The following is a 1153433-nucleotide window of genomic DNA, read 5'->3' as shown; positions in this document are numbered from 1 at the left end:
CTTCAGTGGGAGCTGCTAAGTATTCAGCACATCTGACAATTGCTCATTTATTTACATGCCTAGATGTATTCTTATAAGCCTAACTTGAGGCATTCATTTTTTTAAAACTTGACTGAAATAATTAAGCAGAGGACAGAAACAGTTTGGTGTTTCTTTCCCATGCTAGTTCCATGGCAACTCTGAAACGTGTGAGTATCAAAATGAAGAATGAGAAGGAAAATCTGGGAATGGTTCCGCACATTTTGTGCTAAGATTTGGATCCTCTTACTTTTAGGTTTCTAGTTCAAACCCAGCTGAGCAGATAGTCATCAATAGTTGCCATTTGAGAGCTGTTCAGTGAATATGTGAATTTCTCTTTGGATCTCCTGGGCTGCGCAGTGAAACTTGTAATGCCACTACCTAGTGTTCTATGCAGCTTCAGTCACTAAGAGTGATAATCTGGCTCTTGACATAAGCATTACATTCACACCAAGAATGGACTCCAGGGAGACTGGTTATTGCCATGTGCTGTTGCTTCTGAAGTAATGAGGACTCTGGTTTCTGGCTAACTATGGGCTCTGCCTTCATCATACCAGTAGAGGCAGGAGTACTATGGGAGTAAGATTTTTGTCATTCAGGCTTGCAGTAATGGTACTAAAATGCTTGCATGTCGTGGCCCCTGTACTAGCTAGTATAGTTCAGATTTCAGGGTTCCACATATAGGCCCTTTATTAGGATCCCACATCTGGATTCTCAAATCTTCATTCTGTGTCAGTAGTCATCTGTCTTGCTGTCAGTTGTGTTTGCACTTTCTCCTGTACCTTTATTTTGAATTGAGCTTTCATGCTATTGCAAAATGATAGCAACTCTAATTTGGTTTCGTTTAACCCATTTTTTCTCTTTGATAATGTAATCGCAGTTTAATTTGTTAAATAATTGTTTATTTGTTGAATGACTGAACGACTGCTTTCAAGGGCTATGTGAGGTTCCTTAAACTAGTGGAAGCTTGGTGCAAATTTACAGGGAAAAGGAGTTTATGGGAGAGCACATATTAAACCATAAAGAGTTATTTGTTTGAGATGTACAACAAATATTTTTTGGGGGAGGAGGTTTATTTTGTATAATTTGGGGGGGGAGGGTTTTGGACAAAATTACAATAGAAATCTGAAAAAGGAAGACTATAAAATTGAGTTCACTCTCTTATAGAAGAGTGTAAGCCCAATTACTTGGAGGTCTTTTCTACAATATGTGTGAAGGAGATAATGTAAATTGTACAAAAAGGTCATGAATAGACAAATTGAAACCACTTTAGGATTTACAATGAAAGATTAGGGGAGCTAAGGCCCTAAACCAACATCCATTGAGTCAATAAGACTTGATTTCAGGAGCTTTTGGATTGGACTTTTAGCCCTGATCATGAAAAGACTTTAACGTGCTTAACTTTTTACACTTTGAGCAGCCCAACTAAAGCCATAAAATGAAACATATTCATAATTATTCATAGGATTGGAACCTTAATCTGTGTAGGTTGGCTAATCTAATCCAAGGAGCTAGATGCTACGGTTATTGCATGTAAAATTCCTGCTGATCTTTTTAAAAAAATATGGAATGCCTTAATCCTGTAGAGACACGTGCAGGATTTAAGCATTTGAGTAGTCAATGGAACTAATGCTCTTGCTTAAGAGAGTGACTGTTTGCAGGATCTGGACCTATTTTGCCTTCCCAGATGGTTCTCCTTTGTAACCTCGGTAAGGTTAAGTATAATGATAAAGAAAACGTGAGACAACATTTCAGGCCATGATGCTACCACCACAAAAGCTGTCAAAAAGCCAATCAACAAGAATCACATACCAATATATGTTTGGATGTTTCAGTAAACAAAAGATCAAGAATATAATATTGCACCTATTAGCTCTTAGTATTTATTTTCCAGTGGACCCATTTCTGTTCCCCTTGAATTTCATCTTTGACTTTAATGGGAGGGGTGTGAAACCAGACTCACCATCATGCCCCTTGTAACTTACTGCTCAAGAAGGTTACCAGTAAAATGAAGAAAAGAAAGGATATCAGTACCTCTAAAACTGTTGCGTTTGAAGCAAGGACAAGTGACATGGGTTCCACAAGAAGGTGAACACAAGAACTGGTGCAGAAATTGGAACAATAGTAAAAAAAAAAAAAAAACCAAAAAAGTGGAAACCCATTACCAGTTTTTGAGCTGCTTGGAAAAAATGTGCAGTTTTTACCCTGTTTGAACGTTTTTCAAACAGCTTTAGTGTATAATGAAAACTGATAGTATATGGCTTGAATCCTGTAATCCTGAATTATGTGTGAAAGCGTTGCAGGATTGAACAGTAAATATGTTTTCCCTGGACTTCTAAGTTGTGCAAGACACTTTCACATTTCAAGATCTTGTCCTTTTTATCTGATGTGTATGAGTGGCCCATAATCTAGAAAACAGTAGGCAGTCCTAAAAATATTCTCCAACACCCACAAAGCAAGTTTAAGATTCCACCTAAATGAAACAGATTGGAGGAGCCTGGAGGTCTGACTCAAAGTCCATTGAAGTCAACCAGAATGGATCAGATGTCTGACTGGTAATTTACAAGGCTAGAACCAATTTACAGACTGTAAATTGTGACGTTTCTTTCACTTCAACATTGCTAGTCTGATATTTACTGAGACTCTGTTGGGCACTATCTATATTACTGAAAAGAACATTATATAACATTCTACAACTTAATTAATTACACAGTATGATTTACAACCTGATCCAAAGCCCTGTAAACTCAGGGATAGTCTTTCCATTGATTTCAATGAGATTTGGACGAGGGCCTTTCACCCAAATAACCTGGGCCAAATTCTTGCATGTCTGTGCAAATCCAGAACAACTCCATTTATTTCAGTGGCATTACTATGGCTTTACACTAGCGTGACTGAGGACCGAATGTTGTTCATACCACAGAGAACAAAGAGACAGGTCAGAGTGTTCATATTCCACGTACAGAAAACACTAAAGATTGTAAAAATGATAAATTCATAACAAAGGCATAATTGTGTTGAAACAAGCATCAGGATACTCCAGGCATGCATGTATGTTTAATACTTAAAAAGGCTGATAAATCACCAACCCTAAAATCTGTAAAGCCATATGTACTAGCCAAACAACATAAACAGTGCGATATTTCTTACTATTTGCTGCAACAAAAGGAGCTCTTGATAACTCTATTTTCTCAAGCTGCATGAAGGAAAAAAATAAGTAATAAAGAGAGACACAGTTAAATTAAAAGTCCAGAATTATAGAATTCCTCATCAAATCCTCTTCTGAGTCTAATGAATCATTCAATTTCTTTCCATACATCTTTTCTAGTTCTCTCCTCCGGGCATTTAAAATTGCTTTGCATCATCATAGTCGTAAAAAAGAAATTTATGCCTCTCAGAAAGGATACGCAGTTTTGCAGGAAATAATATAGACATGTCCAATTTAAGATCAGCATAGTCCACCTTTAAAGAAATAAGTCTTTCACTGGGAGCCTGAGTGGCTTTAGCAATATCTGGATAGCTAGATATGTGCTTAGATGGATACAAAATTCCCTCTTTCCTCCACATCAAGCTTAAAACTCATCATTGTCACTCATGTTATAGAAAATATATGATCAAAATAAAGGCGTGGATTTTTGTGGTGTTATTCAACCTTCCTGGGAATTTGAGAGGGAATATAAAGTATACATGCTAGTCTTGGGGATGGAACGGATCAGATTTAGTCTGCAGTATAATCTTGAGGGAGCTTCCTCCAAGAGAGTCCCTTCAGGAAGACCCTAAATCCTTCTAGATTTAAAATTGTTGGTATTTGTGCATTACTTTTTATAAAAAGGTCTGGGTTAAGGCTCTAAAGCTCTCCAAGTCAGTTTGTATGATGTAAAGTCATAATACCTTTATAAAATATCTTGATTTAAGAATACTTTTCACTTGCATAGCACTTTTAAACCAAACCTCTCTAAGATCTTTAAAAAGATAAGAGCCACATTTGTGAGTTGGGGAACCACGTGCACAATAAAGTAAAAGACAGTGGAGGAGCCTAAATTTTGGGGAGCTCAGTTTGAGAGGTATGTCATTGAGAACCCCAAAATTGAGGCACTAAAAACTAATGGATTTTTTTCACAAAATTTTGGCCTAAATTCACTGTGATCAGTAACTGTGCTAGGAATATAACTCAGGTCTTAGTTCTATGAGCTAACACTAACCAATACTGTGTCTTTCCATATGTAAGATTTCTAATCCTTTTTCAGAGAATATGTATATAATTCTGATGTGTGTATACCCACATAACACAGCACTTGCGTGGCTTGTAGAATGGTATCCATGTAAGCACCAAAGCCCTTTGGGTCTCTCTACAGTTGAGGGCACTTTTTCAGGAAATCAGATGTAATTTTATTTGCTGCCATGTTACCATTCCTGCTGCGATCTGGACAGATGTGAGGAAGGGAGCAGACTGCAGACACAGACCCAAGTAAGATTTCATTTATACCAGTATCACTCTGGTTCCAGTGATCCTGCATTAGCTTAGCCCATTTGGGGCATCATTTTGGGGAGACAATAAAATAACCTACATAGATGAAATATTCCTGACATAGGGAAGTGAAAAATAAAGATTTCCCTTACATTACATAGAACAGTAGTAGATGGTATAAAGGGTTATCATGACTGTTTTCATGTTTTAATTTCCTCAGACCTCCTTATGATTTTGTCTATTTGGGTATGTCTACACTACCCCGCTAGTTCGAACTAGGAGGGTAATGTAGGCATACCGCACTTGCAAATGAAGCCCGGGATTAGAATTTCCCGGGCTTCATTTGCATAAGCGGGGAGCTGCCATTTTTTAAAGGCTACTGGTTCGAACCCCGTGCAGCGCGGCTACATGGGGCTCGAACTAGGTAGTTTGGACTAGGATTCCTATTCCGAACTACCGGTACACCACGAGGGGTTTTAAAAATGGCGGCTCCCCGCTTATGCAAATGAAGCCCGGGAAATTCTAATCCCGGGCTTCATTTGCAAGTTCGAACTAGCGGGGTAGTGTAGACATACCCTTACTGTGAACCTGGTTACTGCAACAATTAGTACATAATCTTAAAGCCTGGAACTAGCATTTGTTTGATAAGCAGAATGGTTTCTTGCAAAGGCGATAAACCACAGAAATAAAACTTATCTGCTGACTGATACTATTTTGTCATGTTCTCTCTAAATTACACCATTCCTATTGATAGGGAGTTCTGTGCAGATTGCAAAGGTTTCCGCTCCTTTGATACTAAAGTAGTATAAAAAACAAGCCTCAAAAACAAGACAAAAACTGAGTAGTCTTGCATGTATATGGATATATGTAAAAGTTCAGCATGTGCAATTATTTAATAGGTTCATTTGGTTATGCAGGAAAAGGCAAACACTGCTTTTCAGCAAAACAATATACTCTGATCTAATCCTTATTCAAAAGTATAATTAATCTTTATTTAATAGTCCCATTAATTTATTTTCATTTGAGCTGGTTGTTAATGGCCATCCAATTCTTAATAGAGTCTCCTGCATTTCAAGAATTGCATTGACAAATTGGGAGGTGTTTAAGAGCATAGAAAACTATTAAAGAGTCGGAGGTACTGATTCATGACAAAAGATTAAAAAATGTAAATGTGTGAGTCCTTATTATGCAATCTTTACAACCATGTAGTTTTGAAATAATTTCTTAGAAAAATAAATCAAAATCTCAAATGTAAAACAAGTGGAACAGTTGCAAAATGGATGGTTTTCAGTCTGAAGACTCTTAGGGCCCATTCTGCCATCTTTCTAGTATTGAGACGTACCTTGCTCCTTGAGTAGCTTCATTGGAATCAATTGGTGTACTTGCAAAGTAAGGTTAACGTTAGTAAAGGTGACAAAATTTGGCTTATAGAAATTGGAGACTGGTAAAACACTTTTTGGGAAGTCATGATCTGGATCCAGATCAGAGCTTCCATACTTGTGCCTATCACTAAGGTATAATTATACTTCGGGATGGGGGGGTGTGATTTCCAGGTCATTCAGATATAGGAGTGTAGCCCCAGAAGCAAAAAGCAGCTGTCTGGATATGTAACCAACACAGATGCTAAACATGTACTTAGGGGATGCTAGCCTCTCCCATCCTTCTGCAACTTTCTATATTCAGCATGCTATCTTGAATGGAGTTAGTGTGGGTATGTCTCTTCAATTTGAGAATAACACTGCTAGCTCAATTGTAGACATAACCTACAAGATGCTGAACATTAAACTGAAATACCATTTCAATCTTTGGAACGGTTTGGAATTGAAGCTGTTTTGTTCCAAACTTCATAACTTAGGCCCACTTCTGTCTCTAAAAAGTCCCTTAGTGGAAAAAATTATGTAGTGCTGCTTCATAACAAGCGAAGACATTACAAACAAAGGACATTATCTTGTAACTGGGTCTGTCCGTTTATTCCCTTTATTTCAATGGGGGCTCTGAATGAGTGAAAGCATAAGCCCAAGAATATTCTTTTGCAGATTCACAGCCGAAGTAAGATGCCTTATCATCTCTGATATAATCAGACATACCACTGGTGCATAATAAAGTTAAGTAAATAAAATAGATTTATGAGGAAGGTGAAAATCCGAATTCATTGAGAACAAAAGTCAAAAGGTTTCATTTCACTTGATTCATTTTTTCAATTTTTATATTAAAATTGAAAATATATTTCATGTTATATATATGGTGTATCTACTATGTATTTGAGAGAGTTTGAGTATCTATCTGTGTGTCTGTCCATTTGTCTGTGAATCTGTTTGTTAAAGAACTCTTCCTAAATGGTAAGAGCTAGGACCACCAAATTTAGTATGCAGCTTCCTCTTTATCTAACTTCTATTTAAACTCTGTTATAGTACTAGCCTTCACAGCCTCCTGCGGCAAGGAGTTTCACAGGTTGGCTATTTGCTTTGTGAAAAAGAACTTTCTGTTATTAGTTTGAAGCCTGCTACCAATTCATTTCATTTGGTGTCCTCTAGTCCTTCTATTATGGGAACTAATGAAGAACTTTTCTTTATGCACCCTCTCTACACCACTCATGATTTTATAGACCTCTGTCATCTCCCCCCTCAGTCTCCTCTTTTCTAAGCTGAAAAGTCCCAGTCTCTTTAGCCTCTCTTCATATGGGACATGTTCCAAACCCCTGATCATTTTAGTTGCTCTTTTCTGAACCCTTTCCAAGACCAAAATATCTTTTCTGGGGTGAGATCACATCTGTACACAGTACTGAAGATATGGCGTACCATAGTTTTATACTTCTCCTCCTCATTCTTCCCCTGGCTTCCCCCTTCCAGCTCCCTCCTCCCAGGTTTCCCCCTCCCCTCTTCTACCCTCTTTCTTCCCCTTTCCCACCTCCTTTCCCCAGTCTCCCCAGAGGTTAATCCCCCCCTCCCAGTTTTGTTAAATAAAGAGAGTTTCTATTTTTGAACACACGTGTCCTTTATTTTGTACATCAGGAAGGGGGGCTAGGGGTAAGTGAAAGGAGGTGAGGAAGGAATGGGGCACGAGCCCCCGATGGGAAGGACGGGGGTGGCTCTGCGGGCTCCTCGGGGTGGAAGCTCTCCTGCAGCCCCCCGATTGGCCCCCCCGGATGGCAGCCTGTGGCAAGTGCAGCCGGGCCGATGGCCGAGTGCGGTGATGTTCCGCGTGTGGGCACTCAGGGCACTCCAAGCCAGGACTGCTTTGCTGTCCCTCATCAAGTTAGACAAGCGAGCGGGGAACCCCTGAGAACTGTCTGTCTGGGGTGGGGGTCGGGTCCCTTTAAGCACAGCCCTCAGCTAGCCTGAGACAGCAGCTCCATGCTCTAAGTCCTAATCTGATGCCCTGCCGGCACTGCTTCCGGCCAGCCTTAACTTCGGTTCAGGGTCCACTCAATGTGGACATGCTAGTTCGAATTAGCAAAATGCTAATTCGAACTAGTTTTTAGGTCTAGATGCACTAGTTCGAATTAGCTTAGTTCAAATTAACTAATTCGAGAATTTAGTTAGTTCGAATTAGTGCTGTAGTGTAGACATACCCAGAGAGAATTAATGGAACAAGGCAATTATCAAGAGATCCATTCTCTGCCATACAATTCCACCTTCTGGCTGTCAGAGGCTTAGGGACATCCAGAGCATGGGAATACATTCTTGATCATCTTGGCTAATAGGCATTGGTGGAGCTATCCTCCATTCACTTGTCTAATTCTTTAACTTTTCAATTGAACTTTTGGCCTTCAATATCCCCTGAGAATCACTGGCTGACGGTGTATTGTATGAAGAAGTATTTCCTTATGTTTGTTTTAAACTTTTTGACTATTAATTTTATTGGGTGACCCCTGATTCTTGTGCTATGTGAAGGGACAAATAACCTTTACTTTCTTCACACCAGTCACGATATTATAAACCTCTGTCATATTCCCCATTAGCCATCTCTTTTCTAAAAAGAACATTCACAATCTTTAATCTCACCTCATATGGAAGCTGCTTCACCCCCTAATTATTTTTGTTTCCCATCTCTGTACTTTTCCAAAGTCTAATCTTTTTAGAGATGGGGCAAAGATAACTGTGCACAGCATCCCAGGTGTGGGTGCAACCTGGATTTGTGGCATTATGGTATTTTCTTTCATATTGTCTATCACTCTTCTAATGGTTCCTAATATTCTGTTAGTTTTTTGTTTTGTTTTTTGACTGCCACTGTGGATTGAGTGGATGTTTTAAGAGAACTATCCAGGGGAACTTCAGGATCTCTTTCTTGAGTGGTAGCAGCCAATTTAGATCCCATCATGTTTTATGTATATTTGGTGTTATATTTTTCAATGTGCATTAATCTGTATGTATCAACAATACATTTCATCTGCCAGTCCATTCACCTAATTTTGTGTTTCATTTTAAGTCTTCACCATCAGCTTTGTGTTTAACTATCTTGAGTTGTTTTGTATCATCTGCAAATTTTGCCACCCAACTGTTTACCTCTTTTTCCAAATCATTTATGAATTTTTGAGCAGGACTATCCCCAGTACAGATCCTTGGAGGACCCCACTATTTACTTGTCTCCACTTTGAAAACTGACCATTTATTCCTACCCTTTGCTTTCTATCTTTTTAACCAGTTACTGATCCATAAGAGAACCTTCTCTCTTATTTAATGTCTGCTTACTTTGCTTAAGAGCATTTGGTGAGGGGCCTTGTCAAAGGCTTTGTGAAAGTCCTAGTACACTGTTTCCACTGTAGAGCCCTGTCCACACGTTTGTGGACACTTTCAAAGAATTCTAATAGATTGGTGAGGCATGATTTTTCTTTACAAAAGCCATGTTGACTTTTCTCCAACAAATTGTGTTCATCTATGTGTCTGACTAATACAGGGATGGCCAATAATTTTTGGACAGGGGCCACAGCAACATTTTTTGACATGATCCTGGGCTGCCCTGGAAGGGGCAGAGCCTAAAATGGAAGGGGCGGGGCCAAGATGCTTCCAGGCTTCCCTACCCACAGACCATGGTTGGTCTGGGGGTGAGGGAGCTCCTTCTCCCCAACTTCCCACTAAGCACCCATGCCCCTGGCAGGTTGGGTAGAGGCTTCTTATGCTCCCCCACCCCAGGGCCAATTATGGCCTGGGGGCGGGGAAGCACAAAAAGTTTCCTCCGCTCTGCCAGGAGCATGTAGCACTTTGAAGTGCTGCACACTCCTGACAGGGTGGGAGGAGACTTCACGCGCTCCCCCGCCCCCAAATCCTGATTGGCCCGGGGGCAGGAGGAATGCACAAAGTTTCCTATCCCCACCCTGTAAGGAGCAGGGCAGAGGAAGCTTCATGCGCTCCCCTACCCCCAAGCTCTGATTGGCCTGATTGTAGGGGGAGTGTGCAAAATCTCCTCCCGCCCTGCGAAGGGTGGTAATGTAGGCATACCGCACTTGCAAATGAAGCCCGGGATTTGAATTTGGAACGGTATTTGAATGTGGAACGAGGTGTACAGATAGTTCGGAATGGCTTGCTAGTTCGAACTATCTAGCCCATGCCGCGTGTAGCCGCGCGGCACGGGGTTCGAACAAGCCGGCATTTAAAAATGGCGCCAGCCGGCTTATGCAAATGAAGCCCGGGAAGTTCAAATCCCGGGCTTCATTTGCAAGTGCGGTATGCCTACATTATTCCGCTAGTTCGAACTAGCGGGGTAGTGTAGACATACCCATATTTATTTCAGTCCTCCTTGTTGAACACCATCTAGTCCTGGAGACTTATTGCTGCTTAATTTATCAGTTTGTTTCAAAACTTTAATCTTGGGCAGTTCCTAGATTTGTTACCTTTAAAAAACAGCTCAGATATGGGACTCTTCCTCACATGCGCAGCAGTGAGGACTGATACAGGGTATGAATACACTTCGAACTAGCGGGGGTAATGTAGTCATCCGCAATTGCAAATGAAGCCCGGGATTTGAATTTCCCGGGCTTCATTTGCATAAAGCCGGCCGGCGCCATTTTTAAATGCCGGCTAGTTCGAACCCCGTGCCTCACGGCTACACGCGGCATGGAGTAGCTAGTTCGGATTAGGCTTCTAATACGAACTAGCTGTACTCCTCATGGAATGAGGAAGCCTAATCCGAACTAGCTACTCTGTGCCGGGTGTAGCCGCGCAGCACGGGGTTCGAACTAGCCGGCATTTAAAAATGGCGCCGGCCGGCTTTATGCAAATGAAGCCCGGGAAATTCAAATCCCGGGCTTCATTTGCAATTGCAGATGACTACATTACCCCCGCTAGGTCAAACTAGCGGGGTAGTGTAGACATACCCACAAAGAATTCATTTTGCTTCTCTGCAAATGCCTTCTGTTCCTTGGTGCTCCTTTAACACCTTGATAGTACAGAGATACCACTAATTGTTTGGCAGGCTTCCTGCTTCTGAGGTACTTTAAAAAAATGCTGTTAGTTTGTGTCTAGTGCTTGTTTCTCTTCACTTTTTTTTTTTTTTTTTTTTTGCCTGTCTAATTATACTTTTACACTTGATTTGCCAAAGTTGATGCTCCTTCCTATTTTCATCATTAGATTTGACTATGATACAAAGAAGGCAGTGACTTAGGGGAGACACGTTTATTAATTACATTTAAGAGTCCCAAACAATCCAAAACCTCCATTATCCACATTTATTCTAAGTCTTTCCTGTCTTCATGAAAACTGGGATCGTATTGTAGTAAATCTTTTGCTTTCTGTTTATGAAATGTACATACTAAATGCAGCTATCTATCTATTTGCTGGTAAATTCAGCAGGTAGGAAATATTTCACATCACAGGTCAATCTGATTTCCCATATAGTCTGATTCAGTAGCACTCTGGCTGATTGCTAATTCTTTCATCTCAACCTCCAGATTACATGTGATCTTGGACTCAAATTATCGTTAACAGCTTTTGACACTTTGGATGTGAACAGCTACAAATTGTTTTCTGGCTGATTTGTGTATCTTGTACTTTGGGCAGAGAAAAGGAAATCTGTAAAGTTATAAAATAGTCTAGGTGTGCAAGAAGCCATAGGGACAACTGTAACTATCTCATTATAAATTTCATACATACAACAAGTTAGTGTACCAGGAGAACAGATTGGAAAATAACTGATCTGCTTAAGGTAACTGTACTATTTGTAGAAAAAACTAATTTATAATATTTGTAGCCATTTAGAAAATATAAATGTATTGTTCTTGTCATACCTTCAGCATACTATTCAAACCCCACTTTATTTCATATATTTTTATTACACCATTTGTAAAAGAAACTCATTATTCACATAAATTGCACCAGTGCTTCAAGACTCGTGTAACTTGCTTAATCATGATAGTTATTTGATAGCAATATCTGGTAATCACTTTATCAAACAGTGATTACCCTAATGCAGCATTAGACAGAGATGTCGAGAGTTGTATAGATTGATAAAGATAGAGCTATTCATTATTACGCTAAGTTCTGTGGATTTCATAAGCAGTAAAAATGACAGGCTTTTTTCATAAAAGAAATAATTGGCTCTTAAACTTGAGAATAGTTTTGCACATAGGCACCTGACTCCTCTTCTTGCCAGGGAGTTCTTGACCCTCCCACCATCTACTACATGCCCATCTGTACTCCGATTCTTTCTCCAAGTCTCCATCCCATTCTACTCCATCTTCTCTCCTGAGAGTGTCCCATTCTCTCTCCCACGGGTGGTGGGTAACGTAGTCAAGGGAAGCCATTGCCTTCCCAAAACTGCCTACACTGCCCAGCCATCTGTGTGGTCCTGAGGCAACTCCACACAGCAGACCCAGCAGCTGGGAAAAGCTGGAGCTGTGCCGCACAGCAGCCCCAGGAGCTGGGGAAAACTGAGGTCATGCTTCATGCCTGCCTAGCAGCTTAGGGAAGCTGGGACCATGCAGCATGGCAGCCCTAGCCCCTAACTGGGGTTGGGCAGGACTTGGGTTGAGGAGGGGGAGGTTGTTGAAGGGCCATGGTCTGGGGGGAAGGGGTGTGACTTCAAGCAGAAGAAAAAAAGGCTTTGGCTTGCCTTCCCCAGCCAAGCCTTCCACTGCTGCCCATGCACTGTCCTCCCACTCCCTCCTGGAACTTGAATGCAGTGAGACAACAGTTTGTGGGACTCCAAAACTGCTGGAAGGGAGGGGTAGGAGTTGGAGAAATAGAACGGGAGGGAGCTTGGCACTGATTGGTGCTTTGCACGCATTAATTTTTCCCAGTGGGTGCGTCTGTTCGACAGCACTCACAGAGTCGGCATCTATGGTTTTGTAGATATGTTTCCTTAAAAGCAAGCTCTCATGCAAGCTCTCTCCTGCAAGCAAGCTCTCTCTTTGGCATTTGTTGGTTAAGGTTGTCAGCTTAATGGCCACTGTGTTTTCAATGAAAAATGTGAATGTATGGCTAGAGTTTATGTTTGCAGCAGAAATTAGAGATCCAATATGAGAGAGAGGGTATGTCTACACTACAGTGCTAATTCGAACTAACGCATCCAGACTAAAAAACTAGTTCGAATTAGCGTTTTGCTAATTCGAACTAGCATGTCCACATTAAGTGGACCCTGAACCGGGGTTAAGGATGGCCGGAAGCAGTGCCGGCAGGGCATCAGATGAGGACTTAGAGCATGGAGCTGCTGTCTCAGGCTAGCCGAGGGCTGTGCTTAAAGGGACCCGACCCCCACCCTGGACAGACAGTTCTCAAGGGTGCCCCGCTTGCAAAGCAGTCCTGGCTTGGATTGCCCAGAGTACCCACACTGGGCACATCACAGCACTCAGCCATCAAACCGGCTACACTTGCCACAGGCTGCCATCTGGGGAGAGGAGGCTATTGGGGGGCTGCAGGAGAGGTTCCACCCCCAGAAGCCCGCAGAGCCACCCCATTTCTCCCCATCGGGAGCTCGTACCCCATTCCTCCCTCACCTCCTTCCACTTACCCCTCCCTAGCTCCCCTTCCTGATGTACAAAATAAAGGACAATTGTGTTCAAAAATAGAATCTCTCTTTATTGAACAAAATGGGGGGAGACTGGGAAAAGGAGGTGGGAGAGGGGAAGAAAGAGGGTGGGAGAGGGGAGGGCAACTACAATGATGAGGGGTTTAGAACAGGTCCCATATGAAAAGAGGTTAAAGAGACTGGGACTTTTCAGCTTAGAGAAGAGGAGATGGAGGGGGGATATGATAGAGGTCTATAAAAGCATGAGTAGGGTGGAGAGGGTGCATACAGAAAAGTTCTTCATTAGTTCCCATAATAGAAGGACTAGAGGACACCAAAGGAAAGGAATGGGTAGCAGGCTTCAAACTAATAACAGAAAGTTCTTCTTCACAAAGCAAAGAGTCAACCTGTGGAACTCCTTGCTGCAGGAGGCTGTGAAGACTAGAACTAGAACAGAGTTTAAAGAGAAGTGAGATAAAGTGATGGAGGTTGGGTCCATGGAGTGGTATTAGCCAGGGGTAGGAGTGGTGTCCCTGCCAAAAGTTTGTGGAAGGCTGGAGAGGGATGGCACGAGACAAATGGCTTGGTCACTGTCTTTGGTCCATCCCCTCCAGGGTCCCTAGGGTTGGCCACTGTCGGCAGACAGGCTACTGGGCTAGTTGGACCTTTGGTCTGACCCAGTACGGCCATTGTAAGCTCAGGGCTCAGGGTCGGGGGTCTCAGTGGACCACCTTGATTTTCATGCAAACCTGCTCCTGGGTGGCCAGGCTGACAGCTCTCCTGCCCTAGACGGCCGCTTTCCTGTGCCTAGTGTGGAGGTCGTGGATGAGACCCACGATGTCTGCACTGGACCAGGCGGGCGCCCGCCTCTTGCGGTCCTGGGCAAACTCCCGGGAGCCGCCAGCCTGGTCCCGGGAAGAGGGGGAGGGCTGTGGGGCATCGGGTGGCTGGCTCGAGCCGTGCCAGGTGCAGGGTCTGCTGGCTGGGTGCTGGCAGGCTTGCACCTGGCACGGGCACCGTAGCCAGCCCGTGCCCCTTTAAGAGGTCTGGGGCCGGGAGGGGGGCAATAGAGTTTCCCTGGTGTTGGCCAGAGTGGCCACCAGAGAAAGCTGGGGAGGGCTAGCCTCCCACTAGTTCGAATTAAGGGGCTACACACCCCTTAATTAGAACTAGTAAGTTCGAACTAGGCTTAGTCCTCGTGGAATGAGGTTTACCTAGTTCGAACTAAGCGCTCCGCTAGTTCGAATTAAGTTCAAACTAGCGGAGCGCTAGTGTAGCGCCTATCAAAGTTCATTCGAACTAACGTCTGTTAGTTCGAATTAACTTTGTAGTGTAGACATACCCAGAGAGACCCAATTATGAAGAGGTAGTAGCTTTTCAGTCGTTAGTACAGAAACTTGCATTCCTTTGTAATGTTGATACTACCCCCATCTCCTCGCCATCACCATCAAAAATCTCCCCTCCAAAAAGTCCCTTCTGCTCCAAATTTTATATGTAGTCCGTCAGAGCTCGGTCCCCTGCAGGCACTTTTGCAAGACTCCAGGAAATGAATCCGAGCTCTGTGCCAAGAGGTGAAAGGAAGGCAGTGTGCATTGGTGCACTTCTCTGGTAAAACTGGCTGGGGTGCTCAGCAGCAGGAGGAAGAGCTGCACGGTTCCAGCTGGGTTGCCAGGGCTCTCCTGCAGTCTGCCCGCTAAGTAGCAGGTAGGTGAAAGGGGCTGGATGGGGATGTGCCTCACATTAATCTGGGACTGTCCCTAGCCCCTCCAGGCACCCTTCAGGAAGGGTGGAGGGCTGAAACCCCCCCAGCCGTTCCTACCTGACACTGCTTGTTGTTTGCTGTTCCTCTTCCCCTTGTGGTCAGGGAGTGAGAGGGCGGAACACAGTGTGGCTACGTCTACACTGGCCCCTCTTCCGGAAGGGGCATGTAAATTTCAGCAGTCGTCGTAGGGAAATCCGCGGGGGATTTAAATATCCCCCGCGGCATTTAAATAAAAATGTCCGCCGCTTTTTTCCGGCTTTTAAAAAAGCCGGAAAAGAGCGTCTAGACTGGCCCCGATCCACCGGAAAAAGTGCCCTTTTCCGGAGGCTCTTATTCTTACTTTGAAGTAGGAATAAGACCCTCCGGAAAAGGGCGCTTTTTCCGGAGGATCGGGGCCAGTCTAGACGCTCTTTTCCGGCTTTTTTAAAAGCCGGAAAAAAGCGGCGGCCATGTTTATTTAAATGCCGCGGGGGATATTTAAATCCCCCGCGGATTTCCCTACGACGACTGCTGAAATTTACATGCCCCTTACGGAAGAGGGGCCAGTGTAGACGTAGCCTGTGTGTGTATTCCTCCTCCTCCTGGCTAATGTGGAGGGGGGGCAGAGGAGTGAGTGACCCATGCTGAGTGCTTTTCTTTTGCTCCCTGACAGTGACAGAAGGGGAACAGCAAGCTACAAGCAGTGTTGGTAGGAATGAGTGGTTTCAGGTCCCTCTGCCCTCCCTAAAGGGCACCTTTGCCTCCCCCCAAATTCCCCCCACAGTCCAACCCCCTACCATGAGTTCCCCCTGAGCAGCCCCAATTCTTGCACCCTTCCACATGCACCCCAAACCTTTGCTCTGAGCCCCTCACACCTCCATCCCTGACTCTTGCATGACTGCCAGCCTTCTGCCCTGAATCCTCCCTCACTCCACTCCACTCTTATATGTCTTATATGTACTGTCATATCACACACCCTCAAAAGCCCCTGCCTTGAGGCCCTGGGGTGAGGGGGGGACACAATACAGCAGCCTTGCCTATGCCAAACATTTGTGGAAGGAACTGATTCTCTCTTCACCTTCATTCCTCTGGGTTTGAAGCACCAAGGCAGCAGAATCTTTACCAGCATCACAAAACCCCTGCTTGGGAAAGGCCACTTGCAACCATATCATCCTATGTAGAGTGAATGTAGTGGAATATTAACATGCACATGGTAGTAATGTGATATGGTATCTTCCCCCCATGCTCAGTGGAAGTAGAAGAAGATGGAAAGTTAGAGCTAAGGAATATTAGAATATATTGACAACCACATGTGGAGTGGATATTATTTTAAGGGGTGTGTGTGTAAGTCACAGGTTTATAATAAAAAAGAAAGCCTCAGGAATAACTATATATAGACTATCATCTCACCATAGTATGGTGTGTGTGATAAAGTGAGAGTGATGCTACACCAAAAGATACAATGTAGACATGTCTTCAGAGGACACTAAGGAATTTGGGATTGTAATGATTCAGACAGAATTAACTTGTATTAAAAGCCACACAAAGAGGCTCATGCATATGATATTCAGCCATGTAGCCACTGTGGCTGCATCTTGTGTTACCCCCTTACTAAGTGAAAATTATATTTTCTAAAAGAAATGTGGAGGCATCCCTACAAGTCAATAGTTTCTTTGGAGAGGAAATATCCTGTTCGAATCTTTCTGAGCAATGCAAACAGGATTATCAGATTCCCTTTCTCTCAAACCCAGAAACCTCTCTGAGCATTTACAGTTGAGGATCAAAGGTTAGATCAGATGTAGTTGACAATGCAAAAGAGTTTTAGCCCATTGGAGTTTTAGTCCTTGTTTGTGATTGTTTATACTTGGAAGACACTGTAGTCTTCTGAGGTGAGTTTGTGTTGTTTTAGCTACTCAAATACTACCAGGAATGAAATATTCTGTTGATTACTGAGTACTAGACTTGAGAAGTATTGAATACCTGCAGCTCCTTCATTGAGGTGTTGCAGGTGCTTGGTGCTTTTCACCATGTCCCTTTTCACTTGCATATTTGGACCAAATGGATGGTCCAAGGGACCTTTATCTAAACAACATTAAACTGGCATTCTTGTTGGCAGTCTGAATGACTTTGGCAATTGAAGTCTCATTGCTCCCTTAAAGATTAGTACTATTGAAACAAGGTAGAGGCACTCTAGTGGGGGTTCCCACTGGGCAGCTTTTGCTGCTGCTGTCCAGTCTGTAAATGTTGAGGTGTATAAACTGGGTATGATAGTCTCCCATGGTGTCAGTTCAGACAGCTGAATATTGGCAAGCTGTTAAAGTGCTTATAGACGAATGCTAGAAGTCCATATAAGATGGGTGAACTAGAATTGAATTGAGGATGTTGATATAATAGACATCACAGAAACTTGGTGGAATGAGGATAATCAATGGGACACAGAAATACCAGCGTACAAAATATATCGGAAGGACAGAACAGGCCATGTTGGTGAGGGAGTAGCACTAGAGGTGAAAGAAAGCATAGAATCAAATAAAATAAAAATCTTAAATGAACCAAACTAAATTAAAAATTAAAAAGCACAGTACGAAAACCAAAAAAGTGCCACCGTGGCTTAACAACCAAGTAAAAGAAGCAGTGAGAGACAAAAAGGCATCTTTTAAAAAGTGGAAGTTAAATCCCAGTGAGGACAATAGAAAGGAACATAAACTCTGTCAAATGAAGTGTAAAAATATAATTAGGAAAGTGCTAAAGGAATTTGAAAGACAGCTAGCCAAAAACTCAAGAATAGCAAATTTAAGTACATCAGAAGCAGGAAGCCTGCTAAACAACCTGTGAGGTCACTAGATGATCGAGATGCTAAAGGAGCACTCAAAGATTATAAGGACATTTGCATCCTTCTTCATAGCTGAGGATGTTGGGAAGATTCCCAACCCTGTGCCATTCTTTTTAGGTGACAAATATGAGGAACTGTCTCGACTGAGGGGTCATTAGAGGAGGTTTTGGAACAAATTGGTAAACTAAACAGTAACAAGTCACCAGGACCAGATGGCAATCACCGAAGAGTTCTGAAAGAACTCAAATGTGAAATTGCAAGACTATTAAGTGTATCCATTAAATCATCTTCTGTACCTAATGACTGGAAGATAGCTAATATGATGCCAATTTTTAAAAAGGTCTCGAGAGGTGATCCTGGCAATTACAGACTGGTAAGTCTAACCTCAGGACTAAGCAAATTGGTTGAAACTATAATTAAGAACAGACTCATCAGACACATAGATGAACATAATTTGTTAGGGAAAAAGTCAACATGATTTCTATAAAGGAAAATCATACCTCATCAATCTATTAGAATTCTTTGAAGAGATCAACAAGCATGTGGACAAGGGAGATCCAGTGGATACAGTGTACTTACATTTCCAGAAAACCTGATCTCTCACCAAAGGTGAGTAAGCAAAGTAAGCTGTCATAGGATAAGAGGTCCTCTCATTTACTGGTAACTGGTTAAAATATAGGATATCAAGGGTAGGAATACATAGTCTGTTTTCAGAATGGAGAGGGGTAAATCTGCAAAAAGGGGTAAACAGCGAAATGGCAAAATTTGCAGATGATACCAAACTGCTCAAAATAGTTACGTCCAAAAGCAGACTGTGAAGAGCTTCAAAAGGATCTCTTAAAACTAGGTGACTGTGCAACAAAATGGCAGATAAATGTTAATGTTGATAAATGCAAAAGAAATGCATATTGGAAAATATGATCCCAACTATATGCATAAAATGATGGGGACTAAATTAGCTATTACCACTTAAGAGATTTTGGAGTCATTGTGGATAGTTCTCTGAAAACATCCACTCGTTGTACAGCAGCAGTCAAAAAACAAACAAAAACAAACAGAATTTTAGGAATCATTTAAAAAGGGGTAGAGAATAAGACGGAGACGATCTTGTTGCATCTATATAAATCCATGGTATGCCTGCATCTTGAATATTGCATACAGATGTGGTCAGCTCATCTCAAAAAAGATATGTTGGCACTGAAAAAAGTTCAGAAAAGGGCAACAAAAATGATTAAGAGAGGGAGAGTCAGACAGCAAAACAGCTGCCATATAAAGAGAGATTAATAAGACTGAGATTTTTGAATTTGCAAAAGACTAGACTAAGGGAGAGATATGATAGAGGCTTATAAGATCATGGCTAGTGTGAAAAGAGTAAATAAGGAAAAGTGATTTACTTGCTTCAATTGCACAAGAATTAGGAGTCACTAAATGATATTGCTAGGTAGAAGATTAAAAATAAGCTAAAGGAAGTATTTCTTCACACAAAACACAACCTGTGGAATTCCTTGCCAGAGGATGTTGTGAAGGTCAGGTCTTTTAAGAGAGTTCAAAAAAGAGCAAGATGAATTCATAGAGGATAGGTCCATCAATGATGGGCAGGAATGGTGCCCCAAGCCTCTATTTGTGAGAGCTGGGGCATTTGGCATTGGCCATTGTTGGAAGATAGGATACTAGACTGGATGGACCTTTGGTTTGACCCAATATGGATATTTTTATGTTCTAACTATAGAATAAAGTGAATTACAGAAACACACATAAATGAAATTTATATTTGGGAAACACTTTAAAAGGAACTTAAAGAAATATGTAGAATTTCCATACCTGCTTCCAAGCGAGGAATAATTGGAAGATTTGGGTTCTGTTTCCTGCTCTGTCGCAGACTTCCTGTGTGACCTTGGGCAAGTTGCTTAATCATCTTCTGCTTCGGTGTTCCTATCAGTTTAAAATAGAAAGATAATACTTCCCTGCATGTAGTGAAGATGAACTCATTAATATTTACAGGGTGCTAAGATGATATGGTGGTCCATAGAAATACCTATAAATAAATAAATGTTAAAAAATTAAAATATCTTTTTGTGCATTTTCCTACATTTTATCACTTTTAACTTTGTGTTTTGCTTATGCTATGTTAGTCATTTCTTTCCAGCCAGGGAGAGTCAGGCAACATTTTTTGTATATTATAAACTGCAGTGAATAACATATACTTAACAAAATTACCCAGTCCATTTGCTCTGAGCAGTAGCCAACTCCTTTTCACTTCTGTTATGACAAGAAGAACGCTATACCCAAGAAAATCACCGACCTCCATTTCCATCTTACTTTTATTTGGCAGAAAACAGTCAAGTTTACCATTGGGTTCCTCCAGTCCATTGTTCAGCTCATCTGGCATAAGATCACTTTAAAGAAGATTGTGGCAATTTATCTCATCTTGTTGTGAAAGCACATACAGTCCCCACAACTCAAGCTGTATTTTAGGAATGGAGCCTTGAGTGGACTTAGAGTAGGCTAGGTAAATATGTTGTCGCAATTAGGGCTCAAGAATAAAATTCATGCAGTATGTTCTGTTCCCTTAGTATTTGTGTTTAAAAAGTAATCCCCTCCCCCCCAGATCAAACCCTATGAGGTAGAATAGAGTGAAAATGTTTATTCTGCAAGAGCCCATATTCTTGTACTGATTTACACCCTATGCAATTGTACTAAAGTCATTGAATGTAAGTCAGTACAGAATTTCTCCCATGAACTTTAAAACTATCATTCATAGACCAAGGGACTCTATCATGATATTATTCTTCGCGATCTTCTGCACAATTCAAGTGTATGAAGGGCATACTAGTCTTACAAAATATTATTCAAAATGGGACTCCCATTTCTTTCTCTGCCACTGTAGCTGTAATGATTTTACATATACAATACTTTCTTGTATTTCTATAATACCTTCCATCGAAGGACCTCAAAGGATTTTACAAATTTTAATGACTTTAGTCTCATAAAAGTCCTGTGAAAACGCTAAACATTACTGGACCAAATTGAAGTCAATATCATTACAGCCGAGAATTTGATATATGCTTATCTACACTTACTCAAGTAAAGAAAATGATGCATGGACATTTTTTCCAAATGCATACAAAATTTGGGGTACCTCTGTTTTGAAGTTCCAGACTTAACACACGTTGGGCTTGATGGTCAGAGGTGCTGAGCAACTGTGGCTTCTGGTGACTTTAGCCAGAGTTGTGGGTGCTCAGAACCTGTGAAAATTAGACCCAAGTTGTCTCATGCTAGTGACCTGTCAGCTAAGACATCCAAGAGCAATGGATGCTTTTGAAAAGGTTGACTTTTGTGACTTGCCCAAGGATTAACCTTTGTGACTTGCCCAAAGTTATATAGCTAGTCAGTGGCAAATATGGGGATAGAAAACAGCACTCCTAGCCCCATCTCCCACTTTAATTACTATATCACTCTTCTTCCTAAAACAACCTGAAAGGTCATTTCATGCTGTATGTTTTGTGACAAAAGCCATACACAAGTGTTGCCTTTTTAAATCCTGACAATTGTAACTATCAATTACGAACAGAACTGAGGAAATTCAAAGCCAATTTGAACACACAGCAGTCAAATTGTCTAACGCAACAGTCATGAAATTCCAATTATCCACTCTGTGTTTTTAAGTGGTGAACTGAAGCAGCGGAATTCTATCTGCAGAATACTCGTTTTGATTTCTTGGTGCTTTGGGACTTCAGAGAGTTCCATAGGGCTGCTTCCAAATAAGTTGCTGCCAGTGCAATTGGAAGGGTGGCCGTTGTGTTAATTTCACTGAGTTTGAATGGACAAGAATATTAAGCTCTTTGTATTTGTGCATTTAGAACCTGATGCTGCATCACTGATACCAATAGGAATTTTACCATTTACATCAATGGGTGCAGGGTTAAGTCCTTGGTATGTAGCACATATACACATATTGCACAGTGATGATCTACTGCAGGTTAGTTTCTTAGTTACCAAGGAACCAGCAATCAGAATAGCCAAAAACCATTTTAAAAAATACCAAGAGACAGTTAGTGATTTACGAGGAATGTATTTTATTCTGCAGTGTCTCTTATTTAACTGGATGCCTCTGGAGACAGGCTTTAAACAGTAAGGCACTATCTCAGACTAGTATGCTAGATTTTCATCTCACTTCAACTCCATTAAAGTAAGCTTCCATAAACAGACATCAATTACAACCAGTTTTAAGAGGTTTAAAATGTAATCCAACAGTGCTGCTTAACTAAATGAATCCTGAGAACTGATCTCCAGTGAATTAATAGAGTGATATGTGGAGAGCTCACTATGAATCTGAGTTAATGACTAGAGAAGATCAAATTAATTACAACTGTCTCTGAGGACATGCAGGGAGGAAGTCTCCCTTATCAGCTGAAGTTTGATTAACTCTTTGGGTACCAAATCCGGAGTTCCCACACATTAATTTTTAAGCAAATATAAATGAGACTGGGGAAATACATAACCTGATTTTCAAACATGATGAGCAACCATGGTGGGAGATAAAAAGTCAGACTAATTTAAAAAATGTGGCTATCTGTGGTATTTTTATGGACTCCAAACTGTATGTTTCTCAAGTGGGACAAAAATAAATATCCAGCTAAAGATATCACAAAGGCAGGGGGATCACCATTATTTGTTACTATTTGTTAACAAGGGAGCCATCAGAGTTACTAGGTCCACATTTTGGCTAATCATACCGTATACTACAACTTATTGATGGGAGCCCCCCGAGTCTTTGAACAAGTTTCTTCCCCTCCTTATCCCCACAATAAATCAGCCTGCAAATAAAAGCAGAGTGGGAGGAAGTAAGCTAGCTCACATACTCAGTAGCAGGATACAAAGTTTGGGCTATCTATTTGAAACAAGCAGGGGTGCCAACAGCCTGGGGGGGAAGGGGGGTTGGTTCCATGCTCAAGAGAGGGTAAGGTCAGGAACAGCCAACCCTCCACACCATTCAGAGAATGCTGAGCCTTTGCCCCCAGCCCTCAGCACTGCCTGGAGTGCAGCACGCCTCCCCCTCAGCCCTCAGACCCACCCAGAGTGAGCCCTATGGTGTTCCAATGGTAATTTAAAGAGCTCAGGGCTCCAACCACCACTTCCTTTGAATTCAGAGGCCCTGGGGCAACTGACCGTTTTGCCTCTTTCCCCCCAACAGCAGGCCTGGGAACAAAGCCTAAATTGGGAAACATATTTCAGTCTGATAGCTATTCACTGGCCTGTATGAAAAAGGTGCATCTGTTCTGAGTGGGGAGATGTGCACATCACAACATCAGAGTCACAGCTGACAATAATCAGCGGTCTCAGAAAAGAGAGAAGGTTACTGTTTCACCATGGACTTTATTTAGTTATGGCACCTCCTTGCACTTCCATTTCCAATGCTTCATCTTTGTCTTTGAATAAATGCTTCCTTTTGCAGGGCAGTCAAGCCAGTGTCCTTTATGAGCACTGAACCAAACAACCCAAAACGTAAATAAATTCAGCAGGGCTTAAACCTACAACAACCCACCAGACGTAGTACGAGTTGGAGTTCCCCATTGTTGCAGAGCCTTTTAAGTTTCAGTGGAAAAGACTGAGCAGACAAGCACAATTGGGAAGAGCTATTTGCCTTCCTTAAATACATACATGCTTGCCTCTTAGTGAACAGAAAAGCCATGCTTTGGGCCTGTCAACCAAGTCAATGGCCCCTTGGTGTTGCAGATTTAAATCTGTTTCTTTTAACATGCCTTTAAGTTATTTTGAGGTTTTGAGAGCGCTTTGCCAGCTTCCAATTCAGCAGCTATTTTCTTCAGTCCTTGGCTGTTCCTGATTTCTGAAACAAAACCAATGTACAATGTAGAGCACTACAGAGATAGAGTCTACTTCTGTCGAAAAGGAGATCTGAGCTTAAGGCCTAACCAACGGAAAACCAGGCATATCATAAAAAGGGTGCATTTGTTCTAAGGAGAAAAGATGCTAGCCAGCTACCAAACTGTTAAACAGCATTTATAGTAGGTTAAAGATGAAGGCTTACACTTTTACTTAAGTGGAAGATGCATGAAAAGTTTCAGGCAAACCATCCAGTCCAGTATGTCTCACCATCTAAATAAAGGACTATAGGTATGTCTTCACTGTACATACAAACTCATGGTTGGCCCATCTGATTCGGGCTAAGGGGTTCAAGTTACAGGGCTGTTTATTTGAAGTGTAAACATTCTGACTTGGCATGGAGCATGGCTCAAGGACAGGGGTGGCCAACTAGTTAGACACAAAGAGCCAAAAGAGCTGTGGATAGTAGTGCAAATAGCCACACATCCCTCCCCCAGAGCCAGGCACCCCCAGCCCCCCCAACCCAATGCCCTCCCCCAGACCCAGGGCACTGGTTCTTGTTATGCTTTTCTCTGCTAGAGTAAAGACCTTTTGCTCCCCGTGATGGAGAGCCATTATCCTGAAACCATGTTTTCTTCCGTAATCCCAAAATAGCATTGTGCGTATCTTAACAACACACCTGTTATTTCTAAATAGATTCAAAATAACTGGCATCTTATTCTGACTTCTTCTGTACCTCGTTGCACAAGGAATAAGGAAGACACTGGAATAGCACTCTATTTCAAATTTTGGTGCGTGTAGACAGTGCCAAATTTCAAAATAGGCTATCTCGAAATAAGCTATACAATTTGTGTAGCTCAAATTGTGTATCTTATTTCGAGCTACACGCAATTGTGTAGATGTACCCTAAGTCTCTCACTGTAAGGCATTTTTGCTGTCCCTTAAATCATTTTCTGTTCTGCAGTTCTCCAGTTTTTCAATGCCCTGTAAGAACATGAATGCCAGAACTGTATTCCAGTATTGGTCTCACCAGTGACAGGTACAGACAAATCCCTGCTCACAATCAATAATCCCTAAGGACTGCATGAGCCCTCTTTTCCATAGCATTGCATTAGGAGCTCATTCTGAGTTGTTTGTGCATTGTAGCCTCTAAACCAAGGGTGGGGAATATCAGGGCTGGGGGGCCGGATGCGGCGCCTGACTTGCCTGGATCTGGCCCCCAAGGCTCAGGGGCCCTCCCCAACACTGGGCTGAAGCACACAAAATCTACTAGCCTGGGCTCCCCTAGATTCTGGTGTGTGAGGAGAATGTGAGCAGTGTCTTTCTCCCACTCAGTCAGGGGCTTTGTCAGTGATGGGGGGGTTGTTTTTTGGTTTGGGGGGGGTGGTTTTTCTTTTTGCTTGTGTGTGGTCCCTGAATGATTTTTCTGTGGGTCAACAGCCGCCAACCGTAAAAAGGTTCCCCACCCCGCTCTAAACGCTTTTCAGCATCACGGCTTTCCAGGATACAGCCTTCTATTCTTTGGACAGTGCCTGCATTCCCTGGAAGTGTAACTTTGCATTTGGCTGTTTTTAAACACATTTCGATTGAAAGAGCACATCTTACCAAGGGATTCAGATTACTGTGTCACTATCCAGTTATCATTATTTACCACTTCTCCAATCTTAGGGTATGTCTAGACTACATGCCTCTGTCGCCAGAGGCATGTAGATTAGGCTACCAGACATAGGGAAATGAAGCGGCGATTTAAATAATCGCCGCTTCATTTAAATTTACATGGCTGCCGCGCTGAGCCGACAAACAGCTGATCAGCTGTTTGTCAGCTCAGCGCGATAGTCTGGACGCTCCCCTGCTGACATCAAAGGTATTTGTCGACCACCCAGGTAAACCTCATCCCAGGAGGCTTACCTGGGTGGTCGACAAATACCTTTGATGTCGACACCCGCGCGTCCAGACTATCGCGCTGAGCCGACAAACAGCTGATCAGCTGTTTGTCGGCTCAGCGCGGCAGCCATGCAAATTTAAATGAAGCGGCGATTATTTAAATCGCCGCTTCATTTTTCGTCTGGTAGCCTAATCTACATGCCTCTGGCGACAGAGGCATGTAGTCTAGACATACCCTTAGTCTCATCCACAAATTGTATCAGTACTGATTTTTATATTTACATCCTGATCACTGATTAATGTGTTGTAAAGCATCGGGCCTAGTAGCAATTTAGTTCCACCTCCCCACAGACAGGAAAATTCAGAGGAAACTCTGTGATTTAAAATTCTTGGACTTTCTCATTCCCTCTGCCAGTTATTCCCAGCTAGGGGTGAATGAGGCCCATAGCTATTGTGTATTCTAATAACAGTAGTAAAATATGCAGCTTACCTGGCACGTTATCCACAAGGGGCTGTACACAGTATGCTTAGAGCTGCGAGGTGACATATATGGCAGTTCCACTTGTGAGTCAGAGACAATATGTGACCTTTAGTTTGTATATTCCTGCAGCAAAACATTGAGAGGCTTGGGAACACAATTCTGGGTCATTCCACCATCATTTAGTCTTAGAACAATAGAAGTGTTGGATTATAAGGGATCTCAAGAGACCATCCAGTCCCAGCCCTGGCACTGAGGCAGGATGAAGTGAACCTAGACCATCCCTGACTGGTGTTTGTCTAACTTGTTCTTAAAAAAACTTCAAGAGGTGGAGATTCTACAACTTTCCTTGGAAGCCTATTTTAGAGCTTAACTAGGCTTATAGTTAGAAAGATTTTTCCTATTATCTACCCTCTCTCTGGGTATGTCTACTCTACCCCACTAGTTCGAACTAGTGGGGGTAATGTAGTCATCCGCACTTGCAAATGAAGCTCAGGATTTGAATTTCCCAGGCTTCATTTGCATGAAGCCGGCTGGCGCCATTTTTAAATGCCGGCTAGTTCGAACCCCGTGCCGCGCGGCTACACGCGGCACGGAGTAGCTAGTTCGGATTAGGCTTCTAATCCGAACTAGCTGTACGCCTCGTGGAACTTCATTTGCAAGTGCGGATGACTACATTACCCCCGCTAGTTCGAACTAGCGGGGTAGTGTAGACATACCCTCTGTCTCCCTTGCTGCAGATTAAACCCATGACTCCTTGTCCTACCTTCAGTGGGATAGTCTTCTTTCTAACAACCCTTAACATAGTTGAAGATTATTTGGATCCTCCTCAGTTTCAAGACTAAATGTGCCCGGTTTTTTTTTAAACCTTTCCTTCTAGGTTTAAATCTTTTATCATTTTTATTGCATTTGTCCAGACTCTCTTCAATTTGTCCTAATCTTTCCTAAAGTGTGATGCATGGAATTGGACATGGTACTCCAGCTGAGGCCTCACTAGAGCTAAGTATAAAAGGATTGTTACTTCCCATATCTTACATATGATGTTCCTGTTAATGTGCCCCAACATCGTATTAGCTTTTTGTGCACTGCGTCACATCATTGACTCCTATTCTATTTTTGATCCACTATAACCCCCAGGTCCCCTTCAGCAACACTACCATTTAGCCAGTTATTCCCCATTTTGTAGATGTGTATTTGATTTTTCTTTCCTAAGATAAATTACACTTACCTTTACTGAATTTCATCTTGTTGAATTTAGACCCAATTCTCCATTCATTGCTTGCTCTTCCAAAAGGATATGAATCACACTACTAAAATTGAGAAAATTTTGTCAAAGTGCCTTAGCAAGTATTCCTGTCTTTGCAACACTTATCTCCTTTTGGCTGTCATTATTAGCTGTATAGTATTGCATAGCAGGGTCTGAAGCACATTACAACTAGTAAAATATATTAAATAAAAAACTGGCTTATGATTCTATTAATTTTAATGAAAGATGTGTCTGAACTCCCTAGACTGGAGATACTGGTTTTACTTCCATAGTATGATTTCACTGAAAGGACAAAGATTACACCAAATCTGGAAGTTTGGGCAGTGTGGAGGACAGTCATGTTGTCAATGTTGATAAAGAGTGAATAGAATTTGGCAGGGGAATACATCTCATTTTTAGACAGTAAGTTCCTCAACACAGAAGCTTGTCATGTATATTTCTCTGCACAACATCATGCCTGCCTATGATTCTGTGTAAATAATACACTTCACACTGGTGAAACTGAACTGGCAATGAGGAGACCCAGAGAAGGCAGACAAAGATAACAGTTGGTGAAGGACTGGGAGCCATCAGCATAGGCATAATAAGTGAATTCAAAACAGTGAATGAGAACACCTAAAAAGATACCATAGAGGCATTAAACAAAGGAATTGCAAAAACAATGAGGGACAGAGAAAGATGCCATGAAAAGCAGGAAGTCGGTTAATAAAGAGTTCTGGAAGTCGAAAGTGAAGGAAGACCCAGGAAGAGTGTGTGGAGAAGAGACTGATCACATTCATCAAATAGATCAAAATCTTTGATCTTTTTCTTAGAATCAGCCTGCGGAATGACATAGCAGCATCTAATTAGACCACTCTTTTTCACTGTTCCCCATCCGATAATGTGACTAATGCAGAAAGTGTTACCACTAGTTGCCATGGTTGACTATAAACAAAACAAAAAAAAGTTTCAGGCTGTGGAGGGTCAGTTGTAACATGTACAAAATACATGTCATCTTCCACCTGCCGAATACCTGATGTTTTTCAACGTCAGCCAGGTGGTATATCATTTGTGCAAGTATAAACAAACAGAAAAGAACCCTCCTATATGGATTTAACAGGCAGGAATTGCTTTCTATTCATCTGGTGGTATGAACAATTTTTATATCCAGGGAATGATTCTATAGACATAAAATTATATAAAAAGCCTCAGCACTTTGCATTCTGCCAGCGAAAGGGACACTGCTGGTGCAACTCTGTAGGGCAGTGCAGATTATCACAGCAGCAAAATCACTACATTATCCTCTTAATCTTGCTGGAGAAACCTGCATGAAGTGCAACAGAATTCCTATCGGTATCATTCCTGGAGTTCTCAATTCAAAAGTACTGTCTCTGATAGAAGGCAATAATTTACTATAATAATAGAGGTAAGAAGTTGAGGAAATTCCATCCTTGATTTTGACTGGACATTTCTTGGAATATAACTGTTTTCCAGGTTAATGTTTTTAAAGAAGAGCAAGAATTACATTGAAAGCGTGTTAACTAACTTGTTAACAATACTGTTATGTCTGACCTGGAAACAGTATGTCTTTCTGCAAAAGTGACAAGGAGTCCTGTGACACCTTATAGACTGATTTCTGATTTATTGGAGCATAAGCTTGCGTGGGCAAAGACCCACTTCGTCAGGTGCGAATATGTCTTTCTGTCACTCTTGAAGTTAGTCTAGTGAGTGGAGCACAGCTGCTAAGATTACATACAGTGTATGTGACACCCATTATTGCTATTTAGATAGCATACTCAGTGCTTTTCATATACATTTGGTTATAAGGCAAGAACCCTGACTCAGAAAGTTGGTAATCTTAAGCCTCCAGTCCTGCAAACACATACAGCAGTAAGCACTACGCCAGAGCTCCAGGCCTTTTAAATCACCATGAAAGGGTTAAACTGTAGAAAACTGCTGTTGCTTCCACAAACAGCCAGCAAGTGTCAAGCACTATAGTTAACATTATTTTTTTGTTTTTTTTTAATAACTGCATCAGCAACTTTGCAATATTTTTAACCTTATTGCACACTATGATTATCCTTTTGATAGAAAGCACCAGGAAAATAGATTGACTTTTATTTTAACTTTAGTTGTGTGAACCCTAAATGTGATCAAACCAAAAGCTGTCCCAAGAAAAACAAACTATATAAAACAAGATGAAGGAAACAATTTCTGGGAAAGGATTTGGAGTCTTCCTTTCTCCTTTAGTCACTAGTGGGCAGAATCAATGAAACTACATATTGTATAGTCCTCAAGACATGCAATACAAACACAATTCAGCACATCCAATGATCTTGCAGAATGGTTCCATTCTCCGATCCAGTACCTTATAAAGAAACTACTGATGCTGCTGGGAAGTTTTTAGTTTTGGAAATATTCAGCTACATCTCATCTTGCTGGAGCACATCCTTCTTGTGCTGATGTCTGTCTTGTGGGAGATGAATATCACTCTGGTAATCAGTTAAATACTGCATAAAACTTACTATGCCAACAAGACAGTACTGGAAGGAACACTAATGGAGCTTGGTATTGATTTTGTTCTATTCTGTAAAGGAACCAAACTTGAATATATTAAGCTATGGCAATCATAGTGTTGAAACTTGCAAAAAAAACTCAATTACAGTTGCATGTTCCATACAGTTCCATTTACATAAAACTGTAATTATGACTACGCTTTACAACTGTACGTTTAGAACATTCATAACTAGTCATTAAAAGGATCTAAAACTAATTGAGCTACATAACTGAGCAACACAACAAGAGATTAAATGTAGACAACACAAGATAATGTACATTGGCAGTAACTATCTAAACTATACATATTTAATGACAGCGTCTACATTAGATGTAACCTACCAGTTAAAATGTTCAGGAATTGTTAAGGATTGCTCAAAGGATATGTCTGCTTATTACACAGTGCAAGCAAAAAAGATGAATAAGATAGATGGTGTATGAAGAAGGGAAAAATTTAAAATGTTAAGAGTGACATTCTTCAGTCCTTAGGCTAAATTCTCATTTTGAAACCTCTGGGAGTTTTACCTGAGTAAGAACTAAGGCCAACATTGTCATACATGGGTATTCAAAAGGCTCTAATACAGAAATTATTTAAGCACCTAACTTTTAAGCCTGTGATTAGTCCCACTGAAATCAGGAGGGCTACTCCAGTAGTTTAGGAATGTCCTTTTTGAATCAGGCTAAAATCCCAAATCCATAGTTAGACAATTAGATAAGTGAGTTGAATTCTAGGGGTGTTGATCAATCACAACCCCCAGTTACTTCAACGGGAATCTTAGCTAGAGATTTGGTCATTGGCCAAAAAACAAAAAGTAGAGATGAGGCATTCAGCCCATTCAACACAGAGCTGATTTTAAGTTAAGGTTAGGTTAAAAAATACGTCCTTTCAAAGTCTCCTTGGTTAGTTGAGCTACTCTGTGATGCCCTGAATGCATTGTTTTTGTGACATTAAGCTACTGCTCAGTCCTGCTTGGTCTTAAAGCTAGCTTTTTGAGTATCAGATACATGAAAATATTTTATGCTGTAGTGGTATTTGTTTTTCCCAGGTGGGATATGGAATTTAATCATCATACTATAAAGATGGTGCTCCCTCCCCCCTTCCAAAAGCCATTTCCACCATCCCGTGGGACAAATTCGTAGTTGTGACATCATGGTGTAGTAGCATAAGTCTGGAGTTCTGGAGCATGACATAGGGGGAATAAATGGGGGTTATTTCAAAGCATGTGCAAGTTCCTTCCACTTGTGTCAGTGAGAACATCAAAATACAGCTACTTAATTTTTATTACAATATTATGCAGGAAACTTTTAGCTGGTTAATACGAAAGAGTTTTAGCTGAAATAACTAGGTCAAAATCTTCCCTGGTGTAATGAAGTGCAGTTCCATTATCTTAGGCTACGGCAACACTGCCATTTTTTTGCGGAAAAATGATATGCAAATGGAGCTCTCATTTGCATATCTTCTTCCAATTCTTTTTGCGGAAGAGGTTTTGCCAATAAACAGCCCTATGTAGACAGGGCCATTTGTTGGGGAAAAAAACAACTCTTTTCACAAGATCCCTTATTCCTCAAAAATTGAGGGTTACAGGATCTTGTGAAAAAGGGGGGATTTTTTTTACAAATGTCCCCATCTACATGGAGCTCTTTAATCAGCAAAATCTCTTCTGCAAAAAAAATCGGAATAAGATATGCAAATGAGAGCACTATTTGCATATCATTTTCCAGAAAAAAACAGCAGGTTTATCCGTAGCCTCAATGTGAATTTAACCTGCTTTCACCAGAGCTGATACAAAGCTATCATATAGTGGTTCAAGTCCATTCTGAATTTATGTGGTATACTGTGTAGATTAAGGTTCAAGTTCTTTCCTCAGAAACATGTCCAAAATTCTCGCTGTAGTCCATGGGAGTTATGCACAGATATATGACAGCCCTCTCTTAATATCCCAATGAATAACAGCTCACAGCAGAAGGGTTCAAACAAAATATTTTCACTCGCATTTTCTGCCTTGCGCCTTATGCCAAGAAAAGGGAATAGAGATGTTTTTCTGGCTGTATTTTAGTGAGTGAGCACTGTAAGTTAGATTGCAGCTGACCTTGCTGGAGCTGTGACCCCCAAGAGGGACAAGTGGTGCTGAGAATGACTGATGGGTAATATTTAAGTTTTCAATACTATGCTGGGTGACATCATAGGTGGATGCAGACCTTTGAAAGCATTCTGCCAGCAGAGAATGAGCAGCAAGTGTACTGTGAATGGGCCTGATTCTACTGAAATCAATGGCAAAACTTACAGGCTGCATCTAGACTGGTATGATTTTCCGCAAATGCTTTTAACGGAAAAGTTTTTCTGTTAAAAGCCTTTGTGGAAAAGAGCGTCTAGATTGGCATGGATGCTTTTGCGCAAAAGCACTTTTTGCGGAAAAGCGTCCGTGCCAATCTAGACGCGGTTTTGCGCAAAAAAGCCCCGATCGCCATTTTCGCTATCGGGGCTTTTTTGTCCAAAACAGTTTTTACCTGTCTACATTGGCCCTCTTGCACAAAAGCATTTGCTCAAGAGGGCTTTTTCCCGAGCAGGAGCATCATAGTATTTGCACAAGAACACTGACAATCTTACATTAGATCGTCAGTGTTCTTGCGCAAATTCAAGCGGCCAGTGTAGACAGCTGGCAAATTTTTCCGCAAAAGCACGTGCTTTTGCGGAAAAACTTGCCAGTCTAGACACAGCCACAGTGAATATAGTGTGAGCAAGATCAACACCAAATAGCATAAGAAGACATTAGGTACGCAAGTAATTAGATCACTTCAAATACACCGACAGTGAAGCAGTTGACAAATAAGAAATGACACCATCTCCTTCTGTATTAGGAAAACGCCTCACTTGTTTTACACATTACTATAGTCAAAATAATACATAATAATTCAGGAAATCAAATACAGATAATATTTTATTCTTGCTGTCTCTAGTTTGTATGTCATCATTAATATTTTCCAGTCAGTACTTATATATTAAATATAACTATTTGACCTGAACTCCATGGAATATAGAGCCAAAATAACAAACAAAAAAATCCTTAAAATTCCACTTAGTATATGCTTTGCTTTTTGGAGTTCCTTTTTACAGTCCTTGGTTGTATCATTTCATTGGGGAAATGATGCTGCCAGTCCTTAAGAATGCTGTTCCATTTGCAAACATTTTCTGCAATGAATGTGTTCCAGGAAATTTTTACTGACAGGTTATTATGGCTACTTTAATGCACATATGACCCATTGTCTGGAAGACAGTTAAAATTATAAATTGTTCGTAAATTTGCTGACCCCATTGGCAACGCTATAAATACAGCAGTAAATACTTAATTTGATCCTTATTTCTTAAAATAGAGGTATTGCTACACACTCAGGAATCTGAAGCTTCCTTTTGAAGAAATCTATTTCAAATCTCTGCGTATTAGTCTTTCAGCACTGCTTATGTGCATTCATGACAAATGAAAGTAGCCATATTAAATCTCCATTTAATGTTAAAATGGAAGCAACAAATTCATACAATTCAGAGCTTTCTGCACTCAAGTTCTTATAAAGCCCTACAAATTCTGAGAAATTGTTTCTGTCCACAATCTTTTCCTAAGTGATTTTGTATGTAGTTGTCTGGTCTTTCTATGCCTGATGCACAAAGAATATTTTTACAAGGTAGACATTGGGCTCCATCCTGTAATGGAAGTTTTGCCCAAATTATAACTGCATCATCTGACTCATAGTCTGAGTATTTATGGTTCTTTCAATTGAATGCAATAAAACTATAGTACTATGTTTTAATAAAATAACATTGGTTCTCTCTGTACCTTTTGATGCATATATCTACATCTTACAGTTGCACAAGGCTTTCTTCTCCCCAAGATACAGACAGACACAGGTTTCCTGGAGGAAAGTCCAACTAGTTGTAAAGTGTAGAAGTAGAAAAACACTTTACACACCCCAGTATCAATATATCATGTTGTTCAGTGCAACTGAAATAAATCCATAAGCAGTGGTCAAAAAGGAGAGTGGAGGGGAATACAAAATTCAGACCAAATTTTCCAAAATGATTAGTGAACTTAGGTGCCTGTGCTGTTTGATGCCCAATTTCAGACACTTTAGAAGGGCCTGATTTTCAGACCTGAGCACTCTGTGAAAATCAGGCCTCTTTTAGAGTCTCTCAGATTGAGGACTAGGCCTTTTTTTTCCATTGGGGAGAGAGAGCCTGTATTGAATTTTGAAGACTTGCCAAGTGAATGTCTCAGATACATTGTTGGTTGCAGATCAAATCAAATTGGGGCTCTCAACAAAAGCCTGGTAACTGGAAAGATTTGGAGACAATGCTGGGTGTTTATATGATAAAAACTTATTTTAATCTAATAAAAATGTGTTAAGAAATGACGATAGTGTAGATACTTTTGTATAGGTCCCCGGGTGATGTAGTTAAGATGATTTTGAAATCAAAACAGAAGCTGGTTGTCTCAGGATAAGTAATGAATAGCTGTAATCTCCTCCACATGAGTGGACCCTGCATTCACAAGGACCCACTGGTGGGGTTGGGACTTGATTTAGATGAGGGGTCTACATGTGCAGAACAGCTTGCAGATTGGCGCCAACCTGATAAAAAAACAAGAATCATTGCTATCTGACGGATGCTTGTTTGCCATGTGAAAAGAGCTTGTGGCGGAAACCGCCTTTAAGGTCCCGATTGCCTCATTTGGGGGAAAATACATGGGAGTAGCCTCTTCCGCTGCTAAATAAATAATAAAATGATGGTTAGGTTAGAAAGTTTATGAGTGAAAATCACAATTCTATTTGCATAGTCCACCAGAGAGGGTACATCTAGACTGCAGGGGTTTTCCGGGATACCTGTGGTATCCTGGAAAAACTGCCGCATCCAGTGAACGCATTTGCTCTTCTGCTTCTTTTTGCGGAAGAGCAAATACACTCTTTTGGGGAGCCCCATATACCTCATTTCAGGGATCCCTGTATACCTGGCTCAGAGATTCAACAAATCTACCATGTCTTCCATTAAAGATTAAAGATTATCACCATATTCTTCAAAATAAATGTTTCCGGAGTTTAGTGAGGAAGCTATGCTGGAAGGCCCTTAAGCAGCAAAGACTATAGGTTTTGCTACACCTGAAAGTTGTGCTATCTCTGCCTCTTCCAGGGCACCTCAATAAAGCCCTTTCTCTGCTATATCTATAAGGACCTGCCTCTTTGTTCTCATTATTATTGCCTGTACACAATACACCATTTACTATCACTCAGGTAAATGGGGCCATAGATGTGACTGAAAACAACTTAATTCTGAAAACCTGTGGCCACTAGACAGGGCTGTAGTTTGTCAGTAGAAAGCATCCTGGTTTGGCAGTCATCTGCGATGAATTTGAAATGTGTCAGTTGTGGCAGTACTCGGCACAGTATCATGGATTTGTTGTACTGTTTAGCTAAATGGCATGTATTAATATTTTAGTGAACAAGGCCTCATGCAAAACCCAGCTGGGAACATATAATCAGTCATTTTACTGACTGAAAAGAGTGTCTCTTAGACAGTACCCCCAACTCCAGTTTGCATTTGCTCTTATCTCTGCACTTGGCCAAACCCCACTATGCCATTTCCCAGATTAGTGAGATTGAGCAAATTCAGATTTTATACTGACATGCTGCAGCATACACAGCAGGATGTCCGCTCTGCAGCTTGGCTCGAAAATCATGAAACTCACAAGTGCCATGAGTGATATTTTTTAATGAATCTGCCTGCTTTAATTCCCCCATCCTCATTCCATCCCACAGTTTCAGTTGGATGAATTATTTTTCATTACTAGAAGTGGCTGAAATCCAATTTTATTTCTACAAAAAAATGTTGAACAAAACAGTTGCATTCAAAAACTTTTGCAGAAAATGTCTGTTTTCTAATGAAAAAATTCAAAACAAAATGAAAAATTAGTGCAGTTGAAGTCAATTAACATCAGTAACTTAAACTAATATAAAATGTTCTATCTAAATTAAACTCATGGTTTAAAAATACTAAAAATATATATAAAGGTAGTTTTTTCTGGCTAAAGTGAAGTATGTCTTGTGTATTAGGGATAGAAGCACACTTTGTAAAATGTACATCTTTTCAGCTGGGTGAAGTTAGATGTCTAGATATCTACCTTGTATATATACTTATTTTGTTTCATTGGCGTTTCTGTCTCTCCTCTTTAGGTTAGTTTTTATATTCTTTTCACATTTGTTTTTCACTCTATCCAGTCTGTCATTTTTTAAACTGTGTTACTCTTTGCTTTATATCCGGGCTGTCAAGCAATTAAAAAATGTAATCGTGATTAATCGTGCGCCTCTCCTTTGAAACTCTGCGGCGGTCTTTCAATGGGGCAGCACTGAATGGAGCCCGGAATAAGCTGGAGTCCCCAGCTGATCCCTGGCTCCACTGTTGCAAAGCTCCTTTGAAGCTCCAGAACGGCACTTCAAAAGGGCTCCCCTTGCACTGCCCCTTTGAAGTGCCATTTTGGGGCATTAAAGGGGCAGCACATTAGAAGCCTGGGATCACCTGGGGACTCCATCTGATCCCCAGCTCTGCTTGCGCTGCCCCTTTGAAGCACCGGAGCAGCACTTCAAAGGGGCAGTGCAGCATTAATGTGATTAACATGTTGAAAAAATTAACGCATTAATCCTGTCTTGCATTAATCACGGGCGTTAGCTCAGATCAGTTGACAGCCCTACTTTATATCTATCCTTTTGTTGCTCATTTTCAAAGTCTCTCAATGTGGACCAGAAACTGGATAAAATTGACGTCTTAGTCAAACTTTTGATACACAAATGTTTATGTGGCCTTGAAATTAGTTAAAATATTTTTCCTGCTCCTAGTAATAATACCTCAGTAGATTTAGGTACTTTCTATAGGCACTCAAGTTAGAAAATGTTTGCCTATATCTTTAAAGATATAGTCCCACAGCCATGGAAAAAGTTTTCGTAATGACTACAGCACAACAGCCATAGTGAAATACAATAATATATATTTGCAGAGATTTTAATGTAGAAGAATTAGCCCTGCTTTCAAGCTTTAAAGAATAAACTTTAAAGAGTTCTGATTATTTTTTAAAGTTATGAAAGGAAGTTTTATGGATCAAATTTTCAGTTTGTGTCTACAAATAATACATATGCACATGCAAACAATTTATGTACACTAAGCAGGAAAGCAGTGTTGTCTTGTTTAATTCACAGCTCTGCCACCAACTCAGTATGTAGCAATAGTGAATTCACTTAATCACTTTGTCTCAGTTTATCAGTTGGTAAAATGAGTTGAATATTACTTGCCTCCCTAACAAGGGAAGAGTTACTGATCCTATTCCCACTGAAGTCAATTACAGTTCTGCTAGCTGACTTTAGAAAAAGTGAAGTTGGTTCCATAAGGAGGCTTATCTAGTTATTCTTATAAACTGCTGGGTGATTTTTTTGTGAACGATGCGAAATTATTATCTTTATTTGTGTGCACAATGAGATAATTGCACTTGCAGAGTATTTTCTATACATCATTATTTTATTGTTTTGTTGCCTAGTGTAGGTTTGAAAAATCTATTCCCAAATGTCCAGTAAATAGATCTCCATTCCCTTTCACTTGGTTGTAATTAAGCTTCTGTTAATTTAGATATTTAGTTCTCTTTAAGGAAATTATTGGTTCCATTTTCATTTGAATCAGGCTTGTATAAATCAAGCTCACAGTAAATCAATGGATAACTTCCCTATTAGCATTATTCCACGGGTGCACAGCTTGTGATTATAACTACAAAATCAAAAAAAGTTATTCTTTGTTTAGAGGACTTCAGAATATCATATCTTTTTTTAAGGATTCCATATGAGGTACACGTATGTAACCATGATTCAATTACATCGCTGTGTGGGCTTAGGACCTGCTTTGATGTAATTAAATTTTGGTTCATTCAAACGTTTATACTGCATGCATGTTTTCAAATCGTTCTTACCACAGCAGCAATTTTCCAAATTCTCTGTGTGAGAAAACGATCTTTCAAATTGTCCTTGCTGTGTAGTGCTTAAGAAAGGGAAGAAGTACATGAAGAAGAACCTCAAAGATGTGGGCCAGGCTTGAAGCACGGTTTGATTAATACTGGATGGCAGGAAAAGAGCCAAGTCCCAGATAATGAGGAAGGAGTTTCAATTTTTTTAAAAAGCTATCTGGTGACAGGGAAAACAAAAATGACATTCAGCTGACGAATGAGCGGAGTTTGACCTAGCCTTTTGACCCTTGACAATCAATCTTACCTGCTGCTTCATAAAGAATTATAGCTGTGCCACTCACATTGGACTGGATTTTTTACTATTCCCTTTTACTACTTTTTTTTTGAATGCATAGTCCAAGAAGATAAATGAGTGTGGTGTATACCAAAGCACACAATACAGAAGATTGTCCTGGGGAGAAAAGAAAGAAAGAGAGAGAAAGTGAGGCAGATATTGGGGATGAGGTGGATTGGATGAAAAACAGCAATAAAAACTTAATTCACAAATGTCAGTGATGTGTTCGGGTAGGGGGAGGAGGTTGGCTGACATAAATAAACAGCAGCCTGGCACCCTTTTTCTGTGTGTGCCATGTTCTACATGATGTCTCATCTAAATAAGTGGATGGAGCTGCTGTCATTTGTACATAAAGCTATGGAGTGGGGCTGCAGAGACCAAAGATCCTCCTCCATTTTGGAAAGAGGAATTCTGGGCTGCAAGGGGGCATAACAGTGGCTGATATTTATAGCCATCTCTGATTGCTGTGTTACAAAAGCTTAAAAGAAAGTATAGTAGCTGTGGAATATAAACTCTCCATGTCTTCTTAAGAACAGCAGCACAGTAACTGTGGGCTATGCTCCAATGCAGCAATTGTGCAGAAAAGCAGCAAAATGAATTTTAGGGATACTTTATGATTTGTGGGATTTTTTGCTTTTACTGTTGTATTGCAGATTTCATTGTGATGTTCAATATGATACTTTTGTATTCCCTCGCTGGGGAAGTGTAGACAACTGAGCTCCTTGTTATCTAGTAGAGATGGCAAAAGCAAGTACTGAGCCTACCGAAATCATATGTAACTCAAGTGAAGTGAAAAGGGGATCAGTGAAAAAGAAACCCCTTAGAACTAAGAGATGCATGGCTTCTGCACTTGGTTACATCAGAATAAATCCAGGGTAAATCCACAAATTTCATTGGCATTACCACAGATGTATACCTGGGTAACTCCACGCTGAATTTGCCCCCTTGTTCTCATTAGCAATGGTGATGGATATATATTTATTTGTAGCATTTTTGCTTTGAGACACTAAAACTAAGGCTAGTCAGCAACAGCAACTTTATTGCAGTTCACCAGCTACAAGAGATGACCACAGGGAGTTTTTGTAGCTTTTATAGCGAAAAGATTCTTTTTATTGACTGTGCTTGTGACTTAGGTAAAGGTCCCAGTCTCATAGACAGAGGATAATGGCTGAACATTTATCTGGGCTGCATACTGTGAAATTTAAAGATGTGTACTTTGTATGTGCTTAGTCATAGAATACTCAGAAGCATAGCAACAGAAAAAAGACATACTGTTCAAGTGCATCTTGTCCTGTTTATGTGAGGAGAAAATTCTGCCGTGTCTTGTGCTTATTCAGGGTGCAGAGGCCAAGGACAAGACAAGTCACAGTCTACATGCTTTCTTAAACTAGGCACCAAATGGGGTTTCAAAGCCAGAGATGGATGTGAGCAACTGGATTGACCACATGTTGCTGTCCCGAAGCAGGTGCTGAATGGAATGTATGCTCCCTCTTTTTCTGAGCAGCAATAAAGAGTGCTGTGCAGCATACTGCCCACCTGACCTTTTGAGTCTTTCTCTCTCTGTGGGAAGAATGTCCTATGAATACTCCACTTGATCCCCATCTCTGCATCCCCTGTCCCTCCAAATGTGTCCTCAGTGGTTCAGGAGTTGAATTTTGTTGATAATTATAAATTATAAATATATTTTTATTTCTTTAGGAAGACAGGTTGTTAGAGCCATCTAAAATATTCCTTGATACGACATGAGTGGCACATAACCATTTTGGACCTCTTCCAGCATATTACAAATAAAGCAAAAAATCTTTAGTTGTAGCATTTTCAGAATGAGAACTAGAATGAGTGAACCTTAAAAGTTGCTTTTTTATTTTAATTAGTTTTGTTCAGCTGGTAAGCAGAGTACGGAGGGCATTTCCCCTTAGTCCTGGGGTGTCAAAAGTAATGAGCTTCAAAGCAAACAGAAGAGACATTTATACCGTGGTTCAAGTTTCATAAACAAAACAAAAGTCTAAGAGGAAAGCAATGTAGCCTTATTAATGGAGGAAGTGAGGTCAGTGGTCTTCACAGTTTTAACAAGATGACAGAATTTATGAAGCACCGCAGTGGAAGGATGTAGTTACCTGCAGTCTATTCATATAATAAGCCCACTTGGGGCCCATAGTTATTCCCCTTGAATCTGTTTTCCTTTCTTCATTTTCTTTTGTCATCTTTCTGGTCTATGGCCTTGCTGGAGGAAACACTTTGTAACATTTGATATCTAGTTGGTGAAACTTTCTCATGGATTTTTATTGTTCTGGTCATTAGCTAGGGTGGTTTAACTGGCACTATTGGTGTGACCCAGTTCATGAAGAAGGCATCTCTACTTGTATGTGCTTGGCTGTCAATTCAGTTCTTCCAGGAAATCTGGAATTTAGTTTCATCATTTGATATAGTTTAAAATCAGGTGTTATGTAATGGTGTGCAAAGTTTCTAAGTTGAGGGTTCGTTTTAAAAGGCATTCCCATTTTGAAAAATGTAAAAGAAATTGTTTAATTTTCTGGCATCAAAGTCATACAGAGATTTTAGAGTAAAATGAAATAAAATATTCCCTTGAAACATATTTTCGTGAAGCCAGAAATGTTTATCCCAAAATATACATCTTATAAGTAAGATAAGTGAATAAGACAATAATGCGAGCTTTTAAACCACCTTTCCATGATTTTGCATGGTATCTAAGTTGGCTTTATAACATGATAGTTCCCACTTTGCACTTCCATGTTCCATTCAAAGGATCCCAAAACAGTTTATTTGCTTTAATGAATTTAGCCTCACACAAAACACTTCTGGGGGGGAGAGAAATAAGTTTGATTATTCTCCATTTTACAGATGAGACAAGTGAGCAAAAGACTAATTAACTTGCCCAAGGTCACACATCAAGTCCATAGAAGGTCCAGGAATAGAGTACAGTTCTAATTAGGGATGTTAAAAATTGTGTAATATTGTAACCATGTAACAGCTAAAAATCTCAGCAGCTACATGGTTATATGTGCTGCAGGCTCTGCAGTATCAAGTTTTAAGCTTAGGTTCATACCGCAGAGCCCATGGCGAAGCATCCGCAGGAGCAGAGCCACCAGCCCCTGCCCACCTGGTCCTGGTGAGGAGGCTTCACTGCCCTGCCTCCCTAGGAGTCAGCTGAGTTTAACCGATATCATTAACCAATAAGCATCAGCTTATCAGTTAACCATTGATTACACCCTAACATCCCTAATTCTCAGCATTCTCCCATCTTGCTTTTGGCATGGCCTCCTTTTGATACAAGTTGATTAAAAAGCTGATTTTTCAAGACACTGTGACCTTCTGGTATTACAGAATTGCTTCATGAGGTGAAAACAAGGGATGTCAACATGTAAATGACTACACAGTTAATCGATAAGCCTAGACTTATCAGTTAATCCTGCTGACTACATGCATTCCCCCTCTTGGAGATGGTGCCTGTCTCTCACACACAGATACACCTGCGCTGCTGCCTCTGATACAGAGGCAGCAGCATGGAGGGTAAGGGGAGCAGGCGGGAGCTGATACATATGGGGAGCCACCTATACCTCCCACCACCTACCTCTCTGAAAGAGGCAGCAGCACAGGAGTGGAGTAGAGAGACAGGGGAGGCTAACACAGTCTAACCACAGACAGAGGCTGCTCCACAGCATAGGGTGGCAGGCAGAAACCAGTCTGTGTGGGAAGCTGGTTTTTAAACCACCTTCCTTTGCAAACCAGCTCCCGCCTGCCATCCCGTGCTGCTGTCTCTGATAAAGATGCTACCTGGGAGTGATGCCAGGAGTGCATTGACTGCCAACCCCACCCCAGGGACTATCAATAGTTGTGTAACTACTAACATGTGATGTGTTTACACAACTATTCAATTACACTCTGACATTCCTAGTGACAACAGCATTTGTCACTACAGCACATTTAATTTATAAAAGTTTTTCTTGTGAGATGGTATGTAATTTTTATATTATTTTCTGGTAGAAGGCTTGATCACTTCAGAGCAAATCAAACATTTGGCAGTGTTTACAAATTATGAAAATTATTTCTGATTAAACTCTTTCACTGAGGGAGTAAAGTTTCAATTTATAATGAAAGCCATGAGCAGTGTTCTGAATTTTGGTGGAGAGGGCTGTTCTTGTGTATTCATAGATACAGTGAGAGAATGCATGAGATCATTTGAGTGGTGGTGGCTAACACATTTCTTCTCTTATCCTATCTAGTGGACCTCCAGAGGGTTCTTATGTGAGGATGAGGGGGATACATTGGGATATCTCAGCCCAGCGACTTTCAGCTTGCAGAACTGCAGTCCTGCTTACAATACACACACTATCAAACTAAGCACCATTTGGGGGATGTGAAGCGGTGGTTACTCTTCAAAGAAAGGCCTGAATCATGTGAGAACATAACTGAAAAGCTGGAGTGGGGGAGCAGGAGCCAGTGCTGGAAGGAACTGGTAAACCCAGTTTCCCCCAGAACCATCTTTGCAGGAGGCGGGGAGGCGGAGGCACGGGGGGGAAACAGCACGAGGGGGGACTGCTTCAGTCCATTTTCCACTGCAGGCGCTTCTGCGGGGCTCTTGTAGATTTTAAAAGCAGAAGTGCGGCAGGGAGCATGGGTAAGCAAGGACTCAAGCAGTCTCCGCTCATCCCGAGCTCTCTGCTGTGCCCCTCCCCCCCTGCTGCCTCCCCCCAGCTCCCCCCAGCACTGGTTCCAGGGTGCCGCCTGCTCTCCCTGCCCCACGCTGCCTCTCTTAGATGTTTCTGCGAGGCAGCTTTTGTCCCCGGGAGGCACAGTGATGAGCTGCCCCCCTCTCCTCTCCTCCCCCTGTCCCACAGATAGGGGCTGTTGCCGCCAAGCAACCCCTCTTAGTGCCTGCAGCCAACCCTGGCCACCACAAACAGGACTATCTGCCATGAACAGGGACTGCTAGACTCTGTTCAGTGTGGGCGGCCCTGGAGCTGGCATGAGCCAGGGTTCCTCAGTCCCAGCTCGAGTTGGCTGTTGTGGAACTACCCCCGCTGCGGCTCTGCAGAGGCGCTTATCAGTTAATCATATAGTTGATACAAATTGTATCGACTATATGATGAGCAAAATAATTACATTTTAACATCATTAGTACCTGTTAAACAAGTAATGATCCTGGCAACAGGATAGTAGGCAGTATAAACTTGTAAAGCTAAGGTCATTTGTTAACTCATAGAAATTGGTGATGAATGGACTTATTAGTTTATCTGCAGAGAAGCTGGCTGGCTGGCCATGTGTTCCTGCCTCTTCCACTCTATTTCCAGCTGCTAAACTGCATTTAAACTTCTGCAACTGTTTAAAATCCTTTTTTTCCCCCTAATATAGTCTCAGGTGTAAGCAATTGCTGCTGTTTCCTGTAGAATGTTTCACACTTGTGAATCAGGGGTCATTTGGTTCACAGGACACTGAAGTACATATAAGACAATCTTTACATTAAACTGAATTCCACACTATGAATGTTTAAGAACCCCTGCCCGGCTTGAAGTATGGATCTGATCTTATAAGCATTTAACAGCTTACCATTGATGTGAGTCTTCAGTGCACTGGGTAAATACTGACAAAATCCTAAGACTAAAACTAGTGAATTCAAATCAGTGATATTAGACACTATGGTGTTCTCAGGTAGTCACATAAACCACACTTTATGAACACAAATATTTGAGCAAGTGCGTATTCACATTAATACTCTTGTTCATGTGCTCATAGAGTCAATAACCACTGGCATGATTGTGACTGTCTAGGTTGTAAAGAAGCCACCTTTTTGTAAAGCTGATCAGTGAAGGGAGCAGTGACATATGAGGAGACAATCCTGACCACTGGAGAGCTGTGTCACTTGTGCCCTGGGATTCTTGCAATGTCTTGCTGCTGTAGTTTCCAACCAGGACTGCTCAAAAACAGCCATCAGCATGTAGGTCATTCCCAGATGTGTTTGTGTAACTGCAGCCTCCAGTTGTAGGCTGGCTCTCATCAGCCTTGTTGTATAGGAAGGTGACCCCAACACACTCCCAGGGCTGAATTTTCCCCCAGAAGTGAATGTCTTTATTGCTCAAGCCAGTCCTGAATAGTAAGTACAAGTAAACAGGCATAAAAGTCAGAAATGGTTACAAGAAAAATAAAGATAAACTGCTTTCTAGTGCACCTTTCTTAAGCTATATTTACATCTAAGCAATGTTTCTCACCATATGCTTCCAACAAGGTTACTGACCAAACTCTTCTGGTCAGAATCCCTTTTCCAGAGTCCAACAGTTGTTTCCTTTGTTAACTTAAGTACAGAGAATTTGATGGCAGGGAAAAAGAAAGTGTTTTGGGGTGTTTGCCCCTTCTTTTTATAGTTTCAGACCTCCCCTTGAAAAAACATTTCTAGCTGAGATCCAGGAGGCATAAAGTCTATACGACAGGATATCCTGTGTGGAAGATAACGAGCTTCCACACCTGTAATGGTTTTATTCACCTGTTTGAACTTATTTTATTTTCCCATCCTGCTTGATGACTCTTTTTACTGCTTCAATGCAAATAGAGGCAAGCATGCATTCCTTTCTTTAGGACAGATTTATCTGGCAACTTCTACCTGGACATAGCTGTGGGGTTTGGAACATGTGCTAATAGCATCATACCAGGTACTGTGATCATTTCACATATGATTTTGCCACACATATTTTATAAGGACATTACTGACCTGGAAATTATTTATTACTCAATGATATCTTACATGTGCAACGATTATTACAATGGGTTGTAGGGACTTATATCCTCTGTGTGAGGGGTAGTTCAGCATTACTTTTGCTGCTAGCACTCTTCCTCCAGAGAGCTGAGACTTTCTGGAAGGGCCACTCCTGCAGGATATTCTATAGAATACTCCAGCTCACAATGAGCTCCAAGGAGGGAAGTAAAAGAAGACACTTGGAGTTAAGCCCTGGCTTTATACCAAAAAGAGAGCAAGCTCAGCTTGCTCTATGGTGCTTCTATACAAAACCAAAGAAAGCCATATTAAGTTCAGCTTCACTGAAAGCATACCAGAAGAAAAAACCCAAAGGTTGCCAAATGGAAAAGTTTAAAATTTACAAAGGAAGAAATGTTCCTTTCCAGGCTTCTGTGTAGGCTATTAAAATCAGCAGAGTAAAGAGAAATGCTTGGCAACTGAAGGGAAATTTTTGTAATCTATTTAGTTAAAACTTGGCAAAACAAATATGATGTAGTGGTGTCAGATTTCTGCATGTGCTCCTGGTTTTGCTTCCTTCATAGTTCATATGGTTTGAAATACAGCTTATACCTTTAATTTTTAATTTAAAAAGTTAATATAAACAAATCAAGACATGATGTAAAATTGTCTTGTATCCAAGTCAAAATTTGTTTGTAAAAATCCTTTTTTTTTTTTTTTTTTTTTTTGTATTATGTAGCAGCCAGGGTCTTTCATTTAAATAAACTCCATTTTGATACAGAAAGTATTTTCATTCTAAACCAGGATAATAATAATAGTGACTCTCGAATATTTACATAGCCTTTTTTCATCAGTGCTTCTCCAATCTTTTTCTAATGTAAATAACCATTCCCACTTTTACAGGTGGGGAAACTCCAGAAGAGATTTTCCCCAAACTAACAGCACCCAACTAAAAAAACATTAGTAGCTTCTTTCAACCACAAACACCATTTTAGTAATCATCAAAAAAACTAAACTGTCTACAAAAAAGTTAAATTTTAACCTTGCTTTTGGAAAATTCCTAAAGAATAGAAAATATTAACTTTTGTATAGGATCTTTGAAACACTCTACAGGATTTACATATATGTCTGCTAATATGCCTCTGTAAGACAGCCAAAAAACTATAGACCTGCTTCATTTTTCTTTTCAATTTTATAAATTCTAAAAGTAATTTCTACAGACTATTAAGTTTGTAATGGTTTCACCTTTATTAAATTCTATAGGACTTGTATATGAAAAGGACTGCATTCACGTAATAGATTGGTAATATTAATTTCAGATGGACCAAAACAAACTTTTTAATATTTATTAGCAGCTGTAATATATTTCCACGTACACACTATGGCTGCTAATAAATCCATGGATTATAGATATATGTCTGTGTATATATGTGTGTATATGTGTGCACATGTGTGGGCAGTTTGTTGAAGAGGGAGAGATAGAGGCTACTCACAAGTGACACAGCAATGAGAAGAATATTTTCAAACTGCAGCTAGCACTCAGTAATTGGCAAAGCACATACAGCAGGTACTGTCTACATATTTAATTAAAACCATCCTTTATTATCCTATTAAAATTAAGCCAATATGGCCTCAAGGAGTGCATTAAGGATTAACTCCCTCTGAGGTCCTTGGAGCATCATTGCTATAGGACTCAATTTTGCCTCCCTCACATTAAGAGGTTCTATCTTCCACAAGTAGTCCCATTGATTTGCATAATAAGGTACCTCTCAGCATCTATGCAGAGTAAAAAACTAACCACCTGAATTAATACATTGTACAGTAATAATGAGTCAATATGCAAGCCTGACATTTGTTTGTGTTTGAATTTTTTCCCTAACATAAATGGTCTACACAAATTAATACATTATTAATTGAAATCTCTTATTAAAATATTTGTTCAGCCCTTTTTATTTAAAAATGATTAATAAGTTGTTGTGGAAGAAGTTTTTAGATTCACTGCAGAGAGAAGATTTAACTGCATGTAATGTCTTTCTGTTCATCCAAATTCCTCATTGCTTTTTTGTGATATACTTGGAAGATAAAACATATGGAATAACACCCACTGTTAAATTTTATACACTATAGCTATGTCTACACTGCACTGTAAACTCAAAATAATATATGCAATTTGCACTATGCAAATTGTGTACCTTATTTTAAGTTTATTTTGAAATTAAGTGCTATTTCGAGACATCCCTTAGCCCTTGTGGAATGAAGGTTACCGGGATGCTGAAATAGCGCATCCGCTATATTTTGGAATAGCAGACGCATTCAAAAGACAAGGGATAGATATTTTGGGATACCTCTGTTATCCCGAAATAGCTTTGATGTGTAGACATACCCTATGAATCTTGATTAGAGCTAGGCAAAAAATAGATTTTCCAGTTCATTCCAATTCAGATTAAATGAAAAATGTTTGTTTTCAGAATTTTCAGCAAATCAAATAGAAAAAAAATTGGTTCAAGTTGAACACAATGTTTTGTTTCAACAAAATCAATATGTATGATAAAGATGTCAATTTTTTGTCATGTTGCATTTTTAATACAATTACAGGAGATTTTAAAAAACGCTTCCTTTTGAAAATTTGGAACAAACAGTTCAGGTTTTATTTAAATTTGTAATTGTTTTTAAATGTACAGTGAAATCGGTGTTATATTTTCACATTTTTCACAACAAATCTTTGTCTAGTTCTAATCCTGACAGAGTTTACAAAGCAATAAATTAAGTATTGCAGTGAGTATGTAGACAAAGGCAGCAGCCATTCTGCACATTCTAATCTTATAATGAGAAGGAAGGTTGAACAAAATAAAGGGGGCACACCCCACGCCATATGTGTTCATTTTTTGGTATATATGGTTGTGACTATTTTCTTCCACTATTTGATCTGAGGAAGTGGGTCTGGCCCACGAAAGCTCATCACCTAATAAACCATCTTGTTAGTCTTTAAAGTGCTACATAGTCCTGTTTTCTGTGTCTGTTGGGCACAGTTCAGAGAGGGGTAGTATAGAACACTGTCTAGGGGGAGCACTTGGAGGCAGAACATATCCATTAACTTCCTAGTGCACAAAAGGGACCATGCCTTCTACTATACTCCTTTATGAGGAACAGGCTTCTCTTCTCTATATGCCATAGTCAGGTGCATTGGACACCATGTACCTCCAGCAGACAGACAGGTGCAGGAAGACTAGAACTGTGTCCTTCTGCAGGCTACACCGGGGGTCACTGCCCCCAACATCCTGCCACCAGTGGGCCACTCACCCACTATGCACCTGTGAGAGGACTAGGCAAAATGCGGCCAGCATCTTCAACTTCCATCCCAAAGCTGATCATAGACAAGCAAAAAGAACTAGAACTGTTCCAATCCAAACAAAGGACTAAGTAATTACGTGCGTAATAATATCAGTTGTGACCACCTTTACTGATGACTGCCCTAGCAGAGTGAGGGTTGGTGGGTAAGGAGGGACTCAGAGCAGGGGGTCCCATCTGGCATGGGTCTGTTCTTTCCCACAGTTCCTCTCTGCCCCAGCTTCCAAGGGCCCCTTTCCTTCCCCTCCCCCCCCCCCCCCCCCCCCGCCAGCCTCTCTGGCTGCCAAGGTCCCCTTCCTTCCAGCCCCCTATACACCAGGGTCTTTTTTCCTCCCCCCTCCCCCCCATGCTGTGGATGGGGAAGTGGGGGAAGGTTTGGGGTTGAAGAACTACTTACTGGTGTGCTGGCAGGCAAGATGATGGCTGCACCCAGTGGACACTTTCATATCACATCCCTCTGAACAGCAGCCCCTCCCTTTGCATGTTATGGAAACAGTCCTTTACTTGGCACTTCCTGCTTTCTTAGCACAACCAAATGCTGACCTTGCTTTAAGTTAGAAAAAAAGGAAGCTGCCTACCAAATTTGGTGGCCCTAGCTCTTACCATTTAGGAGTAGTTCTTGAACAAACTGACTGTCAGACAGAGAGAGAGAGAATGGAAGCACTTACGGACCAATGTTTTTCTTGTTCTTGTTAGATACATTTTCTTGCCTTCCCTTTTTCAATGACTTGCACTCATCATTGTTAAGCCTACTTCGCTAGCCACTTAAATTTGCACCTTGAAATTCAGTTCCCAGATTTTTGAAACTTGAAGAGTTCTGAATACATACATGTAGTTGTCTCAGGTCTCCTAACTATTTGGCAAGACAAAATCAGCACAGACAGTGTCTCAGTAGATGCATCAGAGCATATAGTACCATCAAGTCTAGCCACTCCATATTAAAACATGATTATTTATATATTTGTATCACAGTAGCATCTGGGGGTCCTGATGCTGCTGACTTAGTACCCTGTCATTCTAGGCACTGTACAACCTTCTAATCAGAGCCAATTCCTGCTTTTGAAGATTTTATAATTTATTTTAAAGAGACTTAATGTATACAGAAAGAAGGAAAACCAGTGACAGTGCACATATTTAAACAAAGATCCACATACTTAAGTATTTCTTGCTTTCAGAAGCTTCCTGCATTGACAATAGGAAGTGACAGAGAACACAGATATAATGAAAATCTGTTAGATAAAAGCAGCTTATCATACCAAATCATCTCTGAGGCATAGTAGCCTCTGCTACATATCTTGGTCAAGTCTGGTGGGAAGTGATACCTTCCTTTGTCATTCTCAGGACTCTTCCACTAGCTAAGCTTCAAGGCCAACCTTTTAAACCCCCCAAACACTTTGATCTAGTGTTCCATTGTATAGTACAAAACAGTATGTTTTACTTACGGTAACTTCACTTTTAGTTAAGGAAACATGATTCACTTCAAAGACTCTCTTTGAAGAGACTTCTAATAATTTCTGATGTTCAAAAGAAGCAATACTACAAGTGCACCTGGATAAATATTTCTTTGTCTGGAGACCCATGTACCATAGACAAGTATAGAACTCACAGTTGCAGAAATACCGCCTAAAAGAATGCAAAATCCTCTTTTGGAATTCCCAGACAGCTCAATGAGTTCCTCTTGCCAAGGCTCTTGTGCCAATACTTTTTCTACTGCTCCTACCAGTGGAAATAGCTAGGCACCCATGAAACTATAGAGCCTCTTCTGCATTTCCTGGAGCTCAAATCCTTCTCAGGATCCCCATGATATGGTATGGCACTGTACTGCATCCACCACAAACCAGTACATTCAAGGCATAGTCTGGCCTGTAGTCTTTGTAAATCCCATGGGAATTTATATGTCAAGTTCCCATCAGCATTATAACATGGAACAGGCAAGGAACAAAACTTATAAACTACAAGCAATGGTATTAAAAGGAGTACACACTTTGCATGCATGTGCTGCTCACTCATCAGGAAGTCTGTTAGGAGCCATCATCATCATTATCTAATCAGCAAAATGTTTTTTTCAAACTTAATTTATTTCATATCAATACCCTGTCTTCCAAAATAAATGAGTCCAATGACTGAGCAATTTGCAATTTCACAGCAAAGACAAAACTACCCGTAGGGCCATAGGCATTGCTATACTCAATTAAACCCAAGGTCCATCTAATCCAGTGGCTTGTCTCTGATAGTAGCCAGCTCCAGATGTTTCAGGGAAGGGTTCAGGAAATCCTGCAGTTGGCAGATGTGTAGTAATCTGCTCCTCCAGAAGATCTCAGCCTGATCCCTAATAAGCTATTAGGGTGGTGTGTAGAGTACAGAGACAATGTGTTCTCCTAGCACAGAAATGAATAGTAGTATCCATGGTGAGTCACAATGTAGGGGTATAGAATATAGATATGCCAGAACCTTAGGGTATGTGCCCTGAATGCCTCTCTTTGTGACCAGCTATACTTCTATTTTTATATTGTCCCACTGCCTCTCTCCTGCCAGAACTTTCTCTGGCCTTTCCCCACTGCCTCTCTCCTGCCAGAACTTTCTCTGGCCACAGCAGCTACGTTCTGCATGGCGGATGCATCCTGCTTTTCACTGCACGTACTCATACATGCTGCCACTGCAGGGTTTCTTGAACCTTTCTTTCCCTGAAACATCTGGAGCTGATGACTGTCAGAAGCCTACATTTTCACAAAAGATTTTTCATGTTCACAAACTCTGGATCCTACCAGATCTAGATGTTGTTTTCTGTCTGGGCTTGAAACCAAGTCTATCTCCTTGGTCAGCCCTGGATAGCCCTCCAACAATGTTAGAGGGGTTTTAATTGTTTTATCATCGAATGAAAGTCCCAAGATGATTCTCTGATTGATTCTTATTGCCTTGGTGATACCAGTATTCAGAATGATGTTTCAGGCACCCCATGATGCCTGAACTTTGATTTGACCCAAGGAAGCAAATGGCTTATTAAAATCTTAATTTCTCCAGCTCATTCTTGCCTTTGGGCATTTTAAATAGGTTAATGCAATTTTTAAAATAGTTCTCAAGGAACTTTACTTTCAGTTCTCAAGGAACTTTACTCACAAAACATTGTCATAAACCAGGAGAAAATAGCTTCTGGATTATCTCCAAGCAGGACCTATTCCAACAGCATTTGCCCTACTGCCTAGTCACGCCTCCCATGAAGAACTTTTTTGATGATTGCATTGTATTATTGTACATCTTAAAATTTGGTGGCGGACAAATGTCAGGTTTATTTAATACAGTGTTCATTTTTAAGGGAAGTTCCAGTATACATCAAAATACTGAGACATCACAGGCACTTGATAAATTATGATGGTTTTCTCTGTAATACTTCCTTTTTATTGCCTATATTCTTTAAAGTGAATTTAGTGCTCTTGAAAGATCCTGGATTTGACAACGGTAGAAAGTGAAACCCTCTGCATATCTGCAGAGTTGGTTCAATGAGAGCATCAGCAAAGCAAGCATTCCCCCCTACCCTGCCCTTACCTTGAGGGTTCATCTTTAGGCATGAGCCGATGACTTGGTCTCCTTTTTCTTTCATTCTGTAGCCTCTTGGCTAAAACTGCAAATCATGGTGTCAACTGGTGACACCTATGATGGTGTTTTTTATGACATCGACTCTTAATACTTTTGAGGCTGTTAATACATTATGTAACAGCTATCTAGTGGCATTATTCCAAATGTAAACAGTATATATACAAGGCAGTGTCCAATTCATGTAAGGCACTCTACCTCCTTCAATGATTTTTGTTCCCTGTTTCAACCCAGACTGGATTTGAACTAGTTATTTAGAAGCAATATGTTCTGTATTCTATTACTAATCCTATAAACCATTACATGCCACCCTTTCCTTATTCCCTTACTAGATGCTAGCATATATAAAACAACCTTTACTTCTCCCTCAAAAGAAAAATTCAAGCATATGCATAAAATGTAGTGGGTAGATGGCTAACATGCCCCTCATTACCTAATAGAAGATAGCGTAAACTCAGACCTGCATTAGACTATTTAGTCTGTGAATCTTTAGAAATGCAATCTTTAGAAATCTGTTCAAAGAAGAAGATATGCCTCATTAAAAAAAAAACACACAGAAAAAGCAGGCTACGGCAACTCGGATGCAAGCCCAAATGCTTAAGTTCATTACACTTTTTCGTTTCAGGCAATATAACTCCATTCTCCAAGTGGGACATGGAAAAAGACATTAGGCTCTAAAAGCAACTAGAGCCAAGCTCTGTGCTCAGTCAAATAGGAAAAGATATAATGTATGATTATTTTTGTCCATTGTACATCACATTACATTTTAGTCAATTGTACATCACATCAAGGCAATGTATAACATCTGTGCAATTATGCAAATATGAGGCTTTAGGGAAAAGTAACTATGAAGTATTCCTTCAAACTCCAACAGTCCCTTTTTACTCTCGCTCTCCAATCAAACAGAATAAGACAATATATGGAATTCATCCAGGCCCGCCAGTGTGGGGGGGCGGCAAAAGGAGCAGGGCCTGGAGTAGTGACGGTGGTGGCAAGCCTCTTTAAATCGCTGCTGGAGCACTGCGCAGCATGCTGTGGTCAGCGCTGGGGACAGGAGGGATATCATGGTCCGGGCAGCACTGAGGGCTGTCCTTTACACTCATGGAACAGAATGAATCCCTAGTGTAAATCTGTTGCCATTGGCATAGATGCAATGGGCCCAATTCACCCCTGATGTATCACCTTGAATTACTAAAATCACCTGACAATTTCCTACATTTGGATGAACTGAGAGGTGGATACGCATGAAAGGGGCCTTCTCCAATCCCCACCTTATGTGAACAGTATATGGGACAGGCAAATTATGTTGGCCAAAAGGGAACAGGGAGAGGCATGGAGAAGCCTAGCCCATGACCTCTCCCTGCTCTCTGCACTAGTGTGGAACCAGCACCTCCACTAGACAGGGCACTGAGGAGATCGGAAAGGCAAAACTGGGATGCTCCCTCTAGCACAGCCTGGCTCCACAGCACCCCTCACTTTGAGCTGTGCCAAATAGGTACAAGTCTGTTTCTGAATGTTTTTCTACCCTGCAGAGTTTTTGTGTTAGCTTTTTGTATAAAGTAGTGATCACCGAAATGTGGGACCAGCCTTCAGGAAATTTAATACAGCACCGCAACAATTAAGGATCCATAATTGCTACACACACCAGTGCCTCACTAGGGTAGCTGCAGTTGTATCTTACACATTCATAACTAGTTTGTAGTATAACATGGTCATATTGTACTCACAGAGGAGAGACTCATGTTTGAAAGCCGGCTTGTTTCTTGTTTCTTTTTGTCTATAAGCGTAAATCCATGTTACCAGCTTCCTTTTCCTAAAGGGTTGGAACAGATTCCTCAGGATTCGTACATAGCATCTATTCAATACACATTTTTCACTAACAGAATTTGAAATGCTATCCAGTTCCCATGAGTTTTCTTCCTCCTTGTTTACAGTTTAGATGCAATCTGGAAAATGCTTCCTTAAAACAATGCATTTTACTCTTTCTTTAGTGAATGATAGAAAAGAGGGATCTTCTTCAGGACACTTTTTGCAGAGGTTTACTTTTTTTTATCTTGATAAAATACACAGTTATGGAGAAATCAATTCATTTTTCACACTTAATGTCAAAGTTCTAATTAGTCACAAAATCATCATAAGATTCCTGTGAGGTAGGTGAATATATGTTATGTTTTATATGTCTTATAGAGGGCAGCTTAGTGGGCAGTGTAGAGATCTCTGGCTATATGTCTACAGTACAAAAAACCCCAAGCCCAGGTTAACTGACTTGGGTTGCAGGACTTTACTACAGGGCTAAAAATAGCAGTGTAAACTTTTCCCACTTGAGCTCAAACCCAGACTCTGAGATCCTCCCCTGTGGCCCGATTTCTGAACCCAGATGCCAGCCCAAGTGGAAATGCCTGCACTGCTATTTTTAGCCCCATATAGTGTGATCCCAAGTCCATTGACCAAGGCTCTGAGACTCACTACCATGAGGGAGCAGAAGGGTTTGCAGTATAGAGAGATGTATCCTGAGCAGCTTACCCACAGCCACATAGTGAGTCTGCTGTCAGAGTGAGGGCTGGCCCTGGCATCCAGACCCATGCTTACTCCTCATCGTACTACCTCTCACAAGCTGCATCTGTAGTATAAACAGGGGGATTTGTTGTGTTTTCAGTTAATTCATGTAGTTTGTTTATGCTCCTTAGCTTTTATGACTTGTATAGCTCTCTGACATTTGTCACTTTTTTCAGAGGTTGGAGCCTCATGGAATTTCAGATGGTACAAGAGAAATGTCTTTTTCCAAGAGTCCTTCCTCCAATCCCACATCTGTTTGTTAGCGGAAAAGTTGTTTATCATCATCACATTAAGAAAACCAAAATCCTTACATTTACTTCTTCAACATAATGTATAACTTAGAAGGACATTAAGTGTTATCAGAAATAATTTGATCAGAACTCTTCCAAACAGACAGGAATTTATCTGAATAGCTAGTGAGATGGCAGGCAATGGATGAATCACTTGTCTGAAAAGCCATCTCCCTCTCTAACCAGCTCCGGTACCCAGCAAGGACAAATGGGCTTCCATTCTACTGTTGAATGACAAGCATGTTGACCAGTTCTGAATCCAGACCTTCGCTAGTCAAGAGCCTGCTGACTAAAAAGTGTCAGCAGGTAAACCCCAATATTAACTCAATCTTTCTCAGTTTCAGGTGGACCTGAAAAAAAACCTTCAAGTCAATGTCACATCCACTCATGTTCTCAAGGCTCTACCTGCCTAATTAATCCTAATCACTCAGCGGCTACATCTAGACTGGCCACAAATTCCAGAAAAGGGATGCAAATCAGGTAAGTCAGCATAGGGAAATCTGCGGGGGATTTAAATATCCCCCGCGGATTTAAATAAACATGTCCGCCGCTTTTTCTCCGGCTTGGGGAAAAGCCGGAAAAAAAGCGTCTAGACTGGCGCGATCCTCCGGAATAAAGCCCTTTTCCGGAGGATCTCTTATTCCTACCTTATTCCTTTAGGTAGGAATAAGAGATCCTCCGGAAAAGGGCTTTATTCCGGAGGATCGCGCCAGTCTAGACGCTTTTTTTCCGGCTTTTCCCCAAGCCGGAAAAAAAGCGGTGGACATGTTTATTTAAATCCGCGGGGGATATTTAAATCCCCCGTGGATTTCCCTATGCTGACTTATCTGATTTGCATCCCTTTTCCGGAATTTGTGGCCAGTCTAGACGTAGCCAGCCTGCCGGTAGGGAAAGAGAGTGCAAGCCTACTGCCGCCTCCATCTCCACTTGTTTTCACTACTTCCATTCCCAGGGTAAATAAAGAGTCATACTCTATGGAAGTATCACAGATTATCCATCATAGGTATTTATGTGGTTATCATTACCAGAGGATCTGAGTGCCTCAGTCTCCTTAGCATCCCTGTGAGGCAGAGAAGTGCTATTGTGCCATTTTATAGCTAGGAGACTGTCTCACAGAGACATAGGCCTGGTCTATACTAAAGGGAAAAGTTGACTTAGGATACGCAATCCAACTACGTTAATTATGTAGCTGGAGTGGACTTTCCTTAAATAATGTTTTTGTGCCGTCCACATAGCAGGAGGGCAATGGGAGCAAACTCTCCTGTTGATTTCCCTTACTCCTCATGAGGAGCAGGACTTCCAGCACCGATGGGAGCACCCTCTCAGTTCAAATTAGCAGATCTTCACTAAACCCACAAATTTGAACCCTGGAAGATTCACTGTGGCATTATTGATCTTCTGCAGACTGTACACAAGCCCAATGACTTGCCTCAGTTGTGGTGGCGCAGGGTATTGAATCTGCGTCTCCTAAAATCAGACACGGACTCTAAACACTAGACATTCTTCTCCAGTATGGTGCCATCCCCCATGAATAAAGGTATCATAATTTGGCCCTAAGATACAAGGTATAAGACAAGAGGGGGATTTGGTTGGTTTTATGGGCTTGTTCTAGTTTATGACCATCCCGTACTCTGGAGGACTATATCTCATCCCAAGAGCCCCAGTCTATACCGTGCACCCCTACTTCTCTGTACTTTCCACCAGTCCTTTCGCGTTCTTTTAGTTCATCAAGGTCCCTCGCATGCCAAGAGGGAAGGGAAACCTGGGCCCTCCCTCACTCCAGGTCTCAGCCCAGGACCCTGAGAACAGGTATTCCAGTAACCTGTTCGGCCAGTGGGGCCGTACCACAACTCACCGGCCCGAGGACTTCTCTCTGTCCCATCCTGGGCTGCTTCCTTCCCTCTAGGTGGGCAGTCCTGCCTCCACCAGGGCTCTGCTCTCTTCGTCGGTCGCGCTGCCTGGCTTTCCTCCCCCGACACTCCCTCCATCATGTCCTCCCACTCTCGCCAGCCCCTCTGGGGTCCACTCCGCCTCTTTTCAAAGCTGGCGCCCTCTCCCTGGGGAATCTCTGCACATGCGCGCGCCGTGACTGCCAAGCACTCTCAGCACAGCCGTTTCTGTCCTGCGGCACTGGGGCCAAGTGTCACTTCTGTGCTGGGTGCGGGGCTTGCCCCGTCAGCCTCCGCCACCCCATCACAGCACTGTATTATTTGGGATATGGAAAAGGAAGAACATGAAGGTAGAGATGTTTGTAAAGCAGAAAAAAATAAATGTTACTGTTTTTGTAGAGTATGCCATCAAGAAAAGACTTTAAAGAAGATCTACGAACAGTACTGTGCTGAAGCTAGCCTAATGCATAACTTGTTAATGGAAGTGATAAGAATAGGAAGACATAAGCTGCTTGATTAGCCATTCCATCAAATTAAATTATTTCTTTGCAGGGTTTCAAGTCACTGATTCAGTTGCAAACAATCTATTTCTTTCAAGAGATTCATAGATTTAAAGAAATGCTACCTCTTCAGGTGTCACTCTCCTAGGTTTAAGCAAACAGTTTTAACATTAGTTCCATTATCTGTTTCCCTAGAGCATGTGCTGTTACTTCAGTTGTGCTTCTATCACTGGCGACAAGGAACATTTCATTAAAAGAAGCATTTTGAAAGGAAATAATATGATCTGTGAAAAAAAAGTTTAGTATTAATATTTATTAAAATATTAGTATTCCAGTTGTTTTGTATTACTCATTCACAGACATATCCCTGTAATTTGGGCCCAGAACTGAACCTTCCCCCTCATTTGTTTTATTATGATGAACATCTTCACTTCTTTGTTTTCTTTCTTTTCTTCCCTGTCCTGCCAGGTGACTATTTAAGACCTTCGGGCAATTCCACTTTTAACTTTAACAATGTGTCTTTCCTTCAATGCTGTATTTTCCACACTTTAAATTGAACCATAAAGCAACCACCAGCACAAATTTAGGACAGCTCTGTTGTTCTACAGTCATATGGTCAGAAACATATGAAGCCTCCTGTGATGGGATGCGATCACAGAAGACACAGCCCCTCTTGGGGCTGCTTCCTAATGTGCTGACAAAGCTGCTGACACTCACTTGCTAGTTTTTTGGGGCTCCTAACCACTGTGTCCTGCTGGGCCAGATCTTCTGGTCTCCCCCAGACAAGGCACAGAGCTGAGACTTCTGCCACTTTCCCGCTCCACCCAGCACATCACAACCCGAGAGCAATGCACACACTGAATTACTTCTGCTCTAAGGAGAATTCAGAACCCCCCCCCCCCTCCAATGGGATCAAAACCCCAAATAAATCCGTCTTTCACTGTGTGAGAGTTTTACACAATGAAAGAAAGATGTATATGGTGATTTCTCCCCCAGGTAACACTTATTTACACTAGGCTTGATAGTAAATGAAAGTAATATTATTAAGTACAAACAGTAGGATTTAAGTGGTTGCAAGTGAAAACTTGACAGCAAAGTAAATTACAAATGTAAAATAAAAACCACATAACTAGTTCTAACACACTAAAACTTATTGCAAACTTACCCTAGAACTGTTCTTATTTTGGCTAAACCTACAAGACAAGGAACATCTTTTCTCCCTGGGGTCGTTGGCTATTTTCTTGGGTGTATCATGCCAGCCAAAGATAAAGAAACAGAAGACTTTGCATCTTAAATAGACTTCCTTTTGGGCGAGAATTCCTTGTTTCCACATTCACTCCTTCCACGGAAAATTACCTGGTCAGACCCTGCCTGGTGGGGTGGCCACATGTCTTCCTAAAACCAACAATCTCTTAGACTTAAAGGAAAAAGGAGGCTGTTCTCAAGTCATAGGGTGTGTCTACACTACAGAGTTTTGTCGACAAAAGTGGACTTTTGTCGACAAAACTATACCTGCGTCTACACTACCGCTGAGTTCTGTCAACATAACGTTGACAGAACTCAGCAGTTTTGTTGACACTGCTAAACCTCATTTTACGAGGCATAACGCCTTTTGTCGACAGAGTTCTGTTGACAGAAGGTATTACTGCATGTAGGGTTGTGTCTAGACTACAGGGTTTTGTCGACAAAGCAGCTTGCTTTGTCGACAGAACTGAATGTAGTCTAGACGCTCTTTGTCGACAGAAGTTTTGTCGACAGATACTGTCGAAAAAACTTATGTCGACAAAAGCCTGTAGTCTAGACGTACCCATAAAGTTGATCACTCAGCATCAGAAACACCCTTAATGGCTTTCATTTGCACATTTAAAACTAAAACATTCCATACACCATATTTCTAACTTTACATACAAGAGTGATATATAAACAAATAAGAAATACAGATCCAGGAGAAAATGACCTTAAAATTGATAGGTTACATGAAGTATTTTGTCCAAAGCATCTCTGACTTATGCATATTTGTAACCATAAGACAATTTCATAAAGCATGGGTGGGAGGAACAGTCACAGCATTCACCTCATACCATCTTCATCTTTTCTTGTTCCCAAATGCATTACCAAAAAGTTTGGTTTTACCATTAATTTGCTTTGCAGATACACCTTTAAAATGTGGGGTGGGAGGACAGTCATTCAAGGGAAAAGTTGTGGACTAAGGGTATGTAAGATGCATCCTTGATCTTCTGTAGGGGCTGCGTACATCATAGTTCATAGAAAGGGGGGTGTGCAGCTTCCATGTAGCCACCACTTCCGTTCCCATACAGGAGGCTTACAGCAAGGGTAGGCAGGGACAAGGTGTGGTGGGGGCCTTGATTCTGGTTCTCCTGGTGGCCAGGAGGGGGAAGCAATCTGTACACATTGACAGGCTGGTGTGTAGATTGCTTACCCCTACAGCAAATGTGCCTTCAACTCATAAAAATGTATGTATTGCAGCCTGTGCTAACTGTATTTGCATATAATGGAATCAGAGTTGCCTTCTAACATACATGTACTCTCTATTCTTCGTTTTCATTTGCAGGTAGAAAAATCTTAGAATTTTTTAAATAACCCTCATGACCTTGAGTCATCAAGCTTATGGTGTTATCCTCTAAAGTGGTAGGAGCAGGCAGTTACTCCTGATGTGTTGATGTGTCTTGCCTGGTGTATTGTAAACCCCTTTAATTTGATGGTTGCTCTCTATTTTTATTTTGTCATGGTTAGCTTCCATTGTACTTGTTTTTCTCTCTAATAGCCCCGTAGTAGGTGTATTTTAGCAGCAGCATTCCTTCTTCTCCATATCCTTCACTTTCAATGCTCTTCTCAGTACTGTCATCTTGTTAATATTTGTGCCATCTTCCAACAAATATCCTGTGTTTTGTTCATCATCCCTTGCTTCGTTCAGCAGTTACCCTACACAAGAGGCTTAGACATCTAAGTAAATACTAGTGTATATTCAGATCATTATAGTACCTATAGCTACAGTCAGATTTTTCAACTCGTGCTCTTTCACATCTTACATCCAATTCAGGTGTTGAATTTGCTGTTATCTCAGAAATCATTTCCTGGCAACTTAGGTTAGTGACTGACTCCTTTTCCAAGTGCTCAGTTTCCCTTGATGTAGCTGGAATTTAATTTCCTTTTCAGTTTGCTTTTGAGGTGAGTCATACAAACATGGTGATAATTCATGTAAATACACATTTGCCATTTGATTATCTTAGTTGATTGAAGAATAATTTTATATTATTGCAGATAGAGTATGACCATAGGCATGGGGTGATGAAAAGCTGCCTGCTCCATCTTGCATCCTATTCTTCCCTGTTCTTCCTCATTCATTTCTTGTTTTACGATGCTTTGCCAACGCAATGACTTCAGAAATCTTTCCAAAACTTAAGTGTCATTTGAAGGGCATACTTGCCTAGAGAGGGGGAATAAGGCTGTCAGCATGAAAAGAAAGCTGAATAACTTTGTTTATCTGACAGATCTACAGCTGAACAATGTTTCTTCCCATGAAATGTATATTATATTTCTAAATAATAGGCTTTGATTCACTCTGTGCTTATTTTGTCATGGAGCATCCTGGTGGCAAAAAGACCCTCTGGAAGGTGGGTTGTAGCATTGAATGACATGTAGAACCTCCTTTCTTGTGGGTTCCCGCTGCCGGCCACTACAGCTACAAAAGCAGTGGCCAAACATAGGTAAACGGACACTTGGGACATGTGCGGATTCAGTGAATCTTCTGGGCAGCTGCTGCTGGCATTGCTTCTGGGAAGCCCTGATTGCAACTTACAGTTCTCCTCCCCTTATGAAGTCCCCAGTGCAAATGAAGTGTTCCCTTCTCTGCCACTGGATTTCCATTTGACTAAGGTGTCCCAGCTGGCACTAGGTGATACCTTGTGCTCTTCTTTGTGCCAACAGCGGGAACTGAGCCCCCAATTTTGATACTTTTGCTTGAGGTCACCAAGCTAGTGAAAAAGTGACAATTTTGCCACCAGCAGATGGGAGCTGTATAGACCAGGCCAGTTGTAATTCACAAGAGTTTTACAGCTTTCATACTGAATGATATGGTGGACTCTAACCTCAGAGGTCCAACTGAATTTTACTGTATATTTTTATTACCTACAAATGGCACAAAATACATCACACCTAATGTTTTATCTCCTCATACTTACCATATAGATACCCTCTGTCAATATTACAGCTTTGTTGTGTCATTGTTCATCTTTTCAGGGCATGCTTTATGGGTATCGCCTTGATTCTCTCTCTTTCTCTATGTAGTGGCACCAAATCACACTGGGGTATGTGAAACTGCATCTCATCAGCCCTGCCTTCAGGTCCTTACTCGGGCAATATTCTCACTGACTACATTGTTGGTTTGTCTGAGCAAAAACCTGAAAAAAATCAGGCCTCAGATCTACACACTGGGTGAAACCCTGGGCTCAATGGATGGATGACTTCAGTGGGGCCAGGATTTCACCTCAGAGCTGCTCTAGCAGAACTGAATGTTGGTTTTCTTGGTGAAATTGGTTAGATTCTCGCAGGAGCTTGCTGTGCTTTATTCACAATAGGCTGATTCCTGGCCAGGTTAAAATCAGTGGGAGTTTTGCCATGTCCTTTAAAGGACCCACATTTCATCCAATTCACCTAGTAAGCGGCACTGGAGTACATGAGCTGAATTATGTATAATTTGGTTTACTTCTTTTAATTTGTAGCTACCTCATCCCTGAATTCCCAGCTTCAGCAACTTCAGCATCTTCAACAGCTCCAGCATCAACAGCAGCAGCAACAAGGGCAACAGCAGCAGCAGCAAACAAGCCAGCAGCAGCAACAAGTGCAACAGACACAACAAGCCCAACAAGCGCAGCCACCACCGCAGCCGCAGCCGCCACAGCCGCCACAACAGCAGAACCAAACACAGCCCCAGAACCAGAGCCAACAACCGCCAGCCCAGCAGTCCTCAAACTCCCCTCAGAAACCCAACCAGTCACCGGGACATGGCCTTCCATCTCCACTCACTTCTCCAAATCCGCTGCAGGTACGATGGTCCCTGACAAGTAAAAATCTTGACTCTAGCAACAAATAGTAAATTTCACTCCTCTGGAAGGCAGCAATCCATTCACTGCAGGGAAAATAAAATGAACCCTGCATGTTCTAAGCATACATGCTGATCAGTGTCAGCTAATTTGAATCAATCCTTTCTGTGCATGTTGCTTTAAGCCAAAAGCCTGTAACTTGGGAAACTGGAGAAACAGAACAAGTGAAATTCCTAGACTGTTTGCTTCTGAAGGGTAAATATTATCTCTTGCTCCAGAAACAAACATCATAAGCGCTCAGGTGAACAGGACAAATTCTCCTCTAGTGTAACTCCACTGGGTTTGTGGATATTACATCAGGAATCAATTTGGCCCACCAATTGTACCATCTGCTATTTTTCTGAAAGTAGCCAGTTAGTTATTATGCTCCTGAAATTAATCATTATTGTACATTAAGAATTGTGCTGTCAACATAATTGTTCAGCATGCTTTAGATTCCAATAGTTCCAAAAAGCTTCGAAGCAGAGGGGATGAAAGATATCCTTTGTCTCATCTTCACATTTTATTGTTAGTCTTATGAAAAAATACAAGCTATATTAAAGCAATATTGATAATTCTATGGCAGACTATAAATCCAAGGTTAGTTCCATCTTTAACTACTCACCTCACCGTTAATGTCTGAAATGCTGGGAGCAATAATAGTTACAGTGACTGGTGACTCTTTTTGTTTTGCATAATGCCTTTTTTAGACACATTGGTAGACCTAACTGTGTCGACTAATACAGACTATGTGCGCCTCACCCTTCTCTCAGCTACTCTGGTTGTACAGTGGTGTAACTCCATTAAATAAAGTAGAGTTAAACCAGGGCGAAAGGAGAATCATGCCCACAGCACTTAATGATCATATAGAGAGTGTTATTGTGCATCATTTTTAGAAGTGTTAGAAGATGAATATGCAGTACTGCAGACATAGGGCTATATAAAAAGACATAACAAGAATTGATGTTTGGGAGTTAAAACCAAAGACATGCAAATTAGAAATAAGACACAAATGTTAATGGTAAGGGGAAATTAATTAATGGGACAATTGACCAAAGGTTGTGATGGATTCTCCATCTCTTGATGTCATCAGATTAAGATTTGGATACCATTTCAGAAGAGATGCTTTAGCCAAACTCATTATTGGACTCTACATAGGAGCAACTGGGTGAAATTTAATACACCGTGTCACAGTGGAGCTCAGACTAGAATCTAAGGGTCCCTTTAAAATGTATGAATATCAGCTAGTGTGTGCGAAAATTTTAAACAGACCTCTACATCTTTACCTTCTGGGGAACGAGAACTCACACTAACTTCAATAGTGCAGGAACAAACCCTATGTGCCTAAATATTGCATTGTAATATATATAGTTTGCTGCTATTTGGAAATCCCTCCCATTTGTAGAGCTCACTGACATAATAGGCTTACAACTCCATCAAGATCCCATTGGGTACCTTATAATTAATTAGATTGATGACTTGAAAAGGTATTGCTGGATATTACAACTTTGTTCAAAATATTTCTTCAGAAGAAAAAAGTATATACAGTAAAACTCCAATAGTCCAGCATCCAATAGTCCGGCACTCCTGATAGTCCGGCATCAAAATGGCAAGAGCCTAGTGAGTGAGCTTCGGCAAAAAATGAGTCACAAGGTAACAGCGGCAGCAGCTGAACTGAGCAAAATGGGTAAAAAAGGCTTAAAAAAACCAAAACATTACAGTATACTGTATACAGTATGTACAATAAAAAGGGTTAAGAACACTTTATATACAGTATATAATGTATACAATATATATATAACCGGTTTATAGTACCTCCTGACAGTCCGGCATATTTGATAATCCGGCACCACCTAGGTCTCATAGGTTCCGGATTATCAGAAGTCTACTGAAGCTGTATTTTAGCTAGAGGCTGGTGAAGAAGCAGTGCTCAAATCCCGATTAGGGTTGGGCATGATGGGACCAAAGTCTTGCAAGCAGTCCCACAAAGTTTTGTTTAAAAAGAAAAAACGGCTTCTCAAGATCAATCATTCTTACTTGAATTTCATCATCTTGGATCCAAATCCCACAAGAGCAGTTTTGACTGTACACACAACTTTGACTATAAATGCACAAAGGGAGATATCTGGAGTAAAGAGGAGTTGTTTTTATACATCCATTTCTAAGAGTAGAACTTCAAACAACAGCTAGAAATACAGCCGCAAAAGTTTTGGTTTGCTTTATTTTATAAACTTTGCTATTCCTCTTTTAATGCTTTGTCCAAACAATGGTTTCACCTTGGATCTTTAACTCTATATTAGCTTAACAATTTTAAAATGTTTTTTACACAATTAACAAAATTGGTTTAAATGAGACATTGGCCTGTCCAATCATGTCATTGAAGCTAAACTACACTGTGAGCCTTTTTTGCAGCAAAGCATAATGCTCCTAGAGCTCCTATTGGGTACTGTGTTAAGGGCTACTTAGTGCACAGTCCATCATGTTAGAGAGTGCTCTGGGACTCTTTAATATGCAGATTATTGACACATGGAGCCAGAAATAGCTCCAAAGGAGTTGCTGTTACATTTTATTGTCTCAGTGCAGCTGTCATGCCTGCGCACTAAATACATTTTTATATGCTACTAAAAATGTCTGTTAAATAGTTGCTTTGGAAGTTAACATGCATTTGGTCTTCTAAACAAAAAAAACTATTTTTTAAAAAATTCTGTTTGTTAATTTCCAAAGTATCTCAAATACAGCTGAGCCAAACCCAGGCTGTTTCAATCTAGGAGCCTTCACATTTTGTGTGGGCTTGTATTTCAGTTCCTCAGATTCAAACCCACTTGCCAGAGTGCTGGCTGCAGGTCAGACAGATCCAAAACTGTGAAGGCTGTATTTTCCAGCTCTAGTAAAGAGGAATCCAAATCCTTATGTCCTTCTGAGATTTCCATTAGGTAGGAGTAAGATGTGATGAGAACAGTTTAACAGATGACATTATCGAGTCAGAATTATTATAATTATTATCATATTATCCTTGAATTAGCCCTGATACAGGGCTACATGAGGCAAACTGAGGTGGCCGCCTCAGGTGCCAGACTATGGGGGAGTGCCACTAGGACCCAGAGAATTGAGACCTTTCAAAGTTTTGGCCCAAGCGAGTAGGCATGGGGGCGTCATTTGAGCTCCCCGCCTCAGGTGCCAAAATGTTCTGGCCCAGCCATGCCCTGATGTGACCTTGAATCTTAAACTGAGCCTAATTTGGATCTGAACACTCCCTCCTAGGTTCATCTCTGATCAAAAGCACAGCCCAATATGACTGCAAAGTTTTAGCATAACACAGTCATTTTTTTACTTGGCGGAGTACCAAAAAGTATGTCACAGCAGGAACTTCTCTTTGCGTGAGATACTTATATTGTCCACATTACCACTGTATTTGAGCACCTTGCAATCTTTAATGTAATTATCCTCACAACAGGGAACATTTTATAGATGGTGAATAGAGGCACAGAGAATTGTGACTTGTCTGAGGAAACACCAGAAGACTATAGTGAAGCACAGCAGAACTGTACTTGGATCTCCTCAGTTATCGGGCAGAATCCTAACCACCTGCCTTACTCTGTCTGTCTGTCTGTCTCTCTCTCTCTCTCTCTCTCTCTCTCTTGAATTCTTTAAGTTTAAACATAGCTGACCCATTCTTTTTTATTTCAATGTGTTTTTAATTAATTGTGTGTAGTGGTATCATGGTAACATATAGATGGTATCATAAGAAGTGAATCGTGCCCACGAAAGCTCATGATACCATCTACATGTTTTGTTAGTCTTTAAGGTGCTATGATAACTTCAGTAGGACTACTGGCATACTTAATTAGACATGTGTTTAATATGGTCTAGTCCAGGGGTGGGCAAAGGGGCATCTGCAGTCTGGGTGTGGTCTGCCCAGCAAGTGGATCCGGCCCATGGACGCACTACCACTCCCCTGCCTCCCAGGCCAATCAGGGTCTGGGGATGGGGAGGGGCGGCGCGTGAAGTCTTTCACTTCCTGCGCCCAACCTGCAAGCACCACACCACCCTTACAGGGTGGAGGCAGGGAGCTAGAGACTTTATGAGCTTCTCCTGCCCCCAAGCCCTGATTGGCCTGAGTGCGGGGAGCATGCAAAGTCTCCTCCTGTCCTGCAAGGGATGCATGGTGCTTAGAGTGAAAGTGCCATGCGCTCCTTGCACGGCAGGAGCAGAGAGCATGTGAAGTCTTCTCCCACCCTGCAAGGGGGCGGGTGCCTAGAGAGAGCTGCCAGCTGGCAGTTCTCTCTAGGTGGGGGAGTGTGGGGACAAAGACTTCACATGCTACCCTACCTCCAAGCCAATCAGGGTCCGTGGGAGGGGGAGCACAGAAGTGCCCTGGCCCTGCCCCTTCCTCCAGAGGTCCTGCCTCTTCCAGGGTGGCCCAGGTCCACTTCAAAAATTAGTGAAGTGCCCCCCTCCCCATCTAAAATTATTTCCCACCCCTGATGTAGTCTAATAATGATAAACTCCTTTTCATTAAGCAGAGTTTAATCTTTCAAGTCCCAATCTATCTGTCTCATCTGCAAAGATGAACCTTTACTCCTGTCTCAAAGGTGTAGCCGTGTTAGTCTGTTTCTATAAAAACAGCGTAGAGAAAAGAAGAAGTGGGTTTTGCCCACAAAAGCTCATGCTACACAGGACTACTCGTTGTTTTACCCCTGTATGGATCAGTTTCAGGATTGTATCCAAAGTTTTTTGTACAAAGCAACTAGCAATAGCATACAGAATATAGTTGACATTATCTTATATATCTATGTTATAATAGATGCTTAGATTGTATGTTTGCCTGCTTGTATTTCTGGTACTTTAACTTAAATATCGACCTGGAACAAAATTCAAAGATATTATAGCCTCTGAGGTAATGATTTTTATGAACTAGAATGAAATGGTTTTTTTGTTTGAGGAATATTAAGGGAATAAAGATCAACTAAGTTAAAATTTGACAGCTTAAATTTCATTTCTGAATTCTTGATTTTTCATGTGGGTTTTATCCTCTTACATTATTCAGGATCTGTCTGAGAGATATTAGTTTAGAACAATGCAACCTCAAAAGATTGTCATGGAAAGCCAGTAATTCAGAAGGATGATTGTGTTTGTTTCAAAAACTCTGAAGGATAACAACAATTATATCTTGAAATGTACAGATGCTGTCATGTCTTCAGAAAGAAAATTAAATGAAAGTGACTTGCTTAGGTATACCTGGGCGAGGTGCTTTCTCTGGCTGATCAGAAATTAATAACACTGATACACTGCACACAGGCTAAAATTCTCAGCATGATTCTTGTCAGATTGCTCTGTAATATTGCACTATAATTCTATTGCTATCCTTCATTCAATTCAGTAGACTGGATTGCATTTACCAAAAAATATTTTTATCGGGTCTTATTATTTTATAATAGTATGGGAAAAATTCTAGTTTTGGTTATTCCACTTCCTGGTTCCGGTTCTGCCCTGACAAGTTAATAGAGCTGAGAATGAAACAGAGTTGAATGAGGTCCATCACTAGTCTTAAAAGGATAATATGTCAGATGAGAATTGCTAGAGTGAAGCTGCATTCAACCTCACCCTTGTAAATCCTAGACACACCTCTTTTACTCAGACTGGAAGGTGAGGTAATTGATGAAGGAGAGCAGAGTCTTCTGCCCTAAATACCTGAAGTCAGATTCCAGTTGCTTTGTACCAATTTACTAGCACAAAGGACCCAGAACAGGGAAGTGAATCTAGCTTCTTTGGGACATCCTGGGTACATCTACACTGCACGCTTATTTCGAAATAAGCTATTCTGGAACAGTCGTTCTGAAATAGCTTATTTTGAAATAGCACCACATCTACACTTCAAGGAAGCCTCAAAATTAGTCTGAGACAGACTTCCCTAATGTAGACGTGCTATCTCGATTTAGAGCCCCAGGAGGCGCTGGGGAGGAATAACTTAGAATGGACCTGGGGAGGGGCTATTTCGATATAGCAGAAGTGGAGCATCTACACGTCTCATTTTGAAATAGCTATTTCGGAATAGGTGTTATTCCTCATAGAATGAAGTTTACAGATTTTGGAATAAGCCATCCATTATTTCGAAATTATTTCAAAATAATGGAATGGCTGTGCAGACGCTCACACTGTTATTTTGAAATAACGCTAGATATCTCGAAATAATGGGGCAGTGTAGATGCTCCCATGAAAGACCTCTATAAAATTATGGGAAGCTTGAAATAATTATAGTTTTGATCCTGAATGGTCTCTGCTAATAAAAGAGAAATTATGCCCGTTTTTGAGAGGATACAAAGCTGAAATTTATAAACAGCCAGCTCTTAATGGGCAAATCCTGAGGATTTGCTATTCCATGAATATTTTTGGAGCTGTCAGGTCTTCATCATGTGCACTATAAATTCAGGTTAGTGAAAGATTAAGTAGTCCACTATCAGTTTGGCTTCATCTTGACTGCAGATGTTTATATCTGGTCCCAAAGACAAGGCAAGCTACTTGTTGACACTGATCAGAGGGGAAAGTAAGCGAATGCGCCCTGGTGCACAGCTCCACCAAGAGTTGTCTGAGCTGTGGCAAAAGCCAGCAGGGAGCTATTTAAAGAGCTAGCAGGGAGCTGGGTTGCAATAGGACAGTACCTATAAGAAATTTTAAGTTATTTTCACCTCTGGCACTGACCCATGTGTTCAAGCGTTATGGATCAGTTGAGCCTATCCATACCTATATCCCCAAAATAAGATCCTCACTGTAGATGGAGAAGGATCCCAACTAATTTCCACTGCTCTACTCATGGGCAAATTTGACAGGCAAACAGGAAATCCCCTATGGAGGTCCCAACTGTAAAATTATTCTGACCCTATTCAGAACTCGGAGGAAAACTTTCTGTCATAGAAGCCTACATGCAGTAACTAAAGCTGAAGAAGGAAGATGATAGGTAAAAATAAATAAAAAGGGGTGGGAGATAAAAAAAAAAAGTGGGGGGAGGAGGAAGGGGTGAATGACAACAAAAGCCCTCCAAATAAAAGCAAACCCTAGGCTGGCAAAAGCAAAGTCTTCTTCAGATTAAATTTTCATGCTAATCTTAAATAATGTATTTGGCACCTCGATATTTTTATAACAAAGAAAGAGAGTCAGAAAGACTGAAAAACTCAGCTATAAATGAGGGAGAGTATGTACACAAATGCCTGAGGCTCCAACAGGCAAAAAAATAAAAATAAAAAACAAAAAAGTATTCACAGGTTAGTTTCTCATTAAAAAAAAAGCACTCAATTCAACATTTACTGACATTTCCAGGAATTTATTACAAATCTTTGAGATCCAGGAGGAACAACAAAGTTTATATTGCTTTGAGAGAGGCAGGGAAAATAATTAATTTACAGAGGATGTAGTTATTGCCCTGTCTTTCTGTCTGTCCACATTTCTGGTTCTCAAATTGTTGTATACTCCATTCATATACTCCAGGTTAGTTAAGATCTGGATTCTAATGCTCATAATCGTATCACCTTACTTGCTGGCTAGCTTCATTGACATTAATTGAATCACTTCCAGAATAGGGCACTACTTAATGGGAGCGATGGTGGCAGAATCTGGCCCCACGTGATTGCAGCTTGATAGAACACTATTTTGTAAAGATAAATAGTGAAGCAACCACAGAAGATGTGAACCACTCTTCTAAATATGATTGTGCACTGGATGAGCTGATCTCTCCAAGTCCCTTTCAGTCCTATGATTCTGTGATTCTTCACTTTTAGTACTGATTAGAAGTGAGATAGTGAAGCTAGCTTTACCGTGCAAGAGGCAACAGAGATATCAACAGAGAGTTTTAACATGAATGAATTTGTCAAATGATGCAGCAATCAGAAACGGGGCTCCAAAAACTTTGACAAAGTTTTTGCTTTTTGCATTCAAATAATAGTAGCTGGCCTTGTCCATGTTAAATGTAATTAATTAGCCGTACCTTGCTAAAAATGATTTTTTTCCCCACATCCAACAGGTATCATCCACTGCCATTTACAAACACAAACTTTGAAAGTTTGCTGCTAATATATACAATACTGTACTCATTCCAAATAGCTAAGATCATGTCATTGTTTCACAGAGCTGCTTTTTCTGCTAAACAGTATGCTCAGCTGAAGCACTGTTCCTGAGAATTCTGATCAAATTGAAATGTGTGTGTGTACCAGGTTCTCATCTGGTGCCAATGGAGCTATGCTATTTTCACCAGCTGAGATCCAGCTCCATGTCTCAGAACCTCTACTGAACAAATTTCTTGTCATTGATGTGCACATACACACTCATAGCCTCTTAAACCCACCCCCATGAGCAACATAGGTTATACCAGTCTAAGTGGCAGTGTACACATCGCCTCATTCTTGGCTAACAAGAACTAACTGAAGAAGGAGCCCAACTGGACGGGGCAGACTGAGCTTGTATAGAGTCAGGAAGTTGACAGCAGAAAAGGGCTACAGGGAGAGAGTTTGCAGTTGCCATCTGGGCACAAAAATATGTGTAAGAGGAGACTAAATGGAGGAGAACAAAAGCTCTGGGAATAAGGTTTACCCAGAAGAGTTATGTAGAAGAAAGCCTGTGGAAGACAGACTAGGAAGAAGCCCAGGGAAAGAGCAGCAAGAACTGAGACTATATAGATCTTAATTGTTAACTGTAGGGTCCTTTGGCTAGTACTCAGAGTAGCAGGTGGAGCTGGGTTCCCTTACCAGCTGCTGGAAAAATAGCATCGGACTGATGAAGGTAGCACCCAGGTAGTTGATTTGGAGAGTCTCAAATAACCCTGATGGGGAAATCTATAAAGTGACCTGGCTTGAGGGCTGCATCACAAAGAGAGCTGTGACTCCAAAAGCTCAAGAGGAGTTGCAGCACAATCAAATCTGCTAATCCCCAAATGCAGCCATAAGGAGGCATCTCCAGTGGTGCATGAACTCCATTATGCTATCCCTTTTGGTCAAGTTGCCAGATTGAGAGATTTGGAGAGGAGGTCCTGCATTCACAAGGAAGTGAGCTGCCCCTCCAGAAAGGCTGCACTGCAGCACTACCCTCCACCTCAGTGTACAAATCCTTGCTCTCCAGTGATGCTGTCAAAGAGGAAGCCAACTTGAGTGAGGAAGTGTCATGCCCCCTTCCCCATGCTGGCACAATAAATGCAGAAGTGGGGGCCCGCAAAAGTACCCCAAAACCTTATCTTTCCAGGCTTTGGTAAAAAAACTTCCCCCCAAAATCTTAACAACCTAGATTTTGGGGATAAAAACTCCACTGCCACCACCCAAATAATAATAAGGAAACCAGGGAGAGACTACTTGGGAAATCTCAGCCCCCAAAGTAAAAACCAGGACACCAAAATTAACCAATATCAGGTTAATAAAAGAAAAGAGAAAGAACTTTTATTATCACCACAATATTCCTGTTTCAAGCATACTAACTAGATGGAAAAGTAACAAAGTAACATGCTCATGGAGGGGAAACTCACTATGGGTTCAAACTTAGTTGCAAAAGAGAGAAAAACCCATTTTAAATGCACAGACATCAGATCCTATTTCCCAAACCATAAAACAATAAAACCTAACAGATTTATCTAAACTTTACCCTACTTACAGAAGCGTGAAGAGTCTTTTCTTGGAGGGAGACATTCTGTCTGTCTCTCTCAGTAGCTAGAGAGAAACTGCCCATGACAAAAAAGAGAGAAACCAAACATTCCTTTTTCCTAGTTTGAAATTCCTACCTGCATTCCTATTGGCTGAATCTACCTGGCTTAGGTAAGGGACATAGTTAACTCCTTAGTCCGCAGGCTGCTGGCTAACCCTCATGATCATGACAGGAAGCTATATAGGTTTGATTCGACTGCTAATAAAAACACGGACAAAATTCCCCTGACGCTAAATGCAGGAGTGCAAGATCGACCCCTTTATTTGTAACCAGTTTGGTTCTCTTAAATATTTTTAGCGTATTTGAGATTCCCAGTTGGGGCTCTGATTATTACAGCCCTATGTGGAAACAGCATTTTTTTTTTTTTGGTCTTTACCAATGGATAGGTAGGCTATGTCTAGACTGCAGGCTTCTTTCGAAAGAGCGCATCTAGACTGCACGTGGAACTTTCGAAAGAGCGGCTTGCTTTTTCGAAAGAAAGCATCCAGTGAGTCTGGATGCTCTCTTTTGAAGAAGCCCTATTTACATTGAAGAACGCCTTCTTTCGAAAGAGGAACTTTCGAAAGAAGGCGTTCTTCCTCATGAAATGAGGTTTACTGCCATCGAAAGAAAAGCCGCGTTCTTTCGATTTAATTTCGAAAGAACGCGGCTTGAGTCTGGACGCAGGGGAAGTTTTTTCGAAAAAAGGCTACTTTTTTCGAAAAAAACCCTGAGTCTGCACACAGCCGTAGGGATCAGCAACATACCACAGCTCAGGTTTCTGCAACAAAAAGTACATTGATGCCAAAAGAAGCACGATTGTGGGTCCTCTTCTCTTCACAGCTGGCTTCCTCCTCCCAGAAGCTCACTACTATTTTGGTAGTTGAAGCACTCGATCATCACATTGTAAGGCTGCTGAATGCTGTATTTAAACAGAACAAAGAGAAGTTTACGAGTTTTGAAAAGGAATATATAAGAGAATGTCTTCATTCCCTAAGGAGAGTTCCTTTCAGTTGGAGCACTGGCTACCTGGTCCATCCAACTATACTCTGCAGGTGTTGCTATTTTCAGAAGCACAGAGAGCATCAGTCTCTGACTCACATTTAAAGTGAAAGAAATTAATCTTCAAGCCAAACACCTGGCATTATTAACACCCCAGAGGCTGAGTCTAATATAGGAAACCATTTCCTGGAGAATTCTTGAAAGCAGGGGAAAGGAGAGATGGTTTGCCCAGCAATTCCTGGGTTCTGAAAAGAGAGTACTTAATAAATTCCCTAAAGCAACTAGAGTATTTAGTAAACTGCAGGGGGAGAAAAAAGCAAAATAATCCCCAGGGCAAATTTTGGAAGTGATCCATATCCCGCGAAGTCTTAAATTTCCAGAGCCTCTCTAAGTGGTAGAATGGCTATTTTTGTTTATGGCACAGCAAGCCTCAGGGATCCCAGTGATAGAAAAATCAACATAGCCCTGCCATGTTCTTTTGTAGGCAATGAAACTCTCTCTTTGTTGTTAATGTATTAGTCTTATGTCACCTGCTTTTCATCACTGGGTCAAAAACATTAATCGGAACCTGCAAGTGTCCCAGAACCAGTGGCTGATGCCCTGTATTTTTCACCCAGCCCCTGGATTCTTTAGGTGACCATCTTTTATAATATTGTCCTTACAAAAGAATCCAGGGACAGAAAACCAAAGACCCAAGGAACAATGTGACTTGAAAGCGCCCAATGAGCAATATGCTAGCTGACTACATGCAAGAAACCTCTTTCCAGTCTGACACCTGGAAAGAGAAGTGTTTTTATATAAAATATTAGGTAATAACATCACTTTATAAAAGGGGCCATGGAATAAAGTCACTTGAAATAGCCAAGTCAGCTCTTGATGCACATTTATTAGAGACAAACTAGAGATGTCACAGTCATGGGAAAAACTAAAGGACACAGAGTAGAGATTAGAACTATGGTTTTCAAAACTCCTAAACAATGTAGCAGCCCAAGTGCCATAGAAACCTGACCTATTCAGTCACTTAGATGGTTTTGAAAGTCCCATTTTAGATAATGAACAATGGGTTGCCTCCAGTTCTAGTACTTCTGTGGTTCCATGAACTAAAGAAACTGCATAAAAATGTAGGAACATTTTCATTATTATTTATATAATGCCCTACAGATTTGAGGATATCATAAGCATTCTAATTATGGATTTCACATAAGATTTTTCCCAAAAAACAAAGAACCTCATCCTATGAATGCTAAATGCCTTCAATTCCCATTCAGCAAATAACACCTTATAGAACTGGGCCAAAAAAACCCACTTTCTTCTGTTTCGGGAGTTAACTGAAATGGCCAGGAAACTCTGGCTATGTCTACACTGCAGAGTTTTTGCACAAAAACTACTGGTTTTGTACAAAACTTTGCAGAGTGTCCACACTACAAGTGTGTTTTTGTGAAAGAAAAAGTACGGTAGATTATCAGAAGACAGGGCTTTCTTGCATCCATGACAGCATCCATGGCAGTGTGGATGCTCCCTTGTGCAAAAGCATCCATGGCAGTGTGGATGCTCCCTTGTGCAAAAGCACATCTCTTGCGCAAAAGCACATGACAGTATGGACGTGCTCGGGCACAAGAAGCCTGCTGTGTAGTCTCTCAGTTTTTCTAGCCTTGTGAAAAAATATTTCCTTTTATGTGGAGATGCATAGCAGGGGTGCTGGAGCAATTTGTATAGTGGGCATTCTGAAATCCATTGAACTAAACTGTAAACCTTGGATCTGAGAAAACCATTGCATGCCAGGGATTGCAATAGCATCCCTAGCATCTCTAGTTCCAGCATCTGTGACATGTAGATCACGTGAAAACAGGCAAATGGTTTGGAATTTTCTGAGTAACTCACTGAGTCTAACTGGAAAACAATACCCTGTGGATGTCATATAATTGAAGCTTCATCTTTTCCTTAAAATGTTTGCTTGGCTTTCAGGTGTGCCATAAAGAAAAAAGCAAATCACTCTGCTCTGGCCTTTTAAAAGTTTAAAACTAACTCTTTTCAGCAGCACTGCACAAATCTCACCAAGTGTCCACCTGTGGATTCTCTTGGCAGCTGCAGTGGATTCAAAGAAGGATGAATGTTAAAAAAAAAAAAAGTCCTTTTTTTTTTTAAGCTGGAATGTTTTGAGAGAGTGACTAAGCACAGCCCTGAAGATTATGAAATTTGCTTAAGTGTTAATGGGTTGATTGCTGAGTTAGAGTCTGCCGTCTTTACTGGGAATTGATTGACTGGTGCTGCAGGTCTTCACACTTGACGCTCGGCTTTGACGCGAAAATTCTGCCAAGTCTTTTACTCTGAAATTTATCTTAATTAGATCTGAAAGACCTGCCACAGCAGAATAGTCACACCGATTAAAATGAAAAACAGGAGAAATTACTGATCAAATTAATCATAATGTCGGGTTACAGCTGTAGGTCTGATGTAATTTGCCACTCCAGTGAGTTACATCAGCCCAGGCACTGGAAAAAGAGCTGGCTTTACGCTGATCCGTAACACCAGCCAGCTTCGGGCAGCCCATCAGGACGCTTATTCTATTCGTTCTTTTGGCTTAGTCTGACCTTAGTACTGCAACTCGAAACAAATAAGGCAAAAAGAAATTTTCTTTTATCTGAGTGGTTGCACTGGAAAGGTGAGCTGTATGAATCTTACTTGTTACATTTTTTTCTCCCTTCCTCCGCCCTTCTACTTTCATTTGAAGTAACCAACAATTGATTACATGTAGAATGAAAAATCAAAAGATCAGAGGACACGACCTAAGGCTGCAGCCAGGAAAAGAGTCCTTTTAAAAGCTCCAACTGAAAGTATAGCTGTTAAACCAAGGACAAGTTAAATAAATGGATATAAGGCAACATGTGAGAGAAGGGGAGTCCTGGCAGATAATAAATCAATAATCATATTTGACATCTCCCAGATCTAGATGATTTTAAGATTTATTTTTAAATCATTTACTTGCCATATACTGCTTTGGTGTTATACAACAGGTAAAAATAATTAAATAATCAGAGACCAACTCCTGGTTCCATTAAAGTCAAAGGAATCATTGGGTAAGATCTGACTCCATCTGAACCTCTTTAATCTGGAAATCAGGTTTATCATCTCTCAGGAGAATGCCTTCTTCCATCAGGTTTCTAGCATCCTTGAGGTCAGCACTGCTTGAACAATTTTTAAAACAATGCATATTGCAGTATTTCCGCATTTTTGCTTCTGATCTCAGCCAGAAGCATGGAGTAAAGAAGTATGCATCAATTAAAAAAAGGGAATGGGGGAGGAGAAAGAAAAGAGAAGCTGAACATCAGAAAAATGTCAGGCCTAGGCTGAGTTGTGAGTAAAGAGAGAATTTACTTAGAAAGTGAATGTAAGGCTTATGAAAAATTAAGTCCTTCCAATAAGGTTCAGTCTTGACCTACAGTTACTCTGCAGATTGCGTGGTAGTATTATATTATGACTAATATGACCATGCACCTCACTTTTATATATTGGATAACCAAGTGTGCAAGACTTATTTAGGATACCTAAAACATTTTGGGGTTTTTAATTAATCAGTTAAAACATCGGGGGGCTATATTTGTTCAAGATTTATTGCACTAGTCTACTGAGTAGAATTTGGTGTTTTTGCCTAGAATAAACAGTCCCATGGAACAAGTGTTCAGTGAGATGAATAGTGTTTGGAATGAAGAGAAAAGCACAGATGCTATCAAAGTTGTTATTTTCCTCAAAGTGACTGTTAGTGACATTTGTTCATGATAAATTCATGTATAACACTAACTTGCTAGAAAAAGTACTCCACTCAAGGAAATATGTAATTATATCAGAAGGTGGTAGTTGTGACACTGCTACACAATTTAAAATGTATTTTTTTCTTCTGTATGATTATTTCATGACCCTAAAAATGTTGCCACCAAATATGCCAATTTTTACTTTTGCGAGCATGATCACTTAAAACTGGTCAGGAATTTTCTGTCACAACGTTGTTGTTGTTGTTTTTTAATGAAAAATGCAGTTTACATATAATCAAAACTTTCCAAAGGAAATGTTATGATTTTACATCAGGAAAATCAGAACAACACATTTAATTTTAGGTCAACCTGAAGCGAAATATTTCAGTTTGTCAAACAGAACCAAAATATTTTTGAGTCAATTCAACATTTAACAGCGTCTGCCTAAGAGAGCTGTGGTTCAGGGGCTTCATGCCTCCATTCTTTCCTGTGAACTAGGTGCCTTAACTGGACTACATGATGCATTGTGGTTTCCTCTCTGACTGAGCAGCATGATGCATTATGGGAAATGTAGTCTGGCCAGGGAGCTCTGCCAGAGGGAAGAATTACTTCATGAGGTACCTGAATTACAGTTCACATGAAGCTCATCACCAGTATAGGCAGTTTACCATCAAACTGACTCAAAGAACAATGTTTTGATTCAGTTCACACACTGAAACGAAACCTTTTACTTTGGGAATGCAGTAGCATTTTGCTTTGATAGAAAATCTTGAAACAAATTATTTTGACATTTCCTGATTGAAAATTTTCAGAACTTTTTGTTTTGTGAAACCTTTTGATAATACACATTTTCATCCCAATTGCAATTGTAAAACTACCTGAATTTCCCACGGGAAGAGAATTTCTCATTTCACCCAGCTCTAATGGTAATAGTAGATATGGCCAAATGGCTAGTAGGGACTCAGATTGGGGGAAAAAATTACATTTGTGACAAGAATTATACATCATCCTACCCACAAAACTTGTTCTCAATATAATCACTTTGGGTATGTCTACACTACAGAGTTTTGTTGGAAAAACTTGAGGAACATCCACACTGCAATTGCGTTCTTCCGCAAGAAAATCAAAAGAACAGAGGGATTTTCCCAGCATTGGTAATCCTCATTCTACAAGGAAGAAGTCTTTTTGTGAAAGGGCTCTTCCGCAAAAAGTCGTGTGTGGACAGGGAAGAGGGAGTTCTTTTGGAAGAAGAGGAAAGAGGAAAGAGCATAGGTGTCCTGGTGGTCATTCCGCCCATAGCAATCACAGCTTACATGCAAGAGAGCATCCATTCAGTCTGGATGCTCTCTTTCGAAAAAGCAGATCACTTTTTTGATGCATTTTTGCAGTATGGACTCTCTCTTTCAGAAGAAGTTTTTTCAGAAGATCTCTTCTGAAAAAAGCTTCTTCCGAAAGAAGCCTGTAGTCTAGACATGAGTTTACAATATTTGCAATACAAGTAAAAGCAATACAAAACCCACAAAACGACAGAAAACAAATCCATTCTAAAATCATTAATGATTCTCCTCAAAGAAGTCTGGGGTGGTGAATGTGTTATAGGAAAATCATAGGTATTTAAAGTTTACAATTATGAATGGCAATAACAATCATATATCCTATGGATCCAGTGCCACACTTTTTGTGACTAAAGGCTACAGGAGTGGGACGTTTGTTTCTGCTGCACAGATTATGAATTAAATGTGGTTTCACTCTATTCTCATTATCAATTGATATTTTAAAGGAAACATTTTGTTGTAGAGGTAACATTTTAAAACTATTATATACAGGGAGGCAATGTGGTCTAGAAAATAGGACAATGGAGCAGCCAGCAAGATACCTTTGTTGTATTCCCAGTTGTGCTGCTGACCTGTTAAGAGACCTTGTGCAAGTCATTTCACCTGTCTCTGCCCCCTGATTTTGTCTGATTGTCTATTTGTCTGATCTATTTAGAATCTGGAAACTCTTCTAAAACTAGAGTCTCCTACAATGTGTTGGTGCAATGCAATAGGATCTTGAACTCAGTTGGTTCCTATAGGCATTATTGTAATACAAATCATACTCCTGCTATAAAAAGCTAGAAAATTCAGCAGAATAGTCTTGTAGGTCCAATCCTGCATCCTCTGACATTTTGGCCACTGCTTTCAAAGGAAAGAAAATCAGGCCCCCCTTTTCCTTTCACGTATGAATATGTTGAAGTTTCTGTCAGTAGCTGATCAGTGTGCTGTCGGGTGCTCTAATGAAAGGTTTCCCTAAAGTTAATTTTCCTACTCATAATACAATAACCAAATTTGCTTTAACACTTGAAAAAATCCATCCATACTAAAGAGAATCAGTTGCTTAATCCTAAAATTAAAGGTTATTGCATGCAACAGAAAATAATTACATGCTCAAAGTATGGAAAAAAGAAAACTTTTTTAATATGTAGGTATTTGTATAATTAAAGACTAATCAAGCATGAAGGCTGCTGACTAAACCAGAAAATGAGATTGTTGGCAAGCAATATTGTAATGTAAATGCCATTTTTGTTTAAGTACTAAAAAGCTGGAGGAATGATATCCTGAACAGATTAAAAGCAAACAGCATTGATAATAAATATTTATCAGATTTGAAATGCAACACAGAGAGATTTTTATATTTTACATGCAAGATTAATTTATGTTGAAATATTCACTCGCTTTTCAAAGGGTGTTAACACCTTCACTTTAAAAATTCTTGAAAATGCAATTAGTCACTAGGAAGAGCAGCAACTTTTTAGGACTCAGTCCCGTAGACCTTTCTCCGATAAGTAATCCTTAAGCTATTGAAGGCAATGGAATCACTCATTTGAGTAAGGGTTTCTAGGATCAAACCCTTTGGGGCTGTACAGTCAGAATTGCAGTCGTCTTGAGTCACAATTGTTTCAAAACCTTACCATTTTTTAAAGGATCAAAAGAGTGTTCTAACTTAAACTCATGTAATGGGATTGACTGAGTGTATACTTACAGTCAGACATTGTGCCAGTGTAAACAAATATGTTTGTTTTAGAGAACTGTTTTAGTTAAATCAGTGCATCCTCTTTTTTAGGATGCTTTTAAACCAAAATCCGGGGGGAGGTGCTCTCATTTAACTAAATCAAATTAGAAACCAGTTTGGTTACAGTGGTGCCGCCTAAATCTCAACCTGAAGTGGACATATATATATGTTACCATGGTACAGAACAATGCAGTGAGAAGTCAAGAATATGGGCAACAGTTCTGGCCATATCGCCACCCTTTCTCCCTTCACTGAATTATTTTCATGGTTAATGGATCACTCCGTGTGATGGATGACAGAATGGTGATGGGTAGCAGCATGGCGAAGGGATACAGAATCAGGTCCTGAGCAAGGCCAGAATTTGCTACAGTGGAATCCAATTTAAAACATCCTTTGACCTCAGAGAGAGCACATTCAATCCCCATAGTGACAAGATCTGATTAGACAACTGACCTTAAGGTAATGATGGCCTTTGCATTAGATCAACTCCTTTTTGTGTCAGTGTTATGAACTTGCATATGTAAGCTGCTGTTCTTTCAGTGTTCATTTGCCATTTAAAATGAGAACTCTCTCACTTGATTATGACTGAGATCCATGGACACTGACAAAGAGGTTCAGAAAACTAACCAGAGGGAATTTTTGTAAAGTCTTATGTAACATTATGAAATGTTGCTCTGTCCTTGTATACTTCCATGATATCTTTTGGGACAGAGGCATATGGGCAAATTAGAATCTCTAACTAGAAGCCTAAAGCTAGCCTCTTAAATAAATGACCTAAATTTCAAAAGGGCTAAACACTGAGCAAGTCCACTGACTTCAGTGACACCTGCTGGGCACTTGACACTTTTAAAAATCAGGTGACTTATTAAAGAATCTCTGCATGGACTTAGGCGTCAGAACTTTAGCCTACTATTTTTTTTAAATCTTGGCATTTGCTATCAATGTCACAGAGAACAAAGATTGGTCTGTAACTTCCAAAATTAGAAGTAATTCAAATAGATTTATGTAACACCATGTGTGTGTTTGCATTACTAAGGCTTTAACTACACATAAAAGTTATACTGTTTTTACTACAAAGAATAGTTCAGCTATGCTACTCTTCTAGTGAGGATGCAGTTATATTAGTATAAAGATGTTTGATACCGGTATGGTTCTTCCCATAAACTAGTCACCTTACTGATGTAACTGCAGCCCACGAGATGTGTGTGTGTGCACGCGCGTGTGTGTGAAATGGCATCCCAACTGAAATTGATTTACTGGGACAAAATCTGTGTGTAGACCATATCTGACATCTGTAAGAGGAGAAAGCTTGATGGACCCAGTAAAATACATTCAGATTTTATTGTCAGAACCCTATACCTGAGTGATAACATGATAGCCTTTTGGCTTGCTGCTGGAAATTTTTATTTAATATAATTTTCCCCTAATGTGGTAGCAATATGTACTGATTTTCTGAAGATTAATGAGCATGTCAAAGATGTGACAGTTCACTAAATGTTCTTTAACTTTCTCCATAACACACTCCTGGATCAAGTCCATGACAGAAGATGATTTTACTCATAATCTTTGGGAGAAGGCTTCCCACAGTTTGCCAAGAAGAACATGGTGAAATGCAAATTCTTTAGAGATCAAATCACATACTTTCAGAGGTCATTAAACTACAGTGCTTTGAAACAGAAGCAGATATCTCTGTGTAACATCCTACAGTTCCACAGGTCAAAAGGAAAATGGAGTCAGCAGAAAGAGAGCCAGTCATATACAGAAAGAACAATTATTTACAAAATAAAAAATGAGGATAGCTACCAGAAGCGTCAGCCTATTCATCTGATATACCTTTGTTATGCCTATTATGAATTAGCCACTGCATACTTACCTGTTTCAGAGCAATTTTGTCTCTCATAACACCTTTGTAAATGAATTCATCACAGATCTACAGCTGCAAAAGGATCTACAGCTACAAAAGCCTCTACCGACAAAAGGATTGAGAAAAGCTATGCAAAATGCAGAGTATATTTTGCATAGCTTTTTTCAAAAAAGGCTATGCAAAATATACTCTGCATTTTGCATAGCTTTTCTCAATCCTTTTGTCGGTAGAGGCTTTTCCAACATTTGGCCCATCTAGACTGGGCCAAATGTTGGGAAAAAAACCTCTTCTAAAAGCCCCCTTATTCCTCATAGAACAACGAACACAGGGACTTCCGAAAGAGCACATTTGCTCTTCAGGAAAAAAAAACGGAAGAGCAAATGCATCCCTGGATGTAGACTAGCTGTATGAAACGTAGAAGTATTGCCTGCCTTGCTTTACACTCTTTGGAAAAACATGTTGGGCATATAACACTTTTGAAAATGAAGTTTCTTACCAGGGAGCATAAATAAATACTTACATGCCAAACTTTATGTACCCAGTTTTGAAAAACTGGCCTGATTGTCTAACTAATTTGTTTTCTTTCCCTAAGTGATTAAAAAAGAGGAGTAAAATCCAGGCCCCATTGACTTCTGGATAAGTCCAGATGGATGTAAGACTGGAAGCAGGTCAACTATCACACTTCTACCTCATTTACCAGAATGTCCCAGTTAACCTTGCTTGATCTTGGCCTCCTGTAGGCAGGTAGGCTTGTGTCAGTAGCAACAGCAAGGGCTAGGTGGCCAGGCTCCCTAGTTAGAACAAGGTCCTTGTTGTCTTCAGTGCTAGCTTCACCCTGTTAATGAGCATCGTTTGGGGCATGTTGTTTTGCTACCTGCTTCCTTGTAGAAAGGCTCATCGTGCTGCATGTGGCCCCCCATCCTGAAAATCAGACTGGACATTGCAAATACAGTACTGCCTAGACATTTAAACAGAAAAAGCTATCTTGTGCAGTTTCCTGATAAGATTCCAAAGCTGCTCACTAGTGGTATATGGTCCATGCGGTACAGAGCTGTTTCTTAATTTCCCCCAGGATCTTCTATCCTATCAAGGCTAATGAGCTCAGAAGGAGACTACTCATTAAGAAGAAAGAATAAATCAGTGCATTTCTCACTCCAGACTTTTTTGATCTAATGAGAGGTGATGGCCTAATGGTTGTTCTGTGCAGCATTGAGAGTCACACCAATCAAATGACCTAGCCCCCTGCCAAGACAATTTATCCCAATAATTTGTCAAAGGCCAGTGGGAACCACCTTACCATCCTTGGTATGTGGCCTGCATACTCTACCCTACAATCCAGTGCTATCTGAGATGTCTGATGACCCTTTTTCTATACTATTGAATCTATAAGCTTGGTTATACATTTACATTGAGATGGTTGTCCATCTTGTTTGAATGCAGATCATCAGTTTGCAAACAAAAGGGTTCCAAATAGAGCTTTGAGTGAGCAATTCACAGTGAGTACTTTAGCAAAGAATTTAGACTAATTTCTGTTTGAGAATTGGCTGCCAGCAGTTTACCATTATCTCGTATTTAGCTCCTATTCTAAAATACTTGCTGAAAAAAATCGATGGCCAATTCTCTGCTTATAGATTGTTCACAAACAGTTCATTGAGGGTGTTCCAAATTTAAGCCTGTACGGTTTTGGTTGGACATGCAGGTCTTATGGTGTTGTGTCTGCTCCCTGATTGGACAAGAGATCTTGCAATCTCAGCATTGTATGAGCAGTAGGCTTTATGGGAGGATGGCATTTTTGGTTTTCCATTTTGCATGCAATGTCTTAGGTTACTTTAAGGAAATATTTTTAAAGGATAATGGATATACAGATATCAGGTATGAAAACGTAATTGTAATTGGACTGAGTTTTTGTAAAGAATTGGTTTTTGGTGAGGATAAAGAATAATCTTTGATAGATGTGCTGAATGATTTTGTATCAGAACTCATTTTAATAAAGCTATAGGCTGAACTTCTTGACAGTAAAGTTAAAATAAATCCCAAAATAACAAATGTCCCCCCTAACTGTACCCTTTCTGGTGCCCATGTCCGATGCAGCTGTAATATTTATGAATAGAACTTCACTTCTGAAGGTGCCAGTCCTGAACTGAATGTAAAAAAAAGGAATTATAGTTTCTGAAAGTAAAGTTTTAGCCTTATTGCTGTGATAAAGATTTTCCACCCAGGGCCCTTTAAATATTGAACTTAGACTATAAAAATATCACTTCTTATTGATCACATGGTTATTAAAGTCAGTCAAATGCTCAATTTATATGTCAAACACTTGTAATATTTCCTGTAAATATTAGAACAAAAGAAGAGGCTGATAATACCATTGTGTGCAGTCACATTAGATTTATTCAGCTTTTCATCACTGAGAAATAATAAAACTGTCATCAAGAATTACATTAAATTGCCAAGCATTTATCAAGACTGTCTAACTTCATTTACACTTGCGTCATATATGTAGAGCATGTGTGTGTCAATACCTGTGTGTGGATACACTCAAATATACTGTACATATCAGAGATATGTACTGTATATAGTGTATATTTTCAGTCTTTCCTTCATTCTCCCTTCCCCATCCTCTTTCCTCCTACCTCTCCCTCCCCTGCCCACACACACACATGCACACATTTTTTCACTGCTTGAAAGGCACCACATATTTGTTGGATCTTAAAGAGAGCAAAGAAACGTAATAAATCAACGGATATTAATTAAATGTGAAAGGCAGATTTTAAGGCACATTCATTTTATATTGCTTCTAATGACATTCAGGGGAGTTTATAGGGGAGGTCAGGGTAGATATCCTTAGATCCCCCAGGTTCCCCCAAGATGCTTTTCCATAACCAAATGCTTTCATATGAGTAATCGAAAGAAACCTTTAGTCTACCACTGGGGAGTCTTTACAGCCAGGCTTCGATTGGAGTCTGAGTGCAGGCCTGTGAGCAGGAGGTGTTTGTAAGCATTTCTAATGGCATTTTGATGTACATGTACAAAATTGATGTCGGAAGGATCATTGTAAAGTCCCAAACAGTGGAATATTGAGGACATTTTCAGGTGGCAGTCAGATTCTGGCTGGGTGAGCCCAGTATATTTTCTCATGTCACAGTTGATTAGGTTCACAGGGAAGTGGAAAGAGTAAAAAATTCTCTTATTACTGCAGCAATGCCATATCAGCCTCTTTTCCCTTTGAATGCAACATTAGTTTTTGTCCAGAACTCTAACTGCTTTCTACAGTTTGGGGAATTGTAAAGCAGAAACAATTTTCCCAGCTAGGCTGACCTTCACAGTAATGAGAAATGACTGGAATTTCTCTCTATTTCTCTAACATTTGAGGAGGGGGGAAATAGGAGGTATATGTTTGTTTTACCTGATATTATGTTGTGGGCGTCTGTTTGGCACTTTGAGCCTAATTTTTTTCCATTCAGGAGATTACATGGACTGTTGCACCATCTGACCCAGTAGTCAGACTGCAAGTGTATTGAGAAACGACAGTAATGCACTTTAAGCCTTTTGTCATCACAACAGAGATGGCATTTTGTTTTGGCCATTAAATGAATGTATATTTTTTCTTATGGGAATGGCTATTTTCATTGACTCTCCAACACTTATTTCAGGTGGTGAGTAATGGTCTCTAGAAACTTAAAATTCATTAAAAGGCTAAGATACAATACAGTCTCAAATGTCCTTGGAGAGTAAGATGGGCACACACATTCCAAATGTGCCCGGCAAATCTGATGCTATTGTACTATGTTATGGATCAGCAGCTGGAGAATGATGAGACAAATATATTTCAATAAAATGCCAATTCTTATGCAAAAATGAAGGAGTACTGTAAGCATTATGGGTGCCACAATAACTACAGGAAACAACGGTTAGTCGACAATATGGTTTTGTAGCTACATATTCACTCGGTATGGTGGGGATAAGTGTGTGTTCCTTACTTTTTGCATCAGATTGGGTGTTTTATTGAGACAGGTCTGTGCCGTCATATGCCTGGAATTCTAAGTTCTCTAAGGGTGCATCTACACAGCACCCTTAGCTTGAAATAAGCTATGCAATTTGAGCTATGCAAATTGCGTAGCTTATTTTGAGTGTATTTCAAAATAGCTTATTTTGTAATTCGGTGCTGTCAACACAGTGCCATTATTCCAAAATGTCCCTTAATCCTCATGTAACACCATTTACAGGGACATCAGAAAAGCGTGCCCATTATTTCAAAAGATTTTTCAAAATAATGGGCACATTGTCAAGACACTGCATAGCTATTTCGGGATACCGGAAGTATCCCAAAATAGTGCTCTAGTGTAGATATACCCTAAGGGGATTGGTGTTTTGTTGTTGTTGTTTGCAGTGTAGACATACCCCTAGTGTCACGAGTTTCTAAATATGGACCCAGAATTTACACCTGCAATTTCACATATTTGTTTATCTATAGATACAGCAGTTGTTATGGCCTTCCTGTAATACACTAACTGAAATTTTCAGTCCTTTCTAATGAGGAACATAGGGCTGGACCTTGAGCCACATGCCAACTGCTAAACACCAGTCCCACAGCACAGTGCAACCCAAAAATCCAGTGGATCCAACCCCTTGGGGGTTCCCTCTGTGTAAAAGAATCACAGGGTGGCTGTTGTAGAATCTCCTTTGCCACATACCATTCAGCCCCTCATGTAGCATATGTCCCTACAGGACAAGAGACCTATGCTCCAGAATGGCTCCTTGGGCAGCCAACCATGAGTAAGAGGAGCCCTAAATCCAGTATAATTTTCAGTCAGTTACAGATTCAGGGCCACTTTCCTCTTCATTTTTCTGTTAGGCACAGCTCAGTCAGACTGGAGGATCTGGGTTGATTTTTAAAAACCCCAAACAACTAAGATGTAATTTTAAGAGTATCTTGAAATGTCAAACATTGAGTGGGTGGGGGGGGGCAATTATATTCATCACCATAGGATACATTTTCCAAAACTGCTTATGTGACTTGGAAGGCAAAGTTTCATTGACAGTCAATGAGATTTGAGCTTCTTATTCTTTCAGGGCTGCTTTTTAAAATCTGTTTAGGCACCTAAGAAACTAACAGATCCTTAATTAAATTTACCAAAGGAAGTAGTTGTCTAACTCCCATAGAGGTCAATGGGAATTAGGCACCTAGGTGCTTTGGAATATGGCACTAGGCAGAAATCTGTACCTTTAACTATGTAAATATCTATAAAATCTGGCCACTAGATGCTTTTGAACATTTTGCCCAGAATCTTTTTTTTTCTTGTGCTTTCTTTCTAGATTCCCAGTGTAGGCATTAGTAGAAATCAGAGTTCAAAACATATCGCCCTAATTCCATTCTTAGTGAAATAACCGTAATAATAATAATAATTAATAATATGCTCATGTAGTCTCATCTGCAGATTTCAAAATCACTTAGAAAAAAGTAAGTATCATTATCCCTATGGCAATAATACCCATTAATTTCATTTCATTTTAATGTGGGCCTTATATTTGTATTGACAAGTTGCAAAGATTTAGGACCATTGGACCCTAAATAATGTTGTTTATTTAGATTTTAGGAAGCTTATACAGTGTGAATCCATTATTAAGAACAATAGTGGCACAAGCTAAACTTTCAGATTAGTTCTAGATATAATAATAATATTACATTTCTGTAGCACCATTTTTCCCCAGGTCCCATTTAATTAGGCAATATGATTATACCCATTCTACAGATGAGTAAATTAAGACATAGGAGGCCCTGATCCAGCACAATACATAAACGTGCTGGGGTGTGGGGCTGAATAAGGGTATAAGTAATTTGATCAAGGTTACACAACACCTCAGTAGCAAAAATGGAAATAACATGAAGGAAAACTCTTAGACTGAAGTGATTACCACCATAGAATAGTCTAATTCACAGTATAATTGGAAATGTCCAAATTTGTTTGTGCTTTTGTTTTTAACTACACTGCATTAATGACACTCCACAGTGCTGACAATTGACATTCTTCGACCTGTTTATTTGTTCAGGAATATCTCTGTGTCTATAGGCTATTGATTATGACTAAGGACATGATAGAAATTGCTAGAAATGTTTCCTTTTTATTGTTGTAGAGCATCGTGGGGGAATAATTGATATATTGTGTATAGTGGATTTTCTGTTAAACTATTTGCTTCAGCCTCTGTCCCCTTGTGCAGGTCTTTTAGGCCAAATGCCGTTTGAAGGACGTATAAGCCCATCTTCAAGCCAATGCTTCATCCTACCTATTTAGGTTACTGTCTGTGGTGTTATCAGCAGGGAGAAGGGTCATCTTCATAGAACCAGGAATAAAAGATAAAAATACACAGGCATCCTAAAATGAATAAAAATATTTTTTTAAGAAAATACATACAGACCCAGACAGATCTATAACTCACAGAGGCCCTTGCTTTCTTAGGAGCTGAGAATTAGTGAAAAGTTAGATTGCAGACACACTTTGATCTGATCCTTTTTATATAACTCCCAGTTGATTTCTTCATCTAATCCTTGCCATTTTGGCAGACCCAAGAACAATTTTGATTTAGAATAGCCAGACAGTTGGACATTGACACTAGTAAATAACTGCAATTTGGGATACGATTTTGGAAGCTAAAATAAAACTAAGAATTCCTTTGCCTTCAACTGCCTAAAGGAAGTAAATATGAGAAGCAACATTTTTCCTTATATAGTATTCTGTTTTGTTCATGATTCCCTACACTTATTTTAATTAACATTTCTATCCTTAAATCATTCCTTATTTGAACTTCAGCTACATTACCAAAACTGATCAAAGGATCACATTGGCCAAGGGAGCACTGCTGTGCAACATATTATTTCAGATATGTTCAATACTCATCAATATTCATTGCAAAATTGATTGTAAGCTACATTAATTATATATATTTCTTGTATTTACAATATTATTCCAGTATTTTTTAGAGACTGATCCAAACCAAAGCCCAGAGGCCTATTTCTGATATCACAGCAGTGTAAATCAGAAGTAACTCCACAGACGGGAGATACAAGTTGAACCTCTCTAGTCCGGCATTCTCTAGTCTTCCAACATCCAGGGTCTGGCATAATTTTAGCTAGCCAGATGTCTACTTATAATGGGTCTGGCCAAGTTTCACACAGTCCCATAAAGTTTGTTTACAGCCACCAGTCCTGGCTTCATTGTCTGTGCTGTTATTTAGCTCTTATTTACACCTAAATGTCTTCTAAGAGCCCAATAAGTAGTGGAAGTGTTGTTAATGCTGCTAGACAATATTGGCCTGCTGTAGTTTGGCAAATTCTGTTTTGGCACCGTTCAGATCCCAAGAGTGCTGGACTACAGAAGTTGTCAGTGTCAACATGGAGTTAGAAGGGAACCAAGTCTCACACAGAACTCAATGCCACTGAACTTCTAGAAAGTTTATATCAAGACTTGAACTGAAACTTTATAGCTTGTGCTCCTCTACGATACTTAGTCATAGTACATTTTTTGCATAGTAAAAACAGTGGCCCATCTCCTCAGCTAGTGTGAATCAGCATACCATTATGTGCAGAACTATATATTAGTCGTGGTGTTAAAAAAATCAAATTGCTGGTACAGTAAGAGAGGGTTTGATCCTGGAAATGCTGCTCTGATTGTGGGAGAGCAAATTAGCTCATTGTTGGCCAGTCATTGCTAGAGAGATGTTGAGTAGTTCGTTCTATGCTATCCTCATTTGCTCTAATTTGTGTGATTAAAATGGAAAGGTATACATTATATTTTTCTGACATACAAGGCAATACAAGGTACTGTCTTTAAAAATGCTGGCACTCTCTCCATATCAAATACTTTCGAACTTTGAACACTGTGCACTGGTTGTTTTCTTTCCTTGGTAGCAGTGACAAATCACCATGTTAAAAACATGACCAAGTGAGAATAAAATGCACTTCCAAAACAACTTGTACTTTATGATGCTTAAAAAATCTGTTATTAATTAATAAGCCTAAAAGCACAATGGTAAGATTGAACTTGGTTTATTAAGGAAGAGTGAAATTTACTCATGCAACATACTCGCTCCTGGAAGGGGTGGAGCTGTGGGCGGAAGAGGTAGGGCTGAGGCAGCCACTCCACAGAGTCACCTGGAGTGCACTGCACCGAGCCACTCAGAGCATGCTGCATGGGGCTCTGGGAGAGATTTAAAGAGCCCGAGGCTTCAGCAGCCGCTGTTATTGTAGTAGCAGCAACAATGGGCAGGAGCCCCAGACCCTTCTGAATTGCTGCCCCCTGGAACAACTACCCTCATAGGCATGGGAACTAGGGGTATGGAGTGCTGCTGCACCCCTGCATTCCTGGCCTGGCTCCTAGGGTCCCTCCTGCCAGCCCCGAGCCCTGGGTTTTTAGCTGCTGCACAATGCACTGGGGGTCTCCTGCCAGCCACACATGCTGGGGTCCCAGTTAAAGCCCCATATCCCAGGGGACAGCAGCTTGGAACCCAGTACCTAGGATCCTGAGTACTGGCCCTGCATGCTGGGGCTTTATGCTCGAACTCAGGTGGAGGTGGGCGTGGATGAGGGGAAGGATGCTTAACACCTCCCCTTTTAAAAATTGTTCTAGTGCCACTGCTTTGCCCCCCTGCCTCATTTGTGGGCCTGAATATATTTTTCATGAACTAAGAGTGGCACATACCAGAAGGTAAAGGCAGCCTAAAGGACCAGCCACTAACAGGTTCCCATGGAATATCTTGTAGAACCACCTCTCTGTTGCTTTAGTTTGTAAGTTGGCACAGCCCTTCTGCCAGCCCAGTGGCATGCTGTACTCACCCCCTTCAGTTTGCTTCAGCATATTAGCATGTCAGTATTTCTTCTCCATGCTCAGCAGTCCTACTGGCTGTACAGAGCAGCTATCTAGTAGCCCTCATCCACTTCTGAAAAAAAAAGTTGACAATGATGCATTTGTGTTAAACAAATTAGAAGTCCAATGTGCTAAACACTGAACAACCCCAAAATACTATTGGTGCACTCTAAAATATACCTAGATTGCATTAAAGTAATCCATAACACCATGTTTTATAATGTTCCAGCAGGGTCTATGCAGAGCATTTAAAGTGCAACACACTAGAGCACTTTACAAATCACACCCCTTTAGCATACTTTGCTAGTTTGCCATATAGACAAGCCCTAAGTCACAGAGAGATTGATTTTTCCCATGATCACATAGGAAGTCTTTGGCAGACTTTGGAGTTGAACCTAGCTCTCCTGAGTCCAGTCTCTAAAGACGGACCAATCCCTTTAAGAAAAAGTGACTTAAACTATGTTTCTTAATAACAGATCCCATATTAAAACGTTATAAAAGTAAAAAGGCAATTTCTTTACCTTTCAGTTTGATTAATGGATTCCTCAATAAAAACAAGTTCTGTTTATAATATATAGTGTTTGAATCAATTTTCCAGCAAGTAATAATGGGGGGTAGAAAGGAGGCGGACCTTTTATGAATTCAAGGTAGATTTTGCTTTTCTTTTTTGGCTGATAACTCCTAGATATCAAATGGATCTGTTTTTAAAGGGCTAAAGTTGACACAATGGTGGGCCAACTAGCTAGAGACCATCGTATAAAGGTAATATTATAGTAAAACAAATTGAGTTTCCAGATTTTAATGCTCTAAGAAAAGTAGAAACCAGAAGTAAAGCATCCATAGTGTTACCTATTTGATAGCCGATCAGCGCATGAACCATATTTTAGATATGGTGTGATTTCTATCTGCAATAAGCTGTTTACAGTGTTCTTTGGGCTATTACTGTTTGAATACTAGTTTACAAAGTTATTGAAAGATGTCAACATTAAAGAGACATTCAGAAGATTGCAGGATTGTTTTGTGTTTCCTCTGAAATGGAATACGATTTCATCTATATCTGGCTGATTTACTCGGTGTAATTTTGTTGCTTTGCTTCTGAGCATTTTATGAACTCCCAGAGAGGGAGATTCTTGACCCCTTCTTAAAAAGTTTGTGATGAGTAGAAAGATAAATATTAGTCCTATTGTTAGTAATAGCAGCCATAATAGGTTTAAATTCAGCTGTTCTTTTTAGGAGATGAAATCTGTTCTTTACTCTTTTATAAGCATAGGTAGAGTGTCAGTGGAAATGTAATGCCGAAAGGTGGAACTGAACCTGGGACCTCTGGAGTTTAGTGCATGAGCTAAAATCCAGCTGGCTTTCAGCTAAGGCTGTAGAGCCATGTATTCTTTCTTTCTGTAAGTGATCTAAGTGCCACTACATGGGGCAGCCCACTACATCCAGAAGGTGTGTGGGTTACAGAAAGACCAAGGGTCTGGATTTACTGTACCTCTTTCCGGTTGTGATATTGGACTATCTGGTAGTTTTTCAGAACTGCACTACTACAGAATACCAGTGATGCAGAATGGCAGAGGCTAGTCTTTTTAGGTTTTTTTTTTTTTAACTGCTGAGGTGGTAGTTAATTATAATTCATTTTGATGTAAGTTGAGATTTCAAACAAGAGTGCCTTAATAGGATATCTGTATGAAGGACAGTATTCCCACTGAGACTTATTTAAATTAAATAAATAATTTAAATTAAATATATGCTTAAGTGCTTTCATGAACTGAGGACTTAGACATTTAGGACCCAATGCAAATCCCATCTAAGTCAGTGGACAGACTCACATTGACTTCTCTAGGCTTTGGATCTGGCAACTAATTGTATGTTTTATGCTTCCAAATGTTGATGTGAACATTTCAGTGAGAAAGCTGAACATCCTTTAAAGAACCCCTTATTGAAAAGTGGGTTGTGATGGATTTGGAACTGCTCTACAGTAATATATTAATTCTGCATGTTTGCTGGATGAATACGTGGGACTCACAGTGGACTGTATTGGAAAAGAGGCAGAAAGGTGAAGAATGGCTCAAAATAAGCCACTGCTCAGCAAACATTTGAGAATCAGTAGGGGACAGTATCAGAATTATTGGCTTTGTGGATTCTAGCTCAATGTCCTGCTGAGCCCACAGGCCAGCTGGGCAAAGGCCCAGAAACACAGAAGAACTAAAGAACTCTAGGAGGATTAAAAGGGATCCACTCAACAGAGAGCACTGTAGTTATTCAGGGAAACCAGACTGAAACACAGGAACCCACAGGGGTGTCTGGTGAAATTAAGTCTGCCTACGTTACCATCAGGGGATGATAGCACTTTAGGGAAGTTAGACCTATGTAGATTTTGTTGTTTTAAAATCCTTTCTGTCTAAACACTGTGTTCCTTCTGCACTATAAACAGTATTTTGGTTTCTAGAAGGCTGTCTGATCATTGTGTACCTCTAGTCATGGATTCCCAAAGGGACAAACTGCCAGTGTCTAAACTCAGCAGGACTTGCTAAGTAATCACAGTTGATATGGAGAGCCCCAAGTATGGGAGAACTGCAAAATTTCACCTCAAGAAAAGCATGAGACCTAAATCCCAAGGGGATGCACTCAGTGAGACCAGAAAGAGGACAGATGGCTAGGCAGGAAAAAGGGTTTCAGCATTTTCAGGATTTTGAACACTTTCCCCAGCTTTAATCGGGATAAAAAGTAGAAGTCTCAAAAACATTCATGAACCAAATGTACAAAACTATTTGTGGATTGGCTCAATCAAAAGGTTTAATTTCAGTAATTTTGTAACTTTTTCTATTCTAATTTTATCCAATTTGTATTACATTTTTGCTTTAAATTAGTTCAATTTCAAAATAAAATATCATCCCTATTTTGAAAACTGTCAAAACAAAACATTACAACTTCAAAACTGTTTTTTTTTTTATTTTTATGAAAAATACATTGAAACTGATCTTGTCTCACAAATGGTTTTCATGAATCTGCATTTTCTGACCAAAAAAAAGGTTTTGTTAAAAAAGTCCCGGCCAGCTCTAGCAGCTAGCTCAGTAACAGTGAGACATGCTTATTATATATATTTTAAAGGTTGTTTTTAAAAAGGATGTAGATTTTGGTGATGGATCACCACAGGTTTTTCTTTAGAATAATTGTCCCACTATTTTGTAAAACTAAAAAGACCACTGGCAAAAAACGTGTGTAAATGTATTCCTCATGCTTTTAAGAGCCATGCATATAGATTAAAGGCTCATCTCTTATTCAGCTGACTTGTATATGCCTATCATCCTTCCTTCTAGATCTTCCACACAGCAGGATAGGTGTGTAGGCTGTATGATATTCAGAACGATGTAAGAAATACATGACTGTTTTGATGTATCCATATTTTTCTCTCTTCTATCCCTAATCCAGGATTTAATGTTTTTATTGATGTTGTGCATTGTCAGTCTGATTTAAAATAATTATTCCAATAGTCATTCCTGTGATGCTGCCTCTTTGTGTTTTCCCTCTCTTTCCCACCAAATGTTGCTGAGATAGAATTAGTTATTTCTTTTATTTGCTCAGTGGTGCTTTGCGTTTATAAATATAATTCAAGTCCTGTAATTTTCTTTCTCTTTGGTGAGATTAATCTCTATATAATATTTTTTACTTGTGTTCTGCTTGGATAATGGGAACTATCCCAAAAGGTACATACAACAAGCTTTTTGTGACTTCTTTGATATAGCAGATCTACTATATTAGGTACAGGCCTATATTAGGCTGTTATTCTTTAGTTAAAATTTATAGAGTTACCTGCATCCAATATGCTTTTTGAACACAGAAGGATTTTTATTTGCCCTTGTGTAGTTATTTTATACATATTTGTCCTTGCACTTTTAGGGCTCAATCCTGCAAGGTGCTGAGTATTTCTGGAGTTTTCTGGGGATGTTGACCACCCCAATTCTTATTCCTATTCAAAGGTCTTTTTATTTATTTATAAGATTTTATGTTTGTTTTCCTTTTGCTAACATTACTTGTTGTAGTTCTGCTTCCAAGATATTTTTAAATAGGGTTGCCAATATGTTCCACATGTAAAGGAACCAGGCCTCCTACCCCCTTTGTGCTGCTTTGCAGGTGTTCTCTTATATTGTTCATGCACGTGTTTATGTACTTATTCATTTTTTTAAGTTGTTGCGTGTGTAGTTATGGGGCCTGGCTCTGACCTCAGTGACATTGGTGTAAGCCAGAAGTCACTACTGTGGTGCGGGAGGGCTCCCCCCAGTACAATGTTGTTCCAAGCTCTTACACCTTTGATGAGGCAGAAATCACTCGAATGCATGAATAGCTTGTAGAATTTCTGGTCTTCCACAGTTGCCAGAGATGACCAAAATAGGTTACAGCAGGGTGCTTCATAAGGTAGAAACAAAGTGGGTCTTAGAATTGGGCGAGCCCGGCATGAATTTCAAGGGGCTGCTGACAGGTCTTAGGGGCGGGCCGCAACCGCAATTTGGCCCGACATCCCGAATCCTCCCCCAGGTTTCCTTGGTTACTCCCCAACTCTTTTTTTTTACCCAATTGGTTAGGAGCGGCCCTGGGTAGAAACTTTCTGGCTGGGAAGTTCTCTGTAAAGCATGGCTCTTCATGTCTACATCCCCACAAATATGCACAAATATATCGCAGCACCTTTATTAGCATGTAGAGAACACCAGTCTTATTTCAGAGCACAATTAAAGAGAGTAAGGCATATATCTCATATGCCAGAAAGGAATTTTACCTTCATTGATTAAACAGTTTCAGCTTCTTCTTCTAACTCGGCTCCTCAGTCCCAGGTTCAAGTACCTCTTTCCCCTTGGACTCTGGCCAATACTTACATGTGATGCCAGATTACAAGTCCTCCATGCACAGTGCAGATTACAAGTACTCCAATGGACAGTACAGATTACAAGTACTCCAATGGACAGTACAGATTACAAGTACTCCAATGCACAGCCATCTTCCACTGCAGGACAGTTGGCAGGGGGAAGTAAGGGCAGGAGATCTTTTCCAGCTCATCTGCCATCCAGGGCTGTGGGATGGATGGGATTTGGAGACACGGTCAACTTCTCCTGCTTGCCCATCCTCCTGGTTCCGGTCACAGGGCCAGTCCCGACAGTGCTGCTGCTAATCTGCAGCATGGGGGCACCGTCCTTCTGCTGAAATCAGTAAAGTTACACTGGACTTAAATTGGGGCAGGGGACAGAATCAGCCCTATGGAGAATGAAGTCCCCCATCCCCTGGGTGCCAGATAATGCTAATTATCAGAGGTTTTGTGACACTCTGTAGTTCAGCTGTTGTGGGTTGACATTTGAATGTTTTTCTGACTTTCTGTTCCCCATACCAGCGTGTGATGAGGCTCATTTATAAAGTGTGTGATCTTTTCTGCATGATAAGTTGCAACAGGAGTGCTACAGTTTCCATCGCCAGTATGAGTCAGGATAATTCATTATAAACATATGGGTTGATAAAATCAAGGGATTGTGTCTGACATTTACCGGAGCATTGAAATAAACAAAGAGCCAGAAGTGAAAGCATTCAGTGGAGGTAGGAAGATTCAGTGGTAAGCCGAACAGCTAGTTTATCTTATGGCAAGTACCTGGGGTGTTAATAGTAAAATTAGTATTTTCTGGAGAATATACTTGTATTGTCAGATGATAGCCTCAGAGAGAATACAAGGCTTTCATTTATTTGGGAGATTCTGATGACATATATATCAACAGAGTGAAATCAATTAATTTATAAACAGCAGCTAATTCATACAGGGGTAGCACAAACTGAAGTCTATCATATGTGAAACCCACTGCCGTCACCAATAAGCACCCTCCTGTTTTAGGAAACTGCTTTGAAACATCCAGTTTTCATTACATTTTTGTTTGATTTTTTTAAGTTAATATCCATCTCCATTACATGATGGATTTTTGCTGATGTCTGGGCTGCTAATCCGTCCACTCCACTCTTTGTATGAACATGGCCTCCATCAATGATGCTTATACTTATTATTTATATTCAGATTGTGCCTGGAGACACCAGTCAAAATGGGACCCCTTCTGCCAAGCGCTATGCAGTGCCTATTAAGGATGGCTCACACACAGGCCTGCACTGAAATAATGACATTTGTTTTGTTTCATGCATGATAAGAGGAAACTGTATATCAAATGTGGTGGTTCGAGCTCTTACTGTTTAGGAGTTCTTGAACAAGTGACTCTCTAGGAGGAGCACTGCAGAACGGGATGTAAGGGTCAAAGTGGACGACAAGCTAAATATGAGTCAACAGTGTGACACTGTTGCAAAAAAAACAGACATCATTCTGGGATGCATTAACAGAAGTGTTGTGAGCAAGACACGAGAAGTAATACTTCCACTCAACTCTGCACTGATTAGGCCTCAATTGGAGTATTGTGTCCAGTTCTGGGCACCACATTTCAAGAAAGATGTGGAGAAATTGGAGAAGGTCCAGGGAAGAGCAACAAAAATGATTAAAGGTCTAGAAAACATGAGCTATGAGGAAAGACTGAAAGAATTGGGTTTGTTTAGTTTGGAAAAGAGACGACTAAGAGTGATTTTCAAGTATATAAAAGGGTGTCAGAAGGAGGAGGGAGAAAAATTGTTCTCCTTGGCCTCTGAGGATAGGACAAGAAGCAATGGGCTTAGCCTGCAGCAAGGTTGGTTTCGGTTGGACATTAGGAAAAACTTCCTAACTGTCAGGGTGATTAAACACTGGAATAAATTGGTTAGGGAAGCTGTGGAATCTCCATCACTGGAGATATTTAAAAGCAGGTTAGATAGACATCTGTCAGGGATGGTCTTGATGGTGCTTGATCCTGTCGTGAGGGCAGGGGACTAGACTCGATGATCTCTGAAGTTCCTTTCCAGTTATAGTATTCTATGATTCTAAGATTTTATAACAAACAAGCAGACAAATTCTGACAAATATATAGTAGGTAAAGTTTGTAATTTTTCAGTAGCTATTGTCAAGGACTCAAATCGCAGCCTGCGGTAAATGGGTACAATTCTGTTGACTTCCATGTAGTTGCATACTTATATTGATCTTTGATTCTTAGGGTGTGTATAGACTACAGGGGTTTTTTCGAAAAAAGTAGCCTTTTTTCTTAAAAATTTCACCTGTGTCTAGACTGCAGCCACTTTCTTTTGAAAGTAAATCAAAAGAACGTGGCAGTTTTTTCGATCGCGGTAAACCTCATTATACGAGAAATAATGCCATTTTTCGAAAGTACTCTTTCGAAAAAAGGCACTATTGAATGCAAACTGTGCTTTTTCAAAAGAGAACATCTAGACTCTCTTTCAAAAAGTGTGTCACTTTTTTGAAAAATCTGCTTGAGGTCTAGATGCTCTTTTGAAAGCCTCTTTCAAAAGTAGCCTGTAGTCTAGACGTAGCCTTAGAAAGGGAATCCATTTCTACGAGTTTGTGTGAACCATTGAATGTAAGAGCAGAGGGCTACATCTCACTTCAGTTAGGGCACATCTACACTACACGGAGGGAAAAGAGAGAATAAAGGAGCCATAACTGGCCCCTGACAATTGCCTCTCTTCTATGCCAATGCAAAGGGACCACAGCAGAAAACATGGCTGTGAAGAGTCATGCAAGGAAAACATCTTTTGTATTAGTTTTATAATGTAACTTTTCCTGATGCTATATAAGAAAACATTAAATCATTGGTGTTCCACTGATACACTGTGTATGTGTGTGAGTATATAGCCTGTCTCCGACTTACGAACCAGTTACGGACCAAGCAATTGATCGTAACTCGGTTTGTTCATAAGTTGGACCCGACTGAGATACACGCAAACGCGCTGTTCGTAAGCGCGGATCGCATTCGTAACTCGGGGTCCGCCATTTACGACACTTTTGGTCATAACTGTGAACGGTCGTAAGTCAACCGTTCGCAACTCGGGGACCGGCTGTATATATATATAGAGAGAGAGAGAGAGAGAGAGAGAAAGAGAGAGAGTCCTTGAGCATCTTGTTATGGGTTATATGATGGGCAATGTAGTTGCATGTGGTTCAGAATGAAAAGTTAGTGGGGCTGTGTATGTCATCTGACTCTTCTTTATTTGTGGCCTCAATTTCTGTTCTTTGAGCAGCATATAAACTGCATCTATGTTTTAATCAGGAAGGCAGAAGACTTGGCCTATCAATTTTGGAGAGGGGAAGGGGAATAAAAGGGCAAAGACTACCTGCATTTTTTGTTCAATCAACCTATAGCTAACACTAGACCAATTATTATAGTTAGTTAATGTCGCAGTCTTGCAGTGCCAACCCCATCCAATAAATGATTGTTTAGCCCAATTCCAGCATTCTTCCAAGCAGTTATTAGCAGAAGATTGCACCTGGTAAAAAATGGGTGCATCTCCTTTGGAGTCAGCTGAAGTCAGTGTCTGCTTATACTGAATCTGCATTTGGCCCCTTCCCTTCTACAGTTAAGCACTGAAATAGCTTAGATAAAATCCTGGGCAAATGGATTTGGAAAGGGCATTATATGCTCACAATAGGAGTATAGAGCCTATTTTCAAAAGGTTATCTTGAGGTTTTTCCAAGACCGTGATCTGCTCTCAGTTTAGAGAGTAGAAATGGGTGCATATACTGTGTTCTAAAGGAAGCAGTTTTACTATTGTGTATGTGTAAGAGATGTCTTTTTCTGCCAAAGCCCACCTGGTGGCCCAAGTTTTTTTTATGGCCAGGTTCCTAAGAGTAAAATCCATAAGGAGATGATAATGTAATTCCAATGTTTGTAGGTATGATGACTCTTATATATGAGATTCTAGTCCTTTCTGAAAGGACTAGAATCTGCTTGGGCATGATTTAAAAAAAACCAACTAGTTTGTACAATACTATTTAAATCAAGCCAAAAAGCCACCAGGATATAGAAACATGTAGAAATACACCTGGAATGTAACTTAGGAAGTAATACTTTGTGGTCCATGTGCCAATGACCCCATGGTCACATAATGACTGAAACCCTAGTGAGCAATTCCCCACTTGTTTGTCCTCTTACCAGACTGGTCACAACTCTTGTGATGTTTGGTGTAAGGTACTGCTGCTTCCTCAGACTACCTGGAATGTCCATCTGGTGCCTGGCACTTTTGCCCCAGCCCCACCTCTAGCATGTTCCCCATACCAGTCCTTGCAAAGGGGTCCACAGTGCCCAGCCTTTTGGCCTTCTTCTACATTGCCTGTGCCAAGGGAATTATTCCCTTGCTGGAAAGAGAGATTTTAAAACCCCTCTGTGCTGCGCCAGCCCTAGAACCCCTCATAGAAGGGGCCAAAGGAAGGAGTATTTCACCCAATGGGTGTGATTCACATCTCTCACAAATGTGTGTGTGTGTGTGTGTGTAAACAAATGGGTTTTGCCCACTAAAGCTATACTATATGGATATATAGTTAGTCTCTAAGGGTATGTCTAGACTACATGCCTCTGCCGACAGAGGCATGTAAATTAGACTACCCGACATAGTCAATGAAGCGGGGATTTAAACATCCCCTGCTTCATTAAAATAAAAATGGCCGCCGTGTTGTGCCGGCTCAGCTGATCGTCGGCACAGCGCAGCAGTCAAGACGCAGATCAGTCGACAGGGAATGCCTTTGTCGATCGCTCCCTTATGCCTCGTGAAACAAGGTTTACAGGAGCGGTCGACAAAAGTGTTCCCTGTCGACCAATCCGCGTGTTGACTGCTGCGCTGTGCCAACGATCAGCTGAGCCGGCACAACACGGCGGCCATTTTTATTTTAATGAAGCGGGGGATATTTAAATCCTCGCTTCATTGACTACGTCGGGTAGTCTAATTTACATGCCTCTGTAGGCAGAGGCACATAGTCTAGACATACCCTAAGGTGCTACAGGACTACTCGGTTTTATAATGGCATAATTCTTTTGACTTCATTGGAGTTATTTCTAATTTACACTGACGTAAGTGTGTAGAAACGTTGGTCTTACCTAAGGAAAACTTGATTCACGTGTAATTCAAGTGTAATCAGCTGATCCCAGGATTTTAAATGAAAATTCCACCCTATTCTACAAAATCTGTAGTATGTACAGAAAGTCAGGGGCCTGTATTCTGATTCCATTTATACCTGTTTAAAATTAGAGTAAGTCTACTCACTTACTTGGAATTACTCCGGATTTACTCCAGTATGAGGAAAAACAGAATCTGGTCTCAGAAGCTTGGAACTTATATTATTTTTAGCACAAAAATCCTTTGTTTTGTAACGCACAAAGAGTGCCTGAAGGGACCATAAATATTTTGTGAATCTGGTCAATAGATAAAAGTAGAAAATACTTAGAACATGAAGAAATTCATCTATCTATCTACTGACAGTGCCTTATGGAAGAACATGAGTCTATATACAATAAGGCAATAATGTGGGATTTAATGAAAAAGTTACAGCTTTTCAGGTTGTTAGCTGAGCTGCTGCAGAAAAAGATGGTAGGTAGTTTTGCACATGTACCAGATTTGTTGGGTGAATATCTGTGAGTAGATTTTCCTTGGTAGTGCACATAGCTGAAATTATTATAAATCATAATTACAATTTCATCCATCTGTGCTGTCAGCCATTGACAAATATTGAATAACATATATTATTTCTGAAGTGGTGACACTATGTTTAACATTGTATAAGACAGAGAGAGGCAAGGACCCATAATTTGCCATGACTTATACCCCTTGTGACTGCTTTAAGATCACGCAAGAAAATTTACTTCTGGGCTGAGATCATTAGATTTTGAATGTATTCAGCCTGTTTGACTGTTAGCTAAACATGATCAGAAAATAATAGTAGAACCAGCTTCATATAAAGGATATGGTCCCACAAAGAGTTATGATCATACTTAATATTAGCCAGTCTTTGCAGGACAGTAGCCTTAAACTATAAGATTCTTGGAACAGGAATTTTATGGCAAATTTTCCACAGCTCACCCTTGTGTGTCATATTTTTATACTGCTAATAGCACTTGTTCTTTACCTCAAAAGATAAGGACCTGGGCTTTTGGAACGAGAGACTCTCCATTTTATCTTCTTTGTTGCTGTGATGTTGTGTATGTAGCGCAGTGCTAATTGCAAAGTCTTAGATTGCAACACACAGTTGCTCTACGTACCTTGAACTGTATTTCCATTTGCTGTTGACATATTACCAAAATCATTAGATGGTATTTTAATTTTGCAGATGCAAAATGTGTGAGGTTTCATATACAACATTGGAATTAATTAGGAATCAAGATGGCGATACCACACCTTTATGAACACAGATTTAGTGCTGTCTTTGCTGAACTCCTAAATGGCAGACTTAAGGTCCAAGATTCTTAGGTCCAAGATTGTAGGAAAGAAGATGAGAAAAAAGAGACCAGAGTAAAGGAATAAAATGGAATGAAAAAAGAATGCAGCTCTTAGAGGAGATATGTGATATAGATATGGTTGTGCAAAAAATATTAAGCTTGTAGGAACACTGATAGAATTAAAATGTTTGGAAACTGTTCTCTCTCTGCACCTCTCAAAAGAACATTTAACAAAACTTCACCTGGAATTACCTTATTGCTAAAGGATGAAACTGAGCTGGCCTGAGCCCGCATGCAACATGCCTAATAGAGGTCTGACAGCGCTGCATCAGGACTTCCAGCTCAATTTGGTGGCAGGTTGCTGGCTGACACCAAATTGGATGGAAGTGACTGAGAAGGAGGGTTCTCTGCAGAAACATTTTGTATATATGGCTCAATTACAGCATTAAACCTTCAGCATTTCATCTTCTGTAGAAAACTGTGGTGGGGAAGGTCATTGTCAAGAAAGATACACTCAGAAATTTTTACATATACCTTTATGTGCTGAGATTGCTGTTGATGAGGATAACATATCCATCCATGTATGTGTACAGAAGCTGTGGATGTTCTGTGTTATAATTAAGCCTGTCTCTATACAGGGCACCTTAATATACTCTCTGATATGTGTACACCCTGCAATATAGCTAGAGCCAAACTAAACATTCTAGACATGGAGGCTGTAGGATGTTGCTGTGCTGAGAGGCAGTGGTTGGAGGCCTTATACCTGTATATGGCAGAGGCAATCATGTAATACATTTGTTGATACTGGGGGAGAGCATGCTTATAGGCCTTCATCCCTCCATCTTTGGAAAACAAGGAGTAGATGTTCCCAAGCATTGTCCAATGTAAAGGAAGCAGAATAAGGTCATCTACCATCCCTTTCTATACAACCTTGGCAGAACTAACTTCCCTTCCACCATCCCTGTACTTAAGTAGTGCCAACTGGTAAACAGTGGTGAGAATATAATTTGGGGAAAGAGTTCACAGCATCCTCTCCTTTCCCCCTGCCTTCACTCAGACCACAAGTTATGTGATAGCCACAGCATGGTTCTTATATGTGTTAATCAGAGTGGAGTTTTATTCATAGGGTTTGAGGCAAACCCTTTTATCCATTTTATTTTATGTGGGTTCATGCCTCAAGCTTTGTTATGAATTTGGAGAGAAACTTTTTAATGACTTGGAAACCAGGTAATTTCTTTGTTTGATTTTATTCATGTGGGCATGTCTGTGGGCAGCAGCTCAACACCTGAGAAATTATTTAGTCAGAGAGTCTGACCTACAGATTACATGAAGATCCAAAATGCACTTCAGCTTTGAGGGTATACGTATTTCAAATCAGATGAGAACTTTTTGGTTGGCCCCTGTCTTTAAAAGCAATTGGCCTACAGGGAACTCAAAACCCAACCCTAGTGTGCTTGAATCTTGCCCCAGGTTGGGCAGAAAAAAGTATGTTTAAGCGCGATGAACCTGAATTTGGAGCTGAAGCCTGATAAAAGGCACAGATTCCCCATAACTCTAATGTTAAGAATCTGATCTTGTTCCTGCTGAAGTCAACAGAAGTTTTCCCATAGGCTTATATGGTAGCAGATCCAGTATATGAGATTGTTAAATTATAAACATCATGTTGTTCCAAGAGTAGAAAACATAGCAACGATCTCATCACATCATGGCATTTACAATCTCTCTCTCTCACTCACACACACACACACACACACACACACACACACGAAGAATCCTGGATTTACACACAGAATCCTGGATTTACACATAACACACACACTCGGAAGAAGAATCCTGGATTTTCCAAAATATTTTCCTTTGTGAACCAGTCTTTAATTCAACAAAATAGTGCAGAGTGTATGAGTCTGTGTGTGTGCATTTAAATAATGTGTTGTATGACAAGGCAAAACATTTCAGAAAGATTTACTCAAACATCTAGATATAAAGGCTGACATTTTCTCAATGTGGCCTCTGTTTGCATCCATTTAGTTTTTGGCACATTATCACTTGTGCTTACAAATGATCAAATTTACATGTGCATGTCCCACTTATGGATTTAAATTAAAGGCAAATAAATGATTTAGACAACAGGGATTAATTTGTTCTATGTCTTATGTGACACCTTGCTACATCCAGATTGCTGAGACTCAAGTGCCTGCATTTTATCCAGGAGGATAGATGGCAATTTCCATTTTATAAGGGTTCATTTTTTGGTAACAAGGGAGGCCTGTAATAACCCATTTTTCTTGAATAGAAAAATTAATAGAAATAGGAATCAAGGAACTGAAATAAGTTGAATTCAAGTGATTCTACCCTCTTCAGAAAGTTTGGGAAATTCCCTTGGACATCTGTCAGGGATGGTCTAGACAGAGCTTGGTCCTGCCTTGAGGGCGGGGGGCTGGACTCGATGACCTCTCGAGGTCCCTTCCAGTCCTATTATTCTATGATTCTATATTCCTACTGTGTATGCCAACTACTTCAGAAAAAAGTATAAAATTGTAAGGATGAAATTCAGTTGTGAAGAGAGGGGTTAACCTTTAAGGGTGTCAGGGGAAAGGGGATTGGGAAGAGTCATATTTGAATCAGCTCCTGTTGACTTCCCGTGGCAGGATTGGATTCAAATATGACTCTTCCCAATCCCCTTTCCCCTCCCATGTTAAAGGAGCAGAGATCAACATGGCTGGAATTGCATTCATAAACATCCCTATTCATGCACTATTATCTTCACTGGTGATCTCTATAATGAGGTGCAGAGTTGTGGGAATGGTGCCTATTGTTTCATGGTTTGCTGTTGATATCACATACACATCTTCTTTGATAATATAAACTCTGGTTGTGGATTAGGGGTTATGGTTCCAATTGAACCACATTAGATATTCTACACCTTGTTTATAAAAGACAGCTTGGGCATTTTTGAGGCACACTCCAGAGTCCATGCTGCATAAGTGAGACCAGGATGCACATTAGAGCTGTGTTCTCTCCAGCACCTCAGGTCGTGTCGCTTTGCATTGAATCAAGTCATGTCACATCAGCGATACCACTATCGGTACTTATTCCTGATAGGCAATTCAGCGTTGATTTGGACAGCAAATATCCCAGCCACAATAATTGTATATAATGAGCAGATTAAGTATCGGTGAGAACCAGATATTTAAAAATCCCTAGCAAGTCTATGCCTTCAGATATTTAATACTCACATCGCTACCATTCATGCCATTGCACATATCTGAATGTATATTTACATATAAATATTTATAGATATGTGCATATGTTTAAATGTCTGTTTTGCCTGTACAGAATTGTTGCTGTCTACAGTAACTTGTAAATACAAATTCAAACATTTTAAAATGTGTTTTCCATGATGGACTTTAGCAGTATAGTTATATAGGATAGTTACAGGCCTATCATGTAAATCTTTATTCAGACATTTTTAAAATAAGTGTTGACAGATGGTTTTTAGATTGGGGTAGAAGGTAAAGCTTGCTTCCAACATTTACCTAGCCACCGTTTATTTTCAAAAAGTAGTGCAAGATTAAATGGTATGGCAATCTTTTTATTAGACATTCTACACCATTCTTCATTTACAAACATAAAATGCTGTAATTATCCCCTTATACAATATGCAGAAAGGTGCCTGCATTTTATCCAGGAGGATAGATGGCAATTTCCATTTTATAGATATATAGGATAAAAAGAATAAAAATAACTTCCACTGACTTTGCTGAGATTTAAAATGTTCAAGTGTCCCACATGTTGGATTAGAGTATTTTTTACATTTAACTTATTTTATTTGATTAGATTTACAATAATTTTCTCTTGAGTTCAGTGTACTTATGTATTATGCAGCACCTCTGAAAATGAGATCACTTTTGTATAGGAACCTAAAGGAGAAGTAAGCTTTGGCACCCAGCTTGAAAATTTTTGACTGTAAAGCTTGTTTCTGTTTATTATTATTTATAAGTGGTAGTATTAGTATTACAATAATTTATCTGGAGCTCATTCCTGTGACAAGGAGGTACCTTACAAGGTCTATGTTGAGCCAACCTTTAGTGTCTTCATGAGATGCTATCAGAGATTTTTAGATTTTATAGGGGGCAGGTTGCAGTGTATCGGTGCTGTGTACATTAAAAAAATTAATAAGTACAAATCTATTCTCTAGTGAGGCATTTGGGAGCAGAGTCAATGGAAGTCACACAACTTCAAAGGAAGTGGCAGCTGCTCAGTACCTCTGCAAATGAGGTCACTTTTATTTGGGAGCCTAACGTCAAAGGTATGCTATGTTTGCACAGCATTTTGGAGCAAGCCTCCGAGCCTAGGCTGACACACTTGGGCTAGCAAGGCTCACATTAGCAGTCTACCGATAGCTGAATAGACAGTGCTTTGAAGTTGTGGCTTGGGCTGGAGCTCAGGCTCTGAAGCCACCCCGCTCGCTAAGCTTCAGAGGTTTGACAAATCTTGTCCTTCCTGTTTAAGGTATATGAGAATATAGGAATGATATTGTTCCTAGGAATCCGTTACTTATTAGCAAAGCAGTGATAACGTGGGCAATAACAATTGGGATTGTATCCCTTTGGTATATATGGTCATGCCAATTTTCTTCCACAATTTGATCTGAGGAAGTGGGTCTGGCCCACGAAAGCTCATCACCTACTAAACCATCTTGTTAGTCTTTAAAGTGCTGCATAGTCCTGTTTTTTGTTTCAGCAAGACCAGACCTAACATGGCTACATCTCTATTACTGTAGTAAACTAGTGACGGCTGTCAGCCAGAAATTTCAGTTCAAACTTCTTGTCTGTACAGATAGAACCCTGCCACAGAATTCTTATTGAGAATGGCTATCAGGCTTGTGAAGTTTCTACAGTAATTTCAGTTTTAGCTAGTGACCAGAAATGTGAGAGTTTAAAAAGTCCATCTAGCAAACAAGTAGGCTTTTGTAGAATAAGCATTCAATCTGTCAATTTATAATATACCCACACCTTCAAAGTTGCATCTCAAGTGAAATTCACCCTTTCCTACATTGAAAAACCCACAAATCCTTATACTCATAGTCTACTGACATTACATAAAGTGATCATACAATAAAATTAACAAGCCTAGTTTTCGATACTATGCCTTGGTGTCTTGAAATGTCTTGGGTTTTAATTTAATTGATCAGATTGTTTGTTCTTCTTAATGTTTGTCTTTTACCTCCCCCGGGTTACTTGGGAGCAGGTCACACTCACAGGTGTGCCTGGGCGCCTGATGGTTTTAACATAAAAGGAGATCCTGAGCAACCCACTGATGATGTTGTTTAGTTGGGGAAACCGTATCCACCCCCTTGCTACTGTCCCTTGCTCATAAAGAACATATAATGGCAGTGCCTACCTGGCTGGCCCCGTAACACACTTACTGGTGTGCCTTGAGAACCTCCAGGAATAAACTTATTCCAACAATAAACTGGATCTAACTCCAGAACAACAATTACAAATCATGAATACTAATATACATCTAATAGATTGCATTAGAATGAACAACCTTTACTTAACTTAAAGAAACAGGATTTAATAAATTAACAGTGAATAACATCAATTAACAAAGTACACAGAAGTAAAAGGAACTTATCTAGTTGCCATTTGCCCTGCCAATATTTATTCCACCCCAGAGTGTGCACACCCCTGGACTCAGAGTCCCAGACTCTTGCTTGCATGGGCACGCTTGAAGAACTGCAGCTGTAATGGAGATTCTCTGTAGGTAGTATATATGTGGGTCCCAGCTATGCAGCAGCTCTGGTTCACTGGGTTGTCCTCTCTGCCTCTCTTTGAACCCAGAGTTAGCCTGTATCTCTGTGGTCTGACCCAGGCAGCATTTCCCCAAAGATGCCCAGTTACTCACAGTCTCCTTCTGTGTGCTGGATGCAGAGTAGCTTCTAGACACAAGTACAGCCAAATGGCCTCCCCTCTAGGGCAATCAGAAGCAGCCTGCTAGATCCCAGTTCCAAAGACTCGCTGTCCCAGTCTGTAACTGCCACATAACAGCTCCCGAACTGGATCAAACTCCTCCACAGCAGCCTAGCTCCCTTTCTGCTCCAAAAACAGACAGATGAGTCCACAGACTGCTGAGTCTTCCTCCACACACTGGGAGAGACTTAGATCTCCCACACAAGAGTCACTTCCTTCCTGTTTTTCCCAAGGGCTCATGGAAATTGTAGTCTGTGAGGCTGCATTGCAGCACACAGGGTCTTCCCAGAAAGTAAGCAGAGGCACCTTTAGTAAGGGGACTACATTTGTTAAAGAGGCATTTCTTTACTTAGTGAAATGTGATCTTTTTTGGAAGTCCAGTGGAACAAATATTCAACATGATGAACATTTTGGAGTGTACATGCTCTCACATCTGTTATTTTTCTTAATGTAAATCGGGGCGGGGAACCTAAGGCCCAGGATGCAGCCCCTAGGGTTGCCTGGATCTGGCCTCCCCCAGCAATGGGGAGCCTGTGCTAGCACTTCGGCCTTCTCCCTGCCCATAGCCCCCTATTCTGCGGGTCAGCAGCCCCCGATCCAAAAAGTTCCCCATCCCTGATGTTAATGTAAACACTTGTTCAGTTTTTCTTGATCAATTCATTCAGGCACTGCATTACTGAAACAATAATACTTCTTCACAAGGAATATATACATGTTGTTGTTGAGTAAAAAGCTGATGGTAACAACAGCACACATTTTTTTTAAAGTATGTTTTTTTAATGAGCATTTCCAAAACCTACAAACTGTTACTGCAGAAGAATCCCAGTTTTTTATTTTATTTTGGTTTATTGTCTTAATTTTACAGCATATTTTTAATAATGCAGTTCCATTGACTTGAGAGGAAAAGAGAGCTCAGAATACAGATCTATAGATTTTTTTCTTTGAGGTTAGATTTGGGAAAATGTGTTGAAGCAACTCAGGCACTTCATGGCTCCTCCTCATAAGAACTTCAAGATAATTACATTAACAGACACTGAGGAACTCTTGAGAAGTTAGGCCTGTCATTTTAAAGTAAGATCTCCATGACCTGCTGCTATAGACGCTGCTTTGAGTGGAAGCAGAAACTCAGGAACTAGAAATGACAGCTCTAAAGAGCCTCAGCATTCTAAATTAAATCGCTATTTAAAAACTGAAACTAATACTGAAGAGTCCTTTAATGGGATCTTTCATAATATATTTCTATCAATAAGTGCTCCCAAGTGCTAAAGCCTGCATTCAGAAATAGCAGAAATCTTTCAAGCCAGAGTTAAAAGAGGCTAATGGGTATAATTTTAAAATTAGAGCAAGGTATAATATGTCAGATGTTATCCTGTTGTCCAAATAATTAAGATAAGCTTGAGTTCTCCATTCCCAAAGTTGCATCAAAGTTTAGAAGGAATCATTTTGTGAACATTTGAATCTCCCATCAACAGCTTGCAATGTATCCTGAAAATATTCAAAGGAAAATCTATTTTTTTTAATCTGATTTAGGAAAGGTTGGGATAGCCCTGTTCAAATTTGGTAGAACCCTACGCAGCTGTTCTGAAAACATGTTTTCTATCCTGAGGGGGGAAAGCAAGGTTTTGGAATGTGTTGTTATTCTCACCAAGACAAAACAAGAAACCTTCTGAAGTGTTTCACAAGAAACAAGACCAAGACCCACTCCAGAATAGACTGGTGATAAGGGCACTCCATTGAAAATGAGGGAGATTTGTGCAACTGTCTGTCTGTGAGTCCATTTGTTCACTCACCACTCCTCTACTGGGGATAGTGAGCACAGGAGAGAGCTATACAGCAAAAGTGACCACTGGGGGCAGATGTGCCACCAAGGCCGTGTCCAGACTCAGGGGTTTTTTCGGGAAAAGTAGCCTTTTCCCGAAAAAACTTCCCCTGCGCCCAGACTCAAGCCGCGTTCTTTCGAAATTATTTCGAAAGAACGCGGCTTTTCTTTCAATGGCGGTAAACCTCGTTTCACAAGGAAGAACGCCTTCCTTCGAAAGTTCCTCTTTTGAAGGAAGGCGTTCTTCAATGTAAAGAGGCCGTCTTCGAAAGAGAGCATCCAGACTCGCTGGGTGCTCTCTTTCGAAAAAGCGGATTTCTCTTTCGAAAGATCCGCCTGCAGTCTAGACGCGATCTTTCGAAAGAGGCTCTTTCGAAAGATGCTTTCGAAAGAGCCTCTTTCGAAAGAAGCCTGCAGTCTAGACATAGCCCAAGGGAGTGGCCAGCTGGGGATGGGGCTTTCCCATGGACCAGATAAGTGTCTCCCCACCTCAAAGCCCTACTCCTGGGCCCCAGTGCCATGCCCTCCACCACGGGAGCACCTCTGGAGCCAGGCAATTCAGCCACAGCCATTGTTGCACCCAATGCCGCCAGGACATCCAGTTCAGCTGCAGTTGGCTGGCCTGCATGGCATCCCGCTGCACCCAGCCCGGACCTGGGGAAAGCCAGCGGGAGGCTTGTGTAGGCCCACCCCTCCCCCCATCCGCTCGCCCACTGCCCTCCGACCCCAGGCTGGGTGCACCACTCTGGCCCTGGGTCGAGCACCTCCCCTACAGTCCCATCTCCCCACCCTGGTCCCAGGCAGTGCCAATGAAAGAACTGTGCAGCCCTCCCCCTCCTCCCCCCGCCTATTCTGACCCAAGGCTGGACCCAGGCAATGCCAGATAAGTCTTCCAGTAATTTACTGAAGTAAACAAGTTGTCTATATTCTGGTCCCATACTGTAGAAATATTTTTCATAAATGAAATGTTATCCTCAATGCTTATAAGAAACTTCATTATACATACTTTTTATCTGCTGCATAGTGGATTAAGGCCTCATCTGACACAGCAAAAGAATTTAGCTCAGTGTTCCTAACAATAGTATTCCAGGGGTTTGGGAGACATTTTCTCTCCAGTTAGGATGAGAAAAAAAAATCTGTATCCTTTTTCCTTCCTGAACATATTTTGGGGGCACATACCTAAGACCAGAATAGATCATGTACTCCTTTGTAAGAGGGTTTTTGTTTTGTTTGAATAAACCTTACTCAAATATACATAAAACAGAATGAAGACTAAATATGATGTATCCTCATCTATTGTCTCATCTATGGCAGTTGCATTTTCTGTTCAACACAATAGAACAATTTGGGCACTGTGTCACTGGGCATCTCTTCAGAACTGATGAGGAGAAGGAGCTTCCAGTCTTGGCCCATAAACAGACAAATGAGGTTCAGGTCTTTATAGAAGTGCTGGAACAATTTGTGTAGTGGGGGTTTTGAAAGCCATTGAACCAAACTGTAAACCCTGTATAAAATGGAAACCACTTCAAGTCAGAGTTTACAGTTCCAGCACTTATGGGTCCAGGTCCTGGCCTTTGTTTGCCACCTTTTCCAAGATAATTTTCTTCACCTCCTTCTCACAGTACAATACAGCCGACTCAAACTCCTATGTTTCTTCCCTCTTTGTCTGAAGGAATTTAACACCATCTGGCTACCTTCCCTTTAGGTACAGAGTAAACCCTCCCTTCCCATCTTGTAGGTCACCCATCTCCATAGTAGGTTATCATACAACCCATTGTATCCGTTTTTATGTCTTTACCTTTGCAATGCCCCTGTGAGATAGGGAAGTGCTATTGTCCCCATTTTCAAGGTGGGGATTGAAGCACTGAGAAGCTAAGTATCTTGCCTAAGTCTATGAGGGTGTGTCTACACAGTAAAGTTATTTTGGAATAATAGCCGTTATTCTGAAATAATTATGCAAGCATCTACACAGCAATTCCGTTATTTCGAAATAATTTCAAAATAACAGATGGCTTATTCTGACTTCTGTAAACCTCATTCTACGAGTAATAATGCCTATTCCAAAATAGCTATTTTGAAATAAGGTATATATAGATACTCCACTTCAGCTATTTCAAAATAGCCCCTCTCCAGGGCCATTATAAGTTATTCCTCCTAGGGCTCTAAATCGAGATAGCACTTCTACATTAGAGAAGCCTGCCTCGGACTAATTTTGAGGCTTCCCTGCAGTGTAGACATGCTATTTTGGAATAAGCTATTTTGGAATAACTATTCCAGAATGGCTTATTCCGAAATAACTGTGCAGTGTAAACATAGCCTGACAGAGCAAGAAATTGAATGTGGGTCTTGTCTACTGCCTGAACTAGCCATTCATCTGGCTTCAGAGATGCTCCATTCCAGGAATCCTTTTTCTGATGGATATCTTCTAATCTCTTGTGTCAGTCTGTTCCTTCAGCCATTCTTCAGCACCAGCATGCTCCCTAGCACGTGTGGTTTGGTTTATACAACCAGGAGCAGTCTCCCACAGGACATCTGAATTCCCAGAGTTAGAATCTTCCCTTGGTATTTAGATACATAATTGTTCTTTTACATATCCAAGTGTGACTCGGAGTATCGCTATGAGGGATTTGACCATCCTGCTGAAATGACCATTTGAAAATTGGTCCATCAGTAAGAATGCTTAATGCATGTGATGATGTATATTGAGCATGTCATTATGGCAGAAGAAGTGAAATTTGTAGACAGCTGGAGAATTGTACATGAACCCTGGAATTAATTATTCACAGGAAAGAACAAATAATAACTATATCAATACATTTCCCATGGTTTTGCAAACAGAAAGCTGTGGAGATTGTTATTCATTTTCAGTTGACATCCATTTAACTTAATCATAGGGTCAAGTTCCAGACTGTGATTTGTGTTTTGTTGCCTATTCTTTGAATTTACGAACCAGTAGAAGCAGTGTGTTTTTTCTCATATTTGGGGTCAGTAGTTAAATACCAGTTGAGCTGAAGTAGCATGAAGCAAGAAGGTATCTTTCTAATCTAAACAGCCAAAATAGAGGTTTGATCCCATTCCCTTTAAAATCAAAGACTGAACTTTCATTGTCCTCACATAGAGGCAAGATTAGGGTACCTAGACCTGAGCCACTCTTATGCACCTAAGAAGGAAATACAAGCATAACTCCAAACGATGGGGCAATTGTGTTCTTCAAGACAATAGAGTTTCCTTTGGGATTCTTAGACACATACATTCTCAAAGCGGCCAGTGCATCAGAAATAAAAACCTCTCTGAAGAAGTGCTTAAGCACTAGGGATAAACTAGAGTATTCCTGTGTTAGTATGGTAGCATTTATATATTCATTTAGTGCTGTATTTTTGTGTGCCTCCATGTTCATCAGTGGTTTTACCATGATCTTTTGTTTCTTTCTCTTTTTTTTTTCAGCTGGTTAATAATCCACTAGCAAGTCAAGCAGCAGCGGCTGCAGCAGCCGCAGCCATGGGCTCAATAGCAAGCTCACAGGCCTTTGGCAATGCACTCTCCAGTCTTCAGGGGGTCACAGGTCAACTAGTCACTAATGCACAAGGACAGGTGAGTGGAAGATGGAGAAAACAGTGAATTCTTATGGCAGATTGATCTTTGGAGAAAAATGAATTTCTTTTGCATGACAGCAATTTGTAAGTGCACATATTGAAGATAAATAAGTAATGTTTACCGGGAAAGATAAGAAACAGAAATGTTTAGGGCTGGGGAGGAGGTTTTTTACAGTGAAAATGGTTCCGCTTTTGCTTTTTATATTACAAACTTGGGAAGAGATTACAATCATGTAACCATGTGGTATTTTTAAGTGTGAAGATTGTTGCTGAGTCTCACTATGCTAATTCAAGAACCTGATAATTCTCACCCCCACCCCCAAAAGTCTCTCCCTGTTTCTAAGCACAGATTTAATACCTGAAATGAATACTGAAGTTTTGTAATACTAAGACTGCATTATTTTTTATAAACTATAACATTCATTAGTATGCTATCAAGTGTGTATAAAAATACTCCACAGTAGTCAAAATAAATGAACAAAGCACATTTTGTAATGCAGTATCTTAGATTTAGTACGATTGTTTGCTCATTGGTTACAGACTCCCAAAATTCAGCAACTTGAAATGGGTCTGCCAGTCATCAGTGCAAATTCAAGAGGCTCGGTTGTCTTTTAAAAGTCTTTTACTATTGTGTTTTTAAACATGATAATTTGTAAATTTTTGAGCTGTCTAAAAGGGAAGTTTCATGTTATCATGCTTATACAGAGGGGTTTATCTGTGTTTATTGAAGTTGATATCATTCTGGTCCTGCTATAAACTGGAATTCAGAAAGGTATGCACATGAGTAATCCCATTGCCTTCATGTTCTTAAATACCTTTCTGAATGATGATCACTGACTGGCTTTATTCTATCATGTCAGTAACAAAAGTCATGAGACTCTTTGTTTCACTGCAAATAGTAATATAATTAAATCACTATAGTAAGTGTAATAATATAGTTTAAGATTAGTACTGCTCACTTGGTACTCTGTACCATAAAAACAAACCTGTTATTTGAATAGACACTAGTAAAATGAAAAAAAATCAGTCTGATAACAGACACTTCAATAGATGTTTGATAGACTGATACAGCCCTGGATATCAGTAATTATAAGTTACAGTTTTTGACATATAACTTAAAAAAGCACCAATTGTAAGTTGTTCTTTTCTTCCTCATAATTTTATGTCACTGATTTTTTTGTACTAGAGACAAAGGTTATATTTTTTCGGATCTGTAAAACAATAGAAAACAAAAATGATATCCTTAAACTTTATGGGGATTTTTTTTTTACATAAAGCATAAGATGCATCCTGAGCTTTGGTCTCCCCCATCTAAGTCCCAGAAAAAATGCTGACCTTGTTATATTTACTGGGTGGGTGCTGAATTGTTCCATCACTACCCCGAGGGTTGAACGATGGAGCTTGTCAAAGTGAGGCCTTATCTAATGAATCATCTTATCGCAGGTGCACACCACACATATTAAAGGAGGATTGTATGAACAATGTGCCCTCTACAATAACCTTTCAATGTCTACTTTAACCCTTGTTTCAATCCCTTTTCATCAAAGGATCATTTTATGCAGCCAGCTTTAAATGGAGGCTCTCAAAAGCCTATTAAGATTTCTGGAGGCATGGGGTATTGGTATGGAAGAAAAGTTGGTTATAATACCTATAATTCATAGTCAGATCACCTCCATCTAGAAGGCCTGCTTCTTTATATCCATGCTCCAGAAATAGTACATATCCTTCTCTCACAAGAGACACTTAGCTCCTAAGATGTTAATTGTGAGAGTTGAAGATATACATTCACACCAGCTTTTCAGTACTTTTTCCTTACGTGTTCTCTCCAGAAAACAAAAAAGTGAAGAATGTATGTAAGCCACGTGATATAAACATAATACTAATTCTTTAATCAGTGAATGAAACTATATAATCAGACCAAGATACTGCTAGCTAGTCCACACAGGTAAAGGAAAATCCAGTAACTCCACAGGTTTCAGAGAAAAAGAGAATCTTTTTCTATTGTTAAATAAAATTACAATGTCTTTCTGTCTACTCAGCTCTTTGAGGAAAGGGACTGCCTTTTTGTTATGTGTCTGTAGAGTGCTTAGCACAATAGGGCTTTGGTTCATGGATGGCACTCCCAGGCACTACCACAATTGTAAATAAATAGTAATTATAATAATAATAAAAATAAGGAAAGTGCTTTCTGTAGAAGCCATCTGTACATTAGTCTACTGCTTAAAACATGCTTCTTAAGCCCATGTGACAGGCATATTGGATTTGAGACTGAGGAGTTCTGTTTTCAAATGAATTACATCCTAGCAAAAATGGTGGGTCTGATTTTTAAAACTTAATGCTCAATCTGAAACCTTTTATGGGGTCCTGATTTGCAGAAAGTGCAGAGTATAGTACTTGCCTTCTGAAAATCAGGCTCCTTCAAAGTTTTGAAAATTTAGGCTCAGGGAAGTAATCATTCATATGTGCAAATATTTTAATTGCATACCTCTATCTTTTAAAGATATAGGTCTTGTATAATTGTCGACTAAATACATGGTGACCCTTTATCCCTTGTAACACAGTAATATAATATTGGTCAAATCTGAGATCCTACTGCAAATCTAGGGGAAAACTGCCTTATGGGTGACGTATGGCTTGACCTTTAACTCCATTTTTATGTTCAGACTGTCCAGATTATACAAGCATGACCACCTTTTATGCAGCAAAATTGTATTTGTTTATTTTTGGAATTTAAAAATGTTGGTATGATCTCTTTTCTTATGCCACTACTTCTCCTTTGAGAAGCCTGAGTTTTTCCACAACCAAATATCAGAAGATTTTATCAGTTGGATAAAAAAAATTACATCACCTGATTACTTTGTTATCCTATAAGTAGAAAAGTCTATGTTAATTGTCTAAATTAACAGGCAAATTAGGTTATCTGTCTTCAATGTTAAGAAGCCCATTTGTTCAAAACCACTAGGCTACTGGTGTCACTTACACACTTGGAATTATTTCAGATGCAGAAAAATAGAAGATTTTTAATTACTCTACTGCATGTAGATAAAAGAAACAGATACAAAAGCATTCTTATTCTGATGGTTACTACAAAAGGCTACCCCAACCTTGTTTTTGTACTTGACTAAAATACACAACTGAATTCCGCCCTCAACTACACTCATGCAATCCTGTTGGCTGCAGCAGGATTTACATGGGTTTTAAGTGAGGGTGCACTGCAGCTTAGGAAATTCAGTCATTTTATAGTAAAGGCAAAAGCTTTTTAACAGGAAAAATACTCATTTTGACAACCTGAGGGATTGTGAAACAGAAATGGAAGAACATAGCATGATAAAAAAGTGATATCTAATAACATTATAAAATTGTGTTCTGATTAGGAGAGAACAAAAAGCACTAATATTCCTTTGTTGGCATTAATGTAAGAATAATGTCAGTGTTAATATACATGAATTATGAACATATTAATTATACAGTGGATTTAAAGAATGATCTCAGTGTCATTTAAGAATACCATCTTAAGGACTCAGTCTACATTGAACATGTGCCTATCTTCTTAGATATGAAAACCATCTACATGTAGAGAGTCTTAGGTGCAGTTCACAGAAATTAACATACATAACTATCTGTAGAGATTTTTAATCTGCAATTAGCTTGCAAAACTAAACAAAGAGCGTGGCATTGTTGATCCAACTCAATAATAGAGGTACTTTGGCTCTCATTATTCTGATGAGCGCACACATTTGCTCTTTGAGCTTCTTGATAGTAAATGGTGCTAATGAGGCCTGATGGATTCTCTGCTCCTAACAAGGCTCTCAGCAGTGAGAGTGATTACAATGGAGATAGATTTGATGGGATGCGCTCGCTTTTGTAGTGTCTCAGCTGCTGACACTCTGCGACATAATCAGGTCACAGAGCCGGTCACAGCCATCAGCGAAAGCCATAGCTCTATCCCTCATTATTAAAGTGCATTATTCAGTTCCAGGCCTTCACAATACAGCCAAGGGCCTTTTTTTTTAAGCATCAACTCTCAAACACAAAGGTTAATAAAATAAAACACTTCATCAGCTAAAAAAGTAATAAATTAAAGAAATGGAAATAAAGCATTCCCTTTCAAATCCATTGAAGGGTCACAATTAAATAAGATGGGGAATTTTTATCACTGTGTGCTATATATGGCACAGTCTAATATGTCGTGAGCCATAAAAACCAGGGACAGAAAGCAGAGTAGGATTGCGACTCTATGTAGATTGATTTGCTAAATAGTAAAGTATCTCCCATTCAAAAAGAATCACTCTCAATGCACTTTTTGTTCAAGTGTTATTGCTATTTTCGTGTTCTCTTACAACTTTTTTTCCCTTTGGTATGTCAAGCACTTGCCTATAAACTAACCCTCAGTTTTAATGAATCTCTTTTGTTCTTAAAAATTTTGGGACTAGTATAAGCATCACATTAATGTATTTAGTCCTAAACTGGATTATAAATTATAAGGCACAATGTTATAAGTGTTCTATTTCTGAAAGACCATACAATGCCCTTCTTTTGAAAAATGCAGTGTCTGCAGCAAGATATGCTAGAAGTTAATTGCAGCATTTTATTTCTGTTCTAGATATGTGCCCTATAGTTGCCTCTAACCACAGAGCCTGTCTATATAAAGAAGTTGCACCAGCTTAATTTGAAGTGTGATTTCAAATCAGCCTAGTTAAACTGGTGCAAAAGTCCAAATGGACATTCTTATTTTGGTTTAAAATCAGGCTTATTTTGGGTTGGTTTACATAAATACACTGCTCTTAAACTGAAGTAAGAGTGTTCAGACAGCAGTATAAACTGATTTAAAATTAAATCAAAACATTTTCAATTAAGATCTGTGAGTAGACAAAACTTCTCTCAATAAACAATATCTTAATTGTTCATGCATGACAAACAATATAATGGATTTTTCCATTTTCTGACCTTTAAACTATAACACTACTAGTTAGTGAACAGGGGTGTAAGGGTCTGGTGGAAATGATGTCCTTGTGAAAATGACAATCTTGCTTACCCCAGTGTAAGGACTGTGCACGTTTAGTCGTACTAGTGATCTCAAAGAAGTTGTGAAGTTTTCCCATTGCCCAGCGTCTGTTGTGCACCAGCCAGCCGAGCTGATTGGCTGTGGAGGAGAGCAAGTGCATGTTCCATTTCTTTAATTAATGGCAAGCATGAATTTGTTACTCTTCAGGGAGTTCTGGAGCCACAATGACTGTGTGAGGTACAATGTCTATCAGAGCTGCCTCTGAGGCCTTACAGTTCACATCACTCTGCAAATGTGCCAGTGCCTTGTTCTGTGTCCACACTACACCTTTTCTTAAAATTTCCCACCATGGCTTCCACCGCTGGAGCTGCACATCCAGGCCTGCTGAGGGGGCAGGAGAAACAACTGCCCCAGGGCCCAGAGATTCTACAGGATCAGCCAGAGATTCTGCAGCAGCAGCCAGAGCCTGAGGCTCTTTTAATCGCCACTGGGGGGAGAGGGCTGGCATGGCTGGGGGGCTGGCGTAGCTTATTCTGGGTGGCACTGAGGGCCCAGTCCCAACCCTTCTAGGAGCGCAGAGCAAACCCATCCCCCCCCCACACACACCTTGACCAGGGTCCCATCGTGGCTGTCGGCTCCCATCAGCACAGCTGATAGCTCAGATGGGAACACTCGTGTCTGTTAGTGCTAGCCATCAGTGTTTTAAATGCCAGGCCATCTCACACTGGTCACAGCCATCTAAAACACTGTTGCCTTCTCTATGCTACCATTACCACTGGCTGGTTTGCTTTGATAAACGCTGTGCCACTGTTAGGACTAACAGCCATTTCTTGGGGAGCCCACTGCCAGAATACTCTACTGTGTATTTCAAAAGATACTGCGGATTGGCGCTCCCATTGGTCACACTCTTTTTTTCCCCTCCAAATTTGATCAGACTGCGCATTTACAGCTCTTGGAGACCATAGAAGGGGTGCATCTCTCTCTGAATGCTTTTTTGGGCAGAAAAGAGGCTCAGCCTGTCAAGAAAGGTCAACTGAAAGAGAGATTTGCTCCATTGGCTTCTCCTCAAAACTATGTAATGAAAGGAACATTTGTTTGTGGAATTATTTTGTTTGCTGAATGTGTATTTTTTACTACTATCCTGCCTTAAGCTTGTAAAGAATATAGAGCAGGAAATGGGTGATATATATGGTCAAGATCTTTAGTTTGTGTACACTGGTTGTGTTTTTGGCTGGGGGATAGTTATAACAGAAAACTTGTGGATGTTTGAAAAAAATGATCCTCAAATAAATGAGCAATTTCAGATAAACCAATTGAAACAGAAAGATATTTTGGGATCACAGATATCCCATATTTCATGGAAAAGATTCTAACTTCCTCACAGGAAAAAAAAATGTTTCAGAAAAGGGAAGAAAAATTTAGAAGGACACTATCCAAATGAGCATCCCACCACCATGACCACTCAGCATGTTTGGATACCCACGCACTCTGGGGAAGAGGTCAGCTTTAAAAGAGGAGGCTGCAACTCTTTCCTTCAAAACCTCAGACAAATGGGTGTTAATCTATAGATCGGATACTGAAGGGAATGTAAACATATTTCCCGGAGCAGATTCTTCTTACTCTCAAAGAAGGCCCAAACAAAGAAGCTGATATGGGAAGCTAAATCACACATACTGAAAATTGTGAGGTACAGAGGGAATACCCTTGGAAGTGAATTTGCATAGAATTTACTCAATTTTCTGATAACCAAAAGATATGGGAGAGTGAAAACCGTATAGGATCTCAAGTCAAGTCTCTAAATAGAGAAAGGAAAGGAAAGGTCCATATGGAGATTCTATCAACATGAAAGTAGTCAGTATTCATATACTCCTATCAAAAGTGTCCCTTATATTTCCTCATTACAAATCTTATTTCCAGTATAAAATTTGATCTTTGGGTTTATGACCTCTGGCCTGAGTGTTTACTAAAGTGCTTATAAGTGAGGGGTAACATTTTCAAAAATATCTTTGTCCCCTTTTCAGAAGAAGCATAGGGTTAATCTATGCAGCAAAAATAAATAAATAAATAAACCCATCATTGCAACAAGTCTCAGAGCACAGGTGAATTGACTCGGGCTGTCACGGCTTTCACTGCAGGCCTTAAAATGGATGTTCAGGCTCGTCCTACAGCCAAGTCTTAGAAATCCTGTAAGGCAAGAGAATCTCAGAGTCTAGGCAGGAGCCATAAGCCCAAATGTATCTGTCTGTCACTAGAGGCTATGGTGGCTTTTTTGTTATGTTGACATAACCTTGGGGATTTAGGAACCTACATGCCATTTATTTTCAGTGAGAGAGGGCCTCGTGAGTGCCTAACTTACATAGGTGTTTTTTTCAAATTTTATCCCTGATCTAATGAGTACTCTTTCTCTCTCTCTCTCTCTCAAGCAGAACACTCAGTACACATCTATCTATTCCTTCCTCAGTAAGATGCTAATCTGAGATAACTCAGAAGAGAAGACGAGATTGGCTTACCTGCTTGGCTTTCCTATCAGTACTGGAAACACAGCCATAACTCAAAGAACAATCAATCTGTTCAGCACCTTGAGGGGTAATAATACAGTAAAGGCCATTTTCATATTTAAGGAAAAGCATATCAAACCCATATCAGACCATTTAGATGGTTCTCAGATCACCAAGGTCATAATCAGAGGCCAGTTCAGAGGTCACAGTGAGACTTCTGGGAATTCAGGCCTCTTTGGGTGAGTCTGTACTGCACTGTTATTTCAAGATAACTAGCTTTATTTCGAAATAACAATGAGAGTGTCTACACAGCCATTCTGTTATTTTGAAATAATTTCAAAATAATGGATGGCTTATTCCTCATACTACGAGGAATAACACCTATCCCAAAATAGCTATTTCAAAATAAGGCGCGTGTAGATGCTCCACTGCTGCTATTTTGAAATAACCCCTCACCAGGGCCATTTTAAATTATTCCTCCCCAGTGCCTCCTAGGGCTCTAAATCGAGATAGCATGTCTACATTAGGGAAGCCTGCCTCGGACTAATTTTGAGGTTTCCCTGCAGTGTAGATATGCTATTTCAAAAGCTATTTCGGAATAACTATTCCAGAATAGCTTATTTCAAAATAGCTATATATTGTAGATGTACCTTTAGTGTCCATACCATAACATGCAAATCCACTTGAAGTATGGCTCATCATCTCAGACTTTCAGAGGTAGCTGCCCCTAGAATGTTCAAGATAGTCTTCTCCTGGAAAAAAAGGCGAAGAGGAAAGTATAAGCCATGGATATATGCGTATTGCAAAGTGGAAATGCTTGTGTGACGGACTGGCTCAGAGCCAGTGATTATTCAAGGAAGCATAGAGAGCATCAGTTGACTAGTGTTTGTGACCATTTCACTGGCATTTGAAAACATAAAGGATGAGACACAAACAGGTGAAGCCTGGTAGTGACAGAGAACACAACAGCAGCGGCATACATCACAGTCAAGGGGGAATGAAATCTTGGCTCCACAGAAAGGCAGCCCAACTGATGAACTTGGAAGAGAAAAACCTTTTCATCCTTGAAAGCTCTTCATGTTAAAGGAGAGGAAAACTGCAGCAACTAATGGGGGGCAGACCCACCCACTACTCTAGGCATAGCTCAGGGACGCTGCAAACAGCTGCTTCTTGCTGCCTCTTCCTTCCCACTCACTGTTATCCATTTCCTGGGCCACTTCTCTACTGTCCCAGTTCCTTCTGTTCCTGCCTCTGGGTTCCACTCTTTTGCCCTCTTCCCAAAGTCTCAAGCCTACAAGTCCAGACAGCACATCAGGAGCTCCCCCTAGCTTTCTCCCTGTCCCTGCTAACACTTCCCCTTTCCTAGTGGCTGGTGTCTCTCAACAGCAGACTCCTTCACCTTGATCTGCAGTTCTCTTTTATCTGAGCTGGCTGGGTCCTGACTGGCAGTTCCAGCCAACTCCCTCATTGTCTGCAAACCTCTCTTCCCCCATCCTAAATGGCTGTTTCCCAACCAGCCTCCCTAGGCTCTTTTCACCCCTTTCCCAGGGCCACAGCAGGGTAGGTGCCCCATCACACACCATGACAATTCTCCATTAGGAAGGTTTTGCATGCTCTTGTCATAGATCTAGAAATGGCCTAGAGAATTCCTCTATTTCTTTTCCACTGGGGGGAGAGGAAAAACTTAAAAAACAACAAATAGTCTAGTAGCACCTTAAAGACTAAGAAAACATGTAGATGGGATCATGAGCTTTCGTGGGCACAACGTGTCATCTGAAGAAGTGGGCTGTGCCCACGAAAGCTCATGATCCCATCTACATGTTTTCTTAGTCTTTAAGGTGCTACTAGACTATTTGTTGTTTTTTAAGTTTTTCCTGTTACAGACTAACTCGGCTAACCCTCTGAAGCTTTTGGAAAAGTTGTACAGAACATTAAAGCAGAATAAGCTGGGGTCATCCTAGTTGTTCTGTATTTCACTGGGCATTAGATCAGATTGTTATAGAGTGCAGCATAAGGGTTTGTCTGCTCTTTGACATGAAAGCATAATTGTCACGGGTATCAAAGGGAGTTTTGTGTGCATGTGTATACAAATTGAGAATGCACCAAAGAAATATGGGTTTAAAAGTACCTTTGCTGATGCTGTTCAAGATATCTAATTTTTAAAAGACCTTTTCAGTGAAATTTGCAGATTGATATTTCTTATAGAAAATGAATGTAGGAAAAGTTATATGACAATGGCAAAAATTCAAAGAAAGAGTTTCCCTCTGTGGGGTACAACATAGATTTAATTAAAACAAAGAAAACAGTAGAATCCCTTAAACTACTGTCTTGTTCCTTTCTACTTCACTGTGGAGATTCTACACGGAATCTTTCTGGCTTCCTGCCGCATATTTAAGGAAACAATACACACATCCTCACAGTCTAAAAATCCACTTCTCAAGAAATAATTTAATACCAAGACACCACGCACCCAGTAGCCAAATAAACATTCATTTTAATTTTTGATGCTTCAAATACTCTGACAGCCAACTTTCAAAATAAATGGTTTGTCTTAGAGGTTGGATGTGTCATATTAGCATCCAACCTACAGATGAGAAAAGAAAAATAGATCAGAGAGTGATTGGGACATCAGGGAGACAGTTGAGCAGGAGATGAGAGAGGCCAGGTACAAGTTATAATGTTAAAAAAATAGCTAGCTATCAAGGAAGAAATTGTATAAATAGGCCATTGCAGCCCAACTGGGAAAATAAAGTTTAATTTTAACATGTTAACCTCTCCAGAGACCTGATCCTCTCCCCCAGACATATGTGTCTCCTTGCAAGACACATATGTTAAGCCATGACACAGCCTAGTTGATGCGATGGAGGCCTAGATAGACAGACTGAACGTAGAAGCCCATGATATCGGACTCACATAAAACAGTAGCCCACAGCAGGAAGTACCATCCTTTTGGCATATGGTGTTACAACCATCAGACAGAGCCCATCAAGTTAACTATCCTTTTCCTGGCTTTCATTCCAGATTTCTCCTCTTTGTCCTACTCAGTCGCTTTGTTAATTTGATTACTTGTAGTTCACTGTTTAATCTTTTCTGTCTTTTCTTTCGTTATTTCCCTCTTTAAGGAGAAAAGTAAAACGCTGTGCACCTTTAAATACAGCAGTGGATACTCAGCCTTCTGCTGAAATATTTCTCAGGGACATTTGGGTTCCAAAATAGGCTGATCAGGGCCAGATTAAAGAATTTTAGGGTTCTGTGCACAACAGCAATTGCGATCCTACTGCCTTTCTTGCCCCAAAGGGTAGAAGGCAAGTGTGGGGACAGAGACAGGGTTGGAGTACAAGGCCACAGTACACTCACTCTAGAGCAGCTCCTGTAGTGCGAGGATGGCCAGGTTCTCTGCTCCAGCCACACCATAGCATGTAGGCAGGATCTCCCCAAACCTTTCCTGGCCTTGGGTGGTTTCTTCTTGTTTTTAGGGGTTTTTTTTTGCTGGGGGCAGATAGACAGCATTCCCCCTCAGTGGTTGGGAGGGCCTGGGGATGAGTACCACATTCAAGTGCACCAACCCTGGTTAATTGAAGCCTGATCCATTTCCTCTCTGCCATCCTCCCCACTTCAGCCCTTGCCTTCAACTTTTCCCTAGGCTGTGACATAAGGGATGGTGTTATGAACCAGGCCACAACTTCATTTACTTACCAATGGGGAGGAGTGTTTATGCCAATCTCCTCTCACACACCCGGCACTTAGCTGGGTCCATTGAAGAGTTAAACGAGTCCCACTGTAGAACCATGAACTCAGGCAAGACCCTCTTTGTAGAGTCACAGAGTTTTAAGGCCAGAAGGGATCCCCAGATCATCCAGTCTGACCTCTTGTACATCACAGGCTGTCCAGTGTGCACAGCCCTGCACGTTAAACACAACTGTTAGGGCTCTTGTCTTATGAAATCTCTCTCCCTTCCCCTGCCACAAAGCAAAGTAGACTGTACCAAGGAGGGCCTTGATTTGCAAACCTGACGCTTACACTGCTACACTAAATATTATGCTAGTAAACAAATTTGTTAGGTTTGAACAATGTTGTATATCTGTCTGGCATACACAGGAATGCAAGCCAAACTTTATGGGAAAGTTCTTACTCAACAGTATAATGTATCCAGGATTTCAGATACAAAATCACATGAGTAAATATAGTACAACAATTCCCGTTTTTCTGAATACAAATGAAAACACAGGTGAAATATTATTGAGTCAAGCTCAAATGTGTATAATGCAAATTCAGCAATGGAAAGGGTAGCTGGTAAACAACATTTATGGTAGAAAGTAGCACCCAGGGCTTCCTCCTGCCTTTTATTTCTCCTTAAAACCACATGCAGTAAAAAGACAGCAAACATGAATGATGCATGCCTGGTTTCCTCGATCACTGTAGTCTTTGGCAACCACACAAAGGTAAAAATGTTTAAATCGGCATTGTACTATCCAGAAAAATGATGCAAAAGGAGCCCTCAAAGAATACACAAGAAGGGGAGATAAATGAGCATCATGTCAAGAAAGCAATTTCCTTCACAGAGTTTGTACAGAACATGGAAATTTGACATCCAAGAGCTGCTTAGGGATTCTTTCTTATAAGTCTTCAGTCTGCATCATTCCTGAGCATTTAAAATAATATCAACAAAATTAATTCTTAAGAGTTTTTTAAGGTATATCCTTGCCAGGGAAATGTATCAAGATATTACTAGCCAAGTTGAAGTAATTTAATGGAAGCACACTGTTTCCATGATTATAAGTACATTAGATAGGGGAGAGCAAAGTGGTTTTGTGTTGTATATGTTGAACAGAAGTTGCATGCTCATGAACCTTTCTTGAGATCTGAGAGGTTTGTTTGTTTGTTTGTTTTCACCGGTGGCCTGTAAAGAAGGAAAAAAGTGTTTTGCTGGTGTATAAAGAAGGCATTAGTGTTTGAATAAAGAAATTAATCTACTTTTTGTTAGCGCATACAAATTCATATCATAGATAACATTTTTCAAAAGAGCCTAAGGGTGCGTCTATTTCACCCATTATACCCAAATAACAATGCAAGCATCTACACAGCAATTCTGTTATTTTGAAATAAATTCAAACTAATGGATGGCTTATTCCAACTTCTGTAAACCTCATTCCACAAGGAATAATGCCTCTTCCAAAATTGCTATTTCAAAATAGTTGTAGTGTGGATGCTCCACTGCTGCTATTTTGAAATAGTTCCTCCACAGGGCCATTCATAGTCATTACTCCCAAGTGCTCTCTGGGGCTCTAAATTGAAGTAGCATGTCTACATTAGGGGAGCCTGCCTCTAACTCATTTTGAGGCTTCTCTGTAGTGTAGATGCGCTATTTCGAAATAAGCTATTTCCAAGTATTTCTTCCAGAATAGCATATTCCAAAATAAGTGTGCAGTGTAGACATACCCTAGGTGACATTGGATGCCTATGGCCTAATTTTAACAATTACTTTGGATTTAGTGCTGAAGTCATTTTTGAAAATGGGACTTGTGCGCTTTTGAAAACTTTACCCTTGGGCTCCTAAGTCATTCAGATATTTTTGAGAATTATACTCCTTGTCTACTCCATTTTTCCTGAATGTCTTTATGGATGACTAGGATACCAGTAGGATTACAATATCCAACGTAACAAGGTACTGAAATCTGAGCAACTCAGAAGTGGAGTGATATTTAGTCAGACTTTTATAATTGTTGGATTTCCTTTGGATTTGGCATAATTTTGTTAATATCTGTTTATCTCAAATAAGTGGTTAAGCAGCTGTGGGGAAAGTTCTTTCTGTTCAAAATTCAACATGTCTGACCTTGCGCTTAAGATCTGAGAAATTGTTCCAACCATTATCTGGTCTTCAAACAAATATCAGTAGTAAAATAAAATAAAGAACACTTGATACTCCCGAGATTTCTGTGGTTAAAAATAAGTCACAATTTAAAATAAAAAATAAAACAGTAAATGCATGGAGGCTAGGCCCATCAATAGCTATTAACCAGGATGGACAGGCATGGCATCCTGAGCCTCTGTTTGCTAGAAAGCTGGGAATAGGAGACAGGGAATGGAATACTTGATGACTGCATTTTCTGTTCATTCCATCTGGGGCACCTGGCACTGGCCACTGTTGGAAGACAAGCTACTGGGCTAGATGGACCTTTGGTCTCGTTCAGTAGGGCCATTCTTCTTATGTTCTTATGCGGCCTTCATTATCAAACATTAAGAAATGGAAAAGGGCACAATCCTTTTTTTTTAATCACTTTTTAAATTTCTGTGTACCTCTGCTTTTTTTTGTTTTAGACAGGAAAAGGGAAGTATGGTAATTACTCGTTTAACATGTGCCCACTTATCATGTTTTCACAATAGCACGATTTTTTGGGGGGGAACCTTTTTTGAATAACACGACCGTCCCTGAAGTAACAGGAAAATAATCAAGTGGAAGACTACTTTGTGTGGCGGTATAAGTTGGTGAAAACTGTGGTAATACGCATGAGCAGATGAATACACGTGACACAGCATTCTGCTCATTCACATGTTTATCTTTGTGTTTTAGCAATCCGTGGCGACTTGTGTTGCTAGTTTTCTTGTGTTGCTAGATATCTAACGTGGACGTTGATGACCCAGCACCAACAAAAAAATGGACTTTGCCACCACCACCTGAAACACAACCCCCACCTTTTCCATTATTTTTAATGGGAAATTTAACACTGCATAGCACATTTTCGCTTAGCATGAATATTTTCAGAAACGCATCTATAGTGTTAAATGAGGAATTACTGTACTAAATTTCAGAAAGGGCTGGTTTTACTGTAGTGCCAGTATAGTTGAAATCAGCAAATATCAGAAATTTCATGAGAGCATCTTAGCATATAAAATTCCATCCCAAAATAATACACTAAATAGATTGTATTCCAGAAAGCTTTGGATTCTCATCTGAGCCAAACTGGCCAGCTGTTTGAAGTTCAAACAGCACAAATATTACTAATCAGTGTTCCCTGTAAGCTGTGCACTTGTGGAGCCACTCAGGAGAGATTCAAATCATAGAATCATAGAATAATAGGACTGGAAGGGACCTCAAGAGGTCATCGAGTCCAGCCCCCCCGCCCTCAAGGCAGGACCAACCTCCGTCTACACCATCCCTGACAGATGTCTATCCAACCTGTTCTTAAATATCTCCAGAGAGGGAGATTCCACCACCTCCCTTGGCAATTTATTCCAATATTTGACCACCCTGACAGTTAGGAATTTTTTCCTAATGTCCAATCTAAACCTCCCCTGCTGCACTTTAAGCCCATTACTCCTTGTCCTGTCCTCAGAAACCAAGAGGAACAAATTTTCTCCTTGCTCCTTGTGACACCCTTTTAGATATTTGAAAACCGCTATCATGTCCCCCCTTAATCTTCTTTTTTCCAAACTAAACAAGCCCAGTTCATGAAGCCTGGCTTCATAGGTCATGTTCTCTAAACCTTTAATCATTCTTGTCGCTCTTCTCTGCACCCTTTCCAATTTCTCCACATCTTTCTTGAAATGTGGCGCCCAGAACTGGACACAGTACTCCAGCTGAGGCCTAACTAGTGCAGAGTAGAGCAGCAGAATGACTTCACGAGTTTTGCTTACAACAAATGCCGCCCACCTGATTAGCAGTGTACCTCCAGCTAGGTTTTTTGTTTCTATAAGTGGTGCACATTCACACATGCATCAGTGCACATACATTCATTCCACACATGGATGGAAAAGATTAGTGGGAACTTGGTTTTTAATACCCAAAAAGATTGAACAAATCCTTTTATTATGTTTATATTGTTATTTATGATAGGATGAAAGATTCATCTTGTAACTTAGGGCCAAAATCTCTCTCAGTGTAAATGAGTGAGGTCAATAGAACTGTGCTCATTTATACCAGCAGAGAATTTGGCTCTTAATTGTACATTATTATACAGTATCACTAGACCAATAAGGAATGATGTGGCCTTTTTGCTAAGACATAGGACATTGCTCTTCTATGTCAATTTAAGGACTCACATTGATTTCATTGGACATTGGATCAGGCTCTTACTATGATATCCTTTTAAAAAGTAAGGCTGGGATTTTCGGTAGGTCCTAAGGAACTTAGCTCAATTCCTACTGACTTGGGTGCCAGACTGCCCTTTCTGCCTCTGAAAAGCTTCCCCATAATGTTCTCTGTCTGTTCTAAATTGACTCAATCTAATAGGCATTTTCTTCAACTCTAACTACTAATACCTACTGATCCCCTGTCCCTGTCTGGTGCACACCACTATGGTTTATTCTTGAGCATTTGGTTTAGACACATTTACAATCAAAATCAAACCTTCAGCAGAGGAGACAGGAGATAAGGTGTTTCAATAGTTTTGCTACATTAGTTATCTCATGTGGCTTAGCATAGAATCTCAAACATGATAAAAATGCACTGTGACTTTATATTTTGTCTTATGAACATCTGAAGAAGGTTGGGTGGACAAGTAACTAAGAGTGTGAGTGGTTTGAAAGGCTGCACCTAGCTCTCTTTACCTGCCTCTGTATTTAAAAATATAAATAAATAAAAGCCATGATGGTCATGGATAAGAGTGCAGATTGTTCATCTATGAAAAGGGTGATGCAATTTTTATGGGATAAACTCATCAGCATAATTCTAATGAGTTATGGTCTTTGTTGTGAGAAATGAGAAATGCTGTGGTCTCGCCCTAAAGAACATTAAAAAAACATTACTGGCAGGAAATTGAAAAAGTAATATGTGTTTGAATGAATATGACAACTTTTTTCTGATAGAGCAGATAGATAAATGTCACATACAAGTTTCAAAATACATTTAATTTTGCCACTACAATGGATATTCTCTTCATAAAATATATATAAATCAGCTTTGAATCATAAAGCTTGATTGTGATAAACAAATGGATATTAGATAACATTCTTTTCTTTTTTTTTTTCTTTTTTAGACCTCTCTTTCTTTGTCGAGGTTCTTTGTTGTTTACACTTCTTTAACTTTCATTTCTGATCTGAGTGCTGCAGGTGTCAAACCTTATGTAGGTTGGAGTTGGATGATCTCCCCCTTTTAATGTGAGAAATGGATTTACTATTTGGGGGCTAGCAGAATCTTAGAACCCTATAATTCCCATTGATTTCAGTTGTAGTTGTGTTTCCTCTCCAAAGATAAGTCCATGTTTGAGACACTCACATGGTTGTTTTTATTTGGCTGCAATGGGGTTGGGAATCATACTAAATAGAGAATATTTTCTTTTAAAAAATTTCCGCACTGAGCAATGGATTTCAAATCTGAGATGCTGTATCCTGAATTTCTTGAGCACCAAATAGATTCTCTTGAATATCAGTCTTAAAGTAAATGGGCATGTTGGGCACTCGAGGAATGTACGGAAACTGTAAGCTCTTTGTTTCTATGTTTGTGTAATACTTTGAACAAGGGGGTCCTAGTTCATTACAGGAACTCCTACATGCTAACACAATACAAATAATAATACTAATAAAGCAATGAAAGTGGGAGCCATAAAGGTTGAAACCTGAACACAAGTATCCAGAAGATTAATTCAGGCTTCCAGAAATTGCCATTGCATGGCAATCAAATGTACACTAAAGAATAAGGGTCAACTTAAATTCCTTATTTAAAATTAATTTAGGATGAAATTCTATTTGAGAGTCATATCTGTAGCTTCAATGGAACCTCTCACCAGAATAATGTAAGTAGTATTTAACCAAGTACATCAAGTAAAAGAAGAAATGCTCTCTCCAAATTCCTCTAGCTTCAGTGGAAATTGAAACCTAGTTTCAGACAAAGTAAAGAAAAATCATATAAAAAATATTACTATTTTGGGGCATTAACTACAGTGTCACCAGGGTAGCAATTCATATTTTGAAGGGTAAAGTGAAACATTATTGACTCGGCAATGCGGTTTCTGTAGTGATGGGAGGAAATCCTACAATCTGGTTGATTTATCTTATGTTAAGGCTTACTTAATTAATTTACTATATCAGAGGTCCCCAAACTGTGGGGCATGCTCCCCGAGGGGAACACAGAGGAACATTTGGGGCGAGTGCAGCTGAGACTTGTGCCAGACCCCATGGGGAGCAGAGAGAGAGCTCTGCTTTTGGACCACAGCATAGGCTGCCAGTCCCCATGGCCAGGGCTCCAGGCCCAGATCTCAAGGTGCCAGCCTGTCTGTGTCCCAGCCTTGACCTCCTTACCTCTGCCAATGTCCCAACTCGCAGGGCTCCTGTCCCTGCCTCCTACGTAGGGGCAGGCCACAGATAGAGCTAAAAAAAGGCACAAGGTAAAATGTTGGAGGCCAACTGTACTACATTGCACTTACTGACTAAATTAGATCTTCAAAAGCAACAGGCCTGATTCTGAAAAGTGAACTCCAATTTTGGTGTCAGGTTTTTATGCCTTCAAATAAACAACGGCTAATCACTACCGTAATATATCCAACTATCTCATTTGCAGTAACATGCAGCTAGTTGCATGTCTCAGTAGCTCACAGAATTAAGTGAGGATGCAAAATCACAGGCCTGGTTGAGGAGCTTTTGAAAATCAGGACCAATGTGGTTTTGGTCAAAACTTGACTTCTTTTGCAAAAATAATGAAAGAAGCCCATGGAAAAATTGAGATAAAAGATCATGAATAATTGATTGAGGTTTAATGTCATACTGCATTATATCAACGTTATAAGATTCTGATCTCACCATTTGTTTTACCCAGTTTAACTCCATTTACGTCAATGCATTTACTCATGATTTACGTACAATATAAGTGAAATCAGAAATAGGACTGATGACTTAATATGATTTTAAACCCAAAATAGCTTTGTATCCAGTCAGAGTAGACATTGGATCAACGTGCTGGCGTCTCTCCTTGGAGGCTTGTGAGCTTCCTTGAGCTATGAAATTTCCCTACTAGATATTTGTTGCTAAAGGGCAGCATAATGATAGCTCTGTTAGTAAAAGGAAATGGCTGTTGAAAAAGACTTTTAGGATCTCAGTTATTTAGCCTGCCTCATGCTGTAAAGGTCCAAGAGTAGTTTTATTTCTCATATTTTGAAAACAAAAAAACCCACCATTTCAGAGCCAAATATGTGTGCACAGAATTTTATCTCAATGAAGAAAGTAAAATTCTGGCTTGAAACAAGCAATGAACAGAATTATTAGTGGTAATTATTTTTATATTCCTTGCTTACTTCACTGACATGTTTATATTTGGATCCTGTATTATGGTGGCAATTAATTGACCTTTTTTTTCCTCTCTTGCTTCTTCCTACAAACTTATTTGCAACCTTTTTTATATTCTTTATGTATTCAAAGCATCAAAGAGCTCTCATTTCTTAATGCATTTTATTTGAGCTGGTTTTTGAGCAGGCAGAAATATTGATAGTTTTCTAAGGGTAGTTAATACATCCTGCTGTATCTTACAAGTGAGTAGACTTCATGACTTGTGAAGTTGGAAATCTACTCTTAGCCATAATTAAAATGCTCTGCACATGAATTGCAATGAGGTAGAACTGTGGTAATTTGCACTTCACTCATCCTCACCTCATAATTTCTATCTCTCTCTTTCTGTCTCTCACACACCCGCACTTACACAGTGATTTGTCCCCACTTATGAGCTTAGATTTAGTAATAGATACTTTCGTGAAGTTTCATATTATTAAGACTTCAGTACTTTTATAAACTATACTACAGAATACTCCTTATTTTATATTCATTAAAACAAAGTTATTTTTGTCAAATAAATGAACAAAGTGCATTTCAGGTCTATTATCTTGTTTTTATATCATTTTTACACACTCAGGGTGAGTCTAGAGTACAGGGATTTACGAGGAATAATGCCTTTTTTCGAAAGTGCTCTTTTGAAAAAAGGCGCTATGTAATGCAAACTGTGCTTTTTCTAAAGAGAGCATCCAGACTGCCTGAGTGCTCTCTTTCGAAAAAGCGACTTGCTTTTTCAAAAGTACTGGCTGTAGTCTAGACGCTCTCTTTCATAAGAGGCTTTTTCGAAAGTATCTTTCGAAAAAGCCTTTTCAAAAGAGGCTCGAAGTCTAGACGTACCCCTAGGGTATATCTAGACTACAGGATTTTTTTCAAAAACACTTCCCCTGCGTCTAGACTGCTGCCACGTTCTTTTGAAAGTAAATCGAAAGAACGCGGCAGTTTTTTCTACCACAGAAAACCTCGTTTTACAAGGAATAACGCCTTTTTTCGAAAGTGCTCTTTTGAAAAAAGGTGCTATATAATGCAAACTGTGCTTTTTTGAAAGAGAGCATCCAGACTGCCTGGGTGCTCTCTTTCGAAAAAGCGGCTTGCTTTTTCAAAAGTACTGGTTGCAGTCTAGATGCTCTTTTTTTAAAGAGGCTTGTAATCTAGACATAGCCACAGGGTCAAATCAAACAGCAAGTGACATCATGGCATATCCTATATTTAGCTAGGATATTATCCTATGTCCAATACTCATTCAATTAAGAGGTTGATCCTGGTTTTCAGTTCAGCAAATAGATAACTCTTTTTCGAGGTTATTTTGCCGCCAGACTACCTTCTCGTGTGGTCCTGTCAAATCTCACAAGCAAAGCAAGGTAATGTGAGGTTGATATTTGGATGGATTCTTTTTAAGAACGGTGCAGGTACTAACATAAGTAACAATCATCCCTTAGTACCGCAGCATGTTGAGGCACTGGAGGTGCTGTATGGCAAATGAGATATAAAAGAAAGCTTTATCACACTTGTTCTCAGGTGGCACTTTTTTTGCAATGGTTAGGGTTATGACCCTGAAGTTGTGGCCATTTTCCAACTCTGTTAATTACATTTGGCCTATATATATATATATATATATATATTCTCCTTCCATTTTCAACTAAATGAAATGTTCATTTTTCTTTTGTCCTAAAACTCTTACATAGGTTTTCTGTGACTGTCAAATCCCACCCTACAGGTGGCTGTTTTTCAGTGGTGGGAGAAGTGATTCCTCTGAACAATTTATATATCAATTGCTAAAGCCATTTCTGTGCTATAAGATTAAGCTTGTTTAGATTGTAAGCTCTTCAGGGAAGGGAAACGTGCCTTCCAATGTGTTTGCCTAGCATCTATTTCAATCTTGATTTGGGCCTTTGGATACTATCACTATATAAATTATTATTAAATAATAAGACCAACAGTTTTACTCTTATTTACTCAATGGGTTTATGGTGTTTGACAGCTCAGGAGCAGGTGATGAGTAAGACTGTCATCAACTTTTAAAACAGTCATCTTGGTGCCCAGATACAATATTGATGGTCATTTTAGTAATGCATGGATGGGTTGACTGTCAACAATACGTTTCTAATGCACCTATCACCATAGTATCTGGGCATTGGGAAGATGGTTTTATAATAGCTAATGACATAATCTCGTGCATCACTTGCTCTTGATTTGTCCCACATTTGCTGATTTGGAACCTGTAATCGCTTTCTCTGAACTAGAGTTTAGTGTAATTTCAGACATCATTCCTGCCTCTCTGTATCTATTGAGTTATGTCACTCTAAATTTCCACTTGAAAATTATTTCAAGATGTTTTTCAGTAAGTATTTTACATAGTGTGGAATAAATTGATAATGAGGAAAGTGAAACTAGATGACTCAAGGATTTAGTGATGGGCTACCCACCATTTCACTTTGAAATTATTGGTTTAGCTTACTGTCTCTGACCCAGGTTTGCTGTGCTGAATGTTATTATCTTTTGAATGTCTTCTTGTGTTTGAGATGAACTTCAGGCTCTGATTTCAGCCCAGTTCCTGCGTGGATGAGTGCCCAAATAACAAAATACGCACTTACTATTAATTGGCACCCATGTTATCTATCTTGATAGACAGGTCAAGAAAATTAGAATATAATTGAAGAATGAAATAGCCTCTAGCCCTTAGAGGTGGCCAGTCTAGATCAGACTTAAAGCTCATTTCAAAATCACAAAAATCACTACTATATAAAAAGCAAAATATACTAAATATGATTTCTCAGCTCTAGGTTCAACACATTTTCACCTGAAAGTTAAACCACTTGCAGAACAACTTCTATGGCTAGGATGATATAGAAAATCAAATTTGAGGCACTGATTACACACATGCCTAGCCCAAGCACTGAGAAAGCGAGCTGGTGTTTGATCTCCTGCATTCAGTTCCACACCGTCTGGAACTGTGGTGACAAGCCAGAAGATAACAATAAACTAGCAGCATCAAAAACGTCCCCCTATACATACACCCATAAGTGGCAAAAACTTAGTGATTGTTATTTTAAAAGGAAATGTCACACAGGTAGCATGAAAACAGCACCTGAGAAAAATCCATTGTCTGTTAAAATTATTGTTTTTCATGTTCCACTAAATAAACATCGAGATAATAGATCTTATTTAAAAAATTCAAGAATAAAGAGCAATGTTCTTAAGCCGACTTTACCCTGAAGATGTGTCTCTATATTGTTAAGCCACTGTCCTCTCCCCATCTCCTGAGTCTGACCTCTGCTAAACTCTGTTATAGTTCTAGCCTTCACAGCCTCCTGTGGCAAGGAGTTCCACAGGTTGACTATGTGCTGTGTGAAGAAGAACTTTCACTTATTAGTTTTAAACATTTCAAGAAGCTTATCAATCTCCTTTTGTGTCAGAGAATGAATCATGTGTGTTGTAATGTTTCCATTGTAGAGTGTAAGGACTCTGGTCCCACAAAGTTGTGATGCCCAAAGTTATGCACTGCTAACCATGTTATTATAGCCACTGAACTGTCTGCAGAAAGGGGAAGTGTGACATTCTTAAGGAATATTTGATTCATGCCTAAGGATCATCAAACTGAAGACCAGCTAGAGGATGTGCACATATGTGGCTAATAATCTTTTCATACTACTCTTAATCCAAGAACATTTCACCATCTTCTTGCTAAAAGTCTGTGTCACTCGGAGTGGATGGTTTTGTCTCAGACATCATTAATACTAGATACTTCAGTGGCAATGCAAGGGATTGAGAAGAAAACCTAAAGGGATGGACTTTGTGACTAAGATGATTAAGATGGAAAGTAATGTATTGTATTTTGTGCCTTTATGTACTAGATGGCAGTATTCATTGGAGCTATTTTGCACTCTAAAAATTATAAGTTACTTTGAATTCCACAGATAGCAAAGGTGAGTTAAAGCTTCAGCGGAAATACAAGGAGATGGAGGTGAAAATACAAGGATCTGCCAAAGAAGACAGATGAACTCAGCACAAAAATGCAGGCCTTGCCAAGGAAGCATAACATAACCAAAGTATTTCAAAGCCTCTCTGGAATGCCATTGGTAAGGAGATAATATAACTCACTGTGCAGTCGGCATGCAATGGGTGTTATTTTCTCTGGGGTGCATGGCACATCAAATTTCTTAGCCAAGTAAGATGGAGAAATTGTGTTATCAGAGATGGAGATTATTGACAGGGTAGTTTTGTATTTGTAGTTGCTTTTATCTTTTGGCATACATTAATACCCTTGACACATTACCTTTCAGATGAAGGTCTTAGGTGAGGTGTTTCCCTGCATCCAGACAGATCCTCCACAGGGCATGGAAGTGACCAGAGTCACACATGTAGAAAATATGTACTCAGTGACACCCAGACTGCTCTTGGTGGGCAATGAAGCTGTTCCTGAGGATTACCAGGATGAGATGAGATTTTGGAACTGCCACCATGTATCACTATGTACCTTTGAAAATTAACTGAAGGCACAGACCAGACCTGATGGTGTGGAGAATGCTATGGATGGATAGGCTAAGAGGCTGTATATGGACCTAGGCATGAGAAGAAAGAGTCTACTAGCAAGCAGGCCAGTGTATTCTATAGCCTCTATGTGTTAGCTACTACGCGAGCAATACATATGTTACTGCCAGTGGACCAATTTTCATCGTCTGGGGAATAAGGTCCCTAAGGTACTGATTCCTCTAGCAATTGGGATCAGGAGTTTCACATCCAAGAATAAAGACATTTTGACTGCTGTTCTTCACTTCTAGTCATGAGAGCCCTTCTGACCACTGAACTTGGTTGCTTGAACCTTGGAAGACTCGCTCAGAGCAAGAGTCCTTTTCTGTACAGTTGGTACAGAATGTGATGGGAAGCAGCAAGCAAATAATTTCTCCATTTGACAACGATTGAATTCATTGCGAACTCCAGGAAAATATACAGCATTGAGCTTCATTCTAAAAACGATTATTTCTCTTTTTAAATATTTGTGTTTGTTTATTAATAAAGCTGCTTTATTTTCCGTTAAAATGTAGTTTCCTTTTAGTATTGATTTGGGGTTTTCATTCTATTGTATTAGTGGCCATCTCTCCTCCCTACCGCCAACTTAGCAATGTTCACTACTTTAAATGTAAACCTTTCACACATCCTCTGCTTGTTGTATGGGATGTTAAATGGTTTTCATGTGCATATGGGCTTTTTGGTTTTTAGAACAGCTTTTCCATTGATTAAAAGATCAAAACTGGATAAGTTTTTTCAAGTGCAAAGTGACACACTAATAAAGCCAAGCGATAAATGGTTTGGGGCCCTACTGCTGAAAAAAATCTCAGCCTTTCCCTTCTTTAATACTTCACAACCCCGTTTTCAAAATGAGCAGCAGCATTTGCTTGGCAGCCGCCTTTGGTTTACATCAGAAACAGTCCAGTGAAGCCCGTCTTTGCCTTGTGTCAGCTGTTTATGAACAGAGACAAAGGCAGATGTTAAACCATTCATTTAGCCACAATTTGCCATCTGCCTTTGGCTGTGCTGGGGAAACAGCCAAACAAGGCAGCATGTCTATTTCTGACTGAAGATGAATGCTTGTTGGAGAAGAACTAATAAAAATATCCAACACATGATACATTTTAGAACATGTTTAAACAAATTTCAAACCTCAATAAATGTAACAGCAGCAATAAGAACAGATCCACTGTTGGGAAACAAACAGCTAATATTATCCATTTAAACAAAATCACAATTCTGTAGCCAATGTACAAATAGGTACACAATTAGCCACCCCAGTCTGCAGGGCTTCCTCTCTTTGCACTGGCAGAGGAATTTCAAAAACATTTACACAATAGCCTAGAGATGCTAAAAGTTATGCTTCAGAGGAATGAGCACAGGGATTCTATCCTGGCTCTACCATTGACCCACTCTGTGGCCTGAGGTAAGTCTCTTTGTTTCCCCATCTGTAAAATGGGGGTGATAATGCTCTCCTGTTTTGCAATGGAGATAAATTAATGTATGTGATAAACTCAAATTCTATAGTGATAGGAGACATAAAAAAGCCCCGAGGAAATGAATACAGTTTGGACTTCCTGGTCTGGCACCCTCGGGACATGAAAGAGAGAGTTTGCGGCAGCAGAGGAAGTCAATTCTGGCCCTTCAGCCCAGCTCCGCTCCTAGCTCCAGCTGCCAGCCCCTCAGCCAGCCACCTGTACTAGCTCTACTTCCAGCGCCAGCAGGGCTGCTGGCTCTGCTTGGGCTGCTGGTACTGCTGCTACTGACCCTGGCTGGACTCCCGGCCTCAGCAGTGTTCCCAGCTGCAGGACCTCCTGCCACCCAACTTCTGGCTGCTGGGACTCTCTGGCCCAGAGACATTGCAGGCTTGAGAAGGTTTGCAGTAAATAAGTTAGGACCACTAATTGAATGACAAGCATAAAAACTCTGAATATATGACTCATTTCCTAAGCACTATCCATCCTGTGCACTGAGGGAGGCAGGTAGCTAAACATGTATCCTAATAGCTGTGCACAAAGGGATTTCATATAATTTGCACAAGCAGCCTTACTTCTGGCCTTTCTTTACTTTTGAGTGCTTATGGGATAGGGTGCACCAACCCCACACTGGTAAGACAAGGGTTAAGCAGTTACTCTGGACACAAAGCCATACCCCTTTGCCCCTGCTGGACAAGCTTTCAATGGAAGGAGAGTTCAAAAGGAAGCAACTCAGCTCAGTCTGTGTAGACTGATCAGTAAAGCAGTTGGGTGCTGCAGCTTCCTTTAGAGAAGCCACGGGACTCCTTGCAACCAGGACTGTGCTGCACAGTCAAGGCACAGCAGTCCCTTTAACTGCAGAGACCAGGGATGGTGAACTGCTGTTGATATGGGAAGATGTTCTAGAGGGTGACCTGAGAAGATTCCAAGGGGGATTCCAACACAGAGCCATGATACAGACAGTGGTGGAATAGAAGGAGGGATAGAAAGTGACCCAGAGAACAGGTATAAGGGTGCCCATCTCTAGGCCATGTATCAGGATTATTATTTTGAGGAGCTCTTGGTTGGAACCTGGTAAAGCAGGATGGGCCTGAGTTCTCCTCCCCTCAACTACAGACTTTTGCCATTGGGTGACATTGCCCTTGATGCTAGCCACTAGGCAAAGAGACCACCAGCTCTCATGAGTGGGCCACTTAGCCCAGAGTAGGCACTAGGCAGTAGTTCCAGCCTTGGACACAATCCTTCCCCAGCACCTTTACTTTGCAACCTTAACACTCTTTTAATGTCATTTATTTTAATATTCATATTAAACTACAAAAAAGTCACATTCAAGAAGCATCATGATTTAAACATAAGAAAGGAACTTACGTTATCATATAGATCAGGGCTACTCAACTTTGAAAGCCCCGGGGGCCACAATGATACTCATAGCACATGTCAAGGGCCGCAACTTAAGTGTGGTTTTATGTACATGCCAATATATATGCAAATATATGAAATAGCTTCTTTCACACAATGCCCCAGCACTCCCGGCACCTCCTCTCTGGGGGCTAGAAACGCCGACGCCCTGTACCCATCTGTTCCAGCCAGCCCATCCACTTGCATCTTTCAGTGCTCACCCCGCCTGTGAGATGCCTCGTTGTTGTGGAGCATGTTCCCAGTGGAGGCCATGTTCAAAGGACCCCACCTGCAGGCCATGTGTTGAGCCCCGTGTAAACCCAAACTACACCGCAGGCCGTAAACAAATGGGCCGTGGGCTGCATTCACGTGTTCAGTAGCCCTGATATAGATTAAAACAAGTTCTATAAGCATTCTAACTAAACTGAAAAAGATTTTTTAAATAAAATATGTAGTTAGACACCAAAACCCTTTATTATAAGCAACTGAAAAGAGGGTTTTATAATGAGAAGCATCAAACAACCTTAATAATAGGCATCCTACAAGCTCCACCTATAATAATGATAATTACAATCATATCATAGTAGTAACTGTGTCTTTAAAAATCATTTAAAATGAAGTCATGTTTGAATTCATAGGAGAACAAAAATGATCACATCAATTTGAAATGTGAAAGTTATTTCTCACCCTCTATTGTTTTCAAGGGTTTGAATGAATTTTTTGAAAAGCAAAAAATGCATTTTGGGCAAAATTACTATAGTGTATTTGCTGGCGAAAAAAAAATCCCAGTTCTTTAGTACAGCTGAATCCTAGAGTGCTCAAATAGTTTAATGTGTCACACCAGGTGACATCTTGCCAAGCAACCAAACAAATTAAAATGATTGTAATTTTTCTTTGATGTTAGAAATGAACTGCTCAACAAAAATGCTGTTTGAGTTTGGGAAGCATACAGAAGCAAACAACTGCCCATAATTATTGTTCACTAAAGAAGCAATTGATGAGTCTACTAAATATTCAGCAAAAATACTAGAATCACACTAAAAAAATTGGAGCCCTATTGAATCAGTGGCAAAACTCCCATTGACTTGAATGGGGACAGGATTTCATCCTTGGCATATTAATTAGAGAAAGGTCCAAACCAAAATGATGGATTGCCAAGAAAGTTAGGAGACAAATGAAAATTTTACATCTGAAGTGCATCTCTCATTTTAGTTCAGCTCTCTATTTTGTGCCTTTCTCTAGCAATGGTAGGGGTCAGATGTTCAACTGGTGTTGATCATTTAAGTCAATGGAGCTCAGTTGATGTTCTGGCCCATTGAAAGGTAAGGGAAACACAGACCCTAAAAGGAAAGAGAAGATGGAGGCTCTATAAATAACTCTCTCACAATTAGAACTGCTTTGTATGTTACATTACATATTGGCTCTACCTACAGTCCAATTGCCAATGTTTTGTGCTGGCTTTGAATTGCATGGATTCTGGAAAAGATTGTGAAATAGACCCCCAAAAAAGCTTTTTAAATTATGCTTTTGTAGTATGATCATTACTAACAAGAGTTTTAGTTTTTGTTTGTTGTCTCCAGGAGTTGTTTAGGAATTCGATTCCTATACTTGACTTAGTAAGGAGACCTTTAGTCTTCACGATTAACAAGGTAACTTTAAACACCTTCAACATGTTTGTGTGCCTAAACTGATAGGACAGCTCAGTATTATATATCCTTTCCCCAGTGTCTCTGGCTGTGTGTGTACAGGGAACAGACTACAGTATAGTATGACACACATTAACACGCATCAATATCCTTCTGCTTCTGACCTTATGAAGTGTCCTCTTCAATACTGTCTGTCTAGAAATGCAGTCCAAGCTGCAGTGTAAAGAAATGCCTTTTAAATATGGATGCAAACACAGCTATTAGTGATAAAGCAGAGCAGCATTTTTTGCCTTACAGGGATTCAAATCTTTATGCTTAAAGTTATACGCCCAATAGCAGCATCTCAAGGCCATGTCCTTTACTGACATGGTGATGTAATGAGATCCCTATGCAAAGTTTCTGCTGATGAAATGAAGAAGGGTTCTTCTTCCCTTTTGTTAACACTTGCTGAAAATGAAATAATATATTGTATTAGCCCATAAACCTTCCAGGACATGTGAGGTGACTAACACGCTGTGCTTTATGTTATCCCCAAATGAGGATGCCTGAAACAGTGTGGTCTGGAGAAAGATACACTGCTGGGGCAGTTCTGAGTCTGACTCTGCTACTCATTTGCTGTTTGATCCTGGGCAAGTCACTTCATCTCTCTCTCTCTCTCTCTCTCTCTCTTTCTCAGTTTCCCCCGTCTGGTTATTTAACTATCTGCCTGACAGGGATGTAGTTAGGCTAAATTAGATAATATTTGTACAGCGCTTTCAGCAAGGAAAATGTTTCTTGGTGTCATTACATAGTTCAGACCGGTGGGTTCAATACTCCGCCTGGCCATCCCACTGAAAAGCTAGTGCAGGGTGGAACTTTTACATTCTCTTCTGTTTTCATTTTGAGGACTACAATTTTCCTCTTAATCCTTCTGTCCTTCCCACCCAGGCTTCCAACCCCTGGTTTTGTCTCAGAATGTTTAGTCTAAGAAAGAAGGCATGTCAGCATCACCCTGGACAGTCCTGAATGCCACTGAATGATATGTCAAAGCACTTTCAATGCAGGCCTGTCATTCTTCTCTGTTGGAGTTCATATGTGTATCCCCTTTAATTTTCAATAGACCCACAGTCTTTCTTTAGTCTTGCTGTCCCAGATAATATTTCTGTGACCTGACCACCAAGTCACTGGTATTCTGACTAAGCTATTTTTACAGTGAGCTGTGTTAAACTCCTGCCACATTATTCATAGGGTTTGAAATCTATAGATGAGAGTGGCGGTGTGAGTGCTAGAGTGCTATTAGTATTATTTTCCATGGATGTATTTTAAAAGAGCCATTTGAAGTCAGTGGGATTATGCTGGAGATAACTTTGGCTACTCACTATCTCAAAAAACTATTTTTTTTAATGAGCCTCACCTGATTTGTAAAAAGATCCTGCTGTCCAGGGCTGTCCCAAGGGAGATGTGGGGCGTAAGGTAACCCACCCCAGTGTCCCAGGTGTAGAGCCGAGGGCCAACCCCCTGCTGCAAGCCTGCCTCACTCCACTCTCACCCCCCAAGCAACAGAGCCCGTGTGATTATGGGGGCTTGGCATAGCTGCAGTAGAGTTCACCTCCCTCCCACTTACCACGCGAGCAAGGGGAGCCAGAGTGGCCCAACAGCCTGCTCCATCCTGCTTCACTGCCCTCCTGGCCTGCTGTGCTCAGCTTCTCCGCAGTGGTGGGAACCAGACACAGAAGCCAGGAATAGTGGGCCGGGAGGGCAGGACAGTGGGGTGGAGCAGGCTGCTGGGTCACCTATGTGTGGGGTCACCTATGAGTGGGGTTTGAGAGGAGGTGAACCCTGCTGCCTCCATGTCAGGGCCCCATAATCCTCCAGGTTCCTCACATCCCTCCCATTCATAGGATTGTTGAGGCGGCTGCCACAGGGCCTCCAAAAGTTTGGGGCCTAGGGCGGCCACCCCGATTCATCCTATGGATGGAACGGCTCTGCTGCTGTCTTTCATTCAGGATCAGACCTGCTGACAGGTCGGAGCAAAAGGGGCAAATATCCCGGACCTGGAGATTCAAAGAGGTCTGGAGCTCCTGGCTGCCACTGTCACTATTGCATTAGCGGTGGCAGCAGCTGGAGCCCTGGGCCCCTTTCAATTGCTGTCAGAGCATCGCTTTGCCCTCTCCCTGCAGCTCTGAGGGCTGTGGGGGGGGGGAGGGTGCAAAATACTCCAGGCGGTGCTAAGGGCTGACTGCCCAAGGCCTCACCCCTTCCACCTGAGACCCCACCCTTTTGGGGGGGATGTAGCTGAACCCTCACACACTTTGTCCCGGGGCCTGTGGTGGCTGTTGGCCCCACTGTTCAGGACACATCTGACATCTTCTCTATATTTCAGTTTTACGTGCATGTTAATATTTCAGGGGATTGCTTACTGCTCTTTGGTTGGGTTTCAAATGCCTCAGTATCCTAAAACCACAGGTTCAAATGCCAAAGGGGTCTCTTTAGTTCTTCTTCTTTCTGAGGTATCTGACTGGAGTTAGGTGCAAGTTTCTGTATGTGTGGCTCTTTCAGATGAGACCGTAGAAACAGCTCTTCAGCTTAAAGGGAGACAACTCAAGGCGCTATGTTAGAGGTCTATAAAATCCTGAACAGTGAGCAAAAAGTTATTTATCCTTTCACACAATATAAAAAACAGGAATCACTGGACTAAATTGATAGGAAGCAGGCTTATTACAAACAAGAGGAAGTACTTTTTCCACACACAATATACAACTAGTTAGTGGAACTTATTGCTATGGGATGTTGTGATGGCCAAAATTACACCGTGGTTCAAAAAAGAACCAGATAAGTTCATGGAATATAGGTCCATCAATGGGTATTCAACAATATAGGCAGGGTTGTGACCCCATGCTCGTGGCAACCCTAAATCACTGACTGTCAGAAACTGGGTGTGGAATATAGGAGTGAATGACTCTGTAATTGTCCACTTCTGTACACTCCCCCAGAAGCTTTGGTATGGGCCACTGTTGGAGACTGGATATAGGCAAGATGGAATATGATCTGACTCAGTAAGGCAGCTCTTTCTGTTCTCTTCATCACATATAGATTTGGCTGCTTGTGACATTTTTATGGCAGCAAGGTTTTGCCCATTTCATTAGCCAAAATGTCAATGCCCCCGGTGTGTGTGTGTGTGTGTGTGTGTGTGTGTGTGTGTGTGTGTGTGTGTGTGTGTGTGTTTTCAAGCGCAAGCCTACAATTTATCAAGCAATTTGGGATCAAAAGCGCTATGTAGGTGAACCTGTAGGGGAAAGAAGGACAGTTTTGATTCACCAGATATAGAATGCCTATTCCTGTCTGCCTACACAGCCAGAGGTGTGTGTATAAAACAAGTTAAATATAATAAATATGTGTTATGTGTAGATTTTCATCTCTTGTTTTGTTTCTTGTAGATTATTGGAACAATTCCTCTGATGCCTAATCCAGTTCCAACCAATCAAGCTGCAGGAGGAGCTCAGGGCCTTCAAGTGCAGCCAATTACCCCACAATTATTGACCAATGCCCAGGGTCAGATCATTGCTACAGTCATTGGAAACCAGATACTACCAGTGATCAACACCCAAGGAATAACACTGTCACCACTCAAACCAGGCCAACAGGTAAATAATCGATGGCTTCCGTGATTTCAAAAACAGCCACAACAGAAATAACCATCTGCTTCTTACTCACTTTCATAGCCTGAGTACCATTCTGTGCATTTAATGAAAGGTATATTTTAATTATATTCAGACTCATTCAGCAGGAAAGAAAGAATTGAAATAAGCAGTTTTACTTTTCTCTCTTCTGCTTCAACCAGTTATGTGTGAATCTGAAAGGAAAAATTGTTGTCTAAAGCTGAATAGAGAGACTTATATTGCAAGCACTTCCATAATAGTGAATTGCAAAAATATACAGTAGTATTTTTCATTTTTCTTTTAAAAAACAGGCTAGTCACTGAGGAAAAGAAAAGAAAAAGAAAGAAATATGTGGTGAGCATATGCACATACACATGCAAACCCAAAGATTGTTGTGAAAAAATATCATTCAGTATAATGTGCTATGCAATCCACAAATTTCAGGATGGATGTAGCAACCTCATATAGTTCAGAAAAGGCTTCCTTAGTTCATTAAGTCCTTCACGACCATCTAATACTCTAAAGGCAAGGTTAATTTGTTCTTGTTGTGTTTGTAAAAAATGAAATGCTGTATGATTCAAAACCTTTTCCTCTGAAAAAAGAAAAAGGCAAATACAGAACAGACCTGTGCAATGATACCAAGCTATGATTGCCATTTCAATGGTCAACTTATTTGTGATGGTGGTATAATGGATCCTTAGTTTATTTTTATATACCAATAAGTCTATTCCATAAACCATGCATCCTGAATACTAGTTAGCTGTTCCATGTTTTTGCAGATGCTAAGGTAAAGTTAATCTCAACTTGTTTAACTGGAGATGTAAAAAGCTAATGAATTTCTAAAATAGTTGCACTGTTCTTTTGCCAGCATCATCTTTTGGTTATTTAAGAGAGGAATTTTCAAAAGTACTCAGCATTGTCCCACCTCTACTCCTTTTGCTGTCACTAGTCCCATTAACTTCAGTGGGAGCAGAGTTTGGCCAATGATGTGTGTTTATGAAAATGCCACCCTCAGATGTTTAGTAATAGGAATGTAAAGAGCCCGAGCCATATATTCCCTGTAATGGAAAATCTGCATATGAGATAGGAAATGCAGCAGGTTTCATCCCATGGTTTCCGTCTGGTTGTCCCACTGAGAGGACAGGGCTTTCTCACTTTTCTGAGCAAGCAGAGGATAAAACTCACAAAAATTTTTGCTCTCCTGAGATCCTTCAATAAATCCATAGATCTTAGGACAACCATGGGGCACAACAACCTGTTAGCAGAGGTCTAAAAAGCATCACAACAGTCTTCTGAGCCAGTATCCTATGGGATCGCTGCTGGCTGCTGCTCGAACTCCTTGTGGTACTAGACCCTCCAAAGTGGGCGAGAAGGGAGTGGATGGCAGTGGATTCAAGGCCTCATCCTCTCCTCTCCCACGGAGTCAGGCTTTCATGGAGAGAAGCACAATGCTCTACGAACTATTGCTAGGTGGTACAACTAGTTGCAATGGGATGGTCCAGTGACTGAAGAGTCACATCAGGCCTTAACGTATTATATGTTAAGCCTCATCCCAACCAAGTGCCTCGGCATGGATACTATAGACACATAGGGACAATTCATCAGCTCATGTATATTGTCACAGCTCCATGGAAGGCAATGGAACTATGACAGCTTTCACCAGCTGAGGGTCTGCTACGTATTGTATCATATAAATAAGAAGAATTACTATAAATTGCCCACCAATAAATGAAGGAGACACGGATATAGGTTAAATAGTGTATTTGCTTCAGATTCTATTGAGTAGGAAGCTGAATCTTTAAAAGCAAAAAAATGAGTCCTTAGAGGGATTTCATTTTTAAAAGAGAATTAACAATTTTTTCCAGATTTATTTAAGGCGAGGTTTTTCTAAAGACCAGGTGCTCTGAACCCAATCCCGCTGACCCTATTCGGTCAAATGCCGGGATTTTAATAAGTTGCCCCAAGTAGTTCAGCACCAAAAAAATTCCCTTTCTTAAGTCTATGTTAAGTTGATGAAGAATGTCCTCCTTTATGTGGATGTAAAAAAAAAAGCTAATACAAACTCCCAATATATTAAAAATACTATGAAATCACTATTTTAATCAGAGCTATAGAAAAATAGTTCTGTGTGTTTGTGCTCCCTCTACTGGCATGTCATGATTTTTCCTAAGGCCCCCAACAAAAGTCAGTGACGTTTTGGCATTGGTTTCAGCTGAAGCTGAGGCATAAGAAGTTCATAGTGCCGATGCTCATGTGAAAAATCAAATGTAATATAACAATACTGGTGGTTGGGCCATTTGAACAGTAAATGGGATCACACAAGCTATACGTCTGTACTGAATGTAGCCTGTTGTCTGCCAAATATAAACCCAAGTCACAATTTTTTACTGTAGATATGAAGCTTCCCATAAGAGAGGGATTTTTCAATGTTTTGTTTCAACTCATCTTTATTCCCCTGCTATAAAAGGCTAATTTTCAGAAGAGATGACTTGCAACAATTCTGCTTAAACTCAGTAGGAGCTGCAGATACTCAGGAGCTTGGTATTTGGTACCAGTATTTGGTAGAAAATTTTCAAATTTCTTAAAGTGTATTGGGGAGGAAAAAATTACAAACCATTTTTTTTAAGTTTTGAGAATGTCAAAATAAACCAATGAAGTAAAAATGGTGTTGTAAAATGGGGTTACAGCCAATTACAACTCAGCGTGCAACTTTCCAGCCTCTTGGAAACTCAGCAATGGTATCAGATTCTCTTCTGCAGTCGGATCTGATTATTCATTCAATGTTTATCCCAGTCAGTCATCGTAGTCACTCTGAGGTTTCCTCTCAGTTTTTCAGCAGGCCCACAAATGGTTATGTAAGCCACCTTAGCCTGCAGGATTTTCTCTAGGTACATATGAATCCATTGTAAACTATAGTTGAGCAAAAAAACCACTGGTGTAGCAGAAAGCCTCTAGCCCTCAGTAACTTTATTTAATTTAAAATATTTTTCTACTATGTTTCTCTTACATATTTTCCCACTGTGAGATGTAAAAGTATATAAAGTGCTGTTCAACATATTCACAAATAATATGGAAAAAAGGGTAAACAGTAAGGTGGCTAAATTTGCAGATGGTATAAAACTATTCAAGATAGCTAACCCAAAGCTGGTGCAAAGAGTTACAAAGGAATCTCACAAAACTGGATAACTGTGTAACAATTGTGATAACCACAAAGTAAGTAATACACCTCGGAAAATAAAATCCAAACTATACATATAAAACCATGGGGTCAAAATTATCACTTACTAATCAAGAAAGATCTTGTAGATAGCTCTCTGGAAATATCTGTTCAATGTGCAGCAGCAGTTACAAAAGCTAACAGAATATTAGGAATCATTAGGAAAGGGATAGATTCTAAAATAAGAACTATAGTGACACTATATAAGAAATATAGTGGCCACATTTTGAATACTGCCTGCAGTCCTGGTTGCCCCATCTCCTAAAAGATACGTTAAGTGGCAACACAAATGATAAGTGGAATAGAACAGCATCCATATGAGGATGGAAAAGAGTTGACTAAGGAGGGAAAGTGAATAAAGAAGTGTTATTTACTCCTTCACATAACACAAGTACCAAGAGTCACCTGATGAAATTAATAATCATCATATTTAAAACAAACAAAGGAAGTATTTCTTCACACAATACACTGTCAACTCATGAAACATGTTGCCAGGGGAAGTTGTGAAGACCAAAAATATTCAAAAAAGAATTAGATAAGTTCATGGAGGACAGGTTTATCAACGGCTATTAGCCAAGATGGTCAGGGTTACAATCCCATGCACTGTGTGTTCCTGAGCCTCTGACTTTCCCCCAGGTCAAATTGACTGACACATATGCGTGGGAGTTTGGTTTCAGCTGCAGCATGAGCCACAGGTCACTTGCAGGTTTCAAGTACAGGTTGGACTTCCCTGACTGGTCCTGAAGGTCCAGGGAAGGTCAATTCCATCCCTCTGCTGACGGACTCCAGGCTCTCCCAGGATCCATTAGCAGACCCAGTGGAGCTCTCCTACCTCCAGGCCACCAACTCCCAGCTCTACTGGCCAGTCCTGGCCACCATTGCTGGGCTCTGCTCCCTGGGGCTGCCGTGGCTCTGTTGCCACAGGACCACTGGGACTCTGCTGTCCCAGGGCTGCTGGGGCTTTGCAAAAGCAGGGCTGCTGCAGCTCTGGAGATGCCAGGGTTTGGCTCCCCAGGGCTGATGGGGTACCCAGGCTCCACAGCCCCAGGGCCACCGGGACTTCCCAGCTCCATGGCCGCCAGGACTCCACTCATTGGGGCATCAGGACTGCTGCAGCTCCATTCCACAGGGCTGCCAGAGCTCCATTCCCCGGTACTGCTGGGGCTCCACTGCTCCAGCGCTCTGGGACAGCATTGTCTGCTGTGGCTCTGCTGCCCTGGAGCCACTGGGGCTCCACTCCCCGGGGCCACGGGGGCAGCTATAGCTCTGCTCCCCCTGCCAGGGCTCCACTTCCCTGAGGCCACTGAGGCTGCCAAGGCTCTGCTGCCTCGGGGCTGCTGTGGCCAGTTCCATGGCCACCCAGCTCTCTGGTCTAGAACCATGGACCTACCGGACCACAGATGTTGCTGGACCAGGGAGTCTCAGACAAGAGAGAGGTTCAACCTGTTGTGTAAATAGTGAATTCTCAGTGACCTGAAGTCTTTAGACCATGATTTGAGAACTTCAGTAACTCAGCCAGAGATAAGGGGTCCATTTCAGGAGTGAGTGAGGGTCTGTGGTTTGTAATGTGCAGGAGGTCAGATTAGATGATCTTGATGGTTCCTCCTGATCTGAAAGTCCATAATGGGCAGAAGCCGGCACTGAATGATGGGATAATTGCCATAGTCCGTTTATTCCCTCTGAAGCATCTAGCACCTTTCACTGTCAGAAGACAGGGTGCTGGGTTAGATGGGCCATTAGTCTGAACCACTGTGGGCAATTTTTTCTTCTTATCAAAATCATGTATAGTAACATGCTATTTTGTTGTGTTTCCGAAAAAAAAACCTTTAGGCTTTTCCCATTGCATATTTTTATGTAAAAGGTACAAGCCTAAATTCTGCTCATGGTTAAAGTTATTTTATTAGTAGCATCACAGTAACACAGGGACACGTTGTGTGAGGCCCTGTACTCATATTCCTATAAGACGTGAGGTCCTGCTTTGAAGAACTTAAAGTCTAAGTTGACAAGAAGAGGGTCTGAAATGGGCTAAATTTGCAGATGATATACAGCTACTCAAGATAGCTAACCCAAAGGTGCATGCAAAGAGTTGCAAAGAGATCTCACAAAACTGGGTGACTAGGTAACAAAATGGCAGGTGAAATTCAATCTCGATGAAGTGCAGGGAGGCCTGCTTGGGAAGTCCCTGTCTTAGGAATTAGCTTTGTATGGTTCTGTGCCCTCTCCAGGGGGTACCTCACCACCATTACCTCTGTTCTAGGACCCACATCTCTCCAAAGACTGCAGCATCCTCTTCAGCAACACAGCCCTCTGGCTGTGCCACATACTATGCTCCTCCCTTCCAGGGAACCTGCAGTATACTGTCTATGCACTTTCTTTAGTGGCCAACTGCAATCCACTGTCTAGCCTCTTCCTTCAGTGGCTACCTGAAATCCACTACTCGCCATCTCCCACATGGCTCCAGCACTGTCATTGCCCTTGTGTCAGGGCCTCAGTCTGCTGGCAGCCAGGAGCTGTCTCTTGCTCCTTGGCTCCTGCTGTGTCCTGGGTGTGCTGGCTGTTCTCAGTCCTTCAGAGACAATGTCCTTCCACCCTGGGTTCCCAATAGAGAACTTCCATCCTCTGCCCTGTGGGAAGCTGGAAGCTGGGCTCCCCACATCTGGGCTTCCCAGCTTGCTGCAGTTAGGCTGGTAGGCACAACCCAGCTGGGCTGCCCAGCAGGACCGGGAGCACAGCAAGCCCCAGCTGGGCCAGTCCAGGGCTGGGGAACCAGTAGGGGGGGGGCAGCTATGACCTCCCCTGGTCCAGCAAAATCTCTCACCTGGTCTGGTCCCAAGAGTGGCAGACCACAGAGGTCCAACCTGTACTGAAAAACTTATTTGTGACTATTCACAGTCAAAAGTGAACTTTGATTTAACTATATTCATAACTTGTGCTGCACAAATTATGAAAACAGTTATTGGCTAAATAGTTCAAAAATCTTTGTAGCCTTTGTGAAGTACATACCTTGTTAGCTTCTTTCTGGATTATTTAAATGAATGACAATTATTTGTCCTATGACCTATAAAGACTATTATATGTCTAGAATGACAGGAGGACAGGCTTAGAATTCAAGGCAGCCTTGACAAATAGAAGAATTGGTCTGAAATCAATAAAATGAAATTCAATAAAGACAACTGCAAGGTACTTCACAAAGGGTATGTCTACATTACAGAGATAATAGACCGTTGTTGATCTTCCAGGGTTTGAATTAGCAGGTCAGTGAAGACATATTAATTTGAACTGAGAGGAGGCGCTCTGGTTGATGACGGTAACCCTGCTTCCACAAGGAGTAAAGAAAGTCGAAGGGAGAGTATTCTCCCTTTGACTTCCTGCAGTATGGACAGCGCCAAAAGTTGAGTTAAGGTACTTCAACTTCAGCTACACAACTAACGTAGCTGAAGTTCTGTATCTTAATTCATCCTTAACCCGTAGTGTAGACATACCCTTAGGAAAGAAAAATCAAAAGGCACAATTATAAAATGAGCAATAACTGACTAGGCAGTAGTGCTGCTGAGAAGGAGCTTGGGCTTATACTGGATCATGAATTGAACATGAGCTAACAGCATGATGCAGTTGCAGAAAAGACTAATATCATTCTGGGTTATATTAAAAGGAATAGCATATGTTAGATAGGGGAGGTGGTTGCACTCTTTTGGCCTACAGTTCTGGGCATCGTGCTTTAGCAAGGATGTGGAAAACTGGAGAGAATTCAGAGGAGAGCAACAACAAATGATAAATGGTTTAGAATACCTGAACTGCAAGGAAAAGTTTAAAAAATGGGCATGTTTAGACTTGAGAAGACTGGAAAGAGACCTAATAGTATTAAAATGTGTTAAGGGTTGTCAAAAGGAGGGCAGTGAGCATTTGTTGTCCATATCCACCGAAAATAGGACAAGAAGTAATGGGCTTAATCTACAGCAAGAAAGGTTTAGCTTACATTTGAGAAAAACTTCATAATTATAAAAATATAATTATAGGCACTGGAACAGGCTCCCAAGGAAGGTTGTAAAAACCCCTTCATTGTAGGTTTTTAAGAATAAATTAGAGGAACACTCCTCAAAGATAGTCTTGGTATCCTTGGTCCTGCCTCAGTGGGGAGGAGAGATGGATATGATGATCTCTCAAGATCTCTGCCAGCCTATATTTCTATGAGTCTATGCCATGATACTGTTAATATGTTCATTCATTATTCATCCAGTTCTAGATTATAACCCAAATGAACATAGGTCCAAATTATTCTGTTTTATTTTAAAATTTCAACTTTCTCATAAGAGCAACCGGATTAATGAAAAACATCAATCCTCACTTTTAAAATCTTCCAGAGGAGGTCACAGAAACACAGAAATTGCCATAGCATAACGGGCTAGTGACCCATCTAGCCCAATATCCTGTCTCTGAGGCTACGTCTACACTACAGGGTTTTTGTGCAAAAACCCACAGAGTGTCCATACCTCAAGCGTGTTTTAGCGCAAGTAAATTTACAGTAAATCAAAAGAACAGAGGGGTTTTTAGCAGTGTAGGTATTCCTTTTTCTATGAGGAATTACTCCTTTTTGTGCAAGAGTTCTTGCGCAAAAAGGTGTGTGTGGATGGGCAACGGGGGGAGGTTGCACAAAAAGAGGCAGTCAACAAAAGCACAGGTGCTCTGGTGGCTATTCTGTGAATAGAAATCAGAGCTTTCTTTTGAGAGAGCATCCATGCAGTCTGGACGCTCTCTTGTGCAAAAGCGCATCACTTTTGCAATGAGCTTTTGTAGTATGGACGTGCTCTTGAGCAAGAAGTTTTTGCAGAAGATCTGTTCCACAAAAAGCTTCTTGCGCAAGAAGCCTGAAGCGTAGATGTAGCCTGAGAGTGGTCAGCACTGGATGCATCAGCAGAAGACGCAAGAAACCTAACAATGAATAAGTATGAAATATAGTACTCTTAGTGGAATTTCTTTTCTAACTCCAGGCAATGAAGATTTTCCAAATTTTCCAGAGTTTCTAAGTCCCACATAAAAGTCATTAGGACTTCAGCTTCTAAGTCATTTAGGAACTTTTTGAAAATGTTACTGTTAGTAAGTATCATGTGCTCGGAGCATGAGGGTTTATCTATGGTTGGCTTAATTGTTTATATAAGCAATTTTTAAATCTTGCTGCATTCTTGACTTCAGTGATACTATGTAGCATTGACTTCCACAGGTTAATTATGTCTTGTGTAAAATGTTTCTGTCTATCAATTTTAAATATGTTGCTTTTTAATTTAATTGGATGTCACTGTGTTCTATTATCAGAATAAATACCAACTACTAGTTTATGTGCTCTAAACTATTCATTATTATATATATACACCTCGGTCATATCATCACCTATTCATTTCTTTTCCAAGCTATGTGAAATAGTTGTTGTTTCAAAGTTTTTACTGTTTTCAAAGCTTATCAGTTTACGGGTAGACAGTTTCCTGCACATGAGAATTTTACTACAACTAATAATATCTTTCAGAACATTAAGACTGTTTAAAATGCACCTATTGTACGTGTCATGTTTTTAATGTATCTTCATAAATACATTTCTTTCTGTGTATCTAAACATTTTCATTGTCCTCCTTTGAACCCTTTTCACTTCTGTAATAGCCCTTTTGACATTCTGTGATCAGAAGTGAACAGAGTAATAATAGCAAAGTGCATCAGCAACAGACATAATGGCATTATAATGTTTCTGGTATGTTTCTCTGTCCTCTGAATGCAATCTAACTTTGTTTGTTTGTTCACCAATGCTCTTTCAGCAGGGCTATGTCTACACTATAACTTTTTCTGTAAAAATGTATGCAAATGAGGCAAAGCATGGAATATCAAAGTGCCTCATTTGCATAATTAACAAGGCTCCGTTTTTGCACAAGAGGTTTTTGCCTACACAGATTCCGCATTTTTTTCCGGAAGAACGGCTCTTGCACAAGAGGGGGGTTTTGTGCAAAAAGGAGCTGTGTAGATGGCTCCTTTTTGTGCAAAAGCCTCTTGCGCAAAAACGGAAACTCATTAATTATGCAAATGAGGTGCAGAGATCTTCCATGCTTTGCCTCATTTGCATATGTTTTTGCAGAAAAGGCTATCGTGTAGACATAGCCCAGGTGTTTTCACTGAGCTGCCCACTGTGACACATTTTTCTCCTGAGTTGTTACAGTTACTTTGGAACCCAACAATGTGTGTGTCACTGAAATTATTCCTCCTAATGTACATCATTTTACATTTATCTATACATTCATCTGGCATGGTGTTTTCTAACCATGAATCTTTGGTAGCTCCTTTTGAAGTTCCTAGTGGTCTTCTGTATTAACCTAAATAATCTGTGTCACTTGCAGATTTTACCTGGCCATTTTTCACTATATTCTTCAGGTATTTATTAAAACCATTGAACAACACTTATCCTGATATCAATCTTTATGAAACCCCATATGAAACCCTATAATAACCTCCCTCCATAGAAAATTGACCATTTATTGACCTCTTTTGTTTCCTCTCTTAACCAGTTCAGAATCCAGGACAGAACTTCACCTCATACCTACTTCGTTTGCTCAATAGCCTTTGGTGAGGGACTTTATCGAAATCCATACTATACTAACAATTGCAACTTTTGTTTTTAAAAATTAACTTATTGTACTAGCCTGGTAGCACTGTAATATATTTCCATACTTGGAGGTTCACAATAATAGAGCCTTTTCTGTAGCTTACCATTTCTCTAGCCATCAGAATACTCTTCTCTGAAAATCTGACTGACATGGGGTTGCACCAATTTAACTGACAGGAGAAGCTGGCCAATGAACTTTAGTTCTTTAAATGTATCACTTCTGTTGAAAACACTCTCCAATTCAGGTGTCATTTTAACCCAACATTCCTAACTGTTGACACAATCATGATCACATGCTCCTTCACAGCACATAGAAGCACCTTCTAGGACTGCTGTTATTGTCCTGTCTGGTATAGCTGAAATCATTACCTTTGCATACAGTGTATTCTCTTGCTGTTGTTATCCCCTTTCCTTCTACATAGCAGATTCAGTAAATCTGGTATGTAGTCTGACTTGTACTTAGGCTTGTCTTGTCTACAATGCCAGCCAGAACTTTTAATATTTCATTGTGTCTTACAGCACTAGTGCCCTGGGGTTTTCCTAAACTCTAACAAGATAAAATGTGCTGCAAGGCAGCATTCTCCTACATATTCTTCACCTCTTATCACTTGCCTGTATGTTCCAAATTAGCTGTTGCTGAAAGGTTGAGGACAGCTCTCAGATGGGCCTGTGTTCATTCTTTGTACATCTGCTTTCCAAATTTCAGGCGAAGGAAGTTTTCTTCCTATAGCCTCTTCGCACCACAACCACTCTCTCCCCACATTATCACAACTCTGCAATCCCTTATTTTTCTTCTCTCTCATTAAAATTTAACTTTTGCTCAATCATTTCTTCTCAGCTTGGCTCTTTTTGCTTTGTTATTTTATAAAGACACTTCTGTCTGTGTGTTTCAGCATAGCCACTAACTAGTGCTACATCAGTCTAACTTGACTCTCTTCTCTTGTGTTTCATAGTATCTGATTTTTCTTAATGATGTCAGTGATGCCAGTTGTTCTCATTTCTTCATCATTGCACATCTATGTCTCTGGCACATTAATTACATTCTCCATAATCTTTCAGTCAGTTACAAGGGTGAAACAGTAGTGTAATTTTGGCATAGAAATAGCTTTGCCTGTTATCACTATTTAGAGTGGTTGGAAAGACTGCAAAAATACCACTAGTAATCTTGCAGAACTCTGTATTACCTATATATGTACTGGCTTCCATCTGAGTGTGTCACAACATCACAGTGTATCAGCAAAACATCTCTGTGAGGGATTGTCCCCATTTTACAGATGAGGACCTGAGGCACAGAAAGATTAAGGTCTCAATCAACTTAACATCTCTCTATCTCATCTCTTTTGTGTGAAGCGTGTAAGTACATATTTAAGTCTGATTGACACAATAGTGTGTTTATTTCTGTACTGCTGGCTAAGAGACTGAATATTGTATATAAAATTATATTTTGTGCAAAAAAATAATTGTGTGTAATCAAACAACCAATGAATTCCACAAGAAAGATATGTGTATGCATAGGTATAGATATGTATGTGGTTGGACGGACAGATATCCATAGATATACACACTCATACCTATCCTATGTATATATGCATATATATATTCACAACTACATACCTATACATACATATACCTTGCTTGAGGAATTGCTGTTTGTTTGTAATACATCAGCAATAAAAATCTGGCTACTGATCAGCTTTCTCCTCAACCTGATTTATGGAGGCCATAGATTGCATTTTACTAGTCAACAAGTTAGACTTTGAGTGCAATTCTGATTCCACAAGCAAAGCGGAAAGAAAAGGGTTTTGCACAGGGGACCTGGGCAGATGTTGTGGTGATTCATTCCTTCTCCCAGTTCAGGTGTAGGATCTAGTACACCTGCATGCCCGATCCACAGGTGTGGGTGCTACAGACTGTACCAGTGGCAGTGCCCTACTGCTTTCCCTGGGTGAAGGCTTGCTCAGGATGCACAGAGTCTGGACCCTCTGAGCACCCCATGCCATTTTTCCACTCATGCACACACTGTTCAGCTGTTCAGTGTTTGTCCCCATAGAACATGCTTCCTAGACATAATATGGTGATAAGAATATTTTGAAATGTCAAATATGGGTCTCATTCTGCACTCAGATCCACTTGTGTAAAATCTTACGCCTATCAAGAACTCCATATACCACTGAAGTGCCATTGGCATACATCTATTTGCAGGACAGGACCCTATGAGAGTGGAAAGAGTGGGATGCTGTGTGTTTGTACTTCCTGTATGTATGCTAAATTTAGGTTGTGAGTACAGTGTTTGGGTCTGAGTGTGCATGCTTTGGTGTAGCTTGAATGTGAGTGGCATTTTGTATGTTGTACAAGCATGTAGAGATGTGTTTTGCTTAGCATTGCTAGATTAATTTTTTAAATGCCTGTTTATGTGAGGAATAATATTACAATATCTCTAGTTCTGATCCCAAAGAAAATAAAAATAGAACAGATCTTTAAGAGTAGAAAATGTGTTATAGACATTTATTAAGGCTGATCAAAAATCAATCACAAGTATTTTCCATGAAAAAATGGGGTTTTTGACTAAATGAAATTCTTCACAAAAAGTGTCTGCTTGCCACTCAAAAAATTAAACTTTACATCAAAATACTGGATGCTTGAAACCCAAAATATTTCCCTGGAAAACTGAAATATTTCAATTCTGAAGTGATGCCATGTGGTCTCATGTAAATTGTATTTTAGGTATCTTATGCTCCCAGTCACCTCTATGAGCAGGACTCTGCATCTAGTCTTTTTCTCTCGTGATGTGCTATATTCATGACACTGTCATGATGTACCATCTTCCCTCACCAAGAGGAGAGAGGCTGTAGTACATCATGGGATATGTAGTCGAACCAGGGAATGTCACCTATGGAGGAGAATTGGAACATTAGTCACCCAAACTACAATTCCCATGAGGCATCATGGTGACATTTCAGGATCAAGATGATCCATCTTTGGATTTTGTGACAAAAATTCAATTTGTCCATGAAAAACTTTGACAAAAATTAATTAGTTTTTCATTTTTGTCAAATTTTCTATTGGGGAAAAATTTCTGACCAGCTTTACTTATATTTCTCAGAAAATAGTACTTACATCAGAAAAACTACAAGCCTCTCTTTTTATTCCCAAAAGGCTTATTTTTAAATTTGTCATACCCATACTGTCATTCCTGTTAGTGTCATTTATTCTCTGCTTTTTCTCATTCTTGTTGCCTTTCTCATCCCTTTCTTTTCTTGACTGTATGTCTGTTTCCTCTTCTCTCAGGGTGCAACTATACTGCACCCATAGCTTGAAATAAACTACGCATTTTGAGCTACGCAAATTGCCTAGCTTATTTTGAGTGTATTTCAAAACAGAATGCTATTCCAAGATGTCCATTAATCCTCATGGAATGAGGTTTACAGGAACATCAGAAAAGCGCGCCCGTTATTTCAAAAAGCTATTTCGAAATAACGGGTGTGGTGTCAAGACGCACCCTCAAAGTTCTTCTCCTTTTGTTCTTTTCTGTAGGCCCATATTTTCCCTAGATCTTTATCCATATTCTTTTCTCACTCTTCTCCTCTCATAATCTATGTAAAATCATAGCACAGCCCTACAATTTATATTCCACAACCGACTTAGCACTTTCTGGTGCAGATCAGAAGATCACCAATTTCACTTGTGGGCCTTATTGTGTATTACAGTCAACAGTCCCAGATGTAGTAAAACATAACACACAAACATTTGAATGACAAAATTCAGTTCTCACTTATGCTGGCATAAATGAGGACTACTTCATAGATGTAGAAAATTGGTGGAAGAGAGATAAAAATCTTCCACTTTCCATTTATGTACTTTTGTGAAAATTCAATCATTATTCTTATAAAATATTATGCTCTATTATGATGTTTTTCCTGCTTATCTTATTTCTGTATCTGTAGCACACATATGTATCCCTGCCAGAATCTGATTAGTGTTGCATATAGTAGTCATAGCTGTGTACCCAATGCATTCATATACACAGAGTGCTACATACAGCAACAAGTGCTATAATTTCTATACTTCCTTCTGTCTTTGGATGGAAACTGTAGAATAGTCATAAATATAGCTCATAGCTTACATACATGTCCAAAATTGGAAAAACGTCAACTCTTGCATTAGCTTGAATTGATTGTGTCATCTGGAAAAGTCAAAGTTAAACAAACTGCCTTTTTCGCAATCTAATCATCACCTCTCTTTAAATCCTATTTCTGGAATGGAAATTATAGTGGATGAAAACAGAGAGAGTACTTTAATGCAATTTCATGTCATAGAACACCATCATTGTTCTTTAAGCATGACATTTACTGCCCACCCATCGCACCAGTAAAACAGGGGGTTTGCAGAAAACTATATGGGCGGGAGAGAGGATGGAATCTCCCTTCTACAGTGGGTATGATCTGGGGTAATTCTACAGCCTTTTGGCAGGGGTTGGAATAGGAGCCAACAATTCAGAAGCATCTGTTTTATTGCAGTGCTTTGTCAAGGGATCTCTGTGATCACAGATCCAGAGATCACATACCTGCCCATTGCCAGACCTGCTCCTGGACGTACCACTCTGTAGCAGTTTATATAGAAGGGATGGAATGCAGAGCTCTGCCACATTCAGAGACTATGACATTCCCTTTCCATGAGCTCCTTCTCTACCGCCCACTATTATCTCAATAGTTCTGCTGGGTTGGGGGTTTTCCAGAGACATTTTTCCCTTTGGTAAAATCCTTTCCAACTGAAAAAATAAAACCTTTACAGGTATTTGACGTATCGAGATCTCTGACAGCCGCAAGTGTTTTATTCAGGTCTTTGGCCAGTATAACTCTAATAGGGCTTGAAGTTCTTTGAAGTTGTTTGACTAAACATCAAGATAAATGATTCTGAGTTTTGTCCATGTGAAAATCATAATAGACTTGAACTGGTAGACCGATTTACACAAGTGAATAAAATTAATGATTAAAAAACAGCATATAGTGGCCTGATTTCTCCCCATCCCCAATTTTTAAATTGATCTGTAATAGGAATAAGTACAGTAAAAGTTTTAAAAAAAGTACAAAGGAAATGGTAAAATACCTTAGATTACATCAAATATATGTAACAAATACAAGTTGGACCTCCGTGGTCTGGCACCCTCAGGACTTAACTCATCCGGAATGAGGGAATTTGCCAGATCAGGGGAGGTCACCTGCCACCAGATCCCAGGACACTGCCCCTCCCTCCAGCTGGCTCTGCTCCAGCCCTGCTGCTACGGGGCTCAGGTTTGGCTCCAGCCTGCTGCTGCCAGCCAGCTGGGGCTCTCCAAAGATGGAGATCCCCAGCTGTCGCAGCCCCGCTTCTGCCCTGCCAGCTGGGGCTTCCTGGGGGCAGGGCTCCACAGCTGCCACACTTCTACTGTGCCCGGATGAGGATTCCCAGGGATAGGGCTCGCCAGTCCTGATGATGGGACTCCCTGCCACTGGACTACTGACCGGCTCACATTCCTGGGTGTCAGGGCTCTCTGGTCCAGCAACATCTGTGATCCTGCCAGACCACAGATTTTGCCAGACTAGAAAGTCCCAGATTTAGGAGATTCAACCTGTATCAGTTGTTCCAGACACCTTTTGTTTCTGTTTATCATCAGGCTTTTTTGTGTGGGCATGAACTGTAGTCCTAATTTTGGAGCTCCCAACAATACCAAATAGACCTTTTACTTAAAGACACTTGTTCAGTAAAATCAAACAAGTTTCTTTATTCATCTTAAAAATTCAAATATAACTCATTCATCTTGAACAACACCTGCTGTTTCCCTGCAGTAAATGCCTAACAATTAGCATGACTGGGGAACCCTTTCTGTTCATTTTTGTATCTTTCTAGGGCTAAGAAAAGAATCGATATTCCATAAAGAGATAATAAGGACTTGTTATCTTAAGATAATATATTATGATATTTTCCTGTAGTCTAATAAGGCTGTGCCAGGTTATAAGAAATCTATAACATTAGGATATAATAAAGCTATTTTAGGTGCTAGGATCCATTGCCCACCTTCATTCCAGGTAAAGATCTCCTCTTGAATTTGATGTAAGTGATGTGTAAAATCAATGGGACAGAATGACCTCACTGAACACTAAGCAGTGAGGATGCTGTCTGCTTTGTTGGAAAAGGTGTGAGCCTTTTTAAGGGCTAGAGAATGATATGCAGCAGCAGCTCCATATCAGGTCAGTGTGGGGATGCTCACCCATCCCTGCTTCCAGGTAACCAAAAGAAAAGGGGGATTTGGAGGGGGGGGGGCATGACCAGTGCAGGTATTCCATAGGGAAAGGATACAGAGATCAGATAAAATGCCTCACTAAAGAAGATATTTTTAAAGGTGTGGAAACAGGGGACTCATGGCTCTCATGACCAGTATGGCAGGGATCATCCCGCTACTCCTTTATAGTCCCTCCTTAACTTTCCTTTGAGGAGAGGATAAGGTCCCAGCAATGAGCTGGCATGGGACAAGGAGGAGTAAAGAGAGAGCATACAATACAGCAGCCCTCCCCTCTTTGGCATGTGTAAATGTTTATCAAATGACTTGTGCTGTACACTTTTATCTACTGGGTGCTCCCGAGTCATTTAGGTATGAAGTTGCAGTCTAATTAAACCACATCCAGGGTCTCCTGAACTCCTCCTGGCAAGCCCAGACAATGGTATTTAGCTTTTGGGGACTGCATTTACCTCTGTTATGAGAAGAAAGGACATGATTCTCCTCTTGCTTCCTCTGGTGTAAATCAGAAGTATCTCCACTAAAGTTAACAGGGCTATACCATTGGAAAGTTGGTGGAAGATCAGAGTCAGATCCATAATGTATCATTGTATATGAAATGCAAGTAGCCATATATGAGAAGTTTCACAGTATGCTGCCAAGAAAGAACAGGTTTTTTTGGAGTGAGGAATAAAAAGGCATTACAAATCATTTTGTATCCTTGGCTACTGTCATAGGGTGGACTATTCTTTTCATGCTAGCACCCATGGTCCCATGAAAGGACTCTTCCATCTTCATGAAACCACATTGACTTGCATAGGGAGTTAGGCCTTGTCTTTGGGGATCAGTTTGTGGGCTTATACATATAAAATCAGAGTCCGGCTGGACATAGCAGGAGCCTCACTGATACTCATTTCAATAAAGAAAATATATAAAGAACCTGTCAAGTGTTTAGTAGTAGGTGTAGAGAAATTATCTCAATAAACAAAACTGGAAGGGTGACGGTTTGACACAGCTCAGGCTCCCCTGTCAACCCTTTATCATCTAAACTTTGCACATGGTATTTATATGCTCCTTCAGCATCAACTGTGTTTGGGGAGTAGAAGGATCATGTGGTACGTTGAACGTTTCTGACTACTAGTCCATTTTCTAAATTTTTATTTTTACGTTTTAACATGTAGCTCCATCAGCCCTCCCAGACGCAAGTGGGACAAGGAGCCTCACAATCAAACCTTCTGCATTTGGCTCACAGTCAAGCGTCTATGTCTCAAAGTCCAGTGCGTCAGCCTTCTTCTTCTTCCTCCTCATCCTCCTCCTCTTCAGCTTTGAGTGTTGGCCAGTTAGTCAGCAGTAAGTATTGCTCCCTGGCTCTCTCTACTTCCCCTTTCATTTTTGTTTCCATCCTTGCTTAGCTTCCTTAGCTACCTTCCCTCTTTATTCATATAACTGATTGAATGCTGCCAACTGGAGTAAGCTTTGCCAAGAAGAAATGCTCAGTGCTGTTATTTAAGGAGTAGGACATAAACATTCCATAAGAAGACCAAAACATCACTGAAAACTGTCATAAAACTGTGGACGCCCTTAAGTGATTATTTGAGTAGTGAACAAAGTGGTAGTTTATCCTCATTCTGAAAACCAAAAGGTAGTTCCTATTATGCTAGTCTGTATCTGAAATCAGGATAACACTTAGGGTGTGTCTAGACTACATGCCTCCTTCGACGGAGGCATGTAGATTAGCCAGATCGGAAGAGGGAAATGAAGCCGCGATTAAAATAATCACGGCTTCATTTAAATTTAAATGGCTGCCCCGATCTGCCGATCAGCTGTTTGTCAGCAGATCGGGGCAGTCTGGACGCGACGCGCCGACAAAGAAGCCTTTCTTCATCGGCACAGGTAAGCCTCGTGAAACCAGGTTTACCTGTGTCGATCAAGAAAGGCTTCTTTGTCGGCGCATCGCGTCCAGACTGCCCCGATCTGCCGACAAACAGCTGATCGGCAGATCGGGGCAGCCATTTAAATTTAAATGAAGCCGCGATTATTTTAATCGCGGCTTCATTTCCCTCTTCCGATCTGGCTAATCTACATGCCTCCGTCGAAGGAGGCATGTAGTCTAGACACACCCTTAGGGTGGGGAGGACAGACATCTCAACTTCTGCCTACTGTGGGGTTTATGCTCCTTCCTTTGAAGCCTGTGGTGGTGGCCATTATCAAGCAGTCAGCCTGCTTATTAAATAGTGTTTCGTTCCAGGAACATGACAGCGGTGCTCCAGGGTATGTACTGGCTGCCTGTTGGTTTCTGGGATTGCTTAAAGTAAGATATATGTTTTCCTCCAACAGCTTCAAAGGGACAACATTAGGAAAAAATGCAAAAAATATACAAAATATGTAACACCTTTAAAACTTGCTGGTGGACTTAGATAACTAAAGATTAATTTATGTGTTGACTAAGTGTGTGAACTGACTACTTTGTGTGTGAACGGGGGAGTAACAGGACAGTAAGACTTCCCTTTACTCCCCACATCAGCTGCCTAGACCCTGGACCCAAGGTGTTGAAGGCATTGTATGCCCAATTGCACTCCTCTTTGGGCAAATGAATGGAGAGTAGGCAAGGAAAAAACTCCATCCCTACCCATGCATTGGCCAGAACAGCTGAGATAATACACCCAGCTTAATAATTTAGGACCCACTGAAGTCAATTGAAAGGCTCACATGGACTTCAGTGGGATCAGTCCCTTGCTGTGCCAACCGGCAAGCAGTAAATTAGTACCTCATGTGAGGTGCAAGGGAGGAATTGTGGTTCTTTAAATAACAATTTGGTCACTGTGCTGCTCCTGAGACAGTAACATATCCATTTTCTAAAAGCTCTGTCTAGCCTGGAGCTACAGCTCAGCCATATATAATTTTACCTCAATAGGGTTTTGCAGTATTTATTTCAGATATAACTAGTGAGAATAGAGAAATTCAGGTAATACTGCAACTATCCAGGCACTCATGTCCATTTATAAGTAAAAGTGGCAAGTTACTTAGGAGTGACATCTAAATAGTAATCTAATCAAGATTCTGCCATTCTTAGTCACACTGAGTAATAACGTGCTCCACAGGTAGCCCGACTGAAATCCATGGAACTACTGGACTAATGTGTTGCTCACCATGCGTAAGGATGACAGAATCTGGCCCTACATAGCTTCCAGTGAAATAAATTTTCCATGTTGTCCCTTTTCCTGTACACTGCACTTATCATCCCTTTTCTCTTATTCTGTGTGTGTACTCTTCTGTGAGATAATTCACTTCACCTATTTTCTCTTTCTTTCTTTCTTTCTTTCTTTCTTTCTTTCTTTCTTTCTTTCTTTCTTTCTTTCTTTCTTTCTTTCTTTCTTTCTCACTTACCACAAAAGAAAACATGTTTAAGGGCCATATTTTTCTCCTACTTCCTCTTCCAGTTCCCTAACCACTTTCCCTCCATTTCTTGATCTTTCTCACCACATAGCTCTATTGATACCATATCCCTCCTTTTTCCTCACACTATGGGACCTATCTTTCCCTGAATCCCATTCCCTCTTTTATCTATCAAAGTTTTTATATTGTCACCCATCGCTATACTATACTATAGTATCTGAGCATTTCTCACAGATAAACAAAGCTATTGCTCTCTTCCTTTTCCCTCTCTCCTTTGCACCTGCCTGTTTCCCAATAGCACTGTCTTGTTCTGCCTCTCCCTATTGTATTTACTTTCTGTTGTCACCTTGCCAGCTACCCTCTCTTCTGTCCCCCAGAGTGATAAAATCATGTTCCGCAGCTTCCCCCTTGCTGGTGTTCCTCACACCAAGAGTTCTAGTTTCCCTGAAACTCTGTAGTTTGCTTGGCTCTGTGTCTTGTCCATTACTGCACAGATTGGAACAGATTTGCACTCTGCAGGAGAAAGCAGAGTGCACCCAGGTCTTACTTAATCCCTGAAGAGCTAACACTGAGACATCACTGCAGAAGGAGGAGCTCTCCAAAGCAGAAGAACAGGAAGGAATCTGTAGGAGCTTTGGAATCCCCTGGTTTCACACCAGATTCTTTCTCCTTTTCCCCTATTAATATCCTCAGCACCAAAGAGGAAATTCCATGTGGCATCCTCTCTGTCTCCTCAAGTGGAACAGTTCTGTGTGTCCCTGTAGGGATCCCAAATGGGTCCTTCTCCCATCATCAGAACCTGGTAGCTATACAGCCATGGTAGAGCTTTAATCTAAACACTGACACTATTCACCATGACAGTTCCATAAGGGAGGCATCTCCCTTTTTCCACATTAGCACTGTACTAGCTATTCCATGTTGTAAACTGGATTTAAAAATCAACAACCTTTTTTGCACTATTGAATGAGAAATTTGAATTAATAGAGGAGGGAAATTGCAGATTTAGGAAGAAAGATGCTAATCTAACCAGGCAATAGCATAGATGGGCCTGAGCCATTATAGATTTATAGATTATAGATTCAGATTCTTAGAGGAAAGAAATGGGTGAGACCAACAATGTAATGCCTTGTATCCTTTGTCTCACTCGAGGGACTCTTTACAAGATATTGTGTCAGTGGGGTTATATACATTTCTGAAAAGATTTTGAAAAGCACTGTTAGGCTCCCAACTCCCACCTGTATCTTCGAAAATCCCCTTCGCCCCCTTATAGCCAATGTGGTGTGTAAATCATGTGGGTAGAGTAAGTAAAAATATTTTATTTATGAGCTAACAGTTACTTTGTATGAACAATTGTGCTTCATAAACCTGAATGATCTTGGTTATATTTACACACACTAACTGACAATATACAATTTGCATATACACACAAATGCGGGGGTATGCATATGCACATACATTCATGAAATATATGTAGGTCCTAATTTATCTTATGTTCAGAACAAATTCAACCCTCCACTGACTTCAACAGGAGTTGGTTGAGTGCCCAATGCGCATACACACACACACATATACAATAGCGCACAGTATGGGATATAAACCTGTGCAATTTCATATTTAAAATACAACCTGTTTTGCAACTATAGAGAGAGAAATGGCATTGTTTCTGATAAAAACCATAGAGGTTTTTATTATATTTTTCAACATTCTAATCGATGTAGGCTAAATTTATATACTAAAATCTCTCTCTCTTTTTCTCTTATTGGGCTACAAGACTTTTTTAGAGGCAATTTCAATCCTAAGAGAATGTTTGTATCAGGTTATAAACCCCTAGCAAATGAAAGCTTTATTACTGTAATGCTGACAAGTCTTTAACTATAGCAGAACTAGCAGGAGCCACTATAATATGAAGTTCAGCACACTAATGTAGTCTAGCACAGACCTCGGACAACTACTTGTATTTACAGAAATTGATGGGTTATTGTGCTGAAAACTTTTCACCTAAGAAGTCTCAGGAATGAGGTGAAGAACAATAGAGATGTCTCGCTGGGAGAATGGCTTCACTACACGCAGGATTGAACAAGACTTTGAAATCTTCCACCATCCCAGTCCCATGCTGTCTCCGGCTTGGTGAATACTTTCATTTAGCCGGGGATCAGTAGCTTGAGGGGGGGAGGGAAGTTTCCTTCTCCAGCTGTTGTGTCATTTCCCTTGATAAGTCCTAAATTGACCGAGTTATCCAGCACCGAAGGAGCCTTCTTATGGTAGACGTCCTTTATTATGTGCCCTTTCAGGGACAAAGGCTTCTGTGTCAGTAAATTGCCATGGAGAAAAAAGACAAATTTATTCTCACAGCTTCATGAGCATTATCTTCTGAGGGTCTAATGTAAAACTAGAATATTGTGCAGCACTAACATCTAAAACCCGATGGCTGAAGTGGCAAATATTCTGCTGCTTGGTTGGCAGCCTGATGGCTTGCGGACTGTAAAACCCTGAAAGGGCATTTCCCACAAAGACACGTTTTAAGAACTGATTATAAAATAAAGGTGTTTCAAACACAAATGTTTGGACCGGAGTTGTTTGGGCGGGGAGGAGGTGTTTTGGTTTGTTTGTTTGTTTGTATTTGTTCCAGCTAACGCAGAGCAGCCTTAGTTTCAAATTGAAGACTGAGCCCACTTTCATTAGTTGTGCACATTTTAATTCCCAAAGGGAAAAAAGAATCAGCCCCTTCCATGAAACAAAAATAATCAGAGAAGACGGTGAGCGTTATTTTTTGAAACTGGAGAGTTTCAAAGGCACAAATGGTAGTGAAGCATCTAAATCCCATTGACTACAATGTAGGCTCCTAACTTCTATCTGGTACCTTTGAAAACCTTCCCCACTGCCTTGAAATGGACTGTAAATACCTTGGTCCACAAACTTGCTAGCATTTTAGTAAAGAAAATAATTAAGAATGTTTTGTAATTCCTGACAGCACCAATCTCTCTCTGTTAGGGAAAAAACCCACTTTGTACTTCCAAAGAAATTCCAGTACTCTGGAAGAACTCTTAGGTAGTGTGACAAATTTACACAATTTTTTAAAAAAATATTTCAACAGATCCTCAAACAGCCACTGGCGAGGTGGACGGTGTGAATTTGGAGGAAATCCGAGAATTCGCCAAAGCGTTTAAAATCCGGCGCCTGTCTCTTGGTCTGACACAGACTCAAGTTGGCCAAGCTCTAAGTGCCACAGAAGGGCCAGCCTATAGCCAGTCTGCCATCTGCAGGTAACAAGTTACATAATAAGCTCTATTCGCCTCTTTGTTTGTAACTATTTGTTATTCTGGCGTACGTGAGTATTTAAACCATGTGTCCTTAGAACAGATTGCTTACTTTGACTGGCTAATAATGTTGGTATCTGGCAGATAAACTGTACTTACGGAGTGCCTTTAAAGCAGCTTTGGTCTTTTCCTTTTTTTTAACAACAAGCACGAAACAATAAATATGTTCCCGGCATTAAGACTTAATTCAGGAGTAGAGCTGGAGACCCTGCTGATGCTGTATAAACACCAGCTGACCCTCTTCATACTGTGCCATTTTCTACAGATAGGGTTACTGAACAGATATTTCATGGCTGCATCCCTGCTAAGTTAAAGCCTGTATTATTGTGGTTTGCACTTCACATACAGGATGTTAATGATGATTTACCTAGGCAACACAGAAGGGAGAAAAAATTAACTACATGGTATCTTGCCAACTTTCTAGCGCTAATCTTTTTATCATCTGAGTATTAAAAAAAAGTCCATAAACTGAGAATGAATCTACTTTATTAAGGAAAAATATGATGCAGTCTTGATGGAGTTAAAGTTAAGTAAGCAAAAGCAAATGCCATGTATACATGTATGTATGTTACACTAATCCCATGTTTATGCATGAGGTAACAAACACACTTAGGTAACAGCTTTTTCCTCTTGGGCAATGCCGTATAGTCCTCCTCCATCAGTGAAAGCCAAGAAACCAACTCTAAGCTCATTTAAGTGGATTTTGTTCTTGGTGATCCATGAAATGCTCTGTCTTTTTATCTGCTCTTTATACTTTTAATGTATTCCCCATAGAACGGAAGTGTACTTTTCCTGCAGTTTAAGACTAAGGTTATAAATAACATCAGTATGGGGTACTGAGCTTGCAGCTCACATTTTGCTCAATGATTTTCCATAAAACCCATTGATTGTTGTTAAATACAAAAAGCTCCATAGGATCCTCTCACTTCTATGGTCTCCCCTACTGTTTTTTCTTATAAGATACCTCCCTGTAGAAAATAACCTTTATTCAGTCTATACAAGGATACTACTGCTGGGAAATTTGTTTCAAGACTTGTATATTGTTATACCAAACAACGTGTACTGAAGCATCAACACTAACAAGCAACACCAATGATATGAATGCTATTGCTGCCTGTTCCCAAATATTAATTTTATTTCTTCTTTCCAGTCAATTGGAAAGGAACACCTAAACCAGGAAGTGTTTTTAGCAGCTGCCAGTTTGTAGTAGCTATCGATTACTTTTAAATATACCACGCTTTAAGTTTATATATTGAGCTTTGCTTCGCTTATGTGTGGTTTATTTTCCTCTTGTTTCCCCCCTTCCCCCATCCTATATCCCTGCATTTAACATGCAGATCCCAGGAACATGGTTGGGATGCTTTGAATTAAAAGAAAAAAAGATTTCCTGGTAAATGATTGTAATAAATAACACAGCTATGATTTAGTTAGAAGTAGATAAATAAGTAAGGGAGAAGTGGGGATCCCGGACATTATTTTCTCCCTCCCCTCATTAGCCCCATTGAAATCAGTGGGAGTATTTGAGGAGCAAATCACTACTGAATCTGAGTAACAGGTTCAGAATCTGAACCCAAATGCTTACAAGTTAAAATTTTTACCTCTTCCTCTCCACTTTTTGAGACACCCCATAGGGATGAAATAATCTGTAATGACTGTGCACTTCTTGTTAAGCACAAAGGCAGGCCACTTCCTGGAGAGCAGTTACCCCTTCCTCAAAAATGCCAAGTTCTGTCTTTCCATTAATGATAACAAAGCAGCCGGTAGACAAACTTCATGGGGAAAAAATAAGCAAGTTGCATTTCCAACTCACTGGCCTTATTGGAACACCTTGGTGCCATTTGCAGGGCATGCAATACAATATTCCACTTTTTCATGCAAAACTAAACTAAAATAAAATAAAATACATATCAATATTGTCACTTTCCTAGCCTGTGACAGTGTTATAAAACTAAATTACACAATTAAACTATCACTGGGCAGCAAGAGAAGGAAACGTGGCAGTCAGTACTGCTACAGGAACATAAGCAGCAATTATAAATTTTCTGGAGCATTGGTTATTTCCCTCAGTTGTTTGTGTGTGAGATATTGTATTTGCTCCGGGGATGTTTTCTAAGCTTGCCACTTGGGGCATCCAGAATTCTCTGTATTTGATGCTGTACCAGTAGCTTAAGAATGCTGCTTCCAGACGCTGGGTTCTGAGGCATAAAGGCATGGATTCAGTCTACCTCTTCTCTAAAGCATCTTCTCATTACCAAGAGCAGTGGCACTTCCATACCATGAGGACTGGATAGTCCAGTAATGCTGCTTTTCGACAGGATCAAATATTTTAATATCCAGGGTGGAAATGGGGGATGGGGAAAATACAAATGAATGATGTTTCAGAATTTGCTTAAGAATTTTCAATGTAAAGTAGACAAAATGATAAATCAAAGTCATGAGGACTGACAATGAAGACGTAAAATGTGATCTTAGTTCTTGTGGTTGTTTCAGAAAGAATGAAAGCTCTGTGTGGTGTTTCTCCAGATATCTGGCAATATTTGTAAAACCTGATCTGAAATCTAGCAAAGGACTTTTGATGGCAAAACGATAGATAGCAGATCTCATTTACAGGAAATGATATCATTCCAGCACAGTTTGCAGATATCCCACAATAAACCCAGCTTGGTGCCAGAGCATATTAGTGCACTATTATGCTGGGTTTCATCTGAAAGGCATGAGTCTCTTTTAGCACGTTGTGGGGGCATTCAAGATAATTACAATGTGTCCAGCTGCTTGAGCCGAACACTACCGTAGCTATGGGAGGTTTTTTCCTACCCAGAGAAGAGGCATAGTGTTAACTTGCATACAGTGAAAATTGCTTAAAATAAAGAGAAAAGAAGCCTGAAATTCAGAGGCTAGCAGCCGCTACTGCTTTGTATTACTAAAGCAGAGGCATTTGAACAATATGGGATAGAAGAATAAACAAGATAATTAATTATGATTAAGAGAGGGTATGAATCAGTTTGATATCATTTCCTGTAATTGGGTTTATCCTTCAGGTGTTTGACAATCATGAAAAATATTGAACTATGATAACTGAACTCATTGCCTGTTTTGTGTAGCATACTGAATTCTTGGTATTGTGTTACAGTGCTCATTTTGTGTTTGCTTCTAAGTATCTCTCTATATATACCTAGATATATGATGGCTTTCATAATCCATTGTACATTACCTCTGCCAGTCAATTAGTCAGGCAGGCAGGAAGTCCCACCCTGGCAGAGCATCAGTGTAAGACTCTTCTTTCTCAATTTTCCCTCAGACACACCATCCTGAGAAGCCACTTTTTCCTACCACAGGAAGCCCAAGAGAACACTATAGCTAGCAGTCTGACAGCCAAACTGAACCCTGGCCTTTTGTATCCTGCCAGGTTTGAAAAGCTGGACATCACTCCTAAAAGTGCCCAGAAGATAAAGCCGGTGCTTGAGCGGTGGATGGCTGAGGCTGAGGCCCGCCATCGAGCAGGTATGCAGAACCTGACTGAGTTTATCGGAAGTGAACCATCCAAAAAGCGCAAGAGGCGTACCTCATTCACGCCACAAGCTCTTGAGATCTTGAATGCCCACTTTGAGAAGAACACTCATCCCTCTGGGCAGGAAATGACAGAGATTGCAGAGAAACTGAACTATGACCGGGAAGTAGTTAGAGTTTGGTTCTGCAATAAGAGGCAAGCACTGAAGAACACAATTAAACGTTTAAAACAGCATGAGCCTGCGACAGCAGTCCCTATGGAGCCTTTAACAGACTCTCTGGAAGAAAACTCCTAAAAAGAAAAAGAAAAAGGAAAAAAAAAGGAAACACACAAATAAAAAATTAACCATTTGGACTCTGTGAAAATGCCTATTCGTCACCCTTGTAAGTAAAAGACTGAGAAAACGACAAGATGGACAGAACAATTTATAAATGTCCGTGGGTTTTCCTATATAAAAACAAAAAAAAACAAAAAAATCAAAAAACCACCAAACAAAAACAAATAAAATACACAGCACTTAGTGTGTGTGTGTTGTAGAATTAGCTACCCCCACCCATCCAAAAAAAAGCCAGTTTTTTAAATGGACTTAAAGCAAACCAAATAACTGCTTACTTTTTTCTGTGTATTATGAAAATGTGAATATGTTTTAAGGAAAAAGAAAAAAAAGAAAAAAAAACTTTTATCTGTTTAAAAGAGAATACAAGCCTGCCACCTGGAGGAGTGATTGTAGCCTTTCAGGTATCAAGTGCTGATTCACTATGAAAACTATTAACCAAAGTCAGAAACATGGCATTGCAAACTAGATTGTTACTACTACTCTTTTACAAGCGTAAAATTGTGTTATGAGTTTTTACATTTGTACTTTACAAAGAGGAAAAAAGAATGATTAATTTCCCACCCTTTGTCACATTCCTTGCAGATGGATATAACAGATGTTAAAGCCATTCCGTAGTGCTCACAAACACACATACGCACACACACATACACACACACACACATCTTTTTATTATCTACACAGTTTGCAATCTCCAAATGTTTGTGTGCCAAAATGACATTTTTATTGTGTATTGTGGGGTTCAGTATTTTTCCCCTGAAAGTGTAAAGTATTGATTTCTGTTTTGATTTGTCTAACACTTTTCCTGCCTTCCCCGGTTTATCCCAATGATGTTAAAAGATTTTTAAAGAAAAGTGAAACCTAAACACTTTAATATAGATTATGTTGAAATGCAATAGGAGGACAAAGAAGGATTAGAATTATGTCTGAGGAACTGTCAGTGTAGCACACATGCTCAGCGTTGTGTTCACTGTCAACAGCATGGCTCCTGATTTCTCTGTCCTTTGGCCATGAACCTGGAGAGGTTACCAAAATAATTTTGTAATAGGAACTGCACACTTGGTTTCATACTGCATCTATGTTACAGTTCTGTGTGAAGCAATTTCTCTCCAAAGTCTGCTAGCCAAAGAAGTTTCGTGAGAGTCTGATGAAAACAAACAAATGGACAGGCCAACAAGTAATGAGGAAAGTTTGATCATTACACCTTTGTGGACTGTTTTACTACTTTTATCCTTTTTGCCTTTTTTTTTTCTCCTAGCACTGACGGTTGCCCTGTCAACTGCTACTCTTCAAGTATGTGTGGATGTGCACTGCCATGGCAGGCTAAAAAACCTAAACAATCAGGATTTGGGAACAATGCATTGAATATCCTTTGGGAATAGGGAAGGAGGGAGTCACTTGTGACATTTTTCATTTGAAAAAAAAAATTAAAGGCAACTTATCTCACACCATGGCTTCATTTCCTGAAGGACTTGGACTAAACTTCTAAAACTTTAAGTTCATTGGATCAAACCTGCAAAGCTCATATGTAGATCCAAACCTCCTTGGCATTCTAAACCAGGGTTGTGGGTTGGACTACTGTAAAAATAGAGGCCACGTCCTGATCTGGGCTTCCTGAAGGTTCACATCCGGGAATTGGTTTCAGTCTAATGTATAACTGTAGAGCACAATGCTGCTCTCCATTATACTGCTATAAATCCCAGTTAACTCACTGATTTCAGCAGAGTTGGTTTGGATTTTTATGAGTCTGGGTAGGAACTGAATCAGGTCCCAAAACTCTGGAACCTTCACATTACACCTGCAGCATTATTTTTTTCAAGAACTCAGGGTCTGATCCAAAACCCATTGAAAGCAATACAGATGCTCCCATCGACTTCAGTGGGCTTTGGATCTCAGTCTCTTTATTTTTATTAATGGAATTCACCCTGGAGTATGAAAAAAATCTCTGCGGGGCCTATGGAATTTTAAGGCTCCAGAGACCACCTTTCAGATTTGGCCTTGCATCCAGATCTGAGCTGCTCAAAGGTGAAGAGTGGTGTGAATTAAATGTCCCAAACTAGGCTCCTTTTAGTGAATACTTTTTAGGCTTTAAACTACAGCAGGGTGTATAAGGATATTTTTTGTTGTTCTTTTTTTTCTGCAGGAGGAAATGATTATGATAGTCACTTTTCCTGCTGTTGAAATGTAAATATCTGTGAAAAATAAAATCCTACTAATATGTGCAGGTAACTTTTGTAAGGGGAAATAGAAAATAAAAATCCCCAACTCACGCTGTGTATCTGAAGTGATGAGCGAAATAACTTCATAGTAACATCTGCCCCTCCGGGTCATCGTCTTCTTTTTTTCTTCTTCTTTTCTCTTCCCCCAGCACACCTATATAGCTAGTTAACTAATTAAGATAAAGTTGTGGTATGTATACTTGTTGCTACAACTGAATTTATACAGTGATCAGGAGACAACCTAGCAACCAGCAGGAACACTATGAAAAATAGACAGTGTTTGGAAGCGGATGCCTGTCTCTTCGGTATGCTATTAATTGGGCTGCAGCTTATCCAATCATTAATACCAGCAACGTGATCACACATTCCACCGCCTCTGAAACTCCACGCACACGCACACACAAAATCAACACAAAATTGTCATCCTTGCTCTGTCTAAAAACTAGAGTTCATATCTCGCAGGAATTGCTCTAAATTCTTCAAAGAAAAATGTTCCCTGAGAGGGAAAGTTAACCAAATATCATATAACGGATTCTAAGTGTTTAAAAACATGCTGGCAGTGGTTATATAAGTTCTGGTCTGTTCCAAAGAACTGGAAGGATATAAGTAGGACAGTGAAAATGTAAAATAAATATAAATTGCCAGCTTGGAATTTAAAAAAATGAAGCTCATCCCACAGTCTTAAAATCATTCATGTGCAGTGGTTTTTTTACAGCTTTCTAATTTTGTATTATGTTTTGTAAATTATTTATAAAGTGTTGTAATGCTTCTTGTATTAATTTTTTTAATGAACAGATTTTTGCTATAAGGCATATATGGTGCCTGAACAGATTCTTAGGAAGATAAATTATGTGTGTGTCATAAAACTTTTTGGGGCCATACATATTGTTTTATTTTGTTACAAGCTACATTTCCATTTGTACACAAATTTCATATATCAATAACATTTGAATACCTTTTAAGTTTCTGTATGACAAAAAGGAAGGCTGCTACCCACAAATGAAAAAAAGAGACTCTCCAGCAATGTATGATTGTATATCAGTTTTGCATTGGTTTAAAAGAGAATTTTTTTCAAAAAATATTATTTGGCTAATGAATCACAAGTTAAATTTTTGTTCTGTTTTTGTCTTTTTATGTTTTTCACTAAAAACTACTTTGAACAGTTTAAAAAAATCAACTGCATTCAAAAGGTTCTGGTTTCTTTATGTTATAACTGAAAAAAAAGAAAACAAAGAGAAAGAGAGAACAAGAAAGCAAAAAGGAGCTAGGAAGGAACAAGTAGAGGCGTATCAAAGAACTCAAGCTATAACCAAAAAGAAATATGTAAAATGCCTTTGCTCGTCTTCTCAATGCTGGACCAAAGCTCAATGTATGTAGGTATATGCACATTGTATAGATATGGCTAAATGTTGCTGACAATCTCGCAATACTAAACTGTTACTATTTAAAAAAAAGAAATACAGAAATAAAACTGTTCATCAGTGTTTTACCTCAGCACTCTACTTGTACCCAGTTAATGACCAACATTCAAATAAGAAATAAAATAAGAGAGGAAATTGATTTCCATGTCAATGTTTGACTGTAAAATCTGTTTGGATAACATTTTGTAATGAGCTTTTTGTCATGTGGTTTGCTTGTTTCCAACTTGAGATTATGTGGGGCACATTAGTTTATTTATTGTTAAAAGAAGTGATATTACTATTTCTTTTTTTGTCCTATGTGCTATAATCTACAGAATGGTCACCAGGGTCACTTATGAAGCACTGCAAAGAGATCTGCTTTTCCATGCATGGCGCATGCAGCAGGAAAGATGGCAGTACGAAATGGACTGTATTATGTTGTTAAAAAAATAATTTTAAAAGGAGTTGATTTGGTGGACTTGTGACCAAGAAGCCAAACTGGATATTTAAAAGCTCCTTACTGCTCTGACTTTGAAACCAAAGCTGATTTATCTGCACAGGTTGCTTAACATTTTAAAAAAACTGACAAAAACTGTACTTAATCTAGAGCAATATCTGTATGGTCAGTAAAGCTGCACTTTGTGTATTTCTTAACAGCTTCAGATCTGTCACTTTTAATTTGTACCATAAAAAATAAAGAATTGTTTGACATGAAAAATAAGCTTGTATCGTGTTTGTCTAAAAACTCATGCATTATGCACATGATCAGAGCTCATGTAATTTCACATTGTTCGATACAAAAATTGTTAAATGCTTGAAAAAAAAATGCAATCACGGCCATTGGATACACCTTTACCTGCAGCATGTTTCTGCACATGTAAAAATATTCACATCTTGAGTGGGCATCTAAGTTAGCATTAGCAATATTTTATTAATTTATGTATAAAGGTAGAAGTGGGTGTTGGGTAGATATAATGTCTAAAGTATATCATAGTCATTCCAGAAGTTTTTCGCCTTCCTCTGTAGCATGGGGCACAGATCACAGCTGGAGGATTCTTTGCATCTTGGGGCCTTCAAAGTATTTGAAGGCTTCAATATCTGAGACATAGGTGAGAGATTTATTCTAAGGGTACGTCTAGACTACATGCCTCTGTCACCAGTGGCATGTAGATTAGGCTACCAGACATAGTAAAATGAAGCGGCGATTTAAATAATCGCCGCTTCATTTAAATTTACATGGCTGCCGCGCTGAGCCGACAAACAGCTGATCAGCTGTTTGTCAGCTCAGCGCGATAGTCTGGACGCGCGGGTGTCGACATCAAAGGTATTTGTCAACCACCCAGGTAAGCCTCCTGGGATGAGGTTTACCTGGGTGGTCGACAAATACCTTTGATGTCACCACCCGCGCGTCCAGACTATCACGCTGAGCCGACAAACAGCTGTTTGTCGGCTCAGCGCGGCAGCCATGTAAATTTAAATGAAATTTAAACAAACATTTAAATTTCATTTTACTATGTCTGGTAGCCTAATCTACATGCCTCTGGCGACAGAGGCATATAGTCTAGACGTACCCTAAGAGGGGTGGGTGAGATTCTGTGGCCTGCACTGTGCAGCGGGTCAGTCTAGATGATCATAATGGTCCCTTCTGCTTAAAGTCTATGAATCTATGAGTCCTGCTATTTGCTGGGATCAGCCTTTGCCAGGCAGCCAGACACTTTATTTACCTGAGCATTCACAAGTATGGGCCTCTCTCAGCTCCTATTGGTCACCGTTCACCATTCCTGGCCAATGGGAGCTGGGGAAGTGGCATGGGCTGGGCCACCACTTCCTGAAACTCCTATTGGCTGGGAACAGCAATCTGCAACCAACGGATGCTACAGGCAGCCATACGTGTAGACACACGGGTAAATAAAATGTCTGGTGGCCCGCCAAGGGCTAAGCCTGGCAAACAGCATCTGACCTGCGGGCTGTTTATTGCCCATTCCTGCACTAACCCCTTCCTTTTGCCCTATGACTGCAGAAGTGTTAATGGGCCACTCTACTTTCAATGGTCCCTTAGAATATATGCTAAACCATCTGGTCCACCTTGCATTTAGCTGTGATGCTTAGAGTACCTTATCATATTCAGGATATGAACTGTGTACAGCTCAAAAGGTTGTCTCTGGCACCAACAAAAGTTGGTCCAATAAAGGATATTTCCTCACACACTCTCATCAACATTAAATAATCACCCAAACCAGGATCAGTAGAAACCTCTGAAATGGCTGCCAAAAACTTGAGTCAGTTTTCACTGAAAGACAAATTCCTAGGTGCTTGATTATAGCTGTAGTAGCCCTATGCAGAGACCCGGGAGGCAAAGAGTCCCAGAGACACAATTCCTCCTAAAGCTCTGCACTTTGTAGAGAGGCAAGGAGGAGAGACATTTGTAACACTTGCTCTTGACAATGCATAGATGTTGCCTATGCTCCTGCCCCTCCCTGCAGTTTAGCTTCATGGTGGGAATAGCTGGCATGCATCTTCTGCATTTCCTGCCCCAGCACCCAGAGGTAAGACCAGGTGGCCATGTAAGGGAGGGAGAATCTATACACACTCTATTCCTCCACCGCCATATTGGAACTAGTCACATTCTAGCACTAGATATGAAAAAACAAAGTGCTAGTGTGAGAAATGACCATGTGTGACTTCCTCTTTTTGCAGCAGAGACGTTCTCGTCTGCTGACTTTAACTTCAATGATGTGAAAGCTCAGGATGCAAAATAGAATTGTCAGGAAGGAGTGTTCTCTGGAGACCTGCCTACCTTTTTATCTGGGGATTCACAATGTCCATAAAGAAGCTTGTTAAGCCAGTAGTCTCAAAATGAATTGTTCCTGTATGGGATAGTAAAGTTCTTGAAAATAATTGAGGATTAAGGTTTTTTCTTTTGCTCTAAACACTCACATACCTTCTGTCTCAGTCACAATCAGTTACTGTTGCATTGTACAGTGCTCTGTGCAGAAAGGTTCAGGACCAAGTAGTCAGAATTCTTCATTTCCCTAGCTCCCACATATTTTAAACTCAGAACCAGGTGGCTCAGAGAAAACATACCAAACTGGCTCAATATCTGCCACAGACATACACATCTCATCAAAGCAGTAGCAGGGACTGCCTGTACAAGACTGATAGCAACTATGGCATGTATGGTATTAAATTTTCATGTGTCTAATAATCATTTCCATCACTTCATCGTCCAAGATACCTTCCTGTACTGCTCCATGCACCAATCCAATGACCATTGACATGAGCAGGGCCTAAATCACAAAATTAACATCTAGATTTCAAACAACCCCAAAGTATGGGTTATGGATTTCACTCCAGTGAATCTTATGCACACACACGTAAAAATCAAAGATGTTTTACCAAACCAAAGTTTTGGCACTACACACATAAATAAGTTATTCATATGAATAAGTCTTTCCAGGATCAGGCCATGACTTTGGCACTCAGAGATGAATGCTCATAGTTCTCTTGACTTTGTATAACATTCACCAGATAACTTTTTTACATATCTTACTAGGGGGCTGCTCCCCCTGCTCACTACACTCGCCAACCACCCCCCCCCCCCCGGCAGCTTTCTCAGGGGCTGAGCCCCCTGTTTGCGATACTCACCCACCTCTCGCTGGTAGCTTTCACGGCCGGGGGCATGAAAGCATGATGACATCATTCTGTTGCCCGGCAGGAGAAACTTTTTTATATATAGAGAGAGAGATTATTTTTAAAACACAAACAACCTGAGGGGAGACTATACCCTTCCACAAAAGTTACATACGTGTACTTTCCTGTACAAAAAAGTACTTCTCACTGTTTGGATGGTAACTCACAGCCCTGAGCATAGGGTACAAAGAGCTAACTGAAGGAGTATTTCTGGGGAAACAATAGATCATATACAAAAGGAAGAACTGGCAAAAACAAAAAAAAACCACAAATATTTCTTTATTTTTTTTTTTACAAAATTGCTTCAATTTCATTCACATCCCTGCTGTGTTTATTCTTCCTGGATATTCTAGCAGATGAGTTTACTGGTAAGTACTGCTCACAGACACCTCAGATTTCAAATGAATAGGACAGCTAATGCACAGAAACAGAATTTTAAAAATCATAGGTATTTGCACCAACAACCTGATGCCAATTATTACTACACCCACCTCCCCACCCCTATTAAATAATGTTCCCTATGTTCCGAAGCAAAACAGCTCATATTTCAAGGATTGAAAACCTGAAATGATACACACCATCTTGAGAAATCAAAAAAGCTTCACTGCAATTATTCAGAGAGTAATATTGAATAAAGACTATATTTGAGAAAGTCATTATCTGTAGTCCTTTGTTAATAGGAAAAAAGACAAAACTAACTGAATAAGCTATTTATTTTGAATGATTAGCCCAGCTCTGCACTGTAATACAAAAGCATCTGGTATCAACAGAGCATAGGGTCACAGCAGGTCAAGTTTATGAAGAGTGAGTATTATTTATAACATATTTTCTTTTACCATGGTTAGAGGTGTGATATCAAAAGCCAGTCCCATGGCCCTATATATCAACTGAAGACGAGACAATGACAAGGAAATGTCTTGAATTTCATAATAAAACTGAAACCTGCCCTTTCTAAAGATGTTAATATTTTAAAAAAAAAAGTTAAACATTGTGACTTAGAATTTCTTCAGAGGACCATACATACTTTTCCTAAAGCAAATACAGACCTGCTCCATGTTCCATAATTCATCCTTTTAGAACATAGGAACAGCCACACAGAGTCTGACCAAAGATCCAGCTAGCCCAGTATCCTGTCGTCCAACAGCAGTCAATGCCAGGTGCTCCTGAGTAATGAACAGAACAAGAAACCATCAAGAGATTTATCCCGTCACCCATTCCCACCATCTGGCAAACAGAGACTAAGGACACCATCCCTGCCTATCCTGGCTAATAGCCATTGATGGACCTAACCGCCATGAATTTATCTAGCTCTTTTTTTAACCCTATTATAGTCTTGGACTTCATAACATCCTATAGCAAGGAGTTCCACAGGTTGATTATGCATTGGGTGAATAAGTGCTTCCTTTTGTTTGTTTTAAACCTGCTACCTATTAATTTCATTTGTGACTCCCTAATTTTTGTGTTATGGGAAGGAATAAATAACTCTTCTGTATTCACTCTTTTCCACACCAGTCATGATTTTATAGACCTCTAGCATATCCTCCCCCTTTGTCATCTCTTTTCCAAGTTAAAAAGTCCCTGTCTTATTACTCTCTTCTCATATTAATCGCTCTCATCGTTTGTAAAGAAGTTTTATTAGAAGGCTTAAAACCTGTTATGGATAGATTTAAAACCATATTGAGACTGATGCATGAGCACACATCTTTCAACTTACAGAACTGTAAAGCCAAACTAAGCATAAATTCCCACATACGACCCAAAAGTTATGTGAACCCACTCAGGAGATTTGGAAATATGGGTGAAGGGGGTCTTGCTGCGTACTGTTTTGGGAAGGGCAAGTGTGAGGGAAGGCAAACAGAACACAGCACCAGTGAGCAAGAAATAGCCACAGAGGCAGCAAGAAAGCTAAGCAACAGGTTTGCCCTGGCAGAAGTCTAGGAGAAAGTTCTAGGCCATGGCTGCTGGCAGAAAGAGGTATGAGCTTTAAGCAAAGATGTCATCCCATGGTTCTGGTTCTTCCTTCATTTGGAGACACTAAAGGGTATGTCTACACAGCAAAGTTATTTTGAAATAACAGTCGTTATTTCAAAATAGCTGTCCTAGCGTTTACACAGCCAAACCGCTATTTTGAAATAAATTCGAAATAGCGGAGCCCTTATTTCGAATTTGGTAAACCTCATTCCACGAGGAATAATGCCAAATTCGAAATAGCTAAATCAAAATAAACGCTGTGTAGATGCTTATTTTGAAATATGGGGCCTCCATCCCTTCCCAGGGTGCCCTGGAGGCCACTCTGGGTACAACCAGGAAAACTCTTCTGCTCCCCGCCAAGCCTTGGAGCCCTTAAAAGGGTAGACTCTGGCCACAGTGCCTGTGCCAGCTGCAAGCGTGCCAGCCCAGAGCCAGCAGTCTGTGCACCTTGCCCAGCATGAGCCAGCAACCCAGTGGTACCCAGCCCTCCACCGCTCCACAGGAGCAGGCTGGCAGCTCCCAAGAGCCTGCCAGGGGCTGCAAAAGGCGGGTGCCTTCCTGGTCTAGTGTGGGGATCGTAGAGCTCATTGAGGTTTGGGGGGAGGCCTCCAATGTCCACGATCTCCGCACTAGATGCAGGAACATGGCCATCTACAGGCGGATGGCTGACAGCCTGGCCACCAAAGGCTACATGTGCACCCAGGAGCAGGTGCTCATGAAAATAAAGGAGCTGCGGCAGGCCTATTCCAGGGTCTCAGGGGGCAGCTCCCAACTAGGGGCTGACACAGACTTCTGCCCCTATTATGATGCCCTGGACTGCATCCTGGGGGATTCAGATGATCCGTGCCCCCCAGGTGGTCATCGACCCTGGGGCAGAAGGCCCTGCTCATGACAGAGGAGGAGGAGGAAGATGGTCAGGAGCCGCAGGAACCTGGAGGGAGCGTGCCCTGCACCCAGGACCCCCAAGCCATCCCAGCAAGCCTGTCACCAGTGTCAGCCAAAGCTGGGGAGGCCTCGACATGTGAGTGCCATCACTGTCCCCTTATGCAGGGTGGGGGGGGAGGGAACCCAGGGACCGCGTGTGTGGCCCTTGCTGACCATGGAGCACACAGCAATCTGTGCATGTGCTGTGCCACCCGGGGCATGTGGCCCCGGCTGGCTGCCACACAGGCCCTGGCCTGTTACCCACACACATGCATGTATGAAGGCACATGACATGCTCCTGACCCTGGAGCGGGACACTGCACAATGCCCTCCCTCCAGAAGCCCCCTCTACACAGAGGCAGGGCACATCTCCTCTTCCCCCCCCCCCACACCCACACTATATACAGCACAGGGGCCAGCTCACACTCCAGGGATAGCAGCACATGATGGTGCAGAGACCTGCCGTCCTCACCTTGCAGAGGGGGGCTGGGCTTCACCCACCATGTCCCCAGGGAGAACTGACCACTTTGTGTGTTTCTCCACAGCCACAGCAGCGCTGAGTGATGGGCACACCACCCCGCCCAGGACAGCCTCCCACACCCGGGCCAGCAGGCTCACCTGGAACCAGGAGGAATACCAGCACAGCACCTGGGGCTCCTGCAAAGGCTGGTCTGCAGCCAGGAGCACTGGGTGCATGAAGACCTGCAGCTGCGGCAGGGAGCTTGCGGGAGCAGCTTGACCAGGGCTGTGCCATCCGCGACCACTTGCAGACCCTGGTGCAGAGATTGCTGCCTGCTGCTGCTCCAGCCCCTGCGGCTGCCCCAGCTATCGCTCCTCCTCTCATTCCTGATCACCCTCCCTCTTCTTCCTCCCCCCTCCCCACCCACCCTACCCTCCATACCGGCTCTCCCCTGGGGACGCAGAGTCCCCCGCACCCGCAGTGCTGGGAGACAGGTGGACCAGCAAGACCCCCAACTCTGAGCTTCTCCTCCCTCTTCCTCCTCTTGCCTCCCCCTTCCAGCTCCATCCTCTCAGGTTTCCCCCTCCCCTCTCCCACCCTCATTCCCCCCTTACCCCAGTTATGGTCAATAAAGAGAGTTTGTTTTTGGCAATGCATGTGTTTCTATTTTACATCAGGAAGGGGGGTAACGGAGGGGAAAGTGGAAGGACATGAGGGTGGAATAAGGCACAAGGCCCCAGTGGGGCATGCCAGGGAGACTTCACTCCTCCTCCGGGTGGAAGCTCTCTCACAGGGCCTCCCGGACATGGACAGCCCCCTGATGGGCCTCCCGGCTGGCAGCCATGGAGGGCTGAGTGTAGAGGCAAACCAAGTGGTCAGCCTCTGCCATACAGGCTGGCAGGAAAGCCTCCCCTTTCTTCTCACAGAAATTATGCAGCACACAACACGCTGACACCATGTGTGGAATATTCCGCTCAGATAGGTCCAGGCAGGTGAGGAGGCATCTAAAATGGGCCTTCAACCAGCCAAACAACCCCTCCACCATGATGCGGGCCCTGCAGAGCTTGGCATTAAAGGCCTGTTGGGAGGGGTTGAGGTGTCCCATGTAGGATTTCATCAGTCAGCATTGTAGGGGATAGGCCACATCTCCCACCAGGCACACAGGCACGTCCACGTCCCCAATCCTGATGTGGCGGTCGGGGAAGAAAGTCCTGGCATGCAGCCTTTGGCACACGGAGGAGTTGTAGTACACCCGCACATTGTGTGCTTTGCTGGACTAGCCCACATTGATGTCCATGAACTGGCCCTGGTGGTCAGACACAGTATGCAGGATGACCGAGAAGTATCCCTTCCAGTTGATGTAGAGGGAGGCCTGGTGGTCCAGGGCATGAATGGGGCTGTGCATCCCGTTGATTGCTCCTCCACAGTTGGGGAAGCCCAGGGCGCCAAACCCCTCAATGACTGCATCCAAATCAGTGAGGTGGATGACTCTGTGAAGCAGCATGCTATTGATGGCCTTGACCACCTGCAGAGGGACACACAAAACCGAGAGTCACTGGGGTGCCAGGGTGGCTGAGAGTGTTCCTTCCCTGCCACTGCCCCGGCACCTCCACTCCCCAGGAGCAACCCCCCTGCAATCCTGGCCATCGCGGGCAGTCCGTAGTGTGGCTGGGACAAGACAAACCCTCCCGGGGAGGGGACTTGCACCACCTCCCCCTCTTTTCCCTAGGGCAGCCCATCCCCTCCTTGCACCCGCCCCCCTCCTGGCACAGTGGCCAGAGATTGCCATACCTGCATGAGCACTGCTCCGACAGTGGATCTCCCCACGCCAAACTGGTTCGCCACAGATCGGTAGCTATCTGGCGTGGAAAGCTTCCAGAGGGTGATGGCCACACGCTTCTGGAGGGGAATGGTGGGCCTCACATGCATATCCCATCGCAGCAGAGCAGGGGCGAGCCACTCACAGAGCTCGAGGAAGGTGTCCTTCATCCTGCAGTTCTGGGTCCACTGTTGGTCTCCCCAGCACTCCAAGACGATGTAGTCCCACCAGTCGCTGCTGGTGTCCAGATGCCAGATGCAGCAGGGCACACTGGCATCCAGGCGCTGCTGCTGCTGCTCCACCCTGGCCCCCAAGGGGGTCTGGAAGAAGGCCTGGGGGTTGGGCTGCAGCAGATGCTGCCAGGCAGTCTCCGGCAATTGTACCCAGGCTTGCAGCAAAACATCCAAAATGAGCACCAGAGTGCCCAGGGGCAGCTCTGGCTCCATGGTGCTGAGTGCTGTGGTGTCCCGAGTGAGGGCAACCAAAGCAAGCAGAAAGAAAAAAGCTTTGCTGTCCCTCAGCAAGGTAGGCAAGCAAGCAGGGAAAGCTGCGAACCGGCTGTCCGGGGGGGCTCCCTTTAAGTACAAGCCTCATATAGCCTCAGGCAGTAGCCACACAAAACAACTACTGACCTGATACCCTGCTGGAACCAGTTTCAGCTGGCCTTAAATGTGATTCAGTGTCCAATTAATGTGGATGCACTATTTTGAAATAGCAAAACGCTATCTCGAAATGCATTTTGTATGTAGACGCGTTATTTTGAAATAACTATTTCGAAATAAAATATTTTTAAATAACGCTGTAGTGTAGACATTCCCTTAGGGTGTTTCTAGACTACTGGGTTTTTTCGCAAAAAGTGGCCTTTTTTCGAAAAAAACTTCCCCTCTATCTAGACTGCTGCTGTGTTCTTTCGAAAGTAATTCAAAAGAACGCGGTAGTTTTTTCCACCACGGAAAACCTCGTTTTACGAGGAATAACGCCTTTTTTCGAAAGTTCTCTTTCAAAAAAAGGCGCTATATAATGCACACTGTGCTTTTTTGAAAGAGAGCATCCAGACTTCCTGGATGCTCTCTTTCGAAAAAGTGGCTTGCTTTTTTGAAAGTACCGGTTATAGTCTAGATGCTCTTTTTCGAAAAAGAGTTTTTCAAAAGTATCTTTTGAAAAAGCCTCTTTCGAAAGAGGCTTGCAGTCTAGACGTAGACTAAATTACGAATAACCAAGAACATATCAGCCACCATCATCATGTTCTGTTACCAGCTATGGACATCTCAGGGCCCTGAACTTTGTCTAGCTCTTGGGTCAAAAGGGGAGAAAAGAGGGCAGGAGAGGTAAAAGTTATATTTTCAAAAACTCAGATGGTTGATGAGTGTTCCTCTATTTTTATAGAATATTCAACTTACATTTAGTTGTTTTTAATTCCACTCAGATGTTGCAATTTTGTGACATTTATTTTCTAGAAGCAAAGACCCAATCCTATACAAAAAAGTGCACCAGGATGGTGCATGCAGTTGCAACAATTTTACAAACAAGTAATCATTTTTGCGCACAGTTAAATTTCTAACTAGCCTTTTTTTTCTCTTGGGCTATACATGCACACTCAAAAGTGTTTAGGAACTGGCATATTGACTCAGAACAGCTGTCTGCCTAGTGTAGTTTGACCTCAGGTTGAATCACAAAATTTCTAGATCAACAGCACATTCAGGAGCAAAATCAGCATATCAGATTTGTATCCATTAACCTCAGGAAATCCAGGTCTGTTTCAGGCCACATCTCTGAACACCTGTCAGCTGAATCTGAGACACTGAATCAGACAATTTACTTTTGTATGGCCACCTATAACAATGTACTTGAGCAAATGAGGGGTTTTACCTCAGCTTGGTTGCCCAGCTGACTGACTTTGGATTAGCCTCCGTATGAATTCCAGAATTGGACGGTGTTTGTACATCTCCTTTTAGTGTTGGTTGTATACTTGAGGAAAGCTATAAACCTCTCTACTGTTCATAGGTCTGTACTAAATAGATCAATTTAGAGCAGCAAGGTCCATGCCCAGTTTAATGTATAAGCTTAAAGGCTGATCACCCCTGGCAGCCAGGTTTACTAATCTCACAAGAACCACTGTCATCAGCAATCCAGCCATCCATGTAGGGAAACATACTCCTTCCCAAATTGTGTAAGAGTCCTCAATATTTAAACATTTTGGCTACGTCTAGACTGGCATGATTTTCCGCAAATGCTTTTAACGGAAAAGTTTTCCGTTAAAAGCATTTGCGGAAAAGAGCATCTAGATTGGCACGGACGCTTTTCCGCAAAAGCACTTTTTGCCAATCTAGACGCGCCAATCTAGACGCGCTTTTCCGCAAATGCTTTTAATGGAAAAACTTTTCCGTTAAAAGCATTTGCGGAAAATCATGCCAGTCTAGAAGTAGCCAATGGGTTATTCAAGGCACAGCCGTAGTGAATGTATGTGAAGAGGCCACAGGTCTAGAAAACAACTCTCTGAATTGGAAGTATATCTTCCCTGGCAATCTGATGATAACCCCCATGACTGGAATATGCATCGCTATATCTCCACAGCTCTAATTTCCTGCTTCTTGAAAGGGAAGACTATTCCAGTGTGGTAGTACCACTTTATGCAGCAGCATAGATGATCTAAGAAAGGATCCAATCACTCACTCCTCAGCCACTGGCAATGAGACGAATGGATGCACTGCAGGAGTGATCTTTCCAAGAAGGTAAGAGTGCCATCCCTCCTGCCGTAATGCATTCCAGGGTATAAATAACACAGCAGCATTATGAAATAATTATTTAATATGCTCATAGCTGAAGGATATAGGTGAGCTTTAGACTTAGTACAGTCCTAAAGCCACTTTTGTGTTGTGCTATGCAAATGCCATCCTGCAGGTATGGGTTTCTCTTGGATTTAAAAGGAGCTTTTATAAAGATGCACCCATCTCCCATTCTTTAGTTTTATATGTCCGGAGTCTGACTGAATTCATTATGGTAGGTAGAGGAAAATACAAAATTATCCTGATTACCATTGTACTGGAATGGGAATGTCAAATGTTTGTAATGAACCATCCTTTATTTATTAATGGTCAGCTTCAACATAAGTTCAATATAAGCCTGGATGTGTTTCCTTCACCCTTGGCTGTTTTCACAGGACCTCTCCTGTCACAGCCTGTCCCTCCTTCTGCCTTAGAGGGTGACAGTGGTTGGAGCTAAAAAGATTTGCCTGTCAAGAAGAGTCAGGAAACACTGCGGCTACATCTACACTGGCATGATTTTCCGGAAATGCTTTTAACGGAAAAGTTTTCCGTTAAAAGCATTTGCGGAAAAGCGCGTCTAGATTGGCAGGATGCTTTTCCGCAAAAGCACTTTTTGCGGAAAAGCGTCTGTGGCCAATATAGACGCGCTTTTCCACAAAAAAGCCCCGATCGCCATTTTAGCCATCGGGGCTTTTTTGCGCAAAACAGCACTGTGCTGTCTACACTGGCCCTCTTGCGCAAATGATTTGCGCAAGAGGGCTTTTGCCCAAACGGGAGCAGCACAGTATTTCCGCAAGAACACTGATGATCTTACATGAGTTCGTCAGTGTTCTTGCGGAAATTCAAGTGGCCATTGTAGACAGCTGGCAAGTTTTTCCACAAAAGCAGATGATTTTGTGGAAAAACTTGCCAGTCTACACACAGCCTGTATATTAACAGAGTCCTAACTCTTTAAAGTAGGGAAATTCAACAGAAGAGCTTTGCATTCCTATGCAGGGGGCAGGGAGCCTAAAACTTGCTACTCAGTTAAATACACTTAGTAATACTTTTTCTTCTGGTAACAAAAAGACAATGGAATTTTAAAAATTTTTGAGGGAGATTCCTTTCTATGCCTAACTTCTTCTTCAGCAAGCCAAAGGGAAAATTTGAAGTGTCAATAACTAAATGAAGTATCACTAATGAAGCTCATTGAGGGTTTTCTTTGAACAAGAAATTAAGTGATGGTTGGTTATATTAGCCAAAGGAATTGAAGTGTTGTGTTTCATCAAAACTGAAATAGCACCAAACCCTGAGCATCCTAGCTCTAATGGTGTAGCAGTATAAATCCAGAATGTATTCACTGAGTATCTCAGGCCTTCTATTACTCGTAAAGGCCTCTTTGTGTATTTCATACATATAGATATAGGCTTAGCTCAACTTTTCCCTAAAAAGACTAACTATAAGGATATTCGTTGGTTCAATAATTATATTGATATTGCTAGCCTCGGGTTGCATACTGCTCTATCACAACTGGAGTTTATGGGCTACTGCCATGAGGTAGATATTTTAGAGCTGACCTCAGAAACTAGAGGAAAAATGAGGGGCATTTTTATTCCTTCTAGAGGTTTTATAGGAGAAAAAAAGGCATTGTAGACAATGATTACTCAGTATATTGTGCAAAAATCATTGTCAGAGACTAAAAAAATCACGTGCTATGGTGTGTTCTTGGCATTACAACAAATATTCTACACCAGCCTTTTTATAAGTAAGATGAATCTTTCTGCTGGAGGTGTGTTTTAAGTTGGCACTGTTAATGCACCGTCATGGTATGACTACATGTTTAAACTATGGTGGATTACAGATTTCTCTAAAGTCTCTCAAAGGGCACATCTACACAGCAGGGCTAACCTCGAAATAAGCTACGCAACTTGAGCTACGCTAATGGCGTCACTTAGGTCAAAATAGCTTATTTAGACTTTTGGCGCTGTCTACACAGCAGTTATTTTGAAATAGAGCACTCTTCCCCCGACTTCCCTTACTCCTCATACAATGAGGGTTACAGGAGTCAGAAGCCTGTTATTTCAAATTTATTTTGAAATAATGGGCTTCCTGTGTAGATGCTCACTATGTAAATAATGCTTCTGTGTAAACGTAGCCAAAGTGAGAGAGAGAGAGAATGAGTAATATATATATATGACCTTTTCAGATGCAGGCATTTGAGTTAAATCAGAAATCCATTCCTGCACTGATGGTTGACCTACTTACTCTTCTAAAAAGAAATGGTTTTACTATGTTATTTTTGGCTATAGATGCATTTTAAAAGTTGGAATGTAAAACCTGAAGTTCCAGTCTTCATCTAGTTACAACTAGTCTTCAGAATAAGGGCAGACTGTACCCCCAATTAAACCTTAATAAAGGTTGGTTTTAATGTGTATTTTAAGAGCAGAACTGCAACAGTGGAGGTCCAGTTCATATTTCTGGAGTTGTTGCTTGTTTGCTTGCTTGCTTGCTTTTTGCTGATTTAATTCCTTGAACAACATAGCTAATTATTTTGTAAGTATGATTTTCTTTTCATCTTTTCATCCCACACAAATATGGATTGGGTTTTCTTCTTTTCTCGCCTGCAGCAAAGTGAAATGCACACATAAAATAACCACATAAAAGTCTAACAACTTTCTGAGAAAGTGTTTTCTGATACGTGTTCCTGGAAGAAAATTAACTGAGAGTTTTGTGAGAGTTTTGTGGAGTTTTATACAGCTGCTTACCATGATCACATTTCCAAAACAAGGAAATATGTGTATGAGTGAGTGGATGTGGATGTAGTTTTGAGTCTGTGACATAATACTATAAGCAGTAACCATGACAGTAAAAATAAACTAAAGATGAGTGAACAGTGGAAAAATTATTTCAGCACAGGGGCAGCGACAGCCTCTGTGAACCACTGGGCAAAGTGGAGGGCGGCTCAGCTCCGCTTTCCCAAAAGTGGCCGGGCCTTGGGCAGAAGAGGCAGAGCCAAGGCAGCCAGCCCTCAGTGCCATGGAAATTGAAAGGGCCTGGGGCTCTGTCCTCTGACATTGCTATCCTAGCAGCGGCAGCGGCTGAGAATCCCAGACCCCTTTGAATTGGCTGGCCCCAGGGCACCTGCCCCTTTTGCCCCTCCTTGTCACTGGGCCTGCTTCTACATACGTTTGTTGAAATTCAAAGATAAATTATAATTAGATTTTGTTTGTGATCCTTTGGTGCTTGTTTTCTGTGAACAGTCATGGGCTTCCACTTTAATGTCCACTATAGTTCTACATCTTACGCTCAACTCTCCATGACAAGCAAAGTTCATATTATGGGTACGTCTAGACGGCAGGCTTCTTTCGAAAGAAGCTTTTTTCGGAAGAGATCTTCCAAAAAAACTTCTTCCAAAAGAGAGCGTCCACACAGCACAAGCACATCAAAAACGCAATCTGCTTTTTCAAATGAAAGCATCCACAGTCATTGGCTGCTCTCTCGCATGTAAACAGTGATTACTATGAACGCGTGGCTACCAGGGCACCAGTTCTTTTTCATGGAGGTCTCTTCTTTCAAAAAATACCTCCCTCTTCTGCATCCACACACACCTTTTTCCAAAAGAGCTCTTTTGGAAAAGGCGTTTTTCCTCGTAGAATGAGGTTTACCAATGTCAGAAAACCCACTGTATTCTTTCAATTTTCTTTCAAAGGAACGCAATAGCGGTGTGGACGTAAGTGAAGCTTTTTCAGAAAAACTGCCATTTTTCCGAAAAAACCTGCAGTCTAGATGCACCCATTATGAAAGTCACAATGGGCGCTGTGTTTATTAGTTACTTGGTGGGTGGTCTTCTGAGGCACAAATGATGAGTCAAAGAAGATAAGTGACTTACTCAAAGTTTAGAAGGAATCAGTATCATTGTGAGACTTAGAAATCAGGGGCTTCTGGCAATTAGGAAGACTTCCTGCTCATCAGTGAATTCCATGTTTTATACTATGAAATGTATGAAAATCAAAACAAATTGTCCTATCAAAGTAGCCTATCACTATTTGAAATTACTTGGATAATTTTAGTCATTTTCCTCTGCCCAATACAAACTAATAAAATCGGGCTATTTACATAAGGGGTACATAAATGACTTAATTTAATTCTTAGAACTCTGTCGTTTTGTATACTGGCAGCCAAATGTGTGCTTGGAAGGTTATAGGTTTATATCCCTAGCATCCAAAGGATTCAAATGTTGTTTGTGTTTATATCTTAGCAAGCAACCCTCATAGAAAAGTCTATAACACTTAATAGAAAACAAAACTTTCTATAGTTTTTAAGTCATTCTATAGAATTTAATAGAGAAACAGATCTTTGTGATAGAAATTTATATGGTCTATAAAATCTATTAAAACTTTATCATTTCCAATTAAATTATATACATTTTCATAGTATGTTTTGTGGAATTCAGTCACACGACTATAGAGCTCTGTACTTTCATCTTCATTACATTCTATAGGACTTTTCCATAAGGGCATAGTACCCTGTTATTTTCTCTGAAGTCCTTTCAGATAATTTTCTGTAGCTTCAACCAATAAAGGTAATATGGATTCACCACAGGCTCTCCTCTTACTGCACTCAGACAGCAACTGCCACCCATGATGCCAGCAAATGTATCTCTCCCTTTAGATCATCTTTAGGCTTTTACTGTTTCCTCGCCCTACTTCCCCAGGGCAAAAGTCATTAAAGTCTCAAGCCAAATCTGGCCTCTTGGAACCATGAACAAAAGGTTCAGATGAACACAAAGCAAGCTGGAACAGGTCTTCTGGGGCCGAATGTCTGACAAACTAAAACATGCATCTGCTGATCCTCTTTGTCAGCTCTTAGGAGACCATGTTTTAACATTTACAGGTAACTGAATGCTGCCATTTCCAATACACTTATAGTAAGATCTGCTCTCGTCATTAACGTTAGAGACTTCTACGGATGTTAAAATGGTGTTGACATTTAAAACATGCCAGCTCCAGTTCTTATAACCAACATAGATGTCTGCATATTTGAAAATAAAGTTTCTCAATGCTGACAATTCTGTAGGGTTCTGGTGTTCAGCATTTATCTTGGGAGGAATTTTATATTAGTCATGGTATTGTTATTTATTATTATTATTATTATTATTTATTAACAGCAGATAAATGGAAAGCTGAAGAAAGACCCAGTTTTACAAGTTCTCCCTTGTCATTTCAGACACAGAAACAGGATATATGATATAAGCAATAGCGAGGGCCCTACCAAATTCATGGCCATGAAAAACATGTTACAGAATGTGAAATCTAGTCTCCCCCTGTGAAATCTGGTCTCTTTTGTGCATTTAATCCATACTACACAGATTTCATGGAGGAGACCAGAGTTTCTCAAATTGGGGGTTTCTGACCCAAAAGGGAGTTACAAAGGGGTCACAAGGTTATTTTAGAGGGGTCACTGTATAGCCATCTTTAAGTCTGTGCTGCCTTCAGAACTGGGCAGACAGAAAGCAACCGCTGTAGCCTGGCTGCCCATCTCTGAAGGCAGCACCCTGCCAGCAGCAGCTCAGAAGGGCGCCATATCATTCCCTGCCACCCTTACAGCTGTGCTGCTGCCTTCAGAGCTGGGCAGCCAGAGGGTGGCACCTGCTGACTGGGGGCCCAGCTGTGCAAGCAGCAGCGCAAAAGAAAAGGTTGCAATACCATATCATGCCAACCTTACATCTGCCCTGCTGCTGGCAGCAGCTCTGCCTTCAGAGGTGGACTCCCAGCCAGCAGCTGCCACTCTCCAGCTGCCCAGCTCTGAAGGCAGCACTACGCTATCTCTACAATAACCTTGCACACTTCCTTTTTAGATCAGGGCCCCTATAATTATCATACCATGACATTTCGGATTTAAATAGCTGAAATAATGACGTTTATGCTTTATTATATCCAATGACCATGAAATTGACCAAAATGGAGCATGAATCTGGTAGAGCCCTAGCAATAGCCCTAAAGATAGGTCAGAGTTAGATGTGTGACAGGCATGTCAAAGCTGGGAGAGTATCATAGCAGGGGGCGGGGAGACAGCATGGGAAATAACACAACTGAAGGTATGACAACAGTCATTTTTGAAATGGCAGAATTTTGTCAGTTCTAGCTAACAGAGTGAAATCCTGGCCCACAGAAGTCACTGGGACTTCTTCCATTGTTTTGAGTGAAACCAGGATTTCATCACAGTATGTGCTTTGTCAGTTGGCCTTCAGTATAAGCAACATAGAAACAAATTAATAAGCTATCAAATAAGTATCCCAATAACTTATTGTCCCAGTCAGTCTAAGGCTGCAGATACTGTACAGTTGCTGTTTCATCACAATACCACTGTTGTTCTGTTATAAAATGCCCCCTGACTGGCTGCCTCATTTGCATAGTCAGTGGATGGGTATTTCTCTGTAAGGGTATGTCTACACTACCACCCTAGTTCGAACTAGGGTGGTTAATGTAGTCATACGAACTTGCCAATGAAGCCCGGGATTTGAATTTCCCGGGCTTCATTTGCATGTTGCCGGGCGCTGCCATTTTTAAATGCTGGCTAATCCGAACTCTGTGCCCGCGGCTACACGCGGCACGGACTAGGTAGTTCGGATTAGGCTTCCTATTCCAAACTACCTGTACGCTACTAGTGGAACGCCACGAGGTGTACAGGTAGTTCGGAATAGGAAGCCTAATCCGAACTACCTAGTCCGTGCCGCGTGTAGCCGTGGGCACAGAGTTCGGACTAGCCGGCATTTAAAAATGGCGGCGCCCGGCAACATGCAAATGAAGCCTGGGAAATTCAAATCCCGGGCTTCATTTGCAAGTTCGTATGACTACATTAACCACCCTAGTTCGAACTAGGGTGGTAGTGTAGACATACCCTAACAGAACTATGGGATTTCCATATATCAAGTTCCCAAGAGAGGACACTGCCAGGGGCAGGAGGAGCTGTAGGGGACACAAGAGATACCGTTTCTCTAGCAATACTATAGCATGTCACCCTTATTTCCGCACTGCTGCAAAGTGGTCAGCGCTGAGTGTCTGGGCAGCAGGTACCATTCTCTGGCTGCCCAGCTGTGCAGGGAAATCCAAATGATGAGGAAGGAAAAATCATAGACATTTCATATTTAAAAAATCCACCCAGCTGAAGATCAGAGGACAACAAAAATGGTCATGTATGGGAAAACCCAGACGTATGATAACCCTAGGATTATACAAACCTCCCTAGTTTCACTGGCTACTATGATATAGGGATGTACCCAACTAGCCGACTCAACTAGTCACTTCCCCCACCTTCCTGCCTCTGTTAGAGAGAGGCAGCAAGTGGGGAGCAGGAGCTGGGGCTGGGGGAGCAGGCTTAAAAACTGGTTCCCTCCAGCACCATCTTGCGGGGGGGGGGGGGCGGAGGTGTAGCAGGGAACTGGCATGCTTCTGCCTTTGAAATGTAGCGAAAGCAGTGCTCTTGCTACATTTCAAAAGCAGAAGTGCTGCACAGAGCACAGGACTAGTGGGGGACTCAAGCAGTCCCCTGCTGGCCCCACGCTCCCTACTTTTGAAATCTACAAGAGCCCCAGGGGCTTTTGTCCCCCACTGGCTCCATGCTCCCTATGTGCACTTTGCTTTTGAAGTGTACAAAAGCCCGGGAGTGGGGAAGCTCTTGTACATTTCAAAAGCAGGGAGCGTGGGCCAGCAGGAGACTGCTTGAGTCCCTCAATGGTTCCATGCTCCCCATGGCACTTCCACCTTTGAAATGTAGCAAAAGCTGGCAGTGCTTTTGCTACATTTAAAAGGCAGAGGTGCTCTTATAGACTAATCAAATAGTCAATGCAAATTGCACTAACTATTCGATTAGTTGATTAATCTAAATTTAACACCCTTAGTATGATCCCTCTTTTCTGATGGACTCAAGTCATAATTTTCAAGCTGTTTGCCAGCAACAAAGATGCTGCTGTCTTCTCACTTCCCTCATCTAAAGCAGAAAATCTCAAGCATTGGCACGAAAATAAGAGGCAAGTAAAATACCAAAAAACAAAGAGTGGAGGATTCTCCAGGTGCTAGAAGAGAGAATTAAACAATCAAAACAGGAGATAAAAATGATTCATGGATCTCTTTCTGCCTCATCACTATCTTCTGCTGTCTATTCCACACTTTTCCTACAGGCCAGGCAAATTCTCACCTCCAGTATAACTTTGTATACAGTATTCATATTTCGAGGCCAAGTTCTATCCTTCCTCATGCTGAGTAGTAACTCCCTCTCCCACGCAGACTGCTCATAGAGTAAGATATTAGTCAGTGTGCAAGTTTGTTTACATAGGGAAATTTACCAGCAGTATTCTGCCAACATAATTATATTGCTATAGTTACACCAATACAATGCCCATGTGAACACTAAAACTATGTCTAGACTGCAAACTTCTTTCAGAAGAAGCTTTTCCGGAAGAGATCTTGTGGGAAAAAAAATGTCTGAAAGACAGTGTCTACACAGCAAAAGTGCAACGAAAAAGCGATCTGCTTTTTCGGAAGAGAGCATTCACATTGATTGGACGCTATCTTGTATATAAGGCAACCAGTTCAGGCAGGGCATTAGGTCAGCAGTTGCTTCTGAGTGCTGTTGCCTAAGGCTAGCTGAGACACGTGCTTAAAGGGATCCCCCAGGACAGCTGTTTCTCTGCTTCTGCTGTGTGCTTGCCTACCTGTCCAAGGGACAGCAAAGCTCTCGCAGTGCATGCTCTGGTTGCCCAGCTTTTGCACACCACAGCATACTTCTTGCCATGGAGCCGGAGCTGCTTCTGGGCGTGCAATGGCCCCACACTTCCATGTTGCAGTTTCTGCAGGGTGCCTTCCTGGCCCTCAACATGGAGCTCATCATTGAGACCCTCTCCTTATGTGTGGGAGCAAGGCCCTTGAAACTGTACCCCACGGTGGAGAGATGACTTTGGAGGCTGGACACCAGTTCCAACTGGTAGGACCGGCTGGTTATGGAGCAATGGGACGACCAGCAGTGGCTCCAAAACTTTCGCATGCGGAAGGCCGCCTTCATGGAGCTGTGTGCCTGGCTCACCCCTGCCCTCCAATGACAGGACACCCCCATGTGGCCCGCCATCCCCCTGGAGAAGTGGGTCACCATCACCATCTGAAAGCTCGCCACCCCAGATAGCTACCGGTCAGTGGGCAAGCAATTCAGCATGAGAAAGTCCACCGTTGGGGCCCTCTTCATGGAGGTAAGGCACTCTCGGGCTGCAGTCCCTGCAGGGGTGGGGGAGTCCTGGAAAGGGGTTCCCCAGAGAAAGGGGGCGGGGGAGTGCAGGAATGGGCTGGGATTGGGGGGAAGCCCTGTCCCCGGGGGGTTGTGCCATCCCACCCTCACACAGCTTTGCTGCTGGGGGTGTAGTTTCATAGGGGGTGGCTCCTGGGATGTTTGAGGGGAGAGGAGGAGACAGTGGCGGGCACCTCCCAAGGGCTCAGTCACTCCCTCTCATTCTCTGTGTGTTTCTTTGTCTCCTTCTGCAGGTTGTGAGGACCATGAACTCCATCCTGCTGTGCAGGGTCATCTGCCTGGGAGAACTGGACCCGATCGTCGCAGGATTTGCCACCCCAGGGTTCCACAACCGCAGGGGAGTGATTGATGGAACCCACATCCCAATCCGCACAACTCATTGAGCGGCCCAGTACATAAACCTGCAAAGGCTACTTCTCCATGGTGCTGCAGGCCCCGGTCGACCACCGTGGACAGTTTATTGACATTTTCATCAAGTGGTCAGGCAGGGCGCACGATGCCCACATATTTAGAAACCCCTGACTCTACCAGAAGCTGGCAGGTGGCTCATTCTTCCCCCACTGTGACTTTGGGGTTGGGGGCAAGCAGATGCCACTGTGTGTATCATGGGGGATGCGGCCTACCCCTTCATGCTATAGCTGATGAAGCTGTACACCGGCCACCTGGACCCAGGTAGGGACCAATTCAATGCCCACCTGAGCCAGGCCTGCATGCAGGTGCAATGTGCCTTCGGGCACCTGAAGGCGAGTTTCAGGTGCCTCCTGACCCACTTCAATTTAGGGGAGCACAACATCCCCAAGGTGGTCTCCACATGTTGTGTCCTCCACAACATTGTGGAGATGAAGGGGGAGGCTAACCTATGGGGGTGGGAGGTAGAGACCGGCTGAGAAGGCAGGGCCTTTGAGCAGCCATGCACAGCTGCCATCCACCAGGCCCATCACTTGGGGGTGCACACCTGGGAGGCCCTGAGGGAGAGTTTCTCTCAAGGACCCCAGTAACTCTTCCTAGGGCCACCCCACTAGGGGCCAGTGCCTTGCTCCACTATCCCTTTCCCACCACAGCCCCTCCCTTCCCCCCATGTGAACTCTAAATAAACACACCCTGTTTTGATTTACACAAAACAAACTTTGTATTTTTTATAATAAAATAAACTGGGGAGGAGGGGGGCTGAGAACTTGGTTGGGGGAGGAAGGAGGGAAGCTCAGGACTGGGAGTGGCATATGGTATGGCTGGAAGTGCCACCTTGGGTTCAGGGACCTCAGCTAACTTGGGGTTGGGTGGAGCCTGGGACAAAGAGGGGTGGGCATAGGCATCACTTGAGGGACAGGGGGAGGGGGCATAGGCATAGCAGGGGAGCTCGGAGGAAGGAGCAGGGACAGCAGCCGGATGTGCCATCATTTCCTGGATGATGGCACATATGTTGTTGCCCTGCTGCACAAGCTGGTCCCACATGCGGTTCTGCCACTCAGCATCCTCCTGAACCTTCTGGGGCAGGGTCTGCAGCATGTCACGCAGCGCGCCCACATGCTGAGTCATGAGGTCCTCCTGGACCCTCCTGCACTTGTGGCTCCCCCGGGGTCGGGAGCTACCTCTCATGGTGTGGATCACCCCTCAGCAACGGCTTGTCCACCTGTGGAGAATAAAGAGGGAGAGGCAGTCAGTCATCCATACAGACACCGTCCATGAGGCCGTGCCTGCCTCTGTGAGCAGTGAGCAACAGTCCTCGGGCCAGAGAATGGGGATGTCCCAGGAGCAAAGCCACATGTGGCCTGCACACCAGGCCCTGCCCCCATCCCATGGACAAACAGGCAAGGGAAGTGTCTGGCCACAGTGGAATCCCATGGGCGGAAGAGGGGCCTGGAGCAGCCTGGCCTTCCATGGGGCCCACACACACATTTGCACCTGGCAGCACTGTCCATGGGGTGGTGCCTCGTGTGAGCAAGCATGCCTGTGTGCTGTGTGTGGCACTCCTCTGTCTGTTTTGGGTTATGCCCTTGTGCCCAACCTTCTTCCAGCATTGACGGGTGGTGGAAGGGCATCCCCCCAAGGGGTCAGACATGTGTGGCGCCTCCCCACAGCCTGTAAGCAGGATTCCCAGGGTGCTCCGGGGATGCCTCCTGAGGTTGCGTGGCACAGACTGGCATTGCACGTGGTTCCACATGCATGGCCTGCAGCACGATGTCCAACCTGAGCAGGCCAAGTGACGATCGCACCCCATCCCCTCTGCACCCGCTTCCCCTGCCCTGTGTGTGTGGAAAACTGAGCACACTCACCTGATTATCCCTCCCCACCTTCAGAGGATGCCTGGGAGATCTCCAGGGTCTGGGGTACCGGCTCGAGGGTGAGGGTGACTGGCTGGCCATGTCCTCCTCCTGTAGCTGCTGTTCCTGCTCTTTCTCAGCAGGGAGCTCTAGGTAGGTGATGGAGGACGCTGGGTCCACCACCATGGGTGGGGAAAGGGCTTCCCCACACCCCAGGGTCTGGTGGAGCTCCTGGAAGTAGGGGCAGAATTGGGATTCTGCCCCAGAGAGAGAATTGAGCTCTCTGGCCCTGGCGTAGCCCTGGCGGAGCTCTTTCATCTTACTCTGGCCCTGTTTTAATGTCCGGGGGGAACTGCCCCCTCTCAGCCAGAGCCTCAGCCATCTGGCCATAGATGACAGCTTTTCTTCACCAGGAGTGGAGCTTATACAGGGTCTCCTCTTCCCCCCGCAGCTTGAGGAGGGACAGGATCTCCACCCGGACCAGGAGGGTGCACGCCATCTGATGCCTCTGGATGGGTCCTGGGAGCCCTGGTGTTGCTCCCTGTGAGGGCCAGAGGGTTGTTGGGGGGCTTGAGCATGGGCCATTGCTCCAAATTTGTGAGGTAGTCAGAGTCACGTGGAGAGGTGCAGCTCCCAGGCCTGGCTTACTGCCACAAGGCTTGTCCCGGGTGCCTGAAACTTTAAGAGCTGGGAGGAGACAAGAACGATAGAGTTCTGATTAGTTTGGACGGAGTGGCCACCAGGGCACCTGTGTTATTTCCTGGAGGCCTCTTCTTTAAAAAAAAAGCCCACCCTGTTCCACGCCCTCACATGCCTTTTTCTGAAAAAGCTTTTTTGGAAAATGGTTTCTTCCTCGTAGAAAGAGGTTTACCTCTGTCGGAAAAACCCCTCAGTTCTTTTGACTTTCTGTCAGAAGAACGCAAAAGGAGTGTGGACGTAAGTATTGTTTTTCTGGAAAAACAGCTGTTTTTCCAGAAAAACGCTGCTGTGTAGACATACACTTAGTCTGGAATTAGAGTGTCTTTCTCTGGTTTTTATTTATGTGGCATTATAATCTCCATCTGAACCTTGTCAATATGTGATGGATAGGAGGCGTGCTGGCCAGCATTCGGTGACTAAAGGTTTAAAATCACGAAGCTAGAGGATGTTGGCAGGGAGCCAGGAGAGCCAGTGAAAAAAGGTGTTGAAACGTGAACTGGAAGATATACCAGCCTGTTGTTTTCCTTTGTGTGAGTTTTAAGCCAGGAGTTGGGGGAACAAAATGAATTGAATCAGACAGAACTACCATATCTGCTAAGAATACTGGGCATGGAAATGGACTGGACCTTAAAGCACGAATCCGTAAGTAGAAAGGGAACGAAATGTCTATTTAGACATGATCAGGTTATTTTCTGTTTTGTTGTTTAGTTAATCTTCTCTGTGCCAAGTCCATATGCCTCTTCCCCCACCCACCCCACCCCACCCCACACACTGAATTAAGCTGAATCCCAGAGATACAAGTCTCTGTGTTTTAATCTGTTCTTAGTTGTTTTATAACACCTACCAACCTAGTATGCTTTACCAAGTATATCTTTGTGTTTTGTTAATAAAATCACCTTTTTTAAGGCTATTATTTGATTGCTGTGGCCCGGAAGGTAACAGGAGGTCTGTGAATGTGAGGGGTCAGCTATCAAAGATTGCAGTTTGTTTTCTCTCTCTCTCTCTCTCTCTCTCTCTCTTTTTTTTTTTTTCAAGCTCTGAAAAAAAAGAGCTTGGGGTAGTCCTCTGGAAGAAGTTCCAGTACTTTCTTGCTTGGTCCAAGAAGAAGGGGATTTTCATTAGATGGTGAAAGCCTATCTCCAAAGGCCAGGAAATCTGTGATGTTGGTGAGTTTTTTAAGCAGAAGCCTATAGAGGAAAGGTATTTCTAAGGTCTCTTGCACACCCCATACCTTCTGCACTCAGGCTACATCTAGGCTTGCGTAAGTAGCTTTTTGCGGAAGAGATCTTACAAGAACTTCTTGCACAAGAGCACATCCACACTGCAAAAGCACATTGGAAAAGCGATGTGCTTTTGCGCAAGAGAGTGTCCAGACTGCATGGACACTCTCTTGCAAGAAAACTCTGATTGCCATTTACAGAATGGCCACCAGGACACCCGTGCTTCTTCCGACAGGCTGTTTTTGTGCAAAAAAACCCTGTTTCCTGTCCACACACACCTTTTTGCACAAGAACTCTTGCGCAAAATGGAGTTATTCCTCATAGAAAGAGGAATACCTACACTGCAAAAACCCCTCTGTTCTATCAATTCACTGTACATTTTATTGCACAAAAACACACTTGAGGTATGGACGCTCCACAGGTTTTTGTGCAAAAACAGCTGGTTTTGCACAAACCCCCTATAGTGTAGATGTAGCCTCAGAGCGCCAGAGTGGGGAACAACCTTGACACTATGTAAAATCTATAGCAATGGGTTTCATGGAGTGTCTGGCTCTTTTACCTCATTTAGGGGTAAAAATTCTGCTTGGGGGTATTTTATTTTATTTTATTTGCTGATTGAATTGTTTGTTTCTGTTTGTTGGGGGTGGTATTTGGGTATATAAGGGTGTGTGTCAGTGTCATATTATTCTTGCTATGGTGGAAAGGCCCTTTTGACGATTTTGCAGTTTCCTAAAGATGGTCAGATGATTCTGGATTCACTTGATCACTGCTGGAAGTTCATTCCATAGCTGGATCACTTCAACAGAATGCCGTATCCCCAGCTCTCATGTTCTTTGCCCTTGGCTCTGAGATCAGTATTGTCCCAGGGGTGTGAAGTTGCCATGGAGATCAAAATGTGGTTTTTAAAATAGGTGGGGCTTGAGCCATTCATTTATTTGAAGATTAGGACTTAGTGTTTCCATTTGTATCGGAAAGTGGCTGGGAGCCAATGAGGGGATGTCACATGAGCCTGATGTGCTCGTGGCGGCGTGAAGGGGGCAAGAGGGAGCTAGACAATGAAGAAAATTACATTCTGTACCAGCTAGAACCTGTGCATAATCACCACATTTCATTTCAGATCCAGGGAATTGTTGCCTGGAGATGACAAAAGCATGGGCAGATTCTCATCACAGAGGAAAGAGTGTGCAGTTTCCTAGCAAAGTGGAAGTGAAAGAATGTATTTTTAGATACTGACACTACCTGGACATCCTGGTTATCCCACCCCATGCACTCCTCATCCAATTAACTTAAAGATGCAGGGATTTTTCTCCAGTCATGAGACCCTTTGTGGTTCTGCGAGAAGTCTAAAGTGAAATCCATGCCCCACTGAAGTCACAAGAGTTTTGCCATTGACTTCTGTGGAAAGAAGAAAAGAGGATGTCACCACTGACTTCAGTGGATGTTATGTCGCGGGGAGTTTCACAGCATAGGAAGAAATCAGTGGAAAGGCAGAGAGCTGGAGTAGGTGCAAGTGTCCATTTTATTGAATAGCACAGAACTCACTAGAACAAGCCCAGACTAGCTTGGCTGACCCCAGTGACCTACTCAGTTACCATAACAACAAGATCTATATCTACAACCCAATATACAACAGTGGAATGAGAATGCCATCTCTACTGCCTATATTTTACATGAATATATATATATACATACACACATACACTCCACTTTTAGAGTATATAGTTGCACTACTCACATCACAGTTCAGACAGTAGGAGCAGGGCTGGATTACCCAATAGGCAGACTAAGCACGTGCTTATGGCACCAGCAAATCAGGGGCACCAAAAAAAAAAAGAGATGTTACGGTACAGTATTATTTTTATTTTGAATTACATATGGGGGGGCACCATAGTCTTTTCAGTGCTTAGGGCCCCTAAAGGTCTTAATCCAGCCCTGAGTAGGAGGTGTTCCATGAACCAGCAGGAGACTAAGGAAGTTGCTGAGATAGCAATTCTGCTTAAGAGGAAATCTGTTTATCAACTTAATCTTGGCTCTAAAAGATGAATGACAGTTTGCTCTAGAGTCTCCTCGCTAGTGATGATATGAGTTATTAATTATTGTTTCTTTCTCACACAGAGTGTGGGGATGACAATGTGGTGAGGAGTAGATAAGGTACAGAATTGGAAGTTTTAATCTCAGCTGTGCTAATACCTGCTGTCTAACCTTGTTCTTGAGATTCCCTCTAAGACCTTTTTCACTTGGCTTATCCAGATCACTTTGTCCAGTTCCCTGGGATCCAAAACACTTAGTTTAAGTCTGGATTTCATTGCAGGTTCCTTTATTTGGCATACAGCAATGCTAGGTTGAGTTGATCACGCTCAAGGATAGGAGGTGGACATAAGCTGTACCACACATTCAAAGTTACACAGAAAGCCTCTTCTTTTATACATATTTATACATTACATTGCATTTGTATATATTACGTCACACATTTTTGATAGAATTGGTTACTTTGCAGGAACCCGTCCTTATAAGTATGTTCTGTTCATATGTGGTTCATGTAATCCTTTACAATCTAGATTTATCTTGTCCATAGTCTCTAGCATTAGGGTATTGTTGCTGACTCAGCTAAAACAGATACCCTTACTCCAGTATACTGTTAATTCATCCCCATTTATAAGTTAACTTTTCATTCGACCTCCAAATTATTCCCCTGAAGACATGAGGCAAATTACTTGTGTCAAGCCAGGCCTACACTTGGGCAAGTTACTTCACTTCTCTTGTGGGAGGGTGACTCCTCTCAACTACCACCCTTTTACACGTGCCGTATTTAAAAGTCAGTAGAGCTCCAGTGCCCATCAAGAGAAAATTCCCTCAGATACAAATGTTGTATAAGAGGAGTTTATGTTGCTCATCAAGGTTCCAGCTGCAAACTCTGATGTAAAGAGCATGTCAGGATCTGGGCCACAATGTGTAACAATTAAGTTTCACTACTCCGGTTAGCTTAGGTTGACTTAACAGTGTGTCTACACCATGCTACATCAATAGGAGATGTCCTCCTACTGACTTACTTTACTCTTCTCAGGAAGCTGGAGTACCATTGATTTTGTGCATCTTTCCTAAGCCCACTAAATCAACACTGGTGCATTGATCACAGCAGTGCTGATCTACGGGTAAGTGTAGACAGGACCGTAGGCAGCCAGGCATAGGCTGCCATCATTTAGGCAGCCCAACATGGCTAGTGCAAAGTAGCCCCTATGCTGACTGAATTCTCTAGCAAGTACCATAATATAAATCAATAACAACAGACAGCAAATCCAGGTTCTGAAAAGAAAGGTTGATCTTTTTAAAGCCAATGAAGATGCTAGAAATGGGCTATGGACCAAATCTTTCGTAACTAGTCTTTACCCACGTGGATTTACCAAGTGTAGTAAAGGACAGGTAGTAAAATATCAGGGGCTTTTCCCTCAGGATCATTATTATTAGTAGCATTATTATTCACTATTGAAAACTAAATTCAGTCATGAACCAGTTCAGCTCTTACATTAATTTCATTTTCTTACTGGTTTGGTACCTATCCTTCATTCCCATTCCAAATACATAAATGAAATAGGCATGGCATTAACTCCATTTGGCCTGGGGCTAACCCAGCTCTTTAGCTCTGTTGTCATTACTAAACTTGCAGCAATTCAACTAAATTGTCACTGTAAATGCAAACTAACCATGAATTAATTACATCAGCACAAAGCTTTCTCCTCCCTGTCACCTTTGATGACACTCTTAAACAGGTATTAGAGTGTTTTATTCCAATGTAACATAAGTTGGTGAGAAACCAGTTAAATAGAAGGCATTCTTATACTATTAACAGTCTCCATGGAAGGGACTGCTTCAATGTAACAAAATCAACTTCTAAACTAGTTTACCTCAACAGTACAACTTTGGTATATAGAGAAGGTGTAAGTCTCTTAACCAGTTAGCATTTTACCCACTTGACAGCTGGCAAGCATTTGAAAGTAACTGAAACCTGGGATCAATTTGAGTTTTGCTACCCATTCAAAGACTGTGATTCATTTTTCTGACAGTGGTCACTTTGACTTTTATAAAGCCTGTATTATTAAAGCTCTTTGCTAACATACAGAAGGGCTTTCATAAAACAAAGAGAGAGAGAAGCTGTCCTCTTTCAAACTGCCTTTGGAAAATGAAATGAAACGAAAGTAGAAAAATGTAGCAAAGCAAAGAGGCCATTAACAATAAGAGAGAGCTATCTTAAACAGTTTCAATGTATGATTTCAGTTCTCACTTTATGGCTGGAAGTACTTTTATAAACATCTGTAACCATTTAAATGTATTTTGTCACTCAGAACTTCTTACACAAGAGTCCTTCACCCTAATCCTTTAGTTGAAGCCAGAAAACATGTATATTGTTGTCTCCAAAGAACTCCAAAAATAGTATCATGCAGAAATATGATAGCATTGCTAGTATGCTAAAGTAACTAACACTGACTGGTTTTTTTAAATGTTTAGTGAAGCTGAATTTGGACCTCTTGCACCTGGATACCTGTGACAGAGTGCTGAGAGCTAATAGATGACCCAGCACTCTGATCACCTAAGTATTAATTATCTACACCAGGAAAGACCTGATGGAGAAGAATACTTAATTGCTTAAGCAGACTAGAGAGGTGATCAGTGAAGGAACTAATTATCCCCTTTGCAGGGAAGGCACTGAAAGCAGATGGCTAACAGAGTCCAGAGGCGAAAATGTCTGAGGACCCAGAAAAGCTGTAAATTGACAACACAGGAGCATGATGTTAGTTGAGTAAAGGTAATAAATAAAATTCAAAGAGGTAATAACCAACTAAAAACATCATATATTGTTTGTGTGCCACTCCAGGGTGAGAGAGAAGTGTGCCCCATTTACATTACCCCTTTACGTTCCAGTTTTGTGCCATTATTGGCAATGATACTACATGTGTTTGGTATCTGGCCCTCCAAAATAATCTGCCCTGAAATTGTGATTGTTAGAAACGGAAGCCCTTTTCCAGCAAAGCATGTAAGCATATCCTTAACTCTATGCAGGTGAGTTGTCCAATTGTAGTCAAAGGACTTATTTGTGTGCTTAAAGTCAAGTAAGTGCTTTGCTGAATCAGAAGAGAGGCAAAAAAGAAACCTCTCGGGAGGTTATCATGGGATCTGAAAAATGGGCCACTAGTTGCAATAGTTTATACTCCTATGCCATCTTTCATCCAAGAATGTCAAAATGCTTTAAAACCATTTATTAACAAAGGGCTTGTCTTTGCTGAAAAGTTAACATGAGTTATAAGTGAAGTGTTGCCCCTAACTCAAGTCCCATCCACACACAAAAAAATCATAACTCCTGTGTAGTGTAGTGCTTTTAAACCTGAGTTCTCTGGCCCAGCAAGGATATAAATCAAAGCTTGAGTGAGCACAATTCATCAGCTGCTATCATGTCCACTCTTTTGGGTGGATACAAGCCAGCTTTCCCAGAGTACCACTAGTCTTGCAGTGACTTCCCATAATACCTCCCATGTGTCTGGAACAGAGAGAGAAATTCTCATCCAATGCACCTGGAAACAAGCCCTAGAGTAACACAGCTGGCCGTACTACTAAAACCTCGGGGTGTATCCCCCAAAAGTTTTAGCACCATACATAAGTGATCACAGTGCCAACATGAGTACAAATTGAGTATGGTTTTCCATGTGGCTGCTAACACACTAGCAAGGCTAACTCAGGAGCAGTAACTAGTGTAGATAACGCAAGTTAACTGCAATTAAGACATACTTTTGGCCTTTACATCCATGTGACATAAGCAGGCTTTTTTTTTTTAACAAATTGGTAAAGTCTGACATGGATAAGTATTTTAGCAACTTCCTCCTTTAACCGTTTAAAATGAAGCCCAAATACCTCCAAAGACATTTAATTCCTTGACTAAGTTATCAAATAGATTTGTGAAGTTTTTCCTACTGTATTTACTAACAGTGCCTGCAGAATCAGATTCCAAATAAGTCATTTTCCCCTTTTTCCTTTCTCTTTGATTTTACATGGGCGGTGCTAGAGCTATAGCACCCAAAAAGTGCAAAAAGGAGGTCTACAATTTTTAGTTCAGAACAATTTTGTATCATGCACTCTAAAAACTAATCTATCCCATATTTATTGTTGTTTGTGAGTTGGGGTAAGGAAGAGATGGATATACATTTTCTATGTAGTTTTTCTCTGTTAGGCTCATTAGGGCTGCTTTATTTCTTTTCTTCCATGTAAAATGGAACAGTATCTTGTTTGAAATCTTGTATTTGTTTGTTGGCAAAAACAAGGTTTCTCCCCTCCAAAATGACAGAGAACTGGGGAGAATGTATTCTTTTTCAGGTCATACCGCAATATTTCCAACAACATGCCAATTTTAATGAAGAAATCATCAGCAGAGAGCCAAGATGCCTCAAACCTCTTCCATTTCAGTTTCAGGATAAAGCAACAGGTTTGGTGCCTTGCCTAGTCTCTTTTAAATATATGTATTGCTTCTGATCTATGAGAATGGAGCTTTAATCTGGGAGTAATTATGATACTGTATTATTTTGCTTTTGCAGTGGTTACTTTGAAAAAATCCTTCCTTGGATTTCTGATGGCATCTTCTTCACACCTAGTCCCATCAATCTTCCTGCCCACAAATGATCTCTATGGGTATGTCTACACTACCCTCCTACTTCGAACTAGGAGGGTAATGTAGGCATACCGCACTTGCAAATGAAGCCCAGGATTTGAATTTCCCGGGCTTCATTTGCATAAGCGGGGAGCCGCCATTTTTAAAACCCCGCTGGTTCGAACCCCGTGCAGCGCGGCTACACGGGGCACGAACTAGGTAGTTCGAACTAGGCTTCCTAGTTTGAACTACCGTTACTCCTCGTGAAATGCAAATGAAGCCCAGGAAATTCAAATCCCGGGCTTCATTTGCAAGTGCAGTATGCCTACATTACCCCGCTAGTTCGAACTAGCGGGGTAGTGTAGACATACCCTATCTTTTTTTATTCTGTTCTTTTATGGCTTCACAATGGATAGACATTTCATCTTTCCTGTTCATTATATTTACAGAGTAAATAGGACAGATGTGTAATACACAGCACGTGGAGAAGTAAACACAAAGGAGTTGTGCTTTAAAGATGCTAAAAAAAAACCCATAGATCTTAGAAGTTAGACTTTTAAGGCCAAAAAAAATCCTTTTGGTAAAGGAAGCATTTTTATAGTTTTTATTTATTTATTGGAGAGTAAAATGGCATCACATGAAAACAATAACTGTTTGTGTGCAATTACACATTGTACATTGTTAGCCGTTTTGGGGGGGGGGAGTTGCTATAAACAGGATTTTACAAAGTCATGTGTTCTTTCAGAGACATTGCCAGCTAACAATACTTCTAAAGTTAGACAGCATCTCTTTGCACATTCCAAGTAATCAGAAATAAAACATCAAATAGTAAATGCCCCCCTAGTGACTGACTATGCCGTTTTCTTCCCTTTTCTCCCCCCCCCCCCAACCACCCCCACCTTCTACTTTGCAGAAAGAAAAGACAGTAAAAGTTCCTTCTGTGAGTTGCCAAGGTGCTCTCAGCCCATTGTGCAGAATCATTGTCAGGTTAAATTAGGGAGTACAGACTCCATGAGTGTAAAAAAATCAATACTTGATGGAAGATTGCTCCCTGGAAAATCTGTTTTGATTCCAGGATTAATTCACGACCAAAGGCTTCTGCAAAATGACATGCCATTAGTCAGAAAATGAACACATTCTACCCTTGAAATTGGATGGAAATATGTCAGGTGATTGACCCATTCATTCTCTTCGCTTTCTGCGCCGAAAGAGTAGGTGTGGTAGCTGTGAATTAGGCCCGCGAACTTGGTCCATTTTCTAAGCACTAAAAAAAAAAAATGAAGTCCAATGTGAATTGTAAGTATTCTCTAGGCCATTGTTGTAAAGCTATTGCAAATGCATTCCGTCAAGGTAAATGCATTTGTCTGGAAGGCCTTACTCTCCTGTGTTTTCTAAATCTCAGAATAAACCATACTAAAAATCTTAAAATAAAGCAGAGATTTTTTTTGCTGCAAAAAAGACTTGCAATATTAATGACAGTGTAATTTGTTTGCCTTATATACAACAATACTCCCTTCTCCGCTGCTCACCTACCAGTTTCTTCTATAAAAACTTTCCAAGAGACAAATGCATGTGCTTGACTGTGCTATTCACTGTTTCTAGGCCTCTTCTGATATGTGAAATAATAATACAATTCAGGCCATGCACCGTGCAGATGGCCTTTGTGTTGACTTCCTATCACGGTTAGCCCATTCATAGCCCCTCCTTGCAAGGTACTCTAGGACAAAAGAGCATTTTAATCCTTTGTTTATATATTCTGGGCCTCAACTGTGGATGCTTGTAATGTCAAAACAAACATGCTGAATGTGTGGAACAGAAGGGTCGCGACATTAGATATTTGTATTTATTTATATGGTGTAGAAACTAACCTCTCGGTGGATAGACTTTTCTAGTAGACAAAGACATCTGTTACAACAGCTGACTATTGGACAGCAGATTTAGGTTTCATGTCAGAGCAGTGGAGAAGCTTATCCTTGTCACTCACCGTGACTCGATTAGAATCCTCTTACGGTGGAGTAAACTGAGATGCAGACGATAGTTCTGAAGCCTGTATTAATAAAAGCCAAATTGCTGAGCAGGTGTTGGTTTTTCAGAACCAAGGAGAGTGACGGCCAGCTAGCTCTTCCGTTTTCACTTTGCTATAGAGCTACGTGCTGCATTTCTGCTTCAGAACAACCTGGGACCTCTGTTCCCAAAGCAAGTCTAATCTGTGCAAGCAGCATGGAACATGTGAGTAAAATCACCACAGGATATGTCTCTCAGATCCAACACCCTGCTGCAATCTAATCTACTTAATACGGTCACAGCTGAGCACCCACCCTGTACAACTCAGAGACCCCAAAATTGAGAACACTGCCACCGCCCACTCCCACACCTCCCACCAATCACTCGTGACTTTTGAAAATCTTGGTCCCTATACTTAAATAAGAAATCACTGGTATCTCTAACATCATCATGCGATAGCTGTTGGCTTTTTAATGGTGACCCCTGAACTTTAAATTCTGAGTAATAGGACCTAACCCTGCACTTACTGCTAAGACTAAAATAATTATTTCTTTTCATATAGTCAAGAGCAGAGACACCATTTTATAGAGCTTTTGAGGGAGCACTAAAAGCGACTAATTTACCTGCTTCATATGTTCAATAATATCCTATATATCACCACAGAACTTCCTATTCATGCCCACCTCCAGTGGTATTCGGACTCAGTTTTTCAAGTCATATTTCATACACAGTGGCTGAGTCTAGACTGGCAAGTTTTTCCGTAAAAGCGGCCGCTTTTGTGCAAAAACTTGCCAGCAGTCTACACTGGCCGCTTGATTTTGTGCAAAAGCATTGATGTTCTACTGTCCGAATTCAGTGCTTCTTGCGCAAATGCTTTGATGTTCCCGTTCGGGCTAAAGCCCTTTTCCAGAAATGTTTTTGTACAAGAGGGCCAGTGTAGACAGCTAAAAACTGTTTTGCACAAAAAAGCCCCAATGACGAAAATGGCGATTGGGGCTTTCTTGTGCAAAACCACGTCTAGATTGGCACGGACGCTTTTCCGCAAAAAGTGCTTTTGCGGAAAAGCATCCGTGCCAATCTAGACGCTCTTTTCCGCAAATGCTTTTAACGGAAAAACTTTTCCGTTAAAAGCATTTGCGGAAAATCATGCCAGTCTAGAAGTAGCCAATGGGTTATTCAAGGGGATTGTCCCTAGCATGATCAACCAGTTTCTTAAGGGTTTTTGGGGGGAAAGGATTTGGCTAACATCATCATCCCTAATCAGGTCAAGTATGCTATAGCTCCAGTCAAACTTGTCAGCATGATCAACTGGAGCAGGGTGAAAAAAGTCTTCTCCTAGTAGAGTATCTTAATAATAGTTGTTAATGATGGTTGATATTGGAAATAACAGGGATTTCCTTTTACTCTGGTACTGTAATGAAATAACTGACTTAGTTATCTCCATAAACAAATATTTGCAGCTTAAAGAAGTTAACCTTTTCCCATAGGACAATAACCTTTATTATTACTCCACTGCAATGATTGCAAGGCACAGTAAAACTTGTTATTTAATCAAGACAAGCGAATCCTACCTTCCATTGATTTAGGACTTGTCTACACACTCAGTTAGTGTATGGCAAGTCTAACTTGCCAGGTAGACAAGCCCTTAGTCTTCATTCTTTCTTGATATGAACCTCTGGAGAAAATTAGAATGATGTTAGTCTTGAAAAGAGAATCAAAACAGCAAAAGAACAAAATCTCATCTGATAGAGCTATGATGCTATAGTACTCTTCAGATGGCCTGCTGAGTTTCTACCCTCCAGTTAAACTGCCTAATCTGTCCCCTTTTCCCTCCTTTTGGCAAAATCCTACCTCCAGTGTATAGCACAGATAACCAAAGTGTGTGCACAGGTCTACCCCAGCCCAGAAGGAGCAGACTCTACCTCCTCTGATTAGATATGATGATGGATCCTTTTAGTGGCTTCTATGGGCTGATACACCACCAGCATGCATTGGTGCAAGGAAGCTTTGTCCACTACTAGGCTACATCTTGACTGGCATGATTTTCCGCAAATGCTTTTAACGGAAAAGTTTTCTGTTAAAAGCATTTGCGGAAAAGAGCATCTAGATTGGCATGGACACTTTTCCGCAAAAGCACTTTTTGCTGAAAAGTGTCCGTGCCAATCTAGACACGCTTTTGCGCAAAAAAGCCCCGATCGCTATTTTCGCGATCGGGGCTTTTTTGCGCAAAACAAATCTGAGCTGTCTACACTGGCCTTTTTGCGCAAAAGGACTTTTGCCTGAACGGGAGCAGCATAGTTTTTCCGCAAGAAGCACTGATTTCTTACATGAGTTCGTCAGTGTTCTTGCGGAAATTCAAGCAGCCAGTGTAGATAGCTGGCAAGTTTTTCCGCAAAAGCAGCTGCTTTTGCGGAAAAACCTGCCAGTCTAGACACAGCCCTACTTTATCTGTTATACAGGAGATGAAGACCATCAGCATGGATTAGCATCCTCCTTCCTTCCTTCCTGTACAGTGGAAGTCAGTTTTGTCAGTTTTTTTCACAAGTCTTATGATATTATGCTATTATCTTAAAGCCCTAATTCTCAGAGTCATGACATGAGACTGATCTTTTGTTTTTGTTTCGGGTGGGGAGTTTTGTGGGCAGAGGGCGTATAAAAGGAAGTTTCTAGCCCTCACAATTGCAGAGAAGAGTTTGAAAAAAAATAAACCCTAAAGACATTCAAGAACCAGAAGGCAAATAAAAAGACCACTGCATATTTTAAATCTCAATTTCTAACTCAATCTCAAGGTTTGGTGGGAGGGCAACTCATGATTTTTGACTGCTTAAAATTATCAGTTCTGAGACCTATTGTTGACTGGCCACCAGCAGGAGCCTCCACAAATTCCACAAAGGGACAAGAATGGCATAAAGTTATTCCCCTAATCTATGAGGGTATGTCTACACTACAGCGTTAATTCGAACTAACTTAATTCGAATTAGTTAATTTGAAATAAGCTAATTCGAATTAGTGCATCTAAACCTAAAAACTAATTCGAATTAGCATTTTGCTAATTTGAAATAGCACGTCCACATTGAGTGGACCCTGAATCGAAAGTAAGGGTGGCTGGAACCAGTGCTGGCAGGGCATCAGGGACAGACTTAGTGTGTGGGGCTGCTGCCTCAGGCTAGCCGAGGGCTGTGCTTAAAGGGACACGACCCCCCCATCTCAGACAGACAGTTCTCAGGTTTCTCTGCTTGCTGGTCTACCTCGCTGAGGAACAGCATTTGTGTCTCGGAGCGCTCTGCTTGCCCTCACTCGGGGCATCACGCACTCTGCAACAAGGAACCAGACCTGCCCCCGGGATCTCTGCTGCATCTAGTGGACATGTTGCCAGCAGCCTGGCTGCACTGTCTGCAGGCTGCCATCCGGGAGGACCATCAAGGGGATGTCAGGATCCAGGAGGCCCTGCGGGAGAGCTTCCACCCTGAGGAGCGCTAACAGTCTCCCTGGTCTGCCCCACTGGGGGCTTGTGCCCCATTCCTCTCTCTCATCCTTCCACTTACCCTTCCCTAGCCCCCCTTCCTGGTGTCAAATAAAAGACACGTATTTTCAAAAATAACAACTCTCTTTATTTAACACAACTGGGGAGGGAGATTGAAACTCTGGGGAGATGGGGGAAAGGAGGCAGGAGAGGGCAGGAGAGAGGGTGGGAGAGGGGAGGGGGAAACCTGGGTGGAGGGAGCTGGAAGGGTGAGGAAGGGGAGGAAGGGAAGGGAAAGCTCAGGGTTCAGGGTCCTATTGTCTCTCCCATCTCGCAGCCCTGCAGGTGCAGGGACATCGGGGGGGACTGGGTGTGGAGGGTGGGGCAGGAGGGATGGGGGGTGCGGAGGAAGCGAGAGGAGGAGCAGGGATGGGAGGAGGATCAAGAGCTGGGGCGGCTGCAGGGGCTGGAGCAGGAGGAGGCAGGAACCTGTCCACAAGGGTCTGGAGGTGACCTCGGAGGGCATGGCCCTGCTCCTCCAGTGCCTGCAAGCTCTGCTGCCGCAGCCACAGATCCTCGCAGACTCAGTGCTCCTGGCTGTGCGTGTGGCCTCTGATGGCCAGGCTGGCAGCCATGCGGATGTAGACAGCTGCATTCCTGTGCCTAGTGCAGAGATCGTGGACATTGGAGGCCTCCCCCCAAATCTCAATGAGGTCCACGATCTCCGCATTAGACCAGGCGGGCGCCCGCCTCTTGCGGCCCCAGGCAGGCTCCTGGGAGCTGCCAGCCTGGTCCTGGGAAGAGGTGAAGGGCTGGGTGGCAGTGGGTGGCTGGCTCATCCTGTGCCAGGTGCAGGGTCTGCTGGCTGGATGCTGGCAGGCTTGCAACTGGCACAGGCACTGTGGGCAGACCGTGCCCCTTTAAGGGCTCCGGGGCCGGGAGGGGGGCAGAAGAGTTTCCCTGATTTGGCCCAGAGTGGCCACCAGGGCAACCTGGGAAGGGCTAGCCTCCAGCTAGTTCGAATTAAGTGGCTACACAGCCCTTAATTCAAACTACTTAATTTGAACTAGGCGTTACTCCTTGTAGAATGAGGTTTACCTTGTTTGAATTAAGTGCTCCGCTATTTTGAATTAAATTCGAAAGCAGTTTGCATGTAAGGCCGCTATTAAAGTTAATTCGAACTAACGGCTGTTAGTTCGAATTAACTTTGTAGTGTAGATATACCCTTATGAGATAGTTGTGCTTTCCCCTCTACCTATTACTATATATGTATTTTTGCATTGCTCAGGCTGTATTAAAAATATACTTAATTCAAATTTCAGTCACATGAAGGAAATTTATATTTTATTACACTATATGACTGTGACACACTCCTCAGAACATTCAAAAATGTAACCCCACTGCCTCAGCAAGAGACAGCTTTGCTCTAGCTAAGGCTGTGGTCTAGACTGTCATGATTTTCCGCAAATGTTTTTAACGGAAAAGTTTTCCATTAAAAGCATTTGCGGAAAAGAGCATCTAGATTGGCACGGACACTTTTCCGCAAAAGCACTTCCGCAAAAGCCATTTTCACAATCAGGGCTTTTTTGCGCAAAACAAATCTGAACTGTCTACACTGGCCCTTTTGCCCAAATGGGAGCAGCTTAGTATTTCCGCAAGAAGCACTGATTTCAGACAGTAGGAAGTCAGTGTTCTTGCGGAAATTCAAGCGGCCAGTGTAGACAGCTGACAAATTTTTCCGCAAAAGGTTCAGAAAAGGGCAACAAAAATTATTAGGGGTATGGAATGGTTGCCATATGAGGAGGCGTTAATAAGACTGGGTTTTCAGTTTGAAAAAGAGATGACTAAAGGGAGGACATGATAGAAGTTTCTAAAATTATGACGGGTGTGGAGAAAATAAATAAGGAAAAATTATTTACTCCTTCCCATAACTCTAGAACTAGGGATCACCAAATGAAATTAATAGGTAGCAGGTTTAAAAGAAACAAAAGGAAGTATTTCTTCACGCAGTGCACAGTCAACCTATGAAACTCCCTGCCAGAAGATGTTGTGAAGACCAGGACTTTAACAGCATTCAAAAATGAGCTAGATAAATTCATGGAGGATAGATTCATCAATGACTGTTAGGCAGGGAGCATGTCCCTAGCAACTGTTGTCAGGGCTGGGAATGGGCAACAGTGGATGGATTGACAATTAACTGTTCTGTTCATTCCTTCTGGGGCACCTGGCATTGGACACTGTTGGAAGACAGGAAGCTAGGCTAGACTGACCTTTGGTCTGACTCACTGTGGCCATTCTTATGTTCCCTGTTTATAAAACTGCTTTAAAAACAATAATAACAATTAACTTGTAAACAGGCGGCAGTTTAGAGATTCTCAGTTAAGGTTATCTACTGAACATTGTATTAAGTCACAAGTATATTGTTTACTGGTAATCATTCTAATTTACTTGACAAAATACTACATGTGAATGTTTTCCTATATTCATATATTCCAGCAACAACAAACTACTTCTTCTAAATTAACACATACTTATACTGTAAAATGCCTTTGCACTCTAACCAATGAAGGGTTCCCCCCCTCCTATGGTACATTGTAGCTGATGAGCAGCAGGAGTGCTGGAAGCCGTGGGAGGGAGCATTTGGATCGCTCATGGCTACCTCGGTTGCTGCTGTCTCATACAGGGCTTTCATAGCTCGCCACATGGGACAATCACTTGTCCTGCTGCTGGAACTTTTAAGCTCCTCAGAAGTAGGGGAGGAGTGGAGATTCCCAGGTGTGGCCAAAGCAGGGATTTAGCAAGTCTTAACTAGAATCACTAAATCAGACTCCAGAAGATTGATCACGACTATGGCGATCTCCTGTGTAGTAAAGATAAGCCCTAAGCCATTTATGTGGACAAAGTTTTCTCCAGATTTTCTCTCACATACCAATAGTCTCCCAAGCCTTCCAGAGAACAACAGTGAGCCTTCAGTAGGATTGCCCCTGTCCTTGACAAGTCAGCTCATAGTGTAATAGTCTAGAAGAACAAGATACATCTTCCTATGAGAACCTATCTATGCAGAGTAAAATTCTCCCCTACCTTCCACATACAGTCTGATAAGAAGAAACCAGCCCCCATCATTTACCCAGCCTTTGGGCTCTTTGGACATCTGGGTTTAAAAATATGAGACATATGGTGCTCTGCTGGACCACTTGAAATGCGAATTAACATACAAAAGCCACCAAATTGGAGTAAACCTAGAAATCTAGGTTCCATTTTATTAGAATGCTATTAAAGCTGCAGAAAATGCTTTCAAAATGCCTAACATAGACACAGAAAGCCAGCAGAAGAGCAAACCTTGTAGTCTCCAGAAAATTGATGTGCGCTATAATCAAGTTTCTAAATGCTTTCTTAAAATGACTCTGTTATAGGCTTTTCTATAGCATAATCTAAAGGAAGGTGAACTTTCAATATGCTTTCCAATCACAGTTTGCACAGACAGTTCATAATAGTTAATGACATTTTTCTTCTCTTCAATTTCACATAAAAAGATAAAAAGGAAAACTACAACAATTTACCTGTACAATGATGACTCCAGTCAATATCTTGCTATTTGCTTTGTCAACGCCACCAAAACAGTGTTTAATAATTAGAATCAACCTTGCAATTTTCTACTGCTTCAGTAGCAAATTAAGCACCTACTAAATAATTGACATAATTAATTCTAAGGATGCCTTGAAGAATGTACTATTATTAGCTAATAGCTTTAAGAACCTTTCCTTGTATTAATAATCATATATGAGCATTAATACAAGTATGTATTGCACATTTTAAGAGTTCACTCTTTCCTGGTCATTAATACAGAACCACCTACTTCATAAAAAGAGTTTTACAGAGAATTCATTGAAAAAGATACATATATGCATGTCAGTTTGGCATGTATGAGAAGGCAAGAATACCAAAAGGGGGGAAATTACATTTGTAGTGAGTTAGCCATTCTCAGTCTCTATTCAGACCCAGTCTATTCAAGTTTGCATATGAATTCCAGCTCTGCGGTTTCATGCTACAGTCTATTTTTGGAGGTTTTGTGGCTCAAGTATGTAAACTTTTAAGCCTGTTAATGAGTGTCCAGGGAGGCTGACGCGCTCTCCCACTGGTTTCTGAATGTTACTGTTCCTGATGTCTCATTTGTGTCCATTTTTTTTTCTTTTACACAGAGTCAGTCTTGTTTGGTCAATGTACATATAGCTCCTTGATGATGTGCTGAGAGGTTTTAGCTGGGAGATGTAGATAATGGCCAGTGGTGTTCTATTGCTTTATTTGTTGGAACTGTCCTGTAATAGATGACTTCAGGGTACCCACCTGGCTCTGTCCATCTGTTTCTTCTGTCTCTACATAAAAGAATAAATGGACACAAATCAGACATCAAGAACAGCAACATTCAAAAATCAGCAAAAAACCACTTCAACCTCCCTGAACACTCAGTAGCAGACTTGAAAGCTGCCATACTTGAGGGAAAAAACCTTCAAAATAGACTGCAGCCTGAAGCCACAGAGCTGGAATTTATATGCAAATTTGGCACAATCAGACTATGTCTGAATAGAGACTGGGAATGGCTAGCTCCCTACAAAAAGTAATTTTTCCCCTTTTGGTATTCTCCCTTCTCATCAACTGTTTGGAGTGAGCTATATCCACCCTGATAGAATTGGCCTCGTTAGCACTGCTCTTCCACAGAGTAATGTAACACTCCCATCTTTGCATGTGTTTCCACTCTATGCATCTGGAAGTTTCCACTTAATGCATCTGAAAAAAATCTCTGTAAAATCTCTAGTTTCAAAAACAGTGTGGCTACGTCTACACTGGCCCCTCTTCCGGAAGGGGCATGTAAATTTCACTAGTCGTCGTAGGGAAATCCGCGGGGGATTTAAATATCCCCCGCGGCATTTAAATAAAAATGTCCGCCGCTTTTTTCCGGCTTTTAAAAAAGCCGGAAAAGAGCGTCTAGACTGGCCCCGATCCTCCGGAAAAAGTGCCCTTTTCCGGAGGCTCTTATTCTTAATTTGAAGTAAGAATAAGAGCCTCCGGAAAAGGGCACTTTTTCCGGAGGATCGGGGCCAGTCTAGACGCTCTTTTCCGGCTTTTTTAAAAGCCGGAAAAAAGCGGCGGACATTTTTATTTAAATGCCGCGGGGGATATTTAAATCCCCCGCGGATTTCCCTACGACGACTAGTGAAATTTACATGCCCCTTCCGGAAGAGGGGCCAGTGTAGACGTAGCCTGTGTGTAGGCTCACAACAGTGCAATCCACAAGTAGATGAGCTAAAATTAAATTAGTGAAATTAAAATTCATTAACACCCACCAGAATGTAGAGCTATTATAGGTTTGATTCTCTCTCTCACACACACACACACACAAAATGAGCTGGAGGAGTGGGCCAGTCTGTACTCCATACTTGGTTCCATGGCCCAGCAGGTATATTAGTTGGTGACTGCTCCACAGAGCTGTGGTTATGGATCTGTACTTAGCATGGCTCACAAATTCTCATTCACCTGTCCCTTCAGTAGTGAGATGGGGACCCTACCACATACCCATGTGGAATGTGTCATGTTGCAGTCCTTCCTTTGACTCCTCTAGCACCTCTTATTGAGGTTCTGGATGCACTCTTCCCCATACCTCCTAATTCTTGCCCTATCCATCTGTTGCCCCATGGGACCTCCTTGTCAACTTCCTCCTGGCACTGGTCATGATGATCATCCTTCACTCCAGGAGAAGGAAGCTGGATAGGAGCATAGTTAGTGACTGTGGGGCCTATTTCCAGTCCCTAATCCCAACATGTCTCTGATCAGAATTCATCTGGGCAGTATCTATTGGCTTCTTAGTTGTCTTTGAGGCACAGTGGATGCTGTCTGGGATTCTCTGCTTAGTATCTCCTCTAGATCCCTGATTTTCAACCTTTATGTTCACTCCTGTTCCCATTTTTGCCTTCACAGTCCCACATATTCACTTGTGGCCCGGGGCCTTTAGCTGAAGTGGTGAGCCTTTAGTTTTGATTGGGGCTAGAGCTGCCTGATCTAATATCCACTGATAATACCACACTAGAGGGGAGATTCACTTTCTGGGGGAGACAAAGTGGAAGAATCCCAGGGGTTCTTTCATTAGAAAGCAAATTCACATTTCCCTTGGAGATATGCTCATTGCAGACCCATGCCCCCATCCTCTTTATGGCCAGCCACACCCACTTAACAGACTACTTTGAGTGGCTCTGGACCCTTAGCAAAACAAGGCTTGGGAGCAAAATATCACTGCACCATTATTTAAAAGGAATACTGAGGTACCATGATGAGGGTAGTCATGCAGATAAAACTTAAAAACAATTAATAGTCTAGTAGCACCTTAAAGACTAACAAAACATATCGATGGTATCATAAGCTTTCGTGGGCAAAACTAACTCAGCTACCCATCTGAAGCTCATGTAGTTAGATAGACTTGCTACCTCCAGGGACCAGCACAATGGGTTCTGTCAGTAGAAACTGGAAGCTAATCCAGCCTTATTCTTTTGTTCATATTTGTTTATGAGAAATCCCCTAGGAATAAAAACTGTTTCAGAGTATATTCTATGAGCACTTCAACTAAAATATCTCCGATTTCATTCAATAGTCCCAATACTTCCATGTTTTGTTTCTTCAGGAGATCAAATGTTGTCTCAGCATTTAAATACCACATAGGTGCATAGACTAACACTTCATTAAATACACTGGATCATCCACTTGAAGATTATTCATTTTCACTCTTAGCTTTTTCATCTTCTGTTTCAGTAAATCTACAACATGTCTGTCCCAGTCAACTGTTTCAGTTCTGTGAATAGTTTGTTTAACAAGCAGCTGGCCAGTGATTGACAGTAAGTCTCTATTGTAGCAGAGGGCTCACTTTTTTCACACTGTAGGGGTAGATACTTTAGAGTGGTCTCTTAAAACAGTTGGTCACGTAATAAGTGTGGCCTCTTTTAGACAACTCAGTATACAGCTGTACACACATTTAGCCAGAAAAACACAGGAATAGAAGCACAGACCATTTTCTGGTCTCAGTAATACTGATAAATTTTGGAGTAATGCAAGTAACTTCAGTGGAGTTACTTTTACTTCCATATTACTGAGTTCAGAATCTGGCCTTGTGTGCAGTATACAGCGCACAATGCAGCCAAATAGCTATTGCTGTTGGAAACATATATTTTTATTTCCTCACTTCATGGTTTTAATTGCAGTCTAAATGCCATAATAATTAAGTTAATTGCCTTCAATGTGGTTTTTCCCCCAAGAAAAAAATGTTTTGTACTTAGTAATATTAACCTCTAAATGCTGCTAACTAGCCTTTAAGGTTCATACCCTATTGGGGTAATAAGATGGAGGAGGGGCTAAATTGATAGCCACTGATGTTTGGCTCATGACAGTTTTCTGCTAGGCTGTTAACAGGCCGAAAGCACATCTGTTTCCTTTGTGATCTGTGATGCCTGTAATTGCCCACTAGCAAAACATAGAAACAATATTTATTTATAAATGAAAGTTGAGACTGCTGCAGATTGTAGAATACAGACCCAAAAAATGGCTGTGAGTCTCTAAAATTCTACACTGTATGGATTTCTGATTTCCTTGATGCTAAAGCAAGTGTTGTGGGCAAATTTTTGCTGTATAACTTTCAATGAGGCACATACACTGTCTCTGATGCAAACTGTCCCAATAATAGCCCCTGTGTCTTTTACATTTGGCAAAGAGACTATGCTGTAATATCCAAAAAGGGGTGAGGCATGATTAATTTTTATTTTAATGCTGCTTAATGCAAATAGAAGCCATGTCACTCTTTGAGAGTGCGACCTTATTTTAAACAATGAGTAGTCCTGTGACACCTTAGAAACTAGCAAATATAGAGAGAGAATCATGAACTTCCATGGGTTAAACCCCCTTCATCAGATGACTAACATGGCTACCCCTCTGCAACCTTATTTGGTTCTGATTAACAACGTACACCCATAAAAAGCTTGATTTCAAAGGCTAGCTGGTGCTTTAGCCTAATCACCTGTGCTTGATTAACTACCACTACCACTAGCAACTGCTGAGCAACTGGGTGATTTCTTAAAAGGGCTGAGAAAGGATTTCTAGTGAGTGGAGAAGGGTTTTGAATGAGGGTCTGTGGAAGGTATCTGGGTGTTAAAATGCAAAGGCTAGAAAAATTGTAAGGGCATGGGGGGAAGAGGAAGAGGTAATCTGTTTCTGCTAGAGGACCTCAGGAGTCTGGGAGTCAGGACTGTATCCTTGAAATTTAAATGTAACTCAGAAAAAACTGAGCATTAAGCCTGAAAAGTGGACTGAAGAGGTGTGTGGTGAGAAAAGTACTCTTGGTTTTCCTTGAATGCATCTTCTTGTTAAAGGTGATTGGACTTTAACAAGTGACTAAACTGTGGGGCTAAACTATGTGAACCTCTTGGAGAGACAGACAAACTGAGATAGGGAGTGCTCTTGGACAGACAAGCCTACCCAGACTTGTCTCAAAACCTTTGTTCCTACATAAGCTCTGAAGTCACATATGCACCCTCGCCACTGTGTTGAGAAATAGTGTTTCTCCTTGGTTTCTAAAGGAGAAGAGCCGTGCAACAGTTTAAAAACTTACCTATTTTTGCTTTAGGCCTATTGAAAACATTATGGGTGTGTCTAGACTACAGGGTTTTGTCGACAAAAGTGGATTTTTGTCAACAAAACTATACCTGCGTCCACACAGCCTTTGAGTTATGTCGACATAACGTCGACAAAACCCAGCAGTTTTGTCGACTTTTGTAAACCTCATTCTACGAGGAATAATGCCTTTTCTTGACAGAGTTCTGTCGATAGAAGGCATTATTGCATCTATACTGTCCTTTGCGTCCTCACTGTTATGTCAACAAAGGGGCTTGCTTTGTCAACAGAACTGGATGTAGTCTAGACGTGCTTTGTCGACAGTAACTGTCGACAAAACTTCTGTCGACAAAACCCTGTAGTCTAGATGTACCCTTAGTTAGAATATTACAATGGAGAAACTTTTTTTTTTAATCTTGATAATGTAAAAATGGCTTAGGCTCAGATTTTTACAGCATTGCTAACTTGAAATAGTCAAAAATAAATTAGGACACACAATCACATAAGATACAGGACTATGTAGCACTTTAAAGACTAACAAGATGGTTTATTAGATGATGAGCTTTCGTGGGCCAGACCCACTTCCTCAGATCAAATAGTGGAAGAAAATAGTCACAACCATATATACCAAAGGATACAATTAAAAAAATTAAAGTGCTAAATAGTCCTGTATTTTGTTTCAGCTACACCAGACTAACACGGCTACATTTCTATCACAATCACATAAGGTTAGCTTTAAAGTGAGACCCTAGGGTTTGGATTTTTGAGGGGTTTCCCTTTGCAAACATGAAGACTAGGAACTTTTAGGCTGCATCTAGACTGGCATGATTTTGCGGAAATACTTTTAACGGAAAAGTTGTTCCATTAAAAGTATTTCCGCAAAAGCGCGTCTAGATTGGCACGGATGCTTTTGCGCAAAAAGTGCTTTTGCGCAAAAGCATCCGTGGCCAGTCTAGACGCGATTTTGCACAAGAAAGCTCCGGTGGCCATTTTCGCCATTGAGGCTTTTTTGTGCAAAACAGTCCTTCCCTGTCTACACTGGCCCTCTTGCGCAAGTATTCTTGTGCAAGAGGGCTTTTTCCCAAGCGGGAACGTCAAAGTATTTGTGCAAAGTATATTACAAAGTCAGTGCTCTTGCACAAATTCAAGTGGCCAGTATAGACAGCTGGCAAGTTTTTGCGCAAAACCGGCCGCTAGATCTTGCCTGTCTAGACACAGCCTCATTCTTTAAAATGAAAGCTGAGCTTTACCAGAAATGACCTGATTCCAGCAGGTAAGGCTTTAAGAAAAACACCAACTACCACAAGATTATTGATAAGATGGGGAGAGTTGGCAACACTTTTTTGTTTCTCGCTTATATCTGCACACGCAAACATCCACCTAGTCACTTCTAAGCAGAAACCAAGCATAGAATCATAAAAACATAGAACACTAGAACTGGAAGGGTCGTTGAGAGGTCATCAAGTCCAGTCCCCTGCCGTCATGGCAGGACCAAGCACAGTCTATATAATTCCTGATAGATGTCTGTCTAACCTGCTCTTAAATATCTCCAGAGATGGAGATTCCACAACCTCCCTAGGCAATTTATTCCAGTGTTTAACCACTCTGGCAGGAAGTTTTTCCTAATGTCCAACCTAAACCTCCCTTGCTGCAATTCAAGCCCATTGCTTCTTGTCCTATCATCACAGGCCAAGGAAAACAACTTCCTCCCCTCCTCCCTGTGACACCCTTTTAGATACCTGAAAACTACTATCATGTCCTCTCTCCATCTTCTCTTTTCCAAACTAAACAAGCCCAATTCCTTCAGCCTAGCCTGATAGGTCATGTTCTCTAGACCTTTAATCATTTTTGTTGCTCTTCTCTGGACCTTCTCCAATTTCTCCACATCTTTCTTGAAATGTGGTGCCCAGAATTGGACATGATATTCCAACTGAGGCATAATCAGCACAGAGTAGCACGGAAGAATGACTTCTCATGGCTTGCTCACAACATTCCTGTTAATGCATCCCAGAATCATGTTGGCTTTTTTTTACACCAGTGTCACACTGTTGACTCAAATTTAGCTTATCGTCCACTATGACCCTTAGAGACCTTTCTGCAGTGCTCCTTCATAGATAGTCACTTCCCATTCTGTTTATGTGAAATGGATTGTTCCTTCCTAAATGGAGTACTTTGTTTTTGTCCTTATTAAACTTCATCCTGTTTATTTCAGAACATTTCTCCAGTTCATCCAGATCATTTTGAATTATGACCCTATCCTCCAAAGCAGTTGCAACCCCTCCCAGCGTGGTATCATCTGCAAACTTATTAAGCATATTCTCTATGCCATCGTCTAAATCGTTGATGAAGATATTGAACAGAACTGGTCCCAAAACACACCCCTGTGGAACCCCACTTGTTATGGCTTTCCAGCATGACTGTGAACCATTAATAACTACTCTCTGAGAATGGTTATCCAGCCAGTTATGCACCCACCTTATAGTAGCCCCATCTAAGTTGTATTTGCCTAGTTTATTGATAAGAAGGTCATGAGAGACCGTATCAAATGCCTTACTAAATCTAGGTATACCACATCCACTACTTCTCCCTTATCCACAAGACTTGTTATCCTATCAAAGAAAGTTATCAGATTGGTTTGACATGATTTGTTCTTTACAAATCCATGCTGGCTGTTACCTATCACCTTATTTTCTTCCAGATGTTTGCAAATGAATTCTTTCATTACCTCCTCTATTATCTTTCAAGCATGGGAAACTTTGGGCCCAAAGTTGAATTTTTCAGTAAATTATGTAGATTTTTTAAAAATTATGGTGGGAGGAATTTAAATCCTTAACCTTAGCAAGTACAAATAACTCCCACTAGGTAATATATGTCTGTGCCTAATCTATTTCCTTCGCTCAATCACACAGACAATATAGAGCTATCTATCCTCCTATTTATATTGCTTTATATCACTATTATATCTGAGCTCCTCACAAATATTTAAAAAGAGAAATAACAATATCAATCACTTTCCCTCTTCCTGCTCATCCAATAGGATAAATAGCATGAGTAGTTTATAGATTTAGTTTTATGTGTATGTGTAAAACTTACTGAGGGAAAGCTGAACTGGAGAGATGAGTTTTGGATTTTGCTCTGAAAGTAATGAGGTCTGTGCACATTCTTATCTCTCTTGAGCGATTTACATAGGATAGGTCCAGCTCTGGTGCAAATTGTCTCTTACACATGAGCTTCCATCCATCGTTTGACAGGTTCATTGTTCCAGGAGAACACAGTGCTGGTACAGGAAGTGGTGCTTGTGGAGGGAGACGGGAGATTTTTAATACAAAAACACTCTGTATTTAGTGAGAGGCTACAGCCATTAAAGAGAAACACTTTTCAGTAAAAAAAATCCTCTTAAATAATCATATCAGTTGGCTGAAATCTTGCATTTAAAATCCACGTTTTTTTCCAAAAAAAATGGAAAAGATAAACAATCAAAAAGTAGGGTCAAAATATGGGAGTCTGAATGTTTAATTCACAATTTCATGCCAGTTTGGTGCTTTCAAAAGCTTCAATCTATCATTTTTTTTCAACCAGTTAAAAAATTTAAACAATGTATGTTACTATCTAGACCAAGGACTCATTAGGATAACTAAAAGCTCCTGTCCTACTCCCTGTGCACCTAATGGGAAGCAAAGGTGCTAGATGCACATAAACAAGATTGCAGGCTGTTTCCATGATTTGGTTTGTGCCTGTTTTCTTCATGTCCATGTTCCCAGCTACCTGCTCTGACTAAAGGTGAAAGTCCTGAAAGCCACAGGCAAGAAGTTCAAGAATGCTGCCTACCTCCCCCACTCCCAATAAAGATGTTTTAGAAAAAGCAAGAACATTATTAGGATGAATATGTGAGATGTTCAGCAATAATCCAATAGCTATTAATTGCAGAAATCTATTTCAAAGGGTAGAACACAGTTGATGAAGCTGAAGGATAGAATGCATCAATGGCACCACACATGAGTAGAACATCTAGAGAGGAGAGGAAGAAACCAGAGTCCTCAAGGAAAACATGTAGGAGTGAGGGAGAGCTTAAAAAGAGCAAGGGAAAAATAGAGCCAGAAACACAAACTCCTAAGGAAGGGGGACTGAGCAGCTGTCAAAAGGAGACAAGAAATTAAAGGTTGAGAACAGACAAAAGACTCTGGGATTTGCCCTCTAAGACCTTGGTGCCCCCTAGCAAGAGCAGATTGGTTGAATGGTGAGGTCAGAATTGGAAAGATGTCACTCAAAATGAAATGGGGAGAGAGAAGAGCAAGGGAAATTAAAGAGCTGTGATTAGCTTATTAGGAGAGATTCCCTGAATTAGATTAGTCAAAGTTGTACAAATATGCTGCAGGGGAAAATCCTGGGGAATGGACAGCTTAGTCTAGCATGTATTTTTCCCTCTCCAGTTTCTATAACTCTATGAATGTAAGTCACAGATTAAACCGAACAGAGGAATACTTAGTTGAGGCTACTTACTACTGGAAGCCTAAGTTATGCTTGATTTCCAAAGGCTAAAAAGGGAAGATTTCTCACCATGGCATCTGGGCAGGATGAATATCTGAGCGGGATTAGTTTACATTCTCTCGGAAAAAGGAGGAGAACAGTGTTGATTTCCAATTAACTTGTATAGATCTACATAACACAAGAAGCCATACTGAGCAGCTCAACCCTTCTCTCACGATCCCCCAACCCGCACTCTGTGTTCTGGCAATCATTCACAGGGAAATTCCAGACAAAACAACTAAGCAAATCACAGCAGCCTTCCTGTCCTATAAGAGGAGGGGACTGGCATTACTAGAGGAAATAAGCAACACAATCTGGTGTTGCTTTGATTGTTCCAGACCAGCTGAAAGACCTTAATGGAGACTTAAGAGTTTTTGGCTTCAAAACTATCCACTGCCAATCCAATTTCTGTAGTTTTCTGTACACTATGCACCACTTGGTCAAGAGAAAAATAGGAAGTACAGTCTCAGTGAGGCTCACTGTAGTATTACAGTCCCCCGCAAACATGCAGTATGACAATTGTGGAACATGACATCAGTTGAACTAACATGGGCTGTGTCTACACTGGGCCACTTATTCCGGAAAAGCAGCCGCTTTTCCGGAATAAGCTGTGAGCTGTCTACACTGGCCCCTTGAATTTCCGGAAAAGCACTGACGTTCTACTGTAAGAAATCAGCTGCTTTTCCGGAAAAACTATGCTGCTCCCGCTCGGGCAAAAGTCCTTTTTCCGGATAACTGTTCCGGAAAAGGGCCAGTGTAGACAGCACAGTAGTGTTTTCCGCAAAAAAGCCCCGATCGCGAAAATGACGATCGGGGCTTTTTTGCGGAAAAGCACGTCTACATTGGCCACGGACGCTTTTCCGGAAAAAGTGCTTTTCCGGAAAAGCATCCTGCCAATGTAGACGCTCTTTTTCTGGAAATACTTATAACAGAAAACTGTTCCGTTTTAAGCATTTCCGGAAATTCATGCCAGTGTAGACATAGCCATGTAGTCTATTTGGACAGATTAAGTAATAGATGCCACCTAGTATTATTAACTGCTGATTTTCTGCCAAAATTTCAGTGTTAGAATGTGGCATTCTCTTTCAATCAATATTTTCCCCTTACTTTGCACAATCTGATAGGAAATGTTGCAACACTCACTGTTACATGAGTAACATGAAAGCGGAATCTATATGTGTTACTTAATGTGCACTGCTTACCAGTATAGGCACATTTAGAATACTGACACCCAAATGTATAAACCCAAGGTTCTATCTTTTCTTTTAAAATCTATGTGCAGACTAGATGACAAATCTACAAACTTTAAAAAGAAACCTCACATTTTTTGCTGATGAATATGTCTGGGCAGAATCTAGCTCCTATTTGGAAGTATGTCACAAACACATTTCTCACAAAAATTGTGGAAATATTTGTGAAAAGTAGTTGCACTTTTCTATTTTCAGATTTTGAAAGTACTCTTAACATCTCTTCATAAAGTAAAATTCATATGTTCTGACTATCCTGTGGAGTGACTTTCTCTGCTTCACATTGACACTGCTGGATGATACCAAAATATTCATCTTACCTTATAAACAGCAACCAAATGCTGATGGATATTCATGCAACTTGACTTGCACCCCAATAGTTCCTTTGGAGTCAACGGGCTAAATTAATCCTCTATAATTCCAATGGTATCAGCAGAATTGCAGATGGGATCAATTTGGTCCTATATCTTTACAAGATCCGGGCACGAATAGCTCCTGGGAGTAATGGGGGAGAGGGTGAAAAATGTACCACATCATGAAATATACCTTTCATAAGTTTTTTCTGGAATTTCTATTGACCATGATTATTTTAACTTATAGTGATGGAAATATCACCCTAGTAACATTATAAAATAAAGCAGAAAGCCAAAGTATGCTTTTGGCTACTCCTCTGTCCTTCTGCTGAAGTGAAAAGTGATCCAGTGTTGATTGAAAATAGACACAAGTAGGATGGCAATGTGGATAGAACCATGGAAGTCAGAGAGGGGAGAAGGATTGCAGAGCTATACAAAAAGGACTTGGTGGGGAATTTCTTTTAAACCTATTATTGGATGTGTAGCATACAGATTCCTACTTTGCCTGACAACCTTGATCAGATCAGGATCAGATCAGGTGAATACATCTGCCTAATATAGAGCTTATTACCTTGAGGAGGGCTATGTTAGGATTCTGGTTAACCTGTAATTGGCTTTGATGTTTCTGATACATTAAATCAGAACTTATTCCTCTCGGAGGTTAATGACTGTCAGAGCAAAACAGCTCAGTCAAGTTGTCAAACACCTGAATTCCGCTGGCCACAGAGCTTCTGTAATCTTGTGATCCCTCTGTGCTAAGGAAGGGACCTTGATAGGTCATCTAGTCCAGTTCTCTTCACTAAGACAGGTCTGTACAATCTGGACCAGTTCCACCCGTTTATCTAGCCTGACCTTATAAACCGCCAATGACACAATTCCATAATCTTCCTTGGTAACGCATTACAGTACCTAACTAACCTTACAGTTCAAGTTTTTCCTTAATGTCTAACCTAAATCTCTCTTGCTACAATTCAAACCCATTACTACTTCTCCTGTCTCTGGTGGTTAAGGAGAACAGTTCAACAGTGTCCTTCATAACAACCTTGTACCTACTTGAAGATTTCTATCGTGTCTCTGCTCAATCTTCTCTTCTATAGACTCAACAAACCCAGTTTTTACTCTCTCCTCGTAGTTCAGTGTTTTTTGGATCTTGAATCCTTTTTGTTGCTCTCCTCTGGTTTTTTTGCAGTTCTTCCACATCTTTCACAATGTGGTGCCCAGAACTAGACACAATACTCCACTTGGGGCATTCAAAAATTGAAAGACATTTAACTTGAGCTATTGATATATATTCTGTCTTTCCCTCCTCACTGATATATATTCTGTCTGTCCCTACCTTGACATTGGCCTTCCACTTATTTCTAATATCCCTAGCTAGTTTAACTAGCCATGTGATGCCTTGGCCTTTCTAACACTGTCCTGATATACTTGTGGTGGGGTTTTCATAGAATCATAGAATCATAGAATAATAGGACTGGAAGGGACCTCGAGAGGTCATCGAGTCCAGCCCCCCGCCCTCAAGGCAGGACCAAGCTCCGTTTACACCATCCCTGACAGATGTCTATCTAACCTGTTCTTAAATATCTCCAGAGAGGGAGATTCCACCACTTCCCTTGGCAATTTATTCCAATATTTGACCACCCTGACAGTTAGGAATTTTTTCCTAATGTCCAATCTAAACCTCCCTTGCTGAACTTTAAGCCCATTACTCCTTGTCCTGTCCTCAGTAACCAAGAGGAACAAATTTTCTCCTTCCTCCTTGTGACACCCTTTTAGATATTTGAAAACCGCTATCTTGTCCCCCCTTAATCTTCTTTTTTCCAAACTAAACAAGCCCAGTTCATGAAGCCTGGCTTCATAGGTCATGTTCTCTAAACCTTTAATCATTCTTGTCACTCTTCTCTGTACCCTTTCCAATTTCTCCACATCTTTCTTGAAATGTGGCGCCCAGAACTGGACACAGTACTCCAGCTGAGGCCTAATTAGTGCAGAGTAGAGCGGCAGAATGACTTCACGAGTTTTGCTTACAACACACCTGTTGATACAACCTAGAATCATATTTGCTTTTTTTGCAACAGCATCACACTGTTGACTCATATTCAACTTGTGGTCCACTATGACCCCTAGATCCGTTTCCGCCATGCTCCTTCCTAGACAGTCGCTTCCCATCTTGTATGTATGGAACTGATTGTTCCTTCCTAAGTGGAGCACTTTGCATTTCTCTTTATTAAACCTCATCCTGTTTACCTCTGACCATTTCTCTAACTTGCTAAGGTCATTTTGAATTATGTCCCTATCCTCCAAAGAAGTTGCAACCCCACCCAGTTTGGTATCATCTGCAAACTTAATAAGCGTACTCTCTATCCCAATATCTACATCATTGATGAAGATATTGAACAGTACGGGTCCCAAAACAGACCCTTGCGGAACTCCACTTGTTATCCCTTTCCAGCAGGATTTAGCACCGTTAACAACAACTCTCTGACTACGGTTATCCAGCCAATTATGCACCCACCTTATCGTGGCCCTATCTAAGTTATATTTGCCTAGTTTATCAATAAGAATATCATGCAAGACCGTATCAAATGCCTTACTAAAGTCTAGGTATATGACATCCACTGCTTCTCCCTTATCCACAAGGCTCGTTATCCTATCAAAGAAAGCTATCAGATTAGTTTGGCATGACTTGTTCTTCACAAACCCATGCTGGCTATTCCCTATCACTTTATTACCTTCCAAGTGTTTGCATATGATTTCCTTAATTACCTGCTCCATTATCTTCCCTGGGACAGACGTTAAACTGACCGGTCTGTAGTTTCCTGGGTTGTTCTTATTCCCCTTTTTATAGATGGGCACAATATTTGCCCTTTTCCAGTCTTCTGGAATCTCCCCTGTCTGCCATGATTTTTCAAAGATCATAGCTAAAGGCTCAGATACCTCCTCTATCAGCTCCTTGAGTATCCTGGGATGCATTTCATCAGGACCTGGTGACTTGCTGACATCTAACTTTCCTAAGTGATTTTTAACTTGTTCTTTGTGTATCCTATCTTCTAAACTTACCCTCTCTCTGCTTGTATTCACTACGCTAGGCACACCTCCAGACTTCTCGGTGAAGACCAAAACAAAGAAGTCATTGAGCATCTCTGCCATTTCCAAGTTTCCTGTTAGTGCTTCTCCCTCCTCACTAAGCAGTGGGCCTACCCTGTCCTTGGTCTTCCTCTTGCTTTTCATGTATTTATAAAAGGTCTTCTTGTTTCCCTTTATGCCTGTAGCTAGTTTGATCTCATTTTGTGCCTTGTTTTATATGTATTCATCCTTCAGATACTTACCTAATTTCCACTTTTTGTATGATTTTTTATTTCAGCTAATTAAAGATCTCTTGGTTAAGCCAGAGTGGTCTCAATATACTTTCTATCTCTCCAATACATTGGAATAGTTTACTTTTTTTTTTTAATCTTAAATGATTTTTTTCTAAAAAAACCCTGCTAAATCTCCTGAATTCTCCCACCTCCCATTGGACTTGCTTCCCATGGGATTTTTACCTACCAGTTCTGAGTTTGCTAAAATTGTTAAGTCCACTATCTTGATTGTTTTCCCTAAAACAGAGGTTCTCAAACTGTGTATTGGGACTGCAAAGTGAGTCATGACTCTGTTTTTTAATGGAGTTACTAAGGCTGGAGTTACATTGCCTCAGGCTTTGGCCTAAGCCCGATACCTGGCATCTGGAGTGTTCTGTGCCAGGCATGCTCCCCAATCCTCCAGCAGGATCTGGAGCACTAGCGGTGATTTAAACAGCCAGGTTTCTGGTGGCTGCTTTGAATCGCTGGGTCCCAGGGCAGTTACCTCATTTGTCCCCCTGTCACCAGGCCTCTTTGTGTGACTTTTTAGCTTAAAAAAGCCTCATCCACCTCTTCTTCCTGATTAAGTGACCTGTAGTGAACCTATATCTTGCCAGCACCGTTATTTTCTACACCTTGTTATCCTTACCAAGAGGATTTCAGAGGGTCTGCCTCCTGCTTACATCTCAACATCAGTATTTATATCCTTGATATACAAGACAAACCCTCCTCCCTCTTTTCCCTGCTTCTTCTTAAACAAGCTATACTCTATTAAACTAATATTCCAGTCATGGAAATTATTGCTCTATTGAGGGCTGTTGCAGGTTATAGCAGCATTGAGGTTGTTCCAAAATGTACTGGGGGTGGACTGGCCTTTGATCAACTGTGACAGGGCATTTGCCCTGCACTGGCCCTTTAAGGGCAAACCCCCAGCCCTGAGCAAAGGCTGAGAGCAAAGCCCCAGCTGAGGCAATTCTGCTAATGAGGGCCCAGCAGGAGCTATATAAGAAGGACTCCTGAAGGGGGAGAGAGATCTGAGTGCTGCTGTGGGGGGAGAGCAGTAGGGATCTGATTGCCAGGGAAGTAAGAAGCTTTCTGGAGATAGGGCAGGGCAGGGGAGGGAAGGTAGAGCTGGGGAAGCTCTGGCCAAGCAAGCTCCCAGGCTGCAGGTCCTGAAGCAAGGCCTGGGGCTAGAAGGGTTGTAGAGAGGCAGCCATGGTAGGCAGGGGCAGCAGGTCTACACCCCTTTGCTAGTGCTGAGTGGCCATTACAGACTGCAGTTTGCCCCTAAGACAAAGACTGGATCAGGGATGGTCAATAATTTTTGCCTGGAAGCCACTTCAAAAATGTTTGAAGTAGCCCTGAGCCACCTGGAAGGGGTGGGGCTACTCTGCCTCCAGACCATGATGGGGGTGGGGGAGCCCCTTTGCCCCCCTTCCCACTAGGTACCCATGCCCTGGAAGAGGCTTCACATGCTCCCCAGGCCAATCAGGGCGTGGGACTGCAAGAAGCCTCCTCCTGCCCTGTGAGGAGTATGTGGCATTTTGAAGTGCCGCGGGCTACTCGCAGGGCCGGGGCAGAGCGGAGGAACCTTCGTGCAGCTACCCAAGCCCTGATTGGCCCAGGGGCAGGGGAGTGTGTGAGGCCTCTTCCGCTCTCCCCCCCCTGCCCTGTGAGCAGTGCACAGTGCTCCTGCCAGGGCGGGAGGAGGCTTCACGTGCTCCCCAGCCAATTAAGGCCTGGGGGTGGGGGAATGCCTGAAGCCTTCTCTGTTCTACCCCCACCCTGTGAGCAGCACGCAGTGCTTGGAAGCGCCGCATGCTACTTGCAGGGCTGGGACAGAGCAGCGAAGGCTTCGATTGCTCCCCCACTACCAGGGCCTAACTGGCTTGGGAGCGGGGGAGCAGCAGGGTCTCCATGGGCTGGATCCACCCCACGGAGGCCTTTTTGCCCACCCCTGGGCTAGATGAAGACTGGCAGTGGGTCACTGAGGCAAGGTGGTCACAGGGGAACTGGGTGCCCTCTTGGAGGAGAACAGGGTACCCTAGGGAAGGGAGGAGTGCAAGCATGATAAACACCAACCCCCAGAACGGGGGCTCAGACACTGGAGTGGGCATTGCCGGAGGGCAGTGTCCTGAAGAGGACACCATGGTCAAAGAAGAACACGTGGAAACATGAGCTAAAGGGAGGTGTCCAGCCAGCCAAACAAGCTAATTTCCAGGGCTGTGTCTAGACTGGCAAGTTTTTCCGCAAAATCATCTGCTTTTGCGGAAAAACTTGCCAGCTGTCTACACTGGCCGCTTGAATTTCCGCAAGAACGCTGACGATCTCATGTAAGATTGTCAGTGTTCTTGCGGAAATACTGTGCTGCTCCCGTTCAGGCAAAAGCCCTCTTGTGCAAATCATTTGCACAAGAGGACCAGTGTAAACAGCACAGCACTGTTTTGCGCAAAAAAGCCCCGATGACTAAAATGGTGATCGGGGCTTTTTTGCGCAAAACCGCATCTAGATTGGCCACGGACGCTTTTCCGCAAAAAGTGCTTTTGCGGAAAAGCGTCCTGCCAATCTAGACGCGATTTTCTGAAAATGCTTTTAACGGAAAAGTTTTCCGTTAAAAGCATTTCTGGAAAATCATGCCAGGGTAGACGCAGCCATGGATTGCTGTCTGGAGGCGCTATGGTGATGAGTCTGCCCCGTGAAACCAACCCTAAAATTAGGTGTCTTAGAAGTCCCTTAGGTCCTGTGCCAAGAAGAGCTAGACTCAAGAAACTTCTCCATGGAATGTAGCTCCATTCTACTCACTTCAAGATACTTTTTGTTTAATGTTGAACTTAGAGTTGACTTCATTGGATTCACTGACAGTAATAAGTGCTATACATGATAGTAAATGCTTGCAAGATTGAGTCTGTAAAGACTTCACTGAAGGGAATACTTTAGGAGCCACTGCTTTATATTATGCTGAAAGATGCTAATTGGATCTGGTGGGGAATATTCTACCTATGGAGTTTTTTTCCCCCATTGGAAATGCTGATTCATAGAAATCAATGTTCTGTGGGACTGTGTTACAGTCTGCCTCCTGGGGGGGGAGGGTTTTTCACCCTGTGACCCTTACCCGTTGATTAGTTATTAGTCCTTTGTGTCCATCTACGGTGCTTGAGTTACTCACTCTGTGTAGTCCACGGCCACCCCCGTGCAGGGAGGGTAGGGAGACCTGAGCCCATCCTCACTCCAGGTCTCAGCCCGGGACCCTAAGAACAGGGTCGACAACCTCCTGTTCGGTCGGTGGAGCCATGCCCACAACTCCCCGACCCGCAGGCATTCCTTCCACCCTGTCCTGGGCTTCTTCCTGCCCTCCTGCTGGTCTCCAGAATACCGCCCCCCTCGGGTGACTCCAGTCATCTCCCGCCGGTGGGGTCCGTCTGTCAACCCCCTCGCCAGTCTGCTCCAGACCTGAGCGTGAGGTCGTCTCTCCACTCTCCCTCTCACCAGAGTTGCTGCCCTCTTTCTCCCAGTCGTCCTCCTCTCCCCGGAAGAGCCACCTGCTTTTCAAAGCTGGTGTCCTCCCACTGGGACGCTGGTGCAGGCACCAGCCAGCACAGGGTGCTACTGCGCAGGTGCCCGCAGCGGCCATGGAGCAGTCCCAACACAGTGCCAGTGCAGAGCACCAGACACCACGTCACAAGACTGTTTTGATTTCAGTGGAAACCAGGCAGGTTTCATATAGTCAGCCCTGGCAGACAGGGTTCTGCCGTGTCATCCTCCCAACACCACAGCAATCCATTTGGTGGGTGATGCAGGGTGGGGATGCTAAGCTACCAGCCAGGCTTCTGGCTTCCAGCAGAATGGACTTCTGCAGCCAGAGCTTCCAGCTTTTTGGCAGTTCAAGAAGCTTCAGAAGTGACTTTCAAGACTCTAGAATTCTGATTCCATGGACAGAATAAAATTGTGTTTTGTTCCGTTTTGAAATTAATTTTAGCACTTCCTGCAAACAGAAATGCCAATTCCTGGCCAGCAGCGGACTTTTGGATCCAAATACAATCACAGAGCCTGCTGATACCAGTGGGTGTGCCAAACACCCTTCTCACTCAACAGAAGGAACACTAAATGCCCTTTATATAATAAGCAAACTGTTAATACAGGATCCCATCCAAGGACTAGACAGCTTAGCTGGTCAGAGTTAAACCCTGTGAACTATGGGATTTCCACAGTTGCAAATATAGGTGCTAGGATAAGGTTGGCAAAAAAAAAAACCAGTAGTGGTCCTGCATGTTTGCTCTGTGCAGTTTTTTTAACTTTGCATCATACTGGTCAACATGTTTAATGTCTTATTCTGACTTCTTCATGACAAAAATTGGCAAGTGTGGTAAAGCTGGTATATCACCAGGCCCAACTGTCCATAGCAGATGCACACTTATCTCCAGGGATGAGTTAGTCTCTAGCATATAAAATGTTTAAGCACTTACTCTAATTTATGGTACATTTGTTAGTGCCTTTTTCCTGCATAGGTATGACCATGCTGTCTTTGCTCCCATCTAAAAACAAATTAACCTTCTTGGGGACAGGGCTGTGACAGGAATACTGCATAAGGAGTAAAATAGATGCCAAAATCACTGCCTTAAAAAAGCTGAAGTATATTCCAAAACAGATCAACCTAGAGCTGATCTGGAATAATGCCAGCCAAACTTGCTCAAGTTTTAGCCTACAGTTTGGGAAAGCATGACCTTGGCCAACCTAAAGATTGGGTGGCTCCGGAGACTGGTGGTAGAGCTATTCACCTGACTAGCTTGCCAGCACAATCTCTTCAAGGCTGCTATTTACCAAAAAGTTCTTATTACCAGAGCGCTGTTCTAGAACTTATGCTGGCTCTACCATCTATGAAGCACAGTCTAATGCTCAGTTCAATGTCATTTCTCTGCTTGTCTGTAATTCAATAACTTTTGAAAGCCACATCCGATCAATTCCAAAATTGCAGAGAGTGTTCTTGGTTGTGTCTATATGTGCCCTATTGATTTTGTTGTAAATCAGAACACTAGAAAAGCCCATTTCAGAGGAAAATTAGGGGCCACACAGACTGTCTGGTGATCTTGACAGAAGAATCTCTCTTGCTGCCTATACAGATCAGAGCCAGCAGTTTAACCTGCTGCATGAGGAAACTTGTCACTTGGACTAACAGAAATAATGTTGGAGAGAGTGGGGATCCAGAAAGGGGGAGGGCATCAGGGACTGGAGGGATGGGGCAGCAGTTATGAGGGAAGTAAGGTCCTGAAGTGGGAGGAATGGTATTGGAGGGATGAAGGAGGTAGGGACCATGAGATGACTGAAAGCAAGTGGAGGCTGGGAGAGCAGAGAGCTGGAGAGGAGTAGGGAGAAGTGGCCTTGGCAGTGCTGAAGAGGAGGCAAAGCAGGGACCAATAAGAAAACTGGGATGGCTGGGAGTGGTAGTAATGAGGGAAGCAGGGACCCAGAGAAGAGGAATTGGGTGGGTGGAAGGGAATAACAGGGCCACTTCTGGGGTGCAGCACAAAGCCAGGAGAGGTAGGGAGCCTGCCTTAGCCTTGCTGCACCAGTGACCAGGCGCTGCCAAAGGTAAGCTTGAACCCCAATCCCCTGCCTCCCCGTATCTACAGCCTGCTTCTGCATTCCAAACATCTCGGACCTAGCAGAGCAAGTGAAAGTGATGGGGAGGGAGAGCAAGCCACTGAGGGAGAGGGAATGTAGGGAGCAGGGGCCTCAGCAGGGCATTGGCAAGGTTGTTCAGTTTTGTGATTATAGAAAGCTGACAACCCTACCCACAAATCTGCATGCAATTAACTATCCACTTGTTTAACCTGGTATAATGGTTAACTTGCAACACTGTAGAAAGTTATAATATCTGTATCTCATTACAGCCCTTTTTAGCACATGCAAATATGGAGCTCAGCAAGTTCCCCTCACTCTTCAGCCAAGTGTGGTGATGTCTGCTCTGGATTTAGCAAGGTGTCGAATCCAAAGTCTTTCAGCGCCATCTTGTGTGAAATTTAAATAGTCACAATTGACGGTATATAAAGATTTTTTGTGAGTCCCTTAAGAACTATAGACCGCAAAAAGTCTACTTAGGAAAGAAGCATGGTTTGTCAACACATTTGCGTGGACATGCAACAAATCTTCATCTTCATGAGACTATCATGCACCACAATGAACTGAAAACAAAGTATGTTACATTTATGGTGCCCCAGATCTCGTTTCCTGAGCCAAATCAAAGTAAATACCTTGGTCTCGTGTATCCTCTGAATACTGCAGAGGTACGTATCTCACGTACCCCAGTGGACCAGTTATCTCTGCAGTTGTGTTCTATCAAACTATTTCCTCAGGGCTTTAAATGGGTCAGTCCTATATCAATTCTTCCCTAGAGAACAAGAATGGACAGTGCTTAGGGTGCTAGTCTAAGCTGTGGGAGACTTAGGTTCAGTTCCTTCCATGCTCGTCACCCCATCCTTCCTGCATGTCACTCCATCCTCCTGTGACTCAGTCTCTAGCCTATAAAGGGGATCTAGTAGTATTGCCTGTCTAATGGGGATGACTGTCTGACTGTGAGGGACTCAGACACACAATGACATAAGTACACCACATTATTTGGCATCCACAGAGCCATCAGGTCCATTGGTGCCATCACTCCATGTTAGAGTGGATGGAGTTACAGAGCACCTGCAGAAGAAGTGGTCCACTCCCCCACACACAAGTGCCTCGGTTCACTCCATGTCAGGAAGGGCAATCCCCAGATTGGCTTGGCAAGCTCTGACCCCAAAAATGATATTGCATCAGGTAATGCTGATGAGGGTTTTTAGAAGAGCCTGTACTAAAATACATAAAAAGGAAGTGGCACATAAGGTCAGTTTAGCCAAATGATCAATCTTTTTGCAGTTTTAAAACGTTTCCTTTGCCTGTGTGATACAGCAATACCATTGTTTCATTAGCATCCAAATACCAATACATGATGCCTTACTAGCACACACTTTTCTAATATCATAGTATCAATGAGATTTCCCTGATAGTGTTGTTATGCATTGCTTGCTGTCATGGTGCTGATGATTAGTGATCAAACAAAGCATCCCTTAATTTCTGCAACCTCACGGGCAAGCCCCATTTCATAGAGGATTACTATCAGTTGACTTTTTATAGCAGTGGGAAATGAAAGGTTAGTCCTGCCAAAAATAGCTCAGCTTTTAAATAAGAGTCTGGTATCAATAATCAAGAGTAGAATTGGTGGTGGGAGACACGGTCATGGCGGAAGCAAACAGAATTGGATCCTGAAACTTGGAAAGTCAAAGTTCTAAAAAAAGTGTGGATGTGTTCTAACAATGAACAGCTTAAAAACTTAATTATCTACATTTGCTATACCACAGCTCAAGGAGATACTCCTGGTTCCCTTCAACATATAAAAAAGAATATCGGAAAAGTGTCTTCCCACACACATACACATTGACTCCAATTCATTCTATCACTTCTCCCTTATTAATACAGCATTTGTCTTTGTCCAGTATAGCACCTGATCCCCGGCCTAGTATAGGATGTAATCTTCGATTTCACACTTTTTTTTCCATTCATCAAGTAAGAGTTACACACCAATACTTCACTGTTTTCTCAGAAGGAATCTTTCCCTCCCTCACCGCCTCCCCTCCCCATTTTGTAGTAAGTGCCCTAGCAAAACTCCAGATCAAAATACTGTGATTATCTATTCCCTCTTTCATGACCTTTTCCAGGACTGCATAATTTCTCTAGGATCTCTAATTTCCAAAGGGAAAATGAGAGATCCAGATAAGATCCCATGCCAACATATTCTTGAATTCTCTTATTTCCACTCCAACTCATCTGATGAAGTGGATTTTACCCACAAAAGCTCATGATTTTATATATATTTTTGTTCATCTCTAAGGCACCGCAGGATTACTCATTTTTTAACATATTTAGAGGCAGGCAGCTGAAGTAACTGAACTTCATTAAAGCCGTCAGACGCAGGAACAGTCTCAGGAGGATACAGCAGCCCAGGTCAGAGGCACTAATAAAGAAGACAGACTATCTGCAGCATTTGCTGCTGCTGCTGCTGCTGCTGCTGCTCTACAAACTGAGACGCGAGTCCCTCCTGCCAAATCATTAAATGAGCTTCCAGAAATTTTGGAAAAACTAATTTCTTTGCCTTATAGGAAGTGCCCTAGATCATGCTCCAGAAATCACTCTGACATAAAGGGAGCAAGTCTGCACTACTGTTTTCTCTGCAGTGGGGCACTTAATTTCTATCACTTGGCATATTAAAAAGATGAAAACCATTATTAGGTCACTTCCTGGGCCACTGCTTACAAGAGTTTAACATCACTGACAATCCATTAGATCATTCTTGTTGCATCCAGTATTCTGAAGTCATGTTGTAATGAGAAACTATAGTGGAAACTTCTCAATCTTTCTCTCTATAAAGTGCACTCACATGAAGGAACAATGACACTTCCTAAAAAGAACTGAAGGGGAATTGAACCAGTTCCCAACATACATACTTTACTGCTGCTTTTGCTTGCAGTGCAAGCTTTGTCTCATTGACAGTTGCTGTCACTGGTATCAATAATTTAAAGCCACAGACACAGGCAGCTGTAAATAATTTAAAAAATATAATCCATGTCCATCCCTATTGCTGGAGACCAGTTGGGATCCACATTTCTATAACCTTTGTTTATACTGAGAAATTTATACAACAGCTAGCCAGCAGAAGCACCTAGAAAACAGCTCCAAATAAAATAACATGTCATAGCATTATATTGAGCAGAGGCCTTGGTGTATTGCTGAATTTGTCTTCGGCCGACCAACACTGGGGACTGTTCTGGGCTAGTAAAATATAGCCCATCTAAATAGCAAGCTCTGAAATTCTGTCTGTAGGACCTGGGAGTATCATTAAACCATAGAAAAGACTTAAATAATAATTTGACAAAGACAAACATATATCTTGCTGCTTACAGGAATATTAAGCAAAAATATATAAAAGCATGAGCAAGATGTTGCAACTCACAATCTTTACTCCAAGCACCATTTAAAAATAATCATAAATTACGGGTCGCTTGAAATGCCTTTGAGTGATTTTTTTTCTTCCCTTTTCACAGTGAGAAATTATTGATGGTCACAAAGGAACCTTACTAAGTGTCCCTTACCAGACAATTTTCTGACATGAGCACATATTAGTAAGCCTTTTTTTTTTCATCTGACACAAGACCTTAATAAAGCAACTCTTAATTAGTCACTTTAATTTTTCCCAAATGATAGGTGCTTTTGAGTTTGCAGAATTTCAGATGGTAGGGTTTTTTTCTACGTAAAAGGAAAATCTCAGGGCACAATTCTTCAATTTATGTTCATGTGAGTAGCCCAGCTTCCAAGTAGGGGATGACTTGTGGGGCTACTTTTTTACCAGCCTGAGTAAGGAATGCTCAGTTAGATCCCTGCTCAGCTGGCTTTTTATGATGAAGTCTTGAAAGTCCTGCTCTATACATGAGGGGGCTTTTTGATAAGGGAAAAATGAATTTTTCTAACCATGAAAGTTTAGAATTCTATTCTGCTTAATAGAATTTCCTAGGCAATGGGAGGAAACTATGACAGGAAATCTGTGTGATTTTTTTCTGCAAATTGCTACAGTAAGTTTCACACATCCAGAGAAAGAGCACCTTGTATCAGATACGTAATAATCTATCCAAAGGAAGGCAAACTAAAATGTCTGCAAAAGAAATTTCTAGATTTGCAGAGAAAAGGAGCCCACACACTTCTAAGGATTCTGTGGGTTCAGTCTCTAGAGTATATACAGTATGTCTGAGTAGGAGAGCTGACAGCCCCTCCAGGCCACTGGGCAAGATGTGGGGGGTCAGAACCAGGGCAGCGAGTGCCAGTCCCCCAGTCCTTAAAGCTGCTCAAGGGGGCACTGCACAGGGCACTGGTGGGGATTTAAAGAGGTTGGGGATACCGATACTGTTGCTGCCAGGCCCCAGGCCCTTTAGAACCGCCAGGTTCTGGGACAGTCTCCCCGTTGCCCACCCTGTGGATGAGCCTGTCCATGAGGCTTTCCCTTTTCTGTTCATCAGTCTAAATGAGGATTTCACCACATAATATCAAATGGTTCAAAAGCCATGTAAGGTAATGCCATTTATTTTGAAATTGATTTTATTGCCAATTTCCTTGCAAAGTGATTTTTCAGGTTTGTTCTCTTGTTAAGACTTTTTCCATGATGGTATTTACTCTACTCCAGCTGATCTATTTTATACAGAATAAAGTTGGAGGTTCTACTCCAACTTTAACTTGAGACAGGGGAGAGTCTCAAACTTCTCTCTGATCTGAAGTCCGTGGGAATGTTTCGAATTATTTCATAGGACTGAACATGAATACACATCTGAATTCAGTGGAAATTCAAGGCCTTCTACGTATCGCAAGATAGGGCACAAGTTGCAGGCACTTACTGCTTCATTGGACAGCATCACCAGCTGACATCTGACCTTCTCCAATTCCTTTTCAGAGAGAGTGTGAGGTCTGGGTGTAACCAAGGTATGTTGTAGCAGCTGGGGAAATCCTAGAATGAAGAGTATTTTAGGCTGCTGTACCAATGCACAATGGGATAGATTTGTGAGGCACCTAAAGTGTTAAATGACACTGTAAAGGGCTTCATTGTATAGCAAAGTCATCAAGGAAAAATATTACAGAGAATGGATTTGCAAATCAAGTTATGCCTGTTTGAATGCTAGGAATTATTAAATATTTGGCCCAGAACAGAACATTGCACTCAAACCACTGCAACTCAGTCTAAAAATTAAATTGCAATACACAAACTTTTATTTGCATTTTCAAATGTAGACATCAGTCTCTTTAGCTAGTCTCTATAGCAAAAGCTTAAATGATTAGTATAGAGCTCAAAAATCCATAGATCTCCAATATTCCTTAAATAAACTTTCCTAATGAGAAAATAATCATGCTAGTTACATGACAGCTAGATTGTTTATTCCTTTTACTTAATATAACCCAAAAAGCCCCTTTCTGCATTGCTCAGTCAGTGCACTTCTCCTCTAATTAGAAAGGCATGCCCCATTTTTTTCAAGCACATTGTTAAATGAGTTCTCAACTGTTGCCTACAAAGTTGCTTCCAAATGTCACACTTTCACAAGTGACAGACAAATTCCAGATTACGATATTTCCATCCTACTGACCTCTGTCTCACTCAAACTTTGCTCCTCTAGCTGAACTGTAGTGTATCATGGCAGGGACAAAATGCCTGGTGTGCTGTACCACAGATGGTTGCCTATCAATGGTGGGTTAAAGATTCTCTGTGTAAGCAGTCTATCAAGTGCCTTCATCCTGGAGGGTCTGAAACTAATCATCTATCCTGTAGAATCATGTGAATTCTGTCCCAATTGTTTTCCTGAGACAGTCTGAGGATTATTATTTGATGCCTCCAAGTTTAGCTCATCATGATGTTCATCGTGGCTTTATCGTGTGGCCACGTTACTGCCACAGCATTCCTGCAATGGAACAGGAACATGGTGTTCTGCTAATATTTTTAGTTACTCCTGTTTTGAGTGAGAAGTGTAAATAGGAGACTGGAAGGGGGAGAAGGGAAGGGAGAACAGGATCAGGCCAAGGAAGATCAAACCAGGGTGCTTCAGGACAAATTATTTGGGGGGGGGAGGGGGAGAGAGGCTGCGGATTTTGGAAATCAGCACTTTCCTGGAGATGGAATATAGTAAAGCAGATTCTCTTCACCATATGCATTCATACAGCAAGTCCAAGTTGCTTCATCTCCAGCCCTTCACTACAGATAGCATTGTTCTGCAGAAATATCATGTGAACTAATTTTGTTTTTCTGTAATTCGACTGACACCTGCAGGCCAGAAGACAGTTCTGCAAGCTAAATGAATAAGATTTTTGGAAAGAAAGTATTTCCTCGTCTAATCATGGGGTGCAATTATTTGTGACTGTGCAGACTGTCTTTATACTGAGACGATCAGAGCAGTGACTTAACATTTTCTTAAAGTTTGTGTATTGCAGAGCAGTGACTTAACATTGTCTCCTTTACTTAAAGGAGCATAACAGGTTTCCCAAGTCTTCCTGAAGCTAACCTTAACAGAACTGCATGTTGGTGAGAGAGACTTTACTTCTTGTAAAGCTCAGATTCCTAAAAGTGTATTGTTCCATATAAGAATTAGTGCATATTAAAATACAGTGTTTTTTGCCCATGATTACTGAAAAAACTAGAGCCTAGAGGTAAAGGTGACTACTTTTATGGTACACATTTAAAAAATAAGCATTTGTAATGGGGCAAGGTGTGCTGTAACTTTTGGATGGCGTTGCCTTGTAGAAACAGTGGATTTTAATTGCTCTGGAGCTTGCTTCTCCTCTCCTGCTAACATGCTGAGATAAAACACTTGTTTTGTAAAACTTTTTTAACTGAGGTGAATCAGTTTTATGGAATACAAAATAACAACATTCCCTGTTCTCCACTCACCCAATTTAAGAACCTAAACACATCAAAGCAAGGGTGTCAGCAAGAAATGGCATAGATGCACTAAAATGTTAGTGGTGTGCAAAATATATGGGTGAACCAAAGTTTTTTCATGCCTGTGCTAAGCAGGGTTCTTTAACCTATCATTATGTCACTGGGCTCAGCATTTCAAAAATTTCAGTTCAAATAAGATTACTTAAATATAAAAAGGAGCCATTTAAAGGCTGACAAAATCAGATTTTATTAAAGAACAGTAAAGACTCCCTTACTCTGGTGTTGATCACATTCCTGATGCACTGAATGGGATTTGCTCATTGTATTCTATGTAAATATTTCTATGGTTGTTTCTCCTGGTGGGTTTTTTTCCTTCCTCCTCCTAATCTGCCCCTGTAAATTACTTGTAAGTCAAGGACTTCTGAGTTCTTGTGAGTGGGGAAGAGTAACCTAGAAATATGACCATGCAAGTTATATTTCAACTCCCTAGATCCAGAATTAAAGTACAATTCAGGAGAGGTGGGAGCTCAAGGCATAGTTAAATATATTTTTAGTATATTACTCTTAAGCAGACTGAACCCAGTGTTATCATTAGAAACTGGGTTGGACTCTGCTCCTATTCTTACTTTCAGTACAGAACTACTCTACTTACCACTTCAGAGAGGTAGCGGAGTTAGTCTGTAACTGGAAAAAACTTGAAAAACTTAAACAACTAATGGCTAAGCAGCACCTTAAAGACTAACAAAACTTCAGTAAGGTTACTCCAGATTTATCTTGGGGCATGTCTACACTCAGAAATTATATTGAAATAACTTATTTCAAAATAACTCCCGAAATAACTATTTTAAAATAGTGTGTCCACACTACAGGGAGGCCTTGAAATTAGTTTGAGGCAGGCTCCCTAATGTGGATATACTACCTCAACTAAGAGCCCCAGGAAGCACTGGAGAGTAATTACTTTGAATTACTCTGGGGAGTAGGTATTTCAAAATAGCAGTATTGGAGCGTCCACACTACTGCTATTTTGAAATAACAATTTCTAAATAAGTGTTATTCCTCGTGGAAAGAAGTTATTTTGAAATAACCAGCCCCTTATTTCAAAATAATGGGCTTGGTAGTGTGGACACTCCGCTTGTTGTTTAAAAAATAAGGGGAGTTATTTCAAAATAACTTCCTAGTGTACACCAGGGCTTAGTGACTTGAACAGAATTGCTAGGGAGTTTCGATTTTGCTTCCAAAACATGTACCAAACCATGAATGTCACCTAGATTCCATAATGTGTTTAACCTCTTCCGTATTTCTACAAGAACTATAATCCCCCATCCTATGTTTAAACTTTTGAGGCCGTGCTTCAAGCCTTTCTGCTTTAGTCTAAACTAAATGGATGGGCTGATACTATACAAACAGTGGGAACAGATTTTCAAGCATGTTAATTTTTAACTGTTTTCTGTTTCTTGTCATCCTTGGTATGACTGGTTGGCGCTCCCACTAGCCGAATCATGCAAGACAAACAGAAACAAGACAGGTACAGATATTAGCTGGACCACATGTCAGTATATTTGGCAAATCTATTAAGTCAATATCCCTGAAGGACATATGATCAGACTCCTATTCATAAAATCATAATAGTTAAAGATTACTACAATTATTCCATTTTAAAATTCTAAAAGACTTTTCACTGCTGGGGCAACCAATGTTTGACCTTACCAATTTCAAGCAGTGCCTTCAAGAAGAAAAGGCAAGAAATGAGGCCTGCCGCTACCCAGTGGTATAGTGATTAGTATGCCCACCTGTCATATATACAACCAGGGTTCAGTTCTCCATGGGGGAGCCAATTTGCTACACCATCTTCTTGGGTAGCCAGCAGTAGGCATTGAATCTGAGAATTCTGGAGCTAATGTGAGCATCTCCTGCCTAGACTGAAAAAGTCCAGGTCTGTCAACCAAAACTGTTCAATTTCTATATGTGGCCCAACCCCCACTAGATAGGGACACAATAATGGTCCTGAAGCATCTTAGAGACTAACCAAAAAATATATAGAAAGTCTCATATAGATAGGAACAGAGCACCATATTCCGAGGATTATGCATGCTTCAGTCACATACAGTGGTTCCATTTCCCTGCCAATAGATCGCTACTCCTTATAGTATCTTAAACTTTGGCCATTTTCATTTTAAATGTCCCATGCAATTAAATTTCCCTCAGTTTCCTTGAACATGAAGATTAACCTCACTTTTAGGAAACTTCCTTGAAATTCACCTTCAACTTTCTTTTAGCTTAATTCCAACCCCCCTAATTTTAACATTAATGAATTTGAGAAAGTTCCCAGATACAAATTTTGCTTCTGACCACTATCTTTACAATAGAATGAACCAAAGCTGTAGATCTTAACATCCTCAAGCTTTGGGAAAATTCAGTTCAGGTCTTTCCCTAATCCCACTATTTCTAATTATACTCTCCTTATCATACCATGAGCAATTTGCATACACCACAAAAGGCAAATGCACAAATCCTGCAATCCTGGGCTTCCAGCCATCACAGGGAGCTCCCTGCAGCTCCCAAACTGGCTGAAGTGCTGCAAGGAACTCACTGCAAGAGCTGCAGGGAGTTCCCCCTTGCTCCCGGTCCTCACCGCCCCCCGGGCCAGGCCAGAAGACCCCTGCAAATAGTGGTTCCATGAATCGCAAAGGTCTCCTGTAATGAATCATCTATATTCACAAACCTCCATGATTAAGGAACTTCCAAAAAGCACATTGACAAATGAAGACTATCTTGCACGGATAAAGTCAATTGAGTAATGAGCCAAAAATCTCAATCTTACTATACATTTTAAAAATGTACATCTCTCAGTCTGTGAGTCCGTTTGTTCAAGAACTCCTCCTAAATTGTAAGAGGTAGGACCACCAAATTTGATATGCATCTTCTTCTTGTCATAACTTAAACCAAGGTCAGGATCTGGTTGTAACAAGATAATGGGATGTGCCTGGAATTTTATTGTTTCTCATAAAATGGAAAGGGAGTGGTCTGGCAGGAAGGATAGTTATACCGCAGAATGACCACAGAGGGGCAGCAAGGGGCCAGAGATGGGGACAAGGACAGCTATACCCCCATTGGGCCAGCAGGAGTGGAGAAAAGGACAGCTATCTACTATATATTTCAGAGAGTGTGTCTATTTGTCTGTGTGTCTGTCTAACCTCCTGACAGGAGACATGCACGCCTTCACTCAGCCACTGCAGCAGCAGCCCTGGACATAGTGCTTCTCACCTGATCCCTGTCACAGAGCAGGTCCTTTTGACCACGGCCTCATGCACACATTGCCCATTCTGCCACACAAAGGCCCCTCACGGAAAATGTAGGCCACTGACACACTCTGAGAAAGCATAACTTGTAAGCACACAATGCAGCTTTCTGTGAACAGAATTTAACCTTGTAGGCATCTAAGAACAGGGAGGTGAGCATGAAAAGTTAAAGCACAGCTGCAAGAGATAAATAAGACTCTCTTGACTGGTCTTTGAAGGTAGGGAGGTAGGCATAGGGACATAAGACGCAACTGCCATGCACACTGACCATGCCCACACCCAGCACTGTTCACGGGGCCATCAGGAAGGCACCATGAAAAATCCTATAAGGCAATATTGCACATGACCTCATTAACAGCCTATCAGGCCCGGCCAGGGAACAGACCCTAATAAGGTACCGGATATCAGGTTATGTTATAAAAGACCCTCGACCCCTTTGTTCAGCAAGGTTCCGTGTATTGAGGGCACGTGTCTTTTTGCCTGGCTGAAGGATTGATCACCCTGAGGCTGCCTCCCCACCCTTCGAGTCAAAGATAGGGGTGCGCGAGTTCTGAGCATGCTCCGAGTTCTAGTGTGTCTTTACGCTGTTATCGTTGCTGGATTTGTAAGTATTGCTTAAATATATTAGTTATTGGTTTAGTTAATAGTTGAATTGTGTTAATTTCACTGTGTAATTCTGTAGAGTGTAACTGAGTTCTGTTAACAACACTGTGTAAATTGTATAATCTTGTGTTGTGTAGTGGTGTTGTATTTAGGCCAAGTATAAGTGTTAGAAATAGAAACCCAGGAGTTGTTAAGTTGTAGAGGTAGATTAATGACTAACTCCACCAGCTGCCCTAAAATAACTATAGAGGGGCTGGCTGTGGACGGAGTTTTTATTATAATTATATTGGCTTTGTTTTTGTATTTTTGCTTGCATGCTGCGCTGCCTTAAGCGAATTAGAAATAGTGATTTAATATAATCGAATTATAATCACAAAGTTTGTAATCAGTTAAGTGCTGTTTGGTTCAGTTTTCCCTTCCTGTAAAAGCATTAGGCAATTGCTTGTTTTAAAATTCATTTAAAAGTCACTTGATTTTTGATAAAAGAACCATTCTGTTTAATAAAAAATCATTTGTTTCACCATCATCCAGTAGTTTTCACTGGATAGTCGGCTTTTACCTCTGGGGGCTCCCATCACATCACCAAACCAAGTTGCGACAACCCCAAGCTGTTGCGATGAGAGAAGGCTAGGATTGTCCTCTCTTCCGAGGGCAGCCCACATACATGATCCCTCATCTCCAACCCCACCCCAAAGCAACGATTTAAATGAAGAAAAATAAAACTTATTTGAGTTAAGCAATGCCAGGTAAATCTTTTAATCTACTATATATGAAAACAAAACAGAATTATTTTGCTCTAGGTGACATTTTGGCAATGGGACACTGTGCAGTGCAATTAATTTACACAATCTAATGACTTCTTCCTCCTCAAAAACACTTTATGGAACTCTTTCTTTTACAGCATAAGTCTTTACATTTCATTCAGTACCTTTGTTGCACTTTTTCTTATTGCACCATGGTGTGTACATTTGTATCATACTAATAAATGAATGTCCATGTTCTTAGCTTTAGAATATCAAAAAGTTAATATTAAAATGGTGTATGTAACTTTATACTTAAGGCTGTGTCACCATGTCTCAGAACAGTCATGAATTCAGCCATAAAGATTTCAGTCCAGGGTGAATTCTACCATATATTCTGTTGGTTGAACTCTACCATAAACTCTACAATGGGTATTATTAATTAATTTAATTAATAATGTAACTTTTACACTCACTCTTCTCTTTCAAAATATAAAGAACTTATCCTGCAGAAGAAGAATCAGGCCATACATCACCATACCAAAAGCAAATGTCTGATATAAATTAAGCTGTGAAATGATACATATCAAGTGTGATCGTTTATCAATGCCTCACTGGGCCAACCAGAGACTCACCAACCACTGTGGGCCCAAAAGACCAAGCTCTCTCACTACTGCTGTGCATGCTGCAGGTGGATGGGATCAACAAAAGGAGACAGCCCAGCATAGGTGCTGGAACTAGAGCTGTTGGGGGTGCTGCTGTACTCCTATACAAATAATGCTTTGCAGTTAAATAATGACTAGATCATGCCTCATGCACAATCTGCCCCACTGATGTCAGAAGACATTTTGCCATTGACTTCAATGAGGTCAGGATCTCATCCAAGGACTGAACCTGGCCAACAGTGCAAGGAGGATGGGAAAGAAGCAAAGCCAGGTCTGATTCCTGACAAACTGGCTATTAGAGCCAGCTGGCTGCAGGGAGGAGCAAATATTGCCCCTTCTTTATCAGGATGATCCAAGAGCTAAAGAACAGTCTAGCTAGAATTTGAATCCTCAAAGGGACGTTTTTGGTTTTTTCCCTGATAAAATAAGTTTAAATACATAATGACTTAACCATATTCTTCAATTTTGTTTAATGCTTCCAGTTGTAATTAGGAATTTAGAAATAAGAAATTAAACAAAAATCTTCCCCCGGTATATGCAGAGTGGGATGTAATTTCAGTAGCACTCTAAATTAAGGATAACGCATTTAAAAATATGTTTAATGAATAATCTGATTATTTAGTAATCAAGTGTAAAGCATGTTAGTGAATAACATACTACCATATTCTTATAAAGGATTTTATGACATGTAGACAATCTTATTCATAATCTGTACTCCTCTTCACGGGAGTGCCTGAAAATACTTAGAAAAAGATTCAGCAGCTTCAGAGTCACAGATTTGAATGCTGAATGAGGAAGGGAAGTGGACTCCAGCATGTAACTAATAGACCTTTTTTGTTTATCTGGCAATTCCTGACATATACATATACACTGGCTGGTTCCCAACATACGGGATGTTTGCAGCCTGGTATGCGCTATACTTGTGATGTGACCACTGCCATGAAATGCCATGGGAGGAGGGCATGGTGGTTCAGGCCAAATAGAGGACAACAAGCTTTAAGATTTCTTCATTAATGAAGTGAACTTATTGTTTTTACTTGCATGTGTGTTAGAAGTAAAAAAAAAAAAAGAGCTATTTTTAGGTCTGAACAAAGATTATTGGAGCGTTTTTTTTGTTTTTTGTTTTGTTTTGTTTTTGTTGTAAAGTCTGGGGTATGAGACATGGACCAGGATGTGTGATAAGTGCTCTACAAATACAGGGTAAGAAGTAAAATACAGGACTATGTAGCACTTTTAAGACTAACAAGATGGTTTATTAGATGATGAGCTTTCGTGGGCCAGACCCACTTCCTCAGATCAAATAGTGGAAGAAAATAGTCACAGCCATATATACCAAAGGATACAATTTAAAAAAATGAACACATATGAAAAGGACAAATCACATTTCAGAACAGAACAGGGATGCGGGGGGAAGGAAGGTGAATGCCTGTGAGTTAATGATATTAGAGGTGGGGAAGGGTAGATGTCTGTGAGTTAATAGTATTAGAGGTGATAATTGGGGAAGCTATCTTTGTAATGGGTAAGATAGCTGGAGTCTTTGTTCAGCCCCCCACGGAGAGTGTCGAATTTTAGCATGAATGCCAGTTCAGAGGATTCTCTTTCAAGTGCAGATTTGAATGTCTTCTGAAGTAGGATGCAGGTGAGTAGGTCATTGAGACAGTGTCCTTTCTGGTTGAAATGGCAAGCAACTGTTTTTTCTTTGTGATCTGTCTAATGTCTGTTTTGTGGGCATTGATTCTTTGGCGAAGTGTCTGAGACGTTTGTCCAATGTACATAGCAGACGGACACTTTCGGCACATGATGGCATAAATTATATTTCTGGATGAACAGGACTATGTGTTCTTGATCTTGTAACTGGCATGGTTAGGTCCAGTAATGGTGTCAGCAGAGTAAATATGTGGACAAAGCTGGCACCGGGGTTTGTTGCAAGGGAAAGTTCCAGGGTTGGTACTTTGGTATATCACCTATAGCTCCCAACGTAAACCCATCCAACGCATTATCAATAAATTACAACCTATACTGGAACAGGATACTACACTCCAAGAGGCTCTGGGAGACAAACCCATAGTCTCCTATAGACAACCACCTAACCTCAAGATGATTCTTACCAACAACCACAGGACATACCACACTAATACCAACCCTGGTACTTTCCCTTGCAACAAACCCCGTTGCCAGCTTTGTCCACATATTCACTCTGCTGACACGATTATTGGGCCTAACCAAGTGAGTTATAAGATCAAAAATACATATTCCTGTGCCTCCAGAAATATACTCTATGCTATCATGTGCCGAAAGTGTCCGTCTGCTATGTACATTGGACAAACGTCTCAGACACTTCTATTGGTACGAGGAGTAATGGCAGTTTGAATTAGAAAGCCTAATTCGAACTACCTACTCCATGCCGCGTGTAGCCGCGGGCACGGAGTCTGAACTACCGGGGATTTAAAAATGGCGGCGCCCGGCAAGATGCAATTGAAGCCCGGGATATTTAAATCCCGGGCTACATTTGCAACTTCGATTGACTACATTAACCACCCTAGTTCGAACTAGGGTGGTAGTGTAGACATACCCACAGTGTGTTGCAGTGGGTTTCCCTCTGAGCAAGCAGTGGACTGTGCCACTACTAATAGGGCCCTGGGCTGGGACCTGGTGGAGTAGGGAGGGTCCAGGTCCTTCTAACCTTTTCTCAATCCCCAACCTGTGGGGCCTCTGGCTGCTAGGCTGCACTACCCCAGTGAGAGGGGTGCTTGCTATTGACTTCGGTTGCTAAGTGTTTGTAAAGGACATTGACTGCTAGGCCGCACTGCCCCAGTGGGAGGGGTGACTGCTATTGACTTTGGCGATTTCGCCGTTCTGGCCGAGTGTTTAGGATAGTCACTGAGGTACTATACGAGAGGGGTTGGGTTGAGATTTAAAGAGCCCCCGGGATATGACAGCCATCCCCTCCTCTCCCGGGGAGGGGGTGGGGGGAGGGATGGACACACCACCTCATGACAGACCTCCTTTGCAGGATGGCGATTTAAACCAATTCAGTGTAGGATTTGCTATCCAGTAAATTTAGTCTGAACAGCCAGGAGAGGGAGACAATGAATGGAATAAGACAGTATAAAGGAATGAATACTGATGTCAATTAAACCAGATCCATGAAATCCAAGAGGAGTTTCAATCATTGTTCTTCATAGCCAGTTCTGTTTTGTATGCAGGAGAATGCATCTGTTTTATTGTGATAGTAAATTTCAGAGCACAGAGAGTAGAATTTTGGCATTTCAATCAGGCACTTTCACACACACAGCCTGCTCGCCTCTTGAGTTGAAAGCTTTATGAAAGAGAGCCTGTGGGATATCCAAGAGATTACTTACAAGATTCTAAGGGATGGAGTTGTATGAAATCCTTATAACAGAGCCTGGAGTCCTTCTTGATGTGAATTTGAAATATACCACTGATCTTATTGGAGTCTCTATAAGAGACACATAAGTAGCAGGGTAAAAATACATGCCTATAAAACACAAGCATGTGAGTATATACTTAGGCTGTGTCTAGATTGCATACCTTTTCCGTAAACGGGATGCAAATTAGACACATCGCAATTGCAAATGAAGGGGGGATTTAAATCTTCCTTGCTTCATTTGCATAAATATGACTGACGTTTTTTTCCGGCTCGAGGCTTTGCCGGAAAAAAGCGCCAGTCTAGATGGGGATCTTTCAGAAAATAAAGCCTTTTCCGAAAGATCCCTTATTCCTCTTAAAATAAGGAATAAGGGATCTTTCGGAAAAGGCTTTATTTTCCGAAAGATCCCGTCTAGATTGGCGCTTTTTTCCGGCAAAGCCCCGAGCCGGAAAAAAGCGGCAGCCATGTTTATGCAAATGAAGCGGGGAAGATTTAAATCCCCGCTTCATTTGCAATTGCGATGTGTCTAATTTGCATCCCTTTTATGGAAAAGGGATGCAATCTAGACACAGTCTTATTGTTTTCACACACAAACTTCAGGGGTCATCCTTTGAGAATTGAAATTTGGTGATGTTTAGATAATCCAGGAAAGCAGACATTGTCAAATGAGTGGGTGTGAGAAACGGATAAATATTTCAGGTTTCCAAGAAACTATACACACTGTTTCACTGCCTTAGTATAGTCTAAGAATTTTCTTTTAACATAGCATTCCATGGAGAGACAGAGTAGTCATCGGCACATCTGTAATATACCTATAAATTGCTTGCTCTCATCCCATTAGAAAAAACAATGGTAGCACTTTGGTAAACAGCTTATCTGATTACTGAGTCACTCTTTTTATTAAAATGGCAATGTTTCTGCTAAAAATCCTGAAAGGATGTTCTTGAATAGAATACGAGAACTCTTAAGCAGAGAGAATTAAGTTATTCATGCTATTTCAAACACCCTAAGTCATCTCTAGACAATTTCACTCATGCATTTTTGCTGCAGTTCCCAAGCAGAATTGAACACCAATCTTCCATGATAGTTCATATATAAATAATACACATGAGCATGGACTTTAATTTACAGGCACATGACATTCTGATATTTTAATCCAATAGCACCTTCAGTTTGGAATCTCTCTACATCATTAAGGTCACAACACAGTTCCCATTGCAAACCCCTTTTTTCATCTCCTTTATAACATACAGCTAAAGACATTACCATGTGTTAGCTTAACACGAGGCAAACTTAAACATGATTCATACATGAGAAGCAGAAAGAAAAGCAACTAATGAGGGAGTATGAACGTATAAATTAAAGTAATGCCCTTACATACTCTTATTCCTTGCAGCCTTTCTGTGTGTACATAGCCCCAGATTAGATTCCATTGGACCCACTAACCAATAACATCAAGAACTTAACACTTGGCCTCTTAATTTTAGTCATTTAGTGTTATCATTATGGGGCAGTAAACATATTTGCATTTGATAATACAGAATTACTTTGTTCCTCATATGGAAGTTGAGTGACGAATAAACAGTGGTACAAGTATGCCATACTAGCAAAATATTTTTAGCCAGCATAGCAAACCAGAAAGACTCCCTGCTGACCAACCCCGACCCCTCCACTGGCTGTGTGCGTACAATTCTGCAATCTGGGGGGCAGGGCTGAGAATGCTTTGGCAGCCAAAGGAGCTGCCAGCATTCTGCTCCTTCCCCACTGCTCCTCCTGATGTAATTCCGAAATAACATAGTTCGTGCCTACACAGCAGGCAGTTATTTTGACAATGTCAAAATACTGTGAAGCTGGAGGACTTCTTACTACAACTCCGGTAACTCTCATTATACTAGGAATAAGGGAAGTTGGAAGACGAGTGCTCTAACTTGGACTAAGGATTTTAGTCCAAGTATTAAGTATTGGACTAATCGAATAGTCGATGAAAAAATGCATCGACTATTCAATTAGTCAATAGGGCGGCGCTGCCCCTTTGAAACGCTGCTGTGGCATTTCAAACGGGCAGAGCCCAGGGTCAGCTGAGGAGTCCAGATCATTTGTGCGGCACTACCCCAGATTTCCTCCCGTTGTTGCCTCTATCTAATGAAGGCAGCAAGGGGGAGGAAGCGACTAATTGATTATCCTGTTGACTATCTGATAAGCAAATGCAATGACTCTTTAACATCCTTAAATTAGCTTCCTGCCGAAATAAGCTGTTTCAACTTCAGCTACGCAATTGACATAGCTCAAGTTGCGTTGCTTATTCCAGCTTTAGCCCTGTTGTGTTGACATGCCCTACCTGTGTTTAAAATAGACTGGCAAATTTCACTATTTTTTGTGAGATGAAGAAAAGGGGAAAGAACAATTTCCCCTTCATTTTAAAATGTTTGTACTGGGAACATTGGGACGGGAAATGGTAGAAAATTGAGGCAAATAAGGTAAATGCCTAATTTTAGATATTTAATAAAGGAATATAGAAAAGAAAGAGGAAGTAGCTTTTGTTTCCTACTATGACTCACAAAACAAATGGGTCAGCATATGGGTGACCAGAAAGCTAATGTAGGTGAGGCAACAAATACTTACGATGATTCAGAAGGAAACATTGCTCTCTTTGAGTCATTGGTAAATCAAGACCATAGTAAATCAAGATGCATCTGAGGAAGTGGGTCGTTGCCCACAAAAGCTTATGCTCCAATAAATCTGTTAATCTATAAAGTGCCACAGGACTTCTCGTTGTTTTTCCAGATTCGGACTAACACAGCTACCCCTCTGATACTCAAGACCATAGTGTAATGACAAAAGTTAAACACAAAGTTTAAAGAGAAGCTAGATAATTTCATGGAGGTTAGGTCCATAAAAGGCTATTAGCCAGGGGATAGAAATGGTGTCCCTGGCCTGTTTGTTAGAGGCTAGAGATGGATGGCATGAGACAAATCGCTTGATCATTGTATTCGGTCCACCCCCTCTGGGGCACCTGGCGCTGGCCACTGTTGGCAGACAGGCTTCTGGGCTAGATGGACCTTTGTCTGACCCAGTACGGCCGTCCTTATGTTCTAGGGTGATAGACCTGGTGTCCAGGCAAACTTCCAGCTCTAATAACTAAATTCCACATCTCTATAGACTCCTTCTAGTTTCAATGGGATATTTCATTCTAAACTATTGTGAATGGTGCTAGGTGCTATTAAGCAAGGTCATTGTTCACAAAGATGAGTGAAATGTTTCCTAAGTATCCTTTACCTTCCTCACAGAAGTGTTGTGTGGTTTGGTTAGGTTATGTAACATGTTGAGATTCCTGAATAGAAGGCGCTATGGAAAAGTTGGATAATATATGTCATGAGTCCAGGGATTCAATTTTAATCATTTTGTTGGTCAATGTAAGGTGTTGCCTGCTGTGCAAGGAGATGTTGTAATTAAAACCCCATTAGGACTATGACAATCAAATTAACCTGCTGGCTATCTTCCATCCTCCCTGACTGGGCTGGAGAGAAAGGGTCTAGACAATAGGTCACTGAACTACTCAGGCTAGTAGAAAGGTCCATCATCACCAGTGTACAAGAAAAATAAATAGGCTGAGGTTAGAGAGGGAACAAGCTCAGGAGGGAATCACAGGCCTGCACTATACCTAAAACTTGGATCTATCTACCTAAATGCCAAATGGCCAAATAAGCTATTTCAAAAGAGCATCAAAATAAGATATACAACCTGCATAGCTCAAATTGCATATCTTGTTTCAAGTTACGGTGCCGTGTAGACACACCTTACAGCAGCAGGACAAGCCTGTAATGTATATACCAGGGGTGGGCAATAATTTTTTTCCGGGGGACACTTCAGAAATTTTTGAACTAGTCCCAGGCTGCCCCAGAAGGGGTGGGGCCTCTGGCAGAAGGGGCAAGGCCAGGACCCTTCTGAGTTTCCCCACCCACAGACCCTGATGGGTCAGGGGAGGCACGCACACTCTAGGGACCCATGACCCTGGCTGTAGGAGGCAACTTTGCATGCTTCCCCCCACCCCCCAGGAAGTCTCTTGCTCCCTGTCCCAGTCCTGCAAGGGAGTGCAGCAGTTAAGAGTCAACCACCAGCTGAGCAGCAGCTGATGGTTGACTTTAAGTCCTGAGCCCCTTGCAGGGCAGGAGACTTCACTGCTCCCCCACCCCCAAACCTTGATAGGCCTGGAGGTGGGGGGAGCAAGTGAAGTTCCTGCCCCCATCCTGCAAGGTGCATGCAGTACTTAAAAGCTGCACCCCTCGCAGAGTGGAAGGAGACTCCATCTGCTTCCCCCTCTCCCCCAGACCCTGAGTGGCCTGGGGGCAGTGATGAGGGCCTCCACGGCCAGTTCAACTTCCTTGGTGGGCTGAGTCCAGCCTGCAGAGGCCCCTTTGCCTACCCCTTGTATATACTGACACAATTAGGTCAATGTTAAGCTGCTTTTGATCAACCTGAGTAATGCAGACCAGTTCCTGGATAGTCTTCCATTCAACCCCCTTTCTTTTGAAAAAGGATTTCTCCTGCTCTCTGGCTATGATGATTCACGGTTATGCAGAGCGGGGAAAGGCCAGCCAGAGTGTCTCGGTCTGTGCCCAGCCACGCTGATGGGTCATGATCTGTCTGTTCCCGGGTTTGTACAATGGGAAGCGCGGCTGCCCCCTGCCTGGCTGGACTGCGGAGCGGAATGTTGCAGCCCAGACTCTGGGCAGCGCGCGAGAGCTGCGCAAACACGCGCGCGCGTGCGCGCGCTCGCACAGCAACGTCCGGCTCGCAGGGTGAGCGTCCCGCTCGGCCCCTCACGCGCTTGCACGGGAGAGCGGGCCTAGGCGCGTGGGCTGCCAGAACCACCTCGCGCAGCCGCGCTGGGCGCACTCGCGCGCTCACACGGTGCTCATGGCCGTGGGGGGGAGGGGGGGAGTAATTGGGTTTTGGACGCAAAAAGGGCGGGGCGGGGCGAGCGCTCGCTGGCAACGCCCTGTTGTCATAGTTACTTCTCCCCGACACACCCCCAGCCCAGGCTTATCAAAGCCCGTGGGAGGCCGGGGCGCGGGTATCGCAGCCTCAGCCTCGATCTCGGTGCTGAGCAGAAAGGCGACGCCAACGGCCGCGACTTTTAAGCCTCGAGTGCGCCCTTACTAAAGATGGCGGCCGACCCCCCCCCCCCCCCGCCGCCGTTGCCGCAAGCGGGTTGAAGGCAGGCAGCCCTCTCTTAAGATGGCCGCCGTTTCCTTACACCCTCCGCCCATGCGGTGAGTTGGGGGGGGGGGTGTAAAACAGGCCTCCCTTAGCAAAGATGGCTGCTGTTCCCACGAGGCTTCCAAAGGGTGTGAGGGTAGCCTGCCCTGAGTCAAAATGGCCGCGCGCCGTGCTCGAGGTGCGGCGCGAGGAAGGGTAGCTGGCCGCTAGCCCGGCCAGGAAAGCGGTGAGCCGGGGCGGGGGCAGCAGGTTTGAGCGAGGAGGGGCTGGAGGGAGCGAAAGGTCACTTCCGTCGCCTGCCAGGCTGGCTTCTTGCGTTGTCCCAGAAGCAGCCTGGGGATCGGGGCCCTGGACTGGGATTCGTGTTTCTGTCCTTCAGGTGTTGCCCAGGGGTCACGGCTGCTTATTGTTTGGGGTGTCTGGACCCTGTGTCACAGTGCGCTCGGGGGGGGGGGGAGGGGAGGAGTTTGTTTTTGCGCGGCAAGGTCTAATTTTTGCTGATTCGAGAGGGAATGGAATTGTGTCACCCGTCTCTGAGGGGTAGTCGTGTTCCTCTAACACTGGGTAGGTTTGTGGCGCTTTAGTATCTATAGTATCATGAGCTTTCCTGGGCAAAACCCACTTGGTCAGACGGTTCTTGTGACGTAGGGGGGGTACTTGCTGGGCTGTGGTGACCTCTGCTGTCTGGAGCAAGACCCAGCAGGGGAAACCTCACTATGCAAAGGTGATGCCAAACCGGTTGAACCATGGAGAGGAACAAAGGAAGGTGGAGGCTGCCCTGGCTGGGGGGCAGGGCTGGAAGAGAGTGAGTTTAGTTGCTGTCTGGGAGCATGGAGGAGACAGCCTAGGGAAAGGGGCTAGAGTTTAGGGGCCCAGTCTCCCCCCATCTCAAGGGGGCCTGAGGCATCCTAGCCCAGCTCTGGGACCAGATTACATCTGTGCTGTGCTGTATCCTGGAGAGGCAATAAACGTCCTCTATTCCACCGGCTGGTGCAGTCTGTTTGTGCCATTTCGGGGTGCAGGAGACGGGGGACCCCCCCAACGCGCCGTCACAGTTCTTATCTGGCCAAATGGGTTTTCCCAGGAAAGCTCATGATACTATATACATATTTGTGTTAAAGTGCCATGGGACCTACTCGGTTTTGTTGTATCATTAGGTATTTCATAGACACAGTGCTGGGTACAAAGTGATTCTGTTCTAGCCCCAGTTTCCACTATGATTTTCACATTGATTATTCAGTGAATAGTATTGTTTCAAATGTTCTATGCTGCAAATTTAATAAATCAATGGCAAGTAGCATCAGAAGCGCCCCCACATTGGCTGTAGGCACTGTGCACTCCACGTGGACAATTCAAAGGCCTCATGATCCCTCATACAGTCCCTGTGAGCTAAACCATGGGCTCCATGACCAACTTGTGGCATTAGGTGGTCCCTGGGGACTGGCAGTGGGGAAAAACCAGACACAAATATGAGTGTTGGTGCCACCTCTAGAGAATTTTACCATGTGCTATCCTTCTAATTGCTGGTCACCAGATTCCTGAGGCCTGCCTCCCCCTGCCCCTCACCCTGTCCCTGTTGTTCCCACCTCCCCACTCTGCTCTACCTCCACCCTCCCACCCCAAAATGGGCTCCCTCTGCTCTGGAGCCAGGACAGGAGCTGCTGCAATATGACCTGTATTGGACTTATTTTCTTCCTATTTACATGCTCTTTCCATCTGCCCCTGCATATTTTTACTAGCTTTTCCCATTTTGGAAACTGCTGTAAAATTACCCAAGGACCAACAAAAGCAACAGAGGGTTAGCTGAGTTAGTTTGTAACAGGAAAAACTTCTAAAAACAACAAATAGTCTAGTAGCACTTTAAAAACTACATGTTTTGTTAGTCTTTAAAGTGCTACTAGACTATTTAAGTTTTTCCAATAAAAATAAGTCATATAGTAGTAGTGGTTTAATTAAACTGTAATATTTGGTACTCATATATCACCTTCCATTCTGTGATTTGAAAGTGCTTTACAAACATTAATTCCTTACACCCGATAATTAAGTGAGGTGGCAATATATGTATTATCTGTGTTTTCCAAATGAGGAAACTGAGGCATAAATAAATTAAATGAGAGCTTGGAGATGTATGTGACTTTGATCAAGAACCAGGATTCTTGGATCCCCAGTTTTGCTAGTCAACCACTAGACCAGAGGTGGCCAACCTGCGGCTCTTCACCCCTGCAAGTGTGGCTCACAAAGCTGCCCCATGCGCCCCTACAAATGGCCCCCAGCTGCCCAGCCTCATTTTTTGAGGAGTACAGGATCTTTCGAAAAAGGGGGTTTTTTGAAAGAACCAAGTCTAGACGGCGGTGTCACTTTTCGAAAGAACACTATGATGTGATTATGCAAATGAAGCATAGGATATTTAAATCCCCGCTTCATTTGCACTTTCGATCTGCCTAATTTACATCCCTCTTTCAAAAGAGGGATGTAGTTTAGACATAGCCTATATGTGTGTCTCAGTTATTGGAAAAAACAACCAAAAAATTGAGATGGCTGAATTTATGACCTTGTAAGGTTCTATATGAAAAACATAAAACTAGAATCTCTGATTACTGAAGTTACTTTTCCTCAAAACTTGTACTTGTAAAGCCTGTGGTTTTAACTTGATGCTCAGGAGGAAGAACGGCTCAGATTTTCACAGTACTAGTTTGTATCATATATACTGGAATCCTTATTACTGCTGCAATGTCGTGGATGCAAGCTGCAGTCATCCGGCCCAGTGAGGATGTGTTTGATGAAGATGCTGATGAACTGCATCTTGTGCAGAAAGAATGGAAAAGTACCATGGATAAAAGAGTCAAAGTAATTTTTATAACCATTACTTTATTTTTAGTAGCCTTTTGGCCATTTTCTTTAACACATACATTGATACCTGCATGAGTGATTTAAGGGCAAATTGAGGATAGCTGTTTAAAAGTTACTGTGGATCAATTTATTCTGTAACTGAGTAAATTGTAAAGGAAATACTGCCAACCAGAACATACTTGAGATTGATCTATGAGCATAGAGTATGAAAATTGAGAAATTGTAGCCAAAATTCTAATCTGCTATTGGTGCATAATGTATTAATGTATGCAACTCCCCAACTACTCATGGGTGTTCTGTATATAAATTCCTGAACCTTAATGGGAGTTTAGATCCTCAGAGGCAGAAATATGCAAATTTAGTCATGTGACTGATCACTTTATTGATAGAGATCTCAGCAATAGCAAAACAGTTCCTTGATACCTTCCACAGTCTCCCTTTAAAAAAGTCAGAAGTGGAAGGTCAGCTTGGCTGGAACAATCTTCTGAATTCTAATCTCAGTTCTGCCACTGATCTGCTCATTGACTTTGGGTATATCTGCTTCAGCTATAAAATGATGAAATAATATGCATCTCCTAAGTGTGTTCTGAGTATTGTATATTACACTGAACATGTAAAATGCCCATATAAATGCAATGTATTATCAGATATTTGGTTCATCTGGCTGGAGAGAGAGAGAGATGGAATTTAATCAAAACAAAGTCTGGACTCAGTTATATCATCCTAGTTGTATCATGTTAGGAGATCTGGGTTTGTAAATTTTGAGTGATTAAAAATCAGTAGTTCATTGTAGCTCTCTAACATCCCATGTATAGTAATTCCTCTATTTGTCTTCATATTGAACTTAAAATAACAGTGAAAAATGAAGACTCATTTATGACGACTCATTTCAAAGGCTTTTTTATGAGGCTCATTTCAAAAAGAAATCCTAAAATCCTTTGCAGTGGATACAAAGGGCAAAACTCCAAATTCAAATAGTATTGTATTAGAATTTTAGGATATGATCTCATGCTATTTACTTTAATGGGCACTAGATCAAGCTCTTAATAAATGTAGCATCACTATGAGTCATCATACCAGGAACATTAAACTTTCACTCTTGGGTGATCAACATTTTATCAGAATAATGGAGGGAAAAAAAGCTGTAATCTGGGCTGTTGATTAGGGATAGTTCTGCTGCAGGACTAGAGCAATGGTTTTCAATCTCTGGTCCACAGATGCATGGGTTTATGCAAACTATATAATATTTCCAAAGGGTTCTGCACCTCCATTTGCAATTTTTTAGAGATCCGTCAGTTTTAAAAGGTTGAAAACCACTGGACTAGACAGAGTATTGTTCTTTGAAAAAGGAATCTGGATTTTGGCTGCTTCAAGGAAACTATAGTCTGCTGTTTCGGGATGCCCCTAGTTCCATGTATAATCGTGATATTTTCATAGCTGAAATTTCACCATCTCCAATTTGCTTGAGCAGAAGATAGTACATCTCAGAGCATGTTTTCATTCATAGCTTTTCAGTGTGGGTATTGTGATCCAGTGTTCTCTGAAAGCTAAGCACTTGGGCAGCCACCCAGGGAAGATTCAAATATTGCCTAGCTGATTAGCAGAGTGCCTGCAGCCTGTGTTATTACTGGTGGTGCACATTTGCTTATGCCTCAGTGTACATAATTTTTTTCTGCACATGGATGGAAAAAATTAGAGGGAACATGGGTGACAACCAGCAGTGTGACAGTGTATGTTTAAAGAGTTACATGCAAGGCCCTCCTAGGCCCCCACCCTCACTGCCTCTGTGTGAAGCAGCAAAGGTGATGCTTGCAGGGAGCTGGCTTAAAACCTGGCTCCCCTGAGCACCAGCTTCCACCTGCATCCCTCTCCTCCTCCCCTCCCCCTGCACTGCTGTATCCCCTAGACCCTAGAGCACTGTCTCCTGCAGAGCCACCTCCCCCTGTGTGTAATTTTCAGCAGTTACAGGTTTACAAAAAAAACCCGTTTAACATCCCTATTGATGACTACTATCTCTTTTTTGTGGCTAGAAGAGGAGGAATTTTAAACAGCAAAAAAGTTTCCAATAGAGGTTTCAGTATGGAAGAGGAATTTCTGTTCTAGACCATGTAACTATGGCTACGTCTACACAGTAACCTTCTTGTGGCAAAGCTTATACAAATGAAGCTCAACCTGGAATATTGCTGCACCTTTGCATAATTAATGACAGCTGTTTTTGCAAAAGAGGCTTTTGCGCAAAAACAGCTGCTCATTAATTATGCAAAGGAAGCCTGGCAAGATTCATTTTCATAAGCCTGGCTTCATTTTCATAAGCTTTTCTGCAAGAAGGCTACAGTGTAGACATAGCCTATGTGTGTAGAATATTTGTAGTTAGTTATTTTCTGACCTCATGGTTATTAAATGGCCATGTTTTATAAAACACCAAGAAAACTTTTGATTTCCTTTAGTTTTATGAATCTCTCATTTCTGATGAACACTACAGTAAACAAGTTTTACGTGCATCTAGCCCAGGGCCGGGCAAGATCTGGCCCGCCTAACAATTTGAGCCGGTCATGGACTGCTTTTGGCCAATTACTATTTATGTCCTGCTGTCCGATGCCACATAATTTCCAGGAGGTGGCTCAGGCAGCAGGACCTTATTTAAAGGGCTCGTGCCTCCTACTCAAGGCACTATCCAGGCAGGGGCTGGAGCCACAAGCCTTTTAAATAACTGCAGCAACCACGTGCAGGTGCCAAGCAACATGGAAGCACCAGAGCCATTTCTTGATTTTTTTTTTTTTTTTTTTTTTTTTTTTTTTTTAATTTAAAGCAACCCGGCCAGGCAGTGCTGGAGGAGGGCTAATCCCCAGCCCATCCCTTCTGCCTGAGGCCCCATCCCTTCTGGGTAGCCTCAGAGCTGGCCCATGACCATCCACCACTACCACTCCAACCCCACAAAAAATTATTGCCCACCCCTGATTTAGCCAAATTAGCCACATTCCAAGAAACTGAATGTTTGTATAGACTTGAACTCTTGTAAAATAATCTTTGCTTATAGCTAGATAATTGATTCCAGTAACCTTTTATCTCCTTTACAGGAAGGTTATAGAGATGGTGTTGAGGCTGGGAAAGAGCTTTCACTCCAGCAGGGTTTCAATCAAGGTTACAAACAAGGTGCTGAGATGATGATGAGCTGTGGCCAGCTCAAAGGGATCCTTAGGTAAATTTTGAAGCTTTGAGATTGTGGGGTGTGTTTATATGGAAATCTGGACCTATTGTTTGTCAGATGCTGGGAAGATTCAGGGTAACATTTTCATAAGTGACTTTGGAGCTGAAGTCCTATGTTAGGAACTAAAAGTAAATGAAATTTAGACAAGTCATTTGGGTGCTTTGGAAAATTATACATAATATAATCTGAAGTAAAATATTCTTAAAATACCTATCACCATGCTATGAGAATTAGGCGTAATATTTTGTTAGTACTAACTGAAAATTGTCCAGGAGAAAGATGCTGTTACCTGAGAGAGCTTCAACAAAAGGATTGCTCTCCAGGCAGACTTCAGGTTAAAATGCAAGACCAATCTGCTATTTTTTGGTAAGGGCCATGGTCCTGTCACTGAGACCACTGCCTCAGCATTTGTCTTATCCTTGGCTCTGTTTGGTGAGACATCCTTGAAGAGCATAGTTGTGCTCCTGTTTGAGGCAAGAGTGTATAACCCAATTCAACCATCACACTGGGTATAGGAACCACTACCAGAGCAACATAACATTTTATATGATACTGGCTGTTGCTATTATAATTCTCCTTCAGAATGAAAAATTTAGTGCAGTAATTCTTAGCCCACCTTCCATTCCTCCCTTAAAGTTAACAAGATTTTAGTGGTTCAGTGGACTATTTGAACCCATACTTTTGGCTGAGCATTCAGCTTTTCCTGTTGAACTAACCTGAAACACACACGAATGAAATGTACACACACAAGCAGGATGAGTTTTTAACTTTGTCACCTTTTCACTCAACCTCAAGCAAACATGCAACGCTCTGCAGCTACTCAGAATCACTTATTTCTACCTCTTTTTTCCTCTTCAGTGCACTCTTGTCTTGGTGTCAACTTCATGGACAAGTTTCTGCTTTGCCGAGCAAGATAAATAACCTCCTAGATGCAGTTGGCAAGTATGAAGAATGTGTGCTTAAATATATGAATTATATCAGTTCACAGCCTAGTGTCGGAGAGTTGTTGGATTCTGTTCAGGATATGGATCTTAGTCATACTGTTTCAGTGGAGAATGAATTTGATGGAACTGAAGCTAGAAGACACTGTGAAAATGACTCTGAATTGAATGAAAACTCTTGCAGGAGTAACAGTGAGGCTGACTTCTTGCAGTCTGACAGTTCTAGAAGGACAAGAAAACACAGAGATTGTGAAAGGCCAACCCTTGCTTGGCTGAAAGAAGAGACTGCCTCTTTAGGAGAGCAGCTAGGCTTGTCACAAGACATATTACAGCACATCCAACAACTGGAAAGTTAAATTCTCTTGTGGCAAAAGGAATCCAATTCTAAGACCAAAATTAACAGGCTTATATTTTGCCATTCAAAGGGGTGATAGTAATACTAGTCACTTAATTTCATAGGAATGTGACGTCATTTTAATGTTTCCCTCTAAAACTCTAATAAAACATCCCTTGCTGTCATCATACTCTGTAATTTTGTATATGAAATACTCTTTACCTTGAGAGTTAAAATTGGGTGTGGAAGCAATTTATTCTTTTGTCAAGAACTGAGTTATGACAAAGCTGTCTAACTCTACAGCAGCAGTAATGTGTAATTTATTTAACTTGATCTTTTTATTATTCTTTCAGAAAAGGAACTGAATTCTTCTTTGGTTTTAAACTTAGAAATCAGTCACTTGGGTACTGAAAATGAAAGTAAACATTGCTATTGGGTTCAGAAGCTAGTCTGGGTGGAGAAGTTCTTTGAAGTGGGAACTGCACATACAGAAACAAAGGAACATGTACTGCCTATTTAAATATTTGAGTATTTTGCCAGTTTAATTAGTTCAAAATAGAACAAAATAAAGCCTTGCATTATGTAAAATCGTGTAGCACAGCTCACTGGTGTAGTTTGCTCTACTTTCACACCTTCATTGAAACTGGTTGGAGTACTAAGGACAAAACTTTATCCAAAGCAGATGGTCACAAACACTAAATGCTCTCCTATATGTTTAGCCTGTTAACTGGGGTGGTGAACTCACCTGGGCAGAATCAGTCCTGCATCATGGGCAGGGAACTACTCTGTCCAGGCTGGGTGTTGGTTACATCCCTACTTATGGAAAAGCCAAAATGGAAACTAGAGTATTGTAACAAGGTTATTACAGAACCAGAGTGTCTAGTGGATGGAAAGAGGCCTACCATGAGGCTAAAATTAAGCTATTTAATTCAATACAAAACTTAGTGTTCTGTAAGTTTTAAAAAAAACAGCCTGCAATTGCTAATCTTTTCCTCCTTCTTGACTAAATATAAGGTACTGTCTATTCCTGTTTGCCTGGAATAAAAGTTTCCCTGAAACCGGACTTGTCCTTGCCCCTCTGTTAAAAAAGCCATATTTATTTTCTAGCTCCTGTCTTTCTTGAGCAGTGGTCTCCAACCTTTTTACACCCAAGATAACATTTTAAATGACAGAACAAGCCAAGATCTACCACCCAGCCCCTTCCTTGAAGCCCCGCCCTTTCTGTTCTCCTCCTCTCTATCACTTGCTCTCCCCAACCCTTATACTGCTGCTTTTTTCTCCCAATTCTTCTGTAGGAAGAAGTTTTTCCTACATTTGGCCTGTCTAGACTGGACCAAATGTCAGAAAAACCCCTTCTTTTGGAAGCCCCCTTATTCCTTGTGGAAAGAGGAACATGGGGTGACGGAAAGAGCATGTTTGTTCTTCGACTAAAAAGTGGAAGAACAAATGCATCCCTGGATGCAGAAGAGTTTTTCTGGGATGTCTCCAGAATCCTGAAAAACTTCTGCAGTCTAGCTGTACCCTTACTGGGTTGAGACAGGAGGTGTAGGCTCTGGGGTGGGAATGAGGGATTTGGGTGTGGGAAGGGGTGAGAGGTGCAAGCTCTGGGAGGAAATTTGGATGCAGGAGGAGGTGGAGAAGGAGATGCTGACTTGGGGAGGGGGCTCCAGGCCGGGCAGTGTTGCGGTCAGCTGTAGGGTTAGGGTACTAAGCAGGCCACAGACTTCTGTATGTGAGGGTTCAGGAATTTGGGTTGGGGTATGTGAGGAGCTCAGGGCAGGGGGTTCCAATGGATGATAGGCTCAGATATAGGGTCTGGGGTAAAGGGGAGTGCAAGAGTGTTATGATGCTGTGGTCAGATGGGGGTTTGGCCCCAATTGGGGTTGTGTTGGCCAGGCTTCATTTTCAAATAAAATACTATGTCAAACACAAAAGTTTCTGCATTGTCTTTTTTTCTGAGAAGGGCAGGCACCCTGTTTTGAGTCAGGGGTCACTGACCCACAGAAAAGTCAATTAGGACCACACAAGTGAGATGCAAAAAAAAAAAACACCCTCCTCCAACTCTCCTCCTCCTCTTCTCCCCCTCCCGCCTGCCTCACTAATATGGCCCCAACTGTGTTGGTGGGAGCAGGGGACATAGTACTGGGGAAGGGTGCTAGTGGGTGCTTCGGCAGGGGACAGGGTGCCAGTGGGGGCAGGTTTCTGAGGCTGGGGAGTGGAAGAGGGAGCAGGGAGAGAGGAGTGGTAAAAGGGTGCCAGGAGCGCAGGGGACAGGGTGCCAGTGAGGACAAGTTTCTGTGGCTGGGGATGGGAGAGGGAATAGGGTGCCAATGGGGACAGGGAACGGGGGGCAGAGTCCCCTGAACCTGCCTCCTCCCAGGATTCTGCCCCCAAGATGTAAGCCGGCTCATGCCTCCTGTGGCACAGCCAAACCCCTATGCGCACATGGCCCCTGCGCTTAACTCACCCCTCCTGCGGCGCAGAGAAGCCGCTGCACTCCTCCTTTGGGGCCGATTCCCCCTCCCACAGTGCACCCAGCACACCACAGAGCTGTGGGAGGGGAGCAGCCAGCGCATTTCCGGAACCGGCGCAAAGCTGCAGGCAGGACTTCCATCCATCCATCCCGCGGGAAGCTGGCACTATGCTGGAGGTAGGTAGTCGGGCTTCTCAGGGGTGGGGAGGCCTGAATGCCTCATGATCAACTGGTTGAGGCCTTGCGATCGACCAGTTGGTGACCACGGTTCTAGAGACATGATTGATCACATTCTTTCAGACACTTCAGGGAATGCTTTCTGCTCCATCAGTTCTGTTGCCAGTTATATTTGTTACTTACCTGCATTCTCAACATGTGATTATGAACATTGATAAGTTGCATGTTCTCAAAATAAACCTTATTTTACGCTTGTGGACAAATACTGTAAGCAATATAGTTGGTGTAGTGAGTTTGTCAGGTTGTAGATAAGTTAAACAGGACCCTTTACGTAGGCCTTGTATATCACTGGCATTATTAGCCACAACTTTCTACACATTACTTGCCTAACCATAAGAACATATGGTTGGCTGGCTCTTTATTTATCCTAACACCCTGCATTTGTCACTTTGTTCATCTTGTTTAAAGTGACTACAAACTCCTGGGCATGAAGGCTGGTTTTGTTTAGTAAGTCAGCATTCATTTATTCTGTACTGTCATATGCACATTTCTCACTATATAAATCAATTCTAGCACCTACCAGGCAAGAATGCTGAGTAGGACTTCTCACTGTTGTGACAGAGCAGGTTAAAGGACTTGGTGGAAGGAAAGAGAGAAGGAGCATGGAGAGTAGTAAACAACCCAGTGTTAAGGAGACTCAGAGTGGAGGAGCAGGAGGAACCACCAGCCCTGCTAAACGCTACAGGGTGAGGTGAGGAGTTGAGCAGGGAGTGTTGGAGGGCTCCCTTACCCCTATCCCCTGGGGCAAGAAAAGGGCTTCCTGGTCAGCAGTGACTGGCCCAGGGCGTCAGCCCAATATGCCCTCCTTTATGCTAAGGTCCAGGGACAAAAACTCTGCAGGTGAGGGCCCTACTGCAGCCCTCAAAGGGTGGGACAGTGGACAGAACAGTGGTCAGGATCTCAGGAGGGAGACTGACCCTGCCACACACTCTCTTCCTTATGTAGTGGCAACTTAAAACAGTTTTCAGCTGATTGAAAGCATGTTTAGTCAGAGGCCAAATACATTTGAAAGAATTAAAACCAATTCTGCTATAACACTTTCGGACTCCTACCTTAATTTTATAAGTTCCAAACCTAATATTAGGCTTATCCTTTGTGAAGACAAGTCATTGTGCGGAATTAGAAAGTTACACAGCTATTTGTTTGCAAGATATTTATTTTATTTTTATTTATTTTATTTTTATTTTGCCAAAAGAGGATGTTAAATCTATGCAGGAGAGGAAAAGCTTTTCACTTACTACACAGTTCTACTTGAGTGAATTTAACATATGGAGTGGAGCAAACAAGTCAAAACTCAGTTGCAGTAGTGCACAAAATGGCAGACAGTTTCAAACAATAGTTATCTTAGATTTTTTTCAATTACATTTTTAAAAAGTTAGCACAACATTATGGTTTAACAAACAACTTCAAAGTAAGAAATCAAAAATGTAAGTGCTACAGCAATATAATGTGGACATCTTGCATAATACATATACCTACAAATATTTAACAAACAGCAACCTAAACAATTACATGCCTATATTTGCTCTGTGGGTTAAATTAAGATTCTTACTTCAGTGATTGACTTTTCAAATTTGTACTCCAACTCAAGTGTTAACCTTTTTTGCATTTAGCAATATGCAGGGTTCAAAATATTTAATTTCAAGAGGAAATCCTGCAAGACAGATTGATCATGTCAAATTCTCCTCTACTGTTCCTTGTAGTATCTGTTGACTGTGGTTCCATGTGGTAGCATGATCAAACGGGTAGGTATTTGCTTTAGTTATACTGTGACTTGTGATAGATCACACTCAGTACTGGCTATGGAGCTGCTTGCCTCCATGCTATCACATGAAGTTTGCCTACTAGCTGCAGAAAAGCTTCTCTCTATACTGGTAGGCACTTGAAGTTTGCTCACTAGCTAGTTCAGAATTTTGCATGCTGGTTCCAGAAGGATTGTCTCTGATACTATTAGAGGATGCAGTTTGCTTGCTGGTCACTTCATGATTTTGCTCTGAGAGAATGTTCCTATTTTGTTTCTTAGCATCAGCTTCCAGTGTAACACTGTTCTTGAAAATAGTTCTCATGACGAGGGGGACAGACATACAGCTGAGAGAAAGCAGATATTGAGAACATTGTTCAGTACACCATTAACTAGGGATGTGAAAGTGTAACCATGTACACTGTTAACTCATGAGCCTGAGCTTATCGGTTAACCAAGCTGCTCCCAAATGCCAGTCTGCATACCAGAACCACTGGCAACTGGGGAACGCTGCCCAGCCACAGTGAGAGGGGAAGTGGAGAGAGGCAGATCCTACCCCACCTCTCAGCTAACCAACACCAATCAGGGTCTCCTGGAGGCAGTTCCCTGTTGGTGGAAGGGCCATGCAGATCCCAGCAAGGCTCTTCCCACGGGGCAGCTAAGGGAGAGGTCACATGGAGTTGTTATGCAACACGCCATAGTCAGGTGCAGCACTTGGGGAAGTGAGGTGAAGGGGGTCACATGGGCATGCAGCCCATGTGCAGAGGGAGCTGCCACAGGACACCACCAGCACCAAAGAGGAAGCCAGAGCTGCACTGCTGGAACCGCACATGCTGAGTGTGAAGGAGCCCCAACCAGCAGAGAAGTCCCAGGTGCTGCTGGGTCCGACCCGACCCCAGAGTCTGCACGGGCTGGTAGGAGCAGCCCAGGACTAATGGCACAATTCTCCCACGCAGCACTACTGCTGGAAGCTGCAGCTGCACAAATGCCAAGCCATTAATCCCTGTGAAACCACTCCCACACGCTGGGACCTGCAACTTTCCTCCACGTCCCTGCATAGGTCACTCCAGGCAGCCTTCTTCCTCTCTCCCAGCCCTCAGGCTGCTGAATTGTGAGTTGTCTTAAGGGGTGGGAAGGCTCCAAGAGGCAAGGGGCTGATACTGGGCGGCACTGGAGTATCCTGGGTGGATAGGCAGGGCTGGCACTAGGGAGGCTCTAGGGATGGGGCTAACATTGGGCATTGGGGTCTGGCACTGCAGGGGTTCTTGGGAGGCTGGGTGCAGTGGGACTGGGCAGCAATGGAGTATCCTGGGTGGAGAGGCAGGGCTGGCACTGGGGAGGCTCTAGGGATGGGGCTAATATTGGGCATTGGGGTCTGGCACTGCAGGGGTTCTTGGGAGGTTGGGTGCAGTGGGGCTGTGGAAACAGGAAGCTGGCACTAGTGGGGGGCTCTAAGCCTTAAGGGATGGGGTGGGTCTGGCAGAGCTGAAGCTGGCTGTTCATGGCAGCTCTGGGCCCTAGGGCTTTTGGTGGACTGTTTAAGTTTTATTTGCATATTTATTATTTACATAACGAGTATTCAAATATGTAAATAAAATGTTACTAGTCCACCAAAAGTTTGTGAATGGGTTTGTTGGTTCGCAGTATAGGAGGGAAAGAAAAAAAAAAACCAACGTTGAGAACTACTGGGTTAACGTACACACAGGTTCTGGATAGGCACTGGGAGCTGAGTTTAAACAAGCTTTAAGCCTGCTCCCAGTGTACATCAGTTCCCGAGGAGCTGCCTTACCTCTCCCTCTCCCTGAGGCTGCCTCCTCTGTGCTCTAAGTTGCTGCCTCAACTGCCCCCCACATGTAACCACTGAAGTTTTCAGCAATTACACGTTTGATTAAATGCATTTTAACATCGCCAACATTAACCACACCGTCTCAGCCACTATATAAAAGATGACTAGTCTGAAGTGAAGCCATATTTTCCTGTTGCAAAATATGGATTTTTCCCCCACAATCCTCCCCCTCACCAGAAGCTGAAGTTGTATTGAGATCAGAAAGAGCGTGTAACTCTAATATTGTTTCTCATCGTGTTAGATACACTGAAGGCTGCATGAAAGTAATGGTGAGCAGACAAATCTTAGGATATCCCCTTCTATAGTTCCAAAGTTTGGGACTTATGAGCTCATTAAAAGTAAAACCTTAAGTTGACAACATTCGTCTTACAATTAAAAAAACTAGTTGAGAGCAATTCTTATGCATTATATGAAGTTTTAAAAGAATACAGAGTCTCAGTCTTATCCACCGTAAGGCCACTTTACAAAAAAAAATAAGAGGGTAGAGTGGGATCTACTGTCTGTCTCGCTAATTCAGCTGAACCAGTTAACAATAACAGGAGCCCAAATGTACAGTGCTCTGGCTGCAGCTGCAAGTTTTCCATATCTTGGTGCTTAAATTATGGATTCAAATTCAGCCTACATCCAACTTACTGCCCTTAGCTGTTTTCTGGCCTATGTGAAACGAATTAGTGGTCTCAGTCCACTGGGTATGCATGTCCATTCCCCAGCACCCTCACACAATTTGGGCCCCTCATCGCAGTAGAGAAGGGAAGAATTTAATAGATATGGAAAGTGATCTGCTCACTTCCCAGAGTGGTTTCCTCTAGAAAACAGGAGGCACATGATGCTAAGCATAGGAAAGGTTGCACTACTGCTACTTCTGTTGTACCTGTGTTGTGTGACTAAACAGATGTATCTACAGCTGATCACCAGAACCCCGTCAAGAGGATAAAAATAAATGCCTACTTTCTACTGTAAAAAAGTCTTAGTTACAGACACAAGAACTGTGTGTGTAAGTGAACATATCAGTATTGTGCAAAGAAAAGTGACCTCTCTAAGAACTAAAAATATACTTGGTATTTACTAAAGACAACCTTTTATAATAATCGGAATGGTAGTTTTACTATTTCTGAATATGAAAGTAGAACACTTACCGCTCCATGACTCTTGTGATAAAGTCATTGCTGCAATTTAGAGGTACATCTTGAGGATTTGTATAAAGACTGCATTTGATTTTTCTGGAGCTCAAGACATCAGCTACCACTGAATGAGAAAAGATACGGATACTTCACAATTATATTTGTAAGGCTCTAGCACTAGTATTTATAACCACTGAACAATTCTCTTTGGTCCATGTATGACAATTAAGATCTGCATCATTGAATATTAATGGTACCATGGTAAATATAACCATTATATTTATGGTTAACCTTTACCATAATAAAGAAAATGTAGCTCATATTGCTAAGCTACTATTGAGTAGGAACTACAAGCTTCCATCCCATTGATTTCAGGAGGGTTTCACAGCGGCATGGGAGTCTGCCTATCCAATGTCCAATGCATAGCAGAACCAGAGCCTTAAATTTTTACATTTCCTAACTTGTTTTGAAGTCAACAACCTTAAAGCATTACATTTTATCTATCTGCATACACACAGAGAAGAGTAATGCTTAGGAATATTTTTGAGATTCACAGTACACTGTGCACATTTACAATTGAAAGTCATGTCCTGCTAGAATGAAGATATTCGTAAACATGTACAAAGAAATAGTAGGGTTGAATCTTCCACACTTACCACAGGCTAAACTCTCCCCGATAGGATGCTGGAATGAGATACAAAAGCTAGTGTCCATCTGTGGAGTAACTTCAAAATAAAGCAGTTCTGAACAACCTGCAAGGCAGTAACTTATGTAATAAGTTATTTAAACTTAGCCCCATGGAAATGAATTATACACTAGATATTCAGAACACTGACTTCTCAGAATTTAATTATTGCAACTCAGTAATTTGTGCCTCTGGAAACTAAACATTGGGTGAGACATACAGAGAGTTCTCTCAACATACAGAGAGATCTATACAAAAAAGTTGAGGATGCTGATACGAATTCAAACATTTAAAACAATTTGTAACTAGCAATGCATTTGGAGAATGCAACTGCTGTGTTGGTGACATCCTTATTTACAAATACAAAATGGATCAATAGACTATTACAGAAAAACACACTGCATTTCATAGCATACAATTTACCTTCATTTGCAGTGTTCTTAGAGACACAGGTGCCAATAAGAGTGTTATAGGCCACTTGATGACGAAGAATCTCAATTATAGGAGGCACACACTTTGGATGGGTAAATGGAATTTTACTGATGAGGGCTCCTGTTATATCTGATTTCTCTGTGCCCTTACTTATGAAATAACAGTGCTTCGGGCAACCTGGAAGAGACTGACCAAGAAATATTTATTTTTTTGAGGAATGAAAGGCAAGATGGCTAGTCATGATACCCAAATGTTATAATGGATCTGGTACCAAAAAATCTTGTGGGAAACAATTGTTAAGTCTGTCATCCTCATCCATGACTCACTGAAAATATCACTCAGAAAGCAGTCAGCTGACACCAACATCCTTCTGCAAAATACCTTTTAACAGGTTAATCTGCACTGAGCTTCATGCCAAGAGACATGAGTTCTAGTCTCAATTGTTTGGTGAGGGTTGTTAATATTTGTATGGCTGTCACAGCCCTTTATCTTTAATTTAGGAGAAGCAAGCATCATTCAGTCATTATACAGGTATGATAACAGACAGAGAACATTTCAGGCTGAACCATGAACAGAGTGCGCTCTCAACTGGCAGACCCTAATCCCATACTTCCTTTCAGAGGGAACATGCTTACCTGTGTAGTCTCTTCTTTACCAATTTTCCCAGACTCAGGAATCCTGACAACCAATGTTCCATATTATCTGACAAATAGTCATGTAACCCATTGGCAGAGCATGTACTGCATCTACCACCTAGGGTAAGTCTGCCTACCAACTAACTTGTTTCTGCCACTGTTTGTTCCTACAGCTAAATAGAAGAGATTTGTGAACACATACAACGGGTGTGGATTCAAACCAACCTAGTTACTCATTTGAGGGAGGAAAATGGGGATATGACCTTTTAAATTAATACAGGGACTCTGGAATAATTGCCAAAATGATTTTACATTGCATTTGGAAGTTTATTTAGATGTCAGGATGTGTTTTAATCTTGTAGTTTTAAAGTATGCAGCAAACCAAGGAGTGATTGTAGCAAGGGTAGGAAAACCCACACTAGCATGGATAAAAGTGGTAGTAAAGATGTGGGAGTGTAGCACAAGCTCTTGGGGGACCTATTTGGATTATTAATTCACACTGGAGTCAGTTCAGTTGTCCTCATGGTTGTTGCCCTACAAACAACACCTTCATGGTAGAAATAACTTTACTGCAAAGACCAAGAACAACATAAGAATGACCATACTGGGTCAGAACAAAGGTCCATCTAGCCCAGTATCCTGTTTTCCAATAGTGGCCAATGCCAGATGCCCCAGAGAGAATGAATAGAACAGGAAATCATCACATTATCCCTCTCCTGTCATTCATTTCCAGCCTCTTACAAACAGAGGCTAGGGACACCATTACTACCCATCCTGGCCAATAGCCATTGATGGACCTATCCTCCATAAATTTACCTAGTTATTTTTTGAACCACGTTAAAGTCCTAGTATTCACCACATCCTCAGGCAAGGAGTTCCACAGGTTGCCCTGAACCTATAGGTTTTTTTTGGGATAAGCTATACACATTGCATTCTGCAATGTGCATAGCTTTTTTTAATTGCTTTTCCGGAAGAGGCTTTTTTGCCATTTGGCCCAGTCTAAATGGGGCCAAATTGCAGAACAGCCTTTTCTTTTGGCAGAGCCCTTATCCCTCCTAGACCGAGGAATATAGGGCTCCCTGAAAGAGCATGTTTGCTCTTCTGCAAAAAGAAGCGGAAGAGCAAACACATTCCTTGGACATGGTGGAGTTTTTCCAAAATATCTCCAGTATCCCAGAAAAAATTCCACAGTGTAGACATACCCTGAGTGAAGAAATACTTCCTTTTGTTTGTTTTAAACCGGATACCTATTAATTTCATTTGGTGACCCCTCGTTCTTATAAGAACAAGTAAATAATTTTTCCTTATTCACTTTTCCCACCTCAGTTATGATTTTATAGACCTATCATATCCCCCTTAGTCTCCTCCTTTCTAAGCTGAAAAGTCCCAGTCTTTTTAGTCTCTCGTCATAGGAGACCCCTTCTAAATCTCTAATCCTTTGTGTTGCCCTTTTCTGCACTTTTTCCAATGCTCAGTATCTTTTTTTGAGATGAGGTGACCGTATTTGTACACAGTATTCAAGATGTGGACATACCATGGTTTTATATAGAGGCAATAAAATATTCTCTGACTTATTCCTTATCCCTTTTTTAATGATTCCTAATATTGTTTGCCCTTTTTTTTTGGGGGGGGGGGGGGAAGACTGCTGCTGCACACTGAGTGGATGTTTTCAGAAAACTATCCACAATGACTCCAAGATCTCTCTTGAGTCGTTATAGCTAAATTAGTCCATCATATTGTATGTATAGTTGGGATTATTTTCTCCAATGTTCATTACTTTGCATTTATCAACACTAAATTTCATTTGCCATTGTGCTGCCCAATCAGTTTGGTGAGATCTTTTTGAAGCTCTTCACAGTAAGGATGTTAAATTTAGTTAAGTTAACTAATTGACTAGTCAATGGAATTTCCATCAACTAGTTGATTAGTGGGGGAGCCTCAGCAGGGTTAGTATTTAAAAGGCTAGTTGCGCAGCAGGGGGAAGGACTCTGCATGAGCTGGGAATCAGCTATCCCAGCTCGCGTTGGGTTCCTACTACTGCACTTTAGCCTTTAAAATGTAGTAAGAGCCAGCAGGCTGTTCATACATTTAAAAAGCATCTGGGACTTGGCATGAGTTGGGTATGAGCTGATTCCCGGCTCGTGTCCGATTCCCGCTACCTCCCTGCCTCCCACAGAGACGGTGCAGGGGGGAAATCTGACTTAAGCCAGTTCCCTCGCTCCTACCTCCTGCACTGGCTCCTGCTTGCCCCCTTGCTGCCTCTGATAGGGGCAGAAGCAACTAGTTGAGGGACTAGTTGACTATCCAGTAAGCTTCTGTTTATTGGATAGTCGACTAGTCGCTTACATCCCTATGTCAGTCTGCTTGACATGGGCCATAGTGACTAAGTCATACCTGTTACCTATAACAGAAGTGACCACCCCCAACTGCCCCAGTCTTCATTTCAAAATTAAGGCAGAACAGAGGATGTGGGAAATTTGCCTGTGTCTACAGAGCAATGGCAAAAGGTATTCACCGACCAGAACTGTTCAGACAACATCTTACACCAGTATTAAAACTCTGCAATCTTTAAAATTTATGTTTAAGATTATTGTCAAGTAATTTGTAAGTATGGAAACCAGCCTTGGTCTAGAAGCTGTCATAACACAAACATTTTGAAACCACTATGTACCACAAAACAAAACAAAAAAAGTTGCAAAAAGAAATCAGTTAAATGTATGTATAATCATTAATTGTTTACTGACAGACAAAAAAAAAAATCTAACTTTGCCTGCATTTATGTGGTTAAGAATAAAAGCAAAATGACTTGCACATATGCAAAGCGACAACATACGTACCACAAAGAAACAAGAATTATTCATGGACAGATCTTCCTTGTACTCCTCATTAAGGATAAACTGAACAATCAATGAACGAAGAGAAGCTAGTTTCAGTCCCTCCATTGGAACTCCTAAAGCCAGGAAATTTTTAAGATTAATATTTCTGGCTTAATTTTTAGTTATTCATGAGACAAAGTGGCAGTTCCATTTTTACAAACCGAGTCATCATAAAGAAGATAGGGAAGTACTAACCCCCATTTTACAGATTGGGAATTGAGGCACAGAAACAACTAGGATTACACATGAAGTCAGTCATAGCTTTATATTAAATTCTGATTTCTCATGTCTCTGTCACCCACAAGACTATCCTTCCACCTTATATTGTCATTGCTTTACTTGATCCTCTGTATATTTATTTTCCCCAATGTCAGGTCATATTTACATGATAACACATTAAAAATTTGCTAGTCACACCTGAGCTGATAGGAATACTGATTAGAAGATTTTCTTTCACAGAGAAGGCAGAAAATCTGCACACATTTCCTGCAAAATTAGCATAAGGAAGGTGAAAAGGAAACCAGCTAGCTAGAGCACTCACAAATATTTAATCTTACAGATAAACATGCCTGTTAACTTCTGTATCTCCTGAATACTGGATGAGGACATAGGAAAAGGCTGATGAAATGTCAAGAAAAAGCAAGCTGACAAATCCATGCTGAGTTCATCAGTCAGTGATAAAAAAGCAGGGTTGCTGAAGGAAAAAAGTGTAGAAAGGCAAGCTTGTCAAACACAATGCTAGTGTGACAGGGATTCTTAGTATCCTAGGCAAAATTAAGACACACATATGGTGTAGAATGAATAATATAGGATATTCTTCCCATCTCAAGAAAAATCCCCTTCTGGAAAATGCAAGTACAGATTACACATCATAAGGCAAGGTCTACAAAGACTAGCACAGAAGGAAGGTGACTCACAAAAATATACAGAGCACTGTACCAGGATTCTTGCTTTAAGTCAGTGTACTGTGGTTCATTTTCAGGGATAAGGGGAGCTGTCCCTCACTCTTACCCCTTATATTACCTGTTAAAACAGCCAAATTAAACGGTGCTGTTCTAAGAAAGGTCATGCAAACTGTTTAAAATATTATACAATTTAAATACAATACACTTAATTGATATATACTAATTCAATCTAAAGTTAGGAGCTTGACGTAAGTCTGTGTTTTACAGGAGGTCAGATGAAATCACCACATTGGTGATCACCACGTTCTGGTCTTGGGATGGGGAGGAATCTATAATCCCGTGGAATTCATACTGTTAACATGAATTTGGACAATTTTAAACTCCTTTGGGAAAACGCAGCCAGAGATTATACAGAGTACTCCAAAGAGGGATAATGCCATCAGTACAATAGAGTTGCCCTTGTCAGTGGGCTTGCATCTCCATTATATGATCGTAAGGTCAATATAGATGATGTCAGCAGGTTTGAATGTCAATGATTTGAAAGTCCATTTAGAGGTTCAGAAATGTCAATAGTGTCTTTGAATCTCACCCATCTCCTGCCTCAGAATCCACAATTAATGGAGAAATAGGAAGTTTGTGTGACGTGTTTGAACTTCCAACAGTTACATATACTTTTGTTCCACATACTTGGGAGCCTAAGGGAACAGAGAAAACAGATTTGTGTCACTGCGGTTTTCCCCTTATGAAAATGTAGATGAACGTAGTGCTGGTAAAATGGTGCCATACTGGAGGGCCCGGTATCTTCCAGTCATTTAGGGTGCATCTATACTGCATGGCGGGACTCAAAATAAAATACGCAAATTGAGCTACGTCAATTGCATATCTTATTTCGAAATTCGGAGCGTCTACACAGCACTTATCCTGAAATAGAGCACTCTTCCACTGACTTCCCTTATTCCACGTACAATGAGGGTTACAGGAATCAGAGTAAGTCGTCCTCTAGTTTGACAGTATTTTGACACTATTTCAAAATAAATGACTGCTGTGTAGACACTGACTAAGTTATTTTGGAATAGCGCTAGTTATTTTGAAATAGTGTTGCACTGTAGACATACCCTTATAGTCCAGGTACAACTTTGATCATTACAAAGCAATATTGCCATCATCTGCTGCAGATTGCCTTAACCCAGATTGCCAACTATATCAGTTTGATCATCATAGCTGGCATTCTTCTGTGACATGAACATCTCTGCGTTAAGAAGCCAGACCAAAGGACCAGAAATTGAATTTCACATGGGTCACTGAATGACTTTTGGTTGCTACCATGCTGGGTATTAATACCAGCTACCTAGAAGTGACAGTTTCCAGTTTTCTGAAAGATCATGTCCCTACATGAAATAAGTGCATCCCAGTGCTCTGTTTACCACAAACTACGTGTACCTTTCTGAAGTCTGCTAACCAAGCTATTTACAAGTTAATTTGTTCCCACCTCAGTGCCAGGAAGAATCAAAGGATACAGAAATAGTCTACTTTGTTCCACATACAAGGAACCTTCTTGCACACAAACTTGGATGTAGCAACACTCTTACAGAGAAGTAGAATCTATGCCCTAAATTGTTTCTCATTTCCTTTAGCGATCGTCTGCTTGAAAGAGAATTTGTACTTTTGAGAGTTACTTGACTATACAATTTCCACTACATGCATCTGACGAAGTAGATCTTTGTCCATGAAAGCTTATGCTCCAACACTTCGGTTAGTCTATAAGGTGCCACAGGACTCCTCGCCACTTTTGACTATACAAATTACCTTCTTAACATCACTAGATTCTTTTCAGACTACAATTGTAAAAATTAAAGACCGCTTTAAAATATTGCGAGCTTATTTTTTGATTTGTAATGTTTTTCCATTTTTACCAGGGTTCAGCTCTTCTTCCAGAACTTGATAGGGAGACAGATAATATTCAATGTTCATAGGGGTTCCTGAAATGGAATTAAAGAGAGTGACAATTGCTTACTATAAGACATCATCAGTTATGACTTGGCAATTCAAAATAAATCCCCAAAAGGACTGGTTGTACATACAAAAACAAAATCTTCAAAATCTTCAAAAAAGTAATTTTCACAACATCATTGTGTTGGATTATATTTTACTGCTAAAGTCTCAAGGAGAAGATGTATAGCATCAATTTAGTTAATCGAATCTTTTGAAAGGTATATCATACTTCAATTGTTACACAAGCTCATTCAGACTTGAAAGGATTTAACATAGCAATATTTTACTCTTTCTTAATACTGGTACTTAAATGTTAGAATTTGAAGAGAACATCCAACTGAAATACATAAATAGACAATTTCTTAAAGTGACTCAGCTCTGAGGAGGGAAGAAAGCAATAATACATAGACAAAAGACTTTCATATGGAGCTGAGCAATAGCTCAGCCCAGCAACAGTGTGCACTGAAGACACATTTTGTGAAAATGTCTGAATTCTGAAGGGTCTCTCACTGAGATTTAAAGCCCAAAGCCACGATCGACTACAATCTATGAAGATCTAGAACAGTGTTTCTCAACCAGTGGTATGAGTACCCTTAGGGGAACTCGAGAGAAGTCTGGGGGGGGTACATCAACACAACTGACATTTGGAGAAAACTGAATTTTTGTTTAAAGTTTTATACCGCTTTATTATTTTTGTACTTTTTATACCCAAAAAATTCATCGCCCGCCCGGACATGATTAAGTTCTTTAAACAAATGTGTTGCAATAGTAGAAAAAAATTGTGTCTGAAAACTGTAGGTACGGGGGGGAGGTCCTTTTTTTTTTTTTTTTTTTTTTTTTTTAAAAGGAGGTACTTGATAAAGAAAGGATGAGAAACACTAATCTAGAACAATGTGCTAAAGACTTTGGCTGTGTCTACACTGCACCCCTTTTCCAGAAAAGGGATGCAGATGAGACAAGTCGGAATTGCAAATGCAGCGGGGATTTACATTTTCCCCGCAGCATTTGCATGAACATGGCTGCCGCTTTTTTCCAGCTCGGGGCTTTGCCGGAAAAAAGCGCCAGTCTAGACAGGGATCTTTCGTAAAATAAAGCCTTTTCCGAAAGGTCCCTTATTCCTGATTTTAAGAGGAATAAGGGACCTTTCGGAAAAGGCTTTATTTTCCGAAAGATCCCTGTGGACCTAGAGCATCTTTTCATTGTACAGTGCCTGAGAATACAGAGCCCCTGTTAGGCATTACTTCAGTACAAATAATACATTTAGCTAGTAATGCAGCTTATGACTGAATAATCTTTGCTGTGTGGGGGACATACTAGGTATTCAAGTTAGAGTTGGTTTATTTTTAAAAATCTAAACAAAAAATAAATTACCTCCAGTTCTTAGCACAAGGCGTCCTATTTTTCCATGCAGAACTTCAGTAACTCTGTCTACATCTGGTGTTCTAAATGTTCACAAAATACAGACTGGATCAGTTCTAGAGTGACTGTGCTATTTAAATCTTTAAACAGTCTCTCTTCTCTTTTGATTGTCTTGGCTTCAAATTTGTTTTTACAGTTCTGTGATCGTTTTCAGAAACTCACCACTGCCCTATGTTTCAGTGGCATCATGCATAGTCTTACTCTTAATGCTGGATTTCCAGCTGGGGTCATCTCTGCTCCCTTGTCCAGGCTTTGTGCCTATTTAAAATTTGACACATTCTGGTTTGGTCTACCCTAAAAGGGAGGGTGATGAATGTACTGGAATGACAGACTATTGCAAGGGAAAGTGGAAAGAAGGGATTTGGATTAACTGGAACTCAAATGAGACACACACTTCAGCTCATGTGAAATTCAAGAATTAAATGAAGAGCTGCAAAATGGTAACAGACTGAAAAAGATCTGCTCAGCTGTGCAAATAACTTACTCATCTGTTCATCATTAACTGCTCCAGATATTTGCTGACAGATTTGTGACTAGTGAAGACACAGTATGTTCACTCAAAAAGAAAGACTATTCTTAGTAAGGAAACACTAAGGCTGCTTCTAGACTGGCAAGTTTTTCCGCAAAAGCAGCCACTTTTGCAGAAAAACTTGCCAGCTGCCTACACTGGCCGCTTGAATTTGCACAAAAACACTGACGATCTAATGTAAGATTGTCGGTGTTCTTGCACAAATACTATGCTGCTCCCATTCGGGAAAAAGCCCTCTTGCGCCAATCTAGACACTCTTTTCCGCAAATGCTTTTAACGGAAAAACTTTTCTGTTAAAAGCATTTGCAGAAAATCATGCCAGTCTAGACGTAGTCTAAGTCTCCAGAAAAGTCTCTTCAACTTCCAGGTATTCCAGAAAAGAGAGACTGTCACATTCTGGGATGCAATCCAGACCAGTGAGGAGTTGTCTCTCCACAGTCTTGGGTGCCTCACAATGCTTTCCTCTTGTAGCTCACAGACAGCCTGCCAGCATACCACAACTCATACGCTAAGGCCACATGTCCACTTGCCACTCTGGAGATGAATCTTCCGGCATTTGATTTAGCGGGACTAGCAAGGACTCGCTAAATCGAATGCTGAGGACACCATCATCAATACAAGTACTTCTACTCCTCATAAGGAGTAAGGAGAGTTGACAGAAGTGTTTCTCTCATTGACCTCCTGACATAGAGATGGCACCAAGCTCACTTAAGGTACATCGACTCCAGCTACATTATTTACCTTAAGCCAACCTTCCGGGTCTAATATGGACCTGTCCTTAGTGTCCGAGTATAGCTGAAGCTCTGTCCCAACCACCCTGGCCCCAGTATCTATCAGCAGAATACCAGTCACACTGTGGCTTCCAACAGCTTTGGTTACTATTTGCAGGGTCACAATGACTCCAAAATAATCTCCCAGTCCTGAGTTTACCCACACTTATCTTTTCTGCACCATCAAGCACTTTCCTAGACAGTTTTACATATTAATAACTGTTACTCTTGTGAAGAGTCAATAGCTTTCAGTCTACCACTTTTCCTAGACTTGCCAAACAGATTAGTTTAAATACAGCGTACAGGATTGGGTTCGATTTTAAAAAAATGAAAGATGTTTATTAACAGAAGACAGGGTGTTAAGTGAAGTCAAGTAGAAGAGAAAGCTAGAAATGGTTACCAGCAAGTGAAAACACGCATCTAAAAGTCTAAAACTTAATCTAGTAAAACCAGCAAGATTTAAAGATTTGTGCCACAAAGATTTAAACAGTTTCCACCCCACTATCAACCAAGAACAATCCACACAAGAGATCCACTTCCTGGACACTACTCTACCAATAAATGAGGACAGGCATCTGCAAGGAGATTTAGATAGTTTGGTTCTTCCCACCGATGACTAAGGTCTGTTGGTGTTACACCTGGTTAGATCAGTTAGCTGGACTGCTACGATGGTGAAATGTGGTAGAAAACTGACAGTAGTGGCTCCTGGTGGTGCTCTCTGCATTTCTCATGATCTTAGGTCTTATTTGGAGATTGAAAACTTGCATCACTAGTACAGTTGTCAGAATTCCCAGTCGTGGACACATGTTACCACAGCTGTGACTAATAAAGAAAGCAAGCCCAAAGAGGAAGAACAGAGATGATAAAGGAGGCAGAAAGGCCTGGGATAGCAGAAGAGCAGCTTGCTCATGGTGCTCATGCCAGTCTGCCTCTAAGAAACAGATGAGACAAAAGAAGCCCAAAAGCCTGGGACACTAAGGGTTGATAGACTCAAATAAGGGTATAGACTGGTTTAATTATAGGTGAATTGAAGGGGACTAGTTAGGAGAAAGCTGGGACCCCTAGAAAGTCTGCACCAAGAGCAGTGCACATCATGGCAAAGATTTCTAGTTCTCCATTGGGATAACATCCAGTATCCATGTATATAGCGGTCAGCAGTTCATGGCGGAAAGGGATCTAGGGGTCATAGTGGACCACAAGTTGAATATGAGTCAACAGGGTGATGCTGTTGCAAAAAAAGCAAATATGATTCTAGGTTGTATCAACAGATGTGTTGTAAGCAAAACTCGTGAAGTCATTCTGCCGCTCTACTCTGCACTAGTTAGGCCTCAGCTGGAGTACTGTGTCCAGTTCTGGGCGCCACATTTCAAGAAAGATGTGGAGAAATTGGAAAGGGTACAGAGAAGAGCGACAAGAATGATTACAGGTTTAGAGAACATGACCTATGAAGCCAGGCTTCATGAACTGGGCTTGTTTAGTTTGGAAAAAAGAAGATTAAGGGGGGACATGATAGCGGTTTTCAAATATCTAAAAGGGTGTCACAAGGAGGAAGGAGAAAATTTGTTCCTCTTGGTTTCTGAGGACAGGACAAGGAGTAATGGGCTGAAAGTGCAGCAGGGGAGGTTTAGATTGGACATCAGGAAAAAATTCCTAACTGTCAGGGTGGTCAAATATTGGAATAAATTGCCAAGGGAGGTGGTGGAATCTCCCTCTCTGGAGATATTTAAGAACAGGTTGGATAGACATCTGTCAGGGATGGTGTAGATGGAGCTTGGTCCTGCCTTGAGGGCGGGGGGCTGGACTCGATGACCTCTTGAGGTCCCTTCCAGTCCTATTATTCTATGATTATACCAATTTAATAATTTCATGCTGCAAATATATATAAAACCCCAAAATTGTACCATGTATTGAATATTACCTGTTCAGAAGGGACATTGAATAGAGATCTTTTTCCAAAGATTGCAAGGCAAGATATACCTTAGATTTCAGGTCACTAGAAAAGAGAATACCAATTATTATTAAAATTAAATAATTGGCAAATAAAGGCTAATTATATTTAATAGATACAACCTATTTCCTGGAATTTGATACAGATTTAACAGGCCTTCTAGAATCTTTCCAAAAGCATCATAATTCTTCATCCTAACAATAAAGAACAATTATTACCGCCAAAATACCAAGGATGATGAAACAAACACAGCATACAGCTTTACATAGTGAGGTGGAAATATTCATAGTGCGTAGAGACAATGACGTAAACCTGGTTATAATATTTGGCACTTCACAACAAAGTTGTAAAGATTTTTTTAAAGAAATCTGTCAGGAAATGTGAAGTCTTGACTCATGCACAAAGCAATGTAATTAAATCTGACATTACTAAAGGATGCATCACTGAAAGCAATGAACATGCATGGTATATGTATCTGACAGCTGGAGATGTAACTTATCAGCTAGAAACAGCACTTCTTGACATTTCAACACAGTCAGTCGTGCACTAACACTCCTTAATACAATGAACCCATGGATAATTCTTTCATCAAAACATCTCCAGGTTCTCTACTCACAACACCCAGTTAGACAATTTTTTAAAAATTCTATAGAGGGTTAAAATGAAACAGAGGATAAGCAACTTTTCCAAGGATACACAAGTCAGTGTTAGGGCCAGGGAGCTGACCAAAATCTGTCTCCAACTAGAAACTCAAGCAAATCACTTATTTATCTCTGCCTCTGTTTTCCTTGCTCAAAGATAGGGATAGCAACTCTTCCATATTTCATAGGCATATTTGCTAATCATGTTTCACTAGTGGTTTGAGGTCCACAAATGTAAGGTGTTATAAAACAGAAAAGTATTATTACATTTACAATTGGGTCTACCATTAGATAATAAAGTAATGAATAGATGAGGTGGAGACAGATTGAATGGCATACTGTAAAGAGGTTTCAGGGGGTAGCTGGGTTAGGGGTGATACTTATGATACCCCTTTTTACTAAACATCACCTTTTAAGATAATTGGAAGCTAAACAATTTGAAACACATTATAAAAGGTATCAGTACCGAAGGGGAGAAAGAAAGGTTTGAATTCAGCTAACTATACTGATCAAATTAGAAATAACTGTTTCAAACTTTGAACTAACAACATTTAAGATGACCAAAGTGCAATGTAGGCCCTCAGAGAGAAGGTCAAGAAGTATCCTCTATCTTCCATTTCTTACCCATCTTTGTCTTTTGTATTCCAGTAAGAAACGTGTAAGAGATACCACAGTCACTGAAATATACTCATTTGGTTGACCAAATTTGGTTTTTAGTATACTTTAAAATCTAAGTAGCTTTTCAGCTGGCTTAAAAAAAATATGAAGGTCACTTTTGGAACAGGAATAGTTTAGACAAAAAAAAAAAACTTCTAATAAAAAGCATTAATGCTATTTTTAAGAAAAAATAATTTTTTAAACAGACATTGATAAGAAGAGAAAATTCAGACATTCACTTTCTGGTTTCACACTTAAAAATTAAAAAAAAAATTTTTTTTTTAAAAAAAATCAAGCTTTCAGCAATATGTAGCTTCCTGATATTAGGACATGTAGAAGAGAAAATTCTTGTTCTACTCCCTTTAAAATGTAATACTAATTTAAATGTTCCATCAATCATTTTGGGAATAGCTTTAGAATTAGTAAACAATTCCCTTCAAATTAGCCAACAAATTCTTAATCAAGTCTATACCTTAGAAGCTGCATTAGATCATCACAAACCTAAAGTAAAAATAAAATGGAAAGATCAGATTTTCCTGGCACCCTTTATGAAATACCTCTTTAAATATTTTACTGGTGATAGTAACATTATTATTCATTACTTTACTCATCAAGATTTTCTCCAAGAATTCAAAACCAGATTATATACTTATGGTTATGCCAGAATCTTAATATGAGAATACAGTGGCTGTGTGACAAGAGTGACCAGATGTCCTGATTTTATAGGTACCGTCCCAATATTTAGAGTGCTCTCTCACATAGGTGTCTAATTTCCCCCACCGACAGCCCAATTTTTCACACTGTCTGACTGTGTGACTGACAATTACCCAAGATACAAGCAACTTATCTGATCACTCTAAAATCCATTGCGTCTTTGCCAATAAAAAAAAACAACTGGCAACTATTGTTCTCTAACTATGCATTTTTAATCTTAATACAATAACCCAGCCAGCATAAATGACAGATTTCCTTCACAAGGCGTGTTTGTTCCAGATAATTTTGTATTCTTTTCAGATATTTGGGCTGACAGCCCTGAAGTCCTCCACACTTCCCTTTAGCCACAGAACAAAAGAAACACTGGTGGTGGCAGCATAAGCTTCTCCACATTTTGCCCACTAGGTTGTTTCACCTAGTATCAAACAACAGCACCAACACTTTCATTACACAGTGAGGTACTGTCAATATTTTATCAAGGGACTCCCAGAAGAAAAAAAAAGCCTACCTGGTGAATCTATGCACATGTAGGGAAGATGATTGAGAAATTCTCTCATATAATAATTAAGACACCTCCAATGGAAATACATATTAAGCTACACTTTACTGAAATTCGTAGCACCGGAGGAATATATTTAGTATGTTGAACATAAGTGTTCAACTTTTTAGGGCTTTACGGAGAGGTGGAAGTTCTGGATGTAGCAACATTTAAAGAAGAAGTAAAAAGCAGAAAAAATAAATCACCTTGGTCTTTCCTTATGCTTGATGTTTACTAAAATTCTACCAACTCAAAGATCCCTCCAACACTTTATAGAAAATGTAAAAAACAGTATAAATGTTTAACTAGGAGAATTGCTCATCCTACCTATTGAATCACTGTCATTTAGAAGGCTACAAAAGATTCAAGAAGTGCCAATTGCTATGTGGATGCCTGTGTTCTAGGAACTAAATTAACATCAATATATTAAAGTACAGGCAGTCCTGGGGTTACGTACAAGATAGGGACTGTAGGTTTGTTCTTAAGTTGAATCTGTATGTAAGTCGGAACTGGCGTCCAGATTCAGCCGCTGCTGAAACTGACCAGCAGCTAATTCCAGGAAGCCCGGGGCAGAGCAACTCTGCCTCGGGCTTCCTGTAGTCAGCTCTGGTCAGTTTCAGTAGAGGCTGACTTGGGGACGTCTGGGGCAGAGCAGCTGGGGAGTTGCTGGGTTGCTCCAGTAGCGCCGCTCCTCGGCGCTACTGGACCAACCCAGCAGCACCCCAGCTGCTCTGCCCCAGGTGTCCTGATTCAGCCGCTACTGAAACTGACCAGCAGCGGCTGAATCAGGACGCCTGGGGCAGAGCAGCTGGGGAGCTGCCGGGTTGGTCCAGTAGCGCCCAGAGCGGCGCTGCGGGACCAACCGGCAGCGCCCCAGCTGCTCTACCACAGGGGTCTGGAGAAAAGCCTGGTCTGCTGAGGGGGGAGGGGTGCACTAGCTGCCCCCAGCAAACCAGGGAGACGTGGGCGGCGGACCGAGACGCACCGCGGTCCCGCCGCCCGGGTCCTCCACGGCTTTGCTCCGCGTCTCCCTGGTCTGCTGGAGACCAGCAGACCAGGGAGACGGGGAGCAAAGCCACGGAGCAGGACAGCCGCGGAGCGTCTGAGCTGTCCCGCTGCCCGCGTGCTCCGCGGCTTTTCTCAGCATCTCCCTGGTCTGCTGGGGGGGAGACCACCAGCAGACCAGGGAGACGTGGAGCAGCTTTTCTCGCCCTGGAGGACATGGGCGGCAGGACCGTGGCGCATCTGGGCGTCCCGCCGCTCCCATCCTCCGGGGCAAGAAACACCCCGTTCGTAACTGCGGATCCAACATAAGTCAGATCCGCATTACTCGGGGACTGCCTGTATATAGGTATATTTATGCCAGCTAGTGTAACAGTCAAATGGAAGTTTGTTCAGTAGCAAAGAAATATTTCAGTTGGTATTTCTCTAGCCAGTTATAAGGATCCAATTTGAGCTACTTTCTGGGGGGGGGGGGGGAGGCCATAAAAACAAGATTGTTGTGTTACACCAGAAACATGATTAAAGAAAGAAAACAGATGAACTTTACCACTGGAGATTCTCCTGGGTAAGCCAATTTTACATCTATCACCTTTCCATCTTTCTCCAACTCAACTTCTATATAGAACATGTCAGACGTCAAATAGCAAGCTGTCCCACTGGGGCTTATGTGAAATTTCAACCTATAGAAAAAGGAAAAAGTATCGTATACCTGGAAGTTTTGTTGTATGAAGAAAAAAGGCCAGTTTATTATATTTTAGTTGTTCCTTGGTTTAGCATCTAACTAGCCAACCAGAGAATGTACTTGTCATCTACTCTTCTGTGGTTTGAATTATCAATGTGTTTAGCAAATACTTACCTTAGTCTTTGCATGGCTTCCTCAACCTCACCAGAACAACCACTTCTAAGGATGCCACAAATAACTAGAGGAGATAGTTACATGTCCTCTGCTTGTCCATTAGAATGCCAATCCAATAAAGTTCATAAAATATCAAGTAACCAATATGATAATTCTCACTGGGTTTCAGGCAGTTCTGTTTCATTTGCATTCGCTGCATAAACAAACTTACCCCCTTTGTCTGGATAAAAATTCCAATCTGTTCATCACAGTAGACAAAGATTTAGCTGAAAAGAGGAAATTTAATCACGTTTCATTGTACTAGGAAAAAATGGCAATTATTGTGCTTCAAAAAGAATAACTTAATAGTATTGATAATAAGATTAATATTTATTATTAATGAAAAGAGTGAACAATGCTTCAATATTTTATTTGAAGGAGTTAATTCTCAAGGGCAGGTTTTTAGAATAGTTTTAACCCAACTTCAGCCTAAATATTAAATCTGTAATCTCTTTGGGATTGTGTCTTTCTCTGTATTATACACTTCATAGCACAATGGAATCTTAAACCTGATTGTAAATCTCTTAATTTTGAGGTAGTGCCTAATCACCCACCCCTTTTCTCTCCACCCACTTGCTCCCCACCCCAATACAGGCAACTTCAATAAAATGTTTAACAATGGATTAGGATTTTTCTCGCATCTTGTTACCATTTAAAGTCCTCTGTATCTTCTCCAAGCAAGACTGTAAAGGATGATGAGGGGTACTTCGAGGTGGTTTATCCTAGCACAATAGGGGAGACAAAAATATCATTTCAAACATCAGTAGTCTAAAAGGAAACTGGATTCTGTGTACGAATTAGAAAGATTCAAACTCAATAGAAAATAAAAGCAGCTATTCTACACCACAAATTCTGTAATTTCACACACTTGAAAGCAGTTCATGAAGGCACCGATTCTGCAAACACTTACACGCTTATGCATATGAGTAATAATAATAATACCCAGCAGAATACTGTAGAATAAGAATTTTGAATTATTGTATTCCCATAGCATCCATGAGCCCCAATCATAGGCCAGGACCCCATTGTACTATGTGTTGTACAAACAAAGAGAACAAAGATGGTTCCTGGCCCAAAGAGGATACAATCCAAGTACTTAAAATAGCACACAGACTGCTGTCTATGAACTCTTTTAGGCCAAATGCAGGCCTTGTTTGGGAACATGGGTTACTTTCACCAAAATTCCAGAAGTCTTGACTGAATTCTTGGCTTCAGACCGAGCAAAAAAAATGAATGAGCACTAAGTAAAGACTGATTTGTGTAAATATTTACAGGATTGGAGGCCAAGATATATTTGTAAAGGAGAAATTAATTAGAAATTAGGCTCTCCAAGCTACTTATTTACAGGCACTGTGTAAAGGCCTCCAAAAAATCTCTCCTTTTTCCAAACAGTAGCAGTTTTGAAAGTACAGAGTCTGCCATTTTAATTCTTCATCCTGCTCTGGCATAGGTTTAACTATCAGCAAGATTGTGTCCTCATTTTTGTTAAGAGGATATGTTAAATATTAATAAAGAAGCTAGAGGAAGGATACGGACACAAATGTGATTTGCTCTTTCTATAAAGTAATCACGATTTGAAGGAGCCACCACTGTTTATACAAAGAGATACTCAAATTCAGTCACCAACGTGAAGAACCAAAACAACTAGTACCTTAAAAGCTAAAATTATTGTAACCCTTCTGCCAGGTAGCAGCAGCAGCAGCAACCAGGACCAGGTTCAATATCTAGGGGTTCCTATCCATCCAACACAGAAGTGGCTCGAGTCCCCACCCAGTAATCTGGGAAATTCACATAACACCCCTGGGGGCCTCTGAGAGGCAATGCTTCCCCACTCACAAGCACAGAGTCTGAGTGTAGAAAAAAAAAAACTTTAATAAAAGGGGAGGGAAGTAACATGGCATTAAACTTGGGGAAACACCACAAACCGATTTCATAATCAAAACCATAACAGTCCCACTCCAAGTGGGTTGGGCAACGTCCTTTTCCTCTCAGGTTCTTAAATCCAGCAATCTAAATGTCCCCATCACATGCCCAACCCTTCTCTGTACCCCACTCATAGTCACTGCCTTTGGTCAGGGCAGATCCAGAGATCAGAGGTGCATCTGCAGAATCTGCCTTCCATCCTGAGTGGAGAGGGGCGGGGAGAAAGAGGTAAAGAGGCATTTTACTCAGTCCATTGACCACTCGCCATCCACCTGCCCCCTGCCGCCACTTTGCTGGCCATTTGTCTCATCTTACTGCTGCCACTCTGCTAGCTGCTCATTACACCTTTCCATCGCCTTTCTGCTGGCTGCTCATTGCAACTTCTGCTGGCTTGTGGTAGATTTGGCTCTGGGCCAGACCTGGTGATTTCTGTTCTCTGATTTTAGCTCTTTTCCCAAAACACAGTCCAGTCACAAAAAATTCCAGCAGTGAATTTAAAATAATAAAAGATATTCCTTATGCAGTCTGTTCTAGTTCTATCATTAGAACAGTGGGGCGAAACAGGTCGAACCAGTCTTACAGTTCGTGCCTGGAGAGCCTGCAGCCTGCTGATTCAGAGTCCTGTCCTCCCCAGTTAACTTCACAGGGCTTGGCAGGGAAACCCTTGTCTATCTGAGGTTCTTTATACTGACAGTCTCCTTTGAGCTAAGTTAAACACAGTCTGACTTTTCTGCATTCTCACAATAGCTGCAAGCATTGGTGATCATCTCTCACAAATCCTGCATTTAGTGTTAACACAGTTTGTGACCCCACAACAGCCAAATTGGTGACAATGAGCATAACACCATTTGTAATAGTTGATTATCTAGCAGTCCTAAGCAAACTGAGTGTTCTGTATTTACATGCACACGCCCAGAATCTCATTCTTTAAACTGAGAATGTTTCGCTCCTTTGTGCCATGTTAAGCACAGACTCTCTTCTTTTGAATTCCCCCAAATAATTACATTGCAATTAGTATGAACACAATTTGTGACCCAACACCAGCCAAGTTGATTACAATGAGCAAAACACTATTGTAACAACCAAATATCTAACACATCTAAGCAAAGCAGGGGCAAACTGCATTTACACACCCAGGATTGCTTTCTCATTCCAGCCGGCTGGAACAGAAGCCTTGATTCATACCCCACTTACATTATAAAAGATAATGAATAGGAGCTTCCCTACTAATGCTCATTCCCTCTTGAATGGCCAAATCCTGAGCTCCTTTTGCAGGCCTCAAGACAGCAATAGTTTATGCAGATGCTTAACTAGGACTATTCACATTGCACAGAGTTAAAGATGTGTCTAAGTCTTTTGTTGAATCACAACCTTAGGGCTCACTCATTCTTTATTGAGGCTAAGTCCCACTAAAGGATAAAACCTGAGTGAAGCCCTCAAGCCCCTAAGTAGTATTATGAACATTGCTAAGATTATCAAATGACGCTTGCATTTGGCCGGAAAGAGTTAGTGCAAGGATCTACTTTCCATTGTTTAAACAAATCCATGTCGATTGTTGTAGGATAAACAGAAGCCAGACTCTCATAGATATAGGAAAGCTCCATGGAAAAGCTTTGGTTTAAAAAAAAAAAAAAAGTTCCAGAAAAATTTCAGATTAGTTGGAGACATTTCTGTTATTTGCCCTATGGTCAAACATTGTCAGCTTAGCCAGCTACCAACAAACCTGCTAATATTTCTTACCATGCAAAGACGTACACATTTCACAGTTTCAATCCATGGTTTTTGTGCATATTTTTGATGCAGTCTGTCCATTAAAACATTTGATGAAATAAGTTTCACAGGATCTGGAAAATATTTTGAAATTTTCTAACATACAACATTGTATTCTACAGGTTACTTCATCAATAAAAAAAAAGGTTTGTTCATTATACAGAGAGGAGTTTATAGATGTTGCACTTCAGGTGAGGAAATAGAGGAAAGATGGATTTTTATTTTGTGATAATAGACAGGGTTGAAATTTCTCAGGGTGCATTTCAGTGTGTTAGGGTATTTTCCTGTATCTTTCAGGGCTCGCATGCAGGCAAGTGGAGACTCTCTTTCAAAAGAACTACAAATAAAAAAAGCCTGGTCAAGTCTCCACTGTTTTCAAGTGACTTGCTATATCCATGCATAGTTTGGCATGTGTATTCCCTTTCCACATTGACACTACAGGTCATACCTCTCTAAACCGGGATTCTCTTGTCCAGATGTTCCTGAATGAGAGACCCCCAGGGCAGGAAGGCCAGCAGCTGAGAGCCCTATGCATAGCAAGGCTGGTGGCAGCAAGGTCAGAGCCTCAGCAGCCCAGTGGTGGTAGCAGAGCTGTGATAGTGAGGCTGTGGCAGCCTGTGCGTGCCGGCCCAGCAGCAGAGCTGGTACCGCAGCAGCTTGTTTAGTGCTGCATGCTAGTCTGGCAGCAGGGGCAGGGCCATAGCAGCCTGGCTTGCAGCAAGGCTAGGTCACTGCAGCCCACCATGGGAAGCCCATCTGGGGCTACAGCAGGCCAACAGTTCAACTGAAGCTGCGTGCCAGACCAGCAGCAGGGCTGGCACTGCCATGGCAACCCAGCTGGGAACAGGGCAGCTCACCCAGGGCCACGTGCCACCCAGCAGCGGGGTTGATGCCATGGCAGCCGGGGCTTCATGCCTCTGTGCTGGCAGTGGGACTGGAGCAGCAGCTCTGGCAGCAGGACTGGGGCAACTGTGTCACCCGAGTGGCAGTGGGGCCAAAGGAGCCAGCGGCAGGGAGGGGCAGCAGGCTGAGAGGGCTGGTGGCCGGGGACCTTCCCTGGTCCGGCAAATTCCTTCATCTAGGACCTCTCAGGTCCCAAGGGTGCTGGAGCAGGGAGGCCCAGCCTGTACAAATATTAAGACCTCGTCCCTGGCTTGAGCTCCACATGGACAGACCTTCGTATTCACAGGGAGCTACACTTCTGCCAGCTAGTGCTCCAGGTCTATCCACATCAGAAGAGCAAAGCACAAACCTTCTCCATATTCCATCTCAATCCCTGGTGCAAGAAGCAGCAACAGAGGGAGAAAGGCAGCCCCTGATGGAGAGGGAGAAGAGAAAACAAACAACACCTCCCAGGGGCTGTCAATGGAAAAAGGAACTAAGTCAATTCCAGGGGCAGCAGTGACATGGGAAGAGGAAGGAACTGCAACAGGGCTAGAATCAGGTGTCCTAGCAACTAAACCAGAAGGGTGCATTGCCACTTGACCAAACAAAGGGGGGTCAAAGGCTGGGTATAGGAAGGAGCCATCTACGAAGCCGGACTGGGGTGCCTGGGATGACTTGGCATCCTCATGCACTCCCCCCCTTCCACAACAGCCACCACATGTGTAGAAAAGACAGACTTACTCAGCCCAGTAACAATACCCCTGTACCATATGCTCCAGGCACAGTTCCCTTTTCTCCTCCAGGACACCAGCAATAGCCTGCACAGCAGCTCCCGACAACTAGTCAGGAGAGACCCATGACTGGCAGAAATGGTGGAGTCACTCATTCCCCTCTGGAGAGCTGGCCAGCCCTCCCCCCAAGCAGCAAAAGGGATCTAGCCATTGGGGGAGGGAAAGAAGCTGGGCAACAGCAGCTGCACCCCCTGAGAGCTGATACCTGACCCCCACACTGGGCAAACCTCACGGGTGAGGAGAACCACAGGTCTGCTCTGCTTTCCTCTCTGGGGCACCATGGTTCCAGGTCACTTTCATTTACCAGCCTGCTGGGAGCCTGCCTCACTGCCACAGGAATCTGGCTGTGGCCAGGAGCAGAGAGAGGTCTGCCCCTGCTTCTTTCTTTCCTCTGGACTGGAGAGAAGCTGTGTGATCAACCCCTTCTGTATCTCCATGCTGTTGTTTGGCCTATGCCCTTAGCCTCAGACTCCAGGATACTTTCTGCAGCAGCTGGGGCTCGTTCACTAAAAATGCCCCTAATGAGCCACAGTGGGCACATGAAGAGCAAGTGAGTCTCCTCCTCACCCAGCACAGTAGCCTGAGCAGGAACCTCCCCAACCCAAGCTAGGGGCTGCTGCTCTCTCCATCAGGGCAGACAAGCTGAACCAGGGAGATTTTACATATCTCACTGATGCACACAGTAAAACCTTATCCCATCCATGCCCCAGAGAGCTCCTAACATTCAGCAAAATCCCCGCCCAACTATCTACTCCATCTCAGTCTCAGAAGGGGGAAACTGAAACTAATGACAGCACAATGCCCTCCCCTTAGCCTAGCCCTTGAAGAGGAGACACAAAGCAAAAACTCTTCCTTCCTATTTGTTCCACCCCAGAGGTAACTGATTGCAATACACCCAGCAACCCTCCTTCCCACTCAGGGATTTCCCTAACCTCCTTGCCTTCCACTCCTCCCAGGGGTCAACTGGTTAGCAGAGTTGCCCATTTAGTCATCTTCCAGCTCCTTGCTGTAAACTCAAATATCCCTCTAATTTCAATTCCTGGAGAAAGTACATCTGCCAACCTTTTACACCCAGGAGGGAGAATATATAAACACATGGGAGGGGGGACTCTCAATAAAGCAATTATACTCCCACACCAGCGCTGTCCCTCCAGTCTAGGAGGTGGAGTAAAGGATGTAGCCCTCGAGGCCATTTGCATGGTTGGATTTGGCACCAAATTGCTGTTCCCCCAGCCAGCTTCCACTATTTCTCTTCATTACTTCCTCTGTGGACTTTAAGGACCTCACGGCTCCCTTAGCGCATGTCTACCATTTCAAAATAACAAGCAGAGCATCCACACTACCAAGCCTGTTATTTCAAAATAAAGGGCTGGTTATTTTGATGTAATAACTCCCTTTTCCTTGGGGAATAGGCTTATTTTGAAATAGTTATTTTGGGAGTTATTATTTTGAAAATAACAAATTTTGACGTAATCTCGCAGTCTTATAGAGGGCATGGGATGGGCTGTGGTCTCCCAACACAAGGCTTAATCTCAAGCACGATCCTGAAACCTCTTCCCTAAGCAGAGTTATGGAGCTTGCTCTGAAGGGCAGCCCAACACTGAAAGGAATGCAGTACTGCCTGGAAGAGTCTTATTTACATCATATAGTATTGGTTAGACATATGGCACTATTTTCCTTTGCACCATTATCATCACACATATTCGGTGAAATCAGAGTCAGAACATATAAGCCTGATCCATCCTGTAAACACGAGTGCTTGAGTAGTATGTGATTAGTTCCACTGGCTTCAATAGGACAACTCATAAAGCTATGCAGTAAGGCTACGTCTACATTGGCATGATCTTGCGCAAATACTCTTTAACGCAGGAACACTTGCGTTAAAGAGTATTTGCACAAGAGAGCGTTTACACTGGCATGTGCCTTTGCACAAGAGATGTACTTTTGTGCAAAAGCATCCATGCCAGTGTAGACGCTCTCTTGTGCAAGAAAGCTCCGATGGCCATTTTAGCCATCAGGCTTTCTTGCGCAAGAAATTCATGTTGCTTGTCTACACTGGCCTCTTGCGAAGAACAGTTGCGCAAGAGGGCTTATTCCTGAGCAGGAGCATCATAGTTCTTGCGCAAGAAGCACTGATTTCACACATTAGAACGTCAGTGTTCTTGCGCAAGAACTCCCCGCCAGTATAGACAGGCAGCATGTTTTTGCGCAAAATCATCCCAGTGTAGACACAGCCTAAGTGTTTGCAGGATCAGCGCGATGGCTGACATTTGGAGGATGCAGGGGGCACATTGCCCTCCCAAATCAGAAGTCAAACTATGCTTCTCAATAGGGCCTAACAGTTGTGTGTGAAGTGGGACAAACCTTTGAAAATCAAGGCCTTATCCCACACACATACAGAATACAAACAAATGAATTTTAAGCATTCAGCAGGGTGAAGTTACATGCTCAAGTAACAGTTTGCAAAATGAGGTGCTCAGTTACATGGAAGCTATTGAATTGTTTCTGTATTCTTATTAGGTATCTTGTAGCTTTAGACTCTGAAGAGCTGGAGTTTGAATTTTTTAAAATGACTTCCAATATAATTGCCAGCTTTACCTGTGGAAAATTGGGCATCTGTTTGAAAATTTAGGTCAATTTTAGGCCAGTATGTTTTCAGCAATTCCAAATCATCATTCTTTGGCTCAGATTTGTTTGAATTTCTTCTTGAAAAACAGGCCTCCTGTTAGCTCAAAACTGATTAATGGCCTGAGTGAAATGAGTTGCAATCTCAATCTAATTCTACTGAACATAGAAGTACATCACATAATGCACCAATTAGCAGACCTTTTGGTTTTTTTTCAGAGAGGCCAAGGATCCTGGACCCAATCTAAAGCCGGCTGAAGTCACAGAATTTTTCCCTTGACTTTGATGGGATTTGATCAGGCCTTGAAGGGAAGTGCAGAATGCATTGCCCTCTCACTCTGCAGGACAGAATGCAAGGCTGGCCTTAGGGCCTGATAAACTCAGCCCATGCCCAGGGTGCTGTAGCCAGAGGGTGAAGGGCAAATGGGCTTGGGTGTTGCTGGGCAAAGAGGGTGATGGGTACTAGGCAGGGAGGGCAGTGTGGCAGGGCATGCTGGAAGTGCAGGTCTGGGGTGGGGGCACAGGTAGGAAGAAAGTGCAGGGGTTGGGATGAAGGGGGCACTGTGCAGAGGCTGGTTGGAAAGGGCACAATGCAGGAATTAGTGGTAAAGAGGGCACAGGAGAGGACAGCAGTTGGGGAGCCCATGAGTGCCAGGGGAAATGGGTGGTGCTATGCCCACAGGGGTCATCACAAGTTTGCCCAGGGCGCCATTTTCCCTAAGGCCAGCCCTGAGAGAATGCCTCCAAAACAGAGTGAGAAGGCTTGTGTTGCTTGCCTTCTCTGGGTAGCAGCTACTCTGAGAATAGAGGATTTAGACCTCCAGTACTCTCAGTCTATCACTGTTCATAAAATTCACTTTAGACCATTTTGTAAAAGAGGATAAAAGAATCTTTTCTAATAGCCTTGTATTTTCATGACTTTATTATATTTTTTGTTGCCTGAATATGGATGTTTAATTGCCGACCCTCTGTAGGGATGCTTCTTGTCTCATAGCAGTGCTTTTCTGCTTGGCTACATAAAAATAATAGCGTGTGCTATCATTATAGACAAGTAAGGCAAGCTTACTGCTTGAAAGCTCCTCACATTAGGGTATTGTTCAGATATATGCAGAACTATCGTATCAAGTTATCATACTCAAGAGAAGAGTTAGAAATGTTGAATAATTAAAAAGAAGCTAGTTACAGAGTTACAGAGATGAAATGATGAAGCTGTGTCATTAAAAAAATTAAAGGCAAAAGGCCAAACTCTATTCTCAAAACATGAGATGACTGGAATTGCTATAGCTGATCACAGCCATGGATCCATCTAGCCTAGCAGCCTGTCTACGACTTCTGGTAGGTACCAGCAGCTTCTGAGGAAGAAAGTGAGTAGTTGTGGAATAACCTCCCCCGAAGGAAAGTATCTTCCTAAATCGAAATAGTTAGAGGTTGGTTAATGTTCCAAGGCTTAGGAGGTTATATCTTTCCCAGAGCTCTTCTATAAATTAGTAATTACTAATATTACTCTGTTTGCTGTGTTGTTGTAGCCATGTTGGTCCCAGAATATGAAAGACACAAGGTGGACAAGGTTATTACTCTGGTAGTCTTGTTATCCTTCTCCAAATCCTGCTAAGCTCCTGGCCTTGATGATCTCGTGGGACAATGAGTTTTACAGGGTAACTGCAATCCTATGAAAAAGTACTTTCTTTTATCAGGTTTGAAAGTATTAGTTTTCCTGTTTTATCGACTGTCCCCTTGTTTTTGTTTCATGTGAAAGGATCCATGCCCATACTCAATCAACACACCAGCATGAATCCAAAATAACTATTGGCTTCAGTGAAGTTACTCCAAGTTTCTGACAGTGCAATAGGGGCAAAATTTGGCCTCTTGTTCTCACACAACAATATTTTTTTAATAAGAGCCATTTGAAAAATGTTCTGAGATTTTGATTTTTATATAATTAGTGGATTATGTTTTGCTATTATGCCCAATATAGAAACTTTGCATACGAAGCTTGCATGTAAACAATAAATCAGTAACACATTTCTTATCAGACTTGTTCAAATACTTTCTTAGTTCTTTTCCCAAGAGAGGAAAAAAGTAGGGCTGTCAATTCACATGCGTTAATGCCTGCAATTAATGCAGAGCAGGATGAAGGGGAGGCTCATGCGATTAATTGTGATTAATCACGATTGAAATTTTTAATCGCGCAATTAATCACGATTAAATTTTTTAATCACTTGACAGCCCTAGAAAAAAACTCATCTATATGAAAGTCCTCAGCTGAATGGTGGTGGATTAGAATACAACAGCTGCATAACAGTTCACTGTAGCTTTACACAAATAATTTAAGACAGCGGGTAAAAACCACTGTGTACATTTGAAACTACGAGAGAAATGATTGGCCAAACTGATATTTGGCTAAGACATAAGGGTTAACACCATGTTCTTTCAAAAAGTGTCATGGAACATAAAATAACCAGAAAGGGTTAGAACCTAGTTTTAAATCTCATTTTAAAAAAAGACAGAAAATTATTCTCTGGCATCTTGTTGAAGCACTGGTCAATATCTACCAAAACTACTCAACCAACACCACCATTTCCTAACAGAGCCTGGCCAATCTTCCATTTTAGCACTAGCTAAACACAGCCCTGCTTAGCTTTCAATAGCAAGGTCACCACCCAGACTGGTATGGTTAAAGGCCATGAACATTACACTTTAGCTTTTAATCCTTCTTTTACTCCTTGCCTCACTACCTCCTATCTACAATTACAATATATATGGATTTTGTACATGAGAAAAGATTTTTTCCACACAGTATCAAAATCTCGGTGCCTGTATTTCACTTCACTAGAACTATAAAGGCTGATTCAATTTAACTTCATAACTTACAGAATCAGACACTTAGCACTCTAAGCCTGCAGTGTGAGCCACTTAACACTGCTAAGCTTTGGCTTCTTCCTTTTCTCTCACCTATCATTATCACAATCCCATATATTGGCAGGCAATGTGTTATAAGCAGACATGGAACAAAAATAGCTTTATGGCAAACGATCATGGATATAAAAATAAAATTACACTAGTTTATCTAATAGGCATTTTTCAGTTTAGGAATAACTGGAGTGTCAAACATTCTTCCATGATGGTAGCACTACCATCCCTTAGTATATATAATATGGGGAAACGGAGGTGCAGGAAGGGAAGTGATTTGCTCCTCCAGATCATCCAGGCTTTATCTATATCTATATCTATATCTATATCTATATCTATATCTATATCTATATCTATTTTACTGGTACCAGAATTATTTTCTTGCTCATCCCCCATCTTCCGTCCTTTTAACCTTCACCAAGGCATTTTAATAATTAAAGGCCAGATTCTGCTACTTTATTCATGTTGAGTAATACCTTATACAGTAGAAACCAATGTAACTACCCATAGATGGCCTGATGGACTGATGCAGTGGGCATTCAGTGAGGTTCAAAGTAAGGTATAAGTGCAAAACTGATAAGAATTAAAATTGCCGGAATATCTTGAAGGTCCAAAATTAGCAGTGTTACATCTGGCAAAGGAAAAAGAATGGGAGCTCAAGGGATAACTGAGAAGGAAATCCGGGCAGGGCAAGAGGTAGGAGGGATAGAGATGGCGTGGGTGAGAGAGAGAAGGAGCTAGGTTGAAGAGACACTCACAGAATAATAATACCTAGCTCTTACATGGTGCTTACATCTCTAGCTTTCAGTCCTTTATAAAAGTATCATCATCACAATTTTACAGATGGGGAAATGGAGGTAGAAGAAGGGAAGTGACTTGCTCCAGGTCATCCAGTAGTAGAGGTAGGTGCTAAACCCAGCTTTCCTGAGACTAAGTTCAGGACCCAATCTATTAGGCCATACAAAAATAGAGCTAAGGTAAGGAAGACATAAAAGAAGAAAAAGGTAGAGAGTGAAAAAGAATGGAACAACACAAGGGAAAGGGATGTAAAATAATTAGTAACAAGGGAAAACATGAAAAGGTAGAAGAGGAAAAATGAATACAGAAAAAAAGAAAACAAAACTATAGAAAGGAAAAAAGCAAGAAAATACATACAAATTTAGGAGCAGCAAAATGTATTTATTTTAATTACCATTTTATGGTTTTGATTTTGGTTAAAAAAAAAGGACAGCTGAAAGGACAGAAGATCTACTTTAAGCCTGTGGATTTAAGCTAGTGGGTTGGAGGGGAGCCTTCAGACTGAAACGTTCCGGTTAAACTTGACTAGAATCCTTTCTCTCTTTATACACAGAGGGGGAAAAAGAGAAACTGTATGTGATATATATAATGTTTTGTTTGGTATAATTTTGGGATGGACACATTATTCAGGAGTCATGAAGCCATGAGTGAGAAATACGTCACTCCAAACCAGTGCCAATAAATCTTTATACCATACCTCACTGTCATGTCATCTCTACATGATACAATCTTACAGAGGAACTATTAACTGTTTCCAGAAACTCATAACATTTTCTCATACAGCTTTTATAGTCATAATAATGTTGCAATTTCTCTGTTTTGATTTCTCACTACCTATCAAGTACTACATATGCCCCATTGAAAGTAGAGGATTCCTAGCAAACCAGTGAGATAAAACTATCACTCCTAGCCCTGATTATTCATGAAATAGCTACTTAAAACCTGCTAATGCTCCAGGACTAATCGTATATTGCACCTCAGGCTTTTCAGCTTTTCTATAAATTCAAAGAAGAAAAGAATTTTGGGTCAGGAAAAATGGCTTTTATTTTAAGTGTATCTGAAGTTGTGGAATTCTAGAAGTAGAAGTCATACAGGTGAGAGATATTATTGGACACAGTGCAGATGAATTCAGTAAATGCAATGTATTTCATTACCCTGCAAATTATTACAGTAATACCACTACATAGATTTCGGACATTCACAATCTGGACTTGAATTTTGAATCTTGAATATATCTTTATTGTTTGTTTGCATTTCAGTGGCACCCCAGCTGATCAATATTCACATGCTATTATTAGGGCTGTCAATTCACATGCATTAACACCTGCGATCAATGCAGGGCAGGATTAACACATTAATTTTTTAACCCGTTAATCGCAGGTGTTAATGCTGCACTGCCCCTTTGAAGTCCTGCTCCGGCGCTTCAAAGGGGCAGTGCAATGTGGAGCCTGGGATCAGCTGGGGACGCCCCAGCTGACCCCGGGGTCCACTGCCCTTTGGAAATGTGCAGAGGTGGTGTTTCAAATGGGCAGTCACCTCACAGCTGACCAGGGATCAGCTATGTGGTGGCTGCCCCTTTGAAATGCTGCCTTTGCATGTTTCAAAGGGGCAGTGGAGCCGAGGGCCAGCTGGGGACTCCCTAGCTGATCCTAGGTTTTGGGGAAATGCAGTGGGGAGTCCAGGATCAGTTGGGGAGTCCACAGATCAGCTGTGGGGTGGCTGCCCCTTTAAAACGCCATCTCTGGCGTTTCAAAGGGGAAGCTGCCATGGAGCCCAGAATCAGCTGGGGACTTCCCAGCTGATCCTAGGCTCTGGGCAGCAGCAGAACCCGGGGTCAGCTGGAGACTGCTCAGCTGATCCCAGGTTCTGGGGAAATGCCATGGGGAGCTCAGGATCAGCTGGGTAGTCCCCAGCTGACCCTGGGCTCCATGGCACCTGCCCCTTTGAAATGCCAGAGGTGGCATTTTAAAGGGCCATCTGCTGCACTGCTGATCTATGGATTAATTTTTTTAATCGCACAATTCATCGCATTTAAATTTTTTAATCTCTTGACAGACCTACCTATTATTATTGGCATTGTGTAATAGCATAAGAGATTAGCCATGCTCTAATACTACATGTACACTGCAGCGTTATTTCAGAATAACTGACATTATTCTGAAATCACATAGTGTGCAATGATACCACAAGCCTTTATTTCAAAATAATGTTGAGCCAGAGAACTTCTTACTCTGATTCATGGTAACTCTTATTTCACAAGGGCTATGTCTATACTGGCCCCTTCTTCGGAATAGCCATGCTAATTTAGAACTTCGTAATAGGGAAATGCGCGGGGGATTTAAATATCCCCCGCGGGATTTAAATAAACATGGCCGCCGCTTTTTTTCCGGCTTGGGGAAAAGCCGGAAAAGAGCATCCAGACTGGCGCGATCCTCCGGAATAAAGCCCTATTCCGGAGGATCGCGCCAGTCTGGACGCTCTTTTCCGGCTTTTCCCCAAGCCGGAAAAAAAGCAGCGGCCATGTTTATTTAAATCCCGCGGGGGATATTTAAATCCCCCGCGCATTTCCCTATTCCAAAGCTCTAAATTAGCATGGCTATTCCGAAGAAGGGGCCAGTGTAGACGTAGCCAAGGAGTAAGGGAAGTCGAAGGAAGAGTGTTCTTCCTTGTACTTTCTGTTGTGTAGACAGCACCGAAAGCCGAATTAAGCTATTTTGACTTCCGCTGTGCAATTGACATAGCTGAAGTTGTGTATCTTAACTTGGCTTTAGCTCTGCTGTGTAGACTTACTCTAAAGGACCTACACTCTAAATAGATAAGACTTAAAAAAGTTGTGAAGAAAAACAAAAACATAGAGATGGAGGCCAACATCTTCAAAGATATTTAGGTGCCAAGTGCCTATTGATATCTAAATACTGCTGAAGTTCTTGGCTGAAGTGACTTGTCAAGTTCCTACATCAGAGCAAGAGAACAGAAATAAGGTCTTTTCAGTTTCACTGGAGTGCCTTATCCAGCCTAGTGACTAGGCCATGTTGCCTCTCTCACACACTGCTTAGAAATATTACAATGTTCATAGTTAGACAAGCAACATTTTTATTTATTATTAATGTATAATATTGAATAGAGAAAGTGGAAAGTTTCTAGATGTTTATATTTTTCATTGGCAAGGCTGCTCTAAAGCATGTTGTCCTTGTGACTTGTGGGTTATTTCCTTCAATACTGTTGTTTAAGGTATCAATCTCCTATACATTTATTACTTTCAATATAACTGACATATTAAACTTAATATAATTGTGCACCAGTCTTAAAAAAGGAAAAGCAATGCATTCATAGGAAATAGTACCACCCCCATGCTGATTGCAGTTCAACAATACACTATTGCAGTTCAACAACACAACTTACTTTCCAGTGGAAGTGCCTGCGCGCACACAGACAATGCAGATCCCCATTTTATACATTTTCTGCTGAAATAGGAGGTTGCCCTCAAAAGTAGTGAGTGGCTCTGTCCTCTTCCTAATTTTGCTCCCTAGATAAATGGAGCCTATTCAATCCGCATAGCTTTATTGAAATCTTACAGGGAAAATTGGCTTTTCTTGCATGGTAAAGCTTCATAGACCGCATTTTCTGATGAGAATGACTCATTCAGGTATATCACAAAAACTCTGAGCTAAAATTACAGTCTTAAATTATATATATTTTGTATATATCATTATTCTGTATTATAATACAAGGAGAAATTGAAAAAAATGAAAGCTTTTATTGCTTTGGTTTTCATATTCTTTACTGGAACTGCACAGCAGGGCTTATCATAGGCACTATGGAATGATCTTTATATTTTCATAATATCAAATTCTTTAAAACAACCAAGTTTTCAGTTTAGCATTCTTACTTCTTAAATTATTATGCAATATCAAAGCTGAAAAATATAAAATGGTATGAGTCCATAGAAATATTTCTGTTTATCCTAGGTTTGAAAGCTTATTTTTACACTTACCGATCACAGGTGTAAATAATTACAGGGGTGGTGAGAATCAGGCCCTTGGTTTTATAGAAATAAGCTCTTACAAAACCAAAGATCAATATTTCTAAAGCGTTTAAAAATCCCACTGGAACAATTTAACAACCAACCTAATAAGTATTCCACTGAAGCTTTTGGAACCCCATGTTTGCATAAGAGCCTGAAAGTGAAATTGATTATTAAATTACATAAACATAAAATTGACTAATCTATTTTTAATTTTATAAATTGATTGAAATGCAGAAATTAAACAAACATAAATAGTGAAAAAATATTTGTTACATAAGTAAAGAAGGTTTACAAAAAAAAAAGCAGGCGGAGCAGATTAATCCAAGTATGAATCTAATTTAAAGTTGTAACATTAGAGCTGGGTACTGAATTCAGGTGCAAATGTGGACGCTCCATGTTTTCCTTTAAGATTCTGTCTCTGTTTAAGAACCACAGTAAACTCTTATAATCTGTTTTGCATGCTTCCCAATATTTAATGAGCCACTGAAATACAACCCCTTCTAATGTGTGACCAGATGGCAAGTCAGCTGTGCTCACATTTCCCATTTTTCAAAAATATGCAGTTTTAAATAAAAAATGGAGAAAAACACAATATGAAATAGGTTTTGTTATCATAAAATATTAAACTTTTCCATTTGGGCTTCAGGACAAAAATGACATTTGTCATCTTTAAATGACTGAGAGCTGGCAGGACTATGATGATAGCTAACTGGGAAAAGAATCAATAAAGTAATAGAAGTTTACGTAATGGGAAAATACACTGTAGTTGCTTTTTTTAGATGTGATCCAATTCCCACTAACATCAATTAAAAGGCTTCCACCGACTTCAATGGGATTTCCATTAACTTCAGTAGGAGAGTTCCCTTCTTTCTGTGCAGCAGAAAGTGAAGGCGGATGATTACCAGTCAAGAAGGGTAAGGGATAACAAAAGGAGAATAGGCACAGCATATTATGCTGACTCTCAGCTCTGCTTTACTGGTAGTAGCCCTCTCACTGCAACAGTGCAAATGTGGGGCTTCATGGGATTTCAGGGTGACTGATTGGAAGGAGATAATAAAGTTGGGGAGCAGTCACTCTCAGAAGGATTAACACCTGATTTACAACTTCTCCCAGTTTCATACCAGGAGGTAGTGTGTAGCTGCAGACCAGAGAACCAAGAATAGCACAGTGCAGAATCAGCCACAGTTCCAGGTGAGAAGATCTTGGATTTAGTGATAGAGACACAGTGCCAAATGAGGACAAACACAGTGGTGCATTGCATTTCATTAAACTTAGCACAGAGGAAGGGTGGTACCCATCCTGACCCCATATCGTTACCTCCCAGACATTTTAAGTGGTTCTAGTTCAGGGGTTCCAGGATTCCTACCATCTAACTTGGGGTAGTTCTATTCAGCCTACCACTAAACTCACTATTCTGAGTCCTATTCCCCCCCCCCCCCCACCACCACCACCACACACACTACTCCAGGGGGATAGAGTGTACTAAAAAGAGGGACCTCTGTTGGTAAAGACCACAATATCTTCCTCTGTCTCCTGAGGCCATTAGTGAAATCCCAGGACTTTTACTTCATTTCAGCCACACTAGAAACCAGCCACAAGCCACAATGAACTAACATCCTAACCAAATACTATCATTAATGATTAAATCCTATTTCTATTAAACTGCACCTAGAGGATTTGGCAAGGAAAATTAAAGCTTCTTAGGCCTTTGCCAATTTGACCCCATTGGGGAAAAAATTCTCTGTCCCCAAAATAGGTGATTGGTAACCCACAGCATCTGTAAAACAGGTCCGAGTTCTATCAGTCCAGGTCAAGGAGGGTAGAGCTGCAGATCCAGAGCCAGAAGAGGATTTAGATGGCCTTGGCTTTGTTTTAAATTAATGAAAAAGGAGGGCAAGAGATCAAACAGTTCCCTTCCTCCCCAAGCTAGTGAGTGAGTGGCTAGAGTCTTTGACTGGGCAGGATGCCCTGCATCCCCTCATCTTGTAGTCTTCTCTCTTGTTCAACAGGGATTGTCCCAAATGAAGCCAGTGGTCCAAAATCAGTAGGCCTGCTGCCTGGAACAGGATCTCTGCTGATCCTTAGGTTCTGTACCTGTACAAGATTATACACCTAATCCTTCCATGCTAAACTAACATCCTTACCGAGTACTATCATTATGATTAAATCCTAAGAAGCAGCTAATGTATTAATTTCTCCCCCGAGTGAAACATGTAGAATGTTTTGCATCTGTTTTTCTCTTCCACCAGAGATTTGGTGATATCAAATTTCTCTGACTTAGTTTTGCTGGGTCAAAGAGAGGTCAGTTTGTGTGGATGAACGTGCTCATAGGATTGAGCATTTTATTGAAATGATTTAATTGGAACATTCTCATATTGTGATATTGTGCTATGAATTTTCTAAAGGTCTGTGTGAGATGCAAAAATTAGCTCATCATAAACAGAGAAGCCAAAGAAGCAAAATCCCAAGGAGAAATTGACCAAACACTGGCTAAATGCCTAGGACTTGACATTTTTGAGAAAAGTGAGCACAGAGAGCAGCATTAAATCACTATACAATTTTCAACAACACTACAGCTGGTCAAAATACTTTTATTTGTTGTTGTTGAAAATCTCCCTTCATTATTTTTTCAGAAATCACCATCCTCTGCATCCTTTGTTAAGGCAATATTGAAATTATTTTAACCAGCTCTAATTACCAGCAATATCCTGTGACTAGACTACTGAAGTGTTACAGTTTGATAAGCCAAACACATAGACCAGGTACTCATTTTTAATAATATAACAGTGTTTATGTAATGGGACTAAATTGTGCTGTACTTCATTTTGAAGCGTATTTCTGAACATGATATGGTTATTAAGGCATTAACAAGGAGCTCTCCTCAGATACTGCTTAACATTGAAATGGGGTCTCCTATTATCTCTGTATTTCACTTGGCCACTTTGAGTACGTCTAGACTACAAGCCTCTTTCAAAGAGAGCATCTAGACTACAAGCAGATTTTTTGAAAAAGCGAGCCACCTTTTCAAAAGAGTCTAGATGCTCTCTTTCAAAAAAGCACAGTTTGCAGTCCATAGTGCCTTTTTTCGAAAGGGTACTTTCGAAAAAAGGCATTATTCCTCATAAAATGAGGTTTACCGTGATTGAAAAAACTGCCGTGTTCTTTCGATTTACTTTCGAAAGAACGTGGCTACAGTCTAGACACAGGTGAAGTTTTTTCGAAAAAAGGCTACTTTTTTTTTGAAAAAACCCTGTAGTCTAGACACACTCTTTAAATCATTCTGCTCTGGTTGGACACTAACCACAAAACATAGAATCATCTCAACTTCTGACTAACTCTTTCCTTCTTACCTTGTCACTGCTCTTAAATTCATTCTTTTTAATACCTTTCCCCTGATCTGCCTTCCCCGTGAGGAAAGCTCTGGTTATTCTTGCCCTCAGTGAAAATAGTATTTTATTTTTAAATTAGTCACGTGTTTCAACCTATTCCTCCCAGTTGCTAATCTCACCCCCACTCCAGGCCTCAAAATGAGCTCCACACACACTTACGTTCTCAAACTCTAATGGCAATTTAATGAAAGATGTCACAGGTTTTGGTTTTTAAAATGGTGGCCTTCTTAGATATGATCCTTCTTTTCTAAACAGAAGTGTCTAGACAGATCATGGTAGTCTCGATTAACTCTCTGGACTGACAAGTCTGTTCTGATCATAGTAGGATTTCTGGCTGACCATTGGAGTCAGGCAGGTTCCTTTAAAAAAAACAAACACCCGCATCAGTACTCACGCTAATAGAAATTGAATTTAACTTTGAATATGAAAAATACAAAGAAATCAAGAGAGTTACTAATATTCACTGTGACTGCCAGCATCTTAGACATGTACACAGTTAAGAAAGTAATCCAGGAATGGAAACAGAAGATTGCTGACACTATGAATCCTACTGATCAAATTGGTTGATGTCTCTCACTATCTACGATATATTTGAGAGAGTTTATGTGTTGTCTGTCTGTTCAAGAACTACTCCTAAACAGTAAGAATAGTTCCACTAAATTTGATACACACCATCCTTTTAACATAATGTAAAGCAAGGAAAGGATTTGGTTGGGCCAGGAAAATGGGATGTGCCTGAATGGGATTGCTTCTCATGAAATCATACAGAAAAGAGACAGAATCACCAAGCAGGTGAAGGGAGTTGGCTGGGTCCCCCCCTCTCCCCCACACACATTCATGATTTCCCCTACCCTGAACCTCCTACTGCCCAGGTGCCCTTTAAGAAGATGGGGCGGGGGCTGAAACTTCCTCCCACCTCCCCTGCTAATGTACAGAGACATTCCTGGCTGTTCCCCATTATCAGGAAGTGATGGGAAAGTGCAGTTTGCTGCATTCTTCACTCTGGTTAGGGGACAGAGGAACCCAGACCTGGCCTAGCCAGGAGACATGCACCCCTCCCCCAGCTGTGCCTGTTGGTGTTACAGTAGAAGAGGCATTTCTCATCTGGTCCCAAGCTGCTGTGAGAGAGCGCTAGGGTAGTCCTCTTTTGCAAGGTGCAGCCTGAATATTGAACTACTCATCCCCAGCCCTCCCCAGTCCACAAATTGCAGAGAGCAAGTTTGACAGTCCATTTGCAGAGTTAGGAAGGCAGTATGAAGGCTGTCCCTACCAATATGTAAAATACGCAGCCACGTAGGGCACCACAAAATTTGGGGCACCCAAATTCTGTGGTGCCTTAGGTAGCTGGGTGCTGTATATGGGGCAGTACTGAAGTCCGGCAGTCAGCCCCATTCTTTGGCTAGTCCCCGCTGAGGGCTGGACCCTAGGGGTTATGGGGACTGGGACACTCCTCTCCGTTTCACCCCCATCCTGCTCACACTTCACCCCTTCCCATAAATCCCCACCCCTACACCACTCCCCTCTCTGTCTCTTCATGAGTGCTGTGACTGGGAGCCAGGGGAGCAGAATGGGCTGGAGAAGGGCTGCTCCCCTTCTCTCTACTCCAGTGAGTGTGGGGGGCAAATCCAATCCCTGCTCCCGCCTTGCCCTGCCTCTTGAAGCTCTGGGCCTCCCCCCCACAGTTCCTGCCCCCACGCCAGTGAACACAGTACCCCCCTCAGAGGGGCCAACCGCTTTGCATAGTGACCCCCCCTATGGGGGAGGGGTGCACTGAGCACCAAAATTTGCAGGGAGGGGCCTGACTGGCGCATCTTTGCAAGAATGTATTAAAAGACTGGAAGAGTTGGGTGAAAAAGGAGAGAAAGGGAACGTGCTTCCCTCCACCCCACAGTGCAGCTAAATGGGGGGGGGGGGAATGCGAACACAAGCCACGCCCCCATTTAACGGCCACGCCCCCTTCCCCGCCCACACCAGACCCGCTCTCTTCTTCACAGCAGCTCCCAACCTCCACGCACAATTAGCCCCTCCCCTTTCGTTTCGAGCCCGGCACCTCCCATAGCCCCGCCCCCCTCCCCCGTTCCACCCTATTAGAGAGGCCGCGGGCCCCCCGCCTTCCATCAGAGCGCCGCAGCCCCTCCTTTCCCGGAAGCTGCTGTCCGGCTGGCCCCGCCCTTCCCCGGAAGCAGGTTCCGCCCGGGCCCGGCCCCCGGAAGCAGCCCTGTGTGGCGGCTGCTGCTGGCCTCGGCCCCTGCGCGGAGCCAGAGTCTCTCGGGAGCTGGGCGGACGCTTCCCCCGCCCGCTTGAGCCCAGCGCGGAGCCGCCTCGGAGCGCGGCGGCGGGAGGCGGATTCGGGCAGGTGAGTCCGGGCGGCGCTTTGCTGGGCGGTGTTGACCCCGCCCGGGTGCTGGGGGGGCCACGGGCTGCCCCCCCCCCCCTGGTTCTACCCCGCTCTGTGCTGCCCCCGGCTCCCCACACGCGCCAGAGCGCAGGTCCCGGGTGACTTCTCCGCGCTCCGCCCGGCTCGCCGCGGCGGCTCGTCCCGGTCCCAGCCCGCCTGTGGCCGCGGCCGGGGCTCGACGCCTCCCGCAAGGCGGGACCTGGGATCTTCGTTCCCTGAAGGTTAACAGCCTCTCCCCGCCGGCGCCCTGCCCGGGTGACTTCCCGACCGGTGCCGCTGCCCGGCGCTGGGGCTGCCTGTCGGGAAGGCTCATTCATTCCCTTCAGGGGGCCGCTCCCTCCTGCTTCTCCTTTGCCGTCCGGAGCTGGGCGCTTCCTTGCCGGCCTGGGCGTGAATGTGCTGCTGGGCCGCCCGCTGCGGGAGTGGGTGAGACCTCGTCCCTGAAACTCTGATCGTGTTAATTTGGGGGGCCCCAGTGAGCTCGGATGAGGTTGGAAACGAGGCGCCTGAAATCGTGGCTGTTGGCTGTAACGCTAGTCTAGATTTATTAACTCGTCTTTAAAATGGCTTTCGGCCAAGCTTGTCTTTGTACATCAGCCACCTAGGTTACTCAAGTTTTATTGTTCTAGTGTTTAAACAGCGGGCCACACCTCGATTCTAACAGTGGAGAGTACCTATCTTATCCATGGCAGGAATTGTTTTGTTCCAAGTGTACTTCAGATATGCTGTTAATTTGTCTGATCTCTTGTCTTAGTCAGTGACTGAGATCTCTGACATGGAATTCTAGTGTCAAGATCACCAATTTAAACTGCATTCAAGAGCTATATACTGTAAACTTCATTTCCAGTGATACTTTTGTGTGGTGGTGCATGTTATGTTTGCAGTTTTCATTTTGTTTATGTTCTGCATTACTAAAACTACAGGAAGGAATAATGTGCATTAATGAGGCTTTTAAATTCATAAAACTTTACATTTCTTTTTGCTTGATTAGGCTGTTAATCACTTGTATCTATATAATATGTATTTAAGAACCAACTTGCATAACTTCACCCAACATTCTGAATTTTTGTCTATTTGTTTATCCAGAAATGTATCCTATTTACTGGCACATGTTTAGTGATCATATGTGCACAATGTTGAGGGTTCTGTACATTAACACTGAGCACTGACTCTCTTACTGTAATCTGATTTGAATACTGTGATCACCAACGTATGCATTTCTTTTACAAGAGATGTGTGTGTGTAGTATCACTGAAATATAGTGGTGGAAATTCATGGCTTCTGAGTTTAAAAACTACCTCAGAATTCCTCTTTAACTTCAGGAAAATGATCACAGCTGGAGATGCCCTCACTAGAGAATTGGAGAGGCTGTGTCTTACTCAGCAGTCCTTTATAGTGCTCGACATCAGTTGAAATGCTCACATCTGGCTCTGTAAGAACATCTCAATCTAACAGCCAAACATTCTGTTAATATTTCTAGCTCTGTTTCCACAGCAACACTACATCTAAGATGTTAAATTAGGCTGTGTGGGGTTAATCTGGATGGACCTCTTCCCATTTCAACCTTGAGCAGTGAGTTGCTTAACTTAGGAGGAAGAGGGTAGCTGAACAAATGCAGATGCTAGTTTGTTTAGCAATGGCTATGATTAGACTAGTAGCTATAAAAAAAGGTAGATTTCTCCCCCCTTCATCTCATTCTCTTAAGAGGTACTGCAACAAGTTACATGGCTTCTGCAAAAAGTCTTAGTTACAATAGCATGAGGAAATAAAGTGACTCCTAAAATTCCAGAAGGAAGTGCCTAAGTGTAGATTTACTTCCATATTTCATTCTGGTGACCTTGCCTTTTTAAAGGTATCAATTTCCACTATTCAGAATACTTCAGAATTGTGCATTAGTGTTGGCCTGTTATACCCCATTTTTATAGGAATAAATTACTCCCTACTGCTCCTTCTCCCCAAAATACCTTGCAAACAAAGCCAATGGTAGAGTGAAATAACTGGATCATCTGAGCTTGCATTCATAGCTTGTTTTGCTTAATGGAGGAGGATAGATGCTGTTTCAGGGTGCACCAATGCATATCTGAAGAACTGGATGTTTTAACAAGCATGATAATACCCTAGTTAACCTGTCTCTCTAATGAGAGAATCAAAGCTGTTGCTTTGCTTTTTCTTTCTCAAGTGATAACAAATTACTTAGTTGATGAAACTGCTAGAAACTTGACCTCTACAATCAACTGGCAATCTCATGGTATCACTATTCATAAACTCTGCTGGAACAAGGGAAGGAACTCTTCATGGGAACATAAGTACGAGCAGACCCTTCACAACATGGGGGGGGGGAGGAGGGAAAGAAGCAAATTAGTGGAAAGGCAAAATTGGAGCAACTGTTAGACTGAGATGGGTACAGTCCAAATTTCACTTTTGTGTTCATGTTCACTATCATGAAAACTGGTTCTTAACTTAAGTGTTCTGCTTAATGTACTGCACTATAGTATTCATGAGTTTATTCTTAAAACTATGAAAATGTGCCCTCTTACCAAAATAACTGAAATGGAATGTTCCCCTTGTCTTAAATACTTAAATACGTAAAATCATTGGTGCAAATAGCTGTTAAACTGAGGCACAGAAAACTAAAACTGAGGATTAGCATGTTATGCTGTTCTACATGCTAAAAATCACTTAAGGACCTCTTGGGAACTGGAAACTTTATTTCTCATCAGCCTCAGAATTCTAACTGGACTAAAGCCTATGGCTTTTTTGGGCTATTAAACAGTGTGCTAACTTGGCAAAATAAACTCGTGGATTTGGTCTGGGGTAAGTAATTGTTAACGTATGTTAACTAAAATCTACTTGACAGCAAGATTGTGTATTCGTATGTGCTTGATAAACTTCTAATGGACATTTGATTGTTAAGCTATAAAATACGCTATTTTCCATGTAAACTAGCCAATTGATGTGGCTAAATATAAATTTTTAGAGCGCTATTAGCAAAGTACTAGCCTACTGTGACACAATTACACTGTCTTCTAAAATTAGCCTTCATAACATATTAACAAACTTAAAATAACATTGTGGCAAATTTATGCTTAGTAAACTTGCTTCTACCCAAAACATCTCATACCTTGTGAATTCCTATAGGAGAGAGTCCTGTATAGATACAAACTTTGTATCCAGATCTGCAAAAATGAACTGCTACTTGCAGTGCTCTCTTTAGAAAAGAAAATAGCTATTTGATGATTACTCTAGCTCCTGCAAGCTTGGAAAATCCACTCTTGACAAGTAATAAAATCTCTAAGTACTACTGGCTGCAGTGTTAACTTTCACTTGTCAGGGATGTGGACAGAAACGGGTGGGGGGTGCACAAGTGAGAAGCAAATAAATAACCTCTCGCTGATACAGCCCCTGATTAATGGGCAGAAGATGCTGCCTACATTCCCCCCCCCCCCCCCACCTTCTGAGCCTAAGGTGCCTGGGCTAGTAGACTTTTGTGGGCCCAAAAATGAGAGGTTCAGTGTGGGAGGGTTTGGGGGCAGAGTGGGGTAGTGTCTAGGAGGCTGCAGGAGCAGGCTGGGGGTAGAGTTGTGCAGGAAGAGGCTGGGTGAAAGGGAAGAGTGAGCTGGGGTAGCAGGTGTAGACAATGGGGGGACTTACCTGCCCAGCTCCCCAGGGATGCACATGGCTGTGTCGCTCTGCTACTCCCAGGCACTGCCTTTTGTTGCTCTTATTGGCTGCAGTTATGGGGTTGGGAGGAAGTCTTCAGGCAGCATTCCTTCCCCCCCCCACACACACACACCAGAGCTGGTTGGCTGGATCTGGCTCTAGCTGCTTGACACAGCCCATGAAGTTTGGGGCTTCCCCCACAGTGGGGAGCTGGGGGCTGGAGGATCTCACATCTGATGTAAGTGTTTCTGGCCCTTGGGGGGCCAATCAGCCATGTCTGTGGGGGGAGGAGGAGGGAACCTTAGCCTCTCTGGGTCTGCAAAGAGCTGGCTCTTATGGAACCTCAAAGCAGCAGTAAAAGGCACAAGTCAAAAAAATCCTGATTAGGTGAATTTGTTTAGTTTTTCAAAACTTTTGTCGCTGCTGCAGCAAGTTAGCTTTGTGCTTCAGAGTCTTGAGAATTCAGAGTAACAGAAGCAAGTACTGGAGAGAAAAGGTTCTATCCTTCCCCTCCCTTATTAGAGTATGGTCAGCAACACCTTTCTGCAATATAAGATGAGTAAAAAGGTTGGTTGCGTGCTTAGCACTCTGAAAGCATTATTTGACTGTTTGATCCAACTATTTTACTATCAAACTTATTGGATTAGTGCCATTGGAATTCAGACATCTTGCTCTCTGAACAGTCTTAAAAATTGGGTTTTTAATACCTCTTTAAACCCTCCATCTGCAATCCTACCTATTGGGCCACTACCAGCAACCTTCATAATTCAATTGACACATCAAGATTTAAAGTGGCAGTTTAAAGTGGAGCATAAACATTTTGCTAGTTGTATTGTATCAAAGGGGTGTAGCAGTAAACTGGCTCTGGGATAAGTGTTAAGTATGCATTGAAACCCTTTGTTTCATTTGCCTTTTGCTGTAGGAAATGTAGACTTTTATACATTGGTAGCCTTAATCTCTGATCTTGGTTCTAGTCTTCAAGTGCTGAAGACTATTCAGCTAAGAGCATGTATAGGTTTTTAACAATATAGATGGAGATAATTATTCAAATGATAGGGAGTACAGAAAATAGTACAAACTTGAGAGCTTTTATAAAAACATACCTAGAAAATAAGGCTGCAGAATGTGACTAAGTGTACAATTCTTGTCTTTGAGTAGTCCCTTCTACTAGTGACCCTGTGGAAGACAATGAGACTTTATATTAAGGCCAGGTCGACACATGGGAGGCTTTGCACAGTATCCTTCCAAACATACAACCAGGCCTATGTAGTCTAATAGAGGTAGCTAAACCAGTATCCTAAATTGGTGAAGCACTTAAAGGTGCAGATACAACTTAGATCCCAAAAGCTGCAGGTTTGCCAATATAGTCTTTCATCCCCCACATAACATACTGCTCTGAGGAAAAGCACTCTTGCTGGTGCAACTGTTTGTACTGAGGAACTTTGACTGATCTAACTCTGTCAGTAGAAATTAATAGTGTAGACCTGAGATGATGACAAACCAAGGCTGGCAAGATCTGGCCCTTCATCCATTTTCATAAGAATGGCTGTACTGGGTCAGACCAAAGGTCCATCCAGCCCAGTATCCTGTCTCCCAACAGTGGCCAATGCCAGATGCCCCAGAGGGAGTGAACTGAACAGGTAATGATCAAGTGATCTTTCTCCTGCCATCCATCTCCACCCTCTGACAGAGGCTAGGGACACCATTCCTTATCCATCCTGGCTAATAGCAATTAATGGACTTAACCTCCATGAATTTATCTAGCTTTTTTTTAAAACCCTGTTATAGTCCTAGCCTTCACAACCTCTTCGGGCAAGGAGTTCCACAGACTGACTGTCCATGCTGTGAAGAATTTTCTTTTTTGTTAACCTGCTGACCGTTAACTTCATTTGGTGGCCCCTAGTTCTTCTTTTATGGGAACAAGTAAATAACTTTTCCTTATTCACTTTCTCCTCTCTACTCATGATTTTATATACCTCTATCATATCCCTTAGTCTCTTTTCTAAGCAGAAAAGGTACTATTCTCTTCATACGGGACTGGTTCCAAACCTCTGTTTGTCCTCTTCTGAACTTTTTCTAATGATAGTATATCTCGAGATGAGACCACATCTGTACACAGTATGCAAAATGTGGGCACACTGTGGATTTATATAAAGGTAATAAGATATTCTGTCCCTTCTTTAAAGATTCCTAACATCCTGTTTGCTTTTTTGACTGCCGTTGCACACTGCGTGGATGTCTTCAGAGAACTAGCCAAGATGACTCCAAGATCTTTCCTGATTGGTTGTACCACTAAATTAGCCCCATCATATTGTATGTATAGTTGGGGTTATTTTTTCCAATGTGCATTACTTTACATTTATCCATATTAAATTGCATTTGCCACTATGTTGCCTGATCACTTAGTTTGAGATCTTTTTGAAGTTCTTCATTCTGCTTTGGTCTTAACTACCTTGATCAGTTTAGTATCTGCAAACATTGCCACCTCACTGTTTACCCCTTTCTTCAGATCATTTGTGAATAAGTTGAATAGGATTGGTCCTAGAACTAACCCTTGGGGAACACCACTTGTTACCCTGTCCATTGTGAAAATCTACCACTTATTCCTACCCTTTGTTTCCTGTCTTTTAACCAGTTCTCCATCCATGAAAGGATCTTCCCTCTTATCACATAACAATGTAATTTACATAAGAGCCTTTGGTGAGGGACCTTGTTTCCCTTTGTTTTCCCATTTGTTACTACGGATACTATTACAAATAAGCCAGTGAGTTATCTTTGCATGAATTAAGTCACTAGAGCAAGTTAACAATGAAAAATCTAGTAATGTTAACATACTGCTTAATATATTTCCCTGAATGTTTAGCACTGTTTCAGAAACTTTTAAGCACAAAAGTCTTTATACCCCACCAAACGCCTTCTTGAATGAGGCTAGCTTCTGTAAAATCCATCTCTTTATTGGCTTGTCTCTATAGTCAATTTTATATAGACTATTAGTATAACTGACTCTTTTAAAAAGCACTTGATAGTTTCAAGTCAAATATCACTTACCTGGGCCTAAGGTTTTTTTTAATCCACTTAAACTTTGTGGTTTGAATGGGGAAATTACTGTTAAGCATGGAAATGAAACCTAGCAGCAATGTTGGAGAGGCATGACAATAGCCTGAATGTATAATAGAATCAGCAGTATCAGTACTCCTCTACCATGACTGTAGAGCAGGGATGAGGAACCTGACTTACTGACAGATCCAGGCCTTGGGGCTCTCCACCATAGAGGGCTTAGGAAAGAGCAACCACTCTAGTCTGCCAGTCTTTGCACTTTGATACTCTTGCCCCACCCCCCCAGGGCTGGACTTCAGGCTGGAGTACCTGTGCCAGCTCCCCGCTTGGGGGGGGGGGGGGGGGGCGGCGCAGAGCCCTGAGTTTTGCAGGGCCAGAACAAAGGAAGCCTCTGGCCTCATTTGGCTTGTGAGGCCTGCTGGGGGTGGAGAACAGCTTTGTGCCGCTGTTTCCCTTCTCCCCCCCTGCAGCTAGGGGGAATGGCAGCACAGGGGAGCACTCTTGCAGGCACTGCTCCTATTGGGTGGGAATAGTGGCTAATGGGGAGTGGTAGGGGGCAGTGCTTGAGCACATGGTGGCTTGGAACCACTTGTGGCTCCTTGAGAGCTGTGCCAGGTAAGGTTCACAAGGGGGCACAGGATTGGGGCACCTGTCTCCCTGTAGGCCCACTCCTACACCCAAAGTCCCCTGGTAGCTCTTTCCTACATAATGAACCCACTTTTGGCCCTACCCCAGAGCCCAGCCTCTCATCTACTAGTCACAGGCCCCCAGAATTATTAGTCCGGCTCTAGGGGTAAGCCTTGAGCCTCCCTTGCCCCCTGTGGGACTGAAGTGCTGGGAGAGTGAGGTGAGTTTTCTGGGGTTTTTTTGCTTATTTGTATGGCCCCCAAGTCTTTTTGAGGGTCAGCAGCTCTTGACCCCAAAAAGTTTCACCACCCTTGATGTAGCATAGGGGTGTTAGTGACTAGTCATGTCTGATAAACAAATGCTTATTGGATAGTCAAGTAAGCACTCAGCTAGTTGCTTCCTCTCCCCTTGCTGCCTCTATTGGAGGCAGCAAGGTCAGGGAGGAGTGCAAGCTGGTGCTGGGGCTGGTCTGCCAGGAGCAGGGGAGGCAGAGGCACAGTGGGGAATGGCATGAGGGGGACTGCTTTAATCCCCACTGGAGCTGGTTCCCACTGCTGGCACTTGTACAGTTTCAAGACTTCTACATTTCAAAAGAAGTGCCACAAGGAGTACTTGGTGAGCGGGACTCAAGCAGTCCCCGCCCACCCTATGCTCTCTGAGGTGCTCATAGAAGGGACAGGAGCCAGTATGGGGGGAGCTGGCTTAAAAGCCAGTCCCCCAGCACCATCTCTGGGGTGCAGTCAGTCAGAAGTGGCAGGAGGGGATAGATGATGCTGCTGGGAAGCAGTCCCCATCCCAGCAGGAAGCTGGGCCTCCCACAGAGAGGGTAGTTGCCACTAAGCAGCTCATTTTCACAGCCAGGGGCTGCTCAGGCGCTAGCCCCTGCCTGTGGCCATCCTTGGCTGCCAGAAACAGGCTGGTGCCCAAGCAGTCTTGGTTTGCAGTGGCCACCATCCTCCTCTTCGTGCTGAGTCCAGCAGCTCCTGTCCACCACGAACTAGGACCTATTAGTCCCAGCTCATGCTGATCGCTGCCGCTCTGCATCTTAAATGTAGGAAGAGCTCAGTAGTTCTTACTAGATCTTAAAATGCAGAGCAGCAGCATGGGTGGCTCCAGAATAGACTCCTCGAGCTACCTTGGCAGCTGCTCTGCACAGCAGTACTTATTGATTAGTCAATACAAATTGTATTGACTCTACAATTAGATAATTGTATTTTAACATGCTTACTGTAGTGTAGAGGAAGGGGAAGAACATCTGATGTTTGGGAGACTCCTAGTAAAAGCAACCCAGTCTCTTCACCTACATGTAAACTTGCAACTACAGCAGACTTCTGATAGTCTGGCACCTTTGGGACCCAGGGGGTGCCAGATTATTGAATATGCTGGAGTATCAGGAGATGTGATGAGTCTGGGCAGGAAACAGTGTGGCATGGGGCAAACCAGGTGCTGGTGAGGGGCAGCACTGCAGGACCAACCCGACAGCATCCCAGCTGATCTGCTCTGCACTGCTTCCCCAGGTCTGCAGCTGGTCAGTTTCAGCAGCAGACTTGGAAGTCGCTCCAGTTGTTCAGCTGGCCAGCACACTTCCAGGTTCCAGTTGGTGCTGGACTATTGGGAGTGCCAGACTGCTGGATAGAATCATAGAATCATAGAATAATAGGACTGGAAGGGACCTCGAGAGGTCAACGAGTCCAGCCCCCCGTATGGACATCTGGAGTTTTACTGTAACTGATTAAACACCTCTAAATTTAAACCAAAACATTGACACTTTTCTGTAGATGTGCAACTCATGACCCTTCAATTAGAACTACATGTGACAGTATAATATGGTAAGTCAAATGAGGGAACTGATTCCTTCCAGGTGTCAAAAGATTCTTCTTCAGAAAGAAGAAACTAACTTTTTCCCAATGTTAGTCTCAATCTGGAAAATCCTGAAATTCCAAACATGAAAATCTAACCAAAAATGACTACTGGAGACTCAAACTCAAATGAGCTCTGACATGTTTGTATTTTCAAGCCTTTTCATATAAGCAACACGTTGAATGATTGCAAGAAGTGGCTGAAGTTATGATTTCACTTTTCAACTTGACTTTTGCCGTCTACTCTGAGGAAATAGTTTGAGCCAAATATCATACCATTTAGAGTTTGAATAATGTAAAATGTAGCATTCCCTTGGAAGCTAATGCATCATTAAGTAGAGAAGTGTCAGAATAGCATCTTGGTTGCTTCATTTTGCTATGTGGGAGGAACTTGATTACAGTTCTTGGTCTAATTTAATTTTTTTTGTTTAACTGGAATTCTTAAGTGCTTGCACAAGCAGGTTTTGATGGCATGTGCCTTAAATATTTATAGTAACTGGAATGTTACCTAGGGAGTAGGTTTATGAATTGTAGCAAAAAGCATTGAACTTGGGCATCAGTGTGCTAAGTCAGTTAAGGGCAAATGTTGAAATATAGTCTGCATGACCCTATTTTGTTCAGGGATCTGTCTTGCAAACATTTTTCACATTTCCAAAAACCAGTGAGGGCAAGAAACTCAAACACTTGAGTGTTGCTAATGAATAGGCCTGTTAAAATTTTGTGGCTTCATGAGGGTCACTTTTCAAAGTGTAGTGATGTGCTTGGGTGTAAAACTCAGTCACTTTGGTATCCAGGTAGGTTATAGTTTTAACTGAGAAAGAAATCATGTTTGTCACTGTACAATAGCATATGATTTGGTCACAAGTTAGATGATGCTTAGTGTTATCGGTCCTGTGGGAGACCTTGTTGCCTCAAGCTTTTGCAGTGAGAGTACTAGGTCCTCTTTAATATACTGCCTTTAGGCTTCAGTATTGGAAATATTAAACTTGTCAGCTTTGGAGCAATACATCACCAATTCTAAGACAGCATATGAAAGTAAAGCTACTCATTCCTGCTTCATTCTGTCCAAAATGAGGACTTATTAGGTCTTACATTCAAAACTTGGGGATGGGGGAAAATACAGGCAGTCCCCGAGTTACGCGGATCCGACTTATGTCGGATCCGCAGTTACGAACGGGGCGTTCCTCTCCCTGGTCTCCAGCAGACCAGGGATAGGAAGCAAAGCGGCGGAACACGTGGGCAGCGGACAGGGCTGTCCGCTGCCCACGCGCTCCGAGGCTTGGCTCTGCTTCCCCCTCCCCCCCCCCGGTCTGCAGACCAGGGGGACGGGGGGGAGGCAAGGCAGAGCCAAGCCGCGGAGCGCCCGGCCAGCTGACAGCCCAGACTTGGCTCTGCTTTGCCCCCCCTCCCCCTGGTCTGCAGACCAGGGGGACGGGGGGGGGGGGGGCAAAGCAGAGCAAAGCCACGGAGCCCGAGGGCAGCAGGACAGCCACAGCGCGTCTGGGCTGTCCCGCTGCCCCCGGGCTCCATGGCTTTGCTCTGGACACCTGTGGTACAGCAGCTGGGGCACTGCCAGTTGGTCCCGTAGCGCCGCTCTGGGCACTACTGGACCAACCGGGCAGCACCCCAGCTGTTCTGCCCCAGGCATCCCCAAGTCAGCTGCTGCTGAAACTGACCAGTGGCTGACTACAGGAAGCCCCTGCCCCCGGCTTCCTGGAATCAGCTGCTGATCAGTTTCAGCAGCAGCTGACTTGGGGATGCCTGGGGTTCTTAAGTTGAATCTGTATGCAAGTCAGAACTGGCGTCCAGATTCAGCCGCTGTTGAAACTGATCAGTTTCAGCAGCGGCTGAATCTGGATGCCAGTTCCGACTTGCATACAGATTCAACTTAGGGACTGTAGGTTTGTTCTTATCTTGTACGTAACCCGGGGACTGCCTGTATCTCCTCAAAGCAAATAGCTTCTGCTATTGGAAAAACAGCCACATAGTTACGTTGCAATAACCTCTTTATGTCTTAACAGATTTTTTCTAAGGTCCAGGCTGGGGTGGTTTGGAAGGTTTTACTGAGCAGGAGGCAATGCATTTGTTGAAAAGCATAATTTTCAATGGTGGACAAGTAGAACTGATTCTAAAACAACTTCTTGGTATTCTACTGGATCTCATTTTAAATATCAGAACTGACCTAAACCACTTTCGTCTCTTGAAACTGAAGCTACTTCACAAACATGTCCCTTTTCTCATTGGAATGAGATCTGATTTGCTCATGGAAGTGGGTTTAATTGAGCATTTCCAAACTTCATGTAAAAATGTTTTTTGCAGAACAAGGATCTCAAATGAACCCAGTGGGGAAAGCTAGTTTTTAGCCATGTGCAATACTGGCTTAATACAAAGTTACCACCACTTGGGTGAGTGACATGTAGAAGCCTAGTTAGAAATTCAACTAGTGTTCATTCCTTCTTCAGCACCAATACTAAAGGTTTAGCACACAAAGTAGGATCTTATGTTTATGCCTCAAACACCACAAAGTATTTGGGGGTGGGGGGGTTATACTCTAATGCTGCTTATCTCATGAACTGTTTTGTTTCTAGGCAGAGTAACATGAGCACTTTCTAATAAGTAAACAGCAAGATTTGAGACCAGTGATATGCACTAGCAGTGCAACTAGTGGTGTAACCTTGTTCACTCTTAAGCAGCATCTCTGAAGAATTCACTCCTCTTAGGCTTATGACCAATTAAATGATTGTGTTGTTTTTACATGCAGAGACTGAGCTGCTTCAGGTCCAACTTGCTTAGTGTCATGTGCAACTAGCTAAGAACACCAAGTTTACACTCCTTATACTTCTGAAGCAGTCTGCTAAACAGTTAAGGAGGGGCCCTTAGACAATTGAGGTGCTAACAGAACAATGAAAGACAAGGGCTGTGGCAAATCTTTGCATTTGTCCTTGCTATAGAGGAGATGCACATACTACTTTAGATCTGTCACCTAGAAAGAATGACTTGTCTCAAAATTGAGGTTAAAGATGGCTTTGGAACAAATTGATAAATTAAACAGCAATAAGAGAATTAATCTGTTCTAAAGGAATTCAAAATAAATTGCAGAACAGATACATATGCTGTCACTGAAATCAGCCTCTATCAGATAATGGGAGTCTCCTCTTCTGGAGGGAGCGGAGAGAAGCAGGAACTAGCTTTTAAGTTGGCTTCTTCCTCTCAAAACCAGAGGGAGTAGTCAATACTCCAGTTAACTACCTGATAAACAAAAGCTTATCAGGCAGTGGACTAGGGATGTTAGTGAGTAGAGTGGGGGCAAAGTTGCAGAGAATACAAAATTACTCAATTGTTAATTTAAGGCTATCAGAGGGGGTTGCTCATTAGGTCTTACACTCCTCCCTTGCGTGGTTTGAGACACTGGAAAGCTTTGAGGGGTCTATTTAAAAGCTGGGGATTAGTGCAGGTGTGTGCATCTAACAGTATCACATGATGTACTTCATGCGTGTCCTAGAATTCTGGTTTTCTAGGTGGAAATCTTCTTACTGATGTCTGTCATGTTCTCTTATCATTATGATGCCTCTATTTTCAAAGTTCTTTGCTCTGGATCTCCCTCCCTCTCCACTCATGTGATCACCATAAATCTCTTTAGATGCCTATACCTGCAAGCAGGCACCTGGGAACAATAGGTTGACTCCACTTTTATATGGTGGTTAATGTGACTGTTCATGCCCCAACATGGTATACTGTCCTACATGATAGGAATCATTAATTGTTCTTAGTTGTGATGACACTATTGATTTTTATTTGTAGGTCTGTGGCCTTAAAGCAAGCATAAACTTGCCCAGTCAATCTTCAGATGCCTTAAAAGGCACTGTGCTGCCTTCTAGGCTGAACTTACATGGAAGTTAGGACACAGCCAATATTATCTCATGTGCACACAGATCCAAACAAGTTAGCAGCATATAAACTGTCATGTTTTAAGATGTGTTAAAGTTGCCTGGGCTGCTAAAGTAAGCTTGATCTTAGAATTAACCATAGTCCTACTTGATTTATTTTAGTTCTTATAAACATGGTTGTACAAATGTCATACATCTATGACAACCTGGTTAGAAATGCCACAGATATTCAGCTAGGGTTATGCTTTTTATAGCTTCATTGTAGTTTGAGACCAAATCTTTACTCTTAGGACTTGTAGGCACCCATTCTATGTAACGTCAGTCAGTCACTTCACACTTGATGTCTTAAGTAGGTTTTGTTCTAACTGCTGCCTGGCTGCATTGAGAACTGTTGCACTTTTGGCATTTGTGGGGCACTCTTGACAAAGGTCCTGGCAAACCAATCTGTTCTGCCATCCATTGAAATGTTGCTTATTTACGGAGTCCACTTCAAATGCACTATATATAAAGCTTGTTCTGAAAGTAACTGATCATCCTAGATAACTTAGAAAAGGCACATATATGAGGGATGTAAGCAATTAGTCTACTACCAGATAAGTGTTAGTCAGGTAGTTGAGTAGTGAGCAGGAGCCAGTGCTGGGGGGGCAGCTGGCTTAAAAGCCAGTCCCCCAGCACCATAGCACCATCTCCGTGGGGGCAGGGGAGGCAGAAGTCAGCACTGCTGCACCTCTCTACCTTTGAAATGTACGAGAGCCACCTGCGGCTCTTCACCATTTCAAAAGGTGGACGCACAGCAGAATAGCAAAGTCTTCCCCTTATTGACTATATTAGTCGATGGAACTTCCATCTACTAATCAACTAATGGATTATTCCAAACTTAACATCCCTATTACAAGGCAACTCACAAAAGCAATGCGAGGAGAAAGGCCAACACCATATACTTAAAGGCTATCAACAGAACTTAGAACCATATTTAAAAGAATTGCTATACATTTGAACATCTGAAGCAGGGGTAGGCAAGAGGCTGCCAACAGGCCAGATCTGGCCTGCAGTTGCCTTGCCAGATCCCTTAGGCAGAGAACATTTAAAGCCAGCTGTTCTCCACTCTGGATGGCTGGGGAGGGAGAGTTCTCATGTTGTTCCTGCCCCCTAGCAAAACCTCTTAGCTCCTATTGGCTGATAGGAGCTGAGAATATTTGCTGGGAACAGGGGCAGTGTAGGAAGCTTTCTCCTTCCCTCCTAGATTCCCCTCCCTCTCATGCCTGGAGAAGGGATGTTAAAAACTAGTCAACAGGATAATCAACCAGTTGCTTCTCTCCCCCTCAAGAGCAGGGAAGGCAGGGTACTTCAAAGTGACAGCGCTGCATGGAACCAGGTATCCGTGTGGCCCTGCCCCTTTGAAATGCCCTGGCAGCATTTGAAAAGGGCAGCACCTCACAGCTTATCCCAGGCTCAGTGCAGCGCTGCCCATTTGAAACTCCACTGCAACATTTCAAAGGGGCAGTGTCGCCCATTGAATAGCTGATGCAAAAATGCATCAACTGTTCATTCTGGGTTGAAGATGTTTAAGTAATGTGTAGTCCACTAAATTGGAGTCATGTGGAACAGCCTGCAGCAGTCAGTATGTCTCAGGTTTCTGCTGGTAAACACCTCCCAGCCAGCCCCTCCCAACCATTTGCCACCCCTCCACATATCCAAACCCTGTGCCCCCTACTGCACCCAACCCCCTCCTAGATCTGGTACTTCAATTTCCTGCCCCAGATCAAGGGTCCCCTGTACCCTTGGTCACATCCCAAAATACTGCGTCCCAGTCCCTTACCCTAGGTCACAACTGTCTCCACCCAAGCTCCCTCCCAGCCCCTATTCTCCCTCCTGTGCCCCAGTCTTACCCAAAGCTCCCTTCTGCACTCAACCTCCTTCCCAGGCCCCTGATTTCATCCATTAATATCTTGACCTCTTTGATAGAGGGGGCCATGCCAAGATTTTTCAATTTATTGTCCACCCTGATCTGAAGCCATGCTAACTGGGAAATGTTTTGTTCAACTTGAGCTGCTACTACCAAAGGTACAGTGTAACATGTAATTTGCACCCGCATCAACACACTTTGCACATGTAGGCCTTCAGTTTTAGAATCTTACGGTATGTCTAGACTACATGCCTCTGGCAACAGAGGCATGTAGATTAGGCTACCTGGCATAGGAAAATGAAGCAGCAATTTAAATCGCCCCTTCATTTAAATTTAAATGGCTGCTATGCTGAACTGGTCAGCTGTTCGTCGGCTCAGCGCGGTAGTCTGGATGCTCTGCAGTTGACATCAAAGGCATTTGTCAACTTCCCAGGTATGCCTCCTGGGATGAGGTTTACCTGGGAGGTTGACAAATGCCTTTAATGTCGACTGCGGCGCATCCAGACTACTGTGCTGAGCTGACAAACATGTGGACACTTATTGTGGTTTGAGTGGCTGATCTGGGTTTATTTTAAATTGATTAGGACCATAATGAAGCTACATCTAAAGCTTCTATGGGGATTTGCACCAATTTGACTAAATGAGTACTACATAGTTGATGTAGCTGTCAACCTCAAATGCTGAAATCCTGCATCCAAAATTGAACTGCTAAATCCATGTTTCAGAAAGCAAGCATTTTTAAGGCATGTCTAAATTCTAACTGTACAACTTAAAGTACAGTGGTACAACTGCACAAAGTTGACAACTTTTATCAGGATAAAGGTACTCTATGCCAGTAAATGAGCTAGACCAATGGTAAAGCACCTTTGTCAGTTGTTTCTGCAGACTAAGCTCAGGGCACCTTCTAGGGGCTCCTTGCATTCCATCTCCTCGGCCTCCATATCTCCCATTCTTAAGAGGTGGCTGAAGCTGCTGGCTCTAATGAGGTTCAAGGTATTCCATGTTTGCAATTTCAATCTTCTGGTTGTCACCAAAACTAATAGGGTTCTACCCAATGAGTCCTGGAACTTTGCCTAACATGTTCAACTTGATTACAGCATTCAAGTTAACATATTACGTTAAACTTGATGGCATCTAAGACCTTGCATTGCTTGGCCAACAATACGCAGTTTCTTCTAACTCCGCTGTGAATCAGAAATGGTCAAAGTTCTGGGTGATCATTCTACACATGCCATGTATTAAACTTCTGCAGTGAAGTCTTGATGGCTAAAGTACATGCAGCTACTTTTGGATGTAATCAGTTTAATTAAATGTGAGAGCAGACTAGCAGATTGATCTGGAACTTACTTTAGGCACTGAAATTACACTTAAGTTTCTACCTTCCTCTAATTCCAGTGAGGCCAAATTCTAGATTTTTAGTTAATGGGGTTTTCCAAACTTAGAATAAAAATTTGAAAAGCTTAGTTGGTGTGGATTCTTTCAAATGTGTGCAACAGAGCAGAGTTACTAGCAATTAAAGTTACTGCACCTATAAGGCACTCATTCTAATAGGCTTACGAGTTAGGCTTTTCTAGAAGTATACAGTAAGGCTACGTCTAGACTGGCCCCTTCTCCGGAAGAGGCAGGCAAGTCAGAATAGGGAAATCCGCGGGGGATTTAAATATCCCCCCGCAGGATTTAGATAAACATGGCCGCCACTTTTTTCCCCGGTTTGGGGAAAAGCCGGAAAATTGCATCTAGACTGGCATGATCCTCCAGAATAAAGCCCTTTTCTGGAGGATCTCTTATCTCTTGCAAGTAGGAATAAGAGATCCTCCGGAAAAGGGCTTTATTCCGGAGGATCGCACCAGTCTAGATGCTCTTTGCTGGCTTTTCCCCAAACCGGGGAAAAAAGCGGCAGCCATGTTTATCTAAATCCCGCAGGGGATATTTAAATCCCCCGCAGATTTCCCTATTCTGACTTGCCTGCTTTGCATGCCTCTTCCGGAGAAGGGGCCAGTCTAGACGTAGCCTAAGTGATAAGTGGCATCTGTTCTGCCTTGTTTCCTTCCTTTGGTATGGTCTTACTACAGCTCTTAACTGTAAAATGTATCTTAAGGCTATTCAGTAGTATTACACATCCTCTATGGATGTGTAAATGAAATTGTTTAGCAACCCCAAACTTAAACAAGTTTCACAGTAATGACATGGTTGTGCCTGGTAGGTTCATGACTAGACTGCATACTGCATACTAAAGTAAGTATGGCAGAACACAGTGCTTGGTCACTTTCTGTGAAGGTAGATGCTTTCACTAGTCTCCTTGAACTTTTCACTACATGTTATCACATCAGAATTCCCTCCTTCAAGGTGATAAGAGATCATAGAAGGCTTGCCCTCTTAAGTACCTGAATTTTAACTTCCTTTGAAAACGGAACTCATGAGACTTGATCAAAAAACCTGCAGAAATGAGTGGAATGGTAGAATTGAGGCACTGGACTAAGTTGCGGAATGCAGCTGAGAAGTAGATAGGCTTAGAATTTTTTTCTGAAGTCGACTTTTCTATCTTGATGCATTGTTTTTGCCCTCAGTCTGAGACTGAGACTGGTTAGTTACTTACAAGAAATTAGGATGACAGACAATCTCTGAGATGGTAATTCATATACTGAATAGATCTCAATTTCATTAAGCTATTTTAACAGCTCCAAGTTAATTTGAGTTTGTTTTGGTAAACTTGTTAACTGAAGACCTTAGTCACATTTTAAGACACCATGAGTGCAAAATACTTAAAGCAGGGTGAATACTACTGATTAATCCAATCTGGCCTGCTCCCCTTAATTGGTCTCTGGTTCTCATTGGTCTCTGGTTCTCATAACTTGCCCTGGAACAGCATATTTAAACAGCTATTCTAAATGTGGCTGCTTGTCTGTCTGTCTGTCTGTTGCTCAAACTGTCTGCCTAGCCCATCTTCAGAAACCCCTTAGGAACCAATGCTTTGATTTGCATGTACTAATCAGAACTAGCAGTACCAGAGGAGGATGTTAGGGTTGAAGCCAGTTTGTCTGGAACCCACTTGAATTCTCTCACAGCTACCCTTTCCCCTTTCCCGGGGAAATCTTTTCCCCTCTTATCTGAGGGCTTCTCCAACTTCACTTCATATAGTATACTAACCTGAAACCTCTTCAAAGAAATACTGCTTCACAGCCCAACACATGACTTCAGCATGAAGAAATGCCATGTGCTTTAGTCCAAGTTTTTGTACTCAATACTGAGTAATGAGGTGAAATTCTATGAATGGTAGTTTTTACAAAGGTGGTTTGGCTGGATGACTACTTAATCCCTTGTCATAATTTACTGGTTCCTGTGAAGATACTTCCAATATAAAATTGGAGTTATGAAGGCAGCAGGCTGTAGTTCATTTCCAGAGTCTGTAAGAAGGTAGGCTGAACAGCCAACACACTGAGGAACGGACCTACTATAATGTAGGTTCTCTAACTGTTTGTCTACACCTACAAAAATACTAAATACAAGAAACTGTTTTCCTAAATTCCAAAAAATTACTCCTTACTGTATGTAATGGGATTATAGTAACTAGAATGTTACAGTTGAGCTGTGCAGAAAGGAACAAAACTAGTCCATAATCAAATAAGGCATACAGTAAATCAAGGTTTTTAGTTTGTGCTAATTCCAGGATTACATTTAGTTTCATGCAGTACAAAATAGGGATGTAAACTACATGATCAACTGAGCCGGGGCTTATCACTTAATCCTGTCAACTCGTGCATTTTCTCCCACTCTCCTTGCTTCCTCTGATGTGGAGGGGGGAGCCTGTGGGGCGCTGGCTTTCAAGGTGGCTCCCCCACAAGCACTGGATCTGCCACACTTCCCCCTCTGCCCCATGCTGCAGCCTCTGACATCCCTAGTACAAAAGATGTCAGTTGAATTAATATCTCTAATTGTGTGACTTGCAATGTTGCATAGTAGTGTTAAATCCTGTGTAGTATCCATGAATAAAACAGTAGCATAGATAGAGCAGTCGCTTTTTTGTTCCAGAGATTCTGGAGTATGTATGGGTCTTCTGTTGATTCCCTCTCAGCTTATTCTTGTTTTGCACTTACTCTATACCAGTGTTTCCCAAATAGTGCTCTGTGGAATCCTGGGGTCCTGCAAGAACCCAGTCCCTCCCTTCCCACCCTAGAGGCAGTCGCCTGGGGCTGACATTTTTCAAGGGGCCACTGGCCACCGCGGTCTTGGTTGTCTTTGCTTGACAGTTTTTCTTTTTTGGTCAACCAGTTTTGCCCGGTGGTTTTTTAAAGACTTCTGTGGCCAAATAAAATTGGGAAACACTGTTCTATACCATTAAGTGTAAGGAGGACAGAGGAAGTTTTCTGCAAGATGGTTAGCTTGTTTCACCCAACATTGAGGGATCCTTAAACTTTCTGGGGGGAGTGTGGTGTGCTGGGAAGAGCAGGGAGACTGAACAGCATGCTTGGTAGTAAGAGAAGGCAGTTTCCTCCTACTCTTACAAATGTACAGTAGGAAAACACCTGTTTACTCCCATGGGACCTGCTAGGGGGCAGTACACAAGCATAGGTAGTGCATAGACATTACCCAAGGTGCAGGCTGCCTGCAGGAATGCCATACTACATTGGTGCCTACTGGCCAGAGCCTGAACCCCTCACTCATATATTCTAGGTTTGGTTTAGATCCTATTTTCTGTTTGTTCCTGAACTCCAGCTTGTGACTCTTTTCCTGGCATTGTGGTGAGCTGCATCTGGTCCCCAAGCCATAGGTTCTCTAACCTTGTGGTAGACAACACACCACATGTTGTGTTGCATGGCTGTGGTGGTAACCATTCCTCCATCCACAAGGCGACAGCTTAAGTGTTGTCCACCAAGTACATTGTGTTGCCACTCTAAAAGCTTGAAACGAAGCTTTTGTAGTGGGTTCTTAATGGAATGAATGGGAAAGTGGTCCCAAACATTAGGATAATGTAGTTGCTGACTATTTTCCATCAGGAGCGATACATGAACTTTTTGTCTTTAGAATTAAATTAAATTGCACTTAATTTAATTCTAATCAGGATTTGCATACTCAGCCCTCAAACAGGTTTGTGCAGTGTAAAGAAATTCATGCTAACTGAATTTCTTTACAATAGCTAAAGGTGACCAAAATCCAACACAAAATACCAGATCTAGTTGGGACAAACTTCTTCAGTCACTTGTGTAGATTCCTGTCTATGCCTATGAAAAGTAGGGCTAACAAGGAATCACTTCAGCCAGAGCCCTGATTAATTTACTACTGTATACAGAAACCTAACTACATGAATTCAAATAAGGTGACAAGTTTCTCAGATTACTTTGAGAGGAAACATCCCAAGGCCTCTTTCAAATTTTGCTACCAGGCACCTCCATAATTTGCTGTGGTTTCTCATGGTTTCTTTGGATATTTGTGTTTCAGCTCATGGAATGTTTGTCCCATAGTTTCCACAATCTAGCTTGCATTTTTTTCAAGCTGATTCTTCATTTTGTTTCATATCCCCTCAACCCTTACAGGTCTTCAGCCTGTGGCAGTTTTAGTGATCCAGAATACAGCTGAATTAGACTTTAATAAACACACTGACCTTAGACTTTTTTCCCTAGCAGAAGTTGATATTTTGTAATAGTAAAAGCAGGCCTACTCAACTCTGGAAGCCCTGGGGACCACAATGATACTCACAGCATGTGCAGAGGGCCAAAACTGAAGTGTGATTGGGTGTGTGTGTATGCAAATGGCCTCTTTGACACTGGGCATGAATACAAAGCACTTCCCACAATGCCCTGGTGCTCCCAGCACTTCCTCCCTGTTGGCTAGAAAAGCTGACACCCTGTGACATCTGTTCCAGCTAACAATATTAAGGACTCACTGGATAGTTGACTAGTCTATCTTTCTCTCATGCCCCTGCGCGCACACACACAGAAGCAGCAAAAGAGGGGATGGCTTAGCTGAGCCAGGATTAGCTCTGTAATGCTGCTGCTTTGAAACCCCAAGCTGGTGTTTCATATGGGCAGCTGCTACACGGCTGATCTGCAGCTCAGCTGTGTAGCACTTCCCCTTTGAAATGCCAAAGCAGCATTCAAAGGGACAGTGCTATGGAGCCTGGGGTCAACTGGGAACTCCCCAGCTTATCCTGGGTTCTGCATGGCACTTCTCCAGAAGCCAGGGTCCACTGGGGTGACCCCGGGCTCTGGGGCACTTCGCCTTTGTACATTTCAAAGCAGGCACACAGGGTGCAGCCTGGAGTCAGCGGGACTTCCCACTGTTGCCATGCTGCATGTGGAGTTCCACATTCCTCCTTTGAAAGATACAAGAGCCCCTGCTGGGGAATTTCTATCAACTAGTCATCACTGCAATTTAACATCCTTCATTCTAGCCAGCCCATATGCTTGGGTCTTTCAGAGCTTACCCTGCGAGGGAGATGCCTCACCATTGTAAAGCATATTGCCTTTGGGGGCCGTGTTCAAAGGATTCCACACGTGGGCTGCATGTTGAGCCCCACGTAAACCCAAACCACACTGTGGGCAGCAAACAAATGGCTTGTGTGAGTAGCCCTGGTAGTTATAGTCCTTATAGCAAAAGTACATGTAAGTTAATGTTTAACACCTCACCTATTTGTCAGAATGCAAATCACTACTTACTGCAGCAGGTTTCAAGTAAACTGGCATGACTCAAAGAGCACCATGCTAAAGTTGCAAACTTAAATCAGATTGACCAGCCAACTTCCTGTTTCAAGCTGTTGTGCCTTTTTCCTTAAAGGAACATGGTCAAGACTTTTGAAAACTACTTTATTCCACAAATCTTTAACAGAAAACATTTAAGGATTGCTTCTGTTTGCTTTAATGGCTTTTTAAACCATTTTATTACAGTAATGTGAAGCTAAGTTTCTCATACTTCCAGATATAGTACTCAAGTTTTAGTAGACAAAGTTGAGGACAAATGTGACTTCTAGTTCAGTGTTTCTCAACCAGTGGTATGCGTATGCTTAGAGGTGGGGTATGTGAAGTCTGGGGGGTACATCGACAAGAGAAATTTGGCAAATGTCCAGGATTTTGCCCTGCAAAGTGGATGAGGGAGGTGGCATGTGCCTGTCAAATTGAATGTTTGGAGCCACATGCTAGGACATTAACAGCTGCTCTGCACATGTGCCCCAGCACTGGTGGGGAAACACTCGTGTCTGCAGCAGCTCAAGTGAGACCCAGGGCAGTTCCAAGTTGGGGGGTGAGTTTGGGTGGAAAGGGGGGAAAAATCACTTCTTTGGCTAGCTTTCCTCTGGCAGCTTTCCCTGGGGTGCTCCAGCAGGGAGGGCAGCTGAACCTGGAGATGTGTATTACCCCTGTCAGCAGCTCAGTGCAATGCATCCCCTTCCCCATGGCACTGTGGAGAGAAGCTTAAAGGCAGGGCTGGCCTTACTGTGAGGCAAACTGAGGCGACTGCCTCAGGTGCCAGACTGGGGGGGGGGGGGCACCACTAGGACCCAGAGGGTAGAAAATTGTCATTTGCTGGTACATATATATTCTCCCTGCAGTACCATGAGAGGAGTAGAACAGGAAGGCAGAATTGAGACCTTTGAAGGGTTTGGCTCAAGTGAGGGGGATATGGGAGCATCATTTGAGTTCCCTGCTTCAGGTGCCAAAATGTTGTGGGCCGGCCCTGCTAAAAGGCAGTGAAGTGGTACAATAAGCTTTGCTCCAAAGGACCACCCCCACATCAGTGGCATAGTGAAGAGAACCAGTTGCCCCAGGCACCCCAAGCGCACAGCCCCACATGGAGAGCCCGGCACTGGAGAGCCTGCAGTTAAGCTGCTGAGGCAGCACCAGGTGGCTGGAGCAAGCACTTCAAAGGTACCGTTACATAAGAATGGCCACTGTCGGCAGACAGGGTACTGGACTGGATGGACCTTTGGTCTGACCCAGTATGGCCAATCCCAGGTGTCCCAGAGGGAGTGAATCAAGCCATCTCTCTCCTGCCTTCCGTCTCTACTCTCTGACAAACAGAGGCTAGGGACACCATTCCTTACCCATACTGGCTATTAGCCATTAATGGACTTAACCTCCATGAATTTATCTAGTTCTCTTTTAAACCCTGTTAGTCCTAGCCTTCACAACCTCCTCAGGCAAGGAGTTCCACAGATTGACTATGCACTGTGTGAAGAACTTGCTTTTATTTGTTTTAAACCTGCTGCCCATTAGTTTCACTTGTTGGCCCCCAGTTCTTCTATTATGGGAACTGTGAATAAGGATAAGAAGTTATTACTTATCTCCACACCACTCGTGATTTTTATCTCTATCATATCCCCCCCTTAGTCTCTTTTCCAAGCTGAAAAGTCCCAGTCTCTTTAATCTCTCCTCTCATGGGACCTGTTCCAAACCCTAATCATTTTAGTTGCCCTTCTCTGAACCTTTTCTAATGCTAGTATATCTTGAGATGAGACCACATCTGTATGCAGTATTCCAGATGTGGGCATACCATGGATTTATATAAAGGCAATAAAATATTCTCCATCCCTTTTTTAATGATTCCTAACATCCTGTTTGCTTTTTTGACTGCCGCTACACACTGTGTGGACGTCGTCAGAGAACTATCCAAGATGACTCCAAGATTTTCTGATTAGTTGTAGCTAAATTAACCCCCATCATATATGTATTGTTGGTTATTTTTTCCAGTGTGCATTATTTTACATTTATCCACATTAAATTTCATTTGCCACTTAGTTTGAGATCTTTTTGAAGTTCTTCAGTCTGCTTTGGTCTTAATTACCTTGAGCAGTTTACCATATGTCTAGTGCCTGGCTCTGGGGAGGAGAGGGGCATTGGGTTAGAGCGGGGAGGCAGAGGCACAGGGAGGGTGTTATGCGCCTGGGGGCAAAACAAAATTTTTGTGGGCCCACCCCTCCCACTGCTGTGCAACAGGGCTCCAAACCTGGTGCACTGCTGAGCCTGACCCAGGGGAGCTCGTACTGCCTTCCCCATCCCTTCCAATTTGGAGCCTGGCCCCTGCTCACGCTAACCTGCTGGCAGAGATGGAGGAGGGTGGGGATGGAGATGGAGAGGCAGGGCAGAGGCTCTAGCTGGTGGTGGTGGTGGGCAGAGGCACAGGTGAGCCCAGGTATGATGGGGAGCAGAGTAGGGACTAAATTGGCAACCCCCAGGGTGGCACCTGGGGGTAACTGATCCCCACTATGCCCCTGGCAGAGGGGGCTGAGAGTGCCTGGCTTTGGATGAGGGGAGGGGCATTGGGGATACTTATTAGAAGTTGAGAAACACTGTTCTAGTTAATGGTCGTGAAGTATTGCAGATACCCTTAGACCACACAGTCTGAGGTATATCTAACTACCAATCATAGTGCATGTGACACAGGTGGATTAGTTGCATGTAAGGCTTGGGAAGAGCACTCCTGGAGACCTTAGCCAAAAAAATTCACCCTAAATGAGGAGGGGTAGCTTTATTGCCATAAGAATGGCTCTTCGTGGTAAAGTACAGTCTATACTGGTGCTCTTGAGCATTGAACTCTTGTCACTCGGTGTTTTCTTAACTAAGGATGTAAAATTCCAGTTCCTCTGTTAAATGTTAGGTTAAGCAGGATCAGGGCTGAGGAGTGCTCCAGCCTAATTGGGGCATCCCTGTGTGGAGGCTGGTGCTGCTGCTACTTGTTCGCAGCCCCTGCCTGCAGGATGCTGGGGCCTGCTGTATACAGGGCAGCTCTGGTATACAGGGCAGCCCCTGTCTATGCCAGGCTTCCTCCCTCTGGCAGTGAAGGAGCTGCTGCAGCCCCCACTAGTAAGATTTCACTTTATTTTTAACTGGTAAGCACCCCTGAATGAGTGCTGAAAGTGGTAACAGACACAGCCTAACAGTCAATAGAAATTCCTATATTGGTATGTGGTATAGCCTTGATTCTGCAGAATCATGCATTTCAGTAGCCCCCATCAAATGAATCTAAACTACTCACATGTAGTCTCTGTAGAAATGAGATCAGATGTCCCATATTTCTTGCTCTATGGCATAGCTGTGCTTCACCCATCTGGTAAGAGACCCTGTACCTATGGGACCTAGGGATGTTAAAGACTAGTTGACTATCCAATGAGCAAATGCTTATCAGACAGTTGACAGGTTCTTCCCACTGTCCCCCATGCTGCCTCTAATAGAGGAAGCAAGTGGGGGGGGGGGGGTACTTCAAAGGGGCAGTGCTGCACAGAGCTGACCCGGGCTCTGTGCTGTGTGGCACTGCCCCTTTGCAATGCTGCCACCATGTTTCAAAGTGGCAGCACCAGGTAGAGTCTGGGATTAGCTGGTGACTCCTCAGCTGACTCCATGCAACATGCCAGCTTTGAAATGTACAGGAGCTCTTCTGCATTTCAAAGCAGAAGCACCTGCATGGAGCCCAGAGTCTGCCCTGGGCTCCACATGGTGTTTCTACTTCAGAATGTACAAGAGCCTCGCAGAACCTGGAAATGCCTATCAATTAGTCGAGTAATGAATGGAATTTCCATTGGCTACTCAACTAGTAAATTAATCACTAGTTAACATCCCTAATGGAAGCGCTCTCCTGTTGACATAAAAAAAAATCCATGAATGGCAGAAGTTAAATCACTGGTGGGCAACATGCAGTCTGACCACATGTGGCCCATCAGGGTTCTGTGGCCTGAGACACTTTTTTTACCATTGCCCATGCCATGCGAGGTTGGCAGATTGTGCTGTCTTCCATCCATGTAGCTGGCAGTATTACTGAAGTGACACGCATGTGAAACAAAGCACATGCTGCTTGAACAACTGTGCTATACACTCGCTCTGCATCAATCAGATTTCTGCTACAGATTAGCACCCTCACAATTTTAAATATGAACTAAGGATAAGTATCATGTAACTGACTAATCAAGTAGCTGATGCATTTTTGCATCGATTATTCAGTTAGTCAATGCTGCCTCTTTGAAATGCTGTGGTGGTGTTTCAAAGAAGCAGCACAGAGCCTGGTCCCTCCCCTTGCTGCCTCTATCAGAGGAAGCGAGGGGGTGGGGAAGACAACCAACTAGTTCACTATCGTGTCAACTATCAGATAAGCATTTGCTTATTGGATAGTTGACTAGTTCTTCACATCCCTGATATGAACTGCCCTTTCCTGCAAGTCAGTCTTGGTTAAGGCAGTCTAGCAGCCCATTGAGATGAAGGGCCACTCATGCAGCCTGCTCACTAGCCTAGGGTGTCCATAGTTGAGTTAGGTCAACAGGAGAAATTGCCAGCATACTGTGCATACTAATGTACCTTATGTCACAGGGGAAAGGTTGACTTTTCACAGCTCTGAGGGACAGAACTTAGCATGTAACACTTAGTTCCATGTCAGCATAAGTGTCTTCTTACTTTCAGGTTTTAAATGTGTGTGAATATAGATGTATTAATCCAAAATCTTTATAGAAAAGTCACTAGCTGTTGGATATTAAAACAATTTCTAAATCTTTGTGAAAGTCTTGCACACAAAGGGTAACAAATGATTTAATTGTGTAGATTAGCTGAATATATTTGCTATACATCTCTGCTGTCTATAATTAGTACAGCAGCTTGCTCATACTTCATTCATTTAGATAACCTTTATGGGTGAAAGTTTAAGCCACTTGACTTTCAATTGCGTTGTCAAAACTTTGACAACATAATGAATAGTGGGGTTGATATGATCCAGAGAGGCTCCCAGATTTTAGGACAGCTTGAATAAAGCTATACATGACACACGAAATAGCATATTACATTTTTAATCACCTCTGTACCTAGCCACAATGAGTTTGTATGCACTTATGGAAATTGTTAAACATTTGCTCATCTGCTAAGGTATAACTGCAAACACACTGGCATAGCAACACAAACATTGTTGTCTTTAAGGATGTAAAATTCCATTTGACTGGATAAACATTAACGGACTAAACAGAGGGGCACATAGGAAGGAGGCTTGCTGCAGCCCAGGTGCTTCCAGCCCCATGTGGCACCATCTCAGCAGCTGCGGGGGCCACTTCTGCATCTTGCCCCCATGCAGAGCTGTTGGCTCCCAACCAGTGTGGGTGCTGGGAAAGGCTGGAGCAGCCCTCCTCCCCTCACTGGATGTAGGGCCACTCCCCAGGTACTGGTAAACTGTTACCTGATAAGCATTAGGGATGTTAAAGTGTTAATGTACAGAGTTACAATGAGCCTAGGCTCATCAGGTCACCTTAATAGTTAAACACTCTCTCTCCTGGAATGTGTGGGGAGCCAGCTTAAAAGCCTGTGCTCTCTGGGGAGCCCTCTTCTGCCCCCCTCCCTGCTGAAATTTTCAGGGTTACACCTTTACTCGATTAAATACACTTTAATGTCCTTATGCTTGCTGGTTACCCATTCACATCTTCCTTAAGACTTAAATCTTTGTTCAGTGCAGTATTTGGTGTAATTGACAACTCTGTATAATTACTCTTGACAATTTAAGTTTTGTAACTTGTGTACCTTTGCTCATTAGCAGAACTTACTAACTACAAACTAACATGTATTACTGTGAACTGAAAGGTCTAAAGTGCTAGATCTTTGCTCTTAATTGTAGCAGTCTGAAGATGATTGGGACTTGGTATTTTAATCCAAGGAGCAAAGGAGAGTGAGTGTCTCCACACTAAGATATAGAAGAATGGGGGGGAACTTCTGTTTTAGACCCCTTATTTTAGAAGTAGACTCCAAAAGGAACACTCATCCCCCTTGAATGGGGTCCAGAATAAACTGTCCAGAAGTGACTGAATGGAATAAAGATCTACTGGTGCTCAAATGACTGCTGGCTGGCTTCCTATAAAACATTTGTTACTGTACATAGTTGCACCCTAATCTTGCCTCTCATGCAGGAACAGAATGCATTGAAGTCAGTGAGTTGCACGAGGGGAGTGTAGCCTCCATGCATGCAACAAGATGTGGACTTGAGGAGGCATGAATTCTGCATCTAGTACTCGAATGTACAGTAATAGCATCATAAGGCTGCAAGTTTATTTGGTTCTAAACTACAATACTTCAATCCCTTGCCACAATTACACCTAGACTGCAAATGACAAAGTGCACTTGGATCTGGGCTTAATTTCCATTTAAAGACTGCACTAACTGCATTCTTTAGTTTACTAGGAGTATATTTTAAGGGCTTATTATAGAACTTGTAAAGCCTCAGACTTCTCACTTCCTTTCTTTGCTGATGTGCTTATAGCTTTTCTTGTGCTATATTATAATTTTGTCAAATCTTGCTTTAGTTTGTCAAACATACAAATGACTCTAGGTTCTCTTGAGCATGGTAAAAGCAGATGACAGATTATAATCTCTAATTTTTGGCTAATTTGTGCTGCTGTTTCATGGGTTTACCTTGCTACCTATGCATTAACACAACAATAGTAAGAACCAGAGTTTTCTTTTACTGGGGGTAAGGGTAACAAGTTCCTTGAATATAAAGGTCTATAAAATTGAACAGTACATGAGCATTAACTACTGGAATTACTTTATTCTCCTTCTAGATTGTTTAATTGTCATAGCTGCAATCCAAAGATGGCTGCAAATAAACCGAAAGGTCAAAATTCTTTGGCTTTACACAAAGTAATCATGGTGGGAAGTGGTGGTGTAGGAAAATCTGCTTTAACACTGCAATTCATGTATGATGAGGTAAGAATCTAACTTTCTTGAAAGTAGTATGTGAAACATTTTATGTAAATAAACAATATGTCTGCTGAATAGCATCAAGCTTATTGGTATGGCCATGTAAAGCTGCTTTTGAAGAGGTCCCAGTAAACTACCTTGAATGGAAAGCTCTACATGAATTTCCCTTAAACATTTATATTTAAACTTGGGATTTCTTGAATTACTGCTCCTTTTGAGATGAGCTCTGAGGTCACTGAGTAGTATTGCCTGCCTTGAATCTTGTAGTATAACATTCGAGTGTTAAACTTCAAAAAGCTTGGGTTCTCCCATTATCAGAACTACAGATTTTTAGTTGCTTTTGACTATTATGATTTTAACAATCTCTGCACTTAAAGCTCTTGATCATACTTGCAGGCATACTTTAGGTAACTCAAGCTTCTGCAACAGCACAAAAGCTAAGTGTACTTTTCTTTGTATTCAGTAATCTTTCCCAAACTTGTTTAAACTATTGTGAATTGTAATATCCTTAAGATCTGCATACTATAATCAGTTGAGCTGCAGATACAAAACTTGTATCTGCACAGGACTCTAAACCTTTATCATTGAGACTTGATTGAGAAGGGATCAGCACTTCACTGGGGCTGCTGCACAACCTCTTTCTAATCTCTCAGTGGCAAAAAGTAAACAGGATTCCTGTTCATAACCCTTGTCAATGGGAAATATTACCACTGATGGGCTAAGTAGACCTAGAGTACTTCTATAGGGCATACACCTGATGACACTGACCAGTTGTAACACTACTCCTAGTGAAAAGCCAGCTGCATCCACAGTACATCGTACACATTGGAGAAAAGGCTTTGGCAGCAAGGAGGCTGGGGACGCTATACTTCTAAATATAGCTCTGTTACCCTATATAGCTTTCTATCTACCTCAAGACTTGAGGCTCAAGGGAGAGTGCAGTGCATACTCTAAATGCCATAGTAAGGAAGACCATGTAAAGTCACCGCAGGTTACATCTTGAATACTTGCAAGGAGTAAACCAATATTCTAACTATCCAAATCAGGTTGACATTCTGACCTTATCCAAGGCAACAAAAGTAAGAGTATTACAGTTCCCTCTAGAAATGGAGACAAGGCCCTAACTTGTGTGAATTTCACTATTAGATAATAGCAAAAGTGAGGTACAGTACAGCTCACAAGAGCCTCTTATTTCACCAGCATGAGATGGACATGACTCATTTCTTATTACGCTAGTGTTGGCTTGACAACTGAAGGTATTCTTATGGCCTGGATAAATGAGCAATGTAGCTTCTATTGACCCAGAAAATCCTATTTCACCTCATTGATATTAAATCTAGATGCAGGTATTTAGTATTGCTTTTTTAATTTACTTCTGTACTTTGTTTTCAGTTTGTGGAAGATTATGAACCTACCAAAGCAGACAGCTATAGAAAAAAGGTAGTTCTGGATGGGGAAGAAGTCCAAATAGACATTTTAGATACAGCAGGCCAGGAGGACTATGCTGCTATTAGAGACAACTACTTCCGAAGTGGAGAGGGATTTCTTTGTGTCTTCTCTATCACAGAGCTGGAATCCTTTGCAGCTACAGCAGACTTCAGGTAAGCTGAAGGGAAAGTAAACATTTATTTGTTAGTGAACTTGTGAACTAAGTCCTGATCAGGTAGATTGTTCTTCTTACAATAACTTATCATAGTAGTGTACTTTTTCAGATATGAAGTGGCTTGTATAGACTGCACCCTGGTGTTGCCTGACACTTTGAGACTTCTAGCAGTTGGAATAGTTAGAATGTAGTCTCACTTTGGCAGCTGTGTAGTTGCTTTCCTCTGCTGATCAGGCATTTTGGCACAGTCTAAGATGCTACAAAACAACTTTAGTACTGTCAGAGCAGGTACTTGGCAGGGTTCAAAAAACTGCCTGCCTAAAATTAGTGGCTTTCTGGCACTTGAACTGACTTGTAAACAGGCATGCTGCCATGCAGATTTGATGGCTCTGACCATACTTAAGGACCATAGTAAGGACTTGACTGTCTTGTAGGCTGCACAGCTGCTGGGCAGTTTGGATCCAACTGCATTTGTTCCTGGGCTGTTGGCTTACTTTCTGCTTGTTCTACCCACTGTAGTACTCTGCCATGGTTTTTGATTCTCTTCCCTGTTTAACCTGTGAAGCTATTTGCTTTGGCTCATACAACCAGATGTGCAATCACTGGCCTCTGTGCTTGAATGTGTGTAATACATAAGGAGTATCTGTGAAACTGAGTATTCTGGAGAACAGAATGTAGCAGGATTTGTCCTCCAAACTCCCGCACTCTGGCTAACAACCTGACTATACTTTAAGGTCATGATGTCCAATATGCTAGCCATGTGGCTATTTAGCTGGATGTGTGGCTTGTTCACTATAGCAATAGCTACTAAAGTAACTACTGCTTCAGAACTGGTTGTACACCATGGCTTTAAGGTTTGCTACTAGTACATTGTATATTTCAAAGGCAGAGGCACAGCAGGGTAGCTAGCAAGCACTCCTTACCAACAAATTGAGTAATGGATGGAATTTCCATCCATTACTCAAGTTAGTTGTAGGGATGTTACATTTCAACCAACCAATAAATGACTTAACATATGACACGTATCAATTTAAGAATGCTCTTGGGCATGTAGCACAACAGAAACTGAGGGTGAGCTACATCAATAGTGAAATGTTTATACTAAACTGAGCACTTATTACTAGTCTGACTGGCAAGTCAAAGTTTAAAAACCTTTTAAAAATTTAATGTTTTGAAAAGTGTCTGAAGTGTCCAAGGAAACAGCAGAAGTTGGCTGTCAGTTGTGGTGGAGTTTATGGGCCCCATTGTACAAGGCACTGTAAAATCATAAATGGTCTCTAGCAGCTAAGACATTGTTCCTTACCTGTGTAACATAACACAGTAGGTGCTTACTAAACCTGTGTTCGTTGGTCACAACAGTTGTTACTCTAAATCAGAATGTGAACTTTCTAAGGTGGCCTAGAAGTAAGGAAGGGGATAGGAGGCTTATCCCTTCTTGCTGCTTTGATGGATAAAGGAGGCTTGAATGGCTTTAAACTTGGTTAAATTAGAATTTCAGATTGTCTTCTGCAAAATTTTCTGAACTAGTTTAATGATGGATGATTTAGATCAAGGAAGATATGTAATCAGAACCATCTTAGTGTAACCTCTAGTTACACAACTAACTTCAAAGAATGTTATGATTAAAACAACACAAGCCTTTAAGCTAGGGTGAGTGTGCCTTATACACGTTGAAATAGCCAGCAGAAATGAAAGGCCAGCCCCTGATATTTCTGATATTTTGATTTGGGTGAGGGGAGAAGAAAGCAATCCTTTTCAGGATTGAATACTTATATGCAAAAAAACTGTGCTGTTTCGGAGCCATTTCTATCTAATTAGAGTATTGTAAAGATCCTTAGTGCTACTGATCAATCTGAGGGAATACTATTCAGCAGAACACCAAAGAAGGCCATTGTGATGGGGAAAGCTTAAACTTCATTGGTCTTTAAAACTATGATCAGAGCTCCTGACAGGGCAGTTTTCCCATAATGTTAGCTTACTGATTTGACTTTTCTGAAGAAGCTGTCTACAGTAAGGACTAACACGTGCCTGCTTAACACGTTTTCGCAGTAGCACAATTTTTTAGGGAACATTTTTGAATAACACGACCATCCCCAAAAAAACAAGTGGCGGACTACTTCATGCAGCAGTACAAATTGTGAAAACAGCAATAATACAGTAGACTTCCGATAATCTAGCATACTGGGAGGTATTATAAGGCGGCTGTGACGGGTCTGCCAGGACCTGCGCTGTGTCTGGCGGGGAGGGGGGGTTGGCAGGGAACAGTGTGGTGAGCGGCAAACTCGCCTCCACTTTGCAGGGAGGTGGGGAAGCCCCATGCAGCTACTGGTGACAGGCTGGCTGGGGAAACCCAGCCACTAGCCTACAAGTGGGGGCAGAAGAGGTGTTCGGGGACATAGGCTCCCCAGACACCTCACCCCCTCTTCCGCCCATGTCCCCAGACGCCTCTCCCCCACCCCCACTTGCTGGGTTTCTGCAGCAGGCCTGTTGCTGGTGGCTGCGCAGGGCCTCCCTGCAAAGCGCCGGAGGGTTCACTGCTGTCATCCATCCCTGTTGTGTCTCCTCCCCCTCGCTCCCCCCCCCCTCCCCCCCCGGCTGGATGCAGTGTGGGACCTGGCAGACCCATCATGGGGCATACTCCCAACCCAGTCCTTCTCCCCTTCCCCAGAGCCAAACACCTCCCCTCCCTGCTCTAACCCAGTCCCCTTTCTCCTCCAACCTTATGTCCTGGTCCCAAGGCAGCTGCCTGTGGCCAGCTGCTAGCCAAGTGCAGGCTGGAGCCGCAAGCGCACATGTGGCTCATGTCAGCTGCTCTCGGCCAGGCTGCTAAGAATACTTCCGGGTTCCAGTTGATGCTGGACAACTGGAGTCTTACTGTACAGTAAATCACCTAAATGTTGTTGTTGACGACTCAGCACCAACAGAAAACTGACTTCGACACCACTGCTTGAAATGCAACCCCCACTTTTTCCCATTGAAAGTAATGGGAAATTGACCCCACATAGCATGATAATTTTCTGAAACATAACTACGGTGTTAAATGAGGAATTACTGGAAATTTGTGTTAGGTAGGCTTTTAGAGATTACTAGCATGCAGTTTATCCTGTGCTTTTTCTATTGGTAGGTTGAGTCTGTTAGCAATCAGTGGATGTTCGCTTTAATATGCATAATGTCTTTGAGGCATAGTTGAACTCCACATTCTTAATCTCCTATGCCTTCATCTGGAAAGTTACTATTTAGAACTAAGCCTTCAGAACACTTGAGCACAATGTTGGTTTGGTGTGACTTGCTTGTAGGTTAACTCTTTAAATCAGGGGTGTCCAAACTTTTTTCAAAGAGGGCCAGATTTGAAGAAGTGGACATGCGTGAGGGCCGTCCCCGCACTCTCAGCCCCAAGGCGGAGGGCCCGCAGGGTCGGAGGCGGGCGGAGAGTGCAGGGCACGCTGGCCTCACGGCGGCCCGGGGGCAGGGCGAACCCGCGGGGGAGCGGGGCTGAGGATGTGCCCTACAGGGCAGGCTCTAGGACCGTGGAGGCCATGGGCAGCGGCAGCGCGGCCGGAAGCGGCGCGCTGGGCGCGCCAGTTCAAAAGAGCGCCGGGGAGCCAGGAGAGGGGGAGGAAGCGGGGGCCGTATTAAATCAGAACACGGGCTGCAATTGGCCCGCGGGCCGGACTTTGGACATGCCTGCTTTAAATCAAGTACATGATGACATTAGAAGGTGAGGTCAGAACTGACTGAAGATCTTCCCATGGTGCTCCCCAAAATTGGAGATCAGGTGTTTGTTCTGGGCCATACTATTAAATATCTTACTAATTTGGACAGTGGAGTGGAGGAGAGTGCTTGTGAAGCACTAAGTTGAGAAGAGTTGCAAAGACTTTGAGAGAACAGGGCTAGAATTCAAAACCAACTTGACAAATTGGAGATTTGGACTATAGTCAAGATGAAGGTCAAGAAGTGTGAAGTAGAACACGGACATTGGATTCTCCCCCCCCCCCCCCCCCCAAAATGGGAATAACCAGTTGGATCCTTTTCAGCAGTACTAACCCCCTATAGAATTATAGTGGATGTTCACTCAGATGGGTGGACCATGATGCAGTTGCATAGTCCCAATGTATTGGGTATGGGTATTCCCACCCAGTAAATCTTAAAGGAATAAAGAGAATTCACTGTAATAAAGATAAAAATATCTATTTTGTGGATTATTCTGGGAATAATACTTCCGAACAGATTTGTAACATTCTTCCTTTATCCTCATCAGGGAACAGATCTTAAGAGTAAAAGAAGATGAAAATGTTCCTTTTCTGCTCGTTGGTAATAAATCAGATTTGGAAGATAAAAGGCAAGTTTCAGTTGAAGAAGCAAAAAACAGAGCTGATCAGTGGAATGTTAACTACGTGGAAACATCTGCTAAAACGCGAGCTAATGTTGACAAGGTAATGAACTTCATTTTAGTGTGTTGTGCTTAAAGGTTCTACAAAAGGCCTGAACCCTCTTTCAGGGATAGTGCTTTCTATGTCTCTTGTCATGGCAGATTTATGCTTTGACTTAACCCTGGACCAACTGCTGTGGAGAACCTTTAATTATGGAACTCTCCTGGTTCACCCCTTCAGTGTGCTTCAGCCATGCTCTAAAGAGGCATCCTCAAGCGTGGATTCCTGAGTCTTGATTGATTCTTGATCCTTTACTTTCTCAGCAGTTTGAAACTGAACAGTTAACCAATTCCCTAACCAATCTAGAACTTGACTAGATTCTGAGGGGGTAGCTCAGGAGGAGACAGGCTGCCTCAGGGAATTGGAAATGAGATGGGGTTTTTTGAGGGGGGCGGTTAGCTCTTTCAGTAATTCCCTAAAATATTGAATGTGATTGGAAGATGGGTCATCTTTAGAAAGGGAAGAGTGCTGGGCTAGGCTGGTCATTGACATGCTGAATGACTTCATTGGGAAAGGATTTTGATCTACCTCAGTCACAAATGATATCTGGACATGGACAAGAGGAAAGTGACTGTCTCAAAGGTGAGAGTGGTAGCTTAAGGTTCAGGGATGCAGAGAAGCAGCCTGCTTTACACATCTCTTCTTGCCCGTTTCCAATCACCATTGCTTTTGAGATCAATGGGATGGACAAGTGAAATCTCTCCAAAAAGTAAGACTAAACTTCATGCTCAGGATTAATGTCTTGCACTGAATTTCGATAACTACTGAAATCCACTGTATTGAGTGGCTAACAGCATTTTGCCTTGTGGAAAGCAGAATATTAAGACAAGGGGGTTAAGTAGCTTAATGTGCTAACTTCTCTGACCTATATACAAATCTGTTCACGCTACAGTATTAGAAAAATACCTAGTGAAAATCCTTGCAGCTAAGAATGGGAAGTCAGGTTGCAACTTGATAACCTAATATAAGAGGTGGACTTTTTTTGGAATAATTGTCTGCCATCAGGTTTTTTTAACTCTTAACTGGAGAACCTATTTCTGCAACTGTTTTTCAAATGGTAATTCAGTATCTTCAGTCTGACCGAGTGCAGTCTATTTACATGCAGCAAAACACAAGTGGGTCACACTTCAGTAAAATAACAAACAGCTTGTTAAAGTTAAACACAATTGCCCCTCAGACTTCAATAGGATAGAAATTGATATGTACTAGTTCTTGATGGATTGCATCGATTGCAGCTTGTATCCATGCCTTACCAAACTGCCAGTTAGGACACAATCTACCTGCACATTCTTTAATTCAACTAATTTTACTTAACTGTCAAATTCAACATGTGATTTGTCATCTCCATCTCTCTTAGCATGTAAGCCATTGCCCTTATAAGCTTGAAGATTTTCAGATCTGGTGGTGAAATGGCAACCACTCCACAATGAGAGCTGAAATTACAATAGCCCATGGTGTGGACAAATCAAAGGAGTAGCTTGGTATCTGTCACATGGAATTCTAGTTACCCAAAGTCAGAATGCTGCAGTCCAAAATTGAGGCACTGACAAAATGCCAGGAAGTCTCTTCACTCCTAAGTGTACTTGTGCAAGTAGGTTAAGGATCTTGGGCAGTAAAGGACTATCCTTACTGACTCCAACTGGAGAATTTGTCAAACTCTCTCATAACTGTGTACACACACAAATGCTAACTTAGACATGGCCTTTACTTCTATCTTAATGAGAATGTCATGTAATATGTGATCTAGGTTTCCTTGACAAAACAGAATATTCTTTCCTCCAACACAAGTGGTAACTGTCTTAGTATGCAATGCAGGTGATGAAAAACAAACTTCAATCTAATCCTTTGTAGACTGTAGCACAAAAGTAATGTAACAGGATACACTGAGCTAGAAAACCATAGTTCTGTATATACCTTCAGGAGACTAGCCTACTCTTCTACAACATGGCTGTCAAATACTCTCTAGACTGCCAGTAAAGGTGGATCTGACAAAAGGAAAACTTGCATAATTGCCTGCTCTAATGCCATAGTGTCCAACACGCGGCTATTTGGCTGCTTGAGTGTGGCTAGTTGAACACCACAGCTCTAATGTGTCTTTTTTGAAGTCCTATTGCAAAGGTGATAACAGCACCTGGAAGCTGACCCCTTTGTGGAAATGAGCAACAACAATGATGCAAAATAAACTCTTCATGAAGTAGTGTCTTACCAAGCCTGAATTGACAAATGGACTTTGAGTATGCAACTCCACTTGTAGAGGTCTCAAATATATCCAACATTCTATTCTAGTCACCTTCTGAAAGATTTGATTTTGAGCTGTAACTAAGGTTTAGTTCTTTTAAAGGAAACTCATTTGAGGCTTGATCAGTTTACATCGGATAAGGAAGCTCAGCTTCTAGACGGAGGTCTCATGTGAAGAGCACTAATCGAAATGATGGGGAGGGTGGCAGCTAGCCTTACTTGCTCTTAACAAAACTTGCATGTCCTTGGAAAACTAGGAAAAAATAGCATAATTCAGGATTTTGATTAGGGTAAACCAACCCTAAACTAGTATGTGTAGCTAGCTGTCATCAGACACATGATCTGAGTATCCTATTTAAAGTTACTTAAATTGGCATATGTTCATAGTACAATTGAACTTGCATGTAAAGTCACTTATTTTCTTTTAGGTGTTCTTCGATTTAATGAGAGAAATTAGAGCCAGAAAGATGGAAGACAGCAAAGAGAAGAATGGGAAGAAGAAAAGGAAAAGCCTAGCTAAGAGGATCAGAGAAAGATGTTGCATTTTATAATCAAAGGCCCAACTCATTTCTTCCTTGACCATGCTAATCATAATTTATAAGCATGCCACCCAAGGCTTAAATGACTGAAATTTAACATTTTGGAAACTGTAATGTATCACTAAAAGCATGAATTGGAACTGCACCAAGTTAAATTCACTGAATTTAATATGGCTTCAAGAGAAGCAAAGTTCAACCCATTTCATAATTGCCTATCATTGTTCTGAATGTAGTGTTTCATAGGCAGTCGTTAACAGTAAACAGGAGGCATTCCTTTCTGTGGTTTCTTGTAAAGCATAAATTTTATATCACTAAATCTTCAACTTTGTCTTGTCTTTGACTGCCTTGCAAATTACAATTGTGAACATGAAACTGGGGGATAGCTGTTTTTGCCACTGCATTACACAGTTGTGGAAGAGAAAATGATTCAGGCAATGTATTTGCATACAGTTTGAGTCCTTCCTATGTAGGTTAATTTAAAGTGGTCTAAATTTTTAGAAACATTTGAATATGCCTTAATTAAAGAAGAAACTAAATAGCAGATATGTAGTTAAGGCTATATTTTCATCTTGATGCATGGAGTCTGATGCATCCCTGTGCATCAATGTGGGAGAATATCCTTTAGTATGGAGTGCAGTTATGTGAATGGTCTTGCTAACTAGCTTTCAGCTAGTAGTGTCTGATCTTAATGTGTGCCATACTCTGGTTATTTTGAATAGTCCAGAGCATATTGTCACCTGTGACTTAGTATACAATATGGTAGTTTAAAATTAAAAGGGGTTGGAATCTACATGGATGGTTGAGATTACAAGGTTGTATGGCAGTTAAGCCTGAGATGGGCACTTACCACTTAACCTGCTGGCACTTTGGAACTACCATTTTGCAAGTAGATAATGTCTGTAGGTGTTGGGGTTTTTTAACTTTTTAACTCCAAGTTGGGCAGAGGAGCTCCCTTAGTAGAGCTAATGTTTTGTGGTTGGGGTGTTTAGGAATTTCAAGTGTGTTTAACTTCCTTTGTCCTTGTGATACTAAGCTATGGGAACATGGTGTGGTTGTTCGGAAGCTGCTTGCAGATTTTGTACCTTTTAGTCTAGTTTGTTCATAATGGGGAGCATTGTAGCAACTTTTTCTAACTTATCAAATCTATGCTTTGCAGTACAGAGACACTATGTGTATCCAAATTCTCCAAATAGGTATTGCCTCAGCTGCTTCGAAAACAAAAGAATACTAGCACAGTTAGTATTCAGTATCTTACTAAAAATAAACCAGGATCTGAGGTTTTGGACTCTTGAGTAGGAAGGGTAGATGGAGTCCACAAACTATTCTTTTACATGTGTAAACCTATAACTGACAGTCCAAAATGCATTCAAGAAAACTAGGTAACAAATGTGTACTTTACATGCTGACAAATAGATATTGTAGAGGGACTCAGCTCTTTAAAAATGACAGTTGTCATGTTAAATATTTATCTGTAAGGAATTTTGTATGTAAACTTAGTCAACTACCATGTGCAGAATTAAAGTTACTCATGTAACTATAGCCAAGTAGGCCAGTTTTCATCTTACTGTGTACTCAAGTCATTTTCAGTCTATTTAATGAGGGAGTCTAACCACTAACTTTGACTTTGCTTTGAGAACTGTGTACTGGGAACTGAGGTGTAATGAAGCCAATGGACATAGGGAAATGTTACTTGTCTGAGGCTGATACCTTACCCAATTCTTTTTATTTGCTATTTGAGCCATTGAAAGAAATAAACTTCCTTTTTTTAAGCACTCGTGCAATGTTAATTAATGCAAATGGGTATGTTCTAGTATACCCTCAGTTCATGGAGTCATAAAACTGAGTACTCCAAGAGTTTTTTGTACCATATGTAAACCAAACTGAATTCTGTCTTAGTGCTGTGTTAATCTGGGTAATACACATGAAAAGACTGGAGAACAGACCTGAATGTTTGCTATTGCATTTTGTGTAATAGCACTTACCTTTTTTGATGTCAGAGGAATTCCAGGAAGCGAGAGAACATACAAACAATCTTGCTTTGGACAAGACCACCAAGAAAACAGGATGATCTATGCTAGAATCTGAGTAAACAACATATACTGAAATTGTGCCTGTATTTCATAACTGGGGGAGCAAGGGTGGAAGCTTAAGTCTAATTCTGTTTCTGTAAAAATTAAGACATTGGCTTAGAGCTCAGGCACAAAGATCTGGGTCCTCTTGGCTTTGGCTTTACCACAGACTTTGTTCACGTTGCTTAACTTCTCTGTACCTGTTACGAGTGGTGTGTTGCTGACTTTTTTCTTGCATGAAGTCTAGCCTTTTCTCTAGCAGAGAAGAGATCATGACAGAAGTGTAAAGGGCTAAGGCAATTGGCTTTTAAACCCTTGTGCATCCTTCCATTTTGTTCCTATTAGGTATTGTTGCTGCTTATCTACTGATTTGAGGCGATCTAATGATATTCTAATAACTGTCTTACATTAATTTTCCATGGGGGAGGATTAGTATTATTCTAATCTCAGTTGTTTGTCTACACACGAACACACCTAGTCCTAATGCTGGCTGTTAGACTATCTAACCCATGCAGCTAGACATACTACAGCTTGATGTGATGAGGCTTCAGTCTGCCACTATTGACTATAATCCCTGTTGCTGGCATAAGTCCCGTCTCTAGCCCTAATAACTAGGGCTGTCAATTGATGGACTACATTGTGAGTGTTAGCACAGGATTAAAAATCATTACATTTTTAACACTAATTGCAGGCATTAATGAGAGCTGCCCTCAGCTCCATGCAATGCTGCCCCGGTGCTTCAAAGGGGCAGCATTGCATGGAGCCTGGGGTCAGCTACAGCCTCTGATCCCAGGCTCCATCCAGCACTACCCTGTTGAAATGTGGTGGTGGTATTTTGAGGGGAGGTGTACATGATTGATCACAATTAAATTTTTAAATCACTTGACAGCCCTAACTTTTCTTCAGGGCTGGACGATATCTAACTTCAGTACTTTTTGACAATCCCACCTACTACACTCTAAAACACCTATGAATGGTGGGAGGCAGAGTCCACTAGGTCTACAAAGCCTATCAGCAGACATAACTTCAGATCAGTTTCTTGTCTTAGGAAGTGATGTTTGTATTTTAGTTAACTTCCCTTCATGCAGAATCATTACAGCAGGGTCATGTGCACAATCAACATCTCAGAATGCCAGCTACTTGATACTTCTGTTACAATCAAACCTTATTAACTAGCTCAATGTATAAAACTCTAAGCCAACCTTGGAATAAAATCTTAGCCCTTATCACTGCCTTTTAAAATGCACTTTTAAAAAGTGCATTTTTACTTTGTTCATAGCCCCTGTAGTCTCCAACTAGTTAACACTGAAGTAAGATACTGGATTTTACTTTAGGAATTTAGTAGCAGTCACTAAATTACTGAAACCACTTGAGGGGCAGAGGGAAAGTTATAACAGTGGTCTTTAATAACAATTTAAGTATCTTGTTGGAAAAACCTACTTTGACTTGCTATTTTCAGTTCTGGCTGGACTACAGCAAGTGCTAAAGCTGAAACCAGCCAGGTTGTGAGTCTGTTTGTGTGCATTCCAAGTAAGCATAGGTGTATGTGGGTGTATATTAGCTGGAAAGTGGGTCCCTTGCTTCCTTCCCCTTATGCCCCAGCATCGGGGATCAGGCTCAGTGTTCCCTAGAGTCATGCCTTATGGCACATAATATAGCACCCTCCTGATATTTCCTACATGTGCACACTTAGTTCCATAGTTCCTTCTTACTAGTGACTGTTAGCTGGAGTTCCACTGTGCTCTTGTTTGCAAGTGCAGCAGCTTTCATACTTAGAGAAAACTAAGTTAACAAACACTAAGAATAATTAACTATAATAAAGTTTCAGTTGATGCCTTGGTCTCTAGGCTTTAGAGCTTGTGACCCGTGTAGGCTCAGCAGTGACACTGCACACTTCCTGCTTGGACAGGTCATCAGAGTGCTGTGCAGTTTGCAAAACCTTCAAGTCTCTCAGCTAAAGACAGAGCTCAGCAGCTCAAGATCTTGCTAGTGGACACAGCACTCTGCTCCCAATCAGCCCCATACTCAAGGATGCAGCACCAAGTACCACTCCTCTTCTGCCCTCCTCTCCTCCCCCCCCCAAAGTGCATTGGTCCGGTGCCTAGTAAAGATGTGTGCCACCAGATAAGCTATTCTCAGTGCCCACTGAGTAGTTACTAGGCTTCAGTCTTCCTCAAATTAAGCAAGACAAGCCTCTGGTGAGACCTGAGTTGGACCATGCAGTGCCAATGGAGGCCACCTCCAGCTGCAATAGGGATGTAAAATCCTATTGAATTGGATAAATGTTTAACAGATTAAAAAGGGAGCAGGCAGGGGCACTACTCCACCCCAGCCAAGCTTGAATGCTCTCCTGCCCTGTGCATGCCTCCGCATCCCCCCCCCCCCCCCAAAAAAAAAAAAAAAACCTGAGCTGTTCCAAATGGTCTGAGCAGATCTGCTTCTGACAAGCTACACAGGTCTTGGGTACCTGCAGCAGGTGCGAAGCTGCTCCAGTCCCCACCATTAACTAAAGGCATAGCAAGGGTGTTACACACCTGGTGGCAAAGGAAAAATTTGTGGCTCCCCCGCACTGCTGTCTGGTGGGACCCTGAACTTTGCGTGCAGCTGAACTTGACCCCATGGGTGGCTTGTACTGTCTTCCCCCATCCCCTCCAGTTGGGGGCTGTGCCCTCGCATGTACTAACTGCTGGAGATGGAGGAACGTCAGGTTGGGGGTGGAGAGGTGGCAGCTTCAGCCAGCAGTGGCAGGCAGAGGAGGAGCAGGCAAGCTGAGGGATGACGGGGCAGTGGAGGAGGGCTACTCCAGCATGGCACCCGGGGGCAATTATCCCCACCCCCTTTGCTATACCACTGCTGTTAACCTTTCAAATCTCTAGTCTGAATCAGAGCCACAAAGCCCACCTTTGGCCTGATCTCCAAAGCCACCAAGTGAACTTTGTGTCCTCAGTGCTGGAGGATTTTTGAAGCAGCCCAGGACCTGATGCAGACCACAACACCTTTCTATTCATTGGCTTTGTCTAGGGCACCCTGTGGGGGGAGATGTGTTATGATAAGTAGGTGATCTATCCAAACACACCACTCTTACACCGCACCAGGAATGGAGTGACACTTTCCACAAAGGCTCAGGCTTAGATCCATGCACCCTTCCTGCTCTACCTTCAGTCACATTGAATCAATCCTGCCACAGCAGGAGGCCTACAGCCACCTATGCCAGATACAGCTACACAGCATCAGGTCCAGCCCAGTGGCCCTTTTAGACTCTTTTCACCAGAGCCAAGGGCCATATGCCAAGGCATTGCTGGTGCCCCTCTTGGCAGCAAGCCCTCTCTTCAGCACCAAAGGGGCCTATAATCAGCAGGACACTGGTAGTCCTCAATGAAGTAGCCACCAAGGATCGTTTGCCCCTTGAGAGCATCTTCTCATCTTTCCCAGATGAGGTGTTAGCAAGTATGACCCCTGCCTCCAAAAGATAAGTGTCCTACAGCAGCTCCTCAGAGTTACGCAGGGTCTTGGCATCCACGCAGAAGGGTAGAGGACGCGGAGCCTGCCATGGACATCCTTGCTTCCTCTATCCCAGCTTATATCACTGCCTCATTGGGACAATTTCTGACTCATCAAAGATGTTGTGGCAAATGCTTGCCTAGTTGCCACCCACAGCTAAGCACAGTGAGAGATGCTACTTTGTATCATCTAGAACAGGGCTACTCAACTTTGGAAGCCCTGGGGATTGTAATTTAAGTGTGGTTGCATATATATGCAAATAGTTCTCTCTCACACTGCCCCGGTGCTCACAGCACCTCATCTCTGGAGGCTAGAGGCACTGACACCCTGTAGCCGTCTGTTCCAGCCAGCCCGTCTGCTTGCATCTTTCAATGTTCACCCCACCTAGGAGACACCTCGCCATTGTGGAGTGTGTTCCCCAGTGGAGGCCATGTTCAAAGGATCCCACCCTCAGACCATGTGTTGAGCCCTGTGTAAACCTAAACTGCACCATGGGCTGCAAACAAATGGGCTGCGGGCCGCATGCGGCCCCTGGGTCATGTGTTGACTACTCCTGATCTAGAGGGTATGAACACCTCTTTATGTCCCTTCCCCCAATTAGTTCATAAATGCAGTCATCCTGCATAAATGAGCAATGGGGATTCTAGGACCCAACCCCCTCTCTTTCTGTCCTCCTTCCTTGTGTCTCCCCCTGCCCCCCAAGCAGAAAAGAGGCAAAACAATTAGACCAGTATGATATAAAGATCTAATTGATGGACAGATTACAACTCCATATTTCTAACCTACAGGCCGCTGTTGCCAGGTACTGCTTCAGTAATTGCAGTCCAATAGTAACATTTACAGAGTTGCTATCTCAGGACTCCCACACTGAGTTCTTGGCCCTCATGAGTCAGTCCATGGTCCACTCTTATACCTGCTCTCCCCACCCAACAGAATTATTTTAAGAATCCAGTCAGAACTCCACTGTATCAAACTAAACTTTTAGTTCTCTTTGATTTTAGCCACACCAGATAGCAGTGTACAAAAATCACACTTTTTCAGATAATTAACATGGCTAAAAATGGGCCAGGTTGTTTTGTTACTGAAATAAATTAGCTATAGTTTTTTCCAGAATTGACTTGAAGTTATTTTCTGAAGTTTGCAAAACTGTAGGGCTGCGTCTAGACTGGCAAGTTTAAAAACTTGCCAGCTGTCTACACTGACCGCTTGAATTTCCGCAAGAACACTGACGATCTCATGTAAGATTGTCGGTGTTCTTGCGGAAATACTATGCTGCTCCCGTTCGGGCAAAAGCCCTCTTGCGCAAATGCTTTTGCGCAAGAGGGCCAGTGTAGACAACGTGGTATTGTTTTGCACAAAAAAGCCCCGATGGTGAAAATGGTGATCGGGGCTTTCTTGCGCAAAACCGCGTCTAGATTGGCACGGATGCTTTTCCGCAAAAAGTGCTTTTGCGGAAAAGCGTCCGTGCCAATCTAGATGCTCTTTTCCTCAAATGCTTTTCACGAAAAAACTTTTCCATGAAAAGCATTTGCAGAAAATCATGCCAGTCTAGACATAGCCTAGCTGTTGAATGCACAAATGAGGTTCCTGCTTCAGGCAGGAGAATTTCAAGACCTGTGATCTTTCATGTTTTAGTTCCCTTAATGCCACCCACCAAAAGAAGTGATAGGGCCAGAATGGGAAGACAACACCATTCAAAACACTGCCTTCTCTACTCTTTGGCATCTTGCTGTTATCGCTCTCCTGATTCTTTTTGCAGTGTGGATAATTCACAAGAGCTTCGCATCATAGCGCATCCCTACAAAGTGGTGGCTGCAGTAAAAGCAAGGGGCTGATCCTGTGGCAGCCTGAAATTGTTCAGTGTCTGCAGCAAGCAGTCTGCCATCTGCTGGTCACTAACTTGCTAGCATATATATACATCCTGAAGCAACTCATTGGATGATCAGGATTATAGAAATGAGCTGCTGCAAAGCAATTGTTCTCTATTACCTCTTATTATGGAAAGAGTGAAACTAAGCTTCTTGCATCTGTGACAAGTGAGTTACTTAACATTTTGGGGCACAAATTATATAAAAGGAATTACTCTAGTGCAATTTGCCTAACCAGGTCTATCCCGAAGGAAGAGCAGGCTGCCATTTAAAATAACACAATACTGTAGTATTCTACAGCAGTGATCCAAATCCAAACCCAGAATCAGAGGGAGAGGATGGTGCTACTCAACTCTACTGCTTCTAGTTGGCATTGTTCACTCCTGTTCCCCACATTGTATCCAATCGCTCTGTAATAACTTGGTATTTCACCTCTTCTGTGGAATTTTGAAACCTTACAAAAGAGGTTGTACATAACTGGCAGTTTTGGGCAGTGTCCCCTTAATATTTTCCAACTTCAAACATTTTATGTGTACATTTTGATTTTTTTATTGCAACTGTTTTAATGTTCTAAAATATTTGCTGTATACTTCCTTTTGGGGAGCAATTTCAATCCCTCCCAATCAGTGAAAAGGATGATTTCTGCAATGAGATCCCTATTCTACAGCTGGGGAATTGTTAACAGTAAATGTCAATAAAGGTTGCTTAGCTTTCAGATGTCCAGTTTAACCAAATGTGTACCTAATTCTCAAATTCAGTGCCCCAAAATTGAAGTTACGTGTAGAACACTTACAAAAATTGTGCTCTCAGTGATACTCTGTTGTAGTCAAGAGGCTGAACCCACATTCACTACTTTCAGCCCTGATCTTTCTAAATCAGTCTTCCTAAATCACAGCTGAAAGATGGCACAGTGATGAAACAATATATTTGAAACCAGAAAGCACAGAAACATTTTTAAAAGGAAATCTGTAATTCTGTTGCAAGGGTTTGTTTAAGGCTGCTGTGCATGTGTTTTTGGGTATTGTCTTCACTGCTCTTCCTTTTCCCCTGCGTAAACCTGCCCCATTTATGGTATGCTACCTAGTCGCTTTCTCATTCACAAAATGTAAGCACACCAGTCCATGTATTGTACGTGATCCTTAATAATAAACCTGGCACTTAGGTAGCTCTCTTCATGTTCTTGACAAATCACTGAGCCAGGACAAAGACTGGGTAGTCTTCAGCTCCAGCAAAATATATTTCCCAACTAATTGCTGTTTAGTTTTTATGGAGTAGAACTCAGCTGGTGGAGTTTTAGATGTAATTTGTTTTCCTTTCATTTCTGAAACTAAAAGCTTACTGAGAGAGAATCTCTATATGTAGAGTGGAATACCCTGCAATCACTTCTGTTGGGACTGGTGTCCTAAAAGGTACTAACCAACCCAAACAGTGATCCCAGAATAGGTGTCCTTCCATTCTACCTCATCACTGCTAGAATGGCTGTTGGATGTCTCAAATGCAGCAGTTAAAAAAGAACCAAAGTCCTTTTTTGAAAGCAGTTGGACTGTGGGCTGCATAATTACTGTGAGTTTCAGAAGGGCTGCTTTGTTCAAGACTGATGGAGGGAAGAAATCAGTAGTAAAACTCTCAGCAAGCCTGTAATAGAACTTCCCTGGCGCATATTGTTATGGAGGTTGGGGTGAGGGCAGGGGGGAGGGGGGAAGATGCATTCACAGGCTGCTTTACTGCTTACTGAGTAGCTGGTTTTCATTTATTAAAGAAACTGACAACAAAAATACATGCAATAGTTTTTCTATGGGTGTGTGTGTGTCTGTTTGAACCAATAATAGTACTTGGCTCTCTTCATTAGGGTTGCCAGATGGTTTAACCAAAAATACCGTACCCCTCCTCTCCTTCCCCCCCCCCCCAAACCAAACCACTGGGGAAAAAATTCTGTTGAGGGAAAAAAAAGGGGGGAGAGACCAAAGCTGCTGAGAGAGAGAGAGAGAGAGAGAAAAGGACCCTGAGAGTTATTAAGCAAAATAATTAAAAAATAAAAACAGCATGGCCCCTTTAAGAAATGCCTATGAGACTTTTTGGCGCTAACAGGCTGCCAGCAGCCTTCTGCCATCTCGTCTTCCTGCTCCGGGCCAGACAGCTCCTTGTGGAACCAGGTAAGCACTGGGTATTTTTGCCTCCTGGCAGGGAGAAAAACCAGAAAATACCGGACATTTTAGGGGCAATACCGGACACCTGGCAACCCTACGACTTCATTGGATCTCAACTTTACAAAGGAAAGTAAGTATAGTTATGCACGTTTTAGTGCAACAACACCCATAATTATCTAAACCAGTGATTCTTAAATTGTGAGCACAATCCAAGGAGCACTGTGCTGGTGACCTGGTTAGTTATGTAGTGCGGACTTTAGCTTTTTCTCTCATCTGTTGAAGCTGCATTTAACAACAGCTCAAAATATCATTACTTTCCTACTAGGCCTTTTGCACTTAATAGCCCAGTGACAATTAGAACAATTTTGTATGTGATTCTGCATGAAAGAAGGGAGGTGATTGTCCTGAAGATAATCTCTTTATTAAACTGTGATCCATATTGTGAAAAAGCTCAAGAATCCCTGATTGAAACAAATTCTATCAATTTTATTTACCAACTGAAGACCTAAGGCTTCAGCTCATTGTCATGTGAGCACTCCATGAATACAGGCTGCAGAATAAAATGCTGGATTGTAAAGCTGCTTTGGGGTTACATTAAACAGAGTTTATTTTAATGTTAAATCCTTGATCCTTTTGTCTGGGAAGGGAGATTAAATACACAAGTATGTAATCCTAACACAGTTGAATTAGACAAACCCTCTTTTGCTCAAATCATTTGTCACAGTTGCAATTTTAAAACAAAAACAAGGGAAGAAACAAATGGGGGTGAGGGAGCATGAAGAAACAATTAGATTTGCTCTCTGCCTAACAGCTTTCTTCATTCTGTCCCTCTTCCTTTTGAATACTGAGAAAGGAGTGTAATATTCCTTTATGGGATAAGCTTGACTTGATATCATAGACTGAGGGATATATAACCAGAAGGTCCTATCCCCTATGGTCTAGGCTATGCTGTATAAACAGGAAGAGGATGCTGAATAAGACATAAGAGTAGAGACAATGTAGGCTGCAGTGGGTGGTGTTTCCTCTCAGGCTGTCCTAACTAGAGACATTGTGAATTGTTAGTTTGGGATCTAAGCTAGGTCTCTAAGCGGAGGACCATATGAACTGTCGTGAAACCCTGTTAAAAGATGCATGCCATTTGTTACTGTCCGTTGACTACTCCTTGCAAATTAAAGTGAACCCCTTGCTTCCCTAACTGGGGAAATTAAGGTGGCCACAGCCATAAGGCCACACAGACATGCAAGGAATGCTCACACCTTGACAGGCATCCATTGAAGCCACAGCTCTTGTGAAGATGGATAGGCTGCAGTGTCTAATTAGCTGCCTACTCTAACTGCTGTATAATTCTTTAGGTCAGAGATGTTCAGTTCTGGATATGGCACCTTGGATACAGTGGTTTTGAGTATATTAGATGAATGGGTATAAAGTCTGGTATGGTGCTTGTAAACCAATGAAAAGCATGTGAATGCAGCATTGATCACATACATGTAAATCTGGCACCACAGAACCAGATGTTTTTCTTCACCCAGATTTACAGTAAGGTAACTCCATAAGTCCAGATCTTTTACCTGAAGCTTATATTAACACCAGCCTAGGATTTTTCACATTCAGATGAAGTTCTTGGTTACACCAGTGTAACTGCACTGATTTCCTTAGTATGGATTTACTCTGTCATTTAGATCAGAATCTTGTGGCTAAATGAAAATATTGCAGTGACTCTAGGCTACAAGCCTCATTTCCTTACCAAAAAGGAAAATGGTGTCAGAATGGAGGAGAGGTCAAAAATGGTGATGTGTTTAACCGGCTACCCAATAAGTATCAGCCTGTTCCTGTTGTGGTTAAATTCTTCTGCACTGCAGGTGCATGCATGCTCCCGGTCCTATTCCTGGGGAGCTGGCTGCTGCCTTGTGCTACAGGCTCTGCAGTTTGGGATGGCAGCCATTCCTGGGAGCTGGTTGATGTGCACTAGCTGCTGGCCCTGCTCCCAGGGAGCTAGTTGCACTTTGGGCTCTTCAGCCTGCAGCATGGGATGGCAGACAGCTCCCCAGGAGCCACAGGAGCACCCCTTTACCATCCTTCCCTCCCTAGTCCCACCCGGCCAAAAATGATTAATCGTGTAATCACTGGTATTTTTAATGGTTACAGGTTACTGTTTTAAAACCATTTTTACATCCCTAGTCAGGAAACAATGTAAAACAAACAGATGAAAGAACAGACTTGAGATGCTTTGAGACCATACATATTTTTCAAAATTGTTTTCCCAGTTAAGGTGCATCCAACTTTGTTTGCCTAGTTACACATATACTAAAGCATTCTCAGTCTCCTCTGTTTTACCTCTGAAGTTTCTTTCTCCCTTAGTCGCAATCTATCAGAAATCCTCACACTAGAGCTAAACAGTTCCTTGTAGGATCTTTGCCCACATTGGTAGAGCCTGCAAATCCATGGATATCTGCTTTATACCCATGAGTATCCGCATCCACTTTTGATGGATGCAGATAGCCGCAGTTCATTTGTACGGATACGGATGCAGATACAAATTTTGTATCTAGAACCCTGCAAATTTGTGGTTATCTGCTTTTATATCCAAGGGGATCCACATCTGTGGATGTCAATAATATCTACAGCTCATTTTTATGGATACACATTTTGTATCTGCGCAGAGCTGTAAGCATTGCTCTGTGTGTCTCAAACCTTTTTAGAAAAGGAAAATAAGTTTGACACATGAACTTAGTCTTTGAGCCTGTGCTCATATTGAACTAACTGTGCAGGAAAAAATTGTTCTTAAATGTTTTGTTCTAAAGTGCATTTTTTATTTTGGCTTCAGAACAAGAAATCTGTGTGTACTGATGCAGACTAGACAGTCACAACTTAAATATTCTTGGTTTAATGAGACTCCACATAAATACTGCTGATTAGAAATGGCATATACCTGACCTTCCAAGCCCTGCTGTTAAGATAGGTTTTTTTAATCTTTCAGGTTCTTTTCAACTGAGGGAAAAAAAGCATGCAGATGAATGTGAAACAATAATTCCAGAGCAATAAATTTTCTAGCACTTGTGAAAGGATGTCAGTTATAAGAACAGGGAAACAAACATACATGATCAATGTTGAATGCTTACTACTTTTGAAAGAGACAACTAAATAATTCTGTGTATTGTCTGTTTGAGCCAGTGGGAAAAGTGGAGAAACTAGTAAAGATTGAAGTATTTCTTGCAGGTCAAGGAAAAATGAACTTGATTCTCTTTCTAGGTAGTAGGCCTGGGTTGATTCTGCCATTGCTCCATAACTTTAACAGTTCTTTATCTGAAACCCTTAGCTTTGTCCTCACTGGCATTGGACTGAGATAAATTTAGCTGTTTGGAGGTATTGCAAGTTACAGACCACAGAGACACAAGGTAGGGGAGGTGATTTTTTTTGGGACCAACTTCTGTTGGTAAAGAAACAAGCTTACTCAAAATACTTCTCCACAGAGAAAACCGACGAGTCAAGGAACAACAGATAACGTATCTCAGCCCCACAGAAAGACAAGATCTCAAAAAAATGGTTGTAGTATTTTGGTGAACTGTGCTGAACATTCTGTGAACAAGACAGTCTTTATAGATGAATGCTATAATCTCTCTTATCTGAGGAAGTTTACAAACACTAAGTTTCAAAGTACTCTGACAAAGGAAACTATTTAACCTGATTCTGCTGATAGACAAACTGAGGTACAGATATTTGAGGGTGTGCATGTGTGTGTGTTGAATTTGCCTAAGATCAGACAGCTAGTTTCTCAAGACCCTGGGAATCCATTCATCAAAGCACCTGTCCTAAGCACAGGAGAGCACCGCTGAATCATTCAGTTGTATATCTGAATAAAAAGAGCCAAAGACCAGACACTGAACTTGGATGCACTGGTTTAAATCCAAACTGAGAAAGTACCTGCTATTTGTACAGGTAAGCAGGAGATAGGAACTTGACTTTTGGGGGCTAGTGATGTTGGTGTAAATGAGACAGTATAAGTTAAGAAAATTAGTGTGAATGGCAAAGTAATGTAACGTTTACCAAAGGTGCATTCTCATATGTTTGTAAAATGTGTACCATATACTGATCTAGTGTTCAGTGGGGATTAAATTCAGCTTTGACATGTATTTGACTCCGATGGGAAGTTTATGCAAGAACTTAATCTGTCCTCAGGAATACTGAGACTGATTTAGGCAAGGTGCAAAGTTAGGAATACTATTTTGCACCATTCCCATCATGTACCCATGCATACATGCTTCCACTCAGTCCATACCTTAGATCTGCACAGTCACTGTATTGTCAGTTACAGCTGTTTATTGTCCTTACGTAATATGGCTTCAACTTCCATTGCAGATGCACTGGCTTCATTTGGTCCATAGTTTTGATGAATGGTGCCTGAAGTTTACAAAAGGTGTTTTCTCTGTATTGATTGCCTACATAGTTTAGCTTATTTTAATACTAATTAGAAAAAAATGTACTTGCGCAGGTTATATATCCACAGCTGCTAAAAAGTTATTTTACTGCAGTATTGATTTGTAGGCTTTTATGGTGATCACCTTTGTGTGAGGTGGTGATCCCCTGTGAAAGAATCTGCAGCCTGTATTCTCAAAAGTGCCTAGGGACTAGGAATGTTAAATTTAGTTTAATCAACTAATTGATTAGTTGCTGGATTTTCCATCGACTAATCGATTAGTAGATAAGCAGGAAGCGCCACAGCAGAGATAAGCGGCTCTGTTTTTTAAATGTATTAAGAGCCGACCTTAATGCATTTAAAAGGCTGAAGTGCAGCAGGGGGGACCCAACACGAGCTGGGACAGCTGATGCCCTGCTCACTCCCAGTCCTCACTACTCCATTGCCTCCCCTTTCCCCCCTGCAGAGACAGCTTTTAAGTTGGCTCCTGCCCAGCACTGGCTCCTGCTCCCCACCTTGCTGCTTCTGAAAGAGGCAGTGGGGCTGGCGGGAGAGAGGAGGGAAAGCCATTAGGCGAGGAACTAGTCGAGTATCCAGTTAGCAAAAGCAACTTACTTGGCTATTTTCTAAAGTAGCAACTTACATGGGCCATTTTCTAAAAATCAGGCCCCTATAAAGCCTGGACACCCAAAATCACTTGTCATGCTTGAAAATATAGGTCCTTTATCCCATTTTACAGGAGGGAACTGAGGCACCAAGTAAATGACTTCTCAAAGAACAAGTGGGAAATCTGTGGTACAGTTGTGACTCCTTTTGCATTCCAAATACAGCCGGTCCCTGAGTTCTGAACGGTCGATTTACGGCTGTTTGTACTTACGACCAAACCTCCCATTAAGCGTTCGTAAAGGCGGTCCCCGAGTTACAAACGTGATCTGCGCTTACGAACAGCGCAGTAGCACGTAAATGAATGGGGTCCGACTTATGAACACTTTGAGTTACTACCAAGTGTTTGGTCCGTAACTCGTTCGTAATTAGGGGACTGGCTATAGAGCTCTGGGTGCTTAGCATTTCTGAAAAATCAGGCCCCAGAACTTCTTTGAGACCCTGTATAGTCTTGATCACAGACACTTTTTACTTTTCTGGAGGTAAAAATACATTGTTAAGATACATTGTAAATTCCATCCCCAGGGAGGTTCAGACATACTGATGTTTGTTGTAACAGAAGTGTTAAAACAGAAGTGTTAAAATTCCAAGAACGAATCACTTTAGATAAAATTGCATAGAAAATGCTTTTAGAACTTTCTTTCAACGTGAGTTTAATACCCTAGTTTCATTTTCTTTGTTCTACTGACCTCTAGAGAAATGTTTCAGTAAAGCATGTGTCAGAAACATTGTATAGAGTGGACCTACTCAACATGCGGCCTGTTTGCAACCTGCGGTGTGGTTTGGATTTATGCAGAGGCTCAACATGCAGCCCACGAGTGGGATCCTTTCAACATGGCCTCCACTGGGAACAGAGAATCAATATAATGGTCTTCTGTGGATATGCGTTTCAGTAGTTAAATTCCTGGACTGTCATTGCTCATTAAAAGTGTTGTCAGAACTGACTTAAATGGGCCTGTGTGTTGTGTAGTTTTTCTTTGTATTTTTGCCAGTCAGTGTGAAAGAAGCTATTTGCATATATATGCAAACACACTTAAGTTGCAGCCCTTGGCATGTGGTGTGAGTATCATTGTGGCCCCTAGGGTTTCCAAAGTTGAGTAGCCCTGGTATAGAGCATAAAAAACGAGTGGTGCTATAGCACCTTAGAGACTAACAAAAATATATAGGTAGCATGAGCTTTTGTGGGCACAACCCATTTCATCAGATGACAGAAATAGAGCAAGAGGCCATTTATCTGTCATCTGAAGAAGTGCAGATGACAGGTAAATGGAGCAAGTAGATTTGGCCCACGAAAGCTCATGATACTGTCTATATTTTTTGTTAGTCTATAATGGCATGTCTACACTAGGAAATTATTTTGAAATAACTCCTGAAATAACTATTTTGAAATAGTATGTCCACACTACAAGGAAGCCTCAAAATTAGTCTGAGGAAGGCTCCCTTAATGTGGATGCGTTATCTCGCCTCAGAGCCCCAGGAAGCTCTGGGGAGTAGGGATGTAAGCGACTAGTCGCTTCCCCAATTATTCTCCCCCCCCCATCAGAGGCAGCAAGTGGGGGGGGGGGGGAGCAGGAGCTGGTGCTGCCGGGTGCTGGCTTAAAAGCCGGTTTCCCCCAAACACCAGCTCTGTGGGGTTGGTGGAGGGGGTGTGTGTGTCAGTGGGTGTGGCTGGGGAGGCAGAGGCACAGTGGGAAATAGCGGAAGCAGGGACTGAAGCAGTCCCCATTCACACTGGTCTGACTGCTCTGCCTCTGCCTTTGAAATATAGCAAAAGCCTTGCTTGAGTCCCTGCTTACCCCAGGTTCCTACTGCACCACCTCTGCCTTTGAAATGTAGCAAGAGCCTCTGCTTGTTGTTTCGAAATAAACGGGGGGGGGGAGGCTATTTCAAAATAACTCTCCTGTGTAGACCAGGGCTCAGGAGCTATAGGACCACTCTTTTAAGGTTTTTTTAAGTTACAGACTAACAACTACCCCTCTCAAATTTGTATAGGAGCAGTGGTTCTCAAACTTTTTGACCCACACCACTCAACGCAAGCCACAGACTGCCAGCCAACCACTATAATGACAAAATGCCATCACTTATCACTAAATACCTTAAATACTTAATTTATTCATATTAGGGCTACTAGATCATAATCATGTAAATATGCAACTGTAATGTAAGAGGCCATATATTAAGAAAGGAAATATTATTAATCTGAATCATTAAATAGATTAAGTGCTTTAACTTTATCATGATAGTTTACTAAACTTCATTTTATGAAGTAAAATATTTTACAGGTTTCAATGTTGTCTTTATGGCAGAGGTGGGGAACTTTATTTTAGTCAGGAGACACTGACCCTCAGAGAAATCAGTACGGAATCACAAAAAAGTTAGAAGAAAAACACCAAAAACAGTATTTAAGGTATTTAGAAATAAGCATTTTATCATTATAATTGGTTGGCTGGTGGTCCATGGTGAGTCAAAAAATTTGAGAGTCACTGCTTAGACTAAGTAGTATCTGGCAAATGCAGTTTTCTCTGCTGAATGTTGCTAGTAGGTTACAGTCCTTAATGCACACATTGACTTTCCTTCTTAACCTGAAACCAGTCTCCTCAGTTCAGATCTTTGTTTGCCTCCTGTTCTTGTTGCCTTTAGTACAGATGAGGGAGGAGATGCCACTATCCTTCATTTTATAGTTCATCCTTTTTTTTTTTTTTTTTTAATACTAGCTCAGACGTGTCTTGGTGGGCCTTGCTGAATCACAATTAAGCCATTCCCCTTTGAGATGCTTGTACAACTCTTACAGAATTGTAAATCCTTTGTTTACATCATCTTTGCTGTTTAATAGTAATTTAATGCATGTCTAGAGGTAAGGGCAACTTCTTCGTTGTGGGCAACTCTCAACATATTTCACAGCCATACAACAAAATCTCATAGCTTCATTCATACTAATGCTGTACCTATTGACAGAACAATGGGTTTAATCAGAGCATGACCTTTCATCTGATGTATTACAGGTCATGCATTGTGATATTTCATCTGACCAGATATGAATGATAGATATGATTGCTACAGGGTCTTACTTTGAGGTACAGTATAACATAATCATTACTGGTGAGAGCTTAGCAGGAACCAAGTGACTAGAGATTGGTATAAATAAAAATATTTATTGTTTTTTGGCACAAAAAAACCCAACAACATTACCCATCCTACTTCAAAGCATATGAGTAGAGGAGGGAAAAGCTTCTATGTTCAGGTTATTCCACAATTATCTGTTCTCTTTTCCCCTTACATCATCTGATCACAGGGGGGGGAGGGGTGATAGGAACCAGAGGAATCAGTGTTTGATCTGTTACGGCAATTTTTACATTCTTGTAAAACAGGAAAGGAGACCAATCTGGCAACAGTTTTCAGTTACTACTAAGCAATTGCAATGGTCAAGGTTATAATCCTCTTGGCCATCCAATTTATCATACAAGTATCCCTTTTGGACACTGTATGGATATTACCGTTGTTGCCAAATTCCTCTCCTGGTTTTCCCCTGCCCCCATCTGCTCTTGAGATGCAAACTGTAATGGTTTAGATAAGAGTTATTTAATTCCAGTAAATATCATAAATATGAAGCTGCATTACCCTATGTAAAAATGCACATGTGCATCTTGGGAATAGAAAGGTAGAATTCAGAGGATGTCTTAACTTACTCAGAAAACAGCCTATGGGTGTGTCTAGACTACTGAGTTTTGTTGACAAAAGTGGACTTTTGTTGACAAAACTATACCTGCGTCTACACTACCGCTGAGTTCTGTCGACATAACGTCGACAAAACTCAGCAGTTTCGTCGACGCTGGTAAACCTCATTTTACGAAGCATAACACCTTCTGTCGACAGAGTTCTGTCGACAGAAGGTGTTATTGCCTGTAGGGTTGCGTCTAGACTACAGGGTTTTGTCGACAAAGCATCTTGCTTTGTCGACAGAACTGAATGTGTCTAGACACTCTATGGTCGACAGAAGTTTTGTCGACAGTATCTGTCAACAAAACTTCCGTCGACAAAACCCTGTAGTCTAGACGTACCCTATGAGGGAGCTCTTAGAAACCATTTTGTTAGACCAGAAGAAAAGCCTTCCCATTATTATCAAATACTGCCTACCACATAGATACTACGTAACTACTTGTATACATTACATTGACATTCAACTGTAACTCTCAAAATCTCAACAGAAGATGCAGTAGAAGCACTGATGTTAAGTATTTTGTCTCAGGTCATAGAGCTAATTAGTAACAGAGTTAGAATAGCAATTCTTCTGATTCTGAACTCACTGATCAATCTGCTCACTGTTCCTTGAAAGGGAAACACACACATTACAAGAGCCTCTGGTCCAGTTCCTCAAAGGTATTTAGATACACAGCTCTCACGGACTGTGATGGAAAATAGGTTCCCACGTATCTTTTGAGGATCTGTTCCTAACAGTCTTCAGTAGGTTATAGGATGGAATAAATCAAAATCTAAGAATAGCAACTTAAAGCACAACTCTCAGTTCTTGGCTATGTCTACACTTGTGGCTTCTTGCGCAAGAATCCGCAGAGCGTCCACACTGCCCGCCTGCTCTTGCGCAAGGAAATTTACAGTATGGCGTGGTAAGAGAGGGCTTCTTGCGCAAGAGCTACGCTCTTTTTTAACAGGTGTAAGCCCTCTTGTGCAGGAGCTCCTGTGCAAGAGGGCAGTATGGACACTCGGCAGGGATTTCTTGCACAAGAAATCCCTATGGCTAAAATGGCCATCGGAGCTTTCTTGCACAAGAGAGCGTCCACACTGCCATGGAAGCTCTTGTGCAAAAGCACAGCGTGCGGATGTTTTCTTGCGCAGGACTTCTTGCACAAGAACCCTTGCGCAAGATGTTCTTGTGCAAGAAGCCGCGAGTGTATACATAGACCTTCTGTTTTGTGTACAGGCAGTCCCCGACTTACGCGGATCGACATTGCGGCACTTACGAACGGGGCTTTCTCGCCCCGGAGGTCGAGGTGGCGGATTGCTACCTGCGAGCTCCGGGGCGAGAAAGCCCCGTTCATAAGATGCTCCGGTGCCCCTGGTCTGCTGGAGACCGTCTCCAGCAGACCAGGGGCACAGCGCGGGAACCCGCCGCTGCAGCCGCTTCAGTCCCGGTGCCTGTGGTCTGCTGGGGACTGTCCCCAGCAGACCACAGGCACCGGGACTGAAGCCGCAGCCGCGGCGGGGTCCCGCGCCTCTGAGACTTTGCCAGAGCAAAGCCTCAGAGGCGCGGCACCCCGCTGCCGCTGCGGCTCTGCTCCCCGTGTCCCTGGTCTGCTTGGGGGGGGGGGGAGTGGGCGCAGCTAGTGTGCCCCCCCTCCCCAGCAGACCAGGCTTTTGTTTTGGACCCTGGGGCAGAGCAGCTGGGGCGCTGCTGATTGGTCCTGCAGCGCCGCTCTGGGCACTACTGGACCAACCCGGCAGCACCCCAGCTGCTCTGCCCCAGGTCCTGATTCAGCCGCTGCTGGTCAGTTTCAGCAGTGGCTGAATCAGGACGCCTGGGGCAGAGCAGCTTGGGTGCTGCTGGGTTGGTCCAGTAGCGCCGAGGAGCGGTGCTACTGGAGCAACCCAGCAGCACCCCAGCTGCTCTGCCCCAGGCGTCCCCAAGTCAGCCGCTGCTGAAACTGACCAGCGCTGACTACAGGAAGCCCAAGGCAGAGGTGCTCTGCCCCAGGCTTCCTGGAATCAGCCGCTGATCAGTTTCAGCAGCAGCTGACTTGGGGAAGCTTGGGGTTCTTAAGTTGAATCTGTATGTAAGTCAGAACTGGCGGTCAGTTTCAGCAGCGGCTGAATCTGGACGCCAGTTCCGACTTACATACAGATTCAACTTAAGAACAAACCTACAGTCCCTATCTTGTACATAACCCGGGGACTGCCTGTATTCTAAACTGTTCTCCTGTAGTACCCAAAAAAGAGAGGCAACCAACTTCCCTATTTAGTACCTCAATCTGAAATCAAGACAACCTTCAGAGGGGAGCTGGGCAACGAGAGATGATAGAATATAACAATAGCGAAAATACAGTTACATTGGCCAGGATTCCCACCTACTGTACTAGCTTGCAAAAATGAACAGGTAAAAATAAATTATAAATACAAGAAAGATTTAGGTGCAGGCCGCAGTTCTCAATACACAGGGCTCTCTGCTGCTATTTATTTTGTAAAATCAGTCAGAGCACTTTCCAGATATATGGTCATGTGTTTACTTATGCCTTAAAATTTTACTCTGGCATTTAATTTACTAAGTTTCTAATGAACCAAAAACCTCTATGGCTAAGAGGAGAGCAGAACTGGCTACCTGAACTACAACATGACCTCTCTGAAGAGAGGTCAAGAAATGACATAAGACTCAAAGAATGAATCTCTAGATTATTTGATGTGATGGCATTTCTGATTAATGCCTCTGCTAATTGGACCCATTCCACTACTGAACATTAATCAGAAAAAATGGGGTGAAGTACAATACTAGCTATGATCCTCTAAAGATAGCATCTAGACTTGATAAACAAGACTGAATGGGGTCATGGACTCATATACAGTTATGAAACATTAATTAGGGCTGTAAATTGACATAGCATGTGTTAAAGGCATGGTGTCCAACACTCTAGCCATGTGGCTATTTGGCTGGCTAAGTGAGGCTAGTTGTCTTGAACAATGTGGCTATTTGGCTGGTTGAGCATGGCTCGTTTGCTATAGCAGTAGCCACAATAGTTCTTCTGCTTCAGAACTGATTATAAGATCCCTAATTCTGGCTCTATCTGTTCTCAGTTAATCAGTTAACGGTTAAAGGTTAGATTTACCTAGTATTTAACCAGTTAACTGACTAAAAATGGGATCCTGGGCTGGGGACTGCTCTAAATCCAGCTGGAGCAGCCTTCAGCCCATGGGGCTCCCACCCCCACCCCACGGGGGAGGGGGGCTGGGACTGCCACCAGCTCCCAACCCTCCGACAAAGCAGCCACTGTCCATGGCAGGTCCCAGTACAGCCACTGGTTGCAGCAGGCCTGGGCTCCCAATGTGGACAGAGGCTGCTCAGGATGATAGCAGCCCCTGTCCACAGAGTAGCCTCTTTCCCATAGCAGGAACTGCCCCACACTCCCTCCCTCCCATTACCAGTTATCTGGAACAGATAAGCATTACCCAGTTAACCTTTAACATCACTAAACAGAATGGCTGTCTACATTGGCACCCCTTTCCGGAAAAGGGATGCTAATGAGACATTTCGGAATTGCAAATTTTTCCGGCTCGGGGTTATGCCGGAGAAAAGCGCCAGTCTAGACGCGATTTTCTGAAAAATAAACCCTTTTCCGGAAGATCCCTTATTCCTACTTTCAAGTTTATTTTCTGGAAAATCATGTCTAGACTGGCGCTTTTCTCCGGCATAACCCCGAGCCGGAAAAAAGCGGCAGCCATGTGAATGCAAATGCCGCGGGGGATATTTAAATCCCCCGCGGAATTTGCAATTCCGAAGTGTCTCATTAGCATCCCTTTTCCGGAAAGGGGTGCCAATGTAGACACAGCCAACATGTTTTATCTATGTTCTATCTCAATATAACTTACTAAACAAGAAGAGACATAGAAGAGCCTGACTGAATTCCAAGGAGGGAGCGTGGTTCCCCAAAGAAGGGGAGAAACCATAAATTCTGAAGACAACTAAATATGGGGGGGTGGAGGTAGGCGAGGGGACAACTAAAAATATAACTGGAATGTGAGTAAGATCAGAGGTGTGAATAAAGAGCTCTGGAAGGCAACATGAAGAGAGGCATATGGGGGCTTAGGGCACCCTGATCCGAGCAGTCTCTGGGGCTCCTGGGCCCGTGGTGGACAGAAGTAACTCTGCAGGACCCTGGAACAGCCCCTGTCTGTAGTGCTCCCCCCCCCCCCGTGGCCCCACAGCAGGTGGCAAGTTGCTCCAACCCCACCAGTCAACCCTTCACATCCCTGCAGAGGCCCTGAACAACTGGCGCTCAAGACAACCCCCAGGTACTGCAACAATCATGACGAAGTTACCAGAGCTGGAAAAACCTTAGGAGTTGGTGTTTGTACTGAAAATGTAAATGAGTACCTCCACACGGATAATTCAATGTCCCCTCTGTTAGGGGGCATCTCCCTGCCCATGCCAGTGAGAAATCGTATCCTACTGGGTGAAAGAACTCAGCCGGGCGCTGTGCTGGCTCGCAGGTTGAGCGGGCAGGGAACTGCGCAGGAGGCAGCCAGCGGGCCTGGGGCAGAGCTGTTAGCGCGGGACGCTCTCGGGCCGCTCGGCTCAGCTCTGGGCTCGAGGACACCGCCCAGCGCCCGGCACAACGTCCCCCGCCTTAGCATCCCCGGCCGTTCAGGCACGTGGGGTTGCCGGGTAACGAGCGCCGGCCCTACCCCCTGTAAGCCGGGATGGACGACACAGGCTCGGGCCTGCAGCAGGAACCAATGGCGGGGGGGTGGAGGGGAGAAGCGAATCCTCCTAGCAACACCCGGCCCCAACAGGAAACTCTAGCGTGACCTTTCACCTGACAAGCCGGAAACTGCTGCCGCCTTCCCTGCGTTGAACGCGGATTTGCGGTTCTAGACCTATCCGGAAGCTACGCATGAAGCCTTCCGGTCGTGACGTTCATGGGAGTCCTCTCGCGTGATTGTCGAAAGTCTCCCGGCCGGCGTCGGGAAGAAGGCTCGCGCTAGAAAGACTATCTCCTTCCCTTTCTCCCCCCCCTCCCCTCCCCACCCGCCTACGCGCGTGCGCAGAGCGCGTCGTGCCGTGTCCCCTGTGTGTGTGTGTCAGTCGCACCGCGCGGAGGCCGCTCGATCGCTGCCCGGCTGCGAGGGACTGAAGGCGCCGGGATCGAGCGGCGGGAGCGCGCCTCGCTTGGACCCCTACAGCGCGACGTTGACCCTGGGACTCAAGGGGGAGCCGGGGAGGGCCGAGAGCGGAGAGCAGCCGCCGGAGCAGGAGGAGGCGTGGGCCGGGATGGAGTGAGGAGGCCGCCGCCGTGAGACTCTTCCGTGTGGCGGGGACAGCGGGAGGCGGGGCCCGTTGGAGACTGAGCCCCCCCCATTCCCCCCGCTGCTGCTGCGGGGGGCGCGCGGCCCGATGTGAGGCGCGGCCTGTGGGGCGGGCTGTGGGGCCGGGGTCTGTCTGTGCGCGGTGCGGTGTCTCCATGGCGCCGGCAGCGCCCTGAAGGCGGCGGCGGCGGATTCGCAGGCCGCGTCCTCGTCCCCGGCCTTGAGTGATCTCGATGCCGAGCACCTCGGACGCGGCGCCAGCTGGAGGCGGAGGAGGGAGCGGGGGAAGCCGGGGCTGGGGCGGCTCGGCAGCGGTGGAGGCGCCGGCGGACAAGAAGCGGCTGCATCATCGGAGACGGAAGCGCTTCGCGGCCCAGCCGCAGCCTCCCGCTCCGCCGCCGCCGGCTCCTCACCCGCTGCTGTTCCCGCTCCTGCAGCCGCCGCTCCTGCAGCCGCCGCTGCCGCCGCAGTCTCTGCTGTTCCTGGCGGCCACCAGCGCCTCCTCCTGCTGCGGGGACGGGGGGGAGCGGAAGCGGCCCCGGGGCAAGCGGCGCTCGGGGTCCCGGCACAAGCGGCGGCGGGGCCGCGGGGGAGGCGCAGGGGGCGGCGGCGGCGGCGCCCAGGATCCGGAGAAGCGGCGCGGTAGCGGAGGGCTGAGCACTCTGGTGGAGGAGTACGACGACGTGAGTTCCCAGTCCGAGGGGCTGGTGGGAAGCGGAGCGGCCGGACCCGGCGGGGCGGGGAGCGGTGGGGGGAGCCCGGCCTCCTCCTCCGGCGGGGGGAGCCAACGCCCCCGGGGGGAGTCGGAGCGGAGCAGCCGACCGCGCCGGGAACATCGCGGCAGCAGCGGCCGCTCCAGAGAGCGGCACCGGGAGCACCGCAGGCGGGGGGAGGAGAAGCAGCAGGAGGGGGCGGCGGTGGCCAGGGGGGGAGCCGAGGCCTCCTCTTCCTCCTCCAAGTCCCGCAGCCGCCACAATCACACCGGGGGCCAGGACCGGGAGGGCCCTAAGAGCAGCAGTGGCGGCGGCAGCGACGGCCGCAGGAAGGGCCCGGCCGCCTCCCCCGGCAGTGGCAGGAAGGAGCGGGAGGGCAAAACGCACAAGAGCCGGACTAAAGCGGCCAAGGAGCCGCCTTCGGCCTACAAGGACCCGCCGAAGGCTTATCGGGAGGATAAGGCCGAGCCTAGGGCCTACAGGCGGCAGCGATCGTCCCCCAGCCCCGGCCGGGACGACAGCCCCCCGTTGCACAGAGCCTCCCAGAGCCAGAGGAGCCGCAAGTCGCCCAGCCCGATCGGCGGCCGCTCCTCCCTCAGCCCCTACAGCCGCCGCCGATCCCCTAGCTACAGCCGGCACAGCTCGTACGAACGCGGCGGGGATGTGTCGCCCAGTCCCTACAGCAGTAACTGGCGTCGCTCTCGGAGCCCCTACAGTCCCAATATCAGGTGAGTTGTTGGGAAGTCACGATGCTGAGTATCTTTGGAGAAGAGTGTTGGGGGTGGGAAGGGGTTATATTCTCTACAGATGTAGATCAGGAGGCTCTGCGTTGAATAATTTGGGTGGGGAAGCAGGGAGCTGTACATCTAATTAAAAAAAAAGTTTTCTGTCCTCACATACTTTTGAGGGGATGGAGGAAGAGAGACTAATTAATAAGATCACTTCCTGCCTTACATCCAGAGTTAACTTATCCCATCAACTCTTTTTCTATAGTAGAGAAGCGAGGTGATATTGTGAGGTGATATTGTAAGGGGAGCAGTTATGAATTTCTCATATAATGTTATCTGAAGTGGGAAGTCACTATCCCACACTGAGAGTAAGACCTGTAAAGTACTTTCTGTTAAATTCTTGCTAAAATGTTGTAGTCATCAGATTTCCCTCAGAACCATGGAAAGAAATATTAAATTCTTTTCTATATGAGTTTTTCTTAAAAAAAAATGAGTTTAAAAATGAAATTGAATAAACAACAGAGCCTTTAGTGTTTGTACTTGTGTAAACTGTTAGTAGAAACTAATTGTTTTTGTAGAAAGAGGCAATTTTAAATTATACAAAGGAATTATGTATGTTTCACTGAGTAATTAATATTCTGTTTAGATCCTTATTCAGAAATGATTTACCAATATGCTTAGCTTTATGCAGTACATGTTGTTTCATTGACATCAGTGGGAGCTTATAGTGCAAAAAGTTGTGTTTCTGTTTTGGCAGAGTCAGGGTCTTACCCTGTATAATGTATATGCTTATCTGATGGCTGAGATTTGTTTTTTGTATACGCTGGAAAAAATGACTTTCATAACTCTACCTGACAGTATTCGGCCACTCTCTACCTTTTGGTTATGTGTTGCAGAAGTAATGTTTTTATATATAAAAAAAGTTTTTAATTAATTGGATTTGTAGGAGGGGTGTATATTTAGCTGTGCGTACTTCCAAAAGATCTATTTTTGTAATAAATCAAGTATTGATCCAAGACTATCATGAGGTTCTTTTATCTTAAATTTGTTACAAACTTATGTGTAAAGGTATTCTTATATTTAAGTTTTTTACCTGGTGCTAACTCTGTTTTAAAAGTCATATCCTGTAGACTCCATGGAGGGGAAATCATGCTCCCTCTGATGATTCTGTGTCAGTTAACCCTTTGCCCATCTTGGCATTCTGCTGAGGCTTGTCAATAAGATATACTTTCTGCATGGGCATGAGACATTCAAGTGGTTGATTAAAATGATTTATATCCTGTGATATGTTGGGGGATAAAATCAAGGTGGTTTTGAAAAAAAAGAAAGATGTATTTGAAGTTGCAGTTGTTGTGAAACATCTTAGTAAACTTCAGAATGTTTCAAAACAGGAAAAAGTATTCATAATCGGAACAAGGACTATCGTTAGGATAAAAAATATTAAGTTAGAATGTGTTATAAATTGGTTAAAGAAATTGTTATAATTTTAAGAAAACAACTGAATTATGAGCTGATGGTGTGCACTGAATAAAATTCTTGGATATTCCAGTAACGAAGTGTAATATGCCATGAGGTTTCAACTAAGGAAGTGCCATACCTGGCCAGTAATTCCATAAAGCCCAGTATCCTGATTTACACCTTTGCCAGGAAGACTTACTTTAGAGCAGGGGTTCTCTCCCCCCCCCCCCCCCCCCCCGAGGCATCCCCCAACAAAAATCTACAGCCTGTCTGTTCCACAACATCTGTTTTTCTGCATATAAAAGTTGACTGGTACTAGGGGGTAGGAAGCAGGGTAGTAATCTGGGTCCCCATGCCACAGGGAGCCTAGAAAGCTAAGTTGCTCAGGCTTTGATTTCATCCTCAAGGGATTGGGCTCCAACTTGCTGGCCTGGGCCTCAGCAAGTGTAATGCTGGCCCTTTTTGGTGGACTTGCTGAAACCTGATGGTGCCTCCATCCCTCAGTGGGCCCCGGATCTCTGGTTGAGGACCACTGCTTTAGAAGAAGGTGCAAGAATCTTTGTAGTGGACAGTAATGGAACATAGTAGACTTTTGGTTTAAAACATGAACATTTCTATCCCTTAAATTTAAAATATTACCTAATTTGTCATATAAATGTCCAAACCTTTTCTGAATTTGCAAATCTGATGGCTTGTTTTTTAGGATTTACCTTTGGCTTTTTCTCCAGTTCATCTGTGATTTCTGATTGTATACAGTAACAGACTGCACAGCAAAGATATGTCTGGAAGATGTCTTTGTTCTGACTTGCTTGGAGAGTTGGAGCAACCACTGGGAGGCTTGATTTATAGAGGCATTGAGGGAGAAAAGGGTGGCCTTCCAATTAGGGCTTTAGATCTAGGAGGTCTAGATTTCATTCTAGGCTCTACAGTTGACTTTGGCTGCATCTCTTACACTCTTTTTGACTGGTTCTTGTCTGTAAAAAGGGAATGATACTTTCTGAAGTGGATATGAAGATACTTTCATTAATGTTTATGCAGTGCTCATATGCTGTGATGATAAAGGGGCATATTTAGGTATACTTGAGTCAACTAGACCTGTCTGCTTTTCCATCAGTTCCTATTGTAATTGAAAACTTACCCAAAATACTCATTTTCTTTACTGGGAGTTCTTTGCCTTTAACACAATAGGTATGCAATTAGAACATTCTTTTCAATTCATCCCTCTCTAAAATGTCACATGTAGGGCATGTCTAAATCTTCCAATTTCTCTCTGTGTCGCATCTGTGATATCTGGCTTCTCCTTTTTGTTACCATTACTAAAACTCATGTTCAAGCCCACATTACCGATGTCTTTGCTATTGCAGCCTCCTCTCTGGCCTTGACAAATCCTGTTTTACCCCATTTAAATGCATTTAAAATGCTTCATTTTCTTTGCCTATTGCTGGGAAAAAGTATAGTGGATTTTCCATGATTCTGTTCTTAAATCCATCCTTCATATTGAGGATAGGTGCAAGAATTAGTGATGGCCAGCCTGGGGAGGCTGTTTCTCTCACATCGAATAGAGATTTCAGTTTGGGCCTTACCCAAAAGAAAATATTGAACCATTTTAAACTTTAAGCCCCTGTTCAGGCATCTTTATTTTAGTTTGAGTGACTTATTTCAATTTAATTTAAACTGATTTCTAATCAGCTAAATGGAAATAGCCATATAAAGTTTTACACCAGTGTAACTTAATTTAAAATTGCACCTTCCTTGTGTGGACAAAGTCTGTTTTATTGTCTTGGTCAAGGGGATAGATAGCTGTTTAAGTTGCTTGCTGGAGCAGTTGGGCCAACAAATGGCAGAACAGGCCACAGTATTGACAGGGAGGTTATAAAAGCTGTCTTCATTTTGACGTTTGTAAAGCAGTTGTTGTTTAGGACTGGGCTTCAAAGGGGACTATGGAAGTTAATCTCACTGAAATATAGAAATCAAGATCCATTCACTCCAGTGCATTGATAGTTTTGAGAATACACCTTGGCGTGTTTTCCAGTTCATCCTGCTTCACAAATCTCTGGGATTCTGGATATAGTTTGTTTGTCATCTCATTTGCTTCATGAGAAAAGAGTGAAGAGTTAGGGATGTTAAAAAGCAGTTAATTAGGTAATCATTTTAATTGGATTTCCCCAAAAGTTCAAAGACTTCTGGCTGCCAGCTCCACTCCTGGGGAGTGCGCAGCATGGGGCAGCAGCTGGCTGCCTGGGAGTTGATGCATGCTGGAAGCTGGCATTTAAGCCGGCTCCTGGCATGTATCAGCTCCCGCCTGTTGGCCCCACTCCCAGGGAGCTCAGCTGCCGTCCCATGTTGCAGGCTCTTCAGTATAAAGGCAACAGTAGGGATGTTAAAGACTAGTTGACTGTCCGATAAGCATTTGCTTATCAGATAGTCTTTTGACTAGTCGACTGGGCTCTCCAGCTGATCCTTGGTTCTGTGTGGCATTTCCCTAGAACCCAGGATCAGTTGGGAAGTCCCCAGCTGAGCCCGGGATCAGCTGGGAGTCCCCAGCTGACCTCGGACTCCATGGCACTGCTCCTTTGAAATGTCAGAGGCGGTGTTTTAAAGGGGCAGCCGCCAATAGCTGATCCGTGTATCAGCTGTACGGTGGCTGCCCCTTTAAAATGCCGCTTCTAGCATTTCGAAGGGGCAGTGGAACCTGGGGTCAGTGGGGGAGTCCAGGGGCTCCTAGTGGCATGCAGCGGCAATCCCTGCTGGGGACTCTTGTGCATTTCAAAGCAGGCACCCGCGTGCAGCCCAGAGTCAGCCGGACTTCCTGCTGGCCCTGGACTGTATGCGGACTTCCTCATTCCTCCTTTGAAATGTACAAGAGCCCAGGTGGACTAGTCAACTAACCGCATTTTAACATCCTTAGGCAGCAGTGCAGGGGTGGCAAGCTGACTCACCGGGAGCTGATGCTCACCAGGAGTTGGCTTTCAAGCTGACTCGTGGCATGTACTGCCAACCCTGCTCTGCCACCTCTTGATATAGAGGCAATAGCGTGAGGCGGCAGCCAGCTCCCTGGGAGCAGGGCCGGGAGCTGGCCTGTAACCATTATCGTAACTGATAAACTTGTGCGTATTGGTTAACCATGTAAATGTTTATATTATTGCCTCCCTAGTGAAGAAAACTTCCATTGTTTTTGAAGGTTTGCTTGTTGTGGACGTATCAAAATACTGGGCAGTTTTCATTTATAGTTATACTTTATATTATATTTATAATTTATATTTATAGCCAAATATAAATAGCATGCACTAACTTATGTTTTCATTTTGAGGGGCATTTTTGGAATTACATGAATAAAATTGAAGGTTATTCTATGAATTTTCAATCAGTTAACATTGTGCGTATTTTAGTCTGTTGCATAAATTAATGTTGCTGTGCTAAATGAATTGAAAGGTTTTGCTTCACAGCTTTGGCCATAATTGCATGGACAAGTAAATGATTTCATGAGGGCACCAGCTTCTTAGGGGATCTACCACCTTGATCTGTGTGATACAAAGCTTCATGGTTAGGTGTTAAGGTAGTAAGCTTACTTTTCTCTGTCTCGAGGTCTGTTCATTAATAGTAATGCCCTGGAACTGCACAGAATGTGCTTGTAGCAATGCTACATTGTTAACTGACTACCAATTTTGGTTTCCAGGGTGGGTGAAAATGAAGATAAGGTGAACATACGTTAGGTAGTTTGGTTTTCAAGGCTTGAAAAAAAGATGAGGTACTTTTTTCAGCTAGATAACTGAACTGGGGATGGAGAACAAACTAGTGAGGTCCAGGGACACAACAGTTCCAGTGACTTGACTAACAAAACTCAAATAAGCTCAGGTGGGGTTGGGATAGAGTGCTGTGTTGTGGGCCCAGGTGGGCTAGAGCAGCCCTCTGCCTGTCTCAGGCTCATGGTTATCTCTAAGTGTCACTTGGTAATGGTGATGCATAGTGGTTAACTATTTACATCCCTAGTTACTTGTAGTGAATTTTTGGATTTTACCTGTTTTGTTCAGTGGCTCTCTCTTCTTCTTTTTCCTTATCTTAGGTTTTTATGGGAAGGATTTTTGCAAAGCATTGTAAAAGTAGCCCTGAGGTCAGTCTGATGTCTGTTAGTAAATAATTCCATAAGCAAGGATTCTCTATTGAGGACACATCAGCTGTAACATTAAATTAGGAAGAAAAATAAAATTACTAAATTTCAAAGTTACCCTATATTCCAGACTTGTTTAGATTTGTTAAATGGCTTCAAAATACTGAAGGTACAGAATTTGAATAACTGAATAAAATTAAGACATGAGGCACTTGCTCAAATAACACTACTAAATAGCTATTTTCTTGATTAACTTGTCTGCTATGCAAATGTAGATGTTTAACTGAAAACTGGACTAAAGCTTGATTAACAGTATAAATCGCATGGGATACAGTTTGTCCTGTCAAGGGTAAGGAGGATGAATTTTGAATATTAATGCACAGAGAATTTAAGCTAAAATTGTAATTCACCAAAATATCCTGTCACAGGTGGTTTAAAAATGAGTCAATTACATAGGTATATAGTGTCTTGGGAGATAATTGATTAAATTTAGGGTTCTGCCTTTTCCAATATTTTAAATAACAACAGATAATTACGTATACAGGGAGCGTATGGTTCTGGTATACCATTATAGTATTTTATAGTTGAGCTTCACATTCCTTTTTAAACTTCTCCCTTTGTTTTGGTTACTCATAACTTTCTCAAAAATATTTTTCTTGTTATGGTCTGTGTACTATTGCATTTTGGCCTAAAGGTGAATATTTTATGAAGAAATTGGGGAAAATTAATTCTGATACTCTTCAACTCTGCAAACACTGGGAAAAAATCCTGATAATTTCAGAATTAAAATGTTTGCTCTTGCATAACTCAGCTGAAAATCAGCACTTCAAATTTGGCTTTCTCTTGAATGTTTAAGTAAAAGGACAAACTGTTCAGGGTTAAACAAAACCTTGTAAATGTTTTCAAAGGTTATGAACACAAAAAGCTAGCATTTTTGCTCATCAGTTTAAATTTTCTTTTTTGTGTTACTCATGTATTAACAATAGTGATATGCTTCTAAAGCACTTAATCCTCTTTTTAACAATTAAAGGGGGGTGAGGTGGAAAAGTGTGATGCAACAAAAAAGTCAAATACTCCAGTCAAGAAATTTCTAAATTTAAGACTTCCTGCTATAAATTTTTCACTTTTTACAGATGTGAGGTTATTGCTACTAGGGATGTCAACCCTAAGTTTACCAGTTAATTCTGTTGACTACATGCATTCCTTCCCGGGATAAGAAGCAGCAAGTGGGGGAAGGTGGGAGTCGGTGCGCCTCGTGCTGCTGCCTCTGATGGAGAGGTAGTAGTACAGAGCGTGAGGGGAGATGGCTTTTAAGCTGTCTGTGTGTGCCAGCTCTATGGACCAGCCTGTCCCCCTCACCCCCGCTTGCTACCTCCTACATAGGCAGTGGGTGCATAGGTTAGGCAGGAGCTCGTGCTGCCTGTTTCCCCCCTCACATTGCTGCCTTTATCAGAGGCAGCGTGGGGGGGGGGAGGGCCAGGGGAGGCTGCAGTGAAGCAGACCTGTCTGGGGTGGGCCCAAGCTTGCCACGGACAGAGGCTGATCCGTAGGAGGCAAAGTATCCTCTGTGTGCAGGAAGCTCATACCCCCCCAGATAGGAGCTGTTGCTGGAGAAGCCTCTGTCTGTGGTGCCTCTCTGCTGCCAGGCCAGCCTCTGTATCAGAGGTAGCAGTGTGGGGTGGCAGGTGGCTAGTCTGCATGGGGATCTGTTTTTTAAATTGGTTCCCCCTCACTGCTGCCTTTGATTCAGGCTGGGGACTCACTGGGAGTAGGACTGGAGCACACTGGCTGCCAGTTCCTCTCCCGGGGACTGTAGAGTAGTCAAGTAATTGATAAGAATCCATGTGGTTACTCGACTATTGAATTACCTGATACCTAACATGGCTACTCTGTGTGGGAAGCTGGTTTTTAGAGAGAGAGAAGCTGCAGTGCAGAGTGGCAGAGGTCTCCCTGGGAATGGGGCCCAGAGCACACTGGTTGTTGGCCCTGCTCCTGGGGACTATTGAATAGTCATGTAACCACTCAAACTTGATGCTGTTACACGACTATTCAAATACACACTAACATCCCTAATTGCTACTTAATGTATTGCTGTTTTTTTATTCTGTACCTTTAAAATATTCAGGTTATACAATGTAGCAATTAATGTTACATTTTTACATGCCTAGTTTATAATGTAACTCTGTAACCGCTAAAAATCCTTAAATAAGCTTTATACTGCAGAGCTGGTAGAGGATGGCCCTGCTGCTGAGGAGGAGGCTTTGCAGCCCATTCCAGGAGATCCAGCATGTAACCTAAGGGTGGGGGGGAGGGCCCTGCTCCAGCCCTTACTAGTTAACCCAGGGGTGGGCAATAATTTTTAATGAGGGGGGCACTCATTAAAGTGGTCAGGGGCCACACTTCTATGGAGGGGGTGTGGGGTCTGGAATGGAGTGTGGGTACAGAACGGAACTTGGGGTAGGGGACTGGACTGCAGGAGGGGGAGTGGGGTCTGAGAGAGAGTTTGGGTGAAGGAGGGGATTCTGGCCTAGGGCAGGGGCACTAGGAGGAGGTGCGGGGTCTGAGAGGGAGTTGTGACATGGAAGAGGGAGGGAGAAGTGGGCAGGAGGGGGTGGTGGCCTGGGGCAGGTAATTGAGGGGAGAGGATCAGGGGGTGACAGAGGCAGGCTCTGGCTGGGAGGTGCTTGCCTCGACAGCTCCAGCCAGCAGCCCTGCAGGAACCTGAGGCATGCTCACTTCCCTGCTTGTCTGCTGTAGTCCCAAGCTGGTCTGCTGGTTGCTCCATGTGGCTCTGCTCCGAGTGTAGGAGGAAGGAGTGAGGAAGGCAGGCTTCACATGCTGCCCCTGCCCCCAGCAAAATTTCTCAGCTCCTACTGGCTGGAAACTGGCGATTGAGAGCTGAGAGATTTTGCTGTAGGCACGGGGGCAGCATGTGAAGTCTCCCCCTCCCTTTCCAGCATCCAGAGCAGAGAGCAGCCAGCTGTTTTAAAGCAGCGTGAGGTGCTCTGTGCCTAATGGTCCTGGTGAAGTGGCCATGGGCTGGTTCCGATGCTTGGCAGCCCACTTTTTGTTTAACTGGAACCGGTAAGCCTCACCCATTACGTTTTACGTTTCTATTATAAACTAATTTTTGCAATTTTCTGACCTCATTGTGCTTGATTTTTCAACTGTAAGGTTACATTAACTTGTTTGCATTAATTCTTAAATATGCAACTTTTACAGGTTGACCCTCTGTAGTCTGGTAACATCCGTGGTCTGGCATTATTTTTGTTATCTGGATGTTTATCATGGGTATGGCCAAGTTTCCCATGGTCCCATAAAGTTTGTTTACAGCCACCAGTCCTGACTCTCAGTGTTCTGTGCTGTTATTTAGCTCTAATTTACCCCTAAATGTCTTTTAATAGCTCAGTAAGCAGTGGAAGTGTTGATAATGCTGCTAGATAATATCAACCTCTAATGGTTTAGCAAATTTTCAGATTCTGCTCCAGTCAGGTCCCAAAGGTGCTAGATTAGAGAGGTTCAGTCTGTATAATTAACATTGAAGGTATATTAGAATCTTTGAAGAAGTTTTGAGGTATGCATCTGATAAATCCAGTGTGTCCAAAATAGTAGTCTGTTGTGAAAGCTCTCCAGAGATAGTGACAACCAATTTGCTTTGAATAATTTAAGAAGTTAAGCAAAAGTTGTGTCATATCATACTTAAGCAGATAGAGTAAAGCACTATACAGGCAGTCCCCGACTTACGCGGATCCTACTTATGTCGGATCCGCAGTTACGAACGCGGCTTTTCTCACCCCAGAGGACACGGACTGTGGGACCTCGCGGTGCCGCCGACCGTATACTCCGGGGCGAGAAAAGCTGCTCCGCGTCTCCCTGGTCTGCAGACCAGGGAGACGGGGAGCAAAGCCGTGGAGCACGCCCGCAGGGGGACAGCTCAAGCATGCCCGGGCTGTCCCGCTTCGGGCGTGCTCCAAGGCTTTGCTCCCCGTCTCCCTGGTCTGACCAGCAGACCAGGGAGATGGGGAGCAAAGCCTCGGAGCACGCCAGCAGTGGGACAGTGCGGCGCGCCTGGACTGTCCCGCTGCCCGCGTGCTCTGGGGCTTTGCTCTGTGTCTCCCAGGTTAGCAGATCAGGCAGACGGAGCAAAGTCGTGGAGGACTTGGGCGTCCCCACCCCAGTCTCCCTGGTCTGCTGGCGGGGGGGGGGGGGGTGCAGCTAGTGCCCCCCCCAGCAGACCAGGCTTTTCTTGCCTACCCCTGGGGTAGAGCAGCTGGGGGCTGCCGGGTTGGTCCCGCAGCGCTGCTCCGGACCAACCCGGCAGCACCCCAGCTGCTCTGCCCCAGGAGTCCTGATTCAGCCGCTGCTGGTCAGTTTCAGCAGTGGCTGACTTGGGGATGCCTGGGGCAGAGCAGCTGGGGTGCTGCTGGGTTGCTCCAGTAGTGCCGAGGAGCCGCGCTACTGGAGCAACCCAGAAGCACCCCAGGTGCTCTGCCCCAGGCGTCCCCAAGTCAGCCGCTGCTGAAACTGACCAGCAGCTGACTACAGGAAGCCCGAGGCAGAGTTGCTCTGCCCCAGGCTTCCTGGAATCAGCTGCTGATCAGTTTCAGCAGCAGCTGACTTGGGGACGCCTGGGTTTCTTAAGTTGAATCTGTATGTAAGTCAGAACTGGCGTCCAGATTCAGCCGCGGTTGAAACTGATCAGTTTCAGCAGCGGCTGACGCCAGTTCCGACTTACATACAGATTCAACTTAAGAACAAACCTACATTCCCTAACTTGTACGTAACCCGGGGACTGCCTGTACTCTTATTGGTCAAAGCATTGCACAAAAGCATGCTGGATTTGATTGTTTTGGAGAAAGATCTCTGCTATTACTACTTCCTCTATTTTAAAAAAAATCTTATTTGCTATCTTTTGTGTTTTTCCCTTTTGTCTCCCTTTTTTCTGCTTTCCCTAGCTGCTTGTCTATTTTCCTACCTCTGTAAAAATGGGCTTGTAGTCCTACTCTACTTCAGAAGAGTTTTATGAACTTTTGTGATGTTTCAAAACAGTGTTTTATAAATGCTGATAATAAGGTGTCAAGTGCGGCTGTGCTATAGCAATGCAGGGTGCCTTTGTTAGGGGCATCTGTGGAACTATTTGATAAGTAAGTATGACAAAAGGTGCCTGTGTATGGACAAACACCAAAACAAAGTACAGGCTGCTGAAACTGACCGCCAGTTCTGACTTACATACAGATTCAACTTAAGAACCCCAAGCTTCCCCAAGTCAGCTGCTGCTGAAACTGATGAGCGCTGATTCGAGGAAGCCTGGGGCAGAGCAACTCTGCCTTGGGCTTCCTGTAGCCAGTGCTGGTCAGTTTCAGCAGCGGCTGACTTGGGGACGCCTGGGGCAGAGCAGCTGGCGTGCTGCTGGGTTGGTCCAGTAGTGCCCAGAGCGGGTGCTGCAGGACCAATCCGCAGCGCCCCAGCTGCTCTGCTCCAGGGTCCAAAACAAAAGCCTGGTCTGCTGGGGGGGGGCACACTATCCGCCCCCCCCCCAGCAGACCAGGGACACGGGGAGCAGAGCAGCAGCGGCAGCGGGGTGCCGTGCCTCTGAGGCTTTGCTCTGGCAAAGTCTCAGAGGCGCGGGACCCTTCCCTCCCCCCCCGTGGCTGCGGCTTCAGTCCCGGTGCCTGTGGTCTGCTGGGGATGGTCCCCAGCAGACCACAGGCACCGGGACTCAAGTGGCAGCAGCGGGCGGGTTCCCGCGCTTCTGAGGCTTTGCCAGAGCAAAGCCTCAGAAGCGCGGGAACCCGCCCGGTGCCCCTGGTCTGCTGGAGACGGTCTCCAGCAGACCACGGGCACCGGAGCTACCTTGACCTCCGGGGCGAGAGAGCCCCGTTCGTAAGCGCGGATCCGACATAAGTCGGGGACTGCCTGTATGTCAGCTTCTGGCCATAATCATGGAAGAACATTAGCTAGTGTTGTGGCAACTTCATTCAGTTGTGGATGACTGAATGTGATACTTTAGTCTTGTACTACCTCTTAATCCCTTCACACTGAACCAAAGATGGTTTTAAAATGCATCAGTATTTACGCAGTATATATTTTCTACTGGAAATAGTCTTTGAAGAATTGATCAGACTTTGATATAAGCACTGGGGAGACTAAAAAGTCAGGTGTCTGTCATGATGTCTACTAACTTTTACAGTAGGGATGTTAGATATCAATTTAATAATCATGTAACCACATCAAAATGTAGTGGTTACATAATTATTCAGTAGTCCCTGGGGGCAAGACCAGCAGTTAGCACACTCCTGGCCTCACTCCTGGGGAGCCTCCTGCCCCCCATGCTGCTGCCTCTGATACAGAGGAAACAGCATGGAGTGGCAGCATCCCTTGTCCTCAGGGGGCCCTAAATGATAGAGGCATTTGGGGTGGTGCGTGTAGTCAGTAGGATTAACCAATAAGCCCAGGCTTATTGGTTAATCACGTAGTTGACTACATAACATCCCTATTATAAAGTACACAAAATTGATGTTTATCAGAATGGTGGTTTCAGAACAACACTTTATCTGGCTAATGAGTGTACATCGTGTGTGAGGCCATTTTAAAAACTTTGTGACATGATCTTTTTTAAACTGATGTAGTCTCTATATTTGGGACCAAATTCTTCCCTCAGTTGGAAAAATGGAGTTCTGCATACTCATATGAGAGCAGGCTTTTGTTCCCGAAAGGTAATGTGTAAAGAGAGAAAATTGTTCTTGTGCCCATCTTTCTTTGCTTTGGGATATCAAAAAGGGTTTATGTTTCTTTCCCCTTTCCTGCTAGTCTTTTTATTGTTAGGAATTCAAGTCAGCTCTAGGCTGTTAGTCTGTCATGACTTGTGAATTAAGGAAATGATGAAACTACTAGTCAAAAGAGTAGAAGTTAAGTGTTTGAAAGAGGAAGAGTATTTTAGTCAAACTGTTTGTTGATTAGCACCTATGAAACTTGAATGACTATACTTGGGGTAAAATAAGGTTTTCTCAAAGATTCAGCATGTGTCCCATTCATTTAGATAAGGGATGGACAATAATTTTTGATGGGAAGGCTGCTCCAACATTTTGATAAGTGGTCAAGGAACGCACTCTTGCATGATATTAATGGAGAAGGTGTGGGGTCTGAGTCTGGGTGAAGGAGGGGGTTGTTGACTGGGGAAGGGGGCTGGGGTACTGATGGGGTCAGGGAGGGGAGTATGGGTGAAGGAGAGGGTTCTGACCTGGAGGAAGGGTGTATAGGAGGGGGGTGCAGTGTCTGGGAGGGGAATATGACCTGGTGCAGGGGTGCAAGAGGAAATGCAGGGTCTGGGAGGTGGTTGTGACCTGGAGGAGGGATGGAAGAGGGAGTGCAGGGTCTGGGAATGGATAATAACCTGGGTAGGGATGTAAGTGACTAGTCGACACAATAGTCGATTAGTTGCTCCCCTCCCCTCCTTGCAAACTGTATCAGAGGCAGCAAGGGGGGTGGAAGAGCAGGAGGTTCTGGCTTAAAAGCCGGTTCTCTCCAGCTCCGTGGGAGGAGGTAGGGGGGCAGCAGTGATGTTCCAACTTTGAAACATACAAGAGTCCCCACTGGGGCTCTTGTATATTTCAAAAGCAGAAGTGCTGCCTGGGGCCAGTGGGAGACTCTTTGCTGGCCTTGAGCTCCATGTGTTTCAATATTTGAAATGCATAAGAGCCTCTGCCGGGGCTCTTGTACATTTCAAAGGCTGAATGCCATGTGGCACTTCTGGGTGGCTCTTGCTACATTTTAAAGCGGAAGCGCCCTTATTGACTGATCGAATAGTCGATGGAAATTCTATCAACTATTCAATTAGTTGTTTAATTTTAACATCCTGAGGCCTGGGGCAGTGATGCAGGGATTTGGGATGTGATTGGGGGCAAGAGATTGGCATACAGGGTTTGTGAGGGGAGCAGGGGTGCAAAGAGTTTGGGTTAAAGTGGGTGGGGGTAAGGCAGGGGAAGGGGGTCCAGAGGTTGCCTCTGGCCAGGAGGTGCTTAACTGGGCAGCTCCCAGCTAGCAGCCCAGCAGGTCGCTTAGCTAGGCTCCATGTCTTTCATGCCCCTGCACACCATTCGAACAAACTGTGCAGACCATGTGCTGCTCTGAACGCTGAGAGACCAGGAGAAGGTTGGAGAGAGATTTTTTGCCCTACTTGTTCTGCAAACAGGCAATATCCATTGTCTGGTTTCCAGGAAATGGGAGATGCAAGATTGTGCTGGCAGCAGGGATAGCATGCAAAGCCGCCTCTTCCCTCTCGCCTGGCTTTTGTGACGTTCAGAGAAACATGTGGCCACTGCAGTACCTTCTCTGAGAAGCTTGCAGGGGCAGGCAGGGAGCATGGCTGCGGCTTCTGCTGGGCTGTGGGCCAGATTCAGTGGTTTGGCAGGTCGGATTTTGCCCGCCTCTGATCTAGATGTTCTAGCTCACAAACATCTCTGTGATATCCCATTAAATCTATCAAGACAAAAGCCTTGTCTAAAGACAACTGTTATACCATTTTAATTGCACTACAGGTTGAACCTCTCTCAGCTGGGACTCCCTGGTCCAGCAATACCTATCGTCTGTCAGGACCACAGATGTTGCTCCATCAGGGTATGTTTACACTACCATCCTAGTTCGAACTGGGGTGGTAATGTAGGCAACCGGAGTTGCAAATGAAGCCCGGGATTTGAATTTCCCGGGCTTCATTTGCATAAAGCCGGGTGCCGCCTTTTTTAAATGTCCGCTAGTGCAGATTCCGTGCCGCGCGGCTACACACGGCACGGACTAGGTAGTTAGGACTAGGCTTCCTAGTCCGAACTACCGTTACTCCTCATGAAACCTAGGAAGCCTAGTTCGAACTACCTAGTCCGTGCCAGACTAGCGGACATTTAAAAATGGCGGCGCCCAGCTTTATGCAAATGAAGCCCGGGAAATTCAAATCCCGGGCTTCATTTGCAACTCCGGTTGCCTGCATTACAACCGTAGTTCAAACTAGGGTGGTAGTGTAGACATACCCTCAGAGAGACTCGCTGGAGGGCCAGAGGCAGGAGCTCTGTGGGGGCCGGGAACCCAGGCTGGCTGCAGGGAGGCCAGTGGCAGATAGTCCTGTCACGGGAGTCTGGCTGAGCCAGTGGCAGGGCAACCAGAATGCCAGCCGGCTCTAGTGGGGGCAGTGATCTGCTGCAGTGGGGCCAGGAGCACATGGACCTGCAGCCTGGGTAGCAGCCAACTCTCCGGGACGCAGTGTATGCTGCTGCCTCTGTATAAGAGGCAGCAGCGCGGGGCAGCAGCTGGCTCCAAGGGGATAGTCTGGGAGCCAGCTTAAAAGCTATTTCCCACCTGCTGGTCTGCTTCCTGGAGGGCAGCAGGTGGCTCTGTGTGCATTACGGCTCCCCCCGCCACCCTCCTCTGCTGCCTCTGTATCAGAAGCAGCAGCGCGAGGTGGCAGTCAACTCATGCTTCTTGGTTATCCATTTAAACCGCTATACTGTTACATCCCTAGCTCATGACATTAAATCCTTTTCCATATGGGATGGAAAATAAGCTAGGGCAAGACAAAGTATTTGTATGGTTGGTCACTACATGGGTTGTACCAATATAAATGTTTCAGGAAAGAAATGACACTCCTAATTGAAATATTTGAAAACTTCATGGTGACTATGCTTTTTGGAACTTTAGACTAGTACTTAACTACAGGTTGGACCTGTCTGGACTGGCACCTTCGGGACCTGACCGGTCTCGGACAAGGGATTTTGCTAACCCCTCTGTGCTCTGCCTTTTTAAATATAGTAAGAGCTGGGTGGCTTTTACATTTATAATGCAAAGTTGTAGTGTTCCAGAGCCGGCACAAGCCGGGACTGCTCAGTCCCAGCTTGAGCCAGCTTTGGGAGCTATCTCTACTGTGGCTCTGCAGAGTGCCTCCCTGTATTAACTAATCGTGTAGTCGATACAGTTTGTATCGACTACATGAATAGCTAAATACCCACTCCTTAACGTCCTTAATTGGCAGTTTTAGCTCTACCAGTTAGTTTTAAAAAACTGCTTGTGGTGTTTATGCTTGAGTTCTAAAACATTTTAGTCAATATTTTTTGCAAAATACATCTTTTATTTTAGTGTAGGCCAGTTTCTAAAGTCTTCCAGAAGATTTCTTACATTTCCAAGGTCAGAAACAAGCAGAAAAAAATATGGGGGAGGAAACACAATACAAGCTTACAGGTATAATAAGTATTTTCCTTAATTTTATATGTGCTAGAACTGCAGCGTACTTATATGAATAAGTGCATTTTATGTAATAATTTTAGTGTCCGTTGGAAATGCTGTACAGTACAGTACAATGATATTTTCCCCCTAGTTTTCTTCTCTTTTGACCTATACCCATTCTGGCAGGGGTTCTGTAAAATCAAACCTTCTGTCTGGCACAGGTTATGTTAAATATGCTTAGTTCCTAAAAATTATTTTGGAAGTACAGATTTTTGGTTGATTTCCTGTGTTTTTAACTGTTACATTGGTCTGTGACATCTAATGAAATAGAGATCTGTATAGCTTCTAGTTTCAATTTGTTTCATTTATAGCATTTACATTTGTTATGATCTGAAGTGTACAGCACACTGCGAACTCCTCACAATTCCACCTTTCTTAAAAAAAAAATCCAGATAAATGGACCCGCCGAAATAACTTTTCCTCCTGAAATAATCTAATAAAGAAAAGTAGAATTACAGTATAGTTCTAGTACATTTAATTTAGGATAATTGTAGATATGGTGAATATATTTGGTGATAAATATGCACACTAAAGTGGATAAAGAAACACCAACATTCTCTTTTCTGGATATTTTCCGATACTTATGTCCCCTTCTGCTCTCTATGCATGAGCAGAACTCCAGATGATTTAGACCAGCGGTTCTTAACCTGGGGGTGCAAGATGCCCGTTCTGGGGGTGCAAGACATGCCAGATATTTATGATATATCTTAGATTTAAAGAACTGACCTATTTCAACAATTTTTAATAAGGGGTGTGAGAACATATTTTGAGAAAAGGGGTGCAGGCTGCAGTAAGGTTGAGAATCACTGATTTAGACACATTCGTCTTTTCCTTCATTGTCCGTTTTCTGCAGTGTAAATAAATAACGAACTGTAGTATGACAGATTGTGGGTTACATAGGCTTGTGATGTAATGTAAGGGATATGCATGGAGGATTGTCTAAGAAAAGTATTAATACAACATTATGCTTGCATCATTGTGCCCTCAGAAATGGAAGTTAAGATTGAATGCTGTCTTTCAGTTTGTGCACTGCTCATCAGAATAATATCTATGTATTTAGTAGTATTCCTCAAATAAGATAATGATAAAAAGTTACTGTAATAATAGTTAATACCATGCATTTTTATAAAATAGAAAATGCACAGATTAAGGTTCCTACAGCAAAATGGGTTTAATAAATACCATTTTCTCCTCTTCTTTTTCTTGTTTAAATTTGTAACTTAATATTTTGGTTTGCTACATATGTACTACAGGTTGAACCTCTATGGTCTAGGACACTCTGGTCTGGACCATGGATGTTGCAGGACCAGATTGCCCCAGCTGCAGAGGTTGCCAGTGGCCTAGGAGCATGAGACCCCACCAGTTGGTGTGCAGAGTTTCGCCAGCCAGAGTGGGGCCAGCAGCTGAGGGTGGAAACCTGCTGTAGCTGCAACGAAGCTGACCTTGGGGAAAAGACCTGCCGGCCAGGTGCAGGGAACCCTGCTGTGGTCGGAGTGAGGCTGGCTGGAAAAAAACCCCAATGACTATGGCTCAGAGCCCCGCCAGCTAGATCTGGGCTGGGGGTCCAGAGAGGATCATGGCCAGGGGCAGGGAGCCCTGGCAGCCTATAGAGAAGCCACAGCAGAGAGCTTGAGGGGGGAGACAGCAGAGCCCAGCAGGCAGGCAGCCTGTGGGGGCAGCACTCTGGCAAGGGCTGGGGCCAGAAGGGGAGCCCTGTGAAAGCCTGCGGCCTGACCTCCCCATATTTGGCAAATTCCTTATTTCAGGTTTGCTCAGGTCCGGAGGGTGCTGGACCAAGGAGATCAAACCTGTAGAAGCATTTACGGGAGTGCAGAATTAATATTACTGTAGTTCCATATCTTTTTTTCCCTGTCAACAGATACATTTTTTTATCCTTGTGTGTGTATATATGTAGCTATTTAAAAAGTAGTTGTGTATTAGTATCAAGTTACCTTTCAAAAGTAAATGAGTGCTCTGACACTGAGGGTGGAAATGAAGATCTGATCAGAAGGCATGTAATGTGTCTTTCCTGAATACTTACATTTTGTGATTTTTTCCAATTACTTTTTACAAAGAATCTATGCTTATTAAGAATTGTAATATATCCTAAGGTTCCAATGGGTTTATATCTGTGCCATGGATATTTTGTTCAGAGATAAAGCTCTCATTATTTCTGAAAATCTTTTTGCATGCATTTATTTAGATTCATATTCACTTTTGAAATATAGTACTGGAAGTGACAGTACAGGCAGTCCCCGGGTTACGTACAAGATAGGGACTATAGGTTTGTTCTTAAGTTGAATTTGTATGTAAGTCGGAACTGGCTCTAGATTCAGCCGCTGCTGAAACTGATCAGCGGCTGACTACAGAAAGCCCTAGGCAGAGTTGCTCTGCCCTCTGCTTCCTGGAATCAGCCGCTGATCAGTTTCAACAGCGGCTGAATCTGGACGCCTGGGACAGAACAGCTGGAGCACTGCCGGGTAGGTCCCTGCAGGACCAACCGGGCAGTACCCCAGCTGCTGTACCCCAGGCATCCCGCAACAAAAGCCTGGTCTGCTGGGGGGGGGGGGCGCACTAGCTGCGCCCCCTCCGTCCCCCCAGCAGACCAGGGAGACCCGAGCAAAGCCGCACAGGCGGCGGGACCCTGCTCCCCGTGCGGCTTTGCTCCTTTGCCCCGGAGCAAAGCCACACAGGCGGCGGGGTCCCCCGCCTCTGAGGCATTGCTCCTGTCTCCCTGCTGTGCTGGGAGTCCCCCCCAGCACAGCAGGGAGACAGGAGCAAAGCCGCAGAGGCGGGGGGCCCTGCCGCCTGTGCGGCTTTGCTCCGGGGCAAAGTCGCAAAGCCGCACGGGCAGCAGGGTCTCCCTGCTGTGCTGGGGAGTCCCCCCCAGCACACCAGGGAGACCCGGAGCAGCTTTTCTCGCCCCAGAGGACGCGGTGGCAGGACCGCTGTGCTCTGGGCGGTCCCGCCGCCCGCGAGCTCCGGGTCGAGAAACGCCCCCTTCATAAGTGCGGATCCGACATAAGTCGGATCCGCGTAAGTCGGGGACTGCCTGTAATTGCAAAAGCGGTTCAATAATAAGGAAGGCGGGGAGGGTTAAATAAAAAGACACTTTTATTTTTAAACCTAATTTGACCAAATCTTTACTATTTTGAAGCAGGAGATCAGCAAAATCCCGAAGCAGAAGTCCTTACTCATCAAGACACTCAAGGTCTCGTAGCAGGCACAGATTATCTAGGTCTAGAAGTCGTCACTCAAGTATTTCTCCTAGCACGCTGACTCTGAAAAGTAGCTTGGCTGCTGAGTTGAACAAGAACAAAAAAGCTAGAGCTGCAGAAGCAGCCAAAGCCAATGCAAAAGTTTCAAACACCTCTACGCCTACTAAGGGAAACACTGACACTGGTGTGAGTGCACCTCAAACAAACAATGTGAAGGATCAGAAGAAAATAAAAACTGAACATACACCTTCTCCTACAAGTGGTGCAGCTTTGAAAAATGAGAAGGCAAAAGCAAAGGTTTCTGTTCAGGAGACAAAGGTGGAAAATAACTTGATTGTAGACAAAGTTGCTAAACAGAAAGCAGCAGCAGCAGCAGCAGCAGCAGTAGTAACAACAGTAGTAAAAGAGAATAAATCTGCTGCTATAAAACAGCAACCAGTCACTGTAAGAGAGAAAAACAAACCACATACACCAAATGTAGGAGCCAAGGAGAAAGATAAAAATGTTGCACTACTGACCTCCACACTGCCACCCTTGCCTTTCCCTCCCATGCTGCCTGAAGATAAAGATGCTGACAGGTGAGTAATGACGTATGTATATTTTTTAAGAAATAAAAATATGCACAATTCCGTAAAATTTATCAAAAAAGCTCCACATTAGGCAGTTTCTCTTTTTAGTTATCTTAAATTGATATTAGAAACTTATGGGGGCAGTGACATTACTTACAAGTAAGAATAATTTACTTGTGTAGCTCAGCAGTTAAGGTGTGAGAAGGGTTTGTTCTCAGGTAATTTTGTCCATAAAAGTTCTGCTAGAAAAGGACAAGCTGAAAATTAGAGGTAGATTGAAAAGTTGTGGGGCTTTTTTTAAATGCACACTGACAAAAAGTACTTAAGATTTCAAATCAGCTGCATATAATTTCATCTACATACAACTAGACTTACAGAAAAATGCATTTGGTAACAAGTAATTCCTCCGTAATTTTACTTGCCAAGGCTTTGAGGTCAGGGTTTGTTTTTCCTCTCTGGTGGTTAGTAACAGCACCAACACCTACCACATTATAATGAATGCAACTCTCTATTCCTTTAAAGGCATAGCAACACTCTAAATGCTTGCAGTGTTAATGAACACTGTTTTAGCAAGAAAAGCACCTAGCAGTTCATGTTTGAAATGAATATAAACTACAGAAATATTTTATGTTCATAGTAAAATATTTATAGACCCCAAACACTTTATAGCATAGAAACCGTATTAGACTTCTTTTTAGCTCTGAGAGAGAAACATAGTCAGTAATAGCAAATAACCATTAAATTATAGCTTGTCACTCTTTCTATAACTGTTGGGGGAAAAGTAAGTCTGGAGGATGTATTACCAAAAGCATAATTTCATATGCTATGTCATTAAAATGTTAAGGTTTTCAGGCTGCTATTAGCTTTTAAATTAAGATTTAAAAAAAAATAGTGCAAAAAAAGTCCGCATGTGAGACATCCCAATATTGATGCTGCAGTGATAAGATGATTTAAAGATTCTGTACAATTGCATAAAGAAACTCCTTGACTTAAATGTTTTATGCTCTCTAGTGGTTTATGTAGCATCATAATCTTTCAAATTTAGCAGTGTTTCCTTTTGTTTGGTCTGCTTTCCTTTATCATTTTAAATTAGGTAACAGCAGCCCATTTGTGCGTCTTGCATGTAAATAAAAGTTGCTAGGAATTCATACCTGTATATTTCTCTTAATTAAATTGCTGGGTAAATATAAAAATCATGAGGAAAGTGCAAAGATCATCAAAGAAATACACTTGAAACATCTGACAAACTTCCTTTGTTGTGGGAAAGAGAATTATTTTCCTTAGAAGTGCCAGCAGAATTCAATCCATTCCTCCAAAAACTATGGATTTGTGTAATGAACATAGGAACGCATGGCTCAATCATACTCCCTTTAAAGATTAATGGCAAAACTGCCTTTTGTTGTAATGAGAATAAGACTCGCAGCCACAAATATCTACTGCAAATTAGTCTAGAGTAGAGAGGAAAGCAAAAAAAAAAAAAACCCAAAACCTAAAGAGTTGGGTCAATTGAGCAACACTTAATTTCTTTTTTCACTCTAATAAAAGCTTCCTGATTTTAGCTGATGAACAGCTTCTGCCTGAATTATAATGCTTAATATGCATTATAATTTTAGTCAGTTAAAATTCAGATTATTTTTATTATTCTGAAATAGTTGAGTTACCAGTCTGAAAAATTAGGACAGCCATATGTACACAATATTTTACAAACTAGATTTTAGAGAAAAGTTTTACCAATTCATTTTATCTTCGTAAATTAATAACATATTTACGAAGATAAAATATGGCAAATACTGTATCTTTTAACTATGTTAATCATTTCTGTGGTGATGATCAGAGATCTTATTGAAACTCAAAGGAAAAATAGCTAGTACTTACACTATTAGAAGCTGAAGAAGAATTCAAATCCAAATATTTTTAAGGACATTGTCAGTTCAAAATCTAGTCAGTTTTCTGTTTCTTGAAAAAAGTTTTGGTTCCCTTCAGCAATTTTTTGGCCTTTATTTTATTTAACAATTTTCTGTTGAAACGTGTTCTTTTCCCTACTGTGTGAAAGACAAACCAGAAACTGACTAAATACAAACTAAAAAGGGATTTGTATTTCATTTATGGTAATCTGAGATGTTAAGCACTGTCTACTTGTAGCGCATTCGGATAGTCATGTGATCTCTTAAAAAGTTGATATTCTGACAGTTCAAATTGCAGCTAATGCCCTGCAGATTCATAAAATAAGAAAGAGGTGGATATAGAAATCAGTACTGGATGTATTACCTTGTAGTCACTATAAGAAAAATAAAACTACTATATAACTAGTGCAAAGAATTACAGCCAAATGCTGTACAAAACTTGACTATACTTTAGGGGGGCAGTTGCAGGAAGGAAAGTAGAAGAACCAGGTTAATGAAGTGCAGCTACTAAGAATCTGGTCGCTGGAAAAAAGAGACCCCCAGTCTAGTCATTATTAGCACCAGTGAATTGTCTGTATTTTTTGAGGTGCTTAGGCTCCTTGTTGATAGGTTACATTTTAGAGATGTAATTATTGAAGTACCTGTTTAAGCTATTAAATAATATTGGTTAACTATTTAATTGTTGTCATGATGAGGTCAGGGTCCAGAAACAGGGGCTGCTGCCCCGCCCTGTGTAGTAGGGATCAGAGAACAAGGGGTGTGAGTGTGTGAGTGAGTGAGTGAGTGAGACGGTGTCAAGGTCCAGTATTAGAGGATGTTGCCAATTTGTTTTAAACATGAATTTCAAAAATATTAATGGTGAGACTTGTCAGTCCCCGTAATACACGAGGTTCGAAGGGATGCCGGAAAGGATGAGACCACAACTGGGGGTTTCAAAAAGCACAAACTGATTTTATTTTGATGGCGCCAGACAATCATCAGAACAAAAATTAAACAGATTGCCAGACAACACAAAACAATTCCCTGAGGCTTTTCTAAATCACAATAATTCCCAATAACTGCCAAGGGGTTAGGAACAGTTGAATTAACACTGGTATTATCCATAGGGCTGACTATTTACACAACTTTATACAAGGAAACAGTAAAAAACCTAAACCACAACTATTTATAAACTAACTTAGTAACTTTTTAGCTACTGTCACTTGGCAAGCAATAAGGACAACTAAAAAATCAATTAGGATAGGGATGATGGTGGGGGGGGGTGTTATACCAGTTCTGGAGACAGCAGGAACACAAGTACCGGTCACACGCTCATAAACTGTCTCCACTCGGGTCGACCAACTCGGAGTACGCTCAGAAAGACTCAAGAGCGGGGGGTGCAAGGCGTCTGGGTGATCAGGCCAGGCGTTCACTCAATGCGAATCCCCAGTGAGAGAGGGGCTGCCTGCCTGTTTTATTGCCTGTGAACTTATCACCCCATAGGTTGGTTTTTGCTGCAGTGGGTGGAGTAGCAGGCCTGAGCACCAGTCAGCCCACTGGCTGATCTGTTACTGCAATGGGTGGAGCGAGCAGGGGAAGATTATTAATTTACATGCCCTTATATGGAAAACACTCCACCTCACAGACAGAGCCCCCTATACCAGCCTTAGAGGTATTACAGGCTATGGCTCCCTGCGACGGGCAGCCATTCCTGATGTTCTGTCTCGGACAAGACTCATACTTACCTGTTAACCATTTAATATTTTGCATCCTTATACTGTATAACTATCTAGGTAGCTAAATCTTAAATCTCATCAATTTTATGCTTCTCTAATAGACTTTCTTAGTAGCAAATAAAGAAGTTCTTTAATCATGGAATAGACTTCGATACATACCTCAGTAAATGTTAGCAAGATAATAAAAGCTATTTGCAGTCCAAACTGGCTGGCTGCCTGCATCAGGTTTGACTCTTGTAATAGGAAAACTTCCACTTAGAATATGGCTCCACAATCTTGCAGAGAATAAGTATAAATTTCTGGCTTAAATTTTTTTTGGTTTTGAAATATATGCCTTAAAGTAATGTTATCAAGAAATTTAGATCCCATATTTAAAACAAAACATAATTAACTCATTATGAATATTAAACATTTCGCATAGTTTAGAAAAATAATTAAAAACAACATTTATGAAGACAGCTACAAATAAGCCAAGCACATCCAAACAACATGGTGAAACACATGTACATTTTGCTGGCCAAGAGTATCAGTGACACTGTACAAAGTTGAACTGATCTCTCTATTTTTTAATCTAATTTGAGCAATAAAATTAATTGGAGAATATTTATTCTGTAGTATACAGTTAAATTATATAAGTAACTTATATTTGTGTGCAGTGTGCATAATGTTTGGTAGGAACATCCGGGGTCATGGAGTCCAGATGCTTGCTGTTGCAAGCAGCCACATATAATCAGTTTCATGGATTTACCAACCTGCATTTTAAAACCAGTTAGGTTTACATCTGTACTACTGTTATTGAGAGAGAATTTCAGAGCCTGATGCCTCTGCTGGTTAGAAGCCTTCTTTCCAGTATTATATTTTCATTTTCCATAAAATAAGGCTGTGCACTTAATTTCAAAATTATTGTTTTTAGAAAAATGTTTCCAACTACCGGGACACTCATAGATGGGTGGGTGAATAGACTATTTTGGCCCTGTGACATTTCCAGGATAAGTATTACATCATTCTAGATTTAGAAGCAAGTGAAGCAGTGTAGCAGAAGGAGCACTGTAAGGGACAGTACAAAAAGACATAACTAGATGATGGGAAATATGATTGAAAGTTCTATATGAGACTTTTCATATTATTTTCGTAGGCCAATTTTGGGTTCAAACTGCTATCAGTGCAGTTTGAAAACTTGGAAGAATGATGAGACCTGTACATGAGATCTGTATTAAATCAATGTCAGAATGATGTTTATAGACCAGTTTTGACAATGAAATAATATTATAGTAACTGAAAAGTTCCAGTCTGACAGTGGAAAAAGCCACCATAAGACTATTTTTAGAGAACTTATTTTTAAAATTGTGGTAGTGAATAGCAGAGAGTCAAACAGTGCCAGTCATATGGATCAAAAAGATGTTTGAGGCAATATAGGACATGTAGTTACATGGAGGCAGGCAGTTGTCTTATGCTTCTTATGTCTTTGATGTTTTTAATGAAAGAGATGTTGCTCTTCTAACTGTGCCTTTCATACAAGGATCGTGAAACACTGTTGTAAGATGAGTGCTATCCTCTCTTTACAGATGGGTAATATTAAAAGGGCAGGCTAATTGAATTGTATGAGCTCACACACAAAGTGTGTGGAAGACTTAACCCAGGTTTCCTTAGGACCAGTCTTGGCCACTAATGCTTGCTATTATTACTAACTTTAACATTCACCGTGGAAAAAACTAAAGATACACTTCATCTTAGTTCATAGCTCTGCAGCAGCTCAGCAGTCAGCAGAGTAGTTCTCAAATCACTCTGTTCAGCAGTCACATGTAAAACATAAACACCCAACAGACTGTAAAAGGAGAGACCGATGCAAAAGCAGACTATATGAAATAGTCACTTGTAAATTCCACTGAGATCACACCCCTATGAGGTTTGCAGTCACAAAACTGAAAATAATGTTTGTCTGTTTTCATTGCTTTTGTTTATAGTTTGCGAGGGAATCTTTCAGCAAAGGCAGTTAAAAAAGAAGTGGAGAAGAAACTCCGTCATCTGCTTGCAGACTTGCCACTCCCACCGGAGTTGCCTGGAGGAGATGATTTATCCAAAAGTCCTGAAGAAAAGAAACCAACAGTTCAGTCACACAGCAAAAGGAGGCCAAAGTATGTTTACTACTTCCTTTTTAAAAACAAACCAGTAACTTCTTGTAAAACGAAGTGATACAAGTTTCTTCAAAATATAAAACTTTGAAATATAAAAAGCCAGGGAAATTGTATGTAAAAGTTCAATATAGGAAATACTGGAAATGGGTTTAATAAAGCGTGAACCGAGATGCATCAATTTACTTCCACTTTGTGCTATTTAAGCCAGTTTTTTAGCCATTAAATCACTCAATGTTTTATTTCTGAGAGTCGTCTTAGAAATGCAAGGCGGTCCATAGGTGCACTGGCACCATTTGAGAAGATGACTTGTACACCTGCCCACCATTTCTCTGTCTCATTTATACTAAATTTATCTGAACTCTAGTCCCTTACTTGTGCCATCCTTCTGATGTGCAGTAGTGATGAGGGACCAAATGAGCAGAAATTGCAGTAAAAAAGAAGTGGTTTGGGGTAGGTCTATTGGTGAGTAACTGCGAAGATCCTCTTTAGATGTGGAACTAAAGAAACATGTAGAGTAGGGTAAAGACTGTTCCATGATTTTATATCTTCTTGGATTTATACCCTCCCTTAAAGCATCACATTAAAAACCTTCTCTTGAAATTCCTTGTTTGTAAACTGTCAAGAAATGGAGCAGTATGTAAGGCTTCATGCTGTTCCTTTCTTTGTACCTGTTCACCCTTTCCCAATGAGGTTGCTGTATCTATATTACTTTCAGGAAGGTAGAGATTGAATGAGATATCTCACATGATAATTAAATGTACAAACATTTTGGTATGTATCTCTTGGTAGATTAAGGAAATGTTTTGGGTGGTCTGCTGCAATAATTGTTCAGCAAAAAAAAATTTTTTTTCCTGAGATGAAAATTCAGTGGAGACTATTTTTAAACAAATAAGCATTCCTGTGTGGTGTTTGTACTCCAAATGTTGCCGCTTCCTTCTATGACAGGAGAAGTGCAAATGAAACTGCTTGGAAAGAGAGACTGCCAATGAAACTGAAACTAACTAGCCTGATTTATATCCAGACTGAGTGAAATCAAAAACATAAATTTTGAAAGTTGAATTAATTAGGTTCTTTCTAATCTGATTTTCTAAGAAATTAGTACAGGCCATCCTTGCTGTAAGTCCAAGATACGTTCCAAAAATTTGCGCTTTTTATTTTTGCGATTTAAAAGCAGGGAATGGGAGGGCTTTTTTAATACATCAGTTCCTACAAGCATCAACAACTTTAGTATGGAATGGATGAGTACCGGAGCGACTTATAATGGGGATGCCTTGTAATATGGAAATGGTTACTTCTTACAGACAACTTGTTTCTGAACTTTTTGATATTTTTATGAATGTATTCTTAGAGCTAATTTTTATTTACTAGAATATGTGGACCACGCCATGGTGAAACAAAAGAGAAAGACATTGACTGGGGAAAACGCTGTGTGGATAAATTTGATATAATTGGCATTATTGGAGAAGGAACTTATGGACAAGTTTACAAAGCCAGGGATAAGGATACGGGTAAGAGCAAAAATATATAATGAATGAGTATGTTAACTACAGAATTTCAGTATTACATGGATTTAATTTGGTGTGTTTTATAAAATGCTTATGTTTTGCTCACTTCCTCATCCTGGAAAATCCTTCAGAATTGTGTTGGGTTTTTAATCCTGGTAGTTGATAGTAGTAGTAATTTACCTGTGTTGTTTAAAATCATGTTAACTGCATGTTATTGCTAGAAACAGAAGGTAGGCATATTTTGGCCAATTTTCTACTTCAGCTTTCATGCCTTAAAGGGCAGTTAAAATGGAGAAGGAGAGCGAGAGGCACAGCAATAATGCTTGTAGGACTGTTGATGGAAGAAGCTATTGAATGAAGGATATATTCCGGAACTTTGCAGGTTCTCCTCTTTGCATTGTAATAGCTTCTACCTGAAATGATACAATGGAGGGGGGGCTTTTCCTGTACAATGGCATCCTGAGATGTGGCCTTAAGGTTGCTTTTCCTATAGTATGTCAGATAATTCTCATGTATGGCATAATAGTTTAATTAAAAGCTGAAATATTGCAGAACCTTTAGCTGCATGTCTGTTTTATGGCGTTTTTGGAACACTAGCCATGGGGTATTAAAGAACATTTTGGTTAAACGAGCAGTATTTTGAGATTGTTTCTTGATGTGTATGGTTTTATTTTCTTATTTGCTTGATTGTCTCGCTTTACTTTAGTGTTCTTGGCTACATTACAAATGCGCTAGATGTATTGCTTATCAAAAGGAAAAAAGATGCAAGAAAGAACTTTCCTCCAATCCCTCAGGCATCCTGTAATATGAAGTCTGTAACATGCATAGGTCTTTATGTATAGAGATTCTGTTGAATCTCAAGCTCTTATGTGTGATCTTACTGATTGGAAACCTAAGGAGGCAGATCAGATTGCAGATGAGAGAGAAGGAAGAAAGCCATTTAGTAGCTGCGAGAAAGTTATCATGTAGTTTCACTTCTGCAAAAGATTAGATGTCTGAGCCATGAGAATTTTCTTAACGTGGACCTTTATAGTGCAGCTGCACACGCTGGAACATGAATAATTTGACTTTTTTTAATTACAATTTTTAAAAAATGTATTGAGTGACAGAAAAATGAACTTCAAGTTTTTGTATTTAAATTTTCTCCTAGGAGAAATGGTGGCATTAAAGAAAGTACGGTTGGATAACGAAAAGGAAGGTTTTCCAATTACAGCTATTCGGGAGATTAAAATTCTTCGACAGCTGAACCACCAAAGCATTATCAACATGAAGGAAATAGTGACAGATAAGGAAGATGCTTTGGACTTCAAGAAGGACAAAGGTATGTACACATGCACTGGACAACTGCTTCTCTGCAATCCCATTCTTAAAGTTAATGTTAATTCAGTATCCACAAGCTTTTACTTAAGTGCATATACAGATATAATCCTTGTTGGAAGGTTAATGTGACTTGTTCTCTGTACAAGCCCTTTATTTAATAAACACTGAAATACCATTGTTTTTTGGAGTATTGCTGTAAAGATGCTTGTTATATGTTGATAAAATAGGCTAACATACAATAGGAAGCTGTCAGTTTGGAATCCCATTTAGACTCTCCTCTCCTCTCCATTTTCTGCCTTGTTGGAATACTGAAGCCTTTTCCTTTAAGGAAAGCTTTCTTGCAGACCTTTGTTATTTTTTACTTATTTCACTTTTTGGAATCTGCATGAGTGCAAACAACCAGAATGATGTATAAACTGGCCACCTTTGAAGGGCAAAGGACAGCTTTATGAAAATAAAATGGATTATTTTTTATGTCAGAGGCCCACAGACTTTCATCTTGTCTGTTTGCTCTTGAGCTAAAGCAGCCTTTAAGCTGAGAAGAGTAAGACTGTAATCGAGAAATTTTTCCGGGCTGTTTGTGGTGCTCTTTGGGAATGTAAAACTGACAGTAGAGCTGGTCATTGCATCTTTGGAGATAAATTATCACATGAAATACATCAGGTTGTTCTCAAGCCAGTAATCTGTCTCCTAGCCGTATGTGTCCTCCTGTTCAAAATTGTTAGAAAATGTCACTTGAGTGAATTTGAGTGTCTGTGGTGTTGTCTTCCTCTCTCTAAGTCTAATAGGGAATGTTAAAGAGATTTAGTCTGTTCTGTGATAATTTTTCTTCTTCTTGGAGTACTTGCTCATGTCCATTCCAATTAGTAATGCGCTTTATGTACACAGATTCCAGAGCTTTTTTCCCTTAGCAGTACCTTTTGGGCCAGCCAGGGAGCCCCCTGGTGTGGTGGTGCTGTGTTGGTACATATATACCCCTGCTGGCCCTTCGCCCCCTCAGTTCCTTCTTACTGCCAGTGGCAGTAGCTGAAGCTACTGACTAGGTAGTTAGTCTCAACCATAGTGTTATAGTTTAGATAAGAAAAGGGAGGGGAGGGGATGCCCAGACCGCGTGCGAAGTGCTTGAAGTCCATGCCCTGCCGCGACCCGCATTACTCTTGCCTAAAGTATCTGAGCGAAGGTCATTGTACAGGCAGTTGCAAGAGTTTCAAGCCAAGGACAAAGAGGCTTTAGGCTCAGACTCATTCTCATGGAGTCCACTTTGCAGCTTCAAGCACTAGAGCGGGCTACATCAGTGTGAAGCGTACTGGTCTCAGTGCAGAAGTCCTCAATGGCACCGACCAGACAAGCTGCCGCTTCTTCAAAGTCCTGGAGGCACCACTCGCTGTCCCCAATACCAAGGAGGGAGAGGTACTGCAGGGGGAAATCTTCAGAGAGGCGCAGCCGCAAAGTGTGCCCTGTGGAGGAGCACCTGGCTTTGATGACACACATGTGGGGACTATTGCCAGCACCCATGCCTATCCCCTCGGCACCTGGAGCTCTCACACTGCAACTCCTAACAGCACCGGCCCAAGGGGCACCGGGGCTCAGAGTGGCATTGGCGGCGCAAGGAGTGGGCTTTCAGTCTGGGCCCCTGGTGTCATCTTATGGCGTACCGCGGCACCATATCCGTTAGTGCCTCCAGACCAGTCACTTCCTGCTGTGACTACGGCCAGATGATGTCCCCACCGGCACTGAAACCAGCGGCCATGGCCCAGTACCGACACTCACGAAGATCACTAGCACCACCGAGGTCAATGTCCAAATATTCTTTAGACTTGTAAGAGGAGTCGGTGCGTTCTAAGGCATCTTCATATAGGTCCAGATTTTGTCACCGTTCCTGCTCCGGACATAGACCGCGGCACTGGAGCCTGTCCATCAGCCAAACATGGCCACCCATGTGGAACTGCAGCCTCAGTGGCCGTTCTGGACCCCTTGACCTACTACCAGGCCCAGGGCCTGCCACTATTGAGATCAATGTCAGTGGCATCGTTCACAGGAAGTGCCCCCTCAGTAATCCTTTGTCCCCCAAGTGGGGGGTTGATTGGTAGTGCAGGCTGCAGGGCAAAAAGAGCACCAAGTACCACAGGGGCCCATACCTAAGTCTAAGGATCCCAGGAAGTTTGTTTTTTCAGGGGAGAAAGGCCTATGCCATGGGCAGCCTGCAACTCCACATTGCCAATCAGCAGGTGATGCTGAGTAGATACAGCTACAACTTGTGGTCGGCTATGGATAAATTTAAAGACCATCTCTCTCAAGACAAGAATATGGTGTCCTAGTGGAGCCAGGTAGGATAGTGGCACATACAGCGCTGTAAGCAGCATTGCTTGCTGCAGGCTCAGCAGCCTGTATGATGGCCACGGGTGTGGTGATGAGGAGGAGCACCGGGCTGCAGGTTTCATGTATTCCTCTTGAGGTCCAGAACACCCTGCAGGTTCAAGATCATACGCGGAAAGAGGGTCTGCCGTGCCTTCCAGCCAGCAACCTGAGTCCTCATTTTGAGGGTATGCTCGATTTAATGGACGTATACTTTCACATGGCAGTAATCCCCGTTTACAGGAGATTTGAGGTTCACAGTGGGTCAGGATCACTTCACTTCCAGTTTGCTGTCCTACCGTTTGGCCTCTCCACAGCTGCAAGGGTCTTCTCCAAATGCATGGCTGTCGTAGCGGCCTTCCTGAGGAGGCACAGGGTCCAGATTTTTCTATACCTGGACGATTGGTTGATAATGATCTTGTCCAGAGAACAAGAATTAGATTATATAGCCCTGACCAGGAGATTGAGGGAGCCTAGGCTGGAGAACAAACGCGGAGAAATCCATGCTCGACTCCACGCAGATAATAGAATTCACGAGGTCCCACCTATAATCCTTTGTGGCAAGAGCATCTCTTCCGAGGGCCAGATTTATGACTGAGTTCCTTGATCAAGGACCTACAAAGGTCCCCCATGACAACAGCAAGAACCTATATGAAGCTGCTGAATCATATGGCAGCATGTACATATGTGATAAGGTACGCCAGATTGAAGCTCTGACCCCTACAGAGGTGGTTGTTGAGCATACACAACCCCGTGAGAGCACCACTAGATGTGGTGATCACGCTTCTGGGGGTCATGCTCTGCTCGCTGGACTGGTGGCTGTAGGAGAGGATGGTCTGCCTGGGAGTCCCTGCTTAGCTCATAGGACAGTTTGTGTGATTAGCCTAATGTGTCTTGATCTACTGTTACTATTTTACTACTGAAAGCATCTTTTTCTTCCCTCTCTGCTGTCACTTGTGCTACATCTAAAATTAGATTGTACACTTTTTAGGACACACACGGTTACATTCTGTCTGTTTTTTTCCCTGGAAGTGCCTAGCACATGTTTTAGTACTGTCAAATTAATGAATCCTCTTTTTGGATGGGTTTGTATTTGTGCTACTGATTCTGTTTTACATTTGGTATTTATTATTAAGATAAATGCCTTCATCTGTTGTTAAAATACTAATGTGAATTTGGACAGTCTTCTAATACTGCATTTCTGTGAAGTGGCTTGAACAGAATTAGTCTGACAACAACTTCTTCGCAGACAGACATTGTTGGCGAAATGGTATAGAAAACACTCCTACTGTTGCAGGCTGTATGAGAAGAGATTGAATTAAACATTTTTGCTTTTGGGTTAGCATTTCTTTTTCCTCATGGTTTGTAGTTTGAGAGAGGTACGTTATTGGTGAGAAGTTGTAGCCAAATCAGTCCTGACTGAGCAAGGAGCTAGAAACAGGTACATTGTTCTGCCTCAGTTTTTATGATACATTGTCACAAACTATATTTTTAACCTGGATTCTTAAATTAAAAGAATAGCCATTATTGAGTTGCATTAAATTGTGCCCTGTTCAAGATGTACAGTATAGTAGTTGAATTTGCTTTTCTAGTAATAGTCCTACTATGTTTATCATCTAAAACTGCTTTGGGTTAAAATTAGATTTAAAAATGCAGATGATTTTGGATGCTCTTTATGCCATCTGACTTCAGTTTACAAGTTTGGGTTTGAATGTTTGTCAAACTAGAGAAAATGTCAAATAGATTATTGATAAAATTAAGTATTTGTTTTTAAAAACAGGTGATCTTGCTTTGATGGGAACATAATTATTTTTACATATGTAGTAATCTGTCTCTTTAGATTAAAATTTAACTCCACCTGCATGACATGTAAAGATTGCATTTATATTAATAGTGCCATCTTAGACAGCATAGCCAAGAATATAGATTTAACATTCTAAAAGGCTATATGCTGAAGTGGGTGAGACTTGGGTCAGCCATATCAAAGGTCAGAGTTGGGTTTCCACTTTTTGTAACTTGTCAGTGGAGCATGAGGCCTTGTTCAATAATGATTATCAAGGACACCAAATTATTAACACCAGTTCAGAAGAAATCTAAAGCTCCTGGCCTTCTGGTTTCCATCCCAGGTCATGTTTCCTGCCAGGCAGTTGGCTGTTCAAACTAGGGATATAACAACTAGTCGACTATCTGATAAGCAGGGCTCGACAAAGTATTGAATCTACTCGCCCATGGCGAGTAGATTTCAGCCGGGCGCCCTGTTCATAAGCGGTGTGCGTATGTGCAATGTGGGTCTTGCGCTTGCGCAGTGTGGGACTGGTGAGTGGCTTTGGCCGCCGTTCATCAAGCCCTGCCCATAAGCATAAGCTGGCGGCTCTTAATACATTTAAAAGGCAGAGCTGCAGTAGGGTTAGCTCCTGGAGCCTTGAGCAAATTCCACTGCAGCTCTGCAGGTCTCCCCCTCTCCCTCCATCCCCCCAATTGACTAATTGAGTAGTAATTGGAAATTCGATCAACTACTCCATTAGCTGATTAAACACAATTTAACATCCCTAGTTCAGAAACAGGGGGGAGAAATAGGAGGATACACTTTTTTGTTTTGTCAGAAGTCAGGTCTGTGTACATGCTGACAGGAAATGTTGAGTTGATGCATTTGCATTGCTAATGGAAAATTTAAGGAATTTTTATATCAGGTTTTCAGCAAGTTGTACTAAGCAAAATACTGATGGAACAGGGCCATGTCACATCTTTTAACTTTGCCAAATCCAAATGGATTTGCATGGACACAGTAAAAGGCATCTTCCTTCTCCCAGAACTATCCCCTTACCAAATTTCAATAACTGCTTCATATCACTGAGTTGTTAGAGCTCTTAAAACATAACAAAATGTCAATTGTGTAATGGAAAGTGTTAGACAATCTTATTGTAAGGGTTGTTACTGCCCCGTTGATGAAACACATCCTGTAACCGAAATAAACCAGGTCACACGTATAAAGCTGAAAATATTTCATTTAATAAGTGTATTTCTAATATGTCAGTACCTGTAAAGGAAAAATACATGTTGGGAATCACTGGGCGAAGAAATATTTAAAGGTGATATCTGGGGTATTAAATAGGAAAAAGCTGATGTGAATTATTCCATCTTCTGAAATGGGCCTGGTTCTTTTGAGGATTTGATCTATGTCCAAGGAGGGAAAAGGTAAGAAGATTAAACTGCTCTTCTACACAAATAGGATTGGATGACTACACACACACACACACACACACACACACACACACACACACACACACACACACACACACACACACACACACACACACACACACACACACACACACACACACACACACACGCGCTCGGCTCGGCTCGGCTCGGCTCGGCTCGGCTCGGCAAACTATGTAATCTACTTGCCTGTGGCGAGTAGATTACAACCCAGAAGAGCCAGGTTCAGGCGATCTGCACATGCTCGCTGCGGTTCGGCAACCGCTGTATGTGCATGGCTCGCCAAACCGCGACAAGCCCCGCTCGCCAGCCACGCTGTCCGGCGATCTGCACATGCGCAGATCGTTCTGTGCATGCGCAGATTGCCCGAACCCTACTCTTCTGGGTTACAATCTACTCGCCACGGGCGAGTAGATTGTATTGTTTGTCGAGCCCTGTGTGTGTGTGTGTGTGTGTGTGTGTGTGTGTACACACTCTGAAAAATTTATCTGTTCTTATGAGTCACTCTTTTTTTGCAGGATATAGAGCTACATTTCTGGTGCAGAAGGTAGTGTTTGGGTAGCTTTTAGTACCTGAGCCTTCCAGCTGCCAACTTGCATCTGAGAACCTCCTTATGTTGAAGATTTTTGTCTTGTGATCAATAGGCTACAGAAACTGTGGCTGTCACAACTTCTGGCTATAGCAGAAGCAGATGGATTTGACTTTGTGGGCCCTTGTGATTAAAAACTACAGCCAGCTCTCATCTTCATTTTTTTGGCTTCTCTCTTTGTGTTTGACTGCTGCAAGCTCCAGAAGCCATTAACCCTTGATATCTCTCAAGAGAGTATTATATTTGGGTATGTCTGTGTGAAAATACCCATATAACAATAATATTATTAAAAACAAAATGTATTTAAAACAGAGAATTAAGACAAAGTATTTGCTTAATGCTTCTAGATTTTTCACTTCTTATAAGTTAAACTAGATCTGTGTTATGCTTAAATGAAGCACACAAAATCTTCTATGGGGGAAAAGGCAGTACACTGCATATATTGAGAATACAGCAGTTGCATATGCTTTTCAATCACTCACACACACACAATCCCGCCAGACGATGTCATAGTTACCAGTCCAGATTCTGTATCAGTCTAGTGGGCCAGCTAGATTGAACAGAGGGGGAGCAGGGCCTTTGTCGGTTGATCGATCTGATGGTCCTCTGGAGTTGGTGGCAAGATGAACCCAAAGTTCCATAGCAAAGCACTCTGCTTTTATAATCCTTTTCTCTGGTGAAATCAATGGATTCCCCTCTGTCAGTCTGTGACCAGAATGCTATCTTGTTAATGTCAATTTCCTAATCATCTCTTGAAGGCTCATCCTGTAATCAGTCATCTTTTGGGGGTGCCCGCTCTGCTTCAAGGCTCGTCAATCTGCCAATAGTCCAGTCCTTCCTTATTATGGGTAAGGATGCCGGGTAGTCTGTAGTATGGTCTTCGCCCACACTCAACCTCCTTCTTTGGCCATCTGGTTTTGAGCAATAACTTTAGCACCTTATCTCAACACATTCATACCCTTTTTCACACACATAAGCAATGTTACAAGGGCTCTCAAGGTTATGTGGCACAACATCAACATCTGCATTGACAAGGCAGAGAGACATTGTAAATCAAGCAATTAAGGCCTTAGCCTTCGACAACCCTTTAGTCTAGTAACACAGATACAGTATCAAAACTATCTTTTTACTTGGGCCCATTTACTAAACTCACTAAACTTTAGGGCAAGGAAATAGACATTTAACTAAAAGGGCTTAATTTAATATTACATTATTAAACTACATGACTATATTACTAAACCTAAAATACAAATATAAAAAGAATAAAAACTTTCAGTTCCAACATCTGGCATTCTCATGTTAGGCTCACACCCCTGAGAGATATACCGGTAGTTGAATTGACCAAAGCTTGCTGTAGACATGACTTAGATCAATGGAAGAATTCTTCTATCAACTAGATATTACCTCGCATAGGGGTGGATTTACTACCGCAATGGAAAAACCTTTTCTGTTGCTGTACTTGTGCTATTGCAGTTCTTCAACATAGACGCTACCCTGATAAGAGGGGTTCTCTCGTAAGTTCTCCACCTCCATGAGAGATGGCCACTAGATTGACAGAAAAATTTCACACTGAGAAGAGGCATAGTTAGGTGGACCTAAGTTTCTCAAGTAGACCAGTCTATAGCTTTGGTTACAGAGAAAATAGAGATCTTGTGTGTCAGTCTAAAGGGTAGGTCTATGCTACAAGTGCTGCAATGGTGCAGTTTCAACATTATAGTTATGAGGGTGTAATATAGTGACTCGCTACAGCAATGGAAAAACTTTTTCCATTGATGAAGTAAATCCACTCCCTTAGTTTAGAGGCAGTAATTGGGCTGAAAGAGGAAGTCTTCCATTGACTGACATTGAGTTAACTGTGTGTCTCGTTAGCCCTTAGTGATTTAGCTAGGGTGACCTAAATTTAGCCTAAAAGCATTTGCATGCTCTGACATCCCCATGTCAGGCTGCCTTAGTCATTTTCACTCAACCAGCTCCTGAAACGCATGCTATTTCCTCCCCGGTGTAGCCACTCCGAATTTTCAAATCAGTTTTTCTACTTAGTGCATATAGTAGGGGTTGAACAATCTTTGTATTTTCTAACAGATGGGCTGTTAAGAGCACAAAAACCCTTTAATTAAATAGATAACTTTCAGATGTCTAACTCAGCTATAATACTGCTCTTCTTGGTTCATATACTTACTTCACTTTTTTTGAAGAATGCAGAGGAGGGGGTCAGACTATGGTCTTCATTGAGTTTTTTTAATTCAGTTGCCATAAAATGTAAAATATTGCCTGAATTATCTTCTGCTGCTATGAGTTTCCATCACAGCTCAAAGATGATGGTCTTCATTTTTCATGGAATTCAGTTCAAATGGTTTTTAGAAGCCTTCATCTGTTAGAAAGTGTCCATACCAAGTGTTAAACCATTGTATTTGTCATTGTGCATTTTGACATATGATGGGATTATAGGTTCTTGTTTTTACTAATCTGTAATGTTATAGGGTTACTGTCTACTTGCATTAGGAGTATTCGTAGCTTTTAGGATTTTTCCTTATCTAAGACTTAACTAGCTTTCAGGAATCATATGATGATCATGCTAGGCATTTAGAAACCAGTAGGCATTCTGATTTTGCATTAAATCACTTAAAATGCAAGATGAATTAAGATTAAATAGTTGAGCCCCACAGTAATATCCCAAAGAGAGTGAATCCGGGTTTGAGAGATTTTGATGATCCGATTAACAGAGTCCTTACTTCTGGAAGCTCCATTTAGAAAATAAGTTAACCTGAAACATATTGACTTCATGGTGGCAGTGGACTTATTGCTGCTCCTACTTAGACAGGTAGTAAGTGACTTCATTCCTGAAAAGGTTTTACCTCTCAGTTCTGATTTTTGACTTACAGAACAAAGTCCCTATGAACTTGGTTGTATGACTGGTTACTTTCTTCCAGCTGTCAAACAGTTCTGTAGTCTTTCTGAAAGCTTGTGAGGGTTTTCTGACAGAAGTCATGCAATCATCAGAGAATACTTCACTGCAGAGCTGTGACTCTGTTCCCATTGTAAGTAACTTGAACCAGGCTTTCCAGGGCTAATGTGAAGTCTGTTACGAACTGCAGAACTCAGTCAATGTGTGGTGTTTGGAGGGTTATTAGGAAAAGTGTGTTTTTGCAGTCTGGTCATTATATTAGCCCTTTCATGCTCCCCTTCGTACTGGTAATGGGAGTGGGCTAGCATATAACAGGTACATGAATTATGGATCTGGTTACGTAATGAAGAACATCATTCCCCGTTGCTTTTTCCTAAGGGATCGTTGACATAGTGAAGGGCTGGTGTGATTGGAAACTACACACCACTACAGGTGACATTCTTAGAGAAATATCTCGGAAATGAGGCTTCCTCTATCTGGATGGAATAATAATGTGTCAGCTATCAATTTTCTTTGGCTAGTCAAGATTAATTTTTTTCTCTAATTTGATTTCCTCATTTTATAAATAAAAAAACCCTGTGATGTGCTTTTTCTATAGTAAACATAAGAGTGGTCTATCTAGCCCAGTATTCGGTCTTCAGATAGTGGTCAGTGCCAGGTACCTGAGAGAGAATTAACAGAACAATGATCCTTTCCCTGGTGCTTATTCCCAGCTTCTGGCAAACAGAGGCTAGAGACACCCTTTCTGCTAGTCCTGGATGATAGCCATTAATGGTCCTATCCTCCATGAATTTATCCAGCTCTTTTTTTGAAAGCTGTTAAAATCCTGGCCTTCAGCTTCCTCTGGCAAAGAGTTCCCCAGGTTGACTGTGTATTAAGCAGCTTTCGTACACTTCTTTACATGGTGGTCGGTTTTCCTCCTTCCTGAAGAAGTATGTGAAATGTCTTGGCTTGATAGAAGCTTTTTTGCTTGTTAAATATACCAATTGTTGTGTATTATATGAAAGAAGGTGCAAGGTATGAGAAATGATTTCTCTCTTGGAGACAGAAATGCCTGTGAAACCTTAATTCATTTCCCTTGTGCCTTTGCATTATGATAGTATGTGATCATGTAATTAAAAACTGTTTTTTCCATAGGTCCCCTACCTCATTCAGGGCACAGCATAGACCTGCTCAGGGTTGTATAATGAAAGATTATCTGCTTCCTTTGTTGTGGAAGTTGGAAGATGTGAAATGACTTAAGCAGGGGATCACAGGATAAGAAAGGAGGGTGTTATGGTTAAGGTGGCTGAATGCTGCCCTAGATGGTTGGATTCTATCCCTCCCTTTGTTTCAGAGTTTCTGTCCTAAACTTATCATACGTGTTTACAAATTGTTTGTTCCTCTTTTCTGGGTGCCTGATTTGAGATCTTGGTATCTGTTTTGCAGCAGTGCAGAGCCTCAGCTGCAAATAGGGAGATTGATTTGTGTCACTAATTGTAATGGTGATTTAAGGAAGTCTTAATCTCCATCATTTGTGCTTTTTAGTTATATGTTGATTCTTATGTGATTTAATTTACCTCCTGGCCCCCAGCCAGAAGGCTCTGCAGCCACCCTGCCTCTTCCCCCAGCATCCCTCTATCCTCCTCCTCCTTCCTCCCTGAGCTTGAGTGCCACAAATGAGCAAATGCATTCAACATTCAAAGTATCAGGTTGACAAGGAATAGCACCTCGTTGCGCAAGCAGTCCCATTGATTTTAATGGAATCACTTGTGGAATGATATATACTTTTCAGTATGAGAAAAGGCCAGATTCTGCCACACTCCAGGTGTGAGAGAACTAACTTCAGACATGAAATCTGGACCTCTGCAGAGCTGCTTCTGACATGTTCTGGTACGTGTAATAGCATTGCCAGTCTGAGTAATAGGCTCATTCCTGACACAGTTCCACAGTGCAAGTTGAAAAATAAATCTGAAGATGAAAGTTCATCTCTATCCTAGCATTTTTGGATTTCACCACAAGGTTCATGTAAAGAAATACTCATCTAGCTTAAGCCATTTTGCTTAAAATGAGGAGAAGCCACCATAACATTATCCAGGTATCTTCTGTATAGTAGAACCTCAGAGTTGTGAACCCAGAGTTACGAACTGACTGATCACCCTTTGGAGTCAGATGTACACAATCAGGCAGCAGCAGAAATCCCCTCCTCAATAAGAATCAACAAGCATTCTGTAAACTGCGATACCCACACGAGGAAGTGAGGAGACAGATTGAGAGAGCCAGACGTGAACCCAGAAGCCTCCTGCTACGGGACAAGCCCAAGAAAGAAACCAACAGAACACCACTGGCCATCACCTACAGTCCCCAGCTAAAACCTCTCCAACGCATCATTAGTGATCTTCAACCCATCCTGGACAATGATCCCTCGCTTTCACAGGCCTTGGGAGGTAGGCCGGTCCTTGCCCACAGACAACCCGCCAACCTGAAGCATATTCTCACCAGCAACTACACACCGCACCATAATAACTCGAACTCAGGAACCAATCCTTGCAACAAACCTCGGTGCCAACTCTGCCCACATATTTACACCAGCAACACCATCACAGGACCTAACCAGATCAGCCATACTGTCACTGGTACATTCTCCTGCACATCCACCAACATAATATATGCCATCATGTGCCAACAATGCCCCACTGCTATATACATCGGCCAAACAGGACAGTCCCTACGTAAAAGAATCAATGGACACAAATCTGATATTAGGAATGGCAACATACAAAAACCTGTAGGGGAACACTTCAATTTTCCTGGACACACAATTGCAGATCTAAAAGTAGCCATCCTGCAGCAAAAAAACTTCAGGACCAGACTTCAAAGAGAAACTGCTGAGCTACAGTTCATCTTTAAGTTTGACACAATCAACTCTGGATTAAACAAAGACTGTGAATGGCTTGCTAACTACAAAAGCAGCTTCTGTTCCCTTGGAATTCACACCTCCAGATCAGCTGCTAGAAGTGGGCCTCATCCTCCTTGATTGGATCACCTCATCATCTCCAGCCTGATCCTGGCCTGCATATTTATTCCTGCCTCTGGAAATTTCCACTACATGCATCTGATGAAGTTGGTCTTTGCCCACGAAAGCTTATGCTCCTACACTTCAGTTAGTCTATAAGGTGCTACAGGACTCCTCGTCGCTTTTGCAGATTCAGACTAACACGGCTACCCCTCTGATACTCCTCAATAAGAAAATATAGTACAATGTTAAATGTAAAATACTAAAAAATATAAAGGAAAAACAGAGTTTTTTCTTCTGCATAATAAAGTTTCAAAGCTGGATTTGAGTTGTAAACTTTTGAAAGAGCCATAATGTTTTGTTCAGTTATGAAAACTCCAGAAGTAATGAACAACCTCCATTCCCGAGGTGTTCATAATTTTGAGGTTCTACTTTAGGATTTTGTTTATAATGTGTGTCTGATAATTACTTACATGGAAAAGTAATAGGAAAGTATAACGTAACATTTTTAGCTGTGTTTAAATGCAGTTGAGAAATGGGAAATAAGCTGGATATTCTTGAAGAGCCACAACTTACAAAAATATGAACTCTCTAATGTATGTGAAGGCTATAGTTTGAAATGTAGAATAATAGAGTATTTTGGGATATTACAAAGTTAGTAATTTTCCCCTCTCTTTCTATAGGTGCATTTTACCTGGTCTTTGAATATATGGATCATGACTTGATGGGACTCCTGGAATCCGGCTTGGTTCATTTTAATGAAAATCACATAAAATCATTTATGAGACAGTTGATGGAGGGACTGGATTATTGCCATAAGAAGAACTTCTTGCACAGAGATATTAAATGTTCAAATATTCTATTAAATAATAGGTATGGATATAAACAACTTTAAATGTATGCAAAGTTATAAAATAACAGCCTAGCCAAGAAATGTTTAATTTAGTTCTAGCAATTGGTGTCACTTTCTTCTAGCATTAGAAAAATAGATTTTCATTTTTTAGAATGTGTTATTGCTACTTTTAAAATTAGCTTCAACTTTGAGCCTAGTAACGTTCAGTTTAGGAGCTGATCCTGCTGTTAACTTATTTCTTTATCTGTGTGGAAAAACCAAGGTCAGGACTTAAGTTGAGCAGCTAGCACTAAGAAATGTACTTTCAGAGTTAAATCATAGAATCATAAAATAGGTCTGCAAAGACCTCTAGGCCATCTAGTCTGTCTCTCCCTGTGCTTAGGCAGAAAGGATCGTGTGTTTCTCGACCATCCCTGGCAGGTGTTTGTCTGATCTGTTTTTGTGTGATCTTTCAGTGAAGAGATAGGGATTTCGCAACCTCCCTTGGAAACCTATTCCAGTACTTAATGCTGCTTACAGCTGTCCTATCTAGCCTACGTCTCCTTCTATTCATATTAAGCTACGTACCTCTTGTCTTATTTTCAGTGGACATAGAACATTTGTTCACTGTTCTCTTTGATTACCCTTAACATATTTGCAGACTGTTATCAAATCTCCCTTTCCTCAAGTCTAAACATACTAATTTAACATTTCTGCATTAGTCATTTTTTCTCCTTTTATTATTTTTGTTTCTCTTTTAGACTCCAATTTATCCATATCTCCCCTAAAATGTGGCACCCAGAACTGGATACAGTATTTCAACTGAGGCCTCATCAGTGCCTGTTAAAATGAAGGAATTTCCTTCTGTGTTTTACTTTCAACACTCCTGTTTATTACACCCCCACAATGATTTTAGTCTTTTTTGCATCTGCATCTTATGTTGACTGATATTCAAATTATGATGCACTATAATACAGATAATGTTCAGCAATACTTCTGCCTTCCTTGATGTTTTCCTTCCTAAATTTAGCACTTTGAATTTTTTTAATTTCATTTTGTTGATTGCAGACTGATTCTCCAAAATACCAAGATCACTTTGAATTCTAATAGCTTTATTTAAATTGTTTACAACCACTTTATGCTTTTGAATCTGCTAATGCCAAGCTTAGTTTGCACTCTATTACCTAAGTCATAAACACAAACATTGAATAGTACTACTTCATATGTTCTGCCATTTAGAAAGAGAACCATTTATAACTAGACTTCAGGTGTGGGTTTTCAACCAGAGTGTTCCCACCTTTATACAGTAAAAGCTTTTGTTATACGGCACTCATGGGGAATGGAGGTTGCCAGTTAATCGAATGTGCAAGGTACTTGAGCTTATTGCTCTGCCCCAGCCCCCTACCTGGAGGAAACAGCAATGACCAACTCCTTCCCCTTGAGAACACCTGGCGACTTTTCCCTTTACCCCCCAAGCCACTGAGCTGTCCTACACAGCAGGCAGACAGATGGGCCAGCTGTCTGGGAGCCCTCCAGCAGAGCTGGCTCCCGACAGCAAAAGGCAGGCTGAGGGGGAAGGACATGCCCAAGGATGATGGAGGCTGCCAGTGTCAGCTGTCAGAAGCTGCACAACTGCTTGAGGCATCAAGCCAGCCAGCTGAACAGACAGGAATGAGGTACATGTACCCCAAGATACGGGAGTCTGATGTCTGGGGGCAATATTGTTTAACTGAATTTTCCAGATATTCACATGCCAGATAACATAGCTTTTACTGTAATAATTTCATCTAGACCACATTTCTGTAGTTGCTATATGAAAATGTCATGTGTGATACTCAAAAGCTGTACTAAAGTTATCTACTGCTTCTCCATAGTCCACTAAGCCAGTAACCCTATCAAAGAAAGGAAATTAGGTTGGTTTGGTATGAGTTATTGTAGACAAATGCATGTTGGCTATTACTACTTACCCTGTTATCCTCTAGGTCAGGGTGGGCAATAATTTTTGGTGGAGGGCACTCCAAGATTTTGGAAAGTCATCAAGGGCCACACTTTTCTGTGGAGGAGATGGTGGGCCTCAAGTGGAGGTTGCGTACAGAAAGGCATCATGGGTTAAGGGACTGGGGTGCAGAAGACGATGTGAGGTCTGAGAAGGAGTTTGGGTGAAGGAGGGGGTTATGACCTGGTCAGGGGAATGGGGTGCAGGGTCATGGAGGGAGTATGGGTGCAGGAGAAGATTCTGACTTGGAGAAAGGGCTCTAGGAGTAGGTACACAGTCTGGGAGGGCACTGTGTCCTGGATCAGGGGGTGCAGAGGGTTTGGATGGTGACCTGGGGGAAGGAATTGGGATGCGGGAGGGACGGGGGTGCCAGAGGCAGGCTTTGATTGGGAGGTGCTTATCTAAGCCAGCAGCCCTGCAGCACCTCCAGTACAGGCTGGGATCCCTGATTGCTGCAGCCCCAGATCACTTGAAACTGCAGGCTTGTTCCCTCCTCGTGGCTCTCACCTCTGGAAAGGAAAAGGGGGTTGTGCTGCCCCCATTCCCCAGGCCAATCTCTCAGCCTCTATTGGCTGGTTGTTTCCAGCCTATAGGAACTGAGGATTTGGCTGGGGGCCGGGAGATCACATGAAGCCTCCCTCTCCCTGCAGGGCAGAGAGCCACCTGGGCTGCGCTTTAAACTGCTGCAGCTGTGTGCCTGTGGGTCCCGGCAGGATGGTCCACAGGCCAGATCCGATTACTTGGTGGATTGGATCTGGCCCTCAGGTCATGTTTTACCCAGCCCTGCTATTGGTACTTTTACAAATGGATTATTTAATTATATGTTCCAGTAGCTTTCAAGGTACTGAAGTTAGGCTGACTGGCCTATATTTCCCCAGGTACTCTTTGGGTACGTTTACACAGCAGCATTATTTTAGAATAACTGACATTCTGAAATAACATAATCCACGTCTACACTACAAGCAATTATTTCAACCTAATGTCAAAATAATGTCAAACTGGAGGACTTCTTAGTCTGACTCCTGTAGCCTTCATTTTGCAAGAAGTAAGGGAAGTCAGAGGAAGAGTGCTCTAACTTGGACTTCCTGCTGTGTAGGCAGCACCAAAAGCCGAAGTAAGCTATTTCGACTTAAGGTACGCAATTGACATAGCTCAACTTGTGCAGCTTGTTTCAGCTTCAGCCCTGCTGTGTAGACGTACACTTTGTTTCCCTTTTTGAAGATAACGCAGTCCTCCAATTCTTTGGGAACTTACCTCCCCCATGAATTGACAAAGATCATTTCTAATGATTCTGAGGTTGCTTTGTTAGTTCTTTACATTCCATAAGGTAATTTCATGAGGCCCTGTTCTTTTCCTTGCTCCTACTGTAGTTATAGAACCTTTTCTCTAAATAGCCTTTTGTCCCTTCCTTGGTGTAATTCATTTTGTGCCTTAGCCTTTCTTATTCTTGTTCATATAGGCTGTTTATTTGTTATCATCCTTAGTAATTTGTTCGTGTTTCCACTTATAAGATTTTCCTTTTTGATTTTCAGCTTATTCAAGAACTCCTGATGCAGCCATAGTGTACAGGCAGTCCCCAGGTTACGTACAAGATAGGGACTGTAGGTTTGTTCTTAAGTTGAATCTGTATGTAAGTCGGAACTGGCGTCCAGATTCAGCCGCTGCTGAAACTGACCAGCCGCTGACTACAGGAAGCCCGGGGCAGAGTTGCTCTGACCGGGGCTTCCTGGAATCAGCCGCTGATCAGTTTCAACAGGCTGAATCTGGACGCCAGTTCCGACTTACATACAGATTCAGCTTAAGAACCCCAGGCGTCCCCAAGTCAGCTGCTGCTGAAACTGATCAGCGGCTGATTCCAGGAAGCCCGGGGCAGAGCAGCTGGGGTGCTGCCGGGTTGGTCCAGTAGCGCCCAGAGCGGCAGCGCCCCAGCTGCTCTACCACAGGCGTCCGGAGAAAAGCCTGGTCTGCTGGGGGGGGGGGGCGTACTAGCTGCGCTGCCCTCTTCCCCCCCACCCCCCCCCCAGCAGACTAGGGAGACACCGCCTGGGTCCTCTGCGTCTTTGCTCCACGTCTCCCTGGTCTGCTGGTGACCAGCAGACCAGGGAGACGCGGAGCAAAGACACGGAGCACGCGGGCAGCGGGACAGCTGAGACGCGCCGCGGCTGTCCTGCTGCCAGCCTCCTCAGAGGCTTTGCTCTCCGTCTCCCTGGTCTGCTGGTCTCCAGCAGACCAGGGAGACGTGGAGCAAACCCCGTTCGTAACTGCGGATCCGACGTAAGTCGGAGCCGCGTAACTCGGGGACTGCCCGTAGTGGCCTCTTCCAGCTTCTTTCTATGTATGTCACTCATGGAGATAGTTTCTGTCATATTTTTCTCTCAGATAAATTGCAGTTCTTCTGTATTCCTTTTTCCCTTACATTTCCTTCCTATGGGGCTCTGCCTACCATTTCTGAGTTTATTGGTCTGCCTTTTTGGAGTCCTTTGTCCTTAAGCTTTCATTCCAGCCTTTTCTTAGAATCATGAAGCATTTCTATCATCACTTCCACACAAATTGGCTGCATCCTTCTGATTCACAATTTTGGTTTCTCTTTGTCCACCAGAATAATGTGTAGGATGGCTGTTTTCCCTGGTTTCTTCCCCCTTCTTCTAAAACAAGTTATTCCTCTCACATTCCAATAATTAGACATCTTATGTTTTTCTGTATTATTTTTCCAATGGGTAGTTAGTATGCCATTTCAACCAGGTGTTACGTTCTGTATATTTTTGTTGTATGTTATATTACATTATACTATGTGAAAACAGGATTTTTATCTTGTGTTTTCTTGCTTATCTGATCTTACAGTCAAATGCATGTAGACTCATCTATCATGTTGAATAATACTGAGGAACTAATCTTTTGGGAGTATAAAGTACAGTGTTTTGATTTAAAAGAATCTGCTACCAAGTGTGTTCAAACACACAATTTTGATACGCACTGATACTCTTGCTTACAAGGGCAGTGATAATCCAAGTTTCATGCATGCACTGTTTGTTTTCATACATATCTGTGGTACTACCAACTGAAGTTGATTCAGTGAAAGCTATTACCCTCGCCCCCTTTCTCTTTCTAATATCCTGGGACTGACCAGGGTACAGCTACATTTCATACATCACATATAGAGCAGTTCCGTGTGTGTCATGGAGTAAGTACAATTGACCCTTTCGACTGAAATTCAGACTGTTTTTGTTCCATAGTTGTCCTTAAACCCTTGAACAAGTCTTTTGAAAAATAAACTTCTTCCATAATATTTAAAAGTAAAGGGTTTTTTTTTTTTAATTACTAGACTTTGTGAAAGCACCATGTCCTTTTCTTTCTTAAAGAAACTTACGAATGTCTTTTCCAGTGTAAGTCATCCAACCTTCCAGGGAAGCATGGTATTTTGCCTGTTGAGCAGCAACATCCTTTATTTTTGCCTTTTGAAGAATCATCCTTAAAATCCCAACTTAAGCTTTTGGTACAAATGGAGTGTTTAGTTTTGTATGCTTCCCATAGGAAGGTATGATTGCTGATAGTCAGTTGCTATGCAAATATTCATTATTTACTATTTTTTATTATCGGTGCAGTTACCAACCTGTAAATAGGTCATCCTACAATGAGTAATACTTTACTGAGCTGTGAATTGGTGATCTCAATAGCCCTATAACTATGCTTAAAATGTACAAAAATGGCAGTTTTTGTTCTTCAAAGTATTATCAACATAGTAAGTGCAGTCATGCACTACTGACTTGATTAGTTTAGAAAGTATACCTGAACTGTTCATTAGTATTCTTTGAAGTGTATATCTGCATTTGTCAAATGAAAAAAGAACGTTTTAAAATACCTAACGGTTTGATTTTCAAATGGCATTGGTTAGCATGCGTATTGAGAAGATGCAGTAAATTTGTAATGGTGTTCCTACTGACTAGTGTATTAGTCAAGTTAAACTATAGATGAGCTTAAGCATTTTAAACATATTTTTGGTTTTTAAATCTGACAAGATGAATCAGTAAAAATTCTTTACTCTTTCCACTAGAGGGCAGATTAAACTTGCAGACTTTGGGCTTGCTCGACTGTATAGCTCAGAAGAGAGGTAAGATGGCTACATACTGTTATATATTTAAAGCATATGTCTCTGTGGTTGAGAGCTTAGGGATGCTTTTTCCGTAGAGGAAAGCTTTTAAATCAAATCATATTTTTAAATACTGCATCCTCTGTTCTGATTAAATATCTGAATTAATAGAAGTAAAGGTTTGTACTGCGCAGCTGTGCATTGGTTGGTTTGTGTCATTCAGTTTTATTCAGGTTTTAATTCAATTTTAGTTGATATGTCAAAGTATAATAGTTGTATGTTGTTAAATATTTGACAGGCTATTTAACCAGCTAGAATAAAAAATTGTGATCTCTCCTCTCCTCCTCCTCCTCCCCGAAGAAGAGAGGTCAGTCATCTGGTACATGTGCAGTATAGTAGTAAATCTGCAAACATAATACTAATGTGTAAATGATTGGTGTGCAGAGGGAAAGAGGAGTACTTCTCATCCTGGCTCTTAAAAAGTATTGAGTGTCCTCTCTACAATACTGAAGCTATAGTGTCTCCAGAATACTAGGGACAAATAACTTTTTGGAGAAGATAATCATTTTTTACCCCATTTCCTTTCAAACTTTGAACTTAAGTTAATTGTGGTGTTATGTTTTCCTTATGGTTTCAAAAATGCCATTAGGGAGTCTTCCTTCTTGAGTTAAAGGATAATTTCTATTAGCAGTAATAGTACATTACATTATTTTTTAATAAAGACCTCTAACTAGTGACATCACAGTTAATAGTTTCATTTTAAGTCTAAACTGGCAAGATGGATGCAGATTTACATTTAGCATGTGGTGTCCATAACCATTTCAATATTAGTCCTGCATCTGTAAATTAAAATGCTTGGAAAATATATACAAGAGAATAAGATAAGTCTCTAAAATGTTGACTGTTATGGAGAAAGTAAATAAGGAGGTGTTATTTACTCATAACACAGTTAGAGATTGCCAATTAAATTAATGGGCAGCAGGTTTTAAAACAAGGAAAAGAAGTGTTTCTTCACACAGTACACAGTTCAATCTCTGGAACACTTTACTAGAGGTGTTGTGAAGACCAAGACTATAACAAGGTTCAGAAAAGAACTAGACGAATTCATAGAGGTCGGGTCCATCAATGACTGTTAGCCAAGATGGACAGGGATGGTGCCCCTAGCCGCTGTTTGCCAGAAGCTGGGAATGTGTGAACGAGGATGGATCACTTGATGATTACCTGTTCAGCTCATTCCCTCTGGGGCACCTGGCATTGGCCACTTTTGGACAACAGGGAACTGGGTGAGATGGACCTTTGGTCTGACCCATTGTGGACCAGGGATATAAGCAATTAGTTGACTACTTGATAAGCATATGCTTGTTTAGTAGTGACTCGACTAGTTGCTCCAATCCCCCTCTCCCCATCAGAGAGGGAGGCAGCAAGGAGGGAGAGCAAGAGCTGGCACTGGGGGAGGAGGAGTTGGCTTAAAAGCTGGTTCTCCCCAGCACCGTCTGGGAGGAGGGGGAGTGAGAGGAGAGGCATAGGCAGAGGCATAGTGGGGGACTGGGCCTCTGCTTTTTAAATGTATTAAGAGCCTGGTGGGAATCAGCAGTCCCTACTCACTCCCGGTCTCTCTCGTCTCCTCCTCCCCCCGCCCCCCAGCTGCCTAATGGCTCTTAATTCATTTAAAAGGCAGAGCCACAGTGGGGTTAGCTGTCCGGGCCATTTCCCCCCTTATTGACTCATCGATTAATCGATGGAAATTCCATTGACTGCTCGATTAGCTGTTTACATGCAATTTAACATCCCTAATGTGGACATTGTTATGCCTGTTGGTACATCTGGGAGGGGTTCAAATGGAAAGGGAAAAGTAGATTTTACGACATCTCATTTTTAACTAGAGGTGTTTAAAAACTTTTGAGAACGAATACACGGAGATGAAATTTAACAAAATGTTTGATGCTGGTGTTTTACTGTTTTACCTTGCCTGTATCTAAGCAAATAGTTGTTGACTGTAATATGGTATAGCAACTTGTAAAAAAATTGTACTTTAATGTTTCCTACTTGTAGTCATTTTCCTCTAATGTTGTAACATGCAGAATCTGGTTTCCAAAACTGAATGTGCACCTTTAACTTTATACCATTATACCATAACATATATTCATTTTGGATACTTGCATAGGAGCTCAGTGGCATATCTGGCCATTTTGCGCAAACAATTTGTTTGCTCATACTTGATTTTGAAAGTTTGTATTTAATCATCTCTAACATGTTAAAGGAAAAATGTGGGATTGGATAACGAAGCACCAGCTAGAAAATGTAATGGAGACACTTGCTCCATCAAATTTAATGGAGACTTTCACTTGCTCACAGTGAATGAATACAATCTTATCTCAGTTTTTTCAGTGTGCCCCACACTTGTTGGCTACGTCTACACTGGCCCCTTTTCCGGAAGGGGCATGTTAATTTCAGCGATCGCAATAGGGAAATCCGCGGGGGATTTAAATATCCCCCGCGGCATTTAAATAAAAATGTCCGCCGCTTTTTTCCGGCTTTTAGAAAAGCCGGATAAGAGCGTCTACACTGGCCCCGATCCTCCGGAAAAAGCGCCCTTTTCCGGAGGATCTTATTCCTAATTCAAAGTAGGAATAAGATCCTCCGGAAAGGGCGCTTTTTCCGGAGGATCGGGGCCAGTGTAGACGCTCTTTTCCAGCTTTTCTAAAAGCCGGAAAAAAGCGGCGGACATTTTTATTTAAATGCCGCGGGGGATATTTAAATCCCCCGCGGATTTCCCTATTGTGATCGCTGAAATTAACATGCCCCTTCCGGAAAAGGGGCCAGTATAGACGTAGCCGTTTAGTTTTTGTGTGTAATTTCCATTAAATCCTGACTGACTGTCATTAACAGATGATATCAGCTTATTAAAAGCTCTTTTTATCAATTAATTAAAATATATTGCTGGGGTAAAATTCAGATTGCTCTTTGGGATTGTGAAAAATGTATTTATCAAATTTTTTTTCAACAATTTTAATGCTAAACAGCTAGTTTTAGTATACACACAAGCAGCATCATTACTTTGTATGTCACTATATCCAGTAGTAAAACTTATTAATTTTTTTACCATATCCGTATATTACATTTGGAAGGGTATTTGCAATCTTGTTAGCTGCATGGCATCTCATTTCTGATTCAGCTTCTCATTGAGTACATGTTTCCTTCTCCGTAATAGAGAGATTTAATGAATATTAAGGAGCATGCTGCAACAGTTTTTCCATATGTTTTTGCTAACTGAATTATATTTTTTGACAATTTACTGATTTGATTAAACAGCATTTAGAAAGATTTGGGACCTTGCAGCAACATTTTTAAGTATTACTTTAATGCTAAATTAACCGAAATATGCGGTATATTTGAAAAGTCTTAAAGTAAGCTTTTTATAACTAAGCCATAGGTAAAACATACTTGTAATTGTGTACTTAACATGCATGAATAGATTTTCAATGTACAAAGGGAGTAATTAGCCATAATTATTCATTAGCATGTACATTTCTGTACATATTTACCCAGCTTCCTGTCAGTATTGTGGTAATTGCACTCACAATTGTGCATCTGACTATTTAAAAAAAATCACTTATGAACATACAACATTTTCCAGATTAAAAAGTGTGAGACATTACATAGGAATGTACCTGTTGAAACAAAGCACTGTTGAGAAATCGTTAACAATTGAATATTAATAGAGAAATTCAGTAACAAAAAAAGTCAAATCTGTCTAAATACTGCTGAAAAAAATAATCTTGTCCGGATAAACCTGGCATATATGTGGAGGGACAGGTAAAATTTCCAAGAAGTCAAATTTTCAAAAGTGACTTAAGAGCCAAAGTCATTTAGCACTTATGAATATGTTACCAGTTGTGTGTGTTTGTGCATGCTTGTGGAGCCACTACGAGTGGATTCTTTTAGTATAAGGTTATCAATTTTATGTCCTTTTCAGTAAATACAGAAGTCTACATTATAGATCACTGTGTTTAGTTGATCAGGCAATTATATTGAACATAACAATGGTGTAATTTGCAATGTGGAATGTTCACCTGTTGTAGAAGGTAGAGTTTCCTTGTATCTTTCTTTTTTAAGCACATATAAGTTATTGAAATACTTCACTTTATACCTCTGTGCATTTGCAGTTCAAACCTAACTGTTGGCACTAACCTAATGCTTTATTAACGATGACAGATATGAAATGGTGCTTTTCAGTTATCTATAAACTCTACCAGGAAAGCTAGGAGAGGTAACTTCAGTAGTATTGGCTGTTGTGTTTTAAAACTATGAATGCTGAAACATTGCTATTCACTGCTTACATTTTACTGGAATCTTAGCTTTCAAATTGTGTAAAAATTTCAAGTTACATAATATTAATAGCTAAAATCATGCTGGTTATTGGGGATGTAGTGATGGACATTAACAATCAGTGACTGTGTTCTGTGGCAAGGGCTGCTGAACATTGGATATTCTATGGCATCTCCTAAGGATATGCAAAAATAGAAACTTCTATTGGAATAGATTTGGCAATAGCACTGTTCTGTTGTGATATTTTTCATTATTTATACTGTCTTCAAGCTTAAAACTAAACTATATATTTTTTTTGTGTTGGCGATGCCCCAAAACACTGCAGAAGTCTTTCAGTGAGGCCTGGAAGCTTTTATAGCTTGTGAATGGGAGGTTGGGGCTATTGGAATCAATGAAGATTTGTGAGTTTTGAAACCCAAGAGGTAGTTGAAGCTTGTGATAGTAGGGAACAGCTGCATGTGTGCTTCTCTTCTTTGTGGGCATGATGAGTTGAATTATTTTCACTGTTGAACTCTTTTTGTTTAGCAGTCAAGCAAACAAATTACTGTGTCAGTTACTGCACCTAACAGCTGTGGATGGACATATTAGCTAATGTCTTATCTTTGAAATGATCAGCAATTAGATAGTTAGCAGTATAGGTATTTAATTCTGAAGCCTGATGATATTTAATACTTATGAGGATGGTGATGATCATTTATCTTTGAGATACTGTTTCACACTGTCCTTTGGTAGATTTAGGCAGATGACAAGATTTAGCTTCATGCGATAGTGGCAGCAGCCTCCATATTAGTAAAAAGGAATGAAAATTGGAACATCTTAAAAATAAAATTATAATAATGAAACCTCAACTTTGATTAGTTAACTACAGTCTCATTTTAAGAGAAATATTGAATCTGTCTTTTTTTTTTTGTTTGTGTGTGTGTCAGTCGACCATATACCAACAAAGTTATTACTTTATGGTACCGGCCTCCTGAACTTCTGCTTGGGGAGGAAAGATACACACCAGCCATAGATGTCTGGAGCTGTGGGTAAGAAGTTATAATACATAAGTGTTGAGTATAGATCATTTAAACAAAATAAATCTTAAATAATTTTATATGAAATGATATTGATGGAATTATGTAATCTTATTTTACAGCTGTATCCTGGGTGAACTTTTTACTAAAAAACCAATATTTCAAGCAAATCAGGAACTTGCTCAGCTGGAACTAATAAGGTAACTTTTAGATAACACAGTGTAGTTGGTACTTTATAAAATCCATAGCACTTTTTAATAAGCATTGAAAAAATGGAGTTACAATATTAACATTTAAAAGGTTGTCACAGTTGCTTCTCAGAATAAAAATGTGGTAGATTTTTGGGACAATATAAAACAAATCACTATGAATTTGCAAATTGCCTCGTAGCTTTCCATGGCATAGCAGTGCAGTGGTAAGTAGAACTTTTTATAGCGTAGTGGGAGTTATACCTTACTCAAGCTCATCTCATAACTGGGCATTTGACATGCCCAGTTTTTAATCAGGTGAGATTGCAGCTTCCTTACTCCATTCTCTCATCAGCAAGCAGGAAAAAAGCCCCATAGGGGACTAAAGAATGACTAAAATGGAAAGCTTTGCTTAGGGCTAGGTTCTCTGCATACTGCTGATCCTATGATACTTATTTGTTCTGCCATAGGGAGGGTTTCTCTACTTTCTGTAACAAATTGTCAGATATGTTGGAGGGAGAGACCCTTTCTGCCCCAGTGGATCTTCTTGGGCAGTAGATGCTTGAATTAGTCAGAGCCTCTTTTCTTTATTCTGGTGGCTAATGATGTCTCCTGCTTTTGATATCATAATCAACCTAGGCAATGGCAAGGAAACGTCTTTCTGGAAAAGGAAAAAGAGAATGAGTCAGTGAATTGCTCCTTTGCCCTGATCACTTTTCAAGTGTGAAATATTTGATTCTGAAAAGCAGTAAATCTATGTGGGCGGTAAAAGCTATATGTAATATGTAGGAAAGTTGGTCTGTAAAAGTACAACCACCTTTTAGAAGGTGCAAAACATCTTGTCATTTTTTCGCTTTTGAGTCAAAACTCATGCTGTGTGAATGTTTTTGCTTTAACCACGAGATGGCAGCACTGCACTTTAATTCCAGTTCTGGCTTTCTTTACCAGAACTGGACATAGTTTTGTAAAGAGTGAATTGATATAATTTGTAAAATTTAATACATTGGGACCATTCCCAGAATATTTTAATTTGAACATAAACTACCCATAATGGAATCAGTTCTTAGTCATGTCATATTGTACATTTTCAGCTTGTAAGCCACTTTTAATTAATTTAATTTAAAGCCTCTATCAGTATCATGGGTGGCTATCAGCATTTTGTTTTATTTTCCTCTGTGGCCTTTCCCCCAAATATTTCAAGACTACAGATAGACTTGGACCAGAAAAAGGTCTAGAAGGAAAATTAGCAGAGTCTAACTACTTTTCCAGAATATGCTGCAGCTAATAGGCTAGTGATAGTGACTGTGAACTGGTAAGGGAGATTAGAGAGGCAATCAAAATAAAAAACTTAATAATAGTGGAGATTTCAACTATCCCCATATTGACTGGATACACGTTGCCTCAGGATGGGATGCAGAGATAAAAAATTTTGATATCTACTGCTTCTTGGAGGAGCTGGTTCTGGAACCCACAAGGGGAGAGGCAATTCTTGATTTAGTCCTAAGGGGAGTGCAGGATCTGGTCCAAGAGGTAAATATAACGGGACTGCTAGGAAATAGTGGCCATAATTTAATTAAATTTAACATCCCTGTAGTGAGAAAAACACCTCAGCAGCCCAACACTGTGGCATTTAATCTCAGAATGGGGAACTACGCAAAAATGAGGAAGTTAGTTAAACAGAAATTAAAAAGTACAGTGACAAAGTAAAATCCCTGCAAGTTGCATGAAAACTTTTCAAAGACACCATAATAGAGGCCCAACTTAAATGTATACCCCAAATTAGTAAAAGAACCAAAAAAGTGCCTCAGTGGCTTGGCTTAACCAAGTAAAAGAAGCAGTGAGAGGAAAAAAAGGCATTGTTAAAAAGTGGAAGTTAAGTCCTAGTGAGGAAAATAGAAAGGAGCATATAAGCTCTGTCAAATTAAGTGTAAAAATATAAGAAAAGCCAAAAAGGCGTTTGAAGAACAGCTAGCCAGGAACTTAAAAAGTAATAGCAAAATGTTTTTTTAAATACATCAGAAGCAGGAAGCCTGCCAAACAACCTATGGGGCTCCTGGACAATTGAGATGCTACAGGTGCACTCAAAGATAAGATAATTGTGGAGAAACTAAATGAATTCTTCGCTTCGGTCTTCAGGGCTGAGGATGTTAGGGAGATTCCCAAACCTGAGTAATTCCTTTTAGGTGACACATGTGAGGAATTGTCCCAGATTGAGGTGTCATTAGAGGATGTTTTGGAACAAATTGATAAACTTAACAGTAACAAATTACTGGGAGCAGATGGCATTCACCCAAGTGTAACCTATCCTTTAAATCAGCTTCTGTACCTAATGTCTGGAAGATCGCTAATGTGATGGCAATATTTAAAAAAGGGCTCTAGAGGTGATCCTGGTAATTACAGACTGGTAGGTCTAACGTCATTACCAGGCAAATTAGTTGAAACTATAGTAAAGAATAAAATTGTCAGACACATAGATGAATATAATTTGGTGGGAAAAAGTCAACATGGTTTTTGTAAAGGGAAATCATGCCTTACTAATCTATGAGAAGCTTCAAGGAGTAGCCGAGTTAGTCTGTACAGGCTAAACTTAAAACACAACAAAAGGTCTGGTAGCACTTTATAGACTAACAAAACATGTAGATGGTATCATGAGCTTTCGTGGGCACTACCTGTCATCTGAAGTAGTGGGCTGTGCCCACGAAAGCTCATGATACCATCTACATGTTTTGTTAGTCTAGTAGCACTTTATAGACTATTTGGTTTTTTTTTAAGTTTTTCCTGTACAGATTCTTCAGATGAATGGAATATTAAAAGTCCAGTCCCAAAATAAATAGGAGATGGGAGGCGGGGGAGGGCAACGAAAGGAAGGGGGGAAATAGTGAATTAGAGTGTTCGTGTTACAAGAAGCTGATAAGAACAATTTGCATCTTCTCTAAGTACCCATTGGTTGGTTAAGTCATTAGGATGTGGAAGGGAGTATGCTAGCCAGGTAATGTCTTTATTCATACCTTTGTGCTGTCTTTAGGAGGGTTCAAGAAAGAACTAGATAAATTCATGAAGGGTATGTCCATCAAGGGCTGTTAGCCAGGATGGGTAGGAATGGTGTCCCTAGCCTCTCTTTTGTCAGAGGCTGGAAATGGATGGCAGGAGAGGGATCACTTGATGATTACCTGTTATGTTCACTCCCCTGGTTTGGGTCTGACCCAGTATGGCCTTTTTTGTGTACTTGTGTACCTCACACAAATAGGTATAAAAGCATTTTACAGTGGTTTAAAGATGGTCTACAGATAAGTTGTTAGTGATGTAGAAAATACTTTCAGTCTTTCTGGAACTTAGAGACAATAAAGGACGTAGGCTCTTCTGCCCAAGAGCCTACTATAGGAAAAACTTGCTGTAGAAGTTTGAAAACAAACATGTAACGGTTCACCTGGCATTTATGTAAAATTAGCTTTCTGGCTGTGAAACCCACAAGTAGATACCCTAGTTTTCATATTAGGTGTCTTTGTCTGCCTTAGGATGAAAAGGTTACTGATAGAATATGTTTTTCAAAAGCCTAGTGTGGACAAGACCCATTGCCTTCAATATTTGTTGAGGAGAGTTTGGGTTTTAACTCAGTCAGGTTTGCTTATATTAACATCTACACTGATGGATCCACAACAGACTTTTGAAAAGTGTGGTAGCTAACCTATTGGAACACCCCATTTTAAATGCTACTCTAGACAAGGCCAGGTGAAGGGACGGATTTGTGCAACCACAGGTAGAGAGGTGCGTTTGGCTTAGTGACCTTCTTTAGCCAAAAGATAGTTCTGATTTTTTTTAATTCAATCCCTGGTCCTTTTTATTATGTTTAAGAATCAAGTACCATGTTTCACCTCTGCCACCACTTTTGGTCCTCACAAGGCTCCTTTCCATTCATCTGGTAACTACATTCTTAGCAATGAAGTGTTTAACTCAAGTCATTTGTCAGAGTTCCTTTCCACATCAAGAGTAAGAGAGAAACCTAATAGCTCCCTAAATGTAGGAAGTGCCCATCATCCAAATTTACTCCTGTCTTTTAAATTTCTCACACCTAGCCATCCATGAAAGAAACTAACCTTTGATTAGGGTAGATGGGACACTACCTTAGTGTGCCAAATGGAGTTAGGGATGTAATATCCCATGTAAATTGTTAACCAGTTAAGCTTTAGGTTTAACCAGTTAACCACCTGTGGCACTATGAGGGGTGGGCTAGAGCTGGGCTGGAGCAGCCCCCTGCCTGCGGTATGCCACAGGCGAAGGTCTGCTCCAGCTGGGTAGGGCCCACCATGTTGGGGGGAGAGGGAAGACGTTCTTGCCTACTCAAGCTGGAGCACTCCCCTCCCGGCCCGTGGCTAGGTGTGGTGGGGAAGGGTGCACTGATTAGCCAGTTAAACCTTCACATCCCTAAGTGGGATTTTCTATCATTTTCAAGAACACAGTAATTGGTTATAAAGAGCCTCTTCTTTGGAGAAGTGTGGATGAAATAATATAGTTTATAGAGTGTTAAGAGTGAATATTTACCAACGCTTCCTTCCCAACTCTTGAAAAACTTCATGGCATGGATCACAGGAGGCTTGTGAACACGTTCATGGAGATGAGAAGTCTTAGAGAGATAGCTGTGTTAGTCTGTAACTTTAAAAATGAATAGTCCTTTGGTGCCTGCTTTCATGGGCAACAAACACCCACTTCTTCAAATAAGATGATCTTGAGACTAGAATTTGTTCTGTTTGTTAATGCCTTTGATGATTGTAAAACCACATTCCTTGTTGGTGTTTGATCTCATACATTGACGGTTTTGTTTTTGTTTTTGGTGTACAGCCGAATTTGTGGGAGTCCTTGTCCTGCAGTCTGGCCTGATGTAATAAAGTTAGCCTATTTCAACACCATGAAACCAAAGAAGCAGTATCGTCGAAAGTTGCGAGAAGAGTTTGCTTTGTAAGGCTGAAGACTTAATTTAATCATCTGCATTGCATTGTTTTCTTAGTTCTTCTAAGAATTTCATTATTTTTTCAAAGATTTGTTTGTGGGTTCAGTCAAAGGTAGAGAGAAGTGACCTACCCTATCCTTTCTTTGATATGCATGCTGAGCTTCTAGATATGTTAGTTAATGGGACCTGTGTACATGTATCAAGGAAGGGGGTAAGGACCCAAGTATGTTATCTGCCTGACAGCTTTGTACTTGTGAAATGGTTGCTCTTCAGACCTTGGTGAAACTTGCTCATTGGTGCATGTGCTCATTGTCCCTATAGCTAAAAGCAGCTTTATAGACTTAGCCCATCACAATTAAAAGTGACTAACATTAGGGACTTGGTGGTCATAAATACAGTATGCAAGACTAATTCTCTAAAGCCATGTCTCCTAAAATAATGATAGTGGAGTTGTCTCATGGAAATAACAAACATGAAGGTTGTAGAAAACATCTGTAAGACTGCTTAAGCTGCCTTTTCTCCTTCAACAATTTTGGGGGCTTAGGAAAATGTATTATCCTGGTTATATTAGTGGAGCCTACTTGGGTAACTTTAAAGCAATAGAATTATTGTCCAATTAAAAATATAAATCTGTCTGCTAAATTCCAAAGTATATAGTAATATTAGAACCTTGTTAAAAGGAAAACAAATGTATTAATGAAAAATCCCAATTTTAAATAATATAATTAAAATCTAGTAAGCCAAATTAAAGTGTAAGTTTTTTATAACACAAAGAAATGGCATCTGAAATAACACAAACATAACTCTGCCCCCTATTTTTCTCCTCTTCTTACTAGTATTCCACCAGCTGCATTAGATCTGTTTGATTATATGCTTGCTTTGGACCCCAGCAAGCGTTGCACAGCTGAGCAGGCTCTTCAGTGTGAGTTTCTGCGAGATGTGGAACCTTCTAAAATGCCTCCACCAGAGTAAGTTACTTCTGTGATCATGTTAGCTTTTACCTGATACGAAAGTGGGAGTATGTGTTTAATGTTTGGGTAGTGGTGTAAATAAAGATAGTAAAAGCATAACACAAAGGTATTAGATATTAGTAATTGCCCCATTAAAGAAGTCTACACGGGTCGTGGGGGAATAAATCCAATTTTAAGATGTGCATCTCCAGCTGCAAGAATTGCATAGCTGCAGTCTATAAATTTAATTTATGGGGCAGTCCCACTGTGACTTGCCTTACTCCTTGCAACCCTATGGAGTACCAGGGTTTGCTGAACTCAGCAATTGATTTAGCAGGTCCTTACTAGACCTGCTACATCAAACTACTGAAGCTCAATCTCTAGAGCATGGATCTCTATGTAAATATAGACAAGGCCTAAGAGAGCTATCAAGTTGAGTAGCTCCTGTACTGTGAACAAGGGGACTGTACAATAGTTCCATGTTTGGTTGGTTAGGCATTCTGTATATCTTTCCTAGAGTTAGGGTACATCTACACAGCGAGGCTAAAGTCGAATTAAGCAAAACAACTCCAGTTATGTTAATTGTGTAGCTGAAGTTGAAATAGCGCCAAAAGCTGAATTAAGCTGTCTGTACAGCAGGAAGTCAAAGGAAGAGTGTTCTTCTTTCAACTTCCGTTACTCCTTGTAAAAAGAGGAATATCATGAGTCTGAGTAAGAAGTCCTCCAGCTCAATGTTATTTCAAAATAACAGCTTGTAGCGTAGACACACACAGTTATTCCAAAATAACGCTGCTGTGTAGATGTACCTTTAGTGACCTGCCAAATGTACTTAGAAGAATGAATGTCCCTAAATAACAAGGATAAAAACATTTATTCCACTTTTTTTGTTTCGTTTCCTTGGACTCCAGTATCTACACTCATTAGGGGATTGCTGTTTCCTTCTCAATATATGAAGCCCCAATTTGTCTGTGTTAATGGTCTGCTCAAGTTCCAGTTTGTCAAATCTTCAACAATATTGAACAAATCAAATGTGCAGTTCCGAGAAAATTAAAACATAAAATAGTGGTTTTTTTAAAAAAGGAGTGCCTCTTGTAATAAGGTTCAGTTTCCAGGGATGGCTTGGGTTGATTCTCATGTTATTAGTAAAGTTTCATGTTGTAACAGGACTTACTAAATAAAATGGGTAAGCATTACAGGATCAGTGTGCTGAATGTGGTCCAAACATGGTAATTTAGGGGCATGGTACGCTTCAGAATTAAGCTGTTTGGTTTAAAAGTGAACTGCAAGTAGAGATGTTTAATAAACGCATTTTAAGTAAATGTGTAACTGCTGAAAATTTCTGATACTACTGTATCAGAGGCAGGGGGTGGGGAAAGAGAAAGCAGGTAGTTCTGCGGGAGGCCATGGCACAGCCACAATTCCCCACACGCTGCTGCTTCTGATATTGAGGCAGCAGCTTGGGATGGACCTGTGTATAACCATGTATACACTGTATAACAGTTTGCAATAACACATCCCTACCTGCAGGTGCAATTTTAAGGGCGACTGGAACCATTGACATGTTCTTTTATCAAGTGATGATTTGGCAAATGAATGATTTTGGTTTAAAATAAAAATTATTGGTAGTGCTGTCTCAAGGATCCCTAATTGCTGCTGACTGTTGCTATGGATGGAGCTGATCCTATTGTCATTGAAACCTATGGGAGATTTTTTTGTTGTCTTTTCTGGGAGCTGAGTCGGGACTTGTATCACTGATTGGAAATGTGGTTAGCTGCAGCACCAGTGGGCACAGCTGTCTAGCAAGAAGTCAGGTTGTTAACGGGAATAGCTGCCTAAAAGATGGAGGGTTGAGGCACCTGGGAGAAGGAAAAGACATTAAAACATGTCTTGAAATCTAGTCATCTTCAAAATGAGTTGGGTTGTTTCAATGCCTCCCTTCCAATTCTTTTGTTTTTAAAAATCATTATCCTCTGTCTTGTTTTTGTGTATAAAATCCACACCAGCAGGAGAAACTCAGTGATTATACAAAGTGTTGGAAATGCAAAACAAACCTGCTGCACAAATAACAGTGGATAAACATTGATTTTTAAAAGAATGGGATGGTTTTGATTTAAATATGATTTTTATATTTTATATATTTATCTTTTATTTTGAAATACTTTTTAAAAACCCATTTCAAATTCAATTTGAAATTATAAACCCTATACTAAGGACAAAACTTTAAAATGTTCATTAAACTTAATATTCATATTAATATCTATTACAATCATTTAGATGACAATTCAAATTCAGTGTTTGTTGCTGATGTTTAAATACAGTAAAATCACTTCAACTGTTGGGAGTCACTAGATAAGCATCTGGAATCAGAATGTGTTGAAGTGCTACATCAGCTTGTGATGGCAGTAGCCTCTTCTGCAATATTTCTTCAGAGAAATATTGTCTTTATTCAACTCATTCAGTGGAATCACTAATTTATTCAAAGTGAAGATATAAATTGGGAGTAAAACATGGTTTCTTGCTTTTTTTTTTTTCCAAAATCTATAAATTAAAATGCAAGTTGGAGAGGGTGAGATTAGCTAGTTCCATATCATGAAGAGCATGGTGACCAGAAACAAAACAATCAGTTCAGTTCACTTATTACAGATACTTTCATTGTTTAATAAGTTAATTAGTTTTAAAGGCAAATAATGTTTTGATAAACTTAAGTTTCTTATGTATGTATTTCACATATTTAAGGGATTCATTTATTTACTTATCAAATGGAAAATAATTTAAAAATGCTGTTTTGTGCATTTTTTCAAAAATTAAATTTGAATTTCCATCTAGCTTAATTTAAAACAACTCAGAAGTAAAATGTACTCATCTAATAAATAAGACATTTGTCATTCACCATTTTAAAGCACATTCTTAAATGTTACATTTATTCATAATATAAGTACATATGTTTAGCTATAAAATTGCTTGAAGTGAGTGTATAGTCACTGTATATCCTTGTAGGGAGCAAAAAGAAGCAACACGTATTGTGTAAAGGGTGTATTTTGTTTTAAATCCCCATGTTTTTAATATTTCCCAACCACTGAGAATCATTCCTTATGAAAATAACTAAAATGTACAAGTCGAAAACAAGAATGAATCAGTACACCTTGGAAAAATGTTATTTTCCTCTAATCTTTTTCCATTGTGAGAATCTTTGCTGTTACAGCATGTTGAAATTTCAAATGGTCTATTTTGCTTTCCTTTTGAGAATCCAATAGCTTGGGATCTGTGACAGACTCCACTTATCTCTGGCATAGTAGGAAGCTGTTTTTCCTTTCTTGAAAGTGTATCTATTGGAATGAGTAGGAACAGCTGTTTTTTCAAGACTGCAGGGAAGGCTGTGGTAGGAGGACTTCTCACTCACCCAGTTCCCTATACCTGGCATGCCTCTGACCTACTGCAGAGAGAAAGATATTGTGTGTCTTCCTATTCTTTGGTTCCAGGAGGGCCACCTTCTTTTCCTTGCTTAAAACAGGATCCCTTTCCTACTCTGTTTCTGTAGGTGATGGGAAAACACACGGAAAAACTTAGTCATCACTCTTGGTATTTATGAAAGTACCTAATCATTACAATACCCAGGCACTCTTGTCCTGTCAGAAGATGAGAGAGAGAGTGAGTGAGTGACTCTACAGACGAGGGTGGGGAAGATGGGAATCATGGTCAAGTCTCAACAGAGCTCTCCCACCATCTAAGCTCTACTATATACTTTCCATTGCCTTTAAAGATTTAGGGGGTTTCTCCTGTGCATCTCTTCCTGGCCTCCAAATTATAGAGCAGATGTGCTTCATCACTGGTTTGTTCTTTTTGCAGAGGTGGTAGTAAAAGGGAATGTTTCCTGGCTGCCCAGTCTACACAAATATTAAAGGAAGCACTGCAAGTATTGGGCATCTAGTCCTGTTGTGCTTATGTAATCAGCTTTTGCTGCTATCCATACTCCCTTTTTCTTAAAATTAAGAGATTTCAGGAAGGAAAGAGTGGGGTTTGCTCCTAAAAATTAGGCTTTATTGGTTATTTAATTCATTAGAAATAAAAAAGTGGGGTAGGTCATCAAAGTCATTGTAGCCAGAGCATAGATTTAAGAACTCCTTCCTATAATGTTGCAAGTTGAACCTCGGTAATCCAGGACACTCTGGTGCAGCAAAATCCATGGTCCAGAGAGGGCCCTCCCTGCTGGATGGGAGCAGGCACTGGCTGAGAATCTGGTAGATGGTGGGGGCGGGGGTGGGGGCGGGAGCTGATGGTCAAGAGCCTAGCCAGGGTCAGGAGGGGAAGGAGTTGCAAGTGGCTGGGACCCCTGGCCAAGCCAAGAGTGCAGAGGGGCCAGTGACAGGATGGGCCAGGACCTCTGTTGAGGCTGGTGACCAGGAGCAAAGGTTAACATGAGGGTGCCAAACCAGGGAGGTCCAAACTGTACCTTGATAAAAATAAATTGACTTAAGCCATAGTCCCTTGTGTTTGATGGTACATAGATACACAAAATATTTTTTATTTAGCTATCCTGGATGTTAACCAACAGCTGTTCAGCACCCTACCAATGAATAGTTTAATCACTTGATTTACATGTCTGAAGATTTTCTGTTATATAAGAATGTTACAAGCAAGTAGTTAATTTGTTTTTACATTATATTTGTAGCTAAATGTAAGAGATTGAATGATGATGCCATGGCAGATGCTCAATTCTTATGTTTAAAATATCTACTGATGTAACAGAGTGCCATCTAAGGGCTTCCTTCTTTCTTTTAACCCTGCAACATGAAAAATAGCATGTGAAAAAACCCAAGCAGTTCTATTTGTTAAAGCTAGAAAACAAGCTCGTCAAACAGTTGATCTCCAGCTTCACTTGCTTGTGGGGCAGCACTGAAACCAGCTTTGAAACTCATAAGTCATTCTGAAGGGAAATGGAAAAGAACAGTGGTTTACTTAAGATTGTGTGTGCTCCCTTCCTCTTCTGTTATGTGACCTCAATAGATATTTGATAGACAAGCTGGCTTTGCCTCTGATCACAGGGGCCAGGAGGTGTATGTAGCTTTGTCTGAGGATTCCAGCCAGTGTCTGAGGCAGGACCCAAGTGTCTGACCATTGGTTTTCATGTGCTCTGATCCTGTCCTGATAAGCAGTAGAATCTGGCTTGTTCCTAACTTCATTGAATGAACAGCATATCTGAACTATTTATTTTAATGCAAAAGTCCTGGGTTAGTTTAGAGGATTGCAACTTGCTGAGTTATATTAGAGTAACTTTCCTTTCTGTAAAAGGTCAGTTGACACAGTTTCAGTTAAGAAGCCCTTTTGAGATTGATTGTATTACACACTTGTTACAATTATTTATTCACAGAAACCAACCTTTTCTGACTGTTATGTATTGAGCATTAATTTCACATTTTGTACTCAAATAATACTGAATATTTACTATATTTCTTTACAGCCTTCCTTTGTGGCAAGATTGTCATGAACTGTGGAGTAAGAAACGTAGAAGGCAGAAGCAGATGGGTATGACAGATGACACAACAGCAGCTAAAATTCCTAGGAAGGATTTGTCTTTAGGCCTGGATGACAGCAGAACCAACACGCCACAAGGAATGCAGACTTCTTCCAAACTCACTACTCAGGGCAACTCTAGTGTAGCACTTGGTCAGTAAACTTTTTTGTAGTTTTGTCCCATTAAATTGTCTGTTACTTTGCTAAGTATGCATATAGAAATGTAGATGTTAACACTTTCAAAATCCTGAAACCTCTTGGCATTGATAAAGGAAGCAAAAGTGTAAAATTTAAAAATGCATCTTCTTCCTAGTAATCAGGCATTCCCAGTATGACTTGAATAACGAGTTTTCACTTGGTATTTAAATATCTTGCTGATAATTGTTGTTTATTAATTTATTTTTGGTCTATGTTGTCCCCTCAGGGTTTCTTATCACCATGCACATGAGTAGCTGCTCCAACTCTCACTGAAGAACTCTTCATAGTCTGGAGCAGTGCTTTTTTATTTAAAAAAAAAAAAAAAGTGCCCATACTCTAGGGGAAAAGTTATTGAGCTCTGACTGGAGGTGCCAGTACTGTGTACTGGGCAGTACTGTCACAAAAAAAGCACTGGTCTGGAGCAACCTCATTGATCATGACACAAATTGATGGACATGGGTTTCAATTCAGACATCATCTTCACAACAAATAGATTCTTCTCCTGTGTTACATAATCTGCCCAGATCTGCCTTAGCATGTCTCTCTAACTGGTAATGCTGAGCTGAGATACTAGCTAATGAGGGAGCTGCTTGTATTATGACAAGAAAATTAGCGAGCTACCTCAATGTTATTCCAACCATTAAAGCAGAAAACCAAGCTTGGAGTGTCTGCCTTGGTACAAAGAACTGCTTTGAAGACATCAGGAAGAAAATGTCAATTTATAACCATAATCAAATGAGATATCTTCTTATTGAAACAGGTGGTACTTCTTCCCTTACCATAAGCAAAGCATTTTTAAACTTCCATTCTAAAGTATAGATTGTTTGTTTGTAAACTTCTGAAAAAGGAACAGGCTAGAGTTTGACATGGACAGTTTTTCTAACATGGCACATTAGAAAGTGTAGGGTCATTAAAGTGAGAGCTCCTAGAATTAAGTGTGCAAGTGTGTAGTGCCTCCATTTAAATTCTGAATGGACAATAAATCTCAAATCGGGTCTCTCCAACAGTAGGCCACAGGTCCAAATATATGTTGTAGAAATGTAATGATACAGTTCTCCTGCCCAGTATAGTTTATTACCTCTTGCTCCTTGTCATCTCACTTCTCATTGTAATCCATCTGTATGTTTGTCACTTTTGGCAACAGTAGTCTCAAGTCTTGATATGACTTTGAAACTCCATTTATATCCTAAACATTTTATGCTAATCTTCAATATGGGATAATTTATTAGAGCCCCGGTGGTTAAAGTTATGTTGGTTATGCTGTTATAAAAGTTAACCACTTATCTGAGTATTAACTTTATTAATTTTGTATTATGTTTGTAAAGTTAACGAAAGATCTGAAGAATTAATTATTTAGCCCCATGTCATTCTTGGAACAAGTGCAAGTATAGAATATAAAACATTAATCAGGATGGGAAAGCAGGGTTTTAGTGTATGATAGAAAACTGCACATATTTTATATAAAATGGAAAATGTCTATGTTCCAAAACTTAGGAGTGTGTACATGTTGAATGAGCAAATGTAAAATAATTATGTACAATAAGTCATGGGGGGTGCAGACTTTATCCAAATTTAACTAAACTAAATCACTGCACATATGACAATGCACAGAGAATTAATATTTCTTATTTTGGGTAAAACCATTTGTTATGGGTTATTTGCTATTATTTTAGTCCTTATGTGAAGCTCTTGTCATGGCATATGTGCAGGTATCGGTTATGATTTCCACCAAGAATTTGAATTCCACAATGATATGGATGTCTTTAATGTTGACTAATCAACAGTTTGGGGGTGCGAAGAAAGATGCTGCAAGTTTCCTTTCTCTCTATTCAAATTGTCTACTGGAGTTACAATTTTGCATTTTGAAAAATTCTGTTCTTGGTCTTGGACAGACCATTTTCAGATGTCATGTAATTTGCAGCAGGCTTGACATCTGTTATGTGGCTAATTAATACATCAAGAGAATGCAGTGCAAAACATCTGAGAGAGTTCTGTGCATTGCCAAATAAAAAGTTAATTGTTTTTGAAATCCCACTGTCTTCACTACGTTCAGCTGGTAGTGCTCCAGCTTACATCAACAAACAGGCTGATTTTAATTTTGCAACAACTGTTTGCTCACAACTGTGTCCTCTTTAGCAGTGAGTCAAATGCTCTGGGCAAATGTTTTTGTTTTTTAAAATACCAGCTGTCCAGACTTCATTGGCTGTTGCCAGAAATTACATTACATTGGAAGCCTTCTAATTTCACATATGAAAGTTCAATTTTGATATCGGATATTTGATATCAACTTGTTGGAGGCTGTCTATGTAAATAGGAAGATGTGATGCCTTTGTATAATTTTTATATAAAAAAGTTTCTCCGAGATGATATTCCATTGTGGAATTGAAATCTAAATTATTAGTATTTTATGGTATTCCCAATTAGCAACCTTTTTTTTTCTGTCACCAGTCATGCTGCTAGGTTTATGTACTGTCTGTGTTTCATGATGAATCGGTAGGTAAACCATGAATAAGGGATCCTGTTCCATTCCTCCTTTATATTTTTAGGCTGGGTGGACTCTTGGTCTGTTCTGATTGTGCAGCGTTCTTAAATCTCATAAATCAGAAGCTTCACCATAAAGTGCCTTTTAAACCTGGACTACTTTCTCCAGCTCTTAAATGAGCAGAAGACTGAAAACCCATATTTCTCCTCACCTCAAAAATCAACAGAACTATCTTTGATTTTACTTAGCAACTTATCTTTCTCAGTTGTCTTGCACTTGTGCCATTACCTTCAGATGACTTATTAATTTCTCTGTCAGTCTGGTCATTTTAGGAGGTGTCACAGCATGCAAATTAAGCTTCTGGAAGGTCAGGTTCTGACTGGAAATGTGTTTTGCAGATGGTCCCTTTTTAAGCAAAGTGGTGTATTATGTCAGAGATAGATGGTGACTGGAAATCTTACAGCTGTCTAATGCAGGTGGCCTTAAACCTTGGCTTCACTGTATTGTGGAAAATTCAGCTCAAACATGATATTTCTCATCTGTCTTAAAGTGTGTGCATGCCTTTCAAATAATTTTCTCTGTATTGGATCATGCTATTCAATTTCCTACTATTCTTCCAAATGTAATTAATTTGTAAAAGCAGTCCATTTCTGTATTGTCTCAGAAACCTGTGCTCTGCCAAGAATATTAGCCATTGTATATTAAGCTTGATCTGGAGTGTCTACAGTGTGACAGTTCTAAATAATGCTTTTAAAACTCTTTTTTGTCTTTAGTGAAAACAAGCACTGGACAGCAGTTAAACCAGAATGAAGTGGCAATCCTGCTAAATCTTCTTCAGTCTAAAACAAGTGTTAGTATGGCACATTTTGCCGAAGTGTTGAATATTAAGGTAAACCCAGAGACTCATCAGCAACTAGATAAAATAAACATTCCTGCTGGTATTTTGGCAGCAGGTGAAAAACAGCCAGAACAACAGCCGCCTCCACCACCACCAGAACAGGAGCCTTTACAACAGCCAGTAGTCACTCAGCCGGCTGTACCACCTGCTCAGCTGACTCAGCCTAAAATCGAGACTGATGCTGCCCAGGCAGCTGTGCAGAGTGCATTTGCTGTTTTGTTGTCTCAGTTAATAAAGACTCAGCAAACAAAGCAAAAAGATCTTGTGCTAGAGGAGAAGGAGAATGGATCAGGAAATGAAATGTCGTTACAACTCAGGCAGCCTCCAGAGCCCTGCACTCCTGCATCTGAAAACCAGGAGGATGTGGATTCTCCAGCATCTGTTTACCCACATCTGATCAAATCGTTATACTCATGTGCAGGTACTTACAGTTTTGAATATTGATAACTAGGTATCTTGATCACCAGAGAGTTTTATTGGCTTGGAGAGGAATAGCTACCAACGTGCTTTTATACCCTTTGTCTATGCACGGGCAGTCCACACCCAATAGCAAAATACGCAGGGGAGTGATGACTCCAAGGATGTGTGAATTAATTTCATTTTCTTTTGTCACTATCTTGATAAAACTTGAAATTAATTGTGATTGTAGTGCATGTATATAGTTTTCTTTAAGGCTGACAGAGATGCAGTTATAGTGTCCCTTTGTTGTGCATATTATGGTAGCACCTAGATGCCCCGGTCAAAGTTGGGGCCTCATTGGATAGGTGCAGTACAAACAGTAAAAAACAGCAAAAAAGCTCTGCTGAAAGTTTGCTTGTCTAGTAGTACAATACCCGTTTACTTTTCTGATAGAATCTTCATGGGGGTTTCAGTGTAAAGAATAACTGCTTTTAATTGAGGAAAATAGATGGACTCCTTTAGTTAACTGCTGATGATTGATTTACCAGCAGTCTCTTTTAAGTAAACTCCTTTTGTTAAATGAACTACAGCATCAAAATTTGTCCATGCTTGTTTCCTTTAGTTACCTGACCAGTGTGTGCCAATTTTTCAGTTGTGAAATGAGTATGGTCAACTTAAGTGTTTTAATTTAAACAGTGTGAGAGGCACACACATGAAATGTTTAATTAATGGCTTCCTAAGGCATCTCGAAGTTCTAATTTTTTTTGTTAAATATCGTGAGATTAGTACTTCGGCCATATGTCCTCAGTGTATTTTTGTTTTAATTATTACTAAATGTTTCTACTCTGTAGAAGAATATTGTGAAGGAATGTAAAATCTCAGCATTAACATATGGAGCAGCCTTTTTGTCCCTTTCTCAAAACCATTCTTAGTATTGGCTTTGGCCCACCTCTCTAAAAAGTGCACTCTTTCCTCTTCTTCTGGTATAACATCTGTTGCTACCAGATTCCACAAGGGTATTGTGCCATTTTCCTCCTCCTCTGTCTATAAGTTGGATGATCAGGCATGCTTGCCAGAGGATCCTGGAACTCTCGGTTGTGACACAGGGCAATGTCTTTGCTTCTCTAAAATGCCGTTTCTTAGTTACTCTTAAACTTCATGGATTAAACTTTATTTTTTTGTGAAGAAATGTAGTAGCAAAACTTTGATAATCTTGCTATGTATTTCTGCAGTTGTTGTAATGGTCTAAAGTTATTTCAGATTTTATTCTAATGCTTTTGTTTTTAAAACATTTAGGTCAAGATGATTTGGTTAGACAGCCTGATAGGAGGGTTCTAAATCTAACACCAGAACAAGAACGCCCTCGCATCTTGCCCCCAGATCAGCGTCCTCCAGAGCCACCAGAACCACCACCTCTCACCGAAGAAGATGACGAGGACCTAGATTATCGGACAGAAAACCAGCATTTGCCTATTTCTAGCTCTTCAGCAATGGATCCTCATGCTGGGGTGAAAGCTGCTCTTCTACAACTGCTTGCTCAGCATCAGGTTCAGACAACTGAAGAACCAGTAGCAACTAATGTGGATTATCAGGCAAGAGACTCCTATGTAACTGATTTCAAGGATAATTTTGGATCTTCCTTCTCTTCTGCCCATTATGGTGGTAGTGATGGAATAGGAAGTGGATCATCTGGGGCACTGGAAAGGAGAAGCTTCATTGGAAACTCAGATATTCAGTCTTTGGATAACTACAGTACTGCTTCATCTCACTCTGGTGGTGCACCTCCACCCTCTGCCTTTTCAGAGCCATTTTCCAGCTCAGTAACTGGTTATGGAGACATTTACCTCAACACTGGTCCCATGCTATTTAGTGGCGATAAGGACCATAGATTTGAATATAGCCATGGCCCTATTGCAGTTCTGGGAAACAGTGGTGACACATCCACAGGGTCAGAAAGTACTCATTCTTTGTCCACAAAGATGCACAGCTATAGTTATGGAAGTAATTTACAAGAAAACCCTGGTGGTATTAGCCACATACATGGACAAACTTGGACTTCTCCAGCCCAAGGACCTGGATATTCCCAAGGATATAGGGGACACATTAGCACATCAACAGTCAGAGGGCGAGGCAGAGGATTACCGTACTGAGTATCTGTTTTTCCTCAGGCACATCATTTTTATCTGGAAAGACTTTTTCTAGCTGCAGTTTAAAGCAGCAATTCAACAGACTTGAATAATGTTAATTCAACAGCTTTATTTTTATGTGGAAAAGGGTCTTGCAAACAGTAGGAAAATTTAAACTGCTTAAAACTCATGCTGTCTCGAAACTAGATTAATTGATTGTACATGTTCACAAATTCTAGTTCTGAATTTTATTTTGTATTTTGGCAGTTTTAAGTGGATGCTAAATTTAGGGACATCAGCTTTTTATGGCACTCTTTCAGATCTTCTGAACTATGCACACTTGTGCTTTTTTTGTAAGTTTGGACCAACTTTTATGTAAAAAATTTTACAACAATCAAAGCAGGGCACTGATTTATTTGGTATTTTTCTTTTTACAAAACTACCTTTAGTCAAAGGTCACTGTCAGTCTTTGCACTGCTTTCAGTGTTATTGTGGAAGGTGTACTTTGTGCTCATTTCAGATAATAAAACACAACCTTTCTCTTGATGCAACAATTTTATAAATATTTGGTCAATGTTATTTTTTTCTTTAAAAAATGGTGTAGTAAAATGTCCACCCCTCAATATGTTTGTATAAAAACTGTTTTACTTGAATGGTAAGTGCCTTAACATGTAAGTTTAAGGTCTGCAAAAATTCTCTACGTTTTTCTGATAAATTCCCTTTCTTTAACGTTATTTTGTAGATTGATTCAAAGATTAATTCTTAAATATAGACACACTACATTACAAGACAGGTAATTATAGGCAACTTGGATAAAGTGCATTTTAAAATGGCATATTTGCCAGCTAAGCCAGTTTAGTAGATGTACCTAGTTTTCTCACTGAAGAAATGATCTTTTCCCAAACCAAATTTACTGAAAACGTAGTTGTGAAGACATTAAAGAAAATAAGGATTCCGTCAACTTCCTCTAAAAGCAGTATTGACTTCTGCAGTCCCTCTGCCAAATACGGTCTACTCTATACTGAGCTATTGGATGGTACCATAGATGTCAAAGAAGAAAATGAGAGAAATCCTATTCTTCAGTGTCATTGATAATAGTTAATGCATTTTGTGTGGAAAGCTGACACTTTACCACATCTAAAGCGTTATGGAAAGCTACCCATATTAAAGACAAGTATTTAATGCAACATAGAAATATTAGCAGGTCAAATCTTCTAGAAACTTGGATTGTGCCAGTTAATCTGTTCTGTATTCATCTATTCCATTGATCATTGTAATACTTTATTTGAATCTGTCTTTAAATAGAAAAAAAATATTATAGTTAAAATTGCTACCAGAAGCCACCACTCCAATTTTATATTAGTTACACTTTCCAGCATGTTTTCCTGAAAACAGCAGCCCCTCTCTCCTGCAGAGAGGGGATAAGGCTATATTTTCCATGTACTGAAAAGAATGTTTAATTGCCCATATTGGAAACAATTTTCCAACTGATTATCCAGTTGATAAATTGGTACATTATGTAAGTAAGTGTTTAATTACTTTTAAAAAGGTAAAATTTCCACATAAATTATTACCAGTTTAGTCGTGTTAGTGACTTCTTGGATTTTCAGATTAGAAGCTAAAAGTTATCTATTTCATTGAAAATGCTGGTTCTAATTTCTGACTATTTAGCTACATTTTAATGTTTTTCACACCCTATGCAGCAGTAACTAGTCAGTGTTCCAGTATCTGCAGTTGAATCATGGTGAGTCTCATTGCTTCAGGCTTCCCTATAAATCTCAAGTTATCCAAGTTCTCATCAGCTGCATTAAAGAATCCTGCTGTCTGAAAATAAAAGCAGCTAAGTTGGAAACAAATATTTGTGATCTGAATAGCCTGTGTTTAAATGAAATTAAACACTTTATATAAAATGACACTGTGTTGGAATAATTTTTCATAAGTTACACACATCTTAATATATTTTTGCAGGCGAGAATTAAAACAAGCAGAATAGTTTTGACTGGACACTTCAACTATAGCATCTTACCATTTCTATAAATGTATGCTCAGATAAAAAGCAAGGGTCAAAAAATAAAATCTAGCAGAATCTAGGTGTTAAGCTGGCAAAAGATTTTCCATATACAACCTTTGTGGCAAGAAATGCGTGGTTAACTATTAATGTATTGCACTTCAAAAAAAATACAGCCTTGTAAGACTTCACTAAGCAGGTAAGTCCAAATGAAAAGTAGATGATAAAGAACAAATCAGGAATAAGTAATTTTGACTTTCAACAATAAATGTAAGGAAGCAATCAAACCTTTTACATCTTTGCATAGAGATAAACTTTCAAACTAGATAACACACATTTCACCCAAGTTTCTGTAAAAAGCCAGTCTCTCTTGTATGCATCAATAGTGATAAAGCAGTTGGATTTATGAACTGAAATACTGAGACACAATGTTCCCTGTAGTTAGAAATGTTTGTATGTTAATGTATTGGTTGATATTAAAACATCTGAATCATTTTAGACATAAGATATTCAACAGACTAGATTAATCAGTTACTCTGAAGGAAGAATAAATGAGCAATTAGAATAAAAAGCTGATTTCCAAATGGATTGGCAACAGATGCATTCATATTTAATAAGTCTGTTCACATGCCATTACTGGCATATATATTACACAGTGATTTTAACTTTAGTTTGAGCAATACTGGCCTAGAATTTGAAAACTATCGGTCCACACTATTTAAGTAAGTCAGTCAGTCAAGCTGAGTTACTTAGCCACAATAATCTTGCCTCTTAAAATCTATGCATGAGAGATCTTCCCTTTTCCAGCCCACGTATGGCATTTTGCTACCATGAAATGTCAAACACACTGCAAGGAGCCAAACAATAATTCTGGGATATGAGCCCTAGGCTGCTTTTGTATGCTACTCCTAAAATGTATCCAGAGGCTATGCTAGCCCCCAGATGGGATAGAATATAGGCAGTAAAAAAAATGGCTTATTTTTCCCCCTTTCTCCATGAGATTATTTCTGCTACAGTACTACTTAGAGGTACTGCAGAGAATTGGACTAACATCAAAAAGTGTTTCTATTTTAATCCAGGACCTATCACAGATGAACGAGTTTAATTGTGATGTAAGTGGTCTTAAACGTTACTCAGAATAAAATAATCAAAAACACATTGTACTAGTAAGACATGGCTTAAGTTTACAATAATAGGGTATTATATAGCTTCAACCAAACAAAAAAGGAGAGAATAATTAAAAACAAATTAATAAAAGATAAAGCAATCCTCAGAACAGCCCCTCTAAAGTAATTGATTTGTATGTAAAGATCACAATGTAATTTCTGAAAAAAACTACTTATAGATGCATATTTATTTTCATATCTATTCTATGCACATGTAATTACTATTACCTTTCATCACCCTCAGTCTCAGATGCTTAATACAGAACAGAGCAGGAAGGAATTTTAATGTAGACTATGCTTTGTTTGCTCTATTATCTTTGTATTGGGAGTTAGTGCCAGTTTAAAGAAAGTTATTAAAACCCCATCATTTGCTGAGATTTTATAAATAAGCAGTAAAACTAATTTTTAAACTATCATAGATAACTTTCATACAGTTATTATTTAGGTTAAAAGTCCACTGGGTCCCCAAATTACAGGATCAGGATTTACAATAGAGGGAATAAGCTTCAGCCAAACTTTAATTTTTAGTTTAGGGTTGAAGAGGAAAATAAACCTGGTCCAAAGGCTGAAAAGTCTTATAACTGAATTAGAGATGGAAAAACCTTGGTTAATGCTGCTTCAAACAGTTTTGTGTTCTCTGCAGTCATTAAGTATATGCCATTAAATAAAAAAAGACAAGAAAACTGATTGAGCTAAACTGGGTTTTACATTTAAAAATTAAGTGCATATAGCTGAACTTCACCTTGTTCAGCAAAAATTAGTTTGAATTTAAGAATTTATCATAGGAACTATTTTAGGGCAACAAAATTGAAAATACTGAAACTGTTACTTCAGCTTACTTACTGTTATTTCTTTAAGCCATTTGTATCTAAGATGTATTGAGTAGCCTGAAAATAAAATACCATGAGAACGTCAGCCTTCTTATCCTTATTTTCCCTCCTTGGCTCTCAAATGGCCCAACACAACTATTTAGCTTTAATTTTGATGGAGTAGGTTGATTCGTCATTCATTTTGAAAGCCAACACTTTTTATGTAATATTCAGTATATTAAAATCCGTAAGCTGACATGTGCTTACCTGTTGGAGTCTTTGCTTTTCAAGGTCTGTCACCACTTCATAATTAGTGATAATGGGAATGGAATATTAGTACTGCAGTGCTGATATCACTAACACATAGTTCACAGGATTCAAAGCCAGGTGAACTGTCAACTGTCAGAATAGAGAACCTAATTTATTTTTCAACTTATTTTACATAATGAAACTGAATACTAATCAGGAGGTAGTGGGGTTTGGTTAGAAAAAAGGGAATTCCTTAGTTGGAGTTAGCTGGCCACAAGAGAAAACTGCAGGTTTGGGTTTTTTTAAATGCCAGAAGGGTTGGAATCTATTGTACAGATTGGATCTCTCTGAGCCAGCACCCTCAGAACCTGAGCAGTCCCAAACAAGGCAGTTTGTTGGACCGGCTAGATCAGGCCTTGGGCTCTCCTGGCATGGCCTTGCTCCTGTACAGGCTATCATCCCTACTCCAGCTGCAGCAGGGCTTCCTGTCCCCTGGCTGCTAGCCCTGCAAGCTGCCAGCTGCTGTTAACCTTAGTGACTGGGGCTATTTGGTCTGGAAACAGGCAGATCTTGGATGTTACCAGACCAGAGAGGTTTGGCATGTAGATCAAAGGATAAATTATTTTACACTTCAAAGCAGGAAGGTGGGAGAGGAGTAGATCTGTTCAGGGATTTAGATGACTGTTGCTCCCCTGGGTTGGCTGGGGTAGAGAACAGGCACCTGTGTGATGGGATTCCCCTATCTGAGTCCCTCCTTGCCCTGCCAGCCCCTCCTCCTCATTCTCTGCCCCTGAACACTGCCAGCTCCCAGCCTGGGCAATGCTGGGCAAGTTTTCTAGTGCAAATATAAAACTTTAATAGTTGTATTTTTGTTGTAGTTAGAATAATACACTTTCTGATTCGCAATGGGTCCTCTTACGCTGAAGCCCTAAGCTATGTCAAGTTTGTCTTTAATGCAGCCCTGCTTTCTGCATTTGCAATGGAGCCTTTTTCAAAGCATACTGCTTCATAGCCATGGAAGCACAGCCAGATTTTGATTAATCTCTGGAGCAAAGCCAGCAAAACCACAGTAAGGAGACTAAAATGACCAAACATACCAACAAATAGTGAAGAAGCTGGCGGCATTGCAAATATGAGAACGCGTACAGGGAGTGGCTCGAACAGCTCAAAAGTTGATACAGGAAAACCAGGGATCAGAACTGCAGTGCTGGCAACTGTTTTATGAGACGTTCGACCAGGTGCTGAGCACTATGCGGAGAGGCCAGCAAAAAGACCCATTTCAGCAACAGAATCAATGGGAAGTTCTGCCTGCAGGAGCAGTAGCTGCACGGCCTAGGGCTATACTGGGAGGATCAGTTCAATGCCTCCTGTCCAAGGAACAGTCTGCCTCAAGCCGGCAGCAGACATAGCTCTGTAGCTCTGGGTGGCTTCTGAAGTTTGACTCCATTTAAAATAACACTGGGATGAACTTCCATTCTATGCACCAACACAAGTAGTAAGAAGTCCTGGATGGCAGCATCTATCCACTAACCAAACAGAAGATTGTATCCCATTGGCATGGTTCCCACCCTCCACTCATGTGGAGTTCCAAATGGCAACTGGAAAATACAAACAGCAAAAAAAGCCTTGAAAGTGAAAAGGGGCAGGTTTTTGCTAAGCTGCTCCTGCTTTTTAAAAATACTAACCTTCCCTTGCTATCCTTGTAAATACACCACTCTGAACCCACTTAGCAGTGTAATGAGCCACTTAGGAACTGAATGGTCTGTGGGGGAAATAGGTTCCATCACAAATCTAGTCCGTGTCAAGTACAGGTAATCCTGACAGTCTATAGGTGACACCGTAATTTGCAGAAATACTGGGATTTGCAAATGTGTCCAGAAATGTGCAGGGGTGGAATGGCAGTGGAACCTAACACATTATGCTGTTGATTCATTGATGAAATCTGACCCAAATGCTGATAGATACAAATTCCTACTGCAGCATGAACTTCAGATAAGTAGTTACATTTTAGAAAGCTGTAGGTGGCCGGGGCCCTCCAGTTGTGCTGTTCAGATGACAGAAGTGTTAGTGACTGAAGAAGTGGGTTATGCTCAAGAAAGCTCATGATACCATCTACAAGGTTTGTTAGTCTCTAAGGGTACATCTAGACTACATGCCTCTGTCGCCAGAGGCATGTAGATTAGGCTACCAGACATAGTAAAATGAAGCGGCGATTTAAATAATTGCCGCTTCATTTAAATTTACATGGCTGCCGCGCTGAGCCGACAAACAGCTGATCAGCTGTTTGTCGGCTCAGCGTGATAGTCTGGATGCGCGGGTGTCGACATCAAAGGTATTTGTCGACCACCCAGGTAAACCTCATCCCAGGAGGCATACCTGGGTGGTCGACAAATACCTTTGATGTCGACACCCGCGCGTCCAGACTATCACACTGAGCCGACAAACAGCTGATCAGCTGTTTGTCGGCTCAGCGGGGCAGCTGTGTAAATTTAAATGAAACAGCGATTATTTAAATCTGGTAGCCTAATCTACATGCCTCTGGTGACAAAGGCATGTAGTCTAGACGTACCCTAAGATGCTACTAGTCTATTTGTTGTTTTTTAAGGTTTTTTTTAACATACTTGAAAACACTGACTGCATACACTACAGTTTCCCACCAGCAGCTTGAACTAATCTCCTTTTGCCTGGTGGGGATCGTAATAAGTGTTATGTCCTCCAAATGTGGAAAGCCTGGAATGACTGGAAAAACCTTTGTAACATGGTCACAGACTGCCTGCCTCCTGCTCCATCACAAGTAGCTCTGCAATTTTTTATAAATTTCAAAACTGGTTGTTTTCTAACTTACCATTGATTCTGCACCTGTTGCTGTAATTAGCCCAGCTTTGTCCATGAACTGATATGGGCTGAAGCATTCCTCTTGCAATATACTGAGGTTCACTTTGGAAAAGTAACATTTGATGGCCTTGACGTTCCACAAGGATTTTTCTCCATGCTTCTGCACAGGGCTATTTGAGTCGTCAACCCTCTGTGTCTGATCCTGTGCCAGGCCCCTCAACCTTTAGTGTCTGCTGTAACTTCACAGCTTACCCATGATGCAGTCCAAGCCTGGCCCAAGGTAGTATACTTTTCCAAAAGGAAGTGTTTCCACAATGAACGTACAGTTGAGGTCCTGGCCAGGTAAGCAAGTACCAAAGACTGAGGGCCATAGGGCTAGAGGAAAGGCTGAGGCTGGCTATGGGGCTTGAGGACAGGCATTTGCTTTGTGTTCCTGGAACTGGTGTGGCAGAACTGTTTGAGCAGCTAATTTCAATAATGTCTGCAAGAATACTGGCTCTCACTATATTAGTTTTTGTCCTCTGTAAGGTTCTGTTACAGCTTTGTTGGGAATGATAGCTAGCCTGCCTAACAATTAGGGAACATCATGTTTTTCTAAGACATGTTTAGAAATAAAATCTTTTTAGGTGGCATAAAAAGCTATCAGTGTGTGATGTGATATACAACATACATGTAAAAGGATAAAGGTAACTGGATGATCAGGGATAGAAATGTAGCCATGTTAGTCTGGGGTAGCTGAAGCAAAATGCAGGACAATGTAGCACTTTAAAGACTAACAAGATGGTTTATTAGATGATGAGCTTTCGTGGGCCAGACTCACTTCCTCAGATCAAATAGTGGAAGAAAATAGTCACAACCATATATGCCAAAGGATACAATTAAAAAAAATGAACACACATGAAAAGGACAAATCACATTTCAGAACAGAAGGGGGATGCGGGGGGGGGGGGGGGGGGGAGAAGGAAGGAAGGTAAGTGTCTGTGAATTGATGATATTAGAGGTGGGGAGAGTGGGATGTTTGTGAGTTAATGGTATTAGAGGTGATAATTGGGGAAGCTATCTTGGTAATGGGTAAGATAGATGATCAGGGACATCTAGGTAAGCAAATGCTATTGCTCTGTACAGAAGGTAGAATGCAGAAGTTGCAGAATGATGCACTGAAATGCTTTGTTCTCATTCAAAACACTGTAAAGTAGTTCCAAATGCATGAAAGGTATGTCAACTTATTCTTCAACCACATCACTTTTCTTGCATGGTGTTTTTCTTTCAGAATCACAAGATTGTTGCAAATATCTTAGCTATTGGCTGGAGAGGCATCAACCAAATCAGGGGAGACTATTTTCCTCAAGTGACCCTGATCACCACTTAGCAGAATGCCTCACAATCGTGTCTAGTCTTCCTCAAAATACTTTAGAGAAAGAGAGGGGGGGGAAAGTGCTGCTCCATTTTACAGCTTCAGAAAGGAGGTGCAGGGAGATGATGTACCTCTGGCAAATGCAGTCTGCACAGAGAACCAGGTTCAATTAAAGTCAGGGACTAGCACCCAAAGTAAGAATACTTCAGTGGTTACTTGTCCGGTTGTGAGACTCAGTGCAGGGATGAGAACTCGTGTATGTTTCTTTTATTTCTTCTGAGGCATCTATTGGGCACTGATTAATTTGTTCCTAATTTTTAACAGCTGAGGCAAAACTGGAGTCTCTTTTTCTGGGGATTTCCTTTTCTTAATGGTTCTAAAAAGGCTGGTTCTTTTTAGAATTTCTTCTAAGCCAACAGCCTTAACATATTGGGTGGTAATACTTTTGTGCCGAAATTATGTTGTAAAGGGACTCGCCCAAAATGACAGAATAAGTCAATGTTGTTAGACTCTTTTTTTATACTTTGATCTTATTGTTCCTTTTGAAGGATTGGGCATTCAACAATTTCTATTCCTCATGCCAGATGTACATGAAGGCATTTTTCATGCAGAAGAAAAGATGATCTGGTGATTAGGACATTAGCCTGGGATTTGGGAGATCTTCATTCAATTGAATGCTCTGTTACAGACACTGTGACCTTGGGTAATGCAGTTTTGGGTAAGTCACTTAGGTCTAAATCCTTTTGAGGATTTGGCCTCTCAGGGCCTCAGTTCCCCACCCGTAAAATTGAGATAATACTCTATTTAACAGGAGTATTGAGAGAATAGATACATTAAAAGACTGTGGGGTACTCACGATACTACGGTAATAGGGACACACGAGTACCTAGGCTATATAGATACTTCAGTTCCTGTCTTGGGACTGTTCCAGTGATTGGACCTTCTTAGGCATTTTTCTTCACTTTGATTTCTCCCCCAGTTGGATTCACTGTATAATCCTCTGATCATGAAGAAACCACCAGAAAGGAATTGTCCAACCCTATGAGCTAATCTACTCAAACTACAATTTATGGTTAATCTGTTACAGCTTTTCCGTCAAGCCCAAAGCAGATGCAACAGGCCTAGGATTCTGCATACCAATGATAAAACAATCTAAGGTTTGAAATATTTAATAACATTTTTTCCATAGTTGAAAAAAGGCACCACCGTTATGGAAGACAAATCTTAAGCGGGATCTGATTCCAGCCTCACAAAAGCAATTGCCAAAATGAACAAACAAGAATTCTGTCAGGAAATTCATGTTACACATTGCAGTGAAGTGGACACTGATTCTGATTGGGTTTCATACCTAAAATCAAGCTCTTGATACATTACTATTGCAACATGATACGCAGCATGAGCAATCCCGCTAATTACAAATTAAATTAATCACAAATGAGTCCATTAACTTAATTGTTGAACAAAGACCCCACTGGTATGGGAAACTGCTGCTTTTTATTACTTATTTTTATTACAGTAAATAAGTTTAAAGTCTGTCTTAGCTCCCACAAAAAAACAAAACAAACTAAATGAACAGAAAAATCTCTCTTGTAAAGTGAGCATTAATTCTTTCAATGAAAGAGGTCTTAATAGTTCACCCTTCTTTCCAGTAAATAGCTTAATGAAAACAAAATCCAATTCTCCTGCTCCCCACAAATCCAAACCTGGCTTAAATATTTCTTACCTAAATTTAAAATATCTACATTAACATGTGTATTAAATAACTGCACTATGCATACCATAGGGACAGCTTCTGGGGCTTCTGTCCCATGAGAATGTGTGGGTTCTTTGCTCAGAGCACTGTGCCTTTGGACTCAGAGCACAACTTACCAATTTGCGACTAGCATTGTTGCTACACCATCACTCATTCAGCAGGGAGGCAACTGGGTCAAACCTGAGCAGTACTAGAACCCAGTGCACCAGATGGCGATGCCCAGAGTGAGGAACCAAGCCCAGGAAGTTGCATGGCATTCGGGTCATAGTAGCTGCTGCTGGGAGGCGACTGTAGAGTGGGGTGTACAACAGCATAGTCTAGAAGTCAGATTCACACTTAAGTGTATTTCCTCCATCTGGCCACTTAATTCTTTTATAAAGCCTGTAGTCAGTGTGAGCAAACTTCCCCTCTATCTAGGCCACAAGTAAGTGAAGGATTTACAAGTTTATTAAGACTGGCAAGCTCACTGTGGGAGAAAACATGTCTCTGACACTTGGTTAATGGTAAGCAAACAATAACCAGGAGAATTCTTCTATTTTCCCAAAAAGTGCATTCCCAAAACTAAAAAATGCAAAAATGAAGCTAAATGTACAGAAATCTATTATACATGTAGTACATTATTGGTCCATATGAAAGGGTTCTGCATTTTTTTAAAGTGTGCTTTCAGGTTATACTGTAGCAGCAAGGGTAAGAATGGTACTTGACACTCATTTTTATCTTGTCAGATCCCTTTTATAGTTGTGGATTCCATCTTCCTGCTCTGAGATGTTCAAGCATACACGATGCTGGCACTATCAGAGCCATCGTTGATCAACGCAGGATCCTGGTGTACCATGCCATAGGAAGATAGGCAAGTAGCAAGGACTCTTGTACTTAAATGATAATTTGTAATAGAAAATGGAATGCCTTTTGATAACATGAAAACAAACTTTGCAAACCATATTTCTTTGCATCAAAACTCATCCTTTGTCCAACCTGCATTATAAGATAAAAAGGTGGAAGTTTGCTTCCATTCAGTTAGCTGATTTCATAAAATGTAAATAGGAGTCTACAAAGGCTGTTCAAGAGAGGGTGTATGAGAGAAACCATCCTAATCTTTTGCTCCAAAAGAGACAATGAAATGAAAGCTGTACTTCTAGACCAGGGGTGGGCAATTTTTTGCCGGGGGCCACTTCAGAAATGTTTGAAGTGGTCCTGGGCTGCACCGGAAGGGGCGGGGCCAGGATACTTCCCTGTTTCTCCATCCACAGACCATGATTGATCTGTGGGGTGGGGGAAACCCTTTGCCCTCCCTTCCCACTAGGCACCCACTGTGCCCTGCTGCGTGCTCCTCGTAGGGCAAGGGTAGGGCAGGAGGAGGCTACGTGTGCTCCCCCTGCCTCCAGGCCAATAAGGCCTTGGGGGAACACTCAAAGCCTTCTCCTGCCCTGTGAAGAGCACGTGACATTTTGAAATGCTGCATGCTCCTCGCAGGGTGAAGGAAGTTTCACATAGCTCCCCCGCTCACATACCCTGATTGGCTTGGGGGGCAGGGAGAGCGCCCAAAGCTTCCTCCTGCCCTACCCCCATTCTGCGAGGAGCAGGCAGCACTTCAAAGTGCTGTACGCTCATGCAGAGCAGGAGGAGGCTTTTTTTGCCCTACGCCTGCCCTGCGCGAGTGTATGGCACTTTAAAGTGCAGCGTGCTCCTCGTGAGCAGGAGAAAGTTTCACACGTGCTCTCCCACCCCCAGACCCTAATTGGCCTGGGGGCAGGGGAGCGGCAGGGCCTCCGTGGGCTGGATCATGCCACGGAGGCCTTTTTGCTTACCCCTGGCCCAAGGGCTTCAGCCCTGAGCAGCAAGAGTCAGGCTTCAAGCCAGGGTCCCAACAAGTTTAATACCAGCCCTGGCAACCTCATTAAAATGGGTTGCAGTTTGAGAACTGTTGGTAGACAAAAAGTAGAAGTTACTTAAAAAAGGGATTTGGGGATTTCTAATACAGGTGCTTTTTCTGATACTATTAAAGCAAGGGATAAGTGGCTGTAGGGTTAGATGATACAATTTAAAAGTATCCAAAGAACACTTCATTTTGCAAAGGGGACCAATATGTATTGAGGAACAAATGAGTTGTCTTCGACTGAATAAAGTTGTAAATGTAACTCTGTATGCCCAATGTTGTAACATATCGAGGAAAATTCAAAGCCATTCCTGTAGTTTCAGCTGCAGTTGGTCTAACCTTTAGAGTACTAGATTAAGGAAGTTTTATTAATTTTGACCAAAAGTTTAAATGAAATCCGACCCTTCTTCATGGCTGCATATCAGCAGCATAATCCCATGCACTGATTTCATGAAATTGGCATGTCAGTAAAGGAAAAAAAAATTGAAAAACTTTTTATTATTAGTTAAGTGAAGTCCTGTGATTATATCATTATATACCTGAGGCATGAACTAGCAATATTCAATTAAAATATTTCAACAGAAGCTAGTTTACTATGGTAAAATCTACAGATCTCAAGTAAGATAAGTACCCATATATATAAGATCTTGCTGCTGCTGCCACCAATGAGATACATGGGAAATATAAAGATGAAGAATACATATTATAATGGAACTGAGAATTTTAACAAGGCACAACCAATATCAGTAATATAAACTACACGTTTTAGTTCTTGTTGGTCTTATTACAGAGATAATGGGGGGTGAGAGTATATTTTATTGGATCAACTTCTATTGGGGAAACCAACAAGGTTTTGAGGTTTCACAGAGCTGTTCTTCAGGTATTATCTCACTCACCTTGTATCTCCAAGTTTTAATTCTGACAAACTGAGTCACTCAGGTGAACCCAAGATTTCACTCATCAGAGCGTCATTGGTTTGCTTGGAGCTTTATTGTCATGTTGTAGGTTTCCATAGGCTGGAGAGAAACATCCACTGCTCACTTTCAGAGAAATTATTCTTTTAGGCTCTGAATCAGTTAGGGTACATAAACAAGTAAGCAGTCATCCTGACATGAATTATGGCTTTATTTAGGAATTTTAGTAATTGCAATTAGGAAGGGTTTGTTTTTTTTCAACAAGAGCTTCAACAGCAGGTGGCTTGCACTTCTCTTTCTTGAAGTTCCTCTTAAATGATTAAATGAGGTGAGGGGAAATAAGTTCAAATTAGTGCAACATGACAGCTGTGCAGTGATTAAAAGCAAAAAATGAAATACATAAGTTTTCAACAATAACATGAACTCGGCTTCATTACACCTACTGTGTCTCTTATAATATACATCTTTTTATATCATGTTAATATTATACAGAATTGGAAAATGGTCATAAAATAGAATACATAGATGCAATGCAACTATTTTCATGTGGCTTTTGGAGCCTTAAATTCTGCACTTTCCATCTAAGTGACTTTAAGCAAACAACCTTAATGGTTCAATAATATAATTTCTTTACTTTGTTTCTGAGTTTTTTTCTAAATAAGATAAAAATATTTACAGTTAATGCTTAAGCTGCTAATGTATACTTACCTCTATAAGCTCTTCCAAGGATTTAACCCATATACATTTTACTCTAGAACTGATCTAAATCTTACCCTGAGATTGCATGTTTGTTTCTCCATAACTCATGTAAAATTCGCTCAATTTACCAAGCTTAAATCCTCCCCAGCATGGAAACAACCTGAGATCTGAAAGTCAAGTTGTATTTTCTTTCCTTCTTGTTAACTTTAACTATGGTCAGCAGTGACATGTGCAGAAAGATTTCCTCTGTTACACATGTGCAATTCCAATGTTATCTTCCACCTTCTTTCACCCTGGACAAATTCCTTTGGCCTCAGCAAGGTGAGAACATAATCTTGTACTCTCGCCTTTAACAAATCTGTTGATTATGCCCCAAGCCAGTATGGAATTCTTAAATTGCTCTAACAATTCTGTAATACTGACATAAAACATATTACAAATTCATCTTACTCGGACAGGTAGATATTACTGAAAAAGACATGGAACAAGTCTGTTGAGTAAAACGACAATTTTTACAGTTCCTTTTGAGTATAGAACCTCATGTTAAGGGCATCTGGCCCTCAATATACACTGAAAAATGTACACAAAACAAACATTCATGCAAGGTCTTAGTATATCCTATATATATGGCTATATCTAGTGCTTGTTATTAATTTTATATTCATTATATAAAAGTAGAACAGCTTTTATTCTCATGCAGATGACTTGCTATTTAGAGTAGATTTTTAAATTTCTGCATACAATTAATACGACTCAACTAGGACTGTCAAGCGATTAAAAAAATTAATTGTGATTGTGTGCATTGCCCTTTGAAACACTGTGATGATGTGGAAGCCTGGGATCAGCTGGAGTCTTCAGCTGACTCCAGGCTCAGTGCAGCTGCCCCTTTGAAATGCAGCAGCAGCATTTCAAAGGGGCAGCATGGCAGGAGCCTGGGATCAGCTGGAGTCCCCAGCTGACCCCAGCTTGGTGCAGCGCTGCCCCTTTGAAGCACCATGGCAATGCTTCAAAGGGGCACTCTAGGAGCCTGAGATCAGCTAATGTGTTGCCCCTTTGAAGTGCTGGAGTGGTGCTTCAAAGGGCAGCATAGCATTAATGCCAGCACTTAACGTGTTAATCCTTCCCTACGTTAATTGCAGGTGTTAACTCACATCCATTGACAGCCATAGACTGGACATTTGTGCATTCAATTTTACACATGCAACTTTGTGTGCATTCTAAAAATGTGTAATATTTTCTAAGATGTTAGTGTACATGTATTGTAAATTCCTTTTAGATGGCTTGCAGAAAGTAACATGTCAAGAGATGGTACTTCGTCCTGCTGGGAGGGCAGGGGACTGGACTTGATGACCTCTCAAGGTCCCTTCCAGTTCTATGAATAGGTATAACCATTCACTGTTTATTTAACTTCCATATATGTATCACTTAAAGGATTGGTGACTAGAAGAAAATAAAGGTTTGACAGAAGAAAAACTATCATTTTTATTTAGAATTGGGGACATTTTGTATATTTCAGCTGTATACCCTTACTGTTATGACATGGGGAAAAAGGTGGTCCAATATAAAATAACTCATCCTGGTAACGCAACAGTTCATGGTATATTTTGGTCATTGTAAAGCACATTTAATGTGTTCAATCTATCTTTAGACAAAGGTTTTCCTACGGAAAAGTGTCCTGAAGTTGTATAGCAAACATTAACTTGAGCAACAAAGGCGTACAGAGAACAGTTATTTTAAAAAGGTGTGTCTGCCAATTAAATGGTTAACAACTGTAATCAAACTATATTGCTGGAATGTTAGCAACATTTTTATATATGCCAAGCAAACACTCAAGACTATGGAATATATTAGAAAACACAGATTTTGCTTCCAGGCTAATGGAAAATAGGAAAGCAACATTTTTTCCATGAAACAGAGCAACTGGTTGGTTACACTACAGATTTTTTCAGTTATAAAATTACCAGTTATAAAAAGAAGGCCCCTTGAAATTAATGACTAATACCGCTAATGACTAGCTTATTCAGTGTTAATTGTTTGGGAATCCTCCAGTGGAAACTACAATAATTAAAAGATTTCCGTGTACATCATTTCCAGGTGCAGTAAAACTCACAAGTATTTCTGACTTTCCTTTGAAAAAGTTATGGTGCAACCTAAACTTCTGAACTTACCCAGTGGTTAGGGCAGCAAGCTGAGATATGGGAGAGCAATCCTTTGTTGCTCAAGTTAATGTTTGCTATACAACTTCAGGACACTTTTCATAGGAAAACCTTTGTCTAAAGATAGATTGAACATGTCAAATGTGTTTTACAACAACCAAATTTCAAGTCACTACTTCAAGATCAGGTAGGAGATTTGAAATTGGGACTACCCACGATCCAGGTCAGTATCCTGACCACTGAGCTATAGGAGTCACTCATTCTGGGGCCCAATTAATTATATTAGAAAAAATTCACTATGCAAGTTTAAGGAGCAATGCCAACAAGCTATCCATTAGGCTGCCTAACTGGGACATGGGAGATCTGGAGTCAAGTCCAAATCAAATCTCTCTTCACATCCCAGGTAAGTGCCCTAATCAGTATGTTACTGGATGAATATACTGTCTTTTGTGCGGAAACCGATCCTGTGTGTGCTGAGAACACACCTTTAGAATTGGTCCTGTAGCTAAGAAACCAAAGAATGCCTAGTACAAGAATGCTACTGGGACTTAGATAGGAGCTAGGGCTGTGAGCAGTTCATTTCTGTAGGAAACACTAGGTTTTAAGATGACTTATACCTACTTACTGGCAGAAATTTATGCATGATGGGGAATGTATGCAATTACGGGGTAGGTGGCAACTGTGCAGTGGTTTTGTGAATGTCAGTGGCACCTACCTAAATATTGGACTGGATACCAAAGAGGCACGCAGACTTAAGTATCTTTATAAAGCTGTTACCGTATTGCCCATCTGTAATATGGTGGAATAGATTTGACCTGTCTCAAAAGACGGTATGATGCTTAAAACATTAACTATTTCTAGTGCTGTACAGGATTTTACCCATTAACTGTGAGAACCTTTGATATCCTTCTTGCACTAGCTAGCCAAAGGTGGCAACAACAAAAAAAAAATCATTGCCTTGTGATTCTTTCAGTATAGGAGAGAAATTCCATTATTCATAATTCATTCACAGAGGAGAAATATCACCTACAAGATTTTAAATCTGTAAGTCAGAGGAATAAAGACATTGGTAGCCCATGAGCCCGAGACATCTCCTCTAATAGAGGATTTGCTTAAGGAATATCAATTTAAGATTTCTTGACCTTAGTCAGTGTATCTTAATTGGTGCTGCCAAAAAAAAAAATCATCTTGAACCCAGGAGTAAGTCACTCCTTCTTTGCAGTGCTGAAGCTTGGCAATGCACCCCAATGTGGTTTCACCAGGTAAGGGAAGGAAAAGCATTTTACCTGGAAAGAGAGCCAGCATGGACCATGCACACACTACATCCAACCCACCTTTGTGGGGGTGCTTTGGTGCAAGCTGCTAAAGGAATGAAAACTGCTGAAGTAGCCTCCAGAGAGCAACTTCATAGCTTTGGTGGTGGAAAAGTTGTCTTCCCTCTTGATCTCCTACAACTCCTTTGCCTCTGATGACCAATTCGCATAGTTTAACAAGCAAAAAATTGAGCCATATAGGACCCTTCCCAATGGAGAACTGGGAGAGTAGTTAATTTTCTCTCAATACCAATTGGCATGGACATCAAGTGGACCAGACAGGGAATCAGAAATGGTGTGCTGGCTTGTGGGTCAGGGATTTGTGTACAGTAACAAAAATCCCCTAGAAGAACTAGATATTATATGAACTTAGAAGCCTAAGGTTCAGCGTATTTGCAAGAGTAAGATTTGGGGAGATTGAATTAAAATATAGAAAAAGGGAACTTTTTCATGTTTATTACAAAGTGTGCAGCAGTCTCTAATGAATATTCAGATAGGGCATCCATCCTATGATGTGGGAAATACATGGAGCCAGCATCCCAGATCCTATCAGGTTGACATACTCAATGAGATGTAGTTTCCAGCTGTAGTTGAAAGATTAATTAGAGAATGACAGAGGTCAGGAGGAAGAAAAGTGTTGGGAGTGATGCTGTTACTTAAGTATTTCTGGATTTTTGACACCTTAGTTTTTGTTTCCATCATGTTCTCAATTCAGAACTTTCAAGCTGTTGTAATAACAATATTCTACATGTTGTATCTTAAATATTTACCATATCAAGAGTTTTTCATGTAGAATCCCAGATTGAACTTCTTGTCTGCTGAAAAGGCAAGAAAAACCAGAACCTTACCTGTAAGTATATGGGCTGATGCCATAAGCGCTCTGGGGCTCAAAGCACCCACTGAAAAACAATAAGATGTGCTCAGCACCTGCAGGGCTGGATCAATCCTTTAGGGGTCCCACCCCTCCTGGCCTCTTCCTCCCAAGGCTCCCCACCCCCCACTCTACCCTATGGCTCTCCCTACTTCTTGCAGGGGGCAGGGAAAAGGGACCACCAGCAAAACCTGTGGCTGTAAGTTGGATTTTTACTATAGTGCTCCAGACATTTAGTTTGTTTCTGTAGTTTTTGCTCTGCAGGCAGACGTAGCTGATTAGCATGGTAAATCTTCTGGCCACATTTCAAAGCACATGTTATTTTTATCATTCCCTCAAGTTCCTATTATGATTAGCTTATCAGATAAACTAAAAAATTGTCCTAAACAGACTAATTTATACTTCCCCCAATAAAATAATTGGGGGAGGAAGCAAATATAAAATTGAATAAATATTTCCAAGTCAGTTTTGCAAAATGGTCTATATAACACCCCCTCTCCCTCAGATTATTCCTAAAAGATTAAGGTGGGGATTTTAAAAAGTGGGCAAATTAGGTACAGAAAGCTAATGGGAATTGTTTTAATCTCTGTAGGCACATTTGAAAAATTCTGCCCTAAGTTTCCATTCTCTGTTCAATTTCTAAATCATTTAGAGCAGTAGTGCATATAAAATAAATCCATGTGGACTTAAGTATTAGTTGTTGTGAAAGACCTCTAAGAGTCATCCAACTATATCACCTGAAGTCCTACCATCTAATCTGTATTAATGCTTCCTGAGCCATGAATAAATTTATGTAATTGTCTTACTCATTCTTAGAGGCAGATCTAGCTCAACTGTCTTCACATCAAGCATATTAAACCTCTACTATAGGCATCCTTAATGCAGTCAGCTCTCAAGGCTTGGATGATTTCACATGCATAATATTTTGAAAAATTATTTTTTCAAGATGATCTTTCTAATTGAAACTGAATTGTGAAGCTCCTCTATCAGAAGGAAGGGGAGAACAAAGAAAGGGTAAGCAGATGTCTTTGTTTATATGCTGTTTTTACAGAGTGAACTCTGGGTTTGGTTTGATCTCTACCTTGTCACTGAATTGAGATGAAAGGCCATGTGCTTCAAAGAACTACTAATTGCTCCAAATCCTCTGCTGAGCAGCTGGATATTATGAATGCTACTTGCCAGGATACAAATTGCATAGAGACGACAGAGGAACAGTTGATAAAGACTCAAAAAAAAAGGGGGGGGGGCCCATTCCATTAGCAACTTTGTTCCATGGAATATTAATCTTAGTTTATTTTAGATGAAACCCTGAAAAACATCTTAAGAGCTGGATAGGGAAAAGTCAGATAATAGGGAAACTGTAAGGCTACGTCTACGCTGGCAGCTTCTTGCGCAAGAATGGCCATTCTGCAAAAACTTGCCGGCTGTCTACACTGCACAAGCGTTCTTCCAGAAGTAAATTTACAGTACAGCATTGTAACACAGGGCTTCTTCCGGAAGAGTTATTCCTCTCCCCACTAGGAATAAGCCCTCTTGTGCAAGAGCTCTTCCAGAAGGGGGCAGTGGAGACAGGCAACATGAATTTCTTGTGCAAAGAGCCCCTATGTTTAAAATGGCCATCAGAGCTTTCTTGCGCAAGAGAGCATCTACACTGCCATGGATGCTCTTGTGCAAAAGCACATGGCAGTGTAGACGCTCTCTTGTGGAAGAGTTTTTGAACAAGAACTCTTCTGCAAAAGAGTTCTTGCACAAGAAGCTGCCAGTGTAGACGTAGCCTAAGCGTGCGTTTTAATACAGCCAAATGCAAGATCATATTTAGGAGCAAAGAATGCAAGTCACACAAGATTGGACCTAGTATCCTGGAGTGGAGTGACACTGAAAAGGAGTTAATACATAACTGAACATGAGTTACACCAGTCAGATGCTGTGAAAGAGGGTGAATGTGATCCTTGCATGCATAAGAATAGGAATGTCAAATAGGAGTGTGGACAAGATAAGTACCTTAGCATTAGTATGCTGCTTTAGTGAGATCATTACTGGAATAATGGGTCTAGTTCTGGTATCCATATCTCAAAAGAAATAGGTTCAGAAAAGAGAGCTAAAAGCCTTATTTAAGGTCTGGAAAATATGCATCAATGAGACTTAACCTCAATTTAGCTTATTGAAAAGAAAAGTAAAGGATAAATTTTATCACCTCTACATGTACCAACACAAGGAAGAGATTTCTTGATAGCACATGACTCATCTAGTTGAAATCAGAAGCTAGGAAAATTTAGGCTAGAGATGGTAAATATCAGTTAATTGAATAGTCGATTAACCTTGTGAATTCTTCTCAGTTACTTGACTATTCTATAGTGCCTGAGGGTGGGGCTGGTAGCCAGTGTGCTCTGGTTCCATTCCCAAAGAGCCACTTGCCACCCTGCACTGCTGCCTCCCTATCAGAGGCAGCAGCACCGGGTGCCAGGCAGAAATTGGTCCAGGAGAGGAGCCAGTTTAAAAACCAGCTCCCCTTACAGCCCTGCTGATAGAGGCAGCAGCACAGGGTAGCAGCAGCCCATCCAGGAGTGAGTCTGAGTTCCCGGACCAAACTGAGCTGGGCTTGCCTGCCCGCCTGACTCCTAATACACTTTACATGCAGAGCTGCAGCAGGGGTAGATCTCAGACCGAGAGCAAGCTGTGACTGAGTGGGGCTGCTGGCCAGCCCGGTAAAAACTTACTGGCAGGGAGGTGAGGAGGAAAATGCGTATAGTCTATAGTATTAACCTATAAGTTTTTGCCCATTGGTTAATTGGCTACACTGTTACATCCCTAATTCAGGCTAGAAATAAAGTGCAAACTTTTTAATAGTGAAGGTTACTGACTGCAAAAACTTCAATTGGGACGGTGGATTATTCATCACATGAAATCTTTCACTGAACACTTGAACTCCCTAAAAGATATGGATACAACTCATTGTCATTTTTATTCTTTAGATAGCCTAGATTTAAGCCTTAAAATGAGCCTGTCAAGATTACTGTCTCAGTACATTTTTGAAGGTTAAATGTTCTACCAGTAAAATAACCAATCCACCACTCTTCACTGAATTAGTTTGTTTTGAAGTAAATGGAAACTTTGCTTGAATAAGGAGCACACAATGAGGCTGAAATTATTTTAAAATGGGATAAGTATTATTATACATAAGGAGATGCCTACGCAACAACAGTCTAGTTGTGTTGACTTGTATTTAAGGCAGTAATTAAACATTATACTTCAGCATAAGTATTCTAGTTTATTCTTCACAATCTTGCAACACTAACTGAAGAATGATTTTTCTGTAGTTACAAGTTAATCTTGTAATTTTAGAATTCTGGGAAAGGAGTGGGGGAATGAGTAATCATTTTGAACTCTAAGAATGATTTTTGGTGCTTAAAAGTTGTATTGTAGATTCTAAAAATAAGTTATGCTATTTTTAAATGAAGAAAATATAAGCTGTTGTTTCAAGTGATAGTCATGGCAAGTGTTCCCTCTAACATTTTCCATCTTTGGGCAGATACAATTTTCTTTTGGGTAGGTTGAAATTTATGTGCAACACCAATATGGAGGTAGTGTATGGATGTGCACCCACCAGCTCAAACAAAAAACCCTAAATATATATTTTAAACAGTCCATTAAAACAATGGATAATAGACATCACAAGCGTTGCTCCGTGTTAGTTTAATATGAAATCAAATAAAAGAAAAAGTAACACTGCCCTTGGATTACATGTATTATCTTAACAATTCAAGCAGTAAACACACCAAAATGAATATCTTCCACACATAGCTCAGCTTTAAGATGCTAAAGAAACCTGAGTCAACCAGAATAAATCATGCTGTCTTGCAAAAATATAATTCAATGTTTACTGCCACTGGAAAAGAGAGAGTTAAAAAGCATTTACTTCAGTTTATCTGGGGAATGTTTAGGATTCATGTTATACAAATTAGCGATGTTAAATTTAGATTAATTGGCTAATTGAAGAGTCAATGCGATTTGGCTATTCAATTAGTCAACAAGGGTGCCTCTGCCTTTGAAGTGTACCAACTGCCCCAGAGCAGTTGCTACGCTTCAAAGGTGAAAGTGCAGCAGGGAGCATGAGGCCAGCAGGGGGACTTAAGCAGTGCCCCGCTGGCCCCGTGCTCCCTGCAGCATTTCAAAGTGGCAGCACTGAATTGAAACGCCATGGGATGCTTGGCCTCAGGTCCCATGTGACCTTTCAAAGTGGCAGCGCTGCACGGAGCCCAGGGTCAGGAGGGGAGTCCCCAGCTGACCCCAGACTCCACACAGTGCTGCCGCTTTGAAGCACCTCTTCTCCCTCAGCCCCCCCATTGCTACCTCTTTCTGATAGAGGCAGCAAAGGGGGGGGGGGCGGGGAGAAGTGACTAGTTGACTGATAAGCATTTGTTTATCAGATACCTGACTAGTCATTTACATCCCCATATACAAGTGAAACAGACCTCTACAAAACACAAGTTTTCCTGGTTTTAAACTTGCACTGTGTGTGTTATCAGCACAAAGAATATAAGTCCCAGAGCACATTAACACATGGCATCAGGGTTTGTAGATAGATCCACATTTCAAAGAGCTTTCAAATAAGGTTTCATATTACAAAATAGCTAGCATCACACCTAGTACTTGAAATTCCTGAAAAGGGAGGTGGGGAGACTGCTGCCCTGTTAGCAGTTCACAGGGCAGAGGAGGATTTGGGAGTGAAGCAGAGAAGTTGAATGGACCTGGCAGCGCCTATAACTTACCCAGCTTTTTCCACAGGGCCGGTGGTAGGAAATGAAGCACTGATCCCTTGTCCCCTTCAGCTGGCAGCTCCTCTAGGTCCAACACTATTTGGGTCACACGATCCTCCAAATATTTCCTGTCTCCCTTATTGTACTCCCAGCGAGTACAGACCTTACAGAAGGAAGGGGGGAGGACTGGAGTAGAGGCTTGAGCCAGCTTCTCTATTTGTAGCAGGCAGCAGCAGCTACAGCAGCTGCTGCTCCTCAGTGAGAGGGCAATTGCCCTACCCTCACCTCCCCAGTAAGTCATCTGAACTCCCCATACTGGAGGTCTGAACTTCTGAGTGGAGCTCAGAAAACAGTGGGCGCACAGCTTACAGGGGACCTTGGTCACAGCCATTTTCCATATACAGTACATTAAATGTTCCAGTGTAAAATGGCTTTTAAATTTAACATGCCACTATTCAATGTAAAATAAATAGTTAATCCACTATTTTGCCAATGAGATAATAAATGTAATGGTTTGAACTTGGAGAAGCAGAGAACATTTTTCATCTAAAACAACAGCCAGTCTTATAGCTGTCACTAATAATGTTCACTAGTTCACCACATTAAGGCTACGTCTAGACTGGCAAGATTTAGCGCAAATACTCTAAACACAAGAGTATTTGAGTAAGAAAGCGTCTATACTGGCATGTGCCTTTGTGCAAAAGATCCATGCCAGCGTAGACGCTCTCTTGTGCAAGAAAGCTCCGATGGCGATTTTAGCCATCGGGCTTTCTTGCGCAAAAAATTGATGTTACCGGTCTACCCTGGCCTCTTGTGCAAGAACACTTGCGCAAGAGGACTTATCCCTGAGCAGGAGCGTCAGGGTATTTGCGCAAGAAGCACTGATTTCATACAGTAGAACGTCAGTGTTCTTGCGCAAATACTCGCGGCCAGGGTAGACAGGTGGCAAGATTTTGCGCAAAAGCTGCTGCTTTTTCGCTAAAACTTGCCAATGTAGACGTAGCCTAACTGTGAGCAAGAACTACCTCCTAGAACTTGTCTCCAACTATGAGATGCCTACAGGAGAACTCGGTCTCTGGGGTGTTGTAGGTCGTGAGGTGCTTTCCTGGCCTTTTGGCTACCTGTTTTGCTAGCGATCCTAATAACTTCCCTCTCCAAAAAGCTAGTATTCAATTTCTGTGACCGGATTTTTAAAAGCAATTGTATCAGCCTAATCCTGCTCCCATTATACACTGAAATGCCTATTGACTTTATTAAGAGCAGAGTTAGCCCAATGAGTGTTATTTTGAAAATCTCATCTCTGAATGTAACAGCAGAAGTCTGTGCTTAAAACTTGTGCTTATAGGTTTGCAATGCAGGAATCACCTGCCTAGCCCTATTGCAGATGAAGAACGTTGGCCAAAGATTTCAGGAGTAAAAATTGTTAGGATTAAGGAAACAATCTCCCCTCCACACCCAAACTGTACACTTCTAATATAGAAGTCTAACTGACTTAAGTTCTCTTACTCTTAATGCTAATGATATAACAATATATGGTTAATTATTAATATAATTAATTCTTGCTCTGGATACCCTAACAACTATTTCTAACCTTAGGATTTCTGCTTCCATATTTACATATTTTTAAACACATATATTAGTGAAATGTATATTCATAACAAAAGTTACACGCAAAAATTGAGGTCAGGCAATGAAATATTTTTATGTTGTATACACTGACAGCAAGAATATGGTTAAACTGAAAACAAATTGGTGTAACATTTTTATTTTGGGAGTGGATTGGAGAACTATATTAACCACGAATGTTGCGATAGTTTTAATATTTTCCTGCCTTTATGTTCATGTTGAAAGAAAACAAACCTTCCTACTTTAGCAAAAATAACTGAGTTTGTGTGAATTATATACAAGAAAAACAAATCCAACAAATGATTCTTTATAATATAGTGGACTCCTCCATCCCCAAAGGCAGCATGTCTGGAAGTGCTGGAAAGCAGAATAGGACTAATTTAATTATACATTTGAAGAAATATTTTTAAGTAATCTTAATTTTATTCTAGGCAGCCATGTCAAATACAGAACAACTGTTACTATTAAAGATTATTTGCTGGAAAGATAGGAGCAAAAGCGAACTAACTAATACCATTAGAACACAGGTGAGTAGTACAATTTCCAAACTAGGGAATTACACACATGCCTAAAAGTCTCAGAGTGGTAGGGATGTAAGTGACTAGTCAACTATCTGATAACCAAAAGTTTATCAGCTAGTCAGCTAGTCCCTCAACTAGTCACTCCCCGCACCCCCTTGCTGAAGCAAGGGGAGGGAAGCAGGAGCTGGGTTCTAGCTTAAAGGTTGGTTTCCCCCCAGCATGGTCTCCGCAGAGGAGTAGTGGGAACCCAGCTTGAGCTGGGAGTCAGCTGGTTCCTGGCTCCTGCCCAGTCCCAGAAGCTGTGCCTCTGCCTCCTGGCTCTTAATACATTTAAAAATCAGAAGGACTGTGTGTGAGGGGAGGGGAGTGGAGAAGGGAGGCCATGCATGAGCCAGGAATCAGCTTTTCCAGCTTGTGCTGGGTCCCTCCTGTTGCTCTTTAGCCTTTTAAATGTATTGAGGCGATAGGCTCTTATAAACATTTAAAAGGCAGAGCTAAAGTAGGGTCTGCTTTGCCTTTTAAATATTTATAAGAGCCTGGTTAGGTCACAGGCCAGAAGCTAACCCTACTGCGGTTCCCCTGCTTATCAACTAATCGATGGAAAATCCATTGACTAGTCGATTAGCTGATTAAACTAAATTTATCATGGCTACAGGGGCATAACCATGTTTGTCTGTAACTAAAAAACGTAAACAAATAGTCCTGTAGCACTTTAGCGACTAACAAAAACATAAGTAGTATCATGAGCTTGTGGGCACAAACACTCGTGACACGATTAAATTTTAACCTGCATAAGCAATCCCTTTGAATGTTAATGAGTCTATTTTCTTGCGTAAAGAAGCTAACCACACTCAGAAACCTTTTCAGAATCAAGGCCTTAAGATTTTTGGGGGATGTGTATGGGAGGGAACAATTTCAGTTAGCCACATTTTAAGGCCAGATCTACACTAGACTGGAAGGTCAGGTCATAGCTGGACTCTACTGACCTTAAGCCAAGCTTGTAGCGTCCCCATTGCAGGAGACAGATGGGGTCAAACGCTCCTGTCAGTTTCCCTTACTCCTTGCGACTGGAAGAACTAGACACACCAGTTGGAGCTGCCCTCAGCATTCGATTTACAGGTCCATATTAGACCTGCTAAATCAAACACCAGAACGTCGACCTCCGACTAGGGATGTAAATGACTAGTCGAGTAGCTGACTTCCAAATAACCACAGGCTTGTCAGGTAATCAAGTATCAGAGGCAGGGAGGGGGACAGAGGAGGGAAGAGCAGGAACTTAAAAGCCAGTTCCCCTTAGCACCCTCTCTGCCATGTGGTGGCCAGAGGGGACAACAGTAGAGATAGAGCTGCAGCGGTCCCGGGCAGCTAAACTTGCTGTGGCTCTGCACTTAAATGTACAGATTTAAATGTACTTTTAAAAGTGCAGAGCCATAGCAGAGTTAGCTCCAGATCCTGGCTCATGCCACCCTGGGGATGCTCTAATTCCCGGGCTCTTACTACATTTAAAGTGCAGACACACAGCAGGAGCACACCCCATCCCCTATCTATTAATCGAACAGTCCATGGAAATTCCATCAACAACTTGATTAGTCAATTAACCAATAGCTAACATCCCTATCTCTGATGCAGCATGTGAAGACATACATTCAGTGCTTAACAGTCCCCCAAAAATGGTAACTGACAAGAAGTTTTGTATATTCCTTCCCATTTCCTTCCACATGGTATTTTTAATAAAATAAAAAACAGAACCAGACAGATGCTTCACTCTGCTGTCCAAGTTTTTTCCCTATTGCAAAGTGTTAACATTTTTAATAAGTGCTAAACTAAAATACCTCTTATATCGTATTTAATATGTTTGATTACTCACCCATATATAAACAATAACAATTTTAGACATGGAAGAGTAAATTAATAGTCACATTCTGGTGATCTCACAATGAACATGAAATGAATTCAATACTATAAATTGCCTAACACTTTGGGTGTTACTTTAACCTATGTTTATTAATAATAAAATATAACCTAAAATAGATACGAATATTCTAAAATAAAATCTACCTACCTAAAATCAAAAACTGAATTCCTGTCACGAGAGCTAAGTAACATACACCTTTGGGACAGATGCTCAGTTGGTGTAAGTTTTCATAACTCTGCTCAATGAAGGAGATGATTTAAATCAGATGAGGATCTGCACCATATGCAAGTGAAAGCAATAACAATTTAACTTTAATGAGATAAAATAGTAAACTTCAATGTGTCAAATTAGATATTTGATTCACAGGTTGTCAAAAGTAATTGCATTGCTTTGGAGACTTGAAAAAATGAGTTAACAGGAAAGCTCCATGAACAAAAGGACTGAGGGCAAACAGTAGTAGTTTATCAATTCACCATAAATTAAACAGCTCTAAGAATAACTTACCTTAAAATGTCTGAAGTCTGCTAGGAAACAAACATTCCCTATATCCTCATATTCTCCTTTAATGAAGATTCCACTCCTCAGCAAAATACAGACACCATTTTTACAGAGCTCACAAAGACATGATGCACCTGTGTTTCCCCTATCAAATACTATTCCCAGAGCCATGATGATACCATACATAAGCTTCAAAAACAAATGAGGATGCCTATATTCCAGCTCCATTAGAAGCAGGTGGGAGAAGGAATGTTTGCCACATGGAAAAATGGCAAAATCCATGGGAAAACAAGTGTTTGGCTTTAAATACTTTGTATTTACAGCTATGAACAAGAATGTATGCATTTTAGTCACAGCTAGTTAATAATGACATTTTGATACACTGATCAGTTTATTGTAGAGTAAGACGACCTTACAATATGAATAGCTTGTACTTGAAGGAGTTTAGCAAAAGATTATGTTTATGGTTGTATTCCTTGCTGATTCTTGGTTGAGTTACTGGAATCTGACATTTGATGTACTTTTACAATAAATGTAGAGTCAAATGTGCAGGAGCATAACAGATGGCGCTGTTGAAGGCCTGCATTAGTTTAACAATGTGTCAAGATATTTATCTGAAAATTTCTTTTCTGGAACAGCATCTACCTTCTGTGAAGTCAGATTCAAATCCAAAGGTAGCTGGGTTAGCGGTGAAGTCAAAGGGAACGAAATGCATCTTTACACAATGCAATGGCAGCTGATGTTGGGCTACTGTCTCACCTCTTACAGTCTCTTCCATTACGAATCCTTTCCCTTCCCCAAACCTTTTTCTTCTCATGTCTGTAACTGGGAACATTTATTATCTGAGTCTCTGAAGAGTATCAGATGCCACCAAATCTGTTTCTCAAGAGCATAAATCATGTTAATTAAAAAGAAACTACACTGAAGTACATATAGCACAGTAAAAGAAGGTTGACTCATTAAAGCATCCCAGTCACTGTCAGATTAAAAAAAGAAGTAAAGCATAATATTTCACTTTTCATGATGGGTACATTTAATTGCTTTAATTCCATAAAAATAAACAAACCATGGAAAATTTTAAGTCATCTCAGTCCTGCTGGTGTGCACTGTGGATAAAAACAAGCTCAAGCTAATGCTATATCACTAATAGCTGCCTGTTAACAAAGAACCAATTTTGATTCTGAACTGAGGGTTTAAGTATTCTTGACATCAAGCCAGGATGTATGGAAGAATTCTGCAAACACTTAAGGGCTACTTCACATTCCTCATTCAAGCAAAACTCCCATTATTTGGAGACTACAACTTAGCAAGGTGTATTGAGTAGTGCCCAAAGATGGCATCAATAGATGCAAATCATAAATGCAAGCAAGAATATACATACACACAAAATCAATGAATATGTGAATCTTACAACTAACAAGGTCATTTTTCTGAATTATATGAAGCACCCAAACATTAAATGTTACAATTTAAAATTGACCTCAGACTTCCTTTACTTTATTAAGCTCTCCCCATAATTTATATTTAAAATCCAGTATAACTAACATTAGAAACAAATATTGATATTTCCAACCATGTCTCATGTTTTAGCAATTTACAGATTTACTAAAAGCATAACAAGTCATACTAAGGCAGGGGTAAGGAGACATTAAAAAAGGGCCAAGCAGGTTGATCTGGCCCATGAAGGCCCTGCTGCTCCCCTACCCCCAGGCCAATCAGGGTGTTGGGACAGTGGAGTGTAAGTCCCTTAGAGACAACCATGGTGGTTGACGAAGCACTGCATATCAGAGGACAGGGAGCAAGAGACTTTTTGCTCTTCCCTCCCCCACCTTCAAGCCAATCAGGGCCTAGGGGAACATGCTAAGTTTCCTCCTGCCCTGCCCTCATCCTGCAAGGAGCGCACAGAGCTTAGAAGTGCTGCTCGCTCCTGGCAAGGCAGGAGGAGACTAGGCGTGCTCCCCCTGCCTCCAAGCCCTGATTGGCCTGGGGACAGGGAGGGTCAGACAAAGTCTCCTACTGCCCTGCAAGGAGCACAGTGCTTCTAAGCACCACACACTCCTTGCTGGATGGGGGTAGGGGAGAGTGCAAAGTCTCCTAGGGCTCAGCCCTTAAAGTCAACCACCAGCTGCTGCTTGCAGGGTGGGGTCAGGGATTGAGAGATTTCCCATGCTCCCCTCGCCCCTGATTGACCGAAGGGTGAGGTGGGGAGGGAGGAGGGAGCACGTGAAATCTCCTCCCACTCACAGGGGCATGAGCATGTAGAGGGAACCGTCAGCTGTTCCGAACACCTGGCGGTTCTCTCAGGAGTGGAGGGAGGACTTCATGCACTCCGCCACCCCCAGACCAATCAGGGTCTGTGAATGGAGAAGCACAGAAGTGTACTGGCTCTGCCCCTTCTGCCTGAGACCCCACCCACTTCCAGGGTAGCCCAGGGCCACTTCTAAAATTTCTGAAGTGGCTCTCGGTCAAAAATTATTGCCCACCCCTCTACTAAAGGCTTGTCTAAACATGGTGTTATCCACTATTTATTCTGAAAATAAATAAATTCATATGGGGAATCATTTAGGGAAAGGCTAGTCAACATGCATGTTTGCTTGCAGACCACGGTGCAGTTTGGATTTACTTGGGACTCAACATGTGGCCCACGGGTAGGAGCCAAAATAAAAAAGTAGTCAATATAATGGTCTTCTGTTGATATGTGTTTTAGTAGTTAAATTCCTGGGCTGTCAGTGCTCATTAAAAGTGCTGTCATATGGGTCTAAATCAGGTAAATATTGCATTTTATTAATATCAGCAGAACTGACTTGAATGGGGGCCTGTGTGTTGTGTATTCTTGCCTGTCAGTGTGAAAGAAGCTATCTGCAACCATACTTGTTGCGGCCCTTGGCATGTGCTGTGAGTATCATTGTGGCCCCCAGAGCTTCCAAAGTTGAGTAGCCCTGATTTAGGGATAACTCCATGTGTAGAAAAACCTTTTAAAAGCTTTCATATACACATTACCCATCAGGAGACAAACAATGGTAAAAAGGCTCTTATAGGCAAAGATTGGTAAAAAAAAAAAAATAGTCGGAAGAGTTATAAATGCTAACGGACAATTTCAGAGTGAAACTGTTATGGTATGTACTGTACTCAATCTAATCATACAAATTGAGTTTGATTCATCACCAGATCTACACTATTTTAAAAATTAGAAGAGAACATCTTTGCATTCATTTAATTATCTAATGCTTATGTGCAGGTTAAACTTTACTTGCTCTAAAACAGATTTGCTATAATCCATAAATTTCATATTGTTTCCAAATATGAATCCCTTAAAATGCAACAAAAACTAAAACAAAAAAACGCTTAAGCAAAAAACCCAACCCAAAGATCATTACAAATGTTTATCATTAAAGAGTTGGTTTAACAAACTAAAGCTTCCAAATACATTTGTTTCCTGAGATGGCTAAAAATCATGTTTCACTTATCACACTAGCATTAACAGAAAATTGTGCACAAAAATCAGTTTAACCACAGCATACAGGTATATTTACAGAATATGACTAATTTCACTAATTCTTTGACAAATACACCTTCACAAAAATGTCCAAAAATAATTTTTACATTACAAACAAGGATTTACAAAGGTTTTTATTTTTTGTGTTTCCACACTTAATTCTAAAATATACTGAAACATAAAAAAATATCACTTACTAAAGGAGTTAAACAATAAAAGTTAATCTGGCATGGAAGAGGTAATTATATGGAAACCTGTTTTAACAGACAAATCAATCGCTGGTGATTAAAGAACACTGTTCTTCAAAGCTGGTAGGCACTTCCATGTTGCCAGAAATGTATATTATTCCATCACTGCCTTTCCCTCCCCATACATAAAAATATTCAATGCAGTAAAAAAGAGTCAGATAAAAGGGTGGACATTTGTTCAAATATAAGCATTAGCTAGGGTCTTGATTATTGTTCATTTTGTGTAAGTGTAAAGATTTTGTCCAAAAGTTTTCCTGACAGATGGAGTTATTTAGCTTTTAGAAATTTTAACTGAAATACCTCCCTTTTTTACCAGTATATGTTGTTTGCTCATTGCTGTATTGTTGGTTTATGTCTGTAACAGAAACTGGCTCTAGGCCAGCCCAGGGGTCCTCAAGCATTGAAGGTCTGTAATAGTTTTCCACATCATTAGACACTCTTTTCTCTCTGCCATGCGCTGTACCAAATGGAGTAGATGTCCTGGGTGATCCCTTTGGAAGAAAACCATCAGGTAAAGAAACATTATCTTCTTCAGAAGACTTTAGTTTGTATAACAAGGTTCATCACAATTTTTTCTTGGGAACAGTGATGTGCCTGTATACAACAGTAAGCTTATCTAGAGTAAAATGTTCACTTCATACTGGCATGTAACCGTAGAAAAAAACCACTAAGACTATTTTTGATAGACTACACAGGCTTAAACATGTCTAATTAAAAACAGCGTAACAAAAGAAAAATAGATTAGGGTCAGGAAAGAGTTTACAAAGAGCTATTCACAATAGAGATGTTAGATATCTATTACCCAATTATTCAGTTAACTGCATCAAAACTTTGCAGTTACATAAATTACTTGATAGTCCCCCAGGGAGCGGGGCTGGCAGCCACTGCACTTCAGCCCCGTTCCCGGGGAGCCCCCTGCCACTGATACAGAGGTAGCAGGAAGGGGGAGCAGCAGCCCCTTTCGGTGGGAGGTCTAAGCTCTCTGGGGAAAGGAGCTGCACCGGCACCCCACAGAGATAGAGGCAGCAGCTCTGCAGAGCCAGTGCTTGTGGGGAGCAGACTTTTAGGCACGGACTCCTGTCTGCTCCCCCTCACTGATACAGGACTAATTGATAAGCCTATGCTTACTGGTTAATCATATAGTCAACTACATGTTGTCATCGCTAATTTACACACATCAAAATCTAGACACTATAAAATAATTAAGGCAGAAGGTTTAATTTATGCTGTACAAAGCAGACACATGCAATTAACCCATGAAGCTTACAGTACAGAACATGGTATTTGGATAAAAAACAGTTGTTTTTCAAATTATACAGAAAGGATTCCCTTCTTCCACTGTTGTTCCATAAATCTGAATTAAATGCAGCACAAACTGCTTAACAAGGGACTAAGTATGTGTCTGTTGGTGCTTTTGAAACTTTAATGTAACTTCTTGTCTGTGCTATCACAACATTTAAGGACGCCAACTTAACTATCCTCACTGATTACTGTGGCAAGTACATAATCTAAGAGAACTATAACAAACATAAGAGATTTCTCACTTCATCCCCCAGTTTGTTTTCTGTACCAATTTGACAGCCTGGGGTACTGGATGTAAATTTCAGATTTTCCTCTGTAAGGTTAGTTTCTTTTTGTATATATTTGGGACCTTCAAGCAACAACAGATAAGATTTTAACTCAACTTTGGCAATAAAAACTTGGAACTAGACATGCTGCTCAGGGATGGTCTATGAATCTAAACATTAGCACAGAAATTATCTATCTAAAGCAGGCATGTCAAACTTGAAGACTACTGAGGGCTGCACAAACCAAAACTGATAGCTTTCAGGGACACCAAAAAAAATGTACTTATTTGTAAGTGTAATTAGAAAGTTTTAATTATTTATTATTATAGATTATGTTTTAGGTATATTTTATAATATTTGTTCAGGTCTTGTTTGAATATAATACAATAATTTGATGTGTAAAACTGTTGTTTGCACCATGAAGACATTGAGTTTAAGGTGTTTCAGCTCCCCCCTCCCCCGCTCTAACCCTGCCCAGACTCCCTGCTCTAACCCAATCCCCCCTCCTCTCTCTGAGCCAGGCACCCCCCGCTCCAACCCAATGCCCCCCCTTCCCCAGAGTCAGGCACACCACTCTATAACCCAATCTCCCTCCACTCCCCCAGAGCCAGGCACTCCCAGCCCTTCTGTTCTAACCTAATGCCTGGGTCCTGGAGCCGCCACCGCCATGCGCTTCTCCCTCCAGGTGCTGGGATATGCGCACAGAGTGGCCAGCAGTGAGCAAGCACTGGGACGCATTCTCAGAGCAGCCAGCGATGAGCAGTCCTGCTGCATGGCTCAGAACCAGCAGGAGCCTCATTTCTTTAATCAAAGAGCCACATGCAGCTCGAGAGCCTTGGGTTGGCCACGCCTGATATAAACAACGTAACCAGGAGGATTGCACTTAGATTTATAAAGATGTAGTTGTGGGCTGCATGCGGCCTGTATGTTTGACATGACTGATCTAAAGGTTCTAGATAGCAACTAGTTTTACTTCCACGCAGGGATGGTTCCTAGGTCTAGTCACAGAGGAATTGAGGATCCTGGGACCCATCTATCTGCTCAAAATCTCAATTCTAAAAATATGGTGGTGCAAAAGGGGTGGTCACAATAGCTTATTTGTTCCAGAGTGCATCCAAAGATTGATGGCATGGAGAGTAAAATCCCACAAATGGGAATACGGAGAAGACACTTTGAAGAACATCTAAAGATTTGTTTCACCTCCCTCCTTATTTCTCTCTGTCATATCCACAATTATTGGATAGGACTAGAATCTCACCAACAGAAAAATGACTACAAGTAGAAGAACAGTGATGTCTCAATTTTTATCAGTGCCCCATGTTATAAGAAGAAAAACAAGAATTATAGTTCAAAAAGTCTTCCATGAGACATTAGTAGATTTATTAGTGCTCCCCAGATCAGGTCAATAAAAACTAGCAAAAAAGACTGGCATTAAGAGACAGTAATTAAATATGTATATTGAAGAGTCAAGGTGCATATTCTAGTTTTCAGAAGACTGATCAAAGATGTTTCATTTCTCTAAAATTGTTGTAACCTAATTTAGTAGCTCTCCATCACCACACACAGGAAATGTTTATTCTTTTTATAACCTTCTGTCCATAATTCACAGCACTCAGAAGACAATTTATTCAAGCTCAGAATTTCTGATGTCACAGGATGTTTTGTAAATATTTTGAAAGGATGATCGCATTGGAGAAATACAAATGGACTCATCTAAAGATGAAACAATCTGGAATAAGGTGGGGGTGTGAAATCAGAAGGGGCCAGCTACTCTTGACTAACTCCCTGCATTGACTATTTTGGAATAAGAGCACCTTTCTGAATTAAGCTAATGTGTAATAAAGCACTTATTCAGGAAGTAAAGCTTCCCATTTTATTAATCACAAATCACTATTTTGAAATAACTGTTTATGTAGAAGTTTATACTTTAAAATATTTATCACAACAAGTATTTCAAAACATAAAGAAATATTAATTCTTTATTTTATTACTGAGAGTGTGTGGGAAAAAGGAGACAAACTTCCTAACACTGTCCTAGTGGGTAACACTACCTAATGCAATTTGTCTTGCTGATATAGTGAACCTATTCTTGCACCTATCGTCCTTTTAATAGAAAGCCTAAGACTGTCCACACACGGAAAACTGTCTCTAGCATGACATGGTTTAATACCATGATTTTACATGTGGTAATAATGACTAGACATACTGTCACTGTCGCTATCCTTTCAGTTTGCTGAAAAAGTTTAGCTGTCAGCTCCAAAGAGCCCAGGGTTTTCAGATACTTATGGAAAGCAGGATATGACACTATTTTACCAGATTTTGCACTTCCTATAATAATGCAGAAATTTGTCGTCACCTCTGAGACAGTTCCCAACATGCTTTATGAAGTTTGGTTTATGAATACAAATATGTATAACTGAAGATGCTTTACACAACATTCATGCAGCCTATCAATTTTAATGTTACAAACTGCTGTATTTGTATGTACTATTTAATGCATGAATCATTTTGTTTGTAAAGTCAGAAATATGAAGTATCAAACTGTTTAGTTTTGAATATGCTAATGAGACTCATACCAGTGCCTCCCCAGAAGCCTTAACAACTGGATCATCAACTTAACTTGTAAACAACTTTGTTTGTCTTTAAAAAACAACACAATCTGGTAGCACTTTAAAGTTGGGCAGCATAAATGCTATTCTATTTTGATCCAGGTATTCTTCAATGGAAGGGGGAATGTAGAACAAAAGTTTCCTGCCCTGGGGAGAAGACTATTTAAGTAATGAGAAGCTATCAGGTCTTTGTCTTCTGTTGGCCTGACACTCCAAATGAAGGCTAGGGACTCAGGTCAGAGTAAAATATCCTCTTTGACCTGAAGACTATGCCTAGAACACGAACATGTTTTTAGGGTAAGTATCTGCTTTGCAATAAGTTTTTAGTGAATTAGAACTAGGAATGTAAATTACTATTTAAATGTTAACTGGTCAAACTGTATGTTTAACCAGCTCACCGCCCATGCATGGGTCCAGAAGAAGGGCAGGGTGCTGCAGATGCCCAGGCTGTGAGCCAGCAACTTCCCTTCTCCCCAGAACTGCCACTTCTAGAACTGTGCAAGGCTGCCAACTCTCAGCCCATGTAGACTGACTGCTGGCAGCATGGGGTAGGGAGGCTGCTCCCAGGTACAGTAAACTTCCAATAATCCGGCACCTTGAGGACCCAGGGGGTGCCGGATTATCAAATATGCTGGACTACTGGAAGGGGGGGGGGGCTATGAGGAGTCTAGGGTGGTGTGGGGGGGATGCCACCCCAGACGCCTCATAGCCCCCCTTCCGATAGTCCGGCTCTGCCCTGGGCGTCCCCGATTCAGCCGCTGCTGGTCAGTTTCAGCAGTAGCTGAATCGGGGAAGCTGGGGGCAGAGCAGCTCCAATGGTCCGGCTGCCCAGAGCACTTCGGGGATCCTGATGGTGCCGGACCATCAGATGCCGGACCAATGGAGGTTTACTGTAATGTTGAACTGTTACCCGATAAGCATCACCCATTAAAGTTAATTGGGTACCCGTTCACTCCCCTAATTCAAGCTGTTTTGAAAAATAGCATAATTACAACAAATCTATACATAACACTATTTTCCTTTAAGCTTTTTTGTCCTTTTAAAATAAGATTATGGTAACCAAACACAAAAATTCAACTGTGCTCATTTTTGTGCTTGAAAATCACAGTATTACATGTTAAATAAAAACTCTAAGAAACGCTGTCAATAAGAAATGCCTTTTCTCAATCCCGTTAAACAAAAGATTGTACATGTTTTTTCTGGGTTATTAAAATTTCAGGTTTTCAGCTGTATTATAAGCTTTGGAGATTTTGACATCCCTATGCATCAGCAATGATGGATTTACAGGACAGAGAAAATTCAACACTCCAATGGTAACTCTCACTTTTGAACAATGATGGAATCAAACTACATGCTGAACCCTCTTGAGTCCAGCACACTCTGGTCCAGCAACATCTGTGGTCTGGCATGACTAATTAGCTGGATGTCCACTTATCATGGATATGACTAAGCTTCCCACCATCCCATACAATTTATTTACAGCCACCAGTCCCAATTCTCAGTGTTCTATGCTGTTATTTAGCTTTAATTTGCCCCTAAATGTCTTGTAAGAAGTGGAAGTGTTGGTAATGCTCTTAAACAATACTGACCTCCTGTGGTTCATTGAACTCTCTGGTTTGGCATTGGTCAGGTCCTGAAGTTGCTGGACTAGAAAGGTTCAACCTGTACTTAACTCTTCCAGAACTCACGTTATGGCACTGTTTTAAGTCATTTTATCCAGATGACATTATGAAATAGCTGTTTTTTGGAACGCAGGGATCTTATTAGTAGGCTTAGTCTACACTATACTACCACTGTGTAGTTAAAAGATGGGCAGCAAAAACACTATTGAGCAGGGTCTTTTAGTTGTTGACAAGAGAGCACCCTAGACAATACGCTAGTGTTTCTTAAACTTTTTAAGGCTGAGAAACACCAATCAATATTTTGTTGTGGGGAACACCAAGGATTTTTGTTGAGCAAAGAGAGAGGGGGGGAAAAAAGGAAGCTTGCTGCCTTTTGAGCATGGCCATTTGAACTCTGTTCTCTCTGTGTATGCGGACCATATTTTCTGAACCAAAATTAGGGACAAATTACCTACAACCCCTGACCTCTGTTTACTATGACTCTCAGGGTCAAGATGGACACATGACCAGAAGTAAAAGTAACCCCCTCTAAGAACTTTTCCCATCCTACTCCTACCCATAGGGGAGGAGTTTGGGCCCCACCTTACCCTCTCCCCTGCAGATCTCTGCCCTTCTGCTTCACCCCCAAAATCCCCTGGCACCTGCACCTTCCCTTACCCCTGTCTCCTCCTGGTGCTTCCTCCCTTCCCCGTCCCCTTGCCCTCTTTCTCCCTGATGCCCATTCCCTCACCACCCTCTTCCCCAGTTGCTCTCATGCCCCTGTTCCTCTTGCGCCCAATGCTCTTCTCCTCCCCTCTCCCAGCATCACCCTGACCCCTCCACCTTCCCACCCCTACTGACACCTCCCCTTCCTCCTCCTGCTCTTTTCCTCATTGTCTCCACTTGTCTCACCTCCACTCTGTCCCTTGGCACCTTCCCCTTTCTTCTCCTGCCCTGTCCTCCTGCCCTCAGCACAAGCCCCTTCCTCTCACACCCTCCTTCCCCCATGTTCTCTCCAAGCCCCTCCTCCCCTACCTTTTGCCTTCCTGATTGCAGGGCTGGAGTCTGTGGTCGGGCTCCAGAAGTCCCCGCAGCCCTGGCCCCAGCTGTTTCCCAGGCAGGACCGCTTGCCGGGCCTGGGCTGGGCTGCCCGTGGTGCTAATGTTAGTGCCACATTCCAGTCCCCACACCCGCTATGGCTCCCGTTAGGAGTAGCGCGGGTAGGAGGAATAGAAGAAAGCCCCCAGCCTCCCAGGTCTGGCTTGCAGAGTGTGACAGAGCAAGCAGGTCCGTGCACTGTCGCTCCCGCAGCAGAGCGGGAAGGAGCGGGGGGGAAAGGGCCGTGCACAGAGCACACTAGCAGAGCCCAGACATACCCCGCTCTGCAGTACTCCAGCCGAGCTCTGTGAAGTCTCTGCCGGGATTCTGGTGGCAGCTCCCAGGAGCGGCTCACCGGCTTCAGCCAGCACTCCTCCCCCTCTGGCAGCAATGGCAGCCACCTGTGGATGGAGGATGCTGGGCTGGCGGCGCATGGTGGAGGCAGTCCCACAGCGGGTGGGAAGGGCCACATGGTGGGGGGAAGAAGGGAGGGGCTTACCGGACAGCAGCATGTTGCATGGGAACTCCAAGCTCTGGACACTGCACGGTACTGGCCCTGGCTGCCCACGCAAAGCACCAAGGGAGCCACTTATGTGCTGGGTGGAGGCGGGGAGTTGCTGCTGCACCGCGCTAGCTCTGAATGTTTTTAAATTCAGGACTGTCCCAGAAAAAAGGGACATATGGTCACCCTATCTCCGCAGCACATCTCCAACTGCCTCAGGGCACACTGGTGTGCCGCAGAATACAGTTTAAGAAATGCTGCAATACTCTGTTTAAACTGCCACTCACTGTGGCAAAACTTGTGTCTTTCAGGGGTGGTGATGATTAAGCACCTATAACAGATACAAATTTTGTCTCTCAATTGGCAGTGTAGACAAAGCCCTAAAGACTAAGTTGTAGGGACATAGTCATGAGCAGTTATACTTAACCAAAACATTACTTCTTTCCTGTGTCTAGTTATGTACTTGTGCAACTCAAAAAATAGTTTAAATTTAGATACTTCAATATTTTTAGTATCTACCAGAATGCAGTTCAAGATCACAAACTCTCCCCTCCATCTTTTAGATTTCAGTCCTTCCTCCACTGCAAATTCCTACCTTTTATTAATTTACTCTCAGAAAAAAATACATTGTGAACAAAACTTGACCAACAACAATTTTACTGAAATTCAACAAACTAGCCATAGTGTCCAATACTGTAAGCATAGTCCCATGCCCATAACCACTCTGAAAAGGCAACATCAGAGTGATTTGGCATGAAGGTCCAAGCACAGTTTATCAGTACTAGTGGTAGAATGGAAAAGTTTTTAACTGAGTTGAAAACAAATACTCATTTTAGCAGAACTGGATTTTGTATGGCTTTAATGCTGTTTGCTTTGTACCTGATTAAGTAGTAAACATTTGGCTAAATGTTTTAATCTACATCTGTATATCACCTTTTGGGATGATGACCATGGCACTTCTACAGTGCATATGCATTCTGGTAAAGTTAGTTCCGTACCCCTGTCTCTTTTAAAAAGAAAATCTGAATTTATTTACTTCAAATGTTATGACATTACTAGCTAAGTAATATTTCACTCACACAGGTGTTGTTACTTTAACTATTAGGCCAATACAGAGACTAGCTACAATTCACAGATTAGCACAGCAATTCACCACTTTAAAATTGGAAACTTAAAACCTCTAATCAGACAGTATTTCAAACTTGTTTTTAAAGTTCCTTTTGTAACTATGAAAGGTTTTTTTCAACTCCAAAAATGTTTTTTGTCATTTCAGCAACACCCCATGTTAGACTGTACTCAATCTCCCAGTTATGTCAACACATCAAGTAAGACGTCCTGTCCAAAGCTACAAATATTCACATTCATCTGAGTTTTAAATAAACAAAAACCAACTTGATAAAATTGAGGGGGAAGAACAAGCTAATATAAGGAAGGAGAGGGATGAGCTTTTTTTTGCACCTTGATTTTTTTTACCGCCCCCAGAACCCTAAATGCCAGAACAAGGAAAAGGGGGAGAGAATATTCCCGGGATCCTTGTGTCTCTCTCAGTCTCCAAAGAGCTTGGTGAGGATTTTGCTATTTTACTTTACGCCTGGTCCCCCTCCCCCAAGCCTTTCATAAAACGTGGAAGGCGTTGGCTGTGTGACTCAATCTCTCTCCTCTCTCTAGTACCGCGTGGGGGAGATTTCACTATTATAACCGTCCCTCTTTTCCGGGGATGTGAAGAAGGAGCCTAAGAAGGGTGTGCGCGGAAGTCAGGGCTGCTGCTGCGTGTTCCGAGGCGCCATTAATCTCCTTCCCACACACACCGAGGCGCCCAGCAGCCCGGGCCAGCTCCCCCTCCCATACCTGGTAGTGTCTCTGGTAGCCCCCCGGCGAGGACTTGTATTGCTGCGGATGCTGCTGCGGCGGACGCTGCTGGGCCGCGGCCGGGGAGACGCTGCTGTAGGGAGCCGAGAACCTGGGGCTGCCGCTCTGCGGCCGGCGCGGGCTCTGACCTCCCGGGGACGGGCTCCCGAACCGCCCGCCGCCGCCGCCGCCGTGGAAGTTGGGGCCCCGGGGCGAGTAGGGCCGCGGCCGGTGGCCGTACGGCGGCGTGTGATGGGGGCTCCCGTAACCCCGCGGGGAGGGCGGGCTCCGGAACCCGCCGCCCCAGGGCCCCCCGCCCGAGTACGGCGGCGTCGGGGGGCGGAAGCTCTGCCGGTGCATGGCCCCGCTCCGGCCTCAGAGACCAGACCGAGCGGGAAAGGGAAACTGCGCCACGGGCCCTCCTACCCGCCGGCAGGAGACACGGCGCCTGCGCTCAGCGCGAGCGCGCGTGCGGGACGCTGCTCGCTAGGGGCCGCTGCGCGCCGTGCCGCCGCCGGGAGGTTCCGGGCGCGTTGGTTCCGGGGAGGCCGGGGAAGGGGAAACAGAGAGAACCAGCCCAGCGTTCCCCCAGCAGCTGGGCACCCGGTCCGTAGGGAGGCGGCAGCTGCCGCCGCCAGTGAAGAGGCGCCCAGAGGGGCTCCCGCAGGGGGAGGGCAAGGTTTGGCTGAGGGTGTCGCAGCTGAAGTTATCCTCTTTGGTGTAAGTCTCCCCCGCCTGTGTCTTCACTGCTGGCCCCGCGGGCTCGGTGAAATCACATCCCCAAAGCGCACTGTTGCCATTACCCCACCTCAAGGGTAGGGCGGTGTCCCGCATCTGGGGCATCGCCCCCGGCTGGGTTTTGACACACCCAAACAGCTGTGCTTTATCAATTTTAATAAATATACCCCCCAGAGACACAGATCAACCGCTGTGATGAACAGAGTTTGGAAGAAGAAAAAGGACCAAAGGAAGCACTCCCCTGATTTGGGTAGGCATCACCACTCTGGCTGCTCTTGGTTGGCATGCTGAGACCTTCCCTTGTCCTGTTTCAATCTACTTTAATCACTGGTTCAAAGTAGGATCTCCTCCTCCTCCTCAAGCTAGGTTACACACTTGATGGAAGTTCAGTGCCCCGGCCCTTCAAGATTGCTTTCTCCTTGTTGGTCGGGTGACCGGCTGTCCTGATATTTGGAGCTTTTTCTTTATAGGTAAAGGGTGAAAGTAAGTGTGTGAACCCTGGTGCACAGCTCCTGCAAGAGCTGGCTGACCTGCAGCAAAAGCCAGCAGGGAGCTATTTAAAGAGCTGGCAGGAACCCAGGTTGCAATGGAATAGTACCTGTAAGAAATGTTAAGTTACATTTACTGCTGTGTATAGGCACCTATACCCTCTCTTCCCACCCTTCACACACACAGCCTCGATCCAATTTTTCACACTTGCGATCTAGTTACCTTACTGCCGCGATACCACTGACTTCCCGAGGAAACTCCAAAACATCAATAATCTTTCTGAAAATACCATCCTAGCCACCATGGATGTAGAAGCCCTTTACACCAACATTCCACACAAAGTCGGATTACAGGCCATCAGGGACACCATCCCCGATAACAACAGTACACACCTGCTTACAAAGCTCTGCGACTTCGTCCTCACCCACAACTACTTCCAATTCAGAAACCATTTCTATCTCCAAATCAGCGGCACATCCTAGGGCACTTGCATGGCACCACAATATGCCAACATCTTTATGGCTAACCTTGAACAACGTTTCCTTAGCTCTCGCCCCCCTAACACTCCTACTTTACTTATGCTACATCGATGGCATTTTCATCATATGGACCCATGGAAAAGACACTCTTGAAGAATTCCACAAGGATTTCAACAACTTCCACCCTACTATCAACCTCAGCCTGGACCAGTCCACAAGGGAAATCCACTTCCTGGACACTACAGTACAGTTAAGTAATGGGCAAATTTCCACCATCCTATATCGGAAACCTCCCAATCGCTACACTTACCTTCATGCTTCCAGCTTCCATCCCAGACACATTCTTCAGTCGATTGTATGCAGCCAAGCCCTACGTTACAACCAGATTTGCTCCGACCCCACAGACAGAGACAGTCACCTACAGGATCTTTACAGAGCATTCCTAAAACTGAAATACCCGCCTGGGAAAGTGAAAAAACAAACTGACAGAGCCAAAAAAACGCAGACATGAACTACTTCAAGACAGACCCAAAAGAGAAAATAACAGAACTCCTCTTGTTACCTACAGTCCACAACTCAATGCTCCTCCAATGCATTATACACAATCTACAACCCATCTTGGAAAACGATCCCTCACTCTCAGAAGCCTTATGAGAAAAATCTATTCTTGCTTACAGACAACCCCCTAACCTGAAACATATTCTTTCTGATAACCATACCACACAACCACATCATAAACCTCCAGGAACTCAGCTTTGTAACCAAAAAAGATGAGAATTCTACCCACATATCTACACTGGCGAATTCATCACTGGAGCAAACAACATAAGCCACAAAATCAAAGGGTCATTTGATTGTACATCCAATAATTTGATCTATGCCATCAAATGCCTGCAGTGCCCCACTGCTATAGATACTGGACAAACTGGACGGTCTCTGCGGGAAAGAATCAATGGACACAAATTGGATATATGTAAAGAATATACAGAAGCCTGTTGGTGAGCATTTCAACTTGCCTAATCACAGTCTGACAGACCTGCAAGTAGCTGTCTTATCACAAACAAGCTCTACAAGCCAAATGCACACACTGGAATCCCAGTTCATCCACACGCTAATGGACTTAATTGTGATATGAGCTGGTGGGGACTCTGTCTACTTAATAACCACTGAAGGTGCTAACAGCTCCCTGAGTGGTATCCTTCGTGTTTTAGGAATCTATCTATTGACTTTGATTTTTATCTGCTTAGGTTTAAGTACCCATTCTCCAGATACTTAATGATGCTCTGTCTCCCCCCCTTTTTTTCCCCCTCTCTCCCCTCTCCTATTTATTTCGAGTTTTCATATCCTCAACTCATAACCCTGGTCATCTGAAGAAGTGGGCTATGCCCACGAAAACTCATGATACCATCTACATGTTTCGTTAGTCTATAAAGTGCTACCAGACCATTTGTTGTTTTTTCTGTAACAGACTAACTTGGCAACCCCCTGAAATAACTTGCTGAGGCTCTCTGGCCTTTTGGCTGCTTAGATCAGCTTTTTTTTGTGTGTGTGTGATATTGTCCCTAGTGAAATCCAGTCTTTATAGTATTTATTCTTGTTCTTTGAGGTATGCCTGAATTAGTGTAATAGTCAACAATGTTGACTTTTAAATTATCATTGTCATTGAGAATCTGAATATCGGAGATGTAAACTGTCCCCACTTAACTGAATAGGGCTGTTTGCACATACAGACTCTGCAAATTTGGGGCCTGTCTACATTTAAAATGGTACAGCCCAGGGATGGGAAATAAGTGGCTCATGGGCCAGACATGGTTCACCAGGGCTAGCCCTTGGTGGGCCACTGGACACTTTATTTACTTGGATGTCTGCAGGAACAGCCACTCACAGCTTCCATTAGCCATAGATTGCTGTTTCTGGCCAATGGAAGCGGCGATAAGCAACACGGCTGGGAACACCCCTTCCCACAGCACTGATTGGCTGGGAACAGTGACTGGCAGCCAATAGGAGCTCTGAGTGGCTGTACCTTCAGACGTGTAGCTAGATAGCATCTGGTGGGCTGCTAGAGGCTAACTCTGGGAACCACATTTGGCCTCGCTTATTGCACACCCCTGTTGTAAATACTACTTACACTGAAGCAAGGAGTTTTTCCATTGATGTAGGTAATACACCTTCCTGAGAGGAAATAGGTAGGTAAAAGAATTCTGTTGAGCTATTGTGGTCTACAGTGTTAAGTGTTAAGCCATGTTCATTATATCATAGATTCATAGATCCATAAGATTGCTTTGAGAACCAGGGCCTAAGTGTTTTAACTGGTTATGTGTGGGTGAACCTGTCCATCCCTACACCCCTCCCATTTCTGCGTCAGTATGAAAACCTATCACTTTTTATTACAATTCACAATCTTGAAGTTAATTTAATTTTTTGCATTAAAAAAGCAAAAAAATTACACATGCAAGTCATAAATTAGTGTATTTTATAAGTCAGCCTTGCGGACAACAATGTAAAGACAAATAGGTAGTAACCTGCTCATGAACTTTAAACTCTGCTCCACATGAGGTCCTACCTTTACAGCCTAGTTGAGACTGTATTAAATTAGTACCTTGTTTCTTCATTTCTCTCAGAATACCTCAAATTGTTGATTTCCAACAAAGTATTTGTGGCATTCAGCAGTAGATATGTTCTGTGATAAGTAGGGATGTAAACAGGTAACCAGTAAGTATCACCCTTTAATCAGTTAACTGGTTAAACTTAACAGGTTAATTAAGTGGGATTTTACATCCCTAGTAATAGGTTTACATACCCATACCTCTACCAGTGTACTGATTTAGCTTCATCCCTGTAATACCTGCCCTCTCAAACACATAAAAGTACAAGTGACTGTAACAACCGTTTTGTTTTCTCCTCCATACAAGCAGCTCTGGAAGTTGCTCCTCAAAGGTATACAAAAAGGTAAACATAGTAAACTTTTATCCAGAAAAAACATAGTCTATAGCTCTTTATTCCGGCTGACTCAGTGCAACTGGTGGAACGCTCCTCTTACCATCCCGTGGCAACATATTTCTGAGGATGATTATGAGTTGGAGGGCCTGGGAGAAATGTCCTCCCTTGCAGCTATCTATTGCAAAGGACGCTCTGAGAACCGGGACCAGCAGAGATTCAGCGGCGCGCCTGCGTAGTGCGGACAGCTGGGACCATTTTCACTCTCCGAAAGACAAATGGGAGAGCCGTGGAGAACGACGCGCCATGCAAAGGGGGGGGGGGAATTTTCGCAGCGCGAGGGAAGGGGAGAATGGGAGCTGGGTGGCATCGCGCCGGCGCAGCACCCAGGCCCGGGTCATTTTTTTCACACGCGCGGAGATGGGGGAGGATCCGAGTCCCATTGGGCGCTGCTGGGGCGCCTCCTCCAGTCCTCTTCCTCGAGCGCCTGCGGCTCTGAGCGCGGCCGCTACCTCTCGCAGTGAGTCTCGCCTGCACCTCCGTCCCCAGCCCACTGTGCCTCTGAGGTTCTGATTGCCCCGGCTCGGGCTGGCAAGCCGCAGCGATGCTGAGCGCTGTGCTGGGAAGAAGGAGTTTCTCCTGTGTCAGGCGCAGGGGGAGTCTGTGCCCCATTCTTCCTAACAGCAGTAGCTGTCCTGCCTCTCCCCTCTGCCCCAGACCTCTGAGACTCCTCTCCTCACCTAGCAGCAGCAGAGGGGCGCAGGGAAGCTATCTCCAGCCAGGTAGCCACTTCTTTTAAACTCCTAATGTAACAAACCCCTTGCTTTATCTGGCATGGAAACCTCGGTTGCGTCTTAATTCTCAGCGGCATAGCAGGTGTGCAGTGGGGAGCAAAGAAGCCAAAGTCCAGAAGTTTTACTTAAAAGTAGGGAAGAGCAAACGTCTCTTCATCTTATTATTTATGCAATCAACAAGTGTCCTGGCCTAGTGGTCTTAGTTTAGAAAAACACAGGCTTTTACAGAGCAGGATGTGAAGGGACAACCTGAGGTGTCTTCCAGCTCTATGGTGGGTCTATGGCAATCCAACACAGAAAGATTTGCTTGGTTGGGATTTATGCTATTCTGAGATGTATCCATCCCCCTAAAGGCTCTGCAAGTACCACACAATGCAAACACTGAAATACAATTGCCTCTAGGACAGTGGACACTGAGGGAAACTTTGGCTTTTTGAAATGTGATATTTTAGTGTCTGTGGAGGACATGAGACTGACACTAATAATAATGTGCCTTGCAACTATAGCAAACAAAATTCACGTTGTTGCCCCTCCCCCCAGCATTTTAAGGATGTTTATTTAGTTTTTATTAAGTTTATCTGAAATTGGACTTTATGCTTTGTTTTTGCTGCAGCAATACCAGTTCTATAACTCTTGATTGCAAATGACTTATTTTTTTAAATGAAAATGCTCATCTGGATTTTTCCACACTGGCTGAGGAAGAACACAAAAGTTTCTGCTTCTAATGTAGATTTTCTAGAATGCTCAGTGAATATGTCCAGGTGGGAAGGCCCGGTGTCCTAGAAGAACTACTTACTAACAGCAATGTATAGATAATGTGCTGCACTTCTAGTTCAGTTACTAAAGCTATTTGTTTATTTCCATTTTATGGGTAAACAGTCATTCTGTGGGTCTAGCTTTAGACCTGAGCCTCCTATTATTTAATAAAACTTTCCACTGTTTGGGGATTTTATGATGGATTTACTTACTCCTATACTGTAATCCCTATTTTTAGTTTTAATAAAGAAATCTAACTTCTGGTGGTCATGTAATAAGGGGAACAGATGTCCTCATTTTTTGATCTGTTTGTTTGAAATACCAAATAGAAATATAAGCAGCTGAACTGGAATAATCACTCCTTGTGTAAGTGAGTGCATTGACATTGCATTCACTTACACAAGGAGTGCATGTAGCCACTGGAGGCAATCTACATGAAAGAGAGTATCGTCTGTCATTTTGTGGGGATCCTGATACTCCTCTCTTGCTCTGATGTAGCTCAGAAGTAACTTAATTGAAAATAGTGGTGCAACAGTGGTGTAAAATTGGTGTGAGAGAAAATCAGTCCAGCAGAATGCTTCCTTTTGTCCTCTTTCTCTAGTGGCTGCCTGAATTGAGTAGATATGAACAAAAAAACTTTTCTTAGGAGCAAGATACTTTTTTAAACAAAGGCATCTTCATGCTTAAAAGTAATACAAATCAATTCTACTATGAAATAATGAGTCTTGTTGCACCTTAAAGACTAAGTATCAGAGGGGTAGCCGTGTTAGTCTGAATCTGCAAAAGCGACGAGGAGTCCTGTGGCACCTTATAGACTAACTGAAGTGTAGGAGCATAAGCTTTTGTGGGCAAAGACCCACTTCATCAGATGCATGTAGTGGAAATTTCCAGAGGCAGGTATAAATATGCAGGCCAGGATCAGGCTGGAGATGAGGAGGTGGATCCAATCAAGGAGGATGAGGCCCACTTCTAGCAGCTGATCTGGAGGTGTGAATTCCAAGAGAGCAGAAGCTGCTTTTGTAGTTAGCAAGCCATTCATGGTCTTTGTTTAATCCAGAGTTGATTGTGTCAAACTTGAAGATGAACTGTAGCTCAGCAGTTTCTCTTTGAAGTCTGGTCCTGAAGTTTTTTTGCTGCAGGATGGCTACCTTTAGATCTGCAATTGTGTGTCCAGGAAAATTGAAGTGTTCCCCAAAAGGTTTTGTATGTTGCCATTCCTAATATCAGATTTGTGTCCATTGATTCTTTCACGTAGGGACTGTCCAGTTTGGCCGATGTATATAGCAGTGGGGCATTGTTGGCACATGATGGCATATATTACGTTGGTAGATGTGCAGGAGAACGTACCAGTGACAGTATGGCTGATCTGGTTAGGTTCTGTGATGGTGTTCTCCTGCACATCTACCACCTTGTCATCTCCAGCCTGATCCTGGCCTGAATATTTATACCTGCCTCTGGACATTTCCACTACATGCATCTGACGAAGTGGGTCTTGGCCCACGAAAGCTTATGCTCCTACACTTCAGTTAGTCTATAAGGTGCCACAGGACTCCTCGCCGCTCTTAAAGACTAACAAATTTATTTGGGCTAGGGATGTGAGTGGGTAACCAGTTAACTGTTACCTGGGAGCAGCTTTCTGTTTGCGGCCAGGGTGGGATCCGGTTGCCACTTCTGGCTCTGCGCTGGGAATCGGCACCCTCACCCAGGGCTGGAGCAGACCCTGCCCATCCCCATTTTAATTAGTTAATTGGTTAAATTTAACGTTTAACTGGTTAATTAATTAAATGGATTTTTACATGCCTAATTTTGGCATAAGCTTTCATGGACTGGAGCTCACTTTGTCAGAGGCGTGAAAGTGGACTCCAACCCACAAAAGCTTATACCCAAATATATGTGTTAGTCCTTAAGGTGCCACAGGACTCCTTGTTATTTTGTGCTGAAACAGACTAACACGGCTACTCTTTCTGATTCAATGAAATAGCTTCTGGTTTTCTTTTTGTTAATGTTGTTTTAAGATGTGTTTACACAGCCTATGTAAAATGTACTAAACATAACGTGGGAGACTCTTCAGTTCAAAATGCCTTCAAAGTCTAAAAATTTTGGGTGGGCATGGTTTTTTTATTTGTATTTTTTTGTCAATCAGAGCAACTTCCAATAGAGATGCATGTGTTTGTCCAGTTTATTACAGGGCTAAACAAATCTGCAAGTATGGTAAAGTTACACCTGGAAGTTTTGCACTAGGTTTAATTCAATAAAAAGAGAAGTTGGGACTATGTGGTTTCCTTAAGAAATCAGTAACCAGCTCAGAAGATGATGAAGATGGGCAATGACGCTGGGATTAGTAGGACTCAGGAAATGATTTTGGCAGTTTTGACTCCCACGTTCATATGTTATTTCTGGTGATCTAATGGGCATGAGCTTTGTATTATGTAAAACTAGTCTGCAGCTCATTGGCTAACTATCAGAAAGCACAATAGGCTTGATGTAAATTCAGAGATGATTAGGCCAGAGTAGTTCTGCTTGCTAGCATTGTATGTTTCAGTAGGGCATAGTGTTGTTTCTGAGACTTCTGAACCACACTTTTGATCTGTCGTCCACAGACTTCCCTCTCATATCTATTTCTCTATCACTGGGACAATATCACTATGCAACTTCCCAACAGATTACTTCTCCTGCAAATACTGCTGCACTTCCTCCTACGTTGCTTCCTGCCCAGTGGAACTATGGTCCTTAATTGATAATACCATCATATAAATGTTATGATAATAGCAGGGACACTGCCTCATGTTAATTATGGCTTTATGTAAATGCATATATTACAGGGGAAAGCTAAATACATTGCAGACTTACCTTAGAAGCCTGGGATGATTCCGGAAGGGTGTCTGGCAACCCCAGCTAGAGAACTTCAATTGGAAATCTGCTATTGCTGGGTAGTATATGTATGAGAAAGGAAGAGAATCAGGCTCTAGGCTACATATGGTCTTTGGGATAGTAACAAGATTGCGAGCTTTGGAGAGGATGGAAAGAAAAAGGGAGTTGGACTGGAGAAAGGTAGGCCTTTCATCTTCTGCAGTTGTGTTCTTCTGTAGGACCCTGATTCAGCACTTAAAACACCATGTAAACAACATATGCTTACTGGTAAGCACAAGAGTAGTCAGTCTTAATGAAGTAAGTGGGACAATTGAGCTGCTTAAAGTTAAGCAAATGCTTAAATTATGCTCATCTGGGGTCTGAGTGAGTTTACCGATGGGGGGCTGATAAAGCACCATCAAGCTATGTTGGCTTTATTAAGGTTGTACAACCAAATATTTTACATTGATATCCAACATAATTCCTAGTACAGTAGACTTCCGATAATCCGGAACCTTTGGGACCTAGGTGGTGCCGGATTATCGGATATGCCGGACTATCAGGAGGTACTATAATGATGGTTACATATATATATAACATATATATATATACACAGTATATAATGTATGCAGTAAAGTGTTCTTAACCCTTTTATTGTACATACTGTATACAGTATACTGTGATGTTTTAGTTTTTTAACCCTTTTTTACCCTTTTCGCTTGGTTCAGCTGCTGCTGCTGTTGCCTTGTGACTCGTTTTTTGCCGAAGCTCACTCACTAGGCTCTTGCCATTTTTATGCCGGACTATCAGGAGTGCCGGACAATTGGATGCCGGACTATTGGAGTTTTACTGTAGCTATTTTCCAACCTCACCAGTGTTTACAGTGAAATGTGAGAGTACCTAACTTCTGTGAATGGTTTAAGAAGTGCAAACCAACTCCTATAATATTTTGCTACCTCATAAGGATGTTGGGAAGAGGCGGTGTATTTAATATTTGTGAGATGTTCAGATATGCTAGTGATGAATCCCATAGAAATTTCAATAAATAAATAAAACATAATCAGACCTCTGCTAAAAGTAGAAAGGTTACATAGCACTAGCCAGGAGGAACTCATCTTTACTCATGTACTTATTCAGACAAGGGGAAACGACATAAAGCATGAGACAAATATTTAGACAGATTTTTAAAAAATGCTCACTAGTCTGATTATCACACTTTCCCATGGCAACAAATCACCCAAATCCCTCTGGAGAGATTGGTGGTAATTGGGGAAAATATCGTGCAAGTGCAGAAGGGGGAGAGGACACTTTTTTTTTTTTTTTTTTTTTTTTTGAGTGCCATGCGGTGAATTAAAATATTTGTTCAGGGGCCTTAAACTCCCAACCCATCCTAATACTTTGCAACTGATGGCTAGAGAGTGAGACAGTCTTACAATGCACTCTCTTCAGATTTATATCTTTTCCCATTGTTTGAAAAAGTTCATTAGTAAAGATGAGTTCCTCCTGGCTGCTGCTATGTAACCTTTCTAGTTTTAGCAGCAGTCTGATTTATATTTTTTATTTGTTTATTGAAATTACTGTGGGATTTATCAGTACAGTATTTGAACATCTCATAGATACTAAATAACTAGAAAATTTACCTGGCATTGCTTGAGTCCTTAACTCAAATATGTTTTTATTTAAATAATTTAAATAATTTTTCTGGGGTGGGGCTGTGGGTGTCAGTATGCTGGCTCACCAGGAGAGAGGACAACCCCAGCTCTCTCTCACTGCAGCAGCTTGGATCCATGTGAAGAGCCCTTGTCCATGGATGCTGCAGCAGGCACAGCTGGGGGAAGGGTGTATGTTTCCTAGCAGAGGGACAGAACAGGCACAAACAGACAAACTTTGTAGATAGCTGTCCCTTTCTCTACCACTGCCCCCTGCTGGCCCAGTGGGCTTATAGCTGTCCTGGTCGCCATCTCTGTCCTCTTGCTGCTCCCTTGTAGTCATTCTGTAGTATAGTTATACTGTCTCCCCTGCCAGATCCCTCCCTTTCCATTTTATAAGAAACAATCAGATTCCAGGCACATCCTATTGTCCTGGCACAACCACTCCCTTGCTTTGCTTTAACTTATGATAAGAGGAAGCTGCATGCCAAATTTGGTGGTCCTAGCTCTTATTGTTTAGGAGGAGTTCTTGAACAAATGGACTCACAAAGGGGCAAACAGACAGAGGCATGTTTCTAAAATACTCAGGAAGATACCCCTGTCAATAGTGGTGGCAACCTGTGGCCATTGGTCACATCCAGTCCATTGGGTTTCAATATGTGGCCTGTGAGACACTTTGTTTCCTCTTGCCCATAGTCAGGGTTGCCATATTCTGCTGGTTTCTGTTCACATTGTTTTTTTCCTACTGGTATTATTAAAGTGACACACACACAAAGCAAGGGCCCCGGAAGCGAGGGGTGAGCTCATTGCACTGAACATTGACTGGAAGAGCCCTGTGTTCCCTCTGCATCCAATCAAAGCACTGCTACCACGGATTCTAGGTACACAAGTGCTGTTAGTAAAATTACTCTATTTCAGGAGACAGTCTTGGTTACAACAATCTTGCAGCACATTGAGATTAGGAATGTGAAAGTGTAACCATGTACAGCGTTAATCGATGAGTCTGGGCTCACTTGTTAACCTTCACAGTCACATGCAGGATCCCCATGCTCCCGAGGAGCCGACTGCTGCTATGCGTGTAACTGTAACTGGTGAAATTTTAACATCCCTAATTGAGATGGACAACCACTCATGCGGCCCACTCAGTCTAAATTGCCCATTGCTGCCTCACAACATCCCTTTTTGTACTGTAGCAAACTATTATTAGCCACCATTTTACAGAGCGGTTAAGTGAAGTGCTCAAGATCACCCAGGAGAGCCGTGGACACCTGTGACCTAGGTGGCAAGTCTGTTACTTCCTCTTGGGTTTTAATATCTTTCATATAGTTTTCAGTGATGGTCATGGTTGAGAAGGAAGGAAAAACATATATAGATCAATTTCTTGAACATATAGTTATCAGGAGTGCTGTCAGACAGAACAAATATTTTGAATTCGTCTGCTTCAGTTTTCAAGTGCCTTTTAAAATGTGAAGAGACAGTTTTTGTGTGTGTGTTTTAAGTGCTGACCCTACTTTTGATTGTCAGCAGAGGTCAAACCACTCTGCAGCTGGGAGTCTTTACTTCACATCAGTCTGTTATCCATTAGTTTTAATTCATATATCTTCTTGACACTGACTGCTATGAGTTTATTGGCTCTTTCTACAGGCTGCTGCCTATAAGTTTAATGTCTGTGTATGTATATATGTAACAGGCATATTTAAAAATAGCAAACAACAGTATACTGTAGCATTATAAGGGGTTTAAAAAGGCTGTACAATACTAATAATTTATTTGGCATTTTACAAATGATAACTGACTTTATATACCTGAAGCTAGTGTTATCCCCGTTTTAAGCATGGGCACAACAAAGCAGAGAATGATATAGAAAAATTTTCAAACTTCCAGGGAGAAACAATCTCCTTAGTAAAAGAGATTCATAAGTAAAATATTGTTTTTGCTTTCTTACCAGATGCTAATAATGTGAAACCACTGGAAGGTGTGAAAATTCTTGATCTAACAAGGTTTGTGTTTGCTCTTTGAAGTTCAGAAATAGTTTTCTGAAATTGAAATGCTGTGGCAGAACTACTACAAACATCCACTGCTTTTTCCATATTTCAGGGTACTTGCAGGACCCTTCGCAACAATGAATTTAGGAGACCTAGGAGCAGAAATTATTAAAGTGGAAAAACCAGGTAAGGTTTCTAATCAGAATGAGAATCAGTTTAAACATTATTTGTCTATGTGCTTTTGAATAGTTTTTTTTCCTCTGTCATGATTTAAGGGGTATCCTGCAATCCTCGGGGGCACTTTAATTTACAGTCAAGATCCATTAGAGTTTTGGGGAGTAGGGATGTCAACGTGTAGTCGACTAAATGATTATCCAATAACCTAGGCGGAGCAGGAGCTGGAGGGTACTGGCTTAAAAGTTGTTTTTCCTCAGCACTGGCTTTTTGGTGCTGCCTGCCCCCTCCCCCACGCTGCTGCCTCTATCAAATAAGGTGAGGGGGGCTAGGGGAGGCTTCCTAGGCCTGCTGTGTATAGAGTCTGGTCTCCAGCAGCAGTCCCTGTCTGCAGGGGTTCCAAGCTCCCCACGGACAGAGGCTGCTGCTCAGGACTGTCCTGAGGTATTCTGGCACCCCGGGCACGGGCATGTGGTGCCGCTCCTGGGTGCGCGGCACATGCGCGGCCCAGCTACGGCCGCTGGCGCGCAGCCTGGGGCCCGCCCCTAGGGTGCACGGTGAAAGCGCGGCCCAGTCCGGCTTGGCTGTTGCTGCTGGCGCGCGTGCTGGGCTGTGTAATGCCCTGCGGCCGTGGCATTGCTGGCCGGCGCCGCGGGGATGCGGGCGGGCCAGTGCTGCAGGAGCCGGGCGTGCGGCGCCTGATGGCATCTGTAAGGGACGCCGCGCGCCCCTTACAGCTGCCATCAGGCGCCCCCCCCCATCGGTTGGCGCCCTGGGCAGCTGTCCGGCTTGCCCATGCCTCAGTCTGGCCCTGCTACTGCTGGACCAGCCTCTGTCCATGGTCAGCCCGAGCCACTGTGGACAGAGGCTGCTTTGTGGCAGCCTTCCCCATCTCCGTCCCACCCCCAGCAGCCTCTGTCCATTTTTAAATTGGCTCCCTTCCTGGACTGGCTTGCGTCTGTCACCCCGCACTGCTGCCTGTGATACAGAGAGAACAGTGCAGGTGTCAGGGGGCTCCCCGGAGGTGGGGCCAGATTACACTGGCTGCAAGCCCGGGAACTATAGAATAGTCATGTAACCGATAAGAATTGAACACAACTATTCAATTACATGATATCTAACATCCCTATTGGGGAACAAAAGACAGAACTATGTAGCAATTTAAAGATTAACAAGATATTTTATTAGCTTTCGTGGGCCAGGCCCACTTCCTCAGATCAATATGTAGAAGAAAATCGGCAGAACCATATATACCAAAGTGATACAATCAAAAAAATGAACGCATGTGAAATTGACAAATCAAATTTTAGAACAGAGTGGGAGTGAGGAGGGAAGGTAAGTTTCTGTGAGGTAATGACATAGGGGTGATAATTGGGGAAGCTATCTTTGTAATGGGTGAGATAATTAGAGTCTTTGTTTAAACCCATACATAAAGTGTCAAATTTAAGCATGAATGACAATTCTGAAGCTTCTCGTTGAAGTCTGGAGCTAAAGTCTCTTTGAAGCAATATGCATGTTTTAAGGTCATTAAGGGAATGATCAGTCTGGCTGAAATGGCAGGCAACAGCTTTCTCCCGGTGAGAGAGTCTTATGTCTGTTTTGTGTGCATTGATTCTTTGACGAAGTGTCTGAGACGTTTGTCCAGTGTACATAGCAGATGGACACTTTAGGCACATGATGGCATAAATTATATTTCTGGATGAACAGGACTATGTGTTCTTGATCTCGTAACTGGCATGGTTAGGTCCAGTAATGGTGTCAGCAGAGTAACTATGTGGACAAAGCTGGCACCGGGGTTTGTTGCAAGGGAAAGTTCCAGGGTTGGTACTTTGGTACATCACCTATAGCTCCCAACTTAAACCCGTCCAACGCATTATCAATAAACTACAACCTATACTGGAACAGGATACTACACTCCGAGAGGCTCTGGGAGACAGACCCATAGTCTCCTATAGACAACCACCTAACCTCAGGATGATTCTTACCAACAACCACAGGACATATGACACTAATATCAATCCTGGAACTTTCTCTTGCAACAAACCCCGTTCATTTTTTTGATTGTATCACTTTGGTATATATGGTTGTGCCGATTTTCTTCCACATATTGATCTGAGGAAGTGGGTCTGGCCCACGAAAGCTCATCACCTAATAAACCATCTTGTTAGTCTTTAAAGTGCTACACAGTTCTGTCTTTTGTTTCAGCTACACCAGACTAACACGGCTGCATCTCTATCACTATCCCTATTGGGGAGCGCAGTATGGGTTGATTCTATAAAATGGAATTTGTTTGCCCACTTTTCCTTCCTCTCCCCTCCGAAGTGAGGTGAAAGAAAATGCTAGAATGAGTAGTGGTGTGTGTCTAGCGAGGCTCTTGGGAAAACTTTCATTTTAAAATTATTTCTATTCAGCCTACAGATTTTGTTCTTTTAGCGTCTCTGGACATCATTCTATTTTCAGTTTCCTCCAGACTCGCAGTTGGAGAACTAATTGCTGGCACACTTCCTGGTCTAGTTACTAGAGCTTCTGCAGACAGCGTACTCTGAAAACTGTTCTTAATTCTTTTAGCCTCGGTCTACACTAGACCAGGTAGGTTGGCTTATGGTAAACCATCCAGTTACTCAAAATGTGTAGCTGGATTTGGCTTACCTTAAGCCGAGCAGTGACAGCAACTACACTGTGGAAGGCTGACAGAAGCCTTGCTCCTCACAGAATGACTATGGGAAGCTGGTGGGGGCTGTCCTGATTGTTTTATTTGGGAGTGTACAGTAGAACCGCTAAATTCAGTGCTAGAAGATGAACTTCCTGAGGGTTGATCTTTTCTGAAGGAAGTGGCAAGAGAAGTCTAAAGTTCTAAGATCAAGGTGTGACTCAAAATTTAGATTGTTTTCCTGTAAATTATTTAGAAAGATTCTCCTTTGGCCTCAGACTAAATATTTTTGGCCTACAAAGTTTTTTTCATCATGTCAAAAGTCTGTTAAAATAAGATTTAGATAGAGTGCTGCAGTTTGAATTATACAAATAGAATCCTTCAGGAAAATATCTGTTGTTTATTATTATAGGCAGGGCACGACAAACTTATAGAATCTGCTCGCCCGTGACGAGTAGATTTCAGCCGCGCGCCCTGTTTACCGGCTGCGCTTGCGCATGCGCAGTGCAGGGCTGGCGAGCGGCTTTCGCCGCCGTTTGTCAAGCCCTGATTATAAGAATCCCTAGAGGCACCAGTCAAAGAGGAGAAAGAGCTTCACTATGCTAGGTGCTGTGCAAACATTTAATGACAAGATGGTCCCTGTTCCAGGGAGTTTATAACCTTATTGCAGGACAAGAAATATTGTGACTTCTAATTTTTTTCTACACTGCTATGATTCCTATATACTGTTATTGGTGGCTTCAGAGGATAGTTTCAGGATAGTAGTTAAAACATGCTCTGCTCTATCTGCAAAGCCAGTTGTGAATAAAGCAGCTTATTTAAAACATACAGAAAAGGTAAAAATTACTACAAAGTTTCAGAGCAGCATATGCTAAATGTAGTTGCTTTGAATCCAGAATAGGTTTTGTACCTAGAGATGTATAACCAGACTGATGGCATCACTGAATTTACACTTCATGTGGTGACCTTGTTAGATCTCATAAACTGATGGCCCTGAGATTAGCGTTCTGTATTACCACATGAAAGACCTTTGATTGATTTCCTGGTCTCATCACTTGCTTCTCAAGCAGGGGTTGGGAGTGTTGCAGAAGCACTCCCATTCTGTTTGACCTTTGAAATAAAATACACCATCTGCTTTTACAGCTGGATTTAGTGAATCATTTGCCTCTGGCATCTTAATCAAGACATCTGTTAGTGATTGAAACACCAGGTTTCTAGCTGGTCACTCTAGGCTCTTTACACAGTGGATTTCCCATCAATACACAGTGGATTTCCAAGAGAAACTGCCATTAATGCAATAGAATTCTATAGGCTTGTGTAAATCTTAAGCATTCGGTTCCTGATACAATGAAAAAAATATTTACTTTGAGATAATCTGATCTGTTGTTGTTACAGTTATTAGTCATGGGTCTGTCAGAGCATAGTTACTGGGGCACCAAAATAGGGATGCAAAAGAAGGCACCTCATTACGCCTTGTTTGCATAAATTGATGCAACTAAGCCCCCAAGATTAAATAAAAACTTCTTAATTCTTTCTTACTGATTTCTAACAAGTGAATGTGCCAATTTCTTCTTTCCTCTCTGCGTCTAGACTGTAGTGCTAAATTGGAAAAAGATACACAATTTGCATACAACAAATTGTGTATCTTTTTCCGATTTACTTTCGAAAGAGGCTTTTCTGAAAATTGGCGTGTCTACACAGCGCCAAATTTCAGAAAAAGTGCTCTTTCAACAGATCCTTTTATGCCTTGTAGAACGAGGTTTACAGGGCGAAAGAACATGTCAGCAGCATTGCGAAATGCAATGCAGTCTAGACGTAGTCTTACACTACACATTTGGAAGAAACCGTGATTGAGTCTCATTTCAAAAAAACTCTCCAGTGGCTGAAAGCTTCTGTGAAACTTTGACAGGATATTCAATTATAATTCTACAAAGGTGAAATATGACTGGTATTAATTATTTTGGGTAGACATTTTTTGGAAGTGGGAAAATTGGGTCCTTTTCAAATGTCACTAGATGTAACCATATTTGCCCGAGTAAAGGTGGTATTTCAAAAGAAGACAACAAAATGGATGCTGATGTTTTTGGGGTTCAGAACCTTGCATTGCACATCTCTTATGATTCCTACCTAGGCGCTCCCCCTCTGTCTTCCAGGACCTCTCTGCAGGACTCCCAAACCTTGAAGATTATGGTTGTGCTGCAGCTCTGAGTCCTAGCTCCTTTCTGCCCATCTGTTAAAAGGAACATAGAGGGAGCCCTGCTGCACAGGAGTGGGGTTTGTTTTTCCATCATTTGTTAGGTGCCTCTGTGAGAGTCTGGACAGACTGATCAAAATGAGTATAATGGTAAGTGTAGGAGTTACCTCAGTTAGGAATAGGAACTTTTAGCCTTGTCCCCTTTGGCTGTAAGTAGCGTGTGATTGCAATATGGATCTTTGTGATATGCAGATGTAATTCTGAGGGAAAAACCAGAATGGACACATCCTTAGAATACATATAACTAATTCATCCAAATAACATGTAGGGAAACACATAATGGTAAGTTGACCAACATTGGCTTAAACTCTGAGTAGGTATAGGACAGGATGTTATAGGGATATTTTCAAAAAACAATTATTTTAGGAGCAATGTGAACATTTATCCTTTAAGGTTAACAACCATTTCTCAGCTGAATGTGTAACTCAGCTCTTCCTGGAGCGAATGGAAATTGTATGTTTATTAGGACCTGTATATGGATTTTAAAGAGACATTGCCAATTTATATTGTTCGGTGTGACAGTATTGAGATCTAATAGTAGGTCACCACTCTGATTATTGTGGCCTCAGTTAGTTTCCCCAGCAATAACTGATAGAGAAAAAAGGGAGGAAGTAGCTCATCAGACAAGGAAGCTAGGTGATTTATTGCTTCACTTGATAAAAGGCAGAAAGGAAGTTCTAGAGCATAGAAGAAAGGGCTAGCTGAGCCCAGATTGCAGGGAGATCTCATTGCCTCCAAGAGCCCTGATGAGCAGGAGCTGAGGATCATAGAGATTACAACTGCTGTGTTGCACTATGCAGTGGTTAGTGGAGGTAACTTGAGTAAATTATACAGAATGGATACTAAAATAAGAGTCTGAGCCATTCCTGGGCAGAGGTGACAGCCCTGCATGGGGGCCCAACAATACTGGAGCAGCCCTCCGCTTTCAGCAGGCTGTGGGCAGGGGGCTGCTCCCCGGATACTGGTTAACTTACCTGGCAAGCATCACCCATTAGCATCCCTATTCCTGTGGTGGCCAAGGAAAAGCAACGGGGGGATGCATGCCCATTCACAACAAATAAAAGCCTAGATGATCAAAATTAGGGATGTAAATAATTGTTTAATTAGTTAACCGGTTAGATGACTAAAATTGCAATGGTTAATCGCCTGCATGGTATGGGTCGCTCCAGAATGGCAGAGGTGCAGGGTTCTGCTGTCCTGCTGGGATTGGGGCACAGCGAGGGATCCCACTTGGCTGCCCCACGTGGCTGGGGCAGGGGTTGCGCTGGGCCGCCCTGTGGGACTGGGGCTAGCATTGCACCAGGCTGCTCCTGCAGCGGGCTGCTTATACTATAAACCAGCTCCCAGCATGCACTGGCTGCTGGCCCTGCTCCCAGGGAACTGGCTGTGATGTGGGCTCTGCAATATAAGCCTTATACTGCAGACCCCTCACCGTGGGGCAGCAGCTGGCTTCCCAGGAGCGCAGGGTAGGCAGCCAAAGCCAGTGTGCTGATGCTTATTGGTCAACCGTTTAAACCGTTAAATTCTGACATCCCTAAGCAAAGCTGAATGAATTAAATCCATTGCTTCCACTGTTTGTTGTTTTCCCACTTTTTTGAATATGCTGCAGTGTTTGGATTGCAAAAGGATATTATTAGGCTGTATTTATAAATATTTCTAATGACATTTTTAAAAATATAAAATTTTGGCAATGTTTGTTACATACATGTTTTATCTGTGAATGAAGGAGACACTGTTATCTTTGAATGAAAATGCAGTAAGCATTTAAAAATGGGAATTCCTTATCCCACCAAGGAAATGATATAGATGAGTGGTTCTCAACTAGGGAAGTAAACAGGAAACCATCGCCCCATCAGGTGAGGCTTACTGGGTGACTGGTTAAATGGCACCTGGCCCAACCAGAGCAGCCCCCTCTCCCATATTAGAGACAGCAGTGTGGGATGCGGGAAGGCAGGAGCTGGTATGTACAAGGAACCAGCTGCCTGCTTGCGTGTAATCACTGAAACTTTCCAGTGATTCCATAGTTAAACACATGTTAACATCCCTGTTCTCAACCTATTTATGATTGAGGGACACATCTGGTGCTCTGTGTGTAATATGGTCCGCCTCTACACACTATATACCTGTATAGTCTCGAAGATGTCACATGGGCTGCAGCTGTGTGCTGATTGGACTAAAAGCAGCCCACATTTGAGAATCACTGATAGAGATTCATACTGCCTTAGCCTGACACTGTAAATTGTTAAGTGTATTTTGCACTGTGGTGGAGTAACCACCCATAGGACGTATCCCATCCCATTCCAGTAGAGAACAAGCAGGTGTTTTCCCATCACGGTATTATGTTTCAGTAGTTTAATACGCCCTGAGCTAAAGCTTTTCTGTGTGAACTTAAGCAGGAGTACATCTTGCTACACAGAGGTAGAATACTGAGCAAATTACTTGCCTCTTGAGGTTGGCCACAATTAGGCACATAAGTCAGAGATAGGGAAGTAGAATGAAACAGATTGGTATGCAAGGAACAAGAGACTAGAGCTGCATTTAAAAAAAATAAAATGTCTAGATTACAGTAATTATTTTCATCACTTTTTGTTGGTTACATATGTCTTGAAATGGGGATTGCAAACACTTGGGTTTGTGGATTAAAAGGTATCCTTGCTCTCTGATTCATCTCTCTTGAGGCTAATTCTAATATTCCAAATCACTGAGCAGTTTCAAGGAGCTGACTTAAAAAACAACCTGCTAGAGTAATGTTTCTTCCTTTTTCTTCTATGTGTCGAATTCAATTTTGTACTACTGAAAGGTTTTCTATATATAAAATGGTGACAGCTTTAAAGTTTAGTATTTTATATCCAGGCATAGATAGAAATGGGATCTTTTATTCCTTCAGAAAAGGGAGTGTTTCATCTTCCCTCAGAACACATCTAGCCCTGGTACTGTCATTAACAGACTTCTGAAGTGAATTTTTAAATAACAAAAAAGAGCATTTTTTGTGTATGGATCCCTCTGAGCCTGGTACGGTTTGTTGTACCATGATAGTTATGGCCTAAATTTAGCTCTGTCTTGTAGGATCACAAGCAAGCTGCTACGTTGGTATTTTTTCATTTATTACAACTAATATTCTCTTCCCATTTTATATAGGCATTTTTTAGTTTTGAAAAACATTTCTTAAGAACTTTCTTCTTGTTTCTGATGCTAATAACTAGTGTTTTGTCCTAATGTAATAGCTTCATTTCTTAAATTTTGCAGATTTCATTTGTTTAGTTGAGCTTCTTTTAAAATTATACAAATAGAATAACAAACTCCAGGGAGTTAATTGTTTCAGAGGTATTTCCACATTTGGTCTCCAGTTTTGTGCCTCACTACGCACTTGAGGCATGCAGATATGTCATAGCAGCTGCACATTATATCATGTGTTTTTCCTACATGAGTTTCCGGACATTTAAAAAAAAAAACCTTTCTCATTCTATTATTTGAAACCCTCCCCTCCCCGCCGCACTAAAGTCAAACAACACACCCATGCATTATGCTTTAATAGGAAATCTTTCCACAATGAACACCCAAGTCCGTGGTCACCAACTAGTGGATCGGGATCTACTGGTAGATCTTGGATCCTCTGATAGGTTTGGCCAAGAGGCTATTGAGTATCAGCACTTCAGCTGCACCCCTCCACTGCTGCACAACTCCTGCCCTTTGCCTTGGAGCTGCCTCCCCCGATCCCTGGGATCCTCCTGCTGTTCAGGGCAGGGGAGGGAAAGAGGAGCACTGATGTCAAGCACTCTCCCACCCTGTATCCTGTCTCCACAGAGCAGGCCGGGGGGGCACAACAGGACTTGGGATAGAGTTTGCTGGCTGCTTTTGGGAGTGGTAAGCCAGGGCAGGGGTGAGTCTGCCTTAGCTCCACTGTACCACCACTCAGGAGCCACCTGAGGTAAGCAGGGCCCAGTCGGAGCCCATGTCCTGAAGCCCTACTCCAGTCATGAACCCCCTCCTGCCCCTCATACCCTTGCCCTAACCCCAAGCACCCCTGCATCCAAACATCCTCCCAGCCTGCACCTAGAACCCCTTCTTGCACCCCAACTGCCTGCCCCAAGATCAGCTCAGAGCCCCTCTTGCACTCCAGATCCCTTAATTTAAGACTAGAGCCTGCACCCCAACCTGCTGCTCCAGCCTGGTGAAAGTGAAGGAGAATGGAAAAGAGAGGGAGGGAGGATGGAGTGAGCAGGGTGGAGCCTCGGAGAAGGGGCACAAAGGAGGTGGGGACAAGGGTATTTCGGTTTGAGGTAGATCTTGGGTTGCACTTAAATTCAAGAAGTGATCTCATGCGTAAAAAGGTTGGAGACCACTGACCTAAGTAAAGGATTCTACCACGTCAGCCAGCAAATCATCGTCTCAAATTTGCTCCTGCAACTTTGTTCACTAGGTTTTAAATTGTTAATTTGGGAAAGGTGATAGCCCCATACTAATAGGTGAAACTGAAAATTATGGTTTGAACTACACTGTATAATGGGCATAAGGAGGAAGCAGGATCTTGTAGTTAAAGCACAAACTTAAGATATGGGAGACCTAAATTTTATTCCTAGCTGTATCACATACAGACCTTGTGTCACTTGATCTCTCAATGTTCGCTTCCAAAATCTGGAAAGTGGGTTAATCAACTTGTTCTGTGACAAAAGCTCTACTTCACAGGGCTCTTGCTAGACCAAATCCATTATTGATGTTAGTAACCCAATTTTTAGATCTGTAAAGGAAGGTGCTGTAGAAATGTATTGATAGCATGGCTTGAATTAGGTGTGTGTGGAAAAAGTGTAATGATACTTTCCCAAGCTTCACCCACAGACTAAACTCCTTCCATTGGAGACACCAAAATGTGCAGCTGTTGGGGGACTGTAATTTTTTTTATGTTTTCCATAATGCCTAGCACAGTGAGGCTCAACCTTGTTGTAGCTTTTAGATGTTATTGCTGTATAAATGTGAAATAACCATAATATATGCTGCTGTAAGTTCTGCTGGGTTACTCAGGCTTGGTTCCCCCTTCTATACAGTTCAGATTTATTCATAGATAGTGAGAATTTAAAGTCTAAGCACAGTAGGCACATGTGTAGGGGCTTGTCATGTGATTACATCTGAATCTAATTTTTCATTTTAAAAGTATGTTTTTAGCACTCATGATTGAAGAAGGGCTTGCAAATTAAATCCAGGCATAACAGGGGCAGCGATACCTGCTTGACGCTCCAGACATCCTCTGGTAGAGGAAGGAGCAGCAGCCACTGGAATGAGAGAGGAAGCTGCCTGGTCTCTCATGCACTGTCAAAGGAGACCAGGTTCCCATTACTCTGAGGGAATGTGGGTTTTTGGGGTGTTGGATGTCTTGCTGGGCTTTTCAGGCTTATCCCAGTCCCTCTTGATAAGACTTAGCATTCCCCCTGGTTTTTATTCTTCTTGCTGGGGAAAAAAGTGATACTCGTGTAAGCATCTCAAACTTGTGTCATCAACATAAAATGTCACTCACAGTAGATTATGCATATTTTCGTCCTATGATCATCCCTTCCTTTTTTTAATACGTTTTGGTTACCCATGAAATAGTTAATATTGTTGGCATTTAAATTATTGTGATTGGACATCTAAGCAACAGATAAGCAGGACAATTGGTTCTTTCCAGAAATATTTCAGGCTGTTTGCAAGCTCATTATAACACTGGTTATGCTTTCTTCACAATGTGAAGGTTTTCTTCACAATCATAAGGCTAGATATTGATGTTCTTATTTTTTGATGAAATTGGGAGTGCGAAGGACAAGAGGTCCAATTAAAAGAGGTACTGGATTGCCAGCCCAGTGCAACACAGTCCTATTTAAATTCTTATTATTTATTTAAAGCATGTTAAGAGTTAATATTCATTTTGAAGTGAACTGTTTTTATATTCATATAATCCTTTTTCATTTGTTTCATTTTTTTAATACAACAACAGTATTTTTCAAATAGTCACAGCAGTGGCAAAAACAAGTCTGTTTTGCTTAATTGGGTTTAGGAGTTTTTCTTTACACAGATAATGAAAAATATTTAAAATATGTATGATACTAAACCATTGCCTATCAATGGTGATTAAAGGTGATGTTTTGGCTGTCCTAACTGTTTCTTAAGCCATTTTAAAGGTAAACTGGGAGAAGAACATTGTGTTCATTTTCTGCATATTTGTCAGTATATTTGGTACAGTATCATACTGGACAGATACAAATATGTGACTCTTATTTTCAGGCGTTGGTGATGATACAAGAACCTGGGGACCACCTTTTGTTGGAACAGAAAGTGTTTATTTTCTCAGTGTAAATCGAAATAAAAAGGTAAACAGAAACTCCGCTACAGTGAATTGTGATTAATTTTTTCCCCATATAACAAAGAACTCAGACCAAACTTTATAACCCTTTTAAGTTCTTTAGGTAATATTTGTAACAGTGCTAGAGACTGGATTATAGTGAACCAGAAGCAAGTTTTTTGTCTAATCTGGTAACTGTGACAATTCAGGATAATCCAGTAACTAAAAAAGCAAGAATTCTAATTGTCTAGTTTTTCTTAACCATGCTTTACAAAGAGGATACAAACCCTAAATACAATTGTTCACAATTATGGAATCCTTATTGTAAGTAAAGGTGGTCAGATTAAAATTGCATTAAATTGCAATATGAAACTAAACAGTTCTTTGAAAGAACCAGAATGAATATTTTGAACAATTAAGGATGTATAATTTGTTACTTTTGGAAAAAGGTAACAGGGTGACACAGGGACTTCCATGTAACTAAAAATATTGTATTTTTTTGTTACCAGAGTATAGCTGTCAATATGAAAAATCCAAAAGGAGCAAAGATAATCAGAGAGGTATGTGCTGGTATAATGTAAATCATGCATTTTGCATTGTCTTTGGTGTAATAGCAAAGAATAAATATTAATACAATGGCTGATTAACTATATAACACTGATTTTAATGATTTATGTATATCACTGATATAGTTAGTGTTAAATAGCAATACAGCTGATTTTCTTTTATACACTTAAACGTTTATCTACATGACTCAATATCCAGTGCAGCTCAGTGACAGTGAGTTTGGATAGTATGAAATCTACTTTAAAGTGAAGTCAAATGAAGTTCCAAATTGTTTCAGTGCATTGCAATGAGAAATTGCTCCTCCGTTTATAGTGCTTAGAGGAAAAGCTTTTATGGGGAAAAATAGTTCTTTTTGAATATTTCACTGTATTAGGAATGGTGATCCATCTCTTTCTCTTTATATTTATTGTTGTATTTATATAACAAATATTTGCATATGTCTACTTTGCTCACCAGGGCCAATTAAGTTTGTGGGAGCAGGCTTGGGCTTCACCATGTGAAGTGTTTTTCACGTGTTTACCCTTGGTCAGAGCCGCTGAATAGCAAAGCTACCACAGCGTTTGTTGAGTTGCCAGCTTAGGCTTCATATGTCTGTTCTGTGTCTCTTTCAGTTTTTCATTTTAGAACTTAAAATGTGGTTTAACTCTGAAAAGAAATTATATAAAAAGAATGTTTATATTCAATAGAGCTATTCCTTATTTATGTCTCACCTATTTAATATAGTGACAGAAAAGATTTGCTGCTTGTTACCTCTGTTAACCCTGCAGGACCAAAGAGCAACGAGCAGCTTTGTTTTTTTTTGCTGGCAATGATTTTTATAATGACAGATTCCTTGTTTTTTTTGTTTTTTGTTTGTTTTTGTTTATGCAGAAGTGAGTGCACTTAATATGGAAATTATTTGGAGTCCTTAAACCAAGAATCCTATAGTGTAATTTTCATAGAGACACTTCATAATAGAACTGAAATATTGATTGTTCTTTAACTTCATAGGTTTCCAACCATGGATGGTTTGGAAAAATGATGCAATTAAAATAATTTTGCTTAATATAAAATGGATGTATTTTAGCTTAAATAATCATGCCTAAATTAGTATATAAAAGAATGATTTCTATCATACCAGTAACTTTAATTTTGCTATTAACTGTTGGTATTTGATTTTTAGAAATACATATCTTGGAAAAATGTAAACTGATGCACTAAGTGGACTGTCCACTGGTCCACTTCAGAAAAGAGGTTAAGGCAACTGGAGCTGAGGGTCAGGATAAGTTGGAGTAAAAAAAAATCTAGCATGAGCTTCCTGTCAAATACTTCTGGTTTAGAAACTGGTAGAGGGTTTTCCTGTTTAACATTTACTGGGAGTTCAAAAGTGAAATCTTTTTATTGCTGCTTCTCTATTTCTAATATGTATTATTTTGCCGCCTTCTACATTTTTACTGATGCCCTTCCCCCTGCAGCATGAAGTTTTTTTCCACTCTTCAAAGACCTTGGATGGCTGGTGATTTTAAAAATAGTGGCAGTGCAGATTCCCATTCCTCCTCAAGGCTTGAGTACCTGTTTTTGCTCACCAGAGCCAGAAGTTAGCCAAATCCCAAGCTGAAGCAGACACTTCCCTCCCACCATCTGCCATCCCACATTATCAGCACCTAGCACCTCAACAGAAACATGTGGGAAGGTTGGCACATGTGAATGTGTGGCGGGACCTTTGAGTGGAAGGGGCAGGTACTAGGTTTGCCAGGTGTCCGGTATTCACCTGGACAGTCTGGTATTTTTGCCTCCTGTCCGGTAAAAAAATTCAGGGAATACCGGATACCTGAGATGTCTGATATTTTCTGAATTTTTCCTTGGCCAGGAGGCGAAAATGCTGGGCACCTGGCAATCCTACAAACACTCAGCGCCCAGCCTCTTCCCTCCCTGAGCTCACCCCCAGCCGCCCGACCCCAGCCCTCATGCTTACCTGGTTCCCCAAGGCTGCCGGCCAAAAGACCTAGGGGAAGCAATGCTTCCCCTGGGTCTTAGTGCTCTCACTCTTAAAGGGGACATGGTCCTTTTTTTTTTTCTCTTTTCTCAACAACTTTGGTATCCCCTCCCCCTCCTTTTTTTCCCCCCTTCAACAGAATTTTTCCCATTTTTGTTGGGGGGGGGGGGTGTTCGGTATTTTTGTTTCAACCATCTGGCAACCCTAGGCAGGGCTAAGGGCAGCCAGCTTTCAGCACCACCCAGAGCGTGTGGCATGGGACTCTGACAGCAATTTAAAGGGCTCTAGGCTGTTGTTAATTGCTGGGTCTTGGGACAACTGACTCTTTTGTTCCCCAGCCCCAGGCGACAGCTCTGGCACTAGCAAAAATTTGTTAGGACTGTTAGTGAGTTAGCAGAGAGTTTAACTAGTAGTCATAATAGCTGCAGCCATCTGCCAAGAAATGCACAGATTCTAGGAAACAGGGCAAACTCTTTAAGTAACAAGTGGCAGGGCAGGAAATCCATCAAATTGCATAAGAGAGAGGTCTTTGCACTTCTTCCTCTTCTCTCAAGAACTGCAGTTGATGACTATGACAGTGGTGTTTCTTCCTGTTCCAGGGTTTATCAAGATTAGCTTAGGGCGAGGTAGCTAAACATGTTAAATAACCCCAACTTAACTACAGTAATTTTCCTTAGGTAAACACAGGTGATGGCAGCATGAGGATGACCCCTAACTTTACCTTGACCACTTTTCTCTAATATAGGCAAACTCCAAGTGACTCTGTTGTCTAGAGAGCAGTTAGGGTGAAATATTGATCATTCCTGAGATCCCCAGTAATAATTTTACTGAAAGGCCAAAAGCTTAAAAAAAGACACGTGGGGCTCATTTCGTCCCATCTACCTCAATACTAATTGATTATTCTTCAGATAAGGTCCACAAAATATCTAGAAAATAGAAGGAATGCTAGGAAACACTAAAAAAGCTAACAATCATATGTTCAGGAAACGTGGTTTTATCCTTTTTAGTGTCCTACTTGTCTGTGGATTCATCATCCCTTGAAGGAATCTGACAACTTTAAATAGGTCTCCCCAAACCAGGTTTTTTCCTCCGGCGTATTTCAACTGCATTCTTTAGTCATCCTGCCTCTCTTGGCCTGGGAACTCTAGTTTGAGGAAGCCAGACAAGTTCCTACACGCAAACAGTTTCCTAGCAGCAGCAAAAAAGTGTAGATTTTCCTCTCAGTGCTGTAGTTGATGAAGTAAATAGGTCTGAATTGGAACAGTCTTCAAAAACCAGGTGCCTTAATAGGCAGGTCATGATTTGGGAGAACCAACCACTAGTTTAGATGCTTGAAATTGATAACAGAGTCCTGGCTTTGGAAATGAAAGAGACCAATCATTCCAGCGAAGACTGATTTCTTCCTCTCAAAAATCAAAACAAGAAGATCAAAAAATAAACCCCAACATCCCTATTCCCCAAAATCAAACTTAATAGAGAAGAAATAAAAAAGCAAATTCAGTATTTGAATATTCCTCCACCTCAGATTTAAAAAGCAAGCAAATAGGCCTTGCTGACTAGTTTCCCATAGCATCCATCTTTTATGGCAGATGCAACTTTTCTCTCCCGGTCAATGATAACCAAAGCTCTGGTGTTATATCAGTAGAGATGGGCTAAGGAGGTATATTTTGGTTCTAAACTATATTTAGGAAAAATTTATAGTCTGAGGCTAAAAGGTTGGTTGTTTTGGATTATATGGTGCTAAAATCTTCCAGATTTATCCTAGCTGGATCTAAACTGGAACCAGAAGATGGGTTCTGAAGGTGGCCAAATGGGTGTGCATGTATAGATACTTGTTTTCTTTAGTGGCAGATTTATAACCGGCAGTTACCTTAGTGGTCAATACATCTGGCATGCTCCGTGCTGAATTCTGAGACTTATCTGGGATAATATACAGAAAAAAGCCCGATCTCACATAATTAGTCACAAGGTATTCACCCTTTGGTGTCCCAGTAACTCATGCTGCTCTTTGTTAGTTTACTTAGTTTATATCTCCACTTGCCCTTTCTAATATTTTCTGTTACTACTTGCTGCTTCCTAAGTACGTGATGGATAAATGGCTGAACTGCTCAGTAGTGAGTTAGCTGTCATTTCCATTCTTCTAAAAGTAATAAGTCTATTTATCTGATATCTTATCACCCTTTTGTGTTGATATGTCTGCATATATTTTTGCAGTCATATTTATCAATTCATCAAAATTCATGAGAGGTTAAGTCTATAGAATATATTCCTGCTGTGCATTTATTATAAATAATTTTATAGTGATTCTTACATTAAAATGTGTATTAGTTACAGTAGTTTTGGGAGAACTCTCTGACAGGAAGTTAATGGGGAGGCCCTTTTCTCTTCTGCTGTCCTAGCCTGACATCTCTAGCTGTCTCTGTCTGAATTTAGCAGAGCTATCCCACACATTGATGTCTATATCAGAGAAGAGAAATTGATAGACACAGTGAGGTACAAGTTATCTTTATGGAATTCTTTTAAAAGCTCTCCCCCAAAAGAATAAATTGGCAGTCTTACTTTCTAAAAAAATTCTTCTTTAAATAAAATAGTGTCTGTTTTTAATATTGGTGTTTTCCAAATAGCTAGTGTAATTATGAGAGCGAAACAGAAACAATCTATGTTTTTGTATTCGTATCACAACGTTTTCTGAGATTAAAAAGTTGAACAAAATAGTGTACTAGCTGTATTAAGTACAATTCCAGAGCATGTGCTTTTTTGTTCCCATTCATTGCTGGACACCACAGTAAGAGAACCAGACTAAGTATTCAGAGGTCTAACGTGGGGGCATGAGTAGTGGAATTACATTGATGTTAAGTCTCAGCCCAGTTTTGGGAGTTATGATGTTCTGATTGCACCAGCAAGGCATCAGGGTGAGACCAAGCCCTAGAGCTCGGAAGAGTATAACCAGTGCTGCACCCTTAGTGTATGTCTTCACTGCTGAGTTAACACAGGGGTGGCAAACCTAAGATCTAGGGGCCGGATGTGGCCCCCGGCTTGCCTGGATCTGGCTTTCAAGGCTTAGGGCTCCCCCCAGCACTGGGGAGCCTGCACTGGTGCTCCAGCCCCTCCCTACTCTTCTCCACGGGGCCGGAGCACACAAAATCTACTAATCTGGGTCCCACTAGGCTCTGATGTGTGAGGGAAATGTCTTTCTCCTTCTCAGACGGGGGCCACACCAGTGAGGATTTTTTTTCTTTTGCTTCTCACGTGTGTGGTACGGGACCTGGCTGATTTTTTTTCAGGTAATCAGCCTTAATCTAGCTCAGGTGTTAGCATCCGCATTGCAAAGCCAAACCTGAATTACTGTGGGCTTGCTAATGCTGCATTCCCCTGGAGGTATTTCCCATGGTACTTTGTGCTGCTGTACACTGAGTTGTTGTGACTCTTACCTTGTGGGATAACTTGTCTCTCTTTCTGGGTACTTTGGGTTGAGAGGGGGAGGAAACTATAGGGGAAAGCATTGGAGGGCTATCAGCAATTGAAAAATTTAGCCTACAACCACACTACAAAATGAGTGATCCTGAGCTCTTGCCTGTATACCGGCTGGATCAGCCAGCTTAAGTCTGAAGTACAACCAAACCCTGGTGAGATGCATTTGTGTGTGGGTAAAAAGGAGTAGGCAACAACCAATTAAGATCCTGAGTGTGAAAATGCCATTCAAGATTGTTTAAAGTATGCGCCTCATCTTACCGGACTGGCTCTGCTAGCCTGTGCAAAGATATTGGAGGGATATGGGCCTACCTTCTTGCGGGCTTGTGACGCTAATTCTGTGGAACCCTGGCTCTCCCTTGTTCCGTTTCTGAGAAACAGGATTCCTCTAATGCCAGTCACACACTTTTTTATAGCTTCCACAAAATAGTATGTGGAATGGTGAATTAAACAACTGTCAACCTTCCCCATTAAATTTTTTTTATTAAAAATCTAGAGATGATTCATCAAAAGACGGTAATAATTTTAAGTCTGTCACATTGTAGACCTAGATTTTCTTGATACTCCATGACATTAAAATACTCTTTTACCTTATGTTGAACTTATAGAATATCTTGGATGTTATTAGTATCTCCACCTTGCAGCCAATCCAATCATTCATCAGTTACATGCCTTGTTGTCTGAATGAGAATCAGTTAAATGAGAGGTTAAATGTTTGTTGGCTTGACTTGTTCTTTGGCTTTAGATACAGTAAAACAGCCTACATGCTAGAACAATAATGGTTGTGATTGCTGATATGATGACACTAGTTTATGGAAACAGTTCCAGTGTACTGTACATAGTAATCAGCCAGATACATGATAGCTCCAGGAAGTATGACTCTGGTCAACTTGAAATAATCTAAAACAGTCCACTTTTGCACAAAGCCTGTGCTTAATTAATGTATGTGTATATATGTACATGTCAGTGGATTGTTTCTCAAATTCCTTAAAATGACCATCACCATCTTCTTAGGTATTAACCTGTTTCTCCAGAGGTTCATAATTAACTTTGCATGACCTAACCATTTATAAATATGTCCAGATATAGCTTTTCATTTGTGGGGATGAATAAAGATATGATTTAGGCTCTGATTCAAAATCCATTAAAACCAATAGCAGTCTTTTAATTGCTTTCAGTATGCTTTGGATCAGACCTTTTCCAAACCAGAGAATACCTAAAGAGAAGATATTTCCTATATTATACAACAGAGGGTTAGTTTACATAAAAACTGACACTAAAATAAAAGGTGTGAATTCAGACTGATTTAAGGTTGGTCTATAAGCGTACATGTAGTGGTTTAAATATAAATATGTGATTTTTTTTTTTTTTTAAATTCTGATTTACCTGATGAAGCTCAGGGTGGATGTTGATGTATTCATTTAAACTTGGCTTACTGTGTAATTTATGTTAGTACATTTACATGCATAAGCTAAATCTGTATAAAATTTTTTAACTCATTTTAAACCTATATCCACACACAAAAATTACACCGTTAACTAAATGGATTTAAGATAAATTGATACAATTTATGTGTAGACAAGCTAGCAATAATCACTTTTAGTTAAATTGGTGCAAGGCTTCTTTATGTGGAAATATATAAAGTATAAAGGAAATGCTGAAATCCAAGGATTAACTTTTGAGTATTCACATGTATTAAATCTCACCTTCTCCCCCTCACTGAACAGGTGAAAATAATAAGAGTATCTCTGTATCTTTAAGTTGCTTTTTCTTGGCAAGAGCCTTGGGGTTGACTAAAAAGGCATATTGAGAATATATCCAGATTAAAAGCTTTAGTTGCAGAGAATAAGAAACAGATACACCTGAGAAAACAGTGGTAGTCTTTTGTTTGCTATCTTGAGAAACAGTCCGCTGACCTGGAGTTTTCCAGGTTTAGAAAGCAGCTGCATCCTTTCACATTGTTTATAAGCATTGTCATTTCTGCCATAGTACAGAAAGTCAGGCTCTGGGGCTGGATGTTCTATTCCTGAAGCTGCCTTTAGGATTTTCATGTAACATGATCAGATAGTTGTTAAGACAGCACTGGGGTCATGAAACCTATTAAAAGATACTATATGTGAAACTGATAGTTTGGAAATTAAAATCACTGTTGCCAAAAGTATCAGTTTCTGCCACAGAAAAAAACCTGCAAGGGATGAAGGGTTCTTCCTCTTCTCCCTACTCATTCCCAAAATTAGGAAAGACACAAAAATGCCAGTATTTGTCCTGTTAAATGTAGACTGCTCTTGGCTAATTGACATGTTTACACCATATAACAACATAGATAGCACATTCAGTATTTTAATACTGAATCCATTCCTAGGCATACAATACTTATAGTATGTAACAGATCAGAGTAGAGAAGCCATTTGTTCAGAATACAAAGGTTATTTAAACCAGTCACAATTACCTTGTGACTTCTGTACTGAAGGAAAGCCAGGAACTATCATGTTTACTGAAATTTTAAATTAAGTTATGTGGGGAACTTGTTGAACTTTCAGAAGTTGATTAAGAAGTCTGACTCATCTTTGTCTTTTCTTTCAGCTTGCAGCTGTGTCTGATGTTTTTGTGGAAAACTATGTCCCTGGGAAACTGGCTGAAATGGGCCTGGGGTATGAAGACATTAGCAAGATTGCTCCTCACATCGTGTACTGTTCAATAACAGGTATTTTAACTTTGCAGATGTGTTTGAAGGCTCATAATTTAATTTATTCTTCCCAAAATTCTGCAACAGAAGGCATGCCATTTTATAGAAACGTTCCTATTTCATTTATGCTCATTTAGATTAATGGAGTAATATTTCTGGAGACTGACATTTTCTGTGTATCCTGAAAGCTGGTGTAGGGAAGATAGCAGTTGGCAACTGGGCACACTTCTTAATGATAATTTGCTCAATATAGTCATTGCTATAGTGTGTCAGATCCACGGTTCTTAAAATCCTCTAGCAATGGCAGTACGGGAGGCAGAGGGGGTGCAAGAAACACCACAATAATCAGATGTGGAATAAAAGTCTACATACTATCTCAGAGGGGCAGCCATATTAGTCTGTAACTTTAAAAACAATGAGGAATCCTGTGGCACCTTAGGCCACGAAGGGCAGTTTAAGGTATGCAACTCCAGCTATGCAATACTTGTAGCTGGAGTTGGCTTACCTTAAGATGCGTCTTGGCTGTGTCCACGTAATGGGAGGCTGACGGGAGCAAATGCTCCCATCAGCTTCCCTTACTCCTTGCAGCTCGCAGGGATTGCCTTCAGAGTTCAGTTTAGGAGTTTATACTATACCTGCTAAATCGAACATCAGAAGATCAACCTCTGGCATGTCAATCGTCTGTTAATTATAGATGTGTCCTTAAAGATTAACAAATTTATTAGGTCATGAGCTAAATCCACTTAATCAGTTAAATTGGAGTGGAAATTACAGAATCTAGGGTATATACAACAGCAAAAGGAGTTATCTATGAATTGTAGGACCAGTGTTAATGAAGCTAAGTCAGGCTGGATGTGTCTAGTTCATAGCATATCATGTGGAAATGTGAATATCAAAGGGCATGGAAGTTGACTTTGTAGTGCATTAACCAGTTAAGATATTTATTTTACATACACTAGGAGTCTGTGCCCTCCTGCTCTCTAAGCTCACCAACCCCCCTCAGTCAGCTGCAGCTGGATTGTGGCCTCTCCTTCTATCCATGCCGCCCCCGCCCTTTCTGTGGCCCGATGCCTGCTGGGCCCCAAATGGGGGCTTGTAGACCAGGCTTCATTTTTAAATAAAGTAAAATATTTTGTCCAACACAAAAAGGTTTCAACATTGTCTTGATTAATAGCAGGGCTGGGGAACCTTTTTTGGGTCACGGGCCACTGATCCATAGAAAAATCAGTTGGGTACCACACAAGTGAGAAGGAAAAAAAGCCCCTCCAAAAGCCCTTCAACCCTCAATGATGTGGCCCCCAACTGAAACACCTCACTTCCCTGGTGCTCCAGCCCTGGAGGAAGAGGGAGACCTGAGATTCAAGGCCTCAGGCAAGATTAACAATTCTGGGGTTCCAGGGCTAGTGGATTTTGTGGGACTCCTAGGCTCTAGGGTGAGGCCAAAAATGAGGAGTTCAATGTAGGGATGTAAAAGTATAGTTGATTAACCAATTAACTGACAAGCAAAAGCTTATACGTTAATGCTGTAGGCTACATGCATCTGCTGCCGCCTGATAATACAGGCTTATTGATTAATCGTGTAGTTGACTACACGTGGACATTGCTACAAACTGATGAAATGAGCATTTTTGATTATGAGCAGGATTTGGAATGAAGATAGAAGTCAGCTGATTACAGACTATCAGTGCTATTTTTTGCTCAAAGTAAATGTTAACACTTGTTCACTATTTATTTATAAACTAGTTTAGATGGCAGCTTACTGTTATTTTCCAGTCCAAGAAATATCCATGTGTTGCTGTGGAGTTGGAAGCTGGCAGTGCTGACACCACACACATTTTTAAACAGAAGTATACGTTAGCCTTCTGTGTGACTACTCCATGATCACAAATAGTAATGTCACAATAGTGCCTCAGTTTTGGATTATGATCACTCCAAGATTATAGAATCATAGAATACTAGAACTGGAAGGGGCCTCAAGAGGTCTTCAAGTCCAGTCCCCTGCCCTCATGGCAGGACCAAGTACCATCTAGATCAGTGGTTCCCAAGCTTTTTGATACTGGGGACCAATAAACCCATTCACAAGCTTTTGGAGGACCAGTAACATTTATTTGCATATTTGCATATTCATTAAGCAAATGATGAATACGCAAATAAATGGTGTCGCTGGCCCTACCTGTTTGGCGGGTTGTTCTGCCCCCACTCCTAGCCCCAATCCCAGTCGTTTTATCAGCCTTTGCTGGCTCCAAAGCGGCGTCCGGTGCTGGGTGTTCGGTGTCAGTGCGCATGGCGCCTGGTGGGTTGTTCTACCCTCCCCCCTCCCGGCCCCAATCCCGGGCACTTTATTGGTCGGCATCAGCTCCCCTGGCTGCGTCCGGTGCCAGGCATTCTGTGTCGGTGTACAGGGTGCCTGGCCTTCTCCCTGGATCCTAGTGCCCGCCGGATCTTGCCCTGCCGCCCGGGAGCATGCCCGGCAGAGATGCCGCAGCTGTGGGCTCTCTCCCAAGAGGGCTACGCCGCCGTACTCGGTAGTGCGGGGTGCTACTACCCCGTCACACAAATTAATAGGATTGTGTGTGAATTTTTTTAAGGACCGGTATTTTTTTTCTAAGGACCGGTATTGGGCCGTGGACCATACTTTGGGAAACGCTGATCTAGATCATCCCTGACAGATGTCTATCCAACCTGCTCTTAAATATCTCCAGTGATGGAGATTCCACAACCTCCCTAAACAATTTATTCCAGTGTTTTACCACCCTGACAGCTAGGAAGTGTTTCCTAATGTCCAAACTAAACCTTCCTCACTGCAATTTAAGCCCACTGCTGCTTGTCCTATCATCAGAAGTCAAGGAGAACAATTTTTCTTCTTCCTCCTTGTTAACACCTTTTTAGAGACTTGAAAACTGCTATCCTGTCCCCTCACAGTGTTCTCTTTTCTAAACTAAACAAACCCAGTTCTTTTCAGTCTTCTTTCATAGGTCATGTTTTCTAGACCATTAATCATTTTTGTTGCTCTTCTCTGGACCTTCTCCAGTTTCTCCACATCTTTCTTGAAGGGTGGTGCTCAGAACTTCACACAGTACTCGAACTGAGACCTAATCAGTGCAGAATACTTATGATACTTGTATTCTGTTGACAATCTTTTCCCATGTTTAAACTTAGACAACAATGAAGCAATAACACTGGTCTATGCATCTGCAAGAGGACAATTTGTATGATTTTTTTTTAAGGGTCCTATAATGCTGGTGGTGCTCTGCACAACTTCAGCTGGTTAAGGCCATGTAAAGTAATCATTTTGCCAAAGCCTTTTCTCTTAAAAATGGAGATTTAGTGCAAGGACTTAACATTGAATCCACATTAAAATTTAGAAGTTGTAAGGACATAAGAAGAACATTGGTCTGCACATCTGCAAGAGATCATGCTTTGTCTCTTATCTCATCCCCGGCTACACTAGATTGTAAAGGGTGGCTCCTTCAAACTTGTTGAACATGGCGCCCCATTGCAATTCACTGTGCCTTGCATGGGGCAGAGATGTCCAGGAAGTTGCAGAATTGGGGATCTTGTATATTGCTGAGTAAGCAGGTCTGTTAAACTCTGGGCCAGTGGCCAGGAGCTGGTCTTCCTCCACAGCCAGGTCCTTACCTTTCACCTCCAGGTCCTGCAGAGACTCCTTTGCAGTGCAGATAAACCAGCATATGTCATCTTCCACCACCTCTAAGAGCTCCAACATGACCAGCAGTTCTGTTATCTCCACTCGAGAGATTTCACCTGCTGATCTTTTATCAGGATATGGAAGCTAGTTTCAGTGACCAGGTCCACAATAGCTGCTGAGAGGGGAACCTCTTCATGGAACCCCTGCTACATAGCTTCCATATTTATATGCAAGTGGTGGAATGCTCTTTGGTATGTATGTCAGAGGTTGGTCCTGGCTGGTACCACTAGACGTGGAGATCTTCTGGTCTGTGGTTATAAGGACTAGGTAGACCACATGGAGCTGTCTAGCGTGTGTACGTTCCAGGAGATGAGGGCAGACTTGCCTCTTGTTCCTTTCATCTGCTTTCTCCTGGGGTGATGGATGGCCATATTGGCTAGTGCCAGAAGGGAGTCAGTGGTGAAATCCTGCAAGTTTATGGGGCCAAGGAAGGAGTGTGCAAGGATCTGAAGCTGCAGGGAGAACCACGCAACTGTTGTAGGAGAGTGCTCCCTGCCCACACCTCATCCATGGTCTTCTGGAACTTGTCATCTGGCCCTTCCCGACAAGCTTCCCTCTACTCTCCTCTGGCTATCCCCCAGCCTGCCACCTGAGTCAGCTGGTTTGCCTCTGAGCTGCGCCAAGCGAATGTGTATGCACTTGTGTTTCATACTATCTACTTCCTTGCTCTCGTGTCCTGCCCTGATACCAAAGAAGGACCTGCAGGAAGAACCACGGGGGCCAGTCTGTAAATCTGCTCTGATTTCATGGCCTGCCAGAGATATCAGTTGATGGCTCCTCCTTGGTGCCGTGAGCATGGATGTGTTTCTGGCACTGTTCAAAAAATCCTCCAGCTCCTGCCCCTTTTCCTTTTGTAGCAACCTCTTCCTGAGCTTCCAGCTGCACTTTGCCCCTGCACTTCTTAAATCTTGCATGCTCCAACTGCAGTCTCCAAAAGTCATGGGATCTATCCCTGTCCCATCCCAGTCTGATTCCCCTCACATAGCCAGTCCCTGTCTTGACTCCTCCATGTATTCATCCCACTCTCCTTGTATGGTTAATCCGAGTCTTGTCTTCTGGGCATCCAGTCTGAATCCCAGCCTCATCTGCAGCTAGTTCCAGTTCCTTCCTTCTGACTTCTCATCCAATCTGTCTCTTGTTACCTTTCTCCAGTGTCTCTAGTCCTCATTCAGCACTCCCTCTCCCCCCTCCGCAATTGTGCCTAGTTCAGGTTGTTTTTTTCCAATCTTAATGTCCCCCTCACCCTGGTCCTCGTACTGGACTTATCAGCCAGCTCAGTTCTTCTAGGTAGACCACATGGACCACAGTTCTTCTAGGTAGACCACATCCCTGTCAGCTCTATCTCCCCTCTTCAATTCTCCCTGTAATCAATGTCACTTAATCCTGGGCCCTTGACTTGTGCTCAGGCCATTGAGTAATGGTCCAGTGGTCCCTTTCAGGCTGTGGGTCCAGATGGTGGGGCAGGCCACAACGTCTGCACTAGTCCAATATCAGTACAGTCCTGGCCCTGGTTCAGGGTGGAACAGGCCAACAAACAGTTCCCGAAAGTCAATTCAGCCCGGGGCTCTGGTTCAGGGTGGGGCAGGCAAACATTTTCCTGACATAAGTGGGGAGGGGGAGACTGTCACCCAGTCTGTGGGTGGCAGGGGGTTACGTGGGCCCTCCTTATTCCACTGTGTCCCAGCTTAGGGCCCTAGCAGTGGCAGCCTTGAGGTCAGTGGGGAATTTGATCTGCAACACGCCAGCCACGTCAAAGAGTAATTAGGTCAGCCTGACCATCATCTGTTTCCCTTGGGCCACTTCCGAACTCCCCCTCGGTCTGTACCTGGCTTCCAGTCAGTGGTGGATTTGCATAAGCTGCATTTGGGAATAGGGTAAAGAAAGTCTCTTCCATTCCTGGCCAGTCATCGACATGTGCCAGATCCTTTGGGTCCCACTGGCGTGAGAGGCTCAGAGTAGTCCTCTGCTCCCTCCACCAGCTGGGCCCCTACTGAACTCCTGGCCTGGGTTTTTATGCTTCCTGCCCCATCCCTGGGACTCTGAAATTAAAGGGGCAGGCTCCGTCTAGGCCCACCCAGGCTGAAAGATGGGGTCTTTCTCCTTGGGGGTCAGTGAGCGGCCACCCCTGCTCACTACACTCCCCCATATGCTTGGTTCCTAGACCTAGTATCCTTGTTCAGTCAGTGCCAGTCTCTCCAGACTCTCCTCATTTGTGCACCATTCTTAGCCTTTCTCCCTGTTGTTTCTCTTCCGGCTTCCTAGTCCCAGTCCTGCTACATCTCAACTCCTGTCACAATCTATTGCTTCCCACATCTAGTCCACCTCTTATCCTCTCTGTATTTGAAGTTGGCCCCATCCTCATCCTGACTGCCAGGAAGTTGAGGTCACTGATAGCACCAGAGACACACAGTTCCTACTCTTGATTCTGGTGCTTGGCCTCACTCTGGCCCACAATAACCACAACCAATAATTGCAAGGAAAGTCTTATCTTCAGCCCCTGTAGCCCTAAACTGGAGCATGCTCAGTTGCTCTGTGGAGAGATGGCTGTTGCGCGATCCAGTCATAGATAGAAACTGTGAGGGGCTGGTCCGTGCTTTGGAGATTCCATGCCTTGCCACAATTCAAGTCTGTGGCAAAGACATGGTAGCCATTCTCAGCAATACAATTTGTGTGTATGTTACATGGCAATACCGGTCCCCCTCCCCTGACCATCTTTTCCTTGGACATTGTGGAAGCATTTTTGTGGAAGCTTTAAAAAATAATTTTGATGGAGGCAAATACCCAATGTAGAACACTTCAGCCCAAATGGTTAAAGTTTGGCAGAGTTGTAAGGAACTGAAAAAAGACTCTGCAAGGGCCACTTTTAATTTAGAGCCTGATCTAAAGTCTGTTAAACTCAATGGAAAGTTTCTGTTGACTTCAGTGTGCTTCTGCTCAGGTATTTCAAGAACTATTTTGTTGCTCTTTATAATACGTTTGCATTTTGTTTGTGAACAGTGGGCTGATAGTTGATGGCTGCACTGACATATCTATGCATTTGGAATCTTCTTCAACTACGTCCATTCTCATAAAGCCTTGTTTATAAAAAAAATTCTGCTAAAACGTTAGTGGTGAGAAAAGATATTTTACATTAAGGTCTGAAATCTGCAATTACTTAAGCTCACATGTAACTTTACCCTTTTGGATAATCCCATTGAAGTCAATGGGACTATCCATGTGAGCAGAGTTGCCTGTAAGTTAACAGACTCAGGGTCTTAGTAATGTAAATTATATGTGTTAAATGAATAGGCATGTACAGTAGTTGGTTCAGCCAGATGTTATGTGCAAGTTTTACAGAATTTCCTATAGCTTGCTGCTATAAAATATGTTTACTAGCACTTTCACCTAGCATTGCTTGGGTGCTTAAGGAGGGGCTCTTTAAGAAAGGTGTGTGTGAGGGTGCTGAAGTCAGAATTGGGGGGTGAGGAGAGGCTTTGGGCAGGGTTAAAAGAACTGTGTGTAAGGATGGGCAGGGGGCCGGACCTCGCCCCTCCTGAATTTTGTACCAGGGATTCATGCTCTTCCCCTTTCTGTCCTTGTCAGGGAGCGAGAGCAAAGTGCACAGTGTGGCAAACTGCACACTTTCCCCTCACTCCCTGATGAAGGGGAATATCCTTGTATGAATCTGCAGCGGTGGGGGAGGGAAGGTGTGCCCCCAGCCTGGTTATTTTATCTCTCTTCTATATTAATTAAATATTATTCCCAGGTCTGTAGAAGTCACCACAAGAGTCATTTTATTTGGCCCTGGGACAATAGAAACATTAAGAGAATACACTAAGTGACAGTATAAACAAACCAGGAGATATGAAAGTGCAACTCTAAATTAATTAAAGGTATTGTAACTAGTCTTGAGTTAATGCAGTCTTTTACACAAAGCAGTACACTGCTTTGATACTGCCTCTCTTAAAATTTTGGATTGCTGTGCTTAAAGTAGCAATTGTTAATAGTTTCTGAGACAAGTAGCTTAACTGAAAGCCAGGGCCATGTATGGGTGAAGAGTTTACACATAGGCAAGCCAAATGTTAACTCCTTTTTGGAATTTTGGAACTCTTGATTAGTAAATTGAGTTGCTTATCTAAACATGTCTGATTGAATCTGTGTAGCGTTGCTCTGGCTGTTGCCATAGTGCTGGAATTTTCGTGATATTTCCCAACATTCCTGCTGCTTTCTGAGCACTTTTGAGACCCAGATTGTCTGTTCTCACTCACAAGTTGGCTTCATTGCTAATGAAGTAACCTTAAACGAGTTCTAAGGGTAATATAGTCTGACAGCTCTGTGGTTGAGGTTGGTTTAAGTTTATGAAAAGTGGCCAGCTAAAGTAAACTTCATGTGCTGGTCACAGAGGAGTGACCATTTGATGCCGTTGGCATGGTCTTGTTTAGCACTTGATGATGATGAGAACATTTTATAAGAACCATTTACTGAACGGTAGGGGGCAATGTTTAAAAGGACAATACTCACCACTGAGTATTGCTTTCAAATCAACTGCTAGGATTTATTATTACTATTTTAACTCACACGTCTATGAGAGAAAATCTGCTTGTGTTCTATGAAAATTTGTTTGATTTTTTTGATTGGTCTTAGAACTAATTCCTCCTGTAAATCACCTGGATATTAATTTTAAAACGTTTTCTATCTTTTAGATTTCTAGTCTGAATTGTACTTGCCTTTCTCTTGTGTAAAGGTGATTGAAGCTGTAGCTTTCCTCATTTTCTGTATTCCCATTGCATCTTTTTAAAATTATTTTCAAGGAAGGCTGGATACATTCACTGCTTCATGTATAGGTATTTTCTGTGCTATTTAAGGGGGCAGTATGAGATCTCTTTCAAGAGTCCCCTTCTTCAATGACCATAGTTCTATTGAACCCCCTGGGAGATGCTAATATGGTGATAGTCAGGATTTATTATTAGAAGTCATTTGTACTATAGTTGTAGAGAAGTTGTATTAAGGACCTATAGGAAAATGCACTCTCTGCTCGAAACAGCTTTCAGTTTAAAGCCGTGATGCTGCCAATAGTTATGGATGATAATTACTTTACAGGGTATGACATTGCTCACATGATGAAAGTTATTCCTATGCATAATTACTGACAAGGCTGTTTGCCTGAATAATTGCCAGAAAAATTGATTTAAGAGTGGGGGAAAGGGATACAACTTATAAGCAAAGTGCTTAGGGTGATGATAGGTAAATGTCTTGTGTAATTAGATGCCAGACCAGAACTGACACATACACAACTTTTTGGTTTTGACCAAGAGATTGTATAAGATTACTATATACAACCTCTGGATATGGCAGAAACAATGAGGAATCCTGTGGCACCTTAGAGACTAACAGATTTATTGGGGCCTATGCTTTCATGGGCAAAACCCACTTCATCGAATTAATTGGAGTGGAGGTTACAGAAGCAGAGGTGTATATATATAAGAAAGAAGTTGCTTGTGTTAATGAAGCTAATCATGTCAGAGTGGAAGTGGGTCATTCGTAGCATTTGGTTTGGAGATGTGAATGTTAGGAGAGGGGGGGAATTGCATTTGTAATATGGACTGAATAAGGATCTCAACAGGTTAACACATTATAGGGAGGGGCAGATCTGCGACAGGTGCTAACCTGCACAGGTCTTTTGTTAAGTTTTTGCCCCTTTTCTATGGGGCAGACTAGATGGCAGTAGCAATTGGAAGGTGTAAGAGGTAACAGAATCTAATACAGTAATAATCACACAATGAAACAATTTTCACTAGAGGGCACTATTTAGACAAGTAATTCCTTGACACCTTCAGTGATTATTTTTTGGAACAGCTCATTTAGGAACACACAAGTAGAGAACCTACTCTTGATTTAGTCCAGCCTTTCCCAAACTATGGGCCGCAGCCTGGTACTGGGCTGCGGGAAAAAAATACCGGGCCTCAGCATGGCTGCCGGGAGGGGAGCAGAGCGGTGTGGGCTGGGAGGAGGAAGGGAAGAACCGGCTGCCGGGAAGCAGTGCTGGGGGCAGCGGGGCTGTCCCGGTGGAGATCCGGGCAGGTGGGCGGGTGGCCAAATCTGGGCTTGAAGTGGTGGGGCTCTCCTGCGGAGATCCGGGTGGGCGGGTGGCGAAAGCAGGGCTGGGGGCAGTGGAGCTGTCCCGGTGGAGATCCGAGCGGGCGGATGGGAGGCCAAAGGAGGGCTGGGAGTGGCGGGTCTGTCCCGCGGAGATGCGGGCGATGAAAGCAGGACTGGGCGAGTGGGGCTGTCCCGTGGAGATCCGGGCATGTGGGCGGGCGGGCGGGCAGCGGAAGCAGGGTTGGGGGCAGCAGGGCTGTCCGGTGGCGGAGATCGGAGAGGGCAGGCGGCAGAACCAGGGATGCACGGGCGGGAGGGGGAGCTGGCCGGGGGAGATCAGAAGGAGAAGGACGGGAGAATCAGCTGCCGGAAGCAGGGCTGGATGGGGGCAGCGGGGCTGGTGGGAGGGGGGGGGGTCATCGGGGGAGCAAGGCTGACCGGGGGAGATTGGTCCGGGGTGGGGGGAGGAACCAGCTGCTGAAAGCAGGGCTGGATTGGGGAGATCGGGGAGAGAAAGAGGGGGGGAGCGGGACTGATCTGGGCACATGCAGACTCTGGCAGATGAGTGAGTCTGGCTAAACAAGACCATGCCAACGGCATCAAATGGTCACTCCTCTGTGACCAGCACATGAAGTTTACTTTAGCTGGCCACTTTTCATAAATTTAAACCAACCTCAACCACAGAGCTGTCAGACTATATTAGCCTGGAGATTCCATTTTGCCCTCTCCCCCCACTGCCCTCCCTCGAGTAGTTGTGAACTGCCTGGCAGGTAGACTCAGACAGCGTGAGCACATCTACCAGCCAGGCAGCTAAGGATTAATACACCTAATTATAATAAAATGTACCTCATTAGAAAATACCAGGCATTTTATATGTCTGGTAATTTCTTTCCCAGACAAAACCTTCAAATACCAGACTATCCAGTACAAAACTGGACACCTGGCAACCCTACCCTTCCGTCCACCCTCCTTCCTAGCCAGATATCCTACCCACAATCTGCTCCTGCTCCCGCCTCCTGAAGTGCTCATGAGGCGCCGGGTCCCCAAAGCCCTGACCCAGGCTGGGTGGAGGATGTAGTCGGGTGAAACACTGAAAATTTATTCATTTTTCATTCTTTTTTTTTTTTATGTGCGTTTATATTTTTGGGCTTCAAAAAACAGTACTGAAAAATCCAGGTTCCAACTAAAGTAAAAAGTTTGGGAAACCCTGATCTAGCCAGCTTTCTATCCATCTTACAGTCCATGTATCCAATTCATATTCCCTTAACTTGCTGGCAAGAATATTGTGGGTGACTCTATCAAAAGCTTTGCTAACACTGGCACTGGGGGCTTTGGGAGGACCAGAAACAACTTATTTGAATATTCATCATTTGCTTATTGAATATGCAAATATGCAAATGAATTTTACCGGTCCTCCAAAAGCTCGTGAATGGATTTACTGGTCCCCGTGTCAAAAAGTTTGGGAACCCTTGATTTAGTCCTAAACTAAAACATTTACCTGGTGTTGCCCAGGGGAGGGTGGAGAGACATAGAACCGGGGAAGGTCGTGGAACCACCCAGCGGCACTCCCTGGGCATGTGAGGGGAGGTTGCACAGGCCTGCCAGGGTGGCCACACTGGCCTGTGGGTCTTGGGGCGGGCGGGGCTGCGCAGCCCAGTCCCAGTGGTGCTCCAGAGGGTTAGGGGATCGCAGAGGGAAAGAGTTTGGGACAGGGAGATCACTTACCTGAGCTGGTGGCCGGGAAAATGGTGAGCCCTTTCCCCAGCTGGCCACTCCTTTCCAGGTGCGGCGGCCTCCAGTGGTCATTCTGCAGTATAGCTCTCCCTTGCACTCACTGCCCCTAGTGGTCACTGGGCAGTATCATGTCCGTCTGGTCAGCCCCCTCCCTTTCCATGTTATGGAAAACGTTCAAATTCCAAGCACATCCCTTTTTCCCACCACAGCCAAACCCTGACCTTGCTTTAAGTTAGGATAAGAGGAAGCTGCATATCAAATATAGTGGTTCTAGTTGTTACCATTTAGCAGGAATTCTAGAACAAATGGATTTGCAGACAGACAGACAGACACCTCTGTGATCGGTAGATAGATGGATAAAGTATTGAAGTTGGTTCAAGTAACAAATATAATTGAGTAACTAAATAAACATACCCACAAAAAATGTAAGTTGAAGATGTCCATGACTGGAATTATACCAAAACTAGCATGATGGCATTAAACTTTAGAGTGAGGATTTTTTTTTAACTTGAGGAATTAAAAACACCCTAAAGCCATAAGAGATAAAATTGAAATCCTTAGCTTAAGTATACCATATATACCATCCACCCACATCTGTGAATAGGAAAAATTGATGTGATTGGCCATTTAAGGGGACAGTCCCAGAAGGGGACAAATAGGTAGAAGTTCTCCTGCCCTATTAGCCAGCGGGGGGTGATGGGTGCTGATTTGCAAGCATTCCCGGCCTAGAACTTAGTCCAGTAGAAGGACCTGGTGGAGACTCCTATACCTCCAGTCCAGCAGCACTTCCTATCCACATAAACTAGGAATAGGAATCCAGCCTGGCAGATGCTGTAGGTTCAGCTAATGGCCTGTTGAGGAGATCAGGAAGGAATTTGTTCTCCTGTGGGCACATTTGCAGAGGACCAGGCCTACCTAGCAGCATCTTCAAGCCATAATAGGTTAAATAGGAATGCCTTAGCACCCAACTGAGCTATTGGAGTAGCAGTGTTTATTCATCACAACTTGAAGCTGGTTTCCAGTGTAGTTAAGAGAATAAAATGAATTGTTCCCAGAGGTAAAAGACGTTGGATTTTGCTGATCAGCTTTGAGCATATGTGACAGCAAATGAAGTGGAGGGAGCAAATATTTTGTCTCTTTTAAAACAGATTCTAGGTATTATAGGCTAGTGAGCCTTACTTACTCATAAAGACCAGGCAGATTGGTTGAAAGAAAAGCAAACAACATAAGCCATCTCAATGCGTTTGACGTGATAGAAAAACTCAGCATAGCTTTTGGGAAGGAAAATCATGTCTCTCAAATCAATTCTAATTCAAATCGTTGAGAGTGTCAGTAAAATATTGCTTAAAGGAGCGATGAAGGACATAATTCATTTGGACTGTCAGATTTTTTGACAGTCCAAGGATTATCATGGGGCTGTTTAAGAAAATAAGTTGGCATGGGGTCAGAGGTAAATGACATCCAATGTTTACAAATGTAAGATGCATTGAAAGGAATAATTTGAACTTCTCATATAAATTGTTAGTTTCTGAATTAACTGTTGCCACAAAGGAAAAAGATTGGGGTCAAGTTATAGAATTATTCATACATTTTTAACATCAGAAGGGACCATTATTAACTAGTCTGACCTCTTGCCTAATAGAGACCATAGATTGTCATCCAATAGTTCCTGAAACTTAGTGAACTCTGTTCAGTGTGTAGGAATAACCAAAAACCAAATAAATGTGTGGATATGTGTTAGTGCGTAATATATGTCATATTATAAATCATTATATACCTTTCTCTGGGCTACATATTCAGTTTTTATCACCCCATCTCATAAACCCCAGCACAGCTAGTAAAAACAGAGAGGTTTGGTATGGAGGTGGGTAACAAAAATGAATAGAGGTATGGAAGAGTTCCATGAAAGTGCGAAGTCTGTTTTAGTGTAGAGAGAAGAAAAAGAATTGGGGATGCAGAAGAAGGATATACAATAAAAAATGGTAAATCAAGCAGTCCTACTTTGTGTTACAAAAACAGGAGACCAAAGGGACGTTCTGTGAAACAGAGAGGCCATATATTTAAAACGGATGAAAGGAAATTTTTTTTTGTGCATAACTCATGATTAACCTGTTGGAACTCACTGCCACGATATGCTGTTGAAGGGGAAAAAAGAGAAAATCTTTAGCAGGTTTCAAAAAACACAAAGGATTAGACATTCAGATAAATAACACGAACATTCACAGGTACATTAGATACGATCAGATATTTATAAAAATCTTTCTATTGGGCTTTGGGTCAAGCCATTAATTGCCTGTAGTACCAGACCAGATGGGTTAATGTTGTCATTCCTGTGCTCCTTTGTACATTGTGAGCTCAACGTATTAAAAAGCTTTATTAGGAAATTGCAGTTCAAGAGAATGAGTGGGAAGCCTTATGTCTAAAATAGACATTGTGAGAGACCATTTTAAAAATAGAATACACATTTGGTAAAAACAGAGTTTCAAAATTTGTTTGTCAATGCACAGGAATTTAGTGTCACATTTAGCATTAGTTTATAAGGAGAATTGAAAACTTATTTAGAGAACAATCAGCAAAATGTCCTTTGTATATACTGAACAAAGAATAGTCTGCCATTCATTTTAAGAACTTCAGAAGACACTGCCGTGCTTCTAAATTTTAAATAAACATTCCGTATTGGGAATAAAGTGAAATTAACTCTGAATCACATCATGCTGCTTTTCTTCCTTGCATTAGAGTGCTCCTTTGCAATTCTAAATGAAACCACACATGTGGGAATATACATTGGCACAGCTAGATAAACATAGTTCCTGTTGTAGTTAAGGGCTAACTTTGTTTGGCATGCAGCAGTGGATTTAGAAATATATGATACTACTCACACTAAGTAGAAACAAAAATGTTTGGCCACAGTTTGTTTCCAAAATGTTAAAATATTTCTGATAATAAATGGGGCCATTTCTTAAATAAAACATTACCAATTCAGGTATCAAATGTATCTTGACAGTGCAATTGTTCCAAATACCTGTTTTTCAAGAGAGAAATCTAGCAACTCTCAATGTGTATTTCAGAATTTCTGGAAATAGAACTTTAATTTGCACTTCAGCATGACCAAAAATGTAGGGCCGTAGTCACAAAGCTGTTATAAAGTGGTTAGTCAAAATAGGTTATGGTTACATGTTATTGTTTAGTGTAAATCAAGGCCAAGGGAGAAGCTCTTTTATTTACTGCCAGGAAATAACAGTTTCAAAAACCTTAGTACTTACTTTTTGTGTTCAGAAAATGCAAAAGCAAAAAACTGACGTGATATTCCTGACCCATGGACATCTTTTGCTTCTGTTTATAACAACATTTTAATTAATTGTGCGAAGACTCGGAAGGGGTAGAATTTGAAGAGCCTCTTAGTGCATGTCTGAAATCCTTAGTCACACGAGTAGAAGATTCCAAATTATGTCAACGGGACTACTCAAGTGCGTGATGATTTTTTAAAATTTCAATAAGGCCTGGCATAAACAGTTTTGGTTAGGAGTACAAATCTTATTTTGTAACTAGAATAGTTACAGAGATGCATCCTTACTATAGATGCATTTGCACTACAGGTTGGACCCCTCTGTTCCGGGACCTTGGGACCTGACCAGTCCAGAAGGAGGAAATTTGCTGGACAGTGGGAGGTCCCCTGCTACCAGCTCCGCAGCCCACCACCTCTCCCCGTTGCTGGCCCCAGTTGCCCCCCGTGCCTTGCTGCTGCGTCCTTGTCCCCACAATCAGGGCTGCTGCGGCTGCCGTGTCTTGTTTCTGGGACTGCTGCAGCTCCAGATGTGCTACCAGGACTCCAGCCCTGCCGGTCTCCCAACCGCCAGCCCTTTTGCCACTGGGGCTCTCAGCCAGAACTCCTGCTGGACCATAGATGTTGCTGGACCAGAGAGTCCTGGTTTTGGGAGGTCCAGCCTGTACTACAAAGGTAGCTTATACGAATGTGGTGTATTTCCGTTCCCAGACACTGGTATAAATCACAATTGTGCTAATAACTTTGTGCTAAAACTGCATTCACACTGTGAGATTGTACTAGTGTAACTGTATTGATGTAGATGAGGTGGTATGACTTGTAAGTGTAGACAAATTCTGCTTAGGCAGGGTTATGATCATAACCACTATTTCACTCAGGTCTGACTAAATGGAATGTGAGGAAGTGGACGGAATATTTCCTAATACACAGTTAAGTCAGGACTTTTTTATTGCAATTCTAGCCACAAAAAATTTCCAGGGGCTCTTTTTGCTAATTCTGTATTTTGATGTCAAAATCATGTCCTGACTGTCTTGGCTATGTAGGAGAGTAAAAGGGCATCAGACACTTGCAACCCTGAGTGAGCTATTTGCATTGCAGAGTAATTATCTAGGATGGGGAGCAGTGATTGTGGAGCCAATGTATCCTTCTCTGTGCATGTGTCAGGGGCTAGACAGAATCTTGGCTCTTTCATACACAATGTGTCAGCCCTGATGGGCACCCTGGGAATTGGGGAATATGAGGTGCATTCGCTCTAGATCCTGACCTGTGTATGGACTCTCTAGAAGCAAGGGGAATACTGGAAGACTGATTGTGACTACAAGAAGCACAGGGAGGGAAATGCCACAAAGTGCTGGCCCTTGCTTTTGGTTAGTGGCAGAGCCACGGCTTAGCTTTAAGTAATTAATCTGAAGTTTAATACATGTATGGCAGAAAAGTGCTAATGCCATGCATGTGTAAGGCTACGTCTGCACTCGGAGCTAGGGTATGATTCCCAACTTGCATAGATGTACCTGTGCTAGCTATTTGTGAGTAACATGCTAAAAATAGCAGTGTAGCTGTCAGTGGCACAGGCAGCGGGTTTGGAGCCCCTGGGTACATATGTGGGCAGCTAGCCTGTGCTGCTGCCTGCATTACACTGCTCTTTTTAGCATGCTAGCTTGAGCAGAGACTGGTGGGTATGTCTGCATGTACTAAGAAGCAAACCCGTCAGCTCCACATATAGTCCTAGCCTAACAGTCATGGATATGTAAACTTCCATGTCAAGAGTTATGGTTAGGGTGGTGAAATGTTTAAGGGCTTGAGTATAGGGTGAAGTTGAGCATCGTAGCTATAGCAGTATAATTATACCATTCTAGTTCTACAGATCAGTTTCCCTTCATAGACAAATCCTGAGTATCCTTTGTATTGCAAAGCAGCTGGACCAAAGGAGGTCCAAAGAACAGACTTCTCTTTTGAGGCCATGTGATCGTAGGTGAACAGCTTTGGGGCTGATGGAGGAGAAGGAAACTGTGTTTAAGCTGTGAGATTTCCAGAGGGTCCAAGAGAGACCCCAAAGAGAAAGGGCTGTAGTGCCTTTTCTGAAGGTGGAACTTGTCTGTGTGCCAATTTTGGCCACCTGGTTGAAAGACTTGTATACATTTTGTAAGTAAACACTAAGGCTATGTCTACATTGGCAAGATTTTGCGCAGATACTTTTAACGCAAGAGTTTTTGCGTTAAAAGTATTTGCGCAAGAGAGCATCTGCACTGGCATGTGCTTTTGCGCAAAAGCATGCTCACCAGCGTGGACGCTTTCTTGCGCAAGAAAGCTCCGATGGCCATTTTAGCCATCAGGCTTTCTTGCGCAAGAAATTCATGTGGCCTGTCTACACTGGTCTCTTGCTCAAGAACAGTTGCGCAAGAGGGCTTATTCCTGAGTGGGAGGATCATAGTTCTTGTGCAAGAAGCACTGATTTCTTACATTAGAATGTCAGTGTTCTTGTGCAAGAACTCGCGGCCAGTGTAGACTGGCAGCAAGTTTTTGCGCAAAAGCAGGTGCTTTTGCACAAAATCTTGCCACTGTAGACACAACCTAAGAAAATATACCCCAACTAAGTGGCACTATTTTCTCCTTTGATGGAAGTTGAGTTGACCCACAGGACTCTGGTGGCCCTGTAATAATCTTTCCTCCCCAGGTAAAATTATTAGTATTAACAAAATCCAACCTAATAGTCTAATTATGTGAAACACTTTTACCTCCTTAGTTTACTGTTAATGTAAGTAATCAAAATTAAATGACAGGAAAGAAAGCAAAAAGCTTTAAAGGTAAAGCTGAATTGTATTCTGTAGAGTTTGTCATGGTCTCAACTGGAAAAAGTGAAGATGTGAGATTTTTTTTTAATTCATTCTCAACCAGTAGTGTTAGTTGTTTTCCTTTTGAAACAGTAGCTATAAACCTGGATGTTCCTTCTGCTGCACATGGATCTTGATCTTCTTTTTTGCTCTTTAGGCAGATTTTCCTTTCCATCTGTTTCATATCCTCAGTGATCCATCTGGAAGCAGGCTGTCACCTTCTCTTGATGCAAATATATGGAAAAATCCTGTGTGTATGCTATCAGATGTAGTAGTGTCAATGTTACCAACTCTCATGATTTTAATACAAATCTCACAATATTTGGTGTTTTTCCGGAATTGCAGTTTTTTGGAGGTGGGAGGGAAACATTAATTTAAAAAGTGTCTATTCCTTGCACTTGTAGAGGAAAGTGGGACAGCATGGCCCATGTATGATCTAAAGGCTCAAAAATCTTAAGGCGAAGAATGAAACCTCAAATGTTTTTTTAAATCACAACTATCACAGTATTGGTGGTATGACCCATACTTGAAGAATGTGTGGGGTTGGCAGTACGGTTGTTTTACACAAAATTCTCATGAGTTGTAATTCAGTGAGGAAGGTACATTCTTTATCTGTACACCTGAAACATGTACAGGTTTCCTACATGCTGTTGTAAGAAAGGTCTGAGCACCCTCTATTCTCATTTGAAACCAGCATGTTTGTACTCTTAAAAAAAAAACCGCCATGCAAAAACAGAACGTGAAGGGCTGAATGTAAAAGCAGAGATATTGTACAGGTGCAAATATGGGTGCAATTTAGTTTGTAGAAATAGAATCTTTTATTCTATCTGAGGAAGAAGTGGGAAGACTCACATCGCTTTGAGAGTCTGTATTGACAGCAAGAAAAAGTATATTTATGTTCGTAAATTAAGCACATTTGAATTAGATGTCATTGAAGCACTATAAATTGGAACCCTACAACATGGTTTTTTACAGAGTCTCTTTTCAAAATAAAACCAAATCTTATGGAAATTTATCCCATGGAACAGAACTAATGGCATTCTGATGCATTGTCAGGGTGCACATAAGGAGTACTTCCTGTCTAAAGTAAATTCATGCTAAGTGCATTTTTTATTTTGTTGTTGGTCTTGCGAAGTTACAGGTAGCTTTACAGAATCAAAGGCAACTCTACTCAAATCTGGCCACTCCTGTGAAGTTTAGTGTGGTGACAGATTTTTGACAACTGAACCTGAGTCTCTGATGCTGGTGCTGATAACACAGTGTACCAATTATAGGCTAAACTCTGGTCTCTGCAGTAGTATGGTAGTGAACGGAGAGTGCATCGTATGAATGCTTTGGGGTGTATAATTCCTGATCCCTCCCAGAGCCACAGTGGGTGCAAACTGTCTAAAAGGAGGTGAGGTGAAGCAGAGCCGGGTGCACTCTACACCTTTTCCATGGGCAGCAATGCTGATTTTCTGCATGTGCTTGTACAACTCTCAGGAGGAATTTTGACCAAGTGGCTCCATCTGCAGTTAGCTTTTCTACATCTCTCTCTAACACACCATCAACATGCAGGGCACATCTTTACCCTAAGTCAGTGAGCTAGCTTTTAAACTTGCATCTAATATTCTCTCCTAGGAATGGCATTTCCACCCTTGTGTTCTTATGCAGCCACAACTATCACATACTTGGAACAGCAGAAAAAGGTGTGTGAGAGTTTAGGAATAAGAAACATCAGAGAATTTGTGCAACTTTGATATCACTCATTGTCAGCACTGTCATTCCTTGCTGAATAAAATGTATATACAAATATTAATCAAACTTTTTCTTCCATTAAAATTCAATAGTTTATATTATGACTTTCTTCCATTGAAAGCAAATATTGAATTTTAAACCCAGAGACACTAGTTTTTCAAGGTTTGACAGTCACAGCTTAACCTTCCATCTAAATATAAGTGACCTGCAGTGAGCACTATTTGATACAAAATCTAAGTTGTAGGCTGCTGGCTCCAGTCCTAATGAAGAATACCATAGCAGAATGAGTGGTAGAATCTAACATTGGTGTAGTTTACAGTGAATGAAACTAGATTATAACACTAAAGTTATGGATATGAGCAACATAGCAACCACTACAATTATGGAGACTCTTACTGATGGCTTAATGTTTATTTTTCAGTAGCTGTTTTACTTGGACTATTGCCTATTTACATTAACAAAAAAAAAAGCGGAAATATTTTAGGCAGCTTTAAAAGCTTTGCAATAAATTTTCTGAAACAGCTCTTATTGTACTTGGGTTTTAGTAGTTTCTTATAAGAATGACTCAAGAAAACAATCAACAAACATTTGAATCCCTATTACCATTCTTTGGGAAACCAAATATAAAATCTTCCTTTTCTGGAAACAAGCCCTCACTATAACTTCTTGGTTTATTTTACATGTCTAAGATACTCACACTCTTTTGCATGATGGAATTGCACAATGTGGGTGTGGGAAGCTTTTCAGTTTTGAATAGCAATTTTTTCAGCTTATGCTGATCACTTTTTGATACATCTGGTTTATCAAAATGGATTTGTAGTGCAATGTCCATGATAAGTCCATGTACTATATTTTTGTAGTATATTAAATTAGTAGGAATGCTGTATAAAGCTGCTCTTGACCTGAAAATGTAAACCAATGTGCATATGGTCTACATTAATTCTATGTATTTAAAATAATGTGGTAAAATAAAACATTTCTCCAATACAAAAAAAGTTAAGTTTTGGGTGTTGGAGAAAGACAGTGATCACCGAAGAAAGAACTTTTTTATCATTTTTGGAAGTGAAGATGATGGAAGCGTCTGGCATTTTGCCCCTTGTTTGAACGTTAAAAACATTTTATATCGCAGTGTGGAGAAAATGTTGTCATCAAAAGCTGTAGGTTTTCCTGCAAAATAAGGTTTTAATAAGAACACATTCGTGGATATGCTGCAGAGTTGTTAGCAACACTGACAGTCTTTTTGTTTTCCATTGTACTTAAAATGAGTCAGATTGAGAGATTCTATAAAGGAAGAGGAGAATCCAAGCATGGGATAGAGAGTATGCTCACTGAATGTGTTCAATGCCTTTGTCTTGATGTTTATTTATTGATGTTCATTTGTTGTATTCACCAATCACAGTATAATAGTTTTTCCAGTGACCCTTACTCTGTGTTTGAGTGAAGTACTAATTCATAATACCTTTTAAGGGTACATATTAAAAGGACTGTATGAGGCTTTTGCCACAGGACACTCACTGAATTGAAAAATTTCCTTCATTGAGAGAAGTTAATAAAGGGCCGCAATGGAGAAACTGGTCACATTCACCTTTGCTGTAATGGGTTACCACAGGACAGAATTCAGTTCCTGATTGTTAATGGGATTTTCAAACATAATTGAGTCACACTGTAGGAAAGCTGTTTATGTAAACATCGCAGAAAAGGATTACTGTAGGCTATTCGGGGGAAGGGGGGAAAGAATTGTAGCTTGAAGAAATCCCATTTAGTAAATGGATTTAACACTATACTTTGATCAGTGCTTTTAATAGGTAGCAGGTTTAAAACAAACAGAAGGAACTCCTTGCCAGAGGATGTTGTGAAGACCAGGACTTTAACAGGGTTCAAAAAAGAACTAGATAAATGAATAAGGGTTAGTAGAGGTTAGGTCCATCAATACTTATTAGCCAGGATGGGTAAGAATGATGTCCCTGCCCTCTGTTTGCCAGAGGCTGGAAATGGATGATAGGGGAGGGATCACTTGATGATTACTTGTTCTGTTCATTCCCTCTGGTGCATCTGGCATTGGCCATTGTTGGCAGACAGGATGTTGGGCTAGATGGACCTTTGGTCTGACCCAGTATGGCCAATCTTATTGTTGTTATATTTTCTTTAGGATAGCAAAAGGCTAGGACCTTAATTCTAAGTAGTTACCATGAGGTATACTTAACCCTTCATTATATGAGACATTGAATAAAATAAAGGATGAAGGTACTAAGTCCTCTGCTGCTGAAAGTTGTAGCTCCACTGACATTAATGAAGCTATGACAGTTTACAGAAAATGAGAATCTGTCCCAAAGTCACTCATAACTTTGTTAGAACAAGGCCTTATTATTTGGCAGTGATTTCAAACATTAGCTTCTTCCCTCCTGCCCCCCTCTCCCAGTCTTTTTATGCCTTGTATTAAATGGGATTTGTTTCCCCAAGCCATGGTAGAAGTTAGTGAAAATTAATGGAGTTCATTATCTTTTAAGAGGGCTTCACTCCTCAAGGTTGTACCAGATAGAGAGAATTTGAGGATAACGTAAGTATTTTTAAGAATACCATTATGAAAAAGGAACATTTGGGGATGTGGAATGGCAGTTGTATCTGCTACAGACAATGTTCATCAAATATTTGTTCTGCTTATGCACTGTTTGGGAAGTTTATTTATACTGTGTAAAGTTTGTGTTGTTTTAGGTGGTCCAGGGTGTGAAACAGTAGGTGGTACAGCTGGCCACCAGGGGGGTCATATTCCACTTTGTGTCCTCTTATGCCCCCACATGCTTTCAAGATATTTTGTTTGTTTTAAATGTATTCCCACTGGAGTTGAAAATGAATAAATGGGATAAAGGCGGGTTTAAAATAAGTACAACGGAAGCTAATGCTAAGCATGTTTGATAAACTTTCTGAAGCTGAGACCCATTCAGATCTTCTCCATTATGTTATAGCCACATGATCTGTGAAATATGATTTATTTTGCTAGCTGGCCCATTAACTAAATTTGTGATAGAAAAATTGTGCAAAATAGGAGAATTCTAGCAATCACTTATGAAGATTGAATGTTTTTATAAATAAGATAAATAGGCCATTTTAATATCACTGTGCATATCGCACCTTATAAACAATAAATGAATAATACTATAAATATTCAATATTTAATGATGAGGAAAGCAGTTTATATCTGTCATTTACAACTTCACTTAATTGTGTGCATTTAAGAACTGATCTTTGAACTCTCCCTAAAATTCTCTGGGCTCTTACATCCTGGAAAAATTTTCCAAATCTGCACTTGTCTGATCTTCATCGATAGTTCTTTGCAGCTTCAGACATGGAGATATATATCTTCACCATAACAGGTGCAAAATTAATGTTGGTGGCATCTAGTTTAGAGTTCAGCAGGTCAAAAAAGTGAGGTATCATGCTTGACCTCGGAGCTGTGTTAAGGTTAAGTTATAGAGTCCATTTTCCATGTGTGTGTTGAAAAAAAGAAACACTGAACATTTTAATGGTTTACTGAGGTTATGTGCTAGTAACAAAAGTCTTAAAGTGGTAAAAATGGTTGCTCCTCTCTTACATTTTCATACAGCTTACTGAAAAAGTGCCCCTTTGGGATTGACCCTGGCTATGCTTTAGAATCTTTTTTGGAAAAAAATGAAGGAAATTCCTTCAGCTTTTCAGGGTTTCTGATGCACTTTCCCAAGATTTTGTTTTTCCAAGGGAATGCATATTCATGATTGATTTTAGAGGGGGAATTCAAGTTGTTTGGCTCAAATCAATGCATTGCTCGTCATCTCTAACAGCATGGTTTACTGGGCCAGAGCCACAGCTGGAATGCACTGAAGTCAACAGAACTATGTCTATTTACACCATCTGAAGATCTGTGTGTGTGTGTGTGTGTGTGTTTGCGCGCTGAGCTTAAATATTGGAGTTGCTTTTATGACCCATTAAATTAGTTACTGAATCAAAGTGCTACTTTCCTGATACCATACTTGAGCAGAGCTTTTTAGCTCCATAGTGGTGCCCTCAGTAATTCTATTCCATATTTCTCAAAGATTCCATAGGGCCCTTCTTGCCACCATTTTGCTGGTCTTGGATCCCTAGGAAACTCACCTAGCCAGTGTGCTTTATTCTTGTCACATGATAATTGAGCTAGTAACAAAGGCATTGTTATAGTCCATTGACCCTGTGCTCTGAGTCCCTCAATAGATGTCCAATTTCCAACTTCAGCCAGCTGTTTGACAGACAGTTGCCTCCACTGATCTTAATAGTAATTAAAAATGTGTGTGGTATATCGAGTTCACCTTTATTAACCCAGGAGTGGATTGTTAGTTTTAAGTGTGTGTTTCTGGAATATATTTTTTAATATTTAGAATAACCATGAGTGGAAAAATTATTTCCAATGTACCTTAACAAATCTGTGATAATACCAAGCCTAATCTCTGCAAGATATTTATTGTAAAAATAATGCTTTTCAAAAGATGGCCCACTGAATCTCATTACCTTTCTAAGGTCATGTAGTGGAGCTACTCCAAGGCAAGGCACAAGCAGCTTCCCAGGCTGAGATTCAATATGTGATGGATTAAAATGCATGCCAGCTGAGGGATAAAGGCTCATATTAGCATACGTTTTTCTATCCTTGTAGATCATTGCACCCTAGACTGTGTACAGAGGAAAAAACTTCTTGTGTTGTCCTAGAAATGTCTTTGCAATTATAACAGGCTGCTGAGGAGCCAACATTCATGATCTGGAAGGCTATAGGATCTGATTAAAAGCATACTGAAAAGCATGGAAATATTCCTATTGTCTTAAATGGCTTTGGTTCAAGCCCAGAAATGAGGTTGGGGACTTCAAAGGCACCTAATGATGCTGGGAGTAGCCTATTAAAAGTCAGTGGGCTTTTGAGTACTTAACTGGCATTTGTCTCTTTGAAAAAAATCTCTTTTGAGCCTGTATGTAGCTAAAACACAATACAATTTATAATTGTACTCTTGAATTTCTTTTGCTCATCATATTTTATCTTTGCGCACAGATTTATAAAACAAAACAATGCTCTCGTTTTATAACAGGACCTACAGTATTTCAGTTAACATTTATATATGGAATAAAGTAATTGCTGTTTATTTGAATTACTGTAGTGACTGCAAACCTTAACCATAGACCATTGTGCTACCCACTGTTCAAACACAGAACAAAAAACCCCAGTCTCTGCCCCAAAGTGTTTACAGCCTAAGACTACTAATAGTAAATGGATACAGACAGGGCGTGGACTGTATACATATTTGGAATTATCAGTGGGGAGATGAAATTAGTTTTATTTGCAAGCTTGTCAGTCAGATTTTTGTATTTGCTTTCGCAAGTTGACTTTTTGCTTTTTCATCTCTCCTGACATTTTGCTCTGGCCACACCTCTTTCATATCGGTTCTGATCTGCTTTAAGTATGCCTGCCCATGAAGCTGTACTTCCTTTTCTTCTGACCAACACATGGCAGGCATTTTCCGAAAGTCATTATTTGTTCTGCTAACATATCTGGCAGCTCTGACATTACAAAGATTCATATAATGTGTCTCTTACATTTTGGCTTTTCTCATAAGAGAGAATTGCTTGTGTTCTTCTGCTTGTTTCATTAATCTTTATTAAATAAAGATGTAGGCTGTATTTAATTGAATGTTTTCTTTTGGCAGTAGAACAAGTCTAAAGGTGTTTCTCATTAATTTGTTATTCAGTAGGGATATCCATCTATCTGGATTGAATTTGTGATGATATTTAGTTCCTATTTGTAGAAATGCCTGTGTTGAACATATTTTCTGTGTTTTGCTCAGAATATCCTATATAGACTGACATTATGTCATTTGTCATGTGGGAATCTAACTACAGGGAATTGTTCTATGTTGTCAGCATGTCTCCATTTTCCTTCCTCCCCCAACAATACAATGTGTTTTATATTTAATCTTATAAAATTTTATCTTGCTATTGGATTGTGAAGAAGTGCAGAAACGGTGGTTTTAGTTTTGTTTAGCATAAGATATTAATATTTGGATGTTATTTTGGCATAAAAATGCTGACACTCATTTTTATAGGTATATCCTATTTAGAGTTTCCTCTAGCAGTTAATTAAAAGGACATCAATTTGAAACCAAGGTTGTTGTTTTTTTAAAAACTCAAACAGTCTATCACTGACCTTGCTTGGCAAACAGTGAAACTTGACAAAACACGGCGTTACAAAAGATTAAATAATACAAAACCGAAAAATCAGGGAAAGTGTGTTTTCTGTAATCTCTCTCTGGTATCATATTTGTAGATGTTACTTGTAACAATAGTAGATTAAGAATAAACTTCAGTAGATGTGATCTTTAAGTTGGTATCCATTTAAATGGATGTGTTGCTAAACATTTTACTTTTCTAGTGTCTGTTTGCCCTTGTTGCTTACATACAACTTGTAGGCAAAGAGTACTTATTTTTTTTAACACATCTGTAAGGAATTTTCTCTTCGTACCCTTGGGAACCCTTAAATAAACAAATAAAGAGTGTATAAATATGGTTGCAGGACACATCTGGGAACAACATAAGATCCACAGATGACACATGGGGCTTTGTTTGGGGCAAAGATCTTTGGTTTGCCAGCTTTCTTAAAATTTATGAAGAGTCTGGCTGTTATAATTGTAGCAAAAATGCCACTTGCATTTGGTGCAAAAGGAAAAAAAAAGGAAAAGCTATTTCATGGCGAACATGGCTTCATACATTTAAAGATGGAAAAGACATATGCAATATAATTGCTGTACAAATGTAGAGATTTCTCTACTGTAGAAAGTATTTCCTACCTTGTTTGAGATATTTAAAATTAAACTCCAGAACATCAGATCTTTGGCAACTTCACCTTACTTGTGAGATTACTTTGTAGTTCTAATAATGTTCTCTGTCATGAAGTGTTTCTTGATTTTTTTTTTCACACTAAATTTCCCCCTTCCTAATATTTTGTCCTTAGTCATAATTTCACCCTTTTAGATCACTCTAAAAGATTCCTTTACTTGGTTAACAGAATTGTTTAAGAAAAAATTGTCTTGGGTGACAAAAGTCCTTCTAGCAGCCTTGCTATTTGACGTGTGTGACCATAGTTAGAACATTTTTTGTCTGTGGACTCTTGGTAATAGCTCTTTTGACAAAACGTTTTTGCTGTTGTGTTTGCAAATGTTGTTATCCTACTATCTCATGTGCTATGGTCCAATATGAGCACTTTTTGTTAGGATAGGCCAGATGAGATTTCTGTGTCCCTGACTGGCTGACCCCATCTCACATGAAAAGAAATGTCACCTCAGCTCATCAGAAGCAGTTTACATGTGGGTTTTTTCAGACAAGAGATGCTGTATGTTGATTTGAATTCTGTGATCCTGCTCATAGACTTTAAGATCAGAAGGGATCATTGTGGCTATCAGTGGTCTGCAATGTGCAGGAGGTTGGATTAGAGCATCATCCTCACCTTTAATAGACCCCCTAACCTCTGGCTGAGTTACTGAAGTCTCTATCATAGTTTAATGACTTATAGATTCCACCATCTACACTAGTGGGTGCCTGCAAATGACTCATGCCCCATGTTGCCAAGGAAGGTGGAACATTCTCCCCCTCCCAGTGCCTCTGCCAGAGGACAATTGCTTCCTCACCCAATATATGTTGATTAGTTAGACCCTTAGCAGTGTGTAAGACCCACCAGGCAAATACCTAGAAAATAATTTTCTGTACTAATTCATCTGGAAAAATCTGGGGAGAAGAAATTTTTTTTCTCGGTTCTAGTGATTGTCAGGATGTGTCGCAGTGCATTCTCCAGGTTAAACTTTTTCTGATATGAGTTCACTTTTGTTGCATCTGATTTGAAGCCTACTGCTGGACAAAGGCTGTCATACTCAGTTGCTTCTGCAATAATTCCTTCAACTTGTGGGAAGTGCACTAGTTTTACCTAACGCAATTATATTTCACTTGGGCTAGGGGAATTTGCCTTGACACCTGCATTCTCTTACTGTTTTGTACTGAAATATTGACCTATGCACACCTTTCGGCTTGTAGTATTACTAACTTCTGGAATTCCATCAACTTTGACTGGACTGCTTTATTATTTCCTAATAGCCTTGTCTTCATCTCATCCTCCTACCATATGTTGCTTTCAGCATAATGGCTCCTCACAACTTGAAGAAAATCAGACTCAGGAACAGCCACATCCTCCACACAGCACAGTAGGCATATGTGGCTTTGAACACTCTTGTACAGTAAAACTCCATTAGTCCAGCATCCAATGCTCCGGGACTCCTGATGGTTCGGCACCATCAGGAACCCGGAAGTGCTGGGGCAGCCGGACAGGCTTCCCCCATTCAGCTGCTGCTGAAACTGACCAGCAGCTGAATCAGGGAAGCCGGGAGCAGAGCAGCTGGGGTGCTGCCGGGTTGGTCTCGTAGCACCGCCCCTCGGGGCTGCGGGACCAACCCGGCAGGACCCCAGCTGCTCTTCCCCAGGGGTCCCCGATTCAGCCACGGCTGAAACAGATCAGCGGCTGATTCCAGGAAGCCCGGGGCAGAGCTGCTCTGCCCGGGGCTTCCTGGAATCAGCCGCTGATCTGTTTCAGCAGCGGCTGACTTGGGGACCCCGGGGGCAGAGCAGTTGGGGTGCTGCCGGGTTGGTCACGCAGAGCCGAGGGGCGGCGCTAAGGGACCAACCCGGCAGCACCCCAGCTGCTTTGCCCCAGGCGTCGGGATTCAGCCGCTGCTGAAACTGACCAGCAATGTCAGTTTCACGAGTAGGCTGAATCCTGACGCCTGGGGAAGAACAGCTGGGGTGCTGCGGGGTTGGTCCCGTAGTGCCGCCCCTCGGCTCTGCGTGACCAACCCGGCAGCACCCCAGCTGCTCTGCCCCAGGCTTCTTGGAATCAGCCGCTGATCTGTTTCAGCCGCGGCTGAATCGGGAACCCCTGGGGCAGAGCAGCTGGGGTCTTGTCAGGTTGGTCCCTCAGCCCCGTCCTTTGGCGCTGCGGGACCAACCCAGCAGCACTCCAGCTGCTCTGCCCCAGGCGTCCCCAAGAGCAGCTGGGGTGCTGCCGGGTTGGTCCCGCAGCCCCGAGGGGGGACCAACCGGGCAGTACCCCAGCTGCTCTGTCCCAGGCGTCCCCAAGAGCAGCTGGAGTGCTGCTGGGTTGGTGCCGTAGTGCCACCCCTCGGCGCTGCGGGACCAACCTGGCAGCACCCCAGCTGCTCTATTGCAGGCATCCCCGATTCAGCTGCTGCTGAAACTGACCAGCAGCGGCTGAATCAGGGACGCCTGGGGCAGAGCCAGACTATTGTAAGGGGGGGGGCTATGAGGGGCCTGGGGTGGCATCCCCTCCCACCCCACTCCAGACCCCCCCCCGATAGTCCAGCATATCTGATAATCCGGCACCCCCTGGGTCCTAAAGGTGCCGGATTATCGGAAGTTTACTGTACTAGCTGTCTGCAAAAATCAAGAGAGATGATAGATGAATGGCTGACTGTGGTATCTTTCACCTTGGCTTCATGTCCTGGAGATGATTGGAACGTTGCATGTGAGACACAGTTTAGTCATATGCTCTGCTTTTCCTGCTGCATGAATGTAATTGTGTGGAAGTTTCTGCAGAAAAGAGTGCTAATTGTAGCCAGTAGGATCTGTGGCTTTCTCCACTGGCATTTTGGCACATCCCATCTGGAGGGAGCTGAGATTGCAGGAGTAGTATGATGGAGTTCACGAAGTATATAGAGTCATAGAAGGGTTGGAAGGGATCTCAAGAAGTTATCTAGTCCATCCCCAGCTGAGGGCAGGCCGTAAACTGTGCCAGACTTTTAAAGTATTCTACATGTGGTTCAAGATGAGCGCCAGGCCGTATTTGACACCAGCAGTCTAGTGAACTTGTTCTTTTATACTTGTTTCATACCATGTCTCTCTTCCTGCTCACAAGAGAGGAAAGACAAAAATTAATAACAGGCTCCTCGGTGAATAGAGAATGGCTTGTCATCACGAATCAGGACAGTGGCAGCTGTAGCCTGGAGAGAGGAAATTGTGGCCAGCACTGATGTAAGTGGCAGTGTTGGATATACAAGCTGTTCTCCGGTTTGTGTTCAGTGCAGTGTCACACAGTTGGTATGTATTGTACAAGTCAGATTAAATAATGCTTTGGCAGTGACAACTAAGGGACAGTAGTTGGGGATGGGGACTAGACTGGCAACGGTTGCTGCTTCTCTGTCTTACTTTCTCATCCCCATTTTGATAATGTGACTGACTTAGAAATGTGTGACTGAAACAAAAATGGCCTATAATGCCATGGTCCTGAAAGGCACTCAGCTTTGTTTGGGAGCACAGTGAGAACGGAGGATGTGCAATGCCTTGGAGGCTCTGGTCCTACTACTGTAACCTGTAGGGTGAACTTAGGAGTTGTGAAACATCCTTCCCCCATTTTGTTAGAAATGTCATTTGACAGGACTCTAAGGACACCCATAGTATTAAAGCAAAATCAGTGAAGAAACCAATACTTCAGTAACTGTGCAGTGTATAATTATTTCTTAAATTTTATGTAACGCTGAGAATCCCTAAATCATTACATTTAATTAAAAAAAGCCCTTCCCCTCCCCAAAAACACATGGACAAAATAAAAAGAAACTTAGTTGATTTGTTAAATGCCTAGAACAATTGTAATACTGTGTCTACACTTTGTGCATTCAAGACTGTGTAATATTAGCATGGAAGCTATTTTCAGAAATAAGTATGTGCAGTTGCATGTATGTGTGAATTTGTAGGGAAATGTGCATTGAGTATTTGGGCAAACACATGGTCAAACTGATGATGTGTATATGCTATAGATCTGCTCAGATGTGGGCCCCAGCTTTGAAAAATCATCCCTATACATTAAAAAAACACACCAAAATTTCCTGAGTGGGCATGTGCTCAGATACACACACCTTTGTTCAGGCTCATCACTAAGTCCTCATTTGTTTGTGATCTGTGCAGTTAACTAAGACAAAAACATGTAACCATTGCCTCTTGTTGAGACCTTTTAACCTTAGAATTAGTTATTCATCCCTTAACTCTCAAATTTGGGATACCTCTCTTAAAGATGTTAAATTTAGATTAATCAACTAATCAAATAATTGATGTAATTTGCACCCACTATTTGATTAGTGGATAAGGGCACTTCTACCTTTGAAATGTAGCAAGAGCCCTGCTGGATTTTGCTACATTTCAAAGGCCGAAGTGCCACAGGGAACATGGCCACCAGGGGACTCAAGCAGTCCCTGCTGGCCTCATGAGCCTTGCTTTTGAAATGTACAAGAGCCTGGAGCTTTTAAGCTGGCTCCCCCTACACCGGATTCTGTTCCCCTCTCTTGCTGCCTCTGATAGTCGCTTACATCCCTAACCTCTCTACTGCCTCTTTTCCAGACAATTTCTAACCTCAGATTTCCTGTGGTTTGTCAAAGCTCCTCCACCGAAAATGGATTTTGGTTATATATTGGCATTTCCAATTCAGAATCCAAGTCTAAAATATAATTCTATACTAACATTCCAGATTTATTGTAATAAATCTTTCAAGTAGTTAAACTTAACATGGCACCAGCTGGTTTTAACCTTGCAGCTAGCACAGCAATGAGCAATGTTTTGAAATAAAGTGATAGATGTAAAAAAAATGTTGGGAGAGCTTCCAAATATATATTCTAATATCAGAAGCTTTTGGAGAAATTAAAAAAAAATCTTTACTGGTTACTTTTTAAAATGAAGAATGAATGTTTTGTGGTCTGCGAATCTGTCCTCAACAGAATAGCATTGCAAGCAGTATTTATGCTTGCCTTGTTCTACATGCTAAATGTTTAATTTGCAGACACTTCCTGTTTTTGAAAATATTTGTATTAATAGACATTTTGGGATGTCTGTTCTTTGTTAATAATTGAGGTCAGTGCTTTTTGTTCTTCAAGATTTCTCACTTATTTCAGTGTGTTTCACTGTCCAGTCACTCCGTGTTGTTTTGAGTGTTTTTCTATTGAGCGAGGCTTTTTGTTTTTGAAGTACACCCAAACACATTGAAATGATTTTCATGCTACTGTTCAGGAGATAACAGCATTTATTGTTGGAATCTGTCATCGCATTGTGAGAATGTGTGTTTTTATGTTCAGAAAGTAAATGATTGTTTTTCTTACATTAAACTGTGTGTTTGTGGGGGGTTTTTTGGAGGGGGAGATAAAGATAGGGAGAGAGAATGAACACTTCCCAGCTTTTTATGCCTACTACTCTGCTGCTATAGAGAATCTGCTTATGCTGTCATCAGTGTATAGATACAAACATTAAAATATTTTTAAAGGCACAATTCACATGAAGTGAATGTTGAGTACACTCTGCTGAATTTGTGCATGTTTGCAGATCTTTGAAAAGGCTGGCTTATCAAAAATATTACCATTGTCATTTCCCTGATGTGGAAACTAAGATGGCAAGGTCATGACAAATGGAATCGATGTTAGAGATAGGATTGAATAGAGGGTCCATCCCAGGGTGATTCTCTCTAGACCACGTTCCTGCTTTGCTACTGATTTGCTTCATTATGGTTAGAGGATGTAGCAGCAGCTCAGCAGAAGTGCTAATACATCTGGAAGAAGCTGGTTGTAAGAGGGCTTGTAGAAGTCCTGCTGGATCAGTGGTAATTTAGGCTGCTATGGAGATTAGTCTAGGATCTCTCATCAGCATTTTTGGAAAGGACAATTCATTTTGGCCTACCCATAGGCTACGTCTACACTGCCCAGTTTTGCGCAAGAACATATGCAAATGAGGCGTGGAGGTAAATATTTCTGCGTCTCATTTGCATACTTAGTGAGCCGCCATTTTTGCGCAAGGAGCTTTTGCGCAAGAAGAAGCAGTCTTCACTGCTCCTTCTTGCACAAGAGCTGTTCTACTGCTTATTTTCAGGAGTGTAGACTACTTCTTCTTGCGCAAAAGCCCCCTGTGCAAAAATGGTGTCTCATTAAGTTTGCAAATGAGACATGGCGATTTTTATCGCCGCACCTCATTTGCACATGTTCTTGTGCAAGACTGGGCAGTGTAGACATAGTCATAGTTTTTGTACCACGATTACTATGTTGGTTGGGATGATGTGTGCGTGTGATTTTTTTTTTTTTTATTATTGTTAGAACTATAAATGGGTTACATACAGATTCAATTTGTAAAGACCCTTGGCCTGGCACCTAAAAATGTAGGTGTAAAAGGCATAATTGTGGGCATTTAAAAGGAAGCATTTGTCTTGCAGCAACAGAGATACCTCATTGTGTTCTATTCTAACAATCTACTATATATTTGAGAGAGTATGTCTGTGTGAGAGTCTCTCTGTTCAAGAACTTCTCTTAATGGTAAGAGTTGGGTCCATCAAATTCGGTATACTGCTTCCTCTTATCATAGCTTGGTTTGGTTATGGCAAGAATGAAATGATTCTCGTAAAATCATACAGAAGAGAGACAGAATCACCAGGCAAGTTGAAGTGGCTGGCTGGGGAGCCCCCCCACCTCCCAGTCCAGAACTGCCCAAGACCAGAGCCTCCCACCGCCCAGGTGCCCTTTAGAGTGTGGGAGGCTGTAGCTCCCCCTCAGCCCCTGATTTGTGTGGGAACATTGTTGTCTATTCCCCTGGGTCAAGAAGTGAAGGGAAAGTGCACAGTTTGCTGCCATCCTCACTCTGGCTGGTGTGCACAGGGGGCAAGTGAACGTCCTGGCTGCGGAACATGCACCCTTTCCCCAGCTGTCGTCACTGAAGCTGCAGCAGCTATGGACAGGCGCTTTTCACCTGGCTCCATGCTGTTGTGGTGAGAGGGGTTTGGGTAACGCTCTCTCCACAGGGCAGGCTGCATACTGAGCCCCTCATCCCCAACCCTACCTCAGAGCATTGATTTAAATGAAGAAAAACAAAAAATAATAATGACCGAGCAACATTGCGTAAATCTGCTAGTAGTATATAATCATAATGAATGGTAAAACAGAAAGAAGGTGAGATAATGGGAAGTGTCAAGCAACTTTAATGGGCAGTGCTTCCACCCTGCCTATAATAAATGCTTCCCTTCCAGTGCCTCGCATGATAGTGAGGTCTGTTCTGAAAGAATGAAATAGCAGATAAAGATAGTCTTTAGATGTGCTATCCCTGGAAGAGCTTGGTTAGTCAAACAGATCGTCAATTTTACTTCACATCATTCTGCTGCTCAACAGCTGCCTGTGTGCACCCTGCTGCCTTACGCTAAATATTTCCTACTGCACTTTGATCTAACTTGCTTGGAAACTGGAATAGATAAAAAGTGCGCTAGGGAGTGTTTAGCATAAGGCAGCAGGGTGCACACGGGAATGTTTGGTGCATGGCAGCAAGGTTCTCGTGGATAATTGGTGTGCAACAAGCTTATTTGAGGTATAGATTCTGTGATTGTGGAGAGAGGAATTTATGTGGGAAGCTGAGCCAAGTATCTTTTCTCTGCTGCTTCTAAAGAGAAGTACAGGTTGAAACTCTCTAGTCTGGGAAACACTGGTCCTGTAATAGCTGTGGTCCAGCAGGACCATGGATGTTGCTGGGCCAGAGAACCCTGGACCACAGACTGCTGGTTGGGACTGGAAGTGGAGCCCAGCCAGCATCCCAGCCATCCTGGCAGCCGCCAGGAGTAGGGATTGCAGCTTGGTTAGTTCAGCAGTCCCTGGGCTGGGAGCACAGTCTTGCTGGCAGCTGCCAGAGGCCAGGAACAGGGTGACAGCAGGAAGGAGCCAGCCAGGAGGCTAGTGCTCCTGGGAGAGCCCTGACCTCCTCCCTTGCCTGGAACCTGTCAGGTCCTGAGGGTATTGGACCAGGAAGGTCTAACCTGTAATACCGAAGTGTTCATAAATTATTTATAATTATTTGTAGGGCTTAGGAAAAATAGTTTCCCATCAAAACTCCAAAAAATGTCAACCATCTTTAACTCATTGTGACAATAAACAGTAGATTTTCTTACTAAGGGGTCAGTTTTGTTTCAGCCTTAATCACATCAAATAGTATACTCTGTGAGTCACTCAGGCTGTGTCTACACTGGCATGAATTTCCAGAAATGCTTAAAACAGAATAGTTTTCGTTATAAGTATTTCCGGAAAAAGAGCATCTACATTGGCAGGCTGCTTTTCAGGAAAAGCCCTTTTTCCGGAAAAGCATCTGTGGCCAATGTAGACACGCTTTTCCGGAAAAGAGCCCCGATCGTCATTTTTGCGATCGGGGCTTTTTTCCGGAAAAGACTACTGGGCTGTCTACACTGGCCCTTTTCCGGAACAGTGTTCTGGAATAAGGACTTATGCCCGAGCGGGAGCAGCGTAGCTTTTCCGGAATAGCGGCTGATTTTGTACAGTAGAGCGTCGTTGCTTTTCCAGAAATTCAAGGGCCAGTGTAGATAGCTCGCAGCTTATTCTGGAAAAGTGGCTGATTTTCCGGAATAAGTGGCCCAGTGTAGATACAGCCTCAGTGAAATCAGGTGGGGGCAAAGTACTGCTGTGAGGTAAGGATGGAAGAATTAGGCCCATAGTGAATAGCATAGGACTGTTACTAGTAAATTAAATGTGGCCAGAATTTCACCATATAGTTAAAAAATTCTATCATTCAAGACCTATGAAGATACATTATTAAGCCACAGAATAGAAACCACTATTTTATATAAGGAAGCACATGTAAATATAAGATTGCAGTATTTGTTTGTTTCTTATCTGGATAACCTAGGCAACATATGCATATAAACTGATGAGAAATTTTATTTTATCAATATTTTCCTTCCATAAGTAAGTACTAAACTGTATCTCCATGGTATGTGTCATGGATTGCATTTAAAATAATTCTTTCTTTTTTTAGGTTATGGTCAGACTGGTCCAGCGTTTCAGCGAGCAGGTTATGACTCTGTTGCAGCAGCTGTTTCTGGTCTTATGCATATCACAGGGCCGGAGGTACTTAACTTTGTTGTAAATATAAGAAAGAGCTTTTCCCATGCACTGAAGCTGTATGCTTAATAAAATGGCTTGCAGAAATAAAAAGAATTAAGGAGGTTGGTAGCAAGAAAAATGAAATGTAAGCTTTGATTTAAGATGGAAGAATAAGTCAGCAAGAGGGCCAGCCTGAGCCATTCATGCGCCCCGGGAGCGCAGTGCCACCCCTGGGATTGCAATGTATACGTGGCCCTGCCCCTGGGTGCGCGGCCCCACCTCGGGTGCCTGGCGCATGCGTGGCCCCACCCCAGGTGCCTGGTACATGCGTGGCACCACCCCGGGTGCACGGAGCATGCGCAGTGCTGCCCCCTGCCTGGCCCGGCAGCCCTGTGCAGTGCCCCCTACAATGGGGCGCCCTGGGCGGTAGCCTGGTCAGCCCGTAGCTTGGGCCGGCTCTAGTCAGCAAAACAAATCTCTTGAAGAAAGACTGTACAATGGGACAATATTGGCAAAAAGCCTAGCATTTAGAATTATCATATAAAATATAACGGACTGGAGACAAGCTAGAAAGTGACCTTGGTCCTTGATGTGTGAATGGAGTGTGTACAGCTAGAAAAGCATTCTGGACTGAAGGGCCTTAAATGTCATATTCAAAATCTTTAACAAAACAAAGGCATTTAAGTAACATCTCTAAAGTATTTCTAAGGTATTTCTGTCCCCTTGGTATTTATGTGAACAATATACATGAAAAGTGACATTGAAATATCAAGTATTCAGCACAACTTTTAATGCATTGTCAGTGGCTTAGACACCATGTATTCAGTGGTGAATCAAATATCCTGTTCAGAGGCTGTGATTTGTATTAATTATGATGTAACAGAAGTAGGGAAGGAACAGCCTGGCCTCTTCTGCGCACACAAGCTCTGTGGTAGGATAAGTGAAGAACAATTCCCAAACAAATGACTGCAAAAGCAAAGGCAGCATGAAGGATTTACTATCTTTAATCCCCTCCTGCAAAATCTGGGGATCAAGACCAAGAAAGCTGCAGATTTCCTTCCCCCTCCACACCTTTTCCTCCTGCAGTGGGTGAAGGTTTAAGCGAAGGGTCCTTCTTTCTGCACCAGACATCGAAACCCTCCTTGTGTTGCATAGTAGGGGGTTCCTTTCATGATTTTCTGCTGACTCGGTTAACCTGTACTAGAAATGTGCTGTTTTGTTGTGACAAATAAGTGTCAGTATTGTAATATTTCCCCACTGGCCAAATCTCCTGTCTCTCTGAAGAAGGTAAAACCCTTCCCTTCTTGCTGCCAGTTTGCAATGTGCAAATACGATTGGTGGGAACTAAGTGCCTCCTAACTCTGCCCAAGCCTTCGTACATGAGGCTGTTGTTACAGATGGGGCACCACCATTGCTCGTGCTGGCTAAGATCTCAGAAGCATCTGTCCTCAACTGTCCAACCACATCTCAAGAACTTTTTCCTCTACTTTCCCAGCAAGTGAGGGGGATAGTTGGTAATTGGGTAATATAGATTCTCCTAAACCACTGACATTTAATAAAAGGACTAAGTCATCAAGTTCCTGGGAATGTCCCCAATATGTCTTTCGTGCTAGTTGTTGAGAGGCCTGGATTTTGTATGTACTGAGTAAATAAAATCAATAAGACTGTGCAGAATTAATACCAGGATGAAACTGCAAATTTCAAAACTACAGTAATAACTTATAAGTAAGGTTCATGCCATAGGAAGCAGTGAAATTTGAGAAGATTTTGACTTGAAAATAGAGACTCAGAATTAAAAGTACATGTTGAATAGGAAAGGGTTTGACAGCAAGTTGGAGATGTGAGTCATTGACATGAGACCTATGAAGATTAAAAAACTTCTGAAAATACAGACAAATAAGTGTCTGTGTGAAAGCTGGACTGAGAACAGGAGTATGAAGTCACATAAACCTGTAGTGGTTTGATGTACTTGCAGTGGTAGTAGCAAAATTCTTGTAGCAGGAAAAACAACCAACAAGCAGAAAAAACAACAAACTTACAATTTTTTGGGAAAATGAGAGAGGAAGAAAAACAGGTGAGAGGAGTGATGGCCTTGAGGTTAAGGCGCAGGAAATCTGGATTAGGTTCCTTTTTGTGACACAGACTTTCTATGTGGTTGTGGAGAAACCCCCTTATACTTTATTTGCTCCTTTGTAAAATGGGGATAAAATTCCTTTTCCTCCTCCACCTTTTGCCTGCCATGGCTATTTTAATTGTAATATCTTCTGGGCCATGACTGTGTATGTATAGCATCTTGCTCTGTGAGTTTTCACTCTTGGTTAGGGCCTGTAGATGTCACTCAAATACAAGTAACTTGTAGTAGGCAGGCAGTGGGGAGCTCATAGGTAGCAGGTTTAAAACAAACAAAAGCAAGTTTTTCTTCACACTGCACATGGTCAGCCTGTGGAACTCCTTGCCAGAGGAAGTTGTGAAGACCTGGACTTGAAAAGGGTTCAAGAAAGAACTAGATAAATTCATGGAGAATAGGTCTATTAATACTTATTAGCCAGGATGGGTAGGAATGGTGTCCCTAGCTCTGTCAGAGGCTGGGAAGGGGTGACAGGAGAAGGATTACTTGATGATTCCCTATTCTGCTCACTCCCTCTGAGGCATCTGATGATGGCCACTGTTGGAAGATAGGATACTGGGCTAGATGGACCTTTGTTCTGACCCAGTATGGCTGCTTTTATATGCATGCTGCCTAAGGACTTATATTGACTCTGGCTAGTTTGGGAAGGAAAAGGTCACAGAATTAAAAAGAAACAAGGAGGTAGAATAAATACTGAAAGGCATCCTGGAAACGAATGGTTTTCTAGTTCATATAACAATGATCATATGCCTTGTTGCTCTATGCTTGTTATGTAATACTTATATGGGCTAGATATGTGGCAGGGAGGTTTGTGGCAGTATGTGGGCTAGATCACTGGCAGGGAGGTTTTCCTTGAAGTATGTTTCAGTCTGGATTCCAGTGTAGTTGCGTATGTGCCTTGTGCCCGGGAGATTGGATTTTTTTAAAAAAAATAGTATTCATTGGGGCTGCTCATTGTCTGAATGAGGGCATAAAGAACAGAGCATGTTAAACTTTCCCTTAGTTTCCTCATACCATCCATGTCAGAGATATGAAACCTGTGGAGTGTCCCACCTGTCATTTTTCTCCGAGGTTCAAACTCAGCTCCTAGATTAGACTGTGAGGAAATACTTTGCTTATTGTACTTTTGCTATTTTTTAAAATTTGGATTCTTTAAACCCCAATCTAAACAGAAATATATCCCCTTTGTGAAGGAGAGAAAGGTGCCTTGCAACAGCCTTCATAGTGGACTCTTAACCTTTTGGGTTTAAGTGCTGTGAGACTGAGGATGGGCTCTTTTCTGGTTGATGGGCCCATCAAATACTTTTTCTGTCCATCAGAGAGTTGCCTCCATGAAAAGTTAACTTGAGCTATGGGCAAAGCTACTATGTAATCAATTAAACTATTGTTTTACCGTGCTCGTATGTCTTGCTGCTAAAACCTATCCAGGGGCTTGGAAACTCTCTCCCCATTGCTGCTCTCCATTCATTAGCTCTTTATATAATCTATTCTAATCAATTGCTTAGCAGTGCTCTCTGAGCCCAAGTGGCAAGGTGACACTCCGCCAGTGCTGTGCGTAATAAACCCTCCTGCTTAAATCTGCACGGTGTCTACATTTTTGGTTTCCAATGGTTGGTGTGTAAATTTCTCTTGGCAAAGGCTGCATGTTGAGGGATGTGCAACTGAAACATCATCTCCTGGTACAATTGATATGTATCACTTCAGGCCCAGAGGAGACATGTGCCTCCAAGGAAACAAATGAGATGTCCATGAGGATGACCTCACTGGGTGCCAGTTTAGTTAGGGTTCAGCAGCAAAAACAAGTCAGGGAAGAAAACTCTGTTGAAATTGATTATTGGTTAGACTGATGCTGACCATCCTGGCACCATGGCATTCAGCACGGAATGGAAACTGGACATTACTCCAGGCATAAAAAGGCACCACCTCTGAGAATGGAAAAGGATCGGTGTCTACATTCAGTGTCAAAGGAGTGTGCAAAGTAGGTTGACATGTCTTGATCTGCTTGCTCCAATTATGGGACCAAAGTATGCCCTAATAAAACTGTCATGATCCTCAGCATTGGGGCCACTGGGCATGGGAACAGGAGCCAAGATGTTTATTGAGACATCGTACTGAAAGAGACATTTAGTATCTATTTCCTGTGTCACCCATATTTGCCTTTCAGCCAGTTGGGAACCAGTCTTTGGTGTCTGTATTGCCCATTTCCATCAGGCTTGGTCCAATACCTCCTTAGACAATTATTGTTTGAATAGAGGTTGCCTATGGATGTTCCAGTATTTTCCATATCCTTCTCCCTACCTAATCCCTTTGCCTAAATCTTTAGAGACCCTTCTTACAATAAACTATTTTAACAAGAAGTGGCCTTATTGATTCATCTGGGATGTTCCTAAGGAGTACAGAAAAGACCACTGCTATTTTTTTCCTGAAGACGAAAGGAGATTTTTGTCCTATTCTAGAGCTGAGAACACCAAACAAATACATTCATTGCCTCAGATTCTGAATGGTAGTGCTCGCCTCCTTCACTACAGTCTCAGGACTAGTTTGTGTCACTTGTCTTACGATACATGTATTTTCATATAGTCGTCCATCTGGTCTGCTGAAAACACATGACATTCCTGATAGGATCACATCATTGCAAGTACACTTCATTGCCATTTGGGCTCTTCATGACACCAAGGGTTTTTATGAAATGCCTAGCAGTGTTGTCAGCCCACCTGAGAAGATAGGGCATTTGGCTATTTAGAGCCAGATTCCAGCTTGCTACCATTTCTGACTGCAACGTGTGCTATTCTGACTCACCCCTCTTAGCCTAGTGAACGATAAAAAATTGTCACTCACACTATACGAGATGACAGAGTTCATAGTGTCAAGTATCAGAGGGGTAGCCGTGTTAGTCTGAATCTGAAAAAGCGGCGAGGAGTCCTGTGGCACCTTATAGACTAACTGAAGTGTTGGAGCATAAGCTTTCGTGGGCAAAGACCCACTAGAAGTGGGCCTCATCCTCCCTGATTGGATCCACCTTGTCATTTCCAGCCTGATTCTGGCTTGCATATTTATACCTGCCTCTGGAAATTTCCACTACATGCATCTGACAAAGTGGGTCTTTGCCCACAAAAGCTTATGCTCCGACACTTCAGTTAGTCTATAAGATGCCACAGGACTCCTCGCCGCTTTTGCAGAGTTCATAGGGACTCTGACTCCAGATTGGAAAGGGCACACCTTCCTGAGGATAGGTTCCAGTGGCTATACGCATTCCTCCAAATTGTATCAAACCTGACCATGACCGTATAGACTTGTCTTGCAGTGTTATGCCACATGTTGGCATGCATGTGTGTGGTGCTACTTGCCAGTCTTCCCCTGTGACTTCTTCAAATCTGAATAAGGACGGTCTATTCTTGAATCTTGAATAGACAACAAAGTTTCAGTGTCCCTGCATTGTATGGCAGAGATGGTTGGTGGTTGGATCCCACAAATATATGGAAAGAGATACTGTTTTCAGTTCCCTCCCAAAGATCTTGAAAAAGAAGACACTAGGAAGCCCAATTGGATCACCTACAGATGCAAGGGCCTTTCTCCCCAAGATGACATGGAGTTATGTATAAATGCACTGAAGCTCGGAACTTCAGACAAGCCTGAAAGATGTTCTAGAGGACTGGTAGGAACTTGGTAATACAAATCTTCACAAATAATGTGATAGCTGAACAACAAGAAGATACCCTTTCCTGCCCTGGAAGGCATCATAGTCTGTACTTCATGCTCTCTGAATGGAAGTAACTCCACTGTTCTGTCTAATCTTTTCCATCTATGTGCAGATTAATTTTTTGTATACATTGTGGCATGTGCATATGTGCACCACCAGTAGAAACAGAAAACCTAGCTGTGGGCCTTCAGATAATCAGCTGGGTGGCATTTGAATCTCTCCTGAGCAGCTGCACCAGTGCACAGTTTATAGGGTAATTCCAATGGCCCTTCAGTTCTTGGGATTAAGAAACAACCTGGTTGATTTCCTGAGCAGACAGTCAGTGATCAAGCCAAACAAATATACCCTGCCATTAGAAAGGCCTTGAGCACTGGTGCACCTTCTTTTTCTGCCTATGACACATAATAATTTAGCATCCCGATGGCCTTAATAGGTTAGTCTAACTTTGGTCATTGGTCATAGTATGCATGTGTTAGGTGATGGTGGCCTTTTAAATATATCTAGGTCAGACTATGGATCTGGTGTCTCCTCTGACCTTAAATTCTTTGACACAAATGGTCCTCTTGCAGATCAGTCATAGACCCAATATTCTACCATTGAGATATGTTTGCCATCAAGGACAATGCCAAATGTCAGAACTTTTGTTTCAGGGGAGGACTGGGCCCAGGATTGCTACTGGATTCCTTCCCTCTTCAGTGGAACAGAAGCCTGATTTATGCAATTCCTCTGATTCTCCTCATTCCTGGTGGTACCTGTGAGATGGGGCGGAGGGGAGGAGTGGGAAATTGTGCTGTGTGAGTCAAGACTTCTGGCTGGCAAGCTTGTTACAAATGTCCATTCGGCTTCCAGTACAGGTACTGGGCCTGGTCTCTCAGCACCATGACCAGATAAGCCATCTAGAGCTAGAGTTATTCCACCGGATGAAGTGGCTGTTGGGTGATTAAGTACCATGGATAGAGACTGGTCCCAATAGGTCCTGGAAATTCTGATTCAGAATAGGAAAATATCTATTAGATGGATATATATTTGTCTCAGTGGAAGAGATTCTTGGCATAGATAGCCCAGCATGATCTAGGTCTGGTACAAGCTACAATACATTGACTGCTTATTTCTATTAAAAACAAGCCAACCTTCAGTTCATCTCTATTAAAGTCTTCCAATTGTCATTTGTCTATACAGTTTTGATCCTTCTCACCACATGTTCCTGAAGATTCTCAAGGGGCTGCTACATAGTGACAGACCATTCAGAGAAACAGCTCCTGCCCTGGACCCCAATTTAGTGCTCTTCATCTCATGGAGACTCTGTTTGAACTACTCTCAGAATGTTCTCTTGATCACTTTACTCTGAATTCTGTCTTTTGAATGGCTCTCTATTGGCCGTAAGGAAAATGAGTGAGCTTCAGGCACTTCTAGCTTAAAGGACAAAATGGTGCTGCATCCATACCCAAAGTTAATTCCCAAAGAGATCTCACATTTTAATCAGAACCAGCCAAATCAACCTACTTTCCTTTTTTCCCAGAGACATAATCAGCATGAGGAAAAATGAAATTCCAACACTACATATATCCAGGACTTTGCTTTATACCAGTGACAGGACCAAACCACTCACAGTGTTGCCCTATCTGTTTATAGCTTTGACGAGACATTCTAAAAGTCACGCCACTTCCTTGCAAAAAATATCAAAATGGAGAGCACCATATATTTTTCAGTGTTATCATCTGTCTGGTGTTTCTGTCTGTTCCATTGAACATCGCAGGTCATTCTCTCAGGGTAACATCCTCCACCCAGTTTAGGGATTCATCAGTCACAGAGATCTGTAATGCAGCAGTGTTGACTAGCCCCACTGATCTTTGTCCAGCGCTATCCCTTGGACTTAGTTGTAACATTTCAAGGAACTACAGTTTCTGTAGGATAAGTAACATTCTGACCCAGTGCCTGGGGAGTGAAGAGCTGCACTGCTTCCAATACAATGGCAGAAGTTGCAAACAAAACTTCCTGAGCTGAAACTTTGCCAGCTAAATTCCATGGAAGTAATAACTGTTAGAAAGGGGCAAATGATGTTAATACTGGCTGAGTTAAAGGAAACACATTTAACAGGTTAAACTTTAACAAAATAGAACTCTAGTAAAACTTTTCAGTGATATGTGAATGACAGAATGAACAAGTGTTACACTGAATAATTGGACATAAGTTGTATTATGGGAGTAATATTCCTCAGTGGCCTTTATGAAGATGGATTTTATTAAAAGGTTATGTTAAGATCTACACTGGAAACCCAGATGTTCACATCACCTCACCAGTACTTGAGGCAGTGTGATCATTAGAATCATTTAATCATTGTTGCTAACAGCTCTGTGTATTCACCATGGGCTTTTAACAATTTATTCTGATTCAGTCACTCTCTAGCCTGATTAAAATAAACATGCTAACTTTTAGCTCTTAGTTTTCTTCATCTGAACTTTTTGGTTCATATTTTATTCCATAAGTGCTCCCCGAAGACACATTCTCTCATGTGCAAAGGGCAAACACAGTGCCTAAGTGTTACTTAAGTCCTATTTTTGAAGACTTAAGTGATATAATGGCTTTGTGCATTGGAGTGAATTTTGTGGCCCCGAAGACATAATGTACTTGTAGGTGTTGCCATGAAAATCCATTCTGAATTGGCATGATGATGATGATAATAATTAATAATTTCTAGCTATTATCTAGAGCTTTTTCACCAGCAGATCTCAAAAGGATGTCACTATTATCTCTGTTTTTCATATGGGAAATTGTGGTTTAAAGCAGTGGTTTAAAAGTGTACTTCACATGTCTGAAAATTTACTACTGATATGCTGTTCTTTAAAATAAATCTCCCAAGATTCCCATGCCACTGTTTATGGAGAAGTAATAGAACTATGGAATTTTGAACAACACTAGAATCCAAGTGGCAATGTGGAGGTAGATGTGCAAAGGCCTGCTTTATTTTGTAAAGTTGAGACAGTGCAATCAGCTGTGTTTATACTAGTGGTAAAAATTTCAGTGTTAAAAATATGTAAAAGGTAGGGTAAATGCCAAAAAGCAAAACAAATCAGGTGTTGGCTTTTCCTTCTCTCTTTTGGTTATGTATTGTTTATTTAGAATGTAAAGCTTTCACCGAAGAGGCTACCATGTGTGACTTAGACTAAAGTAAAATCAAATAATTGCTTGTATACATGATCAGAAAAACTTTTACTGGCATGTTCAGAGGCTGTGATACACACTTTCTGCTTCTCCTAAAGTTGATAATTTTAGCAGGATTCTTACTCTGCTAACATCTTGATAATGATGAAGTGACGGGCATTCGGGTATTTTTACTCAGGAATTGTTTTTATGTTGTGTTGATTGCCAGATAATTCACTATAATTAATACCTTTGTAAAGAACAGCCAGTCTGGACACTTCCAAACATTTGTTCCAGACTGTGAACCTTTGTAGTTTATCCTGAGAAACAGCCTAAGATAAACTACAAATATTTTTATTCTGGCTATAAGAAATTCTAGTGAGGGTGAGACATGAGGAGAGATGCGAGTCTCTGTATTATGTAGTATCATATCCACAGAAAATCACAGTATGGCTACAGTGGAATTATAATTTTCTAAAAGTTCTCGTGAACTGGTCATTGAGTGTGCTGGGAGCACCACTGGAGATTTTAATGTACACAAATTAGAATTTTAGGAATATCCACATACCATCTTCAAGCACCTGAAAATTGTTCAATTTTAAAGCAACATTAACACAAATTTTCAATTTCGGACCCAAGCCATTTTAATAATACATTTAATAGTACATTTCAGAAGATGTATTCAGAACTCTAGAATGTTTCTGAAGCAGTAATGGAAGTAATAGCAAAAGTTATAGTCCAACTCAGCTTACAGGGTGTACTTCTTATGGTCAATTTTAATGCACTCCAACAATCTAGCTGCTGTCCCAGAATAAAAAGATTTGCTGGTACAGATGATCTGGAACTTCGCTGTGCACTGAACAGCAGCTTTAGTGCCTTAGTGAACTGTTTCTTATTATTGGCTCGTGAAATCTATGGCTTAAACAGCAGGGAAGTTTGAACAAAACCTAAGCCTTAATTAAGGCTTTGTCCCTTGTGTTGCATTCCTTTACACTGTATACTCAAATTTCTTATAAAATTATAATTTTGAGGGAGTGAGGCGACTGCAGCGGGAGAGATGAAAATCTAGGTAAAAATGTAGTGCATGTTTTCCCCCTGCAAGTTTCTTTTTTATTAAGGAAATAGTGGTACACGTTGTAGAAGGAAAACATTTAATACAAAACATCTAATGCATCAGAGATATAGTACAATATCATATTTGGCTGTACAGAAGAAAGTGGAAAGAAAAGGGAACTGAAAAGAAGAGACGATCACACACTGGGAACCTCACATTTAAAAATCTTTGCATTTGATGAAAATATCTGTATTTAAAGAAATCCTGAAGTTTTTCAGTAAGAAGAAATGCCTATCTACTGTACTAAAATGACTTAGTGCTTCCTGCTGAGTATCTACTGTCTGGGAAATGTGAGCTCCAATTGTTAGATGCAAAATCATACAATAGTATTACAAATGTACAAATGATCACAAAACTACACCAAATATTAATAAGGGTCATTTATTGTGCAGAAACAAAGACATTCAGTGTTGAGGCTGAAATGTTATCTTGGGTCTATGTTGCCTTGCTTAGCTGCTGAACCACACCTGTAATTCAGAGTCCCACGCTTTCATTAGATCACCTTAGTAGTAGGAACAAAAAGATGAATTAGACAAGTTAACTGTAGAGTTCTGGATGTACTTCTTTTGAGGTAGTATTTTCATTATGTATTTATAGAATATAGAAAACAATGAAATGGTGTCTAATTTTGTCTAAATCCATACCACACAGCCTTTCTGACTTTAATGTGGATACCTCTGTTCAAATTTAAAACATGCTAAAATGACTTCATTCATTCTGACATATTTATTGTTTTCAAAGACGTAATTAATAGAAACTCACCACATTCAAGTCTTGTATTTTGGGGGAAAAACCTTGATGTACTCAGAGGCAGCAATGCCAAATGAATGTTCCTTTGAAGGATTTTTTTCTGACTAATTAAGGCAATAACTCGAGTCTAATTTCAAAACCAATTCAGATAAGAGTTCCCTTAGTGACTCATTACATACAGTTTGGATATTAAGAGAATCTTTGTAGTGGTGTGTGTAGTCACTAGGCATTTCTTGTTATTGAAGAAAGATTTTGTTTTATTGAATTAAAGACAGTCAGGCATGATTGGGAACTACAGTACCAGAGGGGCTATCATGCAGATTATAAACAAACAAAATGCAAGCTCATCAAAAGGCTACACATAGTATATTGCTCAGAATGGTTAAAACTAGCCATGACTGGTTTCTATTCGTTTTGGCTGCTTATTTCCTATCCTTTGCCTGTTCAAAGTAGTTTAAATACTACTGGAATTAAAGCATTTTATGAAGCATATCATTTAACATAATGATTTCTATTTAGAACTGATTATTCTTATATTGTCAATATATATTTGGAATCACCACAAAGAAGCAGTTTGTCAGGGAACAAGAAAGTAATGATCATTCACTGTTTGGACTCAGGTGACTAGGGTTTTAGAAAACCATGTTCAATGTAGGTAGCTCAGTGTCAAGAAGTTGCTGACAAGTAACAGGGAATTTAGAGAAATGCAAGCATTAGTAGAAACTGATGGACAAAAAGATCCAGTCCAGCAAGTTAACATAAGCAAAAAAGAAATAAATACCCATCTAAAATGGGGATCAACTCCGCCTCAGAGCTTGGCTGCAGAAGCCTTAGGCATTCTCTTTCTGGGCTGGTCTACACTTAAAACTTTTGTTGGTTGGTGCTGCAAGTATATTTTTATTACATTTTTATACTGGCAAAAGCCCAGGATAAAAGTTTATTTTACTTGGAGAACTGGTCTAAGCTATGAGGAGGGAAAAGGAAGCTGAAATTAACTCTTCATATACTAGTAATAACTAAGCATCCTGTCAGAGATAGGTTTATGTGCAAGGATGAAAATTTAAATAAATAGGATAGTTTGGGTTGGAGTGGCTTATGGAGATAGTTGTAAGTTTTCACCCTATTTACAAAATTCATTGTAAATGCCGAAGAAGGAAGGGAATGACTTGGGCTGATAAAAACATATAACTTGGATTACTGAAATGAAATTAGGTAAATCAAGCTAACATTTGATTTAGAAAAAATAATCAGAAAAAACATCAGAAAAAATAAATTAATGGTCTAGTTCTCTTAAATTGTGTCATATTCCCCCAAAGGAAGTATTGGAAATATTTTTAAACTAGAAAATTAAATTGTACGGAATTATTTTATACTAGCATCATATATATACTAGGAACTAAGTAGACTTTTCCATATCTTATTTATCTCTCTAAATGCAAACCATTCAAGTATAGAATTAAGTTTGAAAATCTACCTTTTAATAATGTTTCATATCTCATAAATTGCTTGTTTGAGCCTCTCCAAATGTTGTCATACATTTCTTTTTCTTTTTGGCTAACGAGCTATTTAGTTGATGTTATGAAAAAAAAAGAGTACATGGTCAGCCTTTCAACTGAATGTGCATTATATTACATGCTTCACTGTGGAGTTGCTGTCTTTGATTCTGTGCTAAGTAGGAAGGAAACCCGACATTTGAATTCAGTGGTTGGTTCCAGGAACAATGTTGATATCATGGGGTGATGCTTTGTTTAAAAAAAGATATTTATTTCCAATCTTAGTATGGTCTTGCAGTGGAAAGGCAGTAATTCTGGGAGTGTCAAAAGTTTCTGTTTTACAGAATCTATGTGTCAGTATCTCAGATTTTGGACATTCATTAATGTGTGTGAAAATATTTCCAATGCTAATTTTGTGTTTTCACATTGGAATTTTTTCAGGAAATTTGGGAACCATGGAGCACCCGATTTTCTTTCTTCACACATTGCACATTTAATGCCCTCTGTTGCTTTCTGAACAGTAATACAGTGATATCACAGATATCAGAGTCACTTATTACTCACTCTATCCAGTTCATGAGTATATTTGCGGACAATCACTGTTGCCCTGGCAGTTGCTGCCTTTGCAAGTTTGATTTACCTCAGAAGACTCAGTATTACAAAAAAGGGTCATAGGAAGAACAGTAGTGGAAAGCAGAATGGGTTTGGATAAGCATCTGCTGTGCTCCTTTGAGTTTGTATTGTCATGTTTCACCAGTGCTTTTTGAGGATTAATAGATTATTATTCTCCACAAAAAGAGGGATGGTTGCACCCTGCTAAGACAGGGATGGGGGATGAGCGGAAGGGGTGGGGGGAGGAGGTGCAGGTGCTTGTGGGCACCAGAACTGCTAGGGACATCTCATGGCCTACCTAGTTAGACAATCTTTCTATTAAGTCGTCACTGTTCTTATCTATCATGGGATTTTCAACTTGCCCCTCCTGTGCATGCACCGGCTGCCCCTGCCTGCCCCTGAAGCAGCTCCGCCCCTGCCAGCAGGCTGCCAGCTCCAACCTTGAGCCTTGTGCGCACGTCCCTCAGCAAGGTGTTGTGTGTGTGTGTGTGTGTGTGTGTGTGTGTGTGTGTGTGATCACATGGCCTGCAGAGTGGTGTGTGTGTATGTGATGACCATGACCTGCAGCATGTGTGTGTGTGAGATCACTGTGGGGTGTGTGTGTGTGTGTGTGTGTGTGATGACCGTTGGGGGGGGGGGGGGGAGGAGAGAGGGAGAGGAAGAGGGAGGGGGAGAGGGAGGGGGAGGGGGAGAGGGAGAGTGTGTGTGAGATCACTGAGGCACACTACATTTAAGACCAAAAAGATTGAAAAAATTATATAAAAGAAACTTTTTAAAAAGACAGTATTTCTAAAAGCATACCAAAAGACTAAAAATAAAGTTTGCAGCTGGAAATGCAGGAGAAAGATTGGATGGCTAATAGTTAGCAACTACTTTGAATCGTATTTAGCCGTCCAGTCTTTCTCCAACATTGCTAGCTGTAAACTTTATTTTTAGTCTTTTGGTGCACTTTTAGAAAGACTGTCTTCTTAACGTTTTTTTATATATATTTTTATACCTTACACATGACTTGCCAGAGTCCATGCTCTTTTATGTTTTCCTTACTGTTTTTTTTTTAAATTTGGGCTATATATTTACTTTGAGTCTCCATTATGGTATTCATAAATAGTTTCCATGCAGATTTCAGGCTTTTCACTCTTGTGACTTTTCACTCTTTCTTTTAATTTCCACTTAACTAGCCTTCTCCTCTTATTATCATTGTTAGGTTTTGTTCCTCTTTTTTAAGTTAAATGATACTGTGTTGGGTTTCTTTGGTATGTTCTTCCCTTCAAGGATTTTAAAGTTAATTACATTATGGTTAAACTTAAATAATGAATAGTATAGCAGCACCTTAAAGCCTAACAAAACATGTAGATGGTGGTATGAGCTTTCATGGGCTGAACCCATTTCTTCAGATGAATGGAGTATTAAAAGTCCAGATCCAAGAATAAAAAGGGGAAGGGGGAAAAATAGCAAATTAGAGTGTTCAAGTTAAAAGAAACAGTTAAGAACAATTTTCATCTTCTCTAAACACTGTGGCTACATCTACACTGGCCCCTTCTTTGGAATAGCCATGCTAATTTAGAACTTTGGAAAAGGGAAATGCGCAGGGGATTTAAACATCCCCCGCGGGATTTAAATAAACATGGCCGCCGCTTTTTTTCCGGCTTGGGGAAAAGCCGGAAAAGAGCATCCAGACTGGCGCGATCCTCCGGAATAAAGCCCTATTGAAAATAGGAATAAGAGATCCTCTGGAATAGGGCTTTATTCCGGAGGATCGCGCCAGTCTGGACGCTCTTTTCTGGCTTTTCCCCAAGCCGGAAAAAAAGCGGCCACCATGTTTATTTAAATCCCGCGGGGGATGTTTAAATCCCCCGCGCATTTCCCTATTCCAAAGTTCTAAATTAGCATGGCTATTCCGAAGAAGGGGCCAGTGTAGACACAGCCCCATTGTTTAGTTGGTTAAGTCATTAGGATGTGGAAGGTAGTGTGCTAGCCAGCCAATGTCTTTTTTCATACCTCGGTGATGGGAATCACACTTGTAAATGAAGTTAAGTTCCAATGCTTCCCTGTGTATTTGGCTTGTGGAACTGGCCTGAAACAACACGGTGACTTTGGGATCCATTAATGAGTACAAGGGCAGGTTAAAGTGTTCTCCAACAGGTTTTTGTGTGTTGTGTTTTTGGATATCTGATTTGTGTCCATTAATTCTTTCCTGTAGAGACTGTCTAGTTTGACCTATATACATGGCAGTGGGGCATTTCTGGCATTTAATAACATAAATCACATTAGTGGATGTGCAGTTAAATGAGCCCCTGATGTATTAGCTGATGTGGTTGGTTCCAGTGATGAAATCGCTTGAGTAGATGTGTGGACAGAGTTGGCACTGGTGCTGATTGCAGGGGTGAGTTCCTGGATGATTAAGATAGAGGTGTGCTGCGTGGTTTCTGGAAAAAATTTGTTTGAGGTTAGGGGGTTGTCTGTAGGCGAGGATTGCCTTTTCCACCAAGGCCTATAAGTGGTTGCCATTGGTGAGTTATTCAGCTCTATTCACCAATGTGCCCTCTAAGCTGTGCGACAGCACAGTTTCACAGGTGATTAATCAGCTGTGCCCAGTCAGAGGCTCATGGCTCAGCTTAGAGGGAACACTGCTATTCACCACTTGGACTGGATCTTATACTCCACTTAGAACTAAATCAGAAGTTCTCTCTCCCCTTGAGGGTTCCAGGCCCAGCTGCTCCAAGAAGCAGTGGTTCTTGGTGTCTGGAATTTTTATCTCTGAATCTCATCTTGAGGTGACATGTACCTAGTCCTTATGGGGATAATTGAAATCCCCATTATTACTGGTGTTTCTGTTTTTGTAATCTCTATAATCACCTTGAGCATTTCACAGTCACTGTCACTGTCCTAGTCAGGTAGTATATTTCCGCTGCTTTACTCGCATTATTTAAACATGGAATTTCTTTAAATATAAGTTCTGTGGTACAGCTTGACTCATGTAAATTTTTTTTCACATATAGAACCACTATCCCACCAGTGTGACCTACTCTGTCATTCCTGTGTATTTTATATCCTGTTCTGTGTCCCATTGATTGTCAAGTTTCTGTGATGCTTTTTATATAAATATCATCATTTAATACCAGGCACTCAGGTTTCCCCATTTTAGTATTTAGACTTCTAGAGAGACAAGGTGGGTGAAGTAATCTCTTTCACTTCTATAAAAATGTTACTTCTTTCTAATGTACTAGGACCAAAATGTGTACAGTAGCACTGGATATTTAGACTTCTAGCATTTCTATTCAAGCACTTACGAAAGTGGTCAGTACTAGATTTAGTTCTCTGCCTTCATATGATTGAATGGGACTTTTTTTTTTTTCATTTGACTGTTTCTAATTGTGACCTGTGCTTAATCAATTTCTATCCTGTCCTCAGATATAGTGGCCCCCCTTTATTGAATCTTTCCCTGAGATATGTCTTTCTTTGAACCATGTGCTCCTTCAGACTTGTCAGCTTTCTCCCAACCCTTAGTTTAAAAACTCCTCTGTGATTTCTTAAATTTTACATGCCACTAATCTGGTTCTGTTTTGGTTTAAGGGAAGCCCTTCCTTCCTGCATAGGATTCTTCCTTCTCAAAGGTTCCCCACTTCCTAATACACCTAATAAATACATTTCTCCTCCTGGATCCATTGCCTCATCCACAAAATGAGACCCTGCAGTTCTCCCTGTTTAATTGGCCCTGCACATGGACAGGGACTGCTACCAGGGAGGTCCTGGCATTAATCTCTTATTTAGCAGTAAATTTGGCTTCCAGAGCTTCTCTTCTACCTTTCTCTCTGTTATGGTACATATATGTATCATGATGAGCATTTCCTTCCCAGTTCTGCACATTAATCTACCTAGAGCAGTGTTTCTTAAACTGTGTTCCGCGGTACACCCGTGTGTCACGAGGCAGTTGGAGGTGTGCCTCGGAGAACAACAGAATTCAAAATGGCCACCCTTAGAGGGACAGGTGACCCTTTTTGTTTGTTTGTTTTTTCTCAATAACATTCCCCCAACCCATTTTTCTCCTCAATAACTTTGCCCCTGATCCTTTTTGCCCCGATCTTTTTTTTTTCCTCAACAAAAAATCCTTGGTGTTCCTCATTTAAAATAAAAAAATTATTGTTTGGTGTTCCTGGGTCTTAAAAAGCTTAAGAAACACTGACCTAGAGGTCTCAAGAGGTCTGCAAGCCTTTGCACTGGGCAGGCAGTTCACCACAGAGTTCTCCCAGTCGTTGAAAATCCATCTCTTTCTCTGATAATTGAATCTACCTTTACTGTTATCTGTTTCTTCCTTGTAGCAGGGGTTCCCTCCCTGAGAGGGGTATTGCCAGTGCGAGAGGATACCATGACATCATCTGGAAGGAGCGATGGGTGTGTTTCCATCCTCTCCAGCTTGGTATTTTCATTCCCTCAGACTTTCTTCTTTTTTCAGCAGCACAGAGGCTGTTAGACTGGGGATGGAGCTTCTCCTTCTGTGTCCCTGAAAGCTCCTCTGTGTGCCTCTCTGTCTTCCTTAGGTTCCATTTCAGCCACTATGATCTCAAGAGCCTGGACTGTGTGTTTGAGGGCCATGAGCTGCTTATGCCCTATATGCCCGTATACAACCTGCCCACATGGCAGGTAATTATATATATATATTGTGTTCACTGCAATAAACTGGATAGTTCCTACTGAGCTACAGAATAGCTGCCTGCATTATTTTAACTCTTGCAGGGTTGTTTTCTTTGTGGTGATGGGGCAAGAGAGTGGTATATTGGCTTAAGTTTAGAGTGTGTTTGTTAGGTGTACCAGCCACTTCCATGCCTTCTCTAAATTCCCTTGCCAAACTCCCGTTCACTAGCTTTTCTGAATGCCTCTGAGCTGGCTTTTTCAATTCCTGTTCTCTGACACCCACTTCTCACGGTACCCTAAAAGGATTTGTACAGCCCTGAAGATATCTGCTTTATATCCACGGGTATCTGCATCTGTGGATGTTGATCAGAATACTGGTGGCTCATTTATGCAGATACAGATACAAAAATGTTTATCTGCGCTGGGCTCTAGGTATTAAGGATCAAAGAGTAGCATGCTAGAGCCTTGTTAGTAACTCTCAGCCTAGCCTAGCAAACTGCTTCTCTCGGTACGGAGTCCCAAAAACAGATCTCACTGTCAACTTCAAGCAAGCCTACAATTACAAACAATAAACTCATCCCAAGGGTCACTTACTTGTTCCTGTTAGTCAGCTCCCTGCCTTGTTCACTTCAAGCTTCCCAGTTTCTGCAACAAAGGAGGCATGGGTTCTATAGACAACAGTGTCCTTCACTTCTCAACCTCTATTCATGTCCTGAGCAGGTCCGTCCTGTGCTCTGGATGAACTGAGGGGTGATGAGAAAGGACCACATCATTAAAGGCTTTGTCATAATGCATATGCACAAGGGGGCTGAGTTAAGACATCTTGGCTTTCCCTAACTTGAGTGTCCTTGATTTCGCAACCCTTTAATCCTTAACTGAGGAAATACAAAATTCTTTCATGGTTTGATTTATTAATGAGTGCAAGTTTAAGTAATGTTCAACAATTTTTTGTTCTTCATGAATCACAGATAAAAAATTGCACATTAACCATGTGCAGAAACTAAGGAAACCTACTTAAGGAGGTCTCGTTAAGCAAAAACTGGAAAATGGAGTACTTGATGATGCAGATTTTGGTACTAAGATCCAAGAGTGTTTCATATGATAGAGTATCTGCTAAAATTGTCTCTGGTTTTATCATCTCCCATTTTGTAATTTTCTCCATCAGGTCTGAAATGGAGATTCAATCTCTTGCTATCTCATTTGTTTGCAAACTGGTGAAATTTCGTGTTATCACCTGAGCCATCTTGATTAAGATTAAAATGGATACATTTTGCTTAATGTGCTGAAGGCTTTCAAGAGGTATAGGTTTTGTTTCATGTTGTCTATGAAACAACTTAGAGTACTTTACATCTTGAACTATATGATAGAACAGGGAAGTAAATACAGGCAGTCCCCGACTTACGCGGATCCGACTTATGTCGGATCTGCAGTTACGAACGGGGCTGCCCTGGAGGACACGGACTGCGGGACCTCGCGGTCCTGCCGCCCGTGTACTCTGGGGCTTTCTCCGCGTCTCCCTGGTCTGCAGACCAGGAAGACGCGGAGCAAAGCCGCGGGGGGGCTCGGGCAGCGAGGCAGCCCAGGCGCACCTGGGCTGCTCTGCTGCCAGCTTCCCTGAGGCTTTGCAAAGTCGCCGGGGGGGGGGGGCTCGGGCAGCGAGGCAGCCGGCAGCGCGCCTGGGCTGCCTCGCTGCCCGAGCCCCCCCGCGGCTTTGCAAAGCCTCAGGGAAGCCGGCAGCGGGACAGCCCAGACGCCCCGCGGCTGTCCCGCTGCTGGCGTCCTCAGAGGCTTTGCTCCCCGTCTCCCTAGCAGACCAGGGAGACTGGGAGCAAAGCCGTGGAGGACCCAGGTGGCGGGACCGCGGTGCGTCTCGGTCCGCCGCCTGCGTCTTCCTGGTCTGCTGGGGTGGGGGTGGGGGGCGCAGCTAGTACTCCCCCCCCCCAGCAGACTAGGCTTTTCTCCAGACGCCTGTGGCAGAGCAGCTGGGGCGCTGCCGGTTGGTCCCGCAGCGCCGCTCTGGGCGCTACTGGACCAACCCGGCAGCACCCTAGCTGCTCTGCCCCAGGCGTCCTGATTCAGCCGCTGCTGGTCAGTTTCAGCAGCGGCTGAATCAGGACGTCTGGGGCAGAGCAGATGGGGTGCTGCTGGGTTGGTCCAGTAGCGCCGAGGAGCGGTGCTACTGGACCAACCCAGCAGCACCCCAGCTGCTCTGCCCCAGGCGTCCCCAAGTCAGCTTCTGCTGAAACTGACCAGCGCTGACTACAGGAAGCCCGAGGCAGAGTTGCTCTGCTCCGGGCTTCCTGGTATCAGCTGCTGATCAGTTTCAGCAGCAGCTGACTTGGGGACGCCTGAGGTTCTTAAGTTGATTCTGTATGTAAGTCAGAACTGGCGGTCAGTTTCAGCAGCGGCTGAATCTGGACGCCAGTTCCGACTTACATACAGATTCAACTTAAGAACAAACCTACAGCCCCTATCTTGTACGTAACCCGGGGACTGCCTGTAAAATCTCTTATGCACTGATTTGTTTCTATCCAGTCCTGGCTGTTGAGCCTATATGCACAGAAGTGCACATGAAAACTTGCCTGCTTGCTTCCTCCCCAAAGTTCTTGGTGGGAAGGGGACTGAGTAGAGGCTGGCCAGAGTTACATATCTAGCAGAGGGTGTGGATAGGGCTCTAACATAGTGCTAATATAAGCCTCTGTGCCAGCAATGGGCACTTTTTGGCCAGATGCCTACCTCTGGGTATGGAAATTGTATGCTGGGCCATGAATGCTCATGAAATTAACAATTCATGTTCAGGCAGGGACAACACAACATTTTTTGAAAATCAACACTAGTACAATAATTGTGTTGAACAATGTGCTATTAGAAAATTATATTACTGAGCAATTGTTAATTTTAGCATATGATTTTGTTCCTATCTGAAAACAAATGGAATGTTAGCTTAAAATTTCCAGTGTATTGCACTGCATAAAAGTTGGGTAGTTTTCACAATTATTGCCGACTTCTGACCAATCTGTAATTTGAGTCATCTGTGTTTCTGCATTTGGCTGTGTCAATAATCAAAATATTTGCAAACCATTTTAGCTTCAAAGTAAACCATAGTTAAGAGATGTTGCTGTTAATCAATTTAACTTTGAAGAGGAGATATTTAAATGAATGTTACTCAATAAAGATACATTTTAGTGGAATAAACATAAAAGCAAGCTTACTATTCTAAATATACCATAATACCAATATATTACAGTAATTAAACTTAACTTAGCCCCTTTCTATGCCCTTTTGATTCATATGAACAGTTCAGCTTGCAAGCCCCTGACCCTACTCCCTGGCTAGAGTGCCAGAAAGAGGCAAGACCTCAGGCTGTAACAAGGGAAAGGTGAGTGAGACACTTGCCTTGGGCACATAGCTGAGGGGGTGCAAAAAATAATATAGAACACGAATTATTTTAAGACAGCTGCTTATTTTAAGAAAGTGCCGCTTCCCTCCCTCGTCCATTAGCATCAGCTGTCCCGCAGTTTTCATGTCAGGCTGCACGTTGCTGCTCTGCGATCCAACAGTCACCAGCCCTGGCGGCTGCCCAGAGAGTCAGCTGCTTCTGAGTGGCGCGGGAGGCTGGGCACTGGCTCAGCCGTGCCAAGCGCCACCTTAAGTTGTCCTAGTGCAGTTCCCAGGTGCGAGGCGTGGGGCCGGAGGAGAAGGGGCTCAGATTGTCCTACACAGGGGCAGAGGTGCAGGGGATGAGGTGGGGGTCAAGTTGGGAGCCAGGATCTCCTGGGTCTTGTCTCACCTCTGCCAGGAGAGTGGCTCTAGGTCTTAGGGGGTATGTGATTAGAGCTTGGGGTCTGGTTGGTATGATCTCTGGGTCGGGGTCCAGGCCCTTACCCTGTTGGAGTCATGGTTTCCCCTCCAAAAACTGGAGCCCATGCTGCTGAGCCACTTTGCTAAGTGCTCTGAATGTGCTACACAAACCAAGGGGACAAGGCAGTGACTGTGGCTTCTTGTGAAAGAAGTTTTAGTAAACTAAAATTAATTAAGAACTACCTTCAAGCATCCACTGGTCAGGAGAGATTATCAAATATATCAATTTTATCAATAGAACACGAGGTAGCAAATAATCTTAATTTCAATGCAATTATCGATGAGTTTGCCTCATTAAAAGCGTGCAAAGTACAATTGTAAACAAATACCTAGTAGTTCCTGATATGGTGAAATTTTATAATTATGTATATATATGTATTGATTGTTTATGCTGCTCTTATAACTATAATAAATAAATGTTGTGGTGTTGTTGTTATTTATGTATTTTCCCTTTTTCTATGAAATAAGTACTATGAATATATACACATGAAGGTGTGCAATTTTATATTCTTCCCTCAGGTGCAAAATTAGCTAGTTACGGCACTGCAAACCCTCCACCCCACTCCCTGGCTGGAATGGGAGTTTGAGAACTAGATTGAAAGCTCGGATAGGCTGGACATGGTCTCTATGCCTAGTTTACCCATCCCTGCTCTATGCCATGAGCAGGGGGTTTATTGTTATGGATGAGTAATGGCCTCTCATCCTTCCCTCCAGCCCCACAACCACCAATCCTCCCCCAGCTCTGCTTCCCACCCCCTTTCTGGCCAGCCCTGCCCCCTTCCCCTCCCTATGTGGCGCCCCGCCCCCCCTTCTCCTCCCTCCATGCCGCGCTGCGCCGCTCCCAAATGAGCGGCACTCCCACCAGGCACCGGCGGGGAAGCAAACGCTGGTCAGGTGGGCCCGGCGGGAGCGGCGCTCAGCTGGGTCTGGGGCGGCAAGCGCCCTTGGGGGTCCGCGCTCCCCATGCGTGGGGAGCGCGGACCCCAAAGGGTCACTTGCTGCCGCTTGCTACCCCGCCGGGGACTGGCGGGAGTGCTGCTCATCTGGGAGCGGCGCAGCGCGCCACGGAGGAAGGGGAAGGGAGCGGGGCTGGCCGTAAGGGGGGGGTGGAAAGCAGAGCTGGGGGAGGATTGGGGGTTGTGGGGCTGGAGGGGAGGATGATGGGGGGGCCTGGAGGAAGGGGGGAGGGAAGCAGCACTGGCGGAGGAGGCATGTCCGGGGGGCCATGGGGCTGGCCGAACCGCCAGGGAGGGAGGGGAAGAGGAACAGGGCGCTGCCGTACATGGCCAGGGGGCGTGGCTGTGTACGTCAGTGTTACAGACGCATAGACAATGGGCTACTATATATGAGATAAGGGAGGTTATTTCCAAGTAGCCCTGGTCTACAGTGGGGAATTATCAGAATTGCTTAAAGGTGTCTTGTCTGTGTGCTGTTTAACGGAACACTCCTCTTTTTTTTTTATGAGATGCAACCTTTTATGCTTACCTTTTTCGTACTGATTTGAGGCCAGATTCTGATGTCCTTACTCCAAGAGTAGTTGCCTTCATTTCAGTGCCACCACATACACTTATTCTGTAAGTAATGACATCATAATCTGAGCCTTTACATTTTTTTCTTCCGTAGTGTAAAAAGTACTGCAGCTTCTGGAGTAATGGTTGACTTGATAAAATCTTTCTCATCTTTTTGGTTGCTAGACTTGTTCATTCCCTAGCTGATATTTATAATTAGTCTGTGATGTTGGAAAATCTCTTTGCTCAGACAACAAAAATAAAATGCAGCAAAGTGAGAGATTATTGGATCTAGTGATCTTAAACTTCTGGGTGAAATCTTGGTCTGGTCTGGTCTGGTTGAAATCAGTGTGAATGTTGCCATTGACTTAGTGAGAGACAATTTCATGCTTGAAATACAGGTATTCAGGACACTATTAACCTTGTCAGGAAAGAGCATTTCTAGCACAATCCTGAAGCATGTGGTGGAAGATCAAAAAATTCTTCAACCATAATCAGCATTATGCATAGTTAATTAAAAAAGGAGTTGGGGATTAAATATTCATGCAAAGCAAGTCTCAAATTATTACCTTTTATAAAAATCTATGAAACCTTATGATGCAGTAATAAAACTCATGGCAGGGGGGAGGGCAGTTTCCTTCCTCCTCAATCAGACATGTGCCACTGCCAACATGTATAACAAGTCTATGGTACCTTGTCTTTCAGGTATATTAAACTTTGTTTTCCTTTAGAATATTTTTCCTGTAATAATTTCTTATTTTTAAAAGATATGTTGAAACTTTTGAATGAAATTGATAAAGTTAATAGAGGGTAGAGACAACAACTTTTTCCCAGTTTGCCACTGTTTGTAATGTTACAGAATTGCTAGGAACAGTTCTGCAGATACTTGTAAGAAAGTATATTTTTTCATTTTCAGGCTTTTCACTGTAGTTCACTCAGAAGACATTTTAGCTTCATAGAAAGTTTCTGTAATGCATGGAATGTATAGAATATATCATAACAAGATGTTAATTCTTCCCCATTCTTATTTTTTCTCTTCTGCTAGGATGGTGATCCAGTTAGACCAGGAGTTGCCATGACAGACCTTGCCACAGGGCTGTACACGTATGGAGCAATCATGGCTGGCCTGATTCAAAGATACAAGACTGGGAAGGGACTGCATGTTGACTGCAATCTATTGTCATCTCAGGTACGAGATTAAAGAATGTTTTTCTTAATTTGTTGATGAAGATTTACTTTTCTTATTGGGTTTATGCCTTAGGTCAAGTACTTCCTTTATATAATGACATTGAAACTATAAACAAATTTCCTAGTTTATATTTTGGTAGAAATGACTAATTTATTTTGGTTGACTATTATTACTAATAATAACCTCTGTCTGCCACCTAAATGGCATCTTTAACTGAGCCTCTCAAAGCACTTTGAGGCTTGATTAATTGTTTTTAATGTCTCTGTGATGTATGGGAAAACACAGATAATGAAATCAACTCAGTATGGTGGGGTCTTAGCACTGGAGTTTTTCTTCCATAAAGACTAAGGGATGAATGCTCAAAAGGAGTTAAAACAAAATACAGGTCTATGTAGCACTTTAAAGACTAACAAGATGGTTTATTAGATGATGAGCTTTCGTGGGCCAGACCCACTTCCTCAGATCAAATAATGGAAGAAAATAGTCACAACCATATATACCAAAGGATACAATTAAAAAAAAATGAACACACATGAAAAGGACAAATCACATTACAGAACAGAAGGGGGATGTGGGGGGGGGGGGGGAAGAAGGTGAATGCCAGTGAGTTAATGATATTAGAGGTGGGGAAGGGGAGATGTCTGTGAGTTAATAGAATTAGAGGTGATAATGGGGGAAGCTATCTTTGTAATGGGTAAGATAGCTGGGGTCTTTAAGTCCCGTGCGGAGAGTGTCGAATTTTAGCATGAATGTCAGTTCAGAGGATTCCCTTTCAAGTGCAGATTTGAATGTCTTCTGAAGTAGGATGCAGGTTAGCAGGTCATTCAGACAGTGTCCTTTCTGGTTGAAATGACAAGCAACTGTTTTTTCTTTGTGATCCTGTCTAATGTCTGTTTTGTGGGCATTGATTCTTTGGCGAAGTGTCTGAGACGTTTGTCCAATGTACATAGCAGACGGACACTTTCGGCACATGATAGCATAGATTATATTTCTGGAGGCGCAGGAATATGTATTCTTGATCTTATAACTCACTTGGGTAGGCCCAATAATGGTGTCAGCAGAGTGAATATGTGGACCACCCTCTACAGAAAACCCACTGACTCATACAGTTACCTACATGCTTACAGCTCCCATCCAGAACACACCATACGATCCATCATCTATAGCCAAGCCCTTCGATACAACCGCATCTGCTCTAATCCCACAGACAGAGACCAGAAACTTCAGGATCTCTACCAAGCATTTATAAACCTCAACTACCCACCCGGAGAAATAAAAAAGCAAATTGAAAGAGCCAAACGAATACCTAGAAACCATCTACTACAAGACAGACCCAAGAAAACCAACAATAGAACACCACTTGTCATCACCCACAGCTCCCAACTTAAACCTGTCCAACGCATTATCAGTAGATTACAGCCTATACGGGAACAGGACACTAAACTCCAAGAAGCTCTGGGAGACAGACCCATAGTCTCCTATAGACAACCGCCTAACCTCAAGATGATTCTTACCAACAACCACAGGACATACCACACTAATACCAACCCTGGTACTTTCCCTTGCAACAAACCCCGCTGCCAGCTTTGTCCACATAGTCAGACACTTCGCCAAAGAATCAATGCTGTCTGAATGACCTGCTAACCTGCATCCTACTTCAGAAGACATTCAAATCTGCACTTGAAAGGGAATCCTCTGAACTGGCATTCATGCTAAAATTCGACACTCTCCGCACGGGACTTAACAAAGACCCCAGCTATCTTACCCATTACAAAGATAGCTTCCCCCATTATCACCTCTAATTCTATTAACTCACAGACATCTCCCCTTTCCCACCCCTAATATCATTAACTCACTGGCATTCACCTCCTTCCCCCCCTCCCCACATCCCCCTTCTGTTCTGTAATGTGATTTGTCCTTTTCATGTGTGTTCATTTTTTTTAATTGTATCCTTTGGTATATATGGTTGTGACTATTTTCTTCCATTATTTGATCTGAGGAAGTGGGTCTGGCCCACGAAAGCTCATCATCTAATAAACCATCTTGTTAGTCTTTAAAGTGCTACATAGACCTGTATTTTGTTTCAGCTACACCAGACTAACACGGCTACATTTCTACCAAAAGGAGTTAGGCTTTTAACTTCTATTTAGGGTGCTAATTTCAATCAACAAGTATAGAAATTGGAAGCCTGACTCCATTTGAGCATTCAGCTCTAAATTACTTTCACAGGATCACCCTGAAAGTCAGAGTTAGTAATATAATTTCAGGGTATATCTACAATGTAATTAAAAAATGGCAGCTAGCACATTCTGGCTGATTCGAGGCTAGCAGGGCTCCAGCTAAGGAGATATTTAATTGCCGTGTAGAAAATGTCAGAGATAGCATTTGTTTCCTTGTAACTCTATCCTGAATAATGGTCAAATCCATAGGCCCTTTCTCAGCCAAATGCTCAGTTGGGTTCAGAATAAGGATGTTAAGAAGTGGGTAACTGACTAATCGTGTACATGATACAATTTGTATTGAGTACAGAATTAATCGATAAGCTGTGACTCTGCAGTTTAAATGTAGTAGGAGCCAGGTGAGCAGGCAGCCCGGCCGCTACAGCATTTAAATGGCAGAGTGGCAGTTGGGGGAGGTCCAGGAGCTGGCACAAGCCAGGACACAGCAGTCCCGACTTGTGCCGAGTCCTGGATCACTGTGGCTCTGCTTTTTAAATGTAGTAAGGGCTGCCAGGCTCTTACTACATTTAAAAGGCAAAGCCGCAGCAGGGGACCCAGTGTGAGTCGGGACTCAGCAGTCCCAGCTAATGCCGGGTCCCAGACCACTCTTATTACATTTAAAAAGCAGAGCTGCAGTGGTCTGGGACCTGGCATGAGCTGGAACTGCTGAGTCCCAGCTCATGCCAGGTTCCCTACTGCAGCTCTGCCTCCCCTACCACTCCACCCCTCTGCACACCAGCAGGCCTACCTTATCAGGTAGTCGACTACTCAAGTAGTTGCTTACATCCCTAGTTCAGATGTGAAAATTGTCTGAGAGGACTTCAGAATTCAGTCCTAAAATAGCAATCCCAAAACAGATTAATGATAAATTTCATTCTAAATTGACTCGGGCTAGAATTTGTCAGGCTAGAATTTAGTTTAATTCTTCTAGTGTGAAGGGAGCGATAGCTTCTCCTTGATGGTAAACCAAATGTATTCTTGAAGTACACTCTTGCTAATGTTGTTATGGCAACAATGTCCTTTATGGAGAACTGTTTTCATCCAACTGTAACACTTTCTGGCATTCAGCTAACGTTACAGCCTGTTCATAATACTTCTTCCATTCCTCAGCCTTGCCTTATTTAAAATATCCACCCTTCCATTTAACACAAACAGCATTTAAGGATATGAAGTCAAAGGCAGAGTTAAACTACATCTTTCAGAGCACAGTATTGCCTTTTTTCTTCCATTCCCTGTATTCAAGATAAAATGTATAGGATCTTTGTCTAAGAACATGAAGAATCAGAGGTATTTAAATATCTAAAATAATTTGAAGGTGTTGAAAATAATCTTTTGGTTGTTTTAACCATTCTCTCCCCCCCCCCCAACTGTACGGTCTAACATTTAAGCTTCCATCACTATCCTAACATCTTATTCTTAAAGCCGTGCAAAAGTCCACCTTTTTCAGAGATCACCTTAAATACTAAACTTTCTGCACAGATCTTCAGTGATAACAAGCCAACACTGAACTGAAATGCATCTGTTAATGGATCACCCCTCCCCCCGAAACCTGAGATATAGCATGATGAGTAGGAAGTACAGTACTGTATATTTTTTGAATTTTAGTTCTGCTTTGCACAGATGATAAATGTGTGCCGGTAAAATAAAATGTCATTTTAACTTAGCATCCAGTAAAAAGAGATGTCTGATTCTGTGTCTGCACCAAATTACGCTGTAACAGAATTTGGCTGATTATTAAATAGGGAAGATTTCTTTCCCCACAACAAAACAAAATTCAAGGACTTTATTGAAGAGAGGCAGGCTGACTACTAGTTTTTACAGTGGGCACTAACTTTCTGTTGCCTGTCAACTATAAACTTTTAACCTTTGACAAAAGGTTCTTTTGAAAACTTTTCCCCCATAGATGATTTACAGTTGTCAACTCTGGACCTCTTAGCATCAGCATCTAAATAGTGTCTGTTAGATGATTTTTTGTAAATAAGAAGGAAGTGGGTTTTGGATTTGGTTCCAATTATGCAACTGTGCTTATTCTTCTGTTGTGGCTTGAAAAAAATCTCTTGGAAGTTTTAATATCCTTCCTGTATTTAATTGCAACCAGGCACCCTTCCCCCAAACAAAACAAAAAAACAAATCCCACCCCACTCCATCTCGCTCTCCCTCCAGAAAAACATGTAGTGAGCTTGTTTCTTTTGGACCGAAATTCTGCAAGTAGTGTTATACTTCTTTAACATTTAACAATTTTTATTATGTATTGTCTCAGATTCCACAGACAGGATAATGTGGTTAATATTGTTTATATTGTATGATTGTTCTCAAGCCACTTCTCTGCTTCTAATTAGAGTTTCAGTTTATATTTGTTATAAAGATACACAATATATTCTCATAATTGTTAAATGACTCTAGAAAATCTAGCAAATTAGAACACATTATTTTCTTCACTCATTTTTTTTTATCAGTAAATGTGGTTTAAATTGCAGGATAGCTTATGGCTGGCTCTCTGAGCCTCAGACAACAAACCTCAGCACTTTGACAGGACATGGGATTCAAGACTGTAGCCCTGCAGTAAGTGTCTGACAGGGCTCAGAGCTTCAGCCCCACTCCTGCTGAAGCCCCAAGCTGTGGCAGATTTGCTCTGCAGGGCTGAAGCCCCAACACCTCCATTCCCACTGGGCAGAATCTCCCACCTCACAACCCCACTGCAAGGCAGAGGGCCCAGAGCTGCCCCTCCCCCCACCGTCTATAAGATAGAGACTGGGAGGAGGTGTGGGGTCTCCACAAGTAGCACTTTAAGGGTAAAAGAGTCACAGATGGCTCCTGAGCCACAGTTTGGCTGCTCCTGGCCTATGGTATTAGCGGTGAGCTTTAGAAACATGTGCCTTTTGGGTGTCCAGTTACATCCCCCCCACCATGTTGACAGCATGTAATGGTCATCTATGTGAGATGACCTGTTCAGGTCTTCGATGGCAGGTATCACACAAACCATAACCATAAACTTCTGCTGATAATACTTTTGAGTTTGAATAGTACCTTTCATTCTGTTATCTATAAGCACTTAACAACATTGGTGAACATTATCCCCCCTTTTACAAATAGGGAAACTGAGAAACGAAATTTTTGATTTGCCCCAGGTCACATGATGAGTATTAGTGACAGAATTAAGAATGCAATCCAGGTCCCCTAACTCTCTGCTTACTGCTCTAGCTTCTAGCTCCTCCTTCCTCTGTACTAGGTCATGTTGCGTTGTCAGGAGAGATCATAATTTGAATGGACATAGAGGGTAAATCTGACCTAGGGTGAAAGTTGAGACATATTAGTAGGACAGGAGATAGGAATCTTACACACTCCTATCCAGGGTTTATCTAGCCTCTGGATGAACAAGAAATTCAGTCTCCAAGGCTATTTAACATGAGCTTTCCAAAGCACTAAATTCTTCCTCTCTTTCTTTTGCCCATGGTAAAAAAAGTAGTGCACAGAAACATGTTTTCTCTTTCATTACATATCTCTGAGGTAGAAAAAAAGAGTTACTTTTAATGGTTTTAAAAATATGGGTTTAATACTACTCTTTGCTACAAGTTTATCACTTGTGATTCATTCTTTTAAGCTCTACAGCATAAGATACAGCTGAATTTGTATTCTTCTGCTTGAGCTACATAGATTTTTGAGAGGGCAATATTAAAGTGTTTGGAAGAAAAGCTGAGTTGGCCTCACAGCTTATATACTGTTTCTGCTATTTCGAATAATTAGTAACATATTAAAGTCATTAGTAAATTATGCTTCACCTTGATCTTGGATTGAATGGATTAATGAGTTGTGCAAATGTTCGCTGAAGAAGATTTGTTAGCTAGGGAAAACAGTGAAGGAGAAAAAAAAGATGAGTAAAAAGTATAAAGGAAAAACATAGTAAAACCTAGGGATAGGTTAGAGCAGTAAAAGGAGAGATCTTGAAGATAAAGTTAGACATTAGTTTCAGTTGCTACAGTGAGGTTATTGTTTTGAGGATCTTTGAATTATGGACATGACTCTGGATATGAAGCTGGTAACAAACTATAGTAAAATTTTCACTGTATCATGTATCAGAAATACTATAGATTAGAAGAAAAAGTGCAACCCTCAAAACTGTAAACTAAGTGTTTCTGGCCAAGAGATGAAAAGAAGAGAAGGGCTGCGTCTACACTGGCATGATTTTGCACAAATACTTTTAACAGAAAAGTTTTCTGTTAAAAGTATTTGCGCAAGAGAGCGTCTAGACTGGCATGTGCCTTTGCGCAAAAGATTTGCTTTTGCGCAAAAGCATCCGTGCCAGTGTAGATGCTCTCTTGCACAAGAAAGCTCCGATGCCCATTTTAGCCATCGGGCTTTCTTGCGCAAGAAATTAACATTGCCTGTCTACACTGGCCTCTTGCACAAGAATATTTGCACAAGAGGGCTTATCCCTGAGTGGGAGCGTCAGAGTATTTGCGCAAGAAGCACTGACTTTGTACATTACAACGTCAGTGTTCTTGTGCAAATACTCGTGGCCAGTGTAGACAGGCGGCAAGATTTTGCACAAAAGCAGCTGCTATTGCACAAAGTCTTGCCAATGTAGACACAGCCAAGAAGTATAAGTAACCAACAGTGCAATAAACTGATTTATAATCTTCTCCTGATCTCAAATCCATGAAGTCAATGGGAATCTTTCCACTGACTGATGTGAGACCTGTATGGTGTAGTAATTTTATATAAATAATGAGATAACAGATTATAACTTGATGGAGGAAGGTGCCAAGGCCAAATTCCAGTAAGTGAGTAAAATAACTGAATTCTGTGTGAGGCTGATGTTCGGCAGGTCTAATAAATGCCACAAGCTTGTCCCTTCAGAGATGCTGATGGAATGCTGGCAGGGGTGGAGTAGTGGCTATTATAGTAGTTCCGTAGCATCAGTGTTGCTCTGATTAGAATGTGTCCCATAGGAATAATTTCAAGGAGGGTGAGGGAAAAACATGATGCTCAAACATCATGTTCTTATTACTTTGGTCTAGTGAAGTAATTATGCAGTGATCATATGCCACTCTGTATTTGTATTTTTCTGTGTTGCATTGTTTCCAGCTCAGCAGTTAAATTATAATCTTCTCTCACAGACCTGGTGTTTGGTACACAATCTGTTAAAATACAATCTTAATAAGTAACAGTGATCAGAATTTATTATAGAATTAAAAAGAAAAATAAACATGCTAAAAAAAGAGAGAGGTGTAGGTTGTAGTTCTTAATAAAAGATGATAAAGCTTTTGAATAATTATTATCCAAACTGGACTCCTCTGATTAAAACCAGTCTATAATTGTGTATTGTTCTGTTTCTTGTTGTATAACTGCAGCTGAAACTCAGTTCTGGGTTTAACTTAAGAAAATCATTCTTACATAGAGAACCATACACCTGTGTTTTGTATCCATTCAGGTTCTTCCTAAGTTAAATACAAATAATTTATCACAAATCTTTTAAATTTAGAATCAAAATTAATTATATTTTTAGGTTCATTCCGTTTCCCATGCTGGGAACCAGAAATTTCAGGGCCAATCAGGAGTGCAAAATGAATCAGCAGGAAGTGCCATATCTTGCTTCCAAGCATCCAGATGGTTAATACAAACCCATTTACAGGCAGTCCCCGGGTTACGTACAAGATAGGGACTGTAGGTTTGTTCTTAAGTTGAATTTGTACGTAAGTCGGAACTGGCGTCCAGATTCAGCTGCTGCTGAAACTGACTACAGCGGCTGACTACAGGAGTTTCTCTGCCCCAGGCTTCCTGGAATCAGCCGCTGATCAGTTTCAACAGCAGCTGAATCTGGGCGCCTGGAACAGAGCAGCTGGTAGAGCAGCTGAGGCGCTGCCGGTTGGTCCCTCAGCGCCGCTCCTCGGCGCTACTGGACCAACCTGGCAGCACCCCAGCTGCTCTGCCCCAGGCGTCCTGATTCAGCCACTGCTGGTCAGTTTCAGCAACTCTGCCTCGGGGTTCCTGTAGTCAGTCGCTGGTCAGTTTCAGCAGCGGCTGACTGGGGACGCCTGGGGCAGAGCAGCTGGGGTGCTGCCGGGTTGGTCCAGTAGCGCCGAGGAGCGGCGCTGCGGGACCAACTGGCAGCGCCCCAGCTGCTTTACCACAGGCGTCCGCGAGAAAAGCCTGGTCTGCTGGGGGGGGGGGGGACGCACTGGCTGCGCCTCCTCCCCCCAGCAGACCAGGGAGACGCGGGCGGCGGGACCGAGACGCGCCGCGGTCCCGCTGCCCGCGTCCTCCGCATCTTTGCTCCGTGTCTCCCTGGTCTGCTGGGGCCCCCCTCCCAGCAGACCAGGGAGACGCGGAGCAGCTTTTCTTGCCCCGGAGGATGCGGGCGGCGGGACCGTGGTGCGTCTGGGCGGTCCCGTCGCCCGCGTCCTCCGGGGCGAGAAAAGCCCCGTTCGTAAGTACGGATCCGACATAAGTCGGATCCACGTAACCCGGGAACTGCGTGTATTTCCCAAATAAAACATAAATTTCGACCATATTTTTCTTTTGAGCTATACACTTTGACACCTCAATAGATGAACCCCCATTTGCGCTGAGGACAACATAAAAGAGTTCAAAGAAGGCACAGTGGCTGAATGAACGGTGAATGAATGAATATTGCAGAGACATAGATGTAATCTAGCACTCTTAAAAAGTGTATGCTATATTGATCATTCCTCTCACCTGCAGAGGTTTATTTCATATGTCATTCCCAGATTGCATTAGCAACAAAGAACTTAATGGGCTACTTCTAAGACCTTTTTAGCCTTATAACTCCGTTAGTGTTCTTCCATTGAGATAACACAATGAAGGTCTCTCTCTCTCTCCCTTCTCCCCTCTTCTCCTCCCCCTTCTTTCCTCCCCTGGTATGTGAACAAGGAGTTTGTGTTAGAGCACTCTATGCCAAAACAGTTAAAAGCAGGCCTCTCTTCTGAAAGTGTTTTTGTAAGATTTACTTAAGAAGATATTACTAGTAAAATGCTATTTGATGAACTTCAGCTCTCTGCTATTAGAAAAAGTATTTGGCTTCATTGAACAATAAACTTGCTGGGTAGATATAACCACCTGCTGTATGCTGATTGCACATTTTCTTAATCTCCGTAAAGTTGTTTTGCTATAGTAAATGGATATTTTAAGTTATAAGAACATAAAGAAGAACAATGGCCATATTGGGTCAGCCCAGTGGTTCATCTAGCTCAGCGATCTGTCTTTCAATAGTGGCTAGTGTCAGATACTATTTTAGAGGCAATGAACAGAACAGGGCAATATAGTGAGTGAACTATCTCCTGTTGTCCAGTTTCTAGAAGAGAGGTTTTAGCATGCCCAGAATATTATGTTGCATTCCTGACCATCTTGGCTAATAGCCATAAATGGACCTGTTCTTCATAAACTTACCTAATTCTTTTTTGAACCCAGTTACACTTTTGGCCTTTATAACATCCCTGGCAATGAGTTCCATAGGTTGACCTTGCTTTTCTGAAGAAATACATCCTGTTTCTTTTAAACCTGGTGCCTATTGGTTTCATGTTGATGACCCCCAGCTCTTGAGTTATATGAAGGGGTGTATAACATTTCCCTCCACAACATTCACGATTTTATAGATTTATATTAGATCCCCCTTTAATCATTTATTTTTTAAGCTGAACAGTCCTAGTCTTTTTAATCTCTCCTAGTACAGAAGCTGTCTCATACCCTAACCATTTTGATTGCCCTTCTCTGTACTTTTCTCAATTCAAATATATCTTTTTTTGACATGGGGTGACCAGAACTGTACATAAGATTCAAGATGTGGACATACTATGACATTATTTAGTGGCATCATGATATTGTATTATCTATTCCTTTTCTAATGTTCCCTAACTTTCTGTTTAGCTTTTTTTTTTTATTGCTACTGCAGTGAGCAGATGTTTCAGAAAACTATCCATGATGATTCCAAGATCTCTTTCTTAAATTATAACAGCTAATTTAGAACTCATTTTCTGTGTATGGTTGGAATTATTTTTTTCCAATGCACATTACTTTGCACTTATCCATATTGAACATTATCTGCCATTTTGTTGCCTAGGCACCCTTTGCAACTCTTCTTAGTCAGCTATGGACTCAATCTTGAGCAATTTAGTATGGTTTACAAACTGCTGTTTCATTGTTTATTCCTTCTTCCAAATCATATTGCTGTAGTTCTGCAATGTCACGTTAGAGTTCCTTCAGAACTCTTGGGTGAATACCATTAAATCCTGGTGACTTATCACTGTTAAATTTATCATTTATTTATGGACAAGTCCCATCATACCAGCAAACCCATCCTTTGCAAAGGGAATCTGCAAAAGTTGTTATATGTATTGAAAACATTATGGTTATGGAATCTTTAGAGATCTACTCACTAGTTGTTTTATTACCAGTCTCGAGTTAACTTTTCTGTGCTGCCCTGTAAGAACACCAGTCACATTTGCAAATATTCTTTTGAAAGTGTTCCATACTATGCCAGGCACTCCTGGGGGGATAGCTTTTGGGAATTCACAATCCTCCTGCTGAAAATGAATGAGAGTGTTGTAAACTCCCACAACCTTTCCCATAGGATAATTGCTGATTTTTCAGCAGTCTGGCTGTAATGGATTCATACAACTCACATAACCCTTTTTTTTATTGCTAAAAATAGCTACTTATAAATTCAACTCAAAACTTATATATACTTAAACATTGCTGTGCATACTAACTTAATTATTTAAAAAAACTATATATAGTATGACCGTGCCACGGAGCAAGCACTCACCCCCACGGCACCACCAGTGGGTCACTCTGGGAATTAGCTCTCTAGCCCTGGAGTGCCTCCTATCTGCCCATGGTGCCCTTTCTTCCTAGTGCTGTCCTACTTCAGTACCCCTGCACTCTAGGGTCCTCCCCGCTCAGTCAGCCCCAGGGGGTGTGTACCCCCAGCCAGTTTGTATAGCACCTCTCAAATTAGCATTTTCTGTGAATATATTAAACTATTGTTTACTGCCACCTCCAGGTTATTAAATGGAGATAATTAAATAAGGCCCAATTCCGTGAGATAATTAAGCACATGGCTGCCATCTGAAGAAGTGGGTTTTTGCCCCTGAAAGCTCATAATACTATTTATAGTATTCCACTAACTGACTTCTCCCAAGTTGCTAGACAGTCATTAGATAGCAGTCATTAGCTTTCAGCCACCACCCCCTGCCTCAAACCCTTTTATTGACTTTGGGACAGTTTTCATTGTGGCCTGTGGACTTCCAATAAAGTTTTCTGATGTATTGGTATCTTTCTTTTTCTCTAAACAGTTAAAACAAAGCAAACCTCTTGCAACATTTTGTCCTTAATTTGTTAAACATTTTCCTCAAACTTCCAGGGGTAGATTTTCAAAGGCACAAATGAGAGTTAGACATCCAACTCCCTTTGACTTTTACAGAGGCTGGATGGGCCTGACTTTTGTGCCTTTTGAAAAAGGCCCCCTTATTCTTCGCTCTATTGTGTGTAGATATGGTCTAATCTGTGTTAATGTGTTTACCATCTTGAGAAGACCACCTCCGTGGCTGGGACTGTTTCCTGCATGCAAGAGGCAATTCAGTGTGGATCAACTTGATATCCGTATTATGAGAAATGAGCCTTATAGGCAAGAATACATTGCTCCTTTAGAATCATAAAGCAGTATTAAGCAAGGGTACTCTGCGTGGAAACAGTGGGATGACCGCATTCTTTTTTAAGAGATTCTTCCTGCTCTCCTTTAATTCCATGGTAAAATCTCCTGCTGGCTTGAGTGGTTTTCCAGGATCTTTCCGGAGAAACATTTTTATGTATGCATCAAAGGATTCTTTTTTTCCACAAGAAAGCACAACTGAGACTCGAAAAAGGAGAAGAGAAAGGAATGAACCCTCCCACCTTCCTGCCTTCCAAAAAACCCTCAAACCCCACCCCAAACCCATAGCCCCCAGGAGAATCAAATCTGTCTGTTAGTTGACTGGTTTCAGATCCCATTCTTGAAGCATGAAATGGGGAAAAACACCATGACGATCAATAAAACCTTAATGATCAGATCCATGGATGGTGTAAATCATTATACCATGTTTCAGTTCAGAGACGCTATGTTGATTTACACTGGCTGAGGATCAGGCCCACAGTTGGATGGTTTTAGTAGCCTTTTAGGAAGTGAGAAGAAGATCCCTTTTCCCGAGTAGTACAATAGAGGCATAGTCACTAGCATTTGTGCACTGCAGCACATTGAAACAATTCAGGGCTTTTGTTCCACAACACTGTAAATTAAAACCTGAGTATTCTATAAACAGGTTCTACGGTGTGTTGTAAAAGGATATCTGTGCCACACAGAGGGAAGTGCTTTAATAAGACATATATGGCTTTTTGTATCTTGTATCAAAGTTTCTATAAATCAGGCTACACTTTCCCCCAACAAAGGCTGAGAGGAAATAAAATTAACTTGGATATGAATCAAAACCTGATAAGGATGTATGAAAATAAAATAGACACTACTTTGGAAGGATAAGAAAGGAAACAGTCTAACTGAAAATGTTATTTTTTCATCTTTCTGCTTACTCATCACATTTTTCTGTTATTCCTGCTCACTTATCGAGCTTACACATAAATGATTGATTGAGTCAGTGAACTCATTGTAATAAATTTTGTTTGATGTGCTGTCTTATAAAAATATCTTTTGAAACTCTGTCTCTTTTTGCTGTCTGCTCTTACCTTCTGGCATTTAATATCCAGTTTCCCCATCTGTCTGATTGTCTCTGATGGAATTTTTTTTCTCAATCCTTAATGCAGCAATCTTTTGTTCTGGTTTAGGTAGTCATGTAAAGTAAACACATGATTTGACCATCATTACTAATTTTGAAAAGGAATGTAAATGTGTGTGTTCCTGTCTCTGAGTTTTAAAAAATAAGTCTGTGTATAGACACTTGATAATATAATTTACAGTAGGTAGATCTGTCTGTGCAGGCAAATGAATACAGAAATTACTTTATCGTTGAATTACATCTCGTTTAGGGTTTACAGGTAGAGTGCTTGCTTTGGAGGGTTTGTTCCTTATTAAAATTTAAACAGATTTATATTGTTTAAAGAACACAGCTTTAAGTACAGACTACACAAAAATACATAATATAGATACAGAACCTTTCATCCTAAAGTAAAGATTACGAAGTATTGTACATACAGATATGTTAGTGTAGCCATTCTGTGTGCATGAAGCATCTATAACAGTGAGTCTCCACAAAATACTTCGATAGCATACTGTTAAGGCAACTACAGTTGTGTTTATACAAAACACATAAAATTGAAAATTAAAATGTATGGAAATGTTGAGTTCAAGCAATTTTAAATAATTATTCCATTATGCTTACAGTTCATCATTTGGCTAGCAATAATATAAATGAGGAAATTCACTTTATGTACTTAGTAACAGCCTTAACTCTGATCAACAAGATAAATGGGTATACTGTTCCAACCTAATTATATGCTTTACATAAAGTCATATGTTAACAATGTATACTCTGAAAGACTGTGTGAGTAGGTCTTGTTGGTTAGAGCTAAGGTATGCAAGAGGGGGAGAGAGATGTGTAGAAAAGCCATGTAGTCTGGAGACCATGCAAAGCAAAGCAGCTTTACAAGATGGTCGAAGGCCTGATCTACGAGGAAATGTTAAAAAAGGGAAGGAGAGGCATGTTCAATCTTAAAAAAAAAAAAAAAAGACTGTGGGGAGGAACCTGATAATTCTCGTAAAATACATTAGGGGCTATTATAAAGAGGATGTTGATCTATTGTTCTCTTTGTCCACTGAAGGTAGGATCAGAACTAATGGGCTTAGGGAGATGAAATTAAATAGTAGGAGAACCTTTCTAGCTATAAGGATAGTTAAGCTCTGAAACAGATTTCCAAGGGAGGTTGTGGAATCCCCACCACTGGAGATCTTTAGGAACAGGCTAGAGGGCCAACTGTAGGGAAAATGACATCCTGGGCTAACTTGTTATTTGGCACCCCAGCTGTTGTGGGTGGGTCATTCCCCCATTGCCCTAGTCCCCTAGCTTCTCAATCCCTGCCCTCTTCTCCTTTGCCTCAACCCCAGCACTGTGCCCAGACCCTACACCTCTAATATCTGTCCCCGCCTGTGCCCTAACCCCAACACTATGTCCTCTTTACCCATCCCTGCAATCCCTGCCTGCAGCCATGTGGGGAGACTGACCGAGATGCATCAAGCAGCTGCTATTCCTTCTCGCTCTCCCCTTCCAACACTACTCTGCCGAGGGAAGGGTGAGATGTGACATCAGTGCTCCCTGCAGTTCCGGTTATTAACTCCAGCAGGGCTGAGTAAGGAGAAGGCAGGAGGACAGCAGCTCTTGTTGTTCACCTGATAATAAAGCCCAGGTCAGGAAAGTGATCGGGATGCATGGAGCACTTGGTGGTGTTCCTCATTCCTCTCTCACAGCTCCGTAGCGGGGAACAGAAAAATGTTGGCAGGGGAGCAATATTTGTGCATCACAGCTTGCTTCTAGGCCCACCTTCCATGTGGTGCTCCCCTGCCAGCCAGCAGCACTTTCTGGCATTATACTAGCACCGAGCACTTCTGTACTGCCCCATGGCACCGCTGGTGGTTTCCCGTGTGACCCACCCCAAGACTGATTCTGACACCTTTCAGTGATGATCTGGGTTTACTTGATCCTGCCTCCGCACAAGGAGCTGGAATTGATGGACTCTCAAGTTCCCTTTCAGCCCCACATTTCTATGAGAGGAGTAGTAAGTCTAATGAAGTAATTAAAGAAGTATGCTTGAAATAGCAAAGTGACTAGAAACTCTCCCAGTTAAGCATTTTACGTTTATGGATAAAACATAGAAGCGATGAATTGGTTGTGTTCTAAACCAGCCTAATTTGTAAAGTCATAAAACTTTCAACTGGGATTTTGAGGGGCTTCAGGGAGTTAAGTGCCCAACTTGTATTGAAAGTCAGTGGGAGATGACTTTCCCTTAGGCCCCATTTGAAAACTTCCCCCTCATGTAATTCAAGCCCCAATTTAGCAAAGATATTTGCGCATGTGTGCAACGTTCCCCTTAAGAATAGTTTATTGAATTCAGTGGTAAAAATTGTGCACATGCTTAAGTCTCTTGCTGAGTCAGGGCCTCAGTCGGGATGAGGGCAACTTCTAGCTTCAAGTACATTGAAAGCTCTGCTAAATTGCAGAGTTCCTGGACCCTTTTGGACTGACACAAAAGTCTTTTCCCAGCAGCTTTGCTGATGAAGATCCAGGCAATATTGAGAGAAACTGTCAGTAATCCTTGTATTTCAGATTTTCCTAATATCCACCCTAAATTTCCCTTGCTGCAGCTTAAGCCCATTGCTTCTTGCCTTATCCTCAGCGGTTAATTAAAATTTACCTCATTCCTGCTTGTAACAAATCTTTATGTACTGGAAAACTGTTATCACATCCCCTTTCAATCTTCTCTTCTCTAGACTAAACAAACCCATTTTTTTCAGTCTTCCCCCATAGGTCATGTTTTCTAGGCCTTAATCATTTTTGTTGTTCTTCTCTGGACTTTCTCCAGTTTGTCCTCGTCCTTTCTGAAATATAGCACCCAGAACTTGACACGGTATTCCATCTTAGGCCTAATCATTGTGGACTAGAGCATTAGAATTTTCTTGCGTCTTGCTTACAACACTCCTGCTAATGCCTCATGAATGATGTTTGCTTTTTTTCAACAGTATTACGCTGTTGACTCATATTTGTCCCTTTCCACACTGCTCTTTTCTAGGCAGTCATTTCCCCTCTTACATGTGTGCAACTGATTGTTCCTTGCTAAATGGAGTTCTTTGAATTTTGTATTTATTAAATTTCAATCTACTTATTTCAGACCATTTCTTTAGTTTGTCCAGATTATTTTGAATTATAATCCAGTTCTCCAAAGCACTTGCAACCTTCCCAGGTTGATATCATCCACAAACTTTATAAGAGTACTGTCTCTGCCATTGTGTAAATCATTAATGAAGGTGTTAAGCAGAACTGGACCCCGGAACTGATCCCTGCAGCACACCTCTTGATATGCCCTTCCAGCTTGACTGTGAACCACTAACTACTTCCTGCGTGTGGTTTTTCAACCAGTTATGCATTCACTTTATAGTAGCTCCATCTAGTTGTATTTCCTAGTTTGTTTGTGAGAATGTCATGCTAGAGTTTATCTAAAGCAGGGGTGGGAAAAAGGGCCTCCACAGGCCGGATGTGGCCTGCCAAACAAGTTGATCTGGTTAGCGGCGGCCCTGCTGCTCCCCTTGCCCCCAGGCCAATCAGGGCCTGGGGGTGGGGGCGCATGTGAAGTCTCCTGCCCCCATCCTGAAAGGAGTGTACAGTGCTTAGAGGCACTGCACCCCTGACAGGGTGGGAGGAGACTTTGCGCGCTCCCCCTGCCCCCAGGCGAGTCAGGGGTTGGGGGAAGGAGGAGCGGGTGAAGTTTCTCCTGCCCTGAAGGGGCTCAGTACTTAAAGTCAACCACCAACTGCTGCTAACTCTAAGCCTGGCGCTTCCTTGCAGGGTGGGGGCAGGGAGCAAGACACTTCATGTGCTCCCCTCCCTAGGGCCCTGATTAACCTGGGCGCAGAAGAGGGGGGGGAGCATGTGAAGTCTCCTCCCACTACCAGGGGCATGGGTACCTAGAGGGAGCCACCAGCTGTTCAAAAATTATTGCCCACCATTGATATAAAAAAAAATTATTTCCCACCATTGATCTGATATACCAATCTTCTGCTTTCCCTTATCTGCAAGTCTTGTTATCCTGTCAAAGGAAGCTGTTAATTTGGTTTGACACTATTTGCTCTTCACAAATCCATGCTATTGCGTAACACCTTATTATCTTCTAGTTATTTGCAAATTTTGATTGTTTAACTATTTGCTCCATTATATTTCTGGGTTCTGAAGTTAATATGACTGGTCTATAATTCCTCGAGTTGTCCTTATTCCCCTTTTTATAGATTGGCATTATATTTGCCTTTCTCTGGTTCTTTGGAATTTCTCCCATTTTCCATGTTTTTTTGAAGATAATCGCTAAAGGTTCAGATATTTCCTCAATCAGCTCCTTGAGTATTTTAGAATGTCTTTCTTTGGGTTCTGGTGACTTGAAGACCTCTATTTTGTCTAAGTAATTTTTAACTTGTTCTTTCCCAATATTAGTCTGTGATCCTACTTGATTTTCATTGACATTCACTGTTAAATGCCCCATTTCTACTAATCTGTTAGGGGAGGCTGGGAAAAATTGGAAGACGCTGTAAAACATTTAAAAGCACCCCCCCCCCCCGCCTCTAACATCCAGTTCTTGAAAAATATTTCTTCTATGGGGAATATAAATCCTGGCTCTATTAAAGGCAATGGCATAACTACTGGTGACTTCAACAAGTCCAGGATTTAATACCCCTCACCTCCATCTCTTTCTTAGACTTCAGCAAGTTAGTTTCTTGGGGAAAATGTTATTCCTGAGAAAAGATAAATGTGTAAAATAAATCTTGGTTGCGAGCTTAATTGTCATGGCCTATACTATACATCTCCTCTACAATAAAATGTAATCACTTCTCAGTGTGAAGCACTGCAGGAGTCTAACTTTGTACTATAACGAAGAAAATGCTTTGGGACAGGAATAGGGGAAGAATTCCAGAATCGTGCAGTTTCAGGGGGAATTTTGCTAGGGAAATTGGAAAAATGTTTAGTGCACTGGAGCTAAAACACCTACTATCACAAGTCCTTAGGACATTGGTTTTATATTTAATTGAAAAGACACCTGTAACAATACAGTGTTTCTACTGAATCACCAGTATGTGAAGAGTACCACTTCTGAATCACCGGTGTCAGTTTGTACATCACCTAGGTTTTCCACTGGGGGAAGGTGTCTCCTGATGAAATACCAACTAGGAAGTATTTAGCCCACAGAAGCTCATGATGCTATAGACATATTTTTGTTAGTCTCTAAGGGTATGTCTACACTAATGTTATTCCATAATAACAAAGAATGTGTCCTCACAGCAAGCCATTTTGAAATAAAGGTGAGCTGGAGGACTTCTTTCTTCGACTCCTGTAACACTCCTTTTATGAAGAGTAAGGGAAGTCAAAGGAAGAGTGTTCTTCCTTTGATCATCTGCTATGTAGACAGCACCAAAAGCTGAATTAAGCTATTTCGACTTCAGCTACACAGTTGATGTAGCTTAAGTTGCGTAGCTTAATTCAACTTTTGCCCTGCTGTGTAGACGTGCCCTAAGGTGCTACTGGACTACTTGTGTTTTAAGTTACAGACTTAACAACTACCCCCCTGTGGCTAGGTTTTGTTTACCTCTTGGACATGTCAAAGTCACAGAGAGATGTGGTAGGTTCAGATGAAATCTAGTTATTGTATCCTTTCTGGACAGTACACGGATAATAAAAACAGTGTATTTTACAAAAGATATAGATAATTGTATTGTATTTGGAGTTGGGTTTATGTGGGTTACCAAAGCTTTTGGCAAGTAACTGAATACTCAGTTGTTTTATATTTTTCTATGTGTTCTGATGGTCTGCATTATGAATAAATTAGGGCTGCATGTCTTGTGTGGGCAGCAGTTCCACCATTCTGTTGCTTTTCTCTTTAAATATAGAGAGACCGTATTAGCTGTCCTTTCAGTGTGTGTGGGAAAAGAGCCAAGTTAGGAGAGAGTTGTGGCTTCTTGCTTTGAGGCGCTTTATAATTCACGGTCTTGTGCAACACTATATTGCAAGGTGCTTAAAGTAAATACATGGGCTATGTGCTTTAGTGCAGACCCCATTAATCCCTGTTGCTTCTGTTAGCTGTAATTTGTATGGGTAGTTGCAAAGGCCTCATGGTCATTGGAATACAGGCCATTTTGAAAACAGTGTTAATTTGCACACATCTGGGGAAGAAATCTGAAGAAAATCGGAATTTGCCCCATAAAATATTGTCTAAAATAAATAGTTGCTGTTAAAATGAAATGACTCATTATTAGCAATTTAAAGAGTATTTTTTTAGAAAGTTAGTCTAAAATTACATAGCCTTCACATTACCTTGATGAAAGTAATGATCTAATGTATTGTTTGGATTGCAGACATATAGTTACAAACTTAATAGTCACATCCTGCGTTCTTCCAATTAGTGGCAAATCTGCCATTAATTGCAAGAGAACCTCTGATTTTCAGGCATGACCACATCATAGATGTTAACCTTTCTTCCCTCTAAAGTACAGTTTTGCTATTGTAAAGTGCAAATTACTTTCAGATTCACCCCCTTAGATTCTGGTTACTAAATTTAGCATCACATATTTTTATAGAATTAACCTTTTTCAACTTTGTCTTTGAGTAACAACTTAATAAATCTCTTCATCTTCTGATGGCAAATGATTTATTGAGGTTTGCTGCATCATTAATATTACAGATCATGTGGTGAGCTATAGTATCCTGAAATGTTTTCTGTGGCTTAGCCTATATAGTAGAAGGAGAAGGATGGGGAATAGAAAAGGATAATTCTGTAATAGGGAAGGATTATTTTGTGATTTAAGCCTAAGAATAAGAGTCAGGAAATGTAGGTTTTATTCCCAGATCTGTCACTCCTTCCTGTTTGTCTTTGGGCATTGAAGCTTTCTTTGCAAAATAGTCATGATAATACTTCTTGACCTCATAAGGTTGTTTGATGCTTACTTTGTTCACACTTTTAAACTACTTTGAAGTGCTATAGATGTGCTAAGTGACGTTGACTAGAATTAATGGAAGCTGTTTACTTGGCCTGTTCATGGAATAGCACTCACTCACACAAGTCCTAATTGATGTATGGAATGTATGTGAAATGTGAATTAAAGTAAGATGAGGACAGTTGTCTGACAGATTTAAAAATCAAAGAAAATGCCAGGAAAGGTTGATGTCTCCCTGAAGTGTTGTCCTTTACCTTTTCTTCTAGGTTGCATGTCTTACCCATATAGCAGCTAATTACCTTAATTGCAAAATAGAAGGAAAGCGGTGGGGTACTGCTCATGGCAGTATTGTTCCTTATCAGGTAAGAAAATAACAGTGGATGTATTTTGTGCTTTTAATCAGTGTTTTTTTATAATATGAGATTGGGAAATGATTTACTCTTGCTGTGACCTATAGGATTCTGTAATGCATCTGTGTCTGACTAGAACAAGGCTCTGTTGTTCATTTTAAGATTTTGCATATATCTTCATCAGTGGAAGATTAGTAACAGGACACTACAAAAGATCAAAAGCATTTACTGAAATTGAATGACTTTAAAGCTTGATTATTTTTCACCCGAGAGAGGCACTGAGTACAGCTATTTAAAAGGAAAAAAAAAGATGGTTTGTATTGCATGCTAATTATTGAACCAAACTACCACCACTGAATGCCAGTACCTTTTCCTTGTGCCTCTGTTTGAGTGATATGAGTGCATTAGTGTGGTCCAGAAGTCCCACAACATTTAGGTTGCTTCTACTGACTTTGCTAACAGCTTCTCTTAACTTATGTGTGCTCTGAGGAGGTGGAAGAAGAGGAAGAAGAATCCAGTTGTGGCATTTTTTAAACTTGGAGTTCAGAAGCTACTGATACTTTGCTAGATCCGTGGAGTAACATGATGCTATTTATGTAAATGAGCACACTCTGAACTTTCTAAAAATTGCATCTATACAGTACTGAAAAGTCTGCCAGTGATCACAGACTACACTTGTCAGTAGATCATTTATTTTTTTTAGTGGCAATTAGGGATGTAAAATCCAGTTAATCCAGTTAACCGGTTGACCGCTTAAATGGGGTGGGTGGGGACTGCTCCAGCCTAGCCAGGCCATTGCTTAACCATTGACATCCCTAACGCCAATACTAATGTAAAGATCAGCACATTAAATTTAGTCAAAAGGATCTGCTGTGTCAGTTCCGGGAACAAATTCTGTAGTTGAGGTGTAACTGTAGATGCATTAAAAGCTTGTAGAGGCGTGAACTTTAAGACTTTTTCCAGCATTCATCCACTGTACATGGAAAATTTAAAAACCAGAAATATGAGCATTTTGTACGGATAAACTAACCTATCCATATTAGTACATCCTGCTGTATTTTTATAGAGCTAGGCCAAACCTGTAACTTTTGATCCAACCCCTTCTGAACTCTAGTTCATATTGCCATGGGTTGGGCTATAGCTCCTAGATACAGGGAAGTGTAACTACCACCTTCCATTTAGAGCAGCTGAAAGAAGCTATTAAGCTCCTTTAAGTAATCAGGTAGCTGAAACAGTAGAGGCCTCCAATACCAAACACAGGCATATCCGGCAACCTAAAACAGAGGCATGTGCAAGGCACAGATAGGTTTTACTCTCTATTGTTTTGTAAAGGTGGTATTCTGTGGGAGGAATGATACAGGTTGAACCTCTCTAGTCTGGCACTTTCTGGTACGGCAACATCCCTGGTCCAGCTTTTCTGTTAGCCCTAGTGTGTAAATGCGTCTGCTGAAAATTTCAGCAGATTCACGTTTATACAGATAAACACATTTTAACATCCTTAGAATAAAATGAAACTTGGATCGATTCACCTAGTTTTGCTATTGCTTTTACACAACCAAAACCTGTGATCTTGAAAAAAACCACACAAACATGGCTCCAGAACACACAGCCTAGAAGATGTTTTATTACCCCCTTCTTCATTTATGACCACAGAGTTAATCTATTTAGGATGTAATGATTGTAGGATAAATATGGATTTTGTTTAAATTTGGTCTAAAATATTAGTGGAAGAGTTATATTCTGGCCTACTTTCAATTTAAAAAAAGTAATTGGGAATATTCTTGTGGACTGACTAAGGGTAATTATGAATAAGATTTTAATATTATAAGAAATCTTAATCTCATTAGAGTTCTATATTTTTTAAGATAGTAATTTATGGTAGGAGTACGGTTTTCCAGTGCTTTGGATGAATCATCTGCTGACTTTCCATTGGTGAACAATAGTGGTTTTAACCATGAGAATTTTTACTTTCTAGAACTTTTTTTTGCACTTTATGGCTCCTTTCATCCAAAGATTGCAAAGTGCTTTAGAAACATTAATTATGCCACTCAGCACTGCTATGAGGTAAATATTTTTACCTATTATTTACAGATGGACACCCTGGGACACAGAGAGATTAAATGACCTAGGTTTTGCAGGTAAGAAGAGTGGAGATTAGAGTAGAATACTGGAACCTGGAATCTTGGTCCCCAGTCTTAACTATACTCTCTTTCACTTCCTAGAATAATATGCAGAGTTTTGAAGTATTAATCCTTGCAGAGAAATGTTTGTTTTCAGATATTTTGAGCTAATTAAACATAACTTGGTCAAATAATAAAAAGGACATTCCAGAAAATTTCATTCTGTTTAAAAAAATCTGTTATTTTCTTGTGTTTTTTTTTTCTTTTAAGTTTGGCATATGTGAGTTTTCAGACAGGCAGTAAATTACAAGTTTGAAGTGATGTGGAGTTTGCTACACTGCTTTAAAAAAAGTCAAAATGTTGTTAAATCATGGCAGATTAGGTAACCTTGGGACTCTCTCTTTCAACAGATGTTGAGGATTTTAAAAAGCCAGAATGTAAACAATTTATAACATCTGCATCTCTAGGCGTGACAGAATTCTGACCACAGTCACACCACAGTATTGACCAAAGCAAGCACTATTTAATTAGAACATTTGAACATGCAAGTAATAAGCAAGTTTATTTGTGTTAAATTATGCCTGTGCATTGTAGGAGTTCTTTAGTGAATGCATTCAACCATGTGTACCAAGTGTCCTCTTGAGTTCTAGGTCTTTACACTGAAATCTCATGATTTTGGCCAGTGTATCCTTTGCAAGTGGTGTTATTTGTTACTATGTACATGGTGAAATTTTACTCTGAGACTGCCTGCATAATACTGCTTAATCTAGCGTCTCTTCTGAATTGTAACTCAGATCATCATTTGTCCCCAAATGTGGTGTTTAAAAAAAAAAACCAACTTCCTTAATTGTAATATATTAATAGGCAATATTTAATTATAATGAGGGGTCTTCTGTTCTAATTCTAATACACAAGGTTATTATACATGTCTTCATATTTTAATTCAGTACAGTTCAATGATTTACTTTAACTAGAGTGCACATTAGCAGCACGTATTGAAATTATTCCTGGGAGCTAAAGAAAAAGCCAGAGGCCTAGATGTGATCTTCTTAGCATGTTTTATGGGGAAATGTATGGTGGGTCTTAATGGGTATAATATAGGAGATAGAAGTGAGCAGGAAAGACATGCTATGTTAATTTTCAGAGTATTAACTGGAAAATATCTCTTCACTTACTAGTGAGATTTGTGTATTGAATCAAATGCTTCTGTAATTCAAAATGCAAATTGGTCTCTCTAAGGACAAAATAGAGAGAGGACTGGGAGAGGTTTTTTTTTTTTTAAAGGTCACCTCCAAAGCTGCTAATAAAGGGTGATTTGACCCAGAGTTTTTTGTGTATAGAGTCTTAAAAGAAAGCACGTTTGGCCACTGAACGATTGTGTTCAAGTTTTCATTTATCAAAGAGGAAGAGGGAGCAAAGGTGTTGGGAGTAGGAAATATGTACCAGGTGAACAGTTTTAGGGAAACACATGTTGCCTTAAGGTTCCTCAGGTAGGCTTTCCTTTTTGAGACCAGCATGAGTGTCTAAGTTCTGTCTTACTTGCTGTCCACTGGCATCTTTATGGAATGGATTTTTAGCTCTTTATTAGCTAATGGTCCCTCTCTATATGCTGACAAGACTTTCAGTAATGTTTATTTAAATTCTGATTCTATAATGCTAATCTAGGGAGTCTTTCCACAGCAGACAAATATTAAGATAATGGCCAAGGTTATGGGCTGCCAACACTCTAGTATTAGAACAAAGCCATCAGACAACCCCAGTAACAGTCTTGAATCAAACCCATTTTTAGCTGTCCCCTGATCCACTTGAACAGCTTGCAAATGAGGTGCATTTTGCAGCATACCTAAAAATATACAGTCTGTAGTGGACCAAGGAGGGAAGTGACTTCCAAAGATGTGAGGGTCTTTCCTGGGGAATGCTTTGCCATGAGCCCTCTTCCATTTAAAGTGATTGGGGTTCCAATTTGAGCACCTCCACTGATCAGTACTATAACAACGTTCTATGGAAGGAGACTATTTCTCAGGTGACTGGGTTCCAAGATGTTGTTCTCTCCTGATACACTTTGTGGCAACCAGTGCAGTTTCTGGGGCACTGATGTGATGTGTTCCCTGAGGGTACATCTAGATTACATTCATCTGTCGAAAGAAAATATGCAAATTCAGAGATAATTTGCATATCTTCTTCCAATCGCATTATTGGAAGATTGGATTGGAAAGCGAAAGCAGTTTAAACAGGTTTTTTTTAAAGACCCCCCCCCCATTTTGAAAAAACCCTTCTTCCTTAAAAAATGAGGTATACAGGGTTCTTTGGAAAAAGGAGTGTTCACCTGGCCAGTCAGCTGTGGTGGCCAGTCAGGTTTTCCCCCACTGAACCACAAAGAAGGAACTAGAGCAGCCTCATTTTGGGCCAGGATTAGAATGTCTGGGACTTGGATGCGTATAATATGGTGTGGATGCTCAGGTTGGGATTCGGGGTCCAACAATTCCGAACCTAGGTTTACAAGAGTGTGGATGTGCAAGCCCTATGTTAACAAACCTACAATCTGATAACTCAAGTTCTATTAACCCTGAAGTTTCACTGCAGTGTGGACATACCCTTAGAGGCTAGGATTACAGGATGCAATCACAGATTTACCGAGACCATTGCAGTCACCTTGAAACTCTGTTAATCAGTAAACCCTGTTTCATTTTTAAATCCAGAGGAACATTCTCTCTTTAGTTTGTTGTATAATAGTCAGTTTCACAAGCTGTTATTGCATAGATTTCCCCAAACTTCCCTTTATTCCCTATTGTTTATTTGTCTTTGAACACAGAAAATAAATAAGGAAGTGTTATTTATCCTTCTTGTAACACAAGAACTAGGGGTCACCAAGTGAAATTAATAGGCAGCAGGTTTAAAGCAAACAAAGGAAGTGTTTCTTCACATAGTGCCCAATCAACTTGTGGAACTCCTTGCCCGAGGATGTTATGAAGACCAAGACTAAAACAGGGTTCAAAAAAAGATCTAAATAAATTCATGGAGGTTAGGTCCATCAGTGGCAATTAGCCAGGATGGGCAGGAATAGTGTCCTGAAACTCTGTTTATCAGAAGCTGGGAATGGGCAACAGGGGATGACTCACTTGATAATTACCTGTTCTATTCATTCCCTCTGAGGCATCTGGTATTGGCCACTGTTGGAAGACAGGATACTGGGCTAGATGGACCTTTGGTCTAACCCAGTATGGCTGTTCATAATTCCCCTCAGATGGGAAGTTCATAAGAGGTTTTCAGTCTGTATCAATTTTCAGAATAGTCTGTATTGTCCCACATTTTCTCTCAGCCCCATAATGTTCTAGCTGCCTTAGGTTTGGTCAGTTATTCTGTTTGCTGCTTTACAGAAGTACTTGTCTTTTATGGATCTAGAAGCTATTTCTTTGTGCATTCTGATCACTCCTCAAGATCAAAGTTGTTATGTGTATTGCTCAGTTACCCAGTTATGGATTGGAACTTCATTGTGCTAAGCTTTGTAAACATTCCAAATCCAAAAAGGAGGGTCCCTGTCCCAAAAGAGCTCACAATCAAAGCTCTGTATATAAATTGTCTAAATATATATTGTGTCTGTATATTTTGAGAGTCAACAAATGGATACAACAATCAGATGAAAGGTACAAGTAACAGTGAGGCTATTATGATCAGCCTAAGCAGTAATCACCACATACCAGCCATCTACATCTTCAGCATTGCTACATCTTCCTCAGTTGACAGTTGTATCTCCATTTCTGTGCTATGGAATGTCTTGCAACTCAAGAGATCTTAGAACACTCTTCTCAATTGTACTGTAGCCTCATGCCACAAGAAACTGAACAGTCCCTTACTTCATAGACTGACTTGTCAGGACAGTCCTTTCCGGAAGACGCACACAGCTAAATCTATGTTAGACCCTGCCCCAGAACTCTGTTTACCTTGAGACCAGTTTTTCACACTTCGTATGACTTTCTTCGACAATGAAAGTGATGACAACCATTCAGAAATTTCAAATTGCGCAGCTCTGCTTGCTTCATCAGAAAATGCAGCTATGCAGCTGTTTTCTATTCTGTTTTGAGGTGGTCCCCTCTGGGATCACTTCCATCCCACGACCCTACAGATTTTTACTACTTTGAGCTAGAATCAGCTAGAATACCTCTTTCTGACCCTCTGTGGACTATTCTAACAAAAGATTTTGAGTTGGTCTGATATGGAATAGAATTTTTCAGAGGAAATAATCCTGCTTAGAGTCAAAGAACCATATAATCATTCTAGAGGTAGGAAACACAAGGTAATTTCTCTTAGTTGTATAGAACTTTTCTTAGGTAACCTTTGGTTAGTCCAGACATTTACTCAGTTTCAGGCTATTTAAACTACTACTGGAGACCAGTAGTTCCCATTCCACTTCAGATGTTCTTCTGGGCAGTGAAAAACCTCACTGCTTGAAAAGCTACCCATTTCACAATAAAATACATTTTAGACTAAGATGGAGTGAGTAGAAACATTGTTCCCCTGGAAAATGTACTCTTGTCCCCACAATGTTTTTGTCACTAATGAACAGTTTAGGTATCCCAAACATGTCTCCTCTTGTTCTGTGAATGCTCCAGATTTCATTTTTCTAGCTTGCCGCCTTGATCTCTGAGTCTGAGGGTCTTTTTATTCTAGTTTCAGAAGCTGAAACTAGGAATTACAGAAACTTTCCAGAGAGAGAATTTTAACTCTGAGAATGAGGAGGGATGACCACAAGTTTCTGTGTAGTTCTTACACAAGCTTGTATAGATATTTAGTGAGCTCACAGCAGTTGCAGCTTGTGGAAAAACCTCCCTTCTCTTCTTGGGAAGTCATGTTACCATGTTGTATATAGAGGTTGTTACAACCTGTCCTAGTACCCTTCTCTATAGATGCTGATCTGTTCCAGTTGGACCCATTCAGGGAGTCCCATGTGCTTCCAAGTCAACTGAGTATGAGTAGAATCTAGTCACTGTTTTTAATTCTGGGTCTATAGGCCATGTCCCTGTGCTAGAATTGCTTGTCTGATCCCCTTCCTCGGAACTTGGGACTTTGCAATCCAGCAATCCTAGACTCTGAAACCACTGCCAGTCTTTCCCAAACTTCTGGAACACTTTCATATACTCCCCTAGATTTCTGTTGAGACTGTGGACTTTCTGGGTTTCTAATTTAGCTCCTCTGGGGACATCATATCAAGTAAGCAAGGACCTCGGGTTTAGCAAAGGAATTCTTGACCACAGAAACTTTACCTTTGGAAAGCACTTGAGAATTACAGATCCTTGAAAAATAATAATGTTACAGGTTTTCCCCTAAACATGTCTGATCTCGCCCCTTCTATGAGTCTGAGGTTTGTCAGCAATTCCGGCTGGATAGAGTCCCTCCCACCCCTGTCTCTCTCTACAAATGGTGATGGGCAGCTCCTCTCTTAGATCAAAACCTCCTCTTATACTATATCATTCATAGTTTCACCCAAATTGTTCCATCAGTAGGGTAAATAACAGGGTTTATATTGTGTCCCTCCCATGTTTCCTACTCCCTTGAAGAAGGTCAGCGGTTTGGCTTCCCAATCTGACGGTCTTGGAGATCTCACAGAAGTAGAAGGCTGTTTCCATGCAGGTCCTGTGCATGCCCATGTGTTGCTCTCTCCAGCAATATACCCTTGTAGATTGCTTGCATGATTGTGGTGAGTTTTGGTGGAGTGGGTTGCTGCACATCCCTTTGGCCCTGGCCCTTTCTACATGTGGCTCTCTGAACTCATGGAAGAATCTCAGCAGTGACTACAGGATAGGATGCTGGGTAGCGACTACTGCTGCAGATGTAGCTGACTGCCATCTGCTTGCATGTAGAGGAGGACAAATCCATGTGCCGATCCAGATGCAACTCTACAGGGCCCTATAATGGCTTAAAGTTCTTTATCATTTTTTTGTTATGGTACATGTAGCCACTGAGAAATTAGAGTCCTTGCACGTTGTTGTCCTGCCTTCTGAAATGACTGTCCTGTTGCCCTTTTGCTGATGCCACACACCCGTGTCTTCCTAAGAGTCAAATCTTGCTCAAACGCCAAGAGAAAAGAACTTGAAAGAATACTAGAGAATAAAATAAAAATGAGATACTGAAATGAATATGAACGGATGCATCTCAAAGTCTAAGAATGCACACAATTGTAGAAATGTTTTGTATGGTATTCAGTTTTCATAATAAGAATGTACGAAGCTGGTAACACACTGATTTTATGTCCAGTATTTTTGTGTTGTAGGGCCAGAGAGGGATGGTAGATGTCTACCTGGTGATAATGTGTATGTGGGAAAGGAAAAATTTAAAATAATAATAATGAATAACAGGAGAATTTGGTCTGACCTCACTTTAACTGCTTTTCAAGTGTCTGCTATCTGACTGTTTGGAGACTGAAAAGCCTGTGTAGAAGCTCTTAATGGTTATGAAAAGATCTGTCCACTAGATGTCATTCACGTAATCTAGTAATGTTGCAGCATATATTTCTTAGCTGCTGTTTAGGATGAATGATGCAAATTATCAGAATTATAAGGTATTTTTTCATGTAGTATCTATGGGATTTTTCAAAGTAACATCCTGTTAGTCACAGTGTGTAGTTTTCTTTTGTCTAATAAACTTTTTTCTTATGTTTTTGCTTGTAAGCTACCCAGTTGTTTGAGCTCTCTGGTTATATAACTGCAACCAACTGGACTCTGTATATTCTCTAATTCTGCTGTTGGGAAGCTGAATTTAGAAATATAGACAATGCATATTGATCTGCATAAGGACTATGAAGCACTGAATGAAGGGCAAATTACCTTGTAATAAGTATCTACCCACCAGAAATATGTTCTTTTCTAAACTCATCATACTTCTTAAGGGTGGGGTTTTTGAAAATAAAGTGGCCTGTATATTCTTATGTAACTGCATCCATGCGAGGTGCTTGTGTGTGTGATGTACAAAGGTATTAAGCAGTTTGAGTTGCAACTGGAGAAAAAGTTCTAATCCATCATACCCCAAGGGCTAGAAATCCTCAACTTGTATATATTTTCGTAGTTCATTGGGTCAGTGGAGCTATGACATTCTAGCTGAGGACATGACCCATGTTAGTCTAGAGGTCTAGATGGAGTTTTAAAAACCCTTGCAACCATGACAGTTGGCAGAAGAGGGGGCAGCTGAGGGTCAGTCCCAACCAACCAACAACATTGTCAAGGTAAACTGTATCTAAGCTTAGTGGTGGATGGCATTTCTATCTGGTTAGCTAACTTGATTTTCTTTAAAAAAAAAATCTCTTTTCCTAGTCAAGACATTGCCAGTGCACCATAAGGTATTGGAGTATTGCAAGATCTGAGAATGGACAACACATTTCCTCAGGAAAGGGAGGCAGCCTTATTTTTAAAAATTAAAAATTCTTTAAAATATTTAATCTGTAGTTGTTTGAGAATTAAATAGGGTTACCAGATGGTTTCAACAAAAATACCGGACACACTTGACATTACATCACAATCTACATTACATCTTACTTAGAAAATACTGGACATTTATATTTTCTCAATTTGTTTCCTGAACAGAAAGCTCAAATACTGTACTGTCCGGTTCAAAACCAGACACCTAGCAACCCTAGAATTAACTCCTAGCGTAATTAGTGTTTTCACATGCCCAGATTACACAGATATGCAACATATTGAGGCACTGATGTCTAGTACGCTAATACCTGATTGGTGTTTGGCAAGTGACATCACTGCTCAGTGCCTCAGTTTTCCACATCTGTAAAATAGGGATAATGATATAGACCTCCTTTGTAAAGAGCTTTGAGTGAAAAGCACTAGATGAAGCAAGGTTTTATCGCTATACAACCATAGTAGTCTTACTCTATCCCAGATATATTCACATTAGAGTGGGATCATTAAGGACTCATGCAGGTGAGCTACAAAGGGGAAAGAAATTATTTATGCCTCTTCTGTTTCTTTAAACTATATAAAGAAGGCTTGAAAGATTTTTGGCACCATAAATATTATTTTTTTTCTGCTTTTTTTAAAAAAAATTAAAAATCCAGGCTCTGTCGTCCTTGGAAGACTTTATGGTGAAATTCTGGCTTAAAAACTGTAAAATTATGACACTTCAAGAGTGCAGAAACTGAACACAAAGGCCATGAGAGAGGGAAAGGTTTTTTTTAGTCAAATTAGAAAACTCTTTTTATTTATAACAAATTGATTCCAGACCATTTTGCATATTTGGAATGGTTTTTGTTAAATAACTCTGTCTTGAATGAATATGTGAGACTTACACATCTCTTAAGACACCAAAGAGGTCCTCTAGCAAAATTATGGAAGAGCAGGCTTGATATTCATTGTATTTATAATCTTAAAAATCAACCTGGATAACATCCCTCCCCCCCCCCCCCAATTTAAGTTCATTTTAAAAAGCAGACCTTTTAAATATATCATAAAACAGCAACATGGGCAAAATAGAATCTTCTTTAATAGAATCTTTGTTGTATTAGTTCTATAATGAATTATTAAATATGACTTTACATTGTAGTAATCCACTGTGATGTATATTAACCACAGTATGAACAAACGCATTGTTATAATGTTAGGTAGAGCAGCATCTGTTAAGTTATAATGCATTTTCAAAAGTTTCAACAAGATAAGAAATAGAAATTCTTCTTTGAGTGATTGCTTACATTAATTCCAGTTAGGTGTGTGTATGCCATCTGCGGAGTTGTTGGAAAGTTTTTCCCTTAGCAGCTCCCATCATGTTGGTTGTGGAGCCCCCTGGAGTTGCACCTTTGTGCCTCTGGATATAGGTCCCTGCTAACCCAGTGCCGCCTCAGTTCTTTCAAACCGCTTTCACTCAGCTCATAGTCAACCTGTGTAACTCCCTGCCAGAGGATGTGGTGAAGACTAGGACTTTAATAGGGTTCAAAAAAAAAGCTAGATAGATTCGTGGAGGTTAGATCCATCAATGGCTATTAGCCAGGATGGGCAGGAATGGTGTCCCTAACCTCTGTTTGTCAGGAAATGGGTGACAGGAGAGGGATCATGTGAGGATTACCTGTTGTGTCCCTGCCTTCTGGGACTTCTGGCATTGGCCACTATTTGCAGACAGGATACTGGGCTAGATGGACCTTTGATCTGACCCAGTATGGCCGTTCTTATGATAGTCATGGGAACTGCAGTCATCTTCCTAGCAAGTGCTTCCGTTAGTGTACATACTGATAGTTGCACTTTAATTCTTAGTTAGTGGTAATAATGTATATAGTGTTAAGGTTTGGGAGTAGGATTTTCCCCAATCCCTAACCCTCCCCGCTTGGGTTCCAGGACTTGCAGTGAGTCTAAGGCTTCAAATCCTGTAGATTCTGCAGCAAATCTCTGCCAGTAATCTCTGTCTAACTCGTCTGGGAGAGGTGCACCAAATTAGGGATGTTAGCATATAGCCCAGCATATAGCTTTATCAGTTAATCTAAACACTTTCGTGCACCCCCCTTGATGCCTCTGTATCAGCAAGCGGAGGGGGCGGGGGAAGGTGGGAGCCAGTGCCTCACGAGCATTGGATCTCACAGAGCTGCCTGACACATAGGCAGCAGGAAGGAGGGTAAGGAGAGCAGGCGAGAGCTGGTACACCGGGGAAGCCAGCTTTCAAGTCATTCCCCACGCATATCAGCTCCTGTGGAGCCGCCTGCCTCTCCGCTCTTTTGCCTCTCTATCAGAGGCAGCAGGGCTGGGGGGAAGGAGGGGGAGGAGGAGGAGGAGGAGGGGGAGGAGGGATCAGGAGTTGGTATGTACAAGGAGATGGGTTTTTAAGCTGACTCCCTCTGTGTTCTTCCCCCCGCCTTACTGCCTCTCTCAAAGGCAGCAGGGGCGGGCGGCAGGCTCCGTGGAGCCGCCTGCCAGCCCCCCACTGCTGTGGGAGCTTCCCCCCGCCCATGGACAGGGGCAGCAGGCAGGAAACGGGTCTGCCTGGGGATCTGATTTTTAAATGGAGGCAGGAACGCAAGGTGGCAGGGGCCTCCCCTAGTGTGGGGCCAGGAGCCTGGGGAGCACTGACTGCCAGCCCCACACCTGGGGAATATTTTAGTAACTGTGTAACCACTAAAAACTGTTGCAATGGCATGATTACTAAAATACACAGTATATAACATCCCTACACTAAACAGGCAGGTGCAAACATCTGTAGAGCTTTCCACCCCAGAACAAAAGAAGAGTGAGACTTTAGAATGAAGCAATTTCCAATGGAATCTACTCCTCACCCCCAGCTTGCTACGGACCATCAGGGTCTGGTGTGAGCACATCAGCATGGAGTGCCCCAGCCTCTGTACATAACATGGTGCCAAAGAAGGACTCTAGTCTGAGACCCTCAACATCAGCACTTCCTGGCACTGCTCTCATTTACTGGTGCTATACAAGCAGCATAGGAAGATTGACAGAGTGCTTCCTGGTGCCGGAAGCAGCAGGACTGGCAGACAAGTGCGTCCCTTGAAGAACTTTCAGTGCTCAAACATCAGGAGTCAGCACTGCTGACTTCGGTTCCCCTAAGGGGACTGTGAAGTCTGGTGCCAAGTGACTCCCCAGAGCAGCGCCTAGTGGAGGAGCTGGAACTGCCCTTTACCCTGGATGCTTTTGAATGCTGCCAGGGATCATATTGCGATGATGAACCCATGGCAATCAGAGATAAAACCTCTAGTGCTGCATCATGCAGCACCATCTATAGGAAAGTTGACCATCATGAGAAAATAAACATTAACCTTCTGGCACAGTTCGCCCTGGCACCATTCCTAATCACTGTTGCCAAGACACTGTTCTCGGGCACTGGGTTCTAGGCATGGCTTCCCATCTCCAGCAGGCCAAAGCTCCCTTTCCCTGCCACTGACTTACTATCACCAAGGGTGGAGCGGCACCAGTCCCCAGCTCTGAGGGTAGAGTGGCATGTTCCCCTCCATCATCAGTTTGTCACGTGTCCCCAGTGCAATGTCCTTCAGTGCCATCATGGTCGAGATTGGTCTTGTCTGATTCTGATGGGGACTCCTCCTATTCCCACTGCAATAGGAATAGATTGGACTGATGACCGAGGGAGGTGCTAATTACTAGCATGGCATCCTCAGTGGCCCTTTTGGACCTCCCTGACTTATAATCAGGCCCAGGACTCCATCTCCAGGGGATACTACTTGGTGGCCTCTTAGGCCCAAACACCTCAGCAATCCAAACATTGGCCTACACCTCAGTGATGCAAGACAATGTCAGCACAAGCCCCACTTCCTGTCTAGGTCACTGCAGAGACGACTCGGGTGCAAGACTTGCTGCAGGGGCAGGCTACTGCCACCACAACAATGGTCACTTTAGAGGCCCCTGGCACTAGCCAGGAAGAGATCAGAGCTGAAGGATCAGGTGAGCTCTGTGCTGCCTTTCCACCTCATCTTTGTCTCTGGATGGAGCTGTGGCAGGGACTTCTACTGCAGGGCCTCGCCCCAATTGATCATAGGGTCCACCAGGACCTTCTTTGGAGGATTGACCATAACATTGTTTTGCAGGTAGAAAATGTTGTTGAACCTGAGGATGTTGTTGAACCTGAGGATCTGGTGGTCCTGGGCCTGCCAATCCTTCGACAGGCTTGTGGCCAGACAGACTAACCCCATATCATCCATCTTATTTGCCTCTCTGAAGCACAGGGCAGAGAAGGAGCAATAATATCAGCATAGTCTATGCTGGCTCATCTGATCCTGAGAAGCTGAAACACAGATATGTGGATAGAGAGCAGCTAAGTCAATAAGCTGGCCTCGAGGCTGCGGCTGGCACCTATGTTGATTCGAACACACACAGTCCCAGGAAGAGGAATTTCCCACTGAGAAAACAATGTCCAGTACTTCAAAATTTAATCATCTCAATTCTCTCTTACAAGTGTAAATTAAGTTCACAACTTCCTTGTAAGAACTGGTCTCACAGCAGACAGACCAGCATCAATTGGCATTACAGATAAGAAAGAGAAAATACGTGACCCAATGGGTATATAAGATGGGTCCAGCACACACTCACTTTGAGTGTCATTCTACCCTATACCTGCTGGTCGGGTTAGGTGTTTGACCTCCCGAGGTTCTATGGGGACGCCCACCTCGTATTTTCGTCTTTCCTAGGAATTGAGGGACCGGCCCTGGCCTGACATGCTGGAGTCGAGAGGCACAGAAGGGGGTAAAAATGGTACCTGGATGTGGTCCTCTGTCTTAAGTGTACACATAGAAAGAGTAAGCTGTTACTTGGTACCATTATTTCTATTTTTCTATCTTTATCTTCTTTGTAACCATTTTTAAGACCTATATTTTGCTAATAGTTAAGAAATAGAGCAATAGCCATTGTAACCATATGATTTATAAGCTTCTTTAATAAACCTGTAACTGTTTAAGCTTTAACCTGACTCCTTCAGTTGCTGTAACAGAACCAAGCACAATTTAAAAGAACTTCAGCCGGTCATAAAGGGACAGACATAGGGAGAGCTTGGGCGTTTGGATTTGTGTCACACCCAGGTGGCAAAATTCATTTGGGGCGCTTCTCAGTCTCCCCTAGGCTGCCCGCTGCGAAGGAATTATGAAATTCTAGCAGCTGAAATCTGAAGCGTAATAAGCTCTCCCTGTACACTTATTGGGGCGCCTTTCAGCCTCTTCCAGGCTGCCCACTGCAAGGGACCCCGGTCTCAGCAGTTAAAGTCTTAGGCGTATAGTACACACATAGTATAGGAAGAGCTTGGGCGTTTGGATCTGTGTCACTCCCAGGTGACAGGATCCACTGGGGCATCTTTCAGTCTTTCTCCAAGGCTGCCCGCTGCGAAGGAATTATGAAATTCTAGCAGCTGAAATCTAAGATGTAATAAGCTCTTCCTATATAATGGGGTGTCTGTTGGCCTGCTGGCCACCCTCTGCGATGGGACCCAGGTCCTAGCAGTAAAGGCACGGACGTTAAACCTTTTCTCGGAAACATACACACACACACTGCCCTGACCGTCGGCTGACAAGGCTCAAAGCAGAACTTTAGAAGGTGTACCCAAAACCCAAGAACCTGTCTCAATACTGGATCCTTCCCTATACTTTTTGTACCATCCATCCCATTTCTTCTGTGCTTGATCCCAAATAACATCAGGCCACTGTTTCTCACATGATAGAAGTGGGATGATTTCTCCAGTTCTGCTCCCACCTCTCCCTTCCACCTTTCTTCCCTATCCCTCTTCAGGGCCTCTCCTCATCAGCAACTCCTTATCCAGGAGGTGCGGGCTCTCCTTGCCTTAGGAGTGGTGGAGGAGGTTTCCTGAGGAGTCCAGGGGCAAGAGATTCTGTGCCTATTTTCTAATCCAGAAGTCTCAGACCCATTCTAGATCTGTGAGGATTTAACAAGCTTGTGGTAAAGTTTAATTTCCGCATTGTCTCCCTCTGTACAATTATCCCTTCTTTGAATTGAGGAGACTGGTGCACCAACCTCAACATGAAAGACGTGTACTTTTATATAGCTATTTGGCCGGCACACAGATGATTCCTACTGAAACAAAAAACAGGACTATGTAGCACTTTAAAGACTAACAAGATGGTTTATTAGGTGAGGAGCTTTCGTGGGCCAGACCCACTTCCTCAGATCAAATAGTGGAAGAAAATTGGCGTGACCATATACACCAAAGGATACAATCAAAAAAATGAACACATATGAAAAGGACAAATCAAATTTCAGAATAGAAGAGGGATGGGTGGTGGGAGGTAAATGTCTGTGAGCTAATATTAGAGGTGATAATTGGGGAAGCTATCTTTGTAATGGGTAAGATAATTAATGTCTTTAAGACCTAGGCGTAAAGTGTCAAATTTAAGCATGAATGATAGTTCAGAGGATTCTCTTTCAAGTCTGGTGTTAAAATGTCTTTGAAACAGAATGCAGTTAATCAAGTTGTTGAGACAATGTCCTTTCTGGTTGAAATGGAGAGAAACTGTTTTTTCTTTGTGATCCTGTCTAATATCTGTTTTGTGGGCATTGATTCTTTGGTGAAGTGTCTGAGACATTTATCCAATGTACATAGCAGACGGACACTTTCGGCACATGATAGCATAAATAATATTTCTGCATGAGCAGGAACATGTATTCTTGATCTTATAACTCACTTGGTTAGGTCCAATAATGGTATCAGCAGAGTGAATATTTGGACAAAGCTGGCAATGGGGTTTGTTGCAAGGGAAAGTTCCAGGGTTGGTATTAGTGTGGTATGTCCTGTGGTTGTTGGTAAGAATCATCTTGAGGTTAGGTGGTTGTCTATAGGGGTATGTCTACACTACAAAGTTAATTCAAACTAACAGACGTTAGTTTGAATTAACTTTGATAGGCGCTACACTAGCACTCCGCTAGTTCGAACTTAATTTGAACTAGCGGAGCGCTTAGTTCGAACTAGGTAAACCTCATTCCACGAGGACTAAGCCTAGTTCGAACTTACTAGTTCGAATTAAGGGGTGTGTAGCCCCTTAATTCGAACTAGTGGGAGGCTAGCCCTCCCCAGCTTTCCCTGGTGGCCACTCTGGCCAACACCAGGGAAACTCTATTGCCCCCCTCCCGGCCCCGGACCCCTTAAAGGGCCACGGGCTGGCTACGGTGCCCGTGCCAGGTGCAAGCCTGTCAGCACCCAGCCAGCAGACCCTGCACCTGGCACGGCTCGAGCCAGCCATACGATGCCCCCCAATCCTCCCCCTCTTCCCGGGACCAGGCTGGCGGCTCCCGGGAGCTTGCCCAGGACCGCAAGAGGCGGGCACCTGCCTGGTCCAGTGCAGACATCGTGGACCTCATCCACGACCGCCGCACTAGGCACAGGAAAGCGGCAGTCTAGGGCAGGAGAGCTGCCAGCCTGGCCACCCAGGAGCAGGTTTGCATGAAAATCAAGGTGGTCCACTGAGACCCCCGACCCTGAGCCCTGAGCTTAGAATGGCTGTACTGGGTCAGACCAAAGGTCCATCTAGCCCAGTAGCCTGTCTGCCGACAGCGGCCAACCCTAGGGACCCTGGAGGGGATGGACCAAAGACAGTGACCAAGCCATTTGTCCCTCTCCAGCCTTCCACAAACTTCGGGCAGGGACACCACTCCTACCCCCTGGCTAATACTACTCCATGGACCCAAACTCCATGAATTGATCTCACCTCTCTTTAAACTCTGTTCTAGTTCTAGCCTTCACAGTCTCCTGCAGCAAGGAGTTCTACAGGTTGACTATTTGCTTTGTGAAGAAGAACTTTCTGTTATTAGTTTGAAGCCTGCTACCCATTCCTTCCCTTTGGTGTCCTCTAGTCCTTCTATTATGGGAACTTTTCTGTATGCACCCTCTCCACCCCACTCGTGCTTTTATAGACCTCTATCATATCCCCCCTCCATCTCCTCTTCTCTAAGCTGAAAAGTCCCAGTCTCTGTAGCCTCTCTTCATATGGGACCGGTTCCAAACCCCTCATCATTGTAGTTGCCCTCCCCTCTCCCACCCTCTCTCTTCCCCTCTCCCACCTCCTTTTCCCAGTCTCCCCCAGTATCCCCCAGTTTTGTTCAATAAATAGAGATTCTATTTTTGAACACACATGTCCTTTATTTTGTACATCAGGAAGGGGGGCTAGGGAAGGGTAAGTGGAAGGAGGTGAGGGAGGAATGGAGTACGAGCCCCCGATGGGGAGGACTGGGCTGGCTCTGCGGGCTCCTCGGGGTGGAACCTCTCCTGCAGCCCCCCAATTGTCCCCTCTCCCCAGATGGCAGCCTGCAGCAAGTGCAGCCGGGCTGATGGCTGAGTGCTGTGATGTTCCGAGTGTGGGCACTCAGGGCACTCCAAGCCAGGACTGCTTTGCAAGCGGGGCACCCCTGAGAACTGTCTGTCCGGGGTGGGGGTCGGGTCCCTTTAAGCACAGCCCTCGGCTAGCCTGAGACAGCAGCTCCACGCTCTTAAGTCCTACTCTGATGCCCTGCCGGCACTGCTTCCGGCCATCCTTAACCTCTGTTCAGGGTCCACTCAATGTGGACATGCTAGTTCGAATTAGCAAAACGCTAATTTGCACTAGTTTTTAGGTCTAGCTGTGCTAATTCGAATTAGCTTAGTTCGAATTAACTAATTTGAACTAAGTTAGTTTGAATTAGCGCTGTAGTGTAGACATACTCTAGGAGACTATGGGTCTGTTTCCCAGAGCTTCTCGGAGTTGAGTATCCTGTTCCAGTATAGGTTGCAGTTTATTGATAATGAGTTGGACAGGTTTAAGTTGGGTGCTGTAGGTGATGACAAGTGGTGTTCTATGGTTGGTTGAGTCTGTCTTGAAGTAGATGGTTTCTAGGTATTCGTCTGACTCTTTCAATTTGTTTTTTTATTTCTCCGGGTGGGTAATTGAGGTTTATAAATGCTTAGTAGAGATCCTGAAGTTTCTGGTCTCTGTCAGTGGGATTAGAGCAGATGCGGTTGTATCGAAGGGCTTGGCTATAGACGATGGATCGTATGGTGTGTTCTGGATGGGAGATGGAGGCATGTAGGTAACTGTATGAGTCGGTGGGTTTTCTGTAGAGAGTGGTGTCTAATTTTCCATTGGTGATTTGTACTGTGGTGTCCAGGAAATGGATCTCTCGTGTGGAATGGTCCAGGCTGAGATTGATGGTGGGGTGTAGGTTGTTAAAATCTCTGTGGAATGTCTCCAGTGTTTCTTGGTCAGGCATCCAGATCATAAAGATGTCATCGATATAGCGTAAGTAGAGAAGGGATAAGAGGGGGCGGGAGCTGAGGAAACGTTGTTCTGAGTCAGCCATAAAGATGTTAGCATACTGTGGGGCCATACATTTACCCATGGCTGATCTGGAGGTATAAGTTGTTCTCAAACTGGAAATAATTGTTGGTGAGAACAAAGTTAGATAGGTCTGCTGTCAGATTGGCAGTGGTGTCCTCTGGGATAGTGTTTCTAATTGCTTGTAATCCGTCTTCATGTGGGATGTTGGTGTATAGAGTTTTTACATCCATAGTAGCAAGGATGGTGTTATCAGGGAGGTTATCGATGGTTTGTAGTTTCCTTAGGAAGTCAGTAGTATCTTGGAGATAACTGGGGGTGTTGGTTGCGTAGGGTTTGAGAAGAGAGTCTACATAGCTGGATAAACCAGTAGTGAGCGTGCCGATACCTGAGAAAATGGGACGTCCGGGTTGTCCAGGTTTATGGATTTTGGGAAGCCAATAGAACAATCCTGGTCAGGGTTCAGAAGGTGTTTCTGTGTGGATTTGTTCCCGAGTAGCTGTAGGAAGGCCTTTAAGGAGACAGTGTAGTTTCTTTTGGTATTCCGAGGTGGGATAAGAGGAGAGAGGTTTGTAAAATGTGGTGTTGGAGAGTTATGATTCCTATTGTTTGTGGTTGACCACAAACATTATCAGTCTGTGGTCCTCCCCTTCGGCCTGTAAACAGCCCCTCGAGTGTTCACCAAGTGCATGTCTGTTGGAGTAGCCTTCCTCCACAGGAGACAAGTGTAGGTATGCTTCACCTCAATCACTAACTGCTCAGGGGGAACATTAGGGAGCAGGTGAAGTGTCAAGACCACCTAGTCAGATCCACCCTTGAGAGACTGGGCCTACTCCTTACCATGAGGAAGTCAACTTTGTCACTGACTCAAAGAATAGAATTAATTGGGGGCAGTGCTGTACTCATTACAGGCAAGACTTTTTGCCAGAGGACCTAATTCCAAGCCATGACTGACGTTATCCAAGGCCTCAGGCTCCGGCTCCAGGACGAGGACACCTGAATCTTCTCCACCACGTAGCAGCCTGCATTTACATGATCCAGCATGCCAGACTGAGGCTCAGAGACTATTGCAATTTGCACTCCGTGATCACAGTGCCAAAACAAGTACTTGAGTCCTTCCAATGGTGGCTCGCCACTGGACAGTGTACAAGGGAGTTCCTCTCAACAGCCCCCAGCCTTCTTATCCCTGATAATGGACATGTCATCTCTGTCATGGGGGAAACCTTCAAATGCAGGGCCTCTGTAGGCAGGGTGAGTGCTCTCTCTATCCATATCCAGTTGCTGAGGGCAGTGCAGTTTGTGTGCCTATCCTTCCTGATCTGGCTATAAGGACAGCGCATGGCAATTGATAAACGTCACTGCCATGCTTTATATCAGGGTGGAGCCTGCTCCTCTCCTCTATGCTGGGAAGCTCTCGAGCTGTAGGAGTTCTGTATAACCTAATCCATTCACCTAAAAGCATCCTATATACTCGGGAGTCCAGAATATACTGTTGGACCACCTCACCAGATTCTTCCCCAATCACAGGTGGTCCATCTGGCCAGATGTCATACACTCTATCTTCCAAAGCTATGGGTTTCCCCTGGTTGATCTATTTGCCACCCAGAGCAATAGAAAGTGCCCAGTGTTCTGTTCCTCCAGAAAACACAGCCTAGGGTCAATTATGGATGTATTCCTGGAGGATGCATATTGTGTGCCTTTTTCCTGATCTCCCTCATGCAAAAGGTCCTACTCAAGATCTTCAGGGATGGATTGGACCAATTCTGGTGGCACCAGTATGGCCTTGGGAACACTGGTACACAATTCTCCTGAAGTTGTCAGTGGATGCCTTGATCATGTGCCACTCCTCCCTGACCTGACCTCTCAGGACCATGGTCATCTTCATCACCCAGAATCTCTAGTCCCTCCATCTCACAACCTGGAAGCTACATGGCTGAGTCCCATAGAGCTTGTGTGCTTGGAACAGGAAGAGCAAGTCTTACTTGGCAGGAGGAAACCCTCCAGTAGGGCCACATATCTAGCAGTGTGGAAAAGGTTTACTTGCAGATATGACCAACATCACATATCTTCACTACAGGCACCTATATCTGTCATCCTAAAGTACCTTCTGCACCTGAAGCAGCAAGGCCTTGAAGCGTCATCCATAAAAGCACATCTCACTGCTCTCTCTGCTTTTCACCCAGGAGCATCTGGATGCTCTGTGTTTGCCAACTCTATGGTTGGCCAGTTCCTCAAGTATCTGGAATAACTACATCCTCCGATTAGACAACCTGTTCCTCCTTGGTACCTTAACTTTGTCCTCTCCAGACTAAGGGGCCCTCATTTGAACTGCTGCCAACTTGCTACCTTATCTACCTGTCATGGAGGGTAGCCTTCTTGGTTACCATTACATTAGCAAAGAGAGCGTCTGAGCTAAAGGCCCTTACCTCTGACCCACCTTATACATCTTCCACAAGGCTAAGTGCAACTCAGACCTCACCTGACCTTTTTTCCTAAGGTATTTCTCATTCCCATACTAGTAAAGATGTATTTCTGCCTGTTTTCTATCTTAAGATTCATGCAAATAGCCGCAAATCAGAGGCTGCACTTTGGATGTCCAGTGAGCACTATCTTTCTACATTGTGCTATCCAGGAAGTTGAACCAGCTGTTTGTGGTGGCGACAGAGCAGATGAAAAGACTCCCGTTCTCATCTCAAAGAATATCTTCCTGGATCACGACTTGCACCTAGATGTGCTACGAGCTGTCCAAGATCCCAGACTCCACACGCTTCACAAGGGCACATTAGTGGCATTCCTAGCCCAGGTCCCAGTTCAAGAAATCTGTAGGGTAGGAATTTGGTCCTCAGTGCATACATTCACCTCTCATTAGCCAACATCCCAGGGCTGATGCAGTATTTGGCAGAGTGGTTTTCCAGTCAGTGATTCCGTAACTCTGACCCCACCACAGAGCTGGGGCTTTGAAGTCACCTAATTGGAATCGATATGAGCAATCACTTGAAGAAGAATAAATGGTGACTCACCTTGTCATAACTGTTATGTGAGATGTGTTGCTCATATCCATTCCAATACCCACCCGCATTCCCCTCTGTTGGAGCAGTTGGCTAGAAGGAATTGAGGAGGCACCAGGCTGGGAGGGAATCTATATTCAGCACCACTCCAGGCCACTACACAGCCAACACAATGGGAGGTGTGAAGCAAAAAAAAAAAAAAAAACCTTTCCAATGACTGTGAATGCACGCATGCACAATTTGAAATGGATAAGAGCAACATCTCTCGAAGAACTAGTTACAAGAGGGTGAGTAATCATTTTATATGATGCATGCTAAAGTCATCCTGTCTCAAAATCTTTCATACCAATACAGAGAATTCTTCTGACGTTGCCAAATTTATCCTTGGGCTATGTGGTTAAGACCGTTAGTACAGACTTCTGGCCATGAATAATAATTTTAACAGAGCAACTTTTTTTTGTTGGTAGTATATGAGTAATTAAGTTTGCTCTTTGGGATAAGGGGCTGCCTTTTAATTTTGTACCATGCCTAGCAAAATGGAGCTTGATTCTGATCTAGCACCTGTAAGCTCTACTGGAAGACTAAACTTAATAATGAATTTTGTTTTTTTTCCTAAGTGTGCATCTCTCCTCTTTCTGTAATATGATATTATAGTATGTTAAAATGACAAAGATTTGTTTGGTTAATTCATATCCTTAAATGAAGTTAAAAATGGAGAAATTGGAAAGGGTACAGAGAAGAGCGACAAGAATGATTAAAGGTTTAGAGAACATGACCTATGAAGTCAGGCTTCATGAACTGGGCTTGTTTAGTTTGGAAAAAAGAAGATTAAGGGGGGACATGATAGCGGTTTTCAAATATCTAAAAGGGTGTCACAAGGAGGAAGGAGAAAATTTGTTCCGCTTGGTTTCTGAGGACAGGACAAGGAGTAATGGGCTTAAAGTGCAGCAGGAGAGGTTTAGATTGGACATTAGGAAAAAATTCCTAACTGTCAGGGTGGTCAAATATTGGAATAAATTGCCAAGGGAGGTGGTGGAATCTCCCTCTCTGGAGATATTTAAGAACAGGTTAGATAGACATCTGTCAGGGATGGTGTAGACGGAGCTTGGTCCTGCCTTGAGGGCGGGGGGCTGGACTCGATGACCTCTTGAGGTCCCTTCCAGTCCTATTATTCTATGATTCTAAGTTGGGGGGACATGAAAATGACAATAGCTTTTCTATGTGAATCATGAAAGAATGAAGTTTATTCACTATAGGTGTGCGTGTATATGAGTGAGCAAGAGAAGATTCTAGTCAGGAAACCTCATGTACATTCTGCAATGATTAGAGTTTTTGGAAATAGTTTCATGACTGCTATTAAGTGATGACTAGCAGTGAAACTGACAAAAATTGTCTCTTCCTGTCAAACTGGATGAAAATTTACTGATGGAACATTTTTTCACCAGAAAATGCTGATTTGGCAAAACCTTGTACGTCTCTTGAGCACTAAGAAGGAGGGAGAGGAAGAGCTGGTTTAGTGGTTAAGGGATAGCACTAGAATTCAGTAGCTATTGGCTCAAATCCTATATCTGTCACAAATTCTCTGTGTGACCTTGGGTAAATCACTTAAGTCTTTTTATGTTAATTGGGGATAATGATTCTGTTCTCTTAACCTATCTTGTCTGTTTAGATTATAATGGTATTTCTTCAGGTCAGGAACTGTATTGATCGATTTGTTCAGTGCCCTGAAGTAATTATTATGGTGGTAACTCTGTGAGAGAGGTCTTGGGATACCCAGGACAATGAGTAACCTTGTTACTGCCCCTCATCAGCGTGAGGAAGTTTTGCTTGTGCTGAACTGGGTGTCAGCTCCCTGGCACCACCAGCATGTTAACCACCCAAGCAGTCTGGACTCTGCCAACCCTTACTTTGCGTTGCTGGTTACCAATAGGTATACCTCAGTCCTTCAAGTCCCTTTGAACTGTTCCCATGGAGTATCCAGTTCCTTACACACACACGCACACACACACGTGTGGTAGTGAGTAAGAATATTGGAAACAAATGACTTCCAATTATTTTACAACATCATAACACACTTTTTAGGTACTAATTATCAGGTTAACTTTCTGCCTAAAGAAGTTTATTTCACACCCCCCCCCCCCCCGAGATTCCTCTGCAGTATTTCAACCAAGATTGACTGACATCCCATTTTCATGAATGTAAACACGCTGTCAGTTTGCTTTAAGCAGTTGTCATTGCTTTCAACTTCTACTCTCCAGAGCTCATTGTCTGTACTCAGAGACAGGATAACTCTCCATGGCTTAAATTTACATTGTGCTGCTTACCTGTTGATTTCATATCTCTTTGTTGACATTGTATGTAAATGGGCATCCTGTGTGTTGGATTACAGCAGAGATAGGTAAATAAATATCCCTCATTTGATAAAAAACCTGTTTGTGTTTTTTTTACTTTGTTTGGTGGCTCACACCTTCATGCAGACATTGAGAATGTACTTTCAGTATATACACCTAACACTTTATGTAGTCCCTGTATAAACATTAGCGGTCGTATTACTGAGCAGTGTCACCCTGGCTTTCGTTTAAGACCTCTCAGGACATTCCTTGGTGAACCAGGATGTACACACCAGGATCAGGACATTACCAACTGGCAGGGCAGGGATGGGGGTAGGGCAGGGAGAGGCAGGGTGGGGGCGGAGGCTTGTGAGAAGGGATGGAATGGGGGTGAGGCCTGAGGCAAAGTGGGTGTTGAGCACCCCCCAATTAGAGGGGAACTCAGTGCCTATGGTGGTTATTATTGTTATAATATTTGAATTGCTGTTATGCCTAGAGTTCTTGGGGGTTCAGTTAAGGGACCATTGTGCTACGTGATACACAAATGATGAAAAGACAGGACCTCCCCTAAAGAGCTCATGGATGATTTTAAAAAAGGGCCTTAGTGTAACATGAGTACTATGTAAGGATTTGAGTGTCACAGGGTTGAATTTCCCCAAGGAATGAGTAGTGACACCTGCTCTCCTAAAAAAAACTGTTTCAGTTTCTAGTTTTTATAGAAAATATTCTTCAGTAGTAAAAGAGGAAGGGAAAAATCTGTCTATTAATCTAATCTAATCTAATCTAATCTAATCTAATCTAATCTAATCTAATCTAATCTAATCTAATCTAAAAAACCCGGAACAGTTCCTAAAAAAAGTGTTTTTCAAACTTTTAAAGATCATTTTGAGTAAATGTCTCAGACAGGTTATGGTCAATAAACAAACAATTTATAAAAACCCAAGCCCTGCTGCCCAGGAGAAGTGGTCTTCCAGCCTGAGCCCTCTTGCTCCAGAGGCAGAGGTCCCCTGCTGAAGGGGAGAGAGCTAAAATCATAGACGTCACCAAAAGTCACAGAATTTGTGACCTCTGTGACAATTGATCTCCTTACTAAAGACATAGTGAAAGTAGGTTCAGATATTTGAAAAATAGCTACTAAACAACAATCCTGTTAGTAAATTTTAATGTGCAAGTTTTCTACTTTGGTATTGCTAACTTTAAGCATTCAAACTTCATTTGTCACGTCCCTAAAAATCACGAGATTGACTTAAAATCAAGAGATAGTTTTAAAAATAACCTTTGGGTCTTTCAGCTGGTCTTCTGCCGTTGTAGCTTTTGGGAGGGATGAGTCAAATTTTCATGCTTTTCTCCACAGCCAAGAGAGATAGAAAGTACTTTTAAATATAATAAAAGCTGAAGTTCTCACGTAATAAGCCTCAGCCCTGGGGTTTTAAATACATTTCCAGATATTGTGAGATTTGTGATAAACTTGTGAGTTTTGGCAACAGGTTGCTTTTATGTTTTCATATCTCTGTTAATTTTTATTATATCTAGTCTAGATAGTATTCTTGTACCTATGATTTCAAAGGGACTTTTCTTACTCTAATGATAGCAAGAGCAATACTTAGAGCTGAGAAGCATTCACCACAAATTAATTTCTGGTCAGTGCTCCCTAAGGGCTTAATTTATGTACAAGATTCTACCGGTTAACTAAAGATCTGATTTTTAAACCTGGTCAAACACCCATTGTGTGTGTGTGTGTGTGTGTGTGTGTGTGTGTGTGCATATATAAAATCTGGTTTATTTTGGTTTGTCTTGCACTTGTAAATAAGTGCTCGTCTAAATACAAAAACTGTACAACTTTAATTATACTTGTAAATTAAAGCTATACAAGTATAGATTACACCTGTAAAGGAAGAGAAATAAACTATATTGGTATATGGCACTTTTATACTATAGCAAAACTAAATAAGTAAAAAATCATAGTGAAATTCAACTGCCCAAACATCTGAAACAGTTAGTGGTCCACCTTTACTGTGCTGAAGGAAGAAAATTCGTAGCTGAAATTACTATTCCATCTTTAATCTCTGTATTTCTTGCGTGTCTCTGTGTGCCCTGTATTCCATATCTTCTGCTCCTTCTGAGATCGCTAGTAGAGGAGTATATAAGCTTTAACACTGTGTTATGCTTGGAAGAGGACAGACCTTCAGTTTGAATGTTTTTGTTTGGTGGTTTTAGAGAGATCCCTAATTTTAAGGAAAGTTTGTAAGTTTGCTCTCTCTCTGTGGCCACAACAGATGCATATGCCATATGCTTCAATGTCCACCACAGTAATTTGTTTTGATATTGATGTAGCATCCATACAGTGTTCCACACACTGTTAAAAACAAAACATCAGTACAACTGAAAGGCAAAAGACTGGACATGTATTAGTCAGACTCTGCACCCCATCTACAGAGGATTGTTTCCAAAGTTTACTATAATTCCTTCAAAAGAAGGTTCAGTTTTCCATCACAACCCCTCAGGAGCCCCATCATTCCCCAATCAGTGCTTCCCAAGAAAAACTTGGGTAAATAGGCAATGTGGGGCAAGTGTCATAGACGCTGTATCTCATGAATTTTTTTTTGTTTAAACCAGTTTGTTTGTCATGCAGATGCAATTGTGGCAGAGTTTTAAAGTAAATATGTAAGAATAGTTGTCATAATAATAAAAATAGCACAGACTGGGTGTCTCCACACCATTGTGAAAGAGAGCACAATATAACTGACTGCAGTTGGTGAGTAGTTAAATTAATGGCTTAATGGCATCCTCAGCACAGGCAGGGGATATGCTGTGCTTGCCACATGTGAGTTAGCATAGCTGCTTTTCAATTTCACTCGTAGGGGGATTATCAGGGTTTTTTTTTTTAATTTGAAGTATAAGACAAGGACAGTGGATCAACCCATATTACAGACAGCTGCTTTACAAGCCAGTGAATTCATAATCTACCATCACTATGAAGCATCAGATCTGGAATTATAACACTAGCCATGAATGTGACAGGGCTTTAATGTACCAGGTAAAAATGCTGACCTCCAAACGGAGAGAGAGAGAGAGAGAGAGACAGAGAGAGAGAGAGTGCGTGTGGGTTTGTGGGGGATGATACTAGAAAGTCTGTGTGCCATTTAGGCAAGGCTTTTATGAGCAACTGTATTTCCCCCTTTCTCTCCCCCGTACGGTATCCTCCTCTTTCATTTAATACGGTGTGCTCCAGCCATGAGCATTAGCCACAAACAAACAGAAGATGGGATGGGAAAATGGATTAAAGGAAGAGCAAATCTGGAAACAATAACATCCAAAGATGAAATAAGTTAAGAATTTGTTTTCAGCCATTCTAGTTGTAAAGTATAATTTTTCCTCCTAATGATATATGTACTAAAAATTAGAGCAAACATGAAAAACAAACCATATGTTTTTCTCTAATTCTGTAACCTCTCTGAAGCTAAAGTTTGAGACTCCCTTTGAGAACACATCTCCTTATAAACACATGCTAAAAAATAATGGTTCAAATGTTTGGAAAAGTATATCCTATTACACAATCTAGACAAATTACTCATTTAGCATAGCATTGACTTTTTAAAATAAATTTATATTTAAAAAAAAACACAAAAAAGCTATTCATCTAGCTGTATATCTATTCAGTTTTTTTATCTAATTATGCAGATACATTGAGAATGATCCCAGTTATATGTTAAAATGAAAGGAGGTTAGTATTGTGTTGTCAGTTTTGTAAACTCTAAAAGGAAGAATACCAACTTTCTAAAATGGAGCATTTTTATGCAGGCTCTTAGCTGCATACACAGATCTGTCTTTCTACTGACATGACCATGGAGAGAATTAAAAACCAAGATTTGTTTAGTCAGAATGCAGTTCTCTTAAATCAAGACAATCATGATCAGAAAGAGAGGATGGGTATGGATATAATATATGAGTTGACATTCAGTACATGCTCCTGTGTAACTGAGTTGCTTCTGCTGGTCATCTGACTCAAGACATTAATTGGGCCACAGGGTGAGCCAGGAAATTCAGCTTTTTGCTTTCCAAATCCAAAACTCTGTAACTTCTCCCCACCCCTCAAGTTCCTTCCTTTCGCATCTGGTCAGCACATGCATAATAATTGTTTAGGCCAGGTAAGCACTGATATGGAAGAAAATCACATGCAAATCTGTGCTAAATTTCTGGAATGCAGCATCAGAGTGAAGTTAAGGTACAGCAAGATTTCCTTTTTTATGCGTAAATTTTCTAAAACTAATAATAAAAAACCCTGACAAATTCCCTTTATTGACTTTCTTTTTCTCTACTACTGCTAGCTGAGCAGGATTGGGATCTTGCCAAAATATTACACATTGCTCAAGAAGATTACAAAGAAATCTCAGACTTGCACTGGAGAGTCATTAAATGTAATGTTTCTAAAAGATATTTTCAACAGCTAAATACATGTATGAATACTGCTTTCCTCAACTTTTTTAATTGCCATGGCTCAGTCACAGATAAGAACTCCCAGATTTTAAAATGATACTTAAATAGAAATCCACTACATTTCTTGTGATAAAGGAAACAGAGAATCTTCAGATTGGTTTGGTTTGTCCCTAATTTGAAAATCATATTGTCAGTAAGTCCTGCATAATTATTTTAAATAAACAGAAAAAGTAATTATTTTCTTTGTGTGTGTTAAAATAGTGTAGATTAATAAAAAAAAAAACCTTATAGGATCCAGGAAAATGTGTTTCAAATAAAATGTTTCTTTTTGATCAAGGTCTTAATTGTCCAGAGTTTTTTAAAATCCTGTTTTTGTTGTTGTTGTTTGGACATCCTTCCTGTTTTCTTTCAAGTTCAATGATGGAAGTAAGACCTGGAGAGATGACAGATTCACAGTGAGAATAACTTTGTAATATCCTCCATCAGGTGTTCTTGCGTTGTCTGAAAATTCGTTACAAATTATCTGGAAGAATGCTGCAGGATCTCAGCTCTCACATCCTTCCCTTTACTGTCCCCTTCCACTTCTGAATTTATTTTTGCCATTTGTAATAGTTCAGCTAAAGGTTGCACTTCCTGTCCTGCTCTTTTCTAGCTTTTCATATTTCACTTACTTTTTAATGAAGATATATTGAATTTCTTTGCTTTCTCTGGAGTTAATATAAACTCTACACTTCATATTGTTGATTTGTTTCTGAGCTGGAATACAGCATTACCAATTTTTGTTTTAAGTCTGAATTGTACACTAAAAACTGGTGTGTATTATGTGGGGGTTTGTTTAAAAAGAAATCTATAGAGGTATGCAAAGAAGTGAGCCCCGTTTAGTGATAACGTTTTGGAAATAAAAACTCGAAGTTTTTTTGAGTACCATTAGTTGACTTAAAAAAATTCCCCCCCCAAAAAAACCCCCAAAACAACCCCCTGACCACCAAACAGGATGTGTTTCAGACTAATAGCTAGCAAGAGAACAGGACAGCATCACAGACTATGTAGAAGAAGAATTTTGTTTTGGAGCAGGTGCACAATAACTTTATTTGGATTAGTTTGTGGCATTTTCATAAAAGTTGAAAGTTCAGTATGTCCTTTTAATAGACTGTGGCCATGAACAGTCATAGCTGGAGGGGAAAACTGGAAGCAGTGGTTATCTTAGAAGAAATGTTAACACTAAACTTATTAGGAGATCCTACTTTCAAGTGGAAAATTAAGTTACTTTCTTCCCTTGGTTTATCTACAGGAAAACTGAGTTAATATAACAATAACAATGAAAATAGTTAGCATTTCTCTGCATTTTTAACCCCATTGGAACAAAGTTAACCAATACTCATTTTTAAAGACATTTACTAGCATGTAAACCCCAGAATATTTTTTATTGTGTGGCCGCTACCTACAGACGTTACACACTATCCTTTTTTTACATAGCTATATCTAGGAAAGTTGGCAGTGGCAGAATATTTTTATGATAGTGGAATACAGTTTGAAATTTAAGCATGGTGAAGTCATATTTGAGTTAGATTAATAACACATTTGCCTATCTGAGGTCACGTTGTTAAGGGTAAACAGTTTAAGATACCATACAGTGGTCTGTAACTTTTTTTTTTCATATTGTGTTCATTTAGTATTGCATTTTCTAATTTCATTCATTCCTGTAACTGCAGGGGCCCGCGTACCCACCCTTCCTGGCTGGCACATGGGTGGGATTTGTAATTAGGGATTTCTACATGCATTTATCCCTCCTTGTTCCCTCTGTATTAGGGGAAGCAAGGGGGGGCGGAGCTTAAAAGCCAGTTCCCCTCAGCATGGGTTGGCCTTCTCCTCCCCCCTCCCCTTGCGCAGCTGCTTGTGTCTGTGGCAAGCCTGGGCCTGCCGTGGGTGGAGGCTGCTTTGCGGTAGCCCCTGTCCGTAGGGGTCTGAGCTCCCTGCGGACAGAGACTGCTCCGCATCCCAGAGGGAGCTCCCCACAGCCAGGGGCTACTGCCACCCTATGCTGCTGCTTCTGTATCAGGAGTTTCTGAAGTGGCCAATCTCTCTCAGTGGATACTCTCAAAAATTCAAGTTCCCTGCCTCCAAAAAACCACTATACACCAGACTGTTAAGTTAGTTGAAGACTCATTCTTCACTTTAATACACAGCACTGAAATGGTTTTGTAATAAAACAAGAAAGAGTTTATTAATAAGGAACAGATATTTAAGTGACACGACTAAGAGAGAGAGAGAGGCAGATATGGTTACAAACAAAGTAAAGCAAAACATGCTTTCTGGTGTCCGAAGTTTAACAGACTACTGTTTTGGGTCACATCTCCACCTACTGGAGGATGGACTGTCTAGTGATCGATCCTCCCGGGTTCAATTTAGCGGGTCTGGTAAAGCACCAGTACTCCTTCCTGTCACAAGAAGTAAGGAGATCAATGGGAGTGTTTCTCCTGTCGACCTCCCACTGTGGGGTTACCCCAGAAAATCGATGCAAGGTATGTCAACTCCAGCTATGCAATTCACATAATTGGAGTTGTGTATTTTGCATCATTTTTTTCCCCACCATTGTAGACCTGTCCTTGGTCTGTGCAATCTGTCAATATGTCAGATCTCAGAGACTTTAACATACACGGTTGAAGTATCCATCTTTCATAGATTCCAAGAGCTCTGTCCTTTTTTGTCTCTTACATAATGGATAACTTAATGTCTTTTGGCTCTCTTTATATTGCTCAAAGTCCAGTGGCTTTTCCTCAAGAGACAGAAAGTCAACTGGGGGTGCAGACTTTATCTCCTGGTCTCCTCCTCTTCTTGTTTGTTTGTTTGCTTTTTGCAAATCCTTAATGAATTTGTGAGTCCTTAAGGTGCCACAGGACTCCTTGTTTTGTTGTTTGTTTGTTTGAGATACAGTCTAACGAGGTTTCCCCTCTGAGACTTGTATTAGTCAAGCTGGTAAGACAGGAAAATTATTTGCCTAGGGCAGGCCTCTTTTGTGCACTGCCACCCAAATACATTTTAAGAACATATATATGCAAGCTGGAAATAATGCTTTGAACACAACTCAAACATGCAAAGCACAGTGATTTTTAGGACCAATGTGTCATCAGTTTACATACGCTAATTCACAGGACACCTTTTTGATATATATTATGTCAACAGGGTGTTGAGAATAGTGAGAAAGCCAAGTTAGATATTGTGTGGTGGGATCTCTGCCAGTTGGTGTTAAAGGGATCCTAGGGTCACATATTCTAGGGATTTGGGCATGTGTTTTTTTCACTGGAGCAGTGCCCCTCACTATCTACACTGCTATTTATATCCATGCTAGGAGTGTGTGCAGTGTAGTCTACATGCTGCCATAAGGAGTATGCAGTGTAGACTCTACCTCCTATGTAATACAACAATAATACTTGACTCTTTTTCTCTACATGTAAACCAATCCATGAAAAGTCATTTTAGTCAAGGATCTTGGCTATGCTGTATGGAATGAAACTGGCACGTAAAACTGCACGTAGGCGTTAACATAGAGCCAAGCATATCCGTGAGTAACAATTAGAACCAGTGGAGTTTCCAGGGATTTATTTGGATTATAACCATTTTGCCCTAGATTTTCTCTGGACGTGCCAAGAAAAGGCAGGCAGGAGAAGGAGAATCTGGTAACTTCCTAGATGTTTAATGAAGGAATGTTTTTGTTAGGCGGGATGATGGGGGTAAGAATTCCCCTTTTAAAATCTCATGTCAGGAAAAAACAAACAAGGAGGGAGGCCGATATAACTGTGGATCCAGCATGACTGTTGGTCCTCGGGTGTTTTTCCAGATAATTTCACTTCAGAATCCTCAAAGTGGTTTTGATTCATGAGTTCTTGTTTATGTTGTCTAGGTATTTTAATGAGTTTCATGCTCTAGGATGTCTTTCCTCTGCATTTCTCCATTTCTGACACACCACTTTTGCTAGCCATAGATTGTTCTGATGGTTCTTGTATGCACCCAGCCCACATGGGGTGACAGGCTATACCTTGGAGAGTCTCTCCTCTTTCTGCTACAATCTCCCTCATGCAAATTGTCCCAACAATATCTGGGGAGCAGAATCTCTTTTGTCTGCTGAGTCTTTGGTCAGAAGAGGCATTAAGATTGTGCCCCACAGTGCTGTCCCTAGCGGGGGTTCAGGTCCCGGGACAGCTCCCACTTGTCCTCAGTCCCTGCCCCTGCCCTGCCTTTTTCCACCCCCTCTCCACTTCTTCCCTAAGCCTTGTCTTTTTCCTCCCTTTTCTGCTTTTTCCTCAAGGGATGTGACCCCGGGGCTGGCGGAGGGGGGTTATTGGTGGGATCAAGGATGGGCTGGCCCTTCATGCAGCATGGCGGGGGGAATCAGAGCAACCTGGCTCCAGCCCACTCTACTCCCTTGAGACCAGCTTTCAGCCATGTTGCTCAGGGAAGCAGAGCAGGATGGGGCAGGGGTGCTCCACTGCCATGGTGAAGGGCTCTGGTCAGATCACTGAGCAGAGTGAAGCAAGCTGCTGGGTTGCTCTGCTTTCTGCAGCTACCACCGCCACTGGTGAGTGCAGGGTTGGGCCTGGCCCCTGCTGCTGGCACCAGGCCTCCTTGGTAATCCCCCTAGTCACCTTGGGCCTCTCCGGGCCCGAGGCAGCCACCCCAAACCTTACTATGGGTGGGACGGCTCTGGTGATATTGAAAAAGATGGAGTTTCTTTAGATTCTGCTTTAAAAAAATCTTCAGCAGATATAGGTTGCACTGGTGAAGTTACAGCATAGCAGCTGCACCATTGTAAGCACTCTAATGCAGCCGCTCTAAGCCGATAGTAAAGAGCTCTCCCATCTGCTTACCTAGTCCAGCCTCTGTGAATGGTGGTTGCTGTTTTGGAGGGAGTCGTTATGCTAATGTAAACTGTAGCGTAGACATAGCTTGGTTTTACAAGGATTTCATTCTCGCCCAGTATTTGGGAAGAGGGTGCTTTCTTTTTAATACTCCCTTTCTTTGCTATAACGTCTTACCTCTTATGTTTAGAAGCTATTAAAAATTAACTCTTAGGAAGTACCCTCTGAACTTATATAACCTCAATGCAAGAAAGGTGCTGATCACTTGGGAGGGCTACTGACCTGATCCGTCTTCTACAGAAAGCACTGTGAACCTGACCAGAGACTTCATTAGGAGTTTGGTCGAACACAAGGGCACAATCCCACAGCTGCCACTTGATATAGATTTTACTGCCTTGAAAACCCCCTTAGAAATCAAAATTTTTCTGTTCTGTTCTTTCATACTGCAAGCATCAATTAATAGTTCAGCAAAGATTTAGACCGGGGTGGGCAAATACCAGCCTGCAGGCTGGATCCGGTCTGTAAGGTTAGTCCCTCATGGGTCCCTACCTCTGAGTTGACCTGCACCTCCGCAGGTATCCAATGACAGTGTCAGGAAGTGGCATGGACTGGGACTCCTATCCCCGCCACTCCCATTGGCCATGACCAGTAACCCACAGCCAACGAGAGCTATGATCGCCCGATACTTGTGGAGGCGCAGGTAAATATAGCAGTGGGTTCCACCAGGGACTAAGCCTGGTGTGTCACCACATTTTTACTTCCCACTCCTAAGTTAGACCCTCTATATCCTTACCAAGTTTCTGACTTCAGCAAATTTTGTGTATAAATTAAAGGGGGAGGGGGAGGAAATCTATCAAACCTTTATTGTATATCTATAATTCTCTTTGTTTCCTTTTACTCTGTAAAAAGTCCTCAAGTAAAACCAGGGGCCCTGCAGAAACTTGAGTATAAAGGAAACTCTACAGAACTCTAATTAGAAACACAAAAGGGTGGAGTCAAGGTAGCTTCTCCTGTGATGCACACATGATGGTATGTTTTTACTAGCAAAAAACTGCTTTTTTACTGGCAGCAAAATTGCCAAAACCAGCTTCAGGCAACTATCGGTGTCAGTTCATCAAGGTATTTATGCACATTCTGAATTATCTTGCTGTGTCAGGACTGTAGTGACTATTTTGATGGAACAGTAGAAACTCATTAAACAAGTTCAACTTGCACTCAGATTCTGTTTCTTTAATGGCTTCGTTTTTAAATAACATTTTATAGAATGTATATTTTCAAACCGTTGTAAGTGCATTTTTGTGTTAGTCATAAAATTTGTTCATGGTATGTAGCAGTTGTGCACATAAAGGGCAAATTGTTCTTAAATACGTGGACCCAATTGACGAGAGGGATGTTATGATTTTAGTCATGTCAGTCTGACGTATTTGATAAATCATAGTTTTATTTAATGTGACAGCAATCCAGGGTTAGGAGTACTGTAAATTTCCTGCCAACGTATCATGTTAAATTTACTAATTTGATTTACAGGAACAGTACATACTATAATTTTGTATCACATGACATGCGTTTTTTTCTGTATCACCAAAAGCTTTCCTACACACTGTATATATTTTCTATATACATATGGTATATCTCTGTGTGTCAAAGTATCTTTCTCCTTCTGGGTCTTTTGTATTATATTAATTTAGATACATATTGCAATCATGAAACTAGTCTCTTTCAAATACTGCTGCTTAGGTGTTATATTGAATATGATCGGATTTAGTGTTTTAGATTTACTGTTAATTCTTTTATGAATCTGGTACTTTTGAGTGATATTACTCTGCAAGTTGGTCTGAACACCACAGGCTGTTTGCTAAACTAGAATTCACAGCTTTAGGATTGGCTATTGGTTACCTGCTCATTGTTTGTAGGGGAAAAAGATAAGAAACATATAATGGGGGCAAAGCTGGAAAAGTGAAGACAATGGTTGTTAAAATGACATTTTCATCAATGTTTAAATGCCTTGAAAACCTAGGCCCTTATTTTGATATCCAAAGAGGGTGTGTTTTTAATTGTTTTAGCTTAATCAGATTAGCTTTTATCAGGTAAATCAGAGCAAGAACGGAGATGATTCAGCTAGTTCCAGTAAAGTGTCATTCTATCTACTGATCTTATTTTGTAAACAAAGGTGTATATATGGTCTCTTAAAACTTTCTATACAGCTAAACTCGTTATGTATAAGAGAGTGGCAGTTTAATTTAACTGTTCTGCCTGGATTTCCTTCTCTGATCAATTATGATACACATGCACTCTCCAAAATATCAGGAAAGTGTGATACAGTGTGTAGTAAGATTTATAATAATATGGAATGCTAATCACTTGCCTGAAGTTCCCAGTGTTGCTCCACAGAGCACTAACTTGAGTTATGTGTAATGATTCTTCAACCTTTTAAGTCATGTTACCAGCATGCTAGTAATATGAAATTTGTTTCTGGTTGTGGCATTCTGGGATGTAGAGTCAATAAATAGATCCTTTCTCACCTTTTGATTAGGCTGAGCTGGATGTTTTTTTTAAACTGGTGACTGATTGATGATTCCCACCATTATGGATAAGCCCTGTAATAGGAAATTGCGTTGTGTCTTCTCTAGGTGGCTATTGCCTCCTTTGGAACTTTGGCTATTGGAATCATAGCAAGACAGATGATACACGGTAATTTGATGTAAATGAAAAACAAAGTGGGGACGAGTCTGTCATTTGTCTCGAGGACAGATTGAAGGAGTCATTGAAGCAGCCAGTAGAAGCTGCAAAAAATAGACCTAAAAAAGAAGTCATGAATATATTGACCTTATGAAGAGGAGATTTTTGTCATGCTAAAATTGCAGCTGTAGTCTCTGGAGCTATAAAAAGAAAAAAATGTTTTTTTTTTAAATTGTGAAGTAGAAAGGAAGGAATATTTTAGAGTGGAAGTGAGTTTATCCATCTTCTTAGTTGACCCTTGGAGAGGTCATCAGACTGAAGGACTTGGGACTTTCACTTTTGTTTGTTGGATAGAAAGAATTTATAAGTCAGCAGTTCATCATTTTTTTCTCTGTTAATGATGGGAATATGACCCAGGTGTACAGGAAGGAGCAAATGAAGGGAAAATGGACAAGCTTTATGTGTCAGGTTTGGGTAAAAGATGTAAGAGAGCTGTCATTACATCAGTCATTTCACTTATGACATCATAATTCCTATTGTATTGTCAAAAACTAAAGGATACAAAGTGGAAAATACACCTAACATAACTGCGTGAAGAAGCAGTAATAATAACTATGAATATTACTTATAAGCATCTCTTAAAATATTTATATTTGCGCAGACATGACCAAAATATTATTTTCCCAAGTTCCTGGGTGGGCTGCAAAACCAAGACAGGCTACAGATATTGCTTGACAGGAAGCCTCTTTATTATTCCAGTCAAGTGTTATGACTTCATAAAATAGACACTTTATCAGAGTTTGATATATTTATTTAAAAATGCATTAAACAATGACATCTCTAAGCACATTATTTATCATAAAAGGCATTTAAAAATTGCTAGCTATTTGTGCATTAAAAAAATAATAAAGGGAATCCGAAAAAAATCTTCTCCTGCGCCACTGTAATGTAATTCCTTGTTCTATTTCAGATGCATATCATTGTTAACTCTGTCCTTTAACATGGGAGTTCACTAAAAGCAAGATTAGTAAAGGGGCGTAGATGTTTACATATTTGTAACAGGTGTATTGGCCCTTTAAGAGGGAAATTCTCTGTAGCCACCAATATCTTGTTAAAAAACAAGGCCTCTGAGCCAGGGGATGCTTTCACTGAAACAAAGCAAGTGGTGTCAGATAAGTGGCTTGGGGAACATCCATGCTGCTGACTGTTTTTTGTGTCAGAGAACAGAGTTCTATGTGGAGGATGAGCCAGACCTCTTCTTTTCCCACCATAGTAAGGGACAAGGCTGGTTCAGAGAAGTTTCCGGCTCAGTTTCTCCCTGAGATCCAGGAGAGCAATGGTTGTTGAGAAGTGTATTCCGTCGTAGGGCCGGGGCTAGACTGATGGGACCTGTGACCAGGGAGACATGAAAGTTGTCTGAGAGGTCTCTAGGAAGCTATGGGCGAATGAACCTACTTTGTTTTTCCCCTTTTCTTTATGCAGTTCTGATGTACTCTGTAAGGGCGTGTCTGCACAGCAAAGTTATTTCAGAATAACAGCCATTATTCCTGATTAAAATAATAAGAAAAACCATCCGCTGAGAAGGACTTTATTTTTTTAGGTTACATCTACACTGCACAGTTATTTCGGAATAAGCTATTCCAAAATAACTATGTGAGCATCTACATGGCAAATCCATTATTTTGAAATAATTTCAAAATAATGGACATCTTATTATGACTTCTGTAAACCTCATTCTATGAAGAATAATGCCTATTCTGAAATCGCTATCTCAAAATAAGGCATGTGTAGACGCTCCACTTCTGCTATTTGGAAATAGAACGGCCCTGGTGAGGGGCTAAGTTATTCCTCCTGGGTCTCTAAATCACGATAGCACGTCTACATTAGGGAATCCTGCCTCGGACTAATTTTGAGGTTTCCCTGCTGTGTAGACGTGCTATTTTGAAATAAGCTATTCTGGAATAACTATTCTTGAATAGCTTATTCTGAAATAACTGCAGAGTAGACGTAGCCTAAAAAAATAAAGTCCTTGTCAGCAGATGGTTTTTCTTATTATTATTTTAATCAGGAACTCTATGGGCCTGCTTTTGTTTTTGATTGGCTTGATAACTATTAATTATTCACACTAATATTTATGTATGTAGAAAAATATATTCAGAGAAATGTAGGTCAATATAAATTACAAAAGCATAAGTACAGTGGTTTTAAAAAACCACAAGAGCAAAGTATTATACGTATACAACATAAGCCAGTGGTCCCCAACCATTTGGGGTTGCCGGGTGCCAGGAGGCATGGCCGTTCGCCCGCCGGGCGCCCGGAGGGCGGGGCCCCCCCATAGCCGCATTCCCGGGGCCGGCGCTCTCCCCTCAAGCGCCGCACGCCCGGGGTCGGCGCTGGAGCTCTCTCTCCCTCCCCTCCCCTCCCCTGCCCCACGCGCCGCGGGGGGTCAATCCGCGGCGCCCCCGGGGCCGGCGCTCACCGTGCGCCACGTGCCCGGGGCCAGGCCAGCCCTGAGCACTTGGCATAGGGCAGCTTAATTGGCTTTAAATGCTTTTATATAGCTTAGCAGAAAACAAAACATTCTTATTGAAGAAAATATGAAGGTTACACAATATGGTACCAAAAGTGTTGCATATAGACAGGCTTGTTCTTCTAATATATGGGAGTCCAAACTGATTATTTTGGGCAGAACCCTGTGGAAACAGGTGCTTACAAAAATTGTACTAGCTGCAAAAGTAAAACTAGAAGGAGGAGTGAAGATCTAATCATTTGTGTTAGGTCCTCATTCTGAAAAAGTTCTCTGTAGGAGGAAACACGTTTTCTGTGTATGTCAGAGGGCCAGCTCATTTCTTCACAAAATAAAGAAAAAGGTGATGTGTAGGTTGATGTTTAAGTTATTCTAAAGGTAGAACATTATGTGGGCCTGGTCCTGTAATCCTGACTGGCACAACCCTGATTTCATTGGGACTTCTGCCAAGAAATGTATCATTGAGTCCTGTATAAATGCAAAACACAAGTTAGAGTATACAGGCATACTACAAGATTTTGTGAAGTTGTTATGAAAGCCCTGACTATACCCTTTTATAGGCACCCCTCTATATAGGATTAGAGTTAATACTTAAAACTAAAAGACTTACCCAGTGTTGTTCAGGTCCTCACTAAATTTTTGGTTTTTGGAAAATAAAATGCTTCATTTAAATCACTGCTCTGGGGATGAGGAGTTCAGGACTACCACAGCCCTCTCTCGCTGCAGCAACTTGGGGCCAGGTGGGAAGTGCTTCTCCATGCCTTGTGGAGCTCCAGCTGGCACAGCTGGGGGAGGAGTGCATGTGCCCTGGTAGGAGTATGTCCAGGTTCCTCTGCCTCCTGTGCTCTTAGCCAGAGGGAAGAATGCAGCAAACTGTGCACTTTTCCCTCCCTCCCTGAAGAAGGGCAACGGCTAGCAATGTTCTTGTGTGACGTGAGGGGGGTAAGGAGGAGCTTCCGTCCTCTCTGCCTTCCTTAAAGGGCACTTGAGTAGGAGGATTGGGGCTGGGGCAGTCCCAAACAAGCCCATCTCACCTGCCTTGGGATTTTTTTTTCTGGATGGTTTTATAAGAAGCAATCCCATTCCAAGTGCATCCCAATTTCCTTGTTCTATCAAACTCTGACCTTGCTTTAAGTTATGATAAGAGGAAGCTGTGTACTGAATTTGGTGGCCTTGCTCTTGCCATTTAGGAGGAGTTCTTGAACAGACAAATTCACAGACAAATATCTCTCAGATATATAGTAGATTAGGGACTGTTGCTGAGCCCTTCCTAATGCTTAAAGGATAGAGTTATGAACAAAGAACATTGGCTTTACTTTTGAATTAAATTGTATATATTTTTTTAAACTTTCTTAAATTGCACTTGAGCGGCTGTCCATGAAACCACCCTCTTTCTAATAGAACCATTAGCTCTTCAGATGAAGGAACCACAGTGATCTCAGTGATATTTAACCTGCAACATAGTCACAAAACACACTATAAAGTGACCTGCAGAGCAGTTACATACTATGGGGCCATTGCATACAATGTATACTTTCAGGCTTGGTCTTCGCTGGCACAAGTGATTTGCTTTTTTACAGAATGATAAGGAACACCTAATAGTGATCCTGCTGTAAAATCCTAAGTGAACACAAGGCACTTCTGTTTATCACCGTGCAGTACAGCGAAGTTAACTAACCCTTACTCTGGTCATCTGAAGAAGTGGGCTGTTCCCATGAAAGCTCATGATACCATCTACATGTTTTGTTAGTCTATAAAGTGCTACCAGACCATTTGTTGTTTTTTTAAGTTTATCCTTACCTGTGGTGGACCTTGCCTAGTTTACCTTGCAGTAAAAGGATGGTGATTTGTCTCCATGAAGATTTTAGAGGGAACTAGCTGATGCACATAGTTATTCTCAGGGCTCGACAAATTATACAATCTATTCGCCCGTGGCAAGTAGATTGTAACCCGGAAGAGCTGGGTTCCAGCGATCTGCGCATGTGCAGATCGCCGGACAGTGCGGCTGGCGAGCGGGGCTCGCCGCAGTTCGGCGAGCCCTGGTTATTCTAAGGTTAAAACATGTGTCTTTAACAACTAAAGACATAGCCTCCCAGACTGATGGTCTAGTCTGGGGAGGTGGTAACCCCTTCTTGTGTCTATTGATTGGTATAATTGAGATGGTGGATTACAGCTGAGTCAGAGAAGGCATACTTAATACATTGTGAATATTTGCAATAATGTGTAGTAGACACTTATGAGAGAGAGAATTTTGATAAGCTTCAGAGGGATAGCCGAGTTAGTCTGTAACAGGAAAAACTTAAAAAACAACAAATAGTCTAGTAGCACCTTAAAGACTAACAAAACATGTAGATGGTTTCATGGGCTTTCGTGGGCACAACCCACTTCTTCAGATGACTGGAATGTTAGAAGTCCAGATCCAAGGAGTCCAAATTTTTATAGATGGTCAACAGTGTTTATATATCTGAATTTCATCATTATGTAAGTGTTTTAATCCACACATGCTTTTTAGTACCCATTTTGTGCTGATTTAGATCCGATGTAACCAAAGTCACTGAGTTTGTATGAGAACTAAACCAACAGAAAGGACATTAAGGACCGCTTTATTTTGCTGTACATTGCTTGGTTTAATTTGTGTTCGTTCTTAAAAAAATCAAAGAGGAGGGGATAAAAATCAAAGCTGTTTTTGAGTTGCAAGAGCACATAAAATAAAACCACAAACCTTTTTTTAACTCTTTAACTTAAAAAAGAGTAATTTAAACTAAATTAAACAAAAAAAAAATTGCTTTTGGGCTGAAATTTTTGAAGGCCAAGTTTCAGCCTGGAGTAGGGTTTTTATAGCTGAATTACAGAGTTCTGAAAAGTGTGGTTTATAATGGAATAATTACAACCATTTAAGACAGTGGTGGTGGACTCTGTTGTTAGTCTGTGGTTTTCAACCTGTAGTCCATTGATCCCTGTGGGTCTGCAGACCTTGTCTTAAGATTTCCAAAGTGGAATTATCCATTTGAATATTTTTAGGAGTTTGAAAACTACTGTTGTAAGGCAAACTGTCTCTTTCCAAAACAACAAATAGTCTTGCAGCACCTTAGAGCAGTGGTCCACAATCTTTTGGGGCTGCCGGACGCCTGGGAGAGGGACCACGCATGCGCCACGTGCATGGGGGCAGCACCGCGCATGCGCTGCGTGCTCGGGGCAGGGGCCGTGCATGCGCTGTGCGCCCAGGGCAGCACAGCGCATGTACCACACACCCGGGGTGACACCATGCATGCGCCGCGCACCTGGGGCACACAAGAATGGCTCGGGCCAGCCCTGGTCACTAGGCAGGCGCACAGAAATGCTCCAGTGGGCGCCGTGGTGCCCGCGGGCACCGCATTGGGGACCACTGCCTTAGAGACTAAAAAAAAAAAAAAAGTAGATGGTATCATGAGCTTTTGTGGGAACAACCCACTTCTTCAGTTGAAGGGAGTTTGTTGTGCCCATGAAAGCTCATGACACCATCTACGTTTTTTGCTAGTCTCTAATGTGCTGCAAGACTATATGTTCTTTTTTAGTTTTTCCCATTACAGAATAACATGCCTACCTGTCTGTCTCTCTTAATGTATGGGTAATAAGTATCCAATATGCTGTCATAAAGTGAGTTTTGTATTGAACTGACTACTGATTAAATTATACTGGTTAATGATATATGAAATTTAATATACATTTTCCAGTACAAATTTTATTTTATTTAGCTATGGCTGAATAGTAAGATGAACAAAATACCTTGCTGTATTGTTTGTCATTATGCCAGCTGACGTGGCTAACATAGCTGTCCTTCTCAAAATCAGGTACATTCCCATCTTTTATGTAGCAATTGTAACATTCTCAGATGCCATCCAAGATGAGTGCAGTACAAATGTCTGTAAAGATACAATTCAAGCCCAGAGTTTGCACTGTGAGGCTCTAGTCCTGCAAACATTTATGCACACTTTCTTGAATAGATTAGACATGTAAGGGAACTAATACAATATTTGCATGTTTGGACCTTAAAAGAATTTGAAGGACAACATTGATAGAGATTACTGAATGCAAACACATTTTTCCTCAATCTAAATTAATTCGTGCACCTGTATGTTTGAACATTTTTTCAAAGTATTTTCTTTGGTGAATATGTATTCCTATGAGCCAAAAATCGTTTTGTTGGATGCCTTTATTTCCTTTTTGGCCTCTGTGGGCCTGAAAATTAGTAATTGAAACATTTGAATTCAGTTTATTAACATCTCTGAATGCAAAAGATTGATTCCTGAGCTTTTCACTTATAAGCCACATCTGACATGTAAATATGGTATTTGTGCTTGTACTCTGGTCTGAATATGCTCCAGTAAAAAATCTAAAAGTATTATGCCTTCTATGTTATAATGAAGGTTGAATTGCCAACTAGAAAATTCTTTGAAGAATGGCAGTACTTCAGCTGTAGTTCACGAAAATATTACTGTTCAGGAGATATTGTTTAATTTTAAATGTGTGCTCAAATCCCGTTGAAATAATTAGGGATGAATATATGTGCTATGTATATATGATTTGCAGGATTGGGGCCTTCTTTGCTTTTAAGAATCCTTTCAAAATAATTAAAATTCCTCACTACTGAAGTTTTTCTGTTTTAAGATTTGTTGATTCCAGCAACATCTCATTATTCTAACTACTGTAGGAAACTTGACTATTAACAACAATAGAAGGCCTCAGTTTAAGAAAGTGCCACTATATTACAATAGTTAGAATAATGAGATGTTGCTGGAATCCATTGTCTTCTTAAAACAGAAAAGCTTCCATAGTGAGAAATTCAATTTTGAAAGGATTCTTAAAGACAAAGAAGGTCCCATTCCTGCAAATCATGTATATATACATAAACACATGAGTAGTTTATTTTCCATTGGACTACTCATGTGCTCATAGTTAGGTCTCAATTCTACAAAAACTTATGCAAAGCTTAAGTGGCTTATGGGAGTCAAGTTTAATGAAGGATCAGGACCTGAGATGTTGCAATCTTCTTTGACTATAATATACTATAATAGAAATTGACCTTTATACAGAGTAGGCATATATAAAACTTGAGAAAAAAGGTTTTATTTTGAATGTGACCTTATTTTTCCCCAATGGTATTGAAATGTGAATTCTCCTATACAGAGCGTCCTTCTAAGGTGTTTTAATCCCTCAGTTTTAGGGAATGGGATGTAATACTGTAGTGTGACTGGATAATAACTAAGGAACCTATAACCTTCATATGGCAGACAATGGGAGATTTGATTTAAATTGTCATTATGGGCTTCTCTGCACAGTGTTTTAGGGCTCATCTGCTGGTGTGTACACCAATATGTGGCATACTAATTGTTTATGTAGACTCTGCTGGCACACACTAAAAGTTCCCCCATTGTAAATTGATGTAGTACTGTTTGAAATGGGGCCCTGTCAATGCTGATTAGGGAGCTTTTATGTGTACCAGCAGGGTCCACATGGACAATCAGCATACAAAATGTTGGTGCACACTAATTTGTCATGTACACAAGCTCTGTATAAGCTTGCCTAATGTTCTGCTTTTGTTAGTCATTTCTAGATTTCTAAATCTACCAGTGGTCAGAAGGCTATTGAGATAATTCAACTGTAATATAATTGCATCTTGTACAATTCTTACTCACATCTCTGACCCATGATATAGCTGATTGTGACAGTTAGAGAAGGAATTTTCCAGCTTTGTGTGAAGCTGGATAGTTGTCACTGCTGGAGAGAGTTCATGCAGGTCTATGGGCAAATGGTTTTACCTGGCTCTTCAAATCATATATTTGTACATGCAATGAATGGGGTGTTTTCATTTTCCATGGTGTTTAGTAGTCAAAAAGTTTCACTTTTCTAGCAACAGAGGTTACGTTAGAGTCAGAGTACCTCCAACCAATACGAAGGTAGTGAGCTGTGACTTGAGACACTTGGATTTTCCTGGTTTTGCCACGGTCCAACTGGGTGACCTTGGCCAAGCTGCTCTGTGCCCCAGTTACCCCATCTGTAAAATAGGGGTAAAGTTACAGGCTTCCTTGGTAAAGCACTTGGAGATCTATGGAAGAAAAGCACTAAGAGCTAGTCATTATTGTTAAATTAATAATAACTACATATTTAAGTTTACCATTTGATTTATATGGATATATTTTATTTGTATTTGCTAGACCACTTATGAATTTTTCAACCAAATGAATCTCAGAAATACGTATCCATAGAAAATGATTTCTTAAGTGTTTGATTGTGAGTACAATCCAAATACGGGTAAACGGAAACATCTTTTTAAATTTTCTATGTTGGAATGATATTCATCCACATAAAAACAATATAGTTATTATTAAAGCAGTGGACAAATTGGCTTCAGGCCAAAGAGAGATTCCTCGTATGCTATCACTTGTGTTGCTGTCCCATGAACTGCTGTCTGATGGTGTAAATTGATACTTCTGTGGTGCACACTTTGACAGTCTATAGAGTCTTTCTAGATTGTCTTGTGATAAGGAGAGGAAAATAAATGTACATGCCTAACCTTGGGAAATTCTGGGCATTATGAAATGTTATCATTTTCACTACTAAATCTTGAAAAGGCGTCATCACATAAAATATGGCGTTTTATCACTCTCCTGTACACTTTTTCTGTGTTAGAAGGACAAAGGAAACTTGGAGAAAAGTAAACTGGAATTTCTGTCGCAATAATCACATTCTACCTGTTCGTGCCATAGAAAAAATTGTGGCTGGCCTCACCCATTTAATTTTCTCTCTCTCTTTCTAGATGAGGTGTATCTGCTTGCCCAAATTGAATGTGACCTAAGCTGTCTGGGAATTACTGAGATTTTAACTGAAAAGAGATGATCGCTTATGCTACTTGCTCTTTTAAAATGTACAGAACCTGGGAGTTTGTGGAACACTACTGAGTCCAACATAGAAGCCAAAGCCTATTTTCTCTCTACTTTGAGAGAAATAGCTTTGGTTGAATTCTATATTTCCTAAAACAATTTCAAAAATTGTTAAAATGAATCAGTTTATTTGAGGTTAAGCACTTTGCCCATTTGAATGAACAACTGAGCAGTACACTAAAAGAACAACTGTTTAACTCTGTATTTTCTTTGGAGTCAGATTGTTGAAATACTAGTATATTTCTCTGGTTCACCATGTTCCATATAGAAATAAAATGGAACACTTATGGCACTGTTTGCTTTTCATTTCCTAATACAGAATTTGGGATCTGCAGTGTGTGATCTCTTAACCAGAGGAAGCTGTTCAATGCGCCCTATTATTTAACAACAGTTATAACTTAAGGCCAAATTTTGGCTATTGGGTGCTGAGCGGGGGGGAAGAAAGCAAAGGGGTAGGAGTTTCTTCGGTTTCCAAAACTAGAAAAGGAGACACAGTGCTACCTTAGGTTATGAGAAGAGTTTGATAATGATTGCTAGAACTTTACAGGAGGTCTAGCATGCTTTTTTTTCTAATATTTGGTGATCGCAGCCCATCTAAAATGACACCTTTGGCACATATATAGAAGCATAAGGATTGCCCCTTGTGTAACTATGCTGAAAGAGGAGATGGAGAGGTCTGTTTCGCTCTGCTGTCTCTTAACACACCCATTAGGTAGCCATAATAGAGCTGTTAGCACACAGAACTTTTGTTAGTTCAACTTTATTAAATTCAACTTCTTTACCCTTTCCTCGTAGCAAATATTCTTGAAAAACTGAAATCACATTAACCATGTTGCTTACAAGTTCCCCGGAAAGATGAGTCAGCTCCATTCAGTAACTCTTTCACTTACTCCCATATTTGTATGAATACAGTAAAACTCCAGGAGTCCGGCATCCAAGAGTTCGGCACTCCTGATAATCCGGCATCAAAATGGCAAGAGCCTAGTAAGTGAGCTTCAGCAAAAAATGAGTCACAAGGTAACAGCGGCAGCAGCTGAACTGAGCAAAAAGGGTAAAAAAGGCTTAAAAAAACTAAAACATTACAGTATACTGTATATAGTATGTATAATAAAAAGGGTTAAGAACACTTTATATACAGTATATAATGTGTACAGTATATATATAACCTGCTTATAGTACCTCCTGATAGTCCGGCATATCTGATAATCTGGCACCACCTAAGTCCCATAGGTTCCGGATTATCGGAAGTCTACTGTATATCAAAATATCCCTTTTCATTCCTCCTAATAATGTACATCCAGGTTCACTGATAATTTGAATTTTCTGTTAACACACAATAAAGAGCTTGAAGGGTAGGTGGTGGTTTTCAGTCCATGGATTTTTTTCACTGTGGCTTCAACATGACACCTGAATAACCCATATATTGTTAGTTATTCTCTAGACCATTAAGTTGGAGCAGACTGTGTAAATTTGAGAAGTGTATTGTTCTTTTAATATTACATTTGTTTGCCAGATTAGTAAATAGTTTGGTCTGAGCTATTGTTGTGATTTGTGCTTTGCATTTGTGATCTGCTAATTACAAGGAATTCCACAATATGGTTTTTATTAATCTAAGCACATTCAGTAAATTTTGCTGGAAAAGACTTTCCCTTCCTTTGATGATGGGATCCTACGGATAATTTTTGTTGCATTAAAGATGCAATTTTAAAAAATGCTATAGTTTTTTATTTATTGGGGAGGGAAGAGCTGGCATTTTTCCCAGTCCAAAAATAAAGAAATTAGCAAGGCCATACAATGAGAGAAAATTCCTTTTCTGACTACAGCTATTATTTGATTCATGTTCTAAGAAACCTCCATAAAACACATGGAAAAATGTGTGATTTAGAATAGATTTTTTCATTGCCATTCATCAGAAAATAATTACAGTATTAAAATTTAGTCCAACCATGACAAAAACAAAAAGTGGTCTACAGTGAAGTCTTTTTACTGATTTGTTGCGTGATTTTCTGAACATTCCCCTCACCCCTGTTTGCATGCCCATTTCAGTCATCTTTCTTTATAGTAAGAAACAAGTGTTATTTTTATCAGCTTAATAAAAGATGTGTTACAACTGACTGATGACATAAAGTTCTTACTGTCATTTCTGCACCTGGATGACGAGCACGGAGAAAGAACACAGAATACAAAGAATGCTCAGTTTTATAGTGTGCTTAGTAATGGTCTAAAGTTACTTGTATTTTTGGGGGCATGCTGTAGTAAATGTCAGGATCTTTTGAAGCATTTGAAGCAGAAGTTCCACCACCAAACTGAAGCATTTGAACTCATAATGAAACAGTTCCTTTAAACCTTGACATTAAAATTTAACGGTTTCACTTCCCCACTGAGTGAGGCGTAAAGAAGGTAAATAATAGAACTGTAGCAGGATGAATTGTATGTTCTTCTATGAGGCAGGGAAGAAACACATTTAGCATTTGCTTTGCAGTTTTATTTGTTCATTTCCCTCTTATGCCTGCATAAGCACATGCGCACGCACTCTCCTCCCCCATGCACCCTCCCACCTAGTTTCAAGCAAAAACTAATAGCTGGCTGGAGCCCGAGTCCTCTCTCTCCTCTTCCATGTCTTTCTGGGTGTCGCTCCTGAGTTTCCTTAGATTCACTCCCCTTCTCCACCATTTTCTCTGGGGAAAAACTTATCCTAGTGCTCTCACTTGTCCAAATTCTATTGATTGAATTGAACTGATCTATTTGTAGGAATGTCACAACCAGCCTTGTCAGAGGCAATTATCACATATATGCACCATAATAAAACTGGCCTGATTTTCAGAGATGCTGAACACCTGAAGCTGCCACTGACTTTCCTGGGAGCATGGGTATGAAAAGCCCGTGAAAATTTGTTGAGGTGCCTAACTGTAGTTTGAAAATGATGGGCTACATTTCTTCCTATCCTTGTTCTCACATGAACGTTTTCTCATGACAGTATGGTCAGTCTGACATTTTACTTATCTTGTTAGCTGGATCTGTATGTTTTCCTACTGGAACACGCAATAGATGTAAGCCTGCAGCTGTGAACTTTTGCCCTGAATCTGCCAAATTCGAAGCAGGGTGAGACTGGCTCCTCATTATTTGGATGAGCTACCTTTGATTTGCATGACCCAATGTCCCATTTTTCAAGGGACAGTCCTTTATTTAAGCCATCCTGCAGGTGTCCCTACTTTTTCTTAAAAATGGGTAAATTGTCCTATATTTTTGGTCTCTCTCCTTCTATCTGTACTAATGGGTCCTAAAGCTTGCTGGATTCTTGCTTGCCAGTTGGCCACCCACAAGTGGTGAATGGTGGGGATCCCTTGGCTGATGATGGGGATGAGTATGGAAGATTGGTGGTTGGGGCAAATCTGAATCATGTGGGGCTGGCAGCTTCCCCTTCTGGTCCATTACTCTTGTCCCTGCTGCATGCCGGTTCTTGGCCAGCAGGCCCCCCTCATTCCAACCCTGTTTCCAGCTGGAATTGGCTGCTTGCTGCCATGGCTGATGAGTGTGGGCAAGTGGCGGCCAGTTGTCACCTCTGCTGCCTGTTCTTTGCCCTTTATATGCTTCCCCTCTCACTGTTCTCTCCCTGCTGTGCCCTTCACTCTCCCAAGCCCACTGCTCCTCCATATCCCCCCTTCGGTGGGGCGCATCCTGCTTTCAGCACTGTGAAAAGAACCAGACCCAGGTCAGATCATCTGCTTCACCAACAGCCTCGCTCCTTCCTTCCCCCACTGCCTGTAGCTGGGCTAGCACCCAGCAAAAGCTCGATACCTTACAGCTTAAGGTGTTGGCCAGGAGGAGACAAGCCCTGTGTGTGCTAAAGTCCTGCAAGATGTTGATACAGGGAAGTATCTCTGTCCCTCAGCTAAGAGCTGGAGTGGTGAGGAGGAAGCTATTTCCAGCCTCTCCATGCCCAGGCTCTGCAGCAGCCCCCTGGACTTTGTGCTCAAAACAAGAGCAGCGGCTCAACACATTCCATATGCGCTGCCTTAGGCGTATACTCGGTATCTCATGGCAGGACAAGATCCCCAATAGTGCAGTGCTTGAGAGGGCAGGCACCGTCTCCATGTTCACCCTTCTCAAACAGAGGCTGTGCTCGGCCATGTTTCACGCATGTTGGATGGCCGAATGCCGAAGGACCTTCTCTTTGGCGAATTGGCGTCTGGAAAGAGGACGAAAGGGTGACCTAAATTGCTCTATAAGGATACGTGCAAGTGTGACCTCAGCGCTCTCTCTATCAGTGCGAACACCTGGCATTTGCTCGCCTTAGACAAGTATGCCTGGAAAAAGGGAGTGAAGGAAGCTCTTGCTATGTATGAAACTACCTTGGTGAAGGAAGCGGAAGACAAGAGAGCCCTCAGGAAGATCCATGCCCGTGATACCAGAGCGACATCTGCCTACTGCTGCTCACAGTGAGGAAGGGACTGCCATTCCCGGATTGGATTGCACAGCCACAGAAGACGCTGCTCGAATCAGTCCAACAGGGGCGCAAACCCATGATCCTTCGGGATCGAAGGATGCCTACGATTATGAGGCACTCATTCACACATGCAGTAGACATGCCTTAGAGGTAAGTTATTTGTGTATTGTAATTAGGTTTGCACACATAAATGGTATAGAAGCTATGCAGTGTAGTTCACTAGATTTTTGAATCAGAGTATATAAGCCTACATTCAGTGTTAACTTTATAAATAGAGCCCTACCAAATTCACGGACCTGAAAAGCACATAATGGAACACAAAATCTGATCTCTCCCATGAAATCTGGCTAGTCTAGGGGAGGGCAGGGTTGGAGGCTCTTACCATGTGCAGGTCTCCGGATACTGGTCCCTGATGGGCCGGGGAGATATAGGGCTTCCAGCTCCCTTACAGGGGCCACTTCTGGAAACCTCTCCCATTTACCGGGAACCCAGCTCTGATGGTAGCACTGTCATAGGCAGCAGCAGCGCAGAAATGAGGGTGGAAATTCCATGACCCTATACGTCCGACCCTCTGGCCGGCCCCGTCTTGGGTTGGGACCCAATAGTTACAGCACCAAGAAATTTCAGATTTAAATATCTGAAGCTGTCAAATGTCTGATTTTTAAAATCCTATGACTCTGACATTGGCCAAAATGGACCATGAATTTGTTAAGACCCTACTTATAAAACAGTGTGTTATAGTGAAGGAACAGTGTTTGTTTATTCTTTCTAGAATCTCAAACTGTGATTCTGTATTAAATGTTCTGGTAGGCTGTGTCTAGACTGGCCAGTTTTTCCGGAAAATCAGCCTCTTTTCCGGAAAAACTTGCCAGCTGTCTACACTGGCCGCTTGAATTTCTGCAAAAGCACTGATTTCCTACTGTAGGAAATCAGTGGTTTTTGCAGAAATACTATGCAGCTCCTGTTCGGTCAAAAGTCCCTTTTGTGCAAAACTTTTGCGCAAAAGGGCCAGTGTAGACAGGTGCGATTTGTTTTCCGCAAAAAAGCCCCAATCGCGAAAATGACGATCGGGGCTTTTTTGCGCAAAAGTGCGTCTAGATTGGCACAGACGATTTTCCGCAAAAAGTGCTTTTGCGGAAAAGTGTCCATGCCAATCTAGACACTCTTTTCTGAAAATGCTTTTAACGGAAAACTTTTCCCAGGGTTTCACTGGCTCTGTTTCGTCATTGAGTATTTTTACTGCTTCATATGGCTTCTAGCTGATACCTTGGTTGTCAGTTGAGAAACAAATGTTTTCTATATGGGCGTTTTGATGGGGCGAGGCAGCACTGCACTGAATCCACGGGGCCCAGCCAGGGTTACCTGGCTGCAGAGGGCCCTCCCCCGGAGTCCTACCGAGCATGCCCAGGTTGCAGCTCAACTATAAAAGCCTGGGGAAGGGCTCAGTCTGGGCTGGCAGCCGGAGGAGAAGAATCTATGCAGGGAGCTCCTGACCAGCAGCAACTCGAGTCTCCAGAATAAGTCAGCGGAGACACCGAGGCAAGTTGGGGGATCACAGAGGCCGCCTGCCGAGGAGACATCGCCCCAGGGAAGACAGCAAGCCCGACAAGTACGTGGGGAGTAGCTCCAGTGGCCCAGGTAGGAAGTGGCCCAGGGCAGGAGCGGGAGCCGCCTCTCCTGCTCTGGGAACCTCAGCGCGTTTTGGCAGCACTTCCCTGCCGAGGGAGCGGCATGCCGTCCTGTCACTCACAGGGCCCTGGGCTGGGACCTGGTGGAGTAGGGTGGGCTCAGGTCCCCCTACCTGGAGTGCACCCCCACTATAACCCTGGTCTGCCAGCGCTGGCCTTGTCTTAAAGGGATGCACTGAGGCTGTGTTTGTGGACTCAGGCCGATGGGCCCAGCCTTACAGGGCCCTCCTTGAACTGCGGTTGTTAAGACTTTGCTTACTGACTCAGGCCAGGGGGCCTTATCTTAAAGGGCCCTCTTTAGACTGTGTTTGGCGACTTTGCTCATGCACTCAGGCCTGTAGACCTTACCTTAAGGGGCCAGCCTGAACTGTATGTGTGTTTATGGACTCAGGAGGGTGAGCCTGATTCTGAAAGGGTAGACAGTGTAGGGAGTTGTGGATCTGAGGTGTTTCCGGGCCTCTCGGGTCTAGAGAGAGCACTCCATCACAGGCATGTAAAATGGTTAACATTTTCTTTAGAGCATGATCAGTTTACCCCCCTGTCAGCCGAAGGTCAGGGCAGTGAGTCCCTTATGACCGGCTGAAGTTCTTTTAAATTGTGCTTGGTTCTGTTACAGCAACTGAAGGAGTCAGGTTAAAGCTTAAACAGTTACTATTTTATTGTTACAGGGTAAACTTAGTTGTTAAATGCTACTGCTGTGTTACAGATAACACAGACACTACAAAGGACAGGACAGAAATTACACTAATAAGTCACTTCCAGGTACCATGAAACCTTTTGGTTCTCTGAGCTCTTATTAAATGCATGCAAAATAGACACATAGCAGGTATATATTCTCACCCCTGCGTTCCAGACTTGGCGTGGCCAGCGTCTTTCTCTCAATCCCTCGGGAAGAAGTAGGGCGAGGTTGGGCGTCCCACAGACCTCGGGAGACAATCAATACCTGCCAGCAGGTATAGATGATTGGAGATCAAATGGGGTGGGCTGCTGAATCTCTTTTATACCCCTTGGGTCATGTAGGCTTCTTCCTGGTTTCAAGTGGCCAATTAGGAAAAATGGCTTTGAACACCAAGTTTCCCACGAAGGGTGCAAAGCATAATTTACACCTGGGAAAAATGCAGACAATGGGCACCTCTGGTATGTGATGGGCGAAGATTCCTCTCCTGGGACAGTGCAGGCGTGTCAATTACTGGTACTAGCCATCAGGGCGACGGGAGGTCCCGGGTCGTCAGCTAGCCCATTTACTGTCTGGTTTCTGTTTATGGTAGAGTCAGGGACAGGCAGCACACCTGTGTTCCCAGGGCATCAAAGGCTGACTGCCTTTCTCTTGCTCTCTGGGGGGGGGGGAAACAAGATGGGGTTTGTGGAAAAACAAGATGGGGTTTGTGTCTGGCTACACCCCCTGCAGGGTAAAACCTTACATTGTATTGTATCTGTTCCTCATGCTGAAGGATTGGACCAGAAGACCGACATGTCACTAAAATGTCAGCAGACAATATGTTGTAACATTATTCATGATGTTGGGTTTAAAACACCAAGTTAACACACACATTTTTAAGGATGGACACATGCAAGGGAATGCTGATTCTCCTTTTTTTTTTCCCCAGTGGCACTGAAACATAAAGAATAGCAATGAAAAGTTCGAGACTCCCTTGGATTCTTCCAGGGTAGGAGGAATGAAAAGGGCTTTAGTTTGCTGCTAATGTGTGGGAAGGCTTATGCTTAGGCCTTCACAATTTCATCTCATTCAGGAGGGATCTGAGATTGGAAAAAAAGCTTAGCTCCTACTGACAAGATTTATTTAGAGGCCACTTCATGTAGAGGTGACCACAGCTGTGTTGGAAACTCATGATATGATTATAAATTATGTATTATGTATTATTATTATTATTATAGTAATATAATACATGGCTCTTATAAAGCAGTTTTCATCAGTTAACCCCAAGAGCACTTTATGAAGGAGGTTAGCATCATTATTCCCATTTTACAAATGGGGAAGCAGAGGCACAGAATGGCAGAATGGCTTGCTAAAGATCACCCAGCAGGCCAGAAGTATTCTTAGAATGGAGCTCTGGTCTCCTAAGTCCCAGACCAGCATTTTGTCCACAAGACACACTGAAGATGCTGGAGATCTCTCTAGAACTTTGCAGTATGGATAAAGGTAAATTCTTTACCTTGAGGAGCTTGCAACCTAAGATCCTTGTCTTTGGAGGCCTGAATGTTTTCATGGAGTCCTATCAAAGTCATGGATAAAAGGTGTACCTACGCTGATCCTGGAGTTTTAATTAAAATGAGAGCAAATGCGGAGATAACAGCATATGGAAAAGTGGGAGAAAGGAAAGATGATTGAGAGGGCCATTATGAAGGCAGAGACAGTGGGATTATATTTGTATATATGGGTGGGAAGGGTAAAGCCAGCACCCTAAAAGGTAACTTTTAAAAAAAATCTATATTTTATTTTGTTTTAATTTGATTATCAACAAATCCATGAAGAGACACCAAGATAGGTGAAGGTAGCAGTAATGAAGACAAGGTGGAGCTGAGCCAACTACATGTCCGTCCACTGGCTTGAGCAAGTATGCAAACATATGTAGGTGAGCGTACGAATCATTCCCTTAACTTGTAAGATAGTTGTGTTCTTAGAGACCAGGAGGAGACCTGTGTCTGGGGAAGATTATCTCACATTTGTCGCTGCAGAATTCTTAGACTTGTCTGTGAAGCATTTGGTGCAAGCCATTGTTGGAGATGGGATATTGGACTTTGCAGACTTTGGATTTGATCTGATCTGGTAGTTCCGATGATATAATTCATATGTGTAAAGGAAAAGAGTTGGCCTAATTGTAGAGGGACCAGAATGGTTCTGACTTGTCACAGGAGAGTAGGGTTGCCAGGTGTCCGGTTTTGAACCAGACAGTTCAGTATTTGAGCTTTCTGTTCGGGAAACAAATTGAGAAAATATAAATGAGAAATATAAATGTCCAGTATTTTGTAAATAAGATGTAATGTAGAATGTGATGTAATGTCAAGTGTGTCTGGTATTTTTGTTGAAACCATCTGGCAACCCTACAGGAGAGCAGCTTTTGCATGAGTTATGGGGACAATGTAAAGCTGGTTCTGGTATCCTCCTAATTAGAAAGATGTTTTCATATTGTGTAAACAAGGTTGGTAACAGTTCATTCTAGTCAACAGTGAGCTCTACTATGGCTGTTCCTGAAAATGCACAGCAATTAAGTATACAATAGTATTTCTGCACAAAACTGATCCAAAGAGAGCTTTATAAACTTATTTCATTGTATTTCCTAGCTGAAGTTTTGGCCTTTGGGGTTTCCATGAATATGCTGCAGTAATGCACTTTTAAATTGAGACTTTATAGAGAACAAATGGGAAGTAACGGTGACTCCTGCCCTTTGCAATAAAATGCAATAAAGTGGGAAGATCAGCTTTTACATGAGGTGTGAGTCAGGCTGCTTCTCCAGTATAGCCGTGCATCCTGAACACAAAATGATTGAGAGCCATTAGTATGGTGGTGCTGGATGTTGCAGGGAAGCTGCAATTCCCTGTATTAATGAAGGCAGGCTGTACAAGGTACCGCAATCCCTGTGTATCTTACAGATCTTGTCTGAGATGTTCTCCTCTATAACAGCAGGCAGGAAGAGCTTGGTGGTTTTGTAGGACTGGATGCTAGAGATGGAGATGAATTGTAAGCAGTTCTATCCTCTAAGCTGCTATGTAAGGGCTCTTCCGGGGCTATACCGTAATTCCACATGCAGTTTCTAGGTGTCTGAGAGACCTTTTTATGTCTTTTTTTAAAAGCCCGTTTACTTGGGTTTTGCACAAGTGGTTTTAACGGCATTTGACCCATAGGAGGTAACCTTTTATGCAGAATGCAGAGTGGATATCAGATTTTTAATTTTGTAGGAGTTACACAATTTTGATATTTCTTCTGTTCCAGAAACAAACTAACTAACTTAAATAAAAAGAAGTTTCCCACAAGCCAAATGCCAAAAAAAATTCATTTTGAGTGGATTGAAACATCTCGTGTTAAAATGTTGTGTTCCGATTTTGACATTATTTCATTTTATATTATATTTGATCATATTTATATTTATCAAAACAAATACAATTACAAATCTTGTCATAATGGAAAATCAGAATGATGTTCTGAAAAAGTCAAAATGGCACACTTTTTTTTGTTTTGAAATGGAATTGTTTCTTAAAGGCAGAATATATTTTTTTTACATTGCTCTTGGCAATTGGCATTTTCTCATGGAAAAACATTGCCAGAAAAATTTGGACTGCTTTTTCCACATGCATGTAGCTAGAAATAGGAAGTAAGCTGTATAATTTTTAGCAGAAAATTATCCAAGAGTAACAATGCGACTTTATCAGCAAGATTATAAACCCCAACACCAATCCCTAGTGAAACAAGCAGTCAGTTTTAACTTGTTTCCAGCCATTGAAACAATGAGCTTTATTTTCCAGCTATAGGTCTCTTACTGTCACACACGTGTTTCATTTTCTAGTTAAAAAACCATTTTACAAGTGCATCTGGCTTTTGTCTATTGGCCTAAAACATCTCATATAGAAAAAAATATAGGTGCAGTTTATTAATAGCTATGGTAAATGATTGTGGAAAGGAGAGTAAGTAGAGCTGAAAGCATGAGTCCATTTTGAGGTTTTTAGTTTGAAAGAAATAAAAAAAAAATGACAGGCTGTAAAAGCTCTCCATGTTGATTCACCTTCATCTGACACAACTCAACCTCTTTAGGGTGAGAGGAAGTTCAATTTCCAAACAGCTTAAGACCTGGTCTCTCCTGAACAAGGACTGCCAATTTTCTGAATTATATGTGGTTTTAGTGTTGAGGACTACTGTCTTCTAGGGACCGAGGTGAGAACACCACAGTCTTTCCACTTGAGACCTCAGACTGGACTTCAACTGCTTTCCAATAGGTCAGAGGCAACTGTGTTCAGGAAGCTGCAGCCCAAGAAATGATTGTGTTCACAAATCATGTATCTGGTCTGTATGTCTGTGTAGCTTATTCATTTTTAAGCATACTTTTTCTTGTTGTTCCTTGTGGCCTGTGTTTTTTCTTACATCCATTTTCTTTTTCCCCTTTGGGCTGTGCTAGACTATAAAATACATTTTAAATGCATTAATTTTCTCTCTGCTGTCATTTTCCATAATTTTATTAGGTTTTGTACAAAAGTGCAAGTGCTTGAGCTGCTGACCTGGCAGAAAATGTAAAGACGTGGATAAGCCAAACAACATTAAAAACCTTCTGTCTAAAATTAGGAAGTCCCATGCAAGGTTTTTTCACTAATGAATAAAATAGGACCTGTCAGCTTGAGCAAAACTGCATGTGAACCATTATCCGGTATATCATGGTGCAATTTATTAAAAATATGTACTGGAAAGTGAAGTAAAATCTGCATGTAAAAACTCTGATTTTTATCTGACGTAATTGAATGAGTTAGGTCATATTAGGAACACGCGAGGTCAGAAAGTAGATACATTTTTTAAATGTATTGTTAAGTGACTTCTATGCCATTACTACACAGAAGGGAGAAGAATAAAAACATGAGGCAATGTTCAAAATATAAAATATATTAAATTTAAGGAAGAATATTTGCCAGCTAGCATGGAAAATGTTTACTTGGAAAATAGAAACTATTTCAGCTTTTTGTTTAAAACATTTCGTAGCAAATCTCATGTATGGCATTGATTTTAGACAACTTCACTTTTAAATCGGAACAGCTATGTCTTTTCTCTCTTTTCCCCCCTACATCTCCTCACCCACAAACTCTCTGTATTTCTGCCTCTTAATACATTTCAGTTTACACAGCAAAGAAAAAGAGCCAAAGCTAAAGCTAATCAGGGTCACTGCAGAATGCTCCCGGAGTGGGGATATGCAGTATTATTTTAGGATCAAATCTTAGGGGCTATGGAATATCCTTGACTATTATGTGAAAAGACTTCATGAGGCTTTTGGCTCCCTGGATGTGCTGCCCAATCCATGTCACTACAGGCAGTCCCCGGGTTACGTACAAGATAGGGACTGTAGGTTTGTTCTTAAGTTGAATTTGTATGTAAGTTGGAACTGGCATCCAGATTCAGCCACTGCTGAAACTGACCAGCGGCTGACTACAGGAAGCCCGAGGCAGAGTTGCTCTGTCCTGGGCTTCCTGGAATCAGCCACTGATCAGTTTCAACAGCGGCTGAATTTGGACGCCTGGGACAAAGCAGCTGGGGCGCTGCCGGGTAGGTCCCCACAGCGCCGCGGGGACCAACCTGGCAGCACCCCAGCTGCTCTACCCCAGGTGTCCCCAAGTCAGCCGCTGCTGAAACTGATCAGCATCTGATTCCAGGAAGCCCGGGGCAGAGCAACTCTGCCTTGGGCTTCCTGTAGTCAGCCGCTGGTCAGTTTCAGAAGCGGCTGACTTGGGGACGCCTGGGGCAGAGCAGCTGGGGTGCTGCCGGGTTGGTCCAGTAGCGCCGAGGAGTGGCGCTGCGGGACCAACCCGGCAGCGCCCCAGCTGCTGTACCCCAGGCGTCGTTGGTGAGAAAAGCCTGGTCTTCTGGGGGGGGGGGGCGCACTAGCTGCGCCCCCCCCCCAGCAGACCAGGGAGACGCGGGTGGCGAGACGCGCCGCGGTCCAGCCCGCATCCTCCGTGGCTTTGCTCCGCGTCTCCCTGGTCTGCTGGGGGGGGTTCCCCCCAGCAGACCAGAGAGACGGGGAGCAAAGCCGCGGAGGACGCGGGCAGCGGGACAGCCCAGACACCCAGACAGCCCAGACCAGGGAGACAGGGAGCAAAGCCTCTGAGGACGCCGGCAGCGGGACAGCCGTGGCACGTCTGGGCTGTCTCACTGCCCGCGTCCTCCTCGGCTTTGCTCCACGTCTCCCTGGTCTGCTGGGGGGAGGTCCCCCCCAGCAGACCAGGGAGACGCGGAGCAGCTTTTCTTGCCCCGGAGGACGCGGGCAGCAGGACCGCGGCGCATCTGGGCGTCCCGCCGCTCGCGTCCTCCGGGGCGAGAAAAGCCCCATTCGTAACTGCAGATCCGACGTAAGTTGGATCCGCGTAACTTGGGGACTGCCTGAACACAGTTATGTTCCACATCATGGAAGCATTGGAGCATGTTTTATAGGGGTGTGCCTTGGTCCTGCCTATGGCACACAACAGTTTAGTCTCTTTATGGCTGTGCTACTTTAATCCATGCAAGTCACTGGGCTCAGTCCTGGCGGGGGCGGGGGGGGGGGGGCGGGTGCAGGGGCAGATGTGACTGGTGGGGTCTGTTGGCCTGTGGTATGAAGAATTTCAGATTAGATGATCTGCTGGCCCTTGAACTTTGACTCTACAATAACAGTTCAAACCACTATATCTCTCCAGAGAGCTAAGGCATCATTTTGAGGGATTATCTTATACTACTTCAGGGTTGTTGAGGTTTTTTTTTAAATAAAAGAAGTTCAGAGAAAACATCTGCCTTCTTTTTTAAACATATTTATGTATATTTACGAATTGGTAAATGATGATGACGGCAGGAGAAATGGTTAGGTCTAAAACTGAGGTATCACTGTTACAGCCCTGGATGAGTCCCTATAACAGAAAGTCACTAGGAGCTGTTAATCATATTCAACAGTGCCTAGAAGCTACCTGGATCTTGGAAGGGTCCAGTTGCTGATTCTGCTTCTAGCCCCTTTCATGCTCTGGCCGGCCCTTCTTAGGAAGTGGGAGCCTGCAGTCCAACATCATCCTAACCCTCTGAAACTGGAGCTGAACTTTTCAAGTCTCCCCCACTCACTTATGCATGCTCCCTCAGAGTTTCTCCTTTCAGTAGACATTCTGGTTTACAGTTCAGCTCTTTGGGGGTTACATTGAAAGCACATGCTTTACTCCTAGGCCGTGTGTACACTTACCTGCACTGTCAATATAGTCAACATACTCACTGTGGTGTCTTGCCTGTGATAAGGTTGGTGGGGGCTGTGCTCCTGTTGATGCCAGATATTTTCATATTGGTGGAGTACCAGCATTGATGGAAGTGCTCTCTGAGATGGATTTATCAAGTCTACAAGGTGTGATAAATTGATGATCAGTGGTTTGATTGCTGCGGCATCGATCTATCATGTAGTGGAGACAAAGCCTTAGACCGTAAAGGAGATTTCCAGACCTTTGTAAAACAATATCTGTCTGAATACGATTTCTCTCTTGCCGCTGAATCTCCCCTCTGCTGAATCTTCATGACTCCTGAAAGTCCTTGGATTTAGTCAGTACCTCTGAGGGAAGACAAATACTCTCCTCCCCTACTCCCCCAGTAAAATTTTTTCAGTGATGTAATGCCTCTCCTTGTTTACAGAACATATCTCTTCCAAGAGCAGTCTTTGACACCTTTTTCTGCTTTTCTTCTTCCACTGTGATTTTTTCCGTGCTCCAACCACCCATTGGACTAATGGGCGTCCAGTCTGTGGAAGCCAGTGGTTCTTCTGATAGCAACACTGGTAGAACTATGCAGCTATTGTATGATTCCTTGAGGCCCTTATTTTTGCTACAACGTAAGCTCCAATCCACACCAAAAGTCACAATCATTAATGGTGTTTCACAAAACAAAAGGAATTCACAAATTGAAGACATTTTCCCTAAACTATCACAGCCACATAAAGGTCTATTGCTATTTGAAGTTTTTCAATGCTGAACTTGGCTTTTTTTTCCCAAAGTAGAATTTTAACATTTTAACATAGATGTTCCGAGGCTGAATTTTACTATGGAAGTTTCTCTAGGAATACAGGAACTAGCATGAAAAAATAAGCTTCTGCTCTTCTCCACTGCATCTTTTCCTTCCACATGCACACTTCTAATTTCCTAGTAATGGTATGTCATAGTCACCATATTATGGGAAATAGTGGAAGCAGCATACGTGAAACCAATGGAAATAGTCAAAGGAAAGATCTACACACACAGATAAATGTTGCTACTTTCTGACCTTTCTGTATTTATTACGAACGGGTTATGTGCAGCTGCAGACAGTTTATTTTACCTTTGTATTGAGCAATTCCCACTCCTTCTGTATCTGACACATGTTGAAGGGAAAAAACCATTCAGAATATTTTCCATCAAGGCTGGTGCAAATGTGTAAACCAGAGTTTCCCCCAGACTACACTTGCACTTCCTTAGTGAACAAAGAGGACCAGGAATTCCAGCTGTGTAATGTACCCTAATGAAGCCAGTGTTTCTTATTTTTAAGCGGCTGGCCAATATGGTAAGCCTTCTGAATCCCGGTTGGTAATTATAATATGGGAACAAAGTGTAATGAAATACAACAAGACAAAACACACGTTGCAGCTCTTAATTTACTTAGATGAAAACTGTCCCAATATGAAACACATATACATGTGTTATAATGTCAGGATATTTTGAATCATGAAATTAATACAAGCCAGGAACAGTTGACTCAAATGTTCTTGTAATTAATGCAACCAAGACATTGTAATATCTTTTACAAGGCACAACCTTATTCCCATTTATCCAGTGTGGTGAAAATGAGACACATTCATCTGACTGTTGTCCCATGCATCTTGTGTATTATTTTATAACAGTTGATAAACAGGTGACTTGAGTTAAGAGAGACTTTTAATAACCTTTCCATCTCACCAGAATTGTCTCACTGCATGGGTATCTGGAAAATATAGTCTCTACAGTTGCATCACAAATTCAACCTGGTTTATACTTAAATTTTGCTGACACAGGAGTTTGAAAATTCACAGTTCTAACTGATAAAGCCACCCCCCCAAAAAACCTTACTATAGAAGGAGTTACATTAGCAAAAAAACTTCTTCCTGGTATATTTTATTTCATTCAGGAAACGGATATAAGCTATGCCCATAAGAGAACTCTCCACTACAATTTTTGCCAGATTTTCATTTCCAACCTTTTGTAGTTTAGATAGGTCTATTGTGTTATGCTAACTATGGAACAAAAGCTTTGGGAGAGAACTTCTCAGATTGTGCAAACTGACATACAGTATATCTCTTGACTGCAGTGGGCCAACACTGTTTTCCACTGAGTATCTGGCCCTATATCTTAAACAATATTATTAGTAGTAAATATTTTATATTATGGTAGTGCCAGAAGGCCCCAGTCAAACATAGAAAAGAGACAATCTCTGCCTTTGTAAGTCTTGCAATCTAAAGAATAGACATCTTCCATTTCAAAAACAATGTTTTAAATATCTTGGAACTTACCATCTTAAAATGATAAAGTATTCAGTAATTAAAAAAATATTTAAGTGGTCATTCTGGTGAAGGCTATACAGAATGTTGTATCTTTATGTATAATGTAAAATTATTATTAGCATAAACTGATATTAAAGGAATTTTGAAGTGACTTTTTTCCTAAATATTTTTCTTTGTTCTGACCACCAAGTGTTCATGGTACTATTTATCTTAATAAAGAGAATAGTTTTAGATTTTCCTGCCCATTTTTTTAATTACCACATGTACTGTTGGTTATGCCTGTTAGGAATAATGAGTGAACAAAGCTTATCCTGACGTGGAGTTGAGTGGGAGAGAGGCTGTGTTAGATTAGAATTTATTGATGAGAGGCTGATCACCTCTTCTTTGTTTAATGTATTTTCAGAGGGTTCTTGGAATAACCAGGGACTCTAATAATGGAAAATACTGAATTTTAAGTGAGAATATTAGCATCTTACAAAATACTTGTTTGCACTAAAGAGAATCCGGAATGTGGTAGAATATTCATCCTTAAGTTGCTACTTGAATTAATGGTAACAGTCTGACAGCTGCTTAGCTGGTGCAAAAGGTTGGTGGTCTTGGCACACTTCTTAGAGGTCAGATGATAACATTAGAAACATCATTACCATCATTGGTACCCCCTGTTAATAGTCTTAGTAGCATACCAAAGATTTATGGAAACTGAATTGTCATATCAGTCATGGAAACGACACCTCCAGGTCCTTCTTGGCTGAAACACATTGGTGGGGTAGTGTGGGAAACCTATCACTGTTGCAGCCTATTTGACATCTGCTCTGTAGACATAAAGTAGTCTTCATTTCCATGGCTGTGGTTTGGCACTTTTCATAAACTCTAAATTCACTTTTTTTTATCTGTATAAGTATATAAAATAAAGAGTCTCCTTCATTCTGTATTATAAAGTAATATAATACTAAAGGCCATGCAAAAATGAATATGTGTTCTTACATGTACTGGAAAGGAACACATAGCCACAATATGTAACTTTTAAAAGTGCCTGTCAAAATCATCTTGATTAACAAAACAGTTTTTTCCATGAAGAATGTTTCAACTACAATAGAAACCAGCTAAACAGATGATTCCAACGATATGGCCTGCACATTCATCTGGCTACAAAACAAAGAAATTCTCATCTAAATTGAAAGCCTGATTGTAATACCTTTAAGACACATTGGACCACTCATGAAGTTAAGTCTGTTATTCACAGTTAGTATTGGTATCAAATCTGACTCTGTGCTACTTTAACAGGGTTTCAACAATGGGAAGCTGTTCCCAAGTTATTAATAGGTGTACTTATCAGACAAAGAGAGAGAGCAAGAGAGAACATGATGTTGAAGACCACCGGCAGTTTGGTTCCAAATTCATAAGACAAGAGGGCATTGCCAAGAATAAGGAAAGTTACATACCATTCATCACACATGCATTCAGAAGAATATGGGAAACAGATTCAATAGATTTAATGTCTGTAATAAAAAGATGAAGAAATATTATAGTAGTATCTGCTAAAACTGCCATATAGTTAATGGTTTGTTAGTATTTCCATCATAAAATTTTATTTTCAGAGGTCTGCTTCTTGGCCCTAAATGTTCCCTGAAGATGAAGCTGGGCATTGCCTCAAGGTTGGAGTTGGTCTACACCTCCCACCCCCTGCAGCCAAAAATTTAAAAAGAAAATTCATCAAGTTTTATGGAGCCTCCTTCCAAAAACTTTGCTTTTTCCATTCCCCCTTGCACATGTAATTCTAAAATCTTGTTGATCGACATACTTCAACATCGATAACTGATTAGATTATATCCTAGTTTAACATTTGTTAATTTTATTTTTGCTAATTTTTTAAGTACTAAAAATGAGCTTGGTGCTGTAGATGATACAAAAGATGACATGGGGCCAGATACTCAACTGGTGTAAATTGTTTGAACGCCATTGAAGTCAGCAAAGTCTTTTGAAGAGCTAATATGCAAATTCATGGCTTTAAGCCATGTAAATACTTACAAGATATTGTGGCCTTCAGTGGAGGGAAACAAGTTTACACCAGGTGAAGATCTGGTTTCATAGTTCCTGCCCATAAGAATTTACAGTATTTGTAAAATGGCAAAGCCAAACAAACTGGATGATCCTGATAGAGGTTCTTTCTGAGATTGATTGATCGTCTCCCTCTATTTGAAAATAACTTAAAATAAGCAAGGGGAATCACATTCTAAATTCTAGCCATGAAGGTTTTCATGCAGTATTTTCTGATGTGGTGTGTGACGTGGTTTTCTTTAAATCTCACTTCCTTGTTGTGGATTCTGTATTTTAATTCCAAGTGAAAACTTTGATTATTCAACCTAGAATGATATCATAGCATGTGTGGTAAGCAGCTGGAATTGGTGGATGATGTGTTACTTTGTGCCATACTCAATGTCGTATGGTATGTAAACACTTAAAGTCCAAAGAATTTCACAAAAGGCAAGATTAAAATACAACTGTTTTTCTTTGGCCCAAGATCATACAAGCAAAGAAATTCATAACTAAGGATCCAAACCTCAAATATCTGGGCACAGTGTAGTGCCAACCTTAATTTTACACAACTGCACCCAGTTGTGAATAGATACTGAAGGTTTGATCCTGAACTATGAGTTTCATTGCTCATATAAGTATAAGCCAGAACAATAATTTTATTTTAATGTTTGTCTTTGTTTGGTGAATAGACTTTTTAGAATTATTTTTGTGTTTCTTTTATGTTTTCTCGTCAACTGAAATGAAACACATCCCTAATAAATAAGACTTTCAAAGTTACACTTGAAGCTCTGTGCTATGTAAGCTTTTGTCCTAATCAAAATAGGAAATTGTGAAGAGTACTCAATGTCATACTTGGACCTCAGGAGTATTCAGAAATTCTAAGTACTTTGGGAGAGCCTGGATTCTGCAAACAATTGCAGGTAAAAACCCCACACATTAGTGAAACTGAATAACTGATGCTACAGCTGATTTTTGATTTTTGGTCTTAGGTATGTCTGTCATTAATTGAAATTTTGTCATGCTTTGCTTAAAGAATTCAGTCTCATTATTCAGAATCACGTTCTTTGAAATTTCGGTGGGTAGCAAAAATGCTACATCCAACACTGTACCAGATTGTCAATGCAGTATGCAGAGGAGGACTGGCAATAACATGAGATAATATCTTGGGATTGCACCCAAAGTACATTATAGCATGGAATTGAAAGAGAGAGATTCATATGTCTCTGCTAATCTCCAGGTCAAGTCAGGAAAAGGTCTTGACTTGGTCTGCCTACCAATAAAATCTAATATTTGAAAATATGAGACTGTCTTGAGAAGAGGGTGGTTGCAGTTTTCCCAGCTGTGTTTTTGTCTCTTTAAGAAAACCAAACCAAACCAAGTGCCTAAGTCATTGGCAAGCTTTTTATGTTAACTGAGAAAGAGAACGATGCACTGGGAAAGGGAGAAAGATCATGAGACAAAGCATTGATATTGCAAAGATTTATGCTGTTTTTCTGTAACAGATGGAGACCTATCCAGTTCCGAATGATAGTTTGAATTCCCTCAAGAATGGTGGTGATATTATCTTAGTAGAGGTTGTTGAAGGTATGGGAAACTCAGATTCCAGATAAACTGGTCCCATGAGTGTTGCGGTGAAACTGAAAGGCCGCTGACCCATAGTCTGAAAAATTCTAGCCAAAGAGACAAAGTCTAAGTGTTCAATAATAAATCTTTCACTCTGCAGTCTGACTGAATGTGTCATTAAAGGAAATTTACAGATGAATTTGAAATGTCTGGATGAGTTTAAAAAGAAAAAAATGAAGAGGAGAGAGAAACATTTTACATTGTACATATGTGTATAGAGTGAATCCTGGGGGCTGTTGGATGACCCACAGCACCATTCATGCACCATGGTTTTGCTGTGAAGAATTGCTGAAACTGGGAATGGCTGTGCTGGGAATTTCACAGATCCCTTTGCATCTTGGAGCCAAGCTTTCCTGCAACCCACTCAATAATCCTGGTGTTTTCCCTCTGAGTGCAGGGTGCCGGGAAACTAAGGCTTCTCTTGCTTCTTTTGCTAAAATTCCTCCCCTCTCCCCCTCCTCTCCTCAATTTTTCTTTCCTCTAATCCTGAATTCCATGACCAAGGATTTCCCACTATTTTTCTGCTACTCCCCATTTCCCATTTTCTGCCACTCTCCCATTTGTATCAGAGTGGACTCTTCTATGCTTTCACTCATGGCTTTGCCTGCCGTGATATTTGTTTTCCGTTTGCTCAATTGTTTTGATTTATTACTACAGAGGCAGGTGAGGGCATGCTGATTCTCTTTGGTCTGTCTTCTTTCTCGAGTTAACCTGGCTCTGGGCATCTGGGTATTGGAACCTGATTACCTAACCCCAAGTTCCTGAACCATTTTCGAGACTGGTATCGTACTAACCCAGGTTAGACACTAGGGCTATGTCTATACTGTGCTGTTTTGCGCGAGAAATATGCAAATGAGGTGAAGCGCGGAATATTGCCGTACCTCATTTGCATAATTGAGTGGCTGCTTTTTGCGCAAGATGCTTTTGCGCAAAAAGGAACCCTCTATATCGCTCCTTTTTTCACAAAACCCCCCTCTTGCGCAAGATCTGTACTTTTGCATTTTTTTTCTGGAAGAGGCCGCTCATTAATTATGCAAATGAGGCACAGCGATATTCCATGCTTTGCTTCATTTGCATATTTCTTGCACTAAACAGCGCAGTATAGACATAGCCTAGGATATCAGCGGGCATATCCTGTAGTTCTTAGTGTTGCACTAAGTTCTGCAAGCACAGCCTCAGTGTGGCTCTCCAAGTGACCTGTGTAACATATATGGTCATTTCCTGTAATCTCCTGGGGAGGCCTGAATGAATTCAATGTAATTCGCTTGGGCCCATCATTTTAAAAGCGTGGTTTATGTATTATTGAACAGAACTTCAAGGGAGGAGATGCAACAGAGGTGAAACCCCGTGGATTCAATGGACAATGTGCCAGACAAGAGTGGACTTTTGGAATGGAAGGTGTCAAGTGGGTTTCTTGGGGAATATCTAGGGGGAGATGATAGCAAGTTCCCCACCTCTAATGATATAAAAACAGCCTTTTGATGTTATGCTCTTAGATGAGGCCTTTGTTTGCTGATTGCCTGCAATGAGAAGCCAAGCTCAAAAGCTTGCACGATGTAAAGGAAAAGTTTTTCTGATTCTGAATCTCAGAAAATTATCCTAAGGGGAAAGCCCAGTTGTGGGTTTTGAAGGACTGACCTACCAGAGACTGAGACTAGAACTGGGGTGATCACTGGTAAACTTTTTAGCATGTGTGTAGATTCTTCAATTGTTTGGAGTATCAGCGATATATTTGAGAGAGTTTGTGATTGAGTGAGTCTGACTGTTCAAGAGCTCCTCCTAAATGGTAAGAGCTAAGAGGATGCAAATTTGGTGTGCTGCTTTTTCTTACTGTAACTTAAAACTAGGTTAGGTCTTGTTTGTGCCATGACAATGGGATGTGCTTAGAATGTGATTGTTTTTCATAACATGGATAGGGAGGGAGCTGTTAGCAGGGACAGTTATACTGTGTAATGAACACAAGGGGGCAGCAAGGGGCTGGAGATAGGGACATGGACAGCTATAACTCCATTGGGGCAGCAGAGAGCAGGGGTAGAGGTAAAATTCCCACCTGTCACCCAGCCACTATGGCCTCCCACCATAGCCAGCACCAGTGAGCCTTTCCCTTTCCAAAAGTCAACATGGTTTCTGTAAAGGGAAATCCTGTCTTACTAATCTGTTAGAGTTCTTTGAAGGGGTTAACAAACATGCGGACAAGGGGGATCCAGTAGATATAGTATACTTGGATTTTCAGAAAGCCTTTGACAAGGTCCCTCACCAAAGGCTCTTGTGTAAATTACATGGCCATGGGATAAGAGGGAAGGTCCTTTCTTGGATTGAGAACTGGTTAAAAGACAGGAAACAAAGGGTAGGAATAAATGGTAAATTTTCAGATTGGAGAGGGGTAACTAGTGGTGTCCCCCAAGGGTCAGTCCTGGGACCAATCCTTTTCAACTTATTCATAAATGATCTGCAGAAAGGGGTAAGCAGTGAGGTAGTAAAGTTTGCAGATGATACCAAACTGTTTAGGATAGTCAAGACAGAAGCAGACTGTGAGGGACTCCAAGAAGATCTCACCAAACTGAGTGATTGGACAACAAAATGGCAAATGAAATTTAATGTGGATAAGTGTAAAGTAATGCACATTGGGAAAAATAACCCCAACTATACGTACAGTATGATGGGGGCTAATTTGGCTACGACAAATCAGGAAAGAGATCTTGGAGTTATCGTGGACAATTCTCTGAAAACTTCCACACAGTGTGCAGCGGCGGTCAAAAAGGCAAATAGGATGCTAGGAATTATTAGGAAAGGGATAGAAAATAAGACCCAGAATATCTTACTGCCCCTGTATAAAACTATGGTACGCCCACATCTTGAATACTGTGTACAGATGTGGTCTCCTCACCTCAAAAAAGATATTTTGGCCTTGGAAAGGGTTCATAAAAGGGCAACTAAAATGATTAGGGGTTTGGAACGGGTCGCATATGAGGAGAGGTTAAAGCGACTGGGACTCTTTAGTTTAGAAAAGAGGAGACTGAGGGGAGATATGATAGAGGTATATAAAATCATAAGTGGTGTGGAGGGGGCCGATAAAGAAAAGTTATTTATTAGTTCCCTAAATAGAAGAACTAGAGGACACCAAAAGAAATTAATGGGTAGCAGGTTTAAAACTAATAAAAGAAAGTTCTTCTTCACACAGCGTGTAGTCAGCCTGTGGAACTCCTTGCCAGAGGAGGCTGTGAAGGCTAGGACTATAATAGAGTTTAAAGAGAAGCTAGATAATTTCATGGAGGTTAGGTCCATAAAAGGCTATTAGCCAGGGGATAAAATGGTGTCCTTGGCCTCTGTCTGTCAAAGGCTGGAGAGGGATGGCAGGAGACAAATCACTTGATCGTTGTCTTCGGTCCACCCTCTCTGGGGCACCTGGTGCTGGCCACTGTTGGTAGACAGGATACTGGGCTGGGTGGACCTTTGGTCTGACCCAGTACGGCCGTTCTTATGTTCTTATGGACAGCACAACCTTCTGCTGCAGCCAGCCCTGGGGAGCTGCTACCCCTCCAGCACCTCTCTTCCACTGTGTACAGCCATGGAGACCTGCTGCCTGGGCAGTGCATCCGCCACCGGAGCCACCATCCCTGCACTGCCTATACTTCTAATCCCTTGCCCCCAGCCCCTCCTCATTCCCTACCCTGAGTCTTGCACCTCCTCAACAACTTCCTGGCCTGAGCTCTTCCTCATCCTCCAACTCTGTCTCCAGCCCCCTGCTCTGAGCCCCTCCTCACATCAAACCTGACTATCCCGCCCTCCCTCACAATAACCCTGCCCTGAGCCCCCTGTATCTGTAAGTCCCTATCCTGACTCCTACACCCTCAACATCCTCAGACCTGACCCGAGCAATGCCGGATAAATCATCTAGTGTTTTTAATAAGGTGAAATGCATTCACTTTAAGAGTAAATGTACTTGCTTAAAAAGCTGTGTGGTAACTTGTAACAGCAGAGTTATTATGCTTTTTATTGCCTTTGGAGAGAAAGCAAAGTGCACACACTGACATTTTAGGCAGTCTGACTTGCGGGCAATAGCACAGTATAAGCAGGGATCTGCAGCCTAGCTCTGGTCAGGAGGGAAAGAGATATGGGACTCCGTCCAAAAAAGGTGATGGCTGAAGAGCCGGGAGCCTTAAGAGGGTGATCTTGTGTACCACGGACGGGAATACAGGAGCAACTGGGATGGGCAGAGGAGTCCAGGGGAGCTGGCAGTATTTTAAAGAAGCCTTATTAAAGGCACAGGAAGAAACCATCCCGATGTGCAGCAAGAAAAGCAAATCTAGTAGGCAACCAGATTGGCTTACCGGGGACATTCTTGGTGAGCTTAAGCACAAAAAGGAAGCTTACAAGAAGTGGAAACTTGGACAGATGACTAGGGAGGAGTATAAATATATTGCTCGAGAATGTAGGGAAGTTATCAAGAAGGCAAAAGTGCAAATGGAATTGCAGCTAGCAAGGGATGTGAAGGATAACAAGAAAGGTTTCTACAGGCATGTTAACAATAAGAAGGTGATCAGAGAGGGTGTGAGGCCCTTACTGGATGAGGGAGGTAACCTACTGACAGGTGATGTGGGAAAAGCTGAAATACTCAATGCTTTGTTTGCCTCTGTCTTCATGGACAAGGTCAGCTCCCAGACAAATGCCCTAGGCAACACATTATGGGAAGGAGGTAGACAGCCCTTGGTGGGGAAAGAACAAGTTAGGAACTATTTAGAAAAGCTAAACATACACAAATCCATGGGTCCAAATTTAATGCATCCGAGGGTACTGAGGTAGTTGGCAAATGTCATTGCGGAGCCTTTGGCCATTATCTTTGAAAACTCGTGGAGATCGGGAGAGATCCCAGATGACTGGAAAAGGCAAATGTAGTGCCCATCTTTACAAAAGGGAAGAAGGACAACCCAGGGAACTACAGACCAGCCAGCCTTACCTCAGTCCCCAGAAAAATCATGGAGGAGATCCTCAAGGAATCCATTTTGAAGCACTTGGAAGAGGGGAAGTGATCAGGAATAGTGAACATGGATTCACGAAGGGCAAGTCGTTCCTGACCAATCTGATTAGCTTCTGTGATGAGGTAACTGGCTCTGTGGGTATGGGAAAGTCGGTGGATGTGATATACCTTGACTTTAGCAAAGCTTTTGGTACGGTCTCCCACAGTATTCTTGCTAGCAAGTTAAGGGAATATGGATTGGATAAATGGTCTGTAAGATGGATAGAAAGCTGGCTAGACTGTCGGGCCCAATGGGTAGTGATCAATGGCTTGATATCAGGTTGGCAGTCGGTTTCTAGCAGAGTGCCCCAAGGATTTGTTCTTGGAATGGTTTTGTTCAACATCTTTATTAATGACCTGGATGAGGGGATGGATTGCACCCTCAGCAAGTTTGTAGATGACACTAAGCTAGGGGGAAGAGGTAGTTTCCCTGGAGGAAAGGGATAGGGTCCAGAGTGACCTGGACAGATTAGAGGATTGAGCCAAAAGAAATCTGATGAGGTTCAACAAGGACAAATGTAGAGTCTTGCACTTGGGACGGAAGAATCCCAAGCATTGTTACAGGCTGGGGACTGAATGGCTAACTACCAGTTCTGCAGAAAAGGACCTGCAGATGACAGTGGATGAGAAGTTGGATATGAGTCAACAGTGTGCCCTTGTAGCCAAGAAGGCTAATGGCATATTAGTTTCTGGCTTTCTCTCCTGATATCCAACAGCCTCTGTGCTTCACTTGGGTCTGCCTCAGCATCCCAGGTCCCTCTGTACAACTTTTCTGCCCTTTATAGAGGAAGTCAGGTAAACATTGCTCAGTCGGCCTTAGTACGTTGGTTGGTCCCAGGCCTCTAGCCCTTTGGGGGTTAGACACCGTGTTACAGTCCCTCTTATGTAATTCTCCTTCTCCCTGCTCCATTTAATACAGCTCTTCTAACTCTCAGGTTTATCTACTGCTTTTTAAAGTGACCAAGAGAAACGACGTAGGTAATCTTGCTCAGGCCCGTTGTTCAAAATTAGTTCAAATTGGTTCCTATACCCAGGTGGTTTCTGTGTGAAATCATAATCCATGATGACATTGAAGTTAGATTTTAGTAGCAGTTTAGATTTTTTTTTAAACTTGGGATAGATTTCAGAAAGAAAAGGCAGGTGGGAGTTGAGCTTCTCAACAAACATTTTGTGAGTATAAGTAGCATTTGTGCTACAATCAGGTTGTGAATACAGACTTTGATATGGTGGAGAATAGCTGATTTGCACAAACAATGATGGCTTCTCCTAAGAAATGTTTTATTAATAGCGGACAATAAATAGTTCAAGCTTTGTAACAACAAAAGCAAATTTATGTCAAAAAGGGAAATTGCCTGTATGCCACTCTTTAAAAAAAAGCCATCACCTGCATATCTGTAATTAGTATGACCAACTACCTCAACGCTTCATTATCGCTCTCCAAGTATGACTTTCTTGTATTATTCTTCAGCTTCAGATTTCCATCAGATTATCCCTACACAGTTGTCCAGGGGAAGGTGTAAAGCACTCTTAACTTCACCAACAATGGAAAGAAGAATCTCTATCAACCCCCAAACATTGCAGTCAGCATCAGTCTCTGCATGTAGGCAAGGGTCAACAACATTACTTCTGTTTAACTTAATGAAAAAGTCACCCCTCAGACAACTTGAGAGGTTAGTGGAGGGGGTGCTTGCTGCAGATTAAAAAGATTACTGCTAGTCTTTCCTTCAGTGGATATGGAGAATAGTTGTTCACTGTCCTCTTCATAAAATTCCTTAACATATTTGAAGACTGTTGTCAGGTCCCTCCTCAGCCTTCTGGTTTTTTTGTAACCTTTTAATAAATCTTTTCTAATGAATCAGGTTTTCTAAATCTTTTAACATTTTTGTAGCTCTCCCCTGGATTCTCTTCACAGCTTTTTTAATGGGTGGCAGCCAGAACTGGACACAATACACGTGGCCTCACCAGAGCCAGAAAATGGGCAGAAAGGGGCAATAGAGAGGTCCTCTGAGCTGCCTAGAGCAGCTTTGTGGGATACAACTAGTCAGGGTCCAGCTGCCTAGCATAAGATGAGCTGTGCTGCTGAGGAGGTGGGGGGTACAACTCTGCTGGAGCTGGAGGAGAGCAGATGGTGCTCTAGGCTGACTGCTGAGACTCCACTGAGACAAAGCTCGAGGTAAGTTTGAAGAATGTGCTGGAGCCATGAAGAAATGGCCTGGGGAATTATAGCAGCCACACAATTATCTGAAAGGGACATTGCAGACAGCTGCTATCTGCAGAGTAGAAAGTGGGGCCAATTCCTCCCAACTCGGATTTGCCACTGGGGTAAGTGGCCAGAACAGTGAAGCACTTCAGATGTGGGAACTGAACTATAATAACCTAGTTGAAGAGCTGGGACCAGAAAGGCCCTGTGAGGGCAAAGAAATGCCCCCAGGGAAGGTGTGCTGGGGCACTGCTTTGTTTCAGAGCGGGAACCGAGAGAGAGAGGTAGATTACTGAGGACAGTGAGCGAGGCCTCTGTTAGGCTTGTGCCCCAGGAGGGGTTGCTTTGTTTTATTTTACATGTAAACGATCTGACTCATCTGGAGGGCTGTGTCATTGAAGAGCCAACCCAAATAGAGTGAGAGTACAGGCATACACGTTCAGTCTGGAGGTGCTCATGAGAGGTGATTAGACCCCATTATAAAGCCTCAGAATGTTTTCCAACTGCATCCCATTATTGATTCATATTGAATTTGTGATCCAATGTAACCCCAAGATACTCTTCAGCCATACTCCTGCTTAGTTATTCCCCATCTTGTATTTGTGCTTTAGAGTTTGTCTTATATAGTATAATACTTTGCACATGTCTGTGGTGAATTTCATCTTGTTGGTTTCAGACTAGTTCTCCAATTTGTCAAGCTTGTTTTGAATTCTAATCTTGTCCTCTCAAGTTCCTGCATCCCCTCCCAGCTTGGTGTCCTCTGCAGATTTTATAAGTACACTCTTCAGTGCATTATCCAAGTCATTCATGAAAATATTGAATATCACACTGCTCTACAGCCAAAATGCTTCTGAAATAAATGTAGTCAAACTTTACTAATTCTGGGTCACTGAGAATGAAAATGATGCTTAAAATTGTTGATTGGCTCTAGTTTTCAAGATATGCTATTGGGTCAGTATATACGACCCTTGACTTGCGAGTGGCGGAGGATAAGTGAGTTATAAAGGGAAGGGATCTCAATTTAAACCAGAAATGACTAAAATACATCTTTGACTGGATCTATGAATAAATCTATGACTGGGTTTGGACAGTACTTGCTTTTTAGGCAAAACAATGAATGATGCAATCTGAAGCTGGTATTGCGTCATACATGATATGAATTGCATCATGTTATTCCTAGAAGTCATGGATGATGCAATCATAATGAAGTTTACATCACTCTGCTGAACAAATTGCCCTATATCAGCACTAGAAATCATACAGTGTCGTGCTCTCTTATTTGTTAGTGTTTGATTTTGCAAAGGGACACATTTCTGTTTAGCCAAAGTGAGCAGAGATGCCTCGTACTTGTGTGAACAGTGCAGATAACTTCTGCTATGTTTGTGGTGAAGTGACTTTTTCATCACAAAAGCTCAGTATAACCACTATGGTTAAGAAAGCCTATCACCTTTATTTTGGCTGCAAAATTGGAGATCAGGACAAGAGGTGGGCCCCACACATACGCTGCAACACTTGTGCAACAAATCTTTGCCAGTGGTTGAACAGGAAAAGGAAATCTATGCCTTTTGCAGTTCCAAGGATTTGGAGAGAGCCAACAGATCATACCAGCAATTATTACTTCTGCATGGTGCCTCCAGTTGGGAAAGGTGTGTCAAAGAAGAAAAAGTGGACTGTGTATTATCCAAACATTCCATCAGCTATATGCCTAGTACCCCACAGAGAAGGACTGCCGGTTCCTGATGCACCAGAATCATTCTTACTTGAGTCAGACGAGGAAGAGGAAGAGGATGAAACTTCTGGTCCTGAACCATCAATGTCACAGGATCCACATTTTCTCCCATCCTCCTCCTCTGAACCACACCTCATAACACAAGGTGAACTGAATGACCTTGTCAGGGATTTGGAACTACCCAAGAGTAAGGCAGAGCTGTTGGGCTCCAGACTACAGCAGTGGAATCTCCTGGCAGGTGATATTAGGGTTTCTGTGACGGGCTGTCACTGACCCAAGGGGGAGGCCGGCTGGAGCCACCCCCCACCGGGAACCGGCGGCCAGTCCCGAGCCCCCCGGCATTACCCCGGCATAAGCCGGAGGCGCTGGCAGGACCACTTGCCGCTGCCCCTGCGCCGGCAAGGGAGCGTTGGCCCCTCCCTCGAGGCCTCGCGGGGCGGGGGCGGGGCGGTGCGAGGCGGGTGTGCGGCGGGGGCGGAGGCCGGCATGCTGCCGGAAGGGGAGGGGCCCCGGGCAGCAGCCGGCATGGCGGGCCACTTTGAAAAGGCTCGCCACCGGTGCGGTTGAGGGCGGCCTCCCCGCAACGGCGGAGGAGCGGCCCCCAACCCAGGACGGACCCCGAGCGCCACCAGACCTTGGCCCCGGGGCCATAGGGACAGCCATTGCCACCAGTGGTCGGCCAGCCCCTCCTCTGACGAGGGCCGAACCCCACCGCGCCGGACCCGGAGGGAACGGCCAAGCCGAGAGCAAACCCGGCTAAGGGAGCTCTCCCCGGCGACTTCGCCCGGATGACCCAGGATCCGAGCGACCGAGCTAGGGTAAGTTCTGGGTTTGGGGCGGCGCCTCCAAGAGCCGCCAGGAGGGAGGAAGGAGCCTGGGGCAGGACGCTTTTGGCGTCCATGGGTGGATGGGTTACGGAGGGAGTGACCCCCTGTCCACCGTGCCGGGGCGCTAGCAGGCCCCGACACTCAGGGCCTTGGGCTGGGACCCGGAGAGAGGGTGGGACCGGGTCCCCCTCCCTCTCCTAGAGGAGCATCCCGCTCCCAACAACTTCGCTAAAGCGAAGTGCAAGTCGGGACCCCGCGAGGGGGGAGAATCCGGACTAGGGGCTTCGGCCCCATCCCACAGGGATGGGTGACTATTTTAGGGTTCGCTGACCTCCCCTTCCGTCCGGGAGGGGGTGATCGCACCCAAGGACTCGGGCCCCATAGCAGGAACCCAGGGTACAACGAAGGACCAAAAGAGGACAAGAGGGTCCACAGACCCCCCCTCTCGGGCTGAGAGGGGGTGATCGCACCCCTCACCCCTCACAGTTTCCATGTTCCGTGACCGTCAAAAGGATCTTGTCCCATTCTTCTTCATGGAAGGTGATCTTGTAGCCTGCAACAACATCGATGGTGTGATGGCAGCCCTCAACATCGTTCACGATCCAGATGAGTGGAGACTGTTCATTGATTCATCGAAGACGAGTCTTAAAGCTGTTTTGCTGCATAATGGCAATGTTTTGCCATCAATTCCAGATGGTCATGCAGTCCATATGAAGGAAACATATGACAACATGAAACAACTTTTGAGGTGCATGAACTATGACCAATATCAGTGGCAGCTTTGTGGCGATTTGAAGGTTGTTGCTCTCTTGCTTGGTCTGCAGACTGGATACAAAAAGTACTGCTGTTTTCTCTGCGAATGGGATAGTCGTGCAAGAGATTCCCACTACATCAAGATAGATTGGCCACTCCGACAGTCATTGGAGCCTGGGAGGAAAAGTGTTCAACATCCACCACTTGTTGAATCAAGGAAGATTTTGTTACCACCCTTACACATCAAGCTGGGTCTGATGAAGAACTTTGTCAAGGCCAGGGACAAAAGACAAGCAGCTTTCAAGTACCTCCATGGAAAATTTCCAAGGTTAAGTGAAGCTAAGATAAAGGAAGGTATCTTTGTTGGTCCTCAGATTCATGAACTTCTTCGAGATGATGCATTTGACCATGCACTGCATGGTAAGGAAAAGACGGCATGGAAAGCCTTCCAGTTAGTGGCAATAAATTTTCTCGGAAACAACAAGGCAGACAACTACAGGTTGTGGGTGGAAAACCTCCTCAAGGCATACAAAAGCCTTAGTTGCAACATGTCACTAAAGATACATTTTTTGCACTCTCATCTAGATTTTTTTCCACCGAACTGCAGAGCAGTGAGCAACGAGCACGGCAAGCGATTTCACCAGGACATTGCAACAATGGAGAAACGCTATCAGGGCAACTGGAGCCCATCAATGCTTGCAGACTATTGCTGTACAGTGACAAGAGATGCTCCATTTAATGAATACAAGAGACAAGCCAAGAAGCGCCGAGTAGACACTGAATAGGACTAAACTATGTACATAGTAGTTTTTTGCCTTTTGTTTCATAATAAATTTTATTTATATAACCCTTTTGCTGATTTTTAAAGTGTTACATAAACAGGACAGGTGAAATATTATCATGTAAAGCAACCATAAACACATGAAAAGACCTAGGTTTACAATTTATGATTAAAACTCTATCTACACAATATACAGATTTACAAAATGTAACAACTTAAATATCTTGGAAACAGTAGCCAATCAGTTGTTTTAATTGTCATATTTGAATTCAGCACATCAAAATACATAATAAATAGCACATTTTATCTCTGAAGCAGACAAGGGCAGCTCATGTGGGACCCACAAAATATGTCTTCCCATTTTGACAGAGCACCATTGATAACTCTCTTTGAGTCTGGTTATTTAACTAGGGATGTAAAATCTCATTTAGAATGTTAATGAGTTAAACAATATATGAGGGCACAGCCAGGCTGGGAGCAGCATCCCACCCAGTGTGCCATGGGTAGGGAGAGGGTGCTCCAGTCAGGCCAGGTGCTGGTTAACTGGCTATACTGGTAAGCAGTTAACTGGTTATCCTTTTATGTCCCTTATTTAAAGCAGTCATGCACCCTCCTTATAGTAATTGTCACAATTCCAGAGTATCTGCACCTTCATTCCACCTTGACCTTTACTCTCTCATGGTTGACTAAGGCCAGCCTCTCTAGCAGTGGAACAGTTTGTAGAGCAGGGGTGCTGAGAGCCACTAAACCAAACTGTAAACTTTGTAAACCACTTTGAGCCGGGGTGGAGGGGTATAGCAGTACTCCTACTTCCAGCATCTATGCTCTCTCGATACTCAGCTCCTCAGCTGTCAACCTCTCTTGTGTAAAACCCACATCTCTCTCACATTTGACCAGGATTTTTCCAGACTGCTTAATTCCCTGCCTAAACTGGATATCTCCAGTAAGCCAGACCACCTAGAAGGCCAGTGTCTGCACTTTACTTTCTCTCCAGAGGCTATCAACAGCATAATTACTCACAGTTACAAATTACCACACAGCTCTTTCTAAATAAGCAGATTACGTACAAGCCCTGCCCACAATAATACATAACTCGTTCATTTAATTAATACAGTGGACCTCAAAGATGCTTAAACTTTATTAAATAGGTCTTCCAAGAATATTGCAGGAAATTGTCGTATCTGTCATAGTAATTTCATGTAGACCACATTTCCCTGGTGTACTTAAGAGAATGTCAGATGAAATTGTATCAAAAATCTTACTAAACCTTCAAGGCATATCACATCCACAGCTTCCCCCCATCCAGTAGGCTAATACTCCTGTCAAAGAAGAAAATTAAGTTGTTCTGGCATGATTTGTTCTTGACAAATCCATGCCGAGTATTACTTATTACTCTATTTGCTTACAAATTGTTTAGTCCCAGTATCTTTCCATGTGTCAAAGTTAGGCTGTCTGGTCTATAATTCCCTGGGCCATCATGTTCTCCTTTTTAAAAATAGGTGCTATGATTGGCTTTCTCTGGTCCTCGGGGACCTCATCCATGCTCTGAGTTCTTGTAAATAATAGCTAATGATTCCGAGCACTGAAGAGTGAATCTTGTCAGGCCCTGCAGATTAAGGACTACAGGGTTAAAGAATATTCAAACATGGTGGTGCACCCCCTTTAAAGGATACAAAGGAGTATTTGGGGAAGAGCATGGTGGGCCTGAGCCAGCCCCATAGGGAATGAGCGCTACTCAGCCATGACCCCAGTTCTATCCCGAACTCCTTGCCATGGGTCTGTCCCTGTCCCCAGCCTCTGCCTCTAGCCATGGCTCAGCTTCTGGCCCCAACACCAAACCCAGCCCCAGACTTGTCCCCCTTACTTCTGTCTATGTCATGGTCCCAGGGAGAACTGGACAGATTTAAGGGGGGACGAAACGCTGAAAAGTTTGGGGAACACTGCTTTAACCTGTTCTTTCCCTAGTCTGTCTTATGTTCCTTCCTCCTTGTTGTTAATATTGTGTTAAGCATTAGGTCACAGTTAACCTTTTTAGTCCAGACTGAAGGAAAATTGGTAATAGACTACCTAAACTTCTTGATTTCATGAGTCATTCTGCTTCTCCAGTAAGTAGTGGACTTCACATTCTCTCTCTCTCTCTCTCTCTTTTTTTTTTTTTTTCTTTCCGCCACATCTTTTCTGATTTGTCCCTATGGCTTGTACTATTCTTCTGTACTTGTCCTTAGCAGTGTTTCACCTTTTTGTAGGATTCCTTTGTGATTCTGATTTCAATAAAGAGCTCTTGTTCGAGGGATAGTAGCTTTTTTTGATTTTTCCTATTTTGCCTTCTCCTTGGAATAGTTTGGTGTTGCTCCTACAATATTGTTTCTCTGAGAATGTCAGCCCTCCAGAACTCTTTTCCCCCTTAGCTAATGTTCCTGGGGATCCTACCTACCAGTTGTCTGTGTTTGTGAAAGTCTGATTTTTTCAAAGTCCCTTGCCTGTATTCTGCTGCTTTTGTTCTGTTTCCTTAGAATCATGACATCTGTTATTTCACGATCACTTTTACTCACATTGTCTCCTGTTTTCACATTTACAACGGCTACGTCTACACTGGCCCCTTTTCCGAAAGGGGCATGCTAATTTTCAACTTCAGAATAGGGAAATCCGCGGGGGATTTAAATATCCCCCGCGGGATTTAAATAAAGATGTCCGCCGCTTTTTTCTGGCTTGGGGAAAAGCCGGAAAAAAGCGTCTAGACTGGCCCGATCCTCCAGAATAAAGCCCTATTCTGGAGGTTAATAAGCCATTGATGGACCTATCCTGTATGAACTTCTCTACTTCTTATTTTAACCTAGTTATATTTTTGGCCCTAAGAACATCCCCTAGCAATGAGTTTCTACAGGTTGACTATGCATTGTGTGAAGAAATACTTCTTTGCATTTTTTTAATCTAGAGTCTATTAATTTCCTATATTTTAATTTCCATTCACCCCCTCCCTAACCTCTAACCCTTGTTACGGTTGACTTTTTTAATGTTTACTTGTGAGCTTTTGTCACCTGCCACTCACTGGAGCCTAGGTTAGGACTCTCCTCCATAGGTTGGTGAATTGGTATCTAAAGATGTTCTTTCTCTTTTTGGTGAGATGCACCTCATGTCTTCTCAGCAGTCCTCCTTCCTGGAACAGTATCCCATAGCTAACAAAGCCATAGCCCCCTCGGTGACATAATCTGCATAGTCATGTATTTATCTCCAGGATGCACATTTCTTTGCCTGCAGAGAAATGTGCATCTTATTCTTACCTTTTACCTGGACAATGCACAAAACACCCCCTACAGCCCCATCTCCTTCACTCTGACTCCCAGAGCCCCGTCATCACTGCTGATCTGCTTTGGGTCATACCTGTCACTATCATTAGTGCTCACGCTGATGAGCAGCCTAGGGTAGTGGTAAAAGAAGCAGATGAGACTCAATAGCCTTTCTAGGATGTCCTGGATGGGGGCTCCAGGCAGGCAACACACCTCCCAGAACATCGGGTCACATTGGCAGATGTGTGCATCCTTGCCCCTCAGAACGTCCCCAAGCACCATTCCCCTTTATCTCTTCATCTGGGATGCAGTGGCTGGGAGCTCCTCAGCCTTGGGAGCAGAGCTGGAAAGTAACCAAGTAGAAATACTTTGTTTCACTACTCAAGTACATTTTTTTTGGTATTTGTACTTTATTCAAGTAATTTAGTTTTGTGGTAGTTCGACTTTTACTCAAGTCATTTTTTAAGAAAATATTGTACTTTTTACTCCCCTCGCATTTCTGGAAGCGCTTAGTTACTCACTACTTTCAGCACCCCATGGATAGTTGAACCAGCCAGGATTCTGATTGGCTGAAGCCCAGCTGCATGTGCAAAGCATCCAATCATCATGCTGTGATAATTTAAAAAAAAATAACCAATCAACAAGCACAATGACTCTGTCAGTGAAGAAGCCTTTTAATAGCCACATCAACCCCTTTTCATTCAAATATATTATCTATGTGGGGGGAAGCCCTGAGCCTTGTGGGCCAGATCCAGTGTGTTGGGGAGAAGCACGGCACCAAGTACTGCCACTCACCTTCCCCCTGGCAGGGGGAATGTGGTGCTGGAAACCGCTCATGGGAGGGTTTCCCCGCTGCTACCATTGGCCAGATTTCAGCCAATGGGAGCAGCGGGGAGTCTCAGGGAGTGCAGATCTAGGTAAGTGCCCCCCACTTCCCCTGAAGGTCAGTCCCCACACTCCTATCCCTTCCTCTCGTCCTCCCTCCCGCCTAGCTCTTCCAACCCCGGTCCACTCTCCCACCCTTCCAGAACCCCACCCTCAGCCCGCTCTTGCACCTCCCTCCTGGCCAGACCTCCACTCCCAGCCTGCTCCAGCACCCTACCTCCCAAGTCCCACCTCACCCCAATCCTTATCCCACTCCTTAGCAACCATCTCCTGCACACTGAACCCCTCACTTTGGTTCCCCCTTACTGGCTTGCTGTGGCAGGCACATTCAGGCAGCATTCCCTGAAAGTGCAAACCAGGATCTGAGTAGAAGTCCCTAGGATCCAGATGCCTGCCTGGCAAGAGGCCCCACAGGTGCAGGCAGAAGAAGAATTAGCAGTGTTGTTGGCGATGTACCATTTTCCTCCCATTGTGGGTTCTTCATTGTAAAGTATCTGCAAGTTAAAAGGAGAAAACAAAAACAAAAGCCCTCCAATCTTGCTGCCTTTCTCCTCTGAACACAGCTGGCTAGCTTCTTTAGTTTCCTAGTTGTCTTTCTTTAACCAGTCATACATCTCTGCAGTCTGTGCGCTCTAAATGTCAACATGTGCGGAGTCTGTTGGACCAATCAAAAAGTGATTCTCAGTGTCAAAAATCTTGCCACTGAGACTGTCAAGCCCTCTCCCTTAGGGTTAGCATTTAAGGGACAATTACAGTCTTCCACAGATCCCACCCCAACTTCAGGAGCAGAAGGATAAAAGTTGGCAAAACCCTAAAAAATTACCGCTGAAATTATCTGTGACCCTCAAGATCCTTCCTGAAACACATTGCCAGTCCCCCGTGTTTTATCTGGATTAACTTCGCTCTTACCCATGCCATCATTTCAGCAATGCATTGGGGAGACAAAGTAGACTGTTCATCCAGGTCTGCTTGTTTTCTGTATGGTGATAGCATCACAATCCAGATCAACTCACTTGCTCCCATAATGGCCTCACATGCTGTTGACCATATGGATGAAGAAAATAACTCCTGGGATATGCCGTAGAAGAAATTGCTCAGCAAAGAAAGGCAAATTTCCACAAATCTTGGAAAATAGGATGACCACTTGTAAGCTGGAGACTGTAGGAGATACAACAAAAGCTATCACTAATAAGAAAATGAACAACAGTGGAATATTCGTGTTGAAAAATAAAATACATACAAGGACCAAACCAGATTGGGGCCTCTACGTTCTACTGTAATACAAATAATATCTAATTCTTGTACAAACAAGTATAAATATAATCCTGGTTGGTCAAAACTGAGGTCATCTTAGTATCATTTGGAAGGCATCTGGTTAACTAAAATCATGTCAGACCATGGATGTTGCCAGACCAGAGAGTGCTGGACCAGGGAGGTTCAACCTGCATAACCATATTGGCAAAAAACACCTACCATAGACAAGGTCTCAGTCCATGTAACCCAATTTTCCATCTGTAAAAAGGGTCAAATACTGCTTAACTATATATGTAAAGCTTGTTGAGATCTATGGATGGAAAGAACTGTGTAAATGCCTATTTCTTTCTTATCTATATGCATTTTTCCTCCACTTCATTTTAAAATGGTTTTTCAGTTTTTAAATGCTAGAGTTAAAGATCAATGCTTTAAATATTTGGAAGCTGGCATTCTAAATTTTCAGATTGCATAACACCTTGGTTTCTAACTCCAGTGATTCCCCAGTTATTGGACACTAAAATAAAATAGGATTTGAAATGGATATTGTAGGGCAAAGGCAAGATAATCCATAATATCATTTTCAAAATTATATTTATTAAAATACTATGAAATAATGTAGGGGAAAAGAGATACAATGAGTTAGGCTGGATATGCAATAGAGAGAAGCATCTAATTACCTGAAAATCCATATGAAAATCCAGCCTTAATAATTAATTTTCATCTCAAAAAGGTTTCTTTGACAGCTCACCTAGATAGTGTTGATCCTTCCCACTAGCATGAGGCTTGGGAAAATCCAGTGATTTTTCAGCACAAATTCAGGATTTAATAATGTGTATCCTGAATGTCTGACCAATGCCGTTCTGAAATCCTTGATTAAAGATAAAGTATTTTCAACCTCAACAAACTACAATGCAATAAATGCCAATGAGTCTGACTTAAAACCACAAATCAAGGAAATTTGGAGTCAAGGTTGAATTTTATGAGCATCCATTTTTAGTTTACTATATTGTGTCTATGGAATGGTATGTAAGATCATTTATTGTTTGAGAGACTGACAAAATAGGTCAGAGGTACGTTTACAGGGTAATGTGGACGTTTCTTGCTCTGCCTTTCCTCATTCTGTCCCTGAGTTAACTGAAGGATTGCAGTTTTCAGTACTATTTAGTTTAAAAATCTCCTAGACCAGATTGTAAAAGGGCCAGATTAGAAAACACACTCATGTAAATTTGGTGTGAACGTAAATGAGGTTTCATGTAGCAGACCTAAGCACTTATTTAATTAGGGAGATTGAGAAGAGCCTCACTATCTTCTGATTCCTCTGCCTTCCTGCAGTGGTATGATTTAATGTGCCACTCTTTTTGATTGGCTATTTGTCAGAGAAGACTACAAAGCACTCCACACCTCTTCTTAAAAGTAATAGAAATGTAGCCGTGTTAGTCTGGTGTAGCTGAATCAAAATGCAGGACTATGTAGCACTTTAAAGACTAACAAGATGGTTTATTAGATGATGAGCTTTCGTGGGCCAGACCCACTTCCTCAGATCAAATAGTGGAAGAAAATAGTCACAACCATATATACCAAAGGATACAATTTAAAAAAATGAACACATATGAAAAGGACAAATCACATTTCAGAACGGAAGGAGGATGCGGGGGGGGGGGGGGGGGAGGAAGGTAAGTGTCTGTGAGCTAATGGTATTAGAGGTGATAACTGGGAGACAGACACATAGTCTCCTATAGACAACCACCTAACCTCAAGATGAGTCTTACCAACAACCACAGGACATACCACACTAATACTAACCCTGGTACCTTCCCTTGCAACAAACCCCGTTGCCAGCTTTGTCCACATATTCATTCTGCTGATACCATTATTGGACCTAACCAAGTGAGTTATAAGATCAAGAACACATATTCCTGCGCATCCAGAAATATAATTTATGCTATCATGTGCCGAAAGTGTCCATCTGCTATGTACATTGGACAAATGTCTCAGACACTTCGCCAAATAATTAATGCCCACAAAACAGATATCAGACAGGATCACAAAGAAAAAACAATTTCTTGCCATTTCAACCAGAAAGGACACTGTCTCAACGACTTAACTACCTGCATCCTGCTACAAAGACCTTTTACATCTGCACTTGAAAGGGAATCCTCTGAACTGTCATTCATGCTAAAATTCTACACTCTCCGGGGGGATTGAACAAAAACCCCAACTACCTTACCCATTACAAAGATAGCTTCCCCAATTATCACCTCTAATACCATTAGCTCACAGACATCTACCTTTCCCCACCTCTAATATCATTAACTCAGACACTTACCTTCCTCCCCTCCCCCAAATCCCCCTTCTGTTCTGAAATGTGATTTGTCCTTTTCATGTGTGTTCATTTTTTTAAATTGTATCCTTTGGTATATATGGTTGTGACTATTTTCTTCCACTATTTGATCTGAGGAAGTGGGTCTGGCCCACGAAAGCTCATCATCTAATAAACCATCTTGTTAGTCTTTAAAGTGCTACATAGTCCTGCATTTTGATTCTTCTTAAAAGGTCTGTTTTAAGCAGGATCTTTAAAGTAATTCAACTGGCTGGCTTATTTTGTAAGTTTTGGATTGCTTGTGTTAGGACATCTGGTTCCCACCTTGAAATGCCAGTCTGGTTGGCGGAGTATGGGTTGTTTGGATCATATTCAATATTAAAATTCATTCCAAACGTCCTTTAATTCCAAACTCAGTTATAGAAAGCCAAGAAACAGCGGTGGAGAGCAAAAATAATGAGCCAAATTTTGTTCTCAGTTATACCTGTATAAATTCAGATCCAATCAGTCAAGTTTCTACAGATTTACACTAGGAAAAGTGAGAGCAGAATTTGGTGAATTGCCTTCCAAATGATACTAAGATGACCTCAATTTTGACCAACCAGGATTATATCTATACTTGTTTAAAAGGTCCAAGAACGATATATTATTTGCATTACAGTAAAACGTAAGGCCCCAGTCAGGATTGGTCCTTGTATGTGTTTTATTTTTCATCATGAATATTCCACTGTTCTTTGTTTTGCTTCTAAAGCAAAAAGAGCAATATCAGCAATCCACAATGTAATGTGAAATTCTAAAATAACTATTGTATGAGAGATAAAAAGGTAAAGAACAGAGTTTGGTTTCAGGCTTGAGAGAGATTACTGTAAACACTGCAGAAAATATTATTTTAAAAATAGCTCAGCCGGGCCCTGTAAAACCAGTAAACTTCTGTTTTAATTCCCATATAAGTAGCAAATGCCTGCTGTATGTGTGTCTGCCATTTTTTCTTAAATATTGCTTACTGTATAAGACCCTGTTTGCTTAATTTCAACCTAACTGAATTTTTATGGCCATGCCATAAACCTCCTGAAAATAGTTGCTTAAATGGAAATGCTGACATAACCTTAATTACATTGGCTCCAGCGTGATACTGTGATTAAAGTTTATTTACTTTGCATATGCATGTGTGTCTGTGTAAATTTATTGTTGAAAAGCTAATGGAAAACTAATGTTGCAATGGAGAATGTGATCCTATGCACTGTGTTTTATTTCTTGGCCATCGAAAACAGTTGGTGCATGTTTACAATATCCAAGAGCTTATTTTTAATTTGGGCACAATTTAGGTTTGCTCATATTTTAGAAATAATTGTGAAACTGAACAGGTTTTCCACTTTTAAGCCATTCACTGTTCTTTCACATAGTGTTTATACCTGGCAGCACTGTACCGTGTCTGATGAATTTAGTATTATATTCCATTCAGAAAGGGAGAAATCTGGGCTATGAACATGAGATTCTTTATCTATGTTTAGAGCTGGGCTCTTGTATTTGTCCTTTTTTTTATGAATGAAATATTAAAAAAAAGCCAACAGATTTCTCCCCGAGGTGGTTGTTCAAGCCTAAAACCATATAGACAGCCTGAAACATAGCTCCATTTCATGAATAAAACTATTATAAAGTAACCATTATGAAATTCTCCTCACTGAGCAGGTTTCCTAACTGATCTGTTTATAATACCGAGGAAAGGATTGAGATGAAATCATTTAGGGCATTGAAAACTAATTTTGTAAACCTCATGTTGAAACTCTTCTGCACAAACTTTGAAATGTAAGAACAATGTCTACAAAACAGAGATGGCAATTAGATTTCCTCACTTCCTATCTCTAACATTTTCTTTGAAATTATTTGTCTTGATAGCACCACATTTAATCTCTGTTATTGCTAGAAATGAGCCTAAACTAAAACCTCAGATCTTGCTCAGATCAGGTCTGTATCTGAGCAGTTTGACTCAAACACATGTCTGGTTATTACATGTGTAGCATTGCCAACTTTTGTGATGTTATTGTGATTCTCATGGTATTTACTGTTTTACTTAAAGCTCCTGGAGCAGAGAATCTCAGCTTTAGTTAAATAAACAAATGTTCCTCATAGTGGTGGAGAAATGCTTGAAAATGTGAACCGAGTAAATCCTATGCACTCAGAAACTAAGAGGTCAAATAAAGAGAACCCCAAATGTATTTGTTTTAAACAATCTCTTAATTTTTAAGCCAGTTTCTGAATATTTTGTGGCCGTGACTCATGATTTTTGAATATTTGGGGCTGGCAGTATATTTTCAAGGTAGAAACAAAAAGGAATATTGAGTGGACATCTTAGTTGGGAGCTTGGGGTTCCCCTCTCTTTTTTTTTTCTTCTTGTTCTTTCTATATGTGCTGTAATCCTGAATGCAAGTGATCCCTTTTTGCAATGTAAACATTAGTAAAGTTTTAACAGTAATAAAAATTGCATGTGACACAGCAGTTGGTGTACACACGTTAATATCTTATCCATACATAGCATTATAAAAATATGGCTACAGATACTACTAAACAACTATACACACAAGTGGAAAGATTGATTTTTATGCTTCTTTCTCCAAACTCTGGATGTGTAAAAATAGACACAAAAATGACAGTGGTGCAAGATGGTGGGAAGCAATGGGTGAAGGGTGAACCAGACTTAGTATTGGAAAGGATCTTACATAATCATGTATTTTGCAGACTATCTGGTAGGAAATGTAGGACCGGATTTTCACAGGTTCCTTGCACTTGCAGTTCCCACTGACTTTACTTGGAATTGTGGTGATCACTAACTCTTGATAAACATGTGTATCAAGCTGGGCACCCAAAGATTGAGGCCCATCAAATGAGTACACTCTTATGAAATTGTGGGCCTGATGGCTACACAGCAAGTAATTGGATCTGATTCTTAGCAGTTAAGGCCTCCTGATTCTCAGTGATTTGCACAGTCCAGGAAACTATGCTGTTAGTGGGGATGTGACAGAATAGTTCATGCTGTAACATGGCAGGGGAGGGAGAGCCAAGTGGTGCATATGAAATCTAAAAAGGAAAAAAAGGTAAGTTCTTTGTTTATATGCCAAATGCCCTGCTTTAGTCTGCTAAGTGAGGGCATTCAGCCTACATTGCTCAAGACTGTGAAATTTACATTTTTTTATTTTGTCTGTTTGCTTTTACTACAAGAGAGCACAATGTAGGCAAAGAGTTTCAAACTGTGTGGTCCGCATGATTTATATACACTGCTCAGAACTACCATTAGCCAGATTTCTTGGTCTCATTCCCATTTGCTACAGTGTAATTAGGTATCACTTAGCAGCAAGAGGGGTACCCTTTCCATTAGAGAGAAAGAAGGGAGTTTCTTGATGCTGAAGTACAGTTGGAGCTTTCATTCAAAGAAATGTGTAAAGGTGTGGAAAAGATGTGGCAGGTTTTCTCCCCTTTAAGGGGCTACTGTACTTCTGGATCAGAAGTGTGACTGGGAAACTTCTGCTCTGTAATAACTTATGGAAATGTAAGTTGCTGAGGGGGAGAGAGGAAAAAGAACACATGCTGTAGATCCTTTTGGTTGGCAGCTGAAAAGGGCTTCTGCATAGGTCAGCCAACTTCTGAATACATCACCTTCTTGTTAATTGCAGCCTTTATGAAGTACTGTGACTAGAGAACACTAGTCCTTAAATGACCTTTGCTTTGGCTGAAATATACCACAATGGTAACTTAAAACTGCAGTTGAAGACAGCTTATGCAATAAATTTAAGACAAAGTGGTCATTTTTTTTCCTATGGTCCAAATCACTTGAAGCTAGATTCTCAAAGGAGCCTCCAAAATTGCAAAATTTGTGAGCAAACCGTTTGCATTAATCAAGTGCTGCATTCATGTACACAGCCAGTGCCTCTTACTGAGCCTATGTCTACATTACTACTTGCACCAGAATAACTTGTTGCTTAGGGTGTAAATAAGCCTCCTTCACCCCCCCAAGTGACATAAGTTAGAGTGATTTAGGCGCTGGTGGTGATGGCCTTCTTTCAGCAGGAGAGTTTCTCCCATTGATACAGCTACTGCTGTTCACTGGGGGTGGGGTCGGAGGAGGAGGTTGGATTAATTAAGTCAACTGGAGAGCTCTCTCCATCAGAATAGAGCAGCTACCTTCAACAGCTTAAAGTGGTACCGCTGCAGTGATGCAGCTGCACCACTGTAAACTCTGTGGTGTAGCCATAGCTTAAGGCAGGGGCTGTCCCTTACTATGTGTATATACAGTGCCTAGCTCTATGAAGCTAGGGTTTCAGTTGGGGTCTGTAGATTCTACTGTAATATAAATAAGAACACTGGCTGGGTCAAACTTATCCTGGGCAAGAACTAAGTAGTGTAGGTCAGAAGGGAAAGACCCTTTGAAGTTCTGTTTGTGATTTGGGCCACTCTCCTCCCCTTCCATCTGAGGCATCTTTTCTTGAATATATATGTACTGTGAAGTGTTATGGCCTTATCTGGACTTACTAACCTGGATATTGGCTGGCTCTCCCACTATCTTCCACATCCTAATGACTTAACCAACCAACCAATGGAGGTGCTAATTGTTTTTCTCAGCCTCTTGTAATTATCAAACTAGCTACTGGCTGTCTCTCTCCCCCCCTCCTTTTTTTCCTTCCCCTATTTATTCTTGTATCTGGACTTCTCATACTCCTGTCATTTGAAGAAGTGGGTTATGCCCATGAAAATCTTGATACCATCTATTTATGTTTTGTTAGTCTTTAAGATGCTACTAGACTATTTGTTGTTTATGTTTTCCCTAAACAAACAGATAGCATTGGCTCTCAAATACTTTTCTTCCATCTTCCTCTAGCTAGAAACCTTGCCCCTTCCTCTTTGATGAAGATTTGAACCCTGAAATGCATGTGTTTCTCCTCTCTAGACTAGATTACCTTGATTTACTATACTCCGCGTTGAATGTGGAAGCACTGCTGTGACCCAGCTGGCGCGGAATGCAGCCACCTCAGCAGGATAGGTTGCAGTAATGTATGTTTCCCCCATCCCCTTTTTCTTCATATGTCTTCTCCTAGTCTCCTTTCGGTGACACGTTACGACTTTGATCCTGATTTTTGGGGCCACCTATGCACTGAGCTGCCACTGCATCTGTGACTGCATCTCCATCTCTCATTTAAAGTCAGTGAGATGTGAATATGTACTTAAGATTTGTCCTGAATAGGAACAGATTTAAACATCTAGTTAAGTGCTTTCCTGAATTGGAACCTTTGCAAGAACTTTGTGCTCAGTAATAGTAACTAATAATTTCGTAAAAAATTAAAAATTTCAGCATAATCATGTAGATATCTCTGTCTTAAAAAGTACCAATTACAAACAAGTAAGGGTTAATAATGGTCAGTCACCAAGAGTTTTGTTGATTTGGTTGAGGAAAACATGCAAAAATTAGATGTTTATCTAAACTTATCTTAAACTGCTTTGGTCTAGAATTTTTCTTGTAATGTCTTAGAGCAATGAAAGCACACACATTCTCACATATTCATAGCATAAACCAGCATTTAGGGTCAAATTCTGAAAGGTTCTGAGCAGTGTTCCCTCTGATTATTCCATCCGTGCACAGAATAAATTTTGCTATGTGCACCAAAGCATGTGCAGATGTGCACCACCACTAGAAACACATGCTGCCAGCTGTGGGTGTTGAGGGAGCTTTGTTAATCAGCTAGATGGCATTTGAATCTCTCCTGGATGGTCACCCAAGCTCTCAGGTTACAAGGAACTTAGGTGCTGAGTCAATGGGAGTTGTGAATTCATGCTCATCACCTTTTAGAATTTGGCCTTTAACTTGCATGTGCTGGTGCAATGTAAATATCTCATTGAACATAAATCTCTTATCAAGTAGATTGTCTTCACAGAAGCTCCTTGGACTTGCAAGCAATGTAGAGAAGCCTGCATTTGGATGTCTCTCCCATCTTCTGTCTCCACTGATTCTGTGAAATAATTTTCCTGTTTTTTTTTTTTTTTTTTTTTTAAAGTAATTTTGTTCTTCTTGTCTTTACCTACTATATATCCTAGAACTCAGGACAGTTAGAGTAGTAGTTTGCATGTAATTCGTGTCATGCTGTCAGGTATCCTATCACAAGCCTTCATTCTTCCAAAAATAGGGGAGGAAAAAAGACTTTTGCCTTGTGTGCCTTGTATGAAATGCCTTTTATTGCACTAATTTGAAATGATTTAATGTGATAGACAGCAGTTTATCAAAACAAAATCTCATTAAAATCTGTTTGCACTTTGCCCTGAATCTCCTTTGTATAATACGATAGTAAAGCTTCCTGTGACCAGACGGTAACCTGCGGTAACCTGCGGTGTGTGTACATTTATGAGCAATGAATAAAATCATTGTTAACATTCTTAAATGTTGGCATCAGTGCTGTGCTAATAACATTTGAAAGTTTCTGCTTTATCAGCAACAATGACTGGCAAATAATCAGCTGTTGTGTAATGGGATGCTCAGAAATAGCTGCTGAAGAAAGTTGAGTAAGCTTCATGCAAAAAGACACTGCTGCATTTATGATGACACTATTTTTTGTTGGGTAAGGATGACACGACTGTTGTTTTTGCTTTTTAAAGATACAATACAATTAAGAATTATCAGTTTTCCCACACATATCATCAAGCCACTGAAGCATAAATGCCAATGACTGTACCCTCTTAAATATTGAGTGACTTCCGCTGTCTTGGCAGTTTATGGGTATGAATGCATGTTTAATACTGCTGTATGGTTTGTCATGTGACTGCAATTCTTACAGAGATTGCATGCATCTGAGACAATAGTTGATAAGCACTAAACTCTTTGTTTTAGCCAAAATGCTGATTTTTAGAATATTTTGAAATATGTATTTATAGCAGTTATGTCATCTTTCATGCAATGTGTACCTTTCTCTACAAGAAAAGTTCTTTTCAGTGTGCATGTATGTATTCTATATCTAATGGTGCCACCAGGGGAGACCTCAGGATTAGAAATCGCAAAGAACTAAGGTTTGCATTAATAGAGAAATAGTGTGTGATTGTATAAAACAAATGACTGGGTTCTATACACACAAAGAGCACATAGAAATTAAACATTAAATTGTGTAATGGGTGTGTGACTAGTTTAAAACGTATATGGCATCAACCAAGAAATATTGCTATGTGGATGGAGAGATTGCTAAAATAGACTCATCCTGTCACTGAAGGGTGTGTGTTTTTTATAATCACAGTAGTATTCCAAATAATAAATACAACTGCTGATAAAAAAAAAAAAGTCGGAATCTTAGTTATTGTTTTTTTGTATTAAAAAAGTAGTGCTTGATAACTGCAGTATGTTGTTTCTCTTAGACTAAAATCTGCATAAATAAATGTTAACATAATAAATGTTAAAGAACGGTGAAGCCTGACAATCTTTTCTATGTTCTTTTTCCCAAAGTTTCTCTGTGTTCATTGTCTGTTTCTCAGGCTGAACATGCAGTAAAAACAGTTTAAATATATTCTGCATGCCTGGATATTTTTATTAGTTTAGGGCCAAATCAGCATTTTGAATGCTTGAAACCAAGTAAGCCTACAGCATTTGGCCCTCATTTTATAAGTGAGAATATTACAGCGAAGTGGCTAATTATCCAACTAAAAAGTTGATTAATACTTATAATACTTTTCTCTTTGATCTGTCTAATTCTTTCTGCTAGAAAGTGAATTTTTATAGAGACAGTAAGCAAGTGTGGTTCTGTTGTCCCTTGTGTCTAAGCAGTTTACGCTTTGCCTACACACATTTATAACACTTTTAACTGTATTGTTATAGTTGAAGTGCTACATCCCCTGAAGTATGCAATTACAGTAGTATAAGGGAGCTTTATGCAACTATAACTAGTTTCTCTGTGTGGTGGGGAATAAACTATACCCATGGGCATCAGGTGAAAGCCCAGCTGGGGAAGGCAAGACCCAGCCCCGCCCCTTCTGCCTGAGGCCCCGCCCCTTGAATCAAGACCCACCCACCTGCCTGGCTACATGGAAAGCTGGGGCTATCATGATGCTCTCAGCTTGGCCTTCCCCAGCAGCTGGGGAAAGCTGCGCTGCCCCACCGTGGCCCCATCCTCTCCCTCGTCCCCTAGTAGCCAAACTGCTGAGCTGGGCTGCCTTCCCTGGGGGCTGGAGGGAGCTGGGCTGCAGTTCCTCGGTGGCCAGATGGAGCCGAGCTGCTGCTTTGCAGTTCTAGCCTTCCCTGGCAGTGACCCCAGCCTTAGGCAGTCGGTCATGTAGGCAGTTTTGGGAAGGCCTTCCCTTGCCTACATTACTGACCACCCATGACTACATCAGTATTGGGCAGTGGTTTTCAGTTGAAAAAAATTATTCATGCTTGTGACCCAATATAAGTTCACTAGAGTTTGGCTCGGGGGGTGGGACTGAGGATGAGAGCCTTGAGTGTAGGAGTGGGAGCCGGCTTTGTGGGGGGTCAGTGCTGGGGCAGGAGGGGCTTACCTTGAGCGGTTCCCAGTAAGCGGTGCAGCAGGATACTAAGGCAGGCTTCTTGTTTCGCCTGGCACCACAGATCATGTTGTGGCCCAGAGGCAGCAAGCAGCAAGTTCCCAGCCAATGGGAGTGCAGAGCTAGTGCTTGGGGCCAGGGCAGTATGAAGAGTCCTGTGCGCTGTCACCCCCATCTCACAACACCTAGGAGCTAAGCCTAGGTGCCAGGAAGGCAGGTAGCCTTAGCACTCCCATTGGTCACCTGATCCTACTGCAGCAGTGAAACTCAGTGCCTGACATTCAATGGCCCAGTACTGGGTCATGACCTGTAGTTTGAAAACCACTGATGTAAGGTACCTATAATTTGATGTAATTAGATGTAATTAGATGCACTAGAGGATGTTCTGATGTAATTACTTTGGTTAAAAAGATCACCTCCCTAACTAAAATAGTTACATTGATATAAAATCTGCATAGACCAGACCATAATATTGCATAAGAAAATTGTTCCGTGAGAACAGAGGGTGAAGTTTACTTTTATGTATAGAATCATCAGAAAGGTTTATGTACCATGTAAGCCCCAAGTTTGTGCTAGTGTTCTGCATAGAGGTCATATACATTGTGAAAAAGGTTTTTCCACATACTTGCACAAATCATAGGTGTAATTCAACCGTCTTACAGCCAAGCTACATATCTTTGTACTAAGGAGATGAGTAACATGTAAAATAAATCTATATGTGTTGTGAGCCTTTGAAAGAAGACCTGCCAGAATGGGAGAAATCAAACGGACAATTTCTTTAAATTACTGATTTTTTTTTTCTCCATCAATCACTTTGAACTGCTTTTATAAAACCATAAATTGAATCTGAGCATAATGGTTCACTTGAGAAAGATCTTTGGAAATTTATTAAAGGGTGAAAACTTGAAAGATAGTCACATGCAGTATATTTTAGTCATAATTTGATATCTCTGTTTGTTTTTGTAGGCTTTCAAAACTAAGGATGGCTACCTGGTGGTGGGAGCTGGGAATGATCAGCAATTTGTCACCGTGTGTAAGGTAATGATGCTTAAGATTAATGCCAGTGGGAGCTGTGGGTGCTGCATACCTTTGAAAACCAGACCTCAAAGTTTGGATGGTTTAAATTGACCAAAATATTCCTAGCTTTGTGGGCATCATATAAGCCACACACTTGAGCCCTTTTGAAGACTGAAGACCAGATAGTTGTGTTATTTAATTAATGCTTAATTCAGCGACAGGTATGCTACAGGTAGGAATTTTCAGCTAGAAATGGGAGAATCTTGTGGCATTCTAGTGATAGTTTAGTTCAGATTCCTCTGGAACACTATTCAGCCTGAAAACATTAAAAAAGGGGCATTGTCACCCTTTCCAGGACTATGAACACAAAAGCAGGCCAACTGAAGTCACACACTTAGTTACAGATATGCTGGATTACATTGCTGAACTGAGCCTAAAGTAATACATGGGGTCAAATGCCTTGCTGAATCTGGGCCTAAGAAAAAGTACATCCATTTTCTATATCCTGGTTTGGTTGAAGTGCCAAAGAGAATCTTAGATTAACGTTTGCATATTCAAGCCTTTTATTACCCTGTCTTTAAATACAGCACTACCAAAATGAATACATTTGAACAAAGAAAAGAAAGCAAAGTTATTCTATCTAGAGAGTAGTTTGTGCCACAGCAAAGTGTTAAAGAAGGAAGAACAGGAGTAAAATCTATTTAGCAGAAATGGTGGCTTTTATGTGTTAGAGACTGTTTTCATTATAATTCCCTCCTCCCCCTTTAGAATAATACAATTGTAGGGCGTGAAGGGACCTCAAGAAGTCATCTAGTCTACTCCCCATGCTGAGGAAGGACAAAGTGTACCTAGACCATTACTGACAGTTGTCTGGAAGTTTTTAGGAACAAGATAGATAGTGGTAGAGATTCCACAATCTCCCTTTGCAACCTGTTCCACTTTCATCACAGTTAGAAACATTTTCCTAATGTCTAACTTAAATCTCCTTTGCTTTAGATTAAGCTGATAAATTCCTCTCATACCTTCAGTAGACATGGAGAACAATTTATCTCTTCCTTCTTTCTAACTTACTTGAAAATTGTTAATAGGTCCCATTTCACTCTTTTTCTGAAGACCAAACATATCCATTTATAGCCTTTCCTCATAATTCAGATTTTCTAAATCTTATAATTTTTGTTGCTGTCCTCTGGACTCTCTCCCATTTGTCCATACTTTTCTTAGAATGTTTTGATCGAAATTTAACACGGAAATCTAGATGATGCTTCACCAGTGCTGGGTAGAGTGAGTCATTTACCTCCCATGCCTTACGTACCACAATCCTATTAATACACCCTGGCATAATATTAGCCTTTTTTGCAACTACATCACTTTTTTTAGTCATATTCACGTTGTGATCCACTGCACATTCTTTTCTTCATTACTATTACATAGCCAGTTATTGCTCATTTTGTGTTTGTGCATTTCCTTCTTACTTCACATTTGCCTTCACTGATTTTCATGCTGTTGATTTCAGATCAAGTCTCCAAAGTGTCAGAGTTGTTTTGAGTTCTAGTACTATACTCCTTTGCAACCCCTAGATAACTTGGTGTCAATTCATACATTTTATAAGTAAGCTCTTTGCTGCTATCTTAATCATTAATGAAAATGTTGAGTAATATCAGACCCAAGTCTGATCCCCTTCCCGTGCGTTGCATTAGATATAGCCTCCCAGTTTGACAGTGAACCATTGATTATTACTCTTTGAATTCGGGAAATACTTATCGGATAGTTGACAGGCTAGTCGACTAGTCGCTCCCCCACCTCGCTGCCTTTATCAGAAAGAGACAGCAAGGGAGGAGGAAGCGGTGGGGGTACTTCAAAGCAGCAGTGCTGCATGGGACTAGACCCCGGGCACCATGCGGTACTGCCACTTTGAAGCGCTGCATGCTGCTCAGGGCCAGCTGGGGTGTCCCCAGCTGAACCAGGACTCCACGGGGCACTGCGCTTTAAAATGCTGCGAGGAGCCTGACATTGGGATCCCAGTGGAGTTTCAAAGCAGCAGCACTGCATGGAGCCTGGGATTGGCGGGGGAGTCCCTAGCTGACCCCGGGCTTACTCAGTATTTAACATCCCTACTTTGAATACTTTTTTTAATACCTCATGCACAGACCTTATGGTAAACCATGTTGGCTATTACTTAACACCGTGTGATCTTCCAAATGCTTACAAGTTGGTTGTTTGATTATACGTTCCATTATCTTTCCACATATTGAAGTTCAGGTGACTGGATTATAATTCCCCAAGTCCCCTTTGTTCCCTTTTAAAAAATAAATATTATATTTGCCCTTCTTTAGTCTTCTCAAATCTCATCCATTCTCCATGAGTTCCTGGTGGTTGCTTCAGCTAATTTCTCTAGTGCTGTAGGGTGAATTTCATTCAGGCAAGGTGATTTGAATATATCTGATTCATCGAAATATCCTTTAACCAGTATTTTGGCTAGTGTTCGTTCCCCCTTTTTCACAGTCTCTTTATTTATTTGTCATTTTGTTTACTGTCTTTGCTTCCTTTTTAGTCTGTTTTTGTCATTGCTTGTTCTTCACTCTTTTTTGGGTCTTTCATAAGCAGAGTGCAAAACAAGTAACATCAGTTTTGGAGTCAAATTTCTGGATCTATGATGTCTAAATGGGCTAGAAATTAGGCTCAACATGTTTCCACATTCCTATTATGAATGACTACACAAACAAAGTTTATGGCTAATTTAATCAATTTTAAGTTAACGTTTTATGAACCTCTACACATTCAATTTGAATGAACATCCAAAAAACTTGGTAGTTTATCTGAAGACTTTTGGGTTTGGCATTCTCATTAGAATAAGCTTCATCACAAGATTTCCATTATTCTTCTGCTTTGACCTTATTGGACTAATTAATAATTTGCACTTGTTTAATGCCTCATATTCAGTTATCTCAAAGTGCAAAGCAGTCACAATTATCTGAAACTCAATAGTCTAAAACCCCTCCTACTTAAAAAGTGGGTCTTATTTCCCAGGAATTCCAGGTAACTGTGGCTGTGGCTGGCACATTGCTCTCTTGTGGACTGCTTCCTCTTGTTTCAGTTTGTTCTCCTGGTTGCAGACAGCTGGCCCATGGTTGGCCAACTCAACAGGTTTTCAGCGCACAAGAGTCTGTGCATTGTAATCTCTTCATTGTTCTAAAATTTATAAACCTCATGGAGAAGACTGACAGCTGTCTAAGTCAACACACTTCAGTGTTTTAGGTGACCAATAGAGCTGAGTAAATAATTGATTTTTTGATTTGGTAACTGAACTGAAAAATCCCCTTTTCTCAATATTTGATTTAGGTTAACCTGAAATGGAATTTTGTCCCCCCCCCCCCCCTCCAAAAAAAACCTTTCAAACAAAATGTTTTTTTCTGCTCCTCCTCTATTTTCCAGTAGTCATGTTCTGGCTTTTGGCTGAGTTTAACCTGCATTTTGCCTTTTTAAACATAAATAAAAATCAGTATGTATAATTTCAAAAGTGTTGCAATGAAATGTTTTGACAATAAAAAAATCTTTTTTTTTCCATTTGAAACTGTTTTCCAATTTCACATGGAATTCACTAATAATTTTGGTTGTCCTTAAACTTCCTTTTTAAATGAATAAACTACTTGCAAAATTTTGCCCAGCTCTAGTGACTGGCAGCAATGTCTCTGCAACGACTTGTCTCAATCTGATTGTCCTAGAAGATGGAGCTACATTTGAGAAGGTCTTGGACTGTCATAGCAGAGTGGGGGAGCTCAGTCACTGTGAGTGTCAGCAGTTAAAGAATTATACATTGAAGTGCTATGTAGCTGGCCATTCTTGAGTTCATCATCATGGCATTCTCTAATAAACGAGATGATTCAGAAGTCTTTGAAATCTGTGTATAGAGTCAGGAGGCTCTGAAGACCCTGAACATAGGCTTGTAGACTATAGATTTCAAGCTTAAACTAGTACCTATGCTTAAGACCCCAATTAGTCAAAGGTTTTTGAGTCTTCTGAGACCTTTGAATAATCAAGGTTATACTATGTTACTTACATATTACAACATCCCTGTAAAATAGATAAGGGCAAAAGAGGGATCAGTCCTCCTACTTCTAGGTTGATAAAATGACAGGTGTTTTAACAGAGCACAGCAAAACTACAGAAAAGTTAAAGGCAGGGAGACCAAAAAAAAAAAAAAAAAGCGTTCAACCAGTTTAGTAGTAGTGGGAATTTAGGTAAACATTAGAGATGTAAAATCCCATTTAATTGGTTAACTGGTTAAACATGATGTTTAACTGGTTAACCAATTAAAGGAGGGCAGTGAGCATGGCTACTTTTGACCATGGTGGGCCCAGGCGCATTGCAGGCAGAGCTAAGCCAGAAAACCAGGCTTATTACTTATATGAAAAGTGCCATGAGAACATCAATTGTAACAAATGGCCCAGATTTTCTTTTTATATGCCAATCTAAAAAGATCAATACTATTGGAATCAGCTTCTGTAAGGCATTTCAGTATATACCTACCACAGATGTGCAAAAATTAAATTATGCTGTACACAAGGGGAAAAATGTCGGTTCAGGTTTTGAGCAACAGTTCTCATTGCTTTTTAATCTAAATCAGTTTTGCATATCCTTATTTAGAAAGATTAACATTGCTACTCTTTAACAATAATTATAGACACAGACTGTAGCAGTTAAGAAACTCAGAAGTTCAGTAGGAATGCCTGGTTGTGAACCAGATGCAATATTAAAACTCTTAAAGGTTTGTCCCACTTTAAGATGATGGTAACTTGTGGAACTAAAAAAATGTAGAGAAAGTGAAGAGGCGATAAATTAAGAGTACTTTAATTGCCAGTAGGCTCAAAACACTTAGGCTGCAAGAGGGACCCTCAGCAACTACACAGAACATTAATTCAAATATTTGAACTGGTATCAAAGAGCCTTATTGTGAAGGGTCAGTGCTAAAATATGGAACATACGGAAGCTGTTGCCTGTGAAGATATTCACTTACAGAGATGCAGAAGCCAGCCAGGAGCTGTAAATGATTGCAGACTTTCTGCCTGTACCATATGCTTTTGAAAAGTAATCTTAAAAAGAGAAGAAAACCCACAAATTATTTGTTGAACTAGATCTTTTGATATTTGATTAATTGCTAAAGATTTTCTTTGTAACTTCTCTGTTTTCCATACGTGAACACAGAAGCAACCTATTTCATATTTATCAACAATTTTTTTAAAAAACGGTGTTCTAATGTGGGGCGACTTTGATCTTAATGTGAATTCTAAAACAAAGAGTCATCTCAGGAATGGGCTAACATAGTGGTTCCCAGCCTTTTTCATACCACAAACCGTCAAACACCTTTCACAAACTTCTGGCGGATGGGTAGCATTTTATTTGCATATTTGCACATTCATCATGGTAATTAATTTTAAGAGGTCATGTCTTGTTTTACATTGCATCTGTACGCACACAATACATGTCGGTGTAACAGATCAGAGTTTGCAGATATCTGCAACACTAAAAAGAGTCTGTTAAAAAAATCCTTTCCTTTCTTATCTTGAGCCATTAACACCTCTGTAAGCTTTGAAATTATCATGCAAATGACATGAGCTAGGCCTTTTGTTCTGCTCCTGCCAAAACATTGAGACACAAAGTAACTTCCCTTCTTCAACTGTTACTCTGGCCAGAGGGAAACAAGTTAGACACCCCAAACTCCCCTCTGTCCCCCCCCTCATTGCACTAGTCCCCACCCCTGGAGAGAGGAAGACACGCACAGTTAGGCCCCCCCCAGCCTGTATGCCCCACACATGAACTGGGCAGAGTGGCTCCTGCCTAGCTGGCACCCCTGGGGAGGGCAGGAGCAGCTGCAGCATGAGAAGCCATGATGCTTCCACTCACCTCCAGGACTGGGGGACACACACGGGGCAGGTGGGAAGGTCTGACTCCACAGGGGGTCTCGGTCAACAGCCAGGGTCCCCCTGGAGGTCCCTCCACAGCTGCCCCAGCAACAGTTGTGTCTGTCCCGCCTAGGCCATGCCGCTGCTACACGCCGAGGGGAAAGGAGCTGGAGTAAACACTGGGTCACAGGGGCAGAGCTGCAGCACCTAGTGCGCCACGGGGCAGGCGAAGTGCTGCGAGCCAGCCTCCTGCTTGCTCCCCCAGAAGCCACTGCCCAGCACTGAGATGGGCAAAGGCGGGGAGGTGTCCAAGGACCGTGGGAGAGACCAGCTCAGAGACTGGGGGGGGGGGGGGGGAAGGTGTTCACCCCATGTATGGGCTTGTCAAGGCATGGGCATGGCCTGGCAGGCAGCAGTTCCAGTCCGCAGACCAGCATTTAGGAACCACTGGGCTAACATATATAACAAAAGAAAATGAACACCTTTTGGAAAAGAATAGCCCAAATTATTAACCTCAAAATATTGATTCTTAGGCATTTTAAAAGCCAGTTCTAGTGCAAGTGTTCTTGAGAGGTTAGGGAATAAGAGAAATAGTCCAGCTTCAAAATAAACACAGTGAAGTAAGTAAAACAACACTGGCCAGATGGCACAGTAAGGGCTGCTCTACACTACAAGATGAAGTCTATCTAAGATATGAAATTTGAGTTATGACAGTAGCATAACTTAAGTAGACAAAGCTTAGATCTACTTACCATAGTGTTCACACTGTGCTCTCCCATTGACATGGGTGGTCAGTGAAGGTAGGGCTGGGGGAGGCAAACCCCTCCTCCATCTCTGCCCCTTACATTGAGGTCCTGCCCCCCCATGGAAGCCAAGCTGCCTCCCCACTGCCCCACCAGGGGGAGGCTGGGCAGCATGCCATGCTTCCCACCACTACAGAGAGGGGAGGAGGGCAGTAGCATGCATCCCCAGCCGCCCCAGTCCCAGAGCATGGGGTAGGAAGGCAGGATGGTGAACAGGCACCATGTGTCCCAGCTTCCCTGACCCTGGAGCAGGGATAGGGAGGGTGGCGCATGGCTCAAGCCTCCATGACCTGGTGCATGGGGAAGGTGGGTGGCACACAGCCCCAGCCTCTCCAGCCCTAGAGCATGGGGAGGGTGGGCGCTGGGGGCAGCAACACTCCACCCCCAGAATGCCTACAGTATGAGTATGGGCGGGGCCAGGCTGGCAGTTTGGGAAGGCAAAGCCTTTCCCCGCCTATTATACCAGACACCCATTCCCGTCAACTCCCATTACTCATCTCATTCTGGTGGAGAGCTAGAGTCAATGTCTGAGTGATCAGCAGTTGATTTAGTGGGTTTTCACTAGACCCACTAACTAAATTGATCCCCGGTGGACTGGTCAAAATGTTGATTTCGGCTGCCATGGAGACATGTCCATAGGGTGAATTTCAGATAAGAACATAAACATAAGAACATAAGAACGGCCGTATTGGGTCAAACCAAAGGTCCATCTAGCCCAGTAGCCTGTCTGCCGACAGTGGCCAGCACTAGGTGCCCCAGAGAGGGTGGACCGAAGACAATGATCAAGCGATTTGTCTCCTGCCATCCCTCTCCAGCCTCTGACAAACAGAGGCCAAGGACACCATTTTATCCCCTGGCTAATAGCCTTTTATGGACCTAACCTCCATGAAATTATCTAGCTTCTCTTTAAACTCTATTATAGTCCTAGCCTTCACAGCCTCCTTTGGCAAGGAGTTCCACAGATTGACTACACGCTGTGTGAAGAAGAACTTTCTTTTATTAGTTTTAAACCTGCTACCCATTAATTTCATTTGGTGTCCTCTAGTTCTTCTATTTAGGAAACTAATAAATAACTTTTCTTTATCGGCCCTCTCCACACCACTCATGATTTTATATACCTCTGTCATATCCCCCCCTCAGTCTCCTCTTTTCTAAACTGAAAAGTCCCAGTCGCTTTAACCTCTCCTCATATGGGACCCATAATAGGATAATTGCTAGTACTTGTGTTTATCACTTACCTGAGCAGTCATTCATTCACAGCTGGACTGTGACCACACTTCATTCACACACGCAAGCGATGATTCTTAGTTGCTGTCAATCTATGACAGATTCATAGAGATTAAAGGTTAGAGACCAGATCTAGAGATAGCACTGCCATCCTCAAGGGTCAGTTTTGTTATGGTAGTAGACATGAGTCACCTGTGGACATACTTTTCATGTTTAGATGGTGACCCCTTACAATGGCCAAGTTGGAACCAAGATAAGCAAACTAGAATCTCTCTCTCTCTCTCTCTCTAAGCAAGACAGAGAGAACATGTATTATCCTTTTCTTTTTTAGGAATTCTCCCTTTCCCCTTTATAATGATATAGGACTTGTTTTGATTTTTTTCTTGTGGAACACAAATCAATTGGGGTTAATACAGATAGGTCTTAATAGCCCAGTGGCCTTCTTCTATCCTGTTAAAGTTCCCATAAAACTGCCAGATTCCTGTTGCCACATTTTAAAATGTCCCTGTTCAGTCTAATTCCACTTTGTGCATGATAGTTAAATTTCCAAGATGTCAGATGGGAGTTATTTTAGACAATATACGGTATTTTTCCTTTTTATTAGGTTACACTACCTTTTTTTGGTTTTTTTTTCAATAATGCTTCGTTAAATAATAATGAAGAAAAAATGACATCTCAGAGGAAAATGCTTGCTTTTAATCATTGTTTTAATACAAAATACTGAAATAGAAAAAACTCACTTAGACATAGCTTTCCACTATTTACCAGAATTATCAAATACAATCAGCATATCTTTCTTTGTGATTCTGTGACACATAACTCAGTAGCATGGTCCCATAGAAAGAACTGATGCCTTTTTTTTTACACTGCTATGTGTCTGTATCTGTCTCTACTGCTTCCCCGCTACGACCACAGTTACTTGCAATATTTGTACTGTACTAGAATGTATAGTATCGATGCCTAGAGACTATAAAGAGCAATGGACTGGAATTCGGGAATCTCATTCTGTTCCCATCTCTTTCCCAACTTGCTCATGACATTGCTTGGGTAATGTATCCTCTCCCTCTTTCCTCGTAACATTTTTAAAATGAAACAGCCACCTAAAAGAGAAGGTGTTTTGCAAGTTACCGTATACTCTTATGAGTTTGCTTGGCTGCACAAATGATCTTTACATTTGCCTGCTAAATGCATTTCTTATTCACTATATTTTTGTTTTCATTTAGATCCTGAATTTGCTTGAAGTTAGTAAAGATCCTAGATATAAGACTAACAAACTCCGAGTGCAGAACAGGAAACAGCTTATTGAAATATTATCAGCCCGGTAAGTTTATTAAAGTAGAGAATATTACTGTAGTACACTAATCAACATGGTAACAGTAAATGTCTCATCATTTTCAAATTTCAATCTTTTGGAGTATTTTCTTTTTGTAATTTATTTAGACACTTACATGAACCGTATTCTTAAGAGGAGTATCTGACTAGTAGGTGAGTAAGGCACTAAGTAATAGCTTTGCATTTCTATTACTGAGTGCCTTTAGTAACCTGGACCTCATTTAGGAAGGCTGTGCTTTCCACTTGCACTTCTGGTGAGTTGTGGATAAGGGTCAGTTTTGTACAGAAGGCTCTTGGTGTTGAATTTGCTGCTTTCAGGGCTGGAATTAGAAGTTTGTTCTGAGGGCCCTCAGTCCCAAGGGATCTTCTGCTGTGGAGATCTTAATCTTCTGTTTCTACAGTAAGTTAACTTGTGCGTCTCTGGTCACCTTCTTGGCTTAGTCCTTATGTTTTTGAACACCACACTCATTGACCTCATTGGTCCATGTGGAACACAAAATAAAGGGTCACCCTCCTAAGAAAAAGTCTCTTAAAGCTCCTGAAAGACTTGTGATCTCTTATTTTAGATTTTCTAAATGCCCTGAAGATCATCCTAGTATGTTTAAAATGTCATGTCTGTGGTACCTTCCTCTACTTAGATGAACAAGATGATGATAATGAAAAATAGAAGGAGGAATACTGTTAGAGCCATCTATTTGCTTTGTGTGCTGTTCTGAATAAGAATGTGGGCTACTCATCTGTATAACCAAACACACAGCCCACTTCACCAGGTCTGAGAAGTTGTTGGAGTGAATAGCAGAGACATTAAGTCTTGAGCCCTCAGTGATCCAAGAAAAGGCACTGCAACAGTTTTGATTCTTTTTAAAGATGGGGCATGTGTCAGTCCCTATAATTCTCTATTAGTGCACTAGAAACCTCCTTTCCACTTCACCTGGTTCCGGAATGTTTTGGTACCAACTCTCTTTTTTTTTTAAATTGTAATTAATAGGGATGTTAAATTTGATTAATTAACTAATCAAATAGACAATGGGATTTCCATTGACTATTCGATTAGTCTATGAGGGTGCCTCGGCCTTTGAACTTTAGCAAGAACCCCTCAGGGAGCATGGGAGCAGCAGCGCTCCCTGCAGCGCCTCAGCTTTTGAAAGGTATAAGAGTCCTGGCAGGGCTCTTGTACATTTCAAAAGGAAGCTCCACAGGGATAGCGGGGCACTCCCCCACTGGCCTTGCCTCCCTGCAGCAACTGAGCCTTAAATGTACAAGAGCCATGGTGAGGCTCTTCTACATTTCAAAAGGAAATCCTGTAGGGAGTGTGGGGCTTCTGCTTTTGAAAGCAGAATCACAATTGACTACCCGACATAGTCAATGAAGCTGGGATTTAATTATCCCCGGCTTCATTAAAATAAAAATGGCCACCACGCTGTGCTGGCTCAGCTGATCATCGGCACAGCGCGCAAGTCAAGACACGGATCAGTCAACAAGGGAAGCCTTTGTCGACCACTCCCTTATGCCTCATGAAACGAGGTTTACAGGAGTGGTCGACAAAGGCTTCCCTTGTCAACTGATCCGTGTCTTGACTTGCGTGCTGTGCCGACGATCAGCTGAGACGGCACAGTGCGATGGCCATTTTTATTTTAATGGAGCCAGGAATATTTAAATCCTGGCTTCATTGACTATGTCGGGTAGTCTAATTTACATGCCTCTGACAACAGAGGCATGTAGTCTAGACATACCCATGGGGTTGCATCCCTCACTAATGCTAAGAAAGCTGAGCATGTATAACTGAGGGTTCAAATTCTGTGTTCCCCTCTGTAAAGCTCCAAGGCTGGTTTGGGGCTATTATTTGAAAATTATTATTTTTTCTGTGTATCTATTAAGTTGATATGGCACATATTCCAGATGTTCTGTATGGGTGAGGATCATAGCCAATACAGAGTTCTCCTGTTTGGACACTAAGCAGCTCCAACCATATTTGCTAATTGCCTAGCTATACTTTCAACCCACTTCTGAGGTATACATACTCATGCTTGAACCATTCATTGAGGTGGAGAGAAGTCCTTTTGTGACTCTCACTCTGTCAAGTTCAGATACCTATGCAGCAAAATATGAATAGGGTATCAATCACAACGGTCTCTGATAATACCCTGAAACAGTCAAGATGCGGTAGACAATTTCGCAAGGATGCCTTTAATCCTCTTTTATCCATTGTCTCTCATTGTAATGCTTAGAATGCATGGGGCTTGCTTAGATCATCCCACAGTACAATCATGTTGTAAATCTGAAGAGAATAAGTATCATAATAAATAATATGTAAATATAAAAATTGTCAAGAGAAGTTCAGCTATCTTGCAATGATTTCTTTGCTTAAATGAGGGAACAGGCTAATGCACATCTTTTCGGACAATACTTAAGCCACAATGTATGTAACTGTATGAACTGGCAGGGATGAGAGCTTTTTCTTAACCATGCTACTGAGGGGGAGGGGATGTCAGGTTCTGCAAATGGTAGGTGTGTCATCTTGTCACAACTCTGCCATTTTCCAGGAAGATGGACATCATCTTGACATTTATTCTGAGAAAAATTCATTGCTCAGATAGTTTCTCAAGCGAGCGATAGGACTTTTGTCTTTCACGAGTAGGGAAAATGTCTTAGACTCTTTGCAACAAAAGAGAAGATGGAGGTTCTCTGATTGTGTTTCAGAGGTGGTTGAGAGTCTGTCTGTTCTTCTTCATGACTAGATTTTGTGTCTTCCTTCCAGTACCTGGGTCATCAGGAAGTTCAAACAGCGCAGAGTTCCTGCAGTGTTAATACAGTAGTTTCTGCTTGGTACATTGATTCTCAATCTCAGACTTCCTAGGTCTGACACATCTCCTGTCCAGAACACCAAAGTCGTGATAATCTGATACTACCATGATGTGAGCCCTAAAAGTTCTCAAAGAGGCTCTTCATCCAGATTCAGTATTTCTACTCTTGGTGGACTTTGGTTATAGCTTGTTGTTGAGTTCTCATTTGGGCTCTTCCCAGGAAGCTTAACATGTCTCACTTGGAGCATTCAGAAGGAGAGACTTATGACTCCAGTTTTACTTTGTGTTTTAAGGAGCATTGTTAGCTTTTCGCTTCCACTGCCTCTCTAAGGGTATGTCTACACTACCACCCTAGTTCGAACTAGGGTGGTAATGTAGGCAACCGGAGTTGCAAATAAAGCCTGGGATTTGAATTTCCCGGGCTTCATTTGCATAAAGCCGGGAGCCGCCATTTTTAAATGTCCGCTAGTGCGGACTCCGTGCCGCATGGCTATACGTGGCACGGACTAGGAAGCCTAGTCCGAACTACCTAGTGCGTGCCGCGTGTAGCCGCGCGGCACGGAGTCCGCACTAGCGGACATTTAAAAATGGCGGCGCCTGGCTTTATGCAAATGAAGCCCGGGAAATTCAAATCCCGGGCTTCATTTGCAACTCCGGTTGCCTACATTACCACCCTAGTTCGAACTAGGGTGGTAGTGTAGACATACCCTAAGTTTGTAATATTTGTTACCACTAAAGCACCCTGAATTATTCTGGAGCGCTGTCAAAGTCCATATGGCAGCCATATAATCTGACAACAAGGATTTTGTAAATTCATCTGGCTGCCATATCAGCTTCAGTGCAAAGATTTTCAACCTTTGTACATTCTTTTGGGAGACCTTAGTAAAGAATCTCCGAACAGCCACAAGCCCTGAACAAAAGACATTGAGACTAAAAAAGAGAATACTATCTACATTGCATGCCTCTATCTTTGTCTTTCACTTCTGACTTAAAACTTCGTTAGCCCCTCTTCTGCCAGGCTTCCTGGTAAAGATTTAAAGAAACAGCAAAGATGTCACCACACTATCATTAATATGTTTTTAAAATGGAGTAGTTCATTTTTTCTCACCTATTTTGTGAGCCACTCCTTTCTTGGGACTTAATTTTAGTGCATCCAAAACTAACAGTCTCATGGTTTTACAAGGATATATATGTATGGTAATAACCTAGAGTTCAGTTGATATCTTCAGTAGCTTGTCTTGGTGGCTAGATCTGTTGCTTAGTTTGGGAGTGCTGTTCTACCATCTTCGTTTAATTGCTAATCCTCATACTTGCTTCTTAAATGGACTGTTGCTGGTAGCTGCTCCTGAATGTAGGCTCGATGAACATAATACTTGAAAAAGAAAGAAGGCTGGTATTCAAGGTATGCTTGTTCTTTGGGATGATTTATACTTCCCACCTGCCTTTTTGACATCTCGTTTGCAACTGAATACAGATTAAGTGGACAGCAATTGATATAGAGTTGGGACTGTATGACTTCTTATATAATTTCATAATGAATGTTTGGTTCCTGCATCTCCTCCCCTTTCACCCCCCAGGCATTGTTGTTTTCTAGAGTTTTACAGTGTTTGGCTTGGCACTGAAGGCAGATGTATTTCCCTATGAAGGGCACATTTGGATTGGCAGTCTAAGTACCAGCAGCTGTTTTCATTCCAGTAATCTTCCTTTTTTGTTAATAGGTGTTTCTTCTCTTCAAAGTCTTTATTGAATGCCAAAAGGTCCTCATGTTTTACAATTTAATTTCTCAGATTGTTTTATTAGCTTTTTTTTGTTTCTGGTTAGCTCTTTTTGTGACTGTCTCTCACATTCAGTTAATATAGAGAGTAACTCCTACGCAGGTATTTTCCCACTACTTCAATGATAAAAATGACTACAGGGAAAATAATGATATTCTCTGCAATCTCTGAATCCTCTTTGGTTTCCTACATGTAATACATTCTGGGGGTAGTAGTGAACCCATTGGTTCTCCTGCAAATTTCCTACTTGTGATCTGCTTCAGTGATGCTTTTTTAATTCCTTTGTATAACCTTAGTGATTATTTCATCGGTTATCTCATTGCCGCCTTGGTGTTTACATCTTGCTTGCCAAGGTTTTTTTCTATTACATGTTGCTTAGGCTGTGTCTACATTATGAACTAAGGGTTTTGGGAAGCTTTATGCTTGGCACTGGTAAGGAGTGCTATTGTTGCCTCTGCTACCACAGGTATGCTACTTTTTATATCCATGCCATCTCTCACTGAGCTATGTGTGAGTACACAGGCTGGGGAGCCAATATGACTAAGGTAGGTTCCAAATCAGGAGAAGTAGCCACAAACTAGTTTCTCAGAGGAAAAAAGGCAAACTGACACTACCTCATAGTATGTGTAGTCTTAGGCTGAATTTCCATAATATTTATGTGCAAGTTCTGCTGTTGCTTGTACACACACATTGAGTGTAGATCCCTTCAACACTACTTTATGTGATGTTATTGTAAATTAATTTGGCATTCAGTGTTGAAACATGGATTGTAACAAAAAACATAGGCATGAGTTTCTATACACATTTCATGGAAACTTTGCATTTATTTGCTATTGGATAGTTATTTGTAAAGTAGCCAAGTTTGATATGGCAACCTTTTGAAATGTAGGTACTTTGAAATGTAGGAGAGTTAAATAAACAGGTCTTGTTCATGAGTACTGGAAAATTTCAATCCAGAAAGTCCTTCCATTTGTGTTTAAAAAAAATACCCAAAGAGAATCTTTATGAAAAGAAAATCAGTTCATCATGATATGGGTTCCCACAGCAATCACTAAACAAATTCACATCATCTGGAGACTTAGAAATATTATAGACTTAGAATCAGAGCTGTAAGGTCTGGAATGTACTGTAGTAGCACATGCATTGTAACACTATATTGTTAAGCTTCTAGTCACCTCAGTCTTAATCCTGGACACCACAGCTGTGGAATGTTGCATATAAAAGTGCAAGAGGAAAAGAAATGAGCAGGAAGGAAGTACAGGGGAACATGATCCTCCATTAATGAGAGGTTGCTAAATTATTCCCACTCAGTCACAGGAAGTAAGGCTCTGGGGAGAAGTCCATGTTGAAGTGCCTCATTTTCATGTTGAAGAGCACATTTAGAGTCAACGTTTGATGAGACATACCTATTCTCCACAACATCCTCCTTCCCTTATTTTTTACCATAGGATCTTGAGGATGGTGGTTGTCATGGAGCATAGCAATCTTGAACTCCTTGCTTAGAATGTTAAGATGTTGCAAGTGAAAATTCAGGATTCTTGTCACAAGGGACTTTAAGTAAGAAGTGGGGTTTTTAATGTTTTCATGTTTCAGGGATTAACAAACAAAATAAAACATTGCTCCAAAATTGAGAGAAACTGTGAGATTTTAAGGGTGTGAAATTGTGCAGAATGAAATGCTAAAAAGTTTCAAATACAATTTCCTGGGAAGCGTCTTAACATTTTGCAGGACTCTCCTTTTGAACGTCTGTGTTTAAGTCTCAGGGCTCCATTTAAACAAAACAATAAATATCTAGCAGTACAAATTGTTGACCTAGGTAACTCAGGAGATCAACACTTCTGGTGTTCATTATGATACTTGCAGTCATTTGTAAGTGAAAGGAGTTGAATGCTCTCAAACATTTGGTGTCTGTCTTCTCTCTCTTTCTCTCCATTTAAAAAGCTCCTAATCACTGTGGTATCTAGGTGTGAAAATACTAATTGGAGAATGCAGAAGAATGTTTCCATAAAGCTGCCCTGTGATGGGGCTGGCCAGCCCCGCACTGAACTGGAGGGGGGAGGGGGAGAGGGAGGGAGGAGAGCACATCTATTGAGTAGAAAACCCACTCCCCCATAGCCCTGCTGGGCATGCTCACAATGCAGCCCAGGTATAAAAGGCTGCAGGGCTGCTCAGTTGGGGCTGGCCACTGGAGAGGAAGGAGCTCCTCTCCAGACAATGGAACCACAGCCATTGCAGCTGGAACCAGAGGCTCTAGACCAGGTACCTGCCGCTGGGTCAAGCCATACTGCACCGCCACCTGTGCTGTGCAGCCCCCCGAGAAGCCGTTGCTGGCCCAGCCACTGCAGACTCCCAAGCCACGCCTGCCAAGGTTGTTGCTGTCGCCGGATCCGCATCCAGAGGTGGGACTGCTGCGGACAGGGTGAGGGGGTAGGAAGTAACCCAGGGCAGGGACCAGGCAAGGTCCCGGTAGGCTCAGCGAGTTTCAGGGAGAACTCCCTGCTGAGCCAGTGGTGGGAGCCACCCGCCCCTGATAGGGCCCTGGGTTGGGGCTCGGTGGAGAGGGAGGGCCTGGGACCCCCTACCCCTTCCTCCCAGATGATTTGGGGATCCCAGAAAGGACTGGGCTGCTGGGCTCGCGCAGAAAAGACCTGGCTTTGGTGTTAAAAGGGAAGGGGCTGGTGACCCCGCCACATGCCCCCTCATCCTGTGTGGCTTAGATTCACACATTATAAGATCTTTCTGCAGTTCAGCACAACTATGCAAACACTTCAAAACAAAAATGATCTCTGAATATTTCTATTACTCGGAGAAGACAAGTAAATTAGAGGGCATAGGGAACAAAGTAGAAATTGTACAGCATAGCAGAGCTCTGGCTTTGCCCTTGGGTTCTGCACTTCTGGCAGACAGCGTTCAGCCTCAGAGGCTCACTATGACCCTTTACACGGCCTCTTCTTTTTCTAGAGGCCCGGGCCACAGCCTACAGAGCCATACTCACCACAGGCTAGTCCATAGTATGGGATGGAACCCCTCTAGAGTCCTGGTCTCATTACCCAGGGACAGACTATGTAGTGGTGTGGGAGAAGTTGAGGGAACCTTGGCCCACTCACTAGTCTGGTTTCCAGGCCAGGGACTTTAAGGCAGCAGCAACAGATCTCTGTCTCCTTACCCCCTCCAAACTCCTTGCATGCCTCTGAACTAACAGAAGAGGAGCCCTTTTAAGCCAGTCTCAACTGGTTCTTGATTAGCCTCAGGTGTTCTGATTAGCTTGTCTCCTTTGGCTCTGGAAGGTTCCTCATTAGCTCCAGGTGTTCCAACTGGCCTGATTGTCCAACCTAATTCTGGAACGTTCCTGCTGGTTCTAGGCCAGCCCCTGCCAGTTTACCCAGGGAACAGAGACCTGCTTAATCTAGGGATAACATACTTCCCTTCTAGCAGTCTTCTGTAGGCCTCTGGCCCAGGGCTAGATTACCCAATAGGCAGACTAAGCATGTGCTTAGGGCACCAGCAGAGCAGGGGCACCCCCCCCCAAAAAAAAAAAAGAGATTTTGCGGTAGAGTATTGTTTTCATTTTGAATTTATCAATATTAAAATTCATCTGCAATTCATTAAAATTCATCTGGTCTGGGGGACGGGGAGCAAAGCAGAGAAAAGCGGCGGAGCACATGGGCAGCTGACAGCCCAGACGCATCTGGGCTGTCCGCTGCCCGCGTGTTCCGCCGCTTTGCTCCCCGTCCCCCTGGTCTGCAGACCAGGGGGACGGGGAGCAAAGCAGAGCAAAGCCACGGAGCCTGAGGGCAGCAGGACAGCCATGGCACGTCTGGGCTGTCCTGCTGCCTCCGTGCTCCGCGGCTTTGCTCCGGACGCCTGTGATGCAGCAGCTGGGGCGCTGCCGGTTGGTCCCGTAGTGCCGCTCTGGGCGCTACTGGACCAACCCGGCAGCACCCCAGCTGCTCTGCCCCAGGCGTCCTGATTCAGCCACTGCTGGTCAGTTGCAGCAGCGGCTGAATCAGGACGCCTGGGGCAGAGCAGCTTGGGTGCTGCTGGGTTGGTCCAGTAGCGCCGAGGAGTGGCGGCGCTACTGGACCAACCCAGCAGCACCCCAGCTGCTCTGCCCCAGGCGTCCCCAAGTCAGCCGCTGCTGAAACTGACCAGTGGCTGACTACAGGAAGCCCCTGCCCTGGGCTTCCTGGAATTAGCCGCTGATCAGTTTCAGCAGCAGCTGACTTGGGGATGCCTGGGGTTCTTAAGTTGAATCTGTATGTAAGTCAGAACTGGCGTCCAGATTCAGCCGCTGTTGAAACTGATCAGGTTCAGCAGCGGCTGAATCTGGACGCCAGTTCCGACTTACATACAGATTCAACTTAAGAACAAACTTACAGTCCCTATCTTGTACGTAACCCGGGGACTGCCTGTAGATAGTATCATGAGCTTTTGGCACAACCCACTTCTTCAGATGAATGGAGTTATTAAAGGCCCGGTTTCAAAATAAATAGAGGAAGGGGAAAAGGGGGAGAGAAGTATTCAATTAGAGTCTCCATGCTACATGAAGCTGATAGAGAGGTTGCAAATTGTTCTTAAGTACCCATTGTTTGGTTTTTTATGTCATTAGGATGTGGAATGTAGTGGACCATCCAGCCAGTGACTTTATTCATACCTTTGTTATACGAATTAAACCTGTAAATGAAGTTACGTTCCAAGGCTTCCCTGTGTATTTGGCTTGTGGAATTGGCCTGAAACAGTATGTGACTTTGAGATCTATTAATAAGAACTAGGAAGTTTTTCTTCATGTAGCACACAGTCAGCCTATGGAACTCCTTGCAAGAGGACGTTGTGAAGATTAGGACTTTAACAGGGTTCAAAAAGAACTAGATAAATTCATGGAGGTTAGATCCATCAATACTTATTAGCCAGAATGGGTAGGAATGGTGTCCCTAGCCTCTGTTTGTCAAGGGCTGGAAATGGATGACAGGAGACGGATCACTTGATTGATTGCGTGTTTCTGTTCACTCCCTTTGGGAAATCTGGCATTGGCAGAATACTGGGCTAGATGGATCTTTGATCTTACCCAGTATGGCCATTCTTATGCACAGGTGGTTTAGTTCACACTGAGTTGACGCATTCCAGTTGGAGTCCAGTGTGTAAGTTGCACTTAGAGCTCTGCCCTCCTGTAATTCACATAATTTTGTATACATGGCAGGAGTTTGGTATGTTACAAGCATGTGGAATTCTGCTATAAAAGCTCATTATCCTTTGCTGCTGAGTTGTGTGCATTGTGGAATTTTTCTTACTGTGGGAAGCATTGTGAAAGCCAGTGGAATTCTGGTAGATTGGGTTAAATTTAAAAAAAAATCCCACGATTCTGTTTCTTCTGCCCTATGCTTTCTCTCTTTCTGGGTGGGCTAGCACCATTTGAATTACTGTTAGCCTGTATGAACCCAACAGTGCCCTACTGTGCTGGCAACTTCAAATACACAGAGGCTGTTGGGGCTTTATTTTGCGCTCAGATTTCAGGGCTTTGGTTTTCGACTTAGCCCGCCACATCACTGGGCAGATGATATGGCTGCATCAATGACTTTTCCAGCATTAACAGAGGCAGGAAAACAAGGATGAGAAAGAGAAGGATTCTATCAAGCAGCATCTATTCATGAGCAGTTTCTGGAGCAGTTTCACACAATGCAGCATCATTTCTAGGCTCAGGAGATCAGCATCGATTCGTGGGAAGGCATCATTCTGCAGACCTGAGATAATCAGATTAGTGACAGAATTTCAGGATGGCAAAGGTAGCCTTTTTGAGACCTGTGTCAAACGAGTCCTGAAGCTGTAGTGAAAGTATAGCAGCAGGTGGTGTCCTGTACCATTGGTTGAGCAGCTCACCATTACAAGCTAAGAAGTGAGCCACACTCAAATGTTACCAGTCCATAACTAGCCAGTTCAGCATGGACTGTGCATAAGGTATTGTGTCACTGGGTTAGAAAGCTTTATAGATCTCAGGAGATAATTAAAGGGTCCTCAAACTGTGTGTGGGCAATTGACGGGACCTATCATTTGCGCTCTCACAAAGGTTCAGAGTTTATAAACAGAAAGTAGCATTTCTTTGTGATGCCTCTGATGACCTGATGCCTGATTTTATATGCAGGTTAACAAATGGAAATATAGTGTGTTCTGGTACAGTCCATGATGCTAGTATATTTTGGAACTCAGCTCTGTTTGCCATAAGAAATAAAGGAGGCTTTGCCCCCAGGATCTTTATGAACATAGATTTCTCTGATTATCCTGGGAGACCTGTCGTATTCTCTGCTTCCCTTGCTAATGAAGGCATTGAAAGGCCACCAGAACAAATTGCACAAAAGAACTATTTAGCTATTGCTTCAGTCATTGCAGAATAATAGTGACTCGTGCATTTGGCCATCTGAAAGGAAGCTGGCACTGTCTGTGGGCCAGGTTAGAAGCAGCAGGAGGAAAAAATGGCTAAGATTATAGTTGCATGTCGTATTTTGCACAATATCTGTGAGTAGGGACAAAGGCCTAACAATTGGTGGGGGACCTGGTTAGTGGTTTGAGCAGCCACTAAGGCACCCATTAGAAAATAGAAACAGCCAGGGCAGTGTTTGTAGGGTTACTTTTTGCTCTTACTTTGTCTCAGGCCCAAAACTGTACAGCTGCACATCCATCTGTTATCCTGAGGGGTGGGGAAGTGGTGATAAGTTGGATTGTGGACATTGCAGGTTTTTGATGGGTGGTAAAAATGAAACATTGTGGCATTCTTTATTTTATATAAGTAGGGAAAAGCCACCATTTTCTTGTTCTATGCATTGCAGATTCTGTATGAATGTTGTTTAATATTAAAATAGTTGAAAATTCAATCTGTTCCAAAGCATCCAGAAATAAACCTTTGATTGAAACAACAGTGAAACAGTTTTAAAGTGACACAATGCAATGGTGGGTGCCATGCAATAATGTTGGGGACGAGTTGCGGGATCCAGTTTGCAGTCAAGTATACAGCTTGAAGCTGCATTCTGGTGTACAGTGTTGGGACTTACACTAATTGGCGTTGTTATAGGCCTTGAAAAAGGTGAGTTCCCAGGTGCAGTTCTTGTTGTCTGGAATTTAGGCCAGGGAGGGCAATGGCATCTGGGAGCATGGTTGCAGGAACATATACATATACAGCCGGGAACATATACAGGTGTCCCATTGCCCTGTATCATCCATCAACTGTTTGAGGGCATTGTGTTTTTGTGTGCCTGCTAGCAGCATGCACTGCAGCTGAGCATTCTGCTGCTGGATCACCTACAAGAGTTGATTTTGCATGACCCAGTGTTTCTCTACAGTATCTTTTATTGTGACCAGATGTCCTGATTTTATAGGAACAGTCCCCCCCATCCCTTACTCTGATTTTTTTCACACTTGCTAATATCTTTTGCCATGGCAGTGTTCTGTCTGGTAATTTCTATGCTGTATATGGCCATTTTATCACTCTCTCTGGATAGCTCACTGTCTTTTTTCCTTCTCTGGTTTCACATACACCTGTCAGCTCTTTGTTTTTTTTTTTTCATTTTTGGAGGGGGATTCTGCCACTAGGTTTGCAAATATTTCATCCAAGTTCCGCATCCAAGTTCCCTTTTAGGTTAGCCAATTGCTCAGCTGTTGCTGAAGCCCCCATCGTTCAGGGTCTTGACCACTGCAGATGTTGTGTTTGGAGGAGTAGGGGAAAAAAAGATAATTATTGTGCACTTTACAGAGGGGCTGGTACAGTGGATTTTTAACATGATTTCTGCTTTCCTCTCCATGAGATTCTTTGGAGTCTTGGGGAGACCTCAGACCTGCTAAGTGCTGCATATATGAGGAGGGATACATTGGGGTTTTAGAGTGTGCAGTTTGGGTTTGCATTTGTGCCTCGGAGCTTTTTGGGGGATTGAGAATTATTCCTGGTTTGCCTTTGCAGTTAAGGTTGTACCTTGAAGATGCTTCTATGGATTGGTTGAGTTAGCAGGCGGCACCTGGGGACCAGCTGGATAGTAATCTTCTCTGTTTCCACTTTAGACTGGAAGGTTCAACAGTGGTGTAATTGCATAAAATCCCAACCAGCTCCTCGACAAATGGACAGGCTATATTTCCACAGTCATACTGTGGTTTTAATGCAAGTCTTCCTGAACTGTTTGCTCTTCATCCAGGATTGGTTGATGTCCCAGTCATGACCTCTTTCTCAGACATGCAGTGCTCACAAACACATCTTTAGTGTGGTAGCTGGCCCCCGGAATTTGCTGCTCTGATGCTTCTTCCCAGCTGGCAATGAGATCTAGGCTCTCGGCACAGCTTCAAGTGGCTGCTTGAGGTATGTTACAAAGACTGCTGGAGTAATATCATTGTAGTTCATCTGTACTAGAATCCAGGTGCAAATAGGTCATCACCCCGGCATTCACATGGAGGGTACCCCAGTAAACAGACAGGCTAGTCACAGATGCCTGAAAAGCAGTGTGGGATAGAAGTTTGAGGACTGCAATAGTAGCATGAAGCTACATTGCATGCACGTGAAATAGTAGCTCACACTAACTCAATTCACTTTGAAATCAAATACATTTTGACAGAGTCCTCCAGAGTTTGTGGTAAGTGCAGGAGTTAATGCACTGTAAGGAATTGCATTGTATGTTTGTAGGAATTTTCACACCAGCTATCTTGAGCTAGTGTGCACTAAACCCCATGCATAGACAAGTCCTAAAACACCAGTAACAAAAATTTTATCAACCTTTCCATGACTCTTGAGTCGAGGATGCTGAAAAACTTCAAACTGGCTTCTACCTGTACTGTTTGTAAACACAAAATACATTTATTTTCTCTTATTTTCCTTCTTTTCTATACACAGAAAAGTTCATCTTAGAATTGCAGTCTTCTTTCTTGGTTAGAACAGTAGGGAGAAGGAGACTTGGAGAAGGGGGCATATTTCTAGCTTTTGTGTTTTCAGTTTTAAGTGTTTAAAAAAAAACCTAATTATGGAACATTTTGATAAAAGAAACTAACAATTAGTGCATGTTTTACATAACTGTTTATGGTGTTGCTTAATAAACCATACTACAATTTTTATAACAATTATCACGTGAAGCATTCTTCAAAGGAAGCTTTGTGTCCAAGAGCTAGAAATTATGAAGCAACAACTCCTGCCGCTATCTTTATTTCTGCAGCTTTCATGGCTGTGCCGGACGGCTCCCCTGCCCAGGTCAGCACAGGGAGCCGGGAGGAGAGGGCCGTTTTTGGGGGCACAGAGGCGGCTTTTGAACCATGGGAAGGGGGGCCTTTGCAAGCCACACCTGGGGGGAAAAGGGGCCGCATGTGGCTTGCAAGCCTCGGGTTGGAAATGGCTGATTTAGTGGGTCTTAACTAGACCACTAAATTGAACTGCAGAAGACTGATGCTGTTGATGCTGCCACAATCAATCTTCTGCTTAGTGAAGATATGGCCATTACTCATATTGTCAGTGTTGGTAACTTGTCTGTTAACACATGAGTCTGCATAATTTCAATAAAAGTTACTTGGCTGCCATGAAGCCTAATGGTTCTAATCAGAAATCCAACATTTGTCCAGAACACCAGTGAGATGAGGCCCAGAAGCTGTAACACCACAAACCTACTGGTGTCGGGCAGAGTATATTTGTTCATGAACATCCTTTCTTTGATAGTACTGGCCTTTCCAAATCATTCTCAGCTCTCTACCCCCACCCCGTGCACCAGTCTGTCTATGCTGTTGTAAATGAGACAGTTTTGGTCAATGCAGTCCATGTAAGGCAGTAGTGATGCTCATGGTGCAAGGCATTATGAAGATCTGGCAAAGTTGATGATGATTTATTTAATCCATTTCCTAAAGCTGCTATCACCATGGTAGCTAAGTGTCTTGGAAGGTGAAAACAAATGACTGTTCCTCTGTTTTCTTCTTGACTAGGACCCTGTAACTAACATATTCTCCAGGTCCTGGAGAGAGGACAGCAGATGCTACTGAATCTTTGTAGCCTATCAGTTGGATGTTCAGAAAGTAAAACAGCTATTCCAGCCTTCTTTTCCTGGTCATTACCCAAACAGATATTCAGATGGTAGGTGCCATAAAAATAGATGGACCACCAGACGGTTTTGATTTTTTTTTTCAGCATCACCAACAAAACTGATAGTCGCGGGGGGAGGGGGGAGAATAAAATATATTAATCTCCATAATTTCCTCTGAGAGATTTAAATTAGTGTCACATTTGACTATTAATCCTAATTATGTATGTATCCTAATTATGTATATGGCAGAATAGAAAAAAAGTGAACCTGTCTGGACATATTTCAAACTCCATAAAGCTGTTTACTGAGTTACTTTTAGAATAAGGTATGCAGTCTGTCAGCCTTAGTCCCCAACCCTGCTCCCCGAACATCCTGCTCTTGATTTTTTTTTTTTACGTACTTTCAAGTAGAATAGCTTGAACATGTCCTTTTGTTAAATTGGAATGATAGCTGATGTACACATATGGAAAAGAAAATACTTCAGCTTTTGCATGCATTACGTTTCCGTTTTTTCATCTGTTTAAGAATACAGAATAGGTGCTATGTGTTTCACAGCTCTGAATGCTGGTCCAAATTTTTCTCTTTTTTTTTTAAGTGTTGCCATTTCTCTAATACAGATCATTTTCATTGAGGTAATTTTGGTGCAAATTTGAAGGGGGACGCTCGGAGTGCTTGTCTAGGCATTTACTATTCCTTTGATACAATTTGTTACTTCAAAGGTGGATAATTTTTTTTGCCACAGCACTCATCATTCTGGAAATAGGAAATCCAATTGAGTAGCTCACTCCTCCTCCTAATAAAATGACCTTTTCATTCCCCGCTGTATTGGATATAGTACAAACAGGATTCTGACATGGAAAATGCACCATTTCCACCCCCAAGCTGCCTCTTAATGGACTTCCTTCCTCAGCCTTGCTGTTTTGAGATAGGCACAATAGAGCTCACATTGCTGGCTGTGCCTAGAGTTCTGCTGGCCGGGCCTGTCATCCCGGATGATGCACCCAACCAGAGTTTGCTAATTTATTTGGATTTATTTCCCTCCACCTCAGTTCTGATCTCACTGGGCCTTACAAAGAGTAGAGATGTGCCAGCCTAAGACTGTTCCAGGGCTGACCTGATTTCATCATGGACCTCCCTTGCACAAGTTGGGCAGCCATCAAGGCCAGAAGTGAGGACCCCAACACATTACTGAGAGCGCTCTCTGTCAAGAATAGCCTCAGCAATGCCTAGATCCCACTTCTGAAACTCCCTTTTGGGTCAGGACTCCCAATCTAAGAAACACTGGTCTCCCCTGTGACATCTACGTAGTATAGAGTAAAAGAACATAAAGGACCAGATTTCATAGTGAGATGCCAATTTCCTGGTCTATGATGCATTTTCTACATGACTGTGAATTTGGTATGACCTTACTCAAAGTTGGTTTTGTTTCAAGTTGTTTTTCCAAAATAATGATTTTTAATCCGTAACTGCAGTTTTCCTTTTTGATGAATTTTATCCAGCCTTTTATGTCACTTAGGGTATGTCTACACTACCCCGCTAGTTCGAACTAGCGGGGTAATGTAGGCATACCGCAATTGCAAATGAAGCCCGGGATTTGAATTTCCCGGGCTTCATTTGCATAAGCGGGGCGCCGCCATTTTTAAGTCCCCGCTCGTTCGAACCCCGTGCCGCGCGGCTACACGCGGCACGAACTAAGTAGTTCGAACTAGGAAGCCTAGTTCGAACTACCTAGTTCGTGCCACGTGTAGCCGCGCGGCACGGGGTTCGAACGAGCGGGGACTTAAAAATGGCGGCGCCCCGCTTATGCAAATGAAGCCCGGGAAATTCAAATCCCGGGCTTCATTTGCAATTGCGGTATGCCTACATTACCCCGCTAGTTCGAAATAGGAGGGTAGTGTAGACATACCCTTAGAGATAATGGTTTGCATTTTAAAAATATTTTATAGAGTAAATGTCAGACACTAGGTCCAGCAACACTACACTTCAGTAGTAGGCCAAATGACACAGCATGGAAAACTCAAGTGTCTGCTTCAATGGTGTAATCTAAGTTCGTTTTGATTAGGGAGAAATGGTTCCCTAATCTTTCTAATGTCTGTGCTGTTTTCTTTGAGTCAGGTGTTTTTAAGCACTATGCTGTCTTTCTAGCAGCAGGATCAGAAAGATTGTGGTTCTCTCCTGAGTCATGCTCTGGGAGAATACATTTTTAAATCAAGATGTGATCAGGGAATTATAGCATTTATTAGCACTATTCACATAGTCAAATCATAGTTAATGGGAAATATGGAAAAAAGAAACAAAATATTTACAAACCAAATTAACAAACTACTCAGCAGTTCGTGCTATTAGAAAGCTTTATTACATTTGAGAAGGATTAAAGATAGTTTTATCATAATTTGCAAACAAACATTGGTAGACCTCATACCCTTGGCTTCTGTTGCAATAGCTCAGAGAGAAGCTGGAACATCTGTGCAAATGCCAGTGTGCAGAGGAGAGAAACAAGCTCACTGCAATGCCCTGTGCTTTTGCAACCTACTGTAAGCCCTCTGTTTTTCCACCCTTCTCATATAATTCAGGAGCATTTCAGTTTGCTTGATACTCATGTCTGCCAGTGTCCTCCAAAGACTGTCATATAGGACTCTCATGGGGTAGTTCCTTGTCCCTCACCCAAGGAGCATTATTGAGCCCCTGGGCTTCCTGGCACCACACCCCATGTCTTCTGCAACAGATACAGATATACCACAAAGCCCACTCTTCCCCAGGAGGTACAGCCTCCCCCGCCCATCCAGAGTCTATAGTAGATGCCCCATTCACCAGGGCAGTGTGGCTTGGCTTAGCCAGGGTCTCTATAAAAGCTCTCTTTACCAGGGCAGTGCAGCCTAGTGACCAAATCAGTAGTCCAGGTATACTGTCCCCCTTGGGGGATAATGAGGTACACGGCCCCAGGCCCTTCCTCTGTACTGGGTTTCAGCCCAGGGCCATGTCAGTGGTAAGCAGGGAGCTCACACAAAATACACTAAGCTCTCGGGGACTCCAGTTCCCCACCCTGGGCTACTTCCTACTCTGTCCAGGATTTCCGGCACGTTACCCATCTGCATCCGCTGAGCTGGGCCCTTCCACATCTGGTCTCTGCTGGTTGGCCTCTTCTGCAGCATCCATCTGCTGCTGCTCCTCCTCCTCCTCCTCTGGGCTGGAAGCCTCCCTGGCTATTCCCTAATGGCTGGCCTCCCAGTCTGGCAGCTTACATGCAGGAGCTCAAGTAATACACCAGTCCTCTCAACAGCCACCCCAGTCTGAGCCTCCCTCCAAGCTTTTATACCTGGGCTTCAGTCTGAGCATGCCCAGCAGGGCTGTGGGAGCAGCCTTCTTTAGCCAGGTGAGCTGGTTAGGCTCAGCTTTCACAGTGAAGGGCTGGTGCCTCCTGTCAGAGGGGCTACATCTACACTACAAGCCTCTTGCAGAAGAGCAAATGCATAAGGGTGCTCATTTGCATATGTCATGCTCTCATTTGCATTTCCTCTTCCTTTCCCTTTTGCCCAAGAGTTTTTGTGCAAAATGGTGTGTAAACGGCGCCTTTTTGCGCAAAACCCTCTTTTGCGCAAGAGCCATTCTTGTTTTTGTGCAAAAGGGGGGTTTTTGCACAGAAAGGCACCATATACACAGCGCTTTTTTGAGCAAAAACCTCTTGTGCAAAAGGGAAAAGAAGAGGAAATGCAAATGAGGGCGCAGCATATGCAAATGAGTGATCTATTTGCATGTACTCTTCCACAAGAGGCTCGTAGTGTAGACGTAGCCAACAACATTATCACATGCTTTTGGATAGTTAATAAAGCAAATGATCAGTAGGTGATCATAAGCTCTGAATTTTTAATGGCTGTGGTGGATATTCATGATTTGCTTGTGTATGCCTTGCCCCTCTCTGAAACCAGCTTGTTGTGCTAGTAGTTCTGCTTCTGTCCTTCGTTGTTAAAAACATGTTTTGTATTTAAGGGCACATTATCAATACAATCTAGTATGGATACAGTAGAAGTAAACTTTTACAAAACCTAATAGCAATGGAAATGTTTTCATGCATTTAAGAAATTAATGGGAGATGCAGAGAGGCTGTGAGATAGAGACACCTGTTTGCAACCCCCAGTTTAATAATTCATTATTTAGAGCACTGATGTTGTTTTCTAACTGGCTGCAAAAGGAGTACACCAGAAAATTTCCTAGCTTCTCCCACCCTACATTCTCCAGGGGCTGTGTGTTTCTGCAACACTACTGACCCTTTCCTATCCAAGAATCAAGATGGAAATTAGGATATTTTAATGACTAGAGATTTGACAGGCAAAAGCTACCTCATGACTCTCAGTAGAAATAAATGGTAAGCAGAGGTTTTTATTTTAAGAACAAGCTGTACTGGTGATGTCTGTAATCCTTTTTGTTTGATAATCCAATTTGGTCAATTGTACTCTGAATTTTAGATATTTCTTGTTTCAACACTGTAGAAGAAATACTGGCTCGCAGAGTGAATAACTGAAAAAAATCGTGAGACATGCTCATACTGATATAAGGGGAATTGCCTTTTGTTTTAGGAATTCACTGTACAGCTAAGCTGTGAATATTTTTGTCCAGGCTATAAACTTGGGATGCAGTGTTGCATGCGGAAATGGTTTTCTTACTCTAGTGTATTTATTGAATTTATAAATGTAGAATTATGATTACATAACTGCATGAGTTCAAGGAGAGCACACGTGCATTAAAGCTGCTGGATGAGGATTTTAACTTACAGGCTATCAAATATCAAAGGAATTTTGTAGTGCAAGTTGAGTTGTTTCACCTAGGATTGCTAGGAGATTTTTTTTTTTTATTTTAAAATCTGAAATATCTTTAATTTTAAATAATGCAGGTTACAATGCATTTCTTTCATATCATGGCTGTAGAAACTTTGTAACTGCTCTGTGATGAAGTGCAGAGAGGACTGGAGATGTCTCAAAAAACCAAAAATTTACCAGAGAGAGTACTGTCTAGCTCTTGCTCTGGTAGGGTAAAGACCTACAGGTTCTATAGTAAGGGGTCTAAATCTCCTTTGTTTCTTTCAGCCAAGGCTCCTTACCACAGATTTATATGTTACATGATTGAGTCTCTTGTAAAAAGAAAAAAGTTCACCTGAAGTTGCATATATTTGAAGGCAGAACAAGCTTAAAAAAAATCAACCCAACCCTCTCTAAATACACAATTAGACTCTATCCCTGTGAACCCAGTTGTGTGGGCAATACATCCACACCAAGTATCATTTAAAGTCAGTGAAGCTCTTCCTAGTTGCAAAGGATGGGTTCATATTCACAATTGCATTTCAGAACTGTGACATTATTCAGTATGGTGTTTATGCTTCTATATCACTGGATTTTTTTAAATTACTGATGAAGGTGGACTATTGACTAATTTGTGTTTTCATAAATGCCATTTTTCCTCTTAGAAAACAGAATAAATAAAAAAAAAAATTTGGTGCCCATTTTCAAAGAGTTTGGGTGCCCTAATAATAAAATAAAAAGCCAAAAAAAAAAAAAAAAAAGAAAGAAAACCGACCAACTGTAGTTTGGCAAATATTAACAAATTGGAGTTTATCTGAAGTTGGGGAACCCAAAAAACAATACAAAGCCATACAAAAAGGAAAAAAAATTTTTTTTAAATGGTGCGAAGAAAAAAAAATTTGCACATAGTCCTAAAGATTACCACAGAAGTACTTTTATGGGGAGAGAATTTCACAATTCTGGCTTCCTGGGGGAGAAAACTGTCATCTTCTGTTATCTCATGACTGTACTGTATTATATTAAAACTTTTAACATCAACAGTCTCATTGACAATTTGGGTCCTTCAGCTTGGAAGAACCTATATCATTTATCACTTTAAATTCTTTAATACAAAATTGCACTTACTACACAGTAGGCAATCACTGATGATAAAACTACAAACCAAGTTACCATATAAAAATAAATGGCCTAATGTGAAACCCTGAACTCCAAAGTTTGGAAATATAGATTTAGTGGTCTTCTTCTTTTAAAATTCACATTGTTTTATCTAGATAGATAGGTATTGGTAGAACACTTCTTTCATGCTGAAAAGTGTGTACTAGAATGTCCAGAGACAACAGAATGAGCCTGAGGACACAAGCATGAACATATTTTTGCTTCTGTAATCTGAATGTCAACGGCTATTTATTTAATTATTTTCAAAAAAAATTATGTCTGTCTTTTAAAAAGCATGCACTTAAGCACAGACAAAGGATGATATTCCACATCAGATTTAGGTCAAGAGCTTCAATTGCAGAAGAAAATGATGGATGTTTCCTTTAGGGATGATGGAATGAGAAGATGGTACATCTCTGACTGAGTGTAATACTTTTAGGACTTCTCTCCAGCCCCCAAAGAAAGAAAGAAGATCCAGAGAGTGATCAAAATGTGATTTTCTTTTAATGCATATGTTTTTAAAAGACTGCCCCTTTTGTTTTTCAAAAGATTTCAGCTCTCTTTTGTTGCCTGACAAAAAAAAGAATAGACAAATAATAAAACTTCTCAAAAGCGCCTCTGTGATTGCTGCTGGAAGACCTTCGGCCCAGGCAGTATGTTTTATAATTGACACACACTTATTTCACAGACTATCCAAGATCACTTGTGTAACTCCGGTGATGATAAATATACTTGCCTTGAAAATTAATCAGACTTGTCATGGGAGCATAATGTTTATGCATCCTTAAATAATTGACACTCGTGTTGAAAGGATTCTGATTTCAGTAACCATTCATGTTTTGCTGTGAGGCACATCTATATTCATTTTGTTAAAAAGAACAGCAAGAAATTCATTAAGTATGCCAGAAGCCTGCGAAAGAATCATCAGGTCCACTGGATCCCCAAAGACTAAAGGGAGTAATTAAAGATAGGGTAATTTCTGAGAAGCTAAATTTTCTTTGCATCACTCTTCACCAATGTTCCCTCTAAGCTTAACAGCAGCACAGTCTCACAGGTGATTAATCAACCCCTCCCAGTCAGTCAACTCCATACAGGGAGCCCTGAGCCTCTGACAAGGCAGGGCTGATTAATCACTTGTGAAACTCTGCTGCGCGCAGCTTAGAGGGAACACTGGCTTCACCACAACGGATATTAGAAAGATAAGCCCCAGGGATCTTTTTCCTGACAATAAAGGCCAGAGAAGACTGTAAGGAATTTCAAGATACTTGAACTAGGTGAATGGGCAACACCATAGCAAGTTAAAGCAATGTTGATAAAGGCAAAGTAATCCCACTGGAGGAAAAACTTTTAAAAACTTATATTCCTTATATGGTTCTAAATTAACTCTATCAATTCAGGACATGGACCTCCATGGTGGAAAGTTCAATGAATACCTTTGATAATGTGCAACTCTGGTCAGGAAAGCTAGCCACGTATTAGGATGCATAAGGAAAGAGAGCGAAAATAATATAGAAAAGTTTATAATGCCATTATATAAATCAGTAGTGTGACCTTACCTTGATTATTGTGTGCAGTACTGGTTGCCCAAGCAAGAGAAGGACAGTATAAAATTAGGTCCAGAGAAGAGGGACAAAAATGAAAAGGGAAATGGCTAAACGCTTGTATGAATATTAATGACACTGGGATTGTTTACTTTAGAGAGGACATGATAAAAGGAAGCAAAATAATGAAGGGTCTGTGAAAGGTAGATCTGTAACTTCTCTTCTCTCTGAATTCATGAGAGAGAGAAATTGAAAGATAGAAAATTAAAAACTGATACACAAGCTTTTTCATACAATATGTAATTAGTCTGCAAAATGAGTGCTACAGGAGGTCTTTAAGGCCAAGAATGTAGTAAGATCCAAAGAAAAATTGGCCATTAAAGTGGATAACAAGAATGTGAAGAATTAGAATAGTTAATGCAAAAAAAAAAAAAAGTATATTGGAAGAGAGAAATCCTGTACATCAGATCTTAAATAAGTTTCTGTTAGGGATTAGATGTGACCTTCAAAGGAGTACAGAGTCATCATTTCTCTCTCTCTCTTTTTTTTTTGGGGGGGGGGGGGGTTTCTTACTCTAAAACATTTGGTTCTTTCTGGATACTGTCAGAGGAGATACTGATCTGGATTAAGATTCGCTTTGAAATATCTTTGGTATTAATCAAATGATACAATTTAAAATAGATTTTAAAAGTGTTATCACATGTTGTGCTTGAAAATAGGTAGTTTCAGCTAATCATATGATATGGATTTCATGACCACAAATTAGTTCTGTTAGTAGTACTAGCATTACTATCTGTACTTCTAAATTTCTAACATTATGATTTAGTAAAATTTCCTCCTGTTCAGAAGGCCAGCACAAGCCCTTGCACTAGTATTCTTCATATTATTGTCCCTATAGGTGCTCCACATGACGTTGTGCACACACCTGGGCACTCTTGATTGGAGAATTTGTCAGCAGTATCAGTTGGTCTGTCTACACATGTCTTTGCTTAATGGGGGAGGGTGGTAAAGCTGCTGCTGATGAAATTCCTTCTCTGTCATGTTCAGCTTGCATAGCTGCCTACTGGACACCACATCTTGCTTATTTTTCTTATTTATCTTTTATTTCTTTAATGGTTTTCTTTTACTGGTATTTTTCTATTACAGCAGATCTCAAACTGTGGGTCAGGACCCAATGGGCACCAGCGTCAAGACCTAAGCTGCACTGCCTGGGCTGAATCCGAAGGCAGAGGGATTCAGCCAGGGGCAGCATAGCTCATGTTACAGCCCCCTGCCTGAAGTTGACGTCTTTGGCTATGGTCCCCCACCCAGGGCACTGGGGCTCAGGCAGGGTCAAACTTCAGTGTGTCCCCTTTTCCCTGAGGTCATATATTAATATTTTGTTGTTAGGGGGTTGTGGTGCAATGGAGATTGAGAAACCTTGTTCTATTTAATTTAGGACAACTTTGTGCTCCCCCAGTCCTTGTTTGGTCAAGGCCTACTCTCCATTCAACCCTTTACATCTCCAGCCTTTCCTGACAGAGCATGCCCAATACCCTGGGATTCTTGCCTTGACAAACCTGCCACAGATCCTTCACCTTCAGCAATAGGCATTCCAACTGCCTTGGAGAGACTCGTGTCCTCTCTAAGGGCATGTCTAAACTTGCCCTCTACTTCAAAGTAGGGAGGCAAATGAAGCATACCGAAGTTGCAAATCAAGTCCAGGATTTAAATATCTCGTGCTTGATTTGCATGTTTCCGTCCGGTCGCCATTTTAGAAATTCACTAGCCTGGAGTAACTGCCCGCATCTACACGCGGCAGTGAAACGGGAGTCCGATTTAAAGCCTCTAATTCGAATTAGCTGGTAAACCTCATTGCAGGAGGAATACCAGCTAATTCGAGTTAGGGCTTTAAATCAACTCCTGTGTCACTGCCGTGTGTAGACGCGGGCAATTACTCTGGGCTAGTGAATTTCTAAATTGGCAACTAGCCGGGAACATGCAAATCAAGCGCAGGATATTTAAATCCCGGGCTTGATTTGCAACTTTGGTATGCTTCATTTGCCTCCCTACTTCGAAGTAGAGGGCAAGTGTAGACATTCCCATAGTGAAAGGAAATTCACAAGCAGATCCAGAAAACTGAGAAGGGACAGATTGAAACTGCTTCTTACAGAGTGCCCTCTGACATCCATGGTATCTGTCCCACCCCCATTCTTTACCCTCAGTTGTTCAGAATGTGCTGGTCACTGCCCCAGCTCCATTAAGCAAGGACATGAGGGCCTATCAGATTCTTTGAGACCATTGAAGAGATTATATTTGCTGGAAATGGAGACCCAGAGAAGCAGAAAGTCATTCACTTGTTCGGAAACGAGGCGCCCATCCCAGTAGGGGTATCACTGAGGATTCTACCTCCTCAGGTAGTGAGGTTACAGCATCATCAAAAAAGATCTCAACAGACTGACAGACCTCCTGGAAGGTAACCTTAAGCAGCACTGGTGTCAGTACCAGAAATGGAACCTTCTGAACACAGGGACTCATCCAAGTCCAAGGTCTTAAAGTCAGTGTCTTCAATGTCTCAAGTCACAGTAAAGAACACGCGGACCACTCTTCGGTACTATCTCCAGTACCTCACAATTATCCAGATTCTTCAGTCTCATCCAGGCTTCCCTCTGAGGGGGACCTCCTAATCTAAAAGTACATGAATCCTCTTTTGAGGAGTAGGAAAGCCTTTTACAAAGACTTGACCACGGGAGACCGTGCACTTATCTGTCTTCTCCTGTCTTCCAGTAGTGACATGACCCCTGGTACTGATGCCTTTTGCTCCTAGACTGGATACAGGTGATGACTGGCAAAGACACCCTGAAGTCCTGCCTTGTTCCTTATGGCCCAGTACAGTGGGCTTTTTGGAACTGTGGGGCTCTGTATGTGAACAGTTCTATGGTTACACTTATGCAAGAACAACAGTCATTGCCACTGGGACACCTTCCACAGGAAGAACCTCCAGAAAAGCAGGAGCTAGGCACTGGGGAGGAGACGCCACCATCTTACATGTCCTGTTCCTCACCAGATGAGGTTGTTATGCCTGCCCACTCACCCTGCTATCCTGTGAGATGATTTCAAGATGTTGCAAGGCCTCAAGCACAAGATCTGAGAGTCCTTACAGCTCCTGCTAAAGGAGATCAATGTTCTTTGATGAATGTTTTACATACTTTCCCTCAAGAGAAAATTGCCTTGCCCTTCACTTGAGTTAGCAGCAGCCTGCATGGTGTGGCAAACACTAGCAACCCTACCCCACCTACTTTTAAGCAGACCGATAAATACTATATTCCTTCCAAGGGTTCAGCGTATCCTTTCCCCCACCCCGTCTCTAACTCTTTAGTCATTGAAGCAATCAGTCTAAGAACTAGACTGTATTGGTCATGATCAGCCCTCTTTCACAAGCAACTTAAATGCATAAACCTTCTTGGTAACAAAACTACTCTTCAGCTGCTCTGCAATTCATGGTGTCCAACTAACTGGTAGGCCTCAATGGGAAAATATGACTTTTAAAAAAATATTTCAGGTTTTCTAATTTCGGTGAACGTCTTTCACAGAACCAGAAGGAGCAGTTCTAGGATCTTATCACAGAAGCACAGACAATTTCCAAGGCTTCTCTTCATGATTAACTCAGAAGGGCTGATGGAGCTTTGTTCTCGGTAGCTACCACGATTGTTCATGCATAGAGTATCTTGACTGCAATCCTCCAGCCTTCCCTGGGAAATACAAAACACTGTGGAGGATTTTTGCATTTGAAGGGCTGAAGCTCTTGAGAGGTTCATGTAGAGATCTCTCTGCTCCCACCAAAGACTTGCTCGATACTTTGGCATCTACACACCTGTGATAAGGGAACACAGCAAGTCTCATACAGCTCAATGGTTTTGCCCGTTTTTCAAACCATGAGACTCACTGAACTTCCCATAAAGAAACCTGTATTTCTCAAGAAGGTTTCATTGCTGAGAAGGAACTGGAGAGGTGGCAGATGCCTCCCACATACCAGAGCATAAGAATGTTGTATAGGGAACAGGTGTCATCCTGTGGACACTGAGAATATCTCTCATCAAGGGACAATGTGCATGAAGTACCACAGGAACAAAACAACTCAAAGAACTCTAGTTACAGTGCACTGTAAGTAACATCATCTTTTGTTTCACTGCTTTGAAATGCAAATGCCTTGTGCACCAGGATGAATTTCCCCATCATGTTGGATAATTATCACTGCCTGTAATATACATTCAATATACGTCATGAAAATTGGATAAAATCCCTTCTGTACAGAAAAGAGAAGTATAAATGAAGCTAGGATAGGTGCCTATACAATATGCAATACAGTACATTGTAGCATGGCTTATCTTCATAGCATTTTCATCCCAGAGTATCACAGAATACTGTACAGCCAGTTACAGTCTATACATGAAAATATATGTAATGTGCACAAGTTATCCATAGGTTATTTTTTGCTATAGTTTTGCTTCTATTGCCTTTGGGTACGTCTACAAAGCAACATTATTTCGAAATAACTTGCCTTATTTTGAAATAACTGTCAGTCCGTGTCTACACAGCACAGTTATTTCAAAATTTAATGTGAAAATACTGTCAAGATGGAGGATTTCTTATTCTGACTCTTGTAACCCTCATTGTATGCGGAGTAAGCAAAGTCGAAAGAAGAGTGCTCTATTTTGAAATAAGTGCTATGTAGATGCTCCCAATTTCGAAATAAGCTATTTTGAAACAAGCTATGCAATTGACATAGCTTATTTTGAATTAAGCCTTGCTGTGTAGATACACCCAATTGTGTTTAATACTTATTTTAACATTTGTATTAGCTATCCAGAGATGTCCATGTACAGTGCATTTTTAAGCTAAAAGGTAGTATTGATAATGTTGATGATCAGGAACTTGGAAATGGTGAGCTAGAAAATGCCAGTTAGGCAGGAAAACAAAGGAAACATACTACATCTCAGTTCCTTCACATGTTTGACTATAGCATGACAATTACTTCTCTCGGTCTTTTTAATGTGACCAGTATCTTAGCAGACAATCATGTTATGTATCTTCAGGATTATGTAACATAATCATGTTATGGGAGGTGAAATCCATCATCGGTGACTCGTCGTAGCACTCTGGAGTTGCACAGCCCCTCTGTGCCCCTGCCAAAAATCGAATTGCTAAATGGGATGTCCTCACATACTCCTCCATCCTTCTGGGTAGCCCTTCCTGTACTTCCTCCCTGCCTCTGGAGGCACCAGTTGCCCCTGGAAGCCATATCAGTTTATTCTGCTTCAGAAACCAATAGAAAATATCACCTTATACTTGCTAGTTACTGCCTTTGCTTCAGGACCATTTGTATTAACTGGACATAGGAAACTCTGCCTCGACAAACGTAGAATTGCACTTAGGAAATAGGATGCAAGTATCGTAAGAGGGAACTATGGTAGAGACAAGGACTTCTGATTCTGAAAATTGAATGCTTTCAAGGAAATGAGCTAAGCTTTATAAACGATGTAAAAAGACTTGGAATGTTGTATTATGCAGGATAAGCAGAGCACACATATGCTCAGCCGGATGTCCTGAGGACTGATTATATAATCGTACAGCAAATAAATATGTAGTTGATGTTGTTATCTGACCAACAATTGTGTTTTGTTAATTCTGACATATGTTTCAAATGTAATGGAGGAAAAACATTGTGCTGCTTTAAATCAGTGATTTTTATGATCAAAAATAGAACACTTTTGTACATTAGACTCTTACCAATATCATATCTATTCGTTGGTTAAATAAATAAAATATGCAGCATATTACTGTAATTAAGGTCTCGAGGAAACCCATTGATCCATATTTGAAACTGTTGATAATTTTAGTTTGCATCAATGGTGTATTGCATCAGACAATCAGAGAGAATTATAAGTCAGTCTAACCAGGATCTTTGCCCTAAGGCTTAGTATTTGCATTTCCAAAGACCACGTGCAGCACATTTTTGTTGTATTATTGACTGCCTGGGAAGAAATCAGTGAGGGGTGTTCTACATTCTTTGGAATCTAAAATGGAGAGTTTAAACCACATGCTCCTTGTTTGTTCCTAGATTTTCAGAAGAAATGACCACCAAATGGCTCGAACTCTTTGAAGGTAGTGGTGTTCCATATGGTCCAATCAACAGTATGCAGCAAGTGTTCTCAGATCCTCAGGTTAGTTCTCACAGAGCCTTTTTGATACATGAGTAACATGTTTTGCAAATCTTAAATAACAATTGCTTTCTTCCACAACAGCTTTCAGCTACCTATAAAAATGGGATTTAAGTCATTGGCTTTAATTATGAAGCTAGTAACATGGTATCATTGCAAATGATAATTAACTGCTAAACCTAAAATGGATTGCACGTTTGGAAATACAGGCTTTTCCATGTTGCATCAGACCATGGGTATATTAAGTCTTACGCAATTGCTGTCCTCAGTTGTCAATATCTGATTCTTCAGAGGACAGGATGGGAAAAATCTGTAATGTTTTTCTAGGCAAATACTGAAGTGTAAGGAAATAATTTTTCACTCTCAGAAGCAATCATCCTGTTCTATAGAGCAGATATCACTACAAATTATGTATATTTTTAAAAATGATCAAGCTTTAAATATAGTTGAATGAGAATTTAAAGCAGAAATATTTTGATCCTTTTCTTGCCAAGCAACTTCCAAGAATAAAGAAGAATTTGTCTTTCGTGTTTGGTATTTCACAAAGTTAAATGTTTCTTTTATTCATAACAGATACTATACATTTAGTTAAAATATTCTCCCTTTCTTATGCCCATAAACTTAGGAAAGCTGGGTATTGACTGATTTTTTTCCCCACAGGAGCTTTTTGGGTTGCTTGTTCATACAACAGCTCAGTTTGTGTCAAAGATACAGGCTATTTGCACCTATTCTGCTACTCAGTGAATCTTATTTAAAAAGCTATAAATCTATTGTGCGTGAATGGAAATGCATGCACAGTGAACATGCTCTGAATCAACTAGCTGATAAAGGAATGAGATTGCTCAAGGGATCAAAATGCACCACTGAAAATGGTAAAATAGGATTGACTACTGATATAAATGAATCTATTCTGTATGTTGTATGTGCTGTGCACCAGTACATGCTATAAGTGTGCAGAAATATAAAAAGAACAGCAAATGAGTGTGTGATCAAAGAACATATTTATTGTATAGCAAGAGCTTGTATTTATAAAACTACTGCTGCATAAAAGTGGAAGTTTTGGTAGATTAATGCAGTGTTACTCTTTGAAATGAGGTAGCACCATGCTGACTTTGCCTATGGAGGATAACCAGCCAACTTTCTCACATCATAATTTTCATAGGGATTAAGTTTGGATTTTGAATACTACATTACAGGAGGCTTTTTTTTTTTTTTTACTAAAGGGTTAGATGGGAGGCAGTTATACATAGGGTGATACTGAAAAGAAGATCCCGCACATTTTGTTTTGTGCACCACACGATTAAAAAAATCCAATGATGATATGAGAGACGGGTTTTTAGAGCTTAAAGCAATGATGTGTTAATGAGGGCAAAGAAGGAGTATCATGAAGATGCTCCAGGAGAACTGCATACCAAATTGAAGGGAGGATTCTGGTGGCTTCCCTGCTTCTGACCAAGTTTTCCTCCTGTCCGGAGGGATACTGTTAAATCATCTCTGCCATGGGACGCATACTGATGCCTTTGTCTTTGAAATTGACCAGATTCCACCAAATGTCAGGTTTTTCAGATTGTTTTCCCACTAAGGATCATGCTTCTTTACAACTTCCTTTATAGAACTTCCTGAAAATGGTGTCCTTTTCACACACCGCTCTGTACTCAATATGACACTGTCACTCTGCTCTCATCACTACTTGGGAACACAATATAAGCTGTTCTAGTTCAGCTTAATGGGCTTGTTTACTGAGTGGTGTTGTCTCCTTCCCTTCTTTATAGTTCTGAGAGCATGCTTGTATTCAAATGGGAAAACAAGGGAATAAGTCCCCATTTCTCCTGGGACTCAGGGTTTCTCGTATAGTTAGAAATGTGTTTTAGAGTCCCCTGTTGAAATATTAGCATCACATCACTGGGTTTGATATACTTTCTACACCCCTTATCTCCTCTGAGAGGTGACTCCAAGAGAAAGCACCAATGCAAAGAGCAGTAAACTGTCTTCCATTTGTGTTGAATATTTAGTTTACATTTTGAATTGCACTTTATATTTCTGTGGTGAGTACTCCAAACATCTGCAGATGGGTCCTTCATTGCCCTTCCTGATCCACTATACAAAGAGTGACTTGGACTCAGAAGTTCAGGGCCAATTTAAGAAAAAGTTAATGGGCTTGCACCTACTCCTTTTGGGGGAGGGGAGGGGATGCCAGTTTTCAATTGTGCATTCTAACCACTGTCCTTGTGTTTCAACCACATCCACATGCCTGCATACACCATCAACCTGCTAAATACCTTCTCACTCTTCAACAATTTTACCCTTTCATAGACTGTCTTGTCAATGTACTTCCTGCACTACAATGGACTGGGAACAAGACAAACTGAAAATCCAGCAGTTGCTCAGGATCTAAGGATGTTAAATACTGGTTAATTTACTAATCGAGTAGTCGATAGAATTTCCATAGACTACTCAACTAGTCTATAGGCACTTCCGCATTCCTCCTTTGAAATGTACAACAGTCCCCGCTGACTCTGGGCGTGCTAGCTTTGAAATGCACAAGAGTCTCCAAATGGAGGTTCCTGTGCATTTCAAAGCAGAAGAGCCTTCATGGAGTCTGGGGTTAGCGGGGGATAACCCAGCTGATCCTGGGCTCCGATAGCATTTCCCCAGAACCCGGGGTCAGATGGGGACTCACCAGCTGATTCTTGGTTCCACAGAAATGCTGTGTGGAGCCTGGGATCAGCTGGGGAGTCCCCTGCTAACCTCTGGCTCCATGCGGCGCTGCTGCTTTGAAATGCCAAGGTGGGGATCAGCTGTGAGGCGTTGGCCCTTTGAACTCCACCTTGGCGTTTCAAAGTGGCAGCACAGCAGATCCTGGGCTCAGCTGTGTGGTGCTGTCGCTTTGAAGTACTCACTCCTACATCCTGTCCTTGCTGCCTCTATTAATAGAGATAGAAATGTAGCTGTGTTAGTCTGGTGTAGCCGAAACAAAAAACACTTTAAAGACTAACAAGATGGTTTATTAGGTGATGAGCTTTCGTGGGCCAGACCCACTTCCTCAGATCAAATAGTGGAAGAAAATAGTCACAACCATATATACCAAAGGATACAATTAAAAAAATGAACAAATATAAAAAGGACAAATCAAATTTCAGAACAGAAGGAGGATGGGGGGGAGGTAAATGTCTGTGAGCTAATGATATTAGAGGTCATAACTGGGGAAGCTATCTTTGTAATGGGTAAGATAAATAGTGTCTTTATTCAAACTTAGATGTAAAGTGTCGAATTTAAGCATGAATGACAGTTCAGAGGATTCTCTTTCAAGTGTAGTCTTAGAAGGCCTTTAAAGCAGGATGCAGGTAATCAAGTCATTGAGACAATGTCCTTGCTGGTTGAAATGGCAAGAAACTGTTTTTTCTTTGTGATCCTGTCTAATACCTGTTTTGTGGGCATTGATCCTTTGGCGAAGTGTCTGAGACGTTTGTCCAATGTACATAGCAGATGGACACTTTCGGCACATGATAGCATAAATTATATTTCTGGATGTGCAGGAATATGTGTTCTTGATCTTATAACTCACTTGGTTAGGTCCAATAATGGTATCAGCTGGCAACAGGGTTTGTTGCAAGGGAAGGACCAGGGTTGGTATTAGCGTGGTATGTCCTGTGGTTGATAGTAAGAGTCATCTTGAGGTTAGGTGGTTGTCTATAGGAGACTATGGGTCTGTCTCCCAGAGCCTCTTGGAGTTTAGTATCCTGTTCCAGTATAGGCTGTAGTTTATTGATAATGTGTTGGACAGGTTTAAGTTGGGGGCTATAGGTGATGACAAGTGGTATTCTATTGTTGATTTTCTTGAGTCTGTCGAAGTAGGTGGTTTCTAGGTATTTGTCTGGCTATTTTAATTTGCTTTTTTATTTCTCTGGGTGGGTAGATAAATGCTTGGTAGAGATCCTGAAGGTTTATAAATGCTTGGTAGAGATCCTGAAGTTTCTGGTCTCTGTCAGTGGGATTAGAGCAGATGCGGTTATATCGAAGGGCTTGGCTGTAGATGATGGATCGTATGGTGTGTTCTGGGTGGGAGCTGGAAGCATGTAGGTAACTGTATGAGTCAGTGGGTTTTCTGTAGAGAGTGGTGTCTAATTTTCCATGCTGATTTGTACTGTGGTGTCCAGGAAATGGATCTCTCGTGTAGAATGGTCCAGGCTGAAATTGATGGTGGGGTGTAGGTTGTTGAAATCTCTGTAGAATGTCTCCAGTGTTTCTTGGCCATGCGTCCAGATCATAAAGATGTCATCGATGTAGCGTAAGTAGAGAAGGGGTAAAAGGGGACGGGAGTTGAGGAAACGGTGTTCTAGGTCAGCCATAAAGATATTAGCATACTGTGGGGCCATGCATGGATACACACATGGCCCCAGTGACTCATACAGTTACCTACATGCAATCCCTTACGGAAAAGGGATGCAATCTAGATGTAGCCAGGGATTTATCATAAACAGCTAACACACTTTTAACATCAACTTGCCTTGCTTCAACCAGCGGCTTTTGATAGATTTCCCTTTTCACCCCCATTGTTTCCTAATCCTCTTCAGGGTTGGGGGTGGGTGGGTGTTTTTGTTGTTGTTGGGTTTTTTTTGGGGGGGGGGGGAGTGGCAGTCTAATATAATTCAGTAGTCATTGTAAGATGTGGGCACACACCACTGGTAACTGAGGCTTTACAATGTAGTGCATTTCAGTAGCCATCAAAGCATTATGCCAGCACAGCTGTTAACAATGCTGCAAAATACTTTACAGTGCACTACAAGACCTTTAGTAGCCAAAGACCAAGAACATGTGGTATAACTGAAGAGGGATGGAAGCAAGTCTAAAAGGGAGGATTGAAATTATATATAGTTTTATCAACTGTAGGCATGTTTCTTTCCCTCCTCCCCATTTTAGTAAACAAATGCCCCTATAATTTGGAGGCATGGGGGTCTAAAAGGGCCTGTACACTTTTTTGTAAGCTCACACTAAAACAATAACTCTTCTGACCTTGGGATGCTTTGTTAACATCATTAACAGCTTCAGTCTCCAAAACACATTAAGTTTTTGACTAAGCTGGATCAGCAGGTGACATATTTTTTTCCACAATTGAATGAAATGTTATATACCTTTCCCCAGTTGATTATAGTCCTTTGTTCATTTGTGGTGTTAAAATGAAAACTGCATGCATGCATTCTCACTACTAAGTCTATCAGCCTGTGTGTGAAGAGAAGAGAGACAGAGGTTAAAAGGGCTGAGAGAGAGTCATTTGCTCTGTTAGGGTCACTGATACAATAGTTAAGAAAATATTCAAACCTGTTAGAGGGACAACTTGCTTTCCTTAAAATGACAGAGAGAGAGAGAGAGAGAGAGAGGTTTATAGAAGCTCATATAAAGATACTCTATAGGCTGACTGCTTGAAGCATTTTATATTGAGACTTTTTCCAAGTTCCCTCTTTCTAAAATATGTTCTTTTAATCAGGCCAAGATCATATAGTACATTAAAGGAATTCTTTAAAAGTTTTGAAAACTCACTGGATGACCTCACTATGGTCCTATTTAACGCACCCTTAGGAACATGTGTATGAAATATAATGTGGTTTGAGGTTTTCCAAACAATACAAACTTAAAAGAGAATATATTTTTTTACTGAATCAATTCAAATTCCTGAAAAAAGATAAAACAAAAACAGGTATGCACCATACTACCGATAGGCCATGAAGCATAAAGCTCTCTGGTTGTTAAGGAAGGGAAATAAAAGTATTCTTCTTACTTTTCTTTATGCAGTGTACTGCCTACTATAGTCACCATATATTGCCGTTGTTTCTGAATGGCTGGCACAGATTTAAAAAAATGATGGCTACATCATGGATAATTTAATAATTAATGGTTAGCCAGTGTAAACCACACTTCTTGATACATTTTAGCATATTAATGCTGTGAGCAGAAAATCCCAAAATGGTATTTTTTTTAGCAGAACAGTTACAGACATACCACACAAGTTGAGTACATCAGGTGTAAGACATCACTCTGATGCATCACTTCTGAGAAATATTGGGAGGGAAATATCAGAGTTGAAATATCACAGCTGGCTCTGATTTCAGCTCATGCCAAACACCTGCAAGCTCTAAAAGGATACCAAAACAAAACTCCACCCTGTGGCAGAAGGCCATCCCTTAACAACCCTTCCCTGACTTTACATCACTATAAAAATTAATTTAACATTTTTACAGAAACCTTATTCTTCCTGTCCCAGAAGACTAATACAGTTCTGTTAGCCATTCTTCTGAAAATGCCTTAAACAAAAAATTAAGGATTGAAATATTTGATAGTTGAAAATTATCTGATATTTTCATCTCATTATTTCTGAAAGTCTGTGAAATTGGTGAATTTTTATTAACCTCTAGATATATAATATTCTGTAAGTCATTTCAATTGAACACATCCTGACAATTTTTTCTAGCATCTGGTAAAAGCTTCCACAATTGAAGTTATGAACGCAAAAAGCAACTCAAGAAACAAAGTGCATTTTAATGTGTTTTATATATATATATATATTTAATGGATGCACTTAAAGGACCATGTTTTGAATCACTTTAGTGGTTAATAGTTACTCAAACAGTTTTGCAGTCCACTAAGACTATTCAAGTCAAGTGAAATTATATTCTTGCTGTAATACTTCAGGAAATTTCTTATATACAGCGGTTCCTGCAACTGAAATTGTTGATGAAAGCCTTTAGATTATATATTGTTTCTGGAAGGAATTTCTAATAGATAAGTGAAAGAGATTGATTAAATGTTGCATGTATCCCTTTAAATATATAAATTTAATATTTAAATTTTCCAATGGATATTTTTTCTCCAGAAAATGCCATTGTGTTAAAAACAAAGCATTTTGTAAGCACATGGATGGAGCCTTTGAAAACATGATTTTGAAATGAAAATTGGAGAAAAAGCCCTTTCCAAATGAAATGTTTCAATTTCAGAATTACTTTTCATTTTAATTTTTAAAATTTTGTACTGCTAAGTGTAATCCTACATCAGTTACAATCCATTGAACAATTTCAACTTTGTCAACATGTTGATTGCCCCAAAATACAATTGTTTAAAGAAATTTGATTTGTGGTACAATGTGAATTTTTTGTTTTCCTTCTGTTCTGAAAATGAAAAAATTCCAAATTATTCAACTCCCCTTCTAATAAAAATATGGTTCCAAAACACTTTAGGATGGTAGTGGGCAATCCTGTGGCCCATCAGAGTAATGTGTGTGGCATTTTGCTTACCATTGCCCATATGCAGATCTGCCAGGTTCTACTGATTTCTTTCTCCCTGTAGGTTCTCCCCCCCGCCCCCGACCTGAATTATTAAAGTGACACACACACAAAGCCAGGGTATGTGAAGTGAGGTGTGTGCTAATTGGACACAACATTGACCACTCATGCAGATTGCTTATTGCTGCTATATGGCAGTGGCTCCGAAGCTTTCCAGACTGCTGTACCCCTTTAGGGAGTCTGATTTGTCCTGCATACCCCCATCTCACTCACAAAACTACTTGCTTACAAAATAAGAGAAAATACAGAAATGTCAGCATATTATTACTAGGGCTGTCAATTAACACGCATTAATGCCTGCGATTAATGCTGGGCAGAATTAGAGTGTTAAAGAAGTTAACACGCATTAATTGCAGGAGGTTTGTGTGTGCGGCGCTGCATCTTTGAAACGCAGTGGCATTTCAAAGCGGTAGTGCTGCACTGCTGACTCTGGTCTCGCTGTGGCATTTCGAAGGGGCAGCGCCGTGCAGAACCTGGGATCAGCACTGTACACTTTGTATTCTGTGTGGTATTTGAAATCAATATATTTGAAGATGTAGAAAAAATCCAAAAATATTTAAATATATAGTATTCTTATTATTGTTTAACAGTGCAATTATTTGCGCAATTAATTATTAATTTTTTTAATCGTACTATTAATCACGATTAATTTTTTTAATCTGTTGACATCCCTAATTATTACTGAAAAAATGTTTACTTTATCATTTTTACCTTGAAATTATAAAATAAATTAGTTGGAATATTATTAATACTGTGCTTACATTTCAGTGTATAGTATACAGTGCCGTATAAACTATTCATTGTATGAAATTTTAACTTTTACTAACTTTGTCAGTGCTTTTTATGTAGCCTGTTTTAAAACTAGACAAACATCTTGATGAGCTGATGTACATCCTGGAAAACCTCTGTATGTCCCCAGATCTACACATGCTCCTGATTGAGAATAGGAATGTTAACCCATAAGCCAACTAGTAAATATGAGGCTTACTGTTATGCTTACTTATTAACTGGCCTTTGCCAGTTAACTACAGTAGTAACCAGGCACAGTGGAGCTTAGGTTAAAACAAGTTCACTAGCTAACCATTTTAATATTCTCAGTTGAGAGCCATTGCTCTAGAAAGTCTGCTTGTAAGCATGTGTTGCATATGATTTTTCCTGCGATTGCTCCTGGCTGCTGAGGGATACTATGTGGCAAGGCATAGGAATTGAAAGCCGGGATGCTGTCTTTTCTGAGAAAAGTTTGATGCTCTCCCTTGCTGCCATCCGGAGCAGGACATATATAGCGGGGTAGAAGGAGGATAGGACATGTGAGGGATTAGGGGCATGAACCATATATATGTCAGTTTCAAAGAGTCTATACTTAAGGCCCCGCAAACTTGCAATGATTTGAAGACAATGCTGTGGAGCTTGGAAGGAGCTGTGCTTGTGTGTAATTTCCTAATTAAAGTTCCTAACAGCATGTTAATCTAAGCAGCATTTTTGTTCTTGGGTACAGGGCAGTTTTGAGTCATAACTGAGCTATAATTACTCCAAGAATTTCAGTTACTCATAGTTTGGTGAATATTCTTATGTGTACTGAAACCCATAAACATATCCTTGAATGATTACATTATAATCCCATTACATTTTGCAAGGTAAGCAGTTTTATCCTTTGTCTTCTAAGGTATTTCTAAATGCTCAGAGGAGTTGATGCTGGCGACTCTGCAAGTGACATGCTTCCTGCAAAGTCTGTACTGAACCAGTGCCACTGCGTAACGATGATAGATGCTGTGCTGCTGGAAAGCAGTCATTTACACGTGCTGTGCATTCAAAGTTATGTGCACTATTGGTTACTAAACATCCTGAGAAGTCTCATAGAGGTAGCCGGGTTAGTCTGTATCTGCAGAAACAACGAGGAGTCCTGTGGCACCTTAGACTAACATGTATTAGAACATAAGCTTTCATGGTAAAACCCACTTCATCAGATGAATTGGAGTGGAGTTTACAGATTCAGAGGTTTATGTAAGGACAACAAAATAAAGAGGATACTTGTGTAAATGAGGCTAATCAAGTCAAGGTGGAAGTGGCTCATTCACAGCAGTTGATGTGGAAACGTGGATATCGAAACGAGAAATTGCTTTTGTAATACATTAACAAGTTAAGATCCTTATTCAATTCTAAACTGATAGTTTGAATTTACAAACAAATTCCAGTTCAGCGGTCTCTTTGTAATCTAGTTCTGAAATCCTTTTATAAAAGGATGGCTACTTTCAAATCCATTAGTGAGTGTCCAATGAGGTTAAAGTGTTCACCTTCAGGTTTCTGTATGTTACTTTTCCTGATGTCTGACTTGTGTCCATTTATCCTTTGACATAGAAACTGTCTGGTTTAGCCAGTATACATGGCAGAGGGGCACTGCTGGCACTTGATGGCATGTATTTAGTGGATGGGCCCCTGATGATGTAGTTTATGTGGTTAAGTCCCGTGATGGTGTAACTTGTATAGATATGTGGACAGAGTTGGCAACAGAGTTTGTTGCAAAGATAGATGCCTGGGTAAGTTTTTCCACAGTGTGTTGTGTGGCTGCTGGTGACTATTTGCTTCACGTTGGTGGTCTGTCTGGAGGTGATGACTGGCCTATTTCCCAAGTTCCATGAGAGTGAGGGATCATTTTCCAGGATAGGTTGTACATTCTCAGTGATGTGCTGGAAGGGTTTTACCTAGGGGATGTAGGGATGTAAGCGACTAGTCAACTAGACACTTCCCCCCCCCCCCCACCCTCTTGCTGCCTATATTAAAGAGAGGCAGCAAAGGGAGGGGCACAAGTTGGTACCAGATGGAGCCAGCTTAAAAGCCATTTCCTCTCCCCCCTCCAGCATCGTCTCCATGGGGGGCAGCGGGCAGTGGGGAAATGGGGATTAAAACAGTCCTGCTCGCACAGGTACCACTACTGCTCCTCTCCCTTTGGTATGTATAAGAGCTGCCTTCGGCTCTTGTACATTTCAAAAGAAGAGGCACAAAGGGGAACCCGTGCCAGCAGGGACTGCTTTGCTCCCTGCTGGTGCAGGTTCCCTCTGCGTCTCTCCCTTGGAAATATACAAGAGCCCTGGGCAACTACTCGATTAGCTGATTAATTGAAGTTTAACATCCTTAATAACCAGTGGTGTTCTGTTGTTTTCCTTTTTGGGCCTGTCCTGAGGCATTTTTAATAATATTATTAGTGTCCTGATCAGACGAGAAATAATATTTTACCAACTTAAATTCCCCCAGAAATTTCAGTTGAAGATGGTGTTCTTCACTTAGGGTACATCTAGACTACATGCCTCCGTCGACGGAGGCATGTAGATTTATTAGTTCGAAAAAGGGAAATGAAGCGGCGATTTAAATAATTGCCGCTTCATTTAAATGTAAATGGCTGCCCTGCTCTGCCGATCAGCTGTTTGTCGGCAGATCGGGGCAGTCTGGATGCGCCACGGATCTGCTGACAAACAGCTGATCAGCTGTTTGTCGGCTCAGCGCGGCAGTCATTTAAATTTAAATGAAGCGGCGATTATTTAAACCGCCGCTTCATTTCCCTTTTTCGAACTGTCTAATCTACATGCCTCCATCGACGGAGTCATGTAGTCTAGACACACCCATATTGTGCACTGTTCCCCTAAAAGTTATAGAAAGTAATATGTGTAGTTCTTATCATCCTAACAGGGTTGTTTATTGTTAGGTAAAGAAAAACCTCTATTTCTCCTTTTCAAAATATCAGAATTAAGTAGACATATATCCCAACTGAATTAAGTGAAGTTAGGACAGAAGGAGTCTCCATGGCTATCAAGGCAAAAGCTTTGGACTCTCAAAACCCTTTTCAGACATCTTTAAGTCCCTTATTTCAGTTAACTGTACTTGAGTTTTGACTTGTTTTTGAATTTCTCAATTTCATTGCCAGACGGTGTCCAGGAATTTCCTGTGAAAATAGATAGTCTGGGCCTCTTCTCTGAAATGGGGCTCTGCTCACACTTTTTGTACGGCTTTAACTAAATTGAGCTGAAACTGGAATAATTAAAGGTTATTCCACTGAAATGTAGATGGGATTATACTGGGTTAAAGGTGTTTATACAATTACAGCTTATTCCTGTAAATTTGGGGAAATAAGATATAATAGGGATAAAGCATCTTAATACTTTATAGCTGCATTCACACTAGGGAATGTACTGCTTTTTCTGTTTTGATTTAAAAAAATAATCACACCTCTAACTGAAATCATAGTACAGGAACTTTGTGAACAAAGCTATAGTGTGTCTTTACTCTCCAGATGCCTTTTCTGGAGTTTTCAGCTCAGTTTATGAATCTTAAAATCAAACCACTTCCCCAGCTTTACCCCTTCATAAGTTGTGAGCTTCATCTACTCAATCTTGTATTATACCTATCCAACGAGTTTTGTAGCAAAAATACTGGTTTAACTGTGTGTTTCTTATTGATAATGAGGAAGTGACACACAAGAGGAGACCTACAGGTTTATGGAAGGGGACGCTAGAGATTTGAATGTCCAAATACCACACAATAACATCAATAAGTAAGGCAGGTTTTCTGTATTGTAGCCATTTTCCTTCTCATCCTGAGTGACTTCAATTATGTTTCATAAGAACATAAGAATGGCCAATACTGGGTCAGACCAAAGGTCCATCTAGCCCAGTATCCTGTCTTCTGTTCATTCCCACTAGGGCACCTGGCATTGGCCACTGTCAGAACAGGTAATCACGATGGGATCCATCCCCTGTTGCCCATTCCCAGAGGCCAAGGACACCATTCTTGCCTATTCTGGGGTAGTAGCTATTGATGGACCTATCCTCCATGAATATATCTGGCTCTTTTTTTGAACCCTGTTTTAGTCTTGGACTTCATAATATCTTCTTGCATGGAGTTCCACAAGTTGACTGTGCATTGTGTGAAGATTTCATTTTGATTCCAGCAAATAAGTTTTAAAGAAACAATCAGTAAAGCCAGGAACAATGATGACATATTTCGTAAAACACCAAGCTTTTTAAACCTACAGATGTCATTTCCACCTTACTTCAATTGTCTAGTTGGCAAATCTAAATTAAATGGGAGGTTGTGTTAATTTTTATTTGGCAAGAACAAAAAAAGATTTGCATGCTTGCTTTGGTTAATATTGTTGCTACCATCAGCACTTCTTTGAAACAATGCTTGTTGAGTCCTAAAAATCACAAAAGAGATATGAAGCTCATTAAAAAAAACCACAAATATTTGATCAATGATTGAGTCCTCGGGGATGCCTCAGATGAATTTCAGATATTTACAACGACCCTAGAGGTGCATTGTAGAGGTGCACTTTGCTAAGTGTTTGCATTTCATACTGTAGCAAAGCTCCGACTGTTTCCTGGGGGTCTCATGCTACTGGTGGATAGTGCTCAGCCTCAGAGGCTCACTGTGGCCCTCCACACGGCCTCTTTCTTTACTAGAGGCAGGAGCCACAGCCTACGGAGTCATACTCCTCACAGGCTAGTTCATAAGTTTGGGGTAAACTCCCCTCTGGAGTCCTCATCTCACTTCTCAGGGCAGATTTTTTGTGATGACCTGGGGAGGGTTGAGGGGAGCCTGGGCCCACCCACTACTCTGGGTTCTGGCCCAAAGATGCTAAGGCAGCGGCAATAGGCAGGATCACTGCCATTCTCAATCCGGCAGCTTTTCCCTGCGCCACTTCCCAAACAATCCCTTTCAGTACCTTTCCTTTGGTACCTGCTCATCAGTACTCCATGCTCACCCACAGGGCTCCCCTGCACACTGTATTTTCTCCTTCCAGTCCTTCACTCTTTTCCTTCCCTCTTCTTTGCCTTGGGTGGGAGTGGCGGGGAGTGGAGAGACCTTTTAAAGCATCACTACAGGCTTTAATTGGTGGCAGGTGTCTAGCCTCTAGCTTCTGGCAAGCTCTAATTGACCCCAGGTGCCTGCCTGGTTATGCTGCAGTTAGGCTTGGGCTTTTTTTTTTTTTTTTTTTTTAAACTCAGGGAAGAGAAAGTGGTTCACCCAAGCCCCCCAGCATGTCTTCCCTCCATTGGTGTGCAGCAGCCAGCTAGTCTGGGTCTGTCGCAAAACATATTTGTGTTATATGTAATGACTCATGAAAGGGGATTCCCATAATTCACAGATAATCTTAGGAAGAGGACAGCAAACAAAACCCTACCAGTGATAGCACTAGAACAGGAACATGAGAATGAAAGAGAGAAGACACAAAGATGATGTTTCAGAAGTTTTGACCGCAGTTCAGCAGTGGAAAGAGAGACAGACTCATGAATATGGCTAAGAAAGGAGGCTGTAATGTTGTTAACTTCTCTTAACTACTGAAAGGTGCAAAGCAGGACGGCAACAGTCATTGTGTTGAAGTTATTAGTGTGACTTCCCGGTTGGTTGTCAAGAATCAAGCCGGAAAAAAGCGGCAGCCATGTTAATGCAAATACCGCGGGGGATATTTAAATCCCCCGTGGATTTGCCTATTCCAAAGTGCTACATTAGCATCCCTTTTCCGGAAGGGATGCCAGTGTAGACACAGCCTTAAGGTTTTGCAGTGAGTTGATGCTGTAGCTTGATGCACATACATATATCTGGCCTTGAAGTTAAAGACTGATTTCTTGAATTGCCTTTTTTTTTTCTGATATGCTTCCACATACCCAGTAATTAGTCTATTTCAATAGCATCATTGGTAAATATTTTTATACTAATCAAAGCAGTATGACATTCATCATATCTTGTATGAAAGTTTAAAATACTTGGAAATCAATATCATATCTTTATCCCCTAAATGTGCTCTCCCACCATATAAAAATTAAATGTGATTAACTAAATGTAGCCATAATCAAAGGCAAAAAATGAGAAGCAATTTTTAAATCAAGTAAATGTGTGGGTTTATGACCCATGTGACAAGAGGGTTTGCAAATATAATTGCAAATTGTGGTACTTTGATAATATTTGCTGTCATAAAATTTTTCTTCTTTTCAGTTTTGTCTGTTCTCTTGTTGTATTAGAAATAAACACAAACACTCTCACTGCACACACTTTCTCTATCTCTCATTATAGACTACTGATGGAAAAACAAACACTAAATAAAAACATATGGAGATGGTTTATTTCTTTACAAGTTGACTGAAAGACAATGTTGAAACAGACACTGCTGTCATTTCACAATAGAGGAAATTTAGAAAAGGTGTCACAGCTGTTTTAAATAATTTCATTTTGAGCATGCCCAGTCATGTGGGCATGAGTCTTCACTTCTTCGTTAGGAGAAGAAGAGGCGCTCATCCTGTTATAAGTGTAACTTTATTGAACTCGATGAATTTTTACCTGTTGGGCCCCTTAAAGGCAAAAAGGGTCCTTTGGCATAACTCAGCAGGGTACTTGAACCATCTCTCTGACTTTAAGCTCCTAAGTAGTCCCATTAAAGTCAGTGTGACCACTCATGTACTTAAGTATGTAATGGAGCCTATATTTGCTTACCTGCTTTATTATTTAACATTAAGAAGTGTGTGTGTGAGAGAGAATTTGAGAACTACATGATCTAAGCATTTAAAAAAACAACAGCAGTGACACTGAGAGGTAGAATGATTCAGTGAAAGGGCTGACTGGTTTTGGGAATGAAAGTATCCTATTGAACCTGAACAAAATATTTATGGTACAGTTTAGGAAATAGCAATGCAGTGTTGCCCGAGCTGTTTTGCCAAAGTGCCTTAACCCTAAATCAGGAGGACCAGCTTTAGGCTTGAAAGAACAATTCAGTCCCCTTCCAGTTAACTCCTTGTCATTCTGCTGAAATGCCATCAGATATGCCAGTTATGCTGGTTGTCACTGTAAACCTGGACACGAGGGCTTTGTCTACACTGCATGCTTATTTTGAAATAACTCATGTTATGTTGAAATAACAGCATGCGCGTCTACACAGCAAGCCCGTTATTTTGAAATAATTTTGAAATAATGGACTTCTTACTCCAGCTTCTGTATCCCTCATTTCATGAGAAGTAAGGGAAGTTGAAGTAAGAGTGCTCTTCATTCGACTTCCTGCGGTGTAGACAGCACCAAAAGCCGAGTTAAGGTACTTCAACTTCAGCTATGCAATTAGTGTAGCTGAAGCTGAAGTTGTGTATCTTACTTTGACTTTAGCCTGCAGTGTAGACATGTCTAAAGAGTTGACTGGAGACCACTAACTCATTCTCACTAGTTTAGATGGTAATAGCTTCGGTCAGTGCTACCACTGAACAGGGCAGGATTTCAACAGGTAACAACAGAACTAAATAAGTATGTGATAAATCCTCTCTCTTAAAGAAGTAGATAAACTGTTTATCTAAAACCTTCATTTAGTACCATGCCTAAATCCACATAGTAGGACATATTGCACAATTTGAATAAATGGTCGGGGGGGAGGAGTGTTAACTAAAATATTGACTTTAAACCTGTAATGTATTTGTTTCATCACTGTAAAGCATATTTGAGAAATATTTCAGTATAATATAGCACTGCAGGGTGCAACCACAGCATCCCAGCCTGTAAGATTTTGTAGTCAAGAAATGGCCATATTTGCATTATTATCTCTGAAGCAATCTAAATGTTTATTGAAAATGCATTGTAACTTGATGTAATCATCTCTGTAGTGGTGATAGGGAATTGATAGATTTTTTTTTTAAAGAAATTATTCAGGCTGACAAATGTCTAGCTTTTAAAATGTCAGCATGCTAACGTGAAGTAAATGCATATACTGTATTTTCCCCCAAAGCTGCTATGTCCCAAATCCATATCATGTTCCTAAGTGCTGATCTTTGCTTGAAATCTCTTGATAGGTAGTTGTGTGGAAAATACATATTCTCTTCCTTCTGTCTAGTGGTCCCACATTGCAGATGGTTGCTATCTGGCAATTATTTCAGCGAAGCTGTAACTCCACCCTCCCATTTTATTTTCTGGTACTAACCTCATTGCAACCATTTACAGGGAAATGAAATGCCGAATATATTTGCATTGAGCTAAAAGTGCCCTCAGTGGCCAAACCAAAGGAGCATTTTGCTGATATATATGTCCCCAAACCAACTTGTTGAGTGAGTCACTTCAGTTCATCTTTGTAGCACGGAAGCATCCAACAGATCAACTTTTCTTCATTGCTGCCAAGATAGTCATTTATTTGAGTTGTTTATATGAAGTTTCTCCCCTATAGCGAATGGGAGAATGTAGCAGTGGCATTAGTCAAGATGAAATGCTGTTACTGTTGGGGATTTTGAACACCTTTTTACATATGGTGTCTCAACTTGTTTTTCATTTCCAAGTTGTGTTTAATCATTTTAAAATTAGCTAAGAACCAAAACAGGAAGTTCAATGTTTTGGAAATTTGTGTTCATCTATAGTTCAGATAATCTGTATTAGTAATGTTACTACACAGATAATGCATACATATAATTCTTAATACAGATTTATGCTACAGGTCTGGTCTCTCGATAATATTGATTAAATATACTTAATTGTGCAAAATATTTATTAATCATGTGCATGGTAATATCCTTGATTGTGAAGTGCTTTGAGATCATTATTTTGATGAAAAATAATGTATAAGAGGTAGGTGTTAGTATTAAAAAGAATATGAATACATCAGCGGACCATTATTCTGTACTGGGTAAATAACTGGAGTCTATCAAATTAATAATTGCAAATGTTTTAAAATCATGTTAACTAATACATTTTATTCTAAGTATATTTTACTTTTATGTCAAGATGGGTTTAATGTTCATCTATCACATTTAATATGCTCAGAGTTACTAACAGATATTTTATATGTAATAATAGGAAGAAAGCAGCAATTAATATAAGTTTTCTATAACAAATAGCAAGGAGTAGATTTTTAGCAAGAGTTCAAATGATTGGAAACCTCAGATTAAGCTTGAGCTATTTTAGTAATAGTAAATGGCAGAAGAGGAAAATATTATAGTCTATATCTATTTTGTAGGCAAAGAGCTGTGGACAGTTTGGGCTAAGTTGCTTTCTTCACAGGGTTCATACTTTATTACTGTAACAGAGTGGCTGGCAGACTTTAAGACTCTGCAGAGGGATCGAAGGCTTGTCTGTTGAGTCATTCAGAAAAGTGCAAGGAAATTGCAGCTGAGTCACAGTGGCAGGTGCATCTTGTTAACTCCAACCAGAAGGGCATAAAAGAGGTTGGGAATAGAAGAGGCAGAGGAAACTTGAAGTTAGGACAGTGGAGGTCTTGCAGGGAAAATGCTTGGAAGAGCTAAACTTTGGGGAGAAAGTTTAGACTTTGGTATCTGTTCTCTTGTTTTTGAATTGTCAGCAGAGCTGCATGCCATGAGACAGGTAAGTATGGCAATACACAATTTATGTATGTTTTGTTCCGAACAAATTAGAAACGCCACCTGCGTTCAATTACTTTGTGTTTTCATAAATGGAACAGCTCAAAGGTCTTGAACTTGCAAGGTGCTGAGCGCTCTGACCCCAACCCACCAAAGCACTTAAGCATGTGCTTATCCTGAGACGTTCCATTGACTACATCGGGATTACTTACACTCTTGTTGTTTCGTAGTGCTGGAGGTGTAAAAGATTTGCCCATTTTATAAGGGTTTTCCCTTCAATAAAAAGCAAAAGGAAGTGTATCTGGAAAAATAAAGTGATGTTATGTAAGTGGAATGTCTTTGGCTTATTTCCTTCCCCTTTAAAGCCTTATCCATATCCTCCACTTTAAGGTTTTTCACAACTCTACCATGCCTGTAACTCTGTTCTCATTTCTTCCTTCATTCTTTATCTCTCCTTATGTACCCCCATCAAGCTTCTCTCCCTACAGCCCTTGCTACCTTCTCTGTGTTTGCTTCACATCTTCTTTTCTATAGCAGCTATCTATCTTATTTAATTTGTCTGGACTCTGCTTGTATAAGAACTGGATATTATCATAATTTTAGATTTTTTTTAATGGATCCATCATCGGAGTGCTTAGGCACATAGAGACATTTATTCCACTTCCCATGCTTCGGACGCCATCTTTCTGTTTTTCCTTTTCAATTCTGCACTTTCTGTGAAACTTTCTGTTGACAAGGGCTGGGTGTTAATGTCTAGGTGCATTAAGTTCTCAACATGGTGCCTAAACTGTTGTCACATGTTCTGTATTCAGCTGAGATTAGATTTAAATTCTTTGGACTACGGAACACGTTCTCCTACCTACTGTTTTTAACACATCATGGATCTCTACACCACTTTATAACTAATGATAGTCTCAGTCATGTCAGGTACGAGATATACATCAATGCTAAGAAACGATTCCATGGTGTTGTGTGATTTCTAGTAGTTATGTTATATTAATTACTATAGAACTGTTTGAAATTATATGTTTTCATGAAGTATATATTGTGTTGAGAATCTTCTTGTGCCCCTGTTAATTAATGCATGCAGCATTGCCTGGAATGTATGACACTTTCTATAGAAAAAATGTACATAAGGAATGTTGTATGTTTCAGAGGGTACAGGCTTATGATGACTGCCCAATCAGTACAGCTCATCTATATATAGCAGGACAGACATTCTGAGCCATGGGATTTGGCGGAACACAAACCGTGGTCAAAACTGAGGTCATCAGTGAGGGTAGAGGTGGAGGGAAAGGATTAAAAATATTTCCAACATTTTAGAAGCATACATCAGCTGAAATGTCGGGAGTTCTGTTTTTATTTATTTCTGCTTTCTGCTACCAGTCTTGCCTTTATCTATAATGGATGGTTCCTTGCACTAACATCTGGGATCAGGTTGCTAGCACCTGCAGTATGTGGAGGAAGAGAGTAGCTTTTGTGACTATCAGACTTATTTTTAAAAGCATAATTTTGTTAGTAAAGAGAGAATCATGTTAAAATGTGTTGCTTCCCAAAAGAGCGGATCATATAGCTATTTTAATATAGTTATAGTACGCACATTTTATTTTTAAAAAATTGGGGATACAATGCACATACTGCAAGAACACTTTTTCATGCTTTAAACCTTGAAGACTTTACAGACAGTACATCTGTTTAACATCTTGTAGTTCCAAGAATTCTGCCGTGAAAATCTTCTGTCACCTTCTGTCACATAAAAGGTTATATGATGCTTTTCAGATGCAAACTGGAAAAGGTTTATGTACTGGTGGATCCTCTTTTATTAATCCAGGTGCTGCTGCTGGCCCATTAATGTATTTTGCCAGGAGTTTTCAGAAGGAGTCTTCATTACTGAAAAGAAATATGAGTTCGTTAATATGTAAGCGCACTGAAAAATAACTTTTTCAACTTATAGAAGAAGATTCCGATTTAGGCATTAGAAAACTTGTTTGTAATTACCAGGTGAAGATAAAATTCCCCAGTGCATTACTATATATTTATTTCCTATATAATGCTCTCTGGTTTTATCCTGACATAATTCTGTTGTCTTCGCTGGAGTTTTACAGGCCCTCTGATTGAATTCTGTTCAACATAATTGGCAATATCTGCATGCAAGAAGCCCAGGAGAAGTGGTAGAAGTTATGTGGGTAAATCATGAACTGCATTGACAGAGCTGTGCAAGGAAATCTTTACAGTGCTAGGGAGCAATTTCCATAGCTTTAGAAAGTGTATTCAGTCTCAACATTAGGGCTTGATGCCAAGCACCATTACCTCGCATTGAAGTTAAAGGGAGTTGAAGGTCCTCCAGCTGCACTCAGGAGTTACTCAGATGCTTGCAAGACCAGGCCATTAGTGAGCACAAAACATGTCCCATTGAACACTGGATGGACGATTCTGTGGTTAAAGCAGTAGATAGGTGGTTTGGAGTTTGTTCTTCAGTGCCAGTAAAATGAGTCATCCCTAAGCCTGATTCAGGGGAGCTGGAACAATTTGTGTGCTGACAGCCATTGAACCAAACTGTAAACCTAATATATGCTGAAAAGCACTTCAAGCCACACCTCCAGCACCCCTAGTTCCAATACTATGTCTTCTTTGAACCTGAGCCTGATCAAAGAGGCTGAATCTGAAGAGTCACCCTGGAGCCTAATTACCTGAGGCCTCCATGTCAATCAACCAGAGCTTAGCCCATACACAGGTGAAGGTCCAACTGGTGGTGACCCCAAGGCAAGAGAGATCTTCTCCCAACAAGAGTAGCCACTCTAATCTGCTCAATGTTGCTACCTTACTGGGAGTATCCCCCAATGCTTGGTTTTACTGACAGACTGCATTTGCTTCTGCCTTATTCCTAGCTTGCTGTTGGTTCCTGATTTCTACTTTGACCTTGGATCTGATCCCTAGGCCAACTGAGTGCTCCTGCTTCAACCACTAGGCAAATCCAATTCTCAGCTTCTGACAGCTTGCTTCTGCCACAGATTTTCTGGCTGACCTTGGGCAAATCATTTAACCTCTTTCTGCCTCATATTTCTTATTCGTAAAAGTTGGCTAATCATATTTACCTATTTGGAATGTGTGAGGTAAGCTTTAATTCACTGTCTGCGCAAAGCAATTTATGATCCTGAGTTGGAGACTGCTATAGAAGTCAATACTATTATTAATTTATATAAATTTATTTGAGGGTTCTTTTTTTTCTTTTAAGGGATGAGTCCTTAAGAAACAATAGTAATTTCCCTTACTTCATGTAGTCCATGCCATGCATGCAGCGGATGAATCACAAAATTGCTATCTGCTTCATGGTCTGTAGTGAGTGGGTGTGTGAAAGAAGACGAGATAGCATTTCCTTCAGAGACATACACACCCTCTGACCCAGACTGGAGAAGAATCTGTGTTGCAGAAGGCTTGTTGCAGGGGAGTTTCCACATGTATTTTATTATGCTAAAGCTGATAGTGGTGACAAGTTGCACATTAAGTAACTGTCTCTTTAAAAAATTACTCTTTTTATTATCTCTGTAGGAAAAGTGATGTAATACCGGGTTACTTAGGTAAACAAAGTCATTTGACTACAAAATACATTACCATCACATATGAAATTCCCTCCCTTCTGCCCCTTCACTTTAGACATATGGCTCTATGGTGATTACCTGCATATTTAGGGGCAAATGTGTTCAGATTCACTAAGTTAGTAGCCAACAGTTTTCACTGGGGAAATAAGTTTAGTCCACTGTTAGTAATTTGGTTTTGAAAATATCTGCAAAGTCCTCAAATACATAAGACACAGTAAAACATATGGTCCTAATCAGCCCCTTAAAAAAGGAGACATGGTCTATTTTCCATTAGGGATGGTGCTTACAACAAATGAGTAAATACAGCTGAAGTTTACACATGTATTCTGACTTGAATGTAGTATGTGTGTGTATATGTAGATAAACATGCATGCACACATTTATTTAAGCATATTCCCAATGGGTGGATCATGATGATTGTTATAAAATAAAAAGAGCTGACACGGTAAGTTGATTGCTGTAAAGATAGGAAAAAATTACATATTTTAAGAAACACTTTTTGTTGTTGTTTTTTCCTTCTTATTCAGCTGCCAGGGCTCATAAACCTAAATTGGCAGCATGTAATTGGACAAAGGAATGTGGTGGAACCCTCTTGTAATGATGTTTGTTTTTTAACATAACTTTGCTGTGAACAGAGAGGTTCACAATAGCAACTTGCACATTGTAATGAATAGTAACTGTTTTGGACAGTTATTCTTCTTGACTTGAAATGGGGTTTCATTATATACTTTTGCAGTGGAGCAAATCCAGGACCCTGCACCTGGCTTGTCTAGTTGTATGGGATACAACATTGATGTATGGGGGTAGCCGCTTTGTAGAGGCTACTTCTTCCCAGAAAACATAGTAGGCTCCCTGAGCTCTTATGCAGACATCCTTGAGGGTCAGTGCAAGTAGATTCATAGTTTGGTGGATACTTGGGATCTGCCTCCTGCATGCTGCTGTGCAAGGAGTTTACATGGAACACATATGTAGCATGCATCTTCTGCACTCTCCATTGCATTTCCCTAAAGGATTTATTACACTCATACTTTTTATGAAATACAACATATGATATCTCCTTCCCCCCAACTTCCATCATCCTGATGATAGGTGTGATAAGGTAGGAGGGAGTTCACGGATTCTATAGAATCCAGTGCCATGCTTAGGGAACTAAATGCATAATAGCCTTTCATTAGTCTCAGAGGGATAGCCCTGTTAGTCTGTATCTGCAAAAACAAAAAGTCCTGTGGCACCTTAGGGACTAACAGATTTATTAGGGCCTAAGCTTTTGTTGGTAAAACCCACTTCATCAGGTGAATTGGAGTAGAGTTTACAGAGGTGTGAGTGTGGGTGCATAGACAACAAAAGAAAGAGACACTTGTGTAAATGAGGTTAATCAAGTCAAGGTGGAAGTGCTCATTCACAGCAGTTGACTCAACTGAGCCACTTCCACTTGTGACTTGATTATCCTCATTTATACAAGTACTCTCTTTCTTTTGTTGCCATGCCTCTGTAAACTCCACTCCAATTCATCTGATGAAGTGGGTTTTACCCACAAAAGTTTATGCCTTGATAAATGTTAGTCTCTAAAGTACCCCAGGACTCCACATAGCCTTTCATAAGTAGGTCACCCACCACAGATTGAAAGTTACAATTACCTCAAAGTTGTCTGAATTCTTATTTGATTTATCCAAAGTGTTTATGTCTAGTGTATTTGACAATTGTTATTATTCTTGCACATTTCTTATTACTAAATCTGTTCTGTTCCCCTCTTCCTTTTGCTGTGGTGTTTGCAGAAATCCCCTCCTCCCCCCCCTAAAAAAAGCCACTCTCATGTTGTTCTTGGTTGTGTTCTAACAAGTGGGGAGCCCACTAGCTGTTAAAATACTGTTATAAGCGCTCTGATGGGGTTTATCAAGCCTAATGAAGCTGATGGATTTACACTGGCCCAGCTGGCAGAGGGAGCCCTACCCCCACAGCCCTGCTGGGCATGCTCCAACTGGAGCCTGACTATACAAGCCTCCAGAACAGCTCAGTAGGGACTGATTGCTGAAGGGAAGGAGGTGCTGAGAGGTCTCCATATAGGAAATGTAGCCAGGTCGAGAGCTGCTACCAGAGAAGCTGCAGATTCAGAGTGAGCATACAGAGAAGACATCTGCCAGGTACCAGTAGGAGGTAGCCCCGAGCACTCAGCGTGTGATGGCAGGATTCCCCTCTGAGCAAGCAGTGGACCATGCCACTGCCAATTTGTCGCTGGGCTGGGACCTGGTGGAGAAGGAGGGCGTGGTCTCTTACCCCCTCTTTACTTCCCCCGTGTGGTTGTGGAGAGTTTTACCAAAGCTGTATTGATTTAGACCACGGGTCCCCAATACCCTAACTAAAAGGGTGTATACATGCATTGAAGAGGGGGGATTCGTGTATGTGGACTGAAGCTGCTGGGCCGTATTACCCTGAAGAGGGGGGACTCGTGTAAGTGGACTGAGGCCACAAGGAGGTAATACCCTGAACACGGGGGTGGACTTTTTGGATTGAGGCTATGGAGGCCATATCACCCTGAGTAAATGGGTGTTGATATTGACTGAGGCTGTTGGGCCATGCTGTGAATAGACTTGGAGGTTGTGAGATCACTCAGCCAAGAGAATCACAAGCCGAGGAGCCTCTAAGTGCTTGCTGCTCCTTGACAGGCCCCTGTTCAGGAAAGCATCACTATTCAGAAACACCACTTAGGCATGTGCATAAATTCAGTGAGACTTCAAGTATGTGCTGGAGTCCTTTCCTGAACAGGGAGGGATTTACATTTTCCTGGGTCAGGGCCAGATTTTGTATCTAGAAAGTGTGAAAACGAAAGAGGTGAATTTTTGTGGATGGGAGAGGTAAGTAACTTGTGTTGTGTTAGGTCAGGGTGTGACCATTGTGGGAATGGGGTTTACCACTGTATACAGTGCACCGTAAATAGTCCTCTGATCCGAATCAAGTGCACTATTATGATTGTTACAGTTAGGGTGCATTTAGATTACATTCCTCTTTCAAAAGAGGAATGCAAATGAGGGAAATCGAAAATGCAAATGAAGCACTGGTTTACAAATCTCGTGCTTCATTTGCATAATCTCTTCCAATTCCTTTTTTGGAAGAGATTTTTTTGGGGGGAAAAAAGTCTAGATGGAGTTTTCAAAAAAAAAAAATCTTTTTTCGAAAGAGCCCTATTCCTAAAAAAAAGAAAAAAAAAAGAGGTTTACAGGGTTCTTTCAAAAAAGGTTTTTTTTTCCCGAAAGAACCATGTCTAGACTGCTTTTTTTTAAATCTCTTCCGAAAAAGCAATTGGAAGGGATTATGCAAATGAAGCACAAGATTTGTAAATCGGTGCTTCATTTGCATTTTCAATTTCCCTCATTTGCATTTTTCTTTTGAAAAAGGAATGTAGTCTAGACGCACCCTTATATAAAAGCAAGACCCCATCCCCTTTTGCTCTGTCTGGTCAGAGTGCAGGGCATGCTAGATTATAAAGTTTAGCTTCTTATCTTCTGGATAAATTGGAGCTTGGACTAGGTGAGTGGGGGGTGGACAGGAGGGAAGAAGAATTACCATTTGTCTCAGAGATACAATAGTATGTGGTTTTATACGCATATCCTTGAAGCTCAGGAGACTGGTATTTTGGTTAGATAGTAGAATATCCATTGCATATATAAACTTAGCCAACGTCTACATTTTGAAAAGAACATAATTAGCATTCAGAGGAGTAAAAAAACTAAAATTGGATTTTAAAAGGAGAAGAATGCACACAAATCCAATGTTGAGCTCAAAGGAAGCTTCCCGTGTTCAGCACCTTTCAAAAATAAGGCCAGGTCTAATTAGGAAAGATTAAAAGAGATGGACATGTTCAGATAAAAGATGATTTGGGTAAAGGCACATGAAACTTCTCTCTTTTATATCCTACATTTTGCCTTTATAGTGCAGATTTACTCCCAAGATCATCATCCCTTTTCTCAGTGCATTTCACCACTTAATTGCTTCAGGGGGTAGCCAAGTTAGTCTGTACATGATAAACATAAACAACAAATAGTCTGGTAGCACTTAGAACATAAGAACGTCCGTATTAGGTCAGACCAAAGGTCCATCAAGCCCAGTAGCCTGTCTGCCGACAGTGGTCAGCACCAGGTGCCCCAGAGAGGGTGGACCGAAGACAATGATCAAGCAATTTGTCTCCTGCCATTCCTCTCCAGCCTCTGACAAACAAAGGCCAAGGACACCATTTTATCCTCTGGCTAATAGCCTTTTATGGACCTAACCTCCATGAAATTATCTAGCTTCTCTTTAAACTCTATTATAGTCCTAGCCTTCACACCCTCCTCTGGCAAGGAGTTCCACAGGCTGACTACACGCTGTGTGAAGAAGAACTTTCTTTTATTAGTTTTAAACCTGCTACCATTAATTTCTTTTGGTGTCCTCTAGTTCTTCTATTTAGGGAACTAATAAATAACTTTTCTTTATCAGACTTCTCCACACCACTCATGATTTTATATACCTCTAGCATATCCCCCCTCAGTCTCCTCTTTTCTAAGCTGAAAAGTCCCAGTCTCTTTAGGGGGGAGGGATAGCTCAGTGGTTTGAGCATTGGCCTGCTAAGCCCAGGGTTATGAGTTCAATCCTTGTGGAGGCCATTTAGGGATTTGGGGCAAAAATTTGTCAGGCATGGTACTTGGTCCTGCTGTGAATGCAGGGGACTGGACTCAATGACCTTGCAAGGTCCCTTCTAGGAGATAGGCAATCTCCATTAATTTATTTATTTTAACCTCTCCTCATATGGGACCCGTTCCAAACCCCTTAATCATTTTAGTTGCCCTTTTCTGAACCCTTTCCAAGGCCAAAGTATCTTTTTTGAGGTGAGGAGACCACATCTGTACACAGTATTCAAGATGTGGACGTATCATAGTTTTATACAGGGGCAGTAAGATATTCTGGGTCTTATTTTCTATCCCTTTCTTAATAATTCCTAGCATCCTATTTGCCTTTTTGACCGCTGCTGCATACTGTGTGGAAGTTTTCAGAGAACTGTCCACGATAACTCCAAGATCTCTTTCCTGATTTGTCGTAGCCAAATTAGCCCCCATCATACTGTACGTATAGTTGGGGTTATTTTTCCCGATGTGCATTACTTTACACTTATCCACATTAAATTTCATTTGCCATTTTGTTGCCCAATCACTCAGTTTGGTGAGATCTTCTTGGAGTCCCTCACAGTCTGCTTCTGTCTTGACTATCCTAAACAGTTTGGTATCATCTGCAAACTTTACCACCTCACTGCTTACCCCTTTCTCCAGATCATTTATGAATAAGTTGAAAAGGATTGGTCCCAGGACTGACCCTTGGGGGACACCACTAGTTACCCCTCTCCATTCTGAAAATTTACCATTTATTCCTACCCTTTGTTTCCTGTCTTTTAACCAGTTCTCAATCCAAGAAAGGACCTTCCCTCTTATCCCATGGCCATGTAATTTACACAAGAGCCTTTGGTGAGGGACCTTGTCAAAGGCTTTCTGAAAATCTAAGTATACTATATCTACTGGATCCCCCTTGTCTGCATGTTTGTTAACCCCTTCAAAGAACTCTAATAGATTAGTAAGACAGGATTTCCCTTTACAGAAACCATGTTGACTTTTGTCCAACAAATTATGTTCTTCTACATGCTTCACAATTTTATTCTTTACTATTGTTTCGACTAATTTGCTCGGTACTGAAGTTAGACTTACCGGTCTGTAGTTGCCCGGATCACCTCTAGAGCCCTTTTTAAATATTGGTGTCACGTTGGCTACCTGCCAGTCAGTAGGTACGGAAGCCCATTTAAAGGATAGGTTACAAAACACAGATAATAGTTCAGCAATTTCCCATTTGAGTTCTTTTAGAACCCTTGGATGAATGCCATCCGGTCCCGAAGATTTGTTAACATTAAGTTTTTCTATTTGTTCCAAAACCTCCTCTAATGACGCTTCAATCCGGGACAGTTCCTCAGATTCATCACCCACAAAGGACGGTGAAGATTTGGGAATCTCCCCAACATCCTCAGCCGTGAAGACTGAAGCAAAGAAATCATTTAGTGTCTCCGCAATGGCTTTATCGTCCTTGATTGCTCCTTTTATAGTTCGATCATCTAGGGGACCCACAGGTTTTTTAGCAGGCTTCCTGCTTCTAATGTACTTAAAAAACATTTTGTTAATTTGTTGAGTTTTTGGCTAGCTGTTCCTCAAAATCTTTTTGCTTTTCTTATTACATTTTTACACTTGATTTGACAGTGTTTATGTTCCTTTCTATTTATCTCACTAGGATTGGACTTCCACTTCTTAAAAGATACCTTTTTGTCCCTCACTGCTTCTTTTACATGGTGATTTTAAGCCATGGTGACTCTTTTTTAGGTCTCTTCGTATGTTTTTTAATTTGGGGAATATATTTAAGTTGGGGCTCTATTATGGTGTCTTTAAAAAGTTTCTATGCAGCTTTCAGGGATTTGGCTCTAGTCACTGTGCCTTTTAATTTCTGTTTAACTAACTTCCTCATTTTTGTGTAATTCCCCTTTTTGAAATTAAATGCCAGGGTGCTGGACTGCTGAGGTGTTCTTCCCACCACAGGAATGTTTAATGTTATTATATTATGGTCACTATTCCCAAGCGGTCCTGTAATGGTTATTTCCTGGATCTGAACTCCGGTCATCTGAAGAAGTGGGCTGTGCCCAAAAAAGCTCACGATACCATCTACATGTTTCATTAGTCTATAAAGTGCTACCAAACCTTTTGTTGTTTTTTAACTTTATGCGTAATAAGTTTGTCACTTGACGGGGAGGAGGAAGAGGAGAAAGGGGCATCCTTATGTAACAATGCCTTTGGAGAAGATATATTAATCCTATAGGGTATGTCTACACTACCACCCTAGTTCGAACTAGGGTGGTAATGTAGGCATACCGCACTTGCAAATGAAGCCCGGGATTTGAATTTCGAACTAGCGGGGTAGTGTAGACATACCCTTACTTCCTTTACTTGTGGAAGTAAAGGAAGGCAAAGCTGACCAATGGCATTCTGTCACCTATGAATGAAGTCAATTGTTTTCAGTTCATCCAATTCACACGTAGATCCCAAATATATAGAAGTTGTCAAGGCACAAGATCATACTTGCAAAAGCTCAGTTGCTGTGCGAATCTGCCTTGAGGCTTTTGATGTAAAACATGGTAGACTGGATATAGAAAGGCCTTTTTTAGTGTCAGGGCTCTGAGCCAAGTCAAATTCTCTAATTTAGAAACACTATCATATAAAATAGAAAAATTGTAACAATTTTTTTAAAAATTAACATGAAATCAAGGCATATTATAATTCCCTTTATATCAACCCCTCCCTGTAGCTGATGGAGTTACCCGGGCCCAGCTGGCTAAGAGGGTCCCACTCCCATGGTGCTGCTGGGCATGCTCTAGTTAGAAACTAACTATAAAGGCTTCTGGAGCAGCTCAGTCAGAGCTGATGGCCCGAAGGGAAGGAGGTTCTGCAGGAGCTCCAGCGAAGGAAGTGCAGCTATTACAGATGGCTGGAGAGGACTTCTGACAAGATCTGGTAGGAAGAAGCCCAGAGCGGGGAATTGCTCCCCAAGTGCTCAGCATGTTGCGACAGGATTCCCTGCTGTGTGAGCAGTGGACCGTGCCACTACCAATAGAGCCCTGGGCTGGACCCAGTGGAGGAGAGAGGGCTGCCTCCACCCACCTTAGATACCCCTGCACGGGGGAGCTTTTCCAGTGATATATCGACTGTGGCTGCATATTGATTGAAGTCACTGGACCATAATATCCTGAATAGAGGGACATGCATAGTGACTGAGGCCTCTTGGGCTATAATACCCTAAATAGAGGAGAATATATTGACTGAGGCCATTGGCTAGACTGGATGGCTGTTATGTCATTCATTCAAGAGAGTAAATTTGAGGGGCCTCCAAGGGCTTTTCACCCCTCTACACCTCTTGATGGAAGCTTTCCAGGGAAATTATAAAAGAAAATCACAGTGCTTTACTTTTTCTCCTCTGTCTAAAGTGTGTACATAAACATCTCTTTTGCCACACTTCAACCTTCTAGCATGTGTTGGAGTTAAGTCTGTAGTTTTAAAACTGGTTCCTGTCATCTTTAGTTTCTTGGTGTGTTGCAAACATAGTACTCTGGCAAAGTCTGCGATAATTTTTTTGGTGAACTTGGGTATAGTTTTTTGGTGAACTTGCATAATGGGAGTTTGCCTGTTTGTTCTATTTTTTTTCCTTCTTGTCGGCATAGCTAAATGAGTCAAAGTGTAGCAAGACATCCAATGATAACTTAGAACTCACCCTAACGTATAGGCCTACTATCTATGTTATCTTTTGCAATAGTCTCTTTTTAGAGTGTGCAAAGTAGGAGAAGAGCATCTCGTTCTCAGTCATGACCTAGCTACTCGCTGAGTTTATTTTCCACCACTTTTTTTTTATTTTTGCTTTTCTTCCTCAGCCCATCAAAGTCCATTATTCAGAGACTTCAGGGACTGACATTTCTTAGGAATGTTAATTTCAACCTATCCTTACCCCTTTGTGCCTAACAAGTTTGAGTATAAATGAGGAATTTATACTCATATAGTCATATCTGTTATTTTGTATGTGACAGTTGTGTTTTGTTCTTGTGTCTCTTATGAACAGATGAATAGTGCATGCCTTTTTCTGTTGTGCCAGTTTGCCTGGGTGACACTGACATCTAATTGATTAGGCATGGACCAAACAGTCTAAAACACGAATTCTAATTCTTCAAGACAAGTTTCTAGTTTTCATATTGTTTGTAGGTCAAGGTAAACTTCCGAGTTTACCTTATCTTGCTAATATGTGTTAGCACTACAGCTACCTAGTCTTCACCAGGATTTTACTTCAGGTTGGTTAATGTGTATTTGCTAACACAAGCTAAGAACACATCTTCATTTGTAGCATACACAAGGCCCAGCCTGCAGTTCCCCATGTGTAGGATGAGGTTTATATTAGTTAGTTCATATCTCAGTGTTTTTGAAAGAGCTACATAAGTAGCAGGTGCAAGTCAGAACAGTCAGTGGTGGAGGGGAAAGAATCCTGGACTCATGGTTCATGCTGAATGCACCAGAAAATCTGCTTTTTGAGGGTACCTACTATCCCTTCTCATCCTCCTCTTTCAGCACCTTTTTCAGTGTATAGAATTTTGGCAAAATTGCTGTTTAATAAAAACATCCAGCAAGTGAAAAATATTTTGTTCAAAACTTAATTGAAAAATACCAGTCTGTTAATATACTGTTTAATGGAAGAGACACGTGGCAGAGATTGAAACAGGAGTAGGATTCATATAGGCTCATTTCTATTACTTCCTATGCTAAGTTTTAACTAATGTGAATTTTTACAGTCAAGGTCAAGGTTTACATTTGTTAATAAAGGTTCACATTAGAAATACTGAGAAATCCTAGAATTCAGTGGTGCAAAATAAGTATTTAATAATAAATCTTTGAGAGATTTATGTCGATGATTTCTGAGTAGCAATTACAGCGGGCTTTACGTGGGTAGAAGCATTGGACAGATAACAGCAAACGTCACTGCATAATTTTGTACTGAGCAGTTAAGGTATGACAGCAAGAATATTTGTGAAACTTATCTGTACCAGAACTACTTTAGAGAATACTAAGACATGAGCATGTATTTATAACTAGTAGATGGCCATTTATAGAGAAGTCAAAAGTACAGATATTTTAGATGGTGACATGGCTTACTCTCCACTCTTCGTAGATTTTGTGTGTAGAAAATCTATCCAATAATGATTTTCACTTTATATTTTGCGAATCCTAACATTCCTTAAACCTTTAAGATAAGATTTGCCACATTTTATTGTGTTTTAGGAAGAGAGGTGAATGTACTGCGTTGAGGCACTTAATTAGTGGCAAAACTGCTGTTGGAATGTTTTGTAATATCAAATAGCGATGCAGCTGAAGGAGGAGGAAAAATTGCAGATAAACATGAATAAATAAGGAAGTGATTAGATTAAATGAAAATTGTTTAGAGTCTGGCAGAATTTACTGTAATCTGCAAATGGCAGCAAGTACAGTATAATTGCTCATGCCAAACGGAGACTGGACATGCAAGGGAGGGAGTTTTCTCTGCTTGTTACCATTTACGATTTTCTAAAAGCTATCCATATGTGTCCACTTGGTCTGGACTCAGAGGCAATTTGGTCTCTGGCCAGATGCTCCATCTCTTTGAGCTAACACCTCTCTGTAGAGCACTAATGATCCCCTGAAGAACACTTTTTTTAACTCTCCAATTTAGATTTGGCAGTTGAAGCATGATGGCGATTGAATGTTTTGAGAACCAGCAATAAATAAAGCTTTAAAACTTCCATTGTTTTGTCTCTCAGTTGCTGTGCTATGCAGTTGCATAAGCATCCGTAAGCTAAAGTAGTGGAGATCAGATTGGATTACATCTGCTAAGGTCACATATTGGTTAAGATTTCTTTCCACCCCCCTCTAAAGCTCCAGTTTATCCTCATTTGTATCATAAATAGAGAAATATAAAGGAGGGGTGCTCTGTTTTATGAAACAATGTCCAACAAGGAATTGGTTGGGTTATGAATGTAAGGTTTGGCTAATCTGAGTAGCATATTTGTAACGAAGCATGATTTCTCTTGTTTTTTTCTTATCCCTATAAATACTGTGTAATCCTCTTCTCTTCCCCTATCCTGACAGCCTGTTGTTGTGTCTCTGCCTGCTAAGTGTCTGATCCAGCAAATCATATAGGGCCTTCCAAGCCATACAAGCTTCAGTAGGCCTTGGGGACTGTAATCTGTGGCAGGCCAGGTGAAAGGTCGTCATGTGGTGGAAGGAAAGGCAAAAGAGGGTTTTGTGCTGGCAGGATATTCTACAACTGCTGGGAGTTGAGGCAGTGAAGGGAGTTAATACAAAAGAACCTATTGCCTTCTGAGCAACACAGTTGCCCACACTTCATTGGTTCACCTCTGCCTCCAGTTCCAAACACTGAAATTGAAGTGTCTGTGGGATTGATTAGTGCACCTCAGGCCTGTGAATGTGGGAAGGTGTGTCTGGACCACCTGAAAGGCAGAAATATTGTAACATACAACAAAACCATCAACAGAACAATAATGTTGGTTCGTGGAGGAAAGGAAGTTCTCCTCTTTCTGACACTGAGGAGTACTGAAGGGGACTGTCTCCCCCGTTACTATTGTATGGTTTTGGAGCAATTTTCCTTTCTTTGGGCTTTTGTGGATGTGTGTCTGCATGTATTTGTGCGATTCCTCTATTATCTGGCCTCCAAATCTGAGCCATCACACTAAAAGATCCTGTTATCATCTGGCCATGGTCTCTTTAAAAATGATTCTGAGGTGATTGTGAGCCACCAAAAAGGCTCAGATTTCTAAACACGTTTAATTATTTTTTAAACTCTGGGTGTAGTTTGCAATCAATATGTAGCTGTCCAAATTGCCCAGGAATCTTTTAGCATTCACAAAATTGGAGATACAAAAATGGAGACTTAGTTAGGTCCTTCCAAAAAATCAGATCCTAATACTGCCCTTGCAAATTAGGAAGCATATCAGATTTGCAACTGCTGAGTAACCTAATCATTTTAAGGGAAAGTCCCTAATCTAGTATCTCCATGTCAGTGCAAAGAATTTTTAGAAAAATCACATACCTCAAACTCCCTTCTCCCAAACAAACAAAAAAGCGCACCCTAAAATAATTAAAAAATTATTTTATTTGATTCATACCTAGCATCAAAACTAAGAAACATTGTTTTTCAACTTTCCTCTTCCTTGGTATGTTCTAATTTCTTGTTCATGCCTTCAAAAGAATAAGTATTAAATATTATTTTATTATGATTAAAAGTTTGGATCCTTATTTGTCTCCAAATCTTGATAGAATTAGTTATGATATATAGTTCTAGCAGTGGAGTAGTACAGACGGGAAAGGGAAACATTTAAGCAATGCATTAGCGATTTTTTCCTTTGAAGTCAGAAGAAAAAGCTTGTCAGTTATAAACAAACATGTGTTTAAAAATATTTTTACCAACTCAGATTTTTAGCAGTTGAGGGGCTTTCCTTTAACTCTTTAGAGACTGAGGATATAAACATCCTCCTAAACATTCTTATAACAGGACATGTCCCATAAATTCAGTAGTGATGAGTTCTTCAGTCCCCACTCTCCAGGAGGCAGTCAGATGTTTTTGTTTGACTAGGCTGACTTTCTTCCCACTGCAGAGCCCCTCCAGAATGTTCTTAGCCTACAAAGGTGTAGCAAGGTCTGAGAGTTAGATCCCCTGTAGACAGTCCATAGCCTGATTATTTTTTCTTCCTTTTTCCTAGGTCTTTCCCCACTTCTCTCTCTGTCTTTTTTTTGGTAGGTGGTACTGGCTTTTTAAGGCTCATAAAAATTTACTTAACAGAGTGCTGGGCCAATTGTGGGGTTTTCTAGTTCTTTCCCCCACTTAGTCCCTGAGGATGTCTGAAAAAGCAGAAGACTAGGTTCTGCACCCTGTGCTCAGATTACTTGACCAAATGTATCAAAGGTATGTAACTCTTCTGCCAGTTGTAGCCAGCAGCAGCCAGGCCAAGATTCGATATATAGGATTTCCTCTCCATCTAATACAGAACGGGCTTGAGCCCCACCCAGTAAGTTGGGTAATTCACATACTACCTTGAGGTGCCTCTGAGAGACAATGCTTCCCTACTCGCAGGCACAGAGCCTGAATGTAGAAAAGAAACTTTAAATAAAAGGGAGGGAAGTAACTTGGCATTAATTTGGGAAACCTCACAGAGTTCTTAAACAAAAACCAGGAGTGAACGTCCCACCCAAAGTAGGTTGGGCAATGTCCTTTTCCTCTCAGATTCTTAAGTCCAGCAATCTGAATATCCCTTTCAGGTGCCCAATGCTTCTTGGCAGCCCACTCACCGTCGCTGCCCTTGGTCAGGGCACAACCAGAGATCAGAGGTGCATCGGAGTGGGGGAGGTAAAGAAGCACCTTACTCACTCTGCTAGTTACTCACCATCTGCCTGCTTGCTGCTTTCTGCTGCTGCCCTGCTGGCCATTTGTCTCACCTCTTTGCTGCCACCCTGCTGACTGCTTACTATGCCTTTTTTCGCTGCTCCGTCAGCTCCTCGTTGCATCTCTCTGCCAACCTCCTGCTGGCTCTGTCACCATCCGCTGCCATCCACTTCTTGGCTCTTACTTCTGCCCATAAGTCTCAAATTATTTCAGCTGCCAGTGACTTCTACTCTTAGCAAGCAGGGAAGAAGAGGCTCTGAGCAAGAGGCTCTGAAAGGCAAGATTCTGAATCAAGTACCCAAGACATTGGGAATTCAATCCATGGCCACTGTGGACTGGCACCAGCACTGGGTGTGCCACTGTCAAGGCCTAAATCCCCACGCTGGCATGATAAATGCAGGAGTGCGAGGCCCGCAAAAGTACCCCAAAACCTCTTTCCAGGCTTTGGTATAAAGCTTCCCCCCAAAATCTTAAAAACCTAGATTTTGGGGATAAAAATCCACTCCCACCACCCGAGTAGTAATAAGGAAAGCAGGGAGGAGACCACTTAGGAAATCTCAGCCCTAAAGTAAAACCAGGACACACACAAAATTAACCAGTGCCAGGTTAATAAAAAAGAAAGAGAGAGAACTTTTAGTATCGCCACAACTCTCCTGTTACAAGCATAATGATTAGATGGAAAAGTCACCAATTAATAAACTCATGGGGAATTCCACCATGGGCCAAAAGCTTAGTTACAAAGGAGAGGAAAAGCCATTTTTAAATGCACAGACATCAGATTCCCATTCTCAAACAATAAAACAGATTTATCTAAACGTTACGCTACTTACAGATAGTGAAGAGTCTTTTCTTGGAGAGAGAGAGAGAGAGAGAGAGAGAGAGAGAGAGAGAGACAGACATGTCTGTCTCCCTCAGTATCTGGAGAGAAACTGCCCTGAGATAAAGGAGGGAAAACCCAAAAAATCCTTTCTCAGTTTGAGATCCCTATCTGAATTTCTATTGGCTGAGCAGATACCTGGCTAGGTAAAGGACATAGTTAACCCTTTATTCCCCAGGCTGCTGGCCATCCTTCATGGTCATGACAGCCACCCAGGAAGCTGAACCACAGGGGGCTTGGGAAATCCAGTCAGTAGGACTGGTGCAGGGGACCTTCTGGTCACCTTCTCTCTGCCAGCTAAAGTCCCACAACAGTAGCTGTGCAAGTTGCTGAGGACTTCCCCTTCCTGGCAGCATCCAAGCTGAGGTCAGGAGTCCTGAGAACTGCCAGCTGTCCAGAGGAACCAGTTTCCTGCCAATACCCCTCTTTCCTTTGCATCAGGGTCATAGTGGACATTTTGGAGCCAGGATCTTGTGTTACCACAGCCCCCTGGCACTGCCTCCTTGGCAGTCATCTTCTAGTCTCCACAAAGGCATCCAATTTAAAAAAATAAGGCACAGGAGAAAATGACAGAGGTCATTCCTCATCCACTTCCTCTTCCCCATTTCCAGAGTCAAAACAGGGAAAAAAAGGGTCCAGATTGCAGGAACAGATCCCCAAGGAATCATAACAGAGAGAGAGCCTAGCTGCGGAGTTATTCCCCTCCTCTTCTGCTTATGATTTGATCGAACCCTGCAAAAAGGGATAAGAGTCGAAAGCACAAGTATAGGCATGCCCACTCAGATTCTTACTACTCTGGATCTCTGGCTCTCGTTCTCCTGGTACTAATTGCTCTAAGTGGAGTAAAGGTCACTAGCACAGATATAAAGCCACAGTTCCTCTTAGACAAGACTCTTCATCCTTGGATCATGGTAAACTTTCTGACACTGATGCAGAGGAAACCCACAAATTCTTGTTCCCTGCATAGGGTTTCTTTCTTGGGTATTTCTCCTGATCATTTAGCAAACTGGCATGAAAAGCAGAATGAGGAGGAGTTCAAGGACTTAGAAAACACCCAATAATATTTTCCAACTAGTTCTAAACCTGACTTTCACATTCTCATCTTGCAGGCTCAGCTTAGGGCCACCAAGATATAATGTGAAATCCGAGGAAGGCCAAGCATCAGACTCGGAGCCCAAAATATCTATAACGTCTGCCAATTTAAAAACATTCTTGGTTGCTTTACCTAAAATGGATGCAGTCTTGTCAGTGATGCAATCCTCTAAACCGAAGGGGACTTCCTTCCCAAAGATATCTCTTCACTGATTGGTGGAATCAATCCTCTGCGGGGGGCTATGAAATGAGTTTCAGCAATAGCCACTTTTTTTGCCATAGCGGTAGGGCTTCAACTGAGTCCCTGTTCTCTGACATCCCTGAAAAGATAGAGGGAAGGGTTTTGGGCCTTCTTTAAAGAAAATTTCCCTAACATCTGCTCTAGTTTCAATCAATGCTTTCATATCCTCTGCAAATCAATGGCATCCAACAGAGTAGATTATTTTTGTGTGTGTTACTTTTCACCAGAATTTGTCATTTGTTATGGAAGAAGAAGGAAAAAAAAGCTTTGTTTTCCCCTTATCAGCTGTGCCAAAGATACAAAGAGTACCTGGTGATGGAGTGGGGAGATACTCCTACCAACAAGAGGTGCAAAAAACATGATGATCTCACTTTTCTTTTTCTCTCCGGCATCAGGTTCTCTTTGAGAGGAGGTGACAGGTTGCACTCTGCTCCTCTGGTGATGCTGTGTTTCCAGAAGGAAACAACTGAGAGGAGATGGGATGCAAATCTGAACTGTTCTACCCAAGTTAGTCAGCACCAAACTGCCAGTTGATCTATTTATGATATTCATCCCTTAAACTATATACTTTTTTAAAGCTGTTATGCCAACACTGTTGTCACAGTACCACAGTTTGCCACCTACAGTACTTATAGTTTCATAGATTATAGGGTCAGAAAGGATCATAGTAATAATCTGTTCTGAACTCCTTCATAATGCAGGTCACAGGACTCTTCTGAATTAATTCCTGCTTCCTCTTTTTGCTGCATTTTGAGGAAATGGGAACTTTATCTCTTCTTGAACGGCTGACTCTAAAGATGTGGTTTTGTTCTCTGTCAAATCCAAGTATGTGAGTGTATATAAAATATGGACAGAGCTGTTGATTGATGGATCTTCACTGGCAAATCCAGTTACAGATGTCAGATAAAAATCCACCATCTGTGGGTACTGCATTCTTTTTGGATCCTGTGCTTTACTTGTAATACCTGGATATGTTGACTCTCTAAGTGTTTGAGAGCTTGTACAATAGTTTGCTGCCAGAACAATCTGGCCTGAGCTAAGCCACCAAACTTCATCTTGGCCTTTAAGATATCTTTGTAATGCTTATACAGACCACCAATAGAGTGCTTTCCATGAACAAGCTGGCTGTAGAAGACCATCTTCGGTATCCGTGCATTATCTATCCTCAAAACATGACCAGTGCAGCAAAACTGTTGGTTCATAAACATTGCTCCCATACCCATAACACCACACAACTCAATGATCTCCATGTTAGGAATTTTGTCCCATCAACTCATGTGGGCAATCTTCTTGAGGCAGTGCAAATGGAACTGATTGAGTTTCAAAATATGGCAGCGATATATGGTCCCTCACTGAGCCTCCCTGGTTTGAGTTCTCACTTCCAAAACCATGATATCCAAGCACCTTTGGCCACGTGGTGTAGCCCTTACCAACTCTAGCATTAAAATCACTCAGTACGTATGGCTGTGATTTAAAAGATACTGAAGAGATCACTGAATTCAGGGTAATGTAAAAAGCCTCCTTTTCATCATCTGTATCAGACAAAGTGGGTGCATATCCACTAACAAGTACAAGGCACTGCCCTTGCAGTCATGAGGTGAGGACTGATGGCATGTGGCTGGGTTTCAAGCTGGGGAAGTAGTGACTTCCTGATGAAGCCAGATACTGCTTGCTTTGGATGCCCCTCAGAAAAGCCCAGACAATAATATGAATAGCCTGCTCCAATCTCTGTGAACTGACCAGAGATGCATGTTTCGCGTAAGGCTGTGACATTGGTGTTGTAACATGCATTCATGGGGATCCTCGCTGTCAAGAACTGTGCGTATATTCCAGGATGCAGAGCATAGTTTCTGTTTAGACATTGATTTTTCTCTCATGACCGCAAAACCGGATAGCCAGTCTATTGCAGTTGAACAAGCTATGTTTAGGGATTGTTTTCTCTCCTCCTTTTCTTTTGAAGAAAGCAGCGCTGTACCTAAATAGGACTGCATTGTTACCTGGGCAGGATGATGGGATTTGCTGTTGTTCCAGTTCAGCAGACAGATGGCCATCACACCCGGGCTGCCTATGTGCAGGTTTGAGGCTAGATGCGAGTGTAATCTTCCGCCTGCATCCAATGTCACTTGCCCATTGCTGTAGGACATTTGTCAATGAGAGGTAAATCTAATATCAAGAGAGAGAACTTCACATATGAACGAATTTAAGTGGGGCTGGTTTGGGAGTTCCAACCACACTCTATCTTCTCATGCCAGCCATTGTACCCAGGCACAGGAACTGTTACATGCACACTATAAGGAGAGAAGACAGGTTTGGGATCAGAGTTGCTGACTCCTAGATGGACGTGCCTAAAAATGCTTAGCAAGCTCTTTGAAATCAGAATTTCCCTTTTCCTAGTTACTGTCAGTCCATGGTGCCTTATTCCATATTATTCAGCATAACCTATCAAGATCACTTCACAGAGGTCTTCCTCAATCTGCCACCCTGAAGATGCACCTCAACACCATAATCCCCCCATGCGAGGAAGTATATCCAAGTACAGAGATGCTCTGTTTCAGCCAAATGAGGTTAATTTTGAAATAGAGAATAAGTAAGATCCCACCAGTTAGATCTTAGCAAGGGAACATCAGCCAGCCTGAGTCTGATGCTCATGGTGAAGCCTGAAGATAAGAAGTCTGAGAACCATGGTTCTAGAGGCATAGAATAGTTTGTAGAATGCTACATGCATTTCAAGTAGTCAATACTAATACTAAATGTATGTGTCATAGGCTACTTATGGGTCATCACTAAATGTGAAGTAGAGCTGTAAACTTAAATTTCGATACCTTATTATTAGAGCCCTGCAAATCCGCAGATCTACACTTTATATCTGCATCTGCAGATGTGGATGCGGATACCCACAGCTCATTTTTGTGGCTACGGGTGCACATATAAATTTTATATCTGCAGGGCTCTACTTATTATCAATCCCCCAGTACAGTCAGCTGTTCCCAGTCATCTATATTGAAACAGTTGTTTCAGTAGAACATGAAACCGATGTATAGATAATCTGATCCCATAGAGTAAAAAAAAAAGGGAGTGGGTGGAGGGGGGGGTCGGGAGGTAGTGTTTAGTCTTCACTTTTCTTTTATTTACTCTGTAATCTGCAGACAGGAACAAAGGATTTTCAAAATCTTTTCTTTACAAAGCATAGAATCCAAGCTATGTTAATCTATTTTTAAAGTTAATTTTCCAAACAGTATGATTTAATCTATGAGCCACCTTTCGCTTTTTTTTCCAGAATGTGAGTATTGCTAATAAAATAGTTTTAATTGAATGTGTATCATGAATGACCTGTAACTTGCTTAGCGCCACATGCCTCAATTTATATCACTATCATTTATTTTTTTTAGAGCTCCCAGTATAACAATATTGAGGAAAAAAACTAAAAGTCTTTGGCAATTCATCCGGGTGATTTTAAAGATATTTCTTTTATGTTGAACTATTGGCATTGTTGTACAAGAATAAAAGCGCTACAAAAATTATCCCTCCCCCACCTTTAAAAATCCACATCTAAAAAGGTCACAAAAGGAAACATGCAATTCAGATAATCTCTATGCTATATCTGAGATTAACTTGGGCCACAGATGTTTCAATTTATAGTTTGATCTGATGTAGTATGTACATTGAACAAAATGCTGTATTGTATTGCTTCTATAAACACTGATGTTTGATAAAAGCGTGTTTCCTTTTCTACCATAAACTTGAATCAAGAGCTCTTGAACTAGTGCTTATTGCAGGGGTTCTGATACCATCCCCCACAAATTAACTCTTTCAGCTTTTGCTGTATATGTATTTTTCTCTCTCTAATGGCAAATCTGTTTGCGGTTTATAGGATTTAAGATGCTTTAGATAATTATTGTACTTTGTTCTTTCTGTATTTAAAGATGAAATAATTCAACACTGTTCATTACTGTTCATTTCCTGACCACACTGAAACCATTAAGCGTGTAAGCTTATCTGAGAAGTTACTGAAATTATTAATACAACATGAAAACATTTTTCCATTCATGCCCAGATTTCCCACCTTTTGTCTTTCTGGCTTTAAGAGGCAATAACTCAGGAATTATCCGTTCCTTTTTGTTAATTTGTAAACAACCTTTACCCTTGGCTGCCACCTCTTTTCACCAAAAGCTCTGTCCTCTTCTTATGCAAGCAACAGCATCCAAAAAGCTAATTGCTCCCTGTGAAGTAGTGCATTAACCACCCATGCTACAGGCTGGGCAAATATATTTTGATATGAGAGTGCTGATTTTGAGGCATAGTGGTTAAAAATAGCATTTCCTGAAGTCCAGATGGTTTAGGAATATAGGTGCAATCACTTGGTGAAAAGGAAGACAAATACTATAGAGAACGAATTCATTTTCACTAGTTATCTCCCATAGTTTAACTTTGTTCAGCTAGTTCCAGAGGCTTTATTTATACAGATCCTAATTAAAATTTGGGGCATTGTCAAGGTTTTTAGGATGTGGAAAAATGACTATGGTCTTGTTTTATATCATATGCCAGGTGGCTTTCTTGGAAATGTTAGAAATGTTGTAACATAGTCCAGTTTCTCATGCCATGTCAACACTAGGAAAATATGACTTCCACCCTTGCAGTTCAACTGGTGTTTATAATAGGTGAAGGCCTTTGTGTAGTCTAGGTTAGACAACACAGTGATAAACATGTCCAGGTCCTTTCTACGTTGCAGCCCTCCACCATTGCTACTAAAGATAGAGTGCAACATCAGTAAATTATATGTATTAAGTGTACCAGAGTAAATGCAGTCTTTAAGACTCCTGCATAGTTCTAATTTCTACTCTAGTTTTTTTGTATTTTTAATCTATTTTTCAGCAAATTATGTTTCAATTTTGATTTTCCTGCAAACATTCTCAAGTGAGCAGTTCCATTAAATTTCAGAACCTCGACACTCAGTAGTAAGTGTTTGCAATGTTGGTTCCTTACTGAGGATATAATCGCACCCTTTGGATTAGGTGTGCATAGAACTCAGATCAGTTTGAAAGAAGATAGGAAGCAATAGTCATTTATCAATAAAAAAGATTTCCTAGACTTACCCACAGCATATGTGTTCTCATGTTGGTCTTAGGATACTAGAGAAATAAGCCAGGCAAATTAACCTATGTTGAACCTCTCTAGTCTGACAGTCTCTGGTCTGGCAATATCTGTGTTCCAGCATGATTTTAACTGGATGTCAACTTATCCTGGGTGTGGCCAAGTTTCTCTCAGTCCCATAAAGTTTGTTTACAGCCACCGGTCCTAGCTCTCAGTGTTCTGTGCTGTTATTTAGCTCTAATTTACCTCTAAATGTTTTTTAAGAGGTCAGTAAACAGTGGAATAGTGATAGAAATGTAGCCGTGTTAGTCTGGTCTAGCTGAAACAAAAAACAGGACTATGTAGCACTTTAAAGACGAACAAGATGGTTTATTAGGTGATCAGCTTTTGTGGGCCAGACCCACTTCCTCAGATCTAATAAATGATATTAGCTCATCACCTAATAAACCATCTTGTCAGTAAATAGTAGAAGTATTGGTAATTCTGCTAGACAATATACGTGGGCAATTAAAAAAAAAAAAAAAAAAAGCAGCCCTCCAGAGTTATTCCTTGGTGGGCCACCACCATATTTACCTGCACCTTTTCAGATAATGGATGATCGCAGTCCTTGTTGGCAGCCAATGGGAGCAGCAGGAAGCGGCGCAGACTGGAAGGCTGCTTCCCACCACTTACGATGGCTGTGATGGGCAATCTGTGGCCAACAAGAGCTGTGATCGTCTGGCACCTACAGAGGCACAGGCAAACAGAGGTGGGGGCCTGCCAGGGATTAATGCTGTGGACTAGATCTGGCCCACCGGCTGGAATTTGCCCGCCCAGGTATAGACCAATATTGTCAAAATCTCTGGTTTGGCACTGGTCAGATCCCAGACTAGAGAGGTTCAACCTGTACTTTTATTAGGCCTTCTTCTCTTTGGTTTGAAACATGCAATCGATCTTATACAGAGCATGTGATATTCACCTAGATTTAGTTGTTATTGAAAACAAAAAGAGGGCAATTATGCATGTGCTAAGGATGTTAAATATCGAATATTGATGCATTTTGCATCGACTATTTGATTAGTCGATAGGGCGATTCCACCTTGAAAGTGTAGCAACAGCACTAAGGCTGTTGCTATACTTCAAAGGCGAAAGCACTGTGTGGAGCCCGGGGTCAGCTGGGGACTCCTGCTGATCCCGGGCTCTACGCAGTGATGCTGCTTTGAAACGCCGCATGCAGCCTGATGCTGGGGTCCCTGCAGTGTTTCAAAGCAGCAGTGCTGTATGGAACCCAGGGTTAGTAGGGGAGTCCCCAGCTGATCCCAGGTTCCACATGTGCTGCCGCTTTGAAATGCCATAAGGAGCCTGGGAACACCCCACCTGGCCCCAGGCTACACGCAGCATTTCAAAGTGGCAGCACCACACGGACTAGTCAACTAGCCTGTCGACTATCCAATAAGCATTTGCTTCTTGGATAGTTGACTAGTTGACTAGTATGTGCATAGTTTTGTAATACTACAGTAAAGTTTTTTTTTTTAATTGGAGTTTCCCCATGATGTTGCAAAACCTAGAGAAAAATAATACCTTTAATAATCATCTATCACTAACTTAGATTAGATCTTCTCCCATGGGAGAAGCCAGACCATCTATAAGGAAGAACCACAGTGAGGGTGAAGTAAGTATCCAAAACTTGTTTTAGGCAGAAATGTGTTATTTAAATTTGTCTAGTATTAAATAATACCTTAGCTTAGCTAGTTTACCACCTGTGATATGTGTGTGGTTTCTCATGATTAAAGCTGGGTGAAATTCTTTGGGTTTGCTTAATGGAGTTTTGATAACGACAACACAAATTGTGGCATACATTTGATCTGCAGTGTATATTTTTTTGTAATTCTCCATGAAACAGTCTTACTAGCAAAAGGAAAAAGCTAATCATAACACTGTCATTTTAGACCCAGCCTTGAAGGAAATAAAAATATCACCTTGTGTGAATCCATGGTGGTTTGTTGAGCAACATCCATCCACTGCTAGTCAGATATTTGAAGCAAGTTTATTGAGGAAGATGGCAGCACCCAACAGGTGTTGGAATGATCACCGGAGTAAAATTCTGTGCTTGGGAAAGACAATGGGTTTAATGATGCCTGGATGATTTCGCTGTTACAGTAGAGAAATGGTTTGGTCTTTCTTTACCGTTTTTTAAAATTCTCTTTCTCTTCTGGTGCAAGCTTTGCATGATCTACCTTTGACAGATTGTAATCCTAGGAGCAGTTCTGGTTGTGAAAATATAGAAACAATTAAAATGTAATGCTGATTAATTACTAAAATAGGAGCTTAGTAAAAATGTTACGTTTTTTTTTCCCCACAAAATGACATTTTATACAGCGTTCCTAAAATTAATGTTTGTCAGTACTGAGGTGATTCCTCATTTTAAAAGTTCACTGCTAAAAATACAAAGTCAATGCAAAGAAACATAGCAGCAAGAGGCACCAAAGGCCAGATTCTGCAAGGTGTGGAGCACCTGCGAGAAGGGCTAAACAACCTCAACTCACATTCAACAGGATTGGGGATGCTTAGCACCTACCTCTAAAACAGGGCTCTCCAACCTTTTCAAGCACAAGATCACTTTTCTGAATTTAAGTGTAGTCTAGGATCCCTCTCTAACCTGAAGACTCTTGCCCCACCTCTTTCCCATCCCTTCTCCGAGGCCCCAACCCTGCTGACTCCAGCCTCCCTTCTTCCCCTATCCTCCCTCACTTTTATCAGGCTGGGGGTAAAGGGCTGGGGTGCGAGGGAGGGGGATGCGGGCTCTGATCTTGGGTTAAAGGATTCTGAGCTGAGCATGGGACAGGGAGTTGAGGTGCAGGAGGGGTCCAGGGTGCAGGGAGACTCAGGGCTAGGGCAGTGGTTTGAGGTGCAGGAGGGGTGTTTGTCCAACCTTGTTTCTAAATGGAGAGCAAATATGTCTTGTTGCAGAGGACATTTGTATTGTATCCTCCTAGAAAGTAATAGGGATTGTACCCCCAGGAATCTCCAGGAGGCATTGTGTGTCTTGAAGGGTTACATGAGGCAGTACAGCTCTGGACATGAAGTTGGATTGTAATACCATAGCTTGGATCAACTTCTTCAAAATCATGTTTATGCTATTGTCATCCAGCCTTCTTATAAGAGAATGTTGAGAATCTTGTGCAGCATCTCCATCTTAGGTTCATTATCTTTGTTGTGGTCTATGTTACAGTATTTCTCAATGATTAAATTGGTTATCCACACACCATTTTATTGTTGAGTCATGTCTCGCATTTAAGACCTTTGCCACGTGTTGAAAAGACCAGTATTACATATAGCTGTGTGAGTGCAACTTGCTCCTGCAGTTGGAAGTCCTTCTCTTTGTCACAATTCCACCACTGATACTGGAATGGCATACTCTTGTTCTTGTTTTGGTTGGGAGGAAGGGAGGTCCATTGATGTTTCACATGAAAAACTTGATTAACAGAAGCATGAGAACTTAAACCACAAACAATAAAAAAGGAAGTTTGAAAGTATTTTTATAGGAGCAGATCTGTAATAAAAGCCAGTGATTAAGTTTCTTTATAGAAATAATTTCATGACCAGCTGCAGCCATAAACACCTTTACATTTTGATTGGGTCTTAACTCCATCATCCAGTGTTTAATTGGTCTGTGAAAGACAAATACATTACATTATTCCTTAGGTAGAACATCCTGTTTTGAAGATTATTTGAGTACAATGGTTTTGAACCTGTTCACTTTAAAAAGGTTTTTCAGTTGTCTTCCATTTGTCATTAATTCATTGATTGTGTGTTTTCATGATGATGATTATATAAAATATATGCAATTCCTCTTAACGTTTTTTCCCCATAGCAGCATTGCTTTGTCTTGCTTCCTCTTCATATGAATAACATTGTGCGGTGTCACAACATGCTTCTGTAGAAACATCATGACAAACATAGAATGGAGATTTTATTTGACATGAATTGGAGAGAACAAATAGTAGGTTCTTCCTTAAATTGAATCAGACACATGCTGGGTTGTATTTGTGAGAGGCATCGGAGCACTGGAAAGCCTTGTGCTCCCAGGTTTACAGGGGAAGTATTCTCACTCCCCTCCAAGACTTTGCTGCCAAACCAGGAAGAGAAAAATCATTTCCAGGCTCCTCTCTGCCCTCTGAGAGGATGACAGGACCAAGGTACAGGGTCCAAAAAGAAAGGAAATCTTCTAGAACAGTGTTTCTTAAACTGTGTTCCGTGGTGCACTGGCGTGTCATGGAGAACAACAGAATTCAAAATGGATGCCCTTAAAGGGGCAGGTGACCTTATTTTCTCAATAACTTTCCCCTGACCCTTTTTCCCCCCCGACCTTTTTTTTTTTTTTTTTTTTATCCTCAACAAAAATATCCTTGGTGTTCCTCATAAAAAATAAAAAAATTGTTTGGTGTTCCTCGGTCTTAAAAAGTTTAAGAAATACTGTTCTAGAAGTTCTCCCTCCCTTGTATACCTGTGGGGCTATCCACAACTTGGTGAAAACATTAGCATAACCACATAAAACATTAAAACATACTCCAGGTTCCATTTCTTCAGGTGAATTTAGTGATCTTAGCAGGTGCTAGATTGCCTGCTCCTTATAATAAAATCAGTTGGTTTAGCCATGCAAACATGTACAACACAGGCAGCAGCTGTTCAAGTTCTCCAATGTGCTAGAACCCTGACTGAGAGTGCAGTGACATTTCTTAAATACATTCAGTCCCTGGCCTACCTATTGAGATTGGCATCCTAATCAATACCTGTTGTGGTTTTGCAACATGGACAGTTATCCACTGTGAGATTGATTGAGAACATCAAAGCATAAGGACATCAAACAGCCATTAAATTATAGCACCTTTTAGTCATTATAGTTATGAGCTATTTTACAACTAATGATTTATAGGTGACATTAATTGCTGCCATATTAATCATCTGATCTGCCTATTCCCCATTACATATCATTTATTAAAAATACATTCCTACTTCATAGATTACAAGGCCAGAATGGACCATTGTGATCATCTAATCTGAGGATATTGTATAACACAAAACATTCTCAAAATAATTACTACAGCAGATCTTTTGAAAAACATGCACTCTTGCTTTAAAATTTGTAGTAATACATAATCCACCATGACCCGTGGTAAATTGTTCTAATGGTTAATTAATCTCGCCACTAAAAATGTATGGTTTATTTCCAGTCTGAATTTATCTTCCAGCCACTGAATCATTTTATACCTTTCTCTGATAGATTGAAGAACTCATTATAATATTTGTTTCCCATGTAGAATTTATAGACTATCATCAAGTCACACCTTATCCTTCTCTTTGTTAAGCTAAATAGTTTTTCTTTAAGCTAAATTCTTCAGTATCTCACTACAGAGCATACATTCTATTCTGTTAATCTTTCCCATGGCTCTTGTCTGATCCTTCTCCATTTTGTCTATATCGTTCTTGAACTGTGGACACTAAAACTAGACACTGTATTTCAGCAGCAATCACGCCAGTGCCAAATACAGACATAAAATAACAACTCTCTTCCTATTTGAAATCCCCTGGTTATATATCCCACAATCACATTAGTTCTTTTGGCCACAGTGTTGCGCTGGGAACTCATGGTCTGCTGAGATCCACCATGACATGCAAATCTTGTCTTGAATTGGTGTCAGGTTGACAGGCCTATAATTATATTGGTTATTCTGTTCACTCTTCTTAAAAATTGTCACAATGTTAATTTTCTTTTAGCCTTCTGTAACTTCCCCAGTGTCCTAAGACTTATTGAAAATCAGAATTAATAGTGCAACAAGCTCCTCAGCCAGCTTGTAAAACTCTGGTACACAAGTTATCTGGACCTGTTGATTTGAACATGTCTGAGTTGAATAGCTTCTGGTAAACATCCTTCAGAGATATTAATGTAATGAAAAGAGTGTTGTCATAATTATATTATAAGACTACATTATTGGTTTTCCCCCAAATACAGAACAGCAATTTTCACTTTATGCTTCTGCTTTTTTCACATTATTGATAATTCTTCCATTTCCATCTAGTAATAGACCTCTATGCTTAACAAGATTTTTTTGTTCCTAATACATTTAAAAATTCCTTATTGTTTTTTGTCCTGCTGGCCATAGATTTTTTTTCTTGTGTCCTTTGCTTTGCTTATCAGTTTTCTACAGTTCCTAACTTCTGATTTATATTTGTTATGATCAACTTCCTCTTTCGTCCATTTGTTTTTTATATAATTTTATTTTTTACAGCTGCCCCCACTTCCCCTCTAAATCAGATTGCTTTTTTTAACCAGTACCGGCTTCTTCCTTGATTGTGGGGTTTTTGAGCCTTTGTTAGGGTGTTCTTAAATGATTCCCAAGGTGTTCTGAAATGATTCTCAATTACCATTCACATTTTTCTGATTAAATTTTTCCTCCCAGCTGATTGGCTCATAATTGTTTTCAGCTTTGTGAAACTGGCCCCATTAAAGCACCAAGTGTGTGTGTGTGTGTGTGTGTGTGTGTGTGTGTGTGTGTGTGTGTAAATAATTTTACTTGTCTGGACTTTATCATGCTTCACATTATAAATGTGATTAAGTCAAGATCATTTGCATCAAAGCTACCGTTCATTTTTAATTCCGTGATGAGTTCCTTTATATCTGTTAGTACAGAGTCTATTTTTCCCCATGTTAGCTGTATACTTCTTAAGTTAGAATAGATGACAATTTCCTATAATGTTAAATTGCAAGGCTGTTTTAGCACTGGTAGCATAAGACCTCCAGTGTGTATCACTCAAATTGAAGTCCTCAATAACCATGTAGTTTGATTTTCCTACACATTTGAGAGATGCATTAACAAATTCTCCTGTTTCCTAGTGTATTTTGGTGGTCTGAAGCAGACACCATCTAATACTCTGTCTTGTGTTTTATCTATATATTGATCCATAAACATTCAGCATCATTTTCTTCCAAGTTATCAGTGATTTGTAAACAGATAATACCATTTTTTACATAGCATGCCACTCCTCTGACCCTTTCCCCCACTTGATCCTTCCTAAATAGATTATACCCATTGATTTTTACATTCTAGTTTTGCAAATCATCCTGACAGCTTCAATAATACCTACTATATTGAATTTATGGTCCTATACGAACTGTTCCAATTCCTCTTGTTTGTTATTGAGGTTCTTGGCAGTGGTTTAGAAGCAATTCAAGAGTTTCTTCTCCTCATATCCTTTGATTCCTTGATTAATTTTATTCACAACATCCTGATTTGCTAACTGAATGTTCATATCTACTCCTGACACTGTTAGCCATCATGTTTCCTAGGAGACCCTGCAGAGGGGGAAGCCATTGAAACTATACAGCCTCCTCTCTCCATAGAAGTCAACCAATGTTCATAAAACTCAAAACTATACATCCAGGCCACTAGTGATTCACTTTCAGAATCTTCTTCCCTCTGTCTTTCTTAATTTATGAGACTGGCAGGATCCCAGAGAAGATTGCTTAGACATTCATCTTCCTTAGCATGCTTCAAAGTTCCCTGAAGTCATCTATTATCTGCAACATGTCATGTGATGCAACATTGTTAGTTTTGGTACAAACCAGTGGATCATTGCCTGTTGATTTCAGATGCTTATTTAGTCAGAGAATGAAGTCCTGTATCTTGGCTCTTGGTAGGCAATACACTGTCCTGTTGTCTGCTTGTCCCTTGCAAAATTCTTTTGATTTTTCTGGCTATTGAATCCTCAACAAAGGTTGTCTCTCTTCCTTAGGCTGCTAAAGACTTCTTTGCAGGCAAACTTGATTTTCTTACAGGTTGGGCTGAGCCACCAGACATAAGTGCTTCACGTACTGTCTTTGTGGCTACCAGCTTGTACAAAAAGTATTAATTTTTAAATACAATTGTGGAAGACTGGTAAAGTAGCATGATTGTAGAGGTAAGAGAGGTAATTATGTGGAAGATTTTATAACCAATTAGGGGACATGTCTATGTCAATGTGGAAATGCCATTTTGTTTCATGGGCTCCAAGCTTAGTATTATAGTCTTCATTTTGGAGAATGACCTTCATGTTGTGTTGCAGCCTTCATTGTGGATTAAAGGATTTGCATTAGCGGATTGTTGAATGAATGTGTCTGAGGACTTGGCTCAGAGCAATCCAAGGCCATCAACCCTCTCTCTCAGCTACTGGTCAATCTATAGCATGCTGAACTTGACACCGAAACCTGGATGAGCACAGCGTCTGGACTGTCTTAATACTAACATATACCAAAAGGTGTCAGACACTATTTTCAGTGGTAACCCTCTCTTTGAAGAGTATATTGTTGAATACTAGAAGAAAGGGTGAGAGAAGACAGGAAGGATTACCTACCCTAAGGACATTGATCAAATCCAGGACTCCCAGAAGGATTGAGATCAGACTCGAGTGCGTGGAGAGTCTAGGTAAGGGGTGGGAAACCTCAGCTCCAGGGGCTAGATGTGGCCCCCAGCTCGCCTGAATCCGGCCCCCGAGGCTCAGGCCGCCTCCACCCAGCATTGCCTATGCCTATGCTGGCACTCTAGTTTCCCCGCTGCTCCACCATGGAGTTGGAGCACACAAAATCTATTTGGCTGGGCCCCTGTAGGGTCTGGTGTGTGAGGCGAATGTGGGGAGTGTCTTTCTCCTTCTCAGTCAGGGGTCCACGTCAGTGAGGTGCTTTTTTTCCCTTTTCACTTGTGTGCAGTGATTGACTGACTGACTGACTGACTCTGTGTGTGTGTGTGTGTGTGTGTGTGTGTGTGTGTGTGTGTGGGGGGTTCAGCAGCCTCCGACCCAAAAAAAACCTCCCCAACCCTGGTCTCGGTAGACGGACTGTGGGTTTTCAATGATGGGTGTCAAATACGGGGTCTTGACTCAGGAGTTGGCTTAAGAGACCCAAAGCTAGGAACAGCAATTACGTACTATCCAGAATCAGGAGGCTTAGAGGCCCATGAGATTCAGTGATAGGAACCACTCACAACAAATTGATATTGTTCACCGAGGAGTACTGCAAGCTATTCTGAGATCAGAATCAGGTGCAGTTTGTCTTAAATAAAGATAAAATTGAAAATATTTAAACTAGGATGTCAAAAGTTAGGCTAATAAGTCCACCTTTAAATCCTATAATAAAATTATTTATTTTGAAATTGCTGAACAGGAACTTCAGTAGCATTTGTGCTTTATACTTCTGAAAATCAGACTATTTTAAGTGCCTAAATATTAATTCAGGAGCCTAAGCCTGGGTTGGAAAATGTTTTACTAATGTTTAATTTGCTTTAGAGACAATGGGCCAAAACAATTCCTGGTGTAACTTCATTGTATTCGAGGATTAATTTGGCCCAGCATTTTCAGTGGAAACAAATATTACAGCAAGGAAATACTCCCCGGTGCTTTTATTGTTCTCAGGATAATAGCCATCAGATGTTTATCTACTTCTTAAAAGTATCAATTCCTTGTTGTTAGCAGTCTTGTATCGGTTATCATCACCGGTGAATCACTATTTGGGATTTCTTGAACACAGAATCATTAATCATTCAGTAATAGCAGTGGGAGCCAGTTGTTTAAACATGTCCCGAAAAGGATTTAAAAACAAAATACCAGGGAAATTCAAATAGGAAATTGTCCAAATCTCCAATAAAAATCAGACCGTATCAGGACATCTTGATGCTCCTTCTATTACAGGTATATTTAGACATTTTGTCCTTCACATGCTTGACTTGTGGGGTGAAATAGAGAACAAGAAGAGGGTGGATGTTTTATCACTGTTACATTGTTACACAGGGGACAGGTTTTAATTCAGACTTCTTAAATATATTAATAGAGGCTAATAAATTATGGACTCTCAATTATAGGGTGGGATAGCAGTTAACTGTCAAATCCTAATGTATGTATTGATCAAAGCACTACAACAGGTTTAAAATATGTATGTATATAATGAAGTTTGTCATATGAATGCTCCATTATTTGAAACCTTCACCCAGGAGACCTTTGTCCATCCCCACTCTGTGTTATCTTTATTCTTTTCACTACGTTGTTCAATGAGTACAGATTTTGTGATGAAATCAGTATGGTTGCTAGTTACTATATCATTTATATAACAATTCATTGAGTACTAACCCTACATCTGCATTACCTTTGACTCACAATAACCCTACAGAAATTAATATTAAGTGTAATTGACAGGGAGAAGAAAAGTTTAAAGTTCATTTCCCACAATCAGGAACTGACAGTTCCAAGGGTCGTATAGCAAACTCAAGAGCTGAGTAAACTTTTTTATTTCACAAACTTGTGTCAAAATGTTCCATTTCTATGTTCTTAATTTTGCATCATTTGTTTCATTTTTTGTAACATCAGATATTTTCAAAATTTAAAAAATCTCGATTTTTGAAGCAGAAGTTACCATCTGTCAAAGGCTCTCCCAATGAAAATGGGTGCATTTTTATTTGAGAACTCATGGACATTGGCAACATTTTTCTAAAAATGCTCTATTTTTCCTTTTCAACCTCTGTGAGAAAGATTAAATGCTACATAGTTTTATTGCAGAGCGTCATTAACCCTTGCTGCTCTCCTTTCCTTGGATATTGTCACATGTAATCTGTTAAATGTTGTGCAAAAGACTTGAAAATAAAATCCACCAACAATCTGATCATGGACTTTAAAACAGTTTTTTAAATTAAAATAACTTTTATTTATCCAGCGTGTGTAATCATGATAATTTTGATCATAAGAAGCTGGATTTCAGTTTTCCAAAGCAGATGGAAACCATGGGTGGTGGGTTTAAGAGGCAAGAGAGGACATTGTCTCCTCTGGGCCTTTCCTATCCTTATTCTGACCTTTTCTGCAAGGCCCCAAGGCAGGCTGTTGCAGCCTAGTGAGTCCTCTTCCAGAGTGGTTCTATTAACTTAAAAATGAAAAGCCTTCCAGCTTGCAGACCTATTAGCACTACATTGAACCTATGAAAGAGCCATTAAGTGGTAATGAAGCATTTTAACAGGCATGTGCCAACCTAGAGGTATATACTGCCAGTTTCTGAATTTCCTGATTAAAAACAGTTCTGGATTCCTGTTATTGTAATGTCTACAGAACTTAATTTAAAAGTTGCTGGAAATATTTCATTAGTTACTGAAGATTATAAAATCACATCTCTAAAAATCCAAGCATAGATTTTTAGATACAAAATCTGAGTATTCAGTTTTAGGCTTAAATGTTTGGATCTTCAGACATATAATCTTTTAAATAAATTATTCTAAAGACCACCCTTATCTACAATAAACATTTTAATTTTTAATAACTATAGAACAAAAAACTTGCTTCCAATCTCTTCCTGTCCTTTCTGTCCATTCCTACTGTAATTCCTTCATCCTCCTGTTAGGCTGTGTCTAGACTGCAGGGTTTTTTCGAAAAAAGTAGCCTTTTTTTGAAAAAACTTCACCTGTGTCTAGACTACAGCTGCGTTCTTTCGAAATTAAATCAAAAGAACGCGGCTTTTCTTTCGATGGCGGTACTCCTCATTTCACGAGGAAGAATGCCTTTTTTCGAAAGTGCTCTTTCGAAAAAAGGCGTTCTTGAATGCAAACAGAGCATCCAGACTGCCTGGGAGCTCTCTTTTGAAAAAGCGGCTTGCTTTTTCGAAAGTACTGCTTGCAGTCTAGACGCTCTTTTTTGAAAGAGGCTTACAGTCTAGACGTAGCCTTAGAGACCCCTTAAAGTGATAACACTTCTCCTTTTTCCCCATATATCTGGACAAATAGGCTTCCTTTCCTTTTCTTTACTTCTGACTTGAGTGATAAACTAATTTTAAGAGAACCCTCCACCAAAATCAGTAACTTAGTCAGATATTACGTTTTTAGTTATGCCTAAAATCTGTTGAAACATTTTTTTAACAAACTTGGTGAAGTTTCATAAAAATGTATTGCTCTGGAGATCACACAAAATAGAGTTCCCTTTTTCTAAAAGCAGTAAACTTTGTTATAAACACACTAAACTGCTCTGTCTGATTAATTTAAAATTATGTCTTTGTTTTAGTGCATTAAATATATAGTAATCTAGAATGATTACTTTATAAAGACTTAAGAGTCCATGTAAAATATAAAATAGTCTTAGAAATACTAATTAAGAAAATGTAAAACAGAGAAGAGCTGCATCATGTATGCTATAATATTTAACGTTGTATTCAGCAAGACCAGTGACTTGCCCTTCCTACAAAGTTTTTGTAAATAAATCTGACAAACTTCACGGTACATCAAAACCCACAAATGACAATTTTTATTTCCAAATGTAGTACTTTTAATAAAGTACCTTTTGCATATCCAGTCTTCACAATCTGGCATGCACTGGAAAAGAGACTCCATTTTCTTTAGAAAGAAATTGTAGAAGAGTGTGTGGGGTTTTGTTTTTTTTTTCTTCCAAATCTCATTTGCTACAGTTGGGTTCAGGGATTTGGCTGGATGGGGGTGAGCTGGGAGAGGGGAGGGAAGAGAAGAGACAATAGGGAGGGGATGGGGTTAGGGCAGAGTGAGGGGGGAGTCTAGGGCAGAGCAGGGATGGCATATAGGCAGGGCCTTAAGCTGTGCAGCTTGCCTCCCAAAGTGGGAGCTTCACCCACTGCTCATAATGGATACTCTGGATCTGGCTTGAGAGAGACTCGCAGGCGTGAGAAGATGTCTTAGGTGTCTGGAAGGAAAATGTGTCCTACATCTCAGTGATCCCCAACTTCCAGAATGTTACTTGGTGCCATAAGCAACTGGGCACATATTAGAGCAGCACTAAGGATAGTGCTCAGATTGCCCAGGATTGTGGGTGGCTTACAGGTGGCTTAAAGCCACCTTTGAACGACTCACATGCAGCCCAGGATGTCTGCCAATAGCTGCTGTATTGGAGCAAACGATTAGTCCATCTAAGGCTTCAGAGGAAGGCAAAATCCCTTTCCCTTCTCATTCCCCCCCTTCTTAATGCACCTGGCCAATTGTGCAATGCTAACCAATGAACAGCTGCTAACAATGAGGAAATTGTGCTTATAAGAAGTAGCTCAGGATCTGATGGTTATTGTCTTGTGAGAGTTTGAGGCACTGGGGACTGCTTTCTTGCCAGGATGCTTTTTTCACTTGGAAATACTGTCTCTGTGTTGAATTAAACGCTTATATCTTCTCTGTTTTATAAGTTTGTGGAGCTGGTTTCTTTAAAGGAGCCCCATTTCTCTCTCCTCCACCCCCCACTTTCATCTGGGCAGATAAGGGGTATATTTTGCTACAACACAAAAAATAGCTGGGAATTGCAGCAGCTATTTATAATATTATTAGTAATTTTTCCAAATACAAATGTTTCTCCATGCTTACATTAAGTGTAGAATGTGCATATGAATTTTCATATGTGGAATATGAGTGCATGTATTTATGCTCTGTGCAGAATATATCTGAGACACTCCCATTTATTGAATGCCCTTCTTGCAAACATCTTGTAGTACTTTACAAAAAAATGTAAAAAATTAAACCAAACAGGATATGAAAATACAGTGCCAAAGAAGTGAGTCTTTAGGCGTGATTGGGACTTAGTTAATAACACAAAGAGCCTAATCTATGGAGGGAAGTTAGCTCCTTAGGTTAAGGGAAAATAAGCGGAAACATCTAAGCCCTGATGTTGTCCTAATTTGAGAAAGTCAGCCGTCCTTCACAGCTTGTGTTAAGCATGTGCCTCAGGGAGAGCAGGCAGAGCTCCATGTAAATATGAAAGTGCTGAGCCTTTTCTATTAGCATGAAAATATGAGAATGAAGCAAAGGCTCAAAGAGAAGAGGGGTTTTTTTTAGCATTAATTTATTTTTTTAATCAAGATTGGATGTTCTTTTAAAAGACATGTTCTTAGAATTAGTTTAGGGAAGTTCTATGGCTTGTGTTAAACAGGAAGTCAGACTGGATGATCACAGTGGTCCTTTCTGGCCTTGGAATCTATGAAAAAAGTCACAAGTGACTTTGAGAGCCTTATGTGTTCTGTCATACAAGTTGGTTAAAACGTGTGCATTAACTCTGAAAGGTTGGATTTCATTCAGCTGATTTGGGTTTTCACTTTGGTTGACTGCAGAGCACTTGCCTTGTGCAATCATTATTCATTCACAATCTTGTTATAGTATATTAGTAATTTTTATTAGGTTGGCCTTTCCAGTACATAATAAGGAGCTGTCGACTGATGACTGTCATGTCCTATAGCATGATTTAGTATCCTGTATTAAAATAAGTAATTCACATCAACTGGAGAAACTCTTATTTCTGTATCAGAAAGCTAACATTATTTCTGGCATGAAAGTATATCTGTGCTGGTACAAATAATTGTGCATGCTGTGCTGTGTATAAATACGCACAAGTACATAGCTAATTTTCAAACTGGTGTAGTTAAATGAGTTTAGATGAGCTGATAGAAAATAAATGATTACCATAAGGCATGGTCCCTCAATCTGTTTAGCTGTGGTCATTGCATTTAGTGGAAAATCAGTTATCATTAACTATTAAATGCACGCTCCCACCCATAACTCTCCATATGTAAGTAACTTTAGGACTTTGACTGACAAAAAGGTATAGTTAAATTAATTCCTTTCTTAGCTCATTCCACAAGGGGAAAGAAAACAGGGCATTTTGAGTTAAGGAGTTGAGTCAGTTGTTTGTCTGTGTTGCACCATTAATATTTCTTTGTATTTTGTTTCTTTGTTTTATTTTTAAATTTTAAAAAATGTGAAACACAATCAAGAATGTAGGATTTACTCAGTTGTCTAGGATGTACTTGCAAGCTGTGTAGTAATGAGCTACTTTATCACCATTTCCAAATAAATACATGTTCCATTTTGTAATACTTACAATGCTTCATAAGTAAGCTTATAAAAGCCACATTTGAGGCTATTAATTCATAATGGATCAAACACTTCTGTACAGAAATTGATCATTTAACATGGAATACCTCTCTTCAGACCTTCTATCTCATCTGATTTTACAAGAGTATTTTGTTAGGACCAAGGAAACAAGAACCAGAATAAAAAAGCTAGCATCCAAATCCACTGGCTGAGATGTAAGCTTGTCTTTTCCCTCGGAGGAACTGGTTTAGCCACTTCCCAGATTTCAGTAACACCGTACAGTTGAATTTTATAACTTTACATACAATGTTGCCAAGTGTATTTTATCAAAACAGTATTGATGAGCAGGTTATGAGTTTCCACAGGATATCTCACAAGATGTACTTAGCCTGTTGAGCAACCAAACTCCTATAGTATCCATCTTCTGTCAACATCCTTGAACCATTTGAGAAGGATCTCACACCACCACATAGCAGAGATTGCCTACTGACTTTGACATATGACCTTCTTTTGGCTTTGGATAAAATACAAACTTCCACGCTCATATTGCTAATTTTCTCATTGGCTTTGACATTTATTGACTCTAAAGCTCATATGCTGCTTATATCTGACCAGCAGGATTAAATGAGATAATACTACAGGGGATCTTCTCATCCTCTTGGATGTATCCCAGAAAGTTAAAAGGGCGAATGGCTCTCTCATCTGGCTATCTCAGAAACCTCATCATACAGATGTTCCAAAACAGGTGTACTCCGCAGATGCAACACACAAACTTAAGTTTTGGGCCAACATTGTGCCTTTAATATTTGTGTTTTAATAATTGAAATGGTGACTAGTTACAGCCAATATTCTTCTGGAGTTAGAAATTATAGTGATGGGCACTACAAAAAGTTCAGTATATTGTTATGATTAATATAACTCTCAAAACTAGAGGGACAGATTCTGATCAGATACACCATTTAAGTTGGAATAACTTAAAGTTAATAGTTACTCTAGACTTCTACTAACATACCTGAGGTGGAATCTAGACCATAATTCCTACCAACTGTTGAAGCCTGACTGCTGATATTTTATATTCTATTAAACTATAATTATTTTGCCAGCTTTCTGTTATTTTCACTACATTATTGTGTTGACTAGGAAGAAGCAAGACAGGTTATTTTCTGTAAATTGTAGAGTAAAACCTTTTCATGAGGGAATTTGCTGTGGAAGGGAAATCAGCAGGTGATATTAGGACTATTGGCACAATCGCTGCTGTTTAACTTTTTCTTAAAAGCCTTTAGAGGTCTAATTTGGCCTCTTTGGTGCTGAAGTTAATCTCAGGATTGTAACTATTTTATAAACGTGCATTAGTCTCCAAAATTTCCTGTGTGGAAACTGGAAATAATTTAGCTTTATCATTTATGGGTCAGCCCTCCCTTTCTGAGAAATAGGAGGGTACCACCGTCTAAGAGGTTTGATTTACTTTACCATACTCTAGATGCGTAGCCTTGCAAATTCTTACAGGAATAGCCCTTGCCTGTGCAATGGTCAAGGAGATCACATGAGAAGGGGACTGTAGAATCAACCCATAAGTGCCCAAGATATGAAATTCAGTTTTGTTAGCTCAAATGCATTAAGAGCTTTATGTGAGAACCTCCATGCATCTGTGTATTCCCTAGAGTTTTTACATCATTGTGCTGAATAAAGTTAATATGATCCATAACTTTCTTTTAATAAACTATGAGACAGTATAGGACTTTTCCTCTTGATATAACTTTGTAAGATCAATCCATAGAAATCTTCTGGGAGGAAGCCGAATACATTAATGTCAACATAGCATACTTTCCTTATTTCACTCAACGAGACGGGTAAAGTGGAGTATTTCAGTTAAACTCTTTCCTAGGAGTTAGATACAAGCTGATCACTCTCGCTGATCACTAGTAATTAAGGAAGAGAATGATCAAAAGTATCCACATAGCCTGTTTTGTGAGAGGCTAGACAATAATTATGGTAGAATAAAAAAATAAGATAGTGTTAATTTTCAATGTAATACATTTTAAATGTCTCTCTCTAAATGTACTATAGATTAATTTGTAAAAGACTGGTATATTTGGGTACATCAGCATATAGCTCAGAGATTAGGGGCAGATTTTCAAAAATGCTGCTCACCAAGCTGCTCACACTTAGAACTCCTGAATGCTGAGTTTCTTTGAAAAAAGCTGGTTCCTAGGATTCAGGAGTAAATGTCTGGATCTGGTGTGACCTGAAGGCAAGCTATTTATGTTACCATAAGACTGGAGAACCAGCCCTTCTCCTCTCTGTCATTCCTTAGACAAGTCTGTTTATTCAGCCTTCTCTGTTCAAAAACAGGAGGCTAAAGTTTGGCTGCTCAATCACCAAATTAGGTATCTAAATAATTGACAAAGTTGTCAAAAGTGCTGAGAGCTGATCCGCACTCATTGATGTCAGTGAGCACTGTTGGATGTGCAACACTATTGAAGATTGTATATTGTACATCTCTTCCGTTGTAAGTGTATTGGAGCAGGAAACTCATTTTCCTGTGTGTCTGTACCAAGGACAGTGTGAATACCCCGGATGTATTAACAAGTTAAGTGGTTTGTCTGATATCATACAACCTCTTCACAGTAGATTTGGGAGTAGAAGATCTTACTGACTTCACTCGGGGCAGGAGTCCTTATTCTTAGCCACCTGCTGTTTACATTATTTTAAAGCAAAATAATTAAAACTGGTGTTTTAAAATAATGTAAATATTCCCATCCAGTACTGGAAACGCACAGACAACAACCTTGTTTTGCCAGAGTATTAGAACCAGAAAGTGAAAATAACTAACTGGTGAGTGAAACTAACTGGTTTGCCTTGTTTTACAGTTTAAGCTGCCAAAACTAAACAAACATCGTAAGTGGTTAATGTACAAAATACACGTACAAAATAGTGATTTGACTTTGACAATGTTTTCTTAATACAGTTCGTCAGGCAGGAGACAGAATGTGTCCCTGATACAAGACAGATGCTATTATAAAGATATTCAACTGAGACCCCCAAACCAATCAATCAAGAAAAGCCTTTTACAGTGATTTAAGAATTCACCAATAAATTACACATTCACTGTAGCAATGATTAAATCTCTTTCCTTCTCTCTAATCATTCATATTTAATTTTATTTTAAATAATTCCCTTCATTATCCTGTGTGTGAGGGACAGATTGGCTACTTGAGTGCAAGATACACAGGTCAGTATCTACTAAACTTTATAGCTAAATGATATTACTATTTGCAAACAAACTTTGTTCTGTATCCACAAATGACCAAGCAACATCTTATCAGGCATAAGCCTCTCCTGAGATCTATTTTAGCTCAGCAGTCTCTCTGTATTTTCATTCATATGTGGGTTAGAGAATGAGCGTTCACTAAGCCAGTTTGAGATACTGATCTGGCAAGAGTTTACCTCATTTCTCACTTCTCATTATTCTCCTGTCATTTTGTTATGATGTGTTTTTAAGAACATCCAGCTTTTAGTTTCAGGAAAACCAATTCCTAACACAGAGTAGAACATGCAGATATGATCTGTTTCTCATTTCAGAAGGAATTCTGTTGATTTCTTTGAAAATAGTTTTGCCTTTTCCCCATCTGCATAAGAGGCCATTTGTGACTGGCACCCACAGCAGTGTCTGAGAAAAGGAGGTGTTGTCCCTTTTGCATCCCGTGCATGGCCCAGCCATAATTTCCGAGTATCCTTCAGAGTGAAATATGCGCTGTAAATTTCCTTTTTTAAGCGGTAAATTTCACTTTATGCAAGGCTGGCCAGTACGTTATTATTGCCCTGAGCAATTGGTCATAAAATACTGACTTACGTACTAGAGGATTGATAATGATATGGCAATTTTCTTCAAGGCCCCTTGCTCAGGCCTAACATAGTGACACCCGCTAATAGATTGATACTCCGTGTTAAGGTGGAGTATGTTACCATCTGGTGGATGTTTGGGGACTAGAGTGAAATGAAATGGTGGACTTTGATAAATTCTAGTGAGCTAGAGTCCATAGAACAAAAGTTACTATCACAGTAACCATCCAATGGCAATGCAGATACAGAAAACCTGCTGATTAGAAAATCATGTGGGGTGGCACATCATTCCACCTTTAGAAATGGTTTTTCCAGAACCCTGGCAGAACATTTTGGGGAGTTTACACTGCTGCTGCCTGTGCTACACCTGCTTGGTTGGTGGAGGATATATAGTCCATGGCTGCCAGTCTAACAGCTTTTGTTTTCACTGAATTCACTCTCATAAAAGGTGACTGTCAGAATACACATGCAAACACCCTCAGTTAATTTGTGGTCTCAAGACATTCAAATAACCCCATAGACCAGAAATGTTTGTCTTTCCCTGACATCTCCCTCCCCCCATGTTTAAATATTTCATATTAGCCCTCATTTTGTCTGTCATTCTGTCCTCTGCTTTTGCAGGCAGAAGATAGTAAATGTTGGCCAGGTATTTCTCCAACACATAGTGGGATAAGAGCATCAGCTCTGCTGCATTTTTCTCTTCTGGAGTACAGATATGCACAGAAGTCTGTGTGTGGTATGCTCTGGAGGAAGGTAGATGGTGGAGTTGGTTGAAAGTAATGGAAGGAGCTGTGAGTAGACTGTGCTCTTGCCATGCTCCTTTCATGTAACAGTGGATTTCAAGTCACTACTAGGTGAACCAGCTTTAAACCCCCGTTGATGGCTCCAAGACACTTTCTGTCGTACAAAATGAAGATCTGAAGGGATCATGGATCCATTACAGGATGAATGAGGTGGGGAAGGAGCTAACTGGAAGTGTAGTCACTAGATCTTCCCTGCACTCTGCCAGATGACACACAATGGCTGCTTTAGGGGACTGAAATCTTTGCTTATTCTCTAATGAAATAAACTGTAAACATTTTTTTTCACCAACTCCTGTCTCTGTTTTCAGTGTGTGATGAATGACTAGAATTTGTGAATGTGGATCTGGGAGGGGTTTTGGGAGGAAGGCACTGGGGGCATGGGGCAATCCCACATTTGGAAGGCCCTGGGAAAAATATCGACTTCCTTGGGAGAATTGCTCCCTCAGGGCTTCTTGAATACGCTAGCCCAGCTGGTGGGCTTGCTGGATGGCAGTTGTGCAGGGCTGCTCAAAATGCCTCCCTTTCATATCAGCCTGTGTCCCCCACTCAGGAAGGAAGACCTCCCCTTTCTTCTCCACTAGGTTGTGCAGCACACAGCATGCTGCAACCACATCGGGGATGTTGTGTTCCCCCATGTCCAGCATCTAAATATGCCCTTCAGACAGGCATATTTAGATGCCTACGTGCATCGTGACCGATGCGGTGTACCTCCTTATGCCCTGACTCACGAAGCCCTACACTGGCCACCCGGAAGCGAGCCCAATTCAGGTGTGAGTTAAACAGTTCCCTGCTCTCAGCCAGGTGGCTGGTGTAGGGCTTCATGAGCCAGGACATAAAGGGGTACATCACGTCGGCCACGATGCACATAGGCATCTGCACATACCCAACTGCATAGTTCCTCTCCGGAAAGAATGCCCCAACCTGTGGTACAGGTAGGAGTTCCGGAATATATGGGCATTGCGTGCCCGGCCTGACCACCCGACACAAATGTCTGTGAATTGTCCCCGGTGGTCGACCAGGGCCTGCAGCACCATGGAAAAGTAACCCTTTCTATTAATATACTGTACTGCTCGATGGGGTGGTGCGTGGATCGGTATGTGAGTCCCGTCGAGTGCTCCACCATAGCCCCACAAACCCGGCCAAGATGGTATGCAGGACTCTGAGGTAGACAGTCCTGTGTAGCAGCTCCGAATTGATGGCTGTCACCTCCTGCAGAAAGGGACAAATACAAACACACATAACAGGACATTAGAGGAGTTGCGTGAGCTGATGAGAGGTGCTCCCCCACCCTTTCCCTTCCCAGACCCTGAGAATCCCCCCTCAGGCAACTCTCCTGTACCCCCCGCACCACCGCAGGGTGAGGCCAGGCAGGCTTCTACCACTCCCACCCCATCCCCCATTCCGTGTGCCCGGTCCTGACCATCTCCTTTGCCTGCCTGCCACCGCGGACTGTCCTCCGAGAGTGACTTACCTCCATCAAGACGGCCCCGACAGTAGACCTCCCCATGCTAAATTGATGTTCCACGGAGCGGTAGCTGTCAGGAGTGGCCAGCTTCCACAGAGCAATAGCAACGCGTTTCTCCAGGGGAATGATGACCCACAAGCAGGTGTCCTGGTGTTGCAGGGCAGGGGCAAGCCAGGCCAGAGCTCCTGGAAGGTGGACTTCTGCATCCAGAAGTTTTGGAGCCACTGGTCGTCGTTCCACTGCTGCATAACAAGCTAGTACCACCAGTCGGAACTGGTGTCCAGCCTCCAAACTCGCCTCTCCAGGAATAAGTTCAGGGGCAAAGGCAGTAGGGCTGCAGCCTGAGTGAAGGTCTCAAAGCTGAGCTCTGAATCAAGCTTTGCCACAAACATCATGATGCTCTCATGGAGATGCAGCAGAACTTCCATCATCACAGTGTGGGGCCATCGCCTGCCCAGGGGCAGCTCAGGCTCCATGGCCAAAACCACAGTGCAAAGCAAAAAACCAAACCTGAAAATAAACTGCTGTGGTGTCTGAGGAAGCAGGGCAACCAGAGCAAAAACTGCAGCCGCTTTGCTTTCCCTCTAGAAGGTAGGCAAGCCAGAAGCAGGAGCAGAGCAATAGCAGTCCAGGAGGATCCCTTTAAGCACACATCTCTGCAAAGAGCATGAAGCAGTGCCTGGAATTTAAGGCTGCCCCTGTGATCTGCCAGAAGCACTTCTGGGTGCCTTCTTTTGTTGACAGCGTGTCCGGCTCTATGGACACTCTTTGTCGACAAAGCGGATCGATTTTTTGATCCACGTAATGCAGTCTAGCCTCTTTTTCGACAGAGGCTTTGTCAACAGTATCTGTCTACAAAGCCTCTGTCAACAAAAGCCTGTAGTCTAGACGTGCCCTAGGTGGTGGAGCTGACTCTTGAGACTTAACTGGTTCATCCCTAAAGATTCAACAAAACTCTTCAGAGACAGATGGCTTTCCCTAGCTGTCTGCTTGCAAATCTTAGGTTATACCTCTCTCTTAGCCGGTATTGACTTGCCTCGAGAACACTTGTGAGAAAGTATTTAGAAATGCTGCTGCACTGTGCTTGACCAAATGATCATTAAGAAGGGCTGTATTTAGCCCAAGTATTTGAAGGATGTAAACATAAAGAAACAAGATAAATTGTTTAGGGTGGTTTAAGGAATTATAGGAATTCAAGTTTTGCTGAATGTCAAGTAAAAAATACTAATAGCAAGAAGTGTTATACTGTGGGATGCTCTCATAAGAGCTGATACTCCCAGTGACTTGAATTGTTTAAAAATGCTCTGAATAAAGCCAGTGTATTTCCACTGTAACCACATTAAACAGTGCACAATCTCTCCTTTTAACATAGGTGGGGCCTGAACCAAAACTCTGGCTCTAAACATTCATACCATGAAGTTCTGAATCCAGACATTGACCGGAGCTTTGCAAATGACCCATCTTTAAAAAGGCCTAAAGGAAACATCCAAATTTGGACATCTCTGAACCTTGCACTGTGCAAAATCCTTGGACTGTACAATGTGATGACTTTGGCCCATCTTTAGTCTTTCAAGTGTAGTTCAGCAAAAATTGTTAATATTTTTGCCATACTTTGTGACATTACATAATTTGGCTTCTGCCTTGGCACTCCTCCTGTGAAGGACAACGTCTCTCGTTTTGTCCATGAACCCAATGCACATGCAGGAAATTAAAAGGAGTGTTCATTGAAAGAACCGCATTCAGGTAAGGCACCGTAGTGCCATGTAGGTGTTTTATTTTCCACAAGCCTAGTGCTCCCGTTTAAGTATTTTCAAAAGTATATTCTTGGGAGGTGGAAGACTTTTGAGATCAATGGTGACTGTGGCAGTAAGAATGCCCATTAAATAAAACTGAAACACACTTTAAATAGTTCTGGGACACACTACCGGATATCAACGTTTCAGGATATTTTTCCTGCCTCTGGCTTTATGGACCCTGATCAGAGGTTAAACACTATTCCATTCCATTCCTTGCTTCTAATAGTTCCAGCTCAATGAGGATTATTTTTATACAGAAGAGTTTGGCACAGTCAACTTCTTAGCTGAAGTTAGATGACTTTAATGCTGATGCCTGGATGGTGTGTTTGGTTTTTTAGAGGCGCTTAACCCATATTTTTTTTAACAGCAAAATCTGCTTATAGAAGCAGGGACTAGCTGAAGCATACTTTTTTCAGGGCTGCTGCTGTTGCTTTTAAGGTGTACATCTGAGGTTAGGGAATTTATATGTTGGATTTGGCATACATCATAAGTAATCACAGTGTTCAGGAGAGAGAGGTGGGTTAAAGTTTCCCCATTCTGGAAATAGCCACATTCTATACCCGAAGTGAAACCCCCTCATTTTCCTTCTTCCTTCCCTCCTTTTCCAAAGTCTGTGTGACTGAGATCTAGAAGTTGACTGTAACCTCATTGTGAGCTGGAATTGTGCTACAAAGGAACATAGAGCACAAGAAGACAGAAGGTCAGTGCAGTGACCCAGATTAACATGCGTTACTTGTTGAACTAGTGCTCTAACTCTAGCCAGGCTTGCTTTTCCTGGTGCAGCATGTACACTAGATACCAGTGGTGGTGCGCCCTCTGCTGGAAAGAGCAATGTATAAGGCTTCCTTCCGGGAGAGTATGAGGTGAGTAATTCCCATGTATCTTCTATGTGATGAGCACTCTTAGGACTATCTGCTGTTGGTGATAACACCGTGTTCCTTACCTGCGCATTCAAGATGGATGTGATTATGGCCTGAACAACACAGCTTATATATTGAAATGGTTTCAGAAACGACTACCCTAGACAAGGAACGGGTAGTAACAAGAATTAATTTCTTCAGTTTTTTTTCCCTCTTAGGGCATGGTCTGCAATGTAAAAGCTAAACACGATGTAGAATCATCTTAGATAAAATCTTGCAAATTACATTGATCTCTCCACTTGTGTTCCTTCAAAATAAGGCCTTAGAACTCCCAACATATGGTAGACCACTATTTACTTTATTACTGTCAACAGTGAGAGAAAAGATCACTTCTGTGTTTCCTTTGCTATTCAAAAGCTAGAAACTCTTTTGATACCTTAGATTTCAAGCAAGATTTCTACAAATTGAACCAATATCTTAAGAAACATTCAACACAGTGCATTTCAAAGGAACAAATCTCATTGTTTTTCCCAGTATTCCTCTTTCATAGGCGTTAGTATTAAAATATTTCAAGACACTTGCTGCTGCTGCCACGGCAACTTTTTTAACCTGGTCTTTGGGAGTGGGGCATTTATTGGCTGGGTTCAGCATAAGCAGTCAAAATATAAATATAAAAATACAAATTCCTAATACATTCTCACATAGCAAAATATGTGAATCTTAATTAAATGTAAGTTAAGATTTACTGGGTATTTAGTATTTGATGTTAACCTTACAGCGAGGTTGAAGTATCTCCATCTCTGGAGATATTTAAGAGCAGGTTGGATAGACACATATCAGAGATAATCTAGAGGGTGCTTGGTCCTGCCATGAGGGCAGGGGACTGGACTTGATCATCTCTCGAGGTCCCTTCCAATTCTAGTATTCTATGATTCTAAGCAGGCTATTCTCATACACAGGATTCTAGTTACAGCAGTTTCAATGTTATAATATAGCATCTAAAGTCTTAACTGAATGTAGGTCTATTTGTCAGAGCACGCATCTCAAAAATGGATACTAATTGTCTCTTCCATCCTCCCAGTTACTCTCTCATTTGTGAACATTCAACTTCCCTGTGGAAACTACAGAAATCACTTACATGAAAAAATACTAGTATCATTTTATGAGTGGATATCTGTAATATGATTAATGGATTGCTTTCTTGAACATAGTGCTGTGATGCTGAAGTGGACTGTGATCACACATCTTTGCCAGCCTGAAGTTTGGATCTGTACATTATCTTGCATGCCACAAACATTGAAAATTCATTGTCACATAGATATGTTGATATGAAAGGCATCACACATTTCAGAGCTTGATCTGTAAGTACTAGATATTTATCTATAGCTGCAGCCTTTTATTTCAGAACTTAGTTGTTGCAGAAGACCCTTAGCACCTCTCACAGGTGATTGACTTCTTTTGAAGACAAGCCTTAAATCTCACTCCTTGCTGCAGCGAATGACTGTCTAATCTACCTATCACTGTATTAGTCTTTGGAGAAGTATACAAAGGGAAATTATTTCAGCAGTGTCAGATTTTCCTGAATAATATGTGCATTCATTTTGAATGGAAAATGTCCACTGGCATCCATCCAAGGCAGGAAACTGTCAAAATGATCTTCATTTTTGTCCATAAGATCAATTTTTAAAAGCATGGCTTCAGTCTTGTCCTGCGGATTGAACATTCTCACAACACTCAAATTGACAAAAGGAGCCAATAAGTGAGCCAGCTGTACAAGCCATGAGAGGCCTTCAAAGAATGGGACCACACAAATGAGTGATCAGACAGCAAGGATTGTGTTTCAGGACAGTCAAATAGTCACGCCAGTGTTTCCCCTCCTGATATGAACAAATGTCATTGCAAGACAGGAGGTGGCAGATTTTCCCACCCATTTAGACATATGCATATGTTATGCTTGCTCTGTGGAAATCCCAGCACAGCATAGCCATTGAAGGCCACTCTCTTGCATGAATCCATCTGGAATTTGGAGGGGAAATTGCCTTTGCAGCTATGGAAGTGGCAAATACTGGGCTTTCCTGCACTTTGTCAACAGAATTATATCTGTCATTGAGAAGTGGATTTGAAGCCATTTTCTTGGCTTTGCCAAGCTAAATTGCAAAAAGGCCTCAGTGAATTAGAGAACATTGTTATTTTACATTATTTTGCATTTTCAGCCAGGTCACAGATTTTTCTTCTTCTTCTTGTATTATTTGTTAGAGGTACAATATTGAGCCAGTCCCTTATTTATCCTGACATTAAAAATCACCTACATTCCTTTGCTGCTGAAAGAATCATAAGGTTTGAATGCTTTTGTAATTTGAAGAATCACAAAATAAGAAGCCTCCAAAGCTTGTGAGATTAAAGACTTGGAATTTTTGGAGAGTTGATTATAATTTATTAATCTGTACAGCAGAAAAAAAATCCATGCATGTTTGTCCTTCACAGAAGAAAGATTTGATTCTCAATGTTGCAGTAACTTTGCTGGTTCAAGGCTTTTGTTGGCTAATACTCAAGAATAGAGACCTGAGGTGTGGCTCATCTGGAGATTCCATTAGTTTATGCGATAGAGCTTCTTTTCTTGCCACTTATATTTTCTTCCACTATTGAAGATATTTTTCCAGCAAAGTCGCTGGCCTGGGGTTTGTTTCACTTAGTCTCCTTGACATTTTGGTTCAGGCTACCAGTTTTCTACATCTGTTACCCGCAGATGATTCTAGACTTTATGAAGAGTCCTGGTAAAAAGAAAAATGTAACTTGTAGCTGTTTTCTTCAGTCTGTCTTTGCATACTATCATTTGTACATATTTTCCAAAATCACTTTTCATTGGTAAGTATACAGTTAATTATCCTTAAAACTCAGAATAGTTGGAAGGTGGAGCAGAGATCATTTGAAAAATTCATTTTTCCCTCACAAGAGGAAAGCAATTGCATTTTAGTGGTTAATAGCCGAACAGTATGTGAGATTAGTATTGTCTTCCCCTTGTCTATAATTTCCTGGTCTTCCTCTCTGCACATGCTGATTAATCTTTTTCTTCCATTCCCTGACTCCGCTCCTATCTATGCTGGCTCTGGGCTCCTTCTCCTTTCTCTGTTATGCTTGTACCTTTTTATTTCCTTCTTATGTGAACACACTAATTGCAATATCAGAAGAGAGCAGTGGTCTATCTAGTCCAGTAGTGTGTTTGCTAGCAGCCAATAACATTATAGAATCACAGAATAGTAGAACTGGAAGGGACCTCAAGAGGTTATCAAGTCTAGTCCCTTGCCTTCAAAGCAGGACCAAGCACCATCTAGATCATCGCTGATAGATGTCTATTTAACCTCTTAAATTTCTCCAGTGATGGAGATTCTACTACCTCCCTAGGCAATTAAGGAGGTTACCAGGCTGCTCCCACCTTTTTTTGCTCTCACCAGTATTGTACTGGCATGTAGACTCTCAAATAGAAACAAGAAAGGGGACTCATAATTTGCACGCCACCTGTAAGAGTTCTGCAGACCAAATGTCCATAGTGTAAGAACTGCTGCGTTGGTGAGAACCTAGTGTTACATGTGAACATGTCAGAAAGTCCATTTCTAGTTTTTATAGACTCATATATTGTAGGATTGGAAGGGACCCTTCCCACCCACGGCAGGACTAAATACTATTAGCATACAGTAAAAACTGTTTTATCTTGCATGTCACCAACTGATAAGCTCTATAAACTGACATTTCTGATCTTGGAAAGTCTGATTTATAGTACAGTTGATGCAGGGCCAGCAGGCTCCCTAACTAGGTCCCCAGAAATGGCAACATGTATCCACTGCTCATAAAGGGAGAAACGGCCATAGAAGCTCTTTGTGATGACCCCAGCCCACCCTGAGCACTGGTTCGCAGCCCCATTTAGCTGTGGAGGTGGCACCTGTGAACAAAGGCAGCATGCAGAGCTGTCTAGCCACGTCTCCAACAAGGAGCAGCAGGAACCTGTCTCCATTTGCAGGGAGCTGCCTGAGGTAAGCGTTGCCCAGATCTGGTACCTCAAAACCACCCTGACTCTCTCCCTCAAGTCCCATCTCACACCCAAACTCCCTCCCACACACCCCTCCAGCACACCAGACTCTCATTCCTGGAAGTCTGTACACCCAGATGGAGCCCTCATCCCCTGCTGCACTTATTTCAGTTAACTCTTAGTTAACCAAAATATTTGACTGACACTTCCCATCCCCAATATACTGGATAACAAAACTTTTACTGTATTTTGTGTTATAAGCAGTTCTATAAATATATTTTGATTGTATGGCATGCCTATTTCCAGAAAGAAAATGTTGATGAGTGGAATATTGGATTTCTCTTTTCTGTCTTGTCTTATTGATGGTGGTCCATCTTGCTTTGATGTGACATTTCGGAATTGCAACACCCCCTCTTCTTTTTTTTACTTCTCTTTAATGCAGAGATGGCTCTCCTAATACTTGAACTATTTGATAGCTATTACAGGAATTTATTGATGGCCCGAATCTACCACCCTGATAATGAATATTAGTTTACACCTCAATCCTATTTAAATTGACATAGATGTTCAGTTAGTTATGTTCTGTCATCTAGCCTCATACTGTATTCAACAACTTGTTCCTTTGAAGTCATTGGGGTTGTGCATACTTATTTGAATTTGGGTACAGTGTGTTTACAAAGTGCATGTTTTATATTCTATAGTGGGTTCACATAATTTTCTAAATGATAAAGTTTTTACTTTTAAGTAGTGTTCACATTATGGGCCAGATTTTCATTTACACTATGGTATTGCTGTGGTAACCCTTAAAATCTATGTAATTACACTAACAATCCTTTTACACAGATAGAGCCACATAAGAGGCTTTAATGTAAATGAAAATCAGCCACCATGTATGCACATCCAAGTGACATTTCCATTTCAATTTTTCCTTTTTTTTTACCTTTTTCATTGTAAATATACAGTAGAATTTCTCATGGTAACTTGTTTCTTATTTTTCATTAATTAATACCATGCCTTGTTGCTAATGTAATATAATAAAATACTCTGTGAAGGGCTAGTTAATTTTTTTTATGGGGGGGAGACGACTTTTCTCTAGAGTAATTCTGTTGCTTCCAGCTTTATTGGTTGCTTGTGTGGTTCATGATCATATTATAGTTTGTGAATGTTACCGTCTCTTTCAGTGAATTTCTATTAAAACGTGCGTGAGGTTTTTTTATTTATTTCCTTACCGATGCTCATTCAAGCAGTGCAACAAGATGTTTGGTCTGTGAAATGCATTTTCACCAAAGGGAATCACTCATGGCACCGGCAAAAGAAATTAGTCCAGTCATTTGTACATAATATTATTTCTTTAGTTTCTGTTTTGTTTGGGGTTATAGTTAAGTGTTGGATTTTATTGTTCACTGATGGAAATTTATACGTGAATACAAGATTGAATAATTTCAGATAAAGTTATCATGAAGGAAAAGGTGGACCTGAATGAAAACTCAATTTTTTCGAATAGTCAGACTTTTGGGGAATGTTCACATCCATCTCTGGACCCTTATCTGCAGAAAATGTTCCTCTCAGGCTTCACAACTGTCTCCTAAAGCTCATGTGGCTGCAAATAAAATCTTAGGCTAACAAGTAATAGTATAAATTTATTAGTTAACATCTGGTAAGTTAATATTGGTTTGGAAGGATATTCTTGTATTTAAAGCAGTGCACTGGAACTTGGGGATCTAGGTCCAAGTCCTGACTCCCTCAAACTCTGGACAAGTGACTTTGTTTCCCTATGCCTCAGTTCCAGTTATTCTCTGCCCCATTAATGTTTGTGATACCAGGGTACAGATAACATTTAGAAGTTACTTACTGAGGGGAAACCAATATATTTTATTTTTAGCACCTCTCACCTACGGCTTTTGGTCCTAACCTCCCCAAAAGAAAAAAAGTGAATATGCCTGTTGTGTACCTTGGGGAAAGACCCCTTTTCTGTATTTTGGACACATCAGTAGAGTTCTGTGCAAAGACATTTTAGTGGAGAGATTTCCTGTCTCGGCGGAGACTATTTTGTTTCTTTTGGACAGTATAATATAACATGTATGCAGTAGATCAGCATTTAACTAATATGCAGCTTTCCTGTATGGTGAGTCTGAATGCATTGTCCTCTACTTTAAAAAAACCTGAGAAATAAGCAGTACATTGGAAATCTCTATTTCTACACTTGAACTGGCAATTTGTGTTTTTAATGGAATAGGGGTTTTCCTTTTGGGTGGCTTTCATGGAGCAACGTAGGTTGTCTAAACATATTCTGAAATGCACTGGGGATTATGGTTTCAACACATGCATGCCTAGGGCTGAAGTATAAGTAACACATGAAATTTTGTTTCATTTCATTAACAAACCACTGTTTGTGGCATAATACAAAACATATCTAAGTAGTGTTGAGATCACTATCCAGCATTGTAACATTAGGTTTTCTATTTGTGTGATTACCCAAAGCTCATTAGAAGCTCATTTTGTAGCTCTAGGGAAGTAAGTCTAAAAAGCAGTGAAAATAGTACATTGTATTCTGTTTTAATTATAGTTTGTTTCCTATGCTACTAGCATTTGTCAAGTGTATAAGTTGTTTTACTTGTAGGGCTTCTTTTCAAAACAAGAGAAGTCCAAGGCTGTTTATAGAAGTGTGTGCACTTTTGAGCATGCAGTCTGCTTGTGAAATTAATTTCATTGTATGCACACACTACATATTAGTGCCTGAAAACAGACTTTTGAATGTCTATCCATTTCTAAAGTTTGAGTATTGCTGGAGAACATTGCCCTCCAGCTACACCCTTTCCTTCTGCTTCAGAGACTGCAAGAATGGTGGCATTTGAAATGCCAGCAGAGAAGCAACAGCAGAGAACTACTATGCATGCCTCTTGTAGCATCTAAGTGGTGCATAGGGAATGAATCGTTGCAGAGAAATTTTACCTCATAGGTTTCATACCTCTCTTAGAATGTATTAATATTTAACTGATATTGTCAGGAATAGAATCATAGAATACTAGGACTGGAAGGGACCTCGAGAGGTCATCGAGTCCAGTCTCCTTCCCTCATGGCAGGACCAAATACTGTCTAGACCATCCCTGATAGACATTTATCTAACCTACTCTTAAATATCTCCAAAGATGGAGATTCCACAACCTCCCTGGGCAATTTATTCCAAGTGTTTGACTACCTTGACAGTTAGAAACTTTTTCCTAATGTCCAACCTAAACCTCCCTTGCTGCAGTTTAAGCCCATTGCTTCTTGTTCTATCCCCAGAGGCCAAGATGAACAAGTTTTCTTCCTCCTCCTTATGACACCCTTTTAGATACCTGAAAACTGCTATCATGTCCCCCCTCAGTCTTCTCTTTTCTAAACTAAACAAACCTAATTCCTTCAGCCTTCCCTCATAGGTCATGTTCTCAAGACCTTTAATCATTCTCGTTGCTCTTCTCCGGACCTTCTCCAATTTCTCCACATCTTTCTTGAAATGCGGTGCCCAGAACTGCACACAGTACTCCAATTGAGGCCTAACCAGAGCAGAGTAGAGAGCTGTGTCAAGGGGTGTGCTCCCCTCGGGCGGGCTCCCGTGTTCAAAGTCCCCCACAGGTCCGCTTATCAGTATCCATACAGGCCAAGGCCTGGAGTCCAAGTCTCAATTGTCCTTTACCAGGATGTATATAGCCCACCCATCAGAGTCCCAAATACCAGTCCCCTCTATGGGGGTTAATATGGCCCTGGGGCTTAGTCCTTATAGCATTCCCCTCTGTGGGAGTAAATATGGCTCAGCAGCCCAAATACTCATAACCCTCCTGTCTATCGGGGTAAATACAGCCCTGCGGCCTAGTCCTTGTATCACTCCCTTCTACTGGGGTAAATATGGCCTAGAGGCCTTATCCTTGTAGCATGTTCCTCTGTAGGGGTAAATATGGCTCTGAGACCTAGTCCACAGGCCTAAGGGAAACTACCTCTGCCAAGGAGCGCTGCAGAGGGAGGAGTAGGGGGACCTAGGCCCTCCCACTCCACCGGCTCCCAGCCCAGGGCCCTGTGGGCAATGGCTCGGTCCACTGCTTGCTCAGTGGGGATTCCCACCGCAACACACTGAGCACTTGGGGTTTCAATTCCCGACCCTGGGCCACTTCCTACCACCTTGCGCGTCTCCCCGTCGCCGTAGCTCCAGGCTGCCTCCGGGGCTGTGGCGGTTGCTGCTGGGGTTGGGGCTGTGGTGGCTGCTGCGTCGGGTCGGGCTCCACCTGCTCCTCTGGCTCTGGAGCGCTCTCAGCAGGTCCTTTCCCTTCTGTGGTCCGCCCCGAGTGAGCTGCCTCAGGGCCTTTTATACTCAGGCCTGCTTGTGAGCATGCCCAGCAGGGCCGTGGGCGAGGGGCTGTCTCAGACAGCTAGGCCCAGTCTGTTCTCCAGTACGGGGCTGAGATGCCCCGTCACACACTGCAACACAGAGAAACAATTTCTGCCACATCCCAGTATATTAAGTGTGTGCATGTTGGAGACTTTTTGAAGAAATGAAATGTCAGCTGTGTTAGAGAATGGGGGCAAGAGAGAGCTGTAGGGGAAAGTGACATTAAGTGCCCCTTCTGCCAATATGTGAGGCTCACATTTCAGCTGCAATTTGTGGTCTTTTCAGCACTTTGAATTCAAATTCTAATGAAAAACTTTAATGATACAAAATCAGTCACTGTGTCACGAACAACTATTGCTGAAGGAGAAGTAAAACTTCTGGGACTAAGGGCAGTAGGGAAAGTGACCAATCAGGAAGTCATTAGAAAAAGGTTTTGAAAAAAACTAGCTCACAAAGGCATTAAAAATATTAGCAAGAAGACAGCTGTACTCTTTCACCTCCTCTTTGTTCTTATCTTTTACTGGAAACTACTTTCAGTACTGGAAGGATATGTTGCATAAGCCCACACAAAACTGTATACTTACATTTTTTTAAAATGTAAAATTCAGTGAGTCATACCCTAATATACTAATACTCTAGGGTGTGCATTAGCAGGCTTTCCCAAGCATTTGAAGACACAAAGCTTAAAAATACCCAAGACATGCATTGCATCTTACTAACACGCACTCTGTCACTTGTTATGCTATAAGAATAGAGAATATTTAATAACTTTCTCTTTATATAGTACAGTAGTTTAAAACAAAAAGTGTGTATACTTGTCCTAAAAGAGCATGTGCTTTATCAAAGTTTTGTATTAAAGTATTTCTTAAAATCCTACTAGGACTGATTGTGTCTGTGGTCCTTGTGAAATATGTTGCTGCAGTAAAATAAAATAGAAACACCATGTAGTAGATTGTTAAAAAGATGTGGCTATTCCTCACTATAAATATACATTTACAAACATGATCTGTCTTGTCAAGCATTTTAACACTTTTTCAGAACTAACAAACCGCTATTAAGTGACATTAAATTAAAATACAGACATTTTTCCAAAGTAAAGGGATTTTCATTTGGAATTTCTCTTCATATTGAATTCAGTTAATCAATATGAGTACACTTCATCTTTATCCAAAGGCTCCTATTGCAATAGATTTCACTAAGCTTTGCTGTTATGCACCTTTTATAAATTCCTTGGCTTCCAAGCAAAGTTTTATAGGCATGGTGCATTGTATTCAAAAATAAAAATTTTGAATGCCCATATGTTTTGAGGTACAACTGCTTTCCTCAGAGGGTATATAACATATAAACCAAAAAGCCTGTTTTATGCTGCAAATCTGAAAACAATCAGCCAGACCGTTGTTCAAAGTAATGTTGGGTTAGCTTTAATTTTCAACAAATTCAATTTTCTTTAAAGTGCCATTTATATGCCCACATTGCATTATAATGGTTAGTAGTAGTTTATTGGGGATCGTATTTCAGGAATTCTTTTGCATTCTACCTTTGACTCATGGGATGTGATAGAAAGAGGAATGAAGGATGTATAGTCTGCCATGCTCCAATATTCCATACAGGAAAAGCAATTTTCTAAGCACATTGGAGAACAGGATCAGAAATTAAAACAACCTTGACAAACTGGAGAGTTAGTCTGAAGTTAGTAAACACAAAGTGCAAAGTACTTGTACTTGAGAAGAAAAAATCAAATGTTCCACTATAAAATGGGGAATAACTTGCTAGATGGTAGTACAGGTTTAACTTCTCTCGTCTGGCATCCTGGGGACCTGACTGATGCTGAGCCACAGAACTTGCCAAAATGGTGGAAGTCAATATTGTGTAGCAGCATCACTAACACTTCCACTGCTTACTGAGCTCTTAGAAGACATTTATGGGTAAATTAGAGCTAAATAACAGCACAGAACACTGAGAGCCAGGACTGGTGGCTGTAAACAAACTTTATGGGACCATGGGAAGCTTGGCCACACTCATGATGTGGACATCTGGCTAACTAAAATCATGCCAGACCATGGATGTTGCCGGACCAGAGAATGCCAGACTAGAGAGGTTCAACCTGTACTGCTGAAAATTATCTTAGATTATAGTGAATCACAAATTGAATATGAGTCAACAATGTGATGAATCTGCAAAAAAGGCTAACATCATTTTGGCGTATATTAACAGGACTGTCGGTGCTGCTCAGTTCTAAGTTGTTGTACTGTGACCAATTCTGAGTGCCACATTTTAAGAAAAGTGTGGACAAATCGGAAAGAGTCCAGAGGAGAGCAGCTAAAATGATTAAAGGTTTAGAAAACTGTGAGGAGAAGTTAAAATAGGTGGGCATGTTTAGTCTTGAGAAACAAAGCCTGAATGGGACCTTGTAAGTCTTCAATTATGTTAAGGCCTGTTGTAAAGATGAGGAGGATCAACTTTTCATAGAATCATAGAGCTGTAAGAGACCTCAGAAGGTCATCAAGTCCAGCCCCCTGCTCTAGGCAGGACCAATCCCAACTAAATCAACCCGGCCAGGGCTTTGTCAAGCCGAGACTTAAACACCTCTAGGGATGGAGACTCCACTACTTCCTTAAGAAACCCATTCCAGTACTTCACTACCCTCCTAGTGAAATAGTTTTTCCTAATATCCAACCTGGACCTCTCCCACCACAACTTGAGACCATTCCTCTTTGTTCTGCCATCTATCACTACTGAGAACAGCCTTTCTCCATCCTCTTTGGAACCTCCCTTCAGGAAGTTGAAGGCTGCTATCAAATCCCCCCTCACTCTTCGCTTCTGCAGACTAAACAGATCCAAGTCCCTCAGCCTCTCCTCATAAGTCATATGCTCCAGCCCCCTAATCATTTTGGTTGCCCTCTGCTGGACCCTCTCCAATGCATCCACATTTGCCTTTTTCCAATCATTTGGGATTTCTCCAGATCTCCACGACTTTTCAAAGATAATGGCCAAAGGCTCCTCAATAACATTTGCCAACTCCCTCAGTAACCTCGGATGCATTAAGTCTGGACCCATGGATTTGTGTATGTTTAGCTTTTCTAAATAGTTCCTAATCTGTTCTTTACCCACCAAGGGCTGTCCGTCTTCATCCCATCTTGCGTCACTTAGCGCATTAGTCCAGGAGCCCACCTTGTCTGTCAATACGGAGGCAAAGAAAGCATTGAGTACTTCAGCTTTCCCCACATCATCTGTTGCTAGGTTACCTCCTTCATCCAGTAGGGGCCGCACACCCTCTCTGATCACCTTCTTCTTGTTAACATGCCTGTAGAAACCTTTCTTGTTATCCTTCACATCCTTAGCCAGTCGCAATTCCATTTGCGCTTTCGCCTTCCTGATAACTCCCCGGCATTCTCGAGCTATACATTTAAACCCCTCCCTGGTCATTTGTCCAAGTTTCCACTTTTCTCCAGCAAAATGTAGGCAAAGAAGCAGCAGACTTAATCTGCAGCATGGGAGATTCAGGTTAGACATTAGGTAAAAAATTGTAACTATAAAGATAGTTAAGCTCTGAAATGACTTTCAAGTGAGGCTGTGGAATTCCCATCATTGGAAGTTGTTAAAAAGATGTTGGACAAATCTGTCAAAAATGGTCCAGGTTTACTTGGTCCTACTAAAGTTCAGATGCTGGACTTAACTTCTTGTGGTACCTTTCAGTCCGAAGTTTCTCTGATTTGCTGATTCTAGGAAGCTTCTCTGCAACAGACAGATACGTTATGTTAGTTCCACTTTAAAAAAGTCATTGGCATGGTATTTATGCACCACGAAGCTACTACGTAATTATAAATAATTTTTTTTCTGACAAACTGGTCCAAACCCTCCATGCTTTTTCAGGTTAGTCTGGGGAGTAGTATGTGCAATATAAATATTTGAGAAATCTGAGCTTGATGCAGAGCTTGTTGAAGTCTCTCATGGATTTCACCTGGCTTTGGATCAGGGCCTTTATGGCAATATTTCTGTGCTGGTCCATCTCATCCACTCACTATGTCAATGCAAAGTTACATAGTGTTTTTTTTAATGCGGGAGTTTTGCCATTGTCTTCAGTAGGGCCAGGGTTTTAACATATCACCATTATTGTTAAGTTTGTGTGAAGATGTTCCTTACCATCCTAGGTTTTGGGGTTTGGTAGCTGAGCAATTTGGAACTCTGTCAGGCTGAAACTTGGCATACCAATTCCAATCCAGAGGTGATTTTTAAAAAATGTTTTAATACTTGAAAGAAAAACACTTGTAATTATAGATTGAAAGATTTGCCAAAATACTCCTGAACATATTCACTTAAAGAGACCCTCCCCTCCCAAACTTGGCATTTTGGAAGGTCAGTCCTCTGTCAGTGCACACTGAGCCCTATAAAAGAGGACCTGGGCTCTGGAAGATATTGTAAAATGAGAGATATTGTATGGCCTTAGCAAAAATAATAATTGATAATGTGATTTCTCCACTTCTCCTCAACTGAGAATCAGCTTGCCTAATTTTCTTCTTTGTGTGAATGAGATGCATTAACACACACTCATCTGACTTGCCATTTTAAGTTGCCAGAAACTGTAGTGCCAGACCAGCTGATTTAGCAGTCTCATTCTCTCTAGGTCACCCAAAAGAGCAGTTTGCATTGTATTGCACTGTGTGAATTTGCTCTTTGACTATAGTCAGGTGAAATCCGTTTCTAGATGTGTTCTTTCTTGGATGATGCTATCTTTCCCATAACATACCAGCCCTTCTGTGCCATTTTGATTAAATGGCAAACTCACAGACCTAGAATGGCTGATCTGTGAACAGGCTTTGTTTACTGCTGGGATAGATAGCATAATAACTCTAGAATAGTCCTTAAATTATACAAAATTGCTAGTAACGTATCTATTTAAATTATAAGGGCAATGCAATGACTCTGCCTTTTATAGGTCTTTTTTTACAGCTGTCTCCCCACTGTAACAAACCCTCCTGTACCCAAACAATAGCTATTTTCTGTTCTTCCTCATTTCTCAGCATTACTGAAAAATCGCTATTGGTTGAGAAATTGCTGTGTTTGACTTGAGTCATTAGGCGACTGCTAAGATGTGGGCAGAAGAAACAAAGATCATTTGAGCTTTGAAGACAGGGAGCATGGTAGCAAAGAACAGCACTTTGGCACAACACATGGCAGTACAGGATAATACTTTATGTAACAGGATACGGACAACACGGAAGGCAGTTGGCACCGCAGGAGAGCACTTTTATGTAACACAAGATACAATCAGCATGTGGCTGGCATCTTGGCTTAGCAACAAGTACAATGAGAAGGGAAACAATTACATTTTCTTCTCTGTTTCACTCACAGAGGTTGGGGAGCAGGGATCCCCATCTCCACTCCGAGCCCTGTGATATGAGATACGTTTACTAATGGAAGCAAGTGACCCAATCCCACTATACTGATCTTATTCTTTGTCTTCATTTATTTTAAATAATCAGTATCCCTTGTTCATTTATTTTTGCTGGTTACAAAAGAGTCACTTTTTTAATCAATTCAGTGAGCAGCACTTTTTGGAAACAGTGTCTAGCTATCAGGAGGCAATACAGTACCACAGCTTTATACTTCTGAAGTATTGGTGATTTTAAGAAAAGAAAGGGGATATATTTCTCTCTTTTGGGTTTTTTAAGTTCTTTAAACTCTTCTCCACAGTGCCCCTTTGTTGCCTCTTACACGGATACAGCTACTCACTGAAAAGAATAAAAAGCTGGTCTTTATGGTTAAGCTTTTCGATATTTTTCATTAAAACAAAATAATTTATTGCCCACCATTATCCATAGGGAATGGAAAAGACTGGAAGAAGGAAGCAATAGCTCTCACACCAGAAATAATTTCAGATAGCTCCAGGAAGGGTATATGGGCTTCCTAATTTAAATCATCTTCTTAGTCTAATTTTTTCCCAAGTGAAAAAGTTAACTTGTTAGGAAAATAAGCTTCCTGATTCTGATGTGATGTAAATCTATTACACCAGTGTGAGTGAGAGCTACGATTTGTTGGCCAGAGCTATGGTTTGTTACACCACATTGCACCTGTATTCCACTGAATTTGGTTTCTTGCCTATGACAGTGATAGAATGCGTGATCCAGGTGAAGGTGATAATTCCTTTCACAGGAGTTTGCCAGACATATGTTACTATAATTTTTTGAGAATGTGAGAGGAGGAATCTCTTCTTGATGACTTTTGTGATCATCTCTGACACACAGACATGCAAGATTTGATTACCTTTTTCTTAGAGTGCATGGTTCTTAGGATCTGATTTTCAGATGTCACTCTCCTTTTGTGTTTTTGTAGCTTTGCCTATGCAAACACCTGAACAGGTACACTTCTACAAATGTTTGCAAAGATGGAGAAATAGATCACCTATACAAGTCCCATTTGTTCAGGTGGGCTTGATAAATATGCTTTCTCTCACCTACACATAACAAATGATAGAATCCAGCATCTGTGTGCAGGTGATAGTTCTCAAAAATATGCATTAAAATATTTGCATGCTCAAAATGAGACCTTGCTAAGTCTTTTTTGAAATTTGACTCACAGCGTTTTCATTGCTTATCAAAATATCCGGACCCCTTTTAAATCTAGCTACAGTTATCGATGACATGAGCCTTGGATGGAGGACATTACAGAAGTACAAAATATTATTTATTACTATTTTTTATTACTTCAGGTACCTATGAAAATACCAGGACGACTTGTCAGGAAGAGAATTTCTGGTTCCTTGTTGAAGTATTTACCAATGCATTAGTTATGTACAAGTCTTGGTAGGAATGAGCCAAACGTAGTAATTGTCCTGTTTACTTATTAACCTTTTTGATTTTGTTTGTAAGATTAAACTTGTTTTCCTTTGCTTTATTTAGAAAGTTTATTTTCAGAGGAATTTATTGTCTTTTTTGTATAGTTTGATGATATATTGGAAATGCAATGAAGGAGGGAGGCCCATAGAATCATGGTGCAAAAAAATAATTCCCAATTTGTCAGAGAAATAAGGGTTCACCTTTTGCTTGGGCTTGAGTATCAGGTTTCTTTGACTTTCAGTAATTAAAACAAACTCAGCGGCTTTGCAAACACAGGAAAGATAGCGCTCTGCAGACCTTGGGTTACTCAAGGCAACCACCCAGGGTTATTTCTGAGTAAAATATGAGTTTTTCTTTTTCTACTTAGCACTGGTGAATAAGTTAACTTATGGGATGTAGTTTCCTAAGTAATAGGAGAATAGTGATCCTTTATGCCCTTTTTATAAACCTTTGGGTCTCACGCAGTAGACTGGATTCCTCCCCTTTCCTCTAGTGAAAAATATATAATAACTATTCATTTCTGAGTCCCACGATCCCTTAACTTTCCTTAAAGCAGCTCTAATACAAAACATGCTGATTGTGAAATAAGATTTAATGTGGAAGAAAATGTAGTGAATTATTAAAGACCAGTCAACATTTAAAGTTGGTTAATGAGATGTGCAAAAGGGAAAACTAGAACTGGGGGGTGAACAATGTTCCTGACCATCTGTCCTTATTCCAGATGGGGATTCTGTTTGATCACATTTGTGCAACTTTTTATCTAGTAGGGGTACATGTAGCTAATCACTCTACTAGCTTACTTGGTTGTTCATATATTGATTTTAAGTTTTAAATTTGAACATTTGAAGTGTTGTTCTTCTCTGAAAATTATAAAATGGCTTTGGGAGGCTTGGTTTTTATTGTGGCTTATTCAGAGGTGCTTCTTTTAGAACAGTGTTTCTTAAACTTTTTAAGACCGAGGAACACCAAACAATATTTTTTTATGAGGAACACCAAGGACTTTTTTTTGTCGAGCCCCCCCTCCCCCCAAAAAATGTTGGCGGGAAAAAGGGTTGGGGGGAAAGTTATTGAGCCAAAAAAAAAAAAAAAGGATTCCTGCCCCTTTAAGGGTGGCCATTTTGAATTCTGTTGTTCTCCATGGCACACCTCTGACTGCCTTGCAGCACACCAGCGTCCCACGGAACACAGTTTAAGGAACACTGTTTTAGAAGTAAAAATTATTTTCTCCCCCCTTATCTGGCAGCGTTTAAAGTGGGTCCTGAATGTCAATCTGGAGTCTCTGCATCCATCCCATTTTCACAAATGATGAGGATTCTCCAGGACCTGGTGTGGCTCAGTCTTCAAATTTTCCCCTCAGTTACACATCTGCAACCTCACTGTTTACAATGTTCAGAACTGTGGGCAGGATTTCACTTGTTACTTGTCTCTTAGTTAATCAATTCTGTTAATGATGCATAATAAAGAGCCCCAGCCCACACGTTCTTAGGGTATGTCTTCTGAGAAGGACTCATAGAGCAGCTCAACTTGCTACAGCACCAAGAACCCAAGAATGCCCCCAGAAGTCCTAGTGACCCATGTGAGTGAGAGCAGCACCAGTGAAGCACAGTAACTCTGGGTGTGGCTTTGGAGTAGTGCTATTCATACCTGAGCTAGGTTAACCTGGTGCTCAGGCTCAGGTGACAGTCTCCTAGTATAACTGTAGAGAAGACCCACTCTTAGCTGTAGTGTCTCTGCTGAACTAGCAGCAGTAAAAACACAGTGCAAGATTAATTAATCATTAAAGTAAATTGATACGATCAGCCTATATACAGGGTGCAGATCTGTTGAGTGAGAAGATGCCAGTTTTACACAAATGTACAGTTTCCAACCCCTTCTGTGGACTAATTTCTGGTTACCTCTCTGAGCTTTAGATTTGCTCCATCTGTATAAGGTCAAAGGGTTTCTGGTTATTGCAACCAGTCCACGAGCAGAGTGGGCAGTAGCTGCATCTTTGTTTCTATATCTCTGTTTCCTCTTGATCTATGAAAAATCATGGATTTTTAAATCAACTTTTAAAACCTTTCAAAGTCCTTCACCGTGGCACAATGGCTACATGTTTGTTTTAAATTGCATTTAATTGGCTGTCTGTTTTTAATAATGTGTGACTCTTTGTCTCTTTACTCTGTATGTTTGTTTTAATGCATGTGCCAAGAATGCCATTGGCAGATAGGCACTACGTAAATAAAATGTATTATTTGTTATTCATTATCGTAAGGCAGTGAGATGAGCTTTTAAGTTTGCAGAAATACATTCAGCCAGTAACTCTGAGCAGAAAGTAACACTCATATTCTGATTTCTCTGCAAAAGTGGGTATGCGATTTAGACTGCTGCTGGATACTAAACAGGAGGCTGTCATTGCATTAGCTCCAGGGTTTTTTTTCTAACTTGGATTAGTCATTTAGAGCCATGTGAAGTTCACTATAGGAAATAATATGAATTTGGTGGACATTAGGGAGGGAGGATGGTAGTATGGTTATGGTATTGGACCAAGACCTGGGCTCTGTTCCCAGCTCTGCCACATACTTCCTCTGTGGCCTTGGGCAAATCTTTTACTCTCTCTGTGGCTCAGTTCCTCACTGGAAAAAATGGGATAAGCCTATTTCCTTTCTCCCTCCTTTTTGTTGGTTTTACGAGTTAGACTGGCACCTCTTCAGAGAAGAGACTGTTGTGATGGGTTCATTCACTGAGAATCCCTTGAGATTGTCCCACCACCCTGTCCTGCTGAGCCAGAACCTCTGGTTTTCCCCCAGCAAAGTCACAGAGTTGGGGTCACAGTCCAAGCAGAGCAACACAGACATCGAGAGCAGCTGAGCTTTCCAACGGTTCAGTCAGAGGAAGTGATCACAGCACCCAAGTGCATAGTCCCAGTGGGACCAGAACCCCAGATAGATCTGGCTCACTATGCATAAAGTTTATACTTATAAGTTTTTTGTCCCCTTTATCAGTGGAGGAGAGGGATGCACAGCTATTGTCCCCCCCCGCCCCGAGGTAATAATTATTTACGCTGGGTTTAATAATAAACAAAAGTGATTGTATTATGTATAAAAAGTAAAATTTAAATAGTTGCAAATGATAACATATCAAAGTAAATTACAAAACAAAAGAAAATAAACACGCTGGCTAAGCTTAATACTCTAAGAAACTTGTTACATGCAATTTCTTACTCTAACAGTAGTTCTAATGACCTTTTCTCACAAGTTAGGCCTGGGCCCATTCCAAGCATGGGCCCAATCCTTCCCCTGTTCAGTTTTAGATGTTCCCATTGTCCCTATTGTTTGGATCCCTGCCTAAAAATAGATTTTGCCCAAGGTGGGAATCCTTGGTGTTCAGTTCAATTTCTTCACAGTCCCATGGAAAAGTAACACATCCAAAATGGGTTCAAGCATCAGGTGACCTGCCCACATGTCTTGGCAGGACCAGCTATAGTGCAGGATTATAGGAAAAGCTAGACTATTGTCATGAGTGCCAGGACATTAAGCTCCTTGAGTACTATTAATGGACTTCATTAGCACATCTAGATATATGAACAGGTTTATACTTCATATTTATAACTTCAAATATATGGATGATACATGCACACAAGTAGAATAAACACATTCAGTGGATTACTAGCTTTTTAATGACAGGTCACATGCCACATTTTGCGTAAGGCATATTTGACTTAGGTATATTCATATTCAAAAGCATATTTCCATAAAGAATATGGGGTGCAATGTCACAGCTGTCTCTTGCTGTGTGTTTGCACAGTCCTCACACAACAGGGATAATAATTATTTGGCATCTCTCTACTTGCTACTAGAATAACTGGAAATTTCTGTTTATTTTCTAAGATAATTAACACGTTTTTAAAGACCTCTTTTCTCCTCTTGTGTTTTTTTTAACTTTTCTGCAAGTTATTGAACATAATTCTCAAATGTGTCAGAGCTCCACAGTACACAAAAGGAGGTTTTTGACTAGACTATATGACATTTGGATATTGACTGGAAAAAATGTGCCTGTCACATGAAAAGCAAAATTTTGCTTTATATGCATTCATATATGTCTTGAATACAATATTCAGTGCCTAGTTAACCCACATTCATGCTGCTGTCTTAATAATAATGCCTTTCCTGAAGGATAACTGTTCCTCCCCCTTCTATCCACAAATCTCAGGGTCATACACCAGATTGAGGATCACTTTTATATAGCCTGTTATGGTAGCATAATCAAACTCTTGTAATTCAGATGTCATTCTGATAGAAGAAGACAGATATGAGAATTCTGCAACTAATTTTAGTCTTTCCTAGAGCAGGGATAGCTGGCTGTGAGCTGAGTTCCACACCTGCAACATTCTAGGAGTCCTGGCTTTTCATGGCTTCTTTTCTTTTCTTTTCTTTTCTTTTCTTTTCTTTTCTTTTCTTTTCTTTTCTTTTCTTTTCTTTTCTTTTCTTTTCTTTTCTTTTCTTTTCTTTTCTTTTCTTTTCTTTTCTTTTCTTTTCTTTTCTTTTCGTACAATTGAGCATACAGCTATGGTCTGTAGAAATGGACAGATGCTGTATGTATGACAGTCTGCTGCCAGAAATGGAAAAAACACAAGAAGGGGCGGCCTTGGATGTTGCATCCAGCTGCATGCTGTGATTTTTCCACTGAAGTACTGGAGGGATTAAACTTATTGTACTGCCAGTTTCACATGAAACGGAGCAGCTATTTGAAATGGAAGTTTCTGGATTTTTTTTCATCCATTTCTGCAAAGCTCCAGTGTTTCTGATAGAATCTCTCAGATATTTTGGAGGCTGCCATTGCAGGACAGTGGAAAAAAATATTTGTCCAAAGGAAACACAAAAAATTCCCTTGCCCATTCAGTGTTTGTTTTCAGTGAGCTGAGTGGTAGGAATGTCTGTAGAAATAGTGAATTCTAATGGAATATTAAGGCAAAACTGTGGGTGTTAAAGCACAGCCCTATACAGAGGAGTGGTGGGGGATTGTGCCATACGGGAGGTACACTGAAAGATAGGATACCTAGGAAAAGTGAGCTTTTCAGTGCTGCTGCTAGCACATGAGGATGAAAGGGAAAGACGTGGTGTGTGACTCTGGGGTAGCTGGCCCTGCTCAATGTGCTAGTGCAGATGTCCACTTTCCGTTCCGGAGATTGATCCTCTGGCAAGTCTCTTTGGAATACCCTAGCTTCGTTTTTATCTGCTGCTAAGTATTCTGAAAAATGGTATTATATCCCGTGCTGGGTCTGAGTGTTTTTCATTTCTTCTAATTTGCTTTAATTTCTTTTTTAAAACAACTTTAAAAAAGTATCCAAAACACAGAACTTGGTAGAGTTGGGGGCTCCAACTAGGGATGTTAGATAGTAGTAATCATGTAGCTGCAACAATTTTTAGTGGTTACACAGTTACTAAAATACTCCTGGGGGGGGTGGGGCTAGCAGTCAGTGTGCTCCTGGCTCCCAGCCCCACTCTTGGGTGCCCTCTGCCACCTCACACTGCTGCTTCTGTAACAGAGGCAGCAGCACAGGGCAGCAGGTGAAGCCAATTTCTGAGGGGAGCTGGTTTAAAAATCATCACCCTGTGCAGATCGGTTCCTGCCTGCTGCCCTGTGCTGCTGCCTCTGATACAGAGGCAGCAATGTGGGGGAGGGGAGGAGTGGTGGCTCCACATAGTCAGTATTTGTAGGGAGACAGTTTTTAAGCCTCTCTCCTCTTGCTGCCTTTGATACAGAGGCAGCAACGGGGGGAAGTTTGTGCATAGTCATTTGGATTAACTGATAAGGATAGGCTTATCAGTTAAACATTTAAACGGCTGTACGCTAACATCCCTAGCTTCAACTACCCAAACATCAGTTGGGAAAATAAAACAGGACACAGATTAGCCAACCAGTTCTTGGAATGTATGGGAATTATTTCAGACAGTGGAGAAAGCTACTAAGGGAGAGGCTGTTCTAGGTTAGATTTTGACAAATAAGGAGCATCTGGTTGAGAATTTTAAAGCGGAAGGCATCTTGGATGAAAGTGATCATGAAGTGATAGAATGGCAAAATAATTATAATGGATTTCAAGAAGACAGACTTAAGCAAACTCAAGAGTTCCTAGGTAAGATCCCATGGGTAGCTTATCCAAGAGGAAAAACAATTGAAGATAATTGGCAGTTTTTCAAAGAGGCATTATTAAGGGCACAAGAGCAAAGAATTCCACTGCATAGGAAAGATAGAAAGATGGCAGAAGACCACTCCGATTTAAACAGGAGATCTTGAATGATTTAAAAGTAAAAAGTCCTGCAACAAATTGAAACAAAGTAAAATTACAAAGGATGAATATAAACAAATAATGCAAGTGTCTAGTGGCAAAATTAGAAAGGCCAAGGCACAAAATGAGATGAAACTAGCTAGAGAAATACAGGGTAACAAGAAGACATTCTACAAATGTATTAGAAGCAAGAGAAGAACCAAAAACAGGGTAGGCTATTACTCAGTTAAAATGGAAAAACAGTAATGTGGAAATGTCAGAGATGCTTAATGACTTCTTTGTTTCTGTTTTCACCAAGGAAGTTGCTGGCAATTGGATGCCTAATATAGTGAATGCCAGTGAAAAAGGGTAGGATCAGGAGCTAAAGTAGGAAAAGAACAAGTTAAAAGTTACTTAGACAAATGAGGTGTCTTCAAGTCATCAAGGCCTGATGAAATGCATCCTAGAACTGACTGAAGAGATAGCTGAATCTATTAGCTATTATCTTTGAACTGTCCTGGATAATGGTAGAGATTCCAGATGACTGGAAAAAGACAAATATAGTGCCAGTCTCTAAACGGGAAAATAAGGACAACACAGAGAGTTACAGACCAATCATAATAACTTCTGTACCAGGAAAGATAATGGAGCAAATAAGTAAGGAATCAGTTTGCCAAAACTGAAGATAATAAAATAAGTAGTAGCATGGATTTGTCAAGAACAAATCATGTCAAACTAACTATTGGGTATGTGTGGTATATCTATACTTGAATAAGGTATTTGATATAATTTTGCATGATCTTCACATTAATAAACTTCACATTAACAACCTAGGTGGACAATTACAAGATGGGTGCATAATCATTCCCAGACAGTAGCTATCAGTGGTTCACAGTCATGCTGAAATGGGTTCCACAGGCATTAGTTCTGGGTCTGATGTTTTGTTCAGTATCTTCATCAATTATTTAGATAAAAGAATAGAGAGTACACTTACAAAGTTTGTGTACAGTACTAAGCTGTGTGGGGTTGCAAGCACTTTGGAAGATAGTCGACATTCAAAATAGTCTGGACAAAGTGGAGAAATGGTCTGAAGTACAGTGAAACCTTTGTTATCCTGCACTGCCCCCAGCTACAATACTGTCACATCTTCAGGTGCACAGTCCTGGCTTGGTTTACCATGATTGGCTTAACAATTTTTTATTTAAGAAGTACTAATTATCTTTCACTCAAAATAGAAATGTGAGACCAACTGCCTGACACTACAAAACTACCAATATTAAAAACTTGAGTTTTACTATTATTGTGCATTGGTTTTTCCTAGGTTGATGGGACCCTCAGATAACTGGAATTTTTAGATAACCGGAACGTCCTAATCCCCGAGCGTGCTGGATAACACAGGTTTTACTGTAAACAGAATTAAAGTCAATAAGGACAAATGCAAAGTTCTCTACTTTAGGAAGAAGCAATCACTTGCACACATTCAAAATGGGAAATGACTACTTGCTAGGGATGTGAACGACTAGTTGACTATCCGATAAGCAAATGCTTATCAGATAGGCAATACAGTAGTTGACTAGTCACTTCCTTCCCCTTGCTGCCTCTCTCAGAAAGTGGCAGCAAGTGGAGGTAGGGGGAGGAAGTGAAGGGGATGGAGGAGGGGGTGCTTCAAAGTGGCAGTGCTGCATGGAGCCTGGGGCCAGACCCTGGGCTCCATGCGACACTGCTGCTTTGAAACACCATCTGAAGCCCGGGGTCATCTGGGGACTCCCCAGCTGACCTTGGGCTCCATGCGGTGCTGCCGCTTTGAAATGCTGCAGGGAACACAAGGCCAGTGGGGTCTGCTTGAGTCCCCTGCTGGCCCCGTGCTCCCTGCAGCACTTTTATGTGTTGTTTAACAACCAAAACAGTAGTACTGATGCCACTTCAATAGATTGGGGAATGTATGCAAGTGAACTAAAGATTCAGGGCTTATGGCTGGAACAGGAAGTTCCATATCCTCCATATTCATGTACTAGAACTCTGTGCCATTTACAATGCTGTTGGGAATCACATTAGGGACATGGCAGTTCATGTACTCCCCAACAGTACCACCACAATGTACTATGTGAGTTAATAGGGAGGAGCCTGCTTCAAACTGATATGTCCAGAGGCAATAAAGTTGTGGCAGTTCTGCATCAGAAAGAACATCATTCCCATAGCCACTCACTTGCCTATGCTCAAGGATCACTAGACAGATCACCTTAACAGGAATTTTTCCCAGAATCACAAGAGGTCACTGAAGTCCAGTATGCTGACGTCCGTCCTTGTAGAATGGGCCACTCCAATTATCAATCCCTTTGTGACAAATGACCGCAGGAGGTGCCATCAGTTTTGCTGTCAAACAGGTCTCAGTCCAGGCTCCTTAACTACAGCTTTCCACTTTAATTGCGGGTCAGCTCCAACGTATGGCTTCTCTCCAATCCCAATCATACCCACAGGTCATTCTCAAGTCAAAGCTGGCTCATGCCAAACTGATTCTCATTGTTCCAGCTTAGGCAGTGTGGTTTCTCCAGCTTTTTCATGATCTATCAGATTGGCCTCCATATCTTTTACCCTTCATCCCGACCCACTGCCATGATTGAGTTTTGCATCCATGGCTTAGCCCTCTACCGTCTCACAGAGTAGATGGTACATGGCTGGAAGAGGAGCAGTGTTCTGAAGCAGTTGGACAGGTGTTGCTTAGCAACAGAAAGCCCTTTACTAGGGCAACTTGTTTGTCCAAATGGAAGGATTCTTGAGTTTGGTCACTTGCTTGGGGAATTCAGCTATTGCTGGTCTGTGTTCAGGATATTTTGGAATATCTATTGTACTTTTAGTCATTTGGTCTCTCCATCAGCTCATTGATGGTTCAGTTGGGAGTGATCTCAGCATTTCATCCACCCATACAAGGAAAGTTAATTTTATGAAACCCCATGGTGGTGATTTTTTTAAAGGGGAATCATTCATCTCCTTCCATATGTGAAAGAGCTGGTTCCCTTGTGGGACCATAATACTGTCCTAAATGATTATTGGGTAGGAGGTGTGATAGGTTTCCTTTTCCTATGAACTACCAGAAGTTGTCCGCTAGGGATAGCAAACCAGATATGATCGACCAACCATCTAATCTATTGTACTTAGGATTTGCAACCATACATGTCTTATAATACGGGGGATTCAGCTGGACTACATGTTTTATTATTTCATCCATCCTCCATTTCTCTAGTATCCTTTGAAAGCAGCACTTTCTCTGCTTCAGTAGGACAACTAGGACTCATGCCCTGAAATTACAGAACATTCTCTTGAGACTCAATGAATGGGTTTTGCTTTCAATTTTGAATCAATTAAGAGCTATCAGAAATCCTGCCTGTATGTAGGACCAGATGTTACAGTTCATGAAGCTCTGCTGTTCCTTAGCATGAAATGCTACATAGTAATATATGAGTATTGGGAAGCTGTTTAACAAAGCTGAAGCAAAAATCTGAAATACCACTGGTGTAATCATATATGTTAAATTCTATAGCTTTTACTTTTTTTAATATACAATTTTTTTTTACTCTCTGGCATAATTGTATTACACTCCACTGTTTCTGTTCTTTGTGTGTTTGAAAGACGAATGTGGGATCTTTGTCAGTTAAGTTACTCACTTATTTTACTTAAAACAGAGCATATAGTTGTTTGCCTCACACCAGTTGTGCATCAATATAACTCAGTGGTGGGCAACCTCCAGTTTGTATATGGCCCATCAGGGTAATCTGATTGTGGATTGTGAGCCACAAAGACATTTTGCTAATGTTGACCATCTTCAGGCATCACTCCTCACCCCCCCCCCCCCAGCTTCCTGTAGATGTGGTTTGCTGTTCTCGGCCAATGGGAGCTATAGGGGTGGTGCTTCCAGGCAAAGGGGCCACAGGAAGGTGCTCCCATTGGACAGGAAAAATGAACTGGGGCCACTGGGAGCTGTAGGGGGTGGTGCCTGCAGATGGTCAAGGTCTTAATTGTCTTGTGACCAGTGTTCCTCTCAGCTGCCCAGAAGTACAGCTTCACAGGTGATTAATCAACCCCGCCCAGTCAGTCTGCTCAGTGCAGGGAGCCCTGATGACTGATCGGGGCTGATTAATCACGTGTGAAGCTCTGCTGTCCCACAGTTGAGAGGTAACCCATCTTGCAACCTGCAATCTGATTACCTTGATGGGCTGTGCACAGGCTTCCCACCATTGATATAATTCCATTCATTTTAATGAAATTACTGCCAATGCAGCTGTAATACCTATTTGGAGGTAGTATCTGTTTAGTCATTGGTAGTGGGCAAATAGAATTTCTGGCCAGGAGAATCACATTTGTACAAGAAGCCTCTCATTTAAGCCTAGTATAACCCGACTTACTTATTTTATATCTATATCCTTCAGTCCTCACTCCCACTCCCAATTTCCATAAAAAAGGTATGAGTATCTTCTAAGTTCATCTGTATCATTTACTTTATTTCACTGGCCAACCTACTTCACCTGTTTAATGTTTGAAATCATAATTTCCTAATTAATCTTCAGTGCTTTATTTTTTACCTTGTAGATTGACTCAATTTTCAGTATGAACTGTTTATTGCTTTTCACTTTCACCAGTTTCCTTGGGATTTTGAGTAACTGTGTCATTGTGTGTCATCTTAAGTATTTCCCTGAATAGCATGCACTTTTATGTTGTGATTTCCTCAAGTACTCTTTCATTGGAATTTTGATTGCTGTATTTTGCACCCTTTCTAAGGGAGCAGAGTCTAACAAGCCCTTGTGTCAGAGGCAAGCAGGTTTCTTTTCCTGTTGCACCCCTGCACAAAGGGTCAGCATCCCATTAGGAAATAACAGCTGTTGCTCCCTGTTACTCTGCCTTCTACACAGTTGCTGCCTACCTACACACGGGCTATCCATGTAAAGAGAGTGGGATGGGGTGAGGCAGAGTTGTGACAGTCTCTGGTGCTGCTTCCCAGTTGTATTCCTTGTGGTACTCACATGACTCAGTTGCTAGCTAGAGTCTTGAAAGAGGGCACATGAGTACATACCTGCACACCAGAACCAGTGCAATGTTACATGAGCACTTAGAATTCCTCCTGGGTGTGCCACTAAAATCAGCACCTCCTTGCATTCACCATTGTTTCCAATACATAGAATCCAGTTGGAGTTTCATAGGTCAGTCAAAATGTAGTAGGAGTAAATTAATAGTAAATAGCGATTTTAATATAAATTTTGGCATTCAGTGAAATATATATCTAGTTTCAGTTCAATAGACTTAATAATAAGCAAATCCTCTTGCCAGTCTCTAAGAAGGAATTCAGTCTTCAAAGTCCAAATGTATCTACCCAATTTTTTTTTGGGGGGGGGGAGAATACCCATGGTTATTGAAATTGAGAGGTAAGGAAAAAAATAGATCAGCGAATGTATCCCCTCAATATCAAGTTGATCCAGTGCTGATGACTCCACCCTTATGAATCTGTCTATGATTTTATCCTCAGTAGTTGGAACCAATTGGAGAGTATGTCATTTTCTGACACATTCGAAATACTTGTGGAGCTTGTCATGCCAATACATTGAATTAAATTGAATTGAATTGAAACCTACAGATCAAAGTAAGGAGTCTGATATAATGCAATACAGGCAGTCCCCGGGTTACGTACAAGATAGGGACTGTAGGTTTGTTCTTAAGTTGAATCTGTATGTAAGTCGGAACTGGCGTCCAGATTCAGCCGCTGCTGAAACTGATCAGTTTCAACAGCGGCTGAATCTGGACGCCAGTTCTGACTTACATACAGATTCAACTTAAGAACCCCAGGCATCCCCTAGTCAGCTGCTGCTGAAACTGATCAGCGGCTGATTCCAGGAAGCCCGGGGCAGGGGCTTCCTGTAGTCAGCCACTGGTCAGTTTCAGCAGCAGCTAACTTGGGGACGCCTGGGGCAGAGCAGCTGGGGTGCTGCTGGGTTGGTCCAGTAGTGCCGCCGCTCCTCAGCGCTACTGGACCAACCCAGCAGCACCCAAGCTGCTCTGCCCCAGGCGTCCTGATTCAGCCGCTGCTGAAACTGACCAGCAGTGGCGGAATCAGGACGCCTGGGGCAGAGCAGCTGGGGTGCTGCCGGGTTGGTCCAATAGCGCCCAGAGCGGCGCTACGGGACCAACCGGCAGCGCCCCAGCTGCTGTACCACAGGCGTCCGGAGCAAAGCCGCAGAGCACGGGGGCAGCGGGACAGCTCAGACACGCCATGGCTATCCTGCTGCCCTCGGGCTCCGTGGCTTTGCTCTGCTTTGCTCCCCGTCTCCCTGGTCTGCAGACCAGGGGGACGGGGAGCAAAGCCGCGGAACATGCGGGCAGCGGACAGCCCAGACGCGTCTGGGCTGTCCGCTGCCCGCGTGCTCCGCCGCTTTGCTTCCTCTCCCTGGTCTGCTGGAGACCAGGGAGACGGGCCCCGTTCTTAACTGCGGATCCGACATAAGTCGGATCCGCGTAACTCGGGGACTGCCTGTATGTTATCTAGATAAAGGATTCACTTTATGGGTCAAATTCTCAGTATTTACTTAGTTTTACAGCTTAACATTAATATTGAGTAAGGACCTTGAGTTTTTGATCTATAGGCCCATTTAATACCTCACTACATTTCTGGGATCTCTAAAAACATAGATATATTTTGCCTGAACTTGTTAGTGGCTTCTACCATGCCTGTATTTTATCTTATCTATTAAACATGAGTTTTTAGATACTAGTAGGGTCCACAGATACTCTCACTTACTTGAAGCACATCCAGCTTGAACCTACTATGCTACAACTACTTACAAAGGATCCATGTGCACATGCCAGTGTAGGGCAGAGATATCAGTAAGAATATAAAAGAAGGAACGAAACAATTCTGTACTTCAAAAATAACCTCCTTCTGTATTTTTAGAATCAAAACAGGGTACTGATCCTTTAAGCATGAATCATTTGGGTATTACTAAATTGTTCCACCTTCTTTGAATAGTTTGTGTTCTACAGGTGGTGGTGTAATTTTAATGGTAAATGTTGTTGATTGCTTCCTTTCTGTGTGATGTTGCATAGATTTTGACTTAGTATTGGATTAACTTCAGGAAACCAGAAAATGATGACTGTCACCACAGCGAAAACACACACATGCACATTTTTCTGTAACTATCAAAATATTTTTAAAGTAGGCCTCATTGTTCCACTTCAGTTTACAGATATCTTATTTGATACTTAAACTTTATCTAAGATGAAACAGGCAAAGAGATGATACTTAGATGTTTTATGATTAGGTCCCAATTACCTTTGAGGTACCTAGACCTAGGCATCCTCTTCTCCTTTTTCTCTGCTTATGTCTCCTTCCTGATTACTGGCTTTCCTTGTACTCTTGTCTTCATACCTTTCTCCATACCTAGGACAACCTCTTTCCCCTTGTCTAACAGTAGCCTGATCCAAAGCTCATTGATGTTAATAGATTCAGACCTCAGATCTCCACTCTCTCTCCAGACGTATCTGCCCTCAAGAACCCTGGTCTCCAGACCATTATGTATCTGACCAGTATTGGCTACCTATTGTAAGTTGCTTTGGGCTAGGATTGTATCTTTCCTTTGTATTGTACAGTGCTGAACCCTTTGATAGTGCTTTACAATTAATAACTCTGTGGACAAACTAGATACTAGTTAATAATCTATGGTGGGAATACAGGACAACTGTCATCAATAGACTGTTCATATTGGGGCTAGTTTTTCAGTCTCTTATTGGATTTAATTATGGAAGTAAATGGAAATATCAGAATAAAAACAAATTGGGATCATATACAACTCTTGAGCTGGGGGTCAAGAGGAGTTCTACATTCAAGAAAAATGTGTGGTTCTAAATTACCGAAATTCTGAAAATGTACATACAAATAGTTATAAAAAAGAAGTCACAAGAAACTATTGATTTGTACAGTACAATGAAAAAAGAGGTATTTATTTAATGCATGCTGAATTCCAGATTCTGTGCTTTGTTACACCAGTGCTTATCTGGAGCAGCATTGTAACCTGAATTTGAACCTTTCTTAACTACCAAGGGTGAAATCTCAGACCTATTGAGGAAAATGGCAATTGCCTTCAGGGGAGGCCAGGATTTCATCCAAAAGGATTAGTCTGAAACGTAGACCATGTGATCTGACATTATTTGAAAAGCACAAGCATTATTCAGCTTAAGAACAGTTGCTGAGCATTATGAAGTGTGGATGTGTTTATAATTCTAAATGTGCTCCTAATGAGGGCCATTACTGATTCTCTGGAAACTTAATGGCCTAGTACTCAAGGTCATAATCTTTGAATGGTTTTGTTTTTCCTGTAAGATTGGATTATAGTTGGTCATGTCAGGACATGTGGCCCGGTGACCTGATACTGGAACCCATTTTGGATCTGGTACTTTTCCACTCAAAATGAGACAAATTTGACTGAGCACAAAGAATTTCTATGGTGAGCAAAAAGGATGTAAAGAGGGAACCAAACAATAAAGGTAGTTTCCAGACATCAGGAGACTCCCACTTACCGCCCTAGATGAATGCTTGGAAGCATCTAATACTGATCAAGGGGAAGGATTGGGCTCAAGCTAGGAGGCTGTCTAGCTTGTGAAAGAGATTATTAGAACAACTGTTAGGGTAAGAATTTGCATGTATTAGGAATTAGCTGACATTTTTTTTATTTTGTCTTAGTAATTTACTTTGATCTGTCTGTCTTAACTTGCAATCACTTAAATTCTACTTTTTATACTTAATAAAACAAGTTGGTTTAATATCAAGCCCTGTGTAGATAATTGTTACGGGGGGGAGGGGGGGCGCAAGGTGTAACCACTGTACATATCTATCTTTAATTGATAAAGAGGGCAAACTTATGTAAAAACTTTTTTTACATAAAACTTCTATACAGAATAAGACAGATTTATTTGGGGGTTTGGTCCTCTTTGGGGCTGTGTTCCTGAGTGCTATCAACAGTCTTATAGCTGAGCCCTCCCAGAGCTGAGCTGGTCCAGTATCTGTGTTGCACTGCTAGGGATCTGTTACCCCAAACTCTGTGCCTTGGCTGTGGGAGACCAGAGCCCCTGGCCAATCAGGATAGGATAGTGGGGTACCTCAGAAAGCAGGTAGGTGGGCTCAGTGGCATGACCAGTACACTAGCTGACTGTGGAAGAGACCCCTGTGATCCAACCCACCACTTCATAGTATAAACAAAATTTCCCCCTGCCTGAAACTAGGAAAAGATTTTCTGGTGCAAATTTCAATTTATCACAGTTTATCCTCGCTGTACTATCTATCAGTTTGCTCAGATGCAGATGCGCTGATGGTTCAGCTCAGAGCAAATCCTGATAGGCAATCCTTCAGTCAAGGTATGAACGTGTTGAAACTTTCCTCGAAACTGTTTTCATGCTTCAAATGCTTCCATTAACCAAACCATGTGTATGGGCTCAAGTGACCTCATAGCTCATGGAGCGCTGTTGAGATCTGCAAGCGTATGTAGTTTCAGATTTCCAGACAAGCATGTTCTTTTCAGTGCAGTTAACAGCATTCATTTCAGCCGTTAACTTAGTAAGATCTGAATAATGTCCAGTCTGCTAACTTGAGATAAGAGCTGAACTGGTTTTATTTACATAAAAGTAAAATTGTGGAGAATTTATGTTTTTAATTCAGGAATGAATGCTATTCATGGTTTTGTAAACACCCGTTAAAGCCATTTGGTGGTTTGAACGCCTTGGGTTTCTTTTTCTTTGTTTCCACTTCCAAACCATGGTATGTGAATGTCGAAGTCTAACGACAGTCTCTGTGCTTTTCTCAACTGATTTTTCCAGACCCTCCTCTTTGCAGGGAATTCTGTGCAGTGTGTTGAATTCCAGTTTATCTGAAATCCATGCTAAATGTCCTTTGTGTAGCATGCAGCCTTGTTGCAGCTGGCAAAAATTGTATGCTCTCAGGAACATATTTTCAAAGCTAGTTTGCTTTCTTTACCCTGTGGGAGAGGGGGAAATAACCCTCTGTATTGCAGTTTTTCTTTACTTATGACCTCTTCCTATGCAGGTGGTGAGAGTGTACCGAGCAGATGCCTCAAGTGGCATCTGTCATTTCAGCTCATCTCCAAAGAGCAGGACCAGAATCTAAGAGAAGTGTCTCTGTTAGTTAGCTATGCATCTGTCTCTTTCTTGGCAAGTCTAAAAGTATTGGTTTTGTCTGGCTTAGTTACTCAGAGAGCAACAAGGACCACATTTCTAAACATCTGTGTGCCAAGTGTGCAGGCACTTAGTGCATGCAAAATACTTTCTGCCTGATGGTGAAAGTAGATTGAAACTGAAGAGAGAACTCTCACCACGCCAGCCAAGGAGGATGGTGAGCTGCAAAAGGGTCACTGCTCCCCTGCCAAGGTGAGAAACAGGAGCTGTACTTCTCACTGCTTCTTCTTATCTCAGCCCTATACTGCTGCATCTGTCCAAGTGAGCATGTGTGCGCTCCCTGCCTTGGGAGCACTTTGATAACGCATAAGGATTTTTAGATATCTGGGACTGAATTTTAGGCAGCACACTCAAATGAAATAGTGTTTCTCAGACTGTGAGAAGCAGTGGTAGTACCTGATCCTTACTAATAGTTTCCTGTGCCAGTGTAATCACCCACTTCTTAAATCAGAAATGAGTCTTGTGAATTTTTAAAGATTCAGCACAACAAGATTCTGCTTGTAGAAGCCAATAGACTTACTTTGAGTGGTTGATCATGTGATTTGTGTCTGTTGTGGGGAGGTGTTTAATTTAGGCTAGTCATTTTCACCTGAACTCTTACAGTTACATCCTGATTTAGCATAGGGAATGCATGTAATGCACTCATATTTATCTGACAGCCTCTTTTGTAGGGTGTGAACTCTTAGAATTCTGGCATACTTCCAAGAGCAAGCAATCATATTCTTAGGACTAGTTTAATCCTCCATCACTAACCTCGACTTTCACTTATTGAACACTTGTCATTTTCAGAAAGTCTGTGTATATGCACTTGTGTACACACACTCACAAACACACTTCCACAGCAAGGAAAAGGCATTGTTTCTTAGACAAAAGTTTAAAGTTGTAATTGGCTGCTGTAGACTGGAATACTTAGTTACAGCTGTCCTGAGAGGCCTTCTATAAAACTGCAGGTGTTCAGCTTTAGCAAATAGTTCTTATTATATGGATCGACTTTTGGCAGCTAGTAACGATGTTTCCTGAAATTGAAAAATGATTTTCTATACAGTGGTTTTACATTACTGGAATGTTGGAAGAGGAAAAAAATTCTCTCATCAAGTAGTACTGAAACTGTTTTTGTTAGTTGTCTATATTTCCTGATTTGTATATTTTATAGTAAAATGTAAGGTTTTTTTCTTTACTGTTGTGGTCATATTTGAAATCTTTGCCAGGGAAACTCAAGCTATGAAGAATAAAGGAAGCATCAGGCAACGCAGGGTTCCATCTCCTTTCAGAGAGAAGCAGAGACTGGTTTTCTGCCAAGTTATGTGGAACCTGGAGCATGGGGACATTACAAAGTCGCTAAAAATATTGAACAGTATTGTATAATACTGCAAAGAACTGGTTTCCATATAACTGGGAAACAATGAAGAGCTTATGTTGATTCTTATTGTTGGTTTAACCTATTCTATGCTTTTTATTCTGTGGAGAGGATAATGAGGGTATCTGGATAATTCTGTGTTAGGCCACGTCTCCACTTTCTGTGCTGAAATCAATCTTCTGGTGGTTAATTTAGCAGGTCTAGTAAGGACCTGCTACATTTAATGCGGGGAGTGCCCCTGATCAGCACCGGTACTCCTTGCAGTTGCGGATTTTTTTTGGTGGGGGGGGGGAAGAGGGGAGTGTTTGGTATTTTTGTTTCAACTATCTGGCAACACTAGACGCAGGCCTGCCCACTCCATTGCATCCCAGCCCTGGGCCCTAAAAGCAGCAGTACAGGCTGCAGCTTGGTCAGCGGGGGCTCCAGCCCAAAACCCGCTGATCTGGGCATTTAACTGTCATTACTATTCCCTGGGCCACTTCCCTTCTCCCCCTCTATGCATACCTGGGAGTCTTGCAGGTTTCTTGGAGAGTTGAGGATTGGTAGATCCTGCTGGCGTCCGGGTGGTCCAGGCCAAACCTCAGCAGCTTGCAGGTCCACTGGGCTCAGCCAGTTCTCCGGGTCAGGCGTGGTCAGGGGTCCAGGCCAACCTTCTGGCCTTGGCAGCTCCGGCGGTCCCACACAGTTCCCAGGTGCAGGTGTTCAGGCTGGTCCTCTGGGTCAAGCACATTCGGAGGTCCAGGCCAAGCCTCGGCCTCCCTGGCAAGGAGCACTGAGCAGGCCTCTAGTTCCTCCGGAGGCAGGGCCCAGACTGAGATCCCAGGCTGGGCTTTTATAGCCCTGGCCATACCTCCTGGTTTCTGGTCCAGTGATGGGAAGGGGTTAGGCTTTGCCCAAAATGGCTGCCAAAGGGGTTCTTCCGCCTCCAGGTCAGCGGGCGGCCACTCCGGTCCACTACAACACTGAAGTCAATCAAAAGTCAATTCAGTAGGGTTAACTGAGTGTAATCAAGAGCAGAATTAGTTTAGGAATAGATGTGTATCACCCACTTCTGTTTGCAACCCTACACCAACTCCTTCACTCACGCTGTCCTCCAAAAGCAGCCCCAGAAAGCCACGAGGGAGAGAAATCTTACCTCAAGTAGTTTTTTTCTCTCTGAGAAGGGAAATGTGCCAGCAACTCCATGAAGATACTTGGTCTGGACTTGAAGACCTCTCAAAGTCCTTTTCAGTTCTAGTGTTCTATGATTCTAAGTTCATTTGAGGTTTTGCAAATTGCTAATAAATGTAAGGCCTTTTGATACTATGGTGATGAGTGGAATTGGTCCTGCCTAGAGCAGGGGGCTGGACTTGATGACCTTCTGAGGTCTCTTCCAGTTCTATGATTCTATGATTCTATAAACCCTAAGGTAGACAGATGCAAGGTCATGCGTCCTTCATTTCCAGGTGATGGAAATCAACAAACTTGCATACAAGAGAGTATACTGAGTTCTGTGATATTAATACACATGGCCATGTAAGCCAACACAACAGGGAAAAGAGCCAGGTTTTTTGAGGGAATATCAGTGTTGAACATAATTTAATTTTTTGTCTATACCCCTAAATAAGTAATGAATTCATCAAACATAGTCTAGTCATGTAACACCATGTTTTCCCTGGAGTGAACACAACTGCGTTTTTTAAATGTTTACAGGAATAAAAAGGCACTGGTATTTAATTCAAAACCTCAAACCCCAATATCAGTTTATCTGATGTGAATCCACACAGTTACAGACATGAGTTACTGTTGATGGTATAAGTATGCAGCAGTGTTCATTGTAAAGATTTCCCTTTATCTCCTTATCTGTACTCCCCTTCACATTTCTCACACCCTTTTGCACACAGCGCTCCAGATTTTTTTCATCATATGAAAGTATCATTTTCAAAGGCTTTTGCTTTTCACAGCCATGTCAGTATCACAGATTAGACTATGACACAAATACCTGGTTACCTACTTTCTTTAAACCTGAGCCAGTAGCACTGCAAAATGTTAGTGGGTGCACCCTTTCATCTTGCACCATCCACCACTTTAAAAGGAAAGGTTTGTTAATGTAATCCTATTTCCAATCTGTAGAGGTCACCTGTAATACACTACTCTGAAGATAAATGTAAAGGTCTTTTTGATGTTAAGGGCTTTATTTATTTATTTAAAAAACACAAGTTCAGTTATGTTTGGTTTCCCAACATACCAGGTTAAAATTTTCAAAGATAACAGCAGAATTATTTTTAATCATAGCTCACCTTTCCTGTGATTTAACCCAAGGATATCTTTTGAAAAGGATTATGATTTATTGAAATCTTTTGTACTCTACTGGAAGTTTAAGGATGACTTGGATATGGAGCTACTAACTTCTAGGTGACTGGGAGCAATGCAACTCTAAACATATTCTTCTTTAAAGCCAATGGTGAAACTCATTTACATCAGAGACAAAGCTTACATTCTGAGTCAGTAGTAAGTGAAAGTTATCTGTCTGGGGCTTAAGTGAAATGGCCTCCATGCAGCATAGAATAAACAGGTGTCCACACTACAATTGGAATTTCCTGTTTAAAACTTAGTTTCTACCTAGAAACCGAGTCCTTAATTTTGTGGGTAGTTAAGGCAGACTAATCGGAGAAATCAAATATGGTGCCCTGTTCTCTTTAGTGAGTAAATAAAAACCATCAGCTCACAGTGCTTTCACAATATTGCCCCTTTAAAGCATAAAATTCACATCCAAAATCTTTTAGGGGGAGAAATTATTTGCCCAGATTTCTTTGGAAAGTGGAGGTAGTGGACATGAAATTTATCTTTGTTTTTACAATTGAAAAAAATCTACTTTTAACTCAGTATATACCCAACGTGAAAATCACCCACATTACGGCACATAACAAAACATCAGTCAAGAAACTACCTTTTTGTGAAGCACTGACAGTAGATTAGGTATCTTTCAGACCTGGATACAGTAAATCAACATAACGACAACTATACATGGCACTTACATGCCACTTATTGGAATTTCAAAGGGTTGTATGAATATTAAGGGCCCGATACATAGAGCAAAGGGCACAAAAATACATACATATGTGGTTTCTTGCTGATCACAGATGGGGCAAATGCAACCATTCAAATATGGCATATTTTGGCACGTGTCATTGCAAGGATTTCTGGTCCAAACTACTTAGATAGCTAGGTGTTGATATTGTTAGTGGGGCTTTTTGGGTGAAATCCTGGCCCCTGGTAGTGCCCTTGGCAAAATTCCCAATGACTTCTTTCCATTTTAATTAACATTGTCAGTGGAATGTCTTAAGGCATGTCCTAGAGATTGTCTAATAATATATAGCTATACCTACACATCCTGTTAGCAGAGATGCACTTTATACTGGCAGAAGAATTCTTTTGTTGGTGTAGTTTGTATCAGTACCCCAAACTGAATAAGCTACACAATCAAAAGGACATTTTTGCCTGTACACCTGTATTAGAGCTTTCACAGGCATAACTGCATCAGATAGGGATTGGATTGTTAGTTGTATTATTAGGCCTGAGAGTCTTTAGAGTGCTATTTTCCTTTCCAGAGGTGACTGGCATATGTTAACAGGAGTTTTCTACGTAAATCTCTTCTCACACTGATGGAAGAATAGGCCTTTCCAAATCCATATTGCAAGAGCTTTGCAAATCTGCAGATATCCACGAGTATACTCATCCCTGGATACAGATGTGGCTGTCCTGCAGCTCATTTTTACAGATGCGGATGATGATAAAAGTTTTGTATCCACTCAGGGGTCTTCATAATGTATTGTGTCCAGTTCTGGGCACCGCATTTCAAGAAAGACGTGAAAAAATTGGAGAGGGTCCAGAGAAGAGCAACGAGAATGATTAAAGGTCTAGAGAACATGACCTATGAGGGAAGGCTGAAGGAATTAGGTGTGTTTAGTTTAGAAAAGAGAAGATTGAGGGGGGACATGATAGCAGTTTTCAGATATCTAAAAGGGTATCATAAGGAGGAGGGAGAAAACTTGTTCATCTTGGCCTCTGAGGATAGAACAAGAAGCAATGGACTTAAACTGCAGCAAGGGAGGTTTAGGTTGGACATTAGGAAAAAGTTCCTAACTGTCAGGGTGGTTAAACACTGGAATAAATTTCCCAGGGAGGTTGTGGAATCCCCATATCTGGAGATATTTAAGAGTGGGTTAGATAAATGTCTATCAGGGATGGTCTAGACAGTATTTGGTCCTGCCATGAGGGCAGGGGACTGGACTTGATGACCTCTTGAGGTCCCTTCCAGTCCTAGTATTATATGATTCTATGAAATGGCTGGAGTTTGATGTGCTGTAGTTTTACTCAGTAGATATAATGTCCCTAGGGGGTAGTTCCAGTTGCTGAAACCTTTCTTACTAGTGATGGATAAGATGGAAAGCACCCAGATAGCTCTCAGAGCACAGGTTCAGTTATCAAGGAAAAGACCCCACATGTTGTTATTTCTAAAGTGAATACAATTGATGAGGAGTCGCTGAGGGAAACAAGCATGAAAGTTCCCAGCACCATTTTTATGATCCTTTTTTTCAGAGTACGACTACACTTAACCATTTGTAAAATATGGTGAAATTCTGAGATCAAAGGAACTGCAGAATGTATTATTATGGCCCTTCTTTTGTGTGTAGTCCATTTGCATGAAAATAGTCTTCATTTCTTAAGAGATCATCTTCTTATGTCCCCAACTCTTTGTATTTGTAGCGTAAGAATTTCTATGAAAAATAGAAGGATGGTGGCTTGAGATGAGGGATATAAGAAGGAGCTGATGAAAAACTGGGAAACAAAAGAAGTTGGGGATGTTTTTTTAATAAAAATCTTCTACCTTAATAATGAGGAAAAGAAAAGAGACACGATATGATGTAGAAGCTGAAATTGGATGCCAGACTGGATAATGTGTGTTTAGGTCTGTGCTGGAGCTGCCCTGTGTCTGGGCTCTAGGACCAACTGTGCTCTGTGGAAATTCCTCTCCCACAAAAAGAACAATCCTGCTGCACCATCCTCTTAACTGGGTGCTTCATGCTCCCCCTTGTGCCCAGTCATTTCCACCAGTGGGTATGGAAGGAAGTTGGGACTCCATTTCCTCTCTCTTTCTTTTGGGGTGACTTTTGGATAACAGGAGGGAATTCCTGAGTGCCAAAACTGTAACTGGCCCCAGGTAAGCCAGTGGCTTTAAGCCCCCTGGACTCCCTGGCACACTCATACAGGGATGGATCAAGTTCTGACATTATGGCTTTGATTCTCTGATAAGAACAGGGCAGCAGGGATGATAGGATGGGATGCATGGAACCTTTTCCAACTCTCTGATAGGAGGCCATTTGGTGTCAGTGCAAATTGTAGCTGCACAGGGGCAGATCTCTCTCTTATACCACTAGCATGAAGTCCTATAGGGAGCAGGAATCTTACACTAGTGGAGCTAATGGTCTGCCAGGCCCTCGCAACTCCCTGTCCCACCTATGTCCCTCATATACCAATCACATCCTTCCCCTCACACCTGGGCTTTCCCCACCATGCTCCACCTGTTTAGCAACTCCCCTGATGGCAGCCTACTGAATCGCAGAGCAGAGAGTAGCTAGATTCTACTCTGGTTTTTAATCAGCTATAGGAGCCCAGACAGAGCAGGAGAGGAGAATGTACCAAAGCATGGTATTTCTCCCACAAGCGGCCATCCAGCATAGTTCAGGAGTGGGGAAAAGAGGAGGAAGTGAGAATCAGCCCCCAGGTCTCTGATGCTCTGTCTCAAAACTGGTGCTGCCCTAACATTCAGTAAAAAAAGGCCAGCTAGCCAAATTGTGCCCTCATTTGCACCATACCATTTTCTTCATTTCATTGAATGCTTTCAGGCGATGTCCTCAGTGATACCTGTGAAATCCCAATTTAATTTCAGTGTAGTTGTAAGTGTTACTGATTGAAATGTAACAAATAAATGTTTTGAAAGAGTACAAGATAAGGATGTGAAGGACTAGTCACTTCCCCTCCTTGCTGCCTCTATCAGAGACAGGAAGGGGGGAAGAGGAGGAGGTGCTTCAAAGCAGCTGGGGACTCCCCAGCTGTATGTGGCATTTCAAAGTGGCAGCGCTGCGTGGAGCCTGGGGTCAGCTGGGGACTCCCTCACTGACCCCGGGCTCCATGCAGTGCTGCTGCTTTGAAACACGGCGGGGAGAATGGGGCCAGCATGGGAATGCTTGATTTCCCCCCACTGGCCCCATGCTTCTCGCAGCGCTTTTGCCTTTCAAGTGTAGCAACAGACCTGGGATTGCTACACTTCAAAGTTGGAGGCGCTCTTATTGACTAATTGAATAGTCAATGACAATTGCATCGACTATTCGATTAGCCGATTAATCGAAATTTTACATCCCTAGTATAATACGGAATGGAATCGTCATCTAACTCTGTTTTAGCTATGTTGGTTCTGTACTTTTATTGGGAGCAAAATCAGATTAAAGTAATTTTTGTCGCTAAAGTTGGTGCATGTGACTAATGCCTTCAGGAGGTGAAATTCACTGCTCCAGACATAAAGTCAGTGCACCACCTAAATCCCTCTCGATCCCTTAGAATAGGGCTTTGTGGTGCCTAGTCCATATGAAGTCTTGTGAATTTCACTTAGGAAGTAACTGTGTTGAGCAAAAAGGTGCAGTTTCTTCATAATCCCATTTCAGAGTTGAATTGTACTTTGACATTCACAGCATGTCCATGAGAGAGCTCTGTATTTATTATCATCTATGTGTTATAGATGAGGAAACTGAGGCACATAGATTAAATAAATGTCTAAGAGTGTCTAGCGAGTTAATAACAAAGCAGGCATAGAACTCAGAATTCATGACTCTTGTCTCCTAACTGTTTCAGAACCCTCCTACAGAAATATAGAAATGATGTAATATGTAAGCAGAATTGTTTCCAAACAAAACATCTGTCAGTTTCTCATGAAATGTCAGCCGCAGCTCTGTAAACCTGCAAGAATGGATTGATTTTAAATGGCCGTGTTATTTCCTTGACTGAGGGGAATGGCTGTGTATGCACGTGCATGTGTGTAGAAAGGTTTTCTCCCCCTGACAAAAATGTGAGATGATTCTCCTCAGAACTCTTGAGAGGTAAAGTTTTAAATGACTGTCAGGCCTCCAGCTAAAATTCTCTTACCCTGAAGTTGTAGACGCAAGCTAATACCTTTAGAAAGCAGAATCTTCTCATTAGTTGCCCACATCTGCCCTTGGAATTGTACAGTAGTATGTTTTCACTGGTGCTTTGTGACATGCCCATGGCAAGTTTATAGAACTCAAAAATGCACCAGAGAGAGATGTACTAAGAATGGCAAAAGGCTTGTACATAGTTTTTATATTATTCACACAGCTGGAATGTTTATAGACAGAACAGAGTGTAACAAGAGCAAATGCTGAACCACATCAAGCGGTTCCCTTGTCGTGCATGTCATTTAAATATCAAATCTATAAGGGCGTTTGCTATGTTCTTCACACACAGAAAGACCACAACTAAGTGCCTTAAAAGTATCCCATGAGTTTTTAAAAATGTAGACAAACAACCCCTTTCTTTTGATAAATCAAATACATTGTTCCACTCTGTTGGTTCTGCAACATCTGGTGTTTTAAAAAGCATTTTTAAATGTCATCTCCCTTCCCCCCCGTCCCCACACCCTTTCGACTGCACCTTATCTCAGCTTTCACAAGGAAGTTTTATTTATGAAGCAAGTTGTGGAGGATGTTGCAAGGCAGAGAGTGTATGGATCTTGTCTGCCCAGTTTTTGGTTCCTTTTTAGATGGAGCTAAAAAGTTAGGAGTAAAAAGCATAACTTGTATGCAGAAAATTAACTTAAGTTTGTAGAGTGACTCAGTGAGAAAGCATTACTGTATGGCTATTGCAGAAATAATTACTTGTTTTCTTTGCCCAGTGGTGTTAACTTGAGGTAAAAGTTCTGTCTGACGTGTTCCCTTGACAGGTCACAGCCCAGCTTAAGAGTGAAATGTTGTTACTAACTTCACACACCATGAGGTGCATTTAACATTTTAATTACAAATCTAAATTATTTCCTGTACAATGATCAAAATAATGAACTTCCGAAACTGTTTTGTCTGAAAAGGAATCCTCAGATTAGAGAATCAACATCAAGTTGGGCAAAAGGAAAGTGCATATAAATTAAAATATACCACTACCTACAGAGCCTTCGACAGGTTGTGAGCCATTGTATTGTGTTTCTTGCATATATTTTCGGCACCATCAGGTGTCACACACAAACACTGCAGCCTTTTGTTGGCAGAGACAATGCAAATGAAGCACTCATTAGCATTTGTTGTGCTATCATTTGCATATCTCTGCTGATGCTTTTTGCTGAAGAGGTTTTTGCACAAAAACAAGCAGTGTAGACGGAGCCGTTTTGCGGAAAAAGGACCTTTAGCACAAGATCACTTATGCCTCAAAAAAGGAGGTATATAGCATCCTGCACAAAAGAGTTTTTTTGCACAAAATGGCCCTGTCTATGCTGCTTGTTTTTGTACAAAAATGTCTTCCACAAAAAGCATCGGCAGAGATATGCAAATGACAGCGCGACAAATGCTAATGAGCGCTTCATTTGCATTGTCTCTGCCAACAAAAGACTGCAGTATACACATAGCCAGAGAGTGCTGTGAGATACTTCACTTGGCTGAGTGAAACAGGAAGCGAGTAATGATACAGACTTGAATACTCAGAGGTAGCTAGAGAAGCTTCATACAGGCGGACTTAGGGCCAGATTCTGTAACTAACTTATTGATAAGCATGTAGAATGATCCAAAGCCCACTAAATTCAATTGAAGTCTTATTTAATCTAAGTGATAAGCTTTGTAGTAAAGAAGATGTAGCAAAGAAGATTGGCTATATCAACTGGGTGAAAAAAACCCGGGAAATTTAAATATAAAAAGTATTTCTTCAGACAATACACAGCCAACGTGTGGAACTCTTTGCCAGAGGCTATTATGAAGGCCAAGACTATAATAGGGTTCAAAAAAGAACTAAATAAATTAATAAAAGCTCATGATACCATCTACATGTTTTGTTAGTCTTTAAAGTGCTACTAGACTATTGGTTGTTTTTTAAGGTTTTTTTTTAAAAATAAATTAATTCAAGGATAGGTCCATCAGTGGCTATTGATGAACGAGAATGGTGTCTCTAAGCCTCTGTTTGTCAGAAGCTGGGAATGAGTGACAGGGAAAGGAACACTTGATGTTACGTGTTCTGTTCATTGCCTCTGGCATTAGATACTATTGAAAGATAAGTTACTGGGCTAGATAGCTCTGTGGTCTGTTGTAGAATGAACTTTCTTATGTTTTTATGCTTGTGGTTTCTATGCCCTGTACATGCTTGTCGTATTCTAAGATAGATTGATTGGCAAACTAACTATTACATAAAGAGATTTGGATTAGTCTTTTTAAAAAACATAATTAATTGGCAGAAATAGACAATATTACTCTGTTATATGAATTTTACTCTGTTAAACTATTGTGTTGATTTTTTCTTAATCGGGTTTTGCTGTGTTAAGATTTCATGAAGTTACAAAAGAAAGGCATGATTTGGTCCTGTTTGCTTCATTTTGGGTACACTGCATTGCATAATTCTGACTTTCCCAGTTACTATTATACTCTGTGCACACAAGTCTGAGAACCAGGACTTCCTAAATTCTAGCCCTGGCTCTGATATTATGGTGTAATCTTGTCCAAGTCACTTCCTTCTCTATCTCAGTTCCTTGTAGGTCAAATCGGGATAATAATAGTAACTATTGGAGTTACCACCAAAGGGTGTTTTGTGGGCTAGTTAGCTAATCAAACTATTTGGAGCCATACTATTCCAATTCTGAGGTCTGTGTTCTGATGCCCAAGGGGGGAAGAAAGGACACAGGGTCCTGTCCCTTGCGAATCTTGCACTTTTAACTTTCTGGGCCAAAGTCTGCTGTATTTTGAAGCTGGAGGAGTTACACAAGGGTTTCTTTATCCAGATTGAATGGGCAGGGAGGGACTTCATTGGCATTAGCCACCCCCAAACGGTGATGGACTGATTTGGTAGGGAATGCAAACTAAACCCTTTAGAAGCACTTGACAATTGCAGCTCTTGCATGTGCACACCAATGGTTCAGGAGGCATTCTCCCTACATGTGTTCTCTGAAGGAAGAATGCCTGGTGTCACAGCAGTTGGTGTGGCAACTGCCCATTGCTCTTCATGAGACACATACCCCTGACACAGCTCTGTGAACTGGAAATCCAATGTATGTATAACCCCTGCTCCTGTAAAACTGGATGCTTAAGGGAAAGGGGGAATGGTTATTTCCCCATGGATTGCAAACCTTGTGTCGTCTTTATTCTCGCATGGCTTAGGCCATGTGTACGCTACAAGATAAGGTTGAATGTATGTCACCTTCTTAGCACCCAATTTTGTAGTCAAACATGCACGTCCCCATTGTGTGCAAGAATTTGAGGCAGTTTGAAATTCCACATCCATAGTAGTGGCTACTGTCAACTATGAGAGTGATGCACTGTAGCTATCCCACAGTTTTTGTGCTTTTTTGCTTTCTGGGCTATGCTCCCAGTCCATGCTGGGGCCAAAACTGTGAAGCAGGTGGCTCTGAGTACATGCCGTCAGCATCCCATAATGCACTCGGCTACTTCCTCCCCCACCACTTGAAAGCAATGGCAAACAATGTCTTTGTGCCCTTTTTCACCTGGGTTATCTATGTAGATGCCATAGTATCATAAGCATGGAACCTATCATGGGTCCCGTTGAGCATCAAAGCATTATTAATTACACTGAGATTTATGCTGGAATATATCCAGAGCATATCCAAGGTCTGATGGAATGAGGAAGAATCTCAGGAAGCCGTGAACATGCTCTTGTGTGAGCACTTGAATTGAATAACTGGCACATGCCACTGGCATTCAATCCTCTGGACACAGTGCAACACATCTTCTGATGCCATCAGAGAAGCATGGAATGGTGGGACCGCATAGTTATGTTGGTATGGCTGCAAAACTTTTGCATGTGTAAGGCCACAAAGTGCAAAAGTACCAGAATGACACCTGCTCTGACAGTGGAGAAGTGAGTAGCAATTGCCCTGTAGAAGTTTGCAACACCAGACAGCTACTGGTGAGTTGGAAATCAATTTGGAGTGGGTAAATCTACAGAGAGGGCTGCTGTGAACCAAGAAGCCAAGGAAATCAATACCCTTCTACTGCAGACTCTGATAGTAATCCTGTGAAATACAGAGGACGTAGTGGAGGGCTTTACTGTGATGGGGTTCCCTAACTGCGGTAGGGCAATAGCTGGAACACACATATCCCTATTTTGGCACCTGACCACCTTGCCAAAGAGTAGGTAAACTGCTCGATGATGTTGGTGGATCATAAGGTCAATTTCAGTAACATTAACGTGGAATGGTCAGGAAGGGTGCACGACACGTGTATCTTTAGGAACTCCTGACTCTTCAGAAAGCTGTAACTTTTCCCCCCAGACTGGAAAATTACCGTTGGAGTCATTGAAATGCCAAAAGTGATCTTTGGCGACCCAGCCTACCCTTTGCTGCCATGGCTCACGAATTTGTACACAGACAGCCTGGATTGCAGTAAGGAGCAGTTCAAATACAGGCATTCAAGTGCAGAATGGTGGTAGAATGTGCTTTTGGGCATTTAAAAGGAAGTTTCCACAGTCTACTGATTAGGTTAAACCTCAGAGAATGCAGTACAGTATTCCCATTGTGGTGGCAGCCTGCTGTGTGCTCCATAATATTTGTGAGAGCAAGGGGGAAAGTTAGATGGCAGGATAGGGAGCCATCAGCCTAGCCAGTGAAAATTACATAATTTACCCCAATAACTGCACTTATAATAACTCTCTTGTATCCAGGTTAAATGGAAATTCAGATAAGTTAAGTTCCTCCTAATATAAAATGCTTATGTTTATGCAGATGGGTATTTTCTCTAGTTGTATTCTCTTCTGTATTCAAGGGTCAGTTATTAGAAATTAACACTTTGATACCATAATGCTTGTTGCTTTTTTAAAATGCTTTAGATATTATGCGTGACCTGTAAAAAGTCACTAATTACATGTTAATATCAATCTATTATTTCAAGTAAGTATTTGCATGATGTGGTGTGACTGGAAAATAATACTTGTTGGCTTTTGCCCTATATTAATTCAACAAAAATTAAAAATAGTTGCACATTTCTTTTGAGGGGCTTGGGGTTTTATTTGTATGTGTGGTGGGTAGTAATGGGGAATTTTTGCTGAAAGCAAAGTGTCAAGACAGGAATCGAGTTGCAGTAAAACAGCTCAGGCTACAAGGTAAGCTGTATGTTTCCACAGAATATATCCTGTGATGAAAGCTTCTTTCTTAAGCAGTCACTTTCTGTAAGTAACACATACTTTCCGGACACAAATGGCATTTTGTTCTTTGACAGCTAATTACAAACTTAAAAAAAATCCCAACCCCAGTCCCACACCAAAATATACAATAAGATTTTTAAATATAGATTCCACTGAATCTAATTTAGTGTTTATGGACAGATTTGTTTGTCATGAACCCCTTTTAGCATTTAAAAGAATCTTTACATATTTCCCACTGTTCCCAAAACTAATGTTTGTGGTCTTCACAATATCCTCTAAGGTAGAGAAAATGTCTTAACTTTGACAGTGAGGGTATGTATGTCTGCACTACAGTGTTATTTCGAAATATCTTATTTCAAAATAGTTAATTCAAAATAAGTTATTTTGAAATAATGTGTCTACATACAAAATGCCTTTCGAAATAGAGTTTTGCTATTTCGAAATAGCACATCCACACTGAGTGGACGCTGAATCGCATTTAAGGCTGGCCGGAACCAGGTCCAGCAGGGCATCAGGTCAGGAGTTACTTTGTATGGCTGCTGCCTGAGGCTATCTGAGGCTTGTGCTTAAAGGGACCCCCCCCCCCCCGCTCCGTACAGCCAGTTCTCAGCTTTCCCTGCTTGCTTGCCAACCTTGATGAGGGACAGCAAAGCATTTTGTCTCTGCGTGCTCTGGTTGCCCTCACTCGGGACACCACAGCACTCTGCAACATGGAGCCAGAGTTGCCCCTGGGCACTCTGGTGCTTCTCGTGGATGCATTGCTGCGAGCCTGGCTGCACTTTCTGCAGGCTGCCATCTGGGAGGTCCATTGGGGGGCTGTCAGTATCCAGGAGGCCCTGTGGGAGAGCTTCCACCCTGAGGAGCACTAAGAGCCTCCCTGGTCTGCCCCACTGGGGGCTTGTGCCTCATTCCTCCCTTATGTCCTTCCTCTTACCCCTCCCTAACCCCCCTTCCTGATGTCAAACAAAATACATGTATTTTAAATGAACACAAACTCTCTTTATTTAACCTAACCCCCCGGGGGGGGGGAGAGAATGAAACTCTAGTGAGACTGGGGAAAGGAGGTGGGAGACGGGAGAGGAGAAGGTGGGAAAGGGGAGGGGGAAACCTGGGAGGAGGGAGCTGGAAGGGGGAAGCAAGGGGAAGAAGGAGCAGGGGAAGCTCAGGGTTGGGGGGGTGGGTCTCGCCAGACCAACTTGATTTTCATGCAAACCTACTCCTGGGTTTGCATGTGGCCTTTGGTGGCCAGGCTGGCAGCTATCCTGCCTTAGACGGCCGCGTTCCTCCATCTAGTCCGGAGATCATGGACGTTGGGGTCACCCCCCTAAACCTGAATAAGGTCCATTATCTCCACCCTGGAACAGGAAGGCGCCCGCCTTCTCCAGGCCCTGGCAGGCTCCTGGGAGCTGGCAGACTGCTCCTGGGGAGCGGTGGAAGGCTGGCTGCCAGTGGCTTTCTGGCTTATGTTTTGGGGCCACTATGTCAGGGGCAGTGACTGCTGGCTCTGGGCTGGCAGGCTTAGAGCTGGCACAGGTACTGTGGCCAGAGTCAACCCCTTTAAGGGCTCCAGAGAGGGGGGAGGGAGAGGAGTATTCTTGGTTGAGGCTGGAGTGGGCATCCTGGGCACCCTGGGAAGGCTGAAGGCCCCCTATTTTGATATAAGTGTCTACAGCGCACTTATTTCGAAATAGCTATTTCGAATTTGGTATTATTCCTCGTGGAATGAGGTTTACCAAATTCGAAATAAGCGCTCCGCTATTTTGAATTAATTTTGAAATAGCGGTTTGGCTGTGTAGACGCTAGTAAAGTTATTTCAAAATAACTTTGCTGTGCAGACATACTCACGGTTTCTGATTACGAGCAAAGACGGGCAGGTTTACAATACATGTATCATTTTGGACTTTGGTTACTAGTAGCCAGTTGGCTAACAAGTACCATCCTCGTGGAATGATTAGTATGCATTTAAGACAATATTTACATTTAATTTTCACATTTATTTTGTGATATATGATGGCAAAATTTGCCTGTGACTACTTACATCCTGCATTTGTATGTTTTACTGCAGTAGAAATCTTGATGGACAATAATGTTATTTATATCGTGTCTTAAATGCACAGAATCACAAAATGCTTCAATCATGAGTTAAAGAGAAAAGGAAGGCTTTTAAGGTGAGATTTAAAGAGGAAGTGACTCAGTGGTTTAGGGGAGCATTCCAGATGGATGGATCAGTGCACGCAAAAGAGAGACATCCAACTGTGAAAGGCCATAGAGAGAAGATAGAGAGGAGGCCAAGACCAGAGAAGCTGCATGAGTGAGTGGGGAAGTAGGTGAATATGAGGTCAGGGAGAAGGGTGGAGTGAGTTCTTGGAGAGTTTTGAAAAACAAGGAAAGCAGTTAAGAATTGGATTCGGAGATGGCTAGGAAGTTAGTAAAGGTGGGGGTAATTTAGCCCTGTTCTCCAGAGGAAGGCAATCATGTGACCACAGCGACCTCTAAAAAATTACATATTAAAAATATAGACCACTTACAGAACTTTATGCATTGTTAATAGCTGGTTCTTTGGTGTTTGGGGTATTTTTTTCAGGAGGGAGGGGAATATATGTGCAATTTAATAAATGCAACCTTTTCACTTCTCCCATAGATAAAGTCTAACCGTAATGTCTTAGGCTGTAGTCCTAATTCCTTCCACCCTGATTTTTTGCTACCTCATGCTACATACATACACAACTCTTGGATATTACCAGGTTTAAAAAAAGAATCACAGTTCACATTCAAGAAATGGGTAGGAAATTGCAGTATGAGGCTACTAATATAAAGTAGCCATTCCTGTGCTGTGGGTCAGTCCCAACCCCATTTTAATGGGGGTTGCCAGGTCTTGCGTTCTTGTTGGAGTTTGGGGTTGAAGCTGAAGTCCAAGCCCCATTGCCCAGAGTTGAAGCCTTCAAACTTTGCGTCCCCATGGCGGCAGGGCTTTGGCTATGATCTTCCTTTTTGAGGTGGTGGGGCTCAGGCGTTAGTCTCCCTCCCCCAGGTTGTGTAGTAATTTTGGGGGGTTATGGTGCAATAAAATTTGAGAAATCCTGAAACAAAGCAGCTTGAATGATGATGATGATAATAAGCACATGGTCCCTGAACTCACACTTCTCTGCTATGCATTCTGAGCACCTATTCTCTGAAAATAATGGCTTTTAAAATACAGGCACCTGAAACACTAGATAATTTTGAAAGGATTGACATTAATTAGCTATATTTACTGGATTAGATTGGGGAAGGATGAAGGTTTTGTTGTTTGTTCAGGAATTTTCTGTTTATTTAATAACTGCAAAATATTCAGTGTACATTAAATTAACATACATAGAAATAACTGAATGCCCAGAGGACAATGGAGAAAGAAAAGAAGGATTTTTAAGATTTCTTATGTCCTTGCCCTGGCTCCTTTCTCTGTGTGTGTTACTTGGAGGCCTGTCTGATGCATTTTAACCAATTTTAACTCACAGGTCTCTCCATATGCAGACCAAATGTTTAGAAAAGATATTGCACTCACAAAACACAGAGAAAAAAAAAAAGGCTGAAAATGTTCTCCAATACCTTTACCTTGAAATATCAAGGGCATATTTTAACATCATAACGTAATAGGCTGTTTTTTTGGAGCAGAACTTGTCAGCTGTTTGTAAAATTTGTTAATTAGAAATGGATTTAAGCTGCAATATGTGTATCTGGATACTGGTTTCAGATACTCCAGAGTTTTGGAAGTTTGCATTTGAGATTTTGGTTCTAAGGATATTAAGTATCGAGTAAATAACTAATCGTCTGCATGATACAATTTGTATAACATACACGATTAGTCAATGATGGGCTGCTGTGGATCTGCAGTTTAAATATAGTAGGAGCCGGACATTTAAACTCCTACTACATTTAAACTGCAGAGATGCAGCGGTGTTAGACCAGGACTGAATCCTGCTTATTGGAACGCAGATCGTCCACCTGCACCGTATCTGTATCAGCATTAATTAATCAAGTCAAACAGAAGTGGCTGAAGTAACAACTGTTTTTTTTTTAACAAAATACTAAACTTAGAAAGCAAGCATAGATCCAGTTGCCACAAATTAAACATGGCGTGAAACCAGAACCCAAAATGGGAATAGTCTAAACAGTCGTACCACTGTCTCTAAGTCCAGAAAAGAGAGGTAGGTGAACGTCTTCAGGCTGAGGAAAGGGAACAAGCAGATATGGGACGGAGTTGCAGAGACCCAGTTAGGTAGACAGATGTCTTGCATCTTATCTTCTTTCTTCTATAATTGACACGCCATCCTGTGTGCGGTGTGTGGATCGGAAGACAAGATGGTACATATGCATGTGTGTCTGAATGGCCCTGCTGCAGACTCCCTAACTAAAAACAAATAAGATAGCAGTGGTTACGGCTGTAAAACTGGATTGCTACACCACAAAGGGGTATCAACAACCATACTTGCTTTTGCCCCAGATGGCTTACTAAGACAAATAGCCTGCTAGCTGTCGCGGTAGCACCGCTGGGTTGTTCCGATGATACACACACACAGCCCTGAGGGATGGGAGAACACCCCGATGAGCCCTCTGGTTACGAGGCAGATTAGAGTCCCGTGATCCATTTTCCCGCCTTTTCTCTTTTTTCCTGCTCTTTTCTGACAGGAGATGGTGACCAGGAGATTGGCCGCCATCTTGAAGAGAAAATCAAAATGGAGGACATAAAAGAACCCTGGCACCCTCTCTCAACAGTGGGAGTAGGTCTGGGACTCAGCGTGGGAGTAGGTCCAGACTGCTGTGACTCTGCTTTTTAAATGTACCAAGTGGCTCTTTACTACATTTAAAAGGCAGAGTTGCAGCACTATTGCTCCTCTGTCTTCCCAGCCTCACCCCCTGCACCGTGGAGACAGTGCTGGGGGGAACCGGCTTTTAACCGGCTCCCCACAGCACCGGCTCCTGCTTCCTCTTCCCGCCCCTTGATGCCTCTAATATAGAGGCAGCAAGAGGGTAGAGGGAATGCCAGTAGTGGTTTCGACTACTCTTTTACATCCCTTTTCAGTTCTTCCTATTACTAAAAATAACAGAAAGTCCATTTGCAAAAATCAGATTTTGAATGGCAAATTCTTTTTCATTATGAGTAAAGGGGCTGTTGAGCACTCTGCCATGTATTGATACAATAACTGGAAATGTCACATACTCTGTTACATGCCTTTGAATTCACTTACTGCTTTTAACTTTCCTTGAGGCTCCCAAGAGCCAAATAAGTAGAATTTAATAGTTTGGGAAACTGAGGCACAGAGCAGTTAAGGGAACTTTGGAACAAGTTACACAAACCATGTAAAGCTGGGAAGAGAACTCAGATTTCTTTGCTCTAATTCCTTGCACCAAGACTATCCTCCTGCTTATGTATGGAAACCACTTCACCCACTACTAAAATGCAGTCATCTTCAACGATTTAGGAGCAGAGATAAAAGAAAATAGCAAATCCAAGTAGAATTGCAGGACTAATTCAGGGAAACAAAATATAATTACTTGAGTTAGATTTGGGAGGGAAACTGGGGTCGAACGCATGCTAAGCAAAAACAATGTGATCTTTAATGGCTACATAGCCATGAGCAGTCTTCCAAATTGGTATCTCAGTAGCACAGTCACCATGCTATTGCTGCAACCTGGGGTCTAGACAGATGACCTCTTCAGGTCCCTCCCAAGGCCACATTTCCATTTGCAGGCCCAAAAGTTAGAAAGCCACTTACTGAACACAACATATAGATGGTTATAAAATACTGTCCTTTAAGATGAAACAAAACAAAGCGAAATGGAGGTCTGTCACATTCATGACGAACAAGAGATGACAATAGCACTGAACATAGCCAGATGTGAAGCAATCAGTCCCTGTGCCACATTCCCCATGCAACTTCTTTCCTAATGACACTCTATAGTACTTCTGCTGTGCCGCTCGTAGGTCAAATCTGTTAGCACAGGCTGATAGTGGCATGAAATAGCATAAAGCTACCTGGTGACTTTCTGATACAGATACATATCTACTAGTGATAGTGACTGTAATGTTCGGTTTTGCTTGTTTCCTGCATTCAGACTTGAATCCAGATCCCCTTCTGTGGAAAAGGTAGTAGGGTAGCCTACTGTGCCACCTGCTCCCCCATTGATGGAGTGAAAATGCCTTTACCGTAATGAAAATATGTTGATACTTTTAAATTTATTTTATTTAATGTATTGTCCCAGTTTTGTAAAACAATGGTAGTTTGACCTTTGTGTGCAGCAGATTCTCAGCTGAGAGTTATGACCCTCTGGTTCATGAATAAGTGTCAGGTGGTCTCAGTCACTCTGCTTTCCCATATGGTCACCTGAGCTGACTAGATCCCAGTGAGATGGGAGGAGGAGGTTCTGATGTGGAAAGATTAAGAGTCACTGAAGTGCAGACTCTCTTTTAACTTTTTCTTTTGATTGATGGATGTTACAGCACATATTCCTTGTGGAGCAGCCCTCGGATAAGTATAATCTGCATTTGCAGATAATGATAAGGTTGTGTCCAGACACTCACTGAGCTGAGGCAGCTGTGAGATTGTTTTGGGGCAAAGGCAGCATGTGGCACCCACCGTGGCATGCAGAAAACACATGATCCCGCTTTGAGTAGCGTGCAAAGGCAGGGCACCTGCCCCAGGCTCCTGCTGGGCTATATACTGTATGTGGTAGCTTTGCAGGCCAAATCTAGCCCACTAGCCCTATTTTGCCCATCTCTGCTCTAGAGCGTCATGAGTGGGATAGTTTGAATAAAAGGTTCAGCACTCGAGGTTCATTGGAAGTGCAGCAAATTCTGGTTACCAGGGTGAAGTCCTGGCTTTACTGAAGTCAATGGAAATTGTGTCATTGACTTCAGTAGAACCTAGATTTCATTCCAGGAGTTCATGGAAAATAACCTATTACTTTGACAAGGCTAACCTGAAAAAATTCAGAGTTTGTGTGAGTGCAACTCCATTGACTTCAATAGAGTTTTACACATGCACACCGATTCTAGATTTTAGACAGTGGGATTAGGGTACCTAAAAATATTGAAGAGAGATAGGAAGTAGATCCATTGGGGCCAGCTTTGGAGTAATCTGGCTAGCTTCAAAAGTTCTACTGTCTTGTGGAACAGAGAAGAACTAGGTGTTCAATCAGTGCGATTTTCCACTAGAGTGGCAGTCATAGTGGTGGGTCCTCTTTTTTTATTATAGCCTCCAAACTGACAAAAGACCTCACAGGTCACCATCAGGGATATGTAGAGACCCCTTTTAGAAGTGTATCAGCATAGTACACAATTGTATTGTAGCTAGATCTAATTAACTTATTGACAGAGAAGAAATCTGTCCTTGTGCTCATATCTGTAGTAGTAGTAGTGTTTATCATTTGCATTGCAGTGGGAGGTTGGAGCCCCAGTCACAGACTAAAACCCCATTGTGCTAGGCTTTGTACGAAATCAGAAGAAGAAGATTATCCTTGCCCCCAAAGAGCTTAACTATTTTTTATTTTTGTTGTAATTTTAATGTATGAAACTTGCTGATGCAGGACAAGAGGAGGCAAATAGTCTTTGTGACTTTCCCCTGTATCTTGTTAGCATTGTCTTCAAATTAAAACTGGCTGAGATGACTACCTTAAGATACATGCCTCTTGCTGATTTACAGAGAGATATTAAAGCATGCTTTTCTTCTGCTTTCTTAGTAACAGATGGGCAGGTGAGCATAGCATTTTCTTCACACCTGAAAGAGAGTGCAATTCCTCAATATTTTTCATCCTCGTGGTACTCATGAAGAGACTCTTGTACACCCTGATCCCAAACATGTCCTTCTAAGAGGCTTTCAAAGAAGCTAGAAGCATTTTTGGTTTTTAAGAGATACACAGTAATATTCTTAATCATTAATGATAATGACATGTTGATCTTTCATAGAATACATAAAATCTAGCAAGGTTCGTGGAGCTAATTCTTTATAAGTAAAGCATTACAGGCACTAGTGAGAGTAATGACAAACTCAGGTCTCCTTCTGATCTGACCTGGAAAGTTCATATGTCTTGGAGAGGGGCACTCCTAAAATGGAACTAAGCACAGACATTAAACCAGATTATCATATGGTGCATTGACAATACTAGTGTCCCATGTTTGTTATTGGCAAGTAGGAAAGATTTTGGAAATCAGCCGGTGTCTTTTTCGTATGTAGGTGTGTGTGTTGCGATAACTGTAAAGGTCTTTCCTGCACCAGAATGTAGTCCACCTTTCAACTTCAATAATGTAGAAGTAAAAGAAATAGAAAATGATTTCTCCATCTAGCAAGCTAGTTGGCTGTGTAAGCGGATCCAGTGTATAGTACTAAAAATTACTGATTTACAGTGACAAATGGAATCCAGTTCTAAACAAGCTTGTCATCATGTGAGAGGAGGACATGTTCTCTTTGAAAGAATTGTGTATTGTAAATGTTTGGCCCAATAAAATACTACTCTTCCTGTTGCTGCTAATGTTACATAAGTCCTTTTGCTCACTTGCTCTCTCTTTTTAGTGTGGCATGATCAATACAATTGCAAGCATTTTTTTTCATGTTTCAGAGGTATAAAATGCTAGGACTGTTGGAGTGTAGTGGGTTTCTAAAAGAGGCCAAAAGCTCTGAATGCTCTTTCTTTATAAAGAAGAAAGTGAAAAAAGATTGCTTCTTAATTAGACTGCTGGCACCATGCTCAAGATGTCAGCCAATGCAGTACAACAACAGAACAAAGCTGTAAAATGTCATCAGAATTTAACAAAACAAAATACAAAATCTTTGAATCAGTGCTTTAAAAAGAAATAGGGCTACAGGGTTAAGTAGACAATGTAAGAACTGGGGTTGCGCCCCTTATTCACAGCAATATTCAGTTTGCCTCCTCAGAAATAGGAAAAAAGGGGGTGAGGGTGGCGTAAATCCTCCCATCCCAAAAGCCTATGCTCTATTCCTTAAAAAATTGATGGGGCCTTTAGCAATATACTTTGCATATTTGACATTTGTCCTCTCCTTTTGAGAAGTAAATCAAGTAACAAAAGTAATCTATTTTTGTACACAGTGCTGCCATACAGTTTGCAAAAGGGAATAAAAAGCTCCCTTTTCATTAGCTGCTTGCTGACCTTAAATTATAACTTTCCTAATTACAAAAAAAAGTCCTCATTATGCAGACCTGGCGTAAGTAGTGTGTGATCATTTTAGACCTCTTGAGTGGCAGAAGGGAGAAGCTTTCTTTACAACAGATGCACTCACTTCTCAGCTGGGATTTCGAATCCAGATGAAATGGAGTATTTCACCAAATGAAATATAATCCGTCTTTTCCAAGTGATGGATAAATTGTCTGATTTAATTGAATTGGATTATTTGGGGAGAAATCAATATTATAATCATGTAAAGAAGAAAATCAAACAACCTAAGGCTAGCGTTTTAGAACAAAATTGCTAAACAAACCAAGTGTATGTGATGGGTGTTTGTGACAAATATTCTTTGAAGGAGGGATTCATTAGAGAGTCAGCATGACGAGCACTAGAGCTGAAATGTGATTTTTACATAGTGTCTGCTTTATTCACATTTGGCAACCCAGAGGGGAAAAAATAAGCTGTTTTTATTCCATGGTGTTGAGACCCAAATTCAAGTCTTCTTTAAAACTCATTGTAAGTGGGACATTTGGTGAAGGCCGTGAACTACTTTAATACATATTCCATCATTTCATATTGCATTTTTTCTTGTTTTTATTCATTTTCAGCATACTGAATGATTGAAAATCCAGTTACATCTAGTATAGGCTTCATTGTTGGAGCTGAAGGCTCAGATGTGCACTGAATGGCAAACAGCGTACCCAAAAAACTTAGTTCAGTCTAAGGGGAGGGAGAGGTTTGGGGAGTTGGATGAATACTTAATTCCTTATATCTGCTTTATGTCTCTAGTCAGATGGAAATGCAGATTTCCCAGTGAAAGAAGAATTATATGGTTTTTCCAAGAACTCTGTTGTCATGCAGAAGAAAAGTTTAACTTCTATGCAAAGTCTAAGCAAAGAAAAGAAAAGCAGGGGGAAAAAAGAAAAAAATAATGTTGCTTGGGAATCTCAGTGGAAAAGCTAGCTTAAAAAAATCTTATTGGCACAGTCTTTTGGTTTTTAATAAAGATTAAATCCTTCTGTGACAAAACATCCCATTCCCTTGTGCCATAACAAAGACTGTTTCTGTTATCTGAAAGTCATAATTACTAAGAGTCATCCATGAGGTAGGATATTATTTTTTCTCACATTTTAGCTGCGGTGGTGATGTTGCACCCAACACTAAAACTCCATATGGCATTCTTTGTTTAATTGTTAAAAACAGACCTTTTGCATTTTTAGGATTAACTTTGCAAATTACTGGGAATAATATCTTTAAACTCCCATATTTTACCTCTCTAGATTTTTCCACATTTAAGCAATAAAAAGCCACTGTAAATTACCACTTAATGGGAACAGTTCCTCATGTCAGAAATCGAAAGTATTCCAACAGAAAAAGGAAATGAATATTTTGCTTTGTGTTTTTGAGATTTGATGCATATGGTCACCATACAACCCAAGAGTTCCAATTTTTTAATTTCATTTTGCCTTTTTTATTTGGATTTATGCTTTTGCTTGTTTGGGATAGCTATGGAAAAGGAACTGTAATATTTGATCCCTTGCTGTTGAGTGAATGGGAGAGACCAGAAACATGTGTAGCTTGGCATGAAAGTCTGGCTGATTAACTCCGTGGAATAACTCCCTTTTGGCTGTCTTTATGATTGTTGTTTTATAACACTGTCTCTCGTTTTTCCACTCTGGTCTCTTGCACACACATATGTAGGTACAACTGAAGAATTTAAGATTCTATTCATGAAAACATTAAGACATTTGCCTATGTTGCAGTTGGGCATAGAGCTAAATAAAGATTATCAGAGCATGCAAAAGTTGACCACAATAAATCCTTCTTTGTTCTGCATTGCATTGTAAAATTGTCTGTCTCTGCCCATCATAGTTTTCATTGGACGTTTGCTTATTTAAGTAACTTATTTTTATTGACAAAGACTGTTTATGTATGTATTGTACATAAACCGTAAGACCATTTTGTATGTATTGTAAATCATTTTAATAGAACAGGCTATCCACATCTACCCCTGCTGTTCATATGAGGCCCTCATTGTTTTGCCAAGAGTATCTCTTGCATATAGGATTTTTATTTTCAAACTTGTATTTTTTTCATTCATTCAGTAAACTCAGATAATTACGGCATTAGTAATGGGGCATGTATAGGGTGACCAGGCATCCCATTTTTTAAAGGGACAGTCCTGTATTTAAGCCCTCCTGAAAATATCCTGACTTTTTCTTAAAAATGGGCAAATTGTCTTTTATTTTCTATCTTCTCCACATTAGTGCTAGCAGTTCCTGCTGCTAGCCAGATCACCAGCCACCCTCTCAACAGTGGTGTGTGTGTGTGTGTGTGTGTGTGTGTGTGTGGAGGGAGGGTCGGGGGGGGGAGAAGGGAGGAATGGGAGGCTCCAATGGCTGATAATAGAGGTAGGTTTGCAAAGCTGGTGGTGGGGTAAAGATGCAATGCACAGGGCCAGCTGCTCCCCGTGTTGTTACATCATCACATCTGCCACTGCATGCCGCTGCTTGGCTAGCAGGGCCTTGCCACTCGTATCATTTCTGGCTGGCACTGGCCACACGCTGTGAGCTGTGGTGGCTGGTGAGTGTGGACAGGCGCAAGCAGTGGCCAGTTGTCACCTCATTTGCACACCCATCATGCCTTTCTGTGCTTCCCCTATTGCTGTCTTCTCCCTGCTATACCCCTTCACTCTCCCATCCTAGCCCTACTGCTCCTTCATATTCTCCTCCCCGAGTAGAATGTGAGGGTGTGTCCTGCTCCCAGTGCTGTATGGAGGACCACCCCTGGTTGGAGAGCTCAGCTCACCCACCACCTGGCTGGCAGGCTCCTTCCTTCCCCCACTGCCTGTGGCTGGGCAGGCACCCTTGGAAACTGTATAATTCTCTGGCCTCAAGCGCTGGCCAGGAGGTGCTGAGACCTGCCTGTGCTAAAGCCCCGCATTGGTACGTGGAAGCCTCTTTCCCCTCAGCTGAGCTCTGGAGTGGCAGGGAAGTAATTGCCAGTTGACACACTGATCCTGCAGACTTCATAGGAGCACCTGAGGCAGGAGCTTGACAACCTCTTCCCCCTTCCCCCTCCTTGCTGTGGGTCCTGTTCTCAAGGAGCATAGGGCTTCTCCATTCCCTAGCAACCCTCTCCTGCTTGAGCCACTTTTCTGGCTGTTGACCGAAGCCCTTCAAGGCAAATTCCCTGGGCCCTGGTGCACAATGCATCCTTAGGGCTTAACCCCTTCCTTCTTGCACTGTAGCTGAGGGATAGGAGGCAGCTGGGTTATGTAGGTGAACAGCAGCAGCGTTGGACGTATTTGCTTTTTGACACTGTGCAGACAGGTAAGGATAAGCTGTTTCCATCCACGGAAAGAAGAGTGTGGAGATGAAGAGATAACCTCTGCAAAGACATGGACCTGGTAATCCATTCCCTTTAACTTTTAGAAGTTAAAATAAAAGAACAAGTTAAAAATTACTTAGAAAAGTTAGATGTCGGCAAGTCACCAGGGTGTGATGAAATGCATCCTAGAATACCTAAAAAGCTGATAGAGGAGGTATCTGAGCCGTTAGCTATCATCTTTGAAAAGTCATAGAAGTCAGGGGAGATTCTAGAAGACCGGGAAAGGGCAAATATGGCACCCATCTATAAAAAGGGAAATAAGAACAACCCAGGAAACTACAGACCAGTCAGTTTAACTTCTGTGCCAAGAAAGATAATGGAGCAAGTAATTAAGGAATTCATCTGCAAACATCTGGAAGATAATGAGGTGATAGGTAACAGCCAGCATGGGTTTGTAAAGGACAAATCATGTCAAACAAATCTGCTACCTTCCTTTGATACGATATCAAGCCTAGCAAAATAAGGGAGAAGCAATGGACATGGTACACCTAGACTTTAGTAAGGCTTTTGACATGGTCTCACATGACCTTCTTATCAATAAATTAGGGAAATACTTGCTGAGGCTCTGAAGTTTAAATGTAGTAGCAACTGGGCTGCCCTACTTACACGCCTGGCTCCTACTACATTTAAACTGCTGAACCACAGCGGCCTCTTATTGACTAATCGTGTACTCGATACAAATTGTATCAAGTACACATTTATTCATTTACTTGCTACTTAACATCCTTAGTTTTGTTCCTGTGCAGGAGAAACACAAACTCTGGAATGGAATTGTAGACCATTGATCCATTCTGTTATCTGGACTTATATATTTAACTGAGACATGAAGCATGGTTGTTGGCTACCCCTGATCGTAGTCTTTGGTGTGCGGCATTCTTTCTCCCCTTTATTACTTAGTGATATGAAAACAATAATGCCACAAAATACCAGAGTTGTTGACTCAAGTCCCATGACTTGATCTCGAATCCAACTTACGTCGCCTCGATGACTCGACTTGAGACTCGACTTGGGTTCATTGTTTGTGACTTGAGACTCGACTTGAGACTTGCTCATTTTGTTAAATTGACTTGGTGAAAAAATTGTCCGAAAATGCCGATATTGATGGCTTGTACAAAAGTGACTTGACATTTTTAAAATTAAGACTTGAGACTTGACTTGGGACTTGACTCGAAAGTGACTTTAGGGACTCGAGACACTACTTGAGACTTGAACTGTAGTGACCTGAGACTCAACTTGGACTTGACAATGACGACTCGAAGACAACACTGCAAAATACCATGGGCTTTGTATTAGGCCTTATGTGAATAACTGGAGTATTGGGTTAAAATCTCCCCTTTTTAGTCAAGCCACAGCTTTTTAGGTTCCTCATATATGTGTATAATAGTGTTACCTTTTGGAGGCAAATGATAATCTTATTATACTTCTGACCTAAGAATGGTATTAGCCCTTTAAAAGCATGTTTTCTCATAAATATCAGATGGGAACTCAAACATAAGCTGTAAACAGGCTAATAGCTCACTAGATGCAATTTGTAAGACATTCTCACTTTGCTGAGACATTCATATACAAAGTTCTCCTTCCTCATGAGAAGGGTTAGTCGAGATCAGGTTTCCACAGGAAGAAAGAAGCCCTCCACACAGCATTAACGAGGCATGAAAACATTTTATCAATCAACATGTATCACGTTCAGTCATTCAATTTAATGATGTTCAGCTAAATGTACCATCACAAACACAGAAAGAAATAAACCATATTCATCCAGAAAGCCAAAAAACTGGTTTATTTCTAACTTGTGGGACTGAAAATTGTGAATGTCTGTTTTTATGTGCCTACAAGCACATATGGGTGCTGCTTATCTGATAAAGACTTTAAGGAAAAGAGAATTGCCAAACACCACAAAAGGTAACATTTGATCAGATAGTATTCTGAGCTGTGTCCATTCATCTCTTGTGAATCATTTTGGTGTTTTAAAGAATAAGAACATGAGAGCAGCTATACTGGGTTAGACCAAAGGTCCATCTAGCCCAGTATCCTGTCTTCCGACAGTGGTCAGTGCCAGGGAAGGAACAGGAAAGATAATCATGAAGTGAACCATCCCCTGTCACCCATTCCTAACTTCTGACAAACAGAGGCTAGGGAAACTGTCCCTTCCCATCTTGGCTTATCGCCATTAATGGATCAATCCTCCTTGAATTCATCCAGCTCTTTTTTGTATCCTGTTATAGTCTTGGCCTTTACAACATCTGCTGGTTAGGAGTTCCACAGATTGTGTATTATGTGAAAAAATATTTCCTTTCATTTGTTTTAAATCTACTGCCTATTAATTTTATTTGGTGACCCCTAGTTTTTACGTTATGAAAAGGAGTAAATAACACTCTTATCTTTTCTCTATACTAGTCATGATTTTACAGACTTCTATCGTACCGCCCCCTCTCCCCCAGTCATCTCTTTTCCAAGCTGAAAAGTCCCAGTCTTATTCATCATATGGAAGCTATTCCATACCCCTAATAATTTTTGTTGCCCTTTTCTGTATATTTTCCAATTCCAATGTATCTTTTTTGAGATGAGATGACCATATCTGCACACAGTATTCAAGATGTGGGTGTACCATGGAGTTGTATAGAGGCAATATGATATTTTCTGTCTCATTCTCTATGCCTTTCTTAATGAGTCCCAACATGCTGTTTACTTTTTTGACTGCTGCTACACATTGAGTGGATGTTTTCATAGAACTATCCTCAATGACTCCAAGATCTTTTTCTTGAGTGGCAACAGCTAAGTTGAACCTCATAATTTGATATGTGTAGTTGAGATTGTTTTTTAATGTGCGATGCCTTGTATTTCTCAACATCGAATTTCATCTGCCAATTTGTCATCCAATTTTGTGATATCCTTTTGCAGTCTGTTTGGGACTTATCTTGAGTAGTTTTGTATCATCTGCAAATTTTGCCACCACACTGTTGACTCCCTTTTCCGGATCATTTATTTAATATCTTTAATAGAACTGGTCCCAGTACAAACGTCTGGTGGATACCACTATTTACCTCTCCATTCTGAAAACTGACCATTTATTCCTATCCTTTGTTTCCTTTTTACCAGTTACTGATCCATGAGAGGACCTTTCTTTTTATCTCACAACAGTTTACTTTAAGAGCCTTTGGTAAGGGACCCTGTCAAAGGGTCTCTGAAATCTGAGTACCCTGTTCACTGGGTATCCCTTGTCCACATGATTGTTGACCCCCTCAAGGAATTCTAGTAGCTTAGTAAGGGATGATTTCCCTTTACAAAAACATGTTAACTCTTCCCCAACAAATCATGTTCATATAGGTATCTGACAATTTTGTTCTTCATTTTAGTTTCAACCAGTTTATTTGGTATTGAAGTCAGGCTTACCAGCCTTCAATTGCTGGGATCATTTCTAGAGCCCTTTTTAAAAATTGGTGTGTCATTAATTAACCTCCTGTAATTTACATAGCACAGTTAGTGAGTGGTTCTGCAATTTCACCTTTGCATTCCTTTGGCGCTCTTGGGTAACGTGGTGGTGTTCTTTTACTGCGAATACCTTTCCAGGAGAGGGAACTCCAGTTATTAGGGAGAAACAGGTAATTATTGTGGAGTCAATCACTGGAAACATAGATAGCTGGGTTTGCAATGACTGGGAGAATCACACACTGATGTGACTGCGTGGTACAAAGTTTGCAGATCTCTTCAGACATCTAGGTAGACTTACATGCAGTGCTGGGGAGGACTTCCATGGTAGCATTCTCTGAAATGCTTCCAATCCATGCACAGGGCCAGTTAGATAGATAAAACTGTATAATCTCCAAGTGAGGATGAGATTATAGTATAGAGAGGAAGGGTTTAGATTAATTAGGAATTGGGGAAACTTTTGCAAAAGGGGAAGCTTATATGCGAAGAATGGGATCTACCTAAACTAAATGGAACCAGATTACTGACACTTAAAATTAAAAAGGTCATAGAGCAGATTTTAAACTAAGGGCTGGGAGAAAGCCAACACATGCCGAGGAGCACATGGTTTAGACAAAGGCATCCCTTAGGGAAGGAGCTATTAATGGAGGTTATCTATGTCCTAGTAAAGAGGAAGGGATAGAAGATGATAATATATGGGTAGTATTTGATGGGAAATAGTCAAATGAAAGAGTCCAGTTATATCATGTAATGGCAGACAGCTAAAACGCATCAAGTTTTTAAACTGCTTGTCTACAAATCATAAAAGTCTAAATAATAAGATGGGTGAACTAGAGCACCTGATATTAAATGAGGATATTGATATAATAGGCATCACACAAAATGGTGAAATAGAGATAGTCAATGGGACACAGTAATACCAGGGTAAAAAATATATCAGAAAAACAGAACAGGTTGTGCTGGTGGGGGAGGTCCTTATATTTAAAAGAAAGCATAGAATCAAATGAAATAAAAATCTTAAATGAACTAAACTCTCCCATAGAATTTCTATGGATAAGAATTCCCTGCTTGAATAAAAAGAATGTTGCAGTAGGGATATACAGGGCCATCCCTTGTCGGGGGGGGGGGGGGGGAGGTTTCAGGGCCCGAAACAACCCCGTTCCACCTCTTCCTGCCCCTGCTCTGCCTCCTTCCCCACTCCACACCTTTCCCCAAGTCTTTGATTGTGCAGACTGGAGACAATACAGAGAAATGGGGGTCGAGGGATGCAAATACAGGTAAAGTTCTGTGTTACCAAGATACAAAAGTAAACAAATGCTCTGTTCTCTCCAAGACTCAGTACTATGTAGGTGTGAACAAGACGTTTCTTTGACTGGGCCTTGTGACTTCTGTACGTTCAGATGGCTGAGATGAGGAGAGTCCAATTTTTCTGTGCTTATCTGAACTGAATTTCCTCTTCTCTTTTTTGATGTAGGCTTTCCTGCTGTCGGAATTTTTATATGTCTGGAGAGTTTGGTTTTCTGTCTGGTCTTGTGTAATTTTACTAGTAATGCAGAGGTTTTATGACAGGTCTTTATACAAGAAGCAGTCGTATAGTCCTAAAAAAGGGCGAGAATTATTTAAAGAGGAAAGGGAAAGTATTATTGTAGTTTGACAGTCACAACTGAGAACGAAAACATTGGAAAATGTAAAATACATTGTATTTTTAATAGGATGGAATGTGACCACCTTATCACATCACATCCCTATTATTAAATGATCAACACTGTATTTAACTGCACCAGAAATGTTGTTTACCTGTACATGAGGAAGAAAGAGAGCGTGAGAGAGAACTTAATTTTCTAGTTGGTTCCTATAACTTTAATTTTATATATTAAATATTATTTTATATATTATCCATTACTTTAATTCTGATCTATTATCACTCAGACTCACATTATTATCTGAAGCATCTGTGGTAAGCAGCTGTTGCGCCTTCCCCACAGTATTTATTTTTTATTAAGATTTTATGTACATATCTTCACCCCAGCACAGGTCACATTTGGGAATGTTTTGGGAAAGGATGCTGGCTGGGCATTCAGATAGGAAGGACATTATAACTCTGCTTTTGCTGTGGCTATTTGCAGTGTTGTAGCCATGTTGGTCCCAGAATAGAGGCAAGATGGGGGCGGGGGGCGTTAAATATTATCTTTCATTGGTACAGCATCTATTGGTGAAAGAAACAAGCTTTTGAGCTTTACAGAGCTCAGCTGCTAAACTCACACCACAGGTGCCTGTATTCCCTGGCCTTCCCCCTTGGTGGAGTATAGAGATGGGCATTCATTGCCTTGGGCTAAATAAAACTTTTGAGGGGCATGCACATTGCTATGGTGCCTGGTCCAGCCCTATGGGCAACCTCTCCCACACAGTTAGTCTAATTTTGCAAGCCTTGTTCCTAATCCAACATAAATTATTCCTGGAATCATAGTCACTCTTCCTCCCTTTAGCTAATTTCAGCAACATATTAAGCTTCCTTTACACTCCCCTTTTTCTCCTGGTCACCTTTCTCCTGAATCACAACAAGAATGCCTTTCTGTGTATATATGTGCTGGTTGTGCGGTTCCTTCTTTTGGGAGGCATGAGGTGAACCGTGCGTTCTGATTACCCTAATCTCTGCACACACACAGCTGTACATGTTCTTCTTAGTCAATTTCAGTCTTCTTGATAAAACAATTTACCTGCTGTCTAACCTCCCTGTATTCTTAGTACATATATATCCTGCATATTTACTATTTGTCTCCTAACTGAGGTGCATAGCAGTTGATCAAGATCGTGTATCCAATTAAAATAATTTCCTTCCTGATAAAGAACTGCAAACCTCATCTCCTACCTGCTTCCAGACCCCCGAAGGCCTTGCTCAGCTCTGATAAATAAGTCAGTATCCTTACATCTGTTTCTGTAAGATATATTGTCCAGCATTTCACAAATTCCCACACAAGTTCATGTAGCACAGACTCTGCACTACAGCTCCTCTGTCAGGTATTGTTCTCAGGAGGGCCTCCAGATGTTGTAAAAATCCAATATGTGGCCTTTATTCACTGCAGTCACCTTTTCCATTATCAGAGTTTTAGTTAGATACAGGCTGCATAGTGTGAGCAAAGGAGGGCATCTGTCTAACCCAGCAGAGTAGGATATATTTGCATACTGCAAAAGAGGGCTAAGTTTAAGCCTTTGGGAAGTTCACCTGAAACATTCCATAGTGTTGTAAGATCTCTGTTAAACCTCTTCTGCTAACTCCCCCCTAATATTAATAGTACTGGTGGGCTTTGTGCATAGTCTTTCCAGGATGATCTGATAGGACACATCCACCAGAAATGACATTAGCTTACAATACTGTCCTAGTCTATTATATGTAAAGTGTCAGCCCTACAAACATATTTACATTCAATGCTAGGGTTGTGTAATGTTGCTGTCAGATCTTAAAGGATGTCTCTTTTGTTTCCACTCTACTATAATAGTTTTAATGTTCATAAATGAAGCTTTGCACATATCATTGTCTCCTTCTAAATTCCATATAGAATCTGCACACTTTCTGGACTTTGCCAACAAATGTTTCAAATTGATTATTTAGCAGTTTACACTGTGGAGCTATGGTGGCGTATGCCCAAAACATCCCTGGAATATGGCTATTCTGGAGTGCGGTCGCCACTTCATTGGTTGCCGAACCGACAGCCAACTCGTTAGTTCATAACTCACTTGCTCCCTGAGCAACTCTAAGTCCATAAATAGTCCTACTCGCTGAGCAAAATGGCCTATTGGCCGAAGTCAATAAGTGTCCCTTACTTCAGGGCATAGGGGCCAATAGCCAGAGTCCATAAGTCTGGGGTTAGCTCCTGGTGGGAGGACCTGAGCCCACCCTGCAGGGTCCTGTGAACCATAGGGCTGCCTACCATTCCCTCTTGGCGGGGAATCCAGCCGAAACAGGCTGAGAATACCTGGGTGGGAGGTACATGTTCCTGTATCCTCCCTGGGTCACTTCTACTGGGTCTGCGGGGGCATCATCCCACGTAGTGTCTGGGTCTCCCATCTCCCTGGCAGTGGTTTCTCTCTAGGTCTCCGCAGGGGCTGAGTAGTGGCAGCCTCCTGTCACTTCAGCTCCCTCTGTCTGGGATGCGGGCTACATTAGTACTGGAGCTCTGTGTAGAGATCCTTCGCTGCCCAGCCCAGACTGAGCTGCTCTCTGGCCTTTTATACTTCATGAGCACTTGGAGCATGCCCAGTCAGGTTGGAAGGGCGGGACTTCCTCCGCCCACAGGGTTTCACACCTCCCATTCTAGTACAGCGTATGCCCATCCTGTCAAAGGAGAATATATATTTATTTTCTAGAAGATTTGCCTGGCATGGCTCAGGTCCTTAACTCAATTCATTTTTTTTTTTTGGAAAATAAAATTAACGGCCTGTAGGCTGTTTGCAGGATGAGGGGGCAGGCTCCAAAGGTTGTCCACAGCCTCCAATGTCCCCCTTCCACTATGGTCTGGAGTCTGTCCAGGAGAGAGAAGAGGGAGAGGCTCTAGGGGTCATCCCTGGCCTCCAGAGCCCTCCCTCCCCACAGACTCACAGACTGCAGGCTTTCTGTGGGGGTGGGGAGAGAGGCAGAACTCCAGGGGGCAGCCCTAGCCTGCAGCAGCCCCCCTGCATGCCTCCAGCCTGTCCAAGGCCCGGGCATGGTTAGAACATAAGAACATAAGAATGGCCGTACTGGGTCAGACCAAAGGTCCATCTAGCCCAGTATCCTGTCTACCGACAGTGGCCAGCACCAGGTGCCCCAGAGAGGGTGGACCGAAGACAATGATCAAGCGATTTGTCTCCTGCCATCCCTCTCCAGCCTCTGAAACAGAGGCCAAGGACACCATTTTATCCCCTGGCTAATAGCCTTTTATGGACCTAACCTCCATGAATTTATCCACCTTCTCTTTAAACTCTATTATAGTCCTAGCCTTCACAGCCTCCTCTGGCAAGGAGTTCCACAGGTTGACTACACGCTGTGTGAAGAAGAACTTCCTTTTATTAGTTTTAAACCTGCTACCCATTGATTTCATTTGGTGTCCTCTAGTTCTTCTATTATGGGAACTAATAAATAACTTTTCTTTATCAGCCCTCTCCACACCACTCATGATTTTATAGACCTCTATGATATCCCCCCTCAGTCTCCTCTTTTCTAAACTGAAAAGTCCCAGTCTCTTTAGCCTCTCCTCATATGGGACCCGTTCCAAACCCCTAATCATTTTAGTTGCCCTTTTCTGAACTCTTTCCAAGGCCAAAATATCTTTTTTGAGGTGAGGAGACCACATCTGTACACAGTATTCAAGATGTGGGCGTACCATAGTTTTATACAGGGGCAGTAAGATATTCTGGGTCTTATTTTCTATCCCTTTCCTAATAATTCCTAGCATCCTATTTGCCTTTTTGACCGCCGCTGCACTCTGTGTGGAAGTTTTCAGAGAACTGTCCACGATAACTCCAAGATCTCTTTCCTGATTTGTCGTAGCCAAATTAGCCCCCATCATACTGTACATATAGTTGGGGTTATTTTTCCCGATGTGCATTACTTTACACTTATCCACATTAAATTTCATTTGCCATTTTGTTGCCCAATCACTCAGTTTGGTGAGATCTTCTTGGAGTCCCTCACAGTCTGCTTCTGTCTTGACTATCCTAAACAGTTTGGTATCATCTGCAAACCTTACTACCTCACTGCTTACCCCTTTCTCCAGATCATTTATGAATAAGTTGAAAAGGATTGGTCCCAGGACTGACCCTTGGCGTACACCACTAGTTACCCCTCTCCAATCTGAAAATGTACCATTTATTCCTACTCTTTGTTTCCTGTCTTTTAACCAGTTCTCAACCCAAGAAAGGACCTTCCCTCTTATCCCATGGCCATGTAATTTACACAAGAGGGACCTTGTCAAAGGCTTTGGTGAGGGACCTTGTCAAAGGCTTTCTGAAAATCCAAGTATACTATATCTACTGGATCCCCCTTGTCCGCATGTTTGTTAACCCCTTCAAAGAACTCTAATAGATTAGTAAGACAGGATTTCCCTTTACAGAAACCATGTTGACTTTTGTCCAACAAATTATGTTCTTCTACATGCTTCACAATTTTATTCTTTACTATTGTTTCGACTAATTTGCCCGGTACTGAAGTTAGACTTACCGGTCTATAATTGCCAGGATCGCCTCTAGAGCCCTTTTTAAATATTGGTTTCACGTTGGCTACCTTCCAGTCATTAGGTACGGAAGCCGATTTAAAGGATAGGTTACAAACCACAGATAATAGCTCAGCAATTTCCCATTTAAGTTCTTTTAGAACCCTTGGATGAATGCCATCCGGTCCCGGAGATTTGTTAACATTAAGTTTTTCTATTTGTTCCAAAACCTCCTGTAATGACACTTCAATCCGGGACAGTTCCTCAGATTCATCACCCACAAAGGACGGTGTAGATTTAGGAATCTCCCCAACGTCCTCAGCCGTGAAGACTGAAGCAAAGAAATCATTTAGTTTCTCCGCAATGGCTTTATCGTCCTTGATTGCTCCTTTTATAGCTCAATCATCTAGGGGACCCACAGGCTTTTTAGCAGGCTTCCTGCTTCTAATGTACTTAAAAAACATTTTGTTATTTCTTTTTGAGTTTTTGGCTAGCTGTTCCTCAAAATCTTTTTTTGCTTTTCTTATTACATGTTTACACTTGATTTGACAGTGTTTATGTTCCTTTCTATTTATCTCACTAGGATTGGACTTCCACTTCTTAAAAAATACCTTTTTGTCCCTCACTGCTTCTTTTACATGGTGGTTAAGCCACGGTGACTCTTTTTTAGGTCTCTTGCTATGTTTTTTAATTTGGGGTATACATTTAAGTTGGGCCTCTATTATGGTGTCTTTAAAAAGTTTCCATGCAGCTTTCAGGGATTTGGCTCTAGTCACTGTGCCTTTTAATTTCTGTTTAACTAACCTCCTCATTTTTGCGTAATTCCCCTTTTTGAAATTAAATGCCAGGGTGCTGGACTGCTGAGGTGTTCTTCCCACCACAGGAATGTTGAATGTTATTATATTATGGTCACTAGTCCCAGGCGGTCCTGTAATGGTTATATCCTGGACTTGATCCTGCACTCCACTCAGGACTAAATCGAGAATTGCCTCTCCCCTTGTGGGTTCCTGCACTAGCTGCTCCAAGAAGCAGTCATTTAAGCCATTGAGAAATTTTATCTCCGCTTCTCTTCCTGAGGTGACATGTATCCAGTCAATATGGGGGTAATTAAAATCTCCCATTATTATAGAGTTCTCTATTTTGGTAGCCTCTCTAATCTCCCTCAGCATTTCTATGTCAGTATCGCTGTCCTGCTCAGGTGGTCGGTAATATATCCCTACTGCTAATTTCTTATTATTGGAGCATGGAATTTCTATCCATAGCGATTCTATGGAACATGTTGAATCACTTAATATTTTTATTTCATTTGATTCTACATTATCTTTCACATACAGTGCCACTCCGCCACCCATCCGGCCTGTTCCCCACCCACCCGGCCTGTTCCCAGCCCAACCTCTCTTCATTGAAGGGTGGGCTCCTGGATGTGGACAGGGCATGGGGAGGCTGGAGCTGGAGAGACTGGGGGTGTGGAGCTTTCTCCCTGGCACTGTTTTCAGGATGGAGGGGCTCCTACCAACTCCACTGCATAGTCTCACCCCCATCTGGCCATTCTCTTACTGATGCAGATGCCTTCAGTGGTCACTCTGAGTATAGATGTCCCTTATGCTTGCTGCCCCCAGTGATGACTGAGAGTATCCTCTTTCTGCCCTTTCTTTCCATGTTTTAGAAAACAGCCCCATTCCCAGTATTTCCTGTTTTCCTGGCATAACCAAACCCCGATCTTGCTTTGTTAGGGTAAGAGGAAGCTTCATATTGAATTAGGTGGCGCTAGCTTTTACTGTTTAGGAGGGATTTTTGAACAAATGGTCTCAGAGATAGACAGATGAACTCACAGGCAGAGAGATGCACAAATATCTAAATATATGTATAGATATATGGGCCACTTTCATCACTATTTTTTTAAACAAGAACAAGCTAATGCACTACCAGACTTTTGGTTTTGGGTGGTATAAAGATGTAGTTGTAAATAACTAAAAACAAAAGCTTGCAAGCGATTGTGCAGTATAACTTCAAGAGTTCAAAGGTGTGCAAGTCATGAGATCCAAACCCACCTGACAAACACATAATGCTTCTCTTCTAGGGAATGTCCCTGGGACCTTTCTTGAGCTAAAGCTGGAATGCAGATTTTTTTTAAAAAGTGCATTTAGACTAATAAATCAAAAGTGAGATGGGACACACCTGTAGTATGGAGAAACTTGCTCTGCTACCCCATGTATTCTGTTTTATATCGGTTCTTGTTCTACACTTATTACCACAGTAATTACCACAGTATCCGAGCACCTTCTTAAGCAACGTGACTAACATCTATCGCCTGCTCCTCTATCAGCCTCTTCCCCCCTAGTGTTTTGTAAGTTCTAGGTTTGGGGAATTTTTAAAATATGTGTGCTGTTGCAGAGTTGTTAGAAAGAGCTCAGGAATCCTTTCGGATCTGTCATTAGTTATATAATTTAAAATCTTAATTGTTATTAGTTGTAGTTATAGCTAGTTTAGTATTATAATTAGTAATAGTGTATAGACAGGTTTTGATGGACCAAAAAAAGGAACCTGGGTTTAAATCGTGTATCTTGTGCAGCAGTGCTCCCAGTGTCTGACACACATTCTTTGTACCTATCATACTTAGAGGAAGGACGCTCACCCTCTATGTGCTCAATTTGCTCTATGTTTACCTCAAGAACAAAGGAAAAAGCTATCTGGAACTGTCAGGGAACAGGCTACTGAGATGATCCATAGACCAATATTGGCCCAGGATAGTTCTGTGAGTAAAAAAGAGAATCATCTTTTTGGATTATAATTACTGGTGAGAAGGACCAAAAACAGAGTAAAACCTCTGAAGTGTCAGCCTCTATGTCTAGCCAACCCTCTAGATAATTTATCTACCCAGGAAGCTGTGACTAGTCAGCCCTCAACAGTATCAGCTTCACTTGAGAGTCAATCTTTGAGTGAAGGATTCTCTTAAATGAACTGAGCACTGAAGGGAGGCAATGCTGTTTTCCTTGAACCTTTCACCCTTGGGTCTGAGCAAACCAGTCAAGCAAGGGTATGCTGTGATACCAGTAACTTACAGTATGGCACCTCAGCACATAATTGTTCAGACACAGATTCATACATCAGATCTACCAGGTGTGGAGTTAGGTATGTTAATGGAGCAAGGAGAAACCATACTCCCAACAGTTTCAAATATGTCTGTGTCCAGAAGAGAAAGGACATGGAGAGGAGTTTGGAGAGTCTCCTCTTCCTTCACCTCTAAGAACTTCTGGATTCCCAGAAAAAAAACTTTTCTCCAATTTCTAGTTCTCTTGTTCTTACAAGGGAATGTTTATCTCCAGTTATGTCAGAACAAAGAGCAATTTTGGATCAGTGAAATAATTTGATTTGGAGCCTGGTTCTGTGGAAGGAGTATTATAAAACATAAGAATGGCCATACTGGGTTAGACCAAAGGTCCATCTAGCTGTTCTTCAAACTCCTTTTTGGCTTTTCTTACCATATTTTTACATATTTTAATTCAAAAAAGTTTATGGTCTTTTCTATTTTCCTCACTAGGATTGACTTCCACTTTTTAAAAGATATCTTTTTATCTGTCACTGCCTCTTTTACCTGGTTTTTGGTTCTCTTACTGTGTGTTTTAATTTGGGGTATAGATTTAAGTTAGGCCTCTATTATGGTGTCTTTGAAAAGTTTCCATGCAGCTTGCAGAGATTTTACCTTTGTCACTGTATCTTTTAATTTCTGTTTAACTATCTTCCTCATGTTTGTGTAGTTCCTCTTTCTGAAATTAAATGCTAAAATGTTGGGTTGGTGAGGTGTTTGTCCCACCACAGAGATGTTACATTTTATTACATTATGGTCGCTGTTTCCTAGCAGTACAGTTATATTTACCTCATGAACCATATCCGGTGCTCCACTTAGGACTAAATCAATAATAGTCTCTCCCCTTGTGGGTTCCAGAACCAGCTGCCCCAAGAAGCAGTCATTTAAGGTATCAAGAAATTTGATCTCTGTATCCCATCTTGAGGTAACATTTACCCAGTCAATATGGGGATAGTTGAAATCCCCCACTATTATAGATTTTTTGTTTTGATAACTTCTTTAATCTCCTTTAGGATTTCATAGTCACCATCGCTGTCTTGATCAGGTGTTCGATAATATATCCCTACTGCTATATTCTTATTATTGGAGCATTGAATTCTATGGAACATTTAGGCTCATTAAAGTTTTTTACTTCATTTGATTCTACATTTTATTTCACATATAGTGCCACTCCCCCACCAGCAGGACCTGTTTAAGAGGAATAAGGGATCTTTCGGAAAAGGCTTTATTTTCCGAAAGATCCCCGTCTAGACTGGCGCTTTTTTCCGGCAAAGCTCCGAGCCAGAAAAAAGCGGCATCCATGTTTATGCAAATGAAGCAGGGGGGATTTAAATCCCCACTTCATTTGCAATTGCGATGTGTCTAATTTGCATCCCTGTTACGGAAAAGGGATGCAGTCTAGACACAGCCTCTCAGTTTTGGATTTAAAAGATGCATATTTCTGAATGTCAGTGAGACATTATCAACAGACATATCTTTGTTTTGTGGTTATGCAAGACCGTTTTCAATACATGGTCCTCTCTTTTGGGTGGACTATGGTACCCAAAGTGTTTATGAAATGTAAAAACGGTGGTAGCAGCATATATAAGAAGACAAGGGATGTTTTAAACATATTGGAAGATTGGCTAGTAAAAGGATTGTCTTGGGAGGCCATTTAATTATGCCTCACAGTAGACAAACATGACTACCTTTCTGAGTACTCCTCTGAGTTAAGGAAGCATTATATGTACTTGGGCAAAAGGACAACAGGTGAATTTGCTCATAGGCTAAATTTGTTACTGTTTTTAAATGTAAATCTTTTATATTTGTTATGGGTTGGACCCTTTGGGATGCCACCTGGTATGCTGAGATACCACTGAACTAGACTTTTCTGCCAGCCTGGGCACCATTTATCCCTCTCTTGCTGAGCTAAGCTCTCAAGGCTCCTCCAGCACGCACAGAGGTAGGTCCACACTCAACTGCAGAATTGTACAGATGCTGAGATCAGCTCTGGGAAAGCTCAGCTTAAGGGACTTGCCACAGCACTTAGGTGTTCTCTGCCCTAGAAGTGCAAACCCAAAATTATTTGAAATTCACCTCCTCCCTCAGAATGGAGGAAGGTATGCACAACTTCTTGCCCTTTTCCCAATTAGAAATTATATAAACTGTGTTATAATATAAACTAGATGGATTTTATTAAACTAGATTTTAAGTTGCTAAAGAGCTAACAGAGCATAGCAGATTATGAAGAAAATGAAGCATGCAAAATAAGTTTGATTCTCAGAAAGAAATTGGTTATAAATAATAATTCCTCACCGTAGATATTGTTCTAGGTAGATTCTATCACAGGCCAGCTATCTTCCGGCCTGGGTCAATTAGTTCTTCTCCCCGCCCCTTAGTTCCAATCCTTTTGTTTCCCAAAGTATCCAAAAGTAAGTGTTTTCAAGAATCTCTTTGAAAAGGGAAGGTAGAAGAGAAGCGAACTGAGGACCTTGATTGTTTTATTTCCCAGCATATATAAGATTTTCATAAGACAGGAATCCTTTATCTCCCCCCTACCTTCCAGTGGAAAGGTTTAGCAAAACAAAATGGAGGTTAGTATCAATACACCAGGTCACCTAACTCTGAAGTATCACAGCATCTATAAGTCAGTGGAAGTATGGAGGATCTTCAGGAAGTCAAACTTTTTCTCAGTCCACTTTCCTCACTGATGGGCCATCAGCCCTGTCTGGCTTTTCCATTAATGTACATAAAGTGTTAGCATTAGGCATTACACAGAGTAGCATAGTTGAAATACAGATACATGGTCAGTATTCTTAACTTCAGATCTAAAAATGATACATGCATACAAATTGGATAATCTTATTCAGTAAATCACAACCTTTCCAATGACACCTTATATGAGTTACTTTGCCTAAAGTCTATCTTATTTATTGCAAATTCATATCATAATCAAATTATTATAAAAACTATGGAGTATAATGTCACAATATTTTATAATGCAGTGCTTTGGAAAGGTCCCACGTTTACATGCAATACAGATATCACACAATTAATGGCAGGGAGAGTCTTCCAGTGCTACTCCATCAGTGGGCCTCAATCCAGTTCTGGAAGGGCCACTACAAAGATAGGATTGTTATATCTCCAGTTCATCTGATACTTGTAATCTCTGCTGAGACAGCCAATGGTACCAGTTATGTAATGCTGATGGTTTCCCTGAAGGTGACACACGTCTACCAGTAACCGGTCTGTGACCTTAAATACAAAAGTGCTGTTTCCCCTGTGGGCTCCCCCATTTTTCCCACATGGATGTATTTTAGAATACTGTTAGCAGCTTGTCTCTTGCTGTTCAATATGGAGAACACATCCCTATGCACATTTTGTAAGGTCAACTACTGTGTAGTAACCTGTTCTACAAGATTTTCAGAGATGTAAATCCACATCCATCCAAGCTGGCATGAGTTTTGCTACTCGCTCTGTGATAGCCAGATGTCAGGGCTATAAATTAACTTCTCAAAGAAACCTCCGATATGGGCATGACCTCTGGGCACCATTATATTCTTTTATAGATATGGTGTTTTGCAGCTTGATATTTGTGCAAAGACTGTTAAGAAATCCCAGGATAAACACATGGTAGCTGGTTTTTTTATTAGGACAGTTTTTTGAAGACATTAAAATCTTCTGTTGTCCAGCATGAAATAATACAGTACATCACAATATTATTGTGCCTTTTATACAAGAATCAATTGTGACATCTGATGTCACAACTTCTTATATGATAAGAAAGATAAAGCACAGAGGGATCCAGGGACTAGTCAAGGTTATGTAGCCACGCAGTGGCAATGTTAGAAATAATAGATCCCAGTAGTCAAGCCATCCTTTTTACTGTGGTATTTCAGGTATGGATTGGATGAGTGCACATCTGTCTCAAATGATAGTGAAGGAACGGAGTCAGGTCAGTCATAGATGACAGACCAATAATTGGAACATTTGGATGCCTGGTGTATATTGCCCTTCTCTTACCATGTTCATTTGTAGATTTTTGTTCTTGATATAAATGGTTTCAGTTATGATTTATTGCTCAGTTTTGGCTTAGGAAGATGAAGATGATTCAGGGAAATGAAAACCTTTCCTGCATTTTGAAAATGCCCTGAGAATAAATTCCATTGTGATGTTCTGGAGGTTTTCAGTGCACACAGTTTAACTGCATGTTTCAATTTTCCTACTTCTCAGTTTCCATTGTTTTCAGGGAAGGGTGTTACTGGTATTAAATTAAACCTTACATTTTAACATGGTTTAAGGACTGTTTCTGAAAGCTTATTCTACAGGGACCACAGTACCATCTCCCTGCTCAAGAGGTAAAGAATCAAGAGGTTATTCATAAGATTTTCCATGATCTATTTCCCAGGCTTAGCTTTCAAATAGTATTTCCTTTTAAAAATACTTCGCTGTCTTGCAGTTCAATTTCCTGTAGCACTGGTTGTGTTGAGAATCACAGCCACAGTATTATCTGAACATTTCTGGATCACAATGTGCAAACTTAAGCTAGGGGAGAGGTAAAGGAAAAAAGTGGGGAGGGGAGGAGAAAAGGTTCTTTCTGTTCCTAAGCAATTGTCCTGATGTGATGGAAATTGCAGTCACCTGCGCAGTGCTGGAAAATCTCTAGCTGCAGTGAAGTCCACAGTTACCAGTGTAGCCTCACACAGGTGAGCACCTGAGATGAGGCACGTGAAGGGAAGATACTAAAACAAAATAGAAACAATTGGAGAGTTCAGTCGTAAGAGATCATAGATCTACACTGAGGGTATGTCTAGACTACAGGGTTTTGTCGACAAAAGTGGCCTTTTGTTGATAAAACTATATCTGTGTCTACACTACTGCCGAGTTCTGTCAACATAACGTCGACAGAACTTGGCAGTTTTGTCGACGGTGGTAAACCTCATTCTACGAGGAATAACGCCTTTTGTCGACAGAGTTCTGTTCAGTGTAGATGGATCTACACTGTTCTTTGCGTCTACACTCTCATGTCGACAAAGTGGCTTGCTTTGTCGACAGAACTGGATGTAGTCTAGACACACTTTGTTGACAGAACCTTTGTCGACAATATCTGTCGACAAAGCCTCTGTTGACAAAAGCCTGTAGTCTAGATGTACCCTGAGAGTTTACTGCATAAAAGGGTTGTGTTTGGCAAGCGCTCAAGAGCCAGGAGGTAAGGGGGTCTAGATTCTTAGCTATATCAGTGTAAATTAAGACTTAGTTCATGTCATTTGAGTTACTGGTGGCTAACTAAGTTCAGAACTCAGTCCATGAATTCTGTTCCAAGCTCTGCTTCTGGTTCATTGAACAAGTCACTGATGGCCTGATTTTCATATGTATTCATCACCCAAAATTCCCATTAAAAGCAATGGGTGCTCAGCACATTTGAAAGTCCTGCCATTAACCTCTTCGTGGCTCAATTTACCAGCTGTAATACTCGATTTACCAGCTATAAAACTATCACATTATGGAGGGGCAATATTTTATTTATGCTTTATTTTTGTAAACTGATTTCAGAGTCTTAGGTGAAGGGCTCATATACTGTATATAATATATAGTATGTGCAACATTTACACTTTTAACCTGAGAAGAAATGCTTCTCACAGTGTGAAGCAAAACAATAAATTCTACATTTTACCAGCATTAGTGGATTTTTTCTCTCTTCTTCTATGCTCCTGTTTTGTAGAAGTAAAGAGAAGCATCTGGTAGATTTGTGTCTAACTGGCAAATAGAAAGTCAAACACCTGTGTGCCAGCTGAATACTTGTATACATAAGTGAATATTTGAACTGCTACAGCCAACCTAGATTATAACTGAAATCACAGTGTAATATACCAACCAATAGGTAGGTGTTTTCTTCTGTGTAATGTTAATGTTGTCTTGCAAGGGATTAAAACTAAACCTGATCTTTTACAATGTCATTCCACATGAAAGTATCACCTGTTACTTGAAAATCACACTTCTGTCTGAATCTTGTGTATCTGTGGTTGCAGATGGCAACTAATGTCACTATGGGTATGTCTACACTACCACCCTAGTTCGAACTAGGGTGGTAATGTAGGCAACCGGAGTTGCAAATGAAGCCCGGGATTTGGATTTCCCGGGCTTCATTTGCATAAAGCCGGGCGCCGCCATTTTTAAATGTCTGCTAGTGCGGACTCCATGCTGCGTGTTAACACAAACTCAACATTAATTAGTACATCCTGTGATTTATATTCTAATCCTATGAAATTACCATCTAAATAAAGCACTTCTGATCTGAAATCCCAATTCTGAAAATGAAAGCCTGTGGCTTTTTCTCTGATCCAGTTTCACAGTCTGAAAAATGGAAATAATACCACTTGCTCTTAGGGGTGTTTTGTGGTGTAAACCTTTCACGTGATCCACCACTTCACACAGCTATTTATTCTCAGGGCAGTACCCTTCAAATGCTGCAGCTCTTTGAGTGGACAAGGATGATCATGAGCTCTCTCAGACTAGGGATGTTAAATATTGGTTAATTGAATAGTCAGGTAACCTAATGAATTCTTATCGGATAGTCGACTAGTCTCTAGTCCCCCTGCTGGCAGGGCCAGCAGCCACTATATTAAAGGCAGCATCACGGGGTGGCAGCACCCCTTGTCGGGGGAGGGGCAGGCAGGATCTCAGCTCCTGGACACAGCACAAGCTGGAACTGACCTGGGCTGCCTGCCTGTCTGACTCCTAATACACATTAAATGCAGAGCTGCAGCTGTGGTAGGTCTTAAACCTATAGGAGTGTTTCTTAAACCTATAGGAGTGTTTCTTCCAAGGCATACTGCTGTGCTGGAAAGCAGTTGAACAACGGAGTTCAAAATGACAGGTGACTTTTTTTTTTTTTGCTCAATAACTTTCCTCTGACCCTTTTGTTGTTGTTGTTGCTCAACAAAAAAAAAATCCTTGGTGTTCCTCATGGAAAAACATTGGTCTATAGCATTAACCTATAAGCTTTTCCTTATTGGTTAATTGGCTACACTATTACATCCCTATCTCAAACCCCTGTGCACAAACTGCTTCTGCAATTCCCAGGCCAATAGTCTCTTCAGCTCCCACTCTCCAGAACTCCACCGTCCATTCCTGCAGTTTTCTGTCCAGCTCTTCCCCTGTTTCCTCATATATGCTGTTCCTAGTGGGGCTGGGTACACAAATTCTGGCATCTTTCCTTTGAGCTTCCATAGATTCTGAGCTGGACACCTCTTCACTTCCTTCATCCCGCCTACTCTCATCTCTAGTTGCTCAGCAGTTACCTTTCCAATTCCTTCACACACTCTTAGAGGGGAGGTGTGGTGGTTGTCTACACATATGTGAATGGTAACGTTATAAGGGGAAAGATAACATGGGCATTTAAGAGGGTAAATCCAGAAGCAGGGACCTTAAAGTGTGAAAAGGGAAACTGATACGGAATATCAAAAATTCACTTGACAATGTGCCTTGTCAGTCTGCAAAACAGTCTCTCAAGGGCAGTGATAGAAGCCCCATCACTTGGAACACTTAAAATGAGGTGGAGAGAACACCAGAATATGAACAGTGCTGTAGGGAACAAGCCATCATACTGGATGATTGAACTGCTCTTTACCCTCTCTACTGTGATTCTGAGAGAGAGACACAAATGGAGGAGAAGCCATAAGGACTGTTTTATGAAGGGAAAGAGCCGTAGATAATGTGGCCTGCTCTGCTGCTTGCTAAAATTTTTATAATGTAAAGATATTACATAGTAAAGGGTTAAATCTGAAGCGATGATGTTCAGAAAACATCTTAGAATTCATATGAAAAAGCTTGAAGGCCTTAATGTTAAATGACCGAAGGCAGACAGCAGGTCATGGCCTTCTGGGGAATTTGAGGGAGAGCACTCTTCGGGGAACAATACAACTTTGTAAGGTCAAGAACTGATTCCTAATCATGAGTGCACATACTCTCATGTGCATCTAATAAGAACTGGGAAAGATTTTTGAAGCATGTTGATCTGGAGGAACCTGGAGAAGAAACCATCGTCTCTTTTCACTTTAAATGCTGTATCGTAACTGTTTCAATAATGTAAGGCACAGAAATAGGCATCGGAAGTAACCACACACACAGTGTAATAATGAGATCAGAAAATAGTTGAGCCACTCATCTTCTAGATTCTTGATATAAATCTGATTGAAAAGAGTTGGTTCTTACTTAACTTGTTTTAACAAAACAGAGGAAGAAACGGAAAAGGAGCTTCCCACGTTAAATTTAGGAGTACTCCAAATAAATTGAATACTAAAATTACCCAATTTACTCCAGGCTTTGTGAGGAACAAAGGGCAAGTAATTTTTAATTAGTGAAAGGGGGGAAAGGGGATCGGAATGCAGGTTTTAGAGAGATAATTAATTGAGAGAGATTTCATTTTGATTAGTGTTTCTTGAAAAAGTGCCATCTGAAGCGGTTTTGGGAGTGCAGATGGGTGGGAGACTGGCATGCAGCACTAATGGGGTCACAGAGTAGATTGGAATCTATCATGTTGCTGAAACTAACACACAGAATTCGGGTGAGGAAAGAAGGATAGTCTTGTGAAGGGCTAGGCCTGTGCATCAAGAGGCTTGGATTCTATTCCAGTTTCAGCTACAGACTTCCTGTGTGGCCTCTGGTATATCATTTAGGGCTGGGTTATGACCCTGTCCGTTCTCATCCACACTAGGGTCTAAGACAACCCTTCCTCTCATTATTGTTCCCTTCAGTGCAATTCCGGGGGCTGGGGTGGGAGAGTGGGAAAGAGACAGGAATAGCAGCTGTCTCCCCAGCATTTCCTTCCAAGCAGGTAGCAGTGGAGTTGGGATGAAGAGAGATGGGGAGTGAATGAGCTTTAGATTCACCCCCTCCTCCTTCCAGTGTGCCAACCAGCTGAGTCAAGGATAAGGAAAGGAGGAAGGTCTAGAAGGGCAAAGTGCAGTTCTTACTTAGTTCAGAATTATTGTTTAATAATTTGAATTGTGAGTATTGTTTTGTCGTCTTCTGCTTCCTTTGGATAATTTATCAGGGAACTGAGATATTTTAAAAAGACATAAAGCATCTCATGCTTCCCCCGACTGTAAACAAGAGGGTCTCTCAGAATATAGAAGTCCACTAAAGAGAGGAAAATAGCTGCTGAGAGGAGCCATCGTTCATTCAGTCTCTAGAAGCAATCTACCCACCTACCCACATCAAACATTTAAAAGCAACCAGATTCCTGGTATGACATGCAGCTTTCAGTAAAATCAGCCAGCAAGTGTTAGCCAAACATGAGCATCTTTGGCACCCAGCAAATTAGTTGCATATCACACCGTGCTGATTGGTACTGGAAAGCAGTATAACTGTTACATTTTACATGACATTTGTAAATCCTTTTTTCCCCAAAAACTTCCTCCCTTCATTGATGTAGCATGCCAGAAACTTTTCTAATTGTGTGATGCAGCTGAAGGAAACAATTCTGACTGCCAAGTTAAAAAAACAACAAAGATTCTGTAGCACCTTAGAGACTAACCACAAATATATATAGATAGTATCTCTAAGGTGCTACAGAACCATTGATGTTTTCTAAGTTTTTTTGTTGTTGTTACAGACTAATATGACTATCCCTCTCTGAGACTGCCAAATTCAAAAAAATGTTTATATGGATCATTAAAATATTTTTTGGCTGATTCCATATTCACTTTCACCTGGTTTACGTTGTTTGCAACTCCATTGTCATGCTTTTCAATTTCTAGCAGTGTGAATCAGTGTGATTAGAACCAGGCCCTTTGATTTTATATTTTTACAAGGAGTAAGCAGAGCCCTAACTGTTTTGCTTGGCAGTGCAAATATTCCTGTAGTTTGAAATCTTTATATTGCTTCTGTGTAGTCCTATCAATAATTTCGGTATTTGTGTAAAAACATACACAGAATAATGTATTGTGTGCAGATATGCACAGGTCTTCAGAGAGCTCATTTTGATACCTGATAATAATAGTTCCTTATGTTTATGCAGATTTCTTCATTTTAAGAAATCCCAAAGTGCTTTAAGATTCCAGTTCAGCAAAGCATGTGTTTCAGCACATCCTTGTTCAGAAAGCACCTAAAAGCACCTGATTACATTACATTGATCTCAGTTGGATATAAGTCTAGGATTAACTTGAAAAATGTGCTTAAGTGCTGTTCTGAAGCTGGATTTTCCCTGAATCAGGCCCTAGATGCTGCATGTGGAGGATCACTTCACCCCCAACTGAATTGTAGCTACCTTTGGTGCAAAACACTATATCAACACTAGGGGGATTTCAACACTGAAATTCAAAACTCACGGTTATCTATGCCGACAGACTTAAGCTTGGGTGAGGGGGCTGTTTAATTGCTCTAGGATCCTGAGAAGTGGGACAGGTTCCAGAGCATGGGCTACAGCCTGAGCCCAAATATCTACACTGCAATTAAACAGCCTCTTAGCCCAAGCCTGAGTCAACTGGCATCCCTTTTCATCCCATGGGTTTTTAATTGCATGGTAGACATCCCCTAAGAGAGCTTTTTTTTTTTTTCTCTCTCAGGAAGTGAAGTGAAGAAAAGTACAGCCAGTTGAAGAATGGGTGGAACTTTAGGTCAGCTTAGTGTAATAGCCAAAATTGGAATTAGTCCAGGGAGTAGCACCTGTATTCTTGTAAAAATATTTAATGACCACAGGTGTGCAATGCTGCACTTTAAATCTTAGCCAGACAATGCCTTGTGACTCTTCTGTTATACCAAATATTCATTTGAATCACAACTGTAAACAGAGATAAAATATTTGTAAAGATAAAAGCTGAAGTTCTTCCTTACACAGGCTCCTTATATTAATCTTATAAATGTAGCAGAGCATTGTTCATTAATATGTACAATTCATTAATATGATCCTTTTGTTCCTATGGGAATAGCTTTCACTAACCCTCATCAGTGAATGCTTCATAATCTGCACAGTTGTTATTTAGAAAAAAAAGTTATTGAGAAAAAAATTCTGTGTAACTCTTTTGATTATTCTGTATTTCTTCTAAAAACAAGAACACAGTCTCACATGAACATAGAAGTACTGTAAATTACTAATGTCCCAGTAAACAGCTCACATTGGTAAAGTTGCTAACACGAAGAAGTTGTCAAATTAAGCCTCGTTGCTTTCTTGTCTGTTTAGAGTGTCAGCATCTGTGTGGGTCATGGTCCATCTTCTTCTACGCTTGTCGAGTGCCAGGCATAATGGGGGCCCAATTTTGGTGTGGTCCCCAGCTGTTACCATAATAACCATAACTAATAACAGTACTTAGCAGTGGCATTTGTATGCTTTATCTGTTAAAAAAAGCTGGTTTAAATTGTTCATGATCTTGTGAGGTGCTGAGCACCTTAACATCCCACTGTCCTCACTGGGTGTTCAGCACCCAATAGAACTGAGCTCTCAGAGAATTGTTGGAGGGCTGTAGAAGGAAGAGAAGGGAAGAGGCTGCCTGTGGGTGAGTCAGGTGGATTTGTGGAAAGAGAAGTCTTGGCCACTACACTTAAAACTGTTTTTGTTCAACCTATAAAATGCCAGTAAAAACTTTCAGAAATATAAATGACGCTGGAAAACCCATTATTAGGCCCAATCCTGCCAACACTTGCGACTAAATATAGTGCTTTCTACCACGAGTATCCCCACTGACTCATGACATTGAGCACTGTACTCAGCACTGTCTGTAGATTCAGGCTTAGGAAGACTGGGGTTTGATATAAATAAGCTGCGATGCCTCATGATGCCTTCCAGCCAGAGATTTCTTCAGGCTCAAGCATGAGGCATCAGAAAAGGCACACCCTTTTCCTCCCCAGGCAATCCTCCTGCATCCTTCAGAAACAAACCTTCCTTCAAAGCTGAATCTCTGCCTTTTGGGAGCAAAGGCATCTGAAGTCATGAAAATAAGACACATCTTAAAACATATGAACTGCTTTCCGTGCTGACAGAATTTAAATCTCATTATATAAAAAGGTGCCATAAGGAAACTTTATAGAGTGAATGTTCTTTATGAACTTGAAGGTAAGGTTCAGCCAGTTTCCATTTAATCTCCAGTATTGCCTGCAGCAGTGAATTTCATAACAGAACCCCCAAAAATGAAAAACATGTGCCTCTTTCTTTCTTCCTGCCTCCTCACCCCCTACCTCAGAGCTCTTCTCTCTGATTTAAAGAATCTTGCAGGAATTTATAGAATTAAAACAACACCATTAACGCAATCTGCTACATATTAGGCCACATTAACACAACTGGTTGCCTCCCCAGACAAACTGAAATATGGGCAAGTTTACAGTGGGACATGCCAGTGGAATGTGTGAAGGTTCGTGGGTAGATTCTCCATTCACGCAGTTTGGAAAGCTGCATTAGAATGATCTTTCCTGCTGCACAGGGAGACTAGCCCTAAGTAAAGGAACACATATGAAACCAGTGTGGTTTGACTCTTTAAAAAAAATCTAAAGCAAGAATAGAAGAACTGATTTTGAATTTGTTTCCTGAATACTTCCAGTACTGGCAATTTCAGCGTATGTTTATTATACATTATCCAAATTATTTTAAATGGCATTAATGACTTTTCCTTCAAGAGGAAAAGATTTCTAAAAGAACCATGGCCTTCCTCTGTGACCATGGTGTGCTAGTGCATAAAACTGTGATAACAGTCAAGCAGGAGTCAGGGGAGCATCTGCCAATATTGCAAGTCCCTTCTCTGTCTCTAAGAGATGTCATGGATGGCTGTTGACCTCATTATTACAGTGCTGCAGAATGAGAGACATAGAAATGTTCACTCTTAATTGCTAAAGGGACAGCTACTGGTTTTCTTCTCTCACAGTGGTCGCAAATCTCTACATATCCTGTTTTAGTCTTAAATGCAACTTTTAAATTTATTGTGCATAAAGCATCCTATTTGGAACATTACAAATATACAAAAGGATGTGTGTATGTGAGTAAGTCAAAAATCCCAGAAGCTTCTAGATCTTTCTTGGTTCCCAGAAGAAAATACATGCCTTACTTTCTCAAGGAAGCCATGCTAAAGCCCAGCTATTGATAGATATATTTTATTTAAACAAGGATGAGCTGACCTAGTAAGGTCAGATTTCTGATATAACCTGATTCATCCTGATTGGAAATACTGCAATATTTTTTTTTCACATAATCAGAGATTCTAGGGCAGATGTTCTCAAACTTCATTGCACTGTGACTCCCTTCTGGAGGGGGGGATTGAAGCCTGAGCCCCACTGCCCTGGTGGGGGAGGAGGGAAGAGGCAAATCCCAAGAGCTTCAGCCCTAGGAAGGGGGCTGGTAGCTTGAGCCCTGCCATCCAAGGCTGAAGCTCAGGCTTTGGGCCAGAGTCCCAGCCAGTCTAAAGTCAACCCTGACAACCCCCTTAAAATGGGATCCTGAACCACCACTGGAAGAACCACTGCTTTAGGGTGAAATCCTCTTTGTTAAATTCAGTGGAAATTTTGCCATGGACTGCCACCTAAGTCAGATTTTTCCCCAAGAATGAAATTCCTCTTAAATTTGGAATGTGTGCTGAGAATTCAGAGAGAGCTTTTTTTATTCAAATGTTAAGTCAGGCTAATAAGACTTTTCCAAAGAGGCATCAGTGTATTCAGGTGGCGGACATGACAGTGGAGATTTTTCAAGAATTGTGGAAGTTATTCAGAGAGCAAGAAAAGATTTTGCTAAAAAAAGCGGGAGGCCAAATCCTGGAATCTATAGCTTTAGTAATGGAGGATTTGACCTAAATTTATTAGCTGGTACTTATATTTTGTAATTGAATGAAATGAATGAATGAAGTTGTTGAATTTTGGTTATATAGTTTGTGTTTAAATCATGGTCTTTGAGAGATTGCACACTTTCTATTAGAGATTTTCTGCTTTTGCTTGCTAAATGCATTAATGTCATTTTCATTGCTGATTTCTAGTGCCCTGTCTCCTTTATGAATTAGAATATTTTGTTGATACTTGTGATGCTTTTGAGAAATATTTTAAACAGATGATTACAAAATTAAAGGGAAAATATATATATTTTATGTATTGTAATTTGAGCACAAGTGTCAAATTTTAACATATGGTTTTCATGTTGTTCTCAGGTTCATTTGAAAATTTTGGCATTAATTAACAAGAAGGAAGAAAAGTCCTTTTAAAGTTGTCACAAGTACAGAGCAGTAATATGAGGCTTATGAATTATTGTGTGTTGTGTTTCAGTATGTAAATGTGTACATTTTCAAAATATAGTGGGTAACATTTCTCCAAATCACAATCCATCAAAAATGATATTTTTTTCTTCTGAAAAATGAAACTTTTGCAGTTCTGGCTAGTTTCTAGTGATTGAAAAAAAGAGAGCCCCTTGCTTTATGCTTTCAGACTGCTTCTCAGTCCTCATTAATTGGTAGATTTGAGTTTCAGCTGTGATTTTTCTTGAGTTCTTTCCATTTAAAATATCAAATGATTCTGCAGTTATATTTTTTCAAGCTGAAATAGCTGGGTGGCTTAAAGCCCTGAAAAATTAATATTGATCTAATTAGACTTTGGGATAACCCTTTTCAGTGCTCAATGCTGGTTTCAAGCACTGACCATTTCAGCAGCTTCTGTAAAAAATAAAAGTAGGAGTACTTTGGAAAAAAGGATTTGGGCTGCTAAGTCATTTTACTTGGGTGATGATTAGTTTAGACCAGTCTGAAGGAATCACTACAGTCTAATGTCAGTACCTGCCAACCTAGATACAAATATTCTCCATACCACATGCCCTGATTTTAACTCTTCACTTAAAACTCATGGTTGCTAATGAATGAAATGGAACTTCTGATCTATTTTATTTATGACTCTGAATGTTTAAAATACAGATATAAATTCCCATCTCATATTCTTTATTATCACACTAAATTACAAAACATGACTGAACTGCGGCATATTACTGGACTTGCTCGTGCTCCCATTTACCACAATGGAAACAGTATTGGACCTGTTGTTTTGTTTGGTCAACTGGCAGACTGTGAATAACATTACATGGTTTACACTCTACTTCTTCAGTTCCTTTATCTATCCATAATCCCCCTTTTCATAAAGGTATACTGCTTTATAACTGTAACCTCTTAAGCAAATATCTGACTTTATGCATTTATTTTTGCCTGACTAAGTAGCTAAGGAACTTAGATGACTTAGTTTCAGAGACTACAACATATAAAGTATGTTTTATAGATACCCCAACATATAAAGAGGATTAACAGGATAAGAAGTAGCAAAAACAATTTTGGGGTGTGCTTCTTTTCTGAAATCCTCCTCCTCATGTTTGAAGGGTGGGGAAGGGGTTTGATCAGATGGTAGAGGGACAGCTAGCCTCAGGACCTTGGTTCAAGCATGGCATACTTTCTGCCCTGTAGATCCCTCCTCCTACGCAAAACATATGACCGAGTTGTGTGTGTGAGCTTGCAGATATGGTTGGGGAGAGTGCCTCCCCTAGCTTGATTGGACCGTTCATAGAAATGATGGAGTCAGCTGACTCCAGCAAATGTCCCCTCCTTATCTGGTTAAATATACCCAGGCTTGTTGCAACCATTCACATTGCTCAGCTGGCTTGTCTTAAAAGGTGGTAGTGGTGGTGTCACCAGGCCCGGCAAGAATAATTGAGACCCTGGTACCTAATTCACTGGGACTCACCACTTCCCATTTCATCCATATTTCACCTGATTTACAGATGTTTTGGGGGCTCCCCTGATCTCAGAGGCCTGGTGCAGTTCTCCCTGCTCTCCATCTGCGTTTCCAGATTCACTATGGATCTGCCAGATCACTTTGGAATCAGGAGGGTGTTTTTTTCTCTGATCAGGTCTGGTGGGGTATCCACCCATCACAAAATCAGAATCAGTCAGGGGCCGCACATAAGTGAGAAGTTCCTTAGGTTCCCCACCCCTGGTTTTGACCTCCTTCATAGAAGCCATACATAAGTAGTGAGATAGCAATGCTAAGAGATAGCCAAACAAATAAATAAAATGAGGATGTGACAATAAAACATCAATATTGCAGTAATTTGTGGGTCTTGTTCAGTGTGGTGGTGTTCAGTGCAAGAGGCATCTAGAAACCAGGTCCCATTGTAAACTTGAGCACTGACCAAAAGAAGTACTGATGGACTTTGTTAGGGGAGGATACTTCTGAAGTTTTCACAAATGGAAATACTCTTCATCTGTATCCTTACTCCTCCTCCTTCTCAGGCATTAAGCAGTGGACACAATCAAGAATTTGGTAGGAGAGGTTTAGCTAAGGTACCAATCCTCATTCCTTGTTTGTGTGATATTAGGGCATTTTAACTCACACTGGACCCAGTTAAGGCCTGATAATTTAGGAATAGGAAGAACAGCCCACTCTCTCCTCCTTCAATTCGAAGCAACTATCAAAATTAAGCCTTCGTAATTTAATCACCCAAACACTATCAAAAAGTCTGTAGAAATAAGTTAAAATTTGTCTCTCACCTCTGTATATAAATACACAGATATTGTTTAAATATGTGGTACCATGTTTAAATATGTTTCCACCAAGATTATCCCTTCCTACCATGTGATTTAAGGCTGGTAATTTTTCAGTTTAGTATGGTTTACCTGCATGAACTTCAGCAAAGCTTAATTGTTTTAAATACTTGTATAAGCTAGAAAAAATACAGCCTTAGGATAACCGGATTATCTGATGTTCTTTGTTGCATTGAAGTGTTTATGCAAGACAAATAAGTGGGCTGTCTCCATCATCCCTGCCTGAAAAAGTGACAGATTTTTGCTGGACGCATTCAGTAAGAGCTCTTTTATTTCTTGGAATATTAAGAGAGAAGTCAGACAGTTCCTAGCTGTCTGTTACCTATAACCAAGAAAGCCCTGACTAAAGATGGGATGTTTCTCAGTGCTACAAGGGGAAATTGAATTAACATATGTTTGAGCTGGTTTTTTTTTTTAAATCTACCTTATTCAGCCCAGAATTTCCTTTTCTGAAAGGTATTACTGCCTTCCTTTTCCATCCTTTGCATGCTATTTTTAAATGTTGAAATATTTTGCAATCTGTAGAAAGAAAAGCTGATAAGGAATATCTATGCCACTGAAAAAGTGATAGTGAAAGTCTGTAATACATGGAGGTTTTTTAGATCGTTAAACCCCTTTATTTTAAGTTGAAAGTTCTTTTTATCAAAAAATTCCCAGGTTTTACAAAAAGTATTACGCAGTTTTATTTTCACCCACTTTTGTGTCCCTTAAATATACACAAAACTTGATTGCATGAGATTATATGTATTACAATACGGTGTTAGTCTGTATATATATGCAAAGATGAGTGTTAAAGTAAGGCTATGTGTCAGTGTAGGACGGGTGGACACTATTTTTTCAGGGGAGGCCACTCCAAGATTATGGAAAGTGGTTGATGGCCACACATTTCCATGATATTAATGGAGGAAGTGTGGTGTCTGGGATGGACGCTGGGTGTAGAAGGGAACTTGAGGTAAGGGATTGGGGTGCAGGAGGGAGAATGTGGTCTGGGAGGGAATTTGGGTAAAGGAGGTGGTTGCAACCTGAGGCACTGGACTGGGGTGCAGGGGTTTGGGATGTTATCTAGGGCAGGAAGGGGTTGTGATTTGGGGCAGGGGATTTGGGTTCCACATCTGGGTAGAGATATGGGTGCAGGAGGGCGGCAGAGAGTGGAGTTGGGGGCCAGGAGTGGAGGGGAGGAGGAGCAGGGAGTTGGGGAAAAGGAGGTGGTGGGGTGCCAGAGGCAGGCTCTGGCTAGGAGACTTACCTGGGTGAGAAACTTACCAGTAGCCCAGCAGTTTCTCAAGCTGCTTACCTGCCTCGCCTGCCCCCACAAAAGCTGGAGGGCCATTTGTGTGCATGAATAACTGAGCCAGAGGGGAGGGTGCCGTGATGCTTCATGTGCTATCTGTTATTCAGAAATCAGCCAATGGGATTGTGCTGGGTGTGAGGGCAGTGCCTGACCCCTTCCCTCCCTCTTCCACGCTCACAGTTTTGAGAGAAAAATGACCCAGCAGCCGCTTTTCTGAGCGGTGTGCAAGTGGGGCAGGGCAAGCAGGGAGCCTGCCTGGGGCTACCTGCTGCATCTGCAGGCCAGATCTGATGGCTTGGCAGGTCAGATCTGTCCCGCGGGCCATATTTTGCCCAAGCCTGGCGTAGAAGGTATGCACAATAAACAAACAGGCACACAAGCAAGCTCTGAAGTGCATGTGCCTCCATAGGTACACATTTCTAGCTGTTAGCAACTAGTGGTTTTGGACTCTCAAAAATGGGAAGAAAACAAAAGTCTATATCAGAATACCTATATCAGAATACAAGGAAGCATTCAAAAATTTAAAACAAAGCAGGAAAAAAAGGATTAAATTGAATGTAAGTGCTGCAAATGGTGTGGCCCAGTCGTTCAGTGTAAATATTTATAGGCTAATGTTTCTAAGCCTGTAACAGTAAACTGTTTATTCAAATGAAATGTTTTATTTGGGAATGAGAGAGATATTGTTTTCTTAAACTTAGAGGTGTCGTGTTTTGAGTTCTGTTTTAGTTCCACAGCAAACTACTTTGATGAACGGAATTCAAAGCATTAATCTAATAAATATTTTTCCCCTTGTCTCTCTGTCCACCCAAAATTATTAATAGATTTTTGCACTGATTTTCACCAGTTTTGGGGGAGGGCGGGGCTCTCATACCTACTGTTGAGGAACAAGAGTAACTCAGTGAGATGATTTACATGAAATTGAGACATTCGAGAAGAGAATCAGGCCCACCCACCTCCATATTTACATGGACCCCATACACTAATTAATTTATCCTCACAATGTTCTTCATTGGTAGGTAAGTGGTGTTCCCTCCCTTGAACAGATGAGAAAGTGAGACATACAGAAATTTAATTACTTCCCCAAAGTCATGCAGGAAACCTATGATGGAGCCAGCAGTTGACCCAGGATCTCCTGGATCCAAGTCGCAGTCCATTTCCTTAGCTACAAAGCAGTCACAAAACTGACCTTCCGCTTCATGCCTGGATCTTTAGGTCATTGACTCAGATGCAGCCCACATTAGTAATAAATGGAAGTTGTTACCATTGATGGTCTGCATTAATGGTAATCCATGCTGCGAAATGCCCAACATTTATGTTTGCAATCTCATTAGGTACACCAGAGAATACATGACCATGGAGAAGATGCTTTTCCCTGACCGTGGCAGTGTAAGGATGCTATTTGCAGTTATTTACCAGTTATGATGGTAAATAGTAGCAATGGGTGTTGGGATGAACATCAGTTGTTTCTGATAAGCACCCCAAAAGCTATTCTTATCCAAAATTCATTTGAACCTGTTTGTGTGGCGCTTAGGCTAGGAATTTCATGGGAAGATGTTTTCCAACAAGATTTTTGATGCATCCCAATTCAGCCTGATTGGAATGAGTGTGATATTGAACTTTCATATAATCATAGACCCCAGGAATTAGAGATGGAACAATTTATTAGATTGTCCAATCCAGATCCTGACAGCTCAGGATTATTTTATATAGTATGTTTTATAGTGTTCTGTCTACTCTAGTTTTAAAAATCCAAATCATTGGGGCTCCCATGACTTCTCTGACGGGACGTAACTAATAAGCTTAGTCGGTTTTAGCATCAGGAAGTTTTTAATATTCAGCCTACATTTTCCCTTTCTCTTCCCATTCATTTTAGCTATTTGCCAATGCAGCACAGTAAATAATTCCTCTGCAACCTTGGTGTTGACACTCCTTGAGTATTTGTAAACTACAGTTGTTCCCAAAGCTGTCGCTTAGCCAAGCCATACTAATTCAACTCTTTTATTCTTTCCTCATAAGTCAGTCTTTTTTTTTTTAGTCTTTAATAAATTGCATTGCATTTGTTTTGTTTGTTTGTTGGTTGGTTGGTTCTTTGCTTTCTAGTCCCCACTGGGGAGCAGAGGCATCTGAAAATTTTAAAAAAGCAAAATACTAACTAAATGCTTTTGAATCCCAAAAGTTGTTTTGGTCCCTGGCGATTTTTGAGTGAAAGATTCAGTTGGTTCTCGTTTTGCCTCAGCAGCCATTGGCCTCTTTAAGAAACAAAAGACCTTCTTTTGTAGTTTGTCATGTCAACACTTCTCATGAGTCCTTATGTTCCCCTGATCTTTGAAAAAGAATTGAAAAGAAAAATCAAACAGGAGACTGTGAAAAAAACCATCGAAAGAGAAATACAATACATTACTATAATGCAAAGAAACTCTACCTTGTCGTTTTGGCATTACAATATCACCTAAACACTGACAATAACATATAGTTTGATATTTTTAGTTAGATGTAAGTCCAAAATGTAAATGAAGAAGAAGCCTGACAACTTCAGGAAAAAATCTGAAAAATCAATTAAGATACTTTTCCCATTCTTCATGAGTTTTTGAGTTATTGGCTAAAGCATCCTTCAGTTAGTGGACCATAAATCATTTTTTAATTTAACATTTTTCCCTTTGGTTTAATGATCAGACTCTTCTGGAAGAAATCTGCAGGAGAGCTGAACATTTTTGACTATTCTTGTGTCCTAGTGACATGAATGAATAAGGCTGGAATGTTCAGAGGAAACTAAAGGAGTTAGGTATCCCACTTGAGAGCTGGGTGCCTAGGGACAAATGTCTTACAGGTAGTTAGGTTCCTAAAGTTGTGGATAGGAGCCTTGTAGTTTTCCATTAGTGCTTTTGAAAATACAAGGCACCTGTTACAGTCCCACCAGAAGCCGATCTGCAGCATCAAGCACCTCAATGTATTTTAAAATCTTGCCCCTATCATTGTTAGGCCTCTTTGAAAATCTGAGCCTAAATATTTATTTTCTGAAATTGAACTGAATTTTGAAAATGGTTGCCTTGGGAAGAAAAATTCCAAAAGACGTTTCAGTCTTACCAAGACATTTATATGTTCATCTAATATTCAATAACTCTTTGGAAGCATGTATATGATCCAAGAGTATATGCAATAAGAAGTATTGGGAGAGTCATGTAAAGCATTTACAGGGTACAAACTTCCCTGATTATTCATTAGGAATTCATTGGTAAGCTACGAATGAATGATTTCAGCAGAGGCCTGTGTGCCATGTGAACCACCCACTGCTTATGTCATATTGAGCTTTTATAATGTGTTAGTGCATATTTTATATTAACAATATTTTCTGACCAGTAATTAATGTTTATTAGTCACTGTGTAAATACAAATAAACAATTCAAATATATTTTCTCTTGAGTAAGTGTCTTGTGATGGTGCATTTTAAAAATTATGATTTCTAATAATTGAACACTTTTATCATCTAGTATATATTTGAGAGTGTTTGTATGTCTGGCTGTCTCTGAATCGGTTTTTCAGGTATACCTCCTAAATGGTAAGAACCGTCAAATTTGGTATGCAGCTTACCCTTATCATAATGTAAAGCAAGCTCAGGGTTTGGTTGTGCCAGGACAATGGGATGTGCCTGGAATGTGATTGTTTCTCATCAAGTGTAAAGGGAGGGCTGTGAGAGACCACAGGGGTAAGCAAGCAAGTGTGCTTCTGCCACGTGGAGAGCCCTGGAGCTTCACCAGCCAGGCAGTACAGCTCCCTGCTGGCCATTGCCACCTGGGGCTGGCACCGGGGAGCAGCAGGTGGCTAGCCTCTGCCACCCTGTTTCGGCCCTATGAAGCAGTGGGTGGCTGGTCTATGCAGCCCCCACCATCTTGAGCCGACCCCGGGGAGCACCTGGTGACTGCTATGAGCTCATCCGCATCTCCCAGCTTCCGCCCCTGACTCCTGATCTCTCACTCCCTCCCTGACTCCTGCACCCCCACCTCATGCCTTGCCTTCTTCATTCTCTCCCCCTGCCTCCATCCCTGGCTCATTACTCACCACCCAACCCTGACTCCTGCACTCCGCACACTCTCCATCTCCTACCCTGAAGGACTCGAGCAATTCCGGGGAAATCTTCCAGTAGTAGTATATTTGTTACAGAGTTAAACTTGCACACATCTCAAAGCGCTATTGAACTTCCCCTTAGAGATGATATATTTTTTAATGTTTGAATTTCCTTATGAAATTTTAGTAGTCGATTATCAATCTGATAAACTAAAACAGTTTTACAACCATAGTTTCAAATAATATTGCAAGGATGAATTAAAAGGTGGTAACCTGCACAAGCCATTGTGGTCTACCTGGTATCCCACTTAAGTTAAAGGGACTTCATATATATCCATGTACAAGGATCATTTTGCAGGTTCAGAGGCAAGTATCTAAGTTTACTGTTTAGGGATGATATTTACTGTACTTTGTGACAACAAGCTGAGCTTGTAAAATTTCAGTCATATACCCTAATCCTGCAAATTGCTCCAAAGACCCTTCCCGTCAGTGGAGCAGAGGTTTTCTTTCATAAAACAATTTGCAGAATTAAGGCTGGGATCTTAAATTTCCATTACTTTGGCAGGTTTAAATGAGATCTCATTTCTATAAAATTTGTACAGTTCCATTCTCTTTTATTATTTTCCACCCATATAGCAGTGTTTAAAATGAAAAGCTGTTATGCAACAGAAATTTTTAAAGATGTGCATATGACTTGACATGATAAACCATTTCTGGCAGATGCTCTAAATATTTATTACAGTGGAATCTACTTAAAGTGAACTCAGATGTAGTGAAACATTGTTTTGCTTAGGTTTGTAAGGATTAGATTTATATCTGTAATATTTGGTAAACATTAGTTTAATCAGACACACATAAACTGACAAAAAATATATTTCCATCAATAATGATAGAAGTTCACAGATCAACAAAGTATGAAAAATGCTACTTACAGACCTACTGAAATGAAAAAACAGACCGTTAGACTTTTGAATTAGAGTTGTTACAAATGAACCAGCAAATGAATAGTAAAGATAGCTATGGTTTGTTGACATAAGGATGTATACTTTGTATATTTTGACGTGATATTGACAATTTGTGTTTTAACAGTTTATAAAAAATAATTTTTTGAATCTTAGCATCAATTTCATTAAATAACTGTCTGTCCCCTATAATTTCCTGCAACTAGGAAAAGTTGAATTGATAAAAATCTAAAAAAGCTTTAAATAAACATTGATATTATCAATAAAAATTATACAAAAATAAAAGTTCAGTTCTGCGAAACCTAGTTATACCAAAGTATGAAAGTTCTGAAATGTCTCAAAATTGCAAGATGCAGATAGCAATTTTAGTTATGTTGAACATCTGCTTAACGTCGGATGGGTCTGTGAAAAAAATCCTTTCACTAGGAGAGATTACATTTAGTTTCATTTATTTTATCTGGTCATAGTGTTTGGCCTAGCTGTGATATTAGGAAGAGATGCTAGTGTCTCCATCATCACAATTGTAGGTGGTTTTTCATTATAAACCCAATTTAATCATCACTTTCTGAACTTCAAAAACAATCAAATGGTCATAAAATTTGCATATCTGAATTTATGACAGAAGAATTCTGAGAGACTTTTCATGTAAACATGTAAAACATCAAGAGGCCTGAGGGCTCAAAAAATGAAGGTGTGTGTAATAATTTCCTGTCTTTCCTTGGTCCATTATAAGTCCTATACAGTTTGTCTATGCTTAGCAGATACCTTGCCAGGACTCTCTCTCTTGGGTCTTAACCTAACATGAGGTTGACAGATGTCCCTTTCTCTTAAGGCTTGTTTATGTTGAGATCAGTATTAAAAGTTCTATAAGAATGAGCAGCTTCTGAGGGGAAGGTAGAGAATCCATCTCCTCATAGCAGGACTATAGTCTGCAGGGAGACACTTCCATCTGTATGTACTTTACAACCCAAAGCCAGTGCCAGTGTTAAGTGGCATTCCTCTGTGGGTGAACAAGTTTTATAGCTGTAGGGAAGGGTGAGTGCCTTCAGCTGACAGGCCAGCTCCAGCAAAACAATGAATGATATTTAAATAAACCACAGCAGTTACAGAGCAGGTGAAAGATGGATGGGGAACTTAAAGTAAGGCTCTTGGGAACTCAGTGTGGTGTATAAGATTGGAAAACATATACTGATTATGTACTTTGTGCATGGAGAAACAGGTGAGGCCCCCATGGACTGTCAAAAACTGAGTGAAATATTAGCATGAATGGTACAGTGCTCTTGTTAATGGTTCCTTTGCTTACTATTAGCCTAGGCAGTAAGTTTGTGAGTGTTCAGGACTTCCTGACCATTGAGATTTGTTTTTCTTCTATGAATTCATTTTTCCATAACATAAATGTGTATACAAGAAAATGCATATGATTTCTTTAACAGCACAGCTCTTAGAGGAATATTTACTAAGTGAAACTACTCAATGTGAGTAAAGGTTGGAAAATCAGGCACGTTGTGATATAATGGTTATTCTAAATTGTATCTAACAGAGAGATACCTCAACATTTGCATTTCAGAGTCACAACAATATGTGATGTTTCCTGCATTGCAGATACTGCAGAAAACCTCATTTATATAAAACCCCTGTTCACTGTAAAAACCATAACAAATTCATCTCCATCATTATTAGACCAGCACATGGCTGGTTAGAGGATTGGGAAAGGTGTAGCATTATAAAACATCGGGCTACACCCCAGATGCAACTGACACATAGCACACACAGAGGATGTGTGTGGTGGTGGTAGTGTCAGGGTTCTTTATCTTCCTTTCTTTACAGTCTCCTGCAGCAGGAGTAAAGCCCAATTGGAGCCTAGGGTCCTTTCAGCCTTAGCAATACATTTGTATCCATTTACTTTTCCAAGGATGTTTCCACAAGGAAAACATCTGGAAAATTATTTTTTTTGTTTCATATGAAATCTGAATGAAAATGAAGTAAAATGAAAGCCTTTCGTGGTGCTTTTTTGACATTCATCCACTCCAGCTCATCTGTGTGCATGTATTTCTTTGCTTGGCTTTGGGGGGGGGGGGGGGGGAGTGTTTTGTTATTTTCTTTACCATTTACATTAGATTTGTTGACTATCTCTTTAAACACACAAACTGTAAACGTTGAATTTTAAATGTGATATTTTTACTGATTTAAATCAGGTGATGGAAAGTGAGAAAGTTGTGATTCATACTAACAGAAGTGGCAGTAAATCATTAGTTCTTATGACTCAAGGAGGCATAAACAACATTTTGACCAGAATTTGTTCCTGTTTGTCTCAGTAATAACAACTGCTTACTCTTATAGCATCTTTCATACAAGGCTTTCAATGTACTTTATGTGTATTAATAAAGTAATTCTCACAAGATCCTGGTGAGGTAGTTAGGTTTCACCATCAATCTTTTACAGGTAGGGAAAATGAGTTAGAGAGCGATTTAAAGACCAGATGATTCAACTCTTAATTGAGTAAACCCTAATTCCCACTGGCTTCCAATTTTAGTACAAGTATGGCCAGTATAAGTACTACTTAAGATGGAATAGAAGCAGGGAGGACTGACAGAATTTCTGGCTCCTGGGCAATATGTATGGAGGCGTGGCTTCATGCTTGTGGAAGGGGTGGAGCTTCAGATGGAAGAGAGGAGGTTGGACAGCCAGCCCTCAGCACCACCCACACCACATTGTGCCTCCTTCACAAAACCTTTAGTGCCACCCAGAGCATGCTGCTTGTGGCACTTAAAGGGCCCAGGACTCTGGCCACCTTTGCTGCCGCATTAGCAGTGACCAGGAGCTCCAGCTCTTTTGACTCGCTGCCCTTCCGCTTCCCCTAAAGGCAGTTGCCCCCACCGCAACCCCCGGCAGTCCTGAGTAAGAGGGATTTAGCTTGTCCCTAAATGATTTGCCTAAAGCCACAGAGGAAGCTGGGAGTAGAATTCAGATCTTTTGGCTGTCAGTCCTGTGCTTTGAAGTCAAATACATCCTTCCTTTCATGCTGGCACTCCTGAGCCAGAAAGTCTCAGCATGGTTTCAAACCCATTCGCTTTGCATAAATGCTACCATGAATGTAAAATTTACAATTAGAGAAGTACATGTGATTTTAAATCACATGTTGGTTTTTGTTTTCAAGGTAGTGTTGATAACAAAGGGGAATTAAAATATTTTAAATTCATTAGTCCAGATTCTCTGCTATACCAGGTTTCCATTCTGTGCTACGAAGTGCCAGTCCATCAATGACCCTGTTAGAGCCCCTAACTTCTTACCCTTCCCTGGTTCAAGTTAGAGTGACTTACTTCCTCAGAAGATTGTCAGTCGAGGGTAGCTAGAGCACAGAATACTCTGGCCATGCGTCCATCCCACCCAACAGTCACTTACCTCTCCGGAGTCCTGACTGCATTGTGGAAAATCCTGTGCTAGATACTCCCACCTGGGGATGTTTCACCTTTGTACCACCAAAGTCTTAGTAAAGGAGAAGACTCGGACAGAGAATTTTCTTTTTGTTATAAAGTTTCAACCTGGATGCCTAAAATTAGGCTTCCAAAGCCAAGATTTTCAAATGTGATTAGTGATTTTGTGTGTGTGTGTGTCCATCGCTGGGTGTCCAACTGGAGATACTTTAAAAGTGCCAAATTTTCAAAAAGTGCATCTGAAAACCAAGCATTTTAAAAGTCTGTCCAGTTGGGATCCCTGAATAATAAAACACCTTATGTAATAATTACTTTTGAAAGTCTTGGCCTGTACCTAAATTTAAGTACCTTATTGGTACTCTTGATTTTCAGATGTGCTAAGTGTGCACCAATCAGGCCAGTTTATTTGGGCAACTAATTATGGATTGTGAGCCTAATGTTAGCCATTGAGGTTTGAAAATTTTGGCTTAAATTATGAATTCCTGTTTTCCAAATCCCACTGTAATTCCCCATAGATACTAATTATGGCTTGTTGTAATGGAACCTTCTGAAATAGTTCCTTCTCTAAAAGAATTCCACAACTGGCCCTTTGTTTGTATGCCATCCGCTGCTAGAATAAAAACACCTTCTCTTTTTGCTTTCATTATTTTCCAATACAGCTGATGAAAACATTTGAGATTTATATAGACGTATTTAGCAGCTGTCTCATATTTACTTAGTCTGTTAGGGATAAATTGAATTTGGGACTTTTTCCTCTTAAGAATGTTTGCCCATTAGATAATGGTAAAGGCATTTTTACCATAACTGTTAGAAATTATTTTCATTAATACTGTTTTCATTCTTTAATCTGACTTTTTTGTTTTGTCTTGGTTGGTGAGGTGGTTGGGTGTTGGGTCTTTTGTTCGTTTTTTTATTTTGTAGAAGTGAGTACAAAGGAAAAATTAAAAATAAACCAGAAAACATTTTAAATATCGTCATTATCAAATATTCCCACAGCAATTTAATTTGAAAGGATTAGGGAATTAAATGTGTAGAAATAATAACTACTGGTACCTGTCGACTGAGAGAAGCCCTTGCTGACTTACCTATCATGTGCAAAGGTGGGCAATTCAGGAGACATCTAGATAAACTTCTAATGAATACTGGGAAGGTGTTCATGGTTGCAGCTGGGGTATAGAATACTAGGACTGGAAGGGACCTCGAGAGGTCATTGAGTCCAGTCCCCTGCCCCCATGGCAGTACCAAATACTGTCTAGACCATCCCTGATAGACATTTATCTAACCTACTCTTAAATGTCTCCAGAGATGGGGATTCCACAACCTCCCTGGGAAATTTATTCCAGTGTTTAACTACCCTGACAGTTAGGAACTTTTTCCTAATGTCCAACCTAAACCTCCCTTGCTGCAGTTTAAGCCCATTGCTTCTTGTTCTATCCTCAGAGGCCAAGATGACAAGTTTTCTCCCTCCTCCTTACGACACCCTTTTAGATACCTGAAAACTGCTATCATGTCCCCCCTCAGTCTTCTCTTTTCTAAACTAAACAAACCCAGTTCTTTCAGCCTTCCTTAATTAGTCCTCTCTCTCTCTCTCTCTCTCTCTCTCTCTCTATATATATATATATATATATATATATATATATATATGTATGACTAATAAAGCAGGGGTGTATAGGAGAGAGGTCCTGGAAACATGGAGAATTCTTGGGTTCTTGACCTTGATGGTAAATTTCTCTGAAATTCTTCTGGACTAATAGTGGAGGTTTAACCTCACAAGGGGAAATTCAGCACCTTCGGTCATGGATGAGGAGGTAGTGTTCAGAAAAGGGGATTGTAATGGAGAAAAAACTTAAATACAGATATGGGCTGCACCTTAAAGAGATGGCTAGCACAGAAAATTAACAAGGTTTTGTAGATTATTTAAGATAGGAGCTGGAGGAAAGCTGACAAGGTTAAAGAGCACTCAGATTGCACAAAGATTTCCGTTAGGGAGGTCAGCAGCAAAAGGTATCTTTGTATTAAAGTGCTTATAGGACAGAAATTACAGCAAAAAATTAAGGAGAGTGTGAGGGACTGAGAGGCGGGCCTGGCAGTGTGGGGTCTAAACAAGGTCTTTTTGTTCAATTAGCTCTGCCCCGTTTTACCTGCAGCCAATGCCAGGCCTGGAGGGAGAATAAAAGGAGGGAACGTAGCTCAACTAGAGGCTAACCAGCAAAGAGGCAGGAGCTGGTTCTGCCATCTGCAGGACCCAAGCCAGAGCTATCCAACCCTTCCTCCTGGCATAAAGGGGGAGAACCAGAAGGAAACTCCCACTGAGGAGGGGGAAATTGGACTCTTGGGGCCATGCCCCAAACTGTGAAGGAATAGACTCTGGTAAGTGGCTGGAAGTCCTACACCCCGGGCCTCCAGCTAACACCAGGACCTAGCCACTAGGCCACCCCTCTACATGGCCACAAAGGGAAATTCTGGAAAGCTATAACAGGGTGTGTGTCAGACTAAAGAGTTAAATAAAACAGAAGCAGATGGCCAACCTCTACCTCTCCTCTCATCACACACTTTCCCTGTACATATACAAATCCTGTAGATGTTCACATACCAAGGTGAGAAGTGTAAAATAAAAAATATATATATAAAATAAAAAAATCTAGAATTCTTGGCAAGGAAAGAAGACTTTGGCATAGTAGCATTATAGAAGAATAGTAGAAAGACAAAAACCAGTAGGATATTGTAATACCTGGCTATGAAGTATACAGGAAGGACAGATTAGGTCATAGAGCTGGGGGAGTAGCATAAGGGTTACACTACTGGCCCTCTGGTCAGGAAACGGATATTGAGTGCACAATATTGAGAGAGATCAAAGAATCAACTAAGTCTAATATGGCAGTAATAAAGGGTGACTTCAGCTGGTCAAGTGGGACAAGCTTTGAGGGAAATAGTTTCTCAAGTCATCACATTAAATGATTGCTTCTTTGGAACAGTTAGCTCTAGAGCAGACACATTGAGTGGCTATTCTTGACTTAGTCCTATGTATAACATAGGGATTTGTCTAAAATAACTGATGTTGACTCACAATGGTCACTACAGGCTACCAAAAGTCAAAGTGGGGACCACTGAATGAGTAAGTTCTATGTTATCCGAGGGATGCACAAAATTAAAAAGTTAGTCAAAAGTTTACAGTAAAAAATAAGAGACAAAAATCCTCAGTTCCTGCATGGGTAGAAGTTTAAGTATTCTATAGTAGAACAAAGGCACAAAAGAAGAAAACAAGAAAGGGAGTAGGGAAGCAGGAAATAATCTAGATTCTTTCAGGGTGGCTTTTTTTTTTAGCCAAACAAGTGTCCTTCAGAAAGTAGAAATCAAACTGCGTGAAGCCAAAGAGGCATAAATGATGTTAAATGGAATATAAGATGGATTATAGAAAGGCAAAGAAAGAGTGTAAAGATCAATTTGCAGAAAGAGATCCTAGTCCCTACTCCCAAGAAAATAAAATAACAAAATACATCAGAAACTTGAAATCTGCAAGGGCATCAGTAGGACTAACATGGATCAATTAAGGAGAGAGTAAGGATGCTGCAGAGAAACATGTTTTTTTCATTAGTTTGTACCACAGAGAATATTAGGAAAATACCTAGTTTACACCTACTCTTTTCAGTTCATGTAGATGAGATATCATTAGAAATTGGTATGTAATTATAAGAGGTGGTGGAAATAACTGATAAAGAGCAACAAGATACAAGCAAAGAGACCAGATTGCATTCAAGAGCTCCAAAAGAACTTACTAAAGAAGCCAGCAGTTAACAAAAATGTGCAATCTCATAAAAATAGCTATTTAAAAAATGACAAAAAGGAGATTTAAAGACAGGTGAGTAACATGATTAGGGGCATAGGAATATTTACATAGAGATTTGAAATATTTAGGACTGTTGCATAAACAAAGAGAGGGGCTTGATAGAAATATACCAAACAACCGTGTTTCTGTTGACTCTGTGAAAATATAAGAACGGGGCCAGTGAATGAAATGGCGAGGCAAAAACATTTAAACCTCTTAATTTCAAACGAGTTAAACCCCCTGTTTAGAATATGATGTTATCAGACCACACCCACCTTATTTGTTTCCAGGGTAATTATGACTATCGTTCTTCATTTAGCAGATACAGGAACATGAATTATATTACTTCCCTGTGGTTTGGAGCTAGGAGTAATAATTACAGTTATCTACAGCCAGCTATTTTGTGGCTACAGAAATATGGAGTACGCTGTTACATCATTTCCTTTGTGCCTTCTCTTACATTTACAATACTATAAACTAGTAATATCAGAGCTCCTGCATATTTGGCGTATATGACTCTTTATTGAACACTGGGTTTTTTGTTTTGTTGTTTTTAAACGTGGGCTTTTCTTTCTGAGATTACATTTTCAAATTTGTCTGAATCTGGTACCTCCTGTGGTTGGTGTTGGAAAGATGCTACTGTGTGTCTCAAGTAAAAAGCCACTAAAATTTGAGACCTTGCTGTTCATTTATGCCTTGGAGGAAGGCCTCCCCATTGGACACTACTGAGCTATCACACCACAAGAAAGGGGGAGGTCCAGTGTAAGGCTTCTCTAGACAGCAAGACTGATAACCAGACTCACCTTTGCATGATGAGTATTATGGGACTGTGAGGCATCACGAACAGGATGCAGAACGAGTTTATAAAACTTGGAATTGCCGGAGGTGGACCATCAAACTGTTTTGGCAATAATGTTGCTAGTTTTGTGTGGACGTATTCCTGGATATTTAATCACATGATTTGATCTTTAAATAAATATTGTTTTTCAGTTCCTGGAGATACCAGGACAATCCTGGAGGGTTGATAACCCTATATGTCTGTGGTATTGGGGAGCATGTCTGCTTAAGCCATGTTTCAAGTGGTTTTTCAGCAAACAACTGCATGACTTGGTCCTACAAAAATAGTTCTCTGAGGTCAGCTGGATGACATGGACCTGTAGTGATTAATTGTCCACTTTCAGGGCAATCGAGGATTTTTTGATGCCCCCAGAGGGTGAACCAATCAGGATGCTGAGCATTATGCCAATTGGATTCCAGGACTGGGGTCTTCTGTCAGAGCTCAGTTCCTATTCTGACAGCATTTGCTTTGTCACTGGGAAGAAGATTGGCACTTACTGGCTCTAAAGAGCTTTGTGGAACAGGGTTTTAGACCCACACTTCCTGACATACCCCGAGTTCTAATTGTAGAGAGAGCCTCAGACTGTACAATGATAAGGAGCATGTATCAAAATAAAACAAATATGATACAGAAAAGCTAGGAATTGTACTGGTAATTGGCTTGATTATCAGAGATTCACAGGAACCCCAACTTCCATTGAAGTCAATGTGTATGTGCAGAATAGTTGAATGATCTGTTGTATATTTTATCTAAGTTCAAAGCTTGTTTTTGCTAATTAATAGGCCAAACTCACTTTTAATCATATGGCTGCAAGTCACTGGGATAGGCTTAATTATCTATATCACTGCAAATGACCTAAAACCTCATATTAAAAGAAAAAGAATGGTCATGTTTCTATAATATAAGGCAAAAATAGCAATGATGCAAAGCTTGCTTTTGATACAGGACAAATGGTACAACAAATGACACAAGTCAAAACATGTAGACGCCATGCTTTCATCTTAGTGAGAGACGGGAGGATGACACTTGAATTTCTCAGACTGCCACATTTCCATTAGATAGGACCTACATAGGGAACAAGTACAGTAATTCCTCACTTCACATGTGCCTGCTTAATATGTTTTCACGATAGCACGATTTTTTTTTTTAGGGAACATTTTTCAAACAACACGACCCCATCCCCGCAATAACATGATTTCTCCTAGGGGTGGCTGGCAGCTGCGCGAGGCTTCCCCTGCCTCCCTGCAATGCGGCAGAGGTTTCCCGCTTGCAGCGCTGTTCCCCCTGACCTCCTCTAGCCGGACGCAAGGCATCTGGCCAGAGGGGATCACCGGGGAACTGCACGGCGAGTGGCAAACCTCTGCCACTTTGTAAGGAGGCAGAGGAAGCCCCGCGCAGCTGTCGGTGACCACCCAGTTGGGGACACCCAGCCGCTGGCTGCAAGCACCCTCCCCTGTCCTTCTCTTCCCTTCTCCAGAGCCAAATACCTCCCCTCCTGCTATAACCCAGTCCCCTTTCTCCCTAAACCTTATGTCCCAGTCCCAGCTGCTAACAAGTGCAGGCTGGAGCTGCGAGCGCACGTGCGCTTGAAATACACCCCCCACCTTTTCCATTATTTTCAGTGGGAAAATTGACCTCACATAACACGTTTTCACTTAGCACGATCATTCTCTGAAATGTATCTACCGTGTTAAATGAGGAATTACTGTACTTAACAAAGGGCTTGTCAGCCTAGCCAAAAAAGGTATAACAAGATCCAATAGTTGGAAGTTGAAGCCAGAGAAATTCAGACTGAAAAAAAGGTGTAAACGGTTAACAGTGAGGGAAATTAGCATTGGGGACAACTTTCCAAGGGCTCTGGTGAATTCTCCATCATGGGCAATTTAAAAATCAAAATTAGATTTTTTTTAAAGGCTGTGGTTTAAAATGAATTATTTGGGGGAAAATCCTATGGCCTGCTTGATGGAGGAGGTCAGACTAAGTGATAACGCTTGTCCCTTTTGGCCTTAGTATGTCTGAATCTATGAAAATGAGGTGGGATAAAATGGCTGATGCTAAAAGCCAGAAGATGACAACAGAATCCATCACGGACCGAGTCATCATCTTTGTGGATTTCCTCCTGATACTAGCTTCAACCACAAAATGATAAAAATTGGTGAGGACTCTGACCTGACATCTCCTGGGGAGGTGGCTCTGGGCTGGGGCTTGTAATGACAAGGGTTCAAGTGCAAGTCCCATCCCAACTCAGTCCCAAAGTCAAGTATCAGGAGCAGAGAAGGAAGCTGATTGCAAACCAGGCATTGCTGCCAGGTTTCTTAGTGCCAGGTCTGCCTTTGCAGAGTGCACTCTCAATCGCAGCTGGAAGGCACTGACTGTAGGGGTGTATAAAAACAAAGGGGGTAGTATTGGGAGAACATCTCAAGTGACTCAACCTCTTTGGTTCCTTTGACATTCTTATCCTTACTTTTTAGTATGTATTTAGCTGTGATCACACAAGGAGGCTTCTTGGGAAGTTTTATGTGCCATGTTACCGACCTTGAAGTACAAGCACATTTGAGGGCAGTTTCACTGGCTTCAGAAATGATCTCAGGCATTGTCCTGTCTGACTAAGTGAAATGGCAAGCAGCAGGAAGTTCAAATGTGTCACACTTTTAGTTCACACAAAGCTAGAAATATGGGGGGGGGGACACCTCAGCAAAATAGCAGTAGACTCTGATATCAGGAAATCAACCATATTCAGAAAAGCCAGGAATAAAGAAATTTGCAAAATAGTCAGAAACAGTAGTGCAAAAAAAAAAAAAAATCAGATGTATTGTATGCAAAACTGCTGCTGCTGCTGCTTTTGGTAAAGCTCCGATAAGTGGTGGTGTGACAGCTGCAAAAAAAAGGTCAAAGTTACTCTACCAAGAAATGTATCCAGACTAAGGTGAGAAACATTTTAAAGCAAGCACAGGGTGGCTCTGTTGGTTCAAAAATTGGCATGGAACAGAGCAGTTGGGGATGCAAGGAGAGTCTCTGGCAGCTGACTCAAATGCCACTTGTGAATCTAAAAACACTTTCAAATCATTTATTGAACAGCATGAGATTAGCCAGGACCATGTGTTTAACTTCGACAAGACAGGCCTGTACTGGTCCCTGCTTCCAAACAAGACTCTGTCAGACAGTTCAGAAAAACAGACAAACAATTTCAAATACAGTAAAGATCGGGTCACGTTGATGGCTACTGCTAATACAGGTGGGGATTTCTGTCTCCGACTGCTGTTCATTCATCTCACTGCGTTTGCAGACCTCATTACAGAAGCTCTACCTGTTCATTACTCCAGCCAGTGCTTGGATGAAAAAAAGGCTTTTTCTACATCTGGGTTTTTAAACACGTTGTTCCACTTGTGAAAGATTGCCTTACATCAAAATCTTTACTTGTCCAAGCTGTGCTACTGATAGATCATTTTCATCCTGCCATTGAAAATCTATTGATGGAAGATGGAAGCAGTTTGCCTCCAAACATCACAAGTCTCATTCTGCTAATGGATGGAGGTGTCCCGGAGAACATGAAATGTTGATACAAGCAAAATCTCTTATGTCAATTATTACTGGGATCAATGAACTATGAATCTTACACAGATTTTTGTAAAGCTTTGACAAAGATGTTGTGCTGAGTCCTGGCATTAGATCGGCTCAGAGCTGCATTTTGGCCAGATATTGTAACACATGAACCAGAAAATTTGGAAAATGATTATCATCAGACAGAAATAAATCAGCTACATTTTTTCTGAAGAGCGACAGCTTTTGGATATCATCAAGGAAGAATGGAAGGAATCACTAAATGTGGATAGAATGGGCTCAGACACCCTATTCTTAGTGACCATGAGATAACTGAGTTGGTATGAAAAACAACATAATGAGATAGTGACATTGACAGTGATGGTGACAAGGAGGGAGAAGGAACACCAAGAAAGTCCCACAAATGCAAGCAGAAGAGTACTAAAAAAGGCAAAAGTTTTCCTAACCTGTCACTTTGACCACATCATCCCTCTTTTTGCATTCCTCTACTGATTCCTTCTTCTATAATAGCAATGTAATCCACTACCACACTGATCACTGCATAAGAAATTTTAAAAATGGTTGGCAGGAGCTTATCTATATTTAGACTTCATTAACAAAATAAAGGATTTAAAGATTCTGATTATGTCATTAACATACCAGTGTTAGAACAATGGGAAAAATATAAATTGGTAGCCAGAGGGAAAATACATATCAGCCTGGGATTTGGCATTAGACAAGCCATCAACATTTTAAGTTAATGTTACTTAAATATTTGTTTTTTGATTAAAAATAAAAGGGAAAAGCAAACAATTCTGTTTGATGACAGATCCACTGAAGATGTACCCTTTTCAGAAATACGTCAGTTACTCCTTCTAAAACACCTGCACATAGACCAAAAATGTGTAGATTACACATTTAGCCCTCTTAAAGGATAATGGGACATTGGGTAGTTTGTTCCCTATTAAGTTCAAGAGCAATCGGTGTTCCTCCCCCTCCTTGTCACCATCATTGTCAACGTCACTGTCTTGTTATGCTGTTTCTCATACCAATTCAGTTATCTCAGAGTCACTCAGAATTAAATGGCAGAGGAAACATTTTTCTGAAGAGCAACAGCTTTTGGATATCATCAAGGAAGAATGGAAGGAATCACTAAATGCGGATAGATATATGTTACCCATAGGTCTTAATATCTTTTATATAAAGTAAATGATTAAAAAATTGGTGCTGTTTACTGGTATCTTTTGTAATATTTATATGCTTTATTTGAAAATAATTACTTTAAAGCCGAAAATACCCCAATAATGGGGCATATGAACCAATTCAATATTTATTCTGGCTAGAAATATGCTTACTGGGGCTTTCATCTATGGTTGCATTGAAGATGGTTTGGGGAGAGTGCCAATGAATCTGTAAATATACAGAGTCACTTATTAAATCCATGGCCCATCATGTCAAGTTACTACTCCGTATAGATTTAGTCCTATTAGCTGGCATATTTGATAGGATGGAGCTAAGGCTTTGTCCACTTACTGTCCACTCCCTGCCTAATATTATTTATTATTAATAGTAAAGTATTAGATTTCACAAAGACCTACAGTCCCATTGTGATGAGTGCTATACAAACACTGAAAAGAACCAGTCTCTAGTGCCTGAAGGGTTTAAAAGCTAAAGATGGTGGGAACTCGTCTACTGGGAATTAACCCTGTACATCTGGAGCCAAGATCTAAATGACTGTACATTCAATAAGAATATCTGTAGTAAAGGCTTCTGGTGATTTCCTATAATATTACAACCCAGGGAATAAACTAAACAAAAAACAAGGTCAACATTTGCAAACTTAAGTACTTAACATGAGGCACAAGTTACCCTATGTAAGCACTTATTTGGATACATAAATATATTTTAGGTATCTAACAATAAGGTACCCCATTTTGACAATGTTGGACTGAAGCTAATTGACACTTTTTGGTGAATATATGTTTTCCATAATGTCTTTTTGTAACTGTCATAGTACTGATATTGCCCATTTTCTTCTTGACTCTACAAACTAATTACATACCCGGTTTATGTATGTGTTTCTAGGTGCTGCACAATGGACTTATCATGGAAATGGATCATCCGACAGTAGGGAAGATTGCTGTTCCAGGTTGGAATATTTAATTTTTCTTTCCAAATATAACTATAAAAAATGAAGTAATGTATCGTGGCATTTTAGTCTTGTGAGCAGATGTTTGACTTTCAGTTGATGTCTCTTCTCATGTTTGTTCTAATAGCAACTCAATGAGTATGTATTGGACCAGTTCATTAATTTCGTGTCTCCTAAAATATGAATATGAATTTGATAGTGTTTGAAAACCCTCACAGTAAGAAATATTACTATTAAACCATCTATTAGGCTAGTTTTTCTTACTTCTCCACCAAGGAGTTTCTATAGGAGATGTGAATAGGCCTTTTATATATTTCTTGATTGAGAATGGACAGGCTGTTATAGTTGGCCTAAATCTTCTTCCAGTGACGTTAATGATACACATCTATTTCAATAGGAACCATTAGGTTCATGCTGAATATTCAAATCTTGATGATTTCCTACCCCTTTCTTTCTTACAAATTTACTTTTCCCCCTTCTGTGCAGAGCATCTTTCAGCTTTATTTTTATAATGTCATGTCCTTATGTAAAAACTGTTAGAGCCAAATGCCATCCTTTGATACATGAACCCAATTCCCATCAAAGTCAGCTTGGTTGAACACACATACCTGCAGGAAGAATTTGACTCATAAAGTTTCTCTTAAGTTGCACATCGTGGAGTCACATAGCGTTTCAGAAAAGACTTTTCTGAGAGGAATGAACCCCATAGCATTTTATATTTTCCCGCATGAATTATTTTTGGTATGTTTCAATTTTACTCATTGTCACACATTATCCCCCACATTTGGGTCTCACTGGATTGAGAAGTCTGGAAGAAAAATACTCTGACAGAAAAAAATTAAAATCCCTTTTGTCTATCTAAATTGAAAAGGCAAGCAAGGTTTTTGGTTTCAATTAAAAAACAGGTAGAAAAGCCTTACAGATGGCAACAGGAAAAGTGTGTAAATTTTCATGTTGCATGCAATATATAATCTATCTTTAGAAAGAAAATACTCCTTAAGGGGCACAGTTACACTGCAAGAAGAGAAAGGAGATGAAAGGAATGTTCTAATGTCTTTCAGCAGAGATAGAAAGCACTGGCAGAAAAGAAAGCTTTCACATAGGTAGGCTACAGTACTTCCAAACCCATTTTTTTAACTTTATTAAAACTCAAAAACTTGTGACAGTGCAGCAAAACTGAAATAAATCTTCTTATTCTCTAATGATTTGCCATTTAGATGGGTTTCTATGAAGGGCTTTTTGTATTAAAGCAGATGGCTGAAATGATCATTGGACAGTTGAACAGGAAAAGCAGAATTAATTCCTATCTTGGCATGGAGCAGGGGAAGGCAGATGAACAGAATAACACTGTACGGCTCTGCCCATAACTTGGAAATTATATTAAGAGCTTGATTACTATTGATGATAGACCTTAGGAGCATTCTCTGGTTCGATGTCAGTGATATATCTTTGACTTAGGGTGAAAACTGCACTAAAGTAACATCCTCAACGTTAATTTAAAAGTATTTTCAGGTAGTTTCCAGTGCAGTTATATTCTGCTGTTAGATAGAGACCACTTCGAGTAAGTGACTAGTTTCTACCTGAAGTTGCTGAAGTCAGATTTCAATATAGATGCTGGACAAGGCATTTTATATTTCAAAAACATATATTAATAATAGTATTGGGGAGGCTATGAATCAAGACCAAAAGGGAGTGACACTGTAACATACACACCTATTGGGGGTAGTGTACTGTCCCATGTAATGGCACTGAGACCACTTACAGAGAGAATGAGTCTGCTCTACAGTCTTAGCTAATAGCCAGCTGGTTTTTAACTCATTCCATAAAGACTCATCATGCTCCAAAGGTCCCTGCAGACAGCCTGGGGTCTGTCAGCATTACAACTATTGTCTCTGGTCCACATCTAGACACATTTTAGTAGATTAAATAGGTGAAGCAGACATCACACCTGAAGTTCTTGAGTGAGGTTAACCTTTTGTGTTCCTAAGTAAAGTTCCGAATGTAGCAACACATTTATTAGGTATGAGTACTCGTGCTAGAAGACTTTTATCATTGCATTTTGTGGCTAGCTTCTGTCTATTATAGTAAGTTGAACCAACACCCTTATTCAGATACCCTCAGATTGTGAATGAGTGCACACAGAGATGTGAGTCCTCATGTGCTGTGAAATCTTGGCTCCATTGAAGTTAATAGGAGTTTTGCCATTAACTTCAGTGAAACCAGGTTTTTCCTGTGAATTTTATGATGTAAGCTCATCTCTCTATCTTAATTATCTCTTGATTATTACTTAGTGCGATTACATTTGGGTTTCCATCCATTTAAAGGCAAGGTTCTGAATTCTTCCATCTTATTGTAGTCCTCAGCTTGAGATGTACTGTATGTCAATGAGAGATGACGGGCTTTAGTTCTGTATGTTTTCTAATGCTCTTAACATACCTAAGAATTAAAACCACACATCAAGTGCTGGTGGAGGAGGTGCATTATCAGAAATATATTTGTAATCACTTGTGTTGCTTTTAGTCAAGATATAACTTACTAGTTTGGTATTTTCTACTTCTAGAAGGCTGGTAGTGCTATCTTTTTAAGGGGATCTTTGTGCATACATGTTTCTGCTATAATAAACGTATTGTTAGGATTTTTTTTCGAGATTTTGTTACAGATCTTAGCTACAGAAGAAGTAAGTTCTGAGTGAAGAGATGGTGTGCAAAAGGCTGTAATAGAATTAAAAAAGACGAATCGAAATATGTTTGGATTTTTGCAGGTTGGTTGTTTTCATCTTGTCTTAATTAAGACCTTCGTGCAGCACTCAGATACCACAACTATATGCCATTTAAGATCCTAGTGAGTTTGATGGATACACAGAGAAACACTAACAACCCTTTGAGGACAGAACAAATAATAGCAGAGAGAGGTGAGCTATAGGGGAAAACCCAGACCTCCCTGGATGGTACTTGGGCAGTCAAGTTAAAGTAGTGAACAGTGTTCAGGAAGTCTTGGAATCTGATCTAATCCTATAATCTTCTGGTGAAGAACATCAATTCATATTCCACCACAGCAGCATTTTTCTCTTGATTTGTGAGAGCTACTGGGCAATGTATTTTTAATGACGATATAGGGGTTGGGGTATTAGTATATCTTATTTGTTTTTATGGCATGAATTATTGTCAAAATGTGCCAAGTTATGCTATATTTCATATGCGACTTTGAAATCTTAAATAACAAATTTTCTAGCATCTCCATTATCCAAGATAGAGTGTGGGCCTTTAAAAACTTGCCTTTTTACCTAAAAAGTTGCAAAATCATTTTAAAACCAACAAAAATATAAACTTAACAGACAAACATATATAGTCCACTTTATTAAACTTTTCAGGTAGAAACACTCATGAGCACTCTATTGTATGAGCTTCACAGGTCAGTTGTCCAATCCTGACACCATTGGCTTGAAGTTGGAGCTTTCCTTTTCCTAGATGAGTTTACTGCCAAGACTGATGAGCTCTACTTCACCCAGAAAGATTTATTTCAAGGTGGTCTTTATTTGCCTAGAAAATCCCTGTCATGAGCTATAAGTGGAATGGTAACAATTGATGCTTTATTTGTGCTACAAATTCTCATGGAAGCATTCAGGGAAAAAAGAAGGCAACTGAGTGTGGTCTTTTTGGATGTGGAGAACATGTGCAATTGTGTACCAAGAGGATTAGTTTGATGGAGTTTGCAATGAAGAGACATGTCAGAAGTATATGTCCATTGTGTCCAGGGTACATATCAAGGAGTGATTACTGTAGTCAAAATACATGGGACTGCCATAGAGAATTTCCAGTAAACACTGGCCTGCATTATGTTTAACACTAAGTCCCATTGTGTCTGCACATATCATGCATCACATATGTGTGAAACTTTAAAGAATGGCAACTTAGTTTTGAGTAAGCTGCATTTAGAGTGAAGGGGAGTGGTCCTATATCTTGCATTCTGGCATAGGCTTCCTCTAGCATATTGAGATTATCTGTGTTTGAAAGATGTGAAGTGGACAGAGGGCTGCGGATGGGAGTTTGAGAGGGAGCGCAAGAGAGCCTGCCACTGAACAGGCCAGCAGGTGAATGTACTAGCTTTGGTATGAATGAGTTTGCTTGACTGTTTGCATTTTGTTTCTCATATCAGGTGATTTCAGTTACTGTGGCAGTTGGGATTGTGTGTCTAGGAGCATTTGTTTCTTTGTTCCCTTGATTGCTTTGATTAACCTCACTCGGTCTTGTGATCAGCCTCCCCCGTGTGGCTAACAAGGGTGTAGGTCTGACCTAGGTGAGAAGGCTTTAAAAGCCAGAGGCAGAGTGACCAGGGGAGTAAAGCAGACAGGGGGCTGCAAACAGCGGAGCTTGAGGGGGAGTTCAAAAGAGGGAGAGTCCCAATATGGTTAGGAAGACGTGCAACACCTGTGCCAGCACTGCTCCTGCCAGCTCTTAATACATTTCAAAATCAGAAGCACAGAGGAGGGATCCAGCATGAGCCAGCACAACTCATTCCCTGTTCGCACCGGATCCTCCTGCTGCACTTCAGCCTTTTTACATTTAAGGCTGTTTCACAGCGGCGGGGAGGTGAGGGGGGGAGGAGGGGAGAGGACCTGGTGCGAGCCGGGAGTCAGCTGGCCCAGCTTGTGCTGGATCCCCTACACTGAACTCAAGTCTTTAAAATCTATTAAGAGTCCGCCGGCTCTTAATGCATTTAAAAGGCAGAGCCACAGAAGGGTTAGCTCCCAGGGCCAGGAGCTAATCCCATTGCGGCTCCCACACTAATTGACTAGTCAATGAAAAATCCGTTGACTAGTCGATTAGTTGACTAAACTAAATTTAACATCCCTACTATAGACAAGTCAGTTTAACTTCTATGACAGAGAACATAATGGAGCAGGCAATTAAGGAATTCATCTGCAAAAATCTAGAATATAATGAGGTGATAGGTAACAGCCAGCATGAATTTGTAAAGGACAAATCCTGTCAAACCAATCTGATAGCTTTCTTTGATAGGAAAACAAGTCATGTGGATAAGGGAGAATCAATGGATGTGGTAAAACTAGACTTTAGTAAGGCATTTTATATGGTCTTGCATGACCTTTATATCAGTAAACAAGGGAAATACAAACTAGATGGGGCAACCATAAGGTGGGTGCATAACTGGCTGGATAACCGTTCACAGAGGATAGTTATTAACGGTTCACAGTCATGTTGGAAGGGCACAACAAGTGGACTTCCACAGGAGTCTGTTTTGGGACTGGTTCTGTTCAGTATCTTCATCAATGATTTAGATACTGATATAGAGAGTATGATTAAGTCTGCAGGTGATACCAAGCTGGGAAGAGTTGCAAGTGCTTTGGAGGATAAGGTCATAATTCAAAATGATCTGGACAAACTGGAGAAATGGCCTAAGGTAAATAGGATGAAGTTTAATGTAGACAAATGCAAAGTACTCCACTTAGGACATGTCTAGACCACAGGTTTTTTTTCTCAAAAAGAGATATGCAAATTTGGCACTAATTTGTATATCTTCTTCCGATCGCATTTTCAAAAGTGGTTTTTTCGAAAGTGAAAGTAGTCTGGACATGGGTTTTTTTCAGGAGGTTTATGCTGTTGGCCAAAAAAGGTGTTTTTTTCCCGAAAAAAGCACATCCAGACTACTTGCACTTTCGAAAGACTCGCTTTCGAAAATGCGATCAGAAGAAGATTTGCAAATTAGCACCACATTTGCATATCTTCTTTTGGGGGAGGGGGGAAGTAGTCTAGACGTGCCCTAAGTGGAGTACTTTGCACTTGTCTAGACGTGCCCTAATTAGGAAGGAACAATGCATACAGGCCCTGCCTCTGTTCCACCCCTTCTCTGAGGCCTCATTCTGCTCACTCCATCCCCTTTCCTCCCTCACTTTCACCAGGCTGGGGTAGGGAGTTGGGGTGCAGGTTCTGGTCTTGGGCCAATGGAGTGGGAGTGTGGGAGGGGCTCCTGACTTAGCCCAGGGTGGGGGATTGGGGTCTAGGAGGGGTTTCAGGGTGCAAGCTCTTGGAAGGAGTTTGGGTGCAGGGGGACTCACAAAGTGAGTCTTGGGAGAAGGTTGGGTGCAGGAGAAGGTTCAGGGCTAGGACAGGGGTTCAGGAAGCAGGCTCTGCCAGGGTATGATTTAACTGAGACAGTTTCCGAGTGGTGGAGCAGTGCAGTTAAGGCAGGCTTACCCCTGCCCTGGCCCTGCACTGCTCCTGAAAGCAGCTGACATATACAGCAATGGCTCCATGTGCTGCCCCTCGTCTACAGGCACTGAGCCCACAGCTTCTACTAGCCACGGTTCCCCATTATTGATCAATAGGAGCTGTAGGACTGGCGTCTGCAGGCAAGGACAGCATTTGGAGACCCCCTGCTCTGCCTTTCTCTGGGGCTGCAGGGACATGCCAGCCCCTTCCAGGAGCAGCAATAACCACATGGGTAATTACTCCAGACACAACAGGTTAGGCATTTTAGATCTCACTACTCAAAGAATTAAATGTAAGCATAGAGAGAAATGAAAATTATGAAATGCACAGACCTGTCAAAAACCAAAAATAGCTCACTTTGCAAGCAGTAGTGGAATTAACAACAACCCCCACCCCCACATACGTATGTGTTGGGTTGGGAGAGGAGAGTGAAGGACAGTGTGTGTTTGTGAGAATGACAGACACACACACAATGTGTGAGAGTGGCAAGAGATTTGCATTGCCATGCTCCCTCCCTCCCCTTCTCTCTGTGTAGAGATTGGGTACAGAAGTGGGAGAGCAGGGATACCCTGACATCAGTTCCCCTACCCTCTTCTCCCTCCCACACCCTGCACAGCAAGAAGGAGGCTCCCAGGGGACAGCTCCAAGGCAGAGGGCAGGAGAAGCATGATAGTGGGTGGAGGGGCAACTGAAGTGCCAACACTTGATAGCTTCTAGGCCAAACCAATCAGGATCACCTGTCAGAGGCTCCAAGATCTACTGGTAAATCCCAATCTACTGGTTGGTGACCACTGTTCTAGACAATGCTTGATCCTGCTGTGAGGGCAGGGGACTGGACTTGATGATCTCTCAAGATCCTTTCCAGTTCTAGTATTCTATGATGTATCCAAACTCATCTCAGTATTCCCTTTCGGAGCAGACTCAGCTTCTGTTATCTAACCAAGTCACTTTACACATGGGACATCTTTTCCATGAAACAGGCCAAATGCTCCTCCCAGCAGGCAACACTTGAATCTGGGGCTATGTTCAAACTGATGTACACTGGGGCTATGTACACTGATTACCCAACACACACTGTAGAACTGTCCCCTTTTCCTGTGTTTCCTATCTTGTCATATGGATTACAAATATGCTATGTGAACAGAAGATTTTTTTCCAGAATCATCCCATGCTTGCTTGTTATAGCCTAGGAAGGGTTACATCAGCATTGCTTCCATGACACCATATTGTTTTTTTCTGATCGCTTTTTTTCTGTAACCCCACAGTTACAGAAAAAGAAAGGACTCCTGGTTAAGGGACAGGATGGGGAGTCAGGAAATCCGGATTGTCTTCATTTTTGTGCCACAAACATCTTTGATGACCTTTGTCAAAATAACAATTACATATTTAATAGGAGTGTTGTGGGTCTTAAATTATTAACATTTGAAAAACACTTGGATATCTTCAGAAGGAAAGTGTTATTGAAGTATCAAATGCTATTTTGATTTATTTATTTTGCCCAGGAAAACAGAGCAGGCTGATTATAAAGGAGAGAACTGCTATGGGATTTCTTTGTATTCACTCAACTTGCCAGAAACCACAAACTGTGGTTAACTATTCCATCTCTTTTTCAGTTTTTTCATGTTGAGAAGGAATGGGGGAGGGAGATTCAGTAGGACTAGATATATGGTGGAGATTGTTCATTGAAAAGTGTTCTCCTGCATTGGGGGATTTTGCAGGAAATTAAAGCAATCTGCGCTGTAATACATTGTTTCCTGCAGCTAGGAGATCTCGCGCTACAGGAACAACAACAAAATAAAAAATCCCAGCAATTCTCTGCAAGAGCCCAGGCCTGAACTTCTGATCCTGTCTGCTTCTCATCACACATTCTTGGTGTATTTTTGTGCACGCGCGTGTGCATAGCTGATGCTGATTGAAAAATTTTAATTTCACTTCACTATTTATGGCACATTGGAGACAAACAGCTTCACCAGCATTACTGTTACCTCATTCACCTTTTTTAGTCATCAGCACTGACTGTTTATGTCTTTTACATTTGCAGAGCTGATTTCAATTTTGAGGAATTCGGTACCGTGGCAAGAACGCCTCAGAAATGATGTATGTCATTTCACTTGGCTAGCCTCAAAATAGTTTAAAAAAATCTTTAAAATATATATAAACAGTAGATTAGTACTGATTGCAAAACCAGAAAAGAAGTAGTGGGAATGGTAAGGAAAATATTCTAAGTTTGGGGATTATTCAGAAAAGTAAAACTCTCTTTTTCAATTTGGAATGTGATAGCATTTCTTTTAAAGTGAAGAATAAATAGCAAATCTCCTTACTCCTCTAGTATGCGTTTTCTTTGCATTTTTTAAAGTGGTTTTTATTTGTTAAAGGTGCAATGGCCTTTTTACTTTAATCAATGTTTTCCCCACATACTAGGGAAGAAGTGGTAACCTGCTTCTTACCAATGCTGTGATTTCCGTTCTTGGAGACTATCACAAAAGGAACACCCACTTTTCCCTGAATCCAGATTGGCTGTGCATGCATCCTGTGCATCATTACAGCATGGACTGGAACCAGGAATTGTGTATTCCGCAGACAGCTGTTGCGTCCACTGAGCCAACAGTGAGTCTGCCCATGGGCTAAGCTGGTCTCAGCTGGAAGCTGCTCTTCGCAGATCTTAGAGAGTTTTTATTTAAGTTTCTCTTTAGGTTACGTACTGCAAATACTCATTCACTAGCCCATTCATTTATAAGCCCATACTCATTCACTAGCCCATGATGAAAAGGTAAAAATGGCAAAGTGCTATGACCATTTCATAAGCTGATCCTATATATCAGAAGATGGCAAACTTCAGTTCCTGGCTCATCAGGATAAGTTGCTGGTATGTGAGGAAGTTTTGTTTACCTGCCAGCATGGAGCTCTGCAACTTCCAGGTTCCATTCTGCGCCAACAGGACCAGCGGGAAATGCCGACTAGCACGTCCCTCAGCCACACCGCTTCTTGCAGCTCCCATTGGCTGGAAATGGCGAATCTCTGCCACTGTAAGCTGACGGGCTCCATTCCTACAGACGCTCTAAGTAAATAAACCTCCCGACCTACCAGTAGCTTACCCTGACAGGCTTAGGGCCAAAGTTTTCTGATCCCTGTTGTCAATCAGCAATGATGGAATGTCAGTTCTGGACTCACGTCTAAATGTACTGAATTTTTATTTTTATTTCAATTATATCTGCATGAAATTTGACTCACCCATTTCACAAAATGTAGACCTTACAAGTCAATCAAAAAAAATTACAATGAATGATAGTACTGGTGTCGGTCTGCTACTGTGTAATTTTATCTCTTCCTGCACATCGACCGCTGGACCGCCTAAGTCTCTAGCCAATCTGGAAATATAATGCACAGAATCGATGAAATATGTATCAAAATTTAAATAGCCTGCTATCATCACAGACATGCCAATCTACAAGGCTGCTTTGAAATAAACAAAGAATTATTATAATTTGACAGTGATAAAGCTGGTGACATTCCTCTATAAAGTCCTACAAAATCTATACATAAATTATTGTATGAGATTTTTAAACCAATATTTAAAATGAACAATGGTGAAATCAAAAGAAAATGGTCTGCTTATGATTCAGTGTTCAAACTGAAAGTTGTTTAATATGCAGAAGCAAACAGTAGTTGTACTGCTGCTTGTGAATTCTGTATAAATGAAAAGCAGGTAAGAGAATGGCTAAAAAAAATAAAACACTAAAATATATGCCAAGAAGTAAGAAAAAATGTTCAATGAAGTGCGTTTCAGTTCCTGGGCTGGATAAATATCTCAATGATTGTGTTGTTGAATGTGACAAAATGGGTACTTCATCACTTGAACTGAAATTCATCTGCATGCTCCATAAATATGGAAAGACAACAAATACAAAGTAAAGTCATCAATGTTTGCCACATCAGCAGGTTTGTGGACTTACTTCATGAACCATCATAGTCTCTGTTTTCATCAGCAAACAAAAATAGCACAAATGTTGCTGAGACCTGGAATTAAAAATAAAATCTTTCCAAAAGTTTATTATAAAACATCTAAAGGCATATGCATTTGAGCTGTCACAAATAAGACATATGTATAGAACACTGATGACATTTGATCTACCAAAAAACAGAATGGTAATTGGTGTTGGTGAAAAAGTAACCACCTGTTACGAAAAAAATATATTTTACAGTGGTTTTATCATGTTTGGCCAATGGATCAAAGCTCCCTCCTGTTATTTTAAAAGAAAAATTTCCTGTGGGTGTCGTCATATGCACACATGAAAACGGATGGATGGATGAAAGTGGGACTATTGCTGGAAAAAGTGAATGAGAGACCAGGAGCATGTCTCAAGAAACCTTCTACAGTTGTTTGGGATATATTCAGGGCACTCAAGACAGATGAGGTGAAATATGTGGCCAAAAAACAAAACCCCAAACCTACTTGGACTGTAATATCTGGAGGCTTAACTTCTGTTCTGGAGGTTTAACTTGAAGTCTGTTCAACAAACCCTTGAAAGATAGCCTATGTAAAATGTGGTCTGACTTGGATATACAAGGCGAAGTTGACAAAAAGTGGGAATTTTATGAAGCCTGAAATCAATGTGGTTACCCAGTGAGTCAAGGCTGCATGGGAGCTCATTCCCTTGGAAATGATACAGCATTTCCAAAATTATTTTTCTATCAGTAATGCACTTGGTGGATCAGTAGATGACGCCATATTTGCTGATGGCACAATGGAGGCTGATAAGGAATCTGAGTCTGAGGACAACATTGCTGTCATCTACAATGACAATGCAGGAGTAGCTGTGACTGAAGCTGAGTTTAATGAACTGTTTGATGACTTGAAGACTGATTATGACTTGGAAGGATTTTAAGATTTTTTTAAAATATGCTCAATATAATATGTGACTATGGACTATAATATTGAAGGTATGTAAATACATATTTTTTTCAATTATTATAACAAGGTTTTCGTTAGTGTACTGTGACAGGGTCAGAACAGAAGTCTATAAAAAATAGTGGAGGGGAGATCTATAAGCCTCAGACTGAGGAGATCTCTGTTCCCAGATTAACAGAGAGAGACTGGTTTAGAACCAACAGACGCAAGCAGGAGCAGTGGAACACCTGGGCTAATTGACCAGGCCTGCAGAGTCAGGCCAGCCTAGGCTAATTAGGACACCTGGGGTTAATTAAGAGAACCAGTTCAAACTGGGTATAAAAGAAGCTTAGCCTACAGTTGGGGTGCATGTGTAGCTGAGAGGATGGAGGAGAGTGCCACTGGGAGTAGGAGGAAAGGAGATGACAACTGAACACTAGGAGGATGAACCGAGAAAAGGAAGGTGCGAGGGAAGCTGTGGGGAAGTAGCCCAGGGGTCTTGGAGCTGTTTTATAGCAGTGTTAGCAGCTACTATTACAGGGCCCTGGGCTGGAACCTGGAGTAGAGGGTGGGCCCGGGTTCCTCCCAATACCCACCTCTCCATTTCCACTCAGTGAAAAGGACTGTGGAGTTTATTCTCTGTTTTACTATACGCTGCCCAATGATGAAAAGAGCTCAACAGCAGCAAACTAAAGCCTGAGACATGGTACCTAAAACTGTAGGCTGTTGTGAGCCTCTGAGGCAAGCAAATCTGGCAGGAAGCACAGGACCACTGAGTTTTCATAGGAGCGTTGTCACATTACATTAAAATAAATCTAAAACTTTTTCATGTTTTTTGTGACTCCAACTTTTAAAATACAGCACAGTCAGCAAATTTTAGTTCTTGGCTCAGCTGGGTAAGCCACTGGGGTGCCAGGATGTTTTGTGTACATAGAGCGTCCAAAGGCACAGAGCCCCTCACTTTTTAGTGGCTGAGATTCATCGTTTCCAGCCAATGGGAGTGGCAGGAAACAGCATGGACTGAGGGATGTGCTGGACACCACTTTCTGCCACTCCCGTGGGCTGAGAACAGCGAACCACAGCCACTGGGAGCTGAGAGGCTCCATGCCTGCGGACACTCCAAGTACAGGCAGTCCCCGGGTTACGTACAAGATAGGGACTGTAGGTTTGTTCTTAAGTTGAATCTGTATGTAAGTCGGAACTGGCATCCAGATTCAGCCGTTGCTGAAACTGACCACCAGTTCTGACTTACATACAGATTCAACTTAAGAACCCCAAGTCAGCTGCTGCTGAAACTGATCAGCGGCTGATTCCAGGAAGCCTGGGGCAGAGCAACTCTGCCTCAGGCTTCCTGTAGTCAGCGCTGGTCAGTTTCAGCAGCGGCTGACTTGGGGACGCCTGGGGCAGAGCAGCTGGGGTGCTGCTGGGTTGCTCCAGTAGCACCGCTCCTCGCTCCTTGGCGCTACTGGACCAACCCAGCAGCACCCCAGCTGCTCTGCCCCAGACGTCCTGATTCAGCCACTGCTGAAACTGACCAGCAGCGGCTGAATCAGGACCTGGGGCAGAGCAGCTGGGGTGCTGCCGGGTTGGTCCAGTAGTGCCCAGAACGGCGCTGCAGGACCAATCGGCAGCGCCCCAGCTGCTCTGCCCCAGGGTCCACAACAAAAGCCTGGTCTGCTGGGGGGGGGGGGCACACTAGCTGCGCCTTCCCCCCCAGCAGACCAGGGTCACAGGGAGCAGAGCGGCAGCGGGGTGCTGCGCCTCTGAGGCTTTGCTCTGGCAAAGTCTCATAGGCGAGGGACCCCGCCGCTGCTGCGGCTTCAGTCCCGGTGCCTGTGGTCTGCTGGGGACCGTCCCCAGCAGACCAGGGGCACCGGGAGCGAAGCCGCAGCCGCGGCGGGTTCCCGCGCTTCTGAGGCTTTGCCAGAGCAAAGCCTCAAAAGCGCGGGAACCCGCCGCGGCTGCGGCTTCGCTCCCGGTGCCCCTGGTCTGCTGGAGACGCTCTCCAGCAGACCAGGGGCACCGGGAGCAGCTTACGAACGGGGCTTTCTCGCCCCGGAGCTCGCAGGCAGCAATCTGCCACCTCGACCTCCGGGGCGAGAAAGCCCCGTTCGTAAGTGCGGATCTGACACAAGTCGGATCCGCGTAAGTCGGGGACTGCCTGTACACAACATGTCCTGGCGCACCAGCAGCTTATCTGATTGTCTGGGAACTGAAGTTTGTCAACACCTAATTTGCAATGGCAATGCAGACCCCTTGATAAGACTACTCCCACTGTTTGATGTGTTACTCTTTTGCCAAAAAAATTCAGCTTATGAATGAGTATCTATGATATATATGTGGTAGTCAAAGCAGGGTTCTTATAGCACAGGGGTGGGCAATAATTTTTGATGGGGGGGGGCATGCCAAGAATTTGGAAAGTGGTCGAGGGCTGCACTCTTCCATGATATTAATGGAGAAGGTGCGGAATCTGGGATGGAGGTTGCATGCAGAAGGGAGCTTGGGGTAAGGGATTGGGGTGCAGGAGGGAGAATATGGGCTGGAAGGGAGTTTGGGTGAAGGAGACAATTGTGACCTAGGGCAGGGAACAGGGGTGCAGGGTTTTGGGATGTGACCGAGGGTAGCAGGGGATTGTGATCTCGGGCAGGAGATTGGGGTGCCAGATGTGGGAGGCGGTATGGGTGCAAGTGGAGTAGCAGGGCAGGAGTGGGGGGCAGTGGGTTGGGAAGGCAGCGACTGGGATGCCAGAGGCAGGTTCTGCCCAGGAGACTTACCAGCCTGCAGCCAAACCAGTCTGCCTGCAGAGCTAAAGGCTTGCAGAGCTTAAAATGTTTCTGCCTGCTCAGCCATGTGCTTGAGTGAGTAACTGAGCAGGAGGGTGGCAGTCCCTGTTGGCCAGTTTCTGTCCAGAAACCGGACAGTAGAATTGTGCTGGGAGCAGGAGCAGCATCTAAATCTTCCCCACTCCCCTCCAGACTCAGAAAGTAAAAGTGCCCCGCAGCCGTGTTTCTGAATGGTGTGCAGAGCTGCGAGACTCCTCACTGCCTCTGTGTGCCAGATCCGGTGGCTTGGCAGGCTGGATCTGGCCCCCCAAGCTGTATTTTGCCCAGGCCTGTTATAACATATGCTTCTTTCTGATGCTGAAGTCAAAAGGACAGGACGATATTTTCTTCAAAAAAAGAGAGAACACTCCCACATACTCTGTACAACACAGTACTGAGTAAAAATAAAAACTGTGAGTGAGTGTAACTGCATTTCATGTAGTCAGTCATTTTAGTGTGAAAAGATTCTTTTTTTTCCCTCCATCCTTAGTGGGTTACTATCTGGCTTTCTTTGTTTTACACTGTGCACTTTTCAAATGATACGAATAAACAAAAATTATCACTTTTCCACACTCAGTCATAAATCTGCATGAAACAAAAGAAATAGAATGATTTAGGCAATTATTTTGGTTAAGGTGTTATCCTCTTACTAAAGGTAACATTTATTGCAGCTGTGATATGTGTCTTTGGAATTCAGTATGGTTTAAGAATAAAAACAATATTTTTGTTGTTTTGCACAAAACAACCGTCACCTCTGCCCATTCAAACATCTCACAGAGCACTTTCCTATCCCTTCCTCTGTGACCAAGCACAGCCAGGTGCTCACATAGTACATGGTGTGTGATTGTAAAGATATATGTGTGTGCCTCGGGTGCATTGTAAAACAGCCAAATTACTTCAGCGCTCATAAATTGCAAGTATATCTTTATGATCTTTAATAATTATTGGATAAGAAAAGGAATCCACTGTCAATTTGAAAGTGTAGTATCATTAAATGTCAGAATATGTTTTAAACATTTAGACAATTTTCCTTAATCCCTAGAACACTGGGGATGAGTGTACAAGTCACGTATCTTCCTAACAAACAAGCCAATTGCCCCACTTCCAAAAGGAGCCCTACCTATCCCAGGAGTGGAGTGAATTTATAGATTTAAATTATAATAAGTGAGCATATTTTTATAGATGTTAAGGCCAGAAGTGACCATTAGATCATCTAATTTCATCCAATGACCCACTGTACTGGCCCACTCACTTGTGTTTGACTAAAGCATATCTTGCAATAAAGCATTCAAACTTAAGATGGGGGACTCCTCCACTTCCCTGGGTAGTTTTTGTGCATAGTTAATCATGCTCATTCTTAAATATGGGTACAGCTTTACAGCAGAAAAGAACCCTGTGAATTGGGCTGTCACCTGGGCTCTGAGACCAAGGTGAGGGTGTGTGGTTTAGAATATGGGCCCCTGCCTGAGTTTGGATGTCTGCACAGTTTTTTTGGCCCCACACTGCAAGCCAAGGTCTGTTGAGCCAGGCTCTGAGACTCACTGGCATGTTCAGGGTTTGGGGAGAGGTGTTGGTTTTTTTTGTTTGTTTTGTAAACATATTCCAAGTCTGCCTTTTTCCCAGTTTGAATTTGTCTGGCTTTAACTTTCAGCAATTGATTTTTTTCATGGCTTTCTCCTCTGGATTAAAGAGGATTGTTTTCGCCTCATGAGTAAAAGCACTTCTTATCCGTCTTGTGGAAAAGCAAGATAGATTGAGTTGCTGTAGAAGTTTGTGTGTTTGTACCCTCTCCCCCAAAACTTACCTACAGTGCTCATTTTACTGATTTACATTTTTAAATTTCATACAGAATGTATGTATAATCCCCATACACCTATTTTTGCACATAATTGCACAAAGTTTTATAATTACAGTGTATCAGTGGAGAGAGAGTTTTTTTCCTATACAAAAATTACCTAATAGGGAGGTACAGTATAAAGATTTGAGCAGCAAAATGAGCATGTTAGGAAGATCGCAGGAGAGGCATAAGAGAAGTTGGAATCAGGCAGCAAAACAGTAAGGTGTTCTTCATGACATCTAGGTGAATCTAAATAAACTTGATTTTAATTTTCTCTGTCGTTAGAATCTGACTGAAAAGCATTAGAAGAATTTTCTGTCTGCGGTGACCACCACTTTCTTTTGTGTTTTGACATACAGACAACTTTATTGATTAAATTCTATTTTGATGTTAATATTTTCAATTGACAGGGCTCTGTAATGATTGGTTTATATTTTTAGGTTTATCTCTTGATAAAATAATTTTGGAGACTTTTTTTGAAAAATGAAATCTTAGGTCATGAGCAGGTTTTTTAGCATCCTAATTAAAACTAATGGATCCAGTTTTTCTTTCTGAGGTTATTATTTTAAATGACTGTTCTTCATCAGTTTGCATTTACTGTTGACTGGACAAGTTCACTAAACTGAGGTTATTTCTTTTCTTTCTGTTTTTTGTTATTCTTTTCAACATAAAAGACATTTGGAGTATAGTGTACTGCTCTATTTTTCAGGTTAACTCATCTCACATTTAAAAGGAAACGAAGAAGGCTATTCCAGTGAATAGGGTACTAGAATAGCACTTAGCACCTGGATTCAATTCCTGCTCCACCATAGACTTTCTCTGTGACCCTGAGCAAGTCACTTTTCCCCCTTATGCCTCAGTTCCCCATCTATAAAATGAGGACAATAGCAATGCCCTACCTCAGAGAGATATTTTGAGAATAAATATGGTAGACTGTGAGGCACTCACATACTGCAATGATGAGGTCATGTAACTACCTTAGGGTATGTCTACACTAGTCCCCTAGTTTGAACTAGGGAGGCTAATGTAGGCATTTGAAGTTGCAAATCAAGCCTCTGATTTAAATATCCCGTGCTTGATTTGCATCTTCCTGTCTGGTCGCCAATTTTTGAAATTTACAAGTCCGGACTAACTGCCCGCGTCTACACGCAGCAGGGACCTGGTAGTTCGAAATAAAGCCCCAGTTCAAACTACCTGTTAAACCTCATTCCAGGAGGAATAACAGGTAGTTTGAACTAGGGCTTTATTTAGTTCGAGCTAGGGCCCGTGTAGACATGGGAAGTTAGTCCGGGCTTGTACATTTCAAAAATGGTGGCCGTCCAGGAAGATGCAAATCAAGCGTGGGATATTTAAATCCCGAGCTTGATTTGCAACTTCGAATGCCTACATTAGCCTCCCTAGTTCTAACTAGGGGGCTAGTGTAGACATACCCTTAGAGCGATAGAAACAATGTTCATCCCCTAACCTGACCTACTCAATTTTTTAAGCCAATATTCCTTACTTGTGGTTTTAGCAGAAATTGGTTGATGAGAGGAGAGGGAGGCAATCTCAAGTATATAAATTAAGCTGAAATTTTATCCTTAATTGTTACTTCTCCATAATACTTATGCCCTTCTTGTTGCTTATCCAAGTTATACATATTTAACTTTTGAAATCTTTCTTCCTAATATTCAGTCAATCTTCTAATCATTTTAGCTGTTCTTCCTTGTACCACAAGTTGGTTGGTTGGTTGGTTTGTTTTCTATTAATGTTGTACTTGAAATTGAGTCCAAGGTGTGACTGCATAAAAGCAGTGTTAAGAAAAACTATTGTTTCCAATCATAGTGACATTATATCCTTCCATGTGCATGGTTACTAATTGCATTGCATTGTGCTTCTATCACGTGGTACTTCACACTCACTTTTAATGGATTGCCAGTGTCATCACAATGTCCTCATTTTCTGGATTTTTCTTTCCCATAAATTTTTGTGTATCAGATTATTTTTCTTCAGATGTGCATTTTTCGAATATGAATAGAAGGCTAGAGCCCATGTTCATACTTCTAATCTTTGTGTGGTCCAGTGAACTTTGATTATTTTATTTTTATCGGGTTGTATCTATTCATTCTACCCCCTCCCCAACCTATCAACTCCAAATCCAAAGTATTATACTTGTGCCTGCCCATCTAGCCATCCAGTTTTGTATAACACCTACCATTATAGTGTCTGAGTGCCTCCTACGTTAATTAGATTGATTGAGCAAGACCCATAACAGAATTCCTGGGGTTCTTCTATTTACTGTTTTTGGGGGCTTTTGAAGAGCACACAGGGGGGTGTTGGAGTCAATTGTGGAACAAGGGTGTGTAGGGATTTGGGGTGGTGAGAGATAGTGATGGAGAATTATAGTGCGGAAGTTAGGTAAAAGGAAGAGGGGTTGAAGCTAGAAGAGATAGTGAAGAGAAGACAAAGGGATAAATAGTGTTTTTTCTTAGGCTGCCCTTTATGCTAAAGTGTTCTTGTTCTTCATGTTGAAAGGAGGATGAAATGGAAAAGGGACAAAGATGCAGGACTGTTTTTCCTGTTTCCCCACCAACCCCTTTTATCCCTCACCAAATGTTTCCAAGGAATACCTTGAACAATAGCCCAGTTTTTCCATTCTGAATACATGACCATCCTGCAGAGGAAGACAGGACATTGGAGGGGAATATAGGAGCAGATGAGTAAGGCAGCTTTCAGCCCTGCCAGTTACTCTGGGCACCAGCTTCTGCTAATATTCAAAGTATTGCCATACCAAAGAATGAGGAAGACTTACTTAACTTTGTAAAAGGGAGGTATAGGTAAAGGGATAAAGTCAAGACAGAAAATGTAACATCCAGAGCCAAAGTTGGTTGAAGTAATTGGGCATTGGATCAGAGACTGTATGAGAAAAAAAATGTTTCTCCTAATAGAGAAATTAGTTAGGTTATGAAATAGTGTGTTTAACACATTTAAAACTAAGCATGACAGAGAAATGGTAAAAACAATTTATCCTTGAAATTAAAACAGATAATTCAGGCCATTTGAGGGAAATGCATTTTACAAGTTGATATCCACCTACCATTTAAAATTGAATAAACTTAAAAAACCACAAATAGTCTTGCAGCACCTTCAGATGAAAGTGAGTTGTGCCCACGAAAGCTCATGATACCATCTACATTTTTTGTTAGTCTCTAAGGTGCTACAAGACTATTCGTGGTGTTTTAAGTTTATTCAGTTACAGACTAACACAACTACCCCTCTGAAACATTTAAACTTGAAACAGTTTAGGGCCTATGTCTTTTTCACCTAAAAGTTTTGTGGCAGTTTTTCTCTATAAATAGGGCTTACTTCAATACTTGCTTTACTGTATTTTGAACTAAATGTAAAGACTAAATTAGACTAAGGAGCTTGTAAAACAGAATGTGATTTTAGTATCTCCTACAGGGGGAACAACTGTTTTCCAAAACATAATAAGAGACAATAGAGGAAAGAACAGTTGTCAGTAGAGGCTTTCTGATTTGAAAAAACATTAAGTGACAGAGTTTCAAAGGTGTATACAGGTAGTCCCCGGGTTACGTACAAGATAGGGACTGTAGGTTTGTTCTTAAGTTGAATTTGTAGGTAAGGCGGAACTGGCGTCCAGATTCAGCCGCTGTTGAAACTGACCAGTAGCGGCTGAATCGGACACGCCTGGGGCAGAGCAGCTGGGGTGCTGCTGGGTTGGTCCAGTAGCGCCGCACCTCAGCACTGTGGGACCAACTCGGCAGCCCCCCAGCTGCTCTACCCCAGGCGTCGGCGAGAAAAGCCTGATCTGCTGGGGAGGGGGCACACTAGCTGCGCCCCCCCGCCCACTCCCCAGCAGGCCAGGGAGATGCGGAGCGGCATTTCTCGCCGCGTAGGACGCGGGCGGCGGGACCGCGGCGTGTCTTGGCGGTCCCACCGCCCGCGTCCTCCGCGGCGAGAAAAGCCGCTCCGCGTCTCCCTGGTCTGCTGGGGGGAAGCGCCCCCCACACCGCCAGAGGTGGCGACAGTGGAGGAGGCACCCCGCACTAGTGGGGCGACAGTGGAGGAGGCACCCCGCCCTGGTTCGTAAGTAGGGGTCTGACTTAAGTCGGACCCACGTAACCCGGGGACTGCCTGTATGTGCAAATACCAATTTGCAATTGATCAGACCTCATTTTGCACAGAAAGACCACAGCTGTGTGCAATGCAGATATTTTTGTTGCATGAGCACAACCTTTTGAGAAAATCTAACAGAAATTAATTGGGACTTTATACTAATTTAAAAGGATTTAAAAGAAAGTACTATACTTATGCATGGGATTTAGAGACTACATTTTTAAAAGTGCTCAGGTGACCTGGTAACCTAGTCATTTGAGAGCTGTTGCCTGTTTCAGGAAGTTAGCCATATTACTTTGGATGGTATGGCTTATAGGCTCACCAGTTAATTTGATAGGAAGATAATAAGATTCCCATCCCAGAATTAGGCTACACAGAATATGGGAAGGGCTCTTGGAGATGTGATGGATGCTCATACTGAGACTAAAATAGTTTAAAACTTTATTAAGATATATGGGATAGTAATCAAATGATAAAATAAATTAGAATTGCTAATACAGTATTATTAATATAAAGGTACATACTGTATTATTGCTATGAAGCTTCAGTTAATATACTCACACCCTTCCTTTAGAACCAGGGGTAAGGGACAAAGGACCAGCGTCACCTCTGCCAGGATAGTTCAGGTCCAGATTCCTCAATTCTTGAGTGAAAGGTGTCATATTTAGAAGAAAAAACTACAAGCTATTTAAGCTAATTTAACTGACTGACTGAAACTTGCAATTAAAACTAACAGACTCCTAAAAAGACAAAGTTTAGAAACTAAGCCCTGGTCTACACTAAGGAGTTATTTTAAAATAACCCTCCTTATTTCAAAATAATAAGCAGCCCGTCCACACTACCAAGCCCGTTATATCAAAATCTGTACTCCTGCTTTCCTTGGGGAATAAGTTTATTTCAAAATAGTTATTTCAGGAGTTATTTCAAATTTAGTTATTTCAAAATTATTTCCTATTGTAGACATGTTAGAAACAAGTTCAGAAAACAAACATACCCACCTACTGTTTCCTAACTAAAACAAACCCCTGGAACTCTCTTTTATAAGATTTAGGTGCCTAGGTCTCCTTCTATGCCCAAACTTATTTTCCTTGTTTTACAGGGAGACCGAGGCTCATAATTGCCCAGATCTCTTTTGAAAATGTGACTGACTCGCAAATCACTTATACACATCTGAAAATTTTATTCAGTGTTTTTTTTTTTAACCTTCTAGAATTATATGGCTGGAATGCAATTCTTCATGAAATCACAGAAGAGATTTTTTAAAAAATTTTATAGAATCATAGAATCATAGAATAATAGGACTGGAAGGGACCTCAAGAGGTCATCGAGTCCAGCCCCCCACCCTCAAGGCAGGACCAAGCTCCGTCTACACCATCCCTGACAAATGTCTATCTAACCTGTTCTTAAATGTCTCCAGAGAGGGAGATTCCACCACCTCCCTTGGCAATTTATTCCAATATTTGACTACCCTGACAGTTAGGAATTTTTTCCTAATGTCCAATCTAAACCTCCCTTGCTGCACTTTAAGCCCATTACTCCTTGTCCTGTCCTCAGAAACCAAGAGGAACAAATTTTCTCCTTCCTCCTTGTGACATCCTTTTAGATATTTGAAAACCACTATCATGTCCCCCCTTAATCTTCTTTTTTCCAAACTAAACAAGCCCAGTTCATGAAGCCTGGCTTCATAGGTCATGTTCTCTAAACCTTTAATCATTTTTGTCGTTCTTCTCTGTACCCTTTCCAATTTCTCCACATCTTTCTTGAAATGTGGCCCCCAGAACTGGACACAGTACTCCAGCTGAGGCCTAACTAGTGCAGAGTAGAGCAGCAGAATGACTTTATGAGTTTTGCTTACAACACACCTGTTGATACAACCTAGAATCATATTTGCTTTTTTTGCAACAGCATCACACTGTTGACTCATATTCAACTTGTGGTCCACTATGACCCCTAGATCCCTTTCCGCCATGCTCGTTGCTAGACAGTCACTTCCCATCTTGTATGTATGGAACTGATTGTTCCTTCCTAAGTGGAGCACTTTGCATTTCTCTTTATTAAACCTCATCCTGTTTACCTCTGACCATTTCTCTAACTTGCTAAGGTCATTTTGAATTATGTCCCTATCCTCCAAAGAAGTTGCAACCCCACCCAGTTTGGTATCATCTGCAAATTTAATAAGCGTACTCTCTATCCCAATATCTACATCATTGATGAAGATATTGAACAGTACGGGTCCCAAAACAGACCCTTGCGGGACTCCACTTGTTATCCCTTTCCAGCAGGATTTAGCACCGTTAACAACAACTCTCTGACTACGGTTATCCAGCCAATTATGCACCCACCTTATCATGGCCCTATCTAAGTTATATTTGCCTAGTTTATCAATAAGAATATCATGCGAGACCGTATCAAATGCCTTACTAAAGTCTAGGTATATGACATCCACCGCTTCTCCCTTATCCACAAGGCTCGTTATCCTATCAAAGAAAGCTATCAGATTAGTTTGGCATTTTCTATTAAATTCTATTGGACTTTTCCTTAATGACATAACAAGTCATTAACCATGTACATGCACCTATTTTTCACCTACAGGTTGAATCTCTCTAAACTGAGACTCTCCCATGGATGTTCCAGGATCAGAGAGTCCTACTAGAGGGCCAGACCCACTTCCTCAGCTCATCATCTAATAAACCATCTTGTTAGTCTTTAAAGTGCTACATTGTCCTGCATTTTGCTTCAGCTACCCCAGACTAACACGGCTACATTTCTATCACTATTCTACTAGAGGGCTGGCAGCTAGGAGCTCTGTGGGCGAGCAGGGCAGTGGACTGCAGGCAGCGAGCTGCCAGCAAGGCTGGGAGCTTGGCGCATGGTAGTGAGGCTGCCTCATGGGGCTGGCAAGTTTGGTGGGGCTGGCAGGGTAGCTGGGCCGGTGGTGGGAAGGAGCTGGTTGGGAGGCCGGCAGCTGGGACAGGGTTGTGGGGGCAGTGATGGGGTAGACCAGAAATTCCCTCCCCTGGTCCAGCAAAATCCCTCGTATGCGACCGGTTATGTCCTGAGCATGCCAAACCAGTGAGGTCCAACCTGTACAATCATGGTATTTATGTGCACAAAAGACCAGTGCACAATTCTGTGCATTCACTTGTAAATGTGTATCTTTTAAAATCTGGCCCAAATCTCCCAACAGGAGTCATATTTGGGTTCACTAATTTTTGACAAGGGAGGCAGCTCTGGCTAGTATTCCAATTTCTCTCTTCCCAGCCACTCCAGGGAATACAGAAGCTGAGGATGAGACGTGGTTTTTAATAGCGGTAGTATTTTTACCTCTGCTACTTTCCTAGCTAGCTAGTCAAGGATTAGTGGTTTAATTCCTGAAAGGGAATTTATACTTCCTGACTTTGATTATGCCCACAAATCAAATGTCCCTATAAATCCTGTTGTAGGATTTATTAGTTGCTTTATTTCAAACCTGAGAGCAGGAGTGTAATGGCCTGCTCCTCAAATCCTGCTTTTTGCTAGGATTTCCTTGACAGTAAGCATGCAATCATCAGAGAATTTTTTACTTTTGAGTTGCCCCTCCCATTCCCCCTGCATATCAGTCATTGATTCTACACTTTACAGATTATAAGACATTTATTAGAAATTAGCAGATTGAGGAAACTCTAGTCTGGATGGACAATAGTTTAGAGTCAGGAGATGCCATTCTGTCTTGACCTTTGTTTAAATATGAAATTGTTGTATGGAAATCTGAGAAGCAGAGTAGGGAAAACAAACACAGAAATTGGGAGTAATGCCTTGGGAGTCCCTTATCACAGCATGAGAACTTAGTGATGAATCCTTGAAACTTCCCTGGGAACCCTTCACTTTCAGAGAGTTGTGAGCCTGAGACCTGGCAAACCAATCTAACTTCAGAGTTTCTAGAGGTTGACACAATTTGAGGGATATCTTGGGAAGGAGTACTGCAGAAAGGGATTTAGGGGATCACAGTGGATCACAAGCTAAATGTAAGTCAACTGTGTAACACTGTTGCAAAAAAAGCAAACCTCATTGCTGGGTATTTTAGTGGGGGTGTTGTAAGCAAGACAAAAGAAGTAATTCTTCCATTCTATTCTGCACTGATAAGGGCCCAGCTGCAGTATTGTGTCCAGTTCTGGGTACCACATTTCAGAAAATGTGGACAAATTGGAGAAAATGCAGAGAGGAGCAACAAAATGATGAAAGGTCTAGAAAACATGACCTACGAGGAAAGACCAGAAAAAATGGGTTTCTTTAGTCTGGAGTAGTGTTTTCAAGAGCATAAAAGGTTGTTAAAAGGAGGCAGGTGAAAAAAATATCCTCCTTAACCTCTAATAAGACAAGAAACAATGGGCTTAAATTGTACCAAGGGTAGTTTAGGCTGGACATTAGGATAAACTTCCTAACTGTTAAGCACTGGGATAAATTGCCTAGGAAAGTTATGGAATCTCCATTATTGTATGTTTATAAGATAGACAAGCACCTGTCAGGGATGGTCTAAATAATACTTAATCTTTCCATGAGTGCAGAGGACTGGACTAGATGACCTCTTGAGGTTCCCTTCAGTCCTGTGATTTTATGATACTTTATAGAAAAAAAGAATGAATGCACACGTGGTGAAAAAGTAATGCCCCAGTGAGTGTTTATGACTGATGGCACATGAACTGGCCAGGCAGTGAAGTATAGTACCAAGTTGCCCTGTGACACTCCCACTGAAATTAGAAGAGAAAATCTACACTATTTGTTGTGCTCTGACACAACTAGATTATTATTGCCAAATTGGTCAGCCCATTACCCCCTTCCACCACCCGCTAGATATGGTGTTTACTTAGTAACTTGAGCTTTTGTGGGCACAATCCACTTCTTCAGATGACAAATATGGAGCAAGGGGCATGGATTTTGAAATTTAAAGCCAAAAAAGAGGGGAAAGGGGGAAGAGAAAGGAAACAAAACCCTATCAATTAAAGTGTCCATGCTAAATGAGGCTAATAGAGTGAGCTGTAAGTGCCTGATACTTAGCCTTTGATGTCTTCGTCTTTGTTCAGGCCTGTGAGATAATGTCAAATTTGTATATGAAGGTTAGTTCAGCAGATTCTCTTTCTAGTTGATTCCTGAAATAGTTTTGTAAGAGAATAGCTACCTTTAAATCCATTAATGAGTGCCCAGACAAGTTAAAATGTTCTCCAAAGGTTTCTGTGTGTTACCATTTCAAATATCTGATTTGTATCCATTAATCCTTTGTTGTAGAGACCATCCAGTTTGGCCAATATACACGGCAGAGGGGCATTGCTGGCACTTGATGGCATAGATCACATTAGTGGATGTGCAGCTGTATGAGCCTCTGATGTAGAAGCTTAGGTTGTTAAGTCCTGTGACGATGTTGCTTGTGTAAATGTGTGGAGAGAGTTGGCACCAGAGTTGAATGTAGGGGTAAGTTCCTGGGCAAATATGATGGAGGGTGTGCTATGTGGCTGCTAGAAAGAATTTGTTTTGGGTTAGGGGGTTGTCTGTAGGCAAGGATTGGCCTGTCTCCCAAGGCTTGTGAGAGAGAGGGATCATTTCCAGGGTAGATAGTAGATTATTAATGATGCTCTGGAGGGGTTTAAATTGGGGGCTACAGGTGCTGACTAGTGGTGTTCTGTTGTTTTGTTTGTTGGCCCTGTCTTAAAGAAGCTGATGCCTGAGTACTCGTCTGGCTCTGTCGATCTGTAACTGAAACAAATTCTTTCCAGCAACCACCTGCAGTGCACCGGGATTCTCTGATCCTGGAATATCTGTGGTCATGCAGGACTACGGATGTTGCTGGACCAGAGAATCCCGGATTTTAGAGGTGCACCTATATAGTAGATGTAATGGGGATAGCTTGCAGGCAGTTGCTGTGTTGTAGGGAATAAAGAGGGGGGAAGGAGGGAAAGCCAGTGCTTGTGGGAAGCTGGCTGTCAAGCTGGGTCCCTGAAAGTATTAGCTCCTGCCTGCTCCCCTGCGTATAAACATGCAACCCCTAAAAAATCCAGCGGTTACATGTTTAAATGAATACATGTTTGTTAACATTCCTAATGGGGACAGCTGTGTGTTTCAGAATAAAGAACTGCATTTTATTTTATTTTATTTATTTCATCATATAAAAATAAAAGTTTTACATAAAAAGATTACATTTACCTTTATAATAACAGTGTTTAGTTCTTATATCAGATATAGCACTTTTCATCTCTAGAACACAAAACATTTTATAAAGAAACACTAATATAATTATCCTTGTTTCTAGAGAGGGGTAACTAGAGGCAAAGAAATATGAAATAACTTGCTCGAAGTCACACTGAATGTCAGTGACAGAAGATATCTATGCTGCAAGTGCTTCAGCAGCAGGGTTAATATTTACTACGGTGATGGAAAGGTTTTCCCCATTGTAATAAATCCACCCAACCAAGAGGTGATAGCTAGGACAAAGGAAAAATTGTGCTAGGCCCCACATCTACAGCAGGGGATTAGGTTGAACAAAGTCTCACAGGGCATGGTGTTTTTCATTACCCTGAGGGATGTAGCGACATTGACCTAAGTTTTAGGCAGAGACCAGGCCTGAGACTCGTGTCCCAGTTCTTCAACCTACTACTGGTGGGTCTACATTTTTCTTTGAGTCTTTCAGCCTGATAGCATTCATGTGTGTGAAATATGAAGAGAGTTGTGAAACTGGTGCACTTGACCTCAACAATCCTGTTAGATTTAGTTTCATCATATAGATCCACCTAGTTCCATTTACAAACAATGTCTGAAATATTCACCACCGTATAGCATCAGGGAATGTACATGTGCTGTCTGCTGACTTCTGAAGATTGCTTTATTAAGGCAAATGCCTGAGAATTTTTAAGTAAGCTTCAAAATCAAGCTACAGGTTGGACCTCTCTGGTGTGGGATTTTCTGGTCTGGCAACATCCAGGGTCTGAAGCAGGACTGTGGATGTTGCTGGACCAGAAAGTCCCTGGACCAGAGAGCCAGGGCCGGCTGGGATTCCAGCAGCAGAGAGACTAGTGACCAGGAGTGGAGCTGAGTTGGTGGCCAGCAAGCAGGAGCGGAACTAGCTTGGGGGGCCAGAGGCAAACGGCCAGGAGGAGAGCAGGTCTGGTGGCTGGTGGGGGCAGAGAGCCTGGCCGGGGCCAGTAGCAGGGTTGGAAGCCAGAAGGGGAGCCCAGTCAGGAACCTGGGGAGCCCTAGAAGAGCCCAAGGGACATACCTCCCCGGTCTAGCAAATTCCGTCCTTCGGGACCGGTCAGGTGCTGAGGCTGCCAACCAGGGAGGTTCAACCTGTAATTGTATTTTTTTAAATATTTTGACTACAGTGAAGTGTGAAAACTTCAGTAGACTAATTCTTGGCTAGGTAATGATAAAGTTAGGGTATCATTCTCAATGGTTGTGTACATATGATTGAATTTTTAACTACAAGTTAATGAGAAGTAATATGTAGTGATCAGCTCAATTGATTCGTATAGAATGGTACATATATTACAGTATGCAGGGTAAAATAATATACATTACATTATATATGATATTGTTTGATATTTATGTGATGATATAAAGAGGAACCATATTTTAAAAACACCACACAAAAGAGTTCCGGTTTGAATGTTCAACCATAATTTTGGAAATTTCTCAGTTTTTGAATATTTAGTTTTTCAACCTTAATAGTCCACTAATATTACTCTGTTAGACACTTAGATTTATATCTACATAGCATAATCAGTACCCAACTCTTTCCGCTCCCCACCCTCATTTTAAGGGAGAAAGTATATTATATTGTGCATACTTAGAGTTTTGAATATATGTTGGCTTATTCCACAAGGTTCGTATTTCCAATCTTTTCTAAATACTGCAACTTTGAAACATAATGATTGAGGCACATTGGCAGAGAATGCAAATTTGTCTTAAACTTCAAGATATAATGGATATACAGTTTGCTTGCCAGCAGTGCTCTCCCACTAGTAACATTTAGCCAGCAATAAAAAAGAGACAACTATACTGATTCATGTCTACGTAATAGTGAAAAGCTTTCCAGTGGAAAAAAGCCAAATCATTAAGATAATGTACATTTTACTAGAGTACTTAACACTCTTTTGTGACTACTCGCCATGCAATGAAATTTGGGACATGGCATTAACAGTATGTTTTTATGCTACTGGGCATGCTGCACAGAAATGGTAAAAACCTACATCCAATTACTATCAATGGTTTTTTTCTTCTATCCCCGCTATATATATATTTAGGGAGAAATCTAAATCACATACAGTGTGAACTAATGTCAGGGCTGCCAATGGGAGGGAAGGGAAAGGGGCTTTTGCCCTGGGACAGAGCGATTTAAAAGAGCCTAGGGCTCTGGGCTGTCGCCACCACTGCTGTCATGGCAACAGCAGCAGCCAGACCCATGGGCCCTTTAAATCACCTCTGAAGCCCTGTACGGCAGCTAAAGGCTGGCTGGGGGCAGCAGTGAATGGTCTGGGCAGCACTGAGGGCTGGCTGCTGTAGCCCACCCCTTCTGCCCAAGGTCCTGCCCCCTTCCCAGGGTTCAGAAATGAGCTCTCCTCCCCATTGCCCAGGACCTAGCGAAGTCTGTCACCAGCCGTGATTGTCATTTATACTTCCCTCAATGTCTATAACCAGAACTTATATAACGTTTAGGTTCAGTTTTCAATGAACGGAACGTGTTCTTATATTATTTTTTCTCACAGATGGATCTATTTGACCCTTAATGCTTGTTTTGTTATTAACTACTTGATTGAAAAAAGTTTTATATTATCAACCTTTTGGGTAAAGTTTTTGTTTTTAAATTGGTTGTACACAACCCTTCCATTCTAGCATCTGTAGTTCAGACACACTGCATCTATGTTACTTCCATTACAGCAAAACCCATCATTATACCTGGGAAAGCACTGAAGGTCCTTTGAGTGACATACAAACATGCAAATTAGTCAACAGGAAAGTAGTTTATTTTAAATGAGAAGATATGTTTTGCCTCTCTATTGTGAGAGTTTTAAACTTCTAATTCTTCCTTTATTCTAGTAATATACAAGGTCTTTATTTACATCCCTTCATATTTGACTCTTTATCTGTTGTATTTAATTGTCCACCACCTTTGGATGTGCATTCTCTTGCAACAAGAAGGCCTGCTGGAAATCAGTAATTTACCACCTGTGAGGAGGCATTCTGAGATTTTGGTTCTCTGAGGGAGTGGTATCCTTCTGAGCTGTGCAACAGTCTGATCCAAGTTCAATCCAAGAAACAAAACTCTATTCCTCTCACTACTGTAGAGACTTACCCAGGACCAGCAGTGGGTAAGATGTTACATTTGCTTAGCAAATGGCCCTTCCAGCCAGCAAGAGATGTATAATTTTAGATAGACTGGGAGATTATAAAAACAGGTCACCATCACCCATGGAAAGACTCTGGTAGAAATATCTGGCAAAAGGCAATTTTTTTTCTTACCTTAAAAGCTGTTAATGGTCAATACCATGAAAATCTCAGACAAACCTCAGGAGGCCTGCCAATATGTAGTGTTACTGAGTAACATAAAGTTGTCTGCATTATTATTAGGGACTTACTTTTCCGTGATTTTTCTTATATGCTATTTTTATGATGTTTTCAAAGAATAATCTCAGAATTTTCTGCATAAATCATTTAAAATTGTTGGAAAATCTGTACCTTTGATACATTATAACAAATCCTGCCCCATTTCTGTAGGACCTAATTTAAAGCTCATTGAAGTCCATGGGGTTGGCGAAAGATCATACCCTGGTTACGTCTACACTGCCCTCTTTTGCGCAAGAAAATATGCAAATGAGGTGAAGCAGTGAATATCGCCGCACATTATTTGCATACTTAATGAGCTGCCATTTTGCTCAAGGGACTTTTGTGCAAAAATGAACTGTCTACACTGCTCCTTTTTGCGCAAAACCCCCCTCTTGAGCAAGAGCCGTTCTTCCTGAAAAAAAAAAAAACGGCAGAACGGCTCTTGCACAAGAATAAAAGCCCCTTGTGCAAAATGGCGACTCATTAAGTATGCAAATGAAGCATGGTGATATTCACCGCTTTACCTCATTTGCATATTTTCTTGCGCAAGAGATGGCAGTGTAGACATAGCCCCAGTGGGTGAACAAGATCCTCAGGCATTGAAACCAATGCAGAGCTGAAAACTAATGAGTTTTTATGGTGTTCTGCAGTTTAAACCTCCCCTTTCAGAGCCTGTCATCAGACAGCTTCTCATAGGAGCACTGGGGTTTTGTGCGGGAGTTGAGGCTCCCAATTTACCCTGATTCAGAGACAAACTATGCACCCTTAAGCTAGTTAAAACCGCCTCATGTAAAACATATAGAAAATTAAAAAATTCTCCCCATAGGCTCTTCAGATCTACTTCTACCTTCACACGATGCACTTCTGAACATCAGAATAAACTACACCAATGAAAAACAATGTTTTTTCTCTAACACTAGTTTCTAGTCCCAAGTGATCAGAGGCAGGCCGCTCCCAGGAAGGTGTGTGATTTGGCAGATTTGCTTTGCCTGGTCCTCAGCGCACTTTCTGGAAAAAATGTGGTATATGTTTCAAGCAGGTTAACTGAAAGTTTCATGTTCAGGACCCTGCTCTGGAGAAAGAAACAGTTCATTAGAAAGCTGCCTGGAATCTGCTTCATATGAAAAGGGGAAAAAATCTGAGAAAATTTAGTCTCTCTGAATAGGGTTTTTCTTGCTCTTTCTCACTGCTACACTTATGCAGAGATGAGTTTTTCTTAAAAGTCAGGCCATGTTTTAATTTGTATACATTCTGTGAACAAGCATGTTTATGTGCCTAAAAATCCCAGGCACAGAAAAAATGACCCCATTCCCCCAAACCTTGCTAGAGAGTATTATTATGAATCACAGGGCCCTAGTATGGGAGGCAGCCTTTGACCTTGTTGCTACATTTAACAAAAGCTTTGTGGTGGCAGGACTGCAAATACAGTGTAATTTGTGGGGGACCTTTTCTCTTCTACAGTCACCAATTTAATAGACGTTTTGGGTATCTCCTGACACCGATGGGGGAGCTCGGAGTCTGGATTTGTCAGTCAGCGTGGCATGTCAGTGCCAGAATTCTATTTGCACAACAGTCTCCTGGAGATCAGGGCTATCTGTAGTTCTGTGGGCCTTTCTCATTGTTGTTGATAGAAAGGTAGATTCTAATTGACAATACCACAGCTGTGTGTTGACAAGCAAGATGGGATTCATAGTGTATCCCAGGGGAAGCAGTTGGTGTGTATCCTTTTACTATGTAACTTCACAAGGCTTCTGGGACTTTTTTCTTCATCTGTACTTTACACGGCTTGTCTGCATAATGTATTGTGTTAGACACTCTATCTGGATCTTAATGTTTAACCAGATATTTAATGTATAGCTAACCATTAAGAATTTGTCACAGTAAACACAAAATATGAGAGGCATAAATTGCATTAGACACTTTAGTCTCATACTAGGAAGTGCAAAAGGTTTTGATGCAGTGTGGCAGCAAACATTATGCAAACCTTGTTAGAAATCTTTTGCAAATTTAAATAGAAATGTATAAGATTGTGAATAGTCTTCCAAGGAAAGTGTTGGAAGCCCCATAAGACCTGACTGGACAAAGACCTAAAAATAAAATACAAAACAGGAACTCTTGCCCTGATAAGAGGGATGAACAAATGATCTAGTAAGTCTTTTTAATATCTATAATTATCTGAAAGGTTTTCCATAATGTAACTAATTGCACAGCAATGACTAATAAATCATTTAAGGAACATAACTAGAAACTCTTTGTAAGAAATGGTGAAAGATTATTGGCTTTTATTGCTGTAATATTTTAGGAGTCTAAGTAAAGCAAGTTGGAAGTCCTTATGCCTTCATTTTCTAGATAGTATATCATTCTTAGCATTCTGGTTTGACTCATAAGAGCACAGGGATGGGTGTACTTAATATGCTAGGTATTTTAGAGGCCTAGGAGGACAATCCCAAGCTATTTAATAGATGAAGGCATGGGAATATTTGCACAAAGGAAGCTTGCATATATCCATTTTTTTAAAAGCAAATGTAGAAACAAAGCAAATTTAACCCAGCTTTCCTTTCTGTAGAATTTTTTTTTCACCCTGAAGAGGTCAGACAGATTTATGGAATAAAACAGGGGCTAGAGCCAATATAACATGGTTGTGAGCTAGAGTCAACCACTCATTTGTGCCAAGTAAATTTTGGAAATGATTCTCCTTTGCTGACAGTACCCTCATTACTGATTGTGTAGAGTAATTTATCAGGCATTTCTTAAAATAAACCATTCATTTATGCTAATAGGACTTGGCAGGGAGGAAAATTTGGCAGGACTTGAAGTTCCTAGTGTTTTTCTTTTTTAAAACAAAAACTGAAAAGTTCTAAACATTTTGAGCAAACAGTTATCAGAAGCATGCATGCAGTTTATTAAAGTGACATTTAATTGCATAATAAATTTTCCCAAAAAGGGAGGAAAGGAAATAATTCCTGCGATAAGTTGACAAAAGCAAATAGTTAGATAGCATTGTTGAAGCACTGGTATTAATTTCATTCTTCTGCACTTGTCATTGGCTAGATTTCTGGTATTAATAAATCACTTTTGCATCTTCATGACTCATCTATTTTCTTTCTTCTCCATGTATTCTCCTTCTGATAGCTACCTCAGTGGAGATGTTTACTTTCTGGTACAAACAGATACCCTCATCATGCAAGCACACATGGTCCCATTCCACCAATGCTCCCCCACTCACCAAACCCTAAAAAAACTCTCTCAGTAAAAACCTCAGATGCTCCAGAATGGTGATCTCCCAAAAACCATGGCTTCATCCAATGCCCATTGTGGACAAAGAAAAGTCTCCTATTGATTCCAAGAGTTATTGGCTCAAGTTCTCATTGACTGTGGCAAAGCTGTGAATACTCTGGCGAACTATATGCAAATTCTGTGACAAATCTCTCAGGTCTTTGTTACACACCACTGCTGTATTTTATGGCAAACTGAAAATCCTACTGTATCTTCAAGTAAATTCAAAAGTAGTGGATTGTAGGGAAGTAAGTGTGGCAATGAATCATCAACACAATCAATTCAGTATTTATTTTGCTATTTGTCAACATGTATCATCACATGTTGACCCCAAATTTTCATTGTGCCTCAGATTTTAACCATAATGTCTAGAAAACTTGTCAGAATTTGCAAAGACCAAAGGTAGGCTGTTAAGTCATCCAACAACTCTGCAGCGGGAGCATTCAGGTGTTCAGTACTTTTGAAAATTAGACTACTCAGTAGAGTTCCACAAGGCAAGGGACTAGACTTGATTATCTCTCGAGGTCACTTCCAGTTCTAGTATTCTATGATTCTGTGATTCTAAGATTACACCACTTGAGGATCTGACCCATAAAAGGCGGTATAACTGTGTAAACTGCAAAACTGAGTGGAAATACTCAATATAGAATACATTTGTAAACTTCAAACAATACACTTTCAGAAAGAGATAGGTATTTGTAGTTTTTCAAAGTGGGAAATTCAAATTCAAATGTGGAAGTACCCTTGAACAGTTCGTTGAATGTGGCCTGTTCAGCTCCATCTGTGTTACTCACCATCATAATTAGAGTGTCCATGTGATAGTTTTAAATGTTTCTGTTAATGTTTTCCACTTCTTTCTGCATTCTTCTCACATTGTTTCTGGCCATTAATGCAATAAAAATGTCAGCCACAAATACCAGGTTCCTTAATGGAAAAGCAAAACAAACAAAAACCACAGCCAGCACCACAGCTGAGAGAGATTAATTTTCTACTGATGTACACAGTTATCTGAGGAGATGCACGTAGTATATGCTCTCATATAATTTTATATGTTGTTCAAACACTCAGACTGGAGTTATCCAAAACCACTAGAACTCACTGTAATTTTAGTTACAAGCCTTGCAATGCTGAAATTTTGTCTTTAATTCCTACAATCAATATACCCCAATTATTTTTAAGTGAAGACTCCTTCCATGCCCTTTGGTTGTATATTCTGAGGAATGATGGTCTCTTGGATAAAGAATTGGACGGGTCTCAAAAGTAGGGTGACCACCTGTCCCTAATTGAGCAGGACAGTCCTGAAATGTACATTTTAAGTCCTGGTCCCGGGCTGAATGACTCCAAGAAAGCATTTGTCCTGGATTTACTGTGGCACAGCTCTGCATTTGCCTGAGGCGCAGGGGTCACACCAAATTCTTCCTGGTGGCTGAGAAGCTGAGGTGGGCCTTAGTCCTCTGGGCACCATGAAACTCTGCCCTCTGCTTCTCCTCTTCCCCCTGAGGTCCAACTCCAGACAGGCCAGAAGCCAGAGCCAGAAATAAGAGCCACTCAGAAAGCTTAGCCCACTATAGGTAGGCCTCAACTTTCTATTCCACCTGCTTTGGGGTGTGTGCACCAGGGGACAGGAGCATAGGTCAGGGGGGCTAATCTTGAGCACCTGGGACCCTGCCTGGGGCAAGTGGGGGGTTTGGGCTCTCGGGCTGGCTTTTACCACTGGCCTGCTCCAGCTTTAAGCCTGGATATTGGGTGGGGGCCTCAGGAGGCAGAGGAGGAGCAGGAGCAGGACCACAGAGGCAATGGAGCTCCTGCATGTATCCTGTTTTTGCCTTTTGAAAAGCTGGTCACCATGTTCTGATTATCTGTGCTGTTTTTCTGGGTTCTCATGACCTTAGGAAAATCACAACCTCTGTAATCAATATTGAAAATGAGGATAATACTACTTTTCTGACACCCTGATATAGTGAGATGCCCAGTAATTTATGGTCATAATATGCTTTGAGAACCTTGGGAGGTAAGACGCAAGAGAAATGTGTAGTGTATTAATATTGATTTCTTTAGTGTATTATTATTATTAGGCTATAGATGTTTTTGCATTGTTTTAGGCAGCCTGTACAGTACAATATCCAGCCTCTTCTGGGTGTTTCATTGAGCAAGCCAGATTTTGCACATACCTGTTTAGTTCTAGAGTTTAAGTTCTCTAGTTAGGCATTAGAAAATAATATTTATATGATGGGATCACTTAGAAGTTTTCTGGAGTTCTCTCAGGGCTTGATTCTAAGCCTAGTGAATACAGTGGAAAGACTTAGTCGGTCCCATTTCAGTTGTTATGTATTTCATTGTACTGTGTCAGGGATGCAGGCCCCCCACTGTGCCTCAGTGCCCCCTGACTGTCCTCATATAGCCCCACTCAGGGCAAGTTACAGTCTGTATGGGTGCTCATCATTGGCTTTTGTCGCAACGGCTCTGCTTACCTAGTTGGCCTCCTGATTGGCCCGCGAACCAGAGCCTTTGTCTCCAGCCCCTAGTCAAGGGGAGTCTTGGCTGGCCTACTTCCAGCCTTTGCTGGCCCTCCCCAGCTTGTCTCCCTCCAAGGAGCTCCTGCTTCCCCTGCAGTCAGCCCTCCACTGGCTCTCCCCCAGCAAACTGTGCTTCTCTCTTTATAGCTGACAGCTGGGCTCGCCTAGCCACCCGGGCTTCCCTGGATCTTTGACAGCTGGGGTCTCATTAGCCTAACTGCTTCAGCTGGGTTCTTCCAGCCACCCTAAGGCTCAAGGCCTGAGCCTTGGGCTTAAAGGCCCAGTGCAGGGCAGGCGCCCTGTCACATACTGACTTGACAGGTCTTGAAATGAAGAGCACAAAAATGTGAATTTATGCTTATTTATTGTTTGTATGGTCGTTGCACCAAAGAGTGCTAGTCATGGTTCAGAAGTCCACTGTGTGAGGCACCTTGTAAACATCGAAGAAAAAGCCAGTCCCTTCCCCTCAGAGCTTACAGTCTAAGTACAAAACAAGAGACAACAGAGTAGATACGGAGAGCTAGATGGGGAATACTAGGGACATAGAAGTCATTTAAAAATGTAACTGTGTAACTGCTAAAAATCCTAGCACTTACATGGTTACAGATGCTGCAGACTCTGCAGTATAAAGCTTTTTCATAAGCATCATCCTGCAGAGTCCTCAGCAAAGGCTCTCAGAAGTGGGAACAGCAAGGCTCCCTCAGGCCCCCTCCTAGGGAGCCAGGGTGTAACCTGCAGCACGGGTCAGGGGGGACCTGACGTTATTCCAAAATAACAAAGAGCATGTTTACATAGCAAGCCATTATTTTTAAAAAATGGTGAGCTAGAGGACTTCTTACTCGGATTTCTGTATCACTCATTTCACAAGGAGGAAGGAAAGTCGAAGGAAGAGAGTTCTTCCTTCAACTTCCTGCTGTGTAGACAGCGCCAAAAGTCGAACTAAGCTATTTCGATTTCAGCTATACAACTGATATAGCTGAAGTTGCATAGCTTAATTTGACTTTTGCCCTGTTGTGTAGACATGACCAAAGAGAATAGCTCAAGAAACCAAAGAATTAAAGGATTTGTTAAACATAATTCTAGCAAGAAAATCCCTGCTAGCAGCAATTTTGAGAGCAGCTTCCATCTGATGTTTTGAATTAGTTCCTTTGGTTTGAACTACACTTCCTCCTTTTTCTAGTGTTCATTTAAAGCAATCTGTTTAAGACCATTGGTTACATTCATTGTTATATCTTATTTGCCTCCCAACAATACAGCATTCAAACTGTATGCTCTTCACGATGTAGATTATCTCATATAGCATGTTTGCACAGTGGTCATCACTGGAGAGCCTCAGTCTGGATTTACATCTTTGAGCACAATCCTAGGAGAAATGATACATCAACTAATAATCATGAAAAATCAGACAGCAGTATGTTTGAAACGGAGAGAGCAAAGTAAAGGCAGAAGGTTCTGAACATGGTATCTGAGAAGGAAGGACTTTGGGATATCAACATGGGCAATGTTTTTATGAGTAGCCTGAGGCCCAACAAGAGTAGTGAGGTGCCATTATTACAGCATCCCATGGTCTGTATTGCAACTGAATGGGTGCTCAGTGCACAAGGACGGGGGGGGGGGGGGGGGGATAGAGGGAAGAATGGCTGGCAAGTTCAGGAAGAGGTGGATTTCGAGTCTTTTCCCCCATCCCAGCCTCTTGCAGAGATTCCTTCTCATAGGCCTGTTTACCCAGACTTTGTGCAGGGATGCCTAATTTGGCACCATATGATCTTTTTTTTTTTTTAAAGTGCCACTGTGTGCTATCTTTAAAGTCAGCACAGACATTCCAACTCTAGCAGCATTTCAGTGGTTCCATCTGTATTTAGTCTCAGTGCACCGGAGATAGGACTGAAACCTATTAACACTTGTAAAGTTCAATTTTTAAAATCTTCCATTTGAAAATATAAATGCGGTGCTAGGCAAAATAGTTGAAAAGGTTATCTTTTATCTCCTCCAACCAATGGGGAGAAATCCTAATCTAGTTTGGTTTGGATGAGAGTAGTAGGTTTTGGGGCTTTTTTTTTTTTTGGCTTCCCTACATTTAGAAAATGACTGTTCCTCATTTGTTCCCAGCTGTAAGTAATATGAATTAAATAGTTCAGTGAAGCAGCTCTGTTATTCACTGGTCAAAAAACATTACAAATGATTGAAGGGTTTTTATAAAGGGGTAGCTGAGAATTGTTCTCATTTGCTTCCAATTGAAAGTTTAATGCTTGCGGGATATGAAAGAGCTAATGCAGATCTACGGTCAAAAACAAAATTTTGAATAAATACCATTGTTTGTGTAAATTTAATTTTTCTATTTGCCTCAAGTTTATGAATATTTGATAATATACTTTAGTGTGGTCATCATTTTCTAAAGTGATTTTTTTGGGTGCCTGACTTGATATACACCTTTAATCTATTCTACCCTGACGCTATCACCATCTTCTTTTCCACATTCCCTGATGCTGAGGTTTTCTGACTGCTTTCATCCTTTACCTTTTTATCTGGCCCAACTGTGTGGGGGGGGAAGAGGGAGCGATAGAATTGCTGGGCTCCTGGGCAAGGTGGGGGGGGGGGGCAGTTTCATGCTCTTGGAACAGGTGAGGCCTCACGAGGAAGGGACAAGGTTAGCCTCCCCCTGCCAGTCCTTCAGTGCCACCCAAAACATGCCGCCGGGGGCTCTGGCAGTGATTTAAGGAGCCCAGGGCTCCTGCCATTGCTGTAGTAGAGGTGGCCAGGAGCCCTGACCCCTTTTGAATTGTTCAGCTCTGGGGCAGTTGCCCCTCTTGTGGGCAGGGTGGGTCCCAACCACTGTATCTAGCCACTGATTTTTCCTTCCCCCATTCTTACCCCTCCATTACCTTTTGTCTAAACCTCTCACGCTCCTTATAGTCCCTCCTATCACACCACATCCATACTTTGGTCTTTCTCACATCACATTCCTCTCAATTATGCTTCCTAGCTCATTGAACATAATTATCCACTGCTATCCACTCCATTCTAGAACATCTCCAGTCTCTCTTCACCCGTCCCTCTTCACATACCAAATTCCCCAAATAAGACATTTTAGCTTGTTCTCTATTCACATCCCTAGGTCTCAGAATCTTTCCTCTCCAGTGATATGTTGTTGTTTGAGTAGCATTGTTTATTCCTCCCCCCTCATAAAAAAAAAAAAGTAAATCAATTACAAAAACCCGGCCGGCTGCTTCTTTTTCTTTAAAAAGTATTTGGCACTCATGATCAACCCTACGGTAACATACCACTTTGGGTGGGAAAAAAATGCTGAGGAGTAAAACAGCTTGAGCTTGAATTATCTGATAAGGAAACGTGAATTAACAATATCATTTTCAGAAAACTGAGAACTAAACGGAGAGTGCCCTTTCTAAAGGTTGCAAACTCAAGTCCTGCCCTTTTGAAGCAGCATAGCATTCTTGTTTCTCTGTGTGGCTCAGCTGGAGTCTTGCCTTTCCTCACTGGTCTGCCAAGGAACTTTTGTGCTGAATCACTGACTACTTCTACTGTATTTGGCTTGGACGTGGGGACCTCCCCTGAATACTCCATCTCTTTTTCCTCCCCCTTTTCATCTCCCCACATACACACATACTAATTGTTTCCTCTGTGTCCTGGGGCATTTTCTTAAGTTTTCTGGAGCTTGTGTAATATTTGTTCTTGGATCTGGATGTGCAGCAAAATGAAAATTGTCCCCGTGTGATCAACTTTTTAAGTGTTGCTTGACAGTGTTTGAGGAATTTGGGGCAGCTTTTCTGCCTGCCGAGGAATAGATATTAGATCTTCTCAATATTTCCTTTTAGACAACTAAATCTTAGAAAACAAATGGACTCAGTCATTTGTATTCAGCTGTTTGAGCAAAGGGTTTTGTTTGTCCCTTTATTACTTTTGGGATAATACAAAATGATAGTGTAGTTATGCCTAAATGTTTTCCTCTCTCTGCAATCCTAAAAAATCAAGCACCTCCCTACTGGACCCTGCAGAAGCACAAGGAAGAGGTGAAATAATATTTTCAGTGTCTGTGAGAAAGCTAACAGGAACCTATTAGGGGTCTGGCTTCCAGGCACTATGACCTTGGGGCAGCAGAGTTCAGAACTTTTGCAGGGCAGGTCACTGGTGAAGGGAATGTTGCGTTGTGGGATTGTTGCTGAAGGATTGATTATATCCGTATGAGTATATGTACATCTGTGGTGGTACACTGTGACAATATAACACCAGCCAGAGGTTTATGTTGCATCTGAAAGAGGAGTAATCATGCCATCAGATGTGAGGGTTTTGTGGGTAAGACCAAGGGTGATCTCTTGCTAGGCTATGAAAACAGAATACAAAATTTCCCACTATAGTTTTCTAGTATAAACCAGGCCTAAGTGTCATTTCCCACATTAAAGGAATAAGGGAGCTAAGGACGGAAAATGCTATTGGCCTATTGGGAGATGTTGAACACCTCTGAAAACTGGATGTGATTTGTTTAAATTGACACAAGAAATCTTTGGCAGAGATGGGAAGAAAAACAAGGAGAGAAATCTCAGCTGCACTGAAGTTAATGACAAAACTTTCCAATTCTTCTCTTCTCTAGCTCTCCCACTGCTGTGTCTTATACTTCAGATTTGAAGAAACCCTCTCTTGGTTCTATTTTAAGAGGTTTAATTAGAAATGTGTCCTATGAATCTCTTGTAAATGCTAGAGTTTTCAATTGCATCAAAGTGCATTTCCTTGAGAATGACGCATTGACAAAAAAGGCAACTCTTGTCTGATATATGAAACCCTTCACTATTCATAAGATTTTTGAGAAAAGAGGAAATTGCAAAGGATTAGGTTTATTCCACTTGAACATGTCTCAGAAGTGCTACTCTGTAAAGCTGGTCAAGCAAAAAGAAAAAAACTTAAATCCCAGTAGTATTCCAGAGTTTTGCATCCTGTAGTTTATTAAATTTGTCAGCGGAAGCAGCAAGGATTATGGAAGCAGAATTATTAATTTTAGGAAATCCTGGCATGAAGTGCCTATTGCTGGCCCTGTGATAGAAAATGCCGTGGAAGTAGTGACTAGCATTGAGTTCCTGTGATGAAAGTTACCTGTTACAAATAAATCCCTGTTGCAAATCCCTTGCAAGCTTCTTGCCTTGAAGTCGATGATATGTTTTATGCATCCTTGCATGAAGGAAGATTCTCTGTAAAATAGGTGTTCAAAAACCTAACTGTAACATGCAGAATTAGATCAGTCTGGAAAGGTTTCCCTTTATTGTTTTAACTTTCAGCATGAATATATAGAGACTTACTATTGCTAGTTTATAGATTCATTCCTTACTCCTTCAGAATCCTAGGGCTTGTCTCTACTACAGCTGTAAGTCAACTTTCATTATGCTATGTCAGTTACATAAGTGTCTATACCGCACTATATTGATAGGAGACACGCTCCCCCCAACTTACCTTTTGCCTCTTGGGGAGGCGGATTATAGCTTTCAATGGGAATACACTCTGACATCGACTGAGCTTGGCTTCACCAGACCTGCTAAAATGACACTGCTGCATCAGTCGCAGCATTGCGGATTTAGGAGGAAGTAGTGACAAGCCCTTACTCTCAATCGCAAGTGTGTTCAGTAGAACTTTCAATGCATCTCACAATCAACTCTTCACACACTATTATCAGATCTAGACTAGGCAAAAAGGTTGTGTTTAAAACTGTATGGTTTTGAAACTTGTTGGCTAACACAATTTTAGGTAGGGTCTATTTCCCTAATCTAGCCAAGGTTTATGACACACCATTTTCCCTTCCCTAAAGAAAACATGCTTTGTTAAAATTGTGACATTATTAGTTTCAGTTCCATTGTCATTAAAGCTTTGTTATACACCCCATGTAAGTTCTAAAATTGAGGTGACATACCATTTATTTATGCCAAAACTGAATGTAAAATCTTTACTAAATGCATTTGAAGTACTGGGACAAAGAACTATACCGATTGCATCCCACAACAAACAACAATTTTTACTACTACTCATTCTTATGTTCAATGTTTACTTTTTCCCTAAGATTTTTTTTAGCAGTTCTAGGCAGTGAGTTGGTATAAGGGACCCATCACAGACAGTATTTGATTTACACATACAAGTGATATCACATTTTTCAGGGCAATCGCCTCATAAACCACAGACCTTTCTGATACTTTCACTTAATTCAAGATTTCTGAATCATGGAAAGAGGCTAAATGCATATGTTCACAGTCCTACGTACAAGCTGCAGATAGAGAAGCTGGCTATATGATCTAATATGCACAGTAGATACGATGATAGTCCTGTTCATTTTCACTTTTTGGAATCAGGACTCAGATATGAACATCAACAATAATACTTCTAAAATCTAATCTACTGAGCTATTACTCTCTCTTTACTCTCTCTTTGCTTCTGCCTTACCAGTATCTCATTTTTTTTCTTCTTTTCTTACCAGTCTCACATACTTCTCTACCTGCAATGGCAGGATCTCCCTGAAACAGCGTCATTGTGTTAATGCCAATTCAGAATGCAAATACCATGAGATTGCCTTTCTTGTAGAATGTCAAGAGCATTTCTTTTGGAAATAGCAAGATATCATGCTAAAAAGTGATTAGTGTTTTGAGGTCACTCAGTTTGGGGTGTTCAATTTGAGACATCTTAGAAGGATCCTGATTTTCAGAAATCCTTGTCACCTCTCTGAAACATAGATTCTATTACAGCATCATAATTACTAATCAATTTTGAAACTCTATTAATCACAAAAAATAATCTTGAGATCTGAATATAGATGTGTTAATGTATCTCAGTCCCTTCCATTTGTTTTTGGCTAATTTTGTTCTTCATTTAACTTGATGAAAAAATTAGGGTATGTCTACACTTTCAAGAGAGGGATGCAAATGAAGAAATTAGAAATTGCAAATGAAGCTGGGATTTAAATATCCCATGCTTCATTTGCATAATCGCATTATGGTGCTATTTCAAAATACCCGCATCTTAACAGTCTCTGTTATTTCGAGAGAAAACCCTTCACTCGAAATAACTAGTAAACCTCATTGTATGAGGAATAAGGGTTATTTCAAGAGAAGGGTTTTAACAGCATCTTAACAGCATCTGTATTTCAAAATAGCACTATTTCGAAATAATGCCATAACGTGAATATGCAAATGAAGCATAACGTGAATATTTAAATCCTGGCTTCATTTGCAATTTCAAATGTCTTCATTTGCATGCCTCTCTCAAAAGAGGATGCAAGTGTAGACATATCCATAGAGACTAAATCTTTTGTATTAAAGTAATACAATTTACATCTCCCTTTTTAATTTTTGATCATGTTAAACAGACTTTTATATATATAATATATATATATTTATTTTCAGGCACACAGGTTAAAAAGTTTATCTTTAAGGTAAAACGTGTGAAAATAGTTAAAGTAAAGGAGAGGCTATTGGGAATAGAGCCCTGGGGGATAGATCCTCAGCTGTTACTCGTTCTCACAGCTTCACTGATTTCAGTGGGGCTATGAGAGATTATGTTGGCTGAGGATCTGGCCCTAAGACTTTGTGCTTAAAAGCAGCTGATATAACCACTAGTTTATTGAAAATTAGCAAATTTGCTGGGCTAAGAAAACTCAGACTGATATTGAGTTTCACTTTTGCTCTGAGTCACATAGATGAAAACAATCAGATTAATCTGATGAGATGGTGATATTATTTCTCCAATCCATCAAAGGGGAAAAAAAGTCCTACAGTACCACCAACAGATTGTTGCTTGAGCCATCTGGAATAATTGCATTTCATTACAGTATTTATTATGTGAAGAATCCAAAAATCTACTATATATTTGAAAGAGTTTGTAAGTCTGTCTGTCTGTGTATGTCCATCCATCTGTCTGTGGGTCTGCCAATCGGAGCCTGGGGATGGGGAAGCACGTGAAGCCTCCTTCCGTCCTGCAGGAGCACATGGTGCTTTGAATCGCCACACACTGCTCACAGGCTGGGGGGAGAGTGGAGGAGGTTTCGTGTCCTCCCCAACCCCCGGGTCCTATTTGGCCTAGGGGAAGGGGAGTATGAGAAGCCTCCTCCTATGCCACGCAGGGGCATGGGCACGTAGGGGAACATGCAGGGAGAAAGGCACTCCCTCACCCCCAGACCAGTCATTGTCTGGGGGTGGGGAACCCAGAAGTATCTTTGCCCTGCCCCTTCCACTTGATGTCCCGCCCCTTTCTGTGTGGCTCAGGCCCTCTTCAAAAATTTCCGAAGTGGCCCCCAGCAAAAAATTATTGCCCACCCCTGTCCTAAACGGTAAGAGCTAGGACCACCACATTTTATATGCAGCAGGCTCTTATCACAACTTAAAGCAAGGTCAGGATTTGATTATGCCAAGACAATGGGATGTGCCTGGAATGAGATTGTTTATCAAATGGAAAGAAGAGCTGTGATAGCAGAGACAGTAATATTCCTAAATGACCACAGGGGGCAGAAAGTGCTCCATCCTTGGGGAGTAGCCATTAGCCAGGCACTACAGTCCTTGCTGCCCTAGGTTGGACCCAGGGAGCTGACGCCAGATGCTCCCACCTCCTACCTAGAGCCTTTCATCCCCTGCCATGAGCCCTCAGACCCTCCAACCTCCCTGCCCTGACTCCTGCACCCTTCCCCTTCACTGAGCCCCCAACCCTCTGCTTTGACTCCTGCACCCCCTCTCCTTCCCTGAGCTCCTTCTCATCTCCAGCCTTGATGCTTGTGTGCCCCCAGCTACTTGCCCTGAGCCCATCCTCATCCCATAACTCTTACTCCTGCACCCACACCTGTAGCCCTTTACCCTGAAGTACCTCAGCAACGGTGGGTAAATGTTCTAGTAATATATAAACAAAACTCTCAGGCATGAAAATCATTCCAGCCTGAATCCATTCACCCATTATTTCCCCTTGATTTCATTTCTTGATCTGAATCTTTTTTTACTTGCATTTGAGGTCAGCCTTTAAGAATTCTACATGGCAAAGCATGCATTGGTAAATTCAGCTGGCATTCCGTCTTGCAGCATGAATTCAGATGATCTTGACACTTTTAGGAGTCACTAATTCTTTAGTGAGTTTGCCCATGCTTACTTAAGACATGCTAGTTACAGTACATGCTGTAAAGTACAGCCTGTTTAGTTAACAATGGAGATGGGTCCAAGACACAAAGACTTAAGTAGACCAGAAAAGAAAAATGAAGAAAATAAGATTCAGTTGAACCAGAAATGCTTGTCTTTCTCTGTCTCATTGAATGTGCAATGGGAAACTGGTTAGCTTATTTAAACAATGTGTATGGCAGGGCAATGGTGTGGGAATGGGAAGGTATGGACAGAAGAGGGTGCTGGCTGCCAGCTGAGTATTCAGGAAGTTCTTCCTCGTGAAATTAGGAGTACCGCCGTCGAAAGAAAAACTGCGTTCTTTCGATTTAATTTCGAAAGAACGCGGCTGTAGTCTAGATGCAGGTGAAGTTTTTTCGAAAAAAGGCTACTTTTTTCGAAAAAACCATGCAGTCTAGACACAGCCTTGGAGAAATAATGAACAGGATTTGGCTTGGGAAAGTGCTTTGCATTCCTCTGGCCACTTTGGGAGATAGGATACCTGATTATTATTATTTTAGGTACTTGACATTAGCACCTAAATGTTCCACTAAAGATCACAGCCTATTGTGACAGGCACTTGTAAAAAACACATAGGAAACCCCTATCCCAAAAATCTTATAATCTAAACAGACAAGACAAAACGGGGGAAGGCAACAGAGTCACAGAGAGGTGAAGTGACTCTCTTAGTCATGGTCACAAAACAGGTCAGCTATAGGACTACATGTAGAATCCAGGTCGTTTGAGTCCTAGTCCAATTCAGCGTCTAGACCATGCAATCTCTAAGGTCAGATTGACTGTACTGGTATAGCTGTCTTTATTTTGCTGTTAATATTGGGTGCTCTTTGTGCATCCAGCTTGCTACATAGAAGAGAGAGAGAGAGAGAGAGAGGTGTCTCCTCCCCCCCCCCCACCATTAAAAAGAATTATATTAAGTGTGAATGAAGTCTCCAAAGGAAAACTGTGATAGATAACTATTCAGAGTAGATTTAAATGCTCTCCTATCATAGAAAGCAGTGCCTCTTCAAGATTTTTTAAAGGAATACCATCAAGGATTACTTTAAACAAAAAGAACAGCTGTCTTTGAAATTAATTTTAAAATGAATATAATCTGTAACAGGTACATACATAAGGGGTGAAGTAATTTCTGGCATTCTCCAATTGATACAATATCTAAAAGTTAGGGAGAAAACATTAGAATCCAGGAAAACTACACAAAGTATTTTGTTTTATGATTTTTTTTCCTGCAAGTGGATGAACAAGCATTACAAACATGCCCTACACCTGTAAGATCCAGTTATATGGCAAGTAACCAGGGAATTTTGAGTGTGTTAAAATAAAATCTGCGCATTGAATCAGGCAGAAAACAGCTGTCTTACAAATCAACCTGAGAATCAAATAATCTATGAAAGGTCTTTAAGTTAGCTTTAAACACTTTTGCGTGCTCCCAGTGCAGAAGACAGGCTCTATGCTTCATGAATTAAGAAAGCAGTTGGTATGGCTTTCTGGAGTGGGGCTGCCTTGTTAAGACTGAGAAACTCAATTAAAATGTTGTTAGTAGAAAGTTGTGTACGTCTTTGTGATTTACTGCTTCACAATATGGGTCCACATTTTATTATGCTGAGTATTGTGTTCTCAGTCAAATTAATGTCAGGTTATTAGGGGGAAAGGATATGGTCATTTCAGCAACATGTCGTTTCTTTGTGGACAAAAACTATGTTCCAATTTGCATGTTTCTGTGGAGAGAAAGAAGCTTTCCTATAGTAACTGGATTCAACAAGGAGCCTAGTAAGTTGAAAAGCTAAAGTTGGAAGCCTAACTAAAGCACAGGACTAGGGAGACAATTTTGGACTGTGGTAAATACTTGGCTCTTCAATGCATTGAATAATACTTAACTTGGAAGGAACCTACAGGCAAAAATTAAATTGTCCCTCAAACTTAGAGTTCACTTATTGTAGAGTCTTTTATTTCTATGCTGGGTAAACTGTTTGGGTATGTCTACACTAGTCCCCTAGTTCGAACTAGGGAGGCTAATGAGGGCGACCGAAATTGCAAATGAAGCGTGGGATTTAAATATCCCGCGCTTCATTAGCATGTTCCCGGGAGGTTGCCATTTTGGGAAATTGATTAGCCAGAAATAACTGCCCACATCTACACGCGGCAGTGAAACGGGTGTTCGAAGTAAAGCCTTAACTCGAATTAGCTGTTATTCTACTGGAATGAGGTTTAACAGCTAATTCGAATTAAGGGCTTTACTTTGAACTCCCGTTTCACTGCCGTGTGTAGATGCGAGCAGTTATTCCGGGCTAGTCAATTTTCAAAATGGCAAACTCCCGGGAACATGCTAATGAAGCGTGGGATGTTTAAATCCCGCGCTTCATTTGCAATTTTGGTTGCCCTCATTAGCCTCCCTAATTCGAACTAGGGGGCTAGTGTAGACATATCCTTAGTGCCATGTAACCTGGGACCAAAATGACTATTTTAGTTTTAATTACACCTTTAGGTATCTCAGTTTGCATTCTGTGTGGGAACACTCTCCAGTTGGATAAAGACTGTCCTATTTCAATGTAAAGTAAATTGATTTTATACTGACTTAAAAAGAGGGCACCCTTAATCCAAAACAAGTGTCCACATGCTGACTTGCACTGACGTAACTAAAGGTTTGAAATAAAACAGATTAATTATTTTGCTTTCTTTGATGGTTTTGTGTACACAAGCCATAAACAGCTGGCAATTCAAGTTCATTTGCACCCATTCTAAGGGCCCTTTACATCACCAGAGCAGTGAAAAGGAGCCTTAGTGCAAATGTGAATTAGTCCTTTAGTGTTCATGCAGGAGACATTAAGCGTTTAATAATATTTATGAGAACTTTTAAGAGAAAGCACTTGCCGATTGTGTGAGAGTAGGGGGTAGGAGTGGGGGTGTAGATTGAAGGGATTACAGTGAAAAAGCAGATTCTTGAGAGCAAAAGAAATACCATAAAATGAAAACCCACAAGGGCAAGTGGAAAAGGATCAAAGGTGATGGGGTGTGTGGGAGGAAGGTGATGCTGATACTCCCAGACATTCAGTGGTGGAAAAATTCTATTAAAAACCAGCACCTGCTGTTTAAGATTAGAGCTTCAGAATTACAAAACAAGTAAGTGAAAGCACTTTGCTACACAGTTAAAGAGGAGTAAGGGAAATGGCCAAAATATCAGGAGATGGAGAAAAAAACTCCCAGAGAGGATGGGGAGTTGTTTTAATGAAACTGATATGTATGTATTTGAGATGGGATATTGTTTATGCGTGGTGGCTGATTTTAATTTGTGCTCCCAAATTTTTGTCTTCTTGAGTACAAAGAGTCTTTTAGTTGTAATATGGGGATAGGCAATGGAGTTTTGGATGGCTTTCTAACATTATGCTTCATTCCACTTAACGGGTGTATCTGGCTCTTAAATTTCCATCTCTTAATTCCCTTATACTCTTTTGTGAATGAAGAGAGATGATTTTTGACTCTTTCACTATTTTCAGGGCAGAATGTAACATTGAAATCCCTGTCTGATGAGAGAGCGAGAGAGAGAGAGAGAGAGACAGAGCCTCCAATATTGCTTTCTACTAGATGAGTGGGCGATCACATGTCAAGGATTGGCAGGAGGCAATGGAAAGCCAAACTAATTCTCTCTTTTGGACTGAGACAGTATTGATCAAATTGTCAGTTATAAATTCATGGGAGTTTGGACCAAATCTGGAATATGCCCTTTCCCTACCATACTCCCAAAGGTCAAATCCAAATGCTGCGTCTTCTTTTAAGAATTTAAAGTTAAAATAAAACAGATGATTGTTTGGAATAGAAGGTATGCAAGCTGTCTGAGAGAACTGCTTATGTGCTTTTTCATTGTGCTTGCTCAATCAAAGGACTTTATCACATCTTGTGTATTTTGACTAACAAAAAAGAAACCCTGAGCCAAGATGTTCACAAGTGACTAACAATTCTGGGTGCCTCAATCTTTCAATGCCCAACTTGAGACATTGTAAAGGAGACTGATTTTTAGTGGGTGGGTGGTCAGCCCTATTTGAAAATGAGTTCCCTTTCATGAATCTCGGATTGGGCATGCAAAAGCGAAGACTTCCAAAATCACTAACTCAGGCCTGCTGCTGAGGGGGAGAAGGAAGCAGTTGCCCTGGGACCCAGTGATTCAAAGAAGCCTGGGGTTCCTGACTGCCACCATTGTTACTGTGGCAGCAGCGGTAGTTGGAGGCCTGGGCCCTTTAAATCACTGCCACAGTGCTGCTCCACATGTGCACTCCAGGCTGCTCTGAGAGTGGGTGGGTGGCCAGTGCTGCACTCTGGGCGGTGCTGAGGGCTGCCTTGTCCTAGGTTCCACCCCTTCTGGAAGCATGGGAGCCACCACCCCCTTTTTGCTCAAGGGGCCCATGGAGGCTTATTGACATCCCTGGACTAACCACTTTTCAAAATCATAGTGTCCATTAGCCCATGCCCCTCGATGCAGGGTTTGTAGCAAAAACCTCAGTGGTTTCAGGGGATAGGGGTGTTACACTCTACAGTGCTGCAGCAAGTGCTGTGGTGAATTAGCCACTGGGCGATAGAGTCTGAGCCCAGAGGGATCAGCAATTGGAGCCCCCCCCCCCCAGAAAAATAGGTGCCCCTGCTCCCCGGCAGGTGTGCCAGGCAGATGGATTGGGACAAGCCCCCACATCCCAACCATACTTCGTGGCAGGAGAGCCTGGTGGGTGGGAGAAGCTTCTGTGCTCTGACCCATCCTTCATATCCTCTTTTGCTTCATAACATTGCTAATCACGGGCTGTTGGAATCACAATGTGGTTTTAGGCTAACATAAGAAACAACAGATATGGTGTGAAAGCTTCAGAGGGGTAGCCGAGTTAGTCTGTAACAGGAAAAACTTAAACAACAACCAATAATCTGGTAGCACTTTAAAGACTAACAAAACATGTAGATGGTATCATGAGGTTTCACGGGCAAAACCCACTTCTTCAGATATGGTATATGTAGCCTGTGAGATGCAGGAGAGATGGAGAGAACAGCAATATAGGACCTTTACATAGTCTTTCTGGACCTTTATAAAGCATTTGACATGGTCAGTAGACCTGGGATTTGGCAATGGTTGCACGAGTTTGTCCAGAAAAATTCATCAATAGTCTGGGGTATTCCACGATAGACTGTTCAGACAAGTCTGCATAGATGATGTTCTGTCTGACCCATTTCCTGTTGCTAATGGTGCATAGTACGGCTGCATAAGTGGTCCACTTTTGTTTAATCTCAGCTATGTATCAATGCCCAATGATGCAACAAGAGACCAAAATGTCAATATCAGGATGTATTTCTGAGCCTGTGAAAAATTATTTAATCTGAGCTAGCTGGAATCTTCCATGAAGATGTTTGGGGCAATTGTTCATGAACTGCTGCATAATATGGCTGTGCTCTAAAGGCACATACTCAGGAAGAGACACTGATTATAGACACATTTTTAGAGTCTGTAAGATATGAAATGACAGTCTAAAAAAGACAGAGGTCATATATCAACCTGCTTCAGGGAATCCATATTGTGATGGGGCATACATGCCCTGCATTGGTACTGCAGGGGTCAATTCCTGTCTCGGGGCAGAGGAAACCATGACCCCTTGGCCCTGCTGGTCATGCTTCCAGTGGAGACCAGGTATAAAAGGGAACAAGCCAGATCATTCAGAGCTAAAGGAGGAGTGGTGGAGCTACCAAATCAAGACTACTGCCACTTCAAGACACACAGGACAGATGACTCAAGAACCCCAGAGTCTGGATGCACCACAAGAAGGACTTACCACAGGAATCCCGAAGTGGCACAACATGGAGAAATGGGTAGGAATTGACCCAAGAAAACTTTTCAGGGAATCAGTTATAGAAGTGGAGAGCAGCTGGGTGTGTTTTGGGAGAATCCTTGCCAAGTTGGAGGAAGGGAAACCCTGCCACTGTCAAAGCCATGGGTTGGGAGTTGGTGGAAAGGAGAGCCTGTGTCCCTCTGTTCTGGCCACTGCTGACCCTCTCACTAGGTCAGCTTGGGGACAGTGCAGCTGGAACCAGCAGAGAGTGAGGAGCTGGAGCCCAGGGCAGATTGAAACTGGGACAATCCTTATAGCGGAGCCCTTAGCGGGAAGTAGGATGAGAGAGTCTAGTGGGCCAACAGAAGGCCTTCCAGACAAGATCTGAAGAGCACACTGAATTGAAGAAAAGTGTTCTGAAACATCTTGGAGAGTAGGATGAGAATAATCAAGGTTGTGTTGGAATGGCTGTGTTTGTAGAGTCCTTGATAATTTGATTTTGGAGGATTTTCCATGATCCTTCATCATCCTGAGAAGCAACTCTCTCTCTCATGTCCAGATTTTCTCCTCTCTTGCATTTATCCTTATTGATTGTTTAAATAATTACAGATAATCATGATGAACCTCAAACTAAATATTTTCCTGAGCTTTGCTTTCTGAGTCACTAATATGCTTTGCCTCCAAGACACTCTGACTCCTCTTATATCCTTGGTTGGACCTAGTGGAATCCACCTTCCAACGTGAGTTATTTGTTGAGCTATGAAGTTATTTGTCTGAGTGCACAACTCGAAAACCCGACATTAGGATGATTCCTTAGAAGAGGCCTGTTTTCCTGAGTAACACCGTAGTGTTACAGACCTGTAATATAATTTGCTGTGGTGTTGTGACACTGTGGTTTTCAGCTATGGTTCCCCTTGTGCAATTGAGGTTGGGCTACTTCAATGTGCTGTGTTCAGGGCAACAGAAAAACTCTGATTCAGTGCCTGAGGCTAGTGCAAAATGCTACAACATGATTATTTATGGGGAAGAAATGAAGGTGATTCCATTTACTAACTACTATGTACTTTACATCTCTGAAGGGATTTCAGTTAAACTTTAACTTCTAATACCCATAATAAATTGAGTCAGAAATATCTTACTGAAATTCCAGCAGCCTATGTATTGTACCAACTCACAGAATGGCAAAAAGGCTTTTATCTCACAGTGCTTGCACTAATACAGGTAATTGGGGATTTTGGTGCTCAAACTATGACTTGGACAGGTCTTATCTTTGCTTCTGCAGACCTTCATCTCAGAAATGCACTATGACAAATTCCAAGGCGTGCCACATATTTAGCCTCTTTTTAATAGACACTTAATTTTAATTCTCTAAGGCCCTTCTTATGGCATGATGATGTTTCAGGAGTTTTATCTGTTTTTATCTTATGTTATAATGTGTTTGATGTGTCTTAACTTTATTGCTTTGTTTGGCGCCTGGAATTCTATGGCAGAGAGGCGCCAAATAAATACAATTTATTATGGTGATGTTGAGTTCAAGTACTGGGGAGGACTGTGAGACAGCTTAGTACTGTAGCTATCATAATTTTAACTGATACAAAGCTTGACTAACTGTTGCATTATTAAGCCTTGAAGATTAAGCAGTATCTACAGTGTGTATCTTAGCAATGTGCCAAAGAAGTCAAAATAAAACCACTGGAGTGTAGAATTTCAGATGTAATAAAAGAAATGGCTAGTTTGTGTTTATTTGAGGCTGAAAATGTGGCACTTAAATCCTAATTTTTTAAAGTAAAAAAAAATCTAAGGAGCTGTTGTTTACATCAGTATTTTCTTCACCTGGTCTTGCCCATTAATTACACAACACGATTGCATTCAGTGTAGTGATTAGAGAAAGGGGCTGAGACTGGGGATGCTCATTTTACTTGCAGCTCTCTTTTGGACCCCAATCCAGGGCCCATACTGCTGCATTTGGGCAGAGCAGGGTCACAGCAATCCACCCCCGTACCACGGTTAACCTTGATCAAGGCCATTAATCTCTTTGTGCTTCAAGGGGTAGCAATCATTGCCTCAGAGGTGAGTTGTGTTTAATTGCATGTTTTGTCTGTCTGATTTCTGGAATCTGGCTCTTTGAAAGGTTTGAAGTGATGTCCACTAGGAGTCTGGAATTACTAAAGTTTGATTCTGCAGCCTTTACCTACTCCAAACTAACACTGAAGTGGAATTTTACATTAGGAAAGAATAGAGGATAATTAATGATAGATTATAAATAGGCCTTATGGATGAATGTAGCTACGTTTAGAACAATATAAGAATGAAATGCAGTAACCATTAGTGGTGTACTATAAAACTATAAATGATCAAGGAACATATGTATTTTATGGTTTCTATGTAATTTTCTTGCATGGTGCTCATTTGTAATGTAACTTTCTATAAAAGATACTGGAATATATTAGTTTTCTATATACAATACATTTGATTTCTACAAATTTTTAGATTACAATTTGACAGCACACAACTTGGTATACATTACAGTTTTGAGTTGCTTATATCTGGTTTGTCTTTAGAACTTCTGGTTTGGTACCACTATTTTTAGTGTAATTTGCAGAATCATATGGCACTTTTAGGCTTATTATTTGTTTTATGTAAAATAAATGCATTTATACAGTTTCTTGAAATCAGAGTAAGAATAACTTTTAAGAGTAGCTCAGAAATGGGGCTTTTTTGCACTGAAGCATATTATATCTTGTAGTATGGTGACCAGATTGTGTACGGAGTTAAGAGGATACCCTTAAACTCCTTTGTCATTAAACTAATCAGTGTCTTTTTGTTCTTTGTTTCTACGGTGCTTAGCATGTTCCATGACTGTGGATCTTTGGCACTAAGGAAATAATAAGAATAATAATTAATAATTAATCGTTTGTATTTAATGCATTTTCACTTCTTTTTCATGATTCTTATGAAAAGCCCACTGATGTCACTGCAAACACTCCCACAGTTTTAAAATATCCTCAATATTTACAGAGCCAAAATCCTGCGTAATCAAGTGCAAACAGAAGACCTGTAACTACGTAGATCCTCTGAGTGTTTTCAGATTTTTGTGCATGAAGAAATTTGCAGGCACAAATTTAGAGGCTGAGTTCAGGCCTTCTGAAAACATTTATAACTGTCTTTTCATTTGTGCAGAAATTATGTTAACAGTTGTATTTATTTGAATGTTTTTAGCTCAGAAAATGTTCATAGGGCATTTTTGCTCTGTAAAAGTACTGTATAAAAGTGCTGTCTTCCTATGTTTCTCCATGTGCTTATTCAGAAACAGAGCAATTGGCATAAGTGACAGAACTACTTTTTTTGCTACTTTTAATTATTTCTGGTCCAAACATGAAACTTCCTATCTGTTGGAAATTCTGACATTTAAAAGAAAGTTTGGTTTGGTTTCAGAATTTAAACTAGCCATTATGAAATTTCCAATATCAAAATAGTTTCATTTAAGAAAAATCAAAGAGTTTTGTGTTGATTTTTTTTTAAGTGATGCAGTCATTACGGAGACCCCGGGTTACCTGGACTCCTCTCTCTGGCTGGGATTCTCACTGCTTTCAGGATCTCCAGTATGTACTGCAGATCCCTGCTAAGGTGTCTAGTTCTCCCAGCTCCATAACTGAGAGCTTATGAGCCCTGGGGCCCCAGCCTCTAGGCAGATATTCTCCAGAGCTGTGGATCCTAGAATCTCCAGGTTCTCCAACAGTTCATCAAACATGCTGTAGGAAACTAGGCAAGTTTCTGATGGGAACCATGAGGCAGGAAGAGTTCTGTTGGAATCTTTGCCTTTCTTTCAGTGAATGTTTGTGAAAAAATTGCAACATATCCACAAAACATTTCAGTTTTGATGAATTGGCATGTTCTGATTTAAAAAAAAACCCACCTTTTTAAAATTTCTGTCCAGTGCTGCTTTCCACTTTTGTTATCCTTTCAGAGTAGAGCCGGGTGCTATTCTTTCTTCAGTAAATTCAGCAGGATAGTTTATTACGTTCCTATTTCAAGGCAACTCAGCAACCTCTCTGCACACGATTTGCTGGTTTGGGGTTTTAAATAGGCGTCAGTGATACCAAAGATTTGTGTGTAGAACCTTTAATAGTCGTGATGATGCACAGGAAGGAAAAAAATCTGGTTACCTTTCAGTTTCAAGTCGAATTTGAAAGGTTAGAAGGCGGGATGAAAGCCTCACTATTTGTCAACTCAGTACGTTTGCCCTGGAAGTCAGGAAATGAATGTTACATTTTTTCTCCCCCTTTTTTAGTCATATCTGATCCCAAAACCCACTGTACAAAATGTCCTGTTGGAAGTAATGGAGACACAATAAATATGGAAGCCCAATGTAATTTTCACAATCACTTTTCAGAGGAGAACTATCCTCAGAATCTTTCGTAGTTATTCTTGCTATACATATCAGAACATTTTGTATTTGCTGTGTTTATGGATGAGAGCTGATAAAATGCAAGGTGAAAATATATGATTTATGTGGGGCTAGAAAGGCCTTAGGGATGGATTTGGAGAGGGGTATACTTGCATGCAAACAATTATGTAGTTACTGAAACTCAAAGACTTATTTAAGGATTGATCATTTGGTTAACATCTGGAACGCGCAAGAAATTAAAAGCAGACATTGGTATGCAATATACTCCTCTCTGATCAAACATATTAGATTAATATCACCTTGGGTTCTCTCTGGTTATCTTTCATGCCCACACATATAATCACTCTTCACTTCCATAAAATATCTTTTGCCTATTGCAATTTATCACAATTAAAAACCCTGTTTTGCAACGTGTCACATATATGGACATTCCGATCCCATGTTTGGGCATTTACATCAGCATGGTTGCTTGTGAGTTCTCTTATGACATGCTCTTTGTGCCAGCATCAGATTTTCCTACAATTATTACGATAATTTTATAATAAAGGTATTGCCCCTAGCATGAGGTAATTCTATTTTGGACTTCATTTAGAAATCTTAAAAATGAGTGAATCACTGGGCTGGAATGTTACATTCATTATAGGCAGGCAGAGGACAGTCCCATTCACTGATAGATATGGTTGATGCTTCCAAAGGGCTGCTTTCCCAAAGATGAGGAAACTTATGAGCAAATGGACTTGGAATAAAAATTTAGAAAGAAAAATGTGTGAATTAAAATTGGGAGTTCTTTAAGACAACTGTATTATATGTCACAAAAGCCACAGTTGCATAGTCAAGAAAAAGGATAACTATGGGTTAAAGTCCATCCTGGTTCAGCGAAGAAGTGAAGGCAGCAATTTGCTACCATAAAAATGGAGAAAAGAGGAAGCAGATAATAATCAATATATACCAGAAGTAGTAATGTGTAAAAAATTGATAAGGGAAGCTAAAGTCATCAGGAAAAATTAATGGCTAGCAGGTTTAGTACAACAAGGAGGTGTTTTCTAAACTATATTCGTAACAAAAAAATATTCTAACACCTGAGTAGGCTGGTTACTAGAAGAAGATAGTAAAGTAATGAGGCAGAACAGGCAGAAGTATTCAATAAAGATATTTCTATTCTATATTTGGACAGCAGCAGGATAATATATCATATCAAATGAGGATGATGAAGTATTTTCCAGTCCTGAGGAGAATGATAAACAGCATCTACTAGGGATAAACATTTTTTTAAATCAGTTGGACCAGAAAATTTGCATTCAGGAATTTCAAAAGTGTTGGCTAAGAAGTCCATCCTGTAATGTATTTAAAATAGCAAGGAGGATGAACCATATAACTGCAAGCTGGTTAATATGACATCAGTCCTGGGCAAAATAATGGAAAAGCTGATACAGGATTCAGTTATTAAAGAATTAAAGGAATATAATGTCAGTCAACATGGTTTCATAGAAATTAGGTCTTATCAAGTGTATCTGTTTTCATTCTTCAATGAGATTACAAGTTTGATCGATAAAGGTAAGGACATAGAAATAAAACAATGTGAAATGTTGTATTTAGTAGCACAAAAGATTCTAATTAAATATTATCACTATGCAGTAACAATAAAGTACATATTAAATGGATTAAGAACTGGCTAAACCACAGGTGTTAAAAATTAGATGTCAGTGAGGAATCATCAGTGAATATGGATGTTTCTAGTGGGGTTCCAAAGGAATCAGTACTGTATGTGATGCTATTCAGTGTTTTTATCAATGGTCTGGAAGAAAATATAATTGCTAGTAATATTTGTGGATGACACAATGATTGGAGTGTATTACATAATGGTGAGCACAGGCCGGTCATAAAGTGTGTTAAATAAAATACCTCCTAATACAACCAAATGATACACCATACATCTAGGAACTATGAATAGGTGACTATATCCTGGAAAGCAGTGACTCTGAAAAGGATTTTGGGATTGTAGTGGATAAACAACTCAACATGAGCTCCCAGTGTTATCCGTAATTGTATAAATACAGGAGAAATAAGTAAGAGTAAGGAACTGATGTTTACCTCTGTGTACAGTATTGATGAGACTAGTGCTAGAATTCTGGATGCAGTTCTGCAGTCTGCATTTTTAAAAGGTAGGTTGACATTTGGGTAGAGTGCAAAAAAGAACAAACAACATTATTTGAGAGCCTGGAGAAAATGTCTTACAATGAGATACTTTAAGAGCTCAATCTGTTTAACTGATTTAAACTAAACATGATAGGTAAGTTGATTACAGTGTCAACAGGCTTTATGGCCCTGACTCCATGTAGCGGCATATTGGAGTTCAGCAGCTACAGGACTGGAGCAAGCCACACTCTGCAAGCCTGGACAATTGGAGCAGTCCTTAGGGAACAGTCCTTAGAGCAGCTCTGTAACAGCTACAGGCAGTCCCCGACTTACGCGGATCCGACTTACGTCGGATCCGCACTTACGAACGGAGCTTTCTCGCCCCGGAAGTCGGGGCGAGAAAGCCCCGTTCGTAAGCTGCTCCGGTGCCCCTGGTCTGCTGGAGACCGTCTCCAGCAGACCAGGGGCACCGGGCGGGTTCCCGCGCTTCTGAGGCTTTGCCAGAGCAAAGCCTCAGAAGCGCGGGAACCGCTGCTGCTGCCCCTTGAGACCCGGTGCCTGTGGTCTGCTGGGGACGGTCCCCAGCAGACCACAGGCCCCCGGACTGAAGCCGCAGCCGCGGGGGGGTCCCGCGCCTCTGAGGCTTTGCCAGAGCAAAGCCTCAGAGGCGCGGGGAACCGCCGCTGCTGCCGCTTTGACTGACCACAGGCACCCAGACTGAAGCCGCAGCCGTGGCGGGGTCCCTCGCCTCTGAGGCTTTGCCAGAGCAAAGCCTCAGAGGCGCGGCACCCCGCTGCCGCTGCGGCTCTGCTCCCCGTGTCCCTGGTCTGCTGGGGGGGGAGGGGGCGCAGCTAGTGTGCTCCCCCCCCCCCCAGCAGACCAGGCTTTTGTTTTGGACTCTGGGGCAGAGCAGCTGGGGCGCTGCCGATTGGTCCTGCAGCGCCCATGGGCACTACTGGACCAACCCGGCAGCACCCCAGCTGCTCTGCCCCAGGTCCTGATTCAGCTGCTGCTGGTCAGTTTCAGCAGCGGCTGAATCAGGATGTCTGGGGCAGAGCAGCTGGGGTGCTGCTGGGTTGGTCCAGTAGCACCCCAGCTGCTCTGCCCCAGGCGTCCCCAAGTCAGCTTCTGCTGAAACTGACCAGCGCTGACTACAGGAAGCCCCAGGCAGAGTTGCTCTGCCCCGGGCTTCCTGGAATCAGCTGCTGATCAGTTTCAGCAGCAGCTGACTTGGGGACGCCTGGGGTTCTTAAGTTGATTCTGTATGTAAGTCAGAACTGGCGGTCAGTTTCAGCAGTGTCTGAATCTGGACGCCAGTTCCGACTTACATACAGATTCAACTTAAGAACAAACCTACAGTCCCTATCTTGTACGTAACCCGGGGACTGCCTGTATATCTTATACTGGAGCTTGTTTAGACTCCAGTCAGACCTAAGAGTTGGCAGAAAAGTGTCCTCAAGCCAATTTACTCCCCTCGCCCTTTGTTAAGATTTCAGGTTCCATATGCCAAAGAATGAACTCTTTCTGCAGGAAAAAAAAAAACAGTGAAGGGGAAAGTCATAAAAACAGCATCTAATTATTGGTTTTAAATAGTTTTAATAAATAAATTTCACTATGTCTTTCCTCTTTCTCATCCAAATGCTCCTTTCAGAACAAACACAAAAGGATCGCATTCGGGGCTGATAAATTGCCGTTCTTTTGTTTACCTATCTAAAAAGAGGCATTAGCATTACATGCAGAATAAGAGAGACATAACTGTGCATGGTGTAGCTTGTCAGCTGTTATGGTGATATAATAAAGGTTTTGAATGTCGTTTGGAAAATCGTGCTAAAAAATTATTACTGAATTTTGTGGTGAAGAAAAGTTTGGTATTGGCTGGTTTGGAAATTTACCATCCTACACATCTCCATAAAGCAGATAGAATTTTCTGCAACTACACCGCAACTCAGGTCTCAGAGGGAGAATGTTATCCATTCTCCGTGTCTATTCTGTGTTGGTCTTTGTGTTGAGACTGCCAATAGGAGTACCAGTTGTCATTTGGGCACTTGTTCATGAGGAAGAAAATAGAGAGCACCATTTCACTTCACAGTAGGCACCAACCAATCATGAGAGCAATGGCTGAACAGTGAGTAGAAGTGAAAGGCCCAGCATACCTCTGCCAGTGTTCAAAGTCTGGCAGAGTCATTCAGGGTGTGTCTAGACTACATGCCTCCGTTGACAGAGGCATGTAGATTAGACAGATCGGCAGAGGGAAATGAAGCCGCGATTTAAATAACCGCGGCTTCATTTAAATTTAAATGGCTGCCCTGCTCTGCCGATCAGCTGTTTGTCGGCAGATCGGGGCAGTCTGGACACGCCGCTGTTGACAAGGAAGCCTTTGTCGATCGGCGCAGGTAAACCTGGTTTCACGAGGCATACCTGCGCCAGTCGACAAAGGCTTCCTTGTCGTCAGCGGCGCATCTAGACTTCCCCGATCTGCCGACAAACAGCTGATCGGCAGATCAGGGCAGCCTTTTAAATTTAAATGAAGCCGCAATTATTTAAATCGCAGCTTCATTTCCCTCTGCCGATCTATCTAACCTACATGCCTCTGTCGACGGAGGCATGTAGTCTAGACACACCCTTAGTTACCTTAGAATGGTGACACTTCAAGTGCAAGTGTTTGGAGCCTCTCCCATTAAAATCAGTGAAAGACTCCCTCTGAATTCATTCGTGGGCCTCTGGACTGACCTCTTAGTAAATTAATTTTGCATTCATGTCAGTGACATAAAACTGAATTATAGATGTGTTCTTTTAATGTGGAATTTGTTCAATAAGCACAAACGTGTTTTTTAAAGGTAAGCTTATTTTCAAATGCAGTATTTGTTAGGTAACCGTCACATAAGCCAGCACAAAATAGTCCAGCATAGCCATTAAATGCTAGTGTATGTAACTGGTCATTCATATAGTTTCTTCCTCTGTCCACTCTTTTACAGGACCAGCTGTCAGATACAGTGAATTCAGTGCATCAAAGCCCAAGCCTCCTCCTCTTGTTGGACAGCACACAGTGGAGGTACTGAAGGATGCATTGGGGTATGAGGACAGTGCCATTGAGGAAGTGCTCAGGACTGGTGCAGCTGTTCAACATGAAGTCAAGTGAAGAGCTTTTAACTTTAGGCTGTCATGCTGAATTCACGTTACTTGTTTTCCTCTTGGATCTCTTCAGGTCTCCCAAGGAAATTCAAAGGAGGAGACTAATTTAATTCTTAATAATCTTCCTTGCATTTGAAATTAATCTAACACTGACATACCAACTAAAGCAATGCAGTATTTACTGCATGAAAACAATGTTTAGGGGATAAGTGTTCTGATTACAGAATCCTGTGTGGCTAATCATTTCTTATATTTTTGTCTGGGGAGTGTAATTCTTATCTTAATCATGTTAATTGCCCAAATGTTTGTCCCCTGGAAGACAGAGTCTTTGAAGAGAAGCAGATCCTTGAAACACTTGCGGGCTGTGATCTCCATTTGCACATAAGTGACTTTTTCAAACAGTTTAGTATGAAATCAGAGTTGTGAGCAAATTGATGGCCGCCGTGATTGATTTTAAACAGAATTCTGAGCACATGAGCACTTTGTTAATCTCTAATTTAAACCATCGTTGAAGTGCCTATTGTAAAACTGACTTCTATTCCCATGTTTAGTTGTGTAAATATTTGCTTTACATTACATTGGATTGCTATGGCAATCCTGGAGTGTGTAGCAAAAATAAACCTTCACTGTTGCATTTTTTCCAGTTACGTAAAGAGCATTTTCCAAGCACAGTTGAGAGTCAAAACATGAATGAATGATACTGGTCTTTTGTGATTTTATTCGGAAAAGGCTCTTGTTATTTTTCACTGGACATGGATCCAAACCAGAGCCACGCAACTGAACACCATGTGCCAAAGTTTGGAGTTTGGGTATGGCTCTGCGTGCTCAGGACTGGTACATATCTCTTTAATTTCTCCTACCTCAATTCCATTTTACTAGAGAGAAAATTCAGATCTTAATCCAAATTTTTGGCTTGGGCTGTGATTTTAAAAGGACCAGATTCTACCAGCCTTGGTCAAATTCAGTGCAGTAGATCTACCCATGAAGTAACTATTAAGAGTGATAGACACTGGCCCATAATGAATACCAACCAAGAGATTTAAATTAACACCATTTCTTCTATGCAAACTAATCTGGCAGCTCTTCAGCCACAGAAGAAATGCGGTGCCTCAATATCCAATATAATTTACAGCTAAAGTAAACTCTGCATGAGGAGGTTCTAAACTTTGTTATGTGTATCAGTGCAGCGAGGCAAGATCCTTTTATTCCTAGAACTAAATAAAACTAACTCAAACTGACATTCAGCAAACAATGTCCATATTTTTCCCGATGTATCGGAAACAGGCCTGGCATTATAACTAGCCTGCCACTTTGTTTCCACTTTAAGAAACAACATCCCCTTAGTACATTTGAATTTCACAACTGTATATTACTTTCTGGGAACAACAAAAAAAAGTTATTACGTAACCAAGTTGAAATGCAAGCATATTGCAGTGGCTCCTTTTTGAAGCTTTGTGTTTTTTGTTTATTTGCTTGCTTGTTTTTGGTGTTTTGTTGTATTCACTCTTTTCAGATAGTCTCCTAGTATTTTTTTCTTATTTTGCATTCCTGGCACCACACCTAACACTCTGCTCATGTGCTAAAGTCATATGGAGATTCTGGACTAGTGACCTGCTAAATAAATAAATATAGAAATAGGTGTTCACTGAGAACCAAAAGAACAGAATAGACCATATGGAAAGAACTAGGATTTGGGAGAAGGGCTGCTAGGCATTACCCTATAATCCACCTTTCATCCAAGAGGATCAGATGGTCTACAGAGAAAAATAGTGATTTGAAGTGAGATTCAGATTATAGTGGGTAATCTAGTGCTAAATTAATTTTTGTTTATTACTGCAAACTATTTTACATTATCAAATCATGTTCATAAATAAATGTGTTGTTTCTACTTATGGAGGCCCATTCTTTTTTCATTTTCAAAGCACAGAATACATAAATAAGATACCATAAAATAACACTTGATTTAATTCAAGGTTTTCTAAAGGATCTTTTTCAGGAGTGTACCAAGCTATGGGAAGAATTAAGAGTTAGATCTTTAGAGTAAATTGGTGTAGTTCCACTGACATTAGCAGAATTCTTTTCCTCTCCAATATTTTGACATTCAGATACCTGAGGCATGATTTTGTCATACTTGCAGTAGTCACTGCAACAAGGACAGTGCTAATCCTGTTACTTCTGCTTATTGTGAGGAAGTCACAGGAAGTTCTGTAAATAAATAGACTGCAACTAACTGTCTGCATGCTGGAACACTAGAAACCTCGATGTTGCTAACAGTTTTAAGTAGTTGGAAGTGCAGGAGCCTAGAAAGCTCCCATAAATCCTCAGAGGTCTGCTCCTATAATCCTTGTGCTCACACTTGCAAGATCTGGCTCCTAGACTTTCTGTTGTTTAAAGTTCCATCAGACAATTGCCTTGGTAATACCCAAGCATACAAATATTGTTTATGAAAACATGCTGCACTCTTCCCAGCAATCCTCAAATATATACAGCTCTGAGTAGAAATAAATGGATATATAGTTTTAAACAATTCTCCATTGTCCTGCAAAAATAGGAATCAGTCATTACATGGGAATTGAGGGTTAATAAAACTAGATCCCTGCAATTTTGAACATAGGTAGTCATGACTGTACGCAGCCACTTACAACCAGGCTGTTTGTGGTTTTATTTCCCTCCACTTACATTGGAAATGAATCTGCTGCTACGATGGATTGTGTGTGTGCATGTATGCGGTAGTTGTTTTAAGTTGATTAGCTTTCTGCCTGATTGTTTTGCAGAAAAGCTGGCAGACTCTACCTAGTTTTGAGTCCAAAACTTAGTCCAAATACAGCAAGTCACTACTGTGCAGAGTTGTTGACTCGAGTCCCATGACTTGAACTCGAGTCCTACTTAAGTTGCCTAGGTGACTCGACTTGTGACTCGACTCGGGTTCATTGTTTGTGACTTAAGACTCGACTTGAGACTTGCTAATTTTGTTAAATCGACTTGGTGAAAAAATTGTCCAAAAATGCCAATATTGATGGCTTGTACAAAAGCGACTTGACATTTTTAAAATTAAGACTTGAGACTCAACTTGGGACTTGACTTGAAAGTGACTTTAGGGACTCGAGACTCGACTTGAGACTTGACAATGACGACTTGAAGACAACACTGCTACTGTGAGCTGACTGCTGTTAATTTAAGCACGGCAGTAGGAGTTTTACCTAAGTATGACATTCAGGACTGCACTACTTGTGAGTACTGTGATCAGGAACGCCAAATGTAACCCAGTGATCATCACTTCATGTGTGAGTTATGTGCTAAATTTTCCTCCTTAAAAGGCTCTTGTGATTATTTGCTTTATAGAGAGAGGAGAGAGTGTAAGACAGGGCTATTTGCAACTCATAAAAGGGAGATAGCGTCATGCATCATGGGAAATGTCCTATCCAAAGAGAAATGGGAGCATGAGACACCCAAACTACAAGTCACATGAGGCATATGCACCAACATTTCTGAACTGAAGTTTTCAGCTGAAAATTTTCTGTTTCAGGTTTGCTTATTTATTTATTTTGCTGAAAAGTAAATAAAAAATATTACCCAGTGGAAGTAAAGGCCATTGTCTGATTATCTGTGCTGGTGACATGCAATAGTTCTAGAAGGACTTTCTAAAGATGCTAACAAACTGGGGGCACAGCCTAGATGGCTTGGGGGTAGATTCAAGACATTCTTGGAGATGGAACTTTCAGCGTTTCTCCTTTGGCCCAACATAAATTAGGTTTGAGATCATTCAGGGCATGTTACCAAGCCTGTCAATTTACTGGACTGTCAATTGATGTGCGTTAACGCCTGTGATTAACACAGGGCAGGATTAACGCATTAATTTTTTAATGCGTTGATTGCAGGCGTTAATGCTGCACTGCCCCTTTGAAGTGCTGACGCAGCGCTTCAAAGGGACAGTGCTGCATGGAGCCAGGGTCAGCTGGGGATTCTAGCTGATCCCAGGCTCCTGCGATGCTGCCCCTTTTAAACGCCGCCGCTGCCCTACAGTTTACACAGGCTTTTCTTGAGGTTGGTGGATTCTTTTCTTAAAAGGGCTAAAAGGGTTTTGGGAATCTTTTTTGCTTTGTTTAAAAGTATTTTAAAGAAGTTTGTTAATGTAGCTGACTCAAAATCAGTATTTTGCATATGGACATTGTAAAGCTGCTTTTAAAAATATCTTCTAGGACGGGGGTGAGCAATAATTTTTTGCTAGGTAGTGCCAGAAGGGCAGGGCCAGGATCCTATCCGGGCTTCCCCACCCACAGCCCATGATTCATCTGGGGGTAGAGGAGCCCCTTTGCGCCCCCCCCCCCAGGTTTCACCTAGGCACTCATGCCCCTGGCAGTGGGAGGAGACTTCCCGTGCTCCCCTACCCCCAGGCCAATAACGTGCTGTGTGCTCCTCACGGTGTGGGGGCAGGACTGAGAAAACTTCATGTGCTCCCCCATTCCCAGGCCAATTAAGTCTCCTCCCGCCCTGCCAGGAGCATGCAGCAACTACTTTGTTGAGTTATAGATTTTTCAATGTCAGTGGGGAAACATGCCTTTTCAGATATAGTTCCTAAATTTTAAAAATAAAACAAGTCCTAATAAATGCCATATAAATATTTTGTGGAGGCAATGAACTCTACTTGTCATAATAATATAAATACAAGAAGATTCTGCTAATAAATATATTCTGGGAATGGGGAGGAAGTCTATTATTAAGAGCAGCATACCAGATTCTGAAGTGTGTGCAGAACCCCCAGGTCATGTCTACACTATCGGGTTATTTCAAAATAACTCCTGAAATAACTATTTCGAAATAAACTTATTTCTCTTCACAAGCAGGAGTTATTATTTCGAAATAACAAGCCCCTTATTTCGAAATAATAGGCTTGGTAGTGTGGATGCTCGCCTTGTTATTTTGAAATAACTCCCCAGTGTAGACATGCCCCCATGGTGCTAAGCATTCAGAAATCCTGAGACAAGCCTAAAATAATCATGACTAGCTTAAAAATAGGAGATATTTATGAAATAATACATTTTTGAGATGTTTTTCTTTGCCTTTCAGTTTCAGAACCTTTAGGGTAAAGGCAGTCCCCGGGTTACGTACAAGATAGGGACTGTAAGTTTGTTCTTAAGTTGAATTTGTATGTAAGTCGGAACTGGTACATATTGTAGGGGAAACTCTAGCCAAACATTTCTCCAGAGCTCAGTTTTATTCTCCCACACCTCACTTCCCTCAGTCCTTTATTCTCAAGCTGAGGTGTCTGCTGAGAAAAGCCGCTCCGCGTCTCCCTGGTCTGCTGGGGGAGGGGGTAGGAGAGGGGCGCTAGCTTAGTGTCTCCCTGGTCTGCTGGGGGGAAGCAGCTAGTGCGGGGTTGCCTCACCCCGTTTGTAAGTAGGGATCCGATGTAAGTCGGATCCATGTAACCCGGGGACTGCCTGTATACTTAGATCACATTTTCCAGTTTTTCTCCACAAGCACAAGAAATATAGATGGATTGTGTGATTTTGTTATTGTTTTCTAAATGAAAGTGATAATTCTCATGTGATGACTTGATCCCAGGAACTGGGGATTTAAGAAAAACACCAAATATTCTGATATTTGTGTTAAAATTGGAGAGCTGACTTGATGGGAATTGGGAGATGGGGAGGTTGGGGAAAGAATGGAAGGGAAATCTGGTGGTGGTTAGTTAGCAGTGTTCAATAAAGTTGTATTGCATTATATTACTGCTTGGGTAGTGATGTTGGTGGATAAATATTGGAGTCAGGTTATTTTATTAGATGTAATTTTTAAGAGATCTTCAGGAGTGCCCAGAGCTTGGGATGGCTGCTCTTTTGTGTTGTGTACTATACAGTTGAATGCATTAGGTGTAAAAGAGAAAGGTGCATGCTCATTAAATGCTATCAAAAGTAGGTCTCATGTGATTTAAAGGAGTTCATTACTTGACTGACTTAAAATATTACCAGCTGTAATTTTGTAGCTCTCTGCTTTGTCTACCTCCTACTGTAGACTACAAGTAAATCCTGGGGAAATCAATGGCAGTTCTTTGCCTCCTGAATGCAAGAAGAGGGCCAGGATCCTGATTCATTCAAAGAAAAAAAAAAGATTGCAAGGAATAAAGGGTCAGAATCTTAGATCCTTTGATTCTGATGGAGTTACACCAGTCTACACCAGTTGAGGGGGAAAAGGCTTTTTCAGTTGGGGTGCTAACTTGAGTTTTGAAAGAGGTTATGTTTCTTGCTTTGCCACAGACAGATTTTTCTGTATGTTCTTGGGCAAGTCATGTAGGGTCTTTTCTACACTGCTACCAGAAGTGACAGAAGCACATATGGGCAAACATAAGCCAGTTTTGATATAGCTAGCTCAAGTACCAATAAGAGTGATGTCATGGCAGCATGGACTCCAGGATAGGATAGCCACTCAAGTACATACTGTGGTTCCCAAATTGATTTCTACAACCCATACAGCAGTGGCTTCACTGCTATTGTTATTTGTTTGTTAGATGAAGGTTGGTGTGACTGGGTCTCCCAGGCAGCAGGGTGATCTAATGGTTAGGTCCCAGAGTTAGCTGGTGGCAAAGGTGTGTAAGCCCCTGCTGCCAGGGCCCCAAACCTAGGATTTTTGGCATCTTATCTAAGTCTGGTTCTTAAGTTTGGGGGATGGCCCCAAAAGTCCAATTTCTCCTTCCTCAATGAGAGTTCCTTGTAGGTTCTCCCGCTATGCAACAAGCGGAGGGGTTGGAAGCTTACATGCTCCTGTGGCTGACCCAATAGATAGCTCTGGCTCAGGTCCTACAGACAGCAGAACCAGCTCCTGTCTCCTCACTGGTCAGCCCCTAAGTGAGCCAGGTTCCTCTCTTTTATCCCCCTTCCAGGCCTGGCATTGGCTACAGGTAAAACAGGGAGGGGCTGGTTGGGCAAAAAGGCTTTGTTTAACTCCTGCGCTGCCAGGCCCTCCTCTCACTCCCTCACAGTTGGGTAGGTCACATATCTGACTTCAGGGTAGCCCTACCCCCAGAGTTTCCCTATTGTAGCTCTCTGTCTGTAAAGTGGTGGTTTACGGATAAATCCAATTTAAATTGCGACATGCTTAAATACTTTGATAATGGGAGCCCATTCTGTCTACACAGATTGAATCTATTTGTCTCCATTTTGAGGGGTATTTTGATGATTTTAAAATAAAGTTGTTGCCTTCCCATGCTTAATTGCTTCCCAGCATAGAGACGTTCTATTTTGCTCATCAAACAAATGTCAGAAACCACAGATTCCAAACCATGCAGTTACCGAAACTGAGTGAAAATTTCCCAGAAGTCTACAGTCACTTCATTGTGAAAGACTTCCACAGATCATTTGGATATAAACAGAGTTGCACATTAGTGCTTTCATTTGGCATTCACATTGCAAGGATTTGGAGTTTGGCCTGTCTACAATGGCTGCAAAAAGTTCAAAATGTCTTTTTTTTTCTAGTAGTGAAAAATGTTACTCATTTTCAGAATGGGATGGTGACATCAGGGTTCTAGGGGAATTATCTGCAGTGTATATTCCCAGAGAATCCACCCTATGGGAAAAAGCAGTTTGCCATATTAGAATGAGGACATAAGAAAGAATGGCTTTATGCCTAAAGATAAAAAAAAAAAAGGATGTCAGGAGACTCCGGGCACTGAGAAAGCTGTGCCTTCTACACTCTCTTAAGAGTGGCCCTTGTAGGTGAAAAGGAAAATACATGAACCCAGCTGTTGTGGATGGTCACCATTCTATAGAAAGAGTCTGGGTTAATCCAACAGAGGATTTAAAATGTCAAGACCAAAAGCTTGACATTTATTCTGTATTCAATGGGACACTGCCTTGTGCTCATGGTGTCCTGTGTTGCTGAGTACAGGGGTGGGGAGACTAGACAGGAAGGTGAGGGTACTGCTACCTTTCTGAACCAAGTGGAGATACTTCTGCCTTCAGCCACAAACCAGCAGTGTGGAGTTTTGCCAAAACTGAAACAGCCATAAAAGCTGAACTCTTTGAATCTTGAAAAATAAAAGATTGGCTTCCTGTAGGTACAGAGTCAGATCAGGTCCCATTCTGGAATTTTTTGCCTTGATCGGAGTGGAATATTGACTTTGACCTTAGAAAACAACATGGTGACGTATTCTGACCTGCACTCTTCACCCTTCAAAACCCCCCAAATTTAAGGGCCTGACCCAAGTGCCCATTGAAGTGCATGGAAATCATACTATTGTCTTCAATAAGTTCTGGATCAGTCCTTAATTGCTTTTGTTATCTAAAATCTGAGTCATGTGTTGAAGTTTTTCCTCTACTTATCCAGAGCAAAAGGATATGACCAAAACATAACCTCATTAACTTCAGATGGATTGAGTCAACTTCTGCTGCCAAGCTGCCCATGTTCAAAGAGCTTGCGTTCAAAGGTTCATTTGAGAGCAGAATTTGACCCATTACATAATAGTTAACAGTGGAGCTGAGTTAACATGTTTTTTGTGGTGTTTTTTTTTTTTTAATTTGAAAGGGAATTTAAAATCAGTACAAAACTCCACTGATGTCCATGGGAGAAAGTTCAGGTTTTCAAACTATTGGACAAATATTAACTAAAGAAACTCATCTTCTCAATACCTCATAGAAGTTGATAAATAGTATAGTTATCCTCATTTTACAGATGGAAAAATTTGATCCTAAGAGATGTCGAGGTGACTGGTAGAAATTGCATTGAATTCAAGGGTAATAGTAGGAGTTCAGTGCAGCGGTGGATATAGGGGCAGGGCGAGCGGGGCAGCTGCCCCGGGCCCCGCGCTTCAATAGGCCCCGTGCCAGTGTTTTAAAACTCTCATCCGCCCCTGCTTACAGCAGGGTCGGCAGCCTGGGGCCCATGAGGGAGCCCAACGTGGCACTTTGGAAGCTTGAGCCGCACCCCCGCCCCCCCGCAGCAGGCAGCCCGCGCAGGCGCTGCAGCAGCCAGAGCAAACCCCATGGAGCCAAGGCAGCAACAACCCCACTCCCAAGCAGAACAGCCGTGGCGGGGCCCTTTGAGGTGCAAAAGCTGCAAACCGGCAGGGGAGGGTCCCTCATGGCTGCTTCCACCCCCCGCACAAGCCCATTGGCCAGACCTGGACAATGGCAGCTGCGGGAACCCACCAATCACTGCTCCCCTCATGCTTTTAATCCCCCAGCACATGGCCGGTCAGCTCCTGTGGGAGAAACGGGCGAGCAGCACTTCAAGGTAAGTGTCTGGCCACTCCCACTCTGATATCAGCACCCACATAACCCTCCTCCCAGACTCTGCACCCCAATCCCCTGCCGTGGGGCACAATCCAAACCCCTGGCCAGATCCGCTCCAGGCTTGCTGGCCCCAAGCCTACTTGTGTGGTCCCCAGCTGATTTTTCTGTAGGGTCAGTGGCCCCTAATACCCAAGAAAGGTTTCCCACCCCTGCCACAAATACAGGAGGCACCTGCTTTATAACAGCCTGATTTACGACTCTCCCCCCGCCCCCACCATTATGACCTTTTTCGGAAGTGTGGAAGGGGCCAAAATCCCCCGACTTACGTCCTCGGCCTATTGTAAATGCAGGCTCAAGTTAAGACTAGGGTTGCTAGGTGTCTGGTATTGGCCCTGACAGTCCAGTATTTGTGGCTTCTGTCAGGTTGAAAAAAACTCCAGAAAATACTGGACCAGTAAAATGTCTGGTATTTTTAGTTTTTTTTTCATCTGGAAAGCCACTTGGGACATTCTTCCCCTGCCATGTCTGGTGGGGATGGGAAGTGTGATATTTAAAGGTGCCATGATTTTTTTGGGGGGGGGGAGGGTGCTTTTTTTGCTCAACATTTGGACATCCCCCTTTTTATTAATGCAGAATTGTGTTTAAAAATGAATTACAAATTAATTAAAATAAAAATTATCCAACTAAATTAAGTTTCTATCAAATTTACCCAATTCACATTTAATATGAAAATAACCTTCAATTTGCACGTTAGACGCCTTTTTTCTATTTTTTCTCCAAAGGGAGGCCCCGTGAAATTGTGCTGCCCTGGGCCCCGCCCCTCTCATCCGCCCCTGGTTCAGTGTCTCCTGTGTGGCTTGCCAAACATGCAGTGGGTGACTGCCACAGCCACCTACCAGTTCTGGCAGAACACTGTGCTACCCAGAGAGGGCCTGATTGGTCTAGGCATGCTACTTAAGTCTATAGGGAACACACAGAATTTGTCTGTGCAGTTAGGGAGTCCCCAGCTGGTTGTTATAATAGATGTTGCTCATTTACCTCTCTCTGGTTTCTAGTCTTCAACTCAGATGTGGTTCCTGGCATCTGACTCCAGTCCATACTTGAGACTCTGGTCCTACCTACTAGACCTGACACTGGCTCCACTCACTAGGCCTGACCATCCATGCCCTGACATTGACAGCTTGGTGCAAGAGATAAGGCACTGGAAGTCAAGAGACCTAATATATTCTGGCCTCTCCCACTGACCTTGCTGTGTGATCTTTGGCAAGTCACCTGTCGGTACCTCTGTTTCCCTTCCCACACTCTATCAATCAGATCTATTTATACTGTAATTTTTGGAACAAAGTCTAGCTCTTTCTCTGTGTTTGTACAGTGCCTAACAGAATCAGAGTCCAATTGTGGTTAGGCAGTATAGCAATGCAAATAATTGATAATTACACATAACTTTAATAAAAAAAAGTGTTTTGATTTGTCGTACTACAAACAATCTCCTTGTAGATTTGGCCTTTGTCCCTGAGAAGGTATCTTATTTCTTGAATTGTTTCTTATTCATTTGTTCTGTTGTCAAAGACCTGGAATTTGTCATTTTTTAGATACATCACGTTTCATGGCTTTCACCAAATTCTTCCACCTCATGTTTACCTGTGTGACCTTAAAACTTTTTTAAAAATTTTGTGTTGTCAAAATATGGACTGTGTCACTTAGAAGGCCTATAGAAAGCCTGTTTTGTGGTTATTGTTCTTGTGATCTGTCCAATGTAAACCACTTTAGAAATAGCGCTGTTTCCTGTAGATAAATGCACTTTTGTAGAATAGTGGATTTTCAACTGGCTGAAAAAGGTTTTTTGTTTTTTTTTCTTTTAATGGGTACTGTGAGAAGAATGTGGTTTAACCATTCCATCACTGTACAGTAGCTTCAATCTTCCTGCTGACACCCAGGGGAGTTAGCAGCAACTATTTCATATGGTAAACTCACTGCTCTTCCTCTCCCCTTAGCATTTTGTGCTTGATAAAGGATAAATCTGTGCTCTCTTCATCCCCTTTGTATGTAAGGCACTCATCTCCCACAGTGAAATTGGCAGAATTTGGGGAAACAACATGTGGATCCATAATTATATGGAGCCCGCTAACTGTCCTCTTCACAGCTAAGTGGTTATGTATAAAAAAGTAGGCCTACTGGAGCCAAGGTACTGTTCTGCTAATACCACATAGTCAAGGGGGGAGAATCCTGCCGACCACATGAGTACATAGCCCCATTATTTCCCACTTAGAGCTGGTGCACGGGGCAGACATGTAAGGTCAGTTAGGAATCTGAAGAGCCAGTGGCAAGCCCAGTGAGAGTTTTCAAAAGCACCGAGGTACCAAACTTCCCTTAATTTTAATGCCGTTTCAGCAGCTACAGACCCTAGCCCTGAAATGACAAAGTTGCATTCCCACTGCTGGCTTTGTTGTAGTGATCGCTGAGGAATGCTGAACAACTCCCGGGGTGTGTGCCAGCTTGACTGGGCAAGGTTACCCTTGACCTCTCCCTTTTTGTTTGCTCTGTCCCTCTGGCAGCAGTCATTCCGGGCATTTGCTTTTTTATACAAAAGCGAGCCTTTTGTTTTCTATAGCAACACCCTTGCCAAATTCTAGCCCGAGTAACTGGGAATTTAACCAGGGTTGTCTCTTCAAACCAGGAGTCTCTAAGAATGAAATTCTGCTCCCCGTTCCCTTAGGGGAAATGTAAATCTTGCACTTCAGCACTAATTCTGTGTTTCCCCGCACAAGAGGACAGGTTGTGGTGAGCTCACATAAGGGAACTGAGGGCCTCTAGCTATGTGCAGAGCTGCATGTGTAGAGCTGTGAACAAATAGAAACGGAGCTTGGGGGCAGCAGAGATGCAGTCCAGAGGCTGAAGTAGAGGATGAGGAGAAGAGCTGTGGATTCCCTTCACTCTTTGAGTTATGAATCAAATTGCATCCATGCACTGCTCCTTTAGATGCTGCTTCATGCAGAGGATGTGACTTTCTCCCTTGGTTTCTAAAGCTGGTTGACTGGTTGTCTAAGGCTACATCTACACTTCACAGTTATTTTGGAATCAGCTATTCCGGAGTAGTTGTTCCAAAACAGCTTCTTTCGAAATAGCACGTCTGTGCTGCAAGGAAACCTCAAAATTAGTCTGAGGCAGGCTTCCTTCATGTAGACATGCTATCTCAATTTAGAGCCCCAGGAGGAATAACTTAGAATGGCCTTGGTGATGGGCCATTTTTAAATAGCAGCAGTGGAGTGTCTACTCACGCCTTATTTCAAATAGTTATTTTGGAATAGGCGTTATTCCTCATAGAATGAGGTTTATAGAAGCCGGAATAAGTTGTCCGTTATTTCAAAATTATTTCAAAATAATGGAATTGCTGTGTAGATGCTCGCATAGTTATTTTGGAATAACAGCCATTATTCTGAAATAACTTTGCTGTGTAGACACACCCTAGGAATGCTTTCCTGATGGCTTTTGCACCTTTCCATACCCTATTGTGATTTCCTCTTCGCTCTTTCACTGTCATCACTCCTCCTTCACAGTGACTATGAAAGCATTCTGTTCACTGGGGCTTCAGCTCAGAAGATTTTGGATGTTATAGTTTTAACAGTTATAGCACCAGTCTTATTAAGGAGAGGGCTTATCATAGTTAGAAAATTAGAGATGACTGAAAACCAGTTAAAAGCATTAAAGGTACAAGTTCTGTGCACTTAGAAAAGTTATTGAAAGACATCCAGCCACATTTTTCAGACAGAGCTAAATCAAAATATTCCAGTGCTCAACATTCCATGGAGTAAACATGAGTTTTGTTTGAGTATAGATTGTATGTAAGCTTTTATCATGGGGACTAATAATAGAATATCCAAGGGACCAGAACTTATAAATATCAGCTATGAACCTTCAAAAAGCTTTCCGGTTTCCAGTTATTTTCACAGTAGCCTTTCTTTACCTTGGGAAAACTAGTAAGAGTTTAGAAGAATATGATGATTATTCTTCCTTAATCATAACGTTTTACCTGTTCAAGATAATCAGAATGGGTCTTGGTAAAAATAAGGGAGAAAAAAAACCCTGTGGATTGAAATAGACCAAAGATTCTATACATTTCCTGATATTAATTATGCTGCAGAAGGTAGTAGAATGAAGGGTGAGTTGCTAAAAGGGGATTTTATGAATGTGTTTGGAGCATATACTATACTAAATTTTCATGATGAATTTCAGGTAGTGTTTGAAGAAACTGAATATGTATTTATGGATTGAAATGATGAAAAGAAATTCCTTGAGGCAAGACTTAATTCCTTACGGGGATCTAGCTCCATATGCTATTCTTTTAAAAAAAATTAAATACTGAATCATGGATGATCTGATTGCCATTTTCTTTTTTCTTATTTGTGATCAAATAATATTAATATTGACACTCTTTATAGAAAACTTTTTGACTTATGCAGTCAATCCTATCATTGAATTCATTTTGCAGCGTTACTAAATTATCAATTTAAAAGTACCTAGAGGATAATGGGGTGATTAGTAATTTCCAACACGGATTTGTCAAGAATAAATCATGTTAAATGCACCCAGTTTCCTTCTTTGACAGGATTCTTAGCATAGTGAATAGTGGGGAAGCAATATACATAATATAGCAAGATTTTAGTAACACGTTTGACACATTCATACATGACATTCTCCTAAGCAAATTGTTTTAGATGAAATTATTATAAGGCAGAGGTGGGCAACAATTTTTCCAAGGGGGCCAGCCCATGAATTTTGGGAAGTTATCAGAGCCACTGGAAGGGGTGGGGTCTTGGATGGAAAGGGCAGAGGTGAGAGCTAGAGAGAGACTCTGTGTGTGTCTGTGTGTGAGATACAAAGACTAACACAGATTGTGTGCGTGTGCATGTGGCATTTGGTACAGAGACTCTATATGTGTCACAGAGAATATAGGGGGGCAACAAAGACTGTGTGTGTGTGTGTGTGTGTGTGTGTGTGTGTGAGAGAGAGAGAGAGAGAGAGAGAGAGAGAGAGATGGATGCTGGAGAAATCTTAGGAGTAGTGAACTGCCTCTTTAAGAAGCATTTATCTTGGCCATCATTTGTACCTCAGACGGGAGCAATTCTTCTGCGTGTCTCTCCTCTTGACTCCTGCTCTGCAGAGATGGGGGCTAAGGACACCCTGACATCAGAACTTCCCTCCTGTCCTTTCCTCCTTTCACTTTGCAGAGCATGCATGAGGGTCTTGGGAGTATGCATGAGGGTCTTGTGTTCTGCTCATCAGCTGGGTGGGCTGCATAGAAATTGTGGGTGGGCAATATTCTCCTCCCCCCGCCCCACAATAAGGTGTGGTCATAACTAGTTGAAAGACTGTCCTGAAAGTGTAGTTACCAATGGTGCATTATCAAACTGGGAGGACATTTCTAGTGATGTCCTGCAAGGGTAAGTCCAATACTACTAACCATTTGCATTCATGACTTGGATAATCGAGTGGAGAGTTCTTATAAAATTTGTTGATTGCATCAAGTGGTGAGGAGTTGCCAGCACTTTGGAGGGCATTCAATATGATCTTGATAAATTGGAGAGTTGGCCTGAAATCAGCAAAATGAAATTCAATGAAGACAAGTCCAAGTGGCACATTTAGGAAGAAATACTCAAATGCACAACCCCAAAATGGGGAATGCCTGGCTAGGCAGTAGACCTGCTGAAAAGGATCTGAGGTTCTAGTCAAGGGCACCATTTCAGGAGGGTCGGGGGAAGGAAGGGCAGCAGCTGTGTGCTGAGGGCTTGTTTTTCAATCCTGTTCCCTGGACTATCAGGGAGTGAGGGGAATTCTGTGCAGGCCTCTCACAACTGCAGGGAGCTCACCAGCCATGTGTGAGAGGCATGCATGGAATGCAAGTACTTTCCTCTCACTCCCTTAGCATCTGGAGAATGGGTTGAGAAGGAAACCGCGTCCCCGAGCATATGGCTGCTGCCCCCCCTATTATCCCAAAAGAGCACCTTTGGTTCTAGTGGATCAAAAACTGAATATGGGCCAACAATGTGATGCGGTTACAAAAAAGGGCTAAATTCTGGGATGTTTTAGCAGGAGTGTCATATGGAATACATGGGAGGTATTCAATTCAAACTGCTCAGCAGTGGTGCAGTTTCAGTTCAAGTCCTGTTTCAATTCTGGGCATTGCACTTTAGGAATGATATAGACAAATTGGAGGGAGTCCAGAGGAGAGCAACAAAAATAATGAAGGGGTTAGGAAACCTGACCCACGAGGAAAGGTTAAAAAACCTGGCCCTGATTAGTCTTTGCGAAATGAAGCCAGAGTACCAGGAGAGAGGTGTAAAATCTTAGAAAGGTCTGAAGATATGTAAAGGGCTGTTATGAAAAGGATGGAGATGAATGGTTCTCCGTGTCCACTGAAGATAGGTCTAGAAGTAATGGGCTTAATCTACAACAAGAGAGATTTAGATTGGATATTAGGAAAATCTTTCTTATTATAAGGGTAGTGAAGCTCGGGGAGGTTGTGGAATCACTATCATTAGAGGTTTGTAAGAAGAAACACCCATTTCTTCTCAATAAACTCAGTTGTACCTTAGTGCAGATTGAGGCTCCTTCTAGTGCCGCATTTCTATGATTCGTTGATTGCACCTGCATGACATCCCGTTGAGTTGTAAAATCAGGACTAGATGATGTTCAGTTTTTAGGGATGCTGTTTTAATCTGCCCTTACCCTTTAACAATCCAAAATCTTAACCATCTCTCTTATGTCGCGCTCTGTAATTTTACCTCATTCTTTTTTGTTGATTGCTGCTTGTACTAGATAGTATGGTTATTTACAGTCTTAGGAAACCTCGTCAGTAGAATCTGCTTCGGAGGTTAGAGCTCAGCACTTCTTGCCCATACTTCCCAGATACAGTGCTCTATTTTATTTCTTCTTTCTAATCACATGGCATGCCCTAAACTAGGGGTTCCCAAACTTTTTGACACGGGGACCAGTAAATCCATTCATGAGCTTTTAGAGGACTGGTAACATTCATTTGCAGGGCTCGACAATTAGGGCAATCTACTCGCCTGTGACGAGCAGATTTTAGCCCGGCATGGCACTGCAACGCGATCAGCGCATGCGCAGCGCGGTCTGTGCATGTGCAGCATGCCAAACCGCATGGCTGGCGAGTGGGGCTCGCCGCCGCTTGTCAAGCCCTGTTCATTTGCATATTTGCATATTCATTAAGCAAATGATGAATATTCTAATAAGTTGTTTCTGGTCCTCCCAAAGCCCCCAGTGCCAGCTTTAGCAAAGTTTTTGATACTGTCACCCACAATATTCTTGCCAGCAAGTTAAGGGAATATGGGTTGGATAAATGGACTGTAAGATGGATAGAAAACTGGCTAGATCAGGGTTTCCCAAACATTTTACTTTAGTTGGAACCGTTTTTTTCAGTACTGTTTTTTGCAGCCCAAAAATATAAACGCATATAAAAAAAAGAATTAAAAATGAATAAATTTTCAGTGTTTCACCCGGCTGCATCTTCTGCCCAGTCTGGGCCAAGGCTTGCGGGACCCAGTGCCACATGGGTACTCCAGGAGGCGGGAGCAGGATCAGATTTGGGGTATGATATGTGGCTAGGAGGGAGGGTGCAAGGAAGGGTAGGGTTGCCAGGTGTCCAGTTTTGTACCGGAGGGTTCTGTCTGGGAAACAAATTGAGAAAATACCGGACATGTAAAATGTCCAGTATTTTCTAATTAGGCAAGTTTTATTATTATTAGGTGTATCAGTCCATAGCTGCAAACTTCCTGGCTGGTAGATGTGCTCATCTGCATGAGTGTGTCTACTAGCCAGGCAGTTTGCTACTCGAGAGAGGGAATGGGGGGGGGGGGGGAAAATGGAATCCTGGGGCCAGATTCACTCATGTGCCCAGGTCAGTCCCGCTTCCTGCTGGCTGATTGGCTCCCCCCTGCCCCTCTTCTCCTCCTGATCTCCCCCGTCCAGCCTGCTGCCCCCATCCAGCCCTGCTTCCGGCGGCTGGTTCTCCCGTCCTCCTCCTCACAATCTCCCCCGTCCAGCCCCTCTGCCCCCTGTCTAGCCCGGCTTCTGCTGCCCGCACGCCCTGATCTCCACCGGACAGCCCCGCTGCCCCCAACCCTGCATCCTAGCAGCCGGTTCCCCCCGACACATACACCTCCTCCCAGCCCTCCATGCTCTGCTCCCCTCCTGGCAGCCACACTGAGGCCCGGTAATACCGGGCCACGGCCCATAGTTTGGGAAATGCTGCCCTAGACTACAGTTAACTAATGTATCTATTTGCGTCACTGAAGAGCTGAAAATTTCTATTTCAGCTCTATTTACTTTGTCATGTATTCAGTAAATGCAGATCTGTCTTCAGTGGGATCTCCATTAGGTGCAAAGGTCTGCATTGACCAGATCTCTATGGGGGATTGGCGCCTAAGTTTATAAAATAGTGTTGATGACTAAAGTTGGGTGATAAAATGTTTTGTTTTCAGCTACAATTAGCCATTAATTAAATACACTTGGTGTACTTGACAGTTAAGACCCAATTTTCAAAAGTGTCCACCACTTCTCTTGGGTACCCACATTTTTTTCAGAGCTGCACTTTAAACCAGTGTGAGCTCTTTTAGTATCTTTGAGTATCAGGCTCTGGAGCGCACAAGTTGGGCAACCCAACTGATTGAAAATGTAGAACTCAATAAAGAAATGCCAAGGTGCTAGAGAGCATCATAATGCATTATAGTAATAACCCCTTGCCTGTTACAGGATTTCCTATTGCCTCTTTGTGGCCCTGATTCAGCAAGATCCTTGAGCTGTATGTATGCAAGCAAGGGCATTCATAATCTTTGTGATTACTATGGGAGTACTCATATTCTTAAAGCTAGGTGCATGTTACACATCTTGTTGAGTCTGGCTCTAGGTAAGAATCTGTCTCTTTCCTGAGCTTTTCTTGTCAGCTCTGTTGAAACTCTTACTCTCTGAGTCAGAAAAGAATTGCCTGAGCCCTTGTTAGGAGAAGCCCTAGAACATGTGTGATTTGTAGACAGAAATCAATTTGCCAGAGATTTAAATACCTGCTGAAACTGTATCCTGGATTTCAGCAAAGGTCAAAGTCCATTTGAGGTATTTTATGTATCCAGTTTTTGAAATGTGGAATCTTTTCATTTAAGGGATGTGATTTTGAGTTAATTTTTCTGAGCCCAATTCTCCCATATCTGTTTAGAACAAACAATGATCTCTACCAGCTTTTAAAATATCCCTTACATCCAAGCCATGTGTAAACGTAATTCACAATAAAGGAGGGCATCTGGGTCTACATGTCCAAATAAATATCTCTCTATCTATAAAACATATTTAAAAGACATCTTAGATGGATTTTCCTTCCAGAAGTTATAATAACAGGAAGACTCTGGAATGGAAAGGAATAACTTGATGTTTGTTCCAGGAGGAGAATGCATTTACATGGGTGAAAAATAAATCTGGCCTTCGCTTAATCATTCCTTCATTCTTGCTGTTTGCTTGAAGATTACACTGTTGCTCTGCAGGAAAAAAGTCACAAGAAAAGAACCTTTTTACAGACTCTGCTTTGCTAATACTGTATGCAAGTGCTTATCAGTCCCGCTTCTAAATGGTTTATTATAAAGATCTTTTAGGAAAATTTAAAATAATTTGGCTAGCTGATTTTAATTGTAAGTAATCCTTATGTAAAAGTAATATACTTTCAAAATACCTTACTGTTTATTTTCAGCTGTCTAGTGGAAAACAAATCAGACTGTATAGTATGCTAAAAAATCAGCATTTTATGTATATAGTTACAATCTTTGGTGCCTGATCTATAAAACTGAACTCAAGAATGAAAGGTTGAGTCTATAATTAAGGCCTTAATTCTGCAAGGCACTTAAACATGTGCTTAACTTCTATTGAAAGAGATTTAAGTACATGCAAAATTGGGGTCTAATTATCAGTGCAGCTGCTAGTCCTTTGATCAAAGTACCTGACTGTACACACTAATTACAGTAATAATTAATTATGGGATTTAAAGTATAAGTGTAAAATGCATGTTGAGACCCCTTTAAACATGTGACTTTTTTTCTTATGTCATAATACAGTATTAGAACAATTTTTTCAAATAATATCATTACAACAGCAGAAGCCATCATAGCCTGGAAATGATGCTATGATAGGCATTAATGGAGACATTACAGGAATTTACAGCTGGTAATGGGATCTCTCACCGTGCAATGATTACCATTAAAATGTATGCAACTTTACCTTTTGCCTAATTAATGTTCATAATTGTGGTATCTGTAAAGTCAAGGGGCACTCTGAGTTACAATAAGACTGAGGCAACTTAAATTAATCTGTCTATATGCACCAGAGCCAATGCATTTATCCCTTCAACTGCAGCTCAGGAGATCATTTAGGAAGACAATATTAATTACATGTTTTGTTCTTGCCCTTTACTATTGGATTCAGTATGAAAAGAGCACAGAGGGACATCTCTAAAAGAGGAAAAGCCAGATTTTTAAGGTATTTGGGTGTTTCGGTGATCAGTGTTGCAATGCATGTCTGATTTAGGACTTTAAATCTTGTTTTGAAAGGGATTTAGGTACTCATAAGCCAACAGCTCATTGAAAGCTAGTGAGATTTAGGCTCCTAAATCAGTTAGACATAACAACAGTGACATAATACCCACATACCTTTTAAAATTCTGGTCCTAAAGCCAAACTTCATAAATTATGAGTGATACATAAATACAAATCAAAACAAACTCTTTTAGATAGTTCAGTGCTGGAGAAAAGTCTAGGATTGGCAGTCGTGGACATGGAAATTCTATATGTACCAACAGGGGCTACCAATTGTGAAATGAACACTTGCCCACAAGGAATAGGATTGAGACCAAAAATCCTTTATGCACAGGACACCAAACAGATATCAGATACATGACTTGTAACCATTAGCAACCTACTCTGGATTTGAACAAGAAAGGAAAGATGCTGTAATCTCATGCTCAAGCCTTCATTTTTTGCCATGGGAATAGCTCATTGCATGATATGAATGTTGTTGGGTTTTTTAATATGTCCATGAGTCTTGAAATCCTGTGACTTTGGCATGTGAGGGGATGTTGGTAAGGCACTGCACTCACTGGCATCTCTCTGTTTGCCTGACTGTACTGCAATAACTTTTGAAACCCGCATTGGATCAATTCCAAAATTTCACATAATGTTTTAAGCACAAAAGGGCAGAGCCCTATTGATTCAAGTGGAAATCAGGAAAAGCAAGGCCCCCAAAGTGTCATTTGGTCATTCATGATACAAAAGGGAGTCAGTAAACCAATACACTTTGACTGCTGTGGTGATGTAAAGTGGCTGTAAATCCAGTTTACCCAACTGGTGCAATCTGGTTGCTTTGTTCTTCTCAGGTGTCTCTGTGAATATGGAGGAGTGGGCACAGGGGGGAGAGAAGGGCTGGCTGAGGGCAGTGAGAAGGGCAGGAGTCAGGACAGCAGAGGAGGGTGAGGGGTTGGGGGGCAGCAGGCACCAGGGGAGCTGATGGAGCAAGGGGAGGAGACATGGCAGCAGAGGGAAAAGGTAGAGGTTTGAGATATGTATTAATAACTTGGGTGTCACAGTGGCACATCCAAACAAGCCGCAAGAACTCAGTACTGGTGCACAACACAAAATTAATTCTGCTCATGGGTGGAAACTCTTAGAGGGAACACTTCCCCCAGCCTCTCCGCCCCTGAGTTAATGTCACACACATTGGATTAATATAATTGCAGGATAGTTGCATGAGGGGGGGTTGGTGGGGGCCAAATTAATCCCTATTGGTAGGAGGATGGTGGAAAAAGTCCGGGGGGGGGGTCACATGACATCTTTTACTTCTGGTCATGTGTCCATCTTTCCCTGAGAATGTTACCAGAGGTGTGGCCAATGGGGTTCAGGGGTGTGGACAATGGGGGTCAAAGTGCATTTTAAAAACATTCTTTGGGTGCATACCCTAATGAAAGGTGCTGCGCACGCCTATCGCCTTAATCACAATTGTATTAAGATAACATATCACTAACTCCTTTTTAACATTGTTTTTGTTCTGTTTTGTTATGTTTGGGGGAAATAGTGAGTTTGTAAAAAGCTGTGCTTTAGAGAGCCCAGGTTTTGTAATGGAAGTCTGTGACTGTTTTCCAAGTATTTATGCTTATGTGTATGTTTGCATGCTATGCACATCGAGGTGTGGCTGGAGAGGAAAGCATTTGCAATATGTGGGCCTAATTCACTTCCATTGAAGTTGGGTGTGTTGGCTAGAGTGAGAGAGCGATTAGACCATGAGTGAGAGGAATTTGGAAAGGAGAAAAGATGTATTTTTCCTGTGGGTGTATGACAAAGGAAAGGGCTAGTGGGAGTCACCTGTAGTTTATTGTATATATTTTGTTTTGTAATTGCAAGCCACCGCTTTAAGGAGTTGTCTGCACACTGCGTTAAAATGCACCAGAAGGAGTAAATCCTAATGCACATGAATGTGCTTTGCACTAACTGGCCTGGATAGACCCAGCTGGCATGTAGTAAAAGTTTCCTAGTATGGAACAATGTACTATGTTAACATGCACCAGATAACTTTTAGTGCATACCAGGAGTATCCATATAGGCCTGCGTATATTCGAATTTACACCCCTCTGATGTGCTTTACCGTATTGTGTAGAGAAGCCCAATAGTTGGAGGGTTTTCTGGACTGGCTTGCATGATAGAGCCTCTGTAATGAAAGTAGAGTCAGTTCTGCAGTGAGCCAGCCTAAAGTAAGGTGAGGTGGGCTGGGCTTCTCTATTTTTAGGGAGCAGGCTCCTTTGTCTCTCTCTGTTTTGGGGTTCATATGAGTTATAGTAAATTCTAAGAAATAAAGTTCATTATATTACACCCCCTCCTGTGAGAGTTTTTATGTTTTCGTCTAGCTTTTTCTTGTCTTTGTATGCTGTGAACATAGCAATGTAGATGCAAATCACAAAGGGGTGAGATTGTAGGGACTGGGTGAGTGGATGAAAGGATTAAAATGGAGTAAAGGAAAACCGGATCTGAGATGTAGCTGAATGTCTTTATGGAGTGCTCTACTTTCTTGCTTATGCTGCCTCACCTGCCTCATTACTTTGCCCTCTATCCTTTTGTTTCCCAGCTGTTTACTTGTGCCGTATTGTTCCGTACCTAGATTGTATGGATCTCTGGCTATGTCTAGACTGTAGGCTTCTTTTGGAAGCTTTTCTGGAAGACATCTTCCGGAAAAACTTCTTTCAAAAGAGAGCGCCCGCACAGCGAAAGTGCATTGAAAAAGCGATCTCTTTTTTGAAAAAATGATTGGATTGCATTTAAATTGTGATTACTATGGATGGAGTGGCCACCAGGGCATATGTGCTTTTTCCTGGAGGCCTCTTATTTCGAAAACAAACCCCTCTTCCCTCTCCACACACACCTTTTTCCGAAAGAGCTCTTTTGGAAAAAGGCTTCTTCCTCGTAGAAAGAGGTTTACCACTGTTGGAAAAACCCCTGCGTTCTTTCGACTTTCTATCGAAAGAACGGAATTGCAGTGTGGACATAATTTTTCCGGAAAAACTCTGCAGTGTAGACGTACCCTCTGGGGTAGGGGCTGCTCTGGTGAGTATCTGCTAGAGTGGGACTCCGATAACTGACTGGGTCCTAAGTTCTTTTTGCAGGAGAAATAAAAAATAAGTAGAAGAAATGATGACATCTGCAGAGTGTCATTACATAATTCAGCTCATACATATGCTTATCATATGTTCTATGAAGGCTAATGTCTGTGGAATGCTTAGAGGGACTTGAACACTTATCAAATACTAAAGAAATGTACTGTGTGGGTAGCTACTTTTTTTTTTCTGGCACTCCAAGAACGCCTGCTTCGACACCAGCTTTATGGCAACTGCTGAGGAGGGTGAAGATGCAATTAAGAGAGTGCCTGAGTCTGTGCCACAGGATTTGGAAGAACTGGGGGCACGCTACAGAGGGCACCAACAGGACAGGCTCAGGAGTTATTTGGTTACTGTAGACCAGTGGTCTCCAACCTTTTTAAGCATGAGATCACTTTTTGTATTTAAGTGCAATCCAAGATCTACTTCAAACCCAAATATCCTTGCCGGGCCTCCTTTGTACCTCTTCTCCAAGGCCTCGTCCCTACTCACTCCATCCTCTCTCCCTCTCCCATCCCCCCTCACTTTCACCAGGTTGGGGCAGAGGGTTGGAGTGCAGGCTCTCATCTTGCATTAAGGGCTTTGGAGTGTGAGAAGGGCTCTGAGCTGAGCTTGGGGCAAGTAGTTGGAATACTGGAGGGGGTTCTAGGTGCAGGTTCTGGGAGGGTATTTGGATGCCAGGGTGCTTAGGGCTAGGACAGGGGCCTGGGATGCAAGAGGCAATTCATGACTAGGGTAGGGTTTCAGGATGTGGGCTCCGCTAGGCATTGCTTACCTCAGGTGGCTCCTGGTTGGTGGTGCAGTGGTGCTAAGGCAGGCTCACCCCTGCCCCGGCCTTGCACCACTCCCAAAAGCAGCCAGCAAACTCCATCCCAAGCCCAGTTGTGCCCCCTCTCTGCTCTGTGGAGATAGGCTACAGGATAGGAGAGGGAGAGGGGGCACCTTGACATCAGTTCCCCTCTTCTCCCTCCCCTGCCTTGCACAGCAAGCAGGAGGCTCTTGGGGGTGGAAGGAGACAGCTCCAAGGCAAAGGGGGGGGGGAGATGCACAGCAGTGGGGGAAGGGACAGCTGAAGTGCCAGCACTTGATAGCCTCTTGGCCAAATCAGTCAGAATCACCTGTCAGAGGCTCCAAGATCTACCAGTAGATCCTGATCTACTGGTTGGTGACCACTGTTGTAGAACTATGACTGTGTGCGTGTTGTACGCTGCTGCTTCTCTCTCCTCGTTGCCTGACAGACTGTTATCAGTGGCAGGTTACTTCACTGGGGGCCCTAAGCAGGCATATTTTGGGCCCTCCCCCACGCAACACATACTAATAATTAATAGAGACCCCCCTGGAGCAGCTCAGAGTCCTATGCAATTGCTTAGTCTATTTATGCCTAGCACCGGCTCTGTCTGTCACAATCATTTAGCTTGAGACAAACAATGTACTGCCCGCTGCTATGTGATTATATTTTATTTGACTGATTTTATTTTGGCACACAGCAGCAGAGAGCAGAACAGAGCCACTACAGCTTGGCTGTGGTTTGAGAGCAAAGCTCACTGAAAATCAGCACAATATTATCCCAGCCTTTGAAGTTGCCGTGTGGCACCAAGCATCCTCAATTCCATCCGCCGATAGCAGCACGGGTAGAATTCCTCCCAGAGACAGTGAGCCAAAGGAGAGGACAGCAAGCCAAAATGAGCTCTATGTAACTCCATGGACATTGATGAATCAGGCCTCCAGTCTGAAATGTCTTGGAATTTCCCTGCTTATAAAACAAAGGCAGATGACTGAAAAATGAGCCACTTTTAGCTATGGAAACAGCTTCTGCGGGTAGATGACATTTCCCATGAGTCCCAGGGTTGAGAGGCGCCTTGCCTCTTATCATGTGGAATTCTTGTCTGTGCAATACAAACACTGCCTTCCAGGCCTCCTGGGGCCTTGCTATCTTTGGGCAGGTAAGTGACAGGCACACACCAACCCCTGAATCTTCTGAGATTCCCTCTAGAGCAAGGGTGGGGAACCTAAGGCCTGGGGGCTGGAGGCAACCCCCAGCTTGCCTGCATGCAGCTCCTCCTCCCCCCCCCAACATTGGGGATCCCATGTTGGAGCTCCAGCTCCTCCTTGACCCACCATCCCACCATGGATACTCGCGTGAGCCCCCACAGGGACGGGGAGTATCTTTCTCCTTCTCAGTTGGGGGGCCACATCAGTGAGGGTTTGGGGTCTTGTGTGTGTGGCCCTTAACCCAAAAAAGCTTTCCCACCCGTGCTTTAAAGTGCTCAGCCCAGTTCCACATAGTACACAAGCTTGTAAGATTCAGCTCAGAGTCATCCCTTTACTTAACACATGATAGGCATGGGGTGCTGTACCCCTGCTCCACCCTGAAACCCCCCCCACTCTACCCCTTCTCCCAAGGCCTCCCCTTTGCTCTTCCTCTTCCCGACACCACTCTGCCCCCTTCCCTGTGGTCCCACCCTTGCTCTGCCTCCTTGTCCAAGGCCTCCCCATTGCTCCGCCCCTCCGCATCCCCCACTCTGCCTCCTCCCCAAGGCTCCCTCTCATTGGTCTCTGCCCTTCTCAAACCCCTTCCAAAGCTGCTGAACAGCTGTGGCTGGTGGGTGCTGAGCATCCCCTGTTCTTTTTCTGTGATGTTCCAGCCCCAGAGCACCCCTGGGGTTGGCCCCTGTGCAACACAGCACTATGCAGTGAAAACAAGAATAAGTGCAGTGTCAAAGTGTTTTACAGCAGGAGAATACTGGAAACAAATGGTTGCATATAAAATAAAATCATAATGCATTTTCTAGACCCTAAACTTAACACAGAAGCCATTCCCCAGTTCAGTATAGCTAGCTTGCCCAAGGTCCTTCCCCCAAGCATTTTCAAAGAGTTTTGCTGTGATGCATTCTCCTACACTTAAGCCCATGGATTACTTCCTCTCACAGACTGAAGGGGTCTCTTTACCCCTAAATATATGAGAGGAAATTTTGACATTTACCTGACAATAGAGTTTCCCCATCCCTGGCTGTTTATCCCATCCTATTAATTTCCGTGTGAAGTCTCTGCCAGCTGTTCATTAGCATTTGATTTAGTACGGTAAGACTCCTCTTGTGTGGTATACAATACTCAGTAGTTCACCATGGAGATAAGGGTCTTCTACCCTGTAGTGAGTGTGGTCCCAGTTAGACACAAGCTAGGAATGCCACAAGCCACTTGGTGGGAGAAGCCAAGTGCGCCACTCCCCGTATACCAGAAGTAGAGGAGGCAGGACAGGAAGGGATAACTATAAAAGGCCATCTCAGCCGCTCAGTTGGGCAGAAGCTGCCAGGACGATAGACCAGTGATGGGCAACCTAGTCTAGTGAATGGGCTACATGAATGGACCCTCCTTCATTTCAATGGGCCTCAAGACTGTCGTAACCAAGATGGTCTCCTGGGACAGGGTAGTTTTGCTAACTGCGCTTGTGTACCTAGAATTTGCGGCCTGTGCCAACTGAACTTTGGCAGCACTTTGGCTGTCGAGGTAGGGCATGGCAGTCAGCACACACCTCACTTCATGTACCCTTGCTTTGTGTGCATTTCATGTTAGGAGTATCAGCAGAAAAAAATGACACCGGAAACCAGTGGAATCTGGCAACGCTAAACAAAATGTGTCATTGGCCACACATAGAAGCCTGCTGGGTAATATGCAGCCTGCAATAGACACTTCTTTCCAACTGCTGGAGTTGAGCAACCAGAAGAATCGCTGTTGCCCCACGGACCATCAAGAGCTTCTAGGGAGCCCAGAGGCTCTCAACACAGAGGAGCGGCAACTGTTACACTTGGCTCTGTATCCAGAGAAGGTGGAGGACATTCCTTGGATCCAGGTATTCCCGGGGCAGGAGGGAGGAAGAGAAGGAAGCAACCCAGGGGAACCAGGCAGTAGTCTGGAAGAGGGCAAGCCTGAAACCAGGTCAATGGGTTCTGGGCAGATCTCTGCTGACCCAGCGGCAGATCAGTCTGCCACTGATAGGGCCCTGGGTTGGGACATGGTGGAGTTGAGCAGGTCTGCCACCCTCCCTGGGGTAGCAATACTCCCCCACCATCGGCCAGGAGGTATGGGCTCCTCAATGCTATTCCTTACTTGAGTTCCATAGACTACTGAGGGTGCTCCCTCATTACCCTGAGCCCCATATCTTGGACTGGGGCTGTAGCTCTGCCTAACTGAAAGCTAATTGAAGTGCTGATTGCCTTGCCGCGTTTAAAGGAAAATTGACTATTGTAGCCAGAATGTTAATTGGCTCCTGTCCTGCGCTGCCTTAAGTGTCAGGAAAATAGACAGCTGCTGCTCGTCCTGGTCACTAGCCATGGCCTGGGCTGTGTACAGGCTGCCCCTCTTGAGTAACTCTTGTGAGTTATTAATTCTCCCCCTTCCTGTTCAGAGTAGAGATGGCTCTTACAGGCCCCAACTGGCAAGGAGGCCTGGCTCCCCTCAGACAGAGGTACGGAAAGATGGCCCCGCTAGCCTACATACCTACCGTCTTGAGAGGTTTGTGTCAAGCAAGGCTGCCTTTGTGTGCCCCCGCTTTTAACAACAGACCTAGAGATTATAATTTTTAGTATATATACCTAAGTCCTCATGTATCCTCCGTACATACACCTCACAATGGTTAGGATGACCAGCATGACTCAGGCTTTTATCTTACACCTTGTTGGTGAATCCGGGAGATCCCTGTATCCCTCTACATCCCCGTGCCCTCTATCGGATGTCATGATGAGATCTTTGGGTCACAGATAATTGCTCAGTGGGTTCTTTCACCAACTGATCTCTCGAGGGGAGGCTTTCTTGTGCACAAAACAAGCAAATGTATTTCTTGATCACTGCATCAGCAAAGTGAAGCTGAGAGAGCTGTGTCACCATTACTTGTTGCACTCTGTTTCTTTAACGTCCCTTCCCCTGCTGAAAACAAAGCTGCCATTGTTTCATTGCAGACATTTTAACCATACACCTTCATAGTCTTGAGACTTATCCTGCTAGAATATGCCTCAGCTGATGTCAAGTGTGCCACTGGAGTTACTGGAGCCACTTCTGTTACTAAGGGATACTTGTGTGACAAAAAGGGTCACACGATCAGGCTTTCAGTTTCTAGGTTAAAAAGCTTTCCTGCCTGGACAATCCAGTAGCATCTCCAAAAAGGGAAGGGACTGAATGAGGGAAGGGAGTTTTTCACCTTTTTTGAGTAGCTTTGTGCGGTTGCTAAAAACCTCTGTGACTTCTAAGTCTTATTTCAATACCTGAGTATTTAATTTTGCATCAGAGCATTATCAGCCCCATTTTACATATGGAACACTAAGACACAGATGGTTAAGTGACTTGCTCAAGGCCCCACGGTAAATCAGTGCCAGAGCTGAGGATAGTTCTCCTAATTCCCTGTCTGGTGCCTAGTTCCTTGCATCATGCTCCCGATAGAGGAACAGCTGCCATTGCAGTTACAGCTGAAAAAGTATTTTCATTTTAACCCTCTCTTTTCAGGTGTTTATTGTTTTCTGAACCTTCCTTCAACTGAGCTAAAATTATCCGGGCTTGTTCCCTTTATTTGATGGCAACATTTTTGGGAGGCCTGAACAAAATGGTTCAGCCATTTTGGATTTTAGAGTGAAAGAAATAATACCCTCATCTCACCTCCTCAACGAGAGAGAGAGAGAGAGAGAGAGAGAGAGAGAGAGAGAGAGAAAACCTCACAAATTTGCTTTTACAGCTGCAGCTGTATTTCTGCTCCAGCTGGAGAGAGGAAGCTGAAACTGGCCCTGAGTTTGGTCCCCTTGGAGAAGTGTCATGTCATGGTGCACTTTGGTGGAAATTGCCTTAAAGTAGCCTTATAACTCACTGAAAATTGTGCATGAGCAATACATTTTGCACTTTTTTGCTAAGCTGGCAATGGGCACAATTAAGGAACACTGTGATGCGCATGTGTGTTTGGCTTCCTTAAAAGAGCATTGTTTAAGAAACAAAATAGTAGAATCATAGATCAGGGTTGAAAGAGACTTTAGGAGGTCACTGAGCCCACCCTCCTGCTAAAGGCAGGGCCAAACTCAACTAAATCATCCCCTCCAGGGCTTGGTTAAGCTGGGACATAAAAACCTCCAGGGATGGAAATTCCACTTGCTCCCTATGTAACCCATCCAAGTGCTTCACCACTCTCCTAGGCTACATCTACACTGCGCTGTCTGTGCAAGAACATATACAAACGAGCCACAGCAATGAATATCGCCGCACCTCATTTGCATACTTAATGAGCTGCCATTTTGCGCAAGGGCTTTTGCGCAAGAAGGAGCAGTCTACACGGCTCCTTCTCGTGTAAAACCCCCCTCTTGCCAAGAGCCGTTCTGCCTGAAAATAAGTGGCAGAACAACTCTTGCGCAAGAGGGGTTTATGTGCAAGAAGGAGCCGTGTAGACTGTTCCTTCTTGTGCAAAAGCCCCTTGCTCAAAAATGGGGGCTCATTAAGTATACAAATGAAGCACAGTGATATTCATCACCACGCCTCATTTGCATACGTTCCTGTGCAAGAGAGCGCAATGTAGACATAGCCCTAGTGGAACAGTATTTCCTAATATCCAACCTAGATCTCCCCCACTGTGACTTGAGACCATTTCTCTTCATTATGTCATCTGTCACCACCAAGAACAGCATCTCTCCATCATCTTTGGACATGCCCCCTTTCAGGTAGTTGTAGGCTGCTATCAAATCTCCCTTTCCTTCCCCCTCTCATGCTCTCTGCTCGACTCTTGCCAATACGTCCACATCCTTTCTGCCCCAGAATTGGACGGAATACTCCAGATGTGGCCTAACCAGTGCCAAATAAAGAAGAAGAATCACTTCCCTAGATATACTGATAATGCTCCTCCTACTGCACCCTAATGTGCCATTAGCCTTCTTGGCTACAAGACCACACTCATATCCAGCTTTTCATCCACTGTAATCCCTGGTCCTTTTCTGCAGAACTGCTGCTTAGCCAGTCGGACCTCAGTCTGTAGCAGTGCTTGGGATTCTTCCATCCTAACTGCAGGACTCTACACTTGTCCTTGTTGAACCTCATCAGATTTCTTTTGACCCAATCCTTCAATTTGTCTAGGTCACTCTGGACCCTATCTTTAGCCCTAGCAGGTGGGTGTGTAATTAAAGCCCATCTCATGAGAGGAAAAGAGAGGAGGTACCTTTTATTGCTTAACACGCAGCTTGAATACTTAACTTGCCCACATTCTGCTTTGTGAGCTAACCCAATGGGGGGGAGGCATATATGAGCAGGAGAGCAGTCTTCATAGAACAGCAGGGGTGGGAAATGACAAGAAATGCATAGAGGCTTGGCCCTAGGACCCTCCCGCTTCAATGTGCTGTACCAGCACAGCTCAGCCAGCATGGAGAGTCTGTTGCTGGTACAGTGCAACTTACAGCAGAATCAGATTACTTCCTGCTATCTCCCACAACCACAGAGGGGAACCAGAAATCACAGTGCCTTCTCTGTTCTGCTCTGGAACAGCTGCAGATCACAGCTACTTTAAGTGTAACCTGTAGCTGCTTTGTTGGTCTGTATCCTTTTTAAGCATATGTGCCTATGCATGTCAAGTACACTTCTCTCCATGCTGTCTTGACACCAGAATGTTCAGGTTTGTGTATTACATATATAGACTGAACTATTTTAGGATATGTTCAGTGTTTATATAATCAAAATGGTCTACTCTCTTTTTTAGGGACCTTGTTCATATAATTGCCAGGTTTTCAAATGTATTTTGGCATTTAAAGATACAGGCAGGCACACAGGCCCAGATACTCAAAGATATTCAGACTCCTAATTTCCACTGAAAGTTAGGAGCCCTGAAACACCTTTGAGTACCCAGACCTGTGGGATTCATCTATGTGCTTAACTCTTCTTTTCAAAAAATCCCAAATGATGCCTGTCTGCATCTTTGGGTTTCTAAATACCTTTAAAAAGCTGTCCCCTGGTGCTTTTCCTGGATGACAGAAAGAAAGGGAGCTAAGCTATTTTGCAGATTAGCAGATGGCTGCTACTTCAGGGCCTAAGCAAAAAGATGTTTTCATCTGCTTCAAATAGATTATAGTCGTCGTCCCCCAACCTGCCACCCCAGATCCCCCCCCTTGCTGACAAGAAGGCTGAGTTCTCAGTGAGCATCCAGTCTTCCTTTTAGTGGCTGCTGTTTGAGGTTGAAACTAAGGCATGTTTGGAGAGGCAATGTGAGGAAGTCTGTACCTCCATTCTGTTCCCTTTCTGTGGATAAACAGAAGACTTTAGACTCCAGGGCTGTCAGTGTGGCACTCTTCACAAACATTAAACTTCACCCTAAAACAAGGGGGGGGGGAGGGGAACCCAGCTACTATGTAGGCACAGCAAAATTTACTATAAATGGGTCTTAAGTACATAATTACATGATAGACCCAAATGGCTCCAAAAGAGTTGCTCTAGGCTATTGTGTAAGCAGTACTCCTTTGAGAAATGTATAAATACATGTAATTCAGTACATAATACACATGTTAAAAAACTACCTAATTACTATTTTCCCAGGAGAATGAAATGGCTCCAAAAGAGCTGTTCCAGTCTCTTGAGTACACAATGTGTGTTTTATAACCCTCCATGAATCTCTTCCATTCTTTTTCCTTTAGGGGAAAAAAATAGCAAGGAAATTAAACACAAAACACCTACTGTACATTTAATTTAAAGGACAAAACACAATGTTGAAATAACATTAAGGGTGTGACGCACACCAAGAAAAGGCAGGAAATTGGGTGTTGAGGCTGTTACTTTGTCCTTAGCTCATGTCACTTGTATAATGTTTTGTATAACTTTTCAGTAATGGTTGTGTCTGATCTGCCTACTTAAGTCCTCATGTGGTCTTCATTGCACTGGTATCTGAGTACTTCTCAGCTATTTATAAATGGCTGTTTTTTTGGTAAAATCCAAAGCTCTAGATGAAATAGGTTGATTGATTAGTTTTGTGTTTGGATGTGTGTGTGTGTGTGTGTGTGTGTGTGTGTAAAGCTAACGTGAAGAAATGTATTTTACATTTAATTGTGAAAGCGGTGAGGTCCATAGTAATTCTTTTCTCTCTTCTGTTAGTCACATAGGATAGGCTAAGCTCCTGTGAAAATTCTATCTCCCACATTCCTATTGGTCAACAGTCTCATTGTTCTGGTGTAATGCAGCTGCCATGGGAGGTCATGGCCATGGAAGATGAGGCAATTTTTTAGGTAGCTAGTACTAACCACAAGGAGGATACTGAGGACAGAGACTTTGAACTGGACTGTATTCAGTGGCACGCCTGTGTAGAGAATGGAGTTTCACAGTGAATGTTCATAGCAAACCATGTTGCTAAGCAGACAGACTATTGTATTATCTTTTTACCTTTTTCATTTGAGTCAGATGTCATGTGGTGGACTCTCCTTCTATCCCTTCTCTGTATTTGTTCCCCACATGCAAAAAAAATGTTTCTTTTCAAACGTAAGTATTAAAATTTAAGACATGTCTGTGTAAAAGGACAAAAAAAATCCCTTTCCTGGAAACAAATGGAAAATAAACAAATTTGTTTCATTCCTTCCCACCTTCCCTCCAGTATAAACAAGTAATGTCTTTTGTACAATAAGTTAGTGTCACAGCACATATAAAATAAATGCTCCCCTAGTTCTGAATCTGACAAGTCTTTTCTATTGGATCATGGTAGGAATTTGTGTCTTTTCCATTGTTAAATTCCATACTGTCGGATAGCCCTGTTTAACAAAAATGCTAGCCCTGTTACATTCATATTCTTCCACCATTCTGTCTCAGGCAGTTGTACCATTTGATTGGCATATGTAATAAAAGTTAGAGAAAACCTTCTAGTATATGGCAAGATAACCATTGCTACATGCTTTAATTTTCCAAAAAAGGTTTGCTCTACTTCATTCCATTTTATCTTCCTGTTTGATTCTCCCGTGATTTCATAAGGCTGCTGTAGTCATGACATCATATATCACCATGACAACAGAGTATGACATCATACGCACAGGGTTATAAATTCACAGTGGATCAAGGAAGGGAATCTGAAATATTAGCAAAGGCAACACAGGAAATGACTGAATTAACAGACTGCATTCTCTTTAAAGTTTGCTGCCGTATGAAAATCTCCATTTAAAGTTTTGTTTTATAATGTTGTCTGGGTGGCTTATGCTGTTGGTTGTTGGCAGGCTGAGAATTCTAGATGCCTCTTGAGTTTAACCACAGCTAGAGCATTAACTAGTTTGGTATGCACTTAATAGCAGTGCAGGTGGCAGAGGGAGATCAAGAATGAGAGATAATGTCTTTTTCCTTTTTCCCTGATGCATATCCACTATTTTCATATTGGGTGGCTTTATTTGAGTTGGCACGCTCCAGATTTTCAGGTTAAAGGAATGTTGGCATGCTGTTAGTGCAAGGAATGTTAATCCTGTACAAGGTCACTTAAAAATGTTTGACTCTGAGGCAGGAAGTTAGAACATTGTGATGGTATCAGTCTAATGCACCAAAACAGCATCAGAGGTATGCATTAAATGAGGGACTTTCATAGAAGGGTGAAACTGAGAGATGGGAGCACTCACACAGAACAGCTAACTACAGTGACTTAGATGATTAGTTTCATATTCTGTTGGTATCATTTCAGGTATGGTGCTCTCCCACTCTTAGGTGCTTGATCCTGAAGTGAAGTTGCAGAGAATCAGATGTGAATTCAATTACACACACGGTAAAGTGGAGAAACAGCTGGTTTCAATGAATTGAGTTATTCTGGACATATACACGTGTGATTGCGATCAGAATCTAATTTGTAATTTGTATTTGTGCCATTGTGAGCTATTACCATGATAATTAATGTGAAATCTGGTCATGCATCCATCAATAACTGATGTTAACAGCAAGGTAGAAGAAGGCTGAAATAGGGAAAGAACAGATTAAAGAATATTTAGGTCAGTTAAATGTATTCAGTTTGGCAGGGCCTGATGAAATTTGTCTTAGGGCACTTAAGGAATTGCTTGAAGCAATCTTGGAATTGTTAGAAATGATCTTTGAGAACTCAAAGAGGATGGATGAGGTCCTAGAAGACAGGAGAAGAGCAAACATAGTATCTAGAGAGAGGAAGAAGGAGGACCCAGGGAATTATAGACTGACCAGCCTATCTTCCGTACCTGGAAAGATACTGGATCAATATTTTCATTAAATTTCCCTAGTTCTCAGGGAGGTGGATTAACTATAGTGATCAGAGAACTCCTTCTGCTGTCATTGGCAAAGTCTACACTGAAACATTAAAGCAATGCAGTTGCAATGGTCCAGCTGTACCACTGTGGTGTTTTAATATAGACATGCCCTTAAATTCACTGTGCCTTCGTTATCCTTCTATAAAATGGGATAATACATTAAAAGATTGAGAGGCATTCAGATAAAACATAGATAGAGGCCACATAAGTACCGAACATAGGCTAAAATGCTGTAGATTTAGGAATATGTGTAAGAGCTTTTTTGAATAGGGGCCATACTATTTAAGGCTATTAATGATGGGAGAATCTGGCGAAAAGCATACTAAAGAATAGTGTCTCCCTAAATGCTTGTTATGGTTGAGTAATGACAAGCAAGATTCCAGAGCTTACAGATATCATGATTCCAAGGAAGTAATTGAGGTGGATTACCTCAGAAAATATTATATCCCATATATATATACCACCAACGGTATATGCTTCTGCCTTTTGTCAGATGACTTATTTTATTTAAGTGCAAAAGACCAGATTCATCCCTTGTGTAACTCAATTGACTTAAACCGAATGACCACCAGTTGGCCAAGTCATCTTTATACAGAAAACATAGCTGCAAAGTAGTATTTTATTGGTATTAAATCAACCAGTGGGAATCCTATTTCTTTGAGGAGTGTACAACTTTCAAAATATATTTGGACATGTCGATCATAAATGCAAATTGTTCAAACTCCACACTTCTAGTTACCCAAACTGATCTGTCATGAAGTTTACTGTTTCCTCTCGGAAACTTTTTGTTTCATTGATGGTTCTTGAATATTTTTCTTCTGGTGCATTTTCATTTCACAGTTCACTCATGAAAAGATTGAAGCTGTACACTTGGGTAACTTAAGCTAGGTCACATGGTGCTGTGGGATAAATTTAAAGGGTCAGATCCTCTGAATTTATTCCAACTGATAGGGATGTGGGTAGGCAGAAGCTAACCCTAAAAATGTGGTGCCCTAGGCAAACACCTATGTAAACTATCTCCTAAGAACAACCCTGCTCTTGAACGCAATCTTCTTTCCAATTCCACAGATGTATCTTCCTCTGGGTTTGGTAGGTACTGTATAAACACAAAAACTCTTATTTTGGTTATTAGCAGCTGAGGGTTAAATAAGGGCTACTTCCAGCTAACTTGTGCTTGATCTTTTTTTTCAAATGGAACGCCTTGCTGCTACTTGTCTATCACAATTAGTACATCACATTGAGTTGCTCTTTAGTAAAGTCAGGATTGGCACAGACTGAGTACACTAGTAGGCAAGCACCTCAGTTGGGATAAGTCAATGTCACAGCTTTGATATCTGTAACTGCATAATGGAGGTATGCTACTTTGCACCAGCTGAGGGTCTGGGCTCTGTATGCTCAACAAGTGTCAATATAGCAAAGCCCATCAAGTTCTTTAAAGTTAAATCTTACTTTAATATTATGAAAGTTCAAGGATTTATTTTTGAATACCAGGTGGAAACATAAAACATCTCTGCTGCATAAACATTGTGCTTTCCATACACTTCCTAGCTGAGTATGGGGTAGCATAAGAGATTCTACCAAGAATTTAAAAGGGTTTATAACAAGTATGTAGTGTGATTTAATTCTCCATTAGTTCTAGTTATGCAATGGCTATTTTGCATGAAGATTGAGGCATGGGTTGACACTTTAAAAACAAGCACTCTTCCCCGTGACTGCACTCCAGCATAGCAGTGAGAGGGCTCACTAAAGCTCCCTTTAATTTGTAATTTTCTCAGTCATTCAGTGCGTCACATCTTCATTATCACCGGATTGCAGCCCACAAACAGAATTTTTTTAAAACTTCTATTAACAAGAAATGAAATGAAAAGATCCACAGGCACAAAGAATCTCCACCCTTTTAAAAATTAGTTTAGAATTTTTTTCTTTGTGTGTTCATGCACAGCCCAATGAGAACTTTAGAGCTGAAACATACAAAATCTGTTCCTCTGCCTGTTTAAACCTGGATTTGTTCTTTGCTAGTATAGTATCACCACAGACAAATGGCACGAGTACTCTGAGTGAGAGCACATTAGACCATTAGAAATCATAATCCTTCTCTTTTCTTCCTAAAAACAACGGCATCTGAAACCACAGAAAGTCTTGCACAATACTCAAATATCTCAGCTATTGTACACAGTTTCTAACTATTCTTTGTATTCTAAGTAATGCTGGAGCCTCTCTTTCTGATTCAGTTTGCAACTCCTATGATTAAATAACAGTTGTAATTATTTATTTGGATTCTATTAGTATATACAATGTGCTATTTACACACAAGATGATGTTTCTTCATTGAAGAGTTTATGGTCTAGTCTAGTGAATATATTCTTTTGAAAAGTGGTTAAAATTAGTGTTGGGAACCTGGAAAAGCTCAGGTAACTCTCCCTTTCCTGTCCTCCTGACACTATGCAAATGAGAGCGCGAGAAATGCTAATGAGCACTTTATTTGCATTTCCTTTTCCGCAAAAGTTGTAGCTAGACATTTCAAAAAGATTAGTCGATTGGGGTACTTCAGTTTTTGAGTGCTAAATTTAAGATGTGATCTAAATGGTTCAGAAAAAAAATTGATTGCCTGTTTAATTGGTGTAAAGAAGCAAATTTTGCAAACTGCTGGCCATATTACAAGAAGGTGCCATTGCCTCAGGCTGCCACAGGGACCAGTGGAATTAAATGAAGAGAATATAGACTAAGGATCTTTTTCAAGACCAGTATTATATGTGATTTGGGCTAGGTATGATCAATGATAACTAGCACTAGGCCTTCTCATGCAGCAGCCAAAATGAAATTATCGTAAGACATAACATTCACGGCTACTACATAATGCCTCAGGATCACTAATGCCTCAAAACTTCCCACTGTGATTGCGTAGTTTGAAGAAAAACAAGCAACCACAACACAGCATTTTGATTTCCTGAGCTATTTTCATGAGAAATTAGAGCCATGCTGAGCAGCAGAATTCTAGAAAAGGCAAAACAATTCTGTTTTCTGAGCTGTCAGAAATTAGAAACTGTGGCGAAAATTTTCTAAAATGACTAGTGATTTAGAGTGTCCCATTTAAGACATAGTAAAGAGGCCTCATTTTCAGAAAGTGCTTAGCATACACTCTTCAAAAATTAGGCCTTTTTTATACTTCATGTACTTTTTGTTACTAAGCATTAACCAAGTTAGTAAAGAAGAATAAAAAGGATGTGAGTTTCCCTATAAGCCAGTACATAATGGCATTCTGAAAGCACTAACTTTATAGAGCATAGAGAAAAACTATGTAATGGATGGGCTGGAATAACTGGGAAGGAAAGAGAGATATCTGTTGAGTTGTTGAAAAGACATATTCTCCTAGAGCTTCCTTTGTCACACATTTTGGAAAATCTTTTCTCTCTGAGTTTATTACTAATATTTAATTTAAAAAGATTTGGATTATTGACAAAATTATAATTTGTCAACGGATGTATTTTTTTCTTCACAGTCTAATCTGGGCGGTAGTCATTCTTCCATTTCCTTCTCCTCCTGCTCCCCACACACACACTCTAAGTCTCTTAATAGTTGCTCTGGAGAAATGGAGACTTCAGCCTCCTTTTTGCCTTACTGAAAGGGAAGTACTGACAGGAGCCCAGAGGCACATCACTTTCAAAGTTGGTAACATTTTGGTCATTCTATCAACCAGAAGACTAATAGTGACATGGATCCTGAGTAGAAAATGTGAATTTATCTCTCTGATTGGGAGAGCGAGTGCGTGTGTATTTGTATATGAACATTTAATGACATTTCAAGGCATCCGACAAAAACCTAATTCCTTGGATTGGAGTTGTCAAACAATAAAATGACTTGACATAAGTATAATTGAAAGCAGATGTGGAAATATGAAATTTTAGCGGTGATTCTACCTTTGTTTTCCTGGTTTATGTCAGAAATATTTTCATACTCATTCCAGGGTATGATGACTTCAAGAGCAGGGGATTGTGGTGGAGTGTGAAACTTTCCTTCAGAACAGAAAGCAGACTTTTTTTTTTTTTTAATAAAAAAAAATAATTAGAAGGAGGGAAAAAAAAGCTGTGAAATATTAGTTTTGGTTCTGTGCCCTTACATTGCACAGCTAAAACTTGCCTGTAGGTGAACTTTGATATGTAATCATATATATTTATGAAAACGGTTTATTTTTTATTAAAAAAATAATGATTGTATACCGAGCTTTCTAAAAGCAAGCAACCTCATTTACGTTACTTCTCCACTTGAATGGATTGCGTAAGTGTTAGATTTAAGAAGTTCGAGTGATGCAGGGCCAAATACATGTGTGAACAGAACCACAGACAAAAGGCTGAGTGGGTTTTCCTAACATTTTAAAATACACACAGCTCTTACAGCTGCTATTTAGAGAGGAAGGAAAGGGGTAGAATGGAAATGTCAACAGTGGTAGCAAAAGTATTATCAGATGTTTAAATGGCAATGGACAAGTTTACTTGTAGAACTGTCCTTCATATTCTGATAAACTAGGGTGAGCAGAAAAGAATAAGGAATACCTCAATACCACTAAACTGGTATTTTTTATGAATCCTGTTTTTTTTGCACAGGTCTTTTTAATACAGGGTTCACTGTATGCTATTAGATGTTTATATATTTTAAGGCACTCAAGAAAAAACAATGTTGGTTTTAGCATATCATTGTTATAGTTCAAAGAAAATGCACTTCTGTTCCCTTTCTACTGGTCATCAAGGGCACCCATTCTTGGGTCAGCCTCATCAGCCCTCACTTCTCCTGGGCAAAGACATATGTGTTTCCCTCTTGACTGGGGTATTCCCAGGTTGAACGGCCCCCAGACTATGCTGAGAGAGCCACAACAAAAGACAGGCTGTCCAAGCAGACTTGTTTCACACCTCTCCTCAGCGACAGTACACAGCGTAATTGCCATAGTTAAGTTACCACACAATCCCTTATAAACAGGCATATTTATTTGTAAGGTGAAAGCATATGAACACAAGAAAATAATCTATTCACATGCTAATAAGCTTACCAGAGACCACCCCCTCATTATAAAACAGGCTTTGGCCAGTGAAAAGTCTTTCAAAACCTCGTCAGGGATTTTCCTATGATCACAAGTTCATCACTGTTTCAGCCCAAAGCAAACGGCCAAGTCTTACCCTTTCATAAGAGTTGGACCAAAAGTCCTATGCATTTGCTAGATCATAAAGAAGATCTTTTGAACTAATTTTTTCCCAAGCTATTTAACCAAAATGTCTGTCTTTGTCTGTTGGTCTCTGGAGAATCTAGTCTGAACCAATATAAGTGAGTCTCGCTCCAGATGTTGGTAGCTGTCTGAAGGTGGTAAAATCACATGTGTACACTGGGGAGTTATTTTGAAATATTATTTTGAAATAACAAGGTGAGCATCCACACTACCAAGGCTATTATTTCGAAATAATGGGCTTGTTATTTCAAAATAATAACTCCTGCTTGTGAAGAGGGCTATGCTTTTTTTGAAATAGTTATTTTGTGAGTTATTATTGCGAAATAACCAGTAGTGTAGACATAGCCTGAGTGAATTTGCCTAACCACCCTACAGTATTCTTAGTTCCTGGATGGCTGAGCTCTCTCCCTCAGACATAGCTTGAGTGAATTTGCGTAACCATCCCACACTATTCTTAGTTCCTGGAGGGCTGTCCTCTCTCTCTCAGGGACACACATTCATCCCCTGCATAATACATACACATTTGCATTTTTGTAAGCAGGGTGGTCAGAACGACCGCTTGCAATGCAGCCAGCTTCATGCCTCCCAGGTAGGAACTGTAAGACTGGTTCAACCTGTCTCCTTTCCCTCCTGCTCTAAGGATAGACCTAAAGCAGACTCCATAAGGAGTCTCTTTGTTATTCCAGTGGAAGCTGGAATCTTTTGGCTAGCCTACATGGTGGCCAAGAGTTGAAATCACTAAGAGCAGAAGTCACTGGTTTGGCCTAGAGCCAGACCCATTGCAACCGACAGGTGGCTGGTAGGAGCAGTGGCAGGTGGTCAGCAGGGCAGCTGGAGGGAGTGACTGGTGGGCAACCAGTAGGAACAGCAGCAGGCAGCCAGCAGGGCGGCTGGCGAGAGCAGATGGCCAACCGGGCAGCTGGTAGGAGCAAGCGGACTACACAAGCAGTACAAAGGTGACATGGCCTCAAGCTCAATAAGTGACATCATCATTTGATGGGTCCGGGTCCGCACTGACTGGACAGAGCTGTAAGTGGGTCATTTGAAGTGGGGTACGGAGAAAGTTTGGGTAGGTGAATGGGACACTTACATTGTTGGACTAGTGAGCCTAAGAGGCAAAGGACATTGCTCAATCCATTTGACCTAGGACGGTTTCTCATGGGTTGGTTATGAACTCTGGTTGTGGTATTTTCACAAGCTAATGCCATGTTACTTCTCTCTCTCTTTCATTAAAAGTTTCTTTTCTACACTCAGACTGTACTTGTGAGTCGGGAAGCATTGCCTCCTAGAGGCACCCAGGGGTGTGTGAATTTCCCAGGCTAGAGCTGGTTCTGTATGAGATGGATGAAAAGGGACCCCTAGATATTGAACCCAGCCCTGGCTGCTTCTGGCGCTACCTGGCAGAAGGGTTACATTTTTAATACAATGAACTTTTAATATACTTAAACTTTATTGAATTAAGTTAATCCTTATTAAGTTTGTCCAGGATATAATCACATATGTCATAATTCTGTGCTCTGATTTCATCTTTCTGTAGAATAAGGCTAGGATTTTCAAAAGATCAGAAGGGAATTAGGTGCCCAACTCCAGTTTCAGTGGGATTGGAAGCCTAATCTTTTAAAAATGCCATTTTAGACTTTTAATTTTTTAGGTTTTTTTAATGATTTTTCAGTTCATGGTGTCTTGATCTTTGAAGCAGCCAAGCCATTTGTTCAGTAAGAGAGCGCAGGTCAAAATGTTCAAAAGAGGCCACTGATTTTTGATTCCTCTGGTTTTTATTAGTCTTCAGCACAACTGAGATGCCCAACTTGTGCTGAATACTCACAACTCCAATACTCATCAAATCACAGCTCAACAGATCCACCTGAAAAATGTACAGGACTCAATGTGTCATTGTATTTATGTTTGCAAATTAGGTGTTCCATGCAGTTACTTACTCAGTGCTCACATTTTAGGAGGTTTGTGGGTTGCATGCATGAGTTATTTTAGCTAAGCTAGATGAAAAGGTTAACGTCAACTAGCCATTAACCTCCCAGAACAACAGAGCTGTTTTACTCCCTGGTCTCTGCACTTTCTTTTCTTTTTTTGTTATGCAGAGTCTAGGTACAAAATTCTGAACATTTAATCATTTCAATTTTGCTAATACTCAAATTGTCAAGATTTTTAAATCAGCTTTGCATGGGTAGTCACTGCTGTAGACTTTGCTCTAGACACATGTGTCGTTATTTTGTTTTCATATAGGCTCTTATCCAGCAAAGAATTTAGGTACTTGATTAAATTCATTTTGACTTCAGCGGGTATATTCACATGATTAAATTAAGCATGTGCTTAAGTGTGTTGCTTGGATTGGTGTCATAACTTATTCCATCAAACTGCACCCCTTATGTTTAGGTAGAACCCATCTCTTATTTGGAAATAAAACACAGTAGTCCAACTTAATCCTTGGTTCATCTCCACTAAAGTCAGTAGATTTATACCAAGGATGAATTTATTTCACTGTTGAAATAACCCTGGCTACAAATGCAAGACACAAGGCTGAACACATTTCAGCTGGAATGATTAAGGTGGAAAAACTGCAAATGTAACTGCCACTAATGAGAACTTTTACATAATGGTTTTTATATAATATGAAAGGATAACAATGTCTTGGAACTATTAACACTGATGGCTAGTTCTCCTCCTGGAGTCTCTCCCGAGCTTCCATGTTTGAGCCAGAGTCTGAAGGAAGTTTTAGAGCTGGTGGAATTGTTTTTTAGAAGTCAGAACTTGTGAGCTGACTGGGTGGTGCTTGTTTGTTTTGTGTGTAAGTAGAGACAAAAATTACCAGGATTTTTAAGCAATTTGTGATTTCGGATGCTTCCTTTATTTTATGCCCATATGGAGGCACCTTGAAAGACCCTTGAGAGCACAGAATGAGTGCTCAGAACTTTCTGAAAGGTGGTGCCTTTCCATGTCCCAAAATAGACACACAAAAAACCAGAGGCATCCAAAATCACCTCGTGCTTTTGAAAATCTTGATCATAGAGTGATGCATGGAGGCACTGTGTCTTGGTTTGTATGTACAGATATAAGAATTTTCCATTTATGACTGTGCACGTGGACAAATGATAAAAAGCATAAATGTATTGGTTAGGGCTAGGGTTATTTACTGGTTGCATAATAGGAAGAGAGACCCTGCTGAAAGTAGACATGATTGTCATATCCACTGTACCATGTACAATGAAATTGTGTAGAGTTCATTAACTGGGTCTAGCTCATGGAGCAGTTTAGAAGTCAAATGTGAAGAGAGCCCACCCTGGGACAATCGGTTCCTATAATGTAATGGAAGAGCTATAAAATGCTTTCAATAATTACATGTCTTGTCCAGATTCAAACAAGTGACACAAGACTTGCAGGTGAGCTTAACTTTATTACTCAAAAGAACCCTTTTGAAGACAATTGGGCTACACCAGGGCTGGGCAATAATTTTTGAAGGGGGACCACTTCACAAATTTCAGAAGTGTCCGCATGCCAACCCGGAAGGGGTGGGGCCTTGGGCAGAAGGAGCAGTCCTTGTGCTGAAAAAAGACACCAATATGGTTTTTATACAACAAAGTAATTACATTTTAATAATAATTAACTGCATACAACATTATCCAAAGATTATCTTAAAAGGCAACACTAACATTTGAGAACACTTGTAGCATTTGTAATAACAACAACACTAACACCAAACTTTTAATTACATCAGTGGTGGGCAGTATCCATCCAGCAGAGTGGACATGGTTCACCAGGGTTAACCCTGGCAGGCCACCAATGCTTTATTTACATGCACCTCCACTGGTACAGCCGCTTGAAACTCCCATTCACCATGGAGCACCATCTCTAGCTAATGGGCACTGGGTGAATTGGGACTCCACCACCTATAGCTCACATGGGCTGGGAATGGTGATCCACAGCCAACAGGAGCTTTAAATTGCCTTATCTGCAGAGGCATAGGTTAATAAGCACTGGTAGAAGCCACATCCGACTTATTGCCCACCTGAGTTTAATGCAACTTATGTGCATTAAATTTGAGTATAAAAGAAAAAATGAAACTCAGTGTGAAGAAGAAAGGCTATGTTGGGCATTAACAAGGAGCATGAAGTCTGGTGTCATTTCTGATGTTGCAATGTGGAGCACTACTGCCAGGAGGTCATCAGTGATAGAAGATCTGTTCTTAGATTTATTGAATTTCATCACAGAAAATGTCCTCTCGCAGATGTAAGTTGATCTGAACAATACATGTGTCTTTTGGGCATGAGCTGTGATCTTCGGAAAGCTTTGTTCATTGAGAGATACATAAAATTCCGCAAGTCAATAAGCTCAATTTGGAGGTCACTTGGAGCATTGTTCACCACATCTGAAAGGAGAGGAGAACAAAACCATGCCCCCCACTTCTAACCTATTGCCTGGCAGCTTCCCGGCAGGCACAAGCCCTTTGAATAGAAGCAGTGGAAAGGGCTCACGCCTCTGGGCAGCTCCCACGCAACGAGGCAGTGGGGCAGAGCTGTGAGCTCTTTCCAATTGCTTCTGTTTAAAGGGGTTACGCCTGACTGGTGACTGCCAAGCATAGCAGCCACCCAGCAGGCAAGCCCTTTAAATAGAAGCAGTTGAAAGGGCTCACATCTCTGGCTTCCTAACAACACATGGGAGGGGGGGAAGCTGCAAGCCCTTTTAAGTGCTTTTATCGGGCTGGTGCCTTCCCTGTGCCTGTCAGGCAACCCGTTGCCTAACAGCTGGTGGACCAGGAGAGCCCTTTAAATAGAAACAACTGAAAGGGCTTGCAGCTCTCCGCGTCTCTAGCGTGTTGACGGACTGCAATCCCTTTCAACTCTTTCTATTTAAGGGGTTTGTGCCTTCCTCACAGCTGCTAGGCAAGGTGTGGGGAAGATGCGAGCCCTTTAAATAGAACCAGTTTGAAAGGCTTGCGCCCGTCTCCTGCTCTGAGGGAACAAGCTAGGGGGCAAGGCCTGAAACTGCCTCGCGGGCCGGATCAAAATCTATAGCAGGCTGGATCCAGCCTGCTGAAAGGCTTTTGCCCACCCCTGGGCTACACACATGAGAAAGGGTTAAACAGCAGCCACAGGCCTTCACAGTGAAAGGCTGTCAATCCATCTAGCCATTTCTTTAACTTCCAAGTCCAGATCTGTCTCTCATTTTACAAATTCACACTCTGACAAGTGATAAAACAAGTTCCTGCCCTGAAATTAATAAATGAGAAGGTCATGGTCAACTTTAGACTTTCCTCTCCTCCTTCACTCCCAATATAAACAGCTTTGTAGTACAATCCAGGCATTTAATTATTTTTTTTACAAATGCATGCATCAAATGTAAATCCTGCTTGTAGTCCATTGCTAGTAGTAAATTATGATAGTGACTTCCTCTTGGCTAAGATGTTTAGCAGATACTATTTCATGTGAAATTAATCATATTCTCCCATTTGTTGACTATGGATAGACTTTTTTTTTTTGCAAAAGAGATCTGTCAAAATTTAATTATTCAGGGTCGGCTGTATGCCCTTCATTAGGGAGAGCCAGAATATGTTACTCAGACTTACCAAATTCCTCTCCATAGGACAGTCATATGTGAGAAATTACAGCATTACTTTTCAAAAAGATAACATTTGTCATAGTTTAATGATTCTGTAGTGCTTGAAGCACTGTCCAACGATAGCTAAGAGAAGCAGCCCTTCTTTTCCACTAGCCAAACTCCTGAAGACTGCACATTTATAACATATAAAAAAACAGTCTCTTTGACAGCAATAATATTGCTGAGGATCTCAAGCTTAAAAGTATACTGTTCAGAGAGTGCCCAGGAAAAGAGAATAGATTTAGAATCAAGCAGTTTCACAGGTGTGAATTGTTCTACCTCACTAGAAGTTCACCATTTATTAGCCCAATTCTGTGGCTGAGGGAGACACAGGGCAACTTCAGGAGTGCAAAGAGGTCTTTAAACTACCTCTGTGTTTCCTTGATCTTGGGCTGTCTGCTAGACTGATCCCCAGTTCAGAATAAAGTAACTTTCAACCATTGTTAGTGTATGCTGACTGCCTCTGTTGCTGAGAAGCCATTAAGAAAACAGGAGATCGGCAGGGTGTAGGAGCCCTTTCCCTGACCATGCTTTGTGGTGACCATAGAACCGGTAGGAGATGCAACATCAGGTCTATAGACAGAGGATCATTCCATATTGTACTGACCCTGGCATGGATGGATATACTACCTTTGAGGGTCACTTTGTCTTGGTGCTGAAGCTCAAGATCCTTGCACGTGTTTGTATTTTGGAACAAGATAAATCAGTACAGTAGGATGTTGGGATGAATAGGTGGTGTGGTCACCTTCTGCTTTTAGTGACTCATTGCCAACAGACTTATTCTTTGCCCATTTGTGTAGCCTGTACACATAGTGCTGATGCACTGTGCTGTTGCTGTGCTGGCTTGGATTTACACCAGCATACCTGAGATCAGAATCAGGCTTAAGGTCTCTATTTGAATGTGAAGGCCTTTCTTCACTCCTTTTTCTGAATACCACCAAGGGATTAAAGTTACGATGAAAGCCTTACTCCTTCATTTTTAATTGTGATTGGCTAGAAATGGAATGAATGAGAAAAAAAGGCCAGAGCATAAGATCTGCATTGTCACTGAAATACAGGGGAATCCTGTGTGCAAATCTCAGATGCAGAGCATGAAACCTATACATAGGACATTTAAAAAAATTCTTACTGCTTTCCCTTCATGTATATTTCACCGAAATCTAGTTTCCACTCATCCTACTTCATCCAATCCCAACTCAGTGAGCATCTGCTGACTGCATCTCATTGTTACTATACAAAGGACAATTTTTGTTGGGCTGTACGTACAACCAGTAGGATTTCTCACACAAATAGTCCTAGTGAAGTCAAGAGACTTATTCATATCAGTATAGTGAGCAGGATTTGGCATGCCGTTAGTACTTTTACCTCAGCTCATCAAATCTCTGCGCACACACAATTGACATTCCTATCAATGGGGTCTTTCAGCTTGTCGGTCTTGGTGGCCTAAGAGATTATCTCAGATATGAGCCAGAGGAAATGAATAGCATGAGCCAGTGGAGGAGTCAAGCACCGCTCTTCCCTCCTCCCCAACTGGCTTGCAGGGGAGCAGGGAAAGAGAGGGTTGCTCTGTCGTTCTCTCCCTGTGCCTCCTGTACATGCGGCCGCTTTCCCTGACAGCTGGCTAGGGAGCAGGATGGAGCCTGAGAGCCTTCTGCCTGAGAGAGTTTGGCTGGGAGGAAGTGGTGGCCTGTTCCTTGCCCAGATTCTACTGCCAGGACTGCCGGAGACAGGAGCCAAGCATGACAGGGGAGGGGAAAGGGGCTCCATTGCCAGGGACAGGAGCTGAGCAATCTGGAACATGGTGGGAGGGAGAGGGGGTTCTGGCTCTCTCAGCCTCTGTCCTTGGCAGCTGGGGAGGCAGGGGAGCACCCTGCACCCTCCTGTTGGAGACAAAGGCCAAGCAAGCCAGGGCCCCCCCTCTCCATCCCAACATACTCAACCCCTCTGGTAACCAAGGCTGGCAAGGAGTGGGACGGTGTTGTTTCATAGCCAGGTTATCAGGGAGAGTGCAGAAGCCCAGTTCTGGGTGTGGGCAGGGATGGCATGTCACTGGGCAGACATGGGCCAGCCCTGTGGCCTCCCCTTTAGATTGAGCCCCCCAGTATAGGGAGGCTTGAGTCATCTATGACTTGCACAATATTATCTATGAGGTAAACGGATAATTCTTTGCAGTAGAAGGTGCTGTGTGTAGGAGTTAGGTAGTAGTACTGGGTTTAAAAAGCAATTTTGTGCTCCACAAAAGTTCTGGGGGGAATAATTTGGTGCCTCTATGGCAGAAGAGAGGAAGGCTCTTTTTACCACTTTCATGGCATTGACATAAGTCTATGAAAACTCCTTGGGCCTAATCACCACCTGGTGTAGACTGTCATAGTTGCTCCACTGACTTCAACCAAGTCAAACCCATTTACACCAGCTGAGCATCTGGCTCTATGTGTCCAAGTCGATCTGTATCAGAGTTTGTTCTCTGCCACTAGTGCTCTAGTTTTTAACCCTTTTTATTGTCACACATCTTCTGTGAAGCCTGATGGATGGTGCGTGTGGTTGATGATGGATGGTGACTGTGGAAAGGGTCTCTTCAGAGCTAGAATATCTACAGTGGTAGAGAAAGAAACTTCCATCTCCAGCTTGGCTCTGATTAGGTAAAGCTTTCTATAGAAAGGTTTGGTGTTTAGATTTCTGTAAGTCTGCAAAAAAAACTACCTCAAAATTTTACACTCTCCAAATGTTTGCAAATATTTGAGCAAATTAGAAGACTTGAAAATATTAGAAATAGAAAATAACTTTTTGTCCTGAAACTGTTTCCTCAGTCATAAACCCTGCCTTCAACTTGCCCGAGGATGGTTGCTCTTTTCCCTCCAAGTATATAATACATAATCAAATAAGACATAATACAGTCTATTACAATTCTTCTATTTAGTTTCACATAAACAAAACTGATACATATAGTCAGTTACAGCTACTATATTTTTAACCATTTATGATGAAATTGTGGTCACCAATAGTGTAAGTTCAGGCAGCTTTAGAATTTACCGACACTGAACGTTTTGTAATTTTCTTTTTCATCTACTTGAACTATAAATAGAAGCTCTTATTGTAATGCTTATTCATGGTGACAGAATATACAGTAGACCATGTGCCTGGGTTCTGGCACCACTCAATAGTGTCCAGATAACTGTTTGTAGTTCTTCTTGTTCTATTACTGATTCAAGGATTAGATACATTTGCTGTGGTAGGTAGTATTGGCAGATCCAAGACTGGGATAATCATGATCTCTTTTGTTATAATAGAAACTACCACTGAATGCTACACATGTCTAGTTCTTTATCATCTCTGGTATCTAGTGAAGGAGAAAGTCAAATTGTAGACAATGCACAGCATGCTATTAAGAAATATGGTGGCAGACTAGGTTAAAATAAGTCTCTGTGCTCTCTCTGTATCTCTCTCTCTCTCTGTGTTTATACATATACAGGCAGTCCCCGGGTTACATGGATCCGACTTACATTGGATCCCTATTTACAAACGGGGTGAGGCAACCCCGCACTAGCTGCTTCCCCCAGCAGACCAGGGAGATGTGACGCTAGCGCCCCTCCCCGCCCCCAGCAGACCAGGGAGACGCGGAGTGGCTTTTCTCAGCAGACACCTCAGCTTGAGAATAAAGGACTGAGGGAAGTGAGGTGTGGGAGAATAAAACTGAGCTCTGGAGAAATGTTTGGCTAGAGTTTCCCCTACAATATGTACCAGTTCTGACTTACATACAAATTCAACTTAAGAACAAACCTACAGTCCCTATCTTGTACGTAACCCGGGGACCGCCTGTAATATTGACTGAGACAGAGTTGATTCATCTTCAGTATCAAGTGGAAATGCTCCATCTCAAAGACATATACAGGCAGTCCCCGGGTTACGTACAAGATAGGGACTGTAGGTTTGTTCTTAAGTTGAATCTGTATGTAAGTCGGAACTGGCGTCCAGATTCAGCCACTGCTGAAACTGATCAGTTTCAACAGCGGCTGAATCTGGAGGCCAGTTCTGACTTACATACAGATTCAACTTAAGAACCCCAGGCATCCCCAAGTCAGCTGCTGCTGAAACTGATCAGCGGCTGATTCCAGGAAGCCCGGGGCAGAGGCTTCCTGTAGTCAGCCACTGCTCAGTTTCAGCAGCTGCTGACTTGGGGTCAAATGGGGCAGAGCAGCTGGGGTGCTGCTGGGTTGGTCCAGTGGCGCCCAGAGCGGCGCTACGGGACCAACCGGCAGCGCCCCAGCTGCTGTACCACAGGTGTCCGGAGCAAAGCCGCGGAGCACGGGGGCAGCGGGACGGCCCAGACGCACCGTGGCTATCCTGCTGCCCTCGGGCTCCGTGGCTTTGCTCTGCTTTGCTCCCCGTCCCCCTGGTCTGCAGACCAGGGGGACGGGGAGCAAAGCGGCGGAACACGCGGGCAGCGGACAGCCCAGACACGTCTGGGCTGTCGGCTGGCCGCGTGTTCCGCCGCTTTGCTCTGCTCTGCTCTGCTCCCCGTCCCCCTGGTCTGCAGACCAGGAGGACGGGGAGCAGAGCAGAGCAGAGCAAAGCCGCGGAGCATGCTGCCAGCTGTCAGCCCAGACGTGTCTGGGCTGTCAGCTGGCCGCATGTTCCGCCACTTTGCTTCCTCTCCCTGGTCTGCTGGAGACCAGGGAGAGGGAGGGCCCCGTTCATAACTGCGGATCCGCGTAACTCGGGGACTGCCTGTACTATATTCCCAACAAGTATTTATATAGATAAATTCAGACATTGCATATTACAAGCAGATACAATGTGAACATGACAAACTAAAATTAGCTATGCAAAGACTAGAGATGGGCAATTCATCCAGCTAAACTGTGGATGTGGTTGCAGATATTATATTCCTGGCTCATTTTTGTGGATACGAATGCAGATACAAATGTTGTATCTAGAACCCTGTAAATTTGTAGATTTTTTTCACGTTCCCCACAGCAATTGTCAGGGAGGACACTTATGGGTGAGAGGAAAAGGTAGTAGGCCATATGTCACAACTTATGTCCAGTGCAGCTATTCCATAGGAAAGACATCCAGTGACTAGATAAATGGCCTGGTAAAGGACTTAAAAGGAGGTGCTGGATAAGGGAACTCTTTGTGGAATTGGGATTTGAGGGACTCCTGTGGTTGAAATGTCAGGGAGCCAACAGCTCCCCTCCATTCTTATAGCTCAGCTTAGCCCTCTCACAAGAGAGGTGGATGGTAACACTCCATTTATTTACAAAGTTATTTCTGGCCATCTTTATAGATTATGCAGCAGCTTTAACAGTATCCAGGCGTCTGAGTCTCCTGATCCCATCAGGGGAAAGAGGGCGGGAGATGTGTGTGTGTGTGTGGGGGGGGGGGGGGGTTGGGAAAAGACCATCCATCCATGCATCCATCCATCTCCTCTTCCCTCCACACTTTTTTCCCGCACCTTTGTTCTTTCCAATTTAACATTTAAATCTCTCTACCCTGTCTCATCAGTTTGAGACAGTTCCCATATTCAAGTGTGAGCAGTGCAACTAACTAAAGGCATGGTGATCAGAGTGCTGGATCAGCTGCTGTTGCACTCTGTTACATGGACATTTAAGACAGGATTAAGTCTGCCAGAGTGGCATGAAGCAGATTTAATAGGATTAAGGATCTGACATACGGTGTTTCAGATACACTTCAGTCTGTTAGCAGTTTGTTAAAGCTGCCTTTAATGGCAGCTACTGTATTTTCTCCACATGTTAGATACAAGTAAGTCAGTCCCAATATGTTTTAAGACAACATCGTCAACTTTTGGTGCCTAACATTTTAGAGATGAGCATGTACAGCTTCCTCTGAAAATCAGGCTATTTTTAGTTAGGGACCTAAGTTTATTCACCCAGTTTTGCAGATGTTGGTCTGTGTGACTTACTCAAGAACACACCAGATTGATTCAAGAACTGAAATAATGTCTCATGATTCCCTATCCCAGTACTACCTTTGTTCTGAAATGTATGAAGCATTTTGGTGTATTATATACTCTGGATATAAAATAAGCTATCTGAGTTGTGAATTCTGCCATGAAATGCTTGGTAACTAGTACCCCTCCACTAATAACAGTATAAATAAATGAATTAATTAAACATGTTTGTTTCCCAGCATACTATGTTTTCTACTTGAAAATATCTGTGCATTCATAAAAATATAAAATGTACAGACATAAAAATTATTGGTAACTGGGCTAATGAAGTTCCCTGGGATAAAGCCAGTTTAAATCTTACAATTCAGTATGTTACGAAAGACATAGACGGAGTTCCCTAAATGTAAGAGTTTGGAGAATAATGGAATTCCTGCCTGAGCTCATAACAGATTTAAGTACTTCTTTTGGACGTAAAGCTTGCAATGGCTAGATTTTGGCTAAGGCAAATCTTCCAGATTCCAGAAGATTCCAGAACCAAGAAACTAGCAACTGCTTTTGACTGAATGCATGCTCAATCTTTGTGGATCCCTAGTGGCAACACAATCCCATGGGCGGAGCTGGAATGAAGTGACTCTACGTTCCAGGAGCATATTTGCTCTTTATTTCAATGGTCTTTAAAACCAGCATTTAATGATTTAACGTATTTGGAGATCCTAAAATCAGACAGCATATCAGTTTTAAGGTCCAATTATTTGGTGTCATAAATATTCTTATTTTTTCATTGAAGTCCATTGGATTGCAGGGAGTTCACAGTAAAAGCTCATCATCTCACGGAATCAGTGTCGTAGTACATTGAGGGGTTATATGTGCGGTAAGGTTAAGTTAAAGGTGAATCACTAGTCTATTGGAATGATTTCATGAAGATACATTTCAGAATTAACTGTGGTTAACTTGTGAACTATGACATTATTTATAGCTACAAAAAATGTTGACAGTTCAGTTTGGTGACTCGCTTTGAAAGATGACAGATTATAATTTTGGCACTTTAAAAATTAGATTTTGTCCACATCATATTCATATATTCATGTACATTTCAAACAGCTAATTTATATGGTGTTATTTCTTATTTAAGATAATTTTAGTAAGAAACTGTAAGCAAATACTATTTGGAGAAGCAGTGGATGGCAGTGTTGGATTATAATTATAAAGCCATAAAGGACACACATCTTAAATTACAATATTTCAAAATAATGCACCAAATTTACCAGACATCTCTCAAGAGGCATCAACTGGGTTTAAGCCAGCTAAATTGTTGGGAATGTCAGAGTTAGATGAAAATTGTGTGGGGAGATGCTTTATTATAAAGGTTTTGGGATAAAGAATCTGAAGAGAGAACATAACAATTCTGATTTCAATATTTTGATCACTCCAGGATCAAGGCCTTTTTCAGTGCTGAGGGGTCTAGATGCCTGAAAGGAGGCTTGATGTATAGTTGAACTAATGGCAGCAAAGAGTCGTACTGAGATACTGAAAAGACATTATTGCTTTGTCTGAGCCAAATTATTTGCATGCTTCTGCTAGATGATGTTCAGTCAGAACGAGGAATTGAAGGGACTATGCCAACATTTAGGGCATGTCTACACTAGGGAGTTATTTTGAAATAACGGCCCTTACTTTGAAATAACAAGGTGAGTATTGACACTACCAAGCCTGTTATCTTGAAATAAGGGGCTTGTTATTTTGAAATAATAACTCCTGCTTGTGAAGAGGAATAAGCTTCTTTTGAAATAGTTGTTTCAGGAGTTATTATTTTGAAATAACTTATTTCAAAATAACCTGGTACTGCAGACATAGCCTTAGAAGCCTGTTACAGACATATATACAGTAGCACGGGCGAAATTCACCTCTCTGGACAACACAGGCCTACGCCACACTTCTGTTCTACTTAGTCCTTTTGTCCTAAGAGAAATTAAATTGTGAGAGAGGCCTCATGTGACACTCTGTATTGGAGGGGAAGGTACGGAAGAAACTGTATGATGAATGAATTAAAAATGCCTGCTATTCATTATTTTCTTTGGTAACAGTTACAGCTAACCTTGTGTTGTGTTGTGAGTGGAAATGTTCCAAGAGTTAGAAAGGTTGTATTTCCTTGTTTTCTGGAGAAGGGAGGAGGGAGTCCATCACATTGCTTCAGTAAGTAGAAATTTGGGGTTGGGAGGTACTGGGGATGCAGTTCTGAGTTGGGTTTCTGGTGCTAGTGTCAAAATAATTTGTATTTTATCATGCCCTTTTTAAGAATATTTTACAAATAATTAAGCTGTGTAACTTGCCAGAGTATGGGACTTTCTCTTTTCCTCTATAGCTATAATACTCTAGATCAGGTGTTCCCAACCGTTTTCGGTCCCTGTACCCCCTTGGCTTTTAGTAAACCTTCCCATATCCCCTATTCAATATGAAAGGAAATAAATTCTAGACTCTAGAATCCAAAACTTTTTTCACTGACACTACTACATTTGGAATATTTCAATTAGGATAATCAAGTTATTTACCAAATATTCCCTGTACCCCCTTGACAAGCTTCTCGTACCCCCTGGGGGTATGCATACCCCAGGTTGGGAACCCCTGCACTAGTATGTCATGAGACAACCAATGAAAGGGGACAGAGGAATCACAATTCCTTCTTTGTTCCCAATCAGAAGTAAACGGCTTCTGGCCCTTTCCAGTAGCAAGTTACTACCCCTACATTTCAGTTCACTTGCACTAATGGGTGTGTTGAGAAGGTAGAGACCAGGTTCTGACCATTCCTTCTGCCTCTTCCCCACCCGGCTGCACATGGAAAGGAAGGCCTAGCCTCACAACCTTTTCTTTGCATTCCTTCCTGCATGTGCTGTAGATAAACAGGGAATACCCACAGAGGATTGTAGACAATCTTGTGTCTTAGTCCTGTCTTGCACTTAAAAGTTAGGTCAACACAGCTACATCAGGATGTGCAAAAGCCACATCCCTAACCAGCATAGCTATATCAGACTAATGCGAAGCATAAGCAAAGCTTATATCAACAGAAAAATGCTTCTATCGATGTAGCTAACTTTTCTGAGGGTGGTGTTGGCTTTCTTTGTCCTTCAAGGTTAAATTGGCATAACTGCATCTACTAACTACACCAGGCTACTCTCCATAGGGTAAACAAAGCCTTTCTTCCCTTTATACCTCTGTATACTGCCAGGCTACACCCTAGGGTTAAAATTGTAAAGTAGATTAGAGATGTGCTGGTTATGCTGAGCTACAAATGGTATCTAGCTGGAATTCAAAAAAAGAACAAACTACATAATTCTGTTTGTGTACCAAAGCCAGGCTGCCCCAAAGTTTATTGTTTGAGGTGGGAGGATATGAAATGCTGGCACCAGAAGAGGAGGAGTAAAGAAACTACAAGGGAAAAATAATCAGGAGAGAAGCTGGGGTGGCAGTGGCGGTACGGAGGAAAATACCTGTTGACCTAGGGTACGTCTAGACTACCGCATTTTGTCGACAGAAGTTTTGTCGACAGTATCTGTCGACAAAACTTCTGTCGACAAAGAGTGTCCAGACACATTGAGTTCTGTCGACAAAGAGTGTCCAGACACATTGAGTTCTGTCGACAAAGCAAGCTGCTTTGTCGACAAAACCCTGTAGTCTAGATGCAACCCTACAGGCAATAACACCTTCTGTCGACAGAACTCTGTCGACAGAAGGTGTTATGCCTCGTAAAATGAGGTATACCAGCGTCGACAAAACTGCTGAGTTCTGTCGACGTTATGTCGACAGAACTCAGCGGTAGTGTAGACGCTGGTATAGTTTTGTCGACAAAAGTCCACTTTTGTCGACAAAACTCAGTAGTCTAGACACACCCTTAGGCATGACATGAAGCTGCTTCCAGCAGAATTCTGAAGTGGAGGAAAGAAGCCAGAGATTCAGATAAGATCCAGAGAGCTGGGAGGCAGAGGCGGGGTGGGGGGGAAGGAATAAAAGACAAGAGGTCAGACAATTGGTGGCACAGCTACTGCACGTTTCATCTAGCTCCTGGTATTGTCTCAGCAGTATATTATCATTACAGCATCTGTGAAATGGAATCCCATGCAGTGCGGGGGAGAGAGTTGGGGGGGTAGGGGGGAACACAAACAGATGTTGAATGGGAGTAGAGTTACAAATACAAAATGATCATTCTTTTTTTTATAAAATAGTAGGAAGTGTGATGAAGGAAACCAAATATAAGTGGGGAGCAGAGATGGAAGAGGAAAGGGGTCTTAGAAGGGGTCTAAGGAGGTGTTGAAGCAAGGATCAGGAGAGCTCTCTCCTTTAACTTCATATGGCATTGGAAATAGCTACATATAGTTAAGAAATGCTAACATATGGCACTCACATAGCATATGGCACTAAAAATAGTTAAGAAACACACTTGTCTTGCAGCCAAATGCTGCCCTCAGTTGCATGGGTGTAAGTGAGGATAGGTTTTATTTAATACAAGAATATTTCTTGGGCTGTTCTGAATGTTAAAAATTAAAGGAGGCTGTTTTCTGCACTCTCCTATTGTTCCTGAGACCCTCTTTCCTTTTTCATTTTTTTTTGCCCCTCTTAGTTCAACACCAAAATAACCTGAGGTAGAAGGGATAGTAGCACCAAAAGATTTTTTTCCCATAAACTTTGTCTGATATTAAGTTCATAATTAGCCTGATTCAAAACTCATTAAAATTAAGGGAACTATTCCAATTCAATTCAAGGGACTTTCATAAGTCTATAAAACTAGAGTATTGCTGTAGCTGTTTTGGGCCCAGGATATAAGAAAGAAAAGGTGAAGAAGAGCTTTGTGTGGATTGAAAGCTTGTGTCTCTCACCAAAAGAAGTTGGTCCAGTAAAAGATATTACCTCCTCCACCTTGTCTCCATAAAATGGAACCATTTACATTTTTTTAAAAAATTGAATTTTTCATCAAAATACTTTTCTCCATCTGGAGGTTTGAAGAACAGAAAAAAAACCCAAACCCCAATTCTTGTTCCAGAAGTCACACTGTTACCCAGGGTATGTCTATACTACTGAGTTTTATCAGAAAAACAGCTGGTTTTCTGACAAAACTTGAGGAACAGCCACACTGCAATTGAGTTAGAAAGAACAGACAAGTTTTTTGGCATTGATTATTCTCATTTTATGAGGAAGTAGCCTTTTTGTAAAAGAGTTCTTTCACAAAAAGGAGTGTGTGGACGGGGAAGAGGAAGTTTTTTCGGAAGAAGAGGAAAGAAGAAAAAGCACAGGTGCCTTAGTGGCCATTCCGTCCATAGCAATCACATCTTACATGTGAGAGACCGTCCATACTGAATGGACACTCTCTTTCGAAAAAGCAGATCGCTTTTTTGATGCACTTTTGCAGTGTGGATGCTCTCTTTCAGAAGAAGTTTTTTTTGGAAGATCTCTTCCAAAAAAAAAGCTTCTTCCGAAAGAAGACTGTAGTCTCAGCATAGCCCCAGAAGTTACATTGGTCATACAATTCAGCAAAAGGATAAATGCCAAAAGATCCTGAGTTCTGTCTATTTCCAGCTCTGTCAGTGACTGAGCTTCATAATAATTTGCATGTGTATAGCATTTAGAAAGTTATTATTTACTGGTATTTACAATAGCACCTTGAAGTCCCAACTTCCAGTTGCCCTCATTAACCTCTCTAGATGGATCTAGGGGGCTAGTGTAGATGTACCCTAAGAGTGGGGCTTATTGTACTAGGAGTTATATATAAACATTGTAAGAGATAAGTTCTTTGGAACTAGGTCTATGATCTAAGGGTGCATCTACACAGCATCCTAAACTCAAAATAAGATATGCAATTTGCACTACACGAATTGCATATCTTATTTTGATTCTATTTTGAAATAGCTTATTTTGAAATTTGGCTCTTCTACACAGCACCAAATTTTGAAATAATGTACTATTTTGAGACATCCGTTAACCCTCATGGAACGAGGGTTACAGGTATGCTGAAATAGTGCACTTGTTATTTCAAAAAAAATTCAAAATAATGGGTGGCTTGTTAAGACATGGGGTCACTATTTTGGGATACCTCTGGTATCCCGAAGTAGCTGCACAGTGTAGATGTATGCTAAATGGACAAGAGACAAATGGTAAGGGAAAGGACATAGTATTATCCCTGAGTGAAAAATCCAGTTTGGCAGCTTTTAGGAAATATTGCAAGACTTTTCTTTTTGAGAAACCAGATTGGTATTTACCATAACAACCACCCATCTCTCCTTAATAAAGAGGAATGTCAATAGAATACCCCGAATGAGCAGCAGACACCACTGATTTGGTTGACTTAATGTACTCTTTCTAAACACACATGCATCATACATCATTTGACAGATTATTATGTCTACTTCAGGATGAGGTCTGATGTGGAATTGTCACGTGGTATCTTTACCATAGAAACAAGGATAAGCAATGACACCATCAACACATTAAAATGACCACTTGGAAATATTTTCATTCATTTCTATTAGTTTAATGACACTATGTATTATTTCAAGATGTAGAACTGGATTTCTTTGTAACCTCAAAGCATCACAACAATGATCTAAAGGGTAAAACAAAAATGTAATAATAAATTTGTACAAGCATAACTGAAATGTAATAGTGCTGGTGACATTTCTAGTCAACTTCATTGTTATTTTGTTCATTAGTATGATCTCTACGGATAGTATGTGAGTTATTCAAATCTTCATTGTCTTGACATACAGTTCTGTGCAGGGAAGATTTTTGTGACTGCAGACACAGTTGAGTGTGCAGCTAACCTTACTGGTATAGGCACAAAAATAAGGTCTTGTAGAAGATGACATACAGCTGAGCCCTTGAAAAATATAGGAAGTAGTTCATCGCCCACATTCTTCCATCCATGTTGCAATGTAATCCAATATCTATGTGCAAACTTATGCCAAATCTTTAACAAGATACTCTTTTGACATATTGTTCAAAATTATTGTCAGATAGTGAGCATTTAGCCAATGATGTTTCCTTTTTGATGTCTAGACTGAATCATAAGCAATTCAAGTCTCTGTCTAGTGCTTTTACTTTCTTGCTCTTGTCATACTGCACTGCCATCAACTTCCTTGCTGCAGAAATTATGGCTTGTCCATCACTCTCTCCCAATTGAGCAAGGAAGCTTCTTGTAAGCTTCCTTTCTTTCAACAGCAGTAAACAGATTCCCTCCTATACCAAATATGACAGAGAGAGAGAGTCTGTTAATGTGTGTGTGGTGACTAGGTGCCTGGGATGAGCCACACTCGGGGCAGATTGTAAGAGATAGGACAGACAGTCCCCAAATCTGATGATTTTCCCGATAGTTTGATTCTACAAACTAGTAACAGAAGGGCGTCTACAGTACCACATTGATTAACCGGAAGCCAAACACATTCCAAGGCATCCCAAAGCATTCCACCTTGGTTCCCATCCAGACAATGAAGTTTAATACTGTATAGTGACAGGTTATTGAAAAACCCATTTCACTATATACAAGGTTCTTTCTAATTCCAAAGGATCAGTGACATATCCCAGAGTTAATGTGAATCATATATATACAAATTCTTGCAAATTCCTTATATCAGGTTTGTAGCAGTGATGGAATAGACTGATAACTTGTTAAGTTTCTCTGGTAACTTCCAAAAATTTGCAAGGCTCTCAGTCCAAAATTCATGTTGCTCCTTTTTCATGTAAATCCATAGTCCAAAAAATCAGAGCAGGGAAGAGGCAAAATGGTGCCATTTCAGGAGTCTTTTATATCCTTTGCTTTGTGCATGGAAATTTACTGTCCTGAACAGAGCCCACAGCCCCTGTGTGTGGAAAGTTACTGGTTCAAGATGGAGTCCAGAGTCACATGAGCATATCACATGCACCTACATATTTTGCTGAATTATGGGGGTGCCCACTGGCTCTAATCTGTGTGAGGCATCCTCAGGAAGAGCTGTCTGGACAGGATGGATTTCTTCAATGGCCCATTGTGAGAGTGGAGTATCCCTGAAAGGTCATCAATACATAGCTGTCTAGCCCTAATATACATTTCATCCTGGGAGTGTCACCTAGGAATATAACACGTCTACATTATCCATAGTCATAATTTCAGATACAAAGATGATACATGAATATAAACAGGATAAGTATACTTAGCAAATCCTAAATTTTCCATTGATATCTTATATGACATACTTTGTGCAAGATTTGTTGCAGTTATATAACAGTGATAGCAACAATGATACAAAAGGTCATCTTTGTTAAAGATAGTATCGCAGTGTGGACAGCCAGAAATATGTTGCAGAAGTCAGGAGTGAATAAGTGCATCACAAATTTAATGCTTATGTATGAAGTGATGCCTGTCATTTGTGCTCGTAATGGTTTCAATGCATATGTTGTTTATGTGTTTCAGTTTTGAACAGACCCCCTCTGAGTTCTATACAAATCTTGGGCTTCTTGAACACCCTTACTGGTGATGGACTTTGCTAATTCACCATAGGAAATGCAAAAAGGGGTTTTGTGTTGGGAGTACTGCTACACTCTTGATACATTTGAACCGTATGATACCACATTAAGAAACTTCTTCTATGTAGGCATAAGACATCCATCGAAGTGGCACTGATTTAGCTCAGTATTGCTTCCCTGTCCTGTAGCACTACTCATCTTTATAGGTTTCATATAGATTTTCCGTGTGTGAGCCTACACACAAGAAGACAAGTCCTGGGATTACAGAATTAGCTTCTTAGGACCTGCCTGGAATACTCTGCAACCAATTAATTGACTGTATTGTCTCCAGCTACCATCTGTAGAAAGCCAAGGCATCTGTCACTGTGGTTTCTCTGTTGCTTGCACTTGGCTCAAGGATTCTTTTAGTTTGATCTTCCAGCTGTGGCCCTAATTCAGCTTTGTCTATCCTTCTCATTGTTCGGTTGGCATGGAAGAGGGGCATGGGCTCACGTCCTATTGGATGACTAAGAATAGTTGACTTTGGCATCTCTGCATCTTGCTAAGGACAAGGAAATGGTTGCTGGCCTAATCGCTGTTTTGATTGTCCTCCTTCTTCCAGACTTCAATTCTGGTCTTCATGGCCATGTCAGGAAATATTCTGATGCCAGATATCTTGACTGGACTGAGAAGCTACATGTCCCAGCAGAATCCAGTGCATGTTTCACAAATCTTTCCATTTGTTCTTCATCAATATCTGCTTTTTTCTGTAAAGACTCTTGTATATCTGATGTTACATGCAGTCCAGTAATTTAAAGCTCGGGATGCAGCCTTAGCATTTTAGGTAACTTTCCAGTTGTGTAGCATGAAAACCTAATAATTATCCTTCTTGAGTACAGGCTGAATCTCTCTAATCTGGCACCATGGGGACCTAACCAGTGCCAAACCAAAGAATTTGCCAAAGCATAGGCGGTCCAATATTGTCTAGCAGAATTACCAACACGTCAACTGCTTACTGGGCAGACATTTAGGGAAATATCAGAGCTAAATAACAGCACAGAACACAGAGCCAGGACTGGTGGCTGTAAACAAACATTATGGGCCCACAGGAAACTTGGCCACACCTGTAAATGGGCATCCAGCTAACTAAAATCATGCTGGACCATGCATGTTGCCAGACCAAAGAGTGCCAGACTAGAGAAGTTCAACCTATAGCTCTAGTCTCATACGGCTAATGCCAAGGGAAAATACCATTCTTTCCCCATGTTTCTAATGTACAGTACCTAATTATATTATTTGTGTAAGACACCATGAAAATGTTTTCTTATTCACAGTTGATGGAACAAGACATGCTCTGAAGCTGCGCTATTCTTCATCCTTCATGAGAGTTGGGTTTATAGATGACTAAGTCATAAACAAGCTTCAGTGTGTAAGATTCCTTGTGGTGTGCACTATCCCTCTCTGTCAGATATCAAACATTGCAGGACATCCATAGCCTGGTTCATATATAAGCCAAGTCGCTGCACAGATGGAAGGCCACCATTGCCACTTGCTCCATGCTAGCCATCTCTTTGTGTTCACAAACCCTTCCTACCTCACTGAGGTGGAAGCAAAACCACCTTGTACAGTGTCTTCCATAACTCTGTGATTTCATGGGCGGTGGTAGTTCCACATTTTCTTGGACTTTGCTGTCCTTTCATAGGCTTAGGAACTTCTTGGCTTGTTAAGGCAGCAGTTTAAAAACTGATTAAAAGCTATATCGCTCTCACTCCTTCACGTTCTAGCCCTACCAAACTATTGCTTCCCTGTCCTGTAGCACTACTCATCTTTATAGGTTTCATATAGATTTTCCGTGTGTGAGCCTACACACAAGAAGAGGACCTGAAAATCTATGCCACGCAAAGCACTTAGTGATATGTGCATTAGTCACTTGACTTTCTAAAAATTATACGTGCCAGTTGTTAGCAGAGACACTGGGGTGCTCTTCTGCTTACTATATTTTCTCCTTCCTAAATCTGAGTCACATCTTAGTCAGACCACCCCCAAATGAAAAATTCTGCCCCCAGACTTCTCCTCTGTGCTTTATTCAACCTCCAGAGCAAGCATGTTTCGTTTATGCACCTTACAGCTCTTCATTAGTCAGAACATTCTGGTAAATCACATCTTCCTTCCTTTCTCCAAAGTAGTGCAATGTGTGGGGAGGGCTGCACCATCTATCTCTAGTAATGGGGTTCAGAAGAAAAATGTGCACATGATAAATTCCTTCATATTCTGAGATGAGGAAATCAGAGGTGGTTTTTGGTTGTTAAAAAGCCTTTGGAAGTTAACTCCAAATGGGAGTTAAGTGCCTAACTAATCTCTTTCCTATTACACAGAAGGTTGTGGCTTCCCTCTCACTCCTAACACTTATGCCTCAAACCCTAGAACTCCCTCCCTTTGCTGCAGGTTTCAGCTGATCCTCTCCTGTCTCTCACTTTATACCTGTTCTGCATTCTATCCCCCCCCCCCTTCAGTGTTTCAGGTCCTTGTTTCCACCTTCTGCTTATTCTTTCATTTGTGAGACTCCTTCTCTGCTAGGTGTCTTACCTCAACAGAAAAGCCCCCCTGTGACAGGGCGCCTGCCCTGCACTGGCCCTTTAAGACCAGGCTCTGAGCCAGGGCTAGAAAGAAAGAGGCCAGCTGGAGCTGTTTGGGCCAGGGAGAGCCCAGCTGGCAACTATCTAGGGCAGCACAATTGGCTTGTGGAAGCCAGCTGGAGCTGTTAGGGCTAGTGAGAGCCCAGCGGGAGGCTATACAGAGAAGCCCGGTTGGCTTGGAGAGCCCAGCTGAAGCTGTTAGGGCAAGTGAAAGCCCAGCTGACAACTATAAATAGAGAAGCACAGTGTGCTTAGGGGGAGTCAGTGGAGGGCTGACTGCAGGGGAAGCAGGAGCTCCTTGGAGGGAGATGACCAGCAAAGGCTGGAGGAGGGCCAGCCAAGACTCCCCCTGGCTAGGAGCTGGAAACAAAGCCCCTGGCTTGCGGGTAGATCAGGAGGCCGACTAGGTAAGCTGAGCCGTTGAGACAAATGCCTATGATGAGCAACCCATACAGACTGTAACTTGCCCTGAGAGGGGCTATATGAGGACAGTCAGGGGGCACTGAAGTGCACTGGGGGTGTGAACCCCCTGATACCCCCTCAAAACAGCACATTCACAAGTCACATCTCCCTGCAGCCAAAACTATATACTCAGGCTGATACTGTTAGACCATAGCTGTTCTTTTCTTTTGGTGTTCTAATGCCAGTCCTGCTGTTCGCCTTACCCAATTATCCTCTTCCTCTGCCTCTCTTTGCAAGATTGTTGCATGGAAGAAGGGGAAAGAAATGTGCCACATCACTGGCATCTGGAATCTACAATTGCCGGGTAATTTTTCAGTTCAAGAAGATGAAGAAAAAAGATTGTATTTCTTTAATAATTTTCAGTCTTTACATAACATTTTCTAAAATTAAATTAATCCATGTTATGACTAGTCCCTTCTGATGTTTTCCTGATCACAATGTGAGATTTTTGCATTGCAGATGATTGGTTTATTTTACTTGGTGAACAAAGTGGAATGTCATTAATGAAAATGTCATTGTAGTGAATTCTTTTAATTCTCTCATAGTCACAGAGAGTAGTATTAAAAAAAAATGAAATTATGAGCTTCCTGAATGCTTGTCCCTTTCAGTGCAGGCATGTTTTGTCAATTGCAGAGTTTTCTCTTTAACATTATCATGTGTACTTTTGACTTTACATAGGTACATATGATTATCTATTTACATTTTAGACTCAAAGCCATTTTATGCCAAATGGTGTCCATTCAAAGAACTTGGAGTTCTTGATCTATATTACTAGAACATAGGAGCTATGATATAGGATACATCTATACTTACCACAAGATCAACACTCCGTAGGGTGATCTTCTTACATTCAATTCAATGGGTCTAGTATAGACCCATAAATCGAATGCTGAGGCAGCCCCTGTTGGCATCTGGTACTCCTCCTTTGCTCCTGTTGGCCTCCCACTGTGTGGATGCCGCCACAGCTCAGCTTAAGCTAAACTGACTCCAGCTACACATTTTGGGACCACCAAATGTCTATTCTGACCCGTCTGGGCATCACAGGCCACCCAGCAGCCACACACTAAACCCAACAGCCTAATTTAAACCAAAGTATTACAATTCTCAGGAGATAAAAAAACTCTTATGTATCACAGGTTATAGGAAAGACTGAAGTGTACTGGTTCCTGGGGCCTCTATGTTGGCAGGAAAATACGTGAGATACGCCTTGATAATCCTGGCAAATGACCTGCACCCACATGTTGCAGAGGAAAGCAAACTCCTCTAACCCTGGTCAGGGGCTTACCAATCTTACCTGAGGGTAAGATCCTGACCATGTGATGAAGCCCCAGCCAGCTGAGGAAGAAAAAATGACCATGTCACTCAGGACTAATCTCAGCTCTCCAGCGGTGGGTATCTCTGATGCCTCAGTGGAAGGAGATAAACACACACACACAATGAGAAACCTTGGGGTGTAGAGTGGGAATTCCCTTCCTGACTCCTGCAGGTGAAACTCGGAAGCACAAACTTTTACTAAGATAAGTCATCAATTGGAAAAGAGCCCTGCCCCCTGCCATCACAACCAGTCTCATGATTCATGCCCAGCAGCAGAATTCCTCTATCCTCTTATCCTACCAACCACATGTCATTTAGGATTTGATTCAATATGTTACTTAAGCATGTACTGAACTTTAAGCATTTGGGACTGTTCACATACTTATTTACAAATTAGGCATATACTCAGGAACCCAGTTCATGTTAACTATATGCACATTCTTAAATCCACCCCAGTTCAAAAAAGCACTTAAATATGTTCTTAACTTTGAATATGTTCTTATATCCCACTGACTTTAAGGCTTAATGCTAAGCCTGCACTTACGTGCTTTGCTGAAATTGGGCCTTAATTACTAGTTATGTGACCAATACAAGTCAAAACCTTACCTCATCTCCCCACCATAAATAAACCCCACCCTCAAAAAAATAATCAGCCCTCCACCAATGCAGGCTCAGATGGGTTTTACAGCATGCTTAGAAGAGAAAGACCACATCTCTGGAAGGTCTGTATTTGTGTATTTCTTTTTAAAATAGTGACTATTGAAAGCTGATTGAGGATTTGGAATAAAAGAGTAAGTGCTGCAGAAGATGTATTAGAAAGCAGAGAGCAGATGAAGCAGTAAAAGGTGTTTGATAAATACAGTTTATCATGCTGTTTTTATGGTTCACTACATATGTAATCACCCCCCACATATGTGGCATATGTAACTATTTGTGAAATAGACATCAGCCAGCAACAGCCTGTGATGCTGAACACAACATTTCCATCTACCAAGGAAGTGGGTGTATACGGGGACTATATACATTTAAAAAAACCCAGAAAGGGTTATGAATCAAAAGTGTATATTTGAGTATTTGCATCTCTGACTTCCTGATTTTCATCCTTGGGCAGGTTGTTGGAAATACAATTATTTAGATTTGTGTCCACCATTTAATCATCAGTACAAAATTAGAGATACACATTGCTTTGGCAAAAAGGGTGCCACTTTTTGGAATCTTTACCAAAATATCTACTCAAATTACCCCATGGCTTCATTGTATTACTTGGTGCTATTTTGAGGGGGGCTTGGTTCTTCCATAGCGAAGATCTTCAGAATTAATATTTGAAGATACGCTTCCCAATAGTTCACATCTCATTTTCTATCTTCCAATAGAAAGTTACTTACTCCCCTTACTTCTGCTATTATGGTCAGTGGAATTTTTTTCCTTATATGGTCAAAGAAATGTGAAATAACATTAGGATTTTTTTCATATGAATTATTCCTGGCTTCCTACTGTTGAAATTCTGCCTACAGCTCTAATATGTAGTATTTTGTTAGACCTGGTAAAAGTGTAAGCCATTATAAGGGGCAGAGGATCTGCAAAATTACCTTTATTGTAATAGAAAATCCTTTGACAAATTGGAACTCTAGCACATTGAGAGCTAAAGTGAAACATTACATAAAAAAAACCACTCAGTGAATTGACAACAAGTAAATCTTTATATATTGTATTGCATGGGGAAGGGATCTGCCATAATATATACAGGGATTCCAGCCAGGAATAATCTGTTATATTATGTGTTATAAGACAGCTTATCAGTAACAGCAGCACACCATGCAACTCTGTACTACCCTTACCATTTTTGTACAACCCTCACCATTCACAAAAGGCTTGATCCCACATGGAGCTGAACACTCTGGTCTTGATCTACTAAAGCTCTTTAAGCATATGTGGCATCCCATAGATCCCAACAGCATTATACCTGCTTAAAGTTAAGCATGTACTTATGTGCTTTGATGGACCAGGACCAGAGTACCTAGCACTTTGCAGGATCCAGCTTGACAGGAAACACCACTAATGTTGGTTCTGATCACTGTGTTGACATTGTCTACTGCTTTGGATGTACTTAGGATAACACAAGTGTAAGTGTCCCTCTTACCATGAATACTAAAAGGAGAAGTATAAAGAAGTCTGTGTTTCCAGAATCCCAAGTTGCATGTATTTCTGGTTAGTAGAAAACACAGATTAAGAATTAAAATAAATTCTTATCAACATAGTGTCATTGTGGTGACGGTATGTGGAAAATAAAAAAAAAAGCAAATTTTGCTTACCACATACAAGTGCTTGTGATTTCTGTTTCTGTGTATGATTACAGAGTGCAACTGGGAAAAAGTAAAAAAATAACAAACAGGAGAAGAAGTAGACTAAATATACAGGCAATATACACAAGAGGAGAAATTGCTGTGAACAGCTTGGATCTCTCTAGCTTTCCCACATCTGATCCAGATTGGTTGCTTTCAGAGCCAGAGCACTATATTGCCCTGGCCCCAGACTATCTGTATGGATTTATATATAACTCCCATCTCCAGAATGTCTGAGCATCTCTCAGCCAAAATGAATTATCCTCATAGCTCCCATAGTGGTAGAGAAATGTTATTTGTCCCAATTTACAGCAAGGGCACTGAGGCATAATCTGAACTTGAAGGGTATAACCCTCCACTGCTCCCATTTAACTGCAGTTGTGAGTGCTCTGAAATTCAGGAGGTAGGGGCTAGATTTTTAAATGTATTAAGGCATCTCACTCTAATTGGAACACTTTTAAAAATCTGGCCTCTAGGGACTGCCTATGGTAACACAAAAAATACTTAGCATATCATCTCCCCTGATTCACAGCCCCATCACCTTAGTCATGATACTGTTGTTCTACCCTTTAATTAAAATTTTCATGGGAGCGGCTTATTCCATAAATGGGGTGTCCTCCATTTGTAATTTATTTTACAAACAAACACTGCTCCGGCTGCAGAAGGCAGCTAAAACCAAGTATGTTTTGAAACCAAATGGATAAAAAAGGAACAATGGCAGAAATAACAAACATAAATGGCAAACTTTAGAAAGGTTACGTATCTTTTGTTGTATCTGCTCTCTTTTGAACTGGAGCAAAATAGGAGATAGAAAATACAGCAAAAAAAATTAGTTTTGGGAGCAATGGGGGTTATCTAGCACAAATCTGATCATGGTTGTTTCTTGGCACTTGAAGGAGGGTTATGTAGTTGGCCGCTTCCATTGTATTGTCAGGAAAGCTTTGAAGTAAGACTCTTGCTTTGAATTTGTGAGATATAGTAGTATTTATTGATAGGTAGACAGCATCGGATTGATTGGAAAATGATGTTTTCCATGAAAAGAAATAAAAAAATGGGTTTATTTAAAATATTCCTTGGTTTTATTTTTGACAAAATGAAATGAAAAATTATCTTTATTTCATCCTTCCTCTTTAATTGTAAAATCTTGAAGAGAGGTGGGATGGGAGTTAAGTATAAAACGTAAAAAACCCCAACCCTACATTAAAAGGTTTTTGTTTGTTTGTTTTTTGTTAAATCCACATGAAAACTTTAGTGAAAATATTGTTTGGTTAAAGAATATTTGTAATATTTATAAAAAGTGAATTACATTTGTATGAAGTCCAGGTAGCAATGATCCCTGAACCTTTTCTAGGACCTATATTTTCAACAGGTCATAAAGATATACTTGCAATTCTAAAAAAAGACTAACATACAGTTTCTTGACTCCATTTTCCCCCCTTTATCTCCCATCTTGTCCTATCCACCATTTGCTCCTCTCCTCTCCTCTCCTCTCCTCTCCTCTCCTCTCCTCTCCTCTCCTTCATTTTTACCTAATATCTTTCTGGTTTTGTCTCTTCTGTCCTTCTCCTTTACAAATGTCCCCTACCATATACTGGGGTTGCTGTGGGTGCACATACAATAATGGGTTATTTGCAACATTTATTTTACTTGTCATCATAATCTCAATGAACAAGATGTGAAAGAAAAAATAAATAAAGTTTCCCTCTTCAAATCAATCCTGCTCAGAGAAAGCTGAGTTTACAGATTTGCAGAGAATCTGATATGTCAATAAAAGTGATGGGGGTAGGGTGAATTTGTTTCCTTGTGTTGGTATAGTGCCTAGCATAATGGGAATCTGATCAATGACAGAACCTTTAAGTGAGACAGTGGTGATGGAAGAGGATGGAAGTCTATGGATGTGCTAAATTTCTGTGCATACAAATTGACTATTTGCACATCCTCCTTTCCCTTTTTATTCCTGGTTTGTGCTTTTGTATACTCAGGAATGGTCCAGATGAAAATATTAACTGTTATCAGTGCTCAAAAAAACAAGGTTTATAATAGGGATACTGAGAGGGATTGGAACTTCTCTAATATAACTCATCAGAATCTGAACTAAAGAGGGTTACTTGTACCTATCTGGGTGCTAGTCTGATGACTGCATTCCTGAAAACATTGACCTTTCCAGTTACTTACCATTCAGCATGAGTTCTTGGTGATAGAGACTGGAGATGGAACAGAGAAGCATGTTCAAAGCAGCAGCCATATTTTTTGCCATGTTCTTCTTTATAAAAAATAAAACAAAAGAAGCAGGGTGACCTTCATGTAGCTCAGATACTCTGGATAGCCTGAAACATAAACTGCTTGCCTGATCCTATGGAGGTGCTAAGTGCAGTACGTATTTAAAGCCCCCGGTTAGCCCGGGTATTTTGTCAACATAAATCAGCTCCTGGAGGCTTTGACCATCTTGAATTATGACATTTTTGGAAACACTTGAATTACTGTTCTGCTTATAATAGCACACTACCAGTGCCACCTATCATCCTTCATTAAATGTTTTAAAAATCTTATTTAATTAGCCATGGGCTGTTTTCATTACCCATAGAAATGCCTAATTCATTATGAGTGTGATTACTTGGGGTTTTTTTTATAACTGCATTTCCTTCCTTCCCATCAAATGTAATCATGGAAATTCTACCTTACTGTGTACAGCTGCTCACTGTGACAAAGAGAACTTATCAGAAAGTTTGTTCCTGTATAGAAAAAAAAGCTAATGAGCTGATCTTTTGAACCTACATTACTGCGACACTGACAATCTTAGTATCATGGAGGTTGCATCCTTGAATTATGTTTCAGCATTTAGGATGCTGCTTTTCCACTGGGGAGGGGGAGGAGAAATGGCAGACAGTCTTGTTTGTGTACAGCCCCTTGCCGAACTGCTTTCCCCATATCCCTCAAGAGCTGGAACCACTTCTTCATCCCCAGAACCTTTGAGGGATGCAGCTGTGGAAAGGTGAGTTGGCTTCTGTTCTGTATAACAACAGATTGGTAGGGTTGGATTTTCCCTTCTGAGTTTCATTGGGGAAGCATCTTGCCTCATAATTTAGCCAAGTTTTAAGCATAAGAGACAATGATCTACATAAGGGAACTTCTAAGCACATCTTACTTTCTATGTATGAAAGTGATGCTTTTATATGACATTGGAGGAAAATCAGAGTAATTGAATTATGAATCTTGGATGTTTTATGTTTCTTATAAAGGCACTGGAAACTAAGTAAAAAATCTGAATAGTTTATACTGATCTCCGATACCACTTCATTCCTGGTCCATGTTGTTATTACATATGTTTGCTAAATGCCTCTCTCACAACTAATCTGTTCTAGTTTGCTTTAGAAGCTGAGCCCAGCATTAATTCAAGACTGATTTACTGAAGCATAATACATTTCATGCTAGTTTGGGAAAGGCAAGGCAATTTAATTGAAATGCAGGAATGCTGCCCAATTATCCAGAACCAGTCCTATATGTACTGTACTGGCAATCTGGGGGAAAAAAGTGTTTTTCCCATCAGTCAGAAAAGCAGATTTGTTCGCTCCATTCCCCAGATTTCCTCTCTCCTCTCCTCTTTTTCTTTTATCTGACCTTGCCCATATGGTTTCTGCTCCCCTTTGCTATGATAGACTCAAAGGCTGTGTCTAGACTGGCAAGTTTTTCCACAAAAGCAGCTGCTTTTGCAGAAAAACTTGCCAGCTGTCTACACTGGCCGCTTGAATTTCTGCAAGAACACTGACTTCCTACTGTCTGAAATCAGTGCTTCTTGCGGAAATACTATGCTGCTCTCGTTCGGGCAAAAGTCCTTTTGTGCAAAGCTTTTGCGCAAAAGGACCAGTGTAGACAGCTCAGATTTGTTTTGCGCAAAAAAGCCCCGATCGTGAAAATGGCAATCGGGGCTTTTTTGCGGAAAAGCACATCTAGATTGGCACGGACGCTTTTCCGCAAAAAGTGCTTTTGCGGAAAAGCATCCATGCCAATCTAGATGCTCTTTTCCGCAAATGCTTTTAACGGAAAACTTTTCCGTTAAAAGCATTTGCGGAAAATCATGCCAGTCTAGACGTAGCCCATGAGTTTGGCTTTTTAGCCTAACCCAAAGAAGGCTAAGGGAAGATAAAATTGTTCTCTATAAAATCAAAAGAGGATAAATACCAGGGACGGAAAGGAGTTAAGTGACATTGTGTACATTAGAACCAATGGCTATAAACTGGTAAGCAACAAGTTTAGGCTTGAAATTAGAAGAAGATTTCTAGCCTTCAGAGGAATGAAGTTCTGGAACAGTCTTCTAAGGGGAACAGTCAGGGCAATAAAACCCAACTGGCTTCAAGACTGAGCTTGATACGTTTATGGAGGGGATGGTATGATAAGACTGTCTACTACTGCATATAATCCATTTATGACTACTAGCAAGAAATACCCTTTACTGAGAATGAAGCTTATGGTAAGTTTCTCTCATCTGAGGAAGTGGGTTTTGTCCATGAAAGCTCATGATACTCATGATACTTTTGGCGCTGTCCGCCCTGCAGGAAGTCCAAGAAAGAACACTCTTCTTCCAACTTCCCTTACTCCTCATGAAATGAGGGTTACAGGAGTCAGAGTAAGAAGTCCTCCAGCTCAACATAATTTTGACATTATGTTGAGATAACTGCTTGCTGTGTAGATGTGGACTATGTTATTTCGGAATAACGCTGCTGTGTAGACATAGCCTAAGGTGCTACAGGACTACTCATTGTTTTTAAAGTTACATACTAACATGACTACCCTTATGAGACTTTTGACAAGGAAAAATGTGAACCTTTTGAAATAGAAACAACTTATTTTTTTTTAATAAAGCTAGTTTTTCATTTTCTAACCAGCTTTAAAACACACACTCAGAAGACATGGAAGGTTGGTCAGTTTCGCTATTCCACTGCAAACAGAAAAGCATTCATATGAGAGAAATCTTTCTACCGCAGATGTAAGAAATCCCTTTGGGCCTGCAGCCAGCCCATTTACTCCCTGTATCAACCTTAGGCCAGCTGAGAATCTCTGAGTAGCACTGCTTGTGTCTTCCCGCTATCCTGTTAGCACAGTTCATAAGAGCAAAGGAACAATTTGGCTTTCCTGAATTTTCATAATCCAATTGAAAAGAATTCAAGCCAAGAGCTCCTCCTGATTTTAAATAGTTATTTGTCAATCTGAAAAGCTACCAGGTAACTGGGAATGCTGAGGAGAGACCAGTCCTGAACCAGGATAGGGTGTTACAGGTTGGGATTGAATTACATTTGCAGACCTGTATGGGTTAGCACAGTGTCTGCTTACACTTCGATAGGTCTAGCCAATAGGACCAGCCCTTCATTTTCCACAAGATCAGATTCATACAAAAGAATAAAAAATTGGCAAGCACTATGTGTCTGGGCCTAGCCAGTGATATTAATCCTTCATTTCAACCCTCGCCTTTTCAAAAACAATAAGGAAAAATTATATGGAAGATTGTCAACCTCTTTTTCCTGTAGGCTTTGAAATGAGTTAGCGTGAGTGGAAAATCTCCCTCATCGCTGAGTGTTTCCACTAGAGTTTTTCTATCAAGGATACTCATTTGGAGAAAAACATATGGCACATGCAAAATGTTACCAAGACACTTGATCAAAGTACTTCATGTACAATGTGTTGCACATGCAACATATACAATAGTTAACTATTTGGTCAAGCTACATATCATAAAAATGTATGGCATGAAACTGGGAATCTTTTAAAATGTAACCAAAATATATAATCTGAAATAGAGACATTAAAAGTTTTGGAATACATTTAATTGTATTCAATAGACTCCAATAATAATAATTGGATTTAAATGAGTAATTCATACTGAATGACTTATTCATCACATTTGTGTACATTTTTCTGTCCACAATATGTCAACCTGAAAAGTTTGCCCACTCAAAAAAAAAGCCCCCCCAAACAAATCTAACCACCTACCCAAACAATAAAAAACAAACAGACCCATTCCCCTCACCACAAAAAAAGAACTTTGATACTAACACACTGTTTTCCATATTCATTGCACTGGAGAAATATTAATCCTTACAACACCATTGTTATGGACATTTTTTGTACTGTAGTAATACCACCTGAGATTGGGATCCTAGTGTTCCAAGAAGAGTACATTCACATAGAAAGACACAGTGTCTGCTTACAAGAATATGTCTGTCTTGTCTATTTATACTGTAAAGACAAATGTTGGGTGACAGGAAAAATTCCCATTGTGACAGAGATACAGGGGGTCCCTGCTATAAGTTGCCCCAGTGTACATCCGTTCCACACTAAAGTCGTTGACGATTGTAGGAACTGATGTGTTTATAAGTCCTCCCATTCCCTGATAAAAATCCTGCAAAACACTCCCCCCCCCCCAATTTGCTTAAATGGAAGTCAGCTGCGGGGAAAAAAATGCCCTGCTTTAAGTTGTTTCACTATAAGTTCAAGTTTTTTTGAACGTATCTTGGACTTATAGCGAGGACCCCTGTAAATATTATCATCCGCACTTTACAAATGGAGAAACAGAGGTAAATAATTTGCCATACCACCTTCATGTCTAAGAAAAAGGGCATCATAGACCATGAAATCTTATGTCCCCCTTCCCCTGGGAAAGCTGTTTTGCGTGTGTGTAATTTTACCCTATACTACACTCTCACAGGGAAGACCTGCATTTTTCAGACTGGGGGCTTGACCCAAAAGGAAGTGTCAGGGGATCACAAGGTTATTGTAGGGGTTTTTGTGGCATTGCCATCCTACCTTCAGAGATGCGTAGCCGGATGCTGGTGGCTGTTGGCCAGGCACACAGCTCTGAAGCCAGTGCCCCACTAGCAGTTCAGAAGTCAGAGTGGCGACCCTGTCTTCTGCACTGCTGCCTTCAGAACAGGGTGGTGGTAAAATAGCGGCTACTGACTGAGGGACCAGCGCTGCAGGCAACAGTACAGAAATAAGGATGGCAATACCATACTGTGCCAGCCTTTCTTCTGTGCTACCACCGCCACTGGTGTCTCTGCATTCAGAACTGGAATCCTGGCCAGCAGCCGCTATACTCTAGCTGCCCAGATCTGATGCAGTGCTGCAACCCCTGCTACAGAAATCTTGCGACCCTGCTTCTAAAAGCTCCTTTTTTGGGTCAGGACCCCCACAATTACAACACTGTGCAATTTCCAATTTAAATAGCTGAAATCATGACATTTATGACTTTTAAAATCCTGTGGCTGTGAAATTGACCAAAACTGACCAGGAATTTGGTAGGGCCTTTGTAATCTGGGGGGGGGGGGGGGGGGAAATGAGCAATTGGCCTGATTCTCAACTCATGCCAGGTTAAATCAAGAGTAACTTCTCTGAAGCTGAGGGAATTACACTAGTGTGAAACCAGTGTAAAAAAGGAGGACACCTGACCTAGTAAATTTGTACCCATGGTCTAGATCTGAGGAATGAAGTGTAGTTTCATAATCCAAGGGTATTGCAATAATTTATTCTGGGATCAAGATTGTGGATTTTAAATGAATGCTGCTGTTGTGTCCATTACCAGATTATATCCTTTGCACTTGTAGATCACCTTTTATCCGAGGAACTCTGCATGGTTTACATTTGAAATATTAAGTCTCATACCACCTGTCTATAATATTATGCTCATTTTACAGATTGGATAAAGTGGGGCTGGGAAACTTGCTCAAGGTTATTCTGTGAATCAGTGTAGGAGTTGGGACTACATCTGTGTTCCTTGTTCTAATTGCTAGGTGACTCTTCTATGTGTATTAAATAAAGTAGATGGAAGAATGGGAAATAGAGTATTTCAAATATGTAAGCAAAAGTTTCTTGCAAAACACATTGAGAATATCTAAGCACCGTGCAAACAATTGGACTGCTCCACCCACATTCACCCGGCGGATGTTGCTGCATCCAAATGTGATGCACTGAGGCTTATGCCAACAGACATTCACACACGACCACAAAACTGTGGAGTGGTGCAGCTTGTTAAAGGAATCCCTCTGCAGCCATCATCTGTCAAAGTGCTGCAGTTTGAGACCAGAAGGATTGCCAGGGCAGGGTAGATTTGAAACATATTGGCATAGTTAAAACAGCACCTTGATGATATTATACAAACATTTTAATCTGCTCATTTCATCTGTGTGGTGGAAAATGATAATGTGTTGGAAAAAGAGAGAGCGAGAGTTCTGTCTTGCTGGAAGATGCATAAATTTCAAGTCTCAAGAGAGAAATGTGAAAACAAAAAACCTGTCTATAATAAAAAGTCACAAAGGCCATGCCCTGATATAAATCACCCTGAAATGACAAATATATGCACGGAGGTATTTGCTAATCACACCTCTTAACAGGTTGGCACCCTTAATAACCCGTTTAAAGGGAAGGGTGGAACCAAATCTTGCCAAAAAATTCTGTCTGATTGCCGCACAGCTGCATTTTCTCAAGACCTGCACAGTTCTTGAGAACCGGAAAAAGTCCTTTTGAGCCCTGGGCTGATATACTGTACCATCTTTTGTGCAGCTGTAATTTTGACAGGGGGAGCCAATTTGAACTTCTGTAATCCTCAGCTCCAGACACCTCCAACGCCTGAGACTTTGTGTGTGTATGTGTTTTTTTTTTTTCTTCCAAAGGTTTTTCAGCTGTGCTCTTGAGAAAGTCATTCCATCCAAAGGGGGAAAAAAATAAGAAAAAAAACATCTGTCGAACTTCATTGAGGAGATTGTTTCTGTTGCTGCAACATTTAGAAAAGCAAAAAATAATGTTATTTTTTCCAAGACTGCATACCCATGTTTTTCAGTTCCTTTGTCCTTTTTTAGTGATGGGTACCACTTCCTGCCCCTCCTTCCTCTTAACCACAATGTAACTCACACAGATTGAAAAAAGAAGGCAGAAGAAACCCTACGAAATTGATTGAAACTAGACTCAGAATGATACAGTGATCTGAAATTTTCCCAAGACTTATATTTTGGGAGGGAGCTGTTTTATGAATGGATATAAGGCTGACACATGAAACGCGTGGGATCCGTCTGAGTGCCTTGTCTGGGTCAGCTGTGACATCTGGCTCTCATGAATCTGGCATATTGTGACTCATTAATACATAAATAGCAATCCTTGATAGTATCCACTTGTGATTCCTTGTGGGTGCTGTCACAAACAATGTCAAATGCCAGCGAATTGCCTCTGCTCTGACCTGTGCGGCTATTCCAGACTCTATGTTCTTGTAGAGGAAAACATTATGTCATCAAGACTTATGTGGTTCAATGATGGTCAGACTTGCTGGGCTGCAAAATTGACCCATGTGTCTAAATAGAGTGCAAAGGAAGATATTCATTCACCTTAGCATTGCTGTGGCTGGCTGATTACCAAACAGTCTTTGTTTTCACTGAAAGTTGACTTTTCAGAAAATTCCCATTCCCTCAAAGAGATGTAGTGCAGGTGCGGGTAGCATGTGGTTTGAAGCGGGAAACATTTATTGCTTATTCTCCTTGAAGTGGTTAATGAGGATGATCCTTTCTTTCCACTGGTCCCCACCCTGCCTGAATGTGTGGGCAGGATGAGTAGCTTGGGACATGGCCTGTACAATATTGACGGCTTCACTGTGTGAGACAGCTTTGTACGAAAGCCTCGATCGAGAGGTCATGTGATCGTAGTACACCTCACAATCATGGACGATGAAAGGTCATTGATTAACAAAAATCTCTGTGATGATCCTGAGGGGGCCATTAGCAGGCAGCAGCTGAAATGAAGGGAAGGTGACTCAACCCTGTGTAGAAAGGCCTGTGACATAACAGCCAACTGTCCGACAGAGAACACAAACCATCTATATCTCAGTTAGGCCCCAAAGAGAAAAGACATGAATTATTAACAAGTTTGAACCTAGCATGTTTTAACTCCTGAACCGACAACACTTGGAACTGTTTTCCACATATTATGATGCAGCTCAGATTGTGTGCTTGGGACTGCTGATGGGGAGGGCAAATAGAACAACTGCCCTGGGGTTCAGCTATTCAAAAGGGTCCAGAGCTCCTAGCAGTGTTGACTGGAGCCTCAAGCCCTTTAAATCATCCCTGGAGTCCTGTGCAGCATGCTCTGGGCAGTGGTGAGGGTTGTCTGGGGAGGTGCAGCATCCTCTGTCTGGTGCTGAGGACCCTTCTGACCATGGTCCTGCCTCTTCTGTGTGGGACTGCCCCCTCCCCTCCCAGCATTGCCCAGGAGTCCTGCAAGTCTGTTTGTCCCACTGTGTGTGCACGGCTGGTATCTGGAGAAGAATACAGAAAAGAGAAACAGTGAGGGGTGTTGGAAAGAGGCCAGTTGCCACAGGGCCTGGTGATTTAAAGGGGCTCAGGGCTCCCAGCCTCTACCACTGCTATTTCAGCAATGGCACTGGCTGGAGCTCTGGGCCCATTAAATTGCCAACAGAGCGTCACACGGAGCATTCTGTGCAGCTCTGAGGGTTTGGAGGAGCATGGCATGGAGGGCTAGCTGCCCTGGTTCCGTCTTTTCTGCCAGAGGCTCCACCCTTCTGGGAGCACGTAATTGGGCCCCCCACCTGGCCTTGGAGACGGCACAGATCCTGGCAACAGGCCTCATTTAATGCTGGCTTTCAGTTTGGTTCAAGCCCATAATGTAACGGTGTAAGCAATGTCTGGCTGGGTTTTAAGCATCATCTATGGCTGGAGGGAGCTTTTAGGGTTGGAATGGATGCTGTCCCTGTTTTTAGTACTTTGGCTGGCTGGTTGGGGAATGCTTGATCAACAGATTTCCCAAGGTCTACAGAACTTGGCACTTCAGAAAAAAACACAAAAATGGGTAGTGAGGTAAAGAAATTAAATATATACAGAGGAAGTCCTCTGGGACAGCATCTGTGTTTGGAGAGCATGGAGCTCATTGTGGGGGCAAATAACAATTTTATATGTCCAGCTTTGCAAATACTAAATACGACATACAAACCCCAGCATCTATGGAGTGTAAAGAAATTCAGCTTACCGATTTGAGCCCAGAACTGTGCATCAACATGATTTTGAAATGCAGATATAGGTAATGTTACAGAAAAGTTAGTGCATCATACGATCTGGGTTTCTGGTACTTGGTCACTTGTATGGAACTGGGATTCTTGGGCTGGCACAAGAATCCTATGGAGGATGCTTACAGATATATTTGTTAGTCTCTAAGGTGCTACAAGACTACTCATTGCTGTGCTATTGGATAATGTCGTGGGCAGGCTGTCATTCCTGAACTGCTTTAATGTATTTGTTTTATGGGCCTAGTTCTCCTATTTCCAAAAACTGATCTGAATTGATGTATGGGGGGAGAATTCCTCCCCAGCTCCTCTCCATGGAGCTGTGGTAGGGACATTTTGGGTCTGCTGCTACCATCTTGAAAGCTGTATTACCTCCTGTATCTATTGCACTTTCACTGTCTGAATGGCAATGGCTGGTGGCCTGGCAGGTCAGCTCTGTAATGCGCTGACTGCAAACCTGCATAGAGTCTACGTAGCCTTTTGCCTTTCCTAAATGTAGTGGAACTGAGCCATATTAGCTGCATCTGAGGCCTGCACTCAGACACACAAGGGGTAACATTAAGGATCTGTTTCGATGCACGTTGAAGATAATGGGAAGAGTCCCCCTGTCTTCATTAGCATAAGACTGGGCCTTTGGTCCTTAATATGTCATACAATTGTATTTGCATTATTTTACAGAGACATCCCTAGAACCCTGCAGCCAACAGAAACCATAACAAAGAAAATAAATAATTACTATATAGGGTTCCATTTTGAATCTAGTCATATGAATTTCTACCAGGGTTGCCAGGTGTCCGGTTTTGAACCAGACAGTTCAGTATTTGAGCTTTCTGTTCAGGAAACAAATTGAGAAAATATAAATGAGAAAATATAAATGTCTGGTATTTTCTAAATAAGATGTAATGTCGATTGTGATGTAACTTCAAGTGTGTCCAGTATTTTTGTTGAATCCCTCTGGCAACCCTAATTTCTGCAGTCTCATTTGCCATGCAGTGCTGACTGTGTTTAGATCCCAGGCTTGCAGTCTACATGCTGACTATTGTGCTGCAACTGTTAAAAAGTAGATAAGCTCGCATTGCACCATGGGATTTTTCAATCATTCTTTTTTTTAACTGCAACACATTATGGTATGAAAAGGTTATATGAGGATTGTAGCCATCATGGGAAAACTCACAAAGTTGAATTTGGGAGATGGTGAACAGTATTGTATTGAGTGCCCATGAGTGGAAAGGGCTTTCTGAGTGACAAATAACTGTAGTATTATTATTTGAACTGTGGCCGTGTCTAGGGATCCAATTAATAGGTCAAGCTCCCTTGTTCTAGGTAATGTGCAAGCACATAACTAAAAGATGGCCTCTGCCCTGAAGAGCTTACAACCAAAATCTAAGACAAGAGTCTTGAACTGCAAAGGAATGTGAGGTGAACTTGGAAACAGGAAAATAAATGTATTTCAGAAGCATAATATTTTGGTTTTTTGAAATGTCTGAGCGTGCATGCACACACACAATTAGTCTGAAAGAGCCAAAAAACTTATAATGGATGAAATGTTTTACACATATGTGATGGAAAACTCTGCTCTACTAAGTCAAAAAGCAGCTTCTGAAGAACTTAATGTGGCTGCAAAGTCACAGGTGCCTGACCTCTTGGCCCTGTTACATCACTGCTGCATATGGTTGGACCTCTTTCACTACTCAGATCTGCCATATGGAGAGATCATATTCTACTAAACAGAAACTTCCAGAACTGTTTGAGCAGCCCCATGCCAAAGAAGATTCCCTACATCTCACCCTTTTATCCTCACACAGGAGCATTAAAGAACTAAACAGCTCTCATTTCAACTTCCTCCCAGCCTCACTTTTTTGGCTCATGGATTATATCTTTTAGTAGCAGCTGTTTTTCAGCTGACATTTAAACTAAGCTCACATCCTTAATGTTGATTTCTAATGTTTCCTAGGGAAAAAAAACATGCCCCTACTGTACGAGTTCGATGTCAAATCTAAATAATTTTGAGCATATGGGGATTTCCTGATTTTGATATTGCTAGCATTACTATTTCATATTTACATTGGTTAACAATTTGCTAAAGGAATGGGTGGCTCAGGGGACTGGTAATGGGCTAGAAAGCTTTTTCACCTCTAAGATGTTGGTTGAAATATAGCTCAGGTTTTGTAATGACAATGAAAGGTGGTAAACATCTGATAGCTGTTTGGTCTTAGTCCAGTGAACAGGTTTCCGGCTCACACTGGAGGAAGGGCACTCTTGTTTTAAAGCCCTGGACTGGAACTCAGGATTTCTTGGTTCTCTTCCAAGGTCTGCCACAGACTTGCCTGACCTTAGAAAAGTTCTCTGCAGTGGTGTAGCCATGGGTATGCCTGACTGGGCCATGGACCACCCATTTTTTCTCCAGGCCCACCCACATAGGCTAAGTGTAGGGGCTGACTCTGCTGCACTTGTTGTTCTTACCCCCAGCATTGCCCACCCACCCAAGTTCGGGGCCAACGCAAGTGGGTCCTTCTGGCTATGTCACACATTCGCCGTACATGGTGAAAATACTTTTCTTTCTCACAGTAGCCATATGTGAAGTGTTTAGGTGCTGTGAGGTTGGGAATGTAATAAAATTACGCGAGGGAAAAAAAATCTACCCCCACCCTCCCATGGTCATCTCAACAGAGAGACCAAGTACTAAATGGGCATTGAAATGGGTGGAAGCAGGCTGTAGCTTCTCTTTTCCTGGAAGTGGCCCCTCCGAATCAGAGAGAAAATACAGTCCAAGGCTGATCTGCTCTGTGGATAAATAGATATAGAGAATGTTAAATCACTTTGAAAATGTAGGAAAAAAATTAGCTCCCATCCCACATTCTTCTGCTTTCTGACCAGCTCTATATAGAAATGCTTTCTCCTCCTGAAAACTATCAATTTGGCATTTTTCACAAGCATTAATTTCACATTAAAAATGTGTAAACTATAAAACTGCTGCTATGATCTGACACCCAGTCAAGGAGGTATGCTTTATGTTGGGGAAAACTAATAAAGATTATGCTAACAGCAAAACCTCACCCTAGAAGAGATGGTGGGGTGTCTAGAGAAGAGTTTCTCAAAGTGTATTTCGAGGAGCCATGCGGCTCCTTACAATGAGTTCAGGGGTTCTGTGAGAAAATATGAATGACAGTTGTGTGATCTTGTTATTTTGTTACTAACTTTCTGATAGTTTTCTTGGGAAAAAAGACTTTATAAGAAATAACAGAATTCCAAAACTTTGTCTGTTTGGGTACCTACTGAATTAACAATTAAAATATTTTAAGGACTTGGCCAAATTTTCAGGATCCTGTAGGGCCTCCACAGCTGAAAAAGTTTGGGAAACCCTGGTCTAGATGAAGCCATGCTTTATATCCTAAGGCCTAGATTTTTATTTTAAGTTCAGTCTTGAGTAACAGGTGATGCAGAACCATACCACCCTGCAAGTAACTCCAGGAGTAATTGTGACTCAGGGACACACACCTGAGTCACAATTCCTCCCCTGCTTCCTCCTTGCTCCAGAGAGTATTAATTTGCTGCTAGCTTATTGGCTTAGCATATTACAACATGTTGGCAGGCCACTGGCCTGTGAGTAGAGCGGGTGGAGCCCTCCCTGTCCTCCTACTCATGCTTATTCCAGACCTAATGCAAAGTAAAAACCATAAAACTAATCCTCCCTTCTGCTATGCTGAATAATTAAGTGAAAGGTTTCCACTCAGTGAAAAGATGTGGACAGAAAGAACATTGTTACAGCTCTCAGTGTCTTTATCAGGACAAGTTTTTAGAGCTACGATTTTTTTTGAAGTGTGAGGTAATTCTGCCCAGGTCCTGCTGACACTTAAGCATATAAGTAACTTTATTCATGTAAATAGTCCCAATTAAGTTAGTAGGACTTCTTACATCCATCAAGCTATGTATATGTTTGCAGGATCAGGCCTAAAAGAATCCCGGAGTACATTAGCCTCCCATAAGATTGTCATAAATGCTAGCATGCAAATAAGGGAACAACTTGAAACTCTTCTCTTTCCATTTAAAATTAAGAAGAGCTTGCCTATGGTGCTCCAAATGGTTGTGGAGTTTTCTCTTGTGAATATTATAAAAATTAGACAATCTACCCCCCCCCCCCCCAAAATTAAGACACTTAAAGACAAATGTTGTGGTTTGACAGTTGAAAGAAAAGGGGTGGATTATTGTTACCCAAGGGATGAGTTTTGGTTAGAAGTAAACTACAAATTTAGGGCCAGACGGTGAACATCTTAGTCACAGTGAGTAAGCAGTTAATCACGTAGGTTGTCCCATTGACTCCAGTGGCATTACTTATGTGAAAAACTGCCCACTAGTCTGAGTAAGGAGTTCAGTCTGGCCCTTAAAAATGAAAATCTTCTTCCTATACGTGTTTCATGAAGAACTATTTAAATATGCTACACTACTTTGAACCTTAAAGGGTCCCTTGAATTGATGAGTTCTTGACTGGTGTGTAATCAGTACAGCTGCACCCCTACTGTTCAAAGTGTGATTTGATATTTGTAGTTGAAAAAAGATGTTTGTGACATTACCCAGGCTACAATCTTGACTGCTGAACTGCTGTGCCCCTCCCTCTCACTTCTCATCCTGGGGTGACTTTTACAGCCACTCTGTGTCTGCTCACACGTGGCCTCTAGCATGTAAATCATTCCCAGCTATACTGAATGAGAGCTATAGCCAGTCATGCCATGAATTTCACCGCAGGGCAAGCAAACTCCTACTCCCAGACTTTCCCCCAGGAATATATGTTCTTGGGCTGCGTAGCACTCTCTTGAGAAACTCAAACTCATATAGAGTCCATCATTTCATTATTAGAAAAATGATAGGCACAGATCTTGTTATATCAAATGGAGTTTCCCAAACACACTAATCCAAATATTTCAATCTAAATACTTGTTTAGATAAAGTGAGCTACAGAATAATAGATTTTAAATTACTACAAGTAATGAGGCATAAAATAAGAATAGATTACCAAAAAGTAAAACATTCTGGCTGTATCTACATTGGCATCCCTTTCCGGAAAAGGGATGCTAATGAGACCAGTCAGAATTGCAAATACCGTGGGGGATGTAAATATCCCCGGCGGCATTTGCATGAACATGGCTGCCGCTTTTTTCCGGCTCGGGGTTTTGCTGGAGAAAAGCGCCAGTCTAGACGGGACCTTGCGGAAAATAAGCCCTATTCCTGAAGATCCCTTATTCCTACTTTCAATAAGCCCTTTTCCTAGATCCTTTCAAGTAGGAATAAGGGATCTTCCGGAAAAGGGCTTATTTTCCGCAAGATCCCATCTAGACTGGCGCTTTTCTCCGGCAAAACCCCAAGCCGGAAAAAAGTGGAAGCCATGTTCATGCAAATGCTGCAGGGGATATTTAAATCCCCCACGGCATTTGCAATCCCGACTGGTCTCATTAGCATCCCTTTTCCAGAAATGGGTGCCAATGTAGACACTGACAACTTGTATCTGACTTAACCTTAGGCTAAATGAATTCAAAGCAAAGGATTCTTTCACCTGATGCTCCAGTAGTCTGACTGACTAGATTCCCTTCAACTTACGCTTTTTTCCCCATTTCAGTGTTACTTTCCTTGTTCTTCAGCTGTTGTTGATGCCATGGACAGAGAGAAGAGGAGGAGTATTTTGGTATGTCTGTTCCCTTTTCTTATTATTCTCTTTGTCTCTGAAAATCCTCTCCAGCTAAATTCTGGAGGCAAAGTTTTTGGGGATAGGAAACTCCAGCTGTTTCTTTGTCAAAATGTAGATTTCTCACTCATTCTTTTTTTCTACTAAAGCCCTGCCAATTAGTCAGGTGATAGTCCATTTGATTTTTGTTGAACCCCTGCAGAGGCATCAGTTTCATTTTTGTCTTTGAGAAACTGGACCGTGCTTGCTTTTCTAAACTTGAAACTTGTCATATAGTTGAATCTTAGAACTTTACATATAATGATGCCACAAATTTTATGAGGACAATAATGGTCAGCGAATTATGAGTTTTCAGTTAGTACCTGATGCGCCATACATTGTTTAATATTCATTATAGGCTTGTGTGGTGACGCATGCATATCCTGTCACAGGTGTGAGAATATTCTGGGGTGATGATGCCACCTTCTTGGTCACAGGGTCATTGACCATCTCTAGAGTCTGTAACTAGACCCTTGTCTCAGGGTAATAACGAATCCTTAAGCAGCCCTGGTCGCAGGCCAGTATGGCCCAATGGCCAGAACCAGCAAATAGCCCTTGTCTAAGGGTGGCACAGTGTATCGGTTAATACCCTGTTCTCAGGGCAGTATGGTCGACCAGCCAGAGTCTATAAGCAGCCCTTGTCTCAGGGCTGTGGGGCCTACTAGCCAGAGTCCATAGGGTTGGGGGCTAGTGCCCTGGGAGGGGGACCTGGGCCCACCCTGCTCCACCGGGTCCCAATCCAGGGCCCTGTGTCTGGCAGATAGGTCTACCACTTCCTCAATGGGGAATCCTGCCAAAACACACCAAGCATACCAAGGCAGGAGAGGCCACTCCTGCACCCTCCCTTGGTCACTTTCTACCAGTGCCACTGAGGCGTCATCCCAAATAGTGGCTGAGTCTCCTGGTTCCTTGGCAGTGGCTTCTCCCTGGGGCTCCACTGGGTCCATGTAGTGGCAGTCTCCAGGAACTTTGGTTCCCACTGTCTGGACTGCTGGCTATTGCAGCTCTGGCTGGAGATCCTTCCCCTTTGCTAGTCAGCCCAGACTGAGTTGCTCTGCTGCCTTTTAAGCTGCCACAGCATTTGGAGCATGCCCAGTCTAGATGAAGGGGTGGGACTTCCTCCACCCATGGGGTCTTAACCCCACCTGCTTCAGTGCAGGGTATGCACACCACATCACTGCTTGTAAAAGGGTGAATGTAAGGTTACAGTCTATAACAATGTTTCGGATTAAACATAGATGACATTGACGCACACTTACTCACTAGTTTCAAAACCAGTACTTTTGATGAAGGAGGACACTGGGTTAACCTGGACCGGGACTCTAAATATTGGCATTGATGCCCTTTTCATCATTGGGCAAAATATTGGATCTGAGTGCTCCCAATTTTTGAAGATGTTAGCTCAGAAATCAAAACTCAACATTGTGTTAAAAACACTACAGGCATAAATGTTTATGGGACTGGAGGTTTAAACATTTTCTAATGATCATAACTGTGTTTAAAAAGGAAAGAGAACTGAAAAAGCAAATGGTGAGAATTGTTATTGAGGGTTGGGCAAAGGAATTGACAAGGCAGGATAATTGCTGGTCAGAACGGAATGGTGTAAAGAATCAGAAAATTGAATATATCAACATTTGGTCCAGCTTCTTTCAATTTCCCATTCTAAGCCAGGACATTTTTATGCTGCACAGGCTTGCCGTGTCCCTGTAAAGGCATACAGTGAGCCCTCGCTACTTCGCGGTTCGACCATCGCGGATTCACGACTTCGCGGACTTTTTTCTGTACATTAAAGGGTGGTTTGTTAACAGTACTACCGTATATTCCGGCTTTCAAAGCCTCGGGGGAAGCCGGCGGGGGGGCATCCCAGGCGCGCCTGGGCTGCTCCCCCGCCGGAGCCCCTCCGCGGCTTTCAAAGCCTCGGGGGAAGCCGGCGGGGGGGCATCCCAGGCGCGCCTGGGCTGCTCCCCCGCCGGAGCCCCTCCGCGGCTTTCAAAGCCTACTTCGCGGATTTTCAGCTATCGCGGTCGGGTTTGGAACCTATCTACCGCGATAAACGAGGGTTCACTGTATATCACATCACATCACCTTCTTTTGGGGTTTCTTAGGTGGTGAATTTTTCTTTAGCTCAAGGTTGTTTCCTTTAATAATCATAATTGGAATCCAGCTCTGAATTTACACTAAGGTGCAGGATTTTGGTTTGACCCACAATAGGTGCTGGATGTGATATTCAGAAAGAATTATACAAATGTAGAGCATCTGCAAGGGCACGTCTATACTTAGTGCAAGATTGATGCTCTGGAGGTTGATCTTCTAGCCTTCATATTAGCGAATCTAGTACAGCCCCTGCTGGCATCCAATACTCCTCCTCCTGCGAGGAGTGAGAGTAGCTGACAGGGGTGTTTGCTCCCATTGGCCTCCTGCTGTGTGGATGCCAGCACAGCTCTGCTAAAGGTAAGCCAAATCCAGCTACACGTTTTGCGTTACTGGAGTTGAATTCCTTAAGCTGACCAGCCTGGTCTAGTAGAGACCAGGCCTGAGCTAGTAAGAGATGCAGGATTTCGATATGGGCACATGTCTAAACATAACCATAATTTACACGAGGGACTAAGAATTCTTCTGTCGCATCATGACAACTTGATAAAATGGAACTATTATGTGAGAGGAGTAGAGCAGGGGAAGAAAGAGAGGGGAAACGCATATAGATTGTCAGTGGTTAGAGCCCCACTACAAGATTATCCTTGTGGGATTTCCTTGATGTGATGCTCTTGTTCATAGTCCATGTCCTTTCTTGGGATAAATAAGTTTATTGCTTAGTGTTTCATTACATAACAAAATGCATGATATCCCCAAGATGAATACTGTATTCACTGTGGTTAATCTTTACTCTGACTTTTCCATTCCTGACTCATTCTCAGCTCGGGTCAAGAAGCCTCACCCATTGCCCCGTCAATGACCTTGATTTAGGGCCACTTTCAGGGTGGGCTAACACGAAAGGCTGACTATAAAGTTATTTACTTTGCTTTATAAATGTAATGACTCTTTTGGATTCCTGTCTCATCCAAAGAATCATGTGTTATTTGTGCCAAATAAGTAGGAAATAAATGAGAGCAAGAAAGCCATCCAAAAGGCATGACGAGACATAACAATTATACTGGCTCTCAAACTGGCCATGGTAATGTGGGAAATACTGATGTTCAGAAACTCCATTTTCCCCCAAAACAAAAATGGGAAAAAAGAAAGGCACTTGGTTATCTTGGGTTATCTTATTGACAAGCAAAATATTCATTGTTGGAAACCTTGTAATGTCAAGGGCAGACTGCTTTTGCTTCCCCCATGTTGCTGTGTTTGGAGTGACAAATTACCAGAAAGTGCAATTGTCCTTTAATACATTTGCTATGAAAGACAAGCCTCTGATCTATGTCTTTTGCCATACAGCTGTGTTGCCCATTCCAGTGATTTTTAACATGTCCCATATTTGATTTTTTTAAAAGCCCCAGCTTCTGAAGTCATGTGAGTATATAAGAACCCCAGTTTTCATATTTTTAAGAGGATGTTTCTGACAAAGAAAGCTTGACAATGTGAACTCTTAAATTCTCAAAAAGCAGAAGTAAAATTCAAAAGAACACAAAACAGACTCTTAAAAATCTCATCTGTTTGATGCCTTCCTCCTCATTTTTGAAATCTGTAAAATTTACAAATGAGAATGCTGCACACGATGATACTTCAAATTAATATTTTTATAACTCTTTCCAAACATTAATTCAAACCCCCTCCCCCATATGATATGTAATTTTAGCCCTATGTGGAAGACAGGAAAACCGAGTAAGAAAAGTTCAGTCATTTTTCTGATGTTACAGGAAAGGTAAGTGTCAGAATCAGAGCTACCACACAGGAAATCCTCACTTCCAGGGCATTTATTTGCCTTCAAATATCCATTGACATCAGAGGCCCTAACAACTTCTGCCTAATTTGTCACAGGCCTGGTGAAAATGCTATTACTCAAACAGAAAGCTTTGTCTATACCTTTCAGTTCAAAGCACTGCTGCAGCGCTTTCATGCAGCAGTGAATCCATAGCAAGAGCGCTGGGAGAGACTTGTCCCAGCGCTCTAGATAAGCTGTCTCCATCAGAGAAACAGATAATAGCTCCAGAAGCGTGGCAACACTGTCCGCACTGGCACTTTACAGTGCTGTAACTTGCTTCATTTGGGGAGAGTTTTTCTAAATAAAATGTTGCCCTCATTTGAACACTCCTTTTATTTCCAAATCCATCCTAGTCCTTGCCCCCCAAGCCTCAGTATACCTCAAGCAGAGTTCTGATCCACTAAAGGGAAAAGTGAGAGATACTCCATAAACTCCATTAAGGACTGCAATATTGCTATTGATTTTATGTGGAAGGTGCTCAGATATACTGTGAGAGGCAGCAGCATATAATCCTAAAAAAAGGTAGATTTTCATCCAGATACTCTTTTGTTGATCCCAATAACTTGTGTTTGACTACAGCACATCTTTCAGTAAGGCATACAGTCTTGGACAGATTTGATGAAATTTGCACTTACAGCCACTTGCACACAAAGCAGAGCTCTTTCTGCTGCTCCATGAAGGTACTGCCTAAATCATCATCATCGTTTTATAATACTGATCATAATCTTTAGTGGGGAAACTATAGAAGTGCAGCAATAAACTTTGTTCTAATAATTAAGAGTTATGCTAGAAAAAATGTATAGATGAAAAAAGCCCATTCTGAATCAGAGCAAAATCTTAAAAAATCCAGAACAAAAAAATAATGTTTGGGTTGATCAAAATGTTTCATTTTTTAAAATTGGCCTTTTTTGACCATTTAAAAATTTTCTAACAATAATTAGCTGAAATTTGAAATGGAAGTTGTGTTGGACCAAAAATTGATAATTTTTTTTCATTTACAAACCATTGAAACAGAATGTTTAAAACATTTCTAAACCTTTTCCTAACATTTTTTGACCCCCAAAATTGAGTGCCTCATTCCCAGACATCTAATCTGTCTTTAATCCACAGTAAATTAATAGTGTAAAAATCTGCCTACTTTCAAGGGTGCCAGTAGAGGGCACTAGTTCAGAACAGCTATGTTGGTTTCCTGTGGGGAAGAGACAGGATGGGGTTTGGTTCTCATGACTGGTCTGTCTTTGATGACTGGTACTTTTGACATAGTTAATCATTATGGGCTATATCCTAAGATTTTTGACTGAGGTTTTACTTAATCCTCCTTTGCCTAAACAAGGTCCAAGTAGGAAAGTGACTCAGGGTTTGGCCCTTGATTACTGATATCTGAGTAATATGGGAAAATATGGTAGGATCTCTCCAGACAGGTCTAGAAAGGGGCGGCATCTTGAAGGATAGATGTTGTTTTGGTGAAAAGACCAGCAAGGAGAGACACACTTTACTATGTCTCTAGGCGGAGCATGCTGCTCTCTTGATAGCAGCATGCAGGAAGTGGGGAAGCCAGAACATCAGTTGTTTCCTGCCACAAGGGCACATTGGTTGACGTAGCCTCCAGTGACTGGTTTCATAGCCACTGTATGTCTTCCTGGGTGAGTTCAGCCTCTGCCCAAGTTGCTCAGGCTGGTGAGGTCTTGAGCCACATAACTGGAAATCCTGTCGCCACATAAATAAAAACATTAGGCTTGTTTCTCAGGTCCAGCTGAACAATTCTGGGTGCAGCATGCAAAGGGCACTGCAAAGCTGGTGTGATACCAATTGTATGTGCCGCCTTTTCAATATGTGGGCCAATTCCTGGTACCATTTGTAAAGTCCGCAGGGCCGCTCCAATATGCAGGCAATACCCCTAGAGAGAAGTCCCAGAAGTCCACTGTCAGTCAGATGCAGGTAGGCCATTCCCCTGACTGCCCCCTCTAGTGTGGGTTCCTAAATAGATCTGTTTTAGATTTGGTTATGCTGACCTTATGTCACTCGAGGATTCTACTAAATCACATCCTCGCCAGCAGTGTAAAGCATCTGGAAAATGGCGCAGCTGGGTACATTATAATGCCTTCATTTTTCAGGTTACTTTGCACTGCTGGAGTGGTGGAAAGCAACTAGCATGATACAAGGATGTAGCCAAGTAATCTGACACTAAGTATTCAGTGTGATGGACGCATGCTGTTCTGAAGAATTCTAACTAGTGACTGAGGGGAATGTCTGCAGTAACAGCAAAATGCAGGTCCAAGCACCTTCTGCTTGCAATATGATCTCACAGAGAGATGGGAGATGGGAACAAGAAACAGAAAAAGGAAAGTTGTCTGTCTACCTTTGGCATATCCTTCTTGGTGGCATAATTGGGCCCTGGAGACAGGATTTGACTCATGAGAACTGAACCAATGCATTGAGGGACCAAGAAGTTTCTACTGTTCCTGAAATAGCCACCAATATGAGTGGTCAGGAAGTGAATAAACTTTAAAATTAGCCCGGTTAAGGACACCCTGCTGTGGACCAATCCTGCCATAAGAAATATACGTGACTTGGAATATAAATATGCCATTTGTATATTGTTACATTCCAGATAATGAGCTATATCTCAAAGTTCTTGGTCCATTCCAGTGTCTAAAAAGGAAAAGAAACACCCCTAAACATACTGGCCCTTTAAATTAAACCATCCGATGGTGCCTCTGAGGTCAGGGAGTAGATGATATTAGCAAGAATCTGGGCCAATGTCCTATGTCTCGTATATGTCTAAATAAAGGACAAAGAATCATGATGCCTCTAAAGTGGAGTTACCAGTACCTGAAATATATGGGAAGATTTGTGTCTGGTGCTTTATTGGAGGGGGGATCATACCACCAGATGCTTTGCAAAAAAGGATTTTAGTAACTCTGCAAATGCCTATTGTACACAAACCAACAGAGTTTCATCCTGAAAAGGCAAAAGAGAAGGTTTTGTTGAACTATGAATCCTTGATCCTTGTTGCACTGATTGGCAGATTCTTCTAATTATATATGTCTATTTACGTGTGTATGAGGAAAAACAGGCAAAAGCCCAGGAAATTCAACAAATTTCCATTATTAAAAGGCTAAGTAGCTTATGACCTGGCATTCTGCCACAGAGTGACGCAGGGCTTTGTGGAAATCAAACGAGTTCTGCCCTGGGCTGCTTCCTTTCCCTCCTCGTGTGTTCCTCTACCTCCCCCCACCGTGGGGCGGTCACCTTTGATTCGTCCGTCAGGCTGACGGTCGTATATCCAGACGCCCACCCCTCCCGCCGGGGCTGGTCCTGCCGTCTGGGTGGCCGTCGGGTCTGGACTCCTGAGAAGGGGGGGGGGGCTTTTCCCCCTGCTCTCCCCTTCCTCTGCATGCTGTCCTCCCCTCCTGCTTGCCACCGCTCACTCCTTCCCCCCCCCGGGCGGAAGGGGTCACCTTTTTAAAGTTCCCGCCGGGGTTCACGTTCCCCCGCACGTCGCCGGGCGGGCGTTACCACCACCGCCCATCCTGCCCCCTGATTGGCCGGCTGCCCTGTCAGTCTGGGCGGGGGAACGCCGCCCGTGCTAACCCCCGCCCCCTGCGCCGTTTGCCGCCGCGCGGCCGCTTGTCAGCGGAGCGGCCCGCTTCTCCTGCCCCGGCGCGGCGTGAGTACACGCCGCACACCCCTGACAGGGCCCCCTCCCCCGCGGCAAGAAGGGCCCGTTCGGCGGTGCCCCAGGGACGGGCGGGGGTCGCCTCGTCACACCGGCACGCGGAAGGCGGGGCCAGACAAAAAGGTCTCCACGGGCCGGATGAGAGGGCCTCGCGGGCCGCATCCAGCCCGCGGGCCGTAGTTTGGAGACCCCTGCTTTAGAACATAAGAACATAACGGCCGTACTGGGTCGGACCAAAGGTCCTTCTAGCCCAGTATCCTGTCTGCCGACAGTGGCCAGCATCAGGTGCCCCAGAGAGAGTGGACCAAAGACAATGATCAAGCGATTTGTCTCCTGCCATCTCTCTCCAGCCTCTGACAAACAGAGGCCAAGGACACCATTTTATCCCCTGGTTAATAGCCTTTTATGGACCTAACCTCCATGAAATTATCTAGCTTCTCTTTAAACTCTGTTAGGGTATGTCTACACTACCACCCTAGTTCAAACTAGGGTGGTAATGTAGGCAACCGGAGTTGCATATAGCCGGGCGCCGCCATTTTTAAATGTCCGCTAGTGCGGACTCCATGCCCCGCGGCTACATGTGGCACGGACTTGGTAGTTCGGACTAGGCTTCCTACTCCGAACTACCATTACTCCTCGTTTCACGAGTTACTTCACGAGGAGTAACGGTAGTTCGGAATAGGAAGCCTAGTCCGAACTACCTAGTCCGTGCCGCATATAGCTGCGCGGCACGGCGTCCGCACTAGTGGACATTTAAAAATGGCGGCGCCCGGCTATATGCAAATGAAGCCCGGGAAATTCAAATCCTGGGCTTCATTTGCAACTCCGGTTGCCTACATTACCACCCTAGTTTGAACTAGGGTGGTAATGTAGACATACCCTTATAGTCATTGCTTTCAACAGCAATAACATAGTTCTCAGACATACAAACTCATTAGTGGTAGCACTTAGAGGCCTGAACAATATCAAAGCGCTGCTCTGTTGGGAACAGTATGAAGATATGACCATCCCTGCCCCAAAGAGTGTGCAGCAGGTGTGGGACAATAATTTTTTGCCAGGGGTCACTTCAGAAATTTTTGAAGTGGCCCCAGCTGCTCCTGAAGAGGCAGGGCCTCAAGTGGAAAGGGCGGGACCAGCAAAATTCCCTGCTTCCTACCACAGACGATGATTGGTCTGCTGGCGAAGGAGTGCATGAAGTTTTTACCCTCCCCCTCCCCGAGGCTCCTCCGTCCCCCCCCCCCCCAGGCACCTATGTCCTTGGCGGTGGGAAGAGACTTCATGCGCTCCCCACTTCTGTCCCCAGGCCAGTCAGGGCTTGGAGGTGGGGGAGTGTGTGAAGTCTCTTCCCGCCCTGCCAGGAGTGTGCACCACACACTCCTTGCAGGCCGGGGACAGGGTGGAGGAAACTTTGCATGCTTCTTCCCACTCCCAGGTCCTGATTGACCTGAGGGCAGGGGAGTGCACAAAGTCTCCTCCTGCTCTGTGAGGAGCATATGGCACTTCTAATGGTTGCACGCTCCTGGCAGGGTGGAGGAACCTTCGTGCACTTCCTCCAGGCCCTAATTGGTCTCGGGACAGGGGGAGTGGCAGGGCCTCCGTGGGCTGGATCAACCCATTTGGCGGGTCGAATCAGGCCTGTGGAGGCCATTTTGCCCACCCCTGGCTTACAGTCTACATGGCAAAGGATAATAGGAAAGTGAAATGGACAACCAGGTTGTTTAGGAAGAAGGACAAAGTAACAGAAAAATATGATGTTTTAGTATACGAGCTGTGTGAACAATTTGTAGCCAATCCACAGCAGTAATCACAAAATACGACCAACATACCAGGTCAGAGGACAAAATGTAGAAACAGGTGTAAAGTGGAAGAGTTGTCATATTTGCAGTCAAAATATATGTTCTCTGCAGGAGCTGGAAGTGAGTGATAGCATAACGCAGCTGACAAGCATGCTTTGCTTTAGCAATGTTTAACAAGGGGGATTTTATTCCAGAAGTTCATACTGATAGAGCATTGCATATGTATGCTGCAGTGTCATTGAACAAATGCCCAAGGTAACACATCGCCATAACATGGAGGAAGGGAATTTGGGCTTTTTTTGGAGAGTTCAGTAGAATGAAAGAATCATGTAACAGGGAAGAAAGACTGTCAGCAAAACTGGTTGTGAGAGAGTCTTAAAAAGCTGAAGCAAAATGCAGGACAATGTAGCACTTTAAAGACTAACAAGATGGTTTATTAGATGATGAGCTTTCGTGGGCCAGACCCACTAAAAAGCTGAGACATTTTGAATAAGCTTTCAAATGTATAGAAGATTATTTGAGTTAAATTGAACTTGTTAAGGCTCACCAATCAATAAGAAGTTTATTTCCAAGCTTAATGGCCATACAGCACAGCATATGCGTGTTTAGTGAAGCCACAAATAAATTATGAAGGTTAACACTGTTTTTCTGAATAAGGAGAATTATTCCATAGGGAACCACAAAATATGCTATTAAGGTCTTAAAAAAATAAGAGTCCGCTACCATTTTGAGATTGTGGCTTTTTTTGTTAAATAAGGCAGTGGTTGTTTTTGTTTTAATAGTGTGACTGGCCAGGTATCCCTGCTTGAGCACTTTCTCTGTTTCTCAAGGCCAGAAGGTTAGATTCAGGCTTTTAAAAATGTGATTTGGAAAATGGAACAACAAGCGGAAAAAAAGTAAAATAAAATGTGTTTTTTTTTCTTTTGAGTGACAGCATGGGGTGTCTTGGCATGATTTCTCATAAAATCCATTGTATTCAGCTTGATGAGACTCTGCACTAGACTGACAAAAGTTTTCTGCCATTCAAATATAATGAAAAAACACAAACAAATTAAAGGCTAAATTATTTACATTACAGCTGATAGTGTGATAGCACTATAATACTTCCTTTCGGTGTTATAGTATTTTACAAATTAATCGGGTGTATGACAGAGGCTTTGTGTCTTTCTCTGGTGGACACATAATATTGGATTTGATTAGGGCAGGCAGGATGATGGAGCACCAAAGAGCGCATATATGGGGAACAGAGATAAGTAGTTTAGTCATAATTACAAGAAAGTTAAAAAAGAAGATGGTGGGGTTAGGGAGGTTAGGCGGTTGACAGTAGTTCTGCTGGTAGGAAGGCCTATCAGAGTAAGCCTGAAAGTAACATCCAGCACAGATAAATTGTTAATGCCAACATTAGCTTTCTGTTGTTTCATGCGCAGTTTAGGTTCAAAATGTAATTGAGTGCAACTTAAAACTGTTTACCAAGCAAATCCACTTTGAAATAAATAAATGGCCATTAATATGGAGACCCACAAAGCAACTATTTCATAAGTAAACCCCCTGCTTGGAGCTGCAGTTGAACTTCAGTACAAGAGGAGCTGTGAAGAGGTTTCTTTGTCAAACCCCAAGCTGTGCTAAACTTCCATAGCTTTGCGGCTCCCTATTAAACCCATATAAACAGAAAGTTTTTCAATTGAGCTTGTCAAAAAATAGGCTTCTTTCCACAGAAAAATTTGACTTCTCAATGAAAAATCAAACTCCAAAATATTTTGGCTAAAACCTGAAATATTTTGATTTGTAAATGCTGCTTGGGTATCTCATGGGACTTGTCACTGTGATGGCTGAGAATAGTCAGGTGCATTGTGACAGATGTCCTTTGGCTGGGGACCTGAACCAGGGGGAAGCACTGAGACAAGAGGAAAAAACTCCAACTCCCATGAGACACTGTGGCCAGAATCCAAAATGAAATGTGTCCGTGTTTTGGCTAAGATACCGTATTTTCTGGCATATAAGACGACTTTTTATACTAAAAAACATCCCCCAAAAATCGGGGGTCGTCTTATACGCCGGGTATAAACATACTGTTACATACAGAACGTCCCTGTGCTGATACTGTATGTACCGCGCTGAGCCAATCACGGCAAGCGGTGTCATCTATTAATGCATACAAAGCCTGCTCGGATTGGCTGAGTCAGAGAGGCGGGCTATTACAACCTTTGCCAATCCGAGCAGGCTTTGTATGCATTAATAGAATACACCGCTTGCCGGGATTGGCTCAGCGCGGTACATACAGTATCAGCACAGGGACGTTCTGTATGTAGCTGAAGCTACAGTACTGTATTAGGGCACATCCAGCGGGCTGGTGTTATTAAATGGTGTTGCCTCGGAAGGGGGGGTAGTCTTATACGGCGAGTATAGGCCAAAACCTATGTTTTAACTGGAAAATTAGGGGGTTGTCTTATACGTCCAGTCGCCTTATACGCCGGAAAATACGGTACTTTCATTTGATTTAGGATGAAAAATAATAATAATAAAAATCCATGGGAAGCAGACACCTTTTATGAAAAAAATAATTTAGTTATAAATCCAAGATTGCTCTTAAAAATAGTTGTGATGAAAATTTTTTGACCAGTTCCTTAAGTTTCAGACTTTTCATATGAACATGGAGTGACTTACACTGTGGTCCATTTAGAAACTCACCTTTTTACCAAGACATGCCATTCTGTGACATTACAATATTTCTGTATTATTAGAATAGGGAGCATCTCAGGCTCTACTGTGTGATAACTATTGGTAAATATTCATGATATAAAAAGTTCTCAATTTTTCAAAGGGTTTGGGCTAGAAAATAGGGGAAATGAAGTGACTTCAGCTGAAGTTTGCTTTGAGTTTCAAGTTCTGAAACTGATAGCAAATCTCAGGGATAGAAAAGAAATCTAGATTGAACTCAACCAAACTTAAACCTTGTATCTGAACACATTATTTGTGGGGAAAGTTTGAAATCCATGCCTTGATCGGGATTCAAATGTTCGGAGAAGATCCTACCTTTAATCAAACCCCAAGAAAAACCTTACGTAAACTCCTTCAAATGGAAATTGTGTATTTTTGCAGAGCTGTACTGACAGCCAGTAATGCTTTCTTGAACTGTGTTAACATCATTAGAAGACAGTTTAGAAGACAGTTTAAACAAGGGAATACTACTACTACTAAAACTCAGTTTCAGCTCCACTATAGATGCATAGATTCCAAGGCCAGAAGTCACCACTATTATCCTCTAATCTGACCTCCTGTATAACACTGACCATAGAACTTCCCCCAAATATACCTGCAATGTATTTTTTAGGAAAACTAGCGAGTGTACCACCTGCTCGCTATGCTTGCCAACCCCTTTCCTCCTGGCTGCAACTCCCTACCACCAGCCTGCTCCTGTGCATTCCCCCTTGGCCTGACACCCTACCACCAGCCTGCACCTTCCCCCCAGCCTGACACTGCACCCTCATTTCCTTCTGCACCCCACCGTCTGCCCAGATCCTGCACTCCCATCCCTATCCCATTCACTGGCAGAGACGGAGGGGTGTGTATGGGAGGGGGACAGAGAGGAGGCTGCATGACTCCCTGCTTCTTCAGAGCACCTGAGTGTGGCTGAGGTGGTGGCTCCCCCAGGGGACATGGGACATCCTGGGGGTTGGTCTTGTATGGTGGCGGGGACCCAGCCCCAACAGTAGCAGTGGTAGCTGCTCCCCAGTGGCACAGCCTCCCGTTGTGTGAAGCAGGAGCCAGAGCTGGAGCAGCCCATGCCCAGAGGGGACCGTGCCAAGGATGGCCACAGCAAGTGGCTGAGGATGAAGGCGGGTGGTAGCATGAGGACACAGATGACATCACTCTGTCATCTTTCAGGAAAAATGTGTATATACATATATAGAGAGACACATCCAATCTTAATTTTTAAAATTTTGTCCGTAATCTATAGCGTAAGAAAACAAACAGCGCGGCGCATCTGAAGAAAGCAATTGTCAAAAGTGTTTTTTAAAGGAATGATGACACTTATTTCAATGTTTCTTGTTTCTGGGTTTTTATGGATAGTGGGTGAAATCCAGGCCTCTTTGAAGTCATCAGGAAGTGGGGAGGGGAAAGTTGCCTTTGTCTTAAACGGAGCTGAGATTTTTACACATTGCATTTTTCTCTAAGGACTGATCTACACTAGGACTTTATCCTAAATTTAGCCCCCAAAGGTTGCTTATCTAAGCAATGCATCCACACTGTTAAACCTGTTGTTACACCCTAAGGGTCTGCAGAAGTCAAAACCTGTAGTCCTGCTTTTCATGAGAAGTAATGCTATTCCCAACCGTGCATGTCCGAAATTATGTTAGTGTAGATACTGCGTTGTCAGAAATTCAAATAAGGGGGTTAGAACTGGAGAAGCGCTGGTACTAAATAACTACTGGGGCAGGCAGAAAAGAAATAACCTGGAAAAGAAAGCTAGTGGAAGTTGGTTGAGAGGCAAGTGAAAACTGTCCCAAAATGGCACCATTTCTCTCCTCTCCACGTAATTATAGGAGATCATACCTAAAGCACTGTCATCTAGGGATACCTGATTATAAACAGTTCAAGACTCTATTTTGTTCAGGACCCAATCCAAAGTCAATTGGAATTAATGCCTGTGATTTCAGTGGGCTTTGGATCCAGGCCTCAACAGAATTTCTAGAATAATTCTGTTGATTTACATGAGATTATACCGGATTGGCACCAGTGCAAATAAAAAGAGATACAACTATACTATAATTATTACTATTCAGAAAATCATTATTAAAATTTAGTTAGGGTTTGAGAGTATATTTCACTAATGTAAGGGGAAAAAATCCTTACATCATGTTGTTTTTACTCAGAGGCAGCAGTTAAGAGGAAATATTTTATTTAAATGTGTTTTCTCCTAGAATTTTCTCATGGTGTGTTTGTATAGATGACTGATCTGTGGTGTTTAGATATATATGATTCTGCATGACATGTAGGCATGTTACCCATGTTTAAAAGAAGCTAAGGGATTCCTTTAGCCATTCTTCCAAGTTTTATGAAATACTTTGCAACCTAAGCCTAACATTGTTTTTCAAGGAAAAATTTATTTTAAAAATACATTTTATAGAGTCCTAGATTGGAAGGCCACGGAGACCCATTATAGTTATCTAGTCTGACCTTTTGCATATTGCAGGTTATAGGATTCTATGATACAGTGTCTGCTGTATATTCCCAGAAGTTGCATTTTTTTTCTTATAACTTGAATGGGGGAAAAATAATGCTATCCGTCTGTTCTGACTATTGCTGCTACTTGAGATAAACAGGAAGCAGCTTCTGATACTTTATCATCATAATCCTCATGATTTAAAGGGTGTGATTCTTATTTCCTGTCTCCCAGACAAAAAAGTTAATCATTACATGCATGTTGTTCACACTGCTGTGACTTTTACTGTGGAGAAAACCCCTTTGTATCATTTCAGCAAACATACTCCAGTGACTGTGTCTTATTTTAACAACACAGGGGATGTAATTTCCTTTCCTCGTCATTCCTAGTTTCTATGGGGTTTTCCTACCCTCTGGGCAGGTTTATGTTTCTAGTGAAAATGATTAGGTAATGAGGCCAAAGAGGGAGGTAAGCTGCAGTTCCCAGGATGACACGCCTCTCTGACGGGCACGACTCATCTGTTTGCAAATAAAGTCTCCATGCTGATATTTGTATTAAAGACAATAATGAAATTAAAGTTAAAATACTCACTTTATCTTGGAGAATATTACTCCCAGAATATGATGAAGACTCATGTATGACACGCTCTTTTTGGAACTGAAAGTAAGCTCCTTTAAAGATCTTTAGTGAAGAAACAGCAATTTCATTATATATGAGCTGTGTCATAGAGTTCAGATATGGATTAAATCTAAATGGACATGTTCCCAGTGTTTGGATTTAGTGATGTAGTTTGGCCCACTATAGAGCCTGATTTATGCCCCAAAATTTGGATTCTGATCCACATTCAGATGTACCACAATCTTCTGACATGTGATGTCTGGTTTTCTAATTCAGACCCATCTCTAAAATAAAAGGGAAATTTTAACCATGAGAAGGTACTTTGCAAAAACAACAGAAGCCTGATTTTCCTCTCATTCGTATACCTTAATTGATTTCTAGGTTATTTCTGATGCACATAGGTGCAAATGTGGGCAGAGTAAGGTCCTAATATCACTGGGGTACGCTTCAAAGATTGGGGCATGCTAATAAATCAAGCTTTAGTGATCACACAAACCATGACAAAGTTTCAAAATGTAATGAGATTGGTTTGGAGAGGTGCTGAGCAGTTATAGCCATTGTTACCCGCCATTGGAGCTGGGAGGAATTCACACCTGTGAAAACCCAAGCTGGGTAAGCTGATGGAAATATGAGTGCAAGAGTTCTGTCACGAAGGGTGGTAGGAAATCTGTCAGAAAACTTGATTAAGAACACAAATTAGATTTAAATGTGTGACAACTGTGATTTTTCCCATTGTCCTGTGCTTAAATTTTCTCTCCCTTGCTGCAATGTCCTCTTCTTGTAGCTTGGTGGACCAGGCCTTTTTTCCTTTCCAGTTCTCTTTAGTCCTATTACAACCCTGAGGGCATCTTTAGCAGTCGGGTGTAGAACTGGCCTGTACCTACCCTGGACTATGTGAAACTGGAGTGTAAACTCAGCAGCTGGTGAACCAAGGGGAGGATGAAAGTGGAACAACTCTCCTAAGAATCATGGATTTTATAATGATAATCACAAATATAACAATCTGAGCATTATTTGTTAAGGGACAGATCTTCAGTTAGTGTAAGTCATTGACATCACCAGCTAAGCAGACTTACACTAGCTGAAGACCTAGAACTAGAAAACTTTTATGAACTTTACTGAGAATTCAACATAATGTGTAGAAAGTAGGTAGCCGTATATATGGCACCCACATATATATTTTTATTACTTTAAAAATAAAAATATGTATAAGGAAATGAAATGGAGCCTACTGTCTTGTTTCCTGTAGGCTCTCTGGTCTAGGGATTTCTTGGTTTTTCCTCTACAAATATCTGAATTCTAAGTTATATATCAAAGGTCTGTAAGGAATTCCTGTGTCACCTCATGATGAAGGCCTCTTCCATACCTCATGATGAGCAGCCTTAGCAGACGAGAGAACTCTATGCATGTCGCTTGCACTTGAGGTGGGTTAGGGTGAGCATTATTGAGAGTACATGTATATAAGAGCAAGAGCCAACAGGGCCAGACTGAGCAGATATGCTGTTAGGACTGATGACTGTGGAATGTAGTGGAAACATGGGTCCCACTTTTCTGTGGCATCATGACCTATTTTCATCACTTCACTGCATCCAAGGAATCATAAAGTTGGAAGAGCTGGGATTTCCCTCTGCACAGGAAGACTCCCCAGGTGGCATACAGGTTCTACACCGGGGCTGGGCAAGATGCAGCCTGAATCTGGTCCCCCGAACACTTTGATGTGGCCCATGGACTGCATCTGGCAAAGTTCTATTTATATCCTGCTGCCTGTGCACCACATTTCCAAGTGGTGGCTCAAGCAGCAGGATCCTATTTAAAAGGCTCCTAGTTGCTGTGCTACCCTAGCAGGGGCTGGAGCCACAAACCCTTTAAATAGCCATAGCAACACTAGGCAGCTGCTGGGCAATGCAGTAGTGACAGAGCTGACAGCCACAAGCCCTTTGCTGTGCTTTTTATTCAAAGCCTCTGGTTCCAAAAACTCTGTGGGGAAGCTAGTCCCCAGCCCTGTTCCTTCTGGGGGGTGGAGCTGGCCCGTGACCACATACTAAAATTCATTGCATCCCCCTTGTGAAAATTATTACCCACTCCTGTTCTACACTAACATCTTTGTGAAACTGTCAGATAGGGGGCCCTTGCCATGTTTGTCTCTTGTGACACATGCAGCTGAGTTGGATGCATGAATTAGGCCCTTCAGCAGAAGTATCAATGTACCATAAAAAGGGCTGCTACTGTAAAATTTTTGAACTCACTAACTACGGAGAAATAACAAGAATAGTTGAAGCAGCCTAAGATTTCCAGTCTATTTTTGTGTCCTCAAGAAGCTCTGTTAAACATGAAGCACAGGAGCCCTTATCTTAGCAAAACCAATTTTCTGACGTTCTCTTCTTGTTGGATGTGAGAACGTACAAGATCTTTCAGAAACTGACATGCTCCTGTAAGAAAAAATAGAAAAGCAAAGCCAGGAAACACAGCAATGCAGATTTCATAGGGCTTTGCCTTTTTACAGCTCCTTGTGTACGCTTTGTTTCTTGGGACCCAACAACAGAGAGAGTAAAAGCAGAGACTGTAAAAATGAGACAATAACAAATGAATCACCAGAAAGTCTATGTTAGCTCAAGATTTTGAATCTCATCCCCTTGCTTTGGTCATCAACTGCTGGTGAAACTAATAATCAAACTGTGCTTTTTATTGGGAGAAGGCGGCAAGAAATTCAAGATAATTACCAATCCTAAGCAAACAGTGATTATCAAAAGAGGTTCATCATAATGTCACTGATGCTGGACAGAAATTCAGACATCATCCTCAGTACCTTTTCCTACTCATGGGCTATTAGTCATGTCTTGGTTAAAATTGAAACATCATTTAAAATATTAGAGAAATGTGGCACTTTGCTCAAATAAGGCATCTGTTCCAGCAAAATGTTGTTTTGATCACTAACAAAAAAAAGATTGTTCTGTTTTTAAAGAAAGCGTGTGGACATGTATATGAGTCACTGCATTTGAGTGGTTACTGTATGTGAAGTTATTTTGAATGCTGTAAAAATTAAAAATACATCGAAAGAAATCATTTTCCTGAAATATTGCATTAATGTTATTCTTTGCCTTGAATTTATTTTTATCTTTCCTCCTCATCAGCCAGAGAGAAAATAGAAAACTTTTACTACCCAAGAAAATCAGAAGATTAAAAACGTAGCCTTTTATAGCTGAGGGATCCTGAAAGAAAAATGTTTATGAAAAATCAGTCTTCCTAGAGTATGGAATCGCATGCCTTTTAAAAGTTGGGTTTCCCTAGGTGCGCTGTAAATATGCGTGTTTGACCTATGACTTAGGTGATCTGATCGTTCTTAAAATTAGTGGATTTGTAGTAATGAAATGTCTCAAGAGTGCTCAAAGGCTTTACAAAACAGAGTTCTGAGCCCTGGTGTTCCCTAATTATAGAGAGCCATCTGGTTTCCGAAGTATGGCTGGCATGGCAGAAGAGGGAACAACTGAAATACCATAGGCATTCAAATCCATAGCATTTCTAAGAATTACAACCTACTGTGAGGTAAGGCTACATCAGGGCTGGGCAATAATTTTTAATGGAGGGGGGCACGCAAAGATTTTGGTAAGCAGTCACAGGCCACACTTCTATGGAGGGGACACGAGATCTGGGATGGCGGGTGAGATGCAGAAGGGAGCTTGGGGTAGAGGACAGGTGTGCAGGAGGGAGTGTGGGGTCTGAGAGGGAGTTTGGGTGAAGGGGGTGTTATGATCTGGAGCAGGGACTTGGGGGTGCTGGGTCCAGGAGGGGGTATGGGTGCAGAAGAGGATTCTGGCCTGGGGGAGAGGGGTAGGAGGGACTGCAGGGTCTGGGAGGGAGTTGTGACCTGGAGGAGATGTGGATAGAGATACAGAGAGTTTGGGTGCTGACCTAGGGCAGGAGGGGCTGGTGACTTGGGGCAGGTAGTTGGCGGGGGGGAGGGAAACAGATGGGGTTTGCCAGAGGCAGGCTGTGGCTGGGAAATTCTTACCCAGGCGGCTCCCAACCAGCACCCCAGCAGGAACCTGAGGCTGCTGGGTGGACTACTCTACATGGCTCTGCACCAACATTGGGAAGGAGGTTTCGCTCTGCCCCTACCTCCAGCAAAATTTCTAAGTTCCTACTGGCCAATGGGAGCTGAGGAATTTTGCTGGGGGCAGGGACAGTGCGTGAATTCTCCCACCCCTCCCCAGCTTGCAGAGCAATTAGCAGCCAGCTGTTGAAAACAGTGTGGGCTGGTGTGTAGTGAGGGTGCTGGTGAGGTGGCCAGAGGTTGGATCCAGCAGTTTGATGGGCTATATTCAGTCTGCTGGCTGCCTCTTGCCCACCCCTGGATTAGATGCATATGGCGCTGAAAGTCTTAAATCATGTATATTTTCACATTTTGCTAAGGACAAAAATTAGAACAGGTTGAATACCTGAGTGGCAAAAGGAGGCTGAAAGGGCAGGCTAATGCAAAATCCCAGATAAAAACTCCCACAACATTTGGAGTTAAAAATCTAGATTTAGATTTATTTGTGTTGCAGTAACACCTGGAAACCTAGAGGTTTCATTGTGTTATACCGATGACTTTTCCCTGGCCCTTGGTGTATATGATCTGAATAGACTGCTTCATTGGGAAGAGCAAGAATGGGAATCTGATCAACAATTTTAAAGATATCTTTACTACTATCCCAAAGGAACACCGTATCAACCTTGACCCTGAGAGTCTCATTCAGAAGGGCCAGTTCTGAATATCTGAGTGGACAAGGGACACAGAGAAGAGGGACCTGGAAAATATGATACTGTCAGAAGTAGTAGAGAAGTGTCAGAGCAAGTGGTACAGCTTGACTGTTATCTGGCTTTGGGACCAGCAGGATATCCTATTTCATATTGACTTCAGGAAGGTGAATGTAATGTAGAAGTGCAAAGACTATCATATGCCCCAGGTGGACAAAAAGTTGGATAAACTAGAAAAGGCAACACACATAACCATCCTGGATCCTTCAGCAAGAGGTATTGCCAAGTATCTCCCTAGATTCTGGTGGCATGGATAACAGCATTTGGCACTCTGTTTTTATTGTATCAAATTCAGAGCCTGCCATTTGGGCTCCTTGGTGCCCTGGCCACCATTCAGCACTGGTTGGTAAGGAGCTTTCATCTCATTAAGAGCAATGATTAAAGGTCTAGAAAACATGAGTATTAGGGAAGACCGAAAGAATTCCGCTTGTTTCATTTAGAGAAGAGAAGACTGAGCGGGGACATGACAGCGGTTTTCAAGTACCTAAAAGGGTACAAGGAAGAAGGAGAAATTTGTTCTCTTTGGCCTCTGATGATAGGACAAGAAGCAATGGACTTAAACTGCAGCAAGGGAGGTTTAGGTCGGACATTAGGAAAAAGTTCCTAACTGTCAAGGTGGTTAAACACTGGAATAAATTGCCTAGGGAAGTTGTGGAATCTCCATCACTGGAGATATTTAAGAGCAGGTTAGACAGACATCTGTCAGAGATGGTCTAGATGGTGCTTTGTCCTGCTGTGAGGGGAGGGGACTGGACTTGATCTCTCGAAGTTCCTTCCAATTCTAGTGTTCTATGATCATTTTATAGGTGAGAAATATTAGGAAGAAAAATAAATAAAACTAACTCTAGGCTGTGTAATATATCTGGGTACATCTACACTGCATCCCTAGTTTGGACTAGGGATGCAAATGGAGATGACCGAAGTAGTTAATGAAGCGGGGATTTTAATATCCCGTGCTTCATTAACATGATCTCGCCGGCGCGCTAGCTCCAATCACAGGTGATTCAAACCAGGAAGTGCACGCTGGGATGCGTTAGTTCGGACTAAAGCCCTCAGTCCGAACTAACGCGTCCCAGTGCGCACTTCCTGGTTCGAATCAGCTGTGATTCGAACTAGCGTGCTGGCGAGATCATGTTAATGAAGCGTGGGCTATTTAAATCCCCGCTTCATTAACTACTTTGGTCATCTCCATTTACATCCCTAGTCCGAATTAGGGATGCAGTGTAGACGTACCCTCTGTGGCAGAGATAGGTAGTATATACCCAATACATAGTTTGATAGAATGATTTTATTCAATTACTTGATCAAAACATCTGAAGAGTCATTGCACAAGTACTACAATTCCTTAGGGCAGTGGAAGTGGACTAACAGCTAGTCTGGGCATATGCTGGAATGGCTATACAGACATTGAATATTTTGAGTTCAGCCTAGTGACTGAGCATACCAAACCACTGGTGAGTAAACAGAATGCCCCGTTAGAATCTCTGGCCCGCTCTTTGAAATGGCAGGTCAATTCTTTCCTGGGATTAGTGGGCATTGATGCTGTGTGCCAAACTCTTCCATGACAAATACAGTACTCATTAAGCAGGTCTGTACTCTAGGGTCCTGGAAGATTCATTGGACCCTAGAGTGTGCAGCAGGGACATAGCCATGGGTGGGTCCGCGTGGGCAGTGGTCCACTCACTTTGTATCCAGGCTCACCTCTCATCAGCTCATCCAACCAGGGAGCGGAGTCAGGGGCACCAGAGCTTCCCCCACTTTGCTTTAGTGTTCTGTTTGGGAAGTGGGGCTGTAGTGCTGTGGAGTGAGGCTGGGACCTACCCTGAAGCCCTCTGCTTTCCCTTTGCACCACAGATCCAGTGTGGGTGACCCATATGAATAAAGATTTTTCCTCAGAAGTGGGAGGAAACTCATTTTATGGATTTATTCTGGACCCACTCTTGGGAGACAAGGGTAGGTGCGGTGTTGTGATAGGATAAAACAGTCAGTGGAGTGGTAATTGTAGGGGTCCTGACCAAAAAAGGAGATGTGTGTGTGGGAAGGAGGTTTGCAAGGTGATTGCAGGAGTAGTGTTGCTCTGCCTTCAGAGCTGGGTAGCTGGAGAGTGGCAGCTGCTGGCTAGGGCAGATGTAAGGTTGTCATGTTATGGTGTTGCCATCCTTACTTCTGTGTTGTTGCTTACAGATTTGGGCCCTCATTCAGCAGCTAATATTCTCTGGCCATCCAGCTCTGAAGGCAGCCACACAGCCGAAAGGGTGGCATGAAATGATATCGGCACCCTTCTGAGCTGCTGATGGCAGGGTGCTGCCCTCATAGCTGGGCACTCAGGCAACAGCTGGTGCTTTCCATCTGCCTACCTCTTAAGGCAGAACAGACGTAAGGATGGCAATAATGTGATCCCCCTAAAATGACCTTGTAACCCTGCAAGTTCCTTTTGGGTCAGGACCCCCAATTTGAGAAATGCTGTACTTCCCCATGAAATATGAATAGTACAGGATAAAAGCTCACAAAAGACCAGATTTCATGGCGGGGAGACTAGATTTCATGTTCCGTGACACATTTTTCATGGCCATGAATTTGGCAAGGCCCTGCTCATTGTCCAGCCTTGGTTTAGGGGTGTTAAAAAAAAAACTTTTCTGCCTAATGTTTCCCATCTGTAAAATGGAAATAAGAATGTTTAATTATCAACCGCATGTGAGAGTTGTGTTGTCCTAAACATGATATGTACTTTTTTAAATTCTGAAAACTTTGGACTTTTGGGCTATGTCTACACTGCAGGCTTTTTGTGCAGGAACGGCCGTTCTTGTGCAAAAACTTGTGGAGCGTCTACATTGCACGCGTGTTCTTATGCAAATAAATTTACAGTAAAACGTTGGAAAAGAGGGCTTCTTGCGCAAGAGTTATTCCTCTCTCCACGAGGAATAAGCCCTCTTGCACAAGAGCTCTTGCGCAAGAAGGCAGTGTGGATGGGCAACAGGGGTTCCTTGCACAAGAAACCGCTATGGCTAAAAGGGCCATCAGAGCTTTCTTGCACAAGAAAGCATCCACACTCCCATGGACGCTCTTGTGCAAAAGCACATGGCAGTGTGGATGTGCTCTTGCGCAAGACCTTTTGCGCAAGACCTCTTGCACAAAACAGTTCTTGCGCAAGAAGCCAGCAGTGTAGATATAGCCTTGGGGTTTTCAGATCAGGGATTTTGTATTGTTTACAATAGATATAGGAGCTATATAAAAATTGGATATGTGTTCAGATTTCTAAGATTAGGGTGTTCAGAGCCAAAAATTAGCTTGATCCCCATCAATAATATACATATTATAGTACAGTTTCTAAATATAGGATTTCCCCTCTTAAGCCTCCCACCCAGGGGCCAGGAAGAAATGCACTCTGTGGATCCTCCTTAATGAAGTGATCACTTCCTTGCTAGTATGTGCTGGAGCACTAAACATTCCATAGAAGGGCAAAAGAAGGCTGGGAAGTCAGTGGAGCTCTTTAGCCACTCTCTGTAGTTTGCTTCTGACAGTAATTGTCCCTCAGGGCTTAAAGAGCAATTCTTGCTCTTCTACTAGGGGAACTTCCAGATTCCAACTCTCCCCCACCCTAAATTTCTGGGAAAAGAGCTGTTCAAAATTAATGGGCCTGCTGATACCTAACCATTATTTCATTAGGATAGAGCCTTTCAATGTTTATGGAAATGCTCTGTTTCCTCTCTTCAGACATAGCCTCTCTATTCGGTGCCACTTTCCTGCTGTAGGCTGAATGCTCACACTGAGGGTATGTCTACACTGTAGAGTCAACCTGGGCTGTTACTGGGTTCAAGTTTTAACTCACCCTTCTGTCTACACAAAAAACTTCTGATCTGACTTTGGAGATGCTTTAAGTTTGGGCTGGCTTACCTGGCTAGGGGTATGGGTGAGAGCTGAGGCTCTACTTCAGTTCTGGCTAGAAACCACCCACTTTGCAGTGAGAATGCAGGCTAACTCACATGAGTGCTGATAGTCCTCCAATGCCCTTCCTGCAGTTCCCCCTAAAGGACAGACCCAGTTCTTTCACAATTGACAGGGAAGGAATGCTAGAGCATCTCAATACAAAGAGCCCTCGGATATGCCCCCAAATATACAGGTGAGTGCTAAAACAAGGAGGATACAGTAATGTGAGTGGGGCTTTGCAGAGGGGATGCTCATATCTAGGCTTAAGCTAACAAGTGTGCATAGAGCCAGATTATGATCATCTGGCTTGACCATGCCATGAGGATGTAGTCTGATAGTTACATTCAAAATGGTGGGTAAAAAAGCATGATATTCACTGAACCAAAATGGATGTTCCCTGCTTTGTTATAGTAAGATGTCAAGCAATTATTATTTCATAGGAACTGGTAAAACTTAGAGATGAATAAATCATGCGTATTTAGAAATTTTGTTTAGAACAACACCCAGAATTTTTAATGCCTATCAGGTATTTTCAAGACTGCAGAATTTGGCCTGAACATGTCATGTGAGAAGATTGCCTAAGTGAGAGTAAGATTTGCACAAATATTATAGAATAGAACTGCTCAGCAATCAGATTTTCCATTCCATGAGAATTTCTGCTATTTTAAATGTTTTCATTTTCATTTAAAACACATAGCCAAAATTTCAAAATATTTCCTAACATTTCAGTTCAAGACCGTCAAAATGTCTTGATGATCATATTTTGGTTCATTCTTCCTTTGAATTTTATATTACAACATTAAATGATATATAAATGTAATGTGATCAAAATCATATTGTAATATACTATAAAAATGAAAACAAAATGAACTGAAATTACATTCTTTAAAATAATCTTTTTGAAATTTTCCTGTCAGATTTCACCAAAATTAACACATTTCCTCAAAATATGAAGATTTTGATGAAACTGCATTTTTTGACAAAAAAAAGATTGTTTTATTTAAATTTTTTGACCAGCTCTGGTTAGGAACAAGTTTCCCCACTCTATTTTGGTATCTGCTCTTCTGATCTTGACTTAAACTGGGAAGCTTAGAAGCATGCAAACATGAAAAGTAAAAGCTAAGTAAATGTTTGAACCTCTGGAAAGTACAAGTTTTCAGGGAAAGATGAGGGGGTCTTTTTTTATCTGACTGTCCCAAATATAGACTGCTTTCATCATTCATAAATACTTTTGCAATGTATGAGTTATGGAAAAACAGGTAATGATTCATGAAAAAAATCCTACTTCTCTGCAGTTGGATCATAAGTGCACTGTTGCTTTCATTTTTCTAAGCACGAGTTTGGGTGTGGGTGCATATTGGCATGTGGATGAAAACAGGGGGGCTATGTGTGTGTGCGTGTGGGTTTATATATGGAGTTAATATATGGATTGGGATATTCTTTTTAATCTTGTAAAGTATGCATGCTGCTTTTATTCATTAGCACCTACAAAGGACTAATTGCCATCAGGCATGTAGGTGGACTTTCTGGCAGCAAACAAGAAACACGATAGGTTTGATGACAACCAATGATCTGCCAAAGCCTTGTCAGAAGAACTCAGGCTTGCTGTCACTCACCCACCCCTTTAAATTCAAATACAGATGCTTCCAGGGGGTGTAGGGCAACCATCCAAATCAGCCTTTGAAATACAGCACGCTTAATATTGTACGTACACATAGTGTTGCTGCCGCCCGCCACTGGATGTCTAAGATGAAAGCGAAAGGAAAGTGTGACGTCTTCAAATGCAGCAAGCCAACTACAGGCTGCTAATGGCCTGTCTAAAATATGGGAATGTAGATATCCAGCATATATGGCATGTTCCAACACAGTCCGCTCTTGTTTCTTTAAGTTGGTGGCAAGTGTTAGCTTTCGAGCTGGCTGGAAACACAACTACAATGTCCCGCATAACTGCATTTTACTCAGCTGATTTACTGTAGTGTGATATTTCTGAGTTACCGTAGCTTATGAAGCAGCACTTTATTCTCTGGGCCAGAATAACATGGGTTCTCGATCTACACAGCATTTGGACTCATACGCAAGGCTGCCTTCCAGTTATATGACTTGATGAGTCAGCTGTTGATAGGTTTTCAAGGACCATTATGATCAATGTATGACACCTTTTGATTAAGAACCACTATTCAATTTTTACCTTGTACTTCCTGCAATGGCAAGAATTATACACCAAGGTAATTCTGCCCATTTTTCTTGGTTCTTAAGGTGGATTGTCAAGATCTTGAAGAACAATTGAAAGGAAAATTGGATAACAAAGTGTCAGGGTCCAACACTCCTGAATTCAGCAAAATGTTGGTGATGTCTAACACAGCATTGGAGCTATTGCTGAGCATTTGTTTACATGGTTTCTGAATTGCCAGCACACAATACATCAGAAATAGCTATAGGTTGCTTTGGCATAAAAAAGAGAAATTGCTATTAAATCATTAAAGCAAAGCAAAACAACGATGATAAAAAAAACTCAGTTTAAACAAATTGTAATAAAGTAAAAGCCAAATAATGTAAAAATGTCAAGACTAAATGGATCTATGCTTAGGTTCTTAAATGCTATGCATTTCATTTTAGGACTGGAGACGTGAATGTAGGCCAGGATTTAGCAACAAGGGACCAAATTTAAAAGAGATGCATAACACTGGGTCTGTGACTCCCCTTGATCTTTTGTACTCTTAGGATATGTCTACATTGCAACTAAACAGCCACTGCTTCCCAGTGTCAGATGGCTTGAGCTTGAGCAACAGGGTTGTTTAATTGTGGTGTAGACATTCAGGCTTGGCTGGAGCCTGGGATGTAGGACCTTGCAAAGGGGGTTGGTCTCAGAGACTGGCCTCTGGCCTGAGCCTGAACATCTATACTGCAATTAAACTATAGCCTAAGCCCTAGTTGGTCTTGCCTTCGGCCTGTGTAGACATACCTGTATTCAACCCAGGTATAATTTATACATCAGGAAATCAGAAGAAATATGTATTAAAATAGTTGTTATCCTTTTAGCTTCCACGTGCCTTAACTTACATAGTTTCTATATCTTCTTCAGGCTACAAGAAAATCAGATCAGTTTTGACTCCTTAGGTAAAATGATCATGAAAGGGTGTAAACAATGGAGGGGAGTTCTAAATTAACATCATCCTAGACATCACTTCTGATTTTGGCTCAAGATCTCTTCATGTCCCTCAGCTGTAAGATTCTCCACTGGGAATCCTGATTGCACGCTTCCCCTGTAACCTCAGTTCACCCCTTTCTCTACTTTTTTGCCGTGGCTAAGCAATGAAGTAGGAAGTCGTGATAATTGTTCTGGAATGCAGCATTTATCATCTAATTCCAGGGGAATTAGCGGCATTGCCATTTTATAGACTACATTAAAACAAATATAATTTTTTTATTTCCCTATCTAGAGAAATATGTGGTGTTTGGGGTTAGCGCTAAGAAATTTATATTTATGTGTTTAGAAACTCTGGCAATGCATACCACAGGAAACCCTAAGACAGACAGATGAAGAAAAATGGGAAGGTGATTGAAATTAGATTAGTCGTGCTCTGTGTTTTATTATGAATCTTGGGCTGTCACAAGCCTTTATTAATTAATATTTGTTCACTGGTTTGACAACCACAGATGAAAGGCTCTACTTAAGTGCAAAGCAATTATTATTATTATTTCTGTTTAGGGTTGTTGTTTTTTTTAATGTTACAGTTCTGATCATGGCTATGCCAATATACAGTTATCAGATGATAGGCAATAGTCACTTCATTCCTCCTGCATATTTCTCCAACTCCCAAAGCTTCACTGAAAAAAATAGATGAGGAAGGAATACTAACAAACTGGGTATTCCTCTGTCTCATTTCTCCAAATACAGGTTGAGCCTCTCTAGACTGGCACTTTCTGGTCTGGCAACATCCATGGTCCACCATGATTTTAGTTAGCTGAATATCGGCTTATTTTGGGTGCGGGCCCACAAAGTTTGTGTCCATCCACTAGTCCGGGGTCTCACCGATCTGTGCTTTATTTAGCTCTAATTTACATCGAAATGACTTCTAAGAGCCCAGTAAGCAGTGGAAGTGTTGGTAATGCTACTAGACAATTTGACCTTCCCTGGTTTGACAAATTCTTTGGTTCAGCACTGGTCAAGTTCCGAGGGTACTGGACTAGAGAGGTTCATCCTGTACAAGAACAAGCAGCCATTCAATTTCAAAGACAGACTTTTGTTTACCCAACGTACAATTAAGCTGTGGGACTCTGGGCAGTGAAGCAAATAGCTTCGGGCCAGATTCTGCTCCCCTTTCTCAAGTTCGGATGTAGCTTACTCTGTGAGTAGTTTCTTTGAACTACATGAAAAGTGAAGTGCTATTAATTCTAGCAGGATAACAGTATCTGGCCTTCGTTACATTTCTGTAAAGAATTGGTAAACTATGGCTGATGGGTCACTTGCTGTTAGGCTGCAGAGAACTGGGTGGACATGCAGTGCTGGCTCTCCCTCCTTGTTGAAATTCAGCTTTATAATATGAAAATCCTTCTCTATCACTTAGTATCCCCATAAGACAATTGTAGTAGCTACCACAGGGATGATTCTTGGGAGGAGAGGTGGTCTGTGCAATCCTGAACATGAAAGGAAATGCCTATAATTTTTGTTGGTATTAAGATGTAGGTGCATTAAGAGAGTTTTATGTCTCCTCTGAATAATCCAGCGAAGTCACTGGCTGAGAGAGGATACCAGGCTAGCTGGATCATTGGCATGGTCTAGTATTGCGAGTCTTCAAGTGTATGAGATTTCTCAGCATAATGCCTGTCAGAAATATCTATCTTAACTAATTTTTGTTATTTATCACATAAGTGTTTTATTTTTTTCAGGTCTGGGGTGACTACATCATCTTGTGATGCTCGTGAACATTCTGCCACTGATGCTTGTAGGTGGAATCAAAATTACATTGGTTAGAGATGCTGTAAAGACTTTAGCTTGTGTACTGCATTGCTGAGAAACAACAAATATGGTATTTTTTCCTTCTTCTGGGGATTTTTTCTATTCCTTTAGTAACCCATAGGACCCAGCCCCAACTTTGGGTAGACCCCTGAAGAGGCTGGGTGCTTCCTTACCTGTCTCCCTGGCAGCACCTCTCCTATGGAGTGTAGTAGCAGCCATGTCTGTTATTTCCCTGCACACCTTCCCACATAATGGTTTTGGCTACTGGATCTGTATAATCACACCCCAGATAATCATTTGATTCCAGCCAAGTGCTCTGGCCTGCTCCCAACCGTATTTTCTCTCTCTACTCCCCTGAGAGAGAGAATGTCTGTCCATAGAACACTGGGATCCAATTGGTGCAGAGGTCCTATCTGAAGCTTCTTTACAGCCTGCTCTTCCCCTAACCCCTTTCATGGCCCCTGCCCTGTACACTACAAATGTGGCAGTGCCACTGAAGTTCTTGCCCTGTGTTCTCACAGTGGGGAGAGTGTGGAAGGTTTTATCGAACATCAGCAAACATGGACTTTCAGCTTCTAACTGTGTTTGTTTTGGGTTACAAGGACCACAGTTTGATTAGAGGGAGGGAGGTGTCAAGAACACGCAGAGCAAACATGCACAGATTGAAGGGGGTATTGCTATACATTGCTGAGAGGCAGGAAAGAATTGATTGGTGTGCAATTCCAGGCATGATAACTGTCATGTTTCAAGCAAAAGTTGGCCATGCTAACTCAGGTGTGAGTGGGTAGAACAGGATCCTTATTTCCTGAGGCAATGGGTTAAACTAACTTCTGCCCCTTTATATTTAAATCACCTATTTCTTGCTGAATTCAGCAAAATGTTTATTTAGAACACTGATAAAGGCTGTGCCATGTCTCTTTTCATTGGCTGTTCTAGGGATAACTGTCTGGTTCTCCTTTTGCTTATGCAGTAGAGGCCTATAGGCCCGTGTTCAAACCCTGCCGATGACCCTCGCAGAAATCATTACATGTATCTTTTTTACCAGGTGAGGGCTGAGGCTGAGCCTCTGGCTTCCTATAGTCACACCCAAAATCTATAATTATTTATTTCTATGGCAACGTGAAAGGAGAGAGGATCTGGTGACTGCCACATTATTTTGTGGTTGCAGATAACTGCACATCTGTAATGGAAAAGAGCCCATCAAATAATCATTGCTTTATGATTCTGTTGATAAGTACAGATTCAAACTGGGTTGTAAAGGCTGATAGCAGGTCTCAGGAGATGCATATTGATTGTGAGAGAAAAATCTTTAAAGAGGGAAAAGGAGAGAACATGCCCATCTACCTCAGACCAAGAATGTGTCCATTAGAAAGCATTTTACTACTATTTGTATTTGTTTTTCACTTTTCTGTAGAAGTCATTCCTCTGTGTTTTTCTTGGGCTCTGAGTCATTCCACAACATAGAACAGATTGCCAATAGAGAACAAATATTACTCATCTTTTCGGAGACAGGTAGTTGTGTGGGTGGACAGGTAGAGGCAGGTATACTGATAAATATAGCTGCATTTTCAGCATATTTTTTTTAGCTGACTGGGATTTTCTTTCTAATCGTAATAGCAGAATGATAATGCATAGACAGGGCTAGAATCATTATCCAGATGTTTACCTCATGACTCAAACAACATCCCAACCACAGTAGACAACCAATTTTGTATGAGATGTTGCACCTTCCTCACAGATAAGTCACACACATATAAGCATACACACTAATGCTATATTACTCTTTTTCTTGTCTCCAGAAGCAAGATAAAAAAAGCAAACAGGAGATGGTGACAGCACCAGAAAGTGAAATAGAAATGTTCTTTTCCCCTGCAGTGAAAGTTAAATGCTTGCTGTATACCCTTAGCAGACAATAATAAAGCCATACCCTGGTCAAGGGACATGAAGAGTCAAACTAGAATGTGTGTTGTCTTTGAATAAGAAAGAATCCAGACAGTATGTAATTGATCAGTGCTGATGCATTTGTCACATGCTTCTGGTATACTGGTATAATACTCTTTCATATTATGTCTCTACTTTTTAAAATTGCCATTCCTGGAGAAATGTACTTTCAAAGATTACAAAATGTTTTTTTCACACTCATCCCATGCACAAAATCCTAGCAGCAGTAATTTTTCCATAACTACTTTGTGGTGTTGCTATGTTCTGTGGAACTGCCACCACACCCCACAATTTAGGTGCCTGAATTGCAGTGGTAGAATCCCTCATAAAGACAAGCCTAAGATATTTGGGGGAGCCAACAGCCTCCAGGGGCCACTGGGCAAGGTGTGTGGCTATGTCTAGACTTCAGAGTTTTTCTATGTCTAGACTGCAGGTATCCTGGAAAAACTCTGCCGTGTCCAGGGAACGCGTCCGCTTTTTCGGAAGACTTTCCGAAAAAGCAGATGCGTTCTTTCAGTATACCTGAATAAGGGATGTTCCGAAAGAGGAGGTTTTTCTGACATTTGGACCCATATAGACAGGCCAAATGTCGGAAAAGCCTCTTCCGAAAAGCAAACGGAAAAAGGTATGCAAATTGCGATTCAGAATTTGCATATCTTTTTCCAGAAAACCCTGCAGTGTAGACATAACCTGTGTGTGGGGCAGCTCCATGCTCCCAGAAGGGGCAGGGCCTTCGGTGGAAGTGGTGGGGTCTTGGGAGGAAAGGGTAAGACCTCAGAATGAAGGTGCTGGGATGGGACAGCCAACCCTCAGTGCCACCTGGATTGTGGCATACCTCCCCCAGACCTCAGAGCCACCTGAAGTCTGCGGCATGGCACTTCAGCAGTGATTTAAAGGGGCTAGGGCTGCCACCGCTGCTACAGTAGGAACCACAGGCCCCTTTGAATCAACAGCCCATAGGTAATTGCCATCTTTCCCCCTCTCTATCAGTGGGCCTGGAGATAGGTATTCAGATAGCAAAATATCAAGAACCCCTAAGTTGAGGAAGGGGGTTGGTTCTGCGTTGTATGAACATGGGGGCTATTGGTAAAATTCAATGATAGACCTCTGTTCTGCTCTTAATCACTCTCAAAGTTAATGGTTGGTGGTGGGCAGGCTACTCAGATCCAAGATTTCAGTTTGGGCCATCTGATTTGTAGAGCTGATTATATAACTATTTGTGTGAAGAGTCTGGCAAAATCATTCTGTCAACTGCCAAATCAAATTATTCACAAATAAATGTTTTCATTATCCAGCCAGCTCTTCTGGTTTGTAAAGAGTTTGTAAAGGCCTTTGGATTAAATGTACTATATAAAAGTAAACTATTATTTATTAGTTTGTCTAGTCATCAAAACATAGTTAAAATGCCATTTGAAGGCCATATGGCATAGTGGAAATGCTGCATTCTTCTGGGTGAGAGATCTATGTTCTGAATGTTCCAAATCCATTCCTTAGCTCCCCCGACAGGACCTTTATGAGGAAGCTGCATCCTCTAATTTACATAGGTCTAAGACTAAATTAAAATGTTAAATTATCTTCTCCAACTTCAGACATTTCTATTACAAGTCTAGTACTGTAGACATGTTAGGAATAAACCCCATGCCTTGCAGCACATGAACCTAATGCATCATTTTTGCCTGAGTTAGGCTGTAAGCTGTAACCTCTCCAGGGGACCTAGCGATTGAAGAGCAACCAAATTTTTCATCTCTGATGATGTTGAAGTTTAGGGTCTTAACCAGTTTCGCTGTTCAATTCTTACGTAAAATGCATATGAATCCTAAAATAAAATCTTTTACCTGCTAAAGAGAGGCACAATCATTAAGTGACTGGGGCTGCTAAACAGCAATCTGTACTGAATTACTGAATCCGAGGAACATTAACAGGCCCAAAGGTTCATGTCTTCTAAGGAGAGAGCAATATTCCCTCCTTATTCCTCCAGATGCACAGACCATACCTGTGTGTAACTATTCTCATGGGGTTACATTCACCCCAAAGCCAGCATTCTAACCTTCATAATGATTTACGATTCACTGGAAGAGAGGGTGGTCAGAAAGGGGGGAGGCCTTGTAACTTTCCTTTTCTAGGCAGCACCATCCCCAGCACTGTCAAGTAGGTTTAACTGAGTAAGTGAGGTGTCCATTACTTTCTGCAATACAGGTTGGACCTCTATAGTGTGGACTTCCATGGTTCAGCAACATCTGTGGTCCAGCATCCCTGTGGTCCAGCTCCTAGGCTGGCACTGGGAAAAGCCAGGGGTCCCATGCTCAGCAACTCCTCCCTCACCCTTCCAGAACTTCCAGAGCACCGCAAATAGCTGTGCAAGCTTAGGGAGAGAAGAGGAAGAGCGGGTACAGGGGTGGATGCTCAGGGGAAGAAATAGGCTGGTTGTGAAGCCCTGAGGCTGGAAGCCAAGAGTGCAACTTGCAGCTGGCGGTGGAATCCAGGGGCACATCCCAACAACTGCAGGGCTGCCCTTCTGAACCCTAGTTTCCACTCAGTATGGCCCCTCTATTGCCACCAGAGTGAGCCCTGCCAGTGACAGCAGAGGGGCAGGCATTGACTTCCCCTGATCCAGCAAATTCCCTGATTTGGGACTGATCTGGTCCAGAGGATTCCAAAGTAGGAAGCAAAAAACAGGACAATGTAGCACTTTAAAGACTAACAAGATGGTTTATTAGATGATGAGCTTTCGTGGGCCAGACCCACTTCCTCAGATCAAGTAGAGGAAGGAAATAGTCACAACTATATATACCAAAGGATACAATTAAAAAAAATTAACACATATGAAAAGGACAAATCAAATTTCAGAACAGAAGGAGGATGGGGGGGAAGGTGAATGTCTGTGGGCTAATGATATTAGAGGTGATAATTGGGGAAGCTATCTTTGTAATGGGTAAGATAACTAGATCCTTTGTTTAAACTCCGATGTAGAGTGTCGAATTTTAGCATGAATGACAGTTCAGAGGATTCCCTTTCAAGTGCAGATTTGAACGGTCTTTGTAGCAGGATGCAGGTAGTTAAATCGTTGAGACAATGTCCTTTCTGGTTGAAATGGAAAGAAACTGTTTTTTCTTTGTGATCCTGTCTGATATCTGTTTTCTGGGCATTGATCCTTTGGCGAAGTGTCTGAAAGTAGGAAGGTATTATCATTCTAACAGCACACATCATGCATGTGGGAAAGTGACCACTTAAGCACCGGACAGTGGCTAAGTTCACAGTTACGTACAGAGACACTCCTACAACTACAACTTCTTTTTAACTTAAGTGCATCAGTGCCACTATTAATTTTTAATTTAGTTCATACAATTAAAAAAACCCTTTATAAAGTGGTTTTTAAAGCATGTTGCTGTTTGACCATATTTTCTGTGATTTAACGTGGATGGTGAATTATTTTACACATTCCTGATGTTAGTATGTGTGGCTGAGGCTAGGTTTGAGGCTAAATTAGCCTGACTATGCCATATTAATGAGGAGAGTTGCATACATGAAGTAATGTCTTTTGTTTAAGACTTTACCACTTGGTGGTAAGGAATGTGCTCTTCACACTGTCTTTAATGTGTACAGCTGCCAACTCTAGCCCACCTCTTCCCAGATTATCATGAAATGAGCTGTTGTAGCATGAAAGTTCAGCCTTTCTCGCTTCTGCAGAAATCTCCCTATGAGCTGTTCTCCTCCAGTCACTGTAACTGGCAAGTCTGACTGTACTAGTGTCTGCATGCCTCTTGAAGGAGCCAGATGAGCATGCTTTCAACTTTGACTGATAGTCTCCTGGAGAGTAGAAGAACAACCACTGTCCCTTTAGGTATTCTTTATTGGTTCTCACCTATGTGAGGCAAAAGTCAATGGCAGTTTTGCCTGATGAAGCAGCTGAGCATTTCACCCATTGACTATACATCAACTTTAACTTTTGCCTTCCTCATAGAGGTGTTGTGGTGATTAACTGTTGGGCCAGATTCCCTTTTGCTGGAGCAGAGTGGTGCAAATAACAATATATTGTACTTTGGGGGAGAAGAGGGGCTCCCTTGAGAGAGGTCAGAATTTCCATCTGGGGAAGATGGCTTTAATCTCATCTGAGGACTCTATTGGACCCCTTGCAGGTGGAGGCTGCCTACAGGAAGTAATGAATCAACATATTTCCCCTATTCACCATAACTATAGCCTTTTCTCAGCCAGAACAACTCACTTCAGGTGCAGTGCTGTTTAACAGTAGGCTCCCTGGATAAGAAAAATGGCTTTATGCCAAGAAATGTGTCTGCACTACATACTTGCTCCAGTGTGAAACTTCTATTAGTGGATTTTCTGTTGCCTGCAAACCTAAGTTAGGGTCTCCCAAAGACTGGCTAAAGTAGGTACAGGCCTGAAAAATGAAAATGCTTGATGTAAGTACTATGCATTATTATTAGCAAATTAATTCATTTATGAAATAGGTAAATGAGTAAAATCTGCCTGTGGCAGAGTCTTTGTAATTCTCTACAGAGACCTTCTACACTAGTACTTTCACCAGTGAAGTGGCACTGTTTGTAGCACTAGTAGGAAATAACATGTAATTGTAGGCACTGCTCCTGATGTGCTGCCATTTGTATGGGAAGATGTCCCTACTCATCTCTCTGTAGGTTGGCTGACATGAAGCTAAATAACATGTCTTTTAAGAGCAGAGTGATAAAAGAGGAGCTAATTTCCAAGGATGTGTGTGAACTATTTCTGAGTGCATAATGGCTGCTCCATTTGCCTGTACTTGACTTCACAACAGTTAAGACAGCTTAATACTTGATAAGGAACTTCAAGGTCAATACCTTGAACATGAAAGGCGCTCTGTAAATAACCAAATTCTATGCTGTTATCATGTGCAAGAAGAAAAAAAAGCTTGCTTATTTGGACTCTTTTCAGTACATTTTCCTGATTAATTGGGGCAGGGAAAAAGCATGTTAGGAAAGACCTCCCTGTTTGATTGGAATTTTCATTGAAAAGGGAGAGAAGATGCTTTAATTTTTCTTTTAATTTTATTTGATGTTTTCTGAATGCACTGGGGGCTTGCCATGTTTTGGGTCAGGAAAAAAAAAGCACAACCAATTTATTATTATTTTCCATTTTAATGAAGCCGATTTCTTTTCCCGGTATATGCACTTTGCAGTCCACTGATTTGGACTGGAGATGCTGTCCTTGTTAAGAGAAATAATACAAAGTTGTTGGATATGGGCTGTGTTTTTGTTTTGGAAATGCTACATTAACTTTGCCTCAGGACATTAATTAACACACTGGTCCTTAATTGCTGGAAACAGCAGATTTGTCAGGGGTTACTGTTTCATTAAACTGCCTTGATTTGAGGGGACAAGTCTGGAAGAGAGTCCCTCTCTGTAAGATCCTTGTCTCTCCTCCCAAAGAAGAAAAAAACCTAACCACAAATGAATGAAAAGGAGCTCAGGACTCTTTATTGTCTTGTTTTGTTAGTTTCTGAGACATCAAAGGTCTTTCTGCATCAAAAAGTGACCAGTGATGCATTACTAGAGCAAGCTGGGTTTTTTTGTATACCATTCTTTGCCTCTGACTGGAGAGGAACCCCACTAAAAATAGTTCTGAGGAAGAATGACTTCACTCTTGACGTTTGGAGTAAGTTGTAGCTGCATATTGAAGTGTCATTCGTCTTCGCCTATCTTAGTCCTGTAATAGATGGAATGAGGATGGATAAGTTCATTTGCATTGGAGCCAATAAAAACAACCATCATGGTGTAACGCATAAGAGAAAAACAGGTTTGGAAACAGGATTGCTATCCCAGGCCACGGGGCTCACAGAGGTTGATTTGCTCAGATTTAGAGCCTGGGAGGTTTTATGGTGAAGCGAGATGGTAAATAATTTTTCAGAGAAATTATGGAAAGCTAGTGGTGTTTCTGAAAGCAGTTAAGGGTTCTGTTGCCATTACATACTTTAGTTTACGGCGAGGAGACAAATAGAGATAAAAAAGAAAGTAAAATGGAAGTGGCAATGCCAGATTATTTATTTGTAGCACAGTTAAAAATTTGGATTTAATGTACGGTATGAATGCAAAAGATGACAATGCTTTTTCGAACAGAATGGGATTTTCCTTTTAGAAAATTTGTTCCTTCTGCGATTAGCCAAAGAGGCCACTCTCTGGTTTTAACAAATATAATTAGAACCCCCTCAGTTTACCATCTCTGAATGCTTTGCTCTCATCTTCACTGCTGAGTTCACTATTTGTATTGGGTTGAACTAAAACTCTGTACAAACATAGTCTGAAGAGTATGTCCCTACCCACATATAGTTTACTATCTAGGTTAATGAAAAGGCATGAAATGTCATTAAAAAAACAGGTCTTGGGGTGAGAGGATAATATAAGAATAACATGAGCACATTTCATGTAGAAGACTGACAGTGTAATATAGCTGAAATTCTGTCTAGCCTTTATCAACTGTAAAGTGTCTGTAAACTTCATACCAGAAGTAAATCATAAGGAAGAATCTAAAAGAAGAGATTAAGTTCAATCTGCTTCTTTAGTTCACTTCTTTGGTTATGACCATGCCCACTCTGTTACCCAATAAACACCTGTAACAAAGAGCAAAACCCAAAATTCCATATACATTTTTCTTTTTCCTTTCCTTTCCTTTCCTTTCCTTTCCTTTCCTTTCCTTTCCTTTCCTTTCCTTTCCTTTCCTTTCCTTTTCCACTGCAACTGGCCAGTTCACAGTGAAAAACTGGTTTTCTTACAAAAAAAGATAAATGCATGCCCTGGTGAATTCATGATTGTGTTACAAAAGCATGCTACTTCTGCTGCAAAATGCTGTCACAAATAGGATGATTAGTTTACCTGTTGTTAAAGACTCATAATTTGACATTTAATTATTGTGCATTAGAGGAAAATAATCCACCACTTTTCTGAACACATGTAATTCAGCTAATGCATTGAATTTTAGGTTAGAATCCAGGAAATCCTAAATGCCAATCCTAACTACTTACTGACTCAGTTTATGGCCTTGGGAAAGTGTCTTTGCATCAGTTTCCCTAATTTTTAAAATAAGGATAAAAATAATTTACCTCATTCACAAGGGTGCTATGGGGATTTAGTAATTAATATTATTAACTTGAGAATAAGTTCTAAGCTTTGTTATTTATTATTAATATAACTATTTGAATAATATGAAAATAGCACTAAGAAGTGTATAGAAGTCAAAAATAAATATCATTACTGAATCGGTGAAATATTTTGGGAATGAGCACGTATTGTTATGCTTTCTACTTTTAATATTTTTCTTTATTTGTACTTGGGGATTTTTCTGGGCTATTTTAAGTGCTTGAGAGTTAAAGATGGCAAGTTATATATGAAAAATTAATGCAAGAAAATAAGGGTACAACATATTTCCCATGCTTTGGATGTATTAATTCTTGATTAGATAAGAAAATATCTAATATTAAAAAAGGAATAGTTTGGAATCAGATTTTGCATAGTGAGTTGAGACAAATTCTCATCAGAGAGGAAACAAATATTTTGGTTTTACTCCCAGTATTTTCATAAAATATTCCTCTCCCCCCAATTACTACTCCAAATGCAATAAAATGTAGAAAAATCTTGTTTCTTATTAAATATGCATGGAAAATATAGAAATAAATAAATATGTGGTGTTATTACCCATTAATGGCTACGTCTACACTGGCCCCTTTTCCGGAAGGGGCATGTTAATTTCAGCGATTGCAATAGGGAAATCCACGGGGGATTTAAATATCCCCCGCGGCATTTAAATAAAAATGTCCGCCGCTTTTTTCCAGCTTTTAGAAAAGCCGGAAAAGAGCGTCTACACTGGCCCCGATCCTCCGGAAAAAGCGCCCTTTGAAGTAGGAATAAGATCCTCCGGAAAAGGGCGCTTTTTCCGGAGGATCGGGGCCAGTGTAGACGCTCTTTTCCGGCTTTTCGAAAAGCCGGAAAAAAGCGGCGGACATTTTTATTTAAATGCTGCGGGGGATATTTAAATCCCCCGCGGATTTCCCTATTACGATAGCTGAAATTAACATGCCCCTTCCGGAAAAGGGGCCAGTGTAGACGTAGCCTTTATGTTTGGCCTGAATTTGGACTGGTACACTTTAACCTTGCTGTGTTTCTTACAGGTCTAGTTTCTGCTCCACCCTACCGACTCGGTAAACAAAGCTTTTGGGTAGTGGAGTAAATCAGGGCAAACTCTTCATGCCAACTTTAATGATAAAACCCAGGCTAAATATTAAACCAAAACAATTAATGGTTGGGCGTCATTGGCCCACAGAAAAATCAGTCAGGGCTGCACACAACTGGGAAGGAAAAAAACCCCAAACTGTCATGGACGTGGCCCCCAACTAAGAAGGAGAAAGACACTCTCCAAATTCTCCTCACGCACCAGAGGCTGGGGGGCCCAGTCTAGTAGATCTTGCGTGCTTCCGCCCACCAGCTGTACGGGATGGGGAGGGGTTGGAACACCAGCACAGGCTCCCCAATGCTGGTGAGGGACCTGAGTCTCAGGGGCTGGATCCAGGTAAGCTAGGAGCCGCATCCGGCCCCTTGGTCTTAAGTTCCTCACCCCTGCAATAAAGAATCTTCCTTCCTGCCTGCTGAAAAGGGGTGTGCTACATTCTATTCCCATTTTGGTTACTAACAGACATGAAAAAGGGCCAGATTCTTGAAGAACTGGAATCACACCAAACATGAATTTGTACCCTTTTCTCTCTGGAAAGGGTAAGAAAATTCCTCTTCATTTTATTCTTGGAAGTATGAGAAAAGGGAGATGCAAATGTTTAAACAATATTTTGTGCACAACATCATATAAAGAAATGAATACTTTGTAAAATGTACAACACTAATATTATTGTAACACATCCATGGACCTCTAGGGTGAGATGGTTATTTCTATGCTGTTCCAGATGGCAACTTGAAACTTCATGGCAGCTGAACTCTGATCATCTTGCTTCAGAAGAGAAGGCACCTACCACTGGAATTAAATTTAAAATCTCCATTAGCTGCTAGCTATATAGGATGTATGCTGCATATTTGTGCAATGCTGATTCCATTCACGGACAGGGGAGGGGGGAGGACAACGGTATCCATTGTCTGTATACACTAGCCAAATCATATGGTATATGGTAATATAGTTATTTAATAGAGATCTGTATAATATTAATTAGAAATTATTAAGAATGGCAGACTATATTATAGAACCCTGTTCTTTTATGCCAGTGTGGCTTCCTGGAGTTGTAGTAGAAATGGCAATCCACAGCTTGGTTTACTTTCTTAGGACGGTGCTGCATAGGATGAAAGTCAAAGCAGAATCTGGCCCTCAGAATGCTAAAGATCTTTGAGACTATCAGCACAACTCTTTGAGTGTTTTTAAATATATATTTTATTTGCAGGTCACCATTAAGAATAAGAGGAAATGTGTTTGATTCCAGGAGAGGCACGTAGCAAGCAAAGGGATTCCAAAATGATATTCCTGGTGGGAGCTGGAAAAAGGGGCTGTCAGGGAGCTGAGAATATGATGTAAATACTGTCGTAGAGTTAGTGGGCCATATGGGGAGCAAAGGTAGCTGGTGAGTGTGCACGGAGAGTGGCTAATATCTATCCAGCACTGGAAACTGCCACAGGAAACTGAGCTGACTTCCAAGAATCCTTGTGTGCCAGCAGACAGTGTGAAGTGAACTGGGAACTGCTGTATCCGTTTTTATGTACGTTTTCTTCATTTGAAAGACTGAGTTATGAAGCCAGAGGGACTGCTTCAGGCTGGATATGTAAGTTAACAAGTTACTTGAACTGTGTAGGAGGGACTGAAGTGTTGGAAGGACAAGCTTTCAATAAAACCTGCTTCTGTATGTTGTACGAAGACATCAGAGTTGGCCGGGTTATACACAGGTCAAAACTCATGCTACTTCCACTAGAAAAACATAGAGTAGAATCGGTTTGGAGGTTGAACTGCTGAAAATATAGATTTTGTGAATACAGTTATCTTTCAGTGAACATCTTCATGTGAGATTTTAAGAAGATATGAGGTTGGAAAATGTATAACATAGATCCTACAATTTAGGAACCAGGGTTTGGCTTCAAGCCCATTATAAAAAGCATGTTTGTAGAATTCAGGTCCAATGCAAGATTTTGAATATCTGCCAAAATGTGGGGGTATTTGGACCAAGCATTTTGGTTAAGGCCCATCTCTAATTTTCACCAAATGTTTTTAACTGTTTTATAAGTCCCCTTTCCCTCCTGCATTCCCTTTCTGTTTATATTATTTTTCCTGTTCTTGTCTGTTTAAAAAGGTCGGTCACAATTGTGCTAGTGAGCTTTTAGTTACTTTGGTGTTTTGTTAGTTCTGTCATCTGCTGTTAATTTTTTGTTTTTTGTTTTTTTGCACATGATCTCAATTTGGGAAATTGTGTTTCATTCTGTTATGCCAGAGAATACACAAGCTAGCATTTTTCTTTTATTCACTTTTACACTGCACTAGAGTAGTTGCTGGCAACCAAACACAGTACTAATGTTGTTGAGCTTCGGACTACCAAAACCTTTTGCCTTATATCAATTTTCCTGGAATGTCCCAGGCAGAGAGGGAGACTTTATAGATTGTTCCAGAATTCTGCTCAAGACTGTAGAACAGCTCTCCCTAGGATATGACAGGTGTGCCCAGGACCTAAGATTTCCAATGGATTAAAAATCACGTAACTCAGGAAAATAATGAAGATTATCACTACAAAAAAAAAAAAAAAAAAAAAAAGCGTCTTGCTTTCTAGTGAATTGCTGCCCCAATTGGTGAAAGTTATTTTTTGCTTCATTGAATGAGTCCTTCTGATTGCAACTAACAGTTCTTTTCAGCAATCTCAGAAAATTAAGTGTAGGGTGTGGCAAAGAAAGGGCTTTACAGTGAGGTGAGACAGACCCAATAAGCATGAATGAACTAAAGGTGGGATTTTCAAAAGCACTGTGCTTTAGGTTAATTCAATTTCCAGTGATGTCAATTGCAGTGTCACAGGCTGGCTTGCCCTTCAAGGAAGTCAGGCTGAGCCTTGCCTGTGCTGATCTGCTACAGATCAGGCATTTTGGGGTAATGATCAGATCCTGATGAGAATGTGAGGGTTGCTGAGTGCTCAGTTTGTGTGAGAGGCTTCTGGGTAGATTTTGCAGTCTGGGACTTGCCTTCATGCAAGAGGACAGTAAGGCTATGTCTAAACTGCAAGCATCTTTCGAAAGAGGCTTTTTCGAAAGATACTTTCGAAAAAGCCTCTTTCGAAAAAGAGCGTCTAGACTGCAAGCGGAACTTTCGAAAAAGCAAGCCGCTTTTTCGAAAGAAAGCAGTGAGTAAGTCTGGATGCTCTCTTTCTAAAAAGCCCTGTTGGCATTCAAGAACACCTTTTTTTGAAAGAGCACTTTTGAAAAAAGGCGTTCTTCCTCATGAAATTAGGTTTACCGCCGTCGAAAGAAAAGACGCATTCTTTCGATTTAATTTCGAAAGAACGCGGCTGCAGTCTAGACGCAGGTGAAGTTTTTTTGAAAAAAAGCTACTTTTTTTGAAAAAAACCCTGAGTCTGGACACAGCCTAAGGGGTACAGGAGACTTTTGTTGAGGTCATAAGAGAAGGCCAACTCATAGGTAGAAGGCCATAAGCTCAGGCTGGAATTGAGGAGCCAAACTAAAAGAAGTGACTCCAGGAAATAATCCCTGCAGATCAGTGGCTAGGTAGGATCTGGATCTCCAGTAGGAGACCTTGAGGGAGCAGCACTATGAAGAAGACAGGGAAAGAACATTACAGAGCCTGGGAGATGGTTAAGAGTCTGTGGAGGAGGCTAGATTTTGGTAAAGGCCTAGAAACAGGCTAGATTAGGAATAGGTCCAGGGAAACAGCAAGGGGTCTGAATTTACAGACCGTGGTTCCTTCCTACAGGGCCTCTGAATTGGAGCCCCGAGTAGATGGAGGGTCTGGGTCTCCTGGAAGGCTCACTGAGGAAGGGGAAGACATGAACTTGGACACCAGGGGGGTGGAAGGACTGAATGAGGAGGTGGACTGAAGATGGAGCATGAGATTGGGGGATTTATTGGTGGATTCTATTAACCAGAAGGGTTGAGTTTAGAAGAAGCAGACTGTCTCAAGACTGGTGCAGCTTTTGGCAAGGCACGCCAGAGGAAGAGAGCTTATTACACCTCACCCAGCCACCAGGCAGCGTGCCACCTGAGAGTGTACTTTGGCAAGGAGTTTTCTTTTGGAAACTGAGTTAGGCTACCCAAAAAATGTTTTGCGTGGTTTATTTTAATAAAATGTTTGGCATCTGAAATGAGAGTACATGATCACTTTGGTATATATGGTTGTGCCAATTTTCTTCCACATATTGATCTGAAGAAGTGGGTCTGGCCCATGAAAGCTCATCACCTAATAAACCATCTTGTTAGACTTTACAGTGCTACATAGTTCTGTCTTTTGTTTGAGAAATACCAGGCATTGCCAATATGAAGTAAATTGCTTTTATTGATGTCTGGCCTCCTAATAGGAAGACTGGTCATCCCAGTGAAATAGTGGTAGGGGTTAGCATACTTGTCAAGGTGCAAACTGAGTTTTAATCACAGACGGTATGTAATTTCCTCCATAATGACTCTGGATAGAAAAAGGAGGTAGGAAATAAAATGGACCACTTCCTTCATATTAGGTGCTCTTTGGCTGGTCTGTCACAATTATGCAATTTGCACTACAAGTTGAACCTCTTTAAATCTTGGTGGATCACGGATGTTTCAGGACCAGAGAATCCCAGTGGAGGACTGGCAGCTGGGAGCCCAGCAGGGCAGTGGGCTGCCCAGTGGGCCCAAGAGCCAGTAGGGGGCTGCCCGGTGGTGCTGGGAGCCCAGAAATGGGGCTGCCTGGGGCTCATCCTCATCTTTCCAGTCCTAGTCTCCACTTCCCAGGATGCTTGTCCTAGTCTCCTTGCAAGTAGGTTCTACTCTCACCCCTTCAGATTCTCTACACCACCCTCTGTCCTCGCTTGTTCAGCGAGTCCCAAATCCCTAGCTCCCTGTCCCTATATGATACTTATATGATCCTTCCACTGTCCTACAGTTGTCCCACTCCCCTCCAATTTGCATTCCTTGTCCTCACTGACTTTTAAACCCCACCACCCTACACTGGGTCTCTTCATCCAATCTTTATCCCAGTTTCTTCCACTCTGATGTCTAGCTCTTGCTTCCTCCTCATTCAAATCAGGCTGCTTCCCTCTCCAGTCTGTCTGGGCTCAGCAGGGGGAAGCGGAGGCCTTTGAGAGCACAGGAGAGACAGGCTTCTTATTCTCAGTTTGGGAGCTTGGCCCTGGGGCCAGCAGCTCCTACAGCAGCTGAGAGCTGCAATTTCAGGGAAAAAAACCCTGCTGAGCTCCAGGCCCATGAAGATGGAATCTTCAGAAATTTTTTAGCTGCTAAAATCAAAAGTCTCTGCTAAACTCATGGACTGTGCCATTTTTCAAGGCATATAACTTGCATGGATTTTCACAGGGACCACCATAATAAGCACATCCATGGCATCCAGCAGTCAAGTATGAAGTCACTGCTTCAAAGCATGGCGTGCTAAATCTAATCAAAGAACATATCACCCAGAACTAGTTAACATGGTCCAAAAAACATTTCCCATAACTTCTTTTTCCAAAAGTACAGGGACATTTTAGCTAAAATTTTCCTGAACAATTCAGTCTGAAGTAGGCATTTGGCATGGAAAATTGCATGCTGAACCATTACATTTGACACACTTATAGGCAACTGAGAACAGGGTCTTTAGTGAAATATCAGGCAACCTTAATACAGGTTGGACATCCCTGCTCCAGCACCCTCGGGACTTGACTGGTCCTGAACTAGGGAGTTTGCTGGACCAGGGGAGGTCAGTGATGGCCCTTCTGCTGGCAGCCTTCTGGCTTCACTCCGACCCTAGCTACTGTCTCTGGCTCCAGAGGTCTGCTCCTAGCCACTGGCCTCACTCTTTGCTCCAGCAATATCCATGGTCTTGTAACACCAGTTTTTCCCTATGAGTACTCCAACCCTGGAGCAGCTATGGGATCCCCAATGATTCTGGACCATGATTGTTGAGAGAGTGTCATGGACTAGAGAGGTTCAACCAGTATGACCAGATTCCCATATAATAAAAGTAATAATAATCACTAACCTCCTGCCTGGTTCACACCACTACTGAGGAATGAACAATAAACAGATCTCTAGTGAAAACATATGTACAAGATATAGCAAGTCCCCATCCTTTCCTTTTGTTCAAATATTTTGCGTGAGTACTGAGCCAGGTTTTGTATTTTTGAATTCACACAAAACTTCTTTAGCCCCCAAAATAACTGACTTGTTTGCTGTGCTTGTACCATTAAAATCAGTAATGTTCTTGGGATTTTTTGGGGGGGGATTGGGAGGAGAGGAGGAGGATAGTGGGTTGATTTTTTTTTCTTTAGTGTGATGCTACTCTGTAAAACAACAGTCAAATAGCATTGAAGGGTTCCACATTTGTTTCCCAGGCACATTTAGATCAAATGTTCTCAGTCCCTGAATAAAATGATGCTATTTTCTAATTACCAGTCTTGGAAACTTTAGCCAAGGCTTTCAGAGCTGTGATGGATTCCTTCCTTCTCATACATCACCACCAATAACAGAGGTTCTGAAGGCTAAATTAGGTACTTACATCTGGGCATCTCCATTGCCCTCAGTTGCACAGATGTAGCTGACTGAAACTTGGAGAAACAGTTCTAATGATGCACACGAAGAAACTGAATCCAGTACATTCTCTTTACTGTATTTGCTGTGCATGGCTTACAGGAGTAAAAAAGCAATATGAGTGTAGGTTTGTAACTGACCATGGGTGACCAGCCCCTTCATGAGGGAGTGGGGTCTAGAAGTAGTATGGATTTCCTGCTGCCTAATTGGACTCAAGGGAAGACACCTGGACTCTATAAATGAGGCTGCTACCTAGGGACCTGTCTCAGCCCAAGGAGAAAAGGGAAAGTACTCCATGGAGAGCTGTTGAGAGTGTTTAGAAACACAAGCTCTGAGAAGGAAGGTGGACTAATCCTGTACCTAAGGGGAGAGACTGCGAGCCAGGGGGACTTTATTTTGATTTTATTTTATGTTTTGGCACAGCAAACTTTACTTTGGTTATTAGAGTAGAACCTCAGAAGGGAAATTTTGTCTGATACCTTTTAACCTATATGTTGGCCTTCAGGAGCCCAGAGGAGGAAAGGAGGCAGAGTCATGTTTGACCAACAGGGCCAGGTACCCCCAGTTACAGTCACCAACACTGGCAGAAATATCAGTGCACATGTGGAACAGATCTTCCACATGTGCCAGTTTACATTGCTTTTCAGAGTTGATTAAATCACATTCAACTAAGGCAGGGGGTAGGGAAAAGGGAGAATTTAAGTCTCCCAAGTCTGTCGCTTCAGAAATAGAATCGTTTGTCCTGGGGTCTGTGCATAGTTATATGGATGATTGATATGGGGGAGTGGTAGAAAAGATAAACAATAATAAGCCAGGCCCTCAGCCACTCGAGGATTTTGTCGGCTTGTTGAATGTCTTGTGTGCTTCTAGTGAAGCTTGCGTAAGGCTTGATTCAAATCTGCATTTGATGGGAAATTGGATTTGTAACGAAAGAAAGATTTGTGGAAAATCAGACTTTTTGAAAAACTTAAAATACAAAGTGTGTGTGTGTGTGTGTGTGTGTGTGAGAGAGAGAGAGAGAGAGAGAGGATGATTTTCCAAACTGGTGGAAGCTTCCAATCTTGACTAGCTCTATTTTAATTTAAGTACTTCTTGAGTTCTTTACAAATATTAATGATCACCATCCCCCAAGGAGGTGGGAGTGTATTTGTTATTCCGCTTCAACAGATCAAGGAAAATAAGGTAGAAAAGTTGTGACTGGTGTGACAAAGGTCACAGAGGAAGGCAGAATCAGATACTTCTTGAGAATGTGCAAGCCCCTTCATTTTCAATGCCCACTCCATTAGATCATACTCTCCCTCTCCCAGCAGGATCTTGCCTGGATAAAGCAAAGGGTTAGTTTCATGTTGTGGCAGATGACATCTCAATTGTCCATGGTAATTTGTAAGTTTAATTAATCTTTTTTTTTATCTGGACACTGGGGAATCATAGACTCATAGGACTAGAAGGGACCTCGAGAGGTCATCGAGTCCAGCCCCCCGCCCTCAAGGCAGGACCAAGCTCCGTCTACACCATCCCTGACAGATGTCTATCTAACCTGTTCTTAAATATCTCCAGAGAGGGAGATTCCACCACCTCCCTTGGCAATTTATTCCAATATTTGACCACCGTGACAGTTAGGAATTTTTTCCTAATGTCCAATCTAAACCTCCATTGCTGCACTTTAAGCCCAACAGACCCTTGCGGAACTCCACTTGTTATCTCTTTCCAGCAGGATTTAGCACCATTAACTGACTACGGTTATCCAGCCAATTATGCACCCACCTTATCGTGGCCCTATCTAAGTTATATTTGCCTAGTTTATCAATAAGACTATCATGCGAGACCGTATCAAATGCCTTACTAAAGTCTAGGTATATGACATCCACCGCTTCTTCCTTATCCACAAGGCTCGTTATCCTATCAAAGAAAGCTATCAGATTAGTTTGGCATGACTTATTCTTCACAAACCCATGCTGGCTATTCCCTATCACTTTATTACCTTCCAAGTGTTTGCATATGATTTCCTTAATTACCTGCTCCATTATCTTCCCTGGGACAGACGTTAAACTGACCGGTCTGTAGTTTCCTGGGTTGTTCTTATTCCCCTTTTTATAGATGGGCACAATATTTGCCCTTTTCCAGTCTTCTGGAATCTCCCCTGTCTGCCATGATTTTTCAAAGATCATAGCTAAAGGCTCAGATACCTCCTCTATCAGCTCCTTGAGTATCCTGGGATGCATTTCATCAGGACCTGGTGACTTGCTGACATCTAACTTTCCTAAGTGATTTTTAACTTGTTCTTTTTGTATCCTATCTTCTAAACTTACCCTCTCTCTGCTTGTATTCACTACGTTAGGCACGCCTTCAGACTTCTCGGTGAAGACCGAAACAAAGAAGTCATTGAGCATCTCCGCCATTTCCAAGTTTCCTGTTACTGCTTCTCCCTCCTCACTGAGCAGTGGTCCTACCCTGTCCTTGGTCTTCCTCTTGCTTTTAATGTATTTAAAAGGTCTTCTTGTTTCCCTTTATGCCTGTAGCTAGTTTGAGCTCATTTTGTGCCTTTACCTTTCTAATCTTGCCCCTGCATTCCCGTGTTGCTTGCCTATATTCATCCTTTGTTGTTTGTCCTAGTTTCCATTTTTTATATGACTCCTTTTTTATTTTGAGATCATGCAAGATCTCCTTGTTAAGCCAGGCTGGTCTTTTGCCCTATTTTCTATCTTTCCTACACAGCGGAATTGTTTGCTTTTGGGCCCTTAACAACGTCCCTTTGAAATACTTCCAACTCTCCTCAGTTGTTTTTCCCTTCAGTCTTGCTTCCCATGGGACCTTACCTACAAGTTCTCTGAGCTTATCAAAATCTGCCTTCCTGGAATCCATTACCTCAATTGTGCTGGTCTCCCTTCTACCTTTCCTTAAGATCATGAACTCTATTATTTCATGATCACTGTCCCCCATACTGTCTTCCACTTTCAAGTTCTCAACTAGTTCCTCCCTATTTGTTAAAATCAAATCCAGAACAGCTTCTCCTCTGGTAACTTTTTCAACATTCTGAAATAGAAAGTTGTCTCCAATGCAGTCCAGAAACTTATTGGATAGCCTGTGCCCTGCTGTGTTAGTTTCCCAACATATGTCTGGATAGTTGAAGTCCCCCATCACCACCAAATCTTGGGCTTTGGATAGTTTTGTTAATTGTTTAAAAATCTTGTACAGAAAGCTGCTTAACCATTGAATATAGCAGAATCTAATTCTGCTACCAGCCTGAATAGATCTGGAGAAATGTACCTAGTCTTAAAAAATAAAAACCTGCTAATGTTGGTTGATTGCAGGTGTCTAGGAATCATAGAAGTACTGTTTTTTTTAAGTGGTAGTTTGTATATTATTGCTATATAAACCCCCCACTCTTGGAAATATTCATACATGTAAAGTCAAGCATGTATGTAAATAAGGGTCTGTAAAAATGAGGGCTTAATCTTTCTCTGAAAAAAATAATCTAAAACCTATGTGTAGTAGTCAATAAGGAAGAAGATTCAACAAAAATATCCAATTTCTGCATTTGAGGAACTTGAAACTAATGGAGGAATTCCTATGTTGTCATAAGTCTGACAGTGCTCGTGAAGTACATGTAGATTTTCCTAACTGTTTAATTTAAATATAACAAGGTCAGTGCAGTATCTCAAGAGAACACTTCACAGGGCTCTTTAAAAGCTTTCAGCTGTTTCACACTTGGATATATATATATGCAATGAGAGACACTAGGAGAGTATCCTGTTCCAAGTTCAGTGGACTGAAAGAGAAACTGGATGGTAGTCATGTTAGCTCTATCACCTTTTATAACATGTATTGTGCTGTTCTACTGCAATTGTCCAAGATGTCAAGTAATTGTTACTATTGAATTTGTTTTATGGGCTGTCTCTCAGTTTGCCTTATAGTTAGTTTAGTGATTTCTCAAGCCTTTGGCTAAACTTGACACTCTTAGTTTTAGTTTCTTAGATATCTCTTTGGGTTCCTAGTATTTACCATCAGAAATCTGAGGGGTACATTTATAGGCATGTAAACAGTTTCTGGGGGACCTGTGGATATATGGGCCATGCTTGCATGCTCTAAACTTGGTTATTTGGTTCCTTTAAGAGACCCTTTGGATATTTCTAAGATATATATTCCTCTGAAACTCTAGTCTCTAAGTATGACCTCAGGTTTCTTCCCTTTACAATTTTACAACAGACGCTAAACTGGCTCCTCAAAGTAGACTTTGATTGGCTGAGCTCCTCCTGGTTGGTGGAGATTGGTTTCTTCAAAGACGCAGTACAGATACTCAAGAACTATATGGGCATGTCTTCACAGCAACTAGACATCTGCGACTGGCCCGTGACAACTGATTTGGGCTCACAGGGGTTGGGCAGTGGAGTTGTTACATTGCAGTGTAGAATTCTGGGCTCGGTCTGGAGCTTGGAGTTTGTGGCCTTCCCACCTTGCAGGGCTCCAATATGAGCTCAGAAATCTACACAATCCTACAGCCCAAAGCCCATGAGCCTGAGTCAGCTGGCATGGATCAGCAATGGTTTTTGTGTTTCTGTCTAGACATACCTTACGTTGCTTCAAGGTCAACTCTTAGTTCAGCCACCTAAAAGAGGAGCATGGATGCTTTATGTGTGTGTCTGGCTGCAATTTGGAAGTGATCTTGAAAGAATTCTTTACAATTTACATTTATATATGATGAAGTAAACATAACAGCCCATGATTAATGGCATTTTTTCCATATGAATTAATAGAGTTCCTACATTCTAGCTATTAAGGGAAAGTCTGAAAATAAAGATTACACATGGTTCAAAGTACAATAAAATGTTGAATAATAAATGACTGATGGGGAACTTCTTTGATTTTGATTCATGTGACATTATATGTGGTCATGGTTTAATAGCTTATTCAGGCACTATTTAAAATAAAAACAAAAACTAAGGCATATGACTAAGGGAAGAGTAGCTGTATCACAATGTTACTTTAAAAACAATGAATAATCTAGCAGCACCTTAAATACTAACAAAACATGTAGATGGTATCATGAGCTTTCATGGGTACAACCCACTTCTTCAAATGACTGGAGCATTAGAAGTCCAAGAATAAATAAGGGAAGGCGGGGGAGGGGATAAGGAGGAAGGAAAAGAAAAAAAATAGAAAAAATAGTGAATTGGACTGTTCAAGTTACAAGAGGCTGATAGGAACTATTTGCACCTCTATAGGTACCTATTGTTTGGTTGCTTCATTTTATTATCACCTGAATTCATTATTACCTTTAGCTGTACTAATGCTGCTTTATGATTCTTTCCCAGTGAATTCTGAATAACTTGTCTTCCCTTCTTGGTACATGGGGAGAATTGTGGGAAGACACTGGAGGACGACCAGGGCTCAAGTGACTCAACCTGCATCCTTAGTGAAAAGGTGGTAGGTCACAAGCCTGAGTAAAATTGGTACCTGTGCTCTAGCCTATACACCCAGTCAAGCTAGCTAGCCTAGGTTTAAGATGCTATCTCATCTGATTTTGTTACGTTTATGTAGGCAGGAGGGGAGTTCAGGGAACATACAATTATGAGCTCAGCGTAACTCTGATATACCTGAAATATAAAAAAGTCAGCATTGGCAATAACCCTTTCCTTAAATAAATCAGGCAATTGAAAGTAAAGTTAACTTCCCTTTTAACAGTTGATGTGTGAAAATTGTAAAAGAAACATGCAAACATTTTTTTAAAAAAAGACTTTTATAAGGGGACTAGAGGTAAGCAAATATTGAAATCTTTGTTGCTGTGGTTTTTTTACTTTCAATTTATCCTCCTTGTCTAGAAATCTAGAATAGAAATCTCATGAATTCACTCCAATCATATTTTCACTGTTCTATTGTTGCCACTCCTTTAAAAATGAGTTCCTTGTTAGAGAAGCTCATTGTACTTTGTAGGATAAGCCATACTTCTCAAATGTCTTTCATTTTGAGGGATGTCACTTAATTTAAACCTAAAATTATTTAGTTTGTGCACATACATTTGAAGACTGCACATTCTATTGCTGAAATGTATTTATATCAGAAATTTTTAAAAATTATGAAATTAAAACTATAGAAAATGATTTACTCTGAAGGAATGAATCTTGCTGAATATTTATTTTCCCTCATTAAAGCATTTTTTATCCTTTATTGTGGATCTCTGTCCCTCATTATATTCTCCTTTGGCAGACTAAGTGGCTTGTGTCAGATCTCTGTGAGAAATGTGCATTCAGACATGCCATAATACCACTAACCAGTGGTTTGTAGCATGCCTGCCATCTTTCTGAAGTCTTTCTGGTTTGGGTGCATGATCTTTCAGAAAAATGGAGGTGTTGGCCCATTATTTGGTCCAACCATGAGGATTATTTAAATACAACTGGTTTAATAGCTATGCAAAGACCAAGAGTCTTCAAACTCCTGCACACTGTGGCCCAAGATGTGGCCCAAGATGAATATTCAGTATTTGACTTAGTTATTTTAAATTAATAAACTTTTCTGCCATCATGACATGTTCTAGTATGTATTTCTAAACTATGAAACCCAAAACCAATGCATTAACAATCTAACTCTAAGCGTGCCCCAAATAGTGGAAATTTCATTTAACTTATCTTCTATACAATAAAACAATTGCATTGTTTGTTTATTGATCCATGGATTTGCCCCCTTTTAAAGGGATACTACTGTGTAGAGTTGGTGGCACTACAAAAACTCTCCATATTTTCCCTTTATAGTAGTTACATTTACTGTGTTTTCAGTACTTCCTATTCTAATTAGAGCAAGTACTGCAGAAATGATAAATACCATTCAACCGTGTGTGTGTAAAATACTCGTGAACATCATGCTCATTGTATGTGCAAAAGCCTGACAGTTGTTGTACAGGCATCCTTTACTAGCAGCCACTTCGCAATTCCCTATTGTGGAATGTGTGGTACATGCTGGTGTCAATTAAGAGATTCAACTGTGGCAGTGGAGCTCAAATAGTCACAATCCATTAAAAAAAAAGAATGTTGAATAAATACTTCATTGTAGAACAGCTTATCTCAAGGAGCATGTATGCTACCCTCAACTGGCAGTGTAAATTCCTCTGCTTCACCTGGCTGTGGTGATGTGTATGGCCCTATCTGTTTTGAAAAGTGCTGTATCTGACCCCAAACTATGGGGATTACATGTGGGCACAGGGGTCTGCCCACATAAAGCAGCATAGAGGGTCACAGCCCTACTTCGTAAGTTCGTAGTCCTTCCCCACATCGTTTTGTTCTAAATATAAATGTTGAAGTGACATATTGATTTGCATCTGGTTTTAAAAGTGTCACTTTTGTCTTTAAAAATACATGCAATTGCTGGAAATTATTAAAAAAAAAATCCTGAACCAAAAGCTCTTAATCAAAGGCTTTTAGTACAGCAGACTCACACTGTGAATCACTGCATAGGGAGAGATCGCGCTGTGACTCACACTACTTCAGCCCTACTGTAGTCATCCTGAAAGGAACATGAAGCAGATTGTGTGATTAGGGGAAAGAGAAAAGCCAAGAGGTCCCTCTGTTCTAATAGCGGCTGAGTGGCTGACTGGCAGTGTGACCTTCTGTGAGATGCATGTCCTCTTTGTGCCTTAGTGAACTTGGCGAGGAAAATGGCTCAAAAGCCCAGTGAAAAACAGGGGCTAAATCTGAGCTGAGCAGTTTTGAATAAATCAATGATAAGTTATCATCTTATTGGAAAGGTTCTATATTTTAAATAGATGCCCTTAATGCTACACCTACATTCACAGATTCACAGGTCCTTGCTGCTGTTTAAATAATGCATTGGTAGAAAAACATCGCTAACTCTTTAGTGTGTAAAGGTAATTTTAAATTGTGACTTCGGAAACAATTGTAGGAGCTAGCTAATACTGAGTTGGGATTTGATAAAAATTACCCTCACTTGCTGTTATGGGGGGAGGCTTAAACACCGTGGCAATAGCAGCCGTTTAAGTACCTTTGGGGGTGAGATAATTTGCCCAGTATGAAAACAAAGGAAAAAAAGTTTTCTCTTTCAAATAATTCCCTTTGAAGTTCTGGTGATTGGTTAAATTGGGGCTGCATCTCAACCCTCTCTATTTTGGTTTTGTTTTAAAAAAGAGCTGCATTTGCACATGTAGACTATTTCACCATTCAGTACATTGTGTCTGTATAGTGTTCACTCAATTTCCATTCATATTCTGTCACAGCTCATAGGTCAAGATTTTTTTAAAAAAATCTGTCCTAGCCAAGTACAGATTAACTATTATGTATGTTCCAGTAATGTAGCAGAGAGATTTTCCAGTATAATGAATAGATTGATGTCATTAACCAATTGGTTAATGATATTTAGAAACAGTTCCATGCTCCGATGGAAATTGTGAATTAATGGCTTATAATGCTGGTCAGTATTACTGATCTGCTTTACCTTCATACCTTCCTGATACTTTATGGTTTTCCTTTTTTAAAGTAGTAAGGAAACTAGCAATGTGGCTCATGGTTCATACTTTTCATTTAATGTATCACTCCAAAGCTAGCTCCAATTCAACATAAAAGACTTTCTTCCCAATTCCCTCTTACACTTCTGCCCGGTAATGTCCTCATGGGCACAGTTTCTGCAATCTTGTGGAAGGGTTTAGCCGGAAAATTTTACCACGCTCAACTAGCTGACTGCCAAGGGAGTGACACTTCTTAGCCAACTCTCTTTTTTTTCCCAGAGTGTCCTTACCAGTAATTATGAGTTAGCTTCAACCCCAATGTAGTCACTCGCTGTGCTTGCCAGTTAGGATGGTCTGAATTTCTAGACTTTCTGATGTTTGCTTTATGAAAACGTTACGTTTAAACTGGTGTTTTCTAGTTTTTAAACAGTTGTACTTTTAGTAACTACTAGGATTAAGTAATTTTTATTTTTTCTTGACATATTGATCTTTCTCTCTATAGCTCTACCCTACAAGAGTATTTGTCTGTGAATTCATTCATTTCTCACCTCTCCTTTCTCCTTTGAATCTCTCTTCTGGAGCTGTTTCCAAATTAAATGTGTGTCAAATTTCTCACTTTCAGTGCTTTGATTCCAAATCAAGTTATTCCTCTCATGCATTTACCCACCCAGAGATCTGTCCTCCACAGATAACAATAACAATCTCTTATTTGACCAACTTCTGTAGGTGACAGAAACATACCTTTGAGTTCCACTGTGGAGCTCAAAAGCTTGTCTCTGTCACCAACAGAAGTTGGTCGAATAAGAGAGATTACCTCATGTAACTTGCCTCCTTCATATCCTGAGACCAATATTCCAGGGGGGGAAAAATCATCAGTCACTCATGCCACATAGTTTCATTATTAGGCTGAACAGACAGAGTTGGTCTACGTTATTATTTTCTTTTTCAGTTCATTGTCTACCAGTTAACTTGAGGCAGTTAACACATTCGTAAATGCTACTCTGGACATGGGTGTTCTAAGCTACAAATGTTTGTGAAACTTTATATTTTTACATTCAAAGCCCTGGAGTAAAGCACAAATGTTTGAGAGGCTCTTCAGAATAGTCCTCAGAAAATAGTGTTAACCTTCAAGCTAAAATCAGTCTTTAGTATAGACTGGTTAAGTTGTATTTTAACAGCTTTGGCTGGTCAGGATGCACTTGAGAAGGAACTATAGGATGCACTTGAGAGGGAACTTGTCTGGCGTACAGTAGAGTTTTAAAACACGTTAGTTAAAATTTGTGAGCTAATAGTTACAAATCTTTGTTTAGATAAAAACAGGAAGGGTATCTGAAGGTGTGATTCCACACAACAATAGTGTGTGTAGAGTTTATTGATTTGAATTTAGTTGGATTTGTATTTCTATGACAAGCAATGTAGCTAATCATTCAGGCTAGTATTCTAGTGAATTATTTAAATACAGTGCTAATACCAAACCAAAACTATGTAAAAAGGTTGAGCTGCTATATTAATATTCTGAAATTCTAGTTAGACACTTCCAAAAGTAGCATGGAGTAAATCACATTCTTATATAAATTCCCATGTTTTGTCATCTTATTCATACAGTTCAATCTTCCCTTTTATACACTGAAAGGAGCCAGACAATTTTGGTGCTCTTGATTATTAGACTGGAGGGGAGTATGCTTTGAAAAGGCAAGGACAGGAATGTGGATAAACTTGTTAACTGATCATTGACCATTCTTGTGGCATCATGAATTAGGCCCTGATCCAGCAAAGCACTTAAATCTTCATGTAATTTCAACCACATGAACAGGTCCACTGGCTTCAGTGGTAAGGAAGCAGGAGGAGAACAAAAGCATAAATCTAAGCTTACACCTTGGTAGAGGAGATGCTGATTAGATGGTAGCTGTACCCATTTCCTCATGCCATTACAGTCCTAAATTGAGCATTTATTTTCTTTGCTCACTTCTTTAAACTATTAGACATAAGGGAGACAAGGTGGGTGAGGTAAATGTTTATTGGACCAACTTCTATTGGTGGGAGAGATAAGGTGCTGAGGTACGCAGAATACTTCTTCAAGTCTGGGAACAATAACCAGAGTGGCTCTACTAAATAAGAAGTGGAACAGATTGTTTAGCACAAGTAGTTCACACATATATGGCAAGATGCTTTTTTAACTAGATACAATAAAAGATATAACCTCACACATCTTGTGTGTCTCCTATTCAAAACAGACCATTCAAAAGTGAAGTGCCTGCTAACACTTTTGAGACATAAAACAAAAGAGTGGGGAAAATGGGTTACGGATTGTTGTAATAAGCCTATATCCAAGTCACTTTATTAAGATCGTGATTTTTAATGTCTAGTAATTATAAATTTAAACTACCAGGCTCATCTTTTGAAGGTTTTGTACAGACTTCCTTTGAGGACAAGGACTGATACACCAGATATGGAGAGAACGTTTTATGAAGAGTGTTCAACCGGGCATAAATATTGTGTTTCTTTTATCAATTTTATGTATGCGCTCATTCAAGAGTAAAGTGACTATCTGGTTTCACCCACATAATTCTTATCAGTGCCTTTATTACACTGGAAAAGGTACTCCATATGATAGGCATGCATTGAACCCATGGATCCTGAAAATTGTATTGTAGGGGTTGTTGACATAGCAGTGGAACTATGTCTGAAGGTTTTGTAACTGTTCTGGCAAGGTCAGGTGCCACTCTGATTTGGTGTGTCCTGGTCTGTGGGAAGCTTGTTGAGATTGGGTGTTGTTTGAAGACCCAACAATACGGTTTGGGGAAACTTTTATTGAAGATGTGGTTCCAATCGATTGTGCCTTATAATTATTTAAATGCTGCATGGATTCTAGTGATGGGTGGAGATAACAACTGGAGTGCAGTCAGACTTTTTTTTCTCAATAGTGAAGCAGGTTGTCTTAGGGTATTTGGGTTGTCCATTCCATGAAGTGATCTACTTTGCTGGTAGAGTGTCCGTGTTTAGGGAAGACAGCTTTAATTATGTTAAAGGGTGTACCCTGGACTTCTCTTTGGAGCATAGTCTGTGGCATCTGAGCGCCTGACTGTTGACAACAGATTACTTTGTGTTTGGTTTGGTTGTCAGAGGGGAGGAAGTGTCATATAGTGATTAGATGTCGGACTAGGGGTCATGACTCATTGTTTCTCTTCTTGGCTCAATTACTGGCTATCATCTTTAAGTGAAAGCTGGATACCTAACTACTTTGTGTATGTTGAAAATCTTTTCCTATATGGTTGGTCAAACATTTCACACGCAAGTGCCTAAAGTTAGGTTCCTAAATGCCCATAAAATAAGTGGCCCGACTTTCAAAAAGACAAAGCAAATGAAGGGGAGCTGACAGCTACATGGAACCCTTGAACAAGGTGGAAGTGTGGTGGGGCCTCAAGTGGAAGGGACAGGGCAGACGGTAGCTAGCCCTCAGCACAGCCCCGACCTCCCTCCCAGCATCGTCTAGAACAAGCTGTGTCATGTCTCTGCCTTCCCAGGCAGCCTTAAGATCCAACTGGAGTGTGCTGGGTGGGACTTCAGCAGTGATTTAAAGTCATCAATGGCTGTGGCAGGAGCAGCAGCAGCAGCAGCCAGGAATACCCGGGCTCCTTTGAATCATTTGAAACAGTTGCCCATCAGCAGGCCTAAGCAAACTCAGCTACTACTGACTCAGGTTGCTCATTTAGATGCCTGTCTATGCCTTAGAACAGAATGAATTTGTAGCAAATGTTAGAATTTGTCAATAGCCTCCTATCTGTAAAGTTATCAGAAAAAAAGATGGCAACAATCAGGGACTTTTACTTAGAATGCAAAACACAACAGTGTGGTGTTGACTTATTTTGGTGAAGTCAATGTGTGCGTGATGGACAGTGCGCCATTGGGCAGGCAGAGCAACACATAAGAGAGAGAAAGCGACCAAAAGAATCCCACCATTGATCTTATGTTCTTATGTTATCCCACCATTGATCAGTGCTCTGAGAGAGAGAGAGAGGTCTTGTTTGACTAAGCCCTGGTCTACACTTGGGAGCTATTTCAAAGTAACGCCCCTTATTTTGAAATAACAAGCAGAGCATCCACACTACCAAGACTGTTATCTCGAAATAAGAGGCTGGTTATTTTGAAGTAATAACTTCTGCTTTCCTTGGGGAACAGGCTTATTTTGAAATAAGTTATTTTGAAAGAATTTCCTAGTGTAGACATACCCTAAGTGTGAAGGACACACAGAAGACAGGGGATGTTGGAGCCTTGTTCATGCCTGAAGCAATGTTTGATGTGGGAAGGATTCAGAGTCAGACAGCATATAGGAACCCAAGTTGAGACACCCATTTTTTAAACTCTTGCCTCTGTGGTTTTTCAGTAGCACTTCTTGTCACCGTGACAAAGCACCACAAAGTCACTGTTTCTTAGACTGTAATTCTCAGAAATGATGTTGCATTATCTATTTAGACAGGCCACTAAGTGAGCATGAATGGCATCATCACCCTGAGTTGAGTCTGATACCCCTGGGAGCCTCATAACTGAGATGGATTGGTAATGAACTTGAAAGAAAGCTTGTTCTCAAACCACAAGGAGTTGTATCTTTCAGTGCAAGCCTGAGAGAAAACAACAAAGCCCTTTGGGAAGCCTGCATTGCTCGTGTCCACAGTGCACATGGGTTAAGCAGTGGGCAGCTGCCCCTAGTCTTGTTACTCTTTTTATAACTAAGCACTGAATTCAATATTAATAAATGAAATCATAAACAACAAAAGCAAAATAGCTCACTTGAGAGTGCTGTGTGAAGCATTGTTGTCCCCTGAACTCAATTCTGTTTCTATCATGTTTTCTTTCTGTGAAAGGGCTGCAGTTTGGCTATTTAGTTTGCATTCAAGGGGGATCTTTAGAAAGTGCCTTTCCTTCTATGTTAGTGACATCCATGACAATTTAAGACTCTACTACGAAACTGCACTTTCCTTCACAATAGCAGATTAAAAACACTGAACAGTTTAGTCAGCAAACCACAGTCACAAAGAGGAGTCGGGTGCAATTCAAGTGAGCTAACCGCAGTCTTGGACACCTGATCATATGAGTCCGGGAAATGTAAAAATAAATGTTACAAAAAAGAAGACTCAAGCTGTAATCAATGGAGCATTGTTTAAACCTTGGCTCCTACATCCCTGAAAACCCTATCTGAAAAACTCTTGTATGTTTTGAGATAGAGAAACTGAAGATACACCGTAAACTGAGACCCAAATGCAGTTTCCTGTGTTATGCTGGAGAAATATTCAGTAGACTTCTGATAATCCGGAACCTATGGGACCTAGGTGGTGCCAGATTATCAGATATGCCGGACTATCAGGAGGTACTATAAACTGGTTATATATATATATACTGTATACATTATATACTGTATATAAAGTGTTCTTAACCCTTTTTATTGTACATACTGTATACTGTAACGTTTTGGTTTTTTAAGCCTTTTTTACCCATTTTGCTCAGTTCAGCTGCTGCCGCTGTTACCTTGTGACTCATTTTTTGCCAAAGCTCACTCACTAGGCTCTTGACATTTTGATGCCGGACTATCAGGGATGCCGGACTATTGGAGTTTTACTGTACGTTGAAGTTCTATGCAGACCTCAGTTTACAGGATTCTTGGAATGACAACAGGTGTCATGCGTTGCATTTAAAAGCAGTAACCCCTTTGTGCTGAGAGAGGGTTTCTGGATCTCGGCTCCACTTGGCAGGATCTTCATGGAACACCTATATTTGTGGGATTTTTAACTCATGGGGTGTGTCTAGACTACACCTCTCTGCCGACAGAGAGATTTAGATTAGGCACATTGAAATTGCTAATGAAGCAGGGATTTAAATATCCCATGCTTCATTAGCATAAACATGGCCACCACTTTTTTTCAAAATGGAGTGTTTTTGGGGAAAAAAAAATCGGCAGTCTAGATGCGAATCTGTCAAAAATAAACCCTTTTTCAACAGATCCCGTAAACCTCATTTTTTGAGGAATACAAGATCTGTCAAAAAAAGGGTTTAATTTTGACAGATCCACGTCTAGACTGCTGTTTTTTCAAAAAAACTCCATTTTGAAAAAAAATCGGTGGCCATGTTTACGCTAATGAGGCGTGGGATATTTAAATCCCAGCTTCATTAGCAATTTTGACGTGTTTGATTTGCATCCCTCTGTCGACAGAGGGATGCAGTCTAGACGTAGCCTCAGAATTTCTGCTCTGTAATGCTGCGTGAAGAGCTCAAGAGTCAAGTTTGTCCGGGAGAAGTCTCAGCACTTTTATTACCTGAGCCAGCTCAGTCTGAGGTAGCTCAGGCTTCTGGAAAAATCTTGTGCCCTCTGAGCAGATTCAGAGGCTTAGGTGCTGGAGTCACTCCAATGTCACTCCTCTGCTAGTTACGCTGTTCCTATTGTTGCAATCATGCAGAGGGAATTTCCATTTCAAATGTTAGTAGAATTTCTGCCCTTCACTTTCAAAATAAAGACCATGGTACTGAGATTTAAAAGATGTGGATTTTATTTCCAGTTTGATCAGTCGTCTCCTGGCTGTTGAGGTGCAAATTACTTCACTGCTTGGTGACTCATTTTCCTAATAAATAAAGATGAGACTGACTTTCTTCATAAAATACTACTGATAAAAATATCTATAGTGAGAACTAGGTGGTATTATTTATTTGTATTTATGTTAATGGAAAAGGAGTGTAATTTTGGGCACCTTGTGAAAATTGATGTGTGTAGTTTAGGTTGCTTGAACCCTAATAATGATCCTAGTTGTCTGGGTATACACAACACATTTTTCCCATAGTTCTAGAAAGTGCTGGATGTCTGCTAGAGGATAAAAACAATTACAAGATTTCCACTCATCTGGCCAAAGAGGAAAATGCCAGAAGTTTATGGGTTAATTATTTCTTCATCTAATAGTCTCTGGGGGAGGGGGATACAAGGCTGGTTCAGAGTAGTTGCTAGGTCTCCATGGAGTACTGAAAGACACCCAGGGAAGATAACAGAGAGACACTGACTCAGGCCCAGCTGAGCCCAGCAGTTCTTGTTTCCTTTTTTCTTTTTTTTTTCCACGTGAAACGAGTGGAAATGACTTTGGAAGTCAGATGCCAAGTCCATTTGTTTTATATTCTGGCATGTACTCTATAACTAGCTCAGGCTCTTTACTACAGTGACTCTGCTGTTTTTCCTGACTGTTACTCAGGTTATTAGAGGTTAATTGGCTAAGCACTTTTTAAAAGAGCTGACTTTTATGAGTTGTAAACACGTTGGTAAAGCGAACAAATAGTTTTAGGGTTGCACGCTTCACAATACAGATTTGTACGGAATTATTCAATATGGAGTCTGATCCAAAGCCCATTGAAATCAATGGGAGCATTTTCTGTTTATTTCTTGGCTTAGTCACAAATTCATAAAAGACAGAAGCAGACTTCCTTTGATTTTTTTTTTTAAAGAGTAGGTAGTGCTAGTTGCTTTCAGAGAATAAATGCAAGTTGAGATCTGATCCCTTTGCTGCACCGGGGAGGACCAAAAGAGTTGGAAAGTGGCTGCAACGGTCCAGCAGAGAGTTCCTCTGTCATAGAACTCCCTTCTGGTAGGGCCATGCTGGCTCTGAGCTCTGCACCTGCTTCCTTCCTTTCTTCTCTATCAGCATTGGGAGGGTTAGAGTGTGTGTGTTAACGACAGGGAGGATCTGAGCTCTGCTCCTCCAATCCAAAGGATCCTAAGCCATTGGCATCATTTAGAGCTGCCTGGCAGTAGCTCTAAGTAGCATTGTGCTGGTGCTGGCTCTCTGAATCAGGAAGCCATAGCTAGCTCATTGATGTCCCCCGTCCCCTCTTCAGCACAGAGCATCTGGTGCCTTCAGTCTCCTCTAATACTAGTTTTCCACAAAGTATCCCTTGTGATTTACACTAGAGTAAATTAGATGGGCACCAGCTCATTTTTATTCTGCATATTCAGTATTTGTTGAGATTTATATCAAGTCTTGGATCTGTGAAAATTATGTTACAAGGAAGGGTACTTTGTTAACAGATTTAACATTTCCTCAGTGACTTTTCTTTTTGACTGCTCAATGCTGAAAGATTGGGAAACCTGCAAGAAGTATGTGAGGTTTTTTTTTGTATTAATGTCATGGAGCCCCCTTGCTTTATGAAAATTGGCTTATGAATATGAATATGCATAACTTCAAGATGCTCTATGCAAAATACATCATTTTACATGTCAGTTTTAAAGTTGCAGTCTGCTGAATCTGTATGTCCTATTTTTGTGCCTGTATCATTCTTGTATGTGAACTTAGAAATATCAAGCATGACTCTGGTTTTAATTCTGAATGTGCTAATGACAATCATTAGGAATACTTTAGGAACATAATGGCTCAGTACTCAAACCAACCACCTGTGAATAGCCCTGTTTGTCCTGTAAGCCTAAACTATGTTTGGCCCCAGAAAGGCATGTGACCATGCTACCTGATACAATCCATCTTGATTGTGGTACTTCTACATGGGGACGGAGATTGCTTAACAAAGGATATCCTCCATAGGGGAAAGTCTACTTATGGAATAGAAAGCAATTAGTTCTTTATCTTCAGCTGACCTTTTGAAACTGTCTTACCCACCCTAAGCAAATACTTGTGAAGAAACCTGAAAACAAAGGACTCTAAAAAAACCTCTGGAAAAAATCATAGACCCAAGCCAGAGTCAAGGTCAACTCTGACTTGAAGCATTTTACCTAAGAACAACTAATAAGGGTAAGAATTTTCATGTAACAAGTTTCTTAGTATATTAGAATTAGCTGGCATCTTTTGTCTATTTTAACTTTGATCTGTCTATTTTCACTTGCAATCATTTATATCACTTACTTTTTATATTTAATAAAAATACTTTTGTTGATTATCAAGCCCAGTATAAATAATGGTTACCTGGGTGGAAGCAAACACTCTGTATATCTCTCTTTCATTGACAAAGGGGGCTGGCCTTATAAGCTTTCTCTGTGTAAAAGTTGTACACCGAGTACAAGGGATTTATTTGGTCCCTTTTGGGAGCTGGGTTGCTGGGTGTTGTAAAAACCTTATGGCTGAGTCCCCTTAGAAGTGAGCTAGTTCAGTGCCTGTTTTGCTATGTAGGGACATGATAATCCCAACTCTGTGCCTTGGCTAGGGAGACCAGAGCTTCTGGCCCAGCAGGACAGGATGGTGGGGCGCTCCAGAGGACAAGAAAGTAGGCATCAGTGTCTTGATCAGCACACTGGGTGTCAATCTCTAACTGGGGAAGAAATCTAGAATTTATATTAAAAAGGTATGTGAGCATCCCTAAACCTAGAGAAGCAAGATACTTTTTTTCTTCCATACATGTAGCATATTAGCTCAGGTAAAAAGCACGCTTTCCATGAGAGTATTTGGAAACCCCAGGGAAAACTGAGTTTTGTCTCTCACAGTTTCTAGAGGCAGATTATGATCGCTGATATATATGTTGTATAGTCCTGCTTTGTTTTCCATATCTCATTGTTGTGAAGGATTTGCTTGTGGGATGGTTCTGGACTTGTAATGATGTTCCTACTGATTTCTGATCTTTCCCATGGCAGTTATGCTAATGTTCCGGTAGACCTTTGATTAGCATTTTAAATGCAGAGTTTGAGATCAATAATGCCATTTTTTAAAGTATTGCAGAATCTGTCCTATCTCAGAAGCCATTCCTGTTCCTGTCCAGCTCTGTCCAGCATCATTGGGTCCCTGCTACTCAATGGTGGCACAAGCCTTCATATCATTGCTGAGATAGGGATTTCTTTATCTTATTTGTGAACTGGCGTGCAGCTTTGTCCTCCAAAAACCCCAGATCAGTTGCAAGCACAGGAAAGGGCAATTCCTGTACCTGTTCTCCGGGGGTCTCGGGTTCTCTTAATTTCTTCCCACGTTTCATCTCAAATATTTCTATTTGTTTTCTCTCTCTCAGCTTCCCCCTCTTTCCCTGTGAGCAGGAGATGAAACTCAGCTGCTATGATTCTAATGGGAGCATCGAGCAGTCCCTTCTGGTATGGTCTCACCTCCTCCTCCTCAAGCCCAGTGGTGGCCTCACATTGCTGAGTTTTTTGATGGTAGCATGACATAGCTGTGCAGAGCTGATGTGCTCTTCTTGGGCTGCCCAGGCTCATGATTCTACACCCCTCCCAGCAGCTCCTGATGGGGCTTGGAGTTCCAGTCCTTCTCCTTCTTTTGGTAGCTCTTGATGGAGCTCAGGTTTCCTGCCGTTCTCCCCTACCCACCCCAGCAGCTCAGGGCACCCATTTTTCTAGAGTCCCCAGATTGTTTGGGGCCCTTGGGCATAGGCTGGGACAAGCAGCTTGGAGCCCCCAGCTGTGGCACTTAAAGCAGCACAGGGACCCACCTCTTCCACCAGCAACCTTCAGCAGCTACAGGAAGTTCCATGGCTGCTGCCTGCAGAGCAGTACAGAAAGGATGATGGCCATCCTAGATCCTGCTTCTGCTTTGTGACCCCTTCATGATTCCCTTTGGGGTCAGGACCCCCACAGTTAAATCACTCTTAAATTTTAGATGTAAACAACTGAAATTGTGAAACTGGCCAATATGAAAACTCTGTGCCCATGAAAGTTACCAAAATGGGCTGTGAATTTGGTAAGGCCCTAAATACACCTGCAATTGCATACCTGTAAAAAACTGTGTGAAGCAAGAATAAGACTCAGTGGTATTTTTTATTAAAATTGTTCTGTGTAGTGGCAACTGGAATATTACAAAATAGAGATACATGTATTCTAAAAACATTTCTGTTGCCAGTTTGGAAAGTGACATCTTCCCCAGCGGGGGTGTGTGTGTGTGTGTGTGTGTGTGTTGTATATAAATATATAAGGTAGGAGAATGGAAGAGTTCAGAGTTATGGAATACTCCTAATTGAGAAATATGCTCTCTCAGGGAGGCAGCCAGATCTTCTCTATACTTTCAATATGTCAGGTGATACTGGGCTGAAGGCTTCTTATTGGCCAATAAATATGTGAGCTTGTTTGTTCTTTCTTGCTTGTCCTGGCTGTTACTGCCCCTCATGTGGCTAGAGATGTAAAGTCATTCTCTCTTGAACTTCCTAAGTGTAACCTTGTTCAAGGAAGTCCAAATTTTCTAGACTAATGAAATGTTAAGGGTTTAATTCCCACTCGCCAGCTATAACTCCCAATCTCCAATGGAACTTGTGTTAATGGTTTATCTCACATCTCTCCCCTTCCCTCACCCTATCAAATTATGCTTTTTTTAATATATAAGTAGAAATTCACTGGCAAAATCCAAGTACAAAATCCTAGCAATATTAACGTCAATGGGAGTATTGCCATTTACTTCAGTGGGGCCAGGACTTAGAGAAATTAGGAGAGAGTGAAATGGAGCCTTATTTACCCTCCTGTGCCCAGATTCTGCTGGTAGGAAGAGGTGATCACCTGGCTGAGATAAAACAGGAAAAAAAAAACCACACCAGGTTCTGATCCTAAATTTCAACCAAAGCTTCCTTGGGACTGAGCATTTTTCATTTTCTCATTACTTTGCAGTTCCTGCTCTGAACTGCAACTTATTAAATTCTCCTCAGAATGGCTGTTCTAATGGCATGTCCAATCTAATAGGAAGCTAGAAGTAGTGGAAACATGACAAGAAAAATTATTTTTCATGAAAGACCCAGTTTTGTAGACCCAGAGGATTAAGAGGACCTGGATAAGATTGAGATGCACATTCAAACTTTTAGATACTTATCTGAAACAAACATCCAACTCTTTTGAAGCTTGCCTGTCAGAGACCAAATGAGATATAATATTGCTCACTGCTTAACACCTCAGGCCATGTCTACACTAGGAAACTATTTCAAAATGAGTAAATTCAACTTAATAACTCCTGATTTAACAAATTTGAATTAGCTTGTCGACACCACAGAGAAACCTTGAAATTAGGTCGAGACAGGCTCCATTAATGTGGTTGAGCTACCTCGGACTTAGAGCCCCAGGAAGCACTTGGGAGTAATTAGTTTGAAATAGTGGCACCAGAGTGTCCACACTACCATTATTTTGAAATAACTATTTTAGAATTAGTGTAACACCTGATGAAAAGCAGGAATATAGATTTCAAATTCCATGGCCCATTATTTCGAAATAACGGGCTTGGTAGTGTGGACGCTCCACTTGTAAATTTGACCTTGGGGGGTTATTTCAATATAAAGTCCTAGTGTTAATATAAAGAACAGTGCTCAGTGACTACCTAACCATTATGGGGTCCATTTAAAAACAGAAACTAAGCATTAAGTCTGAATTTCCTGACTTTAAAACATATTCCTAAGGTGTCTCCCATAATTCAGACAAAATTGCCCTTGACTTAAATTAAATGGGCTCTAGGGGTTAATTTTCATAGCAGTGAGAAAGTTTTATTAACATGATACTATGTGATGCTTTGAATGTGTGTCTGTGATATTGTAGTTATAATTTAGGATTTTCTATGTGAAATTGAATTCCAAATATCCCTATGTGCTTTCTACCACTTTGCCAGAACCCTGGAGTACTGATGAAATTAATGCTAACTTATCTTTTTAGAATGGAATCTTTTAAAAAGTAATCAAATATTGCCTGCAAACTGAAATAGTAGTATTTAATTGCACACACTGTGGGTGTATTATGTTGCGCTCACATCTTCACCAAAGTAGAATTATATTCCAAGGACTATGATCCATTTTTCTCCATAGTGTGGCCAACTTAAGGTTTCCTATGAACAAAGGCTTCTGGTAGTCAACGGTGCAGAAGTTTTTTCCGTGGTCTACTGTCCATTAACAATCTACAAGAGCGGACACTGTCTAACTCAATTATTTCTGACCTGGAGCAGATTTAATTCAATTCCACAGTGGCAGAGAACCAAGCGTTAGAGACCAGTGAACCATTTAGTCCCACGGGGGCGAAAAATCACCCTTGTGTGATTATTATTTGAGGAGGGATAGGGCCTGATTTTGTGGTGTTTGGCAAACACACTTGAATGCATTTGGTCAGGGTTCATTCAATCATTGATGGGGCAAACTAGGAAAGCTGTTACCAATGGAGTTTTATAAGCGGACATTGAAATCGTAATTATTTTAAAAATACAGGGTTTAAAATCCTGTATGCTCACTTTAAAGATCTCAGTAGATCATCACTGTATATTTTCTTCAGATTGGCATATACATAATATGCTGACTGTGGAAAAATATTAACAGCTGTAAAAATGGAGTGGATTTTAAACACCGTATGATTTAACTGTGAGATAAATTTTCTACCAAATGTGAATGAAATTACACCAATAGAAAAACCTCAAAATGTTAACAGTAATAACTAAACTTGTCATTGATTAATATAGCATGTTTCATTTTAAATAGGTAGTGGCATGGGAGATGTGAAATGAAATAGACCAGTTGAAACACATCTAAGCTATTAATCATTTTTCTGACTTGTCAAATTCAAAACAAATTGCTGATGGATTTAAGGGGAAAAAACCCTCAAAAATCTTGATCACGTGGTTTTGTTTCCTCTCATTCAAACTAATAATCACACTATTGTAAGTTTGTTATAATAATAAAAAAAATGAAAGTAAAAAAGGTATCTTAGCTTTTCAAATAATTTTTGCTCTTTAATTTTCAATAGATTTGTTAAGAGGTTTGAACGCCTTTGTTATTGTTTGGAACTGAAATTAATGGCAAAGTTCAAAACTGACACAGACCTGAATAGCAGAGTAATATGGATAAAGAAAATATTGCTTGACTTGATGTTGGTTCTTAAATAAAGTAAGTAGGCATCATTTAATTCACTCAGCAAGCAATTTCCTCTTTGTGATGAGTAGCTGAATTTTCTCTTCAGGTTTTTTATATCTATTCTAGGTTTCCTACTTGGGGCACTTCCTTTATATTGTGATGTGACTCTGCAGTTCTTGGTAAAGATTACATCAGCATAGAAATGTTGTGGATTGGCACCATACTTTCTCACCTTCTAAATTTTTAGCTATGATGAGTGGGTTAGGGAAAAGATGTCATTGACAATATATCAAATATGTATAAGAGCATCCTGTTAGTGAAGCATGCACTCTGTGTGCTATTTGTATATGTAAATGATTAAGGTCTTTTGAGACAGTCTTTTGTGCACTAGGCCCTCAACTGAATAAGGAATTTAAGCACAAGCTTAATCAATGTCTATTTAGCAAAATATCAAAGCATTCAAGTCTTCTTGATTTAATGGTTTGTGCTTAAGTGTGTTAGTGAGGAAGTTTCAGAGGTAGCTGTGTTATTTTGTTTCAGCAAAAATGCCAAGAAGTGTAGTTTATTATGGCATAATACAATTATTAGTCTTTAAGGTGACACTGGATTCGTTTTTAGTGAAAAGAGATGGACTGTTGAGCTGCAGCCTAAAAGGACTAATCCTGCATCAGTTGAAATCAGTGGAACAGCCCCATTAACTCTAACTGTGAAGGTTCAAATTCTAATACCATATAGTAACACAATCAATTAAGGGCTTGAGCTCATCTGCCTTTAATGTTCTTATTTGGGGGGAAAAATAAACGAGAAAAGAGAATCCAGAACTAAGAGAAGTAATCAGATGATTACAATTAATAGTACAGGAAACTTTTTAATACCAGAACTGAGGCCAATAACTATTAGCCATTACTCCTTATTGCTAACACTGTGCAATGCAAGGATCAGTGGCTGATCATTCTGAATTTACTTATTAGCTGCTATGCAGTGTGTTGAGAAGATTCTGAACCGTTGTCTCATGGGTGGTCATCTTCACCCATAACTCTCCTGTGGTGTGCTGGCCTTTAGAGGGATTAGTGGAAGTGTTATACAGCAGCAGAAAGTAAATCAAATGCTAGTGGAAGTCCCTCTGGAGAAAATGTATTTAATTTGTGAAATATTCTCACCATTAAGCCCCTTTCCCCCTCCAAAAAAGCTTGGAAATCTTAGATACTAAGTAACCCAATTCCACTGAGTTGGACAATGAATGAGTTAGTGATTTTGTGGTTTGACCCTCATATGGTACATCAATCATGGAAAAGTTCTTTCTCTTTGGATCCAAGTAAAACCACTACTTCCCACGCAACATGTCATTACCATCACAATAGGATCTGCTCGGTAATAGCATTTGGAATGGACCCTTAAATTTAAAGCCCTGTTTGAAATCAAAGCTTCCTTCCTGTTCCAGCTTAGCTTTAAAACAGACTTCTAGTAATCTTGGAAAATATATTTTTCAATTCTTTCACTCTGTTTGGTTTCTGGTTTCATTGACTTGTATTTTCCTTTAACAGAAAAACATTTTTTCCCCAAGATTCTGCTATAATTAATAATTTTAAAGTTAAGAAAAAGGAATTTTTTACTCTGAGTGGCTTCTAAACCTCCATAATGTGCCTGTAAATTGGAACTACAAATTGCACTGGTCTCCAAGCTTCAATTAAATGACTAACTCAAATAAGAATTAAACCCTGAAGAATGAGTTTGCAAGTAGCATTTGTGCTAGACTGAATTTTCCTTCCTTGTTATGGATTTCAAAGAAGTAATGCTGAAACCCAATCCATTTTGCATTGGTACATTCTGGCAAATGGTCTATGTTCAGAGTAAATTTTGTTGGCTAGCATAGAAAACAGGGATTCTCTCTTTCCTTTATTATTCTTTTCGAGCCATTAGCCACTAAGATTTGCTCTCAGCTGTTCAAGGTCTGATATTGCAAGAGAATGTTCTATAATCTTTTATTATGTGTTCTCTGGCTATTATGTATCAAAGCTTATTAAGACGGTGCCTGTCACTCTGATATTTTGGTGGGCCTCTACATAATGGAAAAGAGTTATATTTCTTAATTAAAAAGGATAGAAATTTTCTTCCTTTCCACTGTGACAGCTGTGTTCCTAAGAGGCATTAAATTCCATCTGGGATTTTGAAAGAACAATCTATATGGAATCCATCCTTTAGACATTAGGAGGCAGCAGGCCTGCTCAAAGAGGTGACTCTTGTGTCATGCCTTAAAAGTGGCTCAGCCTGAACATCAGCTAGCAAAGTTGAGGAATCTGTTTTGAGTATATACCTTGTGAGTTCAAAGCTGAGATCTATTAGATCAAACCTACCCACTACATTTAGCTGACATGGTTGGCAGAAGAGAGGAAGATGGTGTTTGAAATAGCTCGAGTTAAACTTGCGATTGATTTTCGTAGGTAAGTTTCAGGATCTCAAAATCAAATTGGAATTAGAATAACAATTAGCATTAATTGCAGAGAATAGGAGCAATGTGCTGTCATTGATCTGCGGTAGCCAGAGAGTAGGTAGCAGTTATTTAACATTTTATTTCCAATTGGTTTTCCCCGTCACACCTACATAACTATGTGGTACTAGTCTAGCCTGGAGCCAATGAGACCATGGGTTACTGTAGCTAAATTCACATTTTAGAGGAAAGTGCAACGTGTCCATAGCAGCTGAAAAAAATGGGTGACGGGGCCTTTCCAATGATTCTGCCATCAGTCATCCAGGAAAGAGAACAGGGTCTACTAAGACTCAATGGGTACATCTAGACAGTGGGGCTATTTTGGGATACTGGAGGTATCTACCCTGCATCTTTTAAACATGACTGTTATTTCAAAATACTTTTCAAAGTAACGGGCATGCTATTTTGGCATCCCTGTAACCTGTGTTCCATGGGGGTTAAGGAATGTGTGGAAATAGCCTGTTATTTCAAAATTTGGCACTGTGTAGACAACCCAAATTTTGAAATAAGGTATTCTGAAATACAATCAAAATAAGATATGCAATTTATCTTATTTCAAGTTTAGGGTGCTGCACATCCTACAGTCACAACAATTGGAGAGTAGATACCCTCAACTGTGGGAAAGGCAAGTATTGTGCATTCTTCAAAACCCTACCTCCTTCATCAGTCATTAACTCCATTCCCCTGATTTGCTATTCCTGTTGGCTATGGTAAATTCATATTTCTTAATAATAGTATAAAACATATTTGGAGAGAAATAGGGTGTAATGCCACTCTCCCAGGTTTTTGCTGTCCAATTTTTTCCAAGTGTGGAATTTGTGTGGCATCTAGCAGCGACTGTGCTGAAGTACATAAGAATCTTCCTGATTTCCCAGAATTTTCTGTTTAATTCCTGGGATACAACTTGATCTAGATCATTTGAGAAGGAAAAAAAAAGGAATTTCTTCTCCAGACTGACAAGTTAGCTATGAATGTCCTTCTCCATAGGATTTAATATTTATGAAATGTAAGAGTGGTGTTAATAGCAGGGGAATAAGTTTTCCAGTGCTATTTGACTATTGCTACTTTGTATGGGTGGATTAACAGGACACTAGCAAAACTGTTTATAATAGAAAAAAAAATGAAAGGCTATGGTCCTCCAAATTGATGCACTAGCACAGGTGCCTGTGCTGATGCAGAATCTCATTGGCATCAATAGGGCTATGAAAGGGTGCAAGAGGTCTACACTAGCACATCTAGTTAGCCAGGATCTGAATTTGCATTTTCTGGTGGGTTCTATTTGTGGGTATTTCAATGATATTTACAGCCTTCCTCAAACAAATTGTCTCAGCAGCAGTTTCTATACCTATAGTTAACTCTTTTCTAGGGAGATATGCATTCCCCTTCCCCCCCCCCCCACACCATTCAAAAAATCATAGGAGTTAGGTCCAACTACCAATGAATTCCAATGAGATTTTGGCATCTTAACTCCTTTAGAATCCTTTGACAATCTTGGTCTCAAACACCTCAATTTGGAATTAGGAGCCTCACTTTAGACATAAATCTGAAAATACTGGCTTTGATCTCAAACTTTTAAAGTCCTTCTGAAGGTTTCAGATGTATGAACTTGAGAAGCATTTAATTTTACTAGGGAACATTGCTTCCCCAATGTCAAGTTTAATCAAAACGGCAGGCTGCAGCATTTGAGATTCAACCATATATAGTGAAAAGCATACACCCTTTTTAATACCCATAATAATTGTGTGAGATACAATATCCTGTGTGATTTAATGCAATCAGGAAATGATACGTAACTTAATATGTAAGACAGGAGCTCCATAGACTTTACAAAAGTTTTATCCAAGCCTTTGTAGCAGCTTCTAGGATACAGTAGCTTTGCTTGGCACATTCTTGTGTGGTTATCAATTTTTTAGAGTGTTTTTCCTGTGTGTGTGTGTGTGTGTGTGTGTGTGTGTGTGTGTGTGTGTGTGTGTGTGTGTGTGTGTGTGTGTGTGTGTGTGTGTGTGTAAATCATGCCTGACAGAGGGGCAGAAGAACACCCATGACAATGCAAATGTGTTTCAAATGGTAGCGAGCACCTGAATTGGCTTTGAGTTCTAATGTTTATGAAATATGACTGATTAAAGAGGTTAAGGCATTGCCAATAGCTGAACTCTGTTAGAAGATGAAAAGCCTGATATATGATTAGATTAATTTAGTCCACATTAACACAGAAAGAACTCCAGAGACTACTGTGGACATTACACTCCATTGTCTTTATGAAAATGTGCTTATGATATGAATATGGCATAACTGAGATGTGCTTTATGCAAGATAACTCAAGTAAGGCATCATTGGAGAGGTTATGATGATCTTTTTAATTCATGGATATTTGGCAACATTTCTATGACTCCTGCTTGTATTCCAGTACTTAACTGACTCACATAAATACTATTTAAGTCACAGTAAATCAGATATAGTGAAGCCTAACTTCTGCCTGTTCATCTTTAAGAAGTTTATGGTTCAGTCCTGCCCTGATTGGAAACAGCTGGTGTGGAAGATATCAATATGTTGCCAGTTACACATCCAGCATAAGAAACAAACTGGTGTGAAAAAACAGGCTGGCTCTCAATGGGACACTTTAGTACATGTATGTCGTTGCCTATCTGAACAGACATACCGGCTACATCTAGACTGGCAAGTTTTTCCACAAAAGCAACCGTTTTTGCAGAAAAACTTGCCAGCTGTCTACACTGACCGCTTTGAATTTGCGCAAGAACACTAATGATCTAATGTAAGATTGTCAGTGTTCTTCCGCAAATACAATGACTCTCCCGTTCGGGGGAAAAGCCCTCTTGTGCAAATGCTTTTGCGCAAGAGGGCCAGTGTAGGCAGCTGAGAACCGTTTTGTGCATAAAAAAGCCCCGATGGCGAAAATGGCAATCGGGGCTTTCTTGTGTAAAACCGTGTCTAGATTGGCACGGACGCTTTTCCGCAAAAAGTGCTTTTGTGCAAAAGCGTCCGTGCCAATCTAGACACTCTTTCCCACAAATGCTTTTAACAGAAAAACTTTTCCATTAAAAGCATTTGCGGAAAATCATGCCAGTCTAGATGTAGCCACCTTGTTCAGTTGAGCTTCTGCATGATAGTGCTGGCAGTCTATGTCCTTGCTCACTGCAAACCTTCTGACACACACAACAAATTGAAAGGGAATAGCCTGTCTTGAAACGAGCAAGGATTTACACTATCAATGCAGTGCTGTGATGCACACTGCCATGTGCAATCTTTGCCCCGTATCATTCAGAATTCATAATGTTATCTTTCATCATAGAAACATAGGACTGGAAGACACCACAAGAAGTCATCAGCTTCAGTCCCCTGCACTCATATCAGGACTGAGTACCATCTTAGATCATCCCTGACAGGTGTTTGTCTAATCTGGTCTTAAAAATCTCCAGTGATGGAGATTCTACAACCTCCCTGGGCAATTTATGTCAGTGCTTAACTTTCCTGACATTAGGAGATATTTCCTAATATATCCAACCTAAAACTCCCGTGCTGAAATTTAAGCTCGTTGCTTCCTGTCCTAACATCAGAGGTTAAGGAAAATTATTTTTCTCCCTTCTCTTGTAACAGCTTCTTAGATACTTGAAAACTGTTATCATGTCCCCTCTCAGTCTACTCTTATCCATGCTAAACAAATCCAGTTCTTTCAGTCTTTTCTCACAGTTCATATTTTTTACACCTTTAGTAAATTTTTGTTGTTCTCTGGACTTTTTCCAGTTTGTCCACATCATTCCAGAACTGGACACAATATTCTAATTGAGGCCTAATCAGTGCAGAGCAGAGCAAAATAATTACTTTTCATGCCTTGCTCACAACATTCCTGTTAATGCATCCAAAATCATTTTGCTTTTTTTGCAACAGTGTCACACTGTTGACTCATCCAGCTTGTGGTCCACTATGACCCCTAGATTCCTTTCTGCAGTACTCCTTTTTAGTCACTTCCATTCTGTATTTGTGAAACTGATATAGTTCCTTCCTAAGTGGAGTACTTTGCATTTTTCCTTATTGAATATTAGCCTGTTTATTTTAGACCATTTCTATAGTTTGTCCAAATAATTTTGAATTATAATTCTATCCTCCAAAATACTTGTAACCCCTCACAAGTTGGTATCATCCACAAACAATATTAGTGTACACTCTGTGGGTGTGTCTAGACTACTGAGTTTTGTCGACAAAACTATACCAGCGTCTACACTACCGCTGAGTTCTGTCGACATAACATCGACAGAACTCAGCAGTTTTGTTGACGCTGGTATACCTCATTTTATGAGGCATAACACCTTCTGTCGACAGAGTTCTGTCGACAGAAGGTGTTATTGCCTGTAGGGTTGCGTCTAGACTACAGGGTTCTGTCGACAAAGCAGCTTGCTTTGTCGACAGAACTCAATGGGTCTGGACGCTCTTTGTCGACAGAAGTTTTGTCGACAAAATGCGGTAGTCTAGATGTACCTTGTGCCATTATCTACATCGATGGAGATATTGAATAGTACTGTACCCAGAACTCATCTTTGTGGAACCCTCATCATTATGTCTTTCCAGCATGACTGTGAACCATTAATAACTACATTCGGGGAATGATTATCTAGCCAGCTATGAACCTCTCTTATAGTAGCTCCATTTTGGTTGTATGTCCCTAGATTGTTAATGATGTATCAAAAAGCCTTACTAAAGTCTAGATATACAACATTTATCTCCCCCCCCCCCCCATCTACAAGACTTGTTACTCTGTTGAAGAAAGCTATCAGGCTGTTTTGGCATTATTTATTCTCACAAATCCATGCTATTACTTATCACTTAGTTCTAGATGTTTACAAATAGAGTCCTTAATTTTTTCCAATATCTTTCCTGGTACAGAAGTTAAGATGATTGGTCTGTAACTTCCTGACTTATACTTCCCCTTTTATAGAGTGACATTGTATTTGCCCCTTTTCTAGTCATCTTGAATCTCTACTATCTTCAATGACTTTTGAAAGATACCTAATAGGCTCAGATATCTCCTCAGTCAGCTCCTTGAATATTCTAGGATGCATTTCATCAGGCCCTGCTGACCTGAAGACATTTAAATTGCATAAGTCATTTTTAAACTTTTTCTTTCCCTTTTTAATTTCTGAACCTACCTCATTTTCACTGTCATTCTCTCTGTTTGGTGTCTAGTCACCACCAACCTTCATGGTGAAAACTAAAACAAATGCATTTGTAGAATGTTTTCTTGTTTGTCTATAGCAAATTAGATCTTGTTTTGTGCCATGGCTTTTCTAATTTTGCCCCTACATACTTGTGTTACATAGGGTGCATTTTAATGTGTAGCTTCCACTTTTTGCAGTACTCTTTTTTGATATTTTGCTCATTCAAGATCTCCTGGTTAAGTCAGTGGAACAGTTTGCTTTTGAGCCCTTAATAATGTATATTAGCAAAATTGTCAACAGTCTTCACTTGTTTTTTTCTCTTAGATCTGATTTCCATTGGATCTTACTTATGCCTTATTGAAATTCATTTTCTTTATTTTGCTGTTCACCCTCCGACCGTTTCTTACCATCATGAACTCTATTGTTTCATGGTCCCTTTCACTCAAGCTGCCTTCCACTTCCAAATTTTCAATCAGTTCCTTCCTATTTGTTAAAACCATATCTAGAACAGCCTCTTCCCTTGTCACATTCTCCATCTTCTGGAATAAAAATGTCTCCAATGCATTCAAAAAACCTGTTGAACAATCGGTGCCCTGTTGGGTTATTTTCCCAACAGACGTCTAGATAGTTGAAATCCTACATCAGCATCAAGTCCTTTGTTTTGGATGATTTTGTTATTTGTTTAACAAAAGTCTCATGCACCTCATCTTCCTGTCTAGGTGGTTTATAGTAGAGCCCGAACATGAGATGACTGTTGTTTTCATCCCTTTTACATTCTTGCACATCACCTCAAGTAAGGTCAGGGTTTACCTCCTTAATTGGTATCTTATAACACATGGAGGGAAGGGACTCTTACACTTTTGCTAGATAAACCTAAATGCGCATTCTTTTTAACAACATTCTCATTTGTGTAAAGTCTGCAAAATTAAAAATGCATGTCTAACCCAACTTATCCAACTTAATGTGATTGTGTTGTCTTACTGTGTGTAATATTTCTTACCTCAAAAACACATAAAGACACTATTTAAAACACACATGTACTCCAGTAAACAGACTGAAAAGAAAAGTGGCCATTGTAAGCACTGAGATAATGTATTCCATGTTCACGATAAAACAAATTCTTTAGGACTCATATGAAGTATTTTTCTATTAATTTGAATAATTTTGCCCATGAGGAGGCTATTAGGCATTGTATGCTCTGAAGTCAATTGATCCAGAATGTGAGAGAGACAGTTCAAATTTGTTTTTAGGAATGACTACTTAATTGAAAAGCAGTTGGAATGCTGCGCAAGACTTAGATTTATGGAAGGGTGGATTTGAGGAAAGATGGTCTTGTGGCTACTGCACTGGACTGGAAGCAAGGTTCAATTCTGATTTCTATAGAAGACTTACTGTGAGTTACACAGTACTTAATGCACAAAAGGAGTTAGGTGTTTAAGGCCTTGTTTCCAGCACAAGTCCTGTGGAGTTGTCCAGGTGCCTAAACTAACCTGAGTCTTTGCCATAAAAGTGCAAGTTCTCTCAACACTTACCTTTCTGCTTCTAGGTATGCACACTACTTCTCCCTCTAGGTGTTCTGATGCCTATCTCCTATTTAAGCACAGCATTTTCACAGAGCAGGGGAAGAAAGGTTTTTGTCCACCAAGGTTTTGGTTCAGTCATGTGCCCACCCTTTCCCAGACATCCTCATGCTTGTGCATGCACATTTTCTCAGTCAGGTAGATCAAAGGGTATATGAAAAAGTACAAGCACAAATCACTCTGTGGCCTGGGAGTTAGAACACTAGCATGGGAGGTGGATTGGGTCTAATGGCTCCTCATACTCCAACACCCATTTATTTATCCAGAATGCAACAGCTTCAACTGGACAGATGGAGGTAGGCCCACATCACAATATCATCTAGCTCATTTAGGAGGTACCAGATTCCTGTTAAAAGAACTTCTCTCCCACTGGTGGCTGTGGAGATAAATTGAATTGAAAGTCTCCCACATCTCAGGTGAGTACCATTAGCACTGGGCTAAAAGTTATGATGGAAGTTCTCTTCCTCCTCATTAACACTGTAGACACTTAGGGAATGTCTACATTGCACAGCTATTTCAGGATACCAGAAGTATCCCGAAAAAGTTACCCCGAATCTACACAAGCCACCTGTTATTTTGAAATATTTTTTGAAATAATAGGTGTGCTATTTTGGTACCCGGTAACCCTCGTTCCACAAGGGTTAAGGGATATTTCGAAATAGCACATTATTTTGAAATTTGGCGCAGTGTAGACGTGCCAAATTTCAAAATAAGCTATTTTGAAATAGATTCGAAATAAGATATGAAATTTGTCTATCTTATTTCAAGTTTAGGGTGCTGTGTAGACACACCCTTCCTGTAAAGAGCAGCTGAGAATCCCAAGCATCAAAAGGTGCCTGCCACCAGCCCAGCTTTAGGTTTAGTGCACATCCCTCTCATCGACATCTTCCATTGGATAGCTTAGGTGGCTTGCTGCCTTAGACACATGGGCTACATCTACACTGTAGCCTTCTTCTGGAAAAGCTTATGCAAATGAAGCGTGGAGTGGAATATCGCCATGCTTCATTTGCTTCATTTGCATAATTTAGCTGCCGTTTTTGTGCAAGAGGCTTTTGCACAAAAAGGAGCTGTGTAGACAGCTCCTTTTTGCGCAAGAGGGGGATTTTGTGCAAAAAGGAGCCATCTATACAGCTCCTTTTTGCACAAAAGCCTCTTGCGCAAAAATGGCTGCTAATTAATTATGCTAATGAAGTATGGCGATATTCCACTCCATGCTTCATTTGCATAAGCTTTTCCGGAAGACGGCTACGGTGTAGACCTAGCCTTACGTGCCTAACTGAGGCTTTGTGGATCAGGTGCTTTTCTTGGTTACTAATGACAAGTTAGTAACTCCTTCTGTGCATTCAGGCCTATTTCTTTCTGTCTGAGTGTCCAAACTGTAACATGGGAACAGTAACACTTCCTTGCTCCTGCCCTTTGTCTTAGGTCTGTTTTGATTATTCCTTCATTAGGACAGGAGCCACATGACTGTACAGTGCCTGTACAATGGGATCCTGATCAGAGTTGACACTTCTTATGTGGTATTGTGGTACAGCTAATAAATATTAATTATTTATGCCTAGACTCTATCCCCCCCACCTCTGAATGGTACCTTACTTCTTGAGTAGACCCTTATCCTACACTGTGAGCAGTCTCAGCAAGCAATTATTCCATCTGAGAAAGCATGCCAGAGTTTGCTTCTCGCTGGCTAGTTCAGTTTTCTCAGTGCATTTTGGATCACGGTTTTTGGAGAGCTGGTCCAAGACAGTGGGAGGAAGAAGTTATTATGTAAACTGGGGGAAAGGGAGGGAGTTGCTTAGGACAGTTGGGGTGAAATCCTACCTGTGTTGAAATCAAAGTGCCATTGGTTTCAATGGAGCCAAGATTTGATCCTCCTTGTTCACACACTCACTCACTCTTGCAAAAGAGCTGTTGAGTCCAAAAGAAGAGCTTTGTCTTCGTTCAGCATTTAATTGGCATCTTGTGCAACCCAGTAACACTTGCTGTCTGAGTCTTTCAGTTTGATAGGCGCTTGAGCAAATGCTCAGAGTAGAAGCAAACTTTTGACCTTTGGGTTCAGCAGTGAGTCCACAAGCCTTTTAAAATACCATTAAGAAAACCCGAACAGCTCCAGTGTATTTTTTTTAATTCATGACAATGAAAGGCCATAATCATTTTATCTTTTACATTTTTCTTCTTGTTCCAAAGAACATTTAGTAAGAACATGTGCAGTTTTGGCTTCATGCTCAGGGATAAATTATTGTTGTGTTTTGTAGTGAGATCACTACTTGCAAGCCATGGGATTAATATGCATTACCTAGCCAAAACTGAGCTAACTTTTATCAGCTGGATTTCCTTGTTGTAAACGGGGATATGGGGGAACCCCTGCCTACAGCATTTCCATGGCAGTGTAGTCTGCATAGAGTGAGATTAACAGCAAAAGCCATAAGGGCTATAGGCCGCGTTTAACCTAAAGCCAGTCAGTTCCATTCTGTGTTCTTTACAACCACTACAAAAATCACTTCTGGAATAAAGCTCGAGAGAATACTGGCATAACTGATGTAACTCACACTGTCTCGGTCAGTTTAGAAAGTTGCCCATGGGATCCCCTCACATCTTCCTCCTTTTTGTCTGCCGACCAGTGGCCACATACTAGTATGGAGCTAAAAAATTAGTGGAGTCCCTCATCTGGTGGTTGAACTTGCTGGTGTGTCAAATATATAACTATAGCCAAGGCATGAACTGGGACCTTCACAGGATGTAGGAAGAACGCCAATGTTCTAGGTCTTTTGGCTAAGACTGGGTGTATCATCAACAGAATATCTAATATGACATTCATCAGGGGTTACATCCTGCTCTGGCATAGAGAGAGACTAGATAATTAAAGAAGTTCACTTCTAACTATATCAACCTTATAATTCTTTCTGAGCAGCTACGAGTGGTGTTGAATTTGTTCATCTCTTTGAAAGATTTACAGTTCCTAAAATCACTAGGCTGGATTAAGGTTAGGAAATTGTCATGGTTACTTTATATGTATATAAAAAATTATTCCTTACACTTCTTTTGAATTGAATTTTAGTAGTCATCAATGTTGATACTTTCAGGCAATCACTCCTTAGGAAATATTGAATGTCCTATTGTATACTAATGAGTGACAGGGCTGACAAGCTACATAGAATATACCTTTTGAAATGGGATTGATTGTTTCCCATTTCATTATCCGTTTCGAGTCCAGGCCAACAGTGCTACCATTTCTTTTTATAAATGTGCTTGTGAAAGATTATCAGTGAGCTAAACATTGAGCCTAGGATTGTAACTAAGGTACATCCCCAGACATGTTAAAAGGCTTCCAGGTGTTTACTAGTCTACAAAGATGCTACAGATTCAGGAATACATGTGTCACGGTATTGATAGTGTTAGGACAGTGGCCACAATGGGCTAGACGCAAAGTCTGTGCAAGGAAGAAGCATGAAGGTGATAGTGTTAATACAAGTAGATTGAATACGGAGAGAACAATAACTCGACATCCAGCCTATCAACATGGAAAGACTCCAGAACTGTCACTCTCCATGTCACTCTGAAGCTTTGCACGCCGTACGCATCCAGTTAAAGCACTGTTAAGGCTCAGTTGGCCCTGGAGATCATCTTGCTTATGACAATGTTGTGGCCCACTTTGATGAAGGAGGGCCATTCACATGGTCCACTCACTAGCCTACATTGCCCACCACTTTGATGTAAACAGACAAAGGCAGGATTTGGTATTTAAGGCACGGCTAGGCATCTCTTGAGCTCCAGAATTGCAGGAGAGAAGCATGGAAAAACTTAAAAACAACCAATAGTATAGCAGCACCTTAAAGACTAATGTTTGCCACATTTTTTTTGTAGTGGGAAGATCTCATCCATTATGTGTTTGCATGTGACATAATTTAATTTACATAATAGAGTTAAGTTTACACGGTAACAGGAAAGTATTACTAGGCAGTCAGCAGGTGGGTATAAAGGTGGTAGGAAGAGTACAGTTAATGGAAGTAACTCCATTGAATTAACTGGGGTTTGGATCAGACCTCGGGCATGAAGGACAATACTAGCAAGGCACCAGGTGGAAATGTAGTACACATTGTGGTGTGTACACACCACAATGTATGTTCATTTTGTTTACTGGTGTTAGTTTGTTTAGCCTTTTTTCCTATTCCTCTAGGTTATAAAATATCCTTTTGTTACTAGTGACAAATGTGCCTGCTCTGTGAGTAGAGAAAAATATTTGGGTAATAGTACAAACTAGCCACAGGTACAGTACTAAGGAAATAGACATCATTACAATTTGGAGCCCATTATCAATTTTATGTAAGAAAACCTTTGCTATGCAGTGCTGAAATAATGACACATGCAAGTAATACTCTAGCTTTGAATGAGGCTAGGAGACTGGTTAAGACATATGGTGAAAACTCCCATTGACTTGGCTGTTGCCTCAAGATTTCACCCATCATATCCAGAATTTAGGTAGCCTCAGTGCTTTTTATCACACAGCATGGGTCAAATGTCATCTTTGAATCTTGCATATTTATCAGTTGTTTGTATGGGAAAAGTTTAAAGGCTGAAGAGGAATTAACTTGCAAGATTCCCCATTTTCTCTCTAATAAGGTCAGATTTTAAACATATGAAATACACTGATCTTTCTTGAAAGCAGGGTTGGGGAACCTCCAGCCTTAATTTCATCCAGCCCTTGACATATCTTTGCATGGCAAGCTGGAAACTCTGGCATGTCCTTGCAATCTCTAGGCACAGGAAAGATCAGGGAAGCTTTGTGTGCCACTCCCCACTCCCAGTGCCAGCTCCACAGCTGCCATTGGCTGTGGGATCAGTGGCTGCAGTGCCTTAAGCTGCAGGCAGCATGCACTGCACAGAACAGCCTAGTCCCTCTGCCTAGAGGCCACTAGTGGCCACTTCTGGAAGTGGGGTGGGACCAGGGCAGGCAGAGCACCACCCAATGGGAGCTGCAGGAAGAAGCATCCCAGTCTGCACTGATTTCTGCAGCTCCTATTGGCTGGGCGCAGCAATCTGAAGCCTATGGGAGCTGTGATTGCCCATATGTGTGGAAGCGCGGGGAAACAAAGTATCTCATGGCCAGCTAGGAGCTTGCCCTTACAAGCTGTGACCCAGAGTTAGAAAACCCCCGACTTATGGCATTGGCCTTCTTTTTCTTCATCTTCTCACTTTCTAAATTCCTCTTCATCCTTTCATTTCTCCATTCTCCTTCGGTTCGTCTTCCTCTTCTCTTCCCTCTCATTGTTTGCATGTTTTAATTGAGTTTTGATTGGCGGTGCTAAATCAGCCTCTAAATAGTTGATGGGAGCATGCCTTGGTGCTATATTTCTTGTCCAGTTTTATTGCTTCATGAATTCTAGTAACAGAATGGTAGCGCCTCATTATAACTTGGAGAGGGCAAATGGAAAGTAGGGTTGCCGGATGAATTGAAGGAGTAGATTAGTAAGTGAGTAATGCATTTTTGAGACACAGCTTTAATTGCATTTTTTCCATTGTATTCAATATGGTGCTAGGTTATATATCTCTGGCTTCCATACAGTTTTACATTGTTCTTTCCCATCATATCAAGTTTACATGCTCTCCTAGCCAACGGAGAGCAGAAAGGGTGGAGGTACACACTTTTGTTTCTATTTGAAAGGCAAAATGCTCTGTATTGCAGTTCATAGCAATCAAATGTCCTGCATTTTGCGATACCATGCACAATGTGTGTAGTAGGGTCATTAAAGCATCCCAACATGTTCTTACATTGTTGCATGGCCACATCTGCTCTTGAGCTGTATTATCCCATAGCTGGGAATTTCACTATACTGCTCCCACTCCAGTCATTCAATCCTCTGGAGGCCTGGATGACATTCTAATTTCAGTGAGACCTAACATATACAAGAGGGTCACATGTGACTGGCATATGGGGTGGAGAATTTGACTTCAGAAAAGTCTTTGATGAACAGGACGGAGAGGGAGAATGTGGCATAGGACGGCTGATCTGAGTAAGGGTAGAGCTCCAATGCAGAATATTCATTTGGGGCCTGGTCTGAAGCCCATTGAATTCAATGGGAGACCTTCCAGGTATATTTTATGTTTTGTGCCACCGCCTATTACAAACTCTGTAGGGAATCCATGTAGCTTATAAACTGCAGGAGTTGTATGCCTGGCATGCACTCCCTGAAACACGCTATAAGGTGCTCATCTCTGCTTAGTGCTCTTCCATCAGTGTTTCTGTAAAGGTATGGGGGGGGGGGGGGGAAGGAAGGGGAGAGAAAATCTCCAAAGGAAAAAAAATCAAATTATAGTTGAACTAGGTCAAGAATTTGTAAAACAGGATCATAACATTAGACTCCCAAACTCAGCCTTAGCTGTCTAAAAATAAGTGGCCAGATTTGCAAAAGTTTTGAAGTCAGTGGGAGCTTTTTGGGTGCTTAGCACTTTTCATAATAAACTCTCTTAGGCTTCTGAATTCAGATGTAGACAGTTAACTAACAGTAAGCTATCATTTATTAAAAATCTCAGTTTTAGGGTGAAGTAACAGTACTAGACTAAAATGTTAGAAAGTCCAGCACTGCAGTACGAAAGGAGAAAACAAAAATAATCCTACATGTCTGACTGTCAGAAATTTAGAACATTGTACTTTCCTTGGGGAATTATGTAAGGATTATGAGATTGGTGAGTCTTATTAAAAGAACCCACTATTGTATTCAGTTTGTTCCTGGTATGAACTCATACAAAAAATGTGATAATTGTTGTGAAGGTGCAGTAGATTGCTGACATGAATGGGACCACTGCATTCTTGTCTGAGATACCTGTAGGCGTCTGGTAATCCATAAAAAGATACTAGCTTACTAAATACAAAGGATAATTATGTTCCCTTCAATACTGGACATACTTTATGCAAAAATAGACTTGTGTTCTGACACAATCTCTTAGATGTGTTGTAATCATAGGTTTGTGGTCACAATTTAGTAGATTTGGACTGCTGCCTGAGCTGCACGAAAATAAAGTTGGTTTAGGTATCACAAATGCTACACTGTTTTCCAAACAATGATTGGCTTTCTCTGCCTCCCACCTTGAAATGCTTGGAAATATTGAGTGGTTTTGTATGTGTTTGTTTTTAGGAGATGCCTACCCCAGCATACCACCTCATTTACTGCAGGACTTTCTTTTAGTCTTTCAGAAGTTAGAGCACATTATGTCACTTCCTATATGTTGTAATATTACCTTTCCCTCCTTGGCCTCAGGTGTTTATGTTTCTCTGGATTGTTGTTGCAGTGCCTTTACGCTGGTCTCTAACAATTGACTGTTTGTTTAAACTTTGAAGAGCATTTCAGTATAAACAACTGTTGTATGTACTGGAGAGATCCTCAACTGGTGTAAATTGGTGCAGCTCCATTGACTTCACTGCAGCAATGTAATTTTACACCAAGTTGAAGATCTGGCCTATAAATTCCTTGAAGGAACTCTGAGAAAATTCTTGGCTAGTTGTGTTTTGAAGAATTGCAAATTATAATGATAGATGTTATAAGACTGCTTCATCTGTCTTGGCAGAGCAAACTTAGTGAAAAGAAATACGTTCATGAGGTTTTATTCCCTGGAGCAGAGAAGAGTTTTAATAATGTACAAATGATAGCAATGGAAATAATATCTAAGTTTGCTAGATGGTTTTGAGCAAGGCAAATCATGTGCAAACTGTACCAAGAGTGAAGTAAAACAAATAGGCTGAGAAAAAGGCACAGATGTGAAATTTCACTTGGCAGCTGAGACACTTGTGTCTGTTCATAGTGTATGCATTCCATACAGCCCTAGCCAAGGGCTACCTGTTGAACATCTGCCTTGCCTTGACCTTCCCACTACATGCTCTGTCTTCCAATATAAACGTAAAAAAAATCTACTTCACGTCCTCCAGAATAGCACACAGAGTCCATTGCTCTCCAGAGTCATTTTTAATAGGGGCGCTTGGCCTTTCCTGCTACATTTTTGCTTAACTATTGATTCATCCTTTCTCCATTCACTGTCTTGATAGCCCTGACTCAGCTCTTTCAGGTTGGGTTAAATCCTTAACCACATTTCAGGTTGGCTGAATCCTTAACCACATTAATTTACTTTGTGCTGCTTTGATTGTGATTTAGGACCACTTAAGTGGCTAGCTGAGAATTCTAGAGGAATCTTCCAGTGGTGTGCAGTGGCTGAACTGCCTACAAACCCTCTCTGTGCTTACAGCCCTAGAATAGGGGTGGGATCAAGAATATGCACTTGACTACTGGAACATGCTCTTTGAGACTTTTGTGGCTAGAGCTATTTAGAACAATTCTGAGCTTCAGGGAGTTAACTTTGTAGCACCCTCTTTGCTCATGTCACTCTGCCCACAAAATGGCCAGTCCTCCAGATCTGTTCACGTGTCTTTAAACACTGGGTACCATGGGAGATGTGTAGCCCTTGTCTCAAAGAATTTATGATATAAGGTCCCAATTCTGGAAGCATGTATACAGATGTTTATCTCTACATTGTGAATAGTCTCTTTCAAGTCATTTTGGACTATGACAGTGGATCAAATTAAGCACATAAAAAGTCAGTGCAAGCATTAAGGCCCAAGTGTTGAGAAGTTCAAATATGTATCCAAACTTCCTGGATTTCTGCTTGCAAAATTTGTCTGATAATTTTACATATAGGCTTCTTTGTGATTTTTGGGTAGTCAAAAGGGTAGAATTTGGGGGGACAGAAACTTAATGGGAAAACTTAACAATACATTTCAGAACTTCTAATGTAGTTTGCTTGGCTGAAGAAAAGAGTTAAGGTTCTGACTGTTGGACTTTTTTTTTTTGTCTTTTCTGAAATTAATTGTTATATATTCGCACATGAGGAAAACTGCAGAACTCAACAGTACTACTTAGATCAGTAAGGCAAGAGAGAAAAGAAGGAAAGGAATACGAGAGTAGCAGCTGCAGTCCTATCAATTCAATGATCTTTACTTTTTAATGCTGCTGTTAGACATTTTAGGGTGTCACAGTTGGTGTTCCCTCTAAGCTAAATGACAGCATATCTTCACAGGTGACTAATCAGCCCCTCTCAGTCAGTCAGCTCATGCATGGAACCCTGAGCCTCTGACTGGGTGGGGTGGATTAATCACCTGTGAAGCTGTGCTGCCGCACAGCTTAGAGGGAACACTAGTCACAGTATATAGAATGTGTGGTGCTGCACTCTGATATTTTTATGGAAATCTGGTCATTCAACAGCTTGTGATCCCCTGAATGTGTATATTCAGTTTATGTGCATGTATCATTCTTATTTGTGAAGTTAGAAAAATGAACTTGCTTATTAATTTAGAATTTCTTGTGAGAGCCATTAGTGGTGCTTAAGGGCTTAATGGCCCAGTGCTCAACACAAGGATCTGTTAATGGCTTTGTTTTTTTCTATAAGTCCAAACTGTGATTGGTCCTTCTAAAACATGTGATCATGCTACCTGGTGCTGAAATCTATCTGGAATCTGATATTTTTCCAAGGTGCTGGGGAGGGGTTAAAAAAAGGCTTCCCATCCTGGCAAAATTCTCTTTCAGGAATGCAAGGCAATCAATATCTCCCCACCCTAAGAGGATACACATGAAGAAAACAAATAAGTCTAAGGATGCAAGGAGCTGTTAGACCTAGGTCAGAAAAAGATCAGCTCTGTCTTATGAAGAATTAATTCTGAGAGAAGAACTAGAGTGAGGAATATGGTTTGTAACACATTCTCTTAGGGCATATCTACACTACATGGAGGATCGACACTGCTGCGGTTGATCTTCCAGTAAATGGAACTCAGAGGGTGCTCCTGTTGTGGCTGGTACTCCTGCTCCTCACAAGGAGTAAGGGAAGCCTCCCATTGTGTGGATGATGCAGAAATGCAATGTAAGATGTAGTGTAGACTAGGCCATAGTGTATTACACTTAATTAGTATATTTTATTTATTTTGGCTAGGCAACTTATTTTGATCTCTCGTTTTTACTTGCAATCACCTAAATTTTACTTTTTACACTTAATAAAACACTTTTGTTTATTATCAAGCCCAGTGTGAATAATTGTTTCTGGGGGTTGTGGGGTTGTGCATATCTTTGATTGATAAAGGAAGCAAAACTTATGAGTTTTCTCTGTCTAAATTTTTCTTAGAGTAAGATGGTTTTATGTGGTGTTTTGATTCCTTTTTAAGGGCTGTGCTCTTGGGTGCTAGCAAGTCCCTATAACTGAGCCCTCCCAGAGCTGAGCTGGTTCAGTGTTTGGATAGTTATCCTGCAAGGCTGTTACCCCAACTCTGTGCACTGGCTAGGAGAAACCAGAGCTCCTGGCCCAGCAGGACATGGTGGTTGGGTGCCCCAAAGAACAGATAGATAGGCTCAGAAGTATTATCAGCACACTGGGTGACAGCCCCAACAGGACCTCTGTGATCCCACATATCACAAAATGCACCTGCTGTTGGGACAATGTCACTTTTAGGCCTGAGAATGAAATTCCAAAATTCCAATCTATTTTCCAAATGTAGATTCTAGTGAGTGCTAGAGAAAACCAATCTTTTCTTTTGAAGTTCAAATTTATAATTTGTTTCACAAACCAAACAAAGCTATTTACTTTGTTCTGGTTCTTTATTCATCCTCTTATGGAGGTAATGACAAGGAATTATTTTGTTATGTAGACCTTAAACTGGTTGGTTAAAACAATGTGTAATGTGTTATTATGTGAACTTAGTTTTCTAGATGATCCCAGAAGAAGAAGAAGTTAATGTGTGTGGGGAAAAGTTCTATAGTTCCTTGATAATATTCACAATAACAGGGATTTTTGTTGTTGCAAGAATGAAAGTCTAGTTACCTTTTCATATTCCAAAAATGTCACTGACTACAGTATTTTTTAAACAACATCATATGTGCCGACATTATTTTAAGATAATGAGCAATTTTAATCTTGCTTAATAAAAACTTTTCACGGGGCACTTTAGGAGATCTGCGTATAAGTGGTTTCACTAATCCACTTTTTTCTTGGCCTTTATTCAAGGGTATGCAAATCCCACTAGCTGGCAACTAAATAGAGAAGTTAGAAGGGTACAGCCATGGGCTTAATTAAGTGGTAACTCTTCCTTTTTTTAAAAAGTGTCTGATTAAAAGAAAATAAAATTGAATTCCCCAGATTGTCTTTGTGCTAATTTGAAACAGGGATAAGAGGCTGTGTGCTGAATTAATCATAGGTTTACTGTCCCTGAGCGAATGCTTACTTTCATCCATCTCCAATTGTTTGGACCCATTTGGATTATTGCATTTGATATAACAATAAAAGCAGTTTGGAAAAAATATATTTTTAATTTTGGTTGGTTTTCCATTTGAAAGGCAAATAAGAGTTGGAAATTATTAGCACAATCCACTGTAGATCCAATTAAACCAAACTTAGAAAGCATAATTGTAATATTGAGGACAGTATCAAATGTCATTGTCTGTAAAGCTTTAGGCCTCATCCTAGTTCCATTCAAGTTGATGGAAGTTCTGACATTAATTAACTGGAAGAAGGAGCAGGTCCAAGTTAACCAAAGCTAAACTGGACCTTGGTAAGTATAGTACCTCTTGATTTTCTGCCTCAGTAAGGCATTCCATGCTCTAAATCTCATGGAAATACATGGGACTGTTTCCATTTACTTGAATAGTCTTTAGATTGGGCCCTTTTAGAGGATGAGTTAAAACATCTCAAAAAGTTAGGATAATTTCCAGTGAAGTGAAGGGCAAAACCTATTTGGATTTGTACAGTACACTATTAAACCTTATGGGGTTAATTCAGTGATAAGCCTAAGTCCTTTCAAACCCCAAATTTCAGTGGGAATTGAAGATACACTGCATTTGCAAGGTCAGTGAATGAATAGGAGTTCTGTGAGATGCTAAGTAGCCCATGTGCCTTCCTAACTCTGGCCTTCAATATCTATGGGAGATGAGTGGAGCCGAAGGTTTACAACAGTACAGGAGGTGATCTGGGATCAATCACTAGGGTAGATGCTCAAAATATCCCAATAGACATGGAAATCAACCTCTGTGCCATATGCTTGTGACTTTCCTAGCCATCACCGAGTCTCACACAACAGCTAAGTTTTGCCAGCTGACTAGAGTGTCACATTTCTGATTGCACAGAGCTGAGATGGATCCAAAGGTTCTAATGCAAAATCTCCAACATCCCTTGAAAAATGAGGCTGCCTATGTGCTATTTTATATTATTGGTGCTAGAAACAGAAAAGGATTCAAGGCCATGGCTAAGCAAATAAGTATTACATTACCTTGCATCAAGAGTGATGCTTTCAGTCTTGCAGTCTACTCTTTATATGTAGACATTTATATCTAGCTAAGGATTGTTTACTGATCTCTCTTTTTCAGGTGACTGCACTGAAGTTTTGTAGATTTCATTGTAAGAGTTGTAAGTGATCTTGTCTCTCTTATTATAATTAATTTTGGGTTTAAATTAACAACTAGCTTTTACTGAAATGTACAAATGGCCTGTTTTCCTGAACCATTGTATTTGGTGGTCTGAATCTTTCAGTCTATCAGGGATATGTTTCCATATGTTCTTACAGAAGACAGTGAGAAATGGTACTGGATTTTTCTAACTGGCTGATGGACTTCTTCTTCCTCCATGTAATTTCTAGAGTGTCTGACTAAGTATATTACAGTTTCCAATACATATTATGCTGACTCTTTAGGGCTTGGCTAGAGCATTGTTGTTTTCTATTCAGACCTGGAATTATTTTCCTGAAATGATTGGATTGTTTTCGCTTTCTCATGTTTAAAATCTTTTTTATAATTTTTTTTTCCTGGTGTGGATTTTCTGTTGCAGAAATAGCTTTCTTATTGGCATGGATACAGTACTCAGGAGGAGTAATCTCAAATGTGTTAGTTTCTTGGACAGCACTATCTTTTTTAGTCAGTGTCCCCTGAACCGAGTCTAGAACTCTTTCAGCCACTCACAGAGCATAGGTCATCTGGCTTTCTCATTCTGGCCTCACATGCTTAAGTGTCAGCCACTAATAAATTAAGTGGCACTTTAGCCTTCATGTAGATTTTTACATTCTACTTCAGGACAGAGAAATCAAGGAGTCCTATTGCCTTTCTAGGCTGCTGGCATAAAACAGAAAATATCAACATTCCCTGCCCCCAACTTCCTCCCTCTCCCAAATTAACCCAGTTAAAATTTGAATTTAAATTTATTTCCAAGCAGAAGAAATTTATTGTTTTTTGTCATAGACACAGAAAGCTAGCCACATTGTTTATGAAATAGCAAAATAAATCTTCAGATGCAGTGTGGTTTTAGTACAGTCTTTTCTCTGAAGTGGTTCACCCATGCTTAGTAGGAGCATGCCACTGCCAACACCTCAGTCTCAAGAACTTACTGTTTGTAGATTGAAATCTGTTACTGCTTCCTGAATTGTGACATGGGAATAACATCTTTATGTGGGTGGTTGTAGGGAGTGCCAAGGAGCTATATAAATATTAATTTAGTAAGTGTCAAAACACCCTTGTGAAGTGGGCAGGGCAGTAGTAACAGTATCTTATTTTACAGATAGGTGAGGAATATTTTTGCAAAGCAAATCAGCTTTGTTAGGCTTATCAAAAGGTTTCAGTTTTGTGAAGATGACTATGGGGCCTGTGTATACTTAGTGAGTACAATCCAGACTTTCTACAGTATACACACAGACACACAGAGTCTTTTTCTCTCTCTAAAGCTACATCTACACTGGAGCTATTTTGGCATACTGGAAATATTGGGATACTACAGGATACCGCATCTTTAAAGCGGCCCGTTATTTTGAAATAGATTTCGAACCCTCATTTCGAAATAAGCAATTTTAAAATTACCTTGAAATAAGCTATGCAAATTGCATAGCGCAAATTGCGTAACTTATTTCGAGGTAAGGGTGCAGTATAGATGCACCATAACAGATTTACTTGCCATTGCTTGGGTCCTTAACTCAATTAATAAAAGAAAAATGTACATGCATTATTCAAATGATTGTATTTTTCAAAAATACAGTGTTATTTTATTAAGTTAATTTTTATTAAAAAAGGGATGGTTAAAATTTGTCAGTTTAAATTTTTAGTAAATATTTTAAAACGGGAGCTTCATCAAATGTATTTTTTAACCCTATAAACTCTTCGCATTCACTATGTTTTAACAAAAAAGGGCTATACTCAATTTGGTTTCTATTAACATTGTCTTTTAGTTTTCAAACCTTAAGCATTAATTTAGCTGTCCCAAAACAGAGCAGTGCTACAAATTTCTCTGTTTTTTCTCTTTTCTGTAAGGTTGATCAAGAAGCAATATGATTTATTCCACATTCATCTTATGTTGCTGGGTCATCTTAGTTAAGTCTCTTTCAACAGTCACTCAGTTATGTCAATTTTGAGGCCTGTACTTGATTTGGTGATTCAGTCTCTTCCGTTTGGTTGTCTGAGAAGCAATCCCATTCCATGCACATCCCATTTTCCTGGCACAACCAAACCCACACCTTGTTTTAAGTTATGATAAAAGGAAGCTACTGAATTTGGTGGTCCTAGCTCTTACCGTTTAGGAGGAGATCTCGATCAAGCAAATAGACAAAACTCTCTAAAATATATAGTAGATGAAAAATCTGGAGATAGGGGTGAGCAGTGGAGTAGCAAAATTTGAAGATGGCACTACATTATTTAGGCTATTCAAGACTGGAGAAGCTTTTGAGGCTTTTCAGAGGGATCTAATAATATTAGGTGAATGGACAACACTAGGGAATTGTAGTGGGGTGGAGTGGCCACCCACTGAGCCGGAGGAGGAGGAACCCCTCCAGATGCCATGTTGGGCTGAGGCTAACCCCGCCTTGTCACCTGACCGGAAGCCAGGGGGTGGGCCAAGGCCTATAAAAGCCCAGGCAGCAGCCTCAGTCAGGGCTGAGCCTGCCAAGAGGCTAGAGGCCTCCCTTGGACTCCCCATCCTGCGGAGTGGGGACTGAGGCCTGGCCAGGGCCTCCTACCTGCTGGGGCCCAGGGTCAGACTACCGGCTCCCTGCCTGGGAGGCGGACACCCAGCGTAACCAGCCTACCTGCCCAGATGCAATGGAGGAGCCACAGGGCCAGCCCGAGCCTGTGCTCCAGCGCCTGCCCCAGGACCGGAAGAAGCGGCCCCAGCTACCTCGACCGGAGGCACCATCGGGAACTTCCATGAACCCTGACCCAGAGGCCTGGCGCAACTGCCCGACACTGCCTGCACCTGGAGCCCAGCTGAGCCCCAGTGACCTGCAAGTGGCAAAGGACTGGACTGGACCGCCCCAGTGGGATGAGACCCTCCTGGATTCCCTGCCTCCACCGCCCGAAACCCAGGTCTCCGAGGGGGAGAACGGGAGTGGCCCAGGGGTAGTGGGGCTGTTAAAGGCCCATAGGCCGGCACGTTTCAGGCTGGAGCCCCCACTGAGCCAAAGCAGCCTGCACTGCTGCCCTAGGGCCCTGTGCCGGGGCGCAGAGTAGTGGGTGGGCCTGCGCCCCCCCCCTGCCACCCACCTATTGGGTGGCAGTCTCTCCCCCCTCGCCACTGCCACAGGCGATCTGCCTGCACCCCTCCTGAACAAGGAGCTCCCTGACTCTGTGTGTTTGCTGCCACACCCTGAACCAAGGGCCTGGCTACTGCTTATGAACTACCTGTGTTGGGTAGCTGCCACATCCTGCACCGAGAGCCTGGCCACCCCTTATAAACTGACGGTGGTGGTTGGTTGCTGTCACACCCTGAACTAAGGGATGGACCGCCCCCTGTGAACTAACAGGGCTGGCTTTAAAGGGGCCGCGCAGTGGGGTGGAGTGGCCGCCCACTGAGCCGGAGGAGGAGGAACCCCTCCGGGCAGGCAACCTGACCTACAGAAATATAAAAGTCAGTGTTAACAAATGCAAAGCAATGAAGAGTGGAGATAATAATTTTAACTACTCATACACCTTACTTAAAAATTCTAATTTATTCTTATTGACTCGGGAAAAAGTCATGAGCATCATTGAGGAAAACTCAATAAAGACTGCATCTTATTGTGTAGCATCAGTCAAACACCAAACACTATATTTTGATGTATAAATAATTGATTGGACAACATTACAGAAGAAATTATAAGACACTATATTAATTAGTTGTGACACTTTCAAGTAGTCTACTGTATTTAGTATTTATAAATTCCCATTTATAAAAAGGAAATTAGCAGAAATAGTGCGGATTGAAAAACAAGCAACAGGAATTACTAAATTATGTGGGAAAAGATTCATGTGCAGAGAGGGTGACAAGATTTGAAGTGACTACTGTAACTGTCAGGAACTTTTCAAAAACACTGTTTTTGTTGGAAACTTCTGATTCATTAAAACTAAGAGTTTTTGGAGGAAACTTAACATCTCGAGTACAAAATGGAATTTTGCTGTGTATGGGAAGAGACCTCAGAATAACCAACTCACCTGGAATATGGACAATTCACATTTCAATCACTGCTCTAAATCCGACTTGCATCTGAGGCTACAACTACACTGCAGGCTTCTTTTGAAAAAAGCTTTTCTGGAAGAGAACTTCCGAAAAAACTTCTTCCAAGAGAGAGAGTCCACACTGCCAAAGCGCATTGAAAAAGCGATTTGCTTTTTCGAAAGATAGCGTCTACACTGAATGAACACTATCTCACATTTAAGCTGTGATCACAATGGACGGAGTGGCTACCAGAGCACCTGTGCTTTTTCCTCTTTCCTTTTCTTTCAAAAGAACTTCCTCTTCCCCGTCCACACGCACCTTTTTCTGTAAGAGCTCTTTCCGTAAAAGGCTTCTTCCTCGCAGAATGAGGTTTACCAATGTCAGAAAACCCTCTCTGCTCTTTCGATTTTCTTTCGAAAGAACGCAATAGCAGTGTGGATGTAAGTGAAGCTTTTTTGGAAAAGCGGCTGTTTTTCTGAAAAAAAGCCCTTCAATCTAGATGCACCCTGACTTTCCCATACTGCAGGTGAGTGGCTTACTCCTGGGCATTAGTCATTCTCACTCTCTCTGGCCCGGTGAACAGATCCATTGGGAAGGACTGAGCCAGACTAACTATAGCCTGTTCTTGGTTGACCAGTTTTAAATTCTGAACCCTTTAACTGTTTCATGATGTTCCTGTTTTCCAGCCAGCTCTAATGATGTCCTTAAAGAGATGAATGAGAGGCAATATTAAAACCATAGAAAATAATGGATGATAAAGTGAACAAAACTAGACACATTTAGGGGGCATAATTGCTGAAAGCTGCAGATTTGGGCTGACTGAAATGTTTTGTGAATATTTGTGTATTTTGTCAGATAGTTGAGTCTTAAGGGATAAAATTAGAGATGTGTCAAAGTTGTTTGTTTTTGAAATATTCTATACATTATTTTTCTTTTTCAGATTCCAAGTCAGACGTCCCTAGTCTGGAACCCCCGGGACCTGACCGGTCCTGGACAAGGGAGTTTTCCAGACCAGGGAAAGCCTAGAGGCAGGAAGGGTGCCAGCCTCCCAAATGGGCTCTTCTCCCCAGCCTCCTGGCCCTGCGAGCTGCGGCATCCCTGCCGGAAGGCCTGGTGGCCTTGCTGGCTGCAGGCTCTACTGCCCCATGAGCTCTGTTCTCTCTCTTCCCCCCCCCCCCCCCGGCTGGTTTCTTTGCCCCAATGGCTGAAGGCTCCGGTGCCCTGTTGGCCCCCTCGGCTCCACTCTGAGCTGCTGGCAACCTCTTCTGCTGGTGGTCCCTAGTACCACAATATCTGAAGTCCTGTTACCAGACCAGAGTCCTGGACCACAGAGGTTCAACCTATAGCTTCAGGAGGGGACTTAGCCACTAGTCCGAAAATGTCACTGGTGGTGTTTCTGATCCTCCCCATATGTAATGTCCCACTCACCAGGGTTGTGTGAGACTCTGGTTTAAACCTGTGGTCTGGGGCAGGGACTTCAACACACATTTCATAGCTCTCAGCTGAGTTCTCTAATCAATGGGGGTATGTCTACACTACCCCGCTAGTTCGAACTAGCGGGGTAATGTATGCATACCGCACTTGCTAATGAAGCCCGGGATTTGAATTTCCCGGGCTTCATTAGCATAAGCGGGGAGCCGCCATTTTTAAATCCCCGCTGCTTCGAACCCCGTGTAGCGCGGCTACACGGGGCTCGAACTAGGTAGTTCGGACTAGGGTGCCTATTCCGAACTACCGGTACACCTCGTTTCACGAGGAGTACCGGTAGTTCGGAATAGGACCCTAGTCCGAACTACCTAGTTCGAGCCCCGTGTAGCCGCGCTACACGGGGTTCGAAGCAGCGGGGATTTAAAAATGGCGGCTCCCCGCTTATGCTAATGAAGCCCGGGAAATTCAAATCCCGGGCTTCATTAGCAAGTGCGGTATGCATACATTACCCCGCTAGTTCGAACTAGCGGGGTAGTGTAGACATACCCTGGGTTATTAACACATGCATCACCTCCTTGGTTATTATGAATGGGACACAAGTCCCCCTGTGAATTCATCTTTTTCACTTCCAAATTTCCTTTTGCTTTTACTTATCAAAACAGTTAAAGATGCCCCAAATCATAATATTTCATTCAATCTCAAACTGATTTTTTCCTGACTTTTCTATTCGTCAGAAAACTAAGAAAAAATGTCATTTGGGGTCAACTAGAAATCAAAATATTTCAGAATTTCTAGAATGGCTGCTGAACTGAAAAATCCATTACTTGCACAGTGGTGGTACTAGAGAGAGAAGGGCAGCAAATTCTGTTCATCCAGTCTCAACACAAAAACCCGGTGGCATTCACATACATTTCCAGTGGGCAAATTTAAAACTGACAAAAGGAAATATTTTTTCACACAAACTACAATTATCCTGTGGAATTCATTATCACTAGATGTCACTGAGGCCGACTTTTAGTAAGATTCCAACCAAAATTGGACATTTATATGGATAACACAGTAGAGCCTAAACTTTTCCTGTTACACCCCTTCCTGTACCAGTAACAGAATCTGGAGTCCGACCTGGGGACTGGGAAGAAGCTGGGGATAGAGGCAGAGCTGGGCTGGGGATGGAACAGGATGTGAAGTGAAGCCTTGGCTGGGGCCAGTCAGCACAGATGGAGCTGCGTTGGGTGGGGTTCCCTCCATGGCCCCCATGCAAGTTGGCCCAGGCCCTGCCACATGCCCTCCAGAATGTTCCTCCATGCTCCACCATTTGGGGACCACTGGGATAACAAGAATGTGCAGAACTGTAGTAAATAGCAAGCAAATCAATCAGTCAAACAATGAGGGTACGTCTACACTACATGCCTCTGTCGGCAGAGACATGTAGATTTGTTTATTCAGCAAAGGTAAATGAAGCCGCGATTTAAATGATCGCGGCTTCATTTACATTTACATGGCTGCCGCGCTGAGCCGACAAACAGCTGATCAGCTGTTTGTCGGCTCGCTGCTAGTCTGGACGTTCCCCCTGTCGACATCAAAGCCCTTTGTCGGCAGCCCCGGTAAACCTCATTCCACGAAGAATAACGGGGCTGCCGACAAAGGGCTTTGATGTCGACAGGGGGAATGTCCAGACTAGTGGCGAGCCGACAAACAGCTGATCAGCTGTTTGTCGGCTCAGCGCGGCAGCCATGTAAATGTAAATGAAACCGCGATCATTTAAATCGCGGCTTCATTTACCTTTGCCTACAACCCTAATCTACATGCCTCTGCCGACAGAGGCATGTAGTGTAGACACAGCCTGAGATCCCTGGAAGGGATAGAAATCCTTCTGCTTGGGGCATGAGCCCATCTCTAGCTATGGGGGTGTAAGAAGAAATTTTCCATGGGGTTATCCTGTTACCACCTACTACATGTTTCATATCAGCTCTCTGTGCATCTGTCCAGACTGCCCATTGCTGGAGAGACAGGATATTGGGCTATATGGACCATTAGTCTGATCCAGTTTGGAAATTACTGTGTTCCTAAGGAACAAGTCAAAAAAGCTGAAAGAAATATGACTTGGGGATCTCTGGAAGAAGGTGTGGACTGGGGAATGTACTCTAAATAAAGAAATCCCCGTCACATAAATTAAGCTTCTGGTTTGAGAACATCTGTTAACAAACTTCTATATATTTCACAAGCTGCCTTCTCACCACTGCTGGCTTTCTTTTTTCCAAGAAACTTTTTTATTGGCAATTCATTGTGCCCCCTGTAGTACTGTAGCATGCATTCAAAACAAAGCCTTGACAGGCCCCATGTAAATCTGGTACAGCTGTTTCCTAAATCCAGTCATTCTTGCCTTCTTGTTTTCCAGTAATTACCTTGTCTACAAGAAACACTGTACTCCCCTGTTGTGCCCCTGAGCATAGTGAGAAAGTGTTTCTAGTAGCTTGCTTTCTGCTGATAGGTCGGTGGATTTTTACCTCTTCCTTACATCCTAAATAAATACTTTAGGAGTTCCACTTACTTTGCTCAAGATCATTGATATTCCCAGTGCTTTGGAGGAAGCTTTAAATGAATATATCCGGTAAAGGTCTCTCTTGCCATTTGCTTTCAGAATACTGAGAGCAGGGATCGTTCTCTTTTAGTCCCCAGAGTCTTGTCAGTACCAAATTGAGATGCTCTAATTTCTTGATCACCTGTTTTAGGGTGATCATAATTTCTTTGAATGTCTTCTCCTTCCTCTCCTAGGAAATGTCTGCCTGTTTCTGTCATCTTATCCCTTTTTATGAAAGACAAAGAATTAATTTATCTTTTTTTAGGAATCTCTGTCTTTTCAGTCAATAAATTACCCTGGTCCCTCAGTCGGAGGCCCTAGTGTCCCCAGTCACATCATGTTCCTTACATACTTGGCAAACATCTTATTTATCTGAAAATGTATGCTAGTCTTTTGATTTATACTTTTTCTGTTTTAAGTTTGATATGCTCTCTCTCTATAGCTGTTAATTTCATGTTGTCTTCTGTCAAATTGTTACTTTTATCCATTTGTACAATGGCATTTATTGGAGAGTCTGTGGTCCTGTTTCTAGCTCCTATACAGCAAAGCATGTAAGTGCATACTTGAACTTTAAATCACTTTAATCCCATTGACTGTTGAGCCTTTGGTAATACTTTGAGGTCTTTCTGTGGAAGTGGATCTACCTGCTGAATATCTCTAGGCCTTTGTCATTTTCTGGTTATAGAGAGCTGCTGTTCAGCTAAATTGGAAAAAGAAAATCTTTCCTGTGCCTCTCTCCTCTTCTGTCCCTGGCCTCTCCCTCCCCCTGTTATAGCTGCTTTACTTTATCCTAGCAACACCTCCACAAAAAGGACTTAAGCGTTGCATTGCTAGGAGTCACAGTGCCTCACTTTTAGGCCCTAGCCACTGTCTGGGATCCACAAACTCTCTGTTAGATGCCCAGACTCCCTAGAGGAAAGAAAGGCATCTGTGAATGGACCACACCAAAGCCAGAACACTAAGCAGGGAGTTGCTTAAGTTAGCCAATAGCAGAGTCTGATGAAAGATGTGTGTGCTAAGACTCTAAGGGAGTTAAGCAGCTATCGCTACTTGCAATTCATAGCTAAGAATCCTCTAATGCAGGGATGGGGAACATCAGGTCCTAGGGGCTAGATGCAACCTTTGGCTTGCCTGGATCTGGCCCCTGATGCTCAGAGCCCCCCACCGCAGGGCTGGAGCGCACAAAATCTATTAGACTGGGCACCCCAGGCACTGGTGTGCAAGGGGAATGTGAAGAATGTCTTTCTCCTTCTCAGTCAGGGGCCACATCAATGAGGGTTTGATTTTTTTTTTTTTTTTTGCTTCTCACTTGTGTGCAGCCCCTAACCCTAAAAAGGTTCCCCACCTCTGCTCTAATAGGTCTAAGCACCTAATATTTTATCTTGTAAGAACAGTGATAGTGCACCCCTAACTCCACATACAATGGCCAGGAGAACAGAAGAAGGGACAAGAGAAGAAGACTCCCTAATAGTTTTTGAGCCAGTGGTTAGGGAATTTAGCCATGTGGGAGAATCCTTGCCTGATGTGTAAAAGGAATTTAAATGTGGATTTACCACCTCTCAGATAAGTGCTCTGAGCATTGGTCTACAGAACCACTCACACTCTGTTCCACTGGGTATTAAATCCAAAAATAACAATTTCAACAGGAGAGTCTGAGAGCTCCACATCATGATAGCCTATAATCCACTCACAACTCTGGTTGTGGCACTCACAGAGAGGTGTGAAACCCCCATTAAAATCCTTCCTACTCATCAGACAATGGAAAGAAAATCCCAGCTCTCTCATATCCCCAACTACTTATCTCAAAAAGTTATAAGGGAGGCCTCTTGTTCTTCTTTTCCCCAATCTTGTAGGCACCCAAAATCCCCCTGAAGACAATGTTCCCTTTTCCGTATGTGGGTGGATTTTTTCCCATTCCTGTGTGGAATAATTTTTATGTGAACTGACACGTGCAAACAGTAGAAACCTAGCTGTGGGTGCTCTACTAATCAGCTAGAATGCATTTGAATTATACATTATACATTATAAAGAACATACGTTATAAAGAACATACATTATATAAAGTGCATACATTATAAAGAACACTGCCGGAGGCCTATATTTGCACTATTGAAGGTCTCTAGGTGCCTAAGTTTTTTGCCTCTGGACATGCATGCTTGTGCCTCAGGTAGGCATCTGGAAACCTATCCCATGTTTAAGCCCTACATTTGATCCTCAAACCAGTTGAAAGTAGGTGTTGATTTGCCTATCTTTCCTGTGGGAAAACATGCATAATTTAACATACAAAGGTGTGGAAAGAGGGGAAGGATGCAGCTTTCTGATTTGATAGTGTTCCATGTTGCTCTTAATTTGCAGCAATGTTAAGAGGTACAAACACTGAAAGGCAATATAGAATTAGGCCCAATGGAAAAAAAAATATGGGCCTGATTTCGAACATTATACTAGTGATGTTATTCTCCGGATGTGATTTGAAAGTACTCTGGTGGTACTTGCACCAAAATAATTAAGGTAAAATTTGTTTAAGATACCTCATTAGTATCTATCAGTTCCTCATGCAACAGTTGTAATATATAAAGGGCCCTTAATAGATTTGTAATGCGATGCCAGATGTATTTGAATATCTCTCAGGACAACTTGCCACCAGCCCACAGTATCTTCAGTACATATCACGGCACTTGGAAAACTGTCAGAGATTCAAGTTATAGATCACGAACAAAAACATTCCATATTGATTCATGTGCATTTCCAAAATTTGGAGCAGTGTGAGAATGTTGTGTCATTTGTAATTACAAAGAATGCCAACTGTATTTGGTTTCTGAGCGACCTCTTTGCCAGTTTATGAGTAATACCATGTTGTACATTCTATGTTTTGAGTTCCAAGTTCCTCATTCTGCATTCATTGTTCCAAGTCGTGAATTCTGGGTGAGATGCATGCAAAATAAATGTTGCATAGTTTATTACCTTAATTTTTTGAGTGAGTTCCAGCTAAAAGAGCAAGTTAATTTATATGAAAACATATAATCTAGCCCAGTAAAATTGACAAGACAATTACCCTTCTTTTTCAATTAAAGCTTTATTTTGGATAGGGACTCTATTGAACAAATTAAGTTTTCTTAATTTTTTTTTTAAGCTTTGGCTGTGAATGTACAAAGAGATAGTGAAACCTGAACTGAGGACTACCCTGGACAAACAGTACCTTCTGCAGAGCAAACACTTAAGTGCCCTCTTATACTTTCTAACAACTTTTTTCAACCCACAGTTTAATCTCTGGGCAATGGACATTCCTTCAGTTCCATGACAGAATTTTGGCCCTACAGGTACAAAGCAATCTTTTTGTTGTTGTTGTTTTTCTTTCATGGCTTAGCTCTGATTTTAGTAGATTATCAGAATCGCCATAATGATTTGGATTACTTTCCCTAAGAAATGTTTAACTGTGGATGATATCATCACAACATACATGAGAGAAGTCAGATAAAAATATCGAATACTTCTGCTGGACTATTGCAATGTCACTACTTTTTTCCTTAATTATGGCTCCTCAGCCGGAATAACACATTTAGGGCATTTCTACATTAGGAAATAATTTTGAAATAAGTAAAATTGAAATAACTCCCAAAATAACAAAATTGAAAAAGCATATCCCCACTATGGGGGAGTATCAAAATTAGTCAAAATTATTTTGAAATAGCGCATTCACACTAATTGGAGCCTACCTCAGGTTGTAGAGCCTCCAGAAGCACTCCAGGAAAGGCACCAGGAGAGTGGTCTCTTCCTGTAGCTGCTTGGTCAGGCAAGCTGTGACGTGTGCTTTCAGGGGCTCCTCTTTACAGCTGTGTCTCTCAGGCCACTCCTCCATTGCTTTCCTACTTGCAGCACACCAAATGGATGCAGTGTGCTCTGGTTGCCCTTGCAGATGCAACAGAACTTACAACAAAGCAGTGCCAGGCTCATGGGGCTTGCGATGCACCTCATGGTACAATTTGTGCAGACTGCCCACATGCTGCTCCAGCAGGACGACAATCAGCCTGGACCAGAAGGCCTGATCACCATGATCCTGGTGCTTCTGTTGCAGCAAATGCCCCTAAATCCCCTGGACACTGAGGAATGCTATTATTGGTGGAAGGACACTACTTCCGACTGGTGGGACTGCATTGTCCTGCAGCAATGAGATGACTAGCAGTGGCTACAGAACTTCTGCATACAGAAGGCCACCTTTCTGGAATGCTGCAAGTGGCTCACCCCTGCCCCCAGGTGACAGGACACCCGACTGTGACCCACCATCCCTGTGCAGAAATGTGTCGCCATCACCCTGTGGAAGCTCACCATGCTGGACAGCTCCAGCTCCATCAGGAACCAGTTTGTTGTGGGGAAATCCACACTCAGGGCTGTGCTCATACAAGTAGTGAAGGCCATAAACCATGTGCTACTATGGCAAGTCATCACTCAAGGGAACATCGACAGCATTGTCAATAGCTTTGCCACCATGGGCTTCCCCAATGGTGGTGGGGGGGGGGACGTGGAGGGAGGAAAGGAGGGCATAGACAGCACTCACATCCCCATCCTGGTCCCCCAACCACCATGCCTTAGACTACATAAACAAGAAGAGGTACTTCTTCATGGTGCTTCAGGCCTGCACGGACACTTCACTGACATCAATGTCGGCTGTTTGGGGAAGGCACATGATGCCTGCTTCTTCCAGAACTTATGCCTGTTCCCAAAGATGCACTCTAGCGCTCCCCCCCCCAACAGCATAATCAGAATTAGGGACATGAACATGCCCATTTGCATCCTGTGGAATGCAGCCTACTCCTTGTTTTGAAGCCCTACACAGGCAGCCTGGACCCCACCAAGGTGTTCTTCAATTCCAGGCTGAGCAGGTGCTGCATGCTGGTGGAGTGTGCATTCGGCCATTTAAAGGGGAGGTTCTGGAGTCTCTTCACCTGACTAGACCTCAGTGAAAGCAACATCCCCTTTGTGGTAGCAGCCTGCTGTGTGCTCCACAACCTATGTGAGAGCAAGGGACAGACTTTCCTAACAGGGTGGGGACAGAAGCTGAATGGCTGGCCAGGGCATACGAGCAGCAAGACACCAGAGCCATTCAGCAAGCACATTAAGGGGCTGTGCTCTTCAGTGAGGCATTGAGGGAGAGTTTCAGCCAAGTCCAGCTGTGAGACTCTCCCCTATGCCTCTCCACAGGGGTACCCTGCATTCCCCCTGTGTACCTTTCCTCTCCCATCCCTCACTTCCTCTGCCCTCCCTTTCCACCTCCCCCCCATGTGCAGAGTAAATAAAAAGCTTTTTTATTTGGAAAAACCCAAGTCTGTTTATTTGTGGCTATACAATAGGGGAGGGACTGGGGAAAGAACCTGGAATGGGGGGGGGAGAGGGAGCAGGGGGCTCACAGAAGGGACTGAGATTGGTGCCTGCCTTGGTCAGCTCAGGAGACTTCAGCTGCCCAAGAGGTCCCACTGCCTTGTGTTCTGGGTTCTTGGGGGGCTAGGAAGGGAAGCCATAGGGGAGGGTGGAGGGAAAGTGGCTGGTGGCCCCTCCAGGCATGAAGCCATGTGTTTTATCACAGAAGTGAGGGAGGATCAATGGGCTCATGCTGGCATGCCAGCTGGTCTCAGGCAGCCTTCTACTACTCCCTATCAGCCCAGCACTCCTCCCAGTCAGCAGCCCACTCCCAGCATGCCTCATTGAGCCCCTGGATGAGGGACTGCAGATGGGCCATCTGCTCCCTAATGAGGTCTTTCAGGGTGTGTTTTCTCTAGTGGATCCCGCACAGTTGGGAAGATGGAGTGGGTGGTGGTGGATGCACCACACTCACAGCTGGCCTAGCTATGAAGAAAAGTTACAAGGGCAATCATCCCAGGAGACACTGTGTATGAAGCCTAGCCCTAATCTCTGAGCTGACACTGAAGGTCTTGGTTCAGATGATGGTGATGTGCTTCAAGCAAGGCCATATGGTGTCCTGACAGTAGGCACATTCTTGTAGGGCCACAGAAACCCCACGGGAGCATCACAACACCCACAGCCCAGGGGCAAGCAGTCATGGGAAGGTGCTAGCCAGGCCAGGAACCTGCAGGTGGGAAGGGGGATGAGGAGACTCAACTTCCCACTGTGTCCCACACATGTGTGGTTCGGCACTGGCAGCATCCCACAGAAAGAGAATTTCTATCCCTGCTAGCTGGAGGAGGCTGTTGGGGGAGGTGTGTGAGAGTAACAGAGGCTGCTTGCTAGAGAGAGTGCTACTACGGTTCCCGCATCTTCCTCCTCCCGGCAGGTTCCCATGCATGAGATCAGTCTCCTTTGCATCACCACACTTGACCAGGAGTGGACGCTTGTTCTGTGCGTGGCACTGCTGTGTGGGTCCATGACCTCAGCCTCCTTAGTAGTGGCTTGTTGTGGAAAGGTGTCACACCATGTAGGCCAGAGTAAAGCAGGCCTCTCCAGGTTCCTTGTGAGAAGGACTGAGGAGTTCTTGTGGGAGAGCATCATGGAGCTGGCTGAGTGCTCTGGACTGGCACTCCATGTACACCCACATGCACAGGCTGTTGTGTTACCCCCAGGTCAAGTAGGCCAAGCGAGTAGCATGCAGCCTCTCATAGCCCACCATGTGTGTATAGGGGAAGTTATAGACCTCACCTATACAGTATCTTCCCTGGGTTTGTCCAACATCTTGAAGGTGGGAACTGGCTCCAGGAAGGGGAGCAGGTTCTGGCTGATGAGCACAGTCTCCTGGCTGGCCAACTCCTTCTCTTTTCCTTCACCACCACATCCTCATGGACGCTAACGGTGTGTGTTACCTGGCCAGACTCCACAACAATGGAGCGGGGGAGGTGACTGGCCCCTCTCCCAGGATGGCATCAAGCTGGTTGTAGTTGCAGCACATATGTGATGCCACCCCAGAGCATCCACTCTGCTCCCTGTCCTTGTTGTAGGCTTGACAGAGCTTCTTGATTTTCATCCAGATCTGGTTGAGGGTCCGGTTGCAGCCTTTGTTGGCCAGGCTGGTGGCTATCCAGCTGTACAAGTCTGCATTGAACTTTCTGTTGCAGAGATCCTGGAGGCTGGTCTCCTCACTCCAGACCTCGATGAGGTCCATCTCTGGACCAATTCAGGCCAGTGCTCTCTTGCATCCCTGGCCAATGGAAACCAAGGGTGCTGTGAGAGTGCTGGTATCCATGCAGGGTTCAGAGGAAGTGCTGGGATCTGCCATGGCTCTGTCAGCAGAGACTGTATGGCACGGTGTTGGCAAAGCTCTCCACGTACCACAAGCCCTTCGCCCAGCAATCTGCTATTTTAAGCTCCGCAGGAGAAGGGGAGCAGTGGAGCTGGCAGGTGTGGCTAGAGCGGCCACAAGTGCAGCTGTGAGAGGCCTCTGGAGGCCAATTATTTTTTTTTATTAGCAGCACTGGATCGCCCACACTAACAGTATTTTGAAATAACTATTTTGAAAAAAGTGTTATTCCCCAAGGAAAGCAGGAATACAGATTTCAAAATAACCAGCCAGTTATTTTGAAATAACGGGCTTGGTAGTATGGATGCTCCACTTGTTATTTCAAAATAAGGGGGGTTATTCTAAAATAACTGTACGTAGACCAAGTCATAGACCAAAATGAAAGAGAAAAAACAGTCTTCTCCCTAAGGCAGAAGGGTACAATACATCCCACTTTGGTCTAACAGATGGATTTCTGAAGACCAGCTCACTGTTGGGCTTAGCCTGCAACCAGCACTGGGAAACACCCTGGGAATTTAAAGTAACAGTTGTAATACATGACAGATTTTATAATAGTTTTTGTTGGGCTTGCTCTGTTTTCATATTTCAAAATGGGATATCAAGTTGTGTTTTTAAATCCTCTGGTACTTTTCTAGTTCTTCATGACTTTTCACATATTCCAAACTCCTTCTTAGTCTCAGTCTATCTGTAGGTGAACTGACTGAAGAAATTATCTGGAAGCCATTGATGGGCAAGGCAGTATAGCACGAATGCAGACTTTATCAGTTTTTCTACATTATATTTACTTTCCTAAAATTCCCCACAATTGCTGCCATAAATTCATCCCACTGGTGGTAGCACATGTAAGTGTGTTAGTGTCCGCAAGACAGTAATAGCTACTAGTATTTGTCAACCTATTATTTTTCACTACGGGTACTTACTATTTTATTACAGTAGCACCCTATAGCCCCTTTTATGGAACAGGATCCCACTGTTATGTACAAACATATGTTCAAAAGATGGTCCCTGTCTATTGTCTGATCTGCTTTGTGCAGGGATTAGACAACACAGTGGTTAAATTCCAGTGGCCAGTCTACATAAGAGTTTGCTACATAAATACAATGTTCCCTGATTTAGCACTGAACACAGAAGCAACTAACACAGAGATGTTTCCAAAATGCCCAAACAGGCTTTTGTAGATGCTTCTTCAGAGAGTGGCTACTTATGCCACAGCCAACACAGATCAGATCACTTCCTGATGCTCACCGCTGCTGGTTCTTAATGTTACTACTATAATAGTGCTTATGCAGGTTGAACTTCTGTGGTCCAGCACACTCTAGTCCAGCAACATCCACGGTCCAGCTTGATTTTTGGGAGCTGGATGTCCATGTATCATGGGTATGGCCAAGTTTCCTGTGATCCCATAAAGTTTCTTTACAGCCACCAGCCCTGGCTCTTAATATTGTATTCTGTTGTTTAGCTCTAATTTACCCCTAAATGTCTTCTCAAAGCCTAGCAAGCAGTGAAAGTGCTGGTAATGCTGCTAAGTATGTTCTTTATGTTTTATCTACTTATTTCCTTGTGCCAATACAATAAAATTGTGTAACAACAGTAACACTTTGTTATGAAAAGAGCTGATAAGAGCTGAATATAAGCTTATATAGAGAGTATCAGTACAGTCCTATATTATTAAGCAGCACTCAAACATTGTTCCATTTATCCTCCTCAGAAAAAATAAAAATAAAGAGACCCACTCATTACAATATTGATGTTCTGAGGTCTGATAAATTCTTTGGTTTGGCACCCATCAGGTTCTGAGGGTGCCAGACTGGAGAGGTTCAGCCTATACTAGAATAGCTTTTTCCCCCACACAGGAAGGTGAATAGGTTATACCTGTATACGGCACTTAAGAAATCAGCTGGACTGTGGCAAAAAGGCTATTGTGATTGTTGGATGCATAAATAGGGACATCCCAAGTAGGAATAGAGATGCTATTTTCCTCCATATTTATCATAATAGTGGCCACTGGTGGCATACTATTCTCATGTCCAAAAATGAAGAAGAATGTTAATATATTGAAAAGGGTCAGAATAGAGCCATGAGAATGATTAAAGGATTGAAAAAGAAACCTCATAGTGATAGGCCCAAGAAGTTCAATCTATTTAGCTTAACAATGAGATGGTTTAGGGGTAACTTGACCACAGTGAGTTAGTAATGACATGAGAAGCAAATATTTGATGACTGACTCTTCAATCTTGTAAGTTCCAGTGGCTGAAAGTTGAAGCTAGAAAAATTCAGATCAGAAATAAGACATAAATTTTTAGCAGTGTAGAAAATTAACCATTGGAACAATTTGTCAGGGGTTATGGCGAATTCTCCATACTGGTGGTATTTTTTAAATCAAGAAGGATTTTTTAAAAAAAAATAAGGTAAAGGAATGATTTGAGCAAGCTCTATATTCTGGGTTAGATAGCAAGTCAGGCTGTATGATCACAGTGGTTCTGGCTTTGAAATTTGTGACTCTATGCACAGATAACTGCATTGTACAGATATAAGTCATTTGGTTTTAAAAAAAATGCACACCACTTACCAGAACAGTTATTTTAGTTTAAGAACTGCGTGTAGATAAGATCTTAGTAATTTTAAAGCAAATAGTTGACCAGTGTTATAATATATTGTTGACTCAAAAATTAACGTTTAATGAACATGAATGGTTTCTCTAAGTTAATAATGTTTGAAACATCAGCCTAGCGTGTTTTTACTTATACTGAACTAATGTTTGTTCTCGATAATGCTTGGGTTGTTTTTCTGGTTGGGCACCAAATGCAACTTAGTTGTCATTGCCAACTAATGAGGTTAACCACTATTTATGGAGTTCATTCATCCGTACTGAAGTCATTTTAAAAATATTTTATATCAGTGTTCTGCTGTACCATCATAGCAGTTTTAGTCAGCAGGGTAGCAAGAATGAACAGGGTAGAGGTCATGAACCCGAACTAATGGCTAGACCAGGGATTCCTGACCTTTTTCCCATGGAGGAACCCCTAAAATAATTTTTCATATCCCAAGGAACCTCTACCTATGAAAACGTTTGTTTGGCCAGAAAAAGTTGACAGCGGGGAGCGCAATTCAATTACTGCTAAATTATTGTCAAAAAAAATTATTTGTAAAGAACTGTAATATATATATATATATATATGTCAGCTTACATTGTAAGAAAAAAAATTATTTATTCCACGATTTCTCGCGGAACCCCTGATGATGGTCTGCAGAACCCCAAGGTTCCGCGGAACCTTGGTTGGGAAACATTGGGCTAGACTCTTCAATCTCTATTATATATGCTATATACATTAGTGCCTGCATCCCGTATATTCTGATTTAATTCTGATTTTGTTCCATTCCCAATTGTTTTTTGGTAACTTTAAAAAAAGGAAAGGAGAGGTCCCCTATTGGAAGGTTTGGTGTTAGGCAGCGGTTGAGAATCTCAGGGTAAGTACCACAAAATGACTACTGGCTGACAAAAATCCAAATCTCAACAAATTTCATTACTGAATCCCAAAGAGAAGGCATGCTTTGGATAATCCATTAACAGATATGTTAAATAATTCTTGGATACATGTGCAGTTCTGAAGGACTATTTGGAAAAAAAAACATAAACCCCATTTTAAGATGTCTACAAAGAGGAGACATACTATGAAAACCTGTGTAGAAAAGAGCCAGGAAACTAGAGACCGCTAAGTCTAAATTTATGGTGAAATTACTTATAGACACTGGGTCAAATTCATTCCCGGTGCAAATCAAATTAGAGACCATGAAACATCTGGAGTAATATGGTATGTGCTAATAAAAACTTAAACAGCCTCTTTCATAAGGGCTAAATCTTGTCTAAATGAATTGGGTTGATTTTTTTTTTCAAACCAGAGGCGTGAAGGATAACCATGATCTCTCATGCTTGCATTTTAGAGTTATTGACACAATACTTTAGAGTAGGTTTATGTGTGAGATTAGCATGCCTATCAAAAAAGACATCATCTAGAATGGAGAAGGAATTGGTTAAGTGATCATGGGCCAAGTATAGTGTGAAAGGATATACAGTGCAGAAAGGTCAAGGAAGAGGAAAATGAGAGAAGCCTAAAAATCTGTCTTGGGGTTTTTAACTTGAATGATTTACAGTCTGCAGATGACACACAAGTAATTCAATATCAGAGGTTCTCAACAGGGAAATTCTTGTTCTCATTACATGAATCTCTCTCTCTTTTTTTTTTTTTTTTTTGCTTGCCCTTGAGGAGACAGGATTGAAGGATTGAAACTTGAGGGGGCATCATTTGAAATGACAGTGGAAAATGCTGTAGATATTTCACTTAGCTTTCCCACAAACCCCAAACCAAAACAAAAAATTAAATGCTACGGGAGGGAGGGAATAAAACTCAATATGTAATATTGTTTTAAAAAATTAAGTGAAAGCATGTAAAAGGCTCAGCTACAATACTGCTAAGCGTGGTGTTAAATCAAATACCGGTATTAAAGATGGACCCCTGAATCTGAAAAAGTATTGGGTTGTGTATTAAGGTTAACTTTATTTATGTAGTTTATTCATTAATGGAACCCTCACATACATGTGCCCTAAGATGCTGAAGCATATTTTAGTACATATATATTTTTGTACTAATTAATCCCAGTGAGGAAATAGGCCTCTTTCTAGTCATGTATATCTCTCCATGGGAGCACCATGTTTCAGGGGTTCTAAGTTGACAAGTATTGTGTTTAAGCCTGAACCACAAATTTGGGGCCTGCGGTCCGATTTTTATTTGGCTGTTATACTGAGCTATTTTATTGTAGCCTTTTATTGCAGTTTTTCAATGATCATATGCCATTGTTTCTATGCCAACTGCCTCCCTGTCATCCCCTCACAATTATTGTTGTGTCATTTTGAATTAAGAATGCATAACTAAAGCTTGAAATCAATGTCCTAAGATTTGGAGGTTCAGTTCAGTTAAATATTTAGGTGAAGAGAGGCACCTGTAATATTAACTCATCTCTTTGACCTAAGTCAAATAGAAATCTCCTGAGAGCAGGTGTTTTTTCAAGATTTCCAGCACATTCTTGTTGAGATGGGGCTAGAGATATCATTGGAAAATAATTTGTATGGTATTTTTTTGTTTCTATAAAATGAAATGCTTCTACAGGATGAAACTGAGGGTATGGCTAGACTACACAGTTTTTCCAGGATACCAGAGGTATCCCAGAAGAACTGTTCCGCATCCATGAAACGCGTTTGCTCTTCTGCTTTTTTTGCAGAAAAGTAAACGGGCTCTTTCAGAAGCCCGTTATTCTTCATTCCAAGAGGAACAAGGGGGCTTCCGACAGAGGGTTTTTTCCCAACATTTGGCCCAGTCTAGATGGGCCAAATGTTGGAAAAGCCTCTTCCGACAAAAGAATCGGAAAAAACTATGCAAAATGCGGAGCACATTTTGCTTAGCTTTTTCCAAAAAAACAGTGTAGTCTAGCCTGAGAGAGGTAGGGGTAGGTAAGAATGGAAATTATGCATAATCATAGGATATCACTTTTCCCTAGAAATGGTCTAATTCTCTATCCATGTCATGGCACTTCCATGGCAATTCTATACACAGGGCAGATGATACAGGCCCAGGTCAAAAGTATGCTGTAAATCAGTAACTCTCAGACTTAGCAGACTACGGTACCCCTTTGGAGGAGTCTGATTTTTCTTGCATACCTTAAATTTTACCTCACTTAAAATCTACTTGCTTACAAGATCAGACATAAAAGTACAAGTGTCACAGCACATAATTACTGAAACATTGCTTTTTCCCCTCATTGTACATTATAATTATAAAATAAACCAGTTTAAATATAAATATTGTACTTACATTTCAGTATCTACTGAATATATAAACAAATCATTGTATGAAATTTTAGATTGTACTGACTTTGCTAGCACTTATTATGTAGCTGTTGTAAAACTAGGCAAATATCTAGATAAGTTAGTATGTACTCCTTGGTGAGAACCACTGCTGTAAGTTGCTAGTATTTCAATGAATAAAAGACTTTGCTGACAGAGTATTTGTTCACTTCTACCCTATGGACTGTTCCAGAAGTGCAGATTTACAGGTAAAACAATATTTTGAATCAATGCAACTGAACAGTTAAAGACCACGTGTTATAAGTAAGTGGCTAGGAACAAGCTATTTCCTTTAGTATGATATGAAAAATCCACTATAGTTTGAACCTCTCTAGTTTGGTACCCTCAGGTCCTGACCAGTGTCCAACCAGAGAATTTGCAGAACCATTTTGGAGGTCAGTATTGTCTAGCAGCATTACTAACACTTCCACAGCTTACTGGGCTCTTAGAAGACCTTTAGAGGAAATTAGAGCTAAATAACAGAGCCAGGACTGGTGGCTGTAAACAAAATGAATCGGACCTCAGGAAACTTGGTTACACCCATGATAAGTGGACATCTGGCTAACTAAAATCATGCCAGACCACAGACGTTGCCAGACCGGAGAGTGTCAGCCTAGAGAGGTTCAGCCTATTCTAAGTATGGCTTCCAAACATTCAACAGACATTCAGATCCTGGCCTATGTGC

General features: G+C 41.6%; 7 protein-coding genes and 3 long non-coding RNA genes across 17 annotated transcripts in view; 6 read left to right on the top strand and 4 right to left on the bottom strand.

Annotated features, from left to right (window-relative positions):
* The window catches only part of POU6F2 (POU class 6 homeobox 2), a 399971-nt gene extending 224378 nt beyond the window's left edge, over positions 1 to 175593 (top strand). For 2 of the 3 annotated variants that reach the window (XM_075921733.1, XM_075921734.1), the window contains exons 5-10: positions 61950 to 62272; positions 113053 to 113199; positions 144402 to 144608; positions 161915 to 162083; positions 167224 to 167392; positions 170745 to 175593. In XM_075921733.1, the coding sequence (XP_075777848.1) occupies positions 61950 to 62272; positions 113053 to 113199; positions 144402 to 144608; positions 161915 to 162083; positions 167224 to 167392; positions 170745 to 171249 (1520 nt within the window). In that variant the 3' untranslated portion in view covers positions 171250 to 175593. The remainder of the gene's footprint in view (positions 1 to 61949; positions 62273 to 113052; positions 113200 to 144401; positions 144609 to 161914; positions 162084 to 167223; positions 167393 to 170744) is intronic. The other variant, XM_075921735.1, reaches the window with a different exon arrangement.
* Positions 43748 to 44696, bottom strand: LOC142826808 (uncharacterized). Its single transcript, XR_012901059.1, has 2 exons — positions 44555 to 44696; positions 43748 to 44432 (listed from the first exon to the last, which is right to left on the bottom strand). It is a non-coding gene; the product is annotated as an uncharacterized LOC142826808 (long non-coding RNA).
* An 80759-nt stretch (positions 175594 to 256352) lies between the features above and the next one.
* Positions 256353 to 265873, top strand: YAE1 (YAE1 maturation factor of ABCE1). 3 transcript variants are annotated; one of them, XM_006124077.4, is made up of 4 exons: positions 256353 to 256659; positions 259266 to 259453; positions 262534 to 262655; positions 263523 to 265873. In XM_006124077.4, the coding sequence occupies exons 2-4, from the start codon at positions 259337 to 259339 to the stop codon at positions 263959 to 263961; spliced, it is 678 nt and encodes a 225-aa protein (XP_006124139.2). In that variant the 5' UTR covers positions 256353 to 256659; positions 259266 to 259336; the 3' UTR covers positions 263962 to 265873. The 3 variants fall into 3 exon arrangements, with proteins under 3 accessions (XP_006124139.2, XP_006124137.2, XP_006124138.2); XM_006124075.4 differs by lacking the exon at positions 256353 to 256659 and adding an exon at positions 256681 to 256832; XM_006124076.4 differs by lacking the exon at positions 256353 to 256659 and adding an exon at positions 256852 to 256985.
* Positions 265874 to 268493: 2620 nt separating this feature from the next.
* LOC106732085 (mediator of RNA polymerase II transcription subunit 1-like) lies at positions 268494 to 293841 on the bottom strand. The gene is made up of 17 exons (XM_025185113.2): positions 293669 to 293841; positions 291659 to 291762; positions 288645 to 288717; positions 288168 to 288222; positions 287648 to 287780; positions 285319 to 285347; positions 283671 to 283742; positions 283519 to 283593; positions 280254 to 280324; positions 278804 to 278869; positions 277480 to 277585; positions 276555 to 276679; positions 275947 to 276059; positions 272466 to 272661; positions 272014 to 272109; positions 271373 to 271481; positions 268494 to 268737 (listed from the first exon to the last, which is right to left on the bottom strand). The coding sequence occupies exons 1-17, from the start codon at positions 293799 to 293801 to the stop codon at positions 268494 to 268496; spliced, it is 1800 nt and encodes a 599-aa protein (XP_025040898.2). The 5' UTR covers positions 293802 to 293841.
* A 15399-nt stretch (positions 293842 to 309240) lies between these two features.
* Positions 309241 to 347298, top strand: RALA (RAS like proto-oncogene A). Its single transcript, XM_075921732.1, has 5 exons — positions 309241 to 309469; positions 338015 to 338159; positions 339546 to 339754; positions 344015 to 344189; positions 346853 to 347298. The coding sequence occupies exons 2-5, from the start codon at positions 338046 to 338048 to the stop codon at positions 346973 to 346975; spliced, it is 621 nt and encodes a 206-aa protein (XP_075777847.1). The 5' UTR covers positions 309241 to 309469; positions 338015 to 338045; the 3' UTR covers positions 346976 to 347298.
* Positions 347299 to 370279: 22981 nt separating this feature from the next.
* On the top strand, positions 370280 to 446400 carry CDK13 (cyclin dependent kinase 13). Of its 2 annotated transcripts, none has more exons than XM_075921730.1 (14): positions 370280 to 372093; positions 391083 to 391721; positions 397296 to 397466; positions 398835 to 398974; positions 400122 to 400292; positions 413038 to 413227; positions 419234 to 419290; positions 424525 to 424626; positions 424737 to 424814; positions 429639 to 429755; positions 430584 to 430715; positions 436156 to 436361; positions 439662 to 440207; positions 441482 to 446400. In XM_075921730.1, the coding sequence occupies exons 1-14, from the start codon at positions 370886 to 370888 to the stop codon at positions 442333 to 442335; spliced, it is 4611 nt and encodes a 1536-aa protein (XP_075777845.1). In that variant the 5' UTR covers positions 370280 to 370885; the 3' UTR covers positions 442336 to 446400. The 2 variants fall into 2 exon arrangements, with proteins under 2 accessions (XP_075777845.1, XP_075777846.1); XM_075921731.1 differs by having other exon boundaries at positions 370281 to 372093; positions 391086 to 391721.
* A 24693-nt stretch (positions 446401 to 471093) lies between these two features.
* LOC106732088 (M-phase-specific PLK1-interacting protein) lies at positions 471094 to 483071 on the bottom strand. Its single transcript, XM_075921729.1, has 2 exons — positions 482602 to 483071; positions 471094 to 473866 (listed from the first exon to the last, which is right to left on the bottom strand). Exons 1-2 carry the CDS (start codon positions 482959 to 482961, stop codon positions 473663 to 473665), a joined length of 564 nt encoding a protein of 187 aa, XP_075777844.1. The 5' UTR covers positions 482962 to 483071; the 3' UTR covers positions 471094 to 473662.
* A 4517-nt stretch (positions 483072 to 487588) lies between these two features.
* On the top strand, positions 487589 to 961155 carry SUGCT (succinyl-CoA:glutarate-CoA transferase). Of its 3 annotated transcripts, none has more exons than XM_006124080.3 (14): positions 487592 to 487764; positions 495242 to 495293; positions 495391 to 495464; positions 506609 to 506694; positions 507176 to 507226; positions 515263 to 515383; positions 550614 to 550705; positions 574666 to 574809; positions 594981 to 595076; positions 689252 to 689323; positions 698456 to 698553; positions 726761 to 726863; positions 899334 to 899397; positions 959107 to 961155. In XM_006124080.3, the coding sequence occupies exons 1-14, from the start codon at positions 487665 to 487667 to the stop codon at positions 959268 to 959270; spliced, it is 1317 nt and encodes a 438-aa protein (XP_006124142.2). In that variant the 5' UTR covers positions 487592 to 487664; the 3' UTR covers positions 959271 to 961155. The 3 variants fall into 3 exon arrangements, with proteins under 3 accessions (XP_075777843.1, XP_006124142.2, XP_006124141.2); XM_006124079.2 differs by having other exon boundaries at positions 487595 to 488026; XM_075921728.1 differs by lacking the exon at positions 594981 to 595076 and having other exon boundaries at positions 487589 to 487764.
* Positions 704974 to 706434, bottom strand: LOC142827264 (uncharacterized). The gene is made up of 3 exons (XR_012901871.1): positions 706310 to 706434; positions 705407 to 705551; positions 704974 to 705103 (listed from the first exon to the last, which is right to left on the bottom strand). It is a non-coding gene; the product is annotated as an uncharacterized LOC142827264 (long non-coding RNA).
* A 60382-nt stretch (positions 961156 to 1021537) lies between the features above and the next one.
* On the top strand, positions 1021538 to 1072939 carry LOC142826807 (uncharacterized). The gene is made up of 4 exons (XR_012901058.1): positions 1021538 to 1021656; positions 1070927 to 1071066; positions 1071933 to 1072041; positions 1072796 to 1072939. It is a non-coding gene; the product is annotated as an uncharacterized LOC142826807 (long non-coding RNA).
* The last annotated feature ends 80494 nt before the right edge of the window (positions 1072940 to 1153433 follow it).

This window comes from Pelodiscus sinensis, chromosome 2 (assembly GCF_049634645.1).
Source record: "Pelodiscus sinensis isolate JC-2024 chromosome 2, ASM4963464v1, whole genome shotgun sequence".
Taxonomy (NCBI): domain Eukaryota; kingdom Metazoa; phylum Chordata; order Testudines; family Trionychidae; genus Pelodiscus; species Pelodiscus sinensis.
Note: the sequence above shows the minus strand (reverse complement) of the source record. Positions and strands in the feature narration are given on the sequence as shown.

Bases quoted from the DNA above. Each gene is read 5' to 3' on its own strand.
- CDK13 (XM_075921730.1), top strand. From the start codon at position 370,886: ATGCCGAGCACCTCGGACGCGGCGCCAGCTGGAGGCGGAGGAGGGAGC. The intron at 372,094-391,082 runs GTGAGTTGTTGG...ACTATTTTGAAG, and splicing joins CCCTACAGTCCCAATATCAG to CAGGAGATCAGCAAAATCCC. The intron at 440,208-441,481 runs GTACTTACAGTT...TAAAACATTTAG, and splicing joins ATCGTTATACTCATGTGCAG to GTCAAGATGATTTGGTTAGA.
- LOC106732085 (XM_025185113.2), bottom strand. From the start codon at position 293,801: ATGGAGATACAGAAGGGGTTGATCACACAGCTTCTCTCCAGTCCAGAG. The intron at 283,594-283,670 runs GTTGTATCTATT...TCTCTTTTCTAG, and splicing joins TATCAAATTCCAGGAAATAG to TGACCTGAAATCTAAGGTAT. The intron at 278,870-280,253 runs GTAATTTATTTT...ATTCCATTTCAG, and splicing joins CCTTGTGCTAAGAACTGGAG to GAACCCCTATGAACATTGAA.
- YAE1 (XM_006124077.4), top strand. From the start codon at position 259,337: ATGTCGTGGATGCAAGCTGCAGTCATCCGGCCCAGTGAGGATGTGTTT. The intron at 259,454-262,533 runs GTAATTTTTATA...TCTCCTTTACAG, and splicing joins CCATGGATAAAAGAGTCAAA to GAAGGTTATAGAGATGGTGT. The intron at 262,656-263,522 runs GTAAATTTTGAA...TTTCCTCTTCAG, and splicing joins CAGCTCAAAGGGATCCTTAG to TGCACTCTTGTCTTGGTGTC.
- LOC106732088 (XM_075921729.1), bottom strand. From the start codon at position 482,961: ATGCACCGGCAGAGCTTCCGCCCCCCGACGCCGCCGTACTCGGGCGGG. The intron at 473,867-482,601 runs GTATGGGAGGGG...TTTCTTCCAAAG, and splicing joins GCTACCAGAGACACTACCAG to GGATCACCCAGGACATCTAC.
- RALA (XM_075921732.1), top strand. From the start codon at position 338,046: ATGGCTGCAAATAAACCGAAAGGTCAAAATTCTTTGGCTTTACACAAA. The intron at 338,160-339,545 runs GTAAGAATCTAA...CTTTGTTTTCAG, and splicing joins TGCAATTCATGTATGATGAG to TTTGTGGAAGATTATGAACC. The intron at 339,755-344,014 runs GTAAGCTGAAGG...TATCCTCATCAG, and splicing joins GCAGCTACAGCAGACTTCAG to GGAACAGATCTTAAGAGTAA.
- SUGCT (XM_006124079.2), top strand. From the start codon at position 487,849: ATGCTGAGCGCTGTGCTGGGAAGAAGGAGTTTCTCCTGTGTCAGGCGC. The intron at 495,294-495,390 runs GTTTGTGTTTGC...TCCATATTTCAG, and splicing joins AAAATTCTTGATCTAACAAG to GGTACTTGCAGGACCCTTCG. The intron at 595,077-689,251 runs GTAAGAAAATAA...TTGTTTTTGTAG, and splicing joins GCAGTATTGTTCCTTATCAG to GCTTTCAAAACTAAGGATGG.